The sequence below is a fragment of the Bos indicus genome, chromosome 4, assembly GCF_029378745.1.
Source record: "Bos indicus isolate NIAB-ARS_2022 breed Sahiwal x Tharparkar chromosome 4, NIAB-ARS_B.indTharparkar_mat_pri_1.0, whole genome shotgun sequence".
NCBI lineage: Eukaryota > Metazoa > Chordata > Mammalia > Artiodactyla > Bovidae > Bos > Bos indicus.
The window spans coordinates 38,280,887-39,402,113 of record NC_091763.1 but is presented as its reverse complement, the minus strand read 5'-3'; the positions used below and the strand labels follow the sequence as shown (position 1 = coordinate 39,402,113).

At 36.8% G+C, this 1,121,227-nt stretch overlaps 2 protein-coding genes across 11 annotated transcripts; both read right to left on the bottom strand.

Annotated features, from left to right (window-relative positions):
- Positions 1 to 61,396: 61,396 nt before the first annotated feature.
- On the bottom strand, positions 61,397 to 146,681 carry HGF (hepatocyte growth factor). 3 transcript variants are annotated; one of them, XM_070787673.1, is made up of 19 exons: positions 146,532 to 146,681; positions 146,118 to 146,247; positions 139,033 to 139,198; positions 133,456 to 133,568; positions 131,497 to 131,611; positions 126,022 to 126,164; positions 119,960 to 120,080; positions 118,479 to 118,597; positions 98,477 to 98,651; positions 95,052 to 95,179; positions 84,846 to 84,948; positions 78,757 to 78,890; positions 74,786 to 74,824; positions 73,510 to 73,606; positions 71,032 to 71,106; positions 70,057 to 70,203; positions 69,259 to 69,365; positions 68,993 to 69,138; positions 61,397 to 65,015 (listed from the first exon to the last, which is right to left on the bottom strand). In XM_070787673.1, the coding sequence occupies exons 2-19, from the start codon at positions 146,203 to 146,205 to the stop codon at positions 64,839 to 64,841; spliced, it is 2,193 nt and encodes a 730-aa protein (XP_070643774.1). In that variant the 5' UTR covers positions 146,206 to 146,247; positions 146,532 to 146,681; the 3' UTR covers positions 61,397 to 64,838. The 3 variants fall into 3 exon arrangements, with proteins under 3 accessions (XP_070643774.1, XP_070643775.1, XP_070643776.1); XM_070787674.1 differs by having other exon boundaries at positions 126,022 to 126,149; XM_070787675.1 differs by lacking the exons at positions 61,397 to 65,015; positions 68,993 to 69,138; positions 69,259 to 69,365; ... (3 more) ...; positions 74,786 to 74,824; positions 78,757 to 78,890 and adding an exon at positions 78,899 to 80,116.
- Positions 146,682 to 401,140: 254,459 nt separating this feature from the next.
- Positions 401,141 to 921,609, bottom strand: CACNA2D1 (calcium voltage-gated channel auxiliary subunit alpha2delta 1). Of its 8 annotated transcripts, none has more exons than XM_070787669.1 (40): positions 921,129 to 921,609; positions 807,552 to 807,633; positions 784,758 to 784,874; positions 639,261 to 639,320; positions 607,030 to 607,071; positions 589,044 to 589,173; positions 547,191 to 547,322; positions 532,692 to 532,761; positions 530,397 to 530,447; positions 526,878 to 526,977; positions 492,087 to 492,245; positions 485,918 to 486,022; positions 471,568 to 471,646; positions 470,686 to 470,735; positions 469,422 to 469,511; positions 464,204 to 464,281; positions 462,197 to 462,271; positions 461,904 to 461,978; positions 458,935 to 458,991; positions 455,613 to 455,669; positions 454,258 to 454,329; positions 451,079 to 451,140; positions 444,820 to 444,896; positions 443,524 to 443,544; positions 442,809 to 442,869; positions 435,231 to 435,328; positions 433,980 to 434,067; positions 432,182 to 432,244; positions 431,410 to 431,513; positions 430,421 to 430,507; positions 428,833 to 428,900; positions 428,469 to 428,507; positions 427,005 to 427,076; positions 426,346 to 426,498; positions 426,208 to 426,260; positions 424,612 to 424,667; positions 424,111 to 424,240; positions 422,104 to 422,213; positions 420,895 to 420,977; positions 401,141 to 405,212 (listed from the first exon to the last, which is right to left on the bottom strand). In XM_070787669.1, the coding sequence occupies exons 1-40, from the start codon at positions 921,221 to 921,223 to the stop codon at positions 405,096 to 405,098; spliced, it is 3,318 nt and encodes a 1,105-aa protein (XP_070643770.1). In that variant the 5' UTR covers positions 921,224 to 921,609; the 3' UTR covers positions 401,141 to 405,095. The 8 variants fall into 8 exon arrangements, with proteins under 8 accessions (XP_070643770.1, XP_070643769.1, XP_070643773.1 ...); XM_070787668.1 differs by having other exon boundaries at positions 455,613 to 455,684; positions 921,129 to 921,607; XM_070787672.1 differs by lacking the exon at positions 921,129 to 921,609 and adding an exon at positions 885,824 to 886,520 and having other exon boundaries at positions 455,613 to 455,684.
- Between the last annotated feature and the right edge of the window lie 199,618 nt (positions 921,610 to 1,121,227).

Sequence of the window (1,121,227 nt, the reverse complement as noted above, 5' to 3'; positions counted from 1 at the left end):
CCTCTGCTGCCTCTTGCTTGAAAGGCATGTAGACAAGGTCACTTATGGGTTGTGAAAGAAAAGTCAAAGCTGGTTTTGTTTAATATTATAAATCCCCGAGCTTGTGCTATCTCTTTTTAAAAATATTATTTTTTCTAATATTAAGTAATAGTATTCTAAGATAATTCTTGTATTTCTCAATAGTTACTTGATCTACATAGTTATTGAATTTGGCATGATTCTGCAAAAAGGAATGGATTGTTATTTTCTAGGGAACAAGAGATATTCCCACACTAATAGAATGTTCAGATATATTTTATCAGACTTTTTTACATTCTTGGTAAAAAGTAGGATGCAAGAGTTTTTATATATAACACCAAATACATAATGGATTTTGTGAGGGTTGACAAATAATATTATCTAAGAGAGTCATATAGTGTGTTGCTGCTACTGCTAAGTCACTTCAGTCCTGTCCAACTCTGTGTGACCCCATAGACGGCAGCCCACCAGGCTCCCCTGTCCCTGGGATTCTTCAGGCAAGAACCCTGGAGTGGGTTGCCATTTCCTTCTCCAATGCATGAAAGTGAAAAGTGAAAGTGAAGTCGCTCAGTCATGTCTGACCCTCAGTGACCCCATGGACTGCAGCCTACCAGGCTCCTCCGTCCATGGGATTTTCCAGGCAGGAGTACTGGAGTGGGGTGCCATTGCATGTAGAGAACAGTAATTATAAGGAGTTTATTTCACTCATACTATATCCAAAAGAAGACTGTATATACTTGGATTGAACTTTCAAGTTCTTTTTTATTAATTTGTGACTTATCTTCTGTCCTAGCAGACTTTAGTTATGATATGTAACTATCAGCAATAATATAATGAAGCCAAATGTTTATAGTATTAGACACTAAAGGTAGCTCTGGTCGACCTACTAATTACTTGAAAACTCTGGAAAAAAGAAAAGGAAAAAAAGTCATAGAAAAAAAAGGGCACATTTCAGCTAATTCATAGAGGAAAAATGAGGGATTACTGCGTTAATGACATCTCACACTAAATTTGGATAATTTTATTATTCTAAATAATATTCTGAATATATTAAATAATATTCTAAATAGGAATGAAATTGTTATTAGCTACTAATACCTTGAATCTTTTAGCATAGCAACGTAGCTAAACCATTAATCATATGTAACTTTTTCCCACTTCGAGCCATCATGTTCTGCTGTATTGTAATTCCAAAATGTGAATGGTTCTTCCCAGATGGCACTAGTGATAAATAACCCACCTGCCAATGCAGGAGGTATAAGACTCAGGTTCTGTTCCTGGGTTGGGAAGATCCCCTGGAGCAGGACATGGCAAGCCACTCCAGTATTCTTGCCTGGAGAATCCCAAGCACCTAGAAGCCTGGCAGGCTACAGTCCATAGGGTCACAAAGAATGGGACAGTACTGAAGAGATATAGCACACACGCACATGATTGGCTCTTAATCCAGGGCAACTGCTTTCTAAAGCACAAAATCTCCAGAGTAAACTGACAAAACTAAATAGCTCTACAAAAATACTCCGAACTTTAATCTTAAATTTCTTTCACTTAATGTTTATCAAAAGTTCATTATTGAACAGTGGCTGATGAATTTGCATCACAATCCCTTTTCTAAGTCAGTCACTGGACTAATCTAGAATCTGGATGACCAGAGAATAAACTGCATGCTCAATACAAGCAACTCCTACAGCTCAACTCCAGAAAAATAAACGACCCAATCAAAAAATGGGCCAAAGAACTAAATAGACATTTCTCCAAAGAAGACATACAGATGGCTAACAAACTCATGAAAAGATGCTCAACATCACTCATTATCAGAGAAATGCAAATCAAAACCACTATGAGGTACCATTTCACACCAGTCAGAATGGCTGCCATCCAAAAGTCTACAAATAATAAATGCTGGAGAGGGTGTGGAGAAAAGGGAACCCTCTTACACTGTTGGTGGGAATGCAAACTAGTACAGCCACTATGGAGAACAGTGTGGAGATTCCCTAAAAAACTGGAAATAGAACTGCCTTATGATCCAGCAATCCCACTGCTGGGCATACACACTGAGGAAACCAGAAGGGAAAGAGACACGTGTACCCCAATGTTCATCACAGCACTGTTTATAATAGCCAGGACATGGAAGCAACCTAGATGTCCATCAGCAGATGAATGGATAAGAAAGCTGTGATACATATACACAATGGAGTATTACTCAGCCATTAAAAAGAATACATTTGAATCAGTTCTAATGAGGTGGATGAAACTGGAGCCTATTATACAGAGTGAAGTAAGCCAGAAGGAAAAACATAAATACAGTATACTAACGCATATATATGGAATTTAGAAAGATGGTAACAAAAACCCTGTGTACGAGACAGCAAAAGAGACACTGATGTATAGAACAGTCTTATGGACTCTGTGGGAGAGGGAGATGGTGGGAAGATTTGGGAGAATGGCATTGAAACATGTAAAATATCATGTAAGAAACGAGTTGCCAGTCCAGGTTCGATGCACGATACTGGATGCTTGGGGCTAGTGCACTGGGATGACCCAGAGGGATGGTATGGGGAGGGAGGAGGGTTCAGGATGGGGAACACATGTATACCTGTGGCGGATTCATTTTGATATTTGGCAAAACTAATACAATTATGTAAAGTTTAAAAATAAAATAAAATTAGGAAAAAAAAATAAACTGCATGCTCAGTCACTTAATATTTAATTAATAATTAAATTTAATTAATCAAACTTATACTGAGTTTATACCTTTCTCAGTTCAGTCACTCAGCCGATCCGACTGTTTGCAACCCCCTGGACTGCAGCATACCAGGCTTCCCTGTCCATCACCAACTCCTGGATCTTGCTCAAACTCATGCCCATCAAGTCGGTGATGCCATCCAACTATCTCATCCTCTGTCATCCCCTTCTCCTCCTGCCTTCAATCTTTCCCAGCATCATGGTCTTTCCCAGTGAGCCTGTTCTTTACATCAGGTGGCCAAAGAATTGGAGCTTCAGCTTCAGCACCAGTCCTACCAATGAATATTCTAAAGTGATTTCCTTTAGGATTGACTGGTTGGATCTCCTTGCAGTCCAAGAGACTCTCAAGAGTCTTCTCCAACACCACAGTTCAAAAGCATCAATTCTTCAATCACTTCAGTTATGTACAATTCTTTGCAATCCTATGAACTATAGCCCACCAGGCTCCTCTGTCCATGGGGTTCTCCAGGAAAGAATATTGGACAGGGTTGCCATGCCCTCCTCCAGGGGATCTTTGACATAGTGCTCTAACCTGTGTCTCCTGCAGCTTCTGCATTGCAGGTGGATTCTTTACCAGTGACCACCAACCAGGGAAGTCCAGAGAATAGTCTATCTGGATTATATTGGGTGCATTTTCCTCTTGGAAAAGATTCCTCTGAAATGATTTTTTAAAACTTTCCTTTACCCTTTTCAGTTCTTCTGGCTGGTCTAAGAGTCAAATTGACATGAGATAGGTTGACAAGAGAAAATCACATTTAACTTAATATGTAAGAGAATTCCACATACATGAGAGATTCAGGGACAGAAAGGTGAGTGAAGTTTACATGCCATCCAAAGCTAAGGAATGGGAAAAGGACATGGGTCTTCCAAAGATAGTAGGGTCAGTCACAGGAATTTAAGAAGGATAGGTATTTGATAATAAGATATTTACCCTGTAATGTAGATGGGACCATTAATTTATCTCCAGGTCCAGGAATAACTCTTTGTATGTAACAAAAAAAAAAATCCCTTATTTACAGTCACCTAGGTAGTTAAGGAAGGGGCAGTAATTTCTCTTGAACCTCTAGATTGTGTTTGGCTCAAAATAATCCTCATGCAAAAGGGGATCACTTTAAAGAAGCTCTTTCTGAACCCCTACAGTTCCCTCCTCTGAAACATCTCTGGAAATTTCACATATAAAAAGCTGAATGGTCACTATGAGGTCTTCCCTGGTGCTCAGACAGTAAAGAATCCACCTGCAGTGTGGGAGACCTGGGTTTGATTTCTGGGTTGGGAAATTCCCCTGGAGAACAAAATGGCTACCACTCCACTATTCTGGCCTGGCAATTCCTGGAGACCCTGAAGAGGAGAATGGGTAAGTAGAGTCCTCTTTTTCATTAAAATAGTCTCTTAGTTCTGAAAGCAAGTCAGTTTAGTAAAATAGTTGTATCTCATTTCAGTAAGTCGTGATGCAGGTGCACTTACAAAGCTAGGCCTCTAGCGCAGGTAATCAGGTATTTAATAAAAGGCATTTCTATAAAAACAAAAGAAAACAAGTTAGTGATTAGAGTTAACCATAATCCCAGTTTTTGAGTTCTGAAGCTACCCAGTCAATAAGAACTGTAGATGACAGTCTCAAAGCATTCTCAGGCTGAGCAAACGCAGGCAGTGACAATTTACAGGTTTTCCTAGGTTGTGGTTTGAATGTCTTCGGTGATCTTTCTGATCAGCCCATATAAACAGGTATGAAGATTGTCCATACATAAGGTTATTTCTCTGAAACTTATATCAAGTTATCCAACTTCAGTTTTCATAGCTTCAGAAAAGGGACAGCTTTAGTTCTCATCAGTGATTCTGAATAAGAAGGATAGGAGAAAAACTGGGAACATTAGTCTGAAGAGTCATAGCCAGATATTGAAGGAAACTAGAATTCAAGATCTTATCCATTTGGCAAAACTAATACAATTATGTAAAGTTTAAAAATAAAATAAAATTAAAAAAAAAAAAGATCTTATCCAGTTTACCAGTAGAAAGTTTAAAAGACAATGGACAGCTCTAAAATCTAATATTCACAAATCTGAATTACTGAAGTTAATTTACCTAATATCCACAGATATGTATTACTGAAGTTAATTTTTTCTCTATAAAATGACCCTTTTTTTCTATCAAAGATAGCCAAATTAAGATTAAAACTTTTTGCTAAATAAGTCTGGTTTTAATAAATTTGTCCTGATTATTTACAAAGATGTAACAAGAATAGGAACTGATTATATAAGCTTTAAAAAATTTGCTCTGCTGGAACTTTTCCTAAGGAATCTCTCATTAAATATTTAAAAGCTTTTCAAGGCCAGGAAAGCTAAGCCAAAAACTTGCTATCAAACTTCACCTGTAATACTTATACATTGGGTTGACCAGAAAGTTTGTTCAGGTTTTTCTGTAATATCTTACAAAAATATTTGGGTGAATTCCTCTCTTTTTGAGATCATCAAAATATCTTGAGGTTCCAGCACCTGCCAGGAAATGACTTTTGTTACTCACATGGTAAGGCTGCTGGGAACTCTATAAGCAAAGTACCAAGCTCTTTCCCTGAGGGGCTTTATTGGCTCCATAAAGTCAATCTTAGTTTCTTAAAGCTGACTGGTCATATTGGATTTTATGCATGTTCCTAATATGATATTCCAGCTAAAACCTTGGTATTAAACCAGTGTTTCTAATTGTGTCCTATTATAAAGAGAACAGATTCTTATTGAGCTTAAGCAAATAACTATATAGCCATCATAGTAACAATACTAAGAGCTTCCAAACTCTAAGCAGATCAGGTAGAGAGAAAAAGATAAGTATTTTAACACTGCTTATAAAGGTATAAGGGCTTCCCAGGTGGTGCTAGTAGTAAAGAACCCACCTGCCAATGCAGGAGATGTAAGAGACCTGGGTTCAATCCCTGGGTTGGGAAGATCCCCTGGAGAAGCACATGGCAACCCACTGCAGTATTCTTGCCTGGAGAATCCCATGGACAGAGGATCCTGGCAGTCTATAGTCCATGGAGTCAAAAAGAGTTGGACACCACTGAAGTGATTTAGAACGTATGCACATAGCTGTATAATTTACCAAATTACTGTAAGTTATGTGTAGCTTAGGGAAAAAAACCTCATATCTGGAAAACAAAAGATTTTTAAAATATTAATATTGGATTGTTGAGCTTTAAGCCAACCTTTTCACTCTCCTCTTTCACTTTCATCAAGAGGCTTTTTAGTTTTTCTTCACTTTCTGCCATAAGGGTGGTGTCATCACTTCATGGGAAATAGATGGGGAAACAGTGGAAACAGTGTCAGACTTTATTTTTGGGGTGATTTATTTATTTTTCAAAATCACTGCACATGGTGATTGCAGCCATGAAATTAAAAGACGCTCACTCCTTGGAAGGAAATTTATGACCAACCTGGATAACATATTGAAAAGCAGAGATATAACTTTGTCAACAAAGGTCCATCTAGTCAAGGCTATGGTTTTTCCTGTGGTCATGTATGGATGTGAGAGTTGGACTGTGAAGAAAGCTGAGCACAGAAGAATTGATGCTTTTGAACTGTGGTGTTGGAGAAGACTCTTGAGAGTCCCTTGGACTGCAAGGAGATCCAACCAGTCCATTCTAAAGGAGATCAGTCGAAGCTGAAACTCCAATACTTGGGCCACCTCATGCAAAGAGTTGACTCATTGGAAAAGACCCTGATGCTTGGAAGGATTGGGGGCAGGAGGAGAAGGGGACAACAGAGGATGAGATGGCTGGATGGTATCACTGACTCAATGGACAAGAGTTTGAGTGAACTCTGGGAGTTGGTGACGGACAGGGATGCCTGGCATGCTGTGATTCATGGGGTCGCAAAGAGTCGGACACGACTGACTGACTGAACTCAACTGAACTGAACTGAATATTGGATTGTATCAAATTAGGGAAAGACACAAATGAACTTTTTGTATAATCCAGTATTTTAGATAAAGTCACAAAAGTATAATCATATTCATTAGTTCATTCAGTTCCATATAATTAATTCTTGTTTGCTTGAGTCCAGTTTTTCCATTAATTCTGTTGACTTTGTCTGATTATTGAAAATGATAAGGACAGTGATAATTCCAAGAAGTTTACAAGGCAGCAGAACAATGCTTCAACCCATCAGGAAAATATACATACAATTAACAAGAAGATTTTAATAACTTATACTATGAAAGTTGAATGAGGTTCAGCTGCAGATGTTCAAAGGACCTGGAGAGAGGAGGTCTGAGGCCTTTGATGACATAAATATTTTTCCAGGGTTATGGCCTTGATAGGTCAGAGAGTGCTAGTAGACAGTTTTCATAATTTTATAGAAATCTTTCTGGCAATGTCTACTTACAGTTTCGGTTAGGTGGCATTTGTGGTAAAAACAAAAAACAAAAAACAGAAAAACCCATCTGCCAATGCAGGAGATGCAAGAGACCCAGGTTCAATCCCTGGGTTGGGAAGATCCCCTGGAGAAGGGCACGGCAACCCACTCCAGTATTCTTGCCTGGAGAATCCCATGAACAGATGAGTTTGGTGTGCTACAGTCCATGGGGTCGCAAAGAGTCGGACATGACTAAAGCGACTTGTCATGCACACATTTACAACTTGAGTTTCTTAAATGCTTCCCTAGTGGCTCAGTGGTAAAGAATCCACCTGAGATGCAGGAGATACAAGAGTCATGGGTTCGATACCTGTGTGGGAAAGATCATCTGGAGGAAGAAACGGCAACCCACTCCAGATTGCCTGGACAATCCCATGGACAGAGGAGTCTGGCAGGCTACAGTCCATGGGGTTGCAAAGAGTTGGACACGACTGAGCAACTGAACACAGGCATACAAATGCACTATGGTCGATGAAGGAATGCCAAAAAAAATGGGGTTCACCAGGAAGCTAAGAAGAATCAGTGGCCTTCTAGGAATGCCTATAATACTGTTTAATTTATAGCTATTATTTACCCATCATAATGACAGCTTATGGTGAACGATGTCGGATTTGTGATCTCCGAAGAAGAAGATTTAGCTTTGGGACCAGGGACTAGGCTTGATCACTCAAGAGCCTTTGTGTAGCAGAGTTTTATTAAAGTAAGAAAAGGGACAGAGAAAGCTTCTGACAGAGACATCAGAAAGGGGATGGAGAGTGCCCCAGACCCACTCCCACAACAAACATCTGAAATTAACAAGATTAAAATGAACAATAGAAAGATCTCACCAGACCCAATCCCATAATATACATTTTAAAATGACGGGATTAGTCAGAAGATTCTTTTTAAGGAGAAACATGTCCTTGAGCAAGATACATTGTTATATTGACTAAGACAAAGCAATGTAGGGAAGAACTGTTTGTCCTTTTCTCCTTGAGAGCCCCAGACCCCTTTCCAAGCCTTCTCAAGGCCTCCAGACCCATTTCTCCTCCTCAGGAACCCTGGACTTCCTATCAACCTTTCTGCTGCTGCTGCTGCTGCTGCTAAGTCGCTTCAGTTGTGTCCAACTCTGTGCGACCCCATAGATGGCAGCCCACCAGGCTCCCCCGTCCCTGGGATTCTCCAGGCAAGAACACTGGAATGGCTTGCCATTTCCTTCTCCAATGCATGAAAGTGAAAAGTGGAAGTGAAGTCGCTCAGTCGTGTCCGACTCTTCGCGATCCCATGGACTGCAGCCTACCAGCCTCCTCCGCCCGAGGGATTTTCCAGGTAACAGTACTGGAGTGGGGTGCCATTGCCTTCTCTGATCAACCTCTCTAGGAGTTGACTATCTCAGTAATTTCTCTGATTCAGGAGCAGACTGACGCCCTGTTACAAAAACATCAGGTTGACCAAAGTCTGACAATGAGGGGCCAATTTGTTTTTTTGCAGAAGTGGGATGGACTTCATTCACATGTGACACAATGTTTACAGATTCTGCTCCTACTGCCTTTACATGCAAGTCATCTAGTGTATTTTACTGATACACAGATTCAATCCTTCTTAGGGTTTGTCCCAGATTTGATGATAGATAACATTTTATGTCAGGACACATCAAACTTCCAAGAATTGCACACAATTTCTGAAACACTTGACAACCTATACCTATACAGATGCAATTGAGAAGCTGTAACATTATTTTTTTTTAATTTTACTGGGATATAATTTACAATGTTGTGTTAGTTTCAGGTGTAGAGCAGTCTGTACATATAGCCTCTCTTCTTTAGCTTCCTATCCCATGTATGTCGTTACAGAGTATCGAGTTCCCTGTGCTATGGAGTAGGTCCTTAGTTATGTGTATGTGTCAATCACATTCTTCCCATTTGTCCTTCCCTCTCTTAGCCCTGGTAGCCACAAGTTTGTTTTTTATATCTCTAACTCTTTCTATTTTGTAGATAAGTTCATTTGTAGCCTTTTTTTTAGGCTATACATGATACCATATGATATTTGTCTTTCTCTGACTTACTTCTCTCACTATAAGAATCTCTAGGTTCATCCATCTTGCTGCATAACATTATTTCTTATTTGAAAATATTTCCCATGTAACTAAACATATCTAATATATCTAATTAATATAATACCCATCTTTTTATAAGGAAAGATAACACATTTTTTAAGATATGTCAGAGACTTTCTGAAAGTATCTCATATCTCAAAGTTAGTTCTAAATCAAAAAGACTTCATTTACAATTTGACTTTGGGAAGTTTGTCAAAAATATCCAAAAGGTTTTAAAACACTTTGTCAGATAGGATCATAGGTCACTGTGAAACAATGCTTAGTTAGCCGTTTAATCAAAATGACAGTTAAAGGCAAATATAGAAGTTTATATGGTTCTGAGCATCACTTAGCTCTTTTAATATAGAACAGACTAGATTTACTTAAGTATTCAAAGACAACACAGAACATAAGTGTTTGTTTTCAGAAGACAAAATATATATTTTTTATAGTTGGATTACTTAATACTAAAGAAAAACCTTTCATAATCTTCTATTATCAAGAGCAGACCAGTAGGTAAAAATAAAGCAACTTTGTTTTCTAACAGAGAGAAAACCAAATTCCAATTTTGTGCCAGTTTACTCTTGATATTAAAACTAATTTGCTTGGTTAAATTCATTCCAGTATTATCCAGTCCTTACAACACACAAAATTTATTTTCAAAGACTCCTTTTTCATAAATGTTGTTTTACCAAAACACCCATCTTACTTTCTTGCATACAGAGGTGCCCCCCTCCTTTTTTACCCTTAGAAAGTTGTAGTTTCTAGTGAAAATCAAGAACTAGGCAATTATGAATTGCATTTTACATTATAGCATTCTGTAGATTGGCAAAAAATAATTTTTTTAATTTCCAAAACACGTTTGCTCATAGAAAACTTCTCAGTGTGGCTCCAAACATGTTTACTAATAGTTCTGAATATCTTTAGTTTCTCTGTAAAAGAGAAGTCTATGTTTAATAATTAATTGTTTCAGTATCTCATTTGGGAATGATCTAAATATTCAATGAATTTCATTTAATTAATCATTAACTTAATTTAGCAAAACTCTAATGGTGAAAATTACCAGAGATTCAGGAAACTCTTTTAAGTAAATAGCTCAGAAAACAATTAGGCTTCCTTGGTGACTCAGCAGTGAATAATCTGCCTGCAGAGCAGCAGACATGGGTTCAATCCCTGGGTGGTTTAGCTGTTAAGTCGTATCCAACTTTTTCGACCCCATGAACTGTAGCCCATCAGGCTCTTCTGACCATGGCATTTTCCAGGCAAGAGTACAGGAGCCATAAAAGTTCGCTGAAGAAGGAAATAGCAACCGAGACCAGTATTCTTGCCTAGTAAATCCCATGGACAGAGGAATCTGGGGGATTACAGTCCATGGAGTCACAAAAGAGAAGGACATGACTTAGTGACTAAACAACATAAAACGATTATTGCTAAAAAGTTCACCTAAAAATGGTAATCAGTTCAGTTCAGTTCAGTTCAGTTGCTCAGTTGTGTCCGACTCTTTGCGACCCCATGAATAGCAGTACACCAGTCCTCCCTGTCCATCACCAACTCCCAAGTCCACCCAAACCCATGTCCATTGAGTCGGTGATGCCATCCAATCATCTCATCCTCTGTTGTCCCCTTCTCCTCCTGCCCTCAATCTTTCCCAGCATCAGGGTCTTTTCTAATGAGTCAGCTCTTTGCATCAGGTGGCCAAAGTATTGGAGTTTCAGCTTCAGCATCAGTCTTTCCAATGAACACCCAGGACTGATCTCCTTTAGTATGGACTGGTTGGATCTCCTTGCAGTCCAGGGCACTCTCAAGAGTCTTCTCCAACACCACAATTCAAAAGCATCAATTCTTCAGCACTCAGCTATCTTTATAGTCCAACTCTCACATTCATACATGACTACTGGAAAAGCCATAGCTTTGACTAGATGGACCTTTGTTGACAAAGTAATTAATGTCTCTGCTTTTTAATATGCTATCTAGGTTGGTTATAACTTTCCTTCCAAGGAGAAATGTCTTTTAATTTCATGGCTGCAATCACCATCTGCAGTGATTTTGGAGCCCCAAAACATAAAGTCTGCCACTGTTTCCACTGTTTCCCCATCTATTTCCCATGAAGTGATGGGACCAGATGCCATGATATTCGTTTTCTGAATGTTGATCTTTAAGCCAACTTTTTCACTCTCTTCTTTAACTTTCATCAAGAGGCTCTTTAGTTCTTCACTTTCTGCCAAAAGGTTGGTGTCATCTGCATATCTGAGGTTATTGATATTTCTCCCGGCAATCTTGCTTCCAGCTTGTGATACTGACATTTATTTTATTCATATGTTCTTGACATATGCTTAAATTACCTGCCAAAAAAAATCTTTATTAGGCTTTAGACATCATCAGTCATCATCCTTAATTATTTTTTTGGCTGACAATTTTTGTTACAGAGCCTATTTGACTTTAAGTAAACCTAGTTAGAATAGAAGTTTTATACTTAATGGTGACAAGTCTAATGACATATAGGTTTTACATAAACCAATAACCTTAAATTGTCTTTTATTTACTGAAGGCTAATCCTAAAACATACAGACCTGAAAAACATTTGAGTCAATTTTTATTATATTTTGAGAGTATATATATATATGAAAGTCACTCAGTTGTGTCTGACTCTTTGTGACCCCATGGACTATACAGTCCATGGAATTCTCCAGAATACTGGTGAGGGTAGCCTTTCCATTCTCTAGGGGATCTTCCCAACCCAGGAATCAAACCTCAGTCTTCCACACTACAGGCAGATTCTTTACCAGCTGAGCCACAAGAGAAGCCCATATGTGTGTGTGTATATATATATACACACACATACTAGATTTATATAGGGCTTGTTTGTTAAAACAATTAAATAGAACTCTTTTACAAAATAATTTTATCAGTGCCATCAAGAGGTATAAAAAGAACCCCACATGTTTACAAGACATGTATATATAGACACACATGAACATGCAGACAAATAAAAGCAGAGGTCTTATCATTTTTTTGTTTAAAATTTTTCCTTGAGCTAGATTTTTGGTAAGGGTGCTTCTATAGCAGTTCATATATTTAAAAAGACCCCTTTCTCTGTCTGTTTGTTTGTTTTTCAGTCTTAGTAATTGAAGATGGTCTAGATCAGTGTTCCTGAAGAGGTTAGAAGCCTTTTGAGATAAAAGGGGGAGGTCTGAGGGTTCATGAAGGAATGGGTAGAATTTGACCTACCTCTTGAGCTACATTTCTGGTTTTGCAAATATTTGTAAGATATAGTTTAAATGGCATCATGGATTGATCCACCTGTCCAACTACATCATCCTCAATTTGCTCTTTTATATCATGGAGGTTTCCTAGATGCAAGCTATAATGTTTTTATGTTCTGCTCAGGTAATATTTTTGTTTCCTTTAACATGTCCAATTAAAATTGCTTGAAGAATAGATGTGCATGTCTTCTGTTTCATAATACTAGGTAGGGGAGACATTCCCCAGTGAAATACAATATCCATCCCCATAATAGAATCAGATACCAGAAACACAACCTTTTATATAAAGACTGTTCAAATATACCAACTCTCCTATAAACTTTTTGGCTTAATTCTATCAACTCTTACATTTCTAACTGTAGCCCCCATTAGGACTTCAAAAATAACTTTTGGTTATGCAGTATTGTTCAGGAGAAAGTATTCACAGTCAGATATACATATCTATCCCATAAAACATTCAGGTAAAATTGACATAATTTTGTCAACACTTACATTTCTATTATATATTCTTTCAACCTAATTTTAGCCTGAATCAGCTTCACCAATGAGTTTTGGTACCACAGTTCATGGGATTCTGATATCAAAGGGTCCTGGAAATTTCACCTTTCTCTCTCCTGCCCATTTTACCCACTCTTGTGCAAAAGGCTTTGCATCCCCAGTGAAGAGTCAGGCCAAAGGATTTTGGCTCTTTTAACTTAATTAACCATCCTACTAAAGTTGAGTCACTTTGGCCCACCCAGCCTTTTGTATTTCTGTATTAAAACCTTTATTTTAATCCCATCAGTGTTCACTTTATTCATCTCATTTCTTTGATCTTTTTTAATTTATCCATTAATCTCAGGAGGTAATCTGTTTAAAAAATGAAATTTCTTTTTAAGGATTGTCCCTGGGTTTAAGAAAAAACTTGTTTCTTACATGCAGGACCAGCTGTACTTCCAATGCCCTGTTTTGTTTGTTTTTACAAGTATGTTCAAGTATTTGAAGGCAAATAGAAAGGGATGTTAGTGGATTTTGATTTTTGTTCTATTGTCTATCTTCAATCTTATTAAAGGAGTCCTAACACCTAGCCTTTATACCAATATTAGAGCTATCAGTATTTGTTTTTAATTTAATCAATTCAAATAAATCCATTATGTGGCCATTATGATGAGTAGTATCTGTTAATCTTAACAGCAGCTGAGTCCAATAAGCCTTTTTGTGGCTAAACCATGTAGGTAAGTGCTATACTATAAAAGAGTGGAAATACTGCAGCCCTTACAAGATCCAGGAAGTTCACTCTCAGAGTTAAACCTAAGAAAGTAAAGGCAGTAACTATGAGGGACTCTGTTTTTACGCAGCAGAGAATCGCAGATTTTTCCCCCTATTGAACAGAACAGAGTGACTCACCAACCCACAAGTTATCCATTTCTTTAGATCCACAGCCTACTCAGCTGCCCACCAGGTGCACACATATCCTCTGACTGGCAGCAATCAGAAAGAAAACAGTGACCATCTCTGGCAGGAACAAGATCAACAGAAAACCTGAATATAACATCCAAATATTTTCTAGGGTCCTTTTAGCCCAAAGAACTAGCTCCACGTATACTTTCTTTTGCTAATCTGAATTTATTTATCTATTTTGGCTGTGTTTATTTTTTCTTTGTTTTTTTTTTTTTACATGGGCTTTTCTCTAGTTGCAGCAAGCAGTGCACGGGCTCAGCGACTCCCAGGATAAAGAGCACTGGCTCAAAAACTGTGTCACATGGGCTTAGTTGCTCCGAGGCATGTGGGATCTTCTCGGACCAGGGATTAAACCTGTGTCTCCTGCATTGACGGGTGGATTCTTTACCACTGATTCGCCAGGGAACTTGCTTATCTTAATTTAGGAAAGAGAGAGGGGGTCAGGGGGGAAAAAAAAGACAGTTCTTACCACTTTCACTTCTAATGTACCCTACAGCATGCTGAAATCTGGGAAATTGATATGGCAAGAAATGCCACCTTATTATGCCTGCTGTTGTCAGATGTCCCAGAATCTATTCATCTGCCATTGTTTTTGGGAGAAAGCAGTTTTCCAGCCAGTGAATGCCCATGTTAGGTACCAAAACTGTCAGAAAGGAGAAAAAGAAAACTTTTCTCTACCCTTCTAGGTTCTTCTGGCTGGCCTAAGAATTAAACTAACATGAAACAAATTAACAGTAAAGAATTAAACTTAATTTTGTACATATGGGAATCTAACACACATGAGAAGTTCAGAGACAGAAAGATAAAATTATATATATATTTATTTATTTATTTATTTATATATGGCATTCTTGTCTAAAGAATGGGATAGGAGCCCAGGGATTCTAAGGACAAGAGGGTCATTCACAGAATGATAAGAAAAGCAGATGTCTGGTAATTAGATCTTTGCCCTGCCATATAGATGGAACCACTTAGATAAAATTTGTCTCTAGTAATAATTATTTTTCTTGGAAAAATCCACAATTTAATTTCTTCTAGGTAGTTAAGAGATAGGCAGTAGTTTCTCTTGAACCTGTAGCTAGGTTGTCTTTAGCTCAAAATAATCTTCTTGCAAATGTGATACATTTGGGGGAAAGCTTGTTCTGAACCCCTACTGTTTCTTGTTCAGTAGTATTCTTTTAGATTTCTAAAAATCATGAAGAATGAAATTCATCACTACAAGGATTTTGAGGACAGTATTCTTTACTTTAAACTCTTTTTGTTACAAGACGTAGAACAAACTCATTTCTTGTTTTGGCATCAAGAAAGGTCTGCCTCTTCTGAGTAATTTTTGTCTCTGTAAACTATATGGCTACCTGTACATTACTTTTAGATTTGTTGGTAAGGAAGATTTTTAAAATGGCTGCCTCCATTTATAATTTACTAAAATTTTATGGCTTCTGCATATGCTTTAGCTGGGTCTCATCTATCAGCTAGGATTGCCTGGGGCACCACATGGGACTTGCAGGGATTTGCCATAAACGTTTCTCCAGGAGGAGCCAATGTTGTGGCTGGACCAGCCCTTCTGATTCTTATTATGATTGCAGGATGCACCTCAGCAACAACTATCAGGAAATTTTGAAAAACAAGTTTTATTACTCACAGGTCCTGGAGGGTACACACTATGCCCAGGGCCACACAGCTAAGTCAAACAGAAAGACAGAGAGAAAGCAACAACATGGGGTTCTGCCTTTGTTGGGGTCATGGGTGGGGTCCCCAGGATTTTGTGGGTTTACTCTTTACTAGTTAATTTAAAACATAAGAGTAGGAATGAGAGCATGGGAATGGAAGAGTGCTCCCTCAAGAAGTCAGTAATCTAGGTCACTCGGGGCTTTCTAAAAGTAACTTTATGGGTAGAGTGGTCTGAATCTTTATTTAGTTGTATAGCTGGCAATATGTTTATTTGAGATGAGTGTCTTTGAAATGGATGTCTCAGCCATCAAAAGGTTGATGTCAGTCACTTACATTACAGTCAAAAAGCTGATTGTCAGGTACTCACACTAAAGGCAATGGCACCCCACTCCAGTACTCTTGCCTGGAAAATCCCATGGACGGAGGAGCCTGGTAGGCTGCAAACCATGGGGTTGCAAAGAGTTGGACACGACTGAGCGACTTCACTTTCACTTTTCACTTTCATGCATTGGAGAAGGTAATGGCAAGCCACTCCAGTGTTCTTGCCTGGAGAATCCCAGGGACGGGGGAGCCTGGTGGGCTGCCATCTGTGGGGTCGCACAGAGTCAGACACAACTAAAGCGACTTAGCAGCAGCAGCAGCACACTAAATTAGGGCTTCCCAGGTGGCCCTAGTGGGAAAGAACCCTCCTGCCAATGCAGGGGACAGAAGAGGTGCGGGTCAATCCCTGGGTTAGGAAGATGCCCTGGAGAAGAAAATATCAACCTATTCCAGTATTCTTTCCTGGGGAATCCTCCTGGACAGAGGACCCTGGAGGACTCCTCTGCAGTCCATAGGGTGCACAGAGTTGGACACAACTGAAGTGACTTAGCATACACAGTAAATTATACTAACCTCATCTTTGCTCAGTGTTATGTTCCTATCATTTCTTCCTCTGAAATTTCTCAAATACACTCCTTTCTGTTTTTTTCCCCCCTCTCTAGGTCAGATAAGCTAGCCTCCTTCAGGGAGAGATATCACAGATGTCTTCTCTATTTTAGTAGTGGTACTCATAGAAATCACCAGCCCCAATTATGATGAAAACTATGGCATTGCAGAAAGCCACCTGAAATAGCAGCTGGAGAGTAGGGCCTGGAGAGAAAGGAGGTTCAGAGGTGAAACAGTGCACCTCAGATTGGGACTTGAACTCTGTCTAAAGCAGATTGGGACTTGAATCCATGGTGTCTTTTAATTGAGATCACATACCTGGTCTCAGGACTTAATGTAACTCAGGTTCTTTATGTCTTACAACAGAGAGAATTCGGTGAGAGATACAGTGATAAGTAAGAAGTGGATTTATCTAGAGAGATACACATTCCATAGACAGAATGTGGCCCATCTCAAAAGGCAAGAATGGCCTTGGTAGAAACACACACCAGAGTGTGGGCCATCTCAGAAGATGAGAGGGCCTCAAATATGGGGTGCTTAGTTTTTACAGGCTGGGTAATTTCATAGGCTAATGACTGCGAGAAGTATTCCAACTATTTCTGGGGAGGGGCGGGGATTTCTGGAGAAGGGCAGGGATTTCTAGGAATTGAGGTGCACCTCACTTTTTGTTTTTCTTTTTTATGGTTTTATCTCAGAACTGTCACAGTTCAGGTGGGTATGTCATTTAGAATGCTGACATATTTCAATGAGCATATAACGAAGTTCAAGGTCTGTTGGAAGTCAAATCTTCTGCTGTCTTGGATCTAGTTAGCTCTAGCCAAAGAATGCTCAAACTACTGCACAATTGCACTCATCTCAGACACTAGTAAAGTAATGCTCAAAATTCTCCAAGCAGGCTTCAGCAATCCGTGAACTGTGAACTTTCAGATGTTCAAGATGGTTTTAGAAAAGGCAGAGGAACCAGAGATCAAATTGCCAACATCCGCTGGATCATCGAAAAAGCAACAGAGTTCCAGAAAAACATCTATTTCTGCTTTACTGACTATGCCAAAGCCTTTGACTATGTGGATCACAATAAACTTTGGAAAATTCTGAAAGAGATGGGAATACCAGACCACCTGACCTGCCTCTCAAGAAACCTATCTGCAGGTCAAGAAGCAACAGTTAGAACTGGACATGGAACAACAGACTGGTTCCAAATAGGAAAAGGAGTTCGTCAAGGCTGTATATTGTGACCCTGCTTATTTAACTTATATGCACAGTACATCATGAGAAACACTGGACTGGAAGAAGCAAAAGCTGGAATAAAGATTGCTGGGAGAAATATCAAATACCTCAGATATGCAGATGACACCACCCTTATGGCAGAAAATAAAGAACTAAAGAGCCTCTTGATGAAAGAGAAAGAGGAGAGTGCAAAAGTTGTCTTAAAACTCAACATTCAGAAAACAAAGATCATGGCATCTGGTCCCATCACTTCATGGGAAATAGATGAGGAAACAGTGGAAACAGTGTCAGACTTTCTTTTTTGGGCTCTAAAATCACTGCAGATGGACATTGCAGCCATGAAATTAAAAGATGCTTACTCTTTGGAAGGAAAGTTATGACCAACCTAGACAGCATATTGAAAAGCAGAGACATTACTTTGCCAACAAACATCCGTCTAGTCAAGGCTATGGTTTTTCCAATGGTCATGTATGGATGTGAGAGTTGGACTATGAAGAAAGATGAGTGCTGAAGAATTGATGCTTTAGAACTGTGGTGTTGGGGAAGACTCTTGAGAGCCCTTTGGACTTCAAAGAGATCCAACCAGTCCATCCATCCTAAAGGAGATCAGTCCTGGGTGTTCACTGGAAAGACTGATGTTGAATCTGAAACTCCAATACTTTGGCCACCTGATGCAAAGAGCTGACTCGTTTGAAAAGACCCTGATGCTGGGAAAGATTGAGGGCAGGAGAAGAAGAGGACGACAGAGGATGAGATGATTGGATGGCATCACCAACTCAATGGACATGGGTTTGGGTAGACTTCGGCAGTTGGTGATGGACAGAATGGCCTGGTGTGCTGCAGTTCATGGGATCACAAAGAGTCGGACACGACTGAGTGACTGAACTGAACTGAACCAGTTTTTGTCATATGCAATAGCTATGTCATTCTTTTAAAGATTGTGCCTTGCCCTCTTCCCTCTTGTTGCAGAAGGACCTTGGAAAGCCAGTAATTCCTGGAGCCCAACCTGGGTAAAGAGGGAATCCCAATGGAACCTGTTGTGTGATACAGACAGCAAGTGTGGAGTGACCTTTAACTTCTGGGCCTGGTTTTAACCACAGTCCTTCCATGAACTCATCCAGTAGATTACACCCTGTTTCTCTTAAATAAAGGCCGTAACTCTAGCCAGTAGCTAGCTGCTAGAAGCTGGATATACACCTCATGGGGACATCACATGTATCAATTATTACATTGCCCTAGTCTGTTCTTCACAGCGAGGCTGACCCCTGTAGCCTACACTTCCCAGCTTCCCTCAACTGGGTTCCTACTATTTTCTGCCTATAGGAGGCTCTTTTGGAAGAGAGGATGGAGTCCACAGGATGGTAGAAGCCACAGTACTTCTTAGCTCTTTCTCTGCAGGCTTGCAGTCAGTAACTACTTCCTCCACATGGACCTGGCTCCTTCCTGTCAGACATACCTGCAGTGGGTTTAGTTCCTATGAGGAGACTCTAGTCCTTAATCCCTAATGCAGCTTTATTTCCCCGTCCCTTCAACTGAAGATGGTAGCTACTTCCTGTTGTTTATAAATTCTCTGTTGCCTAGTGAATTTCTGTTGCCTAGTGAATTCTCTGTTGCCTAGTGTCCCCTATTTGGACTCTCACCAGTTTAATCAGATCAGATCAGTTTAGTAACCCCTGGGTAAATAATTTCTGTCATTAAACTAACTGTTTAAAACACAGAGCAGTTTCTGTATTCCTGGCTCGACCATGACAATGCTCTTGGTGAATTTCATGTATTTCCATATAAGGGATCTTAAATACTTTTGGGACACAGCAGAGTCTGGATAGACAGGAAGCAAAGGACAGAGAGAGTCAAAGAGAGACACAGATTCAGAAAGAGAGGCCATATAAATATTATGTTTGTAATGATTGTAAACAGATTTCTAAGGCACAATTGCTTTTGAACTTGTATTTTATTTTGTAATTTATTCTGTTTTTTTTAATTCATTTTTGCTTTCTTTATGGTTGTAAAAGGATGTTAAGGAATAAGATTGTTGTAAAAGGATGTTAAGGAATACAATTTATAAGAAGAATCAATTAACTTTTTTTGCATGTCTATGCTGAAAATAACTGTAATCTTTTAATATTTTTCCATTTTCATTTGGATTTAAGACATCCTTCAGTCTTTCATAAAATAACACATCTTACTTACTCTTATCAGTTCAGTTCAGTCACTCAGTCATGTCCAACTCTTTGCACCCCATGAATCACAGCACACCAGACCTCCCGGAGTTCACTCAAACTCACGTCTACTGAGTCGACGATGCCACCCAGCCATCTCATCCTATGTTGTCCCCTTCTCCTCCTGCCCCCAATCCCTCCCAGCATCGGGATCTTTTCCAGTGAGTCAGCTCTTCGCATGAGGTGGCCAAAGTACTTACTTTTATAATTTGAGTCAATTTAAAATTAATATGCAAAGTCTCATGTTTTTCAAAGACATACTTGTTTTCTTTTTTATGTCATGAATATTAATTACTCTGAGAAATCTCTGATATTTATACATGGGGATTATAATAGAGATATTATAAATCTGTTTCACCTTTAAAAAGCAACCTAACAGCTGTCTTATTCCATATGTGCTCCAGATATTTTTCTAGAATCTTTTAATGAGACATAATTATATTATTATGTACCCATGATTTTAATATGTTTGATAGGAGTTTACATTTTTTTATTTTTCATTTTTTTAAACATTCCTTTCTGACACGCTGTTTGTCAAGAAAAGACATATGATGTGTAAGTTGCAGCTCTTCAATAGCAGATGTATACCATAAGAGACTTCAAGTTTCTTTTTGATAAATATTTATGTGACTTTAACACCACAAATTAAACTCTAAAAGACCACACTGATATTTTTCCTCTAAAAAAAAATCTTTAGATAATAAATACATTGACAAAGACAACTACTCTCTATTTTGACAAATATTAATTATCATAAAAAAATTAGCAGTTATTACTAATTATAAAGTTTAACTTTTGAGACAAAGACTCTTTAAAATAGAAGCTAACATTTTGCATATTGGTAATTATGAATTCCATTAATAATTGTGGTATATATTACATGGAAGTATTTATTTTTTTAACAATGTATTTTTTTTTGCCTGTCTAACTTATTCAGTGTAATTCTTTCTTTTTTTGAAATATAGCAGATTTACAGTATACTGTTAGTTTCAGATGTACAACACATTGCTTCAGATTATGTACACATATATATGTGTGTGTGTGTGTGTTCTTTTTCAGATTCTTTCCCATTATAGATTATTACAAATGTTATTACAAAATATTGAGTGTAGACCCCAGTGCTGTACATTATTAGGTCCTTGTTGGTTGAGAGGTTAATCCCAGCCTTCTAATTTATTTATACCCACCCCTTTCCTCTTTGGTAGCCATAAATTTGTTTTCTATGTCTGTGAGTCTTTCTGTTTTGTAGATAAGTTCCATTGTGTGTGTATATATATATATATATATATATATATTTATATTTATATTCTACATGTAAGTGATATCATATGATATTTCTCTTTCTCTGCCTGGCTTACTTCATTTAGTATGATAATCTCTTAAATGAATCCATATTATGCAAATGAAATTATTTCATTCTTTCTATGGCTGAGTAATTGTCCATTGTGTATGCCTGTGTTTGTGTGTGTACCACATCTTTATTCATTCAATTATCCATCAACATTTAGGTTACTTCTATGTCTTGTCTATTGTAAACAATGCTACTATGAACACTGGGGTGCATGTGTCTTTTTAAATTATTGTTTTCTCTGAAGATATGCTCAGGAGAGGAATTGCATAGTCATATGTTAATTCTATTTTTAGTTTTTTTTAAGGAACCTCCGTACTGTTCTCCATGGTGACTGTTCCATTCCCACCAAGCGTTCAGTTCAGTTCAGTCACTCAGTCGTGTCCAACTCTTTGCAAGCCCATGAATCGCAGCACACCAAGCCTCCCTGTCCATTACTGACTCCCAGAGTTTACCCAAACTCCTGTCCATAGAGTCGGTGATGCCATCCAGCCATTGTATCCTCTGTCGTCCTCTTCTCCTCCTGCCCCCAATCCCTCCCAGCATCGGGATCTTCTCCAATGAGTCAGCTCTTCGCATCAGGTGCCAAAGTATTGGAGTTTCAGCTTCAGCATCAGTCCTTCCAGTAAACACCCAGGACTGATCTCCTTTAGGATGGACTGGTTGGAACTCCTTGCAGTCCAAGGGACTCTCAAGAGTCTCCTCCAACACCACAGTTCAAAAGCATCAATTCTTCGAGCTCAGCCTTCTTCACCATCCAACTCTCACATCCATACATGACCACTGGAAAAACCATAGCCTTGATTAGACAGACCTTTGTTGGCAAAGTAATGTCTCTGCTTTTGAATATGCTATCTAGGTTGGTCATAACTTTCCTTCCAAGGAGTAAGCATCTTTTAATTTCATGGCGGCAGTCACCATCTGCAGTGATTTTGGAGGCCCAAAAAATAAAGTCTGACACTTTTTCCACTGTTTCCCCATACATTTCCCATGAAGTGATGGGACTGGATGCTGTGATCTTCATTTTCTGAATGTTGAGCTTTAAGCCAACTTTTTCACTCTCCTCTTTCTCTTTCATCAAGAGGCTCTTTAGTTCCTCTTCACTTTCTGCCATAAGGGTGGTGTCATCTGCATACCTGAGGTATTTGATATTTCTCCCAGCAATCTTGATTCCAGCTTGTGCTTCTTCCTGCCCAGCGTTTCTCATGATGTACACTGCATAGAAGTTAAATAATCAGGGTGACAATATCCAGCCTTGACGTACTCCTTTTCCTATTTGGAACCAGTATGTTGTTCCATGTCCAGTTCTAACTGTTGCTTCCTGACCTGCATACAGATTTCTCAAGAGACAGGTCAGGTGGTCTGGTATTCCCATCTCTTTCAGAATTTTCCACAGTTTGTTGTGATCCACACAGTCAAAGGCTTTGGCATAGTCAAGAAAGCAGAAATAGATGTTTTTCTGGAACTCTCTTGCTTTTTCCATGATCCAGCGGATGTTGGCAATTTGATCTCTGGTTCCTCTGCCTTTTCTAAAACCAGCTTGAACATCTGGAAGTTCACAGTTCACGTACTGCTAAAGCCTGGCTTTGGAGAATTTTGAGCATTACTTTACTAGCGTGTGAGATGAATGCAATTGTGTGGTAGTTTGAGCATTCTTTGGCATTTCCTTTCTTTGAGATTGCAATGAAAACTGTCCTTTTCCACTCCTGTGGCCACTGCTGAGTTTTCCAAATTTGCTGGCATATTGAGTGCAGCACTTTCACAGCATCATCATTCAGGATTTGAAATAGCTCAACTGGAATTCCATCACCTCTACTAGCTTTATTCATAGTGATGCTTTCTAAGGCCCACTTGAGTTCACATTCCAGGTGTCTGGCTCTAGCTGAGTGATCACACCATCGTGATTATCTGGGTCGTGAAGATCTTTTTTGTACAGTTCTGTGTATTGTTGCCACATCTTCTTAATATCTTCTATTTCTATAGGTCCATACCATTTCTGTCCTTTATCGAGCCCATCTTTGCATGAAATGTTCACTTGGTATCTCTAATTTTCTTGAAGAGATCTCTAGTCTTTGCCATTCTGTTGTTTTCCTCTATTTCTTTGCATTGATCGCTGAAGAAGGCTTTCTTATCTCTCCTTGCTATTCTTTGGAACTCTGCATTCAGATGCTTATATCTTTGCTTTTCTCCTTTGCTCTTTGCTTCTCTTCTTTTCACAGCTATTTGTAACGCCTCCCCAGACAGCCATTTTGCTTTTTTACATTTCTTTTCCATGGGGATGGTCTTGATCCCTGTCTCCTGTACAGTATCACCAACCTCCATCCATAGTTCATCAGGCTATGAACTCTGTCTATCAGATCTAGTCCCTTAAATCTATCCCTCACTTCCACTGTATAATCATAAGGGATTTGATTTAAGTCATGCCTTAATGATCTAGTGGTTTTCCCTACTTTCTTCAATTTAAGTCAGAATTTGGCAATAAGGAGTTCATGATCTGAGCCACAGTCAGCTCCTGGTCTTGTTTTTGCTAACTGTATAGAGCTTCTCCATCTTTGGCTGCAAAGAATATAATCAATCTGATTTTGGTGTTGACCATCTGGTGATGTCCACGTGTAGAGTCTTCTCTTGTGTTGTTGGAAGAGGGTGTTTGTTATGACCAGTGCGTTCTCTTGGCAAAAGTCTATTAACGTTTGCCCTCTTCATTCCATACTCCAAGGCCAAATTTGCCTGTTACTCCAGGTGTTTCTTGACTTCCTACTTTTGTATTCCAGTCGCCTATAATGAAAAGGACATCTTTTTTGGGTGTTAGTTCTAAAAGGTCTTGTAGGTCTTCATAGAACCATTCAACTTCAGCTTCTTCAGCGTTACTGGTTGGGGCATAGGCTTGGATTACCTTGATATTGAATGGTTTGCCTTGGAACCGAACAGAGATCATTCTGTCGTTTTTGAAATTGCATCCAAGTACTGCATTTCGGACTCTTTTGTTGACCATGAAGGGGTCTCCATTTTTTCTAAGGGATTCCTGCCCGCAGTAGTAGATATAATGGTCATCTGAGTTAAATTCACCCATTCCAGTCCACTTTAGTTCGCTGATTCCTAGAATGTCGACGTTCACTCTTGCCATCTCCTGTTTGACCACTTCCAATTTGCCTTGATTCATGGACCTGACATTCCAGGTTCCTATGCAATATTGCTCTTTCCAGCATCAGACCTTGCTTCTATCACCAGTCACATCCACAGCTGGGTATTGTTTTTGCTTTGGCTCCATCCCTTCATTCTGTCTGGAGTTATTTCTCCACTGATCTCCAATAGCATATTGGGCACCTACTGACCTGGGGAGTTCTCTTTCAGTATCCTATCTTTTTGCCTTTTCATACTGTTCATGGGGTTCTCGAGGCAAGAATACTGAAGTGGTTTGCCATTCCCTTCTCCAGTGGACCACATTCTGTCAGACATCTCCACCATGACCTGCCCATCTTGGGTTGTCCCAGGGGCATGGCTTAGTTTCATTGAGTTAGACAAGGCTGTGGTCCTAGTGTGATTAGATGGACTAATTTCCTGTGAGTATGGTTTCAGTGTGTCTGCCCTCTGATGCCCTCTTGCAACACCTACTGTCTTACTTGGGTTTCTCTTACCTTGGACTTGGGGTATCTCTTCATGGCTGCTCCAGCAAAGTGCAGGTGCTGCTCCTTACCTTGGACGAGGGTTATCTCCTCAGGGCCACCCGTCCTGACCTTGAAGGTGGTATAGCTCCTCTCAGCCCTCCTGCGCCCATGAAGCCACTCCTTGGACGTGGGGTTGCTCCTCTTGGCCTCCGCCCCTGACCTCGGATGTAGGGTAGCTCCTCTCAACCGCTCCTGTACCGTCACAGCCTGGGGCTCTCGGTCGCCCCTGACCTTGGGTGAGGGGTAGCTCCTCTCGGCCACCCTTCTGCACGTCCGTCGCAGCTGGAATGTCTAAATTGTATAAAGGATTATACTAGAGCATAATAAACTGTAAAACTGAAGTAAAATTTTGATACTATCATTTAAGTCTACTGCTTTAAATGTTGGAGAATACATATGGACAGAGACCATTTTTCATTGATGCTGAGATGCTTTTCCAGGCATGAATCAGTCATGAAGCCCAATTTCAACACAAATTCACTACAAAAATGCAATAAGTATGAAGGTGAAGTTTTGTCCTTTTCATATTTTAATAGACTTAAGGTACATATTCTTTTTTTTTTTTTATGGTACATATTCAATTCACTGATAGATATAGTAATGATAATAGATTAAATAGTAAAAGTATATGAGGAAACAACCATTTGACAATTTAAAGTTGGATTAATATCTGAATATAGGTGATATGGTAATGTAAACATTAAAGGTAACTAGTAAAACTTGAAAGAATAAGTAAAAATTGTGCAGGAAAAAAATGAGAAAATTAGAATCAATGCTTAAAGAACCATCTTGATAAACTGCGCTGTTAGCTAACTCTGGAAACTAGTTCAAGAGATAGGGGAATTATAATTAAGCAGAAGACAGTGACTAGCTTGTAATGTTTCCAAGAGTAATTTTGCTTTAAACACAAGGCTTTATGTGGTTGTTGTTGTTCACTGTTTCTCAGTCACTAAGTCATGTCTGACTCTTTGTGACCCCATGAAATGCAGCTCTCCAGGTTTCCCTGTCCTTCACTATATCCCAGAGCTTGCTCAAACTCATGTCCATTGAGTTGATGATGCCATCTAACTGTCTCATCCTCTGTCGGCCCCTTCTCCACCTGCCCTCAATCTTTCCCAGCATCAGGGTCTTTTCCAATGAGCTGACTCACTGCATTAGGTGGCCAAAGTATTGGAGCTTCAGCCATAGCATCAGTCCTTCCAATGAATATTCAGCATTGACTTCCTTTAAGATGGACTGGTTTGATCTCCTTGCTGTCCAAGGGACTCTCAAGAGTCTTCTCCAGCACCACAATTTTAAAGCATCAATTCTTTGGTGCTCAGCCTTCTTTATGGTCCAACTCTTACATCTGTACATGACTACTGGAAAAACCATAGCTTTGACTACATGAACCTTTGTCAGCCCTAAAGTATGTTGTTCCACAAACTTTAAATTCTAACTGCTGTGAAGGACTGAAAGAAAGTAGACCAGTCCATTAGGGTGGATAAAACGATTTTAAAACTATATTTACTTTATCATTACAACTCATTAGCAATTTTCCTCTTTGAAGATCTCTATTTTGTAATGAAGTAATTGGAATTGGTATATACTTAGTACCTTCAGAGAGTATGATTATTCAGTGTGGAGGCAGGATGTTAAGAAAAATCAAGTCCTTTTGGGGGAGGGGAGAATGCTACAATTTAATGAAGAAAATTGCTTTACCAGCTCAGTTTTGTTGATAGTAAGTCTTAAAGACTTCTCTTTAAGAAATGATTCTGGCTTTCTTTTTCTTGAATAAATTTACTTGTCTTCCAGTAAAACTTTGAATTACCTCCACCCACTCCAACTGAAACAGAAGTGCCTCACCCCTTCACTGCTATCTGTTGTCACTAATCATTTGAGTTGGAAAATCATAGCTATAAAATGCATGGCTGTGCCAAGAGAAATATTTCATAATTTTAAAGTAGTAGTATTACTTTAATTCCTCTATTATATATTTCCTTCTATGAAAACTGGGACCACAACTAAAATATGATAACCAGACACAAACTCTTATTCAAAGATTGTAGTTCTCCCAATGGATAAAGATAAACCAAACTGATAACTTTAATCTCAACATCAACTATGAAGGAGAGTGATTAGTAATAAGACAGCTGAATTTACCCCAAAAAAAAAAAAAATCCCTAGAGTAGAAATTATTTGTTCATATCAGTCAGTCAGTCAGTTTAGTTGCTCAGTCGTGTCCAACTCTTTGCGACCCCATGAATTGCAGCACCCCAGGCCTCCCTGTCCATCACCAACTTCCAGAGTTCACCCAAACTCATGTCCATCGAGTCAGTGATGCCATCCAGCCATCTCATCCTCTGTTGACCCCTTCTCCTCCTGCCCCCAATCCCTCCCAGCATCAGAGTCTTTTCCAATGAGTCAGCTCTTCACATCAGGTGGCCCAAGTACTGGAGTTTCAGTCTCAGCATCAGTCCTTCCAAAGAACACCCAAGACTGATCTCCTTTAGAATGGACTGGTTGGATCTCCTTGAAATCCAAGGGACTCTCAAGTGTCTTCTCCAACACCACAGTTCAAAAGCATCAATTCTTTGGCACTCAGCTTTCTTCACAGTTCAACTCTCACATCCATGCATGACCACCGGAAAAACCATAGCCTTGACTAGACAGACCTTTGTTGGCAAAGTAATGTCTCTGCTTTTGAATATGCTATCTAGTTTGGTCATAATTTTCCTTCCAAGGAGTAAGTGTCTTTTAATTTCATGATGAAATCACCATCTGCAGTGATTTTGGAGCCCAAGAAAATTAAGTCAGCCACTGTTTCCACTGTTTCCCAATCTATTTCCCATGAAGTGATGGGACCGGATGCCATGATCTTAGTTTTCTGAATGTTGAGCTTTACAGTGCAAAATCCTTGCATTCCAAATTGCTAACAAAATTTCCACTAATTCGAAAGAAAACTTTAAATTTACAGATCAAATGTCTTTCTTTAAGCGAAAATCGAAAAGAATTAGAAAGTACTATAGTATTTTAGAAGTCAAACTTGGTGACTTCCATTCTGCAAAACTATAGGAAAATGATTCCTTGCTACTTAGATTCATAGAGGCATATATTATAGTCTAACTACCACACAATTGCACTCATCTCACATGCTAGTAAGGTAATGCTCAAAATTCTCCAAGCAGGCTTCAGCAATACGTGAACCATGAACTTCCTGATGTTCAAGCTAGTTTTAGAAAAGGCAGAGGAACCAGAGATCAAATTGCCAACGTCTGCTGGATCATAGAAAAAGCAAGAGAGTTCCAGAAAAACATTGATTTCTGCTTTATTGACTACATCAAAGCCTTTGACTCTGTGGATCACAATAAACTGTGGAAAATTCTTCAAGAGATGGGAATACCAGACCATCTGACCTGTCTCTTGAGAAACCTGTATGCAGGTCAGAAAGCAACAGTTAGAACTGGACATGGAACAACAGACTGGTTCCAAATAGGAAAAGGAGTACATCAAGGCTGGATATTGTCACCCTGTTTATTTAACTTCTATGCAGAGTACATCATGAGAAACGCTGGACTGGAAGAAGCACAAGCTGGAATCAAGATTGCTGGGAGAAATATCAGTAACCTCAGATATGCAGATGACACCACCCTTATGGCAAAGTGAAGAGGAACTAAAAAGCCTCTTGATGAAAGTGAAAGAGGAGAGTGAAAAGGTTAGCTTAAAGCTTAACATTCAGAAAATGAAGATCATGGCATCCAGTCCCATCACTTCATGGGAAATAGATGGGGAAACAGTGGAAACAGTGTCAGACTTTATTTTTCTGGGCTCCAAAATCACTGCAGATGGTGACTGCAGCCATGAAATTAAAAGATGCTTACTCCTTGGAAGGAAAGTTATGAACAACCCAGATAGCATATTCAAAAGCAGAGACATTACTTTGCCAACAAAGGTCCATCTAGTCAAGGCTATGGTTTTTCCAGTGGTCATGTATGGATGTGAGAGTTGGACTGTGAAGAAAGCTGAGTGCCAAAGAATTGATGCTTTTGAACTGTGGTGTTGGAGAAGACTCTTGAGAGTCCCTTGGACTGCAAGCAGATCCAACCAGTCCATTCTGAAGGGGATCAGCCCTGGGATTTCTTTGGAAGGAATGATGCTAAAGCTGAAACTCCAGTACTTTGGCCACCTCATGCGAAGAGTTGACTCATTGGAAAAGACTCTGATGCTGGGAGGGATTGGGGGCAGGAGGAGAAGGGGACGACAGAGGATGAGATGGCTGGATGGCATCACCGACTGGATGGACGTGAGTCTGAGTGAACTCCGGGAGCTGATGATGGACAGGGAGGCGTGGCGTGCTGCAGTTCATGGGGTCGCAAAGAATCGGACACGAATGAGCGACTGAATTGAACTGAAGGGAATTTAGCTTAATTAGCCATTTATCTTAATATGATTTATTTTAAATGTATATACATACATATCTTATATTAATTTATTTATAAAGAAAAATATTTTAGGCTCAACTGTGGTAATGTTCACTTTTGCTCTGATGAACAGAAAGGAAAAACAGAAAAGAATAAAAGGAAGGGAAGAAGAGGGAAAGAAATTTGAAAGTTATGTTAATGAAATAACTTGAAAATACACGCTTTATTATACATCAGCCTGGTATTTGTGCAAGAGAAAAAAATTGTACCTACATATGCCAAAGAATAATCATTAAAGAAAGGGAAAAAAAAAAAGCCAATTTGTGTCAGCAATTAGATCAGGCACATCAGAGCCCTGAGCTAATTGGAGCAAGGAAGGCAACAAATGGGGATGACAATTTTCAGATTTAAAATGTACATGTCCATCCCTCATAATACAGAAATAGTTGTTTATTTACTGGCTTCTTCACCGTTAGGATTTATCTTTTTCTCTTCTTCCATGAAATTCTTTTTCTTTCTGTAGTTCCTTCTGAAAAGGAATAGGAATGCTGATCTTGAACTGTGTTCCTCCATCAGGAGCCACTGTACTCTAAGAACTTTCAGGGGAATTCCCACTTGATGAGACATAAGTTAAAATCTAGCAAATGGATTTACCAATTGTTAGAAAAATAAAATATTGGTGTTTATAAGCTTAATAGCTTATACTACAACATTAACACTACTTCCTTGATAATATTAATGGCACAGACTGGCCATTATTTCAATAGCCAGCTTAGTTCAAAGCCAAAAGTACTTAATTTATAAAATGGCTTTGTATTTATAACAGATTAATGTGCGGGACAGTTGCATTTGTGCTTGATTGAAAGCTACATTGAATTATATGCCATTCTTTGGAGAGAATTCTACTTTTAGATTTATTTTTTGGAAACAAACAGCTGCTTTTAGTTTAAATAGTTTACTCTTGCTAAAAGTGATGGCAGTCCAGAAACATTTTTCTATCAAGGTTTATCTCCACTTGTTAAAGTTTAGATAAGAGACTGCCAGATTTTCTGCTTCAAAAGAGATAAGAACAACTGTAACCACAGACACTGCTCATTTATCACTAGTGCATATGGTTTTACAGAACAAAGTAAAAATGCATCTATCTCTGCTTAGACAGAGGATACATTCGAATTAGACCAAGGAAGAAATATTGGATATTTAATTTCAAAAGAGAGTGACACGGTTTTTGTATGGGAGGAGAGAATAATTCACATCTAATACAATAATGAAATTTCAAAGATAAAGTTGATAAGTGAGTTTTGAACTCCACTGGTTTCAGGTGTTTTAAAGGTTTTGCAGAAGACTGAATGTTCAAAATAATCATTTATTTTTATTCTAGTGTTCAGAATTGAAACAGTGGTTTTTCTATTCAAGGAGATTTGCAAATACTTTTCATGACTACATAGTATCCTTTTTCAATTTAGCCTCCAACATTTATGTAGACTTAAATTATTGAAGATTACTAATTACTATCAGAGAAGGCAATGGCACCCCACTCCAGTATTCTCACCTGGAAAATCCCATGGACGGAGGAGCCTGGTGGGCTGCAGTCCATGGGATCGCGAAGAGTCGGGCACGACTGAGCGACTTCTCTTCACTTTTCACTTTCATGCATTGCAGAAGGAAATGGCAACCCACTCCAGTGTTCTTGCCTGGAGAATCCCAGGGATGGGGGAGCCTGGTGGGCTGCCGTCTATGGGGTCGCACAGAGTCGGACACAACTGAAGCGACTTAGCAGCAGCAGCAGCACTAATTACTAAAAACAAAATAATTATCAGGAATTACTATGTAGGTAGTATAGTCTAGGCATGATGCTAACACAGAGGATTAAAAGAAAAGAAATAAAAGAATTCCAGAGGGAGAAGTGCTAGAAAAAGTACAAATACTCATAATGTAGTATGATAGGGATTATGGGAGAACAATGAATAATTAATTTATTGATAAAGCAAGATTCGTGGAGAGGAAAGTATTGGACCTAGGATATGAAGAATAATCAAGTTTATGCCAGAGAAGGAGAAAGGGAGAGGCATACTCTTTAAGGGGCATACTATTTAAGTAAAGGCACTGGATCATAAAATATCAGGAGTTTAGGGACAGAAATACAGTATGACTCGATCATATATTACTAGGTGCTGAAATGGCCTGATAGAAAACATGGAGGAGATATAGATTTGGGCCAAATAATCAAGAAAACATAATTAAAACTTTGGCAAAAGTGCATCATATATTTTTGTCATGGCAAATGTGTCACTATGGCTATATCTTTGAGTAACCAAGGAAAGAAGAAGCAGATAAAAAAGACTAGAGAGATACGTTTGCAGCACATTGACAAGCACATCATGTCATACTAAAAGGCTTATATTTAACTTCAGGCAGTGAATTTAAGCTGGGAAGTAACATGATGAGATGTTAATAGAGAAAAACTCCACTGATGCTGTATAGTATAAGAATGTGAAGGAACTAAATTGCTTAAGACCAGAGTCATGTTAATTTTGCCTTCCCATCACTCTTCTTCCCCTTTTTAGTAAATGCACTTTCCCTTTTTTTTTTCTGAATGTAGAAGGAAAGAGCATCCTACCTTATCTTGACTGGGTTAATGATAAATAATAACCATTTATCCATGACCACAGTGAAAGGAACAGAGAAGAGTATATGCTAGCTGCCTGAAAATTACAGATTACAGCTGAACAGAGAAAAGAGTTCTATCCTTATGTCTAATCTTCTCTGAAAATAGCTTCATCCCATTTCTAAGTTTTGTTTATATGAGTATAGTATATTGAGTGTGAAAATGGCACCAAGTCTTCCTCTCTCTCTTTACCTGTGCCCTTTGCAGTGTGAATTTTCATCTCCTTCCTTGAAAATGCAGCATCTATTTCTCCATGCCTTATATCTGGCATATCTGTGACTTGCCTTGGGCAACAAAATGAGGCAGAAGTTCCTGTGTTTCAGTTATGAGCCTGGGCCTCAGAAAGCCTAAGACAATTTGTTCTTTAGAAACCCTGCCATTGCCATAAGAACAAACTGAGGGCAACATGCTGAAAATTGGGAAACCATATAGAGAAAAGTTGAGTCAGCCCAAATACTAGGCAGCCGACCTGCCAGTCTACCTCAGACACATAAACTAGCCCAGCCAAGGTTATTCAAACCAGTCCAATCCACAGACTGCTCACCTAATTCACAGACTTACAGAGCAAAATAAATTTTAGTATTATATTTCACAGAGATTTTGTTTTATTTTCTGATGCAGCATTATTGTGGCAGTTCATAGTTGGTACCATAAGCCAACAAATCCCACCCCGCTTCCCCACTTTTTAAAATAAGTTACCTGGATTTGAGATTCTGACACAAGACCTTAAGAAGGCATTTTGATATCAAGGTGAGAGTTCAAGCCAGAAATACTGTGGAATGCACAAAACATTAACATTAAAAATCAATCTAATGAGTAATGGCCAAAACTTTTATGCAGTTGGATATGGTTTGGGACAAAGTGGGCATTGTTAGGAAATATGCTAAAATTTATGTCTAGAAAAATTGGGTGATTTATCATTGAATGGGGAATAAAGAAGCAGACCAGATAAAGGTGGTCTAGGAAAAGAGTAAGCACAGCAAAGGTATTTTGCATCCGATGACCTGTAGCTTGGGGTTATTATGGATAGTGCTGCTATAAATATTTTAGTACTCATCTATTGGTGAACATGTTTATGAATTCCTATTAAGTATATATCTAGGAGTTGAACTGCCAGGTCACAGGGCATCAATATGCTCAGCTTATTTTATAAAACTAGTTTTCCAAAGGGGCCACACCAACATACACTCCCCCCAGCACAGATACAAGTTCTAGTTACTCTATACCCTTTCCAACACTAAAAATTCCAAGCTATTTCCCTTCTTTTATACTGTAGTCATTTTGGTGGGTATATGGTGATATCTTAGTAAAGTTTTAATTTTTGTTTCCTGGCCTTCCATTCCTACCCTCGTGTCTTCCCAAGACAGTTGACTGAGACCTCAGACCCAGCACAGCTCTCACATGACTGCACTATTTTATATCCCATAGTAATAGTAAGCAATTAGTAAATTTAAGTCTTGCCCCACAAGAACAGCCCAGAATTTCATGGATTAATTGGTTAATTGCATTTACAGAATATATAACATCAACACTTCAAAGTTTTTTTCAGAAAATAGAGGAAAAAGCAACACTCTTCAACTCTAGGAGGCCATATTACCCTGATATGTAAGCCATTAAAAATATATTATTAAAACAAGAAACAAATATTCCTTATAAATATAGATATAAAATTTTTCAACAAAATATCAGCAAATGGAATCCAGCAACATATAAAATAATTATACCTCATGACCAAATGAAGTTTATTCCAGTGATACAAAACTGCTACAGCATTCAAAAATCAATGTAATCTACATACATTGTAGATTACATATTACATATTACAACCTAAAGAAGAAAAATCACATGAAATACAGTTGAGTAAAACTTTATTAAATTTATTAAATTTCCAGCAGGCTTTATTCCCCCAAAATTGATAAATTTCTAATCCTCAAATTTATATAAAAATATAAAGGACCAAGAATAGCAAAAAAAGCATTGCCAAAAAGCAAGGCAGAAAACAGCTGCCTCCCAATTTCAAAATTTTTAAAAACTACAGTAATAAAGACACTGTGGTACTGGCATGAAGTAAATTCTCCATTTGGATGAGCAAATAAATGAGTACTCAAGCAAAACAAGACAAACAAAAACCAAACAACAACAAAAACACAACAGTTTGCCTGAATGCAAAGTGTTGTAAAGTTATCTGGAATATGATCAAGGAATTTCATCAGCTTGATTTTGCTGGAGCATAAATTGTGCTATGGAAGTTGCAATCAGTGAAGTCAGGAACAAAAACACAGTCCAGATGATGAAGACCTCTATGCATTCCTAAGACTGGGATTTGTCCTATAAAGAAGCTTAAGGGTGGATGATGCTTAAGGCAAAGGGCTATAGGATCAGATTTTTATTTAGAAAGATAACTCAGGGGATAGTATGGAGACAGAAAGAAGTAGGGATAAGGCTAGGGTATAAAGACAGTCCAGGTAGCATACTTTTCAAATATCAGTTATTCCCATAAAAGTCTTCAAGATTTTTTGCATTTAAATCTATGGCCTATCAGACATGACTGAGCGACTTCACTTTCACTTTTCACTTTCATGCATTGGAAAAGGAAATGGCAACCCACTCCAGTGCTCTTGCCTGGAGAAGAGACCAGAAAAAGGTGGTCTAGGAAAAGAGTAAGCTGGTGGGCTGCCGTCTATGGGGTCGCACAGAGTCGGACACGACTGAAGCAACTTAGCATAGCATAGCATATGTCTTTTACTTAATCCTTACTTTTATATCAACTTGCTTTAAATTTCAAACCTATTGATTCAGAAAGAAAATTTATATATCTTAAAATAAAATAAATAATGGCTCCTTTTTAAAATTTATCCCTATATGCAATCTAAAATAATCTTCCGTACTGCTAGTGACATGTGTACAATTTGGAAAATAATACTCTGTCATTCAGGGGTAACACAAAGGAGAGGATAGAGTTAAGAGATACCAAGAGAAAAGATTTGTCAAGACCTAGTAACTGATTGGATGATGGTGCAAATATTATCTAATCTTATATTAGATAATTAATATATGAAGAACTGTACAAAAAAGATCTTCACGACCCAGATAATCACGATGGTGTGATCACTGACCTAGAGCCAGACATCCTGGAATGTGAAGTCAAGTGGGCCTTAGAAAGCATCACTACGAACAAAGCTAGTGGAGGTGATGGAATTCCAGTTGAGCTATTTCAAATCCTGAAAGATGATGCTGTGAAAGTGCTGCACTCAATATGCCAGCACATTTGGAAAACTCAGCAGTGGCCACAGGACTGGAAAAGGTCAGTTTTCATTCTAATGCCAAAGAAAGGCAATGCCAAAAATGCTCAAACTACAGCACAATTGCACTCATCTCACACGCTAGTAAAGTAATGCTCAAAATTCTCCAAGCCAGTCTTCAGCAATACATGAACCGTGAACTTCCTGATGTTCAAGCTGGATTTAGAAAAGGCAGAGGAAGCAGAGATCAAATTGCCAACATCTGCTGGATCATCAAAAAAGCAAGAGAGTTCCAGAAAAATATCTATTTCTGCTTTATTGACTATGCCAAAGCCTTTGACTGTGTGGATCACAATAAACTGTGGAAAATTCTGAAAGAGATGGGAATACCAGACCACCTGACCTGCCTCTTGAGAAATTTGTATGCAGGTCAGGAAGCAACAGTTAGAACTGGACATGGAACAAACAGACTGGTTCCAAATAGGAAAAGGAGTACGTCAAGGCTGTATGTTGTCAGCCTGCTTATTTAACGTATATACAGGGTATATCACGAGAAACGCTGGGCTGGAGGAAGCAAAAGCTGGAATTAAGATTGCTGGGAGAAATGTCAATAACCTCAGATATGCAGATGACACCACCCTTATGGCAGAAAGTGAAGAGGAACTAAAAAGCCTCTTGAAAGTGAAAGAAGAGAGTGAAAAAGTTGGCTTAAAGCTCAACATTCAGAAAATGAAGATCATGGCATCGGTCCCATCACTTCATGGGAAATAGATGGGGAAACAGTGGAAACAGTGCCAGACTTTATTTTTTTGGCTCCAAAATCACTACAGATGGTGACTGAAGCCATGAAATTAAAAGATGCTTACTCCTTGGAAGGAAAGTTATGACCAACCTAGATAGCATATTCAAAAGCAGAGACGTTACTTTGCCAACAAAGGTCCATCTAGTCAAGGCTATGGTTTTTCCAGTGGTCATGTATAGATGTGAGAGTAGGACTGTGAAGTAAGCTGAGTACCAAAGAATTGATGCTTTTGAACTGTGGTGTTGGAGAAGACTCTTGAGAGTCCCTTGGACTGCAAGGAGATCCAACCAGTCCATCCTAAAGGAGATCAGTCCTGGGTGTTCTATGGAAGGACTGATGCTAAAGCTGAAACTCCAGTACGTTGGCCACCTCATGCAAAGAGTTGCCTCATTGGAAAAGACTCTGATGCTAGGAGGGATTGGGGGCAGGAGGAGAAGGGGACGACAGAGGATGAGATGGCTGGATGGCATCGCCGACTCGATAGACATGAGTTTGAGTAAGCTCTGGGAGTTGGTGATGGACAGGGAAGCCTGGCGTGCTGCAATTCATGCGGTCGCAAAGAGTCGGACATGACTGAGCACCTGAACTGAAGTAAACTGAACACAACTGTAAGCACTTTACCCTATAAGAATACCATTATCATTTCCATTTCATGGAGGGAAGGTTTCAGTGAGAGCTTTGCTCTTTGACAAAGACCTGAAGAAATTAAGTCATGATATAACCAAAGTAACAATATTCTAGTCAGAGATGGAGAATAGGAGCTGAAAGTATTAGCTGGAATTTACCCATTTCAGTTCAGTTCGATTCAGTTGCTCAGTTGTGTCCCACTCTTTGCGACCCCATGAATTTGCAGCACGCCAGGCCTCCCTGTCCATCACCAACCCCCGGAGTTCACCCAAACTCACGTCCATCGAGTCAGTGATGCCATCCAGCCATCTCATCACCGTCGTCCCCTTCTCCTCTTTCCCCCAATCCCTCCCAGCATCAGAGTCTTTTCCAATGAGTCAACTCTTCGCATGAGGTGGCCAAAGTACTGGAGTTTCAGCTTTAGCATCATTCCTTCCAAAGAAATCCCAGGGCTGATCTCCTTCAGGATGGACTGGTTGGATCTCCTTGCAGTCCAAGGGACTCTCAAGAGTCTTCTCCAACACCATAGTAATGCTCTGCTTTTGAATATGCTACTACATTGGTCATAACTTTCCTTCCAAGGAGTAAGCGTCTTTTAATTTCATGGCTGCAGTCACCATCTGCAGTGATTTGGGAGCCCAAAAAAGTAAAGTCTGACACTGTTTCCACTGTTTCCCCATCTATTTCCCATGAAGTGATGGGACCGGATGCCATGATCTTTGTTTTCTGAATGTTGAGCTTTAAGCCAACTTTTTACTCTCCACTTTCACTTTCATCAAGAGGCTTTTTAGTTCTTCTTCACTTTCTGTCATAAGGGTGGTGTCATCTGCATATCTGAGGTTATTGATATTTCTCCCTGCAATCTTGATTCCAGCTTGTGTTTCTTCCAGTCCAGTGTTTCTCATGATGGACTCTGCTGCTGCTGCTGCTGCTAAGTCGCTTCAGTCGTGTCCGACTCTGTGCGACCCCATAGACAGCAGCCCACTAGGCTCCTCTGTCCCTAGGATTCTCCAGGCAAGAATACTGGAGTGGGTTGCCATTTCCTTCTCCAATGCATGAAAGTGAAAAGTGAAACTGAAGTCTCTCAATCATGCCCGACTCTTAGCGATCCCATGCACTGGAGCCTACCAGGCTCCTCTGTCCATGGGATTTTCCAGGCAAGAGTACTGGAGTGGGGTGCCATTGTACTCTGTATATAAGTTAAATAAACAGGGTGACAATATACAGCCTTGACGTACTCCTTTTCCTATTTGGAACCAGTCTGTTTGTTCCATGTCCAGTTCTAACTGTTGCTTCCTGACCTGCATACAAATTTCTCAAGAGGCAGATCAGGTGGTCTGGTATCACATCTCTTTCAGAATTTTCCACAGTTTATTGTGATCCACACAGTCAAAGGCTTTGGCATAGGCAATAAAGCAGAAATAGATGTTTTTCTGGAACTCTCTTGCTTTTTCCATGATCCGGCAGATGTTGGCAATTTGATCTCTGCTTCCTCTGCCTTTTCTAAAACCAGCTTGAACATCAGGAAGTTCACGGTTCATGTATTGCTGAAGCCTGGCATGGAGAATTTTGAGCATTAATTTACTAGCATGTGAGATGAGTGCAACTGTGCGGTAGTTTGAGCGTTCTTTGGCATTGCCTTTTTTGGGGATTGGAATGAAGACTGACTTTTTCCAGTCTTGTGGCCACTGCTGAGTTTTCCAAATGTGCTGGCACATTGAGTGCAGCACTTTCACAGCATCATCTTTCAGGATTTGGTGTCACTAGAACTAGTTAATTAGAAATGAAGAAGGTACAGCTATCATGAAACACTTCTGGTACCTTTAAAAGGAGGCCAGGAGAGTCTTTCCTTAGTTCTTCTTCCTGTGGTCAGCAAAACAAAATACATGATTGGGACTTAAGATTGTAGTATACTCTGGCAATATCTTTTGGCTTCTTTAGTTATCTTATAAAAGAGATGTCTGTACTGTGTTCTGACCTTTTTCATGATCAATTCTAGAGTAGAATAGGCCACAAAAGTAATGTTTTACACCATGATTAGTATCATCTATGGTTTTTCCAGTAGTCATGTATGGATGTGAGAGTTGGACTTTAGAAAGCTAGCACCGAAGAATTGATGCTTTTGAACTGTGGTTTTGGAGAAGACTCTTGAGAGTCTCTTGGACTGCAAGGAGATTCAACCAGTCCCTTCTAAAGGAAATAAGTCCTGAATATTCATTGGAAGGACTGATGTTGAAGCTGAAACTCCAATACTTTGGCCACCTGATGCGAAGAACTGACTCATTTGAAAAGACCCTAATGCTGGGAAAGATTGAGGGTGGGAGGAGAAGGGGACGACAGAGGGTGAGATGGCTGGATGGCATCACCGACTTGATAGACATGCGTTTGAGTAAGCTCTGGGAGTTGGTGATGGACAGGGAGGCCTGGCGTTTTGCAGTCCATGGGGTCGCAGAGAGTTGGACACAACTGAGCGACTGAACTGACTGACTGTCATCTGCATGGTACAGACATACAGCCCCACAAAAGATGTAGATTTACCTTTATTAAATAGTCTTCTTATAGATTTAGTGATTTCTTAGTCTGTTGTCAGAATTGGTATATAACCTTAAAGTAATTATTTGGTGGGATTTATTTAGCTTTCATTTCTTGAGCACTAACTCTTTTAACCAATGGACTAGACTGTTGGGAAGACAAACAGTAGCATCAAACAGTGATCCTACTTTCCAAAAGTTTGTGTTCTAGTGAAAATATAAGCATAGTCATACTATCTTATGATATGTACTATGGTAAAGGCATATAAAAATTGTTTCAGAGGTTCATAGTAGGAAATGATTTTTTTCTCTGAAGAAGTCTGGGAAAATATCCCTGAGGTGGTGACGATTCAGTGGCATGTGAAATATGAATTTAAGTTCACCATTTGTAGGAATGAGTTGAGATAACATGTGAGAAAACATATGCAAAGTTGTAAAACAGTATGCCATGTTTAGTGAGTGAAAGTTAGTTCTGCATGATTATGGTATAGGATGTGAAATAAGTGAAAGTTGTAAAACAGTATGTCATGTTTAGTGAGTGAAAATGAGTTCTGCACAATTATGGTATAGGGAAGTGAAGTGAAGTGAAAGTCACTCACTCATATCTGACTCTGTGACCCCATGGACTATACAGTCCATGGAATTCTCCAGGCCAGAATACTAGAGTGGGCAGCCTTTCCCGTCTCCAGGGCAACTTCCCAACCAAGGGATTAAATCCAGGTCTCCTGCATTGCAGGTGGATTCTTTACCAGCTGAGCCACAAGGGAAGCCCAAGAATACTGGAGTGGGTAGCCTATCCCTTCTCCAGTGGATCTTCCTGAAGTAGGGGACAAAAAAAGTTTGAATGGCTTTTTAATATTCTTGTTAATTTAAGCCTAGATCCTTTAGAGAATTTGAAGCCAATGAAAGTTTTTAAGTATGATTATTAAATTTTATTTTCAAAGATAAAATGTGGAGCAGTGTAAAACAAATGTTATTTATTATGAACACTTAAATAAGTGACATTAAATGGCTTAATGGAAAGATTAAAGGCCATGTATTTATACAGACATGTTCATATACTATCACAGTCATTTATCACCTTTACTTTTTAAAATGTAGAACCAGTTTTCCCTCCCTTTTGTAAAATGATGATTATATATTTAACTTGCATGATAGCTGGAAATCACAGAGTATCAGGTACATAGTAGATGTTCAGTAGATATTTTATCACCAATGGCTTTTATTCGCAGGGTTGTCATGAAGATAAAAAATAATTTATACAGTTAAAGTTTCTAGTATAATGCTGGCATATGTAAAACACAATGTTTTATTTCCCTTTTTCTTTCTTTTTAAACTGAAATAGAGATTTTTCATGGTGTTGTTCATGAGAAAAAGCAAAAATAAATTCATTTTGAAGGTACCGTAAGGAAATCTTGGGGACTGAGTAGTGTGATTAAAAAGAAAAAGTGACATGACAAAGTTATGTGATATCCATTCAAACAAAAAAGTAGTAGGTTTTAATTGAAATGCTAACAACAATGTACAAACTAAAAATATAGAATGATTTCAGTAATGAGAGAAAGAAATTGTTTATAAATGTGATCACGGGAAGATGCACTACCCTATAGTCTTGAGCACACAAAAGTGTATATATATATGTATGTAATATAAATAGATATAATTTAAAAGATATATGCCAAACTGTTAATATAATTTCTATGATGATATGTCACTTTCAGTTTTACCGTATATTGTTACATTGTTCTGCATCTTTTGCTTTTGTTCAGGCATGTATGATTTTTTTTTATGAATACAAAACTTGATAAAACAAATGCACACACACACACACACACAAACACAAATTTACACTAAGATAATACCCTTATGGCAGAAAGCGAAGAACTAAAGAGCCTCTTGATGAAAGTGAAAGAGGAGAGTGAAAAAGTTGGCTTAAAACTCAACATTCAGAAAACTAAGATCATGGCATCTGGTCCCATCACTTCATGGGAAATAGATGGGGAAACAATAAGAGACTTTATTTTGGGGGGCTCCAAAATCACTGCAGATCATGACTGCAGCCATGAAATTAAAAGATGCTTGCTTCTTGAAAGAAAAGCTGTGACCAACCTGCTGCTGCTGCTGCTGCTAAGTCGCTTCAGTCGTGTCGTGTCCGACTCTGTGAGACCCCATGGATGGCAGCCCACCAGGCTCCCCTGTCCCTGGGATTTTCCAGACAAGAACACTGGAGTGGGTTGCCATTTCCTTCTCCAATGCATGAAAGTGAAAAGTGAAAAGTGAAAGTGAAGTCGCTCAGTCGTGTCCGACTCTATCGACCCCATGGACTGCAGCCTACCAGGTTCCTCCATCCATGGGATTTTCCAGGCAAGAGTACTGGAGTGGCGTGCCATTGCCTTTTCTGGTGACCAACCTAGACAGCATACTAAAAAGCAGACATATTACTTTGCCAACAAAGGTTCATCTATTCAAAGCTATGGTTTTTTCCAGTAGTCATGTATGGATGTGAGATTTGGACTATAAAGAAAGCTGAGCACAGAAGAATTGATGCTTTTGAACTGTGGTGTTGTAGAAGACTTGAAAGTCCCTAGGACTGCAAGGAGATCCAACCAGTCCATCCTAAAGGAAATCAATCATGAATATTCATTGGAAGGACTGATGTTGAAGCTGAAACTCCATTTCTTTGGGCACCTGGTGCGAAGAACAGACTCATTTGAAAAGACCCTGATGCTGGGAAAGATTGAAGGCGGGAGGAGAAGGGGACGACAGAGGATGAGATGGTTGGACGGCATCACCGACTCGATAGACATGAGTTTGAGTAAGCTCTGGGAGTTAGTGATGGACAGGGAAGCCTTGTGTACTGCAGTCCATGGGGTCACAAAGAGTAGGACAGGACTGGACTGAACTGAAGATAATACACCAAAGATAGCATTAAAGAACAAAACACCAATTCCTTTTATAAAGGGATCCAGCTCACAAAAATGCAAAGGGGAAGTGGTGGCTTTATCTCAATGATAAGGCTGACATTGAGAAATTCCAGGGGAAAGTAATTGAAGAGACATGCGGAGCCTTGTCTCCACTCCTTTATGGTTGGTTACTAATTACTAACACCGCTGCCTCACAAGAACAGCAGAGGAAATCTGTGAGGCTTACAATTAAATAAGTAAAGATAAATCTCCCCCTTTTTCTACACTAAATTAGAGGCAGAAAGGGTCAGGGACTGATGTGATAAATAGCATGAAATTAAACTTTAGCAAATGGCACCTACAGTGACACAAGATATGTCTTTGGAGACTCAGCTAGAGTTAAAGTTTTCATCATTTTCAAATGATAAATTGATGGTATAAGATTATGAAGTGGATTAATATGGAGCCATGAAGAGTCTCATTGTGTGTTGCACTAAAGAATGTTGGCAATGTTAAAGGGGAAAATGCTATTTTTCATGTAGATGAGAACTATGATTTTCTCTTTAAAACACTTACTTTATGAACGTTTTGCATTTGTATATACTATGTTTTTCTGCTTAGAAAGACCAAGGCTGAGAGGGAACATCTGGAAAAACAAACTAAAGTTACCTGCTAATTCAATACATAATATTTAATTTCTTTTCACCTTCAATTGAATCTTGTCTTCCTAAGATATAACACTCAACATAACACTGAACTTTCCAAATCCTACAACCCCTGTTTCTTCCTTTTTAAACTGTGGATGCATGCATATACTATAAAGTAGTAAAAACTGTACAAAGTAGCAAGACTAATTTGAAATCCCTTCTTTGTTCCTCATCCTTTGACTATAGTTGTCACCATTTTGGTTTCTTGCCATCCCACGGTTTTCTCTTTCATTTTTTACTTTTACTATACTATATATAGACTTCACAAGCACAAGCATTTTACACGTAACCTCAGCAATGTAGTGTATTTTCATAGCAGCAAAATATATCTATGAGTTTGTATTATACATTTCATCATTCTAAAGCTGGCCATTTACGGTCCTTCAGAGTTGAAATATTGTAAAATTGCTATGCTAAACATATTTACATGCTCTCTCTCTCTCTCTCTCTCTATCTTGGCCATACTATCAAGAATCAATAATAATATGTATAAAAATGACTCCCTGACACCACTTACCCTGGTGCAACCCAGAATGGCCTATGAGAAACAGGTCAACTCTAAGTCAACACCTCTTTATTTAGAGTATCTGCCTAGCTGAATTTTAATTTTGTCTTCATTCATGAAAGCCATCATTTGTTTTCTCATTCCATAGAATCTTTTCTTTTTTTTTTTTTCAGTTTTATGGAGGTATAATTGACAAAATTGTCCTGGATTTTTTTTTTTTTTTTTAAGGATAGGGCGAGTGGATAAGTAGAGAACAGGGTATCCCTTTTTAAAATTTAATTATTTGTATTTTTGGCTGTGCTTGGGCTTTGTTGGTGTGCATGGGCTTTCTCTAGTTTCAGTGAGTGGGGGCTACTCTTTGATGTGGTACACGAGCCGCTCATTGTGGTGGCATCTCTTACTGTGGAACACAGGCTCTAGGCACGTGGGCTTCAGTGGTTATAACACGCAGGCTCAGTAATTGAAGCTCATGGGCTTCAGTTGCTCCACAGCGTGTGAAATCTTCCTGGACCAGGGGTCAAACCTGTGTCCCCTGAATTGGCAGGTGGATTCTTATCCACTGTACCATCAGGGAAGGTTCTGTCATTGAATCTTAGTGCTTATTGTATGCTGTTGTTGATCGACCTCCAAGTAGGGGGTCTTAGTGTATCCTAGTTGTAATCCTCAGATGCATAATTCTATCAGTCAAGATAGGCTAGGTTATGTCATGGTAATAAACAGAATGAATATCTTAAGTGGTTTTCAAAACAAAGTTGTTTTTGTTTTTTTTTCATCTCCCATATGCTAGTGGAAAGAGCATGGGAAAGGACATCTTAGGAACTAGAAAGACTTGCAGGGGCGTTCAAACTCTAGCTCAGGAGTCCCCAATCTCTGGGATCTAATGCCTGATGATCTGAGGTCGAGCTGATGCAATGACAATAGAAATAAAATGCACAATGAATGTAATGCACTTGAATCATCCTAAAACCATCACTTGTCACCCCTTCCCTCCCCACCCCATTTGTGGAAAAATTGTCTTCCAGGAAACCAGTCCCTGATGCCAAAAGGTTGGTCTAGCTCCTTTTGGAAATCAGAGTAGAAGAAAGTGTTCCTACTGTGCTATGTGAAGAAATGAAAACACATGAAGCTAGAAAACAAACTACTAATTATACTCCAGTGACACTTAAGTTTTCATATGTTGTCGATGGAAGTTTAAATTCATCCTACCTATTTTGAAGACAACTAGATTATATGTGAAAAGCTTCTAAAATAATTATCTCAATAATCCAGCAATTATTTTTCTAGAGTTTTAAACAAATAGAAAATTTGACCTGTGTGTTTGATGGATATGTTTGTTTCTGAAATAGCTGGAACTTTGGTAGGTTTCTTTTTTCTTTCTTTCCTTTTTTTTTTTTTTTTGCAAAATTTAGAAAATTTACTTAAAATTATGTGATTAAATTATATGCATATTTGAGATTTATCTGGTGGGGAGGGCAAAAGACCCTCAAAGTGACATCTATTGTGATGCATTATGTTTTTATTCATAAACGTTCATTCACACTCCATGGGGAAGGATTACACCATCTGTCTCATAGACGCGGGCTCAGCCACATGACATGCTATCATCAATGAACTGAATCCAGAAGTGAAATGTGTTGCCTGTGGGCAGCAGCGTAAAGTCCTTTCTACAGTGATGACTGGAAGGAGTCTAGACTGAAACTTTTCCATCAAGCTGACTAGGTGGAGCTTCCTATTACATTTAGAATAAGCTCAACCCCCTCACCATGGCCTACGACAAAACTATAGATGATCTGTCTCCTTTCTGCATCCAAACCTCATCTTTCTCTATTCTCCAAATCCTCTTCTAGACACTCAGGCTTTCTTGCTGCTCTCATTCTACAAGAATCTGACGTCTCATGTCTTTTATTTTCTCTGCTCTCCCTGTGGAGCACATTGTTTTCCTCCCTATATTCTCTTCCTCTACTCGGATATGATCTTCATGAAGAAAGAGGTCTTCCCTGATTATAGATCTAATACCACAGAATTTTCTTATCTTCCTACTCTTTTATTTAAAAGTTCTAAAACCATTATTCTTATATTTTTAAAAATCTGTTTACTTGTTTATGCCTGGATCATTCACTGCTGTGTTCCCAGTGCCTAGAAAAGTACCCAACACATGACATCTGTTCAATAAATATGTGCAAGTTAAATTAATTAACAAATGTTGTAACTTACAGCAGGGCCTAGTTTCACATTCTTGAATAAATGGCTTGTTGTACTGCTTCAAGAAATTTTCATGAGTATCAACAAGCAAAAAATAATTGCCTTGACATATGTACTTAAAAACCAGGAAGGCAGACCATAGAAATATAGCAACAATACTAGTTTATCTGTCAAAATAGATGTTTTAGCTATTTCATCCTGGTATTCTGAAATAATGAGAATAAAGTGTGCATGTCATGGTAGAGGAAGATGAAAAAAATCTGGTTAAAAAGCACAAATTGGATGTGAACATTCAATCGCTATCAACCATACCTACTTTCTAATATTCCATTAACTTTCAAGTAAAATGAAGATATACAGATATTTTTAAGTATTAAATTAGAAATCTATATTCATTTCTCACTCTAATGTCTGTCATATAAGAAGCACTCAATAAATACTAGCTGTTTAATTTTTAATAAATATACTTTATATTTAGGGTATATAGCACATCACTTCTTTGAAGTAGATTACCAAATCATAAATATTTTTCAAATCAAACATCTATTTGATAATGAAAAAGTAGGCATTGCATTGGATATACACTTTAATGTAGAATTTGGCATTGTAGAATAAAACTTTCTTCCTCATAAGTACATAGACTCCACATAAGAAATTTATGTAGAGTATCAGGCTTTGGTAATATTTTTAATCTACATGTTTTATCATGAGAATATAATTATGTTTATTTAAATGGAGCATGCATAAAAAGTATTATTCCACTTTCTCCTGTGCATAAAATCCAACTCTTTCATAATTATACAATATACAATGGAATCACATGAGTTTGCCTGAATACTCATGACAAGATGATAAAAACAGTTTTGTCTTTCTAATTTAAACAAGATATTGTTTATCAGGCACAGAGGGAACATACCTTAACATAATACAGGTCATATATGACAAACCCACATTTAACATAATACTCAACAGTGAAAAGCTGAAAGCATTTCCTCTTAGATTAGGAACAGGACAAGCATGCCCACTCTCACCACTTTTATTCTGCATAGTTTTAGGAGTCCTGGTAATAGCAATCAGAGAAGAAAAATAACTAAAAGGAATCCAAGTTGGAAAGGAAGAAATAAAACTGTCACTGTTTGCAGATAACATGAACTACACATAGAAAATTGTAAAGACACGACCAGAAAACTACCAGAGCTCATTAGAGAGTTTGATAAAATTGAAGGATACAAAATCAATATACATAAATCAGTTTCATTTCTATACACTAACAATGAAAGATCAGAAAGAGAAATTAAAGAAGCAATCTCATTTACCATCACATTAAATACCATAAACTACCTAGGAATAAACCTAACTAAGGAGGCAAAAGACCTGTACTGTGAAAACTATGACTCTGATGAAAGAAACTGAAGACAGCACAAGCAGATGAAAAGGTGTATGTATTCATGGATTGGAAGAATCAATACTGTTAAAATGACCATACCACCCAAGACAAGCTACAGATTCAATGCAACCACTATCAAAATACCAACAATTGTACACTGTACATTCTTCCCCACAAAACTGTTTACAATAAAAGTATACATAATGAAAATTAAACTGTTTTAAAAAGTGAAATTTCAGGGCTGTGATCAGATGAAAACAGTAAAAGAATGAATATAAAAGGAGAATGTGAGGGGATGTGAATTTTCTTCAGCGTATATTCCCATTCTCAGTCTAAATAACATGGAGTACTTATTTGAACCCCTTACAAATACCTGATTGTCCCTTTATATAGCCTGATCCTGTCATTTAAAGAGAATGTTATTATTACTAGGTGAGTTACATAATTGTCACTACCTCCTCTAAGTACGTCTTCCTCTAAGTAAGTACTTCCTCTTAGCATGCCTACTAAGTTGCTTCAGTTGTGTCCAACTCTTTGCGACCCCATGGACTGTAGCCTGGCAAGCCCCTGTGTCCATGGGATTCTCCAGGCAAGAACACTGGAGTGGGTAGCCACGTCCTCCTCCAGGGGATCTACCTGACACAGGGATTTAACCTGTGTTTCTTATGTCTCCTGCATTGGCAGGAGGGTTCTTTACCACTAGTGTTACATGTATAATAATACTGATTTGTTATCTTTCCACCCTTTTCCTCTAAGCCCCACTACACAAGGAAGAGAGAGTAACTACTGACCCTAGGTGTAACCTTCTCTGGTCCTTCATCCTGACCAGCTGACTGGCTGGATCCCACTTTCTTGTTCAGTTTCTGCTAGACCTGTTGGCAGAGGGGTAACTACTTATAAGTAGTCACCTAAAAAATTTAAATGTTTTGTTTAAAAAAGTAAATCTTCCCATCACATAGTTTGCTCTTAATAGCATTCCCCCAAATTCATTCTCCACTTCTTCCTTAAAAATAGCATCCACAATATTTACTTGGGCATATGGAGCCCAAGAGTCTACCAACTCTTTCAGCTAAAGTTTGGCCATAAGACTAAGTTATGGGCAGGGGACTCCTGGGAAGTGATCTCAAATGGAGGATGTCCTTCTAGCCTTCCTTTCTTTTTCCTGCTGTCTGGAAAACAGACTTAATGATAGAACTCTGAGCAACTACTTTGGACCTGAAAAAGAACTGAGTACTGAAAATAATGCAGCAATAAAATAGATTCCTTGAGGATTCCCTTAATTTACCATGCTAACCCTGGACTCCTACCTCCAGATTGCTTTTATATGAAACAGGAATAAAATTATTATTTTGAATTTTTGTCTATTGTAGCCAAACCTAATTTTAACTGAAAAACCCACCGCTGTGGGATTTTTGTTTATATTACTGTCAGAATACTTAATATTACAAACTATAACAACAACAACAAAAAAACCCCACAAAAGTATAGATGGAAAGTTAAGTACTGATACTTAACTGAAGACTTAAGGGGATCCAAACTACTATTGATTAACTTAAAATCTAAAATTAAAATAAACCCGAGGTCATAATTATTTTTAAAATCACTTATGTGTGTAGCTTTCTAAATTCCATTTCATAGAAGGGAAAGCAAAATATCAGAATCTGTGGTTCATTGATAAACACCTGTCCCCCTGCAGTCCTGAATGTATTAGGTGACACTTGATGTGGAAGCAGAAGCTCCAAGGAAGAGGGATGAACTGTGAGAATAACATCACAGGAGTTTTGCATGTGACTGTTGTTCAAACTCCAAAGGATTAGTCCCAGCTAACAACCACAGAACTGAGATCCTGTTGCCCCAGGGAAAGTAGCTTCTTTAAGGATATTCATCTAAAAACAGATGGAATTGATCTAGAGCAGTGTTTTGCTCCCAGACAACAGGTCTGGCAGAAACTGAACAAGAAAGTGGGATCCAGCCAGTCAGCTGGTCAGGATAAAGGACAAGAGAAGGTTACACCTAGGGTCAATCTCAAAACTTATGAAGTTAGCAACTACTAGAGATGGTAGGCAGAACTACATCAGGAAGACAGAGACCATGACATAGTTATTGAGGGAAGAAACAGAGGAACAACTGAAAAGAAACAAATGGTAAAACAAATCACCATTTTTTCAAGCAGCTACCATGATATCTGTTTGCATGAAGCAGAGTGAACAAGGAGGGAAGAGGTATGGAGTGAGCTCTGAGGTCACTAAGAAGGTTGGTGTCTACATCCTGGCAGATGGAGAGGCATATTTATGATCTGCCCTTGTCATGTGTGCCTTTTAAAAGGATCACTCTAACTATGGAAGAGGATGGCTTAAGGCAGAACCAATTTGTATTTAGCCTTTTACGATACTGAGGCAGTGGAGGGAAATAATGAGGGCTTCAACTAGGGGAGAAGAGGTAAAACGGAAGAAGAATGAGCCTTTTCAAGACATAGTTAGATGTCAGAATCAGCACAGCTGGAGACCTGAGCTGTAGGGAGCAGGGAGAAGAATGGTATGAACCACGGCTGTCACTGTAAGAGCCAGTGCCCTTGTTTGGTGGGTTTGCAGATGTACTGCCATGACTGAAATAGAAAATATTGGAGGAAAATCAGGTTCAGTGGGAAATAACAAATTCTGGGTTTGGTAGAGTTTTATCTTTTTAGTAAATCTCAGAAGAGCATTTTGGACTCTAGATACACTAAACTCAAAGCATAGCATGGCAACCCACTCCAGTATTCTTGCCTGGAAAATCTCATGGACAAAGGAGCCTGGCAGGCTATAGTCCATGGGGTTGCAAAGAGTCAGACACGACTGAGTGACTTCACTTTCTTTCATTTTACTTCATAACACTGTAAGAAAAAAAATCAGTTGACTAAAACGTAGGCCACATTATTATGAGGTTAATAAAAATAACCTTTATTTTTAGGTTATTGTTACTATTACCAAAAAACCCCACAAAATCAAGCTTATCCACTGGACATCATTGACCATATACTTAAGTGATAAAACTTGAAATGATCCAGGGGCCACATTTGCCAACACTACTCCTTCTGTCTTCAGGACTATAACATCAAGGAATGAGACTGCATGGTTCCCAGACAGGATCACTAGACTAAAGTAGGCTTTGGGTATGTTTTTAGACAGATAAACATCCTGAAAATGCTCACTAGGTACATAGAGACAGAGTTTGAAAAATCAAACTGGTGAATTAAGGTAGCTGGGCAATATATAAATCATGTGTATAATGTTGAGAACTATAAGTACTATTTCAATAAGCCTTTAATCTCAGGGTATGACCTTGTATTTGGGAAATTTAAAGCTAGAGTTTTAAACTCATCTCCTTCAGGTTGCACAACCACAGAACACCACTGACTCCACATGAGGAACTGAAAGTAATTCTAATCTGCAAGTAAAACCAAACTTTTAAAAACTGCTTTTAAAAATAAAATCCCTGGGTGAGGAACTCTTGCCAATTTCTGAATTGGTTATCCCCAGGAGGTTTATTTACCCAGGGGTTAGGAAGAACAGTCCTATGCACATCATTTCGTTTTATGCTACTGCTTGTTAGCATATGTTTTTGCTTCTTCTGCATTTCAATTCTGTTTCTGCCAAAAAACTAACACATCCCCACTCCTCCCCCCGTCCACCCCAGCTTGTCCTTAGAAGGCTTCTTCCCAGTCAGAGATGGGATCAGATCACAGACTGAGACAGGGAAGGAAGCCTGATGACACCCACCTTGGCTTATTCCTTAGTAGGAGTTTGCTGTATCTCCATCTAGTATTGGGCCTCTCTGCCAGGAATTAGGCCAGATTCCTTTAGGTTGTAAAGTAAATTGAACCTCACTTTTGTCTGGACAGCATTTTAAGTTTTTATTAACCGTTCTTTTTAAATTACTATTTTTTTAAACTATGGTTCTTTTGAGGTTTTGACTAAATTTCAGTATTATGTATTTTTTGATCTTGTTTCAAAATAAGTAAATAATAAAACCAAAGTTTTGAATTTTAAAAAGGAGTAGATTTGTTTCTGGAACTGGCTCTGCCTCTAGCTATGTCATAGCTAGTTATGTCTAGCTATGACATAACAGATAAGTCATTCTGTTTTTCTTGTTTTTTCCTCTGTAATTTGAAAATGTGACTTTTAGTATAGTTTTGCGGCTGTGAAAGTCTTTGATTCCACATGTGTGCTGTCATTTCAGTCTTGTCCGACTCTTTGCAACCCTGTGAATGGTAGCCTGCCAGGCTCCTCTGTCCATGGGATTCTCCAGGCAAAAATACTGGAGTGGGCTGCCATGCACTTCTCCAGGGGATCTCCCATCCAGAGATTGAACCCATGTCTCCTGCATTGGTGGACAGGTTCTTTACCACTAGCACCACCTTGCAAGCCCTTGATTCCATGTAATATAATGCAAAAACATAAATGTGTAAATCAAGTTTTTCCAAGGACTGCAGTGACTATTTGTAAAAGATTATAATTTCCTTGGGAGCTTTTTCCCTCTTTCATATAGTACTTACAGGGCAAGCACCATTACGCCTTTGCTTTAGAATAAATTCTGAGTTTTTCCCCCCATTGGGACCCTTTTGAATTCTTACCACCACATGTTTCTCTATGATTTTTATTACTTGTCTCACAAGGCTGTTGTACTATTTTTGTCAATAGCTATTATCCAACTCTCCCCTCAAAGATAAAGAAACCTCTTCTGTGGAACTAGCTCCTTACCCCTCTGGCCTTCAACTCCACCATAAGTAGCAATACAAGGAACTCATCTTTTAGTCATTTATTTAAAGGTGAGAAGGGCATGCTCTTTTAGCTGATGATGACTCATAGAACTTTGGGGAAGGCCAGCTGAAAAGCAACTGTCCCTGGAATAGCTTTTTGCTCATATCCTGTCCAGATGATGGCAGTGTTTTCTTGTTTAAATAAGTTTCCCTCTTTGCCCTACTTTGCTAGAAAATAATTAAATATACATTAGATAGGCTAGAAGGGAAGAATCAAGCAGAATTAATACTGAAAATCTGCTCCTGTGTTCTTTTTACAAGTTATTTGAACATCTCCTTTTCTCTAAAATTAATATAATTATGAAAGTGAAGTTGCTCAGTCACGTCCAACTCTTTGCGACCCCATGGACTGTAGCCTAGCAGGCTCCTCCATCCATGGAATTCTCCAGGCAAGAATACTGGAGTGGATTGCCATTTCCTTCTCCAGGGGATCTTCCCGACCTAGGGATCAAACCCGGATCTCCTGCATTGCAGGCAGACGCTTTACCCTCTGAGCCACCAGGGAAGGCCAATATAGTTATAGAACCTGCCTATGTAACATTGCGATGCTGATTAAATGAGATAAAACAGAGTCTGACAAATAAAAAGCGCTGAATGGATGTTATCTGTTATTAGATCATCTTCAAATATAATTAAAAAGTTATCATGATAAACTTATCAGTCTTGCACTAGCAAAGGAAATCTTTATACTTTTTCTTTTCTTTCTTTCTTATTTTTTTTAAGGCAGAGTGGGGACTAGCTTGGGGGTGGGGTGGGGGTGGCCAGGCGCTTTCTGCCCAGAGGAAAAGATGTTTGTGGTTTCTTTGAGTGACAGCCAGACATTCACTACATGGAACAGGATCTGAAGAAACCTTTATAATTTCATCTCTAAAATTTGTTAGTGTTCTTTCCCTTTGAGAAGTTACATTATTCCTTTGATAATAAATGCCTAAACCTCTTTGAATCTACCAAAAGCATCAGAAGATTCTTGGGAATGTAAGGAAAAGGGTGCAGAATTAGTATTGAATTAGTTGAATTGAATTAGTATGAAAAGATTAGTATCCTGGAAAACTGATTAATAAGGGAGAAGATGGGAAAAAAAAAAAAAAAAAGAAACTCTGTACTTAGTTAAATAATTAGTAATGCAATGAAGGAAATGTTCAAAAAATAGAATAAAACTAATATTCAAATTGTCAGGATTTTAGACTACAGCAGTACAGAAAAATTAAGGGAAGATGAACAAAAAGCTCAGTGAAATCTTACCATATCCTTCTGAAGTTATTCACACTTCTAGTTAACACTTTCAGGTCCTTATCTTATGCTTATCTCCCAAACTTGTCTGTATTTATAATTAAAGTAGAAGCCAAATTTTATTTATTCACTATTATATTTCCAGTACCTAGCTCTATCACAGTAGGTGATCAATAAATATGAGCTGACATGAAATAGAAGCATGTGACAGAGGCTGATAGAAACCTCCTCCTTAACACTACTACTGAAGAAATTTGGAAGTGTTATTATTTTAATAGCAAACAAAATTTAGAATTTATGAAATTGGAATTGATTGAAAAATAAAATATCCTGCAAGCAGATAATTACTGATACATTTATTTTAAAATATTATCATGTAATACTTAGTTGGTACTGAAGATACATGTGTGAAGAATTTACTTCTAGCCCACATTCTCAGGGAGCTTACAATCTAGGAAGAGAGACTATGCAAATAACAATTTAATTAATGGAGATAAATGTTCTGAAATAAAAGTGCATCATACTTTGAGATGTGTAACTGGGTCTGGAGCAGTGGTGAGGGGACAATTTGTGACATTTAAGTTGAAGGATGAAGTAAGCATTAGTCAGGGAAAAACTGGTGGGTGGAAGGTAATTCCAGGCAGAAAGAATAGCTGATACAAAGACTTTGAGGAAGTAAAGAGTTTAACATACTCCCACAATGGAAAGAGTCTGATGTAGCTGAAATATAGTGAGCAAAGAGAAGAGAGTGGATGGTGGATGAGTTAAATAGTCATGGACAGTTCATATAGACATAGTAGGCCAATAGGAATAAAGGAGTCTCTGGATTGTGATTTGGGAAAGCCAGATTGATGTGCCTTTTGAAAACAAGATTGAGGGGAAAGGAGGGAGTAGTCTTTAGTTTTGGAGTCATTCAGTGTAGATGATGAGAGTGCATCTGAGGAGTGATGTCAAGTGGGCAGCTGGACTTTTGCCTTGTGCTTCCATTCGATACCTCGGTTCTTTATTGTTGTGCAATCTTAGTGAAGTTCCAGCCATGTTCATCTATTTGCTATGGCAGAGGAAAGATACTGAAGCCCTTGAAGGTGAGAAGGGTGTTATAATATTTTACAGAGCAATATTAATATATTGAGAATTTTGTTTTTCCTTATTGGATCATGGGTATGATGTAATTGAGGGAGGCAGCAAGTAAAAAAGGAATGGAGAAGACGAAAGAATAAAAATGGAACCCTGACTATGAATATAGAAGATCTATACTCATACTCTATATTTGTTAATTTTAGGGTCACTCCTTATATTTAGTTTTTACAAGTAGATTTAGAAATACAAATGACTGTGACAAAGAAGGAAACAGACTAAAAAAGAAAAATGCTTTACATAATTTTCTTGACTTTACTTCCAGGGACATGTAAACAACCTCCAGAAAACTTTCCCAGCTCCCTTCCAGATATTTTTTTTTTTCCTTTTTCTCTTTCTTTTCCTTTTATAATCTTTTCTCGTCTTTTTTCCCTCTTGGTTTCCTCACTTCCAAATAATTTCAGCAGATGAGAGGATACTGTGAGCACTAGTAAAATGGGGGGAAAATGGGCTATTTTCTTTTTTTCTATTTTTAGTTTTGGATGGTAAAATATTGTTATCTTATAATTTTGTTATCAATTCTGCTTTCATATTAATGATATGAGAAATCAGGTAAGTGGTATACATATACCAAAAGTATATTCCTAAACTCCCCCTAAGTGTCTAAATTTTACTCAAATTAAGTACAAAGGGCAAATCATGTAAAAAAAAAAAAAAAAAAAAGAAAGATAGATTGATCTGGAAAAATTTGCCAAATGGAAAGATTGCTGAGAGATGTTTTTTGGGAGACAGAAATTACTGTAGATTATTAAAGACAATAGAAAACTCATACTGTATAGTTACTACTTCCTCTGGTTCAGAAAATATGTAAATCTTTTCCTATACTTCATTTATCAGAACTTTAATGCGAGAGGTATAAATATCATCTTCATAATTGTAAGGAGGTTTTTAGTACAGTAAATTTGAAAAACATGCTATACCATACTCCTTTGTGTAGCTTCAAAACACGTATGAACATCTGAAGGCCCTTGACAACTGTGCAGGTAAGTGACCTATTTAAAGCAACCGAGCATCTCTAAAACTTATTCAAACCCCAAACACTTTGTTCTCAGCACAGCTTTTAGTATCCTACAGAATGGCGGTCCATAACAGACTAGTCTGGGTAAACTTACCTAAGTCAATGAGGAAACATTTCCTATTTTAAGAAGTGTCCATAGTAAGAGGTTCTGAGGTTTCTTATTCATTTTTGTATTTTATAGTCTTCAGAATTATGGAGCCCTACCTGATACTTAAACTGACATAAATATCAATCTTACTTTCCCCAAATTCTTACTTTCTTAATCAGAAATATCTAAGCATTATTTTCCTCTCAGAATGACACTTTGAACAACCAAAGAATATGTTAAATCATGTGTGTATCTTCTCTGATAGACAGAGTGCCTGAAGAACTATGGATGGAGTTTTGTATCATTTGTATATTGTACAAAAATGAGGAGGCAGGCATCAAGACCATCCCCAAGAAAAAGAAATTCAACAAAACAAAACGGTTGTCTGATGAGGCCTTACAAGTAGATGTGAAAGGAAGACAAGTGAAAGGCAAAGGAGAAAAGGAAAGATATATCCATTTGAATGTCGAGTTCCAAAGAATAGCAAGGAGAGATAAAAAAAGCCTTTCTCAGTGATCAATGCAAAGAAATAGAGGAAAACAATAGAATGAGAAAGATTAGAGATCTCTTCAAGAAAATTTCTAATCTCAAGAAAATTAGAGATACCAAGGGAACATTTCATGCAAAGATGGGCACAATAAAGGACAGAAATGGTATGGACCTAACAGAAGCAGAAGATATTAAGAAGAGATGGCAAGAATACATGGAAGAACTGTACAAAAAAAATCTTCTGCTTCTGCTTTATTGACTATGCCAAAGCCTTTGATGTGTGGATCACAACAAACAGTGGAAAATTCTGAAAGAGATGGGAATACCAGACCACCTGACCTGCCTCTTGAGAAATCTGTATGCAGGTCAGGAAGCAACAATTAGAACTGGACATGGAACAACAAACTGGTTCCAAGTCAAGAAAGGAGTACCTCGAGGCTGTATATTGTCACCCTGCTTATTTAACTTATATGCAAATACATCATGAGAAATGCTGGACTGGATAAAACACAAGCTGGAATCAAGATTGCTGGGAGAAATATCAATAACCTCAGATATGCAGATGACACCACCCTTATGGCAGAAAGTGAAGAACTACAGAGCCTCTTGATTAAAGTGAAAGAGGGGAATGAAAAAGTTGGCTTAAAACTCAACATTCAGAAAACGAAGATCATGGCATCTTGTCCCATCACTTCATGGCAAAGAGATGGGGAAACAGTGGAAACAGTGACAAACTTTTTTTGGGGGGCTCCAAAATCACTGCAGATGGTGATTGCAGCCGTGAAATTAAACGATGGTTACTCCTTGGAAGAAAAGTTATGACCAACCTAGACAGCATATTAAAAAGCAGAGACATTACTCTGACAACAAAGGTCCATCTAGTCAATAAGGTTTTATAGAAAGCTGAGCCCAGAAGAATTGATGCTTTTGAATTGTGCTGTTGGAGAAGACTCTTGAGAATCCCTTGGAGTGCAAGGAGATCCAGCCAGTCCATTGTAAAGGAAATCAGTCCTGAATATTCATTGGAAGGACTGATGCTGAAGCTGGAACTCCAGTACTTTGGCCACCTGATGTGAAGAAGTGACTCATTTGAAAAGACCCTGATGCTGGGAAAGATTGAATTCAGGAGAAGGGGAGACAGAGGATGAGATGGTTGGATGGTATCAGCAGCTCAATGGACATGAGTTTGAGTAAACTCTGGGAGTTGGTGATGGACAGGGAGGCCTGGCGTGCTGCAGTGTATGGGGTCGCCAAGAGTCGGACATGACTGAGTGACTAAACTGTACCTTCTCTATTTTGAAAAGACTTTATTAACTTTTAACACTCCATGGTGTCCAATTTCTACTTATTAAATATTTTATTATTATTTTATAAAAAATAAAGGTTTAGGGTATAGTCATATTCCATACTTTCATTGAATTTGAGTTTAGCCACGTGAAAAATAAGATATATGAAAACTAGACAATATTTTGTAAAGCATTAAAATACATGGAAAAAAAACAACTAAAATCCAAATCTGCCTTTTCTCTGTTTCATTTTATTGCAACATTTTATCTGAGATTTCTATCAGTTAAGAAAATTCATCAAATGAGGATCTTTTGCTAATTGAGTAACAATATTGTGAAACTTTCAATGCACAGCAGATGGCATATTTTAACATAAGTCATAAGTGGACTATTCTTGACTCAGAATATTTTTGCAATAACTGACATAATCCCTTTCCCCTAAAAGATATGACATCAACATTCCCGCCCCCCCAACACACACACACAAAATCAGACCAGAAAATGTTTACCAACATAATCTAAATTATATTAGGTTGTATGAAGTAAATATTAGTGTCCATTAGTAAACTAAATTCTCTTTTCCATTTTCATTTTAATAACTACATTTATACATTTACATGTAAAACTCTTAAATAGTTCCTCTCTTTTCTAGTTGTATGTTCTAGTATTGAAATACAATAAACATTTTAAAATAGCCCCAATTACTAATTCAAATTAATAATGCAATTATATATAAAACCCCAAATTCTTAACCTTCAGTGTGAGTTGCACAATTTGTATAAACACTTTAAATCTCTGAATGATATTGATAAGCCTTCAAAAAGAGAATGGACTATAAAATATTAATAATTATATGACTGGGATATTATCATGTGAAAACACTGTAGAATAAAGGATATACAAATATTAATGACAAGATATTGCCGATGCCTTCAAGGAATTTAAACTGAGTGGAGGTAGAATGTACATTGAAAACAAAGCAGAAGGTGTCCAGTGACTTTCTAGCAGAAATATTGCAGGCCAGGAGAGAGTGCCACAATACATTTAAACTGATGAAGGGAAAAATCTAAAACCAAGAATACTCTACTCAGCAAAACTGTCATTTAGATTTGAAGAAGAAATAAAGAGGATTACAAACAATCAAAAGCTAAAAGAATTCAGCCGCACTGACTTTACCACAGCATGAAAGGAATTTCCCTAAGGGGAAATGTCAGGGGAGAAGAGGGTGAGATGTACAGAAGAAGTAATGGAAACTTGTATTACCATATGTAAAACAGATAGCCAATGGCTCAGGAAACTCAAACCGGGGCTCTGTATCAACCTAGAGGGGTGGGATGGGAGGGAGATGGGAGGGAGGTTCAAAAGGGAGGGGATATATGTATACCTGTGGGTGATTCATGTTGAGGTTTGACAAAAAACAGCAAAATTCTGTAAAGCAATTACCCTTCAAAAAAATTAATTAATTAAAAACAACAACAACAAGAAATAATAGAAAAGGTCAATGAAGCTAAGAGTTGGTTGTTTGAAAAGTTAAATAAAACTGATAAACCTTTAGCTAGCTTCATCGCTTCACTTCATGGCAAATAGATGAGGGGAAAGTAGAAACAGTGACATTTTATTTCCTTGGGCTCCAAAATCACCGCAAACGGTGACTACATCCACAACATTAAAAGATGCTTGTTCTTTGCAAGAAAAGCTGTGTCAAACCTAGATAGCATATGAAAAAGCAGAGACATCTCTTCGTCAACAAAGGTCCATCTAGTCAAAGCTATGGTTTTTCCAGTAGTCATGTATGGATGTGAACGTTGGACCGTAAAGAGGGCTGAGTGCCAGAGAATTGTTTTCAAACTGTGGTGCTGGAGAAGACTCTTAAGAGTCCCTTGGACAGCAAGGATATCAAACCAATCAACCCTAAAGTTAATAAACTCTGAATATTCTTTGGAAGGACTGAAGCTGACTCTCAATACTTTGGCCACCTGATGCGAAGAGCTGACTCATTGGAAGAAACCATGATCCTGGGAAAACTGAGGGCAGGAAGTGAAGGTGGTGACAGAGAATAAGATGGTTGGATGGCATCACTGACTCAGTGAACATTAGTTTCAGCAAACTCCAAGAGACAGTGAAGGACAGGGAAGCCTGGAGTGCTGCAAGTACATGGGGTCGCAAAGAGTCAGACCCAACTCAGCGACTGGACAATGAATAACAAGATTCATAAAGAGAAACATAATGATTTTTCCAAATCAATAAAATCAGAAATAAAAAAGGAAAAGTTACCAGAAATACCACAGAAATACAAACAGTAAGAGATTACTATGAACAATTATATGCCCCCAAAAATGCACAGCTTAAAAAAATGGATAAATTCCGAAAAACAGACAATCTCACAAGACTGAATCAGGAAGAAATAGAAAATATGTACAGATAAATTACCAGTAATGACTGAATCAGTAATAAAAATCAACATCTGAACAAACAAAAGTCTAAGACCAGATGGTTTCCATGTGAAGTCTACCAAACATTCAAACAATTAACACTTACCCTGCTTAAATTATTCCCAAAAAACGAAAGGGTAGGAACACATCTGAAGTCATTCCATGACCAGATAAAGACACCATGAGGAAAAAAAAAAAAAGAACTTGCTCTTTATAGTGCGTTTGTGCCTGCATGCTCAGTCGCGTCAGTCATGTCCGACTCTGGCATCCTGTGGACTCTAGCCTGCCATTGAACCCACATCTCCTGCGTCTCCTGCATTGTAGGCGGGTTCTTTACTCACTGAGCCACCTGGGAAGCCCGTTCTTCATAGTACTATAAAATGCTTCCGAATTACCTTACATATAGTTTTATCTTAAAGTTATTAAGACTTTTAAAATCAGCTTTCCCAAACAACACATGCAATAGAGATATTTGCAAATTCATGAACCAAAAGAAAAATTTATACTGGCTAAAATAAGACTTTTAATATAAGTTATACATGAAAGTGGTGTAACTTGGTGAAATGATGTGGAAAGCACATCTAGGGCTGTGTAGATTAAGGATGGTGCCTGTGCAATGTAATAATGGTGTGAAAGAAAGTGAAGTTGCTAAGTCATGTCCGACTCTGCGACCCCATGAACTGTAGCCGACCACGCTCCTCCATCCATGGATTTTCCAGGCAAGAGTACTGGAGTGGGTTGCCGTTACCTTCTCCAGAGCATGTTCCCGATCCAGGGATCGAACCCAGGTCTCCCACATTGTAGGCGGATGCTTTACCGTCTGAGCCACCCGGGGAAGTTCTAATGGAATAGAATGGCAATAAAACTCCTGGATTAAAACACTGAGGAATTGCAAACCAAGGTGATTCTATTCAGAACACTGACAAACGGTGACTAATTAAAGCATTATAATTTGTAAGAGTAAATGAATACATTATATTAAGAAGCCAGCAAAAATATTGTCCAAGCTCTCCTTCTCAGATTCCAGATATTATTACAACTTTCTCACTTGCTCTCTCACTTCACTGAGTATCCTATTATAATACCATCTCTCAAAGGAGCTTTTCTGGACTATTCTACTTAAAATAGCACAATATAGGTTTAGGATGAAATGGAGTTTTAGAAAAGAGTGAGAAAAAATAAAAAATTAGAAAAATTAACAATATATACATTTGAAATGTTCTTATTGACACCAAAAATGAGTGAATACATATATTCTACTTGGATCATAACCTTAAAAAGATTAAATATTTTATAATGGGCTCTAGAATTAGATATACTAATCACCGCTTGAGATGAGTATTTATGCCAGAAAAATTGGTAAAGCAACCTTTTTGAGGGATAGACAGTATAATATAACTTGAAATAGTCAATGGTGTTATAGAACTCTTTTCGTTAGACCAATTGATAATTAGTTCTTCCAATTTTGCCTCCAATTTGAATGAAAAGAGTGAATTTGATTCATATTTATTCTGAATTTAATGTATACATTGAAGATAAATTCTAAAGTGATTAACTGATTTATAATACCCTTTGTAATATATAGTAACATAGTAAAGGAATTCAGATGATCATTCATGACAACTTGTATCAGAGCATCACTCTAGCAAATATGAAGAATGAATAATTCTATTTTGCAGTGGAAAAAATTGAAGTCCATAGAAATTAACAGTTTACTGAAGATCACTGATATTACCGTAGATAGAAGTTGTAACAGAATAATAACTTTTGTCTTGGTTCTATACACAAGTTATATAATCTTTCTTGCAATTAAGCATATATAATTTCTGTCAATGAGATCATTGTTGTTTGTTTTCTGCATTAACCCCAGAGCAGATTCAAATATGTCCACTTATATAACTAAAATGAAGACAGCATTTTGATAAAATATTTTATTAATAATAATAAGCATGGTTATAAAAATAACAACTTTATTAACTACAGAAAATTTATATACACGTCATAACCACAGTGTTCCCCTTTGGGTAAGCATCCAGCTATACCACTCAATAGGCAGCTTATCTATTTCCTATTTACATACAAGACAAACAGTAATAACATCCACAGTATTCCATTTTCAGTTTCCTAAAGACAGAAACTTTCTGTGCAAATGGAAGTGAACCTACTGAAAACCACACTGTCAATATTTATAGGGTCCAGAGAATTTTAACTTTTTTTATATTAGCAAATTCTTAGTTCAAAATTGTTGAATATTGAAAGATAAATTCTTTTGGATTTTATTATGAAACATAATTTATTCACATAAAGATTATATTTCATTCAAATTAACTTTATTTCTCAAATGAGTTTGTCTATATATATGGGGTATAATTGATTGAAAGTAGTTCTTTTTTGGACTTATGTCAATTTAAAATATTTTTAGTGTGAGTTTATTAAAATTCTTCACCACATGATCCTTATATTGCAAAGCCAGTATTTTTTTTTTAATGTTTAGAAAAAGCAAGAAAATTCCTGACAGCAATTTCTTATTTCTTGACAGTGTTTTTTTCAAGAGAATGTTGTGGCTATAACATTCACTTTCTACAGTACCATTGGTACCAACAAGAAATATTCACAGGAATAAGTGAAATACAATTTTGTTATCACATGTCATTATTGTTATTTTTCTTGCCCTCCAGTGTCTCACATTTCCCATAGTTTGAAACACTTAGATAGCAAGCAAGAGCCTGTTAATACTAGAGATTCACTCAATATAAACCATTTTACTGAGGACCTGCCCACAGCAGATAGGTAAAAGTCATTACACATTTCACAATAAAATTAAAGAAGTACACAAAAGGATTATCATTCCTTCTGCACGGCAGAGGCATTATGACAAATATTTTAATTTTACATTACTATTCCTGGTAGACATAAGAAAATGTCCACAATTATAACAGCACATAACCATTATTCAAACAGCCAAAATAAAAATATCATTGAAAACTTCTAATTTAAAGATTTTTTTCCATGACTCAAATAAAATGGATTTTTACATAAATTGGATTTTTTATTTTTTATTAAGAAAAAAGAATGCCCAGGAAATAGTATTTTTCACCAGAGAAAAATGACATGGTTATTCCCTGTTGCACCACCTAAAATAACATGAGTCTTGTTCATCTTGCTTTTATATCTATTCCACCAATCTCCTATAAAAAGGAAACTCCCAAAGAAAAGAACTGCTTTTTACACATGTCTGATAGTTTATTGGTGGTCTTGTTTTATCCTTATTAAAATGGAAAACACTGAGTTCAAAACATCTATAAAGTTAGCTTCATTTTGTATCTATGTCATCTCTACCCTCAGTGGAAATTTAGAGGAAAAGACATAAAAGAAATATTTTTAAATGTGAGTATTTAAAAGAATTGCAATTTAGTGTTTTACAAATATAATTAATATGTGACAATAAAATTTTGTCATTTAGCGAGAAGAAACTGAAAAATACTTTAATATTTAGACAATTTACCTTGGAAATTTCTGTTTGATTATAATGGTATATTACATAAGGGAGAGAAAAATACAATACACTGTTATGTACTAGCAACTTGTTGGATTTCTCTTCACTGTCACCGTTTCTTGATACCAGCACATATATTATTACAAAAAATAAAGAAAATGGCACAATTTTGAAAAGAATTTTGGATTTGCTGCCCATAATCTGAACTAAGTTCTTGAGTAAAATTAAAACCATTTTACTCAAGATTGAACAGTGTCTTCTGGAATTTTTAGAGCATCATTTGGATCCGTGGCCTTAACTGAGATCATCCAAAAGAAACAAGTTAGAGAAATGAACATACTAGATTCAAAATGTTCAAATAATTATTTTTAAAGAATTCTTATACAGGAATATTTTGTGAAACTTCAGAACATATAATAATTACTCTTTGTTATTTCTTGACAAATACATGATCTTTAGCTAATCATGACTAATACAGTAATAAATATGGTCTGGTTATTATCATACAGAATACAAAATCTGAAATTTCCCATGCATTAGGAAAGATCTATGTAAAATTAAGTAAGATAAAATAAAGGTATTTTGATAAAATACCTCATTCAGCAGATTTAACTGTACTTTAAAAAATAATCAAATACAGAGTTTAGACAAACTAGTTCCTTTCCTTTTACATTTTTTCCTTTACTTGAGTAAAGTTTGATTAGACTAAAACACCTCCAGTTATACAAAGTTATTTTTATTTCTTTCTTCAATATATATTTTAATGCATAATTTGGTGAAAGGCTATTTACAAATTTTAGAGACATGGGAATTTTCCTCTTAAATATTTGCTTTTAAGTTAAAGAAGATGAGAAAGAAGCCAATCACAGCAGCAAGTCTTAGACTTAGATCCTTAAATACATCTTAAGGACCATAACACTTTTAAATTTCAATTAGTTATCTCTCACGATTTTAACTACTTTAGGAAAAAAGATCTAAAAATACCTTGCATAAATAAGTGTCCCTAAATTTGAAAGAAAGAATACTAATAAACAAATAGCCTATTCCCTTTAAGAATCAGAAACTATCTAAAATAACTTGGATAATAAATATACGTAAGCACCTAGGTTAGGTGTTATTTAACTCTGTGTGTCATGACCACACCTCAATTGCCAAGGAGTAGAGGCCATCTGCAGATTATATGGAGGATGATCTAGTCACTTCTATCTTGCACTTTTCCTTAATATTCCTACTAGTCTTTAGAATTCTTTTAATATTTTTCTTAAGGAAAAACTATAAATATACAATTTCAGCATATTTAGGGATTACATTAGATACACCACAGTTTGAACTGTAGTGTATGCACATGTGTACCCATGTATTTGCATATAGGCATATGTTTTTGTAAAAAGTATATGTACCAGTATTACAGGATACATGATGAGGAGAAATGAATGAACTATAATGTATAGCATATTAAAGGTAATATAATTTAATATAGAGTTACAGTTTAAGGACACAAGATATAAATTGTTTTTGTGAGGTTGAAATAATGTTTAACTTATGGTTTATTTATTATTATGAAACTAACCTTGGAAAGCAGCTGAGAGAAATTAATTGATCTTTTCCATTGTATCTTTAGCATCCAGCAATTATACCTTTGCATTTTTTAGTTCATTCAAGTATCTTCAGGAGATATGTTACTACACTTGCATGTACCTTAATTCACTTCAACATTTACAAAATAACACTGACAAACAAAACAACAGCAAACGCCCATAAATATTAATGAGTATCTTAACAAACATGACACTCAAGTAGTTGTCTCAGGATTTTTAAGTTACATTTTAATTCCATGTACTCCAAAATCTTCATGTAAAAGAGACTTGTGTTATTGGAAGCTTCAGACAGTTATACCAGCTACGACTGTGGTGCCTTATACGTTAATATGATTTTGTGTATCCATTTTGCATAATATGCCACTCGGACAAAAATACCAGGACGGTTTGGAATGGCACAGCCACGACCAGGAACAATGACACCAAGAACCATTCTCATTTTATGTTGTTCACAAACAAGTGGGCCACCATAATCTCCCTAGGAAGAAGACATCAATAATAACAACAAAGTATTATTTTAGAAATAAAAATTAACAAATCATTAACATTTCATATATCAATTTATATCTCAAATATATATATGTAAAAAAGAGAATAACTTCAACTAAAATATGAAGACATTCAATTGATGTACTAAACCATTGGTTGTCTTTCTATTAGACAACTCAAGACTGAGATAAGTACAAAGGTTCAATAGTGTTCTATCATGTGTAGTAATCATTTAAGAATGATTTGTCTTTTCTAAAATAGTCACTCATATTTTAAAGTGGTTTTTGCTTTTGTTCCAAGCAGACTAATTAATACATAACCACTGATAGCTTTTTAAGAAAGTAGATTTTATATTCATTCTGGTTTTCTTCTGGTGTTCTGAGTATGTTCAATATAGAAAAAATGGAAAATATAGACAAATACAGTATCAAAAAAACCTCACCTGTAATCATACAGTTTAAATGATTAAGCCACATTAACTTTTATCTAATTTCTTCCCTTCTCTCAACCCTGCCCCCAAAATGATTTTAACAAGTTAAACAAAAACTTGTAGGCAGTAAAATAATTCTATTTACTGTTTAGAAATTGCTTTTCTGGGCCTAAAGAAGGAATGTTCCTGCACTTACTGTTAGTATTAGTAGTTAACAGAGTTATATTTATATTTGTCTTACTCTTTGTGGAAAGGTTGTATGGTAACCCTGTTGTATGATCATATCTTCATAAGTGATAGATGAAAGATGAATAGATTGATAAAAAGATTTGCCTGTATATTTTTTTAATATAGATGTTATGTTTATACCATTGTTATATGTCATCATTAAAATGTGCTGCATCACTTTTTTATGCCAAGCAGCCTCCTGGGATTGTAGTGACTGACTTTTGGTATCTTTGTATCTAGAAGAGTGCTTGGGACTATCTTCATTTTCCCCCAACAGTGATGAGATAAACTAAACTACTGCAAAATTTAATTCTGTAATACAAGTAGAAAGAAGAGAGCTATCAACATTCTATGATAGATAAAATCAAGGTGGGGGTGACACAGAAGATAAAATACTAAGGAAAATAGTTTATTCAAAGAGACTTGATGCAGAAGTACAGAAGGGACTTGTGGACACAGCAGGGGAAAGAGAGGATGGGACAAACTGAGAGAGTAGCGTTGACATACACACATTACCATGTGGAAGATAGATAGCTAGTGGGAAGCTGCTGTAGAGCACAGGGAACTTAGCTTGGCGTCTGTGATTACCTAGAGGAGCAGGATGGGGTGGGGTGGGTAGGGATATACGTATACTTATAGCAGACTCATGTTGTACAGTAGAAACCACAACATTGAAAGGCAATTATCCTTCGATTAAAAATAAATGAATAAATAACCCACAAAAAAGTGCAATGAAGTGAAAGTCTTCTGAATGCCAAAATTCATCATAAACAATGTTCAAATAAAGCCATAGATTGAAAGAACATTTGAAACTCCTATAAATCAATTTGAAAAAGACAAATGACTTAACAGATAAATTTGCAAATGAATGAAAAAGTAATTACAAAGTATGATGAAATAGGAACAGATGCTTAAATATGTGAGCAATAAAATCTGATCAAACAAAAATGAGATAAATTTTGAACTGGCTTCCCTGGTGGCTCAGACAGTAAGGAATCTGTCTGCAATGCAGGAGTTCTGGGTTTGATCCCTGGATCAGGAAGATGCCCTGGAGTGGAAATGGCTACCCACTCCAGCACTCTTGCCTGGAGAATTCCATAGACAGAGAGCTACAGTCCATGGGGTCATAAAGAGTTGGATGTAACTGAGTGACTAGCACTTTCACTTCTTCATTTGTACCAAAATATTAAAAATTGATGATACTGAGTCTTAGCAATGGGAAAAGGGGGCTTCTTTTTCATATAGTGTTTCTGGAAGAATAATTGATATAAACTTTTGAGGGCAATTTGACAGAATGTATAAATTATCTAAATTTGCTTTAATGTTGTCATTCCATGTTAAGAATCTATCCTAAAGAACTTATGATTCAGACACATGCAAAAAGATTTCTCTATAGGAATATCAGTTTTGCTGTGTGTTTAGTCTCTTAGTCATGTCCAACTCTTTGCAACCCCAAGGAGTGTATTCCACTAGGCTCCTCTGTCCATGGGGATTCTCCAGGCAAGAATACTGGAGTGAGTTGCCATGCCCTCCTCCAGGGGATCTTCCCAATGCAGGGATCGAACCCAGGTCTCCTTAAACGCAGGCGGATTCTTTACCATCTGAGCCAAGAGGGATAGCTCTGCTAATAGTAGCAAATGATTAGAAACTAATAACTGAACTGAAGTATTCAATAAAGAGTAGGGGTTAATTTTTTAATTAAAAATAAAAAGAGGATATATGCATACATATAACTGGTTGACACTGCTGTACAGCAGAAATTAACACAACATTATAAAGCAGCTATATTCCAGTGATTTTTTTTAAAGACTTGAGTAAACTCTGCCACATGAATTTATCTGGTTTTTAAATTAATGCACCAGTGTTCACTGATACAAATTGTTCAAGTCAATTACATTTTTAGAGACTTTCACTAAATGTGATACTATTGCTACCCTACAAATGTTTAAGAGATTTCTTTTTCAAGTGTTTAGATTTCAGTGGTTTGGTGATTAAATTAACATTTCAAATAACAGTGATATAAAAAAAAATTAAGCATTTTTAAGAAGTGGCTGAATCAATTTGAAGCAAATGGATAAAAAATAGCAAATATGTGATAATATGATAAATTTTTCAGTGCTAAAGTTAGGAATCTAAGAGTATATAGATGATAAACCAGATTACAGGCTATCCAGAAAAGCAGTTGTCAAAGTAATAATGGCAGTAGAACTTGAATAAGTGTAAACTTCCTAACTATCTCAAAGACTTGGTTTAGCTCAACATTTTTGTATTTACAGAGCTCTTTGGGGAATAAATAAATAGATAAAAAATATTCCTCATAAATTTTCATTTGTTATAATAGACTTAATGATGTTAGATTTACTGGAACAAAAAACGCCAAATTCCAAAGTGGTTATAAACACATAATCAGTTTCTACTCATATTATTTTCAAGCAATTTAAACTTTTTTTTAACTTAAAAATATTTTATTTTCTTTTCAAAGATGAAATCTCAAAGCAATATATACATAACATATGGACTTCAATACAAATTTATGCTCCATACATAGGACATTTTCCTAAAAGTCAAAAGATATTTCACTATTACTGAACTCATTCCATATTTTACTACACATAGTATTCTATAATTCCAGAGTTCTCAGGGTTGGAGAACTTGTCTCTTGCATTGAAAATACATCTAAAATAGCAGTTTAACAGCTTGTTTATGTTAAATAGGGATAGGAACACTGCCAAGTAAAAAGAACAGTTGCCTAAGAAATGAAAATGTCCAAACTCTTAAAGTCACAAACTTTGACCTTCTGGTTTTTTAAAATAGAAGCGCGCACGCACACACACACACGCACACACAGACACATACACACATACACACACACACTGGCTTAACCAAAAACACATTTAAAGGTTTAAAACCAGGCATGGATCTCTTACTAAAATTAATAGAGTTAGCTTAGAATTTGGGAAGATCAGATAAATTTAGAAAAACATTAGAAAAAATGCAAGCTATGGTATCAAACTGCACGTTGGCTACTTCTAATTTGAACAGCTTTCTCTTAGAGTTTTGGCTGTATTAATTTCTTGCTATATGAGAGATGAATGGCATCTTAGTTTGCTGCTAATGAAACATGGATTGTTCACTGTTTAGCTAAAAGAGATATACAAGAATAATAAGGGTTATATTTTCCAATTCCTTTCTCTTACAACAGGCAGATGTACAATGATTCTTACTTGAGAAAAATAGAAAAAAATTATAAACAGGAAAAAATATGCTATCTATCACGTGTTACTTATTTTAAAATCCCCCTTTTTTACCTCACATGGTCCTGATACAATATTTTCAGCCCCAGCACATATTTCAGACTCATTCAGAGTCACCTTCCCTTGATGATATTGGCTGCATTTCTCATTCCCCATAATATAGAGATGTGCTACTCGTAGTAGACCATCTGAGTTGATCACTGGAATGGTGCAAAATACGTATGGTTAATGAGCATAGGGTAAAGTGAGAAAATAAACAATTACCAACTATTTTTGTAAAATAAATATGATATTGCCTTATCTTTTAAAAAATAGCTTACATCCAGTGTAGCCCCAGCCATAAACACTGCAAGTGGTTTTCTCAGGAATTGTGCACCCATAATTAGGTAAATCAATTGTACTAACAAAATCATCCAAAATAGCAGGCCTGAAAAGAGAAAATATAATGGTAAGTACCTTTGACTGGATTCAGCACAAAATAAACATATTAAAATGTAGTGTAAAAGTTTAATATACTTCATTTAGAAAGAATAAACAATTTTGCTTCACGTAGGTAGTAAAGAAATGAATATTTGAAAATATTTAAGAGTAAATGGTCATTGTGATTTTTAAATCGTTATTTTACCTGTTAAAAGTTACCATATAATTGCTCACTAAGCTTTGGTTTTAGAGCAGGCTAACCATATTGTTGGCCCAATTTCACTTATTTACATATGAACAATTTGAAAATGCCCCTCTCTTTGCCTCTGTATGCATCTACACACATCCACACACATATGACATGTAACATATGCTTTATAATATATTTACATGAAAGTGAAAGTGAAGTCGCTCAGTCATGTCCGACTCTTTGCGACCCCATGGACTGTAGCCTATCAGGCTCCTCCGTCCATGGGATTTTTCCAGGCAAGAGTGCTGGAGTGGACTGCCATTGCCTTCTCCAGGGGATCTTCCCGACTCAGGGATCGAACCCGGGTCTCCCACATTGCAGGCAGACCCTTTACCGTCTGAGCCACTAGGGAAGCCCATGAGAGAGAAAGAATAACCACATAGTTGAATAAAAAGATTCAACCATTCAAGTGTATGTTAAAAATATGAAACTATCTAAAGGAACTAACCTAGCAAGCTTCAGTAATACCAGATCTGATCCTTCAGGCCCATATACCAGTTGGGTAACATTTAGAACCTGTTTGCGTTTCTCATCTCCTCTCCCATGGACATCATGAATTCCAAGCCAAGCTTCATAATCTTTCAAGTCCTTGTTTCTAAATAAAAAATTAAAATATAAAATATAACTTTAAATTATGTAATATTATTTATATGTATTGTTATATTAGCTTACAAGGGCAGATAAATAACCTAAATTTAAAGTTTAAAGTATAATAAAGAGCAACACATTTTTTATTGGAAGATTCTGAATACTACAAGAACATATAAGCAGGAAGAGCCTTTAAATTGCTGAAATTCTAAACGGCTATTTTTTCAACTTGCTTATTCTTGCTAGAGAGTAGGTTATTTATGAAAAATTCTCAGGTAAAGCATATTACAAGAATTATAATTTATTGCAAGTTTTCCTCTTTATCTCAAAGGTGTATATGTTTGCCTTATTAATAAGGATTGAAGATTTATACTAACAAAATCAGTATAATCTTGATGAGAATCAAGAAGTAAGCTAACAAATGCTATTTATCTTTTCCTTAAGGCTAATTTACTCTGAAAATCATTCTCAGTATTATTTTGAGGCTGTCTGTACATAAGAAAGAAGTGAGGACTGAAGGAAGTTTGTTGCTAATTCAGAAAAAGAATTTCTCTCTAGAAATATAGAATTCAAGAAGGAGGTTAGGGTAAAAATTATTAACATAATTCTAGCAAAATTTTCCCCCAAATGAGAGTAGTGCTAATCGTGGAAAGAGGTAGACAGAAGTAGTACTCATAACTATTAAGTCAGTTTCATAAGCTAAATCTAAAATAAAAATAATTTGTTCACCCTATGCTGGTGAATATCTGTTAAATGACTATACATTCTAGGGGGAATCTAGGGGGAAGCCATACATATTTTTAAATGCTTAAAACAAATATTGGTTTCACTTTACCGAGAAGGGAAACACTGTCTTGCAGTAAGAATCCAACTTTCCTTTATCAATGATCCTCCGCAGATATGTTTATTTCTAAAAGAAAGAGGAAAGAAAAACAAGTAACATCTGTACAGAAAGAGTGCTTGCCAATTAATGCAAAACCTATGGCTCCATTTGTTAAGCATGAACACATTGAGAGGAAACTGTAGATATTAACCCAAATAGAATAAATGAGTATTTTTTTAATCAGAAGGATGATACTTGATGATGTAGCATTAGAACTTGTTTTTCAAAATGTGATTATAATTTTATATAATCAACTTTACTGATTCATTAGCAAACACATGTTCACATGTGTGTAGTCTATCCTTATAAAAGAAAGTATGTGCTATAAACATAGGATTATTAGACCTAATTTAAATTCAATGTTTGATTATGAAAATGACAAATTTGAGTGTTTATTTAAATTCTGAAAACCATCTTGTGGTAACCATATATAATATTTATGCACTATTTGCTTCTTTCATTACCATTATTTAGTTCTGATACATTAACAGGATATAACAGTAAATTTGTTTGTCCAGCTTAATATCAACAATATAACATTTTACTTATCAAATTAAAACAGTTTTTCAAGATATATCATCTAGGAAATTATAATATATTTGTAAAGAATAATAAATACTAGAATATTTATTTGATGATATCCAAAATCTGTAAATGTATTCTTTTTTGGCAAACACATGGGAAAAAGTACAACTACTCACAATTTACATTTCCAAAGAGTACAGATGTTCAGTGCTTCAGAGAGTAATAGAATAAGATTCCCAGACTAAGACCACATTTATTTATGGCCTATACCACACAGGAGGATAAGAATATATAGAGTTTTAGTTTCTATTCCTCTCTATGAGTTTTGGAACAATAGATAAACAGCTGTTGTTACTAAGAACTTAGATTTAAAAGGAAAAGAGTACTTTTTAAAAAAAGTTTATACTACACTGATCTGGTGAAAAACAGTTTCACCTACTTCTCCAAAGATGGCGACTTCAAAAGGAAGTCTCCTATAAGTAAGAATAAATTCAAAAGTATTTGCCTTTTCTTCTGGAGTAATGAGATTTGCAGAGATCCTCTAATTAGCTCAAAGATGTAGATTATTGGAAATTTTTCTACAGTAAAGAAAATACCACCCTCAAATTTTACAGCCTTCATTATGTCTTCACATTGCATGATTAATATTCTGGTGAGTTTCATAACTCTATTTTAGTTACTACCCTACAATTATCAGCATAAAGATTTATAAAAATTGATGTTAATTCCTTGAAAGAAAGACACACTAAGGGAACTCTAGGTCATTTTCTACTTGGTGTATAAAGAATATAAACTTCATGCTTATTAAGAATTGACTTATTCATTGAAAGAAAAATAACCAGTTTCAAGTTGTCCCTATTCTACTTTAATATCACTGTGAGTTAATTATAGTAAAAATGAATTTTATTCCTAAATTCTAGGAGGCTAGAGTTAAAGAAACAGGGAAGGTTTAGAAAAAAAGGAGATATTCCAGTTTGTATTTAAAACATACAAATTTTGTAGGCATAAAATATGGAGGAAGAAAGCTCCAGCAGCACAAAGGCTGGAGGGAGAAACATGGAGGGTCTTGAAAACAAGGGAAAATGCGGCTAGAATTCAGGTGCACTTTGGGGTATGTTTCACGATGACATTCCAATAGAGATAGATATATAAAAAAAAAATTTTAATGTTCTGATTACCATACAGTATAATATGTGTAGTATATAGAAAGTTCTAAAATCAGGTTTTAAAGCTAGCTCCTATTTTCAGTATTTACTTCTTATAATAAATAATCTTAATTTTGTATAATAATACATTTTTAAAACCTATTTTACATAGAACATGGCATTGATTTTTACACTAAGCAATAGACATGTCTTGTCATATCAAATATTATAATTTCAAGACTGTTAAACTATCAGTATAATTTATACTTTTCTTAATGATAAAATATTCTAGTATTTTAAATTATTGCCATTTTTCATTAGAATGACAATGAAAAAGTCAGAAATTAAAATCAAATATAAATGTTTTGCTATGATTGTGCATAAACATGCTAGAAAATAATCTCATAATATCCTTAATTGGGAAATTAACATAAGTATTACAACTACCATGGTTATAGCAAGGTATAAGTAGGTTCCTGTGTAGTTGTCTTTTGCTTAACAACTAAAATGTCACATCAGGGACAATGGCAACACATATGGGACCTTTGTAAACATTTAAAACAGCTCTATCTCTGGAGGCACAAACTGCAAAACCCAGGGATGTTTGGCAAGCAGGATGGGATTCGTCCCTCTTGTGTCCCCCTCATATGGGTGTCTTGTGCAGGGCACAACCTTCACGGCTGCACATGGCCATACTGCTGGGAATACAACTATTTGCAAATAACCCAAATATGTGTGATTTGTGTCTATTAATAATTACCTGTATTTCAAACTAACCATCCATCCTACATTTGTTCGTGTTGGAATTCCATTTACAACTCGCAACTGTTTTGTTTTGGCGCAAGATATTACTGGATCTAAAAAGAGGACCAAACAACATTTTGACAAAACATTTTGAAACAACCTGTGCCTCTCAGCTTTCTTAAGCATTTGACGGTCACTACACAAATGTAACTACTGTAACTGTGTCAGAAGTACATTTTGGAAAAAAGCAAAGGTAAATAGTGTGACTACAGTGCCAGATCAGACCCAAAATGTTTGCTCTCCTCATCTAAGTAGGTAGATAACAAAGAAAAAGTAATCAACTCAAGGTCAGCAGAATTGACATCATAGTGACAGACTTTGCTCTCTATGTACAAGTTCTTCAGGTCTAACAGCAATTGTGTTTTCCTTACCAACCTCAACACGACAGAATGATGCTATTTACAGTGCTTTTTTTCCTAAATATCAATGGAAAGCCCCAGTGGGGGAAAATATATATATATTTGGTTTATTACTTCTGAATTTGTATAGTAAGAATGTAGAACTGTTTTGCAAGGTGTTAACCAAAGTGATCTTAATTGAAATGTTATCCAAATGACATAATTATGTTTGAATCATTATATCCAAATGATATAACACAGACTCTTTGAAGTAAACTTTTTCCTGACCCTCGTCAGTGTTCTTTGCTTTATCCTATCTACTCTTGTCCATGGTCTAAAATAGATTTCCATTTGCTTCTTCAGACACAGCAGGTGGTCTCTCAAACCAAAACATTTGAGTAACTTCCTTCAGCCCAAGAAATGTGTGATACAAGCAGCTCCTAAATGCAGTTTAGATTTTCCCAAACTGAGGATTAACTAAACCTTTCACATTGTGTCATCTTTTGCCTCATAGAAAATGCAAAGAGCTTTAAAGATAGAGCAGGATAAAGACAGTGCATAACTTTCCAACCTTCTAGTTTCATTCTTTCTAACTTTGGCATCCTGATTTAATTTAAAGGATGGTGAAGGTCCACTGGATATATTCTGCCCCAAGTTAAAAGCACCATACATGCTTTTTCAAAGTTTAATATAATATTTTCTGACAGAGCAATGAATTTTGATATTTAGCATGCAGCTGTCTTTGTAATACCTTTATACATTCACACAGGAAAAGTGTTCAAATAAAACAATTTATGATGGAAGTTTATATAATGATATTTTTATGAAGTAAATAATGATCATTATGACACATAGATACTAAGATATAATAAATTCTTTTGAAGGATTACTTACGGTCTAAATTGACTATTGTAGGTGTGGTATCGCCCTCACCTGTAAAAACAAATATATACATATATACATAATTCATGTATACATATTTCTGTATGTAAAACTAAAATGTACTATTCAATAGTACATCATTTTGTACTGAAACCCAAATATCCATGAATTGATAATTTAAGACAATTCTTTACATTTATTCAAAAATATAATGTAATAATACCCTTTTGGATAATTCTGTATCACTTTTATTAGACAAAGTTGAAAGTATGGTAGTGGGTGATGTGAGGAAAGCCTTGTTTTATGATTTTTGAAGACTCTCGGGCATGTGGTTCGATGATCTTGGCAGTCTGAATTACACTGCTGGAACCGAGGAGCTGCCTCATTCTCCCAACATGCCAAACACTGTACACAATGAACAGTCCACTGCTTATTATTGTTTGTTTGGGCCATTCATATAAACTATATAGCTTTACTGTAATTTTGGCCCATTTACATTATTGCTGAAAATTACTTTTATCTTTTATATGATTAAGGATAATTGAATCTTCTTCTATGTTTCAGAAAACTTTTTTTAATAATTTGAGAATATAGAAATCCACCTCACTCATGGAAAAAGAGGAATAACAAAATATAATTATGTTTTGTCAGAATATTTCAAAGATTGGTTTTTCTAGGTAGTAAAGGGAAAAGTATAAAAAAAAAGAGTACTTGGAAACTGCAAATAAATTATGACTAACACTTCATACTTAATTCTTTTTTATAACCTCTCTACTGAGTGGGGTTTAACTGCTGTAAAGAGATTGGCTTGGAAGATTCTAGAATTTAAAAATACTTAAGTAGTAATGAATGAGGCCCAAGACATTTCCTGGATTTTAATGTGTGACTGTTTAGAATTGATGACATAGAGTTTAGTCAGACATTGTTTAGACCCAGCTGGTTGTTAGTCCTTAGAAGTGCCCTGAGCTCAAATAAACCAGCAACGAAACAAAAATGGCATATGGATGCCTTTGTAATAGATGAAAAGTTGATTTTCATTTAGGGGGAATTTTGAGAAAATTAACACATGCTAAAGCTTTTTTGTTTATGTTCATTTTCCAGATCTAGATATTTTAAGTGAATGAGCATAAAGGTGAACTATAAATTTCATCATTTCCCTTTCCTTTTAGTTTATCCCGAGGGAGAGTTTTGTCTTAGAGTCAGCTGAGGTAATTGTTTTAGTTCATAGTATAAATGTGGTCATTAAAACATCAAGGATATTGGTTTTTCCACTTAATTTCTAAAAATTCCAAACTGAAAAGCTGTTTATTTCTTATATTGTTGTGGTGAGAAAAGACTAGACTATTCATTGTATTCTTTTTTTAAATAAATGTTTAATAAGATAACATTTGGGATAGAGCCTAAAGGGCACTTAAAAAAACAAAACAGAGAACTATAGTTCTTAAAACAAAAGAGTTTAATCTCCAAAATTAAAAACTTTCGAGGCACTGTGATTGATTGCATATTCATTGTATTGTTAATTGCGTATCAAGTTTTCTACTTTTAAGCATCAAGCTAATAGTTCTGCAAAGTATTCAGTTTGTTATTGTGCCTCATTAAAATATTTAAAATTTTTTAAATGTTTAGATATTATAATTTAGAGGCTTTAATAATTATATATATATATTTTTTTTTTTTTTCTGTAAGCCAATATTTAGAAAAGCTGTAATACCACTTAAAGTCAGATTTCTAAATATTCTGGGTAGTTTGTTAGATTGCAAATTGTTAAAAAGCTTCTTAACTAGCTTTAACTAGCTTCTCTAGTTTCTTCAGCTTTCAAGGCCTTTTCCCTTTTCCCTTAAAATACTATTTTCACTTCACTTCTTTTACTTTTCCTTCATATGTCTACCATAGTACTCAAATCTGAACAACTATATATGATAGAAATCTTGTTTATATTGACTCAACTTAACTTTGAAGAGGGAAAACTTGTCAATGATAAAAGTTTTTCCTGTGGAACAGTAGAGATATATGTGTCTATGTGTTGATATATGGCCTCAGAAAAAACATGGGCTCTTAGTGAAAGCATAAAGAAAACTTTCTTTTAATAGATCCTTAAAGTTTCAACTCAAATTCAAAACTTTATGAACAACGCATACTTTCCAGACTGATATTTGTATTCCCATTTCATTATATATTTTAATATTAACATGTATGTGTTTAAATGACTGTATTTGTGATTAGGTATGTAGCTCTCTCCTCTCTACATTGAAAATGATTTGAGTACAGGAGACATTGTTTATATTTTCTATACCTAAAATGTTATATAGGGCTTTGCACACAGTAGCAGCTCAATTTAAAATTATTAATAAATGAATAAGTAAATGCAAACTGAAGTGGAAGAAATTTACCCAAGGCACTTAAAGTGTTAGAACTATAATTTTTACCTAGGAAGTCAGAGTTGCAACTCTAAACCACTGCATTCTCTTAACACTTAGATACTTAAACATATATCTAATTAATACTTAGATACTATATAAATAGATATATATCTATTTAATACTAAGATATAGTGTGTGTACATGTATAGACAAATACAGACATTTCTACAGTTTTACTTTTGCATCTTGATAATCTTAAAATATATAACATATCATTTTGTAAAACTTTTTAAAGGAATACAAAAAAAAGAAATAGAAACCTTTGCATGTTTTGTAATGCAAATGTACAGTGTGAAAATGACATATACAATCTCTGAAGTTAAATAGATAAGAAATCAAATCTTCTGAAGATAAATATTTTTAGCCTTTCATTAGTGATAAAATATAAAGAAATCCTGGTTATATATATAGTTAGAAAAATGACAGCAAAGTATTTGCTGAAATTAATGTTCAGAATGCATTGAAATAAATGTTATCTGCAATAGCATTTAATCAAATACTAGTAACGCCCCCAAGTCTTTCAATACCACATTACTAATTTTTAGCTTAAAAATGTTAGTTGACCATATGTTTAAAAACTTCTTTAATTAGCGCTTCCCTGGTGGCTCAGTGGTAAAGAACCTGTCTGCCAGTGCAGGAGACATAGGTTCAATCCCTGATCTGGGAAGATCCCACTTGCCAAGGAGCAGCTAGGCCTGTGTGCCACAACTATTGAGCTTCTGCTCTACAGCCTGTGTGTACGTTAGTTGCTTAGTCGTGTCTAACCCTTTGTGACCCCATGCGGTGTAACCCACCAGGGGCCTCCGTCCATGGGATTTTCCAGACAAGAATACCGGAATGCTTTGCCATTTCCTTCTCCAGGGCATCTTCCTGACCCAGGGATCGAACCAGGGTCTCCTGCATTGCAGGCAGACTCTTTACCATCTGGGCTAATAGGAAAACCAAAAAAGTGAAAGTTGCTCAGTCCTGTCCAACTCTTTGTGGCCCAGGCCAGAATACTGGAGTGCTTTTTTCCCTTTTCCAGCAGATCTTTCCAACCCAGGAATTGAACCAGGGCCTCCTGCATTGCAGGCAGATTCTTTACCAACTGAGCTATCAGCAAAGCCCCAAGAAGACTGGAAAGGGTAGCCCATCCCTTCTCCAGTGGATCTTCCTGATCCAGGAATTGAACCGGGGTCTCCTGCATTGCAGGCAGAGTCTTTACCAACTGAGCTATGAGGGAAGCCCTCCTGAATCAATATATATTGCTAATATCAAGTTTATTGATGGTGGAGCAAGGCAGTCTTTCTAGCCCAGTCAGAACCATGGCCATGTATTGCTTCTGGATTCCAAATAGGAATCTTTCGAGGGAGGAAAAATCTCTTTTAAAAGGTCAGCAAAATGTCTCTTTGTCTAGAGGAGAGATGAAATTGTGTGTATCTGTATTGCTGTCTGGAGTGCATCCTTATTTTGGGATCAACTCTAGCCCTCCTGTATTACTTCCACCTCCAACTGAATTATCATTTTAGGGCGTGCAGTATACTTAAAATAATTCACCTGAAAAAGATCACAAAATGTACTTACAACGAGAAATAGGGCAATAATCCCAAGGAATGAGAGGATTCCCTGTGTAACACCAGGGACCGTGGGCATCGTCATCAGGATTCCGACAGTAATTCTTATTCAGCTTAGTAGCATCTGGTTCCCAGAAGATATGCCTGCATAAACAGCAAACTCGGAACATCACAAGAAGCACACATCTTGTCCAAGAGAAACAAAACAGGAAGATACAACCCTAGCACATAATTTTCATTACAGGCACAACATAAACTACCTGCTGTGAACTTTTCTTTTTTATTTTTTGAGACTTTGTTGTTGTTCTTGCAGTTTGGAAGCATGTTCTTTAACTGAGGAATAAGGCTGAATAATTAGCATAGATAAAATGATAAAAAAATTTATTACATTGTTTCTATTAAATAATTATACTGGGAAGGTAACAATGCACCATGCAAGAAAGAAGCAGATGATAAAGATCTAAGTTATAAAATGTATAAAAATATAAGCTATTGCAAAAATATTTATTTTTTCATGTTTCAGAAACATGTAAACAAGCTTCATTAGCAACACTGCTATGACAACATACAGGAAGATACACTGAAAGCACAGTGTGCTAATAAACATTAAATCTGAGAATTTCACTGGTCATTTAAGATATAGTTTTTGAAAGATAACTGAGTAACATTTCAGGCTATCTCATTTTACATCTTAACTAAATTTAGTACTAAAGAAAAGCAAAAAATGCTATATATTATTTTATTAGACCATGCCCACTCATATGTGTTCTGTGCTTAGTCTCTGAGTCATGCTGGGCTCTTTGTGACTCCATAGACTGCAGCCTACCAGGCTCCTCTGTCCATGGGGATTCTCCAGGCAAGAATTCTGAAATGGGTTGCCATCCCCTCCTCCAGGGGATCTTCCCAACCTAGGGATTCAACCCAGGTCTCCTGCATTGCAGGTGAATTCTTTACCATTTGAGCCACCAGGGAAGCCTGCCCACTCATATAACATCAACATTAATTAACCATCATGCTTGAATTTAATTAATGTGTCATTTTTAAAATTTGGGAGGAACTTCAACATAGAAACTTAGACTGTCTTTCCAAACTCAGGTTCACTTTTTGGACCAATAAAACAAGAAAGACACGCATGTAACAGATTCTACTATGTAGACTTGCATACTTACTTAGACCAACCTGATGAGGCAGGCTCTAAGATTATGCAACTTTGTGTTTGAGGAAATTGAAATCCACAGAGAACAATTAATTTGTCTAGGGTCACATATTTTTTCAGCTGTAGGTCAGGTGTTTGAACACGTAGCATTTTCCAGAGTCTTCGTTCAAAATCATCACATCGCATTACCTCTTCACGCAGTCACAGATTTGTTCTTAAACCAAAATGGTACCATGCAACTTACTCATTCATCAATAGCCTACAAGTTCTTTCCAAATGACTTTTAACTATTCCCAAAGGCAAATCAAAACACAGTGAATTTAAAGTTATAATAATTGTAGTTCCTGAATAAATACGTTGTAAATTTCCAGTGATATGTTGATAAATATTTAGCAACTGGCATTTTGAAATGTGTATGCAGGGAGTCTTTATTTGCTGTCCTTGCAGATTTCTGTAGCATAACTACTTCCACCATAAAACTGTCAAGCATCTAATGCTGGAATCACCGAAGGCAGAGTTGGTTACAGTTATTTCTCACAAGCAGGTAAAGAGCTCACTCTACCCCATCATATTTCTAAAAATGATTTAAAACTATCAGTGTTAAAATGAGCATTAGTTTTGGCCATGCCAATTCTTGCTAAAATTCTTAATGGACCCATATGGGCTTAGGATAAAACCCAAACTCCTTAACAGAGGTTAAAGGGCCTGTATGGCTTTGCCACTAGAGAATTTCTTCTCTATGCCCACTGACCAAATGAAACTGCTTAAACCTTATGGTTAATAAAAGTATTTCCGATTTTCAAACAGTTCAATTTAAAGAGCTTTTGGACAAGTTGTTTCTTCTGCCTGATGTGTTTTTCCTCCTACACTTCTTTGACCAACTCCTACCAATTATGTGTATCCTGCTAATGTCCCTTCTGCTAGGAAAGCTTCCTAACCATCTAAGTCTGGCTGGCTTCTTTGCAGTCCCATAACATAAAATGTGGTGTTTTCATGGAAAATTCTTAAAGAGATGGGAATACCAAACAACCTTACCCACCTCCTGAGAAACCTGTATGTAGGTAAAGAAGCAACAGTTAGAACCGGACATGGAACAACAGACTAGTTCCAAACTGGAAAAGGAGTACATGAAGATTGTCACCCTGCTTATTTAACTTATATGCAGAATACATCATGTGAAATGCTGGGCTGAATGGAGCACAAGCTGGAATCAAGATTGCTGGGAGAAATATCAGTAACCTCAGATATGCAGATGACACCACCATTATGGCAGAAAGTAAAGAGGAACTAAAGAGCCTCTTGATGAAAGTGAAAGAGGAGAGTGAAAAAGCTGGCTTAAAACTCAACATGCAAAAAACTAAGATCATGGCAACCAGTCTCATCACTTCATGGCAAATAGAAGGGGAAACAATGGAAACAGTGACAGACTTCATTTTCTTGGGCTCCGAAATCACTGCTGATGGTGACTGCAGCCATGAAATTAAAAGATGCTTGCTTGCTCCTTGGAAGAAAAGCCACAACAAACCTAGACAGCATATTAAAAAGCAGAGACATCAGTTTGCCAACAAAGGTCCATCTAGTCAAAGCTATGGTTTTTCCAGTGAGAGTTGGATGATAAAGAAAGCTGAACACCAAAGAATTTATGCTTTTGAACTGTGGTGTTGGATAAGACTCTTGAGAGACCCTTGGACTGCAAGGAGATCCAACCAGTCCATCCTAAAGGAAATCAGTCCTGAATATTCATTGGAACAACTGATGCTGAAGCTGAAACTCTAATACTTTAGCTACCTGATATGAAGAACTGACTCATTGGTAAAGACCCTGATGCTGGGAAAGACTGAAGGCAGGAGGAGAAGGGGACAATAGAGGATGAGATGGTTGGATGGCATCACTGACTTGATGGACATGAGTTTGAGCATGCTTCGGGAGTTGGTGATAGATAGGGAAGCCTAGCATGCTGCAGTCCATGGGTCGCAAAGAGTCGGACGTGGCTGAGTGAATAAAAACAATGGATTTTTTAAAATATTGCTGTTTCAGCCATTCCATACTACAGAGTAAGATCCATGATGGCAGAATTCTACGTAATTTTGGAGTCCTAGAACTGAAATTTCCAATAGAGTAACTACTAGCCAAATGTGGTGACAAAGTAGTACATGACCTCTCCAAATTGAAAGGTGATGTAATTATAAATACACACCAAATTTTGAAGCTTTAATATAAATGTAAAATATCTCATTAGTAATTTTATATTGAATACATATTGAAATGAAAAGCTTTAGAAATGCTGAATAATATAAACCTATTATTTAAAATCAGATTAATTACATCTTTTGCAGCCAAAGATGGAGAAGCTCTCTATACAGTCAGTAAAAACAAGACTGGGAGCTGACTGTGGCTCAGATCCTGAGCTCTTTATTGCAAAATTCAGACTTGAAGAAAGGGAAAATCACTAGGCCATTTGGATATGACAAGCCAAATTCCTTATAATTGATTGATTATACAGTGGAAGTGAAAAATAAAACGATTAGATCTATGGATGAAGGTTTGTAACAGGAGGTGGTGACCAAATCCATCCCCAAGAAAAAGATACAACAAAACAAAATGGTTGCCTGAGGAGACCTTAAAATAGCTGAGAAAAGAAGAGAAATGGAAGGCAAAGGAGAAAAGGAAAGATATACCCATCTGAATGCAAAGTTCCAAAGAATAGCAAGAAGAGACAAGAAACCCTTCTTAAGTGAACAATGCAAATAAATAGAGAAAAAACAATAGAATGGGAAAGACTAGAAATGTCTTTGAGAAAATTAAAGATACCAAGGGAATATTTCATGCAAAATGGACACAATAAAGGACAAAAATGGTATGGACCTAACAGAAGCAGAAGATATTAAGAAGAGGTGGCAAGAATACACAGAAGAACTATACAAAAAAGGTCTTAGTCACCTGGATAACCACAATAGTATGATCACTCACCTAGAACCAGAATGTGAAGTCAAGTGGATCACAGGGAGCATAATTACAAACAAAGCTAATGGAGGTGATGGAATTCTAGCTGAGCTATTTCAAATCCTAAAAGATGATGCTGTGAAAGTGCTTCACTCAATGTGCCAGCAAATTTGGAAAACTCAGCAGTGGCCACAAGACTGGAAAAGTCAGTTTTCATTCCAATCCTTAAGAAGGTCAATGCCAAAGAATGTTGAAACTACCCCACAACTGTTCCCATTTCACATGATAGTAAGATAATGGTCAAAATCCTTCAACTAGGCTGCAGTAATATGTGAATCGAGAACTTCCAGATGTAGGAGCTGGGTTTAGAAAAGAGAGGAACCAGAAATCAAATTGCCAACATCTGTTGTGTCACAGAAAAAGCAAGGGAATTTCAGAAAAACATCTACTTCTGCTTCATTGACTGCACTAAAACCTTTGACTGTGTGGATCACAACAAACTGTGGAAAATTATTAAAGACACGGGAATACCAGACCACCTTACTTGCCTCCAGAAAAAACTTGTATGCAGGTCAAAAAGCAACAGTTAGAACCAGACATGGAACAACAGACTGGTTCAAAATGGGAAAGGAGGACATCAAGGCAGTATATTGTCACCCTGCGTATTTAACTCACACCCAGAGTACCTCATGCAGAACGCCAGGCTGGATGAAGCACAAGCTGGGATCAAGATTGCCAGAAGAAATATCAATAACCTCAGGTATACAGATGACTCCACCCTAATGGCAGAAAATGAACAGGAACTAAACAGCCTCTTATTGAAGGTGAAAGAGGAGAGTGAAATCACTGGCTTAAAACTCAACATACAAAAAACTAAGATCATGGCATCTGGTCTCATCAGTTCATGGCAAATAGATGGGGAAACAATGGAAACAGTGACAGGCTACTATAAAACTTAAAAGTACAAGTGCGGCTTACATATTTGAATTGCATATTGATGTTAGAGAACACTGCTTTAGAACTATCACTGTTCGTGGCAGTAAATCAATCAAAACTGTATAATCCACTAATGAGTAAATTTTGAAACAGAAGAACTTTAAAGTGGAACTGAGAGCAAAATGACTCAACTTCTCTAGATCCTTAAATTCTTATACACACATATAGAACTATCTTCAGTATATAATTATGATGGTCAAATGTGATAACAACTCATATAAAGCAACCATGTTGTAGATACTTTGTTAAATGACACTACCTTTTTGTTCTCTTAATCCTTTTGCATATATTCTGGGATATTTAATAAAAATCTCTTCTATGTGATAAATAGGTCTCATAATTCTTTTATTATTTCAAACACACTAGCGATTTGCTGGGGAAAGATAGTGGAAGGCAACTGCTTTTTTGTGAATATATTCAATGTCAAAATCTCATTGAAATATATGGGTTTTCAATTCCATATCTATTCCATTAATTATAGAAAAATTGTGTGTCAAAATAAAGGTATACAAGGAAACATATCTCAATAGGTTTTTAGTAAAGTAGAATTTTAAGGTATCTAAATACATGAAGATGATAACATCAATTTTATAAACTACTATGAATAAATAATTATGAGAATATAAACATGTAATGTACTATATGAAACACTAGATTTGACATTTAATTATTCATGTCTTATCAAGTTGTATAATTGTTTTCTCAATATGAACACATCCTGCTTAAAGGTGAAGCCAAAACATATGTCTACTTTTTGTTAATGTCCCCAAGGCACCTTTTATAGACCAGAACACACAGTAAATGCTCAATAAATATTTGCTGGTTTGAATTGTTTGCCACATAGGGAGAAAATATTATACTGAGTTACATTGAATAATCAATCTAATGTTTCTATTAGGTTACTAAGATATGTAAATGAATAGAAAGAAATACCACCACATCTCCATACATGTATCTGCTGCTATCACTACATACTATATATTTAAAGAAATAAATTTACATACCGGTGTAAATCTTCCATGTTCTTATCCCACATCGAACATGTTAGTCCAGATCGTGTTTTGGATAAACTGCCCATATAGTTTTTGCCATTCCCACGATAACAATCTAAACATAAAATATATGAAAACTAATGAATCCTAGGGAGTATTCTTAAAGACATTTTTACAAACATATGAATTCATGAAAATCAACATAAAAATGAAAGCAACACACTGAAATATGTGCAAAGCAAACAGACTTAACTATCTCTAATAAAACATTTTTTTAGCCAGATTTCTTCTTCATTAAAATGGAAGTTTGTACATCAAATTACAAACTTAAAAAAAAAAACCCAAAGAAAAATTAAATAAGTGCCTCTTAGGGACATCAAAGAAAGAAAAACTTTGTGCTGTTTATTCGCTCAGTCGTGACCAACTTTTTGCAACCCCACAAACTACAGCACACCGGGGTTCCCTGTCCTTCACTATCTCCCGGAGTTTGCTCAAACTCATGTCCATTGAGTCAGTGACGCCATCCAACCATCTCATCCTCTGTTGCCCCCTTCTCCTCCTGCTCTCAATCTTTTCCAGCATCAGGGTCTTTTCCAATGAGTAGGTTCTTTGCATCATGTGGCCAAAGTGTTGGGAGTTTCAGCTTCTGTATCAGTCCATCCAATGAATATTCAGGGTTGATTTCCAAGGGACTCTCAAGAGTCTTATCCAACACCACAGTTCAAAAGCATCAATTCTTGGCCACTTAACCTTCTTTCTCACATCCGTACATGACTGCTGGAATAACTATGGCTTTGACTAGAGGGACCTTTGTCAGCAAAGTGATGTCTCTGCTTCTTAATATGCTGTCTAGGTTTGTCATAGCTTTTCTTCCAAGGAGCAAGCAAGCATCTTTTAATTTCATGGTTACAGTCACCATCTGCAGTGACTTTGGAGCCCAAGAAAATAAAATCTGTCACTGTTTCCACTTTCTTCGCATCTATTTGCCATGAAGTGATGCGACCAGATGCTATGATCTTAGTGTTTTGCATGTGAGTTTTAAGCCAGCTTTTTCACTCTCCTCTTTCACCCACATCAAGAGGCTCTTTAGTTCCTCTTCCCTTTCTACCATTAGAGTGGTATGATCTGTATATCTGAGGTTGCTGATATTTCTCCTGACAATTTTGATTCCAACTTGTAAGTCATCCAACCCAGCATTCCACATGTTGTAGTCTACATATAAGTCAAATAAGCAGGGTGACAACATATAGCCTTGATGTACTCCTTTCCCAATTTCGAACCAGTCCATTGTTCTATCTCCAGTTCTAACTGTTGCTTCTTGACCTGCTTACAGGTTTCTCTGGAGGCAGGAAAGGTGGTTTGGTATTCCTATCTCTTTAAGGATTTTCCGTGTTTATTGTGATCCACGTGGTCAAAGGCTCTAGTATAGTCACTGAAGCAGATTTTTTTTTTTTTTGGAATTCCATTATTTTTTCTGTGATCCAACAGATATTTGCAATCTGATCTCTAGTTCCTCTGACTTTTCTACACCCAGCTCCTACATCTGGAATTTCTTGGTTCATGTACTGTTGAGGTCTAGCTTGAAGGACTTTGAGCATTACCTTTCTAGCATGTGAAATGAGCTCAATTGTACAGTAGTGTGAACATTCTTTTGCATTGCCTTTCTTTAATATATATTTTCCAAGGGAAAAATTTTACTCCACAGAAGAGTCACAAGAGATATAATGACTACTCATGTACCAGTCACATTTGTTGACTTATTATTTTTGTCTTACATGAGGTTGACATTCTGGGTCATCCAAGCCAGCTGTCTCGCAAACACTCTTTAATTTTGTCTGATTATGCTCATGAATGAAATCAAGTTAAATACAGAAATATTATATAAGGTGATATTTTGTTGCATTTATAGCATTATTTCATGTGACACATGATGTCAGTTTTTTCAATTATTGGTGATGAGTTTGATAACTTGGTTAAGTGATAAAAAGGAAAAACTTCTCTTCATATATAACAAAAACAAGCAAATAAAAGTTTTGAGACCTTTGAGACTGACAACATCCTATTCCCAAACAAATTTTTTAAAAATGGCTTAGGAATACTTTGATTAATATTGCATAAATCAGTTATTACTATGTTGGTTTTAAAATATTATCTTTCTTTCTTATATTTCTTTCTTTCTTGGTATTCTTCTCTAACACAGAGTTTTACCTTTTCCCCCAACTCCCTTCATTTAAGTATTATTAAATACTTCTAGTAGTAATACTAGCAATGGTATTGGCAGACCTACTAGTAGAAGTAGTAATGTAATGATGGACTCATGGATCCTCTTTTTATTCAACATGATATATAATCTATTCCTGTTGTTCATTTTAATGCTCAAGTTGTTACAAATTTAGCCAATGGAAGCCATGTTAAAATGATTCCTGTGCCTTTTATCATGCCCCATGTGAGTTTTTCACTTTTTTTCAACTGAGCAATTTGCATTCTGTTAAACACTGATAGGAGTGACCATATTTTAATTTTAAAATTAAGAAAAAGAAGTTAAGTTCTTTCTAATATATATGTAGCAATTTCTGCATTTGAAAAAAGCACTACATATTCTTAAATAATCTTGTGTATTTTAAAAGTAACTAAAAATTCTGATTTTTATGTGAATAAATATGATAAAAGACTATAAAATGTTACCTAGAAATGTACATCAACATTAAGATTATTTTCTTTTAAATTTGGTAAGCCAAAGAATATTATCATTGGTTTTAAATATGCTATGTGATTAGAATAAATAATAGGTGTTCTGTGCTTAATGGTTCAGTCATGTCCGACTTTTTGTGACCCCATGGACTGTAGCCCACTAGGAGCCTCTGTCCATGTGGTTTCTCCAGGCAAGAATACTGGAGTGGGTTGTCATTACCTCCTCCACGGGACCTTCCAACCCAGGGATCCAACCCAGGTATCCCACATTGCAGGCAGATTATTTACCATCTGAGCAACCAGGGAAGCCCAAGAATACTGAAGTGGGTACCCATCTTTTCTCCAGGGGATCTTCCTGACCCAGGAATCGAACCAGAGTCTCCTGCATGGCAGGCAGAATCTTTACTAGCTGAGCTATCAGGGAAGCCCCAAAATAATAGGTAGAAAGCTTAATAAAAATTTTAAATAAATTGTCCAGGAATTAATTTAGTAAAGTATATAATTTAGTAAACTATATAAATTAATTTACAAAAGTATATATAAAATATACAGTAAGTATATTCAATAGCTATGTTTTGGTATTCATGATTTAAACTTAAATATACAAATTCAAATGATATGGGATTTGGTACAAATAATATATCAATCATTACAATATACAATAAAATTGTTTTCAGAAAGCATAATTTTGTAAAATCCAATTATTGTACATATGCAGAATGTATTAATTAAAATTTCCTCTGACAATGCTATTTTTTCCTTTATTATGTAATCTTAAACCTTTGGCTGTTAAATAGTAAATTATTTAAATAAGCTCTCATTGAAGAAAACAATTGTGCAATGCAATATATGGTACTGCTCTTTAATACATTTTTCATTTTACACCTATGTTTTCTGTATTAGAGAAAGAGGATGATTTATAAGCTAGGCTTTTTTTTCTTAGTAAACTTTATATTCTAGAATAGCTTTTAATTTACAAAAAAACGTGTAAGTTTGTACAAAGTTCTAATACACCACATAGTTTCCCCTACTATCTTATATTGGTACGATGGTTTTAACGCCACTATTCAACATTATTACTAACTGAAGACTATTTCGCTCCAATTTATTCATAGTTTTTACCTAGAGTACTTTTTTTGTTCTAGGATGATACCACATTACATTTAACTGTCATGTTTTTTCGGCTCTTCTAGATGTAACAGTTTTTTCAGACTTTCTTTTTTGATGATCCTAAGAGTTTTAATGAGAACTGTCATGTTATAAAATGTCCATCAGTTGGGTTTGTCTGATATTTTCTTCATGATTAGATCTAGGTTATAAGTTTTTGAGAGGGAGACGTGAATTTTTGAGCACTTGCTAGCTTTCTGGCAAAGATACTCCAGCCTTACTTTGTGTTTTTCTTGCCCTAGGCATGGATTCTTCAACTTCACCAGAGAGCCATTGTTAGTGATGAAAAGTAAGAAGACGAGAAACAGGTGTGCTCATTGCTATTTGCTACCATTTTTTTCTGGTCCCTTTCATTTGATAGAGCCAAGCTCTGTGTGTGTGTGTGTGTGTGTGTGTGTGTGTGTGTGTGTGTGTGTGTGTGTGTGTGTGTGTGTGTGTGTGTGTGTGTGTTCATGAGTAACTGATCACTTCTAACTCCAATCTAGTACAAGAATTTTTCCTCTTCTCTATTTTAATGGTGTATTTCCTTTCTCCCATAGCCAAGCTCTGTGTGTGTGTGTGTGTGTGTGTGTGTGTGTGTGTGTGTGTGTGTTCATGAGTAACTGATCACTTCTAACTCCAATCTAGTACAAGAATTTTTCCTCTTCTCTATTTTAATGGTGTATTTCCTTTCTCCCATAGTAAGAACGCTGATTGTAGGTACATGAATGTATTTCTTCATTTTCTGAATTCTTCAATGCACACAAGATAATGTCAAATCTCCTAACAACAAATTTATATTTTAAAGTTCAAAACACATTTATAGTTATCTACTTTTAAATGTATTTCAGTGAGGCTATATATAAAAAAATACGTTTAAAAATCATTTTGAAATTTATTTCCAAATTCTGTAGTAATGGTATCTCTTTGATACACAGATAGGCATATTTCTGTGCTTTTTCCCCCATCTTTCTTGAGATTACTTTTTGAACATTTAAAACACTATTAAAACATTAGTTTTGGTATATGAGAGTATGTATTCAGACTGTTCTCATTTTCCCTCTTGCTTCTGTGTCATATTTCTACTCACTGCTACCCACCATTAGGGTAACCAATTTCATTAGTTTTTTGTTTATGGTGCTTGTGTTTCTTTGTTTTACTTTTCTGGCAAAGATACACACATATATACATATGTAATATGACTATATAAATTATATGTATATGTTCTATGTATATATTATTATATCCCATTTTTTATTACTAGGAATAAATAACTTTTATTAATAGAACACCAAATATATATTTTAGTGGCTTTTTTCATTAATAATATACTTGAAAATCACTTCATATTAATTCAAAAAAACTTTATCATTCTTTTTGCAAATCCACAGTGTTCCATTGTGTGATTTTGCCAGAGTAGATTTGTGTTGTTTTGCTAACAAAAAAAATGCTGAAATCAAAAACTCGTGCATATGAGTTTCCATATTATTGGAGCTATATATTCAGATAGTGTATTGTTAGGTGAAAAGATGGATGTATATGTAATTTAATTATTGTAATATTCCATTCCATATGGATTTTACCATTTTCCATTCCCAAGAACAAAGTGCGAGAGTTCATATTCCCATACAGTTTTGCCAAAAAATAGTGTTGACAAGATTTTGAATCTTTGTGAATTTATATGTGAAAAACAGAAGTCCCATATTTATGAGATTTATGAAAAATCTCTACTTATATTTTAATTTTTTCTTGTTACATGTGACTTTAAGCATAATTTTAATGTTCTCTAAAGAAATGTTCATATGTTTTGTCCATTATTTAATTTTTTGGTCCTATATTTTTCACTTTCATAGCTTTTATATATTAGAAATATTTCTCTTTATCTGTGATATACATTTTAAAACTTTTTCCAAATTTGTCATTTGTCTTTTGAATTTAAAAATATAGGTTTGATTATGTTTTTGTCATGACACCTTTTGTAGCTTATTTTTTTTCTTTTATTGTCTTTAGAATTTGAGTGTTAATTAGAACCCACATTGCTACATCTAAGAAATAAAGTATTTTTCCAAGTTTACTCCTCGTATCTGTATGGTTTCCATTTTTATGCTCATATCTATTATCCATTTGAAGTTTATTTTCAGGTATGGTGCAAAGCATGGATTAATTTTATTATTTTTCCAAATAGAACTTTATTGATCCACTATTATTTTTTAATTTTTACCCAGTGACATATAGTGCCACATTTTAAATATAATCTCAGTAAGGAGTCTATTTTTAGATCCTGTGTTCTGTTCTAATTGTCAATTTACTCTTGGGGTAGAACTACATTTTTAAAATTATAAACTCTTAAAAAAAATAAATAAAATTATAAACTCTTTAATAATATTTTAGTATCTGATAAAGTTTTTTACCTCTAATCATTTCTTTTTCACATTTTCCTTACTATAGTTACATGTTTATTCTTCTAGGAAAGATTTAGAATGCATTTGTTTGATATCAAAAAAGACAGTAATCTATTTATTAATATCACACTAAATTTACAAATGAGCTTAGGTGAAACTGATGTATTTGTGATATTGAGATTTTATATCAACAGCAAGTGATTTTTTCTACATGTTAAAGTACAACTTGGGACTTTCAGTAGTAATCTGAAATTTAATTACATAGATTTGCATATCTTTTCTAAGTTTACTCCTAAGTTTTCATCAGTTTTATTTCCTATTACAGATGTAGTTTTCTCTTTAATTATATCTTCAAACGCATATGTGAATGCTATTAATATTTGTATATTAGTCATATATCATGCTACCTTAGTAATTTTTTTTACTATTTGAATTTAGATTTCCAAGAATATTACTATTATATAATTTGTGCAAAGATCTTTTGCCTTTTTACTCAGTCAATAAATATGCCTTCTAATTGTATAAAATGTCAACATTGCAATGTCAAAGAAAATATAATGTTAAAATATTTATATTAAATAGTAAGGGAGATAGTGGCCTTCCCTGGAGTCTCAGTAGTAAAGAATCTACATGCCAATGCAGGAGATATGGGTTCCATCCCTGGTTTGAGAAGATATCCTGGAGAGAGAAATAGCAACTAACTCCAGTATTCTTGCCTGGGAAATCCAATGAACAGAGAAGCCTGGCAAGCTATAGTCCATGGGGTCGCAAAGAGCTGGACATGACTGAGGATGCTATATATATATATATATATATACACACACATACACACACACACACACACACACATACACATACACATATATAGATACAGATATATGGGTGTGTAAGTTTGTATGTATACTGAATATTTTTGAGTATTTTTATGAAGAATGCATGAATTTTTGTCACAGTAATTTCAGAATCTGTTGAGATTTGTTATATGGTTGCTTTTCTTACAACTAAGGTGAATTATATTAATGGGTTTCTAAAACTGAACCATTTTTGTACTCAGACTATATTCAACCATTATGTATTATTTTCTTAATTTCTTTATTAAACTGTTCATTCAAATTTCATTTAAGATTTTACATTAATATTTACAAATGATATGAATGTATAGTTTTATTCTCTGATTCCTTTATCATATTTAGGATTCAATATTATAATTTCATCCAGAAATAATTTGAAATTTTTATTACATTTGTTAAGCTATAGGATAATTTATGTAGCATTGTGATCACTTGATCTGTGAATTCATCAAGGCATGATGTGGTTTGTGGTGGAACAATTTATTATAAATTTCCATGTTTCTTCTATAGGAATGAGTCTAAATTTTCTTTCTCTATCAGGGTCAATTCAACTAACTTGAATTTTCCTACTGTATTATCTATCCATTTTATTTTCATTTTCAGTTTTCATATGAGGTTGTATAAAATAATCTCATGTTTTCTAATTTTCCAGTTCATTGGTTATCTTTACCTTCATAATTATTATTTTATATATTTACCATCTCTCTTGAGTCAGTTGGCTAATGGTTGTCCATTTTGTTAATTTTTTCAAAGCATCATCATTTAGCTTTATTCATTAGTTCTACTATTTTTTCTTTACTTTTATAATGTCTGCTTTTGTCCTAGTTGTTTCCCTTCTTCTGTTGCTTTTGGTTTACTTTTTTTACACTTCTTGGAGTGGGAAATTTCATTCCCCTCTCTTTATCATGTATTATTGATATAAATATTTAAAATGTGAATTGTTTGTTTTCTACCTTAAATGTACCTTATATAATCTAATACAGTGTTTCATCAGTGTTTTTAAAGAAATTCTACAATTTCGATTTTTTTAACAGTTATTTAATATACAAATGGAAAAGCTTTTATATATATGCTAATTCAGATGCTGCAAGATTTGAGCAAAAGTTTTTAACTCATCAACCTATATGTAAAATTTATGTTTCCTGTTATATACAGAGGGATAAGAGCACCATCCTTTAATGTGTGTGTGTGGGGGGAGGGTTGGACAGGTATGTGTATATGTGTGTCTCTCCATGCATACATATCATATATGTAACAATGCCTACTATTAGCTTGGCAGTATTATACAATGATATAACTGTCTGATAAAATTTCACAACTCTGTTGGCTAACTGTCTCAATACAAATTGCCCCACAGGACCCTGCAGATTGTTGCATATCAGGTATATTGTTAAATAAAAAGATTATAATATACTGTTAAAATATTAATGAAAAGCAGAAAGCATGGGGGTAATGGAAAGGTCATTTTAAGGAGAATTCAGGTAAATCCTAGTTGTGTTAGTTTGAGAATTTAGGCAAGTTACTTGAATTCCACAAAACTAATTTCTTCATCTATTAATGTGTAGGTTTATTATATAAGCAATAACATCAACTTTGTTTTCAAAACCAAAAATCTATATTCTATTACCTGATCCTTTGATAAGTGATATATCTGTACATAAAAGCATCTTAATACACACCAGAAGCTTACAAAACAATTATTCTCATTTGCCTCTGTCACTCAGAAATTAGCAGTAATTGTTTAAATGAATAAAGCAGGGACAAAATAGATCCAGCTGGTACCAAACCTTCTTTAATCATTGTTTTCAACTTTATTTCCAACTGACCTTTAAAGTCTGCCCAGGAAGAGTGAAATTGATTGAAAAGGAATCTTCCCTCTACAACTGTTTTCGGAGTTGTTCACGAAAAATGGCACTGAGGGAAAGTCAGGGGATGGAAGAAGTATGTATAGGGCAATAAATCCATGAAACAAAGCTTTGAATTTGGTTTGGACTTTTTAGAATGATTTAGAACTGACCACGGCCATGACCATCAAAAGTAAATTTATGTGAAAGAATATGATTATAAAAAATCATAACTCCCAATTCATTCTATAGCAATAAATGCCCAGAGGCCAACATTATTATTATTGTTTGACAAATGATTTTTTAAACCTGTTTCAATGTGACTTTTCTTAACCACTGCTCCCTAAAACAATTCTTTGCAATGGTTGTCTGTGTTTCCAAGTACAATGGTGATTTATCTCAAAGCCCACTGTTGCTTATCATCTCTACTGCTAACACTCCTGTCCACATCACTCTCCTTTCTTGCCTAGATTACCGAAACAATCATTCAACTGATCCCCTTGTTTTGGCCCTTGTCAGGAGTTCTGGCTATTTTTCATAATGCAGCCAGAGTCATCCAGTTAGAATTGAAATCAAACAGATCATTTAATTTCCTTTCTCAGAATCCTATGGCAGTCTCTTCTCTTTCAGAATAGAAGTGTAAATCCTTCCAGTTTGTACAAGACTTATGAAGTTTTAGCTCAGCTGCTCTCTAACCTCATCTTCTGCTACTCTCTATCTTGCTCATTCTGTGCTGTTTCTTTCTTTTAACTTTTCAAGCACTTTCCCATCTCATCTCATTTTCATCTGCAATTTCCTCTCCCCAGAATGCTCTTTACAATTATGCACATGGTACATGCTGCTCTCCCACTCTTTCAGGTCCTCCTTAAATGTTACCTTAATATGTAAGGTATTCTCAGACCATTAAAACGTAAAATAGCAACACCCTCCTCTCTAACTCTGGGACATTTATCTCTCTAGCACTTACACAAATTAGCTTTCTATCCCCACCTCCATTTTAATTTTGCTTGTTTTTTATTTGCTGGACATTAGTTCCATGGGGCCAGAGAATTTTGTTTACTGGTATATCCACGGTGCCTAAAATTGTCCCTGGCACTAGTATACGGTCACATAAATAAATGGATATTGAGCAAATTAATATAAAAAAGAAATCCAACTTTGGACTTTGTGATTTTGTTTGCTAACGTGCAATAAGAAATAGCTCATCTCCTATAAAATGTATACTCCCTTTAGGCATTTCCACTGAGTTTAATCATGCCCACACTGCAAAATGTCAGCTATTACCTTGTCCACTTGACACGTCACATTTTGGAATTTGGGAGCAGTAGCCAACTCGGATGTTTGGATCAGTGGTAAAACACCACGGTGACTCAGCCCCATCTGGATTTCGGCAATAATTTTCTCTTAGGTCCCTATTGAGAATAAGCACGTTAATGTAAATTGCCAGGGTTTCTTACATTGGTGAAGTCAGTGTTATTACATTTCTAGAATCCCAGAATGTATGCATTCTATAAACAGAACTCTACATTTTAGATTTGGGATAGTTTTAACAATTTAGAATTCAATATACACAGCTGACACTGCCCACATTACTGAAATAAATGCTGTCAGATGTCAGAATTCTTTTACTTCCACAGACCTGGAGTTTCACACAAATACTACTGCTTCATGAAAAAGAGAAATAATACCACTTCATTATTCTCACTCATTTTTAAGACTTGGACTCTCAACTGTTACAATTTTTAAAGTCTGGTCTGTTACTCATTGTATTTTCATGGATCATAGATAATGTAGAAACAACATTCTCTTTGCAGAAGAACGACTATTATAATTAACAGTCTTTAATTACTTTGTTAAAAATGAAGTTCTACCTAATCAAACATTTGCCACGAAAAAAATATTTATTCTTTAAATTCTGTATTTCTTTTATTTATTTAATTCACCACATAGATTTCTTTTAATTACAAAGTAGTTCTTTCTTGATTTAGAGATATTACCTGAAATTTTATATTTCTGTAAAATTAAGGCCTAATTACAATATAGAAAACCTACCTATAGAAAAAGTTGTCAACATAGCACATGTACTTCCTTTATTTTATCAATGATACAGTTAGACATTTGGAGCTTGTGATAAGGAAAAAGTCTAAATTAATATTATCTGTGTGTAAAAGGATTTTACCTTTAATACAAAGTTCACATTAAATAAAATGGGGAGTTCATGATTTGTTCCCCTGATAGTGGTCTCTAATTTGAAGAAAGTGTGTACTTTCTTTCCATAGATCTCTCTAATAATTTAACAAAATTAATATTCATTCTATAGGAAGGCATGCTATTTCACTTAGGCCCAATTAAAAATACGACACATTTAATACTAATCAGTTGGCCATTAGAAACTGAAAACCATTTTTTAAAAAAGCTTGAGTTTGGTTATAAAGTCAACAAGTAATAGTTTATCAAGCCAAAATAGGTCCTGACATAAACTATGTTATTTAAGGTTGTAAGAACAGTGAGTGCCAATAGATTTGACCATTCTATAGCAAATGTTCTTATTTATAACCCACATTTAAACCTTTACACTTCTTATAAAATCATAAAATTATTAACTGGAGAGATGAAGAAAATCTTTTCTTCTAACTAGTTTATACTCAAATTTTAAAAGATTATGTCAGTACAATATATGTGCACTGAATTTTATATAAAGTGTATAGAAATTTGCAATTTTAAATGAATAATTGCTTAGTTAACTTTGAGTTGTAATTTAAGGCAAGATAATTAAACATATATCTAAGGCTATCAAAAAACTTAAAGTTCCCCTTTTATAATCTATATCTAGAAGCACCTCATTAATCTAGATTAAACCAGAAAGTCATGGTTTGCTCAAATATTTTTTCTAAGTTTATTCACCTCACTTGAAGAATCAGTTACAATTATTAAAACAAATTAATGATTGTATGATTCATGTACATCATCACAGGCAGTATTTTTTAGTTATAGTGCTCTAAAAATTGTCATTTGTAAGGAATCTCAGTACTGGGGCAAACAGTGTTTGGTACAACCAGAGACACCTGACCAGAACTCCATTCTTTGCTAGCCCACAAACAGTAAATGCATCAATACTCTGAGCAAAATGATGCATCAGATTTTATGTGTTTAATAACACAACTCACTTTTTGTTTTTTCATATTTATGTTTATCTTGACCAAATAACCAGTTAAGAAAGAATAGCTTGGTGGTTGTGGTGGTTTCGTCACTAAGTCGTGTTTGACTCTTGCAACCCCATGGACTGTAGCCCGTGATACTCCAGGCAAGAGTAATGAAGAGGGTTGCCGTTTCATTCTTCAGGGGATCCTCCCAACCCAGGTATTGAACTCAGGTCTCCTGCATTGCAGGCAGAGTTTTTACCCACTGAGCTACAAGGGAAGCCTTCCCCCAAAAAAGAATAGCTTAAATTCCAATAATATATAGCAACTAAACTTTTGATCATTTTTTATTGTGAAACGTGTGGATTGAATTTCTGTAATGAATTTCTTTTTCTTACAGATGAGGTTAATTTGGATCACATATACAATCTTGAGTATTACCAGTCATTAGAACCAGAAGTGTACATGGCACTGATACTGTCTTCTTTCTCTCTTAACTATTCTTTTCTCATTTTATTTGTTCTCTCTACTTTTATGTTTATTTCTGAGGCATGAAACACATGGGTCAAAAATAGAGTGAATTGCTGTGAAAAAAATGAGGGAAATAAAAAATAAACAGAGTGGCAACAATACATTTATTATAAATATATTTTTAAATACAACAGGTGAATATTTAGTATCTAAGCAAAGAACTCTGAATTGGTTTAAAAAATTTAAATCATATAAAAAACCATAAACTATATCCCCTCTCCAGTGAATGGGCCAACTAATGTTCATAGATCTCCATCTTGAAATGTTAAGCCCTCTTATTAAAAGTCAGTTACATAAAGCCAATATATGTTATTTATAGGTGCTATTTCAGCAAAGCCACTATGAATGACACGTGTGTTATAAATTTGAAAAGCAATCATTTTATGTTCCTAATAACAAGGTGGACAATTTAAAAACACATGGCACTGTGGCTGTCCAACAAATTCAAGTGGTGAAGAACAGCAGCCATGGGGAAGAACATAACAAGTATATAACTGATGTTCAAGGGCAGTTTCTTCAGCTTGATTCATCTGTACAATTGTTTTACTTCCCTACTTGTTAAATAAAATGTTGAAACAATAAAAAAAATTTCATATAAAACTATAAATTTTCTTCAAGGCTGAAATCTCATCAGTTTACAGTGTTGACTTAAGGTATGCCTTGTAATCTCCCCTCAAATTAATATGAAAATTTAAGGAAGCACTAGTTTGAAAGTTTCCTGGTTATAGTTACCACTGATTTGTTCATTAAATAGACCTGCAAGAACAAAGCTGTGATCAGAAACCTAAAGATGTGTTTCCCAAAGCATGGATGGTACATCAACCATCTGATTCAGAATCAACAAGAGTGGTTGCTAAAATGTATTATTTGAGGTCCAAATTTCAGACCTGAAGAATCAAAAATTTGGGGTGCATGTATCTGCCTTTTAATTGCTAAATTTTCCCTAGGCACACTAAAGTTTAAGGATCACTAACATAGAAATTAGTAAAAATCAACCATTCTGCCTACTGAAATGTATAATTTCCCTAATTTACTCACTTGCACTTGAAATTTTCAGGAGTTATGTCATGCTGGTGAGGATACTGGGAATCCCAACGCTGACAGGGAATTCCATTCCAAATGGTATTGATGGTGCCCCGGTAACCTTCTCCTTGACCTTGAATGCATTCAGTCGTTTGCATAGGGAGATCTGTGTCATTCATAGTACTGTGGGCTATTGGTAAAAAGAAATATAAATTTAAATAAAATAATTTAATTTGTCATCTACCTCTTAGAATTTACTTGCATTTTATTTGTAGGATTTTCTGTCACATAAGTTTTTACAATAATTGAATGAAATAAAAAATTCAGTTTATCATTATTACTATCTCATTCAACCAAAAGGAGGATTAAAATGGTGGACTCAACTTGTTGACATTTTAAAAATATTGCTTGCCTCTAAGCAGATTTATTTATTGCCTTTTTGTTTGTCCAATTTCAGTGCTTACCATACCTGATAAAGATCCTGAAAATCTCAGTAAGAAAATATTTAAAGTACAAAATTAAACTTATAAAACTTGAGCTCTCTCTTTGTCTTAAAATATACTCACTTATACAAAATATAACTCAAAGCATTCTGGAGCAACTAAAATTCATATACCTTCTCAAAACATGCATGAAAATGTTTATGTTTCCATGTAAACTCACCAGTTACCTTTAACCTAAATGGTTATTCAAGATGCCTCTGGATAAAACTCAAGTTGACACCGTCTAGGATAGTTTAAAAAGTGAATAAATGTCTTTTATTCATCTATTCTGGAATTTGATGTATCATTTCTCCAAAGGAGAGGTCAGAATTAGACATGTCTTCAGAGGCTAGGGATGTGTATAAAAATGTAATATATTTAACAGTGTAAATACTTTAAAAGTGGCTCTTTAGCTTCATTTTGAATCTTTCTTTCTTGCAAATAATTATTACCTTATGTGGCTGAATGCTTTATTTCATCGAGTTCCTTGCAAAGGTAGTAGAGCCTAAGTTTGGAGTTGTTCTATGAAGCTTTGTGAAAAATAAGGATTAATTAATGACCATCTCAACCACTAGAACATTTTTTTTTTCCACTAGAACATTTTAAACACAAATTTTCACAAACTGCTGATTTAGTAATTTTTCTTTTAAAAAAACTTCTTCTTCAGCTCATCTTAAAATGTGTTATTTCTTATGCATCTGCTTTAGGGAATAGAAATGCAGCTTAGAAACATCCTAAATTAAAAAGAAATCCAAATGGACATGAGAAAATGTCCACAGATTGACCCATAAAATGGACATTGAGAGTGGATGACTTAGAAATTAGTATCTGTTGATATTGGCAATGTATATTGATTCAGAGGGCTTCCCTCATAGCTCAGTTGGTAAAGAATCTGGCTGGAATGCAGGAGACCCCAGTTCGATTCCTGGGCTGGGAAGAGCTCCTGGAGAAGGGAAAGGCTACCCACTCCAGTATTCTGGCCTGGAAAATCCCATGGACTGTATAGTCCATGGTTGCAAAGAGTTAGACACACTGAGCAACTTTCACTTCACTTCATTGATTCAGGAAGAACAAAAATTTTGAACTGAGAAAGTACTTGTATAGAAGTTCATACTATTTAAGTTCATTATGATTTTAATACTACCTGAAGTTCTTTGATGAAATAGAAAATATTAAATTTCATAGATTCTGAGGGTTAGAACTATATTTCATTAAAACAAATGCTACTAAGCTATTTTTTCTGATAATTTGAGTGGATTGTTAAATGATTTGAGGAGATTGGGTATGTGCCGGAAGTCTTTAAAGGGTGACAACTCTAAAACAGGTACTGACATATACATCTAATTATAAAACTATGATGTGAAAAAAGACAAAAGGAATGTCCCCAGGAATCTGTCACTTCATTAGCTTAACATTTTAAGAAGAAAACTTTTGATCCCCCACTTCTTGGACACAAGCTCCTGGGCAGTAAACTTGTGACCTCAGTCAGGTCTCAGATTACTGACAATGGCAAGAAGGTCAGAGTTAGGGCAGCCAGAGCAAAAACACTTCCTCTACTCTCATGGACTTCATTGCCTGACTTGGGTACTACCGCTCTCTTACTTTCTTAGTTATGTGTGTGTGTTGTTTTGAGTGTTAGTGATCCATCCTTCTCAGTATCATTTTGGCACTATGAACTTGCAACTGTAGAATCCAGGCAGCCAGGGCCACCTTTGGCTAGATAATGGGCCTTGCACGCCCATCAGAGGTTAACACACTCTACTCCTTGTACTCCACTATGATTGTCTAGACATCAACCTAAACAATGTAAAAAGAGGAATGATAAAATTTAAAAGCTAGTAAAAGATAAATATTTTTCTAATTTGAGGTTAAGTTTTCAAATTTTTGGAGTCCTGGTGAAAAGAATTATCTATATTACAAAAACTCTAAGTCAAAGAAAAGACTACCTGTATAAGAATACGGAGGAAAATATTTCTTTGCTGATCAATGCATTAAAATTTCAGTGTCAAGTTCAGAGACCTGAACTGTTTTACTGACCTTGCACCTCAACTGCAGAGGTTCCCAGAAAGTTTTAAAGAATTTGTTTTCACTTTAACTATCATAAAATCCTCATTTGAACAATTATGCTAAATATTTTTTCTGAACTTTTATTATTATATTTTAAAAATGATATAAACTTATTATAAGGAGTCACTATTGGACAGGGAGGCCTGGCATGCTGTGATTCATGGGGTCGCAAAGAGTCGGACACGACTGAGCAACTGATCTGATCTGATCTGATTATTCACTAAAAGACAGTGTAATTTAAAATGGTTAGATTAAAAACTAAATTTTTGGATTTGGATTAAATAATTGGATTATTGAACAGATTCTAATTTGGAGGATTATTGAACAATTCCTAATTTTGAAATTATAAAAATTTATAGAATACAAAGAATTTTTGCACACTAGTAAAAATACAATATTGTACAGAATAAATATAATTTCATTAGGTCTTGTTATAAACTGAATATTTGTGTCTTCCTCAAATTCATATGTTATGGTACTAGACAGTGGGGCCTTTGGCAAATGTTTAGTTTGTAAGAGCAGAGCCCTCATAAATGGGATTATAAAAGAGCCCCTGCAGAGCTCCCTTGCTTCTTCTACCATATGAAGACACAGGGAAGAGTTAGCCATCTATGAACCAGGAATCAGCCCCTCTAGATACCAAACCTGCTGGCACCTTGACCCTGGACTTTCAGCCTCCAGATCTATGAGAAATATGTTTCTGTTGTTTAGAATCTACCAAATCTATGGTATTCTCTTATAGCAGCCTGAAATAAGTCTGGCCCTATCAAGATATAAAGAATCTAAATAATATTATTGTTTTTGACTCTTATTTTAACAAGCATCTGTAGCTTACATTTTAAAGGAGATCAGTCCTGGGTGTTCATTGGAAGGACTGATGCTAAAGCTGAAACTCCAGTACTTTGGCCACCTCATGCGAAGAGTTGACTCATTGGAAAAGATCCTGATGCTAGGAGGGATTGGAGGCAGGAGGAGAAGGGGACAACAGAGGATGAGATGGCTGGATGGCATCACCAACTCGATGGACATGAGTTTGAGTAAACTCCAGGAGTTGGTGATGGACAGGGAGGCCTGGCATGCTGCGATTCATGGGGTCTCAAAGAGTCGGACACGACTGAGTGACTGAACTGAACTGAACTGAACTTTGAAATATGTAACCTGAAACAACTTGATGATATGTTTTAACTCAGTAGAAATATTTCTTGTGATTTAACTACAAACTATCAATATTTATATAGTATTTTTATTTGACCCTCTGAAGTCAGTATTTATCCATTTCAGCTGCTAGAAGAGGCCCCATAAACAAAGCTACATAATTCTGATGGCAATTATATTCTATATATTTGAATTATATTCTATATATATATAGAATATAATATATAATATATATTATATATATTTATTTATTAAATATATATATTTATTCTATATATAGAATAAATAATATAAGCAAAAAAAGATATATTAGTACAACAAGGTAACTACATAGCTTTTATTAATTAGTAACAGTTATTGTGAGATTTTATGCAGCTATTTAATAAATAATATCTGAGGGGGAACATGAATGTCCATAGACCATTTAACTGATATAAATGATCTCTGCCGCCTACACAAATACTTATGATTCAAACAAAAGGAATTATTCCTGGTCTGCAATAAAATAGACTCCCTCAGCTGTCCTACTATATAAACATCAAAACTTGGAGCAAAAACAAAACAAATGTTTCATGCTATTTGATTTGAAAGGGCTGTTAAATGTTGGGAAATCTATTCTTTTGGACTTAATACTTAAACATTAGACCTGAATAAGGGAAGGCTTTGAAGAGTCTCCAGTGGCCTAGCAAAGCATTAAAGAAGCACAGAAACACCCCAGTATCAGCTGAAGATTACCAAGTTTAGCTAAAGCAACATGTTTTTAAAATATTGCATCTCAACATCCACAAATTTTTCTGCAAGTATGTCTACCAGGCTTACACCAAAAATACCAGGAACTCTTCTGAGAGTTTCTAACAAATAAAACATTTTGCCAGGGGTGTAAGTAGTGGTCACCCTTTGGAAGCAGAGGCAAAGATATCTGTATGATCCTCAGTGGCCTATGAGTGAAGGAATGTTTTTCTTTGATGACTGACACAAAGTTTTCTATTTGGAAATGCTTTAAGGAAAAAAAAAACAAGCGCTATTGAAAAATTTCACTGTCTTGCTAGAACATGATCAAATACAACGGGTTTCTCTTGGAACATTAATTTCACTTTGCTGGTATGGATGTGCTGTGATCTTATTATTATACTATTTGGTAGAGAATTTTAAGGTCTGAATAGATTTTTTGAGAGAATTAACATTAATTGTTATGTAATTGCTAGGAAAGCCCTCTTGCCTCCAAGACAATGTATAATAAATTGACGCTTTTTCTCTGTTAAAGGCTAGCTGAGTCCTTGCGGAGAGACCACGAGGCCCTGACAGAGGCCTGTGAAAGGCAGTAGAGAATGTGAGTACACACGTATGTGACAGAAAGCCACACCCATGGCTCCATAACTTTTACATAGACAATTAGTAAATCTACATTTACAGTCCCCTTAGCCCTCCAAAAAATCTGGATTTCTTAGTGGTGAAAAGCTATTGCATTCTTTTGCCTATAGCTAAGAACAAGTTGCTTCATAAGCCATTGGCTAAATACCTGATAATTCTTAGAATAATTCAACCCAACCTACTTCTTATTCCCAGCTACTGAAGAGCAATTGAAATGTAGGATTTACTTTACGATGGTCCCTGGATATTTAGAACAATGTGTAAAGCTACTCTCCCATCATCAGACTTCTGCTCTTTGGGCCACAAAGGGCAGGATAAAGCTCAATGTAAATTTAAAGAGCTCCTTGTTTTAAACTGTTGTGAGAGAATGATATAAAGACCTCCAAACCCAAACCTCAAATTGCTTCCATGTTTTCTTTCCATGTGAACCTGGAATTCATGTCTGAAACTTTCCCCTGGACTTTATCCAATTCTTTTCTATTGTAAAATGCTCAGGAGACAAGACTTTCATGAAAGGTCTTCAATTTTATTCTCTTGTTCCTTAGAAGATGACTTGGAAAAGACCTCCAGTACAAGATTTTTCCCTTGAGAAAGGATATTGATAGCAATTTTTTCCTAACACTGAATACAATGAGAGGACTATATTTCTATGAATCTCTGTTCCGGCCTTGAATTAATTAATAAAATTTAGACAAATAATTAGCTTTCTTTAAGAAAGAAAATGATTTGCTAAAGTAAGTTTCCCAACACACAAAGACATGGAATTTTAAAAGGTTATATATTGATGCCAATGTACATTGGTTACTAGGAGAAAGGATTCTTTTAATTTAGTACCAATGGCAACATATCTTCTCAAGTCACCATAACAAAATAAAACTGGGTGGCTTAATCAACAGTAATATATTTGCTTATAATTCTGGCAGCTATAAAGTCCAAGATTAAGGTGGTAGCCAGTGATTTCTGGTGAGAGTTCTATTCCTGGCTTGTACATGTAGGTATAGACATACCCTTTTGGTATATCCTCATATTGTAGAGAGAGAGATTATGCTCATCCCCTACTTTTAAGGCCACAAATCCTATTGTTTTAGGATCCCATCATTATACTTCATCATCCTTAATTGTCTCCTAAGAACCCAACTCCAAATGCAATAAGGGTTTAGACTTCAGCGTATGAATTTTGAGTAGAATACAAGTCAACCCATAATGATAATTTTGATAGAAGTCTTAGCTATCAGAGATCTGCCTAGGCCACACTTCTGCAGTGGGGAGTTGTTCAACAAGTATAAAGTTTCAGTTATGCAAGATGAGTAAGTTTTAGAGATCTATGATATGACAGAGTAACTATACTTGACAATACTGTGTTATATACTAAACGATTGTTAAGAGAGTACTCCTCAAGTTGTGTTCTTACCAAACACACACACAAAAAGGCAAGGGAAGTCAGGAGGAAACTTCTGAAGGTAAGTAATATGGTTATTATCTTGATTGTGGAGACAGATTCATAGACATACATTCAAAGCTATCCAACTGTGTTCATTAAATATGTGATGTTTTTAAACATCAGTTATAGCTCAGTAAAGCGCTTAAAAATATAAAATGGCTCTGGACACATATATCAGAAGTTTAAAAAATAAGAGGGAAAAGAAAAAGGAGGTGAAAAAATAGGGAGGACGTCACAAGCTTTGTTTATTTTATTGAAGGAAAACCCATCAAGACAAGCAGCAAAGGGTGCAAAACTAGCTCAGGGAAGCATGAACTCTGACAGTGAGTTGAAGTGATGGGAAGAAGCTAAGAAGCAAATCTTCCTAGTGGGAAATGTTTGGGGAAAGCCTGTTTTTTACATGAAAATCAAAATGCATAGTATAAATTCCAAGAGACATTAAAAGAAAATGAAAAACTACCACTGATTAGGAAAGGAACAGTCATTCACTCAACAAAGACTTGTTGAACTCCTGTCACAGGCAAGGCAATGTGGTAAGTCTCTGGGGTACAAAAAAAGACATAGTCCTTACTCTTTTGGAGCTTAAAAATTTTGATAGAGAGAGCTATTAACCAAATAGCTTCAAAAGTAAATGTGGAAACCAAACTCTGAGAAGTACATGGAAGGAGAGGTTTATGTTGCTATAAATATACAGTAAGGAATTTGACCCAGTCTGGGAAGTCAAATGAAGAAATGATAACTGACTTGAAATTTGTACAATGGGTAGCTGTCAATTAGGTTAGGAAGGAAGAGAACATTTTTTAAGGCCGAGGACATGGCAGGGGTTGAAGGAACTATATTAAGAATATGGAAGATACGAGGCATAGGAAGAAACATATTCTGGCTGGTACAGAGAGCATTGAGAGACGTGTATATGAGGCTGGAGAGTCGGGTGGAGAAGTAAAAGATGGTTTTATTTTGTCTGTGTCCTAAGATCAAAGGCAGTGACTGTAGAGTTTTAAACTGGTGTGTGTGTGTGATATGCTAGGCATAGGGAATGATATATTCAGATTTTTTTTTTTTAATAGTCTATTTGCCAAGTGGAGAAGGAGTTGGAGGGGAAAAGCTTGTGAACATGGATATAGCTCCACTCAGAAGTCCATCTGAATATTCAAGAAAGTTCAAAAATAATTCTGCTTAGATAAAAGGGATGAAGTGAAATGGAGATTTGAGAGCTACATAGAAAATAAAATTTACAGGCCTTATGATGTATCAAATGTGAGACATGAAGGAAAGAGCACGTTTAGAATTATTTTAAGCTTTTGGATTTTAAACTGTGTAAATGGTGGTATCAGTCATGCAAAAGAGAGCATACAAAGCAGATTAGACCATCCTACAGGATAAAGAGCGCCGAAGAATTGATGCTTTTGAACTGTGGTGGTGGAGAAGACTCTTGAGAGTCCCTTGGACTGCAAGGAGATCCAACCAGTCCATCGTGAAGGAGATCAGCCCTGGGATTTCTTTGGAAGGAATGATGCTAAAGCTGAAACTCCAGTATTTTGGCCACCTCATGCGAAGAGTTGACTCATTGGAAAAGACTCTGATGCTGGGAGGGATTGGGGGCAGGAGGAGAAGGGGACGACAGAGGATGAGATGGCTGGATGGCATCACTGACTCAATGGACGCAAGTCTCAGTGAACTCTGGGAGTTGGTGATGGACAGGGAGGCCTGGCGTGCTGCGATTCATGGGGTCGCAAAGAGTTGGACACGACTGAGCAACTGATCTGATCTGACAGGATAAATGAAGAAAGTCCGAGAGAAAGATAATAAGTGATAGAAGTCTCCAAGAAGGCAAGTTGCTGGTGATGAAGGGTGGGAACGGATATACAACAAGTATATCCTAATTAGAGTATTTTTATGGGACATGAGCCTTACATGTCTGACATGGAGCTAAAAGTTCTCAGAGGGATACCTTGCATTCTGGAGATCTTTGCAGGAATCTAGGAAGCCAAAACTATTTTCATAACCATGCTAGAATGCCACTTGTCCTTTTTACAGTGGTATATCCAGGTGCACTTTGATGTGTGATATCCATCCCAAAAGACTGAACGCAGAAGCAAATACAAGACACTCAGCTATCTTCTTACAATTTAGGTAACATTAAAGAAATTTACAAAAAAAAAAATCTAAACCATTATTAGCATTTTTCTATTTTTCTGAAAAAAGTTTTTTTTCCTTTAAAATGTCATATTTATTAACACTGAATGAGCTTATTATGTCTAATCAATTAATAAATGTTTTTAATTTATGTTTTAATTTCCAATACATTAGATATTGACTCATATAACTCACTCAGACAATTTGATGTTCTCAATAATGTGTAAAGATATCCTCAGTTTAATTGATTTAAATAATCAATGGGATACCTAAGGGACATCAACCACATCATAAGGGACATAAACCACAAGTTAGTTTTTCAGTTGCAGAGAGCTACTAAAGTTCACTTCAGAAAAGCACAATTAGTCCCAACACATATTTTATTTCTCTCTGAAAAGCATGGACTAATACATAAAACAAACTTACTCAGAATACAGAGTTATTGTTATAGGGAAAAACCATTAAAAAATAAGTACTTCATTTAAGCACTACACGGGACCTCCAATCTTACTACATGTTTGCAGTGTTTTAAAATTCTTGGAAGTCTGTTAAAGTTATATAGCAGAGTATGTGTAGGCTGCTGTCATCTGGGGAGAAATCACCTTTTGAAGAATATGGTGTGAAGGGGGACTGACAAGGCCTCTCCCGGAACAGCCTGGTACACGTGTCAGGTGATGAACTTTCACTGATACACTGATTTCAAGATGAGAAACTCAGAAGCAAAGTGACAATTATACATTTATAGTTCATTCAGCTTTTTTTTCACTTTACTAGTTTATGATAAAATTATGAAATTGCAATTTTATCATAGATTTTGCTCTGTTTTGTTCACTTCTCTATCCCCAGAATCTAAAAAAATGACATATAAGAGCTACTCAGTAAATATTTGTTTAATGAATTCTATACAAAAGGGGCAAATACCCCTCTTTATGCTCTCTCTACAGTGGCAACCCACTCCAGTACTCTTGCTTGGAAAATCCCATGGATGGAGGAGCCTGGCAGGCTGCAGTCCATGGGGTCGCTAAGAGTAGGACACGACTGAGTGACTTCACTTTCACTTTTCACTTTCATGCATTGGAGAAGGAAATGGCAACCCACCCCAGTATTCTTGCCTGGAGAATCCCGAGGATGGGGGAGCCTCGTGGGCTACTGTCTATGGGGTCGCACAGAGTTGGACACGACTGAAGCGACTTAGCAGCAGCAGCAGCAGCAGCATGCTCTCTCTATGCTTCCTCGGAGTGCTGCTATGTCCAAGGCTTTTGATTTCACTATTCACTTCTGATTTTGCATGACATTCATGGAAGACTGAACTTAAATATGCTTTGAGCACTGACATGAAGCACCTGCATCTCAATATAAAGAGAACCAAACTTAATATCTTTCTCCTCAAATTTATTCCTCTTAAATATGCATCATTTAATCAATTTAGGAAAAAAACCTTTAGACTTTACCTTTTCCCTATCTCATTTTCAAGTTGATCCAACTTGTCATTATATATGGGACACTTTATATCATCATTATATATTTGAACTCTTTAATATTGTTCACATCCTTCTTCACCTTGTTATTGTCACTGTTTACTGCCTTAGTTCACATTCTCTTTCTTACTTTACTGTTAAAATAAGCTCTTATGAGATGCACCTGCCTCCTTGTTCAACACTATGCTGCTGCTGCTGCTAAGTCAGTCGTGTCTGACTCTGTGTGACCCCAGAGACAGTAGCCCACCAGGCTCCCCCATCCCTGGGATTCTCCAGGCAAGAACACTGGAGTGGGTTGCCGTTTCCTTCTCCAATGCATGAAAGTGAAAAGTGAAAGTGAAGTTGCTCAGTCATGTCCAACTCCTAGCGACCCATGGACTGCAGCCTACCAGGCTCCTCCATCCATGGCATTTGCCAGGCAAGAGTACTGGAGTGGGGTGCCATTGCCTTCTGTGCAACACTATGCTAACCACCCAGAATATATAGTAATTCTTATGGATCAGTTCAGTTCAATTCAGTCGCTCAGTCGTGTCCAACTCTTTGCGACCCCATGAATTACAGCACGCCAGGCCTCCCCGTCCATCACCAACTCCCAGAGTTCACTAAAACTCATGTCCATCAAGTCCGTGATGCCATCCAGCCATCTCATCCTCTGTCGTCCCCTTCTCCTCCTGCCCCCAATCCCTCCCAGCATCAGAGTCTTTTCCAATGAGTCAACTCTTCACATGAGGTGGCCAAAGTATTGGAGTTTCAGCTTTAGCATCAGTCCTTCCAATGAACACCCAGGACTGATCTACTTTAGAATGGACCAGTAGTCTTCAAATGTTGGCATTTTTTTGTTTTGGGGTTTTGCTCTTGTTACTAAAATTATTATGAAAAATTACTTCTATTCCCTCTCATGTTTTTAAGTCGCCATCTACATTTTTATGCTAAGTTTAAATAGCTACAAAAGACGTGATTTCTAGCATGTTTTAATTATTGACAGTATTAAAACAAAAAATTGTATATCACTCTTTTGAATGGATTTAAGGTTCTCTAAATACCACGGGGATTTACATCTACCTTTTTCTTGATAAAACGTACATTATCAAGTTCTTTTTCTCGTCAAATCATTTTCTATTCCACTTTAACCACAGGATGTTACTTTAGTGTAATGTATTTTATTTTATGTTGGAGAGTCTTTTATTGCTCATTTCTCATACTTTGCTGAAAGATTTTTATATATTTAAATCATATAAAAATCTCTTGTGACTACAAAATTTTGAGACAAATACACACTAAATACATGCACAGGCATAAATGTACAAATACTACACACATATATATGTGTGCATGTTATGAATTGTTCTTTCTGTTTAAATGCTAAGTCATGTCCAACACTTTTGTGACAGCATGAACTGTAGCCCACCAGATACCTGTGTCCATGGGATTCTCCAGGCAAGAATACAGGAGTGGGTTGCAGTTTACTTCTCCAGGAGATCTTCTCAACCCAGGGATAGAACCCACATCTCCTGCATTGCGGGCCTATTATGTGTATTATGGATTGTTGTTCAGTTGATGAGCTGTGTCTGACTCTACAACTCCATGGACTCCAGCACGCCAGGCTTCCTTGTCCTTCACTATCTCCCGGAGTTTGCTCAAATTCAAGTTCATTGAGTCAGTGATGTTATCTAACCATCTCATCCTATGCTGCTGCCTTCTCCTACTGCCCTCAGTCTTTCCCAGCATGAGGGTATTTCCCAGTGAGCTGGTTTTTCACATCAGGTGGCCAAAGTATTGGAGCTCCAGCTTCAGCATCAACCGTTCCAATGAATATTCAGTGTTGTTTTCCTTTAGGATTGACTGGTTTGATCACCTCGCTCTCCAAGCAACTCTCAAGAGTCTTCTCCAGCACCACAATTTAAAAGCATTGATTTTTTAGCACTCAGCCTTCATGATGGTCCAACTCTCACATCCATAAATGACTACTGAAAAAACCACAGCTTTGACTATATGGACCTATGTCAGCAGTGATGTCTCTGCTTTTTAATACACTGTCTAGGTTTGTCATGGCTTTTCTTCCAAGGAACAAGCATCTTTTAATTTCATGTCTGCAGTCACTGTCCACAGTGATTTTAAAACCCCAAAACACAAAATCTGTCAGTGCTGTGAAGTCATTGGACTGGATGCCATGATCTTAGTTTTTTGAATGTTTAAATGTAAGCCATTTTTTTCACTGTTCTTTTTCACCCTCATCAAGAGGCTCTTTAGTTCCCCTTTGTTCTCTGCCATTATTGGTATCATCTGCATATCTCCTGACAATTTTGATTATAGCTTGTGATTCATCCAGCCCAGCATTTCACATTATGTACTCTACATAGAAGTTAAATAAGCAAGGTGACAATATACAGCGTTGACCTACTCCTTTCCCAGTTTTGAACCAGTCCATTGTTCAGTGTGCCTGGTTCTAACTGTTGCTTCTTGACCTGCACACAGGTTTCTCAGGAGGTAGATAAGGTGGTCTGGTATTCTCATCTCTTTAAGAATTTTCCACAGTTTGTTGTTATCCACATACAGATTTTAGCATAGTCAATGAAGCAGATGAAGATATTTTTTTGGAATCCCTTTGATCTTTTTATGATCCAGCAGATGTTGGCAATTTGATCTCTGGTTACTATGCCTTTTCTAAATCCAGCTTGAACATGTGGAAATTTTTGGTTCATGTACTGTTGAAGCATAGCTTGAAGGATTTTGAGCATTACTTTGCTAGTATGTGAAATGAGTACAATTGTACAGTAGTTGAAACATACTTTGGCATTGCTTTTCTTTGGGGTTAGAATGAAACTGACATTTTCTAGTCCAGTGGCCACTGCTGAGTTTTCCAAATTTGCCGGCATATTGGGTGAACTTTAACAGCTGCATCTTTCAGGATTTGAAATAGCTCAGCAGGAATTCCATCACCTCCACTAGTTTTGTTCATAGTTCAGTTCAGTCACTCAGTCGTGTCTGACTCTTTGCGACCCCATGAATCACAGCACGCCAGGCCTCCCTGTCCATCACCAACTCCCGGAGTTCACTCAAACTCATGTCCATCGAGTCGGTGATGCCATCCAGCCATCTCATCTTCTGTCGTCCCCTTCTCCTCCTGCCCCCAATCCCTCCCAGCATCTGGGTCTTTTCCAATGAGTCAATTCTTTGCATGAGGTGGCCAAAGTACTGGAGTTTCAGCTTTAGCATCATTCTTTCCAAAGAACAACCAGGGCTGATCTCCTTTAGAATGGACTGGGTGGATCTCCTTGCAGTCCAAGGGACTCTCAAGAGTCTTCTCCAACACCACAGTTCAAAAGCATCAAATCTTCGGCGCTCAGCTTTCTTCACAGTCCAACTCTCACATCCATACATGACTACTGGAAAAACCATAGCCTTGACTAAACAGACCTTTGTTGGCAAAGTAATGTCTCTGCTTTTCAATATGTTCATAGAAATGCTTCCTAAGACCCACTTGACTTCACACTCCAGGATATCTGGCTCTAGGTGAGTGACCAAATCATCCTGGTTATCTGGGTCATTAAGACCTTCTTTGTATAGTTCTTCTGTGTATTCTTGCCACCTCTTCTTAATATCTTCTGCTTCTGTTAGGTCCTTACTCTTTCTGTCCTTTATTGTGCTCATCTTTGCATGAAATGTTCCCTTGGTATCTCTAATTTTCTTGAAGAGATCTCTAGTCTTTCCCATTCTGTTTCCCCTCCCCACCTCCTACCCCCATTTCTTTGTATTGTTCACTTAAGGCTTTCTTATCTCTCCTTGCTATTCTCTGGAACTCTGCATTCAGTTGGTATATCTTTCCCTTTCTTCTTTTACTTTCACTTCTCTTCTTTTCTCAGCTATTTGTAAGCCCTCCTCAGACAACAACTTTACCTTCTTGCATTTATTTTTCTTGGGGATGGTTTTGGTCATCACTTCCCATACGATGTTATAAACCTTTGTCCATAGTTCTCAGGGACTCTGTCTACAAGATCTAATCCCTTGAATCTACTTGTCACCTCCACTGTATAATCATAAATGATTTGATTTAGGTCATATCCGAAAGTGGTTTTCCCTATTTTATTCATTTTAAGCCTACACTTTGCAATAAGGAGTTCATGATCTGAGCCACAGTCAGCTCCAGGTCTTGCTTTTGCTAACTCTATAGAGTTTCTCCATCTTCGGCTTCAAGGAATGTAATCTGTCTGATTTCAGTACTGACCATCTGGTGATGTCCATGTGTAGAGTCATCTCTTGTGTTGTTGTTTGCTATGACCAGCATGTTCTCTTGGGGAAACTCTGTTATCCTTTGCCTTGCTTCATTTTGTACTCCAAGGTCAAACTTGCCTATTATTCCAGGTATCTCTTGACTTCCTACTTTTGTTTTCCAATCCCCTTGATGAAAAGGACATTTTTTTTTTCCTGGTGTTAGCTCTAGGAAGTGTTGTAGGCTTTCACAGAATTGGTCATCTTCCACTTCCTTGGCATCAGTGGTTGGGGCATAGACTCGGATTACTGTGACTTGAAAATTTTGCCTTGGAAACAAACCAAGATCATTTTGTTGTTTTTGAGATTGCACCCAAGTACTGCATTTCAGACTCTTGTTGACTATGAGGGCTACTCCATTTCTTCTAACAGATTCTTGCCTGCAGGAGTAGATATAATGTCCTCTGAATTAAATTTGCCCATTCTTGTCCATTTTAGTCCACTGATTCCTAAAATATTGATGCTCACTCTTGCCATCTCCTGCTTGACCACTTCCAATTTACCTAGATCCATGGACCTAACATTCCATGTTCCTATGAAATATTGTTCTCTGAATATGTGTCCCATATATTCCTATGAAATATTACATCATCAGACTTTACTCTCACCGTCAGGCACATCCACAGCTGAGTGTTGTTTCTGCTTTGGTCCAGCGTCTTCATTCTTTCTGGAGGAATTTCTCCACTCTCCCTTCCGACTTAGGGGGATCATCTTCTGGTATCATATCTTTTTGCCTTTTCATACTGTCCATGGGATTCTTGAGGCAAGAATACTGAAGTGGTTTGCCATTCCCTGCTCCAGTGAGCCACATTTTGTCAGAACTCTCCACCAAAACCCATCCATCTTGGGTGGCCTTGTATGCCATGGCTCATAGCTTCACTGAGTTACACAAGGCTGTGATCCATACAATCATTTTGATTAGCTTTCTGTGATGGTGGTTTTTGTTCTGGAGGCTGTGACATTTAAGTTCTTACTTCTGTCTGCCTTCTGATGGATGAGAATAAGAGGCTTATGTAAACTTCCTGATGGGAGGGACTGGCTGTGGGGAAAACTGAGTCTTGTTCTGGTGGGCAAGGCCATGCTCAGTAAATCTTTAGTCAAACTGTCTTTGGATGGGAGGGCTGTGCTCCCACCCTGTTAGTTGTTTGGCCTAAGGTGAGTCCTAGAGTGTATAGGCTCTATGGTAGGGCTACTGGCAACCTCCAAAAAGGACTTATACCCAACACATGCCTCCCAGAACTGTTGCTTCCTGTGCCCCTGTTTCCACGGCAGGCCATTTCCAACCCATGCCTCTGTAAGAGACCCTCCAACACACACAGGCAGGTTTGGCTCAGTCTCTTGTGGGGTCACTGCTCTTTTCCCCTGGCTCCTGGTGTGCACAAGATTTTGTGCCCTCCAAGAGTCTCTGTTTCCCCCAGTCTTGTGGGAGTTCTGGAATCAAATCCACTGTCTTTCAAAGTCGGATTCCCTGGGGAGTCCCTTTGCCAGATCCCCTGGTTGGAAAGTCTGATGTGGGGCCTAGAACTTTCACAACAGTGTGAGCAGTTCTTTAGTATTATTGTGATATTCTTTGGTATTATCTGTTATGGATGGAGTTATATAATTATTAGCAGTATGTAGATGATAAACAGTATGAATACATAGTATTTTCAAAGGTCTCTTTGTTTAGTGTCCCCAAGATTTTTACACCCAGGACAATATACCCCATTAATATTCAGGTAGGATTGACAGTTTACCTTTTCTCAGTACAGTAGCAAGAGGCAGTTGTCAGTGGACAGGTAGGATATTGAATTTGATTGACCCCTTAGCAACCCATGCACCTCAAGCGAAAGATTTTGAGAAAGAATTCATATGGAAAAAGAGGAGCTGAAATTCGAGGCTTTTAACCTATTCATGCCCTTAAATCCCTAGGACAGGCTTTGTGTTCTGCTGGGTTTCATGCACACTGATTTGGAAGCTACTGTTCTAGATGACGAACAAGATCATTCTCCCTGCTTAATTTTTCAGTGTTTGTCATGGCAACTAGCTGGGATACTCAGATTCTACTTCATCTGCCTCACATTAATCTAATTTTCTCATCTCCTTCCTTTTCTCTGTCTTTATCACATCCTTATCTATATCAACCTAATTACCATGTCATGAATATTGCAGTCTGTGCCACTAATCATGTCTTTGCACACCTTTCATCACTGCCTACCTAATCACAGCCATTTTGAGATAGAGATTATTGTTAATAGATGGGAAGCACCTTTCAGCAGATGTTAAATAAATAATAGCAGTTATAATTTTCTTATACAGTTGTTACATAATAAAACAAGAGTTTCAAAATCTGCCTTCAACTTTAGAGAAGACAAATGACACAATCATAAACTCTATTCTTTTCTTCAAACATATTGAAAGCTCAGAATGAATTCAAGCAGTTGAGACTGAGAGCTAACCAGAGATAGCCAGAGAGATAACCCAAGAATCAAATGATATAAGTAATGCATAATAAACCAATATTCTTTTACAGCCAGTGCATATAAACCTGTGTTGGTATACAGGATTCTAATACAGCCCTTAAGATTTCTGCCCATTGATGTATGTTCTGTAATCCCCTCCCCTCTAGTATGGGTATAAATTGTGAATAGCCACTTGGGAAAGCCACTCCTGTAATTAGTTTATGTTGTACAACAAAAGTGAGGAGACTTTTTTAGATGTAATTAAAGTTCCCAATCAGTTGACTTTAAATTAATTAAAGGAAGACTTCCTTGGGTGGGCTGACCTAATGAGGTGAGCTCTTTAAAAGGGTGCAGAGCTTTCTGTATCAAATCATACAGAGTGAGGGCAAAAACTGACCAGTTATTTTTCAATCATTGTCCCCAATAAACATATACAATTTTCCCAGGAAAAATAAAACACGGTTATTTTTGCCTTTCACAACTCTGTGTTAAGATGAAAGAAATTATATAGAAGCACTAAAAGATATAATTTCCTAACAGGTCCTTTTGAAATTCATCCCTAGTGCAGAATCTTGGAGAAAGTTGGCTTATAAAATTTTAATAACTTTGAAAAAAAAATCTTAGTAAATAAATGAAAGAAGACGCAGACACCAGAGGTTCAAAGTAACAGAAAGCTATGCTATTGGTCTTGGAGAAGTAAACTGCCGTATTTTGAAGAGGGCCATGTGGAAGAAAACATCAGGGAGTTTCTAAGAGCTGAGCACCTTAGCACTACAACCACAAGAAACTGAATTGGAATGGGGACACTCAGTCTTAGATGAGATAGTATGTCTGGTGGGCACCAGGACTGTGGCCTTGTGAGATCCTAAGCAGAGAACACACCTCATTTATGCCTTGACTCCTGTCCCACAGAAAACTTGAGATAATACATATGTGTTACTTTAAGCTACCAAGTTTCTGATAATTTGATAGTTTCTGATAATTTGTTATATAGCAATAGAAAATTAATACACAATTGAAACCATTGCCAATTTTCTTAGTTTTTCATTATAGGCTTATATGTACAAGACAAAATATCTGGAAGAAAGTATCTGTTACATTTTCCAAAATTCCTAAATGCCAGTTTATTTCACTAATTTTGATAAAAGTATAGTCTCTCTATATAAGTATAGTCTCTCTATATAAGTTTACAAACTAAAACTTAAATATTTTAAAAATATTCCCAAACCCTTAAAATAATTTATCTTAACTACAATTGATCCTTGAACAGCATGGATTTGAACTCCATAGGTCCATTTATATGCTGGTTTTTTTCCTATGGTAGATGCTATTACCTATTGGTACTACAAGATCCCACAGTTGGTTGAATTCACAGATACAAGGGGAGCCAGGAGAGTCAGTGCCACCTAATCATCATGTTATTTAAGGCCCAAATGTATAGAGGTGTGGTTCACAAATTCTACCACCATTTTCTTGGAATTAGCATCCTATAAACACCACCCTCTGTTTAATAAATCCATCAGAATTGTTGCATGTTGTATAAATAGTCAACTCTGGACAGAAGAGAAAAAAAAAAAATCTACCTAACAGAAGTGTCATATTCATTGTATTTTTTTTCCTCTCCCAATGTCTTTTAAAAATAGCCAATCTTGCACATGCCAGTTGAAAGGTGAATGTGCCAGCCAATATGCATGTGTGTGTGTGTGTATGTGTGTGTGTTACTACTGGTCTTATTCCAGAGACAATTTATGAGTGCCTAAAACACACACACACACACACACAAAGAAGGGAAACTATTGGTTTATTGTACCTGCCTGGTCTAGATAATAAACAGATTAATAACATTTAAAAAGTCAATGAGTTGCACTAACCCAATCTATACAGAGAAACACTGTCACAAAAATCATCCTTTATTTTAAAAGACCAAACAGATGGTTCAGTTTCCTTGGAACATTAAAAGCCTTCCAGATTCTGCAGTTATTTCACATATGCCAGACATGTCTCTTTTCTATGGGTTTTATTTGAGTCGTCCAAAACATTTCTTTTTATTAGCAGCTTTAAGTGGAGAGATATTTACCTTGGCAGTATCACAGTGTAGATAATACTGAATAAGTTTGTTCAAAGAAACAGTCTCATCATGCCAATCTAAGGAAATATGCAAATCCCTATGCATAGCCTAGTAATTGTATATTTATCATTTAGTGTGCTGGCACCTGATTATCTGTCTTTATATTTTTCTCTCCATATATACATATTTTTATATTAGCAAGACAATTTATAACATGATTACACTTACTACATTTTTGCAATTCTACTGATTTGAAAGCATTTTAGGATCTTGTTGAAAAAAATAAGACTTCTTATACACAGAAATAAAAGCATATCTACATCTAATTATTATCCAGGATAATTTTAGAGAAGAATAAAAATGTGTGAGCTAATGAAGAAGAGGACCAAGTGTACAGATTTAAAGAGATATCACAAAGCAAGTAAGAAAAGAAGCCTTATCATAAACTCAGGAGAGTAGGGTAAAGGCCAGGATGCAGAAGGGCTATAGGACTGCTAAAATACAAGGTGAAAGAGAATGCAGGCTGTGCACAAGGACAGCCAGAGTGGTGAAAATTAGCTGCTAGAGATTAAAGATGTCTGTAAGAATCTTCTCTGACTTAGTTTTCTGCATTGCCGCCTCTATCATTCACCAGAAGAGGTCCATAGTCGGTTGACTGCTCATGTTATGTCTAGGAGGATAGGTTAGGGAAAGGATCCAGGATTGGTAGGTAAGAGTCTAAGGTCCTCACTCTTACAGCCCTAATGACATTATGATACTGCACATAATCCCTGATCTTTTTCTCATTCTGTTTTTTTTCCTTCCTTTTCCTTGATAACATGAGAATGTGTAGGCCTTTACCATGAGTTTGTTTTGTGTGTATGTGACACTTACATGTGTATCTCAAAATAATGGCTCTCTGAAAATGCAATAAGTTTATTGCATCTGAAAATGCAATAACTTATCTGAAATGCAAAACTTATCTGAAAATGGATAAGTTTATGTAACACGTTCTTAAAACCTATATGCATTAAAGTATCAAACAGTTGTTAACCTGTCTCACTAATAATCGCCTGCTTAGATCCAGTCTGTGAGAGGAAAAGGAAGCAATAAATTTGACCCTAACTTACCGCACATTTTAATTGCACAGTACTCCCAGGGGGTGTCAGGGTCAAGAGTATAGCACCATGGCCTCGGCTTGCCATCAGGATTGCGGCAATAATTATCATCAAAGCCCTTGTCAGGATATCTGCAAACCACACCAAGAAAAGTGTCATGTAAATCTTCCTGGAACATTACCCAGCCCTCAGCTCACAAAATAACTTTTGACTTAGCTCGGATACTATTTTAACTGGTGAAAGAAGAGATTTTTCTATGTTTTGCCTTACAAGGACTGCTCATCATTGACTGCTGAGTGTATTAATGTGCATATAGTAGTAAGGCTAGAGTACCATCCCCTTCAATAGTAAGTTAGGTCCATTTGGCACCTGTACACCAGTTAGGTCTCAAACTGAAGCCCCTTCTCACAAGCCCAATTAAGGACAGGTTACATACACGTTGACCTTGAATAGATTATTTATTAAGAAAATAGGTCCTCTTCTACAGCAGGCTTAAAGTTCAAACTGAAAGTTAGGTTTCAATAGCTATGTTACTAATGATAGCTCAATTTTGGAGCTAGAGCTGTCTAGGTCATGCCCTCACCTCCACCAGAGTAAAAGACAAACTCCATCACACCTCTTTTTCTATACCCACCTCCCTTTAAATTAACAGGGTCCTGAATTGGTGGTTTGCTTTTAATTACTACCATATCCCTTCCGATCTCACTTGAAAGATGAGAAATGCGTTTTAAAATAAAGCAGTTTTAATTTCATCTAAAAAAGCAACAAACAAAAAAGAGAAAATATAAAGAAAAAACACCATTTGGCAATTTCCAGAGAACGGGGCAGAAAGGCCTTCTTCTGTATTTATTTGTATTTTCAGTCTTTATAATAAAAAAGGGAAAATTTTTTTCAACTAAAACGTTGCCTATGAAATTTATAGACCAAAATACACATAATTTTTAAACTCAAAACGTTCTCCTGAGGAGAAATGTAAACTTGGTTGCCTGACTGCCACAGAGGCAATTTAATAATCTACCATAAAAAAGCAGCCAAGGAATTGTTTGTTCCACCTTTAGCCTGTGACACGGTGTCATACAATGACCCCACTTTACCTGAGTCACAGGAAGGTATGGCACAAGGAGGAGATTGGCTTTTGGTTAACAATAATGCCACCCTCCCCAGCTTGGACCTGTCGAAGTGGTTATTAGTGAATGTACTTTTATCTTTTTTGCTGCCATGGAAGAGAAAGAGGAAGCATCTGTTAGTGTTTTCCTTTTGTACCCACTGATGCTCCTGTGTTCAGGACCATCCTGATTTCAGGGACTCGCAACCTAATCAGCCAAGACCAGCTGACGCTGTAGTCAGCACTCTCATGTACCTCATCATAAATCCCTCTGTCCCAAGACTATCAGACAAACATTATAGAAAGAGAGTTTCCATGTAATTTGTCATGGGACAAATTACAGTTTGTAAAGAGGATCACTTGGAAACGTGATTTGGTGGTATTTTACCTTTCTGGCAAGAATTTGTGCCGGTGTGGTGTCTGATGATCCCAGCGCTGACAAATCTTGCCTGTTTCTGTGTGATCCATGGGACCTCGGTAACTTTCCCCATTGCAGGTCATGCATTCAACTAATAAAATCAAAGCATGGCATATTAATTGCTTCTGACAGCAAAATCAAGAGCACCACTGTTCCATTTAAAGAACAGTAAATCACCTAAACAGCAAGGATATTTTTAGGAAAACTTATATACTATTTTAACTTTAAATTAGGGCTCAATGTCCATTAACAGTGGCATAAAATACTCCCTACAGAACTTTTCACACAGTTTAAATGGAATTTTTGTAGTTAGTGTCATACAAAATTACCACAGGGCCAAGATACTACCTTCCTAATTTTTGATAACTATCTGAAAGGTACCTAGAAACTGAAAAGTCCTTGGGAATTTTCCCTGTGTCGGTCTATAATGCCAGGGATCTCAATATCTATACTGTCAACATAATAGTGCTCCTCTTTCAACTTACCCTGCAATACATACACAGAAAATGCACAGTTTGAAATGAGTACACATCATACTGCTACCGTTAATGCAAAGATCAGGACCACACAGATTTGAGAGACCAGCTTCAAATAGTAATCTAGTACTATTTAAAGAATACAAATATTTTAAAACAAAAAATCACAGTTCCTTTCTATTAGTGAGCATCCACATCGAATAACCGAGCAGACTTACATTCTTATCTAAAGCTTAGGATGGAATATGACCTACTATTGAACTTCTTGTACTCACTATTTTTAAAAATCTATAAACTGATCTAACTATGCTAAATATTACTGTTGATTCTCTGAGGTTAATTAATAGTTTTCTGGCTGGCACCTTAGGCCACACGGAAAACTCTGAATCATATCAACTAGCTGAAAATGAGACTTCTCAAATGGACAGGTTGATTTGATGTAGCACAGCAGGCACCCTGTGGAATAAATCATTGCTTGGCTTTCCTACGAATCCGGCAAACTTCCCCAAACACATCATTTGTATCTTGTGATTACTGATCATCTAACATTAGCTGAAGTGGGAAAAGATATCAGGGTTTCATTTTATCCACTGGGGTCTAGGCTAATGAGTATTTATAGTAGTTTGGGATATACTATTAGAATCATCCCTTTTGAAACTTTAATTTTTATAATCTAATAGGACATTAACAATTAAATATCTAAAACATGAAACCATTTGGCCTGATCTATCTACTTCTTTTCATGTAAGTTAATCTATGAAATAAGAAAAGAGACAGATTCAGCTTCCTCTCATTTGATACTGAGCTCCCCCAGAAAACAGTCGGTAAACACCTGAGGGGGTCCAAGAGCATGTAGATAAAAGCGCTCTGGCTGGCAAAGATCAAATCCGCATAGGTTACGGATCATCACATTTCCGCTTTCCATCTGAATAGGATTACAAGCTTACTTAGTCTCCATTTTGAAAAGAATGTAAGGTTTGATAGGTTCACGTATCATCGATCATTGTCGTTTGCTCCTTTGTATTGAATGAAAGCATATAATAGAATCCTACAATCACAGATAAGGAATAAATATACACATGTACAATTTCTAATCTTTAATAGTACTTAAGAATCAGAATACACCTATTTTGTGTCCATTAGAAAATGCAGTTTATAAGAGTATATCCTTTTCAAATTAGAACGAATAAAATTATTTTTTGGGAAATTGTTGTGGAGCATTATTAAAAGAACGTTTCTCCTGAAACTTTAGAATTTTTAAATTTCTAAAGGAAAAATAGCTACACAAATGAAACAGGTGATTCTATAAGATGACCACTTTCCAGCATGAGTGGTAGATCAGACCTTCTCCAGACTTTAATGTGCATAAACGTTACTTTGAGATCTTGTCCAATAAAGGACAAGTTCTGACTCGGTGAATCAGGGTTGGGGCATTAATAGCAAGCTCCCAGTGGATGCTGATGCTTCTGGTTCTTGGACCTCACATTGAGTGACAAGTTTGTAGATAATCTGTTCAATTCTGAAAGTTCTTAGTGTTTGGCAGTAATAGCTTTTAGGAGAGAATGGATTTTCCTTAGACCTTGAAGAATGGATGACATGTGGATAAACTATAAAGGGAGCAAAATAACCTAAACGGTTCCCAAAAAATGAACTAGTATGCTATGTTTATAGTACAGTGAAGGGAGAGTTATGAATGCAGGTGCAAACCTACTGAAGTTGAAAAATAATAAAACTTAACATGAATAATGTTCAGTTTTGGAAGGCAATGAAAGTTGCTGTTGGGGTAGGAATTAAATGTATCCTGTGAGGACTGAGATGCTAAAAATATAGTTACATATTCTTTGATTATTCAGTATTTTGAACATGTAAGAAATCATTTGATCCTTGCAGTGAGGAAAGCAAAGCTCACAAAAGTTTTAAGGGACTTACCTAAAACAGAAAATGCCAGATCTGTAACTAGAACACAGGTCAGACCCACAGTCCAGTGCTCTCTCCATTCCCCTAACTGTCTATCCATCCTATATATTTAACTTGTTTCCTATACATTCTAACTGGCCATACTTTAAGATAGACCAAAAGTAAAACTTTTAGAAGGTCAGTCTCCCTGTCTTTTTTAAATATTGTCCTCATTACCCTCTTCCCTCTTTTTACAGCCATCAGTTGTTCTCCTGTTGGTTTCTCACCTCTTGGAGGTTACGAGAAACTTATCTAAGGGTAAAAAATGTGTGGTTCTTCCTTTGCATCAAACCATCCGGTTAGTCATAAAAATTACTTTGAGAAAGGCAAATTTTGATCTCATATTTACTTCTCAATCTTTGAGAATTCTAAGACTCTTCTAAGTTTTCCCAGCTCATAGTCAAGCCATCCAGGTGTAAACCAAGCCCATCTAAGGACTCAGGTGAAAGCATTAACTAGATAATAGTTCAAGAAGGTAAGCATTGCATCTCCTGTTCTATGTTCTTTGACTCTCTCTGTTATGGCTAATGTATTCCTTAACCATTCCAGAAAGCTCTCCCTTAAAATTAAAAAAAAAAAAAAATTATGTCCCAGTTCTCATATATTCAAACAAAATCTCTATTCATAAGTAGAATATTTTTTTCTCATTATAGTTCTGCCCTAATTGATAATACAAAGGTACACACACTATACATTAATCATAAGTAGGATTAATTTAACACCTTTCTGGTATACTAACCAACTAAACTCGAAAGTTGCTCTGTTCCATTTTTCTCAGTCATAAAGTCACAAGTGATCTGAGTTTACAGACTAAAACTATTTTGAAAGTATCTCTCAGATAAATCCATGCTGGTGATTACTTCAGCAAAACAGAATGTTTAAAATATGAATAGTCTCACAAACCCCCATTTATAAATAATAGTTTTATTTAAATCTTTGTTTTTAAAAGTCTTTTGCCACACAGGAATTACACATTTAAAGTTATGGCAGAATTATTTGGTATTTTATGTGTAAATATTTAAAAATATAATTATGTCTTAATAAAATGCATTTACTTGAATATTTATCATTTAAAAAACCTGTTTCAATGAAAAATGATTGCTTTATTTTAAATCCCAAGCAAATGTTAAAGCAAAAAGTCAGATTTCATATACCTCAATTTTCCATAATCTTTGAATTAAACATTAATGGTAGTATTTTCTTTACATAGTTATGTAAGGTTTTAAATGTGATAAATGAGTATTCATTTTCTTTTGGAATGCTTAATATACTTCAAAGGTTTAACTTATAAGATAATAACTTTAATATCAGATATATTTTTATGAACCAAAATTTCAAATTTCAGATAATTATTTAAAGCAAAAATTTTAATATAGTTAGAAAGATTTCAAAATATATAGAAAGATTTCAAAAAATATATATTGTTTTACTTGTCCTTTTCCAAATAGTCCAAAGTTGATTAAAGGTACTTTAATTTTAAAATATACAAAATGATGGCATCTTTAATGTTTCATTCATATAAAAACCTTTGGAACTTGACATTTGCAATATCCATCTATTAAAATGTCTCACCCATCAAACTATTTAAACATTGTGAATTTTGAGGCTTTTTCCCTCATATATATATTTTAATAGAATTTACATCATATGTACATTATTTTGTATATTTTATATTATCCATTTTGTAAATAACTCTTTCTCTATTAATGTTTGACTATGCTTCTTCTTATTTTAGAGCTTCTTTATTAAAATCCTTCTAAAACATTGTTCATTTTAGTATGAGCTTAAATATCAAAGCTCAATTCACAGTCCTGTTATATATTTAGCCCACAGGACAGGTGTTGGTTTACTTCTCTCACAGGAGAGTTTTGCAAGTACTGTCAGACTAAGTAGTTTCCAGAAAAGTATACCCACAATCTTTGATGCCATGGTGACCAACAGCATCAAGTGCCATTCGTGCTACTGAACAAGGTCCTTTTCTAAGGGAGGTGTGATAATCTCAAATCATTGAAAAAAAAAAATTCAAGATGTATACCCTAATAAGAATGACCAGAAATTTTCCCAGTCATTTATTTTTTAGCACACTTATTTTTTGCCTGATAGTTTAAATCTGTGTGAATATATTTCGATGAAGTTTCTTCTTATAAATCAGGGGTTGAAAAATCACATTCCCACAAACTAGGCACACAGAAAAAATGCTAAACAGTTTAAAGTTTGACCATTTTGCCTTTCCTTGAAAACACTGTCCCAGGTCAAACAAAACCAATAAATAAAACTCTTTGCCAATAATTTCCAACCTCAAAAAACTGTGATAGCAGAGAAATCCCTAAAAGTAGTTTTCTTCCATGTGCAAACTTAAGACAGATATTAAATACAGACTTATTCATACAAAACAGACTTATTCATAACGTTATCACAGATCAGTTTATTATTTTTAAAAGAAAAGAAAACAATGAATAAGTTATAGTGAACAGAATATGATATGGAATGGAAAGTAAGAATTTACAAACAGAGTTGGGACTGGCTCTAGCACATTAATTCAAGAATTTTAAACTAACTAACAACAAAAAACAAAATTTGACTTCTCTGTGACAAATAGCTAACAACGGCCTTTTTACGTGATAAATATCAACCTAATATTTAATGAATACTATGGAAGAAATAGTTCAAAGATATTTGATTAATAACAAACAAGCAAGATATCCTACTATAAAGATTGGACAGCATTCCAGCAGTAACCCCCACCCCAAGCACTTCAAAACCCTACCAAATTTTTGTCAGAATTTAATCCATGTTTCATTGTGATTTTTAGAATTTTAGTTTCGGACACCACTAAAAAGCCAGCTATTACGTAGCAAGAGACTAAGAAAACCGAGTACAATGCTGAAACGGTTACTTTTCCTTGTCTTCAGTCATTCATTTTCCACTGGAAAAGTAAGGAAGGGCCCTTTCATGCTGTGAGAGGAGATGAATACGCGGATGTGGAGTGGCTGCCTTCAAGACAGCTGGAATCTATAGATTTGAGCTCTTCAGATATCATTCTGAATGGTACTTAGTTCCAGACTACGTGTCAAATTTGGTTCTAGACACATATTCACCAAAACACATACAGGGCATTCAAAATTTCAGTTACCCCCTTCTTCATTCTCTTCTGGTTCTGTATACCCTTGCCACACCACTTCAATACAGATTTGACAAAACTTCTGCAGAAGCAGGTTCTGAATGTATAGAATTAGTGTTACAAGTAAAGGGCTAAGTGTCATTTGGCTCCTTTCCGGTGAGGAGATTGAGGGAATAGATTGAGGTATATGAGCTCAAAACAGTAGATGAAGAAGCCCAAATTTTACTCTACCCAGAGAGATACCTCAGGCTCCTTTGAAATTCAAACTAACTCCCTCCATTACTTTGCATTAATTTGATGATAATCAGTTTTTAATTTTTAAAACATCCTATAAAAATGCTCAAGTAATGATCTACAGTTGCATTTGCATGGACAGCATATTCATTGTGATTTAATTCAATTCCGTTAACCTTTAATGTGAGTTGCAGTTTTACACAAAGGGGGAACAGAGTGCCCCACATGGCACTCAGGTCATTTACCTTCTGAACACTGAGGAATGTCACAGACTTCGTAGCGTACCTCTGGATTGCTTGTGAAACACCAAGGTCCCCCTTCTTCCCCTCGAGGATTTCGACAGTAGTTTTCCTGTAGGTCTTTACCCCGATAGCTCGAAGGCAAAAAGCTAGTTTTAAAATGATAATCATTACAGTATAAGAGCATGCAACTTTGGGGGGCCTATTAATTTTACTAACTAGTGGATATATTTTCCTGAAAGTAGAGAAATTCTTTACTCTATCTCAGACAGCCATATATATTAACTTGAATTCTATCACTTCCATCCATTCTTAAAATACTTTAAATTTTATAGACATTTACCTAACTGAATTCTCGTATTCTGCGCCAATAAGAATGATTCATCTCTGACTTTGCTAATCATTCTAGAACCTAACTGACACTGTTTGAACCATAGTTTCAAAGTTCCACTCAAAGGTAGCAAATAATAGAGGAGAACCCCTGAGAAGAGGCACTGACATCTCACTATTACATTGTTTATCTGAGATAATTACTTGTTTTTTACATATTTTCTTATGAATAATACCCCCCCTTTTCTTCACAATTGATAAACAAATTGATGAAGTAACAGAAACAAAGATTTTACACTCAAACTAAACCCAGACTCAAATTTCAGCTCTATCTTACTAACTGGAGACCCCAGTGGGCAATGTAGCCTCTTTCAGCCTGTTAGCTTACCTGTACACTGAGTATAACCATAACTTGTAACATCTTACACCTCATGTGGTTGTTTTGAGAAGTTCAAAGAGAGGAGTAACTGAGACTTAATAAATGCTACCTATTATTAAGCACACTCCACTTAGTTTTTAGATGTCATAGTAAAAGACAGAAATGCCATTCTCTTTAAAATTTTTTAAAGTTTTCACTGTGACTGGAGCGTGGTGCTTTCAGGCTTAGTTCATAGTATTTGGCCATAGACTGAAATACAGGACCTTTGTTTAAAATTTCTAATGCCCTAGTTATAATTTTGTTATCAGCATAAGGTATTTCAACATAAAAGCAAAAAAGTCCAAAGCTCTTTTTATTCTTTTGCACTGCTTGTGACCTTGGCCTCAGTGATACTGCATGTGTCTCCTAGACTGCACACATAAACAGCAGAAGTAAACAATATACATCTGTAGGTAACATTTGTAAGCGCTTTTTTGGAAAATCCAACTGTATTTTCAATATTCAGTACAATGTTTTCCATAAAGCTTTATTTCTACTTTTACTGATCTCGGAGTTCTAAATGGTACTTAAACAACAGTCAAATCCAAAGCTTTTAGTCTGTCAGTAAATGCTATTCAAATATGTTTTCTATGCACTTAAACTTTTAGTTAAGAAATAATGGTTTTTCATTATGCTGTAGCACATAATAAATAGAAACATGCCTTGGGTACCAAGCAACATTTTGCAAAGAAATCATTTACTTTGGACGTGAAATACAATAAAGTCCTCAGAAAATATAAATTATTGGTCAAAAATAGTCTAAGAGACTTACTACTAACTAAACAATTTCAAGATATGAATTAAGCATCATTAACATTATGAAATGTCAAAATAGTTTAATTCTTATTCCACTAGCATTTTAAATACTGGGGAATAATAATTAAACATTTGGTCTTATGATTGATACAAATTATAATTAAAGTTTATCATGACTTTACAGTTCTTAACAGTATTTAAATTTCAAAGAAAACAATGTCATCTTTTGTCTTAGTTTTAGCTCTATTATTCCAGAATAACTTAAGATAATCTTTGTGCCATTGCATGAAATGTATTTTCTTTTCATTTTTGCCAGTTATCTAATTTTTCATAGTAAATTTATAATGAAATACTCATTTTTCTGATAGAATCAAAACTGAATTTTACTTTATATTTTTTTCATAAAGCATTGCTTTTACTAAATCTACCTAAGAAAACCCCCCTGTAACTCTACTTTCTTAAAAGTTTGGCTTATTATAATAATAAGAATAGGTTATTGTTAATCATGAAAATCTACATAGTTGCCCTATACATTTCACTCGACTAGTATACAACACTAGTCCTTAGGCAATTTACTTGCTTTTTGGGTTTTCAACTTGACTTACAAAATGAATGGAGTGAATTAGATTATTATAAGGTCCTTTATTTTTATCCTTCTATGTATTAAGTTTAAAAAGCTAAGTGATGATTTAACACGTTAAATGCACACATTATAAAATACCTGAAGTTTTAGAGATTTTTGTTACACACACACACAAAACACATACACGTATACACTACACATACACAAACATAAACTTTTCCAGTAGATTTGTAAAGTGAAAAAGAAGCTGTGAAGAAGTAATGAATGCATAAGTCAACAGTTTAGTAGGAAAGATGCAAGTTGGAAGGAAGAGAGATAAAGTAAAAATCTAAAATAGGTATGGTTAAAAGAATAAAGTTTTCCCAATAGAGTTAATACAAATGAAAAATGAAGAGGAAAATATGTGCTGCTTTCCACAGTTCTGTATCAGTGCATATCAAACTCCTCTTTAGGACAGGTAGGGTAAAGAGCAGTCTAGGTCATCTCGTCTCTTCATTCTTTGGTATATATAACTTTTACCCAAATTAACTGGCATTCTTCAATGTTCTGAGGTTTTTAGTGTGCTTTTCTTTAATATATCATACTTGACCAAGTGATGAAGCCTAACCCTGTTCTTTGTTCTTTTGTGTTCATTCAACACATATTTATGAAAATCTATTACACCCATGCCCTGTGCCAGGCAATAAGCTCTGTAATAAACTTTTACTCACATGCATACTATTTTTGGTTCTTTGTCCTTGTGACCAAAGCTTTATTTTTAGAAAGATAAGTGAAAGAAAATGTAAAATTGATTTATATCCAAATATACTTGGAAATATAACTTAGATCTTCTGGGTGCTAGCCACCCTTTCTTTTCTTTTAATATGAACTATGTTTATAGGAAACTTGATCCATTCCATCATCTGCTTCTTTAATGAATGCTGGGTGGCCAGTGAAGGATACAGATGGAGATATCAGGTCACCTGATTTTCTAGTTAAGCTTTATACTAATTTCATCATCTATCATCATCTTCCCATTAAGCCACTTGTAAAATATTTCAATTTAGGGAGTCCGCAATAAATCACCCTTCTAGACAGAGTCATATATAGATATATATTTATTTTTCCACTTTCCATACAATTAATCTTTAGTTATCACTTTAAAAGTGTTAACCTATCATTTAGATATTCCAAATAGCCGCTAATTGATGAAAATGTGTTGCTCCCATTGAATACAAAAATTGATTAACCTATGAAGTCTTCTCTTCCTTAAAGCTCTATATCACAAGGAAATGTTTGTTGATAAAATAGCTGATTGGACTGGGAAGCTAGTTCCCAGGGAGATCTATTTCATATGTACTCCTGTAGCAGAGAATCATAATCACAGAGAATTTGGGTTGAAATAAGACCTTTCCTGGGTCAGTCCAGTGCGCTCTCCTTGACTACAGTAGGATTGATTTCAAACACTATTCCTTTGTTCATGAAATTCTTAGATCCATCTATTTAAGCAAAATGTTTTCCTCACTATGCAGGGACTGGCACCATGCAAATCCTATGAGAGGACAAAACCAATTATATTGTTTGCTTTGTACTATAATGATAAAACTATTTTTTGGAGGTATTCATGCATAATTATAAGTAATGAATTTGACAAAAATAATTAGTTGCTTTCTGTTATTCAAACACTGTAAAACTGATTCACTTGGACGCTTGCTGGTTGGCATTAACTAGACCAACATCAAAGATTTCATCCCAGTGTAGACCAACCAACTCTTTTTCTTTATATGTGGACCGATGAACTCTGTTTACTGAAGTAAAATCATCTTGCATGGTTATTCCCCACCAAATGAATGAAAATGGACAAAGTGGGTTCATCAAGGCAAGTAAATTACCACTATTGCAAAAAGAAGTCACAGTATGTATCCTGATTTGCTGAGTGTTTAAGGCCCGAAAGTTGTTAAAAGCACAGGTTTTAGAGTGGCATTGGCAGGCCTCAGATTCTGGATACACGACTTGCTAGCTGTGTGTGACTTTGAAAACTTACTAAGATCTTTGCCATTCAGTTTCACCGTATAAAAAACAGAACTAATAAAATCACCTACTGTGTGGTTCTTGGGGGCCTCCTAGATGGTGCTAGTGATATAGAATTCACCTGCCAATGCAGGAGACACAAGAGACATGGGTTCAGTTCCTGGGTTGGGAAGATCCCCTAGAGTAGGAAATGGTACCCCACTCCAGTATTCTTGCCTAGAAAATTCCATGGGCTGAGGAGTCTGGCAGCCTACAGTCTATAGGGCCGCAGAGAGTCAGACACGACTTAGTGACTGAGCACACAGGTGGTTCTTGAGAGGATTAAATGAGATAACCTAGGTATACTGTTTAACAAGGTACTAGGCACATGGTAATATAAATCTTCCAGTGCGTCTAATAACCAGGTAGAGCTATTTTAAAATACTGCTGCTAAGTCGCTTCAGTTGTGTCCGACTCTGTGCAACCCCATAGGTGGCAGCCCACCAGGCTCCTCCGTCCCTGGGATTCTCCAGGCAAGAGTACTGGAGCGGGGTGCCATTGCCTTCTCTGATTTTAAACTAGTTCCTGTTAAAATTATTTCCAGAATAAGTCTTGAAAAACTTTGGCTATATATAGCTCTCCAATGAGTAGATATCTGTTTCTCCTCCATGATGTTTAAAACTCTCAGACTAATGAGCCTATGGATATTATATTTACTCATCTTTAAATAGCATTCATCTGTTATAATGAACACAATCTTTCTCTTAACTATAGATATTTAATTTCCAAGAAATAAGTTTTCTCCAGTCATTAGGTGCTAGGTGAAAAGGGAAAGGTGGTCATCTGAGACACAAATGTTTAGCAAAGCTCTATAGAAAAACTGGTGGCTAGGTTATTTCCCCCAAAAGATTCTGATTTAATCAGTCCATATTGACACCCAAGTGGTAGGATTCATTAAGGGCTTTTAGCGATTTTAATGTGCAGCCAAGTTTGAGAACCACCATGGTTAAACAACATTTGGCCCCTGGGGAAGATCAGAATTTCTCCATCTCCAACTTAGCACAGGCAACCTCTCCACTCCAGCTGCAGAGTGCTGTGCCTTCTCACAGGCAAAGAGAAGGAAAAAAAACAATTTATTACTTTTTTATTATTTCTTCCCAAACACCAAGATCTATAAATTGAGGTTTTGTGGTGAAATAATGTTAGGCTACATCTTAATGATATATATTTTTTATTCTTTGGCTAACTATCAGTTATTAATTCAGATAAGCCTTAGACTAATACATTTCAGCAAAGTTGGCTAAACTATTACAGAACTGTAGGATTAATCTGAAGGACTAACCTGGGCCTGCTAACAGACCCGTGCAAGAAAGGCTCTATCCTCCTTTCTTCGTGTTGGTCTTACCTGTGTTCGTGTGGTATCATGGAATTCCAGGGCTGACATTTGATGCCACTTTTAGTGATAGATACCGTCCCCTTGTAGCTACCGCCTTTACCAATGATACAGTTTCTAATGTAGTCTATTAAAAGAAAGCAGAAAAAAATGTTATAACCATGTGTAATATACGCTGTATATATTAAAAATAAAAATTATAAAATTCCATTTGAATCTTTAAGTAATTAATGCTTATAAACCACCACAAATACTGCAATTTCTTGCCCAAAACTTCTAATATTTTCAAAATAATGCATTTAGAGTAAGCCAAAACAAACAAAAACAACAGACCATTGAGAAGTTTTAATTTTGTGAGTATATACCTGGGAAACTCTAGAGATTAGTCTACCTGTTTAACACAGATTATTCTATATACTCAATTGACAAGGCAAATTTAATTTGGCCCAATTATTTGCTTAAGTGCAGAGACCATTTTAAGAAAATATTAAAAATAAAAATTTGTCAACTTATTTGAATTCAAGCAGTTACTTTGAGGTAATGGAAATAACTGATTATTTTGATATAAGTGATCTGATTCATTTTTTTTTTAATTAGAGGATAATTGTTTTACAAAGTTGTGTTGGTTTCTGCCATACAACAATGCAAATGAGCCATAAGTGTATATGTATCTATATGTATATCCCCTCCCTCTAGGTCACCATAGAGCACCAGGTTGGACCCCCTGTACTATTCAGCAGCTTCCAACTAGCTATCTAGCTTACACATAGAGTGTATATATGCCAATGCTATTGATTTGCCTTTACATCAGTAAAATCGTGTGAGTTTTTGTGTATGTGTGTGTATGTGACAATTACATTATTCTGATTATTATTTTCCATATTTTTTCTAACAGATTGGCTGCTAAATTATAGGACAATCAAATAGAAACAAGCTGTATATTCCTATCAAATAACAGTATATTCAATTAGCAACCTAGAAGACTGAAGCTGGTTTTACACTAGATTATGAATCATGTTTAGGATTTATAGAATTATTGGGGTGCATAGAGATCATCTTATTTTCTAACATGAATTAATTTTAATGTAATCTAAGCATTTTCCCTATTAACAAAGAAATGTCTATGTGTATTACTAAATAACTAAATTTATGAAAATATGATATAACAAAACATTAAAATTGAGACACATAGTATTATCAAAAACATAACTCATGATTATTATTTTGTGTGATGAGAGATTATTTTATTGATATAAATCTGCTTTTGAGCAAAGTAAATACCTTGAGAATACGATATCAAATTACCAGCATAGACAAATTAACAAATAATATGGTCTCAATTCTTTTAAAGATTTTTTTAAGTATATAACTAGCAATAGATCCAATTAAATTTTCAAAACCTCCATATTTTATTATTATCAGCCATCATAAGTATAACTTAGATTAATTATCCATAGATTAAAATTTAGTTATTAGAAAAAAGTTGTTAAAATTTAGAATACTGTATAAATATACATTTATATATTTATATATATAAAATGTATTAAACTAATATAAATATATAAAACCAATACAATATTGTAAAGTAAAAAAAATAATAAATAATAAAAATAAATAAATAAATAAAAGCTGCACCTAATTATACCCCCCCAGAAAAATAATAAAATAAAACATCTTAAACTAATAACTTAAGGTGGCACATTCTAAAATGAATGTGGAGAATATCAGTCCCAGGAGATGTTACTAGAAATAAACAGAGAGAGAGGGGGTAATCTAATTATGGAAAATTTGGGACAAGCTCTTTTTAAAGGGCCACACTGAAAACAGTCAAGGCGTTAGTGTCATCTGTCTTAACGGATGAATTGACTGCATAACAGATCAGGATATGATGGAAAAGTCAGAAAGAACACTGTGGCAGGTAATTACATATACTTTATTTCATTATGAAATATTTAGAGAAAAGCCAGTTACCTTTGTTTTCATAGAGGTCAAATTCATGGCCAAACTCTTTTTTTACTCCACTTGACATGCTATTGAAAGGGAACCAGAGGCATCGTTTTCTTGCTTTATCAAAAACAAAGGCCCTGAAAAAAATATCTGAATGAAAAGAAGGAATACTACTATTTATACAGCTTTTAAAGAATAGGTACATGGTTTAACCAAGGAAGATAATATAAAAACAGATGAATTATTACATATACAGAAAAGAGGATATTTGAACCCACAATTTTGATAGTGAAATGAGACAGAACAAAATTAAATTTTTATAGCTGTAGATTTAAATACCAGATAGACTAAAACTTGAAATGGTGTCATGTTATTCTACATGAAATGTAGAAAAATGAGGGCTTCAACAAGCACAATCAATATACAACACAATTATTTGGCTTATTTATGAAGATTTTATTATTTTTGTAAGTACACAGAAAGTTGGAAGGTTTTTTTGTGGTTATATACAAATGATTATATTTGAAGTATCATGATTAATTTCCAAAGTTTATAATTATAAAAAGCACATTCTAAACTGACATGTCCTAAAATGCAATAGACAAATCACAACCCCAAGAGATCCCGCTAGCAAAGAAGGATCTAAAATCAAATGTTTGGGAAATTTTACATACAACATCCTTTCTTGTTGAGTTATAAAGCATTGAAACTTATTAAAGGCTATGAAAATCCCTCTATTAGTTAGCTTTATATAAGTCAATGTTTCCTAAATAGATTTGCTTGCATAAGCATTTTTAATTTTTAAGAAACTATTAATATAATAGAGAATATGCTTCTAATATATCATCTTGACAAAAATAATTAAAATGTGTTAACTCTTAAAATCATCATTCCTACAGCTAAGTATTATATTGGATTTTTGTTGCTCATTAAAAAATATATTTCTAAAAAAAATATGTTTCTAAAGCAGAATGATAAATACAAAAATCCCTTAACTGAGAATAGTAAAGTACTTAAAATTTTCAACACATTAAGTGTTACCATTTTTTACAATACAAAAAATAAAGTTAGAACCTGAATTATTTTCTTTCCATTAAGAAATAATATTAAAACTCCTTCTTACCATGTTCATGCTAACTATAATGCCACCATGTATAAGCATCAAATTAAGAGAAATACACAGATTTTCTAAGAATATTTTTCACTCCCAGGCCATATATTTTGAAACCTCAATTTTCTTGCAATTTTAGATAGTTCAAGTTAATCACTTATTTCTTTACATTTCAACAGCTTTTAAATAATTTTAAATGAGGGGAAATAACTTTTATAAAACAACTTTTAAAAAGATGCTATAAAATTATTTAAAATATTTTATCTATTATTATGTTTTTACATAGTACATTTTAGTCTATAGCTAAATAACTTCAAAAATTATATATATAAAGTCTGTGCTTTGGTTTACATGTAGACATTTTCAAAAATCCACCTACAAGAACATTTTATACCTGTAATAGCATTAGAAAACAAACATAAAAATATATTGTTGCAACTGAGAAGAAATAATAAGAGAAAAACTGACTAATGATAGATTTGAATTTTGATCTGGAGGATAGTAAACTTATGCAATACGTGTTACATTTTCCTATTGTAGGGTGTTCGGGAGAGAGTGTTAAATGACTTTGAAAGTGTAATAATTAGATAAAGAATACACATGAAGATAAAAAACTAAACAAATACCTAAAAAGAAATCTTAAAATTACAAAATCAAATACCTGCCCCTTAACTTCACCTTAAAATTAAAATGTACCACACATACATGTACTACTTTTCTGTCAATAACAGGGCAGGTGACTCATTGAACCCCATCAAGAACATGTAAGATTGCCTATTTCATTCACCATTTTCTCACAGTCCATGGCAGTTCATCTACTCTCAGAAAACTGTTTTTGCTCATATCATTTTACACCTCTATAAGGACTGGATCCAAGCTAACAAATTCCATGAATTGCATATCTTCTTTTAAGTTTGATTGTAGGAGTCTTTATCTTAGTCATATTTTTAACTACCATCTTCCTTTCAAGAATTCATTATGTTGAATTGTTTATGGCAGGAGTGCACTTTCAATACCATTTACCCAGTTGTAGTTAGAAATTTTCATCTCTTAAGTCAGTTCTTGAACGTAAATCTTCTGAAAAGCTTAGAATCAGGCATTCTGGTCATCTTTCTCGTACAGCAAAAAAAAAACTTTCAGTCTCTATAAAATCAGTATTGTTGACACTTCCTCAGAGGAAACAGTGTTTGAGACTTCCACCTCATGCCCACTGAATCACAGATGCTTTCACGCAGCATTGTTGGTATTTTCCAAAGGTTTTTGTGTAATTGCCATTGTTTTTTAATGATTCTAGTTCATGTTACAAGCTGTAAAAAGATCTTCAATTCTTGAAGAACTTACTTTTAGAGTATTGCAGTATGTCCATTCTATTCTGTATGGAATCACTAAATATATTACTTAAATAGGTGTGTGGCCTCCCTGTCCATCACCAACTCCCAGACTTTACCCAAACTCATGTCTATTGAGTCGGTGATGCCATCCAACCATCTCATCTTCTGTGGTCCCCTTCTCCTCCCGCCTTCAATCTTTCCCAGCATCAGGGTCTTTTCAAATGAGTCAGTTCTTCGCACCAAGTGGCCAAAGTATTGGAGTGTCAGCTTCAACATCAGTCCTTCCAATGAACACCCAGGACTGATCTCCTGGTGGACGGACTGTTTGGATCTCCTTGCAGTCCAAGGGACTCTCAATAGTCTCCAACACCACAGTTCAAAAGCATCAATTCTTCGGCGCTCAGCTTTCTTTATAGTCCAACTCTGACATCCATACATGACCACTGGAAAAACCATAGCCTTGACTAGACGGACCTTTGTTGGCAAAGTAATGTCTCTGCTTTTGAATATGCTATCTAGGTTAGTCATAACTTTCCTTCCAAGGAGTAAGCGTCTTTTAATTTCATGGCTGCAATCACCATCTGCAGTGATTTTGGAGCCCAGAAAAATAAAGTCAGCCACTGTTTCCACTGTTTCCCCATCTATTTCCCATGAAGTGATGGGACCAGATGCCATGATCTTAGTTTTCTCAATGTTGAGTTTTAAGCAAACTTTTTCACTCTCCTCTTTCACTTTCATCAAGAGGCTCTTTAGTTCTTCTTCACTTTCTGCCGTAAGGGTGGTGTCATCTGTATGTCTGAGGTTATTGATATTTCTCCAGCAATCTTGATTCCAGCTTGTGTTTCTTCCAGCCCAGCGTTTCTCATGATGCACTCTGCATATAAGTTAAATAAGCAGGGTGAAAATATACAGCCTTGACGTACTCCTCTTCCTATTTGGAACCAGTCTGTTGTGCCATGTCCAGTTCTAACTGTTGCTTCCTGACCTGCATACAGATTTCTCAGGAGGCAGGTCAGGTGGTTTGGTATTCCCATTTTTTCAGAATTTTCCACAGTTTATTGTGATCCACACAGTCAAAGGCTTTGGCATAGTCAATAAAGCAGAAATAGATGTTTTTCTGGCACTCTCTTGCTTTTTTGATGATCCAGCGGATGTTGGCACTTTGATCTCTGGTTCCTCTGCCTTTTCTAAAACCAGCTTGAACATTAGGAAGTTCACGGTTCACATACTGTTGAAGTGATGCTAGGTCACTTGTGTCACGCTTTGTGACCTAATGCACTGTGACCTGCCAAGCTCCTGTGCCCATGGCCTTCTTCAGGCAGAACACTGGAGCAGGTTGTCTTGCCCTCTTCCAGGGGATCTTTCCAAACCAGGGATCAAACCCACGTCTCTTACTTCTCCTGCACTGGCAGGTAAGTTTTTTTCCACTAGTGCTGTCTGGGAAGCCAATATATATTTAGGATAGACAAGTGTGAAGGATGACACCATTTCTGGGCAGAGAATTTTGGTCGTACATTGGTATTACCACAAGTGGTTTTCTGCACAGGTTGGCTTAAATTTGGTGACTAAATATAACTCAACCAGAATATGGCAGAAAAGTGTGAAACCTCATATACATGGGATATGTAGAGATTTATTAATCAGGTCACATGTCTTCTCCAACACAACAAAATCATTTTAGTTTCTCCTAAATAAAACAAAGGGAAGTCTGTTTTGTTTTTTCTAGCCAAAGGGCTGACTAGTGTAAAACTTGAGGCTTACCAGTACTTTCCTTATTTGTGGACCCAGGAGAGTGCATTTTTAGATTCAAAGTTAAAAATCAACAATGAGATGTGGTTCTTCTCCCATTCCCTTTGCCCTGCCCTTCTAACCCTGAGAGGGAAAAATACAATAAATCCAACCTCCTCAATTGCCAGAAGAACATCTCCATAAATCTACACAGCTGAGATGTTGATTGAGAGTAATTTTCTCTATTTTTTTTTTAATATCAAGACTTTTCTAGGAAAGTCAGAGAAAGATGGAATTATCATATGAATTACTTGCAAAGTTAATTCCCCACTCCCTGTGCCAGGAAATATCTCCCAGTAAGTGGCAATTTGGCTATAATACTTCTAGAGGAGATATAAATGAAAAGAAAAGAGATAGTCTGTCTTCCCACTAAATCTATGGAAGACTTCCTCTGACCATGTCCTTTCTCCTCAGACCCATAACACTTATTTCCCTGAGAAAGGCAATTTGAATATAGGAATTCTGGCCATGACATTCCTAAAATCTGTGTTCACATCATGTGTCACAAGCCAAATGTAATAGAGTAGACTTCAAAAGTGACAGGCGGCCCTGTGCAGTGCTATTGAAATGGAATGAAATAGGGGAAAAAACAATTAAAAGTGAGAGGAAGGAATGTTTTTTGCAGAACTAGAACATGAATTTTCTTCGGGCAATTTGGAAAACTATTCAGATGAAATTGTCACCTTCATGGCCCCAAACTCCAAGTTTTATGCTCTGAGAGTACTGACAAAGTGGGAAGGAATTTTCCTGGAAGGTGCAGAAGAACTTTCAAAAGATGAGACAACTCCCGATTTGAGTCCCCTCGTGCCTCCTTGAATTGCTCCATCACTTTTCATCTAAAACTTCATCACACTACCTCCTAACTACTTTAAGAGGCTGTTTAAGCTTTTGCTGCTGACACCAATACCCCTAGGTTTTTAATCTAATTATATCAACACTTTTTATTTCTAGCCCTAAAGACAATATGTTGCAGTAAGTTTTGACTGTTGCCCAATTTATATTCTGAAAATTCCTCCACTCCTCTTGTGAGGAAAATAAGAAAAAGTTTACTCTGAACAGAATATTTTAAAATATCAGAAATAAAAAGTTAATCTAATTGAATTTTAGTTCCTAAAGTTCAATTGTTCATAAAATGAGAAAATACAAATTCCATAACTAAAACCACTGAATTCTAAACAATCTTGTGGCTCATGTGTTCTCCCTTACACATATTTCCATCAAATGAGAGCTAAGTCTTCTGTTATAATGAGTTAAAACTAAAATCAAGCTTATAATTTTAAGAGCACATCCCATTGAATTTAAAACCAATGATGATAATGAGCACATTCTATATTTGGAAAATTATTCTAAGAACAAAATGAAGCAACTTACTTGCAAGTGAATGGAAGTCCTTTATTCCTAATACATCTATTGGCACATTGGTCTGCAGTGTTCATTTTTTTTGTTTTTATCTTCAGTAATGGGTCCTCTTTAATTAGAGTAGTCTTTGCTGACCTTTTGAATTCATGAAGTGTGTTTCTTCTTTTCTTCTGTCCTTCTATTAATAATAATAATTTTTAAAAACATAGGGGAAAATATTTTAAGGGTCATATAGTAAAATATCCTTGAAGAATCATCTAGAAGATAGTGATTTTGACAACATACAGGACCTCCAAGCCCGGACCTCCAGGGCTTGGAGGTAGAATGATGTGGGGAATGATACTCTCAGATAATTAAGAGCAAGAAAGGAATACTTAATTGTGAAGAAAAAATAACTTCTCATACAGAGTCACTTATCTACATTCTTTCAAATGAAGGATGCTTTTAAAAATTAGGACAGAGTTCACTCTTAAGAAATAAGTAACATGATATTCTCCAAACAGTATGAAAGCAAGTGCCAGGGCATATCATATCATATCATGTTCTATAATTTAATTTGTCATTTCCTTCTACAATTGATCTTATGTAACTTATAGTATTAATACTAATTACATAAGCCAATTCAATGACAGGTGAGAAACTTCTCCTTAAAAATGGTGCACTGGATAAATACTTGACTTGCTCTTTAAAATATTTCATTCTATTCATATTTTAGTCTTTCTCATTTCCTACATAAGAGTTTTCTGTGTTTGGGGGCACTATTTCTTAGTATCGCTGAACTGCTTGTTTTGAAATCAAGCCAAAAACTATAAATCAAATGAATGTAAAACTTCATCCTTTAATGAAGCAATATCATTTTTCTTCATCATAGTATTCTACCAGGCCCCTAGATACATGAAGCTTCCTACTAAAAACCCAAAGAGCAGAGCCAAAACATCCCAAAAGACTTAATCTTTGAATAATTTTGGAATATGAAGAACTTCTTCATTCTTAATTTATCCAAAGTTACCTGGTCTCTAATGATAATCTCCTCTTCACAATGAGGATCAAATTGTCTAAGAGACAGTAGCTATTTTATAAAGGATGGACATAACTGTGCCCCTCCCCTGCCTGTCCAACTTTCGAATACCCTTATAACAAAGGTAGCAATAAATTTTTAAGATAAAGAAACCAAGATACAGGGGAAAACTGACAACTTAGACGATCTGATTCAAAATCCAGCTGCCTGGATTCAGAACCCCCACTCTTAAACACTTACAATGCCATCCTCCTCTAAGATTTGCTAAGACAGTATATAAAAATATGGCTTATATATAGTTTCTGAAGATTTGGTTAAAGGTATCAATAGAGAAATAACTTGCATGTCAGAAAAAGAAATCATTTCCGGTCTTTAAACATGGTGAAATGTGTCAAGAAAAGAGGATGAAAATTTTTGTGCAGGAAATTTGGGAATATGGCTTAACAGAGTGAGATAACAAGAATAGCATCATACTCTGAAGCTTGCCAGCAACCACTAGTTGCCACCAGTCATTTTATTAAACATGCAAATGCTACTCGCTAATATCTATCCTAACATGAAGTCCACAAGAAACAGGAGGAAACATGAATTCCTCTGAATTTCTGGTTCTCTGTAAAACCCCAGAATAAAATCCCCAAAAGACTGGAACTAATTTCTATAATAATGCTTACATTTTATTTTCTTTTCTTCAACTTTTCTTTGCCCTACAAGATGAAATGGCTATGGTAAAAGAGATATAATTTAGAAGACATTTTAACATAGAAACTCAGTCAACCAAATAATCTATCAACATGTTACTCATTGAGTGTGGACCAAATGCCTTGCATAATGTTGGCAGACTGATGATAATTCTGGCATTCTTATTGACTTTCCAAGTGACTTTGTTTTATTACCTTAAATGCTAATATCCCATTATTCAATCTATTGATACAAAATAAAAGTTATAGTTGAACTAAAAGGAGTGATTTAAACTGTAATCATATGGAAATCAATTTGGATTATGAAACATTATGAATATGCAAAATTTTACTTTTGTTTTTGAAATTTCATCCTTTAATTTCTGGCATAAGAGAAGAAATCATTATTCTCCCAAGCTAAGAAGTGGTATTATTCTTTTCAAATTTTGATATCTGCCACATGACCATGTTAATGGGAGCTAAGTTTCACCACTAAGAGTTTTTCCTTCCTTTGACCCTGGTGCACTATTTCATAGATGCACTATTTCTTCAGATGATTTCATAAAAATCATCTGAATTTCTGTATAAATTGGAATATTTCTTAGAGACAAATAGTAATAGATGCAAAAAATATATTCAAAAAACTATTACCAAAATGGAAAAAATATGTTATATATATATATCATCAATTAAATTAACTAAAAGTACAGAACTTAAATTGGCCTAATGTATATTGCATTTATTACATATGTTTAAGTGTGAGAGAAGAATGTAAAACTAAATTTAAAAAGTCTAAGACAAACACTGAGTTCAGATATGCGTTTTACTAATTACAAAAAATAGCACCCCTGGTCAGTGCTCTGTTTTGTTTTCTCAGAACCAGACAACAGAAGGAAGGCATTGAGGATGACTATAGAGAAAAGGGGTTTCTGTGGGATCATTGGTTATGTTTAATTCTGCAGATCCTCAGCTGACCTATAGAAATGTGTTAATGTGTGGCTGTACCTCATAAAAATAGTCTACTCTTGCTTGCTGACAAACTTTCGATCACTACCTTTCATCTAAAGATCAAAAAGTATCCTGAAAAACAAATAAATCTATAATTTCCCTTTACTAGATAATAAATAGGAGAGAAAAGCTTGTCTGGGGTTACAAAGCTAATCAGAGGCAATCAGAACCAGATACTAGGATTCCCTCTTCACTCTTTATTTCTACTGACTTAGAAGCTTTCCCTTATAATTCAGTCATCTCTACTAGGTCAGTAAATGATTACTCAAAACTGGAAAGTTCAAGCTAGTTGTACATCATGTAATCCACACACCTATAAAATTAATTCCTTCTTCAATAAAAGAAAAATTTAAAACAGGAGTCATTCAAAAACAGCATCTGAAAATAAAATTCCTTTGCTGAAAATACTTACTCTTCCATATGTATTAACAACGGATGCTTGTTTTGCTAAAAACAGTTAAAACACAAACTTAATTTTGGAGGAAACTCAAAAATATCTTTGGATAAGATTTTCCCTACTATTTTTTTGTGCATGACTGTTAGTTGAAGTTTATAAACAAAATACTGAAATGAAATCAAAGGGTAAGAGATCACTGCAACTTTGTCATACTTTCCTGTATTTTAAACTGCAACTCCTTTTCCCTCTTCCCTCAGTATGGGAAAACATTCTCAAAGCTATATTTCCTAAAAAAAAACTTAAGTCCCAGTTTTAGAATTGAAATCATTAGGATCTTAGTGAAAACCTACAAACAGAAAGTAGGGTCAAATGTATCAAGGTGCTTGAAGAAAGACACATTTCTCCCTCTGGTCCCCAGGCCTCACACTCATTTCTCTCAGTACCTCATATATTTCTTCTCTGTATGGACTAACCATTGACTTCAAAGGAAAATCATGCAAAGGAAAGGATTTGCAGGGTGTGGAAAGAAGCAGGAATCTGGCTCCACATATTCTGAGAAACCTACCCACGTGATTAGTGATTAACAGCTTGAAGTGGCAAGATGTTAAGATGAAAGTATACAAATAATTAATGGAAGGGAATGGTGGTGACTGGAAATTTACTTCCCAGAGGCAAAAATCATAAAAACAAGTCCAAATCTTCATTTCTATTATCTAGGACTTGGATTCATAAGCAGACAATTTTCTCCCCTTCTTTAGAGAAGTGAACAATATCACAAGTAAAGATATCAAGAAAGGATCAAATCAGATTTCAATCAAATGTTAGTATTTGAGAAGCAGCGTAATTATCTCTTCCAAAAAGTTTTACAAATGAAATGATGTTCAGTATGAGTTTAGGACCCTCCCTAGGCATCTCCTTCCTTCTACTTCATTCCACTTCCTCCTTCAGCCTCTTCCTGGTCTCTTGCTTCATTGTCTGTTTCTTTCTACAGCTCTCCTCCACACCCCAGCCAAAGCAACCACACTTCATCCATGTATTTGTGAACTCAGAACCATCCATAATGTTTAAAATAATGTAATTTAGTGTGATGTTCAAGCATACATATGCACCACGCTCAGTCGTGTCTAACTTTTGGTGACCCCATGGGCTCTAGTCCACCAGGTTCCTCTGTTCATGGGATTTTCAAGATAGGAATACTGGAGTGGGTTGCCATTTCCTCCTCCTCCAGGGGACCTTCCCAACCCAGGGATTGAACCTGCATCTTTTTTGTCTCCTGCATTGGCAGGGGGATTCTTTACCACTGTGCCACCTGGGAAGCCCATATACATGCTAGTCTATTTTTCCAGACCTAGGTCATACTCCTCCTCCTCAGGCACTCAGTACACCCCTACATGATTACCTGTCCTTTGATATACTTGCTTATTTCAGTACCTTCAGCCACTTTATGTTTCCCTGACTTAAGTACTGAGCATACTGCTACCTATATTTTCATACTTCACTCGGCTATTACATACCCCCTAAACCTTATTTGATCTTCTAAGCTAGAAATGAACTCTCAACCGTAACATAATACTACTTTTAACACAGAATCATCCTTGTATTACTAACTAAAGTAGATTTTTTTAAGTAAGTTTTGATTGATTTCACTGCTTCTGTTTTCAATATAAATAAAAGGAAAAAATGCACATTGCATATCTCATTCACGTAGATTTAGGTAAGAATCTCAGTTCTATCCATTATCTAAGATAATAAGCCAAAATATTTAAGAGTTTAACTTCAGTTTCCTTCTGTAAAATGAGTCAATCCAATAATGCCAATCTTATTAGAATTAAATAAGCTTTGTTTTAGAACCAGGTCCATAACAGTTGCTCAACAAATGTAGGTCTTTTTGCCATTTGTTCATCTGTAAATCTTGCACAGACTCCTTGACAATAGGGGCTCCTTTAATGTTCCTTTGTTGTTGTTAGAAGGAATTGGATATTTGTATCCAGTGCAGGTGGGATGATGGAGGATAATCCTATGTGGACTAGTTTCTTATAAAGATGGCTTGGGTCTGTAACAATCAATATTTCTTCAAGTTTTTTGAAACTTTTCTAAAAATATCTCCATAATACATTCTGCTCATAACTGGTTATCAGCTCATTATAATACCGACTTCGTTTTAAATATTGTGTTATCTCACAGTATGTAAAAATGCAGTCATCAGATAAATCAAAAAAGTATAACCTAAGCAAGTAACAGCAATAACAAAGTTCTCAATGTTCCATTTTAGATGTTATAAAAAAGAACAGACTTTCTTTGTATGTTCTAAGAGGGCTAGCCATGTTTTCTACTTTGAAGAATGTTATGTTTTTTAAAAAACTATCAAAATAAACTTGACAAAGGGAAATCCTCTTTTGGATAACAATTTTAACATTATCCACTCTAGGAATTATTCTATTATCTGTAATTCCCAACTGTCTTCTTCTTGCTTGCAGCATTCTCTTGGGTTCCATTCTCCCTATATTCAGGAAATGCAGTCATTTCAACACTAGCCAAAGTGAAATATAATTGCAAATGTATATCTCCTGCCAAAGTTTCAAAATGCATGCCAAAAGCAGATAGACATTGTCTATGGTTGATCTACTGTTTGGGTTTTCCACGCCGCGATCCCCATGTATTAGCACAGATGACTCTAGGTAACCATATTCTACGTCAGCCCATCAACATTTTAATTTTAGAAATGAAAATCCTCAAAATGTTAGCCATCATTTCAATTTAGGCTCAAAATCCCCCAAACCAGCAATGTCATATAAGAATTAATTTTAACACGACACATCTCAAGGGTGATAACCTGTTAGATTGATACTTTTTTCCGATCTGTTTAGAAATCTAACATAAATGTTTTCAAACTGACCCTTTCCACACAGTGTTGTTTTCCAAAAAGAACACATCACAAAATCAAAGAAAGCCAGGTAGGACTGAATGACTTTTCTTGTCACTTGCAAATTCTTGGTGTTTTCACCCTTTGGATTACATCGAAAACTAGATCAGAGGTCTGATAAATTTCATATTTAACTTATCTCAAAAAATATAGCCAGTTCTCTGTCTTGTATTATTTTTTAAAAAACCATGTCTACCATCTGGGCATTTGTTCTATTCCTTTATTCCCCTGTGCCCACCTCTGATGCTCACTACCCTCTCCTGTTGGCATCCCAGCCACGACAGTGATAATACAACCAAATACAGATGTTTCCTCTTGCCCTGATAACAACAGAAAACTTCCCAAAGCAGCAAATTAAAGTCTAAACTTCCAGACAATATGAACTCCCAAGCAACTCCTTCCCAACCTGTAAATTCTGGGGAGAAAGCAGGACACCAAAAGGAGCAGTTCTGCAGCTATAATCAAGTCACACAATTTTTGCCTCCTTTGCACTGCAGTGTCCAAAAGGCAGGCTTCCATACTCAGAAAGAATAAGACCTTAGAAGAGAGGCTTTCTCTTTCATTTTTATAACATGCATATACTCAGAGTTTAATCTGCCTTCTCCAAATGAAAACCTGTATTAAGTCATAATTTGGCCCTGAATGTTGACTGAGTGATGTGGGATAGCGGACTGTCGTGGAAAATTGTCTCTGGAAAAAAAAAAAAAAAATTGTGTCCCTGCTGTACTGACCATCACTGTCCCCGTTCAGATTAGACCCTCTGTTCAGCTTTAAACTTCTCCAAGCCTGTGTTAGCACTCCATTCCCATTCCACCATCCAGGACTATCAGGCTAAGTGAGATGGGGCTGGATCAATGGGAAATGGGTGGAAACAACAGGGGGGATGCTAATTATCATTTTAAATGCTTTTCAAACAGCAAAAGCATGTCAAAAGAAAGATAAATGAGAGGTTTAAAAAAACCTTACCACAAACTGAGTTAAGGAAGGATGCTGGGAGTAAGGCAAAGGGAGAGCTAGGGAAAGCAAAGGTTAGCAAGAGAGAGTGAAATAATAATATTAAAGGAGAAAACTAACCTGCATAGGGGATGGCGATGGGAAGCAGGAGGAGGTGGAGGAGGACGTGCTGCAGCAGCAGGACTGGCAGAAGTCTGGTCACCCACATGGTCCTGCTGGGTGTGCTGGCGGATCCCACTGGAGCAGATGCCTGGGTGAAAGAACCCTCTTCCGACTCAGAGCCTAAAAGAGCCCGTCGGCTCTGAGCTGCTTTTTATTGCGATGAGCTAAGTTTGTTGTGTGATTAACTGGAAAGATCTAGGTCTGAACTCCCTCTTACGGTAAGAAACTGTTTAACAACAGCCCTTTACTCTCTCCCACCCCCCCTCCTTTCCTCACTACCCCCCCAGCCCCCCCCCCTTCGCCCACCACACCACCAAACAGATCCCAGCTCCCCACCCCCCCACCCCCACTCTGCTTAGGAAAGAAACTTACAAAGAAAAGGTCACCTGGCCTGAGGCCAGCTGCAATTTGGAAGTTGGAGCTCCAGATCCCAGTGGCTCCTATCCGAGTAAGGAAGGGAGGAGCAAGGCTCAGCCCAATAGCTAAATCAAGGCACAGGCAGAGGACCAATTCGCTAAGTTTAAACAGGAAAATACATGTGTTTACATATCTATTTGGGAAAAGAGGAAGGGGAAGCAGCATAAGAAGAAAGCAAAGCACTGCCTTTCTGTTAAATGTGCTTCAACTCCTAATCTGTCTAGTTGCACTGCTATGAGCAATCTAGGGATTCCAAACACTGAGGCAGTTTCCCTAGGGTGTTAGAGCCCGGGAAGGAGCTGGGAGGCAGTCTGGGAGGCAGATGGCAGACAGGTCCAAGCCCAGGTAGAAAGAAGTCCCATGAGAACAGAATATGATACTGTGGGGTAAAAATAAATGAACCAACAAAACAAAAACACCCACGATTGTCAGGCAGAAAAATTGCCCCTATTCAATGGGCTCAGAGCAGGTAACTTTTTTCAGAAGCTCAGCTAAGCTCCCCAGTCACAGCAAAGGTACCAAAAGCACATAAACTTGTCTGATGTGGGGACTGTGATACAATTTGGTCATGCCCTCTTCTTAAAATGTCTGAAACACTGAGATTATGCACTGCCTCTCTCTGACATAAATGTGGCATGGATTCCATGTTCTGCCTCCCCCCCACCCTCCTCTTTTCTAGCTCCATCCCATATGCATGCACTTCCCAGCCTCCCTCAAAGTGGAGGGGATGAAGGGCTTGCACTGGGAGGAAGGGAGAAGATAAGGAATGGACACTCGTGATACAGAGGTTTGTCTTTGCACCTTGAGGTAGTGCTTTGATTATTTTAGGTAATAGCTTGCGCTATTTTTAATGAATTTGGGGTATAGTTGCCCCATGTGTTTCTGAAATGGATACAAATAAGAACAATGTCTCTGTCTACAGAGGAAGGGAAAATGGGCATAATGTGGCCTGTCTCGAGCTGTAGAGAGATGGTAGTGGGCAAAATTAAAGCCATCTTCAAAACAGCCTTTCCTCCACAGCTCTCATTCCTCATCCTTCAGTTCAGCCCACCCCCACCTCCTGAAAGGACTTGAACCTGAGGAAGAGCGTGAAAGTGAAAGTGAAGTCACTCAGTCGTGTCCGACTCTTTGACCCCGTGGACTGTAGCCTACCAGGCTCCTCTGACCATAGGATTCTCCAGGCAAGAATACTGAAGTGGGTTGCCATTTCCTTCTCCAGGTGGATCTTCCTGACCCAGCGATCGAACCCAGGGATTGAACCTGGGTCTCCTGCATTGGAGGCAGACGCTTTAACGTCTGAGCCACCAGGGAAGTGCTAGCTATTAAGAGAACTAGTCTTGAGGAATCCACTTCATCTTACCTTTTCCTATTTTTAATCCTTTTCTTTTCTCATTTTCTCCATATAAAAACAAAACCAAGCAAACACACAAATAATTTGTCAACCTTTCCTAATGTCCTAAGTACTCATCTTACTTTACTTTTTAGTCCAACTCTTAGCAACCCCATGACTGTAGCCCACCAGGCTCCTCTGTCCATGGGGTTTTCCAGGCAAGAATACTAGAGTGGGTTGCCATTTCTTTCTCCAGGGGGTCTTCCCAACCCAGGGATCAAACCGGGGTGTCCTACATTGAAGGCAGATTGTCTATGGTCTGAGCTACCAGGGAAGCCCACACGCTTTCTATTACACTTCTTGCAAATTCTCAATTTCAGTATGTTCTTGTGTGACCATGATCCTGATTTGCCCCATGGTAACTCCTGTGCTTCACTAGGGATTCAGGCTCCTTTTAAAGAAGCTAGATTTTTTGATAAGTAAATTCTGTAGGTAAACAATGAAGGACCAGTCTTCCTATTTGTTTTCTCTCTCTCAGAGAAAGCAGAATCAGGACTATAAGCATAATTGCGATTATCATTACAGCTTGGGGCAAAATCTATCCTGGATAAGAAACTTAGGGCACCAAAAAGAAACTGAACAATCTTATTTAACAGGTCACACATTTTCACAGTTTTTATTGCCACATTAAATATAATTTATTTAGAATTATTATTTATATTTCTATTTTGACAGGTTATTTGGTTTATCTATATTGAAATGACAACTAATATGCATTGAATTTTTGGTGTATGCTAAGCATTGTACCAAATACTCTTAAACAGATTCTTACTAATCCTTACAATAAACCTACATTAAAAAAAAAAAAAAAATCCCCATTTATAGTTGAAACAGCTTAAGTAAATTATTTTTATTCTTAAATAACTTGCTCTAGATCCCAAAGGAATAAAGATTCAGGTGGGAGAGCTGAACATTGTTGATCACAACACATGGGATGGGATAAATTTCTGTAAACCTTATAAGAACAAGACGTTAATCACTAAAATTATCCTGAGACCAAACATATAGGAGGTGCTTAACAATAATTTATGAAATAAATGAAAGTATAAATAATTTTTAATCTCCCAAAAGTATGATGAAATACACAAAGTAATGAAACATGCTATTATTTTACTTTGTCTTGATAAAGATTCTCATTATTTTTTTCAAGTCATAATCACATTTTCCCCATGCTCTGCTCTTCCTTTATACTCCTTAGTTGTTAAACTGTATAAATCCCCAAAAGTGTGAAAATTGTTTGATAAGACAGAAAATTTTATGAAGACAATATTTTAAATGCTACAACTTGTATAATTCCTTAAATATAAGATGGATCCTCATTGCCTACATAATATCATTTTAAATCTTTCATAAGTTTAACTCTAGTATTCCACACGAACTAGATTGATTGAATGGGGAAAAAAAAGTACAAGTGCACCGCTGATGTTTTTTAAAAGCCTATTCTTGATCCCCCCAACTCAAAAAAAAAAAAATCCCTGTCTTCAAAAGCCTCATGTTTCTCAATCACAAGTGGTGCTTGAGTCCATTTACATTAGAACGAAACTGATAGGAATTTGTGTTCTGTAGACCACTAAAGAGCTCTACATTCGTGGACAACCCGTCTCATTTATTAAGTAATAGGCACATATATTGTGTCATTCTGTTTGCTTCTACTACTTTGTAGACTCAGTTTAGTCCTATGCCTGGTTTCAAATCCCAGTTACTATCTTGCCAAAAGTTTTACTTTCATTTCAGTTTCCAAGGATTAATAAACAAAAAAAAACACTCATTATACACAAGTAAACAATTTCAATATTTAGTAGGGGATTATTTAATTTCAATATACAACCATTAAAAGAAAAGCAAAATAGACACAATGGAGTTAACAACCTCATGTGCATCACCAAATTGCGTCAGTCAACATCCAGACTTGAACAGCACATGCTGGGAATTCCCAAGGAACAGCGGTCTGGAGTCCCAGTTGGGAAAAGGTCTAATGCAGCGCATCCGCTCCATGGGTGAGACTTCAAACTGCAGTTTTGGGGGTTCCCACTTATAATCCTAGGCCTCAAACTGATATCATCATCACTGTGCATGCAAAAATGCAGCTCTGGTTTTACTTTAACATTTTTACAGTGTTGTTTGTTTTATCTTGTGAGTCATAGGATTTCGTTAAACTCCAGGCATGGTTGGCCAGACCTCCAGGGGCTCAAGAATTCCAAGACCCACTCCCTTTCTTATCTAAAGTGCCACCTGACTAGCTGTGCTTGTGGGCAGGCATGGAATCTGGGCAGTGTCCAAGCAGATCAGAAGCAAGATCAGAAGACTGCTCTTCTGCTTCTGAAACCTGAACAAGACTTCCTCCATTTTAATTTTCCTTACAGTCAGCCGCAGGATTGTTGAGGCTGAAGAACATAGGAATAAGGCAATATAACACGAGCAGTCTTGTTAATTCTGTAGGTCAAATAACAATTCCAAACAGCCCAAAAGAAACAAGATAATTAAAGAAACAAGCAAGGGGTTAAACAATATAGAAAACCATTTCTGAGTGGTAGGGGATGTTGTAAACAAAAAGTTTCACCATGAATTAGAAGTAAGATTTTGTACATTAACTCCTATTTCAATTAACTTATTGGCTGTAATAGCAGTAACAACAGAATGTTCTATCAAGGAATGATTCCTTTTTTCTATGAAATTTTGTAATACTTTAGTTCTTTGCAAAATCTTACATAGGGGTGCTAAGGAAAAGCTAATATTAGCAACAGACAAAGTAGGAAATAGCATTTGAGTCAGTTCAGGTCAGTTCAGTCGCTCAGTTGTTTGGTTCTTTGTGACCCCATGGACTGCAGCATGCCAAACTCCCAGAGCTTGCTCAAACTCATGTCCACTGAGTCGGTGACATGGACATTTGAGTCAATAATACCTGAATTTTCATGGAGAGAAAATAATAGATGGTCCCCTTCCAATATAAATGATCAACACATGTTAGACATCTGGAAAAGGCTTCCTAACAGATACATAGAGGGAGTGTTTACATCATCAGTTACAATACATACTAATTCAGGGGCTATTTCAAAAAACATATCATAGGTTTTAGGGAAAACAATTCATTCACAATAGTTGATGGGTTCTCCAATAAGTGGAGTTCCCCAAGTGCAAGAAGTTGGTCCACATAGTGGTCTCTCATTACTCTTGTCACAGTCTATCAGTAAGTTGTTGCGACAATTACAGTGACACAGGAAATTGTCACATAATACTTGTGTTAAAGGCTTGAGCTGAATCTTTACCAGAGCTGTGTAATCTAGCTGCTGCTGCTGCTGCTAAGTCACCAGTCATGTACGACTCTGTGCGACCCCATAGATGGCAGCCCACCAGGCTCCGCCGTCCCTGGGATTCTCCAGGCAAGAACACTGGAGTGGGTTGCCATTTCCTTCTCCAATGCATGAAAGTGAAAAGTGAAAGTGAAGTAGCTCAGTTGTGTCCAACCCTCAGCGACCCCATGGACTGCAGCCTTCCAGGCTCCTCCATCCATGGGGTTTTCCAGGCAAGAGTACTAGAGTGGGTGCCATTGCCTTCTCCGGTATAATCTAACAGACAGATACATTTTGTCTATGGAAAGGTAAAGTTAAGAAAAGACTGGCTTTGAAGTCTTTTGGGCAGATGAAGTTATCCTGAGTTCTGGTCTGGCTCTGCTTTCTCCAGCTAAAGATTCACCAATAGCTTTCTTCATGTTTTTCCTTTAATTGTAGCATATCCTTGAAGGTTGAGCCATGAAGGACAAGCTGCATTATAGCCAGGCTTCCAAGAATAATCTATTCACGAGAATAAAAACTCATGTGCTAATTTTCTAATACTCAATTGTTTCAGGATGGAAGTCTATTTTATGAGTTGGTTAAGTTTGAAATGCCCATTCTCATCAAAGGTGTTTCTGATTCTCCTATAGGTTTATTATTTAAAATATTGAGAGCATTATTTAAGTTGTGTGTGCGTGCATGCTAAGTCACTTCAGTTGTATCCGACTCTTTGCAACCCTAACAATCAAAGCCCACCAGGCTCCTCTGTTCATGGGATTCTCCAGACAATACTGGATTGGGTTGCCTTGCCCTTCTCCAGGGGAGCTTTCTGACCCAGGGATTGAACCCACGTCTCTTGCATCTTCTGCATTGGCAAATAGGTTCTTTATCACAAGCGCCACCTGGGAAGCCCCATATTTGAGTTAGTCCTCCAGTTCTTATAAGAGCCGTCTCCAAGTTTAATTAATTGCTGTTTAAGCATACCATTCATTCTATCAGTCAAAGGCAGCTTGAGAATAATAAAGAATATGAAAGACCCATTGTATATTATGTTCCTGAGCAAATTTTTATATTAATTTACCTTTAAAATGTCACCCATTGGCACTCTGAATTTGAAGTGCAACACCATAATATAAATTAATTATCTCCAATGTTTTAATAGTTATAGTCTGATTGGCTTTCCCAAAAAGAATAGCCACTAAATATTGAGAATAGGTGTCCATAGGAGTACACACTTACTGGCATCCTTTATCTCAGAATTAATGGATCAACAATTGCACTCATCTCACACGCTAGTAAAGTAATGCTCAGAATTCCCCAAGCCAGGCTTCAGCAATACATGAACCGTGAACTTCCTGATGTTCAAGCTGGTTTTAGAAAAGGCAGAGGAACCAGAGATCAAATTGCCAACATCTGCTGGATCATGGAAAAACCAAGAGAGTTCCAGAAAAACATCTATTTCTGCTTTATTGACTATGCCAAAGCCTTTGACTGTGTGGATCACAATAAACTGTGGGAAATTCTGAAAGAGATGGGAATACCAGACCACCTGATCTGCCTCTTGAGAAATCTGTATGCAGGTCAGGAAGCAACAGTTAGAATTGGACATGGAACGACAGACTGGTTCCAAATAGGAAAAGGAGTACGTCAAGGCTGGATATTGCCACCCTGATTATTTAACTTATATGCAGAGTACATCATGAGAAAAGCTGGGCTGGAAGAAACACAAGCTGGAATCAAGATTGCTGGGAGAAATATCAATAACCTCAGATATGCAGATGACACCACCCTTATGGCAGAAAGTGAAGAAGAACTACAAAGCCTCTTGATGAAAGTGAAAGTGGAGAGTGAAAAAGTTGGCCTAAAGCTCAACATTCAGAAAATGAAGATCATGACATCTGGTCCCATCACTTCATGGGAAATAGATGGGGAAACAGTGGAAACAGTGTCAGACTTTATTTTTCTGGGCTCCAAAATCACTGCAGATGGTGACTGCAGCCATGAAATTAAAAGACGCTTACTCCTTGGAAGGAAAGTTATGACCAACCTAGATAGCATATTGAAAAGCAGAGACATTACTTTGCCAACAAAGGTCCATCTAGTCAAGGCTATGGTTTTTCCAGTGGTCATGTATGGATGTGAGAGTTGGACTGTGAAGAAAGCTGAGTGCCAAAGAATTGATGCTTTTGAACTGTGGTGTTGGAGAAGACTCTTGAGAGTCCCTTGGACTGCAAGGAGATCCAACCAGTCCATTCTGAAGGATATCAGTCCTGGGATATCTTTGGAGGGAATGACGCTGAAGCTGAAACTCCAGTACTTTGGCCACTTCATGCGAAGAGCTGACTCATTGGAAAAGACCCTGATGCTGGGAGGGATTGTGGGCAGGAGGAGAAGGGGACGACAGAGGATGAGATGGCTGGATGGCATCACTCACTCGATGGACATGAGTCTGAGTGAACTCGGGGGGTTTGTGATGGACAGGGAGGCCTGGCATGCTGCGATTCAAGGGGTTGCGAAGAGTCAGACATGACTGAGCAACTGAACTGAACTGAACTGATAGAAAATTTAGCATATTTCCCCAGGCAGCTTGCCACATGCCAATTTTCCTTTAACTAATTGTGGAAAGCTTCCAAGCTTGCTATGTTGACAAATTAGACATTGTAAAGAAATAGATTTAATGAGATCCGTAGTTAAGGAAATCTTGATCCTGAGCCTACCTGTATGTTGCTTTTTCTCTCAGATGGCCACATTACTGGTGTGCCCACAAAGTAGAAGTGTTCAACTCTCTGGAGTCTGAATAGACTTCTACTGCTTGGATTTGGGTTTGCTCATCTATAATAGAGATATACTGTTGTTCCATAAAATTTGGAACACTCTGAGCATCAACATGAAAGACTGAAACATTAGTAGTTTAAACAATTTCCCAAACATCAGACCATAATTGCTTTCTCCATACTCTTCAGAGTGAATTTGCCAGTTAATTTTTACCCATAGGGGAAGTAAGGTGGCCGATCCATTGGCTACTGATAAAAAATCTGTGTATATACAGCATTCAGTTAAATTATCTTGTACTACCTGATAAACAGCATATAACTAGGCAAATTGGCTGCTTTTACTTTCCTCAGCATATGTCAGCAATTTAGTAGTGACCGAGTTATGAGCCACCACTTTCCAATAGCAAGTGAATCCTATATATTTAGCTGATCCATCAGTGAATCATGTGTGGTGTTTTTCTTGTGCAGTTAAAGAGTCAAAGTGCTTTCCCGTTTTATAGACAGCTCAGTTCTCATGTGTAACTATAGCCTCTTGCTCATGGCCTTCAATAGCAATTTCAGAAATCTCTTCATTCAAGGCAGTAACCCCATATGGCACAGATATGGCTTGCTCATGAATATACCATTTCCATTTTATTATGCTGGACTCCTGAACTTACCCAACCCTGTGCGTTTGGGGTAAACTTTGTACCCATTGCATGATTGGCACTTGATGTCTTAATATTACAGTATGATCTATAGTCAATTGTTCCATATCAATCAAAGCCCGATAATAAACCAATAGCTGTTTTTCAAAGGTAATGTAATTTCTCCCAGCCTCTGGAAATTTCCTACTCCAGAAGCCCAAAGGCACTCATTTGCCATGCTGTTTATGCCATAAGCTTCAATTAGCATATAGTTCATTGATAAATACATGTAATTTTATGTCCCCTGGCTATAGTTCATGGGGTATCTGATCTCCATCCAAAGATAGATTGCAGAGATAAGCTTTAGAATAATTCAATTAAACTTTTTAGCAATAAAACATAACAGTCAGTAACTATCTGGGAAGTGAGTCTTGGTCAACATAAATTTCAGTTAGTTAAGCTAGAATTTAATATTCAGTAAAATACATAATTGTGTGTAGACAGGTAGGAGGTGGGGCATTAACCCTGCAGTCAGGGAAGGTTTTATAAAATACAAAATGAAGGTTTTGACGGAGCCAGGAAAAAGCAAGTGACTGTCTTGGATTTCCCACAGCACCCACTGTTTTGTCTTTTATTATTTATTTATTTTTACGTTTGGCTGTGCGGGCTCTTTGCCGCTGCTCTGCATTTTTTCTAGTTGCTGTGAGTGGGGACTGCTCTCCAGCTGGAGTGCACAGCAGGCTTCTCGTCGCGGTGGCTTCTCTTCTTGTGGAGCATGGGCTCTAGGAGCACAGGCTCTAGTAGCTGTGACCTGCGGGCTCAGTAACTGTGGCTCCTGGGCTGCGGAGCACAAGCTCAGTGGTTGTGGCACACAGGCTCAGTTGCTCCATGGCGCGTGGGATCTTCCTGAATCAGGGATCAAGTCCATGTGTCCTCCATTGGCAGGCAGATTCTTTACCACTGAACTACCAGAAAAGGCTCCAACTGTTGGATTTACAGCTATTGTTTACACATTTTAAATTCCTTGATTTAGGAGTAAACTGTTGCCATTTTCTAAGGACATCAGGATAGCAAAAGTCTGACAATGAGTGGTTAATTTTTTGTAGAAGGAGAATGAGCGTTATCTACGTCACAATCTTCATAGATCATTGTGAAATAATATTTACCGTACCAAAGTAACAAAAGATTTGAAAAACAAATATAAATAACTTAAAGGCAGAGAAATCACATTGTCTATTATCAATAGCCACATTGCAAGAACACTTTCTCTCTCTCTCTTTTTGTTTTTTTTTTTTTAATGTGGACGATAATTGCTTTACAATGTTGTGTTGGTTTCTGCCGAACAATATGTGAAACAGCCATAAGTATACATTTGTCCCCTCCCCTTGAACTTCCCTCACATGCCTCCCACCCCATCCACACACACAGAGCACCAGGCTGAGCTCCCTGTTTTACACAGCAACTTCTCACTAGCTGGCTATTTTACATATGGACATGTATATGTTTTAATACTACTCTCTCAATTCTTCCCACTCTCTTCTTTCCCTACTGTGTCCGCAAGTCTGTTCTCTATGTCTGTGTCTCTTTCCCTGCCCTGCAAATAAGTTCATCGGTACCATTTTTCTACATTCCAAATACATGTGTTTATATATGATGTTTCTTTTCCTCTTCTGACTTATTTCACTCTGTAAAACAGGCTCTAGGTCCATCTGCATCACTAGAACTGACTCAAATTTGTTCCTTTTTATGCTGAGTAATATTCCATTGTATGTATGTACCACAACTTCTTTATCCATTCATCTGTCAAGGGGCATCTAGGTTACTTCCATGTACTGGCTATTGTAAATAGTGCTGCAATGAACACTGAGGTATAGATGTCTTTTTCAATTATGTTTTTTTCAGGATATATGCCCAGTAGTGACATTGGTGGGTCATATGGTAGCTTTAGACTTACCTGGTGGCTCGAATGTTAAAGAATCTGTCTGCAATGCAAGAGAGACCCAGATTGGATCCCTAGGTCTGGAAGATCCCTTGGAGAAGGGAATGGCTACCCACTCTAGTATTCCTACTTGGGAAATCCCATGGACAGAGGAGCCTGGCAGAATATAGTCCAGGGGTTCGAAAAGAATCAGACATGACTGGGTGACTAACACTTCACTTCACGTCATCATGGTAACTTGACTCCTAGTTTTTAAAGAAATCTCCACAGTGTTCTCCACAGTGTGGAGAACAGTGCCTGTGTCAGTTTACATTCCCACCAGCTGTGCAAGAGGGTTCCCTTTTCTCCACATCCTCTCCAGCATTTATTGTTTGTAGATTTTTTGGTGATGGCCATTCTGACTGGTGTGAGGTGATATCTCATTATTATTTTGATTTGCATTTCTCTGATAGTGACAGGCATTTTTTTCACGTGTTTATTGGCCATCTGTGTGTCTTCTTTGGGGAAAGGTCTCTTTAGGTCTTCTACCCGTTTTTTGATTTGGTCGTTTATTTCTCTGATATTGAGCTGCATGAGCTGCTTGTATATTTTGGAGATTAACCCTTTGTCAGTTTCTTCATTTTGAAATATCGTATCCCATTCTGGGGGTTGTCTTTTCATCTTGTTTATGGTTTCCTTTGCTGTGCAAAAGCTATTAAGTTTAACTAGGTCCCTTTTATTTATTTTTGCTTTTATTTCCATTACTCTAGGAGGTAGGTCATACAGGATCTTGCTTCAACTTTTGTCAAAGAGTGTCAAGAAAACTGTTCTCTTAACCCAGAGAGAAAAGATAATTCCAGTCTGATACCAGCTTATTGTTAATAAAAAATTTTGTTTATCTAGGTAATCTTAATTATCTTAGATTTAGAAAGTCCTTTCTGTAAATCTTAGAGAGGTGATAGTAATTTATTTTTTTTTTATGCAAAGGCATCAGTGTAAAACTATAGCTGCTGATGACAAAAGGCTTAAGAAGGTACATTTAAAACCTGATTATATCCATGTGACAAAGTAACTTGGTCACTGAGGTGACATGTAACAGTTTAATGTAATAACTAGAATTATGACTGATAATATTTTACCAGGACCTATCAGAACTTTATGAATTCTGTATAATTTCTAGAATATCTGTATTAGTAACATTTACCATATAATATAAACTTATTGAAAAGATTTATGACTTATTTGACAGTATTTCCCATATAACTTTAGCATACCAAATGAACCTAATTACTTTAATATCTTTCTTTGGGATGGTTCAAGGGCCCTCTGAGGTACCACAAAGTTAGTTCAGTTCAGTTCAGTCGCTCAGTCGTGTCCGACTCTTTGCAACCCCATGAATCGCAGCACGCCAGGCCTCCCTGTCCATCACCATCCCTCGGAATTCACTCAAACTCACATCCATCGAGTCGGTGATGCCATCCAGCCATCTCATCCTCTGTCGTCCCCTTCTCCTCCTGCCCCCAATCCCTCCCAGCATCAGAGTCTTTTCCAATGAGTCAGCTCTTCGCATGAGGTGGCCAAAGTACTGGAGTTTCAGCTTCAGCATCGTTCCCTCCAAAGATACCCCAGGGCTGATCTCCTTCAGAATGGACTGGTTGGATCTCCTTGCAGTCCAAGGGACTCTCAAGAGTCTTCTCCAATGCCACAGTTCAAAAGCATCAATTCTTCGGCACTCAGCTTTCTTCACAGTCCAACTCTCACATCCATACATGACCACTGGAAAAACCATAGCCTTGACTAGACGGACCTTTGTTGGCAAAGTAATGTCTCTGCTTTTCAATATGCTATCTAGGTTGGTCATAACTTTCCTTCCAAGGAGTAAGTGTCTTTTAATTTCATGGCTGCAATCACCATCTCCAGTGATTTGGAGCCCAAAAAAATAGTGTGACACTGTTTCCACTGTTTCCCCATCTATTTCCCATAAAGTGATGGGACCGGATGCCATGATCTTTGTTTTCTGAATGTTAAGCTTTAAGCCAACTTTTTCACTCTCCACTTTCAGTTTTATCAAGAGGCTTTTTAGTACCTCTTCACTTTCTGCCATAAGGGTGGTGTCATCTGCATATCTGAGGTTATTGATATTTCTCCCGGCAATCTTGATTCCAGCTTGTGCTTCTTCCAGACCAGCGTTTCTCATGATGTACTCTGCATATAAGTTAAATAAGCAGGGTGGCAATATACAGCCTTGACGTACTCCTTTTCCTATTTGGAACCAGTCTGTTGTTCTATGTCCAATTCTAACTGTTGCTTCCTGACCTGCATACAGATATCTCAAGAGGCAGGTCATGTGGTCTGGTATTCCCATCTCTCAGAATTTTCCACAGTTTATTGTGATCCACACAGTCAAAGGCTTTGGCATAGTGAATAAAGCAGAAATAGATGTTTTTCTGGAACTCTCTTGTTTTTTTGATGATACAGCGGATGTTGGCAACTTGATCTCTGGTTCCTCTGCCTTTTCTAAAACCTGCTTGAACATCTGGAAGTTCACGGTTCATGTATTGCTGAAGCCTGGCTTGGAGAATTTTGAGCACTACTTTACCAGCATGTGAGATGAGTGCAATTGTGCGAGAGTTTTAGCATTCTTTGGCATTGCCTTTCTTTGGGATTGGAATGAAAACTGACCTTTTCCAGTCCTGTAGCCACTCCTGAGTTTTCCAAATTTGCTGGCATATTGAGTGCAGCACTTTCACAGCATCATCTTTCAGGATTTGAAATAACTCCACTGGAATTCCATAACCTCCACTAGCTTTGTTTGTAGTGATGCTTTCTAAGGCCCACTTGACTTCACATTCCAGGATGTCTGGCTCTAGGTGAGTGATCACATCATCGTGATTATCTTGGTCTTAAAGATCGTTTTTGTACAGTTCTTCTGTATATTCTTGCCACCTCTTCTTAATATCTTCTGCTTGTGTTAGGTCCATACCATTTCTGTCCTTAATCGAGCCCATCTTTGCATGAAATGTTCCCTTGGTATCTTTAATTTTCTTGAAGAGATCTCTAGTCTTTCCCATTCTGTTGTTTTCCTCTATTTCTTTACATTGATCGCTGAAGAAGGCTTTCTTGTCTCTCCTTGCTGTTCTTTGGAACTCTGCATTCAGATGCTTATATCTTTCCTTTTCTCCTTTGCTTTTCACTTCTCTTCTTTTCACAGCTATTTGTAAGGCCTCCCCAGACAGCCATTTTGCTTTTTTGCATTTCTTTTCCATGGGGATGGTCTTGATCCCTATCTCCTGTACAGTGTCACGAACCTCAGTCTATGGTTCATCAGGCACTCTATCTATCAGATCTAGGCCCTTAAATCTATTTCTCACTTCCACTGTATAATCATAAGGGATTTGATTTAGATCATACCTGATTGGTCTATTGGTTTTCTGTACTTTCTTCAATTTAAATCTGAGTTTGGCAATGAGGAGTTCATGATCTGAGCCATAGTCAGCTCCCAGTCTTGTTTTTGCTGACTGTGTGGAGCTTCTCCATCTTTGGCTGCAAAGAATATAATCAGTCTGATTTTGGTATTGACCATCTGGTGATGTCCATGTGTAGTAGAGTCTTCTCTTGTGTTGTTGGAAGAGGGTGTTTGCTATGACCGGTACATTCTCTTGGCAAAAGTCTATTAGCCTTTGCCTTGCTTCGTTCCGTATTCCAAGGCCAAATTTACCTGTTACTCCAGGTGTTTCTTGACTTCCTACTTTTGCATTCCAGTCCCCTATAATGAAAAGGGCATCTTTTTTGGGTGTTAGTTCTAAAAGGTCTTGTAGGTCTTCATAGAACCGTTCAACTTCAGCTTCTTCAGCATTACTGGTTGGGGCATAAACTTGGATTACTGTGATATTGAATGGTTTGCCTTGGAAATGAACAGAGATCATTCTGTCATTTTTGAGATTGCATCCAAGTACTGCATTTTGGACTGTTTTGTTGACCATGATGGCTACTCCATTTCTTCTAAGGGATTCCTGCCCACAGTAGTAGATATAATGGTCATCTGAGTTAAATTCACCCATTCCAGTCCATTTTAGTTCGCTGATTTCTAGAATGTCGACGTTCACTCTTGCCATCTCCTGTTTGATCACTTCCAATCTGCCTTGATTCATGAACCTGACATTCCAGTTTCCTATGCAATATTGCTCTTCACAGCATCAGACCTTGCTTCTATCACCAGTCACATCCACAACTGGGTATTGTTTTTGCTTTGGCTCCATCCCTTCATTCTTTCTGGAGTTATTTCTCCACTGATCTCCAGTAGCATATTGGGCACCTACTGAGCTGGGGAGTTCCTCTTTCAGTATCCTATCATTTTGCCTTTTCATACTGTTCATGGGTTCTCAAGGCAAGAATACTGAAATGGTTTGCCATTCCCTTCTCCAGTGGACCACATTCTGTCAGTTAACCACAAAGTTAACTAGAGGTCAAAAGAAGTTCATTGGAATTTGATTTTAGGAGATTCTGTCAAAATGCGTCAAAGCATTTAGAACACTGTCAGATGAGATCATAGGTCACTATGAAACAATAGTATTCAGTTAGACAAAGTAACAATAAAGATTTAAGAAGCTAATACAGAATATATCACTTAAGAGGTAAAGAAACTTAATATCTGTTGTCAAAGGCAGTTCAACATCCCCAGAAAACTTGTACCATGCATAGAGCTCTGTTCTCAGGATCCACTTTTCACAAACCTTTTTTATCACTCTGTATTCATCACTTTATTTTCCCATTCAGAAACAGACACATGTAAGTCAGATCTACTTTCTTGTTCCTTAATAAAATGCAATTCCATTCTTCATGACTTATTTACTCAAAACATACATCTGCTTTCCTTAAGCAACTGTAAACTGTCCTTTATATTAGCATTCTGCTGATTGGTGAACATAAATGCCAGTGATAATTTCTAAAACTTTTTTGCTTTCTTATAAAGAACATCTCAGGATGATACCAAACATATCCAGTAATAGTTCTAAGTGTTTTGTTTCTCTGTTTAAAAAAAAAAAAAAAGCCAGTGTTTAGTAATTATTGGTTCAGCATCTTATTTTATTTGGAAATGGCCTAATTATTTAAACTTCCATCATTTAGCTTAATTAAGTACAACTCTAGAAATGCAGGTCACCAAAACCTGGAGAAACTATTTTAGGTAGAAATTCATAAAGCATAATTATCCCTACACCTCTTCTCTCATTTACATTTTCTTTCCTGAAAAGTTTCTTCACACCAAGTTACTTTGTAAAGTGGGTTCAATATCTGGCCCAAATATGGAATATGCTGTTGCCAGAAACCGATTGCCCTTACATTTCTATGTTCTTTAGCCCATTATATTCCCAAAACTTTATAGTCTGGGTGGGTCCATGAATTTTGGAAGGATTAATCTCCCGTCCCAAGCATCAGGGTCCCAGTCTACACCTGCTTTAGGTATTACCAGATGAACTTTCTTTTATGTTAACCTTGCTGTGCCACTTTTGATATTTAGCTTACATAACCTTTATGGTGGCTTTTTCAGCTGCCAACTTAAATGTGGAGACTAGGTCAGCTAAAATATAATTTTGACAAGGACAGTTGTCTTAGCAAATCACATACTTATTTTTGCAATTGTGACTTCTCTTCAACCAATTTTAATTTTTGGTTTCATGTACCTTACAGCAGCCTAAGAGACACATTCTTGTCCTTTCTAAATTGATGCACACCCCAAGCATACAATAACTTCAAAATGTTCAGCCCACTTTAATTCAGAGTCCCAGTTTTCACACAATCCAGTGAGGGTGCCGTATTCAGTAGTTAATGAGCACTAAGGGAAATCTTCCCATTCGGGAATGAAAACTTCATTAATTTTAGCCTCTTTCCTATTAGAGTGGCATTTTGTTTCACAAATCCTTCTCACAGTGATAATTTATGTTTTGCCAAAAGTTTTACTTTTGTTTCAGGTTCAAAAGATTCATGAACAAAAGAAACCACTTGTTACACACAATTTCAATATTTAATAGAGGATTATTTAACTTAATTTCAATATACAGTCTTTAAAAGAAAAGAAAAATAGAAACAATAGAGAAGAGTAAGACCACATACATCACCAAATTGGACCAGTCCTCATCCAGCCTTGAACAGCATGCTGGGAAGTCTCAAGTAACAGCAATCCGGAGTCTCAGTGGGGAACAGGTCCCATGCAGTGTGTCCGCTCCACAGATGAAACTTCACGTTGCAGTTTGGGGGGTTCTAGCTTATAATCCTAAGCTGCAAACTGATATGCACATCATCAGTGTGCATGCAAAAATGCAGTTCTGCTTTTACTTTAACATGTGTACAATGCTCTTTGTTTTTTCTCATGAGTCATGGGATTTTGTTAAACTCCACGCAAGGCTGGCCAGACCTCCAGGGCTCAAGAATTCTAAGACTCACTCCCTTTCTTATCTAAAGTGCCACCTGACTAGCTGTGCTTATGGGCAGGCATGGAACCAGGGCAGTGTCCAAGCAGGTCAGAAGCAAGGTCAGAGGCCTGCTCTCCTGCTTCTGAAGCCTAAACAAGATTTCATCCATTTTAATTTCCCTAGAGTTACTAATTCAGAAAGTTAATCTCCCTAAAACTCAGCTTCCTCACCAGTAAAATGGGACACTATGTGGCAGTACTTTGCTTAACATTTCAAATGCATTATCTCACCCACGCACCCCTGTACAGAAGCTACGTAAGATGTATTTGTTATTACTGTCTCTGATTTACATATTAAAAACTGAGATTTAGAGACGACAAGTAACTTGCATTAGTTAAGCTGCTAATAACATGTGGTTCTAAGCCCCAGCTGTCTAGATATCAAGTCATTGCTATCAAATAGTATACCACAGAGACAGAGATCCAGATTGAAAGATTAGCAACCTTCTTCCTAGCTTTAAAATTTGACTATTCTACTTAATGGTCACTATACTTTTATATAATTCTGATCTTTCCACGTGAGAAAAAAGTTCCTATGTAATCTTTGAGATGGTTTATCTTTCCCATACAACCATATCTTCTCATTCTTCCGCCCTCTTATATGTTCCACCTTCTAAATGGTAATTTTTCAAATGTAGGCCTCACCACTGATAATCATGTTGACTACATATAATATAGGAAATATTACAAACTTCATTATGAGTTGTATTGATTTCCTTTCGATAATACAGAACATGTACATAAAATCTTGATCAATATATCAATTTGCCTTCACTTATATTCAAAGTGCTACTACCTGAATGTTTTTGCTCCCTCCCAAATTTAATATGGAAATTATAACCCCCAAAATGATAGTATTAGGAGGCAAAGTCTTTGGGAGGTGCTTTGGGAATGGGATTAGTGCCTTTATTAAAGTACAAAAGAGCTCCCTTTCCTCATGCACCATGTGAGGATGAACAATAAGAGGTACCATCTATGGACCAGAAAGCAGGCCTTCACTAGACACCAATCTGCTGGTGCCCTGATCTTGAAATCCCAGCCTCCAGCACTGTGGGAAATAAATTTCTGCTCTATCAACCACCCAGTCTTTATATAGCAGCTCAAACAGGCTAAGACACAGATACTATACCAGTAGTTCCTAATGAAAAAGGAGTATATGTTCTAGGGATAGAAAATGATTATTGGGTAATTGCTTTTCAGAAAACAAATTTAAAGTTATGTCTAATGTACTTAAGTCTCAGTACTCAGTCTGAGTACTGAGTCTCATGTCTAATGTACTAAAGTCTCAGTACTCAGACTCAGTACTAATGTCTAAAGTACTCAGTCTAACACTGAGTACTGCTGCTGCTGCTGCTAAGTTGCTTCAGTTGTGTCCAACTCTGTGTGACCCCATAGACGGCAGCCCACCAGGCTCCCCCATTCCTGGGATTCTCCAGGCAAGAACACTGGAGTGGGTTGCCATTTCCTTCTCCAGTGCATGAAAGTGGAAAGTGAAAGTGAAGTCACTCAGTCGTGTCCAACTCTTAGCGACCCCATGGACTGCAGCCTACCAGGCTCCTCCACCCATGGGATTTTCCAGGCAAGAGTACTGGAGTGGGGTGCCATTGCCTTCTCCGAACACTGAGTACTAGTGCAACTAAAACTGTGGCCCAGACAGAAAACATTTATAAATAAGGGAAGCAGAATCAGAAAACAACATGATAAAAGTAGGCATGATGGCATATTTATTTGAAAATTTCTCCAAGACAGGGTACAATGGCCACATAAAAACCTTACCTTACCCTGTGCTGTCAGCATTGGGCACAAAGCCATATGTTGCTACGTAAAAACTTATATTAAGTAAAATTAATACTAAACTTTCAAAGTTGCATTAGCCATGTTTCAAATGCTTAGCAGTCAAATTTTTGTGGCTCCCATCATGAACAATGCAGATATAGAATATTTCCATCATTGCAGAAAGTTCTATTAGATAATATTGATCTAGTCTAAGATGTCATTTAAATGTGATTTTGGACTCAAGCAGAGGGGTAAACAATGACTGTTAAAGATGTAAGAAAATTAGAATACTAAAACATAATTTGTATGTTGGTGACATTTATTGATACTTTGAAAGCCCCCCACTTTCTATTAGTATTTTATATTGTTGGAACAAGTATAACAGGACTCCAGTTACTTTATCTTTTGAGCATAAAATAGCTGTGATAGAAGACAGCTCGACAGCTCATTGTTTGGAGACTATGTCAGGCACACAGGACAGACACACACACACACAACACTTTGTCATGAGAAAAACTTTTAAAGTTAGCTATATTTGTAACAAGACACCTGTCTACTATGGAATGTGATACAATCCACACCTACTGAGAAAGTGACCTGCAAGTTTTTGTCCATTACATTTTTTTTAATGACCTAATTGAAAACGACTGGCAAGACTTAATGATACATTATAGATGTGATGTAAGGTGCTTTAAATTGATTCAACATTGCTTAAACACTAAAGTGATTAATGATTATTCAATCAAATCATACATCCCTCACCCGAATTTTTGCTACCCTCCCAGGAAATCTGTTGCCAAATTTGTGGTAAGACCAACCACAAGGCAACATCCAGAAAAACGACAATAACATCGTCACAAGGTAGGAATCGTCAAGTGTGTAAAAAAGCAGTGTTATTTTTTTTTTCCTCTAGAAATGTGTCATACATCACTTTTCTTTGTGAAGTTCATTCATGTCTATAAAGCAATAGCACAGTGGATTTAAACAATTCTTCTAAAATCAAAGGATAGTCATATGATTAGAGCTGTTCCTTGTCTTTGGGGAGTAAAGAGAAGATAGGCATTGAAAACACCAGGAAATCTGAGCTAAAACTAAACTCTATGATGTTGCATTTTCAGTTTTGTTTTCTGAGCCACGAGGGGCCATTCTTTGAATCTAGGGGGCCTAGTTAACTAACACTCATCACCTTGTGCTTAGAGGCCAGCTTTTATGTATTTCCAGCTGTTGGCTGCTTTGTTAAATCTGGGAGTGCCCCCAAACTTATAAACCCTAAGCATTCCACACCTGGGATGTTGGACACTAGTATATTAGTACAATGTATGAATTTAGGGAATCCATGTCTTTTCTCTGAATTTAGAATCCAACAATGATTAAATCATAGTGTAAGAAAACTGAAATATTCACAATGAGGTATTTTTCAAAGCAACTGTTTAATCCATTTATTTTACATCTTAAAAGCCACGTAATAAAATGGAGGTTTCCTTTTTTATTATATGTACACGTTGCATGTTTATTGTGGTCTTGGGGATAACTGAGGGCAACTCCATTTACCAGATGGCACTTCATACCAGGAATTACATTTCAAACTAGAGAGAAAAAGTCTTCACCCAGCTGAGTACTGCTTTTGCGTGAATGTGTATGTGGGCAGGTGGGTGGGGGTGCTTTTTGCTTATACTATACTGTACATAGCTCATCTGGTCTATTGACTCTACTTATGAATTACTTAAAGAGACATCTAACTAATGCTGTAGTAGCATAGTCCCATATAACATACTAACGGTAATTTTTTTTAAATGACTGAATTTCTATCTAATTTAGTTGTAAGGCAATACAGTTTCGGTTGTTAAATAAGCTTACCCTTTTCCTAATCTATGAGCCTGGGACTTATTTCTCTATATGGTAGGGTCCTTGGCTGACTTGCCTCTCTCAAGTTTGGCGGTATTGGGACCCCTACAGACTTTATAGAGCCAAGGGACAACCAAATCCATCAGAAATATCATTTTTCACTGGCCACGCAATGTTGAATGAATATGTGGAGGCAATTCAATTCATGGTTCCTAAAACTATCTATATTCTTTACTTGTTTAATCTTGCTAAAATTTACATGCTTTTTCAATTCACAACAATGTTTGGGGGAAATAGCAAACTTATGTAAAATGCCAGGCTTAAAGAACAGATGAAGGATGTTACTGGATGTTTTAATCTAATACTGAATGAAGGGAGAAAAAATAATTCTAGAGTGAACCAAATGTTGTCACCCTGAAACTCTAAAACAGAATTCTACCTCAAATATTGAATAGGTGATGACATTTAGCAGAATACCCATAATGGAGAACACTAGATTGCAGTTACTTTAAACTTTTATTCTTTATGAATAACCTTTTAAAAATAAATAAAATATTTTCTTTATTCCATCTACCCTCCCCAAACAATATATTTATTTTAACATTTCTTATGTTTAAATATTTTATTTTTCAGGTTTTGGGTTTTGGATTTTTTTTGTTGGTTTTTTTTTTTTTCCTTTCTTTTTTTTTTCCCTGTGTTTTTCCTTAGAAATAACTTCCTGACTCTTTCAAGTACTCTTTCACATTATGGTTATTCTGCATCATCTGACAACTTATCAGAAAAAAAAAAACAAAACTGTGTCTTGCTTAATTTCTAATTCAGGATTTCTATACAATATATAACCTTAATGCCCTACAATTTACCATTTCTTGTTATAGATTTATTTAATTCTTTCTTAATGTATGTCAACAGTGCAAAGTCAAGACCAGCTAACTCAAGTCCTAATTATCTAACTTACTGAGCAAACCTGGAAAAATTAATTCATTTTACTCATTGGCAAAATGTAAGGGTTGTAATAATAATTTTTTTTAAGTGAAAACAAATTTATTCAGGAAGATGCACACTTCGTAGGCAGTGTATGGGCTATCAGACAGGGTGAGAGGCCTGAGACATAGGGTGATTAGTTTTTATGGGCTGAGTAATTTCATAGACTAATGAGTGGGAGGATTATTCCAACTATTTGGGGGAAGGGAGGAGATTTCCAGGAATTGGATCACTGCTCACTTTTTGGTCTTTTATGGTCAGCCTTAGAACTGTCCTGCTGCCTATGGGTGTGTCATTTAGCATACTTATATATTACAATAAGGCTGAAGTTCTACGGGAAGTCAGATCTACCACCATCTTGGGCCTGGTTGATTCTAATCACTTTTTGTCATATCCTCAATGGCTAATAGTTGTGCCATGCTGACTTCCCTCCTGTCTCATTCCTCGCTCGAAGATTTTACTCCCATAATTTTATGGGAAGCAGAAGGACAATGGTTTTTTAGAGCCCACAACAATGTCTGAAATATCCTGCTGCTGCTGCTAAATCGCTTCAGTCGTGTCCGACTCCGTGCTACCGCAGAGACGGCAGCCCACCAGGCTCCCCCATCCCTGGGATTCTCCAGGCAAGAACACTGGAGTGGGTTGCCATTTCCTTCTCCAATGCAGGAAAGTGAAAAGTGAAAGTGAAGTCGCTCAGTCGTGTCCGACTTTAGCGACCCATGGACTGCAGCCCACCAGGCTCCCCCGTCCATGGCATTTGCCAGGCAAGAGTACTGGAGTGGGGTGCCATTGCCTTCTCCACTGAAATATCCTAGTGACTAACAAAAGCAATTTATATTCTGAATAAGCTTTATGAATTTTTACCTAACGTATCGAAAAAATTTTGATATTTTTCTTCAAACAGCATTACAAATAGTAGTAAAATTCACCATTTGATTTTATGCACTTAGGCACACATATACACATGAGTACATTAAAAAAAATTATGTTGGCCAAAACTACCATAAACTCCTCTAAGGAAAGTCAGGTTACCATTTAGTAGACCGCTGGATTTTTAAGTAAACCAAAGTCTATCATTTTACAGAATAGAAATTTAAGCTGAAAGCAAAGTTCTGCTTTTGTAGAATACTTAAAGATCCCCTATTATCTGACATACATCTTTAGACATTGATTTATAACAAAAACACAAGATCTGTGTCCATTAATACTCTATTGAGATTGATTTCAGCTCTAATAAATGCTATCTTAATAGTACATGATCAGTAATAGTGAAACTTAGAAACTATTACATGCATCAACATTATTTTTCATAATTTCACAAAATTAAAATTAAAACCAATGGTATATTTATAGGTGTACTGTTACTCTCACTTTTTCACTCTCCTCTTTCACTTTCACCAAGAGGCTCTTTAGTTCCTCTTCACTTTCTGCCATAAGGATGGTGTCATCTGCATATCTGAGGTGATTGATATTTCTCCCAGCAATCTTGATTCCAGCTTGTGCTTCCTCCAGCCCAGCATTTCTCATGATGTACTCTGCATATAAGTTAAATAAGCAGGGTGACAATATCCAGCCTTGACGTACTCCTTTTCCTATTTGGAACCAGTCTGTTGTTCCATGTCCAGTTCTAACTGTTGCTTCCTGACCTGCATACAGGTTTCTCAAGAGGCAGGTCCAGGTGCTCTGGTATTCCCATTTCTTTCAGAATTTTCCAGAGTTTATTGTGGTCCACACAGTCAAAGGCTTTGGTGTAGTCAATAAAGCAGAAATAGATGTTTTTCTGGAACTCTCTTGCTTTTCTATGATCCAGCAGATGTTGGCAATTTGAACTCTGGTTCCTCTGCCTTTTCTAAAACCAGCTTGAACATCTGGAAGTTCACGTTTCACATATTGCTGAAGCCTGGCTTGGGGAATTTTGATATATACAGAGCACATCATGAGAAATGCTGGGCTGGATGAAGCACAAGCCTGAATCAAGATTGCAGGGAGAAATGTCAGTAACCTCAGATATGCAGATGACACCACCCTTATGGCAGAAAGTGAAGAGGAACTCAAAAGCCTCTTGATGAAAGTGAAAGGAGAGAGTTAAAAAGTTGGCTTAAAGCTCAGCATTCAAAAAATGAAGATCCTGGCATCTGGTCCCCTTACTTTATGGCAAATAGATGGGGAAACAGTGGAAACAGTGACAGACTTTATTTTGGGGGGCTCCAAAATCATTGCAGATGGTGACTGCAGCCATGAAATTAAAAGACGCTTGCTCCTTGGAAGAAAACTTATGACCAACCTATACAGCTTATTAAAAAGCAGAGACATTACCTTGCCAACAAAGGTCTGTCTAGTCAAACTATGGTTTTTCTAATAGTCATGTATAGATGTGAGTGTTGGACTATAAAGAAAACTGAGCACCAAAGAATTGATGCTTTTGAACTGTGGTGTTGGAGAAGACTCTTGAGAGTCCCTTGGACTGCAAGGAGATCCAACCAGTTCATCCTAAAGGAAATCAGTCCTGAGTATTCATTGGAAGGAATGAATGTACTTCGTAGCAGTACTGCTGTGAAGAACTGACTCATTGGAAATGACCCTGATGCTCGAAAGATTGAAGGCAGGAGGAGAAGTGGATGACAGAGGATGAGATGGTTGGATGGCATCACCGACTCAATGGACATGAGTTTGAGCAAGCTCTGGGAGTTGGTGATGGACAGGGAGGCCTGGCATGCTGTAATCTTTCATGGGGTTGCAAAGGATTGGACACGACTGAGCGACTGAACTGAGGCGAAAGAATTGCTCCTAAAGATGTCTCTGTCCTAATCCCTCAACCCAATGAATGTATATAGCAAAAGAGACTGTTCATATGTGATTAATGTTGAGGATATTTTTATAGGAGATTATTTTAGATTATCAATGTGGACCCTATCTCATGACATGTCTTTTTTTTCCCTTTGTGACGTTTTTATTTAATTTTTTTAACTTTTTATTTAATAAAATACTTTATATTTTGTAGCTGATTAACAATAATGTGATAGTTTCAGGTGGACATCAAAGGGACTCAGACATACAAATACATGTATCCATTTTCCCCAAACACATAAGTGCTTTAAATCAGAGAAACTTTCCCAGCTGTTTCAGAGAGAGCCATGATGACTGATGAAGAATCAGAGAAATGCAAATTGCTGACTTTGATGATAAAAGGGAATGGGACACAAGCTAAGGAATTAGGACAGACTCTCCCCTAGAACACCCAGAAAGAACATTGCCCTGTTGTTACCTTGATTTTTTTCTAGTGAAACCCAAGTCAGACTTCTGACATACTAAGAAGATAACTAATTGTATTGTTTAAGCCAAGATTTTGTAGTTTTTGGTTTGTAGTTATTGGTTACAGCAAAGATGAAAACCAGTGCATATGTTTATGTCTAACCTCCCTGAGTAGTCTGTAAAGTCTTTAAAGGTAGGAGTTGAGCCTTATATTTCCTTATTATTTTTCCAAATTAGCTTTGGAAAGGTAATTTGAAGAGATGCTTTTCACTTAGTATTTTCACTTGGTAAGTATTCAAAATGTTTTGATTGAATGATATAATAAGGAAGTTAAAAAAAAAAAAAGTTTGTACTAACCAGTTTGTGATGGCAATCTTAACCTCATTTTGGTTTCTGCCTTGCCCTTTGCAGTGATGCACTACTTGCTCTCTGAGAGAAACATTTTGCAATGTGCTGTTTATTCAAGTAATTAGGAGAAAGGAAATAAAGACAGAAAAAGTCACACTTGACATTGCAGGAAGATTAACAAACAATAGTGCTGTTTTGAAAGACAAAGATCTGTATCTTTGAAAGGGGAAGTTGCAAAACTGTCTTTTCCTTTATCTATTCAGATTCCTAAGGAAGGAGGATTTTACGACTAGTCTTATCCTTGTTGTAGACGCTTTAATATGTCTGGCACTCCTCCAGTCCAAGTTTATCTGATACCCAAAGACTTCCCAGAGCCTCCTCTGGGATGTAAATCCAAAGTTCTTGTGCAAAAAGTAACTGAAAAATTGATGTAGCAGTGCAAAGAAAAAGTTAAATAATTTATTTTAAAGGAGCAGAAAAATAGTTATAGGAATTACACGAAGTCTGTCAAACACAGGTGGGTTTTGCTAAAAATCCTGGCCACATAATCTTAGACCTGTGGGTGTAAAGTGGGTAATTGAAAGTACTTTTATCCCCCAACCTCGTTGGCCCATTTACTTTTCTTGGATGACTGTTGTATTTACACATCTTATTACTAACATAAATCATTTATTAAAACCTACTCCAATTCTTGCACCTGCTGGGAAATGACATTAATAATCGTTGAGTGCCCAATGTACTAATAAATGTGAGATCATACAAAGGAATAGGAGACATGATCCCTTCCAAAGGATGAATTATCTACCAATAAGCCTAACAATGATAACCTGAGAGAGCCACTAGAGATATACTGCATTATTTCATGTATTTTTATATTTAATTTTGTGTTTCCATTCTTTGTATTACATTTCTTGTGATTTTTAAACTGTTGAGTAAGCAAGTAGAACTAGGTTTATTTTCTTTGTTTCTTTCTCACTTATCATAGATTTTGGTGTTGATGATCATTCATTGCCAGCCTTATTATTTTTACAGTATTTTCTAATTTAAAAATAACTAGAAATACTGTTTTCACTAATTTAAGAAATGTGCCTGGGAAATCATCAGGTTATCTCCCTTATTGATTTTGCATCAAATAATTTAAATGCATTAACTCCAGATCATAAATAATAGTAAACATTTCTGGAGCACTATTCAATACACAATCTATAAAAAAATCATCAAAAAAGAGATAGGGATAGGTACTATTGTTATCTCCACTTTACAGGTGAGGTTCTGAGTTTTACTATATACAACTAGTATATGGCAAATATAGGATTGGCCAAGCATTCTGCTTCTGAAGTCTATATTGCTAGCCTATCTTTAACAAAAAAAAAAAAAAAATAGAGTAAAATACTGCACAGTAGCCTAAGAATAGAGGGCAAAGACTTTCCTCTCTTTGAATTTGAATTAAGGCTGGAAAAAGGGAGAAACCTGTCCATTAATGTAACTGATATCCCCGTCTGGTAGGTGACGGTATGGATTAGCCTCTTCTCTTAATCGTTACTCAGAACTTCCTCACTCCTGTATACATCTATATAACTTTCCTTTTTTTTTTTCTGAACTCTTTCAGTGGTCACAGATTTATCGGATATTGAAATAAAATATTGATTCCAAAATCCTAGTGGCCCATTCTTGCAAATAACACGTGAACTAGTAGTCATACTATCTCTCTTATTTCTTCGAAGACTAGAAATCTACCATCATTTTAAGTAGCTCTTTCTGTTTAGCATTTGTGCTGTTAGATAATTCGCTTTCATCTTGATCTGAAGTCTACCACCTTATAACTTTCATGTATTTGGCCCTATTTCTGCCTCCGAGAATGGGAAAGACTAGAGATCTCTTCAAGAAAATTAGAGATACCAAGGGAACATTTCATGCAAAGATGGGCTCAATAAAGGACAGAAATGGTATGGACCTAACAGAAGCAGAAGATATTAAGAAGAGATGGCAAGAATACACAGAAGAACTGTACAAAAAAGATCTTCACGACCCATATAATCACGATGGTGTGATCACTCACCTAGAGCCAGACATCCTGGAATGTGAAGTCAAGTGGGCCTTAGAAAGCATCACTACGAACAAAGCTAGTGGAGGTGATGGAATTCCAGTGGAGCTATTTCAAATCCTGAAAGATGATGCTGTGAAAGTGCTGCGCTCAATATGCCAGCAAATTTGGAAAACTCAGCAATGGCCACAGGACTGGAAAAGGTCCGTTTTCATTCCAATCCCAAAGAAAGGCAATGCCAAAGAATGCTCAAACTACCGCACAGTTGCACTCATCTTACACGCTAGAAAAGTAATGCTCAAAATTCTCCAAGCCAGGCTTCAGCAATATGTGAACCGTGAACTTCTTGATGTTCAAGCTGGTTTTAGAAAAGGCAGAGGAACCAGAGATCAAATTGCCAACGTCTGCTGGATCATAGAAAAAGCAAGAGAGTTCCAGAAAAACATCTATTTCTGCTTTATTGACTATGCCAAAGCCTTTGACTGTGTGGATCACAATAAACTGTGGAAAATTCTTCAAGAGATGGGAATACCAGACCATCTGACCTGTCTCTTGAGAAACCTGTATGCAGGTCAGAAAGCAACAGTTAGTACTGGACATGGAATAACAGACTGGTTCCAAATAGGAAAAGGAGTACGTCAAGGCTGTATATTGTCACCCTGCTTATTTAACTTATATGCAGAGTACATCATGAGAAATGCTGGGCTGGAAGAAGCACAAGCTGGAATCAAGATTGCCAGGAGAAATACCAATAACCTCAGATATGCAGATGACATCACCCTTATTGCAGAAAGTAAAGAGGAACTAAAAAGCCTCTTGATGAAAGTGAAGGAGGAGAGTGAAAAAGTTGGCTTAAAGCTCAACATTCAGAAAATGAAGATCATGGCATCTGGTCCCATCACTTCATGGGAAATAGATGGGGAAACAGTGGAAACAGTGTCAGACTTTATTTTTCTGGGCTCCAAAATCACTGCAGACGGTGACTGCAGCCATGAAATTAAAAGATGCTTACTCCTTGGAAGAAAAGTTATGACCAACCTAGATAGCATATTTATAAGCAGAGACATTACTTCACCAACAAAGGTCCATATAGTCAAAGCTATGGTTTTTCAAGTAGTCATGCATGCATGTGAGAGTTGGATGGTGAAGTAAGCTGAGCACCGAAGAATTGATGCTTTTGAACTGTGGTGTTGGAGAAGACTCTTGAGAGTCCCTTGGACTGCAAGGAGATCCAACCAGTCCATCCTAAAGGAGATCAGTCCTCGGTGTTCATTGGAAGGATGGATGTTGAAGCTGAAATTCCAATACTTTGGCCGCCTCATGCAAAGAGTTGACTCATTAGAAAAGACCCTAATGCTGGGAAGGATTGGGGTCAGGAGGAGAAGGAGATGACAGAGAATGAGATGGCTGGATGGCATCACCAACTCGATGGACGTGAGTTTGAGTGAACTCCGGGAGTTGGTGATGGACAGGGAGGCCTGGCGTGCTGCGATTCATGGGGTCGCGTGGAGTCGGACACGTCTGAGCGACTGAACTGAACTGAATTATAAGGTTATGTCAGCTCATATTTACATATGATGATTATTTAATATTTACAGATAAATATTTGGTAATAGAATGTTTATCTTTTTTTCAAAATTAAAGTACACCATAATAGGAAAAAAATGCATGTCATTAAGAGAAAGCTGTTTGAAACATAAAAATTAAAACAGCTCTGCAGAAAATATTCATAAATCACAAAGAAAAGCCTTTGAAATATTTACCCACATTTAAAACTAAATATCCTGCTTTTTAACTGAAATAAAATTTAATTATGATACCATTAGGATCAGGAATAACTGTCCAATAATGTGTTTTAAATTAAGCAAATGACACCTTACACTCTTTCACATCTACTCTAGGAACCCCTGATCTTCATAGTTCAGAAAAATATAAACAGACTTGTCAGACCTCACTAAATTTATTAGTGAGGTTTGGCAGAATGCCTGCAGGAGAAAAAAAATTATATTGCAGATTAAAGTTTAAAATGAGTAAGAAAAATAACCTCTTGAAAGTAAAGCAGCAGAGCAAAGCAGGTTGAAGCTAAATGATGAAATAATGAGTTCCCTTAGTATTTATCTATCATATGCTTACCATTCTTTTGCTTTTTTTTTTTTTTTTTTTGAAATAAAGTTCTAAAATAGATTTGCTGCAACCTGAATTCTACTCATTCTGGCAAATGTTATCAAAATCTTACTGAAGTAAATGTGTCATGATAATGAGTGAGAAAGATGAATATAAGCGTATTAACTAGATGATTCTGTCACATACACTGATCTCTTAAATTTGTTTTCATCTAAAACTTGAATTTAAATAGAACCTTGGTATATAGAACTTTGATCACCCTTGTATTACTGGACTTTAGGCATGGAATATTAGGCTGTGGCTTTTTCAAAAGAAATAATAAAACAATGGATAAGAAGTATTTTTTAATATTTATAGAAATATAATACATCTAAATTACCATTCTTTATTAAAACAAGAAAATATTAATGAAACATGAATGCATATATATATAAATATTTTAAATGTGTGCAGAGAAATTACTGTGTTGCTTTTATTTACAAAGATTTTGATAGCTATCCATTAAAAATTTCTGGAAGTATAGTATTTTTAAAAGACAAATCCATTTTAAAATTTAAAAGTGAGTCAAAATATTTAGGAATGAATTGTTGTCAATAGGATAAAAGTTACCCAAGGCCTTACTGATGTGGTACATTAACTGTGTTCATGATTAACCTAATTTTCTTCTGCTATGGTTAAAATGTATATAGGATATAGTTATATAAATAGAGAATGTGAACCTTCTAAATGGACCAATAAGTGATTGTTAATGACAGAAAGGAAAATGACTTTTGAAAAAATAGATTTGTTTTATAGATTCTTTGTTTTATTTTAATTCTTGAAATAAAAACAAAGAACCTCAATTTTTTTTCACTTCCCATTCAATATATCATAATAACAAAAACATTCAAGATAAAATAGTCAAAACTCAAACAAATTTGGAGACTAAACTATTAAGCACATGATACCCCATGAGCTACAAATTGAGTATAACTTTAACTAAAATAAAAATTTTAGTGGTACTAATTAAAATGTAATTTTAATTTTCTGCCAAGAGAAATACTGTTTTCATTCTTGCTAATCTTTTCCAGCTATTGAACTAGCACTAATGTTACACTTATCTCCAAATAGGGCCACTGATTTCAGAGGAAAATGATGATATGTAACAGGCCAAATAATGTGTTCTGATGTAGAGAAGGATAATTCCATTTAACTGTTCAGATGTACCAACTGTTTGCTATTGTTCTTAAATACTTATTATACTATGTAAATGTGATCCAAAACCACATACAAATTTGTATTGCAGACATCATCATTGAAACATTTCAGGAATGTTTGGAACAAAAAACCAAATTACTATACATTTTTAACATATTGGGTTGGCCAAGAGTTTTTCTGTAGGATCTTATGGAAAAACCTGAATCAACTTTTTGACTAATCCAGTATTACTTATCTTTGAATAAGACTGAAAGACTGAAAGGTAGAGTTAGTAAGTTAGCATCTAACTAGGCCCTACATATTTTTCCTATCTCTGAAGTTAATCAGTGAATACAATTTAATTTGTTATCCTATTATCACAAATATTCACCACAATGAATTTTCTCTTATGGTTTTTATATTGTTTTATCAGATTCTTATTATATATTTTTCATTTTCTTTTTCCTTGCATCAGTTTTGTCTCATACACCGTACCTTTGGCTGCTCTCCAGAGTTAAGTCTTTCATTTTGTCTTTATAGCTAAATACTTTCTCATAGAGAAGTGTTTTACGGTCATGGCTTAACTCCTTAACACCAAGTAATAAGCTTCACTAAATTATGAATCCTCGGTATTTAACTCAGAGACACGCATACATTTCAGCTTAATTATTTGCAGTTATTCCTTCTTTCACTTTTTTTGTATAAAAATTTATTCATTGTCTACTTTCTTCCAATAAAAGTTCTAGGCTCTGAAGATACACTGGTAAACAAGATAAGCAAAGGCCCCTGGTCACCTGGATATATTTTAATGGGAAAAGACAGCAAACAAGTAAATAAAAAAATGATTAAGGCTATTTCAGAAATAATAAGTGTTATGAGAACATAGAACAGTGACACATAGGTAGAAATATAGATTGAATTAAGAAAGACTAAGTGGGAGAGGTAACAAGAGAGTTAAGACCAGAATATCTAAAGGAAATAGGAGCTATAATTCAAAGTTGTATTTCCAGAGTAAGCTTGTCACGTGACCTACCCTCTTAATTATCTTTAGTTACCTTCTGGTCATCTCAATAAATATTTGGATGTCAACTCAGAGTCAGTTTAGCAGACCACCTTATTAACTTCCTCTTTAAACTTGCTAACCCTTTACCTTTAAAATATTTTTTGGTGATGTTACCATTTTTGGTATCAAGTTCAGAATCTTGGGGCTTCCCTGGTGGCTCAGATGGTAAAGAATCTGCCCACAATGTGGGAGACCTGGGTTCAGTCCCTGGGTTGGGAAGATTCCCTGGAGAAGGGCATGGCAACCCACTCTTGTATTCTTGCCTGGAGAATCCCATGGACAGAGGAGCCTGGGGGGCTACAGCCCATGGTGTTCCACAGTCTGACATGACTGAGCAACTAACACACTTTCAGAATCTTGAGTTAGCTGACACCCACTTCCTTTCTTTTCAGAAAACATCAGTCAATATTCTTTGGTCATGCTCTCCCATCTCTTTCTTTTTACTTTCCTGCAGGCATCAGCCTAGACTAATTCCATGACTTTCTCAAAACAAAGTTTATTCTGTAAAGCAAAGGTAATAACTGTATATACTTCTAGAGGAAATAACATGGGCTTTGGAGAGAGCCAAACAAATTTAAAATGTAGGTCACCACTTATTAGCTATGACCTCAGAAATGTAATAATTTAGTATTTTTTTTTTTTTGCTTTTTTGTGGCAACTGATTTACTTTTTAATTTTTTTCTTATTGAAGTATAGTTGATTTACAATGTTATGTCAGTTATACATATAAGTATATCCATTATTTTTTACATTCTTTTCAAGAATAGGCCATAACAAAGTATAGAGTAGAGTTTCCTGTGCTATACAGGAGGTCCTTATTAGTTATCTGTTTTATATACAGCAGTGTGTATGTGTCAATCCCAGTCCTCCAGTTTATCCCTCCACTTACCACCACCCCCGCCAGTAACTATAAGTTTATTGTCTATATCTGTAACTCCATTTCTGTTTTGTAGATAAGTTCAGATTTTAGCTCTCTTAAAGATTACGCATATTAAAAAAAAATAATAAGATTACGCATATAAATGATATCATATGGTGTTTTTCTTTCTCTGTCTGCCTTACTTCACTCAGTATGACAATCTCTATGTCCATCTATGTTGATATAAATGGCATTTCTTTAATCCTTTATGGCTTAGTAATATCCCATTTTATATATGTACTGCATCATTTTTATCCATTCCTCTTTTGTTGAACTTTTGGCTTGCATCCATGTCCTGGCTATTGTAAATAGTGTGCAATGAACATTGGGGTACATGTATATTTTCAAATTATAGTTTTCTCTGGATATATGCCCAAGAGAGGGATTGCTGAATCCTATGGTAGCTCTATTTTTAGTCTTTTCGAGGAATCTCCATACTATTCTCCATAGTGGCTGTATAGGTTAATATTCCCACCAACAGTGTAGAAGAGTTCCCTTTTCTCCACACCCTCTTTATGTGACAACTTACTTTAATCTCAGTTTCCTTATCTTAGAGAATTCATAAAGTAGATATGGTGTACTTGCTTCACAAAAATTTTGTAAAGGATAGGGGAAGATATCACACCAAAAACCTAACAAGTATTTAGTTAATGTTAAGCAAACTTCCTGTCCGTTTTGATTGTGGAACTGAATGATTTGAGAAACTATTTTATTGATGGTATAAGATATTTTGTCAAATACTTTGTTGGTTTCTTTTTTATCTTTCTTGCTCTTGCTTTCCTAATGTCACTATCTGATTCAAATCATCATCTCTTCCCAGTTGAATTTTTCTCTAATCTTTGGCTAAGTGAAAAATTCAGAATCCTTGTGTCTTTACCTCTCTTATCTAGCAAATGGAAATTGTTACATTGGCGCACACAGCCTGGAGATTTGACTAGAATTGATTATAGGAGATGAAAACTGTCATTGAGAAGAGCTGTGACAGTTCAAGTATCATTTGATTTCCCTCTACCCGAAATAGTCCCTTGGGAATGAAAGCCTAAGTCTGTGCAAGATAGAAGGAGGGTTCCAATCTCCATCAGAAGGAGAAACTTCTCCATTTAACTGTGACTCCTGGGTGGGTCACAGGTCTTATTTGCCTCAGTATCACCCGTGCCTAGTTTCTAGCATAGTTCCTAGAATATGGTAGGTGCTTAAAATGTATTTATTTTCAAGTGATGCTGATATGGTCTTGAGTAAGTTTTCAATAAGAGAAGGATATATTACTAAATATAAAACTTCATCACACTTCCCATGATTGAGTTTCTAAGGGTGCAGAGATTCACATGGGGAAATCTGTGACCCCTGGCACTGTGTGGTTTGAATGACTGGTTGTTCTGAAAGGACTGCAGTCATTGAGCCAATTGGGAAGAGAGTCCGTGCCTAGTCCTGTAAACCCCACACCACCCCCTGTGATCAGGAGCCTGGCAGCTTACTCTGCAGATTTTGCCAACAGAGTGACTATAATATCATAAAGCAGGTCAAGCCCTCAAAGATCAAGAGAGGATCTCTTTTTGAAACTATCATTCCCTGCACTGGGAGGTCCAGCAAAGAGGGTCTTTTGCTGTGGTTGCTTTATTTGGTTTTGGTTTTGGTTTGTTTTTGATTTTTTTTTTTTAAACCAAGTTCAAGGCCAAAGAAGTGTATCACCCATAAAGTAACCCCAGAACTTCATGCCAGAGGAATTTCTGACAAAATGAATGGTTTCAAATGCAACAGCTTGCTACCAAGTTCCCAGCTTGCAATCTCCCTGGAATCTGCAGTTTCAGATTAACCCTCTGCTAAAAGCCCCTCATTCTGATGCCTCTGGCATCCAATTGTCTGCTCCAACTCTGGGGACTCTCCAGGCTGGATAAGCTAATTTGGACAACTAGATGTTTGGTCATCCTTAAAGGCCATTTTGTTCTATTCCTTCCAAATATATATATATGTGTGTGTGTGTATTTATATTTTTTAAAGAATGTAAGGAAAAAGTGCAAAGCCTCTTTAAATAAATTCAAAACACAGCAGATGGAACACAGGAAGTTTTACCAAGTAATTGAAGTGATTACATTCAAAGCCCTTTCCCATAATCAAGGAGTTTCAAAGGAGGGTAGAGAGTGATTGACAGTGTTGGCCACCCTTGAAACTACATCCTGATTGGAGGAAATAATTACAAACAGGGAAAAAGGGACCCAGTCTCTACATTCTTTATTTTCAGATCTAATCTGGCAGAAGAGAGCCAATAGTGGAAAATAAACTTTCAAAAGTTTAAAATCTTGTTCTTGGGGAATAAGCAAGCAGGAGTTCCTGATATACCTATAACAGATTTCCTTTTCCTTTTTCTTTCTTTATTGTTCTTTTAAAATTCATTTACTGAACATCTACTGTGTTCCAGATTGTAAGAAAGATGAGAGGATATGATGCCATGAAAGCTATTCATGTGGATTGTAAACCTAAAAACAGACATAAGCAGTCAGTGTGGCTGTTAACTTTTCAAATAAAGTGATTAGGGCAAAGAGACAAGCTGTAAGGATTACTTGCTAACTGTCTGCTGGAAAGTACACGTATGTACAAATAGTGAAAATAGGTGCAGAGCAACTTCAGTTGAAGCAGGCATGGCATTACTTGACTCCAGAAATTTTAGAGTTCAGGAGAGCACTTGGAAGCCACTAGGCTAGAAGAGCGTTGATGCATCTGTCTGCTCTTGATACTTTGAGCCTTCAGAAGGAACAAGGCTCTTTTCTTGATGTCTTTGAAATGCTTCCTCCTTTTCCCCTTTCCCCTCTAACTTGTTCTTCCATTAAGTGCTCCCACCTTCAATTCTTTTTTTTTTCTTTTCTTCCTTTTTTTTTTAATGTATTTTCTAAAAACTCAAAAACCTGACCATCTTCCCTGAAGATTCCCAGATTCACATTTACCTTTTGATTTCCCTCATTTGCCTGTGGTAACTACTAAACGCATAGGACTTAATTGTATATGTTTTTTATTACTTACTCAATGCATGAATTCTGGTAAGTACCAAGAAGGTTATGAGATAATTACATATATCTTTTAAAAAACGTATCACGAGTGCCCAGTCTTTGGAGTCAGCTTTCAAATGCTAGAATCCTGGCTCTACCACTTAATTGCCACGGCCCTGTAAATAAGCTGCTTACCATCTCTATGCTTCATTATCTTCATCTATAAAAGAGTGATAATACCAACATTTAATTTTTATGGTTGTTTTAAGTGTTACAATAATAAATGTGCAGTGTTTAGCATAGAGCTTCGCAGGTACTACATACTCAGTACATTTCAATTACTACTATTACTATCAGCATTATGATTATTTTCTCAGGAAAATCAAACTAAATGGAATTCTTTTGAATAAAAATTAGAATAGGTCTAATTTCCACATTCTTTCCCAGAGAGAAAAATGGAAACTTTTCAGAATGTGACCCATTCACAAAACTGCATTGCTGCAGCCAAATGGGAAGGAACTAGAAAATCCTGAATGGAACTGGCTAAGCAGAAAGTATGTTGGGCTAAACAGCAAGACTGGTGATGTAGAGGAATAAGCCATTAATACAAAGAGCACTGGCTTTGAAACCCCTGGTCACCCATGGTCACACTGGTAGAGCAGGAAGCGATGTGGCTCAGCTGCCTGCCTCACCACAGCTTTGTCCATGATGCAATCATTTTCTTATCACAGACTGAATATCAACAGTATTTAATCCAGCTCTCAGGTATTCCTTTCCATTTTACAATTAATCATTCTCTAAGGTCCTTGGTGGACTTTTTAAAGTAATTATAGGTGGCAGAGCTTAATTGGTCTAGAACCAAATGTGGAACTTGGATGTTTTTACAGAATCAGATAACCAACTGCACTCAGTGAAGGAACTGGACCACCAGTTCTGCTGAGTGCTTTTTAACTGTAAGAAAGTTATGAACCATTCATGCTGAGCAAAATTGTACATATATCAAACAAAAAGCAATATGGCATTGACAAAAGGAAGTATTTCACAAAAGCATATACAATGAAGCACCTTAAAAGGATATATCTTTTTAATCATGTTTAAGTAAATTATTTAATCTTGTACATTTTTCAAATTTGGTTGACATTCTCTCAGAAATCTTGTTAGCTAAATACCTTATCTATAAGGTCCAACCTTATCTATCTATTCACACCATCTTATGTGTGAAAAAAGCTACTTTATAAATAACTGAAATTTTAATTATGTCATCCTGAATGTGGCATACATATAGGATTAAAAAGCAAATTTTAAAGTAAATAAGTTATTATTTGCATCAATCAGTCAGTCAGTTCAGTCACTCAGTCCTGTCCTGCTCTTTGCAAACCCACGGACTGCAGCACGCCAGGCCTCCCTGTCCATCACCAACTTCCGGAGCCTGTTCAAACTCATGTCTATCGAGTTGGTGATGCCATCCAACCATCTCATCCTCTGTGTCTCCTTCTCTTCCTGCCTTCAATCTTTCCCAGCATCAAGGTTTTTCCAATGAGTCAGTTCTTTACATCAGGTCGCCAAAGTATCGGAGTTTCAGCTTCAATGAATGTACAGGACTGATTTCCTTTAGGATGGACTGGATGGATCTCCTTGCAGTCCTAGGGACTCTCAAGAGTCTTCTCCAACACCACAGTTCAAAAGCATCAATTCTTCAGCTCTCAGTTTTCTTTATGGTCCAACTCTCACATCTATACATGACTACTGGAAAAACCATAGCTTTTTGTTGGCAAAGTAATGTCTCTACTTTTTAATATGCTGTCTAGATTGGTGATAGCTTTTCTTCCAAGGAGCAAGCATCTTTTAATTTCATGGCTGCAGTCACAATCTGCAGTGATTTTGGAGCCCAATAAAATAAAGTCTGTCACTGTTTCCATTGTTTCCCCATCTATTTGCCATGAAGTGATGGCACCAGATGCCATGATCTTAGTTCTTTGAATGTTTAATTTAATTCACTGAATACATTTTTGCTCTTAAAAGTAAGTAATTTCCCCAGACTCAGTATATAATGGACATTATGGGGGCAGAATAGAACAGATAGTATTTTTAATTTTTATTTTTAATAATTTCAGTTATATGTATATAGTGCTTCCCTGGTGAATCGTCGGCAAAGAATTCACCTGCAATGCAGGAGACCTTCTGCAGTACAAGAAACGCAAGAGATGTTGATTCGATCACTGGGTTGGCAAGATCTCCTCGAGTGGGAAATGACAACCCACTCATTTTTGCCTGGAAAATTCCATGGACAGAGGACCCTGGAGTCTACAGTTCATGGGGTCACAGAGGCAGACACAACTGATGTGACTGAGCACGCACACACCATCAGATCAGATCAGATCAGATCAGTCGCTCAGTCGTGTCCGACTCTTTGCGACCCCATGAATCGCAGCACGCCAGGCCTCCCTGTCCATCACCAACTCCCGGAGTTCACTCAGACGCACGTCCATCGAGTCAGTGATGCCATCCAGCCATCTCATCCTTTGTTGTCCCCTCTTCCTCCTGCCCCAAATCCCTCCCAGCATCAGAGTCTTTTCCAATGAGTCAACTCTTCCAATGAGGTGGCCAAAGTACTGGAGTTTCAGCTTTAGTATCATTCCTTTGGCCAAAGAATCAGGACAGAATTCAACCACTCATTTAACATGTTGTTGAATACTCTCTATGGCTCTAACAGTTATAATTCTCTGGTAAGCAAAAAATTATTTATGTTTTATTATATACCTAAATTAAAAGACGCTTACTCCTTGGAAGGAAAGTTATGACCAACCTAGATAGCATATTGAAAAGCAGAGACATTACTTTGCCAACAAAGGTTCATCTAGTCAAGGCTATGGTTTTTCCAGTGGTCATGTATGGATGTGAGAGTTGGGCTGTGAAGAAGGCTGAGTGCCGAAGAATTGATGCTTTTGAACTGTGGTGTTGGAGAAGACTCTTGAGAGTCCCTTGGACTGCAAGGAGATCCAACCAGTCCGTTCTGAAAGAGATCAGCCCTGGGATTTCTTTGGAAGGAATGATACTAAAGCTGAAACTCCAGTACTTTGGCCACCTCATGAGAAGAGTTGACTCATTGGAAAAGACTCTGATGCTGGGAGGGATTTGGGGCAGGAGGAAGAGGGGACAACAAAGGATGAGATGGCTGGATGGCATCACTGACTCGATGGACGTGCGTCTGAGTGAACTCCGGGAGTTGGTGATGGACAGGGAGGCCTGGCGTGCTGCGATTCATGGGGTCGCAAAGAGTCGGACACGACTGAGCGACTGATCTGATCTGATCTGATCTGATCTGATGGTGTGTGCGTGCTCAGTCACATCAGTTGTGTCTGCCTCTGTGACCCCATGAACTGTAGACTCCAGGGTCCTCTGTCCATGGAATTTTCCAGGCAAAAATGAGTGGGTTGTCATTTCCCACTCGAGGAGATCTTGCCAACCCAGTGATCGAACCAACATCTCTTGCGTTTCTTGTACTGCAGAAGGTCTCCTGCATTGCAGGCGAATTCTTTGCCGACGATTCACCAGGAAAGCACTATATACATTAACATGTATATATATATATGTGCGTATATGACCCTGTGACATGTATATATAATAAATATATATGTATATAACATAAAAATATATGACAAGTGAAAGTTGCTCAGTCATGTCTGACTCTTTGCAACCCCATGGACTATACAGTCCATGGAATTCTCTAGGCCAGAATACTGAAGTGGGTAGCCTTTATATATTTATATATAATAAATATATATAAATAAATATTATATTTATATATATATATATCGGCCAGCAACTACAGAGCTCTTTTTATGTCTTTCTGTGCTGGAAATTGCTTGAAGCACTTTACCCACTAATACTAATGAAATATGTATTATCTCCCATTTTGTAGATGAGTAAACTGAGACACAGATGTTAAACAAGTGTCCTAAACTCATATAACTATATTAGTGCCTATAAATTTGGATAATACCTATTCACAGAAGATGGGTGAATAGAAAAACCTAACTGTGAAAAAAAGTTTTAACAAGGAGAAGAAGAACAGAACAGTACATTTGTTTTTGCCAAGTTATTAGATGTTGATGGCAAAAGTTTCCTTTCTTCTGAATTTGAGCAATAGGAGTTGATTTTCAAGAGAAACATTTTAATCATTTCTGATAAAGCTGATTTCTCTTCAGTCCTTAAATCTTTCTTGAATTGGTAATATAATAGAGAGAGGTCTGGACCATAACACTTGCATTTATATGTAGTTTATTAAGGATTATTTTTTAATAGTTGTAACATTCCAAAACAGAAATTTTTGAAAAAGATTCTTCAGCTCCAGTTTGAAATTTTACTTGCTTTTTTTTTCATTAAATCAAATTACTTCCCAAGCAGCAAGGCAAATGTCATTTTTTCCATTTAACAGATTCGAAAACTATAGAATAAAGAGGTCAAGGAACTTGAAAAATCCCATTACACCAAACTGACATGAGTCCTAAAGTCAAATCATTTCTACTCCTGTTGTCCAGCCACTTCATGTTTCCCTCTCACATCAATTGTGCCTAATTTTCTAGAAACAAGTGATAGATAACCGCTGGGTTTAGATGGTTAGGATGATGTCATCCTCCCACCCAGCATGTCCCTTCTCATCCACCCAGTTCAGTTCAGTCCAGTTCAGTCGCTCAGTCATGTCCGACTCTTTGTGACCCCATGAACCACAGCACGCCAGGCCTCCCTGTCCATCACCAACTCCCGGAGTTCACTCAAACTCACATCCATCGAATCAGTGATACCATCCAGCCATCACATCCTCTATCGTCCCCTTCTCCTCCTGTCCCCAATCCCTCCCAGCATTAGGGTCTTTTCAGATGAGTCAGCTCTTCCCATGAGGTGGCCAAAGTACTGGAGTTTCAGCTTTAGCATCATTCCTTCCAAAGAAATCCCAGGGCTGATCTCCTTCAGAATGGACTGGTTGGATCTCCTTGCAGTCCAAGGGACTCTCAAGAGTCTTCTCCAACACCACAGTTCAAAAGCATCAATTCTTCGGCACTCAGCTTTCTTCACAGTCCAACTCTCACATCCATACACGACCACTGGAAAAACCATAGCCTTGACTAGATGGACCTTTGTTGACAATGTCTCTGCTTTTTAATATGTTATCTAGATTGGTCATAACTTTCCTTCCAAGGAGTAAGCGTCTTTTAATTTCATGGCTGCAGTCACCATCTGCAGTGATTTTGGAGCCCAGAAAAATAAAGTCTGACACTGTTCCCATTGTTTCCCCATATATTTCCCATGAAGTGATGGGACCAGATGCCACGATCTTCATTTTCTGAATGTTGAGCTTTAAGCCAACTTTTTCACACTCCTCTTTCCTTTTCATCAAGAGGCTCTTTAGTTCCTCTTCACCTTCTGCCATAAGGGTGGTGTCATCTGCATATCTGAGGTTATTGATATTTCTCCTGTCAATCTTGATTCCAGCTTGTGCTTCTTCCAGCCCAGTGTTTCTCATGATGTACTCTGCATATAAGTTAAATAAGCAGGGTGACAATATACAGCCTTGACGTACTCCTTTTCCTATTTGGAACCAGTCTGTTGTTCCATGTCCAGTTCTAACTGTTGCTTCCTGACCTGTATATGGGTTTCTCAAGAGGCAGGTCAGGTGGTCTGGTATTCCCATCTCTTTCAGAATTTTCCACAGTTTATTGTGATTCACACAAAGGTTTTTGCATAGTCAGTAAAGCAGAAATAGATGTCTTTCTGGAACTCTCTTCCTATTTCGATGATCCAGCAGATGTTGGCAGTTTGATCTCTGGTTCCTCTGCCTTTTCTAAAACCAGCTTGAACATCTGAAAGTTCACGGTTCACATATTGCTGAGGCCTGGCTTGGAGAATTTTGAGCATTACTTTACTAGCGTGTGAGATGAGTGTAATTGTGCGGTAGTTTGAGCATTCTTTAGCATTGCCTTTCTTTGGGATTGGAATGAAAACTGACCTTTTCCAGGCCTATGGCCACTGCTGAGTTTTCCAAATTTGCTGGCATATTGAGTGCAGCACTTTCACAGCATCATCTTTTAGGATTGGAAATAGCTCTACTGGAATTCCATCACCTCCACTAGCTTTGTTCATAGTGATGTTTCCTAAGGCCCACTTGACTTCACATTTCAGGATGTCTGGCTCTAGGTGAGTGATCACACCATCGTGATTATCTGGGTCGTGAAGATCTTTTTTGTACAGTTCTTCTGTATATTCTTGCCACCTCTTCTTAATATCTTCTGCTTCTGTTAGGTCCATACTATTTCTGTCCTTTATTGAGCCCATCATTGCATGAAATGTTCCCTTGGTATCTCTAATTTTCTTGAAGAGATCTCTAGTCTTTCCATTCTGTTGTTTTCCTCTATTTCTTTGCACTGATCACTGAAGAAGGCTTTCTTATCTCTCCTTGCTATTCTTTGGAACTCTGCATTCAGATGCTTATATCTTTCCTTTTCTCCTTTGCTTTTCGCTTCTCTTCTTTTCTCAGCTATTTGTAAGGCCTCCCCAGACAGCCATTTTGCTTTTTTGCATTTCTTTCCCATGGGGATGGTCTTGATCCCTGTCTCCTGTACAATGTCAGAAACCTCTGTCCATAGTTCATCAGGCACTCTGTCTATCAGCTCTAGTCCCTTAAATCTATTTCTCACTTCCACTGTATAATCATAAGGGATTTGATTTAGGTCATCCACCCTTCCACTGTGTAATTTCGCTATCAGTGTTCAGCATCTGTGACTCTTCATCTGAGGGTGACTGTAAGGACTTAGATATTGTTATCTCTAAATGGTAAGCAAGCCTGAAAGTTTCCAAAGCACCCTTGCCTGAAGGAATAACACCTGAGGCAAGTCTTAAACTTCTGAGTTCCTCTACACAGTCATGGTGAAGCTACCCTCTGGAGGCTTTGCCTGAGATGCTCCTTGGTTTGGCTTATTTCCCTTCCCTGTTTTGCTTCTCCATCCTTTCCCACATTACCTGGGGTGACTCCTTCATAAATCACTCATACGTGTCCTTGTTTCAGTCTTGTTTCTGTTCCAACGTCTCTGTGGAACTTAATCTAAGACAGATGGTATTTATTTATTTATTATTAATATTATTATAATTCTCATCTTTTCTTTTTGCTTTCTGTACAGCCCAATGACTACAATACTGTTACTGTACATCTCTGCCTCTCCCTGAGATCTAGTTTTGAGCTTGTAATTACTCAGCACCATCTATGTGAACATTTTTGAAAGTCCTTCTAATATCCTAAAGTGACTTCATTATCTTCTCCATACACCCTTACTGCCTTCCCATCTTATCTCCAGTAGTGGGAATTTTTTTAAGGAAGAAACAGCTATTATTTTCATTTCTTCTGCTTTGTTTAACCTTTTTGTATTAAATAAGTCCCTGCTATCTACCTGTTCACTCATATTTTTCAAATAACCTTTATTACTCTTTTTTTCTACTTATTTACATTCTTATCACTTTTTTCCTTGTACTACTCTAATAATGTTCTACATTTCTCCAGTGTCTCCATTATCTATCTCAAATTTATTCTACACCAGAATTATCTCAAAACATGGTCATGACATTTATTTGCCTGAGAAACTGATGTGAATGTTGTTATTTTAACTTTAACAGACCACAAGTTATGATCAGCTTTCAGTGAGTATGGCTTCAACGTCAGCTTCTTTTTCAAAGCCTTTTCAGTGCTGTTCTTATCAACTCCATGTATGTATCACCAGTGGCCAGCCTGCCATCTTGGTGGTGGTCTGTCTCTGAATTCAGCTCTCAAAGTGTAGCTGGCTGTTAGATTCACATGTACACTTGGTGGTGAACCCAACCCAGTTCCAATCAAAATCTCCAGCTCCATCTCATGGCAAATTTCTCCACTCAAGGAAATGTCAAAGCTCACCAGAACTATTGGCAAGCTTTATAAATGTTCTGTGCACTTAACCCCAAAAATGCCCATGGAGGACCCCCTCTACTTAGAACACATTTTTCCCAGTTTATCTACCTCATGATCATTCATCATTCCATCTTATAATCCAACACCTTTACTGAATTATCTTCTCTGTCTTCACCAGACAAAAAGTAGCTCCTTCCTCTTGATTTGTACATAAACTGAATAAAATATTTATCACATGACTTCTCTCTCACTTTTGGCTCTTGGCTCCTTGAAAGCAAGGCCTTTATTAACATCATGTATTTTTAGTTTGAAGCACATACTAGAGGAACACAATATGAATGTTGAAAGAACAACTGCTAAATATTTGTGAATACAGAAGAGTATATGTTTTAAAGTTTCCTACTAATTCTGAGGCATAGGTCAGTAGAACTGCTAAATTACTTTCTTGAATTCAGAAGTTTGTTGAACGCACGTGCCAATTCCAGCAAGCTCATACACCAGTGTCCCAATTATTCATGGTTTGTCCACAATCTGCTTGGAGACAATATTTTGGGTTTAATTTCATTGTTTTCATATGGGGATAATTATATATATCTTACAAATAATGTGTGAAACAAACAACAAAAATAAAAATTCAGACATTAATCAGATTTTACAAATTCAGATGTTTAGTGTTGGCACTAAAGAGTAACAGCAAGAGAAGAAATGACCATTGAAAAAGTGTCCATTGGAAAGCCATTCCCAAGATTTGTCAATTATATTTGAACAAACCCCCTTTTTTTTTAAACCCCTTCTTTTTTGAGAAAGCTTTAATTCCACATTACAGTAAACAGTGCTCATCCTCTTAAACTGCTAATGGAAATGTCATACAGTACTCTTTCAAAAGACAAAAAGTTAACACCTCTTAAGCCTCCAGAATCTTTCTGTTCAGTTCAGTTCAGTCGCTCAGTCGTGTCCGACTCTTTGCAACCCCATACACTGCAGCAGGCCAGGCCTCCCTGTCCATCACCAACTCCTGGAGTTCACTCAAACTCTTGTCCATTGAAACAGATATGTGATCCAACCATCTCATCCTCTGTTGTCCCCTTCTCCGCCCGCCTTCAATCTTTCCCACCATCAGGGTCTTTTCAAATGAGTCAGCTCTTCTCATCAGGTGGCCAAAGTATTGGAGTTTCAGCTTCAACATCAATCCTTCCAATGAATATTCAAGACTGATTTCCTTTAGGATGGACTGGTTGGATCTTCTTGCAGTCCAAGGGACTCTCAAGAGTCTTCTCAAAAACAACAGTTCAAAAGCATCAATTCTGTGCTCAGCTTTGTTTATAGTCCAACTCTCACATCCATACATGACTACTGGAAGAACCATAGCCTTGACTAGATGGACCTTTGTTGACAAAGTAATGTCTCTGCTTTTTAATATGCTGTCTAGGTTGGTCATAACTTTCCTTCCAGGAGTAGGTGTCTTTTAATTTCATGGCTGCAGTCGTCATCTGCAGTGATTTTGGAACCCCAAAAAATAAAGTATACCACTGTTTCCACTGATTCCCAATATATATGCATGGAGTGATGGGACCGGATGCCATGATCTTCGTTTTCTGAATGTTGAGCTTTAAGCCAACTTTTTCACTCTTCTCTTTCACTTTCATCAAGAGGCTCTTTAGTTCTTCTTCACTTTCTGCCTTAAAGATGGTGTCATCTGCATATCTGAGGTTACTGATATTTTTCCTGGCAAACTTGATTCCAGCTTGTGGTTCATCTAGACCAGCATTTCTCATGATGTACTCTGCATATAAGTTAAATAAGCAGGGTGACAATATACATCCTTGACATACTTTTTTCCTATTTGGAACCAGTCTATTGTTCCATGTCCAGTTCTAACTGTTGCTTCTTGACCTGTATACAGATTTCTCAGGAGGCAGGTCGGGTGGTCTGGTATTCCCATCTCTTTCAGAATTTTCCACAGTGTGTTGTGATCCACATAGTCAAAGGCTTTGGTATAGTCAATAAAGCAGTTTTTTTGTTGTTGTTTGTTTGTTTTAATTCTCTTGCTTTTTTGATGATCCAGCGGATGTTGGCAATTTGATCTCTAGTTCCTCTGCCTTTTCTAAATGCAGCTTGAAAATCTGGAAGTTCATGGTTCACATATTGTTGGAGCCTGGCTTGGAGAATTTTGAGCATTACTTTACTAGCGTGTGAGATGAGTGTAATTGTGCGGTAGTTTGAGCATTCTTTGGCATTGCCTTTCTTTGGGATTTGGTATGAAAGCTGACTTTTTCCAGGCCTATGGCCACTGCTGAGTTTTCCAAATTTGCTGGCATATTGAGTGCAGCACTTTCACAGCATCATCTTTTAGGATTTGAAATAGCTCAACTGGAATTCCATCACCTCCACTAGCTTTGTTCATAGTGATGCTTACTAAGGCCCACTTGACTTTACATTCTAGGATGTCTGGCTCTAGGTGAGTGATCACACCATTTTGATTATCTGGGTCTTGAAGACTTTTTTTGTATAGGTCTTCTGTGTATTCTTGCTACCTGCTTCTGCTGGGTCCATACAATTTCTGTTCTTTAACAATAAAGAACAATACTCATCTTTACATGAAATATTCCCTTGGTATCTAATTTTCTTGAAGAGATCTCTAGTCTTTCCCATTCTGTTGTTTTCCTCTATTTCTTTGCATTGATCACAGAGGGAAGGCTTTCTTAACTCTCCTTGCAAGTCTTTGGAACTCTGCATTCAAATGGAAATATCTTTCCTTTTCACCTCTCTTCTTTTCACAGCTATTTGTAAGGCCTCCTCAGACAGCCATTTTGCATTTTTGTATTTCTTTTTCTTGGGGATGCTCTTGATCCCTGTCTCCTGTACAATGTCACGAACCTCCATCCATAGTTCTTCAGGCACTCTGTCTATCAGATCTAGTCCCTTAAATCTATTTCTCACTTCCACTGTATAATCATAAGGGAATTGCTTTAGATCATATCTGAATGGTCTAGTGGTTTTCCCTATTTTCTTCAATTCAAGTCTGAATTTGGCAATAAAGAGTTCATGATCTCAGCCACAGTCAGTTCCCAATCTTGTTTTTGCTGACTCTATAGAGCTTCTCCATCTTTGGTTGCAAAGAACATAATCTGATTTCGGTGTTGACCATCTGCTGATGTAATGTGTAGTCATCTCTTGTGTTGTTGGAAGAGGGTGTTTGCTATGGCCAGTGCGTTCTCTTGGCAAAACTCTGTTAGCCTTTGCCCTGCTTCATTTTGTACTCCAAGGCCAAATTTGCCTGTTACTCCAGATGTTTCTTGACTTCCTACTTTTGCATTCCAGTGCCCTGTAAAGAAAAGGACATTATTTTGGGTTGTTAGTTTTAAACTGTCTTGTAGGTCTTCATAGAACCACTCAACTTCAGCTTCTTCAGCATTACTGATTGGGCCATAGACTTGGATTACTGTGATATTGAATGGTTTGCCTTGGAAACGAACAGAGATCATTCTGTCATTTTTGAGATTTCATCCAAAAAGTCTGCATTTCAGACTCTTTTGTTGACTACGATGGCTACTCCATTTCTTCTAAGAGATTCTTGCCCACAGTAGTAGATGTAATGGTCATCTGAGTTAAATTCACCCCCAGTCCATTTTATTTCCCGGATTCCTAAAATGTCGACATTTTTGCTATCTTCTGTTTGACCACTTCCAATTTGCCTTGATTCATGGACCTAACATTCCAGGTTCCTATGCAATATTGCTGTTACAGCATCAGACCTTGCTTCCATCACCAGTCACACGCACAACTGGGCATTGCTTTTGCTTTGGCTCCATCTCTTCATTCTTTCTGGAGTTATTTCTCCACTGATCTCCAGTAGCATATTGGGCACCTACTGACCTGGGGAGTTCATCTTTCAGTGTCCTATCTTTTTGCCTTTTCATACTGTTCATGGGGTTCTCAAGGCAAGAATACTGAAGTGGTTTGCCAGTCCCTTCTCCAGTGGACCACATTTTGTCAAACTCTCCCCCATAACCTGTCCGTCTTGGGTAGCCCTACATGGCATGGCTCATAGTTTCATCGAGTTAGACAAGCTGTTGTCCATGTGATTGGATTGGTTAGTTTTCTATGATTGTGGTTTTCAGTGTGTCTGCCCTCTGATGCAGAAGGATAAGAGGCTTATGGAACCTTCCTGATAGGAGAGACTGACTGAGGGAGAAACTGGATCTTGTTCTCATGGCCATGCTCAGTAAATCTTTAATCCAATTTTCTATTGGTAGGTGGAGCTTTGTTCCCTCCCTGTTATTTACCTGTGGCCAAACTTGGTGGAGGTAATGAAGATAATGGTGACCTCCTTCAAAAGGTCCCATGCATGCACTGCTGCACTCAGTGCCCCCAACCCTGTAGCAGGCCACCACCAACCCACACCTCTGCTGGAGAGTGCTCAATACTCACAGGCAAGTCTGGGTCAGTCTCTGGTGGGGTCACTGCTCCTTTCTCCTGGGTCCTGGTGCACAAGATTCTGTTTGTGCCCTCCAAGAGCCTATTTCCCAGTCCTGTGTGAGTTCCGGCAGCTCTGTGATGGGGTTAATGGCGACCTCCTCCAAGAGGGCTTATGCCATACCCAGGTCTGCTGTACCCAGAGCCCCTGTCCCTGTGGCAGTCCACTGCTGGCCCGTACCTCCACAGAAGATGCTCAAACACAGTTCTGTCTCAGTCTCTGTGGGGTCCCTGGGTCCTGGTGCATACAAGAATCTTCAGGGGCTATCAATTACTTGAGACTAAATCATCCAGGATATGCCATTAGATGACCAACAGGGTTACTGTAGATTTGGTTGTTTCTAGATTTATCATAAGTAATTCTACATTAAATATCTCATTTCTAACATATCTTTTCATTAAGAAACAGGTTAAACATTGTAGATTTTTTCTTCTGAAATGTGATTTATGTCTAACAGAATGATATCATTGCTTCTAAATATTCTATGGCTTCATTTAATTATTTGATCCCATAAAAGATAAAAATTGAATATTGAAAAGTTCATGGAATTCTCCAGGCCAGAATACTGGAGTGAGTAGCCTTCCCTTCTCCAGGGGATCTTCCCAACCCAGGGATCGAACCCAGGTCTCCCGCATTGTGGATGGATTATTTACCAGCTGAGCCACAAGGGAAGCCCCAACAAAGGTCTGTCTAGTCAAAGCTATGGGTTTTTCAAGTAGTCCTGTATGGATGTGAGAGTTGGACTATAAAAAAAGCTGAGTGCTGAAGAATTGATGCTTTTGAACTGTGGTGTTGGAGTAAGCTCTTGAGAGTCCCTTGGATTGCAAGGAGATCCAACCAGTCCATCCTAAAGGAAATCAGTCCTGAATATACATTGGTAGGAATGATGCTAAAGCTGAAACTCCAATAGTTTGGCCACCTGACGTGAAGAACTGACTCATTTGAAAAGACCTGATGCTGGGAAAGATTGAGGGCAGGAGGAGAAGGGGACGACAGAGGATGAGATGGTTGGACGGCATCACCAATTAGATAGACATGAATTTGAGTGGACTCCGGGAGTCAGTGATGGACAGGGAGGCCTAGTGTGCTGCAGTCCATGGGGTTGCAAAGAGTCAGACACGACTGAGCGACTGAACTGAAGATAGAGGTAGATATACAAATTTGTCTGTACATATTGATTGCAAGTACAAATATTTGCTTTGTTAACTCAAAATGCACAAGAACGTTTAAAACTTACAGATTTAAATCCTGGTATATTTAGTCATGCCTATAAGATTCTATCTATAATCCCTACTTCTGATTTAAAAGAACTTTAAAATGTATGTATTTACAAATACTTAGATACTGTAATAAAATTCCCTGATTGATCTTTATCTCCCTAATAATACCTTAAGGAATTGTAATGCATTGTTACAAAGAATGCAAATATTTTCAGGTGAATTCTATAACGCACATTGTCCAGTGATGTTCTTGAGCTGGTAAGAACTTTAAATTACTCCTGATGGAAATGTAGATATAGGTTAGAAAATAGTCAAGGCTCAATAGGAAATATGTTTACCTTAAAATGTAGTGTGTATATTTCTTTATGTTTGGGAAAATAAGTAGTAGTTATTTTCTTCATTGTGTTATAACCCTATGTTGAAAAGGTTTCTAATAGATTCTAACTAGTTAGATAATGGCTAAAAAGAATATTTGTATCGAATTTTAAATCCATTTACCAGTGTTGGTTAGAAAATCTCCACCTCTATTGCCAATATGTGAAATCAAAATGTAAATAAAGATCAAAGGCTTTGCACAGCTGGCGATGGTGGCCACTCAATTCACACCAGGCCTCACTGAGCAGTTAACAAAGTCATGTTTAATAGTTATGCTGAGGGTCAGTGTCACCCCCAAAGCAGTGTATAGTTGGAGATCAGGGGAGGTAAATGGAGTGGGGGTTGTAAGAGAAACTGAAAATATTGGCAAAATCCCCAGGAAAAACTTGCTCTACAGAGAAGAAAAGTGATTTGGGCTTTAAAATTATTTCATCTTTAATAAGCTGATTAATTTTATACATACTTTTCCTAAACTGTTTTTGAACTAGTAAATATTTTGATTTTCAAACAAAACCACAGGACACTATCAAGTAACCTTAAATAAGATTTGACACACTGTACATCATCAATTCCTCTCTTTAATTCAGGCATGCAAATTCCAAGTCACTTGCTAGAGATCAGGAGTGAATTATGTCTTGCTTGTATAAGGTTGCTCTATGCACAGAATCTTCATTCATGGATTCATTTCAAAGAACATGATGATGAATATGAATTGAATTCTTCTAGAATGAGATTATTATGCAGAGCAACAGTGGCTGGATCCCACAGTTTGAGAAATGGATCATTCCCCCACAACACCGCCCCAGCCAATTTCTCTTTATAATGCCCTTTAAAGTCTGTCTATAATACATCTGGTGTTTGTTCTCCTAGACTGAAAATAACTAGTAGACCACCAGTAATTTAAATTGTACCCTGTTCCAAGGATATTTGACATGTGGTCCCTTTGGAAGAACTAATGCAAAAAACTGGCTCTAACCCTGGAAATAAGGTTACCATAGACTCACAGAAGGTTGCAATTAACCAATATCAGGAAGGTTAACCTGCAAATTTTTCTCTCAAATACATAGTAATCTCATTTGTAAACCATTTTATGCAGTTGCAAAGAATGAAATAATAAGGGTTATAATGTTTAATTCTAAATTTGATTTCTTTTCTCTGAAAGGAAAAATAAGAAGGAAATGTCACATTAAGTTAATAGTTACCAGTCTACCAAGGAACACACACATACACAGTGAATTTTATTCAGTGCCTAAAATTTATAGATAGATCTGAGAGAGAGCCTTCTGAAGACTATGAAAACTTTTATTTCTATTTAAAAATGTTTAAAGGAAATAAATAGAACTTTATAGTTTGAAGTCTTTCTCATCATTCTCCATCATTGTGATTTCTTAGTGAAGTGGGGAGAAAGAATAGACTCATTAGAATATTAGAGCATAAAGAGTTAGAAATTATGTAAATTAACCATTGCACTTTGTAGATCAGGAAACTAAAGCCCAGATCACTGGAGTGATTTGCTGCGGTGTGCACTGACAGTTACTGGCAAACACGAGCTAGAGATCTGTTTTCCTGATTCAAAGACCAGAACACTTTTTTACAATTCCATAGTGTCTCTCATAAAATATTCTGCATGTATATCTGCAATTGACCAAATGTGTGCATATTTAACTAGATGTTAAAATGGAAGCATATAAAAGTAGGTGACAAATTTAAATAAATTCTTGTGGAAAGAAGTTTTCATTTGAGATTTTTTTTTAATGGAGGAGAGAAAAGAGTGTGAATTTCTGATAAAAAGAAGTAACCTGTTTATTTGATCCTTATTAAATAAAAGAATCTGATCATGAAACAATTAAGACTTATGTGTACTTTAAAGAATTATTTTAGTTTGGTGTTGACTAATTGGAACAAAGTCCATAAACTGAAATAGGGAGGAACATTACTATGTACCCTTTGAGTTGTGATGCTATCTATCCATGCATAATCAGATCAATAGAATTCCTGTGATATTTTTTCTTTTCTTACCTCTGTTGCTTAAGAAAGCATGTTACAGAACCACACACCAACTAAAAAAATCAAAATAAAATAAAAATGGAAATGGACATGAAGTATTAATTTATAAGACAAAAATAGATTTGTCTAAGAAATAATATAAATTATTATTTAATCACCCCGAGAATAAGTAAGTTATGGATTATTTCAGTCATTTAAATTTTCCTTATAGCCCTGCAGCACCATCTCCCCAGTGACCACTCTCTTATGCCCTCCAGCTCTCTTTTTCCCTTGGCTGGTTTATCTATTGAAAAGTGGATCTTTCATTTATTTCTTCTATGTGAATATTAAATACTGAAACATAGCTCATAACACCACTAAACCCGAAAACCTTAAATACTGTTGCACTAAAATCATTATTTAAATATACAATATATTCAAAATAAACAAAATTGAAAAAGTTGACACTAAAAATGTGAACAATTTGACTGAAGTGCAAATCTTCAAAGTGGGAAAGGAAGCAAACATTTGAAGAACTTGAAACAATGTCACTGATAATAAAGTGAATAATGGAAATAAACTCAGCAATATCTACAACTGATACTTTTACAAAGGGAAATGAAAAGAAAAAAAAGATTATTTTGCAAAGTAAAAATGTTAAAAAATGTTACTTTCTGATTGTGAAATTGTGACATGCTGGACAAATTTTACTCCTGGAAATTTGATCTTGAAAAGTATCAGAAAGTCAGGAAAGATATCAAATTTGAGTAAAAACAGTATTCAGTAACTCCTTCATATATCAAGTTAATTTCCAAAATAAGCTTAGGCTACAAAGGAATATATCAAATTTTATCCTCAATTTCCCTTCAAAACTAGAAAGAAAATCTTGTAGAAGGTGACATGAAAAAGTAGCTATGAAACCACAGCGATTATCAGTGTGATTCTCTTCGGTTTCCTAAACCACGCTTTTCTCATCTGAAAAATAAGGAAACTAATAAATGTCTTGCAGAGTTGTGCTGAGATTCACAAATAGCATGTGTAAAATGCCTGATGCAGAAGAGGAGTTTAATAAATGATAGCCTGTGCTATTTATGTGATTAGAGGACATAGGTCCAGCCAAAGCATGGGAGAAACTTCAGACAGAGGACAGGAATAGAAAACGCCACAGTTTTGCTAGGTTTGGCTCTATTTAATATCATCTTGGCAAAAGCAAATAATTTGTACAGTGCAGGATTTTTTATGCAGGTGTAAATGCGTGATTTATACTCTTGTAAGTAAATCTGGCTTTACACATGGCTGACTATATATATAAAATTGGGCTTTTTTTTCCAGAGAATTGTGATCATGGTATTTCTATATAAAAGAAAGTGGAATTATTACTCATAACAATAGGAATTGTGGAAATGATGTCAGGAAAAGACTGAAATACTCGCATATAATTCTTTTAATGCCATATGCCCAAGCCCATGTTCATGGTTCATGTTTTAGAAAATAATATCTAAAAGAAGTTCAAAATTAAATCATATGCAGTGTGCTATCCATAAAGATCTATATGGAGGCGATTGCTAAACAAGTGGTAAATTTTCAGTTATTCACTTGATATTTGTTGGGCCACAGATAAAACACTGAACACATTGTTTTAGTAACAATAATGCAGGTCAGTGTCTCACTGGCTTTTTATCATCTTATTTTGTTTATTTAATTGTTTTTTTTTTGTTTAATCATCAAATCCTTACTTCAAAAGATATCTTACTCATATGCCTGCTATCTAAGAAACATAAAACTCCATCTTCTCTGATTGAAGTGGAGATGGTACTTTGGCATTCTTTCAGCTTCGAGCAAAACCTACATACTCTGATCCCAACCATCTTACCATCTTAATGTACCATGGAACCCAGTTTGAAACAATCTTTTCAGGAATTTTTTCATAGTTTTTTTTTTTTTTAAAGTCTGATCCAATGAATCCTTAACAACAATGACTACACTTTTAAGTAGTCTTTTCCATTTATTTAGAAAAATATTTTATGTGAATCATCCATCAGTTTAGTTCAATACAGTCACTGTCATGTCCGACTCTTTCCGACCCCATAAACTGCAGCATGCCGGGCCTCCCTGTCTATCACCAACTCCCAAAGTCCACCGAAACCCATATCCATCGAGTCAATGATGCCATCCAACCATCTCATCCTCTGTTGTCCCCTTCTCCTCCTGCCCTCAATCTTTCCCAGCATCAGGGTCTTTTCCAATGAGTCAGCTCTTCGCATCAGGTGGCCAAAGTATTGGAGTTTCAGCCTCAACAGTGGAAAATTCTGAAAGAAATGGGAATACCAGACCACCTGGACCTGCCTCTTGAGAAACCTGTATGAAGGTCAGGAAGCAACAATTAGAACTGGACATGGAACAACAGACTGGTTCCAAATAGGAAAGGGAGTATGTCAAGGCTGTATATTGTCACCCTGCTTATTTAACTTATATGCAGAGTACATCATGAGAAACGCTGGGCTGGAGGAAGCACAAGTTGGAAATCAAGATTGCTGGGAGAAATATCAATAACCTCAGATATGCAGATGACACCACCCTTATGGCAGAAAGTGAAGAACTAAAGAGCCTCTTGATGAAAGTGAAAGAGGAGTCATCCATAGTTATCCTGAAAAGACACGTGGTATGAAATAACAGTGGATTTTGAGCAAAAAAATCTGTATTGGTTCTGTTTGCCTCCGTTTTCAGCATGGGTGACCTTGGGAAAATCTAACTACTCTGAGCCTCTGTGCTCTCAAATATCTAATGTACGTGATGATCTCTACTTATCTCAAATGATTGTTGTATCCTTTCAATAAGATAAATATATAAAAGTGTTTGTAGTATTTATAGCATTCACATATGTCCTATGACACTGATTTCCATATTCAAATTAAGGATTTTTGTTCAGTATTCAAATTGGTTGCTGATTTACTTCTCACTTTAGCTGTTTGAAAGTTAACTACATTTCTTATGAAAATGCAAGTTTATACAGGCATCATTAAATATTATGGCATTTTTACACTTGTAATAATAAATACATAGTTACACTTAAATTACTAATAGAATTCAACATATGAAATACACAAGAATCTTTTACTCCAAAGAAAGTAAATACTCACATGTGAAAAATAATTCTGAACTGGAGGGCCTGTTACTTTTAGTGGCATTGATATGCCAATTAGAGTTCATGGGAATTCAGGTGCTTTTCATATGCACGCATGCTCAGTTGTGTCTGACTCTGTGACACCAGCGACTGTAGCTGGCCATACTCCATATCTATGGGGTTCTCCAGGCAAGAATACTGGAGTGGGTTGCCATTTTCTCCTCCAGGGTATCTTCTCAACCCAGGGATTGAACCCACATCTCCTGCATTGGCAGGCAGATTCTTTACTCCTCAGCCACCTGGGAAATCAACTTTTCATATACAAGCTGAGAAATGCCAAAATGACAAGGAAACATTCACCTTTTTGACTTTCCAAAAAGTGAGGCTGGAACCAAAGCCAATTAGCAGAAGTAGGCCAAATAAAAAGTGGAGGGAAACTTTGGTGCATCTCTCAGTTAAGTTCAATTGCTCAGTCGTGTCCAACTCTTTGTGACCCCATGGACTGCAGCACACTGGGCTTCCCTGTCCATCACCAACTCCTGGAGCCTGCTCAAACTCACATCTATCAAGTCAGTGATGCTATCCAACCATCTCATCCTCTGCCATCCCCTCCTCCTCCTGCCTTCAATCTTTCCCAGCAGCAGAATCTTTTCTAATGAGTCAGTTCTTCGCATCAGGAGGCCAAAGTATTAAAATTACAGCTTCAACATCAGTCCTACCAATGAATATTCAGGACTTACTTCCTTTAGGACGGACTGGTTGGATCTCCTTGCAGTCCAAGGGACTCTCAAGAGTCTCCTCCAACACCACAATTCAAAAGCATCAATTCTTCAGTGCTCAGCTTTCTTTATAGTCCAACTCTCATATCCATACATGACTACTGGATAAACCATAGCTTTGACTAGACAGACCTTTGTTGGCAAAGTAATGTCTCTGCTTTTGAATATGCTGTCTAGGTTGGTCATAACTTTCCTTCCAAGGAGCAAACATCTTTCAATTTCATGGTTGCAGTCACAATCTGCAGTGATTTTGGAGCCCAATAAAATAAAGTCTGACACTGTTTCCATTGTTTCCCCAACTATTTGCCACGAAGTGATGGCACCACATGCCATGATTTTAGTTTTTTGAATGTTGAGTTTTTGCCAGCTTCTTCACTCTCCTCTTTCACTTTTATCAAGGGGCTCTTTTGTTCCATTTCACTTTCTGCCATAAGGGTGGTGTCATCTGCATATCTGAGGTTATTGATATTTTTCCTGGCAATCTTGATTCCAGCTTGTGCTTCATCCAGCCCAGCATTTCACATAATGTACTCTGCATATAAGTTAAATAAGCAGGGTGACAACATACAATCTTGACATACTTCTTTCCCAATTTGGACACAGTCTGTTGTTCCATGTCCAGTTCTAACTGTTGCTTCTTGACCTGCATACAGATCAGGAGGCAGGTCAGGTGGTCTGGTATTCCCATCTGTTTAGGAATTTTCCACAGTTTGTTGTGATTTACACAGTCAAAGGCTTTGCCATAATCGATAAAGCAGAAGTAGGTGTTTTTCTGGAACTCTTTTGCTTTTTTGATGATCCAACAGATGTTGGCAATTTGATCTCTGGTTCCTCTGCCTATTCTAGATCCAGGTTGAACATCTGGAAGTTCACAGTTCATGTACTTTTGAAGCCTGGCTTGGAGAATTTTGAGTATTACTTTGCCAGCATGTGAAATGAGGGCAATTGTGTCGTAGTTTGAACATTCTTTGGCGTTGCCTTTCTTTGGGATTGGAATGAAAACTGACTTTTTCCAGTCCTGTGCCCTCTGCTGAGTTTTCCAAATTTGCTGGCATATTGAGCACAGCACTTTCACAGCATCATCTTTCAGGATTTGAAATAGCTCAACTGGAATTTCATCACCTCCACTAGCTTTGTTCATAGTGATGCTTCTTAAAGCCCACTTGACTTTGCATTCCAGTATGTCTGGCTCTAGGTGAGTGATCACACCACCATGTCAAAAAAGACATGAAGGTCTTTTTTGTACAGTTCTTCTGTGTATTCTTGCCACCTCTTCTTAATATCTTCTGCTTCTGTTAGGTCCATACTATTTCTGTTCTTTTTGTGCCCAACTTTGCATGAAAAGTTCCTTGGTATCTCTAATTTTCTTGAAGAGATCTCTAGTCTTTCCCATTTTCTTGTTTTCCTCTATTTCTTTGCATTGATCACCGAAGAAGGCTTTCTTATCTCTTCTTGCTGTATCTCTAAATGTATTTAAACATCTCCTTGGTTCATCTCTAAATATATTTAAACTTCATGAGTTCTTTCTTGTCTCCTATTTTTTTCCCCTTTATTATGTCTTACTGTTGGTTTGTGGAACTGGTTATCATTTCAAATCTCTCTGAGGGTAGCCCATAAAGATTTATTCAAGTTGTTTCTGTGTTTTAAACAAGGAGGGCCTGCTTCATGGGTAGGCAACTCTGCATATCACAGAGCCCTGTCCTTAGAAGATGTCTCTTGGCTTCATGCTCTGCTATAGCCATCTTGGAATCTTTAATAAATTTTGAACAAAGGGTCCCCAGTTTTTTTTCACTGGGCCCTGCAAATTATATGATTGTGTTCCTGATCCTAAGTCTGCTCTTCCTTCTTGGGCCAGTGTTATTCTCATTGTTTGCCTTGTCCTGCTTCTTTTCTATGACTCTTCAAACCTCTTTGGTTGCTTGTCCAGTGTTTTTAAGATGAAAAGATTAAAAATGCTCTTGGTATTCCTGTGTACACAGACAAGGGCTTTGCTCTGTCTTAAAAGTGCTCAGTCAAGGAGCCATCCGCTTCTGCAGGGATTTAAAGCTTCTTCTTGGGACATTCAATTTCTCCATGGAACAAATATCTAATTAAGTGTAATACTGATAAAATCACCTTTCAAGCTAGGGTCACACCAAGGTAAAAATGAAAACAAACCCATCTTTATCTTTCCCACATGTAGCAGAATACAGCTCTATACATTATTTTCCCAGGAAAATCCATCTCCTTTGATGATCTTCTTATAATTTTATCATCAAACGCTTAACAAATGATTCATTTCAAGAGTTAAACAGTAGAAAATTTTACAGTTGACTTAATGGAAGTAATGCTGTTTGAGTAGCTAAAGGACACTCTCATTATATGAAGTTGGTTCAGGCACAGAAGATAACAGGTAACTTCAAGATAAGATTCTTTAGTGTTTATTGTGAACTTGAGAAAATGTTAAGGCCTCTGTGTCCCATACACACATATGTGGGTATTTCATCCTCTATCTTTTTAATTATAGAAAGAGTTGGTGCATTAATAAGAGTTAGAAAAGTTTAGAAAATCCTATTAATACTGAGAAAAATTAGTAAAATCAAGTTTCATTTTAATTGTCTCACTGTCACTCACATAATATTCAAAGTCTTGGTAATTTTAAAATTTGAAAAATACGCCAAAGTGCAATTTTTCTAGTAGCAATTTCTAGTCAGTAACTTTTCTCAAAATGTACTAAAAGAATAAAAATTCACTGTATCATTTCATTCTATGTGACAGAAACACAACTTGAACTTGTACAAAATAAAATATGATTTTGCATTAATAATGTAATATATAAAATATAGTATACATAATCTATTATATATTGTATATATTAGTATATTATCTAATATAGAATATAATTGGATATCATTGCAAGTCATATTTCCTGGTTTAATTTCTCAGTACACATTTTTATAAATCAGTTCAGTCAGTTCAGTCACTCAGTTGTGTCCGACTCTTTGCGACCCCATGAATCGCAGCACACCAGGCCTTCCCATCCATCACCAACTCCCGGAATCCACCCAAACCCATGTCCATTGTGTCAGTGATAACATCCAACCATCTCATCCTCTGTTGTCCCCTTCTCCTCCTGCCCTCAATCTTTCCCAGCATCAGAGTCTTTTTTAATGAGTCAGCTCTTCTCATCAGGTGGCCAAATATTGAGTTTCAGCTTCAACATCAGTCCTTCCAATGAACACCCAGGACTGATCTCCTTTAGGATGGACTGGTTGGATCTCCTTGCAGTCCAAGGGACTCTCAAGAGTCTTCTCCAACACCACAGTTCAAAAGCATTAATTCTGTGTTCAGCTTTCTTTATAGTCCAACTCTCACATCCATACATGACCACTGGAAAAACCATAGCCTTAACTAAACAGACCTTTGTTGGCAAAGTAATGTCTCTGCTTTTGAATATGCTATCTAGGTTGGTCATAACTTTCCTTCCAAGGAGTAAGCATCTTTTAATTTCATGGCTGCAATCACCATCTGCAGTGATTTTGTAGCCCAGAAAAACAAAGTCAGCCACTGTTTCCACTGTTTCCCCATCCATTTCCTATAAAGTGATGGGACCAGATGCCATGATCTTCGTTTTCTGAATGTTGAGCTTTAAGCCAACTTTTTCACTCTCCTCTTTCACTTTCATCAAGAGGTTCTTTAGTTCTTCTTCACTTTCTGCCATAAGGGTGGTGTCATCTGCATATCTGAGGTTATTGATATTTCCCCCGGCAATCTTGATTCCAGCTTGTGCTTCATCCAGCCCAGCATTTCTCATGATGTATTCTGCATATAAGTTAAATAAGTAGGGTGACAATATGCAGCCTTGACGTACTCCTTTTCCTATTTGGAACCAGTCTGTTGTTCCATGTCTAGTTCTAACTGTTGCTTCCTTACCTGCATACAGGTTTCTCAAGAGGCAGGTTAGGTGGTCTAGTATTCCCATCTCTTTCAGAATCTTCCACAGTTTATTGTGATCCACACAGTCAAAGGCTTTGGCATAGTCAATAAAGCAGAAATAAATAGGTTCTCAAATTTTAAAAAAGACTAAATTAAAATGAGAAGTGTTACCATAAAATTGCCTCCTGAGAAATCTGTATGTAGGTCAAGAAGCAACAGTTAGAACTGGACATGGAACAACAGACTGGGTCCATATTTGGAAAGGAGTACAACAAGGCTGTATATGGTCACCCTCCTTATTTAACTTATATGCAGAGTACATCATGCAAAATCCTGGGTTGGATGAAGCATAAGCTGGAATCAAGATTGCCAGGAGACATATCAATAACCTCTGTTATGCAAATGCTGCTGCTGCTGCTAAGTCACTTCAGTCGTGTGCGACTCTGTGCGACCCCATAGACCGCAGCACACCAGGCTCTGCCATCCCAGGACTTCTCCAGGCAAGAACACTGGAGTGGGTTGCCATTTCCTTCTCCAATGCATGAAAGTAAAAAATGAAAGTGAAGTCACTCAGTCATGTCCAACTCTTCGTGACCCCATGGACTGCAGCCTACTAGGCTCCTCCATCCATGGGATTTTCCAGGCAAGAGTACTGGAGTGGGGTGCCATTGCCTTCTCTGAATATGCAGATGACACCACCCTTATGACGGAAGTGAAGAGGAACTAAAGAGCCACTTGTGAAAGTTAAAGAGGAGAGTGAAAAAGCCGGCTTAAAACTCAACATTCAAAAACTAAAACCATTTCCTCCAGTCCCATCACTTCATGGCAGATAGATGGAAAACAACGGAAACAGTGACAGAACTTATTTTCTTGGGCTCCAAAAGCACTGTAGATGATGACTGCAGCCATAAAATTAAAAGACACTTGCTCCTTGGAAGAAAAGCTATGACAAACCTAGACAACATATTAAAAAACAGAGACACTGGAAAAGGAAATGGCAATCCACTCCATTATTCTTGTCTGGAAAAGTCTGTGGACAGAGGAGCCTGGCAGACTGCAGTCCATGGAGTTACATGACTGAGCACATATGTATGAGGAGGGTGGAGGGATATGAAACTGAAACTGAAGTCCCTCAGTCATGTCCAAATCTTCACGACCCCATGGACTGTAGCCTACCATGCTCCTCCATCCATGGGATTTTCCAGGCAGAATACTGGAGTGGGTTGCCATTTCCTTCTCCAGAGGATCTTCCCAACCCAGGGATCGAACCTGGGTCTCTTGCATTGTAGGCAGATGCTTTACCATCTGAGTCACCAGGGAATCCCTGGAGGGATATGGGTTGATAGCAATAAACTGGTAGAACTAAAAAAAAAAAAAAGAAAGCAGAGACATTACTTTGTCAACAAAGGTCCACCTAGTCAAAGCTATGGTTTTTCCAATAGTCATGTATGGATGTGAGAGTTGGATTATAAAGAAAGCTGAGCACCAAAGAATTGATGTTTTTGAACTGTGGTGTCGGAGAAGACTCTTGAGAGTCCCTTGGACCGCAAGGAGATCCAACCAGTCCATCCTAAAGGAAATCAGTCCTGAATATGCATTGGAAAGACTAATGTTGAAGCTGAAACTCTAATACTTTGGCCACCTGATGTGAAGAACTGGCTCATTTGAAAAGACCCGGATGCTGAGAAAAATTGAAGGCTGGAGGAGAAGGGGATGACAAAGGATGAGATGGTTGGATGACATCACAGACTTGATGGACATGACTTTGAGCAGGCTCTGGGAGTAGGTGATGGACAGGGAAGACGGGCGTGCTGCAGTCCATGGGGTCGCAAAGAGTCAGACACAACTGGGTGACTGAACTGAACTGAACCATAAAACTATTGTCACTAGAATGACTTTATTATACAATTAATGCCCCCAATCATTTATAGACTTGTGGGAAGTACATATGTCTATATGAGTCTGATGAGTCTGTGTTCGTGTGTATTTGTGTGTGTGTGTGTGTGTGTGTATTTTTCCCCTGAAAGAAAGAGACAAAGAAATTTCAGAATTATCAAATCCTCCATGGATACGAATGTTGACAAAGTTAAAAAATCATTCTTTTTTGTGAAACTAAGAACACAGAGCAGTGACAGAGTTTGGGAAAAGTAGAAGGATATCTTTCTTCAACTTCTTATCCTTGCCACTCCAATAATTTGATTATCATTGTTTTGGAGAAAAATGAAAGATATGTTTAAGATTTGGTGATATAGAATTTCAATTAATAGGTTTCTCTGGCTCTAATTCTGAGATAGAAATCCCACAGCCATCACAGAGTCTGCCTGTTTTATTGTGAACAAGAATGTTTTAAAAAATGATACCTCCTACTGTTTTCATCTAGGGAATGGGACTGGTAGAGGATTTGGGCATCAGTGACAAGGAACTTTTTCTTTGAAAGTAGGAAATATGTAAATTTTTATTAAATTATTGGCAATGTATTTATTACTGGTTTTCCTTTTAAAAATACGCAAGTAGCAAAAACAATTAAATGACCCTATTTAGATTAGAAAGATATGTTTTCAGGAAAGCTATTTTAAACTGTCTACCATATAAAAAAATATTTTTCTAAAATAGTACTGACTTTCCTCTATGTATCATTTACATAGCCTTATTTTCGGTATGTACTTGATACCACAGAATTTTAAAAATAATATATTTAACATATATTTTCAGAATACATTTGAATACACACATTATTTTCAAAATCTCTGATTTTATATTTATTTTTATGAGAAGCAGCTGTATGGAAGCACTTTCTGCATCTATTTTAAAACAGCTATTGATGGTGTCCATAGGGATTAATAACATGAATCCAGAAGTAGGATTTGAATCCTAATGCCATCCCTTATCATCTGAGTGTCTCTGGCAACTTTTTTATTAAAATTACAGTCATCAATTGGTATGCCATCTTCATAGGGAGATTGTGAGGATGAACAAAGGTAAAGCATCTCAAACAGTGCCAGACAGATAACAGGTCCTTACCGAGTGTCAGGTCAGCTACTATTGCTGTTGCTCTTGCCACTGCCAGGCATGATGAGCATTTGGATTTGGATACATTTGGATTGATTGCCTAGCAATCCATTTCCCCTTTCTAAAGACAATACTGATCTTTGTTGGGGAATTTCCACTCCCACACTTTGTGTGGCTTGAGGAGATTGTAAATTCAGCACCTTCTTTCCCACTAGGGAAGCCAGCGTGGTCCCTGAAGGCTCCTTACTTCAGAGCCGTCTTCTCTCTTTCCATATAGCACTTGTAAGTTACTGTATGTCACCAAACTCAGCCAGCCACTCCCGTATGGGAGTTTATCCTGAGCTCCTTACCCATATGAACCCATTAGAAAAAATATCCAATATGCTTCTTTGCTTTCGTGGGTGCAGCCTTATATCTCTCCTTCCCAGAAGGCGATAGGCTTACTTCCTCCCACTCCTTCCTTCTGCACTCTGGCCAGGGGGCAGGGGTGAGGAGGAACAAGACTAAGATTCCCATTTAAAGTGTTTCATTTTCTCCTGAAAACTTCTGTCTCTGGGAGCAATGACCTGTAGTCTTATCAGATTATTAAATTTCACTCTCATTTCAGTGCAGTATTCCCTCTCCCCTCAGAATAATTTGCTTAACCATATTTATCTTGACCTGACAGGGCTACTAGCTACTGGCATAATGGGATGGGGTGGAGGTTGACATTGATGGCAAGAGAAGGAAAGCAGTTACAGAGTTTGAGTGACTGCCACAATTAAATGCCTGTTATAAAGGCAAACGTAATGGAAAAGTTGGACTCGTTCGTTAGAGTGATAGTGCCTGGGAGAAACTGTCAAATACTTTCTACTATTGAGACAGGAGTCACCTTGTTATAGTAATAGACTCAGGGAGAGCAGGAAAGTGGTACTTACTGAACTGTTATTGCCTGAGAGTGGCTGTCAGATCGTTCCAGCTGTTGAGACTTTGACTTTTGAAGTTTGTTGAGACTTTGACTGTTGAAGTTTGCTTCCTCTGGGGTCCGAGTCTAGTTTTTTCTACTGTCCCTTTGAGTCTGCAAGCTGCATCATATCTTTTAGAGAATTCCTCAAGTTACCCAGAGGTGGTTTCTGCTGTTTGAAGCTGAAGACTAACTGAATCAATGATGTAGAGTGTCACTTATGAGATAAACTCCTGAAAATTAGTGGTAGGAGAAAATTTGCTTTCCTGGCATTCTATCTCGTGCTTCTCATGAGATAATTTATTCTATTCCTCTTTTTGCCTAGCCACTAGGAACTTTAGGACCAGAAATAGTTCATGACTATAGTGGTTATCTTTAAGCTAGGATTTTGAGGAAAATAATAATGTCTTTTTTCTGCTAATAGTACTTCTTTACCTTATTTTTAAGTTTTTTTTTAACTTACTTTAAATTTCAACAAAGGTTTGCCTTGTATTCCAAGTTGCTCCCTTTATGTTTAAAAAATAAATCAAAAATAGAGATGGTACTTATCTTTTATATCAGACTCTAAAGCATTTTCATCTACTCTGCTGCTCTCCTATACATAGCCCTAAAGAATCAAATGGGAAGATATAAATTTTTATTCAATGTAATAAATTAGTCTTTAAGTTTATCTTATCAGATTTCCTTTAAATCTGAAATTTGCTGCAAGGTATAGTTATGAAACTTTAGTATCAGTAAGACAGATTATCATAAAAATTTGCAAGATTCCTTTTTGCTCTGATATTTAATGTCATTGGATCCTGTTTTTTATATTTAAACTCCTCAGTGACACTCACTAATGATTAATGACCTACTGGCTCGTGCTGCCTTATAACATGAAAGTCACCGAAATGCCTTTTCCTCAGAGAGCAATTATTCTATGGAACAATATCCCTTACCTGGTGCACTGAAGTCCCAAAGGCTGGCTGTTAAACTTGCAGTTGTAATTCGTGAAAAAGTCCAGAAAGCCAAGTTTTGAACTGCTGGGGATTTTATGCACAGTTTCATTTTACTAGAACAATTTGTTTCTTTTCTGCCTTTTCTTGCAAAGATTTTGAATAAGTGGCGAGAGTGGCAAAGACTTGGTTTAAATATTTTTCTATTTAAGTCCAAGAATACCTAGCCAGGAGCTGTGTGTATCTTCCAGTTTTTTGATTCGTGACAATATACTGCTGACATGAAAAAAATGCAGAAATTCAGGCCATGCATATGTGTTCAGATGCACATCCATTTTGATATTTCAATAGGGAAAGACAATTAGAAAGAGGATGTATCTCAGACATTAGTTACATTTTGTAATAGTGAAGAATGTCCGTATGTAATTCTGCCTGTAAATCTCTGATCCATGAAATAAACGATGCATCTTATTCTGATACTTCACTTGTCAGCAGAATATTCAGAGTAGCTGTCTCATGATAGGTATATAAATAAAGTCAAAATGGTTAGACTTGTAAAATCTAAAGAAGTCACTGACCTCTTTGAGATATTTGATACTGAGGGGTACCTTGCCAGCTTTTCCTACCTGCTTATAAAAAATAATAATGTACGTTTAGTGACTTAACCTGGAGAAGGCAATGGCACCCCACTCCAGTACTCTTGCCTGAAAAGTCCCATGGATGGAGGAGCCTGGTGGGCTACAGTCCATGGGGTCGCACAGAGTTGGACAGGACTGAAGCGGCTTAGCAGCAGCAGCAGCAGTGAATTAGCCAATTAGTATAATATCACTTCTATGTGACTTGAATTGTTTTGGTGCTATGAAAAGTGCAATTAACATTGAAGTGAAGTTGCTCAGTCATGTCCGACTCTTTGCGACCCCGTGGACTGTAGCCTACCAGGCTCCTCCCTCCGTGGGATTCTCCAGGCAAGAATACTGGAGCGGGTTGCCATTTCCTTCTCCAGGGGATCTTTCCAACCCAGGGATCAAACCTGGGTCTCCCGAATTCCAGGCAGACGCTTTAACCTCTTAGCCACCAGGGAAGCACAATAAGTATGTATAATCTCTTTGGTAAAATAAACATACCATATCCATTAGAGCACAATGAAGGACCAAAGCAAATGATACTGATGAGAATCATGTGAATTCAGAAAATGGAAACATCATTATGAACTTCCTTGATCATAGAAGATGGGGGACAGTGCTTTTGAGGTGGCCCTCCAAGTGTGGTTACAGTTTTAATAAAAGATAAGAAGGAAGAAAGATAAAGTATTCAAGCTAAAGTTTTGAAGGAGAAAGGTGACTTTGTGCAGGAGAATGTATGGAAAATGGCTTCCCTTGAGCTGAGAGTAAAGGTTAAGACTTTCCTAGAAAATAAACTTAGATTAGAAAGGTCCCAAATCCCAGAAGAAGTGTTTGGACTAGCTAGTGGCTGTGCATATTGACGGCCACTGATCTGAGGCCAGAGTGGCAGATGATGGAGTGTAGGCAAGGGAGTCATCCTGAAGGCTCTTTCAGTAATTTAAGCCTGAGGTGATGAAAACCCCTAGTAGTGAGGTAGCTGAGGGAATCCAGCAGGGGAGGCAAAGATGAAGGTATGATAACTCTTGGGGACAGATTGTAATTAGATGATGAAGGAGCAGAATGAGTAAAAGATGTCTCCAAAATTTCTAGTCTCATTCAGATGACTAGAAGAATAATAGTATCTGTGAGAGATATGATGCAGTTAGGACTTGATAAACTTAATGCAGTGGCAAACAGTTCAATGGCAATACCCTAAAAGTGGTTGGAAATATGACTCAGGAGAACTGCTGAAAGTTCTGATATATATCTCTTGAGATAAAAGTGTTTATATATCTCTTGAGATATAACTGTTTCTATGACACTCAGATGCATACCATCAAAATTAGTAAACAGGAAATTGGGAAACAAATTCATTTCCATTCTGGTATAAGTAAAAACAAAATGCTATATTAAGAAATCTTATTTATTCAAACTTACTATCTGTCAACCCCAGATAAGTGCTGCAGCCACTTTGCATATCAGTCTCCTTATCTGGATGTTGGGGATAATAACCTTGGCCTTTCCAAGAACATATATCAAAAGGACATATATAATTTTTTAATCTAAAAATGCTTTATATTTACCTTTAAAAAAATCCCTACTTAGTCAATTGCTGTGCTGTGCTGTGTTCATTCGTGCCTGACTCTTTGCAACCCCATTGACTGTTGCCCACCGGGCTCCTCGATCCATGGAATATTCCAAGCAAGAATATTGGAGTGGATTGCCCTTTCCTACTCCAAGGGATATTTCCAACCCATGGATCAATCCCATGTCTCTTGCATCTGGTTAACAGTTAGCCAACAAGTAAAAAAATTCTTGTGTTTTTTTTCTTTGGTGCATGTGTGTGTGTGTATTTGATTTTGTTCTTATCTCTTAGTGATATAAAGATATTTACATAAGATATAAAATATATATGGCAATTAATTTCTGACTACTACACACATCTGTGTTGGCTACTTACTGATAGCTACCTCAACTGGCCAGCCAAGGGGCTTACCCTATGTGTTATTGTAAAGTGTAACACTTACCTTACCCATCTGATGGGGAACATGACCCGACTGATGTCTAACAAGTCTACTGCAACCCACCACAACTGTCTAACACCATTTCTTTCTGCTTACCTCATTCTAGAAGCCCATGGAGCAGTGGGACATGGCTGCCCTGACAGTTGAGGAGAGGGGAAGCCTGAGAAGAGTGCCCTGTGCCCCAGATGTCATTAGGTTGTTAGTAACCAGAGTATTCTACAGCTCTCCTGCTGCAGCAGAGAGGAAGTGAAAAGGAAAGAGGACAAAAGAGAAGCCAAGAATGAAGTTGAGAAGGAGAGCATAACATAAGAAAAGAAGAAAACAGAGTAATTTTTAATCACCAGCAAATGTTCTAGTGAAGCGAAGTGAAAGTCACTAAGTTGGGCCCAACTCTTTGGACCCCTTGGACTGTAGCCCACCAGGTTTCTCTTTCCACGGAGTTCTCCAGGCAAGAATACTGGAGTGGATTGCCATTTCCTTCTCCAAAATGTTCTAGAACCCCTCTTGAATGCTTCACTCCTATTTCTTGGTCCCTAACTTCTGATAGTCAAGGTTGTATATTGTCACCCTGCTTATTTAACTTATATGCAGAGTACATCATGCCAAACACTGGGCTGGAAGAAGCATAAGCTGGAATCAAGATTGCCCGCAGAAATATCAATAACCTCAGATACACAGATGACACCACACTTATGGTAGAAAGCGAAGAACTAAAGAGCCTCTTGATGAAAGTGAAAGAGAAGAGTGAAAAAGTTGGCTTAAAACTCAACATTCACAAAACTAAGATCATGGCATCTGATCCCATCACTTCGTGGCAAATAGATGGGGAAACAGTGGAAACAGTGAGAGACTTTGTTTTCTTGGGCTCCAGAATCACTGCAGATGATGACTGCAGCCATGAAATTAAAAGATACTTGCTCCTTGGAAGAAAAGCTATGACCAACCTAGACAGCATATTAAAAAGCAGAGACATTACTTTGCCAACAAAGGTCCGTCTAGGCAAAGCTATGGTTTTTCCATTAGTCATGTATGGATGTGAGAGTTGGACTATAAAGAAAGCTGAACACCGAAGAATTGATGTTTTTGAACTGTGGTGTTGGAGAAGACTCTTGAGAGTCCCTTGGACTGCAAGGAGATCTAACCAGTCCATCTTAAAGGAGATCAGTCCTGAATATTCATTGGAAGGACTGATGCTGAAGCTGAATCTCCAATACTTTGGCCACCTGATGCGAAGAACTGACTTATCTGAAAAGATCCTGATGCTGGGAAAGATTGAGGGCAGGAGGAGAAGGGGACCACAGAGGATGAGATAGTTGGATAGCATCACTGACTCAATGGACATGAATTTGAGTAAACTCCAGGAGTTGGTGATGGACAGGGAGGCCTGGCATGCTGCAGTCCATTGGGTCGCAAAGAGTTGGACATGACTGAGCGATTGAACTGACTGAACTTCTGATACTTGAGTTCTGCTGTGTCTCCTCCAGCCTCTACCTGGAGTCCTTTCCAGAATCTCTAGGTCCAGAGTCTTGCAGACAGTGCCATTGGCCTACTGTTGGGGTAAGTGTTGTTTATCACCATCTCTCAACATCTAGCAGGACATAAAAGGGACAGAACAGTAAGAAATGAGACAGTTTTCTGCCTTTACACTGTTGTGCCATCACAATGGTGACCTTCTTGACCTCAAAATTCACTATTATAAAAAGAGGTTGATGTCACTGAAGGTAAAGATTTTATATTCCTTTTGCTTTCCTGTCACTGTACACAATGCATTTTCAAAGATTTCTTAACATTTAAGCCTTGGGAAATCTATTTTCCATTGTTCTGTTCATAATGTGTTTGTTATAATTTTTTAATCTCTAAGTGAGTTTCAATCAATGATAATTTCTGATTTCTTTTTTAAGAAATATTTGGAAACTTCTCTATATTTTTGTATGAAAAAAGCACTGAACTAAAATTTTTATTTATTTAAATTTTTGGTCACGCCAAGCCACTTGCAGAGTCTTATTTTCCTGACAAAAGATCAAACCCACTCTTATGGCAATGGTAGCACTGAGTCCTAACCATTGGACCACCAGGGAATTCCCTGAACCAAATTTTTTTTTTTTTATCTTATCCCCATTCTGCCTCAGGAGCCTTGGGCAAATCACACTGATTTCAGTCTTTTTAAATGTATGTCATCTCTGAAATTTAGTTCCCTCAATGTAAATTTGAGATGATAATATTCATCTCACTGGGCTCTTGTGACCTTTAAAGTAAGTAATATACTTAGAACATTTGTTAACTATTAGTTTTTGGAGACAGCTTTGAAGTTCTATTTTTATTACTTTTTAATGAGAGAATCACAAATGTTTGGCAATATGGGATGACATCAGTAATAGATTGAATAAAGAAATTTAAAAAACAAGTTGTATAATGAATTAAACATCTTTGAATTATCTTTAATTCAAAACTCTTGATTTTATGAAGATTTAAATATCCTTTACAAATAGAGAAAAAGGTTGCCTTTTAAGAGAAAGGAGAGTTGGATAAAAATAGTATTAATAGATGTTTAGAACTTCAAACAAGTAGACAGACACATGTGCTGTTGAAAGATTAAGCATTCCCGACCCACTGACAGTTTGCTACTGGCAGAATTTTCCTTTCCCAGTTGCGACCTACACTGTATCTAAATAACATTTTAGGCTCATCATCAAGGCAGGGTCAGGAAAACAGGTACAGAGGGAATTATCCAGGTGCCTACTTTCACAGATATAACAGAAAACAAGCACGGACGATGCTCATAATGCTATTGCTAATAAATTTGTGAATATATATTTTAATTTAGCTTTAGTTTTTATTGATTATTAGAATCATTAAGATTAAATAAAAATTTTAATTTAAATAAAAAATAACCTCATACTAGAAATAGCTTTAAAAATTTATAACTTGCATATTACAAATACATCTCTTTTCTTTCATTATATATTAATCCATTTGGGCACTAAGCTTATTTTATGCAAGTGAAATTATAAATTGCATCTGTCTTCAATTAAAATTTAAATATTTTAATAATAGAGCAATATAATATATGTGTATTTTCCATTTAAAGAAAATTTTCCTCAATTTTGATAAACTTATGAACTTCCTACAGGCATTTCCCTGTTTAATCAATGAAATGTAAAATAGTATGTTTATTCATCTGAAAGTCAGTGATATTTTTCTCTATTCACTCCCATTCTGAGGGAAACTCTCATGTTTTGTGTTGTGATTCCTATCATAAAGATACTGTACAAATCGTTCACAAGAATTCTGCTATATTCCCTGGCACCAGCAACCTTCAGTGGAAAAGATTCCGTTTCCTTTATTCCAGAGTTTGGCGTGTAGAATTCTTTTCATAAAATATTTTTTAGTTTCAGAGGCTTGGTCTTTACCATACCCAGAGATAACATCAAATGTATCTAAACACTGAAATAAGACAGAGTTCGTCAAATACCAGCTCAGCTTCCAGGACAAGTCATTTCATTTCCCTTTGCCTTTTCTATGAAATAGGGCTAATCAGGCCTTTCTTTCTAGGCTGTTAGGAACAATCAATGAGGCAGCCCTTACAGAGACAACATAAAACCTAATAAAGCTGTTAAGCACCCCACCATGCTTGGCACTGTTCTAGGGAACAGAGGTTAAGGGCATGAGCTTGTGTACATGCAGTACACATACAAACACACACGCATACCACTCTCCTTGGGGCTGAAAGATGCAGTGGCACTGTTCTGAAAAGCCTCTGTTTATTGTCTTCTAACAAAACCACGGTTTATAAATACAAGCTTGGCGCATACTAACACGAACTGCAATAGAGATGAGTGCCTACTCTCCTTGGACCTCGATTACGTTGCTCTACCACTCACCACTCAAGAGAATGCAGTGGGGACGAGCTTTACTCTCCACCCTGGACTGCACAGCTGCAAAGAGGCATCGTCTCAGCCTCCTATCAGCTGGTTTATAACAATCTCCACTCAGGTCTCACTTAGAAGAGCTCAAATCCAAGGGAACGTCATTCTGTTCGAGACACTTCCCAAAACATTAAACTGAGCATTAAAACAAGTTTTAAAGGGAAACGAAATCTTAGAAGCCCAGCTTGAATGCCTGTTTGCTATGCTGCTTTGGGGTTATTGGCAGCCTGCTGCGAGACACCTTACATGCTCATGAGAAAAACTTAGATGTTTTTTTAAAAGTTTCATCTATAACTTGATCCCGTTAGTCATAAGCACCAAGTGGGGGAAGTGAAGTTACGTATGTGGTCACACCAGAAATACCGAAGTTAATTTAGGGAACTGAGCAAGAGTTTGTGACATAAATATATTTATAGTGGTAAAATCTTTACATTAATCTTTACTTTTTGATACTTTCCAGAGTTGGCATCGCCATGCTTAAAAGAGTTTGGTTTTAACTAAACATTAGAGCAATGGCCCTTTACAGATGAAAAGAGAAGCAAGTGATACTGTCTTAAGAAGAAACCTTAGTCTCTTAGGGATCTGGAATGAAGAAGACTACAAGCCTTGCTTACAGTGGTCAGTGCAAGACTCTGAACTCCCACCAGTCTACATGGTCATGTGGTCTACCAGAGTCTTGTGCTGACAATATGGGGATTGCTTGCTGAGGCAGCAGGATTATTTTTAAGCATTATTTAATGGTCTTGAGTTCATTGTTTTTTTGTTTTTTTAAAAAAAGCAAATGAGAGAAAAATTCCTCTTTTTATTCCTAAGAAGGCAATACATACATGGAGACTCTGACCAAATCAACAACACCTGATGCAGCAAAGTCAACCATGTGAAATAAAGTTCCACTTCTCAGCGGACTGCTTGGCACCACACAAAGCCTACTTTAGAGACAAAGAAAAGACATGGAAATTACTGTACAGGAATTTCTGAAATTCCTGTACAGTACTTTGTGAAGAAAACCAGACACTGAATGAATAGGTCAGCCCAGTAGACCCTGATACTGAGTGACTCTTAACTACACTAACTGAAAGTACGTGTCTGTGAACACAGGACATGGAGTCACGGTGGCCCGCAATGCTGGTCTTTGGGGATACGGCAACTACGCTGAGATTGGGTTCAGCCAGCTATGTGACTTTCTAAAAGGCTTCACCGTTTGACAGTTCCCTAAGGGAGTTATACAATCTTCATAATTAAAAAAGTGTAGAAATTTTAGTCACCACACCAGAAGTGGTTTAAAGCAAATATATTAATCTTGTTCACAGTAAACTCTGGGTAAACCAGAATGACAATTATCAATCTACAGCAAGAAATACACAGTTGTGTGGGAAATTGAAAACCTTGCCCATGTGACCGGCTCATTTTCTGTATTTGAGAGACTAACATTGGGATCCAAACCAAAATTCAGGGTGAAGCACAAAATCAGAACAGAGAGAATTACATTGGCAGCATCTGGATCATAAGCTCAAGAGCTTGCTTAAAAGTATAGATTATCTAACCATTCTCTGGAGATGATGGGTGGGGAATGGGAATTGTACTTTGAAAGTAGCTCAGTTTTGGCACCACTTTGCATGTGATGTAGAGACCATCCAACGTGCACTGGACTCGCTCTACGTCAATCAAATGTGCTGACCTCCACATCAAACACATACCAGCCTTCTGACTAAACAGCTCATATCCTTTTCTCCTGTCTCCTGGCTGTAAGTAAATGAGCACTGCCAGTGAAATTCCTTCTCAGAATCTCTATTGCTGAGGAACTGCTTTTAAAAGCAACACCCTCTTTGTTTATATACATTGTTACCTCCCTTTGATTTTGGTATCACCTGGGATCTGTTCTGTTTGCTCAAAGGCAGATTTCTCCATAATAGTTATATTTATGGAGCACCGATTTATTATGTACAAGACCTAATCAGTTCACACATATTTTCTCATTTAATTTTCACAATTGTCCTCATAACTTACTCCTATTTTACTAATAATGAAAATGAATTTCAGAAAATTGAACTGATTTGCCCAAAGTAAAACTAGTATAAAAATGTGGTGAGACTCAAAATCAAATATATTTTGGGTTAATTTAAATCTCAGTGCCATAACCACCAGGCATATTTCCTTGTACTTAGTTTTATACTTCAAGTCACAAAGGATATTGCAAATCCAAACAATTGCTGTCCTCTAATCGTTTTCTTTTTCTCAGACATGATATCTGAGAAATGTCTAACAATGCATTTGCCTGGTTCAGACAAAGGATTCTGAAATTTTATATATTTATTTATGTTGTCCCTTTCTTCATTCTACTCATAGATTCAGTGAGAAAATATTTCAGTTCTACTAATGAGCACACCTTGATTTTAATAGAATATTGGAAGATGTCTAATATCAAGGAAAAGATCTTAAGTAAACTTTTATTATGGGATTTAATAATATGTAGTCCCTTGGATGGCAAGGAGATCCAACAAGTCCATTCTAAAGGAGATCAGTCCTGTGTGTTCATTGGAAGGACTGATGCTAAAGCTGAAACTCCAATACTTTGGCCACCTCATGCGAAGAGTTGACTCGTTGGAAAAGACCCTGATGCTGGGAGGGATTGGGGGCAGGAGGAGAAGGGGACGACAGAAGATGAGATGGCTGGATGGCATCACCGACTTGATGGACATGAGTTTGAGTGAACTCTGGGAGTTGGTGATGGACAGGGAGGCCTGGCGTGCTGCAATTCATGGGGTCACAAAGAGTCAGACACGACTGAGAGACTGAACTAACTAGGAATTTTTATTAGGAGAATATGCACACGTATGACGGAATAGGAAATGGCTAATAAATATTGAAGAAAATACACTCTTAATTCACCATCAGTCAGTCAGTCAGTAAGTTCAGTTGCTCAGTCATGTCCGACTCTTTGCGACCCCATGAATCGCAGCATGCCAGCCCTCCCTGTCCATCACCAACTCCCGGGGTTCACCCAACCCACGTCCATCAAGTCGGTGATGCCATCCAGCCATCTCATCCTCTGTCGTCCCCTTCTCCTCCTGCCCCCAATCCCTACCAGCATCAGGGTCTTTTCCAATGAGTCAACTCTTCACATGAGTTGGCCAAAGTATTGGAGTTTCAGCTTTAGCATCATTCCTTCCAATGAACACCCAGGACTGATCTCCTTTAGGATGGATTAGTTGGATCTCCTTGCAGTCCAAGGGACTCTCAAGAGTCTTCTCCAACACCACAGTTCAAAAGCATCAATTCTTCGGTGCTCAGCCTTCTTTATAGTCCAACTCTCACATCCATACATGACCACAGGAAAAACCATAGCCTTGACTAGACGAACTTTTGTTGACAAGTAATGTCTCTGCTTTTTAATATGCTGTCTAGGTTGATCATAACTTTCCTTCCAAGGAGTAAGCGTCTTTTAATTTCATGGCTGCAATCACCATCTGCAGTGATTTTAGAGCCCAGAAAAATAAAGTCTGACACTGTTTCCACTGTTCCCCATCTATTTGCCATGAAGTGATGGGACCAGATGCCACGATCTTCGTTTTCTGAATGTTGAGCTTTAAGCCAACTTTTTCACTCTCCTCCTTTACTTTCATCAAGAGACTTTTTAGTTCCTCTTCACTTTCTGCCATAAGGGTGGTGTCATCTGCATATCTGAGGTTATTGATATTTCCCCTGGCAATCTTGATTCCAGCTTGTGCTTCTTCCAGCCCAGCATTTCTCATGATGTACTCTGCATATAAGTTAAATAAGCAGGGTGACAATATACAGCCTTGACGTACTCCTTTTCCTATTTGGAACCAGCCTGTTGTTCCATGTCCAGTTCTAACTGTTGCTTCCTGACCTGCATATAGGTTTCTCAAGAGGCAGGTCAGGTGGTCTGGTATTCCCATCCCTTTCAGAATCTTCCACAGTTTATTGTGATCCACACAGTCAAAGGCTTTGGCATAGTCAATAAAGAAGAAATAGATGTTTTTCTAGAACTCTCTTGCTTTTTTGATGATTCTTTAAAAACATACATTTCTTAACTTTGAAATTCAGGAGGTCAGGATACTTCCCTCCTCATTTTTGTCCCTTCCCTTCTTCACCCATGGTGTTAAGATTAGGGCAGAGGATATCTTTGGTAAGAGGAGGACTATACCAGCAATGGCATAGTTTACTTAGCTTTTGTGATGCTCCAATTGTAAATATATGAAATATTTTAAAACTCTTCCAAAAATGACAGGTAAGGCACCCCTATCTACCTTCAGGGAGCATAACACAGAGTCTTCATTATTGGAAGGATATCTCTCCTAAGTCATGAGCTAGGTGACTTGACAGAGAAGTGAAAATGTTGGAAGATAATGAGAAGAGAGAAGACAGTAAGAGAATAAGGTCAAAAGATTTTATAACATTGGGAAAGTCCTAATTGAATTAAAAATTAACTCAATAGGGAAAGGAAAAAATGTTTAGACATCAGGTGGCCTCTAGATTTTACTAGAATTCTGTGTCACCTAAAATGATTTTCTTCTTTCAAGCAGAAGACTGAATCTACATGTCCTGCTGGATGCTGAATATATAACAAAGAGATTAGCTTATTCACATTTTCTTCTAGCAGCTTGTCCAGAAATTAAAATAACGTCATTAAACTTAAAATTCTTCCAAAGTCCTCATCTTTAATTTTGCAAAATATCATTGTAATTGGCAAATGTTCATTCTATCTCCTCCATAATTTCATACTTGATTTGAAAATTGTTTAACTTTTTTTCACTCATCAAACTTTTATTGAATAAATACTACCAAGGAAATCAGTCCTGAATATTCATTGAAAGACTGATGCTGAAGCTGAAACTCCAATACTTTGGCCACCTGATGTGAAGAACTGACTCATTGGAAAAGACCCTGATGCTGGGAAAGATTAAAGGCAGGAGGAGAAGGGGATTACAGAGGATGAGATGAGATAGTTGGAGGGCATCACCAACTCAATGGAGATGAGTTTGAGTAGACTCCGGGAGTTGGGGATGGACAGGGAGGCCTGGCGTGCTGCAGTCCTTGGGGTCGCAAAGAGTTGGACATGACTGAGCAACTGAACTGAATTGAACTGGTCAACCTGTGGATTAAAACTTTACCAGTTTTTGTTGTCTTGAGTTCATAACAAATACCTTCCCAGGCTGTTTAAAGCTTCTTTACTTTCCACTTAAGGTCTGTCTTCTTGCTGTCTCTTCTTGCATGTCTTACTGTAACAGTATAAAAATTAAACATCTTCTTTATATTTTAAAACTCAGGCCTAAATTTACCTAATCTCATAAGCCTTTCTTGACCCCTCCCATCCCTCTAGAATTCCTGACACCAATTCCTTTGTGCTCTGATTAAGCTCTTCTCTATTTCTATAATAATACCTAAGTTATATAGCATATCCTTAAAATATTCATCACAAACATATTTTACCTTTTTAGATACTTTTTGGAAAGTTATTTCTCCTCATTTTGGTCACTACAGTTCGGGCTGAACTGATTTCACCTTCCTGCTCACAGGATAGACACACAAGCGAATCATAATACAAAATTCCTCTGGCCACAATGAATAACTGAGGAAGAACAAATGACCCAAGAGGTAAAAGCCAGATTCCAGTTTAAAATTGATATTGACACCTGAAAAGAAAGGCCTCTTTTCTGAGATTGCAATTGCTAGGCATCATGTAAATTTGAGGGTCGGATTTTCCCCCATTTATTGGAAGCATGCCTGAGAGTGAAGTTATTAAAAAGTAAAGAACAATCAAGAAGTCAAGAGGAAGAGAATGAACAGTAAAATGCTATTTTAGTGCCAGGATTTAGCTTTGGCTGAAGCCATTTGTACCCCCTGGATATTCCAGGTATGCTTGCTAATGGACATTACTCTCAGCTAGTTTAGGCTGAGTTTTCATCATCTGCAACCAGAAGAGTCTGCATTATTACATCATGTCTGTGTCTGTCACTACACCGTGATGTAGAAATTGCCTCTTCTATTCTATGAAAGGACTTGGAACAAAGTGAGTACTCAGTTTATTTACATTAAGAGATGAAGAAATGAATGGATGAATGAAAGAAAGAAGTGAAGTGTATCCTAGGAATACAGGCAAACACACATTTTTGTTGTAGTTCTAGCACACCAACAATTTGGTGCCCTTCTCAAAAAAAAATTCCTGAGTAAAAATTATTTTCAGACTATTGTACTGCATGGTACTGGGTGACAGTGATGTCTGATTCTGGAAAAAAAAAAAAAAAAAAACATCCTTAAAGTGGCTTACTCAAGTTTGATGGATTTAGTAAATATCTCAGGATAATCAAGCCCTTTATTTACTTCTTAACACCAAATGACATCATCCAGGTCCTAAAGTTACTTTAAATGACACATAAGATGGTGCCTTTGTCAGTCCCCTTGGGATTGAGTTTCATGGTTTAATCAGACTCACCATTAACAATCTTCTCCTGGACAGAAATGGAGCTAATATAGTGTGATGAGAGAGTATTGGCCAGTGGCTCAACCAGCTCTGCAAGTCTGCACATGTGGATTCTATTTTCAAACCTATGATTGATTTACTTTCTGACCATGGCAAACCACTCCGTTCTCCCATATGATGCTTATCAACAAATGGTGTCTGCTCAACTCATTTATTGAGAAAATATAACCGCATTTCAAAAACTGGAGATTATTTCCCATGACTAATTTTAGTTTTTTTTACCACATTGTTATTCTCCATGTGTGATTTACTACCTGATCAAAATAGAGTTATTTTGGGATAGGGATTTAAAATTTTAGGAATTCATTATTTTCTTTTAATAAAGATATTGACCTTTGTAGATAATTTGATATTTCTCTTATCTCAACTTACATGTCATTTACAATCTCTACTGTAAAAAAAATACCTTTTGAGGATGCATTCTTTTTAAATGTTCTCCAATTGGTTCTTTACAGATTGTAAACTACTTAGAGAGGAATAGGTATTGAACAAATATTTGTTGATTTGACTTACTGACTTGAACTTGATGCAATAATCATCAGTTTCACATATTCATATGCAGTGGTGTGTGTGTGTGTAATCTCCAAATGCAAACCACTAGAGGGAAGGACTATTCACTTGGGATTCATTTTTCTTTTGATGTTAAACAAATTTGAGCCGGCTTGTGAGCTTGTGATGGGAGAAATGGTATGGGAAAAATAATTACAGCTTCTAAACTACTGCTGTACCTTACACTCATGAGTTAGGACAGATGACTTAAAGGGAGTAATTTAGTTATTTGAAAACTGATACTAGACAATAGGAGAGATCATATAAGATATTCTCATGCGTAAATTTTCTATAAATTTTTAAAAATCTGTATGTGGATTTATGTTCAGAGTTATGTTATTATACTTACTTGTCTCCGTGTTATGGAACCCACTAAATATCAGCATTGTCTATTCCTTCAAGGATTGAAGAAGAAAAGTTACCTGGGAAATTATCTAAGACTGACACTGCATGGAATATTAACCCATGGCAATTTGTTTCCATGGGTAACTGTTTGCTCAGTGTTCTCTTTTCTAGGATCACTTTGGTGTTGTTATTTTGTTTTTGTTTTTTAGTTAATTATGTAGTAGTGTTAGTCGCTCAGTGTCTGACTCTGTAATGCCATGGACTGTAGCCCACCAGGCTCCTCTGTCTGTGGAATTCTCCAGGCAAGAGTACTGGAGTGGGTTGCCATTTCCTTCTTCAAGTTAATTATGTACTTTGGCTTTTATTGCAGAAAATCTTCCATTTCTTCTGTTTCTGCATTCATTTACCTTTACTTTTGCAAAATAGGGCACTAAAAATGGTTTACCTCTGTGTCTGTGCCTTTTTACTTTCCAGGTTTTATGATTGTGTAACTATGTTTTGTTTCTTTATGTAAATTATTTTATCTAAAAAATTTGGTTCTTCACTGTATTTTTTCTATTTGTTAATTAATGTATTGCTGCTTTTAACTCTATTTGTTCCCTTCATTAATCTTCTGTTAGTTTATTTTGTGATCTATTTTGTTGTATTAAATGTTTACTCTTCTGCATTATTATATATCAAATTAAGTAGCATTAATCTGTAAAGCTCTAAATTTTTCATCTAAGACCTAAGTTTAGCTCTTATCATATATTTTGTGTATGTGGTGATTTCATTTTGGATATTTTCTGTCTATTCTGAATATTAAGTATAGTCACAAACACAAATATATTCATATATATATATATATATATATATAAGAATGTTATCCAAAATATACTATTTTGGGGAAATGTTATAAAATAACAAGAAGTCTTACTTTAGTGCCACAATATTTTTTCATACATATATTTGGATCAATCTTCTTTACAACTATGTACATTTATAATGTTTTGTTTATCTACTTGTTTTATCTGGGATTATAGGATTTCTTGAGTTACCCTCTTATTTGTCCTGTTTCTATAGGTTTGTCTTTGAAAATCTGCCATTCTTGTTTGATATATAGTTGACCCTTGAACAATATGTAGGATAAGAGCACTGACCTTCTGCACATTAAAAAATCTGTGTATAACTTAGGCAGCCCTCTGTATCCATTCAAAGATTCAACCAACTGCTGCTCCTGCTGCTGCTAAGTCGATTCAGTCGTGTCTGACTCTGTGTGACCCCATAGACGGCAGCCCACCAGGCTCGCCCGTCCCTGGGATTCTCCAGGCAAGAACACTGGAGTGGGTTGCCATTTCCCTCTCCAATGCATGAAAGTGAAAAGTGAAAGTGAAGTCACTCAGTCATGTCCGACTCCTAGCGACCCCATGGACTGCAGCCCACCAGGCTCCCCCATCCATGGGATTTTCCAGGCAAGAGTACTGGAGTGGGGTGCCATTGCCTTCTCCAATGCATGAAAGTGAAAAGTGAAAGTGAAGTCGCTCAGTCATGTCCGACTCTGTGCGACCCCATGGACTGCAGCCCACCAGGCTCCTCCGCTGTGGGATTTTCCAGGCAAGAGTACTGGAGTGGGGTGCCATTGCAGTACTATAGTGTTTACCATTGAAAAAAAGTCTGTGAATAAGTGTAAGTGTACTTTGCAATTCAAATCTGTATTGTCAAGGGTCAACTGTATTAAATGATTCATTCTCTAGTTCAGTAACATTAGGGACATCTCCTAGAAGTTTAGTTTTAATTCTGTGCCCAATATAAACTATCTTTAGCTGTTTTTTTTTTTTCCCCCCAGGCTTCCCTGGTGGCTCAGACAGCAAAGAATCTGCCTGCATAGCTGAAGACCCAGATTCAATCCCTGGGTCAAGAAGATCCCCTGGAGAAAGGAACGGCTACCCACTCCAGTGTTGTTGCCTGGGAAATCCCTTGGACAGAGGAGCCTGGCAGGCTATAGTCCATGGGGTTGCAAAGAGTTGGACCTAGCTGAGTGACTAACACTTTTACTAACTACTTTCTATGTCTTTTTTTAATGTCATTATTTTAGGTTTTAGATATACATATTTATTTATTTTTTCCTAATAGTCACTTATTTGTTCATTCTGTAATGATATGTTTTGATTCTCAATTTGTTTTCCTAATTCCACCATTTCAACATATGTCTGTCTGAGGTTTCATTATCTTAATTTTGATTTAATTTTTGTTTTATTGATTTCATCTTTCTTAGTATGTCATCTCGGAGAAGGCAATGGCACCCCACTCCAATACTTTTGCCTAGAAAATCCCACAGATGGAGGAGCCTGGTAGGCTGCAGTCCATGGGGTCGCTAAAGTTGGACACGACTGAGCGACTTCACTTTCACTTTTCACTTTCATGCATTGGAGAAGGAAATGGCAACCCACTCCAGTGTTCTTGCCTGGAGGATCCCAGGGATGGGGGAGCCTGGTGGGCTGCCGTCTATGGAGTCGCACAGAGTCGGACACGACTGAAGTGACTTAGCAGTAGTATATCATCTGTATTTGAAAGTATTTTTTAAGAAAATCTTTTTCAGTATTTGCGTAAATTCCATAAGAAATGTTTTTAAGCTTGTATTGCATTTTATCTTCTTAAATTGTGGTGGCATTTTTTTTCCATAGTGGTCAGTGTTTTTCTTTTCATCTTTCTCATATTTAATGTGGGTAGTTATATCTGAATATTTTTCTGCAGATATAGTTTATATAATTCCCTGTGATTCTTTTACTTTTTTATCTGAATTCTTTTGGTGTTCACCCCAGACTATCATGAAATTTGAGGGCTGATTATTTTTTGCTTTGTGTTCTGTCTGTATTTTTGTGCTCTTATTTTAGATAGGAGGCATGGATTCATCAGGAGAGGCTATGTGTTGATATGATCGGTACATTTGTTCTCTGATTTTTTTTTTATTAAAAGTTTCATACCATCTACTTACAGGTTTCTCCTAGGGCAACAGGAGATACATTTGAATATTGAAGTCAAATTATGAAGATGCCATCTCTCAAGGACTCAGTCAGAGGAGTTGAGTTCTGCACTTCTGCCAAACTTTCCCCAGCAGCTCTCCACCTCCTTTCTTAGCCAGAGGACAGAAAACTAGACACATTTTGTAGCGCTCAAATAGAGCTTCCTGTGAGGCCCTTCCCTTGGGTTCTTACACAACCTCAGAGATTCTCGTGTAAGTTACTTTCTCATGTTTCTGTCTGGAAAATTCCATCTTTATTGTTGCTTCCATGCCCTTCTACCTGTAAGAAGACAAACTCATTCATCTTCAGTCAATAATTCTTATGATGATGATGACATTTGCCTTTTCTTCTCTTTAGCCATCTGTCTGCAGATAAAATTAATTATTCTGGAAGTGAGGTTTGCCAATTATTTAACCTGAAGTAATCCCATTTTCCACAGCTCAGTCAAAATTCTGGGAGGTAGGTAAAACTTCTGAAACAAATGTTCTTCATATCAACTATGATCAGTCCACCAGAATACTCATTTTCTTCTGAAAATATTCATTTTTACCTTTTGTAGCTCCATAATGATGATGAGATATGCAAATTTTATAAACATTTTTATTTTTTTAAATTTTAATAGTTCTATTCCCTGTGATTTCTACAACTAAAGACAAGGCTATTTCTTTAGCATTGCCACACTAATTTGTCCTGGTCAAGCCAAAATATCATTTTAGTTCATGTGGTATTTAATTGTGAACAGCAATGGCTGGAGGATTTTAAGGGTCACTAGGTCCAGATGTTTGGTCATTAGTCACCACCATATAACCCACCTTCAATATAATAAATATGGATAAAATAAGGAAACACTTCAGCCGTCAACAAGATTAGTGTTCAAGACTAATAGGAGCCTGATTTTTGCTTTTTAACTTTGTTAACATTTAACCCTTTGAGGGCAGAGGATTTCACTTGAAGTAAATCTCTCCTCGCACACTCTGCTCTTATTTACTGAAGTTTATATACGTTCATTAATGACACGTCCATTCACCAAAGAAGTGCAGGCATGCTTTTAAGTACTTTAATACTTAACATCACACTTCATATCTTTTTCTTAACAACATATTGGAATGTTTAAGAAGGTGGTTTTGTTGGACAGTCAAGTAATTGTCTGATAAAGTGACCTATGTCTGTGGCTATAAGCAGCCTTTTTAGAAGAATTTATTGGACTGATCTGGACTCCCACAAACAATAGAGATCCTTTCAAAACCTTCTTTGTATGTTTACTTGTCTTTTTCGTATTTTTATAGAATGAATACCAAATATATTATTTGTTTTTATTTCTAACGTATTGAATAGTATTTCTCACCTGCTGCAGTAGAAGTAAAAATGTGCAACCATATGGTGCAGACCTTGGATTCTAGCTGCCCTGGAAATCAGCAGGTTTCCCTGCAGAAAATTGGGAATAATAATACTAATCAGGTAGAGTTGTTGTTTGGTTTTAATTTTACATAAGTAATCTTTCAATTAATGTTAATTCTGTCTTTCTTATTTGCATAGATGTCATGCAATATTCTGACATATATACTTGCGAATCAAATATCTACTAGGAAAAGTAGATGAGAATATTGTCCACAAGGTCAAAGTATCCAGATTGGATACTTTTGCTGATATTTTGCTGGCATTTTGGCATTATGTACTTCTTACAATATCTATTATTTTATATCTAGCCCTTTTATAAAAATTCTTATACTATATTATCAGATTAGGTATCTTGTTGATTCCATATTAGGGTAAGTTTTTCTTCCTGTCAAATCAATCCTCATTCTGTACTATTAATATGTTGCTTAAATTTTAGCTTTATATTAAAAAGACTTTAAAAAAAGAAAACAAAGAAAAATATATACCTCTGGCTAGTTGATTCAGTTTATTAGCATGTATTTTTAACAAAGACAAGATGGCGATAGTGATATCCACCTTGAGTACAGATTATTTTTGTTCTATTCCACTGCTCCTTAACCCTAGGGCTGGCCCTGGTAAAATCATAGCTTGCCTCCCCAGGACTTTGAATCCCTTTTTCCACTTGTCACAGGAACAAAGTGGCAAACTCCAGGTAAAAATAATAATTGTTCAACTGAGGAAAGCAGTGGGAAAACAACGGATCATCTAGTCCAACCAAGAAGTGGGGATCCATTGATTCAATCACAAAACAGTCTCAGAAATTCTTCCTCTTTTTATGAATTGTATGCTTTTCTGTTTCCTGCTCTCACTACTCCTGCTTCCTCTTTTCTCTCTTTCTAAAATTTATTCATTCCTCTGTTCTAAACATTAAGAAGATTAATTACATTCCATATGGTCTATCCTCACATTCCATTTTTTTGAAGACAAAAAGCAAGCAGTTTATTTATATACCAATTTTGTGATCATAAAAAGACATTTTTATATCCATCTATGTAATAACTATCTGAATTATTCGCTTTTTAATGAAATATTTTAATTTTGAAAACTCAGTAAATAAACTTTTGGTTTAAAGTAAATAAAACTTTTGGTTTTATTTACTTAGTTAAATGTTAACTTACCCCTAACCTTTATTTTTCAAGATGAATTCTCAATCAAAATATATGAAGTGGCTACATTTAGCATGTGTGTGTAGCACATGCATGAATAACTATTATTGAATAACTTTATGTTGTTCACACCAGTATATACATATGTACACCTAAATATACAAATTAATATGTGTATTTGGATGCATTTGCTCCTGAAAAAATCTAGAAATATGCTTTACAATTCTTATATCTATCCCTATGAATCTGGGAACAGTATCACAATTTATGTCATACACTGCTATGAAGCTATGGAGAAAATATCCAATTTCTTTTTCAAATGTCAACCAAACACTTTACAGACTTTTCCCCTCCATCCCCTCCTGTAACTCCTTTAGTTAAATTAGCACAGCTGTCTAAAAACTCAGATGTAAAGCCTTCAAACGTTTTCTTGGTTTTAAAACAGATGCCTCAGGAGACTTTCCACCAGGCAGGGTACTTTGGATTAGCACAGCCTGCTTTCCTACTACATTCTTTAAACATAACTGACAGTCCCAAAATAAGAAGGAGGACAATTTATTTTTAGGATGTGTATGGAATTTCAAGAGAGAGCAATTTTTACCATACCAGTATGAATGAGACCAGCATAGGTTTTTTAGGAAACAAGTTCACACCATTTCAATGAACAGTAAGAGGTCAGATAAGATACTTAAACGTGGCAGGCTTCTATTACTGAAATGGATGCTTGCAAAATGAGAAGAAAGGTTTGATGGTGAAGACAGTTAGCGTGTCAGCTTAGTAGAGCTATCACTCCAGGCATGATTCTGTGCTAAGGATACTTGACATATGATGGCATTCCTGAGTGTGCACACTATGATCTGGTTTTATTGGAACACACACATCAATAGAAGCCATGTTTATTGATTAGGCAGAAATGAGACATCATGAGATCCGAGACAGAATATGCTACCCCTCAAGAGAAGAATAGGTTTAGCAAAGAATGGAGCACCTGCTGCTTCTCACCAAGTGCGATTTAAGGATTTTTTTTCCTCTTTACACTGAACTGAGAAAGTAGACTTTGATAATATAAGAAAATTAGAAAACACAACTCCAAGACGAAAGGTAAAGTTACATCACAAATTATAGAGAGCTGACTCCTGAAAAATAAATAGGAAGTACGAGCAAAACAAAAATAATTCTCTTGCACTCCTCCAGTTATTTGTGTGTTTGGTGGGGGGGAATGAGTCTGAGTATAAACCTGTGTTTTGGGCTGCAATGCTGTTCCTTTTCCACCAAGGAATTTTCCATCATGAAATAGTAGCTTTTGTATACTGCATTCTAGCTTCTGACTTACATTATACAGACACTGATTATGCTAATAGTGTTATTCAAATAATGAGACACTTACTACACAGTGAAGACCAACAATTCCCACACAAACAACCTGCACATCTATTTTCACTTTATTATTTTAATAACAAAGTACACATTTTTAAAGAAACCTTTTTATTTTGTATTGGAATATAGCTGATTAACAATGTTGCAGTAATTTCAGGTAAAGAGCAAAGGGATTCAGCCATATATATACATGTATCTATTCCCCCCAAAATTCCCCTCCCATCCAGGCTGCCACATAACACTGATCAGAGGTTTATGTGTTATATAGTAGGTCCTTGTTGATTATCCATTTTAAATATAGCAGTGCCAAAGTGCACATTTTAATACATGTGAGGCAAAAATGCACCTAATTATGACTTTTCTAATTTTATATTTTAGAAAGTTATGCAAGATAGAATAATTTTATTTAAAGAAACAAAATGGTAGACCCTCAACAACAAAATAATTATATATATGGTAAAGGTAAAAAGAAAAATATAAAATAGATAAGAGATACAATGCTTGCTGAGTATTTAATATGGGCCAGTTGAATTTTGATTTCTGATGGCAACAGCTTGGTAGTCATAATTCACATCCAGGCATGAGAAATGCTAAACGAACTGAAAATCAAGAAATCTTAGATACATCAGAGAACTGAGGCTGTAGCTCTGTTACTCTGACCACTAGAAAGACAGACAGGCAGATACAGAGAATCACTACTTAACCTGAAGCAGACTCACTGGAGCAGAATCTGTAATGGAGCTAGTATCAATAGGAAGACTCTAAGCTATGATTAATGAATTGCTGGAGACACAGTGAGATTTAAAAACTCAGAGTTGGGGGCTTCCCTGGTGGTCCAGTGGTTAAGAGTCCACCTTGCATTGCAGAGGACACTGGTTCCATCCCTGATCCAGGAAGAACACACAGGTCTTGGAACAACTAAGTCCGGGCACCACCAAATACTGAACCTGCATTCTAGAGCCCATGAGCTGCAATCACTGAAGCCTGCATGCCTAGTTTTGTGCTCTTCAACTAAAGAAGCCACCAAAACGAGAAGCCCGTGCACTACAACAGAGCAAGCCCCGCTCGCCTCAACTAGAGATAGCCCACATGTAGCAACAAAGACCCAGCACAGCAAAAAAAATGATAATAATAATACTAACTAAAATAAATAAATAGAAACTAGTCTTCATTAAAAAAAAAATCAGAGGTGGCACATTCTTGGTGGGAGAGGGGCACGCTTTCATGATTTTTACTCCCAGTTGCCTTATCAAATTCTGTGAAGATTTGAGAAAAAGTACTTCATGTTTGCAGCAGGGGGCAGGAAAAAGTAACCTTTCTAATGTATTTTCAGAGTTCTCTGCTCCTGGCCCCAAGGAAACTATTTACCAAAGTCTAATTGATTGAGGTTCTATCAGAGGCTACCCACCTGGAGGAAAATACCCAACTCAAGCCTCATCTAGCCTTTGACATTAAAGAAGGGAAATACCCAACTGAGACTCACTTTAAAAAAAAAGAGAGACTTAATTATGGTACTAGAGATAACTTTTCTTCCCCTACACCTTACCACCATATCAACAGGGTTCCTGTATAATAGCAAGAACACAACTAAAAGAAGTTGAAACCTCAGACACTATTAAGAAGTCTCTAGGAAAACTCAGAATCACAGGAGAGGCAGAAACATAGACAGTAAATGAAATGTTAGTCTCTGAAACTATGGATACAGCAAGCATACACACAACCTAAGCCCTGGACAGAAAGATATAAAATCTCATACTAAAAGTCACGCTACCTCATTTCTTTTGCCTGATAGTCATGTCTAGCTTTCAACAAGAAAATCACAAGGCCTGGTAAAGATAAAAATACACTCTGAGAGGCAAAGTAAGTGTCAGAACCAAAGCCAGATATAATGGAGATTTTTAAATTATCACACTAGGAATTTTAAGTAACGATGATTAATATTCCAGGGGCTGGAAAAAGCAGACAACATGCAGGACCAAATAGGTACTGTAAGCCAAGAGATAAAACTTCTAAGAAAAACTCAAAAGGAAATAGTAGTGATCACAAGATGAACAGGAAAAAGAATGTCTTTGGTGGCAATCTCATCAGAAGATTGTACATAGCTGTGGAAAGAATCAGTGTTTAAAGATATGTCAACAGAAACCTCGGAAAATGACATATAAAAAAAGATAAAGAAAAAAAAGCTAGCCCCAGGCAAGGCTTCAAAGATTGTGGCCCCAGCAGTCATCTTTCCTGCAACTTCATGAGAGACCCTCATCAGAACCTCTCAGCTAAGCAGCTGTCATAGATCAACATTGCTTCTTCAACTCCCAGTAAGTCTTTCCCAAAGATAATTTCCACTGGTTTTGTTTGAGCTATTTATTTAGGTGCTTGTGCGTTTTACTTGTGATTTGAATTTGCCTTTTGGATATACAATTCCCCAATTAAGTTAACATCCATCTTCTGGAAAATCACTTGCAAACAAGGTCATTATTAAAGAAAAAGAATCAGAATTTGAAAAACAAAAAGAAAAAAAAAAGAAAATGATGGAACAGACTATCCAACAATTGATGAATGATTATAAAAATTGTAACATGTGTATAATGGGAATACCAAAAGAAGAAAGAAAAAGTAGAAGAAAATTTTGAAAAAATAAATGGCTGAGAATTTTCCAAAATTAATGATAGTCACCTAATCACAGATATAGGGGAAGCTCAAGAAACACCACGCAGGAAGAATGCTAGAAATTCTATACCTGAGCTCATCATATTCAAATTTTAAAAATCAAAGACAAAGAGTAAGACTTGATAGAAGCCCAAAGAGGAGAAAACTGCATTATCTACAGAGAAAGAGAGATAAGAATTGCACTGGACTTCTCTTCAGAAACTGTGCAAGTAAGATAAGAAATGGAATGGAATATTTAAGGTGTTAAGAGAGGGAAAAAATGCCACCCTAAAATTCTGAATCCAACAAAATTATCCTTCAAAGGAAAGGAGAGTACTTTGGTGATTATGATGTGTCTGTGTTGGTTCACCACTATAACAAGCATACCACTCTAGCAGGAGATGTTGATGGTGGGGGAGGTTATGCATGTGTGAACAGAGAGTATTTGGGAAATGTCTGTACCTTCACCTCAGTTTTGCTTTGAACCTGTAACTGCTAAAAAATAAAGTCTTTGAAAACATTGCATTTTTATATTTAGAAAAAAGTAAAGCAGAAATACTTTCTCAAACAAACAAAAATTCAGAGACTGCTGCCTCTGGATTTGCCTTGCAAGAAATATTAAAAGAAGTTCTTCAAAAAGAAGGCAAATTATACAGATCAGAAACTCAAATCTACATGAAGAAAGGAAGAGTATGAGAGAAGGATAAGCGAAGGTAAAATACCTTATTTTTCTATTCCTAATTGATCTAATAGATAACAGTTTGTTCAAAATAATGACAACAACATATTTGGTGATTATAGCTTGTGGATAGGTGAAATGAATGATAGCTATGGCTTAAGGGAAGGGAATATTCTGTTATAGGTACTTGCACTGGGGCTTCCCTGATAACTCAGCTGGTAAAGAATGTGCCTGCAGTGGAGGAGACCCTGATTCGATTCCTGGGTTGGGAAGATCCCCTGGAGGAAGGCTCCAGTAATCCCCACTCCAGTAATCCTGCCTGGAGAATCCCCATGGACAGAGGAGCCTGGTGAGCTACAGTCCATGGGGTCACAAAGAGTCGGACATGACTGAGCAACTAAGCTCAGCACTCAGCACAGGTTCTCGCATTACCCATTGGGAAATATAGTATTTGCACATGAATTTGGATTAGTTGTAAATGTGTATTGCAAACTGTAGGCAAATACAGATCAGTCATTTGACATGGTTTAGCTCCCATGATTCCTTCAACTCTGTAGTAAATACTGGTATTCTATTACAGATGTTAAAATTAAACATAGTTTGCAAAAGCAAACTAAGTATTTTGTAGATGAGAAAGCTAAGACTCATAGAAATTAGTTAAATCACATTAAGAGGACTCACAATTTTAACCCATTTCCATCACCTTTCAAATCTTATAATTTCCACACAGTTCATGATGCTTCTCCTTTGTGAGCCATCTTTAAAAGATCTAGGAGCAAATTCATAATTAAATGATAAAAACAAAGCAAAAAAATAATATTTTTCTTAAAATTTATATCAATATAAGACATATGTTTGGAAGTAGTAAATCTGTTTGCCACGTTAAATAAAGGGTAATAATGGAAAATACATATCCAAAGAAGTCTCAAATTTTTTACATTCCTGAGACAGTACTATCATCAACCAACTTAAAGATATATGTATTGTCAATACATAGGATGTCTTCCTATGTCCTAGAGAGGCGTCCAAATCTTTTATCCCAATGCAATTCAATGGTTTATTTATTCCTTCAATAAATATTTATCCACCAGGTGCAGCATGCCTTAAACAAGAAGATGCTCTGACGTTTCTGTGCCAGAACAGCTCTAATCATTAGAAAGTCTTTTATTACATTGTATGAAAAGCTGCCTCATTAGTCCTAGTCCTGTTTTTCAAATAACCATTACATTTTCCACACAGTAGTCTTAGACATATTTGAAGTATGTCTCATGACTTGTCTGGACTAAACATTATGGTGTTTGTCCTTTGTGGGGAGAAAAGTCACAACTTGCATTCTTCTAGAGGCTACCCTGAGGAACAGAGGCTACCCTGAGGAACAGAGGCCACCCTGAGGAACAGGCTACCCTGAGGAACAGAGGCTACCCTGAGGAACAGAGGCTACCCTGAGGAACAGGCTACCCTGAGGAACAGAGGCTACCCTGAGGAACAGAGGCTACCCTGAGGAACAGGCTACCCTGAGGAACAGAGGCCACCCTGAGGAACAGGCTACCCTGAGGAACAGAGGCTACCCTGAGGAACAGAGGCTACCCTGAGGAACAGGCTACCCTGAGGAACAGAGGCCACCCTGAGGAACAGAGGCTACCCTGAGGAACAGAGGCCACCCTGAGGAAAAGGCTACCCTGAGGAACAGAGGCCACCCTGAGGAACAGGCTACCCTGAGGAACAGAGGCCACCCTGAGGAACAGGCTACCCTGAGGAACAGAGGCCACCCTGAGGAACAGGCTACCCTGAGGAACAGAGGCCACCCTGAGGAACAGGCTACCCTGAGGAACAGAGGCCACCCTGAGGAACAGGCTACCCTGAGGAACAGAGGCCACCCTGAGGAACAGAGGCCACCCTGAGGAACAGAGGCTACCCTGAGGAATAGAGGCCACCCTGAGGAACAGAGGCTACCCTGAGGAATAAGGCTACCCTGAGGAACAGGCTACCCTGAGGAACAGAGGCCACCCTGAGGAACAGAGGCTACCCTGAGGAACAGAGGCTACCCTGAGGAACAGTCCCGTGTGTGCAGAATATTTTTCTTGGCCCATTACATAGCTAAAAAAAATTAGCTGCCGGGATTAAAAATCAGAAGATAATAGACACTAATAAATATATCTCACAGTTTGGTAAATACTTGAAGATCCCAAGATCAAAGACCCCTGGAGTGGTAGCCCCTTGACGGGTCATGCACCACCCAGCTCACCATATGCTTTGCCTGTTCTAATTTCCTGAGGGTGGCCAAACGGCAGTTGCCATTTAACATCTGGCTCCCTCTTTCTCTTTGTTCCTCTCCACCTTTTTTTCTCCTTCCTCCTTTTCTCCCTTCCTGCCTTCCTTTCTTCTTTCTTTCAGTTCTAGGTCCACTTAACTTCTTTACAATACATACCTGGTACCTTAAAAGCAATTAAATTTGTTCCTAAATTGTATGTCACTAGCCCTCATAAAACTTTACATCCAGAACTAAGCACAATACAGAACTTTTTAGACCACTCTTATTATGATGCTATATTCTTATATGACAACTACATTATATTCCTAGGTATCCAAAATTAGCTTATATTGAATTCACAGTCAAGTAAAATTCTCAAGGCTGAAGCAGTAATCTCTATGCAGCTGGAATTCCTTGCAAACCACCCGCAGGCTCAGTACTTCCTTACATCCTAGAGGGATACTTGGAGCTCTAGCTAACTATCAGACTAAACAGAAGTCACCCCTGCAATCACCCACAGCTATGTTCAGATAACTCAGCTTTTACCTTATTCTCACTTGAATCTCTATTCTAATAACTGAGTCACTGCATATTTATTTACCTGTGCAGAAGCTCCTGCTTGGAACCTTGCCATTCCAAAACATGTGCCTAGACCCTAAGCCCTAGCACAGTAACTGATGCTATTACTGCCTTTAGACAAATGGTAAGTTGCTTGTATCTCACAAAGAATCTGGCTGTTGTGTTTCCCTGCTATCCCAGCATCCTCATTTGTAATTGTTCCTGTACTACCTGTTGTATTGATTTGTGTGCTTCTGCTTAGGCTCTGGATCCCTTAGTGTCAACTCCATGAGAACACAGGGCCAAATTCAGGTCCCACTCCTGGTGATCTACATGATCTGCTAAGCATTGGTAAGTCACAGCTACTTTCATCTTTTTTAATGTAAATAGTAGTTAACTGAGTGTTGTGTAACAGTTTGAATTATTTTTAGTCTTAATAATAGTATTTACTACCCATATAATTGATGATGTAAGTTTGTGACCATTTTTAAATTAGCATAGAGTTATAGTCCCAAAACATTCACAAAGGGCCTTTAGAGTGTTCATGTTTTCTGTTTGTTCTTTCCTTTTGGTTGCTCCATGTTGCTTGTTTTAGCAATAAACTGTAAGTTATAGTTCACTTTTTGAACCTCAGTATAGAACACCCAGGTGCTGCTAGTGGTAAAGAACATAGGAGATACAGGTTCAGTCCCTTTGTTGGGGAGATCCCCTGAAGGAAGTCATGGCAACCCGCTCTAGTGTACTTGTCTGGAGAATCCCATGGACAGAGGAGCCTGGCAGGCTGTAGTCCAAAGGGTCACAAAGAGTCAGACACGACTGAAGTGACTTAGTACATAGAAGACCCTGAGCTTCCCAGGTGCTGCTAGTGGTAAAGAACCCACCTGCCAATGCAGGAGACATGAGAGACCCAGGATCTACCCCTGGGTTGGGAAGATCCCCTGGAGAAGGAAATGGCAACACACTCCAATAGTCTTATCTGGGAAATACAATGGACAGAGGAGCCTGGCAGTCTACAGTTCATGGGGTCAAAACAGCTTGACACAACTTAGCAACTAAACAACAAAAATAGAACTTCACTAGTGTCTCTACTACATTTGCCTAGTTAGATACATCATTTCATGTTTAAACACCTTTTCAGCCGTAAGTTACACATATGCATTCTAGTTTTAAAGCTTCTGAAAAAAATTATAATTATCCCCTTATATCTACTAAGTAACTAAAGCAAACTTTGGACAAGTCAAGTGTAGAGACTTGCAGCTCTTTTATACAGAAAATTCTCTGAGTTAATACGTTCCATAATTTACTAAGTCTTTAGTAACTCTATGAGTTTTAGCCCTTCCCTTCTTGCTACTATAACATTGATGTTGTTAGTAGTTGGAAAATATTCAACAAATAAATGTGTATTCTAGCATTTAAAATTCATAGTTAAAATTTCTTTTTCATTGGTAAAATACAAATATTTCAGGTAGAAATAGTAGGTATCTGATATAAAAGATATAAGTAAATATTTGAGTGTAGAATCTGCAGAACTTGGGCTAATTCAAAGTGAATTTTAAAAAAGGGGAGGCAGAATCTGTGTTGTGTGTGATGGAGTATATGCAGCACTGCAGCTGACAGAGGATGGGACTTAGGAAGAGGTAACTACAACAGTAAATGTTATTGTAGATGTGTGGTGTGTCAGGTACCAGTGGGATATCCAGACATGGATGCAGAAAGCATAGATAGATATGTTAATCTGGAGCTCTAGAAACTCTAGAGAGGAGAAAAAGATTTGGAGTTCATTAGTAAAACAGGCTGGAGAAGGCAATGGCACCCCATTCCAGTACTCTTGCCTGGAAAATCCCATGGATGGAGGAGCCTGGTGGGCTGCAGTCCATGGGGTCGCTAAGAATCAGACACAACTGAGGGACTTCACTTTCACTTTTCACTTTCATGCATTGGAGAAGGAAATGGCAACCTACTCCAGTGTTTTTGCCTAGAGAATCCCAGGGACGGGGGAGCCTGGTGGGCTGCCGTCTATGGGGTCGCACAGAGTCGGACACGACTGAAGTGACTTAGCAGCAGCAGCAGTAAAACAAGCATGGTGTGACACCATAGGGAATGATGTACTTGCTCAAGAAAAACATGTAGATGAGAAAGAAGAGCATGCAGAAGAAAGAATCATAGGAGAGACATCTATGGGAGACATCACAGGACTTGGTTAAACTGTGACATTAACTACCCAACTGGAAAGATAATATTTTAAAAAACTAAACAGCTTCCTCCAAACTCCATACAACTCCACATGAGGTACCAAATTCAAATGATTCACAGAGAAGTTTCACAAACATTAAAATTTTCCAAAGCATACACCGGTGGATTTCAACCAGGGAGCAGTTTTTTTTTGGGAGGAGACATTCATCATTTTGGGCGACATTTTTGATTGTCACAACTGGGAAAGGGACTGGTGTAAGGAGAGTATTCTATTGGCCTCTAGGAGGAATAGGTCAGTTCACTTCAGTCACTCAGTCATGTCCAACTCTTTGCAGCCCCATGGACTACAGCACAAGCTTTCCTGTCCATCACCAACTCCTGGAGTTTGTCCATACTCATGTCTATCGAGTTGGTGATGCCATCCAACCATCTCATCCTCTGTCATCCCCTTCTTCTCCTGCCTTCAGTCTTCCCAGGATCAGGGTCTTTTCAAATGAGTCAGCTTTTCTCATCAGTTACCCAAAGTACTGGAGTTTCAGCTTCAGCATTAGTCCTTCCAATGTACATTCAGGACTTCTTTCCTTTAGGATGGACTGGTTGGATCTCCTTGCAGTCCAGGGGACTCTCACGAGTCTTCTCCAACACCACAGTTCAAAAACATCAATTCTTCTGTGCTCAGCTTTCTTTGTAGACCAGCGCCCACATCCATACATAGCTACTGGAAAAAGCATAGCTTTGCCTAGACGGACCTTTGTTGGCTATGTAATGTCTCTGCTTTTTAATATGCTGTCTAAGTTGGTCATACCTTTTCTTCCAAGAAGCAAGTGTCTTTTGATTTCATGGCTGCAGTCACCATCTGCAGTGATATTGGAGCCCAAGAAAATAGTCTGTCACTGTTTCCATTGTTTCCCATCTGTTTGCCATTAAGTGATGGGACCAGATGCCATGATCTTCATGTTTTGAATGGAGTTTTAAGGCAACTTTTCACTCTCCTCTTTCACTTTCATCAAGAGGCTCTTTAGTTCTTCTTCACTTTCTGCCATAAGTGTGGTGTTATCTGCATATATGAGGTTATTGGTATTTCTCCTGGCAATCTTGATTCCAACTTGTACTTCATCCAGTCCAGCATTTCACATGATGTACTCTGAATATAAGTTAAATAAGCAGGATGACAATATATAGCCTTGATGTACTCCTTTTCCTATTTGGAACCAGTCTGTTGTTCCATGTCCAGTCTAACTGTTGCTTCTTGACCTGCATACAGATTTCTCAGGAAGCAGATCAGGTGGTCTGGTATTCCCCATCTCTTTCAGAATTTTCCACAGTTTATTGTGATCCACATAGTCAAAGGCTTTGGCATAGTCAATAAAGCAGAAGTAGATGTTTTTCTGGAACTCTCTTGCTTTTTCAATGATCCAACAAATGTTGACAATTTGATCTTTGATCCCTCTACCTTTTCTAAATCCAGCTTAAACATTTGGAAATTCATGGTTCACTTAGTGTTGAAGCTTTGTTGGAGTATTTGAGCATTACTTTACTAGCGTGTGAGATGAGAGCAATTGTGTGGTAGTTTGAATATTCTTTGGCATTGCCTTTCTTTGGGATTGGAATGAAAACTTTTTCCAGTCCTGTGGCCACTGCTGAGTTTTCCAAGTTTGCTGGCATATTGAGTGCAGCACTTTCACCGCATCATCTTTTAGGATTCGAGATAGCTCAACTGGAATTCCATCACCTCCACTAGCTTTGTTTGTAGTGATGCTTCCTAAGGCCCACTTAACTTCACATTCCAGGATGTCTGCCTATAGGTGAGTGATCACACCATCATGTTTATCTGGGTCATGAAGATCTTTTTTGTATTGTTCTTCTGTGTATTGTTGCCACCTCTTTTTAATATCTTCTGCTTCTCTTAGGTCCATACCATTTCTGTCTTTTATTGTGCCCATCTTTACATGAAAATTTCCCTTGGTATCTGTCATTTTCTTGAAGAGATGTCTAGTCTTTCCCATTTTATTCTTTTCCTGTATTTCTTTGCATTGATCACTGAGGAAGGCTTTCTTATCTCTCCTTGTTATTCTTTGAAACTCTACATTCAGATGGGTATATCTTTCCTTTTCTCCTTTGCCTTTAGCTTCCTTTCTTTTCTTAGCTATTTGTAAGGCCTCCTCAGACAACCATTTTGCCTTTTTGTATTTCTTTTTCTTGAGGATGGTCATATTCCAGTAGGAAAAGGCATAGGTCAAAATACTGTTAAACATCCTACAGTATACAGGACTGTCTTACAGCAACAAATTATTAGCCCAAAATGTCAAGAGTGCCAAAGTTGAGAAATTCTGAAATAGAATAAAAAGTTGCAAAGTGCCAAAAGCTTATTCTTGGTTTATATTTGAAGAGAAAAGAAATTTGAACTATCAAAGATAGTTGTGATAAAATTATTAATAAAGCTTGCTTCCAATGGTTGATGCAGTTATACCAATAAAATATGAACAAGGCCTATGTTTTTATTAAAATAATGCACATGACAGAGAAGGCTTTATTTCAGAAGTGCATGGCTGATTCAACAAAATCAAATCTGGCAATATTTAATCTCAAAAATAATAAAGAAAAACTACATTTCAACATATCCCAAATAGTATTCAAAAAATTTAATATTCAATCCATATAAAAAATTATAATCCTATTCTAGTGAATGAAAGAAACTTTCTTAACTTGGTAAAAAGTATACATTAAAAATTTTAATATCTTATTCAATAGTGAACTACTAGAGTTATTTCTAATAGAATTAGGAAAAAGAAAAGCATGACATACATCACCATGTTGGATTATTCTCTATATTATAATAACATAAGAAAAGATATAATAATAATTTTTCAAATGGAATAGAGAAAGTAATCATTATATATTTTGAATGCTTAGAGAATTCAATAAAAATGAAAAATATTCAAATTACTGAAAATATAGAAAATTTTCTTAAAGCAAGATTAAAAAATAATTTAATACCAGAAATAATCAACTAGTCATCAAATTAAAACTGTTATTCTATTCACTCTAGTAATAATGATAATAAGCTTAAAATAGAGTCTACTTTGGCTTTTGGCTACCCACTGTCTCTTCCTCCTTTTCTGTAAGCAGACTCCTCATTCTATTGTGAGGATCTCGAGATGCCCATTACATGCTACTGTGTGGGTCCCCAGCTGGCCATCTGCTTTGTCTGAATCCATTATTTTTCTTTGTTTGTTTTTACCCTATAAAGGTTCAGTTGACTTGAAATGGTTTGTTAGAGTAGTTTCATTGCTCTCAACCAAAGAACTAAAAAACTAAGTATAAAGGACCAAAAGAAAGAAAAGTTCAATCACAAAAGAAAAGAACACGTGAGCAATTAGGTGTGGGTTGCTCCTGGATAGAGAAACTCAACCAGTAAAGATTTACGTTTTCTTCCAAATTAATTATTATAATTCTCCATAATTATGATTCCACTGGAAGGGTGTGACTCAATTAATTTATTTGAAAAACAAGAAAATAGGACAACTTTACAACTATAGTTCAGTGGATCATCCTATCAGTTAAAAAAAAAAAAAAGAACAAATAAGCTCTGTTTGTTGTAGGAAGGAATAAGAATAAACACATGCATGAACAAACATAAAAGAAATTCTGGCAATAACTTCATAAATGATAAAATTCAAATTTAAAACTAGTAAAAAGTTATTCAAACAAGTTATATACCCCCCCCCCCCCATTTTATAAAAACACACTCACAGGCTCCAGTTTAATTAAAGGTGTAAATTTAAAGTATAGAACCATAAAAATTTAAGAAACATTTAAGAGACTATTTTCATCATCTTGGTGTAGGGAGGGTCTAAGTTTAGAAAAAAAGAAGCTTTGAACAAAAACCATAAAGGAAAGAACAGATATATTTGTTTACATAAAACATAATAACAAAAGTTACTACACAGCAAAAGTCACCATAAACGAAGATTGGAAATTCATTTGACAAGTGATTATGTACTTTTCCTTATTAGTAATCCAAGAATTTATTAAATAGAAATATTTTGACAAGCACAAAAAATATGATATGTTTGATCCTTTGAGCATAGTAATAATAACTTGGAAACACCCTGAATGATCAACAGTGGTGGATTATTCACACACACACACACAAATAAGCAAAACCATGCAGGGAAATATTTATTATACAGTCATTAAATATTCTCAATTATGACAAAGTAATAAACAGATGTTCATAAAACATCAAGTAATATAAAGCAGATTACTATATTCAGTTTGTGTCTACACTATGGAGCATAATCCCGAAATATTAAGACAAAGTCTGGAAAAATATACATCTAATAATTAGAATGATCTCAAACTACCACACAATTGCACTCATTTCACACACTAGTAAAGTAATGCTCAAAATTCTCCAAGCCAGGCTTCAGCAATATGTGAACCGTGAACTTCCTGATGTTCAAGCTGGTTTTAGAAAAGGCAGAGGAACCAGAGATCAAATTGCCAACATCTGCTGGATCATGGAAAAAGCAACAGAGTTCCAGAAAAACATCTATTTCTGCTTTATTGACTATGCCAAAGCCTTTGACTGTGTGGATCACAATAAACTGTGGAAAATTCTGAAAGAGATGGGAATACCAGACCACCTGATCTGCCTCTTGAGAAATTTGTATGCAGGTCAGGATGAAACAGTTAGAACTGGACATGGAATAACAGACTGGTTCCAAATAGGAAAAGGAGTACGTCAAGGCTGTATATTGTCACCCTGCTTATTTAACTTATATGCAGAGTACATCATGAGAAACACTGGACTGGAAGAAACACAAGCTGTAATCATGATTGCCGGGAGAAATATCAATAACCTCAGATATGCAGATGACACCACCCTTATGGCAGAAAGTGAAAAGGAACTCAAAAGCCTCTTGATGAAAGTGAAAGTGGAGAGTGAAAAAGTTGGCCTAAAGCTCAACATTCAGAAAACGAAGATCATGGCATCTAGTCCCACCACTTCATGGGAAATAGATGGGGAAACAGTGGAAACAGTGTCAAACTTTATTTTTCTGGGCTCCAAAATCACTACAGATGGTGACTGCAGCGATGAAATTAAAAGACGCTTTCTCCTTGGAAGGAAAGTTATGACCAACCTAGATAGCATATGCAAAAGCAGAGACATTACTTTGCCAACAAAGGTTCATCTAGTCAAGGCTATGGTTTTTCCTGTGTTCACGTATGGATGTGAGAGTTGGACTGTGAAGAAGGCTGAGCACCAAAGAATTGATGCTTTTGAACTGTGGTGTTGGAGAAGACTCTTGAGAGTCCCTTGGACTGCAAGGAGATCCAACCAGTCCATTCTGAAGGAGATCAGCCCTGGGATTTCTTTGGAAGGAATGATGCTAAAGCTGAAACTCCAGTACTTTGGCCACCTCATGCAAAGAGTTGACTCATTGGAAAAGACTCTGATGCTGGGAGGGATTGGGGTCAGGAGGAGAAGGGGACGACAGAGGATGAGATGGCTGGATAGCATCACTGACTCGATGGACGTGAGTCTAGGTGAACTCCAGGAGTTGATGCTGGACAGGGAGGCCTGGCGTGCTGCGATTCATGGGGTGGAAAAGAGTCGGACATGACTGAGCGACTGATATGATCTGATCTGATCTGATGGAAGATATGGAGAAGGTAATGGCACCCCACTCCAGCACTCTTGCCTGGAAAATCCCACGGACGGAGGAGCCTGGTGGCCTGCAGTCCATGGGGTCGAGAAGAGTGGGACAAGGTTGAGCGACTTCCCTTTCACTTTTCACTTTCCTGCACTGGAGAAGGAAATGGCAACCCACTCCAGTATTCTTGCCTGGAGAATCCCAGGGACAGTGGAGTCTGGTGGGCTGCCGTCTATGGGGTCGCACAGAGTCGGACACGACTGAAGCGACTTAGCAGCAGCAGCATGGAAGATAAAAAATTTTAGATTTTTACCTCATATATTTTTGTACTGCTTGAAGTTTTCACACAGATCAAAGATTATTTTTATAATTACAAAACATTAACATAAGATCAATTTTGAAAGAAAAGTTGGAGCAGAAAAAAGTCATACATTTGGACTCAATAATCTCACTTATTCTAGTTAATCCAAAGATAATAGTTCAAAATAAGAAAAATCTACAGAATTAGTTTATTTATAAACTATAATTTATGATTTATAATTGTTAAATATTAAAAATAGCAAATGTGTACAACACTAAGAGAATATGCTATTTGATGTGAAATTGTGCAGCCATTAAAAAAGTAATTATGAACCTTTATAGGAACTTGACAGAGCATATTTAACAAAAATAACAAGTGAAAAAGCAAGATCTAAATTGTATGTGTTTAATAAATATCCCAGTGTGTGCAACAGAAAATAGATTTAAATGGGCATTAAGTTCGATAGTATGTATGTATGTTTAAATTTTAAACTCTTAGCAATATTATTTAATTTTATTTCATGAAAATACTTAACAATAAGTATGCTTTGTTTCTTTCCATTAAGTCTTCTTGGCTGTTTTAGTCAACTCCAGGAGGCAATCAGTTTGTTTTGCCATTGATTCTTCACTGCTATTTCATATCATTTATCATAGATTACTGGTTTTCAATCCTTTCAAATTTAATCATATATTCATAAGTTCCATTTTTTCCCGTTTTACTCACTAAATCCTAAGGAACATGAGGGCAACTACCACATGTTTATTTATACTGTTTTCTAGTAAATACATTGTAAAGATTCCACATTTACCCCTAAATTTTATTAACCTTTCAGAAAATAAAAGCTGCCCAGATATGAGAAATAGATCTATAAAATCGATAAAGGGGGAAAGGACAATAGACAACACTTACACGGTCCTTCTTGGGTGCCAGGCACTGTTACAGCTCTTTACAAACATTAGCTCCTTCAGTCCAGATTGTTCACTGTCTGAGCCACCAGGGAAGCTCAGTGAATCTATGAAGTAGGTACTATTGACAAACTATTTTATAGATAAAGCTAAATTATAAAAAGTTAAGGACTACGTAAATCCTGGATATGAACTTAGGCAGTCTGGACACGCTGGCTCCAGAGTCTGCAATGCTTTACCACTAGTGTTATCTAACATGGCTCTTTGGAACTCTTCTTAAATATGTCAACCAACCAGTGGAGGACAGGGAAGACTGGCACGCTGCAGTTCATGGGGTCACAGAGTCGGACATGACTGAGAGACTGAACAGCAAAATCAACTAATATCATGTGATATGCACATTGAATAATTCATTTACAGAAAACTGTTGAATATACACATATGTGGTGCACATAGTATTGTCAATCGGAGGCTTTGGAGGTTTTTTGAGCATTTTATGTACTTATAGGAGTTGGTCTCAAGGAACCCACTAAAATCTATCTAGACTTTATTTTTGGTCTAATTAATAAAAAGTTCCTGGTAGGGGATTTGAGGGGAGAATGTATACATGTATACATATGGATGAGTCCCTCCGCTGTTCACCAAAAACTATTGCAACATTTTAAATCAGCTATAGGCTAATACAAAACAATGTCTTTAAAAAGTTCTCTCTGAAAAACTTTCTGATAACATTCCTTTTCTCTAATTCTAAGGTGTCATTTAAAATTAAGAAATGTTTCAATGCCATTCTCCCAAATCTTCCCACCCTCTCCCTCTCCCACAGAGTCCATAAGACTGTTCTATACATCAGTGTCTCTTTTGCTGTCTTGGCATTGAAACATGTGAAACGTCATGTATGAAACGAGATGCCAGTCCAGGTTCAATGCACGATGCTGGATGCTTGGGGCTGGTGCACTGGGATGACCCAGAGGGATGGTGTGGGGAGGGAGGAGGGAGGAGGGTTCAGGATGGGGAACACATGTATACTAATTAAATAATTTTCTATTAAAGAAAAAAAAAAGAAAAAGAAAAAAAAATTAAGAAATGAAATTGCATATATTTAACTTACACAGAATCTAGACTATTTGGGAAGTTCATCTGTCCTCACTGGTTTTTTTGAGACAGAGTAAATAAATTAGTAAAATTTTTTGTTGTTGTTGTTCAGTCCTTCAGTCTTTGCCTTGTCCTTCACCATCTCCCAGAGTTTGTCAAACTCATGTGCATCGAGTCAGGGATGCCATCCAACCATCTCATCCTCTGTTGTCTCCTTCTCCTGCCTTCAATCTTTCCCAGCATCAGGATCTTTTCCAATAAGTTGGCTCTTTGCATCAGATGGCCAAAATATTGGAGCTTCAACTTCAACATCAGTCCTTCCAATGAATATTGAGTTGATTTCCTTTAGGATTGACTAGTTTGATCTCCTTGCAGTCCAAGGGACTCTCAAGAGTCTTCTCCAACATCACAGTTCAAAAGTATCAATTCTTTGGCATGCAGCCTTCTTTATTGTCCAACTCTCACATCTATACATGACTACTGAAAAAAACATAGCTTTGATAGATGGACCTTTGTCAGCAAAGTGATGTGTCTGCTTTTTGATACACTGTCTAGGTTTCTCATAGCTTTTCTTTGAAGAAGCCAATTATAAGTGTCTTTTAATTTCATGGCTGCAGTCACCATCTGCAGTGATTTTGGAGCCCAAGAAAATAAAGTTGGTATTTACATTGTAAAATATGGTTCCTCAAATTTTCCCAAAATTATCTTGATTGCTGGCAGTGGAATAGGACTTTCCATTATATAGAAAGGAGCAGTCATGTATTCTACTTAAAGCCAATGGCTCGAAAGATTTGGTCAAAAAATGTTGTAAGCTCATTTGCAATGCAATGCTAAATGTATTTGCAGGAAAACAAAATGATTATGTTTAGTAGGTAGGGTCTTCCACGTGTTAAAAATGTGTTCTTCATTGGTACTTCCTAAGTTCTTGGTGAACTGTGAATTTTACAGATTAACCTTTCACCTGCTATCAATGCCATACAAAGTCAAGATATTTAAACTGTAAAAATGATTAAATTATGCACCTTAGAGAGAATGCTTTACAAACATATTCATAAATTTATAGTTCTATTTTTCTCCCATTTCAAAATGGACTATTGATAGCTATACTTACTTAGGATGGTCCTATCTCATCTAGTGTTATTGTTTTGGGTACATTTGACAATAAGGCACATGGGTATCGTTTTCATAGACTTGGCAATGGTACTGTGAGACATTAACAATTAAAAAAAGCAAAATACTTAAAAATGCCATACCTCTTTTATGTCAAGCAAAAGGATAATAATGCTCTACAGTTTTGTGGTATATGGCAATTTTTGTTTTTTCTTATTTTTAAGTGTCCCATGGCTTTAATAGAGAGTGGATCATACTCCTCAAACCATGAATGTAAAACAAGATAATATATGCAAAATCACCATGGAAAGTGTAAACTAGGTATTCTTCTTCATCATTCTTACATCTTTTTTTTATTATTATATTATATCTCCCTCTCCCTATCCTTCCTCCTAAGTATCAAAATGCCCTCCCTTCATTCCACACAGGGTAGATTTCTGACTAGTTATTAATCAATGAAGCCATTATATAGAGTATGGTCAGGAAACTGACCATATGTCATATTCCAAAATTTTAATTTGCTATGTTTAAGCAATGGGAAGAGATGATGGCACCATAGTGCCATTTTAAAAATCCAACATTTCTAGTTAAAGTGTCTGTGATTTGATACTTCCTTGCGGGTCTTTAAATTCCTATCTCCACCTCCCTCCAATAGATCCTAGTTAGATTCACAGTAGGAAACACCAGGTGAAATTAAACACATGAACTCTGGAGTCAGTGGAGTCAGACAGAACTGCGCCCCCATTCCTAGTTTGTTATTTTGTGTTTCTGGATTTACCACTGAACTCACCAGTGAACTACATAATTTTTCTCAATATCAGTGTTCATAGCTGTCTAGTGAGCACAGAAATGAAACCTCTTAAATTGTTATAAAGCTTAATATGCAACCTACTACATTTAGTAAACTATGCATGAGATTTAGTACATTTTCCGATAACAATTAAGGTCAACTTGTATTTGGAGAACTATTTATTTTTAAGTGTTTTTTAATGGTACCCATGTCATGTACAAAAATATTGTCTTGCTATGGAATACACTTGAAAACTAATAAAATATTGTCAGTCAGACTTAATTTGAGAAGAGTGGGGAGGGAGAGAAACTAGGGTGAGGAAGAGGAACAGGGGAGGAAGAAAAAGATGGATTGCCTTGGGGGGAGGGGAGATAAAGGATAAAGAGTGGACACAACAGTCAGCTGAGTGCAAAGGGTAAAGAAAATTAGGCCAACGAATACACTCTGAATGGTGGCTTTGTAAGTAAAATATCAAGATTTGGTTATCACAGTGCCATCAAGCACAGAATGACACACAGGCCTCACTTGACAGGGGAGTTCAGGACCATCAAATGACACTGAAAGCTGAAGCTGAAAAAGAAGCCATCAGTTTCATCCATGGCTGAAAAATACCATGGTCCCATGACATTCAGATCCTATAAAAATATTTTAAAACTCTCTTACTCACCGTTAAAAATGTAGAGAACGTAAAAGGAGTGAAAGTATGGTGGATGGATGGTAAAGAATCTGCCTGCGATGCCGAAGACCTGGGTTTGATTCCTGGGTCAGAAAGATCCCCCTGGAGAAGGGAATGGCAATTCACTCCAGTATTCATGCCTGGAGAATCCCCATGGACAGAGGAGTCTGGAGGGCTACAGTCCATGGGGTCACAAAGAGTCAGACACGAACAAGCAACTAACACACACACATGTGATAGGAGCTGTAAACTCTTTGCCTCTTTGTCTTAACAGGAGTGGCCAAATTATATGTAAACCAAATATTCTAAAAAGTTCAAAGTGATATGGTATTTGTTTGAGAATTAGATGTATCTTACAGACTAATTTGGATTCTTGATGTTTAGTTTCCTCTTTCATTCTGCTTACAACCCAGATGATAACTGAAAAGAGATATAAGAAATGTTTACAGTTTAGTTTATCCTCTCGTGTTCTTCATTAACTTACTGTGGGTGTTCTTTTAAAAGGCCAAGGTTCACGGTTCTGTTTTTTAATTGCAATTCACTCTTTCCCACTTCTTCCAGGAGCTTCAGCTTTATCATTGTTGTGAGATTTACAGCACTTCCTTCCATCGTCAGCTTGCTAATAAGCAGTGGTTGAACTCCCTGGAGTCTAAACTAGGAAATATGAGCAGTATGTAATTGCTATGGCTGGAATCGCATTCCACTTCAGAAGCTTCTTAACAGCATTCTCAGATGTGTGAATATACATTAGTGACCCAAGGGGATTACTCCCTGGCACCAAGTTTACCTTTATGAGGGGCCTGGATGATGAGACCTTCCCTCCCATAAGCAGAAGGTAAGGAGAGGCAAAGGGCTCCGATGAATTCAGAAGAAAATGCATGGGAAAAGAGAAAGCTTTTAAAAGACAGAAATTCAAAAGAAAAACTATAAAATTTTGCCTTGGGGTATGTAAGTTTAGTATTTATATTGACTAAATAGCTAACATGTTTATCAAAACATCCAAGGGCAATAAGGCTAAATAACATGACTTGATCTTCCTGTGTCTGTTTATGTGGATGGTAATTGACAGTAACCAACACTGAACTTTCACTTCCTGTTCACTGTAACTAGGACAGACAATACTGGGAGGATGATTCAGTTGCTCCAGCAGTAACTGCCCTTTGAAGAAAAAGCTTCCTGATTTCACCATGTCTCTTTTTAAATATTTCTGCCCTTCCTGCCCACCCCCAACACCTCTTCAGCTTCTCTTTTTGCAACGTCTCTAACCACTGTCCCCTAGAGGCCATAGCTATCAAAAAGGCTACCCTTCAGTTTTTAGAGCAAAGATTTTTTTTTTTTTTGCATGGATGTGCCTATTTCACAGAAGAGGGTCACAGGTTTTCTTGCAAAAACAATGACTGCATTATCACATATGCACAATCAGTGTGAAAGTCTACTGTATACTCAAGTAATATGTACAGTAAAAGGATAAGCAAAGAGAAAAGTATGGGGTTAAATTGAAAAAACCCATGGTATCAGCAAAGTGAGGAAAGAGTTCATTCAAAATATCAGACTCTGGAAAGTATCTAGCCACATTGTATAGCCTTTTACAACTCCTAGTAGAAATCTTTGGTTCTAGTAATAAATACACTATTTAGTACAACAAATACAGGATTTAATAACATATGGTTTAAAATTATAAATTTTGAGTGTATATATGAATGAGTGAATGAGTAAGGATAATTTAATTAGAATTAGAAGTTTCCTAGGCCAAAAATAATGGCTCATCTAGTTCACGAACATTCGGGTGTTCAGATTTCATCCATTAGAGTGTGTTTCACAACCCTGGCTATACATTAGAATCACCTAGGGAGCTTTTAAAAAATGCTGCCCGAGTCCCACCTCCAGAAATGCTGATTTAATTGGTCTGTGGTGGGCCTAGGCATGGGTATTTATTGAAAACTCCCCAGGTGATTCTAATATGCAGCCATGGTTAAGAATCACACCATTACAGCCTCGTAGGTAGGCTTTCGGAATAACTTGCAGATTATAGGAATGAATCTCTCTCACTGATCTCTTAGAGTGAGGAAGCTGTGGAAGAGATAGAGAAAGAGGGAGGGATGTGGAAAAGGAAAAAGAAAGAGAAAGGAAGGAAGAAAGGGAATAAGAAAAGTAAATTCTGGCTATTCCACATTAATATTGAGTTCTTACCAGATATCTGTTAAATATTGACCCTATAATAATGAATACAAACAGACTATTGTGGAGCTTATAGGCTATTGACAGAAAACAGACATAAGTAAAACAGAAATGCCTATAAAATTATAAACAAAACCTTGAAACAAAAGATACATAGTGCTATAGGAAAGAGTTTTTCTCTACTGTTTGGGAGGCAGGGGTTTCTCAATGAAGTGATTTTGAACTGAGATCCTAGTCACAAGAAAAGATGAGAGAATGAAGTGATGTAAGACAGAGGGAGAGGCTTCCCTGGTACCTCAGCTGGTAAAGAATCCCTCTGCAATTCAGGAGACCCTGGTTCAATTCCTGGGTCAGGAAGATCCTCTGGAGAAGGGATAGGCTACCCAATCCAGTATTCTTGGGCTTCCCTGGTAGCTCAGATGGTAAAGAAACTGCCTGCAATGAGGGAGACCTGGGATCAATCCCTGGGTTGGGAAGATCCCCTGAAGGAGGGCATGGCAACCCACTCCAGTATTCTTGCCTGGAGAATCCCCAAGGACAGAGGAGCCTGGTGGGCTACTGTCCATGGGGTTGCAAACAGTCGGACATGACTGAGCAACTAAGCACAGCAAGACAGAGGGGACTGCACGTGCAAAGGCTCTGAGTCTCCACTCTTTACTGTAAGGAAACCGGTAAGGTTCCTCTATAGGGAATTTCAGTCTCTCCACTGGAGGACACAGAACTTTATTCATCCTTACATCCATGGCAAAGCTTGGTAGAATATCTTCCACATAGTAGACTACCCTAATAACTGAAGTAAGGAGTCCATATGTAGGAATAATTTCCCAGAAGTGGTTAATTTCACCAATTCTTACTCTCACATCTCAGGACAATGGGAAGCACAAGATGAAAATAAAAAGAACAGTTGTAATCAACTTTGCAGGAGTGCTCACAACCACATATAAACTTTTAAACAAGGTTCAGTCACAGTTTAGTTCAAACCAATACATTTGTAAGTGAGTTTCTTTTGCTACAGCCAGTGCTCATTCTGTATATGCCAAGTCCCTGATTTTAGTGTTTTCCCTGATTTTATAGTTCCTATAGTTTCAAAGTCCTAAAACTGTTAAGCTTTTTATGTTTTATCATGCAGAAATTAACTATGGAACCTACTTTAAAATTGAAAATGTAGAATTGCATACCAAAATATATTTTAAATATTCTCTAATACTCTTGCTTTCTGAAATATTTTAGGCAAATGAAAAAAGCATTATATGCTAAGGTATGCATATGCTAAGGTATAGCATCCAGTCCCATCACTTCATGGCAAATAGATGGGGAAAAGTAGAAGCAGTGACAGAATTTCTTTTCTTGGGCTCCAAAATTGCTGTGGATGATGACTACAGACATGAAATTAAAAGACATTTGCTCCTTGGAAAGAAAGCTATGACAAATGTAGACAACATATTAAAAAGCAAAGACAGTATTTTTTGACAAAGGTCCATGTAGTCAAAGCTATTGTTTTTCCAGTAGTCATGTACAGTTATGAGAGTTGGACCATTAAGAATGATGAGCACTGAAGAATTGATGCTTTTGAATTGTGGTGCTGGAGGAGACTCTTGAAAGCCCCTTGGACTGCAAGGAGATAAAACCAGTCAATCCTAAAGGAAATCAACTCTGAATATTTCCTGGAAGGACTGATGCTGAAACTGATGCTCTAATATTTTGGCCATCTGATGCAAAGAGCCGATTCATTGGAAAAGACCCTGATGCTGGGAAAGACTGAAGGCCAAAGAAGAGGGTGGCAGAGGATGATATGATTATATAACGTCACTGACTCAATGGACATGAATTTGAGCATAGTATATTGAAAAACGGGGACGCCTGGTGAGTTGCAGTTCCTGGGGTTGCAAAGAGTAGGTAGGACACAACTTAGTGACTGAACAACAACAACAAAAATACATAAACTAATAGAAAATAAAACAGAAACTTCTAGTATATTCATTATTAAGAATATAGAATATTTTTATAGAATATAGGATAGGCATTTCTGAGTTATGAGTAATACTCAAGTATGTTTACTATCAATCAAAAAGAGGAAAGGAAAGGAAAGAACGGGAAAAAATAGATATTTGTAGGATACAAGAAAAGTATGTTTTTATGTATATTCAAATACATGTGGAATTTTATGAAAACGTGATATATACATTTGGGTATAATTCTGCTACTCTGAAATACTAAATTATATGGATCTAGGTGAGAAGGTACTGGAACAAGTTTTCAGGAATTGAACCTGTTCTGCTACCATTACCTTGGGAAATTAATTTCATGTAGATTTCAATGTGAAAAAATGACATAATAATAATACCTGCTACAAAGTGTTGTTCAGAAAACCAAATTCTGTTTCAAATAGAGAAGTTAGCATAGCACCTGACTCAATATGGCCCAAGCATCTAAAACTTATATAAAAATATTCTGCAGTGTAAGGAATTATTATTCACTTTTAGTTGTCATAACTATATTATGGTTATGTTTTTGTTTAAAGAGTATGTGTCTTTTAGAAATTTATTGATATACATATAGATGAAATGATACAATATCTCAGATTCACATGAAAATAATCTGGAGGGATACAGTAGGTAAGATAATTAGATATATTACTGAAATTAGAATATACATATATGGGTTTCATTTTACTATTCCATTAATTTATGTATGAATTTCAAAAAATTCATAATATAAAAATAATCAATAAGATTAGTTGATTGAACTACACTTTCTTGTGCTTTAATTCTTATTTCTAGTCTCTGGAAAGCCCAGCTCTCAAGCAGGCCTCTGCCTTGCTTATATGTCCACAGCATCAGTGACTCCCAAGATGACCAAAGTTTCCTGAAAGGTGAAGAAAATGCTTGATTCTGGAGCGCCCTCCTAATAGCAAGTAGGTTTATTCCCCCTCCCTGTCCATACGTACATACAAATAAAGGGAAACTGCATGCAAATAGCATATATTATATAAGAATGAACTGATTTTTCAGTAAATATGAGTAAGAACAATACTTTTTTGAGGCTCAAAGATTCAAAAGCCTAGTGGATTTACTGTAGAGTTGTATGTATAGTTGTATAAACTCTGTATAGTTGTATGAAGCAAATCTATATATGATAAGACAGGAAGGAGGAAGGCAATTCCAGGATAAAGTTATATCAGAGTAAAGAAAATATGCTAAACGTTGGCCATATGACAAATTTTCCATGACTATAAAAATGTGAATACTTTTCCAAACTTTTGCAAGCCCACCCTTATGGAAAACCTTTCTAAGTAACAAGATATGCTCTATGAGAATCAGAGGGAAAATGCAAATATAACATTGAACTTCATTTAGCCTAACTAAATCCCACATAATTGATAGAAGGCAGTTTTCAAGAAATCTCAAAATAAATAAATTTATCTCAAGATAAAAAAGTATACATGCATTTGTTCCACTTAAATCTAATTTTGGCAACCTTCCTTATTGGTTAGGTTTTCATTATAATTATCAGAAAAAGATTGCTCTTAATCGTAGTAATTATTTTTCATTTAATTCATTGTTAGATCATTGTTGTGATGAAGGCAAATGTTTGACTCCAAATGAATTTTTATGATAAGGAGGTATTGTACTTCAGAGTAATGTTGTAAAGTGACTTTGGTGACGGATGTGCTTTAATTAGACCTACTCTTACAAATGTCTTAAAGAAGCCTAGATTTGTTTGGTTTTATCCTTTAAAAATATATGACTTACTGACATCCAGATACTGGTAATTAAATATAGACCAAGTGTAAACATGAGAAGCCATAAATCATAGTATCTTTTCAAAACTAGCTTACTTAGCGCACCATGTAGACATTTCAGAAAACCTGAAGCACCTTAAGCTTGCTCAAAAAAGCAAATAAAACCCTGCTTATTGCCTTTGAATTTTATTGTGTGGTGATTAAGAAAAGCAATGGAGACAAACTTCTGATTCATGAAAACTGAGGGGAAAAGCCCTCTGGTTTAACCTCAGAAGAACTTGTTCTGACTTATCATCTAATTCTGATGATCAGACTATTGAAAAGGAGTCACCTTCTGTTAAAAAGGAAAAGGTTATACTGAACAATGTCACTTTTTAAAATAAATAACATTACAGAGTATGTTCTTTCAGCTGAATTTATTAATATGCATGAACAGAATTCATGGCATTTTCCTACTTTAATGATTATTTGCTTACGGTTTGATTTATGTGCAAAGGATACATTTAGAAAGCACACAGGTTATCACTTTTTTTTAACCTTACATTCTTAAGTTTATGGTAAAAAATATAGCATCCACAAGTATTTTCCTCTAATTTTAAGCTTATGCTAATGATATATGAAAGGAAATAAAATATGTCCAGATTAAGTTTCCAGAAGAAAATGCTTCAGGTTTTACAGTTTGGGGACACATTTGCTTTTTTTTTTTTGAAATGTACAAAAGCCTTCCTTAGCTCACATGGAATTATTATAGGATGTTGCTGACCATTGGTGATAACCCTTGACTTTTGTCGTGCTGTCGAGTGGTAGGCTGTAAAAACAAATAGATTGTGATACAATTGCCCACTTTTCAGCTGGATTTAGACAGTATTAGTGTTAGGTTACATTGCATTCATCATGATGACATAAATACGAATGATGTAGTATAGGAAAAGACACTTGACCCACACTTTTGAACTAAGAGTCATTCTCCTTCGCCTGGGTGCTTCTTGATCCATGCTCTAAATAACAGATCAACCCTTCAGTTTGCCTGACATGCTAATCAAACCTGAGCACACAAGTGCATCAAATGTCTCAAACCACATTTCAAACTTTTTGTATCTTACATTTTAAATTGTATTTTATCTTGTATTTCATTAACTTACATTTTTTTTCCTTTGTGTACATATCTCCTGATATGAATTGGTATTTGGGAGTAGCCCCTGAAATCAAAGTATGTTCTTATAATAGAAGGAAAAATTGGCCAAAATGTATTTAGCATTTGTCATAAGCATTATTTTAAAGGATAGGGAAAGAGAGAGGGAGATGTAATACAATAAAAGAGACAAAAATTATGACATAGCATTTAGGTCCACATGAGTCTTGAAGGAAATACATTACCACTGATGTGAGGCAAAATGTTATTGCTCTTTGCTTTTTCTAATAGGTGAAGTATGTTTTCTAAGTTTATGAAGCTCTCAATACAGGAAGGAAAATATGTAATATATTCTTGATGTTTTAAAACTAAGATTTAAAAAAGTATTTTTAAGGAAATTTTGCAAAGGAATTGAACAGACATATTATAAGGCCTATGTAAGCCTATGATCACTAGATTATACAAGCAGACAGGAATTTTAAGGTGTAAGTTTAATCGTCATCATTATAGCCCAAAGGATTATTGCACAGTTTTGCAATATAATTAGCATAAGTATTTTAGTGCTAAATCAATGTGACAGAAAAATATGTTTAATAGATATGAACTCTATGAGGTTACTAATGGTATGATTATTGATCAGAGGTTATTTATTTGTTTCATTTTAAACCTATAATTCTTTCTCCTTATCCCTCCAAGTTTCCCCCATCTATTTCCCATGAAGTGATGGGACCAGATGCCATGATGGTGACTGCACCATGAAATTAAAAGACGCTTACTCCTTGGAAGGAAAGTTATGACCAACCTAGATAGCATATGCAAAAGCAGAGACATTACTTTGCCAACAAAGTCTAGTCAAGGCTATGGTTTTTCCTGTGGTCATGTATGGATGTGAGAGTTGGACTGTGAAGAAGGCTGAGCACCAAAGAATTGATGCTTTTGAACTGTGGTGTTGGAGAAGACTCTTGAGAGTCCCTTGGACTGCAAGGAGATCCAACCAGTCCATTCTGAAGGAGATCAGCCCTGGGATTTCTTTGGAAGGAATGATGCTAAAGCTGAAACTCCAGTACTTTGGCCACCTCATGCGAAGAGTTGACTCATTGGAAAAGACTGTGATGCTGGGAGGGATTGGGGGCAGGAGGAGAAGGGGACGACAGAGGATGAGATGGCTGGATAGCATCACCAACTCGATGGATGTGAGTCTGAGTGAACTCTGGGAGTTGGTGATGGACAGGGAGGCCTGGCGTGCTGCGATTCATGGGGTCACAAAGAGTCGGACATGACTGAGCGACTGAACTGAATTGAACTGAATCCCTTCAAGGTGTGAATAATTTTTCAGTTTTGATATCTACTGTGGGTTATAAAGGCAGTAGGTATACCAGTGTTTTTCATAAATCCCAGAATAATTTTTCCATCTACAACCTTGGTAATGGTAAGCCCTTTCCTCAGAAAATATGGTTTTTTGTTGTTTTTTTTTTTTGGTCCAATCCCTAGTGGAGAATAACTCTAAAATGATGAATTTTTTATTAGGGGTCAAAAGATCATAAATAAAATTTAAAATATATTAAATTTAAAACAAAGCAGGGAACTACTTTCTTGCTTTAAACATTTAAAATTTTATTGAAGGAAATTCTCATTTACTACTTAGACATTTTACAAATATAAGTATTATACTACTTATTAACAAAGTAGTATAAGGAGTCATGTAATTCTAATGAAGATATAGTATCATTAACATTTCAATGTTGTGAATTCTAGACTAGAATTATAGTGAGTTACATGGTAGCAGTCAAAAGATATGATTGTATTCTAATCCCAGAACCAGAGAGTGTGATCTTCTTTGAAATAAAAAGTCTACTAAAATAAGGATGTCAAAATTAAATGATTATGCATTTATCGGAATGGGTCCTAAATCCAGTGATAAGTGTTCTTAGAAGAGACACACAAAGGAAAGACATACAGGGAGAAGGAGAAAAGCCAGGTGAAGATAGAGTCGGAAATCATGGTTCAGCAGCCACAAATGAAGGAATATCAGTGGCATCAGAAGCTGGAAGAGGCGTGGAAGGATTGTCCCCTAGAGCCTTTTCAGGGAACTTGGGTCTGCTGATACCTCAGTTTCACACTTCTGACCACCGAAACTGTGAAAATATACATGCTGTTGTTACAAGCCACCTACTTTATGGTCCTGTGTTTTGGCTGTAGGTGCTGTGCTGTGCTCAGTCATGTTCCACTCTTTGCAGTCCCATGGAAAGTAGCCCGCCAGGCTCCTCTGTCCTTGGAATTTCCCAGGCAGGAATACTGGAGCAGGATGTCATTTCTTCCTCCAGGTCTCCAGATCTTCCTAACCTAGGGATCAAACCCACGTCTCTTAGCAGGTGAATTCTTTACCACTAGCGCCACCTGGGGAGCCCAATTTATTTTGGTAGCCCTAGGAAACTAATATAGTATCCAAGATTACAAATTGAAGAAAACACACCCTTCAGTTGTGACTACTGACCGTTAAATAGGCGCAGGCACCACCAAATGCAGAAAGCCAGACACCTAGGAGGTGCTCAATAAATATGTGTGCTAAGTGGCATCTAACTTCTCTTTTAATACCACAATTCACGTAGTGCAAATCATGTGAGGGACAAAAAGTAAAGCAAAGATTTATCCCATGGGTTTTTAAAATTTCATTAATATGATGGGGAAGCAAATTTTTAATATTTCTAATGTTAGCATGGAATCAACATGAATCAAAAAGCCTGAATGAGAACCTCACTCCTGTCCTTCCTGAAAATACATTGTGCAGTGTGTATCTTTTTCATGAAGGGAAAGTTTCATTTGAAAATATTTGTGATTTATTATACCTTGCTTTTGCCACAAAACCATGAATGAAACAGCACAAGAGATTTAAACTGTTTCTAGGTAATATGAGATGCATACAAGAGAAACAAGTATTAAATATTTAAAATATGGTATGAAGCACAGTGAGCTTCCCAGGTGGGACTAGCGGTAAAGAACCCATCTGCCAATGCAGGAAACGTAAGACGGGTGGGTTCAACCCCTGGGTCAGGAAGATCCCTTGGAGGAAGGCATGGTAACCCACTCTAGTATTCTTGCTGGAGAATCCCATGGACAGAGGAACCTAGCAGGCTATAGCCCATGGGGTTGAAAAGGGTCAGAGTAACTTAGCACACACAGATGAAGGACAGTAAAAGAGCAACCATGAATCCATTCCCCGCTTCATTTAAGACTTAGAACATCGAGAATAAGGTAATTTTTACCTTGTTGTCTTTCTTGGATTCATAACCCTTCCTCTTCCATCCACTCTACCTGTTTTATCTTTCTTTTGCTTTAGAAAAAAAAAAAAAATAAGCCAACTTAATGGCTTAGAACAATGCCCATGTATTATCTCAGAACTTGAGTTCTCTGCCTCATGAAAAGATTTAAGTCACCTGGCATCATTAATAAAAATCTGCTGTCTCCCTATACAATTAATTGGACCCCAAATGCTAATTTTCTTAAGACTGTTTCTCAAGTTTTCTGACCCAGCATGCCAAGTGTATACTAAACTGATTGAGAAATAGATACAAGGATCAGATGGAACTTCAGATTTTCTCTTTATTTCCAGTAGAGCTAGATTAGAAAATGAGATTCAACTGCCAAACAAACTCAGAAGTCATGCTATTCCTTCTGCAACTGAGTTACCACCCAGCCAGAAGGACCAAATGATAAACAGCAGAGCCCATCAACATAAGTTTACCATGAAGAACAGAAAGCATTAGGAAACACACAGCCTGTGAAAGGCAACTTATCGATTCACCCAGGAGCACAGTCTTTCAACTTCTTAACTTTCCTGAATAGTAGGCAGCTTCTTGCAAGTCCCTGGCTCCTTCTCACTGCCCATCCTCACACTGGTGTCTGCACTAACTGTTGCCTTATCTTAGCCTTCTCTCCTCCAAATGAGTTTACTGTAATGTCACCATCCTCCAGCGCCTCAGCCACCCAACAGGTCCTGTCCCTCAGTGTATTGTAAGAAACTTGAACTAGAGCATGTAGACTCTGAGAGTATGATTGCAGACTGAAAGCCACATTGAAATGTGGGTAAAATATAGTGGCCACAAATGAAGAAGCACTCTCAAATGTCCTTGTAAAGAGAGAAGAAAATATTGAAATATTCATTAATTTGATATATTCCTTAATATTTGATTGCTTTTTATTCCTTAACAGATTGCTAGCACTTTGTTCAAATAGTCATTGTAGCAATTATGTTGTATTATATATATATTTGGGCTTCCCTGGTGGCTCAGTGGTAAAGAATCTGTCTGCAATGCAGGAGACTCAGGCTCAATCCCAGGGTTGGGAATATACCCTGGAGAAGGAAATGGCAGCCCACTCCAGTATTCTTGCCTGGAAAAATCCCATAGACAGGGAAATCTATGGGGTTGCAGAGGAGTTGAACATGACTTAGGGACTAAACAACAATGATACATGTATTTACATATCTATTACTCTGATTAGATTATGAATATCTCAGAATAAGACATCATTCTTACTCATGTTTCTCTTTATAGTACTCAGTGTTACTGCTGGCTCTATAGGTACTCAAACAGTTTTGAGAAATGAAGATATATTATGAGCTATGAAACTTTATAAGTGAACTTGAAGAAAAAAGTCTTAGCTACAGTGCTTAAGAAAAGATAATGCCAGTATTGTCAGAACTTTTTATTAAAGCAGTTTGGAGATCTGACCTAGAGAATCTCTTTGATTAAAGAAGATGCCCAGCAGATCCAATTCTGTCATCCAAATGGATATGATCCACATAGGTTTGATTTTGACTGGCCTTTCTGTTGAAGGTAGCCTGATTTGGTGGAGGAAAACCCAACAGCTGAAATCCTCAAGGAATCATATTACTTTGAGTAGGGGGCAATGTTACTGACCAGGATATCAGTTCATTTTAAAATAGTATGTCAGTCAGCAAATGAAAGTACAAAGAGTAGAGAGCACAGGACTCATCTTTTCAATCCAGGTGTGGGCCTCTGAGTAAGCCTTAAATCTAATGAGGAAATTGCAGAGCTAATTAGCAATTGGAATAAGCTGAGTTGTAGGGAATGACTAAGAGGATAAGAGAAAACTCTGGATTAGTGGGTTTTCTGGTGTCCAGAGTTCAATCACAGAAACTTCTGTACATAAAAGTTTCAATATTAAATAATAGTAAGCATTTTATAAAGCTAGCCTTGGCCAGGAAGCTTCGCTTTCAGGTTAAAAGCAGGTGTGTATAAATTTGAAAGATACTTTAAAAGATGAGAACAGAATAGAACACTAAAAGCTTTAGAAGAAACATCAATAACTTGAAGCGGTGTAATATTTAGCTCCCTTAAGAAACGGCAATATAAAATTACACTAGTCATCCATTGTTTCATAAATCTGCATTACTGAAAGAGAATTATGTTTTTTCTGTGATCTTAGTTTTCCTTTCAACAAGGCAAGATCAAAAATGAGATATATTTGGTGGTGGTTTGTTTCTGAATATATGCCATTTGTGAACTCTTAATTTCCTGCATTCCTCTCAGTGCACAGATTTAAGGAACTTTGCTATATTTGGCTATCGATCTCTTAGAGAACCTGTAAATATAATGACATAGACACTTTATTAGCATCTCCTGGGGATCTTCCTCACTTCACCTATTGGGATACAGCCTGATTACTCATATCTACTTCTCTTCCTAGGAATCTAGGAAGCTTACATTTCCAAGATCCCTTCAAATTAAGTTTGGACCAAGTGACTGGCTTCTCCTGCATTGGCTGTGGCCTCTTTAGGCCTTTGTGTTTATCCTCACTCCACCTATTTCAGTAGTGATCTGGGAGGCCATACAATCAAGAGGGCAGGATCACAGGTGAAAGAAACTGGGCCCCTGAGTCACCACTTGCTCAGACTATTATCTTTTTTATTATATGAGCAAGAAATAAACCTTCAGTGTGTTAAACCATTGAATTTGGATGGTTATACATTATAATCACATGCACTAATTAACTGGAGTAATACTTCTAGCCTGAGTTTAATGTCTTCCATTTCACTATAGTAACATCATATTTATACATCACATAACTTTTGCCTCAGTAACTTTCTCCTTGCCTCTCTCTTTCTCTCCCATCCCCCGTTTTGCTTGAGATATAAACATGAGCCAAACTAGCTAAAAACATTAACTAGTAGTAACTACTATGAATGGTTGAGTTTTGTTTTGTTTTGTTTTTTTAGCATAGCTGAACTGTAAAGAAAATGAAACTTGAAGCTTTCAGAAGGAAATTTGAAGCTTCATTTCATTCCAGTAATGAAGAGGGAATGTCAAGGCAAATGGAAAATTCACTAGTTCATACTTCAGCAGGAGAATTAGGCCCCAATAAAGAATCCACGTCTAGAGAGCTGCAGTTTTATAAAACTGACAAGAGAAAAGGGGTATTGAATCTGAATTAAGTGTAGAGTTGGAAATAAGACTTCGAAATACACCTGGAATTCACATTTGTCCACTTAAGACAAAGAAGAGGGCCTAGAAAAAATAATTGTCCTTGTCCCAGGGACACAACAGGGAAATTTTGCTTGTGTCAGGATTTGGGTATTGAAAATAGTCTTTCATGCAAAGTAAGAATTCCAAGCTTTTACATAGCGCTGTGCCCACGGCATCCTTTGGTGGAGGGTTGGGATTGTGATGAGGGAACCTCACAAATAAAAATTAGAAAGCCACAGTTAGAAAATATCTGCCATAAAGAAGAACCAGGAAATAAGAGGTCTGTCACAACAGACCCTCAGATGGATCTGTCAAAGCAGACGTGCCAGACAACAGCTACTCTGCCACAAACATAAGGAAAATGGCTTCTCCTCACTATTATTGAGAGACATACATCTTTAAAAGGCTATATAACTATAGACATTTCTTTTTAGGTATTTATTGTATTACTTTTCCAAGGCTGCTATAACAAATTGCCACAAACTGGTTGGCTTAAAACTACAGAAATTTGGAGGCTTAGTTTAGGAGTCCAAAATCAAGTTGTTGGCAGGGCCATGATCCCTTGAATGACTTTAGGGGAAAATCCTTTCCTGCCTCTCCTAGTTTTGGGGGCTCCTAACTATCCCTATCATTCCTTCATTTGTGGTAGCCCAGCTCCAATCTTTGCTCTGACTTCAGAGGACCATATACCCTGCTATCCTCTGTATTTCTGTATCTCCAAAGCTCCCTCTCCTTATTAAGAAATGACTCATTGGGTTTAGAGCCCACTTTAATCCAGTATGACCTCATCTTAAATTCATTAATCTGCAAAGGTCTTATTTCCAAATAAGGTCACATTCACAGGTACTTGGGATTAAATCTTCAACATCTTTTTGGGACACAATTCAACCCATGGCAGATATATACATACTTGTGATGATTTAAAGAAACAGACATTTCATAATGTGCTATCAAAGATTTGGCAACATTTCTGGAGGAAATTTAGCAGTAATTATTGAGATGTAAAACGTTCATATTTTTGGCACAATAATTTCACTTTGAGAAATGTATTCTCTAGAAAATAGTTGGAAGTATGTTAAAAAAAAATAAGTACAAAGCTATAAAGGCTTCATTTATGATAAAAATTTAAGTATATATTATTTACATAGTAATAAAGCATTTATGGGCTTCCCTGGTAGCTCAGTTGGTAAAGAATCTGCCTGCAATGCTGGAGACCCCAGTTTAATTCCTGGGTTGGGAAGATCCCCTGGAGAAGGGATGGGCTACCTACTCCAGTATTCTTGGCTTCCCTGGTGGCTCAGAAAGTAAAGAATCCACCTGCAATGTGGGAGACCTGGATTCAATCCCTGGGTTGGGAAAATCCCCTGGAGGAGGACATGCAACCCGCTCTAGTATTCTTGCCTGGAGAATCCCCATGGACAAAGGAGCCTGGTGGGCTACAGTCCATGGGGTCCCAAAGAGTCAGGCATGCCTGAGTGACTAAGTAGCAGCAGCAAAGCCTTTATATTAAATGATTTTTAATTGATAGTAAAATATCAATAAAATAATGTTAAAATTATGTACCACAGTTTTTTGAGGTATTCATTTGTCAAAATGTATTTTTCTAGATGCCACTTTTTTTTTCTTTTTACATATTTATCTTTTTTTTAAAATTTTCTCTAGTAGTCATATCCATGTGTTACTTTTACAAATCAGGAAAAAAAATAAAACAATGTTATTTCAAAACCCACCTATTCTGTGCTCATTCCAGCTATAGTGACCTCTCAGTCTGCAGTTATAATAGATTATATCTGTTCATCTGCTTTTTTTGTCTTTTGTTTTTCTGAATTGTAATCACATCTTTCCTCAAACTCTTTTGATCAGCATTGTTATTGTTTTTCATATCCTACTGAAATAATACTTTACTGGTGTGATCACAGACCTGCTGAGGTAAATAGAAAATGATTTTCAAAAACAGCTATTTAAAAAAATAAGAATGCTACAAAAATCTCTCATCCACACATTTAGCAAGTACACAACACTCTAAAACATGATGAGAAGTTATGCTATTTCACAAATATGGCAGAGAAACATCAATAAAAAGGTAGCAAAGTAACCCTACGAGGAAAGAAAAGGAAAAAGAAAGTCATAATAATCCAGAACTCAGAAACTGAACAACTGAGTGGCTAAGATACACCTGGAATATTCACATTATTTCAATATAACAGAGGATTTTCAATACCGTTGTGTTATCCTTATTTTAATAAAAGGTATATCCTACCTAGCAGACTCTAAAGTTCAGAAATGAGCACATGTTTATAATACTTTAAAGCCCAATGTGTGTCAAGCTCTGCTGCTGCTGCTAAGTTGCTTTAGTCGTGACCGACCCCATAGACAGCAGCCCACCAGGCTCCTCTGTCCCTGGGATTCTCCAGGCAAGAACACTGGAGTGGGTTGCCATTTCCTTCTCCAATGCATGAAAGTGAAAAGTGAAAGTGAAGTTGCTCAGTCGTGTCTGACTCTTAGCAACCCCATGGACTGCAGCCTACTAGGCTCCTCTGTCCATGGGATTTTCCAGGCTAGAGTACTAGGGTGAGTTGCCATTGCCTTCTCTAGTATTGAGCTCTATGGAGACTTAATCAGTCCATCCACTCTATTGGTCTGTGATGTAGGAATTTATGATCTCATCAGGAACAACCACTTGACATTTAGAACACTGCAGAAAATGTTAGATTAACTTTGAAAATAACCTTTCAGAATACAAAAATAATATAAAGTGATGAACTGAAAAGAGATAAATTAGACCAGAGATCATAAATTTTAAGTTGAAAATTGAGGTCAAGAAAAGCACCAAGAAAAAGTCAAAGGTAGGGAAACTTGAAGGGAAGAATAAGCTATGGCCCAATAATATCGCTGTTGTAAATATGTGTCTTCATGGCGTCCAAGGGGATAAGACTGAACTGTTGATATACTTGATATAGCAGTAACAGAGGATTACTGAAACATCTTGGACTCCATTTGACTTCAGTCTTCCTCTAAAATCCTCATGGATGATAAAAGTTTTCAGATGTGTATATATAATATTTTAGTGAACTGAAGTCATATGTGGATGTTGCAGAGATATGTGATTGCACAGAGGTGCCACTATTTCTTAATCTGTTATGCACTTATTCTTACATTAGATTTTTTTTAGCTATAAGCAATTATCAGTGGATCTTTGGGAGAAGGCAATGGCACCCCACTCCAGTACTCTTGCCTGGAAAATCCCATGGGCGGAGGAGCCTGGTAGGCTACAGTCCATGGGGTCGAGAAGAGTCGGACACGACTGAGCAACTTCATTTTCACGCATTGGAGAAGGAAATGGCAATCCCATGGACTTCAGCATACCAGGCTCCCTATCCATCACCAACTCCCGGAGTTCACTCAAACTCATGTCTGTTGAGTTGATAATGCCATCCACCCATCTCATCCTCTGTCGTCCGTCCCCTTCTCCTCCTGCCCTCAATCTTTCCCAGCATCAGGGTCTTTTCAAATGTGTCAGCTCTTCACATCAGGTGGCCAACGTATTGGAGTTTCAGCTTCAACATCAGTCCTTCCAGTGAACACTGAGGACTGATTTCCTTTAGGATGGACTGGTTGGATCTCCTTGCAGTCCAAGGGACTCTCAAGAGTCTTCTTCAACACCATAGCATCAATTCTACAGCACTCAGTTTTCTTTATAGTCCAACTCTCACATCCATACATGACTACTGGAAAAACCATAGCCTTGACTAGATGGACCTTTGTTGGCAAAGTAATGTCTCTGCTTTTCAATATACCATCTAGGTTGGTCATACTTTCCTTCCAAAAAAGTGTCTTTTAATTTCATGGCTGCAGTCACCATCTGCAGTGATTTTGGAGCCCCCCAAAATAAAGTCTGGCACTGTTTCCACTGTTTCCCCATCTATTTGCCATGAAGTGGAGGGACTGGATACCATGATCTTCGTTTTCTGAATGTTGAGCTTTAAGCCAACTTTTTCACTCTCCTCTTTCACTTTCATCAAGAGGCTCTTTAGTTCTTCTTCAATTCCTGACGTAAGTGTGGTGTCATCTGTATATCTGAGATTGTTGATATTTCTCCAAGCAATCTTGATTCCAGCTTGTGCTTCTTCCAAGCCAGCGTTTCTCATGATGTACTCTGCATATAAGTTAAATAAGCAGGGTAACAATATACAGGCTTGACGTTCTCCTTTTCCTATTTGGAACCACTCTGTTGTTCCGTGTCTAGTTCTAACTGTTGCTTCCTGACCTGCATACAGATTTCTCAAGAGGCAGATCAGGTGGTCTGGTATTCCCATCTCTTGAAGAATTTTGCACAGTTTGTTGTGATCCACACAGTCAAAGGCTTTGGCATAGTCAATAAAGCAGAAATAGATGTTTTTCTGAAACTTTCTTGCTTTTTCAATGATCCAGCAGATGTTGGCAATTGTTCTCTGGTTCTTCTGCCTTTTCTAAAACAAGCTTGAACATCTGGTGGTTCATGGTTCACATACTGTGGAAGCCTGGCTTGGAGAATTTTGAGCATTACTTTACTAGCGTGTGAAGTGAAGTGAAGTGAAGTTGCTCAATCGTGTCCAACTTATTGCGACCTCATGGACTGTAGCCTACCAGGCTACTCCATCCTTGGGATTTTCCAAGCAAGAATACTGGAGTGGGTTGCCATTTCCTTCTCCAGGGGAATCTTCCCAACCCAGGGCTCACACTGAGGTCTCCTGCATTGCAGGCAGATGCTTTACCGTCTAAGCCACCAGGGAAGCCCACTCGCGTGTGAATTGAGTGAAATTGTGCGGTAGTTTGAGCATTCTTTGCCATTGCCCTTCTTAGGGATTGGAATGAAAACTGACCTTTTCCAGTCCCGTGGCCACTCTAGGCACTGAGAATACTGCAAAACAGGGAAATTTATGAAGCTCTCATTATAATAGAAGAGACAAATGATAAGCAAAATAGGTAAGTAAACTATAGTTTATTAAATATGACAGTGTTATTTGGGAAAAATTAAGGAGGGAGTGTGCAGATTTTAATAGGGAGGTCAGAGTTCAGAAAGGATGCTAGTTACATCCCTTTGCCTATTTAAATCCATTCTTCACACTTCTGTGTCCTGTCTTGTGCCCCAGAAAAATGATCACTATGACTGTATGTATCATCCAGTTCTCTTGTCCTCTGGACTTCTAGTTGAATTTGAGCAAAGAAGTTACCAGTAGGAGATATGAAGTGAGAGAAATCTGATTATTCTCCCAACCAGCCACCATGTTTCATCTCTTTGGTGCACTAACCTAACCATGGTTACTGCTGGGAAACTTGTATACTATGGAGATAGCTCTCAAGTTTCTCTTAATAGTTTCCTACCTCTGTCTGTCAAGCCTAGGTGTTTTAAGGGATTCTCATCAGTGAATCTTTCTGGGTGCAATGCCATCTGCTATTGCTTCTCTTTGGGCTTCCCCTGATGGCTCAATGGTAAGGAATCTACCTGCAATGCAGAAGCCACAGGAGGTGTGGGTTTGATTCCTGGGACAGGAAGATTCCCTGGAGGAGGGCATGGCAACCCACTCCAGTATTCTTGCCGGAAAATCCCATGGACAGAGAAGCCTGGCAGGTTATAGTACATAGGGTTGCAGAGTCAGGAATGACTAAAGTGACTTTGCACACGTGCATTCATTACTTCTCTTTATTGTCCTTCAGTTTAGTTCAGCCGCTTAGTCATGTCGGACTCTTTGTGACCCCATGAATCACAGGACGCCAGGCCTCCCTGTCCATCACCAACTCCCGGAGTTCACTCAGACTCACGTCCATCGAGTCAGTGATGCCATCCAGCCATCTTATCCTCTGTCATCCTCTTCTCCTCCTGCCCCCTATCCCTCCCAGCATCACAGTCTTTTCCAATGAGTCAACTCTTCACATGAGGTGGCCAAAGTACTGGAGTTTCAGCTTTAGCATCATTCCTTCCAAAGAAATCCCAGGGCTGATCTCCTTCAGAATGGACTGGTTGGATCTCCTTGCAGTCCAAGGGACTCTCAAGAGTCTTCTCCAACACCACAGTTCAAAAGCATCAATTCTTTGGTGCTCAGCCTTCTTCACAGTCCAACTCTCACATCCATACATGACCACAGGAAAAACCATAGCCTTGACTAGACAGACCTTTGTTGGCAAAGTAATGTCTCTGCTTTTGAATATGCTATCTAGTTTGGTCATAACTTTCCTTCCAAGGAGTAAGTGTCTTTTAATTTCATGGCTGCAATCACCATCTGCAGTGATTTTGGAGCCCAGAAAAATAAAGTCTGACACTGTTTCCCCATCTATTTCCCATGAAGTGATGGGACTGGATGCCTAAATTGTTTCTCAACTAAACTGTTGAAATTGTTTTGAGTATATTGTGTCCTGCTTGGCTAATTTCTAATATTATAATTTTTAGCAAATTTTGGCATCCCCAAATAGAACTTCTACATTAAATTTGGAACTATTGCTCACATATTGAAAGATGCAAATGAAGAATCTCCTTGTAGGAATAAATGGGACACAATTTGTGGCTTGCATTGTATTAGCATTACTCAGATTAATACTGGTAGTGACATGGGATGGAACGCTGATGGAGAATAAGGCGTTTGCAAATCTGTAGTAGTAAAGCCTTCAGTCACTCTGATGACGATGATAAAGAACTGTGGGATGAGCTAGTCATTTCTGAATAACTTAAAAACATGAAAACAGAGAGATATACTGAAAGCCCCATTATATAGTCAAGACCTAGCATAATCCAGAGATTAGGCAATATAAGTGAAAATTTTTTACAAGAGTATAGGAAAAAGTAGGATAAAATATTGATTTATTGATTTTGGCTGAACTTAGGGAAACTGGGATGCATCTTACATGTTACCTTGAACACTTGGTAGCAGGGTTAACAGTGGCTTGATTCATTAACCCAGTGAAACTGAACCCTGTGGTGAAGTACTGTCAATGAAACTGAAATGACAACACTACCTGGCATGCCAATGAATGGGCGGGAAAGCCTAAGGATGTTGCAGTGGATCTCCATGTGCTGCTTGCGTAAGTTGCTCAGCCACATCCTGTCTTCTTGGAAACCCAGAAGTTATGCTCTTTTCCAAAGCATTAGTGAAAGCTGTGGGATGGCGGTCCCCTCTAGACCAGAGATAATGATGGAAATGAAATCTTCGAGTTTAATTTTAATACAAAACTCCTGGTCAAATGTGCCAGAAACAGGCTAAACCATTAAAGACAATAGACCTTAAGTATTTGAAAAAGGACACTGCAATGTGGCCGCAAGTTATACCACGAATCTTTCTTGCAGTCTTCTCCAAATGGAGGGAGGGGGTGGTAGAACTCTATACCAGAGAAGAAAACGCTGTGTTTTCAGAAGGCTGTTAGACTTACACAGGGCCTCTTCACTAAAGCTAATCCCTATAACTCCAAAATGCCACTATAGCTACAGCTTAGAGTGGAGCTTTATCAAAGTACAGTGATGGAGTCTTGATCTGAATCTGTCTCACCATGAAACCAATAATCCATCCTGTGGTTATTTGTCTAGTCCAAGCACGCTCAGTAAGAATGCATATACTAATTAGCAACTGGCCAAACTCCCCACATTAATTACCTGACCATAGAGTAAGGGCTGCTGCTGCTAAGTCACTTCAGTTGTGTCCGACTCTGTGCGACCCCATAGACGGCAGCTGACTAGGCTCCCCGGTTCCTGGGATTCTCCAGACAAGAACACTGGAGTGGATTGCCATTTCCTTCTCCAATGCATGAAAGTGAAAAGTGAAAGTGAAGTCTCTCAGTTGTGTCTGACTCTTCATTACCCCATAGACAGCATCTCACCAGGTTCCCCGGTCCCTGGGATTCTCCAGGCAAGAACACTGGAGTGGGTTGCCCTTTCCTTCTCCAATGCAGGAAAGTGAAAAGTGAAAGTGAAGTCGCTCAGTCGTGTCCGACTCTTCGAGACCCCATGGACTGCAGCCCACCATGCTCCTCCGTCCATGGCATTTTCCAGGCAAGAGTACTGGAGTGGGGTGCCATCTCCTTCTCCAATGGAGTAAGGGCTAGTATGATAAAAAAAAAAAAAAAAAGTCCAATGGAAGCCTCTATAAATGTTGCTCTACACCCAAAATGGTACATTCAAAGCAATACTGCATCTCTAGGAGAATTACACAGATTAGCACTATCATTAAGGTCTTGAAAAATGCATGGTTTGTAATTCCTCACAGATCCCTGTTTAACTTGTCTCTTTAGCCATTATAAAACCAAATGTTTCTTGAATAATGACCGGATTTTCTTGAGGATGGTCAGTAGCTTGGGCTAATCACAGCTGCTTTTCTTGATATAATTGCAGCAAATCAGTTCTTGGTACCTGATATATAGCTATTGATGAGGCATCACTTTCTTTTCAATTGTCACCAACAAAGAGAAGGAGCTGACTTGCATCTGGAAAGGTGGAAGATTTGCTTGCTGGATGTGACATGCTAAGTAGCTTCAGTCGTGTCCACCTCTGTGTGACCCCATAGACGGCAGCCCACCAGGCTCCCCCATCCCTAGGATTCTCCAGGCAAAAACACTGGAGTGGGTTGCCATTTCCTTCTCCAATGCGTGAAAGCGAAAAGTCAAAGTGAAGTTGTTCAGTCGTGTCCGACTCTTCACGACCCCATGGACTGCAGCCTACCAGGCTCCTCTGTCCATGGGATTTTCCAGGATGTGACATGCAAGCACATTAGGTACTGGTAGGATGTCATTATAATGAGCCAGGAAGATAACTGTGGTTCCTTTGGACTATAATACAACAGAGAGACAAGCTGGCATAACCCTGAGGTAAGCAGTGAGCACAGACTTCTGATTTTTCCAGGTGCAAGCCAATTACTTCTATTTATCTTTCTTGGTGGGAAAATGCCAATTTTGTGGCATGTAAAGTATTTTGTTGGTACGGTTATTATTTTTTTTGAAAAACAGTAGATTCTGGGAGTGGGAAAGGGATGAACACCTGTGATTATTTGTCATTTTACCCATCAGATCTAGTCTCTCTCTTTGCCCCCACTCTGCGCTCTTAGAGTATATATCCAAGATTCCCTCACTCTTTGGCTTTTATTGAAATACAGCAAATGTAAGGTCCAGCAGTCAGTCATAGGATGAGAAGAAAGAGAGATCGGCATATTTATTTCCCCTTATTCTCTCCCTGATGAAGTATAGTTTGTTAGTGCCTTTGCTTTTCTATTTACAGGTGCAGGCTTCTATCAGGTAACTTTCCTCTTAATGTTACAGCTCTTACTACTTTCAGATAAGAGTCTCTCTCCTTGGTGCTCTCACCTAGGGATGGTAATGGCTTACAGCTGTTGCTAATTTTTGGCTGCTTCACCATCATTTTGTAGTTTGCTTAAGCCTTTACACAGCTTTTGCGAATAATCCCTGATGATTACAAATTTAAGCTACCAACGCATTTCTGCCAGGACGCCAGCCGACATGGAAGGTCTGATGGAAGTATGAGAAGGTAAGATTTGCAAAAATATTTTAAGAGGGAGCTAGCGATATGAATATGTTTGGAAAGACTATTCTGTATTGAGAGAAACACTAGGGCCTTGAGGCAAGAGTATGACCATTTTCCTTGCTTAAGAAGCAGCAAAGAGGCAAGTTTTGATGAAGCGGTGTAGGCAAGAGACCTGTAAGAAATGAGATTAGGAAGAGAGGAGCTTGGATGAACTTAACATTTGTTGTAGGAATTTGGATTTCCCTCTGTAAAATGGGGTGCCATTGGGAGGTTCAAGTGTAAAAGATAAGTTATTTAATAGGATCATGCTGTCTGCTGTGATGTGAGCAGACTGTAGGGGCACATGTGGCAGAGATAGTTGCAATAATCTTAAAATAACTCAGGCTAGAGATGACTGTGGCTGGCATCAAGTGATAGCTGTGGAGGTAATGAGAAGTAGTCATATTCTCAGTGTATTTTGGAAGTAAAACTAACAATATTTACTTACGGTTTGCATAAAGAGTGTGAGCGAAAGAATAGGAATGTCTACAACTGTTTTGTCTGACCGGTGAGAAGAACAGACTCACCATGAATTGAGATGAACTTTGAATTGTTTTGAAGGAAAACAGAATACTCATTTTTATCAATTCATTCATTAACCCTTCTGAAGAAACTCAATATTTTGTCTATCTGCTTTATCTTATAAAATATAAAATATGCTACAATATTGCTTTTCCTATTAAATGACAAATTTTGTAGTGCTATACAATTTTCAAAAGTTTCACACACATGATTTCATGTAATTCTGAAATAATCCTTTTCTTCTCCTACCCTTATTTTGCCCCTCTCCTGTTCCCTCTCTCCACTGGTAATCACTTGCTTGTTTTCTATATTTGTGAGTCTATTTCTTTTTTGTTTTACTCACTAGTTCCATCTTTTATATTTCACATATAATTGACATTATACACTTTCTGTGACTTATTTCACCTAACATAATGCCCCCCAAGTCCATGCAAACTGCTGAAAATGGCAAGATTTCATTGCTTTTATGACTGATTAGCACTCCAGTGTGTGTGTGTATGTGTTTGCCACATCTTCTTTATTCATCTATTGATGGACACATGTTGTTTCCATGTCTTGGCTGCTGTAAATAGTGTTGCTCTGAACATTGGGGTGTATGTTCTTTCTGAGATATTTTTGTTTCTTTTAAGATACGTTACATATTGTTTTATTGTTGTTGTATAAAGATTCTCTAGGTCAGCAGTCCCCAGCCATTTTGGCACCAGGGACTGATTTCGTGGAAGACAGTTTTCCCACAAACCAGGGATTTGGGGGATGGTTTTGGCATGATTCAAGTGCATTGTGCACTTTATTTCTAATATAATGCCATCACTGATCTGACAGCAGGTACCAGTTGACATCCCAGAGGTTGGAGACTGCTGATCTAAATAGCGAACTAGTTGAAATTTTCACAACTTAATTTATTCATTTTAAAATACACACGTTTTCATGCTTTATTTTCATAACACAGTGTAAGAGGCTATATAAACCAAAAACTAATTTTTTGATAATGTCTACTCAATGTTTAGAATCACTCATCTTTTTTCCATGTAAATGATGTACTTATATTACTTAGAAATTCTTGTCTGAAAGCATTTCTGGGGAATGGCTAAGACATCAAAGATCGTAAAATATGCTGTCAAGGACACTTTAAAAAATGTTGCAAGAGAAAAATAGTACATGTGGTTAGGTCACTGGCGTCAAAGCAATGATGTGTCTCACAAGTACAGCTTCAGGGTTTTTTTAAATTGCATAAATTAAACTGTTTTCTTAGAAGTGTTTCAGTTTACAGTAATTAGAATCTGATGTTTATTTAAAAGAATCTGAAATTATTGCTATAACTGATCCTACCATTTGCATAAGATAAAAACAAACAGTATCAATGAATTGTTAAGATAGTCAAGACTCTATATTTTTAAAAAGGATTTATTGAAACTTACAAAGAGAACTTTATTAAGTTTTTATGCAGAGATAATTTAACGAAGTTAAACATGACTAAACAAATACTCATTCTGCAAACACAGATGCATTAAGGAAAAATGCAAAGGAAGAGAATGTTGCCTTTGATTCCTTTCGGTGCAAGCTTTGATGTATTCATTTTCCTCTGGAAATTATTCCTTTAGAGAACTATTTTAATGATAGGCAACTAAAAGATTGTGTCTTAATCGTTACAATTTCAAATGTAAACCTGACAAGGGCAAAGGTCGTAGAAAAAATCATATCTGAACGTCTGAAATAATAGTAATAAGAGTAAAAAATCACCATTCCAATGTTTCCAATAGAGTAGTATTTAATTAGGGGTTCAGAATGATGATGCCTTTCATAAATGAAATTATATTAATTCATGTCTTTCTAACAATGACCCCATGGTGGGCAATCTAATTAACTTGTGCATATGTGCACCATGACTTGTACTTCCCTGGTGACTCAGATGGTAAAGAATCTGCCTGCAATGTAGGAGACCCAGCTTCGATTTCTGGGTCGGGAAGATCCCCTGGAGACTGGAATGGCTACACACTCCAGTATTCTTGTCTGGAGAATTCTATGGATATAGGAGCATGGCGGGCTATACAGTCCATGGGGTCACAAAGAGTTGGACATAACTGAGCAACTTTGACTTTTCACACCATGACTTAGATGACAAGAATTCCCTGGAAGGGACTTAGAATGGTGGGTTTTTGAGGACTCAGTATCTTTTTAATCTTTCTCTGTGTATAGTCTTTTTTATAGTAACCTGCCTGATGGCATTTCCCAACTGTTGAAGTTGATCAAGTATTAGTAATTCTTTCTTCATGTCTCTTGAACTGACCTATGCTTATCTTTGCTCCTTATTTCTCCCAGCCTCCCAAACTCTACCTCTAGAATCCAAATCCCAATGAGCAAACAAGCCAACAATGAAACAATCCTCTCTGCCCTTTGTCTCCGTCATGCTGATTTCCTTGATCATTTATTTTCTGAATTGACCACACTCCCCCTCCTTGCCTCCAGTCTTTGTACATGCTTTTGTCTCCACCAATTTTTAGAATAATTTAAAAATTACCTTTCAATAAGCCTTGTTAGACCCTCCTGTCTTTTTTTTAAATTTTATTTTATTTTTAAACTTTACAAATTGTATTAGTTTTGCCAAATATCAAAATGAATCTGCCACAGGTATACATGTGTTCCCCATCCTGAACCCTCCTCCCTCCCCCCTCCCAATACCATCCCTCTGGGTCGTCCCAGTGCACTAGCCCCAAGCATCCAGTATCGTGCATCAAACCTGGACTGGCAAATCACTTCATACATGATATTATACATGTTTCAATGCCATTCTCCCAAATCTTCCCACCCTCTCCCTCTGCAACAGAGTCCGTAAGACTGTTCTATACATCAGTGTCTTTTTGCTGTCTCGTACACAGGGTTATTGTTAGCATCTTTCTAAATTCCATATATATGTGTTAGTATACTGTATTGGTGTTTTTCTTTCTGGCTTACTTCACTCTGTATAATAGGCTCCAGTTTCATCCACCTCATTAGAACTGATTCAAATGTATTCTTTTTAATGGCTGAGTAATACTCCATTGTGTATATGTACCACAGCTTTCTTATCCATTCATCTGCTGATGGACATCTAGGTTGCTTCCATGTCCTGGCTATTATAAACAGTGCTGCGATGAACATTGGGGTACACGTGTCTCTTTCCCTTCTGGTTTCCTCAGTGTGTATGCCCAGCAGTGGGATTACTGGATCATAAGGCAGTTCTATTTCCAGTTTTTTAAGGAACCTCCTGTCTTTTTAAGGACTGGTTTAGATGGTCTTCTTGTCACACCATAGCATCCCCATCTATTAATCATTTTATTTGTCTCCTCTAATTGGAAGTTGCTTAAATATGTTCTGTATTTTTATTCTCAATGCTTAGTGGATCCCCCATCTAAAACATAAAATTGATTTGATGCAATCAAATTTAAATTTTTTGTGGAAATTTTATTTTATTTGAAGTCATCAAATAAAAGTTGCTAGCACAATAGAGACTAGGCAAAAAATAATAAAAATTACAATTGTTGGAGTCCCCAGTTCATTCTGCAGATCTGCTCACCTAACAGCAGTCTTAACATAATAGATATGGGGCAGTTCCAGAGATAATTTAAAACAAAAATAAACTCTTTTACCTCTTACATAGTCTATAAAGATTTATATGATCCAACCCCATCTCCTACCACTCTCAGGCCTCCTCAAGCCTCTACAGCTATCTTGGAGATTTCTGGACCCTGGATCCTTTCCTTAGATCCTTATACATGTAATTCTCTCTGTCCTGAGTTACTTGCACAACCCCCCTCCCTCATTTAGGGCTTGCTCAAAAAACACCCAGAGAACAGGCTAATCTGTGCACCGTGTCTAAAATACCAGCGTCTTCTATGTCATTACTCTCTTGCTTTATCCTAATAGCTGTGCTTTATTAATAACTCTTTTTAATATCTGTTTTGATTTGCATTTTTTGGATTTATTACCCTTCTAATTATAAGCTCAACGATAACAAAGATTTGTCTTATAAACAGCTGTATTTCTAGCACCTGGACAAGGGCCTCACACTGGGTATAATTTCAATGAGTATTGCTGGAAGGAAGGATAGATTAAAGATTTTAAACCATTAATTTTCAAGAAAAAAGTTTATTCATTGCTTCAAATCAAATTGAGGAGATGACATTCTCATATACTCAAACTAGGCATGTAGTCATCTCTCTCTTGGTTCATCTCAAATAGCAACAATAGATTGATTAAATGGTGGATTTAGTGATTATGTAGAAATAATCTTGTCAGAATTAGTAAAAATCATTGAATACATTTTAATTCATTGTGTCTACAGAGAAAATTTATATATATATACATTGTAAAATTACAATAATTACAGTTTATCAACACAAGATGTTTCTTAAGTACTTGGGCTTTTTTCAATGTTACTATTTTAATAAAGTTGTCTTTGGGATGGTAATTCCATAAATACTTGTTGAGAATTTTAAGGCACTGGAGATAGAGCAGGAACTCCAGCTGTATCACAAATGATATTTTATTCTCCCAGCCATAGTGGTTCATGTCAAAAAGTGCCCAAATTGGCCCTTTTGAAAGGCAGATGGTTTTGGAAATTGTTGTTTTTTTTTTTTTTTTCAAGGGTTTTTGAAAGTATTTGGGTACAGAGTTGTAGATGGCTACTTCCACCCCCATCTTGTAGAGAAGCCCATCTATGGTTAAGATAATAAAGGCGACCCACAGGAAGAAATAGAAACCAGTGATGGACAAAATCTTACAGGAGGTTGTTGGGTGATTTGAACTGGTCTAGTTTTGAAGCTGTTTTCTCTACGATTTGGGTGTTTAGCTTTTCTTTCAGGTCTCTGTGCTACCACAATATGTCCAATACACTGCTTATTCTTGATAAGCTATTACCAACTGATTTCTGTCTTTGTAACTAATAAAATTTCTAACCAGCATCATTATTCATAACAATACTTTTTTTGAAAATTAGTATACTTGAACCCTATGAAAGTTTATGATGCTGTTAAAGAAAATAAAGATACATAAATACTTGGAATTTGCCTCAGTGCATTATAAGAACAAATTAAAAATAGTTTATATCATAAATACCATTGGGACTGAAGGCTGAGAGTATTGAGGGGGAAACTTTATACATGGCATATTACAATTTTTGGTCATTTACAATATTTCTTAAGTTTATATTTTTAATAAAATAAGAAATGTAGAAATATTTTAAAAGTAAAAAATAAAATTTAAAGCAATTCAACTCCGACTGAGAATACTAAGCCTGTGTCTATACCACTAAACCATGTTATGTGTATTTGTTAGGCTAAATTTTTGTCTTGTCTTTAAACTAAGAGTGTACTAGTAATCTGATTTTGAAAAATTTTTTGACTGCTATAAGCCACCAGTCATGATAAGGCAACTTCTTAAGTATAAATCATGTTTCTAAGATCAAGTCAGTGCTTATTCAAGTTGTTTTATATATTACTATACTGTAAGAGTTTAACAATATGAAACAAAAGATACATAACAAAAGAAAAAATCTTTCTATAAATAATTGAGAGAGGAATCACAGAGCTAGTGTTACATATAGATTATTTTTTGTATAGAGAATTTGGACCAATATTCTTTAACTGTATTATTATAGACAGAGAGTGAAGCTGCTAGCCCTAGGGCTCACCTGCTCTGTGGTTTCCTAACAACAGACACAGACGCAAGAACTGCTCTACACTTCAGATGGTAGCTTGGACGGTAAAGCGTTTGCCTACAATGCGGGAGACCTGGGTTCGATCCCTGGGGCAGGAAGATCCCCTGGAGAAGGAAATGGCAACCCACTCCAGTATTCCTGCCTGGAAAATCCCATGGACCGAGGAGCCTGGTGGGCTACAGTCCATGGGGTCACAAAGAGTCGGACATGACTGAGCGACTTCTCTCTCTTCTCTCTGAGGTCTAGAGTCTCACAGAATTATGATGTGACTTTCTAGCTGCTGGAATGCATTAACTTCACATAGAATATACATGATTCTTCTCCTCACATCAAGCACTGATGTCACATATGTGTCACTTGAACTAATTTCTGATTCAACATTGCCTGGATCCTTTTCATCAAGTAAAGATGATGCATCATAGTGGAAAAGAGTAGGACTTTTGAGTCATTCGAATCTGGGTTTGAAATCCTAATTCTCTTACTTATAAGCCTTGGGATTTAGGCATATTACTTAACTGTTTTATGCACAATTTCCAAATAGAAAAAATGGGCTGCTAATGTTGAACATACAGATTTTTTGTTAATTTTAATTCTGAGCAGTTTGACACATAATGTTGTTGTTGTTCAGTTGCTCAGTCATGTCGGACTCCTTGCAACCCCAAGGGCTGCAGCACACCAGGCCTCCCTGTCCTTCTCCACCTCCCGTAGCTTGCTCAAACTCATGTCCATTGAGTCAGTGATGCCATCCAACCATCTCATCCTCTCTTGTCCCCTTCTCCTATAGTATCTCAATTATTTATAGGCATTGTTACCATTACTGTGTTCAACATCCAGTTCAGTCTCACCAAAAAGCTGTTTGAATAAAAGCCTTATAACAAATAATGACAGAATAGAGGGAAAGCCTCTTGTAATATTTTGCTATGAGCAATTAATTTAACCGTCATCAAATAGAATCATTGTTGTTATTTTAAAATACACTTTGCTCAGACTATTAAATTTCCCTGTGTCAGTTCTAGTAACAATATAATAAATTCATTATGACTATAATAAAATCAGCATAAATCCTAAACTCTCAGGGATGATGTGTATGGTGAAATTATCTGGAATTGCACACACAAAAATATTCATTCTTTCTGTAATGTATCTAAAATGAACTGCCCAAATGTGCTTGTAAGATTTTATTGAAAGTTTATTCCAATGTATACTTTACCCTATAGTCGTGGTTAACCCTTAAGAATTTACAGGGTTTAAGCGTTCTCTTGAGAATAAAGATTAAAAATAAGGTGAATTGATTAAGCAGCAAGACAACAAAAGATTTTTTTTTTTTTTTGGAGACTCGGGAAATTGTAACCCAAGTCTCTTCTGAGTGTTTGCTATAATGTAATCCTAATTGTTGTTGTTTAGTTGCTTAAATTGTGTCCTACTCTTTGAAACCCCATGGACTGTAGCCTGCCGGACTCCCCTATCCATGGGATTTTCCACTCAAGACTACTGGAGTAGGTTGCTGTTTCATTCTCCAGGTCATCTTCCTGACAGTTCAAACCCGTGTTTTCTGGACTGGCAGGTGGATTCTTTACCACTGAGCCACCAGAGAAGCCCAATCTAATTATGTGAGTTATATGATTTTTCAATAACTTCTGAATTTGCACAGACAACAAAGCCACCAAGTGTGATTTCCTTAAATGTACAGACAAGGGTATAGTGTCAATTTTATGAGTAACAGTCAATACTAGAGGACAGAACAGGTAACAGGCCAATAGTGGGAAAATAAAAAGTGGCAAATAGGGTTTTATGCCTCCATTGGATCAGGCCAACTTCTGATTGGTTCAATTGGATCAACTTCTGATCCTTTAAATTCAAATATTTCAATAAATATTGTAATCTATAGGCATAATTTTTTTCTTAATAAGAAAAATATTTTTATTAAGAAAATATTTTTATTTTATAAAATAAAAAGAAATCTTTTTATTTCTTAATAAGAAAATTCATGGTGATCCACAAGCCATCCTGGGAGAGCTTTTCATTCATATGTTTTATGTAACATTCAGTTCAACTCTTTATTTACAAACTTCAACAAATATTCATTCCACACTAGACCTCTACATCCCTGAACAGATCTTCTAGAAATTAACTTGCCTCTCTGCTTTCTCTAATAAATTGAGAGAATTATTCCCACAAGAGCTTTTTGGATACTGCTGCTGCTACTGCTAAGTCGCTTCAGTCGTGTCCGACTCTGTGTGACCCCATAGAAGGCAGCCCACTAGGCTCCTCTGTCCCTGGGATTCTCCAGGCAAGAACACTGGAGTGGGTTGCCATTTCCTAGATATCAGCAAAATATACTATATTATTCAGAATCTCAATATTGTATGGCTCTGATACATCAGTATCTTACCTATAAAGCACATTTTAAAAATGAATTGTAATATGTGATATTTTAGGAAATACAAGATGGAGTCTTATCTCCTACAAAATAATAATAGCAGCAAAATCTAGATTTGTTCAGATTTTTAAGTATAAATTATGAAAACAAACTGAAAGGAAATACAATTAAAGCAAAGTTGACCACACAAAAACTGAATGTATCAAAGCCTTAGAAATGATCATCATTTAGGACCCTATGATTTTGCTACAAGGAATTATAAGTGAGTTATCAGTGATACACATATACACAATTTGATGTACAGAGATATTTATTGCAAATAGATGGATATTAGTAAAAAATAAAAACAAAACCTAGAAATCAACTCTAGGTCTAACAATAGAAGAATGACTAAATTTCATTTGTTATAACATAAATAATACATTTTCACACAATTTTAGGAGTTGGGATAATGCTCATGATACAATATTAAGTGAGATTTTGACACATACCCTATGCAGTCCCATTGATGGAAAACAACAAAAGGAAATATTTAGAACTATTTGGAGTGGTGGAATTGGGATGATTATTCTCTTTTGTTTTCAATGTTAAAAGGTCATATAGTAATTTCTGATTTTAAAAAACAATCATCATAAACTAAATAATACAGACAGATGGCATATATAACACTACATATGACTGAGTAAAGAATCTGCCTGCAATGCAGGAGACACAGGAGATGTGGGTTTGATCCCTGGACTGGGAAGATCTCCTGGAGGATGGCATGGCAACACACTCTAGTATTCTTGCCTGGAGAATCCCATGGACAGAGAAGCCTGGTGTGCTACAGTCCATGGGCTCGCAAAGAGTCAGACACAACTGAAGTGACTGAGCACTCACGCACACGTGTCTAGCTTCCTTTCATGTATGTGAGGAAGATGCTCTACATCTTTTTTTGTCTTCCTATCCAGTTCATATTAGCTTTTTAAATCTTACCTATCCAAAGAGAGTTCATTCATAGTTAAAAAAAAATCCAAACAAAAACTAAGAGAAATTCCTATAAATGCCCATTAAATGGTCAGTGAGATTAATGAAGTTTGCTCATGACAGCTTTCACTGAGGAAATTGTAATATACAGCACATTTTACTTTTGATCATCATATATGATTATTTTCTGAAAATAATTTGATAACAGTAGTACATATAGGGTAGTTTTTGAATATTATATGTGAATATGTATATATAAGAACCTTAGAACAATATCCCCTTAAATGGAAATAATACAGGATTTTGTATGCTGTCTTCCTCAAGAATATCCACTTGCCTTGCAGGGTAAAATGATGTTTGTTCTTCCAGTATGAAACAAGTTTTGGAAATATAATACAAACTTTAAATCTTCTTAAAAATATTTTATGTCATATTGGAGTATAGTTCATTTACAATGTTGTGTTAGTTTCAGATGTACGGCAAAGTACATATATACATATCCATACATATGTACATATATACATATCGATTTTTAAATTATTTTCTCATTTATACTATTTGGTCTTTGCTGGTTATGTCACTCTCAAAATCCTAATTTGTCCCTCCCCTGACCTTTCCCCTTTGGTAAGCAAAAGTTTGTTTTCTAAATCTGTGAGTTTCTATTTTTTAGACAAGTTTATTTGCATCATTTTTTAGATTCTGCATATTAATGATATGATATTTAGCTTTCTCTGTCTGACCTATTTTACTTAGTATGATAATCTCCAGGTCCATTCATGTTGCTGCAAATGGCAATTTTTTTTTCATTTTTCTTTGTAATGGCTGAGTGATATTCCATTGTATGCATATACCACATCTTCTTTATCTCTTCCTCTGTTGATGGACATTTACATTGCTTCCAGGTCTTGACTGTTGCCAATCATGCTGCAGTGAACATTGTTGTTGTTCAGTCACTCAGTTGTGTCCAACTCTTTGTAACCCCACGGACTAAAGCACATTAGGCTGCCCTGTCCTTCACTATCTCCAAGAGTTTGCTCAAACTCATGTCCATTGAGTCAGTGATGCCATCCAACCATCTCATCCTCTGTCACCCCCTTCTCATCATGCCCTCACTCTTTCCCAGCAGTGAACACTGGGGTGCATATATCCTTTCGAACCATGGTTTTCTCCAAATATAGGCCAAGGAGTGTGATTGTTATATCATATGGAAGCTCTATTTTTAGTTTTTCAAGAACTTCCAGGGCTTCCCTGGTGTCCAGTGGTTAAGCATCTGCCTCCCAATGCAGGTGACACACATTTGATCCCTGCTCTGGGAAGGTTTCATATATGGCAGAGCAGTTAAGCCCGTGCACCACAACTACTGAAGCCTGTGTGCCTAGGGCCCATACTCCAAAACAAAAGAAGATACCACAGCAAAGAGTAGCCCTCTCTCTGCAACTAGAGAAAGCCCTCATATAGCAACAAAAATCCAGCACAGATCAGATCTGATCAGTCATTCAGTCGTGTCCGACTCTTCGCGACCCCATGAATTGCAGCACGCCAGGCCTCCCTGTCCATCACCAACTCCCAGAGTTCACTGAGACTCACGTCCATCCAGTCAGTGATGCCATCCAGCCATCTCATCCTCTGTCGTCCCCTTCTCCTCCTGCCCCCAATCCCTCCCAGCATCAGAGTCTTTTCCAATGAGTCAACTCTTCACATGAGGTGGCCAAAGTACTGGAGTTTCAGCTTCAGCATCATTCCTTCCAAAGAAATCCCAGGGCTGATCTCCTTCAGAATGGACTGGTTGGATATCCTTGTAGTCCAAGGGACTCTCAAGAGTCTTCTCCAACACCACAGTTCAAAAGCATCAATTCTTCGGCCCTCAGCCAAAAATAAATCTTAAAAAAAAAAAAAATCTCCATATGCTTCTCCACAGTGGCTGTACCAACTTACATTCCCATCAACAGTCAGAGGATTTCCTTTTCTCCACATCCTCTCTGCTGCTGCTGCTAAGTCACTTCAGTTGTGTCCAACTCTGTGCGACCCCATACATGGCAGCCCACCAGATTCCCCCGTCCCTGGGATTCTCCAGACAAGAACACTGGAGTGGGTTGCCATTTCCTTCTCCAGTGCGTGAAAGTGAAGTCGCTCAGTAGTGTCCGACCCTTAGCAACCCCATGGACTGCAGCCTACCAGGCTCCTTCGCCCATGGGATTTTCCAGGCAAGAGTACTGGAGTGGGGTGTCATTGCCTTCTCCGCCACATCCTCTCTAGCATTTGTTATTTGTAGACTTTGGGATGATGGACATTCTGACTGGGGTAAGGTGACATTGATTTGCATTTCTCTAATAATTAGCCATGCTGAGCATCTTTTCATGTGCCTATTGGCCATCCGTAATACCTTCTTTGGAGATATGTCTATTTAGATCTTCTGCCTGTTTTTTAAGGTTTTTTTTGTTTTGTTTTATATTGAGCTGTACGAGCAGTTTGCATATTCTGGAGATTAATCCCTTGCCAGTCACCTAATTTGCAAACATTTTCTCCCATTCTTTGGATTGTCTTTTCATTTTGCAAACACACACATCTGTGGTAATCAGTCTACAATAAAGGAAGCAAGACTTTACACTGGAGAAAAATACCGTCTCTTCAATAAATGATGCTAGGAGAACTGGACACCTGCATGTAAAAGAATGAAGCCAGAACATTTTTTAACACTGTACACAAAAATAAACTCAAAATGGATTAAAGGGTCTAAGTATGAGGCATGATTCTGTAAATGATAAAACAATTAGTGGAAAAACATAAAACAATTGAGGAAAACATAAGAACATGCTTTGATGTAAATTGCAGCAATATCTTTTTTGATCCATCTTCTAGAATAATGGAAATACAAAGCAGAAATAAACAAATGGGGCCTAATTAAGCTCAAAAGGATTTCAACAGTAAAGTATAAATCTTTTCTATTTAAAATCTTCCCTAACTCTGAGAATCCATTCCATCCAATTGTTTACACACTAACCAGATCTTCCACTCACAGTACAATGACTGATTTTCTTCATTTACAAGCACATTGCAGTGATAGAATGTTTAGCGTAATATTTTTAATTGAGGTAAAATTGGTATATAACATTATATAACTTTCTGGTGTCAACGTTATGATTTGACATATGTATTAATTAAAAGGGTCATCACCAAATTCTAGTTACCATGCATCGGCATAACTTGATGCTCTGTTGTTCAGTTGCTTGGTCACGTCCAACTCTTTGCATCCCCATGGACTGCAGCACACCAGGCTTCTATGTCCTTGACTATCTCCCAGAGTTTGTTCAAACTCATGTCCATTGAGTCAGTGATGCCATCCAGCTATCTTATCCTCTGTCATCCCCTTCTCCTCCTGCCCTCAATCTTTCCCAGCATCAGGGTCTTTTCCAGTGAGTCAGCTCTTCACATCAGGTGGCCAAAGTATTGGAGCTTCAGCTTCAGCATCAGTCCTTCCAATGAATATTCAGAAATTATTTCCTTTAGGACTGACTTGATTGATCTCCTTTCTCTCAAAAGTCTTCTCCAGCACTACAGTTTGAAAGCATCAATTCTTTGGTGCTCAGCCTTCTTAATGGTCCAAGTCTCATTTCCATACATTACTGGAAAAACCATAGCTTTGACTCTAGAGATCTTTGTAGGCAAAGTGATGTTTCTGCTTTTTAATACACTGTCTAAGTTTGTCATAGCTTTTCTTCCAAGGAGCAAACATCTTTTAATTTCATGGCTGCAGTCACTCTTCATAGTGATTTTAGAGCCCAAGAAAGTAAAGTCTGTCAGTGTTTCCATTTTTTCCCCATCTATTTGCCATGATCTTAGTTTTTTCTGTCTAGTCAAAGCTATGATTTTTCCAGTAGTCATGTATGGATGTGAGAGTTGGACTATAAAGAAAGCTGAGTGCTGTAGAATTGATACTTTTGAATTGTGGTGTTGGAAAAGACTCTTGAGAGTCCCTTGGACTGCAAAGAGATCCAACCAGTTCATTCTAAAGGAAATCAGTCCTGAATATTCATTGGAAGGACTGATGCTGAAGCTGAAGCTCCAATACTTTGGCAACCTGATGTGAACTGCCTCCTTGGACAAAACCCTGATGCTGGGAAAGATTGAAGGCAGGAGGAGAAGGAGACAATGGAAGATGAGATGGTTGGATGGCATCACCGACTCAATGGGCATGAGTTTGGGCAAGCCCCGGGAGCTGGTGATGGATGGCATGCTGCCGTCTGTAGGGTCACAGAGTCAAACACGACTGAGCAACTGAACTGAACTTCCACTCTACTCTTTCACTTTCATCAAGTGGTTCTATAGCTCCTCTTCACTTTATCCATTGGGGTGGTGTCATCTACATATTTGAGGTTATTGATATTTCTCCTGGCTATCTCGATTCCAGCTTGAGCTTTATCCAGCCTGGCATTTCACATGATGTACTCTGCATATAAGTTGAATAAGCCGGATGGCAATATACAGTCTTGATGTACTCCTTTTCCAATTTTGAACCACTCCATTGTTGACCCCCTAAATCATTTACAAAGGGAATTTCAAGACTAATGACATCTTTTGATAGTTTAATGTAGGCCATTATATATGAGACAACACAAATGATAGGTACTATATAATTTTTATCAGATAATGGCCTACATTAAATATATATATATATATGCAATAGGTTTCCAGATGTTTGTGTGTGTTTCCTACTCTCATGACAAACATGAGTTTCTGCCATTAGTATCTAACTTCCCTCAATCTTCTATGAAGTAATGAAGACAGTAACATCTATAAATGTAAGTTTTATTAGGAAAATAAGTCATGAATTGTTCGGGGGTGCATAATAAATAAATGAGATAAAAGTGATTCATCCATCAGGAGACTATTAAAATAATATGACTGGCTTTCAGAAATTCAAGCCTAGTATAATAGAAAAAAGAGCACAGGCTCAATTCTAGCTCATACTCTATCCCTTCCTAACAATGTGGATGTGGGAAAAATAATAACCACCCTTCAGCAAGGAGTTACCCTCTCAGGTATCATAAATATATTTTTCCTAATCATTAAAAGTAGGTAAACAAACTTATCAGTGACTAGCATAGAGTAGGAACTAAGTATTTATTATTATTAGCTTTAAATATTTATGTAGGTTCGAAGAGAAAGTCTCACATGACACATAAAGATATCAATTTCACCTGCCAAGTCAAACATGAGCAAACGTGTTTTATACAAGTGTGTTTAAAACAGGCAGTAACATTTCAAATGTTCTCTTCAGCTCTAAAAATTGTCCTGTCTTTCTTGTGGAATTTTTTGGCCTTGAACAGTTCTAGTAATGTTATTACGGCCTGTCCTCATTTCACTTTCTCCCCAGGTCTAGTGGATACCATCACAACTCTCTGTCAACCATAGATTTTTCTTTGCCTTTAGTCATTTTACAAAATCTCCATCTTCACAATTCTCACAGCGGCTCCTTTTGACAATCTAGTTCTTGTACCACAGCTTTTTGCTGTTTAGTCACTAATCACGTATCCAACTCTTTGTGATCCCATGGACTGTAGCCCACCAGAGTCCGCTGTCCATGGGATTCTCCAGGCAAGAATACTGGAGTGGGTTGTCATTTCCTCTAATACTACATCTTAGAATCAGGAAAATAGGATCAGGTATAAACTGACCACTGAAACAATTTTCATTATTGAAAACCCAAGATCTATTGGACACTCTGGGTGTTACTGAAGATACCCACAAAGATGTACTCATGCTGGTTGCAGAATGTTAAAAGACTTTTCTTTGGTGTTGCACTTTTTCTCATACGCATGGTCCACAGAGGCAGAAAAGTCCATGTTTTATCTATAAACCTACAGATAAGTATTTTCAATTTTTTTCTATAGCTTAAAAGCAGAGAAGTTTTTATTTTGATGCCACTATTTTGTTTCAGATGATCAAAGCTGTTGACAGGAAAGCTTATACTGTCATGCTTGTTACGCTGGTCCCAGCTTACCTACAGTCTTTCAAGTTTTCTTGCTTAGAGACACCAGTTTCCTGGTCTTGTGAAAGTATTGTTTCTGCAGCACACCCTGATCTCTGATAGGCTTGATGTTGCCATGATTTCTCGACCTTATCCTTCAGAGAATCTCCACAGAGGTGACTTTTATATGGTTCTTCAGATTTCTTATGCGAGAAGGCAATGGCACCCCACTCCAGTACTCTTGCCTGGAAAGTCCCATGGATGGAGGAGCCTGGTGGGCTGCAGTCCATGGGGTTGCTAAGAGTCGAACATGACTGAGCGACTTCACTGTTCACTGTTCAGATTTCTTATAAGCAGTGTTAACATTCATGTATAGTGATATTCCTCAGGTTTTCCTTCCACATGACTTTTGCTCAAAGCTCTTCGTTGTCTCACTATGTTTGGTCATACCAAATTTTTCGCAGCTTCCCTCCATTTTCTTTTTGCAATCATAGTCTTGGGCTACCAGATCCAACCTGGATAAGAGGTCACTCAATATGAAAGATAGCATCATTCATTCTAAAAACCAAATCTAAAACTGTAGATAAAGCTCTGATTATATCAATAAATCTCTTCCCAATAACTAATTAATTCCCACTTGATCAATAAGGAAACTGAAGTGCAGAAATGTTAAGAAACAAATCTACCTAACAAGCAGAAGTAACACCACGACCCACTGCCAGACCTTAACTGATTTTAAAGGCTCTGCTCTCGATAGCCAACAGCTACCGTCAGCAACCACATGACATTCTTGCTGTCTTATAACTGATCCTGAGGCTGGGGCAGATGCTAATGGACCCTTTCTAGCACCCTTTCCAGCCAAATCTGAACTTTAACTCTCAATCTGTCTCAAAAGAAATTTGCACACAAGCACTAGCAATTGGCTTTAGTTAGCATTCAAACACAAAGCTATTTTCTATCACAAAGTTAGAATGAATTCTCCCCTTGAAATAATTTAGGTGTTTGTTTATTTATCTGCAGAATGGGGCATTTGAACAGGAAAATCTCTAAACATTCTGCCACCCTGAAATTTTTATGAAGCCCACCAATCTATATGTCCCCAGAGATTACATAATTTAGGAATTCCTAGGTGTTTTCTATTGAAAATATATTTGGAACACAGTATGTTTACAGTAGAAAAGTAGTTTTATCCATGAACTTACATTCATTTTGCACCCTTCAAATGTTTTTCCTCAGGGTGGAAATTTCTCATGCTTGATCACAACCCAAAGATAATTTGGTCCTGGAAAATACACACACCATATCTTTATTCATCTAGAAGGTCTATCCTGTATGTGAAGAGAAAGGAAAAAAAATGAAGAAGAACCACACACAGTTGAAATATTCCATGTGTCTGGTCTTCACTGAGGCATATTCTCTTGAGAATAACCATTTGAAATATGTTTTACAAATTGAATTTTTAATGGAATATATGTAGTATGAGGTCAGGAGAAATTCTTTGTTATTTCTTTGAAGTTTAATGTTTTTAAAATGAGCCAATACAGATTTAGGAATCTTTCAAAATTACATAACTGTGGTTTAGTCTTACTTTTTAACCTAGAGGTATAATCTTTTTTTTCCCCTTTTGAAAGACATCAGCAAAGCACTGCTTTGAGAAATCTCTCCCTTTCCCACCCCCTTGCCTTTTGGCCAAAATTATGCTCGCATCTGTCCAGAGCAGAGGAAGTCCCGGCCACCACATGCAAGCCTTTGTGCTTTCAGCCTGCAGCCCAGGAAATTACTACCTGTGTGGGCAGATCCTCAGTGCATAACTGTGAGGTCCCACAAAACTGAGGACTCAGCAAAAAGAAAGAGGGGGAAGCAGAGGCGAGGGGCAAAGTGGAGAGAGAGACAGAAAAGAGGAAAGAAAGAAATTTCTGCAATTTCACCAAAATACCATCTTTTAGGGTTTCGTAGCCAGAGCTGCACACAAAGCAGAGAGCCAGGAGTGTATGTTCCCTTATAGGTGAAAACAAAAAACACAGAGCACCCTTAATGACATTTAAGAATATTTCTACAAAAGTGAAAAATAACATATTTACCAAATGAAAGCTCTGTGCCAGAGTTTACCTATTTACTCATCACCTCAAGTCTATTTTTTGTTTGTTTGTTTCATTTGCCGTGGCTCAGACGGTAAAGCGTCTGCCTGCAATGCAGGAGACCTGCGTTCTATCCCTGGGTCAGGAAGATGCCCTGGAGAAGGAAATGGCAACCCACTCCAGTACTCTTGCCTGGAGAATTCCATGGACTAAGGAAGCTGGTGGGCTACAGTCCATGGAGTCACAAAGAGTTGGACACAACTGAGCAACTTCACTTTCACTTTCACTCTTAAGTCTATTTAGTACAGATTATTATCTCTGTTTTGTACATAAAGAAATTGAGGCACAGAGAAGTTAAATAAATTATCCAAAGTTCTAGGGCTTAAGTAGTGGTGCTGGAAGTTGACTCATGGGTCTCCTACTCCCACAGACTAGGACCCTGGCCTGTGCTGTCCCATCACTAGAATAGATTTATGCATGAGATCCATATATCTTTTTTAGAATTTTCATAGTACCATAGATAATAAAGTATTATAACTATTTTTTTAGTTTTTAATAAGAGAATATGGAAGGGATCTGCTGTTTTGTGGGCCCATAACTTCCACAAAGTTTTCAACCCTTAACACATACTATTTTAGATTCTCTCCTCAGTGACATCCCAAGACTCCCTCCTCTATAAGCCAATGAGGTGCCACATGACTCAGCCTCTTTCATTCTCTCACTCTTTAACAACTAATCAGATGATTTACTATAGTACATGGCAGGGCAATGATACTGAATCTGGAAATTCTCTTCTTTAAAGACTCTGCAGTGCCCAACATCCCATAGTATATTGGATGGGTATGTTCAGGGGAAGGAGTGTGACAGACATATGGAGAATAATCACTTCATGTCATTGTTAGTGTTTTCCCTAGAAAACATCCCTTCCAATTTACTATTCTGCTAGATATAATAAAATTCTTTGAGAAATGTAAAAGCAGTATTGTGTGGTAGTCCAAGTTGGCATTAATATATTTAATATATACTTAAAGTAGGATGTGCAAATATGATGTTTTCCCACTTTGCATATAATGCACTTACTATTTAAATTCTAGTTTAAATATCTAAACAGTCAGCATTAAACAGCCTCAGAGGTATCTTAAAAAAAACAAACCAAATTTGTCTCAATCATTCTTGAGTTTTTCTTCCTCCCTTCCCTACACTGGAAGTGTTCACGAAAAGGGTGGTAGCCTACCTTCCAAGACAGTAATAGACAGAATACCTATATTAACAGAGTTTGGATGAGATAGTTCAAGAGCACATTCTGTTATTAGCATTTATGATTCTGGGATATTATATTGTTTTTCTATATTAGGAATATAGAAAAGCATATAAATCTTAATTATGAGTCCCAAATTATTTAGAATATAATTTAAACCTAAACCAATTTCCATGTGAGTGGTGGTAAATTGAATTAGGTTTTAAAAAAATACTCTGGCTAGATTCCCTGGAGCTAATCTATATGGTTATGCCATGTGGTTGGGAACAGGAAACACCTGTCTCTCTGCTTGCTAGCACTCACTTAACATGATCCCTGGCAAAACAGTTTTTTCAGCCCCAGTCCAATTCACCAGAGGTCATTTCAGTATGGACTATTTCAACTTGCATTACAAACCATCAGTGTTTAACAATTTTCAAGCACTTTCTGGATATGAATCATTATATAGTTACCAGAGCTTTTTAAACTATTGTCCTGAGGTCCTCTGAAAGAGATCATTTGCAAATTCCAAATTCATTGGGATTTCAATACATAAAATACCTTATTTTTACATTTTTATTGTCATAGAGAGACTGTATCTCACCTTGCAAAATGGAATGTGTATTTCTAGTTCTTTGTTTTTAAAAAGCATAATAATAAAATCTATTGTAAGAGTTTCAAATGTCAGTGCAATATATTTGCCTTAGGGCTTTTAGTTTCCTTTTTTGCCTTTTACAGTGCTTGAGAACAGAATCCTCATATTTAATATCCCACTCAAGTTCTGGCTTTGAGTTTTGCAATGCAAAGTTTGACAGTTACCACCAATACAGATGCTTCAGATATGCTAGCAATTTCGGCTTTGGGAATGAATATCTAGACTTTTCCCCCCCACATTTCCATGGTTTCATAATTGGCAGTCTGCCTGGGCTGACCAAGAAAGCAACTAGTATGGGCATTCTCTCTGGCTGTGAGTATACTCATTTTCAAAAGAAGGAGATTAGAATAAATAGATTAGACTTGCTTTTTTCTCCAGTTTGGAAAGGTTAAGAGGCAAATACTGACTTAAAAACAGCAAATTGCTGAATATGTGTTATAAAAAACAGCCCACAAATATTGTGCTATTTAGTCAGTCATTCTGTAGAGCTATTTGGTTGCTTAAGAGAGCTGTTTTCTTTGATGTAACTACTTTTTTTCTCCTGTGCACCAGACAAAAGTATTTGATATCCCAAATAAATACTATATAGGTCTAGCTCTGAGTTATTTATGGTGCTACCTATCTTAACCCCTAAATTGTAATCTGCTCTTTATCATATTTTACAATCTGTTCTGTTGAAAGTCAACATGACAAACATCAACTTAAGAGCAAGTATCTTCAATAGAAACAAAAATAAATTATACATATAGATTAAAATTTGGAGGCCTACTTGTGAATGGTTTATGGTCCATTTACTTGCCTTTATATACAGGCAACTGTATATAACTAGTTAAACCTAGATTAAGTAATCAGGCAATAAGGCAAAACCAAGACCAAGGGTCGATAATGTTTAGTTGCTAAAGTTGTGTCTGACTCTTTGTGAACCCTTGGACTGTAGCCTGCCAGGCTCCTCTGTCCATGAGATTTCCCAGCCAAGAATACTGGAGTGGGTTGCCATTTCCTTCAATGGTTGAGGAGGTTGGTAGAATTAGAAATGCTGGCAGAGGGCCACCCCTTTGTAACATCACCCAGCTGCATGCCATCTTCACTCCACAGTACATAGAGAAGCTTTTGAGCCATCAACTGTTCCAGTAATGAGGTTAGTCCCTGAAAAAAAGTGGAGTTGGAGGTTACCAGCAACAATGTATCAGAAACAGCTGCCCATGAGTTCTCTGGGTGTAAGTCCTGCCAATACATGTAGAAATAGGCAGCCATATGTTAACTTCTTTTCAGGAATCGGTTTCTATCAATGAAGATGTTTCTCTGCTGCTGCTGCTAAGTCACTTCAGTCGTGTCCGACTCTGTGCGACCCCATAGACGGCAGCCCACCAGGCTCCACCTCCCCTGGGATTCTCCAGGCAAGAACATTGGAGTGGGTTGCCATTTCCTTCTCCAATGCATGAAAGTGAAAAGTAAAAGTGAAGTCACTCAGTCGTGTCCAACCCTCAGTGACTCCATGGACTGCAGCCCACGAGGCTCCTCCACCCATGGGATTTTCCAGGCAAGAGTACTGGAGTAGGGTACCATTGCCTTCTGTGGATGTTTCTCTAGACCAAGGGAATCTCTGACAACTCTAAATTTATTGTATAACTTTAAGAAATACATTACACTTTGGGAGCCATATTACCAAGGGAACTAGAATTCAGGTCAACAGGTAGCTCAGGAAAAGAAGAGTAGGCTTTTTCCTTAAATCAAGAATCTACCAATTCCTATACATAAATATATCAAGATTGAAATAAATTCTTAAATTACCCTATTTTAGCAAAACTCATGAAAATCCATTTCCTGAAATATCCTTTAAACTGTAAGCAAAGTTTCCTTGTCAGGATGACTCAGCACATTGTAGCCAATCAGTAATGACCTAAGTAAAGTGCTTGGCCAAACCAATGAGAATTAAGTTCTATGAACTTCTTTTTTTATACTCCATAAGCCTTACTGTAACCTTCTTGAAACAAACTTCCTTCCAGTTTTGATTTTGAAACTTCCTGTTCAACAACAATTTGTCTTTCATCCAATAAAATAGCCATATCCTGAATTTTCTTTTGACACCTTTTACACATAAAAATCAAGAAACACCTGGAGTAACAGGCAAATTTGGCCTTGGAATACGGAATGAAGCAGGGCAAAGACTAATAGAGTTTTGCCAAGAAAATGCACTAGTCATAACAAACACCCTCTTCCAACAACACAAGAGAAGACTCTACACATGGACATCACCAGATGGTCAACACCGAAATCAGATTGATTATATTCTTTGCAGCCAAAGATGGAGAAGCTCTATACAATCAGCAAAAACAAGACCAGGAGCTGACTGTGGCTCAGACCATGAACTCCTTATTGCCAAATTCAGACTTAAATTGAAGAAAGTAGGGAAAACCACTAGGCCATTCAGGTATGACCTAAATCAAATCCCTTATGATTATACAGTGGAAGTGAGAAATAGATTTAAGGGCCTAGATCTGATAGATAGAGTGCCTGATGAACTATGCAATGAGGTTCGTGACATTGTATGGGAGGCAGGGATCAAGACCATCCCCATAGAAAAGAAATGCAAAAAAGCAAAATGGCTGTCTCGGGAGGCCTTACAAATAGCTGTGAAAAGAAGAGAAGTGAAAAGCAAAGGAGCAAAGTAAAGATATAAACATCTGAATGCAGGGTTCCAAAGAATAGCAAGAAGAGATAAGAAAGACTTCTTTAGCGATCAATGCAAAGAAATAGAGGAAAACAACAGAATGGCAAAGACTAGAGATCTCTTCAAGAAAATCAGAGATACCAAAGAAACATTTCATGCAAAGATGACCTCGATAAAGGACAGAAATGGTATGGACCTAACAGAAGCAGAAGATATTAAGAAGAGATGGCAAGAATACACAGAAGAACTGCACAAAAAAATCTTTATGACCCAGATAATCACAATGCTGTGATCACTCATCTTGAGCCAGACATCCTGGAATGTGAAGTCAAGTGGGCCTTAGAAAGCATCACTACGAACAAAGCTAGTGGAGGTGATGGAATTCCAGTTGAGCTATTTCAAATCCTGAAAAATGATGCTGTGAAAGTGCTGCATTCAATATGCCAGCAAATTTGGAAAACTCAGCAGTGGCCACAGGACTGGAAAAGGTCAGTTTTTATTCCAATCCCAAAGAAAGGCAATGCTAAAGAATGCTCAAACTACCGCACAATTGCACTCATCTCACACGGTAGTAAAGTAATGCTCCAAATTCTCCAAGCCAGGCTTCAGCAATATGTGAACTGTGAACTTCCTGATGTTCAAGCTGGTTTTAGAAAAGGCAGAGGAACCAGAGATCAAATTGCCAACATCCACTGGATCATAAAAAAAGCAAGAGAGTTCCAGAAAAACATCTATTTCTGCTTTATTGACTATGCCAAAGCCTTTGACTGTGTGGATCACAATAAACTGTGGAAAATTCTGAAAGAGACGGGAATACCAGACCACCTGATCTGCCTCTTGAGAAATTTGTATGCAGGTCAGGAAGCAACAGTGAGAACTGGACATGGAACAACAGACTGGTTCCAAATAGGAAAAGGAGTACGTCAAGGCTGTATACTGTCACCCTGTTTATTTAACTTATATGCAGAGTACATCATGAGAAACGCTGGACTGGAAGAAACACAAGCTGAAATCAAGATTGCCTGGAGAAATATCAATAACCTCAGATATGCAGATGACACCACCCTTATGGCAGAAAGTGAAGAGGAACTCAAAAGTCTCTTGATGAAAGTGAAAAAGGAGAGTGAAAAAGTTGGCTTAAAGCTCAACATTCAGAAAATGAAGATCATGGCATCCGGTCCCACCACATCATGAGAAATAGATGGGGAAACAGTGGAAACAATGTCAGACTTTGTTTTTCTGGGCTCCAAAATCACTACAGATGGTGACTGCAGTCATGAAATTAAAAGACACTTACTCCTTGGAAGGAAAGTTATGACCAACCTAGATAGCATATTCAAAAGCAGAGACATTACTTTGCCAACAAAGGTCCATCTAGTCAAGGCTATGGTTTTTCCTGTGGTCATGTATGGATGTGAGAGTTGGACTGTGAAGAAGGCTGAGCGCCGAATAATTGATGCTTTTGAACTGTGGTGTTGGAGAAGACTCTTGAGAGTCCCTTGGACTGCAAGGAGATCCAACCAGTCCATTCTGAAGGAGATCAGCCCTGGAATTTCTTTCAAAGGAATGATGCTAAAGCTGAAACTCCAGTACTTTGGCCACCTCATGAAAAGAGTTGACTCATTGAAAAGACTCTGATGCTGGGAGGGATTGGGGGCAGGAGGAGAAGGGGATGACAGAGGATGAGCTGGCTGGATGGCATCATTGACTCAATGGACGTGAGTCTGAGTGAACTCCAGGAGTTGGTGATGGACAGGGAGGCCTGGCGTGCTGCAGTTCATGGGGTCGCAAAGAGTCGGACATGACTGAGTGACTCATCTGATCTGATCTGATTTGACACACAAAAATAATTTTCCAAGTAAGTATTTTAAACTCTTTATTATGAAATATAGCGCATGCCCAGGAAAGTGTAAAGCATAAATGAATTATCACAAAACAACCATAAGCAACCACCACAACTACAGTACCCAAAGAAACTTATAAACTCCTACAAATCCTGTCAAAGTAACTGCTTTTCTGAACTTTTCTTAAATTCTTTTTTTTTTTGATATATTTCTTCATAGGCATGCATCTCTAAATAATAAAATACCATATTATCTGTATTTTGAATTTTTTATTAATGCAATTATACAATGTGTAATCTTTTGAATCTGGCTTCTTTCACTCAGCATTTTGTTTGTAATATTCACCCATGTTGTTGAATGTAGCTCTAGTCCATTCTTTTTTATTAATTCAAGTATAGCTGATTTTAATACTATATTGATTTTTGATATAGAAATAGTAATTCAGTATTTTATGGATCATACTTCATCTAAAATTATTATAAATTATTGACTGTAATCTCTGCTGTATAATATATCCCTGTATCTTATTTTATACATAATAGTTTATACATCTTAATCCCTTACCCCCATTTTTCCCCTCCCGCATCCCTTCCCCTACTGGTAACCATTACTTTGTTCTCTGTATCTGTGAGTCTATTTCTGTTTTGTTATTCTCATTGGCTTTTTTTTTTATTCCACACACGAGTGATAACATACAATTCTCAAACTTCACTAAGCATAATACCCTCTAGGTTCATCAATGTGGTAGCAAATGTCAGAATTTCATTCTTTTTTATGGCTAAGTAATGTTGCATTATATATATATATATATATATATATATATATATACACACACACACACACACACACACACACACATACTTTATATATATGATTTCAAATCAACTATCCCTGTATAAAAATATAACTACCATGTGATTCAGAAATTTAACTCCTGGATATGTATATATAAATGAAACAAAAATATTAATTTGAAAAGATAAATACACTGTGAAAATCTTAATTTGAAGTCAAGAAGGGAAAAAGGGAAGAGGAGCCAGGAAGGCAACACATTTTATGGAAAATTTGGATGAGATAAAAATAAAATTTTGACTCTGATTTGTCTTCAATGATAGCCTGAACAACTTGAGCCATCTCCCTGAGCAGAAATTTAGTGAGATTTTCCTGTTGTTGAACATACTCCAGCCATAGGATGATTATAAAGACACAGAAATAGTTAGCTTATAATTATTATCCCTCCCAAAAGATTTTAGGGAGGGTATTTTTTAGGTCCTAATAATAATTGTCCTAAGTTGTTTTTTTTTTTTTTAAAGATCCAACTAAAATTTCCCCTTGCCCCCAATCCTAACCTCTTCTCTTCTCTTCTCTTCTACCACCTCTCACCATGAGTTCACCAAAAATGGAAGCTCTTGTGAGTAAAAGTTCATGTTGATTTTGAATTGACTGATTGAATGTTTCTTAAGTTTTAGAAATCTGTTCAAAATAATCTGATTTCTCTTGTGAGGAAAAAATAAGGCAGAACATTTTCTCAGTGGTGATTTCTCTAAGCAAGTCTGGCACGTTAAAATCCTTGTTATATATTTTTGAAATAACTGGGAAACATGCTTCATGTTGTAATTTGAAATCCAGAAAAAAGTCTACCAAGGCAAGAGTCTGGGGGACTTTGTTTAAAGTAGTGGAATATTTTAATCTAATTTTTGGGAACTCTAGGAAGGTCTTAAGAAAGGAAGAGCCATCAAAGACAGCATAGAGACATAAAGGCAATTTTTTTCTTTTAAGTCCTTCTCATGGACAAGTTTCTAAAATGACTCATTGCAAGAAGAATCCTACAGAACTTTAAAGGGACAGTTCTCTGTCATTTACTAAATAAAGTTCATATGTGCAAAGGCATAAAATTGAGTTGTGATGGGTAAAGATGGGAAAACTTTAGGCATCTCTGTATTAACTCTGCTATGTAGTATTTGGAGAAGGCAATGGCACCCCACTCCAGTGCTCTTGCCTGGAGAATCCCATGGATGGAGGAGCCTGGTGGGCTGCAGTCCATGGGGTCGCTAAGAGTCAGACGCAACAGAGCGACTTCACTTTCACTTTTCACTTTCATGCATTGGAGAGGGAAATGGCTATCCACTCCAGTGTTCTTGCCTGGAGAATCCCAGGGACGGGGAGCCTGGTGGGCTGCCATCTATGGGGTCACGCAGAGTCGGACACGACTGAAGCGACTTAGCAGCAGCAGCAGCATGTAGTATTTACACCAGAATAGTAACATTTCCACCTCCTTTCCCCACAACATAATATGATATTTCATGAATGCACCATGGGGCAGGGGATATATTAGATCTGCCTCATCTTTGCATAAAGGAGGTAAAAGCTGAGACTGTAGCTGTAGTTTGGGAACAAGGTATTTTATCAGAGAGGTACCCTTGCTAAACAGCTGAGAGTATTGCCAGAAAACACCAAGACTGGTAAACATAGGTAAATGTCTATTCTATAATCTATCCCAGGATACTTCCCAGAAAAATGGGGTAGTGCTTCTCTCTCTACCCCCACTAAACTCCTTGAGGTCAGTTTCTTTTCCAATTAAGGGTTCACAGAATTCAAAGGAAATTCTCCATTTTCTGAACTGATTTCACTTAACATGGGTTTTTTTGGTGGATATTTTTGCCTTGGCCTTAGAGGCAATATTATGGACTCTCCTAAAGTATTTAGTTTATTTATATAAGTTGCCACTTGAGGAGGAGATGGGAGATCAACAGTATGTGAACTTTCCAATGCTGGAACTATTTCTGCAGAACAGAGTCAGGAGTCTATATATCAATTTCACTAACAGCAAGAATCTGAAGACACCTGGGAGCCCTGCAGCCTTCTTTTGAAGATAACTGCTGCTCAGACAACCTCAGAATTGAAATGTGGATTTCTTTATTCATTTCTTGCCTGACAGAGACAACATCAGTAAGGTATACCTTGCCAAAGATGATGTCAGCCTTGAAGACGAAAGAAAAGATTTGACATGATTTCAAAGAAATGTCAGAGATTTCTGGGTTTCCTTAACATAAGCCGCCCTTACCTGGGGAAGTGGCTATGATAATTCACTGTTTCTGTTTGCTAACACATACTTTTATGAGTGTGGATTTTCTGCAGTTTTCTGTTAAATAGAAAATGGTTGAAATTAATTGCTTGTCAACAATAGCATGTGTATTACCATATGAAAGACAACCCACCAAATCAATTTATTATTCATACCCACAATGGCAGTCTTCATATTGAGAGTTACTTGGAGCAGAATTAAACTAATTTGCACACACTGAACTTAGTGCCATTTTTAAGGAAAATGGCTGTAGGCTTTGTAGCAAAATTATTGGAGAAAGACCTTAATTTTTAAAATATGATTTTTAAAATTTTCATTGTGAAATTAAAATTAATTTCTAATGCAATACAATTAATCTTAAGTAAGTTTTTTACTATGAGTGTTTATACATATTAAAATAAGCAGAGAAGGAAGTTTTATAGATTTCTTCAGTCTTAAAAATTTTGAGTCACTTTTTATAGGTTGCTTCTTTTATTGTTATATTTTTTCAGTATTTAGCAATCTATACATTCTACCTGTATGAATTTAAAATTTCTCTTTATTATTATTATTATTTTTTTTTTTTGATGAGCAATGACAAATCTGACTTCCATGTGTGTGTTAGTCACTCAGTCATGTCCGACTTTTTGCGACCCCATGGACTCTAGCCTGCCAGGCCCCTCTGTCCATGGGATTCTCCAGGGAAGAATACTGGACTGGGTTGCCAGCTCCTTCTCCAGGTACATAAATATTCAGTCACAAGAAAGGATGAAATTTAATCATACATTAGATTCATTAAAATAACTCCTGAGTGAATTAGGAAATTTCAAGTAGTCAATCAACATGGAGAGAGGAGGAGATGGGATGCAAACCTAGATCTGCCTGATGCCAAATGCTTGGTTTCCTAAGGACTGTTACTGACTTTTGTCAGTATTTTGTCAACGTTTTTTGTCAGTCATAGAACTACAAAGGACATGTGTGATAAAAGGTCTAGCAAATTATCACTTTATTTCTATGATTCGTTTACTTTCCATTATTTGAATTTATGTCCTTTAGAATACAAGTATATCACATTTTTATCTTTTATCTATTATAGTTCATTTATTAGAAATTACAATAATGACAATTTTTCAAATATGTTCTACCCTATTCTTATTTGCACTCTGAAATGAGACTTTGAGCAAGCTTTGGGATGGTAAAATAAAGATACTGTTTACTGTAATTCTGATTAACTTCCCTCCTTTGCAATAACAGTTAACAATCATCTGAGCAGTGATGATACATCAAGCATTTTCTAACTGCCTTATGCCCTTGCATCTGTGCTCTGAGCTAGTAATTCATGTAACGTTCATTTTCCAGTCAGAAAAGTAAAGCACAGAGAGTTTAAGTAACTTACTTGTTCATAATAGCCAGTAACAGTGGAGCAAGGATTTGAAAAGTGGCAGGGCTCCCTGAGCTTATCACAACTACATTAGCCCTACTCTCTGTCTTAATTAAATATCTATTAACTCACTCATTAAATATATATTTACTGAATGCCCTCTGTACTCATCAATGGAGATACAGAATTCCTAGACCCAAGGGGTGACAAAAGAGGAAGCACAACAGCACTAGAAAATGTCACTTCAGTGCAATAAGAGCTAAATTTAAGCAAAAGAAGAAACATTCAACCCAGAGACAAACTGTGGAAGGTAGAGAGAATGAGCTGGGAGTGGTGCATATCAGAGAGACTAAAATCTGGAAAGGTTTTGTGGAGAAACCATGTGTAAGGATAAGTAGCTCACCTGTTGAAGAATATAATGAAGGGTGTTGAAGGTCAGGCCACGGTGTGTAGGCATTCAGGAAAGCTAAGTGTGAGCCCCTCTAGAGAAGGAAGAGGGGAAGCAGAGGCTGTGCTGGAACACAGACTCAGTCTCACTTTGAAAATAATGAGAATTACATCCTGAAGGGGAGGAGAAATGAGTATGGAATTTGGTGCTGCTCTTGTTTAGTTGCTGAGTCACATCCAACTCTTCTGACCCCATGGACTACAGTCTGCTGGATTCTTCTGTCCATGGGATTTCCCAGGCAAGAATACTGGAGTGGGTTGCCATTTCCTCCTCTAGACGATCTTCCTTACCCAGGGATTAAACTGGCATCTCGGGCATTGGCAGGCGGGTTCTTTACCACTGAGTCACCAGGGAAGCCTTATGGAATTTGGGACAGGAAAATGAATTTTTTTAATCTGAAAAGGATGACTGGCTGTAGTATGGAAAATGAAGTGAATCAAAGGGCAGTGGGAATCTAAAGCAAGAGGACACACAGAAACACAAGCCAGAAATGATAGAGATAGTGATGAGAACCAGGGCAAGACTTCTTAAATGTGCTTTAAAAAGGGAGATCTGCAATGAATGAAAAGGAACTCTCTAAGTAAGGCATGGTATATTCTGTGCAGGATATAATGTCCAAAAACATTAATCAAGGACATAATGATAAAAAGTACTGACATCACTTATTAAAAAATCTGAAACATATCAATGAATATTTTAACATACAAAACAAAGACTACCAAAAAGAATCTGGTAATGACATATAAAACTAGTATACAAAAGAAGTATGCATTAATGTTGTCAGTATATTTCATATTAAATCTTTCTCCAGTGTTTTTCCTTTAATAAATCCTATGGTCCCACATAATGTCTCTTTATCATATGACTTTTTTACTAGAAATAAAATATACTTTCTGTTTATTCTCCAGACAAGGTTTTAGAGCAGTTTCCCTGAAGCTACTGAACCTTGAATTTAGTATATACCCATATGGCTAAGAAACATGAAGTCAAAATATTTTCTTAAGTGACAGGGTTTTTTGGGAAAGGAATGCTGTTCTTCCCTTACAACTCAATTTGATGAGTAGCTTCCATATTATATTAAAAACTAACTATTTTATAAACATAGTACATGTGGGTGCTAAGTCGCTTCAGTCATGTCCAACTCATTGCTACCCTATGGACTGTAGCCTGCCAGGCTCCTCTGTACATGAAATTCTTCAGGCAAGAATACTGGAGTGGGTTGCAATGCCCTCCTTCAGGGAATCTTCCTGACCCAGGAATGAAAGCCATGCATTTCCTGTATTGCAGGTGGATTCTTTACCGCTGAGCCAGCCGGGAAACCCCAAACATAGTATATAAATATTAAAAACACTTAAAATTGGGGCCAAATAGTTATTTCCTCTATTGAATGTATTTTTCACTTTTAGATCCTGTTTGTTAAGTAGTATACTTTTAAACATCTATGAAGTAGGAAGGATTATTTTTGTAGTTGGCCTCCCACTTTGCAATCATATTTATTAAAATTATTCAGAACACTATGTGCTTAAATGCTTCAATATCTAACTGCTAGTGCTTTTATTTTCCTGTTTTTAAATATTTTTTATATGTTGAGAATATGTGTTAAATCTTTTTGAGCCATTTTCATATCTGAGAGAAACTGTAATTTCAAACATAAAAAATTCCAACTACAGATGAAAATTTTATTTGACAACATTTAATTTTAGAACTGAAGTGTTTATATCATGTTCTAAATCATCAACTTCAGTTCCAGTTTGATTTTTGTTCAATTTTGAATAATTTTTACTCTCCTTTAAATGTACATTGCAGAATGATATAAAAATTTTTATTATATTGCTTTAATTTAAAATGTATTTGCTAAATTTTCACAACATAAGGAAAGCCTGTTAGTTTTCTGAATAGCTAAGGATCTTTTTAAGTATAGAGTTCATTACATATTTTGTTGTTAATGGATTTTTATATCATGTATAATTTTGTTACTTTATCAAGAATTTTCAAACACTGATTCCTTTTCTCTCTGTTCTCAATATGTGTATTTTTTTTAAGTGTAACCTACTTGTCCATTTACACTTCATTATAACACGACACTGAAAAAATTTCTTAGATTTTTTTGTCTACTTAATTTGTATGCTATCTACCCTATGTACCACCTAAAATATAAATTTTTACATGGCTACCAGTATTTAAGTTGTTAAAAGATTATTTTAAAAATCTTATTAATGAATAATAAATGTTTTACATAAGAGAGAATATCCTTACATTGCTTCTTCTTTTAGGAGGAAAGTACTTGGAATTTCACCACTATGTATAATGTTTCCTTTAGGTTGTTCCGAGATACCTTTTATCATATTGTGCAAATTTCCTTGTTACTGGTTTAAGAGTTGCTGTTATGAATTGTTGTTGCATTTTCTCTCTTTGTTTTTTTTAGTTTGTAACTTTTTGATCCAATTTTATTCATTTCCCCTAAACTCTATGCCCTGTGCTGACAATCTTAAATCTGTTCTCTATATTTATGAATTCAAGGCGTTTTTTTAAAATTCTATATATAAGTAACAGGATAAAGTATTTGTCTTTCTCTGACTTATTTTTCTTGGCATAACATCCTCAATGTTCATTCATGTTTTGCATGCCAAAATTTTCTTCTTTTAATGGCTAAATAATATTCCAGTGTGTGTGTATGTCACATTTTCTTTACCTATTCATCCATTGATAGACACTTGACTTGTTTCAGTGTCTCAACTATCATACATAATGCTGCAATGATCATGAGGCACAGTTATCCTTTTGAGAGAATGATTTTCATTTACTCAGATTAATACTGAAAGTGGAATTGAGGAATACTATGATAGTTCTATTTTATTTTTTGAGTAACCTCCAGACTGTTTTCCATAATCACTATTATTCCTACCATCAATTTACAACAGTTCCTTTTTCTCCGTATTTTCACCAACACTGAATATTTCTTATCTTCTTGATAATAGCAATCCAAACATGCACGAGGTGATATCTCATTGTGGCTTTGATTTGTATTTACCTGATGAGTAGTTATGTTGAGCACCTTTCATTTACCTGTTAGCCATTTGGATGTTTTCTCTGGAAAAATGTCTATTCAGTTCCTCTGCCCATTTTTAAATTCAGATTGTTTGTTTTTTGGTTTTTTTTTTTTTTTTTTACTGTAAAATTGTATGCGTTTTTAAAAATATATTTTGGATATCCACCCTTTATCAGATATATGATTTGAATATGTTTTCACCCATTTAATAGAAGGAGAAGGCAATGGCACCCCACTCCAGTACTGTTGCCCGGAAAATCCCATGGATGGAGGAGCCTGGTAGGCTGCAGTTCATGGGGTCGCTAAGAGTCAGACATGACTGATTGACTTCACTTTCACTTTCCACTTTCATGCATTGGAGAAGGAAATGGCACCCCACTCCAGTGTTCTTGCCTGGAGAATCCCATGGATGGAGAAGCCTGATAGGCTGCAGTCCATGGGGTCGCATAGAGTCGGACACAACTGAAGTGACTTAGCAGCAGCAGCAGCAGTAGCAGCATTTAATAGAATAGCTTTGTTTTTTTAATGGTTTCTTTTGCTGTTTAAACTTTTTAGTTCGATGTAGTCCCACTCTATTTTTGCTTAAGTTGCTTTGTTTTTGGTGTCAAATCTAAATAATCATTGCTTGCACCAGTGTCAAGGAGAATACTACTGTGTTTTCATCTAGGAGTTTAATGGTTTCAGGCCTTACATTCAGTTTTTAATGTGTTTTGAGTGGATTTTTGTATATATGATATAATAGGCCAGTTTCACTCTTTTGCATTTTTTTTCACTCTTTTTACATCTTTTGTGACTTCCATTCTTTCCAACACCATTTACTGGAGAGACTGTCCTTTCCCATTTTATTTTCTTGCCGCCTTTCTTGTAAATTAGCTGATCATACACATCTAAGTTTATTTCTGGGCTCTCTATTCTCTATTGATCTATGTCTTTTTTTTTTAATGCTTTACAAAATTTTGTGGTTTTCTGTCATACATCAAGAATCAGCCATAGGTACACCTATGTCCCCTCCCTCCCAAACTCCCCTCACATCTCCGTCCCCATTCCACCCTTCCAGACTATCACAGAGCCCCTGTTTGAGTCCCCTGAATCACAGAGCAAATTCCCATTCAGTTCAGTTCAGTCACTCAGTCGTGTCTGACTCTTTGCAACCCCATGGACTGCAGCATGCCAGGCCTCCCTGTCCATCACCAACTCCTGGAGTTCACTCAAATTCCTGTCCATTGAGTCGGTGATGCCATCCAGCCATCTCATCCTCTGTCATCCCCTTCTCCTCCTGCCTTCAATCTTTCCCACCATCAGGGTCTTTTCAAATGAGTCAGTTCTTTGCATCAGGTGGCCAAAGTATTATTGGCTATCTATTTTACATAGATATTGTAAATTTCCATGTTACTCTCTCCATACATCTCACCTTCTCCCTCCTCCCTTCCCCCTGTGTTTATAGATCTGTTCTCTATGTCTGTTTCTTCATTGCTGCCCTGAAAATAAATTCATGAGTACCATCTTTTTAGATTGCCTATATATGTGTCAGTACACAATATTTATATTTCTCTTTATGACTTACTTCACTCTGTATAATAGGCTCTAGGTTCGTTCGCCTCATTAGAACTGACTCAAATGTGTTCCTTTTTATGACTGAGTAGTATTCCATTGTATATATGTACCACAACTTCTTTATTCATTCATCTGTCTATGGACATCTAGGTTGCTTCCATGTTCTAGCTATTGTAAATAGTGCTGCAATGAACATTGGGGTACGTGTGTCCCCCCCATTGATGATGGCTATTCTGAGTGATGTAAAGTGGTATTTCATTGTAGTTTTGATTTGCATTTCTCTAATAATGAATGATGTTGAGCAGCTTTTCATGTGCTTGTTAGCTATCTCTGTGTCTTCTGTGGGAAAATGTCCTTTTAGGTCTTTTTCCCACTTTTTGATTGGGTTGCTTGTTTTTCTGGTATTGAGTTGTATGAGCTGCTTGTATATTTTGGAAATTAATTCTTTGTCAGTTATTTCCTTTGCAATTATTTTATCCTATTCTGAGGGTTGTCTTTTCACCTTCTTTGTAATTTCCTTGCTGTGCAAAAGCTTTTAAGTGTAATTAGGTTCCATTTGTTTATTTTTGTTTTTATTTCCATTACTCTAGGAGGTGGGTCACAGAAGATCTTGCTTTGATTTATATATTCAAGTGTTCTGCCTATATTTTCCTCTAAAAGTTTTATAGTTCCTGGACTTACATTTAGGTCTTTAATCCATTTTGATTTTATCTTTGTGTATGGCAAAGTTTTACCAGCACCACTTATTGAAGAGGCTATCTTTGCACCATTGTACGTTCTTGTCTCCTTTGTCAAAAATAAGGTTACCCCTAGGTGTGTGGGTTTATCTCTGGGTTCTCTATCTTGTTCCTTTGTCTATATTTCTGGGTTTGTGCTAATGCCATACTGTCTTGATGACAACTTTATAGTACAGTCTGAAGTCAGGAAGGTTGATTCCTCCAGCTCCAACTTCTTTCTTAAGACTGCTTTGGCTATTTGGAGTCTTTTGCATTTCCATATGAATTGTGAAATTTTTTGTTCTAGTTCTGTGAAAAATGCCATTGGTAATTTGATTGGGATTGCATTGAATCTGTAGTTTGCATTTGGCAGTATAGTGACTTTCACAATATTGATTCTTCCTACCCAGGAATATGGAATGCCTCTCCATCTGTTTATGTTGTCTTTGATTTCTTTCATTAGTGTCTTATAATTTTCTGTTTACAGGTCTTTTGTCTCCTTAGTTAAGTTTATTCCTAGATATTTTATTCTTTTTGTTGGAATGGTGAATAGGATTGATTCCTTAATTTTTCTTTCTGATTTTTAATTGTTCTTATGTAAGAAGGCAAGTGATTTCTGTGTATTGCCATAGCTAGGACTTCCAAAGCTATGTTGAATAATAGTGGTGAGAGTGGACACCCTTGTCTTGTTCCTGATCTTAGAGTGCTTTTAGTTTTTCATCATTGAGTGTAATGTTTGCTGTGGGTTTATCATATATGGCATTTACCATGTTGAAGCAGGTTCCTTCTATGCCCATTTGTTGATGCTTTTTTTTTTTTAATCATAAATGGGTGCTGAATTTTGTTGAAGGTTTTTCTGCCTCTATTGAGATGATCATATGGTTTTTATCTTTCCATTTGTTAATATGGTATATCACATTGATTGATTTGTGTATGTTGAAGAATCCTTGCACCCCTGAAATAAACCCAACTTGATCATTGTGTATGAGCATTTCAATGTTTTGGTGAATTCTATTTGGTAGCATTTTGTTGAGGATTTTTGCATCTATGTTCATCACTGATCAGTCAGTTCAGTTCACTCAGTCATGTCTGAATCTTTGTGACTCCATGGACTGCAGCACGACAGGCTTCCCTGACCTTCACCAACTCCTGGAGCCTGCTCAAACTCATGTCTATTGAGTTGGTAATACCATCCAACCAGCTCATCCTCTGTCGTCTCCTTTTTTCCTGCCTTCAGTCTTTCCCAGCATCAGGGTCTTTTCCAAGGAGTCCGTTCTTTGCATCAAGTGGCCAAAGTATTGGAGTTTCAGCTTCAGCCCTTCCAATGAGTATTCAGTACTGATTTCCTTTAGGATTGACTGGTTTGATCTCCTTGCAATCCAATGGACTCTCAAGAGTCTTCTCCAACACCACAGTTCAAAAGCATCAATTCTTTGGTGCTCAGCTTTCTTTATGGTCCAATTCTCACATCCATACATGGAATACTGGAAAAACCATAGCTTTGAGTACACGGACCTTTGTCAGTAAAGTAATGTCTCTGCTTTTTAACATACTGTCTAGGTTGGTCATAGCTTTTTTTCCAAGGAGCAAGCGCCTTTTAATTTCATGGCTGCAGTCACCATCTGCAGTGAATTTGGAGCACCAGAAAATGAAGTCTGTCACTGTTTCCGCTGTTTACTGGCCTATAATTTCTTTGTTTTGTCTTGTCTTTTCCTGGTTTGAGTATCAGGATGATTGTGGCTTCATAGAATGAGAAATGGAAGTATTCCTTTCTTTGCAATTTTTTGGAAGAGTTTCAGAAAAATAGGCATTAACTCTTCTCTAAATGTTTGATAGAATTTCTATCTATCTATGTGAAGCCATCTGGCCCTGGATTTTTGTTTTTTGAGAGATTTTTAATCACTGTTTCGATTTTAGTGTTTGTAATTGGGTTTCATCATTTCTATTTATTCCTGGTTCAGTTTTGAGAGATTGAATTTTTAAAAGAATCTGTCCATTTTCTTTAGGTTGTCCATTTTATTAGCATATCAGTTCAGTTCAGTTGCTCAGTCGTGTCTTACTCTGAGACCCCATGAATCGCAGCATGCCAGGCCTCCCTGTCCATCACCAACTCCTGGAGTTCACTCAAATTCATATCCATTGAGTCGGTGATGCCATCCAGCCATCTCATCCTCTGTCATCCCCTTCTCCTCCTGCATATAGTTGCTCATAATATTCTCTTGTGATCCTTTGTATTTCTGTGTTGTCTGTTGTAACCTTTCCTTTTTCATTTCTAATTTTGTTGATTTGATTTTTCTTCCTTTTCTTCTTGATGAGTCTGGCTAGTGATTTGTCAATTTTATCTTCTCAAAGAACCATCTCTTAGTTTTATTAATCTTTGCTATTGTTTCCTTCATTTCTTTTTCACTTATTTCTGCTCTAATGATCATGATGTCTTTCCTTCTGCTGACTTAGGGGGTTTTTAGTTCTTCTTTTTCCAGCTGCTTTAGCTTTAGAGTTAGGTTGTCTATTGATGTTTTCCTTGTTTCTTGAGATATGATGGTATCACTATAAACTTCCCTCTTAGAACTGCTTTTGCTGAATCCCATAGGTTTTAATATCTTCCCTATAGCTTATATGGTAAAGAATCTGCCTGCAAGGCAGGAGACCTGGGTTCTCCTTTCTGATCCCTGAGTCAGAAAGATCCTCTGGAGAAGGGAATGACAAGCCACTCCAGTATTCTTGCCTGGAGAATCCCATAGATAGAGGAGCCTGGTGGGCTATAGTTTGTGGGGTCGCAAAGAGTCAGACATGATTGAGCGACTAACACTGCTACTGTTATAGGTTTTAGGTTGTCATGTTTTCATTATCATTTGTTTCTGGGAATCTTTTGATTTCCCTTCTTATTTCTTCAGTAGCCTCTTCTTTATTTCGTAATGTATTCTATAATGAGTTTGCATTTTTAATGCAGTTTTTTTTTTTCCTGTAGTTGATACCTACTCTCATAGCATTGTGGTCAGAGAAGATACTTAATACAAATTCAGTTTTCTTAAATTTACTGAGTCTTGATTTGTGGCCCAAGATGTGGTACATCCTCGAGAATGTTCCATGTGCAGTTGAGAAGAAAGTGTACTCTTCTGCATTTGGATGGAAAGTCCTAAAGAAATCAGTTAGGTCCGTTTGATCTGATACTTTAAGATTTGTGTTCTTTATTAATTTTCTGTTTTGATGATCTGTCATTGGTGTACAGGGGGTGTTAAAGTCCCCTACTATTATTGTGTTACTATTATGTCCCTGGTGGCTCAGGGGTTAAAGCATCTGCCTCCAATGTGGGAGACCCAGGTTTGATCCCTGGGTCAGGAAGATCCCCTGGAGAAGGAAATGGTAACCCACTCCAGTATTCTTGCCTGGAGAATCCCATGGATGGAGAAGCCTGGTGGGCTACAGTCCACAGGGTTGTAAAGAGTCGGACATGACTGAGTGACTTCACTATACTATACTATACTATTATGTCTGTTAGTGTTTGCCTCATGTATTGAGGTGCTCCTATGTTGGGTACATACATATTTACACTTGTTATATCGTCTTCTTGGATTGACCCCTTGATTAATATGTACTGTCCTTCTTTGTCTCTTACGATATTACTTATTTTAAAGTCTATTTTGTCTGAAATAAGGATTGCCACTCTGGCTTTCTTTTGGCTTCCATTCACATGGAATATCTTTTTCCATCCTTTCACTCTCAGTCTGTATGTGTGTCTAGGTCTAAAGTGGGTCTCGTGCAGTCAGCAAATATATGGATCTTGTTTTTGTATCCATTCAGTCAGTCTGAATCTTTTGGTTGCTGCATTTAATCTGTTTACATTTAAGGTAATTATTGATACATAGGTTCCTATTGGCATTTTCTTGATTGTCTTGGGCTTGTTTTTGTAGGTCTTTCCTTTCTCTTGTGTTTACTGGCTATGTAAGTCCCCTTAGTATTTGTTGCAAGGCTGGTTTGGTGGCACTAAATTCTCTTAACTTCTGCTTGTCTACAAAACTTTTGATTTCTCCATCAGTTTTGAATGAGATCTTTGCTGGTGTAGTAAACTTGGCTGTAGTTTTTTCTCTTTCAATACTTTAAATATATCCTGCCATTCCCTTCTGCCCTGCAGAGTTTCTGCTGAAAGATCTGCTGTTAATTGTATGAGTTTTCCCTTGTACGTTATTTATTACTTTTCCCTTGCTGCTTTGAAAATTCTTTCTTTGTGCTTAATATCTGTTAGCTTGATTAATATGTGTCTCAATGTTTCTTCTTGGATTTATCCTGTAAGGGACTCTCTGTGCTTTTTGGACTTGATTGACTATTTCCTCTCCCATGTTTGAGAAGTTTTCAACTATAATTTCTTCCAAAATTTTCTCAGTGCCTTTCTTTTTTTCTTCTTCCCCTGGAACCACTATAACTTGAATGTTGGTGCATTTAATATTGTCCCAAAGTCTCTGAGGCTATCCTCAATTCTTTTCATTCTTTTCCCTTTATTCTGCTCTTCAGCAATTATTTCCACCATTCTATCTTCCAGTTCATTATCCATTCCTCTGCCTCAGTTATTCTGCTATTGGTTCCTTCTAGAATATTTTTAATTTCAGTAATTATATTATTCATCTCATCTTATTTATTTCTTCTATGTCATTGGTGATTGTATTAGCTGTATTAGCTGTGTTTCTTGCATTTTCTCCATTCTGTTTTCAAGTCTTGAGAGCATCTTTGTGTATTTCTTCTTTGCTTACTTGGTCTTGTTAGTTTCTACCTTGCTCCTTTATTTGTGCTGTATTTTGCTGTCTTTTTATAATTTTTTTTTCCCCTAACTTGCTCTACTTGAGGTCTCCTTTTCCCAGGCTTTAGGGTTGCATTCCTTCTTCCTTTTGGTTTTTGCCCTTGGAGGGAAAGGTTGGTTGAGTGGTTCATGATGATTTCTTGTTAGTGGTGGCTTTTGCCTGTGTTCTGCTAAGCCCTGAGCTTGCAGTCTCTCTGGCCTCAGGAGCTGCTGGGTCCATCCCTCATGGAGACTTCAGTCTTCATTTGAACATTTCTTTGTCCAGATCCAATCTGGAAATCTATGTGTCTGTTTTTATGACAAACTCATACTATTTTTATTGCTGTAGCTTTGTGGTATAGTTTAAAATCAGGAAATGTGGTGCATCTAACTTTATTATTTTTTCTCAAGATTGATTTGGTGATTCTAGTCTTTTGTGCTTCAAAACAAAGTATAGGATTTTACTTTTCTATTTCTGTGAAAAATGCCATTGGAATTTTGTTAGGGGTTACATTGAATCTTTAGATTGCATCTGTTCTTCAAACTTTCAGGTTACAGGTTTTTTACCTCCTTGGTTACATTTAATCCTAACATTTTTTATTCCTTTTAAAATTTATTTTATTGAAATATAGTTGATTTGTTGCTTTTGTTTTTTAGTTGCTGAGTCATGTGTGACTCTTTTGTGACCAAATGGACTGTAGCCTGCCAGGCTCCTCTGTTCATGGGATTTTCCAGAAAAGAATACTGGAGTTCAGTGCCATTTCCTTCTCTAGGGGATTTTTTCCCACCCAGGGATGAAATCTGCATTTCCTGTATTGCAGGCAGATTCTTTACCACGAAGTCATCTGGGAAGCCAAAACAAAAACAAAAAGATCCCATGCTGTTTAGGGTACAGTCTGCATGCTGGGGGCCTTTCAAACATAAAGAGCCAGTTTAGAGATCAATCCAGTTTCTTTCTTTAGGGCAACAGCATTTTTTCCTAGCTGGCTATGTCTCAATAGGAAAGGTGTATAGTCAGCAGAATTCAAACCTGTGCAAGGAAACCCCAATGGGTTTCTAGTCAATAGCCTTAACCACTCAGCCATGGCTACTTAGATAGACATAGTCAACTTACAATGTGTTAACTTCTACTGTACAGCAAAGTAGTTCAGTTATACATACATATGTATATGCTCTCTTTTATATTATTTTTCATATTCTGTATGGTTTGTCACAGGATACTGAATGTAGTTCCCTGTGCTGTGCAATAGGACGTTGTTGTTTATCCATTCTATATATAATAGTTTGCATCTTCTAATCCCAAACGCCCAATCTCTCATCCACATCCTTTGCCCTTTGGCAACTACAAGTTTGTTCTCTATGTCTCTTGAGTCTTTTTCTGTCTCATAAATAGATTTATTTGTGTCATATTTTAGATTCCACATAAAAACAATATCATTCTTTTTCTGAGTTATTTCACTTAGTATAACAATCCCTGGCTTTTATCATGGTGAAATATGTTCACTCAAGAGCCACTTTAATAGATTTTATCATGAATGGATAAAATTGGATATTAAATTTTATCAAATGCTTTTTTCTGCACTGTTGAAATGATCATATTTTTTTTGCCTTTCCCTCTGTTGATGTGATGTATCACATTGATTTGTATATATTGAACCATCCTTGTGACCATAGGATGAATTCAACTTGGTGGTGGTGTATGATCTTTTCTGTGTGTTGCTGGATTTGGTTTGCTAGTATTTTACTGAGAATTTTTATGTCAATACCTGTCAAAGAAATGGCCCTCTAATTTTCTTTTTTGGTAAAGTCTTTGTCTGGTTTTGGTATCAGTGTGATAATAGCTTCATAGAATGTCTTTGGGAGTGCCCTTTCCTCTTCAATCTTTGGAAGATTTTGAGAAGGATCTGTATATGTTCTTTTTTGTAAGGTTGGTAGAATTCACCTGTGAAGCCATCTGGTACTGGATGCTTATTTTTATGGCGTTTTTCCCTTAAAAATACAGATTTCATCCCACTTCTAGTGATCTGTCTGTTCAAATTATCTATTTCTTCCTAATTCAATTTTGGTGGACAGTATGTTTCTAGAAATTTGTCCATTTCTTCTAGGTTGTCAAATTTATTGGCATATAATTATTCATAGAATTCTCTTATATTGTGTAATATTTCTGCAGTATCAGTTGTTACTTCTCATTTTTCATTTTCATTTTATTTGGGTCCTCTCTCTTTACTTCTTGATAACCTGGCTAGAGGATTTCTTTCCCCTGGTCAAATTTCTTTCCCCTTTCAAAGAATCAGCTCTTGATTTTATTGATATTTTTTCTATTGTTTTGTGGATCTCTATTTTATATATTTCCTCTCTGATCTTTATTATTTTCTTCCTTCTGCTGACCTTAGATTTTGTTCTTCTTTTTCTAATTCTTTTCAGTGATAGGTTAGATTGTTTATAAAAAAGGTTTTTTTGTTTGTTTTATGAGAAGGGCATGTATGGCTATTACTTCACTGCATTCCATAGATTTTATATAGTTGTGTTTGTATTCTTTTTGATATAATTATAAATAGGATTATTTTCTTAATTTATGTTACTAATACCTCATTGTTAGTGTATAAAATGCAATCGATTTTTGTGTATTCATTTTATATTTCTGATACCTTTACTAAATTTATTAGTTCTAACAGCTTTTCAGTAGAGTTCTAAGGATTTTCAATATGTAATACCTTGTTATCTGCAAAAAGTGACAGTTTTACTTCTATTATCATTTGAATGTATTTTATTTTTTTATTTTGCCTAATTGCTCTGGCTAGGATTTCTAGTACAATATTGAGTAAAGGCAGAAATGGTAAGGATCCCTGTCTTGTTGAGGATTTTAGAGGAAAAGCTTTCAATTTTCACCACTGAATATGATGTTAGCCACAGGCTTGTCACATATGCTCTTTATTATGTTGAGGTACATTACCTGTATAATCACTTTATTGTAATTTTTTTAATCACAAATTGATATTGACTTAAGTGCTTTGCATCTATTCAGATTATATAATTCTTACCCTTCAATTTGTTAATATTGTATATCACAGTAATTGATTATGAAAAATAAACCATGCTTGCATTTCTGAAATGTATTATTCTCAATAATGTTATATGACCCTTTTAGAGTATTATTAAACTTGGTTTGCTAATATTTTGTGATCATTGGGCATATTGGCTTGTTATTTTCTCTTTTTTAAATTAATTTTTATATGATATTATAGTTGATTTACAATGTTCTATTAGTTTCAGGTGCAAAGCAAGTGATTCAGTTTTACATATGCATATATCCATTCTTTTTCAGATTATTTTCCCATATAGGTTATTAACGAATATTGAATAGAGTTCCCTGTACTATATAGGAGGTCCTTGTTGATTATTAATTATATATATAGTAATGAGTATATGTTAATCCCAACCTCAATTTACACCTCCCTCCACCTTTCCACATTGGTGACCATAAGTTTATTGTCAAAGTCCATGAGTCTGCTTTGTAAATAAGTTCATTTATATCATGCTTCTTAGATTCCACATATAAATGAAATCATATGTCTTTGTCTGACATACTTCACTTATGACCATCTCTAGGTCCATGTGTGTTTCTGCAAATGGCATTATTGCATTCTACATTATGGCTGAGTAATATTACATTGTATATATGTATTACATCTCCTTTATCCACTCATCTGGAGATGGACATTTAGGTTGATTCCATGTCTTAGCTCTTATAAATAGTGCTGCAGTGAACATTGGAATGCATGTGCTTCTTTGAATCATGGTTTCTTCCAAATATATGTCCAGGAAAGGGATTGCTGGATTAAATGGTAGCTTGATTTTTAGTTTCTAAAAGAATCCCCATGCTGTTCTCCATACTGGTTGTACCAATTTACATTCCTACAAACAGTGCAGGAGGGTTTCCTTTTGTCTACCCCCTTTCCAACATTTATTATTTGTAGACATATTGATGATGGTCTTTTTTTAAAACTGGAGAATAATTTCTTTACAATATTGTCTTGCTTTCTGCCATACATCAACATGATTCAGCCACAGGTATACACATGTCCCCTCCCTCCTGAACTTCTCCTCCCATCTCCCACCCCATCTCACCCCGTGTGTATGAAATCTAGAAAGATGGCAATGATGAACCGATTTGCAGGGCAGTAATGGAGACGCAGACGTAGAGAACAGACTTGCAAACACAGTGGGGGAAGGAGAGCGTGGGATGAGTTGAGAATAGCATGGAAACATATACATTACTATATTAAAGTATATAGCAAGTGGAAATTTGTTTTATGACACAGGAAGCTCACTGAAGTCTTGATTTACATTTCTATAATAATTAGCAGTGTTAAACATCATTTCACATGATATTGGCCATCTATCTGCACATCTTCTAGTGGTTTTCTAGTAGCATCTTGAGGATTTTCTATTAATATGTACAGTCTCATGTCATCTGCAAACAGTGACGGTTTTACTTCTTCATTTCCAATGGGGATTCCTTGCATTTCTTTTTCTTCTCTGATTGCCTTGCCTAGGACTTCAGAGAAGTTTAATAAAAGTTGTAGAGTGGCCATCCTTGTCTTGTTCCTGATCTTAGAGGAAATGCTCTCAATTTTTCACCACTGAGAATGATGTTTGCTGTGGGTTTGTCACATATGGCCTATGTTATATTGAAGAAGATCCTCTTTATGCACTTTCTGGAGAGTTTTTATCATAAATTGATGTCGAATTTTGTCAAAAGCCTTCTCTGCATCTGTTGAGATGATCATATGGTTTTTATTCTTCAACTTGTTAATGTTGTGTATCACATGGATTCATTTGGGGATATTGAAAAATCCTTAAAATCTTGGGATAAATCCCACTTGATCAGGGTGCATGATCCTTTTGATGTATAGTTGATTCAATTTGCTAGTATTTTGTTGAGAATTTTTGCAACTCTGTTCATCAGTGATACGAGCCTGTGAGTTTATTTTTTTTGTGGTATCTTTGTCTGCTTTTGAAATCAGGATGATGGTGGCCTCATAAGTTTGGGCGAGTTCCTTCTTCTGTTTTTGGAAGAACTGCAAAAGAATAGGTGTTAAGTCTTTACATGTTTGATAGAATTCAATCATGAATTGAATTAGTAGTCCTAGATTTTTTTGATAGAAATTTTCAAATTGCACTTTCAATTTCAATACTTGTGATTGGTCTGTTCATATTTTCTTTTTCTTCTTGGTTTAGTCTTAGAAGGTACCTCTTAGGTACCTGTCTAAGAATTTGTCCATTACTTCTAGGTTGTCCATTTTATTGGTATATAGTTGCTCATAGAAATCTTGTGATCTTTTGTATTTCTGTGGTGTCTATTTTAACATCTTTTTAATTTCCAATTTTACTAATTTGAGCTCACTCCTTTTTTTTCTTAATGAATATAGCTAAAGCTTTATCAATTTTGTTCATCTTTTCAAAGAACCAGCTTTTAGTTTTATTGATCTTTTCTATTGTATTCTTAGTCTCCATTTCATTTATTTCAGTTTTGATCTTTGTGATTTATTTCCTTCTAGTAACTTTTGGTTTTGTTTGTTCTTTCTCTGGTTGCTGTATGTGTAAGATTAGGTGAATTATTTGAGATTGTCCTTGTTTCCTGAAGAAACACTGTATTGCTATAAACTTCCCTGTTAGAACTACTTTTGCTGTGTTCCATATGCTGTGGATTGTCATGCTTTCATTTTCATTTGTCCCTAGGTAATTTTTATTTCCTCTTTGATTTCTGCAATGATCAATTAGTGATGTATTGTTTAGCCTCCATGTGTTTGTGTTTTGTTGATTTCTAATCTCATAGTGTTGTAGTCGGAGAAGATGCTTAATATGATAAATATCCTGAGGTCTGTTTTGTGGCCCAGCTTATGATCTATCTTGGAGAATGTGTATGCCACTTGTTTTGGATGGAATGCTGTAAATATCAGTTAAGTCCACTGGGACTAATGTGTCTTTTAAGGCCTTTGTTTCCTTATTGATTTTCTGTCTGGATGATCTGTCCACTGATGAAAGTGGGGTGTTAAATTTATCCACTATTATTGTGTTACTGTCAGTTTTTCCTTTTATGGCTGTTAACATTTGCCTTATATATTAGGGTACTCCTACATTGGGTACATATATATATTTAAGATTATTTTCTCTTCTTGGATTGATCCTTTGATAATTATGTAGTAACAGTATTTTGTCTAATATGAGTATTGCTACTCCAGCTTTCTTTTGATTTTACTTGCATAGAATAACTTTTTCCATCCCCTTACTTTCAGTCTATGTATATCCCTAAACCTGAAGTGGGTCACTTGAAGACTGCATATATACAGGTCATATTTTCATATCCATTCAGCCAATCTATGTCTCTTGGTTAAAGCATTCAGTTAATTTACATTTAGGTAATTATCAATATGTATATACCTATTTCCATTTTTTAAATTGTTTTGGATTTGTTTTTGTAAGTCTTTTTTCTTCTTTCCTCTTTTGTTTGCTTCTCCTGTGATTTGATCACTAACTTCAGTGTTGTTTGGGTTGCTTTTCCTTTTTTGTGTATCCACTATTGACTTGCAATTTACATTTACCATGATGCTCTGATATAGCAGTCTATATACATACATTGTTTTAAGTTCCTGGTTTCTTAATTTCAAAATGCATTTCCAATATTGTACATTAGAGGTTTCTCTTTTTCTCACCACTGCTGATTTTGGTATCGTACTTGTATGTGGATGATTAACTTCCTTTACTGTATGTTTGGCTTTACTGGTGAGCTTTTCCATTCATAATTTTCTAGTTTATAGTTGTGGTCATTTATTTTTCATCTAGTGAAGTTCCTTTAACACTTGTAAAGCTGGTTTGGTGGTGTTGAATTCACTTAGCTTTTATTTGTCTGTAAAATTTATGATTTCTCTCTCAAAACTGAACAAAAGCCTTGCTGAGTAGAGTATTCTTGGTTGTAGGTTCTTCCCTTCTATCACTTTAAATATATCATGCCACTTCCTTCTGGCCTGTAGAGTGTCTACTGGAAAATCAACTGATAACCTTATGGGGATTTTCTTGTCTGTTATTTGTTTCTTTTCCTTTGTTGCTTGTAATATTTTCTATTTGTCTTCAATTTTTCTCAATTTGATTAATATGTGTCTTTGTGTGTTGTTCCTTGGATTTATCCTGTATGGGACTGCTGAGCTTCTTTGACTTGAATAAATGTGTTTCTTTTCCATGTTAGGGAAGTATTCAAATATTTTCTCAGGCCTTTTTCTTTTTCCTTCTTCTAGGATCTCTACAATGTGAATGATGGTACATTTAATGTTGTCCCAGAGGTTTCTGAGACTGTCCTAATTTCTTTTCATTCTTTTTTCTTTGCTCTGCGGGAATGATTTCCATAGTTCTGTCTTCCAGCTCACTTGTCCATTTTTCTTCCTCCTTTATTCTGTTAATTCCTTCTAGTATTTTTTATTTCAGTTATTATATTATTCATCTCTGTTCTTTAGTTCTTTAAAGTGTCTAGCTTTTTATTAAACATTCTTTTTCCTCTTGGTCTTTGCCACCAGCTTTCTAATAAGATCTTGGTTCATCTTTATCATCATTACCATGAATTTGTTTCAGGTAGACTGACTATCTTAACTTCACTTTGTTGTTTTTCTTGGGTTTTATCTTATTCCTTGTCTGGAATATAGTTTTCTGTCTTCTCATTTTGTCTAACATTCTGTGTTTGTGGTCTCTGTTCCTCAGGCTGCAGGATTATAAATCTTCTGGGATCTGACGTCTATCTGACAGGTGAAGTTGGTCTAAGGGCTTTTGCAGGCATCCTGATGGGAGGGACTGGTTCTTGCCCACTGGTGTGAAGTGGGTTTTCTCCCTAGGTGGGCAGGGCCATGTCAAAGGGTTTGTTTAAAAGCAGTTGTAGGGTCAGCTTGACTTTAGGCAGCCTGTGTGCTGATGGGTGGTACTGTGTTCTCAATTTTTTGGTTGTTTGGCCTGAGGCCTTCCAGCACTGGAAATGGCAGGCTGTTGGGTGGGGCCAGGTCTGGTGCCAAAATGGCTACCTCTGGCAGAACTCACATGGATGAGTTCTAACCTTCTTGAAGTTCTAACCTTCTTGAAGACATCTCTAGTATTTCCCATTCTTTTGTTTTCCTCTATTTCTTTGCACCTATCATTGAAGAAGGCTTTCTTATCTCTCCTTGCTATTTTTTGGAACTCTGCATTCAAATGGGTATATCTTTCCTTTTCTCCTTTCCCTTTCCCTTTCTCTCCTCTTCTTTTCTCAGCTATTTGTAAGGCCTCCTCAGACAGCCATTTTGCTTTTTTGCCTTTTTTTTCTTGGGGATAATCTTGATCACTGCCTCCTATATAATGTCATGAACCTCGATCCATATTTCTTCAGGGACTCTATCAGATTTAATCCCTTGAATCTGTTTATCACTTCCACTGTATAATCATAAGGGATTTGATGTAGGTAAATACCTGAATGGTCTAGTGGTTTTCCCTACTTTCTTCAATTTAAGTCTGAATTTGGCAATGATTTGACCAACAGTCAGCTCCTGGTCTTGTTTCTGCTGACTGTGTAGAGCTTCTCCATCTTTGGCTGCAAAGGATATAATCAATCTGATTTCGGTATTGACCATCTGGTGATGTCCATGTGAAAAGTTGTCTCTTGTGTTGTTGGAAGAGGGTGTATGCTATGACCAGTGCGTTCTCTTGGCAAAACTCTATTTGCCTTTGCCCTGCTTCATTTTGTACACCAAGGCCAAATTTGCCTGTTACTCCAGTATTTCTTGACTTCCTACTTTTTCCAGTCCCTGTAACAAAAAGGACATCTTTTTTTGGTGTTAGTTCTAGAAGGTCTTGTATGTCTTCATAGAACCGTTCAACTTCAGCTTCTTTAGCATTACTGGTTGGGGCATAGACTCGGATTACTGTGCTATTGGCTGGTTTGCCTTGGAAACAAAAACAAATCATTCTGTCATTTTTGAGACTGCACCCAAGAACTGCATTTCAGACTCTTTTGTTGACTATGATGGCTACTCCATTTCTTCTAAATGATTCTTGCCCACAGTGGTAAGTATAATGGTCATCTGAGTTAAATTCACCCATTCCAGTCCACTTTATTTCACTGATCCTAAAATGTTGATGTTTACTCTTGCCATTTCCTATTTGACCACTTCCAGTTTACCTTAATTCATGGACCTAACATTACAAGTTCCTATGCAATATTGTTCTTTACAGCACCAGACTTTACTTCCATCACCTGTCATATCCACAGCTTGGCTTTGTTTTCACTTTGTTTTCATAGCTCCATTTCTGCATTCTTTCTGGAATTATTTCTCCACTCTTCTCCAGTAGCATATTGGACACCTACCAACCTGGGGAGTTCATGTTTCAGAGTCCTATCTTTTTGCTTTTTCATACTGTTTATGGCGTTCTCAAGGCAAGAATACTGAGTGAGATGCCATTCCCTTCTCCAGTGGGCCACATTTTATCATTACTATGAACAAAACTAGTGGAGGAGATGGAATTCCAGTTGAGCTATTTCAAATCCTAAAAGATGATGCTGTGAAAGTGTTGTAATCAGTTTAGTTCAGTTGCTCAGTTGTGTCTGACTCTTCGCAACCTCATGGACTGCAGCACGCCAGGCTTCCCTGACTATCACCAACTCCTGAGCTTACTCAAACTCATGTCTATTGAGTCAGTGATGCCATCTAACCATCTCATCCTCTGTCATCCCCTTCTCCTCCTGCCTTCAATCTTTCCCAGCATCAGGATCTTTTCCAAAGAGTCAGTTCATTGCATCAAGTGGCCAAAGTAAAGTATTGGAATTTCAGCTTCAGCATCAGTCTTTCCAATGAATATTCAGGACTAATTTCCTTTAGGATGGACTGGATGGATGTCCTTGGAGTCCAAGGGACTCTCAAGAGTCTTCTCCAACACCACAGTTCAAAAGCATCAATTCTTCAGTGCTCAGCTTCCTTTATAGTCCACCTCTCACATCCGTACATGACTACTGGAAAACCATAGCTTTGACTAGATGAACCTTTGTTGGCAAAGCAATGTCTCTGCTTTTTAACGTGCTATCTAGGTTGGTCATAACTTTTCTTTCAATGCACAAGTGTCTATTTTGCAGCTGCAGTCACCACCTGCAGTGATTTTGTAGCCCCAAAAATAAAGTCTGTCACTCTTTTCCATTGTTTCCCCATCTATTTGCCATGAAGTGATGGGACCAGATGCCATGATCTTAGTTTTCTGAATGTTAGCTTTAGGCCAACTTTTTCACTCTCCTCTTTCACTTTCATCGAGAGGCTCTTTAGTTCTTCTTCATTTCTGCCATAAGGGTGGTGCCATCTGCATATTTCTCCTGGCAATCTTGATTCCAGCTTGTACCTCACGCAGTCCAGCATGTCTCATGATGTACCCTGCATATAAGTATTTGGAAAACTCAGCAGTGGCCACAGGACTGGAAAAGGTCAGTTTTCATTCCAATCCCAAAGAAATGCAATGCCAAGGAATGTTTAAACTACCACACAATTGCACTCATCTCACACAATAGCGAAGTAATGCTCATAATTCTCCAAGCTACGCTTCAACAGTATGTGAACCGTGAATTTCCAGATGTTCATGCTGGATTTAGAAAAGGCAGAGGAACCAGGGATCAAATTGCCAACATCTGTGGGATAATCAAGAAGGCAAGAGAGTTCCAGAAAAACATCTACTTCTGGTTTATTGACTATGCCTAAGCCTTTGACTGTTTTGATCACAACAAACTGGAAAATTCTTAAAGAGAAGGGAATACAAGATCACCTTACCTGCCTCCTGAGAGACCTGTATGCAGGTCAAGAAGCAACAGTTAGAACTGGACATGGAACAGCAGACTGATTCCAAATTGGAAAAGGAGTACATCAAAGCTGTATATTGTCACCCTGCTTATATAACTTATATGCAGAGTACATCATGTGAAATGCCAGACTAGATGAAGCACAAACTGGAATCAAGATTGCTGGAAGAAATATCAATAACCTCAGATGTGCAGATGACACCACCCTTATGACAGCAAGTGAAGAACTAAAGAGCCTCTTGATGAAAGTAAAAGAGGAGAGTGAAAACTTGGCTTAAAACTCAACATTGAGAAAACTATGATCATGGCATCCAGTCCCATCACTTCATGGAAAATAGATGGAGAAACAATGGAAAGTGACATATTTTATATTCTTGGGCTCCAAAATCACGGCAGATGGTGACTGCAGCCACAAAATTAAAAGATGCTTGCTCCTTGGAAGAAAAACCATGACCAACCTAGATGGCATATTAAAAAGCAGAAACATTGCTTTGCCAACAAAGGTCCACCTAGTCAAAGCTATGGTTTTTCCAGTAGCCATGTATGAATGTGAGAGTTAGATTATAAAGAAAGCTGACAGCTGAGGAATTGATGCTTTTGAATTCTGGTGTTGGCAAAGACTCTTGAGAGTCCATTGAACTGCAAGGAGATCCAACCAATCTATCCTAAAGAAAATCAGTCCTGAATATTCATTGGAAGGACCGGAAGCTGAAACTCCAATATTTTGGCCTCTTCATGCGAAGAACGGACTCATTGGAAAAGACCCTGATGCTGGGAAAGATTTAAGGCAGGAAGAGAAGGGGATGGCAGAGGATGAGATGGTTGAATGACATCTCCGACTTGATGGACTTGAGTTTGAGCAAGCTCTGGGCATTGGTGAAGGACAGGGAAACCAGTCATACTGCAGCCTATGGGGTTGCATAGAGTTGGAGATGACTGAGTGACTGAACTGAATTGAACTAATTCTTGGCTAGCAGTTTGTTGTTTTTTTTCTTTGAGCAAGTCTAATGTATCTTGCTCCTCCCTTCTGTGTTGCAGTGTTTACACTGAGAAATCTGCTGATACCCTTAGGGGGTTTCACTGTGTATAACAAGTTGTTTTTCTCTTGCTGCTTTTAAGATATTTCTCCTTATCTTTATTTTTGACGATGAAATTGTAACGTGTCTTTATGTCAGTCTCTTTGGATTCCTCCTGTCTGGAACCCAGGTTTCTGGATCTAGATATTTTATTTCTTTCCTCAACTAGAGAAGTTTTCAGCCACCATTTCCTAAAGAAACTGCTGTTATCTGTCTCTCTTCTCATTCTGGGATCCCTATACTGTGAATATTGGTTTGTTTTATATTGTCCCATATGTCCCTGGTGGCTCAGCTGGTAAAGAATTCACCTGCAATGTGGGAGACCTGGGTTCGATCCCTAGTTTGGGAAGATCCCCTGGAGAAGGGAACAGCTACCCACTCCCGTATTCTGGCCTGGAGAATTCCATGGACTGTATAATCCATGGGGTGCCAAAGAGTCGGACAGGACTGAGCGACTTTCACTTTCATAAGTCCCTTAAACTATGTTTATTTTTTTTTTATTTCCTACCCTCCTGATTGTAGGAATCTCACTGCTTTCATCATTTGTTGATTGTTTCTTATGCTTCATCTAGTTTGCTGTTAAACCCTTCTTGAATTTTTCAGTGCAATTATTGTATTCTTCAGCTCTGGCTTTGTGGTTTCTGTTTTGTATTTTCTTATATTTTCTGTCTCTTTATTGAAATTCTCACTTTGTTCATGCATTGTTCTGACATCAGTAGGCATGTCTGCGAGCCTTATTTTGAGCTCTTTATCAGTGAAGCTCTCTTCTCTGTTTTATTAAGGTCTTTTTCATAAGTTTTATCTTTTTGTTTTTTTCAATTTGAAACATAGTCCTCTGTTTTTTGTTTGTTTTTTTTTATTTTCCTGACTCAGGTTTCAATACATTTATTAAATAGCCATCCCTCCCAATTAGTCTTGTTTGGGGAGATGAATCTTGCTGTTCAATCCTGACTTAGCTCTTAATTGTTTCTCAAACTTTTGTGATTGCCCAAGCAGCTACCTTTTTTCTTAGTGATGTCCAGTAGCTCAGAAGATCTTAGCACCTAAATGCAGGTAGATTGGAACCTGAACACTGGGCAGAAGATTTTAAGTAGGCAATTATGCTTCTTTTAGAGGAGATAGGTATTTTTATCTCTTCCTATTTTGCACTGAGATCTGGGGAAATAGCCAAAAAACAAACAAACAAAAAACCTATTTTTCACTACCAACCCAATGAACTGGTGAATACAAGACTCACTGGTTACCATAACCAGGCTATCAATCACAAATCCTCTAAGTGACAACTGCAGTAGCTGGGGTGCCAAACATGTGAACCAACTCCTTTAATGGAGACACCAATCTGCTGATTCAAGACAAAGGGAAAACACCAAAATGTTATCTGCTGGCCTCATTAATCTCTGGAGAGGATTGCAGTCAGACCCTGTATGTATGTTAAATTAGAAGCCTGACCTTCAGGCTTCTGTTTTTAGGATCTTTAAAGAAATCTCTTCCACAGAAATACAGGACATTTTTGTCTATTGCCTCTGCACTGGGCCGTGATGAGTTCCCATGAGCCTGTTAAGACTATTTTTTTTTAATGTATATATTTTATTGAAGTATAGTTGACTTAACAATATTTCAGGTGCACAGCAAGGTGATTCAGTTATACAAACACACATATATTACTTTTGAAATTATTTTCCATCATAAGTTTTTATAAGATATTATCTCTAGTTCCCTATGCTATACAATAAACCTTTGTTGCTTTTTGCATATCTATGTATTAATTAGAAATCTCACATTCTATTCATACTAAGTCAAACAGGTGAAATCAAAATGTCATAATTTTTTTTAGTTAGGCAAAAATTCATGTTTTTAAAAAATATGTATTATATATATTTATATGTATATGTGTACAAAAGCTTTTCTACTACACTTAATAAAGGCTTGAATTCTATTCAGTCACTCAGTCATGTCTGACTCTTTGTGACCCCATGAACTGCGGCACGCCAGGCCTCCCTGTTCATCACCAACTCCCAGAGTTCACCCAAACTTATGTCCATTGAGTCAGTGACGTCATCCAACCAATTCATCCTCTGTAGTCCCCTTCTCCTCCTGCCCTCAATCTTTCCCAGCATCAGTGTCTTTTCAAATGAGTCAGCTCTTCACATCAGGTGGCCAAAGTATTGGACTTTCAGCTTCAACATCAGTCCTTCCAATGAACACCCAGGACTGATCTCCTTTAGGATGGACTGGTTGGATCTCCTTGCAGTCCAAGGGACTCTCAAGAGTCTTCTCAACACCACAGTTCAAAAGCATCAATTCTTTTGCGCTCAGCCCTCTTTATAATCCAACTCTCAAAGGCTTGAGAGAGAACATTAAAAAAAAAAAAAAGATGGAGAAATTGGAGAACATAAACTAAATGAAGTGGGAGCACTGAATATGAAATAGAAAAAGTGAAACAAATGATATAAAAGAAAAGATCATCATATAGTCCTGTTGTTTTTAAACATGGTTGCTCATTAGAAATATATCTGGAGCTCTGGAGGAAAAAAAACGATACCTGAGCATTTGCATTTTTCAAAAAATTTCAGTATAATTCTATAGGCATCTGGATTTTAAACAGTGATTACAGGTTTCTCTATTAGATCCTACTTTTGGTGATATAGAGTTCTACCATTTTTCTGTTGACCAATCATGATACAATGGTATTGAGTAATAATTACATAATCACAATAGTAAAAGATGTTTATCAGTTTTCACAATCAATAGCTAGACAAAAAAATAAAAGATGATTACAATTGGAAGCCATAATAGGCCCATGATTAACTTAACAACATAAAATAATGGCATACAATTTGGGGGGGAGGGGGTCAAGCAGAGCAATGTGGTAAGTGGAAGTGCATGCATACACGTGCTTTCATCCACCCAGTCAGTCTATGTCTTTTGGTTGGTGCATTGAATACATTTACATTTAAGTTAATTATCAATGTGCATGATCCTATTACTGTTTTCTTAATTGTTTGGGGTTTATTTTCCATAGGTCTTTTCTTTCTCTTGTGTTTCCTGCCTAGAGAAGTTTCTCTAGCATCTGTTGTAAAGCTGGTTTGGTGCTGCTGACTTCTCTTAACTTTTGTTTGTCTGGAAAGCTTTTGATTTCTCCATCAAATCTGAAAGAGAATCTTTCTGGGTAGATATTCTTGGCTGTAGGTTCTTCCCTTTCATTACTTTAAATATTTCATGCCATTCCCTTCTGGTTTGCAGAGTTTCTGTTGAGAAATCAGCTGATAGCCTGATGGGAGTTCCCTTTGTATGCTATTTATTGTTTTTCCCTTGTTGCTTTTAATACTTTGTCTCCGTCTTTAATTTTTGTCTGTCTGATTACAGTATGTCTTGGTGTGTTCCTCCTTGGGTTTATCTTTCCTGGGACTTTCTGTGCTTCCTGGACTTGGTTGACTATTTGCTTTCCCATGTTTGGGAAGTTTTCACCTATTATCTCTTCAAATATTTTCTCAGGTCCTTTCTCTTCTTCTGGGACACCTATAATGCAAATATTGGTACGTTTAATGTTGTTCCAGATGTCTCTTAGGCTGTCTTCATTTCTTTTCATTCTTTTTTTCTGTATTCTATTCTGTGGCAGTGATTTCTACCATTCTGTCCTCCAGGTCATTTACCCTTTCTGCCTCAGTTATTCTGATATTAATTCCTTCTAGGGTATTATTCATCTCTGTTTGTTTTTCCTCTGGTGGATGAGGCTAAGAAGCTTTTGTAAGCTTCTTGATGGGAGGGACTAGGTCTTGGTCTGGTGGGCAGGGCCTTGCTCAGTAAAGGTTTAATCCAATTTTCTGCTGATGGCTGGCATTGCACTTCTTCCCTGGTAGTTGTTTGGCCTGAGAGGACCCAGCCCTCGGGTCTTTCAGTGCCCCATCCCAGTGGTGAGTCCTTGCCAACTCACACCTCCCCAGGAGGCCCTCCAACACTAGCGGGTAGTTTTGGCCAGTGCCCTGCAGTGGCTAGGGGTCACTGCTCCTCTCCTCTGGGTTTTGATGGATACAAAATCTTGTTTGTGCCCTCCAAGACTGGAGTGTCTGTTTCCCTCAGTTCTCTGGAAGTTATATAATCAAATCCTGCTGGCCCTCAAAGCCAGATTCCCTGGGGATTCCCGGCCTTTTGTCAGATATCCAGCCTGGGGAGCCTGATGGGAAGTTCAGAACTTTCATAACAGTGGGAGAACTTCTTTGGTATTATTGTCCTCCAGTTTGAGGGTCATCCACCCAGTGGGTATGAGATTTGATTTTATTATGATTTAGCCCCTCCTACAAGGCCTGGCGTGCTGCGATTCATGGGGTCACAAAGAGTCGGACGTGACTGAGTGACTGAACTGAACCATCATGCTGCACCTTTCTTCTTTGTATTTGGGCTTGGGGTATCATTTTTTGCTGGGTTCCAGCATCCTCATGTCAGTGAGTGTTCAACAGCTAGTTACTATTTTGGTGTTCTCACAGAAGGAGATGAGCACACGTCCTTCTACTCCACCATCTTGAACTAGCACTCAAGACTGTTTCTTAATACTCTATATCTCTGTGACTCGAATGGGTGCAAACCCTGTTGGCTTTCTTAGGTATTTGATTTGGAGAATTGTCTCTGGGTAAGAATCCTAAAAGCTGGAGCACCACATATGGATCCAACCAAACCCTTCATTCCTCAGAGAAAAGCTGGGATTTGTTAATTCCCTTCTAATTGTGTGTCACTGTATCTGAAGTGGAGTGTATGGTAAGAGTAGGTCTCAGCCTGTTATATAAATTTCAACATGGGGTTTTTCTCATTCACCCAGTGTGTAGCAGTTGCTAAACTAGTTTCTAAATCTTTCTAGGTCTTTTTCAGGGAGAATTGTGTATATAGCTGTATATTTGGTATGTCCATAGGAGGAGATTCGTTCAAGAGACTCTGATGGCACACTCCTGAAGCAGAAATCCCCTTTGCCCTTTTAAAAACTGTATTGTATAGTACTTGCTTATGAGTTGAATGGATTTCTTGTGTATTTTTATATTTTATATATTTTATAATTATTTTTTAGATACACGGTTTGCGAGTATTTTTACCCATTCTGTGGGTTGTCTTTTTGCTTTGCTGGTAGTTTTTTTTTCTTTTTTTTTTTCTGTGCAGAAGCATTTTAGATGGCTATAATATGATTTGTCTATTTTGAATTTGTCATCTGTACTTTTTGTGTCATATTTAGAAATTAATTGCCTAGACAAACATCAAGAAGCTTTTTATCCAGGTTTTGTCTAGTATTTTTATGGTTTTGGCCTTATATTTATTCCCTTAATCCATTTTGAGTTGATTTTTTTGTGTGGTATGAGTTAAGGGTTCAATGACATTGCTCTGAATATGGATATCTAATTTTTCTACCGCAATTTCTTGAATATAATATCCCTTCCACCATTGTGTGTTCTCAGCACTCTATTCAAAGATCTGTTGAATACAGGTGTGGGGATATAGGTCTGACCTCTGTATTTTGTTCCACGGGTCTATATGTTTTCTACCTGACATACAGTTTTGACAGCTATAGCTTTATAAATACATTTTGAAATCAGGAAGTGCGCTACCTCTAACTTTGTTCTTTGTCAAGATTGCTTTGGCTATTTGAATTTTTTTATTCTTCTTCATGAATTTTTTTCTATTTCTGTAAAAAGTGTAATTGAGATTTTGATAGTGGAAACTGGTGTGGTATGAACACTTCAACAGTATTGATTCTTCCAGTTCATGAGCTTGCGATGTTTTTCCCCATTTGTTTGTGCCTTCTTTAATTCCTTCATCATCAGTATTTAATCATTGTAAGTGTGCAAGTCTTTCACTTTTTTGTTTCTTTTTTCTTAAGTATTATTTTTCATTACAAATTGTGAATGGAATCATTTACTTAATTTCTCTATAGAATGGTTGGTTTGTTGTGTATATAAACATAATTGATTTATGTGTTCCAATTTTGTATCTTGCAGCTTTGCTGAATTTATTAGTTCTAGTCTATTTTTTTTTATTGTTGCTGAGTGTTTTCTATGCATATGATCATGTCCTCTGCAAGCGGAAGTAATTTTTTGTTTTCTTTTTCTGACTGGGATGTCCTTTATTTCTTATCTAATTGCATTGAATAGAATTTCCAATACTTTGTTGAATGAGTGGCAAGAATGTCTATCCCTGGTTTGTACCAGATCTTTAAAAGGAGACTTTCCATCTCCCCCTGACCCCTACAAACACTTCATTAAGTCTGATATTTCCTGTGGGCTTTTCATTAGGGCCTTTATTATGTTGAAGTATGATCATTATCTTGCTATTTTGTGGAGAGTTTTTTCCCATGAATGAATTATAAACTTTGTCAGTTGATTTTTTTCTTCATCTATTCAAAATATCCAGTGTTTTTATTTATTTTGTTATGTATTGTATGTACCACATTAATTGCTTTTCATATGTTGAGGCATTTCTACATCGATGGGATAAGTCCCGTTTGATCATGATGCAGAATGCTTTTAATGTGCTGTTGAATTTGCTTTGTTAGTAGTTTATTAAGGATGTTTGCATCTGTGTTCATCACAGATATTTGCATATAGTTTTCTTATAGTGTCTTCTTTGTTTTGGTATCAGGATGATATTGTCCTCACAAAATAACTTTGGAAGTGTTTCCTCTTTTTTTTTAAGTTCAGTAAAAATTGGTATTAATTCTTTGAATGTTTGGTAGAATTCACACATGCAGCCATCATATCATTTGCTTTTCTTCAGGAGATTTTTGATTACTTATTTAATCTCCCTCCCCCTCTTCTTTTTTCCTCTGATACCCTCAGGCTTAATATTTCTTCTTGATTCAATTTTTGTAGGTTGTCTGCTTCTAGAAATTTATTCATTTATTCTAGGTTATCCAGTTTGTTGGTATATAATTATCCATAATAGTTTCTTATGTTATTTTTAAAATTTTTATGGAATCCATAGCAGTGTCTCCCATTCATTGCTGGTTTTATTTATTGAATCTTCTTCCTACTTACTTACATTGACAGCATTTTAGCTGTATTCCCTGGAGAAGGGAATGGCAACCCACTCCAGTATTCTTGCCTGGAGAATCCCATGGACAAAGGAGCCTGGCAGGCAGACTCCTCTGTCCATGGGTTTGCAAGAGTCGGACACAACTTACTGACTAAACTACTAACTAGCTCTATTATTTTAAAGACCAACCTAGTTTTATTGATTTGTTTTCTTTTCTTGGTGGTGTTATTCTGTATTTGACTTGTTTCTGCTATAATCTTTATTACTTCTTTCCTTCTGCTAAATTTTGACTTCGTTTGTCCTTTTTATTCTAGTTTTATGAGATGTAAAGTTCAGTTACTTATTAAGAGCTTTTCTTTTGTTTTTAACATAGACAAGTATCACTGTAAACTTCCCTCTTATATTTGTTTTTCCTATATCTCGTAGGTTTTAGGGAAGCTTCTCAAGTGGTGCTAGTGGTGAAGAATCTGCCTGCCAATGCAGGAGACACGAGAGATGTGGGTTTGATCCCTGGGTTGGGAAGATCCCCTGGAATATGAAATGGCAACCTGCTCCAGTATTCTTGCCTAAAAAATACAGTGGACAGCTGGTGGGCTATAGTCCATGTGGCACAAAGCATCAGACGTGACTGAGTGACTGAGCACAGCAGCATAGGCTTTAGGATATTACATTTTTCTGTTTGTCTGCTTGAGATATTTTTAAATTCTGTTTCTCAAAAATGTTATTTCGTTGTTTTGTGGCTGTGCTCTGTCTTTGTTCCTGCATTCAGGCTTCCTCTAGTTGTGCAGAGCAGGGGTTACTCTCCAGTTGTGGTGCATGGGCTTCTCATTGTGGTTATCCTCTTGTTGTGCAGCATGCACCCAGGGTGTGTGAACTTCATGAGTTGCTGCACATGGACTCAGTAGTTGTGGCTTGTGGGCTCCAGAGCACAGGCTCAGTAACTGTGATGCTTGGGCTCCATTGTCCCATGACACGTGGGATTCCCCCCAGACCAGGATCGACCTGGTGCCCCCTGCATTGCAAAGAGGACTTGTAACCACTAGACCACCAGAGATGCCCTAAAATTCCTTTTTATTTCCTCTTCAATGGTTGTTCAAGTATGTGTTGTTTTGTTTACACGTGTCTATGAATTTTCCTGTTTTTAGCTGTTACTGACTTCTAGTTTTATTATATATATTATAATTTTATAATAATAAAATATATAATATATACATAATGTTGATATTTCTCCTGGGAATCTTGATTCCAGCTTGTGCTGCTTCCAGCACATCATTTCTCATGATGTACTCTGCATGTAAGTTAAATAAGCAGGGTAACAATATACAGCCTTGATGTACTCTTTTTCCTATTTGGAACCAGTCTGTTGTTCCATGTCCAGTTCTAACTGTTGCTTCCTGACCTGCATACAGATTTCTCAAGAAGCAGGTCAGGTGGTCTGGTATTCCCATCTCTTGAAGAATTTTCCACAGTTTATTGTGATCCACAGTCAAAGGCTTTGGCATAGTCAATAAAGCAGAAATAGATGCTTTTCTGGAACTCTCTTGCCTTTTTTTTATTCCAGTGGATGTTGGCACTTTGATCTCTGGTTCCTCTGCCTTTTCTAAAACCAGCTTGAACATCTGGAAGTTCACAGTTCATATACTTTTGAAGCCTGACTTGGAGAATTTTGAGTATTACTTTGCTAGCATGTGAGATGAATGCAATTGTGCGGTAGTTTGAGCATTCTTTGATCTTGCCTTTCTTGGGGATTGGAATGAAAACAGACCTTTTCCAGTTCCGTGGCCACTGCTGAGTTTTCAAAATTGCTGGCATATTAAGTGCAGCACTTTCACAGCATCGTCTTTTAGGATTTGAAATAGCTCAACTGGAATTCCATCACCTCCACTTGCTTTGTTCATAGTGATGTTTCCTAAGGCCCACTTGACTTCACATTCCAGGATGTCTGGTTCTAGGTGACTGATGACACCTTCGTGATTATCTGGGTTGTGAAGATCTTTTTTTGTACAGTTCTGTGTATTATTTCTACGTCTCCTTAATATCGGAGAAGGCAATGGCAACCCACTCCAGTACTCATGCCTGGAAAATCCAATGGACAGAGGAGCCTGAAAGGCTGCAGGCCATGGGACCGCTGAGAGTCAGACACAACAGAGTGACTTCCCTTTCACTATTCACTTTCATGCATTGGAGAAGGAAAGGGCAACCCACTCCAGTGTTCTTGCCTGGAGAATCCCAGGGATGGGGAGCCTGGTGGGCTGCCGTCTATGGGGTCGCACAGAGTCAGACATGACGGATGCGACGCAGCAGCAGCAGCAGCTCCTTAATATCTTCTGCTTCTGTTAGGTCCGTACCATTTCTGTCCTTTATTGAGCCTATCTTTGCATGAAACGTTTCCTTGGTGTCTCTAATTTTCTTGAAGAGATCTCTAGTTTTTCCCATTCTTTGTTTTCCTCTATTTCTTTGCACTGATCGCAGAGGAAGGCTTTCTTATCTCTCCTTACTATTCTTTGGAACACTGCATTCAAATGGGTACATCTTTCTTGGAGATGGTCTTGCTCCCTGTCTCCTGTATAATGCATGAACCCCATTCCATAGTTCACCCTTACGGCAGAAAGTGAAGAATTAAAGAGCCTCTTGATAAAAGTGAAAAAGAAGAGTTAAAAAGTTGGCTTAAAGTGCAGCATTCAGAAAACAAAGATTATGGCATCCAGTCTCATCACTTCATGGCAAATAGATGGAGAAACATTGGAAACAGTGGCAAACTTTATTTTGGGGGGCTCCAAAATCACTGCAGATGGTGACTGCATCCATGAAATTAAAAGACACTTACTCCCTGAAAGAAAAGTTATGATCAACCTAAACAGCATATTAAAAAGCAGAGACATTACTTTGCCAACAAAGGTCTGTCTAGTCAAGGCTATTGTTTTTCCAATAGTCATGTATGGATGTGAGAGGTGGACTATAAAGAAAGCTGAATGCCAAAGAATTGATGCTTTTGAACTGTGGTGTTGGAGAAGATTCTTGAGAGTCCCATGGACTACAAGGAGATCCAACCAGTCCATGCTAAAGGAAATCAGTCCTGAATATTCATTGGCAGGGCTGATGCTGAGGCTGAAATGCCAATACTTTGGCCATCTGATGCAAAGAATGGACTCATTTGAAAAGATCCTGATGCTGGGAAAGTTTGAAGGCAGGAGGAGAAGGGGATGACAGAGGATGAGATGGTTGGATGGCATCACCAACTCAATGGACATGAATTTGAGTAAACTTCGGGAATTGAGTGATGAACAGGGAGGCCTGGCATGCTGTAGTGTATGGGGTCGCAAAGAGTCAGACACGACTGAGCGACTGAACTGAATTGATGCTATAGCTCCAATACTTCAGCCACCCGATGCAAAGAGCAGACTCATAGGAAAAAACTCTGATGATGGGAAAGATTGAAGGCAAAAGGAGAAGAGGGCAGCAAAGGATGAGATGGTTAGATAGCATCACCAATTCACCAGACATGAATCTGAGCAAACTCTGGGAGATAGTGAAAGATGGAAAACTGGCATGCTGCAGTTCATGGAGTGGCAAAGACTCAGACATGACTTAGAGACTGAACAGTAACAATAAAAATATATTAATTCTTCTCTAAATGTTTGGTAGAATTCATCTATGAAGCCATTTGGTTCTGGACATTTTTTTTTTTTTTTTTGGAGTTTTTAAAAAGTACTATTACTGATTCAGTTTCATTACTGGCAGTTGGTTTGCTCTAGGAAACAGAAGACATAGTCTATGTGTTCCTGCTTCAGTTTTATGAAAGTGTAAATGTCTAAGAATTGTCCATTTCTTCTAAGCTGTCCATTCATTGGTGTACAGTTGCTCATGGTAACCTCTTATGATCCTTCGTATTTCTGTGGTATTGGCTGATGATTCCCCTTTTCCATTACTGACTTCATTGATTTGGGTTGCCGCCTCCACCTCCCCACCTTGGTGAATCTGGTCAGAGGTTTATCAAGTTTGTTTATCTTTCCAGAGATGCAGCTCTTACTTTCACTGATCTTTCTTACTGTTGTTTGTTTGTTTTTTAGTATCTATATCATTTATGTCTGTCCTTTTTTATTTCTTTCCTTCTACTAACTTTGGATTTCATTCTTTTTATAGTTCCTTTAGGTATAAGTTTAAGCTGTTTCTTTGAAATTTTTCTTGTTTCCTGATAGAGCTTGTATTGGTATAAACTTCTCTCTTACAATTGCTTTTCTGCATCCCATAGATTTGGGGTCTTTGTGGTTTTGTTTTCATTTTTCTCCAGATATTATTTTATTTTCTCTTTGATATGTTCATTGGCCCATTGATTGTTTAGTATCATATTATTTAGCCACGTTTTTGTTTTTCGCAGTTTTTTCTTATAGTTTATTTCTAGTCCAGTAGTTTTATGGATACATAAGATGCTTTATAAGAGTTCAGGTTTCTTAAACTTATTGAGACTTGTTTTGTGGCCTGCTATTTAAAGCTGTGAGACTTCAGGGGTCTTGGGATTGGTGTCCACATGCTGGCTCAGGTATCCTGGGGCTGGTACCTTCCCACCAGTGTGTGAGAATGGTCACAGGGCTAGAGCCAGCCCTCTGGCTTTGTGATAGGGCCTTAGGCCCTCTGATTTAGAACAGGCTCTTGGGCCTTCTGTTGGACAGGGCTGTGTCCCAGGTTGGCTGAGTCAGGGCAGCCTGTCTGCTGGTGGGTATGCTGTGTCCCTGTTTAGCTAGATGCATGGCCTGAGGCTTCCCATTGTCGGTGCCAACAGACTGGTATTGGGGACTGGTTCCCGGTGCTAAATATGCCAGAAGCAAGATTCCAAATGGCACTTGACAGCACTAGTGTCCACGTGACAGAAAGAGCTTCCAGAAATGGCACCAGCAGTGTCTGTGTCGTTAGGGCAAGTTCTAGTTGCTTCCTCCTTCTCCAGGACACCCTCTGACATCAGCAAGTAGGTCTGATCTAGGCTCCTTTCAAATTATTGTTTCTTTCCTGGGACCTGGAGCTTATAAGATGTTGTATGTGCCTTTTAGGAGCAGAGTCTATTTCCCACAACACTCTGCACCTCTCAGAAGTAAGCCCTGCTGGCCTTCAAAGCCAATCATTCTTGGGGCTTATCTTTCTGTTATAGGACCCCTGGTCTGGGAAACCTGATATTTGTCTCAGAACCATTGTTCTTTAAGGAAAACCTCTGTAATTGTAATTATTTTCACATTTGTGATAAGGATCTTGACTATACTCTGACTTTGCCCTGCCTCATCTCATTGTAATTCCTTTTTATGTATTTTTTGTAGAAGATATTTTCTGCTAGATTTTAGTCTTTCTTATCAATATATGCTCTGTAGATATTTGTAAATTTAGTGGGCCTATAAGTGGAGGGGATCTTTAACAGACATAAGACTATTTGATTTATCTATTTCTTCGATTTTAGGTATTCTGTGTCTATCAAGGAATTTATTTCATCTAAGTTAGTGAATTTATGGACATAGGCTTTTTTGGGGAGGGGTAGCATTTTTTATTCTTTTAATCAGTAGTTTTATCTCCATTTGATTCATGATATTGGTTAGTCTCCTTGCTTTTCTTCCTGGTTAGAATTCCTAGGTAGAATGTAGGCTTCACCTAATAAGACAGTGTGATTTATGGAGAGATACAAGGTTTTAATTTATATTTTTCTCTAATAAAGCAGGAAGATAATTAAAGAAAGATATAGGCCAATATAATTAAGAAAGTAGATCTAATTTATATACAACAAACTTTGTGCTATAAAAATGAAATTATCTTCTTTTGCAGAGTTCATAGAGTAGTCATAAAAATTGACTATATAATATTTCACAAAGAAAATGTTCTAAAAGTACTACTTTTATAGTAATATTTTATGTAGTATATTATATACTACCTATATGGTAGTACTACTATATGCAACATTTTCTGGTTACACTACACAAAAACCAAATGTTAATTAATGACAATTACCATAAACGACTATGGTAGTACTAGTTTTATTGGATAGTAAGCAAGCTGTAGAAGAAACTGAGTAAATCAACTATATTTCAGTAAAAAGGATAAGAAAAATCTAGAATTGTCTTGCCTTGCAAAACAAGGCAAAATGAAACTAAATAAAGCTAACAAAGATATGCAGCTTCCCTTTGAAAAATTGCTAACTCAAACAAAATGGTCCTGGTGCATGGAACTATGTAAAAATTGTTGTTTGCTAGTAATGAATAGCATATTTCAAAATTTTAAGTTCTTACACATTTTTTGTTTAAGAAGGTCTTTGCACAACATCTCTTGGTTTGTGTCATGAATGCATAATTCTGTTTTAAAACTTTAAAAAATTTATTCATTTTTAATCAAAGGGTAATTGCTTCACAATATTGGCTTGATTTCTGCTATACATCAACATGAGTTAGCCATAGGTGTACATATGTCCCCTCCCTCTTGAATCTCCCTTCTACCTTGTACCCTTTCCCACTCATCTAGGTTGTTACAGAGCCCAAGTTTAAGTTCCCTGAGTCATACAGCAAATTTCCGTTGGCTATCTTTTTTACATATGGTAGTGTATATGCTTCCATGCTTCTCTCTCTGTTCATCTCGCTGTCTCCTTCCTCCACCTGCCCTTGTCCATAAGTCCGTTCTGTATGTCTGTGTCTCCATTGCTGCCCTGCAAATAGATTCATCAGGATCATCTTTCTAGATTCCATATTAATATATATATGTTAATATATGATATTTGTTTTTGTCTTTCTTACTTACTTCACTCTGTATAATAGGCGCTAGGTTCATCCACCTCATTAGAATTGACTCAAATGTATTCCTTTTTATAGCTGAGTAGTATTCCAGTGTTCTTGCCTGGAGAATCCCAGGGCCGGGGGAGCCTGGTGGGCTGCCGTCTATGGGGTCGCACAGAATCGGACACGACTGAAGCGACTTAGCAGTAGCAGTAACAGTATTCCATTGCATATATGTACCACAGCTTCTTTATCCATTCATCTATCAATGGACATCTAGGTTGCTTCCATGTTCTAGCTATTGTAAATAGTGCTACCATGAATACTGGGGTACATGTGTCTTTTTCAGTTTTGGTTTCCTCAGGGTATATACCTAGAAGTGATATTGCTGGGTCATATGATGGTTTTATTAAACACCGTTCACTGAAGGCCTTCTTGTCTCTTCTAGCTATTCTTTGAAACTACATTTAATTGAATGTACCTTTCCCTCTCTCCCTTGTTTTCCTCTTCTCTTTGTTCTTCCACTATTTGTAAAGCCTGCTCAAATAACCACTTTGTCCTCTTGCTTTTCTTTTTTTTGAAATGGTTTTGTTTGCTGCCTCCTGTACAATATTACAGACCTCAGTCCATAGTTCTTCAGACACACTGTTGTCCAGATCTAGTCCCTTGAATCTATTTATTACCTCTACTGTGAATTCATGTGGGATTTGATTTAAGTCATACATGGCTGGCCTAGTGTTTTTCCTGGTTTTCTTTAGTTGAAGCCAGAGTTTTGCTATAAGAAGCTGACAATCTGAGCTATAGTCAGTTCAAGGTCTTGTTTTTGCTCACTGTATAGAGCTTCTCCATCTTCAGCTGCAAAGAATATAATCAATCTGATTTTGGCATTGACTATTTAGTGATATCCATATGTAGAGTCATCTCTTGTGTTCTTGGACAAGAGTGTTTGCTATGACCAGTGCATTCTCTTGGCAGAATTCAGTTACCCTTTCCCATGCTTCATCTTGTTCACCAAGTCCAAACTTGCTTGTTATTCCAGGTATATATTGACTTCCTACTTTTGAATTCCAATCCCTGATGATGAATAGAGCATCTTTTTTAGATGTTAGTTCTAGGATTTCTTCTAGGTCTTCATAGAACTGATCAACTTCAGCTTCTTTGTTATCAGTGGTAGGGGCATAGACTTGGATTCAGTTCAGTTCAGTCACTCAGTCGTGTCCGACTCTTTGTGACCCCATGAATCACAGCACGCCAGGCCCCCCTGTCCATCACCAACTCCTGGAGTTCACCCAGACTCACGTCCATCGAGTCAGTGATGCCATCCAACCATCTCATCCTCTGTCATCCCCTTCTTCTCCTGCCTCCAATCCCTCCCAGCATTACTGTGATGTTGAATGGCTTGCCTTGGAAGCAAACTGAGATTGTTCTGTCATTTTTGGGGTTGTACCAAATACTGTATTTTGCATTCTTTTGTTGATTATGAGGGTTATTCCATTTATTCTATGGGATTATTGCCCTCCCTAAAGAAGGATGTCATCAAAGTTTTGCATTCATTATGTCAGCAAATCTGGAATACCCAGCAGTGGCCACAGGACTGGAAAAGGTCAATTCTCATCCCAACTCCCAAGAAGGGTAGTTCCAAAGAATGTGCTAACCATTGGACAATTGCACTCATCTTCCATGCTAGGAAAGTCATGCTTAAAATCTTGCATGCTGGGCTTCAGCATTATGTGAATCAAGAACTTCCAGATGTTCAAGCTGGGTTCAGAAAAGGAAGAGGAACTAGAGATCAAATTGCCAACATTTGCTGGATTGTAGAGAAAGCAAGTGGAGAAGGCAATGGCAACCCACTCCAGTACTCTTGCTGGAAAATCACATGGACAGAGGAGCCTGGTAGGCTGCAGTCCATGGGATTGCGAAGAGTTGGACACGACTGAGTGACTTCACTTTCACTTTCCACTTTCATGCATTGGAGAAGGAAACGGCAACCCACTCCAGTGTTCTTGCCTGGAGAATCCCAGGGACGGGGGAGCCTGGTGGGCTGCCGTTTATGGGGTCACACAGAGTTGGACACAACTGAAGCCACTTAGCAGCAACAGAGAAAGCAAGGGGATTTCAGAAAAACATCTATCTGTGTTTCATCAACTACGCTAAAGCCTTTGACTGTGTAGATCTTGACAAACTGTGGAAAGCTCTTAGAGAGATGGAATCACCAGAACATCTTACCTGCCTCCTGAGAAACCTGTGTGTGGGTCAAGAAGCAGCAGTTAGAACCCTGTGTGGAACAATTAATTGGTTAAAGATTGAGAGAGGGGTATGACAGGACTGTCTGCCATCACCCTGTTTGTTTAACCTATACTCTGAGAACATCATGAGAAATGCCAGGCCTGATGAGTTACAAGCTGGAATCAAGATAGATAGGAGAAACATCAACAACCCCAGATATGTGAATGATACCACTCTAATGGCAGAAAGCGAAGAGTAACTAAAGAGCCTCTTGATGACAGTGAAAGAGGAGAGTAAAAGAGCAAGGTTATGACTAAATATTAAAAAAAAAAAAAAAAAAACTAAGATCACTGACACAATGAACATGAACTTGGGCAAACTCTGGGGAATGAGGGACAGGGAGGTCTGGCGTGCTGCAATCCATGGGGTCACAAAGAGTCAGGCATGACTGGTCGACTGAACAACAACAACAGTGGTGGTTTTATTCCTAATTTTTTTAAGGAATCTCCATACTGTCTTCCATAGTGGCTGTATCAACTTACTTTCCCATCAGCAGCACAAGAACGTTCCCTTTTCTCCACACCTCTCCAGCACTTGTTGTTTATGGGTTTTTGATGACCATTCTGACCAGTATGAGGTGATATCTCATTGCATTTTGACTTGCATTTCTCTAATAATGAGTGATATTGAGCATCTTTTCATGTGTTTATTAGCCATGTATATGTCTTCTTTGAAGGAATGTCTGTTTGTATCTTCTGCCCACTTGTTGATTGGGTTGTTTGTTTTTCTGGTATTGAGTTGCATGAGCTGCTTGTATATTTTCGAAATGAGTCCTTTGTCAGTTGCTTCATTTGCTGTTATATTCTCCCATTCTGAGAGCTGTCTTTTCACCTTGATTATAGTTTCCTTTGCCATGCAAAGTTTAAGTTTAATTAGTCCCCACTTGTTTATTTTTGCTTTTATTTCCATTATTCTAGGATGTGGGTCATAGAGATCTTGCCATGGTTTATGTCATATAGTGTTCTTCCTGTGTTTTCTTCTAAGAGTTTTATAGTTTCTGGTCTTACATTTAGGTCTTTAAATAATTTTGAGTTTATCTTTGTGTATGATGTTAAGAAGAGTTCTAATTTTATTCTTTTACACGTAGTTGTCTAATTCTCCCAGCATCACTATTGAAGAGACTATCTTTGCCCCATTGTATATTCTTGCCTCCTTTGTCAAAGATAAGGTGCCCATAGGTTTGTGGGTTTATCTCTAGGGTTTCTATCTTGTTCCATTTGTTTGTATTTCTGTTTTTGTGACAGTACCATACTGTCTTGATAACTGTAGCTTTGTAGTATAGTCTGAGATCAGGTAGGTTGGTTCCTCCAGTTCCATTCTTCTTTCTCAGGATTCCTCTGGCTATTTTTGGTCTTTTTTGTTTCCACACAAATTGCAAAAATTTTTGTTCTTCTTCTGTGAAAAATGCCATTCATAATTTGATTGAAATTGCACTGAATCTGTAGATTGCATTTGGTAGCATTTTCACAATATTGATTCCTCCAATTCAGGAGCATTGTATATCTCTTTACCTGTTTATGTTGTCTTTGGTTTCTTTCATCAGTGTCTTGTAGTTTTCTGTATATAGCTCTTTTGTCTCCTTAAGTAGATTTATCCTAGGTATTTCATTCTTTTATTGCAATGGTAAATGTGATTGATTCTTTAATTTCTATTACTGATTTTTGTTGTTAATATATAGGAATGCAAATGATTTCTTTGTATTGATTTTGTATCCTGCAACTTTACTAAATTCACTGATTAGCTCTAGTAATCTTTGGGGTTTTCTATGTACAGTATCATGTCATCTGCAAATAGTGAGTTCTACTTCTTTTGCAGCCTGGATTCCTTTTATTTCTTTTTCTTCTCTGATTGCTGTAGCTAGGAGTTCCAAACCTATGTTGATTAATAGTGGCAAGAGTGGGTGCCCTTGTCTTTTTTCTGATCTTAGAGAGAAAGCTTTCAGTTTTTCACCATTGACAATAATGTTTATTGTGAGTTTGTTGTATATGGTCTTTATTATGTTATGATTGGTTTCTTCTATGTTCATTTTTTAAAGAATTTTTATCATAATTGAGTGTTAAATTTTATTGGCAGCTTTTTCTTCATCTATTGAGATTATCATATGGTTTTTTTTTATCATATGGTTTTGATCTTTCAATTTGTTAATATGGTGTATCACATTTATTGATTTGCTTATATTGAAGAACCCTTGCATACCTGGGATAAACTCAAATTGATCATGGTGTATGATCTTTTTAATGTATTGTTGAATTCTGTTTGCTAGAATTTTGTTGAGAATTTGTGTTCATCAGTGATGTCTGCCTGTAATTTTCTTTTTTGTGTAATGTCTTTGATTTTGGTATCAGGGTGATGGTGGTCTTGTAGAATAAGTTTGGAAATGTTCCTTCCTCTGTAATTTTTTTGCAAGAATTTCAGAACGATAGGCATTAGCTCTTCTCTAAATGTTTGATAGAGTTCACCTGTGAAGTCATCTGGCCCTGACCTTTTTGTTTTTCAGGAGATTTTTAAATCACCGTTTCTATTTCAGTCATTATAATAGACTTGTTCATAATTTCTATTTCTTTCTGGTTTAGTCTTGTAAGGTTGAACTTTTCTAAGAATCTGTCCATTAGCTCTAGGTTGTCCATTTTATTAGCATATAGTTGCTCATAGTCTCTTATGATCCTTTGTATTTCTACATTGTTTGTTTTAATCTCTCCTTTTTCTTTCCTAACTTTGTTGACTTCATTTTTCTCCCTTTTTTTCTTGATGAGTCTGGCTAACAGTTTGTCAATTTTGTTTATCTTCTCAAAGAGCAGCTTTTAGTTTTATTAATCTTCACTATTGTTTCCTTCATTTCTTTTTCAATTATTTCTGTCTGATCTTTATGATTTATCTCCTTATACTAACTTTATGGGGTTTTGGTTCTTCTTTTTCCAGTTGTTTTAGGTGTAGAGTTAGGTCATCCATTAGATGTTTATCTTGTTTCTTGGAGTAGGATTGTATTGCTATAAACTTCCTTCTTAGAAACGTTATTGCTGTATTCCATAGGTTTTGAGTCATCATGCTTTCACTGTCATGTTTCTAGGAATTTTTTAAGAATTTCCCTTCTTATTTCTTCAGTAACCTGTTCAATACTTAGAAACGCATTGCTTAATTTCCATGTGCTTGTGTTTTTTAGTTTTTTTCCCTGTAATTTATATCTAGTCTCATAGTGTTGCTGTCAGAAAAGATGCTTTATACAATTTCAATTTTCTTAAATGCACTGAGGCTTGATTTTTACCCAAGATGTGGTCTGGATATGTTCCATGTACACTTGGGAAGAAAGTGTATTCTGCATTTGGATATAAAGTCCTGAAGAGATCAGTTAGGTCCATTTGGTCTAATAATTCATTTAAGATTTGCATTCCTTATTCATTTTCTATTTTGATGATCTGTCCATTGGTGGGGTGTTAAAGTCCCATACTCTTTTAGTGTTTGCCTTATGTAGTGAGGTGCTCCTACATAAGGAGTATGGCTGGTGTTTCCATTCAACCAGTATGTGTCTTTTCACTGGAGCATTTAATCCATTTACATTTAAAGTAATTATTGATATATATGCAATTCTCCAAGCCAGGCTTCAGCAATACATGAACCTTGAAGTTCCTGATGTTCAAGCTGGTTTTAGAAAAGGCAGAGGAACCAGAGATCAAATTGCCAACATCTGCTGGATCATCGAAAAAGCAAGAGAGTTCCAGAAAACCATCTATTTCTGCTTTATTGACTATGCCAAAGCCTTTGACTGTGTGGATCACAATAGACTGTGGAAAATTCTAAAGAGATGGGAATACCAGACCACCTGACCTGCCTCTTGAGAAACCTGTATGCAGGTCAGGAAGCAACAGTTAGAACTGGACATGGAACAACAGACTGGTTCCAAATAGGAAAAGGAGTACGTCAAGGCTGTATATTGCCACCCTGCTTATTTAACTTATACGCAGAGTACATCATGAGAAACGCTGGACTGGAAGAAACACAAGCTGGAATCAAGATTGCTGGGAGAAATATCAATAACCTCAGATATGCAGATGACACCACCCTTATGGCAGAAAGTGAAGAACTAAAGAGCCTCTTGATGAAAGTGAAAGTGGAGAGTGAAAAAGTTGGCTTAAAGCTCAACATTCAGAAAATGAAGATCATGGCATCCGGTCCCACCACTTCATGGGAAATAGATGGGGAAACAGTGGAAACAGTGTCAAACTTTATTTTGGGGGGCTCCAAAATCACTGCAGATGGTAATTGAAGCCATGAAATTAAAAGACGCTTACTCCTTGGAAGGAAAGTTATGACCAACCTAGATAACATATGCAAAAGCAGAGATATTACTTTGCCAACAAAGGTCTGTCTAGTTAAGGCTATGGTTTTTCCTGTGGTCATGTATGGATGTGAGAGTTGGACTGTGAAGAAGGCTGAGTGCCGAAGAATTGATGCTTTTGAACTGTGGTGTTGGAGAAGACTCTTGAGAGTCCCTTGGACTGCAAGGAGATCCAACCAGTCCATTCTGAAGGAGATCAGCCCTGGGATTTCTTTGGAAGGAATGATGCTGAAGCTGAAACTCCAGTACTTTGGCCACCTCATGCGAAGAGTTGACTCATTGAAAAAGACTGTGATGCTGGGAGGGATTGGGGGCAGGAGGAGAAGGGGACGACAGAGGATGAGCTGGCTGGATGGCATCACTGACTCAATGGACGTGAGTCTGAGTGAACTCCGGGAGTTGGTGATGGACAGGGAGGCCTGGCCTGCTGCGATTCATGGGGTTGCAAAGAGTCGGACACGACTGAGCAACTGAACTGAACTGATGCTTTTATTGGCATTTTCTTAATTGTTTGGGGTTTGTTTTTGTATGTCTTTCCTTCTCTTGTGTTTCCTGTCTGTATAAGTCTCTTTAACCTTTAACATCTGTTATAAAGCTGATTTGGCACTGCTAAATTCTTTTAACTTTTGCTTGTCTGTGAAGCTTTTGATTTCTCCATTAATTTTGAATGAGATCCTTGCCGTGTAGAGTAATCTTGGTTGTAGATTTTTTTTTTTTTTCTTTCAGTACTTTAAATATATCCTGCCATTCCCTTCTGGCCTGCAGAGTTTCTGCTGAAAGATCAGTTGTTAATAGTATGGGTTTTTCCTTGTATGTTACTCATTGCTTTTCTCTTGCTGCTTTTAATAGTCTTTCTTAGTGTTTAATCTCTATTAGCTTGATTAGTATGTGTCTTAATGTGTTTATCTTTGGGTTTATCCTGTATGGGGCTCTACACTTCTTGGACTTGATTGACTATTTCCTTTCCCATGTTGGGAAAATTTTCAACTATAATCTCTTCAAACATTTTCTCACACCCTCTATTTTTCTCTTCTTCCTCTGGGACTCCTATAATTCAAATGTTGGTGTGTTTAATACTGTCCCAGAAGTCTCTGAGCCTATTCTCAGTTCTTTTCATTCTTTTTGCTTTATTCTGCTCGTCAGCAGTTATTTCCACCTTTCTATCTTCCAGCTCACTTTTTCATTCTTCTGCCTCACTTATTATACTATTGGTTTCTTCTAGAGTATTTTTACTTTTGGTAATTGTGTTATTTGTCTCTATTTATTTCATCTAGGGCTATGTTCATTTTTGTTCATTGGTCCTTGCATTTTCTCCACTCTATTTTCAAGGCTTTGGAACATTTTTACTATCATTACTCTGAATTCTTTTTCAGGTAGTTTGCCTATTTCCTCTTCATTTATTTGGTCTTGTGAGTTTCTACCTTGTTCTCCATTTGCACTATATTTCTCTGTCTTTTCTTTTTTCCAAACTTACTCCATTTGAGATCTTCCTTTCCCAGGCTTTAGGGTTGGTCTATTCCTTCTTTTGGTTTCTGTGTTTTGGTCCTTACCCACCACAAAGTGGTTTGTGTTGATTTCCTTTTGGGGGTGACTTTTGACTGTGTTCCAGTGGGAGGAGGTATTTTCTTTTTTCCCTCTGAGGGGCAGGGCTGTGTGAGGTGGTATATTTTGGAATGTCTGTAGGAATTCTGTCTGCTGATGATTGGTTTTGTGCTTTTGCCTTGCGTGTTTGGGTGAGGCATCCTGCACTAGGTGCTGTCAGCAGCTGGGTGATACCGTGCTTTGTATACGGGTGTAGGCCTTTGTGGAAGTTGTCACTAATTAATACTCCCTGGAATTAGGAGTTCTCTGGCATTCTGTGGTCCTGGACTTAGTGCTCCCACTTCAATGGCTCAGGCCCAATCCCTGGTCAGGAGACCAAGACTCCACAGTCATTCACTGTACTATTAAAGGGGATTAAAACAAACACATGAAGACAACAAGCAAAACATAACAAGAAACAAAGGATGAACCCAGACAAGTGGTAAATACAAGATCAGACATATAAATACAAAAACAATGGTATATACACACTAATATAACCAAAATATTCCAAAGAAAAGAAAGTACAAGAGATTGACTTGGTGAGCAAGGAAAGCCAAAATGATATCAACCAGTTAAAAACAGAGCTAAATAAAACTTAAACCAGGAAACTGAGCCAAAGCAGAGTGCCAACTGGGGAATAAAGCAAAGAAAACACAACAAATTAACAAACATGATGAAAAAAGAGAGAGTGAAAGAAAAGAAAGAAAAAGGGAAAGAAAGAAGAAAAAAGCAAGGGAAGGATGACAAAAAAAAATAGAAAAGCAAAGCTAAATAGAAGTATATATAAATGATTTTTATATATGCATATTAAAGAATAAGTACAACAGGAAAAGGACAATAAGAAAAACAGTCAAACAGAACAAAAAACTTGAAAAAAGAAGAAGAAAAATTTTAATTATTTTTAAAAAGGGAAAATCTATAACATCACAGAAGGCCAACATACAGGTAGAAGTATGTAAGGGGAATGAACAGTGTGATTTTTTAAAAAGATAACATTTCCTAAGGTTATAGTTCTTCTTAGTTGTGGTGTCTGCCCCCTGTGGGTGGGGTTGTACTAGTACCCTGTGATGATTTCCTGGTTTGGGGGACTTATACCAGTGTTCTAGTCAATGGGGCTGGATCTCATTTCTCTGAAGGGCACTGCTGTGTCCAGCAGTAGGTTTTAGGGTGTCTGTAGGATTGGTATGGCTTTGGGCAGCCTGTCTGCATTGTGTAGCATTGTATTTCTATTTTGTTGAACAAATGGCATGGGGCTATCTGGGCACTGGTGCTTGCTGACCTTTAGGTGGTCTTGGTTTTGGTATTGTCATAGAAGCCTTTTGGAGGGCTCTTGTCTATTAATGTTCCCTGGTGTCAGGAGTTCTCTAGTGGTTCAAAGTCTTGGGCTTCTCACCTGAGGAGTTCAGGTTCAAAGCCCACTGAAACTCTAAGACCTCACAAGCCACACAGCACAAAATACAAGTTCCTAATACTCTCAGTGAAGGCAATACTCAGCCCAGAACACCCAGAGGCTTACACCAAAGTCCTCTAATATTTCTAGGAAGATCTCTGGACCTGTTGTGGGAGCATGGGGTCAGTTCAGTTTCAGATCTAATCTTATTCCAGCTTGTAGTTGCTCCTAAGGTTCACAGTTGCCCCTAGAGTCCACAGTGTGTTCCCCAACTGTGCAAAGGCCAAAGTTCATTAGGGCTCACTAGCTGTCTTGGGCTGGGGAGAGGGGAGGATTATGGCGGCTACAACTGGGATGTACTGGGGAGCACCTGGGTCAATAGAGACCTGTTGGAGTTCTTACAGTCTGGATCAGGTTGTGATTTCTCCCAGAGAAAAAGGCCCCAGGTCGTGGGTCCCTAGAACTCAGCTACTTAAACTCCCAGCAAGGTGTGGGCAGTAACCTGTACCTGCACACAGCCTGGTGGTAGCTGCAACCTCTGGGGTTAGGACTGCATCAGTGGTGTTTCGTTCACTGCCTCTGGTACCCTTCTGAGCTTTGGCAGTTAGTCATGTGTATTTCTGCAGCCATGCTGAAGCAGCCCTCTCAGCACATCCTCACGGCACCAGCCCCCTACCTCTTCCTGGAATCTTTGCTGGAGCCTCCACCCCCGGTCCCACCCTCTGCTGCAGGCCTAAGCTTGCTAGCTACTTCTCTCAGCTCCCCATCCCCACCCTCTGGTCTGGGCTGAGGCTTGTGAGCTGCTTATGGGCTGAGAAATGGTATTCTGCAGCTTTCTCTGTATTTTGCCTTTTGAGTCCCCACTGTTGCACGCCACTTTGAGGTTCCACAGCTCGCCCTTGGTCCCACCTGTGGGGGAGTATCCTAGTACATGGAAAACTTTTCCTCCTTCATGACTCCCTCTCTCTCTTGGGGCACAAGCTCCTGTCCTGAAGTCCTCTTTTTTTTTTTTTTTTTTAATTATTAATGTCTTTATCTTTGTCCTACCTCAATCCAAAGAGATTAGCTTGTCATTTTGGAGTCCTGGTGTCTTTTGCTATCATTTAGAAGTTGTTCTGGAGGAGTTGTTCCATATTTTGATGACTTTTTGATGTATTTAAGGGAAGCCCACTTTCTTTTCACTGACGTCATCCTAGAAACACTGGGAGAAGTAATATGTTTTATTAATAGTCTCAGGTGGCACTAGTGATAAAGAATCTGCCTGCCAGTGCAGCAGACATAAGAGAAGCAGGTTAAAACCCTAGATCAGTAAATCCCCTGGAGGAGGGCATGGCAACCCACTCCAGTATTCTATTCTTGCCTAGCAAATCCCATGGACAGAGGACCCTCATGGGCTATAGTCTATAGAGTCACAAAGAGTCAGACACAAAGTGACAGGCTGGCATGGCATTAATAGATTCCATAGCTTATCTTAAAATATATCCATGTTTGTATTAATATAATGGAAGCATTATTTTATATAATTTATATAATTATTATTACTTTTTTAATGACTTAGAGATAATGGAGATCCATGTACTAACTTGAGGTCAAACAATTTTTAAGGCATAGTACATGTATTTAATCCTGTACATTGAAAAATGTTAATCTTAAAATACTATAAAATTTTTCTGTACTAACATCTGCTATCAAAAAGCTATCTCCCGCACGTTAAGACTTGTATTGCATGACATATGCTACTGAAAGAAAAGTAAATCTCTCAAGCTTGCTAGAATTTTATGTCTGAAGAGAGTTGATGATATGTTAATTTCATGTTTGATACACTTATAGTGAATTTTCATTCTAATTAAAAATTTTTTTCCCATTGGCTTAGTATTTTATTTTGAAAGGATACAAACAATATCAAGAACAGATCAGCAGTTACACTAAGAAAATCTGTTTGAAGCAGGATGATTGAATAATGTGTGTTATGACAAATAATTCAGACCTTACTGTCATCATTATGAGACTATTGAGATTGAATAAAAAGATTTTCTATTGCAAAGATTTTTTTAAAAAGGGTTCCTGTCAATTTCATACTACAAATTAGTGATGACAATTATTTATTTAAGTTTCCTCAGACTTCTTTAGAGGCTGTTTTAATCCTACAGATTTTTCAATTCAAATGCAAATTTGGAAGAGGGTCAAAATGCATATTTGTTTCAAGAAGCAAAACAAACCCAACCTTCCCCTATATCTTTTTACAGTTATTCTCTGAAAAACACATTGGCTCACTAGTAACATAACATGCTTTTAATGCCATTATCTCAATTCCTGTTTAATTCATCAAGGTTGGTTTCTGTCCTTAACACTTCATTGCAGTCACAGTCATTAAGGTCAGTTGTTTGCTGTTTTATACCTACTTTGTTTAATCTCATCAACACCATTAACCTAATAGGTTACTTTATAGTCTCTCCCACATCCCATTCCTTCTCTCTTCTTTCTGTTCCTCTTTTTCATGGCACTTTCCTGATACTGGGCATGAAATAAATCTTCAGTGAAAAAGTTAAAAATAATAATTTGCCATCTTCAGATAAACTGTATGTGCTGTGCTTAGTCACTCAGCCATATCCAGCTGTCAGGCGAGTGTGTAATTTCCTTGGTTCTGTCTTGCTGCAGCATAGATTTGAAATGGTGGACCAGTGATACAGCTCTGTTACAGCTCAGAGTTTTATTCAGCAAGCAAAGGAAAATACACCCTCAAGACATGAGAGTGGGCCAACCCCAAAGGAGAGGCCTTAATCCATCTTGGCTTCCTTTTATACACTTGTCTCCTCCCCCTACCTTGAGCCTGCCCTATGCAAATTGGGCTAGCTAGGAGGGCTGTTTGTTTATTTCACCTGAGGTTCTCACTCTGGTCCTTGGATTTTCTTTTGTTCCACTTTCGCAGGCTTTTTCCTTTCTTTGTCTTAGCCACTGCCATTTTGGGCTCCTTTTTTATATTCTAATTACCTAATATTCCCCTCTCAAGAGATGGGAGGCCCTGGAGACCCAGGCCCAATTCTTTGGGAATAGGGGCGTTGAAGTCTCTCTGGCTACTTCCTGCTGAGCTGGGATGGCAAGGGGCATTGGGCATTGGTTATCTGTGACAAGTGAACTGGCTGGAGTGGGCTGCTTCAGTCCTGTTGAACCATTGTGAGGGAAGGCTTGGCACTTGACCTTGAGGCTCTTGGGTCCCAAGGGCACAGTGCCACCCAATGTCCCAATTGATGGCATTTGTAGCAAGCCATTTTAGAAGACTTATCATGGTTTGGACACTCTGGCCCAATGTCCCACCTGTCTACAGATTAGGCATTTGCCTTGTGCCTTGTCCTTCAAGAACTAGGGTTTTGCTATAGGGCTTCCCTGGAGGGCAGCCAGCATCTGGGCATGATTTGTCTCTCTCCTTCTCTTCCTTTCCTGGGCCTTGGCCTCCCTCTCCTGTTCTGTTCTGTTGCAAAAGAGAGGCTGTCTGGACCATCAGACAGAGGCAGCAGGGTCCTGCTGCCATAGCTGTTGTAACTTTATCCTGATGTCTGATGCACATTGGGACAGGAATTTGTCCTTTAAAATCACCTGTCCCTTGTAAGAGTCTAAGTCCAGATTGGTAAACTTTTGGAGGGCCTCTTTTAGCCTTTCCAGAAAGCCAATAGGGTTCTCATAGGACTCCTGAGTTATTGCTGAGACCGGGCACAATCCCTCAACTAATATTCTTCCTTCTATTTCCATGGGTAGACTTCCTTAGAGGTGAGTCTTTCTGAAGCTTATGCTACCCACTACTGTTGCAACCTGAGAGCCAGGCATCCCTGGGTCAGGGTGAAGATCCCCAGGCAAGTTAGGCGTGACAACCTCCAGGAGATATAATCTCTGGGCAGGATGAGGCATGTCAGCCTCCTGAGAATGGGGTCCTTGGGTAGGTCAAGGCATGTCAATCTCCTGCAACCCCTGGACTGGAGGATCCCTGAGCAGGTTGAGGCATGAAAACCTCCTGGAGACCAAATCCCTAGGCAGGTCAACTTCCTGGGACCCCAGGCTGGTGGATCCCCAAGCAGGTTGAGACGTGATAACCTCCTGGGGACTAGATCCCTAGGCAGGTCGACTTCCTGGGACCCCCAGGCTAGAGTTGGGCATCCCCAAGTTCTCCTGTATGACTAGTGCTGGGGAGGATTAAGGGGTTGTAATCTTAACTCATTGCTGGTTTGTCCACCATGGATGGGAATAGATATTATGACGTAAAGCAATCCAAGCCCGTGCACTGAGACTGGGAACCTGGCAAAATAGCTGTATCCTCTTATAGCTCTGAGGTAATATAAGTCACTGATTTCCTCCCATAGTCCTCCATAAGAACAGTTTAGGGGGTTTCCAATGGTAAAAATTTCATTGTCATAGACCCACTCTAGGTAATAACTGAAGTAATGACAAAGGAGTGGGTTATTTGGTATTGTTAGGGGCTTTAAGAGTATTTTAATAATAAGCGGGGTAGAGCAATGTTGCCTACAAGGGGGCAGGGTCCTGGTTGTAGGAGTTAGTAAGTGGCTTAAGGACAAATTGATGAGAGGCAACAGACCAGATGTTCCATAAAAGTGGAGTGTAGATTTGATCCAGGGGATATGTTTTTAACTTTAGGAGAAGGGTGGTAAGGGTTTGGGCCCAAATGGCCTGCTGAGCTAACCCCCAAAATGGCAAACATTGTCCCTGAAAGCCCAGTTGCCCTTGAAGGGATGCCACCAACCGATTGACTTCTAGCAGGCATTGTGTTCCTATCACCTACCCTAGCAGGTTCACTAAGAGATACTGTTGACGCACATGTTGTAGGAAACATAGAAGCTGAAGGCCTGAATATCTAGAGGGATTGGATATTTTACAGTATTTCCCTCCCAAGGGTCAGCTATCTTTTGGTTGTCCCTCTAGAAGATTGTAGAGGCAACACTGTGGCCCCAGACAGGGCTCACAAAAAGAGCATGAAACAGGAGGGAAGGGGGCGGGCACAACATTTGAAAGAATGACATAGCCCAAGTGAATAACATAAACCGATTAAAATCAAATGGGTCCAAGATGGCAGACAAGTCAAATTCAACCAAATCTTGGTCCTCAATCTGCAAGCTAAATGGCACACCAAGAGGTGCCATGAAAGTTCCAAGGCACTATCAAAAGACCAAGGAGTGAGTGGTTCCCCAGTTATTGGAATGATCCTCCCACTCACTAGCATATGAAATCATCCAGCTCACAAAAACTAACCACACGTTTCATGGCTGCCGGATACACCCTCTGTGATGGCACATGCTCTGTGGACTGTGCTTCTCTCTCAATCCAAACAAATCTACCTCTTACCTTTCACTGTGTCTCTCACTGAATTTTTCTGCAATGAGACCTCAAGAACCTGAGTTTCATTAGGTCCTGAAACCACACTCTGTGGGTTTTGGCTGGGTTTAAGTCCCAGTCAGACACGACTGACTGACTAAGCACAGCACAGAGTCCCTGCCAGATGGATTTGAGTCCCAATCTTAGGTAAACAGTTTCAAACACAACTTTCAGAAATAGAAAGATGATGAGCTGCCCAATACATTGTAAACAGTGGCATGGATGGAGAGAGGAGCTGAAGGACAGGAGAAAAAAGCAATGAGAAAAATGTGCCAAGGAACCCCTTTCACAACTTGCTGGGAAAACTACTAAATGCCTGACCTGTGCCCACAATTCTCATTGGCCTGATCCTTGGCACAAAGGAGGTTAAGGAGAGAAGAACCCACTTGGGCGACAGTCACTAGGGCGCAGCTGATAATGGAGGCTTTGGGACACACTGGGGAGCAGTCCCTGCCAGAGTCCCTCAGTTGCACACACTGCCACTCACCTGTTCAAAGGATATTTGAGGAAACAAGAAACAAGAGATTGTTAGCCATATGTCCTTCCAGCCATAGGGACGAGGACCTCCTACCTTAACCAGAAGTCTTCTGGAATCTGAGACTGAGCAGTGTGAGCTTTCTGCCGAGTTTGTTGTCATTGTCCCAGTTTCCAGCACCCTGGGCTTCTTGTCACTTCCACCGTGCTTGGGTTTCCTTCACGTCCAGCTTCCACAGCATGAGCTTTCATCGAGTTTGGCTTCTGTGCTTGGTCTCCGCCTTGCTAGGGCCAAGCCGAGGTTCTTTCAGCTAGGTTAAATCCAAGACATGGCACCAGATATGTTGGGTGTGTGTGTAATTTCCTCGGTTCTGTCTCACCACAGCAAAGATTTGAAATGGTGGACCAGTGTTACAGCTCAGTTACAGCTCAGAGTTTTATTCGGTGGCAAGCAAAGTACACCCTCAAGGTGTAAGAGTGGGCCAACCCCAAAGGAGAAGCCTCAATCCCTCTTGGCTTCTTCATTTTATACCATTGTCTCCTCCCCCCACATTGAGCCTGTCCTTTGCAAACTGGGCTAGCTAGAAGGGCTGTTTGTTTCACCTGAGGTTCTCACTCTGGTGCTTGCGTTTTCTTTTGTTCCATTTTCACAGGCTTTTTCCTTTCCTTGTCTTTTAGCCATTGCCATTTTGGACTCCATTTTCCTATTCTAACTACCTAACACAACTCTTTGTCACCCCATAGACTGTAGCCCTCCAGGCAAGAATACTGGAGTGAATTACCATGCCCTCCTCCAGCGGATCTTCCCAACTCGGGAATCAAACCAGGGAGATCCTGCATTTCAGGCAGACTCTTTACCACCTAAGCTACCAGGGAAGCCCAAACTCTGTGTACATTGTGGCAAAAATATTCCAGAGGTGTAAAAACCTTTCATATGATCTTAATGCCATTTATAAAATTCATTTGAAACAATATGCCTTTTCTAAATTATATCATAAAATGCACTTCAGTGATAAATTAACTGTATTGCTCAAAGGGTGTAAAATGAAAAACTTCTGAAACAAAAATGAATACATACAATACAGGTGTTTTGTTAATTTACACATCTTAAATATCATTTTTCAAACTGTTTCAGTGGCCTGGAGCCAAATTCTATGCTTCAGATGAATAGAAATCTATCCTTTTTAAATGAACACTATGGGGTGACAGTTCACTTAGAGGAAAGAAATGTTTAATATATTTTCTCTACTATAACTATCAATAAAGATATAGATAAACTATAAAATATAAAAGAACTTCTTTGTAAAGCATAATCTTTGTGTCACCCCTGTATGGATATATATGCAGTTTGTACTCACAGAAAAAACAAAACTTTAAACTAAAATGTAGTACCATGTCCCATCAGTCTTATAAAGCTTACTTATGTCTCAACCATATGGATGAACATCAGACAAAAATAATGTCAACTAGATATATATTTTTAGCAAAAAAAAATTGTGTTTTCATTTTCTGACTTAAAATATTGCTGTTCTAAATGTTTTCCCCAAAACTCATGAATATACCATACATCTGAAGTAATACAGTAAATTATGAAACTGTAAACTAGTCAGTGTTTGAATAAATTAATAATGGATCTAAAAGTATGGAATAAATCCATGTAGCATGCAGCTAATAATTTTTAAAAGCTAATAATTTTTAAAACTCTGAAAGCAGATTATTTTCCAATAAAACATGTCATAACAATTTGATTGTGATAAGGACATTAAGATTCAATAAATAGTGATATCATCAAAGTTTATTGAATCAGTATGTAAAGACAAGCAACAGTGTTCTTATCTTCATTACAGCAAATATAGGAATGCTTAATACTTTCAGTTACAGTTAAATAGAATGGATTCAAGTCTTGTTTCTCTTAGAATCTACAGGAAGGAAATATATGATTTGGAAAACTGAAGGATGGAAAAAATGAGGTCAAGGTAGGGTAAACTTGAGGAGATAGGAGGAAGGTCTTAGGAAAAATTCAAAGATGAAAAATGTGGGTCAGATCAGAAGACTACCAGTGTTATGTTGTGTTCTAAGGAAGTGCAATGTTTTATTAGATTTAGTAAAAAGAATGAAACTGATGAACTACATAAATGCCCCCTATATCAAATGAACCTTGAAAGCCTAGTTTTTATATATGGATTTCTGAGGAAGAAGTGGTCAGACTTCTGTCTGTGATTCATCTGTGATGGAATGACTACTAATCAGTACCTTCATCCAGAAAATACTTCCTGCCTAGACAAAAAGCCCTCTTTTTTCATGCTGTCTCTGCTAGGCTCAGTCACATCCGACTCTTTGCAACCCTATGGACTGTAGCCATGGGCTTCACTGCCCATGGGATTTTCCAGACAAGAATACTGGAGCAGATTGCCCTTTCCTTCTCCAGGGGATGTTCCTGAGCCACAGATGGAACCTGCATCTCCTGCATTGGCAGGCAGGTTCTTTACCTCTTTGTCACCTGGGATGCCCCATGTTTTTCAGTCTTTCCTTTTCCTTGATGTAGTCTTTTCTAGACAACCAAAATATTCTTAATTTTCTTTTTTTAGCTTATGAAAAATTAATATTATTACAGGTATCATTGTCCTTATGAATTTTAAAATTAACATGTTTAAAAAATGAATTCCTATTACATTTTTTGTGCTAATTTAAAAAATTAATTTAGGGATAACTGATGTCTTTATTACAGATTTTCTAATCATGCTCAAAACACACTTTTCTAATTATTCATATAAGTTCTTTTGTAGCATTTATTTTTAAACATGTTTTTCCACATTTCCTATTATCTTTTTCCCCTAGATATTTAATCTTTTTATTCCTACCTTCCAGTGTATTGTTTGTATTGAGGAAAACTCCTAATATTGTATATTAATTTTGCACCTGTGAATTTATTATATAACTTAGTATTTGTGTTATTCTCGAGTTTAAGTATTACCATTTCATCAAAGATTAATGATAATTTTATGTTCTCCTTTCCAACTTTTAAACTCATTTACTTTTTTCTTTCTTGTTGCATTATTTATATAGTATTATTCAAGATGAACGTGAACGTGAACGTGAAGTCGCTCAGTCGTGTCCGACTCTTTGTGACCCCATGGACTGTAGCCTACCGGGCTCCTCTGTCCATGGGATTTTCCAGGCAACAGTACTGGAGTAGGTTGCCACTTCCTTCTCCAAGGGATCTTCCCAACCCAGGGATTGAACCCAGGTGTCCCGCATCATAGACAGACGCTTTACCATCTGAGCCACCAGGGAAGTCCATTATTATTCAAGATAACTTGAGCTAAATTGTCATAATTTCATTAGGTCATTTTTCAGTTTTTTGTGAAAGAATGTTTTGAAATACTGATAAACAGAATAAATGAGAATGTAACTAACAGGGTAATATTTTGTGAGAAGCTTCTGAAGTGGAACAGATGACTGATAGGGACACTAATGTTGCAAAAAATGATTTGTCAACCTCATGTTGCTGATGTAGTGATCACAGCAGGAGTATCTGGCTTTTCCTTTTTCTTTTGGTTTATCTAGCATCATTCTGTTTGCTTTTCTCTCCTAAGCAGTTTCTAATGCTGACAGTATGTATAGTGCTTAGTCACTCAGTCAAGTCTGACTCTTTGTGGTGCATGGCCTGTAACCTGCCAGGCTCCTCTGTCCATGTGATTTTCCAGACAAGGATACTAGAGCAGGTTTGCCATTTCATGCTCCAGGGGATCTTCCCAACCCAGGGATCAAACCCGCATCTCTTGCATCGCCTGCATTGGCAGGCGGATTCTTTAATAGTACTGCCACCTGCAAAGTGAAATAGGGCTTCTTCAATCTACTATGGCCATCACCTCTCTCTACTCTGTGGTCTTTCTTTAGTGCTGAGGGCTAAGTGTGGTCATCTCAAATGTGCTACCAGTTACATGTGAGATCCACTGTCCACTTGGGTCCACTGATCACTCATGTTAATCCTGGAGTGATAGCTCTGCCTATCCTTTGTTCTTTATTCCTGTTTCAAAGCTTGACTTCACTGAGGGGACTGAACCCCAGTCCATTGTCCTGTGACCTGCCACTTCAAGGACAAAACTTTAAAATGACCATGTAATCCAGTAGTTCCCAACCTTGAATGCATTTAAAATTATCTGTGGAGCATAAAAAATGTATACATGTCTCTGTTTCAATCTCAGATGTCTGGATTTGAGCCTTAAATATCCAATTTCAATAATCTAGAGTGGGCTCACCCACCAGGTAGTAGTCTGAGAACTGTGATCCTATTTGACTGTAATGAGAACTATGATCCTATGATCCTACTTGACTGTAAAATGTCATCTGCCCATCTTCTCTGTCTAAATGACATTCTACCAGTACTGGACACCTACAGGGGACTAGGGCCTTAGATAAGCCTGGGTTTATCAATTTTTTTTGAGCACTGTTCTCTGTATTATCTCCCTGGTAGATGCTGTTTTGTTACCCTGGCTCACCTGTTAGCCTGTCGAAATCTGGTAAACTGTTTCCTTTCTCCATATGCAACCTAGACTGTAGGGAGCCAGCATAATTTACATTTAAGTGTTGCTTACACGAGAAGTTAGCAGTAAGGCCAGGGCCTATAACCAGGTGTACTGACTTCTAGACATCTGTTCTTTGCATTATGCCTGAATGCCTTTAATTTAGTTCATTATTTACTTTGCCATGTTCTAGATTCTCCCTCTTTTCCCACATTTGGGTCTAGTACACTCAATAAATATAGATTAGTGATTATGTATTTTTTTTACACATTTTCTCCCTTTGTACACATATCTCATTTTAGGCAATGCTGAAAAGATCATGATTCATTATTCCACATAGTAACTAACAGCTGGAGTCAATTAAAGTGAGTCTAACTCATATACCACATGGTACAGAAGCTGGATGAAGTTTTTATTGAAGATAGACATTGGTAATGTAATATGTAATGTATATCGACCGTTTATCACATTTCATTCCACATTTCCTTGAACTTAGATGTTATAAAAAGACATGATCAGTTGATGAGAAATTATGATATCTTTTTTTTTCAAAGGCATAGGTCCCCACAACTATGTTTTAAAAAAAATTGGTAATACAAATTACTTTTCACACTCTAATACTGAAAGAATCTTGAAATAAAATAGCAAGAATGTGACTTAAATCATTGGTTACTGATGTATCTTGTAAGAAGTCATAATGTTCATATCTGTTTTCCCTCTTTAATTTTTTGTCATTGATATTAGTCTTTAAAACCATTCTTAAGGATCATATTTCTGTAAATAAAGCTGTCATACTAGATATGCACATCACGTTATAGTTTGCCCTTTGACCAGTAAAAACTTAAAGAAGTATCTATTTGTCCTACAAGAAATAATAGCAACCGTTGTGTTTTCAAAGTTACGTTATCAAATACAGGTGTACCAAAATGAAAAAAATCATGAAACTTTACATTTTAATCATAAGAAACCACATTCAAGTGGCTTTGTATGTGAATCCCAGAGACATTTATAAATTTTAAAGATCAAAACAGAGCCTTAGATCACTTTCTCTAAGTACCAGGTTACATTAAGGGCTGAAGTCTTATTCTTATCCATTCACTGATCATGGCATTTGTCTAAATGATGGAGAGTAAAATTGTACCCACCACATATGATTAAGCAATGGGATCAAGATCTTTGGAAAAGACTAAGCTTAGAATAAAAGTTTCTTCTCAATGGAAATGCCTAAAACTATATGCTAGTCTAAATTTAATTTTAATTGCTTTTTATAAATAAAGCTTTCTTTCTCTCATTGATTCTGTGCAAAACTTGAATTTCTTTCATCTCTAAATCTCATTACCATCTTCACACCAGTCACATAATTGATTTACACACCCTTTAGTATGTACCCAGTACATAAAAGCATGCTTGCAACTGAGTGCCAAAGCATAGCTGCAACTTAGATATTTGTGGCTGTCACCAACATGAAGAAGACTGGGAAATTTCTGAGTGTAATGCAAAATGTAGCTGGCATTTTGAACCAGCATGCCTGCTGAGAATTCATGGTGGAATGAGGTAAAAGGATCTTGTAGCTGAGGCTATACAAAGATAGTCCAGGCTGTACTGGGAGATGGCTGAGTTTAGAACATCAGTCTTTGCAACAAAAACTAAGATGGAACCCAGATTGACAGGAGGAGAACCAAAAAGCTCCAATTCAGAAAAAATAGTGTATTTTTCTTATGAAATTAGAGACCATAAGTTATTCCATCTGGGAACAAATTATTGCAATGGAGACAGTCACCAACATCCTAGGCCAGACACGGGAGGCTATCAAGGATAGACGTCAGCACTTGGAGCAGACATAACTCTCCTAAGTACCTCCTGTTCCCACTAATCCCTTCTATTAACAAGAGAAGCAAGATAAGAGTCTCAAGAGCCCAAGCTTAAAAACCCTAAGTATCTGAGTTACTGTGAATGGCCATATAGTAATTTCTACTGCCAAACACTATTTGGGATTCATGAGCTAAAAACAAATTTCAGTTTGAAAGAAATATGGACACTCTAAATGGACACTGCAATTATGTTCATTTCATAACTGTAATCATTTAAAGCATATTATAAGCTCTGAGTAGTTGCCCTACTCTCTTCTCACATTGAGAATTGCTCTTTTAGTCTGAAAATTATTATAGTCAACACTTATTAACAACTTATTAGGTCTAAGTACTGCACTAAACACTTTAAATTCTCACTCATAAATGGTAGAAACTATTACTCCCTCCATTTTATAGTCAAAATAACTTAAACACAAGTTAAAAGTTGAACAAGTTAAACAAGTTGCCCCAGTCACGTGGTTAGTAAACTTCAGCTCCTGACTCTAGACCTCATTGCATAGATACTACATCACTCAGACTCATGACAGGCATTTTCTCATTGCTTTCTCAGTGGCTTTAAAAAAAGTGTCTTTAGAAACTTTTAATATATTCTCTTTTATTTTTATGTGTGAGTCTTTTAAAGAGATGGGCATCCGATGAACCCCTTTATTTCTGAAAAGATGGCACAAGTGGTAAAGAACCCTCCTGCCAATGCAGGAAACTTAAGAGATGTGGGTTTGATCCTTGGGTCAGGAAGAACCCCTTGCCTGGAGATTCTTATGGACAGAGGAGCCTTGCAGGCTACAGTCCATAGAGTTGTATAGAGTCGGATATGACTGAAGCAACTTGGCAAGCACTCATGTGTCTCCTCCCCATCTTTTCTGTCTATTTTGTGTGAGCCTCCGGAAATGGGAATGATAAGGGCCAAATTCCAGGGTAAAATATCCAAATAAAAGTCGTGGATTCTCCCTCCCCCCACTACCAATGTTTGGATAGTACAATAGGCAAGATAAAATTAGTTTAGATTTTGCTGAGGTGATGACACCCCACTCCAGTACTCTTGCCTGGAAAATCCCATGACCAGAGGAGCCTGGTAGGCTGCAGTCCATGGGGTCGCTAAGAATCAGACACGACTGAGCGACTTCACTTTCACTTTTCACTTTCATGCATTGGAGAAGGAAATGGCAACCCACTCCAGTGTTCTTGCCTGGAGAATCCCAGGGATGGGGGAGCCTGGTGGGCTGCCGTCTATGGGTCGCATAGAGTCGGACACTACTGAAGCGACTTAGCAACAGCAGCAAACAAATAAAAAATTTTAGTGATGTTAGCAACAGTAGAGACTGGTACTTTTGTTCCACATCTCTTCACTCTGGGTGTAGGCTGATAAAGCCACCAACATCTCAGTGTTGCTGGCGTGTGATTGATGGATACAGAGTACTGCAAGGCTAACAACTAAATGATCTTGTCCTCAAATGGACACATAGCACTATCTCTGATAGTTCCTTGGCCATAATTAGTCACATGGTCCTGCACAACCAACAGTGAATTTGCTTCGGAATGAATATGTATTGTTTATAATTTGTGTGTTCAAGATTAGAGAAAGGTCAGTTATTCAAAACTGACAATTTCACTGAATTTCAACCCTATTTTTAAATTTTATGTTTTAGTACAACTCCGCGCTCTAATGTGAGAACTGCCAGTAGTTTCCATATGAAAACTTGTTCCCTCCTTCTTGCTTCCCTCCTAGTTTCAGTTGCAGCTTCTCTCCCTCTTCAACAAAAATGTTGATCTTTCTCCTTGGTCAGTGGTGCTCACTTTACTCTTTTTTTCTTAGTGTTATACTTTTTCTTTTTTTAAATTTAATTTTTATTTTATATGATAGTTCATTTACAATGTTGTTTTAGTTTCAGGAATACAGCAAAGTGATTCAGTTATTCCTATGTATTTATCTATTACTTTTCCATTTTCTTTCCCTCTTCAGGTTGTTATATAATATTGAGCAGAGTTCCCTGTGCTATACAATAGGTCCTAGTTGGTTATCAATTTTAAATATAACTGTGTGTGTATGTCAATCCCAAACCCCCTAACTAACCCTCCCCCCATTACCCTTTTTCCCTGGTAACCATAAATTCATTCTCTAAGTCTGTGAGTCTGTTTTTATTTTGTAAATAAGTTCATATGTACCACTTTTTTTAGACTCCACATATGATATCTTAAGATATTTGTCTTGCTCTGACTTCACTCAGTATGACAATCTCTAGATCCATCCATGTTGCCCCAAATGGCATTATTTCATTATTCTATTTAATGGTTGAGTAATACTCCATTGTGTGTGTGTGTGTGTGTGTGTGTGTATGTGTATACACACACACAACACATTTTGCTTATCCATTCATCTATCAGCAGATACTTACATTGTTTCCATGTCTAGGCTATTGAAAACAGTGCTGCTGTGAACATTGGGGTGCATGCATCCTTTTGGACCATGTTTTTCTCCAGATATATGCACAGAAGTAGGGTTGCAGGATCATATTGTAGCCCTCTTTTTAGTTTTTTAAGGAGCCTCTATACTATTCTCCAGAGTGGCTATACCAGTGTACTTTCCCCCAACAGTGTAAGAGCATTCCTTCTCTCCACATCCTCTCTAGCAATTATTGTGGATTTCTTGATGATAGCCATTCTAACTGGTGTGAGGTGATATCTTATTGTACTTTTGATTTGCATTTCTCTAATAATTAGTGATGCTGAACAGTTTTCCATGTGCCTCTTGCCATTTGTATGGCTTCTTTGGAGAAATGTCTACTTAGATTTTCTACCCTGTATTTGATTTGGTTCCTTGTGTTTATGATGTTAAGCTGTGCGAGTTGTTTGTGAATTTTGGAGACTAATGCCCTGTCGGTCACATCATTTGCAAATATGTTCTCCCATTCTGTGGGTTGTCTTTTTGTTTTGTTTGTGGCTTTTTTTGCTGTGGAAAAGCTTCTGAGTTTAATTTAGAGCCCTTTTGTTTATTTTTGTTTTTATCTCCATTACTCTGAGAGGCAGCTCATAAAAGATACTGCTGCAATTTAGGTCAGATAGTGTTCTGTCTATGTTTTCCTCTAAGAGTTTTATAGTGTCCAGTCTCGATTTATGTCTTTAATCCACTTTAAGTTTATTTTTATGTATGGTGTTAGAGTGTTCTAACTGCATTTTTTTTAACATGTAGCTGTCCAGTTTTCCTAGCATCATTTATTGAAGAGACTGTCTTTCCTCTATTGTATAGTTGATTGGCACTTACAGTGTTTCCGTATCTTGATCTTTGTAAATACTACTGCTATGAATATAGTAGTGCATATATATTTTCTACTTAGTATTTTGGTTTTCTTCTGAAATACACCCAGGAGTGGAATTGCTAAGTTATGAGGTGGTTCCCTTTTCAATTGTTGGAGGATTCTCCATACTTTCTCCGTACTGGCTGCACCACTTTGCATACCATCAAAAGGCTCCAGCACAAAAGTTCCCTTTCTCCATATCCTTGCCAACACTTGTTATTTGTCAACTTTTTGATAATAATTAAATTCTGACAGGTGTGAGGTAATATCTCATTGTGGTTTTGATTTGCATTTTCCTGATGATCAGTGATATTGAAAATCTTTTCATTTGGCTGATGACCATCTGTATGTCTTTGCAGGGAAAATATCTATTCAGATTCTCTACTTATTATTTAATCAGGTTGTTTGTTTCCTTGATGTGGAGTTGAATGAGTTGTTTGTGTATTTTGAATATTAACCCCATATAAGTCTCATCATTTAAAACTGTACTTTCCCATTTAGTAGCTCTCCTTTGGTTGATAGTTTACTTCACTGTGCAAAGGCATTACAGGTTGATGTAATGCTATTTATGTTTGCTTTTGTTTCACCTGTGTGAAGAGACATAATCCAAAAAAAAAGATGAATACTGTGAGGGTCATTGTCAAACAGTGTAGAAATGTACTGCCAGTTTACTTCTAGAAATTTTATGGTTTCATTTGAATTTATTTTTATGCATAGTGTGACAGAGCAGTCCAGTTTGACTCTTTTGCATGTGGCTGTCTAGTTTTCCCACTGCCATTTGTTAAAGTCTCTTTTTTTCCCATATGTTCTTCCTTCTATGTCGTAGATTAGTTTTCTATATAAGTGTGAGTTCGTTTCTGGAATCTCTATTTGATTCCATTAATCTATGTGTGCTTTTTGTGTGTGCTGCTACAGTTTTGATTACTGTAGCTTTGTATTACAGTTTGGAATCAGGAAGTCTGCTATCTCCACCTTGGTTTTTCCCTTCTCCAGATTATTATGGCTATTCTGAGTCTTTTGTGTTTCTGTACTAATTTTGGAATTATTTTTCCTAGCTTTGTGAAAAAGGCCATTCGTATTTTGATAAGAATTGCATTATGTGGGATAGTATGGTCATTTTAACAATATTCTTCCAATCCATGAATATACTGTATTTTTTCCATTTTTATTTTATATGCAATTTCTTTCATTTATGTATTAGAGCTTTTGAAATACAAGTCTTCTACCTCCTTACTTAGATTAATTCCTAGGTTCTTTATGATGTCATAGTAAATGGGATTATTTTCTTTCTTTTTATTTATTCTTCATATTGATCCACATTTTATTTTAATATATTAAAAATAAGTTCTGGTTAATTCTGTCATTCACTAAACTTCAGAATTTTATTTGTTTCTGAAACATTATGCAATAGTTATTTAATATAAAAATTTAAAAAATGCTAATTTGAAGATTATAAATTAGGGTAGAATAGCATTTGGTCAGAGAACATATACATGTTAGAATTCAGTAAGATCTGATCTATTGAGTGGTTGAACATTGTTCTTCATGACTCTCTTAATTATAATTCTGAATCCATTACATAGACTGTACATAGACTGTGGAAGTACTTGTTAAATGTTTGACAAAGGTAAAAAATTATAAGACACTAATGAAAGAAATCAAAGACGACCTAAACAGATGGAGAGATAGTCCATGTTCCTGAGTAGGAAGAATCAATATTATGAAAATGACTATACTACCAAATGCAATCTACAGATTCAATGCAATCCTTATCAAATGACCAATGGCATTTTTCACAGAGCTAGAACAAAAAATTTCACAATTCATATAGAAACACAAAAGACCCTGAATAACCAGTTGAGAAAAGAATGGAGCTAGAGGAATCAACCTTCCTGACTTCAGATTATACTACAAAGCTACAGTCATCAAGACAATATGGTACTGGCACAAAAACAGAAATATAGACTAAGGGAACAAGACAGAAAGCCCAGAAATAAACCCATGCATCTTGGGTACAATAGGTACCTTATTTTGACAAAGGAGGCAAGACTATACAATGGGGCAAAGACAGCCTCTTCAATAAATGGTGCTGGGAAAGCTGGACTGCTGCTGCTGCCACTAAGTCGCATCAGTCATGTCCGACTCTGTGCGACCCCATAGATGGCAGCCCACCAGGCTCCCCTGTCCCTGGGATTCTCCAGGCAAGAACACTGGAGTGGGTTGCCATTTCCTTCTCCAATGCATGAAAGTGAAAAGTGAAAGTGAAGTTGCTCAGTCGTGTCCGACTCTTAGCGGCCCCATGGACTGTAGCCCACCAGGCTCCTCCATCCATGGGATTTCCCAGGCAAGAGTATTGGAATGGGGTGCTATTGCCTTCTCCAGAGAAAGCTGGACAGTTACATGTAAAAGAATGAATTAGAACACTTCCTACACCATACACAGAGATAAACTCAAAATGGTTTAAAGACCTAAATGTAAGACCAGAAACTATAAAACTCTTAGAGGAAAACATAAGCAGAACACTTGATGACATAAAACAAAGCAAGATCCTCTATGACCCATCTCCTAGAGTAATGGAATTAAAACCAAGTAAACAAGTGGGACCTGATTAAACTTAAAAGATTTTGCACAGCAAAGGAAACTATAAACAACCCTCAGAATGGAAGAAAATGATAGCAAATGAAACAACTGACAAAAGATTAATTTCCAATATTTACAAGTAGCTCATACAACTCAATGCCAGAAAAACAAACAACCCAATCACAAAGTGGGAAAAAGACCTAAATAGACATTTCTCCAAAGACATACAGATGGCTAACAAACACAGGAAAAGATGCCTACCATCACTTATTAGAGAAATGCAAATGAAAACCACAATGAGATATCACCTCACACAAGTCAGAATAAGTAAGTAAACGTTAGTCACTCAGTTGTGCCTGACTGTGACACCATGAACTACAGCCCACCAGGCTCCTCTGTCCATGAGATTTTCCAGGCAAGGATACTAAAGTGGGTTGCCATTTCTTCTCCAGGGGATCTTCCCAACCCAGGGATTGAAACCGGGTCTTTGGCACTGCAGGCAGATTCTTTACTGACTGAGCTGCAAGGGAAGTCCCAAGTCAGAATGGCCATCATCAAAAAGTCTACTAACAAACAATAAATGCTGGAAAAGGTGTGGAGAAAAGGGAACACCATTGCACTGTTGGTGGGAATATAAATTGATACAGCCACTATGGAAGACGATATAGAGATTCCTTTAAAAGCTAGGAATAAAGCCACCATATCACCCAGCAATCCCACTCCTAGGCATATACCCTGAGGAAACCAAAATTGAAAAAGACACACGTATCCTAGCAGCACTATTTACAATAGCTAGAACGTGGAAGCAACCTAGATGTCCATCAGCAGATGAATGGATAAAGAAGTTATGGTACATACACACAATGGAATATTACTCGGTCATAAAAAGGAACACATTTGAGTCAGTTCTAATGAGGTGGATGAACCTATTACACAGAGTGAAGTAAGTCAGAATGAGAAAGATAAATATATTCTAACGCATATATATGGAATCTAGAAAAATGATACTGAAGTATTTATTTACAGGGCAGCAATGGAGAAACAGGCATAGAGAATAGACATATGGACATGGGGAAAGGGGAGCAGAGGGTGAGATGTATGGAAAGAGTAACATGGAAACTCACATTACCTTATGTAAAATAGATAGCCATGGGGAATTTGCTATATGGCTCAGGAAACTCAAACAGAGGCTCTCTATCAACCTAGAGGAGAGGGATGGGAAGGGAGATGGGAGGGAGGTTCAAAAGGAAGGGGATATATGTTTACCTATGGCTGATTCATGTTGAGGTTTGACAGAAAACAACAAAATTCTGTAAAGCAATTATCCTTCAATAAAAAATTTTAAAAATGACTGAAATATATTTTTAATCACTACAAATTTGCACATTCTAGATTTCACTTCCACATTCTTTTTTAATCTTCATACATACATGTGTGAATTTTATATCCTATAATTTTAGACTACTCTAAAATTATAATTTTAGAGTATAATTTGTAATTTCTAACTTTTTTTCTGTATAGTTGATTTACAATGTGGTCTTAGTTTCATGTGTACCACTAAGTGATTCATTTATTCATGTATATATATCATATATGTATATATTCTTTTCAGATTGTTTCCCATGGAGATGACTACCGAGTATTGAATTTATTTCCCAGTGCTATACTTAGAACCCTTTTGATTATCTGTTTCATATATAGTTGTGTACATATGTTAATCCCCAATCCTAATTTATCACTCCCTGACATGTTTCCTCTTCGGTAACTATAAGATTGTTTTAAAAGTCCGTGAGTCTGTTTATGCTTTGTAAGTGAGTACCTTGGTATCATTTTTTATGTACCACATATAAGCTATATCATATATTCGTCTTTCTCTGATCTACTTCACTTAGTATGATAATCTCTACGACCATCCATGTTACTACAAATGGCATTGTTTCATTTTTTTATGACTGTGAAGTAACCCACTGTATATATGTACCACATCTTCTTTATCCAGTCCTCTGTCGATGGACATTTAGGTTGTTTTTAGGTCTAGGCTACTGTCAATAGCACTGCAGTGAATATTGAAGTGCATTCACCTTTTTAAATTATGATTTTCTCTAAATATATGCCCAGAAGTGGGATAGTTGGATCATGTGATAGTTCTATTTTTAGTTTTTTTAAAGAACTTCCATATTGTTCTCCATACTGGTTTACCAACTTACATTCCCACCAACAGGGTAGGAGGAGTCTCCTCTCTACACTCTCCAGCATTTATTTGTAGACATTTTGGTGACAGCCATACAGACTAGTATGAGGTGATATTTCATTGTAGTTTTGATTTGCATTTCCTCTAATAATCAGTGATGCTGCCCATCTTTTCATGTGTGTCTTGGCACATCTGTATGTGTCTCACTGCCTTTTGAATGACTTTTTAAAATTGTCTTTAGATGATTTTAATATCTTCTCTTTATTTTTCTTAAGTGTAATGAAAATACATCTAGGTTTGAGCCATTTAAAATGATGAGTATTTGATAAACTCTTCATTCTAAAAATGTATCTCCTGTCAAATTTGTTTCTTCCTCTCATTCATGTGAATTTCCAAATACTAGAATTATAACGGATAAATGCTGGGGTACCAATATCCACAGAAAAGGCTTGGATTTCCCACTCCCACCACCCCAACTTATAGATAAGATGACATGCAAAATAAGAAAAGATTAGATTTTGCTGAGATAGCAAGCAAGCCAATAATCTTAGTGACTTTAAGATAGCAGAGACTGAGATCTTTGTCCACATATCTTCGCTCTAGGTGTAGGCTGATAAAGCCACCAACATCTCAGTGTTGCTCTTCTGTAATTGATGGAAAGAGAGTCTGGAAGGGTAGTAATTATGATCCAGCCTGCCAAAGTACACATGTCATTTTTCTGATTGTTCATACGTCATAACCAATCACATAGTCCTGTGCAAACGTCTGGACCAGTTCTTGGGAGTGAACATGGATTGCTGGTGATTTGAGTGTTCAACTTTGAAGAAAGACGAATGTGCTAAGGACAGTTATTCCATACTGACACTTGCAGTGAACTTCAGCTCTGTTTTCCATTTCTGCATTTTAGCATACCCCCTCACTGTCAGGTGAGAGTTCTGGAGAGATGCTCCATGAAAACTTTGTCCTTCCTTCTTCCTTCTAGCCTATGCTCAGTTACATCTTCTATTCTACTTCAACAAAAGTTTTGATATTTATTATTGGTCAGTAATACTTCCACACCTCTGGATTCTGTGTTTTCCAGAGGACTCTCATTGAGACTTGGAGCAAAGCATCTGTCTGCAATGCGGGAGACCAGGGTTCGATCCCTGGGTTGAGAAGATCCCCTGGAGAAGGAAATGGCAACCCACTCTAGTATTCTTGCCTGGAAAATTCCATGGATAGAGGAGCCTGGTAGGCTACAGTCCAAGGGGTCACAAAGAGTCAGACATGACTGAGTGACTTCATTATGTATTATCTGGCATCTCAATCAGAAGCTGAATAGCAATTTTTCCCCTCTGTTCAGCCTCAGGTTTTCACTGAAACACACCTAAATGTATGAGAAAAAATACATAGAATGCTTTATGATCACCTCTTTTTACATATCAAAATTATATTATGAATCTGTTCTTACTAGAATTATGGGACAAATATCAGGCTTTTAATTGCTGTCACAATGAGATTACAAAAATAACCCGCTCTTGTTTGGAAAAGGTCAGAATTTATCACGGAAGGATGAGAAATAAACACATACAGTGTTATTATTTTAAAATAAAAAAACAACTAGGAAATTAGAGAATATATATATAAATTCCTTTTCCTGTTAAATGAATGAGAGGCTGCATGCTTCTCCGTCCATGGGATTTTCCAGGCAAGAGTACCTTCTCCAGGGGATCTTCCCCACCCAGGTATCAAACCCAGGTCTCTTGCATTGTGGTCAGACGCTTTACCCTCTGAGCCAAGAGGCTGCATAGTAGTAATATTTGAAATGAATATTCATCCCCTTCTTCTTCCACCCAGTCCTTTACTTCTCTTTCCATATTCTGGATTTTTCCACTGCTGTAAGATCATTTAAGCCAAGTATGGGACACATTCAATTTCTTCATAGGAATTTACGAAAAATTCCACTCAGTATTTAGTGTTTACTTCTCATTTAATCTAAGACCTCAGACATAGCTTCTCTATAAAACTTACCTAAACAATGAGAAATTACAAACATACCTGTGAAACTTAACACCTTTCTTTAAAACATCCATGATCCTTTAAAATTCTATCTTTGTAAGAAATTTAAATAAATAAGATTGGCACAAACTATAGTTTAAAGTGAAAGCAGTCATTATGGTTTCAGTGTGTCTGCCCTCTGATGCCTCTCGCAACACCTACCATCTTACTTGGGTTTCTCTTACGTTGGACATCGGGTATCTCTTCAGGGCTGGTCCAGCAAAGCACAGCCGCTGCTCCTTACCTTGAAGGAGGTTGCCCCTCCTGACCTTGAACATGAAGTAGCTCCTCTCAGCCCTCTCACACCCACACAGCTGCTGCTCCTTGGACTTGGGGTTGCTCCTCTCAGCCACCACCCCTGACCTCGGGCATGGGGTAGCTCAGCTAGGCCACCACCCCTGACCTACTACCAACAAAGCAAGTGGAGGTGATGGAATCCAGTTGAGCTATTTCAAATCCTGAAAGATGATGCTTTGAAAGTGCTGCACTCGCTATGCCAGCAAATTTGGAAAACTCAACAGTTGCCACAGGACTGGAAAAGGTCAGTTTTCATTCCAATCCCAAAGAAAGGCAATGCGAAAGAATGCTCAAACTACCTCACAGTTGCACTCATCTCACACGCTAGAAAAGTAATGCTCAAAATTTTCCAAGCCAGGCTTCAAGAATAAGTGAACCGTGAACTTCCAGATGTTCAAGTTGGTTTTAGAAAAGGCAGAGGAACCAGAGATCAAATTGCCAACATCTGCTGAATCATCAAAAATGCAAAAAAGTTCCAGAAAAACATATATTTCTGCTTTATTGACTATACCAAAGCCTTTGACTGTGTGGATCACAATAAACTGTGGAAAATTCTGAAAGAGATGGGAATACCAGACCACCTGACCTGCCTCTTGAGAAATCTATATGCAGGTCAGGAAGCAACAGTTAGAGCTGGACATGGAACAACAGACTCCTTTTCAAATAGGAAAAGGAGTACATCAAGGCTGTATGTTGTCACCCTGCTTATTTAACTTCTATGCAGAGTACATCATGAGAAACGCTGGGCTGGAAGAAGCACAAGCTGGAATCAAGATTGCTGGGAGAAATATCAATAACCTCAGATATGCAGACACCACCCTTATGACAAAGTGAAGAGGAACTCAAAAGCCTCTTGATGAAAGTGAAAGTGGAGAGTGAACAAGTTGGCTTAAAGCTCAACATTCAGAAAATGAAGACCATGGCATCTGGTCCCATCACTTCATGGGAAATAGATGGGGAAACAGTGGAAACAGCATCAGACTTTATTTTTGGGGGCTCCAAAATCACTGCAGATGGTGATTGCAGCCATGAAATTAAAAGACGCTTACTCCTTGGGAGGAAAGTTATGACCAACCTAGATAGCATATTCAAAAGCAGAGACATTACTTTGCCAACAAAAGTCCATCTAGTAAAGGTTATGGTTTTTCCAGTAGTCATGTATGGATGTGAGAGTTGGACTGTGAAGAAAGCTGAACGCCAAAGAATTATGTTTTTGAACTGTGATGTTGGAGAAGACTCTTGAGAGTCCCTTGGCCTGCAAGGAGAACCAACCAGTCCATTCTGAAGGAGACCAGTCTTGGGTGTTCATTGAAAGGAATGATGCTAAAGCTGAAACTCCAGTACTTTGGCCACCTCATGTGAAGAGTTGACTCATTGGAAAAGACTCTGATGCTGGGAAGGATTGGGGGCAAGAGGAGACGGGGACAACAGAGGATGAGATGGCTGGATGGCATCACTGACTTGATGCACATGAGTTTGGGTGAACTCCGGGAGTTGGTGATGGACAGGGGAGCCTGGCATGCTGCGATTTGTGGGGTCTCAAAGAGTCAGACACAACTGAGCAACTGAACTGAAGTGATGATGTACAGGATAATGATCTGACTTACATACGTTATGAAGTGATAGTCACATTAGTTTAGTGAATATCCATCACCTCATATAGATACAAAATTAAAGAAATTCAGGGAAAATTATTTCTTTGCCTAATGAGAGCCCTAAGGATCTACTGTCTTAAAAATATTCATATGTAACATAGGGCAGTATTATATTTATCATGTTGTCTTACATCCTTGGGACTTATGTATCTTATAACAGGAAGTTTGCACATTTTGACTTTCTTCAGCCAATTCCTATCCACACCTCCTTTCTGATAACTACAAATCTAATCTCTTTTTCCCATGAGATTGTTTGTTCTTTTATTTTTGAAGTATACTTGATCTTCACACTGTGGTAATTCCTGATACAGAACATAGTGATTTAATATTTCTCTATCTTGCAAAACGATCACCACAATAAGTCTCATTATGATACATCACCATATAAACCTGTTTTATAGTTTAACTATATTTCCATCACTGTACATTTCATACCTGTAACACATTTATTTTGCAATTGGAAATTTGTACCTCTTAATATTTATCTACTTCTTTCCCTTTCGTACCAACCTCTCCTCTATTTGTTCTCTTTATGATTCTGTTTCTGATATACATTTATTCACTTATTTTGCTGATTTATATTTCATATATAAGTGAAATCACACTATTTGTCTCTCTTTGACTTTTTTCACTTAATAGAATACCCTTTAGATTCATCCATGTTTTTGTGAATGGCAAGCTTTCATTCTTTTTTATGTCTAAGTATATTATGTTTACCCATTCATTTATTGATGGACACTTAGGTTGCTTCCATATCTTGACAATTGTAAATAAGGCTGCAATGAACATAGGGGTGCATATATCTTTTCTCCTCAGTGCTTTGGCTTTCTTCTGATATAGCCAGGAGAGGAATTTCCTGTTTATATGCAGTTCTCTTTTTAATTGAGTAATCTCCCTACTATTTTACATATTGGCTTCATCAATTTACATACCCCCCAATCCTCCAGCACAAAGGTTCCCTTTCTTCATATCCTTACCAACACTTGCTATTCATTGCCTTTTTGATAATAGTTATTCTGACAGGTGTGAGGTGATATTTCATTGTGGTTTTGATTTGCATCTTCCTGATAATTAGTGATGTTGAAAATCTTTTCATTTGACTGATGACCATATTTGTGAGGAAAATGTCTATTCAGATTCGATACCCATTTTTTTTAATCAGGTTTTTTGTTTCACTAGTGTGGAGTTGAAAGAGTTGTTTGTATATTTTGGGCATTAATTGCATATAAGTCACATCACTTAAAAATATTTTCTCCCAATCAGTTACTGGTCCTTTTATCAACAGTTTAGTTGTCTGTGCAAAGGCCTTATAGTTTGATGTAATCCGATTTGCTTATTTTTGCTCTTGTTTCACCTGTGCAAGGAGACATAGCAACAAAATAAAAATATTGTGAGAACCAGGTTCAACATATATATTGCCGGTTTTCTTCTAGGAGTTTAATGGCTTCATTCTGCATTTAGTTTTGTTCATAGTGTGATAGAGCAGTCCTGTCTGAATCTTTTGCATGTAGCTCTCCAGTTTTCCCACTGCCATTGGCTGAAGAGTCTGTCTTTTCCCCACTGTATATTCTTGCCTTCTTTGTCATAGATTAATTTTCTATATAAGTGTGAGTTCATTTCTATAATTACTATTTTATCCCATTAATCTATGTGTTTGATTTTAATGCCCAGCACTGTTTTGATTATTTTTGCATTATAGTTTGAAATCATGGAGTGAAGTACTTCCAACTTTGATTTACTTCTCAAAATTGTATTGTTTTGTCTTTTGTGTTTCCATACAATTTTGGAATTCTTTGAAAAATGTCCTGATACTTAGATAGGAATTTCATTGAATCTGTACATTGCCTTGGGTAGTACGGTCATTTAAACGATATTTTTCCAATTTAGGAACACAGTTCCAATTTAGGAACACAGTGTGTTGTATAGAATTCCTTTCATTCACATTCTAGAGTTCTTGGAATACAAGTCTTTAATCTCTTTGGTTTGATTATCCCTAGGTGTTTTGTTTGTTTTAGGCTGATGGTACAAGGGATTGTTTCCTTAATTTTTCTTTTTTTTTTATTTTTAACTCATAGCACTCACTGAATAATGGAAAAGCTTGAACAAAATTCTGGGTGATTATGTCATTCAGTAAATTTTGGAATTTTCTTTATTCAGTGTATGGGACATCATTTATAATAGTAATGGAAAACTTTGTCTATTATTTAATTTTCATTTTATATAAAAATGAATTTATTTTATATAAATTTCATTTTTCTTTTTCTTTAATACTTTATATTAAAGTATAGTTGATTTACCTTGTGAGATTAGTTTCAGATATATAGTTAAGTATTCAGTTGCACAAATACATGCATTCATTCTTTTTAGATTCTTTTCCCATATAGTTTACTGAAGAAAATTGAGTAGAGTTGCTTGTACTGTACAGTAGATCCTTGTTGATTATATATTTCATATAGAGTAGTGTTTATACCAATCTCCTAATTTATCCCTCTCTCTCCTCCAAGCTTCCCCTTTGGTAACTGTAGATTGTTTTTAATGTCTGAGTCTGTTTCTGTTTTGTAAATAAGTTCATTTGTATCTTTTCTTTTAAGATTCACATATAAGTGATGTCATGTGATATTTATCTTTCTCTGTCTTACTGACTTCATTTAGTATGATCATCATTAAGTCCATCCATGTTGATACAAATAACATTATTTCATCCTTTCATATGCTGAGTAGTTGTCTTTTGAATATATGTAACATATCTTTATCCATCCCTCTGTCGATGGACTTTTAGGTTGCTTCTAGGTCTTAACTATTGTCGATGGTATTGCAGCAAACACTGGAGTGTATGTATCTTTTCAAATTATGTTTTTCTCCTAATATATGGCCTGGAGTGAGATTACTGGATCATGTGGTGGCTCTATTTCTTAAGGAACCTCCACACTGTTCTGCATACTGACTATTCCACTTCACATTCCCATCAACAGTGTAGGAGGGTTCCTTTTCTCCACACGCTTTCCAGCATTTATTGTTTGTAGGCATTTTCATGATAGCCATTCTGACCAGTGTGATGTAATGCCACATTGTAGTGTGGATTTGCATTTCTCTAATAATTAGAAAAAGTTGGCTTAAAGCTCAACATTCAGAAAACGAAGATCATGGAATCTGGTCCCATCACTTCATGGGAAATAGATGGGGAAACAGTGTCAGACTTTATTTTGGGGGCCTCCAAAATCACTGCAGATGGTGATTGCAGCCATGAAATTAAAAGATGCTTAATCCTTGGAAAGAAAGTTATGACCAACCTAGACAGCATATTCAAAAGCAGAGACATTATTGCCAACAAAGGTCTGTCTAGTCAAGGCTATGGTTTTTCCAGTGGTCATGTATGGATGTGAGAGTTGGACTGTGAAGAAAGCTGAGCACCAAAGAATTGATGCTTTTGAACTGTGGTGTTGGAGAAGACTCTTGAGAGTCCCTTGGACTGCAAGGAGATCCAACCAGTCCATTCTGAAGGAGATCAGCCCTGGGATTTCTTTGGAAGAACTGATGCTGAAGCTGAAATTCCAGTACTTTGGCCACCTCATGGGAAGAGTTGACTCATTGGAAAAGACTCTGATGCTAGGAGGGATTGGGGAAGGAGGAGAAGGGGACGACAGAGGATGAGATGGCTGGATGGCATCACTAACTCGATGGACGTGAGTCTGAGTGAACTCCAGGAGTTGGTGATGGACAGGGAGGCCTGGTGTGCTGCAGTTCATGGGGTCACAAAGAGTCAGACATTACTGAGCAACTGAACTGAACTGAATAATTAGCAAAGTTGGTCATCTTTTCATATGCCTCTTGACCATCTATATATTGCTTTCTGAGTAGATTTTTAACAAATGTCTTTAGAAGCTTTTAATATCTCCTTTGTTTTTCTGAAGTTTAATGAAAATATGTCTAAATGTGAGCCTTTTAAAATTACAGTGATGATCATTTGATGAACTTTCATTTAAAAAGTTGTGTCTCATGTCAAGTCTATTGGAGAAGGAAATGGCAACCCACTCCAGTATTCTTGCCTGGAGAATCCCAGGGACGGGGGAGCCTGGTGGGCTGCTGTCTATGGGGTCGCACAGAGTCGGACACGACTGAAGTGACTTAGCAGCAGCAGCAGCAGCAGCAGCATGTCAAGTCTGTTTTTCTCCTAGCCACATCATGTTTCTGTATTTTGTGTGAACCTCCAAATAATAGAATAAGAGGTAAATTCTGTGGTACAAATGTGCAACCTAGACACTTGTATTTTCCACTCCCCCTCCTCCAATTTTTGCATAAAATGACATGCAAAATAAGAATAGATTAGACTTTGCTAAGATAACAAATAAGGCAAAAAACTTAGTCACCAGTCCAGGTTCGATGCAGGATACAGGAAGCTTGGGGCTGGTGCACTGGGATAACCCAGAGGGATGGTATGAGGTGGCAGGGGGGTTCAGGATGGGGAACACGTGTACACCCGTGGTGGATGCATGTCGATGTATGGCAAAACCAATACAATATTGTAAAGTAAAAAAAAAAAAAAAAAAAACTTAGTCACTTTAACAACAGTAGAGACTGGGTTCTCTTTTCTTCATTTCTTCACTCTGGGGGTAGGCTGATAAAGCCACCAACATCTCAGTGTTGCTGGCCTGTAATTGATAGAAAGAGAGCTCTGGAAAGGTAATACTTAAATGATTTAGCCCACAAAAGACAGATGCCATTTCTCTTGATTGTTCATTCATTGTAACTGATCACATGGTCCTGTACAAGCAACAGGGCCATTTTAATTCCTTGTGATTTGTATGTTCAAGTTCAGAGAAAGGTGAATTGTCATCAAAGGACAGTTATTCTGTACTAACACTTCAGCCCTATTTGTCATTTCTGTGCTTTAAGCATACATCCTCACTCTGAGACGACAGCTTCGACAGTTTCTCTGTGAAGACTTGCTCCTTCTTTCTTCCTTCTAGCCTAGGCTTGGTAGCGGCTTCTCCTTCTCTTCATCAAAAGTTGATCTTTCACATTGATCAGTCAGCTGTTCTCCTTGGGGTTCTACTGTTTTCTTCCTCATAATTCATTCCATCTATTCCAAAGGAATCTGACAGAGAAGGGGTACAAACTCTAGGAATGAACTGACATCTTAAACTAGATTCAAAATAGTTTTTTTCCCCCCATTTAGCTTCGTGTTTTATTCTTTCTCTGAGACACACACACACATATATGGAAAAATATGAGTGCTTTGAGATAACCTCTTTTTATACACCAAAAGTATATTATAGATGTGTTCTTACTAGATTTAGTGGACAAATTTCAGACTTTTAATCTTCCTGTCAGAGTGGGATTACAAAGATAACTGGCCCTTATTTTGTGGATGCTCAGGATTTATCACAGTGTCAGGGTGCGAAGATACATAAATAAAAATACACTTTTTTTTTTAACAAAACAACTAGGGAATTACAGAAGACAAATAAATTTGTTTCACCTGTTAAATGCAAGAAAATTGTACAGAGGAGAAGAAGTATTTGAAATGAATGTTCCTCCTCTTCTTTACTCACCCAGGCATTTACTTCTCTTTCCATATTCTAGGGTTTTGGTTTTTTTTTTTTAAGCTGTCTCATAAATTTATTTAAGCTAAGTATGGAACACATTCAGTTCCTTTATCAGAATTTGAGAATATTCCTACTAAATATTTACAGTGTGTTTCAACTATGATCTAAGACCTCAGACATAGATTTGTTGTCAAACTTAATTAAAATGCAAGAAATTATTTGCAAATTAACACCTTTCTTTGAAACATTTGTTACATGCTTTCAAAATCTAAAAGTTTAACAAATTTTTATATATAAGATTTCCACAAAAGAAAGTCAGTCAAATGATTCATTAGAATAAATACGTGTTTTATTGCCAAATTTTCTGTTTATTTGCCTGAACTTCCACGTCAAAACTAGTGACTTCAAAAGCTATTTATATACTGACACTCCACATATGTCTACTTTCCTATGAATTTTCCTGCTGAAATGTAGACTCATATCCTACAGCTAACATATACTTGGTTCATTATGCTTCAGTTAGGTGCATTTGTTTTGGTTAGGGTTCATAGATTCATAAAACAAAAATTTAAAGGGTTTATAATTGTGGTTATTGTAATTGTTGCTTTTTACCACACTGATGAGATGAATTCCCATGCTAGAGGTTTAGGGGTGTCTGAACACAATATCCAATACTGGGCTGATGAGACTGATAGCAGTTGGGTAATCACATACACCCACCGCCTGGGGTGGGAGGACTCGGTATTCACCAAAAGTGCTCCTGAGGGCTGCGCTTGAGAACAGCACCAACCACCAGGCGCTGGGGGAGGCTTTGCAGTATCAAGAGAGTAAAATGTCCTCTGGATTCATTAGGTGATTATGATTGGCTTCCTTGAATAAGTCCATGTATTAACAGGAAACTGAAACTTGTGACAAAGTTATAAGCATAAACTGTCCCTGGCATAGTTGATAAAGAAATATCTTGTTCACAGGAACAGAGTGGGAAAGGGAACTTGCAATTGGGCCATCCCAGTTTCAGATGTCGATGGAGTACTTAATATTCAGATAATTGTAGTTAGGCCCTACACAAATATTAAGAGTTGTGCTCTTTTTTCTTCCAGGTGTATTGAGGTATAATTGACACATAGCTCGTATAAGTTTAAGGTATACAGCTTTGTAAGGATTTGACTTACATACATCAAGAAGTGATTATCACAGTAAGTTTAGTGAATATCATCTCATAGATACAGGTAAAGAAAAATAAAGTTTCTTTGGTTGATGAAGGCCTTAGGATTCACTCTTAATAACATTCATATATAACACAGGGCAGTGTTAGTTATTTTTATCATGTTGTAGGACTTATGCGTCTTATTACTGGAGATTTGTACATTTTGACTGCCTTCATCCAATTCCTTCCAAAGCCCCCCTTTCTGGTAAACACAAATCTGATCTCTTTTTCTAGGAAATTGTTTGTTCATTCATTTTTGGAACATAGTTGGCCTACAACACTGTGTAAGTTCCAAATACAGAATATATGATTTGATATTTTTATGCATTTCAGAATGATCACTGCAGTAAGTCTAGTTATACGTGTGTGTGCTGCTTTGTTCAGTCATGTCCAGCTCTTTGCAACCCCATGGACTGTGGCCCATCAAGCTTTTTTCTCCATGGCATTTCCTAGGGAAGAATACCAGAGTGGGTTGCCATTTCCTGCACCAGTGGAGCTTCATGACCCAAGGATCAAACCTGTGTTTCTAGTGTCTCTTGCGTTGGCAGACAGATTCTTTACCGCTGTACCGCTTTGGGAAACCTTAGTTATGATATATTATTACACAAACATTTATATAGTTCTAGAATATATTTCCATCACTTATTTATTTTGACTCATTTATTTTGCAACTGGAAATTTGTACATCTTAAACTTCTTTACCTACTTCTTTCCTCCCCTCAACAGCATTTCCTCTAGCAGTCACCTGTTTTTTTCTCTGTAACTAGGACTCTATTTCTGTTTTATACACTCGTTTGGTTTCTTTATGTAGATTTCACATCTAAGTGAAATCATGCATGATTTGTCTTTCTTTGTCTTATTTATTTCACATAGCATAATACCATACAGGTCCATTCACATTGTCATGAATTGCAAGATCTAGCTCTTTTTTCGTGGCTAAGTAATATTCCATTGTATATATAGAGCATATCAGTTTTACCCTTTCGTTTATTGTTGAGCACTTAGGTTGCTTCCATATCTTGATGATTGTAAATAAGGCTGCAGTGAACATAGGGGTGCATATATGTTTTCTACTTAGAGTTTTGGCTTTCTTCTGATATATACCTAGGAGCAGCATTGCATATGGTTATATGGTAGTTCCATTTGTAATTGAGGAATCGCCATACTATTTTCCATATTGACTACACCAATTTGCATACCCTCAAATGTTCCAGCGGAGAAGGCAATAGCAACCCACTCCAGTACTCTTGCCTGGAAAATCCCATGGATGGAGGAACCTGGTGGGCTGCAATCCATGAGGTTGTGAAGAGTCGGACATGACCAGCAACTTCACTTTCACTTTTCAGTTTCCTGCATTGGAGAAGGAAATGGCAACCCACTCCAGTGTTCTTGCCTGGAGAATCCCAGGGACAGGGGAGCCTAGTGGGCTGCTGTCTATGGGGTCACAGAGTCAGACACAACTGACGCGACTTAGCAGCAGCAGCAGCAAATGTTCCAGAGTGAATGTACCTTTTCTTTACATCTTTGCCAACACTTGTTCTTTGCTGTATTTGGTAATACTTATTCTGACAGGTATGAGGTGATATCTCCCTGTGGTTTTGATTTGTATTTCCCTGATGACTTGGAAGGTTGAAAATCTTTTCATTTGTATGATGACCATTGTATACCTTTCAGGGAAAATATCTATTCAGATCCTTTGCAAATTTTTTAACCAGGTTTTGTTGATGTTGAGTTGTATGAGTTTTTTGTATCTTTTGGATATTAACCCCTTTTAAGTCACGGACTTTGCAAATATCTTCTCCCATCTACAGCAGGTCCTTTTGTTTTGTTGATAACTTATTTCCCTGTGTAAAATCTTCATAGTTTGATGTAATCCTATTTATTTTTAGTTTTGTTTCACCTGTGCAAGGAGCTATATCAAAAAAGAATATTGTGAGGACCGGTGGGAAGAAGTGTAGTGCCATTTTTTTCTAGATGTTTCATGGCTTCATTTTGAATTGATTTTTGTGCCTGGTGTGGTAGAGCAGTCCGGTTTCACTCATTTGTGTGCAGTTGTCTGGTTTTCCCACTACCATTCGTTGAAGACTATCTTTTCCCAACTGGGTATTCTTGTCCTGTTTGTCATAGATTAATTTTCATTTACATGTGGGTTCGTTTGTGGGAATTCTGTTTTGTTGCATTGTTCTGTGTCTTTTTTTTTTTGTACTTTTGTATTATAGTGTGAAGTCAGGGAGTTTGCTACCTCTAGCATTGACTAATCATCTCATGGTCGTTTGTGCTATGCAGGGACTTTTGTCTTTCCAGATAATTTTGGAATTTTTTGGTTCCAGCTCTTTGAAAAATGCCATTTATATTTTGATAGGAATTTCATTCAATCTGTAGATTGCTTTGGTTTTTATGGTCATTTAAACAATATTCTCTAACTTATGAACAGATTATCTTTTTTCCCTGTTTGTGTCACACGCAGTTTGTTGTTTTTTTCGTCATGTCTTAGAGCTTTTGGCATACAAGTCTTTTAGCCCTTTAGTTAGATTCATTCCCAGGAATTACAAGTTTTTATGATGCGATGGTAGGTAGGAATTCTTAATTATTTTCTTTATTTCTAATTTACAGTCCACATTTTACAGTAGTGTGTTAGAAATCAGTTCTAGCTGATTATGTCTTTTACTAAATTTTAGAATTTTATTTGTTTACTATATGGGATATCATTTAAAAGACTAATTTAATATAAAAATCACAAAAATAAATCAAGGACTGTAAATTAGGATAGAATAATATTTGTTCAGATTAGAGCACATACATGTTAGAATTTCAGTCAAGATCAGATCTATTGAGGGGGGAAGCATTGTTCTCCATGACCCTTTTAATTATAGTTTTGAATTTGTTATATAACTAGTACTACTGTGGAAGTACTATTTAAACATTTGATAATGGTAACAAAACTGAAATATATATTTTAGTTGCTATAAATATGAACATTCTAGATTTCATTTTTCAACATTCTCTTTAAAATTTGACCTTTACATATTTGTATTCCATATCATAGTCATAGTAAAGTATTATTTGAACTATCTTTTAAATTTAATTTTTATTATATATTGCAGTATAGTTGATATACAATGTTTTAGTTTCAGATATACAGATAGATGATTCAGTTGTACATGCTGCTGCTGCTAAGTCACTTCAGTCGTGTCCGACTCTGTGACCCCATAGATGGCAGCCCACCAGGCTGCCACATCCCTGGGATTCTCCAGGCAAGAATACTAGAGTGGGTTGCCATTTCCTTCTCCAATGCATGAAAGTGAAAAGTGAAAGTGAAGTTGCTCAGTCGTGTCCGACTCTTAGCGACCCCATGGACTGCAGCCTACCAGGCTCCTCCACCCATGGGATTTTCCAGGCAAGAGTACTGGAGTGGGGTGCCATTGCCTTCTCCGCAGTTGTACATATACACATATTTATATACCCATTCTACAGAATATTTCGTAGAATTATCTGTGCTATACAATAGATTCTTATTGATAATCTATTTCACATCTAATAGTGTATGTATGTTAATACCAATTTCCTAATTTATTCTTCCCTTTACCCCCTTGTTTACCCTTCGGTAAACATAAGATTGTTTTTTGAAGACACTGAGTCTTCAATAAGTTCAAGAATATTCAATAAGTTCAAGAAATAAGTTCATTTGTATCTGTTTTTTCAAGATTCCACATATAAGTGCTTTCATATGATACTGTCTTTCTCTGTCTGACTTACTTCACTTATTATGATAATCTCTATGTCCATCCAAAGAGCTGCATATGGAAAATTCATTCATTTTTTGTAACTGTGTAGAATTCCATTATGTTCTACATATTGTATTCTATGCATTCCATATACCACAGTTTCTTTATCCATTCATATGTCAATGGACTATGTCTTGACTCTTGTTAGATGTGCTGCAATGAATATTAGGGGCATGTATCTTTTCAAATTGTGGTTTCTCTGGATATATGCTCATGAATGGGGTTGTTAGATAATAACTTAGTTCTAATTTTAGTTTTTTGAAGAACCTTCATATTGTTCTCCATAATGGCTGTACCAGTTTACATTCCCACCAACAGTATGGGAGGGTTCCCTTTTCTCCAAACCCTCTCCAGCATTTATTGTTTGTATACTTTTGGGTGATAATCTTCTTGGCAGGTATGAGGTATATCTCACTGTAGTTTTGATGTGCATTTCTCAAATAATTAGTGATGTTGCCCATTTTTTCATGTGCCTATTGGCATATCTATATTTCTTTCATTGCTTTTTGAGTGACTTTTTAAAATCTGTCTTTAGAAGCCATTAATATCTTCTCTTTTATTTTTCTGAAGTGCAATGAGAATATGTCTAAGTGTAAGCCATTTAAAGTGATGCACTCTTTCATTCAAAAAATTGTATTTCCTCTCAGATCTGTTTCTCTCCTCTCCTTTGTGTGAATTTCCTAATTCTAGATCAATAAGGGATAAATGCTGGAGTACCAATAGCCACAGAAAAGGCTTGGATTTTCTACTCCCCCTACACCAACTTAGAGATAAATTCAGTTCAGTTCAGTCGCTCAGTTGTGTCTGACTCTTTGAGATCCCATGAATCACAGCATGCCAGGCCTCCCTGTCCATCACCAACTCCCGGAGTTCACCCAGACTCACGTCCATCGAGTCAGTGATGCCATCCAGCCATCTCATCCTCTGCCGTTCCCTTCTCCTCCTGCCCCCAATCCCTCCCAGCATCAGAGTCTTTTCCAATGAGTCAACTCATGAAGTGGCCAAAGTACTGGAGTTTCAGCTTTAGCATCATTCCTTCCAAAGAAATCCCAGGGCTGATCTCCTTCAGAATGGACTGGTTGGATCTCCTTGCAGTCCAAGGGACTCTCAAGAGTCTTCTCCATCACCACAGTTCAAAAGCATCAATTCTTCGGCGCTCGGCCTTCTTCACAGTCCAACTCTCACATCCATACATGACCACAGGAAAAACCATAGCCTTGACTAGATGGACCTTTGTTGGCAAAGTAATGTCTCTGCTTTTCAATATGCTATCTAGGTCGGTCATAACTTTCCTTCCAAGGAGTAAGTGCTTTTTAATTTCATGGCTGCAGTCACCATCTGCAGTGATTTTGAAGCCCAGAAAAATAAAGTCTGACACTGTTTCCACATCTATTTCCCATGAAGTGATAGGACCGGAAGCCATGATCTTCATTTTCTGAATGTTGAGCTTTAAGCCACCTTTTTCACTCTCCACTTTCACTTTCATCAAGAGGCTTTTTAGTTCCTCTTCACTTTCTGCCATAAGGGTGGTGTCATCTGCATATCTGAGGTTATTGATATTTCTTCCGGCAATCTTGATTCCAGCCTGTGCTTCTTCCAGCCCAGTGTTTCTCATGATGTACTCTGCATATAAGTTAAATAAACGGGGTGACAATATACAGCCTTGACGTACTCCTTTTCGTATTTGGAACCAGTCTGTTGTTCCATGTCCAGTTCTAACTGTTGCTTCCTGACCTGCATACAGATTTCTCAAGAGGCAGATCAGGTGGTCTGGTATTCCCATCTCTTTCAGAATTTTCCACAGTTTATTGTGATCCACAAAGTCAAAGGCTTTGGCATAGTCAATAAAGCAGAAATAGATGTTTTTCTGGAACTCCCTTGCTTTTCCATGATCCAGCAGATGTTGGCAATTTGATCTCTGGTTCCTCTGCCTTTTCTAAAACCAACTTGAACATCAGGAAGTTCACAGTTCACGTATTGCTGAAGCCTGGCTTGGAGAATTTTGAGCATTATTTTACTAGTGTGTGAGATGAGTGCAATTGTGTGGTAGTTTGAGCATTCTTTGGCATTGCCTTTCTTTGGGATGGGAATGAAAACTGACCTTTTCCAGTCCTGTGGCCACTGCTGAGTTTTCCAAATTTGCTGGAATTTTGAGTGCAGCACTTTCACAGCATCATCTTTCAGGATTTGAAATAGCTCAACTGGAATTCCATCACCTCCACTAGCTTTGTTCGTAGTGATGCTTTCTAAGGCCCACTTGACTTCACATTCCAGGATGTCTGGCTCGAGATGAGTGATCACACCTTCATGAGTATCTGGGTTTTGAAGATCTTTTTTGTACAGTTCTTATGTGTATTGTTGCCATCTCTTCTTAATATCTTCTGCTTCTGTTAGGTCCATACCATTTCTGTCCTTTAACAAGCCCATCTTTGCATGAAATGTTCCCTTGGCATCTCTAATTTTCTTGAAGAGATCCCTAGTCTTTCCCATTCTGTTGTTTTCCTCTATTTCTTTGCATTGATCGCTGAAGAAGGCTTTCTTATCTCTTCTTGCTATTCTTTGGAACTCTGCATTCAGATGCTTATATCTTTCCTTTTCTCCTTTGCTTTTTGCTTCTCTTCTTTTCACAGCTATTTGTAAGCCCTCCCCAGACAGCCATTTTGCTTTTTTGCATTTCTTTTCCATGGGGATGGTCTTGATCCCTGTCTCCTGTACAATGTCACGAACCTCATTGCATAGTTCATTAGGCACTCTATCTATCAGATCTAGGCCCTTAAACCTATTTCTCACTTCCACTGTATAATCATAAGGGATTTGATTTAGGTCATACCTAAATGGTCTAGTGGTTTTCCCTACTTTCTTCAATTTAAGTCTGAATTTGGCGATAAGGAGTTCATGATCTGAGCCACAGTCAGCTCCTGATCTTGTTTTTGCTGACTGTATAGACCTTCTCCATCTTTGGCTGCAAAGAATATAATCAATTATATTTAGATAGAGATAAGACCAAAGCCAAAATAATAAAAGATTAGATTTTGCTAAGATAACAAGAAAGCCAGTAAACTCAGTGATTTTAAGAACAGCAGATATCTTTGTCCATATCTCTTTTCTCTGGGTGTAGGCTGATAAAGCTGCCAGTGTTGCTGGCCTGTCTTTGATGGAAAGGCTCTTGAAGGGTAATAATTAAATGATCTGGCCTGCCAAAGACATGTCATTCTCTGGTTGTTCGTACATCATAACCAATCACACTAACCTCTGCAAACGTCTGGGCCAGTGCTTGGGAGTGAACATGGATTGCTAGTGATTTGCGTGTTCAACACTGAAGAAATGTGAATGACCTTCTGAGGACAGTTATTCCATACTGACACTTACAGTGAATTTCAGCTCTGTTTTCCATTTCCATGCTTAAGCATACCGCCTCACTCTCAGATGAGAGTTTTAGAGAGACTCTCTGTGAAAACTTGCTCCTCCCTTCCTTCCATCTAGCCTATGCTTGGTTGCATCTTCTATCCTACTTCAACAAAAGTGTTGATATTTCTCATTGGTCAGCAATTCTCCACCCCGCCTCCTATTCTCCTGGGTGTTATACTTTTCTCTTCCTTGTAATTCATTCCATGTTTCCCAGAGGAGTCTCACTGAGATGTGGAACAAACTCTGTGTGTTATCTGGCATCTCAATCTGAAGCTAAATAGTGTTTTCCCTTAATAGTGTATAGTTTGGCCTTGAAAGACTAAAAGTCTTTCATTGGGACACACCTAAATATATGAGGAAAAATAGATCAAGTGCTTTCCAATCATCTCTTTTTACATATCAAAACTATATTATAGATCTCTTCTTACTAGATTTATGGGACAAATATCAAACTTTTCATCTTTGATGTCATAGTGAGATTTCAAAGATAACTGGCCCTTGTTTGGAAGATCTCAGTATTTATTAGGGAATGATGATAAATAAATACAACTATACAATGTTTGTTTTTTTTTTAAGATAACAAAACAAGTAGAAAAATTACTTAATAGGAATAAATTCCTTTTCCTGTTAATACTAGAAAGTCTATATAGGAGAAGTCATATTTGAGATGAATGTTCCTCCTCTTCTTTTCCCACCCAGTCCTTTGCTTCTCTTTCTATATTCTTTTTTTTTGCTGCTCCTGCCATAAGTTCATTTAAGCCAAGTGTGGGACATGTTCAATTCTTTCATAGGAATTTATGAAAAAATCCTCTCAATATTTAGTGTTTAATTCTTATATGATCTAAGACCTCAGACGTAGCTTCTCTATAAAATTTACCTAAAAAGCTAGAAATTATGGACATACCCATGGAAATTAACACCTTTCTTTAAAACATCATTATGATTCTTTAAAATTCTACCTTTATAAGAAATTTGAGTAAATTGGCATGAATAGTAGTTTAGAGTCAAAGGATTCATTGCAATAAATACATGTTTATTGCAATTTTTTTTTTTAATTTGCCTAGCCTTCCACATGTAAACTGATGACTTCAAGTGATATTTATAAATGGAACCCTCACATTTGTGTTTTTTCCTAAGCATTTTCCTGCTGAGATGTAGACTCTTATTCTACAGCTACATGATACCTTGTTATTTCATGGCACATATAACCAAATCTTGCCAGTTGAACTCGTGGTTTCTCCTCCAATCCAGTCCCTTTCCTGACTTCCCTTACTTAGTGAATGCTTCCGTCATGTGTCTGGAATCATGGTTCAACTTAGTCCATTTGTTTCCATTAGTGTTCTTTTGCTTCAAGAAGCAAAGGCTGATTAAAATCTGAAGGATTCTTTGTCTTATCTACTTGATTGTTTAATTGCTGCCTTTTTACCACACTCATGAGAGGAATGCACCAGCCTAGAGTTATAGGGATGTCTGTACACAACCTCCAACACTGGGAAGATGAGACCAACAACGTTTGACTAGTCACATATACACATAGTCTGTGGTAGGAGGACACGGTGCACACTAAGAGTCCACCTGGGAGTTGTGCTTGAGAACAGAATGAACCACCAGACACTAGGAGAGGTTTTCGAGTATCAGAAAGGTAAAACTGTATCTGAGTCCAGTGGAGAATGTGATTGACTTCCTTGAATAACTCCAAGTGCTAACAGTGAACTGAAATTTGTTACAAGGGTACAATCAGAAACTGTTCCTTATATACTTGATAAAGAGACATCCACAGGAGCAGAGTAGGGAGGGGAAGTTCCTGTTGGGCCATTTCAGGTTCAGAGGTCAACCTGGCACTTAATATTCAGACAACTTTAGTTAGGCCTTAGACACCTGTTATATGTTCCTTTTCCCTTCCGGTTTATTGATATAATTGACATAGAGCTTGCATAAGTAGAAGATGTATAACTTAATGATTTTACTTACATATATCATGAAGTAATTATCACAGTAAGTTTAGTGAATATTCATCATCTCATAGTACAATTAAAGAAATAGAAAAAAACTTTCATCTGGTAAGAATCTTAGGATTTTCTCTCAGTATCATTCATATTCAACACTAAACAGTGTTAGTTATTTTTATCATGTTGTACATTATATTCCTAGTTCTTATTTACTTTATAATTGGAAGTTTGTATATTTCAACTGACTTTATCCAATTCCCATCTACTGTCACCCTTTCTGGTAATCATAAATCTGAACTCTTTTTAAGATTATTTGTTTGTTTTAAGTATAGTTGCCCTACAATACTGTGTTAGTTACTGACACACAACAGAGTGATTTGATAATTTTGTACATTTAAAAATGATCCTCACAGTAAGTGTAGTTATGATGTCACCATACAAACCTGTTAAATAGTTCTGAACTATACTCCCATTACTGTACATAGTATACCTGTAATTCATTTATTTTGCAACTGGTAGTTTGTACATCTTAAGTTTCTTTACCTATTTCTTTCTTTACCCACCACTGTACCTTCAGGAAATCACCTGTTTCTTTCTGTAACTATAACTCTGTTTCTGTATTATGCTTACTCATTTGTTTATGTAAATTTCACATATAAGTGAAATTATGCACTATTTTTCTTTCTTTGATTTATTTCACCTAGCATAATATCCTTTAAATCCATCCATGTTGTCATGAATGACAAGATCTGGTTCTTTTCCATGACTAAGTAATATGCTAGTGTACATAGAAACCACATCTTATTTACCCACTCATGTATTGATGGGCACTTAGATTATTCCATACCTTGACAATTGTACATAATACTGTAATAAACAGTTGTGGTTGTTCTTGTTGTTCAGTCGCTAAGTCATGTCCAACTCTTTTGTGACTCCATTGACTATAGCGCAACAGGCTTCTCTGTCCTCCACTTTCTCCCAGAGTTTGCTCAGATTCATGTCCATTGAGTCGATGATGCTATATAACCATCTTATTCTCTGTCACCCACTTCTCCTTTTTCCTTCAATCTTTCCCAGTATCAGGGTCTTTTCTAATGAGTCAGCTCTTTGCATCAGGTGGCCAAAGTATTGGAGCTTTAACGTCAGCATCAGTCCTTCCAGTGGCTATTCAGGGTTGATTTCCTTTATGATTAACGGTTCTGACCTCCTTGCACTCCAAGGGATTCTCAAGAATCTTCTCCAGCACCACAGTTTGAAAGCATCAATTCTTCAGCACTCAGCCTTCTTTATGGTCAAACTCTCACATCTGTACATGACTAATGGAAAAACCATAGTTTGACTATATGGACCTTTGTTGACAAATTAATGTCTCTGCATTTTAATGCACTGTCTTGATTTGTCATAGCTTTCCTTCCAAGGGCCAAGCATCTTTTAATTCCATGGATGCAGTCACTGTCTGCTGTGATTTTTCGAGCCCAAGAAAATAAAATTTGTCTCTGCTTCCACTTTTTCCCCTTGTATTTACCATGAAGAGAGAGAAACAGATGCAATGATCTTAGTTTTTTAATGTTGAGTTTCAAGACAGTTTTTTCACCTTCAGCAGGAGGCTCTTTAATTCGTTTTTGCTTTCTGCCATTAGAGTGGCATCTAATGTGACATCTAGAGTGACATCTCCATATCTGAGGTTGTTATATTTCTCCCTCCTACCAATTTTGATTCCAGCTTGTGATTCATCTGGTCCAGCATTTATCATGATGTACTCTGTATATAAATTAAATAGGGTGACAAGTACAGCCCCGTTGTACTCCTTTCTCAATCTTGAACCAGTCAGTTATTCCATGTCCCAGTCTAACGGTTGCTTCTTACCTACATATAGGTTTCTCAGGAGACAGGTAAGGTAGTCTGGTATTCCCATCTCTTTAAGAATTTTCCACAGTTTTTTGTGATCTACACATTCCCAGTTGGCACTAGTGGTAAAGAACTCACCTGCCAATACAGGAGACATAAGAGACATGTGTTTGATCCCTAGGTTGAAAAGATTCCCCTGGAGGAGGGCATGGTAACCCACTCTAGTATTCTTGCCTGGAAAATCCCATGGACAGAGGAGCCTGATAGACTACAGTCCATGGGGTTGCAAAAGAGTCAAGCATGACTGAAGTGGCTTAGCATGCATGCCTACACAAAGGTTTAGTGAAGTCAAGGAAGCAGAAGTAGATGTTTTTCTGTAATTCTGTTCCTTTATCCATGATCCAACAAATGTTGACAGTTTGATCTCTGCTTCCTCTGCCTTTTCTAAACTCTTCTTGTACATCTGGAAATTCTTGATTCACATGCAGCTAAGCACAGCTTAAAGGATTTTGAGCATTACCTTTGCTAGCATGTGAAATGAGCACAATTGTTTTGTAGTTTGAACATTCTTTGGCATTGCCTTTCTTGGGATTGAAATGAAAACTGACCTTTCCACTGCCGAGTTTCCCAAATTTGCTGACATATTAAATGCAGCACATTAACAGCATTATCTTTTAGGATTTGAAATAGCTCAGCTGGAATTCCATCACCTCCACTAGCTTTGTTCATAGTATGCTTCCTAAGGCCCCCTTGACTTTGCACTCTAAGATGTCTGGTTCTAGCACGTGATCACACCATCATGGTTATCTGGGTCATAAGACCTTTTTGGTAAAGTTCTTCTGTGCATTCTTGCCACCTCTTCTTAATCTCTTCTGCTTTTGTTAGGTCCCTACCATTTCTGTCCTTTATCATGCCCATCCTTGCATGAAATTTTCACATGATATCTCCATCTTGAAGAGATCTCTAGTCTTTCCCATTCTATTGTTTTCCTTTACTTTGCATTTTCCATTGAAGAAGTCCTTCTTATCTTTCCTTGCTGTTCTCTGGAACTCTACATCCAGTTGAATATATCTCCCTTGCCTTTCACTTCTCTTCATTTCTCAGTTACTTGTAAAGCCTGCTAGACAACCACTTTGCCTTCTTGCATTTGTTTTTCTTTAGGACTGTATCAGTCACAGCCTCCCATACAGTGTTACAAACCTCTGTCTGTGGTTCTTCAGGCACTGTGTCTACCATATGTATTCCCTTGAATCTATTCATCACCTCCACTGTATAATCATAAAGGCTCTGATTTAGGCCATACCTGAGTGGCCTAGTGGTTTTCCCTACTTTCTTGAATTTAAGCCTGAAATTTGTAATATGGAGCTGATGATTTGAGTCACAGTCAGTTCCAGATCTTGTTTTTGCTGACTGTACAGAGCCTCTCCATCTTCGGCTGCAAAAAATATATCAATCTGATTTTGGTATTGACCATCAGGTGATATCCATGTGTAGAGTCATCTCTTGTGTTCTTGGACAAGGGTGCTTGCTATGACCAGTGTGTTCTCTCGACAGAACTCTGTTAGCCTTTGTCCTGCTTCATTTTGTACTCCAAGACCAAACTTGCTTATTACTCCAGATATCTCTTGACTTCCTACTTTTCCATTCCAATCCTCTGTGATGAAAAGGACATCTTCTTTTGGTGTTAGTTCTAGGTCTTGAAGTCTTCATAGCACCAGTCAACTTCAGATTCTTCAGCATTAGAGGTTGGGGCATAGACTTGGATTACTGTAGCCTTGGAAACACACTGAGATCATTCTGTCATTTTTGAGATTGCACCCAAGTACTGCATTTTGGAGTCTTGTTGACTATGCACGCTACTCCATTTCTTCTAAGGGATTCTTGCCCACAGTAGTAGATATAATGGTCATCTGAATTAAATTTGCCCATTCCTGTCCATTTTAGTTCACTGATTCCTAAGTTGTTGATGTTCACTCTTGCCATCTCCTGCTTGACCATGTTCAATTCATCTTGATTCATGGACCTAACATTCCGGGTTCCTATTCAATACTGTTCTTTACAACTAACTGTCATGTCTTCCTTGGCCCAGCCACTTCATTATTTCTGGAGCTATTAGTAATTGCCCTCTGCTCTTCCCCAGTAGCATATTGGATACCTTCCAACCTGCTGGGCTCATCTTCCAGTGTCTTTTTTTTGTCTCATTTATATTCTTCCTGGCATTCTTGCGGCAATAATACTGAAGCGATTTGTCATTTCCTCCTCCAGTGGATTACATTTCTTCTCTATAATCTATCTTGGGTGGCTCTGCATGGAATGGCTCATTGCTTCATTGAGCTATGCAAGCCCCTTTGCCACAACAAGGTTGTGATTCATGTAGGGAACCATGCACCAATTTACATACTCACAATCCCCTAGCATGAAATTTCTGCTTTTTTTCATATCCTTACCAACACTTGTTATTTTATGTCTTTTTAATAATCATTATTCTGACAGTGTGAAGTGATATTTCATTGTGTTTTTTTAAAAGATTTTTTAAAATGTGGACCACTTTTTAAAAGTCTTTGTTGAAATTGTTATAATACTGCTTCTGTTTTATGTTTTGTTTTTTTGGCCATGAGGTATGTGGATCTTAGCTCCCTGACTAGGAATTAAACCCACTGCCACCTGAATTGGAAAACGAAGTTTTAACCACAGGACAACCAGGGAAGTCCCTTCACTGTGGTTTTGACTTGCATTTCCTTGATAATTAGTGATGCTGAAAACTTTTTTATTTGCTGATGACCATATATCTATTCAGATCCTCTGCCCATTTTTAAATCAGACTGTTTATTTTCTTGATGTTGTGTTGAATAAGTTCTTGGTATCTTTTGGATATTAATCCCTTATAACTCACATCATTTACAAATATCTTCTCACATTCTGTAGCTGATGTTTTTGTTTTGTTGATAACTCATTTCTCTGTGCAGAAGCTTCATAGTTGGATGTAATCCTATTTGCTTATTTTTGCTTTTGTTTCACCTGTGCTGGGAGACATATAAAAAAATTTTGTGAGGACCAATGGCAAAAATTGTACTGCCATTTTTTTCTAGAAGTTTTATGGCTTCATTTGTGAATTTATTTTTGTGCATGCTGTGATAGAGCAGTCCAGTGTGATTATTTTGCATGTAGCTGTTCATTTTTCCCATTGCCATTTCTTGAAGAGTGTCTTTTCCCCATTGTATATTCTTGCCCTCTTTATCATAGATTAATTTTCCACATAAATGTGAGTTTGCTTCTGGAATCTCTAATCAGTTCCATTAATCTACGTGTCTGTACTTTTGTGCCAGTACTGTTTTGAATACTGTAGCTTTGTAGTAGAGTTTGACATCATGAAGTGCAATCCTCTCACTTTATTTTTCTTCTCTAGATCGTTTTGGCTATTCAAGGTGTTTTGTGTTTCCATATAAATTTCAGAATTATTTTTCCTAGCTCTGTGAAAAATCCCATTGGTATTTTCATAGGAATTGCATTGAATCTCTAGATTTCTTTGTATAGTATGGTCATTTAAACAATATTCTTCCATTTTATAAATGAGTATATTTTCCCATGTTTGCATCATATATAGGTGTTTTTTTTTTTTTTAATTCATGTCTTAGAGTTTTGGGAGTACAAGTATTTTATCTCTTTAATTGGATATGTTCCTAAGTATTTTGTTCTTTTTGATGTAATGGTAGATGGAGTTGTTTTCTTAATTTTCCCTCTCCTTTTATTTAATTTTAATTTCTAATTGACATTTTACTGGAATGTGTTATAAATGAATTCTGGTTGATTTTGTCACTCACTAAATTTTAGAATTTTTGTTCAATATATTGGACACAATTTATAGTAGTAATTTCATAGATCACAATGCTAATTTGTGGATTATATATTCAGATAGAATAATGTTTTTTCAAATTAGACCACATACATATTAGAATTTCAGTCAAGGTCAGATCTACTGAGTTGGGGAGCATTGTTCTTTGTGACCCTTTTCATTATAATGTTGAATCCATTACATAGAACTACTCTGGAAGTACGTGTTAAACATTTGATAAAGCTAACAAAATGACAGAAATACATTTTTAATTACTACAAATTTGCACATTCTAGATTTCACCTTTCAGATTCTGTTTTAATCTTAACATTACATGTATAAATTTTATATCTAGTCATAATTAGGTATAATTTGCCACCTTTTAAAATCATTTAATTTTATTAGAATATAGTTGACATACAGTATTCTGTTGGTTTAAGGCTTGCAGCTCAGTTATCAGTAAAACAGATACATGTATCCTTTCTCTTTCAGATTCCTTTTTTTGAGGCATTCCAGTGCTGGAGCCTGCAGGCTGTTAGATGGTGCCTGGTCTTTGTGCCAAAATGGAGACCTTCAGGTGAGCTCAAGCCCATCACTATGTCCTGGGACCTCTGCCACCAGTGCCCTTAGCCCTTCAGTGAGCCATAGCCAATACGACCTCCCCAGGAGATGCTCCAGGACCCAGAGGCAAGTCTAACTCAGTCTCCTATGGAGTCACTGCTTCGTGCTGGGTCCCAGTGCACGTGACTTCTCACGTGTGCTCTTCAAGAGTAGAATCTGTTTCTCCCAGTCCTTTTGGATTCCTGCACTCAAGCTCTGCTGGTCCTTAAAGCCAAATATTCTGGTCTTCTCCTCCCAGTGCCAGACACCCAGGCTGGGGAGACTGATGTGTGGCTCAGAACTCTCACTCTGGTGGGAGAACCTCTATGATATAATTATTTTCCAATTTCTGCCTTGTCCATCCAGTGGGTATGGGACTTGATTACATCATGAAAATGCCTCTACTGTTGTCTCATTGTGGCTTCTTCTTTGCCCTTGGATGTAAAATATTTTTGGTTGATTCCAAGTTTGTTTGTTTGTTTTTAAATCTTTTAATGTATGGTTGTTCAGCATTTAGTTGTGATTTTGCTGTTTTTGTGAAAGGAGGTGAGCTCAAGTCCTTCTAATCTGCCACCTTGTCTGGAATCGAGCAGCTGCTTTTACTTCGGATGCTTGCTGACTCTTTCCTCAGTGTGCCCCGGCCGTTATTCCTCTGATATGGGTTGTGCAGGTGTGGCAGCCAGTTCTTGCTCCCCAGAAGGCCGTGTTAGTGGTGGCGCTGCTTGAGCTGTCCCAGGACAGCAGGGTCAGTCCTCGGTGTTGCTCGCAGGTTCCCTAGCAGAGGCAGTTGCCTGTACCCGCTCCCCGGAGCTTCTATAGGTGGTGTCCTGTTTATAGAGAACACACACGCAGGGAAAGAAGCTCCTCGGGTGGTCTTGCCCTCTCCTCATGCCCACCTCTCTCCCCTCCCCCGCAACAAGGGCACCTTTCTACTCTGTGCGGGCACAGACCCCTCTGACTGTACCCTCACTGAAACACTGCAGCCTCGTCAGCCTGCCTCTGTGCAGCCAACCTGAGTCCTTTCCCTGGGTCTCAGCTCCAAAGGCTAAGCTTCAGCGCCCAGCCCCCACCCACACCCATGGGGGAACATCTCAGGCTGGGGAGTGTGTGATGGGAGTGCGGGCCTATAGGTCAAGTGTTTTTATCATTACAGGGTGTTGTATTGTTGTCAAATGACTTTTTTCTACATATATTGAGATGATAATATTTTTATATTGTATGCTATTAATGTGATTAATTTATTAACATATTTAATTATCCTTCTATCCTAAGAAAAATAACTACTTTGTCATAGTGTATTATCCTTTTAATGTGTTGTTAACTTTAGTTTGCTAATATTTTATTGGAATTGTTGCATCTATAGTCATCTGAGATATTGGTATAGTTGTTTTTGAGATTTGGATCAAATACCCGGGACAGTTTGGATCTTCCTTCTTCCCAGCCCTGTAACTAAACCCAATTCAGTTTCCATCTGGCCCTGTTCTCTAGTTTGCTATTTGTCTCTTATTACCAAGATCTTTTATTGCAATGATTTTTCAGAGCTAGTAATAATATATTTATGTGAATTTTTGGATGAATTTTCTCCCCACATTCTTCTATAGCTTTTGCTGTTTGTATTTCTCATCAATGTCATCACTGTATCCATACTATCCAGCAAGTAAAAAATCTGAAGTTCTTGCAGTATCCCTCACACCTTAGAAATCTTAATGCCAAGTTTCTCTAGGCACTCCTGAAATCATCAGCATCAGAATGATTGAGCTTCTGAAACAAGAAGCAGAGGCTGGACAGCAATTAGATAGTGACTATTAATTTTATACACAAATATTTGTGGAGTCAATAGTATAAATAAGACTGATATATATAACAGTTAGAGGTGTTATATAACATGCACATGTTGGGGAGCTGGGATGTGGACCCAGGTAGTCTAACTGTGGAGCCTGGCATCTCTATTATGTACCTAATGGTCTTGCTTCAGTTAGAGCTCTTTGAGGTTCTGTGGAATAGATGAATGGGGCAGTCTGACATCAATCTGAAGCACTTATATTTTTAGTGGAATTTTAAAAGTTTTGGTTAGCTTTTTATCAGGGAAAACATCATTTAATTAAATACAGTATCTATAGAAACCAGATTGTTATAATATTATTTCCTAATTTTATTCTGACTTGCAGTATCATTTCCATAAGAATGAACCTTATTGACGGAGTTCACTGATAGTATTTATAGAAATCTGTGGTTCAACTCTGAGACATTTGATATCATCAGTATGACTAATAGGAATAGAATTTCCTCTGGTAGAAATCGTCTTAATGGTGGTCTTGTTTATCAACCACAATCAATGAAAACTTTATTGGTTATCAGCTATGTACAGATACAGAATCTGGATTAGAAGAGAAAATAAAACCTTAAGAAGTAGTCCTCAGAAAAATTGCAATTGAGTTGGAATCATAGGGTATGTTGCCAAAAAAGTGCTCAAAAAGGGGGTTAATTTAAAATTGAGCCAGTAACATACATCTAAATTGGGTTTGAAAAGTCTAATTCAGATCATCTGCACCAGAATTGTCACACCTGTCATTTAACACGCCGCCAGTAGTGTAATGGTGACTGCACACTAGAAATACCTGAGATTCTGAATTAGAGTGCATCCTGAGTCAGTATTTTAAAGAAAATGAATGAATAAAACCTCCAACAAGGGTTTCTAAATAAGTCCGTGTTAAAAATCATTATTCTGGAGTATACATTCCAGGCACTAGAGAATGTATCATCTTTGTATCCTCAGCACCTTGCAAAAGATCATTGACAATATTTCTTTTTTTTGTTGTTGTTTCTATATATATTCTTTAATTTTATTTTATTTTTAAACTTTACATAATTGTATTAGTTTTGCCAAATATCAAAATGAATCCGCCACGGGTATACATATGTTCCCCATCCTGAACCCTCCTCCCTCCTCCCTCCCCATACCATCCCTCTGGGTCGTCCCAGTGCACTAGCCCCAAGCATCCAGTATCGTGCATAGAACCTGGACTGGCAACTCGTTTCTCATATGATATTTTACATGTTTCAATGTCATTCTTCCAAATCTTCCCACCCTCTCCCTTTCCCACAGAGTCCATAAGACTGTTCTATACATCAGTGTCTCTTTTGCTGTCTCGTACACCGGGTTATTGTTACCATCTTTCTAAATTCCATATATATGCATTAGTATACTGTATTGGTGTTTTTCCTTCTGGCTTACTTCACTCTGTATAATAGGCTCCAGTTTCATCCACCTCATTAGAACTGATTCAAATGTATTCTTAATGGCTGAGTAATACTCCATTGTGTATATGTACCACGGCTTTCTTATCCATTCGTCTGCTGATGGACATCTAGGTTGCTTCCATGTCCTGGCTATTATAAACAGTGCTGCGATGAACATTGGGGTACACGTGTCTCTTTCCCTTCTGGTTTCCTCAGTGTGTATGCCCAACAGTGGGATTGCTGGATCATAAGGCAGTTCTATTTCCAGTTTTTTAAGGAATCTCCATACTGTTCTCCATAGTGGCTGTACTAGTTTGCATTCCCACCAACAGTGTAAGAGGGTTCCCTTTTCTCCACACCCTTTCCAGCATTTATTACTTGTAGACTTTTGGATCGCAGCCATTCTGACTGGTGTGCAATGGTACCTCATAGTGGTTTTGATGTGCATTTCTCTGATAATGAGTGATGTTGAGCATCTTTTCATGTGTTTGTTAGCCATCTGTATGTCTTCTTTGGAGAAATGTCTGTTTAGTTCTTTGGCCCATTTTTTGATTGGGTCATTTATTTTTCTGGAGTTGAGCTGTAGGAGTTGCTTGTATATTTTTGAGATTAGTTGTTTGTCAGTTGCTTCATTTGCTATTATTTTCTCCCATTCTGAAGGCTGTCTTTTCACCTTGCTAATAGTTTCCTTTGATGTGCAGAAGCTTTTAAAGTTAATTAGGTCCCATTTGTTTATTTTTGCTTTTATTTCCAATATTCTGGGAGGTGGGTCATAGAGGATCCTGCTGTGATGTATGTCAGAGAGTGTTTTGCCTATGTTCTCCTCTAGGAGTTTTATAGTTTCTGGTCTTACGTTTAGACAATATTTCTAAAGAGGAAGCCCTCATTTTCTCCTCTGGTTTTGTCTCACCTGTCCCTATTTCTAGTACTCTCCATTCTTTCCTAACTTGGGGGACTGTATTATTCCACACAATATTAAACTTCAAAAACCTGGGAGTAACTGTAACATTTTGTCCTTTCTTTTTTAGTACAAGTAGATCATGAAATTCTTTCCCGTTTCCCTTCTGAATACTTCTAAAATCAGTCCACTTTTTCTATCTAGCTTCCTATATGCCAATCAAGAAGTTTCTCACCTTGACAATAGCCTCTTAATTGGTTCTTTCCTGTAGGTATTCTACCAATAACCCATATTCCATCCAGGTTTTCCCTGAAATGCCAATCTCATCAAACTGTTTTCTGCTTAAAAACCTTCAGCAGCTTCCAGTTACCTAACCCCATGTCATCTGGAGGGGGCTCCAGGCTATGGTCCTTTTTATTTTCAGCGTCATCTTCCACTTCATATTAGCTACTTATCACCCTACCCCCAAGCCATACTGAACTCATAATCAGCTCCCTCCAGGTTCTTGCATGCGCCCCTCAGCTTTCACATACTCTCCACTCTTGTAATTGTATTGCTGCCTCTTTCCCTTAACTCAGTATCATGGCAACCTCCTCTGGCCACTCAGTCTAGCTAGGTTATTGTATTGTAAGCTCCCACAATATATATATTATTTCTTACATCAGAGAAATAATTCATTTCTTATTTCTATAAGAAATAAATGTGGGAACAATCATTTCTTATAGCACTTTATTGTAAATTCTTGTTAAATTTTCAATATTCCTACCCAGCAGTTCCATTAAGGAAGGTGCTGCTTTTTATTTTAAATAAGGCTCTACTTCTAACAGTTCAGTTGAATAGAGAATCAGTAAGTATCTTAAATGACAAATGATGCAGTTAATTAGGATCTGAAAAGCTCTAGGTCAAAATGATGATGCTGGCTGGGAAGATGATTATGGTAACAATATATAATAATCATGGAGACCATTGCTGAGAGCTGACAGTCTGGGCCCTATATATTAATTATATCATTTAGTCATCATTACCATCCTACTGTGCAGTTACTATTACTTTTTTAAGGATGAGGAAACTGAAGCTTGGAAACATCACATAATTTGCACGGGGTTACACAGCTATTAAGTAGTAAAGTCAGAAGCCAAATCTAAACAGCAGATTGCAGTTACTACGTGGCACACTGCTCTCCTAAGGACTAGGTCAGTATCTATCAGGTTTAGGAATTTTACAGATCAGTATAATTTTGCAATTATAAAAGGAGGGATTAGAGTGCAGATAAAATGGTATCTAACCTAAGTTTATTAACAGTTTCACTATTTACAATAGTTATCAGCTATCCCATAATTTCACAAAAGGTCAGTTTTTCTTAAACAATTTGAGAAAACAGTCCTCAATATAGAAAATTGCTATTGTTATTCCAACCTTGGTACATTATATTTTGTCCTTATATCAGTGAATATATTTTACAAGTAAACTTTAAAGACATGTCAGGGTCCTGAGATACTGAAAAATTACTATGATAAAGTAGTTTTGAAAAACTAAACCCATGCATCCAAGAAAACTCAAACTTTGAAAAACTTCACGAGTGTGCGTTTTGGTAAATATTTTAATCCACTACTACTTACAATATATAGTCAGGTGACTGAGTCCAGATTTAATCTTGAAAACATTCATGGCAGCAACAGAGAAACTGCCTAATTTATCATTACAATAAATGTGTTGAAGAAATGTTAAATCTAGCACACTTGACACTGGTGTATGCTTTTTTAAAATTTATAATAGATATGAACATGTGACATGATTACTAATTATAGCAAATTACATTGGCTTTCCAGTTACATAGTAATGTTAAATTTTTAAAAATATGCTTATTTAAAATAATCTATTAAATAAAAATATTATTATATAGTATTGTTGATTATATACCAATTTATAGAAAACTGTATTGGTGCTTTGTGAATAATGACCCAATTTTAAGATATAAAGAATTTGAGAATCAAGAAGTGCCCAAGACCTTGAAGTTATCAGACCTTCATATAAGGAACTTAAAATTTTCAGCACTAACCCATAAGGTCAGAGAGAACAAGCTTTTCATATCTAAAATTCTAAGGCCTCGTTGAGATATTGCAAAGAATAAATGTTAAATACACACACATATTTTTAGTGTTATACTTGAAGTAATGGGGCAACTGTGCAGCAACGGATAGTTGATTTTACTGTATTAAATTGTTGTTTAGTACTGAGTCGTGTCTTAAGTAGAGGTGTTCTGAATGTGTTTGCAGGTAGAGGGAAGAAAGTCTGTAGAAAAGGGAGACTGAATATGCTTGAGAAAGGAGGATTGATGAGGCGTGGTCCCTAGGGAAGAGGTGGGGATGGGATCAAGATGATTGATAGAGGAAATGAGGGTAGCAGGGAGTAAGAGGATTGATTGAGGGGATAAATTGGTTCAGAATGAAGCCAGATGTTCAAAAAGCAAATGTTATTCACCTTACCCTTTTTACTAGTTTCCCTGTTAAAATGCCTTGATCAGAAACAAGGAGTCAGATTTTCCAGTAATCACCATCATTGGTAGCCCACATACTACATTCCTCTTCTGTGTAGGTATTCTTGCTCTCTTTCTTAAAGAGTTCCCAAAATGAAAAATAGGCTTACATTATATTAGATTCTACAGAATACCAGGCTCATTACTTAATAGGTGAGCATAGGAGGGCAGGTGGTAAGCTGGTCTAAATGTAAAAGGCATATACAAGTTAAAAAATTCTGTATATTATATTTCACTGTGTCAGCTTTTATTTGCTATAACGTAGCTATCAGCTAGGAGGGATAGTTGTGTTAATCACATGTATAACAGTTATATGCATTTCATATATTTCACTTGTTTCTTTCAAACTATTTTCCCACAGTCTTTAAAGAAGCATGGAAACATTATTTTTGTATAGAAAAAAATTTCTTACGTAAGTCAAAAGTTTGTTTTAATAAGTTCCTAACTATCTTGATGGCAGAAGCACATGTGAGAAGGGTCAGAGTTATGCAAAGGAGTTGCAATTAAATTTGTTTGTGAGTTGAGGTTGAAACTGTAAAAGCACTTTTATAATGCCAGATTTTATTTTCACAATCTACAATTCTCTCCACTGGAAAGCCTGCTTTCTTAAACTGTATGTATGACAGAGACCTCTGGTTCTTTGAACTGAATTTTAAATAATTAAATAATCAAAGCTGGTGACTTTAAATGATAAACTTTTATTCTGAATATACTGTTTTTGCACAAGATTTAACACAACATTTTCTGGGATTATAAATATTTTTATAACAGTAATATACAAATTTTTACAAAAATGTTTTTATCAGGCTAATTTCCACAAAAGTGTCAAGAGAACATAATAAAGGGGAGAAAGTATCTTTTGTTCACAAAGCCACTTGGCCTTTTTCATGGATGCACACTGAGCATTTCAATAAAAGTATCCCTAATAGAAATGATCCAACAACATACAGCACAACAAAAAAGACAGCTCTGTCAGGTCACACTGTAGACTTAATTGGCATCTTTTCAAGACAGTATCCCATTAGTCTCAGAATTTCTTTGAGTTAATCTTGTGAATTAGAAATAAAGTAGATGAAACTGTTGGTAAAGGTTTTCTAAGACTTTAACATCCTGGAACTTTTTCAAGAAATCAAGAAACTTCATACCTTTGCTTTATTGATTTGTTCTTTACAGAAATGTACATGGAATAATAGCAGTATTAACATTCTGTGCTATGGGAAAACAACACAGGTCCCGGCTCCAGATAATTGTAACATATTTGAAACTGTGGGCAGGTGAGACCATCATTCTACTGTATCCTCTGAGTCACAACATCCATTTTGTTTCCCTAGGTCAGCCTCTGTACCTCTAGACACTTTAATGTCAACTAACATGATTAATGGAATAGTTCAGAGTTTAAATTAAGACATAGAATTTAAGCTTTGGTGGAGAGAAAGATTTAAATGAGATGTAAAATACAAAAGAGCATCAAATAAGCAAGTAACACTTGAGTTGCAAAGGTCACTTAAAAGGGATACTGCCTATTTGAACCCAGTAAGGCCAGTTTTAAAGTTAATAAAAGGAATAGTATAGGAAAACTTACAAATGGCAGCAACACTGTCTAGATTTTTCCAAGTTAAGCAATAATGCCTCAAGCATTAGAAACATGAAAAAAGATCATACTAAAATCTTATTAGACCCAGGACCTAAAAATCTCTTCAGTCAAACTTGCTAACTATGTCATGTTAAAAACCTGTTACAAATATGGACCACGATTGGTGTTTGGCAGTAATGCTGGTTGTTCAAATGAAGAAAATATAAACAAATCATTAATGCAAAATCCATTTCTGTTATTCAACTCCAATACAAGACTTATTTTGGTTTTGTTTTAGTGAAAACTACACAGCTGCGTGAGCACAGCAAAACATTAGGTAAGCAAAAGGAGTTCAAAAGCTTTTTTCTTGATCTCTTGTACTATTAAGTCTTTGAAAATTAATATTATAACAGGCTGTGATTTAAGTTATTGTTCAACAATCAAAACTCAGAAAAATCCTAAAGTAAACATAATAATTGGATGGGATGAGTGTTACGGTCTTTCAAAATGCATGAAGACTAGTATTAGGTATGAGAACAATTTTTAGTCAGAGAGCATGTTCTTACCCAATTTATTAACATATATGTGTCTGTCATAATATATGTTTAATTTATAACAGAAAATAAAGGATCATGGCAAGACTCATATACATAAATATATTTTGATGGCAAATGAAATCAAATAGGACTCTGCCAGGAGATGCCAAGTTTCACTGTGATGAACACAACATGTAGTTGATGAAAACACACTTCAGTGACATTAGCCATGAAAATATATTTAATAGATTTTAAAGATAATTTTAAGGTAGTCTGTTGTATGCTGGAAGCAATTTGCTTGTTTTAATGTGCGTCGTTTATGTACACAAGCTAACATAACTATATTTCGATATCCCCTTCTCAACACTTTCATGATTTAAAATAGTCTAGCAAAAGTTAACAATAAGTTTTAAATATTTAATTAACAAACAACATGATTTAAACATATTGTTACTAGAGTGAGAAGTTCCATATTTTTTTAAATCACTTTGGTGTTTTCTAAAATGTCAATACCAGTTACAAATGAGACTACAAAACCACAACAATGTATTAGAAATGGTAACTGATGTCAACTCTTAGAACGATAGTTGGCAAAGTGATTCCATTTCCCCCTAGCCCCGTTTTTAAATAAAAAAATATTTTAAATAAGGAAATGTACACAAGTGGTGCCTAGGGTATATTAGTGGTGAAGGGAATTACAAATGTGTGCAAAGCTAAAAACAAAACAAATATATCTTTTAAACTATGCTAAAGAATTGGTTATATCTTTGATATATGAAGCATATTAAAGCATACTGGATAATGTTAATAAGATTTTTACTTAAAAATGATATATAAGAAAATTTCCAGCATAGACACATACCAGTTTCTGGCATGTTTGAAAAAAGAGCAAATATCTGCATACTTCCAGCCTTCAGCAGAATTATTCCCTATAATTGTTACACATTCATTGTTTTTATCCTTTCTTCAAATACTGTTTAACCCTGAAAATAATCTTTTAAAGCATAAATAAATTCTACCATATTACTCTATAATGAAATATCTGATTTAATACACTAACCATTTTCACTAATGAGGTTGTATAAAAACAATTTTGATTATTCACAATCAAGTATTCATGTGCATACATAGAGATTCAAGGTTTCCTATTTGTTCAGAGTATTGTAAAACCCTCATCAAACTGTGTGGAAATTTTGGTCAAGTGCTCGTATCATTTAAAACGGAGGCAACAAAAGCAGCAGCGAGTTTGGGATTGTACGTGCTACTATTCCAGCGAACAGAGAGGAAACCTAGGATGTCTCTTCACTGAGAACATATATGTACTCTTCAAAAAATAAATGTGTCAAATCTGATTTATGTACTTAAAATATCTGTACATAGGTTTTCAGGCAAAAGCACGAATCTGTATAAAATCCATTAATTCCCATTTCACCATTTACCTAATCCAATCATTCAGCATTTACATTGCACAGTATATTCAGAGTAGTTTAAAGACATTTTAAAAGATGACTTAAGTGCATTACACTGCAAGGTTCAGATTCTTACATAACAATAATGTCACTCAGTTAACTTTTCAATGGACTATACTCTACAGTAAGAGAGAAACAAACCGAAGTTAAAATAGCAGCAGCATCATGCAAAATACCCTTGGTAACCAAAGTTCATTTATCACAAGAAAAAACATTTCCCCTCCCCCCAACAAGCTTTTCTTAGAGCATTTTGAAGTTTCTGGCTAGCACTACGGAACTTTACTGTGAACAAAAAGGACATTACATCAAAGCATTTATTAAGGGCTCACATATATGAGGACATATGTCGCATATTAATTCTACCCTCAAGCACCTTTAATTTAATTTCTTAGTTATTATTTTCAAACAATCAATCCATTATACCCACCAAAACTTGGCCATCATTTGTGTTATATTTCTGGCAAAGAAGCCATTCTTCATAAGGCATTTTATTCATGGCATTTTTTTTTTTGTAGAAAATAAGCCATTATTTCTATTTTGTCAGATTATACCAATGTTAATTCTTTCTCCCTCTGTGTCTCTCTATATATTTCCAATAATAACTACTCAAAGCAGGAAATAATTTTTAACAGAAGAGTAAGTGAAGGAAAAAAAAAACAACTCTTTTCCCCAAGAGATTTTCTTGGTAAAAGAACAAGGATTGCAGCAAGTCAAAATCAAGACAATTTGCACGATCCATAAACAACTGTGTGGGGAGCCCTTTAACATGTAATCACCAACAATGCAACAACAAGTTTTCAAATTTTCCAATAGAGCATGTATAGAATTCTGCTTCGATGTTATACATAGATGATGCAGCATTCACACAAGTTGAAGGATCTGACACCCTGACATGCAGCCAGTGGGTGCCTTATGAGTCTGCGTCTTAGATGGATGCCATGGGGTGGGCCCAGCTAGTGGTCTGCTGAGTTCGCAGTTGACCCTATTTTAATGCAGTTGAGGGCTCCTGTTTCAGCAGGGTCTGGAGTTGAATCTGCAGATTTGGTTTGAGAAGGTCATAACTGGTGGTGTCTGCTGCCAGATAAGAGCCAAAGTAGCACACACTGGATGCCGATGATGGACCACAGGGAGGGGTTTAATCCAGAGACACCACCACAGTCGGTATAGTCCTCCTGTTGGAAAGAAAAGGGAAAAGAAAACTCCTGAAAAATATTTCCTAAGACATCTTTCCAAGTACCCTATGCTTAGTCCACTCACCTTAAAATGCTGCTTTGCTTTGAATCCAGATAAATTACATTGTCCTATATTTCACTATTCAACAATTTTGGATTAATCAATTTTCCCAGGACCATTTGAAGAATGCCTTACATTTTTAGTTGTAGAGTCTGATGATTATTAAAGGAAATACTTTAATAATAAATGCTGAGTTGAGTGATACACCAATTTCTGAAGTAAAAGAAAACCCTTACTTTCACAGTGTCAAGCATCCTTATATATTTATAAATATAAGATATAAAAATGTAACAGTCTGTTTTATAATTCCAAAGAATTAACATATTAGCAATTATGCTCTATAAGGCAAAGTTTGAGACTGGTAGAATAAATAAGTAAATTTGAAAAATGAGGATTTATTTTCCATATCCAGTATCAAAGGTTGTACATGTAGCATCTGGACCTTCGTCAAGAATTAAACAAACAATAATGTAGTTGCACCCTCAAGGAAGGACACTTTGAAAACTTATATCCAAAATAAAGAGCTAAGCTAGCAAGAGAGATTTGTTCTATTCAGAGAACCATGAAATACAAGCTACCCATTTGCTCATTTGCATCCCCTATTGTCTACTCGTGGATCATTAGATTCCTTGGTAACACAAAATTACTTTTATTCCTAGGTTCTGTATTCTGTAATATTTTTTGCATCCTTTGATTCCTTTATGAATTGCATTTTAAAAAAACTTCCTATCTTAAGAGGTAAAATGACTAGGCATAAGATAAGCTACAAGGATATATTATACAACATGGGGAATGTAGCAATATTTTATAACTATAAATGGGATAAAAACCTTTAAAAATTGTGAATCACTATATTTTACACCTGGAACTTTAATATTATAGGTCAATTATACTTCAAAAAAAAAAAAAAAACTCCACAAGAAAATCCCTTATCTCATTGTTTTCCTAAACATCTTTTAAGAATTCACTAATCCAAGGTTCATCTAATAGTCAGAATAACAGGTTATGAAAGAATATAGTAAGAATATTTTTACAAAGACTCTGAACTCCCAGACACTAAAACAATGGCTCTTTTTGCTCAGTAGCGTTTAATACAGTGCCTGTCACCGAGCATATAAATTTCTTCTTGAACTGTATTTTAAGGCAGTAGAAGTCTGTTAAAGGTAAATCTGAAGCAAAATAATCCACTAAAGAACATTTTGTTTTTCACATCTCAGAGGTGGGATTCCTGGATCGTATAGTAATTATATTTTTAATTTTCTGAGGAACCTCAATATTGTTTTCCATAGTGGCTGCACCAATGCACTCTCCCACCAACAATGTGTAAAGATAGTCCACAGCCTTGCCAGCATTTATCTCTTGTCATTTTGATAATAGCCATTCTAACAGGTATGAGGAGATACTCATGGTTTTGACTTGTATTGTTCTGATGTTTAGTGACATTAAGTATCTTTTCATGTACTATTGGACATCTGTACATCTTCTTTGTAAAAATGCTTATTGAGATCCTTTGCTAATTTTAAAATCAGATTATTTCTTTTATATTGAGTTATATGAGTTCTTTATCGATTTTGGATACTGGCCCCTTATCACATACACGAATTGCAAACATTCCCTCCCATTCTATGGGCTACCTTCTAATTCTGTTGTTTTCCTTTGCTGTGCAGAAAATTTTAAGTTTGATGTTATCCCACTTTTTTGTTGTTGCCTTTGCTTTTCCATGGTGACAAGTCCAAACAGTCATGACCAAAACCAGTGCCAAGAAGATGACTCCCTGTGTTTTCTCCTAGATTTATCATGGTTTCAGGTCTTCACGTCATTAATCCATTTTGAGTTGATTTTTGTGTATGGTGTTAAGATAGTCGTCCAGTTTCATTCTTCTGCATATGGCTGTTCAGTTTTCCTGTTACTGCAGCTGCTTAATATAGTGAACAGCTATACATACATATAGTAAACATAATATAGTGAACAGCTATATATACATCAAATCAAGATGTATCATGCATCCAACTTTCTCCTTCAAGATTGCTTTGGATATTTGGGTCTTCTATAGTTTCATATATGTATTTTAGGATTGTTCTAATTCTGTGAAAAATGTCATTGAAATTTTGATGGTGATTGCATGGAATCTGTGAATTACTTTGGGTGGTATGGATGTTTTAACAATTCTTCTAATCTCTGAGCTCTGAATATCTTCCATTTATTTCTTTCATCTCTGCCTTATAGTTTTCAATATATAGGTCTTTCACTTCTTTGGTTAAAATTATTCTTATTCATTTTGATGCAATTTTAAGTGGAATTACTTTCTTAATTTCTCTGAGAGTTCATTATTATTATACAGAAATAAATGTTCTTTGTACATTAATTTTATATTTTGTATTTTTACTTAATTTATTAACTCAGTTTCTTGGTTGAGTCTTTAAGACCTTCTATATATAATATCATGTAGTCTATAAATAATGCCTTTATTATGTTGATACACATTCCCTTTATATCCATGGTTTTGAGAGTTATCATAAACGGGTGTTGAATTTTTGCTGAATGCTTTTTCTGCATCTGTTAAGATGATCGTATGATTTTTAGCCTTCATTCTATTAATGTGTATATCACATCAGTTGATTTTGTGGTTTGTGAACAATCATTGCATTCCAGGAATAAATCCCACTTGATCATGGTGTATGACCTTTTTAAAGTATTGTTGAATTAATTTGATAATGTTGAGAATTTTTCATCTATTTTCATCAAGGATATTGACTTGCAATTTTCTTGTAGTGCTCTTGTCTGGTTTGGTATCATGGTAATAAGACTGGCTTTGTAAAAATGAATTAGGAAGTATTCATTTCTCTCTTATTTTTTTGGAGTTTACAAGGGACAGGTATTAATTGTTCTTTGAATGATGGTAGAATTCACAAGTGAGGCCATCTGGTTGTGGACGTTGTTGGAAGGTTTTTGATAACTGATTCAATCTTCTTACTAGTAACTGGTCTGTTTAGATTTTCTATTCCTCCATGAATGGGTCTTGATAGGTTGTATGTTTCTAAAAAATTATCCATTTCTTCTAGGTTGTTGGATTTTTTTGCAATTTTAAATTGTATTACTATTTCTTCCTTGGTCTGTTAATATTTGCTTTATATATTTAGGTGCTTCTATGTTGGAGAAGGAAATGGCACCCCACTCCAGTACTATTGCCTGGAAAATCCCATGGACAGAGTAGCCTGGTAGGCTACAGTACATGGGGTCACAAAGAGTTGGACACGACTGAGCGACTTCACTTTCACTTTATGTTGGGTGCATAAATATTTACAAAATGTTTATATCCTTTTGTTAGATTGACCTTTTTTATTATGTGATGATCATGATGTCTCTTACTACAGTTTTTGTATTAAAGCCTATTTTGTCTACGTATATACCTATCCAGCTTTCTTCTGGTTTCTATTTGTATGGAATACCTTTTTCCATTTCAGTCCATGAATGTCTGTAAAGTTGAAATGGGACTCTATAGTTATTATAACTGTTATAAATATAACATGTTTATTTAAACCTCATAATATTTAGTGCTATATATACAATAAGTTATAACATCTTACCGACTTATTTTGAGACTTAAATTCAAATGTATTCTGAAACTACTCTTTTCTTCATGTTCTGTGCTTTTGATTTCACAATTTACATATTTTTCGTCTGTGTAACCACTGGTTATTGTATGATAGCTATTTTTACTATATTTGTTTATGTGATTAACCCACTGTCATTACAATATTAGATTATTCTGAATTTATCTATTTTTACCAGTGAGATTTATACTTTGATATGTTTTCCTGTTACTAATTAGTGCTGTTTTGTTTCAGTTTAAAGGAGTGCCTTTAACATTTCTTGTAAGGTCAGTCTAGTGGTAATGAACTCCAGTATTCGCTTGTCTACAACTCTATTTATCCTTCGAATTGGAAGGACAGTTTACTAGATAAGAGTATTTTTGGTTGGTAGGGTTTTTTCTCAGTACTTTACATACATCATGCTACTCACATCAGGCTCGCTCATTTTGGTGGAAAGATACTGGTAGCCTTAAAGGTCTCTTTGTTTGTAACAAGTATTCTTGCTTCTTTTAAGATTCTCTTATTACTTAAAAATTTTTAATATTAGAGTATAGTTGATACACATTGTCATGTCAGTTTCAGGTGTACTGCGAAGTGATTCATTTATACATAGACATATATCTACTTTTTGGGATTATTTTCTTATATAGCTTATTACAGGAGAAGGCAATGGCACCCCACTCCAGTACTCTTGCCTGGAAAATCCCATGGACGGAGGAGCCTGGTGGGCTGCAGTCCATGTGGTTGCTAAGAGTCGGACATGACTAGCGACTTCACTTTCTCTTTTCACTTTCATGCACTGGAGAAGGAAATGGCAACCCACTCCAGTGTTCTTGCCTGGAGAATCCCAGGGATGGGGGAGCCTGGTGGGCTGCCGTCTCTGGGGTCACACAGAGTCGGACACGACTGAAGTGACTTAGCAGCTTATTGTAGAGTGTTGAGTGGCATTTCCTGTGGTTTACAGTAGATCCTTGTTGATTATCTATTGTAGGTATATTAGTGTGTATATGTTAATCCCAATCCCAAAATGTATACCTCCCTGACATTTCCCTTTCGGTAACGATAAGTTTGTTTTTGAAGTCTGTGAATCTGTTTCTGTTTTGTAAATAAGTTCATTTGTATATCATATTTTTAAATTCCACATATAAGTGATATCATATGCTATTTGTCTTTGTCACTTACTTCACTTAGTGTGATAATCTCTAAATCCATCCATGATATTGCTGCAAATGGCAATATTTTGTTCTTTAATGGCCAGATAATACTCTGTTGCATATATGTACCCCAGGTTCTCTACCTATTCCTCTGATGATTGACATGTAGGTTGCTTTCATGTTCTGTCTATTGTAGATAGTGCTGTGATGAACACTGGGGTGTCTGTCTCTTTTCCAATTATAGTTTTCTCCAGATCCAGGCCCAAGAGTGGGAGTGTTAGATCATACAATAACTCTATTTTTAGCTTTTAAGGAACCTGCATATTGTTCTCCACAGTGGCCACCTTCCCAGCAACAATGCAGGAAGGCTCCCTTTCCTGCACACCCAGTGTTTTGTGGACATTTTATGATAGTTGTTCTGATTGGTGCAAGGTGACACCTCATTACAGTTCTGATTTCAATTTCTCTAGTTAGTGATGTTGAGCATCTTTTCATGTGCTTTTTGGCCATGTATGTTTTAGTTACTTATAATTAATTTTTATTAGTGTATAGACGATTTGCAACATTGTTGGTTTTCTCTAGATAGCAAAGTGAATCAATTATATGTGTGTATAGATAGACAGATAGAATGATTGATTATGTCATATATGATATGACAGATAGAAAAGAATGATTCTTTTCCCATGTAGGTCATTACAGATTATTGAAAAGAGTTCACTGTGCAAACAGGTTTCCATAAATTATTATAGTATATAATAACATTTTAACAAGTTTAAATTATTTTGTATAGTCAGTATATGTCATTCCCAATCCCCCAATTCACCCCTCTGCCCCCTTTCCCCCTTAATAACCATGTTTGTTTTCTATATCTGTAACTCTGTTTTTGCTTTGTAAATAGGTTCATTTGTACCATATTTTAGATCCCACATGTCATCTGCATGTCTTTGGAGAAATTTAGATCTTCTGCTCATTTTTGATTGCATTGTTTATTGATATTGAGCTGCATGAGCTATTTGCATGTCTTGGAGAGTAATGCCTTGCCAGTTGATTCACTGCAAGTATTTTCTCGCACTGTGTGGACTGTCTTTTCATTTTGTTTGTGATTTCCTTTGCTGTGAAAAAATTCTTGAGTTTAAGTAGGTTCCATTTGTTTGTGTTCATTTTCATTACTCTAGGAGGCTGATCCAAAAAGATAGTGCTGTCATTTATGTCAAAGAGTATTCTGCCTGTGTTTTCCTCTAAGAGTTTTATAGTATCTGGTTTTACAATTAGGGCTTGAATCCATTTTGAGTCTATTTTTGTGTGTGGTATTAGAGAATGTTCTAGTTTCTTTCTTTCACACATGTAGCTGTTCAGTGTTCCCAGCACCATTTGTTGAAGAGGCTGTCTTGTCTTCTTTGTCATAGATTTACCAGAGATTGTCTTGCCATCTTTGTCATAGATTTACTCTTGAAAATTTAGAGACCAATACAAAGACACATTAATTAAAACATATTAGAAATAAAACACTATGTAAATTTAAGGCATACATGTTAATTTGATAATTTATGTACTGTAATATAATTGCCATTGTAGTGATAATTAGCACCTCTATTATATTACATAAATATCCTTTTTTTTAGTAGTTGGAATAATTCATTTATTAGTCTCTTAGCAAGTTCGATGACTATAGTAGTTTTCTATATTCAGTGTACTGTGCATTAGCTCTCTAGAGCTTATCTACTACCTGTTCTAAGATTTACCCTTGAACAACATCTGTCTTATCCCCTACCCCCTATTCCATGGTAACCACCATTTATTCTGTTTTTATGAGTCTGGCTTTGTAGATTTTACACACGGTACTTGTCTTTCTTAATTAGCATAATATGCCCAAAGTCCACCCATGCTGTTGCAAAGGGCAGTCTGCACTTTCTCGTGGCTGAAAAGTATGTTGTTGTGTGCCTATATGCACACATAAGCATAAATGCCACCTCTTGTTTATCTGTTCACTGGTTTACGGACATCTAGGTTGTCTCCATATCTTTTTTTTTTTTTTTTAAACTTGACATAATTGTGTTAGTTTTGCCAAATATCAAAATGAATCCACCACAGGTATACATGTGTTCCCCATCCTGAACCCTCCTCCCTCCTCCCTCCCCATACCATCCCTCTGGGTCGTCCCTGTGCACTAGCCCCAAGCATCCAGTATCGTGTATCAAACCTGGACTGGCAACTCGTTTCATACATGATATTTTACATGTTTCAGTGCCATTCTCCCAAATCTTCCCTCCCTCTCCCACAGAGTCCATAAGATTGTTCCTGACCATTGGGAATAATGCTACACTGAATGTGGAGTACGGTTATTGCCTCAAAATCCTGTTTTCATGTCTTTTGCATATATACCCAGAAATAGAATTGATGGATCATAATACTAGATTTATTTTTATCTGAGGAACCTCCATATTGGTAGCACCAATTTACATTTCAACCAACAGTATATAAATGTTCCCTTTTATTCGTATTTCACCAATACCTATTGTCTCTCATCTTCATGATGATATCCATTCCAACAGGTGTGAGGTGGCAGGTCACTGCAGTCTTGTGTTTCCTTGAAGAAAGGTCTATTTAGTTTTTCTGCCTGTTTGTTAGTTGGATTATTTTGTTTTTGAGTTTGAGTTTTTTATATATTTTGGATTTTGGAGATAAAATCCCTTATCTGATACATGGTTTGCAAATTTTTTCTTGAAATCTGTTGCTTTTTCATCTGGTCAGGTGTTGATTTTGCTGTGGAGAAGCATTCGAGTTTGATGTAGTCTCATTTGCTTATTTTTGCTTTTACTGCATGTACTTTTGGTGTTACATCCAAAAATCATTGCCAATAACAATGTTGAGGAGCTTCCTATGTTTCTACTAAGTTTTATAGTTATTAGGCTTTATTTTTAAATCTGTTATCCATTTTGAGTTAATTTTTGTGAGTGGTGTAAGATAGGAGTCCAATTTCATTGTTCTGCATTTGTTTATCCCATCTCCCCATCATCATTTGTTAAAGAGGCTATTATTTCCCATTGGGTGTTCTTGGCTCCATTAGCAAATATTAGTTGACAGTGTATGCAGGGATTTAATTCTGCTCTGTTCTGTTGGTCTCTGTCCATTTTTATGCCACTACCATACCTTTAAAAATAATTTATTATTACTGTAGCTTTGTAGTAAAGTCAAAAACAGGACATGATACCTCCGGCTTTGTTATTTTTTCTGAGAAATGCTTTGACTATTTGCAGACTTTGTCACTTCATATAAATTTTGAGATTTTTTTTTTCTGTCTGTAAAGAATACCATTGGTATTTTGATGGAGATTGTGTTGAATCTACAGTTGACTTTGAGTAGTATAGATATTATAACAATATCAATACTTATGATCAATTAATATGGGATGTCTTTCCATCTGTTTGTGTTGGCTTCATTTCTTTCAGGAAAGTCTTGTAGTTTTAATTTAATAGAGAACTTTCATTTTGTTGGTTACAGTTCTTTCCAGATAGTTCATTGTTTTTGACGGCATTGTGAATGTGACAGCTTTAGATACTTCATCTTTTGTGTAGAGAAATACAACTGATTTTTGTATGCTGGCTTTAGACCCTGAAATTTAATAAAATTGTTGATTAGTGAGAGTTTTTTGGGGTAGTTTTTATATACAGAATCGTATCATGTGCTATGAATTTGGAGGTATTTCCTCTTCCTTACTTGGTTTGCGTGTTATTAGGATACCTCTTATCTGTAACTCTCTAGGCTTCCTAGATTTGGATAGCTGTTTCTTTTCTCAGGTTAGGAAAGTTTTCAATCATTATTTCTTCAAACAGTTTTCTACCCGTGTCTGCCTTTCTTTTCCTTCTGGGACACTAGAACGTGAATTTCAGTCTACTTGATGTTGTCTTGTAAGTTGCTTTAGCTTCACTTTATCTTCACTTTCTTTATTCTTTTTGGTTCCTGATGGAATGAATCACTGCTCTGTTTGTGAGTTTACTGATACTTTCTTCCACTTCATCTAGTCTGCTATTTGAACTCCTCTCTATTGGCCTTACTGTATTTGTCAGCTCTGTGACATTTGTTTGATACTTTCTTGTATATTCTTTGCTGAAATTCTCAGTTCATACATTCTTTTCCTGATATGGTGACCATCCTTATGACCGTATTTTGAACTCTTCCTCATGTCAGTCCCTCTTCTCTGTATCATTAAGGTCTGTTTGTGGAGTTCTCTTTCTTTTAAAACATATTTTTCTGTTTCTTCACTTTCCTTGACACTCTGTGCTGTGGTTTCCCTTGCATCCTAGTAGTTGAGGGTGTGCTAACAGCTGTCAGTGTCCCAGTGGGGAAGATATCGGTCAGCACTCAGAAACAGGCTGATTGGAGGCTGGATCCTCAGGCAGCAGCTTCCAAAGTATGCCAAAGCACCTCTTTCAGGGAAAGACTGCAGGATGGGCATTTCTGTCTGCTCCCTCTGTGCTGAATTCTGAGGGGACAGGCATTTGAGAACTATTTGTTTGCTATGGTCCTTTGATGGACGTGAATGCGAGCCCTGCCGGCTCTCAGAGCCAAGTGACAAAAGGGTGTGTCCTTTGGGAAGCTACTTCAAAAGTCAAGGTGCGGTGCCAGATGGGATCACAAGCTTCTTTTAGGAAGATACCACTGACCTGGAGTGAGTCAGAGGGTCAGTGGGCATAGTCTACCCCTTCGCCTGTCTCCAGGGAGTCTTGAGGTAAGTCCCTAAATGTGAGCTAAATTAGAAGCCTTACTTGCAGGCAATCTTTTAAAGTATGCAAATAGCCTCCCTAAAGGAAAGGTTGGGAGAAGTGCGTTTCTCTGCTCCCTCTTCTGAGCTTTGGAAGGATAGCCACAGGGAGTCCTTGCAAATTTGTTAAAAATTGTTTCTTTGTATTTGTAGTCTTGTCTGTCATATGAACACAAGCCCCATTAGGCTTTCAAAGCTAGAAGTTTTGGGGGCCCATCCCTCAGGTTAGAGTCTTAAAAGTTGGGGTGTTGTACATATATACAATGATTCCATCGCTTAGCCATAAAAAGAAAACCAAGTAAAGTAAATCAGAAAGAGGAAAACAATTATCTTATATTGATGCATATATAAGGAATCTATAAAAAGGGTACCAATGAACCTGTTTTCAGAGCAGACAGAGATGCAGAATGGATGTGAGGATACAATAGAGGAAGGAGAGGGTGGGATGAATTGAGAGAGTAGCACTGACACATATGCACTATTATGTGTAAAATAGATGACTGGTGGGAAGCTGTACCGCACAGGGAGCTCAGCTCGGTGCTCTGTGATGACCCAGATGGGTGAGATGGGGGCAGGGGTGAGTGAGGCTCAGAGGGAGGAGGGGATATACATATATTTATAGCTGATTCATGTTGTTGCACAGGTGAAACGAACAACACTGTAAAGCAATTATCCTCCAATTAAAAATAACAATTAAAAAAAAAATTGGGATGTTAGATGTTCAACCTAAACCCTGCACTGCTCAGGTCGAAGCTGGAAGTTGTGAGTTCCTTTCTAATTGTATGTTGCTGTGCCGAGTGTGTGGTTTACGAAGACAATGTTCCTCAGCTTTTCCTACTCATTTGGATGCGTATTACATTCACTCAGTGCGTAAGAGTTGCTCATCTACTTGCTACATTTCTCTCAGAGGGTATTGCTCTTTTTATAGCTGTAGGTTTGTTAGGTCTGTGAGTTAAGGTGAGTTTTAAGTCTACTCTGTCACCATCTTGGACCAGAAACTCAGTAACTCACGCTTCTAAACCTTTACCCTTGAATGCGCCTCTGAGCTCCACATGCACTGAGCACTATCACCTCTCCTTCTGATTCTCAGAAATATCTTAAACTTGCCCCTAAATATTATTTTTATGAATGATATTTCTAGGAGTAATGAAGCAGGTCAAAGACAACACATCATCTGTGAGTCTTCCTTTTTTCAAATCTAATCTATCAAATCTGTCCTCTTAACTCTAGTTTCAAAATATATCCCCAGACCTACTACTTACTATGTCATGTCCAGGTTACTATTACTTGTGGCCTCCCTTGACTCACTGCTTCTATTCTTGCTCTTTAACAATTTTCTCTCCAAAAAGCAGCCTTCTTAAAACCAAATCCTTTCATGCCCTTTTTGAAATTTCTCAGAACAAAATCCCAATTTCTTATAAAGGCCTACAAAGCCTTATGTGATGTGCAGCTTGGCTGCTTCTCCATCTTCATCCTCCTCTATTCTTCCCCACATCACATTGCTCCAATAACACTTTCTCTGCAACAGGTAAAGGTATTTGTTATCTTAGGACCTTTGCATTTCCTCTTCTCTTTGTTCAAATAGCCTTCCCTCTAGGTAGATTAACCAGGTGAAAAAAACAGGATTCTGAATTACATGCGACTTTGAGATGAAAATTTACAGTTTAGTATCAATGTGTCTTAATCTCAGGGATATAATAGTGGCCTGACACATAGGTGGTGTACTACGAGTACTTGATAAATGAGTACTCGTACTCAAATAAAGCAGTGGTTGGTTGATTAGTTAGGAACACTACAAACATAAAATACCAACTTAAAGGCTTAACTGTCACTTCATTAGGAGAGCTTCCCAGTTCTGGTTAAGTATTAATTTGATAGAATGCAAAATTAGCAAACATACGAGACCCGTTGACGTATTAACGCAAAATACATCTGTATGTTCTAGAAATGTTATGGAAAGAAAAATATTCTTTCTGGCTCTGCTGCCATTGCTTTTATTTTTATATTTCCAGTGTTTTTTTTGAGGGGGGGGGGGTAATTTCCTCTGTGTGATGATGAGATATGTCTGTTCAGTCTGGGAGGTGGTAGTTCAGATAACTTATTTGGAGTCCCTGAAGTCTGCATGTTGATCCACACTGAAAAGTCTGTCCCTTCAGTTTCCTGATCATGTTTTCTCAAATGTTTTGCATGGGCAACCACATATACCAAGACTTGAAATTATTATATGAAAATAAATTATGAGATACATTCTAAAAACATTCTAAATCACAAATGCATAGATGTGGGAGAAACCTCAGCATTTTTTTTCCCCTATCTTAGAGAGACCAAAATCCCACTAACACCATAACCAGATAAATCAGTCTGATTTTTAAAGGTTAGTGGAGAAGATAACAGACTGGTACCTTGTTTCAGCTTTAAATAGTAAAGGAATAAAGTGCCAAAACTATTTACATATATTTTAAGATATGAAAGAATAATTTTATTTCCTTCTAGGGACCTGTCTCAAAATACTCTTCAACTAAGAATCCCTCATTTTTTTTTTTTTTTTTTCTGTCCCATTACTACTCAAGGAAAAAATATCTAAACCATATTCTTGCCCTGAGGCTTACTTTTTCATGATTTTGTCCCAAGGCTTACTTTTTAAGACCAGATATACTAGTAAGTATATCTGTTTATGCGACACTATGGACTGCAGCCTGCCAGGCTCCTCTGTCCACGGGATTTTCCTGGCAGGAAAACTGGAGCGGCTTCCCATTTCCTCCTCCAGGGAGTAAAGCTCAAATCATTGGTAAAAAGCATCCACTAAATATGAGCTATCTGGAATTTAGATAGCTCTATACTTACGGAGAAGGCAATGGCACCCCACTCCAGTACTCTTGCCTGGAAAATCCCATGGACGGAGGAGCCTGGTAGGCTGCAGTCCATGTGGTCGCTTAGAGTTGGACACGACTTCAGTTTCACTTTTCACTTTCATGCATCGGAGAAGGAAATGGCAACCCACTCCAGTGTTCTTGCCTGGAGAATCCCAGGGATGGGGAGCCAGGTGGGCTGCTGTCTATGCGGTCGCACAGAGTCAGACACGACTGAAGCGACTTAGCAGCAGCATACTTACATCACCCACAGCAGCTTCAAAGAAAATGCATATTTAAAATTATTTACGCAGGTAGATACCACACATAACTCTCTTAATAGGAATAAGGTCCCTAACAAATCATTTCCTACATAGCACCTTAATACATTTAACCACATTCAATCATGAGGTAGGTTTAATGTATGTGTATGTATACACACATATTTCTTCTACATATTCATTTTTCGTGTTCTCAATAACATGTATTTACCAATTATGTTTGCATAAAATAATGAACTTCCTCAATAGTACATGTTATTGATTTGCTGTTTTTCTTTACCACTTAAATTCAAAAGCATTATTTTACATTCTGACACTCCCCCTGCTATTCCACTTTTGTCTCCTTCTGATGAACTCACTCTTCAGTAATGGCCACATCTCCATCTAGTGGTTTCCTAACCAAAGACTACCTGGACAGCAACGAAGAAAGTACACAACGAATGCTGTCTAGTTACTCCATTCAGGATTCCAAAACATCAAAAAAGAAAAGAAAAAATGTAATGGAACTCTGACTATAAATTCAGGCCCTAAAATATCTATTCAGTCGTACTGAGTATGTAATTCAGAAATTTGTCAGAAAATAACAAATAATGATAATCCTAGCCTAGATAATGTAAATAATAGTAAGGAAAATTAACTTAGAAATTAGAAGCACTTAGTGATACTAAAATATTTCACTAAAGAAATGCTGTGTAGACAATATCCATTTATATGGAAAAGGAAAAATTAGGATAATGAGCTTAGAAGGTACTGAATAATGCTTGATAAAACTGAAATATTTCATTAATTTTATGTTAACAACTTTTGAAACAAAACTTATGACCGTCTCTAATAATTGTCCTTAGGGTATTTCTCTTAAGTAAGACATCATGAAGAATGTATACTTTTTTCCACATTGACTTAACCTTTAGTAAAACCTTAAGAAACATTTCCAGGCAAGAATACTGGAGTGGGGTGCCATTCCCTTCTCCAGGGTATCTTCCTGTAAGAGACATAACTAATTTTTAACTAAATATAGGAAACTGATATGCTCTGTTCAGGATTAGAAACATGTAATATTTGAACGTTGTTATTTACAAAACAACATTACTACTGGCATTTTAATAACCTGGTTTCAGGACATTTATTGTAGTGGATTTAGGGATATGGATTACTTTTAAAAATTTCAAGCCAAACACAAAAACAAAGAAAAATTCGAGAAAGTGACTGACCATCCACAGCACATGAAAACTTGCAGAAAAATGAAGATAGGAGCTGACATCATGGTACAGGCACGATTCGTTGTGCATACAAGTTGATCCTATTAATAACGGGCAAAGTAGCAAGTACAGGAAAAGGAAAGAAAACACAGAAAAGACATACAAGATGAGATTTCATGCAATTTGCTGGCAGTTAGCAGTTTATGTGAGCCTCCATTCAGAGCAGATTCACAGTGACCATTGCAAATAAGCATTACCAAAATACTCCAGTGCTAAAAAAACACAAGACATTATTAGCACATTGAGCTACTGAGCAAGAGTTGTACTTTCACACACAATCCATTTTACAATTTATAGGAACTTTAATATTGGAAATTTCTGTCTTTGTAAAATCTTCTTCTTGTCGTGATCAAAACATACAGTTTCCGACGGTGAAAATATTTTGGGTAATAGGTTTTTATATGATCTTGGAAGTGCACCTGAGTAAATTTAATCTGTCTTTGGTGACAAACAGTTGACAAGTGAAGTTTCCCTAATGAGTGACACTAGCCTTGGGTCCAAAAATAACATTCTTTGGAGAATGATTTGACGCGGCAAAACTCCTTACGGTAAAGTAGACAGAACAAAAGAGTCCTCGTATCTGGGTCTTACGTAAGCCTCACTGTAAAAGAGGAAAAGGTCAAATAGCTCTAACTTTGAATCAGTTTTCCCCTTCAAAGACGAACTGATCAACAGTCCTTAGGGAGGTAAAAGGATTTAGTGGCTAAAACATTTTGGGTTTTCACCCGTATTCCCCATCACCAATTTTACTTCTCTGCTCTGCTTCTACTCTGTATTATGTACTTGCATAATATGTAACTATGGAAATTTTTATTCTTTTCTGAAACAAATGTGATTATGTGTATTTGAGTAAATAAGTACACAATAGGTAAATCAGTTCTAAATAAATAACTTCTAGAAATGCACATTACTGAATAAATGGTCTGACATATTTTATAATAAGCAATTCCTAAGATGATAATGCTTTCTTTGCAAACCTTCATACAAAGAGACATGAAGACTGGAAAATTGAGAAATATTAAAGAAGTGTAGTTTTTATAAGTAGTGAGCACCTTTTATATGGGGTTTGATTCAGAATAAAGCTTATTAAAAATTAAATTAATTTGAAAAGTATCAAGCTACTTATATATACAGTAGTCTGGATAGTGCTTAGGAAAGGAAGACAGCTAACCTATAGGAAAAGGACTATTCATCTCAGATAACATACATTAAATATGGGTGTGTAAAATTTTACCAACTTAATCCTGTGTTACTAACCTAGTCTAATTTCAAACAATATAAAAAGTAATTAAGAAAAATAATACAAAGCTAATAGGTGATAGAATTACAAAATAAGGGGACAACAGCGATTTAACAAGTTTTTAAATATACTGAATGAAGACTACACAAATTAATAAAATACTATAATAACAAATGAAGGTAGGCAACTCATATACTATTAGTAACATTTACTGTCAGTTACTATTTATTAGAAAGCCTTTAAAATCATTAATGATCTTGGAACATTGCTAAACTGGCATTGTGTTTGAAAGTACAATTTCTGTGGAAAGGACAGATAGATAGAAGAAGCAACTGTTAAGCTTATGCTAACCATGAAGAAATACTGAAATGAAAAAATCTATATACCAGCAAGTATGTCGTGTTAATGAGAATACTATGGTTAAGACATTATGTTGGAATTAAAACTGTAATTTGTCCCCTGAAATTCTCTGGACACACTTACCAAAGCATTGTTATCAAAGCAGACATCAGGCCCTTTTCGGTATCTGGGTTGCTTCACCATATCACAAGGATCTGGACCATCAGCTAAAAAAACTTGTTAAGGGATATGAAGTTATGTTTCCCCCCCCCACAAAACTGAAAAAATACAATGCCATATATTTATTTCTCAAAGCAAGCAGGAGAAACCTATGACATTATTCTAGTGCCATACACTACTATAGGCTTTAAGGAACTAAACTGCCACAGATTTTCTTTTGTTAGCCTAGGGACTGTGTGAAGAGATCAACTTTTTATCTGTACTGTGCACAGCATGGTTGCTGGCACAAGAAAGTACTCTGTAAATATTTGTAGAATCTAAGTGGTTGAAATGTGCAAATGACGCACCTGTAAGACAGAGTCATTCACGTAAGACCATAACGGAGGACCCTGGTTTCTCCTATTCAGCAAGATAGAAGTAGAAACTAACTCTAGTAATAAACGTCAGTTCCAAACATAACATATGGGAAAACTATCTTCCCAGAAACAGCAAAAACCAGAGGCAGTCTACCAAAATTCGGCCTGTAATGCTTGAATAGTCACTGCATTGCTATTTAGCATATTTACTCGCAGAAGTATTTTTAGCATTGCTGTCATCACAGTTGTAGCATATGACAGGACTTACCTTCTTTTAAAGGCCGAATAATATTCCATTGTGGGTACAGACCACATTCAACGCCATTAATGATGACTGGCTGTTGACAGCTTTCAAGGCACAAGCAGACCCTTTTTCCCTTCTGTCCTATACCTGGGCGAGCTGACAGGGAAGACAGAGTACTCCCTCATCTGGCACCGTGTGGAAGTTTGGGCCAACAAGCCCCAGGGAGCACTGGCAGAAACCCAGCATCCTCCCAACCACCACCAAACCCCAAGCCAGGCATTCCCTGGTGCTCTCTAGCCATCTTCAGAGGCCCTTGGGAATCTGCATTGCGCTCTCCACAAAGACTCACTGTGCAAGTGAGAAGCCTCTCGCCTTCTCTGAGTGCATGTGTAGCATCATGAGTCTTGGCATCCAAATGAGATTTTGTGTGACGGGTCCATGCTGCCTCTGTGAGGCGATTGCAGCCCTCTGTGGTATTTTTCTCTTTCTGGGCATGAACAATGTGATGTGGTTAAAAATGCATGGCTTTAAGATGGAATTTTCATTCCAAACCTCTCCAATGTGAAAGGATACAAGTCTGCTCTGCTTGTATGAGCAACCGTGTGTCACAGGGACAAGTTCCTTTGCTCTCAACCATTATGAATATTAAGTTGGTGTTCATAAGTTTTTCTACATGGAAGATTCTGTAGAATATTATAAAAGATTAGAGAAAATGTCATTTGAGAAAAAAACAGTTTTTAAAGACTGTTACATATTAAAAAGAAAAGAAAACAAGACTTTTGAAACAAAGCATCACATGCACAAGCAGTAAAACTGAATGAGAATGTGTTTTGAAGAGAAAGATTAACATGGACATATTATCTCTCAAACGAATACTAAAAAATTCCAACAGGAGATGTTTCTTAAGCGATAAACCAAATGCAAAATAAGTACCACTCTGTTGTTTAGAGTTGTAAGAAATGTTTTAGTTTATATGTTTAAGGAAGTGTGGTATTTATCACTAAAAATGTCCCAGAGGTGCCTTATTTTACAGTGAAGGAAACTAGGAGTATAAAATGACTCAGCATTTGCCCAAGCTCATGCCAGGCTGAAGTCTAGATCGGGCTGTTAAACAAACCTTCTGGGAAGACAGAAATGCCGTCCACTTTAACCAATATGGTAGACAAACGCTTGCCACAGGATGCTATATTGAGCGCCCGGAATGGTGACTAGTGTTGCTGAGGTACAAAACTGTACTATTAATTAGTTGCAATGACTAATGACTAGATGACAGAAATTGCCATCTGTGGCCGGTTACTACTGAATTAGGACAACACAGGTCTAGACAGAATTAAGGGCTTTGAATTCCATGTAGTGTTTTTTTCCCACATCTTAAGCTGTTTCTACCTTTCACAATAAAAATGTAGGTCTGTTGTTAAAGAGTAATTGATTTTTCAAGGAAGCAGGGTTTTCTTTTTTTCTTAACCTATTTAAGTTGGGACACAAGCATAGAGCAAATCAAAAGTAACCGTGGTTCAACTTATTATACTGGTCTTTACATTACAGTTTAACTTAGTCATTTTTAAAGTATACATTGCTACTCTTGGACATCAATTAATGAAAGACCGAAGACTCTAAACTGATAAATCCACTTAACTTGCCACAGTTCTATTTTCTGAAAGTGAGGTCCTGATATGCTAATCTCTAAATAAGATGGTCTGCTTTTTGCTGATTACATGCCGGACTCCACCCCTTTCCTCTCCTCTGCATACCCTCCACCTCCTCGTAGGACATGGAGGTTTAATAAAGTCAGTCATAAAATCATACTGACCACATCGATTAAAAATTTGTGCTCGTTGCAGTTAACCCCTTCCTGAAAATACTAAAAAAAAAAAAAAAAAACAACCTGTTATAAACTTCTTTTCCAAATTCCCTAGCAACCAACTGTTCCTGCCCTGTCACCTGCTCAGATTACCTCACCTCCTCATATTTCCTCTTCTCTCTGTTAACATTTCTTCTAGAATAAGCTGTCCTAAGTTACTAAAAACAAAGTATTCCATGTGCCTTCCTGCTCTGTTCTCAGGGATACTGTGACATAGATTATCCCTTTCCTCTTAAAACTTCAAAAATCTCCACCCTGCCATTCGTTCTTTCTCTCGATACAAATAAAATAAAATTTTCCATTTCTTCCAAAAATTTTTCCAAGTGTTTTATGGACCGTGATGACCAACACTGACCTTGACTTCAGGAAATATGTTCTTAGTTTTTTCAGTTTCAAATCAAAGATAAGTGAATACTACAACTAAAACAATTTCCTGCCCAAGGATATGTCTGTTAATCCGTTTAGTAAGTATAATTCTAATCAAAATTAATATCATTTCTGAAACTAGCTCTACATTAGAAAAAATTTAATATGGATTCTTTTAGACAAAATACAAATTCCTTTATATTCTGCCTAAAAGTGGGCATAATTTTCTTGATTACACAATTACTAAAATAAGTTGAAGGAATTACAACTTATCGAAGTCAGAATTAACATTAAAAACCTTCAGAGAAACTGAAGGGAAGCAAGACTAGTCCAGAATTGAAGAAATGAATTACCTGGAACAGTTTCCACAATCTAATACACCACTAAATGATTTACTGTCGTTATCGAAAAAATACTGAGTTTGTTCAGTAATGCAACTCTGCTTTGACAGAGAGGCCGTAAAGTCATCATCTTCCATCTCAACTGTGGGGAAAACAAAGACCATTATTATGAGGGGTCTCCCAGAGCCTCCATTTCTCAAAGAGCAAAACAAATCAATCAGTATAAGGGCAGGCACCATAATTGGCTAGTTACTCCATGAGGTACAGTGGCAGCTCCTAAAGGTACCCATTAACTCTCATTAGAATAAATGAATTTGAATATATAACAGCTGCAAAACAGAAATCAATGTGACCTAGGAATGTTTCTCAGGCATTAGGAAAGTTGTGACAAAAAGAATTTAACCTACAAAAATGTTAAATGGTCGATCTCTCTCTCTCTCACACACACACACACTCAGCATACCCAAAAAGAAAATTTTAAGTTATTATGATAGCATCTGAGCTATGACATACCTGCCTCAAGAAGTCGTGGAAAGGTCAAACTCAAGAGAAACTGCTGTAGAATAGACCTAAATTTTAAATACAAAAAACTATTGATAAAAAGCTAGGTGTTTTATTTTATAAATTATATCATAAAAACCAGAGTCTTTTTGCATGTACACATACACATATTTCTTTTTTCATCTTTCTGGAAAAACTGAGAATTTGCAAGCATTTTTATAGAAGTGTTTTTAAATTATATAAGACATTGTAAATTTCTTTCTGTAAAAGAAGTCATGAAGTCAGTTGTCTTCAGGACCCTGTGAGGGACACATAATGTGTGAAGACACTTAATATAAAATCTGAGTGAGGAGAAGTGATAACTCTAGGGAGAATGTCATCATTTTAGTGCATAGTTTTGACATTCAAGATTTTATCCTTATTTTCAATATTGAAGCTGTATTATGGTAGGGAAAAAACACCACAAAACAAACAAAAATGACTGTGTACCATGGGTTTATTAACTATTTACGTAAGGTGGCATAAAATAAAATGCATAATGTGGCATTCATGAAATATACCTTTAAATATAGGACATATGGCACATTTCAGTTTTACAATAAATGACAATTGAGCCAAATACTGGTAAAAACTCATTTGGAACTGAGTTTAGTTAAAACAAAAGTGGGGAGAAGGGAAGGGGAAGTTGAGGAGGAGGGATTTTCTGGCCAGAAAATAGCATAAAAACAAGTATTTCAGGATGACTATGAGATAGACTTTGTAAAGCCTATCTAAAATAGCATTTGACAACAGAAAGTACCATTTTTCATAATTTTTAAGAAATCAGATTTTTAATCTAAAATCTTTGCTACTTTAATAAAATGCATAATCATTTAATTTTAGCTGGGAAAGCCTCAAAATCAAGTGAACCTTATGTATTGACCTACATGGAAGAAAACTTACACAATCCAGTTGGGTAATGGTACGAAAGAGAAACACGGAGGAAAGGGGGGATGGACCCGGACATCACAGGGGGATTAGTTACTTGACTGACCAGACCCAGACAATGACAAATTTGATCTTCCAGACTTTCCACAGTGCCTCAATAAGCAATTTAAATGTCTTCTTTTCATTGGTGGCAGGATATAGGTAGAGGGGAAATGGGAGGAAGGGTAGAACTGGTGAAAAGAATTAGATCCATTTCAGGAATATGACGCCTCTAAAACGAGGCCAGCCTTTGTATGAAAAGTGAAGAAGTAGAAAGAGAAGTCATCATATCATGAATCTGATGGATGAAGACATTTAACGTGTGATGCCTAAAATTTAAGGACTGAGTACAATATCAACACAAAATACCAGTGAAAAGAATTTCAACAGATCCATAGATAAAAGGATCCCCTGAAGAGGCTGAAGTTTGCATAAAACTGTTTTCATAGAAAAAGCTGAATAACTATAATGGTTTTATACTGATCATTTAGGAAAAAAATACTTATGACTGTTAACAATATGTGCTGTAGGAAATAATGTAGTTCCCATAATAATTATCTACATGTCTGTACTTTCATCAAATTCTTTCCTATTTTACAACACTTTTTGCTCATTACCCATAAAACTAAAATTTGGACTTACCAGGCAGCAGCAGTGGCCCACCAGCCAATGTGTAATACGTCGGCTATTGATGGCTATAAAACAGGATAAGAAAGTATTACACTAATGAACCCTGAGTGTCCCTCTGACACAATGGGAAGCCGAGTGGATATTACTGACCACGTATGCTGAGCGATGCCCTGCTCCTTGTTTTGGTGCAGCTCCTGGCTCACACACCGACTGATAATCATAAGACTTGTTATAAGCATAAACTGATATATTAACCAGGTGTCTCATCAAACTTGGATCAATCTCTCCAAAAAATCTTCCAATCTGGTACAGAAAAAAATAATTAATATTTGGCTCACATTTGAAACTTTATTAACACTTGAATCAGTACAAAGAAAAGAAATGATACAAAGAAACTGAACTAAAACCACTGAGGAGCTTAAAAACAAAAGCAAGTAATAAATGAGTATATGACACTTTGAAAGAACTCCCATGAGATTAGGTGTTTTCATCTGTTTCAAACCAGTTTGTATTAAGACTCATATTATCAACAGACTAATATGTGAAATTTCTCTAAATTCCCGAGAGATCAAAAATAAAACAGTTCATATCATGTTAAAATCTTTAGCAAATAAGTTTTAACAGAAACAATACCAGAAAGTAAAACTAACAAGTAAAAGGAAAACTATTTTTAGGATGTATTTTTTTATGGTTTCTATTACATTAAACACTTTGGTTATCAATGTTTATAGTGGTTTGGAGGAGTTTCATAATGTTGATCAGGGAAACACACTTAGGAAACTCTACCCCTTCCCACTTTAGGTACATACCTGGTTAGTATAATCATCATGATTTGCCATCAAAAGGAACCCACCATCATCTAGAATAACACAGTCCATTACCTATCAAAATAAAAACAGCAGTTAATACATTTTTAAGGAAGGTTAAGTTACATTATGACTCCATTTTATGTAGATGATTATAACAATAAAAATAGGAGAAAAGCTTAAATAACTATATCTTATCTTGAAGGTATGTGCTCAGGAGATTCTGATGAAATCAGGGTATGCATAGATTGCTATCAAACCATCAGGGCTTGAAATTCCACCACCATCCAGCCATTAAAATTGTCAACTCAGTCCGAACAATACATAAGAACAAATCAGAAAAAATCCTTTTGCCACTCTGTGGTCATCTTAATGAACAAGGAAACTGGATAAATCAAATATTTAATAATGTATCATTATTTTTTATTATTATATTTAAACACATAATTAAGATTTTGACAAGAAAGACATTCAAAAAAATCCATTTGGGGCACTATCCATCACAGACTTAAAAAGAAAAAGCAACACCATGAGGTTATTTATAATTGTTTTATATTAAAAATTTTTGGGTAATTTGGGATGTAAAAGCAAGAATCAAGGGGAAAAAATGCCTTTAAGGAAAAATAATCATATATCCTAAAATGTTCCCAGTTTAAATTATGCTTAAATATATCAATCAATTTAATAGTTTTACTGTATGAAATTACAATTAAAAGCATTGTTTTCAGAGTTGAGGACATAATACATTCTGTTTTCCTAATATGGAAGAAGCTTGCTAAATCTTTTGCTCTTTTAAAAACAGCTGATACATAGTCTATGTAAAATGAATGTTACTGGCTATGGCTTCTCAAGATTTAGGAGTGATAAAATGATACAAAACTCCTGCTTCCCTTGGAAGCATTTAGACAGGGACTCAAAGAAAATAGGGGAATTCATCCTTCTTATTGAGGATAGGCATAACTTATCTCGTATCATTTGTACAACATCTTAAACTGGAAACAAAAATGGAAGTGATAGAATCCAATCCAGGCAAGTAAAACTTTTTTACAGTTCTAAGGTTCAGTTAAAAGAAACTTTCTCACTACTATAATACAGCACAAAAATATTCAGATAAAATGCAAAAAATGAGGGAAGACTGCATTGATAATAAGTATGTTTCAGTTAGAAACCATGGTCAGAAACAAAGCCGAAATAAATATGTGCAAAAGAATCTAATACAATTGGGTCCAAAGAGAATATAGTTCATATTGATATGGCTTTTAAATGAATATTTTTAAATGCTTCTAAAGTTTAAATTTAGGAATTAAAAGCATATAATTCAAATTCTCATCAGTGAATAAGTTCACCATTCCATACAATATTATTTTGGTATCTGATGAAAACTTCCTGCATTTTTTTACCGTTAGTCTTAGAAAGAGTAACACAAAAAGTTGTATTTAAAAATTCCATTTTAAAGAGTTTTCTTACATCACTGTTTCTTTTACAGTCACAAACTGGACCCGCACACTGAAAGACAGAAAGTATAATTATCACCTCACATTTTCTTAATAACTGGATTTTAATTATATCATTTTAATTACCATAAAAGATTAAATGATAGTCTAATCATTAGTTTTACCTTTATAAATTAGAGAATATCAATAAATATTTAAATGGGCATTTTAAATTCTTACGTTGATAATATTTTTAATATTGGTTGACTAAACAAAAAAAATATCTGCAAAAAAATAGGAATTCATAATTATGCTTCAGTGTAGTAGCATTAAAAGTTGATTTTGCCACTGTTTTTGAGACTAGTAAATGTAGCATAGGAATTTAAAAAAAATCTTACCGGATCCCTGATTGATGTTTTGGTGAAATTCTCTATCCAGGAATTTAGATCAATTTTAATTCCAACAACTGAAAAACCATGTAAAGAAAAATTAACACAAAATTTTAAAGAAATGTAGCCATAACTGTCACTTATCTTTACTCTCACATTTGAAAATTCCTAAGGAGGCAAATGTAAGTTTCTTAAAAAAAAAAAAACCAGAACATCCATTTAATTGCAGATACACTGAGAAATGCTGATTCAAATTTATGTAAAAGGTTACACATTTAATTAGCTAGATATATACTTTGCTATATGATATTTAGGTAATTTATAAAATAGCATTACATTGAATATAATGTTAAAATTAGAGATATTTCTTGAGGTTTTCACTAAGAAGTAATATTAATAGCTCTTAAACTATTACATAAACTTCTTTATATTCATAGTTCATTTTCTACAACCTTGCCAATTAATACAATAAGCTTAAAAATTGATAGTGTCAGGAATAGATTTATAAATATGCAGTCATTTGAAGGGTGAGCTTGAAGGGGCTTCCCTCACCTAACCAGTGCATGCAGTAGTTGCTGAAGAAATGTTGCTAAAGTGTGGAAACATGAGCGTGTGAGTAGGTAGGTGAGTGGGTGGGAAAGGGCACGTGAATGAGAGACTGAAAGAGTAAGACTGGATGAGTAAATAAGCAACTGCGAGAATGCAGGAAGGAGCAAATGAGCTGGTCACTGCATGAGCGACAGAGTGAATCCATGTAGTTGAACCACTGAAGGCTAAAACTGCCCTCAGGAGCAGAAAGGGATTTATCTGCTTCTTCAATATGGCCTCTCTAAACCCTTTATAGAATTCGAACAACACTGATTTACACAATACTTTTTTTCCTTAACTTTTATTTATCTGTTTACTCTAGCCCACTTCTAACTCTCCCACTGATGCTCAGTTTTAAGAACTTTTGCATTTGCTTGACTTAGTTTACCAAAAATTTCATATTCTTTATTCTAAGCTTTTAAAAAAGATCCCTACTTTTTAACAGATATATAATATAGATATGACATAATTTATCTTTCTCAATGATGTAAACAACTTTTCATGTTTAAAATATCACAGACATTTACATCCTTGGCAATATCTACTCTGCTACCTGGCATGTGAGATCTTAGTTTCCCATCCAGGGATCAGACCCGTGCCCTGTGCAGTGGAAGCGTGAAGTCCTAACCAATGGACTGCCAAGGAATTCCCTCTACTTTTGTATATTTGAAATACTTTATAGGTTAGATTTCTAAAGGGAGATTGCTGCATCAAACATTTAGAATTTTGATATATAGTATAAAACTGACACCATAAATTTGTGTCAACAGTGTATAAACATATACACACTTCTTTCCAAAATCTGTCAACTCTTTATAGTATCAATTTACTTTTATCCCCAATCTCATAGGTAACTGTGTCTCATTTTCTTTTTCACACTGGCATGTCTTTGACTGTATTTTGGTTGAAGCTTACTGATTGCTTTCCTGATAAGTACTGCCAGTTGATTTAGAAAAAGTAGGTCACATTTAATTTCAGTCCTGTGTATGTGGATAGTATATATGCTTACCTGCAGGTTTAAGAAGTTTTCCTTGGATGTAAATTTCTACAGCTTTGCTTACCATAATGCCTGATTCATAAGCACCAGGTCCACTTTCTAAAAGAAAGAAAAAAAAAGGAAAACAAACCACTCTAGCTAAATCAAATAATATTATATTTCTTTTAATATATATAGGAAAACAGTATTTTGCTTAAATATTCTAGCATAGATATGTTATCAAGGAATGGGTGGTCTCCTCTTCCCTTTTCTTCCTTTTTATACCAGGCTAATTGGAGTGTCCATGAATTGGTTGCATTAATTGACTTTGGAATGGGACTTATTAGCTTGGCTGCATCACTCTCACAAGTTAAAGGATGCACACCAAATCTCTGGTTTATGATACCTGCTAAAATATTGAGGAGGCTATTGAAGTGAAGCAGAAAGATTGATCTTAGATTCATGAAACTGCTGTAAAAGATACATGTCCCTGGAAAAAACTGAAATTCCCTGAACTTCAGTTTCCCCATTTGTGAAAATGATGGTAATAAGCCCAACCTCTAGAAAGGCTGAAGGATTAAAATAGAAAGTTTTAGGGAAACAGCCCAATAGAATATTTTTAAAATATAGACTAGTAATAATTTGTACAAATATTATGCAACTAATACTGATTAAAGCAGAGTAAACTGATTAATTCCGTTTTTAAAAATTCACTAAACATTCTTCAGTGTATTTGCAGTTGGTGAAATTAGGGATTGTCTACATCTGTTTCACTGTACCGTGCATGCCTGTAGATATGCTGTATTCACATTACTGGCTGGCTGATTTCCTGTAGATGCATTTTACTTCTTCAACTAAATGGATACTTCAGTCTTTTCAGTGTCGTGCACATGGTATATAATTAATAATGATTGAGCTGAACAACTATCATAAAATATATTGTTTGGTAGGAAAGCAGGTAGGAGCAATAATTTATTTTAAAAAGGGGAATTGAGATGAATGAATTGTAAAGTAGTACTTACTGTTAAAGTAGGGAGCAGTGAAAACATAGTTATCGTTATCTAGACTTCTTTTATAGAAGCTGTCCTCATATGTTTCTGGGTTTTCTTGCCAATTTTCTCCAGCCCTAAGGAGGAAGTGGCTCATCATTTTTATTCTTTAATCTATGTGATAACTTACTTTTCCATTTGTGGACATCACTGAACTTTACAGATATGTCTGCATCTCTGGTACGTGTAAGGAAGTTAGTGGTAATTGATGGTGTAAATGACATTCATTACTAAGCAATAGATCAGCACAGAGTTAAATTAAGGAGCAGAAAAAGCTGACTCCAAGTTTTACTCTGACGTTTACTAGCCAGGTAATTAAGGACAAGTCAGTTAGTAAGTCAATTAATATTAAAAAGCCTACAGAGCCCACTTTATGGACTCTTCTAAAGATAAACACAGATAAAATCCATACATGAGTGAAAATAATGAAGTGCTATGCAAATATTGCCAATAGTCATATTCATAATAACATTATGTTCATTTAACCAGGTTGGTTATGTCTACAAAGAGAAAAATCTCTTTTAAAACTTCTTAAATTTTGTAATATAGGTGACAAGGAAAAATACAATTGAAGAATCATAGCATGTTTTTCAAGAATGGAGTTTAATAATTAAGTACTTTAAATAAACTCTAATTTAATAGTGATCAGTTTCTCTGAAGAATAGCTTCCTAATACAGTAATGCACAGATCTATGGAGAAGTCCTCTGTAATGTACTAACTTTTACAGATGTTATTTGAACTTACTCTTTCGGATAAACTCTGGTAATCCCACCATCAGTCACAACAAATCGTGCTTTCACTCCCTTGCTGAAACAGAAGACAGAAGAAGCAAAGTTTCGTTCAACTGAGTCTTTGTACAATATTTAGATGTTGGTGGTACAAAGAGAAATAAAATGGGTTCCTAAGACAAAGCTGAAACTCCAATACTTTGGCCACCTGATGATGCAAAGAGCTGACTCATTTGAAAAGACCCTGATGCTGGGAAAGATTGAGGATAGGAGGAGAAGGGGACGACCAAGGATGACATGGTTGGATGGCATCACCAACTCAATGGACATGGGTTTGGGTGGACTCCGGGAGTTGGTGATGGACAGAGACGCCTGGCATGCTGCAATTTATGGGGTCACAAAGAGTCGGACGTAACTGAACTGAACTGACAACAAAGCAAGTCAAGGTAAATATATGAATAGATGCACACTACAGTTTAACAGTTAAAATGTCTAAGAAATAGTTAAAGAGAGGATCTTCGAGGAAGACATTTCATAAGAAACAATGATATAGTTGCATTTTGAAGACAAAATGGGACTTAACAGAGATGACAGGAAGACACCACATGTGAAGCACTGAGTACACGTGAGGGGAAGCTAGTGGAGAGCGGTAGCGTTTGGTGCACAAAAGCGTAAGGCATGAGCTGAGAAACAATAGGAAGTAAAATTCCACGTATAAGCTTCTGAAGAATGGTCAGCTCATGTATGATCCTGAAATCCAAGCTGGAGAGCCTGCTTCACCTTTATCCTGAAATTAGGACTCTGTTTTAAAAGTGAGACTCTGGCAAGTCTGTGTTACATGGAGAATAGATGGGACGGGGTTGTGGGCGGAGAAATCAGAAGCACTAAAGGCAGAAAAATCACCTGCTTGTGATGTCCTAGAAATGGAAAAACATTAGAACCTTGAGAATGAAGAAGAGAGGAAAACTTTTTTAGAAAAAAATATTTATCATTTGGTGGTTGATTAGAAATGGAGTGGAGAAGAGACTGGAACAGAACAATCGTCAGATTTCTCAATTTCTTGACTGGGTGTTCTGCTGCTGCTGCTAAGTTGCTTTACTCCTGTCCGACTCTATTCGACCCCATAGACGGCAGCCCACCAGGCTCTGCCGTCCCTGGGATTCTCCAGGCAAGAATACTGGAGTGGGTTGCCATTTCCTTCTCCAATGCATGAAAGTGAAAAGGGAAAGGGAAGTTGTTCAGTTGTGTTGGACTCTTCCTGACTCCACAGACTGCAGGCTACCAGGCTCCTCCGCCCATGGGATTTTCCAGGCGAGAGTACTGGAGTGGGGTGCCATTGCCTTCTCCCTGACTAGGTGGAGGGCAGTACTATTAGAAACCTAACTGAACATTCACTAGAGATCCTATTTTACCTCAAACACTGAGACCCATGCAAGCACATCAATTTAATTTGGTTATTCACAGTGAGGTGTGTAAATATGTAAAGCTGAGTAACAGCTGATGTTAGTCCTGACATACACCCAATACTAAAAATTCAACAACTGCAAAATGGTTTTCTTGAGAAATTGTTATTAAAGATAATAAACTTTAAATTTATGAAGCCAATTTCCCCCAAATTTCCCCGAGTTGGTAAACTCAGCCCTGACATACACCCAATACTAAAAATTTAACAACTGCAAAATGGTTTTCTTGAGAAATTGTTATTAAAGATAATAAACTTTAAATTTATGAGGCCAATTTCCCTCAAATTTCCCAGAGTTGGTAAACTGAAATACAGAATATATATCTTTTTATTAATAAGAACAAATACTTACATGTTTTTCTGCTTACTCCAGTAATTTTGGACAAGTTCATTTGTAAAGCCTGCATCCAGCAAGACTCTATTAATCAAGTCTGTGTTGCCTAACACAGAAAAAGGAGAGGCTTAATTATACCCACATAGTTTAATTAGGATAATAATGAAACAAATGTATATTTTAAGTTTCCAAAGCAATTTAGAGTGGATAATATTTCTATGAATTTAAAAATGTACCCTTATTAATTATCTGCATTTTCACGTGTGTTCCTCTTCCTCCCACTTTTCAGGATATGGACATAATTAGAAGTGGAAAAGCCAACTCTACATTAGGCAAGTTATTTTCTAAATGTTATCAAAAAAATAGGGATTTCAAAGCATCATAATTTCATAGACTTCATTTCAATTCACTCTAGGAAAGGAGACCATTATTTTAATCTATAATATATATAAATCAATGTTGCAAGTAATTTCATAATTTCTTTTATATTTTCATTATGTTCTAAGCCTAAAAATGGTTCTTCCTCTCATTTCCTATGATCTCTGCATTTTCTGCTGATATTACATTTTAGTAACTAGGGTATTTTTAGGAAAAAAAGAATAGTTAAGATTTTGAAATGTTTTAAGAGCCAAGAATCCATAAATCTCTATGAGGTTTCATAGTAAAATGATGTAAATTTATCTAAAAGACAAATAAAATGGTTAAAAACTAACTAGTAAAATTTATCTATTCCAACTTGATTTACTTCATAAAATGGAGAATTATAGATCCATACTTTTTAAGATTAAAGTTAACTGTGATAAAAATAGAATATCAAGGAGAGAAAATTATTAGGTGTTATATCTTTATTTAGTTTTATGTTTATACTATCTATATTAAAACTCATTATATGAATTGGAGGATATAAATAACTTGATAAAATTGTGTTGTGTTTTCCTCTACACAGCAAGAACAATGCAATGAAAAAAACCTTCAAAAGATCATTCCAAATTAAATTCCTCAAATTTGAGAGGAGTAAAGGTAAGCCTATCTTATTTACAGCTGACCATTTGCAAGTATTTAATACCTGGCTTTGAAAATTAAAGTTTACTTAATAATGGCATGAAATTTCTTTAATATATGCAAAAAATTGAGTCAAATTGTTTCATTTTACCATTAAAAATTCAAAAAGTAAATAAATAAACCAGCATAGCAACAAACTGAACCAAGATTTGACCACTTTGAATATAAACACAGTGAAACAATGATTACATATAAATGCATACTTACATGATGGGTTGTTTGGAGTTTTTCTATCAATAAACTCATTAAAATTTAAAAGAAATTCGGTGTTATTATCTGATATTTTAAGGTCATTGCAGTAATCTCTGAAAAACATATTTTGGATATTAGGTGTTAAACTCAAAACTTTAAAAATATGTTCACAGCAATCATAGGTAGTGGAAACAATTTTTTTATTTTTAGTTTTATTTTTTTAGTTAGTGCATGATTTTGTAAGCTGTTGAATTGTTATCTCCATCTTATCTCTATAATAGAACAATATTTTTTCATTAAGTGCTAAAGATTATAGACAATATATATTAAGCTTTTGACCTCTGGACCAAAAGATGCTCAATAAAAATTAACTTCTGTTATTTCTGTGGGTTTGGTGGTTAAGTCACTAAGCCATGTCTGACTCTTGCAATGCCAGGGACTGTACCCCTCCAGGCTTCTCTGTCCATGGGATTCTCCAGTCAAGAATACTGGAGTGGGTTGCCACTTCCTTCTCCAGGGGATCTTCCCAACCCAAGAATCGAATCCAGGTCTCCTGCACTGCAGGCAGATTCTTTACTGATTGAGCTATTATTGAATGCTGTAGGTTAGTGATTTACATTTATAAATTAACATCAAGAAATTAAAAAATTAATATCAAGAAGTTAAAAAGCATTTATTTATTAAATATCTCAATAAACCCCTCACATGATAGCACTTTTATGAGAAATTACTGAATTTTCAGAAAATAATCTACTAAAAACAAATGTCATTGATGTGCTTATTTGCAAATTTCTGTAACTCCTGACTTAATAGAAGACAATCGTGCCTCTGCATTCAAGTGACTGCAAGATTGTTTTGGCACATGAAAAACATCAGTCCTCATAAAAATAACCAGTTGGAAAAAAGAGAATTATTTTAATTGTCTTCTCAGATAACTGTCACTATGCTTTAACACTAAAACTTGATTATTTGTAATTTCTTGCTTTGTGATTTGTGATACAGAATCTGAAACAATACCAATGAACTTCTCTACCCTGTTATATTAAAATTCGATGCACAATCTTACATTTTGAGTGACTCTTTTACCCACCCATGATTTTCTCACATCATAAATTGGTTATTTGGAAAATGTGAATAATGTAGATCTTTCAAACAATGACGCATTTCATTATACTATACTAAAAATTCACATTCATAAATTATATCACTGATCTCATTAGATAAGTCTATAACTACTGCAAAGCAGTCCTGCTTATAGTAATAAATATAACTTTCCTAAAATTCTAACTTCTGTTTTAAAGTTCAGATTTTGTCATTGAGAACAATTACTTTCAGTCGTATTCTTCAAAGTAAAAGGCTCACTTAATGGATTTTTGCAAAAATGCCTGCCATCCCAAGTCTGAATAAGCATACTTCATCTGTCATTCCTTCTTTCTAATAAAACATTTCATGAAAAAAATCAAGACACTCTTACTTTAGCTCTCAATTCAAACAATCACACAAGTGCTTTTCTTTCTTTCTTTCTTTTTTGGAGTCAGCCAAGTTACTCTAGTATACAGTAGATTTCCATTTTCTTTATTCAGAGTATTAAAAGATACATGCTGAAGGATATTTTAAAGTGACACTGGCTTTTTCCCCAATGCGGGTGTCTTGCATCGAAGATTAAGTGACTACCAGTACACTTTAGTACAACTGCCTTGACTCCCAATGCGGTAACAGCTCACAGTTGCTTTTGTACTGTCACAGCACTGCAAACATCAATACGATGAAAAAGACAAATGCCACTTAACACTGTTAGGAAAATAGCTTTGTCCTTGTGAATTCTTGGAAAGAGTGTTTGGAAACCATTGTTTGGGCTTCATACTTTGAAAACTGCTGTCCTAAGCGCTTTGAAAATGCAGAATAAATGTAAGGTCCCATAAATATAAGAAGACTGCAATCATAATAACTAGGTTAATACAACTAACAGGCTAAACAATCAAATATTCAAGACAAAAATGCAATTAAGAAGTAAATATTTTCAGATGCAAGCCCATGATTTAAAACACAAAGCCTCAGGGAGCAGAGAGCAACAGAATGTCATAACTTCTTGTTTCACTGAAAATTTTAGTTTGGAGGCAAGGTTTAAAAAGTTTTCATAATTGATACTCAGTTTTTGACAGAGCTAAAATCGACTTCTTCCCACAGTGTTATGCTTTTTGGGAAATAACACTAGCCTGCAAGTCAAAAGGCCAATATATTGAAGTAGCATCTCACAGAATTAGAAGCTGATGGCAAGATTTTAGAAGGATTAAGTAAAATGTTGTAGAAAGACTAAATAAAATAATTATTAATAAAGATCATTTAAAATTCCATGTTATTATTTAAAAGGCATTTCTAAAATTATCTTTTCTCATTTAATTCTAAAAATAATTTTACCAGGAGATAATTTAATATTTCAATGGTGAGGAAACTGAGATGTAAAGATGTAAAAAGATTTATCCAAAGGCACCTAACTGGCAAATGGTCAAGCCCAGAGGTGAAGCCAGTCTTCAGATCCCAAATTAGTGTTTTAACACAATATACAATGTGCTTTAAACTTTTACTTCATGAGCTTTTACACCCACAAAGCTTCAAACCAAAAGCAGGTTCAACCTCTATCAACAGAAGGCTGTTCTGAGCAATTAATTTAGACAATGTCATAATGTTTTGCTTTTGTTTTTATCCTCACTGGCTGGATTATACCCAATTTTGAATTAGTCTCAAGATATTATTGACTTGTTGATGTATTCTAATGGCAAAGCAGTGAAAAGTGTTGGAGCTGTCATTAAGGAGACAAGCTGAATTAGGATAGGAGCAGAAGTAAAAAAAATTGCACAACAGAAATGTGAGAAAACAAAGTGTTGACTGTGTCAGAAGAATGAGTTGTCCAGTAATAAGAATGATCCTGGACAACAGAAAGTCACCCCCCAAGGCAGCAAGCAATAAGCAGCAGTAGCCTGACTTAAGTATCTGAGGTGTGAATGTGTGGCTAAACAGCACCAACATCAGTTGCCTGTTAGCCTAACCATTGTTTAGCACATGGCTGGGAGCTTGACACTGAAGATAATCGCCACTTCCTGTTCCAGAGGAACCACCCCAGGCAAGTCTGTGCAGGCAACATACTGCGGTTACCACAATTGCTGACTTCCCCTTAGGATGAGTTGGAAAACTCGCTGGCAAACGTTCTAAGATGCTCTGTTTTCCTATGAGAGATCTGGTTTACACGCTTTGGATCATAATTTTTCTGAGAATTTTTTTTTTTCTTCTAAAAAAGATTAGCAAGATGGAGAAACCTCTGGATGGGTTTTGACCAATTTCCATTTCCTGAAAATACCTTCATAATCTGAAAGCTAAAAATGATCTCATTTGCTCACTTTGTGTTTCCGAGCAAATGAAATTTGTAACTTAAATTACTTTGAAACTAAAAGATCTTTGGTATTAGAAATTTGCCAAATTATTTCTAAAATACTGCTTGTTCTCATTCTATTTCACTTACATAGGTCATACGTCACAAATTAGTCTTTAACTATTGGGGATCACATACTTTTATTTCTTTCTCATTCCAACATATCTTTGAAGTGCTTTCTTATTTCTGATTATCCCAGAAAGATAGAAAAATTAATTCATGTTTCAACCCTCTGACGGTAATTCTCATAAAGGGAGGAATAATGCTACATGCATCTGTATTCTCAATGCTTTCCTTTCCAGTAGTCTTAAGACTGAAGGAAAAGTTAAAACTGAGTACTAATCAGGATCAAATAGTATAATTATTTAGGAATTAACAGAAATGGTTCTACCTCTAAAAATTGCAAGCTTTTGCCTTTAAATTATTTTAAAATAACTGCTTTTTAACATTCTTTGTTAAATAGCACTCCCTCTTCCTCCTACCTCCACTAGAACCATAAATAATAACTAATATTTATTTAGAGCTCATCTCTTACCAAGAACTATATTAAATATATATTACTTAAGTAATAAACTTACAAGTATATATTACATGTAGTATTATCTCATTTAAAGTTTATAAAAACTCTATAAGATAGGTATAATTGTTAGCACTATTTTGCTAGTAAAGAAACTAAGATGCAGGAAATCCGAGTAACAGCATGACAATGAATATCTGGGAAACAGACTCTGATAGTGTTGCTCTAATTTGCTTCACTGTTCCCCATTAATAACAGTGACAAAAACATATGCCTGATATCCTGGGTAACATAAATGTCTGTCTTTCCTCACCATTTTTTTTTCTTTTTCTTAATTTTTATCAGTTTATTTTCCACAAATCTTTGAATATACATTCAATGCCCACTTTCCCAGGAAATGTTCCCTACAAAAATATTTGCTCAGCTGTACTGGGTGTTCTTTTGAAATTCCCTAAGTATTTACATATTCAGTGTAGATATTTATACCTTAGAGTAGCAAGGAAATGGATTCAAATCCCTTATTATTTACCACCTCTAAAACTGTTTCTTAATCCATGAAATAGGATAATAATACTAATTTATTATATTCTTTTGAGGGGTAAATGTAATCATAGCATGTAAAAGGCTTAATATGTTAACTGAGGGAGACACTCATTGATTTATCCTACAAGCTACAATGTGTCTTTCTTTCTCTGGTATTTACTCCTTCCCTAAATTTTAGAGGCAAATTCCACTCTTCCAGCCATGATGCTGAACATACTTAAGGCTGCAGCAGTGGTCCATATGCTAATCTTTGCTGAATTAAACAAAATTGATTGCCTACAAATTGGGATTGAGAGATATATTCATCCTCTCCAGGAGAACTTGGACATTTACCATGCTTTCTACTTTGTTTAAGAGTGAAGTTGAAAAAGCCAATCTGCGTGGTCTGTTATTTAAAAATTGAGAGAAATGAGTCAAGAAGCTACCCAGAGAAAATCACAGATCTGAGATGGAGGGAGAGTCTCATCAACAGAGCACACTCAGTATCACAATGCCATTTCATCTCTGTGCTATACAGTAATATTCTGCTTTCCATCTCCTACTAGTTTCAGCAGTTTAGTTGTTCAAAGTTACTTGTAGCAAAAAACTGCTTATAAGATTGCAGGCATTATTAACATGATTTTAAAAATACTTTTCATATATTTATAGATTCTCCAGTCACCAAATATTTACGAAGCCCCTACTGTGTGCCAGGCAGCAGATGTGATATTGAATATTGAATGGTAAGCCAAAGAGATGCCATCATCTCGGCTGGGGAAAGTAAGTAAAGTGAAATGTGGCCAGTGCTCTACTATGGGAAATATAGGACTCTGTGAGGCAGTCAGCAAGGATGTCTAATCCAGAGAGGACAGGAAAGAAATTCCCAGGTGGAGGAGCTATGAAGTTGGAGTGTGGAAAGGACTGGTGGTGGGTGTGTTCAAACCAGAATAGAAGGTTAATGTAAGCAGGATAAAACACATTTAGGAACTAAAAAAATTTAGTGTGGCTGGACTTTAAAGCAGAGGTTGGTAGACTGCTTCTTAAAGGGTAGGAGAGTGAATGATTCAGGTTCTGTGGGCTAAAAAGGTCCAGGTTACCACCAGAGACAGTACCTCACCAGATGGCCATGGCTATGTTCCAGTAAAATTTCATGTTTAAAACAGGCAGCCAGTCTCCAGGCCAGTTTGTCAGCCCCTGATTTAGAGCATAGGGTACCACACTGGTAAACTGGTATCTAGTGACAGGATGTTTGAAAGCCATCCTGTGCAGAACAGACCATCATGAGGACAGTGCTAAGCCACTGGCTAGTATTTAGCAGATGAGAACCAAAACTTTATTGAAAGTTTAGAAATTCCCTCTAGTTATAAAAAGGAGACAGAAATAGGAAGTAAGGGAGAGACACTGGAGGCAGGGAGATCAATTAGGAGGCAGCCTTACTAGTTTAGGTGAGAGAAAACACCAGGCTGAACAAAAGCAGCAGAGTCTGACAGACATACTGGATATTCATAAGATAAATCCTGCTTGGCAAGACTTATTGATTGACCAAAAGTTAGACATCTTTGCTCCCTTTCTTTGTATCTATCAGCTTTCAAGAATGGCATTTAGAGAGGACAGTAGTTTTGTTACTGAGGCAACATGGAAAGAAGAGCTCCCCCAAAAGAAGACAAATGTTCAGGAGATAATGACTTTGAAGCACCTTGAAGAGAGATTCCCATCATGTTCCACAAACATGAATGTCTCATATTGAAATAGGTAGGATATACATGAAGTCTAGAAATTGGTATACTGTTTGATCTTCTAATGTAAGGTTAATAAACTACATATTATATCTGTTGTGTTTCTGGATGATATGATCATCCTGGAGACGTGGGAGCTGTCAGCCCAAACCAAAGCATAGAATACTTGAGAGTCTGTGGTGTATCTATCGACGCACAATACGAAGATAAGAGGGTCCAGCAGCTCATGTGAGTGATGTGCACAAGAAGGGAAGCTCATGGAATAGACTGAGCATGCAGCTGGGGAGGGAGGGAGAAACCTAGAAAAGTGCGTCAACAAGCAAGAGGAGGCAAGTGTTGAAAGAGATGGGATTAGCAGTGTCCACACTGAAGGAAATCCAAGCAAGAAAGCCGCTCCAGGGCAGTCACTTACAAAGCAGGAATATGCTTTGTTAATACAGATTTCTGAAAAGTTTTATATATATCTGTGCATATATATATGTACATATTCCTTTTTACAAGAAGAGAAAATTCAGATATACTTATGCAGAAATAAAATGAAAGAATAACTGAGACCAATTTTTAGGAACCTTCTGAAAGGAATTTCTTTAAGACGGAAAAGATGAGAGGAGAGAATACTACAAGCTTCTGAATGTATTTTATTCAATAATTTAGCCTAGGGTAATAGAAATTATGTTGATATGTACTATTACATGTGTCTGCTAGAGACCGGGAGTCAAAACCTAAGGAAAGAAATAGAAATAAAGGATAATCTTGGATTCATGAATGGAGTCCCAAATAATTATATGAAAATAGAGGTAGAGATGAAGATATACAGAGATAGAGAAAGGGGGATTATATGAAAGAGAAGTAAAATTATGTAGGAGGAAAAAGAATGCTCATTTTAAAAATTATGTCAGAAAATCTCACTATATTAAAATATATTTTCCGAAAATTTGTGTTAAATCAATAATGACGTTAGTCATGCTCTGAGGTATACACATTCTTGTGTGTATACACACACATACAGGTATATATCTGTACATATCTATCTGTATGTGTATATGTATACAGAGCTGTATGTGCATACACAGCCACAAATGCAAATACACAACTCTCCATTTCTGTTGAATACACTGTTGGCTCCAACAAAATCAGAACCTCTATCTGTCCCAGTCACCACCTGATCCCCAAGTCGGCATCCTGTTTAGCACAATGCAGTAGCTAAGTACCTGAATGGGTGAAAGACTGAACGAACAGAATTCTCCTTCAGTTTTAAACTTACTGTTTCCTTTGGTTCCATAATTAGACATGGCATAACCCAGAGCAGTCTTGACCCCCAACTCTGACCTATTCTTGAAGGCCTATACATCCACAATGAGCCTTAAAAAAGAAAACCAAACAAAACCTACCTTGGTGCTATGAACGTATAGCCAGACTCTTCAAAATTATCCGGTTTCAGAGTTTCTGAATCTGAAAATATAATATTATAGGGTTAGATAAGAATCAGAATATGCATCCTGATATTTGATGTCAATAAGGTGTTAGAAAGATAACCTAATAAGGAAAAACATAGACTTTCATCCTAAATTGAAACACATAAAGATTCCCCAATACTTCACAGTAATAAAATCAATTTTAATTTCATAACATGGATTACAATGGTCATATCAAAGATAATGCTAGGTCTATAATTTTCCCATTTACTAACTAACCCTACGGTAACCAAGATATCCTTTAAAAAACGACTTAGGTCAGCGTTACACCAGAGGTATTAATTTAAAATACCAACATAAATATTTTACCAATATTGTAATAAAATTATTTCAATAAACCCATTAACGCCCTATTGAATTAACGGCATTCTTCATATTAGTATGAATTAGTAAGTGGAAGGATAAACACACAAGTATCCAAGTTTAAGAAAAAAACAGAAAGTAAAACAGGTTATATATGAAAACACAAGCATATTCTTTCCCCCTTTTCTGCTGCTAAGGTCTGAGTGATCATGGAGGAAAATCTAGCAAATGAGAAGCACAGAGGATAATATCCAATAGGAATGGAAATATCAGTGGAAATGTCAAGTGTACTAAAGAAAAAGAAATTGAGCAACAAGAAAATACTTGCCCTTCATTCTGCCCTTTTTGGCTGTGAAAATCCATCAGAAAGAGAAAGCAGGGAAACAAAAAAAAAGAGGGTAAAGCAAAGGGGGTCACAAACAATATTTTATTCAATGACTTTCTTGAATAAAAATATTGTGCATAGATCAAAGGTTTATTTATGTACAGCTGTAGTTCTGGAAAAAAAAGACACATATTTTTGAAGACTGGAAAGTATGTCCTGTCAATTACTACTAGAGCACCCTCTCTGTACTGTGGTTATTTCAAGGGTCTATTTTGCAAAGTGGCTAATTCAAGTGCAATCCCAATGATGCTAGCCTATACACAGAAGCATTTACCAATCATCAAAGACCCACTAGTCATCCCCTCATTTATCAAGTGACGAACTAGCTCATGCAAAGTCAGTGGTTGTTAACAGACCATCATATCTATCAAGTCAAAGTAGAAATACAAATGTCTAAATTACTACAATTTACAATGAGAACTAGGACTGCGGAGAGCAAAAAGAGAACTGACATAGAAACAAAAGAAATGGCAGTTTCTGTAAGGTCAGATATAAAAAGTATATACATATATATATATATATATACACGTTTTTTTTTTTACTTTATCATAACAGGAAAAATTTCGGTGGTCAGGAATACTTGAGTGATATGTAAAGGATATGATGGTCACTTTACCTTGCTAAATCTAGCCACCCAAAACAAAGATTAATAATGACTTGAAATATGCGCTAGTGTTAATAATTACTCCACATTACAAACGATGTTTTAAAAAATTAATCCATTTAGGTTACTGAAGACATTAATTTGGATAATTAGAAGGGAATTAATTGCTAAACCAAAGCCAAAGACCAGTGCAATTTCTTCAAACAATGTTGCAGATGTGGAGCATATCATTTTTCTGAATGCAAAAACAAGAAGAAAAGAAAGAAAAAAAATAGCAACTTTACTAGCAGAGTGCCATGAGTAGAGACTATGTGAAACATTTTGCGCCAGTTAGCAGACCCTTAAAACAACAGCAACAGAAGACAACAGCACCGCAATGATTCTATGAGCACAAAGCAAGGCAGGGGAGAGTGGTGGGGACTGCCGGTGAGGCTGGAGTACCTGCTCATATTCTATCCATGTAGAATATTTCTTGTTCCTTGCATGTTTGGAATGGGTTAGAATCATTGCTGTTGATTTGGTAATAACACCTACTAAAAGGTATAAGCCTTGGGTAGTCAAAAGTCTAGACGTATTTAAACCTCTGGTACTAGGAGATAACAAATAGACCCTGAAGTCACTTTCACAGTACTTACATCTGGCCTGAGTTATTGTCTCTTCTATTTTGGCTTTTATATAGTAAAAACTGTAGGTTGGTAATACCAAGGCCAAACTGCAATAGAAACAAGAGAAGCATAAACACAAACAAACAAAAATGAAACATAACTTAAAAAAAAAAAGACACATCAAGTTCACGGGAAATCCAAAGATCTTCCTCGCGGGAAGGAAAAGACATTACTTTGACAGGAAAATGCTTTCAGCAAATAAGGCACTTAATTTGTTTTGCCATCCAGAGTTATCCAGTACTCTCCATTGTGGGGAATTAGAATAGACACAAGGAAAATTAGCTACTAAGAGTGCCCATAAATGAGCTGAAGAAAATGTCATGGATACTATATTTCCAGAAAAGTATATTAAAATACTTTGTGAAAAAAAACAGAAGAATAGTAGGGATATGTTTAGGCAACGTAATTGCATCATGCACATTGGCTATACCCTCCCTAATGAATCATACATAACGTTACAGTGCTTGCTAGCAAATGTACACTATTAACAATAGCAAATATAAGAAGTATTATTAGTATTATACAATGCACACAATCATTTGAAATATTTTCTTTTGAAGGATTAAATACCTACTATTATAGAACTCATCTCTTTGCAATTTCCCCTGTGTCTTTTGAAGGGGAAATTCAGATTCCTTTGCTCATCCCATTGGTTCTTATCCAACAGTGTAACTGTATTTATTTCAAATTCATTAAATGTGGATATCCCATATCATTTGGTAGATTGTTATGAGGTACAATAGGAGAAACATCGTGATTTTTATAGTTTACAAGAGCCACGGGGCTACTCTAGTCTTGTGGTAGATATACACATTGAAGGCAATTTCCAGTGCAAATTTTAAGCAAGATTCAGAACATTTTAGACACAAAGACTGTCAAGCCTGTCGTCCAACCTTGTCTTAATATGACTGTAAAAATTAAAACACAGACAGGCAGATAACCCAACTCATTTTGAAGATGCCAATTAATGAACATACACACAAGAATTGTTTTAAAAAATCATAATATTATGCAGTTTCCAGTAACAATTGCATACATGCAATTCTGCTACTCTCACAATGGCTGATACACATGTGCAGAACATAATTATTCCTTATCCATACTTACAGTTGCAAATGACCTTTGCTATCCTTTGAATACAGAAGGAAACTAATGCCAAAAATGAGGTAATCTCTTAAGATTCCCAATTAAACTATTATTTAAAAATTTTAAAAAAGTGATGCTTGATTAAAGTCACCAATTGAGTTGTTCAGATTCATTTTTACAATTTAACCCCTAATTTAGCAATACAGAAAAATGTGTCCATTTCTAGGCTTCTGAGATTTCTAGGTATTTGTAGAAGATCATCTTTTACATCACTCAAGCCTCATGTTTCCCAGGTTCTGAATACAGATGTCCAAACTGTAATCCCATTATGCATTTTTAACGAACAATATTGAACAGGACAAAATATAAAATTCCAGGTTTTTCTTCTCATGAATATATGTTAAAAATTCATTCCATGAAGAGGAAAAAAGCAAGGGCTGATTTGCTACAGTTTAATTATGCAGTCAAGATAGCAAAATAATTGGATGCTTGTTACCTCCAATTCCCAAATCTTTCTCCATCATTAAGTAATTCATAGACTTCCCTTATGGGTAAAGGTCAGAGAAACAAAATGTTATGTAGATCTAATGAAAATCTCTACATTCATTTTAAAGGTAACTTCCTTTAAAGTAGAAGAGATTAAAATTAAAAAAAAAAAAAAAAAACAGTGCAATTAGTCTGAAAGTAAGATGACCTTTCATGATTCACTTGCCATTTATAAAATGTAGCACAGAATTAGTGAGCATTGAAGATTGTCTCCCACAAATTCCTCTCAAGGGAAATTACGACATTTTAATGCCCCATCAGCATTTATTACTAAGAGAAACTTCAAATTAAAACTGATAACAATATATCATGTGGCTGCTACAGTGTCACACTGCAAGCTTGGGTTACAGCTCACGTACCATAAAAATTAGTGTGGAAACCCATGAGGAACACAGTAGAAATTTTAAAATTGACATATCATATATACATTTTATTGGCCTGCAAGTCTCAAGTTGCTATTATTAATAATATCTATATTTTATAGAAACATATAGTTACACATAATGATTTTTTGTCTTGAGGCAATAGTTATTTTTTCAACCTATAGCCGATAAGATCTTTAATCAACATTCCAAGTCAATGATGCTGCCATATGCAGTCTTTGTTGTATTTCTCCATATAAAACCAATTGACTAAGGCTGCTTTATTTTCTCCAAGGGATTAAAATCTAATAAAGGCAGTGGGCACCAGATGGATGGTACAGCCCAAGCAATATTTTTGCAACTCCCATAAACATGGTTAACATAGTTAAATGGAATATAGCACACTTTTCTATTCCATCATTTATATCACCATAAAATCACTCTTCATTAAAAAGAAAATATTCTATTAAAATAATTTCTATACTTCAAAATATGTTATATCAAGTTATATCAAAGCTTAAGGAGACAGAAATCACTAAGTAAAATTTGGTATCTCATACATTACATAAAAACACTTCCACTTTTTTCAATTTAGATGTAATGTTTTGTTCTACTTTGTTATTTGTGAATTTCTTTGCACAGAGATTCAAGCGAGTACTTACAATGAAAATAAATTCAATCTGTCCCAAAGTTATAGATTTGTGAAGGGACTGTGTGAAGAAAACATGCAAAGATGATGAAGTTGAGGCTTGTTCAGAGAATAGCGGTTACTGTGGGGAGGATGGTGGGGCAAATGACAGGGCAGAAAGGTTAGGCTAGAGATGCGTGATGTGAATTTCAAGCCTGTAAGTCTGAACTCGAATGAAAATGGGAAGAGACTAAAGTTCTGTGAACAAGGAGAGAAATACTCAGAACTGAAGAAAAGAACATTAATCTGGTTACCTGAGTTATGACTCGGGGTGGGAGGGGAAGGGGAGGAATATCAGAGACATTTGTGAGATTATTAAAAACATTTAAGGATAATAATTTTAAATTCCCCCAGAGTGTAATTATGACTGCAGTAGGACCAACCATCAGAATGACTCACTGTCAGGGTCAAAAAGAAACCATTTTTCTAACTTGGAATTTATTTGTCTAACCAACAGAGGCAAAGAGCACATTCCTATCATGAAGTCATCTCTAAAGAGACAGGACTCCCAGATTTCCTCTTGGCTATTACACCCTTTGTCAAGTTATTGTAAAGTTTAAAAATAAAATAAAATAAAATAAAATATCAAGCTGGCAATAACCATGAAAGAGGAAGGAAAAAAAAATGACCTATGTATATACTGATACATAAAGATGGTATATGTATAAAGAAATGCCTAAGAGCAATGAGAGAAACCAAGAGATACATACAAGTAAAACAGTCATACTGGTATTTTTCAGCAGATTCAAAATTCTGTGAAAAACTAAAACAATGGAGAAATATTGGCATGTAGTGGTGTAGCATGACATTACTATCCATGGGCTCCTCTTCTAGATTGAGTCTGCATGCCATCCTAGCAACAGAAAAGGCAATGGTCCCCTGTGATAGTATTACAGCTTTAAGAGAAGCCCAGCACTCTAGATTCTCCGGCAAAGTCAGGCGTATGCTCTGAGACAGAGGCAGGAGGAATATAGTTTGGTTTTGTTAGGAAATGAATGGTTGAGTCTGCCACAGCCTATTAATTGGGCTACATATTAATCATACATTAATATGTAGTCAAAGAATCCTTCATATTTGAATATTTCAATGGAAGTTTGGACACTATTATTTGAATTCGACAGAAAGAAACAAGTTGAAAATCTACTTAACTGTCTAAAGATATATAGAATGTCTACTGTGTGCCCCTGTCTTATAATCTGAGGATTCAAAAGTAAATGAAGCAGGCAACAATCTTATAATCTCAGAATTTAACAGTCTTAGAATGTTGCTTTCTTAGAACTTAACAGTGAGGGGGAGACAATAAACAGTAGAAAAAATTTCTTTATATATGCTTCATATATACATGTATATATATACACATATATATAATGTACATATATATATATGTACACACATATATATAATGTGAAATGATGAGGCACTTTACATCCTCAGAGAAGTAAGTTAGGTGCAAAGGTCCTGAGGCAGAGTGGTTCCAGGTTTATGAGGAGCAGCAAGGAGGATGGAGATGAAGGTGGTTCAGCGAAGAATCTGAGACGACAACTTCAGATGACTGATGGTAAATGAAGTCATATGCTGTAAGGCTTCTAGTGGCTGTGGCGAACCTTACATTTTATAAATATTAAGACAGCAAATTATTGGAGTATTGTGGATAGATAAATGAAACAATACAACTCAAGTATTAATACTATGACTCTTGTGAAATATGACCCTTGTGTTGTGAAAAGAAATAGAGATAGGAGATGGAGAAACAGATGCTAGTAGTTATGTTCTATGGTGGTAGAAGGTCTCTTTTGATTGCTTCCTATTTCACTGAGAAAAATAGAGGTTCAGATCAACAGAGAAAATGGATGGGAAAGAGATGGGTTTGAGGAGTGAAGCTATCAAAAGTCATCTAGAAGCCTCCTAAATTTATTGGACTATTGAGATCAAAAGGCACGACAAAAGTCTACTTGAGGTTTAGAGGTTTTAGACATTATCAGTCAAGGAATATTTTATTTTCCCCATCTGTAGCTGTGCCAATGCTGGGTGGTACTGGTAATAATTTAACTAGGATTCAAATTGGTCAAACTACTCTTTGCTATACTTGAGTACGAGTTGATGGCATTTTATGAGAGAACATAAGATCCAATGAATTTATGCTGAAATAACAGGTACATGCACATGAGGAAGACAAGGACAATGAAAGGTCTCAGGAGTTGATGGATTTCAGGTCTCAACTGAGTCAAAGGATTGCTGCAGTTAGGCTATCAGAAGGAGGGGATGGAAAGCTAAAATGTAGTCATCTGACAGTTGGATTAAAAAAAAAAAAAAACACCTCAAATTAAGACTATGAAGGACTTGAAGTCTGAATGTTAGAGTTGCAGGACATGACTTTGAAGCAGTTAGCTAAGATGGGATTGACAAGATCATCAGAGAGAAGGAGACAGAAAAACCGAGTCCAGGCACCAGAAAAATCATCTATGCCAGTGGTATTTAAAGTATGTCCAGGGAACCTGGTCCCTTTGCAAACTACCCATTACCAGGTCATGAATAGTTAAATATAGAAAATGAGAGTAAGCATTTAGAAATTTTTATAGTAATCTGACAGACTAATTTTATGTCTATGAAGTCCAATAAAAATTGTTGTCCACTTGACTTTTCATCTTTTAGTGTTCATTTTAGTAAACATTTTTTTTTTTTATAACTGTGGTTATGTCCCAAATAGTTTGAGAAACAGTGATCCACATGAATGGAGGAGAGGGTGGCAACCAGCCCAGTAATCAAAATCCCTGAAATGAGAAGGGGATGACTCTTTAAAGGGAGGAATGGTAGGTGGTATTGTCTGGTGACATGAAATCCAAAGGTGGGGATGTGATGGAGGAGGAAAAGAGAATGGATAAGCAGGACGTAATCGTATCAGCTTCAGTATTACAAGGCTGTAGGAAGCAGGACCACAGGGAAAGAGGTGACTTTAAAGTTAGAGCAAGCAAAGAAAATGCTCAGCAAGTGTTGAAGAATGAAGAATTTCCAAGAAATTTTAGGGTATTAGTCTGTCCAGTTTTTCAAAGTCCAGTCAACTGCAAGAATCAGTATATTACAGAATTTCTACTCATGGGGTTAAATTATATCAGTTGAGCATTTTATATCAGATTATATGATGATGTGAGAAGTTTTAAGTTAATTTGCAGCCTAAATTTAAGTACTGTAAACTACATAATAATTTAATGAGGAAGTCAGTGGAGGTCATGACTACAAAGTAACGGGATTTTGTCAACTGTTACTAACATAAATATACAAAATATCAAATATATGTATATCATACAAATTTTCATTTCTAAATTTTATATTTCCAGCTTTCCCCCATTTTACCCATTTTGAAAATAATGTATAATTTTAATGCATTTTAATGTTGGAAAGGATAATATTTCTATTTTAATTACATTGAGAACAGCTTGAGAATATATAAAAACAATATTCATCCACTGGAAAAACAGATACTAAAAATAGTTAAAAGATACTGAACTGAATATTTTTTATAAGCACACATATAAATATGGTTAATTACCTGTAATCTGTGCCATTGACAGGAGTCCATGTATATGTCCTGTTTCCTTTGTCAATATATCTCTAAAAAAGAGTTGGACTTGATTATGATCACTTTTTATCCTATGTTAATTTATAAGAACAGCAGAACATTAGGCTCTATTTATAAATTCAGTGGTGATTCAATACCCTTCTTCACAAATGTCTGATCTATTCCACTCTACAATTATTTATTTTGTTATGTGTGTGTGTAAAGCAAAATTTTAGGAAAAAAAGTACCCACATGATCAATTTTAAGGACATGTAAGTGGAAAATCTTAATTTAAAATCAGTAATTAATGAAATTACTAACATCAAAACTTTAAAAACATTTCTTAGAAAAATAAATTTTAATAATGAAACATGATTGAAATGTTACATAACACTCAGGTTTTTCCATAGTAAAGTATGTTTAAAATAAATTGGTAATATCAGGAATTTAATGCAGTGTCTAGATCCAAATGTATGATTAGCATATTACTCTTATGATTAGGGCTTCCCATGTGGCTCAGTGGTAAACATCTGCCTGCCAAGCAGGAGACACAGGTTCCATCCCTGCTTCAGGAAGATACCCTAGGGAAGGAAATGACCATCCACTCCAGTAATTCTTGCCTGGAGAATCCTGTGGACAGAGGAGCCTGGCAGACTACAGTCCATAAGTTTGCAGTTAGACACAACTGAGTGACTAAACAGCAGGATTAGCAGTAGCAGTTCTTATTAAGGTATTATTACAGTATTTATCTTAGATTCTAATTACTTAATATTTTTGAAGGTTAGAAAAACAACTATATCCACCAGGGAAAGGAAGAAAGAGCTAAATGACTTCATATATATTGAATCTTTCTTATGTAGCTATTGAAGGGTAGTAAAGAAATTATCATTCCTTCTTCTATTAGATTCAGTGATGATACATATGCATCTTTTAATATTTTCAGTTATCTCCAGTGTCATCATCCTCAGCAGAACAATAATATTCACTAAAGTTATTACTTGATATTAGGCAATACACAAAACATTTTTCAGTCCTTGTCTCATTTAGTCAAGCCCCTGGAGTAAATGAAATACTATTCTTTTCCACAATTTACTGATTTGGAAAATGAATCTTCAAGAGGACTTTAACTAGCAGGATGAAGGAAAATGCATGATTCCAAGTTTATTTTCTAACAACCACACAATGTTGTTTTATTAATCAAATATCCCCATGGCTTTATTTATGTGTGTGGAAGATGGGGGAGAGAGGACAGGAAGCGCACAGGAAGTTTCTGGACTCATAACATTCCTAAAAGAATAATTTAAAAAAAGTTTATTTATTTAATACTACTCCTAAAAAACCAGGGCAAACTAGTATTGTTCCACAAGATATTAAAAAAAAAAAAAAGAGTATCAAATTAGAGTATCAATTAGTATCAAATTAGTATCAGATTAGAGAAATAAAGACACAAGACACCACTTTCTTCAAGGTAATTAATACGAAAAGTCTATGGAGGGATATTGGTCAAAAAAAAAAAATTTACAGTAAGTTGGAGGAGAAAAATTAAAAAGTGACTTAATAGAAACAAAATGGATTTATACGTTGAAAAAAAGAAGGTACAGGTCAAAGAGTTCTTTTTGGCAGATCAACAGAGAGAAGTGGCAGAACTGCTGAATGGTTTAGCTCTTCTTTCAGAAAAGTGAAGGTATAAACAGCATGGCTAAAGTCTAAGTAAACAGAGCTGACATTTCAAATCTCAAGACTGACACTGATGTGTCCCCCTTGTGTTCTGGTAACAGGGACTCCTGATTAAAGTGAGAAAGGGCAGGTGCTGATGAAGTTATATGTTTGGATCCCGGCTTCATCTTAGGGAAAAAATTCTGCTGATTCAGATTCAGGAGATTTGTTACACTTAAAATGGATTTAACAAACTCAGGAGAATTGTTACACTTAAAATGGATGAGATTATGAGGAAATAAGACTTACATTATACATAAAAGCTTAAATTAAATGTCTAGGCTCAAAAGCTTGTGGGCTCTATGTATTTTTCAAATACCCAAATATACAAACACATATCCCCATGTGACTGATAATGGAGAGACACACTTTCAATACACAAGGAACTTCCCAACGTCATTATAAAACAATACAAGCATTACATGGTTGTACCAGTGATTTTAAAGTGGTAGCTATGTTTTCTCGATTTAATTTCAGATTTAAATGCAGGGCAGTCATACAGAAAGAGTAAAAGAAAATAAACCCAGCCAGAAACAAGTAAACAAGTAATGAAAAAAATTAATATATGTAACTCAACAATTAAAACATCTGCATACACAAGCCATACAAAACATACAGCTATTAAGTACTGACTTCAAATTGTATGACTGAAATGGCCTAAAAGAACATGGCAGGCAGGGCATTATATTGTGTGTTCTATTTCTTATTGTGATAGAAAAAATGGAGACATAAAATACTATTTTTGAAAACCAACAAGGACCTACTGTAGAGCACAGGGAACTATATTCAACGTTATGTAATAACCTAAAAGGAAAAGTATCTAAAAAGAATATATATGTATGTATATGTATGTATCGGAGAAGGCAATGGCACCCCACTCCAGTACTCTTGCCTGGAAAATCCCATGGGCAGAGGAGCCTGGTGGGCTGCAGTCCATGGGGTCGCTAAGAGTCGGACACGACTGAGCGACTTCACTTTCACTTTTCACTTTCATCCACTGGAGAAGGAAATGGCAACCCACTCTAGTGTTCTTGCCTGGAGAATCCCAGGGACAGGGGAGCCTGGTGGGCTGCCGTCTATGGGGTCGCACAGAGTCGGACACGACTGAAGCAACTTAGCATATGTATGTATAGCTGAAACACTATGCTATATACTTGAAACATATTGTAAATCAACTATGCTTCAATAAAATTCTTAAAAATGTAATTTTCAAGAATATATTATTAGTGATATAAGAATACATTAAGAAACCTATAGCAACATTATTTTATGAACGTTTCAGATTTTAAAATCTTACTGAAAATATCCCTCCAGCAAGGAGTGTTTTAAATAAATCTGTTTACTAGAAACATCTGTTTGATAAATAAATATTGTTTTACTAGATCAAACTGACCACTAATGTCAATTATTAATATATACATTTTATTTAAGAATAAATCTGGCTTAATTCTTACCTCATCTTGAGATTTAACCAGAGTCCTGAATGTTTTTTCTCCACTTTCTCCATCTATCATTTTATTTCGAATCTAAGGGAAATTGAAACAGTTACTTTATGCAGACACTCAACAGACCAACCAAGTGTGGAAATATTCTTTTTAAAAGTTACTGCATTATTGTTATTTTAGGTCATCCTGTCAGAATACTTGACAACAGATATTCATTGTTTACCTAAAATATCCCAGCATGAAGCCTCAGTCTAAGGTAATTGTAATAAATAGACTTTATCGTTCTACACTGAGGGACTAAATGTGTAAAATGTGGAAAGCAAGTACAAATGTGTGACAAACTGTAAAAGAAATACGAGAGTCTTTGAATAGATAAGAGACAGAGTTAATCCACTTGAAAGAATCTGAGAAATCTCTGCTCTGGCACATGAAAGCCGGGTTCAAATTCTGGTTCTGCTACTTACTATTAATAGCTGAGTAACTGGAGATAAGTTATGTAACGTCTTGTACCTCAAATAGATCATCGGTACAACAGACATAATAATAATAGTAGTAATAACAACAAAAACAATGAACCTATTTCAGAAGCTCTTGAAAAGCCATGACTGACACATATCACATACTCAATACGTGTTATTATTAATAATTATCTTTATTATTATGGAGGGCTTCCCTGGTAGCTCAGATGGTAAAGAATCTGCCTGCAATGCAGGAGACCTGGGTTCTATCCCTGGGTCGGGAAGATCCCCTGGAGAAGGAAATGCCAACCTACTCCAGTATTCTTGCCTGGAGAATCCCACGGACAGAGCAGCCTGGTAGGCTATAGTCCATAGGGTTGCAAAGAGTTGGACACAACTGAGCGACTAACACTTTCACTTTTCACTTTATTATTATGGCAGGTCCTCTCAGAGGAAGTGGCATGCAATGTTGGTTTTGAAAGAAAATAGAAATTTTCTGAAATAGAGTACTAAGAAAAACATGGCAGCTTCTTTCCTCATGTTGCTTATTGAGTGGTTAAATTCTCTGAAAATTTTCTTTCAATTCTATGGCAACATCCTCCTCCCTATGTTTTTTTAATTGAAATTTACAAGTTATATTTGTATTGAAATACACAACTCTACCTGTGGAAGGAAAAAGAAAGAAAAAACTAAGGTCACACCCAATTTTAAATATTTATTCCTTTTCATATGATCTTTTGGATCAGAGAGCCTAGGATCTGGAAATTTTTAAAGACAAAAGACAGTCATCTTTGTGCATATAGTCCAAAGAGAGAACCAACACATGAAAATGCTCAACAAATCCTGTGGACTGGAAGAATCCCAGCATCTGATAAGGAGGGTGTTGTTCAGGCCAACTGCACTTACCTCCACTTTAATATCGTTCTCTAATTCTGCATCAAGGAAATCCAAAGTTACTGGCTCCTGAGATTTGGGGTTCTACACAGAGAACAATTAAGCATATAGGACATTGTAAAATGCTGTATAGAGAATAATTCAAGGGATATTTAAATATAGGATTAATTCCATAAAAGTTACTTACCTAAGATATATGAAAAAGCTGACTAAATAATTGTATAAATGTAGATTCTTTCATATATATTTAAAAATTATAATAAGTAGGCTAGGAATTTGAGCCTTAATTGTGGCAAATTCTGATTATCACCAACTGAAGATACTTATATTTTGAGTCCTGTGTTAGATGGGACATTTATAATCACAAATCCTGTGGGAATATGACTTCTGAAGATCCACTTACAGCTTTTTTTTCTTTAATTAGGATGTGAAATGACCACGTGACATTTTAAAAATTTTTCTTAATCATAAAGTAAGGACCTCAAAATATTTGATAAAGAAACATATACTATTCTCTTGTAACACTAGTAATGCAACATGTTGTAGTAGAATTTCAAAGTTCACTAGAACATAAAATCATAATACATGTCTAACATGTCTAAAATTTTACAACTTTAAAAATTTAGAAACTGGATTTTAATGTTTACTAAATTAGATACCATCAATATGTTATAACTAATTAGATAGAAGTAATAAACACAAATTATGCCATATTAGTGGAAGGTCACTGGAAGTTAAAAAATTACAGCCTCACAGTCTCTTCTAAAATATATTTGAATCATCATTATTTTAAACACTGTTTTACAAATGCTGACTACCAAAGACAATGCCAAACATGAAATATATTAAAGTTAAATATTTATATCAAATGCTGAATAACACAATATACATAGCATATATTCATTTTATAATAATGACAGAAATGCCTTTAGGGAGTAATTCCATTTAAATAATGAAAAATATATAATTCCCATGGGTTTTGATGAATGGGAATTCTTAAAGAAAAAAAGAAAAAAAACAAAAACAAACTGTGCCTGGCATGTCTATTAAAAAAAAATTCACTGCTTATGAAACTGATATCTAAATTCAGAAGGTTCTAGACTATTGAAAATAAGTATTGGATTGTTCAACAGGTTAAAATACTGATTTTTTTTTTAGGCAGCATTTTACTGGTTTGGAAGTAAATACCCTTTTGAAAAGTAACATGTTTCTGAAGAAGAAAATAAAAATCAGCATTGAAAATAATTCTAGTCCTTTGCTTAAAATATGAAATTGTACACATTTCTATCAAAAGGAGACTCTAAAGTTGACAGTTATTCTAAATTCCTTACTTAAAGTCATATGAAATAAATTATCTTTACACAAACACCCTATCAGCATGACAATTTTAACTCACTGCAAAACAAAGTCAAAATAAAATGATAAAATATAAACATAAATAAGAATATCATCTTACATGCAATGGATAATGCATAGCATGACCAGACCCAAACAGCATGCATGGAGGAGGCATTATCAGGAAGAATTGGCAATATGAAGATCATGTCCCAATCCAACATATAAAGACACAGAAAGGAAAAGGAAATCATAAAAGAAAAATGTCAATGCACCACTTGTACTTTGTATATGGCAATCTGGCTGACCAGTTTTTAAAAGACTCATCACAAGTAAAGTGACAGAAAAATTCAAAAGCAGACTCATATCGAAGAGAACCAAGAGACGCATGAGAACTGAATCCAGTCCCTGCGTTCCCAACACTTTCATTTTTTAATATTTTTCGTTTTTCAAATATTTTAAAATGTTTTAAATATCCAACAATCCTCATTTGAAAAATTTAAATATCAACTAATAAAATGATTAATACTATTTGTGGAACTAAAATAAAAGGCAGAATGTAATGTTCTTAAATTTTAAATTGAAATAATTAACAGCATTATTAAAAATACTACATAGTTCAAAAAATATTTTCTAAATTTAGAAGTCTTGTGTGGTTGCTAGTTTGCCATTTAAAGTTTCCTTAAAACAAAAATAAACCATTTTCCAGGTTGTTTTTTTTTAAATTATATCACAATATCTACATGCAATATTTAAAAGTATCGCAAAACTAAAAGTTCGCTAAAATGCACATGACTGCAATAAGTATAATTTAAGGTAATACACAAAAAGAAACATGCAAGAGGAGTAACATAAAACAGTTTAATAAATCAAGAAAAGGCAAATTTTAACTGTAGAGGAACCATAAAAGATATGAAGATTGACACAGCAACATGAAATTCAGATTGTTACAGAATTTTAGAGCTAGAAGGGAACTGAAGTTTTTATTAATCCAAAGGCTCTGTTCTTTAGAATCCCCTGGGAATCTTTAAAACTATTCATAAGCCTAGGGCCTATCCCTGGCCAAATTAAGTCAGAATTTTCAGGAGATGGAGCTGGGGATCTATATTTAACTTCCTCAGAATATCCTGTGTAGGATAGGAAATTATTATTAGTTGAATCTTCCTACTTTTCAGATAAAGAAACTGAAGTACCATGGGGTTTAGTGCACTACTCAAGGATACAGTGTTGGTTATAAGTAGAACAAACTGGAGTTCAGTTCTACAAATGCATAGTGTAATGATCCATTAATATCACACTACCTCTCTATTACAATATCACCATTTTTTAAAAAGAAATAAGCTTACATATAAAACCTTAAGTCACACTGAACTTTCTTCAAAATTTTGAAATGCTCTTACTAGATTTTACTAAACTATAGGAAGAATCCTTTCACAATGCTTATTTTTAGTGTTAATGTTTTAAGTTATTTTCCCACCAGAGGAAAGATTTTGCAAGTGAGTTTTCCAGACAATATTAATTTGCAATTTTGGACATTTTTAATTAGGTGACGTGAACTTTCTCTAACTGCTAACCTGAAAATATACTTTTAGAAATTCCCCAGAATTTTTGCTTAAATTGTGTGATTCATAGAAATTACACATCAGAATTGTATTTTTATTTCTACTTAGAAGTTAATTTTACAACCAATTGTTAGGATTACACGGATTTGACACTGATTTCACAATAATATTTAATAACAAACCTAATTTTAATTTTGTGATTACTCTGATTATCATTGTTACATAATTTGCTAGCAGTCTTTAGTCAGCAAATGCATACCCTCTGCCATCATTAATAACATTTTTGCTCCAATTTATTGAAAAATGATGCTCATCTCCATCTCATGCTCTGGAAGCTTGCTATCAAGAAAGGCGGCATTAATCATATGCTTTTAGGAAAAGAAGCTTGATCGCAACTCTGATTTAGCAAATTTGAAGGCACTGCTAACTTCAGTTACCTGAACATTGGGTCTCCTTTTTCTTAAATTAATTGTTGGTATACCTAAGCCAATAGGCTGAAGCAACAGAAAGACGGTAATTCATCATACTACATATCAACCTGGGTAAAGGTTCTACCTTATCATCAATTTTGGTCAGATATTTCCTCAATCAGAAACAGGTATCATCAAGTTCATGATGAGTTAATAAACGAAAGTTCAAAAATATTTTTAGTGAAAAAATATGTAAAGCTAGTAAAATTACGTAACATTTAAAGAAAAATTACTAATATTTTCCTTTTATTCCTAAAAAAAAAAGTAATAAAGTAGGAAAGGAGAAAGATGCTTTCTCTCAGACAATTCTTATGCTGATTTATTTATTTATTTATTTTAGATTTTATTTTATTTTTAAACTTTACAATATTGTGTTAGTTTTGCCAAATATCGAAATGAATCCGCCACGGGTATACATGTGTTCCCCATCCTGAACGCTTCTCCCTCCTCCCTCCCCATAACACTGTAGGTTCATTTTAAATATTTTAAATGTAAATTATTCACAATTTCCTATACAATAAATATTTCTTAAGACTGATAAAAAAATGAGATATCTAGTAAGTATACCTAATCTGGTTATGTCAATGAAACAAAATGAGGGAATTCTAAATTCTATTTTGGAATAAAGGAGGATACATAATTCAGCATTTGTCAAAATATAGTCACGGTAGAGACTCGGAAGAGTCACTTTGAGAAGATAAGTAATGATTCCTTAGGAAATTAGATAAGCAAAAGATTCACAGCTATTTTATTTTCCATTATTCTTGGCTTTAGGATACTTTTTCTGCCTTCTAAAAACTTCAGAATTGTACTCAAATAAGTTGAATTAAGATTATAGTTTCAGGAGGAAACACAAGGCATTCAGCAAAGAATGCCTGCGTAAGATTAAATGTTGATCTTGCTAAATAATAATGGATACTATGGAACATGGCATTATTTTTCTATATTTTCACTGGTGAATTTTGAATGAAAAAGATTAAGATTAATTTGGCTAGCATGCTACTCTAACCACATTGGTCCTTTGTATTTATCAGTTTCTAATACACTATATTATACTTTATCAGGTTCTTGTGTCTATCTGTATAACTAGTAACATCACCCACAAAAAGAAATTATAATATCTAACCTGTTAATAATGAGAATAAGCATATTTAATTCAAAAGCATGAACTTCAGAAAAAATACACTGATAGTTTAAACATTTTAAATGGTTCTCTAAAACTATTCTTTTAATAATTTCCTATATAAAAATATGAAAAAATAACATAATCCTGAAGAAAAATCAACCACTTGGGCTTTACTATGAATTTATAAATAATTTATATTTTGTTTGTAGCTTTCAAAATTTTAGTAAATTAATTATTCCAAGTATGAGCCAGAAACATGTTTAAAGCATTCAAATAGTAATAAAATATTTTCCACATAAATACTGGTTATTAGTACAAGAATGTAGAAAAGGGAAAAACTTTTCAAATAATTACCTCTAAATGATGGATTTATATATTTACATATATTCATTATTCTCATTATTCTTCTTTATTATTTTGTCTATGATATATTTTAGTTCCTTTGGGGAAGGAGTTTACACTCACAATCATGAAATGTCCAGCTACATAAAAGTAGGGCTCCTTCACACCCTTCAGCACATTATACTATTATAGCATTTAAATCATGTTACTTATGGGAATATAATTTAAATATATTGGCTATACAACATAATACAAAATAATACTATAAAGTTTTTACAAATCTTAAAATTCAGAAAGATCAAAATTTTCAATTATAAAAAATCATAATGTTAGCCAATCATAAACAACTCTATTATAAGAAACTTGACATGTTTTTAAAGAGCTGTGACAGACTAATGATAATATGTGAAATGCTTATCTCATATTTACATTAAAGTAACAACTTTAAAAATAATTCAGGGTGATCAGTAGCTATAAATAATTAGTAAATATTTAGATAATGATGGATTTTGTATGGAAATAATTTCCAGAGTGAGAAATAAAATGCAGATATTAGTTATAACAATAAATGTTTTTTAATATTCAATATTAATGGTTCTTAATTATTACTTTTTGAATAATTTTTAATGACCCTACTTGATACACTAAAATATCTCTAACATTAAATATCTATGCCTGGGGAGAAGGAAATAGTATGTGTAAGTCTGCATAGATTTCCCTGAAGCATGGTTTAAAGTATCCTTAATATTATCTTCAAAGTTAAATAATAACTTGAAGCTGCTTATAAATTAAAAATAAATAAGGTTTTGCCAGCTTTACATATAGATACATAAGTGCTTTACCTGTGAAGCATTAATGAAAAGTGAAATGAATTGGATGAGATATTTAGGAAAGTAGGAATAAAGATTTGGATAAAATCTTTAATGTATGGCATTTTATAACTTTCATATAACTCACTGATTAATAACCCCTTCCCAGTTATGAAGTCCATCTCACTGAGTTTTACTTACTGCATTTTATACATATCTTTATAAGTCTGGGAGAGGGAAAGGAGAGATAATTACCAGAATCAAAGAGAGAGAGAAATGGCCTATGCAGAGAGGAACATGAATAATGCTCTCAGGTTTATGCCCATCCAGGCAGCGGCCTTTACTACCTTACAGCCTAATTAAAACACCAGGAGGATGTGCGAAGCTCAGGCCCAGAGGTGACAATGACTGCCTCCGAGACAGGACTCCTGGTTAGCTGGACACTGGATAGGAATATTGCAGAGCTAAGCTGGTAAGCGAAAATGAAAACTGCTTTCACTCTTCGCATAACTGTGGCTTTGTCATGTATTATTAACATTACACATAAAATGCTTTTTTATACTTAGTGCTATATAGTGAATAAAAAATGATGAACCTAATAAGAACATTAATCACTAATTTTACAGAACACTATCACTGTAAACAAATTATAGACATACCTTTGGCTGAAGATTTGGATGTAATAAAACATAACCATTAGGATCAATTGCAAAATAATAGCCATTGGGGCACAACTGAAAAATAATAATAATAAATTATTAAATACATATTTTAAAGCATAAAGAAAGGTAACATGATATTATAACATTCTTTTAAGAATTATTTTAAATATTTAGTAACTTTGCAAAGATAAATGCACAATTTTTGAGAATTTCTTAAGTGCCTTAAAGACAAGCTAAATTAGTACAGTTTTAAAATAAAAAAGATATCAAAAGAGAAAATTGCATCTTACTGTAAAACGTGGTGTTAGTCTTTTAATATCTTCCAAGGACACATCAACTCCCATCACACCAAGAATCAGCTGATTCTATAATAAGCAAAAAGGCAGTATATTTTTACCAAAAATTTGCACATTTCTATACAAAATTATAACATACATTCCTCCTTTTGCTTGACAATGCTTGTATTTCACATTAGGTTAAATATATATATATATATATTTTTATGTGTAAGCGTGAGGCACTTAAGCTATCAGTTTGCAGTGATTCTCAGCTGTGATTTTTCTTTTCCCTCAACTGTATTGTTATTAGGTTAAAAGTGAAATCTTGATTATTAGAGCTAAAATACAAAAAATATATGAAATTTTAAATTTGTTGCTTTTTGTACTAATTACCCTATAGTTTAATTGATACTATACAGTCAACAGCTCTAAGTGGGGGTTGTATGTATATTTGTGAGTATAAACTGACTTTGTGCTATAATACAATTCAGAAATCACCACTTAAAATTAATTAGACAATACCAAATAAAAAAGAACCATGTATTTTTGCTGCTGATAATACTAGTGTATATGTGAAAAGTATGTGATCTTATGTGTAATAAAATGGAAACTCTCACAACACTATTTCTGCTTGCTGTTAACTTCTAAATACCAAACAATGGGCATCATAGTTTTAGTTGCAAATCAAAGAATCCACGTGGCAAATTGTTATCACAGTCTTTTATGGGGCATAAGGATGGTAATGGTGTTAAAATTTGGAATCAGGAATCTGTTTTAAATATAATTACATAAATTATAAAATAAAATGTTACACAGAAAGTCATTAAATCCAGTCAACAGTTATTATAAGCACATTGTAAATCCTGTGTAGGTACACACAGAATGAGAAAGTTAGGTCAACAGCTATGCTGTTTTCCCATGAACCAACCCAGAGCCAACTCAGAGCATGTTCCCCAAATTTAAGCAATCCCTTACACAGTCTATATGAGGAGTTAAGAGAATTACTCCCTTCATGAGTTACAATAATCAGAACCAGCATATATTTAAGAATGGTAATGAGCCCCCAAAGAGGAATAACCAATTTTGTCTATGGCCACATTATTAAAATAAGGATTTCAACTGAAATTTATAATAAGTGAACAAATAATGCTTAAGTGCAACATTCATTATATTATAAACTAGAAATAAATTTCCCTCAAATCAGGAATGTCAGCCAAAATATAAAATCAGTATTTAGTATTTAAAAATCTTAATTCTCCTAGATTTTTAAATTCCTTCTAATGCAAGCTAAGACAAAGGAATGCAAACCTACTTTAAATAAAAAGTATTTTTTTAAATGAGATAATTTAACAAGCACAAGATATATATTTTTCAACATTTGTAGAACTTTAAGTTGGTAGCATTGACAATGCCAGAGCTATAGAAATAAGTATTTTTATGAGACTCAGTAAGCATTTTTTCCTCAATCTTAAAAAAGAGAAAAACAGAAAGAGAACTATTCATTTAAATCATATCCTTAAGTTACATGATAATTAAAAAAAAATAATTTATTGTATGGGACTGGGAGGATGAGCGATCCTAAAAAGGTACCTATATATATCTGATACAAACATTACCATGTTATTTTTTTTTTCCTGAACTCCATGGGTATCTTAGATGCATTTAAAAATGTGCACACAGTAGTACTGCCCATTTATCATGTATTCTGTAACATCTTACGGGAAACCCAAATGAACTTTCTGGTCCAAGCAATAATTACTCCCAGATCCTGAACTTGTGTTCTTGTCAAGTCACAGTTAGATAGAGTTAAGTTGAATCTTGTCTCTGGGGGAACTGAGAATTTGTCCTGCATTTCCTTTTTCCCAGGTGGTTATCACATAGACAGCTGCTGACTTTTACTTTCAGCCTCATGAGACAGTTACGTTGTATTATTTCCTTATAGAAATATCTTATCCACAATGAGCTTCAACGTCATAGTTTATCATTTATTATTATTAATTTTATCAATTAACTTTTAACCTTTAAGTTTGTCTTATTTTCATTTTGTCCGGTTATGTTGAAGACCGGAAGAGTTCCAGTAATGACAAGTCCCAGTTCCTAAAAATAGATTCACAGAAAAAAGTCAAATTCAAATAACAATTTAAACTTTGTCATTATGCATTAGTTTTTGGATATCTGACACTGTATTTTAGTTGCTTTATAAACAGTCATAAAAATTAGAAATTTATTTTGAAAGCTTATTTAAAAGTCAATGAAATAAATGCCTTAGAAATTAGTAGTATCTATTAGTCAGTTCTTTAAGCATGCAACATCTAAAATAACACTCTCAAGAGAGCATTGCAATAACTTTAAAAGTCAAATTACACTAAGCCTTGTAGTAACCCTGTCCATCTACTCTTTTTTTTCACAGTGAGTCCACCTAATATCAGAGGCCACTATGAACAGAGTGATATTAAAATATTGTTTCAAATGACTTAACTTTGCTTTTTTTTTCAGCTCCATTCTTAAATTTTTTCATGCCCCAAGCCAAAGGCTTCAGGCTAAATCACAGATGTGTAGCAAAATAATATTATAAACAGAAAAAACATGCTACTGATAATACATTTCTAGGATATTCTAGGTAAGCATTATGATGTTCAAAAGAAGCAACACTGCTTCTATATGCTCTCCAAAATGAACGTTTTGACAAACTGAAACGATGCAGACAAGTGCAGTAATCAAATATGAAAGTCCAGTCATGAAGCAGTTCAGTAGAGTAAAAATAATCACACAGTATTAATCAGCATGTAGATAATTTCATATGTTACATGAATCCACAGAGATTAGTTGGAAAAAAACTGATTTTTCAGGTCATAGGTTGCATTTTATGATTGTCATCTGCAACAATTATATTTCTGTTACAAATATTTCATGTCAGAACTACATTTTTAACAAAATTACTCTTTAAAATAGTTTAAAAATTATTGTTGAAAATTCTGAATTTACTGAGAAATTATTAGTAATCTTTTTGTGAATAATGATCCCAAATCCAAATTTATTGACTCTTGTTCTAATTATAGAAACAGCACAGTCTTATAAAGAAAATGGTTTAGGCTATGGTTTATTATTAATTATACACATGGGAAGCTCAGAAACAGTGGAAACTGAATTAGTGGGAAAGGACAATCATACACTTTCAGCAGAACAAGGTATCAAATTATTTGGGACCAAGAAAATTAAGGAAATGATGACACATAGTTGGCTACATGATAGGTATGTTGACTTTGTATTTAGTATTAAGGAAGAAAATTTGACCATGAAAACATCCTTAATTGAATATGTGAATTAATATCTGCAATGAAAACTTTCCACCTCAAACAGTGTCATATTATAGATAATTTATAAACCTAGTATCCAAAAGACACCAAAATCCATGGATGTTCAAGTTCTTCCCTTATATAAACTGGGTACTATTTACATATAACTCATGCTCATTCTTCCAGACTTCAAATCATCTCTATATAACTTATAATACCTTTTACAATGCAAAAAGGTAAAGTAAAGTGGAAGTCGCTCAGTCATGTCCGACTCTTTGCAACCCTATGGACTGTAGCCTACTAGGCTCCTCAGTCCATGAAATTCTCCAGGCAAGAATATTGGAGTGGGCTGCCACTTCGTTCTCCAGGGGATTTTCCTGACCCAGGGATCGAACTGGGTCTCCTGTATTGCAGGCAGATTCTTCACCATCTGAGACATCAGGAAAGCCCCTTACAGTGCAAATGCCACGTAAACAGTTGTAAGTACAACGTAAATGTTATGTAAACATTAAGCCAGTGCCTGGCAAAATCAAGTTTTGCTTTTTAGAACTTTCTGAATCTTTTTCCTAAATATTTTCAATCTGCAATGGTTGTTCCTATAGACACAGGACACAGATATGGAGGACCAACTCTGTATATATTGAGTATATGCACAGTTTTGGGAATGGTAACATGGCTTAAAGCTTAACATTCAGAAAACTAAGATCATGGCATCTGGTCCCATCACTTCATGGGAAATAGATGGGGAAACAGTGGAAACAGTGTCAGACTTTATTTTGGGGGGCTCCAAAATCACTGCAGATGGTGATTGCCGCCATGAAATTAAAAGACGCTTACTCCTTGGAAGGAAAGTTATGACCAACCTAGATAGCATATTCAAAAGCAGAGACATTACTTTGCCAACAAAGGTCTGTCTAGTCAAGGCTATGGTTTTTCCAGTAGTCATGTATGGATGTGAGAGTTGGACTGTGAAGAAGGCTCAGTGCTGAAGAATTGATGCTTTTGAACTGTGGTGTTGGAGAAGACTCTTGAGAGTCCCTTGGACTGCAGGGAGATCCAACCAGTCCATCCTAAAGGAGATCAGTCCTGGGTGTTCTTTGGAAGGAATGATGCTAAAGCTGAAACTGCAGTACTTTGGCCACCTCATGTGAAGAGCTGACTAATTGGAAAAGACTCTGAGGCTGGGAGGGATTGGGGGCAGGAGCAGAAGGGGACGACAGAGGATGAGATGGCTGGATGGCATCACCGACTCGATGGACGTGAGTTTGAGTGAACTCCGGGAGTTGGTGTTGGACAGGGAGGCCTGGCGTGCTGCAATTCATGGGATCGCAAAGAGTCGGACACGACTGATCGACTGAACTAACTAACATGGCATAATAGAAGCAATCTTTTTCTTTGCATCACTTTCACATTTACACAGAATACCATAAATTTTTTCTAAATATGGTAATATGTGCTCCCAAATGAGATACAAGGCTTCTAACATATTAGACAAACTTATAAACTGCACTCAATTCCAAGGCACTGTGCAAGTTTCTAGAGAACTAAGAAGAGAAGTGAAACAAGATATCTGCTATCTTGGAATTTATTTGATATTGAGTTTCCAGAGTGCAATTCTTTTCCTCTAAAGAATCTTATTTTATCTCTCAAATAAAATGAACCTTCCACAATACTGTCCCAGTCTTGGTTCTAGTCTTACCTTCCATTATCTGCAAAAGTGACCAAATATCATCCTTTCAATATACATAGCACTTGTCCAATTTTCATACTGCTATTCCTTTCTGTAATTTCTCTGCACATCAATTGTAGAAACCTTACCTAGACTCATATATTTAGCTAAAACAACACCATCTTTTTAACCTTATTCTATCACCAAATATGTGGCCTCTTTCTTCTGATTTTTAGAGTTCTTTCCATTTTTCTCATTATGTTTTTGTCTTGCAATATTTTTACCTTTTAAAAAAAAAAAAGAAAAAAAAACTGTGAATCTGACCAGATTATTTTTTGAATGTGCTATGTGCAAAGACTATAAACAAGTAATTGGAAATAAAAATGGGTCATGTTTGAGTCTTAAGTTAGAAGAAAGAATGCACTATGTATCCACTGACCAGTCAATTAATGTGTCTCATTTTGTTCTTTTTTTTTTACATTTAGTCTCAGCTAGCAGAACAGCAGATTCACAACTAAAATCGTTTCCTAAAGTCATTTATGCTATCTGCAAGAACCTCACCAACAATGCAGACATGCTGGTTAATGAACTTCTGGTTCATAGGAAATACAAGAGGGAATAATTATTGACTCCTCCTATCATACTCTGTCCTGTGATGGATTTGAATGCGTGAAACATTTTGACCACAGCTTCAGATGACCATGTGACCTTAAATAAATATGTGATGTCAAGAAGGAACACTGGACAGTAATTTTAGCAAGGGCTTGAGGTAAGCAAGCTTCATTTTATCATTCTTAGCGTGCAAGGCTGCTGCTAATAGTGCCTGTTTTTCTCCTAAACTTCCTGTATTTATTTATTTTACAAGAACCAAATGATAAGTAATTCTTTCTAAATAGATTGCATTCTGCCCTGTGGGTTCATCACTGTATTCAGGAAAGTAGTATCAGCATATAATTAAACTCCAAGTAGGAAAAGGGGTTACTGAATCAGCACCTATTTTTCAGAGCTTTGTATTTTAAGTCTCTCTGATGTTACACTAGCAAAATTGTTAATTAAGTCTTCTCTAATTAAGTTAAGCATATGAATAAATCTTATTACTATTTATAAATTTCATATTAGGAAAGAAAAAGTTATACTAAAATATGATTTCTCAATATCAGCCCTATTGACATTTTGAGCTGAATAATTCTTTGTTTTGTGTGTGTGTGTGTGTGTGTGTGTGCACGCGTGAGTGTGTTGGGGATGTGTGTGATTCCCTTGTACATGGTGGGAATGTCTAACAGCATCCCTTACACCTATTCATTGGATGCCAGTAGCAAACTCTATCCCAGTCATGACAATCAATAAAACCTATAGATATCTCCAAGTGATCTGAGGGGCAAAACTGCCCCCAGTTGAGAAAGAACCACTGCTCTGAAATACGATGGCAAGCCTGTACTATAATTCCCACTGTGCAGTGGGCAACTTAACATGTTTGTATTTGTTACTTCACATCAGACTGGATCACTTCAATGGGCTATTTCCATAAATATTTAAGGTTGACTCTAAAGCAAGAACTTATAATACGAAGAGGTGATTAGGTTTGTGATTGTTCCAGGGTGGGATAAGGTATTTGTTTATCTAATTGCAAGTACTTCTGAGTTTTGTTGAGTCTGGTTTAAGATATGGAGGCTATCTCAAATATGGAGGAGACAGCAGACAGACTCCTGCTAGCTAAAAATGTGAAAGTGTTAGTTGCTCAGTCATGTCTGAGTCTTTGCGACCCTGTGGAGATTCTCCAGGCAAGAATACTGGAGTGGTTGCCATGCCCTCCTCCAGGGGATCTTCCCAACCCAGGGATCGAATCTGGGTCTCCAGCACTGCAGGCAGATTCTTTACCATCTGAGCTACAAGCTTCTGCTAGCTGAAATCTACTTTAAAAATAGTTTCTTCACAATTCTTGTTCAAAATCTACTAATTCATGTGACTTTAGGATTTTTTTTTTACATAAAACTTCACAAAATTATTAGAATGATCTTAAATTCAAGATTGGAGGTTTGAAACTCTATATCCTCAACGACAACTGAAAAATAACACTTTACATCTCTGGTTCTCTATTGCACACAAGTCTAGATTTTTAAGTAAATTATGTAAATTCTAGCAAAGAAGGTTGTGATAGAAGGAATTCTGAAAGGGTTTCATGAAGAGAAAAAGAGAAATGGAAGCTAGAGAGAAATAGAAGTTAGCTGTGTGCTTTTGTTATAACAGTCTTTGACTGAACAGCCTAGCTTACCAGTGCATCCAGGTATACGTTTGTCCACTGGACTTGCTTAGCTTTGTCTCCAGCTAAAACCATTGGTCTTCCCAGAACATCCAAATATTCCTATATAAAAACACATTAAAAAATTTAAGTCGTTGATAACTAGGAATGCAGTTCTTAAAAAAAAAAAAAAAAAAAAAACTCCACAGAGAAAAATTTACCTAGAGGTAAAAATGAAGATGGAATTAAAATTATTAAGAGTGTTAAGCATATAATCATTCAATTTCTACTTTGGGTACTCCATAAATGGTATGTCTGCATACTCAGAATTAACAATATTTGACTTGTATTATTTATACAATGTATCTACCCCAGTTTTGTTTTTTTTTTTCCTCCTAACAAAACATTCTCTTTCTGAGGTACAGCCAAGGATAAGTGAAATAAGTTCCCTGTGAATTGTTTTATGTTAATCTAAACTATTTAAGGCTCTGTGATTTACTGGATGGAACTGCACAAATTTGAAATACTAAAGCAGCCACATACTTGTTTTCATATCACAGATTGTTTGGCTGAAATTCAAAACTACATTTAAACATATCAAAAATAAATGAAATACTGTGCCAAAACTAGACATCAGACTTGAATGCAGCTGCTGTTTCATTTCAAAACTCAACATATTCAGTATTCATTTCCACAAAAGCCATGTTATTTGGGCTAAATTTTGACTTAGTCTATTTTGTAGACTTTCAGTTATGTTTAAAACTGAATAAATGATTTTAAACAGCAATTTATGAATATTAAATTTATATTTAAATTAACTTATTGGTTCAATCTACCTATTTAACAAGTATGTTTTCAACTGAATGGCTGTACAAAAACCATCTCTTTGTTGTAAGTTGCAAATAATTATTGTTTAATTTTCTGTGTTGAACCTATAATTTGGGGAAACTCAGTTAAATGATTTGCCGTAGAAACAAGTTGAAATTATATGATGAGATTGTTACTAAATTGATTTTATTTATTTTCTATGATGTTTTTAAAATAGGAGAAGACAAACATAATTACACATCTTTGTCTGAGTTTGAGATATTTAAAAACATTTGGAACTTTAATGAAATAAAAACCAATACATTACCATGATACTCATTACAAATGAAATAGTATGAATTATTTATTCATGTAATACATCAATCATTTATTCATTTTCACCTATTTTCTTCATATTGAGCATATTTAAAGTAGCAGAGAAATAATTTAGTTCGAAAAAACAGTTTAAACAAGTTTTAAATAACCATACCTGAGTATTGATTCTTATTGCTCCAATGGAAGGAATTTCGTAATAATAACCTGAAATATACACATATATACACAATAGATTTATATGTTTACATATTATGATATAATAAAATACACAGAACTATTTTATGGCTTTCTAGGAGAAACCGAGTACTTCTAATTCACCAAACACGAAAATATCAATACCACTGATCAGTTTGGAAAATGTGTGATTAACGTAAACTCATAGCAAATACACAAGCTTTATCAGAAACTTCACTACATTTCTTATATTGTATAAAATAAATGTCATTGTTCTAGAAAGCAGTAGAAAACCTGAAAAATTGTTTTCATTGGAGAAATAATTAAAAGTATACAATGATGGGTATCTAATAATTTTATATCTGCCAAAATATAACTTTGAGAGTAAATCTAGGCTCTTGCTATTGTCATGTGTCATTGTTCAAACAACATTTTTTTCTGAGTATAAGTGAAATATAGGTTCACTATACAAAGTCTGAATTATCTAGGAATGTATAAGACATTTAAAAAAATAATTTAGCCACTCAGGAAAAATAGTACCATATAATGTTACACTTTCTGATAGCTAAGTTTTACACAATTCAGATATTATTTGATTCTTAATTCTTCATGAAAAGTTATATTTGATGAGAGTCACTAGCATAATTTAATAAAATATAACACTAATGTCAAAGTAATACTATAATGTAATGTAACACTGATGTCAAAGTTTCTCGTGTGTTTTCTCTAGAGAAAACATATCTTATTCTTGCCTTGATTTAAAAATTAGCTACAACTTTAGAGTATTTTAAATAATGTGAAGTAACAACTATTAAATTCATCTTCTTATAATAAAATGTGGTCATGTAAACAGACTTGTTACCTTTATTTTCACAGGCCATCCACTGAATAGGTCCTCTGTCATAATTATGTTGACCAACTGAAAATGTGAATACACGGACCTGGTGAATTTAAAAATGGGTATCTGTTAGGCTGCATAAAATTTAATTGAAAGCCAAAACAAAAGAGCTAAAATAAAAGATAAATAAAAGCATGTTTTTCAGTTAATTTATGTGACAAGAAAATTGAGGCCTCTAAATCACTTGGAAGGCACCAGAGAGAAACCACATAATCTACTCTAAATATAGACTTTAGTTACTAAATTTAAGTTAGTACTTGGGTGCTCTGCATCATATCTCAATTCTGTGGCAGGATCATGACTAAGGTTTCATTAGCAGAAATGGCATCTTTCAGATTCAACTCAACATCAGCGGTCTCACCTGGTGAAAACATATTATTCACATATCTATCTAGTCACTGCCAAAAAAAAAAAAATTCTACTTAATAGGTACAAGGTTACAAAAATCTATATAGAAAGGAGGTCACTCTACGTTTAGTTGCTTAGAGCATTATACTTAATGATGGTTTCACTACTTTTCACATCATGAAAATATTTAATATGCATATGCATGAGTATGATGTTAGTCATATGACTTACTTTCTATAAAAGATGACTGGAACATATAAATAAATATTTTAAGCTCTGAGCATTTTTTAAAAGAATTAAAATATTGACTGCTTCTAATATGCAAATATTTAAAAATATAATTGCGATACTGTTTAATTATTGTAATTTATATATTCATTGGAAGGTGCTGAATTTAAACAGTATAAAAGCATAGAAAATAAATTCAATGAGGTCAACAAATATTTAATAAAATGGTTACTTGAATTACACTGATTTTTACCAATTTAGTAATCAGAGTAAACCAATACTCTAAGTTCAACAGTTTAGTTTTTTCTAAAGATAAACATGCAGAAAAGCACTTTTCCATGAATTCATGGTCTGGTTTGAACTATGTTAAGAGCTTTTCCCTAATTCATGTCGATTGACTGTTTGAATTGACATTTTCTAATTGTTTCATCTGTTTCATCTTTCGCACATGACTGCAGAGCACAAATCTCAAGAGATTCTACATCTGGTCTCTGTTCTTTTGCTGGTCTTGGCCACACAGAGATCACATCATAACAACCCTTGCCCCAGAAAGTACACTGGGGAGGTGGTTGTTTCACTTGTAAAGTTTCACTCAAGCCAATCATCCAGGTTTGCCTTGGCTAGTTATGCAAGAAGCCATTTGGTGAATACATCAGAGTTTTAATCACCCCAAACTGTAAAGACAGGTGACTGGTTCTAGCAGAAGTTGGTGTTATCCTCTCTTGCCACCCGCTCTCCCTATCCTGGTGTTACCCTCTCTTGCTACCCAAGTTGGTGTTACTTACTACCCTCTCTCCCTTAGTCCTTCAAAATACAAAAATCTAGTTTCATTTCCTAAAATCTTCAATTGGTCATTTTGGGGGATATGCATTTTAGTGGAGTGTTACTACTTAACAGAGGTAAAATTACTCCTAAATGGATTATTTTTACGAACGGGTTGGCCACCCCACTGATGATTCAATTTAACTGCCATACCTTAAACAATTGTCATGTGAATTCAGGACACGGAAACAATCCAGATGTTCTAGAAAGCACCTGGGGATCACTTTCATGATTAACATTTGAAAGCATGTCTCAAATTTTCGATTTAAAGCACTGCTTTGTCTGTTGTTTCTCTTACCACAACAGTATTCCATAAAATGGTTTCCATAAAGTACTTTTCAGTACAAGGACATAAATGAATAAGACTAAATGAATTATTATTACATATCTACATCCTTAGAAATCAAGCGTTTCTAACAACATAGAGGCTAGACATACACAGACATACACCATGTGAATTTTTGACTGATGTTATTCAAACAGTCCAAATAAACACAACACAGGCAAAAAACACACTAGTAAAAAACAACAACAAAACATATTGCTTTATTTGTTTTACTACAGTTTTGCCTGACCCTAATTGTTGGCCTACATGGAAAGCTCAGATATTGTTCAAATTAAAGAATTTAGAATCAGAGCTGGGTGTCAAAGTATACACTGTCATAATTAATTGTAATTTAATAAAAGTTTAATACACTTTTTTTTTTTTTTACTTTTTCTTCTCTATCTTTATTCATTTATCTCATAGGTCCTTCCTTGTCTATTTGAATACAGGTAGGATGCATTAACTGATTTGAAAAGACTATGATGCTGGGAAAGATTGAGGGTAGGAGGAGAAGGGGATGACAGAGGATGAGATGGCTGGATGGCATCACCGACTCAATGGACATGAGTTTGGGTGAACTCCAGGAGTTGGTGATGGACAGGGAGGCCTGGCGTGCTGTGGTTCACTGGGTCTCAAAGAATCAGACATGACTGAGCGACTGAACTCAACTGATTGAATCATTCCCATATTACAAATGTATAATTTTTAACTCACTTTTAAAATTATATTTGCCTTGTGATAGATGTTTTTAAAGACATTTTTCTGAAAACATCCTCCCAATGGTTACTAAAATCTTAAAAATTACAAATTCAACCTTTCTATAGTTTCAGCAACTGTCTTACCATTACAATAATTATAAAATCTTTCTAGTATATTTAAAATACTTATTTTGTCTCTTGGTAGATATACATACACACAAAACATATGCATGTAAATAATTAATGATTTTATAGATTACCTTATAATTTTCCAAAATGACTTGATAAATATTATATATATTTGATTGAGAAAAGTTTAATATAAATCATATCAAATATAAAAAGTTTAATATAAATCAGATATAAATTTTTAATTCTTTCTATGACAATGAAAAATACACATGAATATTATACTTCAATCCCAGGTGCTGTACCATGCTTTTTGTCTTTGCTTTAAAAATTTGAACTAATTATGTAATAAGATTTTAACTAGATTGATTTCATAATCAGGTGTGATATTCAACATTTCATAGTACATATATACAATGAATTGATAGTTTAAAAAATAATTTTTGAACTCTAACTTTCCACTTGGGAGATTTACTTTCATTCTCCTATTCCGCACTATGTGACTGCCACCCTGTGGATGAGTTAATGAACTAACCCCAATGCCAAGTTTACAGAGAGGTTTGCTGTCCCCGCAGTCTGATGTTTTTCACCTCTTTAAGTGTTCCATTCTTCTTTAGCTATAAATTTGGGGAAATAAAATAATAAAGTGATTCCTTGAAATAGGCACAATTTAGAGATTAAGGTAAATTACATTCTCAAAGATGTGCATTTTCAGAGGTCTTTTCTTTACGTGGCCTTACAAAAAAACAAAATGACATTAAAAAAAAAAAAAAAAAAAAAAAAAAAACCTTGAAACACTTAATGTGCAGTCACACAAGCTAAATATTTCATCTAAAGACTCCATTAAGTAAATTACTTTAAATCAGGCCTCCATGAAAGCAAAGTCAGCTTTTATGGAGAAAAAATCCCTTTACTTAGGCCTAGTAGTGCATTTATAATCACAACACTAGATCCATAGAACAAGTACATACTGAAGATTCACTGTTCTAAGTGTAATATTCCCAGAAAATTTGCTAAATGATCCTGAACTGGTTGATGTTAGATAGGCTATGTTTTAGAATGTTCACTTCTGTGAGGGTCATATATGAAACATACATAGCTATAGATGGCTTTGAAAAATATTTTTCACATTGCTGGCCAGATCTCTAACAGAAATAATATGGGAAATTAGAAATTGAATAAACACTGGACTGGGTTGAAACAGTTTCAGGATTGCACTATTGTATCTATTATAGTACTTTACATAGATATGAAAACAAGTATTTATTAAATGAAAAAAAACTGAATAGCTAAATGAGTGGTCTTCATGTTTTCCCAGAGGGATATAAGACACACTTTGATATCATCTGATATATAAATTAGTTCATTATAACAGAGTAGAGCCAAAACCAGAGTGATAGAAGCCTTGCATTCATAATTGCATTCAAAGCCTTGTTTCATTACACTTATATCATGGCAAATTCGTAATCTTTTTTTTGTTGTTGTTACATAGTCTTTTTATAAATGCAGATGAGCAAATTTCTTCAGGCAAGTTAAAGTATGTATAATACACATATCATTTATATGCTGTATTATTCCTAGAAAATAAAAAAATAATTATTGACTCATGTTTAGTTATATAAGAATATTCACAAAATAAACTGCAATTTGAGAACAAGTTTAATAAAATTAAACTTAACTAAAAATCAGTCTCTATTATTAGTTGCAATTTATATAATTTGGCCTTCACTTGGTCCAAAAATCATTTTTCTCTGAACAGAAAATTATAATTCCAAAGTGTAAATTTGAATTATAATTTATATGTTAAGCCTGGCCTATTTGACCAGAGAAAACTTTTAATTACCAGCAAACTGGGTTACTCATTTGCTTCCTATAATACACTACTGATGTGTCCTTTAGTTCTAGACTTCTGTTACTCTGCTTTTTATTTTGTCTTGTTTGTTGAAGACAAAAATACTTGTCTTCAATTAAGATTTTTCCAAAACCACAGGGTCAACCTATTTTAAAAGTCATAGGAATTTCTTGTTTCCCAGCAGAACCCAGTTACTGGAAACTGTCACCTCAACAATTATCAGTTACCCAGAGTTCAAGTTTAATTTACAATAGGCAAATCTCCAAGGAATAATGGAAATGAGACTATGAAGAAAGAAAGCCAATAAAACTAAAATAAAAACTTCAGCTATCGAATCATGTTAGAAAAATGATGTCAGAAACGGGTTTTATTAATTTACTGTGTGTACTAAAATTTTTGGCAATAAGCCTATAAAAATACTAGATTGGACTGAATATTTTAGGAGAAAATTCTACAGTCGTTTTCATAATTCACAAGTATACCAGGATCCACAGCATTTAAAATAACCCACATCTCTCGGTTTATAGCATTATGAAATAAATAAAAGTGTCCAAATGTACCTTTCACACTTAATTTATTTTATAAAGCCCAGTGATCTGAAAGGTTCTTGCAAGTCTGCAAAGATTTGATGGCTTAGTTTAATCCATTTTAGCTTCTTAAAGCTGCGGGAAGCATGTTCCTTAGTCGTGAAATCTTGCTATCCAACTAGAAGGAAGGATCCTGGGTGGGCAAATGATGACTGGCATGGCCCCAAGGCTGCCCTAGAGAGAGAGATGCAGGACTAGCCAGCACACTCCACATGAGGTTATGAAATTTGGACTGCAGAACATTTAAATGATTGATTTTGCCACTTAGTAGCTGTATAGCTTTCAGCAAGCTCGTTAACTTCTCAAATTTTGGTTTTCTTATTTCCAAAATGAGGATGATGTTGATGGTGATAAAAACCTTTTTATCATATGGCTATTACAACTGTGAATGAAGTGATACATGAAAAGCTTTTGTATTATATGGAAAATTATAAGCACAATAAATATTAGCTGCAGTAATAAAAATGACATGATGATGATGATGACTACAATGTCTTCTATAGTCAAACTATCAGAATTCAATGAGGTAACATTTTCCATTTTCATGCCTCAAAAAGAACATAACTTGAAATAATACCTTCCCAGAGGGACAAATTTGGTTTGCTTTACTGCATTTAAGAATAAACTCCAAAGAAAAAGATACTGTCTAAATGCCGCTGTGTCCATATAAGATATGCCTGTATGGAATTTCCCAGGGCCTGACAAAAGAACAAATTTAGTAAGTGACCAGTGAGTTTGTTTAAGTAAATCACACCAAGCAACTTTAAAAAGGAAATCGAAATGCAGTAGTTTTTGCTTACATGATCTTAAAGACCTAGCTGATACTTCTCTTACATGTCTTGCATGTGGGTATATAACAAAGATACATGCCCTTGGGATTATGTTGGTGTTTAAAAATGTTAACAATTACAATGAATCATCCTTGCATATTAAGATTATAAGGGAGTAAGTTCAGGTTCCCCTTCTATCTGCATGCACTGACAGGATTTGATAACAGAGGAAGAAGCTATGGATACATTTCATTTCTAAGCAATTTAGCTCTGCAGAGACTATTGTCAGCGGAGAGGTCACAACATAAGTGATATACTTATTTCAGCTGTTCCTCTTGGGTAAGGCTACATACTTCACTGACACAAATAATGAGAATACTCATGAAAAACTATGTGTTGGACTGATTAGTATGAAAGGAGAGGTGCCATCAGTACAATCATTTTTTATATGAACTTGCTGCTGCTGCTGCTGCTAAGTTGCTTCAGTCATGTCCGACTCTGTGCGATCCCACAGATGGCAGCCCACCAGGCTCCACTGTCCCTGGGATTCTCCAGGCAAGAACACTGGAGTGGGTTGCCATTTCCCTCTCCAATGCATGAAAGTGAAAAGTGAAACTGAAGTCGCTCAGTCGTTTCCAACTCTTAGCGACCCCATGGACTGCAGCCTACCAGGCTCCTCTGTCCATGGGATTTCCAGGCAAGAGTGCCATTGCCTTTTCTGTTATATGAACTTAAGTCTCCCTAATTCTTACAGTGACATATACAAGGGTGGAACATTAATTTTACTCTACATTCCCTTTACCTTCTCATACTGTTTATGGGGTTCAAAGAATGTTCAGACTACCACACAACTGCACTCATTTCACATGCTAGCAAGGTAATGTTCAGTCCTCCAAAGCTAGGCTTCAACAGTAAGTGAACCGAGAACTTCCAGATGTACAAGATGGATTCAGAAAAGGCAGAGAAAACAGAGATCAAATTGCAACATCCGTGGGATCATAGAAAAAGCTAGAGAATTCCGGAAAAACATCTACTTCTGCTTCACTGACTATGCCAATGCCTTTGACTTTGTGGATCACAATGAACTGTAGAAAATTAAAGAGATGGGAATACCAGACCACCTTACCTGCCTCCTGAGAAACCTGTATGCAGGTCAAGAAGAACCAGACATGGAACAATGAACTGGTTCAAAATTGGGAAAGAAGTATGTCAAGGCTGTATATTGTCACCCTGTTTATTTAAATTCTATGCAGAGTACATCATACGAAACGCTGGGCTGAATGAAGCACAAGCCGGAATCAAGATTGTCGGGAGAGACAGAAATAACCTCAGATATAAAGATGATATCTTTATATGGCAAAAAGCAAAGAAGAGCTAAAGAGCCTCTTGATAAAAGTGAAAGAGGAGAGTGAAAAAGCTGGCTTGAAATTCAACTAAGATCATGGCATCCAGTCTCATCACTTCATGGCAAATAGATAGGGAAACTATGGAAACAGTGACAGACTTTATTTTCTTGGGCTCCAAAATCACCGCAGATGTTGACTGTAGCCATAAAATTAAAAGACACTTGCTCCTTGGAGGAAAAGTTATGACAAACCTAGCAGCATACTAACAAAAAGACATTATTTTCCCAACAAAGGTCCATCTAGTCAAAGCCTGGTTTTTTCAGCAGTCATGTATGGATGTGAGAGTTGGACCATAAAGAAGGCTGAGTGCTAAAGAACTGATGCTTTCAAACTGTGGTTTTGAAAACTCTTGAGAGTCCGTAGGACTGCAAGGAAATCAAACCAGTAAATCCTAAAGGAAATAACCCCAAATATTATTCATTGGAAAGGCTGATGCTGAAGATGAAGCTCCAATACTTTGGCCACCCTGATGAGAAGAGCCAACTCATTGGAAGAGACCCCGATTCTGGGCAAGATTGATGGCAGGAGGAGAAGGGGATGACAGAGGATGAGATGATTGGATGGCATCACCGACTCGATACAAGTTTGAGCAAACTCCAGGAGATTGTGAAGGACAGGGAAACCTGGCACACTTCAGTCCATGGGGTTTCAAAGAGTTGGACACAACTCAGCAACTGAACAACAACAACAACATTCCACTTATAAGGAAAAAATATAATTTTAAATTATATTCTTGTAAAAGGTCAAAGCTATTGAGTATCATATATGAATGTTTTATATATAGTTTACTATCAGTTTAGTTGCTCAGTCGTGTCCAACTCTTTGCGACCCCATGCATCGCAGCACGCCAGGCCTCCCTGTCCACCACCAACTCCCGGAGTTCACTCAAACTCATGTCCATTGAGTTAGTGATGCCATCCAGCCATCTCATCCTCTGTCGTCCCCTTCTCCTCCTGCCCCCAATCCCTCCCAGCATCAGAGTCTTTTCCAATGAGTCAACTCTTCCCATGAGGTGGCCAAAGTACTGGAGTTTCAGCTTTAGCATCATTCCTTCCAAAGAAATCCCAGGGCTGATCTCCTTCAGAATGGACTGGTTGGATCTCCTTGCAGTCCAAGGGACTCTCAAGAGTCTTCTCCAACACCACAGTTCAAAAGCATCAATTCTTTGGCGCTCAGCTTTCTTCATAGTCCAACTCTCACATCCATACATGACCACTGGAAAAACCATAGCCTTGACTAGACTTAGTTTACTATTGGAGATTATTTATTGCATATTTACATTTATTCATTTATGTTGGGCATCTTCAGTAATTACTCAGCAACCACTGTGCATCAATCCCTTCTTAGCCGCTAAGGAGTCAATGGTAGGTTTACAAGCTGATACAACCCCTACCTCTTCGAGCTTTTAACAGAAGGGAGTTCAAGATAATGTAAATAAGTACATAATTGAAATGATTTTTTTAAAATGGTAATCTGGGAGAAAGAAAACAAGGAGGAAAGATGGTACTGAAATAGAGAATAATGAGGTGTGTAGGAAAAGGGGACCACCCTAGAAAGTCTGAGCAGGGAAGATCTCTGTGTGGAGCTCCATGGCAAGCAGAGCTTTCAGTCTAAGAAGACAGCCTCAGGAAAAGCAGGACAGAATGCCCTTCCTGGTCCTGTGATTTCACATCAACAAAAGGCAATCACAATGTTAGGTGGCACAATTCTACCTAGAAATTATTTCAAGTGTATTTGTGGCACTCTATAGCCTATATCATGTAATATACTTTGTTTAATGTAATACTTATTCTCACTTTTCAATGGATTTGTTCTAGCCATCAAATTAAGGACTCTGTAAAATGTATGGAAGTAGTGTATTAACTACTCAGACCCAAAGAAAACTGTTCCTTAGTTTAGGTAATGAATTATCAATACTAATTTCATTCTAAGAAGACAAATGTAAACAAATCTGTCAGAGAAGGACACTACACAGATGCACACGACCTGAATTTTAAGTTGATCATCTATTGGCAGGGCCAATATTACTGAAAATTATTGTTTTTAGTTATATCTTAATCTAGCACAAGTAATATATTTGGTTTTTATGAACACAGCTATAGTTCCCATTCTAAAACTGAAAATCCTTTGGAAATGGTTGAAAGTGCCAAATTACATGAAAATTTTTAAAAGCAGTGCATTTCTAAAGAGTATTAAATATTCTACAAGTCTAATATACTCTATTATAAGAGGATTGAACATTCCTTCCAAAGGTTTCATTCTTGCCTGATGAGAAGCCAGGCAGAGACTACCAAGAAGGCAATGAATTATTTCCCATGAATTATTTTTCCTACCATATGTTGAAAAAGTAGTTGATGATTTTCACTTTTACTGTATAAAACTCATACACAGATTTAGCCGTTTGTGATTTGCTTTCGATTTTTGTAGACTACAGATTATTTCTCTTCTGGATCTGACAAAAAATAGAAAAGACTGCCAATCAAATTTGAAAGAATCTAAAAAATAGAGCATCTGTTGTCAGGCAATTATAATTTTTTAGCTGTGCATTCTTTATTTTACAAAATTATTCCACATCTATCATATGCATTTTTTCATTTCTTCTTCTCATTTAGTTTACTATTTTGAAATTTTCATCTTATAGATTTTTGAATGTCTTTTTATTTTTGATTAATTCTGAGAATTAACCTAAAAATCCAAGAACAATTTTATAGCTGGCTAGACAATCTTAAGTGTATATGCTAACCAATCTCTTTGCTAATCTACAGAAAATTAAATATCTTTACTTTTGCTAGACCTGGGAATTATCTTTCAACTCTGTGTCTGGTGTCAGTTTCCTTTGTTCATTTGTTTGGAATCTGTGATAGAGTTCATTTTGGTTTTGGCACCATTTTTAAGGCAGTCTCATACACATGGTTGAGCCCTAAGGAATGGCAGAGTTGCAGGTAAAGATTAGAAAGTGAATGCATTTTAATGTGGAACAGCTGTGTGAGGAGATTAACATGGACTCGGTTTTAAGCTGTACCTATCTATAATCAGGTAGATTAATTCCCAAGAGTAATACATTTCAAAAGAACCCAAACATTTTGTTCTAATTCTCAAACCTTTTGGCCTCATTAAATTGTGCTCTGTATCTGCAGGCTCATTCATCAGCTCTATGGGTGGACCTCATCACACCTATCTGGGTTGCTCTGAGTGATTTCTAATGTCATCTGGGTGACAAATGGGTTTAAATGAAGCATTCAGTCACATTCATGCCAAGCAAGAGGTCTGGGGAGAAAGTAGGATTCAAAAAGAGGTTTTCAGATTTTTTTTCTTTAAAAGCTCTCCAAACTTTGTGACTTTGCAATTTCTATATTTTTAAGCTACAAGTGAATGTCCATCTTAAGGGGCATGTTTTAAAGTAAAATTATAGTTGAATATAGAATTTTACAAGTATTGAAAGTTTATATTTTACTACCTATCAAATTTCAGTTTTACATATTGGCCATTTGAAAGAAAATGTAGCTAGTTAAGTTCTGAGTTGATAAATTTATTGCATAATAAATATGAATTTTGCAGGTAAATAACTGGTCATACACATCCTTAGATGACACAGATAGACAAGGATCTTCCATGCATCCACATGTCTGAGGGTGGCAAATCTCTCACACTGGGTGGATGAGTGGAAGGTAGAGAAGTCAGAATAAGCAGAGAAAGCGAGAAAGGGTTTGACAGTTCATCCCAAACCATTTTGACGATGGAGGAAAAATCTCTCTTATACACACTAGTTGCATACATACACCCTTGGCATAAACAATTAACTGTGTAATGTTGTCTTGACAAAATACCAACACACTCAAAAACATAAGTGACTTAAAAATCGTCTGCTATCATCACTGTTAGTGGATAAGAACATGCAAATGCCAAGAGACAAATTTTTGGTCTAACATAGTTTTCCATGTTAGAAAATTTAAAAAGCCATTGAACTTGGAAGCAGAGTGCAATGAAATGTGGCACAACAATGTTTTCAGAAACACAATTCCTAATTGTCTAATTCACAAATCTGTGCTCTCTATCTCTCAATCCCTCCTCTTTCAAGGATCACCATCAATTATCCTTTCTCTGTTTTGTATCTATAAGTTTTATCTGTCTGGATATCCCTTTACTAACCTTAAGTTAAAATAATGACTTAGCTCTTCCATTGTTAAAAAAAACATGTATGCATGCACATGTATGTGTGCAAAACTTCACCCAGAGTTGACTGTCTTAATTTTTCCTATTTTTTCTTAGCAAATTTGCAAAGATTTTAGAAAAAAATTAGTTTATGTTCAGATTTCTATTTCCTCATTCCTTGATCACTTCTTAACCACTTGTCAGTGGTCAAAATTTACTCATAGCACTTTACATAAGAGAGCTAGCCATAGTTCCACACATGGTCCCTTGTTTCTAGAGATATGATTGACAGAATCAATGTCCATTTAAAACAGATATAAATGTGTGTTCATATACTTGTGTATGTAAATATGTACACATGTATAAGTGTGTATCACGGAACTTTGCTATAGCCCCTAAATTAGACTCCCATTAAAAAAAAATGTAGTTTCTAATTCCAAGGACATCTTAATTTTTCTTAGCTAACTATACATTTATTTCAAAAATCATAGAAAGCACTGACTACTTAATTTTCAAAGTTTCTTTGGAATTCACAAAAATTCTATGTCCTTAGGAGAAGTGTGTGTACTTACAGCAGAGAGGTATTATTAATAGGCAAACAGCAAGATTGTTGAGTAAGATTAGATTCATCAGTTTTAAAAAAGTGAATGTGATATGAATCATTTCTTATGTGGTTTAGAATGTCACAAAATGACTTTGTTTAAAACGTGGAGTTCCTATAAAAGGTGAAGGAGATGAGAAGGAGTGTTACAAGATAGTAATATTTAGATTGGACATTTTTTGGATATATACATAGAAAAATGGCTTTCAACTAGTAAATTCTTCATTTATTCAATCAACTAGACAATTTGTGAAAATGGAGGGTAGGATACAGTTGTTTTCCTTATGACATAAAATCTCTTTTATGGAAAAAAATAAAATTATGATATGCCCCCAAGACATGTTATTGTGTTACTTCTGCATGCAAAAAGAGTTTTTGGAGAGGAAAAAAATAAATAACAAGTTTATTGTTTTTCTCTTTTTATACATTTAAATTCTTTTATTCAAACTTGTTAAACTTTTTTGTACTCTGAAATTAAAATATATCTCTGGCACAAATTGCAATACAGAATGCAATATTTATTGCCATATTTAAGAAACTTTCTTTTTGAAGAAAAATATTTAGAGGTGAATGATATTCCTGCTTGTCAGTTTGGATGATATCAAAATCTAAGAAAAGATGATTTAACTAAACTTATATTCATTAAAAAATGAAAAGCACTGGGGCTTGAACTTATGCACCTCTGTCATAAGATAATAAAATAAGCTTATGACTAGAAGATGCTAAAAAGTCCTTTCCAAATTATCAGTGTATGATTAATTAGAAGAATACTGAAATAAATGTATTATATTAATAGAAATGAATTTAGATTAAATTTATTTTATTACATTTGAATTCTTCCAAACATGGTAATTTTATATCACTGAGAATATTTAAATAAGTGAAATATTCTTTAACCCAGATTATTTTTTATGATTATGAATTTGTTCTATAACAGAAATTATGCTTCCAACTTTTGTTAGACACTCTCAAGTTTTATTTATTGCCATGTATTGAGAATTAACTCTGAATCTGTGCTTCTTGTAGGATGCTGAGAGTTCATAGTTAAACAACACAAAGGCCTACTCATGTGGGACCTTGGATCCAGAGGGTGAACAGAGAAAAGACCTCACGGGTAGCATAAGTGTGAAGAGACGTGGAGGGCTCAGACACTGTGCTGTGGGATCAGAGCATAGGCGCCTGAACAAACATGAAGTGGGAGGAAAGGATGTCAGGACATCCTCCAAGGGGTGGCGGCTGCCCTGGATTTTGAACGATCAGTCACAGTTACTAAAAAGTAAGAAATGTACATTATATCTTAATGCATCTGTATTTTCCCATTACTTTTCATTCTAATGATATTTCTGAAACAAATATTCACAATAACAAGATACCACTCAAAATATTTATAGGCTATTAACAGTTCAGTCCATTTATCAACTTTTCCAAAAGGAATGGCTCTTCTATATAATCAGAGTCACCAGATGTTTAAAAAAACTTAACCCTCACATTAAACTTATGTCATATGACATTATACTTTAATAGCATATGCAGTAGCATAGAGTTGAGTATTAAAACATTTTGTAAACAATTCAAAGTTACACATATGTGTGTTGTCAACTCTGAAAGTACTGGTATTTTTGAAATGTTTCAAAATTTTTCATTAATACTCTACCCTATTATCCACAGTATTTTGCCTGCCAATATATAACTTATGTATATTTACCTAAACGTATTAATTTAATTTTTCCTTCTTTTTAATCCTTCATAAAACAATTCTTTAGCATTAATGATGAGTCAATGATGAAAGTTCTAATTAAAAGCAAAGTTGATAGGTATTTTACCCTGAAGGGTGCCTTGTGAAATATATAATTTTTGTTGAAGTTCTGAAAGCATAAGACGTAAGCTATAATTTTTCATTACTTATTTATGGATTCTTGGCATTTTAGGAAATTAAGTTGAGAATCATTGTCCTCTCATAAAATATGGAGAGTATCAGAAAATTAAAATAAGCTGACAGTAGGAGTGATAGAAAAAATAGTTACATTTGATATCTTCCACAATATCAGTAGGTTCAGCTACACTGGTGAGCTTTCAAAACAGGCCTGTGTACAATACTTTTCTCTGCACTAAAGCAATCAAAGAAACAAATACATTCTATATAGGCCTCTATACAGGCCTCTATATAGGTTCAAATTATTTTATTAATAAATTAGCCGTAAAGTACTTGTGAATTTCACAAAAGATATTTGACATTTAATTCAGTGATTGGCATATAATCCATGAGCTGTATGGCTTTATAGTCAGCACACTAATGTTTTAACCAAAAACATCTTCCCTTACCACTTTTGCTGTATTCTCTCTTAAAACCACCTAAATTAATATTAAATTTAAAATATCAGAAAAATTACACTCACCTTTTTGTCTTTGTTGTATTTGGTAAATATCTCCTGAGCTCTCTCTTCTCCTCCATCCGTGAACAACATGATAATCTTATTGCAGTTGGCTCTAGACACGTTATACTGTAAAATATATCAATAAAATTGTATATCATTCATAGTAAAAGGGAGGGAGTATAAAAGCAAAATGGAAAGTATGTGCAGATTGCAAGTGATGACTGAAGTATCTGTTCAATAGCCAATTTTAAGAACAGGTTCCTGGATCAAGCAGGCCTGTGCCTGCCTACACAGGCTCTGCCTCATTTTCAACACCCACCACTCTCCCTTTCTTTGGGTTTCTGATCAAATGTCACCTAACCTTTGAGGACTTTCCTGACGACTGCATTTTAAATTGCAATCTGCCCTCCCAAGGTGTATTCTTCTTTATAGCATTTCACATTTGTTATATGCAGTATATAATGTGTTTGTTTTTTATTACTGACTTCCAATAAAATATTAAGTACCAAAAAGGTATAAAGTTTTGTCTTTTTTGTTCAATAGTTTCCTTGTCTGAACGAATGCCTAATACATAATAACCTCTCAGGGTTTAATTAATACACGGGTTTTAAAGTGATTAATGGACATGGTATCAATTCTATACCTCTATAATATATACCAGAAACAAAAAAATATTAATAAAACGTACATATCTTTTCATGTATGTTTTCAATCCATTTACAAATATTTGTTCCTCTCTTTACTCCTCCTTCCTCCTACTTTATTCAGTTCACATTTCTGAAATTGTAATGCTGATCCCAACACACAGTGCTCTTTCATATTTTGGTAAATGTCAACAATTATTTCCAGAATATTGTCTTATCTGCTCTCAACCTGCTACATATATTCTAATTCTGAAAGGCTCAATTCCAATGTTAAATCCTCTCTTACATTTTCTTTAAGGTCCCTCAAGGAGCTGGACTTAGGAAAACAATGGATTAGCATCAAAGGGCCACATGAAATATACAAAGTTGAGCTTCTTTGAGGCCGGAAAGTATCATCTCAGCCTTCCTAATGTTGTAAAATATGTCTGCAAAATTGCTGAGAATAAAAAAAAAATAACACTAATTTATGACTGCTCAGCTTCTTTGAAAATGTCAGCCTTCTAGTTTAGTGATATTTAAAGGTGATAAAATCTGAAGCTAATTTGTAATTTTATCCCTCTAATGGCCACATTAAAAAATATAAGAAGAAATATCTGAATTCTAATAATATATTTTATTTAACTCAGTCACTCAAATAGTCAATTCAACATCAAAACAATATAAAAATTGAGAAAATAAATATTTTTTTCTTTCATGGTAAATTCTAAAATCTCAGTGTATTCTTATAACACATTTCAGTTCAGACTATGCACACTGCAAGCACTCAACACCCACTTGTGGTTATGGTTATACTGGACAACACAGTCTAAAAATCACTAATTCTCCCATAGTGTTGGAGTTTATTGAAGGTCCTTATTTCTATTTTTCAAAAAAGGTAAATCACATTTCCTGTTGGAAAAGGTAATGAGGACAACATGTTGTTTTATCTGATGAAAAATTCCTGTTTCATATATTCTTACTCCACTGACTAGGCCATTAGCCCAGTGGCAGTTAAAGCTTTTAACTAAGCATTGTGAAAACTCAAGTAGTGACTAATTCTATTTATCACACTCAAAAACCATTCTTATCTTGGAAGGTAATTATCTGAAAATTTGACCATAAAATAGTTACATATTTTATCATCAATATACTTTTGTGAAAGGTGTTGAAATCCCTGAATTGAAAACTAAATTCTCTGATGACTTATCTTTTCTATCTGCATATGTAAAATGGGCAAAATAATACTTACCTAAAAGACCGTCTCAAAAAAGTGACAGTTTTTAGCACAGGACTTGGTTTCATTTTTTAAAATAGTGGGGGTATTATTATTATGGAATATAAGTATCAAAGTTAGCACACTGCATCTTGCTGTTCATTTTTAGTACACTCACAAAAGGAGAAATGAAGAAATGTTTTGTTTTCAACATTTTTTTTCTAAGTCGACTTCTCAGGACTTGTGGTAGAATAGTCTACCTCAGCAAATTCTCACTGGACTTTTAACTATCTAAAGAATCACACTGTCACAACAAGTATACAAAACTGGCTTGGAAGGAATTGAGGCAAGGAAAAACTTGATTACGTCAATAAAAACACAATGGCTAGGGTTGGTAATTGACTTTCGTGGTATTTCATAGCACACTTGGCTGTATCTCTGTAGCTTGCAGCACAGCATCTATTACATACACACTCAAAATTTTGTTTGAAAAATCCGTCTCATATATTTGTCAATATTTTATGAAATGCTAACTGAAGACTAATTCAAATCAATGTCTAATTCTATTGGACACTTGATTCAGGAATCTTAAGGGTAAACCGTGCCAGGACCGACAGAAGACAAGGAATGGTACTGTGTGTAAGAAAAAGACAAAACATGCTTCAGCTCAACAAGGCATGCTGTGCATTTGGGAAAATTATTTTTAAATGAAGAATTGTAATACCTAAGGGACATGTGGAGAGCAAAATATATGAGATTTACTACAGGAATAACTGAGGACATGTTAAAAATCATTTACAACTCACAAAGGCAGTAGGAGAGGCCAGTAGAAGTTCGACCATAAGTAACTAATAATGAATGTGGGAGTTAACCCGGCCCCTCTATTGTGACTGCCTCGGAAGTAGTACATCAGGCTTGAGACGCCTCATCATTCCACAACAGAAACTTGAATATGAGGGAATGAGTGAGGCCAACTGACAACACTAAGAATAATTAAAATGCTAAGATCTAGAAAACTTGATTATTGACTCGAGAGAAAAATTAGTTATGAAAAGCCCTCACATTCCTTTACTGCAGAAAGGATATATCCTATTTTAGTAATCACCTGTGCTTGAATTTCAAAAGTTTTGAGTTTTCATTTTTATTAATGCACATACATCATTTAATAATCACATGAATTTTAGCAAAGATAATTTCCCCGGAAAACTGCAGTGCTGAATTTCTTTGCCTTTCTACTATTTACTTGCTTATCTAATTGTACCTAAGAAAAATATTACTTCAAATTCCAAATAATCCAAAAATACCTACCCTCACATTCCTTTAATGTAGACTCCTAGGCCACCCTCCGCCTTGTTTTCCAGTTCAGAGAACTTGGAGTCACCCCCACTCCCTTCTCAGCAACCCCTCCTACCACTCCAATATTTACTAGGTCACTTACCTTAACATCACTTCTAATCCAACACCAGGATTACTAAAATAGCTTCTTAACTTAAAACACTCATCAGACTGTATCATTCTCCAACCACACACTTTCCATTTGCTCTTCCATACCCCACTTAAGGATAGCTCATGGCCTTTCCATTCCCATCATTTCTCCTCTACTGCTTATGGTCCAGCCATGCCAACAAACCTGCAATTTTTTCAATGTGCACAACCCCTCATGCTTCCGTGCCTTTTTAATCGCTGGTGTTCTTTTTTTTTTTTTAATTATTTTTTTTAATTTTATTTTATTTTTAAACTTGACATAATTGTATTAGTTTTGCCAAATATCAAAATGAATCCATCACAGGTATACATGTGCTCCCCATCCTGAACCCTCCTCCCTCCTCCCTCCCCATACCATCCCCCTGGGTCGTCCCAGTGCACTAGCCCCAAGCATCCAGTATCGTGCATTGAACCTGGACTGGCAGCTCGTTTCTTACATGATATTTTACAGGTTTCAATGTCATTCTCCCAAATCTTCCCACCCTCTCCCTCTCCCACAGAGTCCATAAGACTGTTCTATATATCAGTGTCTCTTTTGCTGTCTCATACACCGGGTTATTGTTACCATCTTTCTAAATTCCATATATATGCGATAGTATACTGTATTGGTGTTTTTCCTTCTGGCTTACTTCACTCTGTATAATAGGCTCCAGTGTCATCCACCTCATTAGAACTGATTCAAATGTATTCTTTTTAATGGCTGAATAATACTCCATTGTGTATATGTACCACTGCTTTCTTATCCATTCATCTGCTGATGGACATCTAGGTTGCTTCCATGTCCTGGCTATTATAAACAGTGCTGCAATGAACATTGGGGTACACGTGTCTCTTTCCCTTCTGGTTTCCTCAGTGTGTATGCCCAGCAGTGGAAGCAAAAATAAACAAATGGGACCTAATTAATTTTAAAAGCTTCTGCACATCAAAGGAAACTATTAGCAAGGTGAAAAGACAGCCTTCAGAATGGGAGAAAATAGCAAATGAAGCAACTGACACACAACTAATCTCAAAAATATACAAGCAACTCCTACAGCTCAACTCCAGAAAAATAAATAACCCAATCAAAAAATGGGCCAAAGAACTAAATAGACATTTCTCCAAAGAAGACATACAGATGGCTAACAAACACATGAAAAGATGCTCAACATCACTCATTATCAGAGAAATGCAAATCAAAACCACTATGAGGTACCATTTCACACCAGTCAGAATGGCTGCGATCCAAAAGTCTACAAGCAATAAATGCTGGAGATGGTGTGGAGAAAAGGGAACCCTCTTACACTGTTGGTGGGAATGCAAACTAGTACAGCCACTATGGAGAACAGTGTGGAGATTCCTTAAAAATCTGGTGTTCTTTTAATCTGAAATGATTGCCCGCCCCCCTCATCATCTACCTAGACTCTACTCATTCTTCAAAATCCCATTTTCAAGGAAAAGCAACCACTTTCTGACTTCTTTGGGTAAGTTGAGCCACTTCCCCAAGACACTCTGAGCAAACACACTATGAATACCCCGTAACAGCACTACATGTTATACGAGAAATGATGACTTAGCAAGTTATGCTCGACTTTCTTGACAACAAATGGTCTTTCTTGTTTATTTCTACAATTTCATCAATGCACTATGACAGGAAATTGTGAGGCATTGGGTAAATATTGGCTGAATGAACAAATGAATGAGTCATCATCCAATCAGAGACCTTGAAAACTGTTTAGAAGATCCGCATAGGAAATAACAAAATCAAATTTGCAGAAAAGACTAAATATAAGAGCTTATTCAATGACTTAGCAAATTTGATAGGAATTATAAGCTGATTCTGTACCAGCCTCATGCTATTTATGTATTAATTCTTCACCAACCCAATAACCACACACTCATGTGGTTGGCTATATCTTCAGATTCTATGGACATTCCTTCTACAACCCCAGTGAGGGAACCAAGGCAGAGAGAGGTTAAATCTGTATTCTCAACCACTGCAATAATATTGCCTTATGAGAGATATAAATCCGAATGATAGCTCTTGCTTTCAAACAGTTCAAAATGAAACAGACAACATGGCCATTTGAAAATATTAGTCTGTAGTGTGAGATTCATGTTATAATATTGTTATGATATGGGGTAGGGAATAGGTGTGGAAAATATAAAACACTATAGACATCAATGACTCATTCAAAGGAATTTTCACTTTGGAAGGAATCTCTGAGATTTATCCTTCTGTCCACTTTGATCTTTACCATTTGGACCTTTCTATACATTAGGAACAACCTAAAGACTCAAAACCTGATGTTTAAAACTAAAACTAAAATATTTCATCAGAAACCATTTGATGATTGAAAGCACAAGTTTCCAAATAAATATAGTACTAATTGAGATAAGAAAAAATAAATGATATTCTAAATGTGTCAACTAAGTTTCCAGTGCTTATTCAAAGTTAAATTACCCAACAAATGTGTTTTTTAAATATACTTTGGGAAAAAAAAAGTATGGAAGAAAAGATACAAAAGAAAAAAAAAATCTACATTTGAATTTTGGATTTAAAAATGTTTTAAAAAGCTCAGAAGATTTCTAAAGCCTGGATATATATGCTTTCTAAATGAATGAAAAATAGCACTATTACTTAATCCTACAGAGCTGTAACTACCAGGATATTGAAATTCAGATACTATAACTCAATAATAAAAGACAAAGGGGATGGTACGGGGAGGGAGGAGGGAGGAGGGTTCAGGATGGGGAATACGTGTATATCTGTGGTGGATTCATGTTGATATATGACAAAACCAATACAACATTGTAAAGTTAAAAAATAAAATCCTTAAGTCTCCAGAAAAATAAAAAAATAAAAGACAAAGGGGACAGCATTGATACTTACATTAAGCAGCTGTTCAAAAGCAAAACTAAATCCCTTCTTATAATCTGTGATTCCTTTTGCTGTGATATTATTCACTGCATCTTTCAGCACTTTCTTATTTCTCACATTTGCTTGGACAAGGTGCTGAAAACAGCTTACATCCTGGGCATTGCTGTTAAACTGCAAAAGATAAAAAGGTAAATATATAAATGAACATTAAAATCAATCATGTAATTTTCAATGAATTCATGTTATACTTCTCAATCCTAACGCACTGCTTTCTCGTTCAGAAAGAAAAGTGAATAGACTGGTAACAAAAGTGCACTACAGATCAAACAGTAATTTCATCTAAGCCCCAAGTCCTATTGTAACAGTAATTAAGCCGCTCAGTTACATTCCTGAAGCTAGCTTGGTTTCCCTGATGATAAATTTGGGATTTGAGTTATCTGAGGTCCCTTCCAGCTCTCAAATTTTATGAGCATTTAGATTAAAAAAAAAAAAACAAAAAACAACTCAACAATGAAATAAATTCAGAATCCAGAAATGATATGATGATGCCTGCAGAGAATACAGGAGAAACTGAGCGTTTTACTTGCCTCACATAAGGGAAAGCTTAATGGAAATGCAGTACATGGAATGATAGGAATGGGGGTTTAACATATTTGAAATTTGATGGTAGTCTCACCATGAGAGTGAAAACAGGACAATAATCTCAAAGAATCAAGAACAACAAGTGGCCTTTCAGCACTATCACTCTAGAGGTTCTACAAGGAAAACAGCTGAATCATGGAGCAAGACAATGGGCAGGCAGGTCACTGCAGAGCTACTGCTGTGAGCGATAAGGGCCTGAAGTCCAAAGAGGCTGCAGGAGGAGAAAACAAGCTCTAACAATATCTGCCCAAACTGAAAATTTAAGAATGATCACCAAAGTAATTTCACCAACCACATACAAAGTATTTATATAGTTCACAGGATATTTCCAAAAAGATAGAAACAATAAGATTTCAGCAAGAAGACCAGGGAGCTGCTATGAGGGGATCATCCTATCATTTATTACCTCTGCTGTGCATACAAGCCCCTTAGGCTCTTGGGGCTAGACTGTCATATCTGCAATAGAATAATAATAATAACAAAAACATTCGTGCTAAAAGGGGCTGGACAGATCAAATAATGAAGATATTCTCAGATCAAAACCATAGGTGTGGGAAGGGGAGGGAGGTTCAAGAGAGAGGGGATATATATATATATATATATATAAATAAAATTATGGCTGATTTGTGTTTTACTGTAGAACCAACACAATACTATAAAGCAATTACCCTCCCATTAAATAATAAAAGTGTATCATAAGCCAAAACATAAATTTTACATAGTGATTATATACTCTTACAAATACCATTCTTTTTTCTCTGAAGGTCCTCCCTGAACACTGATATGATGAACTGTGCCCCTCACCACTCTATGAAGCAAACATTCGCTGGCAGCCTGTTGTATGCCCCGGACTGCATGTGCCAGCTGAGAGCCCTGTGCCTTCAGACGTGAGGTAGATTATCCACACACATACACAAGGTTTGCTTTGTGCTCCACTGACTATCTTCTCTACAAATATTAAGCATTTATGCTTTTGAAATGATCTACAATTAAGTTATTATTATCCACGAGAAACCTTAAGCATAGTTAAAAGACTTGTCCATACTCACATAGGAAATAATAGAGAGTCAGGATTCAAACCAGCACTGTGGCAGGAGTCTGGGATTTTAACTACTCATGCAGCACCTCTCAAAATATTACAATAAATCATGATGTGTTCTGTAAAGCAATATAATATTAAGCTCTAAGAGATAATGGGTTCTAATTCAGACTGTGAGCAGTTGGAGGAAAGTTTCCCTAAGAAATGGCATTTCCTGTGATTCCAAAGAAATGTTTCCTTGAAAACAGTAGAGGAAGAACTTTCCAGACAAACAGAACACATGCAAAAAGCCCCTTATGTGACAGAAAGAAAAAAACAAAAAAACCCTCTTAGGGAAACATGAAAATGGAGAGTTTAGCTCAGCCACATAAAAATGACCTCAGGCAGGAGGCAGGCTTGGACTGTGCAGTGTCTGATGGAAATGCTGAACAATCAGGAACGTATTTTCTGTTGAACAGCCAGTCACAAAAAGTTTTAAGTCAAATGTAAAATAATTTAAACTAGAACTTAAATAGCTCACCGTAGCTGCTGTTTGGAATGTAGTTTTAAGGTCCTGCTGCTGCTGCTAAGTCGCTTCAGTTGTGTCCGACTCTGTGCGACCCCATAAATGGTAGCCCACTAGGCTCCTCTGTCCCTGGGATTCTCCAGGCAAGAACACTGGAGTGGGTTGCCATTTCCTTTTCCAATGCATGAAAGTGAAAAGTGAAAGTGAAGTCGCTCAGTCGTGCCCGACTCTTAGCGACCCCATGGACTGCAGCCCACCAGGCTTCTCCATCCATGGGATTTTCCAGGCAAGAGTACTGGAGTGGGGTGCCATTGCCTTCTCCAAGTTTTAAGGTGAGCGAAATGTAAAGGATGAAAAATAAGCAGAAGGCTACTGTAGTAACCTAGCTTACTAGACCAAGGGATTTTGTTATTCATGGAAGTGGTCAAAGAGAGGGATTCAAGACTTATTTTGGAGACAGAATCACTAGGCAGTGGTGGTGGAGACTAAGAAAAGAGTGGTGTCTTGAATGACTGCCAGGTTTCTGACATGGGTATCTGGGTGGCTGGAGAAAGGATGGGTTCAGGGACACTTGAGGATTAGAGAAGAGAGGCAGAGAGTTCAAGTGCGGGTGAGATTTCAACATGTGAGATACACAAATGAAAATGTCAAGAAATCATGTTAAAAGCAATAGGCTCAAAAGAAGTCTTGATTAAATATTAAAAAAACGGAGAACTTCAGCAGAAAAATTTGGTTTAAAACCATGTGAATAAAAGTGAAGCAGAGGAGGAGTCCTTGAGAAAACTGAGTGGGAGTAAGTTCCCATGGAGGCAGGAAGGAAATCAGGAGATGGGACTGTCTTAGATGACGAGAGGGGAAAAAGAACAACGGTCTCAAGTAGAACACATTGTAGTACAGAGACAGAAAAGATGAGGACTTAAAGGAGCCCACTGAACTCATCCAGTTGCACAGGCAGCATCTGGAGGCGGGGTGGAACATAACTGGAACGATGGAGGCACTGAACAACAGTGACAAGGATTGGCCTTGCAGAGCAAGTGTTCAGAGCACCTCGGCTGAGAGGCAGAGAAGGAAAAGGGTGGGCCCTACGGGGACAGACTAGGGTCAAGGAAAGTCTTCAAAGCGAAGGGTCATCAGAGCAACAGAGGATATATATTGAAGAGAAAAGGAAGAAAATGATGCGGGAAACAGAACAGAGGTGAAAACCAAATCTCTTGCGAAGACGGGGAAGGATGGGATACGGATGGCTTGTAGAAGAACAACCCTTTAAGAAACCATGTACAGTGTCCACTTCATTGTTCTAGGAAAGAAGACTGAGGGCTAAATATAGACAATGGGTGTATGGAAATTCGATGTGGGAGGATGACACTGTTGCTTGTGGCTTTTGTCTCGAATGGACTATGAGGCAAAGCCATCAGGATAAAGGCAGAGGTGGAAGGTTTGGAGAGAGTATAGATAAAATAGGAAGTAAAATGTCCTCATTAGAAAAGACCCTGATGCTGGGAAAGATTGAGGGCAGGAGAAGGGGACGACAGAGGAGGAGATGGCTGGATGGCATCACTGACTCAGTGGACATGAGTCTGAGCAAGCTCCAGGAGATGGTGATGGACAGGGAAGCCTGGTATGCTGCAGTCTATGGGGTCCCAAAGAGTTGGCCACAACTGAGTGACTGAACAACAACAAAAATGTCCCACACAGATAAATACTCAGTTCTTTGTCAGTTTTACTTTGAACGCTACGTTCAGGTACATCATATATATGAGAACAAAGCTTTGATATACTTGTTTTCTGGTTTTAATAAATTCAAACATTGAAAATACCGTATCTTTTATTATTATTATTTTGTCTGTGCCACAGAGCATGTGGGATCTTAGTTCCCTGAGCGGGTATCAAACCTGTGCCCCTGCAGGAAAGAGTGGAGCCTTAAACACTGGACCAACAGGGAAGTCCCTGAATATTATCTTCAGATCTGAAATGCACTGCCTTTTTTCTCACATTATTTGATAATCTGACACAATCTTAATCTACATATTCTGTTCTGAAAGTAGAAGAATGTGAGAATTCCCATGTTAGAAAGTAAATGAAATAAAATAAAGCAAAAGTAAACAATAGATTGTCAATACATTAATAGTAAAACGTCTGACCTTAAAAAATAATTAGAAATTATTACAGGGCATGTTATTATGTGATTTAGTTAAATCATAAAACTTGATAAAGTTACAAGTTATATAAAAAATGAACATTGAATAATGTATTGCCCTGAGTCTTTCAGTTGACCTTGACCTGCTTTTAACACAAAAAAGGAAAGTATCTCATTAAATCACTTCAACACAAACTGATTAAATGTAAATTTGATTCATTAAATACAAATTCAGTGATGTATAACAGAAATACCACAATTAAAAATGCATAAATAATGCAGAGAAAAGAATAACTTACAAGGTATAAGTCCCTATGGCAAATTTTATTCTCAAAGAAAGAGATGAGAAATGTGAAAATTTCCAGCTTAGGTAAGTATATATTTCACAGATATCTTAGGCTTACTTGCTTTTAGAATAGAAAAAGAATAACAGATTTACTTTCATGAACTGAAACTGCACAACCTTCTTTCAACTAAACAACTTTACAACTGAACAACTATCACTCATAAAACTTTGAAATACTACACGGTGACTGAAAATATACTTAAGGAGTCCTGCTTTTTTCATCTTTTAAGAAAATACTTCTTTTACATATGTACACTTAATTAACCCTAAAAAGTGTGTTAGTTGCTCAGTCGTGTCCGACTCTTTGCAACCCCATGGACTGTAGCCTTGCCAGGCTCCTCTGTCCATGGAATTCTCCAGGCAAGAATACTGGAGTGGGTTCCCATTTCCCTTTCCAGGGGATCTTCTTGACCCAGGGATCAAACCCAGGTCTCTCTTCATTGCAGACAGATTCTTTACCACCTCAGCTATCAGGAAAGCCCTAACCAGCCCCGCTGATGCTGCTAAGTCACTTCAGTCGTGTCCAACTCTGTGCGACCCCATAGATGGTAACCCACCAGGCTCCGCTGTCCCTGGGATTCTCCAGGCAAGAACATTGGAGTGGGTTGCCATTTCCTTCTCCAATGCATAAAAGCAAAAGTAACGTCACTCAGTCATGTCTGACTCTTTGCGACCCCATGGACTGCAGCCTACCAGGCTCTTCCGTCCATGGGATTTTCCAAGCAAGAGTACGGGAGTGGGTTGCCATTAACCCTACACAGACTCAAATTGAAACTAACATCATACTCATTCCTTTCCTGATCCCAGAAAATTCAACCAAGTAGGTTCCTTCCTAGAGGTGCTGAGAAAATCTGCTAGCACACTGAGCCAGGAAGGTGTGTGGGCTAACGTATGCATCTGGGGTAGAATTCAGGAGGGATGTGTCTCTCTGCCCCAGAACTCAGACATTCTTTTGTTCTCCTCTTTCATATACCCTGCTCCTTCCACTTATTACTCTTTTCTTCACTTGCCTGTCCACTTACCTCAACATTCTCTCCTTATAAAAGGCTTTCATGATCTTCCTTGACTAGGTCAAATCATCCCCATTAAAAGTTCTCATAGGCCTAAATCTATCTTTTATATGGAATACATCATGTTTATAATTCTGTATTTCTTTCTATGATATTCTGATTAAACTTTCAACTGGATTAAAAGCTATGGTCATAGAAAACATCCATCCTACCACTGTAAATGACATAGTAATAGGTATACATATAGTTGGTATACAATAAACATGAAAACAATATTTACTGAATGAATATGTGGAGTTTAAGAAAATTAGAAAACAGGGCACAGACATCAATCAATTATTGAACTAAAGGCTTCTAAGTGTAGGAACTGTATTTTAGTTCTCCATATCTTATTGAATGTGTACATCTGTAAATATACTTTGTCCAAACAGATACTACTAAAATATCCAAATGAAGATGTATGCTGAACACCCAGCACGGAGCCCAACACATAGTATATTTTAAATCAGCTGCAACTCTGTGGTTTTAAAAACTATTTTAGTAAAACCATTAGTATACTCCACGTGATGAAATAAGAATGGATTCCTATATTCACGAGACAGATTCATATAAGCAATATCAGCTTTAGTGAGCTTACATAAAGTTCATTAGTGTAATGATACAAGTGTCCCTCAAACATTAGTTTAGTGATTGAAACAGTCTCTGAGCATAACCAGGAACAGTAAATGTCAGTGCTTCCAATGAACTTTCCTATTAAATATCACAGTTAAGTACACACACCAAATTAAAAGATACTTTAGGGCCCAAACAAACTGTCAATTTCTCAAGTGAAATATTTTAAACCTTTGGTTTTGAAAAGGCGGTGTCTATTTTTTGTTTTGATATCCTGAATAAGAAAAAAAAAAACACAAAATATTTCTGAGAGAGGAGGCTCTACGCCTCATTGGATTAATTTAGGATACAAACACTGAAAGGCTGGCACTGCCTGATATACACAAATCAAAGAAGCATCAAATTCCTAGAAAGCAACCCTGTTGAGGAATGGCACCTATAATAACCTTCACGGAGCACAAAAGCTCACCCTGAAGAGGTTGGTGGGCTCAAGCAGTTTTCCTCTGTAATGCTGAAGAAGCAAAGGAAAAATAAACCCCAAACTGATATTCTTCTACTTCGAACTGCAGAGAAAATGTGACCTATTTATCACTGTCGATCACTCAGTATGCCTTTAATTACTTCATTTATGTATTTAAAATTCTTTCTTCTTTCGACATGAAAAAGTAATAAAGTGTAAAACTGTGGGCTCACACTGTGTAGATAGTCAGCAAAAACAAATCAAATTCAGACTGGCCTACCTTGGAACATGGGTATTTTTTAAAACTAGAAAATAGGTGTAAAATACTCTACATAGTGGTCTACTACAAATAGTTTATATAGCAAATTTATATTATATAAAATCATTTAGATGGAGTATCTAAGTTAAATAAACTACATAAAATTTTGCACATCAGGCAGTAGTTACAAATTATGATATCAGAAGCTATCCACATTCTGGACACCAGATGGCGATGCAGGAAAAGCAAAGCAAAGTGAACAGAGGCTGTGATCTTTAAAGTCTAGGTTTTTTTTTTATTCCTACCAAAATATTTTCCCTTTATTTTGGTTTTTCCAGTTTTTGTAGGAAACTAGTAAATATTGTAAAGAAACAAAATGGTTATCCTAAAATCCGAGAAATAGCTCATAGCATTTACCCATATGCATATGCACCTAGTAAAGTAATGCTCAAATTCTCCAAGCCAGGCTTCAGCAGTACGTGAACCATGAACTTCCAGATGTTCAAGCTGGTTTTAGAAAAGGCAGAGGAACCAGAGATCAAATTGCCAACATCCGCTGGATCATGGAAAAAGCAAAAGAGAGTTCCAGAAAAACATCCATTTCTGCTTTATTGACTACGCCAAAGCCTTTGACTGTGTGGATCATAATAATCTGTGGAAAATTCTGAAAGAGATGGGAATACCAGACCACCTGACCTGCCTCTTGAGAAATCTGTCTGCAAATCAGGAAGCAACAGTTAGAATGGGACATGGAACAACAGACTGGTTCCAAGTAGGAAAAGGAGTATGTCAAGGCTGTATAGTGTCACTCTGCTTATTTAACTTACATGCAGAGTACATCATGAGAAACGCTCGGTTGGATGAAGCACAAGCTGGAATCAAGATTGCTGGGAGAAATATCAATAACCTCAGATACGCAGATGATACCACCCTTATGGCAGAAAGTGAAGAAGAACTAAATAGCATCTTGATGAAAGTGAAAGAGGAGAGTGAAAAAGTTGGCTTAAAGCTGAACATTCAGAAAACTAAGATCACGGCATCTGGTCACATCACTTCATGGCAAACAGATGGGGAAACAGTGGAAACAGTGTCAGACTTTATGTTTTTGGGCTCCAAAATCACTGCAGATGGTGATTGCAGCCACAAAATTTAAAGACACTTACTTCTTGGAAGGAAAGTTATCACCAACCTAGACAGCAAGTTAAAAAGCAGAGACATTACTTTGTCAACAAAGGTCCATCTAGTCAAGGCTGTGGTTTTTCCAGTAGTCATGTATGGATGTGAGAGTTGGACTATAAAGAAAGCTGAGCGCCGAAGAATTGATGCTTCTGAACTGTGGTGTTGGAGAAGACTCCTGAGAGTCCCTTGGACTGCAAGGAGATCCAATCAGTCCATCTTAAAAGAGATCAGTCCTGGGTGTTCATTGGAAGACTGATGTTGACGCTGAAATTCCAGTACTTTGGCCACCTAATGCAAAGAGCTGACTCATTTGAAAAGACCCTGATGCTGGGAAAGATTGAGGGCAGGAGTAGAAGGGGACGACAGAGGATGAGATGGTTGGAGGGCATCACCGACTCAATGGACATGAGTTTGGGTGAAATCCAGGAGTTGGTGACAGACAGGGAGGCCTGGCGTGCTGTGGTTCACTGGGTCTCGAAGAGTTGGACATGACTAAGCAACTGAACTGAACTGCATATGTACCTACTCCTAGTCAAGAATGATTTTAAGTTTTTTATATATTGCCAAATTACTTTTCAGATTCACTCTCACAAACACAACATTTTTACTTGCTAGATTGTAATTGAAAAGAATATTTCAATATTCAATTATTACTACAATTTGTTGATGGCAAGTGAAGTGAAACTTTTTTCATAAATTAGTTGACATAAAGCTGTGAATTGTAAGTTCTACTTTTTCCAGTTTGTTTTTTACCTTCTAATTTTAAATTTTGAACCTGTACTTTATGACTTCTTAAAATAGTTTTCGGAGAAGGCAATGGCACCCCACTCCAGTACTCTTGCCTGGAAAATCCCATGGACAGAGGAGCCTGGTAGGCTGCAGTCCATGGGGTCGCTAAGAGTCGGATACGACTGAACGACTTCACTTTCACTTTTTACTTTCATGCATTGGAGAAGGAAATGGCAACCCACTCCAGTGTTCTTGCCTGGAGAATCCCAGGGACGGGGGAGCCTGGTGGGCTGCCGTCTATGGGGTCGCACAGAGTCGGACATGACTAAAGTGACTTAGCATAGCATAGCGAAGCAGTTTTACATTTATAAAACCATCTACTATTAAGGTAAATACATGTCTGCACTCTCTAATATTTGATGCTTTGTTTGCTTATTTTACATTTTGGTTTTCAGTCATGGTGGAAATTATTACCCCCAATATTATGAAGTTACAATTAGATTAAAGTGCTTTTTCACATAGTCAATTTCCCTTTTATTGAATAATTTTTCATTCCTGACCCACTGTATATAATAAAAATTATGGATACATTTCCGTTAATAACTATAAATGTATTCCTTTACTATTTTCATGATTTTACTGGCTTTTAACTTTTTATTAGTAATAATTAATATATTAGCTAACATGTACTGAGAAGCACACTATGCCAATCAAAAACTGTCACATGTGTTAATTCACATAACCTTTACCAAGATTAAGGCCTTAGCTGTAACATGGTTTCCACTGTACAGTTGAGGAAATGAGGCTTAGAGTGTCAAAGAAAGTGCTCAGAGTCATGAAGTAACCAAGGTCAGAACTCTACTTCAAACTCCACCCCTTGAGACTTTCTCCGTGGTGCCTCATCACCTTCAGTTTATACCAGGAGGGTAAGCTGCCATACTCTGTCATGCTACTTTTTTCACTGAACTTCAGAATTATCTTCTGACAAATTAAAACCACATTTAGCAATTAATATTGGAACAAATTGGTATCTTTACAAGAATCAACTTTTCAATCCAGGAAGAATTCTCCATCAACCTCAATAAATGTATACATATATTTCAGATATTCATCTCTTAAAATGCAAGGCATCAATCAAGAAGATCAATCAAGATCAAAGAGTAAGACTTGGACATGGATTTCACCTCCCCTGACAAACACATCAAAAATATATCTATGTGTAGAACAGTTCTCACTGCATCTAACTGGAAACTGGGTAGGAAGGGAAGTCAAGTAATGGATAGGGACCTATGCCCCTCAGAAGGGACTCAAAGGAAAAGGGAGATTACACAGGCGGAGAGCCTCCTGGGGAGTGAACGGTGAGAGCCATAGACTGGGAGGCCTGATACTGGCTACCTACTCAGGGAAGATGAGAGGCTATTGCTGGCTGGAAGGCTTCTGGGATGAACAGGAGGGGTGTGAGAGGCCTGGACCCCACTTGGTGGGGGAATGCATGAGCTAGCCAGCCCTTAAATCAGGGATAGAAAGTGGAGAGAGACTTCTCTAGTGGCTGCTGGTTTCCCACAAGCACCCTGCTGCTCACCTCAGTCCAAGCTGAGAGGACACTCTGGCCCCACTCACTCTATGTCACACTGGGCACTGGATCCAGGGTTGTCACAACCGAGCAGACTCAGCCCAGGCACACAAAGGTTACTCTGTCCCCAGGCAGAGCCCGGGTGGGCTGGCAGCAGCCACTGCCGCCACTTACTCACGCAGTGCCTCAGAAGAAGCCTGGGTTTCTGATGGCAGCTGCTCCATCTCCATCACACCTCATGCCCCAGTACACTCTGAGAGTCCAGACAGGCCCTGCCTGCCCTGCGATGTGTCTCTAAACAGAAGGGGGCAGCAAAGTCTTGCGGTTGTGATGAGCTATGAGGGACAAAAGGGACTTGTAGCCAAGGCTGTGTCTGAGCAGAGCAAGAAAACAAGGGCAGGTGCCTGAAGGAGCAGCTCATCCGAGATAACTCAGATCTCTGTCTGCAGACGAGATAGGCCAAGAGGTCACTCGGGCCCCCCCTAGCTTGAGCACCCCTCCTTCTCTGAGGCAAGGATCCCATCCTGGAGAGGGGGAAAACACAAACTTAAAGAGAACAGAACCAACTCAGGCCTGACCATAAAGGCTTTTCCCCAACAAGGTGGGATCAGACCCCACATCCCATAGGGCAGTGACGTCCACAGAGCAGAGGGGAAGCCTTGCCTCACATCCAGCTCCAGCTTTAACCCCTCTGTGTGCAGCCCTGCCTCTACCAAGGTGACAGATGTCAGCATATCCTGAAAAAGATGTCACTTGCATTCACATCAAACCAGCTCTCCCACGAAAGGGCAAATGAGCACACGCAGTCTGTATAGGGACAGACTGCACCCACAAAAGAACACACATTTAAGACTGCAGTAGGTAACTGTTTCCTCTAAATTCACAGAGACAGAGGAATTTAAGCAAATTATAAGGCAGAGGAACTGCTATCAACTGGAAAAGCAAGAGAAAAACCCCTGAAAAAAAAGAACTAACGAAACAATTTACGAGATTAAGAATTCAAAGCATTGGTAATAAAAATGTTAATTTATTAAGGAAAAGAATAGATGAATACAGTGAAAAATTTGAGAAATCTAGAAAATAATATAAAGACTCAAACAGAAATAAAGAATACAATAACTAGAAAAAGAAAAAAAGGAAAACCAATACTGTAAGGAATGAGTGGGAGACTAAGTGATACAGAAGAATGCATAAGTGATCTGGAAGGCTGAATAATGAAAATCATCCTTTAGAAGAGCAAAAAGAAGAATTTCAGAAATGAAAACAGTTTTAACAGCTCTTTGTATTGGGAGAACAATAAGTATACCAATATTCGCATTAAAGAGGTCCCAAAGGAGAAGAGAGAGAAAAGGGCATCTAAAATGTATTTGAGGGACCTATGGCTGACAAGCATAGGTCCCTCTGGCTAAAAGAGAGGGCATGATACATTCAAAGTCCTGAAAGGAAAAATCTGCAACCCAAGATACTCTACCCAAGATTATAATTTCAAATAGACGCAGAGACAAAGAATTTCTCAGACAAGCAAAAACTAAGAGATCATCAATACTAAACACAGCCTGAAAGAAACGTCAAAGGGTCTTCTCTAAATGAAAAAGAAGTAAAAATCTATATGAAAGGAAAAATCCTACTATGAAATGCAAATATATTGAAAGTACTAAGGATCAACCACTTACATATGCCAATATGAAGATTAAAAGACAAAAAACTGTAAAAGCAAACATGCGTGCATGCTGAGTTGCTTCAGTTGTGTCCAACTCTTTATGACCCTATGCACTGCAGCCCGCCAGGCTCCTCTGTCCATGGGGATTCTCCAGGCAAGAATATTGGAGTGGATTCCCATACCCTCCTCCTGGGGATCTTCCTGACCCAGGGATCAAATCCATGTCTCATGTCTCCTTCATTGGGAGGCAGGTTCTTTACCACTAGCGCCACCCGAAAACAATCATAACTACAATAATTATGGGATAAACATGAAAATGCAAAATATGACATCAAAAACACAAAATGTAGGGGACAGGAATAAAATACAGATCTTTTATAATGTGCTTGAACTTAAATGACAATCAGTTGAAAACAATTAGATAAGTTATAGGTCAACATATATGAACCCTGTAATAATCACAAATCAAAAACCAATAGATGCAGAAAATTTTTTTTAAAAAGGAACACAAGCATACTAAAAAATAAACTTAGCAAACCAAGGGGAAGAAACAAAAAAAGAAAGAAATGGACCAAAAAGAACTACAAAAACAATCAGAAACAATAAAACAGCAATAAGTATAAACCTACCAATAATTACTTTAAATGTACATTTAATCCAAGAATCCATAGAAAGGATCATACACCATGATCAAGTTCGATTTATTCTAAGGCACAAGGATGGCTCAAAATATGAAAAACAATTTGAAATACCACATTAACAAAACAAAAACAAAAACCACATGACCATCTCAATAGATGCAGAAAAAGCATTTGACAAAGTCCATCATCCATTCATGATAAAAACTCTCATCAAAGTGGGTACAGAAGGAACATACTTCAACTTAATAAAGGCTATTTATGACAACCCACAGTCAATGTAACATTCAATGCTGGGGTAAATTGGTGTGGCCACTATGAAAAACTGAATGGAGATTACTCAAAAAACTAAACATGGAACTATCATCAGATCAGATCAGATCAGTCACTCAGTCGTGTCCGACTCTTTGCAACCCCGTGAATGGCAGCACGCCAGGCCTCCCTGTCCATCACCAACTCCTGGAGTTCACCCAGACTCACGTCCATCGAGTCAGTGATGCCATCCTGCCATCTCATCCTCTGTCATCCCCTTCTCCTCCTGCCCCCAATCCCTCCCAGCATCAGAGTCTTTTCCAATGAGTCAACTCTTCGCATGAGGTGGCCAAACTACTGGAGTTTCAGCTTTAGCATCATTCCTTCCAAAGAAATCCCAGGGCTGATCTCCTTCAGAATGGACTGGTTGGGTCTCCTTGCAGTCCAAGGGACTCTCAAGAGTCTTCTCCAACACCACAGTTCAAAAGCATCAATTCTTCGGCATTCAGCCTTCTTCACAGTCCAACTCTCACATCCATACATGACCACTGGAAAAACCATAGCCTTGACTAGACGAACCTTTGTTGGCAAAGTAATGTTTCTGCTTTTGAATATGCTATCTAGGTTGGTCATAACTTTCCTTCCAAGGAGTAAGAGTCTTTTAATTTTATGGCTGCAGTCACCATCTCCAGTGATTTTGGAGCCCAGAAATATAAAGTCTGACACTGTTTCCACTGTTTCCCCATCTATTTCCTATGAAGTGATGGGACCGGATGCCATGATCTTCGTTTTCTGAATGTTGAGCTTTAAGCGAACTTTTTCACTCTCCACTTTCACTTTCATCAAGAGGCTTTTTAGTTCCTCTTCACTTTCTGCCATAAGGGTGGTGTCATCTGCATATCTGAGGTGATTGATATTTCTCCCAGCAATCTTGATTCCAGCTTGTGTTTCTTCCAGTCCAGCGTTTCTCATGATGTAATCTGCATATAAGTTAAATAAACAGGGTGACAATATACAGCCTTGACGTACTCCTTTTCCAAATAGAACCAGTCTGTTGTTCCATGTCCAGTTCTAACTGTTGCTTCCTGACCTGCATATAAATTTTTCAAGAGGCAGATCAGGTGGTCTGGTATTCCCATCTCTTTCAGAATTTTCCACAGTTTATTGTGATCCACATAGTCAAAGGCTTTGGCATAGTCAATAAAGCAGAAATAGATGTTTTTCTGGAACTCTCTTGCTTTTTCCATGATCCAGCAGATGTTGGCAATTTCATCTCTGGTTCCTCTGCCTTTTCTAAAACCTGCTTGAACATCTGGAAGTTCATGGTTCACATATTGCTGAAGCCTGGCTTGGAGAATTTGGAGCATTACTTTACTAGCGTGCGAGATGAGTGCAATTGTCGGTAGTTTGAGCATTCTTTGGCATTGCCTTTCTTTGGGATTGGAATGAAAACTGACCTTTTCCAGTCCTGTGGCCACTGCTGAGTTTTCCAAATTTGCTGGCATATTGAGTGCAGCACTTTCACAGCATCATCTTTCAGGATTTGGAATAGCTCAACTGGAATTCCATCACCTCCACTAGCTTTGTTCATAGTGATGCTTTCTAAGGCCCACTTGACTTCACATTCCAGGATGTCTGGCTCTAGGTCAGTGATCACACCATCGTGATTATCTGGGTCTGGAAGATCTTTTTTGTACAGTTCTTCTGTGTATTCTTGCCATCTCTTCTTAATATCTTCTGCTTCTGGTAGGTCCATACTATTTCTGTCCTTTATCGAGCCCATCTTTGCATGACATGTTCCTTTGGTATCTCTGATTTTCTTGAAGAGATCTCTAGTCTTTCCCATTCTGTTGTTTTCCTCTATTTCTTTGCATTAATCGCTGAAGAAGGCTTTCTTGTATCTTCTTGCTATTCTTTGGAACTCTGCATTCAGATGTTTATGTCTTTCCTTTTCTCCTTTGCTTTTTGCTTCTCTTCTTTTCACAGCTATTTGTAAGGCCTCCCTAGACAGCCATTTTGCTTTTTTGCATTTCTTTTCCATGGGGATGGTCTTGATCCCTGTCTCCTGTACAATGTCACGAACCTCATTCCATAGTTCATCAGGTACTCTATCTATCAGATCTAGGCCCTTAAATCTATTTCTCACTTCCACTGTATAATCATAAGAGATTTGATTTAGGTCATACCTGAATGGTCTAGTGGTTTTCCCTACTTTCTTCAATTTCAGTCTGAACTACCATATGATTCAGTAATGCTACTCCTAGGTTTACATCCAGCAAAAACAGAAATACTAATTCTAACTGATACATGCACCTCAAGGTTCACAGTAGCACTGCTTAGCATAGCAAAGATTTGGAAGCAATCCAAGTGTCCATCAATAGGCAAATATATGAAGAAGATGTGGTATACATGCAGTGGGATATTATTCAGTCATTAAAAATAATACAAATCTGCCACTTACAACAATGAAGATGAACCTAGAGAATACTATGTGTAATGATGTAAGTCAGAGAGACATTTAACATATCACTTTTATGTGGAGTCTAAAAAATAAAAAATGTATATAGTAAAACAGAATTACTGATATAGAAAAAAAACTAGTGGTTACCTTGGGAAGATGGAGGGCAGGGACAAGCTAGGGGTATGGGATTAAGATACACATACTACAGTGTATAAAATAGACAAGCCACAGGGCTATATTGTAAAGCACAGGGATTATCTTGTAATAACTTTTAATGAAGTATAATCTGTAAAAATACTGAATCACTATGCTATATACCGAAAATTGAGAAATAATTTTAAATCAATGATACTTCAATAAAAAGTAAAATGCATACCCTAAATATATTATTAAAAGTAATGTTAGTTAATGCACAGATTTGGCAAATATTGTGAATGTGCTTTTAATTTCTATTATTAATCTCTATTTAGCAAAAATCAGAAAGTGTGGTCACCCTCCCCTGGTTAGAGGTGTCACAAAAATCTTTGCCAACAGCACTCTGGACTTGAACACTCCTGTTCTTAAATTGATGTTGCTGTCCCCAAATAATGGCTGCTCGTTTACAGTTTCCTTGATTTACAGAAAAATATATTTTTTTAAATTTACCATTTTTAAATTCAGTTTAGGAAAATCAGGTTTAGTCCAGGCCCTGACTGTTATTGGAGAAGGAAATGGCAACCCAATCCAGTATTCTTGCCTGGAAAATTCCATGTACAGAGGAGCCTGGCAAGGTAAAGTCCCTGCACGGGGTCGGAAAGAGTGGGACACGACAGAGTGCCTATCACTCACTCACTCTGCCTGTTATAAGCACCCAAGGTCAAGGTTTATTTAATTATCCCCTCTGAGTTTCAGGTTTTTCTTTTCTGAAGGAAAAGGCTTTGGTAGATCTCTTGGAAAGCCCCTGAAATTCTAAAATCATATCATTTATATCTGTTAATTTTACCAATTAGGGAAAATTACATAAATGAATATGAATAATAAATTTTATATAACCCAAAGAAAATGGCATCAATAGCATATGAAAATATCGAGAAGATTATGTTTACCTCTAATTATAAATCATTGGCCATTAAAATTTTTGATAAATGCTGTCATTTTCAAATATTCCCATTAACTTGAATCATGACATGCTCAAAATTCAGTCTGTTAAATTTTGTCAAAATGTTGAATGAATTTCTGAATAAGTTTCAATTATCTTTTTTAATATAGTCAATTTACATTTTGGGACAGAAAACTTTTGAACCTCTCTAATTATAGGCATTTAGAAGAATTTCAAGCAAGCATATGCTACTCTTTTGCTCTAGAATTAATTTGTATTTAGCTTCCTTGCTCATCTCTCATTGATATTTGTATTTTCTCAAACAGCTTTATAAGTAACCAGTGTACAATTCTGACTCCAGAGCACTCACTCAACTAGAAATATGGACGGCTGTCTCCCCAACATTCTTGAGATACAATAATCATATCCATATTATTCCTAACACAAGTATATTTTCATAGCCCTGTGGAAATTTGAGTGCCAGCTCTCAGATGAAGCTTTACTAAAATGATCAAATGATCACGTGTCAAGCGTTCTCACTTTCTCTTCACCAACTCATGATGCAGAGCTGGTCAGTATGCTTAATATTTTAGTGGTCACAAAGCTGATTACCTGGAACAGCTTACCTAGTTGAAAAAAGAACTTTTGTGATGATGGTTGGATTTGCCTGAAGAACACAATGAGAAAGAACACCTAATGTGTTTACAGAGCAGAGATATGACACACTAACAATGAATCAGGATGACTCTGGTCACTTACAAACACAAAACTATTTCATCACTGATTTAAATTTACTATAAAATTCTGACATCTATGCAGAAATTTTTCCTCTAGCAAACTTTACTCGTCTTATTTTAAGAAATTGCCAGCTCCCCCAACTTTCAGCAATCACCACCCTGATCCGGCAACCAACGGTCAGCATCAAGGAAGCACCCTTCATCAGCAAAAAGATTAAAACTTACTGAAGGCTCGGGTGATGATTAACATATTTTAGCATTACAGTATTTTTAATTACAATATGTATTTTGGTTTTGCTAGACATAATGCTATTGCATTCTTGATAGACTACAGTATAGTGAAAACATAACCTTCATATGTATTGGGTAACTAAAAACATTCGTGAAACTTGCTTTATTGTGGTGCCTGGAACTGAATCTGCAATATCTCTGAGGTACGGCTGAACTTTGAAAATTGTACTCATAAATGCTGATCTGTTATTACTGGATGTGAAGTCTTTTCATAATTCTTCTGGCCTCAACAAACAAGTCAATAGTTCTCATAGTTTTTAAAAAACTACAGTTCAATTCAAAATGAAAGTATTTCCTCTGCCTCTCTGCCTCACCTTCCTTTGCTATTTCAAACTGCAAATACAACTAATTTCTAATTACCTAAAACTTTAGTTCATCATATAATTAATGGAGAATATATTTATCATACTGTCAACACCTTCTTATAAGCTTTCCTTATACTTGCAAAGCAATTAAATTATCCTCTGGTATTCTCTCTTTTCAAAAACTAAATAACCTTGATCACTTGCCCTGTTGTTATCATTCCTAAATTTATCCTTTATACAGTCTTTTCTGCACAGCCTATAATTTTTATGTTTTTTAAATGAATAAAATTTTAAGAAGCACTCATTTTTTCTTTTGCCTTACAAGCAAACTTTTAATTTCCAAAGTATACAAGGAACTCACACAATTCAATATCATAAAAACAAACAACCCAATCAAAAAGTGGGCAAAAGACCTAAACACACACTTCTCTAAAGAAGGCATGCTATGCTATGCTATGCTAAGTCATATAGATGGCTAATAAACACATGAAGAAATGCTCAACATCATTCATCATTAGAGAAATGCTAATCATAACTGCAAGGAGATATCACCCCACACCAGAAAGAATGGCCATAATAAAAAAAAAAAAAACAAATACACCAACAACAAATACTGGAGAGGGTGTGGAGAAAAGGGAACCCTCCTACACTGCTGGTGGGAATGTAAATTGATACAGCCACTACGGAAGATGGAAATTCCTTAAAAAATAGGAATAAAACCACCATATGACCCAGCAAAACCACTTCTAGGCATATACCCTGAAGAAACCAGAACTGAAAAAGACATGTATCCCAATGTTCATTGCAGCACTATTTACAATAGCCAGGACATGAAAACAACCTAGTTGCCTGTTGACAGATGAATGGATAAGGAAGCTGCAGTACATAAATAAAATGGAATACAATGCAGCCACAACAAGGAATGATTTGAGTCAGATCTAATGAGGTCGATGAACATAGAGCCCATTATACAGAATGAAGTGATAAAAACAAATATTGTATATTAATGCATATATATGGAATCTAGATGGAGAAGGGAATGGCAACCCACTCCAGTATTCTTGCCTAGAAAATTCCATGGACAGAGCAGCCTGGAGGGCTGCAGTCTATGGGGTCCTAAAGAGTTGGACTGGAGGAGGAAATGGCAACCCACTCCAGTATTCTTGCCTGGAGAATCCCATGGATAGAGGAGCCTGGCAGGCTACAGTCTATGGGGTCTCAAGAGTCAGACACGACTGAGCCACCAAGCACAGCACTGCACATGGAATCTAGAAGGATGGTACTGATGAGCCTGCTTAAAGAGCAGCAGTGGAGATGCAGGCATAGAGAACTGACTTATGGACAAGGGGAGAGGAGGGAGAGGGTGAGATGAATGGACAGTAGCATGGATGCATATACACTAACATATGTAAATAGACAGCCAATGGGAATTTGCTGTATGACTCATGGAGCCTCAAACTGAGGCTCTGTAATAACCTAGATGGGGGGAATGGGCAGGAGGTGGGAGAAAGATTCAAGAGGGAGGAGATTTATGTGTACCTATGGTTAATTCATGTTGATGTATGACAGAAATCAAACCAACACTGTAAAGCAATCAATCAATAAAAATAAGTATCAAAAATTGATATATATTTGATTTACAATATTGTCTTAGTACAATATTGTACAAGTACGTACTACAAGTACATACTTGTACTTACTTGTACACTTGTGCTCAAGTATACAGCACAGTGATTCAGATTTCTTTTTTTCCTTAAAAGTACAAGTATATAAAAGAGAGAAAACTTTGGTTCTTTTAATGAACATAATTCTACTCCTTCTTTCTTCTCTTTTTTAGTACTTTCCTCCAAAAAGCAAATGGCTATAAAATAAAATATTCACAAATTTCCATAGTACTAGTAATTCTGATTACAAAGATGTCAGACTCTAAGACAATGATAAGCATGATTAGTCATAACAAGGCCCAGACAGGTGCCTCAATAGCGAAGTCCAATGACTTCGCTCACAGCACCTCCCTAAAGTACCCTGATTTCCTCATTGCTTAATAATCACCTGGGAGACTAGCTAAATGCAGATTCTGGCTCTTAAGTCTGGGGTGGAGTTCGAGATTCTGCATTTCTTACAGGCTGCAGGTGCTGTTCAGGCTGCTTGGCCAGAGACCTCACTTTAAGTAGGAAGGGCATAAACTACAATATTCTTGTTCACTGACATAAATGAGATATGAATCAACATCAAGTTTTCCTAGACAGATGACGATTGTATAAGACATGAAATGAAATCACTCTCCTAAAATTCATTTGTCATATAATTGTACTGGCATACTAAATGTCTTTTATTATACTTGAACCCTGGCAAAAAGGGCTTGTTTTGCAAGGGTGGAGAAATCACTTTTAAATTTAAGTTTTGTTCCATAACCAACAAATGTGCTCACTGTCATATGCAGAGAAGGAAAGTTCCTATCTAAGAAAAGCATGCCCTTGTCTAGGAACACTCAAGGGTATTTTAGAAAAAAACCCTGAAATTTAAATCAAATAGGAAAGTGAACAATCCAAATCATGTCTTTCTTGCATATACACTGTGATTTGATATTTAAACAAACCCCCACTCTGACATTAGCTGGTATTAAACTGTCAAGCCAAGAACTGGGAAGTTTCTGAGATTTTATCCTTCTTCCAAGTTAACGAGTAATCCTCCTATAGCTTCACAGATACTGGCAGAAAAATGGAAGCTTTTGGGGTCAGAGAGCAAAGACTGCTGCTTATTACTCACAGCAATACCAATCGCAGTACCAATAGCCAGAGTGCCATCTTAAATCCCCACAGAGGAATGGGAAGAGGGCCAGGGGTCATGCATAAGCAGTAGGTGTGTTTTAGGCAAGGGATCACAAGATGAGGAAGTCCTGATTTTCTTTAGGGGGTGCTGACAGCTGACCCATCCCTCCTTCCCACAGATTGACAATATCTTAATTACTAGGCATTGTAAATCTCTACTGAGGAGGGAGACCTCTCTATCTGTACTTATCCAATAATGTATATAAATCTGAGCAAATTTATTAATGTTCAGACTTGAAGAAAGGTGACATATTCACAAAGAACTGTATGCTAATGGTTGGTAGAAAAGTGTTGAAAGATAACAAAAATAATAACCAGAATAATGGTTACAATAAAAAGAGTACTTTACATGTTATTCCATTTGGTTCTCAACAAAGGGTGGCAAGTTAAATATGATTCTGTCCATTTCAAAGAGAAGGAAAAGAGCTAATCTCTCAGGCCTTAGGTTGATTGTATAAGCTCACATGGTGGTGGTGGTGAAGTCACTAAGTCATGTCTGACTCTGTGACACCATGGACTATAGCCCCCCAGGCTCCTTTGTCCATGGGGTTTTTCAAGCAAGAATACTAGAGTGCATTGCTATTTCTTTCTCCAGGGGATCTTCTGAGCCCAGGGATCAAAGCTGGGTCTCCTGCATTGTTGACAGATTCTTTACCAGCTGAGCCATCAGGGAAGCCAACTGCATTATCTCTATGCAATTTTATGAGTCCATCTAAGAGGCAGGATTGTGAGAAGGTTGGGACACAGGACACTTAACCAGAGGTGAACCTGACTACTGTTACCAGATCCTTTCATCATGATCATCCCTTCCCAGCCTCCAATAAGGCTATGGGGTCTCACATTTTATTTTGCCCTGGCATTTACAGATTGTCACCTCTAGAACTACTGCTTCATGACTACAATTGGGTAAAGAGTAGTGTTTATTTATTTATTTTTAAAAGGCTATCTTGTACAGCTAATAGCAAATATAAGGAACTATATTTTAATTATTTTTTGATGAGTAATCAAAGATAGAATTTTATAATGACCATAAATTAGGAGGACTTCCTATAAGAAAATTGACTCAAAGATTTACTAAATCATAAATAACATTTAGAAAGAGTTTTATAATGACCATAAATTAGAAGAGCTTCCTACAAGAAAACTGACTCACAGATTTACTAGATCATAAATAACATTTCAATCTAGTCCTTAAATAAAAAGATAACGTGGTTTTTTTTTCTTTTTGAACACAAGACCATCTTCCTCAGTTGTTAATTTTTACATATTGCCCACCATCAGCTTACATTTTCCTTTCATCCTTCACTGGCTTGCAGTATTTTACTCTTAAAATGTCAAGCTTGCTCACTTTCATAAACAAATTCCCCTCTTTGTGTCAACATTTGAAATCTTGCTTGTAAATCAGAACATGCTGTGATTGAATTGCTGCTCTTATCATCTACGACTTACTTCTATCAAAGCATATAACTGGATTAGTGGGAAAACAGCTACATTATGCGTGCATTAAAGCTTTGTCTAACAGCAGGCTTCCTTTCTGTAACAAAGAACAGCCATGGAGATTACAGAAACACTAGGAAATGATGCAATATTTGTTTTGACATCTTATGTGTGATTGAAGCACAAAAATTACCGGTCTCAAAAAAAAAAGAAACTTAGATATATAAGCCTAAAGGTGAGAAGCTGCTTGATTTTTCTGTCTGGTGGTTCTAGGCAACACTGGGAAAGCGTTCATACAGACTGCATCAGACTCTGGACGGCAGACGTGATCTCAGGTGTGAGGATGAAGAGAAATGCAGGCAGGCTTTGTGGGAAGATTATTGTCAAATTTACAGAATCACTACCATGTTTCCTCAGTGCCTTATTATTATGCCTCCCTGAAACTACAACAGCTAAAAGTTGTAATATCTCTTTCTTAGACTTTCAAATAGTTTCAGAAAGAAAAATATATACAGGCACATCTGTGTGCCTACACACACACACAGTCCAGGAGATAATAACTGTGTTGCTGCTGCTAAGTCACTTCAGTCGTGTCCGACTCTTAGCGACCCCATGGACTGCAGCCCATCAGGCTCCTCCATCCATGGGATTTTCCAGGCAAGAGTACTGGAGTGGGGTGCCATTGCCTTCTCCGAAGAACTGTGTTAGCAGGTTTTATTTCCTGTTGAATCTCTACCTAGTTAGATTGTTACATTTCTATTTAATGAGAAAGGCCTATCTGTTAAAGACAGAAATAGGATTTTACTTTCCTTTGACCCAAATGTTGCATAAGAATTAATTCTCTTTATATGTATTGCTTTCAGGTATTTTATTTTCACCTAACTAATAAAACTGAAGAATTTCTTTTAAATTATGAGGTTGATATTTTTGACATTGCTAAGCTACTGCTAAGTCAATTCGGTTGTGTCCGACTCCGTGTGACCCCATAGACGGCAGCCCACCAGGCTCCCCCGTCCCTGGGATTCTTCAGGCAAGATCATGGAGTGGGTTGCCATTTCCTTCTCCAATGCATGAAAGTGAAAAGTGAAAGTGAAGTCGCTCAAGTCGTATCTGACTCTTAGCGACCCCATGGATTGCAGCCTACCAGGCTCCTCTGTCCATGGGATTTTCCAGGCAAGAGTACTGGAGTAGTTTTTAACATTAAATATTATATAAATGCACATAACAATCTAGGTAGTATGACTGAAACAAGAGGACATATGATAAAGGAAGTAAATAAATTTATAAAAAGATACCTAAGCAAGATATATAATCCAGATACAATGTCTAAGTATTTATTTGTAATTATAATAATCCAATTCATATATGTTTTTTCAAGTCAAAATAAAGCAGATTTCTTAAAAGAATTCCTCTACTAAAACATAATTTTCTTCTTCAAAAGTTAGTAATAAATTTAGACTTAAAAGAAGCATTTCTCCTTGTTTTTATAACCTAATCATACTCTACTTTTGAATTTCTAAGAAATGTAATAGTTTGGAATTTTACTTAAATACATCAGATATGCACTAAAATTAGTAAACTTTTTTATAATTTCCTTCAGGAGCCAGTCACATAACTTTGTGGATAAATCTAGACTAAAAAATGAATATGGCTATGCTCCAATCCTGGCTTCTCCCTTAGAAAAGCTACTACAAATAAAACCTTGTAAGCACCAGGAGACCCCACAGAAACTGAGCCAGACTTGCTTTTGAGTGTTTTGAGTGTCTCCTGCAGAGGTACGGGTCAGCAGTGGCCTGCCACAGGGGCAGGGACTCTGGGTGTAGCTGACCTGGTGTGGCATAAGCCCTCTTGGAGGAGGTTGCCATTTCCCACCATGGAGCCACCAGAATTTACACAGGACTGGGGAAACACACTCTTGGAGGGCACAAACAAAACTCTGTGCACCAGGACACAGAAGAAAGGAGCAGTGACCCCACAAGAGGCTGACCCAGACTGGCCTGTGAGTGTTCAGGAGTCTCAGTCGGGGTGTGGGCTGGCAGTGGCCTGCTGCAGGGTCGGGGCACTGAGTGTGTGCATGGACCTTTTGAAGGAAGTAGCCATTATTTTCATTACCTCCATCATAGTTTGGCCTCAGGTCAAACAACAGGGAGGGAACACAGCCCCGCCCATCAACAGAAAATTGGGTTAAAAATTTACCAAGCATGGCGCCGCCCATTGGAACAAGACCCAGTTTCCCCCTCAGTCAGTATATCCCATCAGGAAGCTTCCATAAGCCTCTTATCCTTATTCCTCAGAGGCCAGATGGAATGAAAACCACAATCACAGAAAACTAACCAGTCTAATCACATGGACCACAGCCTTGTCTAACCCAATGAAACTATGAGCCAGGCCGTGCAGGGCCACCCAAGACAGATAGGTCACTGTGGAGAGTTCTGACAAAATGTGGTCCACTGGAGAAGGGAATGGCATACCACTTCAGTATTCTTGCCTTGAGAACCCCATGAACAGTGTGAAAAGGCAAAACGATATGACACTGAAAGATGAACTCCCCAGCTTGGTAGGTGCCCAATATGCACCTGGAGAACAGTGGAAAAATAACTCCAGAAAGAATGAAGAGACAGAGCCAAAGCAAAAACAACACCCAGTTGTGGATGTGACTGGTGATGCAAGTAAAATCCAATGCTGTAAAGAACAATATTGCATAGGAACCTGGAATGTTAGGTCCATGAATCAAGGTAAATTGGAAGTGGTCAAACAGATGGCAAGAGTGAACATCAACATTTTAGGAATCAGTGAACTAAAATGGACTGGAATGGGTGAATTTAACTCATATGACAATTATATCTACTACTGTGGGCAAGAATCCCTTAGAAGAAATGGAGTAGCCCTCATAGTCATCAAGAGTCTGAAATGCAGTACTTGGATGCAATCTCAAAAAGATAGAATTGTTAGGTCATTAAAATAGGAAAAAGGAGTCCAAAATAGTGGTGGCTAATAGACAAAGAAGGGAAAAAAATAGTACAAAGTAAGGTCTGAGGACCAGAGTGAGGACCTCAGGTAAAACAAAGAGCCCTCCTGGCTAGCCCAGTTTACATAGGGCAGGCTCAGGGAAAAAGAAAAAAAAATCATTTAACAAGAGGAGCCAAAACTGAGCCAGGGGACTGTCTTGACTTTGCGTCTTTTCGGTCAGCACACCCTCACGCCCTGAGGATGTATTTTCCTTTACTTTCTAAATAAAACGGAGTTGTAACACAGCACTGTAACACTGGTCCATCTGAGGGCTGTAACACTGGTCTGTCCATTGCTTCAAATTTTTGTTGCAACAAGACAGAACCAAGGAAATTACAGATTCCCCCGACAGAATCATCTCTGTTCATTTCCAAGGCAAACCATTCAATATCACCGTAATCCAAGTCTCTGTCCTATCCAGTAATGCTGAAGAAGCTGAAGTTGAACAGTTCCACGAAGACCTACAAGACCTTCTAGAAATAACACCCAAAAAGGATACCCTTTTCATTATAGGGGACTGGAATGCAAAAATAGGAAGTCAAGAGATACCTGGAGTAACAGGCAAATTTGGCAGGGCAAAGGCTAACAGTTTTGCTAAGAGAATACACTGGAAATAGCAAACTACATTTTCTATTTCTTTATAAAGTTTACGTCAGTAATATTATCTCCCTCACAAGGTTGTTGTAGAGAACAAATGAGTAACTATTAAAAACACATAGACCACTCCCTGCACATCATGAGCAGTGGTAAGAAAAATTAACTCTAAGAATTCACTATGATATGATGAAATTAAAGATTAATACATAAACTAGATAAACAATGACAAATATCTACTTTAGATCTTGTTTGTATTTATTTTCTGAAGAACAAATTTATGTCTGGAATAATATAAGTTATTATCATTTAGTGACTTTTCAATTCTGAAAATGTACTAATCAGTTTTCTCAGATTAACAAAAGCAAACAAAAATATATAGTTAATAAAAAATCAGAGTATAGTTGACAAAAGTATCTCCTTATGGTAAATAACAGCCATAAACCACTAAAATAAAGTAAATTATACTAATGAATCTCAACCAAACAAGCCATTATACTAGGAACTAAGACCACTAATAAATTTCTCTAGGAGTAGAGTGTGAAATCACTATGACTTCATCTTTCAAATATTTTTTGCAATATTCATCTTAGAACTTGCACGAATTATATATCTTTTAATATCACTCTTCTCCCCTATTTTTGAATATGTAACTGAGATATTTCCATAATTTTAACCTGAGATATTGAGATATATTACTTCCATATCAAATGCATGCAGAGTTCTTTTTAAAAGCAACATATTCACTTTACTTACATGCTTTCAGTCACATATTCAAGCTACATCATGTGAGCATGCCCCAGCAAGGATTTACTGTGAGCTGTCAGAGAGCTGTCAATACATCAGTAAAGTCTGTATTAACCTGATTCACTGAGATCACAAGGAAACATCTTGCAATTTTGTTTCAAAAGAACTTAGTTAACAACTCTCTTTAAAGAAACACACATTTGACAGCTATATTTTCAGGAAAAGCAAAGGTCAATCACAATTCCATCAAAGTTCTTTATTTTAGTTAGGAAAGAATCATTAGTTGCTGGCTAAATGTTGAAAGCACAAAATTCATTCAAATTCATTTCTATTGTTTAGTCAGGAAGTCTTTTAAAACATACTTTTAAAAGTATTGTTCAGTTTCAACTTAAGTAGATGCTACTCGTGCCCCACCCATATTTCCACACATGTCATCTCAAATTTAGTTGCACGAGGTTTCTGGGAGCCTTCTGCTTGTGCCCATGGTGGCCTGGGAACACTAGGAAATTAACATTCCTTGGGAGCCATCATTAACTTCAAATGCTCTAACATATCGTCCGCTTGGAAAAAAAGAATAATTTCAATTCTTGCAATCTACATTGGTTCTCAGAATTTCCAAGGATTACATCTATTAACTCTGAGTGGTAACCTATTTGGTAGTCCATTGTGTATTAGTTCTCTTCTTTTTTGGTTTTACTTCTTACATTTGTCTAAATCTTTCCCAGAATTACTTTCCATACAAGCCACTTGTACTTGAATCCTACCTCATGAACTATTTCAAAGGAGAATGGGGACATCCAGTGAATAGGACTGAGAACACTGAACTTCCAGGTTCCCCTATACCCTCTGAATAGGCAGAAGTAACCTCTTCCCCTTAGAGCATAGTAGTTTTTCCATGCTAAAGAGCATACATGATGAAGCCTGCTATCCTCAAGATCTGAGCTCATCTTCCTCATGGTTCTAGCCAACAAATAGACCAGGTCTCAACATAGCTTACCTGGAAAAATAGTCTCTGTTCCAGGGTAACAGAAGAAAATACGCAACAAAAGAGATGCAATATTTGTTTAATATGAATCAGCAGATAGTGGGAGAACATGCCAGGGAATGGATGTTGATGGATTACGAGGCAAAAACCACCTGGGTATTAACTTGGTGTGAAGAAGTAAGCAGACTGAGATAAGAAAACACGTGGACTCTTGCACAGTGGCAAATGGCTTGGCTGGTTGGCCAATGCCCTTGAAGAATCAAGACTGGAAGACCTTCCCAAGACAAAAGAGTTCTGGAGAAGCATAAGGATGGATCTATGGGAGCAGGCATCAAGTGTGCAGACGTCTGTTTGAAATCAATCACCACTGGACAACATTCATTACAGCTGCTGCTAAGTCGCTTCAGTCACGTCTGACTCTGTGCAACCCCATAGACGGCAGCCCACCAGGCTGCCCCGTCCCTGGGATTCTCCAGGCAAGAACACTGGAGTGGGTTGCCCCTTCCTTCTCCAATGCATGAAAGTGAAAAGTGAAAGTGAAGTCACTCAACTGTGTCTGACTCTTAGCGACCCCATGGACTACAGCCCACCAGGCCCTCTGTCCATGGGATTTTCCAGGCAAGAGTACTGGAGTACTCCTCCGATTCATTACAGAGGAGGTACTAAATGAGTGGATAGGAGGATTCGTCCACTGGAAGTCATCCAGCCTTTGTATGTAGGAACTGCAAATAAATGCAATAACCAGGTAGCAGAGAGAAAGGGAATTTACGTGGACCTAAAAATACAGGCTCTTTCTCACCTAGCATGTATACCTATTGCCACTGGTGAATGGCCAACCCACTGGAAATCATCCAGTGGTGAGAATTCAAAACAGTATCACTCTTTAAAAAGACATTTAACAACTTGATATCAAATAGGTTATAACCAGTCTTTATTTATAATTCTGGAATGGGGTATGGTCAATTTTGTTTTCCTTGTTATTGATACATATTTCAGTTAAGCGTTCCTTTTCCTGTTTACATTTCCTCATCCACTAAGATAATCCTCTGAACTGTCTGATTTATCATGAAGGGTTATCATTATAGAATGTTGCATAACCTCACATTAAATCAAGCAATCTGTTTTATGGTAAAGGAGGTCTAACAACAAACAAATGACCACAGAATCCACTGGGTCTATGATATAATGCATCAGTTGGGAACTGCCAGTCTGGAAAAAAAAAAAAAAAAAAAAAAACAACATTGGGATAGCCTCTTAAATGTGAAAGCTCCAACTTGGAGATTTCAGTCTTTGAATTAAAATGCTGTCCATCAAGATGCAGTTTATACTTTGAACCATGGCATGAAGTCCACTAATGTCCTGGCACAAGACTGTATCCACTCATAAAAAAACAATGGTTACCCTGTCAGGAACTTTTAAATGGTAAAAGGATCAATTTAACAAGAGAATATAGCACTTGTAAATAGCTATGCACACAACATAGGAACACCTAAATACATAAAGCAAATAGCAACAGACACAAAAGGAAAAATGACTGTAAGACAGTAATAGTAGAGGACTTTAAGACCCTACTTTCATTAATGGCAAGATCATCCATATAAAAAAATCAATGAGGAAACACTGGTTTTGAATGACATGTTAGATGCCATCTTTAAGGACTATTAACTGAATATAGTGGATTCTGGGCAGGTTTCTAGCTACCATCACCTGCAACTTTCTGTTTCAGTTCTATTATGACTGGAGTCTATTATCTCCACACATATGGAATGCTGGTACACACTTAAAACCCCAGTTCACTTGACTTTGAGGCAGAATAACAGTTCATATACTATATAGCTTCTAGACATCCTCAGTAGGATTGAGTTCCTTTAAATTAAATTTCTTTAATTGGTTTCCTTCCTTTCCTTGTCTCGCTTCCTTGTTTTTCTTGGGACCATGTCACAAATAAATCCATTTACACTGGAATCCATGAGTGAGAACCAGGAAGAAGCCATATTAAGACATTAGTCATGTTTAATGTCAGCTGGTTTTATATAAATTTCATTTGATATGCCAAATCTGTACTGAATTTAGTGTTTTTACAATTTCCTCTTTGCTATGCCAAACATAACATTTTGTTAACAACCTTTCCAATGCAGTTATAATAAATATGTTTATATATAAATTAATTGATTACCTTCTCTAATCAATTTATTTCAGAGACTGACCATTACATTTTACTTGTACACATTTTGTTGAATATGTTATGAGATAACACATGGAGTCAGGTTATAAAATCAGACTAACATTAATCAGAGCTCTTATGTAATATCAAACTTTACTAATAATATCAAGGATATAAACAAGCTAGGGTTTCCCTGGTTGTTCAGAAGGTAAAGAATCTGCCTACAATGTAGGAAACCTGGTTTTCATTCCTAGGTTGGGAAGGTCCTCTGGAGAAGGGAGTCAGTATACAATCCAGTATTCTTGCCTGGAGAATTCTATGGACAGAGGACCCTAGTGGGCTATAGTCCATGGGGTTTCAAAGAGTTGGACATGACTGAATGAATAATACTTTCTTGGCTAAGCTAAAGGACTGCTAAATGTTCAGATAAAACACAGAAAGAATTGGGCATGGAGGGCAGTTCCTAGGTGTTATGAGCTGAACTGTCTCCCCCTGAAATTCCTATGTTGAAGTCCTAATCCCTACTATCTCCAAATGTAACAGTAAACATAGGTAATCTTTTTTAATGAACTGACAGAAAACAACAAAATTCTGTAAAGCAATCATCCTTCAGTTAAAGAACAGATAAATTTTTAAAAAAGAGGGAGGGGACACATGGAAAAAAAAAAATGAGACCATCAGGGTAAGAGCATATGACACCAATATCATTGGTGTCCTTATAAGGAGAAGAAGAGAAATCAGTCTGCACAGAAGGATGACCAAATGAAGTGGCAGCAAGAGGGCAGCAGTTTGCAAGCCAAGAAAGTGGCCTCAGGAGAACCTGACCCTGCTGGCACCATGATCTTGGACTTACACCCTCCAGCACTGTGAGAGAAAAATTTCTTCAGTTAAAGCCACCTAGTCTGCATTATTCTGGTTAAGTAGCCTTAGAACACTAATAGAACAGATCCTCCCTTACTGTATTGAAGACACTGTTCTGGGGCCAGATGAAATAAGTCTCAAAAGAGGTTTGCAGGGTTCCTTGTATAGTGGGAGTATTTAAACCATGAAATATTTCCTGTTTATTACCCAGAGTGTTATATTACCTACTAGGTATTTTTAAAGCCATCTTGCCACACTGATCTTGAGTTCTTGCCGGGAGCCACCATGGGAGATTCCACCCATGACAAAGGTCATGCGGAGAAGACCTGACAGGCAAAGGCGGATCAGGACTCGAGGGATTCCCTGGACCTGCTCGAGCATGTACCCCGAAACCAAAATCTGTCTGTCTACTGTTCACTATGTTATGCCTTTCAACCACTCTTCTGATATTAGCAGGGGGCTATCCCCAACCACCTTTCTCTGGAGAAAATCAACTTAGGGCTCTAAGTTGACAAGTCTCCTGGGCATGAAACGAATATTTCTATTCTAACCCCTCCGTTGGCATGCTAGCTTGCTTGACAGGTTTTTCGTTACTCTTACAACTAACACACATGATTGTTCATAACTTCCCAACCATGCAAGGTACGGGAAGCCTAAACTTTCTAAAAGTCCTAATGGGCACAGAGCCCTTTAAGGGGTGAAAAATTATTAGAATAGTACTGGTAAAGGGCTTCGTGATTGGGCCAATGCTTGCTGCCAAGTTCCCATATCCCTTATCCATTGTGCACCTGGGAGTGCATTAGTTAATGTATTGGAATGTAAGAAACACAAGTAGTAGCCTTGGTATTAACCACATCACACCTTTGACCTAATAAGTTCTTTCTTTGTTGTGACCCACTGCACCTTTGCTCCGTGAGAATGTAACTCTGTTTAGTACTTTCTGAGGCGGACACAGATTAGAAATATAAAGAAAAAACACTTCAAGGGAAAACAAGTTTTCTGGTTGATCAACCGTTATCAAAAACGGGTCACAAAATGTCAACAGGCCTCCAGGCCAGAAGATAAGGTACATAGCATAAGACCCTTGTTTATGGAAAGGCATACAGAAAAAAATCCTGCTTTCAATAAGGGAAAAATTGCTGCAGTGTTTGGGCTGACTCTGCATGACCTTGCATCTTTCATTTCTCTCTATGTACAAGTCAGGTTATAAAAGTTCCTTTTGAAAATAAAGTTATGGGCCTTGCTCACTGAAGCTTGGCCTCCCCGTGTCATTCATTCACCAATGCCGTTCATCCTGAGGGTATCCCTGAACTCTGCTGAAGCTGGTCCCCAGCAAGTTCTATTTATGTTACCCTTGAGTGTGCAAAGAAATATAGAAAAACAACAGAATGGAAAGGACTAGACATTTCTTCAAGAAAATTAGAGATACCAAGGGAACATTTCATGCAAAGAGGGGCTCAATAAAGGACAGAAATGGTATGGACCTAACAGAAGCAGAAGATATTAAGAAGAGATGGCAAGAATACACAGAAGAACTGTGAAAAAAGATCTTCCAGACCCAGATAATCACGATGGTGTGATCACTCACCTAGAGCCAGACATCCTGGAATGTGAAGTCAAGTGGGCCTTAGAAAGCATCACTACGAACAAAGCTAGTGGAGGTGATGGAATTCCAGTGGAGCTATTTCAAATCCTGAAAGATGATGCTGTGAAAGTGCTGCACTCAATATGCCAGCAAATTTGGAAAACTCAGCAGTGGCCACAGGACTGGAAAAGGTCAATTTTCATTCCAATTCCAAAGAAAGGCAATGCCAAAGAATGCTCAAACTACTGCACAATTGCACTCATCTCACGCGCTAGTAAAGTAATGCTCAAAATTCTCCAAGCTAGGCTTCAGCAATATGTGAACCGTGAACTTCCTGATGTTCAAGCTGGTTTTAGAAAAGGCAGAGGTACCAGAGATCAAATTGCCAACATCTGCTGGATCATGGAAAAAGCAAGAGAGTTCCAGAAAAACATCCATTTCTGCTTTATTGACTATGCCAAAGCCTTTGACTGTGTGGATCACAATAAACGGGAAAATTCTGAAAGAGATGGGAATACCAGACCACCTGATCTGCCTCTTAAGAAATCTGTATGCAGGTCAGGAAGCAACAGTTAGAACTGGACATGGAACAACAGACTGGTTCCAAATAGGAAAAGGAGTACGTCAAGGCTGTATATTGTCACCCTGTTTATTTAACTTATATGCAGAGTACATCATGAGAAATGCTGGACTGGAAGAAACACAAGCTGAAATCAAGATTGCCTGGAGAAATATCAATAACCTCAGATATGCAGATGACACCACCCTTATGGCAGAAAGTGAAGAGGAACTAAAAAGCCTCTTGATGAAAGTGAAAGTGGAGAGTGAAAAAGTTCGCTTAAAGCTCAACATTCAGAAAACGAAGATCATGGCATCTGGTCCCATCACTTCATGGGAAATAGATGGGGAAACACTGGAAACAGGGTCAGACTTTATCTTTTTGGGCTCCAAAATCACCGCAGATGGTGACTGCACCCATGAAATTAAAAGACGCTTACTCCTTGGAAGGAAAGTTATGACCAACCTAGATAGCATATTCAAAAGCAGAGACATTACTTTGTCAACAAAGGTCCGTCTAGTCAAGGCTATGGTTTTTCCAGTAGTCATGTATGGATGTGAGAGTTGGACTGTGAAGAAGGCTGAGCACCAAAGGATTGATGCTTTTGAACTGTGGTGTTGGAGAAGACTCTTGAGAGTCCCTTGGAATGCAAGGAGATCCAACCAGTCCATTCTGAAGGAGATCAGCCCTGGGATTTCTTTGGAAGGACTAATGCTAAAGCTGAAACTCCAGTACTTTGGCCACCTCATGCGAAGAGTTGACTCATTGGAAAAGACTCTGATGCTGGGAGGGATTGGGGGCAGGAGGAAAAGGGGACACCAGAGGATGAGATGGTTGGATGGCATCACTGACTTGATGGACGTGAGTCTGGGTGAACTCCGGGAGTTGGTGATGGACAGGGAGGCCTGGCATGCTGCGATTCATGGGGGTGCATGGAGTCGGACACAACTGAGCGACTGAACTGAACTGAACTGTGTGAAAGTCTCTCAGTTGTGTCTGACTCTTTGCAACCCCATGGACTATACAGTCCATGGAATTGCCCAGGCCAGAATACTGGATGGGTAGCCTTTCCCTTCTCCTGGGGATCTTCCCAAACTAGGGATTGAACTCAGGTCTCCTGCATTGCAGGCAAATTCTTTACCAGCTTAGTCACAAGGGAAGCCCTATGTCATCGTTAGCTAGGGATATTCTGCTAAAAGCATTTCAAAGTAATTTGTCTTCCCCTTAGTAAACAATTTATCTAGCTACTTGAGGCTCTGGTTGACGAGATTAACTCAGTTCCTCTGACTACCTTTATCTTCTAGTGGGTGCCCTTCCTGTGAAGGGAGTAAACTGACTGTAAACCACCTGCTTTAACTTCCTCCCACATGGTTTCAGAGGCAGAGCCATTCTCTTACATTCAATACAAAATGACCTCACCACAATTACATCTTCTTTTACTTTCATCTCTATGAATATAACCACTTCAAACATGAAATTAAATCAACCAGTGCACAGTCATGAAATTTTCTGCCAAAATACTATGAATTAAAATGAAATACAGTAACATTCATTCTGTCCTCCTTTATTTGCTTCAGAAATCAAATCTCTCTACTTATGAGAGAAAGGTCTAAAATGGTTCCTGGAAATAAGATTTTTAAGAAAGCAGATTCAAATATCTATTAGTTCTCATGTTAATAATAATAATAAATAAACTTTAAAAACATACTACATTAAGAACATATGTCCAGTGTGAAAGTTGAGAATTATAATGAACAAAAAAGTCATACAATTATACTGCAAAGTCAATACTTATTAGGAGTTACAATGACATCAACGAGTACAGGGGTGCATGTCAGCTTAAGCTCCTCTGAGTCAAGGAGAATATATATATAATGTTTTCCCTTCATATTCATTGCTTTAATCATTTCTCTCATGGGCACAAACACTGAGAAAGGACCTTGGTGTGAAAGTATAGGAGAATGAGTAACAAGAGAGAACAGCTTAGTAAGACAGTCTTGTAATAGGACCAGAAATATCTCAGTCTATCTATGACAAAACACAATCAGACACTTAAAATCAGAGAGAGATAAAAATTGCAGATTTAACTCAACAAAAGTGCAATCATCATATACTTACTGAAGCTACATTCACAAAATCGTCATCTGAGAGGGTTTCCAACATTTCGGAGACAGATGTTCGGATCAGTTTAAGTGTCAAACCACTAACACTCCCACTCCTATTTTAAAACAAAAAAACAGATCCACACATGTTAATGACTATGCATTTAGTCAACATCAGACACCCTAAGGAAATGCAACTTATGCACTGATGCTATATAATATTAACATAATTTGTCTTTAAAATATCAGTACTAGAAAAAGTCCGACTTTTGATAGCAAGTAGAAATAAAGTACAAGAAATTTTGTCTTTCTTTGCTACAAGCATCAGAATGTATTTATTTCTAATTACAAGGATGAAAATTACATTTCAAGTGATAATTTTAAGAAACTACAGATACTCATGGCATATTCACTTTTTCAAGAAATATATACTGAATATCAGCTCTATTAGCCAAGTTAGAAGTGAGGGCTACAGAGGTTAATATAATGCAGTCATCGCCCTAAGAGCGCACTATTTGACTTGATTAAACAATTATTATGTAGCAGCATAAGAATTTGATAATAGATTTGTAAACACAATGCCTTGTTTTATTCCTAAAGTAGATATTCTCAGGGATTTAGTCATCACTTATCTTGTCTTTATATATTTTATGATACTGGATGACCTCATCTATTTCTGTGGCTCATCTCCAGGCAATTTGTTGCTGTTGTTCATTTACTAAGTCATGTCCAACTCTTTGTGACCCCATGGAATACAGCATGCCAGGCTTCCCTATCTTTCACTATCTTCCTGGAGTTTCCTCAGATTCATGTCAATTGAATTGCTGATGCTATCTAATCATCTCATCCTCTGCCGCCCCCTCCTCCTTTTGCCTTCAATCTTTCCTACTGCTACTGCTGCTAAGTCGCTTCAGTCGTGTCTGACTCTGTGCAACCCCATAGACGGCAGCCCACCAGGCTCCACCGTCCCTGGGATTTTCCAGGCAAGAACACTGGAGTGGGTTGCCAATTCCTTCTCCGATGCATGAAAGTGAAAAGTGAAAGTGAAGTCGCTCAATCTTTCCTCGCCACTGGGCAATTAACTTTCACTTTTATATCTTTTGTATTCACTTTTGTAGCTCCTAACTTTTCCCCAGTTTTATTTTTCTAGCTGTTTGTTAAATGACTATGGGTTCAATGTCCAAAATGACACATTAGTCCCAAAACTTATTTTTCCTTCCTACATATGCCCTTGATACCAACCACACTAGATCTCAGTCATTCAATTTCATTCTCCCTCTCAACTTTCCTTCCCATTCAGACAGCCTCTCTTATTCATTGTACTTTACAGTATTCTCTCCATCCTCTTTCCATTCTAGCTTATGTGTTTACCACCTCGAGATCCAGAGCCAGAGTGACAACCATTCATCTCTTAGTTCTTTCTCTGCCCCGTGCTAACAGGTGAAAATTCTGGCAGCATATCTTCATCCATTTCTGTTACCTATAAAATGTTGCTGTTTAGCCACTAAGTCATATCTGGCAACTCTGCAACCCCATGGACTGTAGCCCGTCAGGATCTCTGTACATGGGATTTCCCAGGCAAGAATACTGGGGTAGGCTGCCATTTCCTTCTCCAGGGATTCTTCTTGACCCAGGAAGTGAACCTGTGTCTCCTGATAGCAGGCATATTTTTACCACTGAACCACCAGGGAAGCCCTACCTACAAAACAGTTACCTACAAAACATCCAAGAATCTTAAAAGCCTTGCATTCAGAAAGTTTCATTGTCTTCTCTCTCTCCTACCTCCACCTTCCATATAGTCCCTCTAGATGTTCTCAACAATGTTACTTTGCTTCTATCAATTCTCCCATCTGAAATTCCACTCTTTTCTCTCCCTTCCATGCCTGCCTTGTTAAATCTTAGCTATAAGGATTCAATTCTAATTTTATCTCCTTAATGAAGTCTTTCCTGACACTTCAAATTGAAATGTGCTCTCTCACTTATGTATTCCTTCAGTGCTATGTTGCACTTTATATCTCACACTTTCTATAATTGTTTTATTTGTGAATAAGGTTTCATTTCACTAATACATTTGAATCATCTTTGAGAGGAGGAACTGTGTCTTAATAATCTTTGTCTCTATATCATCACATTGTATATAAGATACTCTCAGTTTAGTTCTGTTGAAATAATTTTTTTAAATGCCATTACAACCTCATGCTCATTTATTTTTAACTTTAGTAGACCTTATGCATTCTAAATATCTTAATATAAGAAATTATGTCTGGACATTAGCATATATCCAATAGGATTACAACATATCGCATTCCCATTTAGATTTATATTTCAGAAGACTATCAAGGATTAGCAAATGTACAAAATCTACAATAATTTAACTTAAAAAGATGAAGTTTAAACTCATTTTAACAAATGAAATGAAATTTAATATTTAAGTTATATTTGTTGACTTCATTTATCTTCTCTTTCTCAGGCAAGATTAAAAGATTTTAAACTTGTTTACTTCAGGTTATAATGGAGAAATTTTCAAATGCTGACAATATTCTGTGAAATGAATTTAGTTGCCTATAAAACATGGAATTTTGTTACTTCCAGTGGCAAAGAACAGATGAAAGTGAAAGTGTCAGTTGCTCAGTCATGTCCGAATCTCTGTGACTCCATGGATTGTACCCGCCAGGATACTCTGTCCATGGAATTCTCCAGGTAAGACTATTGGAGTGGGTTGCCATTCCCTTCTCCAGGGGGCCTTCCTGACGTAGGGATTGAACTCAAGTCTCCTGCACTGCAGGCAAATTCTTTTTACACCACCAGAGAAGTAAAGAACAGATGAGGATATAATCTTTGTCTCTCAGGGAAAATAATAAAAGCTTTTATACCTCATGTTTTTAATTCTGTAGTATTGGTCTTAAAAACTGAATCTTCATTGCAGGATATAGTCTTCTCTATGTTCTACAGTTTCAAATTTCAATTTCAATCTTATTGGAAGATTATACACACATACCTAACTTGAAACAAGGAGACAAATACATAACCAATATAAAAACTAATGAATTTTTTTCGTGTATTTCAGCATTTCCCTTGAGAAAGTTCCAGTATGGAAATGCAATATATCTAGTAGTAATCTATTCTGTGACCAATCCCTAAAAGATATTTGGATCAATAGTGACTAAGTGCCACCTAAACAATTTTACATTTTTGGTAGCAGAAAATGATTGGTTTTAGCAATCATGTACTTTAATACTGTTTAACAAGCAAAAAACTAGAAGCAAATTAATAATTTTTCAAAAAGCTTAGACTTCAGAACCAAGTTATAATTTTCAATTCTGACAAAGATTCCTCTCATTTTCAACAAGAGAATTTTTGTTTGTTTTGTTACTGTCTTAATTTGATTTCTTTGTCTGGATATAAACAAAGTCATAATAATTATTCTTTGGTTTTTTTCTTCCACACCTATTTCTAGTCTCAAACTATTACTGTTACTGAAAACCCTTCCTATATTCTCAGTATATAAAAAATAATGTAATGTTTAACTACTTACACATCAACCAGAATAAGCATGTCTTTAGGAGATGCAGCTCCTTGGATGTACCTGAAACAAATAAACTCATATGAGTATTTTTTTTTTCTCTTGTAAAATCTCAAACACTGATATTTGTTGAATTGCTATTTACTGATCTCTGAGACATTTTCCAAGCATGGCCCTATGTCCTTCCTATCTAGGTAGATGATACTATTTAATTCATGATTCTGCAACATCAACTTAAAAACACAATATTTAACATAATAGAGATATCAGAGGTATAATATTTAAAGTATGTTTTACAGGTATTTATAACAAAGGAATAAGAGGTGTACTTTAATACTAGGAGTACAAGAAATTAACTTCTGGAAGAGTATTTCCCTAAGGGGGAAAAAAGTTATCCTAAATTCCATTTTGCTGATCACAGTTTCAAAACTCACTCTAAGGAATAATAATAAAAATAAATAATAAGATTATGTCATTAATTTAAATACACACACACACAATTCCCACAAAAATAAATAGGTAGTCTAGGAAAGTGAAAAAGCAGTATCAATATAAGGGAAATACAAAGGGACAATAAAGTAATTAGAAACACAGCAATATATAATGTTATTTCTAAGAGTTTCAAGTAGTGGTTTTCAAACTTTACAGTATCTAAAAATCACCTGGAGAGTCAGTTCAAAATATTGATTGTCATACTAAACCCAACTCCTACAGATTCAGAATCTCTGTGTATGAAAAGAAACTCTAGGAGAATAGCTTAGTCACTGTAGACATAAAGTTAACTAAAGGTGAATAATCCCAAAAGCTCATGGCGCCTGGCTGTAGACTGATGGGAACTAGGGGCCTGCCTTTGTTGGGGCCTGCCTAACAAAAAGACCTGAATCTGAACTCCATGTTCTACTTACTGTCCACCACTGTAAATCTAACTTCTCAGAAGCTTGCCAGATAACTTGCCAATTAGCTTTCAGACAACATTCAGCACAGTTAGTAACTGTTCAGGATTATATGGTCTTGGAAAAGAATTTTTAGCTTGCATTCAAGTTTGCTTCTCTGTCAGAGGGTAAAATGGCAGGGTTGCTGGGTTATTTCAATGAAAGGCAAATCTAGTTCATGTCTAGCATTTTGACAAATGGTCCTGGCATGCGTCTCCATGGGAAAATGAGAGGACAGAATTTCATCTGTCTCCTCTGGTTGGGACCTAATTTCTAATTTTCTGCCAAAACAACTGGTTCCTGAACCTAAATCACATGGTGGCAGAGGGTTTGCCTCCATTCAGCAACCTATGGCTCCAAGGCCACGAACTTGGAGAAATATTAACAAGAATAATATGTGGATTAATAGCATCTGGTAATATTACACACAGTTGGTATTAATGTAAATTGCTACTAGGACATTTAACAGAGCATTTTAAAAGCTTTAAATATATTTCTTTGAATTGACCATTATGTGTCTTAGAATTTGTCTGAATCCTAACAAAAAGTGAGAAATCACCTATATGTCCATTAATAGAGGATTTTTAAAATAATTCACCATTTAGTCATTCTTTTAAAATGATGTTAAGTGTGTTTCTTATGAAAAGGTACTCAAAGGTATTGATATGAAATAGTAGCTTACAAAGCAGTATACTGTATAATAACATGCATACTCATTAAAAAATGTATAGCCATGTATTACATACATTAAAAAATCAATTAAATACATAAGTTTAACAATTATTTCCCAACAAGGGTAATTATGACTTTTTTGGTATTTTTCTACTTATATATTAGAATAATGAGTTTCTTTAGAAGGAACAATTAAACTTTCTTTTTGGAAAAATGAAACCTAAGCAATATGTCTATAACTAGGGGTAGCTCTTTCCTTGGGGCTAGTTCTCATTAATTCACTGCCAGAGGCAAACTACCTTCTACTCTATCTGGACACTTTGTTAGAGCCCTACTACAAGGAAGTGGGAGTATTTCAACAGAAATCCCTAAAAGCTAAAAGAGATTTAGAGATGACACTAACTAAAAACTTAAAGGAAGTCCACTTCAAATGCATTTGATGAATCAGTTCAACAATATTCATTATCAGTGCCCACTGAACTCATCATTTTCATTTAACTTTATTTTTAAAAGTAGAAGTGTATAGAAAATGCAAATGTATAGAAGGAAAAAAAAACACACAAGAGCTCTATAATAATCAGACAATATTAACACTAATAGTAGAACAAGTCCCTCCAACTTTTACACCAGAAAAAAAGAAAGAAAAAGAAATAAAACTTATTTTGTCTTTTTCATCTTTTCATTATTACCCAAACATTCTTACCATGGTCTCCTGCGTACATCATAAAGGTCAATTTTGTTTGGAGTTCTACTGTTATCAACCCATGGAGAAGCTTTAAAAAAAGAGACACAAAAAGAATTAGAAAGAACAAGAGAAGTTAAATTTAAAATAGAGAAGTAAAACCAAAATATTAGGTGTTATCTAGGAAAGCAATATTTTTAAAAGTTACAAAGCACTAAGGGACACATTCCACTTACCCACAGCAATGTTAAACTGGGAGATACCAGAGTTTTATGCCTTTAATCTTTTTCATTTTTAAATGGAAAACAACATAGCAATACAGAAGAAAGTGGCTTAAGTCAATTTTTTTCATATTATTTCAAAAATAACCTGTAGGCATAGGGATGTTCAGAGTGCCCATGAGTATGTTTCACCAAGTGTCAAGAAAATATACATTTTCTTTCCTCTCTACTAACAGAAAAATTTAACAGAAAATTTATTTGCCACTAATGAAAACTGTACTTTAAATTGTTTGATCCTTTTATTTTCATTCAATGTTATATTATCTTGGTCTATAAAAAGACTGTTTTTCTTGGATTGTTATAACAGCATAATTTTTTAACCTTGTTGTTTTGTTCAGTCATTAAGTCATGTCCAACTCTTTGCAACCCTAGGAACTGCAGCATGCCAGGCTTCCCAGTCCTTCACTGTCTCCTAGAGTTTCTCAAACTCATGTCCATTGAGTCAGTGATGCTATCCAACCATCTCATCTGTTACCCACTTCTCCTCCTGCCCTCAACCTTTCCCAGCATCAGGGTCTTGTATAATGAGTTGGCTCTTCCAATCAGGTAGCCAAAGTACTGGAACTTCAGATTGAGTACTTTTTCTTGTTCAGTCACTCAGTTGTGTCCAACTCTTTGTGACCCCATGGACTGCAGCATACCAGACTTTTCTGTCCTTTACTATCTCCTTAAGTTTGCTTAAACTCATGTCCACTGAGTCGATGATGCCATCTCATGCCCTGTTGCCCCCTTCTCCTGCCCTCAGTCTTTCCCAGCATCAGTGTCTTTTCCAATGAGTCAGTTCTTCACATGTGATGGCCAAAGTATTGGAGCTTTAGCACCAGTCCTTTCAATGAATATTCAGGGATTATTTCCTTTAGGATTGACTGGTTTGATCTCCTTGCTGTCCAAGGGATTCTCAAGAATCTTTCCCAGCACCACAGTTCCAAAGTATCAGTTCTTCAGAGCTCATCTTTCATGGTCCAACTCTCTCATCCATACATAACTACTAGAAAAACCATAACTATGACTATGGACTATATGGACTTTTGTTGGTAAAGTCATGTCTTTGCTTTTTAATACGCTGTGTAAGTCTGTCATAGCTTTCCTTCCAAGGAGCAAGTGGTTTTTAATTTCAAAAGGTCACTTTGCACAGTGATTTTTCAGCCTAAGAAAGTAAAATCTGTCACTGCTTTCACTTTTTCCCCATATATTTGCCATGAAGTGATGGGACTGGATGTCATGATCTTTGTTTTTTGAATGTTGAGTTTTAAGCCATCTTTTCCACTCTTCTTTTTCACCGTCATCAAGAGGCTCTTTAGTCCCTCTTCACTTTCTGCCATTATAGTGGCATATTTGATAATTTAAAATTATAACTTAAAAACTAAATTATAATTAACATAACTGCACCGAAAAAAACTTTTCCTGATATCTATTTGAATGATGTGAAATAATTCAAGTACAGATTCAAGAATCTTCTATTAACTAACAGAAGATGTTTCAGAGTCTTTATCATTTTGCAGTAAATTGAAAAAAGTATGTTTAACTGTTTTAAAAATGTAATTATTTTATACTATTCCAATTAACTCTAAACTTACTTTAATTAAAATACTTTAGAAAGCTTTACACATACACACACACCCCTTTGACCCAATGGAGAACAATAAGTGCTTATGAATTGGATGATAATTTTATGTTGAAATCCTCTTCTCCTTGAACACACTTAGACATGTAACTCTTGGGAAAATTCCCAATAATACTTCATATGATGTACGTCTCTCAATGTATTTTGCCCTTTATTGAGAAATGATGAAAATTATGTAGAACTTTTCTGAGAATCATGTTTATTAGCTGACTAAGATAACTTGGCCAATTAAGATTTGTCAAAAATATATATTACTGAGCCTCTCCTTGACTGTGAAATGGCTTTCTTATTAGCACCTATATCAGAAAATTATTTATTCATTTAAAATAACTAATCACATTTATAAGAAACAGCTAAGTTTAAATATAGCACTGCCCCAACAATATGTACTGATATAGTATGCAACTGAAATGGCAAGTTTAATTATTCCCATTAACATCTGCAGAAACTTAGAGTTAGTGAGATAAATTATGACTTTTTTTCTGTTTGTGGTAGTGCTAGAATTAATTCAGCAACAAGCACACAGGCAGACATTTCAGTTCACATTCAACTATTACATAATTCCTCAAGTCTGGGTCTTTGTAATAACTTCAAATTTATCTCATTCTTCTTTCAGTAAAATCCTGGGCTGGTTGTACATTTATTCCCTCTTAACTCCAAATTCACTCTTTTATCTTGTATTATGAAAATGTCTCCTGGTCCCTTAAATATTTTTCTTTTACCTAACAAGGACAATTTAAGCTTTCTCAGCAGATGATGAAAACAGACATTGTGAGAAAGGGTTTCTACATCCTGGTCTGGTTTGTTTGCTCTGGCAGTAAGTGCAGCTTTCCTGGTGTGGCTCTGGCAGTACATATCCTCCAGAGCTCATGCACAGCTTCTCTAGAACAAGGCTTATGGATTGCTGTCTGGCTCTCCAGCAGTACCCTCAGGTATTTTTTGTGGAGCGCCTCTGATGAGACACCTGCAACTCCGAGGGTGAAATTCCAGCAAACTCTGTGACACTGCAGTACCTTCTCTGCCATTTGGTGGGCCAGAACCATGTTCTCTGTAAAAGGATCTGCATCTCAATCCAGGGGCACTTGGGGACCAAAGTCTCTTCCTTTGGTTACCTATTTCTGCTCTACGGGTGGTAGTTACACAATATTGTATCTGGAATTCCTGTATTATTTAGACTTATCCCTACTTCTAGCTAATTCCTCTTTAATCCCTGCCAAAGTTAATAATTCTTTATTAAAAAATTAACTAGCCCTGTTTAAAATGTTGTATTATCTCTTTTCTGATTCAGACTGATACAAATATTTTCGTGAGAGGAGAACTGGGATTGGTTACCACTGACAATAAAAGTGATCACCATGAGTTGAAAGTGATCAACCAGTGTATTTGAAAATGGTTAAAAAAACAGGAATTTGAAAGTCACATTTAAATTAGATTTCTGCCATAGGTGTACGTATGTCCCCTATGGCTGATTCATGTTGATGTTTAACAGAAAACAACAAAATTCTGTAAAGCAATTATCCTTAAATTATAAACTAAATTAATTTAAAAAATTAAATTTCTGAACTCTTTACAGAGTAAATTCACCTAGGATTTCTGGTTTTGGTATAACTGCTAATTGAAATGAACTGACATTTATTAATATGTTCCATAAAATTATTTCTTTAAAGACAGAAAAAAGGGTCATAATTTACAATAGGAGTCAGACATTAAATTGTAACATGTTTTATAACTTTAGATGGCTTCTATTTAAAAGTATTAATATTGTTCCCATAGAAGTCTGCAGAGATATTTACCAGAGGGAAATAACCATTAGTTATTTTAAGATGTTTACATTATGTTAAAATTAAATAATGTACTTTCTTCTGTGATACTAATTAGTTGATTATAAAATCCCATTGTGGTACTTATATGGTACATTATTTATATAGGCTCAGAAAGAAGGAAGGTCAAATAATAAAAAAAAAAAAAAAGATAATAACCATACATTGCAATTCCCTAGAATAATCAGTTTCATAATGAGGTTCAATGAACACTGCGTAAAAGAAAATCAGAGTTTCTACAAACCTTGGAAAAAGTGAAATGTTGCTCATTTTAAAAGTCCTTTCTGCTTTCCAATAAGATTTTGGAATGGCAGGAGAAAGAAGTAGAAATGAAAGCCTACAATGTGGGCATCTCATTTCTGAAGGCCATCATTAATGGTGATAATGATCACTTGTTTTTTTATCCTGATAAAAAATGAACTGTGGGTGTATCTTTGACTAAATCTACCTGATGGCATTTCTGCCTTTTTTTTTTTTTTTTGGCATTTCTGCTTTACAAGACATTTGGGGTGTGCTATGTCAGTGATCAAACCATTGATTTGAAGTGTTTACCTATATGTTAACTCAGAATACTGAAATATTCTTGAGAAAGTATGCACACTGTTGAGCCATTTTCTAGTAAATATGCTTAAAAATAAGAGTATGAGTTTTTCATTTCTGCTAGGAAGTAATAAAGTACAAAATGATGAACTGAGGGCTGATTCTCTGGTAAAAACACCGTTTTGAATGACATTTAATTGCATGTTCAATTAACAAGTTAAAATGCATTTTTAAAATTCAAAAAGACTTCATATTTTTAGTCTCATGGAAAGACAAAAAAAGTAAGTTTTCTCATACTAAAAAATGCCTGTAAAAGCCAACTGTCATTCTATTGCTTGGATCTCTTTCTCTTTCTCTCTGTCACACATACACACAGAGTTTACCTGCAATTACTTACATCGCCATGCTTTTTTTTTAAAGGGCATATGCAAATAAATTCTGAAGAAGGATAAAATTTGATAGCTGTTGTAATCTAGATTAAAAAAACAAGTTCTCTGAGAGAGCAAAACAAAGACAGACTGCTCTGGGGAAAGCCAAATGTATTCTATTTGGAATTATGGATAAGTTGTATATGACTAGAAATGGGGCTCTGGGATCAAAGCATATAGGGATATGAACAATGGGGCAGGTTGGAGAAAATAAAACCAAATAAATACTAAAGGGGGGGAAAACAATTTGGAGTACATGGAGGTTTAACTGTACTGCTGCTGCTACTGCTAAGTCGATTCAGTCGTGTCTGACTGTGCGACCCCATAAATGGCAGCCCACCAGGCTCCCCCGTTCCTGGGATTCTCCAGGCAAGAACACTGGAGTGGGTTGCCATTTCCTTCTCCAATGCATGAGAGTGAAAAGTGAAAGTGAAGTCGCTCAGTCATGTCCAACTCCTTGCGACCCCATGGACTGCAGCCTACCAGGCTCCTCCATCCATGGGATTTTCCAGGCAAGAGTACTAGAATGGGGTGCCACTGTAAAACTCAAAATGTAGATTAGGTTAGATTCTTGGGATGGCCTGAAGCCACATTAAGTGAGCCAGATGTCATTAAGTAAACAATCCCAGACAGTTGCATTTTACTAGAGAAGTAATAATCTAAGTTAACTCCAGATAACTTTTTAATAAATGTACTAGATGTCTCTTTGCATTGCATGTTAATGTGTTTAAGACATTTCCTGTCTCATCTACCTATGAGCTTCTTCAGAGCAAAATTCTCTCCTATTGGTACCTGAATCCTTAGGAACCTCAGTTCCTTCAGAAACAGCAGTTTTGCTAGTTTATGTTTTCCTCCTTCCAACTTACACTTGAGTATATTGACATATTTAATCAAATTCTTTTTAGATTTTAATATTGTTTCTAAGAAATTAGACTTGATGTTCAATGATAGTATTGTATTGGTCTGAGAGTGCCTTTGACGTCTGTATGGTCATATGTCCAGAACACTTCTCTAATTTAGGTAAATAAACATTGGAAATTCATACAGCTATAAGGTATTACAGCCAAGGATAAATCATAAGTTTTAAAAATTAAAGCACATGTTACAAAGCAAAATGCTGGTAATTCTGCATATATCAGACAGCCCATGTAAAACATTTCCATTTAACAAGGGTTATTTGTCAGCAGAAGTAGCAGATAACAAGGACAAGCTGTGAGATTAAATGAAATATTCAATAAAGTAAATGGTACACAAAGACTTAATCATTTAGATGATCCATATGTTATTATTAGCTCTAGTGCAAAAACAAACTTGCACACAACAAGTTCTATTAAGTAAAACATGAAGAGAATTTTACTGGAAAATAATTTCACATGTATGCTAGACAGAGAAAAACTGAACTCTGACAGAGAAAAAAGTTTCTACTTTTGTAAGCAAATAAATCCAGTTAGGTGATAATAGTGATACAAAAGTAAATTGTGATTCTATAGGGACAAGATTATCATTTTTATAACTCAATAATCTTTTTAGAAAATGGGGCTAAAGGATGTATTTCTTACAAATTTTATATTCAGTGTATCTGAGAGAAGTGCTTAAAAAGTTGTCTAAATTTTGACAAAAGAGTTTTAAATTTTTCTTAATAAATATACTGAACACAACAAGAGCTGCACATCAAAGATGGTTCTATGTATCTAAAAATGGATAGCAAATTTAGCAATGTATCAAAGAAAAAGGAATAAAATGAGCTACTTTAGAACTTAAAAAGAGCTAAAGATTTTTAACGATACTTATGCACATATTTTGGAGAAGGTGATGGCACCCCACTCCAGTACTCTTGCCTAGAAAATCCCATGGATGAAGGAGCCTGGTGCGCTACAGTCCATGGGGTCTCGAAGAGTCGGGCACAACTGAGCGACTTTACTTTCACTTTTCACTTTCATGCATTGGAGAAGGAAATGGCAAGCCACTCCAGTGTTCTTGCCTGGAGAATCCCACGGACGGGGGAGCCTGGTGGGCTGCCGTCTATAGAGTCGCACAGGGTCGGACACGACTGAAGTGACTTAGCAGCAGCAGCAGCATGCACATATTTAGGGCTTCCAGCTGGTAATAGTGGTAAAGAACCTGCCTGCCCATGCAGGAGACCTAAGAGAGGAAGTTTAATTTTTCCTGGGTCTGGAAGATCCCCTGGAGGAGGAAATGGCAACCCACTCCAGTATTCTTGCCTGGAGAATCCCCTGGACTGAGGAGCCTGGTGGGCTACAGTCCATGGGGTCGCAAAGAGCCGGACACGACTAAAGAGACTTAGCACAGACACAGACAGATGCAGACATTTTACATACAATTTTATCCTCCATCAAATTATGAGCACATTCCATTTTCATATCAGGATCTTACTTAACTGCTCTCATTTGTGAAATGACTGGACCCATAGTTGACTGTAAAGTTAACGACTCTTCCACCCTTATATGTGAAAAATAAGACAGATTCAGGTAAGAGATGGGGTCATATAAAAGGAAACAAAAATAAGGTTACAGAATTACCTCTATAAGTTGGGATCATGTGAGAATTTAAAAATATATTATTTTCTGTATATGTGTGTGCATTTATATATATATATATATGATGATTTTGCAAGTAATACAACTGATCAATGGTATACAGAAAAGCAAATTGTATAATTAACAATATAAACTGAAGGTAAACTATGACCATGAGACCACTAAACTCTGGCCAATGTTGCTTAAGAGGAAAGGTTTTGTGTGATTTCCAGAAAGTGCCTTAAAAAGGGAATACTATTCTTTGTTCCTTAAGAAAAAAACACAAGTTAACAATGGTGGACACTGCAGAATATATACTCAGAGAATGTCAGAGAAATAGACAGGAGTGTAAACCCTTGTATGTGAGGCTTCCTTATCAGCCCTGGTCTCTGTAACTGATATTCTTTGACTGAGTAAGAAATAAACCTCTATAGTGTTGAAATCACCATTGTTTTGGATTTCCTGTAACTGGTAGCTAGTTTTATTCCTAACTGATGCTTGGACTCTAATCATTATTATTATAAAAAAGCAATAAGGTAATCATTTCAACTTAAAGTGTATTCATACAGCATTCAACAAATATAATTAAACATATTTACAGTTAAATTTCATATCCATTCACAAATATCAAAGTAAAAAAAAAATCAGGCTTTTTTTTTTTTTTTTTTAAGAAAACTGATCACTGAAAGCAGTTATTCTTTTATAAATACCTCAAAATGCTGAGGCTCCATTGCTATCATGTTTTCTTCAAATTAACCAGAAATCTAGCAAATGCTCCCTTTATAAATAACTAAAAAAGTATTCTTTGGACTGCTCTGTTGTCATCTGTTATTTGCTGTTTAAAACATTTTAAAGGTATTTTTCAAAAAGAGTCAAGCAGCTTAAGAATAACTGGCTATACACATGGCAAAAATATGTCCCTCTATATACTCTGCACACGGGTTCCTTTACATTGTATTTTAGCAAAATCCTAGCAGATCCAAGAACAAGGAAGTGTCTCCATAAGGAATATTTAATACTAATTCAACATATCTAGGTTCCTGTTTTGTAAACCCATGTTTTTGAAACAAATAAATGAAAGAGGATGAAGAAAGAACAAATGTTCAATAAGACATTTAATTAAATGATTAATCAAAAATGTAACATGAAGTTTGAGATTTAAGTTTTTTCCTTTCTTTATAAGTGCAACTAATTACCTAAAAAGAATAAGTGCTGTCTATATTGGCATTCTGACAAGCCAGTAACTCCTAATTACAGTCCTAATTATTGCAGTAATTGGTACAATTTCAAGAGACACTAATGGATGAAATGTGTTGTGTATACCTATAGTTTTTATGATGCATAAAAATTCAAACAGTTGATAGCTCTTGAGAGGAGTTTTAATAACAGTCAGGTTAATTTATATAAATCAATTAAGGGCTTCTAAAGGAAGTGAAGTGAAAGTCGCTAAATCATGTCTGCTTCTTTGCAACCCCATGGACTATAGACCATGGAATTCTTCAGGCCATAATATTGGAGTGGTAGTCTTTCCCTTCTCCAGGGGATCTTCCAAACCCAGGAATTGAGAAAGCAGTCATAAATTAAACTGATTGTCCAGTCAGCACATAGTCAACAAGATGTCATCAGATATGGGTTCCAGCTTCAACTCTGCCATGACATGCTGTATGACTAGGGCAAGTACCTCTAATTTACCCTACAAAACAAGGACTGTGGTGTAGCAAATGAGGTCTAAATGCATAAGTAAATAAAGGTAGTGCCTGCCTTGGAAATCACCTTCTTCAATCATCCCAAGCTACTGGTTAAGAAACAGGTTCAGAGATATGACTTAGCCATGAAAGTTTTAATATGAAATCAAGAACTCCTCTCAATACAATGATCCTCCTTCTATTATCACACAGCCTAACTATCTGCTAAGTTGGAGAGGAGAGAGGAGAAAAAGGAAAGGTGGAGAAGGAAGAGGAAAAGAAGGCGAAAAGGGGAAAAAAGAAGAAAAAGACATACAACAACCATTTTTATACCGTATTTCCATACATATCAACCAAAATTAGAAAACAGACAAATTACTGATATTCAATCTAAGGACAGATGTGAGAGGTCAAATCCACTCCCAGTCATATCAAACTGCTATCCAGAATTGGCTCTACAGAGGTGCCCTTATATTATGTCAGCTCTGGAGCCCTCTGTGTAGTGCCTCCATGCAGTTTAAATAACCTGAAAAATGGAAATCAGCAGAGTGGCTAATCATCACTGGCTTTTTCCTAAATGTCTTAGCAAATAAGAAGCACTTAATTTTTTTCTTCTCTTAATTCTACTTTATCCTTTTTGTTTAACAGTTCAAGTCTGAATATTTCCCCAAGGGTACCATGATATCAAGATATGGCAGTGAGACTTAAACACTGGCTATCAGGTTATATACCTGGTTAACCCACTCATACTATTAGCTCTGCTTTAAGCAGCATCTTAATATTTCACAAGAATACACTTTATTTTAGACCCTATATTGTGAGTTAGAGGACTCTAGTTTCTACAAACTCATTTACAATAATATGGCAAAAAGGCTTTAAAGGTAGCTTGTAGAATTAAAAAAAGAAGAAAAAACACAAATTCTGCATTTATATTAATACATGAAATAGATTCTTGGATCCTCACAATGCCATGAGGTAATAGGAAAGTTTATTTCTCATATTTTCTCATAAACTCAGTGCCGGAGAGATAGGATTAATAAATTTAGGAAAAGAAAATTAAGGACATCCAATTAAATATCAATTTTAATTAAAAAATATTTTTTAGAGTAAATACTAAATACTTTTTAAGAGTAAATATTTCTCAAACATCATATACTTACACTGAAAAGTCCTTTGTTATCTGAAACTGAAATTTAACTGGGCATTCTTGAGAAGTGACTTAACTAAGGTCATAGGTTAAAACCTACATCTCCTGACCAACTCCACCATGTGGAGTAACTGCAAGTACTTTTCATTATATTGTCTCATCGATCACAACTCTCAGGGGATAAATTGAAACATTTGTTGTTACTGTTGTTGTTCTTTAGTCACCAATTCATGTCTGACTTTCATGACCCCATGAGCTGTAGCCCACCAGGTTCCTCTATCCATGGGATTTCCCAGGCAAAATTACTGGAGTGGGTTGCCATTTCCTTCTCCAGGGGATCTCCCCAACCCAGGGATTGAACCTGTGTTCAACCCCTGCCTTCAAAGAAGGCGGGTTCTTTACCACAGAGCCACCTGGAAAGCCCCAAGATTTCAGTTTCCCAACCAGGGATCAAACCTGGGCTATCCAGTGGCTCAGTGTCCTAACCATTAGGCCATCAGGGAACTCTAAAATTGAAACATTAGTGCCCATATCTATTTTTAGATTTGATGAGTAAGGCTCAGAAAATTTAGAAGACCCATCTAGTTTCTCACAGTTAGTAGGGAGATCCTAGCCTGAGGTCCAAATCTTACCATGTAAAATCCAGTTAGGTAATATCTATTCTATTTCAACTCACAAGATAATTAACAATAATTAAAGGCTATTTTGACCTTCGTTTTAACAGACAGTAATCAGGGATGAGCTGTTTCACATTATTTTGTTCAGTATCAAAATGGAAAGACTAAAATCAGAGAGGAAAGTATGGCTTACTGCAAAATTTTTTTAAATCCTTTATTTTAAAAACTCTTTAAACCTGCAAGACATGTAAAATGTGTTGAAAGCATGCCTTAGCATACACAGAAATATAGAGGTCCACTTTTAGATTATAATAATGTCTTAGTGTCTTTGCTAAAGACATTTGATTCTATTAGAACATTATTATCATGAAGATCAACTCAGCCTTAAAAAAGACAAAAATCCTGCCATTCGTGACAATATCAATGAACTTGAGGGATATTACACTAAACAAAATAAGCAGGCACAGAAGGACAAGTACTATATGGTTAGGTAATTAGAATAGAAAAAGGAGTCCAAAATGGTGGTGGCTAAAAGAAAAAGAAAAAGAAAGGAAAAGCCTGCAAAAATGGAACAAAAGAAAATGCCAGGACCAGACTGAGAACCTCAGGTGAAACAAACAGCCTGGCTAGCCCAATTTACATAGGGCAGGCTCACGGGCAGGAGAAAAACCATATAAAAAGAGGAGCCAAGACTGAGCCCTCTCTTCTTTTGGGTCAACCACCCTCATGCCTCGGGGATGTACTTTCCTTTGCTTGCCAAATAAAACTGAGCTGTGACAGAGAGGTAACACTGGGTCCGTCATTTCAAATTTTTGCTGCAGTGAGACAGAACCGAGGAAACTACACTCGCCCCTGACAATATGATATCACTTACACGAGGAATCTAAAATAATCAAACTTATAGAAGGAAAGTAGAATGGTGGTTGCCAGGGGAAAGTACGAAGTGGGGAAATATCAGTTAAAGAGTACAAAGTTTCAGTTATACAAGACCAGTAAGCCCTAGAGATCTTCTGTTTAGCACAGAACCAGAAGATAACAATACAGTATAGAACACTTAAAATTTTGCTAAGAGGGTATATTGGGCTGTGTTCCACAGGCCTGCAGCTTTAAGGCTAAAGAGCCTGGAGATAGTGACAGAGACATCAAAGGTTTAAAAGACTGGGGGATCTTATGGGTCTGAAGCAAGGTCCTGAAGCAATACTCCACCATGTGTGGCTGCTGGTGGGCAGAAATATAGCCCACTCTTAGCTGGAAGTGGAGAGTGGGGAGGGAATGAGGGAAGGAAGGAGAGGAAGTTGCCAGTTATAGGGAGAATTGACACTGATCTCAGCTTAGCTCATAGGTTACCAGTGAAGGCAGCAGAGAGCATGCCCCTCACTGCTCTTTGATAAGCTATCAGGTATATAAAGCTGATATAAAGCTTAGAATAATCACAAGCTGGGGCTGGGAGCAAGTATGTAGGAATTTATTAATTAGGTTCTACCTGTTATTAAGAGTGAAGGTCAGTCAGGTGAACAGATTGTAGCTGAAGCAGGGACTAGATGAGTGGATATGGACAGAGAACAAGAGAATAGTCATCTTGGCTGCTGATTCCTCCGTCCATACAGGCTAGATCTTATATTAAGTGTTTCTATAACACAAAATATACTAATAAATAAGAGAGTAGGAGGAAACTTTTCCAGATGATAAATAGGTTGATGACACTGATTGTGGTGATGGTATCACCAACGTATACTTATCTCCAAATTCATCCAGTTACATATGTTAACTATGTACAGCTTTTCATATGTCAAAATTTTTTTTTAATAAAAGAGCACCTCAGCAACATACTCACTACATAGACTCAATGAAATTTCATTGAGTGTATTCCATAGCAATCAAGAGAGCCATTATGAGACTCTGAGATGATTTGTTGAGTCAAATCTTAAAAAACACAGAGTTATAGGAAAGCCCAGGGTTGCTTCCTCAACTAACATTCTGGGAGGACCATTTGGATTCAACTAAACTAAATCTTTATGGAGTTTTTCCAAGGTAAAAGTGGACAAATGTCAACATGTTAGGAAGTATATGATTAGGATTAAAAAAAAAAATTAAAGCCATAATCCCTCAATTAGCATTTAAAAGAAAATTTATTGGTGATTTATTAGTATGCTCTAAAGTTAACTACTTGTAAAAAGACTCATCTTGGAAAAACATACATAATAGGATCTATCTTTCCTCCTACCTCTTGACCCCAATGTTCTCTCTCCCTTTCTTATACAATCTTTCCTTCCATTCTCCTTCCTATTTCTCTCTTATAATAATGTGTGTTCTTTCTTTTGCAGCATTATCAACTTCCCTGTAGTTCTGGGCTCTAGGTTTCTCATTGTTACCATATTTTCTCTTACTTATCTTTTTCCTCCTATCCTCAGCTGCTCATAAATGGAATTTTGTATTGACTTAATACATTTTAAAGCTACATAATCCTGTAAGTTACTGATAAATATAAATAATTATATTTATGTATTAGTGTTATTGCATACTAATTATAATTATAAATGTACTTTGATAAGACCTGCCATAATATTAAGGTTTATTATATTGGGTTTACTATGTACATGAGCAATAAATACCTTTTTCTTTATATTACATATGAAAGTTTTCAAATTCCTGATATATGATATTGAACATACTAGTACTGTAACAGTATTTTAGGAGAAGTTTTGTATTATACTGAACAGCATTTCCAAGGAGAAAATTCATCTATTATAACGAGCTATGTGATATCTCCCCAACATCTGATATTAATGTTTACATTTTGGTGGTGCATGAATCTTTTTCAACAATGAAATACCAGTACGCCTTTCCTAGCCCACTGGATTTCTGCAAAAAGTCACTGTCAATGATCTTACTATCTGGCACTAATTGCAATAAGTTATATATCTTTACCTAATTTTAGAGCTATTTAGTTTGATGATGCCCACATACTTTATTAACAAAGACATACATTATCTAATTTCTATTTCACCCCCTTTTCACTGTTGTGACTTTTTATTGTTAACAACTCTAATGTTAAATGTTAAAAAAATGCAAGTCTAAATAAACTCTCATATATACTGTGCTTTTTAAAGCCTAATGACCTAGTATGTATCCCGTAACTCAGTCACACTTTGAGAAAGAAAATGCATTTGTGTTTGTCAGCTTGCTTGGAAAGGTGGAAAAGTTAAAAATACCAACAGACATTTCACTTAAAGTCTTTTCAATAGATTCTCAGTATGTACTAGTGATTAATCTTTCATTTTCATTATAAATTTATTTCCTCTTAAACTTTTATATAAGAATAAAGGACATTACACAAGGATTTATTCGTGTTAATTTGTAAAATATATTCCTCTTCTCATTTTAACAAATCCACATTCACTGATTAAAGAAAAGCATCAACGCCTTTCATATAAACACACAGACTTAAAATCTGGAAAGAGATCTTTCAATTAGTTTCTAAAATTTCTATTCAGGTCTCTAACGTGATTCACAACGTGGTCCATGTTATGCAGTTGGATTCTTAGAACTGTTTTAGGATTCATGACAACCTCCTGTTCCAGGTCCACAGATACCTGCTTACAGTCTCAATGGCAGCCCAGCCTGATTTCACATGACAATGGTTCCAGCTACTTCTCAGGTATTTTGACTTATAGTGATTTAGGTAGTTAAAGAGCCATGTAAGGAGAAGTGACTTTTCTTACAAAAGCCATGTGATAACCATCTTTTACCAAATAGGAGAAGGTAACAGAGTGTTGTCAAGAAAAACTAAGTCTAGTATTTACAGTTTTACTTGATACCTATTGAACCACTAAGTACTTACCTGGATAATATCGGGCCAGGCCTGTGGCACTGCCAAACACCTGCCACAATAATGAAGGATCTTCTTCTCGATTTTTCTTGAAAACTTCATCTAAGGCACTTGTCCAGTTGAGTTCATTTAATACAATTGTTGCTACCAAAAGTGAAAGAATGGAAAAATCAGTCAATTCAAATTTGTAATTAGTAACTGAGCCTGTTTTCATATATGTGCACAGTAATGTTATATATATTTTATTGCTTTATCTATAAAAGCACTCTGATCTGGTGGTAATCAGAAAGTTTAGACATGGAATAATTTCTTCAAACAAATGTTTATATGATGGTGGCCCTACTGACATTTAGGGGCTGGGTGACTTTTTTGTAGTGGGGGTTGTTTTGTGCTTTGTAGATGTTTACAAGCATCTCTGGCCTCTACACCCTAGATGTCAGTACCATGTTCCCAGTTGTGATATGCAAAACTGTTTTTAGATATCATCACATAAGCCCTGGGGAGCAAAATTACTTTCTGCTGAGAACCACTGTGATACACAAAATTTAAAACAGGCAATAGTCAAGCTCTGCTGGCTGAGAGGTGGTGGGAAGCATTTCTCCAATTGAGGCAGTTCTAAAGAAACCTATAGGGCACCTTAGGACACAGTTTGATGACTACTTTCCTCAACTATTGATGATTCTCTGTGATATACTAACATGGTTTGATCTGTTACTTGAGTTAAAAAAAAAATAGATGTCTGTCATTGAGAATAGCTTATTAACTATATTTCTGTAACAACAAAAATGCATACATGTTGATAAAGAAAAACTCATTCAGAGGCTTGACAACATCAATAATAGAAGTAGATGTAGCTGATACCTTATTACTAGCTTTATGAACAATAATTTTCTTTTTTCTGGTTAGTTCAACTAACAATTAGAGTGTGGTGCTAACAAGGGACAGGTCATTGATTTTGACACCTACTTATACTGACTAACTGATCCTGCATAGGTATCACAAACATATGCCAGTCATTATAATGAAAGAGGAACAATTATAATGTAGGCTATAACATGGGCTAAATATAATTAATGTTAATTGTGGCTAATAAATGTTAATTATGGCTCTCCATGATCATAGCATCCTATGTCTAACATGATAAAAGTTTAATCAGCTTAGAATATTATTTTCCCTTTACACAAAAAAGATGACATATGAGATAATCTAATTTTTCTTGGAGGGTCTTAATATATGTAAAATATGTACCATGCCCCCAGCAGATTAGCAGATTGGGAAATCTTGCCTTTGAGAATATATGTCCAAGCCTAAATAATGGACATTAGCTTGGGATAATGAGTAGAATTACTGCTTAACTTTTTTCCATTCATTTCTGTGACCACAGTAAGTAAAAGAAACAAATACAATCATGGTTAAAACATATGCAAGATGTTTTGAAGATAAAAGAACAAAGAGCTTCTTTCAAGAAAGACATACAGCATATGTATTTGTATTTTAAGGTTTTATCACTCACCCAAAAAATGAAAACAAGCATACTGCAAATTGTTCTGGGACCAGCATCCTAATGCATTTCTCATTATTGGAAACTAATGAGTTTCCCATCTTTATGGATGTGATTATCTTCAGAAAGATCAGTTGTGTGTGTAAATATTCATGAGTTGGGTCAGATCCATAGCACATCTGAGATACTAGTGAATTCAAATTCAAAAGCATGATCCAATGAACACTGAGTGACCAGTTATATGAAAATTTATATTCACATAGATAACCTAAACTGATACTCACTATCCATGAATATTTATGGTACTACACAAAATAGCACAGAAAAAGAGGGACATCCTCTTTTTTTTAAACATTCATGAATTATACAGTTATATTTTACTCAACAAAATAATCATGTTTATTTATATTCCAGATACTTAGAATAGATTGGGGATTAATGAAGTCTGTCTCTTCAGTTTCCTTGGTTCTTTAATTCACATTAGGCAACAACTGAGATCTAATTATTTTTAATGAATTTTTCTTTGTGTTCAGAGTCTTACTCAGTTTTATTATCTAACAACTACTAAGTATTAGGCTCTGATACACTGATAAAGAATTATACTTTTATGTATTGGGGGAAAAAGTCAAACTCTGAAATGTTATCATGATGGTGATCTGTTTTAAAATAGTAGATTATATGTTTGAAAATTCTTTTTCAGATAAGACACTGCAAAATGATTTCCACAAAAGCTGTTCATATGCAAATGAGAAAAGTACATAAAGCTTTTGCAGACAGACCCCTGAAGTTATTTACTCAGAATGAAAGAAATGGCATTGTGCACTTAATAAATAAGCAAAGTATTTACTCAGAATGAAAGAAATGGCATTGTGCACTTAATAAATAAGCAAAGTTTATAAAACTTAATGAGCTCTCTTGTAACAAGAGAGCTGCATTTGTTGTTGTGTATTTATAAAGACTCGAGTGCAATCATTATTCTTGTGGCCACAATTTTTATTTGAATGTCTATCACAAGAAAAAAAATTAAAAGGATCTGCCATGGGAGTACAAAATTAGTGCAGAGGAGAGTTCGGCAAAAGCTATCTATCAAAATGCAGTCATTAATCCAGCAATTCTATTTGAAAGAATTTATACTATGGGGAGACTACAGATATTCAGTCCTGAGTCAGAGAATTTTAGACCAAGAATCATTCTTTTAATTATACTGTTCAAATTCCTTAAAATACGAAAATAAATTGCTGCAGTAGGAAATATTTTTTCTCAAATTACACTGGAATCCAGTTAAAAATGTAAAAGGAGATATGTAAAATATATAAGCAAACAAATAAGTATGAATCCTCTTTTATATCCATCTTGGGTAGAAGGAAATCCAATGGACAGAGGAGCCTGGCTGGCTACAGTCCATGGGGTCAGAGAGAGTTGAACAAAACTGAGCAAATAACACAATAAACATATATTACTTTGGCATTCTATAAGAAGTAGATTTTTACCTTCTTAACCTTGTAAAAACTAAATACTTAATCCAGAGATTACTAAAGTGCCCAACATTTCCGCAATTCTATATTATCAGCAAAACTAAGGAAAAACAATACTGAAGTAACTGGGTCATTTGCAAATGATGGCATAATAAAACTAATGCAGAACACTGGCAATGCTGAAACTTTTCAAATGTAATTATTTTTTCTGTAAAGCATTATCTTTATATAAATATCCTGAGCAAGAAACCAAGACACAAGGGATTTTCTTTACTTGCATAAATATTGATATAAACTAGTAGCTCAACTGTATTTTATGTAATAACTCCAGAATAAATGATCTTTCTAAAAGGCCTTGAAATACTTCTTGTCCACCAATAAAACTTAGCTGTCTATTAAGACAGATATACTCAAGAACATAGGGAATAGTTCTGATTGGTTTTCCATAAATCATTTGTCAGTCTTTAAAATCATATTGTATTTTATTTTCTCAATTATATACTGGATATATATGGCCTTATTTAATATAGTGTATTCTATATGCACCCACACCTTTCTTATCTGCCTCCTAAAGTAGTAGTAACGTTTTATATTCACACATTCAAATTTCTAATTTCTTGCTCGAATGGAGTACATAGGTGTACATAGAAGTACATGAGTGGCTTATGTATTTTTCACTGTGTAAGACATACCGGCCAATTGTGATCTAGCCTTGAACCTGCTGCCATTTCTAATGAACTTAGCTAACTGTCTTATGACTTCCTTAGGAGTAACATGAGTACTGCTTTTCTGTCAACTTTTAAGAAATTAAGATTTTAATCTTTGTTTGAAAATTAGAGTTTGTGAAAACAAATCTGTCATAGATATTCAAGGCTAAGTTGATTAAAAGCAATGAATGCTGGGAAAGCAAACCTTGACTTTGGGGCCCCTAATCTGAATGGTATAAAAGGATTTTACTGTTAATCGATTCAGAAAGCCAAGCATGTGTTTCTTTCTATTCTTCTTATATTTAGTTTTCAAAAACATGGCCTTGGTGTTCAGCAATTCTCTCTTGTAGAGGATTCTTTTGTTCAGTTTGGCTTCTCAAGGGAAGAAAGAAAAATCTAATTTGTAACAGCATAAAAAAGGACCTTTCATTTGCTGCTAATTCTTCTAAAATATGTGACATAGCTGTATCTTGTTTATGACATGAATGTAGAATCGTTAACAAGTTCAGAATCCAATTTTCTCCTGCGAACTTCAGCCAAGAAGTATTCCACTACTGCTCCCACTTAAGTCTGAATTTATTTTGTTGACTTATTCAGGGTTCTGGGCCTCACCGTGTGTTGAAGGCACTACATAACTATTTGAAAAAACTTAAGATTATTTATAATATCAACTATAGCTTTGAAATGAAGCAAAAATATGCTAGAAAAAAAACAATTTTTATGATTTACTGAAAATATAAAATAACTTTGATAAATATGCACCACAAATATACTTTATAAAACATAAAATACCTTGGCAGGTCTTTCCTAAGACTTGTAAATCTTAAAGTTATATAAGGGAGTGGAGAGTAACAATTTTTTTTAACAACACTAAATATGATACAATTAAATAATTTAAAAAAGGGAACTGTCCAAAATGTTGACTACACTATTGCCATTTAATCATACCATTATCATAGACTTGCATTAAGATAAAATTAGCATGTATTATTTAAACTATTTCCACTGATAGTAACAGTCAGTATATTGTATTAAGAGCAAGCAGATAAGTTAACTATTTTCTATCCACTATCACATTTTACTAAAAATGACACTTGAAACAAGACACTATTAGGTTGGTACAAAAGCAATTGTGGTTTCAGACCATGAATTTTAAATCATTATAACTAGGCTTCTGGAAAACTCAGCAGTGGCCACGGGACTGGAAAAGGTCAGTTTTCATTCCAATCCCAAAGAAAGGCAATGACAAAGAATGCTCAAACCACTGCACAATTGCACTCATCTCACACACTAGTAAAGTGATGCTTAAAATTCTCCAACCCAGGCAGGCTTCAGCAATACGTAAACCGTGAACTTCCAGATGTCCAAGCTGGTTTAGAAAAGGCAGAGAAATCAGAGATCAAATTGCCAACATCCGCTGGATCATGGAAAAAGCAAGAGAGTTCCAGAAAAACATCTATTTCCACAATAAATTGTGGAAAATTCTGAAAGAGATGGGAATACCAGACCACCTGACCTGCCTCTTGAGAAAACTATATGCAGGTCAGGAAGCAACAGTTAGAACTGGACATGGAACAATAGACTGTTCCAAGTAGGAAAAGGAGTACGTCAAGGCTGTATATTGTCACCCTGCTTATTTAACTTATATGCAGAGTACATCATGAGAAACGCTGGGCTGGAGGAAGCACAAGCTGGAATCAAGATTGACGAGAGAAATATCAATAACCTCAGATATGCAGATGACACCACCCTTATGGCAGAAAGTGAAGAAGAACTAAAGAGCCTCTTGATGAAAGTGAAAGAGGAGACTGAAAAAGTTGGCTTAAAGCTCAACATTCAGAAAACTAAGATCATGGCATCTGATCCCATCACTTCATGGCAAATAGATGGGGAAACAGTGGCTGATTTTGTTTTTCTGGGCTCCAAAATCACTGCAGATGGTGATTGTAGCCATGAAATTAAAAGAAGCCCACTCCTTGGAAGGAAAGTTATGATCAACCTAGACAGCATATTAAAAAGCAGAGACATTACTTTGTCAACTTTTGTCTGTCTAGTCAAGGCTGTGGTTTTTCCAGTGGTCATGTATGGATGTGAGAGTTGGACTATAAAGAAAGCTGAGCACAGAAGAATTGATGCTTTTGAACTGTGGTGTTGGAGAAGACTCTTGAGAGTCCCTTGGACTGCAAGGAGATCCAAATAGTCCATCCTAAAGGATCAGTCCTGGGTGTTCATTGGAAGGACTAATGTTGAAGCTGAAATTCCAGTACTTTGGCCACCTGATGTGAAGAGCTGACTCATCTGAAAAGACCCTGTTGCTGGGAAAGATTGATGGCTAGAGGAGAAGGGGACGACAGAGGATTAGATAGTTGGATGTCATCACCGACACAATGGACATGGGTTTGGGTGTACTCCGGAAGTTGGTGATGGACAGGGAGGCCTGGTGTGGTGCGGTTCATGAAGTCGCAAAGAGTTGGACACGACTGAGTGACTAAACTTAACTGAACTACGCTCAAACATATCTTCATTAATCAAAATAGGAACCGTTAACAATCAACACATTTTTGTCAACAAAAAACAAGTTTGTTTTTTCCTGTAGCACAAAAATGTGTGCTTTAGGATTTGATGAACTCTTGGAAAGTATTGTCTGCCTCCTTCTGTTTATGGAAGCATTCTCCCTGCAAAAAGTTTTGGAGATGCTTGAATAAGTTGGTGAGAGGCCAGGTGAATATGGCAGATGTGGCAAAACTTTGTAGCCAATTCATTTAGCTTTTGAAGCAACTGGTTGAGCTATGTGTGATCAAGTGTTGTCATGGAAAAGAACTAGGCCCTTTCTGCTGACCAATGCCAGCTGCAGGAGCTGCCGTTTTTGGTGCATCACATCGATTTGCTGAGCACACTTCTCAGATGTAATGGTTTCTCCAGGATTCAGAAAGCTGTAGCGGACCAGACCAGGAGTAGACCACCAACCAGTGACCATGACCTTTTTTTTGGTGCAAGTTTGGCTTTGGAAAGTGCTTTGGAGCTTCATCGCAGTCCACTAAGCTGGTCATTGCTGATTGTCTTACAAAACCCACTTTTTATCATGTGTCACAATCTGAGCAAGATATAGTTTGTTGTTGTTGCATAGAATAAGAGAAGAGGACATTTCAAAATGACAATTCTTTTGACTTTCAGTCAGCTCATGAGGCACCCACTTATTGAGCTTTTTCACCTTTCCAATTTACTTCATATGCCAAACGACTGTAGAATGGTCAACGTTGAGTTCCTGGCCAAATCTCATGCAGTTCTAAGAGGATCAGCTTCAATGACTGCTCTCGATTGGTCACTGTTGACTTCCTATGGCTGGCCACAATACTCCTCACATTCAAGGCTCTAATGTGCTTCTAGAGCCATCACTGCACTGTACATTCATTAGCAGTTCCTGGGTCAGATGTTTTGTTGATGTTGTGAGTTGTCTGAGCTGCTTTACAATCCATTTTGAACTCAAATAAAAAAATTGCTCAAATTTGCTTTTTGTTGAATATCATTTCTATGTATAAAATAAATATAAAATAAACAGCAAGTATTAAGTCATTAGCAAAAAAATACAGTAAGAAATGTACATTAAAATGATGTATAACAATCACATTTATATAAGAATGTATTCCAATATCAAATGGAAAAATTCAAAAATGCAAAATCACAATTACTTTTGCAGCAACCTAAAAATATCACTCTTTTTTAGATGATAAAAATAAAATCTAGAAAGAGTAATTTACCAAAATTCATGCAGAGGCAGTCATAGACACAGCACCCAAATAAGTCACATTTCAAGATCCTCACTGTTCATGAGCTATTTATTTCTAGCTTTCATTATTTATGTAGCTCTAATTTAGAATTTCAAATCTGAAGAAGTAAAAATCACCTATGCACTTGTAAATACTGTTTCTCAATCAACTGAGACTGTTCCTTTCAGCAATATCTAGAGACATTTTTGATGGTCAAGACAGGTAGTAGAGTCTGAAGTCAGGACGGTTGATTCCTCCATCTCCATTCTTCTTTCTTAAGATTGCTTTGGCTATTCGAGGTCTTTTGTGTTTCCATACGAATTGTGAAAATTTTTGTTCTATAATAGTTCTGTGAAAAATGCCATTGGTAATTTGATAGGGATTGCACTGAATCTGTAGATTGCTTTAGGCAGTATAGTTGTTTTCACAATATTGATTCTTTCAATCCAAGAACTTGCCATATCTCTCCATCTGTTTATGTCACCTTAGATTTCGCTCATCAGTGTCTTATAGTTTTCTGTATACAGCTCTTTTGTCTCCTTAAGTAAGTTTATTCTTGGATATTTTATTCTTTTTGTTACAATAGTGAATGGATTGCTTACTTAATTTCTCTTTCTGATTTTTCATTGTTAAGTGTATAGGAATGCAAGAAATTTCTGTGTATTGATTTTGTATCCTGTGACTTTACTAGATTCACTGATTAGCTCCAACAGACATCACTCCAAAGAAGACATACTGATAGCTAATAAATTCATGAGAAAATGCTCAACATTGCTTATTATGAGAAAAATGTAAATCAAAACTACAATGAGATGTAACTTCACACTGGTCAGAATGGCCATTATCAAAAATCTACAAACAATAGACGATGGAGAGGATGTGGAAAAAATAAACTCTCTTACACTGCTGGTGGGAATCTAAATTGATACAGCCGCAAGGGAGAATAGTCTAGAGATTTCTTAAAAAACTAGGAGTAAATCTACCACATGACTCAGCAAACCCACTACTGGGCATATACCCTGAGAAAACCACAATTCTAAAAGATACATGTACCCCAATGTTCACTGCAGCACTATTTACAATAGCCAGGACATGGAAACAATCCAGACGTCCACTGACAGGTGAACGGATAAAGACGTTTTAATACACATATACAATGGAATATTACTCAGCCATAATAAAGGAACACATTTGAGTCAATTCTAGGGAGGTGGATGAACCTAGAGCCTGTTTTACAAGTTAAATAAGTTAAGAAAGAGAAAAACAAATATCATATATTAATACATATATATGGAATCTAGAAAAATGGTACTGATAAATCTATTTGTAGAGCAGCAAAAGAGACAGAGAACAGACTTGCATGCACAACAGGGGAAGGAGAGACTGGGACAATTGAGAGTAGCACTGAAGCATACATATTACCATTTGCAAAATCTATAGCCAGTGAGAATTTGCTGTATGATGCAAGGAGCTCAACCTGATGCTCTGTGACAACCTAGAAGGGTTGGATGGGGTAGGGGGTGCAAGGGAGTTTCAAAGAGGGAGGGGACATATGTATACCTATGGCTGATTTATGCTGATGTATGGCAGAAACCAGCACAACACTGTAAAGCAAGTATCCTTCAATGAAAAATAAAGGAAAAAAAAAAAAAAAAAAAACACTAGGAGGAGGCAGGACTTCACTGGAGGTCCAGGATTTAAGAGTCTGAGCTTCCGATGCAAGGGGCAAGGGTTTTATCCCTGGTCAGGGAACTAAGATCCCACATGCTACAAAGCAGGGCCAAAATAATAGAAAAGAAAGACTACTAGGAGTTCTATTGGCATTTGCTAGGTAGAAACCCAAGACACTCTAAACATCCTACAATGCACAGGACAATCTCCACAACAATGAATCACTCAGCTCAAAATGTCAGCAGGGCACAAGTTTAGAAACTTTGCTCAAGCACAAATATAAACAAAATCAATTCACTTTGTAAAAAGCAATATTCCCAACAAATTCTGTCCACAAAAAGCCACAGGAAAACTTCTTCAAATGAAAGCTGATACATTTAAAAATATTATTGTTTCACACTAAATTATGTCAATACTTCAGGCTATATTTTCACACTTTTTGGGTTGAGAAATTTCATTTTCAGTCCCAGAAATTCTAACCCACTGCTGCTAAGTCACTTCAGTCATGTCTGACTCTGTGTGACCCCATAGACGTTAGCCCACCAGGCTCCCCCGCCCCTGGGATTCTCCAGGCAAGAACACTGGAGTGGGTTGCTATTTCCTTCTCCAATGCAGGAAAGTGAAAAGTGAAAGTGAAGTCGCTCAGTCGTGTCTCTCAGCGACCCCATGGACTGCAGCCTACCAGGCTCCTCCATCCATGGGATTCTCCAGGCAAGAGTACTGGAGTGGGGTGCCATTGCCTTCTCCCTCTAACACACTATTCTCATATAATTGAAGAGATAAGGATTTTAAAGCTATGTTTTTAGTGCCATTGAATGAAATATTATACAGCCACAAAAAGGAATGAAAATCATAAAGTAAGTCAGAAAGACAAAACAAATATTGTATATTAATATACATATGGGTAACCCAGAAAAATGGTATAGGTAATCTTAATTGCAAAGAATAAATAGACACAAGGACATACAGAAAAAATATACGAATACCAGGGGGAAAGATGGGGTGGGAGGAATTGGGAGATTGGGATTGACATATATACCCTACCAATACTATGTATAATAAGTTAATTAATGAGAACATACTCTATAGTATAAGGAATCTACTTAATACACTGTGGTGACCTGAATGGAAAGGAAGTCAAAGTTCAGATCAGTTCAGTCGCTCAGTCATGTCCGACTCTTTGCCACCCCGTGAATCGCAGCACGCCAGGCCTCCCTGTCCGTCACAAACTCCCGGAGTTCACTCAGACTCACGTCCATCGAGTCGGTGATGCCATCCAGCCATCTCATCCTCTGTCGTCCCCTTCTCCTCCTGCCCCCAATCCCTCCCAGCATCAGGGTCTTTTCCAGTGAATCAACTCTTCGCATGAGGTGGCCAAAGTACTGGAGTTTCAGCTTTAGCATCATTCCCTCCAAAGAAATCCCAGGGCTGATCTCATTTAGAATGGACTGGGTGGATCTCCTTGCAGTCCAAGGGACTCTCAAGCATCTTATCCAACACCACAAAGGGAGGGGATATATGACTACATATGGATAATTCACTTTGCTGTACAGTAGAAGTTAATACAATGTTGTAAAGCAACTATACTCCAATAAAATTAATTAAAAACAAATATATCAACTAAATAATAAAATGAATAAATTAATAAGCGGCCATGTACTTACTGCTACACTCTTCCCCCAAAAATGTTATCCTTCCCTCTTGCTGTTCTTAGATATTCAAAAAATATTATGTTTTGCTTTTTTAAAAAAATGATTCAACACTGTATGATTCTAAACTAAATTTAATTTTATCTTTATAGCAAATGTTCATTTTATCCCACAGTATATAACACAGTCATTAAAGGACTTGCATTTAGTCCAAGAGCTGAGCCAGATGTCACTAATTTAATTCATCAACCTTCATCTCAAAAAAGAAAAATGTTAATAAGAAGAAACCCACTGATCCAATTAAGCACACAAACAAAAAAAATCCACTTTAAGGTACAAGCAGTGTTCATAAATATTAAAATGAACGCATCTTTTTGGTGGATTTGGCTAAATGAATCTAATCTAATGCCAGTGTAAATGAAATATTAATAAAGTACAGGGAGATGGGAAGACCAAATCTAATCTCTCTAATCATATCTCAGGCACCACCACACACCTCCCACTGTGGGCCCTGATGAGGAGATAAGCCTTATTCCTACTGTTAATTTGGTACAAATATTAAAAGGTTCTTGTCCTTGTCAATTCTCTAACCCCTGTATTGCTGAGATTTCTGGTCTTGCTCCCAATGTCTAGTTTCCCATAGACTAAGCACCTGGCTAATACCCAGAACACAGCTGCTCTGCTTTTAAAAAAAATGTGCAAATTGCAGAGTACATAGAAGGACTTCAGGAGAAACAACTTTTATAAAAGAAAATAAGAATAATGCAAGGGGAATAGAAGACATTCAGACCTAATGGGTTGGTTAATTGAGGATTTTTAATGTCATTTTTAATAAAATGATAATTACTTGCAAAATTTTTCTTGAAGGGGTAGAAGTATTATGCACAAGAATGTCATAAGATTAGGAGGCAAAATGTTTATCTTGCAAGCATTTTAAGTTTCTCTCTCATGGGCACAGCCTCAACTTCAAACTAGTCATTTAATGTCTTATACTTCTGTTGTCCCTTCATCTAAAAAAAATAAAAATAAACACATTAAGGGTGCCAGACAGAGTTAACATGAATGTCAAATAAGCCTATGAATAAAAGGATGTCAGGGTGCATGATATGATTATAGTCCTTTCCTTAGCTGGAATAAACATTTGTAAGATGGACATCTCCTTTAGATGTCACATAGAGAACAGGTCCTTTCTACATCTTGACATAAAATTTTGTCAGTTATTTTCTTTTACTTGAACAATAACTTCTTTCAGATATAGCAACTTAAATATAACTCTATTTTTCAATAAAACTACATTCCTTATGTCCACCCTCTAATTTATTTAAACCCTCTCACATCATGAGATACTCTTCACTGGAATCATATAGTGAAATACTGTAATTTTACATTTTGGAAATACTTCATAATTTGTAAACATAAAGTTGGAACTTTACAGAAATTACCTAAGGAAGACAACACAATTTCCTCCATTGACACTATTTTACAAAGTCATTTTCATCATAAATGTGACTATTTATAACTAAAATTTTTGGAAAGATTGTTAAATATCCATTTTATACATTAAGTGAAGTAGCTCAGTCATGTCTGACTCTTTGTGGCCCCACGGACTGTAGCCTACCAGGCTTCTCCGTCCATGGAATTTTCCAGGCAAGAATACTGGAGTGGGTTGCCATTTCCTTCTCCAGGAGATCTTCCCGAACCAGGGATTGAACCTGGGTCTCCCGCATTGTAGGCATTAGAGCAATATTTAGTAAATACAGCTTGCTAATTCTGAACCAACAAAAAACAGACAAAAATATTCTAAACCTTTTTAAAATTTAAACTTTAAAAAGGGAAATAAATACATGAGTTTAAAAAAGAAATCAGGAGCTATGAGAACACAGAGGTGAAGTCAAAGCCATTTAAGAATAAATGCTCAATTAAGACCAAATATAAAGAACTTCAAATTGAGGTGATATTTTTAGATGCCCACTTATTTTGCTGATGATGCTTTTTCCTTTAAATAAATCGGCATTTTAGAACTCAGTATATGCACGGCTTCCCTGGTGGCTCAAACGGTGAAGAATCGGCCTGTAATATATGAGAGTGGGGTTTGATCCCTGGGTGGGAAGATCCTCAGGAGGAGGAAATGGCAACCCACTATAGTATTCTTGCCTGGAGAATCTCCATGGAAAGAGAAGCCTGGCAGGCTACAGTCCCTGAGGTCGCAAAGAGCTGGACATGACCGAGTGACTAAACACAGCCCACGTGTATGTATGCAGCATGAGCAAAGAATATTGTTACTTACTGCCCTCCACCGAAAGGCTGAGTCTCTGTGTAGTATGCATTTGACCTTGGGAAAGCATTTTCTCCTCTCTAAACCTCATTTTCCTTGCCTGCACAATGGGGATGACAATAGTGTTTGCCTCACAGCCCTGTGCCGAGGGTTATATGTACTCAGAACACTTCTGTCACTTACTAACTGCACAATAAACGCTATCTGCCTCTGTCATTATTTTCTTATTTACCTCTTAATACTCAGCATTTAAAAGATTTTTTTAAAATATATATTTATGGAGCCATTCCGACCATGCTGCTAAAATGCTAGGATGAGTGATAAAAATCTAACATCCTCTCTTTTCCTCAAAGAATCTTTGTTCTTTCCTTGGCCCTAAATTAACGTTCAGAAATATTACTTAATTTTCTTGCTATAAATCTCAAGAAGAAAACAGCTTGTTACCCTTCCCAAACCACTTACATTGTTACAAGAGAAGGCAAAAATGAAAAAGAAAAATCTCTGTAATGATAGTATGTAATGTACTGTATAATTTCAGTGAGGATAATTTTTTCATATGGAATGTTCCCAGTGCTCTTGAAAATAAACCACAGTGACTGTGAATACAACTGGTGAATACATACTGGTGAATACAAATGAAAACATTAAAACTCTGAAAGGGGATATTAAATTATATAAGACCTCATATACATACCAGACACAACACAGGCATACACACACGCATGCACACACACACAGAATGATGGGTACACAGTTCTTTTAAGGCAGAGAGGAAACTCTGGCCAAGATTGCAGACTAAATTAGATATGGGAAATCTCTTGCCTTTGCTCTGAGACTGCCTAACTGCACAGGGAATTTAGTGTCTACATACAAATCTGGACTACTGAATTTACAAAGAAGGATCAAAAAGTATTGGAGCTGACTAACGAGGTACGGTTGGAGAAGGATAACAAGGCTCGTGGGGGCAAGGGTGATTCTGTCAATGAGGCACAGACTGCTTAGTACTTAAGAGTTTCTGTCAACTAGTTTCAGAACAAAGAGTTGCCTGGTGATTTTAAGATGGAAAGATTAGATGCACTGAAACACAGCACATAGTAGGTTGCTATAATTAAAAAGAACAATCACTTAAATACCATGCACTGCTTCAGAGTGAAATTAAACAAAAAATAAATCTTTTGTACTACAGATCGCTGCTTACCGAGTCATGTTCCATAAAGGTATGGATGAAATCTAATTCTGTATCTAAGACAAAATGAGGTTATATCCTTGTATCTCTAGTTGCATACAAATAAAAAATTGCCATATGCAAATAAGCATACAGGCATACAGAGCACTCATAACTTATTTTATCATTTATAAAGATAGACATCTATATATAAAAAGAAAAAAATATATCAACTATATTAGTTTTCAGGATGCTTACAACATAGTAAGCATTACTTGTTCAGATTTTAATGTATTTGTTATAGTTATTGATGTTGAATTTATATTTATCAGTCCTAGCTACTGCCAGTTCAACAAATACCTTAAGAAATAATTCTTTTTCTATTCTAATAATTCATGTATTTTTAATTTTCATTCATAACTTAATATCCCACAAAAGTTTTCATGTATCGGCCAAATTGGTTGAATAAATTCAAGTTATTCTGACATAGCTTTAAACTACAGTAAAGGATTCCTCATAAAATAATCATTTAGTGTAACTAGGAAAGTAGATTCATAAATCTCCTCAATGGCATCAAATGAATTCTTAAGTTATCCCCCTGTATTCATTTATTTGGTCTTTTACCTAAAGAAAAATGTTCAAAAGAACAAGTAAACCTTTTTATAAAGTAATAAAAAAAATACTATAAAGGATTCAATACCTGATCTAAACAGTCTGCACACAAACTTTTACAAGCGGCTTAAAGGTTTTTGATCTGACGAAATGTCATGAGATGGTAAATGACCAGGCCACACTGGTTCTAGATCCGTGTATCTCTCAGTCTTCTCACTCCAAGGCCAAACTCACTTATGTCTCTCACAACAGCCTTTAGTCTCCCTGCCTCCAATTTCACCTCATTTTCAGCCATTTTTTCCTACCGCCACTGCCATGGTCTTCTTACATGGCAAATGACTTCCTGAATGAAAAGTCTTCAGTTAAGTCTCCATAAAAGTTGGTCTTTTATGGCTTCTTCTACCCCATCTCCAGACCTCCTTTCCCACTGTTCACTTTATTAACAGAAAGCTTTAGGATCTAGCGCAGTATTTCAAGGATAAATCTCACACAATTTTGCTGCAACACCAAAACATCCAAACAAAAATACACGGCACAAAAGGAATACTGTGACATTAAAGATGGTTTGGGTCTTCTTACTGTAATAGATTGAATTCTAGAGGTCTAATTCCAGCATTGTATTCAGTCCCTCAATGCACAATAATAAGTCTTGACTATGCTCTCAGAATTAAAGTAAATCGTGACCATTCTTCTCAGTTTGATCTGCATCTAATGGAGAAAGAGAGACAAAGCATCTTACATCCAATTTTGCTTTTGTATCATACACCCTATTAACAACAGTACTGCCTCTCAGGAGGTGAGTAGTTTGAGAGTCAAAAGGTTGGTGGTCAAAAAAGACTTCCAGGAGGAAGTGGTACAGTTTTAAAGAAGAATAGTGAAGTGAGTGACTGATTCAGTGAATTCCTTGTGTAGAAAACAGAGGCTGGGGAAAAAAAAAAAAGCATAAGGCATTTCAGGAGCTCTACATGCTTCAAAATGGTTGAATAAAAGAAGAATATGGAGGAAGCCTGGCATGCTGCAGTCCATGGGGTAGCAAAGAGCTGGACATGACTGAGCAACTAAACTGATGGCCCAAAGCAGCAAAGCAAAGAATGCAGACATCCTGTATAATGATACAGAAGTACTAAACAAAAATAATTGTATGCTGAGAATTACAGAGTCATAAAAGCTAAAATACAAAATAATCATATTTGTACTTGAGGCTTCAAGAAGCCAGCATGGAAGAAGATTGAAAGTGGACTGGGGAAAAGCCACATATGAATGGGGAGAAGACAAAAAGCTAGTATGGTCAGGCTGGAGAGTAATGACAATGGTTGGAACTAAAAAACCAGTGCTGGACATGGGGAGTGGAAGAAGATTAAATAATCCACAGACCATAGTGACAGATGGTGGGCAGGGGGAGAGAAGAGCCCTGGTTTTCTGCTTGGACCTGGATGATACTACTAACAAAGATATGAACATTGGAGGAGGGGCATATTTGGAGATATTGATGTCATAATGTGAGGCGCCTAGGCCTTTTAATCCAATGAAAATGGTTATCCAAAAGGCAGAGAAATGAATCTGCAGCTTAGTCATGGATCCATATGGAAGAATCAGATTTGGAAGTCATTGTTTCAGTGACAGTCACAACTGTTTGAAGGATGTTCATGGTTACTGACATCAGTAAGTGCTACAGATCCTTAAGTACAAAGGAGGCTTTACCTAGCCGAGAGAGATTGCCAGAAGGAAATAACATGGACCTAGAAGGCAATGGCACCCCACTCCAGTACTCTTGCCTGGAGAATCCCATGGACAGAGGAGCCTGGTGGGCTGCAGTCCATGGGGTCGCTAAGAGTTGGACACGACTGAGGGACTTCACTTTCATTTTTCACTTTCAGGCATTGGAGAAGGAAATGGCAACCCGCTTCAGTGTTCTTGCCTGGAGAATCCCAGGGACGGCGGAGCCCGGTGGACTGCTGTCTATGGGGTCGCACAGAGTCGGACACGACTGAAGTGACTTAGCAGCAGCAGCAGCAACACTCATAAACAAGAACACTGTTTCCCATGAAAAGTCACCAGGGCATAGTGTGCTGTAATACGTACCTATTGTTTTCATGTATCAAAGCCACAAAATATGCCTTTTGAATATAATTTTTACATCAGCGTTAAAACAACTACACTGAATTCAACTGCACAAATTCAGTGTATCTGTGCCCAACTCAGTCCATCAAGAAGAAATAATATGAAAAGATATTGGAACCAATAAAAACCCATTATCTTCTAATGCACTGTTGTGAATTTTGCCTTTTTAAAAGAGTTATTGACTTAAATGAAGTACCCAGGGATACAATGCCTGAAACTCTTGTTATGTAGAGCACTTAATGCTTGCTGTGTACTTGAAGAATAAGCAATTCCCCTTATGCTCGGTTAGAATGATAAGGCAATCTATTGTGCCTCTACACTTACACAGAGCCCCACGAGACTGAAACTTGATGATTACATGGTCTTATAAGACCATAAAGTTCTACCACAAGAGTCGTATATGTATTATAAAGACACTTCAAATTGCCGATCATGGTTTTCTTATCATCATTGTTGGCTCTCTTCTGCAAATTGCTTGTGCCTTTGACTTTCAGAAATGATTTAAACTTGCATCAGTAGCTCTAAATGAACAAATGCCAACCACCCTCATTCATCCGATACACAAGAGTGACAAGATTTAATTACTTAACAGCATCTCAGATATTTATTTCTAAAAACAAAACTTCAATCGAAATTTAATATCAAAAGGTTACATACAGATGAAGACTTCAAACCTTCTATTTCATAAAACATCAAATTAGGCAAGTGTAAAGAGATAATAAATTCCATTTAACTTTACAAACATAGCTACCATTTTCTAATATAAACATGAATAACTTATTTAAATGATTTTACCATTCTTACCAAAACTGTAGTTTCGTTGACATTAACCTTTTTCATGATTTTGAAACAAGTCTTTACTTCCTTGTCACTTTGCATTTCACGTCAGACTGATAGAAGCCAGGATATTTTACATTATTTGTCAGGTTCTCTGGCCTTTCAAATAAATTTGAAGCGAAGCTTTTTGATTTTGTTTTCTACTGTCATTTTTTCATAGGTATTCTATTTAAGTATCAATTTCTCCCTGTCTTGTCCTTTTACATGCTATTCCTAAACGTGACATCTCCAACATTTTTTGTTTAAAAGCAAAAGTCTGTGCATTTTGTTATTTCCATATTTCTTCTATTTTTAAAATTACATACCCTTAAACAAGGCAGCAATATCTTCTTACACAAGAAGGTAGCTGGGTGGGTGTGTGTGTGTGTGTGTGTGTGTGAATCACTACGGGCACCATATCATATAATTTAGATCTCTATTTAAAATGATACATGCTTATGATGGCCTTCCCAGGTGGCATTAGTGGTAAAGAACCCAATTGCCAAAGCAGGAGACATTAGAGACTGGGTTTGATCCCTGGGTGGGGAAGATCCCCTGGAGGAGGGCATGGCAACTCACTCTAGTATTGTTGCCTGGAGAATCCCATGGACAGAGGACCCTGGTGGGTTATGGTCTATAGGGTCATACAGAGTTGGACACGACTGAAGTAACCTAGCACATACACATGCTTATGATACACATAACCAGTAACATAATTCATTTAGAAGCATTTATATAACAGCTCTTCTAGACACTGCCAAAACTGAATATAAATATTTTTAGAGAGGATCAACAGACTTTTTATTGGTTTGGAAAGTGCAAATACACTGAGATTGAGACTGGATTTACCGTTTCTTTGTAATATTCTGAATTTTCTTTTGTAATCTTCTGACTTTTCCTGAGTGCACATTTATTTCCTCACAAAGTTATGCCTAGCATTGGGACACATCTTACTATTTCATAGGAAATTTACTTTTAAAAAAATCATTAAAAAACCTCATCTTATTGTCTAGAATTTAGTATCTTTTATTAAAGTTAACCTTTCACAGGTATTATCAGGTTTTTCTGGAGTATAAAGATGTGTTCATTAAAATGAAAACTTGCCTGAAACACACGACCATTGTTTGTTATTGTCATTTATAAAAAAAATTTTTTTTTCTGTTAGCTCAGAATAATTTGAAACTTATGCTATCAACATCAAAATACAGACTGGAAGCATTCCCTTTTTCCTAGCTTAATGAATTATTATCTGAAATTTGATTCAATGAATAGCTTACTGGGAAGAGTTCTATGCTTGAATAATATACATACATGAAATATATACATATGTGCATGTATGCCAAGTAACATGGAGATTATGTGGAGATTTGAAATAGTATCTTAAATATTTGAATTTTCAGAAAAATTTTCACACAAAGATTTTGTTTTCCAAACTCCTGTCTTTATTTTGGATCAAGACTGATTCTTTAAACTTACTTCTGGCAAATGCTTTAATGTCATTTTCTAAGAAGAGTCTACAATTATAGTTTTTGAAATATAGCTTGTATTTTTGAAATATAGAGAACCTGTAAATGTGATTTTTGGTATGTATAGATCATATTCAAGATCATGAGCTTGTAGATAAAATTTTGAATTGAAACAGATTACTTGGCACTATTTTATATTGAAATCTAGACCTTACTATTTATACCAAACACAAAAGTAGATGCAAACATGATAAATGTGTAAGTGTAATATTCCTTTATCTACTCCTTAACATGGAGGATTCTTATATATTATGTAAAGAGATTAAGTTTCTAGTAACTATACACTAACAAACACGAAAATCAAAAGAGGAAGACAACTTTGCGCACGTGCCACTCAATGTCACCAAATGATTCTAAAGATGGAGGTTAACAACGTTGCAGTCAGAACAGAATTCCTAACTTTCATTGTGAAGATCTCCCAGTCCCTTACTACTATAAAAGGTCTGAAGTAAGTTTGGCCAAAATCTAACTGAGATAGATCAGACGATGGGCCACAACTTCTACATTATTTGCACAGAAATTCAACCCATTAAAAACAGTAAACGTCAAATTAGACACTGAACTCCTAAGACAAACAAAAATCTAAACGTTCCAAAATAAACTTTCTTATAAAATGTACCTTATTGTTAAACTGAAAATCAGAAAGGTATATAATATTGCTCTTTGATTGCAAACCTGAAATTTCATTAAAATTTTATGCTTCATAAGAATTAATGGAAAATATTTAAACTAAGGTGAGTATAGCAATGTCATACTTATAGTAATGGTATTTTAATATATGGACAACTGTAATGCAAAAATATTATGTTTTTTTAATTTATACATTTGTACAATATGTACATTATATATTTATGTCTATATAAGTATATATAGACATATATATAATATATATATAAATAATTTACATATGATTTATGTATATATTTTATACATACATGTTTTTATATATACAGCAAACATATTTATGGATATACTTTATAGCCTACTAACCCAGGTTAAATTCAAGTCTCTTCATTTGAATATGTACTATAGCCTAGTGATTACAGAGTACATGTTAAGTCAATTTTATTTTCTCATATATTATAAGCAGTATAATTCAGTGGGAAGGCAGTTAACATCACATATTGTGAATAATAGTTTACTGTTGAGTTTTATAAAATAAACTAATAAGTTTAGAGATAGTATTTTTTCAACATGTACAATTTATGTATTTTTGTACTAGTTTGCTAACTTGGAAATGAGCACAAATATAGATTTTAAATTGTCAAGAGTCTGAAATGAATCTATCATCCAACCTGATAAGAGAATAAACAGTGAGTTTTTGTTTTCCCTAAGCTGTCATAGTTTTAAAATCTGAATCAGAAGGAAAAAAAAAGAAAAATTAAGAATAAGAGAATGGAACTGACATTTATTTCGTACCTCAATATAAATCTGTTTGATGAGAGCTTTAACACTTAGCAAATAGTAACTCTTAACATTTATTTTGGAGACAAAGTTTTAGATTGAAATTTTCAGTTTTTAAACATTTGGGGAAAAAATCCTGAGAAACTGAGAAAGTGAGATTAGTCATTTTGTAAATAGAATGATGATGTAAGGATAATTAGATGAAGAATGATATTTTAGGAAAATTAATTAGATAAAACTATTAGAAAATTATTTGCTACATGAGCATGTATGTGTGCATTTAAATGCATATAATTTCAGTGGATTAAATATCCAAGTAGTTCATTTGTCTATCTTTTGTTTCATTTGTCTATCTTTTCTCTATCTATCATTTGTCTATCTTGTTTCATTTGTCTCATCCTACAAACCCAGAGCTTACTGCTGGTGGAATCCAGGTATGGAAGAGGGGGTAGTCTCTAGTATGAGCTCATTCACCCTGGGGATGTAGACTGACAGAAGTTCCTTCCACATGGTTCTACCGTCTGATCCTGGAGCAGGAAGAGAGTTCGAGAGTCTATTTCTGGCAATTTTAAATTCACCAACTTGAAAGGCACAGATATCACTTCCATCATAACCCACTGGCTAGCACTAGCCATGGACCGCCACCCTGGTGCCGGTGGGAGGAGGTATAATTCTCCTACATGTCCAAAAGAGAGATTCAGACGCAGTGAAGCGATGCCATCGATACTAGGCCTTGTCATATAGCACGTCACACTGAGGAAGGTGTCCTGGTTGAATGATGATTTTTAATTTCATTAAAAAAACCTATAAACTAGACTATAATGGCTTTTCACTTAATAATGAATTTAATGTAGAAGAACACAAGAGGAGCAACCTAATAAAAGACTGGTTTTGACCATGCACTGGGAATAGGTGAGCCACTTAATGAAATTCTTGAAAGGTTAAATGAATATTATGATTATGCTATGAGGTGACATACAGCCCTAATAACTACTCTTCGTACCTAATTCTTAATGTTTACTATATATAATTTATACTATATATAGTCTAGTATGATATTATAATACACTAAAATACCCATGAGCTTCAATCATCCAGAGGCCTTACTTTATGTATAGCTAATTCTATTCATTTATAATAACTGGCTTTATGGAAACAAAAGAATATTTTGTTTTTATTACTGTATGAGCAGCAAATTTAAAATTGAAACCTTAACAACTCTAAAATATATTACCTGATTACAAAAAAAGAAGACTATAAATTAGTAACTTAATGATCCTCAAAGTAAACATGCTTTCATATACAAATATTCAGATTCAAAATTTATTCATTAAAATATTAAAACACATCTCAAAATTATCAAAAAAACCTCATTCACAAGCTACTTACTATGATACCATAACAAAAAACTTAATATAGAATTATATCTGAACAAAGAATGTCAGTTCAGTTCAGTTCAGTTCAGTCGCTCAGCCTTGTCGGATTCTTTGCAACCTCATCAATCACAGCACGCCAGGCCTCCCTGTCCATCACCAACTCCCGGACTTTACTTAACTCATGTCCATAGAGTCAGTGATGCCATCCAGCCATCTCATCCTCAGTCATCCCCTTCTCCTGCCCGAATCCCTCCCAGCATCAGGGTCTTTTCCAATGAGTCAACTCTTCGCTTGAGGTTGCCAAAGTACTGGAGTTTCAGCTTTAGCATCAGTCCCTCCAATGAACACCCAGGACTGATCTGCTTTAGAATGGACTGGTTAGATCTCCTTGCAGTCCAAGGGACTCTCAAGAGTCTTCTCCAACACCACAGTTCAAAAGCATCAATCCCTTGGTGCTCAGCTTTCTACACAGTCCAGCTCTCACATCCATACATGACCACTGGAAAAACCATAGCCTTGACTAGGTGACCTATGTTGGCAAAGTAATGTCTCTGCTTTTGAATATACTATCGAGGTTGGTCATAACTTTCCTTCCGAGGAGTAAGTGTCTTTTAATTTCATGGCTGCAGTCACCATCTGCAGTGATTTTGGAGCCCCCCAAAATAAAGTCTGACACTGTTTCCACTGTTTCACCATCTCTTTGCCATGAAGTGATGGGACCAGATGCCATGATCTTAGTTTTCTGAATGTTGAGTTTTAGGCCAACTATTTCACTCTCTTTCACTTTCATCAAGAGGCTCTTTAGTTCCTCTCACTTTCTGCCATAAGGATGGTGTCATCTGCATATCTGAGGTTATTGATATTTCTCATGGCAATCTTGATTCCAGCTTGTGCTTCTTCCAGCCCAGCATTTCTCATGATGTACTCTGCATAGAAGTTAAATAAGCAGGGTGACTATATACAGCCTTGACATACTCATTTTCCTATTTGGAACCAGTCTGTTGTTCCATGTCCAGTTCTAACTGTTGCTTCCTGACCTGCATATGGGTTTCTCAAGAGGCAGGTCAGGTGGTCTGGTATTCTCATCTCTTTCAGAATTTTCCACAGTTTACTGTGATCCACACAGTCAAAGGCTTTGGCATAGTCAATAAAGCAGAAGTAGATGTTTTTCTGGAACTCTCTTGCTTTTTCCATGATCCAGCGGATATTGGCAATTTGATCTCTGGTTCCTCTGCCTTTTCTAAAAGCAGCTTGAACATCTGGAAGTTCACGGTTCATGTATTGCTGAAGCCTGGCTTGGAGAATTTTGAGCATTACTTTACTAGCGTGTGAGATGAGTGCAATTGTGCAGTGGTTTGAGCATTCTTTGTCATTGCCTTTCTTTGGGATTGGAAAGAAAACTGACCTTTTCCAGGCCTGTGGTCACTGCTGAGTTTTCCAAATTTGCTGGCATATTGAGCGCAGCACTTTCACAGCATCATCTTTCAGGATTTGGAATAGCTCAACTAGAATTCCATCACCTCCACTAGCTTTGTTCATAGCGATGCTTCCTAAGGCCCACTTGACTTCACATTCCAGGATGTCTGGCTCTAGGTCAGTGATCATACCATTGTAATTATCTGGGTCCTGAAGATCTTTTTTGTACAATTCTTCTGTATATTCTTGCCACCTGTTCTTAAGATCTTCTGCTTCTGTTAGGCCCATTCCACTTCTGTCCTTTATCGAGCCCATCTTTGCATGAAATGTTCCCTTGGTATCTCTGATTTTCTTGAAGAGATCTCTAGTCTTTCCCATTCTGTTGTTTTCCTTATTTCTTTGCACTGATCACTGAGGAAGGCTTTTTTATCTCTTCTTGCTATTCTTTGGAACTCTGCATTCAGATGCTTGTATCTTTCCTTTTCTCCTTTGCTTTTCGCTTCTCTTCTTTTCACAGCTATTTGTAAGGCCTTCCCAGACAGCCATTTTGCTTTTTTGCATTTCTTTTCCATGGGGATGGTCTTGATCCCTGTCTCCTGTACAATGTCACGAACCTCCGTCCATAGTTCATCAGGCACTCTGTCTATCAGATCTAGTCCCTTAAATCTATTTCTCACTTCCACTGTATGATCATAAGGATTTGATTTAGGTCATACCTGAATGGTCTAGTGGTTTTCCCTACTTTCTTCAATTTAAGAGAGGAGCTACCCCACGTCCGAGGTCAGGGGCGGCGGCCAAGACAAGCTACCCCCACATGTGAAATCAGGGGTGGCGGCCGAGACAAGCTACCCCATGTCCAAGGAGCTGCAGCTGTGAGGGCGCAGGAGGGCCAAGAGGAGCTACTCTACGTTCAAGGTCAGGAGGGGAGGCCCTGAGTACATACCCCTTGTCCAAGGTAAGGAGCAGCAGCTGCACTTTGCTGGAGCAGCCGTGAAGAGATACCCCACGTCCAAGGTAAGAGAAACCCAAGTAAGACAGTAGGTGTTGCGAGAGGGCATCAGAGGGCAGACACACTGAAACCATACTCACAGATCACTAGTCAATCTAATCACACTAGGACTACAGCCTTGTCTAACTCAATGAAACTAAGCCATGCCCTGTGTGGCCACCCAAGATAGGTGGCAGGTCATGGTGGAGAGGTCTGACAGAATGTGGTCCACTGGAGAAGGGAATGGCAAACCACTTCAGTATTCTTGCCTTGAGAACCCCATGAACAGTATGAAAAGGCAAAATGATAGGATACTGAAAGAGGAACTCCCCAGGTCAGTAGGGGCCCAATATGCTACTGGAGATCAGTGGAGAAATAACTCCAGAAAGAATGAAGGGATGGAGCCAAAGCAAAAACAATACCCAGTTGTGGATGTGACTGGTGATAGAAGCAAGGTCCGATGCTGTAAAGAGCAATATTGCATAGAAACCTGGAATGTTAGGTCCATGAATCAAGACAAATTGGAAGTGATCAAACAGGAGATGGGAAGAGTGAACATCGACATTCTAGCAATCAGCGAACTAAAATGGACTGGAATGGGTGAATTTAACTCAGATGACCATTATATCTACTACTGCGGGCAGGAATCCCTTAGAAGAAATGGAGTAGCTATCATGGTCAACAAAAGAGTCCAAAATGCAGTACTTGGATGCAATCTCAAAAACAACAGAATAGTCTCTGTTTGTTTCAAAGGCAAACCATTCAATATCACGGCAATCCAAGCCTTTGCATCAACCAGTAACGCTGAAGAAGCTGAAGTTGAACGGTTCTATGAAGACCTACAAGACCTTTTAGAACTAACACCCAAAAAAGATGTCCTTTTCATTATAGTGGGCTGGAATGCAAAAGTAGGAAGTCAAGAAACACCTGGAGTAACAGGCAAATTTGGCCTTGGAATACGGAATGAAGCAGGGCAAAGACTAATAGAGTTTTGCCAAGAGAACACACTGGTCATAGCAAACACCCTCTTCCAACAACACAAGAGAAGACTCTACACGTGGACATCACCAGATGGTCAATACCAAAATCATACTGATTATATTCTTTGCACCCAAAGATGCAGAAGCTCTATACAGTCAGCAAAAACAAGACCAGGAGCTGACTGTGGCTCAGATCATGAACTCCTTATTGCCAAATTTAGACTTAAATTGAAGAAAGTAGGGAACAAAGATCATAGAATCATACAAAGAACACAGAACCATATCTGAACAAAGAACTATGAAAGAAACTAATCATTATCAAATATTTCTGAATTACTTAAAATGCATTTTAAAAATTCCATAATTTATCAATATTTATGAAAACATTCATCTTGCTTAACTCAATTAATGAAAAAATGTGTACATGTTTTCAGTTCTATATTAAGAACTTCTAGTAGATGACAATATTCTCATTAGACTTAGATAAAAGTGATTTACTTTAAAAGACTGCAAGGAGATCAAACCAGTCAATCCTAAAGGAATTTAGTTCTAAATAGTCATTGGAAGGACTGATGCTGAAGTTAGCAAAGAGTCGGACAAGACTGAGCAACTGAACTGGACTGAATCCAGTTTCTCAGGAAAATAAAACCTGCTGATATATGAGATAGATTTTAGTTTAACATTCATCAAGGACTGTTCTAGTCATTTTACACGTTTTTAAAATTTTCATAACAGTCCTTTGAGGTAAGTAAGATATATATTACATTAGTTTGACAAACAGCAACTTTGTCATGTACTGCTAAAAAGCTGTTTATCTAAATATTCACTGAAATATCAACATTGATAGCTGAAGAGGATAAAAGAATTACATTATTCTGAAATAAATATGTTTTTCTATGAGTCAAAGAAACTCCGTGGCTTAAAACAGATGAAGAACAAATAGAGAAGTCATTTTCAGTTTGAAAGAGACCATCCTTATATATTCATTTCTTTCAAAAATAAAGTCTTTTGCCAATTCTCCTGGGGACTTATACTCTGCACCTAATAATAATGTTGATGTATTTTTTTATATACTGGGTAGTGACTACCAACAATCATATAACAAAGTACAGAAAGTACAGAAACCACAACTGGTCTTCACAGACCTGGCAGGATAGTACTGAGCCATTTCCTCAGTCATGTTCTAGTCTGGATGAATGTAAGATAAAAAAAGGCCCCACCATGAACTGCCTCACAGCTTCTAGTTGCTATGATTTGCAAGAAACAATTAAAAACAAAACGATTTTTATGTAAGACTGAAATAACCAGAAAGGACTGCAGTATTTTTTGTCATGTATTATTCATTAGGGTAAAATTGTATATGACTTGATTTGCTCTAATTACAAAAATACTGACTAAATTCCATCTCAATGCAAGCATAACTCATAGCTCCATACTTTAAAAACCTGATCTTGTATCTTGTGACAAAATAGCTTTGAAATCTTTAAACCCGTTTAGAATCTTTCTCTTTGAATAATTGGATTTTAGAAATATCTTTTAAATGCCTCTTTATCTCTAGGGAGAAATCTGAGTAAGATCTTATCCATGAAGCAAAATGCCAGATGATTAAAAAATTCTCATCTCAAATTCCAGACCTCTATTTTCTCTTCAGTTGTCAATCCCTTTTTAATTTGCTGCGAACAGTACTGTCAGTCTGTTTTGGAAGCTGTTCTAATTTAATATTTCATTATCTTTCTTCTTCAGCCTTTGAATGGCCTGTCACTTGTTATAGCCATCATAAAAAGCTAGCCAAGTAGACGTCTCATCTCCAGCTATCAATTTATAGAGATTCTGAATTGTGCACATGTCCTTTTTGATGTCTTCCATGTTCCCTTTTTAATATCTTTTTATAAACAATGAGACAATGGATTTTTATTTGTATTCTCCTAACAATTTTTTAAAAAACAGCAATAATTTGACCTTTAACAAATCCCTGAATATCCATGTTCAGTAACAGATTTTTAAAAATTAACAGAAAAAAATTTTCACAACTTCTGATAAAATATGAAAAATGAATAGAAATTAAGGAAGTTTAATAATCATATTATACAATATCTGAAGGCCCCCTTCCTTAGCAACAACACTGAGAAATATATTTCAGTTCCAAGAAGTTACAGAAAGATCTGCGATTTTTCTTTAGTGAGTTACGGAAGGCTGGTACCTAAGTGACTTACACATGTACATTAATATTATTAGATAAAAAACACTGATGCAATACCAAGAGTAACTTCGTTGTTGACAGAGATTCTTGAAAAACTTTTCTGCACTCACCAAACAATCTTCATGAGGTTCCTAGGAATAAAAGACTTTCCAGTGGCCCTTTCTTAAATATTTATCCAAATATGCAACAATATAGGAGAAATTTTGCAAAGAAAAATAGTAAAAAACATACTGTAAAACATTAAGAATGATGCAACATTTTATGTCCAAATTTTGGCTGATTGGGTAACATCTGCTAAGGCTGCCTTGCAGCATGAAGAATGCACTATTCTCTTATAGTACTGAGGAGACAAATCCAAAATGACACCCAAAGCCACAGAAAACAGTAGCAGAACATCTTCACATGATATAGAGATATGTGTCTGCTGGTTCAAAGGAACTACGGAGAGGATGCCCACATAAGAAATTTCTAAATAACCCATACAATCTCTCCCCAAGAGAAAAAGTTAGTTTAAATTATTTACCACATAACTACATCTACCTAGCCTTGCCAAAGTCAGCCAGCCAGATACCAACCATTCTCTGCCCTCCCTTCACCTTAGCACTTCCACCTGGTGGAGGCAAAATACATTCAGCTAGGAAGTACCCCATCCCTTCTGCCTCTTTTCCACTGTCGGCTTCCATTAGCCCTAACCTACGGTGCAGGGTGCTAGAGCAGTAGGGGTTAATAATAAATCAAATTTGGAACTAAGGCTGTGTTTTTGCTTTTTATATACTGTATTTATATCTAAAAGTAACTGAGACCATCTTATTATCTGTTACCAGGAAAGTCATCTTTATCTAGTCATTTACTGAAAAAGTTTGAGTCTAACAAAATAAAGTTAAATCTTTACAAGAAACTGCCTGGCACAGTTGGACAAGGTGACTCAAGGAGAAAACAAAATGAGTTGTAAATGTTATCAAAAGTATTGTGGCACTTGCCAATAATATAAAAATTTTTGGGTAGTGTTATTTGAATTAAATGAAATATATGCTTATAGTATGTTACTGTTACACAGCGATAGAAATATTATCTTGAAATAATAGAAATATTGTTATGAAAAATTATCAGTAAAATGAATTAAATTTTATTTCTAGCTTATAGTATGTTAATGTTACACAGTAATAGAAATATGAAAAATTATCAGTAAAATGACAAATTTTATTTATTTCTAGCATAATTTCTCTGCACTTTTAAAGGTTAATAAGTACTAGGAATCTCCAAAGAGGAAGCTATATAACATTTCCCAAATTTGTTTGGCCAGCAAATCATTACCCCGATTAAGAATCCTGTTATAATTTCATTACCTATAACAGAATTGAGAAAACATGGCATGGTTGAATGAACAGTGTCAATACATGATACAGAAGATGGATACAATCACCATGATAGATGTTTATATACAAGAACTGAGTCGATCTTGCAGTAGAAGCTATCACAAGGGCTAACTAATGTACCACTTTATTTTCAATAAGATCTAGGTTTTTTTTATAGATCTTAAATATAATTGTGGTTTAAAATATCCTTCAAATTTCAAATAAGAGACTAGAATGCTTCACAGATTCAACCAGGGGAGAGTATTATAATCACCTTGTAATGTACACAGGAGAATGTTTACTGCACAGACAAGAAAAAACTTGTCAGAGTGACTCTGGCACCATTTTGGACACAGGATACATGATCAAATGAATGGACCGTCAGTCAAGTTGTTACAATATTCTTTTGCCCTCTCTTAAAAAATAACAAAACAAAACCACACTTCAGTAACTATAAATTTTAGGCTCTATATCTGCACAGCCTATGGATCTATAAATTTAGGGAATTATAACTTAGGGAATGTTCCAAGAAAACAATCTAATTATTACTGCTATATATACCTAGAATTACAAATTAACTGTCTCTCCAATAAATAGGTAAGTCTATTCATCTACTGAGTTGGCAAGCATAAACTGATTTCCACAGCACAACTACTTCAAAGGGGAAGTACAGAAAATAAGATTCTAAATTAAAATGCCAAAAATAGTTTTGCAAATTCAAATTTAAACAGGCAAATATTTACACTCTGATGTATGTTTAGAAGTATGACATAACCAACTTAAATTTTCAGCTCATTATATATCAGTTCAGTTTAGTCACTCAGTCGTGTCTAACACTTTGCGACCCCATGGACTGCAGCATGCCAGGACTGCAGCATGCCAGGCTTCCCTGTCCATCACCAGCTCCCAGAGCTTACTCAAACTCATGTCCATCACATCGGTGATGCCATCCAACCATCTCATCCTCTGTCATCCTCTTCTTCTCCTGCCTTCAATCTTTCCCAGCATCAGGGTCTTTTCCAATGAGTTGGTTCTTCATATCAGTTGGCCAAAGTATTGGAGTTTCAGCTTCAGCATCAGTCCTTGCAATGAATAATCAGGACTGATTTCCTTTAGGATTGACTGGCTGGATCTCCTTGCAGTCCAAGGGACTCTCAAGAGACTTCTCCAATACTGTTATTTTTATATAATATATATATATATATATATATACACAAACGAGTTTAAGCCTATTCCAATTTTTCCCTGGAAACAAAACTGTGTCTTAGCCAGCTTGGGTTGCCATAATAAAATAACACAGACTAGGTATTTTCTCTGAGTTCTAGAGGCTGACGAGTCCAAGATCAGGGTGAGTGCCAATTTGGTTCCTGGTGAGAACTCTCTTTCAGGCCTGCAGACTGCTGCCTTTCCAGCTGTCTCCTCACATGGCCCTTCCTGTGCAGGAATGCCTCTTCTTATAAAACCACCAATCCTACCAGATTAGGGCCCCATCCTAATGACCTCGTTTATCCTTGACTGCCCCCTAAAGACCCTATCCAAATATAGTCAGTCACCTCTGAGGGTTAGGACTCCAACATGTGAATCCATGTGGGACAGAATTCAGTCCATAGCAATTTACAAGATCCATGAAACTGTTATTGCTAATTGGTCTGTTATTCTATAAGTCTGAATGAATGAAAGGGCTAGTATCTATCTTGTAAGATCAGAAGACTATATATTCTTTGGCATTTGGGTTTACTTTTGGTCAACATTTTCTTATCAGAAAATGAATACTATATTGCATTTATAAGATGAATGTATTATAGAAACATCATTAGAGAAAAACAATGAAATGAAGTGCAAACTTTCCCTTAGAAGTGGAATTTCCTCTCTTTGTCTCATACTTTTAAGCATGATCAAATTATCCTATCCTAAAATTGTATTAGTACCTCATGTCTTCTCATGTTTCTATTATTTCATTGCTATGCTCTTAATGAGGAGTGATGCTAGTTAATTAAGCTAAACCTTAAGCACACACACACAGACACACACACACACATAAGATGATATTTTGTTAGAGAATAAATGGTACTTCTTAAAAGTGTCCTTTTTTTAGCCTTTACCAGATTTCTGCTTTCATGGCTTAGGATCATGGCTTTATGATTTAAATAGCATTTTTAAAGAAAAAAGAAAAGCTACTTTGTTAATATGATAACCATGATAATATGTTAAAGTCATTCACTTTTTTAGTCTTTATTTTTTTTATTTAAATTTATTTATTTTAATTAGAGGATAATTACTTTACAATATTGTATTGGTATTTTTTATTTTTTTATTTATTTATTTTTTGTTAGCCCTCATAGAAAAACTTTATTGGAAAGCAGGGAAAACTACCAAGATATGAATGAAGACAAAAAATAAAAAAAGTTCAGACATAAAGTGTACAACCTTGGTTTAAGTGGAAATGGAACCGTTTGGTGGTTTGTAGTTAGTGACCTATATTTTCACTTTGTGGCACTGCTGCTGCTACAGCTAAGCTGCTTCAGTCGTGTCTGACTCTGTGCGACCTCATAGACAGCAGCCCACCAGGCTCCTCTGTTCCTGGGATTCTCCAGGCAAGAATACTGGAATGGGTTGCTATTACCTTCTCCAAGGCATGCATGCTAAGTCGCTTCCGTTGTGTCTGATTCTGTGCGACACTATAAACAGCAGCCCACCAGGCTCCTCTGTCCACAGGATTCTCTAGGCAAGAATACTGGAGTGGGTTGCCATTTCCTTCTCCATGTATTGGTATTTTTTAGTCTTTGAACACACAACTCTATAGCATGGAATGATGTATCCCCCAGAATTTCAAAAACTTTGTTTTTGGTAATTATCTGCTGAAAAAAATTAGCACAAAACAATTCATATAATTGTATATTAAACCAAAATCATATTTGTAATAAATAAAAACAAGGACAACAAATACTCTAAAAACAAACCTGTATAGAAGTAGTGGGAATTTCTCAGCTCTCCTTAATCATCAGAGCAGTTTTTATCATTGGTAGGAGTATTTTGATAAGATTTTAATTAAAATGACTTCAATTAAAAATGAATGTAAATTTTTTCCATTTCCTGAATACTAAATTATATGAAATGTTCACTAAATCTACTGTGCCAACCATTTCATGATATATGTAAGTCAAATTATATTTTATACCTTAAAATTATATAGTTCTATATGCCAATTCTATTTCAAACTGAAAAAAAAAGGTAAATGCTTAATTTGCATCAATTGATACAGAATATAAAAGCATTATTAGACATCTAAAATACTCAATTATCGAGTCAGTTGTTTTGTTTCCAGGCATTATTCTTTCATTGCTACTTTGCTTGGAAATCTTTTCATTCAATTTTTCATTATTATTCATAAAGTAAAACTGGCTTACAATTTTTTATTTTTTTCTGCTACATCTTTTTTTTTATAATGAAGCAATGAGTTAATTAACTTTTCACATTTCTAGAAAAACATTCAAAACTTGTAAGTATTTATTTGAAAATTTTATAGAAATGACTCAACAGAAACTACTTTTTTTGGCCATAAACTTGAATGTTTCCAATTTATTTTATGATTACTGACATATTATTGAGTTGATCTGACTTTATTTTATAATAAATCATCCACTCTTCTTACAGATTATAGCACTTTACTGTAAAGTTGCCCCTAATGCCCTTTCATGGTTTTAATCTCCACTTTCTGGAGTTGTACTTCTTACTTTTCATATTTTCTCTCATTTTCCAACAGCCTTGACAATCTTTTTTTAAAGCTTGTGATTTTATTGCTAAAGTACACTTAAACACATTTTGCTACTTGAAATTTTAAATGTATATACTTATCAAAGTTCAATTAAGCACAGTCACTAAATTCAGGCTAATCAGGTAAAAGTGAAAACTTTACAATATATGTTGTGAAAGATCTAGCATGTGGGAAAATCAGGGTAATTTCTAAACATGTTTGTTACCATCCCTCAGACAAACTGCTGCTACAGTTCATAGTGCCCTAGCATTTTATTTTACATAGCAATGGAACCTAGTGTTGAAGAACAAACATATGACAATGCTGAAAAAAAAAGGCAGTAAACTATTCCAATATACTATCAATATTCTACATAATCTCTAAAACATTAATTAAAAGATAATAGTGTCATTGACAAATTGGAATTAGAAAGGAACTAATTCATTGAAGGTATAATCTAATTTGGTACTAACCTGTAATATCAAGAAAATTTATCAATAGTTTTGTCCTTTTAATATAAGTTCTTGTTTTATCTTAAGGTGATAATGAGAAATACAGAGATTTATCTATATCTCATGATAAAAATTATTAAATATATAAAAATACTTTCTGATAAGGTAAAAGGTCAGGCTTAAACTTTGTAGGGTTTCAGTATATTTGCTTAGTAATTATATATTTGCTACTAGTATATTTAATGAACATATACACAGACATACAGTATCTGTATCAGTGCAATTTTACATATTTTCCTTTACACTAGTTTGTATTTCATAAAATCATCATATACTTATTTTAGTAAGAAAAATAAGCATTTTAATGTTATATTTGCCTCAAAAGCAATTGTAAAAGTCATAAGATGTTTAACAGGAACACATATGTTATTCCAATCAAGATTCTGGAAGTGGAACAACCCTATTAACATTTTACTTGAAAGAAATAGATTATGCATTCATTCAAGATTATTTGTTTTTACAGAAACAACAGCTAAAACACTACCATGCACATACCTATACATCAACAGTTACGAAGTTCAAAACTTGCCGGTACTCAGATGTGAATCCCAAACCAGAAGCCTATCACAGGAAATACACCAGGCAAGCCTGAACAAAGCTCAGCAGTTTGCACCAATGAAAGGATATGTAAGGATTTATGTAAACAGGTAAAATGAAATATGTCTATATATTTTCCCTCTGTTTTTACAATCCTGTTTCTAACTTATAACACTGAATGATGAAGAGGAAACTAACTTGCATGGAATTTATTTATCTCAAAAAGAAAATTTAAAAGTTGTGAAGAAAGACAGAAAAAAGGTCTTTTGATGTTCTACTGAACCTGAATTAATTCACTACTCTTTAAAGATCTCAAGAAATTTATCTTAGTTTACTAGTTATCAACTAAAAGTGCTTTTATAATGTTTATTTATGAGGATAAAATTTGCCACACTATTTTGAGATAATTAAGTTAATTGAATAGAATGTCTCCATCACATAAAATAAGAAGGAAAAATGTATATCTCAAAAGTATATTAGATTTACACAATTTTTTAAAATTAATTTATTTTTTAATTGAAGGATAATTGCTTTACAGAATTTTGTTCTTTTCTGTCAAACCTCAACATGAATCAGCCATAGGTATACGTATATCCCCTCCCTTTTGAACCTCCCTCCCAATCCCACCCCTCTAGGTTGATACACAACCCCTGTTTGAGTTTCCTGAGCCTTACAGCAAATTCCTGTTGGCTATTTATTTTACATATGGCAGTGTAAATGTCCATATTACTCTTTCCATACATCTCATCCTCTCTTCCCCTCTCCCCAAGTCTGTAAGTCTATTCTTTATGTCCGTTTCTCCTTTGCTGCCCTGTAAATAAAAATCCACATATTTTAATAGGTATACTTTTTTGAGCTGCAACCTTGGTCCAAGGTCCCATCATTCCTCCTCAATTCTTGCCTTTTATGTCTGTTCTCAATCAAGTATTCAGCATCTACCTTTTTATGAAAGTGTAATTCCTCATCCAAAAAACACCTCAGAGTTCCCTCTCTGTTATGGACTTAATCTCTATGTTTTCTCAAAACCTGTATGTTGAACACCCAATCTGCAATGCAACAGTAGTAGTAAGTGGGGCCTCTGGGAGGTAATTAGGCATAGATGAGGTTATGAGGGCAGAGCATTTGTAGTGGAATTAGTGTCTCACCTTCATAATCAGATTGCTGTCATATAAAGAGAGGAAAAAATATCAGATCTCACTCACTCTGCATGTGCACAAAGAAGTAGTCATGTGAGCACACGGCAAGATGGGGGCCATCTACAAAACAGGAAGCTCTCTGTACCTCATCAGAAATCAAACCTGTCAGCAACTTAATCTTGGACTTCCAGTGCCCAAAACACTCTGTCTACAGCATTTTGTTAGAGCAGTCCAAACAGACTAAAATAATCTCAAAATGAAAATCAAAGTATTTTGCAATTATCCACAAGGCTGTATACAATGAGGCCTCTGCTGCTACACCTGCTCCTTCCCACCTGCTACCTCAGCTATGCCCACCCTGGTCTTTAGGCTCTTTATGAACCTAGCAGGCTCAAGATTTTGGTGCTTTCTCTTCCCTCTGCCTGCAACAACATCTAGAGAATTTCAACTCTCATGCTCACCAACTACAGGCTATGTTATCTTATCCACAAAGCCTTCCCTATCTCCATGTTTTAAATATCAACTCCCCAACTCCTAACCCAGGAACTGCCTATGCTATGCTGTGCTTAGTTGCTCAGTCATGTCCAGGTCTTCTCACCACCACGGACTGTAGCCCACCAGGCTTCTCTGTCCATGGGGATTCTCTAGGCAAGAATACTGGAGTGGGTTGCCATGCCCTCCTCCAGGGGATCTCCCCAACCCAGGGATCAAATCCAGGTCTCTCACATTGCAGGCAGATTCTTAACTGTCTGGGTCACCAGGGAAGCCCAAGAATACTGGAGTGGGTAGCCTATCCCTTCTCTGGGAGAACTTTCTGACTCAGGAATCGAAACGGGGTCTCCTATATTACAGGCGGATTCTTAATCAGTTGAGCTACCAGAAAATAGGGAAGCCCAGGAACTGCATATAACCCTCCCTTATTTTATTTTTATCTCAAGCTTTTATTATGTTACAATATATTTCATTATTTAACTGTTTGTTTATTTTATGCCCTATCTCCATCACAACGTAAACTCCCTCAGTACAGGATTTTTTAAATCTGTTTGTTCAGTGCTATATTTCCATTATAAACAGATTTTTAAAACAGCAAAAGTAAACTATAAGCATTCTCTAATTAAATAGTGCACATATCCTGAAATAGATTAGTTGCTTATGAAAGACTATCACAATCAGCAAAAGCCTAGCAGCTTTCTCCTCTGTAATTTTTACACTAACATCATTTTACATACAGTAGTTATATTTTCTATGACAAAACAAATGAACATTAAGAGAGGCAAGATAGGAGTAGGGGGTTAAGAGATACAAACTAATATTTATAAAATAAATAAGCTACAGGATATATTGCACAGCATAGGGAATATAGGCAATATTTTATTATAACAATAAACGGAGTATAACCTTTAAAAAATTGTGAACCACTATGCTGTACATGTGAAATTTATATATAATACTGTACACAGACTATACCTCAATGTAAGAAAAGATAAATGAGAACCCAGTATTAGTGATTATAGATAATTTAATTTATAAAGAGTATATTTGTTAAAGTATGAGACCTCCAAGGATATTAATATAACTCCAGAAAATTCTGTCTTCCTGGATCAAAATCATTGTATCTCTGTGACAGAAGTATGTTCATTTTTAAATTTCTAAAATAGAAATTATAAATCGCCTGCTGCTGCTGCTAAGTCGCTTCAGTCGTGTCCGACTCTGTGCGACCCCATAGATGGCAGCTCACCAGGCTTCCCCGTTCCTGGGATTCTCCAGGCAAGAACAGTGGAGTGGGTTGCCATTTCCTTCTCCAATGCAGGAAAGTGAAAAGTGAAAGTGAAGTTGCTCAGTTGTGTCCGACCCTCAGCGACCCCATGGACTGCAGCCTACCAGGCTCCTCCATGGGATTTTCCAGGCAGGAGTACTGGAGTGGGGTGCCATTGCCTTCTAGTTTACCTCAAAAGGTAGTATAAGGACAAAAGTATCTAGTACCTGAAAGTTACATTAAGTTGGAGTTCCCTACTGATTTCTCGTAGTAATGTATAATTTTTACAACTATAATAATTCTGCAAATAAATATTAACATAAATTTCTAATGACAAATGACCAAAATATTCTATAAAAGCATTCCTTATATTTGAATCAAAAATAATTAACACATTAATAAAGCTCTGTGATTAAAACAAATTGTCAGAATATTCAGCCCTTTCTATCGAGTTTACTATTTTTATACTGAAACAGATAAGTGATTAAAAAATTAAGTGTAGTTTGGGTGCCCTCTAAAATTAACCAGTAAAATCCTCAAAACTAAAAGCTTTCAGACAATATTTTAATTAAATACACTGTTTGAAAACTTCAAATATATCATGGAGCAAAAGCAATCATATTGAATTCAAGGGAATTTCAAAAGTAATCACCTTTGGAAAATTAGAACACAAGATATCTTATGAGAATTCAGAGACACAAACTGTCTTTGAATGCAAGAAGAGGCTGTTCCCTTCAGTTAAGCCTTCAATTAAAGTATGCTTTTCCATTTATTAAATTCAGAATCTAGAATGATTCTGTGCATCTGATATGTTTTGATGAACTGCATGAAAAATGCCAGTAATTATTAAATTTTCAAGATCTTATTGACATTTCTGATTTTACTCCTATGTCATTTACTCACATAGCTCATAACACCGGATATGAATTTTAAAGCAGTGCAGGCCAGGCAAGGTCAGAGTCTTACTGATGCGATTTCATCAAAAAAGGAGAAGCCAATATTTCTTCAAGATAAATAGGACTAAATACACAATCCAAAGACATAGCTTCATTTTCTTTTTTTAAATTATGTCATATACCAAAATTTCTTACAATTTCTGAAAACATCTATTTCAATATTCTATCTTCCTGATTTTCAAAGTAATCAAAGTAATACTTTTTAGCCTCTGAGACTATTAAAATCATCCTTTGTAAATATCCACCAACAGTTTATTCTAAATTAGAAACAGAAACATTTACAAAAAGTCAAAACTCTTCTATAGGATTTTAAAAGAAGATATGTATATTATGTGACATCAATATGAAGAAAGGATACTTGGATTTACTTTATGTGTCAATTTTATGTTTGTTCCAGCATAAAATAGATGAAGACATTAATGAATGTGACTTCATGAAAAACAAAAGAGCAAAAGAAATAAGAAAATGAAGATTCTCATGCAAAATCAGTATGTTACTAACTCCTGTGGAGTTAGATCTTGGCTCACAAGTAATATGAGTCAAAATTAAGTCAAATGAAAACATTAGAAATTTCATCTATTACTGTACTGTAAAGTATAAAGTTTAGAATTAGAATTTATATGAAACTTGACTCCATTTTTTACCAGTGATGTGGACTTTCATTAAAAACTCAGCTTGAGTTTCCTCTTCAAAAATTTTTAACAAAGTTACAGTAATAAAATGAGACACTATAATTTACTGGTGTATAATTTACTAGACTGGCAAATTAGGTTCTAATGATTTTAGGTTCTAATTACCTAGCGAAAAATGCATTTTTCACTTATTTATTCAATATCACTTCATTGAAAAGTTAATCAAAGTTATTTTGCTTTTCTATTCCCTGGATAACCTACTCCTAAAGAGATACCTTTCTCCTCTCTATTTTCAGCCTTTTAATAGTTTAACAACAACAAATCTCTCTACTATGAGCAAGGCAAGCAGAACAGGTTGGTGGGGAAGCAAGTTGAAAAGCAATATGAAAAATCCCATTGGGATTATTTCATTAGTTTGTGTTTGCATTTAAATACATATTTTATAAGACTATGCCCCAAACTTAGTCATGATTAGCTTCGGGAGTTGTTATTGTTTGAGACCTTTATTTTCTATTTTAAACATGCATGCAATATTAAAATTTCTTCTACTGTGGTAACACAGCTTTTAGAAAAAGAAATTTTTTTTTTAAATGTGTGAGGTTGCTGTAGCCCAGAGTAGGCTGCTCCAAAATATACCTCAGTAGCATATTGATTATTCTGAATTAAGAGTTATGTGAGAAACAGCCAATGGAAAATAAAGTATAAAAAAATACAACCATTTCTCTCTTACCCTCTAAAAGTAGGAAATACATCTTCCACATGAAGGTATGCACTCCTATCAGCAGAGGTAAGGAATTCAAAGCTAAGCGAGCTGTACAAACATATGTTGTTACTTCGTTAGTCAGCTACCCCAAGCACAAGCTGCCTTGTCTTATCTCTTCACATATTGTTTGTTTGTCTAAAAGTGATATGTAATTGGCCTGCTTTGGACACTGTGAGGGTACCATTTTTATGATTTGGTCTGCTCTGATCTGTCGTGTCTGACTCTGCAGCCCCATGGACTATATCCTGCCAGGCTCCTCTGCCCCTGGGATTCTCCAGCAAGAATACTGGAGCAGCTTCCCATTTCCCACTCCAGGTGATCTTCCCAACTCAGGCATCAAACTCGTGTCCCTGTGTCTCCTGCATTGGCAGGCAGATTCTTTACCACTAGCACCACTCATACGTGCAAACTGATTTTAAATTAATCTATTAATCTGTCTTCTGTCAATTTTAGACCAGCCAAAAAAAACTCAAGAAGAACTGGGGAAGAGGGGGATCTCTCTCTCCCTGGACAAAGTTCTGTTACCCTTCCTCGAGAATTTAATGGAAAGTTTGAGAATATCTGGATAATCACTATTGGCAACAAAACAGAAACATGATCATGAAAGTCTGCTAACAAATTAAAAACACTCAAGCTGGCCTCATGTTTGTTCAACATATTAATATAGACCAGACAACAGTGACATGATGACCACAGAGTGTCAACATAAAAATGCTTTGACTCAGAAATTTTATATCCAACCAGTTTGTTCTTCTAAAGTGAATTCGAAAGAAAAATATAATTTTAGAGTAATAAGATAATTACTCTAAAATTATATTTTTCTTGCTGACATACCCAAAAATCAACAGGTGATAACAATTTCTAATAGAAATAAAGTGGATGAAACATGATTTTTTAAAAAATGAGAAACACAACCATACAGCTCAGTATTATCTGATAATTGTTGTCATAAGTTATAAAATTTAATTGCAAACATCAAAAATATTCTCAAAAAAAGAATGCAGCAAAGTAAAAACAAAAAAATATAAAAATCAAACCTGGATCCTAGTAATTTCTAAAAGGACTTAGAATCAATATGGCTAAGTTGTAAAGAAATGAAATTATGTAACTACTTACATATACCATATTGTTCCTATCATACAGCAAAATCATATGTTTAATATTTTTAAAGAAATGACATGATGAAAACATGTACTTTTTAAAATATTAAAAAGGTGAAACAAAACAAATGAATAAAATAAAACAGAAGATGAGATTTATATTATGAGATTAGTCAGGCATGCACTTAAAAATTCCCTTTTAAGCAACAATCTCAGAGTGAATCCAAAAAACAAAAGCTAATTTCTTGTATTCGTCCTGTACTTAATTCTTTCGTCTAAACAAACTTTAGTCTTCCCTGTAGCTCCAACAGGAAAGAATCTGCCTGCAATGCAGGAGACCCGGGTTTGATCCCCAGTTTGGGAAAATCCTCTGGAGACGAGAATGGCAATGCGCTCCAGTATTCTTGCCTGGAGAATCCCAAGGACAGAGGAGCCTGGTGGGCTACAGTCTGTGGGATCGCAAAGAGTTGGACACAACTGATTGACTAACACTACTACTAAATAAACTTCATTTGTAATTAGTCATAACAGCAAACATTTATATAATGTTTACTTTGAGTTTGGCACTATTGTGGAAACTCAAGTATATTAACTTACTTTATTCTCAAATGAACTTTTGGGCTAGTAATTTTATCCCCACTTTACAGGTGCAAAAAATGCTTGCCCAGAAAGTTAATAAATTTGCCCAATGAAATACTGTTAAAATTTAGGTTTGAAATTTAACTTAACCTAGGCTGTCTGCATCCAGAATCCAGGCAATTATGTATACACTCTGGACACTCAATACATTTTACAGTGTCTTTAATTAAGGGGCCTATTAGAAACACACTTTTAAAAATCTCAAGTGGTTCTTTCTCCTTACCATTTACTTATGTGAAAGGCAGGGTACAAGCAGGAAGGGTAGGAACCGGTTAGAAAAGGATAACATGTAAAACCAGAGTTGTGATTGGGCAAAGACTCTGCTTTCTGGGTCACAGCTCATCTTCCTATACGATTATGTTGCCCTTAGGAGAATTCCTAGTTAGAACTGTCAGGCTCTGCCCTTATTAGCACATAGGCTGTCCAAGGAATATCACTGCCATAAGATTCCTCCCCTGTATCTTCCTAAAAACGTACTCCCCTCCCTTCCTTGCAGTGAAGCCTTCTCACTCAATTTGAAGTTTTTCTTTTTCTTTAGGGTATCATTTATTCCTTTACCCAACCCTTTTCTACCTTGAGTTCACAGTAAACTAGGAGGGCGGTATCTTTACATCATAGGGTGAGGCAGATCAGAGAGCGAGAGACAGGTAAAACACAGTAAGTTGTGCTAAGAACTGGAGGGTCTACAATGCACATTGCTCTTTCTTTACCAGTTTGGTGTCCTTGTAAAAATATTTGTGTGCACTAATACTACAGAGTTTTAATTTTTTATAAATGCATGTATTACTTGGAAGTTATTGATACCAACTGGAAAGGCAGAATTATTTGTTAAAAGAGGAAGACACCTCCGTGGCTACAGGCTCTCCTGCAATTATTCACATAGTGAGGCCTGATGACAATATACTGCTCATGGAAATTAGGTTTCTTCTTTTGCATAAATCAGAGTTTACCATAGACTCTTAAGTAACATGTAAATGAGAGCATCAAGTTTGCTCCCTTTTTTTTTCCAAAAATAAGATACATAAGCTAGATTAAAAACATGGTATTCCAAGAGTTGTTCACATCCTTTTACTTACAGCCCTCATAGATGTCAGTGGGAATATGAACGGCTGCGTGCTGATAGGATATTTGTCGCCCAAAATTAGCATCATCGATAAAAACAGGTTTTATCCTCTGGCTGCCTGGTTCACTATCATTCTTTTCTGGCTATAAAGAAAAGACAGACAATAAAGAGAATATTATAATGTATCCTAACACAGATAGTTTCACATTCACTTCTTCATTTGCCAAATGCATATTCTTGTAAGAATATTTTAAAATATTCCCACGATAATATCAGACACCACAAATTTCCATTCAGCCACTAACAGTCACATTGTATCTTCATGATAGGATTCACATTATAACCTAACTTCTCTCCTAATTTCCTCAACATTGGAGTCACCCAGGAACATCCTGAGAGGACCAGAGCTTTCCCATGCACAGCACTTATTAAAGTGTACACTTAAAGAATAGAATACAACCAAATTAAAAGTTTCCCCTTGAAATAAATTCACCACTTATGCTACAACTTTATATAATTTCTTGGTTTGACAACTAATCTTACACATGAACACAAAAAATAATAGCAATGAAGGATTATTTTGTCCTATTCCCTTGATTTTTGCATGTTTTCCATGTGTACCAATTTTTGCTTTAAAAAAGGAAAGTACAAATGCTCAGAAAGAAGAGATCTATTGTAACTCTAAGTACAATTGAATCCTAACTTCAACCAAGTTGTCTCCTGAGGTAGAAGCAAAGATTCAATCAATATTGATTCAAGAAAATCCCACAGAGTTTAAGGTTGAAGATTAATTTTCTGCCTATTTGAACTATGTTTCTGATTATTAAATTACCCTGGCAAGGTAATTCAGTTTCTCCTCTGGCAAGTAACTAACAATCTCACTCATTTATCCAAAATTCATATCTGTAAATGTATTCCACTTTCCTAAGGAAATTTCCACAAAACAAAACTGAAAAAAGAACCACAACATTTGACTATTTTACAGCACACTGCAGTAATACAACTGATAAACAAGAGAAAGAACTTAAGTGGACAGTCTCATAAGGGTGGCAGGATGTGGCAAAAACAAACTTTACAAAGAAGCAATAGTGTCCAGCTTTCTAGATGGCTCTGAGAATTTGGACAACCAGATAACCCATTAGTATCCCAAGAACACACACACACACATATACACACTTCCTTGTTTCCCTAGGGAAGTTGCAACATGGGAAAGATTATTTAGACACAAATATTAGCAAAAGGGCTTTAAAAAAATCAATGATTTCTAAAGCTGCAAGTCCAACTCATTATTATGTAATGAAATCAATTTAACAGGTCATGACCAAATTATTTTTCAAACGAAACAATGTTGAAGAAGACATGAAAATATACTCTCTATAATAAGGAGAAGGACTATATTTGGCAACTGTGGTTTAGTTAGATATGACTCTCTGTGTATGTGTGCACATCTGGGTATATGTCATTCGGACTGTAAAATTTGTCATCGATAAGCAGAATTAAAGAAGGATCATTATCTTTAATCCATGTGAAAGCAACAAAGATATAATTGCCCCTCTAGTAACAAACTGAATATACAAAATAATGAAACAGCAGTGCTGAAAGTCTAAAATTTGACAAAAAGCCTACATGCCGAAATTACTAACTCATATTATTTTCTAAAGCAAAGGTTAGGTGTGTGCAGTGTTAAGGATAAGAAAAAGAAAGAATGATAAGGCAAAGAAGCACCACAGAACAAAACACTTAACCTAACACATCTACCATGATTCCAACTGTTAATAAAGGAAAGAATAAAAATAATAACTGGGACTTGGTCCTGGATTCAGTCATGAATTTTCTTATAATTTAAAATTCATCCTCTATTCTATGATTATCTATGGGCACAATTGACTTGAATAAGAGGAGGGAAAATTAAAATAAACTACTTCCATTAATAATATGAATGTAAAGCAGGTCTCACCAAATAAATGATGTCATTATGCTTCTCCACTGCAAACATTCTAAATTAGTAAAAAGCCTCAATATTTATTTTAAAACAGAGGCTTCTAACAGTTTAGTCCTTGAAGAAGCAGTATCACCAACCACTGAAGCATTTTAGAATGCAAGTCAGAGGTTCCACCCTAGGCCCAGTCAATCAGAAATGTCAGGAAAATGTCAGTCGCTCAATCGTGCCTGACTCTTTGCGACCCCATGGACTGCAGCCCACAAGGCTCCTCTGTCCATGAGATTTTCCAGGCAAGGATACTGGAGTGGGTTGCCATTTCCTTCTCCAGGGGATCTTCCCAACCCAGGGATCGAGCCCAGGTCTCCTGCATTGCAGGCAGATTCCTTACTGACTGAGCTACAAGGGAAGCCCCAATGTCAGGAAGGGGACCAGCAATTCAGTAATTCAACAAACCCTCCAGGTGATCGTGATACACATTAAAACTGCAAGTTCACTCCTTTAAAATATCAATAGTTTAAATTAGACACACAATTTTTTTCATTAAAAAATTAGAATTGACTAGTAATAAGCATATTAACGGATGTCTCAATTTTTCTACCCTCCACAGGGCAGAAACACTGTTTTATTATTACTGAATAACAGATGCATGCACATAGCAATATGGCCAGTAATATTTGTCAAAGGATATTTGAAAAGAAAACAGTCTCTGCAGATTCTATCAGGGTTGGCTGCAACTTAAAATAAGTTGAGGTAGTAATACTCTTCTGCTCTTCCATTAAGGAAATAACAAAGCACATTGGCACATCAAAACTCTGAGATAAGCTCCACTAAAGAAAATAATATTTACCCTCAGTGTTCTCAAGCTCATGTGATGCTGATTGTTTGTTTTTTTCATATAAAACCTATTACAAACCACATACTTATAGAAAACCATGAAAAGGCTTGGTACTCTTGCCTGGAAAATCCCATGGACGGAGGGGCCTGGTAGGCTGCAGTCCATGGGGTTGCGAAGAGTGGGACACGATTGAGCGACTTCACTTTCACTTTTCACTTTCATGCATTGGAGAAGGAAATGGCAACCCACTCCAGTGTTCTTGCCTGGAGAATCCCAGGGACGGGGGAGCCTGGTGAGCTGCTGTCTATGGGGTCGCACAGAGTCAGACATGACTGAAGCGACTTAGCAGCAGCAGCAGCAGTGAAAGGGTTAAATGAATGGGTTCTTGTGTACCAAAACAAGTTTTTCAAAAACCAAAGACTATAGACTTATATAAAATTCTACAATGTCTATATGTGTATATTTTAAAACTTCCACCTCCAAATACATCCTTTTCTTTTTTACAACTACTTAGTAGATATTATTTACAATAGGGCCTTGCCACTTTCTCAATATAGATATTTTTGATTCTTGAAATTTTTTGTCACTGTTATCAAATAAAATTTTGGATACATAATGTGCCTCCAAGCATATTATCACCTAATGAAAATAATAATCATAGATGTATGATATTTACAGTAGACTTTCATAGAGACACCAAGACTAAAAGGCTGCTCTATGCTGACATGTTGTTATCAGCTCTATGGATTAAAGATAAGACTGGCTCTGTAACCACTATTCACCACTGGAATCTAAGCATTAAGGCTGGTTACCAGTTCTGACTGATATACAGGAAAGCCTCCCTTTCAGTAAATCACCTGCATCAATAAGCAGTGGGGATTCATCAGGGCAGCTGCAGCTGCCCATGCCCAGTTAATGAATAATGAATAGAGAGAAAAAGATGCTGAGCCTTCAGCCAGTTATAATTTTTCTGGTCAGGGTGTTAGGTCACGCTGAACTGTAAACAATGAATTCAGTTATGATGCAATATGAACACCGTCCAGTCTCCTGAGTTAATTGGTTTAAGCTGCTGTTTTTCTCCTTGAGGACGCTATGAGTCAAAGATGCACTGAGTAAATGAATAGAACTGAACTGGAAATATGAACTGGATGACACTGAATATATGACACTAAAATGATACTAAGGATTTTGATATAATATTTGTACATATGCTCTATTGAATCCCAACAACAAGAAAACAAAACAAAAAAAATTATAAAGAAATGAATAGCATATTATCCCCAGAAAAAAAAAGATGAGTTCAGCTAATCATGTCTGATGAACAAATAAAAGTTTTCTTCTAAATTCAGAAGATTTCTCCAGGTCGTCAAGTAGTTAAAATTTTTAACTCCTTAGATTTACTCTATGGAAAAAGTATAAAATGGATTCCTCAGAGGCAATTTACTCAATATATTAAGAAAAGAATGTTTCACAGTTAATATAAAAGATACAATAACATTAGTGGTCAGAAGAAACTTGAATGAATAATTCTATTTCTTAAAATTAGATGCACTGTTAAGTCTCCATGTGTTCTTCTACTACAATTATGATAAATAAAATAAAAAGAAGAAACAGTCTGGAATAACCTGACTTTGGTGGCAGGGAAAACAGTAAACAACTGAAACTGTACAATAACACAGGGGAAAAGTTTAAAAACACATAGGGGATATTAAAGCAAAAAATACATACCTTTTATAAATATGATGAAATGATTCAAAGAAAATACAAATATGAAACATAACATTGAACTCAACTGTCAAAAAGGGATAGTGATCACTGTAGTAACTTGCATATTAAAATTTAAAAGCAAAAATAGGCATTTTCAAATAAAATATAAAGAGGATGAGATGGCTGGATGGCATCACTGACTCGATGGACGTGAGTCTGGGTGAACTCCGGGAGTTGGTGATGGACAGGGAGGCCTGGTGTGCTGCGATTCATGGGGTCGCAAAGAGTCAGACATGACTGTGCGACTGATCTGATCTGATACTGAGGTTGCTGATGAAAATTACAATGATAACGTTTTGTGCTTAGTCGCTCAGTCATGTCCGACTCTTTATGACCCCAGGACTGTAGCCCATTAGGCTCCTCTGTCCAAGGGAATTCTCCTGGCAAGAATACTGGAGTGGGTTGCCAAGCCCTCCTCCAGGGGATCTTCCCAATCTAAGGATCAAGCCCAGGTCTCCCACAATGCAGGTGGATTCTTTACCATCTGAGCCGCTAGGGAAGCCGATAACATTAAGTAGGAATACAGGATCTGAGGATATTCTCAAAATGAAACTGATGAATTTTTATTGATAGTTTGCACGCTGGATGAATGCTCGTGACTCACCCATCCAGGACCTAGCCCACAGTGAGCATGAAAGCCATCACAACCATGGTACAGGAAAGTGTTATGAAAAGAGCTGGAAGCTGATGTAAACTCCGTGAGCAGTATAAATTTGCAAATTATTAGCATTACAAAGGAATGTAATACTCTAAAACATATACATATCTATTCTATATATAAATATGTAACCTAAATTTTAGGGAGTGACAGAGAGCGTATTTTCTCTACTAAGGGACTGTGAAATGGTTTCTTACATATGAAAAGCACTGTGTGATTTCAAATAGTCTGAAAGTTCAATATAGCACTCCCACTGGAAAGCACATAGTGGTATATATGCATTGCATTATGAAAGATTTAAATGAGGCCCACCTATTTCTTAAAAAATTAAAAGCAAATTTTTATATTGTGAAGATTATGACAGACAAACATACTTAAAAAAAAAAAATACTTTCAGGGCAAAATAAGTTTAAAAAAAATTGGTAGGGTAGACCAGATGTTATCCTTGACATCTGAGGCCAAGACTAACACCTTACAACTAATGTACACAGAGCCCAGACTCCAGGAAACCAAAACCCTACCATATTTATAAAGAAATGAAAACCTCTCAATGGCTCACAGACTCCAAACGACCTACTTCTGGCCTGACTCTTTATCCACGTCCCCTGCCCTGTCCTCCTTGATCATCGTGTTCTTGCTGCCCTGGCCTGTTTTCCTGTTCCTCACACACTTCATGCTCCTCCTGGTTTAAGGTCCTTGTGCTTGTTGTTCCCATTGCCTGGTATGCTGTTTCCTGGTCTTTTTTAATAGTATCAGATTATTCTTCGGATCTCAGCTGAAAAATACTCTCTTGGAGATTTTCCCATCTAAATTACTGCCCATAGAATCATGGAAATATTACATCACATTTATCACCTTAAGAGCAATGCAGATGTGACTGACTTTATGGAATTTCACATTAAGTTTTGTCAAAGATTCATTAATGCAAAATTTAAATCATATCCTAAGATATAACCTCAGGCTATGTCTTAACATGGACAGAATTTGGATAGATGGATAGATGGCAGGACAACCCTTTCAAGATAAAGAGAATAAATTAACAGCTGTGTATAAAATGTCAAAAAAAGGATAAAGAGTGGTTACATAACTGCTTTGGTGCAGTTGCCTCTATTTCCATTCTGTCCTACATAGATTGTACCAAATTTGACTTTAGAAGCAATAATTTTACCACATTTTATTTTCAGATATCTTTTAAAAATCAAATTTGCAACAAAGCTCATTCAATGATCAGAATTCTCTGAATTAAAATCAGAAATTTGTCATCAAATTAATATTCGAAATGGTGTTTAAGGACTCATGGATGTGTAAGAATGTTCAGTTCAGTTTGGTTCAGTCGCTCAGTCATGTCCAACTCTTTCCGACCTCATGGACTTCAGCACGCCAGGCTTCCTTGTCCATCACCAACTCCCAGAGCTTACTCAAACTCAAGTCCTTTGATTCAATGATGCCATCCAACCATCTCACCCTCTGTCATCCCCTTCTCTTCCTGCCTTCAATCTTTTCCAGCATCAGGGTCTTTTCAAATGAGTCAGTTCTTCGCATCAGGTGGCCAAAGTATTGGAGTTTCAGCTTCAGCATCAGTCCTTCCAATGAACACCCAGGACTGATCTCCTTTAGGATGGACTGGCTGGATCTCCTTGCAGTCCAAGGGACTCTCAAGAGTCTTCTCCAATACCACAGTTCAAAAGCGTCAATTCTTTGACGCTTAGCTTTGTTTATAGTCCAACTCTCACATCCATACATGACTACTGGAGAAACCATAGCTTTGACTGGATGGTGGACTTTTATTGGCAGTGTGTCTGCTTTTTAATATGCTGTCTAGGTTGGTCACAGATTTTCTTCCAAGGAGCAAGCACCTCTTAAGAATGTTACCAGCCATTTTATCTGTCCCATGTTTGCTGTCTCACTACACTAAAATATAGTCACCACGAGGGCAAGAGAACTCATTGACATTGTTCAGTTGTGGCCCTAGCACCTGGCAAATTGTTTAGAACTGTATCTGCTTGCCCTATTTATACTATTTGTTCAGTGAATAAATCAACTTGAATCTATATTTCTTACTCCCCAAATTCATGCTTTTTCTACTTCCATCTGAAGAAAGAACAAACACTGGAAGCAGCCCAGTAAATTTACAGACAGCACCTAAGTCAGGAATTCAGCTTCTCATTCTCATTCCAATTCTTTGTGTTCTTGCTATGGCTCCTCAGGGTTTTTTGTTGGTGCTTTTTTGTTTGTTTCTCTTTTTAAAGAAACAGGGGAAAATAAGATTTGTACGGCTACTTCTGGCTCTGAAAATTATAATTCTGAAATCTATGAACTTTAACTTAAAGTGAATTGTTTCCAACCTTTCTTTTCCTAAATGTCATGTAACTACAAAAACATGTAAATGATGGAAGGTGGGTATAAATAAGCATTTACCAAAGGAGTCTCTTGGTTTCCAAACCCCTTGGCCCTGAGAATTTTCATTTTATTTTATGATAATGCATTCACAACATAGTATAGATATCAATCAGTCAAAGAGACATTGTGTAGGTGAACATAGCTTAGAATATTAGCTGGGCTTTTCACTTCAATTTCACAAGTAGAATTACTTCAATTACTTCTCTCAAGTGACAACCAAGACTTTTTCTCTGTGAAGAACTTAAAATAAAACTTAATATACCATGTGTCCATGATCCCCAAAAGAATTCATAGGAAGGGTGGAAAAAAACATTTGAACTTACAGTTACACCCATTTTGAGTAAATAAGAAAAATTAAATGTTATTAATATTTACTAAATGGAGTGACATTAGCACTCCATCTACTCTGGCCTTACTAAATGTATGTGAGTTGGTCTCAAGTCATCACTCACCCTCCAGGTACAACAGGAGAAAGGAGAGCTTACTTTCTACAAAGTCACTTTCAGTGCACACTTTATGTGTTAATCACATCACAACAAACTGTGGAAAATTCTTCAAGAGATGGGAATACCAGACCACATGATCTGCCTCTTGAGAAATCTGTATGAAGGTCAGGAAGCAACAGTTAATACTGGACATGGAACAACAGACTGGTTCCAAATAGGAAAAGGAGTACGTCAAGGCTGTATATTGTCACCCTGCTTGTTTAACTTATATGCAGAGTACATCATGAGAAACACTGGGCAGGATGAAGCACAAGCTGGAATCAAGATGCTGGGAGAAATATCAATAACCTCAGATATACAGATGATATCACCTTTATGGCAGAAAGCAAAGAAGAACTAAAGAGCCTCTTGATGAAAGTGGAGAGTGAAAAAGTTGGCTTAAAGCTCAACATTCAGAAAACGAAGATCATGGCATCTGGTCTCATCACTTCATGGCAAATAGATGGGGAAACAGTAGAAAAGGTGACAGATTTTATTTTGGGGGGTTAAAATCACTGCAGATGGTGACTGTAGCCATGAAATTAAAAGATGCTTACTCCTTGGAAGAAAAGTTATGACTAACCTAGACAGCATAATTAAAAGCAGAGATATTACTTTGCCAACAAAGGTCCATCTAGTCAAGGCTATAGGAGAAGGCAATGGCAACCCACTCCAGTACTCTTGCCTGGAAAATCGCCTGGATGGAGGAGCCTGGTAGGCTACAGTCCATGGGGTCTCAAAGACTTGGACACGACAGAGCGACTTCACTTTTGCTTTCCACTTTCATGCATTGGAGAAGGAAATGACAACCCACTCCAGTTTTCTTGCCTGGAGAATCCCAGGGACAGGGGAGCCTGGTGGGCTGCCGTCTATGGGGTCACACAGAGTCGGACACGACTGAAGTGACTTAGCAACAGCAGCAGCAGTCAAGGATATGGTTTTCCCAGTAGTCATTTATGGATGTGAGAGTTGGACTACAAAGAAAGCTGAGCACCGAAGAAATGATGCTTTTGAACTGTGGCATTGGAGAAGACTCTTGAGAGTCCCTTGGACGGCAAGGAGATCCAACCAGTCCATCCTAAAGGAGATCAGTCCTGAATATTCATTGAAGCACTATGTTGAAGCTGAAACTCCAATACTTTGGCCACCTGATGCAAAGAACTGACTCATTTGAAAAGACCCTGATGCTGGGAAAGATTGAAGGCAGGAGGAAAAGGGGACGACAAAGGATGAGATGGTTGGATAGCATCATCAAATCAATGGACATGAGTCTGAGTAAGCTCCGGGAGTTGGTCATGGACAGGGAGGCCTGGCGTGCTGCAGTCCGTGGGGTAGCAACGAGTCGGACATGACTGAAGTGACTGAATTGAACTGATGTGTAAATTTACTTACTATTTTCTTAGCTACAACCTACTCCATATGTGCTACCAGCTGTAATTAATAATGACTGAAGTTGAAATTCTAGTAATGGAAGTTGCACTGAACAAAAAGGGAATGACAGAGATGATGCTTCCATTGCCAGCACTAGCTCTTCTTACCAGATAGAAAAGTGATTCAATTAATTCAACCAGTAAACTAGTCAAAAAAGCTAACATTATCAAGAAGATTATTATAAATATGGGTTTAGATTTCTTAGTACTATATTGGTAACAAATCCCTGTGTTCATATGGCCTGCTGAGGTATTTCCAGTGGTAATACAAAGTCATCATAATCAAAGGCATTTAGCAAGTAAGTATCTAGATAAAACTTTTTGCTTTTTTCTGGCAATTCTTATTGTGAAATGCCACTTAAACCAACACTTCATAAAACTTCAGTTATCTTAAAAATTTGGAAATCGCTTGGGAGGTTTCTCAGCATATCATTTCAGGTGTGTTTTTGTGTGTGTGTTTACATATAATTTATAAGTAAATAGGTGATCTTTTTAAACTGATATGTATATGCAAGCAAGAAAAGGTTGAAGATATCATTCAAAGCAATCCAGTCCCCATAATTATTTACCCAATGTTGTACATAGGGTGAATAGATAATGCCTACCAAATACCACCAAATTTTCCAAACTTAATTCAGTGAGTTCTAAGTAAATACACCATACACTACCTTCTGTAAAGGAAGAATATGACATGTGGAATCTGAAAGAGAATTATGCATGCCACCACTCCAAAGCAGCTTAGGACCAATGTTTTAACTATCCTTGCAAAACCAGCACATACACAAGTGTACAAAGCATTACAAAAATATTAAACCAGACTCAATTTTTGGTAGAAGGCACCAAAAACACACGGCACTATTCCTACAAGAAACAGAATCTGAAATAATCTTCCTTATTATCAGTCTTAACAGTTCCCCCTCCCAGGAATTCTAATAAGGCTATATTTCACACAAAGGTGCATGCATTCATTTTGAGGTGTTCATGGAAAATACCACTGGGAATGAACGATCAGATCAGTGAAGATTTCTGATTTAAAGTCTAACCATCTTTTTTAATCACAGATTTTATTTTGCCTACTTGCAAGTCACTGTTAATAACAGTCAAGGATGAAGCTGGCTGGATAAATACAAGCCATATACATCAAAATTAAATATGGAAAGAATGATGGATAGGTATAATAAATTAAAATTTTAAATCAAAACCATCTTCAAAAATTTTAATTGAAAATCTTGATTTATAACAACTCCATCACAGGGTCCTTCCTGTGCACCGCGGATGCCCATGGCATATGCAGGGCAGCACAGCACAGTGACACGTGGCTCCTGCTGTGCATCACTCTGACTGCACTTCATTCAATTCTCTGCTCTTCCAAATACACATATGTGATAGGGGACAAGTCACTTCAGCTCACTAAATTTCACTTGGTTTTTCTGAAAATTATTTAAATAATAGTATGTGCCACAAAAGATGAGTGTGAATGATAACATTACCTACAAAGCATTTATTTCCTAGTTTAGAGTAAGTATGCGCATGCATGTTGTCACTTCAGTCATGCCCACTCTTTGCAACCCTATGGACTGTAGACCACCAGGCTGTTCTGTCCATGGGATTCTCCAGATGAGAATATTAGAGAGAGGTGCCATGCCTTCCCCCAGGGGATCTTCCCAACCCAGGGATGAAACTCAGTTTCTTATGCGTCTTGCACTGGCAGGCGGATTCTTTACCACTAGCACCACTTGGGAAGTCCATTAAGCTAACACATGTTTGAGTGACTATTATTTTATATATATTATATAATACAATTATAACTATTATTATAATCTAATCCAAACAAACAGCATTGAAAATATTCAAACCATTTATTTTGGATTCACACAGAAAAAAGCCAACTCTGATTATACCATTTATTTTACTAAAGCAATTAATATTGTATCTCTATACTATCTCCTATGAGGATTCAACAATAATCATTAGCAGAGCCTCAAATAAAGGCCACATACTATCAGATAATTTTAAAAAAAGAGAGAGAGAGAGAGAGAGAAACCTAGACTTTGATTCCTTCTTTAATAATTAGAACATATTTCATCATTGTTTGATACATACCGCTTTTGATTCATTCTAGAAGCAGACTGATATTTCCATAAAATAAAATGAATGATTGGCCTTTTAAAAAGACATTTAGAAAGGACATTAGGTTGGGATTAATTTTAATGTTAGACAAGGCCAGTAAGAAAATAAATAGCAACATAAATATGCAAGGGAATTCAGCAGACTAGCCAAATGTCCCAGATAGGTCACATTTTTAATGTAATCAATAAAATAAAATGTAGCAAATAAATCAACCTAATTTATTGACATGGGAATTCTGGGTTGAATTTATTTCATTTGGATTTCAGTCCAAAACATAGATCTTCGAATTAGGTTAATAAGGTTTTGCAATGATCTGCTTTCTCTTTGCTTGCTTTGGGAATTAAGAAAACAGTGCTGCATGCTAGCACAACTCAAACCTTCTGCAGAATCTACTTCGCTAAACCTTTAGGAAAGTTAAGGATTTACTGGGACAGATGTCTCTAAGAACCTAAATAAACTTCAAAACTAAGGAGAGGGCAGTTCCTCATTGGCATAGTGGTATCTCCACCCATCAAAACTAAGGAGAACCTGAATGTGGAATTTCATAACTAATTGTTGCATTGTTAGCTATTTTCCATTTTATTTAGACATTTAATTATCTTTTCTAATTGGGATATATACCACTCACAAGGACTTTACAACAAATTTCTGCATTGCAGTCACATGCATTTCTAAATGTGTTTTAGAGGATTCTATTTCAATTTTTATTTTGTTAAGCATTTTCTTAAGTTTTTCACACAAATATAAGGATATTCTTAACAATAAAATAACTCAAATTAGTACTCTTTAATTATTGTTAACACACCCACATGCATAAATGTTTCCCCATGTGGAACTAAAATCACTTCAAATCAATATTAAATGTATTGTAAAAATATAATTACTCATTTTAAAAATTACACTCACTAATATTTCTAGACTGCCTACTGTAAGACAGGGAATGTTAATTTTCACAGTGACTGTATGAGGTAGGGATCACTGTTACCTTTATTTTTCAAGCCAAGAGGGAAAAACAGAGAGGTTAGGTGACTGCCAAATCACCAGGCTAGAAAACGGCACATCTGGGGTTCAAATGCTTGCAGTGGAACTCTGGAATAAAATCTCTTAAGTATCATACTCTATTTCCTCCATATAACAATGTACTGATAATAATTACTGATAGTAATTACAGGTATAATTACTGATAGTAATTATACATGTATGTATTGTTATTAATTGGGGAAAATAGTTTCATATGGAAGAATTTAGGAGTGAAATATCATATCTCTATTTTATCTTAAAATATTTACACAAATACTAGATACAGCAACTATGGAGACTCGGTTTACTATTCTTTCTTTTTTATATTTAAAACACTTTTCCTGATAAAAAGTTAAAAATTAATCTTACATTAAAACATTCTATGCACATTAATGCTGTATTCTCTTTGAAAATGAAATTCAGCAATTTACTTTTATTAAATGCAAAATTAGACAAAATTTAGTTCAATGGACTAATAGGCTTGATTTCACATTTCATAAAGATTCATAAAAACTTAGCCTATCAGATCTCTTCAGTCTTAGAACCAAAATTTCTGATCTTATATTACTTGTAGTAACTGCCTACAAATATTCTAACTCTAATACTTATTCTCAACTTGAATCAGTTTTAGACATAGGGCAAAGCAGACTGACTGTCTTGTCTTAGTCCTCATGACTGAACCAGAGGCTAACAGGAAGAAGGAACACATGAGAGTACAGGAAGGAACAAGGTCCACTCTGATCCCATCTTCAAATGTCTATATTAAAAAAAAATTAATTCAAAGACAGTCCATAGTCAAAGCCAGTCTTGCCAATCCTCTCTTAATCTTGTTTCCACCCAACCTTGAAGCAAAACAAACTTTTTTTTTCTACCATGCTTGCAAAGGGTTTCCTATTTACTTTGCAAATACAGCACCATCTAAAAAGTAAACAATCTTCATGAATGCGATGTAAGCAACTGGGGAACTGAAAATCAACTATCCAATTTAATAGCATCATGTCAACAATTACTCTAAATCATTAAAGAGAGAAAATGAGTAAGACCCTTATCTCAAGACACAAAAATTTAATAAAGATTATCCCTATATAAAAATACTTAAAAATACTATAGTGTATGGTATTAGACCATTAAAACCAAAAATGTGTAGCAAGTTATTTAGGGAACTCAGAGGAAGGAAATACCATTTGCTATCTAGAAAAACCAAGGCAGGCTTCAAGAGTAGGTAGTATTTGAATTAGTTTTTAAAGAATACTTAGCACAAAAACTGTAGGATATTATAATCAGGTAATTAGAGGAGAGAATATGCTAATATAACTAGCACAAGGGACAGAAATGATTATCTTACATTTCTAGCATGGCTATATACCTTATGTAACTTATGTCAACCAGGAGAATTGTGGCTAACCACATAACCAAATAATTTAGCCCAGTAATACTTACATTTTGAAGTTCCAAAGCAAAAATCTGTGTGAATGACTATAGTCATAGTTTTTATATAATATTACACAATCCTAAGGGACATTACTTTTACCCTTATTTCAGTCACCACTTTAGCTAAATCTGGCTGTCACTAAGTTTTTATTTTTATACCCAGAAGGTGAATATAAATAGCATTGATCTAGAGTAGCGTGGAGATTATAAAATGCCCCTGAGGAACTGTCTTATATCAAAGTCCTTGAAAAGCTTACAACGTGACAGCTCTCCACAAACTAATTCAGATGTAGCTAATAGAAAGTTACACTCCAAAGAGATAACTGATCAGCTTTAAATGCTTGCTTTACCTTTAAGTGAGGCCATGTATCATCATTATAATGAACAAAACCAATAGATTACACTTGAATATGTCATTCTTTATATTCAAATCTTAATTGGTGATGGACAAATAAAACAAACATGGAAGAAAAATAGGAACAATTAGTCTTTAACTCAACATAAACTTAAGTTATGGGCTTTTACATATGATTTACTTCTATTATGAAAGCTACTTTTTCCTCATTTCTATCTACTTTTATTCTACACACCATACCCTGCCTTCAAGACCTTTCCTTAAATGTTGGTGTGCTGAGGATTCTATCCCTGTATTATGTTAAGGCAATTCTACTTTATTTTTTATGTGTGTAGATGTGTGATATAGACAGAGAATAAACAACAAGGAGAGTGGAATTGAGGCAAGCTGGAGAATGTATGACATCCAAAGGCAACAGCATATCAAAATATGTCTACAGTTAAATCTGGCCTGTTTTCTATAGCTTCACATTACTGGCAAGATTTCAGCCCCTTGGTTTCAAAATCCACTCATAGGTTAAATATATAACTATTCCAGAAAATAGAAAACGTATTTAGATCTCAGATATTTATACCCCATTCAAACACATGAGGACAAATTTATTAATTGATAACACCATTTCAATATTTAGCATTCCAATTAGTTCCTGTGTTCATTAGCTATTAGATATTGATGTATGAGATTATAAATTCACATCATATAATCTCCAGTTGCCAATTTTTCATAATGAATATGGCTTTGTGGAATTTGAGCAATTAAAAACATGAAACTAAATTGGTATATGTTAGCTTCTCAGCCATACCCGACTCTCTATGACCCCATGGACTGCAGCCTGCCAGGTTCCTCTGTCTGTGGCCTTTTCTAGGCAAGGACCTAGAGTGGGTTGCCATTTCCTTCTCCAGGGGATCTTCCCAACCCTAAGATGAAACCTGGGTCTCCTGCACTGCAAGCAGATTGTTAACTGACTGAGCTACCAGGGAAGCCCTAAATTGGTACATAGAAAAGTGAAATAAATAACAGTGAGGGGTAAGCCAATTCAAATTAAAACAAAATGCCATTATGATTGTACAAACATTTGATAAATAAAAATATCATTACACATATAAAGTTGGAGGATAAGAACCAACTAAATCCAACCATATATTGCAAAATGTTTGGTGAGGGTGAATTAATTTCATCATCTATATAAGTCCAACTTCATCTGATAAGCAATAATCTTAAGAAAAAAATGTATAACCACTAAAAGTCCTAAAGTGAATATCCAAGTTCAGTGTTTACTAACACTTCTTAACTGTCTTTCATTTTCTTAAAAAACTAGGCATAAAACCACCACAGACCCAGCAATCCCACTCCTACACATATACACTGAGGAAGCCAAAATTGAAAGAGAAACATGTATCCCGCTGTTCACTGCAGCACTGTTAACAATAGCTAGAACATAGAAGCAACCTAGAATGTCCATCGACAGATGAATGGATAAAGAAGTTGTGGTACATATACACAATGGAATATTACTCAGCCTTAAAGAGGAACACATTTGAGTCAGTTCTAATGAGGTGGATGAACTTAGAACCTATTATACAGAGTAAAGTGAGTCAGAAAGAGAAAGATAAATACCATATTCTAATGCATATATACAGAATCTAGAAAAATGGTACTGAAGAATTTATTTACAAGGCAACAATGGAGAAACAGCCACAGTGAACAGACTTATGGACATGGGGAAAGGGGAGGAGAGGGTGATGTATGGAAAGAGTAACATGGAAACTTAATTACCATGTATAAAATAGATAACCTATGGAAATTTGCTATATGGCTCAGGAAACTCAAACAGGGGCTGTGTATCAACCTAGAGGGGTGGGATGGGGAAGGAGATTGGAGGGAGGTTCAAAAGGGAGGGGATATATGTATACCTATGGCTGATTCATGTTGAGGTCTGATAGAAAACAGCAAAATTCTGTAAAGCAATTATCCTTCAATAAAAAATAAATTAATTAAAAAAATAAGGACTATATATTTCTATTGCAGAGAACATTTTGGTCACAGTGATCAAAACATATGCATTAAGAACTAAATAATACTAAACATAGCACAAAATGTTATAATCATTGTACTATAAATGAGAATTTTTTGCTCCATTCCAAGTTGAAGAATTTGACTATATTAATATAAGTTTACTGTGGTGTTGGAGAACACTCTTGAGAGAAGAGATCCTCCTCAAGAGCAAGGAGATCCAACCAGTCCATCCTAAAGGAGATCAGTCCTGGGTGTTCTTTGGAAGGACTGATGCTGAAGCTGAAATTCCAATACTTTGGCCACCTCATCCGAAGAGTTGACTCACTGGAAAAGACCCTGATGCTGGGAGGGATTGGGGGCAGGAGGAGAAGGGGACGACAGAGGATGAGATGGCTGGGTGGCATCACAGACTCGATGGACGTGGGTTTGGGTAAACTCCTGGAGCTGGTGATGGACAGGGAGGCCTGAAGTGCTGTGATTCATGGGGTCTTAAAGAGTCAGACATGACTGAGCTACTGAACTGAACTGATAGAAGTCACTCAATTGACGGGTAGATGTGGGCACTAACTTCAATATGCCAGGAAGCGCAAATTGAAGTTAAGTATAGAAACTACTAATTAACTCCCAACTAGTATTCTCTCTATTCTCTCTTTGGTAACGGAACCTTATATTTTATTTGTCTACATGCTTATGGGAAGGTGGGAGGAGGACGGGGAATTACACTGCACATCTTCTGGCAACCAGGTAACACTAGTAATTAAGTAGTAGACAACAGGTACAGACAGATGTGTCTTCTGTAATTTCCGGAATATGACCTTCAGTGCCATCTGAGTCCTTTCTGATGACAGAATGCAAATATCATTGTGGGTTTTGCAGCATCCATTTTGGACCGTAAAATGGAAAAGCCATTTTGAGGAAAGGAAAAATCATGAGAGAAAGATTTGCAGGGCCTGGATTATAGAGAGTTGTTCTATCAGGCCTTGCACACAGAAAGTGCCATTAGAGAGGAATAATCTTTTGTTTTGCTTTAGCATTTTCAGTTTAGCATATTTCAGTCTCTCTGTAATAGCTAAACCAACATACCAATCATAAAACACAGTTCATTTTTCATTCACCATCTAAGGGTTTAAAAGAGCAATACTATTAACATATCTAAAGTACTTTAAACTACCCCAACAAAGTTATAATGAATTTTAAAATATATTATCTTACAATTGTTTACAAATTCTTAAAAATTTTACATGAAATGGCCCATCTCCAGAAAACCTGATGAATTTAGCAGGATTTCAAGAATACGTAAGACTACAATGAAATTTTTGGATCACAGAATTAACTGTAGCACACCTAAGATGAAAGAAAAACAGTTTGAATGTACATAGGTGTTAATGCTTATAAGCAACTACAATTTTAAAGCTGGATGGGAACATGAATCCAACTAAATATACTTCATGGTCAGATTGTTTAGAAAGCCATTCACCCTAGTCTAGTTAAGTTTAGCCTGTAATGTAATGTAAAACTTTTAATACTCACATCAAGATCATCCTTTGCATTGTAGTACACAACTTCATTGCTCTATAAAAAAAGGAAAAAGGAATGTTTTATTGATTGACTAAAAACTTAAAAACATATTGGAGCAAACATTAAGTATATTTTATTCACATATGAAATAATAAGGCTCACATAGTATTCCTTTTATGATATATTCCATAAAGATGCATAAATATTAGCCAATATTTTCTACAAGAACATATTAAAACACTATATCAGTGACATTAGAAAACCACATCTTGTAATGGGGCAAAATATCTCAGTGCAAATCTGAGGTCAATTTGTCAAGAAAAAAATTGAAAAATCCTTAACACAATAATTTATACACACACACACTCTCTCTCTCTCTCTCTCTCTCTCTCTCTCTGGCTCTTTCACCTAAATCATGAAATGATAGATAGGATAATTCTAGACAAGTGAATAACTGGCTTGTTAAAATTTGGCTAAAACCATGACGTTTAAAAAATATATATCAAGTGTTGAAATTATTCTTTGAAGAAAAGTGTAACTGCATGATATTGGCAAGAATTTCTTCAGCAGACTCAGATAAGGAATCAAGATTGTCTGTGAATTTAGACAGCAAAAATATCAGATAATCCAACACTCTAATGGTCTCATATTCTACTAAAGTAGCAAATGAGTGTTAACTTTTCAAGAATGAATGTGTGTGGACATTTTTACTAGCTATCAATGTTGCTGAATATGTCTTAAGTATAAATTATGGACATAAATTGTGTTACAGAGAAAAAATGGAAAGGAAAGTGGATCAAAGAACTATCAAGGAATTTTACATTCTTGTTCTTTCTATCTACAAGGCTAGTTCTATGCAATTTAAAAATAATACATATATACTGATTTCTTTTTTATTTCTTTTCCTGAAATGATTGTAGATGCATATTCATCTTCTGTATGTCTTTTGCATTTTGAGTATCATGTAAAAGTGTACTTTTCTCTGTCTCTTAAACATTTACAAATAAGGACAATCCAAAAGTTGACTAACAAAAACATAATTGATAGAATTTTGTTTAATTACTTGGGGAAAACAGACTAAATTAGTGCTTCTTAAAGTATGTTCTAAAGAAAATTAATAGTTCTTAAAGATGTAATAGATTTTTTATAATCAAAATTATTCTAAGGTCATGATTTCAGAATAAATGATAAAGTTAAAACTGTCTCTTTTCAGCAGGAATTCATATAGCTTCAGTGTATGAATGCACATTATAATCTCCAAAAGAAGAAAAAAATTGAGATCTTGTTTTGTTTTGATTTGGGCAGGTCACAGATTCTGCCTATTTTTTGATTTGAGAAACATACTATGATAATGAAGATTTATAAAATACAGATCTCTCTGAAGACCAAATAACCAACCAAATACTACATAAATAAATATAAGAATATATGATTTGTAATACTGAATGAAACTTGGGAGTTTTAATTTCATTTAGCATCATTAACATTTTTAAAATTACCATTTAATATTAGTTTTTTCAAAAAGAATAAGTAGCTAGAGAATTTTCACACACATAAAACTTCTATATCCTGGAACATTTCCTACTTATAGCATTAGGTTTGTAACAAAGGTAAAATACACATCAGAACTCATCACATACATAAATCAAGAGAATCTTTGGAATTCTCCTGAGACTCAAATCCAATTACTAGTTTATTGATCCCTCATGGAGCCTTGTAATTTATACTTAGGAGACAATTTTCAATTTAGATTGTGGATTCTATCAAATGTTAAAACACTGAATATGTTTACTTCATTTTAGATACTATGTTTGCCAACTGAATACTTATATTTACCAAATTGGAACATGTGGAAAACAAGGTAAAATAGCATTAAATTTCACCTGGTTCAGTAGCATCCTTTCAACACTCATTCAATACCTATTTGTAAATACATCTGTGCCAAGAAAGACACAAAGTAAGTTAAAGATACCCACCTCTATTTTTAGGTAAAATAAAATGTTCAGATAACTATATAAAATAATTCATTTATCTAGGATTACACTTAGTCCTTGGAACCAGAGCTAATGGACTACAATGATTACTTAAAATCTTTTCTTATGTGTGACATGTGGTCACAGTAACAAAGAGAATTTACTTTATAGATACAAAATGAAGAGTATCACACAGTTTTAGAAGAGGGTAAGGTGTGATAAAGAAACACTAGTTTTAACTCAAGCTAAGTATTTGACTCTATTAAGATAGACTGTGACTGAAGTTGAAATAAAAATTAAAATAGAGAAAAATCTTTTTGAGAATTTCAGTATTTTTCCTTTGTTACTGTATTATACTTTATATAAAACCTATAAAGCTGTATATTGCTGCTAAAATTGTTATTAAAAATGTGTATTGCTAACTGTATGTAATTTTTATGTATGGATTTACAGACAATTTTCTGGAAATCAGAAGACATATAATGCCAAACCTGGCTTTTTTAAAAAAAATTTTTAAGCAAACTGAAAACAACACATATTATGCGTAAAGTAATACTACATGCTAAACATCAGTACTTCTTGTGACTAGGTATTTTATATTTCTACATTTAAGGAGCTCTTTCCTTATAAGTCTAACATGGTCAAAATATCAGTTCAGTTCAGTTCAGTAACCCAGTCGTGTCCAACTCTTTGCAACCCCATGGACTGCAGCACGCCAGGCCTCCCTGTCTATCACCAACGCCCAGAGTTTACTAAAACCCATGTCCATTGAGTCAGTGATGCCATCCAACCATCTCTTCCTCTGTCGTCCCCTTCTCCTCCCACCTTAAATCTTTCCCAGCATCAGGGTCTTTTCAAAATAGGAAAAGCAGTACATCAAGGCTGTATATTGTCACCCTGCTTATTTAACTTATATGCAGAATACATCATGAGAAATGCTGGACTAGATGAAGCACAAGCTGGAATCAAGATTGCTGGTCAAAATATAAATGCAAAGAAAAACAAGTGTGTCTTTTTTATATGACAACAACATATCTCGGAAGTACTTAATCAAACACATATGCTTAGACAGGCTGTCACATTTCAATAAGAGAACACAGACCTGAGTGGAATGTGCAACTGATTATGTCCACTGTATTAAAACAAAATTTCTTCTCTTCAATAAACGTGACATTGCTTTTGGCTCAGAAGCTTTTCTTTAATCTTTATAAGTACACTTTCCTTTCTCAAACCTCAGACTCTGCATTGATAGCATGAACACTGCTTTATTCCCTTATTTTATCTAACAGAAAAGCTAAATTGATCAACATTAGTAAAGATAAATCACCCTAGGGCATCAGGACTTGGGAAAACTGTAACTCTGTATTTAATCTGTCAACCTAGTCCACCTACATGGCAGCATGATGCTAAAATAAATGGCAAATATCCATGCGACCTTTCAATTGTGTAACTATATAAAACACATTTTAGGTCATAATTCATCATAATTTCTTGTGGAAAATTGCAGTGATTTGCTTTACTGTGGCTTTTGTTTGCATAATTTCAGAGTTCTTGATTCAATAATAATTTTGAATATAGATGAGAAAAAACCATAATTTTAATAATAATGATAATCTTAATTCTCTTTCTCATCACATTCATTTAGAGCCATCTCTTCTGCCTCATAGAGGTATATATTAGCTCTGCTATTATATATGTAGGTGTGTGTGTATATAAATATATATATATATTTTTTTTCAGATGTGTGCAGCTACATTAAACTAAATCAATCTGAAATCAAATCACATAAATCACTGAATCACCAGAATAATCCAGAAATAATCTTTAGACGATTGGGTTAAAGGACAATTTCCAGGAATAAAGGACAATTCACAGTGAATCAGGCCTACTTCTATGTCCTGATGTTTACATAGGGAAAATTTTTGGTTAAAATGAACTCTATGCTAAAAGAAAATTAGGGAAAGATATTGTTTAAAAACAGCTATGAACTCTATGCTAAAAGAAAATTAGGGAAAGATATTGTTTAAAAACAGCTAATAGTTAATGGTCTGTGGGGGGGAAATTGGAGGAGAGGCAAGAGTATCAATCAGCTGAGTTCCTTCTCCCTTTACCTTGCTTCTGCCTCCATCTCACCTAGACTTTGTACAGGAAGATATTGAGGTCTCATGACCAAGAGATGACGCCACACACCCCACTCATTCAACAGTACTCTTCTGACGTCACTCTGTGCTAAATGCTGGGGAAACGAAGATGAAGACTATTAACCCTGACCTAAGAGTTAAGTTCTGGCTATCCTGATTCACATGTGACAAGATGTGGAGGCAGTTGGGCCAGTTGCTTCAATCTGCTATAACTGAAGAATATGTCTTATCATACATGGATGGTAACACCATATAACACAAAACCTTCCTAGATATTAAAACAGGTGAGAGTTAAGAATTTCAGGTATTTGAGACATTCCTCCTCTGTTGATCAACTCAAGCATGCGTGTTTGCACATGTGTATGTATGTTTCTTCCTAAATCGTTAACCTATCCTATCACTCAAAATTCTTTCAGTCCCTTTTCCAGAAGGTACACAGTTATATCAGTATCATTTAAGACTGCAAAACTATAGTATATAAACTAATTATCGCTGGCACAGATTATAGAATTGAATCATCTTCTTTCCCTGCTATCCTTCTAGTTAAACATTTTCATGCAAATTATAAATAACATCATCTTAGAAGATATTTTACACCCAAACACGGGGGATATCCATGGATTTCAGTGCATTATGTGCAATCTGATAGATAAAGCCAGCAAGAGCCTCAAACTAGATTCATGGATTAGTTACACCTTTAGAGAGTTATTTTTCCTAATTTAAGCACCACCAGATGACAGGAACAAATTGTTTCTGATTTTTAACCAAGTAGTTTAGTTATTTATTATCTCCTTGAAACAAATTTACCCAAATGGTTCATGCTAATACAATACCACTGTTTACTGAAATTTAAAACATCCCCTAGCAAGCTGACAGATAAATGACTTTAGTTTATCTGGGAGTCTACTGGGAGTCAAAAATTCAATCTGGACAAGATAGACCATTCCATCATAAAAACATACTGTGAATGACAGTACCTTGCATGCTACTTGCCTATAAAAGGCAGCCTCTGATGAATAGTTCATGTTAAAAACCTGAACCATAAGCACAAAGCTTCAATCTGGGAATAAGATGTTGCCAAGGATAAGATTTAAGTGTTCGAACCAAATATTAGGATTTTATAGCCAATATCTGAAATATATGACACATTTAAAACTCAAATAGATGTTAACTTCCTGCCCAAGTTACTAATTTTATTTTCTGGGTTATACACTTGACTCTACATATGATCCACAGCATGAAAATTTGGGGGCAACTCTATCGCCTGCTAAATCACTTAAAAAAAAAAAAAACAAAACTCATTTTCATTTTATCTCTATTTCCAAATATGAAGTCAGTAGGATGAACATTAAGGATGTGTGTGTGTGTGTGTGTGTATGCGTGCGCGCGCGCATGCACGCGCGCTGTGCTCACTCAGTTATGTCTCTTTGTGACCCTATGGACTGTAGCCCACCAGGCTTCTCTGTCCATGGGATTCTTCAGGCAAGAATATTAAAATGGTTTGCCATTTCCTCCTCCAGGGGATCTTCCAGATTCAGGGACAGAACCCATTCCTCCTGCATCTCCTGCATTGCAGGCAGATTCTTTACCACTGAGCTACCAGGAAAGCTCAACATAAAGGATACTCTATGTTACAAAGCAGTTGTGTTAATGATTCCTGCCAAACAAGAACCACAGTTTAGTTCAAATCATTTAAATTTCAAATTTTTTTGATTAACATATTGTAGTAACAATTTGACCTGGTAACCAGAACCAGCCTGCCTGTGAAGCAGACATAAGAGACATGGGTTTGATCCCTGGGCCAGGAAGAATCCCTGGAGGAGGGCTTAGCAACCCACTCTAATATTCTTGCCTGGAGAATCCCAGGGCCTGGTGGGCTACAGTCTATTGGGTCACAAAGAGTCCATCATGACTGAAGTGACTTCGCATGCATGCATACAACCAGACACACCACTACTATTGACTGTGCCCAAATCAACCATGGTACATGAGATGGGATAACCAGCAGCCCTGGTGTGTGAATAAAACAACTAAGGAAGATGTTTTGGTGAGTGGGGGGTACAGAATGTATATGATTTTGTGTGTCTTTGTGTGTGTTTGGGAGGTGGTGTGAATGTAAGTGAAGTTTCCAAAGATAGCTTAAAAGTAGCTTGAAGCACTAAAGACAGTGGTTCTTAAAAAAAAAAAAAAAAAAAATTTTATGTCATTATATCTGTGTGGGGTTTGGGATGATGAAAATGTTGTTTATGAAGAGAAAAAAGAAAAACATGGGCACAGGTCCATTTAGAGATCTGTTCCCAGATCACTAGATTGAAATCATGTGATAAACCTACATTGATTCACATTATGTATAAGAGACAATAAAGAACTGACATCAAGTGCTGAGCAGAGTGCCTGTATGGGCCCCCTACAAATTATAAGCTATTGTTTTACAAATTGAAACACAAAAATCAGGAATATCCATAGAATTTATCTATTAGCTTTATCTGGTAATTACTTATGAATTAAAGTAAATGTTTACAACTTTATGTTCTTAGATCACATATTATGCTTGAGTCGATTTAACTCATGTAAAGTCCCTTCTTCAAAGATTCCATATAACAGAATGGTATTACTAGCTGTTATTTTTAATCTGATAAATGAAGAGATTTATAAGAAAATGTGCTGTCCATGGGGTCAAAAGAATCGGACACAACTGAGCTACTGAATGGACAGACAATGGATAAATGACTATCACAAGCTTATAAAGAACTATTAGAAATTCTGGAGTAAAAATAACAACAAAATGCACATATCCATAAATGCTTGCATAAACACAGGCACATACACTGCATCAGAGTAGAAAGTATATAACTTCTAAAAAGCCTCAATGAGTTAAAATAGAGACCACTTTCACTCTTCTAAGAAATCAAGGTTTAATTCCAAGTGGACTGTGATTCCAGAGTTTCATGTTTTTGAACTTCTGAGGAAATCAATTCCTATTAAACATTAAGTACAGCAACTTATTTCTTCATCTGGTAAATTTTAATAAGAATCTGCTTGTAATCTTTTTTAGTAGTGTTCCAAAGGGCATCAATAAATACATTATTTAAACTATAGGATAAAAGCCAAAGTAGAATATAATAAGATAAATGTTATTTTCATCTACCAAATATCCCAGGAAATTCAGACCAGAACTGAACAAACACATCTAAAATGCTGATGACCTAGCTTTAATTTCCTTTAATCTATGATTCAATTGAAGCTTGGGATATCATCAACTAAAACATTAAAATTTAATCCACCAAAATATTCCAGTTTCTATACTTCTCCCTACTGATTTACACAACTCATAGATTTTCTTGACTCATGACCAAAGTTCACAGCACTTGATCTTAACAGCATATGATGTCCTAGGAGTAAATATGTGTTAATTTTTCCAAAGATAGTACTGAAGGAAGAAACCTTATATACCCTCAGTGTACGGGCCCAAACCCACCTCCCCAAATTCCCTGAAACTAGTCTGAACAAAGGAAAAGAAAGATACAATCAAAGTTAACCCATGATTCATATGCTTTAAGCCTAGGTAGTTAGCAGTGGACAATTACCAATAGGCCTGTGGTCATACCCCAATAAGAATAAGCATAATAGATGCTAGGATGCTCTCAAACATGGCTCAACATTGTTGTATCCGAAGAGTGAGAAGATTGCTCGTATTCACCCACACCAGTCATCACTGGTTCAAAGCGTTGAATTCTGTGAATTCCTGACTCCATAGAAAGCCCTCAAGCAAAGATCTATATATGCTTAGAGTAGGAAGCTAGACAACTGTGTGTGTGCTCTGAAGAGCTGCGGGCAGGAAACCAACATCTACCACAGTCACATAGCGAGTCCATCAGAAATACTTACTGAGCACATGGCTCAATCAAGAAACGATTTTAAAATACTGACTAGCTGACATTGTGACTTCCTGAGGCTTCCATTCTTCAATTTTAAATGAGTCACTGGACAGCCATGGTCTCTAGATTTCTCCCATCTATATATTTTGATGTGTCCACTAAGTAACTATTTTTCTTTAGATTACACAAGACCCAGTAGCTGTCTTCCATCTATTTTGTTCAATGAGGCTTTGATAGATTTGCTTCTCCTCCAACAAAACTCAATTGTCTTTTAATTCTTTAAAACAAAGACAAAGCTATTTCTCCCCCACTTCCCCTCCTCTCCACCCCGGTCCCCGCCACACTGGAAATGTCTCTGACATATTTCTGTAGAAACATGTAAAAGCATAAGAAGATTCTATACTGTTATTTTTCTTTATGTCTTGAAACGTCAAGTCAAAGTATATTCATTCATCTCTGAAAATCAGTACCTGTTTCTGAGGATGGATGTTTTGAGATAGAAGCATCCCCAAACTAGCTTAAATCAACCACTTGCCTCCTAGCACAACTATTCTGGCACTCTCTTCATTACGGTAGAAAGGAACTGCTCTAGATCAATTGCTGCTACCTTTCATTAATATAATGGAATGCCATTCAGTTTTATTTAAACTGGAGTAGAAATCAGTGTTTTTCTAGGGGATAAATTACAGCTTAAATAATTTGAGCTACTTCTCTGTGAAAATAATTTTGCTCACAGTAAAAAAAAGAAAGGTTACTGCAGAAGAAATAAATGAAATAATTTCTGACATTTTGAAGCACTCCATTCCATCTGAATAATACATAACTGCTTTGGAAACCAACAAAAAACTTCCTAGTAGCATATACTTCATTAGCCTAGTTTTAGTAATTGCATTTAATTAAGTCATAATTCAAAGAGCTTTTTAAATTCAAACTGTTCAGTGACTCAGATATAACATCTCTAATTAAAACATGTATGATTGTTAGAATGTTAATTTATGAAAGTCACAATCCAAAAGATTCTCAAGTAATCCAAAAGACTCAACAGAGTCCTAAGGAGTATAATGCATTTCATCTGTTGTGCAAAATTTTTAAACAACGGACAGGGAAAAGGAATTCTGTGGACCGTGCTCGGTTCCTCAAATATGATGTTCTTGAGATTGATTGGTTTCATCTCTTTGCTGTCCAAGGCGATCCCAAGAGTTTTCTCCGGCACCACAAATCGAAAGCATCTAAAAAGCACTTTTAGAATTCTATTCCTTTGTTCAATTCTTAGTCTGTGGCAGCAAACGAGTAAATTGATACAGCCAAAGTTGTTTTGTCGTCTCATTTATTAGCTAGGGAAAGAACTCCAACTTCAAAGGGCTGCAATGATAAATTTAAGTTCTGACTTACTTGAAAGAACTTTGAAATTTTAAGATGTGCATAGATTATATATACAACTTTCTAGTATTCAAATTATTTTAGGACTATTTTATACAATTATAATCAATGCCATTACTTAAATAACCAAAAAGTATTTGTGTTAGAGATGTGATTATATAAACAGAACAGACTAAGAGAAGGTTGAAACGGAAATAAGTATTTCCTAAAAATAAAAATGGCACTCAACTTGGTTAAACATAAATAATGATTTTTGTTGCTGCTGTTGTTCAGTCACTAAGTCGTGTCCAACTTTTTGAGACCTGAGGAACTGCAGCATACCAGGCCTCCCTGTCCCTCACTATCTCCCAGAGTTTTCCCAAGTTCATGTCCATTGAATCAGTGATGCTATCCAAACATCTTATCTTCTGCTGCCCTCTTCTTTTGCCTTCAATCTTTCCCAGCATCAGGGTCTTTTCCAATGAGTCGGCTGTTTGCATCAGGTAGATGAAATGTTGGAGCTTTAGAAATTCCAATGAATGTTCGGGGTTAATGTTCTTTGAGATTGATCACTGGTTTGATCTTGCTGTCCAAGGGACTCCTAAGAGTCTTCTCCAGCACCACATATCAAAAACATCAATTATTCAGCACTCAGCCTTCTTTATGGTCCAGCTCTAACATCCATACATGACTATTGGAAAAACCACAGCTTTGACTATATGGACCTTTGTTGACAAAGTGATGTCTTTGCTTTTTAATACACTGTCTAGGTTTGTCATAGCTTTTCTTTTCAATAATAACACTTAGACAGTTTTTAAACAAGAAACTGAGGGAAAAGAGACATTGACCAGCTTAAGTACTTGACTAATTGAAGATATTTTAATCACAAGAGGCTGATGTCACTTCAGTGGAGAGCAGAAATCTTGCAAAAAAGCAAGCCAATTACAGAGTTGTCTACATTTTAAACTATGCTTCCAGATGTGTTACTGAACAAAGGATACTCATCTTTTGATCAGAATCACTTCTCTCCTAGCACATAAGAAACTCAGTATGAAAACTATTTTACATTTAAAGAAGAAAGAGATTTCAAAGTTAATATCTAGGTGAGAATAGAATATATTAGCAGCCAATTAACCTTTACAGACACTATTTCCTCCCTAAAAAAAGTAGAAAGCTGTGTTTTTTCCTCCAATCTGTTGCATATTTTGGCATCTCTCATGGATTATTTGTTTAAAATAGCTCTTCTAGAAACACTGAAGAGAAGTAAACTGAAAGCAGGTCAAGTTAAATTATCCTCTATATTTCATATTTTAAAGGTAAATTTGTCAAACTATATATCAACAGAGTACAAAACAAAGCTAAAAATTATTAACCAAGCTGATAAATACTAATATACATAATATCCTTCCCATTCACCAAATAAATGATATAAAAGTTAGTTATATGATTGAACTAGTGTTATTTAGAAATCGTTCAGAGACTGTGCAAAAACAGACATAAGTATAGAAAGTTGATGAAAGCTTGAGCTAAGAATTTTCATTTAAGAGCTTAATACAAGTATTTAAAATACAATTTTCCAGATAAAACAGAGGACAATCAATTAAATTTGAACTTCAGACAATAGTTTTTTGTAAAAATACGTTCCACACTTATAATAAGAGATATATGTTATTTATCTGAAATTCTTTTTTATTTTTAAATTTTATTTTTAAACTTTACAAATTGTATTAGTTTTGCCAAATATCAAAATGAATCCACCACAGGTATACATGTGTTCCCCATCCTGAACCCTCCTCCCTTCTCCCTCCCCATACCACCCCTCTGGGTCATCCCAGTGCACCAGCCCCAAGCATCCAGTATCGTGCATCAAACCTGGACTGGTGACTCGTTTCATACATGACAGTATACATGTTTCAATGCCATATAACTGGGCATGTTGGGTTTTTTAAAATGTGCTAAACCTGGCAACCCTAATTTATAAGACAGTATTATATAATTTAAGTATATTTTATATTATTACCAACACTTTAAAAATTAAATGTTGTTGCAGGAAATTTTGGAGGGGAGAAGGATGCTGTATCATTAAACATTAGCTTTGAAATGAAATTTGGAACAACGATCTCAAAGGAGTGATATCAAAATTACAAACTGCTCCAGTCTTTAGAAAACTTAACTACCCATAAAGGCCAAGGGATATTTGCTTTGCAAAGTTGGAATAAATGCTTAGTCAAATGTACTGTATGCTTCAATGGTATTGTCAATTTTATACATATATTTACCTGATATTGTTCATTTAATTCTCATTTTGAAATATACTAAGGAATCATCAAAATGTTTACATTGGTAACTTAGTAGCAGTATGTTAAATTTTGAAGGCTGTCATATTTACGATCGCACAGATCACCTAAACTGATATCCATGACCTGACAGGCCAGGTACATACACACTTACATTCCAACTATAGTTTATTTGATCCTCCCACCCTAGGTCAAATAGTATAACTTTCTCAGACAGAGGACATTCCTGTTATCAAAGTACAAAATTCTGACACCTTGGTAGAACCTGAAAACTATTTTAAGTGATGCTTAAGTACTGTCCATTCTGCTCCCAGCAATCCTTTTTGGTTCTCCCTGTCACCAAAGCATGACAGACACTAAAAAATACAGTGGGCGGAGATCTTCAAAGGTGTTTTCTGATAAAACACAAAAAAATTCTTTAAATAGCCACTCTCTGTCTTCTTCCCTCTCTGTTCCCATAACCTCCATCCACAGTAAGTATTAACATTACTTGCATAGAAAAATAACAGACAATGATCCAATATCATTCTTTCAGGATTGTTTTTACATTTGTCAGCACAAAACTTTAAGTGAAATGTTTTGTTATGAAATGTGTGAGTTTTGTATGTATACAAAGGAAAACCCAAGAATCTGAGATTATCAGCCCTCATTTCTAATTCCAGAAGAAGAACAACATAATACATAAAACATATATGCATGCTCACATAAACACTGAAAAGACTTGCACTGAATTTAAGGAGGTATAAAATATGATTCAAAGAATAAATCCCAGTTAATCTTTATAGACCTGTCTTTTGTAAAACAGGTTATGACAATAATAATGATAACATTATGTCATTTTACTGATAATTTAGTATGTAAACATACTCTCTCATGCAGTGCTCATCTCAAATATTAAAGATATGTATATTATTATAATTTGGAGACGAGAAAACGGAGGTTTGGGAAGGTAAGCCAATTTCTCAAAGTTACTTAGTAAGAAGCAACACAGAATTGGAATCCAGATATATGTTAAAGCTTCCATATTTTCCTCTGGAGCAAATGAACATTCTTCTTTCCCTTACTAATTTCACATCATATGCTATATATTTTAAACCTGTGAATATTTAATAAATATAATAAACCAAACAAGCATCTTTAATATGGAAATATCAAATGCAAAATCTCTCAATTTCTGAATAACAATGTTCCCTTCCAGTGAGCTTCTGAAATGATATTTTTTCCCATTAGCAAAAGGAAATCAGCTTCACAAAGCTAGACTTTTCTTTAAATTGGTCTCTGGGCTTCTTCAACTCTCCCTCACTGATTATTGCTAGCAAGTCAAATTATTGAGATAATGCAGATGACATAAAGAGGAAAACGACAAAGGGTACAGAAAATAAGGTTTCACCAGCTCAAAGACTGTCTTCATTACTGCTTTCATTACTGTTTATTTCACTAGAGGGCAGTCTAAACAGACAGCTGAAAGTTAAGGAGAAACAGAAATACAGAAGCAAGATATAATTACATTTGGATAGAAACATATCCAGCACGGCATATTTGCTTATATCGTATCAGTATCATGTACTGTAATATTTTATTTGCTCCCTCATCTGATTCTTAAAACATTTCAATTCACTTAAAATTTTAAAAAGTCAAGTTTAGAAACAAATGAATTTTGCATCATTAAAGACCTGGTGCTAATATGTAAGATTTAAATTTTAAATGTGTGCCAAGATATCATTACAAAATACCTATTGGCAAGATGATAAAAATTAATTTTATTCAAAATGTGTTGACACACTATGCAGACAAGTTAATTGCCCACACATTTGCTTTAATTCACTAAAACTTGCTTTTAAATTTAGGGACAATCAATGCCAATAAAGCCTATTTAGTGACCTATTTTGTTGTCATCTCCTTACTTTTGGTTTCTATTTACTTTTGGGATCAGGTGTCCCAGCAGGAATCTGCCTGTCACCAAACTGTCTGGTACAAATAAAGCCGCAGGGAAGCTTGAGAGCAGTTAAGCTCCTGCCATACTCAGTTTTTAACAAGCGAGAAGCTCGGAAATCAATCTACAAGCAGCTCAAGCAACAGTTTGCCCAATTTTTCTGGGTAATCAACCTGCCCTTTATAATTCCAAATAAATACATAGCCACCCTATTTTTTCTTAAGAAAATATTATATATATATATATATATATAAAACAGATATATATGTGACATACATACATATATTGCATTTTTTCTTAAGAAAAATTATATATGTAATGAACATATATAATATACATTTCACATTTATATTAACTGCACCTCTGAAAAAGTATAATTGAAAAAGAACCATGATTTTTAGTAAAAGAGTAAATAAACCCATATTTCTCAAAGGAAAAAAAAAAGATTCATGTATAAAATCTCAAGTAACAGATAATAACCAAACTATTCATCACTAAAGGGCTTCCCAGGCAGTGCAGCAGTAAAGAATTTGCCTGCCAGTCCAGAAGATGCAGGAGACATGGGTTTGATCTTCTGGGTCAGAAAAACTCCCTGGATGAGGAAATGGCAACCTACTCCAGTATTCTTGCCTGGAAAATTTCACAGACAGAGGAGCCTGGCGGGCTACAGACCATGGGCTTGCAAAGAGTCAAAAACAAGTGAACACACACACTTAAACTTTAGTCCTCACTTAGAATATTTTTTCTTTCTCCTTTTGTAATTGGATGGAGAGGGGGAGTGGAAGGAAAGCCAAGGAAATTTCACTTTTTGATGAAAATATGCTTGCACGTTATAATCAGTTGTGAAAGTTTCTTATATTGTATAGTTTCTGTATTAGCAAATTGACTAGTACCAACATGATTCAACAGACTTTCTCTCAAACCACACAATAGATGTTTATACCTTTGAAGTCTAAGTATTTGACGAATTTAATTTGCTCAACAGTAACCTTGAATTTTACATCTCCTGAAGAACTTGAAAGCTATTGAAAGATATGATTCTTTGGCACTGAAGCAGAGCTATGAATTATAGTACAACTGCCCATCTTCATTCTGAATTCACAAAGCTTTCAACATGGCCGAGCAGTGCTTTTGTAGCGAGACCTTGGCTTTTCTAGTCATTGCTGTATTTTTCTGAGTCACATGGCATGACTCAAGACAATTCATAATCATCAATGAAATACCCTTGACATTTCACTGAGAACGGAAACAAGAGCAAGTAAGCCAGACAAAGCTTCAGATGCCAGACAAGCCAGCATTCTATAGTTCCACAACTCTTGGTGCTTATTCTGTGGCCGTTCAGATTAGAAAATAAGAGTTTGATTAAAATGGTGTATAACTCATTTACAGATTAAAATTATTCATGTTTCCCACCACTTGTCCTTGCCACCCCAAGCTGGTAGCTCATTATGAATGAAAATTTAAAACTAAAAGCCTGTAATATAGAAGAAACCAGAGATTAAAATCTAGGTCATCAAATGAATGACTTTCTGAATCAGAATTTCAGAGAAAAACCTGTAAAAGTTACAGACACTTCCGGGAAGCCTTAGGATTAACATCTATGATACTAAAATAATAGAAACATTGATATTCACTGTCACGTAGTTTCATTTCCCTTCTAGTCAAAGAAATGGACTTAAGTCAGCTTGAATATACGATGGGGTCATTTTCACTCAGCACAAATATGATGAAAAGGAATTTAGCAGTCAAACATGTATTTTAGATTTATCACAACTTAAATTCTGTAATCTATTCTCTCCTGAGTATACTGCATGTTCTTTATTTCACAACCAAAACCCCTCAGAACAAAGAAACATTTATCAACATGGATATGTTGATTCTGTACTATTTGCCTTATTGACTATCTCATGTTTTTTTTGTTTGTTTGTTTTGTTTTTTAATCTTTACAACCATGTTTAAAGAGAAACAACACATTTGCAAGCATAACTGTTCTCAATTAAATCGACTAATTATGTGTATGTGAAGGGTATTTCATGATAGCAGGATGCTGTCTACTTGAAACCAAGTGGGAAGAATATAAATTTTTAAAGAAAGCTAAATTGGATTGCTAAGCAAATTTCAGTTATCTCAAATGCTTAAATCTACTTGTCAAAGACCTGCATGAAGGCTTCCATGCATAATTTTCATTAAGTATCAAAATTCTGTGCTAACATTTCTGATATTATCCCCTTTTTATTGTTTAAAAAAACTGTGGTTTAGACATTAGTTAGCTAAAAATCACATAATAGGAAACAAACAAACTAAATCTTTCTGGGACCCTGGTCAAAATTTATTATTGTTTGCCACTTCTAATATCATAGGTTTTAACTGTTTCATGGCTCAAAAAATCATTTTAGACTGAATGTTATGTAACAAAATAACCTATTAAATGAAGCAAGAAGCACATTATAAGCTGAGAATCAATAATTCTAATGTACAAATGGTAACTGCAGGGTTTCTATTTAGAGTATGTTCTGATTTCTCTATCTTCATAATGGTTTACATTATATTTTATTTTCTTCATCATATTTTCTAATAATGTACTTTAAAGTGGAATTTATGATATCCAGCTGGTACCAAGTGGATAATTACATATACATGTTAATATTTGCAGGAACACATAAGTCAGACATTCCTTATTTTGACTTTGAAAATGTGATTAATACTACCAAAAGCATAAAAGAAAATAAATCCTGGTAAGAAAGAGAAATGACAATCAGCATATTGCTTCAAGAAAAGCCATGACTTAATTGTTTTTACCATGTCTTACAGACTTCTTGGATGATAACAACTGGCTGAAAATGTACAAAGGAACACAGCTAAGACTGTTCATCTTAGCGGAAGAGTCCTGTGAGCAGAAGGCCTGAACTTTCTCTAAATTATCTTTGGTTCTCTCTTTTTTTTTTTTTTAACTTTCATCAACTTCTATCAAATCATTACTTAATGCAAAGATTCTGGAACCTGCACATAGCCATTTTGGAAAAGGGAGGGAAGATAGGAAAACTGCCAACATATGACATTCTAAAATAAAAGAAAGAATTAAGATCCATGACTCTTCAGAGGGTCAGAGAAACTGTAGATCAATTCTTTAAATTAAAGGGTAGAGGGAGAAGGCAAGGGGGGGAAATAAAAGAAAATAAAAGATAGAGGAGTTCAAAATATTAGTTTATAAACCAATATAAGTTGGCAAAGAAGCTGCCAGAACACAGAGAACTAAGTGGGAGATACAAAAAAAGATTATTTATTGAAAAAAGACACAAGAAAACAACAAAAGCACGGATGCAGGTGAAAAGACCATCATTCTAGACAGGCTTCAGAAAATCATATCAAATGAAATGTAACTGAATAGAAATATATTTTTTAAAACCTGTAATAGGGAATATACAGTTATGGAAACCAGAAATAGAGTCCCAACTTACACTAAATAATATTCTTGAAAAACCATGAAAAATGACACACAGAAATATTCAAAACTATGCTGAAAGTAAACATAAACATCTCTGAAATGAAATTACAATTTTAATAAGAAGACATCAAACAATCAACAATCAGATGTATCACTCCTTGTTCAACCTCAAAAACAAAGAACATATCATTAGAGAATCAGTGAAAAGAATCAAATCAATTCAGGATGGAAACCAGGGGCTAAAATCAGAATAGCTTAGTTAAGTAGGTTGTGTGTGTGTGATTTAGTTGCTCAGTTGTGTCTGACTTTGTGACCGCATGGACTGCAGCTTGGCTGTCCATGGAATTCTTCAGGCAAGAATATTGGAGCGGGTTGCCATTTCCTTCTCCATGGGATCTGCCGACCAAGGGATTGAATCCTGGTCTCACACACTGCAGGCAGATTCTTTACTGTCAGAGCCACCACGGAAGCCCCTTAAGAGTTCTTGATGGCCACGAAAACTGACAGAAGACTGTAAAGTAATGTCCCAAAATTTCGAGTGGGAAAAAATGCATACTTAGTCAAGGTTTTCAAGCCCAAAATGAAATGCTCAGATATTCTCAGTCACACAAGAACTCAGGAATTAAGGAATCTCACAGCTCGTCTTGTTCCAACTACTTCACAACAAAATGCATTCAATCAAATTATGAATTTAAAGAGAAAAAAATAAGGGCAGTAATGGGAGAATTATCATAAAAGTTATACTGATAGCATTTAATCTATCAAATTACAGAAGCAGTATTAAACACTGTGGTTACAGAAGTAAGATGAATCTTAAAAGTAGTAGTTTAAGAAGATTGGGGGATGTATGAAGAAAGTGAGAGAATGCACGGACATGCTAATCTATTCAAATAGAGCATACTCTCCGATTATAAGTCTGTACACTCTGTTATATTGACTATATCAATGAATTTTGTATGTATATCATGAAAAAATACATGAAAAAAGTAAAAACAGATAAACTGAACATGAGACAATGTAAACAAGGAATGGAGTTTAGGCAAGATTTTAAGTTTTCTTTTGTAATTATTTTAATTTTTAAATCATGATACTAAAACTTTTACAAAAACAATTAAGGTATTATAACTGTAGGGAAAAAGCGATTGCATAGCCCTGATTATTACTGTTATTGCTATTTTGTTATTAACTAAATCCAACTTCCCAGACTTCCCAGGTGACGCAGTGGTAAAGAATCCACCTGTCAATGCAGGGGATGCAAGAGACATGGTTTCGAGGAGTAGGAAATGGCAACCTGCTCTAGTATGCTTATCTGGAAAATTCCATGGACAGAGGAGCCTGGTGGGTTGCAACCCATGGGGTCACAAGAGTTGGCCATGATTGAGTAACTGAGCAGCCATACTACTCAGTTTTTTTGAGCTCTACTTGCTTATTATAATTTTCTTTTCTACCTCAGGTCTATTTACTATTCAGTTCCTTTTTTCCAACCTTTAGAACTGCATTTAGACTAATTATATTTATTTTCATAATTAGTAAGACTTCCAGTTAGTGTCTGTCAAGCTTTCTTCAGTTTTAAGACCCATGAAAGAGAAATCACATTCCAGTTATTTACCCTGCCTCACTGCCAAAGGATTCTCAATGTCTTGACTTTGAGGTCACAGAGAACCTTATGGCGAGAATGTAAGAAAAGACTTTGGAAAACAAACAAAGGATTCCACTTGATTCTTATACGATCCCTAGGAGAGCTGTACACACACTGGTGAAACATTATAACAAAATAGCTTTTTCTACTTTTATAATTTTTGAATCTAATGATTTAATTAACATATAATATATCCCATGGCACACAACACCACAATTCCCATGATAGCTGATTCTTACAACATCCAGCAATTACAAGCTCTCTTGATTGCCTTCTCTCTCAGACCATAATGTCTTCTAACAAAGCAGAAGTAGGCACTTAGATATTGCTATTTTACAATGAAATTCATACAAAACTCCATATTTTGTATCATTAATTTTGGCTAGAAGTAATATTTGGCTTTTTTCCCCTCTTTTTGTTACCTGTGCTGCCTGGATTTTACTGTTGTTACTGCTACAAACACACATTTTTCATGGATAGTTTGAGAAAAGCAGCAGTTATTACTTTCTATATACAGCTTTGTGTTATTTAAACTACTCTGTTTTGATATTTCCCTGACTTCCTAGTTTAAAATTTGTACATCTTGTTCATCTTCTTTGGTGTCTAAAATGTTTGTATCAGAAGGATATATAAAGCTCCATTTCCCACCATCTTATAAAATTGTGTTTATTCTTTTAAAAAATCTCATTCTCTTCTATCGAACTGACAGTCTAAAATCTTATTTAATTATGTATATCCTGGGCCACTAAAATTCTGTAAAACAAACCTGTGGATTCCCCCAGTTCAGTAGAGTAGACTTCTGATTCATAATTTGATTAATAATTTCAAGATTATTCTGCCTGTGGGATCCCAGTAATTCAAATAAACATGGTGTTTGTAAAGAAGAAATGGATGGTTGCATGATATATATGGGCCTGCAACAGAATTTACACACGAATTACAGTATGTGAGCAGTTCTGGCAGAGGGAGAAACAAAGGACTGTGTGTGCGTGCACGTGCTCAGTTGCTCTGTCGTGTCTGACTCTTTGCAACCCCATGGACTGCAGCCCACCAGACTCCTTTGTCCATGGAAATTTCCAGACATAAATAATGGAGTGGGTTGCCATTTCCTACTCTAGGGGATCTTTCTGATCCAGGGATCGAATCTGTTTCTCTTGTGTCTCCTTGCACTGACAGGCACCATCTGGGAAGTCCTGAAATAAAGGATTATGACTTAATTTTGGCTAGATGAAATGGGAGAACTTGATCTCATCTGAGGTAGAGAAACAAACAGATGATCAGGGTACTGGGTGGTGGTGGCGGGTTGGAGGGTGGGGAGTAGGATGGAAACAACAGCTCTTCTGGGCATGTTAGTGCCATGCAGGTGAGACATTTAAATGGAATCAGCAAATGATCAGTTGCATAAATGAGCCTAGAGCTCAGAAAAGAGATTTGGGTAGAATTCTATATAATTTCAACAAAATGGATGCAGTGTCCTGGGAGAAAATATGGGCATTAAAAACAAGCAGGTTAAGGCTGTTCCTTAAACTTAGAACAGCTTTAAGACTGTTCCCTAAATTTAAACTACAGAAGTACTGTAGAGCTACAGTACAGAAAGAAGTACTAAAAAAGGAGATTAAGAAGGAATAAAAGGTGAGAAAATAGGAAAACCAGAAAAATGGAGTTTCCTGAAAACTAACAGAAGAAACGTGTGCTTGATGAAAGAATAAATAGGAAGTGGTACACTAAAATGATAGGAAAGGACCAAGTACAGAGAGAGATAAAAAAGTTCATTAGATTTGATGACCTGAGGTAAATGTGACCACTGAGAATATTTTCACCGTGGATGAATTTTGTTGTTAGACTGGAGTTGGCTGGCCACTGGATGAAGATGAAAATGAAAAGATAGAGCAGGTCTACCTTTTTTTCTTTTTTCTTTTTTTTGAAACTTGAAGAATAAGACAAAAGAAATGTGGCAAAACTAAAAGAGGTGACTTTTTTTTAATGATAAAAGGGAACCAGTTTGTTATGTTGATGAGAAAGTAAAACAAACAAAAATGTTGACAACTTAGAATAGCATGAGGAACAAAATCCATTGACAAACTGGCTTGTAAGGTTAAAAGACGACACAAGCATGAACTTTAAAGAAGAAAGCTGATTTGCATGAATGGAAATAATAATTTATCTAAATTTTCATAGTATTTTCCTATATGTAATCAAATCCAGCACTAAAGTCCAGTTAATATTTTTTCAATCACGTGGATCAATATTCTCTAGGTTTCATTGTCTTTTCTTTTAAACTTATAAGTTTAATTCAAAGACCTTTTTAAAAATGCCTTCTGTCTACTTAAGAGACTTACTTGATAGACTTCTCATTGCAATACTCCCAACATTATCCAGACCCATGTTTCAACAGTTTTCATGTATTCTGTCTGAACACATATCATCCCTCCATTGAAACACAGTTCTCATGGTCATTTTCTAGGTGACTCCCAAAGTCAAACTGTATCCTACTAGTGACTAAACCCCATGACTGTATATTAATTGCCTGCATCTTATCACTTGGCTTCTTTATAAAAAGCTCCAAATTTCATCCCTGTAGTGCCAGTCCTTCAGGAACAAAAGCTCTCTACGCCAGTTCTTCAATTCCTGAAGCATTCTCTTTCCCATGGCAATATGTGCAAACATTAACATATCTCTAATGCCATTAAAGTGAAACCATTCCAACATCTAATGCTGCTGCTGCTAAGTCGCCTCAGTCCGGTCCCACTCTGTGGGACCCCACAGACAGCAGCCCACTAAGCTCCTCTGTCCCTGAGATTCTCCAGGCAAGAATACTGGAGTGGGTTGCCACTTCTTTCTCCTACATCTAATGCTATTCTCAATATCAAAATTATCTCTGAAAATAGAGTTATTACCCTAGGGTCGATCATAAAGGATCTACAGTAAATAGAAATATGTATTAATCTCTGTACTTCCTAAGAATATCTTTAGATACAACTTTTTTTTAATTCTACTAAGGTCTACCAGGGTAGTTTTAGGCAGTAAATAAACTAGAACTTCATACAATCAAAAAGACAAATATCAGTAAGAACAAAAAAAAATTTCTTAGTCTCATGCTGAGTACCTGTCACTTCCAAATGCACTGATTTTTCATAAATGGAATGTAAGTAAAATGGATTTAAGTCAATTTAATAAGCAATCATCTATTGGTTATTATGGGCAATACATATTTTCCTTCTTAAGCAGATATACCCAGCCACACTTAATCATTAAGAAGCAATGAGAACTTCTTAAAAATAATAAGGCTTGAAGAAGATAGTGCATCCTCTATTAAAATTACCATTTTTGAGACCTTCAAAAGTGCTAAGCATAGTCCCATAAATTATCTCATTTAATTTCAAAGAGCTTTTTGGAAATATGAATGTATTTAAAAATAGAGGACATTCAGAATGAACAAGAACTATAATAATATAGGAAGAAAGCTGAAAAATTATCAGAAATCTATTTTCATGCATTTATTTGCTGGAGGAGGACTGTTTTCTACAAAAGGAGAAAAACATGAAGAAGAGTTTACAGGGATATTTATAAGATGAGGATAAGGTTGCTGCTGCTGCTGCTGCTGCTGAGTCGATTCAGTCATGTCTGACTCTGTGCAACCCCAGAGATGGCAGCCCACCAGGCTCCCCGGTCCCTGGGATTCTCCAGGCAAGAACACTAGAGTGGGTTGCCATTTCCTTCTCCAATGCATGAAAAGTGAAAAGTGAAAGTGAAGTCGCTCAGTCGTGTCCGACTGTTAGTGACCCCATGGACTGCAGCCCACCAGGCTCCTCGGTCCATTGGATTTTCCAGGCAAGAGTACTGGAGTGGGGTGCCATTGCCTTCTCCAGAGGATAAGGTTAAGTCTCCTCAAAGACTCCTAAGGAAAAGTGTGTCTGCCCTATTTGAAAGAAGAATTAAATAAACGGGCTTTCCTGGTGGCTCAAACAATAAAGAATTTGCCTGCAATGAGGGAGACCTGTGTTTGCTTCCTGAGTTGGGAAGATCCCCCCGGAGAAGGAAACAGCTACTCTAGAATTTTGGCCTGAAAAACTCCACGGACAGAGGCGCCTGGAAGGCTACAGTCCATGGGATTGCAAAGAGACAGACATGACTGAGTGACTTTCACTTTAAACACATGGGAATATGAGAACTAGCTCCACAGTCTGATGACGAGAAAGGCCTCAGATTGTTATTTTTGTTAATGGGTTGTATGGGCTTCTTATATATTTTGGAGATAAGCCTCTTATCAGATATATGGTTTGCAAATATTTTCTCCCGTTCTCAGGCTGCTGTTCACTGTGCTGATTGCTCCCTTTGCTGTGCACAAGCTCTTAGTTTTGTGTAGTCTCATGTGTCTATTTTGGGTTTTCTTGCCTATGCTTTTGGTGTCCCTCCATAAAATCACTGCCAAGAATAATGTCATGAAACTTTTCCGCTATGTTTAAGTGTCTTACAGTTTTAGATTTTTACCGTTAGGTCTTTAATGCATTAGATAACCAACAAGCATTGGTGAGGATGTAGAGAAATTGGAACCCTTGCAAACTACTGGCGAGAATCCAAAATGGTGCAATCATTACACAAAACAGTATAGTTGCTAAAAAAAAAATTAAAAACAAAAAACAGAACTATCATTTAATCCAGCAATCCCATTTGCAGCTATGTGTCCAAAAGAATTAAAATCAAGATCTAGAAGAAATAATAACACTTTCATTTTCATTGTACCCTTATTTAAAATAGCTAAGATATGGAAATTTAGAAATTTGTTTGTAGTGATGCTTCCTAAGGGCCACTTACTTGACTTTGCACTCCAGGATGTCTGGCTCTAGGTGAGTGATCACACCATCGTGGTTATCTGGTCATGAAGATCTTTTTTGTATAGTTTCTCTGTGTATTCTTGCCACCTCTTCTTAATACCTGCTTCTGTTAGGTCCATACCATGTCTGTCCTTTATTGTGCCCATGTTTGCATGAAATGTTCCCTTGGTATCTCTAATTTTCTTGAATAGATCTCCAGTCTTTCCTACTCTATAGTTTTCCTCTATTTCTTTGCACTGATCACTGAGAAAGGCTTTCTTATCTTTCTTTACTATTCTTTGGAACTCTGCATTCAAATGGGTATATCTTTCCTTTTCTCCTTTGCCTTTAGATTCCTTTTTTTTTTTTTTCCTCAGCTATTTGTAAGGCCTCCTCAGATAACTATTTTGCCTTTTTGCATTTCTTTTTTGGGGGGAAGGTCTTGATCACTGCCTCCTTTACAATTTCACGAACCTCCGTCCATTGTTCTTCAGGAACTCTGTCTATGACTAACCTAGACAGCATACTAAAAAGCAAAGACATTACTTTGCCAACAAAGGTCTGTCTAGTCAAAGTTATAGCTTTTCCAGTAGTCATGTATGGATGTAAGAGTTGGACTGAGTGCCAAAGAAAGCTGAGCGCCAAAGAATTGATGCTTTTGAACTGTGGTGTTGGAGAAGACTCTTGAGAGTCCCTTGAACTGCAAGGAGATCAAACTAGTCAATTCTAAAGGAAATCGATCCTGAATATTCATTGGAAGGACTGATGCTGAAGCTGAAACTCCAATACTTTGGCCACCAGATATGAAGAACTGACTTATCGGGAAAGACCCTGATCTTGGGAAAGACTGAAGACAGGAAGAGAAGGGACGGCAGAGGATGAGATAGTTGGATGGTATCACCGACTTGATGGACATGAGTTTCAGTAAGCTCCAGGAGTTGGTGATGGCCAGGGAAGCCTGGAGTGCTGCAGTCCATGGGGTCACAAAGAGTCAGACACGACTGAGTGATTGAGCTGAACTGAACATGTGGAAACTATCAAAACATCCATTGACAGATGAATGGATGAAAAAATTATGGTATATAAATACAATATATTATTATTCAGCCTCTCTAAAAAGTAGAGGGCTTCACCAACAGCTCAGCTGATAAAGAACCTGCCTGGCAATGCAAGAGACACAAGAGACATGAATTCGATCCCTGGGTCAGGAAGATCTCTGGAGACGGAAATAGCAACCCTCTCCAGTATTCTTGCCTGGAGAATTCCATGGACATAGGAGCCTGGGGGGCTACAGTCCATGGGATTGCAAAGAGCTGGACATGACTAAATGCACACACACACACACACACACAAAGTAAAGATTCTACAATAAATACAGCAACATGGATGGATTTCGAGGACATTGCACTGAGTGAAATAAAGAAGACACAAAGACGAATAGTACGTGATTCCACTTACATGAAATAACTAAAACAGTCAAGTTAATAAAATCAAAGACTGGAATGGTGGTTACCAGGGTTTGGAGAGGAGGAAGAAATGGGAGTCAGTAATCAATGGCATAAAATATCAACCAAGCTAGAGAAACAGCTATGAGCGTCAACCACACAACACTACCCTTAGGTAACAACGTACTGTACCCTTACTTATACTTTCTTAAGAGGATAGATCTCATGTTGTGTTCTCATGACAATCCATTTTCTATAAAGAAAAGTAAGTTTGATATTTTGTTCACAGTGGATGTTTTGTATGAACTCTGACTTTTTAAAATGGTACATTAAAATATTATTTATCTATGTTTTAAAAACTGTCTATGGTTAGGAATAAGGTCATTTACCCTCTTTCTGCACAGAATACCCTAAGACTGCAGTTCAAAGGCTTTACAGTTAGGGACGCACCAGTTGATAGCAGCTTGAGCAGAATGGTATTTCTTTCATCAGAGCAATGAAAAGAGATTGAGTACCAGAGTCAAGGCAGCTGGGAGATGCTCACTGGACTAGGCAAACAGCCATCACAGGTCTTGTACCAACCTGGATGTGAGCACCTGAGATGTATCTCAAGGTTTCTAGTAAATAGCTTCTTTGTTATGGAGCTAGGGAGGGCACAGAGCATCTCACAAAAATAATTATGCCAGTGGAGACAAAAGAACCAAGATTTCTATATAAAGAAATTAATATCAAAAGATTGCTAGTTTTCTAAAATTGCATTGCAAGTTAGTAGGAAAGCCAGTACTTAAAGGAGATTTGCCCAGTGTTCTGGACCTATACCACAGCTGTGGGCAAACATATTCAGACATTAAAAATGTGCAGTTTCAACAAACTTTAAAAATTATTCCTCCAGAAAAATTGACAATAAATGTTTAGAGTAAAATATGGATATCTCAGTACTTTTAATTTAAAAATTACTTACTTATACACTACTGTCTTATTATGTACTGCTGCTGCTGCTGCTGCTGCTGCTAAGTCGCCTCAGTTGTGTCCGACTCTGTGCAACCCCATAGACGCCAGCCCACCAGGCTCCCCCGTGCCTGGGGTTCTCCAGGCAAGAACACTGGAGTGGGTTGCCATTTCCTTCTCCAGTGCATGAAAGTGAAAAGTGAAAGTGAAGTTGCTCAGTCGTGTCTGACTCCTAGCAACCCCATGGACTGCAGAGCACCAGGCTCCTCCGTCCATGGGATTTTCCAGGCAAGAGCACTGGAGTGGGGTTCCACTGTACTATAGTTATTTTGGTTATGCTTTAGCCAAAGTTTTTTTTATCCCCAAGAAGTTTACATTTCAGTGCTGAAAAAATATGGTAAAAGGAAAATTATATAGGGAGTATATACCTGAATATGAATACATGCTCAGCATTAGAGGACCATATAAAACAAACAATGAATCCAAGATTGGTGGATCAAAACCAAAAGGAAATTGGGGAAGAGATGAAATATTCTAGGCAGAAATTTTCAAAAGGTGAGAAGAGGAAGGAAATACTGTCTAAGGAAAACATCAAGTAGTTTACTCTGCTTAGGACTCAGAATTTCAGGGAAAGGGTAATAACTACTGGGAAAATGTTGCAATGGAAAATTTACTAAAGATAAGATGGGGCAAGATCATGAAAGGCCTGGTATACCTGGTATACCATTCCACTGAAAATGGAAAGTAACTGCAGATTTTTAAGTAAGAAAATCAATCGGATAAAAGTTTATACAGCAAATCTTTGTAGACTCTACATTGATTTGTAATGCTGATACATTTTTCTTCATCTTTTCATTTCTTTTGCGGTTGAGAAATTAAGATAGTAAACCTCACCTTAATGCAAATAAGGGGTATCCAAAAACTGTAATAAAATGCAGCTCAACTTATAGTGAAGTTAATGAAATGAGTACATTCAAAAGCTCTCGTGACAATTACAATTTAATATCTACCGATGATAATAACTGACTCTAACTTAAGTATCAATGAGGATGATTTTGTGTGTTCTTCATGGTTATAATTTTTAGAACATGGCAGTAATTCCAGGAATCTCCCCTTAATGTAGTAATGTAAAATCAGCTCAATCCTGGGATACACAGGCAGCAGATTAGGTTTGAAAAATATAGAAGATTCCATCCACCTCCCCATTTCCCAAATCAGACACCTGTCCCAAGTTCTCTCTACCTTCCTGAGAGGAGGGAAAAAAAAAAATTTACGAAGCTCCAATTAGATCTACATTTGCATTATTCCAGCACATACTGTCATGATGCTTTACTTGCAGGAGTTCTACTGTATCATCGTATACTATCATGTGACTTTGGCTTCAAAAGAAATAATAGTGAGGACAAAATACTTACTAGAATATATTAAAAATTATTTTTTTAAAAAACAGTATTGGCTAGGTAAATAATGAGTGAATACGTTGCCTTTTTTTTTCAATATAAGAAAAAAAAGGGGTAATCAGGATAATGGATCATTTAACGCCCCTGGTTATTATTTTCTACTCTGGTGTCTTATAGTCATTTTACCATGGGCTTTTATGTGCATGCACAAACAAACAAGAGTCAGATAACACATATTTGTCTGGATCTTTTCTATTAAATTGGTTTCCCACAATTTGGGGGTAAATCAGTTTTGCATTGTGGCTCCTTTTCATCTGTCTTGATGATGAGGAGAAAATTGGTAAGACTCAAAAAAGCAGTAGTAAAAAATTGATTACTTCCCTATGTAAGAAGTGTTGCAAAAATATACTGAAATATGAACGCTCTTGATTCCAAAAAATGACTCTACCAAAGGTAGAAACTGACAAAGACTAAATCCATTACAGACTAAAGTATCTTGATAATCTTTTAAATTCATTCATTCTTTCATTAAGACAAAATGCCACCTTGCCCACCATTTTTCATTTTTTACTCCTAGGAAGTCAGCACTTTCATATCCAGCACCTGCACAAATTTAGAACAGTGTTTCTCTTATACATTGTAACCAAAATGAATATAGTATGATTTCATAGTTCCCATATTCACAACTGTTTGTGCTGCAATCAATAAAGGTTAGGCTATTTCATGAAATGATAAGGATAGGTGAAATAATAAATATACAATGCCAGTGCCCATTAATTTAACTCATATAAACACAAAATTCTACACAGTACAACTTTTAAAGCAACATTTGAAAATATTATTAGAGTAGGGTAATTTAAAAATATATATATAATTAAAACTAAATTAGGAAAACTAAATTAGCCTGATTAACACTCAATAGCATTCAACTTCACTAGAAAAATTTCTACTGTCTAATTTAGTTTCTCTGTGAAGCTAGAGCTAAAAGGAGGCTCGTCAAATGTTTTATTTACTGGCCAATTTAGCCTGTCTGTACTCAGCCTTCACAGTAGCAAGCTGATGCTAATAAGCCATACATAAGGATCCCACTTATTAAAATACAAATTAGGTACCCCTTATGTTTATACATGTGTAAGTACAATTAATATTGCAGGCTTAGTTGGAAACAAAATTGCTTTAGTTAACCAACCATTGCAATGCAATCAAATGAGATTTCAGAAGCGAATGGAAAAGATCTGTTCAGTAGAAATAAAAGCAATTATTTAATGCAGAACAATTAATTTTCCAAGCTCCTTTTTCCTTCTCCCACCTGCCCTTAATAAAATAATTTGCCCCATCATACATGAAATAAAAAGTCCCCTTTAATGCCAGTAAGTTGTATGCAGACCTGAAAGGAAGCTGGTAGACACAGCTTATTTACAAATATTGGTTTGAACTTGTAAATGCATGACCACATGAATCTTAATCCATTTAGAGTATACGCCTTTTGTTCCTTCAATTGTACATCCAACTGGGAATTGAGTGGAGCTGAAGGACAGCGTGAATTACAGGAGCCCTTTCTTGTTGCCAGCATTTTAGTGCTTTGCCTTTTGTTCTTGTTGTTCTTGAGATTTCTCTACAGTACGGACTACAGAATGTTAATCAACATTTTGCCTAAGTAATGTTAATGAAACCACCCTACTTATACTGGAGGGAAGAACTAGCATATTATATTTCTTTTTGAAATGTTAATGTACCTTTTAGTAAATTATTTCTGCCTTCTAAATCATCCTAGTGTTAAATTATTAAAGGGTGGCATTAAAGAAGTATTGCACTGATGCAAATAGTTAAATCCTTCAAAAGATAAAAGGCTTATAAAGTTTAAAAGAAGGATCTTTTGGAGTATGGAAGAATTTAACTTAAATATTTTTAAATGTTTGGTTAAGAAATTGATAAATTTGCAGTTGTTTTGCCTGTGTTCACAAAATAAAGGGAGATTTAATAATTACCAACCACTCATGAAAGTGAACTTAATTTTTTTCATAGTCTTGAAGGATTTGTTTAACCTTACTGTATGTAAATGAATTGTAGCATCATCTAGTTTATCAGAGAAGAAAACAAACAAAAGGGAGGAAAAGGATCTCCTATTTTTGCAATATTTACTTATTTGAATCCAAAGGCAATCTTCATCCAGGTTCTATTCTTCAAATATAAGATCACTATTGTCTCAACAGTCCCTCACCTGTGTTATTTCAAAGGGAAGAGCTACTGTAAAGACTTCATGGAAAATATCATTTCTTAACATGCAAATTGTGACAGATATGTATACTGTGAACACCATTTATAGTTAATCAAGAAGGGTACTCAGGAAATGAGTTGACAGGGCTCTAAAGTGCACTAATTTGTTTTCCCTTAAATGGTCTCTTTTAATGTCAATCACTATGTTCATAGATCTTGAATAAATTGTGAAGTAATTTAGGGGGAAATTTAGAACTGAATTTGTTCAAAATTCTCCCACACAGTGATGACTATTTGCTAAGAACTCCTAAATCTGGGTAAATCATTTACTTTCTATTTAACAATAGAACATCTAGTGATGGCATCTGTCATTGTGTAACTGACTTGTTCTCTTGCATAACTTTTCCTAGCCATACTTCTGTATGGATACAGGCACTGAGAGAGTAGATTTTAAAAAGCTATATTTCAAGGTAAATTTTTACACATTTTGATATCCAAAAAGTATAAATACTGCTTAAAATTGGTGATGTATCATAATTTGACTGGTTTCCCTTTTTTTTTCCTTCTTAGCTATACATAAATGGTAAAGTGCAATACAATAGATGATGGTTTAGATTAAATAAAAGAGTAATGGCTAGCACACATTTAAGAGTTTTCATGTCATCTATTAAGAGTTTTCATGTCACCTACAATGGTCACCCATTACTTCTATAAGGAAAAATAAATCATTGCCATAATGTTAACATAGCGTTAATGAGTCAACATATCTGGGAAAGGAAATTTTATATACTACATTCCTACTTGTAAAGTTATTTTCATACAGCATTTCTCCCTAGAAAATTTGAAAAGACATACCACTAATAAATGACTGAAATATTACCAAATTCCTTTAATGCAAGATAAGCTTTTGAGAAGACCAGTCTAATCTACATGCTGTGCAGTCTGATTTGAATGAACTTAAAATTTTTAGATTCTCAGAATTACTCATGATTAAAACTAAAAGCACCAACTTACTATATCAAGACTAGGCAGACTACAAGGTCTAACTTTACAACTATTATGCTTTTACTATGCCACTTCTAAGAGGGGAGGAAAAATAAATTGCATTAATTATCAGTTCATCAAAAGAATATTTGGCTATTTTTGGTTTATTCAAGCCACACCAAACAAATGCAAGTTTAGTTTCCTTTCATGTAACAGCAACAAACTGCATTGTAAAATCTTCACTGGATGAGTTTAAAATTTCTCCTCTATATTGAAAAAGACTGCATTTTAACTTAATCATTAATTTTTTTCTTTATATATATTTTATGGATGCCATATTGACCTGTGCATCTATAAAAAACAACTGTGGATTAAGCCAGTATCTACATGATACCAATAAATCAAGCAATATGATCAATCCAAATGAAAGAATTGAACTGACAGTAATCAGAGTCTCAACTGAGTAGACTAGGAGTTTACTTAAGAAATATAAATTGGTAGAAGAGAGTAAAAGTAAATAATATCAGAACTAATAAACACAAAAGACTATTTAACTATTACCCTATAAGTAAATGAAGTGCCATTTACTATATTTTCCTTTGATATACAATATAATCACAGAAACACAAAGTAAAACTGCTAATTTCTAAACCTTAAACCTTAATTCCTAAACACTAAACAAGTTTAGTGTTGTATTGAAGCACAACTTTATCTTGAAATTTGAGATTTTTGTTTTTCAAAGACAATTGAACAGTATATTCAAGCTGTCATTCTTACTGTAATCATATTAGAGAAAGATACTTTAAACGGGGGAGGACACAGTTAACATTCCCCAAATGAGTTGTCTGGAACTGTTCTTGCAGGAGGAGAAGGGGACGACAGAGGATGAGATGGCTGGATGGCATCACCAACTCGATGGACATGAGTTTGGGTGAACTCCAGGAGTTGGTGATGAACAGGGAGGCCTGGCGTGCTGCAATTCATGGGGTCGCAAAGAGTCGGACATGACTGAGTGACTGAACTGAACTGAACTGAAAGAGATGTTCACTATAAATGAAATAACTCAAATATTTGTAACAGAAGTCTTTTAACTATTAAAGTCAGACTTCTTCAAGGACATAAGAAGATAAGACAAAGCTACAGGTGGGAGGAAGGAAGGGAAGGCAAAAGGGAGGGAAGAAAGGAGGGAGAGAAGGAAGAAAGGAAAGAGGGAAGGAGGAAGGGTGGGAGGGAGGGAGGCAAAAAAGGAAAGGAATTCATCACAAGAATTTCTGAGATTTGTATAATTCACCCCAATGACTCTTGAAGCACAAAACTAGTTTTTCAAAAAAAAACTCAGACAAAAGTTAGTATCCTCTGATATTTGTAAAAACAAACCAGAACAGACAATAAATAATGTCTAGCTAATGTGGAACAAATTAAAGAAATCTTAATACATTTATTCTAACTTCAATTGTATTGCCCACCAAAGTGATTACATTATGCATGGCATTTCTTAGAAAATGCTACTTGTTTTTCAACTACTATATTTTCATAATACATGCAAAGATTATTCATATACTACAGTTTAATGTTATTTTTGTTATTAATTTTATAAATACCTTGGAGTATGGGATAATATTTGAAGGTACTTTTTAAAATGAAGTATAGTGAACTGTTTTTTGTCCCAAAGTCCATCACTAAAAATATATTTTAAATGCAACCATTAGGTTATCAAAACACAGGACATTAATGTAAATATTAATTCAAGTAGTTTAAAAGGGTGCTTACTGCGAAATCCTCTCTCCACTGGTGGGCTGCTTGAACTTTCTCTGCTTCCAAAGCTAGACGCTGCAAAGGAAACAAGATTCTTAGAATTCAAATGACCACATGATTATATAATTGTTATATAATGCTTGGGTTTTCAAATCGATTATTAAGACATAAAAGAGACGTTCCTTATTTGTGATTCATAAATTCTAAATGATTTAATAACCTAATTTACTAAAGTTGATATATATGTATTTACTCTTAAATGTAAATAGCATAGTACTCTTGAATACCAGTAAGTTTACTACCTCTGCCTCTTCAGTAGTGTGATGCCATCTATCAATGACTAACAATTATTTAAGAGAAAAGCTTTGATCACTAGAGTATGCTGCTGCTGCTGCTGCTAAGTCGCTTCAGTCGTGTCCGACTCTGTGCGACCCCATAGACAGCAGCCCACCGGGCTCCACCGTCCCTGGGATTCTCCAGGCAAGAACACTGGAGTGGGCTGCCATTGCCTTCTCCATTGTGTGAAAGTGAAAGTGAAGTCGCTCAGTCGTGCCCGACTCCTAGCGACCCCATGGACTGCAGCCCACCAGGCTCCTCTGTCCATGGGATTTTCCAGGCAAGAGTACTGGAGTGGGGTGCCATTGCCTTCTCCATCACTAGAGTATATTAATCGGTAAAACCTTGCTTTTAATGAATACCTTTATAACATATACTGGAAAGAAATGACATTCGGAAATCAATAAATATGGGCTAAATTTTGTACACACACATTCTTAATAGCATTTTTAGCTTATTTTTTAACCAAAAAAGACAAAATTGTAATAATTTTCTCCTTGGTAAAATACATTCCTAAGAGTTTATTCAGATACCTGTGAGGAGCAAACTATCAATCCACACACTCGAAAATGGCTTTATTTCCCCTTCTTTCTTGTACTCCAAAGTCATTAGAGAATTCTAGTCTGACTTATTTACCTTTAGCACTTCTAAAAGGTTATTTCGTTAGGTTTCGTTGGAGATGAAATACCTATTGTCAGCCTAATGATTTTTTGCAGATAAATTTTTTTCCAATAGTTTTTATATTTTCTCTCTGTATTTCCCACTGATGCTATCACGTTCTCCATTGGGCTAAGTTTTCACAAAAGACAGTAACACTTAGTGATTAAGAATAGATTAAAAACTAGACTACTTGGTTTTAAATACTAACCCTGCTGCACACTAGCTGTGCAAACTTGGGAAAAGTTAAGTTTCTCTTCCTATCTTCTAATGGGAATAGTGTCAAAATCTACCTCATTGATTGCTGAAAGAATTAAATACTATACTACACTATTTATAAGCTGCTTAGAACAGTGCCTGACAGACAGTAAGCAAATATATACATCAGCTATCTAACTGTGAAGGATAATTATGATTACATCTGTACTCTATGTCACTTCATCTGTATCCTGCCCCCTAGACAGCTAGGAGACAGGCAAAATAGGACAAGTTTAACAGTAAATATATGCATTAAACTAATTTATTTAGAGATAGAAACGATCAAGTTAGGCTTTAGAAAAGTGTAAATCTCATAGTGGTTTGCTGTTTCATGTTTTTGGTCTTTCAGTATAAACTGTACACTTCAGTATGTGGTCTTGTTGTGGAAGTCTAGCCCAGACGAGGAATGGAAACATTCTTTAAGATAAATTTTATATTAGTATATTGGCTGTGTATGTGTGTGTGGGGGGGGGCTCAATCGTGTCTGACTCTTTGCCCCCATCAGGCTCCTCTGTCCATGGAATATTCCAGGCAAGAATACTGGAGAGGGTTGCCATTTTCTACTCCAGGGGATCATCCGGACCCAGGGATAAACCTCCATCTCTTGCATCTCCTGCACTGGCAGGCAGATTCTTTACCAGTGTGCCACCTGGGAAGACTGTACTGGCTTTATTCCCTTTTATATAATACTGTGAGAGTGAAAGTGCAAGTCACTCAGAAATGTCTGACTCTTTGTGACCCCATGGACTATATCATCCATGGAATTTTCCAGGCCAGAATACTGGATGGGTAGCTGTTCCCTTCTCCAGGGGATCTTCCCAATCCAGCGATCGAACTCAGATCTCCCACGTTGCAGGCTGATTCTTTACCATCTAAGCCACCAGACAAGCACAAGAATGCTGGATTGGGTAGCCTATCCGTTCTCCAGCAGATCTTCCTGACCCAGGAATCAAACTGGTGTCTCCTGCATTGCAGGAGGGTTATTTACCAGCTGAGCTACCAGGGAAGCCCATTTAATGCTATAACCCATTCATTTTTCTAAACTATGATGTACCTATTCACAATGACTACAAAATATTGCCTAGTGGGAAATCTCAAGAGTCTCGAAAAGTGAAAGTGAAAGTCGCTCAGTCATGTCCGACTCTTTGCAACCCCATGAACTATACCTATAGTCCATGGAATTCTCCAGGCCAGAATACTGGAGTGGATAGCCTTTCCCTCCTCCAGGGTATCTTCCCAACCCAGGAATCGAACCCCTGTCTCCTCCATTGCAGGCAGATTCTCTACCAGCTGAGCCACAGGGAAGCCCAAGAATACTGGAGTGGCCTACTCCTTCTCCAGTGGATCTTCCCGACCCAGGAAACCAACCAGGTTCTCCTTCATTGCAGGTGGATTTTTATCAACTGAGCTATCAGGAAAGCCCACTGAATCACTGTAAAGGAAAAATTCCCCAGTGTGCTTAAATGACAATGGTTCCGGTTTATCAACTACTAGGCAGTGATGTAACTTAGGAGAATCTAATAAATGTTAGAAATTGTACCAGGGAGAGTAACCCAAAAAAGACAAAAAAAGACAAACTCCTAAACAGACCAAAATCATGGGAAAAGTGTATTTATTTCAGAAAGTCACACTGTATCACAATACATTAAAAACTCATACAGTATAAAAATATTGCTAAAAAAAATTAATAAAATGGTAAAAGAAATGTAATTGGAAGCAATTTCTTTATAAGAAAACTTTACTAGGAAAAAAAGAAAAGACAGAATGAGGGGAAAAAATGCATAGACTTCAGAAAATTCAGAATGTATGTCCTTCCCCCATTTTTAACAATCCATATAAGAACTAAATTACTCATACAAATAGGGCCAATAATAAACTTAAGCATTTTGTAAATTTAAACAAAATACTGGATAGAATACAAATAAGTTATATAATTTTTAGGTTAAGAAATATTAGAACTCTAACATTTCTTGAAGAGGGATATTAAGATTTTTCCTTGCAAGACACACACAAGGAGGCTGCTAATCCAACAAAACACACTGGGGGACATTCACCCACAGGACCATACATGGGTTTCAGGGCACCAGGTCTCACTCAACCATGCTGGGCTGTACTCTGATCTAACTCAGAATCACATGGTTCATAATGGGAACATAATCCACGTTTAACAAGCCACAGTGATAGTAATCATCAGCTAATTATTGCTAGAAAAAACTAAACAGGGATGAACAATGGTCATAAACTATAAGACGACTCTCTTAGAGGGTAGAGAGTCCAAATAATCTTTCCTATACATATATGATAATTATATATATAGATACACTAATTTTATGAAGTAAATGCCATTTATTGCAAGATTCCTAAATAGCTTTAGAAGCCTAAAGACCTGTATTTCTGTAGAAGCAAAAAAGTATTTTAACACATTAGTTGAGAGCTGAAAATTTGCTGAATTTTATATCCCCAGCTTGGAAATCAAGAGATACATATTATGAAAATGCACTACTACTATCTTCTTTTTTCACAAAGAAATTAATAAAATAATTTTTTTACCTAGCATTTTTCATGAGAAAGCAAAATACAGAACTTTAGCTACTTAGCCTATCTTGGGAATCGAAACAAATAGTTGCTGATAGTGCCCTTTCTTGTGGCAAAAAACCAGCTAGTCATGACTCACAGAAAACAGATGTCTTGAACCCTCCTCCCTCCTCCCTCCTCCCTCCCAATAGCATCCCTCTGGGTCATCCCAATGCACCAGCCCCAAGCATCCAGTATCGTGCATCGAACCTGGACTGGCAACTCGTTTCATACATGATATAATACATGCTTCAATGCCATTCTCCCAAATCTTCCCACCCTATCCCTCTCCCACAGAGTCCAAAAGACTGTTCTATACATCAGTGTCTCTTTTGCTGTCTCGTACACAGGGTCATTGTTACCATCTTTCTAAATTCCATATATATGTGTTAGTATACTGTATTGGTGTTTTTCTTTCTGGCTTACTTCACTCTGTATAATAGGCTCCAGTTTCATCCACCTCATTAGAACTGATTCAAATGAATTCTTTTTAATGGCTGAGTAATACTCCATCGTGTATATGTACCACAGCTTTCTTATCCATTCATCTGCTGATGGACATCTAGGTTGCTTCCATGTCCTGGCTATTATAAACAGTGCTGCGATGAACATTGGGGTACACGTGTCTCTTTCCCTTCTGGTTTCCTCAGTGTGTATGCCCAGCAGTGGGATTGCTGGATCATAAGGCAGTTCTATTTCCAGTTTTTTAAGGGATCTCCACACTGTTCTCCACAGTGGCTGTACTAGTTTGCATTCCCACCAACAGTGTAAGAGGGTTCCCTTTTCTCCACACCCTCTCCAGCATTTATTGCTTGTAGACTTTTGGATCGCAGCCATTCTGACTGGCATGAAATGGTACCTCATAGTGGTTTTGATTTGCATTTCTCTGATAATGAGTGATGTTGAGCATCTTTTCATGTGTTTGTTAGCCATCTGTATGTCTTCTTTGGAGAAATGTCTATTTAGTTCTTTGGCCCATTTTTTGATTGGGTCATTTATTTTTCTGGAGTTGAGCTGTAGGAGTTGCTTGTATATTTTTGAGATTAGTTGTTTGTCAGTTGCTTCATTTGCTATTATTTTCTCCCATTCTGAAGGCTGTCTTTTCACCTTGGTTATAGTTTCCTTCATTGTGCAAAGCTTTTAAGTTTAATTAGGTCCCATTTATTTATTTTTGCTTTTATTTCCATTTCTCTGGGAGGTGGGTCATGGAGGATCCTGCTGTGTTTTATGTCATAGAGTGTTTTGCCTATGTTCTCCTCTAGGAGTTTTATAGTTTCTGGTCTTACGTTGAGATCTTTAATCCATTTTGAGTTTATTTTTGTGTATGGTGTTAGAAAGTGTTCTAGTTTCATTCTTTTACAAGTGGTTGACCAGTTATCCCAGCACAACTTGTTAAAGAGATTGTCTTTAATCCATTGTATATTCTTGCCTCCTTTGTCAAAGACAAGGTGTCCATATGTGTGTGGATTTATCTCTGGGCTTTCTATTTTGTTCCATTGATCTATATTTCTGTCTTTGTGCCAGTACCATACTGTCTTGATGACTGTGGCTTTGTAGTAGAGCCTGAAGTCAGGTAGGTTGATTCCTCCAGTTCCATTCTTCTTTCTCAAGATCGCTTTGGCTATTCGAGGTTTTCTATATTTCCATACAAATTGTGAAATTATTTGTTCTAGCTCTGTGAAGAATACTGTTGGTAGCTTGATAGGGATTGCATTGAATCTATAAATTGCTTTGGGTAGTATACTCATTTTCACTATATTGATTCTTCCAATCCATGAACATGGTATATTTCTCCATCTATCAGTGTCCTCTTTGATTTCTTTCACCAGGGTTTTATAGTTTTCTATATATAGGTCTTTAGTTTCTTTAGGTAGATATATTCCTAAGTATTTTATTCTTTCCATTGCAAATGTGAATGGAATTGTTTCCTTAATTTCTCTTTCTGTTTTCTCGTTATTAGTGTATAGGAATGCAAGGGATTTCTGTGTGTTGATTTTATATCCTGCAACTTTACTATAATCATTGATTAGTTCTAGTAATTTTCTGGTGGAGTCTTTAGGGTTTTCTATGTAGAGGATCATGTCATCTGCAAACAGTGAGAGTTTTACTTTTTCTTTTCCAATTTGCATTCCTTTTATTTCTTTTTCTGCTCTGATTGCTGTGGCCAAAACTTCCAAAACTATGTTGAATAGTAATGGTGAAAGTGGGCACCCTTGTCTTGTTCCTGACTTTAGAGGAAATGCTGTCAATTTTTCACCATTGAGGATAATGTTTGCTGTGGGTTTGTCATATATAGCTTTTATTATGTTGAGGTATGTTCCTTCTATTCCTGCTTTCTGGAGGGTTTTTATCATAAATGGATATTGAATTTGGTCAAAGGCTTTCTCTGCATCTATTGAGATAATCATATGGTTTTTATTTTTCAATTTGTTAATGTGGTGTATTACATTGATTGATTTGTGGATATTGAAGAATCCTTGCATCCCTGGGATAAAGCCCACTTGGTCAAGGTGTATGATCTTTTTAACGTATTGTTGGATTCTGATTGCTAGAATTTTGTTAAGGATTTTTGCATCTATGTTCATCAGTGATATTGGCCTACAGTTTTCTTTTTTTGTGGGATCCTTGTCAGGTTTTGGTATTAGGGTGATGGTGGCCTCATAGAATGAGTTTGGAAGTTTACCTTCCTCTGCAATTTTCTGGAAGAGTTTGAGCAGGATAGGTGTTAGCTCTTCTCTAAATTTTTGGTAGAATTCAGCTGTGAAGCCGTCTGGACCTGGGCTTTTGTTTGCTCGAAGATTTTTGATTACAGTTTCAATTTCCGTGCTTGTGATGGGTCTGTTAAGATTTTCTATTTCTTCCTGGTCCAGTTTTGGAAAGTTGTACTTTTCTAAGAATTTGTCCATTTCTTCCACGTTGTCCATTTTATTGCCATATAATTGTTGATAGTAGTCTCTTATGATCCTTTGTATTTCTGTGTTGTCTGTTGTGATCTCTCCATTTTCATTTCTAATGGATTCATTTCGATATTTGGCAAAACTAACACAATATTTTAAAGTTTAAAAATAAAATTAAAAAAAAAAAGAAAAAAGACATCTTCTGGACACTGCAAGTCCCTAATTAGCTTTTATTTTGGTAAAGTGACATTTTATATTTTAAAGCCAATGATCTACCATTAAATGCCATGGGGAAATTGTGTTAAGACTGATAAAATTCCTACCTAATAAAATGTGAATGTTTGCTTAGTAGGAAATCCCTGTTTTCATAGTTGCCTATATATATAAACCCTGTAACAATAACTTGTTCAATCAAAGATCAAGTTGCCAATATCCGTTGGATCATCAAAAGAGTGAGAGAGTTCCAGAAATACATCTACTTCTACTTTATCAACTTTGACTGTGTGGATCACAATAAACAGTGGAATATTCTGCAAGAGATGGGAATACCAGATGAACTGACCTGCCTCCTCAGAAATCTGTATTCAGGTCAAGAAGCTATAGTTAGAACTGGACATGGAACAACAGATAGGGAAAGAGTACTTTCAAAAGTACTGTATATTGTCATCCTGCTTATTTAACTTATATGCAGAGTACATCATGAGAAATGCTGCAATCAACTGGAATTAAACTGGAATCCAGATTGCCACGAGAAAGATCAATAACCTCAGATATGCAGATGACACCACCCTTAAAGAGCCTCTTGATCAAAGTGAAAGAAGAGAGTGAAAACATTGGCTTAAAACTCAACATTCAGAAAGCTAAGATAATGTCATATGGTCCCATCACTTCATGGCAAAAAGATAGGGAAACAATGGAAACAATGACAGACTTTATTTTTCTTGGCTCCAAAATCACTGCAAATGGTGACTGCAGCCCCGAAATTAAAAGCTGCTTGCTCCTTTGAAGAAAAGTTATGACCAACTTAGACAGCATATTAAAAAGCAGAGACATTATTTGCCAACAAAGGTCCATCTAGTCAAAGCTTTCATGTTTCCAGTAGTCATGTATGGATGTGAGAGTTGGACTATAAACAAACCTCAGCGTCAAAAAATTGATGCTTTTGAACTGTGGTGTTGGAGAAGACTCTTGAGAGTCCCTTGGACTGCAAGGAGATCCAACCAGTCCATCCTAAAGGAAATCAGTCCTAAGTATTCATTGGAAGGACTGATGCTGAAGCTGAATGGCCAATACTTTGGCCACCTGAATGTGAAGAACTGACTCTCTGGAAAAGACTCTGATGCTGGGAATGAATGAAGGCGGGAGGAGAAGGGGAAGACAGATGATGAGATAATTAGATGGCATCATTGACTCAATGAACATGAGTTTGAGTAAGCTCCGGGAGTTGGTGATGGACAGACAAGGCTGGCGTACTGCACTCCATTGGCTTGCAAAGTCAGACATGACTGAGTAACTGAACTGAAGTGAACACTAACTTACTTCAGAAAAAGAAAATGTATCTCCTCTCATTTAATTTACAATACAGTTTAGTACAGTTTCAAACACTAAAACCAGATGTAGCACCAGATAGAAACAAAAAACCGAGATCAGCATAAACACCTACAAGAAAAAAACTGAAGATTCTGTCATATTAAGATAAGCCAGATATTTTCATTAAATGGCTTATAAAAGTAAAATAGCACATATGGATTTAAAAGTCCTTTGGGTATGGAATGATAAGCATAGATACAATGTCATTAAAGTACTGATAATATATACATCCCTACCTACCTGTTGGTCTGAGCATGTAAAATAAAAAATCATCTTAAAGATATATTTTAAGAACAAGTTTAACAAAATGGACTTGAACCTAAGCCTTCCAACTCCAAAGCTTATTCTTATTCCACAAGACAAACCTTTAGTTACCACTAAACCTATCAAAGTGTTAATATCACTTGGCATTCACAGAATATACAAAGACACATAGTAGAATCAAGGAAAAAAAAAACAAACACAGGCAGAAAACTATTTAAGGTTAATGGAAAAACGCCCAGTACTTTTTAGAATTTGCTAAAGACTACAAGAAAAATAGAACAGAATGTCATATGTCAGTTTGGATACTATCTTTTTCTTTTGGTCTTGCCCTCAAATCCAGAGAGAATGTTGCTAATCAGGGAGAAAGCTTTTGATATGCAGTGATCTGCAAGGAAAAAAAAGAAAAGAAAGAAACAGATAATGGGAGAGGTTTTATCAGATCAGAGAAAGATCAGCTCCCTTGAAGGTCTATTTATTCTCAACCTTCACCTTTTTGTCATATCTTTATCTTTTCCACTAGCATTGCATTCTACCAAGTGATGTGCAGGTTTAATAAAAGCAGTATAATTATACAGTGTAAGAAGAAATAATTCTATCATTTTCCTTAAAAATATCTAAAGATATTTTTTCTTGGGAATATTTTCCAAACCTGTTAAAAATTTACTTCCTAGACTGTATGCTAATTGCATATGAAAGATAAAGTTCTCTGAAACATTTAATTACAAAGAATTTTCCTTTGATAGCTTTGAAAGGAAATCTTCAGAGATCAACTGGTATTTCTGCTAGAGTCCAATAATGTTGATACTCAATGTTAATAATATGAAGAACTGAAACAGCATTCAAATAAATAACTAATTCAAAACTATTTCTTTGGTTAGTGTATGTCAAGATTTTTCTTTCTAATAAGTAAATACTAGTTCTCTACAATAGACTGGTAAAAAATGCAAGTGTAATATAATCAATGTTCAAATAGTCAACAAACTATAAGAATGAGCAAATTATTGTATTATGTTTCTGTTGACAAGTTTTCCCTATTTTCATCCAATGTTCTTAAGATACCTAAAGAATCAGGATAATCATTTGAATGATCTAACAACATCTACTGAAAACAGCAACCAAGTAAAAGAACAGACTTCTGGGCTCTGAAGAACAGTGTACAGGTGCCACTGATAAGTCTGGATAGGGACAGTGTTAGTTGCTCAGTCGTGTTTGACTCTTTGCGACCCCATGGACTGTTGTCCACCAGGCTCCTCTACCCATGGAATTCTCCAGGCACTAATACTGGAGAATGGCTACCGGGTAGCCATTTCCTTCTCCAGGGGACCTTCTTGAACCAGGGATCAAACCCGGGTCTCCTGCATTGCAGGCAAATTCTTTAAATTGATGCTTTTGAACTGTGGTGTTGGAGAAGACTCTTGAGAGTCCCTTGGACTGCAAGGAGATCCATCCAGTCCATTCTGAAGGAGATCAGCCCTGGGATTTCTTTAGAAGGAATGATGCTAAAGCTGAAACTCCAGTACTTTGGCCACCTCATGCGAAGAGTTGACTCATTGGAAAAGACTCTGATGCTGGGAGGGATTGGGGGCAAGAGGAGAAGGGGACCACAGAGCATGAGATGGCTGGATGGCATCACTGACTCGATGGACGTGAGTCTCAGTGAACTCCAGGAGTTGGTGATGGACAGGGACGCCTGGCGTGCTGCGATTCATGGGGTCGCAAAGAGTCGGACACGACTGAGCGACTGATCTGATCTGATCTGAGGAAAGCCCTAGCATTAAAATAAGTTAAATAATTAAACAATTAAAAAATTGTTAAAATAAGCATGCACTTTTGAATCAAACAGATCCAGTTTCCAATTCCGGTGCTGCTATTCACTAACTATGGAATCACAGGAAATGGACTTAACATTCTGTCAGCATTTCACAACAATATCTACTTTATATATTTTCTATTGGTATTTCAATATCTACCATATTATAAACTCAATAAAGTTTTACTTCCATTTGAATCTTACAAACACAACTACATAGGACAGAGTATCTCAGCACGGTAATCAATGATAACCACTTCAATGTGTACATATGTGAGTGAAATGAATGAAAGCATCTTAATGGTCCCTAAGTTTTCACTGTATTTTGATCTGTAGAAAAGCTCTTATCTGTGGAACTACAGAGTGTACCAAAAGCAATCACAATTTAGGGAATACAGCAGATTTACACAGTAGTCAGTAAAATGAGTTCTTCAGTCTTATTTCATCTTATAATAAATGAAATTAGAAACAAGAACAGATCAGTATATGAACGCTATTTTTCCTTTCTAGTGTAAGATTTAAGGGAGTATCATATATGCAAAACATACAAATAAAAGTTGCTGAAATCAAGCCAGTCATTATTTATTCTTTTATTTGTGGCCCAGTGAAAATTAAATCTTTTGGAACATGGCTTCTGGATCTTGTTGTATAGATTTCAGCCAGGATCTAACATATTCAGGAAATGCTTTTGAAATTAACTACAAAGCTTCAAGTCTAATATTCCAAGATGCAATTAGCTCCAAATAAATTGGCAGAGGCTTGGAATATATAAGCCAGGGTAAAGGAGATGTCATCTGGTAAGAATAGCAAAACTCCTTTTAGCAATAGTGAAAGTAAATAATACACAACTGGCAATTATCACTTTTTTTTTTTTTTTGGCTCTGCAGCACAAGCACTAAAATAAAAAGCTGTTGAACGGAAAGTAATTTCTACATCAGCTCTTTGATACCTGAAAAAGCTGATACACAGCCTGATACACACCTCTTTGATACACTTTGATACCTGAAAAGAATCACCAGATGAACCTGTTCAAATCACCTAGAATACATACAAACCCACTCAACTCCACAACCATCTGAAGATTCTGATTCTGGGATCATTCCCAGAAATCTACATTGTTTCATAGAGAACATCTTTTCCACAGACTAAACCTTGAAAAGGCTCCTCTAGAACAGCAGTCTCCAACCTTCTTGGCACAGGGACCGGTTTTGTGGAGGACAATTTTTCACAAACTGTGAGAGTGTGTGTGTCGGGGTGGGGGGGGTGGTAGTTCAGGATGATTCAATCACATTACATTTATTGTGCAGTTTATTTCTATTATTATTACATTACCTTCACCTTAAATCATTTTACATCATCAGGCATTAGATCCTGGACGTTGGGAAACCCTGCTCGAGAAGAAGGTAATAGTTTAGCTATACTCAGATCAGATCAGATCAGTCACTCAGTCGTGTCCGACTCTTTGCGACCCTATGAATCGCAACACGCCAGGCCTCCCTGTCCATTACCAACTCCTGGAGTTCACTGAGACTCACGTCCATCGAGTCAGTGATGCCATCCAGCCATCTCATGCTCTGTGGTCCCCTTCTCCTCTTGCCCCCAATCGCTCCCAGCATCAGAGTCTTTTCCAATGAGTCAACTCTTTGCATGAGGTGGCCAAAGTACTGGAGTTTCAGCTTTAGCATCATTCCTTCCAAAGAAAGCCCAGGGCTGATCTCCTTCAGAATGGACTGGATGGATCTCCTTGCAGTCCAAGGGACTCTCAAGAGTCTTCTCCAACACCACAGTTCAAAAGCATCAATTCTTCGGTGCTCAGCCTTCTTCACAGTCCAACTCTCACATCAATACACGACCACAGGAAAAACCATAGCCTTGACTAGACGGACCTTTGTTGGCAAAGTAACGTCTCTGCTTTTGAATATGCTATCTAGGTTGGTCATAACTTTCCTTCCAAGGGTAAACGTCTTTTAATTTCATGGCTGCAGTCACCATCTGCAGTGATTTTGGAGCCCAGAAAAATAAAGTCTGACATTGTTTCCAGTTTCCCCATCTATTTCCCATGAAGTGATGGGACCGGATGCCATGATCTTCGTTTTCTGAATGTTGAGCTTTAAGCCAACTTTTTCACTCTCCACTTTCACTTTCATCAAGAGGCTTTTTAGTTCCTTTTCACTTTCTGCCATAAGGGTGCTGTCATCTGCATATCTGATGTTACTGGTATTTCTCCCGGCAATCTTGATTCCAGCTTGTGTTTCTTACAGTCCAGAGTTTCTCATGATGTACTCTGCATATAAGTTAAATAAACAGGGTGACAATATACAGCTTTGACGAACTCCTTTTCCTATTTGGAACCAGTCTGTTGTTCCATGTCCAGTTCTAACTGTTGCTTCCTGACCTGCATACAAATTTCTCAAGAGGCAGATCAGGTGGTCTGGTATTCCCATCTCTTTCAGAATTTTCCACAGTTTATTGATGGTATGATCACTGACCTAGAGCCAGACATCCTGGAATGTGAAGTCAAGTGGGCCTTAGAAAGCATCACTCGAACAAAGCTAGTGGAGGTGATGGAATTCCAGTTGAGCTATTCCAAATCCTGAAAGATGATGCTGTGAAAGTGCTGCACTCAGTATGCCAGCAAATTTGGAAAACTCAGCAGTGGCCACAGGACTGGAAAAGGTCAGTTTTCATTCCAATCCCAAAGAAAGGCAATGCCAAAGAATGCTCAAACTACCGCACAATTGCACTCATCTCACACGCTAGAAAAGTAATGCTCCAAATTCTCCAAGCCAGGCTTCAGCAATATGTGAACCGTGAACTTCCTGATGTTCAAGCTGATTTTAGAAAAGGCAGAGGAACCAGAGATCAAATTGCCAACATCCGCTGGATCATGGAAAAGGCAAGAGAGTTCCAGAAAAACATCTTAGCTATACTAGACATATGAATTTAATCACTTTGAAAAACACTGTTTGAAACAGTAGCACAAGTTGATAGACAAACAAAAATAACCCACTAGTTCCCTAGCCTTACACTATCCTGACTCCCATCACATACTTAACTCTATCCATATCTTTGTTGTCTCTCCCTCCTATTCCCTAATTCCCTTTTTCCTTCTCTTTTCTCTCTCTCTCTCAGACTTTCTATTTAACACTAACTGCAAGTCCATTTGGAGAAGGCAATGGCACCCCACTCCAGTACTCTTGCCTGGAAAGTCCCATGGATGGAGGACCCTGGTGGGCTGCAGTCCATGGGGTCGCGAAGAGTCGGACACGACTGAGCGACTTCCCTTTCACTTTTCACTTTCATGCATTGGAGAAGGAAATGGCAACCCACTCCAGTGTTCTTGCCTGGAGAATCCCAGGGACAGGGGAGCCTGGTGGGCTGCCGTCTATGGGGTCACACAGAGTCGGACACGACTGAAGTGACTTAGCAGCAGCAGCAGCAGCAGCAGCAAGTCCATTAGGCACAGGCCACATTTCTTTCATGTCTGTACCCAGCCAACATTTCATGCCATATGTAGCAGGGAACAGATACTCAATTACTATGTGTGGAAATGTATAAATAATCACTTTTAAGTACTGTCAATATTTTATCTCAGTTGTATCAAGATTAATAACTAAGTTCACTACATTATTATCATTCATTATCATGATACTTCAGGAGGTCACAAAACTCGTTCCCACAAGACAAGCATATTCCTAGATCAATACATCACTATCTAATTATTAAAACTTGCTGGATCAATTCATCACCACATGATCCTTAAAATTTAGTAGAATTTGGCTTTGAATGTGATATGGATCCAAACTAATCCATGTAATTCTAATTCCACTCTGAGATTCTAAAACCAATTTATAATCAGTTGCCTTATTCTTCAAATGTTGAATACAAATGCCGATTCAGAACCCCAAGACATATATCCCTAAAGGCCACCAGGTCCATTTTGGCTGCCTGAACCACAGCTACTTCATTTTGATTTTTAAACGATCTTAAATATGTCATCACTGTTCCCTATGAACTATTTCTATATCCAATCACCATTTGGGAGACAATTCTCTCATGTTTATGCGCATTCTGTGAACAGAGGTGGGGTAGATTCTGCTCTAAATTATCTTCTCAAGAATGTTTGTGTAGCAAACAGAGTTGGAAGACAGAGTGTCTCCCTGCAGGGCAGAGGAAAGATTTATCTGTTCCTCAGGTAAATAAAAATAACCCCATGGGGCAAAACTTGGGCAGACTCCCTTTAAAAGAGGGGCATTTCCCAAGCTCAGGGCTCCTCAGCTGTGACAAAAGCTCACAGCATAGGCACAATCTATCTGGGCAACTCAGAAATGGCCTGCCCTGGACTTGATGGTAAGGAGTTACCTGTGGGACTTCCCATGCTGGGAGTTACCAAGTCCATTGTGTCCGACTCAGGGAGTCTCCTAAACCTATGAAATGGTAGTTGACTAGCTTGTTAGGTACATGAAGAGTAAAATCTCAGACCCTTTTCACTTCTCAACACACCATATCTGATTGAGTCCTCTTCTATGAAAATGCTCACTCGTCCATCTTCCTATCTTTAAACTTTCACCATCATATAACTGATGTCATCTTTATTTTCTCTTCAGTTATTTCCTGAGCATGCATTTTGCACCCCTTTCAAATTATTCCTAGATCAGAGGAGGCAGAGTCACCTGGGAATAGGTTAGATACCCATATTGTTAGATCCCATCTCAGCCCTGTTGAATCAGAAGCTCTATCAATCTGTATTTTACCAAGATCTCCCTGTGATTCTTTTTTTTTTACTTTATTTATTTATTTTAATTGGAGGCTAATTACTTTACAATATTATACTAATTTTCACCATCCATGGACATGAATCAGCCACAGGTGTACACAGGGTGGAATGATTTGAAAGAATAGCATACACTAACATGAATCAGCCATGGGTATACATGTGTCCCCCATCCTGAACCCCACTCCCACCTCCCTCCCCATCCCATCCCTCAGGGTCATCCCAATGCACCAGCCCTGAGTACCCTGTCTTATGCATAGAACCTGGACTGGTGATCTATTTCACATATGATAATATACATGTTTCAATGCTATTCTCTCAAATCAGCCCACCCTCGCCTTCTCCCACAGAGGCCAAAAGTCTGTTCTTTATCTGTCTCTTTTGCTGTCTCACATATAGAGTCATCGTTAATCTTTCTATATTCCATATATATGCGTTAATATACCATATCGGTGTTTTTCTTTCTGACATATTTCACTCAGTATAATAGGCTCCAGTTTCATCCACCTCATTAGAACAATTCAAATGTATTCTTTTTAATAGCTGGATAATACTCCATTGTGTATATGTACCACTGCTTTCTTATCCATTCATCTGCTGATGGACATCTAGGTTGCTTCCATGTCCTGGCTATTATAAACAGTGCTGCAGTGAACACTGGGGTACTCATGTCTGTTTTGATTCTGGTTTCCTCAGTGTGTATGCCCAGCTGGATTGCTGGGTCATAAGGCAGTTCTATTCCCAGTTTTTTAAGGAATCTCCACACTGTTCTCCATAGTGGCTGTACTAGTTAGCATTCCCACCAACAGTGTAAGAGGGCTCCCTTTTCTTCGCACCCTCTCCAGCATTTATTGCTTGCAGACTTTTGGATCGCAGCCATTCTGACTGGCGTGAGATGGTACCTCATTGTGGTTTTGATTCGCATTTCTCTGATAATGAGTGATGTTGAGCATCTTTTCATGTGTTTGTTAGCCATCTGTATGTCTTCTTTGGAAAAATGTCTGTTTAGTTCTTTCTCAAATTTTTTGATTGGGTCATTTATTTTTCTGGTTTGAGCTGCATGACCTGCTTGTATATTTTTGAGATTAATTCTTTGTCAGTTGCTTGTTTGCTATTATTTTCTCCCACTCTGAAGGCTGTCTTTTCACTTTGCTTATAGTTTCCTTCATTGTGCAAAAGCTTTTAAGTTTAATTAGGTCCCATTTGTTTATTTCTGTTTTTATTTCCATTACTCTGGGAGGTGGGTCATAGAGGATCCTGCTGTGATTTATGTCAGAAAGTGTTTTGCCTATGTTTTCGTCTAGGAATTGTATAGTTTCTGGACTTACATTTAGATCTTTAATCCATTTTGAGTTTATTTTTGTCTATGGTGTTAGAAAGTGTTCGAGTTTCATTCTTTTACAAGTGGTTAACCAGTTTTCCCAGCACCACTTGTTAAAGACATTGTTATTTATCCATTGTATATTCTTGCCTCCTTTGTCAAAGATAAGGTGTCCATAGGTGTGTGGATTTATCTCTGGGCTTTCCATTTCACTCCATTGATCTATATTTCTGTCTTTGTACAATGCCGGCTTGATGACTGTGGCTTTGTAGTACAGTATTAAGTCAGGCAGGTTGACTCCTCCAGTTCCATTCTTCTTTCTCAAGATTGCTTTGCCTATTCAAGGTTTTTTGTATTTCCATATAAATTGTGAAATTATTTGTTCTAGTTCTGTGAAAAATACTGCTGGTAGCTTGATAGGGATTGCATTGAATCTATAGATTGCTTTGGGTAGTATACTCATTTTCACTATTTTGAATCTTCTGATCCATGAATATGGTATATTTCTCCAACTATTTGTGTCACCTTTTATTTCTTTAATCAGTGTTTCATAGTTTTCTATACATAGGTAGATTTATTCCTAAGTGCTTTATACTTTTCATTGCAATAGTGAATGGAATTGTTTCTTTAATTTCTCTGTTTCCTCATTGTTAGTGTATAGGAATGCAAGGGATTTCTGTGTGTTAATTTTATATCCTACAACTTTACTATATTCATTGATTAGCTCTAGTAATTTTTTGGTGGTGTCTTTAGGGTTTTCTATGTAGAGGATCATGTCATCCACAGACTCTGAGAGTTACACTTCTTCTTTTCCAATCTGGATTCCTTTTATTTCTTTTTCTTCTCTGACTGCTGCGGCTAAAACTTCCAAAACTATGTTGAATAGTAGTGGTGAGAGTGGGCTACCTTGTCTTGTTCCTGACTTTAGGAGAAATGCTTTCAATTGTTCCCATTGAGGATAATGTTTGCTGTGGGTTTATCATATATGGCTTTTATTATGTTGAGATATGTTCCTTCTTGGAGAAGGCAATAGCACCCCACTCCAGTACTCTTGCCTGGAAAATCCCTGGACGGAGGAGCCTGGAAGGCGGCAGTCCATGGGGTTGCTAAGAGTCGGACACAACTGAGTGATTTCACTTTTCACTTTCATGCATTGGAGAAGGAAATGGCAACCCACTCCAGTGTTCTTGCCTGGAGAATCCCAGGGACAGGGGAGCCTGGTGGGCTGCCATCTATGGGGTCGCACAGAGTCGGACACGACTGCTTTCTGGAGGGTTTTTAGCATAAATGGATGTTGAATTTTGTCAAAGGCTTTCTCTGCATCTATTGAGATAATCAACCCACGCCTCCCTGTACAGCCCCTGCTCACTGGCTGGTGGCAGACGTTTGAGTGTCTGGGCTACTTCGCCAGGAGATGTGGTTAGGCACGTATTCTGTGGGTTTTTTTTTTTTTCCCCTCCCAGTTATGTTGCCCTGTGAGATTCCAAAACTCCCCACAGACCCATTGATAAGAGGGTTTCCTGCTGTTTGGAAACTTCTCCTCCTTCATGACTCCCTCCCCAGGACAGGTCTCCATCCCTAACTGTTTTGTCTCTCTTTTTGTCTTTTATATTTTGTCCTATTTCCTTTCAAAGAGAATGGGCTGCCTTTCTGGGTGCCTGGTGTCCTCAGCCAGCATTCAGAAGTTGTTCTGTGGAAGGTGCTCAGCATTCAAATGATCTTTTGATGAATTTGTGGGGGAGAAAGTGGTTTCCCCATCCTATTCCTCCGCCATCTTAGGACCCTCCCTGTGATTCTTATGTGAACTAATGTTTGAGAAGCACTGTTCTAAAAGAAAAGGCCTGTTCTACTGAAGTTTCTATTATCTTAACAGTAAGCTCTTATAGCTGTAACAAATAAAATAAGAATAAACTATTTGTTCTAAAGTCTTTTTTAAAATAATAAACTTTGTATCTCAGAGATACTAGAGATGAATACATGAGGCAAAAATCCATGATATGATTAACCCCAATCACAAGATACCAATTCAGAAGTCTACTTGTAATTTAGAGCCTTACTTTTACTGATTAATACAGTTTATGAACTTTGTATCTGAGATCATTAACTTTAATTTCAAAGCATTAAAATACTGAAAATAATACTTGCCAGTTTGAAAAATATGTAAAACAACCACATAATGTTATAGAACAGAGTATTAAATGTACATCAGAAACTGGAGAAGTATCTCTGAATCTTCAGTAAAATATACTAAAATATGATTAATTGAAATCAATAAAAGTGAACTTTATAAATGTCTAAAATTATCTTACTATTATTCTTTGAATATATTATCAAAACACACTGCCTTAATTTATAACCCACAGTTCTCTCCTTCTTTCTTGCCTTACTTCCTGCATCCTTCCCTTCCCATTTCCCTTCTTTCTTGTATACAGGACACTGAATGGGCTAAACTTTCTTAGTTCTTTTAAGCCCACCACTCACAATTTGCAGGTACTTTTATAGGCTGCAGGGCTTCATTTTGGTTTTTATATGTTGGTTGGCAAATACAGCATAAAGCACAGAAGTGTAGACAAGTGAGAATGGGGGGAAAGGTGGTACTTCTAAAAAAGGGATCAGATTTTGTAGGAAGCAGGTAATATAAAAGAACTGGTGAAGTATATAACCACTTTAAACAGAAGGGAAAAGATGTGGAAAGACCACTTTTCACTGTCTTATGCTTTGTGTGAGGCTCTGCCCTCCTACAAATCTAGGAATGAACCAAAGTTCACTTGAGTTTTACTAGTTTATAACAATAACAAAAATACTATTTAATTGAACATGATGCAAATTGACATAATTTTTAAAAAGATGTAGTATAATAGGTAAGAAGTACCTTTGAAATTATTTCTTGACACTTTATTTTGACCTTTTTGTTTTTAAGAAAAAAACAGAAGGTGAATCTAAAGGCTTCAACTCTCTTCAAAGACCATAACTAGAAGCAGGATGTTTATAATTTATCTTTAGTTTTATACATGCATATGTATAAGTTTACATATTTAGCAATAAACTGATACTAAGTTTGGGGGGGGATTATCAAGAAGTGAAAGTCGCTCAGTCATGTGTCCAACTCTTTGCGGCCCCATGGACTATACAGTCCATGGAACTCTGCAGGCCAGAATACTGGAGTGGGTAGCTGTTCCCTTCTCCGGGGGATCTTCCAAACCCAAGGATCAAACCCTGGTGTCCTGCATTGCAGGTGGATTCTTTACCAGCTGAGCCACAAGGGAAGCCCAAGAATACTGCAGTGGGTAGCCCATCCCTTCTCCAGGGGATCTTCCTGACCCAAGAATCGATCCAGGGTCTTCTGTATTGCAGTCGGATTCTTTATCAGTTGAGCCAGTAAAGAAGTGAAGTGAAATCGCTCAGCCGTGTCCGATTCTGTGACCCCATGGACTCTAGCCTACCAGGTTCCTCCCTCCATGGGATTCTCTAGGCAAGAGTACTGGAGTGGGTTGCCAGTTCCTTCTCCAGGGGACCTTCCCGACCCAGGGATCGAACCTGGGTCTCCCACATTCCAGGCAGATGCTTTAACCTCTGAGCCACCAGGGAAGCCCAGTCAAGAAGGGTGGACTGAAAAATCTACCAAATTTCTTGTGATATCCTATAGTGAAAACTTAAAAGGTTTATCCTATTAGTAAAGGATCATTTCTTTTCAGATACAACATCTTTCAGCAATTATAACCAATAAAGCATTTATAACTGTATTTCCCTTGTCATAATTAAAGAATTTTAAAACAGCCTGAATTATTAACCCTCTAAATCAACTCACAGACAGACAGAAATTCATTACCTGCCACTGCCCTAACCTGCTCTTTGAACAAATAACTAGAGAGGGTAGCTACCGCACATAAATTTAAAGTAACAGTAAATGCAGAAGCTTCATAATATTACATAGTAACCAAAGATATTATAGAAAGTATTCAGCTATTCGGAACTTAATTTTGAGGTTAGTTTAAAAACCACCACAATACTGTAATTAGCCTCCAATTAAATAAATTAAAAATTATTTTTTGGGAGAATGACATTGAAACATGTAAAATATCATGTAAGAAATGAGCTGCCAGTCCAGGTTCGATGCACGATACTGGATGCTTGGGGAAAAAATAAAAAATAAAAAAAATTAAAATTAAAATTAAATTAAAAAATAAAATATGCCAAATAGTCAAAAACATTAAAAAAAAATGTTTTGTGCAGGGCTTGTTCAAGAAGAATTAAGGAAACCATAAAAAAAAAATACTGACTTTGAAAATATGGGCCAAGTTATTTAATTTCTCTGCACTTTTGTTTTTTCATCTGTAAAACGGTCAATAGTACCCTTTCACAGAATTGTTTAGGCATTAGTTAAGATTTTTGCTAAACAAACATAGCAGTGAAAGATATCCTTGTCAACAAAAGCTTTTAGAAATTAAGAACAGGAATAAGGAGCTTTTTCATTTTATTGAAGTATAATCAAACAGTTATATATCACAATAGTCTAAATAAACTGCATGCACCCAAGATCCTGTCGGATTACAGCTGCTTCAGCACCCTCTCCTTTTGATTTTACACTAATGATTTGCCAACTTCAGCTCTCCTTCTCCAACTACTCTCCCTTTGATTCTTCTTCTGTCAAAGGAGATTTGCTTCCTTTACCCCAGGCTACTAACTGCTTGTAAACTATTTATCATTCCTGCTACGTTATCTTAATCTTTTTTTACTTTTAAATAATCTACCTTTGAGTTTAATTAACTCACAGGCTGCCAATTTGGTGGGTGGGTTGTTGGCTCAGAAGAGAAAAAAAAAATCTGGTCTTAGCAGGAAAATTTTGTGTTTTGAGAATGTTGCTACAGAAATACTCCTTTTATTTTCTGCTTTTGCTAATACATTAGGGGTCAATGTATCGCATTGTTTGGTAGATAAAACTGCATGCTGTGTGCTCCTCCCCCACATGTATAATTTTTCCTCTAAGGATTTGGAAAATTGTAAATCAGTCAATCAAATTGGCAAAATACCCAATTTACTAGTCTTTATTTTTTACCATATCAGAATCATCCACTACTAATCTGGAAAAAAAAAAAAATGCCATTCCTCAACCTGGAAGAGAGGGGGATGTGGGGGAGGATGGATGCATGTATACATGCGGCGGAGTCCCTTTGCTGTTCATCTGCAACTATCACGAATTGTTTTAACTGGCTGTGCCCCAATGAAAAATAAAAAATTATAATAAGAATAAATAAAAATTTAAAAAATTAAAATGCCATCCCCGTTCCTCCCTTTTCTATACAATGTTTTTAAATGGCTGTAAAAAATTCAGATGTGATATTTTTTTGAATTTAAATTATTTTTAAGTTATGAATTAAAAATTTACAGTAAATAAATGAAATGATGGGAACCATAAATTTTATCACAGATACATTTCAAAGATAAGCAATTTAAAATGAATTTATTATTACCTAAACCTACCTTACCTTGAAAAAAAAATTCTGTTACAGAATATGAAATCAAGTAGTGTAGTGTCCAACTACAGGAAATTGCCATTTTTGGACTCTTTATTAAATGATAAAGTCACAGAAGCAAAATTTTATAACTTTAAAAGTAACAACTTTAGAAGCCAAAATAATATTGCTATTCACATTCACAGAATTATCTCCACAGTAATATAGTACTGCTCTTGTTGTATGTATGGAAAATTCAGCTTATCGATTAGTTTTTCTTCATCCTGAATGTGAGCCAATATTTAATTGCTTCATATCCATAATTGTATTAACTTTGAATAAATTGTTTTAAATAAAAAATGTGTTCTATGACACAAAGGAGATTAATTACTAAAAGACAATAGCAATCCTTTGCTATCAATCAAACAGGCAGAAAAGCATGGCCACCTAATGAGGATTCAGCTTCATTAACTTTCCTCAAATCTCATTTGTAATATAAAAGACCACCATATATTCAATTCCCAGAAAGCTAAATTTAATCAACCCAATAGTGTGTGGATTTGTTTACACCACTATTACTCATTATCTAACTGCAATCTCCTGCTCTCTTCAAATTGTAATATCATCTTATTAAATATTCTCTTCTAGTACCCTGGACTATTTTCAATTGAATAAGGGAATCCTCCAACATCTAAACCCATCACCATGTCCTCTTGGCATTATGATAAAAAAATCAAGCCATAAAATCTTATGTTATTAAAGATTGGAAAGGATTTTAGAGGCTATTCCTCTCACAAAGGAATGACAAAACAAATTAGATAAAGATCCTTCTGTCTGGGCACTGAATAAGGCTATCCAAAAGGATTTTTGTTAGAAAGGAAGGTATGCTATCGCATGATACCACAAAATTACAAAATCTGTTCCACTATATTTACAGGTAAATGATTCACATTTAGTAAGTATACTGCTAATGAGGGCAATAATAAACATATGCTTATAAAGAAAATCAAGGTTTTATGTACAACTCAATAAATCTAGTATGTATAGAGATTTGCTTTTCTTTCTTCATCCAGATCTCCATATGACCCCCTTCATATATAATTACTAAAGATCTGTAAACAAATATCAGAGAGCTAAGGGGTCAAAAAGTTACCTTTTAAGTTAATTCACCTTAACTACTACTAGGAAATATATACTAACACTTTTACTGACTGTATATTTCATATATTTTAAGACATATTTTTGCATCTAGTCAATGTAAGGATATCCTAGCAGGCATATTTATTTAAATATCTTTATAATCTATTTCCAGCCTTGGAAATAATTTTTCAAAAGCTATTAATTTAGAAGACTTTTGCAGTATTAGTTTTCTGATAAAAGCTTTGAGAGCTTCCCAAAGCAATCTGAATTTACTGAGCTGCTTTTCAGCAAAAAGGTGTTTAATTAGGTTGTCTCACACTTTTCTAAATCTGAAAACCTAATCACCACCTTCAAACTCAAAGAACATAGGCAAGCTGCTTTGAATATTATCCTGTACAAAACTTTTGGTTTTTCTTTCCACTCATTACCACCTCTATCCAGGAAAGTTTTGACTTTAAAAGTATTCCATATCTTTTAAAATCAAAGAAAAAAATGTAAAACATCAAAGCATGAATAAACCCAACTAATTTCCTTTCCTCTTGTTAATGGGGCATACATATCTGTGTGTGTGTGTGAATGTGTGCCTGTGTAATAATCTTCAAGCATAAATGGGCATTTGAAAGCAGCTAATCAAAAGACAAGGACAAAGAAAAGTAAAGAAAATGAAAATGCTGAATCACAGTATTAATGACTATATTTCAAAGGACAGGCTGCAATAAACAACTTTAGTCAGATATGATTTTCTCTCAATTTGGACTCACATTTATCTTAGAAACCCACAGAAAAATTATCACTACTTACTGAGAGTTTAAGCCCCACAACTCTCCAAAACAATCTCACCACACACTACAAGGAACTTCTTAAAGTCATATTTTCAGAAATCCATGTAGGTAAAAAAGCGTGAATCTTCTTTACTCAAATGCACTTTGTTCTGTGAGATATATGTACATATCTTTAAGCACCAAGATACAGTTCTTGCCCTCAAGAACTTCACAATTTAATGTAGAGAAAGAGAAAAGGAAAAAGTTTAATGGGATGATTAATAGAGCATCCTAAAGTCACGTAATCAACACTAAGGTTCCAAAGAAAAAATGAGAATATGACTTTTAATCACTTAGTGCTGAGTGCCAGGTATGGTGCTAGATAATCTCACAATAACCCATCAACAGTATTATTATCACCATGTTCTAAGTGTAAAAACCTTTTCCAGCAGGCCTGAGAAACTATATACACACACACACACACACATATATATATGAAACTATATATATATAGTTTCATTTACTATCGAATACAGTCTTTAAAAATGGATAATATTTTTTTAAGAAATGATGGTCCAGTGTTTGATTCATAGGAAAGACTGAAAAAAGTTAATTTCAATTTCTAAATCAAAATGGAATTTGGAGACTGCATAGGGAAGAAGCAGAGTAAGTGTGGCTGGCACCACAAAATATTATTCCTAGAAAAAATGAATTTTTCCTAAGGAGACTAAATCCTATGAAAAAGAAATGCATTTTGTTCTGCTGTGCATCTAGCTGGCTTGACATACACAAGTTTGGGAATCAAGCTAAGAAAACCAGAATAATTCTCTGTAGGTAAAATGAAATTACAGTTCTGAGGAAGGTAGGTGAGGAAGGAAATTCTGGAGGGTATTAGGAAGGAAAGACGACACTTCAAGGTTGTATGTATATGTAGAGCAGATGGAATGAGAGACTAGGGACAATTTCTCATTTGGGGACAGTCAAAACAATTTTAAACAATTGAGAAGCTCAATTTTCAATTTAGCATGACTTTTGTGGCAGAGTTAATCCCTTACTCTAACTTCTCTCTGAAATCTTCAGTATGACACACATGATCACTTTGGGAAATTGAAGAAACACGTTTAGCTTCTTTGGGGCCAATAAGGTATGTAAGAAAAAGGCTGCAACTGTGGAAGCAGAATTCCAATGCAAAAATAACATTGTTGCTTTTAAAGGCACAAAATCTTGAAGAAGGACTTTCTGAGGGAAACATTATCTATTTGGTTTGGGAGTTTGGGATTTTGAGATACATGTGGAATCTGGAAATCTGAGTAAGATTTTAATGTTTTGGAATGAGGAACAATAGCTTAAAAATGCAGAAGTACTGACTGACAGCCATCTTCTTCTCTGTGAAAATATTAAATGTGATCCTAGAAGGAGACTACAAACAGAATGGCAAAGAGAGTTCAGAGTTAATCTTTGAGAAATATCTATTTCATAAGTACAAGGATCAATGAAACCAGTAAAGAAAACAGAATGTCAGCATCCAAGATGATTCAAAACTGATTCCTAAATGTATAGGTCACAAGCTGAAATGATGGCGGTGTAAGTATCAGATCGTCTCCCTTTGGCAGAGGCCAACTCCCTGATAGGTTTTCTTATTTCTTTTATTCAGTATGCTCCATTGTCTCTGCATTTTCAACATAGATTTTTGAATGCTAGTAACTTGAGCAGTCATTCCTTTTTTAAAAAATTTATTTCAACACCTGAATGAAATACTGTGTGTGCACATGTGTGTGCAAGCACACACACATACACACACACAACCATACAAGGACATCTAAAGTCCTGACCTATATAAAAAATACTAGTTGATTAATGATAGTTTAGTCATAATTTTCTTATTGTATTAAAGTTATCAAGTTTACCTTTGAATCAATAGATAAACTGAAACTACACTCCTAATCTAATTCCTAATCCCTTTTGTGATGTTTCTTTTGCCCAACTATATTGGTGAATGATACGCTGATCTCAAAGGTATACAAATTTTATCCTGAAGCTTTATAGCTAGATTTGGATAGAGAACAGCATTAAATAGAACAGCCTCTAACTCCTTATAATTCAAAATATCAAACAAGGCCAAACAGGTAAGAGAAGTGTTTGAATAGTATTAATGGTAGACACAGCTGGAAATTTTTCTGAAGTAATTTCAAACAATACACATTTATACATTATCAAGGTTTTTTTTTGATGACTAATGGCCATATGACAATAGAAAATTAATCTCTTCTAACATGTGTGTCCAAAATAGATCTAGGCAAACTGACAAATATCTGGGAAATTTTAGCAGTGTTTGGAATTAACAAAAATTGCTTTCATTGTAGTTTGCCAAATTTTTTGAGATGTGTGGGTTTGTAGGAGCATTTTTAAGTCTAATAAAGATTCAGCATGGACAAAATGAAAAGTCTGATTTCTGTAGTACATTAAAACAATGAATCTTCACAAAACATGTACTATACCTGAACACACTGTAATATACAGAAATGCATACTACATTGAAATGAGTATTAAAATTAATGCACTGCATTTCATAGTTAAGAGTTTTTAAAATCATTTTAGCAATGTTTTGGAAATCTTGGAGAATGCCTGAGTTTTTACCCTTTCAACTTCACCTAAAATTCAACATGGGAACAGTACATATTATTAATACTAAAAACAAATTTACCATGATAGCTAATTATAATATTTATTATGTTTAACTTTATCTTTGATTAGCTGGTTTAAAACCAAAAAATTCATTTGATATTCCTAAATAAAATCTAAGAATATATATATACACACACACATACACACACACACACTAATATGTATAAATGCTTTGCAAGTATTCCTTATATTTATGCACGTTTTATAGCTTTTATATATATATTTTTTAAAGTCACATTTGTACAACTAACTGCTTTCAGATTGGGCTGGACTATCACTATAATAAATTTGGCATCCAAATGAGATTACATTGCTGCTCTGGTAGCAAATCCCTTTAAATAACAAATTTTGTGTTGAATTAAATCTCTAAAACTAACCAACCAGCAGGATTTCAAAGCAGTTGCTGAAAGCCCTATATGTATCCCCAGAGGTTGGTACCAGTCATTAGCAGAGTTTCTGGTGTTCTTCCATGAACACCTGCTCAGAGGACCTGGGTATCTGCTACCACAAGCAACCACCAGTTGGGTCTGCCTCCCCAAGTGCTTCTGGGAGTCACGTCAGGGCACAAAGGCTCCTGTGACTGCCACAACTCTGTCCTTCAAGATGACAAATGTAATTATGCTTTGTGCAAAGATAGCAAATACCAAGTAAATAAACTTTCCCAAGTTCACATAGGATTAGGCCAAACATGTCCCTATTTCCTATACTGGAACAGCTAAAAAAAAAAAACAAATCATCCTAAAATGATTTGCATGCACAGGTGTTTCTGCATGTGGAAAAAAAATTCAATAGTTGAGGTATTTACATGGTGGATCTCATACCCGTGTTTCCTTAAGTCTTTTTTTTTTTTTAATTAATTGCGGCTAGTAAGCTAAAGTTAAAGCAGAAGCATCAGAAATCTTAATGAGAAGATGAGGCAAATAAAACTACATGATATTTTTATTTGATATATATTATTGCATGTTTAATAGAAGATTAATTTCAAAAACATGTTCAGATCAGATTTGGGGGAAAGGCATAATAACAATCTTTGGCAAAGGTCATATCAAGGCATATTCTCTGTAAAAAAGGGCTGCAAACCTATAATGAAAAGCAACTCTCTAGTGTATCTAGAGTGTATAACGAGATAAGATACAGTGAAAGTGCTTGACAGACGGAAGGTGAGCAGTACTGCAGTTCTGTATCTGCTTAGCACAAGGAGAGAATGAGACAGAATGAGGGTGAGGGATAGGGAGAGCAGCGACACAAGAAGTAACACAAAGGTAACTTTTTTAATTTTCCTCTTATCTTATATAAAGAATGTTTTTGCTCCGCAATTTTTAAATGTTTCAATTAGTGAACTAGACTCCATGTATTTCCCCATATTTCTTCAGATTTATAATATATCTCAATTCAAAAATGCCATTAACAATTTTCATTTACCAAAAAAAATAAAAGAGACAATACAATTGGTGTCAGGGATGTAAATACAAAAGAGAGTTACATAGTCTTTAAAGAATTACATAGTCTTATAAGGGAGAAAGACAAAACCACCATTATCCAGGTTGATGAGTGATTGGATGGGAGTAAATAAGGTGCCAGAAAAATATAAATGGGAACATCTAATGTAAAAGGAGGTGGGGTGTGACGTTATGGGAAGTGCCTTTGAGAAGGTGATTCCTGAATTGTCTTAACATCAAATGGGAGTTAAATAAGGAAGATGATGATGAAGGGTGTTCAAAGTGTTTTGATAAGATAAAGAGTTTGATTTTTGAAGGACTGCTAGATAAATAGGGAACAAATATTTAAAGATTTTGCCTGCTATCAGAACTGGATTATTTTTAAAGGTCTCTAGGACACTATGGTGCAAGTAACAGCCTTTCTTCCTTGCAATGTCAAATCTCCTTTCCCTAAGTCGGAATATTATCCCCTCTGACTTTGTAATTTCAGATCTTAAGAAGCAAAAAACCTCTTGTCTAGTGAGATCTTTATCAGATTGAACATTGTACCTTCTTGTCCTGATTCAGGTTGAAAGATCTACAGAATAGCTAACACTATTTACACACCAGACTCTAAGACTACCTCCCACACTTCACGCAACCCTTAATAGTTTGGTTCAGGGGAAGAGGGAGAAATGATGGCAGAAAGGGTCCCCTTTGGCTGAAGAGTTATAATTTGCTGTGTGTGGGTTTGAAGGAATTCCAGTGCTAAATCCGTTTCCCAGGAAATCTTAACCATTCTACAGAAATTCCCTCCCTGGAGATCTCTCAATGTGATCACATAGAAATGGTGATTCCCACCCCTGGAATGGGGTGTAAGTTTCTCCATCCAATGTAGATTCTGATGATTCAAGTCAGGCTCTTTTAGCTGGGGACTTGTTGACTCACACCAGGTATACTCTTCACTTTTTATTATCTAGCCTCAAGGGAGGAGATTAGCAAAAGCTAGAAACAGATTTTGGAACCACTGTTTTCAAATGCTACATACACAGTCTAATAACTCTCTTTAGAACAGGGATACTTTACACTCATAATCCTCAGCTTTGGAGCCTAGAAAAAATTTCCAGATGAGAAGACTCTCATGTCAACAATCAGTTTTATATGATATGAGGTTTAGAACGTATCATAAAGGCAATGACACTAAAGAATTCTATGATGGATGTTTGGAAAGATAGATAGGAGAGATATATCTGAGGTAGAGATTTCTGTTAGGTACCTATCACACTAATACAGTCGGGAGACAACAATGGGAAACAAGACTAAACCCAAGGGTATGAGGAATGGTGACGTAAATAAGATTCAGTGGAAGTGACAAATAGATTCAAGGGATTAGAACTGACAGACAGAGTGCCTGAAGAACTATGGATAGAGATTTGTGACATTGTATAGGAGGCAGGGATCAAGACCATCCCTAAGAAAAAGAAATGCAAAAGGCAAAATGTTTGTCTGAGGAGGCCTTACAAATAGCTGAGAAAAGAAGAGAAGTGAAAGGCAAAGGAGAAAAGGAAAGATACATCCATTTGAATGCAGAGTTCCAAAGAATAACAAGGAGATATCAGAAAGCCTTCCTGAGTGATCAATGCAAATAGAGGAAAACTATAGAATGGGAAAGACTAGAGATCTCTTCAAGAAAATTAGAGATACCAAGGGAACATTTCATGCAAAAATGGGCACAATAAAGACAGTAATGGTCTCGACGTAACAGAAGCAGAAGATATTAAAAATAGGGGGCAAGAATATACAGAAGAACTATACAAAAATTATCTTCATGACCCAAATAATTACGATTTGTGATCACTCACCTAGAGCCAGACATCCTGGAAAGCCAAGTCAAGTGGGCCTTAGGAAGCATCACTACAAACAAAGCTAGTGGAGGTGATTGAATTCCAGTTGAGCTATTTCAAATCCTAAAAGATGATGCTGTGAAAGTACTGCCAGCAAATTTGGAAAACTCAGCAGTGGCCACAGAACAGGAAAAGGTCAGTTTTCATTACAATTCCAAAGAAAGGAAATGCCGAAGAATGATCAAACTATTGCACAATTGCACTCATTTCACATGACAGCATGGTAATGCTCAAAATTCTCCAAGCCAGGCTTCAACAGTACGTGAAATGTAAACTTCCAGATGTTCAAGGCAGATTTAGAAAAGGCAGAGGAACCAGAGATCAAATTACCAGCATCCGTAGGATCACCAATAAAGCAAGAGAGATCCAGAAAAACATCTACTTCTGCTTTACTGACTATGCAAAAGACTTTGACCATGTAGATCACAGCAAACTGTGGAAAATTCTTAAAGAGACAGGAATGCCAGACCACCTGACCTGCCTCCCGAAAAATCTGTATGCAGGTCAGGAAGCAACAGTTAGAACTGGACATGGAACAACAGACTGGTTCGAAAAGAGGAAAGGAGTATGTCAAGGTTGTATATTGTCACCCTGCTTCTTTAACTTATATGCAGAGTACATCATGAGAAACACTGGGCTGAATGAAGCACAAGCTGGAACCAAGATTGCCGGGAGAAATATCAATAACTTCAGATATTCAGATGACCCCACCCTTATGACAGAAAGTGAAGAACTAAAGAGCCTCTTGATGAAAGTGAAAGAGGAGAGTGAAAAAGTTTGCTTCAAACTCAACATTCAGAAAACTAAAATCATGGCATCTGGTCCCATCACTTCATGGCAAATAGATGGGGAAACAGTGGAAACAGTGGCAGACTTTATTTTTGGGGCTCCAAACACAGCAAATGGTGACTGCAGCCATTTAATTAAAAGACGCTTGCTCCTTGGAAGAAAACTTTTGACCAACCTAGATAGCATATTAAAAAGCACAGACATTACTTTGCCAACAAAGGTCCGTCTAGTCAAAACTATGGTTTTTACAGTAGTCACGTATGGATGTGAGAGTTGGACACATCCATAAAGAAAGCTGAGTGCTGAAGAACTGATGATTCTGAACTGTGGTGTTGGAGAAGACTCTTGAGGGTCCCTTAGACAGCAAGTAGATCCAACCAGTCCATCCTAAAGTAATCACTCCTGAATATTCATTGGAAGGACTGACACTGAAGCTGAAACTCCAATACTTTAGCCACTTGATGCGAAGAACAGACTCATTTGAAAAGACCTTGAGCTGGGAAAGATCGAAGGTGGGATGAGAAGGGAACGACAGAGGATGAGCTGGTTGGATGGCATCACCGACTCAATGGACATGAGTTTGAGTAAGGTCCAGGAGTTGGTGATGGACAGGGAAGCCTGGCGTGCTGCAGTCCATGGGGTTGCAAAGAATCGGAGCTGACTGAGCGACTGAACCAAACTGAAGGAGATAGAATTAAGAGGATTGGGATATAGAGATCTGAGAACTACTGCTGCTATTGGGTTTTTTGTTTTTTATGGCCTTAGTTGGTCTGTATTTTTTTTCCCCCTTTAAAGAAAGAACAGGAGAAAACAACAATAGTTGATGGAGGGGAGTAAAGTCCTTAAAGAAAAGAGAAAGAGATCCAAATAATAAAAGATTGTTAGACTTGGGCAAAGTAGAGTATTATTTCCCTGAATCAGAAATAAAGGAGATGGATGAATATGGCTACAGGTGAGAAAAGGCTGGGCAAAGAAATTGAGGATGTTCCAACTGACATCCTCAATTTCATATCTGAATGAAAAGATGTCAGGAGTTTGAAAATCAAGGAAAATATGGTAGAATGGGAAGAAAGGAGTACAGAGATGAAATAACACATTTCTTTTGGTGATTTGAGTAAGAGCATTACATGAGAATAAGTAAATTTACTGTATAATTTTTTTAAGGAAAGATATCCTTGTCTTAATGAATTGTAGTATTCATTGTAGAAACTGTAGAAAACCTCAGTACTAGATAAAATCAGTCAAGGAAAAATTGTGGCTAATTAAGCATTTAACTATCACATAAATAACTTTATTATAACACAAAAGACAATAGATTATTTCATTAGAGATTAAAGGTTGTATGCCAATAAATCTTTACTAAACATCATTTAATTTAAAACACTGCCCTGTGGCAGGATATAAAAGTTAGGAATGCTCAAAGAGAAAATCTAAAATTGAAGAGTAATTTATGAGGTGACTGGAAATAGGATATTTTTCATTTTACCTTATCTATCATTCTCTGAATAATATCTGATGTTTTAGGTGCTTCAGAATACATTGCTAAAATAAACTGAGTTTTATAATTGAAAAACACTAGAAATATTTAGAATCATGTATGTGTTACAACTTTGTAAACCATAAATCAGAATACATATGTAAGGCTGCTGCTGCTAAGTCGCTTCAGTTGTGTCGGACTCTGTGCGATCCCATAGACAGTAGCCCACCAGGCTCCCCGTCCCTGGGATTCTCCAGGCAAGAACACTGGAGTGTGTTGCCATTTCCTTCTCCAATGCATGAAAGTGAAAAGTGAAAGGGAAGTCGCTCAGTCATGTCCAACTCTTCGCAACCCCATGGACTGCAGCTCACCAGGCTCCTCTGTCCATGGGATTTTCCAGGCAAGAGTACTGGAGTGGGGTGCCATTGCCTTCTCCATATGTAAGGCATTCTACTGCAAAGATGAGAACTGACAGGCATATCATTTTCTAATATACTGGACAGAAAACTGTAAGCTGGATCCCATGGCAAACACTTAGTATGAACCACAGCACGAAACTGGTCTCCTGTTGGGGACGGGGTTGCCCTCTTGCCTTCCCACATGCAATGATCATTGGTTGAAGAATCATGAAGGAGGGAAGGGGAGCAAAACCTCTAGGGAGAATCTGGTCACTTGTGGGAATTCAACAATATTTTCTGCATTTTGTGTCTCATAGTTCTAATCACATTTGTTTTAATCATTAGAGATTATGTTATTACTCACAAACAATACTTCAAACAATATAGTATGTGTCTGAATAATCTGACCAGTATACAAATGCATAGATTTTCCCTTGAGGCCTGAGACCTAAGACAATTATATGTGGTCATGTGTGTGTGTATGTGTGTGCACACACTCAGTCACATCTGACTCTTTGCAACCCCATGGACTGTAGCCCTCCAGGTTTCTCTGTCCATAGAATGCTCCAGGAAAGAACACTGGAGTGGGTTGCCATTTACTCTTCCAGGGGATCTTCCCAACCCAGGGATCAAACACATGTCTCTTGCATCCATTGCATTGGAAGGTGGATTCTTTATCACTGCCCCACCCAGGAAGCCATTCTCTCTACATATATACATACATGCATATATATATATATATTTATTAAAAATTTAGTCGATATTCTTCTCCACTCTAGTAGAAATGGTCTTTAATTTTAAACTGAAATTTAATTTACAATGTTGTTAGTTTCCAGTGTGCAGCAAAGTGGTTCAGTTATATGTGTGTGTATAATTATTAAACTATATGCATATTTACAATGTGGATATATATAAATATGTATAGTAAATGCTTATTTATAAGACTTGATAGAACTGTTAGCTCATCAAGACTGCTTCCACTGAACTCAGAATAAACTTACAGTTATCAAAAGGGATACAAGGTACAAGGGAGAGCTAAATTAGGAATTTGAGATTAACATACACAACTATATAGAAACTAGGTAAACAACAAAGACCTCCTGTATAGCCCAGGGAACTATACTCAAGAGCATGTAATAACCTTTATTGGGAGAAATCTGAAAAAGTATATACATACAAACACACATACATACACCCACATAACTAAACCACTTTGTTGCGCACTGGAAACCAATACAATACTACAAAATAATTACACACACACACACACACACACACACACACAAAGACCACTTCTACTAGAATGGAGAACAATACATACTAAATTTTTACTTCCTTCCAGCTAACTATTGTTCTGAACTAAGTGATCTCTCATTCCCTGTAAGTGGGAAAATACTATTACAATGAAAATCTTAAAAAGCAGCCACCGACAATTTATCAAAAGACTTATACGGGTTAATAAATTTATTCCACAGGATTCCATTTTCTAACCTCTTGGAATTGTACGTTGCTTATTTTGTCACTCATAATTTAATATAATACATGGATCTCTGCTATTTTAACTTTCCCCCTCAAGTAATTTATCCTTTAAGTCTGCTCACTGTAATACCCCTTAGGGAAATTCTGATATTAATTTCTGGGCAGTTTATTCTCTATAAGCAATTGCAATAATAACTAGGATAGCATGGCTATGTCTTTCCACAAGTGGAAGAAGACAGAAGTGAAATAAAATAGTCATACTATATATCTTTCTTAAGAAACACCAACTAATTTTCAAGTCAGAAATGATTAAAACCCAAATATTTATTCTATGTTACTAGAAGAATGCAGGTAGTCGCAATTGTTTTTATATTATATGTCATTTCAAATAACAAGTTTTCCTTAAAAAACCTGATTTTTAAAAACAGATCTACACAAATATAAAATTCAACTCATATAATGTGCAATTGCTGATGCCTTGAAGTATTAAGAGGTTTAACCACAAAAATCATAGAGCTATGCTGAACCCTGAAACAGTCCCCATAAAAGACTAAATCAAATTAAACCAATTCACTACAGTAATTTCAATATTATACATGCCTTTTCTAATCTTCTTCAATTTGATAGAAAATATTAAACATTTTTATTTTAAAAATCAGCTAATTAAAAGAAAGATACAAGCACCAAGAATGTGCTTCAAAATGGAAATTTCCCATTAATGTCCAAAGAAAACTTTGTTTCTGAGGCATATTGAACTTCTATTAATCATGACCTTAAAATATATATTCAATAAAATATGAATGTGAATTTTATGGGTTCTTTTTAACTTTATTAACTAAATCCTAACCTGTTGCTTCTAAAAGCATATTTTAAAACAACAAGAGTCAATTCCATACAAGCCATATATATTGTTATTTATTGGCAGATGTCTATATTATATATATTTTTTATTCAAAAACTATGCTATTACATAGTAAACTATCAAAAATTTACCAATTTTTTTATCCCTTTGATGAATGAGGAACATAGAGGATATAAGTCTACAATAACCATAAAATTAAACATTTATCTTGATTGTGATAACTTCTTAGAAGTAACAACCATATATATTTTATTTCCTAATTTGTCAAATGGTAACAATACTACCACTATTAACATTCCATAAACCAAATTAGATACTTAGAAAATAAAATAATTAGCACCCTTCAAATCAAATGTTAAACTCATGCCAAAAAAAGTGCAAATGTAATTGCTAACTGGACAGTTTCTGTTGCTTCTTCAGGCAAAGCCTGAGGCTTATCACCTTCCCTCTCAGTCTCAGAACAGCAGGAGCAAACCACAGCATTTGGTAATATAGTATAAATAATGGGATAGCAAATTTAAAAGAGGCTAAAAATTACCGTCCTAATAATATTTCTAATTTGGAAGAATAATAAATGAAGTATATTAAAATGTATAGAAAGATATAGATATGCTTTTATGTGTATGTATTATAGCTAAATGTCAAAAGAGGAATGAGGAATTATAATTATTCATTTGTTATTTTACTAGTTCTATTTATAATATTCTTTAGAGAATAAAATTTTTTAACCATACAATCTTAGACTTATTTATTAAACACATGAAAACAGAAATTTAAAAATTCATATAAAATTATAAGAACCACTTTCCCGGCATGTGCGTGACTGTAAATGTTTCTCAAGAGAGGCATTACAGAATGTCTAGGTAGAAAAAGCCCTGGTTGTGTGGAACTACCCTTGGCCCTGCCTGCTACACACCAGCAGCTGTTATATTATGATAATCAAAACAGTCCCACACAAAAAGTCTCTTGCTGGGCAAGCAGAGGGAGAAAGTGTGATAGGAGGGGTATTACATCAACCCCTGGTTGAAAACATGATCAAAAGGCTCGAAATGAAACAGAATTCAGTAAACCTGATCCTAGCAGCTCTGTGATCTTAGGTAAATTACCGCTCTCTGTGCCTTGGTTTATTCTTCTGTGATGTGGATTCAACAAGAGTCGCCCTCAAGCCTTACAAAAATCATTGTATGGACATAAGGTGAAAATGACCTGAAAAAGTGCTGCATAATGTCAGTGCCACAAAAAATTAAAACATTTGGCTTCATTTAACAATTATCCTGTGTCATACTTTTCAGGGTTCATTAAGAAAGATTTGAAGAAGAAAAAAAAAGAGTATGTATTACCGGTATTACTGTCTAATTTGAACACAAACACTAATTTGAAGGCTCTGATTTTTTTCAGTTATCCATGCCAGAAGCAATTTCGCTCCTGACCTTGTGTTACAGCCTTAATGTGGCTGCAGTCACCTGCAGGTAGCTCTGTTGGCAAAGGAAAAGAAGGTGGTACTTATTAGAGAGTCAAGAACCTCTTTGGGATTTGTTCTGAAAAAATCCAGTTGTTTTTTTTTTTTTTTAAACAACAATACGCCCATATTAACTTACTTCTATGGATTTAGTAAATTACAGACTTTTCCAGTCCATAGTTCTTGTTTTTATTTTTTTGCCGCCAGTATTTTTACAAATATATACAAAAAGAAAAGGAAAAAAACACACAGTACACCATCAGACGGGATCATGTGTGCGCGTGTGCACACAACCCTCTCTTTTCTTCATTACTGAAGAAAACTCTCAGCCTCATAAGGAGCTTATAAAGCTGTCTAAGTTTTAACGGGAAAAAGCAGTATGTCACATTCTAACTTGCTGTGAACTTGTGCCATATGCCTTAAGGGTGAGAAAAGGTGGCTGTCACTTTACAGAAAGATCGATGCTTCTGTAATAGAGTGACAAAATTCACAGTCTAACTGTGATAATGCAAGAAATACTAAAAAAAAAAAAAAAGACTAATTATCAGAATTTGTTCCCTAAAATTACTTCTCACTTTTTAAATGTTCAATAAATAAAACATATTATATGTATGTATATAATACACATGAAATAGTACTTTGAGTCTATTCTATGACATAAGCTTATTCCATAGTATTAACGGTTTGATATTTTTAATAATTTATCATAAATAATAGAATTTACACTAAAAATATTACAAGTATTTCATCTACCCAACAATTTTTTCTTTGCTATTTCTACATCACATGGCATAAATCCAAACAGCTCAGATTCAAATAATCAGATTAATTCATCCACAGGTAACTTCATGTGCTTTTCAATGAAAACCACTTTCTTTGAAGAAAATTTAATCCCTTAAAATGAGTGACCTATTCTTATCATTCAGATTCTATTAGTTATACATTTACCCAAGAAAATCCCAAATGATAAATAAAAATGATTTCCAGTGATTGCTTTATAAATAATTTCCCATTTTTAATCAATGAAGCAGCTGCACATTCAGACACACAGGGCATGCACATGCACACATCACACACACACACAGAGCTTTAAAGAAACTCCTGCAGGACACGTTTCAACCAAATACATGTGGGGAAAAATTAAACTGGGAAATAGAGACCATTCATGGATTCTGAGCATGCTAAGCATACACTCTCTGCCACTGCTTTTCATTTGTGAAAGCTGTCATAAATCTATGTCCACTGATCCACTTGGATTTGGCAGAAGGGGTTGGTAGATTATTTATCGAAGGGATTTCTGTCAGGTTGGGATTAAGATGTCCTAAAAATTCCCAAATGGGCAATTCATCACAACACAATTTTAGAAAGCCACAATAGCCCTTGGTAGCTAAGTGAAAGTGAGTGATAGGTGAACCAAAACCCTCGGCCTGATCTAAAGAAAGCAGAAAACATATACCAGCGGTGTCAATCAAACTGCCTCTGAGCAGCTTCATGAATATGAAGTAAGGAACAAACAGATTGGTTTTTCTTTTCTTGTTCCCAACAGTTATAAGAAGATATTCCAACGCTAATGAGCTCATTTCTGTACATATGCCAGGAAAGTTCTAATTCTTTCTTATAGTCAACGAAATAAAACAGGCATTATTTCTGAAATAATGGATGTTGTGAAATGGTTTGCTGTTCCCAAATTGCTCCTTATATAGCCAGTGCCACAGTTTTGCACAGTACGAATCAAATAAACCTTGCCTCTTAGCTTCTATAAATGAACAAATTAAGGTATATTTTTGGTTCCTGCAGACCAACATTTACAACACAATCTAAAAATATCCTCAAGGTAAGTTTAAGTCTTAAATCATGTTAATTGTGAACTTAAAAAACTTTTTTTAAAAAGAGAATTGCCATCCATAAAGCAAATGACCTTATGCACCAGAATTCTATGAAATCAGCAGTCATTTAATTAAAACTTATCAAACATGAAATCAATTTTTTTCACAGAAGCTAATGTAAATAAAATGATGATCCCCAAGAACCATGCCTACTATATGGCATGAACTGTACAAGTTTTCATGTACTGATGCATTGAGAAGGTAATTAATAATGGATTCATTTTTTGTAAATTAAGTTCAGAATGGGTCTCTTCAAAATTATGTTAAATTTGCAATAGTTTGAAGTTTTAATTCTAATATAAGTATTACACATCTATTTATTGCCTTGGAGAGATACATTTTTGCCCATTTTAATTGATATCTATAAAATCTGGATTGGTTTTACAATGAATGATGACTCACAGTTTGCAGATTTTTAAAAAATGCAGTATTATCCTGTGTCCTACAATGAAGGGAACATCCTAGATTTAAAGAGAATTTTTGAACTTAAAATTTCTCTGACATCACTCTGAACACTGGCAATGTAAAATGACTCTAACATCCACCATTGGACTAACAGTTTATTTCCTTGTTTACAGCTTTGCCTGTATGTATTGTCTTCTAGATGGGACTGTGAGACTCAGAGCAGAGAATACTCTATAATGGTGTGAGGCACACACAATTGTTCTACATCTAATGATTAACTTGAAAACCGAATAATTAGTTAACGTTCAGTTTGGAATGTTCTTTTGCCTTTCTGTCCTAACTTGCATAAAACTTCATAGTCTTGGATCAGCAAAATCTGCTCTTTTTTGCATCTACAACACTTCCAAACTGGTTCATGTTATAGTACATGTTCATGTCCCCCCAAAATTCATGTTGAAATCCTCGCCTCCAATGTAAGGTGTTTGGAGTTAAGAGTGTTAGGGAGGTAATCAGGTCAGGAAGGTGGAATCCTCAAGAACTGCACTGTTGCTCTTATAAAAAGGAGAGACCCCTAGCGAGCTGCCTCTCCCATTTTCACTGTGTGAGGAGAAAAGAACGCGGCACTTGGCAACCCAGAAGAGAGATCTCACCACAACCTCAGCAGGCTGACACCATGATCTCACACTTCTAGGCTCCAGAACCATGAAAAATTAATTTCTATTGCTTATTAGTCACCCAGTCTATGGTATTTTGTTAGAGTTGCCAAAACCTAAGACAGTACATAATCACAGTCAACCAAACTCGCATTAATGTTTGCCTTTCAATTTATTAATATTTGCTACAACCCTCTCCTCTTCTTCCACCCCAGAGGAAAATACTCCTTTATTTTGAAGGAATTAAGGAATTCAAAAGAGATTAAGAAATGAAGGAATTAATCTCTCCTGGCCTATGTTTAGCAGCCTGTCTTTGACTCCTTCCTCTGTTAGCTAATCTACAGGCCTTTTCTCCCAGCATATCCTCAAGGCTTCCCTAACCAAAATAAAATTCTGTGTACTTTTCCAAGAATACGTGAGTAGCAAGGGCTCTTTCACAGCCTGGAGAGAATTAACTAATGTTCGTCACATGCTGAGCAGTGAATAAATGGACATTATCACTGTTATTAGGTCCTAATAATATTAACAGGATAAATTGAGACACTTGGTCAAACAATGCATAATTCTTTCACAGAATTATAAATACAGAAATGAGATACAAAGTAAAGACAATGTTCCACATAGGTTTACTCTTCTACATAAATACAGTTACATTACCAAAATATTAGATGAGCAAAGCATAAATACCAGAGTATGATGAAATTCACTTTCTAAATTACATGCCTCTAGCAAGGTAATATTTCCAAAAACTGGAAGAAAAACTGACACACTAATATGTTTTTATATGTTGCCCTGTATGTTTATAAAAGTATTCTCTAAATTACATTGTGTAAGTGGCAGCTAGTTCTGTCATGATTATTCTATTTATCAATTTAAAAATCCAATCAGAAATTTTCATTATTATTTGCTTTCAGTTCAGTTGCTCATTTGTGTCTGATATTTTGCAATCCCATGGACCACAGCACGCCAGGCCTCCCTGTCCATCACCAGCTCCCGGAGTTTACCCAAACGCATATCCATTCATTCGGTGATGCCATCCAACCATCTCATCTTCTGTCATCCCCTTCTCCTCCTGCCTTAAATCTTTCCCAGCATCAGGGTCTTTTCAAATGAGTCAGCTCTTCGCATCAGGTGGCCAAAGTATTGGAGTTTCAGCTTCAATATCAGTCCTTCCAATGAACACCCAGGACTGAAGTCCCTTAGGATGGACTGGTTGTAATTCCTTGCAGTCTGAAGGACTCTCAAGACTTTTCTCCAACACCACAGTTCAAAAGCATCAATTCTTCAGCACTCAGTTTTCTTCATAGTCCAACTCTCACATCCATAAATGACTACTGGAAAAACCATAGCCTTGACTAGACGACCTATGTTGGCAAAGTAATGTCTCTGCTTTTCAGTATGTTGTCTAGGTTGGTCATAACATTCCTTCCAAGAAGTAATAGTCTTTTAATTTCATGACTGCAATCACCATCTGCAGTAATTTTGGAGTCCCCCCAAAAATAAAGTCTGTCACTGTTTCCACTGTTTCTCCATCTATTTGCCATGAAGTGATGGGACTGCATCCTATGATCTTCGTTTTCTGAATGTTGAGCTTTAAGCCAACCTTTTCACTCTCCTCTTTCACTTTCATCAAGAGGCTCTTTAGTTCTTCTTTACTTTCTGCCATAAGGGTGGTGTCATCTGCATATGAGGTTATTGATATTTCTCCTAGCAATCTTGATTCCAGCTTGTGCTTCATCCAGCCCAGCGTTTCTCATAATGTACTCTGCATACAAGTTAAAAAAGCAGGGTGACAATATACAGCCTTGACGTACTCCTTTTCCTATTTGGAATCAGTCTGTTGTTCATTTCTAACTGATGTCCAATACTAACTGTTGTTTCCTGACCTGCATATAGGTTTCTTAAGAGGCAGGTCAGGTGGTCTGGTATTCCCATCTCGGTCAGGTGGTCTGGTATTCCCATCTCTTTCAGGATTTTCCACAGTTTATTGTGATCCACACAGTCAAACGCTTTGGCATAGTCAATAAAGCAGAAATAGATGTTTTTCTGGAACTCTCTTGCTTTTTCCATGATCCAGTGGATGTTGGCAATTTGATCTCTGGTTCCTCTGCCTTTTCTAAAACCAGCTTGAACATCAGGAAGTTCATGGTTCACGTATTGCTGAAGCCTGGCTTGGAGAATTTTGAGCATTACTTTTCTAGCGTGTGAGATGAGTGCAATTGTGCGGTAGTTTGAGCATTCTTTGGCATTGCCTTTCTTTGGGATTGGAATGAAAACTGACCTTTTCCAGTCCTGTGGCCACTGCTGAGTTTTCCAAATTTGCTGGCATATTGAGTGCAGCACTTTCAAGGCATCATCTTTTAGGATTTGAAATAGCTCAACTGGAATTCCATCACCTCCACTAGCTTTGTTCATAGCGATGCTTCCTAAGGCCCACTTGACTTCACATTCCAGGATATCTGGATCTAGGTGAGTGATCACACCATCGTGATTATTTGCTATGCAGAACATAATTTCAGCATTATGAGCTTAATTTTCTTTGTGACTCTTTGAGCTATGTTTTATACGATTTCATAGTATTTTTGTCAAAATTAGTGTTGAACAAGCAGCCATCTGAAGTGTTATGCAAGCCAATGAATTTCTCATCTTCCAAGAGTAGATGAGCCTCTGTGTAATACAGTCAGTGGTGTGGAGGCAAGTGAACCCAGTCAATCAAATGAAATGTATGGTTAAACCATGAGTGTTGAGGATGTATTTGGATATGTGGCAAAACACTACTAAAATCCAGGTCCACAAGAGTGAAGATGTGCAACAGAATCAGTCTTAGACACAAAAAGAGACAGTATTTTATATTAGTGGAAAGTATGAATTGATAGACCATTGACTTTCAAAGAAGTTGAGTGCTTACCATTTTCATGAATATTTAACTACAGGGATAAAGTAGTATTTGGTGAGACTGGGAAGTTTTGGCATCAACAGAATATTAGGTTAAGACAATGACTGTTGTTGTCTAAACATTAGATATTTCCCAATTGACCTATAAATTTCAATCTCCTTTAGAGAGATGTGTGAAACAATTTAGGATACCCTTTTGGCTGCCTTCCTACATGTGGTGGTTTAGTTGCTAATTTGGGTCCAACTCTTGCAACCCCATGGACTGCAGTCCTCCAGGCTCCTCAGTCCAGGGGATTTTCCAGGCAAGAATACTGGAGTGGGTTGCCATTTACTTCTCTAGGGGATCTTTCCAACCCAGGAATCGAACCTGGGTCTCCTTCATTGCAGACAGATTCTTTACTGACTGAGCTATGAGGGACATCCATTTCCTACATGTACACACAGTTAAAGTGTGAATGAAACTCCCTAAAGTGGGTCCACTCAGATCCCTGTTATGGAGAATTTTAGCTGAACTTGTTTCTTTAACAGACAAAGCTAAACATCAATAAGACTAACCTTCCTTGAAGTTCCTATTTTATTTTAAAAACTGCAATCCTCATTAATTTCTCTTCAGTCTTCTAAACAAAAGAACTAGAAAGAACTGAAAGTGAGGAGAATAATTCTTTGAACCTCTGGATTAAGGAAAGCAGATCAATGTGGTCAATGGGGATGGCTGGAGATTATATTTCCACTTCAAAACAGTCATTTGAGCAACTTTAAGACTCTGGTTTTCTCTAATATTAGGTTTATTCTGATAAGGCTTTCCTAAGTAAATTTTCAATCTACTGCTTATTTTACCTGCTACATGAAGGGCAAATCGACCTCAGAAGGTTAAAGATATACTGGAAGAAGTCATCAGAGAAGAGTAAGGAGCTCTGGAAAAACAGTAACAGCACTGAAGTTTCAAGTCTAAACTGGGACTTTTGTTTTGGGGTGGAAGGTGAGAATGTCTCTCTCAGGCCAGATAACTATAGAAACTAATTTTTAACCTTCCATGCGACTTTACTAGTAAGGGGTCATATGAGCTGTGAACTAGATTGAGAGTGTAGATATCTGGATGCTCTGGTTTTGGAAATAGGATTGAATCTGTGGGTAGTGGGAGACAAATAGCCTCTGACTTTGGAACATGGAAACTGTAGAGCTATAACTGACAGTTCAGCACAAGTAACTGGATTTCAGAACACTCATTCCCCCTCAGCTAGTAATTCCTCTCTGTTCCTAGGAAAATTTTCATTGCAGGGGGTAGGGGGGAGTGGAGGGGAAGTCCAAGGAACAAAGATGTTCAACAGAATTATCTCATCATTCTCCTATTATGTCTTTTATTCCTATTGAAATAAGGCATGAAAACTGAAACAATATTGACATGCTCAATACATATTTGCTGAATGAATGCAGTCAATACTTATGTATTAGAATTACCAGAACAGTAATAGTATGTGCAGTGGAAAGCACTTACTAAGATTTTCTATGTGCCAGGCACTGTACTAACAGCTTTAAAAGGATGATTTATGATGGAACCTCCTCGGGAGTCCTAGTAGATATCATTTTTCTAAAACATTTTTATTTGTGTATATTTTTTGGTTTTCTATATGCACAGAATAATACTAGCACTTCAATTTTTGTAATAAAATTACCTTTCTCCCTTTCTTGATCCGTTTGCTTTAAGGTGGGAGAGTTTAGTTAAGAAGGTACCTACCCAGGCCTAATCAACACTCTATCACCCTGAACAGAGTTATGAGTTCAGAAACTGATAGGTTTCTAAGAAGGGTTATCATAGCTAGAAATAAAAATACAGGATACCCAATTCCAGTTGAATTTCATATATACAGAGAAATTGTTTCTTAATGTAAGTGCATTCCATGCAATCTTTAACCTAAGATTTTAAAAAATGATTCATTTATTTGAAATTCAAATACCAAGACTATACTGAACCATCAGACAAGAAGCCCTTCATTTTTTCCTGGTAAGGCTAAATTTGTAATACATAAGACTATCATTGGGTGGGTGCCATCCTTGGCTAAACATGGAGAAAGTCAGCCTAGGAATGAAACCTTTACAGAGTAGAGTAGAGCCAAAGTTCTGATGGTGTCACTTGAACCCCTGGATTCAACATTGCCTCTGCATGTTGTCTCAATAGGTACAATTCAAAGTTATTATGCCAATATAATTTTACATTGAAACATGAATTTGTTTTCTATCACATGGCAATGAAATATTCAGACCTAATATGCCATTGTCATTCTCATAAATAAAGAAATCAATTATTATTTTGATAGATTTTAGGTCTCAGAGTAAGTATGTGGTAGATTTGGGACTGAAAACAAAATACGAGTATAATATCCTAGTTCTTAATATTGTAGACTGTCTTTCTAAAAAATAAATATATAACATGATAAACTGCAAAGAGTTCTTTAAAAACAAAAGAAAAGAACATTTACACACACTCCAAGAGAGACGCCCTCTAGAGAAGGGCCAATCTCGTTTAGACTGGCAGGTTAGAGGACATATCCCTGGCTGTATACACATGGCTCATATAACCTGAGGCAAATGTATATCTCCAAACTGTGCTCAAGAAACTCAGTACTCCCTCCTACATGGCTGTACTTCTGTAAACATTCTGCTCTCTCTCTCACCACAAAACTAGATTCAAAATCCAAGCTCATTAATAGCCAAAAAACTCTAAAACAAAACCTAACTATAATTCAAATTAGAGATGAATACATGCCTAAAACACAAACTTGATTATGGCAGTACCCTGCTTACTGGTCAAGTATACTCCCCTTTACAGACACGCAAGAATTGTCATTGTCTGGATTTTGTCCATTTCCATGTCCCAGTAACATTCTTACTTGTATCTGTTGATCGCTCATGATGAACTTCTGGAACTTCCATATAGGACCCATGCTTTTTAGTTTAACCTCCAAATACTTATGCTATTCTGTATCCCTAGAATGCCCTGCTATCAGTTGAAAGCTAAACTAATATAACTCCTCTGAAAAAGCCTTCTTTGATTTGTTTGTTCAGTTCAGTCATTCATTAGTGTCTGACTCTTCGCAACCCCATGGACTGCAGCATGCTAGACTTCCCTGTCCATCACCAACTCCCAGAGCTGACTCAAACTTATGTCCATTGAGTTGGTGATGCCATTCAACCATCTCATCCTCTGTTGTCCCCTTCTCCTCCTGCCTTCAATCTCTCCCAGCATCAGGGTCTTTTCCAATGAGTCAGTTCTTCCCATCAGGTGGCCAAAGTACTGGAGTTTCAGCTTCAGCATCAGTCCTTCCAATGATATTCAGGACTGATTTCTTTTAGGATGGACTGGTTGGATCTCCTTGCTGTCCAAGAGACTCTCAAGAGTCTTCTCCAACACCACAGTTCAAGAGTATCAATTCTTTGGAGTTCAGCTTCCTTTATAGTCCAACTCTCACATCCAAACATGACCACTGGAAAAACCATAGCTTTGTCTAGATGGACCTTTGCTGGCAAAGTAATGTCTCTGCATTTTAATATGCTGACTAGGTTGGTCATAGCTTTTCTTTAAAGGAGCAAGCGTCTTTTAATTTCATGGCTGCAGTCACCATCTGCAGTGATTTTGGAGCCCCCCCAAAATAAAGTCTGTCACCGTTTCCATTGTTTCCCCATCTGTTTGCCATGAAGTGATGGGACCGGATGCCATGATCTTCGTTTTCTGAATGTTGAGCTTTAAACCAACTTTTTCACTCTCCTCTTGTACTTTTATCAAGAGGCTTTTTAGTTCTTCTTCACTTTCTGCCATAAGGGTGGTTTCATCTGCATATCTAAGGGTTATTGATATTTTTCCCAGTAATCTTGATTCCAGCTTGTGCTTCATCCAGTCCAGCGTTTCTCATGATGTACTCTGCATAGAAGTTAAATAAGCAGGGTGACAATATACAGCCTTGACGTACTCCTTTTCCTATTTGGAACCAGTCTGTTTTTCCATGTCCAGTTCTAACTGTTGCTTCTTGACCAGCATAAAGATTTCTCAGGAGTGAGGTCAGGTGGTCTGGTATTCCCATCTCTTTCAGAATTTTCCACAGTTTATTGTGAGCCACACAGTCAAAGGCTTTGGCATAGTCAATAAAGCAGAAATAGATGTTTTTCTGGAATTCTCTTGCTTTTTTGATGATCCAGCAGATGTTGGCAATTTGAACTCTGGTTCCTCTGCCTTTTCTAAATCCAGTATGAACATCTGGAAGTTCACGGTTCACGTACTGTTGAAGCCTGGCTTGGAGAATTTTGAGCATTACTTTGCTAGCCTGTGAGATGAGTGCAATTGTGCAATACCTTGAGCATTCTTCTTGAACGTTCTTTGGCATTGCCTTTCTTTGGGATTGGAATGAAAACTGACCTTTTCCAGTCCTGTGGTCACTGCTGAGTGTTCCAAATTTTCTGGCATTGAGTGCAGCACTTTCACAGCATCATCTTTCAGGATTTGAAATAGCTCAACTGGAATTCCATCACCTCCACTAGCTTTGTTCATAGCGATGCTTCCTAAGGCCCACTTGACTTCGCATTCCAGGATGTCTATCTCCATGATTTGTTACTACCCCTTATTGTTGATATAATGCTCTTCAACTTATAAAAGAAATCAGTGTGTAGGTTGCCTCTTTCATTCTTTATTTAACATCTGATTAACCCGCCATTCACTGCAGGTCTTTTCTGAGGGGGGGGCACAACTTGAGTGGTTTTCTCTGGTTGACAACCTCAACTACCAAAGCTCTCAGTAGCTGAGAAAATAAGGAAAATATTCTGGTACCCTAAGAAGCATTTATAAATTTCCAAGGGGTTTAACCATTAATTCTTAACAGAATATGTCATTCCAGCTTTATCAATAGTCTCTTTCTTTCCAGAAGCATCAGAAAGAAATCACTGAAGTTAACAATCCCAAGAACAATTAAAAGAAACTTTATAGAAAGCAGTTAGCCATATACTTGAACCATTGTAGCAAGAAAGGTTAAAATTTTGCTCCAAAAACATCCAGAATCTGAGCCTCACACTTCTATTTCACATTTCATAAAAAGAAATACTAGTTTCTCAGAATGATTTAGCAATAAATGACACTATATAACACATAAAGTCTAAATCAATTTATATATGATCTCTTTTATAACTGTTTTTAAAAAATTTCTCCTGTTAAACCATTTCATTTATTCAGTATGTTCTGATATATAAGGCATGTAAAATAATTTTATCCAATTAATACTTTAAACTCCTATGCCATAGTCTTTTAATTATATTTCTTCTTTGTCATGAGTTAATCTTTTATGCCAAAATTTCCTCAACAGCAATCATTTTCTTAAAGCACTAAAATTCAAAATTTACTTCAGCTAAAAATAATGTTTTTCTGATTAGTCCTACTAACATCTTTGCATCTTTTTCTTAATGATCAGATTTACTCTAATAGTCATGAAAAATTCTGTGCAAAATAAATACTTCATATAGTCCAATTTAATCAGACATAAAAAAATATGCAAAATAAATCCTGATTGTACCTTTGATTAACTAGTCAAAAACAATTTTACCTCAAATTGAGGGGTTTTTTTGTTTTTTTTTTTGCTTAATACATTATTTTTTTTACTTTATCACAGATTCCTTGGCCATACTATTTAATTATAAAACTGTGCCTCTTCATTTTCCAGTATGCGCTGTCCTCAGCATTAAGAGATATTACATTGTGGCCTTCAAATAACTGGACCTCTTTATCCTGAAGAATTATATATGGATTCAAAAAAGCTTTCTAAGGCATCTCAAATGAATGCTGTAGGTGAGGGAGCTTTTTATAAACAACACATCAGTCTAGAACCAATTCATTCCCACGTTTGGAATAATCCATTGAAAGGTCATAAGAAAACGAGAAGTGAGGGCCCATCAGAACAGAGATCTGCAAACTATTTTCTGATCTTGAACATAGGCTTGTCCTTGCAAAGCACTGCTGTACTGAATTTGTTCTACCCTATTTTAAAAGTCGGAGAAGGCAATGGCACCCCACTCCAGTACTCTTGCCTGGAAAACCCCATGGATGGAGGAGCCTGGTGGGCTGCAGTCCATGGGGTTGCGAAGAGTTGGACACGACTGAGCGACTTCACTTTCACTTTTCACTTTCATGCATTGGAGAAGGAAATGGCAACCCACTCCAGTGTTCTTGCCTGGAGAATCCCAGGGACAGAGGAGCCTGGTGGGCTGCCATCTATGGGGTCGCACAGAGTCGGACACGACTGAAGCGACTCAGCAGCAGCAGCATTTTAAAAGTAATGGCTTCTTTTTCTTTCTTTCATTCCCCTAATATTCAGACCACTTTTTTTGTTTCCAAATATACTTGTTTCCAATATATTTCTTATATTCTTTTAATTTCCCACCACACAAAGTAAAATTTTCTAGAAGAGAAATAACAGTAGAATATGAAGTAGTTTATCAAAATCAATTTGATTTGCTATATATTCATGAGATATTTCATAATAAACATTCTAAACTTTCCCTTTCTAAAAGTTAGACTGCTGATATATTCTTACTTCTATGGGATATTCCGGAACTTAAAGCATCATCATAATGAGACACTTTACTCTTAACAATGGTTTTATGAAGTATTTCAGTTACCCAAAGATCAGATTTCTAGCTAAATTAAATAACTAGAGTTCAAAGGATCCAAAAGTAAAGTACAAAAAGAAATGATGTCCCAAATGTCAAAGAAAACTCCATAAATAAGCAACCAAAAAACCAGTACATACACTAATGAACAATCAAAAAATAATTGTAAATTTAAAACCTCTTGATCTTCACACTAGCTATAAGCCTAAATGAATATCAATTCAAGTTTCATGGCTGAATACTTGAAAAAGAAAAACATAAAAACAGGATAGAAAAAAGAAAAGGAGGGAGGGAAGAAAAAGAGATTCAAGGAATACACATTTTTTTCTAAAAGATGAGGTTGAAGATACTTTAATCACAATATATGATATCCTTTAGTCAGATCAGCAGAGAATTATTTTGCAGTCACCTACTTTAAAAGTGCTATTTTCTTTTCCTTTATAATGTCTTTGACCATCTCTATTAATGACAGAAGCTATCACCTGTCTGACTGGCCTAGCATGTGAGAGATTTCTGTGAGTCAATTTGTTCCTCTCAACAATCTTTTTTCCTGAACTCTTTAAACAACATACTTTCAATTAATTACAAGTCACACACACGACATGGCAGTATCCTGAAGCTATAAGGTATAACACAGGAGATAACGAGAGCAACTAGAAGTCTAGATTTGTACCTTACGTTATGCTGATGTCTGTTACATCCTGTGTGTGTTTGTCTTTGTTTTAATATCAGGAAAAAAACATGCCTTTGACATAAAGAAATTTCAAAGCCAGGTCAAATAAATCTGATGCATTTCCAAAGCCAACTAAAAATTTAAACAAAATTAAAGAGAGACAGGAAATTTCATTTTAGGTAAAGATAAAATTGCGATCATTTTATGGTGGCTATTATATTACTGCCACAAGCAAGATCTACTATCAGTCATGGTGAAGTTCCACACACATACAAAATAATATTTCTATCGTGGAAATATTTTATCAGGCTGGTACATAACCATATGTCTATCTCATTAATTTCAAATGAAAAGAAAGGAAAAATAAATTTAAGGATATTAAAATGCAAAATAGTTTCAGGAGCAAAATATCATTAATATTTCTTTTTGAACATTTGTCCAGTTCTTTCTTCCTCATATTTGACACCATCATCATAATCAATGTAAATCGAGCTAACATACATTAAGTTGTTTTTTCTAATGTGGGAGATATTATGCTACAGCTTTACCGAGACTATTATTTAATTCTCAGATAAATTCTTACAGAAGGTACTACTTTTATCCACACTTAAGAGATAAGAAAACTGATGCTTAAGGAGGCTCACTTACTGAAGTTCAGACAGTTAGTAAATACTGATCTTAAAATAGAGAAAATTTTCTCTAGACCTAGATCTAGAGTTGAACACAACTGAGCGAGTAACACAGTTCAGACCTAGAATTATAAGCCTGCAATATGCTGCTTCTCCAGGAAATGGCTAGGTTATCTGCAAGTATTTTTTCCCAAAAACTTTAAACTTTATTTTGCATTGGGTTATATCCAATTAACAATGTTGTGGTAGTTTCCGGTGAGCAGCAAAGGAACTCAGCTATACATACATGTATCCATTCTCCCCCAAATCTCCTCCCATCTGGGCCAGCGCATAATATCGAGCAGAGTTCCATGTGCTATACAACAGGTCCTTACTGGTTATCCATTTTAAATACAGTAGTGTGTATAGGACCTTCCCAAAGTTCCTAACTATACCTTCCTCCCATCAACCATAAATTCATTTTTTAAGTCTCTGAGCCTCTATTTCAAAAGTAAGTTTACTTGTATTTCTTTTTAGATTCCACATATAAGGGATGTCATACAATATTTCTCCTTCTCTTTCTGACTTACTTCACTCAGTATGAGTTCTATCCATGTTGCTGCAGATGTCATTATTTCATTATTTTTAATGGCTGAGTAATATTGTATATATGTATCACATTTTCTTAATCCATTGCTCTGTTGATGGCCATTTAAGTTATCTTCAAGTCTTTACTCCAAATTGTTTTCTACTTGATAATATTTCCAAAGATATTCCCTATTATAGAATAGGAGTGTAGGATTTTTCTGCATTGCAAATTTATAGTTTTTTTTTTTAGTTACAAATTTATTAATCACCAAGAAAGGCAATGACAACCCACTCCAGTACTCTTGCCTGGAAAATCCCATGGATGGAGGGGCCTGATGGGCTGCAGTCCAGGGGGTCGCTAGGAGTCAGACATGACTGAGTGACTTCACTTTCACTTTTCACTTTCATGTACTGGAGAAGGAAATGGCAACCCACTCCAGTGTTCTTGCCTGGAGAATCCCAGGGACGGGGGAGCCTGGTGGGCTGCCATCTATGGGGTCGCACAGAGTTGGACACGACTGAAGTGACTTAGCAGCAGCAAGAAAGAACTGATCAGAGAAGGAAGGTCCAACTTCTGATACTGATGCAAAGCTTCATTTTCTCTATAGCAGCTGAGAACCAGACACAATACAGGTCCATCTGAGTTTCATATCTTTACTGACTTCTGTTAGAATTTTGTTCTGTTAGAATATTCTGTTAAAATATTCTGTTCGAATATTTTTCTCAAGAACTCTCAAGCAAGTGGCTTATGATATGAGCCAATTAAAATTTTGAACAGTTAGATATTTTGGATTGCATGTTTTTAAATTTATATTTAGTTGAAAAATAATTGCTTTACAGAATTTTGTTGTTTTCTGTCAAAGTTCAACATGAATCAGCCGTTAAGTATTCATATAAACCCTCCCTTTTGAACCTCCCTTCCATCTTCCTCCCCATCCCATCCCTCTAGGTTGATACAGAGCCCCTATTTGAGTTTCCTGAGACATACAGCTTTTTTTTTAACATTTTAAAATAATCAGAGTAAAGAAATTAGCCTATAGTTGTGAAAAAGGAACCAGGGTAGGCAGATCAGATCAGTCTCTCAGTCGTGTCCGACTCCTTGCGACCCCATGAATTACAGCACACCAGGCCTCCCTGTCCATCACCAACTCCCGGAGTTCACTCAGACTCACGTCCATCAAGTCAGTGATGCCATCCAGCCATCTCATCCTCTGTCGTCCCCTTCTCCTCCTGCCCCCAATCCCTCCCAGCATCAGAGTCTTTTCCAATGAGTCAACTCTTTAAGCTTTCCCTAAATGGCCTTCATGGGATCCTCCATTTCAGGACAGCTTTGTTTCTTTTCTTTGGTGCTAAAATTAATTTTAAATTGAAAATACTGATCAAAGAAGATGTTTCAAAAACTTATTCACTTGTAAAATAACAGTGTAAGATCCCCTAAGGAATTTACAATTGTGTAAATTATTTACATAATATATACTTATCTAAAAAATATAAATGGTTTTGGGACAACAAAGACTTACAAGAGACCTATACAACCTATAACTATATAGATACAAGTAGTATAAGTAAAACATTTTTGATTTAGTAAGAATTTCATTGTTTTATTACTGACAGCCATATAGTGCATACTTCATAAAAATTATTTTATATAGCTTTTCTTAAAACCTGGAGAGAACATTATTTTTTTCAGTTTCTTTGTCACTTATATAACAGTATCATGATTCTACCTCAAGAATTTTATGCCTCCAATAGTACCAGAAAACCATAAGCTTTTCATTATTATTTTTGCTGTTTATATGTAATACTTAGTAACTATTAAAAGACTAATACCTGTTGCATTTATTTTTAAATAAAGAATTATAACCAGAAGTATAAGTGACCTTATATTTTAACATTTTAGGAATATCCTCAAAGGAAAGTTATTTTCTTTGAATAAAAAAGATATATTTTCATAGTTCCCCTGCTTTAAATTTTTATAAATAAGAAAACTGTTAGAAAGGTTCACAAAGTAACTTTAAATCTAGTCATACTTAAGTAAAAAGTACAAACTTGATCCTAAAATTAAAACTACATTTTAGTTACAAAAATACCTGAACAACATTCTCATCTGTTTTATGATTAATTTTATCTTATTTTGATGAGAACATTGAAATATCAATATAAAAGGTACTTACCAAAAATAGAATACCCATACAAAATATTTTAGACAGGAAAAGTCTACAATGTTGACAGTTGATTTTCATATGTAGAATCTTTATGAAAGGATAACTTCCCTTTTAATGATATCAAGATTACTGCAGATTTCTTTATTGGTTTGTTCTTCAAAAGTAGTAAGCATGGTTTCTGAGAATGACAGAAGTCATGGCCATTAATAAAAAAACCTTTATAAGCATCTCACTTCGGGCTGCTATAAAAATCACTGTGCACTAGGCGGCTTAAGCAACAGAAGTGAAGTCTGGAAGGCTGGAAGTCACAATACACATTCAACCTCATGACGTGTTTATACTCTTAAAAATTACTGAGGACTCCAAAAGGTTTTGGGTATGTGGGTTATATCTGTTAGCACTTATTCTATTAGCAATTAAACTAAGAGTCTTTAATTTATAACCTACTGATTCTTTTAGTAAAAATAATAATCTTCATATTATATGATTAAATAACATAGTTTCATGAAAATAAACAGATTTTTTAAGAAAACAATGAGAAGAGTGGCAAAGATACATAGTGTGAAAATAAAGGAATATTTTAGTGTGCTTTATAGACAACTGTGGATAAACTTTTGTGATACCACATCATAACTCAACAAACAGAAATTTCTAAAATTTCTTAAAGGTTAGTGCAATGAAAAATCTGAAACCCTATCAACGAACATTTCCTTCTGTATTACACTGAAATAGATTATTGGTATATTTTACATGTGAAGTATTTTACTCATGAATAATGTGTAACTTGCACTCCCTCTCAAAGGGTTCTGTAGAGTCCCAGATGAGCCTCAACCACACTTTAAGAATCAATGATTCTGAATGTTTAAATACAGACAACTTCTCAAACACTTTCACATTATACACATGCCAAATAAATATTACACTTTGAGTTTGCATATTACACATAAGACTCACTCCTAACACTTTGTCTATAATAGATTCTTGGAATTCCTACCAGAGCTAGGACATGGTCTTAGATTTCCAACCTCAGGGTGAAACAACTATTTGTTGTTAAATCAGCTCACTGTTAGAATAATATTAAACTATTTACAAATGCTAATAGCACATCAAAATGACTGCCAGACAAGTTACAGAATAATTTCTATAACGGTGCTTTTAAAGTCAATACCATGATTTTGATACAAAAAAAAATCCTTATAGTCAAAAGAGCTGAACAATTTTAAGTAATGAAAGGCCTGCCGGCTGTAATAAAAATAAGGGTTTCCTTTCAATCTCTCTAAAATACCAATTGTTTTTACCACTATATGAGGAATCACAGCCCCTCTTCAAAATCAGGACCCATTTCTTTAGGTGCTAGTAGAATATCATCCTAATATGAGCAAAATAATTAGTAAAGGAGGAAACTGAAAGTCCCTCAGTCGTGTCCGACTCTTTGTGACCCCGTGGACTATACAGTCCATGGAATTCTCCAGGCAGAATACTGGAGTGGGTAGCCGTTCCCTTCACCATGGGATGTTCCCAAACCAGGAACTCAACACAGATCTTGTGCATTGTAGGTGGATTCTTTACCAGCTAAGCCACCAGGGAAGCCCCAAAATATTGGAGTAAGTAGCCTATCCCTTCTCCAGCAGATCTTCCTGACCCAGGAATTGAACTGGGGTCTCCTGCATTGCAGGCAGATTCTTTACCAGCTGAGCTATCAGGGAAGCCCCAATAAAGGAGTGGTGGATGGAAAAAATAGAGTTGCTGTTGGCCCCAGAATAGAAAGAGGCAGTCCAAAGATGAAGTTCAAATTGAGAAACAACAATAACTTATAAGAGTCATTATCAGAAGCTAATCGTTCATGGTCAGTTGAGATCTGGGTGGCCAGAAAAAGCTATTCTAGGCTACAGACATATTAACTATAGTGATAGGGACCTATGGCTAAAGTTGTATGACTTTATATACTGAAAAATGAAGATTTTTATTCCATGAATCAAGTGAACTTTTCCATTGGGTCCAATCTAACAGAAGAGATTATTTATCAAAACTACTTTCTCCCCTGTGACAACTTCCCTGCCATCCTCAAGACACACACCTGCTTACTGATTTCTGGAAATTGAAACTGTTAGTTGCTCAGTAGTGTTGGACTCTGTGATCTCACGGACTGTAGCCTGCCAGGCTCCTTCGTCTATGGAAGTCTAGGCAAGAATACTGGAGCAGGTTGCCATTCCCTTCTCCAGGGGATCTTCTGACTCAGGGATCAAACCTGGGTCTCTTGCATTGCCAGCAGATTCTTTAGTATCTGAGACACCAGGGAAGCCCTTCTACTTTCTAGAGAACACTTTATGGTTCCTTTTAAACTATTATCATTTAGCATACAGCTAAGCTCTTGAGGGCAGATATCATGTCTTACTTTTTTTTATTAAATGTTAAGTTTCTAATTGCCACAGACTAGATACTAAACAAGTGTAATGATTATTTACTTATTAAATAAATATCCCATTAAAATTTAAAAGTTTTTTCAGGATTTTTTATTGTTCCTAGCTTCACTTTTGTATTCTGCTTCTAGTGTTTTATCTAAAATGCTAAATTGTCACTCAGCTTATTCCGAAAAAAGATTTTACTTTCAATGCACTAGATCTCTAAACATTAAAAACTCTAAAACACACTGTACAATGTTTTCCATTCTCTTCCATCTGTCAGCCTTACAACCTTTCCTCAAAGTATCCACTACAGAAAATATCTACGGTACACGTGAAAAATTTACTCAGCCAGGCAACGTGATCAGCGTGCAGTACTTGTCATTTTTCTTTTCTCCTTTCTGTCTAGATGTAGAAATAGGGGAACATAGTGAGCCTCGTGCTATACTTGTACTTCAGTTGAAGGACCTTGTGGGCAAATCATACCTCTGAATGGTACTGATATTTCCCTTTTAGGGTTGTTGTGTGGATTAGACAATATACATGGAAAGCATCCCATGCACAGTGGGTATTTAACACATTCTGCCAAGCTGCCAAGTCGCTTCAGTCGTGTCTGACTCTGTGCGACCCCATGGACTGCAGCCTACAAGGCTTCTCCGTCCATGGGATTCTCCAGGCAAGAACACTGGAGTGGGTTGCCATTTCCTTCTCCAATGCATGAAAGTGGAAAGTGAAAGTGAAGTCGCTCAGTCGTGTCTGACTCTTAGCAACCCCATGGACTGCAGCCTTTCAGGCTCCTCCATCCATGGGATTTTCCGGGCAACAGTACTGGAGTGGGGTGCCTTTGCCTTCTCCCATTTAACACATTACTGAGCCTTATAAAAAAAAAAAAAACCTTCACTGCCATCAGGCTTGTCCAGAACACCATCATTTCTACTTAAACAACTGCAACTGCTCCTATTTGATTTTTCTGATTCCATGTGTGTCCCCCATTCCCAACGCATGCAGTGAGCCTTCTTACAATATAAATCTGATGTTACTCTCTTGCTCAAAATCATCCAATGGCTTCCCTTTCTTGCACCTATTATGAAAGATCGGAAGCAATGTGCATTGCACTCTCACTACCAACCTCATCTCCCATGGAGATATTCCTCACACTACTTTGCCGGGGGCCTTCTGGTTCCATAAACAGACTAGGCACACTCTGGCCTTGGAGACTTATTACATCTGAGATCCACTGCCTGGAACGCTCTTCCTTTCACTTCCCTTACTTTGCTTCCATGGTCTACTCAAATATTCCCTTATCATCACCCCTTCCTAGCAACCTCCTGCAACTCCACTCCTGTCACTCTGCTTCATCCAGTCCTACCTGCTGAAGATCAAGAACAGTTTCTGCTACTTGGAGGCCCCTCAAAAGTATCTGCTAAATGAATGAATATATAATTAATAATAATTCTTAAAAAGTCCAAATACATGCAGAATTGTAAAATTATGGAAAAACATTTCTCATGAACTTAATTTTTTATTTAACTATTATTACAGTTTGTTTTTATTTTTTAACTTGGAGGATAATTGCTTTATAATGTTGTGTTGGTCTCTGTCATACAAAACTGTGAATCTGTCGTAAGTATATACATGTCCCCACCCTCTTGAACTTTCCTCCCATCCCTCCTCATCCCATCCCACCCCTTTAGGTTGCATGACCTTTAATTTAAAAATAAGAATAGCTAGTATTCATTGAAAGCTTATTTATCATACATGAGGCATTAACTAATTTGTTCCTCACACAAAACTGATGCTGTAGGAATAATCATTGTCCCAGATGAAAAAACTGAGGTTCAACAAGCTATATAATTAGCTCAAGGTCCTTCCTTCAGCGAACACACTAATTTTCAAGAAGAACTTCACAACAGAGATACTTTAAGTCTTACAACATTCATTTTCTTGTAGGGTTCATAAAATCATTTTGATCTACTGTTACTATGTGTCAAATGATTTGCTGCGATTCAAGGAGCATTTTTTCCTGTCATGTTGGGAAGGGTAGGAAATAAGACAGGACCTATTTCTCAGTCAGCCCACACTTGATAGTTCACAGAGGTCTGAGGAGACGTAGCTCTCTGTCTCAACAGAAGCTGCATGAACTGCTCCTGTTCATCAATCATGCAGTGGCTGTTTACTCATCCCCAGGCCACATTTCCCTCCACATGGCATCTGGGTCTTCCTCTCAGCAAAGCTACAATGTGCAATGACAGATGAAATTCTGCTCCTATTTGGATGTGAAATTCAAAACTAAGTTGGAATGTCTCACAGTTGGAAAACAAACTTAGATCACTAATGAGACACAAAATTCATGCTTGATAAGACTGTCCAATGTAAAAATGTATTCACTTTCAAATTCATGATGAAAAATTAATACACAGAACTATACAAAAATCATTCTCTCTTAACTTTTGCTGTATTCTAATTTATAGACTAATTTTTGTTTAAGTGACCCTGCTACTTTGCTGAGAGAATTGTTCAAAGGTAGAAAAATAAATTGACAGAAATTAATGCAGGGAGCAGTAAGAATTATGACCAGAAGTAGTTATGTTATATAACATAGAACCTATTCTACAGCCTCTGCCAATTATGGAATTAAATCACTATGGATACAGCTAGGAAATAGGGGAATAGAATGCTAATATAAAAATCAAGAACTAGACTTTTTGTTCTTTACAAAAGGTAGCTGACTGGCTTACCTACTCTGTACTTTAATAAGCTCACTATAAAATTTATGTAATCACTTAGATTTCCTGCCTGACTCAAAGTTCAATGAAGAATGGTGCTGATTTTGAGATTCATGAATCACCTACCAGAATGAGATTCATCAATCTCTAGAAACTGTCCACAGTATTTTGTGTAGGCATTTATATGTCAATTTTTCTGTAAAAACTTCCACATCTTACACCAATTTTTCAAGGGAATCCATGACTTAACAGAGTTTAAGAAAAAATAGCCTACTCAATATAATCATGAAAAATAGGTGCTCTTTGATATTTGTATATTTTATATGCATACACACATGCATATAGAAATATATGGAAGAGAAGTTTTATAAGACTCACAACCAAGATTTCCGTTTGGGTTTAAGTCACCTACATAAAGGAATGTCAACTCATCCTCTACCAGAGCACAGTTTTTAAATTGCTAATTTATTAATGTGTTGAATAGACAGAGGCAGTCCTTCTGATCCTATTTTCTATCAACATAAGTGTATTTCCAAAATGGCTGACAATGACCCATTTAATTGAGCACCCATGCATATTTATCATGGCTCTCCATGCAAATGCAGACTTGAAATAGGTCTAAGGTTTGTAGAGAAATTAAGTGCTATAAAGATAATAGTTTATTCATCATTCAAAATGAAACCAATTCCCAAATGCAAAACACATGTTAAAACATCCTTCATTATTCTACTTTAGTGCTGCTTTAGTACAAAATATGAAGAAGGCAATGGCACCCCACTCCAGTCCTCTTGCCTGGAAAATCCCATGGATGGAAGAGCCTGGTAGGCTGCAGTCCATGGGGTCGCTAGAGTCGGACACGACTGAACGACTTAACTTTCACTTTTCACTTTCATACACTGGAGAAGGAAATGGCAACCCACTCCAGTGTTCTTGCCTGGAGAATCCCAGGGATGGCGGAGCCTGGTGGGCTGCCATCTATGGGGTCGCACAGAGTCGGACACGACTGAAGCGACTTAGCAGCAGTAGCAGTACAAAATATATAATTATATTTAAAAAATCATGTCCTACGTAGTTGTTTAGTTGGTTTAGGTGGTCAGTCCTTCTTAGACATCTTTTGAAAAGTACAGGTGAATAAAAGTCCATTTAGGACCAACTGACTTTCTTACACCAAAGACTCACTGATTCTCATTAAGAAATATGAACAGCTCAAAATGCCGTCACCAACATGCCAACAATCGCCTCCACAGCTCACCAATCACCATTTATTGAGGGCTGACTTACACTCTGCTGGGCATTTCACACATATTTTCTCATCTGTTCTCACAAGAGATTGAAAGGAAGGCCACTGAAGTGCATTTTAAATGAGGTAAAGGATTATTACCTAGACCTCCTTTCTGGGTCAAAGGCTTTTCCTATTACACATTTTTTTGGAGAAAGGGAAGAACTGATTTAACTTCTCAGACAAGTGTGCAGACTCTGAGACATTTCGTCATTCTGCTAGCATATCATCTCTTCAGAGGGATCGATTAAAAAACAGCTGAGTTACAGGGACAATGGAACAGGCTTTCTGAGTACAGATAAGGAAAGGATCCCTTCAACTATCCATCATATTAGAAATTAAAACAGATTCATCGGACACAACTGAAATGACTAAGCAGTAACCATAGACCAACAAAAAAGAAAAGAATATCCCAAAGGAAGAAGAAATATGAGATTCAGGGGCTTACTCCTATAATATTAGACAGAGAAACTATCTTAACTGTTATTCTGCACTTCTCATTTAACTCCCAAATTGTATGTGTTTATATACTTCATTATACACTACATCTTTTAGTCCTTCATTTAGTCCTTCTAAACGAAGAATCACTTGAACCAGATGCTGTGCTCAGTTTAACTTGTAGTATAAAATCTATTTTAGGAGGTTTTCACTTTGCATTATATAAAACACATAAATTATTACAATTCTTATCTGCTGGACAATGAAAAATTTTAAACGACCTTGGGATGATTTGCTCCCAAAATTTCATGCTAAAAATTAAAACTACTTAAAAAAAAAACAAAAAAACCTGAATACAGATTAATAAAATTGAAAGATGTTGCTCTAGGGCTAAATACAGTCTCTAGAATATAAAGAGTTGAAAAAATAATAAAATAGTGTCCATCCCCCACCTTCGTGGTAGCAAACTTATTCATACTAAAAGAGCTCAGGACCTTTGGTCTGAAAGGTTGGAAAAAGTTAAAAATGACCCAGCCAACAATACGTCATCGTGTTACATGGCTCACAAAGAACAGGAAAAGGTCTTTAAACGCCGAGATATACAAGTGCAACTGATCTTCCAAAAGTATGAGAAAATAAATTGTATAAACTACAAAATTGAGAGTTCGCTATTGATTCTGGCAAAGGCTCTAGGATAGGTTTTGAGTCCTGAGAAGATTAAATTGCATCAAGTATCTGACTGGTTATTGGTTTAGAAAGCTATTAAGATCTCTTCTGAACCAGAAATTATAGGCCTATCAGTAATAGGGACTGGTTTGGGTTCTCTGGATAAACATGTTCCTAGAATGATGGAGAAAATGTATTAGATTAACACAGTTTAATAAAAACCTCACATGATAGCAGTATATGGCCTAGTAATTTAGAGGGATTCTCTGGATCTGATTAGATCTGATTCTGTTCTTACTCCTGTTTCATAATCCTTTATCTGAAAATTTCAGGGCCAGAGTTTAGAATACTTTTAAAAATTTTACAGAGAAAAAATACAATTTTACATTGTATAGATGAATATATACAAATGAATATGCTATTACATTAAACTTCCCAGCACCCAATATTAAACACAGTGAAATGTCAATTGCACTGTGTTTAATACTGGGTTATGGGAATTCAGTAAATAAGAGCTCTCTATAAATAAGGGCTCATGTACCTATAGTTTTGTGACTTCACATTAATTATTTAATTGCTACAGGCAAATTATTTAGATACTATGAATTTCAGTTCCCACATCTTGAAAAACAAGGTAAGAACAACTATCTTAATGGATGCTGGTGATAATCTAATAAAAGAGTGTACGTAAAACACTGGATAGAAAACCAGGAATTATCATGACACACCTGGAACCAGACACTCTGGAATGCAAAGTCAACTGGGCCTTAGGAAGCATTTACTATGAACAAAGCTAGTGGAGGTGATGGAATTCCAGCTGAACTATTTCAAATCCTAAAAGATGATGCTGTGAAAATGCTGCACTCAATATGCTAGCAAATTTGGAAAACTCAGCAGTGGCCACAGGACTGGAAAAGGTCAGTTTTCATTCCAATCCTAAAGAAAGGCAATGCCAAAGAATATTTAAACTACTGCACAATTGCACTCATCTCACACTAAGCAAAGTAATGTCAACATTCTCTAAACAAGGCTCCAACTGTATGTGAACCGAGAACTTCCAGATATTCAAGCTGGATTTAGAAAAGGCAGAGGAGCCAGAGATCAAATTGCTGACATCTGCTGGATCATAGAGAAGGCAAGGGATTTGCAGAAAAAAAATCTGCTTCTGCTTCACTGACTACTCTAAAGCCTTAGACTTAAAGAGTTGCGGACCACAACAAATGGTGGAAAATTCTTAAAGAGATGAGAACACCAGACTGCTTTACTTGCCTCCTGAAAAATCTGTGTATGCCAGTTAAGAAGCAACAGTTAGAACTGGAGATGGAACAGACTGGTTCCAACTTGGGAAAGGAGTATATGACAAGGCTGTATAATATCACCCTGCTTATTTAACATATGTAGAGTGTGTTAGTTGCTCAGTCATGTCCGACTCTGTGACCTCATGGACTTCATAGCCTGCCAGGCTCCTCTGTCCATGGAATTCTCCAGGCAAGACTATTAGAGTGGGTACCCTCTCCCTTCTCCAGGGGATCTTCCCGACCCAGGGATAAGACCTGGGCCTCTTGCCCTACAGGCAGATTCTTTTATCATCTGAGCCACCAGGGAAGCCCCCAGTACATCATGTGAAATGCTGGGCTGGATGAATCACAAGCTGAAATAAAGACTGCTAGAAGATATATCAATAACCTCAGATATGCAGATGATACCATCTTAATGGCAGAAAGTGAAGAGGAACTAAAGAGTCTCTGAATGATGATGAAAGAGGAACATGACAAAGTTGGCTTAAAACTTAACATTCAAAATACTAAGATTAGGGTATCCAGTCCTGTCACTTCATGGCAAACAGATGAGGAAAAAAAATAGAAACAGTGACAGATTTCATTTCCTTGGGCTCTAAAATCACTGTGGACTGTGAGTGTAGCCATGAAATCAAAAGACATTTCCTCCTTTGAAGAAAATCTATGACAAACCTAGACAGCATATTAAAAAGCAGAGACATCACTTTCAACAAAGGTCCATACAGTGAGAGCTAAGTTTTTTCCAAAAGTCAGGTACAAATGTGAGAGGTGGACCATAAAAAAGGCTGTGCTTTCAAACTATGGTGTTGGAGAAGACGCTTGAGTGTTCCCTGGACAGCAAGGAGATCAAACCAGTCAATACTAAAGGAAATCAACCCTGAACAGTCATTGGAAGGACTGATGATGAAGCTCTAATACTTCGGTCATCTGATGCAAAGAGCTAACTCACTGGAAAAGACCCTGATACTGGGAAGGATTGAGGGCAGGAGGAGAAGGGGACAACAGAGGATAAGATGGTTGAATGGCAATCCACTGATCACCGACTCGATGGACATGAGTTTGAGCAAACTTTGGGAGACAGTGAAGGACAGGGAAGCACAGTGTGCTGCAGTCCATGGGGTTGCAAAGAGTCAGACATGACTTAACAACTGAACAACAACAACAAATTACTAATTTTGCAACCTTTGCCCGAAACCAGTGGTTTAGTGGTCAATACTGCTGCTGCTGCTGCTAAGTCACTTCAGTCCTGTCCAGCTCTGTGTGATCCCACAGACGGCAGCCCACTAGGCTCCTGTGTCCCTGGGATTCTCCAGACAAGAATACTGGAGTGGGTTGCCATGTCCTCCTCCAATGCATGAAAGTAAAAAGTGAAAGTGAAGTCGCTCAGTCGTGCCTGACTCTTAGCAACCCCATGGACTGCAGACTACCAGACTCCTCCGTCCATGGGAGTTTCCAGGCAAGAGTACTGGAGTAGGTTGCCATTGCCTTCTCCGAGTGATCAATACTAGCCACACTAAAAACAAAAAGGGATCTTTAAAAAAAAAAAAAAAGTAATACCTGGGTCCCACACAGTATCAGTTGCACTGGTATTTCTCTCTCTGCTGGTATGACCAGGAACATGACAGTTTTCAAAGGTCCCTCTTGATTCTGATATCAGAGAGATTAAAAACCACTACTCTAAATATATCATCACTGGGAATCCTGGATGCTGCTGCTGGTTTGTTTTTTTTTTTTTTTTTCCTTTTTGTAGCATCTAATGACTCTCTGAACAAATTCATCATCAAAAAAGGGAATGACCAATTGTTTAAGAAGATATGTCTGCCAGGTTACATAAATAGTCTTTCCATTAGAAATTTCTTAAATTAGTTCAGTGTATATGGACTTAGATTATTAGGTGGTTGTTTTCTCACAGTCTAACTACTTTGAGGAAAATGTCTAGCCCCACAAATACAAGAGACTGAGGCTTAGATCCACAGTGCATCAACTGTGAGGCTCTGGAAGAGCACATCACTTTCCTTGCAGCCTGTGTGTAATGATTCCACTTGCACATGGCTCCCTCTATGATGAGACCCTCTCAGACCCTGTATGACAACAGAGCTCTGACTCACAACCTCTGAAGCAACCAACTTGAGAAACCACACTACATTTCTGCAGCAACTTGCTCAGCACTGTCAGAACTTGGTCAAAGTTCTGCCAGCATCTCTATACTCTTGCCCTGTATTACAACTCAGGATCAACCAAAGAAAGCCATCTATGTGCCCAACCAATCACATGAGATGCCCCACTTCTGGACAGTCCTCCGTAGCTTCCCCTTGCCAACATCTTCCCATCACACAACACTCTAAGCCCTTCCTCTTTTTTTTGTAATGCTGTCCCACTCCCCTCCTTGCCCCTGTGTCTAGGCCAAGTACAAGTGATGGTGGCTGCCATATAAAACTCAGAATAGACAGCCTCTGTCTTTTCTAACAGGCAAGGTCTTCATTTACTTCCAAAGGTCGGTGTATGAGCAGCATAAAGGCTAGGAACACAGCTCCATTTCCTGTTACATTTTCCCCACCCATTCATTTAAACTTTGTGTGGAAGGACAACATACACGCAGAAAGTCACATCTCCCAAGCATAAAACTCAATGAATTTTTATAAACCAAAACTATGGTTTTTCTAGTAGTCGAGTATGGATGTGAGAGTTGGACCATAAAGACAGCTGAACACTGAAGAATTGATGCCTTTGAATTGTGGTACTGGAGAAGACTCTTGAGAGTTCCTTAGACTTCAAGGAGATCAAACCAGTCAATCCTAAAAGAAATAAAGCCTAAATATTCATTGGAAGGACTGACGTTGAAGCTCCAATACTTTGGCCACCTGATACAGAGCCAACTCATTAGAAAAGACCCTGATACTGGAAAGGACTGAGGGAGGAGGAGAAGGTGCGACAGAGGATGAGATGGTTAGTAGCATCACTGACTCAGTAGACAAGGGTGTGAGCAAACTCCAGGAGTTGGGGAAGGACAGGGAAGCCTGGCATGCTACAGTTCATGGGGTTCCAGAGTCAAACTACTTAGCAACTGAACATCAATAACAAACACACTTGTGTAATGAGCTCTGAGGTGAAAAAACTCCATGTTCTGAGCAGCCCCCAAATACCCTCCTTTGCACTCCCTTCCAGGCACTAGAGTTTCCCCCAGAGTAACTTCCATGCTAACTGCTAATCCCAGTGCAGCTTGGCTTGCTTGATATTTTATTGATATGGAATTAGGGAAAAATCCACTTGTGGTATCCAGCTTTCTTCACTCAAGGCTATGTTTCAGATTTGTCCTTTTTATTGCATATTTTCACTGCCATATCATATTCCCACGTCATAAATGTACCACGGTTTACGTTTCCATTTTTACTGTTGATGGACATTTGAGTAGCTTCCAGTTTGGTGCTATTAAAAATAGTGCTGATCACTATTTACAATAGCCAAGATATGGAAACACCTAAATATCCATTGACAGATAAATGGATAAGGAAGATGTGGAACATATACGATGGAATACTACTCAGCCATTGAAAAGAATAAAATAACACCATTTGCAGCAACATGGATGGACCTAGAGACTACTTTAACAGTAAGTACTGAGCAACTTCACTTTCACTTTTCACTTTCATGCATTGGAGAAGGACATGGCAACCCACTTCAGTGTTCCTGCCTGGAGAATCCCAGGGACAGGGGAGCCTGGTAGGCTGCCGTCTATGGGGTCGCACAGAGTCGGACACGACTGAAGCGACTTAGCAGCAAAGTAAATCAGACAGGGGAAGACAAATACCAAATAGTATCACTTATATGTGGAATCTAACATACAACACGAACGAACATATCTATGAAAGGAAAAAACAGACTCACAGATATAGAAAACAGACTTTTGGTTGCCAAGGAGGAGAAGTGTGAGGAAGGGAAGGATTGGAAGTTTGGGATAGCACATACAAGCTATTAGATATAGGATGATAAACAACAAAGTCCTACTGTAGAGCACAGGTAACTATATTCACTACCCTGTGATAAACCATAATGGAAAAGAATATGAAAGAGAGTCTATGTATACATGTATAACTGAGTCACTCTGCTCTATAGCAGAAATTAAAAACCACATTGTAAATCAACTATACTTCAATAATTTTTTTTTAAATAGCACTGCTATGAATGAACATTTTTGCACTCTTACATTCATATAAGTGAAAGACAGGGAAGCTTGGTGTGCTGCAGTCCATGGGTCGCAAACAGTCAGACATGACTTAGTGACTAAACAACAATAAACATTGCAGTGTATGTCTTTTGGCAACCTACACATTTCTATCAAGAAATGTATCTAAGAACTGCACGATTATAGTGTATACATATGTTTCACTTTGATATATACAAAAGTGTATCTCTAATTTAAAAAATAAATCATGGAAACCATGTACTGGCTCCCAATTAAAACTAAAGGAAGAAACTTAGTGTTTGAATTGATACAACCCCAACCTTGTATTCTCTATCATGCTATTGTTATTTGAAAAGACTGCTTTAAACTTTTACTTCTGCAAAAAGAGAAAGAAAAACACTGCAGATAGTATGCCAGTTTTACTTCTAGAAATATACAGACTAGCTTTTGTGAAATAAAATAATTTACATCTACTGGAAATACATCTATCCAAGAATACCAGTATAATAAAAGCATCCTTGGCTTTCCTTTTATATAGTATAAAAAGAAAAGAAGCTGCTTCCATTTTAGAGAATCTTAAAATTGAGCAGGACAAACTTCTCCCTTATATAAGCTACTTGAGGTAGGGACCAGGTCAAATTCACCTTTATATTCCTACATTTATACCTCCAGTACATAGAAGGCTCTGGTTCAATGCTTATAAAATAAATGAATCCTCAAAAAGAAACATCAGCAAATGTTCCCCTTGAAATGTTCTTTTAATGAGAAGGTAGGACACTTGATAAAATTACTTAAAACTGCCTCCCCAGCTTGCCTTTTGTTGTTTGTGCTTCAGGCCCCAGTGCAAACTGCAGAGACCCTGCCACAGTGGAAGACTGGAAAGGACTTGAACCAAAAGAAGAAAAGTAATTGTTTGCATTTTACCCACTCTGGTTACACAGACTGTTCACCTATGATTTGTGTAAGAGCCCTCCAACCCCAACGCTGGATGGAGGGAAATTCTGCTTGGTATCAGTGTACCTGGAACCAGGCACAAGAAGAAGTCAGAAATGCAAGTGAGCCACCAAACCTGGAAGCTTCGATTCACATTTGTTGCCACATTAACTGTGATTAACTGGCATTAATCTTTTACACTTGCTAAGAGATGGTAGCTCAAAGGGTAAGGACTCTGCCTGCAATGCGGGAGACCAGGATTTGATCCTTGGGTTGAGAAGATCCCCTGGAGAAGGAAATGGCAACCCACTCCAGTATTCTTGCCTGGAAAATCCCATGGATGGAGAAGCCTGGGAGGCTACAGTCCATGGGGTCGCAAAGAGTTGGACAGGACTGAGTGACTTCACTTCACTTCACTTCACGAGACGGTTAGGTCAGATTGCCAATAACATGTTTTGGGGAGAACCAGAGAAAGAACCCTGTAGCAAAACACTTCACTTTTGTAAGATTTCAATATACTACCACCAAAAAACAAAACTACATTGTAAGATATATAGATACCAGTGTGACAAAAAAATGTCATTGGTAGTTTATTACGTACTCTCGCTCTCCAGGTGATCCTGCCCAAGTGAAAAGAAAGAAAATAACAATGATAAAGGAACATTATTACCCCTAATTCCACAACGTTAGCCCAAGAGAGGTATGTACTTTTCCTAATGCTTATAGTCTTTGTTCAGTTGTACAATTCTAATAAATCATGATGTGCATACACTTTTAAACTTTTACTTTACCCCATGACACACTGTCTGTATTGAAACAAACATCTTATAGTATTTTTTTTGTAAAATATAAAATACTCTACTCACCAAAAAAGTTTAAATTATAAATATTCTATTATTGTGTGATATTTAAATTTTGAACAATTTTCTACTATTCTGTGTTTGTGGCTTTCTAGCCCTTTTCCTACTTTATAAACTATTTTTTGAGGACATATACCCAGCAATAGGAATATGAGGCCAAAGAAAATACATTTTTTATTTCTAAAATACTTTTGCCAGTATTACAAATTTAAATTGTCCTAATGTTAAAATTTAAAACCAAATTGCACCTCAAATCAGAGAAGGCAATGGCACCCCACTCCAGTACTCTTGCCTGGAAAGTCCCATGGACGGAGGAGCCTGGTGGGCTGAAGTCCATGGGATCTCTAGGAGTCAGGCACGACTGAGCAACTTCACTTTCACTTTTCATTTTCATGCATTGGAGAAGGAAATGGCAACCCACTCCAGTGTTCTTGCCTGGAGAATCCCAGGGACAGCGGAGCCTGGTGGGCTGCCGTCTATGGGGTCGCACAGAGTCGGACACGACTGAAGCGATGCAGCAGCAGCAGCAGCAGCATCTCAAATTAGGATACCACACTCATTTAGCCCCAATTCACATCACATTGATACATATCATCTACTAAACATAAAGATTTTTCATCTGGCTAATGCTTTCATAAAGTGATACATGTTTTAAAGTAACAAATGTCCCCTTCTTTGTGTTGCCAGCAAATCAGATAATCCACACATTTCTAACTGTAGATTGAGATAAGATATCCATGGGGAAAAAAAGAATATACAAACTTTTATTGAAAACATGTCATGTACCAGACCTTATGTTATAGAGTTTCTCATGTGTTATCAAAGGCTGCAAAGCATATTGTAACTGCTCTCATTTGTACAAAATTCACGGTAATGCACTTGGTTTCTAACATCACAAATACACACAGAAAAGACTAAAACTAATATATATGCTTCAGGATTGTTTTCAAGCAGAAATCCTTCAATATTTAAAATCAGGTAGGTAATTTCTTACAACAGGAAAGCAATTAATTTAGATGACATTTAGATGAAAACTTTTTCTTTCCTGACTTTGAGCTACTTATAGAAAAGAAACCCTTTATAAAATTTATCTTAGATGAAAGAACTAATGCTAAAGCATCTTAAACTAAATTCATCATAAAAGTATGTTCCAGAAAACATTTTATCCCTAACATATCAATATTTTAGAACACAAACATTTCCAGAATTTTCTTCAGGTGTTCACAAATATTTTTTCCCTTTTAAGTTAGTTTACTGTTGAAAAATAGTATCCATACAGAAAAGTGTATCAAGTATAATGATTTGAACACGAAGGAAGTACTCATGATGCATTCACATCAAAACCAAATCACCAGCATCTCAGAAATGTCCCTTGTGCTCTAACTTCTAACACCAGAGATTAGTTTTGCCTTCACAGATATTTTTTAATCTAGCAAAGCTCTGATAAATTCTTTGTGACCTTTATTGAAGTATTCATTTAATTTCTGCTAGCTCTTTCATTTCTTCACTGAAGACAGAAATTTATCCCCTGAGATCAAGTGAAGCAGACCTGATGAAAATAGTAATATCAAATTGGCACTGATCGGGACAGCCTTTGAAAGTCTCTCATTGGCACATACTATACACTTGCAGGTTCTATTTTTCCCTTCCACTCTTACAATCACAGCAAAACCAAAAAGATTATGTTTCACTAAAACAACTCAGAGATAGTAGTTATATTTGCATAACATGATTTATTCGTGCTTAGTTCACTACCATCTGTTTTCATATTTTAAGTAGAAAGATTTATACATGTAACAATCTTACATAACCTTTCACATCTATTTTAGAGAGCAGTTGGCCCAAATCTAGACAATTTTTTCTATGTATAGTCATTTCCAAAAGGTAGGACACAAACTCTTCATGTCAGTAAATGTTCTCAGTATAAATAATTTAAAGCCTCATTACACTGTGATAAGAACAACTGCTTGTTCCATTTACAATCAATTATTAATTGAAATATGCATTAAGATATATTAAAATAATGTATATATTAAGATGATATGTTAAGATAAATAATGAATATTAAGATGCCTCCTGATGTTAACCTCTTGAATCCTTTTGTAAAACATAAAACATACACTGAACACAGGAGAAAAACTTCCAAAATTTACTTTTCTTAATGTTTATTTTCTTAGAAATGGTTCAAAATGCTTCTCCTAATCAATGATAAAATAGGATTATATGAGAAACTAGATAATTCTTTTAATTAAAATGTTAAGACTTAATTACCAGAAGTATATACATGCTATTTCACATCCTATTTTGTTTTTAAGTATTAAATAATATATAGCTAGCAGATTCATCATCATGTGAGACATACTTTTTAAACTACCTTATAATATATCTCAACTAAAATATCACAGAAGGTGGGGTAAGGAATGTAATTATCCAGATATGACATTCACATAAGCATTAACAATTAACACTTACATATAAACATATGTAATATATTTGTACTATTAATTTCTAAAAATTAAATATCTAGCCATATGTTAAATATATGTTCAATGAATTTGTGTCTTTATTATCCATCAAAAGTTTTTCAAGAATAATTTTTTTTTGTTTTAGAAAAAGATAGCTATTCTTCAATCTTGAAAAATTTTACATTATTTCACCACAAGGGGGCCATAATAATCTTCTTTGAATTTTTCAGACAACCCACAGAAAACTGAAAGGGGAGTCAATCAATCAATGAAAATTAAGTAGTTAAAGAAATGTTTATTAATGCAAAGTATAATTTTTGAAAGTGAAAATGAATACAAATTACCTTGCTTTGTCCCATATACATATACTATGCATTTGAAGAGAGAAACTTTTTCTTACTTCTCTCCTAAACAGGCATATCTGCCTCTGGGCTCATAATACAGTTTTACTTTAAATAGAATTAGTATTAAATGTGATGGCCTTTGAGAATTACTAATAAAACTGTTACTATTTAACTGCTGCAACATATCACATGGCAAATATTAAACTCTACCCAACATCCAATGCAGTGAGCAGAGTAGAAACTTGGGAAGGAGTAAAATTACTAAAACATGTTCACCAGGCTAAACAAGCAAACTAAAAGATGAAAGTAATGTCCAACAATGGTATGCTTTAATTCTGTCCCTCTTCCTCTTAATTAAAATTACTTACAAAACAGATGGACTGGTAAGCTATATAAAGCTACTAAACATTTTGCTCAAATATTCTCCGTGGTGCAATCGGCAAAAATCAACTCCTCTCTGCAGATAAAAATGATATGCTTGTCTCCTGAGAGAACAGTTGAACCAGTCCTAAATGTAAAGTGGAACTAAACCAATTATATTTTAGTCCTTTAGCTGGTGCCTTGGGCCAAGTTATCCAGCATAACCACCAAAGGCAAATGGACTTGAATTAGAAAGACAGGGATGCTTCCTTCCCTGCTCTGGCAACATTATGAATTCGCTATTGCCAATGATCCTTTTAACTGCCAGAAACTCCATCCATTCTCACACATCACTTCAAATTCGGTTAAACCAGAGAAGTGAAAAGTGATGATGATGATAGAAATAGCTGAATAATCAAAGATTAATCAGAAGAATACTGATAAAAGATTTACTGATGATTCTTCTAATTTTATCTTTTTTATTCATTCTCACAGATTTTGCCTAAGATGCCAAGAAACACTGACTGTCCAGTGACTCTGGTGGTTGGACTTTTAGCTTCGGAGCGACAGAGGCACGATAAGCAGTGGGCAACAGTTAAAGAAACAAGAATGACCTGGGTGTATCCCTAAAACGCCATGGTGCATGAGGCCCAATGATGTCTCTAGACTAAGGAGATGATATTTCTGTGTCTCATTCCCCTCCTCTCTCTAATGAAAATACACTCCCCACTAGCCCTAAGGATGACTGACTTGTGCTAGGAACTAAGTAAGAACTTTCCATGAATGAACCCTACTAACACTCTCAAAAACTTACGTGAAAGGCTAAGAAGAGAACAGAAACAAGCAGACTGACAACTGTTAACATTCTCAGTTGTGTAGCACTGGACTAACAAAAAGACACCTGCTTCCTAAGGAAAACCAAGATTTGAGGAGAAAAATGCAGCATCGAGAGAAAAGGCCTCTCTAGAAACTCTGCTGTTACTAGGTAAACCCCAAACTTACAGAAAGTGAACACCGACTTCCTAGGCAAGAATGATATTTCTAAGCAAATTTTCTGGGGCTTTGGATCCATTCCAAAGCACAGGCTCATTGGGCTCGAATGGAAAATAGAGACAGCATCATTCCAAGAGCCAACCTGCATTAAAAACAGTGCAGATCAATAGTGTACTTGGCATCTGTATGCCAAACTGGTAGGTGCTCCAGGCATGCATAACTAATGCACAAAGTCTTACTTGTTTTTCAAAAGACCTTCAACAAGTTGCACTTGACATTCACAAAAGAGCACACTCTCCGTGATAATGCTATTTCTCTCTTTGGTTTTAAATTAAATGTGACACTTATAATTTAATCTCTACACTAACCAATTGTATATCAGAAAAATTGACTCCAAGGAAGCCATTTTCTTCACTGATTTAAGTTACAAAGAGGAATTCAAATAAAGTTATCAGAAGCCTTCTCCTCCTCCTTCAGTAGTGTTGCCTACATTTCAGCTTTTTATAAAAGTATCCAACTTGACAATATAACAAAAGCAGAAGAAAAAGGTTATTATTTTTAAGTTCTATTTGACTTATGTTCTTAACAATGTTTCCTCACTAATGGCAGAGTTCCATGACATAAAACTAATTTGCCATCTACTGCAGGTGATTTTTATTCTGAATTCTAAAATTTTGTATTGAAGAGAGAAACAAAATTACAAATGACCCAGTTGGCTAGAACTTGGAAATCTGTTTCCTCAGCAATAGTGGAATCCACTTACATTCCTAACTAGGCATTTTAAATATAATTATAAATTTAAATAGTCTTTATTTTAGTGGGTACACCTAAATCATATACTAGCACCTGTAGAACTGAAATCTGTCACACTAATTCTATAACATTGTGCTTATCATGAATATATTTTAAAGTGTCTAATAGCTGAAAACTTACTGAACACTTTTTTAAATTACAAAGAAACTCAGAATCACTGTCTCCTAAACCCTAAAGCTAAAGTTCTTAAAGTATTTTCCTACTCTTAATAAATCTCAATAATAATAGTCCCTTCCCTTTATAGCCTTTTAAAACTTGGGGTAATGTTAGGAACTAAACAGCAAATTTAACAACTAGAACCTCTAAAACTAGCTCAGTGAATAATTACTCAACACAACATATCAGAGTTGTACGTGTTTTTGGCAAAACATCAGACATATACATACAAACATATCTTTCTGTTTGACTTTTAAGAGTTTTTTTTTTCTCCCCATGTCTCCTGATATTTTTTCTACTGTTACTCTCAGGTATGAACAGGTTGTGTCAAACCCTATGCAAGTAAGTACTTTTAATTTTACAACCAAATCATGAGGAGGTATTAACCTCACTAATGGAATTCGTTCCAAAGTCAAAGCAATTGGTCCAACCAGTGGCTTACATGGAAACCAATTTAAAATTGGCTGGAAACGTCAATATAAAAAATAAGGAAATATGAACCGGACTTACGATGATATAAGCGTTACCCACCATTACTGTTATTCTCAGGTATTTATTGTTATACAGTAACAGTAATTTTTTTCACGCACTATCTCCTACATAATCTGCCATCATCTTCTCCACCATCCCACATTTTAGATAGTATAGATATTATCTTCTTTTGCGGGGTAAGGAAAGTGAAATCACACAACAAATTCACACTGGCAACAAGAATATTAATAAGGATTCAGGATTATCTGTCTAAAAGTCCAGCATTCAACTACTAATGTGTGTCTTACAGAACCAATATTTCTTGTATTCCTCACTAGCAAGCAGGTAGGCTTATGCTAACCTTTTGAGTAAGTTCTTATTATCACCAAAACTCACTTAAATCTAGTCTAAAAGGAGAGAAGAAAAATCACATCACACCAGTGAGCATTCCCAAATGCATGCTAGAACTACTAATCAGTCAAACTAGCCATGATCAGAACAGATCCAGTCTTCTTTTTCTTCTTCCAGTTTTCAGTTCAGTTCAGTTCAGTCGCTCAGTCATGTCTGACTCCTTGCTGAGATATAACTGACATAGAGCACTTTGTACATTTAGGGTGTACAGCATAATGACTGGACTTAAATACATCAAGAAATGATTACCACAATAAGTTCAGTGAACAGCCATCATTTATTATCAGTTCAGTAACTCAGTTGTGTCTGACTCTTTGCGACCCATTGGGACTACAGCACACCAGGCTTCCTTGTCCATCAACAACTCCCAGAGCCCACTCAAACTTATGCCCATCGTGTTGGTGATGCCATCCAACCATCTCATCCTCTGTCGTCCCCTTCTCTTCCTGCCTTCAATCCTTCCCAACACCAGGGTCTTTTCAAATGAGTCAGTTCTTCACATGAGGTGGCCGAAGTATTGTAGTTTCAGCTTCAGTAACAGTCCTTCCAATGAATATTCAGGACTGATTTCCTTTAGGATGGACTGGTTGGATCTCCTTGCTGTCCAAGGGACTCTCAAGAGTTTTCTCTAACACCACAGTTCAAAAGCATCAATTCTTCGGCGCTCAGCTTTCTTCACAGCCCAACTCACATCCATACATGACCACTGGAAAAATCATAGCCTTGACTAGATGGACCTTTGTTGGCAAAGTAATGTCTCTGCTTTTTAATATGCGTTTAGGTTGGTCATAGATTTTCTTCCAAGTAGCAAGTGGCTTTTAATTCATGGCTGCAGTCACCATCTGCAGTGATTTTGGAGCCCAAAAAATAAAGTCTGTCACTGTTTCCATTGTTTCCCCATCTATTTGCCATGAAGTGATGGGACCGGATGCCAAGATCTTAGTTTTCTGAATGTTGAGTTTTCAGCCAACTTTTTCACTTTCCTCTTGCACTTTCATCAAGAGTCAATAAGCTCTTCAGTTCTTCTTTGCTTTCTGCCATAAAGGTGGTGTCATCTGCATATATAAGGGTTATTGATATTTCTCCCAGCAATCTTGATTCCAGGTTGTGCTTCATCCAGCCCAGTGTTTCACATGATGTACTCTACACATAAGTTAAATAAGCAAGGTGACAATATACAGCCTTCACATATTCCTTTCCCGATTTGGAACCAGTCTGTTGTTCCATGTTCAGTCCTAACTGTTGCTTTTTGACCTGCATACAGATTTCTCAAGAGGCAGGTCAGGTGGTCTGGTATTTCCATCTCTTTCAGAATTTTCCACAGTTTGTTGTGATCCACACTCAAAGGCATTGGCCTAGTCAATAAAGCAGAAATAGATGTTTTTCTGGAACTCTTTTGCTTGTTCAATGATCCAGCAGATGTTGGCAATTTGATCTATGGTTCCTCTGTCTTATAGATACAAAATTTCTTGCTGTTTAGTTGTTAAGTCATGTCCAACCATTTTGTGACCACGTGGACTGCAGCTGGTCAGGCTCCTCTGTGCATGGGATTTCCCAGGCAAGAATACTAGAGTGAGTCACCATTTCCTTCTCCAGATCTTCCTAGCCCAGGGATCAAACCTGCATCCTCTGCATTGGCAGGCAGGTTCTTCACCACTGAGCCACCACGAAAGCCGCAGATACAAAGTAAAGGGAATAGAAAAAAATACATTTTCCTTGTGATGAGAATCCTTAGGACTTACCCTTTAACAACAGTGTTAACTGTATTAATGGTGTTGTACATTACATCCTTAGCACTTACATTAACTGGAAGTGTGTACCTTTTGACTGCCTCTATCCAATTGCCTCTCCCTCCCCCTCCTGCCTCTAGTAACCACAAACCTGGTATTTTTTTCTATGAGTTTCTTTGAAGTACAACTGCCCTGCAACACTATGTTAGCTCTTGTTGTACAGGACAGTGATTTGATATTTCTATACATTTTTAAATGATCACCACAGTAAGTCTAGTTATGACCTGTTACAACACAAAGATATTACATAGTTACTGACTGTATTTCCCACACTAGACATATGATATATGCAACTTGTTTATTTTGCAGTTAGATGTTTGTACCTTTTAACCTCCCTTATTTATTTCCTCCCCTCTAGCAACTACCTGTTTGCTCTCTGTATCTATAACTATCTCCATTTTGTTTGTTCATTTGTTATTTTTTTGATGTCATATGTAAGTGAAATCATAAAGTATTTGTCTTTCTTTTTCTGACTTATTTCACTTAGTTTAATACCCTCTAGGTGCATTCATGCTGTTCCTAATGCCAAGATTTCATTCTTTTGTAATGGCTGAGAATATCCCATTGCATATAGATACCACGTCATTTTCCATTTGTCTTAGGCTGCTTCCATACCTTGGCTACTGTGAATAATGCTGCAGTGAACACAGTGGTACATGTATCTTTCCTAATTAGTGCATTTGTTCCTCAGATAAATACCCATAAGCAGAATTACTGGATCATAGGGTATTAACAGCTCCCATTTTTAACTTTTTGAGCAATCTCCATACTATTTCTTACAGTGCCCACACCACTTTCACACCAACTGTGCAAGAGGTTTCCTTTTCTCCACATGCTCACCAACATTTTCCATTTCTTGTCTTTTTAATAACACACATTATGACAGATGTGAGTTGGTGTGTAACTATTGTTTTAATTTTCATTCCACTAATTTTGACTAGTGATGTTCAGAAAGCAGATCAGGTCTTAAGAGAAAACTTCAAAGACCAAAGTCACTGGACTTGAAAATGCTTAAGGACCCTAAGACTTAGAAAATAACATGGACTACAGGTGAAGAGCTAAAACCACCATGTTCAGTTTATGAACATATAACTAGAGGCCAAGTATGGATACATTAGTCCCGCCTCTAAGGGTGATTTCCAAAGTCTTTGCAAGCCTTTCTTCCCATCAAAATCTCTCTCCCATAACAGAGCTCTTCCTATTTACAAATTAGGAAAATAAAAGCAAAACCTGCTAGGAAGTCAAAAATTCATTGAAATGATTTTCTTTTTTATTTATCATTATGTATCTATGGTAAACATGAGATTCTTCTGAGGAACCAAATTCATAGGCATACAATACTTTGATATATATTTCACTTTGTTTATATTCTTTTATAATGTATATATTCTTTTATATATGTTCATCTTTAGGAAGGAGAAGGCAATGGCACCCCACTCCGGTACTCTTGCCTGGAAAACCCCATGGACGGAGGAGCCTGGTAGGCTGCAGTCCATGAGGTCGCAAAGAGTCGGACACGACTGAGCGACTTCACTTTCACTTTTCACTTTCATGCATTGGAGAAGGAAATGGCAACCCACTCCAGTGTTCTTGCCTGGAAAATCCCAGGGACGGAGGAGCCTGGTGGGCTGCCATCCATGGGGTCGCACAGAGTCGGACACGACTGAAGTGACTTAGCAGCAGCAGTAGCAGCAGCATCTTTATGAATAAGATATGCAATTTTTAGACATCCATTAATTATAAACCTAGGAAACTCTCTATTAAGCTTAACTGAAAAAGTGTATGGAAGAAAATTTGAGGAACGGTCTTTAATAACTCCAACATAGCTAAAGATCATCTCTAACAACCTCAGGGCAGGGGTATACTCATCTGCCAAAAAATGCCTATGGGAAGGACCATGTCATGGTCTTCTTATTTTCAGAGCCCAGGAAATTAAAGGTACTTGAAGAAATTCAGTTGAACAAATAGCCTGCCAACTGTGAACACACAGCCAGCCGGCCATGGGTCCTTAGCAGTGAAATATCTTGTTAATGAGAAATCATCTGGCTTCTGGCCTTAGTCCTTCCTGTTTGCACTCCTGGGGTGTTTGTTGTTGTTTTTGTTGTTTTAAGAAAACAATGTAGTCCATTTAAAGTCTCTTTATAGCTGCATGTCATTTTCAAGAAAAATCCCAAATTCGTTAACATGACAGTCTGTGTTGCTACCGAAATAACAGAAGAAAAAGATTTCTCTCAACCATAGTGTTTCTCTAGTCCCATCGAATTACTATTTTATCGTTGCTGGCAAGCATGTTTTTGCTTCAGCAATCCCTAAATCAGGTAGTAGCGATACCTTCCTTACTCCCAGCCCAACACAAGTAACCACTCCTTTCTCTGTACTTCCCAAACACATGAAGGTAATTCTAATAGCCACGGTCAAAACAAACCATATACTTACACCTCCACGTACCAGAAGTCTCTGAGTTTTTTAAATGCACAGTCTAGACTTAGACACATTTGTATCTTCAAGGCTATCACTACACCAGTCACACGACAGACACGCATTAAATGCTCGCGGAGTCGAAAACTGTCATGGCTTAATAACACACATGTAGTTGGCTCTGACGGTTCTGTCTTTATGGACGGACTAGATGTTGCTTGAGGACAAGCACAACAACTCATTCATCTCATTCTTTCCAGAACTCATTACAATATCCAACACTAAACAGATGGGAAACAAACCGTTATAGAGTTAAAAAAAAATTACTCAGTAGATGATGTATTAGGATAAGGACATTATGAGAAAACTAAAATATTACTAAGTAATAATCCGTAGGAGGCTCCTTACAATATGTTAGGAACTGATACATTAAACTGATAAAAAAAAGTATCAATAATGGCAACCCAACAGAAGGTCTAGTAACCTGTGTTCATTTTTACAGCAGTATTTTAGTTAAATCCATCTCTTTACCCCCTTTTCTCTCATTTCTTTAAGAGCAACAGAATATTAATTTAGAAATACTATTATGTCAGGAGAATAAAGTCACTGAAGAGTACGCTAAGCAGAAAGCTAAATCTTATTGCCTCTAATGCCAATAAGTTGGTCAAATAAACCTATATGTGGGCCATATGTGATAAATCCAGAGTATGCTCCAAAAAAAGATCAGGACTATATAAAAACACCATAAGGGAACGAAAATTTAAGCTCCACTCAATCATGATTCAATGAACTAATAGTTTTAAACTATTTAATAGGCCACATCCCCTCCAAAAATCAAAACAAGCAAACAAACAAAAAAAATGCTACGATAGTGATGGCTCCCTCATTTTCTCCAAGTTTCTCTTCATTAGTAATTACAGCAGCAGCAGCTAAAAATAATTGTGTCATCTGGTAGTTTTTTCTAGTTCAGTTCAATTCAGTCACGCAGTCATGTTCGACTCTTTGCCACTCCATGAACTGCAGCACGCCAGGCCTCCCTGTCTATCACCAACTCCCAGAGTTCACCCAAACTCACCTCCATCGAGTCGGTGATGCCATCCAGCCATCTCATCCTCTGTCGGCCCCTTCTCCTCCAGCCCCCAATCCCTCCCAGCATCAGAGTCTTTTCCAATGAGTCAACTCTTCGCATGAGGTGGCCAAAGTACTGGAGTTTCAGCTTCAGCATCATTCCTTCCAAAGAAATCCCAGGGCTGATCTCCTTCAGAATGGACTGGTTGGATCTCCTTGCAGCCCAAGGGACTCTCAAGAGTCTTCTCCAACACCACACTTCAAAAGCATCAGTTCTTCGGTGCTCAGCTTTCTTCACAGTCCAACTCTCACATTCATACATGACTACTGGAAAAACTATAGCCTTGACTAGATGGACCTTTATTGGCAAAGTAATGTCTCTGCTTTTCAATATGCTGTCTAGGTTGGTCATAACTTTTCTTCCAAGGAATAAACGTCTTTTAATTTCATGGGATGCAGTCACCATCTGCAGTGATTTTGGAGCCCAGAAAAATAAAGTCTGACACTGTTTCCACTGTTTTCCCATCTATTTCCCATGAACTGATGGGACCAGATACCATGATCTTCGTTTTCTGAATGTTGAGCTTTAAGCCAACTTTTTCACTCTCCTCTTTCACTTTCATCAAGAGGCTTTTTAGTTCCTCTTCACTTTCTGCCATAAGGGTGGTGTCATCTGCATATCTGAGGTTATTGATATTTCTCCTGGCAATCTGGATTCCAGCTTGTGCTTCTTCCAGCCCAGGGTTTCTCATGATGTACTCTGCATATAAGTTAAATAAGCAGGGTGACAATATACAGCCTTGACGTACTCCTTTTCCTATTTGGAATCAGTCTGTTGTGCCAGACACACTGACTGAGGGTAGACACACTGCAACCATAATCACAGAAAATTAGTTAATCTGATCACACGGACCAAAGCCTTGTTTAACTCAATGAAACTAAGCCATGCCGTGGGGTCACCCAGGACGGGTGGGTCATGGTGGAGAGGTCTGACAGAATGTGGTCCACTGGAGAAGGGAATGGAAAACCACTTCAGTATTCTATCTTGAGAACCCCATGAACAGTATGAAAAGGCAAAATGATAGGATACTGAAAGAGGAACTCCCCAGGTCAGTAGGGGCCCAATATGCTACTGGAGATCAGTGGAGAAATAACTCCAGAAAGAATGAAGGGATGGAGCCAAAGCAACAACAATACCCAGTTGTGGATGTGACTGGTGATAGAAGCAAGGTCCTATGCTGTAAAGAGCAATATTGCATAGAAACCTGGAATGTTAGGTCCATGAATGAAGGCAAACTGGAAGTGGTCAAACAGGAGATGGCAAGAGTGAACGTCAACAATCTAGGAATCAGCGAACTAAAATGGACTGGAATGGATGAATTTAACTCAGATGACCATTATATCTACTACTATGGGCAGGAATCCCTCAGAAGAAATGGAGTAGCCATCATGGTCAACAAAAGAGTCCAAAATGCAGTACTTGGATGCAATCTCAAAAATGACAGAATGATCTCTGTTTGTTTCCAAGGGAAACCATTCAATATCACAGTAATCCAAGTCTATGCCCCAACCAGTAATGCTAAAGAGGCTGAAGTTGAACGGTTCTATGAAGACCTACAAGACCTTTTAGAACTAACACCCAAAAAAGATGTCCTTTTCTTTATAGGGTACCGGAATGCAAAAGTAGGAAGTCAAGAAACACCTGGGGTAACAGGCAAATTTGGCCTTGAAATACGGTTTTTTCCAGTAAATTAATTTTTTTTCTTTAAGGCACATTTATGTAGCTACAAAGCTTTTCACAAAAACAAAGAAACACAAAGAGTAATAGTCCCAGTATCCACGATAAAGATATCATAATTTATATTGTTGAAGCCAGCACTAAAGCTTTCCATAGAAGAGAAGTTTAAATCATTTGCCTCATTTTAAATTATATTAGAAGCTTAATAAATGCTAAAAAAAAAAAAAAAGAAAGAAAGAAAGAAATTGCATTTTCCTGCCCAGCAAATGACTTTGTCCAAGGCAGGAAGGCCTGTTGAAGTATTTAGCCTATCCACAAGGTCTACTTGAACTTGTCTATGTGCTTATGATGTGTAAACATGCACACTCGCGCGCGCGCGCACACACACACACACACACACACCATCACCATGGAACAGTTTCCAATGTCTTGACATATGTAGAAGATCTCAGCCACACTGCTCAAACTCTTTCCACAGTCCATAGTAAAAAAGATAAAGACGTTAAGTGTAAAAAAGTAATAACAAATGTAAATGTTACATGTTTAACTAAGAATAGGAATATCAAAATGTAGCTAGGACTGAGCAATGAACATGAATTACAGTTTCAGACTCTCTGTGGAACCTATGGAATAGAAAAAAGATCCTCAACTTTGGAGTCACAGTTAAATCATATTTGGATTCAAATTTAAATCCCACCCCTCACCCTCACCCACCTGCCAGTTGTATCACTCAGACAAATTAGTTAATAAGCCTCTGTTTCCTCCTCTAGAAAACTATAACAACATTGCTGACATCATAAGTTTACTGTGGTTATTAAATCAAATGGAATCTCTCAAACAACAGGCTCTCATTGTATGTTATATTCCTTCTCCATCTCCTAATTCACAATAAACTTCAAGAGAATTTGAATCATTCCTGAGCTAATAATCTCATGTAAAACTGAGTTTAGAAAAAATATTACCCTTTCATGACGATGTAAAACATATTAATACAATGATCTTTAAAATCTCAAAGTTGAGCAGCAAGTATAACTATATTACACATCTGGCAGTGTGAATGCATCAAAGCATTCTCACAAATCATGTATCTTTAATTTTTTGTTGCCTTATATGCTAATTAATTCAATTATTTTAATAATTTTTCTATTTAATAAAGTGTTCTTCCTAAATTTTATGTAAAAGTCACCTTTAAGGTTTTGCATAAAAGGTGTTGTAGATTATCATTATAGAATCATTTAAAAACTGCAGTTGAATTAACAGCATGCAAACCAAAGAATCTAGGGTAGTCCTAAGAACATCTTTAATTTGGTTATTGGATCAGTATTCCAATGCTATCAGTTGTATAGTAGGACTGATGTAACTCAAATATATACTGAAAATAATTTTTTTAGATTTTCTCAATAGTTATAGCTCAATTATGAATCAGATATCTTTATAAGCTTTATTAATTAATGAATGCTTACTTATTAAAGATAAACTATGTTTCTATATTTCAAGATTTGACCTAAATACTTTTTATTCTATATTTTGCTCTCAACACTAGGAAGTAGCTTCAGAAAGAATCATGCTAATCTAGACTATATTTTGAATTAATTCAGGGACTTCTTAAGCTCCAGGGAAATGATTTTCAACCTTCAGACAGCTGAAGACAGGCCAATACCCCACAAGGAAACTTTAGCAACACTGGGAATACTCACTTCATCTCCGTGGGATCAATTTGGGAACTCATGAGAAAAGTGTTCCCAAGAGTTCTACTTATACCAACACAATCTCACCTTTTAGATGCTAATCTCCTAATCATTCTAGAATTGAGAGACTGAGAGATCACTGGGGAGAGAGAGTGTATATGTGTGTGCCTGTGTGTGTGAGAGAGACAGACAGTGTGTGTGTGAGAGAGAGAGAGTGTGTGTGTGTATGTAAGGAGAGGTGGGGAGACCAGGTCAGAAGAGATAATGCTGGACCCAACTACACGTAAGTGGAAATAATTCCTATGTTTAGTGCTAACATTGCTGTATCAACAGTATGAACTTACATACAGTGGCAAGTTTCTAGAAGGAAAAAAAATGAAATTAAATAAATAAAGTGGCATGCTAATAGGAGAAATACATGCTACTATTTTTAATTTCTCTAGGATTAAAACTGACTAATTATGCATAGTATTGGTCTACTAAAAATCTTAGTACAGGATAAAATATAACATCCTGAGCTGTAAGAGCAGAATTATGCTCATACCTCCTCAAGTACATTTAATCTCAAATATAAGCTTCTAAGATTATTCTTAAAAATCTTCCTCTCTCTCTTCACTTTTATAAAGAGGATAAATCTGTCATCCAAAGTCTGCTATGAGGTTTGAATAAGACAAACTTATTCAGTATGTGATCTAGGGATTAATTATGGATTAATTAATATTATGTGCATCTAAATATTCTTGAAGTAACAAGTGGATTTTATTGCCAAAAAAATAATATCAGAAAGTAGCATATGAGACACTAAACTAAAATAATCAGAATTTTCTAATCTATCTGAAATATTAATATCTCTAAAAGTGAACATTCTAAGATGTAAAATTATAGAAATTTAAAGTATAGTTGACAATGGACATAGCTATTATAAGCAATTCTTATAATGTTAAAATAAACGTTATTTACTCATATTCAATGGAGAAGGCAGTGGCAACCCACTCCTGTACTCTTGCCTGGAAAATCCCATGGACTGCGGAGCCTGGTAGGCTGCAGTCCCCGGGGTCTCTAGGAGTCGGACACGACTGAGCGACTTCACTTTCCCTTTTCCCTCTCATGCATTAGAGAAGGAAATGGCAACCCACTCCAGTGTTCTTGCCTGAGAAGCCCAGGGACGGGGGAGCCTGGTGGGCTGCCGTCTATGGGGTCACACAGAGTCGGACACGACTGAAGCGACTTAGCAGCAGCACTCATATTCAAATTCACTACAACTATGTCACTTCTCTGTTAGACTAATAATTTTATTTGTGGATCTTAAGTACTTTATATTCATTTCTCCTGGTAAGATTTTCTAGGTTGCATCATTTTAAATAAAGTCTACTTTTTCACCCTCATACCCTAACTGACATTAAGTTTTTTGTAGTAGTAGTCCCTGAAAGAACATGGCTTTCTTAAATGCAAAAGATCTTACTCAGTAAATCAAGTAACAAGGAAGAGATTTTCATTATATAAAATATAAATTTTTTCTGTGGTAAATGAACTCACTGCATTCATTTTTTTTTATTTGTTTATTTTGGATTTACACATCCATACGTTATAAATCAATTTTATTTAGTTGGCTCATTCCAAATTTATTGAAAAAAATACTTTGCAAAAGCAAGAAAAATATATTCTGTTCATATTTTATTAAGACTGTGCCTTAAAACCACAATTATTGTCACAATTAGGAAACAGTTCATCATATTATGAAAGTCAGTCTTCTTTTAAAATCACAAATTGAATGTTCGAGAAAATTTTTAAAGCTTCAAAAATTTATATATTTAACTCTGGATTGTTAGGATACCAAAACATTTTGTTATATGTTAAATAGATATTTAATAGATATTTAATTAAATATCAATTTAAAGTTTTGCAGAAAACCATTTTAAGCTGTGCTGTTCTGATCTTTTGTTTATAATAAAAGCAAACCTTTAAATATGGTATATGGAACTAAACCATTGACTTCTTTTTTATTTCAAGTCTGCCCCATCTTTCACCCCATCATCCCCTCCACCATCCCATCTTCCACAAGCACCATTAAAGAACACATTTTATTCATATTCTCCCAAAGAGAAGAGTCCTGGCTGATTTTAGTTACAGATCATTTAAAAATTCAATCCTACAATGGATTTCATGCTTTGTAAACATTTTTTAAAAAACAGCTTGACATATGATTGCTTCATCTCTTCCTGAAATAGGGAAGTAAAATTCCCAATTAGAACAAATTAGCTATACAAATATTTACTTGTTATTGTCAGTTATTACTATTAAAGTATTATTAAAATAGCCAATTGTTAATGAGTACATGCTACCTGCCAAGCAGATATGGTGTGTTTCATACAGTATCTCATCCAATCCTCACAACAAATCCAAACAAGGTGTCAAGATTCCCCTGCAGAGGTGAGAAAGCTGAGGTACCAAAAGGTCATGTCTCTTGCTCACTCTCACCCCACACACTGCATGGGTGCAGCCAGAAGAAAACCCACACGGGAGGACTCCGGATCCCCAAACCTTAAACTTTATTCTATATGGCCTTCAACAGTGAAATCACAGAATTATTTACATTCTCACTCAGGCTTTTGAGTTTTTAAAAGTATGATTTGTGGTTCTTGCATTTAAATATCAAAATTCCCATTTTCAAAGGTGACCAGAAATTTCATGCTGGTTTCAAGAAGGGAATAAAGACAAAAGACTTAAGAATTTTCAGGACTGAACTCACTGTTCTTTTGACAGACTAATTTAGAGGTGAAAAGCCTTTCATATTTCACCTTGATTTGTATCTGTAAATGAGAGGGAAAAGTATTTTCCTTCATTCATTAATGTGCACATCAGTGAGATAATTTGTGGATTTTGCTATTTTTTTCAAAGGCATTGAGCCTCTCGAAGGAAAACATTTCATAGAAACAAAATACACTCTTGTTATTGGAACTGCCATTTTATCTCAATGGATAAATATTTCATATGTATATTCATTTATTAGGATTTTAATTAGCTTTAAGTTCAAATCCTTCATGACACTAAGGGATGAGGTATCCAAAGCTACACACAAATCCTTTTATTTATCAAAGAGGTTTCTACAGTCCCATAAGACGGAAGAGTGAGCTTGAGGAAGAAAGAAATCTAAAGTAACTAGTGATCATAATTTCTTTTGTAAAATGGTCTTCACAAACATTTTTTGAGATACACATTGGAATTTCGCTTTAATCTTAGTTGTCTACAGTAGACCACCATCACTAACCTATGCTAAACTGAATCAAGCAATAACTACTAGGAGCTGAGCTTAAAGTCCATGTAGAAATAACACAGCAGGCCAAATGCCTGCGCATCAGTTGAAATGAAAGGAAAATGAAATTAAATGAAGAAAAAATAAATACAAATATTTTCCTAATACTTCAACTTTCCAACTTTAGCACATATAAACACAGTTACTAGTATTATTTTAAAGGTATAATTTTAACTGTATTCCACTTACAGACAAAGGCAATGTGCTTTCCATCAACATCATATGAATTATACTTGGGGGAAAAAATCTGTGATCATTACTACCTCTCACGCTTGGGAAAAGCATAATAAAATTGAAAATGTAGCAACAGCTTAAAGCTGATTTTCTAACAAAGCTTAAAGCATACTCTAGCACATACACTTAAACCCAGGGAACAGCAACAATTCTAATAAGAACTATGTAATATGTAACCTTGGCAGCATGTCCATGGCAAACCTTAGGCCAGCCATGGAACATCAATGTTTCATACTGTCAATGATAACTGTTTTACTCTATTCACCTTCACCACAGGTGAAACAAAATTCTCTGAATCCTCTTGAGCTTACAGACTGCTCAGCTCTGCACTGATGCATAATTTGTTTGTGTCTTGAATAAACCCCTGGATAATTATATATTCATGCAAAAGAGACACTTTTTTTAGAATACTAAACTCTCCATTTTGGTATTTCCCAAGGGGGAAGAAAATTCTTATAATGGAATAACTAGACATTATATACAGTAAGCTTGGTGAAGATATCTGTTCTACAAATAGAAGGGAACATCAAATGTTGTAAAAAAGCCAAGGATTCTTAAATGTTTAGTTACTTAAAATGTTGTAAATTCTTTATCCAGCGACACACACACACACACACACACACACATTAAAAAACCCTTCAGTTTTGTAAAGTTCACCTCAAAGAAAATGTTGTCAAGTCTTCACTCTCACAGAGGAGAATAGAGAATTTTATTAAAGACTGTTATTAAAGAATAAAATATATATTGATGGCTAGTTATAAAAGCCCTGATAACTTTACCTTCTGGCACAGCATAAGTGAAGTTGCTCAGCTGTGTCCAACTCTTTGTAACCCCATGGACTGCAGCCTACCAGGTTCCTCTGTCCATGGGATTCTTCAAGCAAGAATACTGGAATGGGTTGCCATTTCATAGCATAAGCTATGTTTATATTTAAATATCCCTCTATGATAGTTTATCAGTATGTTACTTACTGCTATATGTTCATTCTATGTGTGTATATATCAATAAGTCTGTGGCCTTATCTCATTAAAAGTCAGATGTTACTTGTGCAAAGTCTCTGCTTGAAGCCTGGTCTGATCTATAGGATGTGTGCATTTGTGTGTGTTAGCAGGGCAAGGAGAATGACAGTGTAGGGAGCAGGGCTGCAAGAAACGGCTTTATTCTTTGATCGGCTGACACGGTAGTTGACATAAGTGTACCAGCTCCTCCAATTACCAGTTGTTTCATAAAAGTATCTAAACATATTTGGAGGGAATATTTAGACAGTTTTTATCTTTATGAAGAGGGCAAACCACCTCTGGCTGGTGATACAGACACAGAGGGCTGGGAGAGAGGGAAGTGGGGTTCTAGGACCCTTTTGACTTTATCCTGATAGTTTTATATATCAAGATACTCTACATGCTCACCCCCTACGCATTACTACCTCACAAATATACATGCATACACAGAGACACAGTCACACCAAGGGCACATGAGGTACAGAGATGCTTCCCATTCCTAGTATCTCGTTCCAGGTAACTCAGGCCATCACTTATCTACCAAAGCAACAGGCTTTGAAAGAAGGGAAGCCACAGTGTGCTGCACTGACCAAGAGGACGAGTTAGGACTGCCAACCCTGTTAACCTGCTTTCTCCTCTTTTATGTCTCTCGGGGTTTTAAAATAAGGATCTGAAGTGGAAAAATAACATTTCAGTAACTAATTTGGAATTAAATCATACTGATGAAAGTGAAAGAGGAGAGTGAAAAAGTTGGCTTAAAGCTCAACATTCAGAAAATGAAGATCATGGCATCTGGTCCCATCACTTCATGGGAAATAGAAGGGGAAACAGTGGAAACAGTGTCAGACTTTATTTTTTTGGGCTCCAAAATCACTGCAGATGGTGACTGCAGCCATGAAATTAAAAGACGCTTACTCCTTGGAAGCAAAGTTATGACCAACCTAGATAGCATATTCAAAAGCAGAGACATTACTTTGCCAACAAAGGTCTGTCTAGTCAAGGCTATGGTTTTTCCAGTGGTCATGTATGGATGTGAGAGTTGGACTGTGAAGAAGGCTGAGCACCGAAGAATTGTTGCTTTTGAACTGTGGTGTTGGAGAAGACTCTTGAGAGTCCTTTGGACTGGAAGGAGATCCAACCAGTCCATTCTGAAGGAGATCAGCCCTGGGATTTCTTTGGAAGGAATGATGCTAAAGCTGAAACTCCAGGACTTTGGCCACCTCATGCGAAGAGTTGACTCATTGGAAAAGACTGATGCTGGGAGGGATTGGGGGCTGGAGGAGAAGGGGAGGACAGAGGATGAGATGGCTGGATGGCATCACTGACTCGATGGAGGTGAGTTTGGGTGAACTCTGGGAGTTGGTGATGGACAGGGAGGCCTGGTGTGCTGCAATTCATGGGGTTGCAAAGAGTCGGACACGACTGAGTGACTGAACTGAACTGATCTTTTTCAAGCCTATCTGAATGTGTAATTTAACCTGTAAGTGGCACTAATCCCATCATGTACGCTCCATCGTCATGAACTCATCACCTCCCCATTTTCCCCACCTAAACCATCACATTAGGTATTAAGTTTCAGCACATGAATCGGGGGTAGCGGCAGGGAGCCTACAAGCATTCAGACCACAGCTGACAGTTTCCCTAGAGCTGAGTCTTAAAAAATAAATGGTAACTGTGGATTGAAGAAACATGATTGAATGAAGGATTTTAGGTAAAAGGACTTGAAGGAAAAAAGGAATTTGATGGAAACAAGAGTATGGGACAATCTGGAAATTCTCCACAGATGACGCAGCTAGGTTAAAGAATATAGCAGGGAAGAGCCTGGAAACGAGGCTAAAAAAGTGTGCAAGAATCAGATAATGAAAGACTACTTTTGCCACATTAAAGAAAGAGAAGACACACCCTTAGCTTTGATCTCCCTGTGTTAGGGTTAGCTTTAGCAAAGTATCTTCAGCTTTGCCAAACTCATTGCTGCAAAATGACCAGAAATTGCTGAAATCACACTTATTTTTATCCAGTGGCAGAACAGAGGTCATATTCTCAAAACAATTAAACAATATTCTGAATCTTAACTATTAGAACACTCTGTAATCAAGCACAGATCTTGTACTGACTGATATGGGAAGACTTTATCTCCAATTCTGAACTGATGTAGTTTAAACAATCAAAATCCACTCATAAGTGATGGGTTCTGGGCCTAAATCAGTCCAACCTAAATCTTTTGACTGGGTACTATAGGAAAGCCTTGAGAAGGGAAAAGGTAGGAAATGAATTATGAGTAGCCAACTAGCAAATCAGTCTCTAAACTTCCCCTGCAATTCCTCTGCATTAAAAAACAAACAAACAAACAAACAAAACTCCTTAATAAAATCACCAGGGAAATAAAAATCAAAACCATATCATCAAAAATAATACAAAGAAATGTTGGCAATGATGTGGAGAAAACAGAATCCTCATACACTATTGGTTCCTCAAAAAACTAAAAACAAAACTACAGAACTACCAAACTACAGAAATACCATATGTCCCAGAAACCCCTCTCCTGGGGATATAATTGAAAAAGCCAAACACAAATTCAGTAAGATACATGCATTATTTATAATTGCCAAGATATTGAAGCAATCTAGGTGCCCATCAACAGATGAATGGATAAAGAAGATGAGCGAGTGAGTGAGTGAGTGTGGGGGTTGGGGGCGGGGAAGAGGGGGTGTCTGTCATACCCAACTCTGCAACCCCATGGAAGCTATCCTGCCAGGCTCATCTGTTCATGGGATTCTGCAAGCAAGAATACTGGAGTGGGTTGCCATTTCCTTCTCCAGGTGTGTGTGTGTGTGTGTGTGTGTGTGTGTGTGTGTGTATGCAGTCTCAGAAAAGAATGAAATTTTGTCATACATTATATTCATTAAAATAACTCCTAAGTGAATTAGGAAATGTCAAGCAGTCAATCAGCATGGAGAGAGTACGAGATGGAATGCAAACCTAGATCTGCCTGACGCCAAATGCCTGACTCCCTAAGGATGTTTAACCATTTTTGCTAATGTTTTGTCAACATTTTTTATCAGTCATAGGACTACAAAGGACATATGTGATAAAAAGTCTAGCAAATCATTATTTTATTTCTATGATTCATTTACTTTTCATTATTTGAATTTATGTCCTTAAAATATAAATATATCACATTTTTATCTACTACAGTTCATTTATTAGACATTACAATAATGACTATTTTCCAAATATGCTGTACCCTATTCTTATTTGTACTCTAAAAGGAAATTGTGAGCAAGCTTTGGGATAGTAAAATAAAGATACTGTATACTGTAATTCTGATAAACTTCCCTCTTTTGCAATAACAGTTAACATTCATTTGAGCTCTGATGATACATCAAGCATTTTGCTAACTGCCTTATGCCCTTGCATCTATGCTCTGAGCTAGAAATCCATGTAACATTTATTTTCCAATCAGAAAAGTAAAGCACAGAGAGTTTAAGTAACTTACTTGTTCATAATAGCTGGTAACAGTGGAGCTGCCTGACATTATCACAACTACATCAGTTCTACTCTGTCTTAATTAAACATGTATTAACACTCATTAAATATATATTGATTGAATGACCTCTGTATTCATCAGTGAAGATAAAGAGTTCCTAAACTCAAGGATTTTCAAAATAGGAAGGATCACAGCACTTTCTAGTGTTTTCTAACATCACTACAGTATTAATAAGAGCTTAAGTTGTTTAAGCAAAAGAAGAAACATTCAACCCAGAGACAAACTGTAGAAGGTAGAGAGAATGAGTTGGGAGCGGTGCATATCAGAGAGACTAAAATCTAGAAAGGTTTTGTGGGGAAACACTTGTGTAAGGATAAGTAGCTCACCTGTTGAAGAATAAAATTAAGGGTGTTCAAAAGTTAGGACACAGCCTGTAGGCATTCAGGGAAGCTAAGTGTGAGAAGCTCCAGAGAAGGAAGAGAGAAAGCAGAGGCTGTGCTGGAACACAGACTCAGTCTCACTTTGAAAATAATGAGAATTACATCCTGAAGGGGAGGAGAAATGAGTATGGAATTTGGTGCTGCTCTTGTTTAGTTGCTGAGTCACATCCAACTCTTCTGACCCCATGGACTACAGTCTGCTGGATTCTTCTGTCCATGGGATTTCCCAGGCAAGAATACTGGAGTGGGGTGCCATTTCCTCCTCTAAACGATCTTCCTTACCCAGGGATTAAACTGGCATCTTGGGCACTGGCAGATGGGTTCTTTACCACTGAGTCACCAGGGAAGCCTTATGGAATTTGGGACAGGAAAATGAATTTTTTTAATTTGAAAAGGAAGACTGGCTGTAGTATGGAAACTGAAGTGAATCAAGAGCAGTGGGAATCTAAAGCAAGAGGACACACAGAAACACAAGTCAGAAATGATAAACGCATGAACTGAGGTAGTGATGAGAACTAGGGCAAGACTTCTTAAATGTGCTTTAAAAAGGGAGACCAGCAATGAGAGAAAAACTCTCTAAGTATGGCTTCATATATTCTTTGAATAATACAATGTACAAAACATTAGTCAAGGAAACAATGATAAAAAGTACTGGTTCTGAAAAATGACATCACTTAATAAGAAAATCTGAAATATATCAATAAATATTTTAATACACAAAACAAAGACTACCAAAAGAATCTGGCAAGACAAAATACTGGTATACAAAAAAGAAATGTGCATTAATTCTGTGAATGTATTTCATATTAAATCTTTCTCCAGTATTTTTCCTTTAATAACTCCTATGGTCCCACATAATGTATTTATCATATATTTTTATACTAGAAAAAAAATATACTTACAGTTTATTCTCTAGACACTTGCAAGATTTTAGCGCAGATTCCCTGAAGCTACTGAACCTTGAATTTAGTATATTCCCATATGGCTAAGTAACATGAGGTCAAATATTGTTTTAAGTGGCAGGCTTTTTGGAAAGGAATGTTTTTCTTCCCTGACAATTCAATTTGATGAGTAGCTTCACCCTTCTGCTGATCTGTGCTTGGGGAGTATTTCTGATCTGACTAAAAAACAAAACAACATCAAAAGCTGACTACATGAACATATTATTCATCTAAACTTTAGTTTAATCGACCAATAAGGATATACAAATTCTATTTTTGCTTTGCTACTTACTAAATGTGTGTGTTGGTCACTCAGTGGTGTCTAACTCTTCGTGACCCCATGGACTGAGTTGGGTCTGCCAGGCTCCTCTGCCCATGGATTTCTCCAGGCAAAAATATTGGAGTGGGTTGCCATGCCCTCCTTCCAGAGGATCTTCCTGACCCAGGGATTGGTCTCTGGAATCCTAAATTGCATGCAGATTCTTTATTGTCGAAGCCACCAGGGACACCCACTTACCAAGTGGGGACTATTAAAAAGTAAATTATATGTCACTATGGACTTAAAATTCCAATCCCTAAAAAAGGCATTGCCAAAGAATGCTCAAACTTCTGCACAATTGCACTCATCTCACACGCTAGTAAAGTAATGCTCAAATTCTCCAAGCCAGGCTTAAGCAATACGTAAACCGTGAACTTCCAGATGTTCAAGCTGGTTTTAGAAAAGGCAGAGGAACCAGAGGTCAAATGGCCAACATCTGCTGGATCATAAAAAAATCAAGAGAGTTTCAGAAAAATATCTATTTCTGCTTTATTGACTATGCCAAAGCCTTTGACTGTGTGGATCACAATAAACTGTGGAAAATTCTGAAAGAGATGGGGATACCAGACCACTTGACCTGCCTCTTGAGAAACCTGTGTGCCGATCAGGAAGCAACAGTCAGAACTGGACATGGAACAACAGACTGGTTCCAAATAGGAAAGGGAGTACGTCAAGGCTGTATATTGTCACCCTGCTTATTTAATTTATATGCAGAGTACATCATGAGAAACGCTAGGCTGGAAGAAGCACAAGCTGGAATCAAGATTGCCAAGAGAAATATCAATAACCTCAGATATGCAGATGACACCACTCTTATGGCAGAAAGTGAAGAAGAAATAAAGAGCCTCTTGATGAAAGTGAAAGAGGAGAGTGAAAAAGTTGGCTTAAAGCTCAACATTCAGAAAATGAAGATCATGGCATCTGGTCCCATCACTTCATGGCAAACAGATGGGGAAAAAGTGGCTGACTTTATTTTTTGGGTTCCAAAATCACTGCAGATGGTGATTGCAGACATGAAATTAAAAGATACTTACTCCTTGGAAGAAAAGTTATGACCAATCTAGACAGCATATTGAAAACCAGAGACATTACTTTGTCAACAAAGGTCCGTCTAATCAAGGCTACAGTTTTTCCAGTAGTCATGTATGGATGTGACAGTTGGACCATAAAGAAACCTGAGTCCCAAAGAATTGAGTCTTTTGAACTGTGGTGTTGGAGAAGACTCTTGAGAGTCCCTTGGACTGCAAGGAGATCCAACCAGTCTATCCTAAAGGAGATCAGTCCTGAATATTCACTGGAAGGACTGATGTTGAAGCTGAAAGTCCAATACTTTGGCCTCTTGATGCGAAGAGATGACTCATTTGAAAAGACCCTGATTCTGGGAAAGATTGAGGGCAGGAAGAGAAGGGGACAACAGAGGATGAGATGGTTGGATGGCGTCACCGACTCAATGGACATGAGTTTGGGTGAACTCCGGGAGTTGGTGATGGACAGGGCGGCCTGGCATGCTGTGATTCATGGGGTCGCAGAGAGTCGGACAGGACTGAGTGACTGAACTGAACTGATGGACTTAAAAAGATTATATTCTCATTCCTCTAACCTTCTTCCATCTCTAGAATTCAACTTGGCTAGTTCTTATTCCTTCCATTCAAAACTGAATAGAAAACAAATAAATTAGTAGTATTCAGCATAAATTCCATGGTTTTTATGGAATTTCCATGGAAAATCCTGTGTTTTCCTGAAATATGCTTAATTGGTGGGGAGTGGGAGTGCAGGTAAGTATAATTTGTAGGTAACTGTAAGATAAAGGAGCTATAAATGATTGCTTGTTTATGTATATAATGTTTTATTGGCTCACTTTTCTTTTCTTGGCACTCTGACTTTGGCTATAATTCTTTGTCTGCCTTTTATTTAAAAAATTGACATGTACACACTACTATCTGTATTTATAGATTAATATTTATTTATTATTTCCTTTTTCTCAGCACTGTGTCTCTGCTGCTACATTCAGGCTTTCTCTAGTTCCAGAGAGCAGGGGCTACTCTCTAGTTGCTATGCACAGGCTTCCCATTGCAGCAGCTTCTCTGGTAGAGCACAGGCTCTAAGCACGCAGGCTTCGGTGGTTGCAGCTGGCAAGCGTGGAACACTGGCTCAGTAGCTGTGGTACACGGGCTTCACTGCTCCATGGCATATGAAATCTTCTAGGACCAGGGATCAAGTCCATGTGCCCTGCACTGGCAGGCAGATTCTTACCCATTGTGCCACCAGGCAAGTCCCTTCATGTGTCCAGTAGTGGAAGGCAGGATGTATTTAAGATCTAGCTGTGAAGCAGCATTTATGTCTCTTTAGGTTGCATGGTCTCCCTTTGCCTAAATAAGTATATCATTCTCTAAGTTAGCAACATAATATCAGTCCTATGATTTAAAACAATAATGGTCAGAAGTATGACATTTTACATAGCATTGTTGATATGTGTAATGTTATGCTTATCATTCATGGTGTTGCTAGCATATACAGGAAAAGTCTACAGGCTCAGGTTGTGAGAAAAACTGGTCTCAAAAGATATAACAGGCTCTAGTTATTTATTGTATTTAAATTGATGATATTCCAGAATCAGGCTTTCAGCTTCAGAAATTCAAAATCTTGGTTTCATCAGTGTACTTGAAGTAGATCTAAAAAAAAATCCAAACTCCCTCATCTATAAGATTCTACTTAGTATTATATACTCCTACCTTTACCAGCTTTCTTTGTATACTAAAACTCTAGTCTGCTCAGAACTTTCGGTTTTCTCTGCTTGGAAAACTGTTCTCTCACTTGCTAAATAAATTCTCTGAGCCTTTAGTTCCTTTTAAAAGTCATTACAGATTCCACTTCCCCCTCCCTTCCTCCAAAAAACTCCTTCTCTCTCTCCCAGTTATTCTCTATTATATCATTATGTTCGCTTACTTTATTGTGTTTTTCTCTCTGAGAATCTATCTTGTCTACCTCACCATTCCACAGTTTAAGTTTTCCAAGGACAAGCAACTTGCCTGTTTATTTACTGATTTACCCTGAGTATGAAATACAGCTGGCCTATTAATAGAATCCTGATAAACACTTCACAAGGGAAAGAACTAACTTGGTTCACAAAACTGTGCCTCTGTGCTTAGTCGCTTCATTTGTGTCCAACTCTTTGTGGCCCTATGGACTGTAGCCCACCAGCCTTCTCTGTCCAAGGGATTCTGCAGGTAAGAATACTGGAGTGGGTTGTTATGCCTTCCTGAGGGATTCAATCTGCTGCATCTCTTATATCTCCTGCACTGGCAAGCAGATTCTTTACCACTAGCGCCACCTGAGAAGCCCCACAAAACTGTGGTATAATACAAAATCATCAATTACTTCTAAGAAATATCACCTTTTGGATCACCATTGTTGGCATAACCTATACAGTAATTTCGCTGCAGGTAAAACTTCTTAAAAAGCCAAATGATAAAAAGCTTTTGATCATGTAAGAAGAAGAAGGGGCCTTCGATGAATTAAATAATTAAGGGGAATGGTGAGAATACATTATGCATCTAGGAATAATCTTGAGAATGGTACCTAAATGTCAATAGCAATGGCGTTTCACACTAAGCCCTGTCCAAAACCCTGCGACCCCATGGACTGTAGCCTACCAGGCTCCTCTGTTCCACAACCAATGGCTAAGTGTCTCCCTCAAAAGGTAATGTTTAAACACAGAAAAGGTTTTCTTTATAAACTTCCTTCTTTCTTTACTTGAACTACTACTGATCAACTAACTGGCTAACTTAATTAGTAAGTCAGTTAACTAACTTAGTACTTTTATTTTTGAAGTAAGTGAATACATTCAGTCAAGTTATGGAAGCATTCTGGCTTCAGAATTCCTAAGATTCATGCTTCAGCCATCCACTGACTATATGTGTCTGTGTATATAGATTAAAATTTGACTATCGAATTTTGATCTTCTTTCCAAGTTGTGAGTTGCTTCAGTTCCAGCTTTTATTCTATATCTTCCATAATTCACTGTGTGTGCTTTCTAATATATTTACTATAATCACATTAAATTTAGTCACACAGTAATACTGATTATGGAGAGCATGTAATAATTATATGCGTTTATAGATGCAGGGAAATAAAGACATATACTACTATTGTATACATCAAAGAGAATAAAGAATATATAGTTATGAGAACTGCTTTAAAAATACATTTGAATCTTTCAGAGTGACTTTATTGTCCTATTTAGAAAACTTTAATTAGTTATAACCTACAATGAAGACCCTTAATCAAGCCATCCATTAAAAGATATTATGATAATACTGTAACAAAAGAAAAGCACAAAGAACTGAAGTAATCTGAATCCATAAGTCACTTAAAATTTGAAGCAGAAAAACTTAAATAAGTTAAATTTTATAAAAAAATACCTGACTTAGTAGATGCTTTGATTACCATCATTGGTAATAATATATATTAATATATTGGAAGTTTCCAAAATGTAAAAATCTCACTCATAATAAGTTCAGATAATTGATTAGGGTTGATGCCAACAATGAAGTAGGAGCAACAAATCTAACTTGAATTATTACAATTTGGAAGTATTTTGTCAGTATTTCCCCATATTAACCAGATAGATTATAGTAGATTGTTATTTGTATTTGTGTTAACCTTTAATACTTTTCATTACAAAGAAAAATAAAAATTCAGTGAGTTTCAGTCCAAAAAATAGTTCGTTCTTCCCTCCTTTAATGAAACTCAGTCTGGTATCTTACATATGGCATTTTAGTTGAGCAGATCAGCTCCAGTCAGCTCTGCTCCTCGAAGGGACTGGCATAGAATACGAGACAGGATTCTGGCCCCAAGCCCACAGCAGTCTATATTTTACCAAGAATCATATATATTACCCCTATCTTGACACTGAAAACACACACTCTGTGCCAATCATCTATTTTCGGGGAAAACGCATATGCATCTTGGGATAATTCCCATTTACAACTGGCAACACAATCCAAAGAATTAAATCACATTCCTTGTTTGATTCAAAGCCAATGTAGTGATGCCTAAAATCTAAATACAGGCATTGAATTGCAACAATATCACAATAAAGAAATGAAGAATTAATGAAAACATAAAGTCTCTACTCCAGGACTATGTAAACCCTAAAATAAGTAGTAAGAATAAAATAACATAAATATGCCTTCTTCCTTTATGGTTACTAATATAAGATGCTCTCTTTGATGAAACTTAGCTGCAAGATATGGTAATTGTTAGTAATTTAGATGAATTCTTACATTTAAAAGAATATACTGATCTGTGAAATCTAAAAATCTGGAAAGGTCTAGTAAAATCTGGCTATAAATAAAGAAGAAATATTTTAATTAAGAGGAACACAAACTTTAATAATATCTGTTTTGTTTGTAGATTTCTCTTTAAAAGATGGGAGAGATTAGAACAGGTATAAACTTGTAAGCTTTGAGCCAAGAGACAGCAAAATGGAAGAGACTGAAAATAAAATAGGAACTCAGATTGTGGAGGGAAACCCCAGTTTGGGGAGAGATGGGAAGCAAATGGTTTTAAAAACAGGCCATGACATTAACTTCTGACATAGGAAAGGACACATTCTGGGTTGGAGGGAAACGGCTACAGATGGAGATCAAGTCTGAAGATATTAGAGCTGAAAGAAGAAGAAAGTCTGACCTCCACTCTCACAACTAAAGTAAATCAAATATTCTCCATTCTGAAGAGTATATACTCACAATGACTTTTCCCCCTCTCCAATTCCTTTAGAGATTACAGTCCTATAGTCAGATTGACTTACTCCTTTCTCCTTATGAAGAAAGATGAAAAACAGTGCTTCTGTGAGTTTCATCCAAGATTTCCTGGTCAATCTGAAAACATATAAGTCTAGTACAGTTTACACCAGCCTTATGCAAACTTTATAGAATTAAGGGTCCCAAATCATATCCTGTAGTACTCAGACAAACAGTGAATTTCTAGTTTAAAATCTGGAGCGTCACTCGAAACAGTTTCAGATGACAAGATAAAATGTAACACTGAGAAAGCTCCATTGCAGGTATTTAAATATTAATCACATCCCTCTCTTCCAAACACACTGTTCTCTTTTCACTATATATTGAATCATTCATCTGAACCAACAGAGGAACACATAAGCCAATACTTTTGAAAGTGGTTCTGCTTATTAGAAGAAAACTGTAACTACTCAAATTATAAAATCCTATAACTTATTCCTGAATAAACACTGGGATAGATATAGATAGAAAGGTAGATGATTATGCAGATATACATATAGACAGACACAGATGGATAGACGGACAATTAGACAGACAGACATGTTTAGTATTATAGGCTCTTTGAGGATTGTGTCATCTTCCATCCAAAAAAGGACCATTATGTCTGGCCTCAACATAAAAGTTTAGGTGGTGATAAGGTTAAAATACAAAATGTACCTTTAATTTTATTTCAAATTATAGATATATCAGTGTACTTTTACAAACATGCTTGTAACATTCATGTGAAGTGAAGTAAAGTGAAGTGAGGTAGCTCAGTCATGTCCGACTCTTTGCGACCCATAACCCCATGCACTGTAGCCTACCGGGCTCCTCCATCCATGGGATTTTCCAGGCAAGAGTACTGGAGTGGGGTGCCATTTCCTTCTCCAGAGCATCTTCCTGACCTAGGGATCAAACCCTGGTCTCCCACATTGTAAGCAATCTAAAGCTTTAATGTGAACCTCTTTGCAATTTTCTGTGATATACATTTGAGTTATTTAGGCCATCAACTTAAATTTGAATGCAAATTATTCAGTCATTGACCTTAACTAAAGGCCTCTTTTTGCTACTTAAAATCACAGCCTTCCAATCTTGTTGGGGCAGTTATCACTGTCCCTCCTTTATAAATGAGAACAATTAGGAATTGAAATGGCAGAACACTCTACAGATTTTGAGATTCCAAAGATTTTCTGGAATATATATTATATATATGAAAGTGAAGTCGCTCAGTAGTGTCCAACACTTTACAACCCCATGCACAGTAGTCTACCAGGCTTCTCCACCCATGGGATTCTCCAGGCAAGAGTACTGGAATGAGTTGCCATTTCCTTCTTCAGGGAATCTTCCCAACCCAGAGGTCGAACCTGCATCTCCCACATTGCAAGCAGATGCTTTACCCTTCTGAGCCACCAGGGACTCTTATAATATAATTAATAGTACTAATATTAATATATATTATTATTACCATTATTATTATTATATTCTCTGGAATATATATACTGTCAAATGGCTATTGAATATCATTTGAATAACTATTTAGAGAATTTTAGGAACTTTTTACAACATGAGAAATACAAGTCCTTTCCTATAAATGTCTACTGGAAGATAACATATTGGTAGCAGAACAACTCTGAGAATCATTCAGCTGATAAATTTAGTTCCAAGAAAGCAAGTCTAGAGTTGTGTTGTTTGGTTTGATCAGTAGTTAAGGGATAAAAGATAATGAGAACTCTTTGATTAAATACTTATTAAGTACACATTAATTCAGTCCTAAAAGCTAAAGGGGTTAAAAAGTAAATAGAAAGACACAATCGCAACTATCCAGCAACACTGATATTGGAAGGATAAAGAAATGAAAAACTAGAATTGCCTCGGATCACAAGCTCAAGCAGGTGGGAAGTGAGGACCAGGGATGTGCACAAAGCCTTTCTCTCCACGTACTGCAGTGGTTATGAGCCTAGACTCTGGAGGGACTTCCCTGGGGGTCCAGTGGTTGAGTCTGCACTTTCACTGCAGAGGGAATTCCTGGTCAGGGAATTAAGATTCTGCATGTCATGGAGTGTGGCCAAAAAAATTTAAAAAGCCTACACTCTGTAGTCCTATTCATTGGTTTGACTGCTAACTCAACCACTTATTAGCTTTGTCACCTTGAGCTACTTTTTTAACCTCTCCCTACTTTGCTTTTTGGCCCATAAAAATACATATATAGATACATTCACCCCCATAATAGCCAAATAATATCACGATGCTACATTACATATATACATATGATATCATTTGAATATATATGAAACACTGGATTAAACAAACTTAAATAGGTCTCCTAAATGTAGGACCTTTGCTGCTGTTGTTTAGTCGCTCAGTTTTGTCCAATTCTTTTGTGACCCTATGGACTGTAGACCACTAGGCTCCTCTGTCCATGGGATTTCCCAGGCAAGATTACTGGAGTGCGTTGCCATTTCTTTCTCCAGGGGATCTTCCCGATCCAGGGATCAAACCTGTGTTTCCTGCGTTGGCAGGAGGATTCTTTACCATTGAACCACCAGGGACCCCATTATATCACATATATACACATGATATCATTTGAATATATATGAAATGCTGGACTAAACAAACTCACATAAATCTCTGAAATATATGACCCTAATCCCAGGCTTTAATGAGTCTATGAAGATATATAAAGTATGTCCAAAATTTAATGGATCATGGCCCCATTTTTCTAGAATCTCTCTAAACCTGGGTGCTATGGAACACATTTTGGCAAATGCTGCATTGTGTAATTACCATTCCTTTCCTTAGCAGCAAGTATGGCTCTAAGAACTTCATTATCTGTAAACTTTTCAGACTAATCTTTTTTCTTTTTTTCCACATGACCGGTGTGGCTGAGGCCAGTGGATCAATTTCCTTTTACAAGTGCTGCACTACTGGCTGTTATTTTTTTATCTCCAGATTCTAATTTATGCTTTAGGCAAAAAATAAAGTAAAATATAAAAAAATTAAGCAAAAATAAAGCCCAGGATTTAAGAAAAAGGTATTTCCATTCTAATAACCCTCCCTTAGGCTGATGAAGTCTCCTTTCTGGTACAAATCAATTATTGGATAAGGACTGGTGAAAGGAACACTCTTCTAAGCATTTTTGAAACAACATCATAAAGGTAGCCTTTCTACGTGTATGTAAGGATAGTATTGTACATAATCATTTCTAATAAAAAAATCATCTTATCATAGAAACAATAGTTCATTGTAAGTGGAAAAACTGAGACAAACGATATTTCGGTGTTGGTAAAGCTCAGGATCTTTCTGGTACTTTTCTTACAATGACCTTTGCACTCAAAGAGTTCAAGTAAATTAAACTTTGTTGAGTACTTATTTGGAGGTAATGTCAATTCCAAGTGCTAGTGAGGAAGGCAACCAGCCTATCCTTTCCATGCAACATTTCTATGCTAACAAAAAGTAAGAAGCTTTTCATTATTATTATTGTTGTTGTTGCTGTGCTACTATTATTTTATCATGTAATTCACTGAACTACAAGTAAAAATCTGCTGAAGATGACTCAAAACCTTACATAAAAGAAAGAACACAAGAAGAGAGAGAGGGATTTGTTCCTCTTACATACATATATCAACACGCCATAGAAAGCATCGTGCTTTGGTCATTTGGCTCCAGACAAACAGCCTAAGCTTAAATGATTAAACCTGGATGCTATTATTTTTAAAATGCTGCTGCTGCTGCTGCTGCTAAGTCGCTTCAGTTGTGTCCGACTCTGTGCGACCCCAAAGACGGCAGCCCACGAGGCTCCGCCATCCCTGGGATTCTCCAGGCAAGAACACTGGAGTGGGTTTCCATTTCCTTCTCCAGTGCATGAAAGTGAAAAGTGAAAGTGAAGTCGCTCAGTCGTGTCAGACTCATAGCGACCCCATGGACTGCAGCCCACCAGGCTCCTCCATCCATGGGATTTTCCAGGCAAGAGTACTGGAGTGGGGTGCCATTGCCTTCTCCAAAAACACTGCTACCAAGTTTTTTTTTTTAAGCCTAGTATTTTTCCTTTAAAAAAGAAACAACAACAAGAAAAAAGGAGATTGATCTTATCCACAGAATTAACTCTGAAATTACAAATGAATATGACTGAAAAAATATCAGAGAAGAGTGATTATCTTAATAGAGCATTAAAAAAATTCTGCTTAGAGATGTCTTACAAGAGACATTAAAAATGAAATTAAACATATGAATATATTTAATGTTCTTTCAGTTTTAATGTTATTAGAACTAAATTGTTGTGGGCCATTTCTCATGAACAAGAATAAAACCAGAAAAGCAAAGGTATGTTTAATTTTCCTCTTAAAGGTATGAATAAATCTACACGGGTATGGTAAACAAAATAGAGAGGGTTGCTTCAATCTCTGCAAATGAAAAATATCACAATATGCTGCTTTTCCCCCATGACTAGGATAAAGCTATAAAGAAGCACATCATATGGGAATTTTTTTCTGTTAATTTGGAGAATATTCTAGTTTGACGTTATTATGTAGGCTCTCACTGTTTTCAAAAATTGCATTAGGCCCATAAACTCATTCTAATTGGCAGATTTTAAAAAATGATGTTTATGTTTACAGATCCTAATGCTTTTGAGAAAACAGACACCCATTTCCATTTCTTTGCTTCTCAACACGTCGCACTGGTGACAGATGTTTCTGAACTGTTTCAGTGTCCCTATCCAAATATAAAATGCACACTTAATGATACCCATGTGTGTGCATTTATATTTCCAGTCATATCTTTATATCTACAGAAACCTCTTCCCCGTGGTAATTATATTTCTACTCAATATTAATGAGTGACTGGTCAAGAAATGTCTTGTATTTATATAGGCACACACAAAGGATGTTTTTGCACATTAAGATGATTATAGATACACACTTAAGTTTGCCTCAGTGTAAACAGCCACAATGTTTTGTTTTTCTATTTTAAAAGCTTCAACCTCAAATGCTGATTTTCAAGGCATACAGTATCATTTACTGTGAGAGAGTAAAAGAAATACAGCTTAGTGTCAGCTCGGCTGTCTTTGACTAATCTGCAAGCCACCCACTTTAATGGCTCCTCATAAATAATTCAAATTTTAATTATGCTGCCAGCCTCTGACCTGAAGAGAAATGAAGAAAGTAAAGGAAAAGAATGGACAAGGGAAAGCATGTCAGTTGAGTCAAATTTTGAATCCAGTTTATGACTTGGTGTCTCAAAGCTCCACTTTATTACTTAAGATGCACCTGCTTACTCACCTAAGATGTTTTAAACTAAAATTAGTGTGATGCAAGACTCAACATTAATGATGGAGTAACTCACTCTGAAAAGAGGCATTTCTGCTCTTATTTTAAGGAGCTTTCTATCGCAGGTATGTACGTACGTGTGTGTATAGACACACACACACACAGATCCAAATACATCCCTATATTACAGCAGCCTCTCCCAATTAGGTCTCTCCTCTGTGTCTAATTTCAATCTCTCTCTTCTGTCCTGAAAATCCATTGAGGTTCACTGTATTATTAGGCATGTTCCTATCACTGCAGTGACACATCTGATCTCTGTTATATTAGAAAAGGGACATATAAGTCTTCTCCCAAACCCAGGTCTTACAAGTTATTGTTAGAAGGACTGCTGCCAAATTAATGGCTGGCTGAACAGACTTAGGAAAATCTAACTGCATCTGTCGTGTGGAAAGCTGGCCAAGGTAGATCTGACAGGCAATACAAGGCTGAATGATCTCCTCCCACCTAAAAACATCTTTTAATTGCATCAGGTCTCTCAATACACAGTTGAGCATCTGCTCATTAGAAGCAAAGCACTATTTCTCGAATTGAAATGCTAAATTTCACTGCATCATTTTTTCTTCTAAATATTGCCTTACATTTTTCCTAGAGCAATGCAGACCCAGTAGTATTTAATCTAAGATCTCTGGCGCCAAACCTAACCCATACATATTAATGATTAATTTTTTTCATTTTTTGATGCCTGTAGTGTTTTCATCCCTTTATTTAACAATGAATACATCTGGATTTCATTCAACATCCCCAAATCCCACTTGTAATAGGTCCTTTTGGCTTATTTTATCAATGTACAGATATAAATCTAGAAATTTAATCTGCCTTGAGTTCCTTTTCTTCTCCGAATATCTGCCTGTTTCTGTAAGCCCTTATGAAAGATTTGGAAAAGTCTTTTGGGCTCCATGTAAGAGTATAATATAGCTAGTCTCAAGAGTAAATTTATCTTAAAACTGCATCTCATACTTCAACAACATGCCATTATTTGCAGCCCATTTTCCATTTTTTATATATTAAATTTTTGATTTTTCAATCATTCTCCTCTTTATTTTCCTTCTCCATTATCCAGGATTTGATTCAGAGAAATGAGAGACAGTACAGAATCTTACATTTTTGGTTAGCTATTTTTTAATAGTTCTAGCTCTGTCTATATGATGTTAAAAGAAATAGATGGAAATATATTCTACCTCATTAAACCATCTATTAGATCTACATGGTGGTATATTTATTTGTGTGTGTGCATATAATGCACTGTTTTTTTATGAAATTTATGACATTTATGAAATTTATGACAGAGAGAGTTTTACCGTAGCCATTCAATTACCTTTAAAAAGCCACGAAAGCATTTCCATTCAATAAGCCAATTTCGAAAATGAAAGAGAAATTGCCTGGCCTTGAGATAATAATGAGCTACATCTCCTTTGCCTATGTGAAATCCAAGGTTTGATTTAAGATTTATAAGTGCAAGGTGCTACTAGTTATCAGCAGACAGACTCCTTCACTGGTCACTGGTGTTAAAAATACACATGTACTTCCATTGATTTAAGTAAGTATGGTGGTGGTGGTGATTTAGTTGCTAAGTCGTGTCCAACTCTTGTGACCCCTTGGACTGTAGCCCACCAGGTTCCTCTGTCTATGGGGTTTCCCAGGCAAAAAATTAATGAAAGTCATTCAGTCGTGTCTGACTCTCTGCGACCCCATGGATCATACAGTCCATGGAATTCTCTAGGCCAGAATACTGGAGTGGGCAGGCTTTCCCTTCTTCAGGAGATCTTTCCAAACCAGGGATTGAACCCAGGTCTCCTTCACTGAAGGTAGATTCTTTACCAGCTGAGCCACCAGGAAAGCTTTTTTAATTTTAGTAAAACATAAATGGAGAAAGACTGAAATTGATCAAAAGAAATAAACTGCTGTAATTACACCAAAGTTAAAACTGTCTTATAAAAAAATTTCATCATAAATGGCTAAGATTTAATGTTTCAGATATAATTTCTATAAATGCTCAATAAGTACTTTAGTTGAAAGCATTCATAAAATATAATAAATATGAAATTAACTTCTAATAGTTCTTTCACAGAAACAGATGAAACAATCAATGACTTACTGATAATATGGAGAGAACCTGAGGCATACTGTTTGGGGTTTATTTAATCACAACCATGTATGGACATCACCCAGTTATTCACTCTCCCTTCCAAACAAACATGGTTCACCCTGATTTTCCTACATTCCACCCTATTTTTTTAATCAAAACCAGAAATACACCAAAATAAGAGTTACTGGCTAGAGTCATGTGGACCATGTTTGGACAAAAAGTTGAAAAACCAGTTTTGCCACAAGGAGAAAGGTGTCTTGCACAGCGACTTAAAGGATGAAAAGCAAATATGAGCTTTAGAGAGAGTGGGAATGAAAAGAGGACTGGAGAGACCCCTGAGCCAAAAAGTAAGAGGATAAAATGAGAGTAAACAGAACACCATGACAAGGAACCTTTCCAAGATGGTAAATCTGAAGAGTCTGCTAAACACCTTAGAACAGGACAAAGACAAGAAGAGGGAGTCAGGAAGCTTCAGTCCAGAGTTCCTGATCTGTACAAGAAAGTGAAGAGAGGAACTTGAAAAGATGATGTTTCCACAGGCCAGAATTACAGCACAAGATGAACCGGCATAAAAAAGTGCCACAAAGTTTGAGTAGTCTGCAACGGAAAGTGGATGGCCCCTGTACACTCTCCCAACTGAAAAAGACCAGCGTCCACCTGATTATCAGAAACATAAATACCTTTTTCTCAAAGGTCACATTCAGAGACTCATCATGAAATACATATTCTCCTCTTTTATCTCGCACCAGGTGTAGTCATTCAGTCCTGTTCGACTCTTTATGACCCCATGGACTATAACCCGCCAGGCTCCTCTGTCCATGGGATTCTGCAGGCAAGAATACTGGAATGGATTGCCATTTCCTTCTCCAAGAGATCTTCCCAACCCAGGGATCAAACCTGGGTCTCCAGCATTGCAGGCAGATTCTAACATCTGAGCCACAAGGGAGGCCTTCTACATTTGCATTAGAACAGTTTTCTTTCAAGATGTCTTCACATTCTAGGATTTCTACAGCACTGGTCTTCCCCAATCTGATTTTGAAATCCTCCAGCCCATACAGTGCTAAAGCTACCAACATGAATTTAAAATAATACCAATACTTACTTTCTTTATTAGTCATGAGAGGACCACCTTCACTAAAGCAACAGCAAGCATGGATTTAAGCCTATAATTCTCACAGTGCTTTAAAATGGACAACATTTTCTCCATCTTACTGGTTAAGTCATAAAATTCAAGTCCAGACATGTCCACTTTCAAGTGTAGAGGTTTCCCAGGGCACAGGTCATACAAGCCCCATTGATTATCTGGTTTCTGTGGGCTTTCCTCATAGCACATTTGGTAAAGAATCTGCCTGCAATGCAGGAGACCCCGGTTTGATTCCTGCATCGGGAAGATCTGCTGGAGAAGGGATAGGCTGCTGCTGCTGCTAAGTCACTTCAGTAGTGTCCAACACTCTGCGACCCCATAGACGGCAGCCCACCAGGCTCCCCCATCCCTGGAATTCTCTAGGCAAGAATACTGGAGTGGGTTGCCATTTCCTTCTCCAATGCATGAAAGTGAAAAGTCAAAGTGAAGTCGCTCAGTCATGTCCGACTCTAAGCGAACCCATGGACTGCAGCCTACCAGGCTTCTCCGTCCATGGGATTTTCCAGGAAAGAGTACTGGAGTGGGGTGCCGTTGCCTTCTCCAAAGGGATAGGCTACTCACTACAATATTCTTGGGCTTCCCCAGCTGGTAAAGAATCTGCCTGCAGTGCAGAAGACCTGGGTTGCGAAGATCCTCTGGAGGATGGAAAGGCTACCCACTCCAGTATTCTGGCCTGGAGAAACCCAACAGTCCATGGGTCACACAGAGTCGGACACGACTGAGTGACTTTCACTTCACTTTACGGACTTCTCTGGTCTCGCATCTCATCATTTCCTTTATGCACAATAACCTTATTGTGTACCATCTGAAATTCTCTTAAGCTTTCTCTTCACCTCAAGAGTCTGAGAAGTGTTCTCCCCACATCTATAGTATTTGTACATCTATTAAAATTGTTTGTCTAATAGATAAATAACAAGGTCCTACTGTATAGCAAAGGGAACTATATTCAATAATTCTGGTAATAAAACATAGTGGAAAAGAATACAAAAAAGGATACATATATATGTGTGTGTGTGTATATAAATGTGTGTATGTGTATATGTGTGTGTGTGTTTAACGGAACCACTTTACTGTACAGCAGAAATTAATAAAACATTGTAAATCAACTATAATTTTAAAAAATTTCTTTTTGTCTACTTGACAGTCTTCCTCTAATGGACTATAAGTTCCATAAGGCAAAGATACCATCTTTAAATTGTATTTCCTTAGTAAGGCAATGGCACCCCACTCCAGTACTCTTGCCTGGAAAATCCCATGGACGAAGGAACCTGGTGGGCTACAGTCCATGGGGTCACTAAGAGTCGGACACGACTGAGCGACTTCACTTTCACTTTTCACTTTCATGCATTGGAGGAGGAGATGGCAACCCACTCCAGTGTTCTTGCCTGGAGAATCCCAGGGACAGGGGAGCCTGGTGGGCTGCCGTCTATGGGGTCGCACCGAGTCAGACACAACTGAAGCGACTTAGCAGCAGTAGCAGCAGCAGTACCCAGCTCAGCTCAATGTCTAGAACATAAGAGGTACTTACTAAAAATTTTTCTGAGCAAATAAATGACTGAGGCCTAACAGATATGAGGAAGAAAGCAGCAGAAAGAACTAACCTCTTCATTTACATTCTCCATTCCTCCCAGCTCACAGCCTTAAACTGGGACTTCTAAGAGACATAAAAAGTAGGCAAGCGAGACTCCATTGTTTTATGTTGTTATACAATTCTAACTGTTGTTCTGTCTCTCTGGTTTCCGTATTTTGAATTAAAGATCCATCATTGGGCTTCCGCTAATTAAGTTCTTAACCAGTTCTCTTTAGCTATTTCTAACTTTGCCAATTATTTCTTACTTTTTCAGGTTTATTCGCATTTATTTATGCTTATTTGAGTCAAGAGCTATCCTCCTCTGTCCCCATGCCTGAGGTAACCACCATTCTAACCCCTGTTACTACAGGTTAGTTTTGCTTGTTCTTGAACTTCACATATATCAAATTATGTAGTATGCAGTTTTTTTTGGTCTGGTTTTCTGGGCTCTTATCTATACCTGGGAGATGTGTAACTGCTGTTGTGTGTAACAATCCTCCTTTCTTTTTATTTCTGTGCAACATTCCCAAGTATGAATTCACTAAAGTTTATCCAAAAATGTCTTCTGTTGAAGGACATTTGAGTTTTCAGGCAAAAACTATTACAAATAATTTTACATGACTATTGGTAGACACACGCACTCACTTTTCCTGAGTATATTCTAAGAATTGGCTGGGTCATAGCGTTCAGTTCCGTCACTCAGTCATGTCCGACTCTTTGCAAACCCATGGACTTCAGCACACCAGGCTTCCCTGTCTATCACCAATTCCCGGAGCTTGCTCAAATTCATGTCCATTGAGTCGGTGATGCCATTCAGCCATCTCCTCCTCTGTCATCCCCTTCTCCTCCTGCCTTCAATCTTTTCCAACATCAGGGTCCTTACCAATGAGTTGGTTCTTTGCATCAGGTGGTCAAAGCACTGGATATTCAGCGTTAGCATTAATCCTTCCAATGAATATTCAGGACTGATTTACTAGGGTGAGATACTCTCAAAAAATTTTCCACAAAGTTTGCTACAAAAATGGGTATCCTTACATCTAATGTATTTACATTCCAGAAATTGGCATGGTGAGTCTTTAAAAAATCTTTGGCATAGTGAGTCTTCTAAAAAATTTGACATAATAAAACTTTAAAAAAATTTTGGCCATTCTGGTGAACTCGAAAAAACAGACTTCCTACCGTCTCCGTTACTCAACTCCTTCTAACTACTTCTTTAGGTCTCACTCATGCTTTTACTTGTTTCCTTATGTCTTCTGCCTAATTACTCTAATATCTACAATTTGTAGCTCAACTGTATTTTTTTTTTAATAATCACCTACTTAAACTGAATTTCTTACTTAACTGCAAACTCCTCCCCTCACTGTACTGGTCATGTTAATTTCTTCATTCCTATGCAACTCTGGCTCTATTCCCTACTTCCACTTTACAAATATCGTATTTTCACTACAGATTCAACCTTCTGCTCTTGCTTTTCATGTCAACTGCCAGCATATAAAACCACATCTCTATTATCATCCTTTCTCTCAGAAGTGTCAATCCTCTAACTTCACTGGCTGTTAACCAGCTACAGCAAGAAACACTACCATCACCTCAAATTCCTCTGTAGGAAAGTAAAGCCACTGCTTTCTCTAGAACCTAGCTTCCCATGTAGACTTTCCTCTTACTACTCAAAAAAATACCATTATTCACCCAATCATTCAATCTCAAAATACTGAGTCAATTCTTTTTGCTCATGTTTCTCCCCTATAATGTAGTCTATGAATTATCTTGATTCTCTCTCAAATTTTATTTCCATTCTTTATCCCATAAAATATACTCATTCCATTAAAATGGAGATTTTAACTCTAACTTTATGTATCTTCTCCCATCCATAAATTAATACATTCCAATTGGCCAGATCTCACACAAGCTTGCTAGTTTTCAATCTGCTGATTTTGGTCCTCAGGCAATCACCACTATCACCATCACTAAGAAAGTGATAGCTAACTAATATTACAAGCGTGCTGTGGCTATAAAGCTCATTTATTATCCATATTTAGAAGCTGAGCAATGTTGAAGTTTAGAAAGAGAGTTATTAATTAGAGCCAAGGAGATAAAAAGGTTTCAGAATAAAGTAACTGGCTAGAGTGAGGAACGCAGTTAATTACAGTATAAAACTCTAAATCATTTTCTTCTTTCCTGACTATCTTAACCTATTTGAAATAAATAAAATTTATAATCCTAGATAGTAGATATAGACCAACAATTCAAATAGTATATACAAATACAAATTATAAATTTAGACAAGTTAAAACTCATTGAAGCAGAAATCCAAATAATGAATTTATGAATCAAAATGTATGACAGAATCTTTTCCCTAACACAATCTCTAAATGACAGGTATTCTAAACAATATGAATATAACCTAAATTGTAGCATTCCAAACATTTAAAAATAAACAATTATGACAGCACGGGAATTGGAATATATGATAAGCATGTAAAATAGTAAAATGAGTAAAATTTGGACTACAGACAGGGAGATGGTAGCATTGACTGTCCACTGTCCAGTATTAACTGTAGTAATACTGTCAATGTCCTATAATATGCCAGTGAGAAAATGGTAAAATCTATTGAGCAACTTTAAACAATGTCTACAAATTCTTTGACAGTCCCTTCTTCAAGTGCTGAGGCATGACTTAGTGACGACATCTAATACAAAGAGAAAGTAATTCATCTAGTGAAGAAAAGAATAAGGCAAAGTCACATTGTCAGTGCTCTTCTAGAATACCATATGTCATCTAACCCTTGACTGCCTCTCTCAACTATTCTTTGAAACTCTCACATTTGTTCATTAAACTCCAGTCATCCTGGCCCTTCTATCCTGGGACCATGTAAAGCTCCATGGACCTCAGGGCTTCTGCACGTACCACCCCTGCCCTCTTCCTGGAGCAGCACTTTCATTCCTGAGCATGGCTCCTTCTCCCAATGCATTTTCCTCTCACATCAACACAGAGGAGCTTTACTGACAATCATATTCTGCCCAGGCAACAAATTAAGAATTATGTCCCTCTGGTTACCAATCTTCAGAACCTTTTTTTTTTTCCCCAGAGTACTTTTTACTATAAAAAAAAAATCTCTTTTTTACTTTCTTGTTTATGGTCTATCTCCTTTAATTTATAAAATACAAGATTAAAGCAGGAAATCTGTCCATCTTGGTAACTGCCGTACTCCTAGTCCCTAAAAATATGCCTACTCAATAGCAGCAATTCACGCAATATTTTCTAATGAATGAAGGCTAGAGTGAACACCTTGTTGACCATCACCTAGTCTTCATACAGTCTCCCCTCTTGGCTTATATGGAGGGACTGTACTCTTTTTCCTTCTTTGTTTCTACTTCATTCACTGAAGTCTGTTACTGCTTGTTTATCCTTACTAAACCACAACAAAGGGTTAAGCAAAGTGGAGACCACCAGACCTACATCAGTAACAATACGTGGGCAGTCCTCTCAATGCAACTGCATTCCTACATTCAAAGACTACTAGAATATAAGCTCCATGAGGGAGGTGATTAGTTTCTGTTTGCTGTTTCTAGCCCGTAAATCAACACGATATAAATTAGGCACTTGAAAATAAATAAAATTGTTGAATACATATATTTATGTATTATTGAATGAGGGCATCACCAGTAAATTTTATCCCGTGCATTAGAGGAAGCATTGACTGAAACTGCCCACCCTGGCTAGGCACCATAGTAACCATCTGCATGAGCTGTTTTATGATAGGAAGTCCTGGTAAGGAACACGGAATTAATAAGAGTTCAGGAAAGGTCAAAATGAGACACCACACATCCTACCACCTCCCAGAATTCTTCTCATTGGAATCCATCCTGGCAGAGCAATGCCTGTTCCACCAGCAAGGACCATGAGTCAGAATGATTGGCCAGAGACAATCTGGAAACTAATCCCATCAGCACGAAACCCAGGACTGTGAGTCACATGGCTGAGCAATTCTCCTGGGTTCCCTTACCCTACTGGTCTCTGCCTGGGTGTCCCTTCCCAACAAAGTCTCTTGCTTTGTCAGCATATGTGTCTCCTGGGACAGTTCATTTCCAAGTGTTAGACAAGAGCCCATTCTCAAGCCCTAGAAGGGGTCCCTCTTCTTGCAACACCTGCATCCATTAAAAAATGACATTAACTTCAGGGAATAGGAAAAACAAGCCAAATGTAATTCTGTGCGAGGACATACATGCTGTGACCTCTAGCATGTAGCAGTAAAAGTATAACAGTATACAGAATGAAAATCACCTGTTCATGAGCCAATCTCACGTGCAAATGTTAAGTAAGTTTTATATGAAATATATACACTGCTGTACAATGCAAGCTTTTTTCATCAAGCAGCCAGTTGTCTGGTGCTACCAATTAAGTCACAGTTTAAATTTATTACTTCATTAAACATTAAAATTTACCCAAGACCTACAAGAGCTTTAGCTCTGTCACCTAGTTCCCTGAAAAGACCTGGAAACAATATCGCATTTGAACTGCTTTCCCAAGTAATCAAAATTTCAATAGCATCTCTACCCCCATTTATAATACCTCTTTAAATTCTGTCCAGCTCAGAGCCACATATCCAGCAGCATGTGCTCATTATTTAACACTTTCTTTAAACTTCCCTGATATTCCTAAATAGATGGCACAGCTGTGCCCCCAAGGTGAGGGCGGCACCCCCTATCACGTTGCTCTCTGACTCAATCAGTTGCCAAAGCAGCTCTATCATTATCTCTGGACGGGGTCTTTCTGCAGAGAGTGCGCAGTTTGTATACGCTTCCCATACACTCTCCAGTGCGACAAATATCATCTAGCTGGTTTTACACTGTCATTTCCATTGAAAGCCTGTAATTACTTTCCACAAGCAACACTTCATCCTGCCAGGCTGATTAAAGGCAATACACACTGGAAGGCAAAGATCAACAGTGCTCAAGCGATGTATCTTGTGAGTGTGTATCTTGTAAAGCAACAGTGCAGGGGCATGCACACACTAAGCACTAAATAATTGTTTGAGAAGATAGAACATTTGCCCTTTGACAGACAGGGTAATTACTGATTTTCTGCTGAAACATAATAGATTTTTAAAAAGCAAATTGAGCAGATCATAATGGGCTTTTGAACTGTCACTTATTATATATATCCCACCATAAAGGATATGCTCTTCCAAGGTCTCCACTCACATTATCTCATTTACATCTATACCAATTAAGTAATTGTTTAACTGTTCTAATTTCCTGACAGGCAAACCAGTCAAATAAGCAGTTTTACTTTATCATGTTCTTGAAATGAGTTGAGTCTATTTTGCCCAGGCTGATTAAAGTAATCACAGAAACCTGAATGTCAAATTATTTCGACAGAGGCATGTTTAGAGATACTTAACTGCAGTAAGCTAAACTTTACAATAAGCTAAACTGTCTCAGTTTACTTATTTTTCACTCTGTTTAGAGAATGTCTCAAGATATAAATTATGCTGAGAGGCAGTGCCCACATCAAGTACAGAAATCAAAAACCTATTTTGTCTATTTTCTTTGCCCCTGAGTTTTGACCAACCTCTTTGATTCAGCCAAGCTGATGGACCTGCCCTGGATTTTGAATGAGGTTTGTCACCCAGAGAAGCAGGGACACTGACACAGTCAACCTGGCTGTAGCAGCAACATCCAGTTTCAGAGGCAGCAACAAGTGCCCCCGGCGACCCATGCTGATGGCGGCAGTTTAAGCCATGGTACCCGCGTTTGGGGTGGTGACAAGTGTGTCCTCCTCAGCCTGGCTCTGTATGCAATGTGCTTCTGTGAATTAGCCAATATACTCATGCAATAAATACGTCTGCTATTTAAATCGGCTTGCCACTCTCTGTTATATGAAACTTAAAAATGTCATGAAGACAACTTTCAAGGAATGGACACTTTGATAGGTTATAGACAGACACCATCTCTTTTTTTTTTTTTTTAATCAACTCATTTGACCTTTTAGAGCTGATTCAAAGTGCTACTATCTAAGAGCCAATGGTTTTATTGAACAGCATAGTCACATTTGTCTGCACAGCAGTGTCCGTAGGACTTTATATTTGAACTCTTAACTGCAGTCCCCCTTTTTTATTTTATGCAATGACTGCAGACTGGAAAAGTAATGTTGGAGATATTGGGCAAAGAATCATTAATATGATTGCATTAATAGAGTTTGGACAATGATAGGAATTTGACCTAACAAAACTGACCAATCCCTAACGTCAACTGGAGATAAGAACTATTAGTGTGTGTATATATATACCCATGCATGCATACAAACAAAATGTTCAGAATTATCCTTGGAGCTTACGTCATAAAAAGGGCCTACCAGGGGTTTCCCTGGTGGTCCAGTAGTTAAGAATCCAACATGCAACACAAGGGACACTGCTTTGATCCCCAGTACAGGAAGACCTCACATGCCACAGAGCAACTAAGCCCGTGTGCCACAGCTACTCAGGCCACGCGCTCCAGGGCCTGTGCTCCTCAACAAGAAAAGACACCACAGTGAGAAGCCCACACACAGCAACTAGAAAGGAACCCCTGCTCGCTGCAACTAGAGGAAGCCCTTGTGCAGCAACGGAGACTCACCACAACCAAAAAACAAAATAAATCTTTTTTTTTTTTTTTAAAAAAAAGAACATAACATAAAAGAAATTTCTATATATTTTTAGTTATTTGATAGCAGGGCTTTTCTCTCTCAACATGTATAACTTTCATACATTCTACTTTTAGTAATGTATCAGTTACAAACATAGGAGACTGCTGTCAACCTCTTACATTAATACAATTTATACCACAAATGGAACACGATTTACTAATTTTTTGAAACATCATTGATAGACCTAATACACTGGTATCAATGAACAAAAATGTACATCTTCCCTACATGAAGAAATTCCCATCTTTGGATGAAGCCAAATTCCAAAAATGAAACTTAGGTAAAATCTGTTATAAAATGCTTGAATTATCATCTCTCCTTTCTTTCGAGTAAATAATGTAACAATTCAAATAAACATTAATGATAAAGTACAAAATTGTAGTTTAATCTCCATGTTTAAAGTTGTCTTAGTTTCATTTGAATAAGCATCCAAAATTTAAATTAACAAAGGCACTGAAGGGAAAACAGGGCATAAGACACGTGTACACCAGTGGCGGATTCATGTTGATGTATGGCAAAACCAATATAATATTGCAAAGTAATTAGCCTCTAATTAAAATAAATTAATTAAAAAAAAGACTTGAAAGGTAAGCATATATAAATGTCCTATGTGTCAACAGAACACATGAGTGGGTTCTCAGTAATTTTCAAAGGTTTATGGAAATCTAAAAATCTAAAACCCAGATAACTTCCTTTTCAGCTCTTGACACACTTGAAACCCTCCAACCAACACTTAGCTACCTGTCCCAGTATTTCCATTTACAGAAACTTTGCAGAAAATCAGCTCCAAAGTTTTCTTCCCTTTTCCTGAAAACTTTGTTGTATTTCATGGGCAATTACATGATCTTCATATTTGAAGAGGAAAAAGAAAAAATTTTGCTATTAAGGTAATTCCCTTATGACTCATTTACCTATTCCAGAAAGAATCTGCATGTTCAAAAAGGAGCAATAAACTGAATTGTGTATGTTTTGGAAAAAATGTATCATTACAGGCCCTTTGTGCTCCTCTTTTCTATTCCAGACTGTAACCTGCCCATTTCCAGCAATAAAACAGATTGCCAATGAACAACTATTTCTGAAAAGGGGTGAAACAAACTATATATTTTGCAGTTCACATACAGGACATGATTTTCAACCAAAGAGTCATTGTTTCTTAGAAACTAAAATACCTGGCCAATAATGTTCCCTGTATCATTACAATTACTACAGGAATGCAAAACATTAAACATATCCAAAATGTTATTATTACTAATGTTACCAGTGCTCTAGTAGCTTGGGCCAGCTCTAAGCACCCAGAGACTGTAAAATCTCTATTCCTCTATTACAGAAAAGACAGAGGTATTTAACTAAGTAAATACTTGGGCAAACTCTAAATAAACCTAAATTTATAAAACAACCAAAGTTTTGCTGGTCTTAAGTTATACCAGGAGCTGTACCAGGAAAAACACAAGACTAATGACCCTGATGGCCATGAGTCTGAGAGGAAGCAGTGGTGGCTCATCGCTGTGTATTTGGAAAGAAGTGTTTTAGAGGTGTAACTGATACATAAGAAGTCACTGGAGTTGTCCAAGTATTTGCTATTTTCTCTCTCACTGTGGGGGTTAATAAAGATCAAAGTTGTTTGGATTGTCTCAACATACATTAGGGCCAGAATGGTCCAGTCCTTCATTCAGTTGACTCTGGGAAACTGCATGGGTCAGTTATATAAATGAGCCAAAGACGACCTCTGTATGTTGATCCCTAGGTTGCTTATATCTTCCCAGCAGACTGAGTTCTGTGAGCTCAAAAGCCCACTAGCATCAAACTCAAAATTTATACAACCATTTAAAAAATAACCCAAACAGATGTTAAGCCTTTTAGTACCTGCATCCTTTGCAAACCCCGTCAAAAATCCTACCCTATATGTGCTAGTAACAACTAATTGGTGGACCCTAAGGTCTCTGCCATTCAGAGCTCTTTGACATGGAGGCTCCCTGCAGTACTGCCAAGCAACACCACCCAGATATGGAAATCCCTCTCTGATGCCCCTCTTCTCCAGGAGTTCCTTTGTCCCGCCCCATTTGGAAGGTGCTCCTTGTCCCATACGCTTATGGACAGTCACATGCTATGGATTCCCCCCTTTCATGCAACCTTGTCCAAGTGCCACCCAATAAAGATTGCTGTATTTTACTGCTTCCCATGGTCGTGACTTTTTCCTTGATCAGGTCCCAAATCCTTCAAAACCCCTACACAACCCAGCTAGGATAATGCAGTCCCAAGGACCAACTGTAGATGGCAAAGTGTCATAGTATGTAATAGCTACTCTTGAAATAGTTATTTCCTTATGTGCACTTAACATATAAAGAACTTTAAATATCTATTAACTTCAGTCTTTTAAGAGTCATATAACTTTTATAAGGAATCTGAGGTCCAATAAGGGGGTGATGAGATAGTCTCAGAGACACACCTGTAGACATATTATGACAGTTTTGGCTTGGAGTTCATTGAAGTAGACCATATAACATATCATTTAAATGGAACCCTTTCAAAAAGAATAAAATTGAGTGGTATATATAAATGCACTGGATTACAGACAGAATCAGGAATTCCTTGGGCAACTGGAATACAAGGGTGCCCTCATTAGTTTAGTGATAACATATTAATGAATTTGGGATGGAGCCCACAGCCCTCTATGGAGAACATGGTATACAAAGAATCTCTCCCACTTTATGATGAGTTAAATAGGTTAAAGAGGTTCAACAAACATAGTTTATAAAAAACAACAGTATTTGAATTAATAATTAGTTCCATTATTTGCAGATCAAATATGAAAAAAGCCAGAGTCTACTAAATTACTCCTTAGAAGATGAGAGCATTTTCAAAGGTAATCCAACAGCAGTATTTCGCTGTTCTCCTTTGGTCTTGTCTTTTTGTCCCTCTTCCTTCACTGCTCTCCATGCTTCTTGTACCACACCATCATTTCCTACTTTTCCTCCTGTTTTTCCTTCTCTCCCATGTCTTATAGGGAATATCTCACAGCATTCTTATGTCTGTTAATAGTGTTCACATAGTGGATACTATGTGCCAAGCAGTAGGCCTAGTCATCCAGAGAGCAACAGGAAACACTTTGGGGAAAATGGATCCCGGCTACTGGGAAACTTCACTGTGAGGGCCAGATAGAATGGAACTTCCCAGGAGTCTCTGCTCTTCCTACCTCTTCTCTGCCCCATCTAGGCTGTTCCTCTCCTTCCTGACTCTGCCAGTCCCCACACTACTTATATTCTTATACTTCAGAGGAAGAAGTGGATTTATAACCCCTCACAGGAAATTTTGATCAAGTTTTACTGACACACACATATACTCCACTCAAAAAATCAAAAAATAACCTCACTGAAATAGACACAAGTTCCACTCTAAAACAAAAAATGGCAAATATCCGACAATGTTTTGCAATCTAAGATAACAAAACACAATATTATAGAAACATATCAATTTTTTTTTCTCAAAGTCCTGAATTTTCTAGTTGACTCCTAGAAACTGTAGTTTCCCTACATTTCCCTACTTTCATATTCTGACAGCTGACTCTGGTTATTGATGGCACAGCCTGGTCAGAGGAGGGCAGATTAGATCATGTCTCAATACTTCATCTGGCCTTAAAAAGCTTTAGTTTGTTCTGATAAGAAAGGAAGAAGGAAGCAAAAAAAAAAAAAATGCCTTATTAAAAAAATTTTCCCAATAGGTTTTTAACTACCTTAACCAAGTTACTTTATCTTGTTGCCTTGTGTGTGTGTGTGTGTGTGTGTGTGTGTATGCGCACATGCATGTGTGCGTTTCCATTTATGAAGATAAAATGGACTCCATGGGCTGCTGGGAACATATTTGACTTGTCTAGAGGTTTCAAAAGCACAGCATGTCCAGGGCATAGAAAAGGCAGGCAGGTACTCTCTGCCTCCTGCGCCATTTAACAAGCACATACAGATTAAAAGAGTAATTTCCTCGTGTTTTAATCATCAGCTGGTCTAATTTACAGTTCATTTACAATTTATTATCACTGTCTTTTGAACATTCTTTTTTTAATAACCTATGTCTTCAACCTAGGGCAGTGACAATTAGCATCAAATTTTTTTTTTAATGGATTTCCAGAAAGTAGCTTCAAGACCAACTGTCTGGTTACTAACATACAAATCAATTAACACGTGGGAAGTCTAGCCTGGACTCTTTACTTGTCTTTTTGCACACTAGAGAATCTCTCATTTATTTCTAAAAACCAATTTCTTATAAATTTTCATTTTATTTAGACAGACCAGGTAAGTTGTAAGGTCAGGGGCCTCAAGAATGGATGCTACACCTGGCTGGATGTTCTGGAGAAATAACCATATTGGATTCTATTACATCTCTTCCCAACCACATCCCATTGCACAGTTGTGCTTGTTTTTCAGTTTTCTTTCTCATACACAACATCTGTCCTATACACTTCAATGCAGTGTCTTTTCAGTGGAAAAAAAAAAAATGTAGTTGAGAAAGAAAATGAGTATCAAACTCAGAACTCCCAGGAGTACTGACCCAAATTCTCAAATGAGAGCATTAAAGTGCACTTTCTACTTTCAGATCTAGGATATCACAATACAATCCTTTAATGATTCAAATGTCATGTATTTTGGCAAGATATCTTTGACAAGCCTTTTTAAAAATGGTGCAGACAATTTAAATAATGAGAAAACAAACTATAAACTATCTAATGACATCACTATAAAGGAGTAGAGCTCCAAGAGACACAAAGACTAAGAACAGAATTTGTTCATATTCTTACTTTTACCCTGGTTACAGACTTTCACAGTGTGATGCTTTTCTCAGCTCATATGTGGAGCAGAGCACTGGACGCTGGGCACCTGCTGAAGTTGTCTGCTGTAGGAAATACTGCTTCAGGTACAATATTACCAAGAATTTTATATAGGTCATCGAGTGTCAGAGTAAACATTTCTGCAGTTGTCATCTGTACATCCATTCCAATATTAGAAGTTGTTTTTGATATTCAGTATTTCTTTTTAAAAATGTTTTTTCCTTGTTCCCTTTGGTCTCATGTCTGTCTTCCAAAAGTTATTCTATGAATTATTTTAAAGAAATTGAAGGGAGGGAGGATTGCTTTGAAGGTTAAGATAGAAGAAAGAACATTCACATCAAAACCTTAGGCTCCCTACCTAACGAATACACACACGCACACACACACACACACACACACACACACACACACCAGAATGCTTAGCTTCCTTACCAAGCCACTGAATTGATAAACTTTGTTGAATAGTCTAGGCAGATTAAAAATTAGTCCTACTTAAATATTTGCATCTCATAAATACACATCTGTCTCTTCCAGACACTAGTTTAATATTCCATATCTGTAAGGAATCTAATGCTAACTGAGCAGGCTTTCTTCTGGTATTAATTTTAATTATTTAGAGCAGCATGAAGCTCTTCGTAATTTCCCACCTGGCAACTGGGGCCCAAAACAGCTGCCTATGGTTTTATGCTACTATGAACACACTGGTTATCAGAGAGTCAAGAAGCTCAGGCCTGCGTTCTCTGTGTGTTCCGCTGAGGTTATGAAAATGAACCCTCTTGGAGAGAGGGTTCTGAGAGATCTGCAACTATGAACAATGTCCACGCCACTGTGCAAAGTATGATGACAGTGAGAGATCTCAAAGGAGCTGCAGGAAGAGAGGCTCCCTGCTGAAATGAACACAGCCTGTGGTTAAATAATAAATCACAGCCATGTAGCCAGCCTGCAACAGCCACTACCATCAGAAGGGCACCATGATCACACAGCACAAATATTTAGTTCCATACAGTTGTACATCTTGATAGGATCCAACTAAAATACTTATCTATTTGTCTTTTCTAAAGGAAAAGATAAATGCTATTTGTTTATAGTGATGTGAGAACTGAAATGATATTATTTAAATGTATTCAATGCAGAAAAGGAAAATGAAATCTAGTTATATATCCCCACATTTAAATATACCCCCTAGCATGACTGTAAGAATCAAATGCTCAACATGTAAATAATTTAACACAAACATCTTTTGACACTTCACATTTTTTTTTCTCCTTTTGCAAAAGAACAAAAGGCTTCCTGTATGAACACACAGGATTATATTTGCTTTAAGATATGCCGATTCAGGATACAATGAATCAGATGAATTATTCATTTTGAAATTGCAATTGTTTGTGGATGGAAGTGTGCAGAGGCCCAGAATAAAAAGGTAAGTAAAAGTGAGCATAGAAATGAACACAGAGAAAGAGGGTACACCATTCTCAAGAATGTAACCAATTACATAATTTATTTTTAACTGTGACTTACGATAATTGAAAACCTTTGATTAAAAAAATAAACATTATTCTCAGTGAGTAAAAACATAAGAGGGAAAAGGAACCACCTTTTAATCTACCACAGCTGAAATATACCTCAATGATCCTGAATCTCTCTTGGCAAATACTTAGCCAACTATTGGCTCTGAAACCCCAGCCATTTCTGTGAAAATGCTAGTATTAACTGCCTTTCTACCAATGTGGCTGAACAGAGAGGGAATTGTCTTTCTAATCTTTATAACCTAGTAGAGTGTCTGCTCAATAATCAATAAATACTGTTGAGTGAATAACCTTATCACTGGCACCAGGAACAATGATGTGAAATGACTATCCTGAGATAATTAATTTCCAATGAAAATATTTTGCATCATTTTCCCTTTAATTCTTTTTTGTTTATTGAAAGAACTTGCATCCCTGTAGTGATTACTGCAATTTAACCTGTAAGCACTGTAGAACAAATTAAAGCATGGGAAGAGTAGGTGAGTAGAAAATCATTTCACAAGTTGTTGCTACATGACAGGTATGAAGTAGTAAAAATCCAGGCTAAGATAGCATCTATAAAAAGAAGACTCAAGAACAGAGGCAAGCATAATGCAGAAAGATACAAATACAAATGCTACAAGTCACTTCAGCCATGTCCAACTCAGCGATCCCATGGACTGCAGCCTACCAGGCTCCTCTGTCCAGGGCATTCTCCAGGCAAGAATACTGGAGTGGGTTGCCATGCCTTCCTCCAGGGGATCTTCCTGGACTGAACCCAGGTCTCTCACATCTCCTGTGTTGGCAAGGGGGTTCTTTACCACTAGCATCACCTAGGAAGCCCCAAAGGATGCCTCATATACCTACGTGCTAAGGCACAGAAAGAAGAGTGATAAATTGTTGCTATTTCATTCTTACTAAATACAAAAATACAGGATTTCAAGAAGAAAATAGATATATCTTTCAGCAGTTTTATAGTGCCTAAAACTATACACAAGTGTTGCAAAGATATAAGTGTACAAGCCAAATTTGTAGGGTAATACATAATTTTATAGAAGCAATAAAAATGCAGGATATTTATTTCCAATTAGAAAATGCACAGAATATTTTATTGTTAATTAAACTTTATTTTCCCCGAATAATACAGATGTTTCATTTAAAAGTCATTCAGGGGCTTTCTTGGTGGCTAAGTGGTAAAGAATCCACCTGGCAATGCAGGAGACACAGGTGCAATCCTTGGGTTCCAGAAGATCCCTCATGCCATGGAGCAACAAAGCCTGTGCACCATAACTACCGAGCCCGAACTCTAGAGTCTGGGAGCCACAGCTACTGAGCCCACATGCCACAACTACTCAAGTCCCTGTGCCCTACAGCCCATGCTCAACAACGAGAGAAGCCACCGCAATGAGAAGCCTATGAACTTAAGAGTAGCTCCGCTTGCCATAACCAGAAAAGACTCAGCACAGCCAAAATAACAAAAATAAACATTTAAATGTCAATAAGCATTATAACTCTTAAAAGGAAAACGATTTCTTAAATTCCTGTTACACCTTTTTCAACTCACAGTTGACCCCCCAACTCAAGCATTTTCAATCATATTATCTTTCTTTTGTTATGTACCTCCATTTAAAAATGACACTAATATCCATAAAATTCCTATGAAAAATTACGTCGTCAGTGACTTATGTCACTTCCCTTTCCCTACCATACATACACACACACACACACACACACACACTTTCTTCCTCCATCAATTTTACCAGTATAGTCAGATTTTTTAGATAATTCAATGCTCAGTGTTGATACAATTATAATGTAGACATTACTCAAAGCTAAGCCATGTAGTGTACTGGGAAAATATTCTGTTTCTCTTACAACCTTGTAATATCCCTGGAGTTGCATATTGCCAGGCTGTCTGAAGGAAAAGTCAATCCTTCCAACAGGATCAACACACTGAGCAATATAAAACTCATGTTTTCTTTGGAGACCTCACGGTGGACTTCGCCACCACCCTGCGCATGTTTGAACTCCAAACTCTTGGCCTGCCATTCTGTTGACATGTAGTTCACTACCTTTTCTGTTCTCATTTTCTTGTTTTTTTAAAACATCCATGCATTTCTTCTGTTACTTGCTTCCTCATTTTGTTGGGAGTATTTACAGCAGTAGCTTCCTGAGAAAGAATGTATGGAAGAACAACTTTATAAGAATTTACTAACCCTATCTCACACTTGATTGATAGTTTGACTAGATATGCAATCTTGTATAGAAATTATCATTTCTCAGAATTTTGAAAGCATTTCCCATTGTCTTTAGCTCCCAATGTTATTCTTCAAAAGTCCATTGTCTTTTGACTATTATTCCAATGTAATATCCCTTATTTTTCTCTCTGGGCCAGAACTATCATCTCTAATGTTCTCAAACCTCCTGCCAATGATTTTTTTCTTATACTTTGATGAGTATACTTTCTTATACTTTGATGAGAGTGAGTCTCATCAAACTGGGTTTCTTGATCTTCAGTTACAGGGAATTAGGGTTTCCCTGGTGGCTCAGACTACAAAGAATCCGTCTGCAACGCAGGACAAAATGTTAGTCGCTCAGCTGTGTCCAACTCTTCGCGTCCCATGGACTGTAGTCCACCAGGCCCTTCGGTACATGGAATTCTAAAGGCAAAAGTATTGGGATGGGTTGTCATTCCCTTCTCCGGGAGATCTTCCCAACCCAGGGATAGAACCTAGATCTCCTACACTGCAGGCAGATTCTTTACCATCTGAGTCACCAGGGAAGCTCAACACAGGAGACCTGGGTTCAATCCCTGGGTCGGGAAGACCCCCTGGAGAAGGGAATGGCTACCCACTCCACTATTCTTGCCTGGAGAATCCCATGGACAGAGGAGTCTGGTGGGCTGTAGTCCATTTCATCATCACACATAATGTAAATACATAAATATTTATGAATATATATGCAAAATGTATATAAAATTCATAAGAAAAATCATACACATATACACATATGTACATATCATTTCGTCCTATCCATTTTCTCTTTTTTGGAACTCTTATTTCACTACAGACCTCCTAGACTAATTTTCTAAGATTCTGTCTCATTTCTTTTGGCTTTTTTTCCTAAGAAAGTGTCCTGAACTTTACGTTCCTTACCTTTTACATAATGTTTTTGTTTCTGTTACAAATTTTTACATGTTCTCTTAACATAACACTCCAGTCTTAATTCAGAAATGAAAGATCTCTTATCTAAGGATATTTATTATCATTTAATTGACATTTTCTTACGTTTCCTGCACTGTCATGGTTGTCTCTGTTTTGCTTTTGTCTTCTTTTTCCTTTTTATCCTGTTTGTCATTTTGATGTTCTCATTATATTCAAAGCTTTCCTCAAATATATGTGCTCTGTCTATTCCATGGACAGAGGGCCTGGTGGGCAACAGTCCATGGGGTTGCAAAGAGTCCGACATGACTGAACCAAACACATTCAATAAATAAGTTTCTAAGATGTTAAAAGGATTTCTACATGTAACTGAGATTATATATCTGCAGAAATTCTTTTATATTTCAGGGTCTAGAATACTATGTTTCTTCACTTAAAAAAATAACATTAAATGCATTACCTACCCCATTTAATAGTTTAAGAACAATTTTGATAATAGATAATGTAACATAAATGTCTCCTGACAGCTAATACTGAATAAAGATACTTTCTTTAGAGGTGAAGGTTGAAGACAATCTACCACTGGTTTTCCATATGTAACTGTGTCTAATTAGATGTGAATTTCTTCTAATCTTATTATAAAAGCAGTAATGGAAGGAACGTACAGAATTTGTGTGTGTATCCTTAGTCCCTCAGTCATGTCCACTCTTTGCGACCCCATGGACTGCAGCCAGCCAGGCTCCTCTCCAGCAAGAATACTGGAGTGCTAGAAAATCTTAAGTAAGGTCAATTTTCATTCTCAAAGGAAATTAAAATGAAAAGAAGGTTCATTATGATTACAGAATAAGTAGGATCCTCATTAAAAATAATAACAACAGATTTCTAAAATGTTGTGGCCACATTTATTCCTGCAATTACCTTCAGGTTTTTAATCTAGCTTTGAGGGCATGCTCATTGCCTCAGTCATGTTTTACTCTGTACAACCCCATAGACCATAGCTGTCCAAGCTCCTCTGTCCATGGGAATTTGACAGGCAAGAAACCACCAGGGAAGCCCTAATCTAGCTTGGTCTTCACCAATATCTGTGTCTTTCAGCATCGTTCAGTCCATTCTATATAAGACAAATTCTAAGGATTGTGTTATTTAAGGTGCTGAAAGCAAGTAATAAAGAATGTTATTATCTAACAGAACAAGTAATAAGCAATCTTATAAATAATTATGTCTTCATTCACCTTCCTAACAACCTTGTTACCAAATGAGACCCAAACAATTTTCACAATCACTCTTGTAGTATGGATATCTCAGAGGCAGAATTTATTGCCAAGAGGCAGTTTTAATTAGAATCAAGTAGAGTACAATTGGAGCTTTAATAATAAGACAAAGATTTTCCTCATTAAATACATTAAAAGAAAATGATAAAATGCATGACTAATTAGAAAATATTATTCAAATTTTCAATTCAATACAAAGAAACATATACTGTCATTGCAGTACTATAAATATTACTTATAATTACTAAATAATATTTATTGTGAATTTTTAAAGTGCTATAGTATTAAATAATGGCAGTAAATATCTGTATCACATAAATATTTTCTATAAACTTGAAACCTAACAGAAATGTAGACATTCCCACAGACTACTCATCTTTTTATTTTTGACTTTACTAATAAATAATATTAGAGAAAAGGACTATAATTTTAATTTTCACTAAAAGATACACTATATTAGAGTCACATTATGAAATCCTCTGATTCCATTGTCTTCCTTTCTCATATGCTTATATATTTCAAGAGTTGTCATAATTCAGGTTATTCCATTCCCTTCTATAATACATCTGAATGATATATTATAACATCTGAATGACAGTTATCTTCTATCTTTAAAACTACAGACTAGAGTTCATGAACTAGTTTTCTCTCTTTATTTTAAAGTTCATATTTATAGCTCAATCACACTATGGAATTTATTTAAACTGAAGAATCCTACAAATGTCTTTCACAATGATGCAAGTTATGGTAGGCACAAATTAATAAGGGGAAATAATGGTAACTGCGAAACTATTTTTTTCTGACCTGTGAACTGGAAAAAAATATCTACTTGTTATATAGACACATGGTTAACATTAAAGAAATGCTACAGATAAAATGAAAAGATCATCTTACAATAAACTACTCTTAGTAGTTTTTGTTTTGTTTTGTTTTTAGAGGGGTTAGGTTAACATAGGAACTTTTATTGGTCTTTTTTGTTTACTTTTTATTTTTTTCAATCATGATGTTCTAAGAAACAAGAGCAAAGATTATTTAATGTAAAAAGAATAAGCTTATATAACATCAAAGTGTCCTCACTGTTATTTCATTCAAACTTAGTTTTATTATTATTTGAGTAGCAATAAAATGATTCAAAATCATTTCTGTAGCTCAAAAGGATTATGACTATAGCAAACCAGAAAATATTAGAGAGATCATTAAGGAAATAAAACTATATTTTAATCATGAAGGAACTTAAACATTCAGAAAATATTGACTGAATATTCATCATACATCAGGTACTATTAGAGGCACTGCAGATACAAGATTAATAAAAACTGAAATGAACCCTAGTGGACATTACTGCTTACAAAGACAATTAAAAAAAAAACAAACAAAAACTTCAATAACTACCAATTTGTGATCACTGTTTTAAAGATAATATAGGAGTCTCTAATTCAGAATGATTTAAAAAATATAGTCAAACATGGATATATTGACCAACTGACCTTCCCGATTAAATCTAAGGAATAAAGCACTAAGTTGAGGGAGGAAACAGAATATGGAAATACTCTTAGATGGGAATGAAGATAAAGACCCATGAACTAAAGCAGTGTGAAAGGACAAGGGAAATGAAGAAAACCAAAGAGAAAGAAACAAGCCAGATGTTTAAAGGCTCAAAGGCACTGATAGGAATACAAACTTTATCTAAATAAATAATATTTGATAATATTTAATATGTAAGTGGATGAGAACTTGAAAGCTCTTGTATGACTTAATATATAGATCATACTGTCTTCCTTAAACAAAACTGAAAACACTGAGTTATTCATAAAATTAGAGTTTTACAGATAATATATATTAAAAGCCCCAGTGTTTTGCTATATTTCCTATAAGTATGCAGGAAATACCATTTTGGGGGCAGTAATTATTCCTATCTTAAGTATAAATACAAGCAACCACACTTTTCAACAGAGGACCAAAACTAAGAGTTAACCAAAAGAAGGCTTTTGAAGTTAGAATATTTAGCAAACTGAGATGAAGGCATTCAGAATGTTGGTAATTTACATCCAGTCCAGGTATCTGCCTTTGTACTAGAATAAAAATAAAACAGAAAATGACATTAAATATCATAAGTATATATAATATAGTTTCTAAAATTAAAAATCTATGCCTATAATCTCATCCTTGAAAAGAAATCCAAATCAATCCAATATAGTGATAAGGAAGTAGGATCTGGAAGACTGACATTAGGAATTATAAAGAATATATGACAACTTCCAAATTTAAATGCTATAAAAGAAAAATCACCTGATAAACAACATCCAGTATGTGATGCAACCATGAAATTAAAAGATGCTTGCTCCTTGGAAGAAAACCTATGAGAAACCTAGACAGTATATAAAAAACAGAGACATCACTTTGCCAACAAAGTGTACTGCTAATTATACTTGTGATTTTGGAAAATACATTTATCTGAGTTTCAGGTAACTCCTCTCTAAAATGATAATTGTGAAGATTAAATGAGATAATACATTTGAAATATTTTACAAGAGTCTGGTGAACACATGTACAAGCATGTAAAATATATAGGCATCAACAGTCCAGAGAACAATTCAATTTTTACTTTTAAATATGTATACAGAAATAATTGAAAAATAAATACTAAAAATGCAAATCATGGTTGTCTCTGGATAACAGGACTTAATGTATTTCCATTTCTCATATTTCTTATATTGAACATGCTTATCTGTGAGACCAAAAAAAAAATTTACCTTAATAAGTACTAAATAAAAATTAAAACTATATTACATCAATGACTTCTACCAATAGATTAAATATTTTTAAGGAAAAGTAGGGTACATTATTTTCAACAATTTTTATTTATATCCAATGCTGCTTTGAAAAAAACACAGGCTTTCTAAAAGAATTGGATGAAAAATATTTATGACATCATATTTTCAATATTAATAATGTTTGGTTTCTTTTATATATGAATCTCAAGGGATCAAAGGATGCCAAGGCGCACAGGTAAGTATTTCGGTTTGCTTGATTTTTATTTTTTTCTATTTGTTATATTTTCCATCTTCAGTTTGTTAAAAAATGAAGAAAAAAAGCTTTATTTGTAACTTCATTGTTTTTTTTACAGACATTAAAGGACTGTAGTTGTTTTCAAAATGCTAAAACCATTTATTCTCCCAGTCAGGTATTTGTGCTATTCATTAAAGAATGTAAGAAAACCAGATAATACTGTTTTTGTCCAATTTTTCAAAAAACCAGGATAATGAGACTTTTGGCAAAGTTTGCATTCTAAGTTATTCCTGTAGTCAGCGTATCAAATAAACATAGTAATATCAACAATATGTAGGAAGAACTGTAAGAAAATACAACATGGGCTATCTTAAAGCTCCTGAGAGAAATTATGCTGCTTGAACCTCTGCATGCCACCTTTGCCTTTAAAAAATACAAAATCTTAGTTAATTTATATGGTTCAAATATGGTTAAGGAATAAATATTCACCTATTTTAATTAGTGATTTTAAACAGTAGGCATTCTTTCCCAACTTGAAAAATGTCCAGTCACCCTAGCAGCAGAAATAATGACATTTTAATGTGGTACAGAAATGCATGAGATAACCTTGTTCATCATTATACTCATAATAATGAGATGATTCAAAGCAGATATGACTATAGTTATCAAGGCTTCAGCACCCTCTGTTTCACCATTCCACTTCATATTACATTGTAAGGGAAAAAAAGGAATAATAGCTTTGTTTCTCTTGTTCTAGATTTTTCAGCACACTATCTTCTTATATAATACAGTCAGTGAGATACAATGGGATATCACCTCTAGGGGTCAAAATGGCCATAATTAAAAATGCTACAAATAACAAATGCTGTAAAGGATGTGGAGAAAAGGGAACCCTCCTACACCATTGGTGGGAATGTAAACTGGTGTAGCCACTATGGAGAACAGCGTGCAAATTCCTTAAAAAACTAAATATAGAATTACCATATGATTCAGCAATCCCACTCTTGGGCATATACCTGGGGGCAGGGGGGGGGGTGCAGTGCAGGGGGTCAGGGGGTGCAGTGCGGGTGGGGAAAAACAAACTATAATTCAAAAAGGTAAATGCATCCCTATGTCCATAGCACCACTATTCACAATAGTCAGGACACAGAAACAACCTAAATGTCCATCCACAGATGAATGGCTAAAGAAGACAAGGTAGATATATACAAAGAAATATTACTCAGCCACAAAAAGAAAAATGAAATAATGCCATCTGCAGCAATACGGATGAACCTAGAGATTTAAGTCAGAAAGAGAAAGTAAGTCAGAAAAAAAAAAAATGATATCATTTATATGTGGCATCTAAAAGATGACACAAATCAAACTATCTATGAAACAGAAACAGACTCACAAGGACATAGAGAACAGATCTGTGGCTGCCAAGGGGTAGAGAGTTGAGTGAGGGATGGATTTAGGGGGTTGGTTTAGCCGATATAGGCTATTTTATATAGAATAGATAAATGACAAGAGAATTATATTCAATATCCTATGATAAACCATAATGTAAAAGGACTTTTTAAAAAAGAATGCATTATACACATAACTGAATCACTTTGCTGTGTAGCAGAAATTAACACAACATTGTAAATCGACTATTGTTGTTCAGTTGCTAAGTCATGTCAGACTCTCGTGACCCCGTGTACTGTAGCCCACCAGACCAACTATACTTCAATAATAATAAAAAAAAATCCTCAGCCTTGTTGGTTCTACCGTCAATTCTTTTTCCCCACTCCCAACTTCTTATCAAGAGAAAAATCCAGTTCCTTAAAAGGGAAAAAAAAGAGAAAAGAAAGTTACTCATTCACGTCCAACTCTATGCGACCCCTTGGGCTATACAGTCCATGGAATTCTCCAAGCCAGAATACTGGAGTGGGTAGCCTTCCCTTCTCCAGAGGATCTTCCTAGCCCAGGGACTGAACCCAGGCCTCCCGCATTGGAGGCAGATTCTTTACCAGCTGAGCCACAAGGGAAACACGCCCTTAAATTAAACTTATTGAGAACCTCTTTGATAATGAGAACTAAATATAATGGAATGATTTCCTATGACCAGAAAGCTAAAACAACTGAATCAGGATCTAATATATAAAATCAAAAATAATCTAATTCAGTAATACTCGAACAGGTAACACCACAAAGGGAACCAAAATAGGGTATACCAACATCATCAAGGGCACACTAGCACACTCCAGTCTTTCACTGGTCAGCATCAGTTGAACATTATCCAACTATTAAACATCAGCTGTACCACACACACGACTGGTGTTTCTATAAGCTCCCAAGAGTCTTTTGGAGCTCACTGTTTCTTAAAATGCAAATGTTATTTTCCTTTTTAAACACTGTCACTAAATGGAGAGGTTGGAAATTACTATTGTCACACAAACACAACAAAAATGTTGCCTTGCAGCTACTTCTGTAATGGACGCCTACTTAACACGGCAATAAAACACTGGCAGGTCACAGGACTGATTCTCTAGTGTGTGTGCAGCTGAGAGCAAAAGTAAGGCCTGCCTTGACAGGACCTGCCTTTAAGTCTTTAAACTGTCCTCCTTCCAGCATCTATTCAGTGTGCCTTCTACCAAGCTGAGAAAAGCTGTTTCAAATCAGCGTCTGAGACTCTTCAGGGAGAGCAGCTGAGGAACTCCAAGGCGACTCAAACCTGGGGGCTTTTCTCAAGACAGGCCCTAGTGCCACTCGCTGCTTCTTGACACGCTGATTTAGCTTCCATCAGCAATGGAGCAACTGGTGTGAAATGGCAGCTAAGGACTCAGTTCAGTTCAATTGCTCAGTCGTGTCTGACTCTTTGCAACCCCATGAATCTCAGGACGCCAGGCCTCCCTGTCCATCACCAACTCCCGGAGTTCACTCAAACTCACGTCCATCCAGTCGGTGATGCCATCCAGCCATCTCATCCTCTGTCGTCCCCTTTTCCTCCTGCCCCCAATCCCTCCCACTAGACACTACCATTTAGTGAAGGGAAATCTGATCACAGAACTGCAGCAACAGTAAGCAGCCCTGATTTTCCTGGCCAGATGACAGGTAGGCATTTGGCATCACTGAAATTAAAGACAGAGGTATCCTCCTCCAAATTCCCAACTGATAATATCACTTCTGAATTATAAAGCAACAGTTCAGTTTAGTCACTCAGTTGTGTCCGACTCTTTGTGACCCCATGGACTGCAGCACGCCAGGCTTCCCTGTCCATCACCAACTCCCAGAGCTTGATCAAACTCATGTCCATTGAGTCGGTGATGCCATCCAACCATCTCATCCTCTGTAGTCCCCTTCTCCTCTTTCCTTCAGAAAGACCTTCAGTCTTTCCCAGCATCAGTGTCTTTTCCACATGAGTCAGTTCTTCCCATCAGGTGGCCAAAGTATTGGAGTTTCAGCTTCAGCATTGGTCCTTCCAATGAATATTCAGGACTGGTTGGGTCCCCTTGCAGTCCAAGGGGCTCTCAAGGGTCTTCTCCAACACCACAGTTCAAAAGCATCAATTCTTTGGTGCTCAGTTTTCTTTAAAATCCAACTCTCACATCCATACATGACCACTGGAAAAACCATAGCTTTGACTAGACGGACCTTTGTTCGCAAAGTAATGTCTCTGATTTTTAATATGCTGTCTAGGTTGGTCGTAACTTTTCTTCCAAGAAGCAAGCCTCTTTTAATTTCATGGCCACAGTCACCATTTGGGGACAAAGGAATGACAGACAGTGAATATATTAAACATCTATACATTTGAAGAAGAATGAAAAGTCTAGGAGTTGATCCAGGTTCTTTGTATTTTACTAACTCAGCTGGCCTCCAAGTTCTAACTTTCCTCTTCCCATGATGCCTCTTTCTCCCCTTTAAAGGAGTGATTTTGCCTTTTCAATATATACCATAGCCCTACCTTTCTCACAATGTTTTTAAGAAATGCTGACTGCCACATGCAGCACCTCATTTGGGTGTGTCTGGAGTTCTGGAAGCTGACTACCTGTTGTCCTACAAATACCCCATTGGAGCACTTTGGAGGTTCTACCAGGTGAGTGCAGCTACTCTTGAAACCTTCACCAAAGAAATGTCTGCCTCTTTCAGAGAAGGTCATCCTCTTCTATCAGTGTACAGCTTCAGGGGAGATGCACTTGGAGCAATGAGGGAGGAGGGGATACCACTCAGTCTACCAGATCAGCAGAATCAACCCTAGTGATCAATGGGCTGACAGGTGTCCACAGCCAGGGTTTCTCACTATTCATTATAATTGAAAGTTGGAAAAAAAAAAAAAAGAAAGTTGGTTAATTTAAGAATACCTTAGGCTGGGACATGCAAATAGCCCACTGAGCTCTGCATCTCTGTCTTTAACCAATATTTATAAGATATTAAAATTTACTCCTTGAAATATCAAGTGAGGAGTATAGCAACAAAAAAATGTTGTTGGTTTCATTGGTTACATTAAGAGAGTGCATATCCACATAGTATTGAAGCTTGGGTTTAGAAACAAGAACCTTTCTAATTTTTATCTTTAGACCACAACTGTATATGCTGCACCAGAGTTTCCCTAAAACACTCTCAAAATATATCCACTTATTGAAGTAAAAGCCCCAGCAGCATGTGGCTTGTAGATACTGTAAAATTGTTGGTTTTCAGATATAAGCCCAAGTAATTACACTGAGCTTAATAACACTTTTGGATCTTATTAGCTCTATCTCCATCAGCAGACAACCACATATTTTTAGGTAAATACTTAAGGCAAGACAAATAACATTAAGGCTCGGGGCTTCCCAGGTGGCACAGTAATAATCTGCCTGCCAACACAGGAGACACAAGAGACATGGGTTTGATCCTTGGGTCAGGAAGATTCCCTGGAGAAAGAAATGGCAACCCTCTCCAGGATTCTTACCTAGAGAATCCCATGGATAGAGGAGCCTGGCGGACCGCAGTCCATGGGCTCACAAAGAATTAGACATGACTGAGCGACTCTTTCACTTTCACTAATTCTTTTATATAGCAAATCTTATATAAAATAAAATACATTAATATATAATCCTATTTTGGAACAAAAATACCAACCTAGAGCAACATGACCTTGGATAATACACTTAAAAATTTTCTAATTCTATACTTCCTTACCTGATCATATTATATGCTCATTACAAGAAGCTGAAGGTCAAAGGAAGAGGAGGAAAAGTGGAAGAGAAAGAGGAGGAACAGGGGAAGAGAAAGAGAGAAGTTATGAAACAGAAAATACATGTAAAATACTCAGCAGAGTGCCTGATACGTCATAAGTGCAAAACCACAATTATAAAACTTGGCAGTGAAATGCATCTTGTTTCAAATCCTTGGGGAAAATATATCCATTAAATAGTAACAATAATACATGAAGTGGAAGCATGTTGTAAGAATTATATCAGTAAATCCAAATAAAGTCCTTAGCACAGGGCCTAGTATATCATAAGTGCTTCATAAAATGTTATTACTATCCCTCAATATAAGATGTCATATAATGCTATTTACAAAAACAATTTAATATTTAAACTAAAGATGCCATCACTCTCTAATGAGAATATGTGAGAATCAATTTCATTTCAAATAATATAATTAGTCAAAACATAATTATTAATAAAGGCATCATAAACTATACACTTGATTAATCTATTTTTATCTCTCAAGTTAAAAAATACCTGTTTTAGAGGGAAGAGTTCATGTAGACAATATTATTTAATGAAAGTGAACTAATATTCTGCAAGAGTCAAACCCATTACTGTGAACTAGCTGCAAGCAAAAAATGACCATTGAACATCCACATTTTAAAGAAACATCCAAAGCACACAAATACCATACTGGATGATTTATTTAATTATTTTGCTTTTTAAGAGGTCATATTATGTTGTTACACCGGGGAAAAAATGGTACAGGCAGTGATGTATAGGGCAATAAATTCTCTGTAAACCCTCTTGGAGAAAATGAGTCATTATTATTTATTACAGGACTTTCAAGTCGGCTGACCTAGAATTTTTTATAAAAGGCAGTGTAAATAATCAGGGGTGATTGGTTTGTCAGGCAACAATAGACCAACATTTCTAGGAGTAGCTGTAATTGGGGAATAATGAGTCCTGGAACTAAATGAATAAATTTAATCACAGAAAGGGTAGACAGAATCCTATAACAAATACATTGGCTGTCAAGACATAACTTGGATTTTTCTCTTAACTGGGCCTTGACAGTGTCAGTTGCCCTAGAATACAAGGTTTGTGGGCAACAGGATCAGGTATCCACAGTGCAGCATTTGGCACTCTGCCTGTGGCTGAGATGATGCATGCAAGTTAGAGCATATGAGCTGGTATATGTAATCAGCAACTGCAACTCTTAGGCGGAATTTGTTTTTTTTAATAAATCTGGAAGACAGATGTTTGCCCCAGCCAGCCTGTTAATTCTGAACTGATTATGTTGCCAACAACAAAGGGACTAATCTTTAGAAAACAGTTTTTGACATTATTATAATAATTAGAAATATATATATCATTTAAAATTAAGTTCTGTGTACATATTTAACTCACTATATTGGGCCAAATGCAACCTAGTCACTCCTACCTGAGTCTATCAGAAGTTCTGTTATTTAAAAACAAAGAAAAAGGAGGGAAGAAATCAGTGGAAAGATTAAAGATTTCTATTTTCTTAAAATAAAAATATAAATAATATCCCATAAGCTTTTTTACTCAACCATTCCATTTATATGTCTTAATTCAAATAATCAGTTTTCCCATATACAAAGGTATGACATAAAGAATATTAAATATTGTCTATATAAAAAATATAGAAACTATCAATGGAAGACTGGTTAAATAAATAATATACTCATATATACAAAGCCATAAGAAGCAATTATGTATTCATATCCACAGACATAAAATCTTCTTGGAATACTCATAAGTACACACACACGCACACACACACACACACACTCAAAAGAGTCCTAAAGGGTAGTCACCACACTATAGAAGGTACTGTTTTTAACTCATAGGGAATTTTTTTTTCATTTTATATTGCTTAAATTATTTATAAGAATATATTATAAATTTAGCAACATAAGTATAACATATATCAGAATCATCTAACATTCACAGTGGTATCATCTAATACACAACCCACAGAGAATAAAGCAGTTCTCACTGTACCTGGATCATGTGACCAAAAAAAAAAAAAAAAAAAAATGGTGAACTTGTTATACTATGCTTTATCAAATTACTCCTTAATAAAAGAACCACCTTCCATTGCATCCTCCATGTTTTAACAAAGTTGGAGAATATTTGATAATTTCCAGAATACAGAAATGAAAAAGAAACCAAAAAATATGTCTATATAAGGGAGTTAAATTAGAATTCATTAGATTACAGAGTACAGCATACTGACAGAAAAAAAAAAAAAAAAACAGAGGCTTTAGCAATCAGGGATACCTGAGTTGAAGATCTCTTCTACCTGCTAACTGAGATGGCTCAATTTTGTTAGGTAATACCTCTAGCTTTAGACACAACCTCAACACAACAACACCTACCTCTTAGAGTTGTTCTGAAGATTAAGAGTTGTTCTTAAGAGTTGTTCCGAGAATGTGTGTAAAGCATTTAACACGATGGCTGGCAATAAAGATTGCTCACCAACTGAGAATCATCAATATGGATCTGCCAGGAACACTTAGCTATGAGGAGCTGATGATGGGTCCTCCCACCCACAGCACTCCTCAACCCAACACAGAGAGATACTCTGGTAAGGAGAAAGCCAAACAAATTTTAACATATATAGGGAACAGAAAAGAAAATAGATTTAAATTAGACAAGGACATCCATGTTAGAAATAATTTCCTGAATACTAAGCTAAGCAATAATAATGGGATATTATAATTATGGAAGCTTCATCACCAAAAATATCTGAGAAAAGAAACAGCTATTTTCTTAAACTCGGTGGTTTAGACATTCACCTACTTATGAGAAGAGGACCAGAAAACTGAATTCCCCAATTCTTTCAACTTTCACGTTTCTATGATACTTTAATTAAATTAATAGGACATTCCATCATTCTCCCAATAAATTGTGTCAGGAGGTTTTAAGCAAAGCACAGACAGCTCATCTTTGCAAAATGTAGTTCATGATTTTACAAGCTCTAAAAAAAAAAAATTATTGGAATAGATTTAAAAGAATTCCTGTATATACAAAAAAACCTGGATGGCATTGGGTATCTCACAAAGGGCTTCTGCTGCCTTCTGTTCTCCATTAAAGATAAAAATTAATTCAGAGGAAGGTTGAGAGTTTATGTATTTCTGTAGGAGGATGATAAGGAGTTAATGGGGGCAAGGGGAAAACTAAACATCAAAAGATTAAAAAATAAAGTTAGTAAGGACTCAGAAAAAGAATCAGAACACCATGGAAGGCTGAATTCCATAAACAGCTAAGACACTGTTTACCTTCCTTTAGCAAAGACTACTTGATCAGACTGTCTCCAAATGTACAGCATGTTATGAAGTTTTATTGAAAGATTCCATTATGTGAATCAAAGATGGTAACCTTGGATTAGCACTGCTTCTCTCTATTTGTTTTTCCCTTGTCAACATCATTCACTAGCACATTTAGATAAGAGCATGTCTATTATTCCACTGGGTTGAGTTTTCAATTTTCTAGAACAGAAGTGGAATGAAATACGGATCTTACTCTGACATTCTTTTACAATTATCATAGGTTTTGAAGACTCCTAAGTCTCCAGGTAAAGTTCAATGATTATCACTGTAGAAACAGCACAGCACGCATGATTAAGAATCCCAAGTCCAATTCCAGTTCTGACTCTGACCACCTGGGTGTGAGGGCTGGCCAGCTCCATGGGTGTGGGACCTGTGCAATCACCCAGCTGGATCCCACAATTGTTCTAAAGCTCTGTGGTTGCCGTCTTTAAATTCTGAATAACTTCTTTCAAGAGGCGCCCCACATTTTCATTTTGGACAAGACCCCACAAATTACATAGTTGTTACTGCCTGTGTGAGATTTCCAATTCAATTCATCTAATTTTCATTATCTTTCATGTGATCAACAACCCAACACTCCCTCTTCTCCTAATTTTTGCAAATGCAGTGCTATCGGAGCATATATTACGTTTGTTAAGTTATCAACACAATAATACTGCAGTGTTGACATTACTTTCTGATCCTAAATAATTAAGCCAACTCAAGTCTATGAAAATCATATTTCCAAAAGAGGTTTTTTTTTTTTTTTTTTTTTTTAGTAAAAAGAGACTATCAGTGTTGCCCAGAACTTTTCCTTTTCTGAACACCTTCCATGAGAAAATTTTTCACTTTCATTTTACCATTAATTCTACTCTCTGTCTTAAAGGGGTATTTGGCAGCTATCTTTTTTCCAAAAGTGTCTTTGCTCAGACAATTCAGTATGAACACTATTTCACAGAATGGACAAGGAAGAAAGTACTGTATAGCAGAGCGCGAGTAACAGCAGGAAATATTTTAAAAACACCTTGCTGCTAACCTTTAAATAATATAAATAACCTTCAAATAATCAGAACAGAATGTTATAAAAATTAAAGTGCTGAGTGTGGTAGTGAGTAGCAGCACCATTACGAGTATATGGATCTGTTTACTCCTTAGGGTACTTTAAGAGGTTCCAAACACAGCACTTACTGTTTCCCCATTCATTCTGTCTGACCCCAAATTTCGAGCATTATCATTACTTGAGATTTAAAATCCATAAAAATGCTGCTAAAGTATATAACTTGAGAGAGGAAATGTGCTGTTGTATCTGGAGATTTTCATTTAACACATTAGCAAATGGTATCAAGAAAGACAAGCATTTCCCATTTAAATCTGTCATCTACTTCAGAAAAATCATATGTTCTGAGTGAGAAATATGACACCATGTATTATGTTTATTTTGTTAAAAAAATACCTCATGCTTGTATCCAACCACATTTCCATATACATATACAGAAATGAATTCTTTGCTGTGTAAAGTTGAACACATTTTTCAAAATTCCTTGAGCATTCACTCATGCCTCAACCTTATCACCCAGAACTCTTAATTTCTCTCATTTCTATTATTTATCAAAACTTCTTTTTCTCCACTGTTCACTACAAATTATCGTAACAATGTTTACTCTTTTGAACTCACAATTTCTAACTATTACCAGATCTACCCATGGTTCATGATTTCAAATATTTCAACTATCGTTGACTAATTCTCAAGTACCCATGATATTTAAAAAATTTACTCTTACGAGTCTTAAAACATGGATTCAATAGTCCTTTCAATCTACTGCTGTTCACACTGTGCCAAGCCTTGTTAGAAAAAGCTGATTTGACTACACATGCAATCATTATATTTTCAATAAAATATTCTTACAAAATGGGACTTTATATAAAAAGCCAAAAAAAGCAACATTTTCCTTCCCCTCCTCAGCTTTTTCAAAATGAATTTTCTCCAGACTTTCTTCCCTAAAACTCACATTCAATCTTGAAAAGATTTGATACAGACACTGGCTGGCTGGATCCACATTTTAATTAAGACTACCACAATTCTGTACAGAGAGGTGGTGTCCCAGCTGAAAAAACTCCATCTATTATTTCCCCTTGCAGCCAAGGGTAACCCAGTGGGATGAAGGCAGATGTAACAGAATGAGACTTCTGGAAATCTCTTGAGCTACCTACATCCAGGTTTCTTGCTTTGAGAGAAAATAAACTTGCAATCTTTTTATATCACTCTAGTTGGCTTATGCAATATTGCTCTTTACAGCATCAGACCTTGTTTCTATCACCAGTCACATCCACAGCTGGGTGTTGTTTTTGCTTTGTCTCCATCTCTTCATTCTTTCTGGAGTTATTTCTCCACTGATCTCAAGTAGCATAGTGGGCACCTACCAACCTGGGGAGTTCATCTTTCAGTGTCCTATCTTTTTGCCTTTTCACACTGTTCATGGAATTCTCAAGGTAAGAACAGGAAAAGGAGTATGTCAAGGTTGTATACTTTCACCCTGCTTATTTAACTTATATGCAGAGTATATCATGAGAAACACTGAACTGGATGAAGTACAGGCTGGAATCAAGATGGCCGGGAGAAATATCAATGACCTCAGATATGTAGATGACACCACTCTTATGGCAGAAAGTGAAGACCTAAAGAGCCTCTTGATGAAAGTGATAGAGGAGAGTGAAAAAGTTGGCTTAAAACTCAACATTCAAAAAATGAAGATCATGGCATCCGGTCCCATCACTTCATGGCAAACATGTGGAAACAGTCACTGACTTTATTTTTGGGGGCTCCCAAATCACTGCAGATGGTGATTGCAGCCATGAAATTAAGACGCTTACTCCTTGGAAGGAAAGTTATGACCAACCTAGACAGCATATTAAAAATCAGAGACATTACTTTGTCAACAAAGGTCTGTCTAGCCAAAGCTATGGTTTTTCCAGTAGCCATGTATGTATGTGAGAGTTGGACTATAAAGAAAGCTGAGTGCCAATGAATTGATGCTTTTGAACTGTGGTGTTGGAGAAGACTCTTGAGAGTCCCTTGGACTGCAAGGAGATCGGTCCTGAACATTCAATGGAAGGACTGATGCTGAAGCTGAAACTCCAATACTTAGGTCACCTTATGGGAAGAACTGACTCATTGGAAAAGATCCTGATTCAATCCTGGGAAAGACTGAAGGCAGGATGAGATGGGGATGACAGAGGATGAGACGGTTAGATGGCAACAGCAAATCGATGAACATGAGTTTGAGCAATCTCCGGGATTTGGTGATGGACAGGGAGTCCTGGCGTGCTGCAGTCCATGGAGTCACAAAGAGTCAGACACGACTGAGCAACTGAACTAAACTGATTCAAAGTACAGTCTTTGTAGCTGGACCATCACCTGTTTGCTTATTAGAAATTCAGTATATTTGGCCAGATCTACTGAATAAAAAGGGTAGCACAGTGGTAAAGAATCCACCTGCAATGCAGGAGACGCAAAAGATGCAGGTTCGATCCAAAGGATGGGAAGATCGTCTAGAGTAGGAAATTTCAACCCGCTCCAGTATTTTTGCCTGGGAAATCCTATGGATAGAGGAACCTGGAAGGTACAGTCCAGGGGCCACAAAGAGTCAGACATGACTGAGCGCACACACACACATACACACACTAAATAAAAATCTGCATTTTAACAAGAGCCAGAGGTGAACCACATGCACATTAAAGTTTGAGAAACACTGGAATACACTGCTTATTAAATATGTTTTTGGAAGAAAGTTAAAAGAATATTCAAAGACTCCATTTCCTTACTGAAAAATGAGACTACTAATGGTATATAGTGCACAGCATTATTATGAGAAATCATCAGGTAACAGTACTTAATAAACACTCAATAATGTATAACTGGCATTAAATTTGATCATCAATCTCAAACCTGTATATTCAAGATATATTTCCAAAGTATTTATTTATGCAATTACATTGGTACCCCATGCAGATAAATTAAAGCTCCTTTAATACTGAAGTCTCCCTGAGTATAAGCCAATAACAAAAGTAGAAGTGAATTAATAATATACATTATTATTAATAATATAGTAATCTTATATTCTTATATAATATTACTATATTATATTCATTCATATCCGTCTTGTATGAATGAATTTATGAATATGAATATGGATAAATTTATTAATTTATTCATGAATTCATATTCATCTTATATTCATTTACAACACATTATAGAACCTGTTTTTTAATTATCCTCAAAATATTTCTCTTTCAAATAATGTATTTATTTCCATGTATTCAAAAAGTTAAATAAAAATTTAGTTTGCAAACAAACATGAATCTTTCTCCCTCACATAAAATCTAACAAATTCTACATTTCATTAGTAATTATGCTTTCTGTACTCTCCCATCATGCGCTTAAGATCGCCAGTGATCCCACAGGACTCAAATAATATACCAGGTATCTAGATCTTCAATTCCAAATGATAAAAAATAGTCTCATTAAGCTCCCATTTTAATTCAGTTAAGGCAAGATACATCCTACTTCATTCCAACACATTCTTCTAAGGACTGTGATGACCAAATTATCTGCTTCCTACATTCAGGGCGAAAAAAAAAAATGTAAGCTGATAAAAATCAATATAAATAGAATCATTTTCAGTAGTCATTAGTGAATATTAATCACTTAAGAAGTAATTTTTATTAGATAAACTTTTAATGAAAATATATTTACATCTATAAATGATGCTTTAAAGAGGTATATTCATATAACAAAATCTGAAGATAATGTTATGAATCTTCTAATCAAGAAAGTTTCCCTTACCATTACACATTTCTTAAAAATTGTGCTTCATAGAGGACTTTGTAGACACTTCTCCAAAGAAGGCATACAGATGGCCATTAGGGTCATGGAAAAATGCTCAAAATCGCTAATTATTAGAGAAATGCAAATGAAAACTACAATGAGGTACCACCTCACACTGGTGAAAATTGCCATCATTAAAAGTCTACAAATAAACAAACACTGGAGAAAGTATGGCAAAAAGGGAACTCTCATACCTGTTGGTGGGAATATATGTTACTGTAGCCAGTATGGAGAACAGTATGGATATTCCTCAGAAAATTAAAAACAGAGTTACCAGCAATCCCACATCTAGGCATTTACCCAGACAAAACTATAACTCAAAAAGATATATGCATCCCTATGGGCTGCCGTCTATGGGGTCACACAGAGTCGGACACGACTGAAGTGACTTAGCAGCAGCAGCATGTTCATAGCACCACCATTCACAATAGCCAAGACATGGAAGCAACCTAAATATCCATTGACAGATGAATGGATAAAGATGATGTGGTAGCATATATGTAATGCAATAGTGCTCTGCCATCAAAAGCAACAGAATAATGCCATATGCAGGAACACAGATGCAACTAGAAATTATTATACTAGGTGAAGTCAGAAAGAGAAAGATAAAAGCCACATGTTATCACTTATATGTGGAATCTAAAACATAGCACAAATGAACCTATCTACAAAATAGAAACACACTCACAGATGGAAGAGAGCAGACTTGTGGTTCAGCCAAGGGAAGGGAGTAGGGAGAAGGATAAACTGGGAGTTTGGGTTTAGCAGATACAAACTACTACATTTAGAATGGATAAAAAACAAGTCCTACTGTGTAGCAAAGCAAAATATATCCAATCTCTCGAAATAAACCTTAATAGAATATTTTAAAAGAGGCCATCAGTTCAGTTCAGTCACTCAGTCATGTCCAACTCTTTGCGACCCCATGAATCGCAGCACTCCAGGCCTCCCTGTCCATCACCAACTCCCAGAGTACACTCAAACTCATGTGCATCGAGTTGGTGATGCCATCCAGCCATCTCATGCTCCGTCCTCCCCTTCTCCTCCTGCCCTCAATCCCTCCCAGCATCAGAGTCTTTTCCAATGAGTCAGCTCTTCACATGATGTGGCCAAAGTACTGGAGTTTCAGCTTTAGCATCATCCCTTCCAAAGAAAGCCCAGGGCTGATCTCCTTCAGAATGGACTGGTTGGATCTCCTTGCAGTCCAAGGGACTCTCAAGAGTCTTCTCCAACACCACAGTTCAAAAGCAGCAATTCTTCGGCGCTCAGCCTTCTTCACAGTCCAACTCTCACATCCATACATGACCACAGGAAAAACCATAGCCTTGACTAGACAGACCTTTGTTGGCAAAGTAATGTCTCTGCTGTTGAATATGCTATCTAGGTTGGTCATAACTTTCCTTCCAAGGAGTAAGCGTCTTTTAATTTCATGGCTGCAATCACCATCTGCAGTGATTCTGGAGCCCAAAAAAATAAAGTCTGACACTGTTTCTGCTGTTTCCCCATCTATTTCCCTGGGGAAGGGAATGGCAAACCACTTTAGTATTCTTGCCCTGAGAACCCCATGAACAGTATGAAAAGAGGGTATATATATGTGTATAAATGAGTTACTTTGCTATACAGCAGAAATTTGCAAACTACTGTAAATCAACTATACTTAAAAAAAAAAAAGTGTTTCAACTTCTGGCAATGTGTACCAAATATTCCAAAGGATCCTCTTATTATGTTACAACAAGATCCTGGATATTTTAAGATACATAGAAATGTGTAAGGATCAAAAACAAAACAGACAATTTCTGAATGCCAAGAGATGTGTATGTGTGTGTATACATATATATATATATATATATAAAGTTAAAAATCTGAACTGTAAGTGATCAGTAAACAAAGAATTCAGAGTTATCCTGGAACAAACACCTGCAACAGTGCTGAGATTTGTAGAACAAGGAGTTAAACTTAAACTGCAACATTACATCTAACAAAAGATATATATAAGAACTTTATAAACAAATTTTAAAATGCTATAAAGTGGCATAAAAAAAAGCTAACTGGATAAAAAATCATGTATATAAATATAAAGACAAAAATCATAATGATATAAATTCTTCCAAATTTTGTCTTAATTTGGAATTCAATGGAATACCATTTAAAATCCCAGTAATGATTGTTTCAAATAATTGCATGCTGAATATAAATTTTAAATAATGTGTGAACATTCAAGACTAGTCAATTCCTTTTGAAGAAGAAGATGGTGAGCTGCTGAGCATACTAGCTTGATAAATGGGGCTTCATCAAGGGAAGGTAAAATATTTAATATATGGTCTCAGGAGAACTGATCAGAAAAAAAAAATCATTTGTATTGTGACCTAAAACTGTATACTGATATTAGCTACAGGTGGCTTAAATAGATCTGAAAGAAGTGGAATCTTTTACAATAAAATACACAAAAATATTTAGAACATCAGAGTAGGAAACGATTTTTTAAACAAAGCACACACCTCAAAATATTTTTTTTTAAAGTTGACTCTGACAGCATTAAAATTAAGAACTTATTTGATCAAAATATACCATAAAGACAATAAAAAGACAAGTCACAAACTGGAAAAAGAGATTTGCATCACATGTAACTGAAATGAACTACCATCAAGAATATACAATCTACGAATCAATTTAAATGATTAAGATGTGTAAAAGATATGAAGAAATATGTCACTGAAGAGGAAACAAGAATATTCAGAATACAAAACAGATAACCGTGTCATTAGGGATAAGCAGAGATGCCATTTGGCACCCACTCAGCTGCCTATAGTTAAGAACTCTGACATTGCCACTCATTGGCCAGAATATGGACCAATGGGGACTCAAATACTGGTAGTAGAGGTCTAAACTGATAGAACTATTTTGGAAAATCAGTGTCATACTTATGTAATCTGATTTTATGAACACCCTATAGTCTAATATTCTACTATCACATACTGACCCGTATTCTTGCACATATGTACTGAGAAACTCATTCAAGAAAATGAAGCCACCCTATTCATGGTTCTATCCAAATAATAATTTACCAGCAGAGAATAAGTGAATAAATTAAGATATATGCTCAAAAAATATTTTACCATGAATAAAAATGAATTAAAGCTAAGCACAAACATCTAAAAAACTCATGCAAACATAATGTTGATGGAAGAAAGGATGTAGCTGAAGACCACATACAGCATCATGACTAACACATGTTTAGCAAAACATTTATGTGAGGTACAGCTACTTTTAAAGAGCAAAGAAACAAATAATCAAATATCTAGTGTACTGGCTATCTCTGGTATAGACGCAGGATGATGAGACAAATACTACAAAGGCAGGTTTAAGGATGCTTGCAATATTCAAGGGTTTTACACTGTATGATCAGTTTAAACAGGATTATTACACATGATTATTTACATATGTGTAAACAGATGTATGTTCTAATTAAATATACTATTTCTCTGTATTAAAATCACCTTATACAAATAAAATAATAATTAGAAACAAGCTAATTCATTATTTCAAGTCCACAATGAAACCATGATCTTATCTTTTATGAACATATATTAGATGAACACAGTTTCTCAGATAAAACAGCATACTAAAGAAAACCTCCAAATAAAGCATGAAAGATAAATAATAAATGAGTAATATAGAATAATAAAATGAGTAGATACAATTTAAACTCACCACCAGGGCTTTGGATCTGTTGCTCAGAAGTTTTTCAATATCCCTGGCTGCAATTTCCACCAGCTGGCGTGCATTATTTGGCTCCACAGTATACAAATCTTGGTATTTCTCATAAATCTGTATGAAGAGGAAATATAATTAGTAAGAACAATAATTGCTTATTTGGTTCCCGTCCTCACATTAGAATGTATTTAAAACCATAAACAACTGATTAGAAAGACAAATCTATTCCTCGCTTCATCTTGATCTTTTTGGAGTTCCAGTGTGTTCAAAATATACATATATATGCATATATAAATATATATATGTTGATATACATATAAATATCAATTAACTGTAAGACCACAAGCTCACCAAAACAGTATATCATGTTAAAAGGTTGTAAAACATCTTGTAACACAACAATTTGTGTGTGCAATTTTGCAAATTCAAGTTGTACCTCCAACCTCAAAGTGAAAAATTGAAAGTGAAAGTCTTTGTCCAACTCTTTGCCACCCCATGGACTATACAGTCCATGGAATTTTCCAGGCCAGAATACTGGAGTGGGTAGCTGTTCCCTTCTCCAGGGTATCTTTCCGACCCAGGAATTGAACTGGGGTCTCCTGCACTGCAGACGGATTCTTTACCAGCTAAGCTATAGGGAAGCCCCAAAACTGGTATTTACCGCCTTCAGCATTTTAAAGAAACAGGGAGGTTATTCTAGAAAACAGAAGAACTTAAGCATGGGACATCAAAACTGGAGGATGTGTGCACTGAACAAAAGTCAGGACAAGGGAATAAGATATTGCACTGAGGGAGACTTGCACCTTTTCCATCACTGAAGCTAAGATGTACGCTGCTAAATAGGCTTATAACCAAAAACAGAAACACAGAGAATGAAGACCTTCCCCTCCTCAGGTTCATCCTGGTGGCACAGGGAGCTTCACATTTCACAGTGAAGAACAAGGTCACCGAGGTCTACATTAAAGTTTGGTTGAAGCTGTAATAGTATAAGCATTTATATTATGAAACTGAATTTTTTTTTTTTAAATTCACTGAATAAGACTATATTGAAAGTAACCTAGACAGCAAGAGAAAACAATTACTTTTCTGGCTCACATCAGCATTTATGGAAGGATTTCCCTAGAGTAGCATAAGATGCACCTGGTTTATCAAGCGTGTATACTCCTGGCAGGAAATAAAGGTTAAAAGAAAAGTGGGGTTGGGGGGGGCGGGCAGTGAGGAGCACAAAGACAGTGACCATGTCTGTTGCTGAAGGGCTGGGCTGAAAAGGAAATCCCTTATTCATCCAACAGATGGGTTGCACATGCATGACTAAACCATCTTCAAAGCCAGGGACTGGCAGGTTTTTACTGTCTTATGAGAAGTGAATCCAGGCACAAGCAGGAACCAGTTCAACCCTGCTTTTTTACTGGCATAATGCCAGCATTCTGGTTACTACCAACAGGTTCTACAGCTGGTCCCAGCCGACCATGAATGCTGCTGGTAAACACTGGTTTCAAAAGGAGCAATATACATTGGCTAACATTTATTTTTTGAAGTGTGTTGGTTTCACATGAAGTTTCACAGTTTTAAGTGATTTAAAATATATCAACATTTTAATTAATAAGTTAAAATAATTAACTATAATAAAATTAATTATCTAATAAATATTTTTGGAGATTTAAATCAAACTTCTATTGCTAAAATTGTTTATCATTTTCAAACCATGAGGCTTTCCCTCACACTTTGAACTTTGACCTTGTAGGTTCTCATCCCAATTATTCAAGGCACAGTAATTTAGTCATATAAAATCCCAAGAGTTAACGTCATTCATGATTCCTGTATATTACTGGATTTTTTCTACTTTTTATTGATGGACAGATTATTGTGTCCTGTTTTTAAAGACCCAGGTTATCCATGAAGGACTCCCTCCAGTCCAAAGCTATCTGTTTCAGCCTAAGACCTCATCCAGGAACATGAACTCCTAAACAGATTGATTTGAGGTACAAACAGATAAAACTCAACATCACTCTAATTGATCAAGGATATTTAGTTCTTTGCAGAAAAACCAATATAATTAATTGCTGTGAAAGGCAGATGTGCTTTGTATCATGAATATCTTGCTCATTTCTGTATAAAGTCTAACCTCCTTCCTGTGGTATTGGGACTCTAATAGAACTGAAAGTTGGTAAAGTTTAGTTCAGGACACAGTCTCTACTTCATATTATGTACTACAGCTAATGCCAATTATTAGCCACTATCTATGTATGCCAGACATATTAAATGCTATAAAGGATGAATGAATTATAAATAAGAAAAAACTAGTTCAAGTATATATATTTTCTCAAACAGAGAATATTCTCTCAAGTTCCACTTATACAGTAATTTTTAAAAGCTTAGGAAATAAAAAATAAGATCCAGAATGCAAATAAACTTTAATAAATAAAGTCAAGGAAGCTTAAATCTAGAGCCCCAATGCAAATGCCCTGCCATACATTTTTAGGTACAATATCACATTTGAAATGTTTTCATTGTAATAAAACATGAATTAGAATCATGTAACAGCCTCCATCAAAAGAAGTGGACTTTGCTTCTGGTTTCAAAGAATGCAATCTTGTTGTTTTTGTTGCATGAGATATTGCAATGGCTCTCAAAGAGAAAGAGCCTGGTGCATGTTTAGTGAACAATTTTCAGAGTAGAAGGTTTCACATGGATTTTTAAGATATTATATTTCCATAACTTACAGGTATTTACAGTTCCTTCCACCACTAAAATAAACCACATTTCTATAATATTTAACATGCTAACATGAATATTTTAAAGAGTCTTAAATATCTTTTTTTCTTCTTCCTAGTTTTTCTTTTCCTTTATAAAAAATTAATTATCTGCTTTACCCCTTTATCCAATGTCTTTCCTGACAGAAAAACAACATGATGGGAATAACATGAGTTTCTGGCACCAGACAGAGCTACTTTCAAATCACATGTCAGCTCCTCACATGCCATGTGACACTGGCTTCCGTTTCTTCTACTAGAAAGAATGGAGCACATAAAGAGAATTCAAGACAGGATCTTTTTCCTCCTGACTGATAACACTAACATGCTATTAATTTTTTCTATAACTCAAATCTTCACACTGCCACCCTTAACACTAGTCTTGACAAAAAGAATATTTGTCGCCTTGTACATTATTTCCTTCTCATCATCTTAACTAGCTGGTTTTAATTTTCTTTCACTACAAAACTCACAGGCCAAGATTTGCTGTGATTACAGAAACCATGGTTTCCCTACCTTTTTCACTGAAAACATCCATTAAGTCTCTTTGCTCTATAGTTAAGCCCATGGTTCAGCGATAATTTCCAGAACAATACATTTAAAAATAACTCACCTGTAATTATCTAAAAAGCAACATCACTCACTGACACCATCGCTAAATAAACATAATTAATGAAATGTTTCAAAAATCATAATATTAGTATCACACCATGGAATTATACCGTGAAATACAGTAATTCCCCTACATATGAATGAACTCCCTTCTGAGAGCACGTTCATAAGTCCAATTTTCTCGTTAAGTCCAACAAAGTTAGCAAAGGTACCCAACTAACACAATTGGCTACATACTGCTGCTTTTACATTTGCTTTCAGATATCCTGGGCTTGAAATAAAGATACTGTACTACTGTATTATGCTGTAAAGTACACAAAAGCACAAACACCTAGAGAGGATGCATGCATGTAATGATGAATTTCACACGTGTGAATTACTGTGATCAATCTCATGTGATTGATCATGAGAATGCACTTTAGCATCTTTGAAAGTTTGCATCTTGCAGGTTCATATGTAGGCTGTGCTGTGCTTAGTCCCTCAGTCATGTCCAACTCTTTGTGACCCCATGGACTGTAGCCTACCAGGCTCCTCCGTCCATTGAATTTTCCAGGCAAGAGTAATGGAGTAGGTTGCTGTTTCCTTCTCCAGGGGATCTTCCCAACCCAAGGATCAAACTTGGATCTCCCACATTGCTGGCAGACACTTTACCGTCTGAGCCACCCAGGAAGCCAAAACCATCCACCACTTTCATTTAATCATTTTATTCATGGGAACAGTGGGTGTCAGCCTCCAGAATGTAAGCGTGGAGAGACTTTAAGTCCCATTTCACATCGCTCAGGAGCAAACCACTGCCCAGAGCAGAAGGAAATGAAATTCTAATGTATCATAGTTACACAAAGGGAATCTGAGTGCCACTGTCTATCTGGGACCTCTCTTTGTTTCAGCAGGATGTGCTGAAATATTCATCGCAAAGCCCCTTGGGATGAACAAGTAAGGAGGCTGGAAATTAAGGATAATTATCTCTTCTAGGAGATGACCCTGGTATGAGTTCAAGGGGATCCCAATGCAGACTGAATGGCCAGTGGGAAGCAGAGATCCAGCTGAAGAATAATGGTGAAAACTATCTGGAAAGATTGACCAAGTTCTTAGTACCAATAACATTAATATCCATGTCAACAGAAACAGTAAATACACCAGATATCTTGTCATGTCAGTCTACCTTGTACCCAGAGGCCCAAGAAAAAAGTCAAGAAAATCAGAAAATACTGAAAGGGAGTTGAAACTCTGAATTAACTGAATATAAAACTGATCACAAGAGACTGTTTTAAACTGAAAAAGCTGAACCTTGAAATTGTGAGAATAATTTTTCCCCCATTCTGGGAGAAACAATGGCAGCTCAGTTAAGTTGTTGTTGGCAGTAAGTTAAGTTCCCCAAAGACAAACACAGTCAAATGTCTGCAGAGTAAATCAAAATATGTACATTTTGATAGCCCCTTCAATAGTTGTGCATTTACTTCCCTCCATTGGAACTTGTCCTGGACAAGCCATTAAAACCTCTGCCATCTTTCTGAGGGAAGTTTTCTCTTGGAAGTCCCTGATGAAACAGGAGTCAGAGGAGTTTCCTTACAAATGGGTGAGTGAGTGAGTGAGTGAGTGAGTGAAGTCGCTCAGTCGTGTCTGACTCTTTGCGACCCCGTGGACTGTAGCCCCTCAGATTCCTCCATCCATGGGATTCTGCAAGCAAGAATACTGGAGTGGGTTGCCATTTCCTTCTCCAGGGGATCTTCCCGACCCAGGGATCAAACCCAGGTCTCCCGCACTGCAAGCAGACGCTTTATCATCTGAACTGAAGGGTTTAGAGGCCGTCAAATGGACATGACCTATAAAGGCAATTTTGATGGTTTTACATAGAAATGACCTCTAATGGAAAAGAACACAAATGGGAACTATTTGAGATACATTTCTATGTTAAATGTAGTTTGCACATAATTCAGCATTTTAAATGAGCACTCTGCAACCGAGACCGAATACCAATCATCTCTTGAGGTTTTCTACTATGTACCAACATCAAATCTACATAGGAACAATGTTACTCCTGCTTTTCTCTTCTATATCAAATGTCCTGAAGCCTTTGTGTCTCTCTGGAGCAAGGCCGAGTTTCTAAAGGCACATTCCAGTATAAACATCATCGATGGGGTAGAGAAGGACCCGGTCAGTCACATTGTACAGTCTCAGGGCCAGATGGCTGGAGTAGAGGAATCCGCCTCCTCCTGCATAAGACGGGTAGACGCCAGTGTAAACAACTTTCGGGATGTAGTACTTGAGTTTCTTATCCCAATGAGGTCCAGCATTATACAAATGGGTAGCAATATTTTAATGTAAGATCTTGCCATTGGCCCCTGCCTAATAGCATCAGGACATATCAGACCTATGCTAAAAACAAAGGAGAAAAGGAAAGATATATTCATTTGAATGCAGAGTTCCAAAGAACAGCAAGGAGATAAGAAAGCCTTCCTCAGTGATCAATGAAAAGAAATAGAGGAAAACAACAGAATGGGAAAGACCAGAGATCTCTTCAAGAAAATTAGAGATACAAAGGGAACATTTCATGCAAAGATGGGCGCAATAAAGGACAGAAATGGTATGAACCTACAGAAGTAGAAAATATTAAGAGGTTACAACAATACACAGAACAATACAAAAAAGATCTTCATGACCCAGATAATCACAATGTTGTTATCACTCATCTAGAGCAAGACATTCTGGAATGAGAAGTCAAGTGGCCTTAGGAAGCATCACTATGAACAAATCTAGTGGAAGTGATAGAATCCCAGTTGAGCTATTTCAAATTGTAAAAGATGATGCTATTAAAGTGATGCACTCAATATGCCAGCAAATTTGGAAAACTCAGCAGTGGCCACAGGACTGAAAGAGATCAGTTTTCATTCCAATCCCAAAGAAAGGCAATACCAAAGAATGTTCAATGTACCACACAATTGCACTCATCTCACACGCTAACAAAGTAATGCTCAAAATTCTCCAAGCCAGGCTTCAACAGTACATGAACTGTGAACTTCCAGATGTTCAAGCTGGATTTAGAAAAGACAGAGGAACCAGAGATCAAATTGCCAACATCCACTGGATCAACTGAAAAACAAGAGAGTTCTCTAAAAACATCTACTTCTGCTTTACTGACTAAACCAAAGCTTTTGACCATGTAGATCACAACAAACTGTGGAAAATTCTTCAAGAGATGGGAATGCCACACCACCTTGCCTGCCTCCTGAGAAATTTGTATCCAGGTCAAGAAGCAACAGTTAGAACCAGACATGGAACAACAGACTGGTACCAAATTGGAAAAGGAGTACGTCAAGGTTATATATTGTCACCCTGTTTATTTAACTTATATGCACAGTACATCATGTGAAATGCTGGGCTGGATGAAGCACAAGCTGGAATCAAGACTGACAGGAGAAATATCAGTAACCTCAGATATGTAGATGACACCACCCTTATGGCAGAAAGTGAAGAGGAACTAAAGAACCTCTTGATGAAAATGAAAGAGAAGAGTGAAAAGGTTGGCTTAAAACTCAACATTTAAAAAATGAAGATCATGACATCTGGTCCCATCACTTCATGGGAAATAGATGGGGAAACAGTGGAAACAGTGTCAGACTTTATTTTCTTGGGCTCCAAAATCACTGCAGATGGTGATTGCAGCCATGAAATTAAAAGATGCTTGCTGCTTGGAAGAAAAGCTATGACCAACCTAGACAGCATATTAAAACCACAGATATTACTTTGCCAACAAAGGTCCATCTAGTCAAGGCTATGGTTTTTCCAGTAGCCATGAATGGATGTGAGAGCTGGACCACAAAGAAAGCTGAGCGCTGAAGAACTGAGGCTTGAACTGTGGTGTTGGAGAAGACTCTTGAGAGTCCCTTGGACTGCAAGAAGATCCAACCAGTCCATCCTAAAGGAGATCAGTTCTCAGTGTTTATTGGAAGGACTGATGGTGAAGCTGAAACTCCAATCTTTGGCCACCTGATGCAAAGAGCTGACTCTTTTGAAAAGACCCTGATGCTGGGAAAGATTGAAGACAGGAGGAGAAGAGGATGACAGAGGATGAGATGGTTGATGGCATCACTGACTCGTTGGACATGAGTTTGAGCAACCTCCAGGAGTCGGTCATGGACAAGGAAGCCTGGTGTGCTGAAGTCCATGGGGTCGCAAAGAGTAAGACACAACTGAGCGACTGAATTGAACTGATATTGGACCTGGAAGCAGCTAATTCCTGAATTAATAATCTGTGAGGAATCAGATAGAAAAGATCTACATGAACAAGGATAATATATTGAAGAAATCAAGTTTTCTCCACATAGAATGACAGATGGATCAAAGTTAAAAGCAGTAGCAAAAGTGAAAAGACTAGCAGGAGAAAAACAGTCTTCAAATACTATTAGTGCGATAAATGATGGCTATGGTAGGTAGAGTAAGGACTTCCCAAAGATAAACACATCCTTATCCCTAGAACCTGTGAATATTTTGTTACATGGCAAAGAGGAATTAATTTTGTAGATGAAGTTTTGCTAATCAGTTGCATTTAAAGAGATTATCCTGGATTGTCCTGGAGAGTCCAATGTACTCACAAAGATCCTTAAAAAACAGAAGAGGAAAACGCAACCATGCAAGAGAAAACCAAATGGATGATAATGTGAGAAGAAATTATCATGTGTTGCTGGCTTTGAAGGGGGAGGAAAATGGGCCATGAGGCAAGGAAAGGACTTCTAATCCACAGCACTGTAAGATAATAAATGTGTTACGTCAATAAATTTAGAGTAATTTGTCACACTCAGAATAGAAAACTAACACAAGGAGTTAGCAGTGGAGACAATGCTAATACTCAGCCTCAGGGGATGTCTTGGCTCTAGACCTTCCCTCCCACTGCCCAAACTATCTTCCAAACGCCTTAAATTCTTGCTGAAACCCACTCTTCCTGAGTTCACTTACATGTGGTACCATTACATTTCTTTTACATGTAGTCCTACAATAAATTCCCCAAGTGATTCACTCTATAAAAACTAAAAACGCTAAGGAGTATTTTTCTAAGTTGCGATTAACATTGTTTATTAAATACTCTTTGAATGTCCATTTTCATTAGTCATCAGACTCTCTTCACTGAAATGAAAAAATAAGCTCTATTGTGAGAAATGTACAATTTCCATTAGACTTTATGAAATAATGAAGCTATCTCAGGACTCACATTATAGCCTGGATAATTGTTTAGGAGCCTGAAAAGAAATATTAGAAAGAGGAGCTAAAAATATAAAGAATAGATGGCATACACTGTACAAAAATATATATGAATTAGGTGAATAAATATGATTCTACCTCATAATAATGAAAGGTGGCGTAAGAGAAAAAGAATATACACCTCACCATCACTCCAATTTCACTATCTTTATTAACTAAATTCATATATCTTCACTACTGATGCAGGCAGGAAAAGAGGTTTACTACCCCCTCGATGGCTTTAGATAATCATAAAATCAATTTCATTTACTTTTAGTTGAATTCTGCAGTTTGGGATTTTTTTTTTTTCCTTTGTAATAGTGTTCTGTGGGCTTCTGAATTACTTGTTTCCTAACAACTTAAGAATGTCTTGTTTCTTAAAAGATGCAGTAACACGAAAGTATGATATATATATTTTTTTTTCTTGGTCACTTTCAAGGATGAAAGTTCCCTTGAGAAATTTTTACAATTCAAAGGTACAGTCTTCCTTTAAATTTATTATAAATCTCATCATCATCTAAGCTGGCCAGCAGAGAGAGACATTAAGATATGTGAAGAGTCCTTCATCTAAGGTAAAGAGTAACTACTAACACCAAATCTGAATTGATGTTGGAATATATTTTATCAAAAAACAAAACAAAACAAAACAAAACCTTCCTTCCTCCGTTGAAAGCTAGCTGAATTTTAAAAGGTGAAATTTGCCATAAAAAATATGAAGTATTTCCTAAATAACCCCCTAAACTATTCAAACTCTTCCCTCTTGATTTAAAAAGCAAATAATGCAATCTCAAACAAAAGTCAAGCTTTTAAAATGTGTTGTATCAGCTAACACAATTGGGTAAAAAAATGAATAACAACATCAATTGTATATTAATCCAATAGAATTTGTGTAAATTTATGAAGATATAAGCATTCATAAGATGAAAGAATATGTTAATATCATTAAAAGAATCAGATTTGATTGTCTACAACTTCATTTTAAGTAAATTACAGTTCCTTTTTTCTTTTAATAACCTAGTTTTTTGAGATAGGATACTGCCTTTGAAATTTTTACAGCTTCAGTTCTCTGTATTTTTGCTCCCTTTGAGCATATGCAAACATCATTAACATGTAAGTATCATGTTTATTATGTATTTCCTACTTCTCTTAATCACATTGTTAGTATCAAGAGGGCAGATTTTTGTCCATTTTGTTCACTGGTTCAGCCCAGCTCATGTATAGTGCCTGGCATGTAGCAGGCACTCAATAAATACCGATGACATGAATCAGTGAATGGACACTGATACTGCCACTACGTCAGGCTTTTCTAGCAATGTAAATGCTTATTTAACAAAGTCTTCCTTATATTTTAAAAATGCATATCTATTTTGAACCCCCCAAAAAGGCTACATAAGGTGTTTTGCAGTTATATAATGAAATAAAAACACCTAAATGATAATTAGATTCTAATAATAAATACACAAATAAGGTATTGATCAATATGAGGAAGAATATTATTACAGTTTCATTGAAGAGGTACAGAAAATGTGGCTATCAGAATTCAAAGAAAAGATTACATGGGTTGTGACAGTCAAAAGATGGTATTACAGCCATGTTTTAGAGGAAATATGTATTAATAGGAGAGAAAGATATCCGAATGAATGTGATATAAGGAATTATTGAACAATACTGAAAGGCAAACTGGAACACTATGATGAAAAGCTTTAAAATTCAAGATATTGGTTTGTATTTTACTGTGTAGTCAAGTCCAAGCTATTTTAAACTGACTCCTAGAACGTCTAGTGCCTATTATAACAATTCATATATAGGAAGAATTTAAAATATAACATAGGCTTGTTTATTATAAACATGATCCAAATATATATACATACGTATGTATAAACATATTTACACATGTTAATCATGTACATATACACACATATGCATAAATACACATATACAATATGTCATGTTCTCACTTCTACAGTGCATGTTTTTCCTGTCATAATTACATCAAACAGGCATTCTAAAATAAGACACCAGAGTTTGATAATATTTTCCCTACTTCCCCTATTCGTTCCATTTGATATGACACAGCATCTTAGCTGGGACAGGATCACATTTCAACTGGGACAGTATTTTGAGGAAGAATATTAAGAAAGAAGTCAAAATTAGTGACTCTTCCACAGCATACACTTTCTTGCCCTAATTCCTAGTCTTCCACAGCATATACTCCTTCTTGCCCTAATTCCTAGTCACAAGAATTTTATGGTGACACTTTTGAGCAATATATTTAAAAATGTAAGAAAGAACAGAACAAGTGACAACCATAAATATGCCTGTTCACTTTCTCCATACTACACATAGGAATCGGTGATTATTTTTAACAAAAAATACAAGTGAAATACGAGGGGTCATTTCTGGAATAAGGAAAACAACTCTAACAAAGACTAAGATGAGCATGAAAAAAATCCAGATCAAGAATTCTTCAGTTTTTAGGTTGGAAACATCGCCCACATATGGTAAGTTTTAAGTTTCTCTTAGAATACTTAAAATTAAAACAAGAAAAATATTAAGATATGTATAAAACCTACCTACTTAGTTTTCTGTTTGGTTTTAATTCCAGAAATAACTTATTAAACTATTCTGTTTCCCTTTGAATATCTGAAGCTATATATGAATTGTGTATGTGTTTTGACCAGAAAATTCATATGTAATTAAAAGAGATAATATTAGATTTTATAAAAACTAAATTAAAAAAATAATTAACCATAGGCTGAGTGAGAGGCTCTTTTAATGTCCCTAACCTCAAATGACCTAAATTCATTTCACTGCCAACAAAAGAATTTTGAAGAGGAGCAGAGTTTAATTCGCCCTTAACCACAATACTTTATTAACAAACAGCTTTTGGAAAGTAAAACTGCTAGCCAGAGATGCTGAGATCCAATTTTTACAACTGTATATTCTTTTAAAGAATTCTGGGAGCTTTATCCTTGCCTTAAATTCTTAAGTCCTTCTAGAGCAGTTTTGCTCTAGAAGCACTGCACTGTGGACATTTTTACTAAATAAGTCTGTTGTGGGGTGGCGTCCTGTGTATTATGGGATGCTTAGCAGCATCCTCAGTCTCCACACTAGATGCCTATAGCACTCACCCCTCCCCCGCCCCTGGCTGTGACAATCACAAATGTTTCCAAGCACTGACAAATGTCTCCTGGGGGACAAAACTGCCCCTGGCTGAGAACCACTGCTCTAGATATAAAGACATTAATGACAGATGTCTTTGGGGGGGGGGAAAGTAGCAGCAGTAGCTCCGTGTTGCATATTCAGAGTGTGCAATAGTAAATCATCGTCTTTTATACCATTCATCTTCATTCTGGACAAGAAGCCAACACTTGGCTACAACACTTATGAGCGTTTAGTCTTCCTCTCTCTGTGCAGCTCATAGACAAGCAAAGAACACAACTACTATACATTACTCTCTAATTATTATTACCAAAGCATTTGATTGCTATTTGGAGAAACAATAACAAATCACTCATCCTTCAAGTACTAGCATAATTTAAAGTGTTAATTACTGATTGACAATGGAACAGATTTGTAAGGTAGAAAACATCTGTAATAATCCTTCACTGTTCATGTGTGTGAAACAACAGTACTTAAAAATCTGTTAATAAAATATTGAAAGTCACTTTAAGATTAGAAATTCCCTTAGTGTATTCTGTAACTTTGAAAATGAATGTAATTAACTACAGTCTTAAAAAAAAAAAAATAGCTTCTTATTTTAAAATCTCCAGTAGTTGGGTAAAGGGGGTCCACAGTCTCTACTGATAATATAGTCTATAGTTAAATAGAGTTCTTTCTCCTAAGAGAAAAAAAGTGTTTCACCCCTAAAATCATAATAATCTCAGGTTGCTGACATGCAATGGTAACTGATTTAATTACAACACTTCATCATTGAGGGAATAGGGCAACTCTAAATAAAACCAGGACATATGAAACAAAAATAAATAGCCTTGTTTGAAAAGTAATTATATTATCTTTATAATCATTATACTGCCTTTATAAAGTAATTATAAATATATAAAATATATTGCTTTTACAAAGTAATACAAAGCTACTTTTTTTAAAGTAATAAGAATTTAACTTCTTCACAGCATCTACTATTGTTTCCACATTTCATGTTATTTTCCTTTTACCCCTGTAACATTTCTATAAGCAAGGGAGAATATTACTATCTGCCTCACTGGACAAGCAGGTAAAGAGAAAGCTAGCATCATGGTACTACTTAATAGAATCACCTAGAGTAGAAAAGAAGATTCCCCAATCCTGTTGTTGACTCTGCATCTTGCTGATTTCCTAGACACAATCACCAATGATTAATTACATTCTGATTCTAGAAAATATTTTATTTACATAAAGATGGCATGACCACAGTGTCAGAGCATCAGTCTGTTAGTCCCATAAGTAACTAATGAAAATAAATTTTTCACTTAAAACAGTTATGTAAATACTAACTTAAGAGTTCTGAATGTTCAATATTTAGACACATTTCATATTTACATTTTTGAGAGCATATTAAAATATGAAGATATTAATGTCAACAAAATTTTAAATTATGAAATCATAACAGTGAATCAAAAGCCAGGAAATTCTATGATAATGCCTTTGCAGCCTGAGTCTACTTCAAGAATAAACTTCCAGGAAAAATTATTCAGTAAGTTTCTTAAATGTGTTTGCACATTCTAGCCTAACATGTTAAAAATCCAGACAAGATTTACTTTTAAGAAGTATGTCTTATAAAAACAATGTGACAAGCATCATTTCAACTCTCTTAGATAACAAGAGGAATACAATAGTCTCTGTCAACAAAAAGTTGGATTTCCCTAACATCCTTCATTATAAGACACAACACATTAGAACTGAAATAGAGGGAAGTAGAGAAGAGTGTCCAATAATGGGGTAAAAATTTCAAAACGCACATATTGTTAAAACTAGAGGAACAGCCACTGTACCTTACATTGACATAAGAGTCTGGAAGGCTTATAAAGCATCAAGTAAAGCTGCAAGAAAGACCTAACATTATATGTTGGGGAGAAATGCACAGGGAAGAATAGGTAGCCTGGAATTCCTGTGATGTTCAAAGGCTTAAACACCTCTCCTTTGAGCCATGAGGAGCAGAAGACGCAGAGCAAGTCAGCCTTTACTGTTCCTGGGCCCCAGAGCTAGGACTAGGGTGAAGCAATAAATTTCAGGAGCTGCTCACTCACTCTGAAAATCGTACAAGCGTTAGACTCTCAGGATGAGTGAGCCTCCCTAAATTCCCCACCCTCAGTGCATCGTGTGCCTCATCTTGTTCCAGATTCTGCAAATCCCCCATCCCTACCCAGTCCCTGCCAGAAAAGACAGACATTCTCGGTATGAGGAGAAACTCTACCTCTTCCAAAATGCAGCCTTCACACCTGCTTTCTAATATCGAATATGTTCTATTCAGGGATTAAAGTGAGTAAACAAAGACTTAAATAAGCAAGTGTAAGTGATAACTATCAATCCCTTCCTTCTGTAATAAAGAGGAGGGAATAAGAAAGCCTTGGACTCCTAAAGGCAAAAGAAGAGGTGTGAAGAGAATAGTGCACAAAGGAGACAACAAAGCTCCTGGATGGCTGTAGTTGACGTTACTACTGGGGTTTGCTTTCCCAGGGTAGGGGCATCAAGTGCAGCAACGGAGCATTTCTGACAGATAGCAGACTTAGCTTTCCTTTTAATATAATTTTTTGTGGATTCAGAATGGCATTTTATAAAATCAACAATGGTTTCTAATCAATTTATTATTAGAAATCTTTTAAATAAACCAAAATTTATTGTTATAGAGCCAATTCATTTAGAATATCTGATCATTTAGATATTGGTTGAAATTTAGCTACAATTTTATCATTAAATGTTTTCTCAAATGAAATTCATTATTAAATTTATTACATATTAAGTATTACTAAATTATATTATATTTAATATTTTAATTTTAAAAATATTAAATTTAATATCTTAATTTTTAATATATACTATAATTAACTATAGTATTAAATTATATATTACACAATGTTGAATGCTATTAAAGTATTAAATGAAAAAATGGTTGCTAGAGAATGTTTTATAAACTTTGTTTCCAAAAATATTAAGACAAAGAATATGCAAAGAATATTAAGACTTTAATTTTTTAAATGTCATCTATTTATTAATATATGATTATCAGCTTCATTTGCCAGCATGATAGTAAAAAGTTTGTGTTTGTGTGTCTGTATATGAGTTTAAAAGTTATAAAATGTCTTTACTGAAAGAAATTAGAAAACACATAAACAAATGGAAAGATACCCTGTGTACATGGAAGAATTAATATTGTTAAAATGGCTACAGCACTGTGAAATGGAGTATTTCCTGTCAAATCAGTAAACAAGGATATCACAGCCATCAGGGATTCCAGCCCTCCAAATGTGAGTTTCTGAGCCCAGGAAGAACAATGCCATTGAGCTGCCACCACTGCTTACAATAAGCAAGGAACTAAGGATAGATATAATAAAATCAAAGAATGCTGACCCTAGATAGATGAGATACATATGAAAGGAATGATTTCAGTAAGCCCAGACTCTTGTGTCTTCTCATACACAGAAAAGCACTAAATTCCTTAACTTGAGATATCCGGTTTTCCTTAATTAACAGTAATCTTTTAATGGTCAAACTACCTGTTTTGTTACAAGCCCATCTTTGCATCAAATGTTCCTTTGGTATCTCTGATTTTCTTGAAGAGATCTCTAGTCTTTCCCATTCTGTTGTTTTCCTCTATTTCTTTGCATTGATCGCTGAAGAAGGCTTTCTTATCTCTTCTTGCTATTCTTTGGAACTCTGCATTCAGATGTTTATATCTTTCCTTTTCTCCTTTGCTTTTCACTTCTCTTCTTTTCACAGCTATTTGTAAGGCCTCCCCAGACAGCCATTTTGCTTTTTTGCATTTCTTTTCCATGGGGATGGTCTTGATCCCTGTCTCCTGTACAATGTCATGAACCTCATTCCATAGTTCAGATAAAATAGACTTGGAAATAAAGGCCATTAAAAGAGACAAAGAAGAACACTATATAATGATCAAAGCTCAATCCAAGAAGAAGATATAACAATTATAAATATATACACATCCAACATAGGAGCACCACAATATGTAAGGCAAATGCTAACAAGTATGAAAGGGGACATTAACAGTAACACAATAATAATGGAGACTGTAATACCCTACTCACACCTCTGGATAGATCAACCAAACAGAAAATTAGCAAGGAAACACAAACTGTAAATGATACAATAGACCAGTTACACCTAATTGATATCCATAGGACATTTCACCCTAAAACAATAAATTTCACCTTTTTCTCAAGTGCCCATGGAACCTTATCCAGGATAGATCACATCCTGGACTATAAATCTAGTTTTGGTAAATTCAAAAAAACTGAAATCATCTCAAGCATCTTTTCTGATCACAATGTGGTAAGATTAGATGTCAACTACAGGAAAAAAAATTTAAAAATACAAACATGTGGAGGCTAAACAACATACTTCTGAATAACCAACAAATCACAGAAGAAATCTAAAAAGAAATCAAAATATGAATAGAAATGAATGAAAATGAAAATACAACAACCCAAAACCTATGGGGTTCGGTAAAAGCAGTACTAAGGGGAAAGTTCATAGCAATACAAGCCTACCTCAAGAAACAGGAGAAAAGTCAAATAAATCACAAACTCTACACCTAAAGCAACTAGAAAAGTAGAAATGAAGCACCCCAGGTTAGAAGAAGGAAAGAAATCATAAAAATTAGGGCAGAAATAAATGCAAAAGAAACAAAAGAGACCATAGTAAAAATCAACAAAGCCAAAAGCTGGTTCTTTGAGAAGATAAATAACATAGACAAACCATTAGCCAGACTCATCAAGAAAAAATGGGAGAAGAATCAAATCAATAAAATTAGAAATGAAAGTGGAGAAATCACAACAGACAACACAGAAATACAAAGGATCATAAGAGACTACTATCAGCAACTATATGCCAATAAAATGGACAACTTGGAAGAAATGGACCAATTCTTAGAAAAGTATAACTTTTCAAACTGAACCAGGAAGAAATAGAAAATCTTAACAGACCCATCACAGCACAGAAATCAAAAGTGCAATCAGAAATCTTCCAACAAACAAAAGTGCAGGACCAGACGGCTTCACAGCTGAATTCTACCAAAAATTTAGAGAACAACTAACACCTATCCTACTCAAACTCTTCCAAAAATTGCAGAGGAAGGTAAACTTCCAAACTCATTCTATGAGGCCACCATCACCCTAATACTAAACCAGAAAAGGTGCCACAAAAAAAAAAGAAAACAGGCCAATATCACTGATGAACATAGATGCAAAAATCCTTAACAAAATTCTAGCTAACAGAATCCAACATGTTAAAAAGATCATACATCATGACCAAGTGGGCTTTATCTCAGGGATGCAAAGATTCTTCAATATTCACAAATCAATCAATGTGATACACCACATCAACAAATTGAAAGACAAAAACCATTTGATTATCTCAATAGATGCAGAGAAAGCCTTTGACAAAATTCAACATCCATTTATGATAAAAACCCTCCAAAAAGCAGGCATAGAAGGAACATACCTCAATATAATAAAAGCCATATATGACAAACCCACAGCAAACATTATCCTCACTGGTGAAAAATTGAAAGCATTTCCCCTAAAGTCAGGAACAAGACAAGGGTGCCCACTCTCACCACTACTATTCAACCTAGTTTTGGAAGTTTAACCCACAGCAATAAGAAAAGAAAAAGAAATCAAAGGAATCCAGATTGGAAAAGAAGAAGTAAAACTCTCACTGTTTGCAGATGACATGATCCTCTACATAGAAACACCAGGCTCCTCCGTCATGGGGTTTTCTAGGCAAGAGTACTGGAGTGGGTTGCCATTTCCTTCTCCAGGGAATCTTCCCGAGCCAGGGATTGAACCCAGGTCTCCTGCATTGTAGATAGATGCTTTACCATCTGAGCCACCAGGGAAGTCCTACATAGAAAACCCTAAAGACTCCACCTGAAAAGGGAATCCTCTTACACTGTTGGTAGGAATGCAAACTAGTACAGCCACTATGGAGAACAGTGTGGAAATTCCTTAAGAAACTGGAAATAGAACTGCCATACAACCCAGCAATCCCACTGCTGGGCATGCACACCAAGGAAACCAGAATTGAAGGAGACATGTGTACCCCAATGTTCACTGCAGTACTGTTTACAATAGCCAGGACTTGGAAGCAACCTAGATGTCCATCGGCAGATGAATGGATAAGAAAGCAGTGTTACATATACACAATGGAATATTACTCAGCTATTAAAAAGAATGCATTTGAATCAGTTCTAATGAGGTGGATGAGACTGGAGCCTATTATACAGAACGAAGTCAGAAAGAAAAACACCAATACAGTATATTAATGCATATATATGGAATTTAGAAAGATGGTAACGATGACCCTATATGCGAGACAGCGAAAGAGACACAGACGTAAAGAACAGACTTTTGGACTCTGTGGGAGAAGGGGAGGATGGGATGATTTGAGAGAATAGCATTGAAACATATATATTATCATATGTGAAACAGATAACCAGTCCAGGGTGCTCAGGGCTGGTGCACTGGGATGGGGAGGGAGGTGAGAGGGAGGTTCAGGATAGGGAACACATGTACACCCATGGCTGATACATGTGAATGTATGACAAAAACCACCACAATATTGAAAAGTAATTAGCCTCCAATTAAAATAAATTTTTTAAAAATGAGGACAGAATAGTATGCTAAATCTTTCTTCATAAATGTATCAGTTCAGTTCAGTCACTCAGTTGTGTCTGACTCTTTGTGACCCCATGAATCACAGCACGCCAGGCCTCCCTGTCAAATAATTTTGTAAATGCATAAAGTTCCCATGTAATGTTGTATGCAGGATAAAATTTGAGACTGTATTATATTTTACATAAAATGATCTTAAAGAAAAAAAAATACCATCTGTTTCATAATCTGGGAGTCTTTATTTTTCCTTCATCTACAATTTTATTCTTAATTATATTTAAATATACATACATATTCCATTTTGTATTAGCAGGTGTTTAATACATTTTTAGATATAGTTCTTCAAATAACGATACATTATCAGTGAAAGACTACTAGTTATCCTCCACTGTTCGTTCTCATCTTCCATTGTTATAGAGGAGATATATGACCACTCAGCTGAAGATTTCACTGTTCCGACTTCTTTTCAGTAAGATATGGCCCTGACAGTAAGTTCTGACCACTTGAATGGAAGCAAATATGACTGTGTACCTGCTTTCCTAGTCTCTCTCCTTTGCATGAAGTCTGGGAAATAAGGGCAACTAGAAGGATCACCTTAGACCCAGGAAGGAAGCCATATACTGAGGATGGCAGAGCCACTCTGTTGACCCTACACTGCTCACCTCCAGACTGTTATATGAGAGGAAAACATATGGTTAACTTATCTCTTTGCTACATTAGTTCCATCTGTATCTCCAACTAATACAATATTATATCCTTATTTAACAAAACAAATGAATGACATTTGTTGAGTTCTGATTACAGGTCAATGAATATTTTATATGGATTATGTCAACTATTGGAGAAGGAAGTGGCAACCCACTCCACTATCTCAACAATTCCATGAGGTTAAACATCTTGGGTAGATCACAAAGCTATATTAACTGAAAGAACCACAAGGTATAACAGTCTTAAAATGATATTTAAAAGAATATGTTATAACATTATATAAAAACATAATTAACTGTATTTCTTTCAGCTGAATGACCATGAAGACAAGAAAAACTTTCTGTACCATTCTTAGCAATTCTTTCAATGGATATACATACAAAGCCACTTCCATGCACACCACAATAATGGAAGTTTTTAAAATTATACATGTAAGTTTTGGTCTTAGAATTTCCTTCTACATTTTTCTTTTTTATTTGGATATTTGGATATTTGGTGGCAAAGCTTTGACTTCTCCTTTATATTTTTTATAAAAAGAGCAGTGGAATAAGAAGACATATTAACCTTGTACCTAACTGGGGATCTGCTCACTTTCTCAAAATACATGTGGCAATATAAAAACATAAAATATTAACATATATTCTAAAGCATAACAAGACTCTCTTCACTGTTGGAATTACATTCCAACAGTGTATAACCTAGAAAAAAACTTTAACCTTGCAAACAATTTCTTTCTTCATATCAAAGATGATGATATTCATTTCACAAGGTTGTCCTAAAGATTAATAAAATAATGGGTGAAAAGAGCTCAGGACAGTACTTGAACTAATTTAGAAAGAAAAAATAATGTAGCCTTTTAGTTGTATTTAAAAGGTTCTAATATTATATTAAGAAAAAGTGTAATACATTTATCTCTCTTGTTTTTTTCCTCAATTATTTAATCTACTTTTGTGGATAATCATATGCAATTGAAGGACATATGTATTCTTCCAATATATTATTAGAAATGGAAAAATCCAATAAAAGATATCTTAGAAGTTGAAAGCATCAGGGAGAGCAGTTTTATGTAGGCCTATTCACTGTGATCTTTAACCGAACTTAGGTAGTATCAGGGCTTCCCAGGAGGCACTAGTGGTAAAGAATCCTGCCAATGCACGAGACTCAAGAAACATGGATTCAATCCCTGGGTTGGAAAGACCCCCTGGACATGGGCATGGCAACCCACTCCATTACTCTGGCCTGGAGAATCCAATGGACAGAGAAGCCTGGCAGGGTACAGCCCATGGGCTCACAAAGAGTTAAACATGACTGAAGCTACTTAGCATGCACGTACATGCAGGCAGGCACCTGGCAAAGTCTCTAACTTTTAAAAGTTAAAGTTCTGCATTTATTCAATACTATTTATCAATCTTCTCTGAGCTAATATTTCATGATGCCATAAAGTAATCTTTATAAAATTGCAAAAATATCCTGTTTAGATATGTTCACTCACTGAGGTTGAGCCTGCAGGTAAAAAGCAAGATGTGTCCTGTGAAGTCAGTAAAAACTAAATTTGATAATTTTGGAAGATCCATCATTTTAAAATATTGAATTTCAACCCATAAACCTGCTAAATTCTTCTATTTATTCAACTTTTGTCCTCAGCATGCACCTAACACCCCCGGTCTCAGCACAAATTTCATTCTCAACTCTGGTGTCCTTCAGCTAGTCTGTGCTTTGAGTTCCTGTGGCCAAAAAAAAAAATGCGCCTCTTCTGTCCCCATCACGTACCTTCTCTCTGGATGAAAGGGAAGAGGCATATAGACTCATTCATTTACCTTCTTGTCCCCTAATACTTAAATTTCAATAGTAAAGTTTGCTCTTTCCCTCCCTGTTACATACATATGATTCTTTTATCTGTATTTTCCCTGTGACTATAATAAGGTACATGTCTTATAAAAGCAACATTGTAAGGATTTTATTCCATCCTGTCAATTCTCTTTCGTTATCCTAATTCAGACAAGGCCATTTCCTCATTCATCAGTATTCACACTCTTCTTAGTAACCCACACCTCATAAAGCATAATGGAAATGAGACGACACTTATTGTTTCCCTTATAGATTCATTGAAAACTGCAGATTTGGTAAGAGAGGGTCCACATATTAACACCAGAAGTAAAAAAGAGGTCAGTCAAGAAGCTGGTTTTTGAGGCTGGAGAAACACTGCAGGAGTGAAGGAGAGCTCCCAAGAGCAGCTTATTTTTAATTTTATTTTGTCATGAAATCTTTAACCAGAATCTGTCAATTCTCATTTATTTTTTCTTATTCCACTAACACCATGACTTTCATAGAGGCTTACTTATTACCCACCACACTTTCATATTTCAATTTATTCTCCCACAGAGAATCACTGCAGTTCCCAAACATCAGCTTACAATAGCTTTCAGGCATCTTTGCACCTTCAAAAATGGAGATTTTTGATTACTAGGTTGTCAGTTCTCTGAGGAGAGGAACTATCTCCCCATAAACCCTTGGTAGCCTGCACAGTGCCTGGGATATAGCATGTGTTCGATAAGTATTCATTAGAATTAAGTGTGATAATTGTTATTAACAAAGAACACATCATTTCAAAGCATATTCCTATGTCATCTCACAGATATTTAAGTTTACTCAAGATATTCAGTTTGAAAACTACAATTGTTTTACAAAGAAATTCTGGAATAATATATTGAAGTATATGCTTAGCATGTTTTCCTTGTGAATTCCTAGTAATTCACAAGGTAACCAACCATTCGTTCTAGTTTCCACCAGAAAGGAATATTCACATGTTAAAAAAAATACTCATATATCCATACATGAAACCACTTTTACACCATTTCACCTCATTGATCCCATCACTTTTTTGGAAACAAAAGACCTCACTGCATCACTAGGAACACAGATGAGATATTTTCAAATTGTTAGATTACTTACATTAAAATGGAAGCAGTGAGACTCCAAAGAAATGACATTTACTTTTTAATAAATCTTACAGAAGCTCTATATGCATATGCTCTTACCCAAGGAACATGATCTATTTAAGATGCCACACAAGTATTTATATGTTGCTATCATTTTTAAAAATCATTTTAGAGTGACATTCATAGCCATTTCATAATCATAAGAAAAACTATCTTTTATAAAAGTGTCTCTTTCTCCTGCACAAAAGTCTGTATTACCCATCTCAGTGATTCACTCATGTCTTCAGGCATAGCTGTAGTAAACACTGAAAACCACTTTTGAAAATAAAATCTACCCTCAAAGAATGAAGATATGTTCCCACTGAGGACATTCAAAAGAATCCATCACAAGCCTTAAAGTAACCACTACATGTGAGATTCCAATATGCTCTGAAGGATGGAGGAAACAGGATATCCTGATTTGAATTGTAGGAATGAATATATATCACGTGAACTCATGTAAGTGAGGGTTGTATATAAACACCTCACTAACTATTAAGGATGGTAATAAATAGCAATACCAAGAGTTTCTCTCAATTTCACTATCATATTCCCATGAAAAATTACGTACTATTTAAAACATAGAAATAAGATTTCTTAGAAAAATTGCACTCAAATTAAAGAAATGATGTGTAAGTTTGGAGGAACTTTACTCACATCGACAAGCTGATTGACTCCACTTGCTGTTTTTGCCAGGGTGACAAGGTCTTCTTGCATCTTATCCACCCATGACTTGATACTGCAGAAATCAGAGGAAAGAATGTTCTATCAAATCTCTGGCAAAGTAAGGTCATAGACTGACATTTGATATGTACACATTATCCACAGATAGTTCTTAAATTATCTTTAAATATTTCTCCTCCCTCCTAGCTCCTACTATGCCTACACCTCCCCAGCCCACTTTTAAGTTACAAGACCAATGAACCTTTAAGGGCCAACCTCTTAGGATGCTAAAATATGAACAATTCAAACAGAGAGAAATTACAAATATATGCTTAATTTTTATGAAAATTCCATTAAAATAAGTTAATAAATAGAATATTCTAAACTAAACTTAATCTTTTGGCTTACAAGTCTTCTTAAAGTGAAGTAACAGTCAGTCATGCCTGACTCTTGCAACCTCATGGACTATATAGCCTGCCAGGCTCCTCTGGCCATGGAATTCTCCAGGAAAGAATACTGGAGTGGGTAGCTGTTCCCTTCTCCAGGGGATCTTCCCAAGCCAGGGATCAAACCCAGGTATCCCACATTGCAGGTGGATTCTTTACCATCTGAGTCACCAGGGAAGTTCAAGAATACTGGTGTGGATAGCCTATTCCTTCTCCATGAGATCTTCCTGCTAGGAATTGAACTGGGATCTCCTGAATTACATGTGGATCCTTTACCAGCTGAGCTACCAAGGAAGCCCAAGTCTTCTTAATATAATACTAAAGGTGTGATAAATGAGTATTTGAAAAATTCAAGAAAATAATAAATATTTTAAAATTTCTTATAATTTCAATGCCCAAGGATAGCCACTCTTAACATTTTGAGGCACTCCCCTCCTAGTCTTTTAAAAGCATTTTGTATAGTTGAGCACATATTATGTAAAATTCATGTCTTTGACATCAGTCACTTGATACTCTTCCATGCCAAGTATTTTATAAATACTGCATTTTAATGGCCACCTAATATTCCATTATCTCTAAATCACTTAATACACTTGACCATACTCCTTTTTAGAAAAAATAAATAAATATATAGCTAGAATGCCATCAGCTTTAACCACTAAAAGTTTCACTGCAACAAATATCTTAGTACATAAAGCTTAAAAGCTTAGTCCTTAGCTAGACTCAGATTTGGAATTACTGGATCAAGGCTTAAGTTCTAAAGAGATAGTTTTGAGCATTAAAATTATGGCTGAAGGATCCAGTTCAAATCCTTTCCATGTACAGTTGAGCCTTGAACAATGTTGGGGGTTAAAAGTACCAAGCCCCCAGCAGTTGAAAATCCACAAATGACTTACAGTCATCCCTCCATATCCATTGGCTGACATCACAGATTCAGCGAATGACAGATCATGTAGTACTGTGCATTTACTGAAAATCAATCTACTATAAGTAGACCCACAAAGTTTAAACCCATGTTGTTTGAGGGACAATTGTACATACTTTAGATTAATGTAACAGAGATCTTAAAATAGGAGGTATGGATGTCTAGAGATCTTAGAAAAATTCTAAACTGATGGTCATATTTTTCCCGCTACTAGAGATTACCAAATGCCACACAATTTTTCCCACTCTAATAAATTAATTTGCAATCCCTTCATATTATTTTACTTATTCATCCTCATGTTGCAAAAAGTGTGTATTCTTTTCTGTCCATTCAAATAGAAATAAAACACTAATAAAAACAATAGGAAATAATGATTTATCAGTATTTTAATTTTTCTCTCTCTATATATATGGCATGTGTAGCTATATGTCGCTTATCTCTTCTATTCTTTGGATTTCATTGGCACTAAGTGTATTCCCTCAATTTTTTTTTTTGACTGACAGTGTTTTCTTTCCTTTTCCTTTTGACAGTGTGATCTAGTTTCATTATACTGAAATAGCAAATAATTCATACATTTAAAATGTAACTCTTAGATATGTTCATCTTAGAGTGAACATAAACTTTCAAACGAATTTATTTATGAAATAGAAACAGACTCACAGACATAGAGAATAGACTTGTGGTTGCGAAGGAGAAAGTGGGGTGGGAGAGGGAAGTATTGGACGTTTGGGATCGGCAGATGTAAACTAGTATATACAGAACAGATAAGCAACAAGGGTCTACTGTAAAGCACAAGGAACTATAGTCAACATCCAGTGATAAATCAAAATGAAAGAATATAAAAAAGAATACATATATATGTATGTATGTGTGTGTGTATATGTGTGTGTGTGTGTATATATGCTTCCCTGGTGGCTTAGCTGGTAAAGAATCTGCCTGCAATGTGGGAGACCAGGGTTCAATCCCTAGTTTAGGAAGATCCCCTGGAGGTGGGAATAGCTACCCACTCTAATATTCTTGTATTCTGGCCTGGAGGATTCCATGGACTGTGTAGTCCATGGGGTCGTAAAGAGTTGGACACGACTGGGCAACTTTCAGTTTTCATACATTTTTATACACACACACACACACGTATAACTGAGTCACTTTGCTATACACCAGAAATTACCACAACACTGTAAATCAACTTTATTTCAATTAAAAAAAATTTTTTAAGGTAACTCTTCTTTCAGTAAACTAATTCAAGGACTGAAGCTGGTCTGCCCACAATAGCACTGACTCTGTCCAGTCAGCATTCACACCGAACTGAGCCTGCCCCCTCCTGACTACTAGCCTTCTCAATGGAAGGACAAGGGGCATGGGCTTTGAAAATGTCTAAGAGTAGATATCATCTCTGCTGATTCCACCAGGAAACTCTAAATGTACGGATTCTTTAAAATGCTAGAGAATTAGCTCATCAGTGGATTGACTCTGTAGAAGAACAATAATTCTGGTCCCTCTCCCTATTCTCCAGAAGTTTGTGAGTGGCTCCCAAACATTTCAGAAAAATTTACCCTGAGGAAAATCACATTATTCATGATTAGTATCTAAAAGGCACTTATGTACATTTTCGCTTAGGAAATAGAGCGATGAAGAGTAACACTGAACCGCTGTCTTACTCTGACTGACCAACAATCTGAATCTAAAATGGCAGGTGGCTATACCACCTCTACCAAGGGAACTGGTTCTCATTATTTCAAAGCCCAGCCCTGTTCACCGGTTTCACTGGCCTAGTTTCCACTCCTCCTAGAATGGAGTAGAAAAGTCCTGTTTTGAAAATAAACTTTGTATTTCACAAGTGGGAATCACAAGAATTTAACTTAGCATGTATGTCTTCTCCTTAGACAAAAAATTCGACAGAACTACAAGGTCATCAACTTTTTTCTGCTAATTTTGAATGGAACAGTATTAAAACTTAAATGTAGAAGTCTAACTTCTACATGGGAAAGGGATTTAAATTAGGTATATACAGGAGAACATATAAAAGAATAATGAGCTGATTAACTAAAGAGGAACAAGGAAAATTGAAAATCAATCATGAAAAAGGATGGAATGCCTTAGAGGAAAACACAGAGGCTTGATTTACATGTGAAACAAAATAGGTGGTAAATGAAACACAAAAAACAACAGGTACTTTTCACACAAATGAAAATAAGAAAGAATATTTATTGAATTATGCTATATGAGTATGATTTTAAACATGATTATCAAGAAACAAGACATAAATAAATGGAAAAAGGGTGTAAAATTAAGAAAAATTTATAGTTCCATTAAAATAAATGATGTACACCACATTATTAGAATAATATTATACTTTGTACTACTTACAACCTGGTGTATATATTTGAAAAATATTATAACTGCTAATAATTCTTACTACTCTATTAAGTTAAGTATAAATGTAATCCACTTTTATATCAAGAACAAACAATTACAGTAGGGGATGGGTAGGAGAAAAAGACATAGATATCATCCTCTAAATTCAGAGAAACTATTTCATTTCTCCAAGCAATTACTGAACAAGTCCTAAAACCCAGAGAAAATGAATCACCTCTTCTCAAATATAATTCCCAACCTTGACAAATAGTGTTCCCAGCAAAAAAAGGAAAAAAAAAAAAAATAGTAAGAAGTGTTATACAAGTCTTCGGCTGGGAAACTGAGAGACAAAGACTATATATGTAAAAAACTTAACTCTAGAATTCTGATTTATGCTAAACTGATCCAAAACGCGCTTTCTATCCTGACACCCGAGTCTGCTGTCACTGCCAGTGTTCACTGGGGTGAACCCGTTTTGGCTGAAAAGTAATTCAGGGCCTGTCCAGTCTTCTCTGTCCCACTGACAAGCTGTCAACAACATTTTATAGGAACAAAGATTATTTTTTATAGACAAAAGGTGTTACCTGGCTTTTCTAAAATGTATAGGCACTTTGCTTTTCAAACCTGGAATTAGAAAATAATAATGGCTAGGATATAAGCAAAGATTTCATTGATCACAAGGGAAAATATTCACATGGGCAAATTCTCCATCAGTCTTTCTAGGGTAAACTGTCAAGCACATATGTATAATCACCAGGTCTCCCGCATTTCAGGCGGACTCTTTACCAGCTAAGCCAAAAGGGAAGCCCAAGAATACTAGAGTGGGTAGATTACCCCTTCTCCAGTGGATCTTCCCGACCCAGAAACCAAACTGGGGTCTCCTGCATTGCAGGCAGATTCTTTACCAACTGAGCTATCAGGGAAGCCTTGTATAATCACTAAGCACTATTAAATGTCTCTACAGAAGACACAGCCTTTTAAGATGATAAGAAACTAACATAGCACTCCATGAGGAAGAATGTGTTGTTTCTTCTCTATCCACCCATATAACACAACATTGTTGGAAAAGATACTAAAACCTGGAGGGGTAGAAATGAAAGATACATGTCTTACTATCTGGTTGAGCTTTAAACTGAGTCTGATATGAAAGAGGCAGAAGAGAAAAAGAATAAGGTGATGTAGGGGAGGAAAAAGTATTTTTTTCTTCTACCTTTCTAAATTCTTGGCTGAGAACCTTGTAACAAAAGACAGATTAATAAGTGAAATGCACACAAATTTATCTAATTTAAATTTTATATGACACGAGAGCCTTGATAAGGAAATGAAGATCCCCTCAAAAAATAGTTAAGCCTAATCAAAAAATGGTTAAGCATAATATCTTTATGCTAGATTTGATGAAAAGCAGAAAGATATGATAGAGATTTCCCTGACAGTCTAATAGTTAGGATTCTGCACTTTCACTGCCTAGAGCCCGGGTTCATTGATATGCCATGCGGGAAACTAAGATTCTACATAGCAGTGTGGCCAAAAAATTAATTTTAAAAAAAGATATGCTGGGACAAAGAATATCAGCTAAGTATAGTAAACTGGGGAAAACAACACATTTCTATTTCTGCCCCATGTCTTAAGAGATAAGGATGCCCTTTTCTTCCAAGTACAGGGAAGACAATGTTCACCAGAGAGTAAGGTCAGGAGGTCCTTCCCAAACACACCACTTCCCAAACACCTTCAGCTTAAAATACTCAATAGGCCATGTAACCATATTTTGGGGTAGCATATACTCAATCCCATCAGTACAATATGAGAGTCCCTTAAAGTTTACCAGACAGTTGTGTGGGAGGGTGGATAGAGGAGGCTTTCTGCACTAGCTACTTAAATTAAGATATGAAATACAAGTGGAATTTGACAAAATCGAGAAGGGAAGGCAGTAACAACAAAGGCAGAGGGAATGTAAACCATGGCCTAGTCAGCAACCACAAGTAGCCTGTATAGCCAGAGTCCAAGGTTGGCTCAACAAATTATAGAAAGGAGGCAGGAATGGTCAGGAAGAAATTCAAGCAAATAGCTGCCAGACCCAGGGTCTTAAATTACATTCTAAAGCATTTAAACTGTATCCTCAGAATAAAGGAGAGATGATGGAAAATGTGAAGTTAGCAAGTAACAAGATCAATTAAGTATATAATGACATTATTAAATAATTCCTGTGACAGCCGAGTGGATGGTAGCTTAAAGAGAAAACAAAAAGTGAGGAGGGAAGTCAAGACAAGACATAAGAAATGAGTAGTATTCAAAACAGCTCAGTATTAGCGAGAGTAGAGAGGGGAACAAAACGAAGACCAAGTAGGGACTTTCCTGGTCCAGTAGTTAGGGACACTGCACTTCCACTGCAGGGGGCGCAGGCTCCATCCCTGGTCAGGGGACGAAGATCCTACATGCTAAGCCATGCCATGCCATAGGAGTGTCCAAAAATAGAGAGGGAGAGAAAGTTGAAGAAACCAGCTCAACAAAATTCTGAAGGATGGCCAACAGGATTTCAAGTCTTACTTGATTTAAATAGTGAATGCAGATGACTCATGGAATTTCTCAGCTACACGATGATAGTATAAGAGGAAGAACAAGTTAAAGGAATATTGATGAGTTTATTGCTATTGGTTGAAGTAGAGATATTTTTGAGATTGATGTATAGAAACTCAGTAGGATCTGAATATACATAGATTTTAAGCTCTCAGAAGTTTCCGTAGAATTGAAAGATCTGGTTGTTACAAAGGACAAAGGTAAACTAATATGATTCCCATAGGAGAGGTTTAGAGGGGGGAAGAAAACACACGGGACCTAGAACTCTGTAAACAACACTAAAAGAGGAGACGCAGCAATCTAAGTAGTGGCAAGAGAGAAGGGAATCCAAGAACAATGGTATCAAAAAAGTCAGGGAAGGGGAGACTTTCCAAAGAGAGTTACCAAATAAGGAGAGAAATTTATCAATCTTATATGTGAGGAGAGTGAGAAAACAGTGTGGAACCTAGGAATAAATGGAGAACAAGCAGTTCAGTGCTCCTTTTCGTTTGTTTTCAGCCATGCCACACTGCATGTGAGATCTCAGTTCACTGATCAAGGATCAAACCAATGTCCCCCGCACGGGGACACAGAGTCTTAAACACTAGATCGCCACAAGAGACAAAGACATGGTTTCATGCAAAAGGAGACGGCAAGGAGAAAAGGAGACATTAGGGAGAGATTTCAGGAGAGAACATGTAACTTACTGACAGGGCAAGGTTTCAAAAGACTCCAAATTCATTCAACTTTTTCTTGCTCACCCCCTATATTCCAAATATGATGAGATGGCGGATGAGTAAAGAGATAAGCAGAACATAGGAGAAACTTAGGGTTACTTCTTCCATGGAGACTGAAGGGAAAATGTAAAAGGTTTTAAGTAAATGGAAATAACTGTAATAACTAGAAAAAAAAAACAGAACTGGAAACAAGTTCTATTTTTTTCTTTTTAATAACAGAAACAGAGACACAGTCCTCTGTTCAGAGAAAGGCAGGAGGTTTTAAGGTAGGGTAGTTTAAAAGTTGAAGGTTTAAAAAGAACAATAGCTGGAGAGTAAGGACCAGTCCTATACTGGAGGTCATCAGTTTTTAACAGTACTAATCAGCTTAACTGTGAATTTTTCTACCAGTACTAAGCTCAAGAGGGCAACATGGGAAAAAAAGGCATTCAGATGACTATGCAGCAGATACCAGCAGATGGGGAAATAAAGGACTAGGAAAAATAAATTGAAGGACCTGAAAATTTTAAGATCTCTATTATTTCTAAATAACAAAGACCACCAAAAATAGTCATTAAAATGTTATAGTGTTATATTCATATACAATGCTTATTTTCTTAAACACTTTTCTTATGGAACCAAAAATACTAATACGACATAACCAAATTTCAAATTTCTCATCATTTGGGACATTTTTAGACTAATACTCTCACAAAATAATATGTTAGAAGACTAAATGAAGAAAGTGGCCTGAACACATATCTCACTTTAAGTCACCTGAAACAACATATAATTTCTAAAAGAAAAAATTCTTAAAATTACTGCAATAAAACAGATTGCTCTCAGAAAGCTTAACAATTTGCTTGAACATCTTTCTCTTAGAAATAAATACATATTAGAATACCTGAGCAGTTCAAAAAAAGTTGAATCAATGTAGATCTGGTTATATAGATACAACAGAACTTGACTAATAGGTATAGTGTTTCAGTGAGAAAATGCATGGGATTTTTCAAATTGTGATGTCAAGAACACACTTATTCTGCTTATTAGAAATGTAACCATGGCTTCAAGTGTTAAGTGGTAACAGAGGCTTCAAGGTAACAAGGATAGGACTAGAGCATGATCTAAGCAGGAGAGTGAGAATGCATGATATTTATAGAGGAAAATGGTGAGATGTTCCAGAGACTGGGTATGTAGTCAACCACAGAATGTAACACAACTACTTTCTATCACTCTGCTACCCCGTCTCCCAATTTTCCAATGTTTTTTGAAACCCTGTGTTTTTTAAGCTTCTACAACCATAAAAAGTCAAAATCTCATGACTTCAATTACCACCTTTACATACGTAATTTGAGCTCCAGTTCTGTCTTAACTATTTGCCAGATTACACCCTTTTGATTTTGCACCATTTTTTTCCAAAAATCTATAAAACTGAACTCAAAATCCTTCCTCCCAATAGCACTAATCTTTCCATGCTCCTTCTACTTGTTGACCAACCATATTCTCAGTCATCCATGTCCCTGCCATCAATTTCATCATCATATCCCTTCTTCAATCAATCCTTTGCATCTCAGTGTTTTTCCAACACACACTTGATAGCTAAATGCACTGAGATCTTATTTTCTGCCAAAATTTTAACATTTTGCCTAAGTATTTAACATTCTCTCTCCATCATCAGAAAAACACTGCTCACGTTTCATTGATGAGAAAACAAAGTTCAGAGAAATTTGAAATTTAACTATTCAGCCTTCTAGCTTCTGCTTTTCTAAGACCATTTACTTAGACCAACCTCCGATATTTCCATGTGCGTAGACTGTCCTTTTTCACATTCTGCTTTTGCTCTATAACTTCTCCCTGAAATTAAGCCTCTACCATCATTGTGAATAAATTTCACAAATACTTTAATATCACCTTTCACAAACTCCCAAACTAAAAATATGCTTTGTGCTTGTTTTTCTGTAGACTCTCATGATTAGATATACTTTTATTCTCATTTGTCACTCAATCAAAATTATACTGCCTTACATATAGCAGGCACACATATATTTATTGAATAAATAGAAAAGTGTATTGAAATGAAATGTAATCATAATGTTTTTTAAAATGTACAATTATCTTTACTTAATGCATAGAGTAAGTGATTTATTTACTAAATTCCTTCTTCTCTCCAAAATTCACATGAGAAAAACATAAACTACTGAATCCATGTTTCTATAAAAAGCACCCACTTTTCAACAAGTAGAAGAATTGTAAAATATGACTTAACAGTTTAAATAATTTTTTTTAAATCTCTAGCATGCATATAACTTATAATTCTAAATCTTTCAACTGGATATTAAATTTCATCAGAAAAAAATTAAGTCTTATAATCCTTCTCTAACTCTACAATAACTTATTACAAATTCAAATATCAGTATATGCTTCCAATTGTTTTATGATGTCTGCAGATCCAGTGTAATTTGGAAAGATTGCTAAAAATTGAGGCAAATATTTTATTGAATAGTTGAGATAATCTTTTATATCCTCTACTTCACTTTATTGTACACAAACAGCACAAATTCTGAAGGCAAATAATATAATCGAGTTTTCACTAAACTTGAGAAAAAAAACTAGTCATGCAATTAATATTGTTCCTTTTGAGATGACATTTGCCTGTCAGATGGCTTTAAAAAGAGTATTGCATAGTTCAGAAAACTTTATTTAAAAAAAAAAAAAAGAGAGAGAGAGATGGAAATTCATTTCATTTTGCATGCATTTGAGGAACATCAAATTCAGAACAGCACAAATTACACCCTGCTCCATCTATTGTAAAGTGTAGTAGTTGAGTACAAAGTGTCAAGTTTGTATAGTTATCTATTTAATTGTTTTAAATGCTACAGAGAGAATTTGCCTTTTTACTGGTTGGAATAATAGAGCCAAACTGAAAGCTAAGAAATGTTGTAACAGGTCCTACAGAGGCTGACTGTCTTCCTTCCTACCCTCACATAGTAAGTCCTCAGTTAAAAAAGAATGTGTGAACTTCCTGCTATTAGTAATAGAGTATTGAAACAGACATCTTTTTCCTACATCCATCCTGAATTATCCCACTAGTAATTATAGAGACGAGAGCAAAAAAGGAAGATATTGGTGTGTCCCACTTTATCCCCTCTCCCAACCCCCACTTCCCCCTTGGTAACGAGAAGTTTGGTTTCTACAAAAGAACCTACTGAATAGCACAGGAACTCTGCTCAATACTCTGTATGATCTATATGGGAAAAGAATCGTTAAAGAAGTGGATACATGTATATGTATAGCTGATTCACTTTGCTGTACAGCAAAAACTAAAACAAAATTATAAATTAACTATATTCCAATAAAAATTAATCTTTAAAAATCTCTTTAAGTTATTGTAGATACACAGAAAATAAATGCAAACAGAAGAGGGCTGGTACAGTATGAGACTGAGAGGAAGAGGAGGCAGGAGAGTGAGAAGCCCATGCCCTCTGGAGTCCTTGTCCTAAGGCAATTCTCAGCCTACACTAGTATTTTTAAGAAATAATTTTATTTTTAACCCAAGGAAATTAGAAACAATTCTGCCCTGTGGGCCTGGGAAAACATAAAAATATCACAAGGTCTAATAAACTGACCGTTTCAATTGTGTTGATATACAGCTTTTTCATAAATTTGAAGTAATAAGACCATATATTTCAAAACTGTTCCACTTGCTATAAATATCCCACCAATGCCAAACTTTTCCCAGTTGTTATATAATAAAACACCCACAGTGTTCTCATAGTTGGATAAAAAATAACACAAGTAAGCCAAAGATTTAAATAGCCTACACATACTATTTTATTAAATATGCATTTCTTATAACATGGATAACTGTATTATGAAATACTGTGTGTGTATGTGTGTGTGAAAGGAACACTTGGTATCTACATTAAACATAAAATTGCTTGTGAGATGCATGTCATGACAGGAACCTTAGTTCCTGAAATTATCCTCTATTTAAACCATTTTCAATAACACTGCTGCTCTGTTTTTAGAAAGCTGTTTAGACTTGTGAAATGTCTTACTATTTCATTTTTGTCTAGAGTCAATCCTGAAAGAAATGCAGAGAAGGATGTGATCGTGCTAATCACAGTGGAAAACTAAAGTACATGAGAATAGAAGCAAAAAGGTTTTAAAACTAAAAATGGATTCTTATGCTGTTGTGTTCCTCTGCCTTCATTTTCTGTTTGCTTTTCACTGTCGTGTCTGTCTGTTTAATCTGCTTTACAAATATATATACTCATAATACAAATATATATATACTCATAATACAAATATATACAAATATATATACTATACATATTACTATATGTAATATATATTCTCTACATATATAATACAAATATATATACTCATAATTCTCAAAGACCAAAGTTTCTTCATGAGATCTACCTTTCCCACCATCTTGGATTGATTTTTGTTTTATCCCAGCATTTTCATTGTTTCTTTATTTAGCTATTATTTTTGCCTCAGCTGCAGCAATGTGCTGCCAGCTTCCAAAACAACAAATAAGCAATACACTTCAGGGTTGATGTTAGTGTAGTTCCCTAGATTAGCTACAGGGAAGAGGGTTCTCATACAAGGCATTTGCTCCCTGGAGGCCTGAAGAGCTTTGTTTTTTATGCTTCCACATCACCCTTAGTTACAACCTGAGGCATTGTCCCTCCAGCCTGGTGCCAAGGGAGGTGTCCCAAATGGCCACACAATCTGCTGGTGTTTCTATGAACCAAATGACCTGAATTTCTAATTGCACATTATAAAACCTCCGTTCACTTTCTTGAGGATCTTCTCTTTCATTGTTTATCTATATTTTTTCTTAGGGATTGTAGATAGTTCACAAATTTTATTTTAGCCTAATTCAAGCATGTAAAGATTATTTAATGTCATAATCAAATTATCCTCATTTCCTTTCTTCTCTGAATTATTTACTGCAGATCCACAATATTTCCAATACTGCAAAATCCTTAAATATTTATTATGTTCGGATTCTGACTTAAAGAGCCCATCTACTTCCCTTCATAGATCGGTATTTGAAGTGAGGCCAGTTTAAGAGTTTCACAAACATGTCAGTTTTGTCATGTTATTTAATCACATTTTCCACTAGCCTCAAATGACCTCTCTTAAGTCTCTTCAGTGCCTGAACATCATTTTTCAAGTCGATACTTCAGTTTCTTCTTCTGGGCAAGCCCTCAAGCCCTCCTAAGTTCCTAAAAATAGACATAGCCTGTCCTACAAAACAGCATACACACTGATATATTGTCTTATGTTAGTATTATTTTTCCTCAACAATGCTTGATTTCCCTGAGCGGATGGGACACAGCTTCTAGTTCTGTATTCAGAGAATGTCTAGCACATTTCTGAACAGACAGTAAATGCTCAGTAGACAACAGATAGCATCTATCACACACCTATGTGCCAACAGCTGTTCTAAACACATTATGTGAACAAACTCTTTAATTCTCACCAAAATTCTATGAGGCAGTTACTATTACAAATCACACTTTACAGATAAGGAAACTGAAGCATAGAGAGGTTGTATTACCTGTCCATGGTCACAGAATTAGTAAGCGACAGAGCTGAGCAATTTACCCTTAGAAGCCAAGAGTCTACCATCTTAATAAATGCTAATCGATGTTATTTAAAACATGGCTTGTTCTCATCTCTTATCTCACCAGGCAGTAGACTCTAATCCTCTTCTCATCCTAACTTACAAAAGTCTTCTGTTTTTCACTTTTATAGACTTTCATAGGCCTAGGTTCTAAGTGTATTTCATTGATATAAATAGAGGAAATAACAATTACCTCAGTTTTATTTTTACACAGTAAGAAAAGAATTAGTTATATTTAAAAAATAACAATTTAAAACCTATAACTGAGAAAACCCAGGCATCTTCCTAAAAAGATATGCATGACTATTTATGTAACAATTTTTCCTCAAATTAAGTTTTATCCATATTATCAAATAAACAAGCATTAGTTGTTATATTTACAAAACCATGAATTTTGCTGCTTTCATTAACATAATATCATGGCTCCTCAGCATTCGGTACATAGCCAGACTCTCGTATTATACACAACACGCACAAAGATCTGACATGGAGTAGCAGGTCAGATGTAGAGTCAGCCCTGATGTGTTTTTAAATATAAAATATTCTAGAAGCAACATTACATCCTTCAACTATGAGACTCTCGCAGCTGGCCTTCATTGTGTTCATACTGCAAGTTCAGATCGCAAACAAATATAAGAATACAAAAGTCTGGGCCCAGACCAACTTGTATGATGCTCCATTTAAAGACAGCTCATAGTGTAATTTGTCTGATAGCTATTCCAGGACAAAGTTAACTTATCAATCAAAAAGATTTTCATGCAAATTTATTAATGCACAAATTAGAAAAACAATAACTTTCTTTCTGAAGACCATCAGAAGGAACATTTTAAAAGTAGCCCACTGTTAAGATTTTTATTCCTGAATATTTAAGCACAGGATTCTAGAAAAAGAAAATTGTTTTTCAAATGTGAAATAGTACACATCTTCCCAGCTCAGAAATACACTACAATTTAATTGCTTTCAACCTTTTTGTCCTCACAGCCTGTGGTTCTCTTTGACCCTCTTTGCCTGAGCAGCATGTTCACTGCCCTGGCACTCCTCTCTGATGGTCTAAGAGCACCAGATTTTCCAAGTAGAAAACTGCTTCTTGGGTAGGGACTACGACCAGTTGCCCTTCCTGGTCTGAGCTCAATAGAAACACAAAGCAGAACTACTTTTTTTAAACAAATAGGTTTTCTTCCATTAATGTAGTGAAATTATGCAAACTGCATTTAACAATGAATTTATGCTTATAGAACAGTCAAAGAATTACAACTTTTGGCACTATCAAATAACTCCTTGCAAAGACTGTCAACCATTGGGAAAATTTTATATACATGTCAAAGAATACAGGAAAAGAAATCATTTTCAGTCCCTTGGTCACAATTTTGAACATGTATTACTCAAATAATTAATTTTCCAAGTTCAGTTCAGTTCAGTCACTCAGTCGTGTCTGACTCTTTGCAACCCCATGAATCGCAGCACGCCAGGCCTCCCTGTCCATCACCAACTCCCGGAGTTCACTCAGACTCACGTCCATCGAGTTAGTGATGCCATCCAGCCATCTCATACTCTGTCGTCCCCTTCTCCTCTTGCCCCCAATCCCTCCCAGCATCAGAGTCTTTTCCAATGAGTCAACTCTTCGCATGAGGTGGCCAAAGTACTGGAGTTTCAGCTTTAGCATCATTCCTTCCAAAGAAATCCCAGGGCTGATCTCCTTCAGAATGGACTGGTTGGATCTCCTTGCAGTCCAAAGCACTCTCAAGAGTCTTCTCCAACACCACAGCTCAAAAGCATCAATTCTTCGGCACTCAGCTTTCTTCACAGTCCAACTATCACACCCATATATGACCACTGGAAAAACCATAGCCTTGACTAGACAGACCTTTGTTGGCAAAGTAATGTCTCTGCTTTTCAATATGCTATCTAGGTTGGTCATAACTTTCCTTCCAAGGAGTAAGCGTCTTTTAATTTCATGGATGCAACCACCATCTGCAGTGATTTTGGAGCCCCAAAAAAGAAAGTCTGACACTGTTTCCACTGTTTCCCCATCTATTTCCCATGAAGTGATGGAACCAGATGCCATGATCTTCATTTGCTGAATGTTGAGCTTTAAGCCAACTTTTTCACTCTCCACTTTCACTTTCATCAAGAGGCTTTTTAGTTCCTCTTCACTTTCTGCCGTAAGGGTGGTGTCATCTGCATATCTGAGGTTATTGATATTTCTCCCAGCAATCTTGATTCCAGGTTTTGCTTCTTCCAGCCCAGCGTTTCTCATGATGTACTCATGATGTACATAATTTTCCAAATTATGCCATAATTGCTATTGTTTAATCAACGACATTGTGAGATTATGACCTTTGATGCAGTATATGTGGAAAGATGGGTCAAAATCTAGGCAATTAAATAGAAAAAAATATCAAAGAGGAAAAAGTTTGCACTTTATATAATGAAATCCAATTGAAGCTTCTTTGTCATGCATTTAGTAAGTTTTAAAAACATTGTATGGAATTCCCTGGTGATGCAGTGGTTAGGATTTGGCACTGCCACTGCTGTGGCCACAGTGTGATCCCCTGTAGCAAGGAACTGAGATCCTACAAGCTGTGCAGTGAAGCCAAAATACATTTTTAAATGAATGAAAGACAAGAAAAGAAAAACAAAACAAAACAAAACACTGTAAAGCATGATTTATGTATGAATAGTTACTTAGAAGTCCAATTTAAATACAAACTAAAAAAATTTTCTAGTTAAAATCAATCTTTATTATCAGATAATTCACAATTATTAAAAAATTTAAAAAATCAAAGTCTTGGGCATATTTTCCTTTATCACACAGTGAACAAGATGGTTACTTGAATTTAAGTTATTTCTATACATATAAACACTTTAAAATACAATGGTTAATCTCTTCAAAGTCTCATTTGTGCTAATGTTTGTATCTTCCAGGGCTTTCCTGGTGGCTCAATCGGTCAAGAATCTGCCTGCAATTTGGGAGACCTGGGTTCAATCCCTGGGTCGGGATGATCCCCTGGAGAAGGGACTGCATAACTATTCCAGTATTCTTGCCTGGAGAATTCCATGGACAAAGGAGCCTGGGGAGCTACACTTTGGGGTTGCAAAGAATAAGACACAACTGAGTAATGAATACTCACTCTTACTTTCTATCTTCCACATTTGAAATACTCATTCTACAATCAGAAGGGAAGATGAGAAACTGATCTCATTCAGTCATTTTAGAAACAGGGAGGAAGCATTTCATAAGCCCTCACCCAAAGAGGTAACTTTGGCTCCAGAGGTCTAAGGTAAGATGGCACGTCCATGGAACTCATCATCTTCATGAAACAGGAAGGAATCACAAAGCAGCCAGCAGCATGAATTAAAAATCAACATTCCGAAAGAGCTGTTGCAGGCTTCTAATTTTTTTCATTAATAGTTACTGTTAGTGTTCCTCATGCTCCATTTAGACACCTCAATGTGGATTTCAGCAAGCAGTTTTGAAACAGACCACCCTGTACTGTAATACAAAAATCTAAAGATTTCTGAAGCCAGATCTGTGAATCATATGTGACTCAGCAACCTCCCACGGGCCTGACATCCCATATATTTTCCCAGAAAATGTTCCTTCTGTAAAAGAGAGGCTGAATGAACTCCCTTATTACTATTCAGAAAACACAAAGGAATTTGAGCTCAGGCGCTCCATTAGAATTCACAATACCACTTTTAGGTCACTGTAGTATAGAGGGAAAAAAAAGGAAAAAAGAAAAAGCCCATTGCCACATCTCTTGCTATCTAGAGAACTGTCTTTTCAACTATTCATATTATATTGCCCTCAAGTTCCAGATCATGCTCTCTTGCCTCTTGATCACATCAGGGAAAGAGTAACCTCATAGACATTTATATCACCTTTGAACATCTTTTAACTCAAGTTATTTTTCCAGTTAATGCAGGCAATAAATGTTATTTCAGTTCTAAAAACTGCAGAAGAATACACCTCAGGCCTGCAGTCCAGTTTCCTACTTAATGGGTGATTTTCATATTATTACCGATAAAAAATGATCATGTCAATTCACCCAAATACTTCCCGGAGCAGGTGTTCACTATTTTAAGTCCCCTACATACTACAGACAAGTTCTCTTCCGAGAGCCTGTTCATAAGTCCAATGTGTTCCTATGTCTAACAAACTTAGCCTAAGGAACGCAACTAACACAATCGGCGATATAGTACTGTAAAAGATTTATAGTACTTTTGACACAAATAATACATAAAACCAAACAAAAAATTAAACATCTTTAACCTTACAGTATAGTACCTTGAAAACTACAGTAGTTCAGTGCAGCTGGCATACAGAGCCTGGCACTGAGTGAACAGGCAAGAAGAATTCCTGAATGGAGGACAGAGAGGAGATGGGAGATGGTAGAGCTTAAGAATCATCAGCAACAGGAGACAACAGGCAAGGTGCAACTTCGCTTATGACTGATGTTGATGGCACAGGTTCCCTGCGATTCAATTCTATCTACTGTCTTGAAAAATGTGATCCAGTGGTGCATGAGTAGTAGCTCTTTTTTTCTCATCATACATAACACAGTAGCACTGGACTGCATTCTGAAGAACTGCTGCAACCTTCATACCATTCTAAATTCAGGGCCTGTGATTCAAAAACGAACAGTGCCTCCTCAACTAAAGAAAATCCCTTTACCACTTCCTGTGTCACGAATCTCTTCAGTTACTTCTTCCTCTTGTCTCCCTTCACCCTTTCTCTGGGCCTCCAATTCCATCAGGTTGGTAAGCTCCTCATGGTGTAGAACAAGGATTTCCATGAAGTCATCCACTTGCAGATTTAGCTCCAGCTTCTCACTGAGGGTCACTAAGTTACTGAAGACCTCTCTGAATGACTCATCTAACTTCTCAAATTCACAAAAATCATGAACAAAGTGCAGGCAAAGGTTCTTCCAAATCTCATTCTTGGTGACAGCCAAAACCGCATGCCAGACAAAGTCAATATGTTTTATGGCTTTGTAGATGTAATAATCCTTCCAAAATTGTCACAAGGTTGTTCATGATTCATCTCTTGCCTTTACCACCTAACAAAAACTGTAATGTAAAAGTTATTTCTTGAAAGTCACTATAACTCCTTGGTCCATTGGTTGAATAAGCATGGTAGTATTCAGTGGTGGATGCACTACTTTGATGTTGGGATGAAAGTTGTCCATCTATGGGGGGTGGCCCAGGGCACTGTTGGGCAGCAAAAGAATGTTGAATGGGACATCCTTCTCCAAGCAGTATTTTTCTACATCTGGGATAAAGCAATGGGAAAACCACTCCTGGAAAACATCCTGTGTAACCCATGTTTGGGGGCTTACTCTTCCACAAGAGGAGAAGAACCCTTGGCTATGTTTTTAAGGGCTCTTGGGTTCTCTGAATGATAAACTAAGAGAGGCTTCAGCTTCATATCACCAGAAGCACCGCCACCAAACAACAGAGTTAGCCTAGCCTTTGCTGCTTTACAAGCTGCCATCACTTTTTCTTCCTTACTGACGTAACTTTGGCCTAGCATTCTCTTCCAGTACAGTCCTATCTCACCCACATTAAAAACTGGATCAGAATAAACTCAAAATGGATTAAAGATCTAAATGTAAGACAAGAAACTATAAAACTCTTAGAGGAAAACATAAGCAGAACACTGACAAAAATCACAGCAAGATCCTCTATGAACCACCTCCCAAAGTAATGGAAATAAAAACAAAAATAAACAAATAGGACCTTATTAAACTTAAAAGTTTTTGCATACAAAGGAAACTATAAGCAAAGTGAAAAGGCAGCCTTCAGAATGTTGGAAAATAATAGCAAATGAAACAACTGACAAAGAATTAATCTCCAAAATATACAAGCAGCTCATGCAGCTCAATACCAGGAAAATGAACAATCCAATCAAAAAGTAGATGAAAGAACTAAACAAACATTTCTCCAAAGAAGACAAAGAGATAGTTAAAACACATGAAAAGATGCTCAACGTAACTCATTATTAGAGAAATGCAAATCAAAATCACAGTGAAGTATCATCTCACACTGATCAGAATGGCTGCCATCAAAAAGTCTACAAACAATAAATGCTGGAGAGGGGTGTGGAGAAAAGGCAACCCTCTTACACTGTTACACTGTTGGTGGGAATGCAAACTGGTACAACACTGTTCTATGGAGAACAGTGTGGAGGTTCCTTAAAAAACTGCAAACAGAACTGCCAAACGACCCAGCAATCCCACTGCTGGGCATACACACCGAGGAAAGCAGAACTAAAAAAGAGACACGTGCACCCCAATGTTCACTGCAGCACTGTTTACAATAGCCAGGACATGGAAGCAACCTGTGTGTCCACTGGCAGACGAATGCGTAAGGAAGTTATAGTACATACACACAATGGATACTCAGCTATTAAAAGGAACACATTGAGTCGCTTGTAATGAGGTGGATGAACCTGGAGCCATTTATACGGAGTGAAGTAAGTCAAAAAGAGAAACACCAATACTGTATATTAAAGCATATATATGGAATTTAGAAAGATGATAACAATGATCCTATATGCAAGGCCACAAAAGAGACACAGATGTAAAGAACAGACTTTTGGACTATGTGGGAGAAGGAGAGGGTGGGACGATTTGAGAGAATAGCACTGAAACATGTATATTACCATATGTAAAACAGATGACCAGGACAAGTGTGAATCAAGAAGCAGGGCACTCAAAGCCGGTGCTCTGGCACAACCCAGAGGGATAGGGTGGGGAGGAAGGTGGAGGGGATTTCAGGATGCAGGGGACACATGTACAACCATGGCTGATTCATGTTGATGTATGGCAAAAACCATCACAGTACTGTAAAGCAATGATCCTTCAATTAAAATAAATTAACTAGTTAAAAAAAAAATCTTGCTTGGGTAAATACTGTACATGCCTCATTAATAATTTCTCAAATCGGTTCAGGAAATTCCCAGGCAACTACCATATCTGCACTCACTGCCTCGCCACTTACTTTTATGTTATGAAAGATGGCTCTAGCCATGAAGTGCTGAAGCCAGTCATCAGTTCAATTCAGTTCAGTCACTCAGTCACATCCCACTCTTTGTGACCCCATGGACTGCAGCAAGCCAGGCCTCCCTGTCCATCACCAACTCCCGGAGCTTACTCAAACTCATGTCCATTGAGTCAGTGATGTCATCCAACCATCTCATCCTCTGTCAATCCCCTTCCCACTCTGTCTTGTATACTTCCCAGAATCAGGGTCTTTTCCAATGAGTCGGTTCTTTGCATCAGGTGGCCAAAGTATTGGAGTTTCAGCTTAAGCATCAGCCCTTCTAATGAATATTCAGGACTGATTTTCTTTAGAATGGACTGGTTGGATCTCCTTACAGTCCAAGGGATCTCAAGAGTCTTCTTCAACACCACAGTTCAAAAACATCAATTCTTCAGTGCTCAGCTTTCTTTATAGTCCAACTCTCACACCCATACATGACTAATGGAAAAATCATAGCTTTGACTAGATGGACCCTTGTTGGCAAAGTAACGTCTCTGCTTTTTAATATGCTATCTAGGTTGGTCATAGCTTTTCTTCCAAGGAGCAAGCATCTTTTAATCTCATGGCTGCAGTCACCATCTGCAGTGATTTGGGAACCAAAGAAAATAAAATCTGTCACTGTTTCCATTGTTTCCCCATCTATTTGCCATGAAGTGATGGAACCAGATGTCATAACCTTAGTTTTCTTAATGTTGAGTTTTAAGCCAACTTTTTCACTCTCCTCTTTCACTTTCATCAAGAGGCTCTTTAGTTCTTCACTTTCTGCCATAAGGTTGGTATCACCTGCATATCTGAGGTTATGGATATTTCTCCCAGAAATCTTGATTCCAGCTTGTGCTTCATCCAGCCTGGCATTTCCTGTGATGTATTCTGCATATAAATTAAATAAGCAGGGTGACAATATACAGCCTTGACATACTCCTTTCCCAATTTGGAACCAGTCTGTCATTCCATGTCCAGTTCTAACTGTTGCTTCTTGACCTGGATACAGGTTTCTCAGGAGCCAGTCATGAGAGGCATTAAAAGGTGAACCCTATGCTTCTTGCTGTGTTTCTTGAAGTCTTCAGAAACGCTTTTAGCTTTCTCTTGAATCAGCATTAAGCTGTGTGGGACTCAACACTGATGCTAATCCTACATCCACACACTGAGAATTTTCTCCATCTCCTCCATCACTTTTCCATGCTTCTTTAAAATTATAGTTGACATCATTGGCACAGCAGATTTCACATGTTTCATGGTTTTGTCCTTTAAAACCATGCTGATGGTTGAACAATTCATGTTAGAAGAATGAATAATGTCTACCGTCTTTTCACCTCACTCCACTCTCTCAATTATGTTCCCTTTTGTTCCCAGTGTTATCACTCGGCACCTCTTAGCAGTATGAGCTACATCACCACTACTTTTATGCTTGCTTCCGGACATCCTACGCTTGAAACAAAGATACTGTAGTACTGTACTCTATGAAGAATTGTACAGTAAAGTACACAAAAGCACAGCCACTGGGAGAGGATGCACACACACGAGAATGTAGACCAGACACGTGAACTAACATGACTAGACATGTAAACGCACATTCGCATCTGTGAAAGTTCACAACTTGAAGGTTCGTATGAAGGGGGCTTACTGTATCTTACTGACAATGTTCTTGTTTTAAGGGCAGAACTATTAGAAAGTACTTCTGGTGAAAAAAAATCATGGTATATTTATCTTATAACATATCAGGCAACCATCCAAAATACCTTTTATATATGTTTCTATGTGGCTTGATTTTTATTTATCATCACTTTGAAATTTACAAATAAAATTATAAAATTTTCAGAAAAACAATTGTCTTCAGACATGCAATTCCTAATGCCTAGAAAAAGAACAATGAATGCAGTTAATACAGTTGTGGCCATCTGACTGCCCTACTTGTATTTGTCTTTATACTAAGATTTAAACAAAATAAAAAAGGAAAACAAAATACATGTATGTAAAGGAAAAAATGAGAATTTATATCTTCTCCTTCCTATTAAAAAAAGAAAAAACAATCAGCAATTAAAGGCAAACAGGTAATAATGATTAATGAACATCCCATGTAAGTTTAATAGAAATATTTTTCTGCTCAAATGGTAAGTTCTAGAACCTGGGTCTGGGTTTAGGTGTAGACTGGGGCCTGGCTTCAGTCAAGTTCTTTGGATTACGAATGTTAAAGAAGAGCCAGCAGCCAGTGTCCAAAAGGAAAGTTGGAGCCAAGAACCAAAGAAGTTGCCCATAGAAATAAAGGTTCGAATAAGCTGGGTAAAAAGAGAACAGGGGCTCTAGAAGAGAATAGCAACTGGAGACAATAATACAGCAATAGACAAAAATAGAGCGTGACTGGGGATCAAAGGAGTAGTCCAATAATTTCACAATGTGGTTAAGGACTTATCTATGGAATTCCTGTGTTCCTGTCCATCTGTGGATTCAAAGGGAGCTGCTAAAAGCCCTGACTGGGCCATGGACATGAAGGTGTGTTTAAAGACCTTTACTATCTTTATAAGGGCTTCCCTGGTAACTCAGCTGGTAACGAATCTGCCTTCAATGAAGAAGAGCCTGGTTTGATTCCCGTGTCAGGAAGATCTCCTGGGGAAGCGATAAGCTATCTACTCCAATACTGGGGTTCCCTGGTAGCTCAGATGGTAAAGAATCAGCCTGCAATGTGGAAGACCTGGGTTCAATCCCTGGCTCAGGAAGATCCCCTGGAGGAAGGCATAGCAACTCACTTCAGTATTCTTGTTTGGAAAATCCCCATGGACAGAGGAGCCTGGTGGGCTGTGGTCCTGGGGTCTCAAAGAGTTAGACACGAGTAAGCAACTAAGCACATCTATTTAAATTCTTACTCTGAGGATCCCAAAGTGTATCATGCAGAATGTCACTACAATGGAAAGTTCATTTGGTTTTACTATTTCTTTTGGACAACTGAAGTTTAAGAAGTAAATATACTCATCTTTATGTTAATGCCAGAACTCAAATTAGAACCTTATTCTTGACTCTCTCAATCAATTCTTCCTGCTGGATTTTTTAAAAAGGCCAAGGGACTATCTTTGGATAAATTCAAGAACAGTATATATACTTTCCATCTAAAGGAAACACCTCTATCAGGACTATGGTAAAGGTGTTCTCATTTCCATCCAAGTTGGTCTTATTCTCTACTTTCACTCTTCCGATTTGACAGAAGGAGAAGTGTGTGCAATGAATGGGCAGGCAACAGAATTAACAGAAGAGACTCCATTACACCCATCACAGTATTTCTACTCTTCATTAGAAAAATCCAGGAGTGCACAGAACTGGGAAGCCCAGGGGAAATAACATGCTCCTGATTAACCAACTCTCCCTGAATTTATAACATAGTCACCTGGTAGTAGATATGATTAAATGAAGGAAAATGAAACAGAAGAAATTGAAAGAGACTTGATGGATTCAAAGGAAAAGAAAGAAATCACGAGAAGAAATGAGGAATAGGGACACACAGAATTTGGGAAGAGTGAGGAGGAGAGTACACACACAAAAAAAAGGATATTAAAAATATCTGCATATTTCTAAAAATCAATTGAATTCTAAGAAGATGAAAATTTACTTTTGCACCTCTTAAAAATTTTGGTTTATCACCAAAAACTTTAAACTAAGCGTTATTTATGTTATTTACATAATCACTGCAACTTTTGAGATATATAATTAATAGTCCTATAAACTGATATAGCCCTTAATCTGGTTATAATGGGATATATGATTGTTTTACTCTATTTCTCATAGAATTATGAAATCAAATCACTTTTAAGACTATGTTCATTTATATGAATTCTTGTTTACATTCAATTTATTGTTAGGAAAAAACAATGTTCATTCACCTTTGCTAATCAAGTATACATCTTTTCAGTGTGGACAAATATTTGAAAAACATTGATTTTTGCTGTGCAGATCAATGACATACCAATAAATGAATGATAATTTGTTTACAGCAATCATAAAACTGGTTCCCTGCAGAGAAGTAGAGCTCATATTTGTGCATCTTCACATCTTAGCTACACTGATATCTGAACATATCTGTGAAAGACACACATTTATTTTATTGCACTAAATACTGAAGTGCCATTGCATATGCTACCTCTACACTTTTGACCCCCATCTTTCACCTTCTCTTTAGGAGTTCTATGTGGTTAATAACGGAGATTTAAAGGAGAGCTAAGGTCATACTGTTTGATTTGCATAACCATACATGTTATTTTCTATTGAACACAGTGGATGACACAGGATCTGGGAAGTCAAGCTACTGTGGGGAGGTAGTCTTGATAGTGCTTTATAACCTGGCTGGGGGTTTTACTCCCTAACTTTTCAGCTAATGAATTGGAGATTCTTTAGCACTTGGACCTTCAAAATGGAAAATGAACTTAAATGTCAAGTAACTCTTAAGCCAACTCTTCTCCTAGCTAGCTCAATGCTATAGCAGAGATATAAGAGACTTAGATCTCAAATTTGCCACTCTAGAATTTGACACCATCACTGAATAGCATGTTCTTATCTACTCTTTCTTCTGCCTACCAAATTTCCTTTCCATAGCTTCTCATTTCTCCTCATTCCTTTAAAACTCAGGGCAAGGACACATTCCCAACCACACTAGCTAAACTACCTCTTTGTCCCACCTCCTGTCCATATCAGGCTCTTATTGTTTCTTAAGTCTACTCACAATTAATAGAATGGAGAAGATTAGGTAAACATAATGTTTGCTGACACAGAGACCATAAAGTTTCTATTAAAGTCATGTGGAAAAAATTTACATTTCAAATGTCTGAATTTTCATGCAAAATGTCCATAAAATTATGTCAGGTCAGTTTTGAATGAGAAAAATAAAAGGATCATTGTTTTCCTATAGCAAAAAGTAGACAATCCAACTGGGATGATGCCATTGTATCAGAAACGACAATGCAATCAGAGCAACAATTTCTGGACACTGTCCATCTCCACCAGGTGGGATCCAGCACTGCACGCCACTGTCTATCTGCCCAGCTACCTAAACTTCAACTGCTTTGATAGTGGGAATGTTTCTCATCATTTGCAGAAACCTCAACACAAGGAACTAAGGAGGGCTTCCCTGGTGGTTCAGACGGGAAAATGTCTGCCTACAACGTGGATACCTGGGTTCGAGCCCTGGTTCAGGAAGATCCCCTGGAGAAGGAAATGGAAACCCACTCCAGTATTCTTGCCTGGAAGAGTCCATGGATGGAGAAGCCTGGCAGACTACAGTCCATGGGGCCGCAGAATCGGACACGACTGAGTGACTTTCACACACAGGCATACCTTCCCTGTGAAGTTGAAAGCTCTGGCATACAAGGGTAATTTTTAGATTCTTTGGAGAACAGCACCTACACAAATTGTGTCGAAATACAATGAGGTTACTATTTAATATTGTCTGACTTTGTCAATGGCTAAAATTACTTTTAAAAGCTCTTTAAGTTCTATGAATCAGGAAAGTAATGATACCATAGCTAATATCTTATTCAGTCAAAAGCAGAATCTAAAATTAAAGTAGAAACAAAATGTCTCTATTTCTGCATTTTTAGACTTTAAACAAATCAATGTACCATTTTTATTTTAAGTGTCTATAGACTATTAACTCCAAGGAATGCACTCTTTTACATGTTTTACAAATGCTTTAATCCAGTCTCATTTTCCTAGGTAGTTGCTTTGGGATTGGCATTCTATTATCGATTAACAGTAACAACAACAAATTAAAGCCTTACAAATCTGTTACTCAGAATAACCAGAACCTATCATTTCACTCCCTGTCCAGAAATTTCCAGGTACATCCCATTTATTTACATTTTAATGTTTTATGAGCAGCTTCCACAAACTGGCACCTCCTATATTTCCAATCCTTTTTCTATCAATATTTTCTCTTTTGCTGTATGTAATAAATAATGATTCTTATATCATTCTCATCCCAGAATAACATGAGTTCAACAAAACATTATTTGGTATAAAAATTCAGAAAGTCAAAATAATTTAGGTATAGCACATTACTAACAACATTACATACTCTTTTTTCCTAATGTACAAACTCTCTGCATTCTACTTTCTCTACTGGAAACATCTCTTCCTTGAAATCTTTCTCCTGGAAAATTCCTTGTTAGGCCAAATTCAAATACTAACTTCTCAGCAAATCTCTCCTGGATATCATACACTTTACTTATAATATTACAATGGTATTAAATTTCATAGTAATTATTTGTCAACAAGCTTGCCATTAAACTTGACTAGACTGACAGCTAGTGTGAATTCATTAAATGTTTAATGAATTAATGTTAATTCTATTAAATGATTATCTCTTTGCCATCCCTTCTTTCTTTCCATTCTCACTGCCATTGTTTTTAAGGACTTTTCCATCTAGTGCATAGACTATTGCAGTAGTCCCCTACCTGGTCAAACTGACTCTCTCTTCCTCTGTCTTCCAGTAATTGCAACTTCAAGTTACCACATAGGGATTACTGTGCCCTTTATACACAGCTCCTCTGAAAAATCACTTGTTCTATTTCACGATACTGGATGCTTGGGGCTGGTGCACTGGGACGACCCAGAGGGATGGTATGGGGAGGGAGGAGGGAGGAGGGTTCAGGATGGGGAACACATGTATACCTGTGGGGGATTCATTTCGATATTTGGCAAAACCAATACAATATTGTAAAGTTTAAAAATAAAAAAAAAAAAAAAAAAAACTTTCATTATAATGAAATTTCAGGAGATGCTTAATGTGTGATTTCATTATAAGGCTACAGGCCTGGAATGTTGTACAACTGTTCGTCATTTTCATCCTTTTATTAAAATCCCCCTCAGTACTTTTTCTATGTTTAATAAACATTCTATTATTAGAAAAGGAAAATGAAATGAATTTTCTTAGAAAAGAAAATTTCAAAATTTTGAAATATATATATATATTTATATATATATATATTAATATATATATTTATATATATATTATTTGAAATATATTTGAAATATATATTTCATTTGAAATATATATATTTATGTTTTATTTATAATAAAACATATATAAATATATTTTAATATTTAATATATAAAATTTATATTTTATATTAAATTTATAAATTAAATAAAATTTATATTAAATATATATTTAATATTTAATATATATATTTTATTTATAAAAAATAAAATTTGTTTAATTTTATATATTAAACAAATTAATAAGATAAGAAGCTTAAAAACTGTAGGTATTTGATTTGTATTATCATTAGAATACATTTTTGTATATTACAAAAAGTATGCTCAGTTACAGCATTAACTTACATTTAACTTCCATTCTAAGACAATATTCTCAAATATATATATAAGTATTAATACAAAATAAACTATAAAAATTCAGATATTATGAGCCAAATCATGAGTCAAAAAATTTGTTCAGTCTTCTGGAAATTAGTGTGAGATTTCTCACTGCATTTAAGACGTGCACAAATTAGTTCTCTAAGCAATAACTTACAGAATTGATACAAGAAAAAAGAAATTCAGTAAGGCAAAATGTCATTCAGTATAAAATTACAGCAATATATGATGCAAAGTAGATTTTTATTTTCCAATCTTACCTAAACAATAAAAGAAAATAACCTTATTCAAATTTAAAATATAGTTTACAAATAATATTCCTGAGCACTATTTATAAAACCTGAAATATTGATGAAATTTGTCAAAGGGAGGACTTGTAAAGAACCTACAATGGATGATTAAATTTTACTGTGTCCAGAGTCAAGAGATGGCTTATAGTTTCCTTTACATATTCTTATATTTTACTATCTTAAGATATAGTTAAGAAAAAAATTTACTAATAAGAACAATACCAAACAGAGAACGGACCAGACCTGAGAATTGCTGGATTATTACTAGACTGCCTTAACCGCATGACTCTTTTGGCAAGGGGCTTCTAACCAAAGTTACTACAATCAACAACTCTTTATTCATTTCTTGAATATCGTATTAACCTCCTTCTCCTTTGTTATGGAAAACCACAGTTCACAAAAAAACACTCCAAACACTTTAAACAAGATTAGTCTTCTAGTCAAGCAAGCCTTGACTATTATGATTCATTTTTAAGAACTTAATTTCTGTGCTGTCAATTCTCCCTTTTTAATTGTTACAGGATCTCATACATAATACATAATTTTATCAGAACACATCATATTGCCTTGTGACATAGCATGAGCTGTCAAGTAAAGCGTAATAATCTTTGGCCTCAACGCACCCACTGACATCAATAAAAAATGAAAATTACACCTACAAGCTGGCTAAAAAGGCTCTTATACTGTGGTACTCTTGTAACTCTCCAGATAATGTAACAAATACTACTCAGCTCCTGAGACACTCTCCATTCTACTACAAATCTTTTCCTGTTTTGTTCTCAAGAGTTAGATTTATAAACACTCACTATTATTCATTGAGTAAACCTACACATTAGTCCATCTATATTCTAGAAATAGGTTCAGTGTGATCTTACCATTTAAAAAAAAAAAAAAAAAACATGCAACTGGTCTTTCATTTGCTTATATCTAAATACACCTAGAAAAAAAACCAAGTTATACTTTTAAACAATACAGCATCAACTTTATTTGGGGCAATATTTTCTAACGAAAACCTCCCAGAGAAAAGAAAGCTATTTAACAAAAACTGTATTACCCATGGGAAGCTCCTCTCTGTTGCCAGCTAAAGGTTGACAAGGGTCACTCCACATGAAACTGGACATGAGTGACATTCATGGCAAACCAGTTCCAATACATACAGCTCACTTTCTAAGGAACATTATACTTCTGCAAGACAGTGTAAATGTTTTAAGGTCAAAAGAACATAATGCCTGTCAAAGTGTTCTGTGTATGTTAAAAAGACAGGTAATTTAGGAAGCGTCTCTGACATTTAAAAGGGAATCATGCATTCAGGTCTCCCTCTCCTCCAACTTGACACCTAATTAAGCATCAATACAAAACAATATAATTGAACAGATGTACTAGTCATTAACAGGAATTACCCATTCTCCTATCAAATCAGAATGTACAGAGAGGGCTCTATTTGTAATAGGTTGACTTAATTGCCTGAGAATTCCCCAGAGAAATATACAAATGGATCAAGACATCTCACATGCACACACACAAACACCACCCACAGACAAACACACACTCCTTCTAAGCTTTGTTCCATGCTTTAGTCATTGCTACATCCATCTCTGCAAATGAGAATTTATGGTGGCTGCATTCAGTACCCAAAGATCAGATACATAGATGGAAAAATAAATAAAGCTAAATGAAAGCTAACATAATTCAGATTCAGGAATACCTTACTACAAATTTCTTATACAGCAATGCTTTTCATAAAATAGCTGTTTTCAAAAAATTACTAAAAACAGAGCACAATAAACAAAAACATCCAACAAAGCAAAACAAAAAACATACACACAATATACAGAATAAGTGAATCTCCTGGCAATTAAAATTTGTTTCGTCACTAGAACCTGATTCACAATTACCACAGTTGCAGGGTTTTTTGAAGCTCAGAAGTCCTGAAATATGCCAACCAATTCTCACATCTTCATGCAAAGCAGGGAATCCAGCAAGTTAACACAATCATGTTTCCTTGTCCTTCTGATTAACAGCCCTCTTGGAGATGTATACAGTATCTGCTGACCAAAATAATTCACTTTACCATAAGGAAAGTCTCTCTTAACCAAAAGCATTTTAAAAGGAGGAAAATAAGGCATTTTCATGACGGCTTAAAGATGCAGCTGGATTTTAGAATTTACAAAACAGATTCCAGTTTTCTAATCCTCAACAAGCTAAGGGCATTAAATTGACAGAATATAAGAGATTTATCCCTACGAGTATCATATTGGATCTAAGTTTTGTGGGATAACTCAAACGAAAGATTTGGGTTAGAGATATATAAAATAAAAACAAGGAGCAGAAAAGAGGTAGAAAAACCACTCCAAACTGAATGCTCCTCACACACACACACACACACACACACACACATTCAGAGCAGTTAGGTTTGCCACTATCCTGCCATATCCCATCATCCATAATGGGGTCTTCAGAATACAGAAAAGCCTCGTCTAGCCCCCCATCACCCTACGTCATATTTCAGGCCACTAGAGAAAATAAAGGTATTTATTTCAAAGACTACTTGCATTTCAGATTCTAGCAATGCCATGTCAGAATTGTTCCTAGCATTTTCAGTGACAGAGAGATACCCTGGTCACATCATAAAATCTCTCCTATTGGAACTGCAAGCGCCCGATTAAATTCCCAGTCACATTGATCACAGGAGTGTGGAGGTGTGGAGACATGGGAGTGTGTGCTCTGCTCAAGCCTTTTCCCCTACAAATAATTCCCAGTTGTTATAGTTCCACCACACAACCCTTCTCTCTTTCCAATTTCTTATCATCGAGTTAACAAGCTGCCTGTGTGTACTTTCTCATCCGCAAAGAGGCAGATGTTTGTGGGCAGGAAACAAACACATGTGGCACAAAGCTTATAAATATACTTAATGCCCCCCCCCAAATATTATTGATTTCACTCTAGACTGTCTTAATTGCTTACAGCCCCAAATGCCGTGTCTGTGAGGTCTCTGGGGTGAAAAATCAAGTTACGGGTGATTGCCTTGGGCTCTCTTGGCTTCAGGAGCAAGCTTAATGACTAAAAACACACTGGCTGTCCGTCAGTGGAACAAGGCCACATGTCACTGATTTTGTGTGTCAGCCAGAGCTGGGGGTACAGAAAATAGATGTCACAAAGGAGATCTGCAGGGAACTGAGCACCCCTACCATCTTGTAAAATACAGGAAATCTGTGTTTCTTGCCTCAAAACAAAACAAACAAAAGGTATGGCTGATTTTGTCCAATTCACTGGCTTGGGAGGTTGGTAAGAAACGTAGTTGGATCCCACACACTGCCAAATTTAGTTTTGAATTCTTTAAAAATATTTTTCAAGGGGCTAGGAGCTTTTAATGACTATTTTTCCATCTTGCTATATGTCTTAAGCAACTCAATAAATACCTGTCATTCACAAACTCAAAATGAAACAAGCTTTAATGCACCTAGCACTACTCTTACAGTTTGTCCTACTGCTATAAAAAACATGAAACAGCTGGAAACTCACAATGCCAGCACAACACTCATGATTCCAGTACATGTTGTCCTTGCTTGACTTCCTTATTCAAGGCTAATATCCCCTTCAAAGAGAAATGACCATGAGGTAAAATATAATCTTTGATCATGAACCATATATTCTTATCACAGTTATTAACAGTAAACAATATATATTCCAAAACAGCAAGTATCTTAGTTCAGTAATGTCAGCAAAGGTTAAAATCTTCTCATCTGAAATGAACAGTTCCATACTTCTTTTCCAAATATATACTTCTGTATCTAATTTAAAAGAATTCATGTGGGTTAGACTCAAATCTATATATGCACAGAATTTCCATATACTAGCTAGGCTGATTAATTTTGTTCCTTGTAACTAGCCTTCCTAGACACTGATAAGTAAAATATTTGGCTTTCAACAGCATTGAGCTCACTGTTGAGGGAAAGTAAGCTGTAATGAGCAATGTCAGGCTTATACTTTTAAGGCAATCTCAAGCGATGAGGGTAAACGGAAACAAACCAACACAACTTAGAGGAAAATGCTGAACAGTGAAATAGAAGGTTATTAACTTTCTGCCACTTGAAGATTGTTTTCTACCCATTCGCATGCTGAGATAATTATATACATATGACAGTATTATACACACTGCTTGCCTACTTAAACACTGTTCTGCAACGCAAGGATATTATTGATTGAAGCTTTTTGTGCATCATGTTTAAGTCAAACACCCACAAAAAAAAACTGCGCAGTTTCCACTGGAGCTAATCCATTACTCAAATTTTGTCAAGGAAATTCTGGATTACTATGCAAAACTACCAGGCTCCATTCCTAATAAAAATTGATCCTTTTTTAATTGGGTCATGTAGTCAGTTTCTTTTGCCAAAACCTAACATTCCAGTTATTGATTAAAGCTTCAGAGCTGCTTTGGAAGGTATCAGATCCTCCTTTTCATTTAGATCAGGATTGCTATACTAGACCAAGGCTGTGGCCATCTGTCAGATTCAGCTATTCATATTGGCTTGTCTCAGTCCAGAGCTTATCTACAGTTACTGCAACCAGTATGACTCTTAGGGAGTTTGGCAAAATTGTCAAGAATGTAGGCAAAAGAATCCAAGTGAGGGAATATTTTTGCTTTCTTTCCACTGCTTGAAATATTTTTCTCCATCCTCCTGAATGGGATCTCACCCTCTCAGTCTGTCCTACCTAAAAGAAGGATTTCATAATCTTACTGCTTCATACTTGAAATAATGATTCTCCAGTGACTACTATTAGTAATAATCAGCAATCACTATGGTTTAAAGGGCAAGGATTCTTTAACAGAAAAGATCTCTCTCTCTCTGTTGCACTCTCTGCTCTTTGCCACATGATTATCTGACTTCAGACTACATCCTTCTCCTTCTCTTCCTGATTCTAAGAATGTGGATGGAAAAGAAAGCAGAAGCCCCCTCTGTGGATCAAGCTTTCTTTTTCTGTCGTGCTTCAACTCTCACTGTTTCTACAAGTACTCAAGCATAATGGGCTCGAATTTTAGATACACAGAGGTTATTTACAGCTAAGTCATTAGCTCCAAACATTGCATGAGGCTATCAATCACTTTGTGAGCACCCACGATAGTACTTTTGCCCATGAATTATGTGCCTTTATAAGAAACTTCTCTGAAAAGGCAAAAAAAAAAAAAAAGTCTGGCAGAAATTCATGCATTTCTAGATCTTTTTTTGTACAACCACTGAGTAAGACCAAAATACTTTTTTCTAAGTCCCAACATGGTAACATCCAAACTCCACTAGGTGGCAAACAGGACTGACCTTCCTACCTTCTATCATTAAATAAGGCAACTGTAACTATTAACAGGTCATATCAATCTGGTTCCAACATAAGATTGAAGAAAATCATTAAACATGTACTTAACATTTAAAAAAGAAAAGAAAACCACTGATGTTATCTAACTCAGTTCCTCTTCCAAACATAGGTAACCTGAGTATATTAAACTATGACTTCATCTTCTTATTTGGAAGTTCAAAGTTCTGAAGAGCTAAGATTCGATTCCCTGCCATGTACAGCCAGTGAGATCATAAGCAGGACAAATAATCTTGAGTGTTTATTTTTCTCACCTGTAAGATGGAGTTATTTACCCATACTTTTCTTTCAGGGATGTTGTAAGGATTTTAAAAAATGACAGATTAAAGGGATTTAAAAGTATTTAATATACAAGTTCTCAATAAAGAGCAATTATTATAATTGTATTAAAGATGATTAATGACAAGTTCACTTTGAGTTTTGAAACCATATTCTGCCACCCTGTAACTTTCACTCAGTAGCCTAAATTTCTGATGCTTTCATTATATCTACTTCTGTCATGAAATCTTTTGTTTAAAAAACACCAAATTATTAGAATAATATTCCCTGCTACTTGAGCACCCTAGTCTCCTTGAAAATAATCTGTCAATCAGCTTATTAAATAAAATTTCAACTTTGAGACCTGAAGCCAACATACAAACTGTCATCTGACCAGGATAGAGTTTTGGGTCTCAGTAGGGATGATATGTTTTGCTTATAATCAGCTGGTTACTGGTGCTGCTGGAGTGTGTCTGTGTCATGTATGTTAAACTCAGGTGCTGCACCTAAGCCAGTTCTTCTCCACTCTACACTACAGACAGTAAACTTACACTAAGAATTTTTATTTTACTTGTGAAACTATTTTTTTTTAATGAGAGTGAAAGAGAAGACCAGGGAAAGTGGTACTATTTTTTAGTGATCTGTACCAGTTACTTTTTATTCAGTTTCTCAAAGTGTTTTCTCCAACCATTTGCTTTATAATAAATTAGATGCCTTTAAAAATTACATATTTGTTGTACATATACAAAGGAATATTACTGAGCCATTAAAAAGAATGAAATAATGCCATTTGCAGCAACATGGATGGACCTTGGGATGATCATAATTCATGAAGTAAGAGAAAGACAAGTAGCACATGATGTCACACATATGTGGAGCCAAACAACCAAATACAAATGAAGTTATTTACAAAACAGAAATAGGCCCAAAGACATAGAAAACAAAACTTTGGGTTACCGGGGGAGAAGAGTTGTGGCGGGGGGCGGGGATAAACTGGGAGTTTGCCATTGGCATGTACACACTACTATATTTAAGACAGATAACCAACAAGGACCTACCACATAGCACAGAGATCTCTGCTCAATATTCTTTAACAACCTAAATGAGAAAGGAATTTGAAAAAGAATAGATAGATACACGTATATGTAACACTGAGTCACACAGCTGAACACCTGAAACTAACACAACATTGTTTTAACTGAAAAAAAAAATGTTACATGCTTCCATTATTTATCAAGATAGTTTTTAAAATGTTTTCCTAGGGAGAAGTAAATATATAATAACTTTATGAGAAAAATGGTTTTTGAATTATACTTCCATGGATTCCTTTGGCCCCTGCTCTGAAATTCATTACTTAGCAAGGCATGGAGCTGGACCAGCAAATGTGTAATTGTTTTTTAATTTTATTTTATATTGGAGTGTAGTTAGTTGATTAATATAAAATAAAACTTTAAAAAATTAAACATTTGCTGGTCCAGCCCTATGCCTGCTGAATAGTGAATTTCAGAGCATGAGTCAAAAGAATCCATGGAAGCATAATACACAAACCATTTTTTCTCATAAAGTTATTAAATATTTACTTCTCCCTAGAAAAACATTTCAAAGACAATCTTGATAAATTAATAGTAACATATAACATTTTTACCATTTAAAATTCATAAAGTACTTTATCATACTCTTAATTACCTTTATAACAACTGTATAAACTGATTTTACCAAAAAAAATGATGCTTTTGTAATTTATTTACATTTATCTGAATTTCTCTCAAAATCGCATTTGGGAAAATATGTGTTAAGTATTTATATTGTCTTCAGACACATTAAAATATTATTGACTACTCAGAAACTGGTCTGGAGTTTCACACATAATATATCCAGTGAATTGCTCATCACCTCTTTGAAAATATAAAAGTAATGCATGGTATGGAAAGTTAAAAAATTAAAAGCAAATGTTTCCTATCATTCCCTACCCAGTTTTTTCCATGGAAGTACAATTATTTTCTCCAGTTTCTCTTTATATGCCTCGTTTTGGTCATGTTCAGAACTTGAAATAATCTGTTTTCACTTCCATTTCTTGATTTTTCAGCTGTAGGAAGTACCACTCACTCTTGCGATGAGCTATATAGAAATCAGCTCACATGTATACCTTTCCTCTCCTCCACCATAAACCCGTCTATCTTTTTCTCTCCCCTCTTCCAACTTTTGCCATAATGTGACTTGTAACTTTTCCACTATTTTCATTTTAACAATTAAATAATACCCTAATTAGTATTATTATTATTGGCACTGGAGAGATGGCTTGGGATTTAAGGATTAGCACATCCATTGATAGAAAGACAGATGCGGTTAAAGAACAAGATCCTACTGTATAGCACAGGGAACTATATTCAATATCGTGTGACAAACCACAATAGAAAAAATATGGAAAAGAATGTGTGTCTATGTATGAATAACTGATCACTTTGCTGCACAGTAGAATTTAACATAACATCGGAAATCAACTATATCTCAAAAAAATAAGTGTTAAAAAAAAAACTCTATTGGACTATCCATAGGCTTTAGGCAATATTACTCAGACCTTAAGTATTAGAAGTAAAAATATTAGTACCACGCCACATCCCTCCATCACCTAACCCCCACTCATAACCCAGATTCTCTCCATTACAGAATTACTTTTAAATTGTCAGCATTTATTACATTTACATTCTGTTCTCTAACTGTAATTGTCTTCCATTACATTACCCAAGAAACAGAATGCTTCCATTTGGCATTACAGCATGGTTCACCTTAAATCTCAAATACAAATAAAATATTTAAATAGAAAAAATTAAATAAAATTAAAATTTAAAAAAATTAGTTTTATGAGTAATGAGAAAGGTATAAGTCACCTCATATCTCAGAGCCACTTGCACCTTCAAAGAGGTACTGCATTCTGCCTGTGGAATGTGTATCTTTATAAATAAACTCACTTTGACTTATAAAAAAAAAAGGTATCAGTCAAATAGGTCTACAACTCTAGCTTGTGCTTTCTGATAACTCATAATATCAACTTTGTGTCAACAGTTTCTATGTATCAGAAATTAAAAAAAAACAAACAAACATAACTCCATCAGTTCAGTCGCTCAGTCGTGTCCGACTCAGTCGTGTCTGACTCTTTGCAACCCCATGAATCGCAGCACGCCAGGCCTCCCTGTCCATCACCAACTCCTGGAGTTCATTCAGACTCATGTCCATCGAGTCGGTGATGCCATCCAGCCATCTCATACTCTGTCGTCCCCTTCTCCTCCTGCCCCCCAATCCCTCCCAGCATCAGAGTCTTTTCCAATGAGTCAACTCTTCGCATACGGTGGCCAAAGTACTGGAGTTTCAGCTTTAGCATCATTCCTTCCAAAGAACACCCAGGGCTGATCTCCTTCAGAATGGACTGGTTGGATCTCCTTGCAGTCCAAGGGACTCTCAAGAGTCTTCTCCAACACCACAGTTCAAAAGCATCAATTCTTCGGTGCTCAGCCTTCTTCACAGTCCAACTCTCACATCCATACATGACCACAGGAAAAACCACAGCCTTGACTAGACGAACCTTTGTTGGCAAAGTAATGTCTCTGCTTTTGAATATGCTATCTAGGTTGGTCATAACTTTCCTTCCAAGGAGTAAGAGTTTTTTAATTTCATGGCTGCAGTCACCATCTGCAGTGATTTTGGAGCCCAAAAAAATAAAGTCTGACACTGTTTCCACTGTTTCCCCAAGATGGGACCAGATGCCATGATCTTCGTTTTCTGAGTGTTGAGCTTTAAGCCAACTTTTTCCCTCTCCACTTTCACTTTCATCAAGAGGCTTTTCAGTTCCTCTTCACCTTCTGCCTTAAGGGTGGTGTCATCTGCATATCTGAGATTATTGATATTTCTCCTGGCAATCTTGATTCCAGCTTGTGTTTCTTCCAGCCCAGTGTTTCTCATGATGTACTCTGCATATAAGTTAAATAAACAGGGTGACAATATACAGCCTTGACTGCATGGTTATTGGTTATTTCAAGAATTGTTGTCATTCAATCACTAAACTGTGTCTGACTCTGCAACCCCATGGACTGCAGCATGTGAGGCTTCCCTGTCCTTCACTATCTCCCAGAGTTTGCTCAAATTCATGTCGATTTGTGTCAGTGATGTCATCCAACCATCTCATCCTCTCTCACTCCCTTCTCCTCTTGCTTTCCATCTTTCCCAGCACCAGGGTATTTCCAATGAGTTAGCTCACCCATCAGGTAGCCAAAGTACTGGATTTTCAGCTCTAGCATCAGTTCTTCACAATGAATATTCAGGATTCATTTCCTTTAGGATTGACAGGTTTGATCTGCTTACTGTTCAAGTGATGCTCAAGAGCCTTCTCCAGCATCATATTTTGAAAGCAACAATTCTGCGGCACTCAGCCTTCTTCATGGTCCAACTCTCACATCTGTACGTGACTACTGGAAAAACCATAGCTTTGACTATAGGGACCTTTGTTGGCAAAGTGATGTCTCTACTTTTTAATACACTGTCTAGGTTTGTCATAGCTTATCTTCCAAGCAGCAAGCATCTTTTAATTTCCTGGCTGCAGTCACCATCTGCAGTGATTTTGGAGCCCAAGAAATAAATCAGTCACACTTTCCACTTTTTCTCTATCTATTGGCCATTAAGTCATGGGACCGGATGCCATGACCTTAGTTTCCTGAATGTTGAGTTTTAAGCCAGGTTTTTCACCCTCTTCTTTCACTTCATCAAGAGGCTCTTTAGTTCCTCTTAGCTTTCTGCTATTAGACTGGCATTATCTACATATCTGAGGTTGTTAATATTTCTCCCTGCAATTATGATTCCAGTTTGTGCTTCATCCAGCCCGGCATTTTGCATGATATAGTCTGCATATAAGTTAAAAAGCAGGGGTGGCAATATACAACCTTGAAGTACTCCTTTCCCAATTTGGAACCAGTCCATTGTTCCATGTCTGGTTCTAACTGTTGCTTCTTGACCTGTATACAGGTTTCTTCGGAGACAGGTAAGGTGGTTTTGTATTCCCATCTCTAAGAATTTTCTACAGTTTGTTGTGATCCACAACAGTGAACACAGTCAAAGGTTTTAGCATAGTCAATGAAGCAGATGTTTTTGGGAATTCCCTTGCTTTTTCTATGCTCCAAGGGTGTTGGCAATTTGATCTCCAGTTCCTCTGCCTTTTCTGAATCCAGCTTCTGAAAGTACATCTGGAAGTTCTCAGTTCACGTACCGTTGAAGCCTATCTTGAAGGATTTTGAACATTACCTTACTAGCATGTGGGTCTTCCCTGATGGCTTGTGAATTTTGACAGACTACATAATACCCTGTGGTTTACATATTGCACTCAAACTATCCACACCTCTTATTCATATTTACTCTTTTCCTGTCTTTAACTTTGTATTATTTTCATATTTTACCATATTGTTTTATATTCTTGTATTTCTATAAATACAAAACATTAATAGATATAATTTTTTCCAAATAGATTTATTTTGCCCATATCACAAAAGAGAAATATTTAATCAAACCATACACTGGGGAGAGACATAAACTAACTTGAAGAATGCATCCTCTCAATAAAGATACTTTGAAGGCCACAGTAACAGCAATAGTCTAAATTGAAGCTGAGTTGTATACGTACAGAGTTCTAGAAAGAAGGAAGATATATATGATGAATAGCCCCATATAGGATTCACTTAAATGTAAGGAAATTTTCTGACTTTCAGATGACCAGAGTTTTGTCTTTCATCTCTTAAATGCACTAGAAGTTGAGTGAAAGGAAAACAGAAGCAACTGGTCCTTATAGGCATTCTCATCCCGGAACCCTCCTCTGTCAAGTGGGTGATTTAGACCCTAAAGTGTTCCTTTGTTTTCTTTGTCTGAAGTCATTCCCAGATTAGCTTGAGACTTGCGTGCACATGTTTCCCAGCAGTGATTCTGGGCTATCCCATTCACTTCTGACCTGCACCTGCTCTTTTCAAGTGTTGCACCAAGAGTGCCTGAGGCCTAAACAGAGGCGTGCTGGCCCATTCACTGAGACTATTCAGCGAAATGTTAGGGGAGGGGCAGTGGGCGGGATGGTGGCCCTCCACAGAAGAAAGGAAAGTGACCCCTTAAATCAGAAAATGACCTTCTATTTGTCATTGGTTGTCTAAGTAATGTAAGGGAACCACCTCCTCTATAATACGCTTTGTGATACCGTAAATGTTACATGGCCTAAAATGGGGCTTCTGAAAAGATTAGATGAATTATTGGTATTTAAAACTAATCAAGTGACATGCTTAGATATACAGAAAAAATACAAAATCTATTATATAACTGGCATTCATAAATATTTACTATGTTTGTTCCAAAAATAAAACAGTAAGTGTATCTAAGACTTTTCTGCCTGAAAACATATAATGGTATTACGAGATACGAAGACGACTTAGGTCTCCCACTATTTAACTGCATTTATTAAAATGGTACTCTGATTCCTTCCAAATCATCAGTTCCAGAGTGGCAGAAGAAAGATTCACACTGATAGTTTACCTAGTAGTGTAAAAGTCAGTAGAGATTGAGAAATAAACCATTAGGGATATTTACACATTTGTCACTTCGAATAAAGTTTTGATTAGAAAATAGATCATAATTGATACTAGGGACTTTTCCTCCACTAGAGTTTACAGAACTTGTGCTGCAGCTTCTTTTAATGAGATTTTTGGGCCATTGATCTATTCCAAAACAGAAGAATTAGCCCTAAGGCTAAACTATTCCATCCCAAGGATGTTTGTAGGCAAGACAGCCAGCTAGAACTCTGACACTCTGAACTAAAAACTACTTCCCATTCAATTATTCATATTCAGCCCTCGTTGGGAAGAGAAAACAATAAGGAGAAATAGAGCAGCAAATACAAGAAGGAAGGAAGAGGATTTATAATAGGCATGCAGGAAAGAAGCATCACAGAAGAAAGGTGGTACTGAAACAAGGGACATACACAATGTCCTCAGAAATTCTAACAAAAATAGCATCCTGGGTCTTCATACATTCAAACTAAATTAGTAGCAAATATGTATGAAAAATTCAAAGAAATGCTGAATGAGCCGAGGCTTCCAGAGTAGGAACAAGCACAGTATTTATATTGCTTTCTGTTTTTCACCTGAACTCGACTCTTTCTGCACACGTCATTTTTACATATTTGAAAAACAAAATGATTTACTTAAAACTAAAGAAGCCAAAAGCAGCTTCTGGAAAAATTTGCAAGTCTATATGAAATACATACTTACCATGCATAGCCAAGTGAGTCCTGAAAATATGAAATAAAATATACAGAAAAAGTATATAGCTCCTTTTCAGTTAGAGTATACACTTGAATCTCTCATTTCTCAAGTTTCACTTAACAAAAGCACTAGGAAATTAATGCAGCAATTAAAGAAAAATCAGGGTCATTGCTGTTGTTTTCAATTTCAATGGTGTGGACTAAATTGTGAAGCCCTAATCCTTAATGTGACTGACTGAATTTGGAAATGGGATCTTTGGAAAATAATTCAGGTTGGATGAGATCATGCAGGTAGAGCCTTAATGATGGAATTAAAGGCTTTACAAGAGGAAGAGAGAAATGTTCCCTCCTTGCCATGTGAAGACACAGCAAAAAGGTTGCAAAGCTGGAAGAGGGTTCTTACCGAGAACCAAATCTGCCATCACCCTGATCTTGAACTTCTCAGTCTCTACAACCATGAGGAAAAAAAGTCTGTTGTTTACACCCAATCTATGGTACTTTGTTATAGCAGCCCAAGCAGACTAACACAATTAGTTGTAAAATATTTTGAGAAAAAAAAAATAGATGACTGACAGTCAAACTGAAAAAAGAAAGAAAGAAAAAATACTTTTGCCCTAGAAAGAATTATATTTTATGGTATGAAATAAATGCTGCATTCAAATACTCAAGATAAAAGAAATGTAAAGTTATTTGTTCAGTTCAGTTCAGTTCAGTCACTCAGTCATATCTGACTCTTTGTGACCCCATGAATCGTAGCACGCCAGGCCTCCCTGTCCATCACCAACTCCCAGAGCTCACCCAAACTCGTGTGCATCAAGTCGGTGATGCCATCCAGCCATCTCATCCTCTGTCGTCCCCTTCTCCTCCTGCCCCCAATCCCTCCCAGCATCAGGGTGTTTTCCAATGAGTCAACACTTTGCATGAGATGGCCAAAGTATTGGAGTTTCAGCCTCATAAGTTATTTGTTAGCCTTATATATAAATGATAAAAATGCCTGGCTAGTTGAGGAAGAGATTTTTCATATAACCTGAAATCAGTAAAAGTTAACATCGAAATCAACAGAAAGTAAGTATATTTCACTACTAAAAAAAAAAAGCAAAGATGGACTTGTTTTCAACTGCAAGACACAAGGGAAAATGGGGCATGATGTAAGAATCAATTAATGCATGTAGATGGAACATAAATCACATTACTGCACTGAAATGCTCCTGCATCCTTATCCTCTACTGAAACACTGGGCTTTGCAAATCTTTCTCTTCTGCCTGCATTATTAGCTTCCTCCTCCTCTTTTCAACATCTACAAAACTTCGCTATTTCTCAAGACAACAAATCAAAGAACTGCCTGCCTGCCCTCTGGATCGCAAGCTCCCTGAGGCACAGAATCACATTTTGTTTAACTTGTCCTTTGCTGTGTTTCCCTTTCCACTCCCGCTGCTGCTGCCCAAAGAGCTGGAGAGTGTCTTCTCTCCCACTGCTGGAAAAGGGAAGATAGTTTAGAATGTCAAACTGGAATGGGCAAAAACCTACTATAAGAGGATTATTAAATCTTTGAAGAAAGGCAGAGAAAGAGATCACAAAAAAAAAAAAAAAGAAAGAAAGAAAATTGCAGGCCAGTTTTCACTGATGAACATCAATGCAAAATCCTCAACAAAATACTGGCAAACTGAACCCAACAATACATTAAAAGGATCATACACCATGATCAAGTGAGATTTATCCCAGAGATGCAAGGATTTTTCAATATCCATAAAACAATCAGTGGGATACACCACATCAACAAATTGAAGAATAAAAAACTATATGATCATCTCAATAGATGCCTGAAAAGCTTTTGACAAAATTCAAATCATAAACACCCATTTATAATAAAAACTCTACAGAAAATGGGCAGAGTACCCAGTGTGCTGTGCTCAGTTGCTCAGTTCTATCCAGTCTTTGCAGCCCCATGGACTGCAGCCCTCCAGGCTTCTGTGTCCATGGAATTTTCCAGGCATGAATACTGGAGTGGGTGGCCATTTCTTTTTCCACCAGATATTCCTGATGCAGGGATTGAATGCATGTCTCCTGCATTGGCAGGTGGATCCTTTACCACTGAGCCATGTGGGAAACCCAGAGGGAACATACCTCAACATAATAAAGGCCATGTATAACAAACCCACAGCTAACATCACACTCCACAGTGAAAAGCTGAAAGTATCTCCTCTAAGATCAGGAATAAGAAAAGGATGTCCACTCTCACCACTCTTATTCAACATAGTCTGGAAGCCCTAGCCACGGCAATCAGAGAAATAGAGAAAGGACTTTTCCAAATTTATTTCTTCCAAAGTGCCTATGTGTCCCCCACTGATGTTCACAGTGAGTAAATGAGCAAAAAACCTGATGGTGAAATAATTTTTTTGTGTGTAGGACATCTGGTTCAAATGGGCTTTACAAACTGAGATGGGAAACTACTGCTTTTATGATAAAATATATGCTCATTTTCCAAAGAATATTCTTATAAATTCTGGAACATTACAGAAAGATACCACCTATACTGGATATACTTTCTGACTTTTTATTTAAGTTTGTTTTTCATTATATAACATTAACTACATGCTGGCATTTATATTTAGGTTTAGAATTACCAACACATTTAGAAATAAGTGAGCTAAGATTTTTTCAGGCAATTTCAAAATATTTTTGGTTCATGGAATGACTATGTATCCTTGAAATCTTTTGCAAACTCCCCTAGAGACCACTTGCTACCATTAAGTAAGCGGCAGGTTCTGCTTGTTTAAATGGCAATGATCATAGCAATAAACACATTCAGCAAAGGTAAAAAATTTCTATAGTATTGAATATCCCTCTGTTTTAATGAACCAGGTTCCCATTTCTTATTTTGTGCCTTATTCTCCAGTGGAAACTTTTATATCAAATGCAACTGTACACGATGAGAAAGAGAAAAATACATAAGACAATACGTTAGAGATACCTTTCCACATGAGACTGAGGGAAGAAATTAGTTCCTGTTTCAAACTACATTTTAACATAATAAAAACCTTTTGAAGCCAAGGGAGTATCCATTGAGAACCAGTATTTAGCAGAAATATACATGCAGGTATGAAGAATGAAATAAAATATACCACTACACCTATTCAAAGCCTCTAAATCCACTACTGTTTCAGTGTAAAAACATACTATGTTAACTGGGCTTTTAACAATGAATTTAAAATTATTATAAAGCAATTAGATTAGTACCCTCTACACACACACACATACAGTGTATAAAGTGGAAGTAACTTAAAAGTATTTATCAGGTGGTTAAAGATTAATGTGGCAATTAATTATTACACTTGAAGATATTTCTTTGAAAAAATATATCATTTGCAATGGCCACATGTCTTTTATAAATCATTAAATGCCCCTACTATGAGGGCTAGTATAGGAATCCACAGTGAGCCCTTCCCCAGACTTTTTTTTTTTGTATAATAAACAACCATAAGAAGTAATACTAATGAAGAACAAAATTTTTTGTGAAATAACCCTTGGATACAAGCATATAAGCACTCTCATCCTTCAAATTTTAAATCATTCTTTGTTCCAATCTGTTAGCATGAGTTCATGTGCCCAGCATGCAGTGAGGCCAAATACACCAAAACCTTGGAGTTTGGCGCAGAGAAAGATTTACTTCAGGGCCATTCAAGGAGACTAGCAAGCAACCTCCTCCTCAACACCAAATCAAAAATCTAAAGAAGTTATTTTTTTAAAAAAAACAGAAAAAGGAGGACTAAAAAGTCCTGAATTCCCCAAAGGGTTTTGGTAAAGTATTTTTAAAGCCAGATGAGGGAAACGGGTCTCAGAGTTAAGCAATCAGTTCATGTACAATTCTCTGACTGGCTGATGGTGCAGTAATAGAATGGAGTCACAGGAGTTAACATTATCAGTCCTTAGGCTCTGGAAAGCCTGGAAGTATGGTCACCAAAATTTGGTGGGAGGGGTTTCATATCTGTAAAACAACTCATGAAATGTGCCTCAAATCTATCTATCTAGGTAGATACTTCAGAGGCACTAAAGCAGAGGATATGGCGGAAGCCTCACAGGGTCCTGCTCAGTAACACATCCCACCTTAAACAGCATTTTCTGGAACATTATCCTCTTTGTGAAACTGAAGATCAATGCTAGATCAATGAAGAACAGATCTGAGTAAAAAACACACATTTTTAGTAATATTGTTAGTTTGTTCTGCATTGCCAAATTTAATTAATGTTTCTACATATTCACAAATGTTTTCTCATGCTCAGAAGTGCAGAGGATGGCAAATCTCATTTATGAAGTTACAATGTATTGATACAATAATCCAACAATGAAAATTACCATGAAAATATTAGTTTTCACATTGCAAATGAAATTTTCTGAGCTATGAATTAAATTTTCTGAACTATTTAGATAATCAAAAGGAAAAATTTTAATCAACACCTGACTTTCCCATAATATATCACATATGTTTCATTGCAAAATACCTGAGAACACAGTATGAATGCTTCTGCTCTTTTCTTAGCTAAATGCAAATAAGTAGCAAAGAAAATTAAAATACATTAGAATACCATAAAGCAGAGTTATCTTCCCTTTACAGGAAACAGAGAAGTATTGATTTTCTGCCTACAAATTCACTTTCAGTCTATGAATTAGCAAATATTCTAGAAGTTTCATTATACCGTGTTAGGTAGTTAGAACAGGAAAAAGGAGTCCAAAATGGCAGTGGCTAAAAGACAAAGTAAGGAAAGAGCCCACAAAAATAGAACAAAGGAAGGTCCGAGGACCTGAGTGAGAACCTCAGGTGAAACAGCCCCCCATGGCTAGCCCAATTTACATAGGGCAGGCTCAGGGGGAGGAGAAAAACATGTAAAAAGAGGAGACAAAATTGAGCCTGGGGCCTCTCTTCTCTTCATGTCTTTTGGGTCAGCCCGCCCTCATGCCTCGAGGATGTATTTTCCTTTGCTTGCCAAATAAAACTAAGCTGTAACACTCTTCCGTGCTGCTGCTGCTGCTAAGTCACTTCAGCCGTGTCTAACTCTGTGCGACCCCATAGACAGCAGCCCACCAGGCTCCCCCGTCCCTGGGATTCTCCAGGCAAGAACACTGGAGTGGGTTGCCATTGCCTTCTCCAATGCATGAAAGTGAAAAGTAAAAGTGAAGTCACTCAGTCATGTCCAACTCTTCGCTACCCCATGGACTGCAGCCCACCAGGCTCCTCCATCCATGGGATCTTCCAGGCAAGAGTACTGGAGTGGGTTGCCATTGCCTTCTCCAAACGCTCTTCCGTCTGTTGCCTCAAATTTTTGCTGCCGCAAGACAGACAGAGGAAATTTACACACTCCCCTGACATATATGGTGCCGTTTCTCAGATTTAACCTGGCTGAAACAACCTCAGCTTGGCCACTGAGAGGTGGAGGCCAAGCACAGCAGAAGCCCAACTTGGCGAAAGTTCCCACAGTGGAAGCCAAACATGAAGAAAACTCAGCGCGGTAGAAGTGACAAGAAGCCCAGCATGCAAGAACCCAGCAAAAACAAACTCAGCAGAAAGCTCATGCAGCTCAGTCTCAGATTCCAGAAGACCTCCAGTTGGAGTAGGAAATCCTCCCTCCTATGGCTGGAAGGACATATGGCTAACAAAATCTTAATTTCTTTACAATCTCTCATTTCTTGTTTCCTCGAATCCCCTGGGAACAGGCGAGTGGCAGTGGGTGCTCCAGGGTGTCCTGAAGGCTCTACTATCTGCTGTGCCTTAGTAGCCGTTGCCAAGGTGTGGGGGTTCTTCCTTCCTTAATCTTCTTTGTGCCAAGGATCAGGCCAATAAAAACTGTGAGCACAGGTCAGGTATTTAGCAGATTTTCCAGCAGGTTATGAAGGAGATTCCTCAGCACATTTTTCCTACTGCTTTTTCCTCCCTCCTTTCAGCTCCTCTCTCCATCTATGCCACTGTTTGACTGGGGAGGTCATCAGCTTTCCATTTCTGAAAGTTGTGTTTGAAACCGTTTACCTAAGATTGGGACTCAAATCCTCATGGCAGGGACTCTGTGCTATGCTTAGTCACTCATTCATGTTCAACTGGGATTTGAGCCCTGCCAAAACCCAGAGTGCCTGGTTTCAGGACCTAATCAATCTCAGGTTTTGATGTCTCATTGAAAAAGCTCAGTGAGAAACAGAGCAATAGGTAGGAGGTAGATTTGCTCAGATTTAGGGAGAAGCACGCTCCACAGGGTGTGGGCCATCACAGAGGGCAAGTGCAGAGGCCATGGAATATAGTGTAGTTAGTTTTCCTGAACTGGGTGATTTCATATGCTAATGAGCTGGAGGATCATTCCAACAATTGGGGAATCACCCACTCCTCAAGACTTTTGACAGTGCCTTGGAACTGTCCTGACACCTCTAGGTGTGTCATTTAGCTTGTAGATTGAGGATCAAGGTTTAGTTGAATTTGACTTGTCTTCTTAGACCCATTTGATTTTAATCAGTTTATGTTATGCCCTTGGGCTATGTTATTCTTTCGAAAGTTGTGACCCGCCCCCTTCCCTCCAGTTTCATGCTCTTTTCCTGAGCCCGGTCTGGGCCAACAATGTTGCCTCTACAATCTTCTGGAGGGACAACCAGAAAACAGCTGGCCCTTGGGAAGGAAATACTGCATAATATTCAATCCCTCTAGATATTCAGGCCTTCATTTTCCATGTTTCCGACAACATGTGCAACAACAGCATCTCAGTGAACCCGCTAGGTCTGGTGATAGGCACACAAGCCTGCTAGAACTCCGTCTGTTGCTGGCATCCCTTCAAGGGCAAATAGGCTTCCAGGGGTAATGTTGGCCACTTTGGGAGTTAGCCCTGCAGGCGGTTTGGGCCCAAATCCTTACCACCCTTCTCCTAAAGTTACAAACATACCCCTGGATCAAATCTCCACTCCATTTTTATGGAACATCCGGTCTGTTGCCTCTTATCAATTTGTTCTTAAGCCACTTACTAACTCCTACAACCAGGACCCTGCCCCCTTGTAGGCAACATTGCTCCACATCACCTATTATTAAAATATTCCTAATGCCCCTAACAGAACCAAATCACCCACTCCTTTGTCATTACTTCTGTTATTACCTAAAGTGGGTCTATGACAATGAAATGTTTACCACTGAAAACACCCTAAGCTGTTCTTATGAAAGACTAGGGGAGGAAGTCAGTGACTTACATTCCCTCAGAGCAATAAGAGGATAAGGCTTATGGGTGTTTCACCAGGTTCCAAGTCTCAGGGCACAGATATGGATTGCTTTACATCAAGTTATCTATTCACATCTGCAGTGGACGTGACATTGTACAGGAGACAGGGATCAAGATCATCCCCATGGAAAAGAAATGCAAAAAAGCAAAATGGCTGTCTGGGGAGGCCGATATTTGGCAAAACTAATACAATTATGTAAAGTTTAAAAATAAAATAAAATTAAAAAAAAAAAAAGAAAAGCAAAGGAGAAAAGGAAAGATATAAGCATCTGAATGCAGAGTTCGAAAGAATAGCAAGAAGAGATAAGAAAGCCTTCCTCAGCGATCAAGGCAAAGAAATAGAGGAAAACAACAGAATGGGAAAGACTAGGGATCTCTTCAAGAAAATTAGAGACACCAATGGAACATCTGATGCAAAGATGGGCTTGATAAAGGACAGAAATGGTATGGACCTAACAGAAGCAGAAGATATTAAGAAGAGGTGGCAAGAATACACAGAAGAACTGTACAGAAAAGATCTTCATGACCCAGATAATCATGATGGTATGATCACTGACCTAGAGCCAGACATCCCAGAATGTGAAGTCAAGTGGGCCTTACAAAGCATCACTACGAACAAAGCTAGTGGAGGTGATGGAATTCCAGTTGAGCTATTTCAAGTCCTGAAAGATGATGCTGTGAAAGTGCTGCACTCAATCAATATGCCAGCAAATCTGGAAAACTCAGCAGTGGCCAAAGGACTGGAAAAGGTCGGTTTTCATTCCAATCCCAAAGAAAGGCAATGCCAAAAAATGCTCAAACTACAGCACAATTGCACTCATCTCACACGCTAATAAAGTAATGCTCAAAATTCTCCAAGCCAGGCTTCAGCAATACGTGAACCGTGAACTTCCAGATGTTCAAGCTGATTTTAGAAAAGGCAGAGGAACCAGAGACCAAATTGCCAACATCTGCTGGATCATCAAAAAAGCAACAGAGTTCCAGAAAAACATCTATTTCTGCTTTATTGACTATGCCAAAGCCTTTGACTGTGTGGATCACAATAAACTGTGGAAAATTCTTCAAGAGATGGGAACACCAGACCACCTGATCTGCCTCTTGAGAAATCTGTATGCAGTTCAGGAAGCAATAGTTAGAACTGGACAGGGAACAACAGACTGGTTCGAAATAGGAAAAGGAGTACGTCAAGGCTGTATATTGTCACCCTGCTTATTTAACTTACATGCAGAGTACATCATGAGAAACGCTGGACTGGAAGAAACACAAGCTGGAATCAAGATTGCTGGGAGAAATATCAATAACCTCAGATATGCAGATGACACCATCCTTATGGCAGAAAGTGAAGAGGAACTCAAAAGCCTCTTGATGAAAGTGAAAGTGGAGAGTGAAAAAGTTAGTTTAAAGCTCAACATTCCGAAAATGAAGATCATGGCATCCAGTCCCATCACTTCATGGCAAATAGATGGGGAAACAGTAGAAACAGTGTCAAACTTTATTTTTCTGGGCTCCAAAATCACTACAGATGGTGACTGCAGCTATGAAATTAAAAAACTCTTACTCCTTGGAAGGAAAGTTATGACCAACCTAGATAGCATATTCAAAAGCAGAGACATTACTTTGCCAACAAAGGTTCATCTAGTCAAGACTATGGTTTTTCCTGTGGTCATGTATGGATGTGAGAGTTGGACTGTGAAGAAGGCTGAGCACCGAAGAATTGATGCTTTTGAACTGTGGTGTTGGAGAAGACTCTTGAGAGTCCCTTGGACTGCAAGGAGATCCAACCAGTCCATTCTAAAGGAGATCAGCCCTGGGATTTCTTTTGAAGGAATGATGCTAAAGCTGAAACTCCAGTACTTTGGCCACCTCATGCGAAGAGCTGACTCATTGGAAAAGACTCTGATGCTGGGAGGGATTGGGGGCAGGAGGAGAAGGGGACGACAGAGGATGAGATGGCTGGATGGCATCACTGACTCGATGAATGTGAGTCTCAGTGAACTCCGGGAGTTGGTAATGGACAGGGAGGCCTGGCGTGCTGCGATTCATGGGGTCTCAAAGAGTCGGACACAACTGAGCAACTGAACTGAACTGAACTGAACTCCTACCCAGCATTGGTCACACTGGATACCTTGGGGATGCCCAACTCCAGTCTGGGAGTCCCAGGAGGTCGACATGCCTCGACCTGCCCAGGGACCCAATTCTCAGGAGGCTTACCTGCCTCGACCTGCCCAGGGAGTCGATCTTTAGGAGACTGTCATACCTCAGCCTGCCTGTGGATCTGCACCCTGACCTAGGAATGCCTGGCTCTCAGGTTGCAACACTATTGGGTAGAACAAGCTTCAGAAAGACTCACCCCTAAGGTGTCCATCCATAAAAACAGAAGGACTATTAGTTTTTTTCTTTTTCCCTTTCCTCCCTGTCATCACTGTCTTTCACATGGTAAATAACCAATCCACTTCCAGACAGATGCCCTTGAGATGCATCCTTGATAACTGGAAGCTGTTTGATCCTCTAACTCTAAGGAGAAGTCGCTTAAAATTCTTTTGTACCACTGTGTGGCCATGGTGCCCTCTGGCTGACAAGGAACACTGGCCTGAGGATGGAAATTTAAATTACAATACAATCCTGCAGCTAGATCTATTCTGCAAAAGACAAGGGAATGGACAGAGACCCCCCGTGTTCAAATTTTCTTCCGGCTAAGAGATATGAAGGAACTCTGTCTTAAGTATGGGTTTGTTATATGCCCTAAAAGTGAGCCTACTGGGCAAATGGTATTAGGCACAGACAACCAAGAGAAGGAAGCCCCCCTGAAGTCTCACCTCCCATGGCTCCCAAGTTGCCTGGTGCTCCTTCCTTGTATCCAAATGTGCCTCCATATCTGGGAGCACCCCCTCCACAAAAGCCAACTCAAATTTGTCCATTAGTAGAAACTGGGAGAATTCGGACCAACCCGGGTCCTTAAGCCTTTCTCCCTCTTAGAACTAAAGACCTGGGAAGCTATATGGATGACCCAGGCAAATATATAGATATATTCCAACACATTACCTTGGCCTTTGACTTGACTTGGAAGGACATCATGGTCATATTTAGTCAAACTTTATCTGACCCTGAGCATGCTAGTATCTTAAAGAGAGCAAGAAGGTATGCTACAGGGCTTCACATGTCAAGCGATAAATACCCAGTAGGAAAAACTGCGGACCCCTCCTTAGATCCTAATTGGAATTATAATGACCCTGAGCACATCTGGGAAAGGGATCATTTTCTGATCTGTGTAAAGGACTATAAGCAGCCTAGCAAAAAGTAATAAGCTATGCCCGGGGCTCAGCAATAACTCAGGAGCCCAACGAGAACCCCATTACCTTTCTGGAAAGGCTAAAAGAGGCCCTCCAAAAGTTTACCAATCTGGACTTAGACTCTTATAAGGGATAGGTGATTTTAAAGGATAAATTCCTGTTCTAATGTGAATCAGACATCAGGATAAAGTTACAATAGCTATAGCAGCAGGACCCTGCTGCCTCTTTAAATGAGATGGTCCAGACAGCAACCAATACCTTTTATAACAAAGAACAGGAGAGGGAGGCCAAGGCCCAGGAAAGGGAGAGAAGGAAAGAGATAAGGCATGCCCAGATGCTGGTTGCCCTCCAGGGAAGCCCTATGGCAAACCCTGGGTCCTTGAACAACAAGGCTTGAGGCAAATGCCTAATCTGTGGACAGGTGGGACATTGGGCCAATGAGTGTCTAAACCGTGACAAGTTTCCTAAAACGGCTTGCTACAAAGGCCATCAATTGGGACATTGGGCGGCACTCTGCCCTGGGGACCCAAGAGTCTCAAGGTCAAGCGCCAAGCCTTCCCTCACAATGGTTCAACGGGACTGAAGCAGCCCACTCCAGCCAGCCCACCTGTCACAAATAACCATCATGGGGCTGGAGCCAAGGGTGCAACTGGATGTGGCAGGTAGGTCTGAGAATTTCTTGGTTGACACAGGGGCTACCTACTCTGTCCTGACCTCCATACTCTGGAGCCTTCTCCTCCCAAACCTGTACCAATTTGGGTGCTACAAGGAAAACAATTACAAAAAGATTCACCCAAGCACTTCTTTGTTGCTGGGATGGACAAATCTTTTCCCACCAGTTTCTGGTGGCCCCTGAGAGTCCTATTCCCTCATTGGGAAGAGATCTTTCCCTGCCTTCAAAATCCTGCAGCTATTACAGTCCTGATAGAAGATGTGTGAAAATTCTTTTGGGGGCAAAATAACTATTTTTACCAGCCACCAAGTGAAACAACTCCTGAATGGGAGAGGCCATTTAATGGATGTCTGATCAGAGAATCCTCAAGCATCAAACAGTACGGATGGAAAATCCAGGCCTACAAAACAAGAAAACTACAGGCCAATATTAGTGATGAACACAGATGCAAAAATCCTTAACAAAATTCTAGCAAACAGAATCCAACAACACATTAAAGAGATCATACATTATGACCAAGTAGGCTTTATCCCAAGGATGCAAGGATTCTTCAATATTCGCAAATCAATGTGATACACCACATTAACAAATTGAAATACAAAAACCATATGATTATCTCAATAAATGCAGAGAAAGCCTTTGACCAAATTCAACATCCATTTATGATAAAAACCCTCCAGAAAGCAGGCATAGAAGGAACATACCTCAAAATAATAAAAGCCATATATGACAAACCCACAGCAAACATTATCTTCAATGGTGAAAAATTGAAAATATTTCCCCTAAAGTCAGGAACAAGACAAGGGTGCCCACTCTCACCACTACTATTCAACCTAGTTTTGGAAGTTTAAGCCACAGCAATAAGAAAGAAAAAGAAAAGGAATCCAGATTGGAAAAGAAGAGGTAAAACTCTCACTGTTTGCAGATGACATGATCCTCTACATAGAAAACACTAAAGACAACACCAGAAAATTACTAGAGCTAATCAATGAACATAGTAAAGATGCAGGATATAAAAGTAACACACAGAAATCCCTTGCATTCCTATACACTAACAATGAGAAAACAGAAAGAGAAATTAAGGAAACTACTCCATTCACCATTGCAATGAAAAGAATAAAATACTTAAGAATAAATCTACCTAAAGAAATAAAAGACCTATATATAGAAAACTATAAACACTGATAAAAGAAATCAAAGAGGACACTAATAGATGGAGAAATATACCATGTTCATGGATCGGAAGAATCAATATAGTGAAAATGAGTATACTACCCAAAGCAATCTATAGATTCAATGCAATTCCTATGAAGCTACCAATGGTATTTTTCACAGAACTAGAACAAATAATTTCACAATTTGTATGGAAATACAAAAAACCTCGAATAGCCAAAAAAAATCTTGAGAAAGAAGAATGGAACTGGAGGAATCAACCTGCCTGACCTCAGGCTCTACTACAAAGCTATAGTCATCAAGACAGTATGGTACTGGCACAAAGACAGAAATATAGATCAATGGAATAAAATAGAAAGCCAAGAGATAAATCCACACACCTATGGACACCTTATCGTTGACAAAGGAGGCAAGAATATAAAATGGAGAAAAGATAATCTCTTCAACAAGTGGTACTGGGAAAACTGGTCAACCATTTGTAAAAGAATGAAACTAGAACCCTTTCTAACACCATACACAAAAATAAACTCAAAATGGATTAAAGATCTAAATGTAAGACCAGAAACTATAAAACTCCTAGAGGAGAACATAGGCAAAACACTCTATGACATAAAACACAGCAGGATCCTCCATGACCCACCTCCCAGAGAAATGGAAATAAAAGCAAAAATAAATAATGGGACCTAATTAAACTTAAAAGCTTTTGCACAATGAAGGAAACTATAACCAAGGTGAAAAGACAGCCTTTAGAATGGGAGAAAATAATAGCAAATGAAGCAATTGACAAAGAATTAATCTCAAAAATATACAAGGAACTCCTGCAGCTCAATTCCAGAAAAATAAACGACCCAATCAAAATATGGGCCAAAGAACTAAACAGACATTTCTCCAAAGAAGACATACAGATGGCCAACAAACACATGAAAAGATGCTCAACATCACTCATTATCAGAGAAATGCAAATCAAAATCACAATGAGGTACCATCTCATGACAGTCAGAATGGCTGCTGTCAAAAAGTCTACAAACAATAAATGCTGGAGAGGGTGTGGAGAAAAGGGGACACTCTTACACTGTTGGTGGGAATGCAAACTAGTACAGCCATTATGGATAATAGTGTGGAGATCGCTTAAAAAACTGGACATAGAACTGCTATACAACCCAGCAATCCCACTGCTGGGCATACACACTGAGGAAACCAGAATTGAAAGAGCCATGGGTACCCCAATGTTCATCGCAGCACTGTTTACAATAGCTAGGACATGGAAGCAACCTAGATGTCCACTGGCAGATGAATGGATAAGAAAGCTGGGGTACATATACACAATGGAATATTACTCAGCTATTAAAAAGAATGCATTTGAATCAATTCTAATGAGGTAGATGAAACTGGAGCCTATTATACAGAGTGAAGTAAGTCAGAAAGAAAAACACCAATACAGTATATTAATGCATATATATGGAATTTAGAAAGATGATAACAATGACCTTATATGCAAGATAGCGAAAGAGATACAGATGTAAAGAACAGACTTTTGGACTCTGGGAGAAGGCGAGGATGGGATGATTTGAGTGAATAGCATTAAAACATGTATATTACCATATGTGAAACAGATCGCCAGTCCATGTTCGATGCATGAGACAGTGTGCTCAGGGCCAGTGCACTGGGATGACCCTGAGGGATGAGATAGGGAGGAAGGTGGGAGGGCAGTTCAGGGTGGGGGACACATGTATACCCATGGCTGATTCATGTCAATGTATGGCAAAAACCACTACAATATTAAGTAATTAGCCTCCAGTTAAAATTAATTAATTTTAAAAAAAAAGAAAAGAAAAGAAAATCCAGGCCTGACTACATCCCCTTGTGAGGTTCTTAACCCAGCTACCCTCCTGCCTACCTGAGGTCTCTCTCCCCTTTCACGCTTGCCTAGAAACTTTGGACCACTGGACAAAACCCCGAGAGGGATTGTCAGAAGATCCTCTGACCAATTCTGAGGAAATATGGTACACTGATGGAAGCAGCTTTGTCTTGGATGGAAAAATAAGGGCCAGATATGCAGTAGTCTCCAATTTTGAGACCACAGAGACTAAGCTGCTGCCACCAGGTACTTCAGCCCAATTAGCTGAGCTCATAGCCCTGACTCAACCTTTAGAGCTGGGAAAAGGAAAAAGAGTAGCCATTTGCACTGACTCCAAGCCTGCCCTTCTGGTTCTACATGCACATGCCGCTATTTGGAAATAAAGAGGCCACTTGACCACATCCTTAGGGTCTTGGAGGCAGTCCATCTGCCCACCGAGGTTTCAGTCTCCCATTGTAAAGTACACCAAAAGGGAGCACGAGGAAGTGGAACGAAGGAACTAAACTGCGGATTAGGCAGCTAAGAGAGCAGCATTACAGAACAATGACCTAATAGGGGTTGCCACCTTAGTTCCAGAGACTAATATGCCAGAAACTCCATCATATACTGAAGGTAAGACTCTTAAATCTAAGAGTGAGGACTTTCAAGAAGATCTTATGGGGTGGTTCCAAAAGGAGGGACTCCTTTTTCTGCCTGGGAACCTCCAACGGAAGTTGGTTAACTCCTTACATGCCACCACTCATTTAGGGGAAAAGGCCCTCCAAAGATTACTAAAAAGGTCCTTCAGAAGAACAGGCCTCCAAACAACTATAAGGCAGCCAGTCTCCGCCGTCTCACTTGCCAGTTAAACAACCCCCAAATAGCTCAAAGACCCCAGACAGCCCATCCCATCCAATAACGTGGAACCTACCCAGGAGAGGACTGGCAGATGGACTTCACCAGATGCCAGTTTCTCAAGGGTATAAATACCTATTAGTCATGACAGATACATTCACAGGATGGATTGAAGACTTTCCCAGACTGAGAAGGCTGAGGAGGTGGTTAAAAAAAACTGCTCCATGAAATCATTCTGAGATTTGGTCTGCCCAAGTCATTACAAAGTGACAATGGGACATCATTTACTTCTAAGGTCACTCAAGGGGTCTCTAAAGCATTTGGGCATTATTTATTATCTACAATGTGCCTGGAGGCCTCAGTCTTCAGAAAAAGTAGAAACAGCCAACCAATTCTTAAAATCAGTGATAAAAAATAATAACCCAGGAGACCTCTCTCAAATGGAAGAAGGCTTTACCAATAGCTCTCCTCCACACCATATTGCCCCTAAGGAACAGGTTGGACTTAGTCCTTATGAGATGCTATATGGGAGACCTCTTCCTAGATCCAGAGGTTCAGACCCTCCGGTCTTAGGCCATGGCCACTGGGCAATTCCAACAAGATATATGCTTGTTGGGTGTCAACCAGCACACGAAAGATTCTAAAGAGCCACCACTATATGCTCTAGGAGCTCGAGTCCTAATTAAAGTCTGGAAAGATAGGTCCCCAAAGGCTCAACTCCAGCCCACATGGAAGGGCCCCTACCCTGTAATACTTTCTATCCCCACAGCAGTCAAGGTACCAGGACACGACTCCTAGATTCACTACTCATGAGTCCAGCTTTGGAAGAAAACAGAAGAGGACTCAATCCACCTGGGAGCCCCTGGGAGCTATTAGATACCTATTCTGGACTACAGATGAGTATCATTCTAATGAACACCCCCAAAATTAAGTTTCTGGGGATAAGACAGCTCTAACGAGCCAACACAGTTTGGCAGGGATTATACTCCAAAATAGACAGGAGACAGATCTTCTGATCCCTGAACAAGGAGGGACTTGAGCCATCTTGAATGAGACGTGTTGTTTCTGGGTAAATACCTTCCAGCTAAGTTAAAGAAAGTCTCACAGTCCTCAAGAAAAACATTCCAAAGCCTACAGGACCTCAAAGAACAAGCTGGAGAGTCCTCGGGGTGGCTACAATCTCTCTTTCTGGGATCCTTCTCCTGGCGAGGGGGAATTTGGAGTTGGCTAATGCCCCTACTAACCCTTGTTATCACCATATTGATGCTGCTTATGATCGCTCCATGTATTATCAATTGTCTAACCTGTTTTGTCTCTGCCCAGGTCAACAAACTACAACATGCAATGCCACTTCAACAAGGATATATAAAACTACAGCCAACCACAGAAAATATCACTCACCCTTAGATGGACACCACAGTGAGAACTCTGAGGCTTGAGACTAGCAAGAGAGGGAGGCCCAATTCCCCCTGCCATCCCAGTTCTGCAGGAAGTAGCCAGAGAGACCTCGACACCACTATTCCCAAAGAATCGGGCCTCCCATCTCCTGAAGGGGGAATGTTAGGTAGTTAGAATAGGAAAAAGGAATCCAAAACGGTGCTGGCTAAAAGATAAAGAAAGGGAAAAGCCTGTGAAAATAGAACAAAGGAAGGTCCAAGGACCTGAGTGAGAACCTCAGGTGAAACAAACAACCCCCCTGGCTAGCCCAATTTACACAGGGCAGGCTCAGGGGGAGGAGAAAAAACATGTAAAAAGAGGAGCCAAAATTGAGCCTGAGGCCTCTCTTCTCTTCATGTCTTTTGGGTCAGCCCGCCCTCATGCCTTGATTTTCCTTTGCTTGCCAAATAAAACTGAGCTGTAACACTTGTCCATCCACTGCTTCAAATTTTTGCTGTGGCGAGGCAGAACCAAGGAAATTAGAAACTCCCCTGACAACCTGATATTCAAAAAAGCAGGTTATGTTTTGGCTTTGTGTTGGCTTACTTTATTAGTGGCTAGGTGGAGGTGTGATGAGCTCTTAAAGCACAGATTAGAATTCTAGATGCTCCAGCCACCATAGTACTCTGTTCTGAGAGCAAAATTCACAGAACCATGAAAATCAGTTCAGGTGGGTTACTCATTTTGAGCAGCATTTTCCATTTCACATACAGTCCACGAAGTCAGAGGCCCTGTGCCCTATGCTTTGTGAGGGAATAAGCCATAGGATGTTGTCTAAGAGGCCAGAGAGCAGCCAAGCAACATTCAAGGCCATCAAAGTTCACCAAACTTGAGGCTCACTGGCTTCTCTAGAGCAGTATTTTCTTCTCAGGAAAAAAAAGAGCAAAAAAAACTTGTTTGAAGTAAGTGTGAGCCCCTGTATAGTTGTGTACCTTTTGAAGACTGGAAAGAGCAATTCCTCTTTTGGGGTCTTCACCTGCCTGTATCAGAAAGCAGAGTCACCAATCTTTATCTGTGTGCTAATATTCCTGTTTTCTTGAGTAAAAGAAAAGTCTGCTGGGAAAACTAAGTCTTCTCCAAGGGCTCAGGTAACTGTGCGAACCTGGAGGTAAATTAGAGTTGAAGCTTCATAGGCTCTTTAGGGATTCCTGAAAGCAGGTCTTAAGGACTACATCATCAACAAGAAATAGCCAATTAACAATAAAATAACAGCAGAGGTACAAAATACCACTTCTAGAAAAGGGGTTTATTAACTGACAATGTGTATAGTTTCAGAGAACTGAGGAAGCCTGGGACCCTTTTTTTTTTTTTTCCCCTTGAGATGTTTACAGTCATGGGACAGCACCTCCCATACACCCTTAAACATAATACATACAAAACTATGTCTCTAATGTGGAAAATGCTGATTACTGAATGGATTAACCGAGTTCTAAAAGTGAAACTATCACTTTAACCCTTACCACAGAAATTATTTTGAATGTAGTATTATTTTCATTTTTAAAGAACTTCATTGAGATAAAATTTACATACAATTTCTCACTAAAAATGTAAAGTTTAGTGTTCTGTTTTAGTCAAGTCATAGGATTGTGCAACCATTACTACTGTGTAATTTTAGATCACTTTTGTACCCCCTGAAAGAACCCATGCTTCCATTAGTAAGCAACTTCTATTTCTTCTACCTGTCCTCCCCAGGACTAAGTCCAGAGTTGTTGCTAATCTTTCTGTCTCTGTAACTTGTCTATCTTTTAAACTTTATACAAATGAAATCATATACTATGTAGTCTTCTTTTCTAGTTTATTTCACTTAACATAAGGTTTACAAAGTTCATCTTTTCTCTTATTTTTCATTTCTAAATATTTTTCATAAGCCTAAATGCAGGACTTTACATTCAACCCTATACAATTTCATCTTTTTAGTTATGGCTCATGTTCTGACCTGTCAAAAATAATTTTAACTTACAACAATCCTTCAAATAGTTATTATTTTACTAACAAAAAATAGTGACAGCATGGTCACTGGTGGGGGATAAAAAAAAAAGTGAGAGAGAGAAAGAGATAGTAATTACCACTTATGGGTACTCAGTCACTCAATCATGTCTGACTCATTGTGACCCTATGGACTGTAGCCCACCAGTCTCCTCTGTCCATGGGATTTTACAGGCAAAAATACCGGAGTGGGTTGCCATTTCCTTCTCCAGAGGATCTTCCCCAGAGGGTATGAAACCTCAGTCTCTGTGCTGGCAGATGGGTTCTTTACCACTGAGCCACCTGGGAAGCTTTATAAAGCAATTAATTCATGCTAACTCTAGAATAATTTGCATATAAGTAGCACTATCCAGAAGGCACTGGCGACCCACTCCAGTACTCTTGCCTGGAAACTCCCATGGATGGAAGAGCCTGGTGGGCTGCAGTCCATGAGGTCGGGAAGAGTCAAACGCGACTGAGCTACTTCACTTTCACTTTTCACTTTCCTGCATTGGAGAAGGAAATGGCAACCCACTCCAGTGTTTTTGCCTGGAGAATCCCAGGGACAGGGGAGCCTGGCGGGCTGCCTGCCGTCTCTGGGGTCGCACAGAGTCGGACACGACTGACGTGACTTAGCAGCAGCAGCAGCAGCAGCAGCAGCAGCACTATCCATGGGAGAAGGCAATGGCACCCCACTCCAGTACTCTTGCCTGGAAAATCCCAGGGACGGAGGAGCCTGGTAGGCTGTAGTCCATGGGGTCGCTAAGAGTCGGGCATGACTGAGGGACTTCACTTTCACTTTTCACTTCATGCATTGGAGAAGGAAATGGGACCCACTCCACTGTTCTTGCCTATAGAATCCCAGGGACAGAGGAGCCTAGTGGGCTGCCATCTATGGGGTCGCACAGAGTGGGACACGACTGAAGCGACTTAGCAGCAGCAGCACTATCCATATAACAACAATACTCCATTTTATAAACAAACTAATGCTTAAACTAAGAAAGTAATTTGTTTATGCTCCCACAGAAAGGAAGCTGTAAGTCTGAGGTTCAAATCCAGATCTTTCTGATTTTCTGAAGCCCATACTTTAAGCCAGTAGAATCTATGATCTCCCATGACATTGTTTAGTTCCCAGTTACATAATAATATCCAGGAGCATTACTATGTACATTTTCTATACATGTATTACTTCATCCTAGTAAATGGAAAACATAATAAAATAGATATTGTGATCTTCAACATACATTAAAAGAATCTTAAATTCAGAAGGGTTAGGAAATCTGTCCAAGTTTACCAACTAGTGTGTGAGAGCTGGTGTTTACATACATTCTTTTTCCTAATGTAGCAACTCCGTTTACTAACAGTGGTTTCACCTAAGGTTGATGCAATCCTGATACTCACCTTTTCTACCCATGAAGAAACACAAAAGAATCTTTGGATTCTTTCTTCCTTCCCAGGTACTCAGTATAGAAAAGCAGTGGGTTAAAAAAGCCAAAAACTCTCCCCAAAATCTGTACTTCTAAGGAAGACTACTGGCCCATTAACAAATGTCTCCATCAGTATCTTACCATCTGCTGTTTGTACTGTACTTGTCAATATTGAGCATCACTTGCAGTTCATACGATCATACAAAATCTCAGAAACCACAGAGTACCAACGTGAAAAAAAAAAAAAAGCTAATTCAAAGATGGTTTTAGAATCGGATAACACATTCACTGCACAAGCATATAACTAGATGGAAACAAGTTACGTCCTCTGCATGTTTTCTATGTCCATGAAAAATTACTCAATTTCTAGCACTAAATTGAACAGGACTGGCAAATTACACAGTGTAATCTTCACTTCTGCTGACCCCCTTGATGTTTTTCCCACTCATCTAATTCTGAAGTCTCAGATTATCCAAACTGATCTGTTTAAATTCAAAATGCAATGAAATTTAATTATCCATGTCATAAAGGGTACTGATATTATGGCAGACTAAGGTCGACTACAGCACAAAAATATTATATTTGGCCTTTAAGTACCTTAAATATTTTCACACAATAGATTTTTCTTAAGGCTTATTTTGTTCCCTTGTACAAATTCAAACCAAACAGAAGGTAAAGTTGGTAGTCCCATATGGCAGCATTTAAAGGGAGCTAGAAAGATTAACTACCTTCCCACCTGTAATTAGTCATTCCTTGTTTTATATAAACTTTTCTCCCTTTCCTGAAATGTTCTTTTATTTCAGAATGCCCCTGTGAGGAGTGACATATTAAAGCACTATATGCTGAGAATGAATAAATTTATTATGATTAAGAAAACAGATAAAACAATATTTTTGAACAATATGTACCTCAGAGAAAAAGAGATCATCACTGGGTTCTATCCCATGTCAGTGCAAAAATTCTGATTATAAATATTGCCCCTTAGATGTAAAGGTTCAAGTATCTCTGTAAGTCATCAGGAAACAGCAAATAGAAGAAATAAATTTATTACCTTTCATTTTGAAACATAGTGTTCCCCCATCCAAGTAATAAATATTCTAGGAGTGATAACAATTTGATTGTATTATCAATAATTTCCATGAATTTTGTAAAAATAAAGTTGTAAGTAAGCAGTCTTCAAAGCTCAGTGGTGAAAGATTCAAATACAATAAAATGACAGACTACAAAAAAAGCAAAGGGCAGTGATTCTTGAATTACCTTGAAACAGCATCTGCATGTAGAATTTTCACCTATATACGGAGATGCAGTATTTTTATGCAAAAGGGTAATGCTATTTCTTACAGAAAGAATAATGCTGCATATGTTATTACCTGAAAAGTATATGTATAATCCAAGCTAAATGCTACACAGATGTGCTCGTTATACCATCAACTCAAATAATAGTACTGTATCTATATTAACAAAAATAGAGACAAAAAGAGAGGCTAATAAGATATATATTTACATTAGAAAGTGGAATTAAAATAAAACTGAATGATTCCTTCATGGTCCAGTGGTTAAGAATCCACCCTGCAATTCAAGGGACACAGTTTCAATCACTGATCCTAGAAGATTCCACATACCTTGGGCCACCTAAGAACATGTGCCACAACTACCGAGCCTCCTCTTTAGAGCCCACGAGACACGACTACTGAGCCCGTGTGCTTCAACTACTGAAGTCTGTGTGCCTACAGCCTGTGCTTCACAACAGAAGAAGCCACCACAGTGAAAAGCCCGAGCACCACAACGAAAAGTAGCCCCTATTCTCGGCAACTGCAGAAAACCTGTATGCAGCAACAAGACCCACCACAGCCAAAACGTATACATATAAAAAATAAGTAAATAAAGAAACCTTTAAAAAAAAAAAACCTTAATCATCTATTTTATTTCAATGTAATAAGCAACCAAAAAAGATGTACTTTCTGTCCATTCTTAAATTATTTTAATATAAAAAATAAAAACTTGAAAAAACTTTTCCAACACATAAAATCCATTTATCAGAATACCTGATAATGAATGATCTATCTGAGGCATAGCTACCAAATGTTGCAATGTGTGGTGCTAGTGGTAAAGAACCCACCTCGCTTGCCAAAGCATGAGACGCAAGAGATGGCAGATTCGATCTCTGGGTCAGGAAGATCCCCTGGAAGAGGGCATGGCAACGCATTCTAGTATTCTTATCTGGAGAATCCCAGGGACAGAAGAGCCTGGCAGGCTATGGTCCATACAGTCTCAAAGAGTTGGAAATGACTCAAGTAATTTAGCACACATGCACATTTACACTAAAACTTTCACTTGTGTCTGACATAAAGAAGTCTATGAAAAATAATTGTAAACAACTATTTATTCTTGATATTCTAAAATGTAAAATGATCATATAAACATAAAATAACTAGATACCAGACTTACTGATATATGTACATTGTGTGTACATATAACTTGCATATTTTATTTACAGATAATCTTATACATCCCTAATGCAATACCAGTGGGAAAATAGCAGAAACAACAGAAACTTCGAATGAGAAGTGAAAAAAATTCTGCTAAAGGTCAGAAGTAGAACATAAACATCTACTGAGACTTTGGTACGTGCCAAGTATGAGGAATGGCAATAAAAAAGATTCAATTCTTACTCAGATAATAGAGAATAAATGAAGTGTAGTAAGTACATCAATAAAGGCAAGTACAAGTGCAACACGACCTAGAGGAGGGTTTGATTAACTCTGAGGTGAAATGGATGATAAGAGGATTTGAAGAGGGCTCTAGAGCAGGGGTCCCCAACCTCCAGGATCTACTGCCAGATGATCTGAAGTGGAGCTAATGTAATAATAGTAATAGAAATAAAGTGTACAATAAATGTAACACATTTAAATCATCCCAAAACCACTCCTCCCTAACTCCATCCATAGAAAAACTGTCTTCCAAGAAACTGGTCCCTGGTGTCAAACAAGTTGGGGATTGTTGCTCTAGAGAATACATCTACCTGAATTTAAATCAAAACTTAGTGATTTTATCATTAATACCTTCAATCCTCTTTATAAAGAGTTTAAAAGAATAGAAAGAAGGAAGGGAGGGAGGGAGGATAAAGAAAACTAGAAGAAAGGAAGACAGGAAGTAAAAGAGGAAAGAAAGGAAGGGAAAAAAATAAAACTAAACTTTCCATGCTGAAATCTATCATGACAGATAAGAGCGCTTGAGTGTCAGGTTATCAGTAATCAATCACATGTCAGCTAGTTTGCTTCACAGACCCTTTTTTATGAAAGCAGTGTATCCTGCATAGAGAACATGGAATAAGAGACCACTCTCAAAAAAGCAACATGCATAACAAATATCTGGGGGATTTTAGGGGCTTGTTTGCTTTTGCTTGTTGGTTGTTGGCTTATTTGTGCTTGTTTTCCTAGAATACTTTCTATTTTTTTTTAAAAAAAGGAGATTTCTCCAAAAAATGACAAATATCTCAAGCTATTAATGTTTAGTATATTATAAAAAGTTCCTAAGCCCTTGTAATATTGGACTAGGCCCGTGACCTTCCAAATTAGTTTTACATTTCAGAGAGGAAAATTAAACACTAGTTGTTAATTTAATTAGCTACAGCTATGTCACACAGAGTCGGACACGACTGAAGTGACTTAGCAGCAGCAGCAGCATTGCATATGAAAGCATGAAGAGAAGAAGAAGTGATAGGGAAGAGAAAAATGGAGCAACGACTCCAATGGTTTAAGTTCCAAGTCTCAAATACTTGATAAAACCCAACCATCAGAAGTAAAAGAATCAAAGACTGATTATCTGTGAAAGGAGATGAAAAGGGATAACTAGAACAGAAGAAGAAACCAAGAGGGTCAAGGCCACTTGAAACCTTTATTAGTCGAGACTAACATAAAGCCATCACCCTCCTCTCTGTTTAACTAAATAGAATCAATCACCAGATACTTTACCAGAATGGAGTCCTTTCCCAAAACACTGGCTCACTTACTTAGAACAGTCTACAATGTCTTGCCTTTTAAACCTCCTTCACCCTCAGCCACAATAATAGACACTAATAATGATAATGATGATAAAAAGCATAGCAGAAAGAAGAGACGGCATCTCCTATTTGCCAAAAGCTATGGTAAATGGTAAATGGCCTACTTTCAAAGCAACCTATGGGTAGATAATATAGTCAGTTTTTTGCAAATGTATTTTAAAAATACTTATTGAATGTTCATTACACATAGGACACTACTCTAGACATTCAGAATATTGAACAAAAAACATAAAACATAACTCTGATAGATTACACAATCTGGCTGAGTAAACTGAGCTACAGAGAACTTAAATGATATTTGCTCAGCATTGAACACCAGGTAAGTGACAAGGGCAATGTCAAGCAATTTGATTCCGGGACCCCTTTCTTCATACCATGAACTTTACTCTTTTTTTTTTTTTTTTTTTTTTTGACTTTACTCTTTTGGATGTAAGAGCACACTGGCCAGGGCTCAGACATGGCACTCTGCTTTTCAGATTTTATATTTTTCTACTTGATACTGTATAAGGAGTAATTCAATTGTAATACGGTTACATTTTTTTTAAAAAAACAAAACCTCTAAGCACAAAACTCAAAAAGCAGGCGAGGTGAAAATGCTAACTCTAAAAGTGTTTGAGGAACTACACTGAATATTATAATGGTCATTGATATAAATAGTTGATTACAATTAATAGTTTATATGATTTCAATTATACTCTAAAGGAAGTTAGAATAGCACGCATCCTGTCTATACTTACGACATTTCACATTTTCATCAATGTTTCGTAGTAAGAGCATATTTTCTCAGCCTAAAGAAATATTCTATAACAGAAAGAAAGTTGCAATCAGAGTCAAGCAGATGACTCTACTCTGAGTCTCCATCGATGTATTTAAAAATAAATAAATAATGGGCATAAGACACATTCCTGGCATTTGTCTGATAGGCTTAAGTAAGACAAATGTAAAAATGCTATGCAAACTAAAGAATGCAATGTTCTTTATCATTCTCTCTTCACAGAACTACAGAATTATTTGGACTTCCTAATATACTCTATTACTTTGGTAATTATTAAACTTTGCCTATGTACAATTCAAAATAAAATATTCTGCCCTTAACTCCTTAACCCAAACTCATGTTTTAGTAACCATTATTTCTCAGTTGATACTACCTTTTGAACTGCCATATTGCTCCCTTACTCTCCAAGTTTTTTCTTTCCCACTTTCAGGTTCTATCCAATTTTTAGGCAATGCAGAGTGCTAGGTATAACTATATAAGTCCCATAATCTAGGTCTTTAAAGATGAAGATATTTGGATAATCTTAAATCAGCTAATATTTCTTTCATATTAGCACTTCTGAGGGCTGATTCACCACTTAGTGGCTACACAATATATTTCTTCCCTGGGGATTCCTTGTACTTGCTACTCCTTTACTTCTAAATAATTATTCCTCAATTTGTAATATGTGCATGTGTTCTCAGTCCCTCGGTAGTGTCCGTCCTTTTGCGACCCAATGGACTGCAGTTAGCCAGGCTCCTCTGTCCATGGGGATTCTCCAGGCAAGAATTACGCTCCTCAATTTGTAATACTGCCCTTCAATTTTGTTCACTGTGTAGAACCTTTTATGTAAAACTCACTATTGTTCTGAAGTTTGGTTTTCCTGGCAGCTATCTTGCTACTTTACATATCCACAAATGAAGGAATGGTATCACTTACATGTGGAATCTAAAAAAATGATATAAATTTTTTTGCAAAGTATAAATAGGCCCCCAAACAAAGAAGACAAACTTATGATTACCAAAGGAGAAAGGCATGAGGGAAGTATACTGAACATACTTATAGATTTTATATATTTGTATTTATGGGACTATTTTAGATTCTAAGTGATCATTCTTAATAATAATATTCATTTTGCATAGAATTGAGCATTTGAAAATGTAAACATCTATGCTGATGGACTCCACAAACTCATGCAAGAAACACAGGGCAAAGGAGTGATAACAATATAATGTAGTTAAGAGTTTTAATGACGTATCTGACAATGAAAGGGCAATATTAGTATTGAAGGCAGCAACAAATTTTCCTCTGATTGCCAAATTTACTTAACATATATTGCCATATTATAGAATGTACTAAGCCCATATGACTTCATTTAATCATCATTGCTGTGTTCTGTGACAGGTGCTTATATGGATGAGACACACAGAGGTTAAACAACTTACCAAAGTAATCCAGTAGCGGAGTCAAGATTCACTTTCAAGACAAAACAGGGTCTTGAAAGATGAAATGTTTTTCATTAGGTGATAAAAGTGGGAAAGAGTAGGCCAGTGATGGGAACAAAATGTATTAACAGCCAATAGTCACAAGTATGTCAAAGAGACACAGAGGGACAGGATCGGACAGGTGATGACAGCAGCCCAAGGCCAGGCCTCATAAACAGGCTGCCTCCAACTGCTTTTCTACCTAAATATCTATAGTGATGTCATTCTTTGAACATTGCGTCTATAGGAAACTCAGGTTAAACCACAACTATCAACATACAAGAAAGAATGATTCAGCAGCCTCAGAGCCCCAGACCTAATAAATACTTAGGAGAGAGACTCACAGACAGTAAAGAAGAAAGAATACTGAGCTGGGAGAAAAGGATCAATCAGCTGATTTTCCACTCCTACAGTTGAACTGTCTTTGCCACAGTACAAACATTATTCCATTTACAGACACTTATTTCAACAAAGGAGTTTTCAAATCAGAGTCTGTATGTTTTAATTCCTTATTATGTACTATGTATTGAACTATTACATAAATATATGCATGTGTACATATGTGTGTGTACTTATCTATTCACACTACAGTACTATACCCAGAGATGCAATATGCTACTAGACACAATGAATAAAATAAATAACATTTTAGAATTGCTTTACTCATTTCTGAGTGAGGTTTCACTGAAAAATCACAGTAGTTTGTCTCTTTCCTTCATTACTTCTATCCTCCCTCCCTTTCATCTGTTTTTGCTTCTTTTTTTCTTCCTTGTTTTGTTCATCCTTCTGTTCTTTCATTACTTCTTTGAATTATCAACTAGGAGTTATTTTGAAATTGGAACAGAGAACCTTCTACAGTTAAGTCACCCATTCAAGTCAGACCAATAAGATCAGTCACCAAAATCTTACTGGACTATGACTATTATGAAATTGAGTAAAGTTTTCCATCTCATAAAAGTCACAATCAACATGAAAAGGCACTCTTGATTCCACTCAATTCTGTTTGTCTCCATTGTGATTTAACAATGCTTTATGTTTTAAATAGCTATGTAGAAACTTAACTTTTCCACCAGATAGTAAAATAATTTAGAAAAAAAAAATTCTCTTAACAATAGAACAAGTTTAGGCTTACAATTCCCTTTTATAAACTGGCAAAACTTTTATATAACAGTTCCATTTGTAAATGGGTAAAAACTAAAAGCTTTATCTCCCACGCACCTTTTCTTTCCATTTTGCACCCTCCATCTCAAAAAAAGACAAAAAAAAAAAAAAGGCCCAAAATAAGGCACTGAAGACTTATCATTATAATACACATCCACTTTCTCTAAAGCTAAATGCACCTAAACTATGATAGAAAACCCTTCTGTATTTCAATCACATTCTTCCAATTTTCAGGTTTATAGCATCACTCATTCATTTATTCAAGCAACTGTTTTTTGGTACCTAAAGATAGGCTCGATAAAGGACAGAAATGGTATGGGCCTAAAGAAGCAGAAGATATTAAGAAGAGGTGGCAAGAATACACAGAAGAACTGTACAGAAAAGATCTTCATGACCCAGATAATCACGATGGTGTGATCACTCACCTAGAGCCAGACATATTGGAATGTGAAGTCAAGTGGGCCTTAGAAAGCATCACTATGAACAAAGCTAGTGGAGGGGATGGCATTCCAGTTGAGCTATTTCAAATCCTGAAAGATGATGCTGTGAAAGTGCAGCACTCAATATGCCAGCAAAATTGGAAAACTCAGCAGTGGCCAAAGGACTGGAAAAGGTCAGTTTTCAATCCAATCTCAAAGAAAGGCAATGCCAAAGAATGCTCAAACTACTGCACAATTGCACTCATTTCACACGCTAGTAAAGTAATGCTCAAAATTCTCCAAGCCAGGCTTCAGCAATACGTGAACCGTGAACTTCCAGATGTTCAAACTGGTTTTAGAAAAGGCAGAGGAACCAGAGATCAAGTTGCCAACATCTGCTGGATCATAGAAAAAGCAAGAGAATTCCAGAAAAACATCTATTTCTGCTTTATTGACTATGCCAAAGCCTTTGACTGTGTGGATCACAATAAACTGGGGAAAATTCTCAAAGAGATGGGAATACCAGACCACCTGACCTGCCTCTTGAGAAATTTGTATGCAGGTCAGGAAGCAACAGTTAGACCTGGACATGGAACAACAGACTGGTTCGAAATAGGAAAAGGAGTACGTCAAGGCTGTATATTGTCACCCTGCTTATTTAACTTATATGCAGAGTACTTCATGAGAAACCCTGGGCTGGAAGAAGCACAAGCTAGAATCAAGATTGCCGGGAGAAATATCAATAATCTCAGATATGCAGATGACACCACCCTCATGGCAGAAAGTGAAGAGGTACTAAAAAGCCTCTTGATGAAAGTGAAAGAGGAGAGTGAAAAAGTTGGCTTAAAGCTCAACATTCAGAAAACAAAGATCATGCCATCTGGTCCCATCACTTCATGGCAAATAGATGGGGAAACAATGGAAACAGTGTCAGACTTTATTTTTGGGGGCTGCAAAATCACTGCAGATGGTGACCTCAGCCATGAAATTAAAAGACGGTCACTCCTTGGAAGAAAAGTTATGACCAACCTAGATAGCATATTGAAAAGCAGAGACAATACTCTGCCAACAAAGGTCCATCTAGTCAAGGTTATGGTTTTTCCACTGGTCATGTATGGATGTGAGAGTTGGACTGCAAAGAAAGCTGAGTGCCAAAGAATTGGTGCTTTTGAACTATGGTGTTAGAGAAGACTCTCAAGAGTCCCTTGGACTGCAAGGAGATCCAACCAGTCCATTCTAAAGGAGATCAGCCCTGGGTGTTCTTTGGAAGGAATGATGCTAAAGCTGAAACTCCAGTACTTTGGCCACCTCATGCGAAGAGTTGACTCATTGGAAAAGACTCTGATGCTGGGAGGGATTGGGGGCAGGAGGAGAAGGAGACGACAGAGGATGAGATGGCTGGATGGCATCACCAACTCAATGGACATGAGTCTGAGTGAACTCTGGGAGCTGGCGATGGATAGGGAGGCCTGGCGTGCTGCGATTCATGGGGTCGCAAAGAGTCAGACATGACTGAACAACTGAACTGAACTGAAGATATGCCAGCTTTTGTGTTAGGCATTATAATAAAAGATAAATAAAACATTCATTCATTTACTATGCTGACCACAAAATCAGCTTAGAAGAGAAATATTTTCTTCCCTACTTACTGAAAATAGTCTTAAACATCATTCCCACCAGCTCTGTCATTCCCACCACTGTCACAAGGGATGGGATTACACTGATTAGCATGAAATGAGGGCTGACCTAAACTATGTAGATGCCACACAGTGGGGGAAAACTGGAATGAATGACGAGGAAGTATTTCCAGTGTCCTGCTCAATTGCCTTCCAAAGCTGACAGTGGTTGTTATTATTCCATTTCCTTAAGGGACAACGTCACATTCCTATGGATGTGAGAACTGGGCTATAAAGAAAGCTGAGCACTGAAGAATTGACGCTTTTGATCTGTGGTGTTGGAGAAGACTCTTGAGAGTCCCTTGGACTGCAAGGAGATCCAACCAGCCCATCCTAAAGGAAATCAGTCCTGAATATTCATTGGAAGGACTGATGCTGAAGCTGAAGCTCCAATACTTTGGCCACCTGATGCAAAGAACCGATTCATTTGCAAAGATGCTGATGCTGGGAAAGATTGAAGGTGGAAGGAGAAGGGGACAACAGAAGATGAGATGGTTGGATGGCATCATCGACTCAATGGACATGAGTTTGAGTAAGCTCCGGGAGTTGGTGATAGACAGGGAAGCCTGGCATGCTGCAGTCTATGGGGTCGCAAAGAACTGGACACGACTGAGCAACTGAACTGAACTGGAGAATATTTTTCAAACATCACATTGAAGAAAAAGTTATTTATCTATGATTTAGAGGCTTTTTAAGGATTGATTAAGCTTCCAGCATCACCCAAATTCAACTATACTCCCTCACCAAATGTAATGACAATAGAAATATTCCAACTCTATGAGGAAAATATATTAATACTGTAAATACAGAAGTTTTTAATATGTGCAAAGGGATTTAAAAAGGAGGGGTGGGGATTTCCCTCACAGCTTAGTCAGTAAAGAATCTCCCTGCAATGCAGGAGACTCGGGTTCGATTTCTGGGTCTGGAAGATACCCTGGAGAAGGAAATGGCAACCCACTTCAGTATTCCTTCCTGGAGAATCCCATGGACAGAGGAGCCTGGCAGGCTACAGTCCATGGGGTGGCAAGAGTCTTACACAGCTTAGTGACTAAACCACTAAAGGGATAAAACCTACTGCAACGAACTGAATTCGCTTTCTTCCCCCTTTCTCTACCCTCCACTCCCAACCCCTATACTGAGTCAGTAGCCAAAGGAGGACACCAAAGTACAAAGATGAAAGAAAAGAGTCAAATTCTTGGATGAGAGTTCTAAGTTCTTGAAACCCTGGCCAAGAGAGATGTGAAAGCGGCTGAGGCCAGTGACCTGAAGGAACCTCAGGGTTGCAATAAGGAGGACACAGAGTGACATGTGGAGGAACATGCATATCTAAGTGTCTGCAGCAGGGACAGAGGCCAAACTCGTGTCACGTCAAAGAATGTTAGACAAAACCTTCCTTTCCAAAGCCGGAGAAACTACTTAAGCCATCCTCAGACCTTAAACTGCGAGCCCTGGTTCAAATGGGTTCAAATTGATTGAGGTTAGTCGGAGACGACTGAGCAACTTCACTTTCACTTTTCACTTTCATGCATTGGAGAAGGAAATGGCAACCCACTCCAGTGTTCTTGCCTGGAGAATCCCAGGGACGGGGGAGCCTGGTGGGCTGCCGTCTACGGGGTCGCACAGAGTCGGACACGACTGAAGCGACTTAGCAGCAACAGCAGTTATAAGTAACTAGCTTAAGTTCTCTATCATTATTCTTAAGGCTCGAATTCCAAATCAAGTTCAATCATAGGGGAATAAATTTTATTATATTTCCTGTATACTTGCTTTTGTACGTATCATAGAACTTTCGATTAAAGCCAAACTTTAATTCTACATTTGCACCACAAGATAACTTTTAATTAAAACTACTTCATTATTTCTCACCCTCAGCCAGTACTATTAATTTTACACTCAGAAAAGAAAACCAGGAGCCTGTGTGCCCTATGTCTCACGTAGTTTCTCCTCTGGTGTCAACAGAAAAGATATTTGCTAGATCAGTAAAGTCCAGAGAGTGCAGTGATTTGCCAAATACGGTCCACTGGAGCACTGAGACTTTAGGGTTAGGTTTCAACATTTGTCGCTGTCACTCAGATACTAAATCTATATTTACTTGGGGCAGTGAGTGGAGATTTAAATAGAAAAATCCAAAGCATCCAAGGTACGTTCCTTTCCTGACTTAGCTGTTTTTGAGAGTTTCTCTCATGGAGCTATAGTCTTTCAAAACTGGTTAAATAAAATTCTATTGGTATTATCATAAATTTTGTAGAGGATGAGCAAACAAAAAATTAACTTTCTCTTTACCAGTTTATGATTATCTGACTGGTCATTTCATGTCACTGTTCATGGGGATTCCAAACATAAAATATGACCAATGCCAAAATACAATAAGTGCTCTCAATTTAAAAATGAAGATATATTTCTAATTATTATAATAGTAACATGAAAATAGACCATTAATGCACATTACTTTTAAATATATTAAATTTTAAATATAAAATTGTATATTAAAATTTACCAGAATGGTCTGAAGACATAGAATTAAGGTTTAAAATCATCATATAAATTCAGATTTACAGATTAGGTGAACACAATCATATTTCTAAAATTGGGGAAATTACTTATCAGTGAAGGCAATACAACATTCCTGCCCACCCCCTAAAAAAAGCCAAAAAACAAAACCTGGATAAAATATAGAAGCTGGTCAGTAGGAAAATAATGGATGAACTCTAGGAATTCACACTGTGGCTGGTGGGCCACTAGCAATGTTGTGGGTGGAAAGTAGAAGGGGATTCCAAAGAACATGGCTCAGCATGTATCATACAGCACAAATTATCAAGTCTGTACAACTGGAACCATTTTTCAAGTGTGGGCACTGGAGTTTGAATGGTGTTGGTCGGAAGACACCCCCCAAACTAACATCACAGAGCATCACGTCCTCAAGCGTTCCTATCTTTGAGCAATAGTCTGGATTCTTGTGCTTTATGTAAAAGGAAAAGGATGCTGACACTGAAGCTGTGCACATGTGGAGCCAGGAGGGATGTGGGAAATCAATGTACTACTCTCTTTTCAATTTTGCTGTGAACATAAAGCTACTCTAAAATATAGTGTAGTCACTCAGTCATGACTGACTCTCCATGACCTCATGGACTGCAGCCCCCCAAGCTCCTCTGTCCATGGGATTCTCCAGGCAAGATCACTGGAGTAGGCTGCCATTTCCTTCTCCAGGACTCTAAAACATAAAATCTTTTTAAAAAATTCTCATTTTGGAGAAAACCTGGCTCAGAAATCATAGCTTTAGTGTTCAACACATTGCATTTCTTTTCTGTAAATCCTTACCTATTTTAATCTTGGAAGCTTTTTTCCCCCATCCCTACTTTGTTAATTTTAGACTTCCCACTTTCTTTACAACCTAACCAGCTAATCACTTTTAAATTTTTTTCAGTAATTATAATGAATTAACGGTTATGTTTAAGCAATTTCAAATGATAGGCCCATATATATATAAACTAATGTCAACAATCACATATTCTATTTACTATTGCTGGGAGAAATATCAATAACCTCAGATATGCAGATGATATCACCCTTATGGCAGAAAGTGAAGAACTAAAGAGCCTCTTGATGCAAGTCAAAGAGGAGAGTGGAAATTTGGCTTAAAGCTCAACATTCAGAAAACTAAGATCATGGCATCTGATCCCATCACTTCATGGCAAATAGATGGGGAAACAGTGGAAACAGTGTCAGACTTGATTTTTGGGGGCTCCAGAATCACTGCAGATGGTGATTGCAGCAGTGAAATTAAAGGACGCTTACTCCTTGGAAGGAAAGTTATGACCAACCTAGACAGCATATTAAAAAGCAGAGACATTACTTTGTCCACAAAGGTCCGTCTAGTCAGGGCTATGTTTTTTCCAGTAGTCATGTAGGGATGTGAGAGTTGGACTATATAGAAAGCTGAGTGCAGAAGAATTGATGCTTTTGAACTGTGGTGTTGGAGAAGACTCTTGAGAGTCCCTTGGATTGCAAGGAGATCCAACCGGTCCATCCTAAAGATCAGGCCTGAATGTTCATTGGAAGGACTGATGCTGAAGCTGAAACTCCAATACTTTGGCCACCTGATGCGAACAGCTGACTCATTTGACAAGACCCTGAGGCTGGGAGAGATTGAGGGCAGGAGGAGAAAGAGACAACAGAGGATGAGATGGTTGGATGGCATCATTGACTCAATGGACATGGGTTTGGGTGGACTCCAGGAGTTGGTGATGGACAGGGAGGCCTGGTGTGCTGCATTTCTCACGGTTACAAACAGTCGGACACTACTGAGCGACTGAACTGAACTGAACCCCTCCAAAAATATTATAAGGAGTCCAATAAGGCAGATATGTTAATGGTAAAAGTATTCTGCCGAATTGAAGAATGTGATTGGCACAGACAGAAAACTCTAGCACAGCTTAATTTAATAGCTGCCTGACAGTTGTCTCCAATTCTTTTTTCAATTATTTTCTGAGGGATTTGCCTAGCACCCTAAGTAGTGTGAACACAAAGAGCACACACACTAGGTGTGTGAGATTGTTTTTCTAGAGCTATGAAAATGTATTTGAAATTTGAAGAGGCAATGGGAAATGAATTTGACATCCCTATTAATGTAGTTTTACTTCGATGAGTTTTTCATATCACTAGATAAATAAAACATGCATAAGCAAAATGTCTCATATTGCTGTACCTCCATAAAATATACATTCCTGTATCCCACAAATATGGGAAAAGTACTGCTATTTTAATATACTCATTAACTAAGTTTTTCTTGATAATCTCCACATTGGCCAAAAAAAAAAGACTAAGAGCTTGCTGCTAGAATTTTGAATCAGGGTTCCTTTTAACAAAAAGGAATGGCACATGTCCAAATATATATTGAGAACACCAAATTGACATACAGTTGAGAAATAACAATAATTATTATGAACATGATAGCTGTTTATGTCTATGCTATAGATAATGTGTGGTGTCCATAGGGTTTTGATGAGTTTCTTGCCTCTGCTTACACATAGACTAGGTCAGAGCTTGTACTAAGGAAGACCAGGAAGAGGGTTTAATGCTGCTGCTGCTGCTGCTGGTAAGTCGCTTCAGTCGTGTCCGACTCTGTGCTATCGCATAGACGGTAGCCCACCAGGCTCCCCCGTCCCTGGGATTCTCCAGGCAAGAACACTGGAGTGGGTTGCCATTTCCTTCTCCAGTACATGAAAGTGAAAAGGGAAAGTGAAGTCGCTCAGTCGTGTTTAATGCTACAATGAAGTAATTTTACTCTGTACTCTAGACATAATATTGACACCTAATGGTATTCACATAGTTTTTCTTGAAAGAGTATCTGCCATCAAGAAAGACAGTTCAAAAAACATGTTGGTCAAATTTAGTGAATTATTAAATCTTCGCAGGAAGAATATTATATAATTTAATACATAATTTTTCTCTTGCTTAATATAATCTTTCTTAACACAACATGTCAAAATGTGAATTCTCTTTTGCTATAAAGAAACATGCAAGGAGTGGTATCTCTCATAGTCTTACATGTCACACATTTCATAAAGAGACAGTTATATAACATAAGATGAACTTATTTCCATGCTGAAAGTTAAAAACTGATTATATTTGGAACACTAGGGCTTCCCTGGTGGCAAAGAATCTGCCGGCAAAGTAGGAGACCTGGGTCAGGAAGATCCCCTGGAGTAGGAAATGGCAACCCATTTCAGTATTCTTGCCTGGGAAATCCCATGGACTGAGGAGCCTGGCGGGCTACAGTCCATGAGGTCACAAAGAGTCGACATGACTGAGCACAGCACAAATACACAACATCACAGCATGCTACGTATTAATTCATGGTGACAGAACTTTTAAGAAGTTTGTTTGAAATAAAACATAAAGGTTCAAAGAAACAAAGTAGACAGTAGAGAAACATTTTAAATGCTCGCTCCTCTATTTAGGCAGCTTTATGTGAGTAGAGGGGAAATTTTAAAATGTTACCCAGACCAATCCTACTGACACTGTCTCTGATTGTCCCTACTTTTCCCATATGTATCATGTAACTAAAGTCTGCCTACTCTTACAGTGATCTCTTCTTTCCATACTTCCAGTTCTTTAACCGCTTGAGTTGAAACCATCCAGACCACTACAAAAGCCTGGTGATCCCGGTTCTACCTTCCTCTCCTAGAAGCCATCGTTGTTGCCACTGGGCAGACAAAAATACCAACAAGGACCCAATTATCCAACAGGCTAGTTCAATCGTAAGACGTGTAAAGGGTAGATGCTGTGTCATATTTCTCTTTCTCTCCAAAGTGTGTAGCACAGTATATTATATAGAGAGTTCAGGATTAAAAGCACTCACTAATACAACTCCATTCCCAGAGACTACACACAGCGTAGAACACAGTATTCAACAGAATAGGTTTTGAATGAATAAGCATTTTTATTGAACGAATATAACTTATACATTCTTGCCAGGTAAGTCTCCTAAAATACCTAAAATATATTTCCACTTCAAAAGTTTTTAGTGGCTACCCACTTCCATCTGGATGAAATCCATCAAAGGCCTTCCACAACCCAGTCTCTCCCTGGTACTCTCCTTCTGTCTCTGCTCATTAATCCTTTATAGAAGGCAACACGGCAGAGTAGAAAGGGCACTGCTTTTGATATCAGAATGGTTACTGAGTTATGTGTGAGTCTTGACTTGATGGCTTACTGATGTATGATATTACAAACTCTTTGAACCTCACATTGTACTAAACAAAAGTAATTACTACCTGGCAGAAGTTGTAAACAAAAGATAAAAATCAAAATACACTTAACAGATAGGGCACAGGAAGGAAGAACTGTATGAACTCCGCTTCTACTGCAGTAATGTTTCTTTCCCAATCAGATTATATACCCTTAGCCTTTGTTTAGTATGTTCCTCCTGATAGCTGAAACAGAGAATTCAACCTACTATTACTGACACCTAAACTCTGTTCATTTTGTAAGGCCAGCTCAAAAGCTACTCTTGTCTTACATAAGCATCATATTCAAGCACCAAGCAGATGTAAACACAATTGGTAATCAGCTAATTAAGGGCGGGCCCTAGATAATGTTGTTATTCAGTAAGAAAATAATTATCTGTAAGGGAAGAACAGATAGGTCTAAATTAGTGATCTGATCTCAGAACTTTAAGCCACCAACAAAAAGTTCCCTCTCAGTCTCTGAGGCTTTAAAAGAAAAGCTGTAATGGGGAGGACTGCAAACCAGCAACTTGGTCAACGTTGCAAGTGTCATACCTTCTATGAACTCTCTCCCTCTCCATGACAGCAGAAGCCCAGAGTTGTTACTCTTCCTGCATTCACTGTAGCACTAACTGTACACTGCTGTAAAGCACACAGAGCTTTGGAATGTTAATTACTTCTTAAGTTATACCTATTAGTTCACCAGATCACAAATTCATTCACAACAAAACAAAGCCAGATTCTTTAGGCTTTCCGTCAGTGTTTTCTACATAGTAGGTATTCAACAAATATTTGAATGACCATTATATGTATATGGTCAGGTAATGAAAGCATTGTGCTATTTCTTTTTTAATTAATGCTAGTATATTTAAGGGAGAAGGCAATGTCACCCAACTCCAGTACTCTTGCCTGGAAAATCCCATGGATGGAGGAGCCCGGTAGGCTGCAGTCCATGGAGTCGCTAGGAGTCAGACACGACTGAGCGACCTCACTTTCACTTTTCACTTTCATGCATTGGAGGAGGAAATGGCAACTCACTCCAGTGCTCTTGCCTGGAGAATCCCAGGGATGGTGGGGCCTGGTGGGCTGCCGCCTATGGGGTCGCACAGAGTCGGACATGACTGAAGCGACTTAGCAGCAGCAGCGGTAGCATCAGCAGTACATACCTGTGGCGGATTCATTTTGATATTTGGCAAAACTAATACAATTATGTAAAGTTTAAAAATAAAATAAAATTTTAAAAAAAAAATGTTATTTTCTACAAATCATGCAAGCCAAATATAAATGGTTGCATGTAATTCTGAACACACCTTACACGGCTTTCCAGTTTTAAAATATGTTATTTCTTCTAATAGTCCTTAATACAAGGACACTGACATATTGAAGTATGGTACCCAAGGATGATGCAGATGTTGGCAAAAGCAGAACTAATTGCTGAGTTGTCTAAGTCAGTAGCCCTCAACCCTGGCTATACAATAAAATCATCTGGAGAAAAAAAATTTTTAATACCAATACCAAGCCAATTATTATAGTCTCTAGGATAGGAACTAAATAATGGTTTTTTGAAAACTTCCCAGGTAATTCAAATATGCATCTGTGCTTAAAACCATTGAATCACACTTAATTTCAATGAACAACATGAACTGCTGACAGTTTCTGAGAAAGTCACTAAGACTTCTTCTGCTCACTATTGTTTCCTGGGTTTTAAATATTTAAGTATTTGAAACACATACTCTTTATTAAGTATTTTTCCACCACTCTTGCACCACTGTCTATCCAACACCCTTTTGTTCTGATTACCTCAGCCTTAAGAAAAAAGTAATGCATGTTAACAGTCAGATAAAAATTACCTCTCTTATGAGCTCAGTGAGTGAAGAAGCAAGCTACCTCAGGGTGGCTGACGACAGGTGACTGGTCTGCAACATTTAGGAAGTCCCTTACACCTGTCGAGGGAGGCAAAGACTGCAAGAGAGAGGCTGAGTCTGACTGAGCAGGCGCAGAAGGGCAAACAATGCTCCAACTACTGTTGGCAGATCTCTAAAAATAAAACTACAAAAGCACTGGGAAGGCAGAATGAATTCCTAACACTTGTTCTCTTCTATTTTAGTCTGTTATGAAGCAGGTGACCTCAGCACCAAGCAATGAGTCTTTTAACTTTCTGTATCCCTCACTTTCAGAAATGATCCTCAGTTATGTTGCCATGACTGAATTCATTCCAACTGTTTCATATTCATAATCATAAAGAGAATCTTTTTTTAATCTTTCAAGACTGCTCTCTCGTAGGATTACACTCTAAAATAAGTGTCTTTGATATTCATTTGCCTATCTTACTTTGAAGATTGCTTTCACATGTATTATTCTGGGGAAAAACTGTTTATCTGTTAATATTTTATGTATTCTTTCTGGGACTCTTGGTCTAAGAAGTAAGAGTTAAAAGAGTTATTAACACATCCAGAGAAATAGCAATTTAAATGTCTTCCACTGAAAAATCACTGGCCCAAAAAAAGGAAAATTACAGACTTCCTAATAACATATTTCATGAGCCAAATAAGGTCATCCTTATTTTAAATGCTATTTTAAATGTTTGGTCCAGAATAGTTCTGCATGAGAAGGTAATAAAATGTTGAGGAGGACAGCAAGTCTGGAATCAGCTCAGAGCTGCATCCCCCATCCACTGTTGGTGGTCTGAAGCACAGAATTCAACTGCTCAAGATCTCAGCTTCTTCATTTATTAAAGATGAAAATAATGTCTATCCCTGTTTTATAAAGTTGAGGTCAGAATTAAATAAGACAGTATCAGCAGGACACTAGCTTACTGTCAGCCCCTTAGCACTCAATAAATACTACAGATGATGGTTACTGGTGACAATAATCTATTGATATTACTCAATGAGCAGCAGATGATCGAACCATCAAGAAGCAATACTGTTTTAACTGCTGCTGCTGTTTTTAAGTAGGCACATACTATTTACATCTAAGAATCCAAAATCTCAAAGCCTTTTTTCTAAACAGGTTTACCTCTTCCTGTTTTTCTGGCAGACAGAGCATAATAGAAGTGAAAAATATCTTGGGGAATTTTTTTTTCCCGGGTGGTAAACTTTGCTAGAGAAAATTTTGCATTTTGGTACATTTCTCACAACATGCACATACTAGAGATACCTATATTTGATGACAAGTGGAAATTATTTCATAGAAATTGATAGTGCCTCAAAACGCTCAACTCCTAAGCTCAAGCCAAAACAGAAACTATACACACACACACACACACACACACACAATCCATTAATACAGACCCCAGAAAAATCCTGATTCATGGTTAATCATTATCACTTTACCTAAATCTCAAACAATGTATTTGAGTTTCCTCCCTCCAAGGTGTCAGGGAATACATGAGAAGTCATTTTAAAAAGTAAACTTTGATCAAAATTCTGGGTTCATCTCACAGGCATCACCACTGGACTCTTGAGCTGTCTTCCCAGAGACTGTTCACATGTTACACTTTTGTATTTGTATCTGAAGCTATCTGTGTCCTAACTGTTTCAGCCATTTTCTCTGGTTTGGTTCTCAAAGAAAATAGAAACCAGTTGTAAATCTGGTGAAAACTAGTTTTATTTTTTACACAGTATATATACTAAGTTTGCTTCTCACCTTATCCTTTAGACCAGAAGTCATTAATTATTGGTATAAAAGAGGAATATTATGCAAAAATACTTGAAATTCAGAAGGTCCATTTAGAGTAAACATCATATACCTCCCTTGAGATTAACAAGACATTGTATTAAACTCAGAAGTAACTGAAATATTTCCCAAGTTCTTTCAGATGTAAAATGATGAGGGAAAAAAGTTCCAAAATGCTTATAAACTACTAGCAAGTATAGAAGTATAAACTAGAAGTTTATACTTACTTCTAAGTAAGTATAACTACGTAAGTTTGCTAAAAATAAGGTATTTAGTTTGCTAAAGTATTTTAACTATATTCAATGTATCTAAAAAAGAAACAATACTATTTGAATTAGTTTGCGTATCTATTATACAAACTAAACAGATTTACACAGCCTACATGAGCATTTCTTGGATAACTTTTCTGAGCATTTCTTAAGTGGATATTTCTCAATCACTTTTTTTGACTGCAGAACCATTCTTATGTCTGTACAAGAGGAACACTGTATTGACTTATTAATTTTCCTTCTATAATATCTAACATTTGCCCAAAGGAAAATGGGTCATCAGCAAGTTTATTTCTATTCATGCTCTGATTTCTCAGCCAAATAAGTGATGGGTCTGCACTTTCAGGCCTGGGCTGAGACTATTTCTTCAGACAGCTTCCCATCTCTATGAGTTGCTGGTCATATCCTTATGACCAGCAAGTCCCTAAGGGCTCCAGAACAATGTCTGACACTGATTTTGGCTAGAGTCTCATTATTCCTTAGAAAAATAAACGGAGCTTATTCTATTGTATGGGTGGTTTACAAAAAACCGAGTTTTTTTTTTTAATTCTTGATTACAACCAAAACACTTGTTAACCCAAAATAATCTAGAAAAAAATAATAAAAGTAAAATAAGTATTAATAAGTAAAAATAAGTATTAAGTATTCTTATAACTGTCCTATGAATTATTTAGGCTATGATCTTGCTCAATGCCTTTGTTTCTTCAAGAACTAATATACGGCCTAGCCCATGACTAATAATGTTTAATTATTTTGTTGTTGTTCAGTCGCTCAGCTGTGTCCTACTCTTTGTGACCCCATGGACAAAAAATATATATATATTATCTTACTCATCTAATTAATTAGTATATGTTACATATACACACATATTTACATCAGTTCAGTTGTTCAGTCGTGTCTGACTCTGTGATCCCATGGATCGCAGCACACCAGGTTTCCCTGTCATCACCAACTCCCAGAGCTTGCCCAAACTCAAGTCCATCAAGTTGGTGATGCCATCCAATCATCTCATCCTCTGTACCTATATATTATATAGACACAATACATATGTGATACATGAGGTACATGATGTGTATGTGCATCTATAGATACAATGCATATTTATAGAAACACTACACTGAATGTTTTACTAATGAGGCTATATTATCATGAATAGTATTTATAACAATCTATATGCCAGAAATACTAGAATACCAATGAAATACGAAAATGATAAACCAAGACACAATTGTAACACAGTCATAACTTTAAAATTATAGAACACAAATGCTAGTGTCTAAACAAGACGGTGGGTGTCTACGTGCATGCCAAGTCACTTCAGTCATGTCCAACTCTATGCGACGCTATAGACCATACAGCCTGCCAGGCTCTTCTGTCCATGGGATTCTCCAGGCAAGAATACTAAAGTGGGTTGCTTTAGTATTCAAAAGTATGCAAGAGATCTTCCCGACCTAGGGATAGAACCCTTGTCTTTTACATCTACCTACACTGGCAGGTGGAGAAGGCGATGGCACCCCACTCCAGAACTCTTGCCTGGAAAATCCCATGGTCGGAGGAGCCTGGTAGGCTGCAGTCCATGGGGTCGCTGAGGGTCGGACACGACTGAGCAACTTCACTTTCACTTTTCACTTTCATGCATTGGAGAAGGAAATGGCAACCCACTCCAGTGTTCTTGCCTGGAGAATCCCAGGGACGGGGGCGCCTGGTCGGCTGCCATCTACGGGGTCGCACAGAGTCGGACACGACTGAAGCGACTTAGCAGCAGCAGCAGCAGCAGCACTGGCAGGTGGGTTCTTTACTACTAGCATCACCTGGGAAGCCGACACTGCTTTTCAAACATAAGATGAGCACAGAAAAAGCAAGGAACAGAACCGCCAATCTTAACGATGGGTTTAATATTATACAAATCCAACACACTGGCTTAAATGAGGAAAACGAATAGTCTAATGTCACATATCAATATTGTGCTCTACAGCTTGTTCAAAGTACTCCATAATATCACCACATTTGAATGTCACAACCACACAGTGAGCTCAGTAAGAAAGATCATTTGAAAGCATTTTACTGATGAGGAAACGGAGACTGAAGTGTCAAACACTGCAAACATGGGCCCACAGCCAGCAAGAAAGCCTAGGTCACAACTGACCCTACACATATACTATAGAGCTGGTTACTGGAACCATCAAACAAGCTTCAGGAAAAATGACAAGTGTAAAGAACAACTAAGCATAATAACAATGAAATATAGAGTGTTAATCTATGGTAAGTAAGAGTGGCCATGAGTGTTAGAAGCACATATCAAGCATCTATCCAGAGAGACCAGGGTACAAAGAGCATCAAATCTTGAAAGAAGACACATGCAGTATTGATTCCGCAGACAAATGGTTCTGACCCACTCTAGGGAAGTCTATGTGTTCAAAAGGTTTATTATAACAATGTTTTCTTCAAGAAGGTGGACACAGTACCAGGCTGATAGTTCACAGTGAGCCCCACCTCCAATTCTGTGAGACTATACATACTGGGAGTGTACACCTCAGTGAAACCGTGCGTTTAACGTCCTGGTACTGGCTATCATTTATACTTATAATCACATCATCAGCATCCTAAAAATGTACACAGTAACAAATTCATACTCTTCTAACATAAAATGTACCAAACTAGAAGGTACTATCATCATATTATTTTATGAGAAGAAATAAAAGCTTTCCAATTGGCCTCTGGTTGTTTTTTTTTTTTTTTTTTTAATTAAACTAATCTTTAAAGGCCTAAGGGTTCTGGGTTATTTCTTGGGAAGTCTGTCTGGCAAGAATCATCCTATTCATCCATCACATATTTTCCTAAATCTAGAGCAGACCTATTGGTGTTGTGCCAGAGAGGAGTACAAGCATAATAATATCAGATAAAAGTCTCTCTTTGTAAGGGAAGGCCAGAAAAATGCCTTCAGCATGAAGTCTAGGAGCTGCATGAAACTCCCTAGAATTTTTACCTCTGAGATCTCAAAGACAAGCTCTGTTGCTGCATACATCTTGTTTCTAGTCTAGTCAGGTAGGTTTTGCACAATTCTTACCCACTGCACAGGCTGTGCAGGAATATGCAACAGTAGTCTTTGAATATTTTTCCTTAGCTTAAATGTATTGCACTTTATCTTTCATTAGTTCAATCTTAATTTTTAAAAGAAAAAAACATCTCAAAGACAAACCAGTTAGCAGGCAACCATATATGTGTATGGCCAGTACATCATGCTGAAGCTGAAGCTGTAGTACTTTGGCCCCCTGATGAGAAGAGTCGACTCACTGGAAAAGACCCTGATGCTGGGAAAGACCAGGGAAGGCAGGAGGAGAAGAAGATGAAAGAGGATGAGATGGTTGGATGACATCACCAACTCAATGGACATGAGTTTGATCAAGCTCCAGGAGATGGTGAAGGAGAGGGAAGCCTGGCGTGCTGCAGTCCACGGAGTCGCAGAGTCAGACAGGACTGAGTGACTGAACAACAAGTACATATATACACACCCAGTAAAAAAATATTGGGAATATAAATACATGAAGCATTCATAGTTAAATGTTCTACAGGAATTATTTTTAATGATGTCTCATTTAAAATGAAGCCACTGAAGTTTATGGTATCTGATGACAATCTAAGCCACCAGATATTGAATGACTCAGTGTGATATCCTGACCTCCTCAGCAGAGCATCTCAGACTTGGTGTCTGTACTACTGTACTGAGGCTGCCATAAAGCAAACTACCACAAAATGGGTGGCGCAGAACAGAAATCTACCACCTTACAGTTCTGAGGGTTAGAAGTTTAAGATCAAGATGTCAGCAGGGCCATGCTCCCTCTGGAGGCACTAGGGAGGAACTGTTCCAGGCCCCTCGCCTAGTTTCTGGTGGGTCCTTGATTTAAGCAGCACACAGCACTGTCCCTATGTTTGCGTCAGGGTCCAAATTTTCTCTTTCTATATGGATACCTGTGATAGACTACAGCCCACCTTCCTGCAGCTTGAACTAATTTAAACTGATTACAGCTGCAAAGACCTCATTATAAACTAAAGACACATTCTGAAGCAAAGGTGGTTAGAGCTTCAACACAGGGATTCTGGGAGTACACAAGTCAACCTATGCTTGATAAAAGCTTAAGATCAAAAGAAGAAAAAGAAAAAGAGATGGAGAAATTGGAAAACATAAACTAGATGAAATGGGAGCACTGAAACTGAAATACAGAAAGTGAAACAAATGAGATAAAAGAAAAAGATCATCATAATGATTATAGTAGACATACTTTAGAAGACTTGTGAATTTTTGCCTCACTAAAAACTTTGCCATTTTGATTCTACTTGTTTGACTCAGTATGAATAGAATGTTGGATTCCTATTTTAAAAAAAAAGATATGCAACAAGCAACAGGTTTACTGTTAGCACAGGGAACTATAGTCAATATCTTATAATAACATTAAAAGGAAAATAATTTTTAAAATAATATATGTATATAATTGACCATCTTGTTGTATACCTGAAACTATACTTCAATAAAATATGTATCTTAAGAGAAAAAAATGGATAACCAACAAGAACCTACTATATAGCACAGTGAACTCTGCTCAATGTTATATGACAGCCTGGATACTAGGGGAGTTTAGAGGAGAATGGATACATGTATACATGGCTGCGGAGAAGGCAATGGCACCCCACTCCAGTACTTTTGCCTAGAAAATCCCACGGACGGAGGAGCCTGGTAGTCTGCAGTCCATGGAGTCGCTAGAGTCGGACACGATTGAGCGACTTCACTTTCACTTTTCACTTTCATGCATTGGAGAAGGAAATGGCAACCCACTCCAGTGTTCTTGCCTGGAGAATCCCAAGGACGGGAAGCCTGGTGGGCTGCCGTCTATGGGGTCGCACAGAGTCGGACACGACTGAAGCGACTTAGCAGCAGCAGCAGCATACATGGCTGAGTCCCTTCGCTGTTCACCTGAAACTATCACAACACTGTTAATTGGCTATACCCCAACACAAAATAAAAATATTTTTTAAAAGATTAATATTGTGTGATATATAATAAATATCCCATGTCTCGATGTATTTAAGGAAAGCATATATTCAGGATAAGAAAAAGCTAGAACAAGTATGTCTCAACTATTTTGTTTTTTTAGAGTTGATATAGCTACAATCCAGACATACGTATATTAGTTTATAAATACTCAATATTTTACTAGATGTTACATATACATTAATAAATCACAATCTAAATTTCCTACTAATGACACCATATACTGGAATGCATGGTAAGGCATACTGGTGATAGAGTCTGAGCACAACAGGACTATATAATTTGGTGTCTGAACCTGGACACTTTGAAAGTGACAGTGTAGTATTAACAAGCAGGAACCAAATGGGTCCTGGTCAAGCCCAACATGAGGATAAGTAAGAAAAAGAACTGGGCTGAACGAAAATGCTGGAAGGTTGATATCTTTTCCTTTATTAGTCTGTAGTAGAGAATGGGAAAGGCAGTGATTATTCTACTCACGTAGGAATACCTATAAGGAGAACACCTATAAGGAGAGAGAAATGTGAGGAAATGCACTAGATTTTCCACAGTATCAGAGCATAATATATATTTCTTTTGTGAATAAAATGAATGATATGCCTGAGAACAAAGTATGAGGTGGACAATATGAAAAGGAAATATTGTTAATCACATAAAGGGGATCTTTCTAGCCTCTCCTACATATATCAGAGTAGCAACACTTCTGAATTATTTCAGTTCAGTCGCTCAGTCTTGTCCAACTCTTTGCAACCCCATGGACTGCAAAATGCCAGGCCTCCCTGTCCATCACCAATTCCCGGAGTTCACTCAAACTCAAGTCCATTGAGTTGGTGATGCCATCCAACCATCTCATCTTCTGTCATCCCCTTCTCCTCCCACCTTCAATCTTTCCCAGCATCAGGGTCTTTTCGAATGAGTCAGCTCTTCCCATCAGGTGGCCAAAGTACTGGAGTTTCAGCTTCAACATCAGTCCTTCCAATGAATATTCAGGACTGAATTCCTTTAGGATGGACTAGTTGGATCTCCTTGCTGGCCAACGGTCTCTCAAGAGTCTTCTCCAACATCACAGTTCAAAAGCATCAATTCTTCGGGGCTCATTTTTCTTTATAGTCCAACTCTCACATCCATACAGTACTACTGGAAAAAACCACAGCTTTGACTAGACAAACCTTTGCTGGCAAAGTAATATCTCTACTTTTTAACATGCCATCTACGTTGGTTATAACTTTTCTTCCAAGAAGCAAGTGTCTTTTAATTTCATGGCTGGAGTCACCAATCTACAGTGATTTTGGAGCCCAAAAAATAAAGTCTATCACTGTTTCCACTGTTCCCCCATCTATTTGCCATGAAGTGATGGGACCAGATGCCATGATCTTAGTTTTCTGAATGTTGAATATTAAGCCAACTTTTCATTCTCCTCTTTCACTTTCATCAAGAGGCTCTTTAGTTCTTCTTCACTTTCTGTCATAAGGGTGGGGTCATCTGAATATCTGAAGTTATTGATATTTCTCCTGGCAATCCTGATTCCAGCTTGTGCTTCATCCAGCCCAGCATTTCGCATGATGTACTCTGCATAGAAGTGAAATAAGCAGGCTGACAATATACAGCCTTGACGTACTCCTTTCCCAATTTGGAAACAGTCTTGTTCCATGTCCAGTTCTAACTGTTGCTTCTTGACCTGCATAGATTTCTCAGGAGGCAGGTCAGGTGCTCTGGTATTCTCATCTCTTGAAGAACTTTCCACAATTTGCTGTGATCCACACAGTCAAAGGCTTTGGCATAGTCAATAAAGCAGAAATAGATATTCTTCTGGAACTCTCTTCCTTTTTCTATGATCCAAGATGTTGGCAATTTGACCTCTGGATCCTCTACCTTTTCTAAATCCAGCTTGAACATCTGGAAGTTCATGGTTCATGTACTGCTGAAGCCTGGCTTGAAGAATTTTGAGCATTACTTTACAAGCATGTGAGATGAGTGCAATTGTGTGGTAGTTTGAGCATTCTTTGGAATTGGAATGAAAACTGACCTTTTCCAGTCCTGTGGCCACTGCTGAGTTTTCCAAATTTGCTGGCATGTTGAGTGCAGCACTTTCACAGCATGGTCTTTTAGGATTTGAAATAACTCAACTGGAATTCCATCACCTCCATTAGCTTTGTTCGTAGTGATGCTTCATAAAGCCCACTGGACTTCCCATTCCCAGGATATCTGGTTCTAGGTGAATGATCACACCATCGTGATTACCTGTGTCATGAAGATCCTTTTTGTATAGATCTTCTGTGTATTGTTGCCACCTCTTCTTAATATCTTCTGCTTCTGTTAGTTAGGTCCATACCATTTCTGTCCTTTATTGTGCCCATCTTTGCATGAAAATTTCCCTTGGTAGCTCTAATTTTCTTGAAGATATCTCTAGTCTTTCCCATTTTAATGTATTCCTCTATTTCTCTGTCTTGATCTCTTGAGGAAGGCTTTCTTATCTCTCCTTGCTATTCTTTGGAACTCTGCATTCAAATGGGTGTATCTTTCCTTTTCTTCTTTGCCTTTCACTTCTCTTCTTTTCATAGCTATTTGTAAGGCCTCCTCCGACAACCATTTTGCCTTTCTGTATTTCTTTTTCTTGGGGATGGTCTTGATCCCTGCCTCATGTACAATGTCACAAACCTTCATCCATAGTTCTTCAGGCACTCAGTCTATCAGATCCAATTCCTTGAATCTGTTTGTCACTTCCACCATATAATCGTAAGGGATTTGATTTAGGTCATACCTGAATGGACTCATTGGAAAAGACCCTGATGCTGGGAGGGACTGGAGGCAGGAGGAGAAGGGGACAATAAACGATGAGATGGCTGGATGGCATCTGATGGACATGAGTTTGAGTAAACTCCAGGAGTTGGTGATGGACAGAAGGCCTGGCGTGCTGCGATTCATGGGGTTGCAAAGAGTTGGACACAACTGAGCGACTGAACTGAACTGAATGGTCTAATGGTTTTTCCCTACTTACTTCAATTTAAGTCTGAATTTAGCAATAAGGAGTTCATGATCTGAGCCACAGTCAGCTCCCGGTCTTGTTTTTGCTGACTGTACAGAATTTCTCCATCTTTGGCTGAAAAGAATATAGTCAATTGACCATCTGGTGATGACCATGTGTAGAGTCTTCTCTTATGTTGTTGGAAGTGGGTATTTGCTATGACCCGTGTGTTCTCTTGGCAAAACCCTGTTAACCTTTGCCCTGCTCCATTCTGTACTTCAAGGCCAGATTTGCCTGTTACTCCAGGTATCTCTTGACTTCCTGCTTTTGCATTCCAGTCCCCTATAATCTTTTTTGGGTGTTAGTTCTAGAAGGTCTTGTAGATCTTCATAAAACCATTCAATTTCAGCTTCTTCAGCATTACTGGTCAGGGCCTAGACTTGTATCACTGTGATACTGAATGGTTTGCCTTGGAAACAAACAGATTATTCTGTCGTTTTTGAGATGGTATCCAAGTACTGCATTTCGGACTCTTTTGGGGTCTTACCCCCATTTAAGCCAATCAACTAAAAAGGTAAACTATTTGTTTTTTTTTTTTTTTTAACAACAGAAATAAAAGAAGCAAAGAAATTTCTTTTGACTGAACAACAGAAAAAAAAAAAAAGAATATCTTGGACCAGAGATCCTGGGTTTCCATTTTCACTTGTTTAATAGCATTCCCTCCTAACCAATGTAGACAGTGATCACTGGGATTACTGTTTCTATACTACACCACTTGGTGTTGCCATTCTTGTAAGTGTACTGTCCTAAAAGAGAACAAACAGCATGTAGCTATTCTCCATTTACAGAAAAAAGTAGATGAGCAGAAACACCTGGTATTCATTTCATAGTCATCAAGATATTTGTGTGCGTGATCAGCTCAGACCAGCACTATAAAATTTCAAAGCTCCATATAAGACAGAACACTATACAGTATACCTACAAATAGAACTGAGCAGTGCCATGACTTTGTCCCAGTAGTACTTGTACTGTTTCAGGGACTCTGTCAATTGTTCTCCCCTGAAAAACATGGAGTACTTTCAACCAAGAAGAATCTTCATTAGCTTACTATGCCGCTTTCCCAGGTGAAACAAATACCCATAAGGAGAGTGTATGTCCATGCTAATTACACTTTGCCCACAGGCCACTTTGGCAACTGTCCAACATTTCTGGTATCTACAAAGCATTTTATTCAATGTGCACAACGACAGGAAAGATTGTCTCATTTCCGCTCCAGACTCAGCAGGAAAGAGCAGACACCAATATGCTTCTGTTAAAGACAAGTTTCACTACAAAATTTTCCTTCAGGAAATTGAGATCTCCAGGAACAGGAGAATTTTACCCTTGCACATGTGACTATAAGTTAAATAATTACACTTCCTGCTTCACCAAGCACTAAATTTAAGAGCTTAATTTTGAAAATATTTTGAACTAGCTAATTTACCCTTTTAATGGCATACTTATTATCAGGGATCAATGAATAAAACTCACTGGTGTGACAAAATGTTAGCAAAATGCAAACACCACCTAAGCATTGTGGGAGTGAGCCAAAAATAGACATCATTGGCAAGAGGAATACATATCAGGGGCCAATTTATTGTGCAGATTCCATCTAGATCAGTGGTTCTCAACCAGGAGTGACTGTGCACCCAAGAAGACATCTGACAATGTCTGGAGATGTTTCTTTATTACTCTGACTTGGAGAACTGCCACTAGCCTCTAACAGGTAGACCGAGGATGCTGCTAAGTACAAAGCACACACCAGACCACTGTCACAAAGAACTATCTAGTCCAAAATATCAACAGCACCAAGCCTGAGAAACCCAGCCTTACAATGTATGGGAAAATTCATGGGTTTTTAAAATAAATTCCATGTGGCAATACTATTTTTCCTAGGTACATTTTAATAGACTTCAATAGTTATTTTCAGTGAAGCTTCTTTGGTTTGATTTTTTTAACTTGTTAAAATTATAATTCTGAATTATTCCCAAATACTATAAAATTATTATGAAATGCTAAGAAAAATAGTATAAAATTAAAACAAAATAGTCTAGCCTTTATCATACTGTCTGAATTTAGGAGAAATGAAGATTGGTAAGAAATATAAATGAATCAAAACTGAGCTGCATGTAATATCAAATGACAACTTCAAAAACCTCTTAATTTCCAGTTTTCACCTCATAACCAACTTGTTTTTTTTTAATAAAACATCACTTTTAACCCACCACATCATTAGGGTCAGAAACAGAACCATGCTTGTTGAAAGATAAAAGAATGACAAATGCTTTCAAAAATGTACCTAAATGAATATAAAGAGGAAATCTATTGCTATATCTTGAAAAATACTAGAATATCTTTTCTGTGATATACTTTACAGAGTAATTGCTTTAAGCAGTTTGAGGTTCTTGTTTCCATATTTTAAACAACAATTTTGGAGAATACATGCCTTTGATAAATTTCTATTATGTTTTACGTGGAGCAGATTTTCAATCTTCAATTCAGAATGTAAAGTATTCTGAAAAATCAGAGTAGGAAGAAAGTCATCATGCCACAGCTTCCTCTAACACTGGCTTTATCACTTATGTCTTTATGATTCAGTTATCCTTTATACTTCTTCAAGTGCAAGTCCTTCAAAATATCTTTACCTTTTTATTCCAATGGTCTTGTCCTCTTAATCTACCACACTGGTATTCCACTAACCATAATTATGTAAAATAGCATTCTTGCTTCATTATTATAAAATACCACATATATTCAGAGTAGTTCTATACTAGCTATGTCCAGCTTCTTATCAGCACTTTATTATGTGCCACTGATCAATTCAGTTCACTCACTCAGTCATGTCTGACGCTTTGAGAACCCATGGACTGCAGCATGCCAGGCCTCCCTGTCCATCACCAACTCCCGGAGTTCACCCAAACTCACGTCCATAGAATCAGTGATGCCATCCAGCCATCTCATCCTCTGTCATCCCCTTCTCCTCCTGCCTTCAATCTTTCACAGCATCAGGGTCTTTTCAAATGAGTCAGCTCTTCGCATCAGGTGGCCAAAGTACTGGAGTTTCAGCTTCAACATCAGTCCTTCCAATGAACACCCAGAACTGATCTCTTTCAGGATGGACTGGTTGGATCTCCCTGCAGTCCAAGGGACTCTCAAGAGTCTTCTCCAACACCACAGTTCAAAAGCATCAATTCTTCGGCACTCAGCTTTCTTTATAGTGCCACTGATAACTATCTACAAAGACTTTAGAATAGTATGAGGAGTTCTAAGGGGTAGTATCTGAAGTTACATAGAAAACCCCAAGAAATCATGCTCTCACAGCTTTTTCCAGGACTCTGTGGCAAAACACTGGTGAGAAAACTTTCAGAAGCAGAAAGCCCAGATGATATTTACCTGACAGTTTGACAGCTGCAATCACCAAGTCAAAACAGAATCAGAGAAAACTCCTCCCTTAAACTATGATTTGCATTTACATGGTCTACGTAATGAGGATATACCACTGGTAATAGACTACCTTTAAAATCACCTCTCTGGGAAGATTCTGTTTATCCCATGTTTCAGAGAGAAGAGGTCCTTTGAATTTTTTAAAAGGCGCTGGGGTGGGGGGGCAGGTCTCAAACATTGGATGGCGCATAAACCCAAGGATGAGCTTGTGTACACCTGTTCCATCAGGAAAGGAGTAAATATAGTGGTAGAGGGATAGGGAAAGAGGCAGATAAGACACAAAGGCACATTTCAACACAGTTGGGTACTGCCTCCATACTATTAAATATGAGTCCATGGCAGTTCCTTTGGATAGCCCGCCTATGGGTTAAAGGGGACTTAGTTATATGTGCTTCTAAAGACTTTAACTTACAGTGTATTTTCTGCGCCTTTTACACTCTTATTTCTCCCTGCCTACCCCACATCCCAAATTACTTTTTGAAAGACAGGGATTTCACAAAAAGGCTCACATAAGGAACTTGAAGCACAGGAAAAGACAGAGCCAACAGAATGAAAAATAATCATCTATTTTTCATTGTTTTTTATCACAACACATCTGCCTTTTCCTTTTTGCTTAATAAGCATTCTTTGTAACCTTTGGACTCCTTTCATATCCCTAAGTTTTATAAAGCACATATACATACATAATATAGCAGTTTGGCTCAAAAAAAAAAGCACAGCAGTCTTATTTTAACTCAATCTTAGAACATCAACTTGAATAAATGGCCTCTGGTAAATAAACCTAAAACAGCATAATTATCATTAAAACAGATTCAATGTTAGGGTTGCTACTGCTGCTACTAAGTCGCTTCAGTTGTGTCCGACTCTGCAACCCCACAGACGGCAGCCCACCAGGCTCCTCTGTCCCTGGGATTCTCCAGGCAAGAATACTGGAGTGGGTTGCCATTTCCTTCTCCAGTGTTAGGATATTTCTAAATAATAAAGAGAGGTGATTACCAGAAGGATAAAAGGTGTTTTCTTGGTTGTTACAGAAGGAAAGAAGAGTGATTTGACATGCTGTAAGTTTCTTAAGTGCAAAAAAACCTTGTCGCTATTTACTCAAATGCACCTGAATATTGGGGGTTTCAATATTCACTCGCATAACAAATCACCAGTCACAGGCATAAGTTTCTGCAAAAATTTCCTGGTCAGTAATGTGTTAAGTCAGGCAAGTTCCAATTTCATTCAAAATATAAATGTACAGTGAAAAAAATTGTGCTCATAAATTATTATATTGTGGACTTCCTGTCACAATTCTTTTCATATTAGTATTTTTAATACAATATTTTGCTATGCCAAAAACACAGAAAACTCTATGATTAATATGTATATGTGAACATCTTCTAACCCAGAAACCATCATAACATAAACAAACGTGGGCTCTCATATGCAAACATCTTAGGAAAGAATATGCACGCAGCATTATCAAAATATTTTTAAGGGTAAGAATCACAAAACTATCAAAATGAAAACTGTTGAACTTGAATGCTGGAAACTCTGATTCATTATAGTCTTCCCTGGAAGTAAGTGCCTTTCTAACCAGTTTCTGGTACTTCATTTGCCCTAAGGTGTCGTTTTTAATTTGTTCTGAGGTGTTTCTACACTAGATCTGCCACATCTAAGTCAAACTTATCAAAGTAAGCTGCCAGCTAGTTACTCTTACAAGTTGTCCATAATGCCATGATTTTAAACATGAAAATTCATAAGCACCACCTGGCAGGGCTGTTAAAAAGCAGGTTCCTGGGCCCACCTTAGATTCTGAGTAAATTCATGACGGACGCAGATGGTCTGTGGAGCACACTGACATATGCTATCTTCTTCAATACAGGCTACAGTAACGTGGAATCACACAACAGAAAATTCTACAAGAATCAGACTTTCTCTAATTTCCATACAACAGTAACTTTTTATTTTGTTTTATTTTGGGGTTTTGTTTGTTTGTTTGTTCTTAAGTTTTATTGCAGTATAGTTGCTTTACAATGCTGTGTTGTTTTCTGCTGCTGCTGCTGCTGCTAAGTCGCTTCAGTCGTGTCCAACTCTGTGCGACCCCATAGACGGCAGCCCACCAGGCTCCCCCGTCCCTGGGATTCTCCAGGCAAGAACACTGGAGTGGGCTGCCATTTCCTTCTCCAATGCATGAAAGTAAAAAGTGAAAGGGAAGTCGCTCAGTCATGTCTGACTCTAGCGACCCCATGGACTGCAGCCTACCAGGCTCCTCCGTCCATGGGATTTGGTTTCTACTATACAGCAAAGTGAATCAGCTATATGTATAAATATATCCCCTCTTTTCTGAAAGGCATAAGTTTATTAAAACAAAGACTGGAATAAAACTTTAAAGGATATTTTTAAAAGGACTCCAACTTCATCATATCTTCTCCTAACTTTTATTTTCATTGAGAAATTGTGCAAGGTTAAGTTTACATTTTTCTAGGTTCTGGCTTAAGACAAGAACCAGGTAATCCCATCTTCATTTCTGATTCTACCTCTAGAACTTCAGCATCACTAAACAGATGTTGAAACACACCACTTTAAATACAAGTTTTAAACCCAGTTTATGTATAAATAAAACTTTGCTTCTGACTGTCAAATGAAAAATCATGGATGGAGCATAAAACCAAGAAAGAGCTTGTATACACCTGTTCCATCAAGGAAGGAAGAAATATAGTGGCAGAGAAATAGCAAAAGAGAGGCAGATGGACACAAAAGCACATTTCAACACAGTTGGAGACTGCCTCCATACCACTGAATATGACGCTTGTCAGTCCTAAGCAGCTCACTCGGAGGAAGGGCGGCTCAGATGGAATCAGATCACGTGTGCATGCTGCTGCTGCTGCTGCTGCTGCTGCTCCTGCTAAGTCGCTTCAGTCATGTCCGACTCTGTGCGACCCCATAGATGGCAGCCCACCAGGCTCCCCTGTCCCTGAGATTCTCCGGGCAAGAACACTGGAGTGGGTTCACGTGTGCAAAGGTGTGCCTTAAATGAAATCTAATTTAAAAATTGAGGACGGTCAGGGAAAAGAAAGAATACTGCAGCGACTTTCATTTCTGGGCCATCTAAGGTCAACAGAATAACCTCTCAGATTAAAATAAAAATTTTATTTAATTTTAAGCAGCAAAGGTTCTGTTTTTCTTGTTCATATAGTCTTTAACCATATTTTCCCTACCTATTGTTTCATGTAGCTCTAAGAAACAGCCCTAACTAACCCCTAGCCAAAGCTGCTCACTACGAAGATAATACTTTACTTTCAGATGTGACATTTAAAAGGCAATGACATCTGGTTCTAAATTTCTAGCCATATTTTTGGCCAAATTGCAAATATATTAAATTACATTAAAATATTCATGTATGAAGGTCATCTCAGCAAGATATTTTAAATGATATGCACATAAAATGTAATAATTGGTATTTCATTGCAATAATAACTATAATGGTTACCAAGGTGTTGGACAATTTCATTGGTAAGATTTCAGCTGATTTCTTAAAATCAATGGCCTTTGTAATGTGCTGAATTGAACATCCTTTTCAAGAAATCTTTCTTCAAACTACATAGAAACAGCTACAATTTTTACTATGTAAAATTCATGAAGTTTTAAGAATTTGTCAACAAGGTATTTTTTGTGAGCTTATCCTGAAAGTCATTTAAAAGAGATTACCATTCTGGCAAGTTTAGCAAGAGTTTGTCTAGCACTGTTAAGACTGGTATTGTTCTTGACCTGACATCCCAACTATTAGCTGAAAGAAGCAACATCTTTATAAAAAGATCTAGTGTAATTCAGTTCGTTTTAAGTAATCCACTAAAGAACATTAAGAATCCTTTAAGACATTCTTAAAACATATAATTCTGACTTTTTAGGAAGCTAATTTCTCAGCAGTCTGGAAAATTCATATAAAAATCCTTGAGACAACTGTTCAGGAATAAGTGTATAGAGAAAGATATTACTCAGAAGGACTGCAAGAAAAGACAGAAAATAAAGAGCAGCTAATCTTATTCTGCCAGTCTACTGATATAATTTAATATGCCTCAGTTTTGTTAGGTAAAATCATATATGTAACTTAAGGACATCTTTGGTAACAAACTGTCAGAAAAATCTCTAATTGAACCAACAGAAAGCAAAAATATTCTTGTCCAATAAAGCTTTTTAATATACATGTCAACTTTAGAGTGCACAGATGCATACGGAGTAAGTGAATTCTACAAAATGAAAAAGTTCTTGAATTTTCATTACTTACTAAGTGAACATTTGAACCAAAGATAAATGGCACATTGCATTCTTTGGAAAAAAAAAAATTGCCTTTTGCAAGAATCATTTTGATTCTGGATGTTATTCAACACAGTGAAAACGTTTATACTTTTATACTTCAGCATACACTGAAATCTGAGAAATAGGTAGACATTTTTATATAGCCTCAGCCTCAGAGACCAACTACACCTAATACATATGATTTTTTAAAGACAAGGTAAGGAAGGGGGAAAGGAAAAAAACCTCACCTACCTCAGGAATGTTTAAGATGTTTTCATCTTGATTCTGGGACATAAAATCTTTGTAAAGTAATAATTTTGTGTCTCTCTGTTTTTGAATATATCCAAATAATTCCATAATCCATCAAAAGGGAATACTAGTTATCTTCACATGAGTCCTGACTTATTGAAATGGTCCTAAGAAGGGTATGCAGCCCATATAACTTCATTACAGTACCAAAATATTTGCTTTACTGATAGCAAATGTTTAGACCTATGGCAAATGGTAAATGTTCTAAAGAAAACACATTAAAAGTCAAATAAGTTTGCTTGTGAAGAACATAAAATGCCGGTAAGGAACTACAGCATGTAACAATGTGAAACTGGCAGCTCCTTCCAAACCAAAGTATTACGATGACTTTGAGAAAAAATGCCATTTCTATCTAATAGCCAAAATAAAAGATAAGCATTAAAGTAGGACATATCACTTAAAAAAATCTTTTAATGTGAAAACCTTCAATTTTGGGAGTTTTGTTTCTTTTTATGCCACTTTAAACTGAAAACATTTAGTTACCTTAAATAGCCAAATCAATTTAACTAGAGTTATTCAGATTACACTCTGCAAATCCAGCTCAGGTAAAGTACAGAAACGAAGGGTGTTTAGACACTTTGATAACAGTCTGAAAAAGTAATGTTATGACTACCGAATATAGTTATTTAAAAACAAAGATTCATACCTCTCTAAATCTTATTTTTCTACTGATTTTCATTGTATGCTAGAAAAATACACATTTGCAATGAATATGAAATTTACAAAAAATAAACAAACTGTGTTCCTTTAGCACAGTTAGTGTGAAAAGCACTGAATTAGACAGACAATTACTTTGGCCAGAATCTCGTCATGTTAGCAAATTAATTAGTGTTAAAGGTATAACAAGACAAATCCTGAATAAATTAGACAATCAGCAGTACTTCTAAAACAAAGTCAGTAGGCATACATGGTACAGAGCAAAGGCACACCTAGATGCAAGATAAGAGGGGCCTTTTTTTTTCCAGGTAAACTTATTGAGTACCCAGTACTTAGGTACTGTGAAGAAGTATCTTATAATACTTTCATTGAAAAGCAGAAGCCACAGCTATTCACCTGAATCTAGTCAGTGAAGAGGAGAAATCACGTATGGATGCTTTCAGTTACATATGAACATTCCTGCATTAATACTCTGTAACCGGGGCATTAGTTAGAAAACATGACCATACCATAAATACATATAAGCAAAACTAGATGCTGATTAAATTTACAGAATCACCTAGTTTATTCAGGCAGGGAAAGGCACACAATTTAGGGAGAGATCTAAGATTTCATAATGCCAACACACTCCAATACTCTTGCCTGGAAAATCCCATGGACGGAGGTGGCTGGTAGGCTGCAGTCCATGGGGGTCACTAAGAGTCGGGCACGACTGAGCAACTTCACTTTCACTTTTCACTTTCATGCATTGGAGAAGGAAATGGCAACCCATTCCAGTATTCTTGCCTGGAGAATCCCAGGGACAGAGGAGCCTAATGGGCTGCCGTCTATGGGGTCGCACAGAGTCAGACAGGACTGAAGCGACTTAGCAGTAGCAGCAGCAGCAACCTTAATTTAGAAGTAACTTGATCCTTTACATTACAAAAGAACTCTTATAGTTTTTTCACACATTTATTAACAATAATTGTGCAAACTGGCTTAAACCACAGTACAGAGAACTCTTTTCTTTGTAGAGGGTGAAAAGTTCAGCTAACTAACTACACCAGTAATGAGCAGTTAATGAGCTTTTGGGATTTGCTTTCCTGACTCCTGATGGGATGGATCAGCACCAATGTGGCAAAGCACAGATCGCCTGAGGCAAAAATGATGACAGTTATCTGAGTGCTTCTTCAAAGTTTGTGAACATCTTAAGTGGAAAGGAGTAAGTTTCCCCATTTTCTAGTTGTTAGTGTTTATATGATGGTTGTCTAATAATAAAACTCCAGGGAGGAAGAATTCTGAGACAGCTCGCGTGCATCATCCACACTCCTGGTGCAGGGGTGGAACCTGGGATCAAGAAGGGCTGTCACTCCCATGATTGTTATAGGGCTAAAGTGAAGGAATTCTATAGATATAATCAAGAGTGCAAATGGTCTAACTTAACTAATTGAAGGTCCTTTAAAGAGGGATTGGGACCCCTTTCTGATTAGAGATCTTACTGCTGGCCTTGGCCTTGAAAGAGTAAACTGCCATGTTGTGAGAAGACCTCTGAGAGGTCCCTGTGGAAAGGAAGTGAGTGGCCTCCAAGAGCTGAAAACAAACAGGAAGTGGGGAAGTAGTCCCACAACCACAAGCAAGCATCCACAACCACAAAAGCCTGAAAAAAGAGCAGAGAACAGCCCTGGAAAGGAATGCAAGCCAGTCAACACCTTATTGCAACCATGTGAGACTTTGAGGAAAGGAACAAGCAAAGCCATGGCTAGACTCATCACCGTGGAAACTGAGAAAAGAAATGCCCATTGTTTGAAACCACTGAATTTGTGGTATTCACGACACAGAAGACATCAAACTAAAATAAACACATGAGTCTAGATTACTTAATTCTAAACAAAGGATTCATTTTCTCTCTCAATCTCCACATAAAATGCCTTTACAAAGATTCTGTTGGTTTGTTTCATTCACTATACTTTAAACGAGTGGTCATGGTCAGTCTTCAATCCCCTTTGTATAGTCTGATTCACATCTTTCTTGCATAAATCATGAGGATTTAACTGTTTCTCTAACTTCTCTCATTTAGGAATTTCCTTACTATGCTGCTGCTGCTGCTAAGTCACTTCAGTCATGTCCGACTCTGTGCAACCCCATAGACGGCAGCCCACCAGGCTTCCCCGTCCCTGGGATTCTCCAGGCAAGAACACTGGAGTGGGTTGCCATTTCCTTCTCCAATGCATGAAAGTGAAAGTGAAGTCGCTGAGTCATGTCCGACTCTTCACGACTCCATGGAGTGTAGCCCACCAAGCCCCTCCGTCCATGGGATTTTCCAGGCAAGAGTACTGGAGTGGGGTGCCATTTCCTTCTCCATTCCTTACTATGAGGAAAGCTGGTCAACTGGGCACAACGAAAGGCCATACTTCATGTGATTCTACACACATACCTCTTTGAAACTTTAAGATGTATAATGAGTCCTAATATTAATTCTCCTTGAAAAATTAGATATTTTAAACAGTACAATTGAGTTCTACTCTTTTAAAAACACTCATAATATTCATTTATTCCATGGGTAATGTATGATAACGTGGTTTTTGCTCATCTTAAAGAAAATGAAAGCACTATTCTATGTTACACACAATTATTACTGATATTTAAAGTTACCATTTTCAGACCATTTGCAACCATTACTAGAAATATATTATCAAATGAGAACATCTAGGGTGTATTTCACAGAACCAAAACCTCATATGTCAATAGGCCACTAACATTATTTCTCTGCACGCAAGAATGCAAGGTCACTGACCTCCTTATATATTTATTTGTGGGCCCTTCAATCAAATAAAGAAAGGAGTCTGAGACCATATCACACTTAAGTACAAGTGGGGATAGCACAGAGTTAAAGAAAAAGGAGGAAAACATCGAATTTTACCACTTTTGCTATCAGAAAGATTATTAGAGAGATACTAAAATGTGGGGGCTGGAGGTGAGAACTCTTCAGAAGCATCCTTACCGGCAGTGGAATACTTGGGTACCAAGAAACTTCTCATTTATGCTCAACAGACACGTGAATGCAAATGCATGACAACTAAGACCAACTTGTTCAGAAATGACTGGACGGTGAGTAATTATAGAAAGGGCTAAAGCCAGGAATTCTTCCTTACAAGATACTGGTGGAGGCAAAAAGGAACTCAAGTCACCTGACTCCACTAAATTCCCTTGCTTCTAGTCAAATTATATTTTCCAGTGCTTTTTTTGTGCCATACTTCATATGAATTAGCATTCTTAATTCTCACAACAACCTTATGAAGTTTTAGCAATGAAAGAGTTAACTTGTTCAAATGGTAGAGCTGATCTCTGAACCCACACTATTGGCCAACCAGGCAAATTCCAGGAGGGAATTAAGCCCTAATATTCAAAAGCATCCATTATTAACTTCACCCTATACCTTTGGAATGGTCACTAAATAAACACAATCATTATCTGTTCTGTGGTTCAGATGAGGAAACCTGGTTAGGAAGGCTACAACCACACCACAAATGATCACTTTCTAGAATTCAGAAGTACTTAATAGTCACCTCAAAAAACACAGCTTCAATGGCACTCAGCATAGAACCAACATCTAATATTTATAAACTATGTATATATGTGTGTTTATACACATTTATAGTTTTTTATATATATAGTTGATGCATTTCTTTGTAAAGATTAAAATGCAATACAGAAAAATACAGAAGAAACATAAAAATGAAATTGAAGAAACATAAAAATGAAATTGAAAAACAGACTCTGAGCAACCTTCTGAACTCAGGTTTTAGATCCTTGTGTTTATTATAAAAGCAGAAAATCCCAGGAGCCAACCTACATCACTTATAGGGGAAAAAAAAACAGAGGTGTAGGACCAAATCCAAAGTTTGCAACCTTCAAATCGCCCCTGTCAGGATCATTTACACCCAGGGTCTCAGCTGGCTTTTACACACCACACAGACAGGTTGCGTCACCTCTGATAATTTAAGGAGATAAATGACCTCATCTAATTATCATGCATGGTTTGCTCTGTGATGAGTTACCATTCCCCTATGTTTATTTATTACCATCAAGTATTACTATAAATTTTAAACAATTACTCACTAGCAGATCTTAACAGCATGGATCAACCCCCTGGGAACTGAGCTACACAGGCACAATAAAATTTCACCTCATGAAAATTAACTCTGGTTCCTACATTTACATCGACAGGAAAATCAGGTGTTTTGAGCAACAACCAAGCATTCTACATGTTTAATTTAGAGCAATCTGCACACCCCTCATTGTGCCCATCCTCCTGAGGCTTCACATGGCCCATTTGTTTATCTCTCCTAACATTTTCACAGATGCAAATTTAAGTCAATTCTAATGTAATGTAATGGCAAAGAAGGGTTGGTATTTTTAAAGTGACAGACATAATAAGAATTTTACACATTCCTTTCTGTAGCAAATGTCAAAATGACTGCCATAAGAAGGCAGGTTCCTGGCATGGAACACTTACTGTTTCAATGGTTATCCTCAAGTCGTGCTCATTTGTCATTGGTATTAAAACAGTTTCATCTAAAATATCTCTTCCCTCCATAAATCGATCAAAAACGTGCAGCAGAAATTTAAGTGTTTTATTTCTACCAAAATGGGAAAAGTATTTGTGAAAGGCTAGGCTCCATTTATATTGTAAAGTGAAGGGGTGGGGTTCAATGAGTTTAACTAATCATCAGTTGGATGAGTCAGACGAAAAAAATTGGCCTTTTTCAGTACGCTCTTGGCAGATTTTTTTTTTTTCTGACTTCTGTGTTGGTTGCTAAAAATGCAACTGGTCTCAATTTTACTATTCTGTGCTCGTTCAGTTTTCAGGGTTGTCTGGAATCATTTCTATAAACATCATAGACAGACTGCTTTATTCACTTTCAAATATTCTGTCTTGAAACTGATAACTCCCATCTTTGACAATGAGAGGTTATCAGGGGCAAAATTATGACGATTAAAAATAGACTCAACCTCCTGTGGCACAGAACTCATACAACAGGTGCTGGCTGAAATGCCAAGATGAAGCACATAAAATCCCTTGCGGTCCTGCTTTCTTTCGGTCCCTTTTAAGATACAGGTTGTGTCCTGAACCTAGAGACAAAACACTTCCCTCACTGGAATCCACTGCATCTCTTCTCATTTCCTCTTTATCATTTAAGGCTACACAACTTGTAAGGAGAGACATTTTTAAGGCCAGCTAAGCATCCCTTTTCTCATTCATTTTAGTTTTTTCTGTTGGCCCAAATGATGTATTAGTACAATAATCTAACTCACTAACCCTTAGGCATCGATTCATGACCTCTTGAAGGCAGAAAAAATAATATGTGGTACAAATAATAAAGCCTGGCTCTAAAATGGTCCTTCAAGGTCCCCAACGCATCCTCTCATGTGATCCCCATAATGGAATACCGTGATTCAAGATTAGCTTAATATTACCCTTGATCTGCAGATAGAGGAACTGGACTTATTGTTAATTCTGCTCTACTTTACACTGACTCCTTTTCCCCCTTGGCCTCCTTGTTAGAATATGCAGCCAGCCACAACTTGAACAGGTAAGATAATGGATGCAAAGACATCCAGGGTACTGCCAGGGAAAGGCAGCAAAGTATAGCAGGTAAGCAGAGGACTCTAAAATCAAGCTGCTTGGGGTCAAACTTGATTCCTAAAAAAACTCAGAAAACTCCTTCATACTCAAAACTTAACATTCCTCACCTATAAAATAGGGATAATACTTATTTTAGGGAAGGGACTTAAAGGTTAGATGGATTAAAAAATAAGCAGAGTATTAATTCACAGTGCCTGGCATTCGAGAGCTCAAAAATTAAATTATAGAAAGCAATATCACAATAACTCAAAGATAGCTGTGAGTAATTATTAGTGTCCAGACATTCTGCAGGTAGAGACATCAAAATTAGTTCCCGCAAACTGTGACTACCTATGGAAGAGAAAAAAGAGTAAAGTCACAAAATGGCAATAAATATCCACCCTGATTCTCCTCTTCTCTTGTTAGAGACCACAAGGGTAGTTTCTTCACACTGCCGTGGGACCAATGAGATCAAGACTGATTCTTAGATCTGCCAGCATTTGTGATCCTAACCATTCAGTCAGTCATCTGGGAAATTCAGAAAACTGCTGAGATAGCAGTTGCCAGTGATTTTCAGACCTTCAAGAGACCTGAGATGCCTCTGTATGAGTTGACCAGGGACATGCTCTGCTGGAATATTCTGTCAGTGGTTTGCTGTTATCAAATGCACTTTTTTTTTTAAACAATCTTGTTTCAATTCAAATTTCTGCCCTCTGCTAAAGAATGGACATGGGATTGGGAGGTGCAGGGAAGCACAGGCAGAGCAAGGCTGTAAACCAGCTGTAAACTGTTCCTATCTGCCAAAAAATCTATAAGTGAATAATGGTAAATTGCCCCAAACAAGAACTATTTGTTTTTTTTTTGTTTGTTTGTTTCCTCTTCCTTGATATTTCTGAAACATCTTTCTATCGTAAGCATATACACTTATTAAAACCAATGACATTTTGCAAAACTACATGGATCTTCGGGATGATAATCTCTACTTTAAAAAGAAAAGAAAAAGAAACAAACATTGTTGTGTCCAAAGGAAACACAGTGACATACTAGAGTCTTGTTACTACCAAGAAAAGATAAACTCTGGCCTGTGTATCTCAAAATGTGAACATTACTAATGTCCATTTATTACATTTCTGAATGTCATGTCTTCTTGAGAATGGAATACATAATTTGGAACAATCCTCCAAAAACATCTCCAGTATATTAAAAGTGCATCTATCCTATATTCCAACCATCTGTTTTAATTCTCAGGGCTGTTTCATATTTCAAAAGTTACTTTGTAAGACATTGTTTTTAGTCTTGATCCCTTTCTCACCTGCCTTGGTCAGAACATTCACCCATCAATCATGGCCTCTCTCATCCCTTTCATCTCTCTGCCATTTGGTTTCCTCTGATATGCTTAAATTTCCCTCTGGTAACACTTATTTAGTTGTCTCTACAACCTCTCCCTCCCAGCAGATGCCTTTTTATAAGAACTGCCTCTTCCTCTATCCATGGTACTAGCAATTGGCCTGTTGCAATGCAATACCTCCTAACGAGATTTGACCAGGATCGGAGAAGTGACCCAAGCTCAGGCAATCAAAACCTTTTTAAATCCCATCTCCTGATCTCAAATTAATGGGCTATTGATGACTATCTGACTCATATTCAGATTACCAACACATCTTCTTTAGCAGGCTATGTTTTGGACTTCGATTCTACTCTCAAGCTGGTTCAAAGTTTCAATGGGAAAAAAATGTAAATCCTTACAGCCATTCGACAAAGTGAGCTCCAGGAAGCAGATAAAGCCTTAGCAAGGAAAGGGACGAGTAAGGAGTCAAAGAAAACCAGAGGCTAGAACAAAAGATGATCTTGATAACAGCTCCACCCCTTTCTGCAACTGGGGGCATATTCCTCCTGCTGATTCCCATAACTGAGCATCCAGTTTCACGACCGTTGAAAAATATTTCTCTTTTTGGTTCAAGATAGTCCTGTAGTTTTCTACTACCTGCAATCCCAAGTAACCTATTATAACTCCTACTCTTTAAGCAAAACAAAAGAAAGCCAAATCCCTTCCATCTTCCTCTAAAGTTGCTCTCTCTCTCCCTTTCCTCACATTGCCAAGTTCCTTGAAAGAATCTGCATTTGCTGCCTTCATATTCTCACTCTTTACAGCTTCCCTGGTGGCTCAGACGGTAAAGAATCTGCCTGCAATATGGGAGACCCAGGTTCAATCCCTGGGTCAGGAAGATCCCCTGAAGAAGAAACAGGCAACCCACTCCAGTATTCTTGCCTGGGAAATCCAGTGGACAGAGGAGCCTTGCCTGGGAAATCCCATGGACAAAGGAGCCTAGAGGGCTACAGTCCATGGGGTCACAGAGTCAGACATGACTGAGCAACTACCACACACACAACAACTCTTCAAGGCACGGAAGCCATGCTTGCACCCAAAACATGCTACTGAAATTGCTGTCATGTCAGCAAAGGTCTGGTGACTTCCTTAAAGAGCCCATCGTCGACCTCTCTGCAAAATGAAACTGTAGATCAAGATTCATCTTTTAAAACTCACAGTGCCTATCATAAAAGATACTAAATAGATATTTTCTAAGTAAATGGAAGGATCCATTTTCAAAGATACTCATTTTGCCTCCAAATCCCCTTCAGATAGGTATTTCTAACAGCTTAATAGTCATCTATAGAGATGCCTCAATGTCAAAATGCCCAACAGCAAGCATGTTACCTCACTCACCACCAACCTGCTGTTCTTTCTGCATTACCTTTTAAAGAGCTTGGAGGACTTCCCTGCTGGTCCAGTGGTTAAGAATCCCAGGGACATAAGTTCAATCCCTGGTCCAGGAAGATTCCCACATGCCATGGGGCAAGTAAGCCCAAGCGCCACAACTACTGAGCCCACCCTCTAGAATCCATGTACCACAACTACTGAAGCCTGTGTGCCCTAGAGCCCATGCTCTAAGACCAAAGCCCATGCACTGCAACAAAGAGTAGCCCCACTCACCACACCTAGAGAGCGCCCACGGACAGCAACGAAGACTCAGCACAGTCAAAAGTAAATAAAATTTAGAAATAAAGACCTTAGAGCCATCTCTAACACTACTCTCTTCCCGATTCCCCCAACCCCATAAACAACAGCACCTGAATATGCACCTCTAAACTACGTTTCATCCCTGCTCTGCCTTCCCACTGCCACTCTTCTCCTTGTCTTTCGGCATCTCTCGCTCTAGGATGGTCTACTAACTGCTCCCATTGTCCCTTTAAATAATGGTCCTCTTTAATCCATCTTCCACATACTATGATTTAAAACCCATGACTTTTATTTTTAATTACAAAGTCTTAGGATGAAAACCAAATTTGTTTGAGAAAACAGAGCTGGGCTACCACACTGCCCAACTCCCCTCCGGGTCATGTGAGAAGATAACTCTGATGCAAAATTTGTGTAACCTAGGCTCAGACTGATGGTTCAGCCTCAATCTGTCTTCACACCCAGGAGTCCCATGCCTGACGTGAAACAACCCATGGGTACTTCTTCACCACGCTGTGTGTTTTTCCCTGGTCATGCTTTGTTAGATTCCACTACTTCACAGGCAGCCTGGAGTTGGGAATGTCTTCCTTGGGTATGCTCTTCCTCAATTTGGACTCCCAGCATGTAACTCAGAGAAGTACATAATTTGCTCTGGATAACAGTAACTGCATTAATTGTTGAATTAAATTACATTTGATGTTAAAAATCTGTGAAGTTGTTAAAAGAGACGGCATAAATCAAAATTATTCTTTAAAAATAAGATGTACTGTGTATCAGAGGTCTAAATAGTCTTCAGTGTACTACCTAGAAGCCTATTTCAAGATATTTCATTTCTTATAATCTAACAGAAGAAATTTACTAAGACAATTTTCTTGATTATTAGTATTTAAGCTTTTGATACAGTATTACACCAATATGTCTTATCCAATGAACCCCATTTTCCCAAGGTTCTATTAAAAAAAATGGAATTAAAAGGAATTAAAAGGAATGTCTAATTAAAAGGAATGTCTAATTGCTTCTATTTTTTTAATCGAGACAATTTTATTGTCTTTGGTTTCTCAGGTGAATTTCCAATATATTAATATTTAGGTCAGTAAAATCAAATATGTGAAGTAAACAGCATTTCCAGGATAACCAAGCTCACATGGAAAATGGGGGTGGGGGGAGAAAATAAAAGCAAAATAAAATAATCAACTGCCACCTTAGCATCTTTAATGTAATTTCACACCTCATATATCTGAGGGCTCCTTTGTCTGCCTCCACTTAAATACATACCATTCCTCACAGCATATTCACCACAACACCTTTTGATTACTTTTTTAAAACAGATTTTTTTTCCCAGTATACCTAAGTGCATTTATTTTTCTGAGCCATTCCTCCTTTGACCCTCAAAATAAAACATTATTAATGTCTGACAATCCTTTTATATAGCCTGACAGTATGTACCTTAGTCAGAGAACAATCTCGTCAGCTCTTCTCACTCTTTCCCCAATTATTCCCAGAGTATATAGGCAAATGTCAAAAGCAACAACAGTCCAAACCATCTGACAATTCTGATGAAAGTACTTATAATGTATCACAGATTTATCTATGCATCGAAACCTCTAAACAATATCCCTACAGAGAGAAAAATCTAGTAGTAAATGGAAGTCCCCTGCAACAGAGAGTGAAAATTCAAGTCTGAAGGACCCAAAATTGAGGTCTGGTTACAGGTAACCTGATGGAAAACAAATCAAAAACTTTTTTCTCCAATTGATTTGACATTACATACAAATAAAAATCAAGTATGACTAATACTAATTGTGTGGGGGGGGGTGGTAAGGAAGAGAGAAAGAAGAATTGGCAAGGAATTATCTAAACAAAAGAATACAGGAATTGTTTTTCATAATTTGCCAGGAGACTACTGCAATAAAATTTTAAGTACTCAGGGAAAAGAACTTCAGATAAACAGATTATTCCCAAATCTCAATCATTTAAAATGGGCAACACCACTATTTTCCATTGCTATCATTTCTAGCTTAAGTTGTTCTTCCATTTATGATATAGAATTTAAAATGTATCCTAATTTTTTTAAATCCAACAGAAGCATATGGTTAAAAAAAATCAGCAGAAGCAAATGTTAAAATAACATTGAGCCAGAAATATCCCACATTCATATTCAAAGAGACCTTTAAATATTGCTTCATATATAACAGCCTGATTCTGTATTATTGAAATTAACGGTAAAAGTGTGCCAGTTTGTTGAGGCCACAATGTCAATCTTTTCCTTAAGATCTTGTTAGAATCTATGCAAATGGCAAATTTTAAAGGAGCAATGGAATTCAATTACCACAAATTATATAAAGCCTATAAGAAAGAAAAGTTTAGGTTTTACGAACAAAATTTTAAAACCTGTGCATATTTATCCTTCAACCCTAAAACATGGTGCACCAAATGTTTAATTCTTAAAAATTTCAAGTATCCTATATCTAAATGGTAGAAATAAAATTGCTTAGCATGCAAAGACCTTTTAATAAGCACTCAACAGTTCAAGTGCAATAGTCTCTTCCTCCTTTTATCTAAAAGACAGTAAGCCTATCTTCACAACCACACTTCTTTTGTCACTCATCACTTGTGTTAATAACTTGTCTAACAGGACCTGAACATTTTGAATAGTTCATCTGATTCTCTTCATGAAATATTTTTAAATGCTACTGTTATAAAAATATTCTGAATGAGATTACTCCCTATGAACAGTTGTGGACTGGCAGGGAGCTTTCAGCATGCACCTTTGTTAATAAACTTATCTTACTGAGGTTCTTCTACTCTAACAAGCCACTTGAAGAATTAAGAAAAAAACGGGTGTGTATACACACATATAGAGATAATAGATACATAAAGATATAGAGACATAAAATACTATGTATTAAATACAATATTAAAATAAGACACACTATACAAATTATATAATGATGCAATGCTAATATATTTTAAACCCTCAGAAAAACAAAAAGGTGGTAAATACAGTATTTTTCACAAAGTGCTACCATTTTATCTCAATTGACACCGAAGTCAATCGTTTTTTTTCCCTTAAACTCTGTAAACAGTAATGACACAGTAATTTCCAAGTTTTGTGCACACAGAAGAAAACAAACCATGTGTAAGCTGCATGGTTGACTATCTCGGTGCCGTTTCAAGTTTATTGGAAAGCCACCATATGAAAGCCTAGGGAACAGTTGTAGTACAATGCATAAATAGTCCAGGAAAAGAAAGACTGGCTGACACAGTGTGACACAGTGCCTGATACATACCATATGCCTTAAGTAAACCTGCAATAGATGTCATAGAACAGAGATCAGTTACGCATTACCAGCAACTTACATGCTTTTTGAAATACTATGACAGCCAGTTCTTTTATTACAAATGATGGAAGCTGTCACCTGAATAGCAATGAAATGTTACTTTTTAGAAATACTGAAGCAAATTCTGATTTTTTCCCCCAAACTTTCATCCAAATATGCTCATGTGAGGGTTATGTCCACACATGAAATACACTGAATGAAATCAATAAACTGGACAATTGCCTAAAATATTTCAATTTAACCACTTAAATCTCCACTTTAAGGTTCTAAATAGCTTGACGACACACATTAGGTACAAGATATGAATTCAGAAGAACAGATTACTTCCTTGGATATTTGCATCAGTACTGAAAACTAACAAGAAATTTCTGTGTATGTGTTGTATATAGTGATACTTCAGAGAACACATTAATTAAATAATACAGTTTGTTATGGGCATAATTTCTGTATTAATTTTAAAATTTCTAAATGCATTATTTCTTATGAATACATACTTCTAAATATAAACAGTAAATCTGAATACATAATTTGCATGTGTTATTTATGTTTCTGCAAAACCTAACAACGTATCAATGTAGGAGAAACATTGGAAAGTTGTCTACAAAGCAAGATTTCTTTGAAGGAAGAGAATGGTAAAATTTTACCTATTTTCACAATGAACAATTTGCTATAGTCTCTGATCATATATTTCTTTTTTAAATTAAAATTGGTGAAAGCCAAAGAAAAATAATAAAGGCACATTTTATTTCCTTTTACAAACCATAATAAGCTTAGATTCTTGTACCTTTCCAAATGTTTAGACTATATTCATTTCAACCTGTCTAATGTATATTCAAATGCCAATCCAAACAACTACACATATACCCACTAAAATTTAATATGTTACAACTCATCTGGAAAAATGTATCTATTGTTGCATACTTTAAAGATACACCTGTGGAAAAATGTGTGATGAAACTGATGAGAACAAAGATCTGAGAAAGGGATTTATTAATGTTCATTGTTTTTAGATTTTGCTTTACAATCTAATATATTAGCTCATATTTTATCATAAAGTACATTTTGTTCTATATATAGTATGCAAATTAAAATTGCTAAGCCCAAATAAGAATAATTATATCACTTCTAATACATGAAAGAGATATCCATTCCAATGAAAATATTTATTTTTAATAGCCTTTAAATATAAATTTGTCTCATAATACATAAAAAATTTATAAACTAAGTACTTAAACCCCAAGGTCCTATTCTTTTATGAGATGCTATATTTCCTATAGATCCTGTAACTCTTACCAGTATATTTATCCCATTATATAGTTTAAATATATTAAAAATCCCCATATGCCAATGGGCTCTCAGCCAATTATTATGGACATATTGGCATTTTGATATGATGAGATAAAAGTTTAAAATGAATAGTAGTTATAACTAAAAGTTTAAAATGAATAGTAGTTATAACTATGTTTCTTTTTAAAAAATTGGATTTGTAAATAGATTCTAAAATTAGAACTGACAAATTCAAATTAACATTACAATACTGGCTACCATACATAATACTCTTGGGTTTTAAAATAGAAGTGTTTTCACATATGAGCCAAATTATTTCTAGAACGAGAACTCCCTTTTAGAAAACTACATTTTAAACTATCAATATAACATGTGCATACTGTAACATGAAAATTATGTATTTTCCATTTATATACAAACCAATATGCATGAGGTGGCTGCAACCATATGGCATATTTATGTTTTACACCTTACTAAAACGATCATTTCCAAAAGAAAAACCTAAACTAGCAAAAGAACTGTATCAAAATTCCTCCCTTTGTCTGAAAAAAAAAAAAGCTATTTTAGTGTTAACTCAGAACAATTTAATCACTAATTCAGAATATGCTATATGAGAATGTATGTTAAACCAGAGAAAATTAAAGAAAATATTTAGAATGATATTTATGTTTTTATAATAATATTTAAGCCCTTATTGTAAAAATTGTAAAAAACAAAACAAAAAACTTTGTATTACTAATTCTAATTCAGATCCCACTCCAATGAGTGCATAATGAATTTTATACTGTTAGTGGCATATTCTTCCTCTTCTGATAAAAAAATTTATTATATTACCTTTTTCTGGAAAAACTAGAATGATCAAGAAAACCAAAAGAATTTACTAATGAAAAATGTGTATAGACAAGCACAATAATTGTCTTCAGTGATGCTGTAATCTTTGTACTGAGTTTTTAATGAACTTCGAATTTTTCCCAAAGATTTGAGATTTATCCTGACAAATACGCCATATGAACTCTTTTTGCAAGAAAAGCAAATGGCACTGCATCATGATATAATTAATGCTACATTTTGTAAATTTCATAAAGTTTACTCAGAAATCTAACATGAAGTACATCTTCCTCAGAAGAGAAGGAGAAATGACTGACTTTTCAAATTAATAATTAATAGATGCAGAAGCTTTATAAAAATAGTATTTCCTACAAGAGACTGATATATACAAAATCTTTTAGTTTTTTTTTTTTTTTTTTTTTACAAAATAATTAGTTTCAAATTATTTGAAAATATCTCAAATTTTCATTGTTAGGAAATAAATTTAAAATCCTTTGAAAGAAAAGAAATTGTGGCTTCCTAATTTCCTATTTTTGCCAACTATTCACTTTTCTTTCTTATCTTTAGTGAATTTCTGACCATGAAAATTTAGCTATCTTAATTTTGGGAAAACACTTATTGCAGATGTCCTTCTTACAACAAGAATTTTTTACATTAATATTTTACCATGGTCTGTTCAGGAACAAAAGATTGTATTTTGTTGTATCTTTAAAAGTCATAGTTTCCCCCTATGGTGTGATGATGCATTCCCTCCAAATGATAGAAATATTGATAAACTGCCAGTTAAAAATAACACTTTAAAAATCTGTAAACTGAACACACTGACTCCTTTTTAAAGCGCCACTTCTTTGACACAAAACGCAAGCGACTCACTTCAGTTTTCAGTTTATAGGCCAAGCTACAAAAAGACTTAAAAAAGAATAAAAGTGTAATTTCTTAATGAGTGAATAATATTGAAGCATCTTTAGTGTAATTCTTACTCTTTTCACGTTTCAAAATATCCGCTTGGAATATACTGCCAATTAAAGGAATATCTACAGATGGCATTTACCCTTTTGCTTCATAACAAAAAGGATCTGCTATTATTTTTATGGAAGATTATCTAAAAAATAACATGACTGTAAATCATGACAAAAATATTAGACACTCCCCTTCTCCGGGTTAGAATGTGCATCCTTCGGGTTCTTGCACTGACACCTAATGCAATAAATACTTTAAGCTGAGTCTTAAATAATAACTGCAGGGTTTCAACTAGTGAAGCTTTAAGGTCAGTATACACCAAAAACTCCAGTTTTCAGCACTCTGCCAACAAAGGACAGCAAATAATTCCCAACAGCAAAAATACCGGGAAGGCTACCTTGGGCTTTGTTTTTGTTATGTAAAATGCATTAAAGTGACTCATCCACTTACCATTACCTACTCTTACAAGCTTTAAAGTAGCTTCAACAACCAAAATAAATGCTTTCCCAGAATGCCTAATAGGCTATTCAGCACATTTAAAAATATGTATATATTTTTATGTGCCACTGACTTTGATTCCTTTCTCCAACACGAGAGAATTATTATTTTTCACTCCCTTCCTGCCGTGTGACTATACAGCTACCTTCAAACACTATTTCCAGAACAGCAGCGAGGTTTTCTTAAGCTATTTTAGAAATGTTAAAAATAAGAGAAAAATTGCAGGAGACTCTGGAAAACGCTCAGTCCCTCCCCCCCAAGGAATAGAGGGTTCTATTCATTCTAACAACAGGAACCGCGTGTCTGCCGACACTGTTTCAAATAGAGGGTGAGGGAGGTTGGATGGCAGGGTGTCAATTCCTGCGAGCCCCTGGGGGTGGACAGCACCTCTGCCGCGAGGGCCAAGCACTCCTCATATCAGAAAGGCTGTCAAGTGCGCCCAGTAATTTGGGACCTAAACGAGTTTGGATACCACAGCAATTAGCATCTCAGAGGCCAAGTACGGGAGAAGTCCATGCTACCCAGGCCAGCCTGCAGTTACTTGTTTGCAAAATGCCCTAGCCAAACACAACTTTTTACTGGAGTCGGTTTGATGAGAGCGGGTATGTGGCTGGAAACTTTTTCCCACAGTGCAGCTAAACTCTTTAAGTCCAAGGAATCCTTTTAGAGATGGGCTGAGGTGCCGGCAAGTCGTCAGCAGACCTTTCCTGGGACAGCCCGGCCCCGCCGAGGCTCCCGAGACGCCGGTTCCGTGCGCATTCCGGCGATGAGCCGCGCGTACCTCCCGCTCGGCCTCTCCAGATCTGAGCCCGGCTCGCTCCCCACCCCCACGGGCAGAAAAGCCCCCTCAACTCGGGAACGGAGCCCCCGTCCTACTTCCACGGCACCCCTTGGCCCGCACTCTCCGCCCTGCCTGCCCGGCCCGAGCACTTACGTGACGGCCGAAGGGAACGGCTCCTCCGACGAGGGGCCGATCAACAAAGATTGGAAAAGTGTCAGAGTCAAGGCCAGCAGGCAGCCAGCAGCCATCTTCGCGATCGAAGATCAATCTGGCTTCCCTCCGGAGCCGGGGGAAGGACCGGTGCTGGAAACCGCGGGAGGAGAAGGAGCAAGGTCCGCCCGGACTACAGGCGTCTGCGGGCTGGCGCGGCCGAGGCTGTGGCTGGGGCGCGGGCTGGCGTGGGGGTGCCGCAGGGGCTAAGCCCGGCGCGGGGGAAGGGGCGGCGGGCGGACCCACTAGCGCGCGTCGGCAGCTCCGCGCCGCAGCTGCCTCGCCTCAGCCGCCATCAAGGGCGACTTTGGAAACAGACCTGGGCGAGCCCGCCGGCGCTGGCGCGCTCTCGCTCCCTCTCGGTTTCCTCCCTGATTTATTCCCCCGATTGCCGTGGAGAAGGCGGGGGGCGGAGGCGGGGGCGGAGAAGGGGTGACGGCACTGGGGAGGGTGGGGGTGGCTGCAGGAATGGGGGAATGGCAGGCGGAGAGACTTGTGGCAGAGAGAGAGGCTTCGTCTGGCTTCTCCGGGCAAGTCAGAGGGAGGTGGCTGGGGGTGGACAGCGGGAGGGCTGGGCGTCAGAGCAGTCGGGCGGAGACGGGCAGGAGCGGCCCTCCATACAAGGCAGAAAGGAACTCCCAAAGTCGGCGCCGGCTTGCTCCAGCCACCCGGCGTGCAGAACGAGAGCGGGGCGGGCCCCGCGGAGCTCCCAGGGGACCGCTAGCCGCTGGGTGGGTATCCACAGGCAGCAGGGGCTCCGGGCCAGCACTTGGCTCGCGTCTTCGGGGGTTATTTTTCCCAGGCAGGCAGTGTTCCCCCGGCCCTTCTCCCAGGCGCAGAATCCACTGCCTGCCTGAGAATCGTGGGGCAGTGATTTGACAACGAGTGTAGGAGGGGTTTATATTTGCATTTTAAAGCACCACTTTTGACTCCCTACCAGGTGGCACTATTTATTTGCCCTGGAGTGCCAGAGGCTAGAGCCTCCGGCGTGGCTGAGTGCCAACTGTGGCAGCGCCGCCCGACGCCCAGGTACCTCTCACCTGGCAAGACAGAGCAAGGCAAGACAGACCTGGCAAGGTCCGGGCTGAGGACAATCAGAGAAGGACCCAATGCTGTAAAATCTTCCTACTCTGGCCATGTGTTAGGTAGGACCGAGGGGTGGAAGGACAAATTCTATACCCGAGGAGCACTGTGCCGCGAGAAAAGCATTGTACTACTTCCAAAAGTCCCCCAAATGCCTGGTCTGGCCTGTGGCCTGCCCTGCCCTGACAAGGTTGCTGCAAAACAAGTTCACTTGGTCCGGATGAAGGCATGAAAAGGGTAAGCAGAAACAGGTGGCAATTTGCGAAACGCGCCTAAAATATGGAGGAGGAATTGAGGGAGAGAGCTAGGGAACAGCACTGCGGTACAGACTAGTTTCACCTGCATCCGCAGGCAGGCGTGCCCAGGCCTTCCATTAGAAAAAACAGGTGGGTCTTGCGTAGGCCTCTCGGACCACATAGGCTTCCTTCAGGAAGGAGCTGGTGCACCAGATAAAAAGGTTTCCCTGAACACCTTAAATTATTAAGCCCCCTCTAGTAGTGTATTAGAGCACTTTGACACCATTTCTGACTGGGAAAAAAAAAATTACCATCCTGCATATGCCTAAAAGTTGTCATTATGGGAGGCCTGGGATTTTTTAATTAGCCCTTCTCTAGTTTCTTGAGATTATGAAAACAGAAAGACCCTTATTAATTCGGAATTGATTTGCCATCTCTCTAAAGGCAATCTGCTCACACAGAAGACTATTAATACTTAATAGCAACATTTTAAAATGTGATGTGATTTTATGATTCTTGACCCAGTGATGTTTCCTCCTCCTAACCTCTCGTGTGTGTGTGTGTGTGTGTGTGCGCGCGCGTGCACGCCTTGTTTTCTTTAATTCTGTACATATATATCTTGCCCTCTGTTTCTTTCCTCTTATTCTGAGTGACCTCACAAAAGGCACCCCACCGTGACTTGACTTAGTTTGTTTTATGCTAAACCAAGAGAATGGCAGCAGGAGGGAGCAAATGAGCGATGAAGTGGGATGTGATGGAGTAGGATTGAGAACTCAGCTCACAAAGATAGTTTATATAACCATAGATAGCTTTCCTCTCCAAAATTAGATAACAAAATAGTAAAGTCCATCTTTTTTTTTTTTTCCAATTTTTAGTGATTAAAAAGCAAATTTTCTTCCCCAGCATGGGGATTAAGAATGGCAGAATCAGATGCCCATTACTGTCTACATGATATGTTGGTATAATAGCCACACTGCAGAAAAATATTTTAATAAATTCTGAAATAATTATTTCAATAATGACTTCAGACTTCCTACTAAGGTACACCATTTCCAATTTTACATCTTTAAGAGAAAGAGCTTAAGGAATAAAAGAATGTAATAAACTTCTCGAGAAGGTAGTCAGCCTTCATTATTAAGTTCGTTGGCCTTTGAGCCAAATCTCAATTCCTTTGGATCACTCTGATGAAACACTGTGCTCTCTCATTTCTGAAGCTGTTGAAGAAAGATATTACATCTACAGTTCTTTTTGTTGGGGTTGATTGTCATCTGTAAGCCGAAATCATTGCTTAATCCTCGGTTGTGTTAATTGCTTTTTATCAATCTAAACCTTTTTAATGATGATATTCAAAATGTGGCTTTTGTTTCTTTTGTATGAAAACTAAACCAAGACCATTTTCACAATATAGCATTATGTGTCAATTGATTAACCATAGCATTCTATAATGTACAGTTTCTGTCCAGTTGTGTTATTTTGGAAAATTTCATGAAGATTAGATCATAGCCTATCAATTTTAATTAAATTTTGCTAAGTCACCAAAATTTGCCATTCAAGATAAAATGTTTATATACCATAAGGATTGATGATAAACTTGAATTATGGGCTTTAAGTGAGAAAGATATAAGAAACCAGTATCTACTATTCATTTAGGAGGAAATATTCTAAAAAGAAAGTAAAGATTAATGAAAAGTTAGATGTCTGTATTTAATCATTCCTTTAATAAACTTTAAAGATTTCATGCACAGCACTTTTACTCATATTTATAATCTGTCACTTTTAGCTAACCATCAATTGCTATAATATGTAAATGTTTAATTTGTTCATATAATTTCATTTTTATTAAGAATGAACAAAAAACAATATGAATAGAACAGCCATAAAATGTTTCCTCTTTCTACCTTTTTGTTTTAGGTTATACTGTGTGTATTGCTAGCATAAAATTCTATTTCTATTGGATGTTCCCATATTTTTCTATGTATGTATGAGCATGCTTTCTATTATTTATTTTTCAGTAAGTCAAATCTAATTTCTTCAACATTTGAGATTAAGAAAAGGACAAAGAAATTCTAAAAATGGCCTCTCCTCCCCTCACTTTCCCCCCCTCTCATGTACAAACACTAGAAAGGAAAATAATCCTCCTTAGTTAGAAAAGTTTTAAAGGAAATGATGAATTTTTAGTTTTTTGTCATATCTGTAGAAAACTAAGGCAAAAGTGTGACAAAAGACCTTCTTTTTCTTATATGCAAATAGAGTAAAAGACCTGGTTCTAAGATCAATATATGTGGAAGAATCACATCAGAAATACTTCTGATTTGAGGTCCTGTCACGCTGCCTTGCACAGATGTGTGCTGAGGAAAGCAAAGTTAAAGACAAATGGAAAGAAAGCTTCCGCTATTTGTGTCCTTGGGGAATGTTTTCAGGAGATGGGAATACGAAAGAAAGCAACTCAGAAGCATCAATTCCCAGGAGAATGGTTAAGCGCGTGTGTAGTGGTTTTTAAGTCAGCGTTCACATTCAGTACTTTCAAACTGAAGCAGCACATGAAGGCCTTGATACAAAGCAACATGGAACAGACGCTGTCTTAGATGAACAGGTATGGTCAAATACTTCCCAAAATCAAGACAAATATTTAGAAGACATTTTTCCTTGGCCTAAATAATACACCTGTTGACAGATAACCACATTAAGCTTTTGAGGAAATACCTTTTCTAAAATGGACACAAAGTAACAGTTAAAAGTATTTATTGGAAGTTTATCATTTCCCCACAGGAGTCTCTTGCTAGCAAATTTATGCTAACTTAAGTATGTAGAAAAATAAGCTGTTGCATTTAAAACATCATTGTATCTTCAACAAGCAATAGGTTTAGGCCATTCTATTTTTCAGTCTCTACTAATCATAGAATTTTTCATTAATTTTTGTTTTATTTTTGCTCTTCCTCTTCCTCCACCATTAAACTCAAACACATCTCAGAAAAAGTCAGCATCTACAGTATGACTTTCCATTAAAAAAAACAAAACTCAGACTCCAAAATCTAGATTTCATAGTAAGATCCTTCGCCATAAATAGAGGTGGAGTTTGTTGTTTGAACTATAATTTATAACACAAAGTATATAGAATCCATTTACTTAGGCCTACAGAGACAAAAGAATGTAGACAATTCAGTTATTTATCTAAGTATTCACTAACAACAAAAACACAATGTGAAGTGGTTAATAATAAGTAGATAGTAACATTTGAAATAATCAAAGCTAATAACTCTTGATGCTCTTTTTTTGTTTTGTTTTTTAATTTCATGGATGTAGCCTTCCATGAGAAAGAAAGGAAAATCATTTTTTATATTATTTTTCTGACACTAGATTTTTAAATATACTTTATATAATAAAACACCATTATAACCCAGCATATTTCTATGAACATATGGATATGTTAGGGATCAGATTCACTTTCTGTACACATAGTTAATTAGATGAGTATCCACAGAAGCACCACAAAAGGGTGTTGCTAGGAATTTCTCCTGCTGAAATGAGCATGGGATAGAAAATAAAAGATCAATCATTTGACTTTGGAGCCACATATTTTAGATTTAGGTTATTAAAATGCCAACTGTTAGTACAAAGAAGATAAACTTAAGAGTTAAAATCCCATATTCCATTGACAAACAACAATGATATGATGTCTTTTTTACTCCCTTATTGCAAATGGAAGATATAAACTTCTAATTTGGGTATCAGGAAACATTGGAAAATCAATAGAGCAAACATATTTATATAATAACAGTATTTTCTTCAAGATATATAAGGTGGTGGGATATAATAGGGTTTATGGTAATTTGGGGAGGAAATACTGTAATGCCTAATAGACTGAACGATATTGTCATATGCTATCAAACGTCCTATTGTTTTTTCATAATTAAATCAGTAATATTTCAACATTTTATACCTCTAAAACTAAGAACAATACTAAAGATAGCTTGCACTGTGCACAACTGGATTTATGTAAATTGATTTTTCTTTCTTATTCAAATTCCTTAAATTTTATTCTAAGGTAACTTGTTCTTAAAGAATATGGTACTCTCAGAATGTCCATAACCAGCTAGAAGAAGAGAACTGATTTCATAAATTTGCCAACCTGGGTGATGATAGTCCAATGTAAAATGGTAAACTAAATTCTGAGTTTTAAGCTGAGCCTATTTATTACCTAGACATTACTGCCAGCTTTCTGTTACACAGAGATCAATCTATCTTTTGCCAGAATCTCATTCATTTTATGGATAGAATTAATGCTGTCAGAATACATGCAGATTAATTTTGTAAGTTAAATGCATAACTTTAAAATATCAAATGAATAACTTCAAAATAAAGATCTTTGTTTTTATAACATTTTAATAACATTTCATAATCTAGCTGCCATTGATAGTGAAATACTTATGTCATTCATGTGAGTAGTAGTTATTTGTATTAAAAACAAGTATGTTTTGGTTGAGAAGACTATGTAGATTCACTCATCTCTATATCTTTCTCTGTTAGTATCTAAAAATTCTTTATATTCAAGACCTGATGGTTTTCAAAAGATTATGAGAGTACTTTTGGATTTCCTACTTATTGGACTGATTATGCATTTCCTTTAAATTTCTTTTTTTTTTTTTTTCCCTCAAAATGTGTACAATGTTTCCCTTTCAACTACAACAAAATACTTATCAAAGATGAACCCTCATCATAAACTTAGTTACAACTTGGTGACAAAACTTCAATTCAAGCCTTAACAAATGTCCATGATTCACCCCTGTTCAGGAACAGAAGGTTCTGCTATTCTTTCCCCTTTTATTCCCCAAGTCAACCAACCACCCCCACTCCGCCCCTTCTCCACCCCTTCTTTTGATCTTTTTTTCTTCCCCCACATACAATAGTTGACTGTCTTTAACACAATACCACAAGAGGGACTTTGTTTTTTTTAAGTAACAAGGAGAAAAGTGGGAAAAAAATCAAGGGATGCAAAGAAAAATTATCCAGGGAAGAGAAAAATGGATGCATGAAGAAGAGCAATGTGAAAGGAAGAATGGGTTTATTCCTGTAACACAGATGAACACAATGCAAAGAAGAAAGAAGTAGAGCAGAGACAGAAACATAAAGGCCAAAACTGAGAATGAAACTTGTAGCATTCATGACACAAAAGAGTAGGGCAAATCACTGATTTCAATATTTAATCATCTAAAATTGTTATTGCTAAACCAATATGATACAAATATGATACAAATCTTCATGAATGTACAAAAATATGAAAAAAAAATTAATTCTTTTTCTATTTGTTTTTTTCTTTTTCTACTTTAAAAGTAGCCAGGTTATGGACTTCCCTGGTAGTCCAGTGGTTAAGAATCACATACCAACAGAACCTGTGCTCCGCAACAAGAGAAACTACTGCAATGAGCAGCCCAACTGGAGAGTAGCCCCTGCTCACCACAACCAGAGAAAACCTGGGGAAGGCAATGAAGACTCAGCACAGCCCAAAATTAATTAAGTTAAAAATTATCTCAATAAATCAGTGGTTTTCAAGTGTCAATTTAGGTAGGCAAATATGACTGGAAAAAAAATAGATACTGGAAATATATGATAAGGTCTTTATTTCCCCCAATTTTTATTCTTTTTAATAGCATTACTGATAATTAAAAAATCATATAATTCACCATTTAAAGGATATGGTCCCCCCCCCCCAAAAAAAAAAACAGAAATACAGATCAATGGAACAGAATAGAAAACTAAGAGACAAACCCATGTAACCTATGGTCACCTAATCTATGACAAAGGAGGCAAGAATATATAATAGAGAAAAGATAGTCTCTTCAATAAGTGGTACAGGGATAACTGGACAGCTACATGTAAAAGAATAAAATCAGAACACTCCCTAACACCATACACAAAATAAATTCAAAATGGATTAAAGGCCTACGTGTAAAACCGGATACTATAAAACTCCTAGAGGAAAACATAGGAAGAACACTCTGACAGAAATCACAGTGAGATCTTTTTGATCCACTTCCTAGAGTAATGTAAATAAACAAATGGGCCTAGTTTAAAACTTTTGCACAGCAAAGAAAACTATAAATGAGACAAAAAGACAACCCTAAGAATGGGAGACAATATTTGCAAATGAAGCAACTGACAAGGGATCGATCTCCAAAATATACAAACAGATCATGAAACTCAGTATCAAAAAAAATAAATCAAAAAATGGGCAGAAGACCTAAATAGGCATTTGCCCAAAGAAGACATACAGATGGCCAAGAGGCACATGAAAAGATGCTCAACATCTCTATTAGAGAAATGCAGATCAAAACTATAATGAGGCATCACCTCACTCCAGTCAGAATGGCCGTCATCAAAAAAATCTACAAACAATAAATGCTGAAGAGGGTGTGGAGAAAAGGATACTCTTCTACACTGTTGGTGGGAATGTAAATTAGTACAGTCACAATGGAGAACAGTATGGAGATTCCTTAAAAAAACTAAAAGCAAATCACCAAGCAGTCCCACTCCTGGGCATATATACTCTAAGAAAACTATCATTCAAAAAAATGCATGCATCCCATTGTTAGCACTATTTACAATAGCCAGGACATGGAAGTAACCTAAATGTCCATCAAGGATGGATAAAGATATGGAATATTAGCAATAAAAAGGAATGATATTGGGTCATTTGTAGAGATGTGGATGGACATAGTGTTTGTAATACAGAATGAAGTAAATCAGAAAGACAAAAACAAATATTGAATATTAATGAATATATGTGGAATCTAGAGAAAATGGTACAGATGAACCTATTTGCAGGGCAGAAATAGAGATGCAGATGTAAATAATGAACTGTGGACACAGTGAGGGGAGAGGGAAGAGGGGAGTGGAATGAATTGGGAGACTGGGACTGACATCTGTGCACTGCCATTTGTAAAACAGATAGCAAGGGAAAACTGCTATGTAGTGTAGGGAGCTCAGCTCGGTGCTCTGTGGTGACCTTAGATGGGTGGAATGGGGGCATAGGGTGGGAAGGAGGTCCAAGAGGGAGGGGATATATGTATACATACAGCTGATTTACTTTGTTGTACAGCAGAAGCTAACACAACATTGTAAAGCAACTATACCCCAATTTAAAAAATAAATTAAAAATAAAGAGTATGGTCCAATGGCTTTCAGTTTTGTAAAAAGGTTTTCACTATCATTTCTATTTTTTAAAATATCAGTTATTACATATTTAAACTAAGAGAGTATTTTATGAGATCTGCAAGTATTAGCTATGTAGACATGTAGCATATGTTAATCAAAGTAATATTAATGTTAAACAAATTTTAACAACCTGATACTTATACAAATTACTGATGACTAGGGTATAGCCAAATATAGAACCTTAGCCTATATCCTTCACATAGTCCACCTCAAGCAACTAATCACTATAAAAGTTTCTATTTAAATTTAAATGATAAAAATAATCACTTTGAGCTCACTCTGATAGAGTCATAAAAACAAATTATAATTCAGATTGGCATATGCACCTACTTCTTCATTTCTATCATTTAAGTATATACTGCTGCTGCTGCTGCATCGCTTCAGTAGTGTCCAACTCTGTGCGACCCCATAGACGGCAGCCCACCAGGCTCCCCCATTCCTGGGATTCTCCAGGCAGGAATACTGGAGTGGGTTGCCATTTCCTTCTCCAATGCATGAAAGTGAAAGTGAAGTCGCTCAGTCATGTCCGACTCTAGCGACCCCATGGTCTGCAGCCTACCAGGCTCCTCCGTCCATGGGATTTTCTAGGCAAAAGTACTGGAGTGGGGTGCCATTGCCTTCTCCAAAGTATATACTATACAGTTCATTTTGTATTACCATGTTTACATTGAGACTAGTATTTATGATACTGAAGGATATGAGGCTGTAAATGGCATTTGCATTCATCAGATACATCAGCTCTGCTTCTACATTGAATCTCAGGCTAGAGCTATTTATTGCTTTATGTACTGTTTTTCCATAAACAGCAATACCTCAGTAGGACACCAGGACATCTTCATAGTACTGATTTTTGAGCCTTTCAATGGAGATGAGAAAGGCAGAAACATTTTATAGAGATGAAACAATCTCACCCTGATCAAGTAAATAAGAAGCTTTAAAAACTGAATATGAAAATACCAGAAAAAAAGATCAATAAAATTCATAACTAAATGCATTTTATTTTGACAATTTCTATGAGATCCTCAAATCTATCATATGTGGAGGATTTGTCATTTTATTACTCAATAAAATAGTAACAGTTACTGAATCAAGTGCTTTCTCTTAGAAGTTTTGTTAAAAACTTAAGTAAATGGCAAAAACCACTACAATATTGTATTAGCCTCCAATTAAAATTAATTAATTTTTTAAAAACAAGTAAAAATACTTTCTAAACACCATTATAGTAATAGTAATCTGAAAATACAGTCAATCTCCAACTTATAAATATGTTTCAAACAATTATATCAGTGTTTTGAAACCCAGGTTGCATTTTCTCATAGAGAGATGTGAATTTTAGTTAGCAACATGAGCATGTATTTAAATTCCCACTTAGCTTCAAATGCTGTGTATAGAATTACCATTTCTAGTCACAAAGTCTAAACAGACCTCAAACACAGTTAAATTAATAACCTTGGAAGTACCTATTGATTAATGTGGATTTATTTTCATCACTTAATCTCATTAACAGCATTAAGAGTAATTTACCCCCACTCACTACAACTAGAGAAAGCCCATGTGCAGCAATGAAGACCCAGTGCAGCCAAAAATAAAGAGTAATTTATTGTATCCCATTAAGAAAAAAAGCCATGTCTTCCCTTTCACACATGTAGCGTATATACATGAGTATATAAAGAACATAGTATATTGTTTGATGTAAACTAGAAACTTAGATGTGTCTTTATTAATTTGTTCATATTTTATTCTTTCAGTCAGTCATCTATTCGTCATTAAGAACTTGCTAAGAGCTATATATTCTAATAGGAATCATAAGCTTCATAAATTTATATATGTTTCTACTCACCATCCAGAAATTGAGTGAAATGTGTGTGTGTGTAGGTGATACATACATTAGATGAGATATCCACTTATTTTCTAGCCTTAAGGCAAGGTACATCATGCCCTTTGGTGCTAAAAACAAAGTTTTAGAACTTGAAACTTGTATCCAGAATACCAGGTCAAAAACCATTGTAAATTACACTACGGATGTGCAAGAGCTTTGGAAAAGGTTAAGCTTAGAGTTACCATATGCCCAGCAACTCAACTTCCAGGTATATATCCAAAAGAGATGAAAACTTGTGTCTGCAGAAAAACATGTACCTGAAATGTTCAGAGCAGCAATATTTATAATAGCCAAAAAGCAGAAACAAGCCAAATGTCAATCAACTGAAAGATACATAAAATGTGGTATACCCATTCAATGAAATATTATTTGGCAATAAAAACTACTGAAGTACTGATCATACTAAACATGGATACACCCTGAAAATATATTAAGTCAGAGAAGCCAGTCACAAAAGGCTAAATAATGTAACTCTATGTATTAATACATGACATGTCTAAATACTGTCACTTCAGACTACACTAGGTTGTTGGGTGAAATGGGGAGTGACTGCAAATTGGTATGGGGTTTCTTTTGGAGTGATGAAATGTTCTAAGATTTAGAACATTTGATTGTGTTATACATTTGATTGTTGTGGTTATGGCAGCCGACGTTGTAAATATACTAAAAACCACTGAATAGTACATTTTACATGGGTGAATGGCATATCAACTTTACCTGAATTACAGCTCATATATACTATATAAGCCATGTGTGTGTGTATGTGTATTTACTACATTACAAGTTTTATACAAAATACTGCCTTTAGTTAAGTACCTGGGCTGTGAATTACACTCTATACCTATATTATGAAAGAAGCAAAACAGAAGGTAAAGGAACCAAAAGTATTACATGCAAGAAAAACTAATCAAAATTTGGTATTCTGTATATTTAAAGTAAATCTCGCATAACTGAAATTTCTTCTAAATATCCTCCTAAGAGCCAAGATAAATTCCTGGGAGGTGTGAATTCATAGAGAAGAGGATTTATCCCTCCTAAGCAATTTCAAAGGACATATTCAGCCCATAATCACTTTCCTGAGATAGAGGCTGGACTGAGATGTTACAGAGAAAAAAAATGCTAATGACAGGAGAAAGCTATAGTGGTAACACTGAAGGTACTGTACCAGTCACACAAATCAGTGGTTCTCAAATTTGATTAGGCATTATAAACACCTGGAAGACCTGTTAAACCATAAATGGTTCCAAGCCCTGAATTTTTGATTCCATAGACCAGAATGGGGCCTGAGAGTCTCCATGTCTAACAAATTCACAAGTGATAGTGATCTCGCAGGTCAGGGAGATTCTGCTGCTTACTCATAAATTAAATGTTTGTAAGTGGAAAGTGATGTGAGGTGAGTCAGGGAAAAGTAGAGAAAGGGGATGACATACTGAATACAAATTCTGTAAGTTGATAAACCAACTCAGAGCAAAGTTATGAACACTGGTGGATTATCTTGGTACCTGGTGAGAGGGATGATTCAGTAAGGGAGTTTTACTACCAGATGATACCCTTCATACTAATTCCTGAGCTAAATTGCCATCAGATCTCCTGCTTCCTTTCATGTTTCAAATTAACTGATATTGGCATGCCCCTATAATAGCTCTAGCAACATGTGAGGCCAAGTTGGAAGGTCACCCTTCAGTATGAGAGTTGGAATATGTCAAAGACCTCACTCTTCTCCAAACATATACCCTCAACATCACCTCCCTCCCCTACTTAGCTTAAAACACTGTTATCAAATTTATTACATTAGGTTTATTAAGAAGTATATTCAAATGCACAAGCTATTAGGGTGGAAATACCACTCCCATTGAGAGGTAACAAATATTCGTTTGTTCTTATCAAAAATTGTTTTATCAGCTGAACTAGTTATCACCTTGAAAGGAGATTTCCAGGCTCTATGAGAAATTATTTTTGTTTTGGTAAAGAAAGTCAGTACAGATTTAAATCACTGTAACCATTTCACTCTGAAATTAAATGATTAAGATTTTTATTTAATTTACCATGAAAATAAGTTTGTAAGAACAATAATCAACAAGAAACATTATTAACAAAGAGTTCTTTAAACATAGTCTTATTATTAGCTGTTTCTCAAATCTACTTTACGTGACCCTAAAGGACAATTTCACTCTTTTTAATAAGACCTAGAGCCTCATATCGGAGAAGACAATGGCACCCTACTCCAGTACTCTTGCCTGGAAAATCCCATGGACAGAGGAGCCTGGAAGGCCGCAGTCCATGGGGTCTCTGAGGGTTGGACACGACTGAGCCACTTCACTTCCACTTTTCACTTTCATGCATTGGAGAAGGAAATGGCAACCCACTCCAGTGTTCTTGCCTGGAGAATCCCAGGGACAGGGGAGCCTGGTGGGCTGCCGTCTATGGGGTCGCACAGAGTCAGACACGACTTAAGCGACTTAGCAGCAGCAGCAGCAGCAGAGCCTCATATAGGACACAGAATCCTTTCAGAGAGCAAAAACTAAAAAAAAAAAAAAATCCTTATTGGATTAAAAAAAAAAAAAAAGGAACTGTCCTTAATGCCTTGGGCATAAAAGTAATCTGGATGCTCAAAAAAAATATGGTTATAAAATTTAAAGGATTCGATAGAGAAAGTACAGAACTGTAATCCAGTCTTCCTTTTCCTTTAGTTCCCCAGGTTTTCCAAAGAAATGTGTATCATCTGGAGATAGATGTTTGCTCCCTACTTGTATTATGTCAATATGAATAAACAGGTAGGCACACTAATATGGAGACTGGCACTGGTAAATACATGGATTGGGTTACTATAAGATTTGGAAGTTTAAATTAGATTTTGTGACTTCTGAAAACCATCTGCAAAACCAAAATATATATATATATGTTTTAATTTATAAGAAATACAGCACTGTTATTGTAACTATTTGATTATTCACTATTACATTTACTATGCATTATGTGACTCAGCAAGGTAATTCTGGGGTTTAAATTAAACTATAAGTAACATTATTAAAGTATCTTGATATCATAAAAAAAAATTGAGCCCCTGAAATGTTAGGGCTACTTTAGCTGTAGTTTATAAAACTGAATAGGTTAATTCTTACTATGATATACTCAACATTTCCAAATGTTATCACCTATGAAATTTGGTTCTGCTTACTTCTTTTATATAAAACAATAATACTATTGTTAATAATAATACACACACATATATATACATGTTTTCCTTTAATACAAAATTTTTCACAGAATGTTGGAGTTGATATGATAGAATCATATTCATATATATCTTAATATAACTAAGACCCTTAAAAATATAAATTGGGGATCATGCTAGATTCTATCAATGTATTTTATCTAATTTTTACTTTTAAAGGAGTATTCAACAGAATAGGCATTTTTGTACCTAAATAATCACATATTTGGCATTCATTAAAATAGTCACAGAACTAATTATGAAATCATGCTCTGTAAAATTTTGGTATTTCAGTGGGGGGAAAAATGAACATCCTCTTAAGTTAATGTTTTGGTTTATAAGATTAAGGTGTATTTTCATTTTGTTTTTTTGTTTGTTTTTCTAACTAATTATATAGGTAATTCTATATTAGGTTAACATTGATTTATGTGAGAAATATAACTTTACATCTAAGGACTTCAAGGTTTTTTGTTTTGTTTTTGCTCATTTAGCAATCCATTGCAGGCTTGCTTATCACCAAGCAGACTGTGCTTAGTGGTAACTAAAGGAAACAGATTGATTCCTGCTCCTAGCTCTTGTTACCCAGAGCCCTGGAGTCCTTTGCGTCCAAACAGAAGAAAGGCAGACTGGATAAGGAACCTCCACTTCTTAACAGCAAACCAATGTCAAAATAATGCAGAATGAGAGAGATTTGACCATCCACCAGTAGCTTTTAAAATGTAAGAATAACATGCCCTAAGCAATGCAAGGGTCTCTTAATGCTGAAAGCCGGAGCTGGGGGGTGGAAACAGACCATCTCCCAGAAGGAATTTAGGCTTACCAGTATTTTATTTTAGTCTAGTGAGAGTCATTTTGGATTTCTGGCCTCCAAAACTCTAAGATAATAAATTTGTGTTGTTTTAAGTATCTATATTTGTGGTAATCTATAATCAGTTCAGTTCAGTCGCTCAGACGGGTCCAACTCTTTGCAACCCCATGAAACTCAGCACACCAGGCCTCCCTATCCATCACCAACTGCTGGAGTCTACCCAAACCCATGTCCACTGAGTCGGTGATGCCATCCAACAATCTCATCCTTTGTTGTCCCTTCGCCTCCTGCCCTCAATCTTTCCCAGCATCAGGGTCTTTTCAAATGAGTCAGCTCTTCGCATCAGGTGGCCAAAGTTTTGGAGTTTCAGCTTCAACATCAGTCACTCCAGTGAACACCCAGGACCGATCTCCTTTAGGATAGACTGGTTGGATCTCCTTGCAGTCCAAGGGACTCTCAAGAGTCTTCTCCAACACCCAGTTCAAAAGCATCAATTCTTCAGTGCTCGACTTTCTTTGTAGTCCAACTCTCACATCCATACATGACCACAGGAAAAACCATAGCCTTGACTAGACAGACCTTTGTGGACAAAAATAATATCTCTGCTTTTTAATATGCTGTCTAGGTTGGTCATAGCTTTCCTTCCAAGGAGTAAGTGTCTTTTAATTTCATGGTGCAGTCACCATCTGCAGTGCTTTTGGAGCCCCCAGAAAATGAAGTCAGCCACTGTTTCCATTGTTTCCCTATCTATTTGCCATGAAGTGATGGGACCAGATGCCATGATCTAAGTTTTCTGAATGTTGAGCTTTAAGCCAACTTTTTCATTCTCCTCTTTCACTTTCATCAAGACGCTCTTTAGTTCTTCACTTTCTGCCATAAGGGTGGTGTCATCTGCATATCTGAGGTTATTGATATTTCTCCCAGCAATATTGATTCCAGCTTGTGCTTCCTCCAGCCCAGCGTTTCTCATGATGTACTCTGCATGTAAGTTAAATAAGCAGGGTGACAATATACAGCCTTGATATACTCCTTTCCCTATTTGGAACCAGTCTGTTGTTCCATGTCCAGTTCTAACTGTTGCTTCCTGACCTGTATACAGGTTTCTCAAGAGGCAGGTCAGGTGGTCTGGTATAGCAGCAATAGATTTTTGGATCTCAATTCCTATTACGATAAATTAGCAGGTCATAGAAACTTCAAAAAAAATTTTTTTAGGCCATGCTCGTGTTTTGTTCTTAACAATAAAATTCTCTAAAAATTTAGAGACTTCAAATCTAATTAGTTCCATTAGTACCCAAGTTACCATTATCATACTCAAAAGTTCTTAGATATCATACTCAAACCAGCTTTACTCTTTTTCTTTTCTTCCTTCTCTATTTCTCTGCCTCTTCCCTTAATATAAGCTGCATTAAGACCACATGACCACATGAGATTATAAACATCTTTGGACTGAAATACTCTTAATCTCTGCCATAGGGCTGAACTTTTCACTCTGTTCTTTCATGAGCCCTTCTTATCAAATTCCGTTAAGTCACACAAGAACCATCCATTATCTTTATTATGGGTTTTTCCCGCCCCTCATCTCTTTTCTAGAAAGAACTATAGGTCTGGTAGCTATGTAGTTTCCTTATTACATTTTGCTAGTGATACCCTGATGAAATCTGCATAATATGTGTCTCTTTTCCTAGTCTGTTAGATCAGTTTCTTTGCTCACCACCTCCTGACCACTGAACCAATGCTGCATATTTTAGGCTTTGGTTCTGGTATCACCCCAGCTCAAAGAATCTGTAATTGCATTAGTTTGAGAATGTTCACTGTCTCACCAATAACCCCATATGTTTCAGTGGTTCACCAAAAAAAAAAAAAAAAAAAACGGGCATTTTTTTTTTTCTCACTCTGCTAACAGTACAATATGGGGATTCACCTAGATGTTTTCAAGTTGTGGTCCCAACCTCCCTGAAACTCACCAGCAGGAGATGGGGAGGAGAAGGCAGGCTTTTTTTTTTTTTTTTTTTTCTGAAAAGATTTAGTATAAGAGCACGTCACAGAATTTCTGTTCACTGTTCAGTGGAGAGACATGATCCTCTCTAGATGCAGATAGGCTAGGAAGTCTAGTCTCTTTTCATAGCATGGCCTCTCTAAAGTCAGTTTTATACTATGAAAGGAGATCTACACATTTTGCTAGACAGTGAACTGTTTTTGCTACTAATACATATTCATCATATTCGAAAAAGAGTATTTTAAAGTTTTTCTTATTTATAAGAGCTTTGCTAACTAGGACGATGTCCTCAGCCAGGATGGAAAACCACTGGTTTTGAGGTATTATGCTACATCTCAGAGGAGAAGTAGCAAGCAAAAATGTTGATTCTTTGGAGAATGGAGTACTTGAATATGTACTGATAGAAAGGTCAGGAAAACACAAGCACCGTAATAGGTTCTGGGGGAAAAAACATTAATAAAAAAGCACAGGGATCCCTATCCTTTTGGACCTTACAATTTTGTCAAGGAAAAGCATTAAATAAGTCACACATACAATTACAAGAGCTGAGAAGTGCTACAGATGAAAAATCTAAAGTACTATAAGAGAATCCAACAATAAGACTTAATATGGGTAAGTCATTTCTCAGAGAAAGACATACAGAAGAAGAATGATCGTTAGGTAGAGTGGATCAGAGACATCCCAAAGAAAGGATAATTGTGTGAAGGCGTGGAGGCACGTTTCCCATTCTGATAGAATGAGGCAGCTTGTAGCATACCAGTCTCTATTAAGAACAACTTAAAAAGTCACATAAAATGTTCAGAAAGCACCAAAGATCTTCAAAACCAACCATGGTAAAGAGGCCAGAAGTTTGGAGAAATGGGAACTGTAGAGGGATGAGCTAATATTCCTCAGCAAATGTCCAAGAGTATGGACTTTTCTTGGGCAAAAGATGACTGCTGAAGGATAGGGAAATGACTAGAGATCTCAGGAGTCCTGTAAGGTTGGAAGGGAGTAGGAGAGCGGGGGGTGTGCATGGGAAGGAGATCTCTGGGGCTAAGATCAAAGATCCTGATAAGAAGAGACGTTTGGAGAATTGTGCTTGACACATGATCAGTTTAATAAACTAAGACGAACGCTTCTGAAAACCCTAAGAGAGGTTACAATAGTTTCACTGTGCCTAGAGGACAAGAATTAGAGGTCTAGACTGCCAGAAAAAGATCTCAAACATTCATTTTAAAGCCCTAGGGGAATATGCTCCAGGAGAAATCCAGAAGTCAACAAAATACTATCAAAACTTCAACCCATAAGTCTGTGATTATATTGAGGAGATCAGTCTCAATATATTTTCTTAGAAAAGAAAAGAAAATAACATAATTTAAAATCTCCATTTTTTTCAATGCCTAATGTCCAGTATTTAGTCAGACATTTCTAGAGATGTTAAAGATCAAATCACATAACTAAACATTTAGAAAATTTAAGAAAATACAAATAGATTTACAGTGCTCTAAATAGTGGATATATCAGACAATAGCATTCAAATATTATTAATGTATTCAAGAAAACAGAGAAGACCATGCATAATAAAATAAGATTCAGAAAATTTTTTCTAGAAAATCAAAAACTAAAAGGAAAATTTTATAACTGAAAAAGAGGTGCATTTAACAGTGTATTAAATATGCAAAAGACAAAACTAAGGAATTGGAATACAGACTTATGGAAACTATCCAGATTAAAAAGAAAAGTATATGAATAGACATGCAAGACAGAGTGAAAAAGGTCTAACACACATGTAATTGGAGTCTGAAATGGAAAGGACAGAGAATGGTTGAGAATTTCTAAAATTGTGGAAAGATGTCAGCTCAGCTATCTAGGGGAGAAGGCAATGGCACCCCACCCCAGTACTCTTGCCTGGAAAATCCCATGGACGGAGGAGGCTGGTAGGCTGCAGTCCATGGGGTCGCAAAGAGTTGGACACAACTGAGTGACTTCACTTTCACTTTTCACTTTCATGCACTGGAGAAGGAAATGGCAACCCACTCCAGTATTCTTGCCTCTAGAATCCCAGGGACAGAGGAGCCTGGTGAGCCGCTATCTATGGGGTCACACAGAGTCAGGCACGACTGACGCGACTTAGCAGCAGCAGCAGCAATCTAGGAAGCACTGTGAAACTCAATTAGTATATTTAAAAGGAAAATCACATTTAGGCACATAGCACATTGCTGAAAATAAAAAAGAAACAATGAGACATTTTTGAAAGCAGTTCAATGAAATAGGCAGAAAGAGTTTGTCACATTCAAGGAAAAAAAATTTTAAAGCTAAACTTGTTGGTCTTCAGTAAATAAATAAACAAAGGAGTGATTCAATATGAGGCTGAAAAGGAAGAAAATAGGAAAAGTTATAGAGAATCTTGAAGGGTTTTAGATTTTATCTTAGTATAATAAAAAGTCACTGAAGGACTTAGTTGGGGAATTGAATGATCAGATATGCACAATTAAAAGCTTTACCTTTGCAGTTCTGAAGAGAATTGATTGGAGGCAAGTATAAATACTGGAGATCAGAAATCTGGTTACCGGAATTAAGAACAAAAAGTATTAAAGTAAGATGGAGGCACATTGGGAACAACTAGGCACAATTTCAAAGAACAACTACAAGCAAAGTCTCTATGTGTTGAGTGAGATTTTGTAAAAATGCCTCTAACCAGTGGTTGTTAGGATACTGACAAGGCTGAGATTACCTGACAGGGTCCAGTGATCACTGATGAAACCAGTGGGAAATTAAAGGCTGCCAAGGTGAGGATCTAGCAATGTAATACTGCTCACAGATCCTTGGAAGATATTTTGTTCATTATTTTGTTTTTATCTATATAATTTTAGAGATGTTGAGGTTACATATATTTACTATGGGGGGGAAATCTAAATGAATTAATGGAAGTTAAGGAAACTAACCTATTTGCCTTTTCAGTTTTCATTCCAATCCCAAAGAAGGACAATGCCAAAGAATTTTCAAACTACCGCACAATTGCACTCATTTCACATGCTAGCAAAGTAATGATCAAAATTCTCCAAGCCAGGCTACAACAGTATGTGAACCGAGAACTTCCAGATGTTAAAGTTGAATTTAGAAAAGGCAGAGGAACTAGAGATCAAATTACCCACATCCACTGGATCGTAGAAAAAGCAAGAGAATTCCAGAAAAACATCTTCTGCTTCACTGACTATGCTAAATCCTTTGACTCTGTGGATCATAACAAACTGCGGAAAATTCTTCAAAAGATGGGAATACCAGACCACTTGACTTGCTCCTGAGAAACCTGTAAGCAGGTCAATAAGCAACAGTTAGAACTGGACATGGAACAATGGACTGATTCCAAATTGGAAAAGGAGTATGTTAAGGCTGTATATTGTCACCCTGCTTATTTAACTTATATGCAGAGTACATCAATGTGAAATGTCAGTCTGGTTGAAGCACAAGCTAGAATCAAGATTGCCAGAAGAAATATCAATAACCTCAGATATGCAGATGACACTACCCTTAAGACAGAAAGTGAAAAGGAACTAAAGAGCCCCTTGATGAAGGTGAAAGAGGAGAGTGAAAAAGCTGGCTTAAAACTCAACATTCAAAAAACGAAGATCATGGCATCCAGTCCCATCATTTCATGGCAAATAGATGGAGAAACAGTGGAAACAGTGACAGACTATTGGGGGTGGGGGGTGGTGGTGCTCCAAAACCACTGTAGATGGTGCCTGACGCCATGAAATTAAAAGACTCATTCTATTTTGAAGAAAAGCTATGACAAACCTAGACAGCGTATTAAAAAGCCGAGACATTACTTTGCTGACAAAGGTCTGTATTGTCAAAGCTGTGGTTTTCCCAGTAGTCATGTATGAATGTGAGAGTTGGACCATAAAGAAGGCTGAACAAGAAAGAACTGATGCTTTTGAACTGTGCTGTTGGAGAAGAATCTTGAAAGTCTCGGACTGCAAGGAGATCCAACCAGTCCAAACTAAGAGAAATCAGTCCTGAAAATTCACTGAAGAGAGATTGATGCTGAGCCTGAAACTCCAATACTTTGGCCGCCTGATGTGAAGAACCGACTCATTGGAAAAGACCCTGATTCTGGGAAAGATTGAGGGCAGGAGGAGAAGGGAGTGACAGATGATTGGATAGTATTACTGAGTCAATGGACGTGAGTCTGAGCAAACTCTTGGAGATAGTGAAGAACAAGGAAGCCTGGAGAGCTGCAGTTCACGAGGTTGCAAAATCGGACATGACTGAGCAACTGAACAACAACCACAAAGGAAACTAACAAGTATTCAAGTCATACACTGTGTTATATGTATGTATCTGTTCAGTTCAGTTCAGTCACTCAGTCGTGTCTGACTCTGCGTATCTATGTCTATTCATCTGTATATCTACATATATATATATATATATGTCATCTCACTGACTTTTCACACCCACCATATGAAGGAGGTCTTTATTTTCCTTACACAGGTGAGAAAATTGAAACTAAGTTTAAACGATTTGTTGAGGGAAACAGGGATTATGAAACTTGTTTAGCAAGGCACACTGTCAAATAGCAGAACTAAAAATAGACAGAGGTCACTGACTTAAAGCCTGTGTGGTGTTTTTACTCCATCTTGCTCTTTAGAGCTTCACATTCTTATTCACACTTTTCAGGAAATACTAAAGAGGGAACTTAGGTTCTAAAGGAAGTTAGACTGGTAAAGGCATAATCATTGCTTTTAATCCCATTGTAGATGGGCTGTAGAACCACAGGATGGAATAATAAAGAGAAGGTGACTTAGTTTCAGTGATTATTATGATTATTTTTCCCCAACTTGGTGAGTCGCATATAATTTTATGATGACTTCTGCTAACAAGACTGATAAAATATTAATAAGCATACATAATTCCACAGAATAAGGTCATCACAGTGATAGAAGAAATAAGAGACAGTTACAACACAGAGTGACATTTCGGAAAAATATATAGAACCTTGTCATTCTTCTTTGTAACAATTTGTAATTGTTTCTGTGTATAAATCTCTAAGCTTGGCATCATCCTGAGTAAGCTTTTAGTTAAGACTGAGATAAAATTATGGGAAATAGTTTTATCCAATTTTAATCTTTAATGAAAGATTATGTGACATAGAAAATCCTATACATCACATAAGACTTACTCTTTGTTTCGGAAGAAGGAATTGAAATAGAAATACAGTAATGCACAAGAATGCCTTTATTATAAGTGATCTAATACCTTTGCTACAGATTCCAAAGTCAGTATCTCATGAAGATGACTAGTCTTGAGAAGGAGCAGGAAACTTTCTTAAAAGGTGAAAATAGAAGCTTGAACAGACTTTTAATCTTATAGCCTCTCACACAGTCTGCCTAAAATCTATTAGACCAAACAAAATTCCCAGAAATGACCTAGTAGAGTCTAGGACAGACTGAGGGATGTTCATGGAAGTGTTTCCAGATAGACTATGAAAAATCAATCACTCATCTGGAGACCATGATTCTAGCAGACTTTATGATGTTAAGAAATTTATAACTATGTCTGGTAAATGGATGGTTAACGAGACTTATTGTGATGATCATTTTACAATATATACAGATATTGAATCATTATGCTATATACCTGAAACTTACAGGTTAAATGTCAATTAGACCTCAATTAAAACAACCAAAGAAGAAGGAAGCAGCCCATCTGGAATGGGATTAAAATCCCCCTTCTGCCACTTATCAGCGTGAAACCTTTTCAAGTTTACTCAGATTTTATTTGCTTAGTTTAGCAATGTGAAAAATAGAAATAGTAGACCTATCCCATAAAGTTTTGGAAATGATTAAATGAATTAATGTACATAAACTGAGAACACTGTCTGGAAAATAACTGCTACTCCATAAACATTAGCTACTATATCATCATTGTCATCATCATTTTAATGTTATTGTTAATATGTCATCGTGACCAACATTTTCCTGTTATTTTCAACTTTCCCTTTGGATTTCTGTTTGCTCAGACTGCTCAACTAATTTACTCCTCTGCTGGTCCTTATTTTTCATCTTTATTTGTCCATGATTTTTCCTTCCTCTCTCACTTCCTTCTTTCTTTTCCTTTATAACTCCATGTTTTAAATTATTTTAAATTTAATATTTGATATGCACAAAATAGTAAAACATTTATTATGGATTGTAAGCTAAAATCAGTAATAAAAAATTGAACACTTCCATTCCTGCCACTCAGTTTAGGAAACAAAGTATTACCAGAATATCTTGAAAGCCCCTCCTTGTCCCATCCTGGTTCCATCAACCCTTCTCACTTACCATGAATTCACAGTTATCTAACTTTTAGTTTGCCATAATCTTTTCTCTAAGCTTTTTTTTTTTCTTAATTTGGCCATGACACACAATTTTCAGGATCTTAGTTCCCCAGCCAGTGATGGACCCTGGGCCCTGGCAGTGATAGAGCTGAGTCCTAACTACTAGACCACCAGGAAACTCCCAATTTTTATGTAATTTTATCTATGTCTTTATTTAAAATTAATGTATTATTTTATGGTACATGTTTAAATTTTATATAAATGGAATTTTACTGTATTTAGTCTTCTATATCTTATTTCCCTATTTAATCTCATGACTCCAAGGTAGATTCATGCTAAGTTTAGCTAAAGAGCATTCATTTTATTGCTAGTTAACATTTCATTGCATAAATTTATCACAATTCTTTGAATTATTTTATTGTTGATAGATCCTTACATACCTCCTAATTCTTTATTCTCACAGATAGTGTTTCTGTGAACATTTTTGCACCTGTTTCTTGCCTCATGTATTTGAGAATTTCTTCAAGATACAATCCTAAGAATGAATTGTTGAGTAACTGGGAATGCACAATTTTACTAGACAATGTCAAATTATTTTCACAGTAGCTATCATGCTTTGTGATCCAACTAACAATGTGTTAAGAATATGGGATATTCCAGAGCCTCAGTTACACTTGATAGTATCTTTTTTTTCTCCTGCTACAACAAGAGCTTAAAATGAAATTTACCTAGAATTCAAAACCTAATGGCCTACAGAATTTTGCTAAGTTTAAAGACATGTAATGTTTTATAGCAGCCAGTTAAGTTTCATCTTTGAAACTTCTCATATTTTTACATAGATGAGAACATTGGAAATAATAGTTTGCAAAAACTTAGAATTTTTTAAAGTTTTTGTACCATACCATAATTGGCCCTCCCATGATCAATCACATAAAGGGAAAAAAAAAAAAAAAAGATTTAACACAGTGGGATATGGTTAGACAGTTGGAAACACATCATTGCTATATGAAGATGTTGTCAACCTGGAGGACATTCTCTATTAAAAGATTAGGGATCAAGAACATAGAGATGAAATTCTTTTGCCATGACTTTGGAAACAGTATTGAGTCATGCCACAAAGCTTGGTGTGAAGGCTGACTTCTCTCAAACCATTTGCATTCTATGGCTCTTCAATTCCAGTGACAATGGCTAAAATATTCAGATGAAATAAGTTGCACTTTCTATTGAAACTATCTGCATATATGATCTTAATAATGCTTGAGAAAGAATGAAATCTATTTATCTATATTTAATATTCTTTATCATAGAAATTCCTGTAATGTCCAATGTTAGAGAAGTATGAAATCTCATCTCATTAGCAAAAAAAAAAAAAATATATATATATATATATACACACACACACACATACATATATATATATCCTGGGGGGGTAGGCAAAGACCGTTTGGGAAGCAAGAGTCTTACAAAAATGATCAGGCCCACAAAAATTCCATTTGGGCTGCCAAATTTGCATTAGTCCCGCCCACAGTTTGAAATGTCACCCCACCCTCTCTTTGCCATCTGCACCACCACCTACTGATTCCTATGTCTCTAGTCTTAGAGAACAGAAGCATCTGCCTATGACAGGCACATTTAGATTTGCCCCCCAAACATAGATTCAAATAAAAAATTTAAAAAATATATTAAAGAAAAGTCAGGATGTATATTTATTTTAGAGTCAGAACTGTACCATCATAAGGGTTTCAGGATAGTTTCTTTTTCCCTGATTTCTTTCATTTTATAAGCATATAAAAAAGCATATAAAAATATTATCATGATGGATTTAAAATTACTTTGCTAGATTAGTAACATACAACTTGTGCAAATTACTTGTTGCTAATTAAAGAATGCAGGTGTTTTCTACTGATTACTTGCCATTTATTAGCTGACTCCTTCAATAAATATTTTGGCCATATGATAAATTTATGATCAATAAAATGTTTTCTCTATTCCTGAAAACCATAAGCTACAGTAGTAGCAATCCAAAGGAAATATAATGAGTGGCATATATGAACATTTAAAATTTTCCAGTAGCCAGGTTAAAGGGAGTAAAATTAGTGATATTAATTTAAATAATATATTTTATCTCGATATATTTGAGATGTTAAAATCAATGGCACCCCACTCCAGTACTCTTGCCTGGAAAATCCCATGGACGGAGGAGCTTGGTGGGCTGTAGTTCATGGGGTCACTAAGAGTCGGACACAACTGAGACTTCACTTTCACTTCTCACTTTCATGCATTGGAGAAAGAAATGGCAACCCACTCCAGTGTTCTTGCCTGGAGAATCCCAGGGACAGGGGAGCCTGGTGGGCTACTGTCTATGGGGTCGCACAGAGTTGGACACGACTGAAGTGACTTAGCAGCAGCAGCAGCAGCAAACAATATAAAAATTTTATTGTGATATTTTATATTCTTTTTGGTACTATGTTCAAAATACAGTACATATTTTACATTTACATCATAATTCAACCTAGACTAACTAGATTTCAATTGTTTATTAGTCACATGTCATTGGTGGCTGCTGAACTAAGCAATTCAGTTAGCAAATAGATGCTATTCATTCATTATTCCAGCCTGAGGAAAATAGCAAATAAAAACATTGCAATCAAGGTGTGATGCAAGGGATCAAGGATATTTACAGAGAGACCAGCTAATTTTAAGAGACTGGGAAGGTTTTCCAAAAAATTATTAAGCCAAACAGAGAAGCACAAAAGAAAGAGAGAGAATTTCCAGATCAATGAATAATGTGTGATACACTGAGGCTCTTAAGTAAGTCCAGGAAAGGGAAGGACATGGACCAGATACGGCAATTGATTATATATACAGGACTAATGTTCAAGATGCAGTGAAGAAAGGTACAATTATATGGTTAGGAATGAGGGCAAAATTTTAGCCAGAACATGAAAAATGAATAGTTTTTTAAATGGATGAGGATTGGGAAGAAAAGGAGGTTTCTCAGGCAAGGTGTAAAGCTTAAAGCTGTGAAAACAGCATGGCAACTTGGGAAATATGAGGTAGTTCCTTTAGGCTGATAATTAGGGTGTTTCTGGAAATGGCAGGAAATGAATCCTGAGTGCTTTTGGGGCCAGATCACAAAGGACATTGTTTGCCAGGATCAGTATTAACTTTGTGCCACAGACTTGCTGTTATTGAAGAAGCAAGCCAATGTCATGATTAGGTTGGCGCAGTAGAGCCATCACTCTGCATTGGACAGGTCCTATCAGTGAGCAGGAAGACTGTAGGGAAATGCCATTTAGGAGGCCCATGATCTCGCAGAACTGCCTGATTTCTGTTATCTGAAGAATTTATGTAGTAATATTGGAATTCTTATTTGACTCTTGTGGGCTTCCCTGATGGCTCAGATGATAAAGAATTTGCCTCTGAGGCAGGAGACCTGGGTTTGATCCCTGGGTTTGGAAGATCCCCTGGTGAAGGAAATGGCAGCCCAACCCAGCATTCTTGCCTGGAGAATTTCACAAACAGAGGAGCCTGGCAGGGCTACAGTCCCTGGGGTCTCAGAGAGTCAGACACGACTGAGTGACTTTCACTTATTTGGCTTGTCTGTTCATTTTGGCATGTGGATCATCATGAAATTGCAGACTTTTGATTGGCGCCATCTTAGTTAGGTTGGGCAGCCATAACGAAATACTATAGATTGGGTGGTTTCAAAAACATAAATTTACTTTCTTGTAGTTCTGGAGGCTGGGAGTCCAAGATCAGGGTGCCAGCATGGTTGGGTTCTGGTAAAAGCTCTCTTCCTGACTTGTAGGTGGCTCCCTTCTTGCTATGTCCTCTCATGGAAGAGAAAGAGATCTGATGTCTCTTCCTCTTTGTACCAGGACACCACTCCTACTGGATAAGGGCTCTACCCTTACGAACTTGTTTAACCTTAGTCACTTCCTTAAAGACCATCTCCAGCACAGTCACATGGGGAGTTAAGGCTTCAGCATATGAATCTTGGGCTATAGCATAGCCCAAGTAGACCAAAACACTTAGCCCTGGATCCTAGATAGCGCCCTGTTTCCTGGCAGGGTAACAAGAAAAGTCCAAAATCTGAGCATGTCAGCCTCAAACCAATCTCAAATCTCTACTTTTTTTCCTTCATAAACCTATAAAGTGGACTGTTACATTTTCTTATATACCAAGCTATCATATTTTAGTTTCCAGAGTCTTGTAAAACAAAGAACATTCTTGCTTCTTCATCCCTATATTGTTGCCTTGGTAACCTGGTACTTTATGATTTTAGCCTTTGTCACTTTGCCTTTTCTCATCTTAAAATTCCAATGAAAACCAATATTTTGATAATAGAACCTAGTATCCTAGAAGCTGGAGACACATGAATACTTCTAAGTATTTTTACAATTCATTACTTGGACCTGATTGACATTTAGGTTCTGACTAGGTCTTGATAAACTGTATGAATTCTTCAAGGTCTGTTTTATTTGCCATCTACTAAATATTTTTCACATTTTATTCATTGGAAATGATTTCTCCTTCATTTGAACTCTACATAACTTACTGGTGTATTTTAAATAATAAAAGCTTTCATTGTCTAAGTTTGTCTTATATTTTCTATAACAGGATTGCAATTTGCAATTGAAACACTATAGTCTGGTTGGCAGTGAAAAGAATTGTAAGGGAAAGCTTTGGCGTTATGGTAGTAAAAATATATACGTTTGCCCTCCTTTGATAGTGGTCATAAAGGAGCTTGCTGATGAAAGGACATTTGATCAAAGAACTCAATGAAGTAAATGAGCAAGCTAACGGACCACTAAACGTCAAACCCATAGAACTGGTTCTTAGACCCTAATGCAGGCATAGCTTGTCTTGACAAAGGAATAATCATGAGGTCAGTGAGGCTCTAGCAGAGTGAGCAGTAGTTGGTGAGTGCATCAGAAATGTACTAAGGACTAGATAAAGAGTAGCCTCCTAGACCACAGTGAGAGATTTGGATATTATATTGTGAACACACTGTGAAATTATTGTAGGGCTTAAGCCAAGAGACATGATATGACATATCTTGAAAATATCATATTGACAGATGTGTGTGTGTACAGAATAGACTTAAAGTAGGCAAAACTAGCATCAGCAAAAAAAACAGTTAAGACATTATCAGGTAAAAGATGATAGTGGCTTAGATTCAAATGGGAGCAGAAGACATGGGTGGGAAGCAATCAGATTTTGAGTGTGCTTTAAATTTAGAGATGGTCAAACCTGGTAATGGATTTGAAATGAAGTATTAGTTAAAGAATGGAGTCAAGAATGAGGTTGAAGACATTCAACTGAACAAGTGAGTAAGGTGAACATTTATTGAGATAGAAAAAGCAGGAAGAGGAATAAATGCAAGGGTAAGGAATATGATTTCCATTTTAGGTATGCCAGTTTATTTATTTATTTATTTATTTTAATTGGAGCCTACTTACTTTACAATATTGTAGTGGTTTTGCCCTTCATTCACATGAATCAGCCATGAGTGTACATGTGTTCCCCATCCTGAGCCCCCCTACCACTTCCCTCCGCATCCCATCTAGGTATGCTAGTTTTGAGGGGGCATGTTAGTTTCAAGATTTCAATTTGTCATCCAAATGGAAATGCTGAGTAGACAATTGGGTATGCATGTTAAAGTTCAAAAGTGAGGTCTGGACTACAGACAGACATTTTTGAGATTTGGACTATGGATAGACATTTGTGGCAAAGAGGTAGCCACAAATTTATACACTGTTTGGAGGATCCTTACTGGCTTCCACTGTGGGTCGGTTGGTCTCACCATGTTTCTAGTGAGATGGGCTCTGATCCTTTGTTGCACCCTGCTGACACTCTCTAAAGCTCTGCATTTCAAGCGTTTGTCCTTGCTTGTGGAAAACCTCTGTTTCTACCTTTCACACCAACCTTCCATTCCCCTGGGGTACCTCCATCTAGACACGTCCCTTCCTTTTATGCTTGGGATGGATCACATAGGAAAATTCTCCAATTACCTTTCAACCTTTTCTATGACTGCCCAGAAAAGTGAGCTATTGATTTCAAATATTTTCCATTTCTTCTGATACTTGTCTTGATACATCTACAGTGTTTTTCAAACTCACACAATCTCATGGAGAATAGGAAAATATTTTTCTTTTTTCTCTCTTGTAATTTCTCCTTGCTGCCTACCTTCAAAACCTCTTTAAAACATTTTCGTCCACAAATGCCACTTCACTTTCTTGATGTTTCTCTATCTTACAAGAGCTCTAACACTCCCGCTGAGAGGGCTGAAATCTTAGTATGCTTACAGACACTTAAAGAATATAGAAAACCAGGACTTCCCTAGTGGTCTTGTGGCTAAGACTCTGTGCTCCCAATCCAGGGGGCGTGGATTTGATCCCTAGTCAGCTAACTAGATCCCACATGCTGCAACCTGACACAAATAAATAAATAAAATCAATATTTTCAAGAAAAGAACATATAAAATCCCTTTCTTTGTCAAAACACTTGGAGATTAGAGAGTTTCTTGCAAGACAAATACCCCATAAATTACTTTTGGTCTTAAAAGTTGAGCAGTTATGTCTTTCTCTTTCCTTAACCCTAATTCCTTACCCCCTCTACTCTCCCTGCCCTAACCAACACACAAAAATAGCTGATGAGGAGATTACAGAGGACAGAAAGGTAAAACAAAAAAGCTCTGTAACATATTTTAAAGGATTTTACATCTATCACACGAGTGTGTATGAAATTTTTTCAAATTCCTTTTAATATAAGTTCCATTGAACATTGATTTTGTTTTACTCTTTTTCTTTAATTTAAAAATATTTACTGAGTACCTACTATGTCAAGGCACTATCCCGAGTGCTATACAAATAAGGATTAACAAGATAAAGATTTCCCTAGCCTCACTGAGAAAAGTGCTGGGAAGAAAACACGGGACAATGGGCTATCTGATATAGCAGTCAGGATATTTCTTGTCTCAAATTACCAGAAAAAATTTTTTTTTGGTCAGTAAGGACATTTATTATCTCACAAAATATGAAGTCAGGGTCTAGAAAAGTTCCAGGATGATTAATTCAAAAGCTCAGTTGCCTCATTATTTATAGAAATGCTTTCTTCTTTGCCATTTTCAGCACGTTTGCCAGTATTTTTGCCTAGATATCCTCAGGATTTCAAAATAGCTGAGAGTGTCTTAGATGTTAGATATCCTGAGGTAGTAAAGGGAGCATTCTTTTTTTTTTTTTAAAGAGATACAATTTTCTAGAAGTACAATTCCTTGCCCCCATCCAGAGCTTCCTGTGAATTGTTTGATAGGCTTATGTTTTAAAATAACGGAGTCATGCCTTGGCATTGGGAAGGGTCCAGTCTCCCTTGAAGACTTTGTTCTAAAATTTTTAGTGAATGTGAAGGTTCTGTTACCAAAGAAGAACTTTGTAATAAGCAAATAAGAGTGTCTGCTACAGTGAATGGCTAGTTTGGAAGGAGTGGGAGCTCCAAGAAATCTCTCTGAGATAAAATCGAACCAAGATGTGACTGATGAGAAGGACACAGCCACGTAGAAATCTAGAGGAGGAGTATTCTAGGCAAAGTGAAGACCGAGAGAAATGTACCCAAGATGGGGAAGTTTGATGTGCTTGACAAACATATGAAAGACAGTGTGTGTGACTGAAGTTCAGAGAATATCAGGGAGAATGCATGAGAAGAGGACCAAGAAAGAAGCACTAACTAAAGCTACAAGGTCTTAGAGGCTACTAGGAGTTGGTTTCATTTCTATTGATAACTGGAAGTCATAGTAAGGTTTTTAAGCCTGAGAAAATTTTAAGCCATTTAAAAATGGCCAGGATCACACTGTTACAACCCCAGCATTTACTTAGCGCAAGTATTGATACACCATATTGTGGAAGGTTTCTCTATCCACAAAAATATTGTAAACTTTATGTTTATTTTATTGTCGTGACTAACATCTTGTCAAATGTAACATTTAGCTTTTAAGGAAAAAGGTGAAAAGTCAAAGTGTTAGTCCTGTCTGACTCTTTGTGACCCTCTGCACTATAGGCTGCCAGACTTCTCTGACTATGGAATTCTCCAGACAAGAATACTGGAGTGGGTTGCCATTCCCTACTCCAGGGGATCTTCCTGACCCAGGGATCAAACCCAGGTCTCCTGCATTGCTGGCAGAGTCAGAAACAGAATCTACATCTTTCATACTTAATCCAGTGTCAAACTGGTTGCCATATAGGGATGAATTACAGTGAGCCAAGAGTAAAAGCATTTTAAGAAGCTAATGAACAGGCAAGAAATGATAATAGCTAGGATAATAGTTGTGTGTGAAAGATGGTTAGAAGCAGTCAGATGACAGGTTTATGTTGGGATGATGCTGATGTGATTTACTAATGGATCATTTGTCAAGGATATGGAAAAGAGAATCCAAATGTAACTTCTGAGTGTGGTTGGAGCTTGAGCAAACGAGCTGATATTTGTAGGGAATTATTAAGAAGAAATTGATCCTGTTGAGCTGGGGTTAATTAAAAACTCTTTTTTTGGATATGCTGAGTTTGACATACCAGTTGTATCCCAGTAGAAATATAGAGAGTTGGATATACGAGCCTAGATATCTAGAAAGGGTTCTCAGCTGGCAATTTTAATTTGGGGGACTGAGTGAGACCACCTAGGACAAAGTTAGATGGAGAAGAGGGCTAACAACTTTATCCAAAGTCATGTAAATGAAAAATATTGCCAGCCGTATCAGTAAACAAAGGATGTTGCAGCCATCAAGCCATCACATTACAGCTGCCCTGATGGTGAACCCTGATGGAACCCAGGATGGAGACAAATGGGCTGCCCACTGCCAAGTCCATCTAGCAGTCAGCCACTGCAACCACCCTTGGCACCCTCATGAAACTCAGGATGAGAAAACACTGGATACTTGCCCCAGATAGCTTAAGTGCATATCAAAGGAATAATTTCAGTGAGCCAAGAATCTTGTATCCTCCCATACATAGAAGAGCACTAGATTCCTTAACTTGAGATATCCAGTTTGCTTTAATTAACAGTAATCTTTTGATGTTTTTGCTATCTGGCCTTTTTTTTTTTTTTTTTTGCAAAAAAATTCTATATATCCTGACTCCCTCTACCTTGTCTCTTTGGAGCAGTCCCTCAGAATAAGCTGAACGTTTTATCTTCCAGGACTAAAGTCCTCAGAATGGTCCACCAGATAAAACATAACTCTCAAATTTAGGTTGTCTTTTTTTATATCAGCAGACAGGTGCACTAAAATGTAAAATTTTGTCAGATGAATAAAGTTTAGTAAAGTAACCTAGACAGTAGCTACCAATAAGGTAATAGTAAAATCAAGGTATTGTAACATCTTGGATATCTTTGAAGGAAGTGCTTCAGGACTGAGAGGTAGTCAACTTTGTCAGTGCTGTAGAGTGGTGGAGTAAGAGAAGGAATTTGGATTGACTGATGATTCAGCAAAATGAAGTTTGTTGATGACATTGACAATATAGTCAACTCTTATTTAAAGAGTTGAGTTAAAACAGTATTTTGGGTTTGCTTTATTTCCTACCTCACTATTATCCCAAATTCCAATTGTGATTGACATCTGAAAGGTAAACAGTTTTAATATAACACAATACATATTTTTACTGTATGTGGCTTTAATGATTAGTCACTCATTAAGTGAAGTGAAGTCGCTCAGTTGTGTTCAACTCTTTGTGACCCCATGGACCCGTAGCCTACCAGGTTCCTCTGTCCATGGGATTTTCCAGGCAAGAACACTGGGATGGGTTGCAATTTCCTTCTCCAGGAGATATTCCCAATCCAGGGATTGAACCTAGGACTCTGTCATTGTAGGCAAACGCTTTACCATCTAAGCCACCAGGGAAGTCACTCATAGACAGTTTGATTTAACATATAGTTGGGAATAATTCTCCACACGTCTCTTTGGTTTCTGTACATCCTGACAGCCTTTGTTCTGAACTACCTTCCCAAGGATGTCTGAACATACAGGGAATAATATTTGAAACTGAAGTCTCTCTCTGGAGCAAAAATCTGGTTTATTTACTGTTGCATGCAAATATATATAATGTCTCCTACTGGGGCAAAGGTCAGTCAGACTTAATGTTCATTTTAAAGGACTTGTTCCCTAAGCTCAGGATTCCTCTCAGTAACGTAACCCACAATGTATATGAATAACATTTGCGCTCAGTTGCTCAGCTGTGTCTGACTCTTTGCAACCCTATGGACTGTAGCCCTCCAGGTTCCTCTGTCCATGGGATTTCCCAGGCAAGAATCCTGGAGTGGGTGTCCATTTCCTACTCCAGGGGATCTTCCCAACCCAGGGTTCGTGCATTGGCAGGTGGATTCTTTACCACTGAACCATCTGCGAAGCCCATGAATAACATCTACCCTGCTTCAAGTCTCCCTGTTGAAACTGGGACACAGACATAAACGTCAATACTCTAATATTGGCTCATATAACAAGGAATAAAGTCCTCTGTCTTTGACACAGAAGTCTCATGTCTTTTGTCAGCAACCATGAAACTGTGGCAGGCCAACTTGTACGCTTGAAAGTATGATAAAATTTCCAGTCTATTTGATACATATATGTACCGCAGTGATCAAAGCTAAAGGTCATGAAAACAATGATTTCTTTCTAGCTTTTAATATTTAGTCCCCAATAATTCTCCATTTAAGTTTTTGCTGTATGAAAACTTACAAAAACTCAGCACTATCAAGCCTTAACTGATTTTAACTGTTATTTCCTCCGGAAAAAGAGCTGTTAGTCGCAAACATTTGGTGAAATGAGGTATCTTGAAAAGACAGGGTATATTATAATAGGATTTCTAAAACTCTCTAGAGATTATACCAGTGTTTGGGGTTTATATTCTACTTTTTTAAACATTAGAAATACAAATGAAATTATTACACTTTGAAGTTAACACATTTGTTTCTGTGAAGGAAAAAAGTACTGCCATTCTGTTGTAACAAATATTCCTTCAATAATATATGATGATTTATCTGTTCTCACATACTCAGAATAATAAATTACAGAGCTAAAAGAACCTCAGAGAGCATAATTTCTAACTCCTACTTTTGCATATGAAGAAACAAAAACTCAGACATGCTAAGGGACTTGCTTTTGTTGGTTATAATACAGGAATGAATTGAGACTTCTGATTGTCAGGTAATTTCCCCTTCCACAAGTTGTTCCCTCTTTTCCCTTTTAATCCCATAGTGCCAAGAAAAAGGACCATTTTGAAAAACAAATGTATTTTGAAGAGAGAAATAATGCAGCAGGAAAGTGAGAGAAAAAGGTTAAGACTCCTCAGTCTCCACTGGCCTGCTATTTCCAGCAAATCCTATTTAAAACAAAAAACAAACAAAAAGAAAACCCACTCATCTGGAATCACAATTTTGCTTACTTAAAAAAAAAAAAATCCTACTGGCTAGGAATTCAGAAAAATCATGAGCAAATCATCAACACATAAGGGATGTTGGACATGTTACTGGCATTGCAACGATCATTTATTCCTTTGATTAGTTCCCTGGACTGGTCAGTTGAGAGAATAAGCCAAATTTGTGATTATTTAGGATAAAAACTTAGGTGCTTGATATACAAACAATTTTTTCCTTTACAACATGTTTTTAGGCTTACATAGACATAGAGTAAGAATGATTTTCCAACTGGAGACACTACAAGACGTTTTAACAGACTGAATCAATTTAGATTGGGTCTAGTTTGCCTACATTTAATTTTTTTGCAGAGAAGATACTAATTTAAAATTTATATTTTTCTCTTAAGCACAATAACAATCTTTTATTTCATGTTCCAAAGTTGATTACAATTCCTCTTGAATCCACTGAAAAGTGTATCAAGAAACTTCCACATCATTTGTTCCTTTTATGTGTACTCTTGTTTACAACTCTGCTTGTGGAACAGTATGACTTTAAGAATGATTGATTTCTATCTCTAACCAACCTTAAGAATTTTATTTTAAATCAACTCCAAAGAGTTTCTAATTTTACTCGTACCTCAGAGCTGTAAAGCTACACCATCTAATCAGCAACAGAAAAAATATTATTTCTCAAGTTCTCGATATTTGGCTGGTAACTAGCAGGTTTATACACTGCCAGCTAAACGGTGAAAACGATTTTTTACAGACATCAGTCATTTCTGTTTAAATGAGAAGCAATAGCGTGGAGAGTCTGAGCACAGCAGTGACCAGCTGTTATGACAGAGACAGTTTTTCTTTAAATTAGCACCACCAATATATCCTATTGCTAGTTAAGACCACTTCTGGTGTTTCCTAGTTTCATAAGACTTTTAAAGGTACTTGAATTCGTATAGTTAGGAAACCATGAGTAATCAAAGATTTCCTTATCTAAACCAACATATATTTGAACTCATCCTGATTTATTTAATCAACTGATCTTTCAAAGAATATGCAGAATAAGTAGTCACACTACATCTAACAGAGTTTGAGTATGTCAATCATGTTTATTCTGATATGAGTATACCAACATGTTTATTCCTTAACTTGCCAATAGATGTCACTTATTATTTAATAAGTGAGATTCAGTTTCACAGCACAGCTAAACTTAGATGTGGTTTTGTTAGGGGAAGCAAACTGACTGAAACCGCCGACCCTGGCCAGGCACCATAGTAACCATTTGCATGAGTTGTTTTAGGACAGAAGGTCCTGGTAAGGAACACGGAACTAATAAGCCACCACCAACTGGAAGAGTTTGGGAAAGATCAAAAGGAGACACCATATGTCTGACCACCTCCCAGAATCCTCGCTGACATCCATCTTGGCTGAACAAGGCATGCACCACCAGAATGATTGGCTAAGGACAACCCAGAAACTAATCCCATCACCATAAAACCTGAGACTGCACGCCACAGAGCAGTTCTCCTGGGTTCCTTTATCCTACTCCTCTCCACCTGGGCGCCCTTTCCAGGAAAATCTCTTGCTTTGTCAGCACATGTGTCTCTTCGAACAATTCATTTCTGAGTGTTAGACAAGAGCCCACTTTCAGGCCCAGGAAGGGGTCCCCTTTCCTTCAACAGTTTCATTATTCATGAAGAGACAAACCAAAATGGATTTCTCAGAAAGCGTTAGTCAGTTAAAGTGAGTCTCTTTGAGGTCATCATACATTATCCTTCCATCTTAAAAGCTGTGACAGAAAATGCAGTGTTCTGTCTTGTGGCCACTGTATACTTAATTCAAAGGTTTGCTCATTCCATCTGTAAAGTCCCTTGCTTTCTTGATTGTATTTTGATGGCTCGCTCCCAAGATAATCTTGCCAGCCTGTCATTTCTTTATGATCAAATATAAGTGAAAATACCTTACTAATGTTTTTCTGGCTTTCTTCAGGAAAATCTTTACCCAGAACTGCTGTTTTTATACTCTCACTCACTTCTTAGTTGCTGTGATCACTCATGTTGGTTTGATGCCATTATCCTCAGCATTAACACTAAGTGACTGCATATGCATGTGTATTCATATTCATGTTTTAATATTTTGTATATTATGGACCATTTTTGTATTGAAGTACATAAGGGTTAAACTGTTATTAATTATGCTTAGTCAAATTTCTAAAATATTGATAGATGATAAATATATAGCACTTAATCAAACACTGTTACTCACGTGTGGAAATACAAGGGCTTTTTCAAAATTAAATGATCAAGGGAATTCCCTAAAATGAGAATTAGCAAATTATATTAGCAAAACTATATACAGTTTACCAGGATTTTAATAGACAATTATCTGCTCTAGACAACTTGCTTTTAAATTAAGCCTAAATTATCTGCAATAAACTCAAAGCCTAAATTATCTGCAGTAAACTCAAAGGATAAAATAAGGATAAACTAAAAAAACTCAAAGTTTATTTATCTACAATAAACTCAAATTTACCTATTTTATTTAAACTTACCTATTCTGAGGAGGCCTTACAAATAGCTGTGAAAAGAAGAGAAGCGAAAAGCAAAGGAGAAAAGGAAAGATATAAGCATCTGAATGCAGAGTTCCAAAGAATAGCAAGGACAGATAAGAAAACCTTCCTCAGCCATCAATGCAAAGAAATAGAGGAAAACAAAGAATGCAAAAGACTAGAGATCTCTTCAAGAAAATTAGAGATACCAAGGGAACATTTCATGCAGAGATGGGCTCAATAAAGGACAGAAATGGTATGGACCAAACAGAAGCAGAAGAAATTAAGAAGAGGTGGCAAGAATACACAGAAGAACTGTAGAAAAAAGATCTTCACGACCCAGATAATCACAATGGTGTGATCACTCACCTAGAGCCAGACATCCTGGAATGTGAAGTCAAGTGGGCCTTAGGAAGCATCACTATGAACAAAGCTAGTGGAGGTGATGGAATTCCAGTGGAGGTATTTCAAATCCTGAAAGATGATGCTGTGAAAGTGCTGCACTCAATATGCCAGCAAATTTGGAAAACTCAGCAGTGGCCACAGGACTGGAAAAGGTCAGTTTTCATTTCAATCCCAAAGAAAGGCAATACCAAAGAATGCTCAAACCATCGCACAATTGCACTCATCTCACACGCTAGTAAAGTAATGCTCAAAATTCTCAAAGCCAGGCTTCAGCAATACGTGAACTGTGAACTTCCAGATGTTCAAGCTGGTTTTAGAAAAGGCAGAGGAACCAGAGATCAAATTGCCAACATCCACTGGATCATTGAAAAAGCAAGAGAGTTCCAAAAAAACAACTATTTCTGCTTTATTGACTATGCCAAAGCCTTTGACTGTGTGGATCACAATAAACTGTGGAAAATTCTGAGAGAGATGGGAATACCAGACCACTTGACTTGCCTCTTGAGAAACCTATATGCAGGTCCGGAAGCAACAGTTAGAACTGGACATGAAACAACAGACTGGTTCCAAATAGGAAAAGGAGTACGTCAAGGCTGTATATTGTCACCTGGCTTATTTAACTTCTATGCAGAGTACATCATGAGAAACCCTGGGCTGGAAGAAGCACAAGCTGGAATCAAGATTGCTGGGAGAAATATCAATAACCTCAGATATGCAGATGACACCACCCTCATGGCAGAAAGTGAAGAGGAACTAAAAAGCCTCTTGATGAAAGTGAAAGAGGAGAATGAAAAAGTTGGCTTAAAGCTCAACATTCAGAAAATGAAGATCATGGCATCTGGTCCCATCACTTCATGGGAAATAGATGGGGAAACAGTGGAAACAGTGTCAGACTTTATTTTTTGGGGCTCCAAAATCACTGCAGATGGTGATTGCAGCCATGAAATTAAAAGACGCTTACTCTTTGGAAGGAAAGTTATGACCAACCTAGATAGCATATTGAAAAGCAGAGATATTACTTTGCCAACAAAGGTCCGTCTAGTCAAGGCTATGATTTTTCCAGTGGTCGTGTATGGATGTGAGAGTTGGACTGTGAAGAAAGCTGAGCGCCGAAGAATTGATGCTTTTGAACTGTGGTGGAGAAGACTCTGAGAGTCCCTTGAACTGCAAGGAAATCCAACAAGTCCATGCTAAAGGAGATCAGTCCTGCGTGTTCATTGGAAGGACTGATACTGAAGCTGAAACTCCAATACTTTGGCCACCTCATGTGAAGAGTTGACACATTGGAAAAGACCCTGATGCTGGGAGGGATTGGGGACAGGAGGAGAAGGTGACAACAGAGGAGGAGATGGCTGGATGGCATCACCGACTTGATGGACATGAGTTTGAGTGAACTCCTATAGTTGGTGATGGACAGGGAAGCCTGGCGTGCTGTGATTCATGGGGTCACAAAGAGTCAGACACGACTGAGTGACTGAACTGAACTGATTAACCTTAGAGGAGGGCATGGTCACAAAGATTTGAAGCGACTAAGCATGCTGCTGCTGCTGCTAAGTCGCTTCAGTCATGTCCAACTCTGTGCGACCCCATAGATGGCAGCCCACCAGGCTCCCCCGTCCCTGGGATTCTCCAGGCAAGAACACTGGAGTGGGTTGCCATTTTCTTCTCCAATGAATGAAAGTGAAAAGTGAAAGTGAAGTCGCTCAGTCATGTCTGACTCTTAGCGACCCCATGGACTGCAGCCCACCAGGCTCCTCCGTCCTTGGTATTCCCCAGGCAAGAGTACTGGAGTCAGGTGCCATTGCCTCCTCCGGCGACTAAGCATAGCACAGCACTAATCTTAATATTCAAGTTTGAAGCAAATTATTCAAAGTTAAACTGTCTTTGCAATAGGATGCAGGCATTCTTTATCTCGTACCTGTGCTGAGCTGTTCTTAGTTGTTGAGTCATGTCTGACTCTTTGCGGCCCCATGAAGTATAGCCCGCCAGGCTCCTCTTTCCACTGGATTTTTGTAGGCAAGAATACAGGAGTGGGTTGCCCTGCCCTCCTCCAGTGCATCTTCCCAACCCAGGAGTCAAACCGAGGTCTCCTGTGTTTCAGGCAGATCCTTTACCAGCTGAGGTACCAGGGAAGCCCTACCTACTCTTTTATAATTGGCCTTCTCCTTTTTGGACTCCTAGTAATGTTAGTCTGTCCTAAACACTTCTGTAAAATCAATCTTAAACTACAGGTATTATACATTATTCTGTGGGAAAGCATTCAGTGAGTCAGATTTTCTCTTAGATGGAGGACAGAAGTCTTAGACATTCAAAACTCTTCATAATCTGAATCCAAACTTCTTCAAAACTTATTCCTTTCTGTACTCTTTCACGGATTTTAATAGCTTACAGAACTAAACTGCAAGTTATTTGCTACAAACAGTTATTATAAGCTGTCACATGCTCCTTTTTAATCTTTTGATATATGTTTATGTGAGTTAACACTAACTGAAGCAGTGATAATAAACACACCATTGCATTTTTTTCAGTTTGCAAAAATGTTGTCTAATACATAATTATGCTTTATTTCTTAAAAGCTCTGTGATAGGACTACTATAGTTGGAATTATCTTCTGTTTTTACATCAAGAAACTGAAGCTCAAAAAGTTGCATCTGCTTGGTACCACTTAAGTGGCAGAGTCAGAAACAGAATCCACATCTTTCATACTTAATCCAGTGTTTGTTTTTTTCACATTAGGAAACTGCCTCAGTATCATGTTATCATATAAACACCTTTTAGCATCATCAACCTTACTATTAAATAAAAAAGACAAGACAGGTAACGAATCAAAATATAAATGTAAATCAATATCACTGAGTAACTTATATAATTAAATATTTCTAATATAGCTTTAACAGAATAGCTAAAGCAAATATGAAAACAGATTAAGAATAAGTCAGTCAGTTCTTCTGACCATGGAGTAATATATACTGTGTAGATGTGGCATGAAATTAAAAATCTATATGGTTGATAATTCAGAAAACAGGATTTTTAGATATGTCATATCATTGGGAAGTTTTACGATCTTATGAATTTAAGAAATAGAAATGAATAATAAATAACCAAAAATGGGCATAAACTTTAAGACTGTATGGTAAGATATGAGAATTTGATGACTTTTAACAGTGTGTTGTTTCCACGTAGCAGAACTTAACTGCTTCTAAGTAACTGAAGCCAAGGGGCTTCCCCGGTGGCTCAGCAGTGAAGAATCAGCTGCCAGTGCAGGGGACACGGTTTCCATCCCTGGGTCAGGAAGATCCTTGGAGAAGTAAACGGCAATACTCCAGTATTCCTGCTTGGGAAATTCCATGGACAGAGGAGCCTGGTGGGCTACAGTCCATGGGGCTGCAAAGAGCTGGACATGACCTAGAGACTAAACAAAAACAAAATTAAAGCCAAAAATTTATCAGCGTATGAGCAGCTAAACTTTCTGGGTTAAAATCTTGACCTCAAAAAAAAAAAAAAAAAAAAGTAAAATCTTGACCTCACCACATACTGGCATGAGATTTTGAGCAAATTAATGAATCTCTTTCTTAGTTTATCTGTAGAACAAAGACAACAATACTACCTACCTCATAGGTTTGTTTTGAGGACTGGATGAGTTAATTCATCTAACACACTCAGGATAGTTTTTGGTACATTTAAAGAGATCATTATTGACTCTAAACACTGCCTAATTCAATAATGCCAGTCATTGGCACTATCATCAGGTTCATCACCAAAAACAGTAATAAGTCTATGAAATTAATACTTGTACAATTTGAAAAGGAAGCATATACATAGAAGATTACAGATTTTGCAACAGCAGTTTCAGGTTAAAAATAAAAGAACCAAATGATATCTGGCTGCGAGTCTTAATCAAGTCAAATTTAAAACATCTAATTTATGATTAAAGTGGAGACACTCTGAAGAAGCCTGTAGGCCTTTCTGATACTTATAAAGTAAAGTTAGGATTTATTATGAATTCCAACCAATCTACCATTTTTCACAAGTGATTGCCAGATTTCCCTTCAACCACAGAGTGCAGAGTTATCCTTCAAACATTTAACATAATTACTGGTTTATCTTATTAAATTGACTCTATTGGATTTATCTGAGTAATAAATGATCAAAATAACTAAAACATAGCTTTTGGTTTGTTTTCAAATAAATCCCTTTCAAAATAAGGAACAAAATGTCACACTAACAACAAAGGAGAGCTATATTTCCAATTATGTGGCTCAAATCAAAACATAAAATCATCTGTGTTTATAAATTATCTCAAAGTATGACTATTTTCCTATGATAAAATTCTGTGAAGGTAAATAATGCTTTAAGGTGTAATAAATGGTCATATATTGATTAAATAAAATGTTGTTTTGCAGAAATGTTTTCATATGGAATTGTGACTGTTTTTCATTTCACCCTCTAGTGGCCTTATGCTAACACTGCGTTATCTCTTTTTGTCAATTCACAGTAATCTCTACTGTCTTTGGCAAACAACTGTTCAATGTTAAATAACATCTCTAAATTCATGGATAACAGCTTTTTAGCATATGCTAAAATACTACTCTTATAGCCATAGAAAGGAAATGAATTTATTTTATTGTCTTAGTGATGTTCATCTACTCACACTTTTCTAATTAAGTATTTTTGTTGAGTATGCCATACCTCCAAAATCTGCTCTGAAGATCCTCATGGAAGGAAAAAGTAATTGGCTTTCTCCTGAATATTCCTCATCTTTGACTCAATTTAAAAATCATGAGGTGGTAAAAAAGATCATTACCTTGACAAAAGAAGGATAAATGTACACCTTTTACCAATCTAATTTGTAAGTTTGAAATATATATCAATTTCTACATAATGGCTGAAGTGAAGTCGCTCAGTCATGTCCAGCTCTCTGCGACCCCATGGACTGTAGCCTACCAGGCTTCTCCATCCATCAGATTTTCCAGGCAAGGGTACTGGTATTGCCTTCTCCAAATATAATGGCTAGCCAATGAAAAAAATGTGCTATTTTGGTTTCTGTCTTTATGATTAACCATTTACATTGATATGATGTGTTTTTATCAAAATGTCAACTAAGCAAACGTGAAATAGTCTTCTTTGAATTATGGATTCCCTCAGTGACACTGAATGTATGTAAAAAATGTTTGTAAACAAACCATGCAAGTAACTTTTCATTAAGACCCAGTAAGGAGAAAATTATGGTCTATGGGAGATTTTTAAAATTTGTGAAGTAGCACTCTTTTTTCTCCCAGTAATTTTATGGGAGAATTCAGAATTCAAGCATTTTATTATTTGATAGCAACACTGATAACATTATCAGGTCACAATATATTTTTCATGGTTTTTGGATTAAAAAAAATTTTTTTTTGTGGACCATTATTTTTTTTTTTACAATATTGTTTCTGTTTTATGTTTTGGTCACCAGGCATATGAGACCTTACCTTCCTGACTAGGGATCAAACCCACATCCCCTGCATTGGAAGACAACGTCTTAACCACTGAACTGCCAGGGAGTTCCTATTCCTCATGTTTTTAATTATCTCAATAACACTAAAGTTTGCCCACCTTTAATTATGACATAATAAAGTTTGAATTTTAATGATTTTTCTTATCATTTGTTTGCTATTCTGACTGAAAGGAAATTAAATATTGCCTACAAAATCTGTGGTTGATAATACTTGATAACTACATACATAATTTTTGGAGCAAATTTAATCATACAGAAGACTGTACATTATTGAATCTTTGCTTATGTGCTCTTGGAACAGACTCAAGACATGACAAGAAAAAAATAAGCAGTTTTAGAAATTAGCTGGAGTTTCATTAAATTTGATGAACATCTAATAAGAGTCAAAGCAGGCAAGACCTTTGCTTTCAGGTATATTCTATTCTTCTAATGTATAGAATAATAATATAAATAAGGATATGACTACAAATTCTACAATGAAGGAAAATTAAGGATATGTTGAAGATCAGAAGTATGTGATTTAGATTTGGACAGGTAGGTAAGACTTTGCTGAGGAAATAATATTTAAACGGAAACCTGAAAGGTTAGAATCAGAAGAAAAGTGAGAAACAAGCTTTTCAGGCAGCAGAACTTAAAAGTCCTAAGGTAGGGAACACTTAGGTTGGTAGGAGTATAGGACAGTGCTGGTGGAATATAAGTTGGTGTGGCCACTGTGGAAAACAGAATGAAGGTTTCTCAGAAAACTAAAAATAGAATTACCATATGATCCTGCAATCTAACTCCTAGGCATATATCCAAACAAAACTATAATTCGAAAAGACATATGCACTCCTGTGTTCAGAGAAGCACTATTCACAACAGCCAAGACATGGAAACCCTCTAAATGTCCATCAACAGAGGAATGGATAAAGAGGATGTGGCACATATGATGGAATATCACTCAGTCATAAAAAAAAAAAAAGATAATGCCTTTTGTAGCAACAAGAATGCAACTATTGATCATACTAGTTGAAATAAGTCAGAAAGAGAAAGACAAATACCATGTGGTATAACTTATATGTGGAATCTAAAATATAACACAAATGGACCTATCCATGAAACAGAAACAGACTCACAGACACAGGGACAGACTTGTCAAGGAGGAGGGGACTGGGACAGGGATGGACTAGGAGGTTGGTGTTAGCAGATACAAGCTATTATATATGGAATGGCTAAACGACAAGATCGTACTGCATAGCACAGAGAACTATATTCAGTATCCTATGGTAAACCATAATGGAAAAAATATGCAACTGAGTGTGTGTGTATATATATATATACACACACATACATAAATGTATATAAAACTGAACCACTTTGCTGTACAGCAGAAATCAATGCAACATTGTAAATCAACTGTATTTCCTTCATTAAAAAAAAGTCTTTCCTAGGTTAAAAAAAAAAACCCTAAAGGTGGAAAATAGCTAAAAAGTGAATTACGATGTCATATTTACAATTAATCCTTACACTACAAAACTGTACTTTTATTCTCTTCATGGTTTTTTGTGGAATTTTTTCCATGTATGAACATCCCTACATTATCACATAATTTATTCACAATATCTGTGTAAACTGGGTAATTCAGTAGGTGAAAATTATGATCAGTATTTATGTATATGTATACACATATGTATATGTATATATTATATATATTTGTATGTATATATATGGTAGGCATGGTTAAAAGAATTTTACTATTAAAAGGACTTTTTCAACTTTTCTGTTCCTTAAAAAACAAAGAGTACTACTGACCTATATAGAATGGAACATATTCAAAAGAATATGGGCTGAGTGTGGGCTGTCTCATACAGCCAATATGTTTTGGAGAGCATCAGCCAGACCTTTTCGTCTTTGTTGGTGGTTTTGTTTGTTGCGCCTCTATTACTTCATACAGTAACAACCTTAGCAATAATGTTTTAATGCAGAAGACTTGAACTATAAGGTCAGATAAATTCTCAAGATAGCAAACCACCACTCTGGAATCTTAGGAGTGGCACACTCAAAATTTTGTAGAAAGACATGATTGTTCAATGACGAGCCCATTCTTTATTACTTCTTAAAACAAAGGTGTGTAAATACAAACCAGAGCTTATTATCTAAAGTTTTTTTTTTTACACAAGATATACTAAAAGTAAGAGTAGGACCTATGTCTTGGTCTTTACTGTGGTTATAGCTAATTTTAAATGATGCCCTCTCTGACTTTCAGAAGTGTCCCAGATTAAGATCATGAATTATATCGTTACCTTACCTATAAGACATTAATGGGTCCAAAGCATAACCCATCAACAATAGCATGTCACGCTGAAATCCCCTAACTATATTATGAGAAATTGCCTGCTACCAGTCAATGTCATGAGTTGCAAGCCACAAAAACTCTTTGGGAAAACTTAGGCAAAAAATGAATTTGGAAGCATATTATGAGAAAACTGAAAAGCCAGTGTCCTAGAGCCCAGGAAGTAGAACAGCTCCTGGAGGCTAGGTAATAGAAACTAATGAACTATCTTTTTACGGTGCTACAAATTGGGGTATTTTGCCTCAGAGTTCCAGAGTTGGTGGCACTCTGCCAAGATTTCAGTTCCAAGGACAGGGAATCTGATTCATTTGGGTCACGTGTCTCTCTCAACGTTAGAGAAGGTCAGGGCGCTTTCACTGGCAAATCCCCTACAATGGAGAATGAAAAACAGGAGTGAAGTCAAAGGAAAGGTGCTGGGCAGGAAAACCACAAAAGCCTGTTAATATATACTGTTGGGTAGCCCTGGAGAATCATCACAGGGGATGCTTTAACAGTGAGAAATCCTCTTTCAGAGACATGAAGTCATTAAGATTGATAAAGATGTTCATATCATTGTAACCAACTGTTTAAATTTTTTACGTATTTGCTTTTGCAAAAAATCTCTTCTCAGGTCAAAGAAAAGAGGCATGTAATGAACAACTGCTGTTTTCAGCTAAACAAGTTCATCACTTTTTAACTGATCCAGATCTTAAGTTTACATTTTGATTTATGGATGTAGTGACTCAGAATCCAAATGAAAATATTAATACACTGTTTGAGATCCATACTTCTCAATCTGGCATTTAATATCCTCCACAAGAAAACCCAATCTTACTTTTACTGCTTTTTCACATATATTTAAATATCCTGGGAAATATATCAACTTGCCAATTCCAAACACACACAGTCCTTGCTTGATCCTTTGCTGATACCACCCTTCTCCTTATCATATTCAGCTGTGACATATCCTTGTATGTCAACATGCATTTACTGTGAACAACTTTATTTGCCCATCTTAGGTTAGAGATATTTATCTCATGCCCTAACTGCCTGGTAATTGCACTGTCTTGCATAAATTATATATCATGTGAACATGTATTATACTTCCCATAGTATCATAAATTTCTTAAATGCAGAAATTATTTATCACATATATATATATTAATCCACTTCATGGGAAATAGATGGGGAAACAGTGGAAACAGTGTCAGACTTTATTTTTCTGGGCTCCAAAATCACTGCAGATGGTGACTGCAGCCATGAAATTAAAAGATGCTTACTCCTTGGAAGGAAAGTTATGACCAACCTAGATAGCATATTCAAAAGCAGAGACATTACTTTGCCAACAAAGGTTCGTTTAGTCAAGGCTATGGTTTTTCCTGTGGGTATGTATGGATGTGAGAGTTGGACTGTGAAGAAGGCTCAGTGCTGAAGAATTGATGCTTTTGAACTGTGGTGTTGGAGAAGACTCTTGAGATCCCTTGGACTGCAAGGAGATCCAACCAGTCCATTCTAAAGGAGATCAGCCCTGGGATTTCTTTGGAAGGAATGATGCTAAAGCTGAAACTCCAGTACTTTGGCCACCTCATGCGAAGAGTTGACTCATTGGAAAAGACTCTGATGCTGGGAGGGATTGGGGGCAAGAGGAGAAGGGGACGACAGAGGATGAGATGGCTGGATGGCGTCACCGACTCGATGGACATGAGTCTGAGTGAACTCCCGGAGTTGGTGATGGACAGGGAAGCCTGGCGTGCTGCGATTCATGGGGTCGCAAAGAGTCGGACACGACTGAGTGACTGATCTGATCTGATCTGATATATTAATCCACACCAGTGGACCTTGACATTTGCAGATTAAATACTAGTCTAGATTTGAAGTAGCAATAATCAATGTCCAGATAAACCTAAATAATTGCTTTACTCCCTGAGATTTAAATATATATGTTCAAAATATAACATTATCCTACCTTCTTTAGTAAGTTTATTTTAGAAAGTCTCCATACCTTTTAAATAACACTGGGTCTAGGCCAGTTAGGCCAATTAGCTCATATCTGCTTACAGATTCAGACTGGGTACACATCTCTTGCATGACTCTAGTTGATGTAATTCAATATACTTTTTATGACCTAATAAGAGAGTGATGGTAATTTAAAAAATGACTAGTCCTGTGAATCCAGGCATTTGAATCATTCAGTTAATTTCACTATTTGTATTAAACATAATACAAAAGAACACATTCCTCCAGGTAGCTTATAATAGATGAGCTCTGTATACCACCACTAAATTTCTTACAATATAGAGTTGTTGACAAACATCAAGCTTTTGGCTGGTTTTATATAAATCTTTGAAAGAGCTTGGGGAAAATTCAAAAGCAACATGCAATTCTCTTATTAAAAACATCTATTACTGCCCCAATTTATTCCTGTAACTATAGTCATGGTATCTTTGTGTTCTAGATTTTTTTTTGCTAAAATACAGTACTATATTTGGTGAAGACTCCTTTCTGCCACTTATAACGGAGTTTTCTGGTGCCTCAAAACGTCTTTTATTCTACATACACAAACATAGCTCAAAGATTTAATTTAGCTTAATTAAATTTAATATATAATATATATACATATATATTTTTATATGTATATAAAATATATACATATATATGTTTTAAGGCCAGCTTTATATATATGTCATAACTTTGTCCTCTGCTCTGAATTGGTGATTCTAACTTTTATAGTAGTGACTTTAACATGACATTGAAAATCTATAATTTTTATCACAGATTTCTAGTGTTTCTTTATCAAATGCTATTCCCATGGCTTCAAGAATTTTTCAGTTAAAGTTTTAAAGTCTAAATGAAGTCTAAGTTTCTGTCTAAATTAAGATCTACAGATCCTTTGAAGCTATATGCACTTATTTGAACATCCCTCTAACCAGTCACTTCATATAAGTATAGTTCTTTGTGATTTGACATATACACATGGAACTGTTTAGAGCTGTGGCATTGTCAGGTCAAGAGTGTCCCCAGTTCTATAAATGTAATTGACAGGGTAGGGATTGGAAAGTATAGTACTCATTTAATCTTCTATCAAAGCAAATACATATGCTTTAAAAGTCCAAGGTACTGTAACATACAGAAATGTAGCCAAGATCACACGGTAACCACTCCAGTATTTACTAAGTGCAAATATTGATACACAATATTATGGAACGTTTCTCTATTCACAAAAATATTGTAAACTCTATATTTATTTTCATGACTAACAGCTTGTCAAATACAACATCTTGCTTTTAAGGAAGAAGGTGAAAGAAGTCAAAGTGTTAGTCACTCAGTCATGTCTAACTCTTTTCGACCCCCTGGACCATAGGCTGCCAGACTCCTCTGCCCATGGAATTCTCCAGGCAAGAATACTGGAGTGGATTGCCATTCCCTTCTCCAGGGGATCTTCCTGACCCAGAGATCAAACCCAGGTTTCCTGCACTGCCGGCAGATTCTTCACTCTCTGAACCAATATGACTCTCCAAACATCACAGCATCTTACTGACCTGCCCAAAGACTGCTCAAGTAGCATTTGTTTTCTTTCCATAAAATCTCTCTGTACACATCACTGTATCCATGCTTTGGTGTCCAGCTCTTGTGTGTGACTGTGTGGGGGTGGGATGGGGTCATTATAGGTATGATTGATTGAATCACTCGCCACCATGACTGAATTGATTCTCCAGAGCCTTCTCCTCGCTAGGGGTCAGGCTAATGATGTGTGGCTCAAAGCCTCAGTCCTCCAATCACACAATTTGGTCTCTATGGCCTGAATTACCACCATTCTGAGTCATCTTGCCAGCTTAAACTATGCTGGCGCCTACTATAAGTCACCTGATTGGCATAATTATCAGGGCCCAACACGAAAACAAAGACATTCCTATCACTCAGGAAATTCCAAGAATTGAAAGTCTGCCTCCCAGGAACCAGGGATGAAGACCAGTCAAAATTGTATCATACACCCCCTTAGCTCAAATCACCAATATCTCTTGCCTGGACTATGCAATGGCTTCCCAAATGATATTCCACTTATTCTTCTACTTTCTTTCAGCCCATTCTCCAAACATTAAAGTATCCTTTCAAAACTTCAGTGGAATCATGTGATTTCTTTGCCCCAAACCATCCAATGGCTCCTTAGTTCACTCATTGTAGAAGTTAACATTTTACATGGTAAAGGAGTCTGGCATGACTGGCCCCTGGTCACGTATCTAAACTCATCTTCTATCAGTCTTCTCCTCCTCCTTCACTCTTTCCCAGCCATGAAAATTTTGTAACTACTCCTCAGATTTTCAATACAGTCTTAGAAAAAAGTTTTGCACTTATCCCCATGACTCTCTTCCTTTATTTTACCTTCACATATGTCTCATATGTGGTATCAGATCAGATCAGATCAGATCAGTCGTTCAGTCGTGTCCGACTCTTTGCGACCCCATGAATCACAGCACGCCAGGCTTCCCTGTCCATCACCAACTCCCTGAGTTCACTCAGACTCACGTCCATCGAGTCGGTGATGCCATCCAGCCATCTCATCCTCTGTCGTCGCCTTCTCCTCCTGCCCCCTATCCCTCCCAGCATCAGTCTTTTGCAATGACACTCATTTGCACGTTGCTCAGAAAAACTCCACTGGGTACTGCAGAGTCTGAACACAATACTACAGTGCTCCAACTGAGATGAAAAAGTATCAGCAATTCAACACATTTAAAATTTTAGATGCAACATGTTCTAATAAAGGGGATTAAAAAAATTTGACTTTCCAATTAATACATCTATTATTTTCTTTAACTCACAATACTGAATGTACCACATTAACAAAAATTAGTCTAAAAATATTTACACCAATAAATGATTGTTTAAATGGCTAAAGACTCCTTTATTAACCAAATAATGAGTTATTGAGGATAGTTGGCAATTCTTCTTTGTGATAAAAATATTTCACACTTCTCATTTCAGTTTCTGGGTTGGATTAACATACTAGTATCATGAAAAGGTAAAGCGAAACTTGTAGAGCAGGGGTTGACACACTTCTTCCTCTAAAGGTACAGAGAGAAAAAATTTTCAGTGTTGTGTGCCATAATGTTTCTGTCATGACTATTCAACTCTGACATTGTACTGCAAATGTAGCCACACACAATTTAAAAAATTGGTGTGACTGTGAGCCAATCTAACTTTGCTTACCAAAGCAGGCAATGGGTGAGATGTGCCCTATGAGTCACAGGAGAAGTAAAAAAGGATATTATGGTAACTCCTTATTTGTGTCAGGCAGAATTTTCTCACTACAAGGCTAAAAAAACTATAAAAATAAATTGTATGCTGAAGGTCATCTGAGATGTCCATCAAATAGTCTCACTGTCCTCACTGATAAAATTTATAATAAATAAAATTTACACATTTAGATATAAAAAATAAATTTCTTTTTGAATTTCCACTTACAGGAAGATGGAGTAGATTCTTTTTCACATATCTCCCACTAATTACAACTGAAAATCATGGACATTATATATAAAACAAAAATAGCAATTCTCAAAGGTAGAGAGAAGAGGCAGATCAGCTAGATATCTTGGGACCAGGAAAAAAAAAAAAAGCATGATATTAAAAGCATGGGTTTTCTTTCAGCCCCATATATCCCAGACTGCATGCTGGACAAGTGGTAACCTGGAAATACAAATAGGGGCAGACAAAAATAACTCCAACAAAAGCTTGTGCTCTCCAGCCCAAAGATCAGGAAATGGGCAGCTTAGCCACAGAGAAATATTTTAAACAATAAATAACTACTCCAGCCAGACATCAGAGAAAAAAAACTATGGCTCCAACTTGGCCTCTGACCCCAGCAAAGGTTGAAGAAAGTTGTCTCTAGACTGTAACAAATTTCAGCAACCCACTTCTGGAATGGTGCCAGAGAAGACCACGTTGGAAGCTAAGACTTCATCTCCACTGAGCATCCCTTCTCCTCCCTACCAAGGTGAATGGCAGGTGAGGATTGGTGAAGAATTAGGACTTTCCCCAAAACCCAGTGATAATGAGGTCACTCCTTCTACCCTGATATCACTGGAGGCCAGGGTGCCCACTCACACTCTGTAGACAGGAAGCATTCCTAGGCAGGGTCGTGTCAGCAGAGACCTAGAGGGGAACTGGAATTCCACCCCTACCCAGCAGGAAAAGACACTCCTCAGTCTCCCTGGAAACTGAGTAGGAAATTGGACATCTATTTGGCAGTTACAAGAGGGCACCTCTTTCTTCCCCTGCTCCAGCAGTGCCAGAGAAAGCCAACTTCTTGGCAGAGATTTGTGTGAAATCCAGAGTCTCATAAACTTAATACCTTAGGTTTTAAGTTTTTAAAAATCACATCTCATATTGAGAAATAGGAAAATCACAATTTGAATTTAAAAAGAAAATAAACACTGAAATGACATATTAGAAATATCTAAGATGTTAAAGAAGGAATTTTAAAATGCTTCAACCAGTATTATAAAAATGTTGGAAACAAATAAAAATGGACAGTTTCAGAAAAGAAAGTCTTAGCAAAGAAATAAAAGGAAAAAAGAACCAAATGGAAATTTTATGGCAAGCAGTAACTGCCATAAAGTAAACAGCAGAAGAGAGAGGATTGAGGAAAGAATCAATGATGTCTAAGATGGAATGATATATATTACCTGTTGGAAAAACAGAAAGAAAATAGACCCCATATGATCCAGCAATCCCAATCCTGGGCATATATCCAGAGAAAACCATAAATCGAAAGGATACATGCACCCAGTATTCACTGTAGCACTACTTACAATAGCCAGGACATGGAACCAACCAAAATGTTCATCGACAGAGGAATGGATAAAGAAGATGTGGTACATAAATACATGGTACACATGAGCCTACTTACAAAACAGAAGTTGAGTCACAGATGTAGAAAACAAACTTGTGGTTACCAGGGGGAAAAGGTGGGGGGAGCAGGAAGGATAAATTGTGAGACTGAGTCTGACATATACATACTGCCATGTATAGAATAGATATAAGAACCCAGTGAATAGCCCATGGAACCCTATTCAATGCTGTGTAATGACCTTCATGGGAATAGAATCTAAAAAGAGTGGATGTATGTGTACGTATAACTGACTCACTCTATTGGACAGCAGAACACAACACTGTAAATCAACTGTACTTCAATTTGTTGTTCAATTGCTAAGTTGTGTTCAACTGTTTTGTGATCCCATGAACTGTAGCCCACCAGGCTCCTCTGTCCAAGGGATTTCCCAGGCAAGAATTCTGGAGTGGGTTGCCATTTCTTTCTCCAGTGGATCGTCCCAACTCAAGGACTGAACCTGTGTCTCCTGCATTAGCAGGCAGATTCTTTACTACTGATCCACCAGGGAAGCCCATACTTCAACATAAAATTTTTAAAAAATACACCGCCCCCCGCCTCCCCCAATCAACATCACCTTGGGAACTTGTGGGATAATAACAAAAGATCAAACATTTCTATCATTCCAGGAATCTTGGAAGGAAAGTAGAAGAGAGGGCAGGGCTGAAAAGGTACTAAGACATAATGACTGAAAAATAGGATCTAGAATAACAAGGAACTTTCAAAATTCCATAGCAGAAAACTAAATAACTCAAAAAGAAAATGAACAAAAGACATGAGAGCTAAGTTAAATTTCAAATAGTTTAACTTCCTCCCAATCCAGCTGGAAGTCTGAGAGTCCATAAAACAAAAAGAGGAACTGCTTCATTCATTTTGGATAACGTGGAGATTTTAAGCTCATAGAAACTATACTCATTCAAATATACCCCCACAGGGTAGATACAGGACTTAAAGACCTCTCTTTCTGCATGTCAATTACTTTTGGTAACAACATCTTTAAACTGGGCTGCTTTCCCCTGTGTTTCCTTTTAGAGGATTGCATTTATTGACTATAAAAGGCTGATGACAATACCAAAAAGAACAGTGGTTCCTACCATCACATTTTGCTGTGACTTAATAGAAAAAAAAATTACGAAGAAATCTTTATTTTATACAAGAATACCCAAGACTACATGACACAGCTCTGGTTTTATATCATACATCTATCATATCAGTGTGAGTGCAGAGCACTGCTAGAGACGACATGCAGGGTGATTCTTGTGGCGAACAGCTATTTGTCATATATTATTTAACACTGATTTCTTTGGTTAAATTCAGTCATGTATTTATTTCTACTGACAACTCAGTGTATAGCAGCCTTGATAAACTCTGTGGGAGGTAAATATTTGAGTTTCACAAATATAGTCACAAACATAGCAGGCTAAATAATTCCATAAGGATTCTCTGACAATATTCTTAAAGTTACTACATATAATTATTTAGAATTCAGCTCTAAACAAGAATTTAGTTAACAAATACACAGACAGTTTTTCCTTATTTATAATAAATGGTCTAAGTTAGAAGAAATATTTATTATATATATGACCAAAATGTACTTTTTTTTAAGAGACAATCACTGTCTCATATGCAACTACATACTCATTCCCCTTTGGGCTACTGAGAGTTCTTTCCAACTACTCAATACTCAATATATTTATCAAATGAATGAATTTGTATGAGTAATATTCACTTTCCTTGAAATATTTACCCTACGTTTAGTTACCACTTTTAAGGACTATATTCCGCAAATTTACCATTGGAATGAAAAGTAACTCACTTCTTACTATGCTGGGAGCCTTGATTTAAAAAAAAAAAAAAAGGAAGGGAAAAGCAGTCCTAGGTGGCCTAAAACTGGTCTGACATTGACAGCTGGGACTTGCTGTTGTCAGAAACTGGCCTGGTGCTTACAGCTAGACCATGCTGTCCTGTTGAATATTAGACATTCTTATAGAACATCAATATCAGACAAGACCACAATGAAACAAAACAAGGTCACTTCGTAATTTTATTTAAACAGTCCCAAAAAGGTCTCTATGTCACCTACAAACTAGTGAACACCTCCCTTTTCCAAGAAATATGAGTAACATCTTTTTAACCAATTACTGTTTTATTATTCTAATTGGCTCTCACTATAGATTTTTTATTGAGATATTCCACTTTAAAATTGTCCCCACTTTCCTTTTCTAAAATCATCTCTAATCAGATGTGTCCTGGATTGTCAGGGGACTTGAAGGTGTTCGATAGCACCCCTCTTTTACCTTTTGAAAAACTGTAAACCTACCAGATAGTTGAAAGAACAGAACAAAAACAACCATAAACCCTCCGTCTAGATTCAGCTGTTGTTAACATTTTGCTATATTTGGTTACCCGTGTGTTTATGGTTGTGCATATGCATATATATTTTAAATATATATATACATAAGGCAATGGCAACCCACTCCAGTACTCTTGCCTGGAAAATCCCATGGATGGAGGAGCCTGGTGGGCTGCAGTCCATGGGGTCGCTAGGAGTCCGACACGACTGAGCGACTTCACTTTCACTTTTCACTTTCATGCATTGGAGAAGGAAATGGCAACCCACTCCAGTGTTCTTGCCTGGAGAATCCCAGGGACGGAGGAGCCTGGTGGGCTGCAGTCCATGGGGTCGCTGAGGGTCAGACACGACTGAGCGACTTCACTTTCACTTTTCACTTTCATGCATTGGAGAAGGAAATGGCAACCCACTCCAGTGTTCTTGCCTGGAGAATCCCAGGGACGGGGGAGCCTGGTGGGCTGCCGTCTATGGGGTCGCACAGAGTCAGACACGACTGAAGTGACTTAGCAGCAGCATATATATTTAAACTGCAGGTTTATTCCTAGTTAATTATGTTTCTCCTAAGAATAAAAAGAATTTCCTAAATAGCCACAATACCATTGAGTTAAGAAAATCATGCTTCCCTCCTACTCCATCATTCCAAAGTTCTACTCTTAGAATTTATAAATAATTACCTAACAGTGAAAAAGAGACTTTGCAGATGTGATTAAATTAAAAACCTTGAGATGGGGAGGTATTCTGGTTAATCTGAGTGGGCTCAATCTAATTACATGGATCCTTAAAGGTACAAAGCCTTTCCTGTTGTTGTCCGAGGCAGGTGTGATTACAAAAAGAACAGTTAGAGCGATGCAATATTTGCTAACTTAGAAGATGGAAGAAGACAGCTCCCCAGCCATTGAATGCTGGTGACCTCTAAAGCCTCAAAGAGCCTCCAGAAAGGAACGTAGTTCTGGCAACACTTCAATTTTAGCTCAGCTAGACCCATGTGGGACTTCTAACCTACAGCTCTTTAAGATAAAGAATATGTATTATTTTTAACCAAGTTTTGGGCAATCTGGTACAGTAGCAATTTAAAAAATTCCACCATTTTCACCTGTAAAAAATTAACAATAATTCCCTGTAATCAATACATAGTTCACGTGAAAATTTTCTCTGTCTCCAAAATGTCTATCAAAACTTCCCCCCATGCAGATCCAGGATCCCATGAAAGTTTACATGTTAACAATATTGTTTTGTCTCTCTAGTCTCTATTATCTAGAACGATAGCCTTGTCTTTGTTTCTCATAACACTGACTGACTGCTTTACTGAAGATTCCAGGTCAATTGTCCTGCAGAAGGTCCCTCATTTTGGATTTGTCTGGATCCTTTTTACATGATTGGATTCCAGTTAGATGACTTTTTGCAAGGATTCTTCATAGGAAATTACATGTACCTTCTATTGCTTCAAGTCCTTGCAGGGATTAAGTCATTTAATATTCATAATTGTCCCATGAGATAAGGACCACTGTTTTCCCTATTTTAAAGAAAAGGAAACTGAAGCACAGAATTAGTAAAAGCAACTTCTCAAGGCCACAAAGAATTTATAGAAGTCTTAGGATTCAAATGCAGGATTTTTGAATCTAGAGCTCTTATTTTTAGCCATCACTCTCCTAGAACCCATATACTCTTAAGAAAACTAGGGTGATACAATAGTTCCTCCAGAAGCTGGAGAAGGCAAAGAATATTCTACCAAGAGCTAGTACAAAGGAATTCAACCCTGTCCATACCTTGGGCTTTAGTCAATGATACCCATTAGACTTCTAAACTATAGAACTGTCAATGATAAATTTCTATTGTTTATAAGACAGGAAATGTGTGGCAATTTATTATAGCAGATAAAAAGTTCATACAGAGATTAAAGGAGATGTGTAAAGGCATTGATCATAGTGCTTATCTGAAGTACAGGCCTATTCCCTAAATATTGTATATTATTATTATTATTGCTTTCATTATTTATCATTAATGATGTCATTCTGAATGTCTGAGAAAACTTCAAAGAGCAGTTGTAGCCTGAATTGGTCTTGAAATATTGATAAGCTATAAATATTAGGAATTTCTAGGTAGAAGGAAAAATGTTGGCAAAAATCTGACAACGGAATAACACAGGGTTTACTAAGTGCTAGGTTTTGTTGGTCCTTCAATGACAAACTCCATCCTGTTAGAAAGTTTTACAGTTGTTGTTATACTGGAAAATTTGTTTTTAAGAGTTTAATCTGCTATGTAATTCATTGACAGACGAAGTTTAAGAAAAAGATACTAATGTTAGTACTGAAATTACAGCATGAACTAAGGGAGCAAGTAGACTGAGGAAGAATAGGATGAAGAATACAAGTTCCTGAAGGCCAGCATTGTGCCTTCCTTTCTTGGGCATATCTAAGAGAGGATGCAGCCATACTGATCACTGAGTATATACTAGTTTAACAAGTGGGGAAAAGGTAGGAAAAAAGCTTACAAAGATATGGCACATCTCCAACTTAATTGTAAATCTTCCAAGTTCTGGGTTAACATCTAACATCTTTCTTTAAATCTCAGGGTCTAAATCAATGTTTCCACCAATGCTCAAAAGAAGATGTATTTTTGAAGAGGTGATAATCAGATCTTTAAGTGTGGGCAAACAATATGTTAGCATATAGTATCAGTTCAATTCAGTTGCTCAGTCACGTCCAACTTTTTGCAACCCCACAGACTGCAGCACGCCAGGCTTCCCTGTCCATCACCAACTCCTGCAGCTTAGTCAAACTCATGTCCATTAGTTGGTGTGCCATCTAACCATCTCATCCTCTGTCATCCCCTTCTCCTTCTGCCTTCAATCTTTTCCAGCATCAGGGTCTTTTCCAATGAGTCAGTTCTTTGCATCAGGTGGTCAAAGTATTGGAGTTTCAGCTTCAGCATCAGTCCTTCCAATGGATATTCAGGACTGATTTCCTTTAGGATTGACTGGTTGGATCTCCTTGCAGTCCAAGAGACTCTCAAGAGTCTTCTCCAACACTGCAGTTCAAAACCATCAGTTTTTCAGTGCTCAGCTTTCTTTATAGTCCAAATCTCACATCCATACATGTGAGAAACCATAGCTTTGACTAGACGGACTTTTGTTGGCAAAGTAATGTCTCTGCTTTTTAATATGCTGTCTAGGTTGGTCATAGCTTTTCTTCCAAGGAGCAAGTGTCTTTTAATTTCATGGCTTCAGTCACTACTGCAGTGAATTTGGAGCCCAAGAATAAAGTCTCTCTTTGTTCCACTGTTTTCCCATATAGCATATACTGTATACTATACGTATACTATAAACAATGTATAGTATACTTTGTTTCCCCAAACAGCATACAATATACATGTTGAAAAGCTGTGAATGTTTGATCCAGTGATTTCTATGGCTTCCCAGAACCTGAATCTTGACCAGTGTATTTATGCTGTACCACGGTTGTCTAATTAGAAATATTAAACAACTAGTATTTATTAGCACTTTTTAACCAGAAAATACATCTATCTCCAACATTACTGTGCTTAGTAACCAAATGTTTCTTATAAGGTACATCTCAGAAGGCAGACACTGAAGACATGAAAGTATTTGAAATAATTCAGAAAAAAATTACAATGTCTATATCAGCAAGGATTCATATCCTTTTATTTGTTCCTAACAAAAGAATCATGAGCTGTTTCCACCCATTAAATCATTTGATTTTATACTCAGTCCTGTAAAAGTTTCCAAATGTCATGCAGCTTTAATACGGTATTTGTTTGTGTGCGTGTGCATATTTTGGGAAAGGTGTATTTGCTAATAAATTTAAGACAGCATGGCTGCATTTTATACGGCATATAACCTGAGAACTGTGAAACATTGTCATGGTTACCTGCAAAGCAGCAGGATGTATGTGGGTGAAAGACAAGGTTCAAACAGCGTAAGAATAGGCTCTTTAACAGAAACCAAAAATTATGGACAAAGAGAGGAAATTGGAGAAAGGTAGCAGCAAGTGTGAGCAGACCAGGATTCGGCTGATTTAAAATAAGGCATTGATTAAATAATTCTTTTCTATAGTTATGATCTGATAATTTTATATATATGTGTGTGTATGCTCAGTCACTCAGTCATGTCCAACTCTTTGCAACTCCCTGGACTGTAGCCAGTCAGGATCCTCTGTCTTTAGGATTTTCCCAGGCAAGAATACTTAAGTGGTTTACCAATTCCTTCTCCAGGGGATCTTTCCAACCCAGGGATTAAACCCATGTCTCCTGCATTGGTAGGCGAGTTCCTTACCACTGAGTCACCTGGAAAGCCTGATCTGATAATTATTTGCTTCAAATCACCTTATCTCAGAAATTGCTTTCTTCACAGAACTGAAGAATGTGAGAGTAAAATTAAAAGATACTAAAGTTAGAAAAAAAAATTTTTAAGAAAATGATCAATGTTTTCATTATGGTCCTCTTACTTCAAGTATTTTGAGATTATTAATAATCCATTTTACAAACAATACCTTCACAAAGAATATTATCAATTTTTGCATTTAAAGCACTTGGCAATGATAACTTTTTCTTTATGAAATCTTCTGAAAAATAAAATTTCTTTCAATACAGTTGAACTTTGTTGACCTTTGAATAATGCACAGATTAATATGCCTACAATTTATACTTCGTCCTGGTATCCACATTTCCTCGGCATCTACAGAGTTAACCAACTTTGAATGGTGTGGCACTGTAGTATTTACTATTGAAATATATCCATGTATAAGTGTACTCTTGCAGTTCAAACCCATATTGTAAGGGTCAACTTGTAATAATTCAACGTTATATGCTTAGATTCCTCAAAATCTACTCTGATATGTCACTTGTAAAAATTTGTTTCATTTTGTTCCTTACTTTTTGATGCTTTCAAATTGTGGTGCTGGAAAAGGCCCTTGAGAGTCCCTTGGACTGCAAGGAGATCAAACCAGTCACTCCTAAAGGAAATCAACCCTGAATATTCATTGGAAGGACTGATGATGAAGCTAAAGCTCCAATACTTTGGCCACCCGATGCGAAGAGCTGACCGACTAGAAAAGACCCTGATGCCGGGAAAGATTGAAGGGGGTGACACAGGATAAGATGGTTGGATGGCATCACTGACTAAATGGACATGAGTTTCTTCAAACTCTGGGAGATGATGGAGGTCAGGGAAGGCTGGTGTGCTGCATGCAGTTCATGGGCTCGCAAAGAGCCGGACATGACTTAACGAGTGAACAATAACAACAATTTTCAGCAGCTTGGTCAAAGTGAAATATTCTTGTATTATTTTTACAGTCCTCTATGAATTTACAGGAAAGAGAAAATGATTATAAAGACCTAGTTTTTAAAATCTAGATAACCCAATATTAAATTCAACAAATATCTATCTAGCCCTTAGCAAGCACTAATCTAAGTAGTGAAACAATATAACTAATAAAATATGATCTCTGACATCTGGAATCTCACAAGACTGAGAAAAATGTCACACCCACAAAAAACACAAGCAGACAAATAAAATGAGGCCCGAGCTAGCCTGAGGAACAAAGGGACTTCAGGCTAGAATAAAAAGAACAATTAAAAAGAGACTAAGTTTGTCAACAAAGAGTATTCAAAACATAACTAAGACACAAGATTTCTTTATTATTCCTATAACAAATGTAAGAATTGGTATTTAAAATAATTTTCTAAATATCCTACTTTAGTAATAACAGACAACTAGAAACATCATGTAGCCCAAAGAAAGCAGCAAATCTTTTACGAAAGATGTCGATCCCTTCAATCCTGTTGTTCTAACTTTCCTAGTTCTGCAAATAATCTTAATTTATATAATTTTAATGACTGGAAACTATTTTGTTTCTCTTCCCATAGATTTACAATTAAAAAATATATATACATAATATAAACATAGGTTAAAGTACTCAATACAATGAAAACAAGTTTTCTGTCAAATATACAACTTCATGACATAGGATCAGATTTATGAAGCTGATATTTTCATGAAGTTTAGTTAAGTATTTCCTTCTAATAAATATTTTAGTATCATCATCTCTGCAGTTTAAATTGATGCTAAAATGTATAAGAATAAAACTGTTAAGAAAGGAGCCATGGTTTTCTTATTCCCAGAAGAAAACCCTCAAGCTGAAGAAGCACAATTTTTCCCCAAGATCCAATTAAAATAGAGCCAATTATGTTTTGTGATGTATCCATGCCTCCTTCCAATTCTTCTATATGCCCATGGAGTAAAAGTTTCCACTCATCTGTGTCAGAATTTACTAATGTGGGTTCCATATAGTGCTTCACCAATCAACAGCACTTTAGCTCCAAGGGTAAAATGAGAACTAAAATGTGTTTCACTGGTTTTCAAATAATATCACTTTTATGACATGTTAAAGAACAGGCACTAACTCAGATTAAGTTAGGGAGCTCAAAGTAAGAACCAATAAAAGTAAACAGCCTCAAACGATGGTATAATTTAGCTCATAAAAATATTACAACTGCCTTTCTCTGTACATTTCCCTAGAATTAAAAAATAAATCTTTTAAGAATATGAATCTAAAATCTCAGTCTACTGACCCCAAATCTGTAAAAGTGTTGTGAACGTGCTGTGAACAAAAGCAAATCCATCACTGCACAGGAGGTGCTCTCTAATTTTCATAATTGGAAAAAGATTCAGAGAGCAATATGAACATTTGCAAAGGAGAGAATCTTTTCTTATAAGCTGTTGGTGTGGCATCTCTTTAAAGTGAATTGAGCTGTCATTCTTTTATTCTATAAATAAAACCTTACTGTTTTAAAGCCAGCTGGTTTACCCCCTCAGAATACAATTTATAATGGAAAAAGGATTTTTTTCTTGAAGAATGAGATTTTCTTATTTAATAACACTGTCTTCTAATTCTTGCTTTTTCTTTCCAGAATATGCAATAAGAAAGCATTCTATGATAACCAGAAGAATTTTTTTCAACTAATAAATATTTTACAGTACACTTGGTATTAAAATTTTAGAGGTGAAAGAAATTTAGAACTCTCTTGATCTAGATGCTCAATTTTACAGGTGTTAAGTTTGAGGTCCGCAGAAGTTCATTGGCCAAGATCTTCTGTGAGAGTCAGAAATGACACTACAACTGAGACCTTCTGTTAAATTTTCCTTTCTTTTTAGAGATGGAAAAAACTTGAATCAAATATTTGATTACTTTTTAAAAATAACGGATCAACAATATCATAATGATTCTGGGTCAACAGGGTAGACTAAAAACTTATGCTTAACTCCTCTCTCTCCCCATATAACAGAACAATGATAATAATAGAATTCTTAAAAGTGTATTCTACTATATGAAAGTAGAGCAGACAAGAGGCTTAATCAAATATCTGGAAGACAGTAAGTGGATTAAAGCCTGCCAACAGACAGAGAAATCCACTGTACAATTCTGACAGAGGAAGTGAAGAGGAGGGAGTCCAGATTTGAACATGGAAATGTCATGAATTACTGAGCACTAGGCATTTGACACCCCTTTCCCAAACTTCCTCATGAAGAACAGCCTGCTGTTAGCTAGTACCCAATACAACTTCTAACAGAGTAGAGTGCTCTAAATAACTTAATAGAATTCTACTGAGAAGTAAAACAAGTATGATTATTGGCATCCCAGCACAAATTTCTTCTAATCCTGGAATTCAAGGCACACATAGCATAAATGCCAGGTCCTTGACACTACCTTTAAAAGAATCAATCAATATAATACATGAATATATAAAATGTGCCCCTTCCTCTTTCTTATAACTAGGAATTGATACCAAGATATTATCTACAATATCATTATGAACTGATAATCAAGGTGTTTGAAAGTAAAAGATCAAAATGAAAAATAAAGACTAACTTCAAGGAAACTAATTTGCACAACTGAAGATAACATTTAAAAAAATTGTTTCTTGTCATTAAACACATTCACTAAGATATTGCATCCATGAAAAATAATCAATGTTATGGAAAAGTAACAAATAAAAAACCTCCTGGAAATAAAATGCACAATTGATGAACATAAATTGTATAATAAATTTGGAAAATAGAGTAAATAAGTTCTCCCTGATTGTAGATCAAAAGGATGTAGAGCAAAAAAAAAAAAGAGAAGAAGATGAAAACTCTAAGACATAAATGATTAATCTAAATGTCTCAATATCTGATGAAATTTAATTCAGATTGAGTCTAAATTAGAGAAAACAGAACTGTTGGGAATAGAGGGAATAATGAAAGAAAAAACATACACCAGGGACAAAAAAATGTTTAGATCAAATACTCCCTCAGGGGGTTGATGCAGATGAATGAAAAAAGATCTAAGAATAAAGGTAAGATCTTTTGATGCCTGTGGGTGTGTGTGTGAGAGAGAGAGAGAGAGAGAGAGAGCAAGAGAGACTGCATTAGCATAAGAATAAGAGAGATCAATTAAAGGATATACTTTGGCAAAATAATGGATTCACTATACTGGCTCCAAATTGGGAAAGGAGTATGTCAAGGCTGTATATTGTCACCCTGCTTATTAACTTATATGCAGAGTACATCATATGAAATGCTGGGCTGGAAGAAGCACAAGCTGGAATCAAGATTGCCAGGAGAAATATCAATAACCTCCCATACACAGATGACACGACCCTTATGGCAGAAAGCAAAGAAAAACTAAAGAGCCTCTTGATGAAAGTGAAAGAGGAGAGTGAAAAAGTTGGCTTAAAACTCAACATTCAGAAAACTTAGATCACGGCATCTGGTCCCATCATTTCATGGCAAATAGACAGGGAAACAATGGAAATAGTGAGACTTTATTTTCTTGGGCTCCAAAATCACTGCAGATGGTGACTGCAGCCATGAAATTAAAAGACACTTGCTCCTTGGAAGAAAAGTTATGACCAACCTAGACAGCTATTAAAAAGCAGAGACATTACTCTGTGGACAAAGATACATCTAGTGGAAGCTATTGTTTTTCCAGTAGTCTTGTAATGGATGTGAGAGTTGGATCATTAAGAAGGCTGAGCACTGAAAATTGATGCTTTTGAACTGTGGTTTTAGAGACTTTTGAGAGTCCCTTGGACTGCCAGGAAATCCAACCAGTCAATCCTAAAGGAAATCAGTCCTGAATATTCATTAGGATTGATGCTGAAGCTGAAGTTCCAATACTTTGGCCACCTAATGTGAAGAACTGACTCATTAGAAAAGACCCTGATGCTGGGAAAGATTGAAGGTAGGAGGAGAAGGGGACAACAGAGGATGAGATGGTTGGAGGGCATCACCTACTCAATGGAAATGAGTTTGAGCAAGCTCCAGGAGATGGTGAAGGACAGGAAAGCCTAGTGTGCTGCAGTCCATTGGATTGAAAAGAGTCCAACATGACTGAGCGGCTGAATGAGAACAAGAATGGTTAAGAAACTGGCTCTAAAAAACTGGCTCTAGAAGTTAAGGCAGGTCCTAAGGTGACAGTTAAACAGCAGGCCTAAAAGGTATAAAAAATTAATAAACAGAAATCTTAAATTAAAAGAGTAAGGGGACTAGAACTGTGAGTTCTCATGCCCAGCTACAATAGCAGAGCCCAGTAGGAAGAAGAAAAACTCCTTCCCTGGCAACGACTCAGCCAATCAAAGGCCATGGACTCCTTGTTTATGGGGTCTTCTCAACTTCCTTTTCCATCTATAAAACAGTCCTCCATTTTTCTGGTAACTTGCACATTCACCACAGTGGTGGTTTAATCCCTAAGTTGTGTCTGACGCTTATGACCCCATGGGTGTAGCCCACCAGACTCTTTTGTCCATGGGATTTCCCAGGCAAGAATACTGGAGCAAGTTATCTTTTCTTTTTTCAGGGGATCTTCCTAACCCAAGGATTGAAACCATGTCTCGTGCTTGGCAGAAGGATTCTTTACCACTGAGCCACCTGAAAAGCCCATAAATATAGGTCTATAAATGTACATCTTACATACCCATTCTTGTTAAAGTGTCTATGAAGCACTTATAAAAACTGACTATAAATGGTTTTCATAGTTTGAAATCTCCAGAAGCAGAAGATGAGACAGAAATTTGGATGCCTGTCGTTTATTGAGGCCGTGCTTCTCAGAAGCAAGCTCTGCCTGGTTACCCCTTGTTGCACTGCACCCTGATGGTTCTCTCCAGGCAGTAAACTAGAGCTATTGCAGAGCTCATCTTATTTGTTTTCCTTGTTGCTAACCCTCTATGGCATTTCTACATGCTCTGTGACAGTTTTTGTCCTGGACTATATTTTCAAAGATGTTTGTATAACAAACATAGTTTTCCCTCTAGGGCAGAAGAGAGATATCTGACCAAGATAATAAATACAATGTCTTCCTCTAGGGCATGGGTTGGCCAGGCTTGCTTGGAGTTTCCTGATGTGATTAGGAGTCTCCTAAGTTCAAGATACTTCTCCCTAGTGTAATGCACCCCCAGTGGGTATACAGGTAACACTTGTAGGAACTGAATTCTGGAAAATCAGTTCCAACTTGTTACTGGTGCTATAAGAATCGCACTGTCCAGATCCATTTTGGCTCACTGTCTTCCTTTCTGTGGCAAATCAACCTAGCAGCTGCCACCATGCCCCTGCTTTAGGAACTGCTGGACTACGTGACATCTCCTCTCTCCAGTGTCACCCTCCTGTGCTGTCTGATGTCAAAAGTCTGAAGATCATTGTTTAATATATTTTACATTGATTTTCAACTGTTTCAGATGTGAGAGTAAATCGAGTTCCTATTACTTCATGGTAGTCAAAAGCAAAAGTCCCCTAATATAAGTTTTTCAAATAAAACTAATAATAATAAAAAGATATACTTGGCAAACCTATTGAAGATCAGTCAGAGAAAACATGAATTCAAAGAACTAGAAATGAGAAAATTTTGTAATGTGTTCAAAGAAGACTAAGCATTATAGAATAATACTCAATAATACTGTTTCTTGGTTGACTTAAGATACATTCTCAAAGTTTTGCTCTTAGGCCCTAGGGCAGTCTCTGTGACAATAAGTGGTAAGTGGAAGTTGGCTTGGCCAGTGCTCCCAGGGAAAAAAACAATTTTTTTCTGGCAAAATTAATGGTCCCATCCATTGTTTTTTCTCTTCTCTCATTTTCCTATCTGGTAAATAGATGATGCCTATATTCTGAGAATAAACCATGCTTGAAAAGGTGACAAAGCCAAGAAAGAAAGAATCCAAATCATGATGATTCTTTAGCAACTGCATTATTACTGTACCACTCATCTCAAGATTTTTATTTACATATTTATTTATTTTAGAAAAACAAATTTTTATTTAGCCAGTAATATTTAGACTTTCTGTTATTTGCAGTCAAATGCATTTCTTATAAAAACTATAAAATATTTGATATGTTACCCATTTTGCAAGCTCAAAGTAATGCTGACAGTTTCACAGAAGCAGGCAGAAGACACAAGACTTTAAGTTATAGACAAAGGATAGCTGATTACCCCCCAGCAGCATCAGAAGCTAGAGCATCATTATTTTCTTGTGCCAATTTCCTAAGTTCCCATCTCCTACAAGTGTTAGGATAAGGGTTCTTACCACACAGTGGGTTGTGTTACAAGAGAGAAAATCTCAGTCTTCTATTACATGTTGCAAGCAAACCTGCTCAACGTTTGCCCCAGAAGAAGACATCTTTATTACACTGGGTGGCAAAAAGAAAACAAAACTGTCCTCTGCTCTGAAAGAATCTCTATCATCCAAAGCTGTTTGCTGCTGCTGCTGCTGCTGCTGCTAAGTCGCTTCAGTCGTGTCCGACTCTGTGTGACCCCATAGACAGCCTCCTACCAGGCTCCACTGTCCCTGGGATTCTCCAGGCAAGAACACTGGAGTGGGTTGCCATGTCCTTCTCCAATGCATGAAAGTGAAAGTGAAGTCGTTCAGTCATGTCCGACTCTTAGTGACCTCACGGACTGCAGCCTACCAGGCTCCTCCGTCCATGGGATTTTCCAGGCAAGAGTACTGGAGTGGGGTGCCATGTCTAAGAAAAAAAGATAGTCTAAAGAAAAAGACAACTCACAATTCATGTAGAAACATGAATAATTGCTATCGAATGCCTTTTCTCACAAGATGTGTACAACTATGATATCAGACAACTGTTTTTCAAAATTTGTAGCTGCTGTGGCTTAGAATTTTGTCCTCATTATTCTGTGCTCTGAGAATTTTGAAATGACTACATCTCTTTGAAAAAATTTATACAGTAAATAAGTTTAAACTTGAAATTATTGGAAAGACTATTGGTACAGGAAATTGAAATCAGTTATTGAAAAGTTATCCACTCTTTTTTTCCTCTTCCCTTCCCAAACAACTTGGTCCCAAGTCTATTAGGTGTGGCAGAGAAAAGTAGGTGTCTGTAGTGGAGTGGGAAGGGGAGAGGCCCAAAGTGGGGTGTCAATCCAAGCAGCTATAGAAGTTGCTCACCGTGGGAAGTCAGAACCCACGCAGGGGAAGGAGGATATCACTTCAAAGAACTGTGGCCTGGAATGAAGTGTCAGAACTGAGCAAAATAAAGATGGCATCTGTATCGGAGTGTCGCCTAACAGGGTAGGGTGTCACAGCCCAAGCTGGGTGTGGAGGGTAATGATACACTAGGCTCAGACAGGTTGAGTTGACATTCATTCCAGGCAAATAGGGAGAATGCTCTGAAGAGTTAGATTAAAAGGAAGAGGGATGCTTCTATGTGGGGGAAGGGTGGCAGGGAAATTCTGAAATAGGTCATGAACAGGGGGTCAAATAAGTAAATATAGTAAGTACCATGAGAACCACATTCTTCAATATCATAGAAGGGAGTTAGGGGTGTGGACGGGGAACAAATGAAAATGTGGCGTTGACCTGGAATTGCATGTGTTAGTGTGAACTAAGAGTTTCCAATATAGAGACATAGACAGACAAAGCAATAGAGTGCACATTGTGTGCGTGTCTGTGTGTGTGTGCATGTGTATACACACATACATGAATATACTCATACATACACACATACATGCATATACTCTGTAGCTCTGTTCTCTGTCTGGAACTAATGACATTTCAATAACATAAGCAAACAGAGCTCAGATTTGGCTTCTCAAAACCATCTATACTAAAAGCAACCAGGGGTCCTGGAAGAAATGGTAATACCATGTTTGATCAAGGAAATTACAAGATAAATCAAGAATATCTTGTGCCAGAGACTAGGCATTGCTCAAAGAATGATGGGAACATGTGAAGAGGACATAAGAGCTGGCTTGAGATGGCTCCCATTGGTCTCATATATTCAGAAAGAATATAAACAATCCAATACTGATAGTTTTGAATTATACCATGAAAGTGAAACTGAAGTCGCTCTGTCGTGTCAGACTCTTTGCGACCCCGTGGACTGTAGCCCACCAGGCTCCTCCATCCATGGGATATTCCAGGCAAGAGTACTAGAGTGGGTTGCCAATTCCTTCTCCAGGGGATCTTCCCAAACCAGGGATCAAACCCGGGTCTTTCGGATCAAACCTGGGTCAGACACTTTCTGACCATGAATCCATACCCAAAATAAATTAATAAATACACAGAGAACATATTTACATGGCCTTAAACTATCTCCACACAGTTCAGTTCAGTTCAGTCGTTCAGTCTTGTCCGACTCTTTGTGACCCCATGAATCACAGCACACCAGGCTTTCCTGTCCATCACCAACTCCCAGAGTTCACTCAGACTCACATCCATCGAGTCAGTGATGCCATCCAGCCATCTCATCCTCTGTCGTCCCCTTCTCCTCCTGCCCCCAATCCCTCCCAGCATCAGAGTCTTTTCCAATGAGTCAACTCTTCGCATGAAGTGGCCAAAGTATTGGAGTTTCAGCTTTAGCATCATTCCTTCCAAAGAAATCCCAGGGCTGATCTCCTTCAGGATGGACTGGTTGGATCTCCTTGCAGTCCAATGGACTCTCAAGAGTCTTCTCCAACACCACGGTTCAAAAGCATCAATTCTTCGGCGCTCAGCCTTCTTCACAGTCCAACTCAAAATATCTACTAATTTAAAAAGAAAGGGTAACCTGACAATGGACATTTCTGGTAGACATCAGCTTATCAAGGGATCAAAGTGAACCACCAACAGTAATGGGAAAAACTGAGATCATGTGTCACCTGAAAGGATGCTAAGAGGAGGATGCAGCCACTTCTGCTACAGTCCTGTCAAAGACCCATACATGAAATCAATCATAAGAAAACAGCAGATAAATCCAAACTTTTTTTTCCCATTAAGTTGTAAGAATTTATTTTAAATAACCTACAGTTGATTAAAAGGGAATTCATGATAAAAATAGAAGATACTTGAGGAAAGATGTGGGAAACAGACTCTGCACACACGCTAAACTAACAATGCCCCTAAAACCAATGATTATAGCAAAAAATGTTTTCACGTTAAAATTCTGCTTTTTATGTGTTTTTTCCCCCATTTTTTACGCAATTACAAAAGAAAAAATAAAAGCCCTAAAATATTGATTATTTTTCCTTTTTTTTTTTTGGACCAAATATTTTTACCTGTGGAACTTTTATACAATAAAATCTTTCAGGTGAAAGACTGGGGTTTTAAATGAAAAAGATGGGTATCTGAAAGGGCATAGAGAATGCTCAGAACAAAGGATGATGGGGAAATGGTTTCAGTCACTGATTATTTATTATCCTTCTGGGCTTCCCTGGTGGCTCAGAGGGTAAAGCGCTGCCTACAATGCTGGAGACCTGGGTTCGATCCCTGGGTCAGGAAGATCCCCTGGAGAAGGCAATGGCAGCCCACTCCAGTACTCTTGCCTGGAAAATCCTATGGACTGAGAAGCCTGGTAGGCTACAATCCATAGGGTCATAAAGAGTCAGACACGACTAAGTGACTTCACTTTAGACTCACTCACCCCTCATCCCTCCCCAGCCCCAATCTACACAATCTTTAAGATCAAGAAAAAGGTTTAAATATTTTAAAATAATTAAAAAGAAATAAAAATTCATATTTACAAAGGAACACTCAAGTCAGGAAATATTGTAAACTACCCTGATGGCTCAGATGGTAAAGAATCTGCCTGCAACACAGGAGACCCAGGTTTGATGTCGGGGATGGGAAGGTTCCCTAGGGAAGGAAATGGCTATCCACTTCAGTATTCCTGCCTAGAGAATTTCATGGACAGATAAACCTGGTGGGCTATAGTACATGGGGTTGCAAAGAGCTGGACATGATTGAGTGACTAACGCTTTCACAGCAATACCAAGGTCACCAAAATCAAGTAAACATTGAAAAATTCTTCCAGAGTGAAGAAGACTAAAGAGACATGAAAGCTAAGTATAGCCAGTAGTTACAAACTGAACCATTTTGTAGAAAAGATATTTTTGGAACAATTAGTGAAACTTGAATGGTATCCAAGGATTAGATGATTATGTGTTAGTTTGGATAGGGGGGATGTTTTTGTTTATAGGAATTACACAATATGGTATTTGAGGGTGGTATGCTATCAGTTTGACAAACTAACTTTTAAATCATTCATTATAAAGTCTCACTCTTCTAGTCTGAGAAAGATAACTATCACGTGCTATCACTTAAATGTGGAATCAAAATTCTGATACAAATGAACTTATTTACAAAACAGAGAAAGATTCACAAACATAGAAAACTAACTTATGGTTGCTAAAGGGGAAGGAGGAGAGGAATAAATTAGGAGTTTGTGATGAATAGATACATACTAATACATATATGTAGAAACAGATAAACTATAAGGTCCAACTGCATAACACAGGGAATATATTCAGTATTTTGTAACAACTTAAAATTGAAAAGAATAAGAAATATATATATATATATATATCTGAATCACTTTGCTATATACCAGAAACTAACACATTGTAAATCAACTATACTTCAACAATAACAAAATCTTACTCTTTTGTAAATTTTGTGATTATTTCACAATAAAAATATTAAAAACATAAAAAATATGTTGATTCAGAGATACTCTTAAAATGATTCTGAAACCATGAAGTTTGATTCCACACTTTCAAAATAATTTGATATTTTAATGGAATATGTGATCTTCACACTGTAACTGGTACAGAATCTAGGCATAGTAGTTCAATTTGGTTTATGAAGCTAACATTCTGATGCTCAAATGTCACAATATAGTATATATGACAGAGAGAAAACATTTCTGTGAGTGTAATACAAAATCCTAAATGAATACCACCATTCCAAATTTCAGGGTACATCATGAGCAATTAGGGTCAAGAGTAAGAATAGAAGGTTTATATAAAATGTAATGATGAAAAGCATGGGCTAAAATATGAAGTAAAATATCATGGCCTTGAATCCTTGAGCTGGCACTTGCTAGCTGGGTGAATCTGGCTAGGTTCCCAAACCTCTTTAAGCCTCAGTTTCTTCCTTAAAACCTAGTTCATAATGTTGTGGGAAATCATTCAAATAAGCTTACACACACACACATGTGCACAACAGTCTTTTGGACTCTGTGGGAGAGGGAGAGGGTGGGATGATTTGGGAGAATGGCATTGAAACATGTATAATATCATATATGAAACAAGTCGCCAGTCCAGGTTCGATGCACGATACTGGATGCTTGGGGCTGGTGCACTGGGACGACCCAGAGGGATGGTATGGGGAGGGAGGAGGGAGGAGGTTTCAGGATGGGGAACACATGTATACCTGTGGCGGATTCATTTTGATATATGGCAAAACCTATACAATATTGTAAAGTAAAAAAATAAAATTAAATTAAAAAAATAAAAGTAGAAGATACATCAGTAATTATCTAATCAGAAAAAAATTAACAGTAGCTGCCTTTGCTTCTAAAAGAACATTTAATGAAATATAATACCTAATATGCTTAACCTGGGACAGAATTCTCTTTCTCACACACACTCCTAGCAATAAAACATTTTTTCTTTAATAAAATAGAGAATATAAGACTATTTTAGCCACCTGTTGCTACATAGTAAATTACCTCAAAATTTAGTGGCTTAAGACAGTAATAAACTTTTATATCACTCTCAGTTTCTGTGGATACAAAATTCAGAAGAGATAAGATAGAGGAGTTCTGCCTCAGAGCCTCTTGTGACATGGTAACAAGATGCTCTTTGAGGTTGTAGTCATCTGAAAGCTTAAACAGCGTTCAAAATTCTGTTTCCCTTGTTGCCAAAACATTATGGCTATTCAGATGAGACTAGCGGTTGGAGAAAACCATAGTTTTGTCTACGTGAGCCTCTCTTTAGGGCTGTTTGAGAAGTCTCATGACATGGTACATGGCTTCCTTGAGAGTGAGCAATCCAAGAAAGCAAGGCCAAAGTTACAACACCTTTTATTAACCAGTCTTAGATATCATCCCATCACACTCACAGTATTCACACAGAGCAAACCATTCATGGTGGAAGAGAATTACACAGGATGAGAATGCTGAGAATGAAGGATTGGAAGCCATCTTGGAGCCTGGCTATCACAGGATCTTAAATCAATAACCAATACCCCACTTAGGATGACACCTGGAGTGGACAACTTTTGGTTGACTCTACAGTCCTCCCATGAACCTCCTTTTTAAAGTGACATCCATGATCCAACAATAAAGAAAGATGAATCTGATACCTTCTGCTTACTGGAACTGACTCAAGGCCATGACCACATTTATTTGGTCACACGACTCAGAGTAGGCCAGGCAGTATTTGCTGCCTATAAATTTGCCTTGGGAGAAGATCCAACCAGTCCATTCTGAAGGAGATCAGCCCTGGGATTTCTTTGGAAGGAATGATGCTAAAGCTGAAACTCTAGTACTTTGGCCACCTCATGTGAAGAGTTGACTCATTGGAAAAGACTCTGATGCTGGGAGGGATTGGGGGCAGGAGGAGAAGGGGACGACAGAGGATGAGATGGCTGGATGGCATCACTGACTCGATGGACGTGAATCTCAGTGAACTCTGGGAGTTGGTGATGGACAGGGAAGCCTGGCGTGCTGCGATTCATGGGGTCGCAAAGAGTCGGACACGAGTGAGTGACTGATCTGATCTGATCTGGGAGAAGAACTTTCTAATGTAAGCCTGGCTATCTTCTTGAAGGAAGTATTCTAAACTCGACTCTGGCAGCCAGCAGTCACTTTACAGTGTAAGAGAGAGAGAGAAAAAAAATGAAACTCTGAACAAACAGAAAATCATGCGCACAGGAGAAAGACTATATGCTGCAGTAGTTACTGGTTGGCTGCCCATGGAATATCTATTTTCTCTTGCTGAATTATTAGCCCATCTATGTCTCCTTTAGGTGGCATGAGAGATGCTCCTATCACTCCTGTCTTATGAAGCAAACCATATAATCAAGGCAGGGCTGATCATCACATTACATCTTCTGGAAATAAAAATGGCCTGGTGCCTTATGAGCATAGTAAGCATTTGGTCTTAGTGAATCTCAGATTTTTAGACACTTGCACTTTCTTAAATGAATAAGAATGCAGGTAGCCCTGGGATGCACTGCCATATTGGAATCAGGCTTAGCATCAAGCTGGCACTGAGAAGGCAGAAGGTAGTGACAGGAAAAACTTGACCCTTATTAAAGTATTTGAGAAATTATGGTCAGCTTTATATGAATCCTTACCCATCTCTAGACTTCTCAGTTATATGAGCTAACAAAGTATCTTTATTTTATTTTTTGAATGCTAGAGGCATGTCTATTTTGCAGTTATCGGAATGTAATAACATCTTTTTTCCCCAAAGATTTGCTGGGATGCAACAACAATAATTCCCAAATCTCTGAAAGTAAACTAATGTGAGAATATTTTTAAATCTGGCAGTGTTTTTAAACATTTCTTTTATTTACAGAGCTTCTTTCTCTTTTATAGTTTAGCAGAAAAGTTAGGGCTCTGGTTATGTAGGCTTCACCCACAATGGGGATGCTTTTCTATTTATGTGAGCATCAACCTAATGAAAAGTCTTCATTCTTCCTTCTGGCTTTCTTAATACAATTTGAATTCATGTCCACATTTCACATAAGATAGTTTTTTGGTATTTCTATGTGTGTTTTTCCTCCTCAAAACTTTTAATTAAAAAAAATTCAAATCCACAGAAATGTTAAAAGAAATTACAAAGAATACCCCTAAACTCTTTACCTAGATTACTGACAAACCGTTACTGTTTTGCCACATTTGTTCTCTTCTCCCCGTGTGTGTGTGTGTGTGTTAGTGTGTGTGTGTGTGTGTGTGTTAGTGTGTGTGTGTGTGTGTGTGTGTGTATAGACACACATATATCCATAGACACACACAGATTCTGTTTCGGTTATCTACGGTTGGAATTTGCATACCCCAAAACTTAGGGGCTTAAAACACAATTCATTTGCATACCCCAAAACTTAGGGGCTTAAAACACAATTCATTATTACCTTTCACGGTTCTGTGGGTTGCTGGGCTCAGCTCGGTGGTTTTTGTTCAGGGTCTTTTATATGGCTGAAGTCAGTTGAAGTTTTCAGTTAATTGAACCCTCGAGACAGTCCACTCACATGGCTATCATTCATTGGCTAAAGTAGCCGCCTGTACTAACTATATTTTCTTATTTTCTGTATCCTCCATCTCCCACAGTATCATTAATCATTTATTTATCAAGAGAAACTATTCCTTAGCCCACATACTTATAGTTCCTAATTTCAAGGTTTAGGAACACAGGTCAGTGGCAAACTTCCATGAAAGCAACCCAAAGAAATTCTTACATTCAGACTCACTTATGAACTCTGAAGGATACCAGCCTTCCTCATCTCCTCAAAATCGTCTATGGAATCATAATTTCTGTAGAAATCTGCATATGCCTTCTTTATTGGCTCAGCCACAGCAATCGCATAGAAAGCTGCAATCTACTGGGAGACAACAAATGCTCCTGCCATGACTCTGAGGTTTCATCAAAGAACTAGAAGCCATGGTAGTTATTCTCCTGAACAACAAGGCTTTTCCAGACTGATGGAGAAATAGAACATTTTCTATATTATTGGTATACTGGCCTCTGAGGCATTGTTGACTGCAGAGAGAGAGACTGCCACTCCCAGGGCTGGCCATTTCTGGGAGACAGCTTATGACTCACAAGGAAGCATGCCCTTTGTATGCAAGTGACTGATCTAGAGCCCATATTCTTTACTGCCTCTTCTATACTGGCTCTTACACGCCAGGAGGCAATCTTCCCTCTGGTCTAATCATCCCAGCACCAGTACCAGATCAGTAAACACAGTCCCTAGATGACAAAGCCTGCTGACATTATTTAAACTAGCCAATCCTACAACTTCTTACCCTGTTTGCCTTGCCTTTCCTCTGGAGATCATAATAAAGATTCCATCACTTTATCATACTTTTCCGTCACTCCTTCTGCCTCCTGATCCACCCTGGTGAAACCCTGTGTGGCCCTGAATGGTACAGTGTATCCTTTCCTCTTGAGAATTATGAGCAACAAGCTATTTTTTTCAGAGGTAGTTGTTTCCTGAACTGCTGGTCTTACTATAGCTGAATAAGAACCAAATCTACACTTAAAAACTCCTGTTAGGTTTCTCACAGCATGGTGACTGTCCATCGGATGTAGAGTCTTCCAGTCTCTTGATGCCTGGGCCCAGAAACCAGCACTGCACCACTTCTGCCATGTGCTATTGGCCAGAGCAAAGACAGAGTCTTCCTGCATTCAAGGAGATGGTACACAAACTTCACCTCTTACTGGAATGAACAAAGAGTGTATGGCCATCACTAGTCTGCCATAGTCCATCTTAGGCCTATAAATTATTTGCATCTCTTTCATATGAAAATGTACTTAGCACCTTTACCATCCCAAGAACCCAAAGTCTCATGAGTACAGAATTAGCCTGAGGTCCTGTCGTCTAATTCAAGTCCAGGTGCCTGTGAAGCTACGTGGGTGATATATATTGAGCATGACTGCTTTCAATCTGAAGGCCTATCAACCAAAGAGAGAATTTACCTGCTGTCCACAAACCCAACATAAAATAGTGAAGCTGAGATACAATAATCACAGCACACACTCCCATTGAAAGGGAGGGAAGAGTGGGAAACAGAATCTTAGTACTAAGTCACTCATCCTCTGCAATCCTCAATGCCAGCTAGGCATTTGTCTCCATTGATTAGAATCTAGTCTTATTCCCTGGGAATAATTCTACAAAACTCCTGGACCTATCATCTGGGCTCTTGCTTGATTCTACTGGCTGAGTCATCTGGTCATTTTGATAAGAAATAGCCTGTACTTGCAACTGAATAGATTTCTGGATTTTCTACTTGCCCTTGGAAGGTTCAGGAGCCAAAAGGCTGTTTTTCACTTTGTGGCATCTCTGCTCGTACTGTTCTATGAATCATAATGGGATTCAACCTATTATTTAAAAGTCATACCTGCAGATCTCTTCAGACAAGCCTCTCTTTATTTTGTATCCAAAGTGAAGCTTCTGGGGGACAGTGCCCTTAAGGTTCCCAGAAATCTATTGTTTAATCAAGAGGGACTACAAGGAAACTCTTCAGAACGTCAGAAAGTTTGTTTCACTGAAACAGTCAACTTGTTCTTTCTTTTACAGAAACAGAAGGTCCTCCAGGTGTCTCTCTGTCTCCTCCATGATATACTCACAGGTGCACTGCACACACACTTACACAGTGAGAATAATTTTCAGACATCATGACTCTACACATCATCTCTCAGTACTTTGGCAAGTTTTTCCTAAGAAATGGGCTGTTCTCTTTTATTACCACAACTACTTAATTCAAGAAATTTAACTTTGATACAATATGTTTACTTAATATATGCTTTTGTAAACTAAAATTATGACGAGAAGAAAGCTATCTTATATCAGTATGCAAAGTCCTATCTAGCAAAGTTTTAAGTGAACTGATTTGGCTTCTGATACTTTATGATTCTTCTAACTCCAAGTGTTTTAGTGACTACCTATTGTTGATTATACTACTTCATTAAAAATGCCAAATAAAATGTCAATTATAAGCTTCAGTTTTTAAATATTTGGCATGTCAAAACTCCAATTTTTCATGTAGTAACTTTGAAATGAGATAATTAATCTATATGCGAGTTTATTCACTGCAGATTTCTCCTATAGGGAGACTGTGTGTGTGTGTACAGGGTTGCTTCAGTTGTGTCTGACTCTTTGCAACCCTAAGAACTGTAGCCTGCCAGGCTCTTCTGTCCAGGAAATTCTCCAGGCAGGAATACCAGAGTGGGTTGCCATGTACTCCTCCAAGGGATCTGCCCCACCTGAGGATCGCACCTGAATCACTCATGCCTTCTGCATTGGCAGACGGGTTCTTTACCACTAGCACCACCTGATTAGCAAAGATTGTATCTAGTTTTGTTTCACATTATTTTCTTGCAATGAATGGATGGTAAAAAGAATATTAAATTATATATGCACATGGAATTTAAGAAATATGACATATAGCATTTTATAAAATTTTTACCATATAATTAAAAAACTAAGTTGCATCTCATATCAAGAAAACCTCAAAGAAGGTAAAATGTGTCCAGATGAGGAAGGGACCTCAAGTCTTAATATTTATCCTTTATTCCTTCATATTTTTATTGAATCCTCATAAAGGAAAGAATCAATAAGTAAATGTAAGTCACTGTAAAATTATAAGATTCAAATAGTACTCATTTTTAATAGAAACTTTAAATCATAAACACCCATGATAATGCACTACATTTTTGATAAAGTATTTTTAAGTTCAGTTTTTCCTTAAAATTTCCCTTCATATCAAGTCACTATGGAACAAGAATTACAGGTAGAAACAAATAAATATATATATTTCTGCATTAATTCAGCTCCAATTTAGGGAAGCATTTCAGGCATGCTGAATTCATTAGAAACCCATTTCCAAACAGCTAGCCCATTTTAGGTTAAAGTTTCAAAGCTTACTTTCTTCTGAGCCTAAGACCTAAGACCTTTTATATTAATCTTCAGAAGGGACAAAAGCAAATCTGGAGGAATATATATCTCAGAGAAAGCAGATAATTAAAATGGAATTCATAATACCCATATAGAAAGGTATTGTTGCATGATGTCTGATCATTAGTCTACTGTGTCTTAAATGAAGCAGGAATAATACTGAAGGTTATTAATCATTCAATTTTCACAGCAGTGCACCAGCGTGAATTTATTTAGCACAGCCACTTACACTGTTTTGATACATTAGGAAAAAAACTTGTTTTGTGTAACTGGCCTTCAGACTCCCACTTCCACCAGGATGTTAGGTTAATCTATTATTATTTCATATGATATGTGCTACGTGGTGCAGAGTGAACACAGCCTGGTTTCAGATATACTAACAAAGTTCCATTGTGTCATCCATGTATTCCCTTTAATCACTCCTCTCCTTCTACAGCTACTTTAAAAGGATACTTCTTCAAAGAAGGTAAAGAAAGACATTGCATCTACAGTAGCATTTTCTACATAAAGCCACTGTGGAATCTCACAGTCTGAACAGCTGATAGTTTTGAAGGTTGAGATGAGAGGCACAGCGCCCTGTGGCAGGAGTGTCAAAAATACCTTTTTTTTTCTTCATGTGATTATCTCCAAGTAAGTAGACTCATTAGAGTACGACTGAGAATTGTTCACTGCCCAGATTCCCTCAAGATAAGATGAAGTTAAGATAAAGTAATTTCACAGGAAAATAATCTAACAAACATGGTATCATTCCCTTTAGAACCACATCACAGCCTTCATTAGTAAATAAACATGAACCTAGAGCCTGTTATACAGTGAAGTCAGAAAAGCAAGTATCATAAATTAAAGCATATATATGGAATCCAGAAAAATGGTACTAATGAACATATCTGCAGGACAGAAATAGACACAGATGTAAAGAATGGACTTGTGGACGCATTAGGGGAAGGAGAGGGTGGGACAACCTGGGAGATTAGCATGGACATACACACACTCTGTTCAGTTCAGTTCAGTTGATCAGTCGTGTCCGACTCTTTGAGACCCCATGAATCGCAGCACGCCTGGCCTCCCTGTCCATCACCAGCTCCCGGAGTTCACTCAGACTCACGTTCATTGAGTCGGTGATGCCATCCAGCCATCTCATCCTCCGTCATCCCCTTCTCCTCCTGCCCCCAATCCCTCCCAGCATCAGAGTCTTTTCCAATGAGTCAACTCTTCGCATGAGGTGGCCAAAGTACTGGAGTTTCAGCTTTAGCATCATTCCTTCCAAAGAACTCCCAGGGCTGATCTCCTTCAGAATGGACTGGTTGGATCTCCTTGCAGTCCAAGGGAGTCTCAAGAGTATTCTCCAACCACAGTTCAAAAGCATCAATTCTTCGGCACTCAGCTTTCTTCACAGTCCAACTCTCACATCCATACATGACCACTGGAAAAACCATAGCCTTGACTAGACGGACCTTTGTTACGCACACTACCATGGGTAAAATAGATAGCTAGCAGGAAGCCACTATGTAACACAAGGAGCCCAGCTTGGCATTCCCTGGTGACCTAGAGGTGTGGGATGGGAGGGTGGGGTAGGATAAGGGGCTGGGGTGGAAGAGAGGTTCAAGAGGGTGGGGGTATACACATGCTGAAGGCTGAGGAGCATTGTTGTATGGCAGAAGCCAACACAACTTTGTAAAGAAATTATCCTCCAATTAAAAAAATATATATAGACAGATGCTTTTACTCAGAAGAAAAATCCAACGGAAAGCACTTTCTGGGTTTCTAGGACCATTTAATATTTCTCTTTTCTTTTCAAACTTCTTCCAGTTCCTCACTGCTTCTTTAATCTTACTCTCTCACCTTTTATGTGACTTGTGAAATGAGAAGACTTCACTGAGGAACTCTGAGTTCCTCCCACAAGTAACCTACCTACATCTGTACACAGACACACCACCTTCACTGTTGCTGTGGATGAAACCTCCTTGCTCTTATCAAAGATGAACTTTAACTTCTCTGCTTGAGTTCTGGACGCCATCACCTCTCAGCTCAGCAACTTTGTGCCCGTCATTACTCTTCTCCTTATATCACTGGTTTCTTCCTATCTACTGGATAGTTCCACCAGCAGGCAAACATGCTTGAATACCACTTAAAATCTTAAAATAAGTAATCTGCTTTGTCCCACATCCCTGCCAGCTGCCTCACAGTTTCAGTTTTCACAACAAAACATCTTGAAATAGATGCCCAGGATCACTGTCTCCACAGTTATCAACATTTATTATTGGCATTTTCCCCCTTCTTGCTTCTTCTAATTCTACTACCCCCCCCCCGTTTTTTTTTCTCTGACAAATTTCAAAACAAATCTCAAACATCATTCCCTATTGCTCATACTTTTCCATACCTCTCAGATAGTCAACTCTAAATAAATATGCTATTAATTCTATACCTAACAAAATAACAGTCATCCTAAATGACCTAATACCTCATTACTGCTCATTTTTTTTCAGTTGTATTTTTTAAAAAGTGTTCCTTTATCCTTTTAAACTGCTGTTTTTTGATGAAGCAGTTGGATCACATATACCATGGGTCTTAACTAATTACATTTTCCTAGTTTCATTTAACACATCCCTATATCTCTCATAGTTCCCCTGAGATGATAGAGAAATTTAATTAGATTAAGCTTTGATATATATATATATATTCTTTTTTTTTTTTTTTCCTGGTTGAGGTGTTAATATTGGCTATGCTGGTAACACTCCCCAGGATTCCCACCTCAAAAAAAAAAAAAGTTTTCTTTTTTTTTTCCCCAGTTCTCCACTTTAATAAAAATTATTTTTTTGAGCTCTTAACCATGCTACTTCTCCCATCTTCTACATTATGTTCAACAAGTATCTTCTCTGCTATGTCAGATTGAAAGTTGTTAGAAAGAAAACCCCTCAATATTCTGCCAGTGGCTTAGTAAATGTTCCCAAATAAACACTTGGACATCTTGTTTCTGTTAAAGTCAGAAGTGATGTCATTTTTCCTACCTGAGACTCTTCTATTCCTTCTCAGGGAAATTGCTACGTTGACCTCTCTATTCTAGTTCAACTTCTTTTTTTTTCTGCCTTTATTCCATTAATATTTAAAAAAGGTTCCATTTAGAAAATAATGAAAGAACTCTCTTTTAGTTCCCTAACCCTCTCCAGCTATCTTCTTCATCATGATTCATAACAAAACAAGTTGAAAGAATTTTCTACACTTGTAATGAATTCTTTCTTACCTCCCACCCACTTCTCAACCCATTGCAATCTGGCTTCTTGCTATCAATAATCTCATTGAAATTGCAGTTGCCAAGGAAATCAATGATTTCCCCAACACTAATCAGAGGAACACTTCTCAGTTCTTATGTTGATTTAGTGCCTAGAAGCACTTGACAGTCTTGATGGCTCCCTTCTTGAAAACTTTCTCTATTTTGTTAAAAGACAAGGTGACCTTGGCATTCCTAGAAAAGCAACAAATAAAATCAAGCACTCTCAGCTACTCAGGAGCCACCCTAAAATAAATGATTTTACTAATTGCCACTTCTCTTGGTGGGACACAATAACCACAGCAGATATAATTGCTACTTCTGGAATATAATGAGAGCAGAGGTCCTAATGCCCACTTTCTTTGTAGAGAGAGTTTTAATCAGATAGTTAACTACTGAGGGCTTCCCACATGGCGATAGTGGTAAAGAACCTGCCTGCCAATGCAGGAGACATAAGAGACGCGGGTTCAATCCCTGGGTCAGGAAGATCCCCTGGAGCAGGAAATGGCAACCCATGCCAGTGTTCTTCCCTGGAGAATCTCATGAACAGAGGAGCCTGGTGGGCTACAGTTCAAAGGATTTTAAAGACTGGGACATGACTGAAGCAATTTAGCACGCTCCTACCTAGGAGGAGAATCAGTTTTAAAAGAAGTATATATACCCTTTTTGACTCACAGACTTAAAAAAAACGAATTTATGGTTGCTGAGGGAGAGAGAAAGTTAGAGAATTTGGAAAGGTCATGTATACGCTGCTATATTCAAAATAGATAACCAACAAGGACCTACTGTATAGCATGTGGAATTCTACTTAATGTTATGAGCCAGCCTGGATGGGAGGGGAATTTGGAGGAGAATGGATACATGTATATCTATGGCTGAGTCCCTTTGCTGTTCACTTGAAACCACCACATTGTTGTTAATTGGCTATACCCCAATACAAAATTAAAAGTTTAAAATTTGAAAAAAAAAAAATTAAAAAAATAAAAAAGTATATTCTTTTTATTTTGTTCAGGGCAAATAATACCTCACATTTTCTGTCTATCAGTTCAGTTCAGTTCAGTTCACTCAGTCATGTCCGACTCTTTACGACCCCATAAATTGCAGCACGCCAGGCCTCCCTGTCCATCACCAACTCCTGGCATTCACCCAAACTCTTGTCCATCGAGTCGGTGATGCCATCTAGCCATCTCATCCTCTGTCATCCCCTTCTCCTCCTGCCCCCAATCCCTTGCAGAGTCTTTTCCAATGAATCAAGTCTTTGCATGAGGTGGCCAAAGTACTGGAGTTTCAGCTTTAGCATCGGTCCTTCCAAAGAACACCCAGGACTGATCTCCTTTAGAATAGATTGGTTGGATCTCCTTTCTGTCTATAAAGCAAGCTAATTAGAAAAGTGAATAGGATCTGGAAATAAAATTCCTGACCACCATATTTAAGGAATGGTTCTGCAGTTGATATGACAGCATTAAACAAAAACAAAAACACCCTTGAGCCCCAAGGAATTAATTAAAAGTGGATTATAATAAAGAATACCAGGGCTAGATAGGTCTTCTTGGGCAAATTATTTTTATATTATAACAATTAGCTAAACTCCAATAATTCTGTTATACACTAGCATCCTTTTTCTCATTGCCCATTTGTAAGTAGAACATTTTCTAGTCAATTCATTAATATATTAAAAAATATTACTGAACAAAATTTCTCAATAAAGATACCTTGTGATTTCTTTTTTTATAAACATACTCTAAAGAAGTGGCACTGATACCAAAAAACAACTAATGCAATTTCAGTTAGATTTTAGATAATGATTTGCCATCCTTGTTAAGTTTGTTGTATGACCACTTTGGTTTTAGCTCCACAGCATTACAGAGAATTTTATCAACACAATCAACATAGACGTTACTGTCTAGACTTTATATCATGTATGACCTGACAGCACACACAGAAATACATCGATACTAGAGAAGAGTCTAATTTTTTAATATTACCTGCTAGCTATCATAGAAAACTTGGCTAAAAGTCAAGGTAAGTATTACTTATAATATACGGTAAGACCGGTTCTGTTTTTTTTGTGCATAAATTAACAAAATATTTGATTATTATCTGGCAGCATTTTCTTCTGAGTTTTTATTAAATGGGTTCAAAATTGAAATCTTTTGGATCAGTTATTTCATAACTGGGCAAATTATTATTATAACACAGTAAATAGTACAGCTAACAGCTAACTATTAAATTCTATATCTTGAAATAGATATATCTTTACTATTATGTATACTTAAGAAAGATACAGTGGTTATATAAGGTGTACATAATATATAACCCATAAATTCAGACAAGCCCAAGGATCTGAGGGCTTTAAAATGTAAAACTGAGGACCTTCCTGGAGGCCCAGTGGATAAGAATCAGCCTGCTAATGCAGGAGATGAAAGAGACAGGAGTTTGATTCCCAGGTCAGGATGATCCTCTGGAATAGGAAATGACAATCCACTCCAGTATTCTTGCCTGGAAACTTCCATGGGGAGAGGAACATGGTGGACTACAAAGAGTCAGAGGCAGCTGAGTACACACACACAGTGGGATAGGTTTCAGAGTACAACTATTTAAGTGACCTCTTCTGTAAGTGTAGTAACTGAAACCCATATAGCCTAAACAGCTGCTCAATTTCATTTAATGGGCAAAGCAGGAGTAAATGGAGATGGCAGTGGCATCCCACTCCAGTATTCTTGCCTGGAAAATCCCATGGATGGAGGAGCCTGGTGGGCTGCAGTCCATGGGATCACTAAGAGTCAGACAAGACTGAGCAACTTCACTTTCTCTTTGGGGTCGCACAGAGTTGGACACGTCTGAAGCGACTTAGCAGCAGCGGCAGCAGCAGGAGTAAAACACATTTTTTACTATTTTGGTACACCTCCATAATATGAACAGGTGACAATTCTCATACATATTTCTGGTTCAAATTCTTTTTCTTCTGCTAAATTTATGTTTGTTCATAATATTCATACATGTTGAGGTGGAGGGGAGTAACAGATTCAATAAAAATAAAACCAAAGCAGCAGGAAGTGAAAGGAAAGGGCAGCCCTTGCACAAGTGTAGCTAATGATCCAGTGTTTGAAATTTTAAAGTGAACTACATGTCACATGAGTGAGAGGGTCACATCTTCAAACGACAGAGGCCAGTGTACTTCCTGTCCCGATGGTAATACAAATGACATCTAAGTAAGTAAAACTCTGGGTCATGTTTTGCTCTGAATTTTAAGACTGGCGTCAAGAGCAAATCACACAAAGGCTAAAAAACTGCATGTGTTCTCTGTTTATTGATTTTTATGTTAGGCACACAATGACATATGGTGAAGGGCGGGTTATATTACCATTTTCTTGTTTACTTACCTTGGGGTCTAACAGTACAGATTTTCTTTACAAATACATTTCTCTGAGTCATTTGTATAAATATACTTTACAACATTATAAAAACATCCATTTTAGGTTTTTTTTTTTTTTTTGAGGATTGTTTTCTTTGAGGTATTTTTTGCTTTTAAGTATCAGGGGAAATACTCAAAATCAATTATATTTCATTGCAAGACATAAAAGGACAAAAGATCTTTTGTATGGTTTGAGAGTGCAGTGATTTTTCTATAGCAATGCTGTATGGCCTCTTTTGATCTGGTCATGTATAAATTAAGACTGAAATTCCATTACACATTTCTATGTATTTCCTAGTCCAACCATACTGAACCACTAAGTTATTATTTAAGTTGTACTTTGCTAAGCACTGCTACGTACTGTGCTAAGTAAGCACTTTACATACATAATATGCAACTTAAAAAACTGACAGAGGTATTATTATAACCATTTCACTGCAGAAGAAACAGAAATCTAAACAAAGACAGGCAAGGCTGCAGTGTCACTGTCAGTAGCAGATGCAAGAATTCCAATCTCCATGTGATCCCAAACCTTACATTCTAAGCTGATATATAGCCTCCTACTCACTTCTCATAAACCACCATGCTATTTAACACACTCATGTCTTTACATCCTCAACTTCCCTAACTAGAAATACCTTTATTCTTGTTCATCAGAAAAATTCCTGTATATCCTTCCATTGAAGGATATGATCAAGCTTTTCCGGTCACTTCAGTCTCCACCAGGATATTTAACATAGGAAGCTGTAATTGCTTGTTTCCTAATAGGATTTTCCTTGGGCTCTGAGTTCCTTGAGAGTAGAGATCACGTATTATATATCTTTGATAATACAGTCTATCACAGAGCTTAGCTCTGGAAAAGCAATATAGAGTAAACACCCACAAGAACATGGCATCATTATGTATCTCTGACACTAAATTCTACTGTATAAAGAATGGCTGCTATACTCCATAAGTGAAATATATTCTTGTTATCTCACTGAGCACATAATTAAATCTTGTAAATATTAAATCTGTTCTGTACACTTCCTCTTTTCTTCCCCTTTTCTTTTTCTTTTTAATTTTAGGTGCAAACAGTGTAATTTAACCCTTATTGAATTTACATGGTGGGAGATTTGAGAACAGTTTTTCTAAGATATCCAACTGGTCCCTGTTGGGAAGTGGGTCTGTAAAGGGCAGAGAACTCCATGCACTAGCTGCCTTCTTTTTTGCTTTTCATCAACTTCTTACCCTATAAATCTCCTAAGGCCCTGCCTTCAGCTTAGGATGGCAATAAATAACCACTTGATCCATTTCCACTCTGGGAAGAGTGACAAGGGAGTAGTGCTCATGGGGCTTAAGGGCTTGATAATGAGGCCTGGAGGAACAGGAACCTCCATGGTGATCACAGCACAGAGGTCATATCAAAAATTCTACTTCTCACGCTGGAACAATTACTCTCCTGTTAACATATGGTTTGTAAATTATGTTAAAAGGATGCCCATATCTAGCCAAGATCTTATACAAGGTTGCCCTTTGTATTAGTCTTTGGGCTCCAGAATGTGGGAGTAGGAGATAAGATATCAAATCCCAAAATGCTCACAAAATATTAATCCTTACTCTACTAGGTCTCCTCTGCTGCTGCTACTGCTGCTAAGTCACTTCAGTCGTGTCTGACTCTGCAACCCCATAGACGGCAGCCCACCAGGCTCCCCTGTCCCTGGGATTCTCCAGGGAAGAATACTGGAGTGGGTTGCCATTTCCTTCTCCAATGCAGGAAAGTGAAAAGTGAAAGTGAAGTCGCTCAGTCATGTCCGATTCCTAGCGACCCCATGGACTGCAGCCCACCAGGCACCGCCGTCCATTGGCTTTTCCAGGCAAGAGTACTGGAGTGGGATGCCACTGCCTTCTCCAAGGTCTCCTCTAAAAACTGCCAAAACTGGCTAGTCATTAGAATCACCTGAGAAGCCATCTTAATTCTAATTCAGAACATAAATATTGATGCTATGGAAACTTTATTTTTTAAATAAAGCTTCCCAATATTCTGGTAATATTATAGGTTTGGAAGTATTGTCTTATATCCTGAGAGCAACCAAATTATTCTTATCAGTGTTTACTACTTCTATCCCCTACATTAAAACATACTTCTTCCCTCATTTATTCTAAGACACTGTGTCTCTTGAATTATGTTAGTAATAAGGATATAACTTGAGGTGAGAATACTGAAGTGGTTTGCCATTCCTTTCTCCAGTAGACCACATTTTATCAGAACTCTCCACCATGACCCATCCATCCTGAGTGTCCCTGCATTGCATGGCTCATAGTTTCATTGCGTTAGACAAGGCTGTGATCCAAGTGACGAGTTTGGTTAGTTTTATGTACACGTAGTTGCCTGTTTGGCTGCCCTCTGATGGATAAGGATAAGATGCTTATGCATGGATGCTAGGTGGTCCTCAGAGATTGGAAAGGGAGTTCAGGGAGATGGGTTAGATGTGGCACCAGGCACCTGCTCGGGGTCACGGCTACCACCATCATGCTGAGGACAGTGAAGCTGCCACTCTGGAGGTCTGTGAGTGTCTAGGAGCCTCTGATAGAGGCATGGAGCCAAGAATACTAAGAACCCCATGAACAATACAAAAAAGCGAAAAGATATGACACTAAAAGATGAACTCCCCAAGTTGGTAGGTGCCCAATATGATACTGGAGAAGAGTGGAGAAATAGCTCCAGAAAGAATGAAGAAGCTCAGACAAAGTGAAAACAACGCTCAGTTGTGGATGTGACTGGTGATGGAAGTAAAGTCCGATGTAAAGAATAGTATTGCATATTACTGTTGGAACACAGCATGGAATGTTAGGTCCATGAATCAAGGTAAATTGGAAGTGGTCAAACAGGATATGGCAGGAGTGAACATCAACATTTTAGGAATCAGTGAACTAAAATGGACTGGAATGGACAAATTTAATTCAGATAACCATTATATCTACTACTGTGGGCAAGAATCCCTTAGAAGAAATGGAGTAGCCCTCATAGTCAACAAAAGAGTACAACAAATGCCATACTTGGGCACAATCTCAAATATGACAGAATGATCTCTGTTCATTTCCAAGGCAAACCATTCAATATCACAGTAGTTCAAGTCTATGCCCTGACCAGTAATATTGAAGAAGCTGAAGTTGAACGGTTCTGTAAGACCTACAAGACGTTTTAGAACTAACACCCCCAAAAGATGTCCTTTTCATTACAGGGGACTGGAATGAAAAAGTAGGAAGTCAAGAGATACCTGGAGTAACGGGCAATTTGGTCTTGGAGTACAAAAAGGCTAATAGAGTTTTGCCAAGAGAACACACTGGTCACAGCAAATACCCTTTTCCAATAACACAAGAGAAGACTCTACACATGGACTCACCCAGATGGTCAATACCAAAATCAGACTGATTATATTCTTTGCAGCCAAAGATGGAGAAGCTCTATGCAGTCAGCAAGAACAAGACTGGGACCTGACTGTGGCTCAGATCGTGAATTCCTTATTGCTAAATACAGACTTAAATTGAAGAAAGTAGGGAAAACCACTAGACCATTCAGGTATGACCTAAATCAAATCCCTTACGATTATACTTACCTGGTGTAAGAGGAAATCATGATACACTAGAGAAGACATGTCCTCACAAAGAAGATGATATTTAACTAGGCTTTGAAGAATGGGTAGATTCTGAATAAGTATACTGAAGCAGAAGAAAACAGTAAGTTTGGGAACATGATATGAGAGTCATATTTACATGTATGTATTATCTTAAACTCAGTGATGGTCCAATTAATAGTTTTTAGATTAAAAAAAAAAAAAAGAAACACCCGATTAAATGCTACTTCTTTGTGTGGTTAAAAGTAATCAATCTGGACTAAAAACACTGTAACTGTTTTAGATTCAAAATGACTTTCAGGCCCCTAAATTACATCCAGTAGAAGATTTAGATTATTTCATTAGAAGGAAAAGGAATGAGAGAAAAAAAGAAAAAAATACTGTAAATATACATACACAGAAGAAATGTGTGTTGCTGGCAAATTCTAGTGTTTATAAAAGTAGACATTTAATTGGTGAAACTCTGCAGAGATAAAAAGAAAAATTGAATCAGGTAGGTTCATAGGAGATCCTCCTTTGAAATTTGCTTGGAAATAGGTATCATGAAATTTCAGTACCTTATGAGTATAACATAATTAGTAAGATTAAACATTTTCTATACAGTCAATAGATATAACTTCTTTGTCAACAATAAAAATATAAATATGGCACAGATAAGAAACAGATAATTGAAACAGAAGCCTATGAGCTACATATCTGAGTAAAAATAGAAAATGCATTAAACAAGGGAGACTACTGATATGTTTGTTGGCAGAATTGTTCTTTACTTTTATCCCAGTTTTAACTGTAAAACACTATCATTTTAAAATAAGACACACACATGCAAATAAGACATAAACATACAATATTAAAAAATACTTTCTTATATTCTTTAAATTGAGCTCCAGTTAACATCAAATTATCATTACTTATATTTAGTACCTTTTCTGAGAACAAGCTTCCTTTGCACATGTAATTTATACATCACTCAAAGAGAATTCTAGGCTTTTTAATAATAATTTATGCTGCTCTTGGTGATATAACAAACACTGAATTCTTAATAAAGACCTTTCTTGACTTTAATAGTTGCCATAAAAATTAGGAATACTTTAGTTACTTGTGTCCCACTTTTAAGTCATTCCTTCACAGGTATTAAAAATAAATCTGTAAAGCAATCACAGTCAAAACTATTATGTTTTTCTCTTGAAATCCTTATTAGATCTAGTTGTTCCTAAGAGGGAAAGGGAGCTGGAATGAACTTCAAAGGATGGAGCACGTCTGACATATATATAAGTACTACCAAGACTCCCTGTGGTTTTAAAAGAAATTTTAATGGCTGGTATTAATTCTTGACCGTTTTATTTCTAATGTCATCTGGTTGACATAAAAGAGCCACTGTCAATTTAGAAAATGTGGAAAGTAAAATGAGAAAAGCAGTATAATCTAGGAGTGAAATCTAATGCACTTAAAGGTGTCTTTTTTTTTTAATTGAAGGAAAAAAATAACTTGGTCTCTGAAAACACTGACTTTCCAAATTTCAATTAATAGTAAATACATATTTTACATCTTTTCTCCCTATTTTACATAAAAATGCAGTAATGCCTCTTTAGAAGCTTTCTTGTTGATGAAACATTTTATTTTTGGCACCTTTGATTACTTGAGGTGATGTGCCTGACAAATAGGTTTCAGTTTCTCTGACGTGCAAATAGAATCCATTTCTACTTTGCTCTTACACACTTTTTGCAAAATCATTAACAGTAAGTGAGGGTGGTCCGAGACACCTCAGGTTCACAATGAATAGTCAATGAAACAATGTGGGTAGGTCATTTAATACAGTTGTAATCGATTGCTGCTGTTGCCTTTCTGGCCAAGCTGTTGTGCAGGAACAGATTTTTAATTAAATAAATAGCTGGGTCGACAGGCAGGTGCGCCTGGGCAAGCAACCTGCCCCGGGATTTGGTTTGCAGCAGTTGCTTGGCAACACAACACAGGCAGCCTCCGAACAACAGCTGCACCCTCTGTTAACAGCGAGCAGATGCTCACACCTCAGAGAATGGCTTCAGAAATAATGATTTGTGAAGAATAGTATGTGGAGCTCTCTAATAAATAGGAAAAAAAATACCCGAATGATAAAGGTCAAAGATATTCTGGTCTGTTATAATGAACATGAATTTGGATCTGGTGAAATTATCAGAAAGCAATAAAGATAAAATATTATCATAGCTAAAAAATAAGCTTCTATTCTGTATGAGATAAAGTGAGTTTTTCATATACGTTATTTTATTGAATTCTCAAAAAAGGGGAGTATGGCTGCATTTCAGCAGATGAGACATAAAATTTCAGAGAATTTAAATCACTTAAAAATGTAAAGGTTTCACTATTATTTTAGTGTGTTAATTTAAAGTTGTGCTGAAAGGAGGAACCAAAGTTGGAATGTTTAACATATCACAAGAGAAAATACACGAAATATAGTAACTGTTACTACTAGCAACTGGTGGCCATGTCTGTTTATAATGACATTTCTCAAGCTGTGTCTATAGGCTCATGCTTGAATTTAATATAACCAAAAGTTTCAGTAATTTGATTTTCTATGGCCAAATTAAAAATAGTATAAAAAGAAGGTCTGGAAATTCTTAATTTCTGTACTCATAAGGTTGTATAATTAGGTTGTGACAAACCAGAACCTCCTACTATTTTATTCTTATCTGATTATTCCGTGTCATGAACACATGGCTCCAATTTTAATGTTTCTCTTGGTACAAATTCAGTAGAAGGGAATCATTAGAGGGTTGTCTATTTGCATTTTGATAGAATTTTAAAATTGCTTCAACATCTATTTTAAAATTTATAAGATCTGTATTTTACAAGAGGCTTGGTTTTTTTCAGACAGTTTATGAATATTTTTCCAGTCCAGCATCCTATGCACATATGGGATATGAGGACCAAAGTACAGATATAAATTACATAATCACACAGAAAAACCTGTCTTCTTTAACAACGGCACCCATATGTACAATGTGCTCCTCTTTTTCCTTACCTTCGAAGTAATGAACTTGAGTAATGAAGGAACTCTGCTATAAAAATACGTTGTCAAAATTTTCATTTTGAATGGTTTTCTTTAGTAAATTAAATATATTTTCCTTCAAAGATATGTTTAAATATAAAAACACATCTTCACAAATAGTCTTTGATCATCCTAATATTTATCTATGAACATTTGGATGAAAGATACTGACTTATTTTCCCTTTCAAAGCTTTAAAAATGTAAGTTATCAAAACAGCCTTTTATGCTTTATCACATTTTTGAATAGGTACAGTTCTTATAGAAGAAAATAAAAACAACAAAATCCCTCCCCAACAATTAAATATATAATTTTGTGCTACAGCAATAAGATTAATTTAATATAGAATAAGTATACTGAATCAACCCTTATTGGGTCAACAAATAAGCTTTGGGTAATCTAGATAGCGTTTATTTCCTGTTCTTTTCCAAGATACAAACAAACATAATGAATGAGAGAATATGCATATGAAAAGTTGGATGCCCTTAAAATTAAGTTCCAAAGAGAAGAGTACGGTTTTTATCTTTTAAGAGGGCAATGTTTACTGATTAGACACGTTTTTGAATTCCAGGAAAAAACCTCCACTCTCATTTATCCTTAAGACAGACCTACAGAATGACTGTCATCCAAAAATCTTCAAATAATAAATGCCGGAGAAAAGGGAACCCTCCTTACACTGTTGTGGGAATGTAAATTGGTACTATGCAGTCACTATGTAGAACAGTATGGAGGGTCCCCGGAACTAAAAATAGAACAACCCCATATGACCCCGTAATCTCACTCCTGGGTGTATACCCCAAGGAAACCACAATTCAAAAAGATACATGCACCCCAATATTCACTGAAGCAGTCTAAATGTCTATCAGCAGATAAATGGATAAAGAAGATGTGGTACATATATACAATGGAATATTAGCCATAAAAGTGAATGAAATCGTGCCATTTAAAGAGATGTGAATAGACCTAGAGGCTGTCATACAGAGTGAAGAAAAAAATATCATGTAATATTGCTTATATGCAGAATCTATAAAAATTATACAGATGAACTTATTTGCAAAAGCAAAAATAGAGACACAGATGTAGAGAATTTATGCTTACAAAGAGGGAAAAGAGGGGTGGGGTGGGATGAATTGGGAGGTAGGGATTGACATATATACACTACTATATATGTGTGTGTTAGTCCCTTAGTCATGTCCAACACTTTGCAACTCCATGAACTGTATAGATCTCTAGTCTCCTCTGTCCATGGAGTTCTCCAGGCAAGAATACAGGAGTGGCCTTCAGAATGGGAGAAAATAATAGCAAACAAAGCAGCTGACAAAGAATTAATATCCAAAATGTACAAGCAACTCATGCAACTCAATGCCAGAAAAACACAACCCAATCAAAAAGTAGGCCAAAGACCTAAACAGACATTTCTCCAAAGAAGACATACAGATGGCTAATAAACACAAGAAAAGATGCTCAACATCACTTATTATTAGAAAAATGCAAATCAAAACCACAATGAGGTATCATCTCATTCTGGTCAGTATGGCCACCATCAAAAAGTCTACAAACAATAAATGCTGGAGAGGGTGCAGAGAAAAGTCAACCCTCTTACACTGTTCATGGGAATAAAACTGGTACAGCCGCTATGGAGAACAATGTGGAGATTCCTTAAAAAACTGCAAATAGAATTGCCATACGACCCAGTAATCCCACTGCTGGGCATACACACCAAGGAAACCAGAATTGAAAGAGACACATGTACCCCAGTGTTCATTGAAGCAGTATTTATAACAGCTAGGACATGGAAGCAACCTAGATATTCATCAGTAGATGAATGGGTAAGGAAGTTGTGGTACATATACACAATGGAATATTACTCAGCTATAAAAAGAACACATTTGAGTCAGTTCTAATGAGGTGGATGAACCTGGAGCCTATTATACAGAGTGAAGTAAGTCAGGGAGAGAAAGACAAATACTATATATTAACACATATATATGGAATTAGAAAGACAGTACCAATGATTCTACATGCAGGGCAGCAAAGGAGATACAGACACAGAACAGACTTCTGGACTCAGTGGGAGAAGGCAAGGATGGGATGATTTGAGACTAGTATTAAAACATGTATATTAGCATATGTAAAACAGATGACCATTACAAGGCAGGGCACCCAATGCTGGTGCTCTGGGACAACCCTGAGGGACAGGGTGGGAAAGGAGGTTGGGGGGGGGTCTACATAAGTTGGGGGGCACACATATACGTGTGGCTGATTCATGTTGATGTATGGCAAAAACCATCACAATATTGTAAGGTAATTATCCTCCAATCAATAAAATTAATTAATTAAAAAAAAAGAATACTGGCATGGGTTTCCAGTATTTCCTCCTTCAGGGGATCTTCCCAACCCAGGGATCAATCCCAGGTCTCCTGCATTGCAGATAGATTCTTTACCACTGAGCCACCCGGGAAAAGAGGTAACTAATAACCTACTGTATAGCACAGCGAGCTCAGTGTTCTGTGGTGACCTAAATGGGAAGGAAATCTAAAAGAGGATATATGTATATCTATAACTGATGTACTAACACAACATTGTAAAGCGACTATATTTCAATAAAAATTAAATTTAAAAAATCTTCTAAGGAAGTATGACTATATTTCTGCAGATGAGACATGAAACGTCAGAGAATTTAATTCACTTATAAATGTAAAGTTTTCACTATTATTCTAGTGTGCTAACTTAAATTGTGTTGAAAATAGGAAGCAAAGACAGAATGCTTAATATATTACAAGAGAAAATAATGTAGTAACTGTTACTACTAGCAACTGGTGGCCATGTCTGTTTATAATGACATTTCTCATCCTGTGTCTATAGGCTCATGCTTGAATTTAATATAACCAAAAGTTTCAGTACTTTGATTTGTTATAGCTAAATAAAAAATAGTGTAAAAAGGTCTGGAAATTCTTCATTTCTGTACTCATAAGGATGTGTAATTAGGTTGTGACAAACCAGAACCTCCTACTATTTTATTCTTATCTGATTATTCCATGCCATGAACACATGGCCCCAATTTTAATGTCTCTTTTGGTACAAATTAAATAGAATGGAATCATTAGAGCCTGTCTATTTGCATTTTGGGAGACTTAAAAATTGCTTCATTATTTATTTTAAAATTTATAAGATTTGTATTTTACAACTAATAAACAACTCAACTTATTCACTCATCAGTGTCACATGTGAATTGAGGACAAGGGATAAGAAATGCCCTCTCCAGGATAAGAAATGCCCTCTGCAATTGCTTGTTCAGACATTTTTAGATTAAGTGGACCATGTAGAGTTTTTTTCAGCATCAGAACCAGGTCCTCTAGGTTATGCAGGTAAATTTATTAATAATTTGTAAGGGGATTAACTGTCCTCACGGTTAAACTTCTTCAAGGAGATCAGTATGAATCTTTGACTTATAAAACCAACAGAAAAAAATATAATATAATAAAGGACTTTATTATATAAGGTTTAAAATGTCTAATGTGAATAAGACTATCACTACGAAAGAGAAAAGTGAAAATCTGCCTTTGTATTATAATTTAAGGAGTTGCAGGTAATGAGCATACTCTGGTATTACTGCTAAAAAGACAGTTCAGTTTAACCATAAAAAAGAAAGATAAAGTGAAATTGAGGGGTATTTCCAACATAATCTACCAGTATCCTTCAAAAAAGGTCTTGAAATGAAAGACCGAAGAGTTATTCCAGACTTAAAGAAGATTACGGGGAAATTATAATTAAATTCAATGTGTGATCCTTGATTAGATCCTGGACTAAAAAAAAGACATCAGTGGGGGAGTTGAATAAGGTCTATGATTAGAAAATATAAATAGTATTGTATCAGTATTAATTTCCTGATTTCTTTCATTTTACTGTGGTTTTATAAAATGTCAACATTTAAGAAATCTAGTGGAAGGGTAAACAGAAATTTTTTAGGCTATTTTTGCCTAATTGTATATATGATTAATTTCAAAGAAAAAATTAAAAAACTAGTTTCTAACATCAAGTCATTGTTGGATAAAAGTCAATATCTATTAAGAAAGAGTCCTATATTAAGCTCTTTTTAGCATCAATATCACTTTCTTGGTAATGATGACTGCTGTCACTAAGGATAAAAGGAAATACATACAAATACATGTGGATTAAACCAGATTTTCTGAAAGTAAAATGGGGCGTTATAAGTATTGGTACAACAGGAGTAAACAGGGAGTGTTCAGAGCAAGCTGGAGTGTATGGTTACCCTATTTACAGAAAAAATTTCTGGGTTTACTGAGAAACACACTATAATAACAACAACTCATCCATCTTACCCATTTTTGTATTCCAACCACTTAGCATATCGCCTTGTGTATACTTAAAAGTCAATACATGTTTATTGAATCACACAGAGGCTTGGCAAAGAAGTCAGCTTCCTATGGGGGGAAAATGGCATATTTTATCTGTTTCACAGTTTAATGTGGGACTGGCTGACTTTTATTTACTGAGTTAGTAAATGAAGTTTAGGAAAATGTCTTTCTCACTCTATCGTATTTTTAGAATTATTAACACCCTTGGTATTTATTACCACATATTGATAAAAATCCCAGACCCAGATGACCCTGTCAACCTAGCAGGAGCCTCAGAAAGAAAGGAATGAGCAGTAGGACATTCAGTAGAAACGCTAGAAATTTCTCTGTGTGTGTGTGTGTGTGTGTGTTTAAAGGTGTTTTTTTGGTTATTTTTTTTAAGAGGAAGCATAAGCCACGAGTCATTATTGAATACAGAAACTACTTTGTAGACGGCAATCTAATTGTTGAATGCGCCTGCTGGTGGTGCAAATGAGAAAATCGTTGAACACTACTTGTTCCCAAATTCTCTCTCATGACACATAAACAAAAGCCTCAACATTCAATCAAGCAATTCATTCAGAATCCAGTGCTGTGTCAAAAAGGTGGCCAAATGCTACTTATTAAACTGTTACTATCTTTCAGTAATTAAGAATATGTTTTCCTATGTTTCTTCTCAGTAAAAAACATATTCTCATATATTTCCTTATTTAATTAAATGTAATTAAATTTATTTTTAAATTAAAAATTAAATAAATAAAAAATATATTTATTAACTATATTTCTGTCTTTCACAAATAATACCAGCAAATCTTTGGGCTGTTTTAGACTGCATGAAGACAACACAGTTCATTCCCCCGGAAAGGTCAGCATTCTCAGGCATGAACTCTATGTATAATTATTACTAATTTAAAGGAGTGGGTGTCACTTTACCCTCCCTGACTAACAGTCTCAGATTAAGGAATAATTAATAAAGCTTACATATTTGTGATAACATTAAATAATGAGAATGGGCAAAGATTTTGTTTTCTATGTTCACCACTTGAACCAATAATGTTATATTCTTCTGAGTGTGAATATTTATTTATTTAAAATACAAAATGATTTATGGAAAGTCTGGGTGAGGATGGCAGGGTGCCATTAGACCATAGGAGCTTAGTAAAACCTTTACAAGAATTTAAAAATTTTATTTAGGAAAAGTCTCTTACTTAAAAACACGATAAAAGACATATAAGTATTTATACACTACTTGTTCAGAAACTTAGTCATCTCCAACTCTTTGTGACCCTCCAACTCTTTTGTGGACTGTAGCCCCCCAGGCTCCTCTGTCTATGGGATTCTTCAGGCAAGAATGCTGGAGTGGATTGTCATTTCCTCTTTCAGGGGATCCTCCTAACAGATGGATTAAACCCATGTCTCTTGAGTCTCCTGCATTGGCAGGCAGATTCTTCACCACTATGGACACCTAGGAAGCCTGTTTAGACACTAGGATTATATTTATCTGCACTATGAACATAGATTGCTGATCACAGACTCTAACCAAAAAAAAAAAACAATCTTCAACGATATTTTTACATTTCAGAAAAATGGCTTCTCATTTCCCCAAGGAAAAAGAAATCAGAAAACGAGCTTAAATATTTACTCTCTACCTTGAATAAGTGGATCTCTAACTGAAATTGAATAAGAAAGGTAATATTTAAAGACACTCTTAAAGAGATGGGAATACCAGACCACCTGACCTGCCTCCTAAGAAATCTGTATGCAGGTCAGGAAGAAACAGTTAGAACTGGACTTGGAACAACAGACTGGTTCCAAATAGGAAAAGGAGTACATCAAAGCTGTATATTGTCACCCTGCTTATTTAATTTATATGCAGAGTACATCATGAGAAATGTCAGGCTGGATGAAGCACAAGCTGGAAACAAGAATGCCAGGAGAAACATCAGTTACCTCATATGCAGATAACACACCCTAATGGCAAAAAGTGAAGAAGAACTAAAGAGCCTCTTGATGAAACTGAAACAGGAGAGTGAAAAAGTTGGCTTAAAACTCAACATTCAGGAAACTAAGATCATGGCATCTGGTCCCATCACATCATGACAAATATATGGGGAAACAATGGTAACAGTGAGAGACTTCATTTTCTTGGGCCCCAAAATCACTGAAGATGGTGACTGCAGCCATGAAACTAAAAGATGCTTGCTCCTTGGAAGAAAAGCTATGACCGACCTAGACAGCATATTAAAAAGCAGAGACATTACTTTGTCAACAAAGGTCCGTCTAGTCAAAGCTATGGTTTCTCCAGTGGTCATTTATGGATGTGAGAATTGGACTAGAAAGAAAGCTGAGGGCCAAAGAATTGATGCCTTTCAACTGTGGTGTTGGAGAAGACTCTTGAGAGTCTCTTGGACTGCAAGGAGGTCCAACCAGTCCATCCTAAGGGAAATCAGTCCTGAATATTCACTGGAAGGACTGATGCTGAAGCTGAAATTCCAACACTTTGGCCACCTGATGCGAAGAACTGACTCATTAGAAAAGACCCTGATGCTGGCAAAGATTGAAGGTGGGAGGAGAAGGGGATGATAGAGGATGAGATGGTTGGATGGCATCATCAACTTGATGGACATGAGTTTGAGTAAGGTCAGGGAGATGGTGATGGACAGGGAAGCTTGGTGTGCTGCAGTCCATGGGATCGCAAATAGACACAACTGAGCAACTGAACTGAACTGAACTGGAAGTTGGAATGGAGGGATGACCAGAGACTGTTAATTATGCTACATAAATTTTCCAAGACATGAAGAACGTTCATTCATCAGAAGCAATGCAACTGAAGATTTTTTAAAGCAAAATATTTTCTTCATTATTTAAGATGTCTTTAAAACCTTCCTCCTTTTATTCATATATTTCTCAGAAAGCATAGCATATCTGTGATTCTAAGCACTAGACACTAGTTGAGGGATTGAGCGTGGTAAGAAGGGAATAGAAAATGGAAAGGAAAGTTAGACATTGTTTCTTCCTTCTTTTTAAAGCCCAGACAAAAAGGAGAGTAGTGAGTTTGAAAGAGTCTATATTCCTAGAGATAGATAACATGCAAATAAACAGTATTTTATTGCTATTAAATTCTTCTGGGCTAGGTACAAGTCACATATGGAAAACTTTTCCATTTTACTCACAGTTTAAACATGCAGAAACGGTTAAAACTGAGTCATTTGTTATTTAAACTTAAGTACCTTCACTTTTGCTGCCTTCCATTTCCCACATTAGGTATAGTCACAGTCTCATGAGACATAGCCCCACCCCTAGTCTTCGTAAATATCAACTTCAACTTAAATGTATAATATATCACAATGGGTTGTCTTTATAAGCCTTTAAAACCATTATTTCCTAGTGATAATACAGAATCACATAAACAGGGGATTTGAAATGAGTTCCTTCTTGGATACTCAAGGCTTTTAGGTAAACAGGTGCTTGTTTGTTTACATAAACCACAGAAATCACCTATAAAGCTTTCAAAAATACTCATGTCCAGTATTGTTTACTGGACAGACCAATTAAATCAAAGTCTCTAGGCTGGAACCTGTGAAACAGTATTCTTTAGATTTTTAAAAATTCCTGAGATGCTCATATTGAGCACAGGTTGAGAAACAGTGATGTAAATGCTTTATTAAGGATTAGGCTCTCTTAGTAATGGGTTCTTGGCTCCCCGCTTGCCCCCACACCCTAGGTGTGTGATCTTTGCCTAGTGTCCTCATTTATAAAATAAGGATGGAGAAAGAGTGACTACGTTATGGGACTGCTGAACAAATTAAATAAGTTGAGATTTGTAAAGTAATTAGGACAGTAGCCATGACTATGTAAATTTCTAATTAATAAGAAATTAAACTTCTATTAATTAAATAGAAATTAAGAAGTTAAATTTCTATTAAATAAATGTCAAAAATAAATCAGGCTTTGGGGGTTAACAGGAAGAAATTCCAGGACAGCAAATGAGTCAGAGTAGCAGCCTGAAGTCCTCAGAGCTTTCACAGCAGTTGGAACATCATTAAAGGTTTAGCTTGGGCTTGTTCAAGAAATCCAATGAAACAGAAATGGGAATATTTTGATGCTTCATTTAGTTGTAAATGACTAAAACTGACTAAAGAGTATTGACACACATAACTGAAAAGACTAGTGGGCTCAAATGAAATGATCAAGATTGGGAAACACTTTCTCCTCTTTCTTGACCTCACTTTCCTTTCCAGGCTTCATTCTGAGGCACGGTGCTTCTCTTAATGGCAGGAGTTCCACCTTACATGCATTCCACTTGGTGGCTCAGAAAACAGAGATATTTCTTCCCCTTTAAGTCCAGGCAAAGTCCCAAGATTGAGTTTCACTGGCTCTAGTTTGTCCCACTCAGAATGTTGTTAATGTGTCTTTGTTTTCCTTACGTCAGAGCCTCTTGGTTTGAGGCTAATGGTAAATAATCACTGAGCTTGGGGGAATTTGATGCTCTGATTAATTAAGTTTAAATCATAGGCTCATTTTGGTAGCCAGAGTTGAAATTAACACTACACAAATCAGAAGAGTAAGGGAATGACAATCCCTTACAGAAAAATAGGATGCTATTCCCAAGAAAGGTTAAATGGATTTGGGGCAGATTAACAAGAATAGGTGTCACCAGGCGTGCATGCTAAGTTGCTTCAGCTGTACTCAACTCTGAGCAACCCTATGGACTGTAGCTTGCCAGGCTCCTCTGTCTATGGGATTCTCCAGGCAACAGTACTGGAGTGGATTGCCATTTCCTCCTCCAGGAGATCTCTCTGACCCAGGGATTGAACCTGCATCTCTTGCATCTCCTGCATTGGCAGGCGGGTTTCTTTATCACTAGTGCCACTTGGGAAGCCAGGTGTCACCATGATTCAGTTCAGTTTAGTTGCTCAGTCATGTGGGACTCTTTGCGACCCCATAGACTGCAGCACACCAGGCCTCCGTGCCCATCACCAAAACCTGGAGCTTACTCAAACTCCTGTCCATTGAGTTGCAGATGCCATCCAACAATCTCATCCTCTGTCTTCTTCCCCTTCTCCTCCTGCCTTCAATCTTTCCGAGCATCAGAGTCTTTCCAAATGAGTCAGTTCTTCCCATCAGGTGGCCAAAGTATTGGAGTTTCAGCCTCAGCATCAGTCCTTCCAATGAATATTCAGGACTGATTTCCTTTAGGATGGACTGATTGGATCTCCTTGCTGTCCAACAGACTCTCAAGAGTCTTCTCCAACACCACAGTTCGAAAGCATCAATTCTTCGGCACTTGGCCTTCTTTATAGTCCAACTCTCACATCCATACATGACTACTGGAAAAACCATAGCTTTGACTAGACGGACCATAATTAAGGTATAATATTTCTATGTCCCCAGAGACTTCTTTATTAAATTTCTATGTTTAGCTAGATTTGAAATCTATGGATTGACATATTTAGAGACCTGGGAAGGATCATCTCCCACTGTCAAGTCTTCCTGCTTTCTAATTTTTGAAATTCTTTAGAGAGAATGAAGAAGTTATGCTAAGACTTAATATGCAAAATAACCTGGGATAGAGAACACACGTATCTAAACTCAAATTAAAATATAACTGACTGATACGAGACACTCTCTGAAGTGTTCTTTTTTTTTTTTTTTAATGGTTTTAATGGCAAAGGAGGAGAGAGAAGCCAAAGAACAATAAACAGGCCCAGAAAGGTGAAGCCTTGGACACTGTGGGCAAACAGCCTACTTCCCGTGGCTGCCAAAGCTGGCCATGTCCCTTGTCAGAACTCTAAAAAACTAGATTCTGAGCTCATTACATTCTGACATCTTGGAGTGCTAAATGCAGTTCAAAATTTCACAATCTGCCTAAAGTACCTTTGATTCAAAATCAATTCTTTGGGTGGTTATAGATGGGATGGATTGCGGCCGCCAAAATATTCCCTCAATTCAGTGCAGGACTTGATTGACTTAGGTAGATTAAATAGTGTGGTTATTGACTAATTTCTTTCACATTTAAAGATGCTGGGACATCATGCAGACAAGTAGAGTTTTATTTTTAGTTCAAGCAACTGCCAGAAATGGTACTGTAACTTTAAGATTTAAAGACTTTTATCTAATCTGGGAAACCTGGCCATTGAAACACTCTGCCAGATTTCCCTTTCCACACACCCTCTTTGGAGCGCTGTGCTTGCCTGCCCCGCTTTTGACCTCCATCTGTATTTACTCTTGGTTGACAAGTGTCTACTAAGTAATAACTATGCATCTGCCCAGTCCTCCAGGCAGACTAATAAAGTGATTTTTTTTTTTTTTTTAAAAATCAGCATTTTTGTGACCTCTGAGATGAACATGTCTAAATCTCTGTCTTTAAATTTGGTTTCCATTTGCTTTTCCTGTGACTCTGGACTGTTGATTGTACCCTCCTATTTTTCTACCTTCTGCTTCTGTTTCTTCACTTTGCTGTCTAGAAATACAGGAAGGTATCTTTGCTTCTGTGACATCAGAGTCCTTGGGTTTCACCTAACTCCTTTCTGCTGGCTCCTTTTCCGTGTTCCTGATCTAACATGCAACTGTTCTATTAATCAAATTTATGTATCCTTCTAAGCTGGGTTAACTATCCCTTCTATGTGTTTCCGTAATTCGAGAACTAATTACACTACACTGAAGTAAGTTGTTTACATATTAGTACCCATATTGAACTTAAACTTGAGAAAAGAAACTAGATATTAATCACTGTTTGAAGTCTACTGCCCAGCCCCACCAGTACAACTGCAAATAACCTCTTCATCCATGATATAATATATCCAAGACACTTTGCCTGAAGGAATTGCATAACAGGGAACTTCAGGCCACTCCAGGTATGCATTATGGTAAAGTTAGCTCTGATGCTGTGTGGTAGCTGTTCCTCAAACTAGAAAATGATGATGCTCTTCTTCTCTAGGTCTATGGAATCAGAATCTGTCAATCACCAGATACTTCTGATGATATGCATACCAAGTCAGGTCCTTATACCTAACACATTTAAAAGGAAGTTAAATCTCAACACAGATGGATTCTGATGCTAAGAAAATAACTATAGATCAGGGCGTATATGAATGTGCATGGATAATGGTAATTATTAAACCATTTCAGTAAAAAAGATTCTGTGCATCCTTTAAGAAGTACATAGTCACCTGACCAATAAACTTACTTCCAGAAAGATGAATGCTGATGAGAATAATAAAATATGGAGAAAACAATCATACTGGAAGGGAGTATTGCTGAGACAATGTTCATGGATAGTCAAAAACAGATTGGGTCTTGCACAGGTAGATGGGTTGGCCACTGTTAAGAGCACAGAGTCTTTTGTGTAACAAGAGACAGGCACACTCTGGGCAGAGACATAGGTGAGACTGCATAAATCCTTCTCTGTTTGCTTCTGTTTTTGCATTGGAATAAGCAGCAGGTCATTAGTTGAGGGTGAGGAGGTACTTGAAATTAGAAGACAATTCTAAAATATGATAAAGGATTTTCTAGCAGAATGGGACACCAGTGAATGACTTCCACCTTGCTAAATCCACTGTCGCACAATTTGAATGACAGACAGCAATTTACATAGTGTATCACTCCTTTCCTCTTAAGATATTGCCTTCACATACTTTCCTGATTTTCTCCCAACTTCCTGACCACTCATCTCAGCCTCCTTTGCTGGCCCTACAAACTCTATGATGTGCCCCACAGCTCAGATCCTTAAACTCTTCTATTTAACACTCCCTAGATGATCTTATCCATTCTTCTGATTTAAAAACTATCTGGGTCCAGATGGCTCTCCAATTCATATCTCCAGCCCAGAGTTCTCCACTGAACTCCAGGTTAATATAAGCAATTGCCTGCTTCATGTCTTCACTTGGAATTTTGCTCTACCTCTCAAGCTTAACATGTTCAAGATGGAATGCCTGACATATCTCCACTTGCTACTAAACTTCTCCTGTGTTCTTTCCAATCTTAGTAGCTGGCAGCTCCAGTCATCTGAGTCTTTTGATTATTCATACACAAAACTTGGAGTTGCACTTGACTGGTCTCTTTCAGCTCAACTCATTTACAATTCACCAAAAAAATTTTTTGTCTATAATTTCAAAATATATCCAGATATCCAAATACATCACATTTTCCCCAGACCAAGTGCCACCACTCTGATCTAAGCTACTGTCAACTTTAACTTTTTAATTAGCTACTTTTTTTAGTTTACTCTTTCTCTTCATCCATCTATTTTTGTTACATTACCCACCTCGATGCTACTAGAATATACTAGGCATGTTCCCAATTTAGAGCTTTTGTACTTACTATTTTCTCTGCCTTTAAAACTGCTTCACTGTTCTCTTGGTTGGCCATATGGCCTACTCCCTCACTCTCCTAAAGTCTTCATAGATGTATAGAAAAAGTATGCAAGATTATATATCAAAATGTTATCTTTACATTTTATAGAATACACACATATCAAACTAGTTCTCTTCACATGGTGGAGTTTAAGGGGATTTTTAAATTTATATTTGAATACCTAAATATTTTCTTAGTTTACTCCAATGGTAATAATGAAATGAACACATTTCAAAAAATGTTATTTTTTTTCCAAATGGAGTTAAACAGTCTCGTGAATTATAAAGTTGCTGTTCACTTCCACCCCCACTGATGTAACTATTTGTGATAAATATTATCTGCTTTATTCCCATCCCGCTAAAATTCTCTTATCCATTACTCGATGCAACTTTGTACATACATCAGTGAGGATTTAGAGATGTAACACTTGAGGTCTATAACTGCCTTTTAAATCCTGTATTCACCTTCTACTGATTTTATAAACTAGTATAAACACATCTGGAATCACTTACACTGCAATGACTACTGCAGGGATGACTGGGACAGCAATAATGACAGCAACCACAGCTGACAGTACTGGAGGCTTCCTCAGACTCCATCATGAGCAGTATCCATTCAACCATCACCTCGAACAAGGCTAGTGCAGGTGATGGAATTCCAGTGGAGCTATTTCAAATCCTGAAAGATGATGCTGTGAAAGTGTTGTACTCAACATGCCAGCAAATTTGGAAAACTCAGCTGTGGCCACAGGACTGGAAAAAGTCCGTTTTCATTTCAATCCCAAAGAAAGGCAATGCCAAAGAATGCTCAAACTACCGCACAATTGCACTCATCTCACACGCTAGTAAAGTAATGCTCAAAATTCTCCAAGCCAGGCTTCAGCAATACATGAACCATGAACTTCCAGATGTTCAAGCTGGTTTTAGAAAAGGCAGAGGAACCAGAGATCAAATTGCCAACATCTGCTGGATCATCAAAATAGCAAGAGAGCTCCAGAACAACATCTATTTCTGCTTTATTGACTATGCCAAGGCCTTTGACTGTGTGGATCAAAATAAACTGTGGAAAATTCTTCAAGAGATGGGAATACCAGACCATCTGACCTGCTTCTTGAGAAACCTATATGCATGTCAGGAAGCAACAGTTAGAACTGGACATGAAACAACAAACTCGTTCCAAATAGGAAAAGGAGTACGTCAAAGCTGTATATTGTCACCCTGCTTATTTAACTTCTATGCAGAGTACATCATGAGAAACGCTGGGCTGGAAGAAGCACAAGCTGAAATCAATATTGGTGGGAGAAATATCAATAACCTCAGATATGCAGATGACACCACCCTTATGGCAGAAAGTGAAGAGGAACTCAAAAGCCTCTTGATGAAAGTGAAAGTGGAGAGTGAAAAAGTTGGCTTAAAGCTCAACATTCAGAAAACGAAGATCATGGCATCTGGTCCCATGACTTCATGGGAAATAGATGGGGAAACAGTGGAAACAGTGTCAGACTTTATTTTTTTGGGCTCCAAAATCACTGCAGATGGTGATTGCAGCCATGAAATTAAAAGACACTTACTCCTTGGAAGGAAAGTTATGATCATCCTAGATAGCATATTGAAAAGCAGAGACATTACTTTGCCAGCAAAGGTCCATCTAGTCAAGGCTATGGTTTTTCCAATGGTCATGTATGGATGTGAGAGTTGGATTGTGAAGAAAGCTGAGCGCCTAAGAATTGATGCTTTTGAACTGTGATGTTGGAGAAGACTCTTGAGACTCCCTTGGACTGCAAGGAGATCCAACCAGTCCATTCTAAAGGAGATCAGTCCTGGGTGTTCTTTGGAAGGAATGATGCTAAAGCTAAAACTCCAGTACTGGCCACCTCATGCGAACAGTTAACTCATTGGAAAAGACTCTGATGCTGGGAAGGATTGGGGGCAGGAGGAGAAGGGGACGACAGAGGATGAGATGGCTGGATGGCATCACCGACTTGATGGACGTGAGTTTGAGTGAATTCCAGGAGTTGGTGATGGACAGGGAGGCCTGGCATGCTGCAATTCATGGGGTCGCAAAGAGTTGGACACGATTGAGCAACTGAACTGAACTGATTCAACCTCAGACTAGCTCCATAAAAGAGGTAGTTGGCAATCCCCTTTAAAAGATAGGGAAATTGAGATACAGAGAGATTAGATAAGAGATTAATTAATTTGCCCAAAATTACATAACAAGTAGGACTTCCCTGGTGGCTCAGATAGTAAAGAACCCACCTGCAATGTGGGAGACCTGGGTTCAATCCCTGGGTTGGGAAGATTCCCTGGAGAAGGGAACAGCTACCCATTCCAGTATTCTAGCCTGGAAGAATTCCATGGACTGTACAGCTCATGGGGTCATAAAGAGTCAGACATGACTGAGAGACTTTCGCATTTAACAAGTAAACCATTTTGAATTCAAAATGAGGACTGACTTCAATGACTTTGGTCTGAACACTACCGTGCTTTGCATTAGGTTGCTTCAGTTGTGTCTGACTCTGTGAAACCCTAAGGACTGCAACCTGCCGGGCTCCTCTGTCCATGGGATTCACCAGAGAAGAATACTAGAGTGGGTTGCCATGCCCTCCTCCAGGGGATCTTTCCGACCCAGGGGTTGAACCCACGTGTGTTATGTCTAACCTGAATTGGCAGGCAGGTTCTGTACCAATAGCAACACTTCTACAACAAAAAGGTCATCTCTGTGATAATAGTTTCCAAAAGAGGATGAGGAGATTAATTAAATCCAGAATCAGGCAGCAGGGAAAGCTATCAGAGGGATTTTTTTCACTAGGCACCAGAAGACTCTTAAATCTTCTAAGTTGTCCTATTAAAATGAGCTATAAAATGATTGGTTAAAGACACAGAATATAAGGCAATATGAACAAACATTAACTTCTGGCCCTTTTTATTTTACCTAATTGTGTATAATTTTTCAAGAAGTCCTTTCTATATCACAGCTTTTCCATTGTAAAATTAGTGGGTTTTGATTCATTGTTCTCTAATAACACTTTCAATTCAGCATTTAAAAAATATTTTATAAATGTTTGCCTTGACTGTGTAAACACACACATGACAATTCTGTATTCTAGTTGGAGTCTCAACTAATTTTATAGTAAATTATTAAAAATATGAGATTTGATAAATAAATTTCAGATTCCTGTAATGTCCATAAGAGTGGTGGTAAAGGCTATCTCGTAAATTGAAGTTCCAAGGGATGACCTTACATATTTTCAACAGATAATGCTTAAACAAAAGCAGGCCACCAGGACTCTGATGATTACTACTCTTTCTCTTAAAATGAGGTTAGAAGAACAGAGTGGTTTGTCTTTAGAAATATTTGTTTTATGTAGTTAAAATCTCAAGTAGATTCTTAAGTGTTATGAAGGGAATGTTGACTGTTCCAAGCTTTTTGTAATGTTAGCGCATACTGTCTAATGGAGAACTTTGACCATAACGAACACTCTGAACATGGCACCGCTTGGCTAACCAACATCAAGTTGAATGTAGACAGAGATTGGCACTTCTATAGTAATACACTGTGAGCTGATGTACTGGAGGAATCAAACTAAACTTTCCTTAAATTTTTAAAACTGCTATCATCATTAAAAAATTTAGAAAAGTAAATAGAATGCAAAATAAGCTCTAACTAGTCTAATGGCCAGTAAAAGTTATCTGAACATGCAGGTTGAAGAAGAATTTAGCATTTAGAAGAATTTGGCATTAGCTGAAAAGTTAGGAAGTTTTATCAGCCCTAATAAGGAAATAACATCTTTAGAAACAGTGAGGAAGAAGCATTCATTCTAACTACGGCAAAATCTGCCATAACCAAGAAGTCTGCCTTAAAAATACAACTGAATAAAACATAGGTTGCTTTTTTTTTTTCTGCAAGTGCCCAGGCCTGACCCCTAGCCCCGGTTTCCAGCCTTTCGCTGCAGAAGCTAAAGCCATCTATTCCCATCCCTGCTATGGTTTGATGCCACCTGGTGGAAATAAAGCTCTCTGTTTTAAGTGGTCAATAGAGGATCATTGCAAGCATCATTTTCCATTAGAGAACTGGTGAAAGTCAGAGAAGCCTTTTTAAATATTGAAAAAAAATATTTAAATAAGAATCAAAGAAGCAAAGCATACAGACCTATGGCCTAGGCCAACACTTTAGAAATCTGAGAAAGCAAAGTGTATTAGTCAGTTTGGGCTACTATAACAAAATAACACAAATAACCCTGATTTGATTCCGGAGTCAGGAAGATCCCCTGGAGAAGAGATATGCTACCCACTCCAGTATTCTTGGGCTTCCCTGGTGGCTCAGATGGTCAAGAATCTGCCTGCAATGTGGGAGACTTGGGTTTGAACTCTAGGTTGGGAAGATCCTCTGGAGGAGGGCATGGCAACCCACTCCAGTATTCTTGCCTGGAGAATCCCCATGGACAGAAGAGCCTGGTGGGCTACAGTCCATGGGGTCATAAAAAGTTGGACATGACTGAGTGACTAAGCACACACAGAATGAGAGATTTAAACAGTAGACATTTACCTCTCACAGTTCTGGAGGATAGGAAGTCCAAGATCAGGGTCCCAGCACAGTGGAGAAGTTCTCTTCTTACATGTACACAGCTGCCTTCACACTCTCCAGGGCAGGGGGAGGCACAAACCCCATCATGAGGGCCCCAGGTCAACCTCATGACCACATCTAAACCTACCTACCTCCCAAAGGCCCCATCTCCAAATACCATCTCACTGGGGGCTGAAGCTCCAGATTAGGAATTCTGGAGGGACACAATCATTTGTTTCCTAACAGAGTGAGAAATATCTTACAAATTGGACTTCTCTGTCTGGACAAAATAGCAGTTGTGGTAATGATTATTTTTTTTTCCGTTCAATTTTTAAGAAAACTTCAGACTAGCTAAATACAGAAAGCAATGATTGCCAATTAAAATCTTGTATATGTGGTTAGACAATGTACTGGAATACATAGATTCTGGGCAATATTGGTTTGTGTCTGTTTTCAAGTTTCTTTTTATTCCACCTTTATTGGGAAGCTTTGCCTCACTTCACTCCTCTAGGTCTCAGTTTTCTTATGTGTAAAATTACAATGTCAGATTAGATACTCTGTGTTCTGTCCTAGGGTCAATACCATAATAACTATACTGTTATCACAAATAACATATTTGGACAACACTTTATGCTTTAGAAAATGCTCCCATATGTTATCAGTTAAACTCCCAATAGCCTCAAAAGCCAAAGTTTGTAATAAGTCATTTTACAAATAAGAGGGATCAGACTTTAAGGAATTTTTCTACAAGAGAATAATTGGTAGATGAGGGGGCTAAGATTCAAACCTGAAATTTCTGATTCCAAATTTCATGTTTTCATTACCAGGCCAACTATTTCCTCATCTGGGAGGTCAGTGATGTATCTAATTTTCTACTCTCAAAAAGATCCTCAGTACACATGTGGGATATTCCATATTGCTCTGCTCCCACAGTCCTTGTCCTTTGAAAGTGGCAAGTATCTGAGCTATGGAAAAGGTGCCAAGGGTCCTATTCAAGAGAGATGATAGCAGGGATTCTAAGCAAGTAAAACCAGGTTTGCACAACAGCCTAATTGCTAAATTAGCCTCCTACCTCCAGAAAGGAGGTGATAGAGAAGACTCTTGAGAGTCCCTTGGACTGCAAAGAGATCAAACCAGTTAATCCTCAAGGAAATCAACACTGAATCATTGGAAGGACTGATGCTGAAGCTGAAGCTCCAATACTTTGTCCACTTGATGTGAAAAGCCAACTCATTGGAAGAGATCCTGATGCTGGGAAAGACTGAAGGCAAAAGAAGGGAGCAGCAGAGAATGAGAGTTCAATAGGATCATGACTCTGTGGACATGAGTCTGAGCAAAATCCAGAAGACATTGGAGGATAGAGGAGCATGGTGTACTGCAGTCCATGGGGTCACAAAGAGTCGGACATGACTTAGCAACTGAACACCACCACCTCCAGAAAGGTCCAAACAACTTGAGAGATGGAGGAGAGATACCAGGAGAGGTAGTCAGAGGACTATTCCAGCAGGACTGCAGGCTTTGATACCAGATGAAACTGGTTCATGTCTTGCCTTCCCCTAACAAGGTATGTTAATCTTGCTTAACTCTGCTGACTGATTAAAGTCTAGATCTTATCTGCAAAATATCTACAACATGTGGCACTGGGGAGGTTAAAATGCCACAAATGTATAAAAAAGCACCTAATTCAGTGTCAAGAGCATTGATGATATCTGACAATATTAAGTCTATTTATAGATACCAGATAGTTCAACTGAAATTAGTTAACTAAATCTCCATATGCATTTACAATTCTGTCACCTAAAAACATTCTGGACTATCATTTTTTTAAAAAGTTTTAATGTCACCAATACAGTAACATCAATCAGTTCAATTGCTCGGTCGTGTCCGACTCTTTGCAACCCCATGAATCGCAGCACACCAGGCCTCCCTGTACATCACCAACTCCCAGAGTTCACCCAAACTCACGTCCATCGAGTCGGTGATGCCATCCAGCCATCTCATCCTCTGTTGTCACCTTCTCCTCCTGCCCCCAGTCCCTCCCAGCATCAGGGTCTTTTCCAATAAGTCAACTCTTCGCATGAGGTGGCCAAAGTACTGGAGTTTCAGCTTCAGCATCAGTCCTTCCAATGAACACCCAGGACTGATCTCCTTCAGAATGGACTGGCTGGATCTCCTTGCAGTCCAAGGGACTCTCAAGAGTCTTCTCCAACACCACAGTTCAAAAGCATCAATTCTTCGGCGCTCAGCTTTCTTCACAGTCCAACTCTCACATCCATACATGACTACAATAACATAAGTAATCATAAATAATGTTAAACTGTATGCTTTGACCTTAGAAATCCAATATGCAGTGAAGAAATCTGTCCATTCAGCAAATATTTATAGCACATCTTCTAATGCTCAGTGCTGGGGAACAAAATAGATTTTTTTTTGTATCATGTCGTTTATATTTTATTTATACTTTTACTTAATTATCTACATATAGTAGAATGTACTTTTTAGAAAAATCTTGCCATTGATAAGTCCAAATTTACTTTTAACTTTGGTATAAACTTTCCTTGACAACTCTAACTCCCACGAGTATAACAAGGCAATAGATATGTTTGGCAGGGCAACTATTTATGTCCTGTCTTCTGTGTTGCCAGGGTGATGGTAGCAATATCGAAAACATTGGAGGTGGTTGTTATTGGCAAGGATCCTAACTTTCATTTTCAAATGGAAGAACTGTAAAAAGCAAAATGTAGGCTGGGATGTGGGCTGTAGACTGGTCATGGCTATACCTAAACTAGATGAATGGATTATTAATGGTTAACCAAGTATGGATGCTATTCTCGGAAAACTAATACTGATAGGCAATATTTCCTTAATATTTAAAAATTAATGAAATTTGGTCATTACATCAAATACTTTTATTAAAAGCTAATACCATATCATTGCACAATATTACATTTTTTTTGTCCACTTTTCTGTCTTTTCGTGGAAAACAATTCAAAAGCTTTACTGAACTTTTGTTTCCTCAATATAAACTGAAATGTTGCTACAGTTCAAATTCAGTTTCTAAAGGATTTTTAAAACATATTGATTATATACTTTAAAGGGAATAAATGATTATAAACTAACCCTGAAAGAAAAAGTTATCTATTACATTGGCTGAATTTTTTGTCATATTTGAAAGCACCACATATTTGAAAGTACCAGGGAGTAAGTAATTGGTGACTTCTCTCCCTCACCACCTATTTCTTTTTTGTTTGTTTTTAATTTTATTTTATTTTTAAACTTTACAAATTGTATTAGTTTTGCCAAATATCAAAATGAATCCGCCACAGGTATACATGTGTTCCCCATCCTGAACCCTCCTCCCTGCTCCCTCCCCATACCATCCCTCTGGGTCGTCCCAGTGCACCAGCCCCAAGCATCCAGTATCGTGCATCGAACCTGGACTGGCAACTCATTTCATACATGATATTATACATGTTTCAATACCATTCTCCCAAATCTTCCCACCCTCTCCCTCTGCAACAGAGTCCATAAGACTGTTCTATACATCAGTGTCTCTTTTGCTGTCTCGTACACAGGGTTATTGTTACCATCTTTCTAAATTCCATATATATGCGTTAGTATACTGTATTGGTGTTTTTCTTTCTGGCTTACTTCACTCTGTATAATAGGCTCCAGTTTCATCCACCTCATTAGAACTGATTCAAATGTATTCTTTTTAATGGCTGAGTAATACTCCATTGTGCATATGTACCACAGCTTTCTTATCCATTCATCTGCTGATGGACATCTAGGTTGCTTCCATGTCCTGGCCAACATCCATTTATGATAAAAACTCTCCAGAAAGCAGGAATAGAAGGAACATACCTCAACATAATAAAAGCTATATATGACAAACCCACAGCAAACATTATCCTCAATGGTGAAAAATTGAAAGCATTCCCTCTAAAGTCAGGAACAAGACAAGGGTGCCCACTTTCACCACTACTATTCAACATAGTTTTGGAAGTTTTGGCCACAGCAATCAGAGCAGAAAAAGAAATAAAAGGAATCCAAATTGGAAAAGAAGAAGTAAAACTCTCACTCTTTGCAGATGACATGATCCTCTACATAGAAAACCCTAAAGACTCCACCAGAAAATTACTAGAACTAATCAATGATTATAGTAAAGTTGCAGGATATAAAATCAACACACAGAAATCCCTTGCATTCCTATACACTAATAATGAGAATACAGAAAGAGAAATTAAGGGAACAATTCCATTCACCACCTGTTTCAATATTTTAACTCCAAGCCAACTAGTACACTGGCAGTGAATTAATTAAAAAAGAAACTTTTTGTAATGGATGCTGTGCATTGACCCAAACTCGGTGGCAGCAGAAAGTATGGTGTGGAGAGAAAGAAGAGAAGGTCAAGATTGAAGAGACAGAGGCCAAGACTACATTTCTTTGGTTTCTTCGCTGCTTGGTTTTTTGTTTGCTTTCTTTTTTAGGTTTCAATTGTATTTCCTTTCTTCAATTATATTATAATGAGCAGCTGAGTGCTTAGATGACCAACTGATTTAGAAATAATTCTGTATTAGAGCAGTTGTAATGGTTGCTTATTTCTCTACCCCTTTAGGATGTCTCTACGAGGTTCCATTCTATTCCATCCTGTGATAGCAAGCACTCATATGACAACACAGAAAATGGTTCTGCTAGCTACCACAACGTTACCTAATGTGTTATGGGAATCCAGTGAGTATTTTAAGTGGTTCTTTCTTATCATGACTTTCTGAATGCTTAGATTTTTGAGACTACAGTTGACCCTTGAACAATGAGGGGATTTGGGGTGCCGTCCTCTGTGCAGTCAGAAATCTAGGAATAACTTATAGTTGGCCCCCCCTGTATATGGTGTCCCCATCCAAAGATTCAACCAATCACAGATCTTGAGTACCATAGTATTTATTACTGAGAAAGAAATCCACATATAGGTAGACATGCACAGTTCAAACCTGTGTTGTTCAATGTTAATTGTGCTTAGTGCATTTCTGGCCAAGGGAAACATCATCAAGGTATGATAGAATTGCAATTGATTGCATCTGTAAGGAGACCTGGTAGGAACTGTGAAACCCCAAAGCTTTCCTTATAAATTTCAAGATTCTGCTTCTATTAAAAAAAAAATGCATTTCTGGAAAAGCCAAATGGAACACAGGCATAAAACAAAATACGGGTGTGCGGGGGGCTTTCAGACCCCTGTGGGTACACCAGCACATCCCTGTGTTCACCAGCCTAGAGGCTCCACTGCTGGTTCTCTTGATGCAAATTACATTTTGCCTATTACATGCAATGTTGTAATATTTGAAAGGCAGGACTAATATGGAGACATTTTGTATGTTTGATCTGGTTTGTTTGTTTCTTCCACTAATCAAAGTCATATGGATACAAAGTTTGGCAGCAGCTTTAAAACTTTTCTTGCAGAGTCTTAGTGTCTACTTACTAGCTTCTTGGGTTTTGCGAAGCATTGTGCAGCCAACTCTGAAGATCTAGGCTGGTGTTCACTTCTTAAACTGTTTCAACAATTTTTCAATTACCAAATCCTCTGTTAAGTCACTTTCTGTGCAAAATACCTAAAATAATTTTGGTTTTCTATATCAACCTTGTCGAATATACTCTCATGTTCTTCTCTGCTTAAATGCTTTAATATCTAACACTCTTTATAGGAATCTAAATACTTAACATTACACGAAAGGGGCTGTATAATGATAAATTTCTCACAATTATATATGTATCTTTTTTTAAAAATAAAGTCCCTTCTTTTTATTCCCAGATTCATTTATTCACAATCCTGGTTAGATGACCATATAAGGTTTATCATATAAAGGAAGACAGATAAACCTACCTTCCTTCAAATTCTCATTCTAATCCACCATTATATGATAAACCTCCTGTGATCACCTAACGAGAATTGATCTCATTCTTCCCTAGCTGAACTCATCAGCATTTGTGTTTCTTTAGGATCTTGTTAACCCAATATTCAATACCATTCAATTTCAACTGAACATTGAGAAATCTCTCCCCCAATTTACATCATTCACTTATTTACCCCCAAATTATCAAGTGTTTATCCATAAGCCAGGCATCAAGCTAGACACTAGAGTGAGGTACAAATACATAGTCACTGCCATATTAAATTTTTTACTTTAATAAGGTAGAGAGGTATTAAGTAGACATAAATGAATATTAAAGTGTCAACTCTGATACGTTCTATAAAAAGAAGTGCTATGTGCCTATATAGGAGATATTATCTGATTTGAGGGATAGGAGAAACTACCTATGGAAGTGACACTGGAGGTAATACCTAACGGATGGTTAGACATTAAGTGGAATAGGAAGGAATACTGGCAACACGGCATGTCAGTAAGTCTTGCTAAAGAGGCACTTAAGCAAATGGAGTCCCTGCTCCTTCAACAGGGAGCCCTCATCTCTGCGTGATTCTTATGAAGCCTCCTTAATTTCCTTTGGATGTGGGGGAAACACCTTTCCTCATACAGAAAGAATGCCATCAAAGAAAACACTTTCCATTCCACAGGGCTTGCTACCCCCATGCCTTCTACGTTGTCTCTTCTCCAGGTTTTCCACACACACACAGCCGTCCACATGTACACGCACCTGGGAGAATGGCTGTATTAACTAGTAAATGTATATAATACACATTTATTACTTATCTATGCCCAGTTAATTTTCCTGTTGTCTATGCCTGTGCTGGCATTTAATCTTCACAATAATCCTATGAAGTAGGAATTTGCAAAGGAGGACACTGCAGCACAGAAATTATCCAGTAGTATCACTAACTGCTAGGTATAAGCACACTGAGCATTTACTATGCTAAGTGTAAGTGTTGTGAGCACTATTTTCTAGCTAGTATTATTCCCATTTTACTGGGGAGGCTGCAGGGAAGGGAGATTAAGTAACTTGCTCATAGATACACAGTGTGGCCAGGTCTGGATTTGAAGCAAGCCAACTCAGTACAGCACCTGTGCTATTAATACTAACCACTCTGTAGCTTTCCAGGACTGGTTCTTATCCTGCCTGGTAAATCCTACAGAGAGGATTCTGAACTCCATTTTTGGAGTATCTCTTCAGAAAGCGAGTACCTCTTCAAATGCAAGCTTTGGGTTCTAGTCACCAATTCTGGAACATCTGGAAAATGCCCAGTCGGTCACCCTATTATATACGAGAAATTTCTTCTGTCATTTAATAAACTTCTGAATTTCTGTCTCTTCTAGGGTAATATATACTGAGAAATGCATACAATTTTATATTAAATGTAAATAAATTACAATTAGGGTCTTATATTGTTTTAAATAAGTGTATGGAAACAACTGAACCTTGTGAATAATGTATTTTTTAGATGACTCACAACATCACTTACTTTCATTAGTTTGTACTAGTGAGAATCAAACTATAGTAGAAAGATAGAGTTGATACATTTGTACCAAGAATGAACAAGAAAATATCACCAAGGTGATTTTGCTAGCCAAAAGACCAGCATAATGAAAAAAGGAAATCTGTTGTAGAAGTGACTTACAGAAAAATGATCTTACCACTCCTTTATTGATTCCTTCGCCATTACATGAAAATGTAGAAGCAGGGTTTTAAACAGGTCCTGAATTGAATCTTAGAGATGCCTCTGGAAGAGTACTAAGGTGTCAGTAAACACCCCTAAACTTTATGTGAAATTTGTGTTTATTTGTGTGCATGTGTTTTTTTTCCCTGGGGGAAAGAGTCCATAGCTTTTTACCAAGTTTCCAAGTGATCCCCCCAAAAGGTTAAGCAACACTGACGCAACACAGTGATATAATCATGTAATTGTCACTATTAAACAGATTCAAGATAATATATTCTATTTAAAATTACTAAAAGAAATCACTCATCACTGTCTATTAAATAAGAAAATTATGGTTTTAAAGACGCACTATATAAACCACTAAAATAAGCACTGTATATACACCTCTGCACTGGATGAAGATAAGACGGGCCTCATGCAGATGGATCACATGGAACTGATTTCCCAGCAGCAATTTTTCCTTCTATCAGTAGCCTCTTTTACTTTCAAACTTATATCCTTTAAAAACTTTTTTTGAGGTGATTACAAGTGATATAAAGTTCTCAGATCTAATAACTTTTCAAGTTTAAAATGTTCTTATAAATAAATAGTTAATAAAGGTGAATTCTCCTTTCTCTCATCTGACTACCAGAGGGCATAATTATTGGAGTCTCACTGGTTATAGCCGAGATATTGGAACAGAATAATCTGATGGATAGTTACCTTCATTGCTCAAAACTGGTCCTTCTTCCTTAGGCAGTGTTAGAAGGTCAGCTTATAATCATATTGTTGGTTTACAAGGTTATTTTGTTACTGACTAATTTGTATGAGTCTAAAAAACTAAATTTGTATGATTTAGACTTTTGAAAATTAAAGGCAATATGTACATGTACATATACAAAAATATATACGAAAAATTTAACAATTTAATACATTTATATAGTTAATATCATATCTGTATGATAATACACTTATTTTAAGAACTATTTTATTTAATGAAATTTTAGAAAAATAGATCAACTTGGATCATACACTTGATCATGTATAATTTACTTGCATTTTATTATCTCTGAATAATCTGCCCAGCATTTGGATTATGTTGCTAAAAATGTCTTCATATACTTAATGCACCTTGAAGTAAAACATCCTTTGAAAATCCTAATATTAGGAGATTTTCAAAAAGACTGAGGGACTACCCAAAAGGAACATATATAAGAAAATTAATTGACTTTAACCAAAATAAAACAAACACCAAAAGGGAAGGAGAAGGAAACGGGAGATGAAGAGTGTAGCCTTTGTGGCAATCTGCTGGTGGCCCTCTAATTCTGTACTTTCATCTTGATGTATGACTGGTCTATATTTCTCCAGGTCTCTAGAGACTGATTTATCTCAAATGGAATGGGCTGGAAGAATTATATGCCAACTTCTAGACCTAATTTTTCAGACCCGCACATTCTCCTGCCAATTCCACTCAGACTGGACCATAACCATAATATCAACATCATAGAAAAAGAGCTTTCAACCTGTAACCTAAGGCCTACCACTAGATAGAATTCAATGTGCTTATGATATTTGGATAGTGAACATTTTTATCCTCATTTTTATTAATTTAAGATTTTCTTCTGTTGAAAACAGAGACAATACACTGTAATACATGCAACTTTGGCAAAAATAGAAATTACAGGTATCTTCAAATCATTACAGTCATTGCAGATATTTTAAAATATTGCTTATGTCCACAATTGCTTCAAAATTATGGTATTTATACCCATAATACAGACTTTTTACATCATAATTTAAACTTTTAAGGAAGTATACATTTATATATTTTGATTATGGTGTTTTAATGTAATTTGTTCCCTTTTAATCTGATGCATTTTATTTTATGCATGTTTCCTTTTTAATCTGATGAATTGTATTTTATGCATTTATGATAAGAAAGTCCATATACTTTAGTAGATTACCAAAGAGGTCCACGGCACAAAAAAGTTCGAGAACCCTAACTGCCCTGGAAAATGGGAGACGCAAGAACCTGGAAAGAACTCGAGCCCCTGAATGGCCGCAAGGGAAAAATAACTCCCTGCAGAACTTCCTGGCAGCCTAAAAAAATGCAATTCAAATTTTTTCATGAGGGAAAGAAACATCTTTGCTATGTAAACCAATCTACTTTTCAGTCATTTTTGTGGAAGCACTCTGCACATACTAACATATCTTTTATTATCAACTTCTGTTTAGTTATTACAGGAAAGAAACACTTTATAACTTTTTGCTAAGAAATAAAAGAATAAGGAAAAATATTTTTAAGAATTAAAATAGCAATTATTTTTTATATAGAATTAAAGAGTGTTTGCAGAGAAGGCAATGGCACCCCACTCCAGTACTCTTGCCTGGAAAATCCTATGGGTGGAGGACCCTGTAAGGCTGCAGTCCATGGGGTTGCTGAGGGTCGGGCACGACTGAGCGACTTCACTTTCACTTTCATGCATTGGAGAAGGAAATGGCAACCCACTCCAGTGTTCTTGCCTGGAGAATCCCAGAGACGGGGGAGTCTGGTGGGCTGCTGTCTGTGGGGTCACACAGAGTCGGACACGACTGAAGTGACTTAGCAGTAGCAGCAGCAAAGAGTGTTTGGGTTTCCTTGGTGGCTCAGAGGGTAAAGTGTCTGCCTGCAATGCGGGAAACCTGGGTTTGATTCCTGGGTTGGGAAGATCCCTTGGAGAAGGAAATGGCAATTCATTCCAGTACGCTTGCCCAGAAAATCCCATGGATAGAGAAGCCTGGTAGGGTCCATGGGGTCGCAAAGAGTTGGATATGACTGAGCGACTTCACTTCACTAAAGAGTGTTCAGTGTTTTAATACAGTAAAATACCTATGCAAACATTAAACTTTTAGCTATAAAAACTAAGCAAAATCTTTAATGCATTTTATTTTGGTGTATGGTGTTAGGAAATGTTCTAATTTCATTTTTTAACATGTAGCTTTCCAGTTTTCCCAGTACCACTTAAAAGATACTGTCTTTTCTCTAATATACAGTCTGGCATGGCTTGTCATAGATTAATTGACCATAAGTGTATAGGTTTGTTTCTGGGCTCTCTATTCTTTTCTACTGGTCTATAAATCTGTGTGTGTGTGTGTGTGTGTGTGTGTGTGTGTGTGTGTGTTTGGGCCAGTGCCATACTGTTTTGATTACTATAGCTTTGTAGTACAGTCTGAAGTCATGAAGAATGTGACTTTCAGTCCTTCTTTCTCAAAAAAAAAAAATGTTTAAAGTTTTTTAAGGTCTTTTGTTTTTCCATACAAAATTTTAAATTAGTTGTTCTACTTCTGTGAAATTAATCCACAACAAACTAGGCAAGAATATATAATGATGACAAAGGTTTGTGCAACAAGTGGTCCTGAGAAAACTGGACAATTACATGTAAAAAATGCAATTAGATCATTTTCTCATAACATATACCAAAAAAACCCAAATGGATTAAAGACTTAAATTTAAGGCCAGAAACCATAAAACTCCTAGAAGAATACATAGGCAGATTCTCTTTGACATAAACCATAACATTTCTGGATCTTCTTTCTAAAGCAAAACAAAATAAAACAAAAACAAATGGGATCTAATTGAACTTATGAACTTTTGCACCACAAAGGAAACCAATGACAAATGGAAAAGGCAACCTACTGAATGGGAGAAATCATCTGTAAATGATATGACCCATAAGAGATTAATATCCAAAATACATCAATGGTTGATACAACTCAACATAAAAAAAAAGCAAACTCAATTGAAAAATGGGCAGAAGGCATGAACAGACATTGTTCCAGAGAAGACATACAGATGACCAATAGGCACATGAAAAGATGCTCAACACTGTTAATCAGAAAGATGCAAATTAAAACCACAATGAGTTATTACTTCATACCAGTCAGAATGGCTATTATCAAAAAGAATACTAATAACAAATGTTGGTGAGGATGTGGAAAAAGGGAACCTCTGTATACTGTTAGTGGGAATGTAAATTAGTGCAGCCACTATGGAAAACAGTGTGGAGTTTTCTCAAAAACTCCAAACTCAAAAAACTAAAACCAGAATGAGCATATGACCCAGCAATTTAACTCCTATGCAAAACAAAAACACTAATTCAAAGTGAAACATGCATCCCAATATTCATAGCAGCATTATTTACAATAGCTGAGCTACAGAAGCAATCTGTGTCTAAGAACCGATAAATGAATAAAGATATAAAGATACACATGTGCACAGTGGAATATTATTCAACTAAAAAAAGAATGAAAATTTTCCATTTCCAACAACACAGATAGACTTGGAGGGCATTATGCTAAAGTGAAACATGTCAAAAAAGACAAATACTGTATGGTATCACATAGTTCAGTTCAGTTCAGTCTAGTCACTCAGTCGTGTCTGACTCTTTGAGACCCCATGAACTGCAGCAGGCCAGGCCTTCCTGTCCATCACCAACTCCTGGAGTTTACTCAAACTCATCTCCATTGAGTCAGTGATGCCATCTAACCATCTCATCTTTTCCTTCTCCTTCTCCTCCCACTTTCAATCTTTCCCAGCATCAGGGTCTTTTCAAATGAGTCAGTTCTTCGCATCAGGTTGCCAAAGTGTTGGAGTTTCAGCTTCAGCATCAGTCCTTCCAATGAACATTTTGGACTGATCTCCTTTAGGATGGACAGGTTGGATCTCCTTGTATTCCAAGGGACTCTCAAGAATCGTCTCCAACACCACAGTTCAAAAGTATCAATTCTTTGGCATTCAGTTTTCTTTATAGTCCAGCTCTCACATCCATGCATGACTACTGGAAAAACCATAGCTTTGACTAGACAGACCTTTGTTGGCAAAGTAATGTCTCTGCTTTTTAATATGCTGTCTAGATCGGTCATAACTTTTCTTCCAAGGAGCAAGCATCTTATGATGCATCATGAGTTTCTTTATAAAGAAGTCATACCACTCTGTACTCCTGGAAGTAAGGTATGGTATTCTTGTTTCACATCCTTGCTGTTATTTGAAACTGTTAGTCTCTACTTTTTGTCAACCTGATGAATATGAAATGATGCTGTGAATTTAACTCAGATTTTGGTTACTAATACAGTAGGTATTCTTATTGAAATTTAAAAGTTCTTAAATACGGTATAGTTTCCTTTTTAAATCTTGATTAAAAAGTTTGCAATTTTTGCCATTTTAAACTCTGCTTAAGAACATCTTTTTTAACACAATTTCATGAGGGTATTCTCTTATACTACCATCTTAAATATTTTGTCCTGTAAGTCTTTTCATTTGAAATTATTTCTGAGACATGTGAAGTAGGTACCTATTTCAGGATTGTTTATTAAATAATCCATCCTTTCCTTGCTTATATGGTTTCCATATCTCTTTGGGTCTATTTATGAATTCTCCATTCTCTCCCTTTGTCTAACAGTCACCAGTATGATACTGCTACTGCTGCTGCTGCTGCTAAGTCGCTTCAGTTGTGTCCGACTCTGTGTGACCCCAGAGACGGCAGCCCATCAGGGTCCCCCGTCCCTGGGATTCTCCAGGCAAGAACACTGGAGTGGGTTGCCATTTCCTTCTCCAATGCATGAAAGTGAAAAGTGAAAATGAAGTCGCTCAGTCGTGTCCGACTCCTAGCGACCCCATGGACTGCAGCCTACCAGGCTCCTCTGTCCATGGGATTTTCCAGGCAAGAATACTGGAGTGGGGTATGATACTACCATATTAGTATAGCTTTAATATAGTCTTAGTATCTCTTAGAGAATCTCTCTCTAGTATGTATGTATTCTTCAGTAAAGAGTTAGTTTTTTTGGCTCACTTGTCCTTCCACATACATATTTTAGAATAAAACCGATTTTAAAGAAAACCTCACTTAAAAGTGCTGTAACCCCCTTTCCACCATTTTTAATCATTTTCTTGCCTCTACTTTCTGTTCACAGTAAAGGATTATCTTCTAAGATACTACATGGTTTATTTATTCATATGCTTATTGCTATTTTTTCTCCCTCTCACCTAGCCATCTCCCACCAGCTAGACTATAAACTTAAAATTGGCAGGGTTATTCTTGGATTTGTTCATTGGTACATCTCAAGTACCTAAAATAAATCTTGCCTGAGTAAAGATATGTACTCAGTAAACATTTGCTGATTGAATGAATTTAACTTGAATTTATGACTTATCTGAAGAAAGCTGATATCTTTATAACATTCAGTTTTTTGATGCATGACTATGATGGCTCTCCTCATCTATAAAGATTTTCTTTAAATTATTTTAATAAGGCTTCATAAGTTTCCTACATGATGTTTTCACACAATTTATTAGATTTATTCCTCTTAACCTTATACATTTACTATTGTTGATACTGTTGCTATGTATGTAATGTTATTGATACATATTTTTGTCTAGTCTCTATTAAATGTAAATATAAATATCTTTAATATTTATAATAATATAAAGGTCAATATAATATCTGTGTAAATATTTTCTGCCAGGTTTATTGAGGTATAGTTTTCATACTGCAAAATTCACCATAAGTACATAATTCAATGAGCTTTGATAAATGTACATAGTTATCACCCCCACAATCAAGATACTGAAAACTTTCAATCACTCCAAAAAGTTCCTTTCAGCCTCACTGCAGGCAATTCCATTCCCTTACACCTAGCCTCTGGCAAACTCTGATCCATTTTCCGTCACTACTATTTCACCTTTTCTAGAATGCCATATAAACAGAATCACACAGTATACAGTCTTTTGTGTCTGGCTTCTTCAGTGTAATGCATTTGAAATCCATCCATATTGTACCTTTTAGCAGTTCTTTCCTTTTTAATGCTGCTCACATTCTATGGATTTAATCCACTTGCCTTTTGATAGACATGTGAATTGTTTCTAGATTCTGGTTATTATGAATAAAGCTGCTATGAACATTCACCTAATGGATTTTGTTTTGCTTTCTGTTGGGTTAATTTCTAGGGTGGAACTGCTGGGACATGTAAGAAATTCTTTAGTTTTGTAAGAAATTAAAAAACCATTTTCAAGAATATTTGTACCATTGTTTTTTCATTCCCACCAGTACAGTGAAAGAACTCCAGTTGTTCTACATTTTTACCAGCAGTTGGTATTGAGTCTTTTCCATTCTAGTGGGTATGTTATGTTATCTCATAAGGATTTTAATTTACATTTCCCTAACAGCTAATGCCATTGAGGATCTTTTCAAATTCTAATATGTCATTCATATTTTCTGCTCTTGTAAAGTATCTCTTTAAGTCTCTTGCCAATTTTTAAATTGAGTTTTTGGTTTCTTATTATTGAATTGTGAGGGTTATTTATGGATTCTGGATATAAGCCCTCTTCTTTACAGCTCCACAGTAGCCTTGAAAATTATCAGCCTCAAAACCACAGAGCTATGAGAACCAGAAGCCTTGCAGTCATTGGATGGGGGAAGACTGGATTTGAGGCTTGGCAAGAAGGCCTATGCCCAAGAACTGTCATTAGGTAACCTTACAGCTCCCTGGAAGATGTCATTATTTGACCTGAAATGGAATTCACTTGAAGGATATATCTGGTATGGGACTTGTATCTAGAACATATAAAAATAACCTACAACTCAATAGTAAAAAGACAGTCTAATTAAATTTGGGTAAAGAATTTGCATAGACATCTGTTCAAAGATGATATATAAATGGTGAATAAGCAAATGAAATGAATATCTACATGAACCAATAGGAAAATGCAAAGAAAAACCACAATGAGAGACCACTTCACATCTAGTAGAATGACTATAAACAAAAATACAGGAAATAAGTGTTGATGAAGTTGTAGAGAAATCAGTCTTCAACCACTGCAGGTGGGAGGATAAAATACTGAAGCTACTTTGGAAAACAATTTGGTAGTTCCTCAAAATGTTAAACAAATAGAGTTACCATATAATCCAGCAATTTCACTCCTATACATATAGCTAAGAGAAATGAAAATGTGTGTCCATCCCTGGGTGGGGAAAATCTCCTGGTGGAGGACATGGCAACCCACTCGAGTATTCTTGTCTGGAGAATCCCACGGATAGAGAAGCCTGGCAGGCTACAGCACATAGGGTTGCTAGTTGGACACAACTGAAGCGACTGAGCATGAACGCACATCCATATAAAGGCTGGTATACAAATGTTCATAGCGATATCATTCATAAGAATCAAAACGTGGAAAAATTCAAATGTCCATTAACTGAGGAATGGATAAACCAAGTGTAATATATCCATACAATGAACTATTATTCAGTAATATAAAGAAATGAAATACTGATACATGTGAACACTGACAATCCTTGAAAACATTATGCTAAGAGAATCCAGTCATAAAAGATCACAAATTGTATGCTCTCGTTTATATGAAATACTCAGATTAGACAAATCTATATAGACAAAAAGTACTGCCTACGACTGAGCAGAAGATTATGGAGAGTAACTCCTAATGCGTTCTTTCTGGAGTAATAAAAATGTTCCAAAATTCAGTTGTGTTGATGGTGACATAATTGTGAATATGTTAAAATTAACTGAATTTCATTCTCAAACTTATAAACAATGAAATACCATTTTAACTAGGCTGGCAAATTTTAAAAGTCTGCTAATGCTACCAAGATCAGGGGATATCCAAAGCCTAGTGAGTGCTCCCATTCACTGATGGTGGGAGTATACATTAGTGCAGTCACTTAAAAAAGCAGTTTTGCATTTAGCCATACTTTGCCTAGATATATACTGCAGTGAAACTTTGCACATATCCACTAGAAGAATCACACTACTCATAAGAGCCTTGTTCTTAAGAAATTAACATGGAAAACAGAACAAATATCCACAAGAGAATGAATAAATACAATACACCGTATGCCTACAATGACATACTATGTGCCTGTGTAAATGACTGAAATACATCTCACATGTTAACATGGCTGATTACCTAAAATGTATTTCAATGAAAAATTAAGTCACAAAGTACACACTGAACAGTCATGTAAAGCAAATAGAAAAACAAAATGTTTTTGTGGAGAAATATGGTGAAAACAGTCATCTGAGTTAAATTCACCCATTCCAGTCCATTTTAGTTTGCTGATTCCTAAAATGTCGACATTCACTCTTGCCATCTCCTGTTTGACCACTTCCAATTTGCCTTGATTCATAGACTTAACATTCCAGGTTCCTATGCAATATTGCTCTTTACAGCATCAGACTTTGCCTCTATTACCAGTCACATCCACAACTGGGTGTTGTTTTTGCTTTGGCTCCATCTCTTCATTCTTTCTGGAGTTATTTCTCCACTGATCTCCAGCAGTATATTGGGCACCTACTGACCTGGGGAGTTCATCTTTCAGTGTCCTATCTTTTTGCCTTTTCGTACTGTTCATGGGGTTCTCAAGGCAAGAATACTGAAGTGGTTTGCCAGTCCCTTCTCCAGTGGACCACCTTTTGTCAGAACCCTCCACCATGACCCATCCATCTTGGGTGGCCCTACACGGCATGGCTCATATGTTCATTGAGTTATACAACACTGTGGTCCATGTGATCAGATTGGTTCGTTTTCTGTGATTGTGGTTTTCAGTTAGTCTGCCCTCTGATGGAGAAGGATAAGAGGCTTAAGCTTCCTCATGGGAAAGACTGACTGAGGGGGAAACTGGATCTTGTTCTGATGGCCATGCTCAGTGAATCTTTAATCCAATTTTCTATTGATGGGTGGAGCTTTGTTCCCTCCCTGCTCTTTATCTGGGCCCAAACTATGGTGGAGGTAATGAAGATAATGGTGACCTCCTTCAAAAGGTCCCATGCATGCACTGCTGCACTCAGTGCCCCAACCCTGCAGCAGGCCACCACCAACCCACGCCTCTGCTGGAGATTCCTGGACACTGCCGGGCAAGTCTGGGTCAGTCTCTTGTGGGGTCACTGCTCCTTTCTCCTGGGTCCTGGTGCTCACAAGGTTCTCTTTATGCCTTTCAAGAGTCTATTTCCCAGTCCTGTGTAAGTTCTGGCAGCTTTATGATGGGGTTAATGGTGACCTCCTCCAAGAGGGCTTATGCCATACCCAAGTCTGCTGCACCAAGAGCCCTTGTCCCTGTGGCAGTCCACTGCTGGCTTGTACCTCCACAGGAGATGCTCAGACACAGTTCTGTCTCAGTCTCTGTGGGGTCCCTGGGTCCTGCTGCACACAAGGTTTGTTTAGGCCCTCTGAGCATCTCTGGCAGGAATGAGGTTTGATAATAAACACAAATTCACCCCTCCTACCATCTTGCTGGGGCTTCTCCTTTGCCCTTGGGCATGGGATATCTCCTCACAGCTACTCCAGCACTGTGCAGCCACCGCTCCAGTGCCTACCTTTTGCTGGGGTTTCTCTGTCCTTGGATGTGGGGTATCTCCTCACAGCCGTTCCAGCACCTTGCAGCCACCACTCCAGCATGGAGCACCCTTAGAAGAAGTGGAATAGCCATCATAGTCAACAAGAGAGTCTGAAATTCAGTACTTGGATGTAATCTCAAAAATGACAGAATGATCTCTATTCATTTCCAAGGCACACCATTCAATATCATGGTAATTCAAGTCTATGCCCTGACCAGTAATGCTGAAGAAGCTGAAGTTGAATGGTTCTATGAAGACTTACAAGACTTTCTAGAACTAACACCCAAAAAAGATGTCCTTTTCATTATAGGGGACTGGAATGCAAAAGTAGGAAGTCAAGAAACACCTGGAGTAACAGGCAAATTTGGCCTTGGAGTACAGGATGAAGCAGGGCAAAGGCTAATAGAGTTTTGCCAAGAGAACGCACCAGCTATAGCAAATACCCTATTCCAACAACACAGGAGAAGTTCCTACACATGGACATAATCAGAAGGTCAATACTGAAATCAAATTGATTATATTCTTTGCAGCCAAAGATGGAAAAGCTCTATACAGTAAGCAAAAACAAGACCTGGAGATGACTGTGGCTCAGACCATGAACTCCTTATTGCTAAATTCAGACTTATATTGAAGAAAGTAGGGAAAACCACTAGACTATTCAGGTATGACCTAAATCAAATCCCTTACAATTATACAGTGGAAGTGAGAAATAGATTCAAGGGATTAGATCTGATAGACAGAGTGCCTGATGAACTATGGAATGAGGCTCGTGATATTGTACAGCAGACAGGGAGCAAGACCATCCCCAAGAAAAATAAACACAAAAAAGCAAATTGGCTATCTGAGAAGGCCTTACAAATAGCTGTGAAAAGAAGAGAAGTGAAAGGCAAAAGAGAAAAGGAAAGATATACCCATTTGAATGCAGAGTTCCAAAGAATAGCAAGGGGAGATAAGAAAGCCTTCCTCAGTGATCAATGCAAAGAAATAGAGGAAAACAACAGAACGAGAATTTGGAGAAGGCAATGGCAACCCACTCCAGTACTCTTGCCTGGAGACTCCCATGGATGGAGGAGCCTGGCAGGCTACACTCCATGGGGTCGCGAAGAGTCAGACACGACTGAGCGACTTCACTTTCACTTTTCACTTTCATGCCTTGGCGAAGGAAATGGCAACCCACTCCAGTGTTCTTGCCTGGAGAATCCCAGGGACTGGGGAGCCTGGTGGGCTGCCATCTATGGGGTCACACAGAGTCGGACACGACTGAAGCGACTTGGCAGCAGTAGCAGCAGAGATCTCTTCAAGAAAATTAGAGATATCAAGGGAACACTTCATGTAAAGATGGGCAAAATAAAGGACAGAAATGGTATGGACCTAATAGGAGCAGAAGATATTAAGAAGAGGTGGCAAGAATACACAGAAGAACTATACAAAAAAGATCATCATGACCCAGATAATCACAATGGTGTGATCACTCACCTATAGCCATACATCCTGAAATGGGAAATCAAGTGGGCCTTAGGAAGCATCCCTATAAACAAAGCTAGTGGAGGTGATGGAATTCCAGTTGAGCTCTTTCAAATCCTAAAAGATGATGCTATTAAAGTGCTGCACGGAATATGCCAGCAAATTTAAAAAACTTAGCAGTGGCCACAGGACTGGAAAAGGTCAGTTTTCATTCCAATTCCAAAGAAAGGCAATGCCAGAGAATGCTCAAACTACCACACAATTGCACTCATCTCACATGCTAGCAAAGTAATGCTCAAAATTTTCCAAGCCAGGCTTCAATAGTACGTGAACTGTGAATTTCCAGATGTTCAAGCTGGCTTCAGAAAAGGCAGAAGAACCAGAGATCATATTGCCAACATCCACTGAATTATCAAAAATGCAAGACAGTTCCAGAAAAACATCTACTGCTTTATTGACTATGCCAAAGCCTTGACTGTGTGGATCACAACAAACTGTGGAAAATTCTGAAAGAGATGAGAATACCAGAACACCTGACCTGCCTCTTGAGAAATCTGTAGGCAGATCAGGAAGAAACAGTTAGAACTGGACATGTAACAACAGACTGGTTCCAAATAGGAAAAGGAGTACGTCAAGGCTGTATATTGTCACCCTGCTTATTTAACTTATATGCAGAGTACAGCATGAGAAACACTGGGCTGGAAGAAGCACGAGCTGGAATCAAGATTGGTGGGAGAAATATCAATAACCTCAGATATGCAGATGACACCACCCTTATGGCAGAAAGTGAAGAAGATTAAAGAGCCTCTTGATGAAAGTGAAAGAGGAGAGTGAAAAAGTTGGCTTAAAGCTCAACATTCAGAAAACGAAGACCATGGCATCTGGTCCCATCACTTCATGGGAAATAGATGGGGAAACAGTGGAAACACTGACTGACTATTTTGGGGGGCTCCAAAATCAGTGCAGATGGTGACTGCAGCCATGAAATTAAAAGATGCTTGCTCCTTGGAAGGAAAGTTATGACCAACCTAGACAGCATATTAAAAAGCAGAGACATTACTTTGCCAGCAAAGGTCTGTCTAGTCAAGTGAAAGTGAAAGTGAAGTCACTCAGTCGTGCCCGACTCTTTGTGACCCCATGGATGCCGTCCATGGGATTTTCCAGGCAAGAATACTGGAGTGGGCTGCCATTTCCTTCTCCAGCAGACCTTCCCAACCCAGGGATCGAACCTGGGTCTCCTGCAAAGACAGACGCTTTACCATCTGAGTCACCAGGGAAGCCCTGTCTAGTCAAGGCTATGGTTTTTCCAGTGGTCATGTATGGATGTGAGAATTGGACTGTAAAGAAAGCTGAGGGCCAAATAATTGATACTTTTGAACTGTGGTGTTGGAGAAGACTCTTGAGAGTCCCTTGGACTGCAAGAAGATCCAACCAGTCCATTCTAAAGGAGATCAGTCCTGGATGTTCATTGGAAGGACTGATGTTGAAGCTGAAACTCCAATACTTTGGCCACCTGATGCGAAGAGCTGACTAATTTGAAAAGACCCTGATGCTGGGAAAGACTGAGGGCAGGAGAAGGGGATGACAGAGGATGAGATGGTTGGATGGCATCACCAACTCAATGGACATGAGTTTGAGTAAACTCCAGGAGTTGGTGATGGACAGGGAGGCCTGGCGTGCTGCAGTCCATGGGGTCTCAGAGTCGGACAGGACTGAGCAACTGAACTGAACTCCTCTGATTCTAGATGTATTTCAACAACACATTTATACATATATATTTGAAATATATATATGCATATAACATATTTTAAAATATATTTCATATGTCTTTTTTAATGTGTTTGTGTTAAGAGCAGTGTAATTAGCATTATTTAAGTATTTTGCTGAGAGAAACAAAAGCATTTCAAATTTAAATGCTGAAAGAAATGAGACTATTTTTTATGTCATTTCCTATTACAACTTCTATTTCTTCTCTTGTCTTTTAGAAGTTAAATATTTTCTTGATCATTACTGATTTTTATTTCCTATTTTTCATCAAGGAATGACTGTTGTTACACATGGATTTTTGTGTTTTCAGGTTAAAACTGCACTCAGTGAAATATTACTTCTCTCCAGAGTTAAGTCAAAAGGGGAACAATCAATCTCTAATAGAATGATGTAGAGAAACCCTGGCTGGAAAATATCTGGCAGCAGAAGCAGAAGCGCCTCTCTGAGGGCTAAAGGTTATCTTTTCTCACCAAGCTATCTATTCTCAACCACTAATGAAATTGAAAAAGAACCTTTTAAAACTACTTCCCATCTTTCTGATATCAAATTATTTATGGATGTTAATAAACATGGACATTTAATATATATGAAAATATTTATTATTTAATAATTTTGCTATTGAAATAGTGACTCCATGCATAAATTAAAGGTGTGCAATAAGATCTTAAACAATTTTGTCTCTTCTTTCACAGACTTATTCTCTCATTGTGTAATTAGAATAATGGAATTTTGAGGACATCTTCATTTCCACTTGTCCATCCATTTAAAAATTAATAATGTATTTTTAGTATTTTTCATTTATTTATTCAACCATCTATTTAAAAAATATATTACTTATCTCTTCTCTGGCACTATACTTATTTCTGGGGATACAGTAAGAATAACTGGTTAAAAGATCACTGCCTCCTCAAAATCTAGGATCTGTCTGCAGAGACAGATAATTGTTATTACCACTTATACATTGTATTAATAACTAGTGCTACATTGTGGTGAGTGATACAAACAGAGGTATTTGGTAGTTTGGATGAAGAACTTTCGGTAGAACTCAGATGAGTGGGCATTAATAAAGGAGAGAAACATGTAAAAAGCCATACAGTAGAAGCACTCTAGGTATAAGAACACAGAGAGGCTTCAAGAAGAAAGAGCAAGAAGGAACGTGATATCCTGAGCATAGAAAGGCTAGGAGATTTCAAGTCAGGCAGAACTTGATTAAACTATGGATAAAACACTAGAAAAACACTGAGGCATTAGGCAATAAAGACATTACCTGACTTGCATTTTGAGATCACTTAGCTGCATTTTTCAGCACGTGTTTTGCAGTTATTCAGTCTTCAACACTTTTAGTGAGTTGCCATTTATCGTCATAACTGCTGCAGTGTTCCAAAACTCCACCTCCATTATCTGCCTGCTTATGCATCTGTGTTTCAGAACTCAGAATAGAATTTAAGTTCTTCTAAGATGCATTAGACTCTAAATTCTTCTAAGGTCTAATGGGCAATAAATACCTATAAACATCCACTTACCATACAACATGGTAAGAGCTCAAGTGGAGACGTAAAGTGCAAAAGGAAACAGCAGAGGGAGTCAATTAATCCACCTGGAGAGACATGGAAAGCATACAGAGAAGAGAGAATTTATTCCATCTAAGGTATCTGAGAGGTTGCCTTGTTTTGTTTTTTAAATTAAAAAATGGGAACAGTATTCTGAGATAAGAGAATTTTGTAAAATCACAGAAGTTTCCTGGGAGATGATGAGAAATTTGACATATGGGAAAAGACAGAGGGAATTTGGGAAAGAAGCTCAAGATGGATTCTGAGAGATATTTTATGACAAGATAAAACAGAGATTCCATCCCTAAGGCACTAGGGAGCCAAAGGCAGGGTTTAAACTGGGAGTGACTTTGAAGGTTAATCTTAGCACTGTGATATCTGCTTACAGGATTAGAATTCATCTTTCTGAATGTCCAATTACTTTATGTAGCTGCCAAACATACTTTGTGGACAGCTCCCAGCTTAACCCCCACCCCTCACAAAGAAGGCTGAGTAGCGAAGAACTGATGCTTTCTAACTGTGGTATGGGAGAAGACTCTTGAGAGGCTCTTGGATTGCAAGGAGATCAAAGCAATCAGTCTTAAAGAAAATCAACTCTGAATATACTTTGGCCAACTGATGTGAAGAGCTCACTCGTTGGAAGAGACTCTGATGTTGGGACAGATTGAAGGCAGGAGGAGAAGGGGACAACAGAGGATGAGATGGCTGGATGGCATCACTGACTTGATGGACATGAGTCTGAGCAAAAGCCGGGAGATGGTGGTGAAGGACAGGGAAACCTGGCGAGTTGCAGTCCATGGAGTCACAAAGAGTCAGACATGACTGAGCTAATGAACAACAACCTACTTTATATTGTGTGTACAGACCACCACAGTTACATGCTCCAGTTCAGATACCATCAATTTTGCACCTTGCATTTCATCCTCATTCCTATTAGCAGACTAAGCACATGGAACAGCATTGATGCTGACCTAGAGGCCATGCTTTCTTCTCTAGTTTGACTTCCAAGTTCAAAAAATGTTGGCCTTCTCTAAAAACCAAAACTTTTCTGCTTACCCAAACATCTAACCCTAACAACTCAAACATACCTGTATTTCTTTGAAATCGTATTTCCTCTCATATTTAATTAATTGTAATTTAAAAGACACTTGGCTCATAAACATATATCATTACCTATTTTATTAAAATAAAATAAGTAAAACTTCTAAGAAAATAAGATGTAAACATTGATAGAATGGAAAAATGAATGTTCTAGCACAAGGGCAAGTGCCAGTTTTTGAATTATATATATAGTGATGATTCATGGGCATAACCATCAATCTTAAAGAACAGAGCACATCTGTCTTGGGGGACTGTCAGGAGCATATGGAACCTTCAGGGGCTGCAGTGACTAATGAGTATTTGTACGTTGGAGTGAAATTCAGCTAAACGCCTATGTCTACATAAGTACATGACAAAAACTCCCATTATTGTGGCATTTTCCCCCACTAATTTGTTATGAGTTCCAAAAGATAAAATTATTGCTAAGTAAATCAGAGATGGTTAGACAGCCTCACCAACTTCATGGACATGAGTTTGAGCAAACTCCAGGAGATAGTAAAGAAAAGGAGAGCCTGGTATGCTTCAGTCCATGAGGTCGCAAAGAGTTTAACACAACCTAATGACTGAACAGTAAATCCGACATCAAGTGATTTATTTAAATATTCAGTTCAGTTCAGTTCAGTCGCTCAGTCGTGTCTGACTGTTTGCAACCTCATGGACGGCAGCACGCCAGGATTCCCTGTCCATCTCCAACTCCCAGAGCTTATTCAAACTCATGTCCATCGAGTCAGTGATGCTATCCAACCATTTCATCCTCTGTCGTCCCCTTCTCCTCCTGCCCTCAATCTTTCCCAGTATCAGGGTCTTTTCAAATCAGTCAGTTCTTCTCATTAGGTGGCCAAAGTATTGGAGTTTCAGCCTCAGCATCAGTCCTTCCAAAAAATATTCAGAACTGATCTCCTTTAGGATGGACTGGTTGGATCTCCTTGCAGTCCAAGGGACTCTCAAGAGTCTTCTCCAACATCACAGTTCAAAAGCATCAATTCTTCAGCACTCAGCTTTTTTCACAGTCCAACTCACATCCATACATGACTACTGGAAAAACCATAGCTTTGACTAGATGGACCTTTGTTGGTAAAGTAATGTCTCTGCTTTTTAATATGCTGTCTAGGTTGGTCATAGGTTTTCTTCCAAGGAGCAAGCGTCTTTTAATTTCATGGCTGCAGTCACCATCTGCAATGATTTTGGAGCCCAGAAAAATTAAGTTTGTCACTGTCTCCATTGTTTCTCCATCTATTTGCTGTGAAGTGGTAGGACCATATGCCATGATTTAAGTTTTCTGAATGTTGAATTTTAAGCCAACTTTTTCACTCTCCTCTTTCACTTTCATCAAGAGGTTCTTAACTCTTCTTCGCTTTCTGCCATAAGGGTGGGGTCATCTGTGTGTCAGAGGTTATTGATATTTCTCCCAGCAATCGTTTCCAGCTTGTGCTTCATCCAGCTTGCCATTTTGCATGATGTACTCTGCATATAAGTTAAATAAGCATGGTGACAATATACAGCCTTGACGTACTCCTTTCCCAACTGGGAACCAGTCTGTTGTTCCATGTCCAGTTCTAACTGTTGCTTCTTGACCTGTATACGGATTTCTTAACAGGCAGGTAAGGTGGTCTGGTATTCCCATCTCTTGAAGAATTTTCCAGGTTGTTGTGATCCCACAGTCAAAGGCTCTGGCCCAGTGAGTAAAGCAGAAGTAGATATTTCTCTGGAACTCTCTTGCTTTTTTCAAAAAATAGAATGATCATGAAAATTCCAGTCTGTGTGCACATGCGTGTCTATACCTGTGTGTGTTTAATGTACACAATGGAAAGCTAGTGAATCCCCTGTGCCTTTGTGAACATTTGAACCAGTCCTTTTTTTGTATTGATTTATAAAACACAGAGATGATTTTTTTTTCAAAGTAATGCTTAATAAAAGAGGAGGCTGGACAAAAAGAGAGAAAAAGATTTCTGATATCGGAAGATGTTATCTGACCCAATATCTCCAGTTTTGAGCTGGATAGCTACCCATGAGCTTGGTTAAACATAAAAGGTTTAACCTAGTACAAAGGCTGGTAAGGAATAGTGAGGATGAGAACTAATTTAAATCCTTCCATGTCTCTAACACTCTTACTTGGCTAAGACAGAAAGCCCATATTTAAAAGCTGATGTAGTACTTTCCCCCGCTTTGGGAAGCAACAGCTCTCTAATCAAAGTGAAAAGAAAAAGAAAAGTTCCTCCTCGCATCGAAGGAAGAGATGGACCACGGGCAACAGACTCTGCTGTGCTGCTGTTTTCAGTAAAACTGAGCTGAGAGAAAACTGCCTTGGTTTTTGTTACATCAGCTCCACTGGATCCCACTTGCACAAAGCTTTTAATATCTAGCTGGCCTCGGGGGACTCCATTTCTCACAGCTACTTCAGGATCATTCTTTGTACTAAACCAAACAGGTTACTTTTAAGTCTTGAGAGCCATGGTACCAGGTGGGGAGCAAAAAAAGAGTAAAGGGTCAGACTCCAGGAGTTTCAGATTCAGTCACTAAAAGCCCATTAAGCAGAATTAAATACATCCACCTCCTAAATTTTAAAACATGATTTAAAATACTTTGCTTTAAAAAAGACCTTTTGGAGTTGTTTTGTATGCAGAGAAATTCAGAAAACAATGACCAAAAAAAAAAAAAAAAAAAATTTAAGCTCTCATGGTGGATTTGAAAGCTCACATCTATCATGTTTAATTCTGTCTACTAGGAGGAAGGCAGACCATTCTGACAGGCACAGCACAGATTTTATTTGGCCTCTTCCCATTTTCTTCTATGTGTCTACAATTTGATTTTTGCTTATTTCTCCCAGGGATTTTTTTTTCCCCCAATGAATAATTAATTATAGTCTATGTCAATTTTCCATGACTATTGAATTCTGTAGAAATCTTCCTACAATAAAGCTTTCGATCTGTAAAAAGTGATTTGGTACGTATTCTGCTTTTCTTGCAATTTTAAAGTTGTCCAAATCCATATGAGATTTGTCATTAAAAACTCAATTAGGTATCACAATTAATCCCTCATACACTTTCCTTGTTACATTGTCATTTTTCTCATTTCAACCAATACTCCAAGAAACTGTTTTATTAATTTGACTATGATTCAGCAGCCACTTGGCCCCCATGATATACTAGGTTATAAAAAATATGTAGCTGTGGTCTGTTCTTAGGAAATTTTTAACCTTTATTTTACGGAAACATTCTAATAATTTCTGTACTTAAAAACAGCACATAAATAACTGTGCAAGTAATAAAATCAAAGATTTATTGATTTTTGATAAAATTGATTTATCAATTTTGACAAAATTGAGAGAAAAAAACACAAAATCCATTTATGGTTAATCCTTGCTCTAATATATGGTGGATGATTCTGCAACTTTTCTCAATCATCTTAAATACTTATCATTTGTACATGAAGAATAGTTTCATTCACAACTAGTATATTCCATATATTAAAAACAAATTCTCCTTCCTCAAATAAAGGTTTTTTTTTAAGTATCCTTTTGGGTTCACTTAAAAAAAATTTCTCCTTGATTTTGACCTTTGTAAACCATTTAAAGCTTTGATTCCTTCCTTAGATGAGAAATCGAAACTGAGTCTAGTATAGTTTCAGTTCATTCTGAGGAGGAGATGCTCTGATTCATTTCATCACAGTCTCACTGACTTTCCCATACAGTTAAATATACAGTTGTACTGACTTGGATTCAGTTAAGCTCATTAAAATGTGAAGACTCTCATCTTTTTTATTAGCATATGGTTCTTTTTCCTTATTTCTCAAATTTATTAATATTGACAACAATCCTGATATTGTTAAAACATTGTTATATTTACTTGGAATTTGCAGTCTTGCACTCTTTCATTTTTCTTACATTAACATACATAGAGAGTTCTTCTCCTTGTGACCTCAGTTTTCCTCTCCCTCACCACTACTTTCTCCCTCCTCCTCTTATTCTTCTTTTCATTTTTTACCAAAAAAACTCTTGCTTTTTTCCCTAACTTCCATAAAGTTTTTCTTTTGGTGACCATTCTGAAGTAAAAGCTCAAATCACTAACATTTCACAGCAATCATTTGTCGTGCAAATTAATTTGACTGTGCTCTCATTCAACAAAATTTCTCGAGCACCTATTATTTGTCAGGCAACACTGAATAAAACAGAGACAAATCTGTGTCTTAAGGAGGCTTATATTCTAGTGAGACAGACCATAAACAACAAAAAACCCCCCCACAGCATATTGAAAGGTAAAAAGTAAAGCAAGGGAAGATGACAGAGACTGAACTTATTCGGATGTGGGTTTTGATTCTATTTTGTTCTATTGGTTGCCTATCAAGTGCCACCTTCTCAAACACAAGATCATTTTGAACTGAATGTCAGATTACATATGAAAAATCATAGAATAATTTGAGGCTCTAATTATAATCTCTGTGAGGGCTGATCTGTTTTCATGCTACTCTTATTAAAGGACAAGATGGCCTTTTAGGTTGCAAACAAAGCCTCAGCAAGTCTTGGAGTCCTATTTTAACTCCTCTGCCCTGTGAATCAGTCAGGATTTCTGCTCGGCTTCTAAGCATTCCAGCTGCCGCTTGCAGACCCCACGTAGAGTACCGTGGTTGGAAGTGAAATGGGCAGCAGGTGGGAGTTGCTGACAATTTTAAATAGTTGTCAGAGGCCCTTGCACTGACACTGCTATAAAATGCAGCTTCTTAGATTCTTAAACAGCAACAATAATCTGTGAAACCCTTAAAAAATACCTGGGGCTTCCTTGAAGGACTCATCCTTTTTCAGCCAAATCTTAGACTCTGAGAGGATGGTCACCTCCTACCTGCAGCTGTTACTCTGCAGTCTGTTCAGGCCTTGTGGACAGAGGTCAGATGCAGGAACTCCTCAGTAAGGAAGTGCCAACCTCATTGAAGTCATTTAAAATGGCTGCTTCTCATAACCTTTAGTTCTCTGCTCCACACCACTTCAAGTAAAATTAGTATCTAAAACTAACTTCTAGACACTCAAGAAGGTAGGAAAACCCGCTTGTCCACTGTAATTCTCTTACCTTATCTAATGACCCAGTCCCAGTTGGAAGAGTAAAACCTATCTACCATTTCCTCTTCTACTCTGTTTTTTTTTTTTTTTAAAGAGCAGATGAAATTTTATTTTATTGTATTCTATTTTATTTTTACAAAGAACATATATTTATTTTGTTGAAGTATATTTGATTTACAATGTTGTGTTCATTTCAGGTATACACCAGTGATTCACCTCTATATATAGCATATATAAATATACATACTTTTTAAGGTTCTTTTTCCTTATAGGTTATTACAATATATTGAGCCTAGTTCCCTGTATTGTACACCAGGTCCTCATTGGTTATCTATTTTATATATAGTAGTATGTATTTGTTAATCCCAATATCACTCCACCACCTGTCTCCTGTGGTAACTGTATGTTTGTTTTCTATGTCTGTGGGTCTATTTCTGTTTTATAAAAATGTTAGTTCACTTGTATCTTTTAAATTTTTTTTAGATTCTACATGTAGATTGCTACAGCCACTATATGGAAGTTTCTTAAAAAACAAGAGTTACCATATAATCCTGCAAACCCACTCCTGAGCATATTTTTAAAGAAAACTAATTCAAAAAGATGCATGCCATTTCAGCACTAATTATAGTAGCCAAGGCATGGAAGCAACCTAAATGCCCATCAACAGAGAAATAGATAAAGATGTGGCACATATATACAGTGGAATATTAATCAGGCATAAAAAGAAACAAAATAGGGCCATTTGCAAAGACGTGGATAGATCTAGAGATGATCATACTATGTGAAGTAAGAGAAAGACAAATATATGATATCACCTACTCTGGAAATCTTTTATCCTTTCCTCCTTCCACAGTTTTTCAGGACCAGAAAAGACAAACTTTCCTTTTCCTTGAAAGTATCTCTATCACTTCCCTGCAAGTGATCTCTATCACTTCTCTATGGGCTTCCCTGATAGCTCAGTTGTTCAAGAATCCACTTGCAATGCAGGAGACCCCAGTTCGATTCCTGGGTTGTGAAGATTCTCTGGAGAAGGGATAGGCTACCCACTTCAGTATTCTTGGGCTTCCTTTGTGGCTCAACTGGTAAAGAATCTGCATGCAATGCGGGAGACCTGGGTTTGATCCCTGGGTTGGGAAGGTCTGCTGGAGAAGGGAAAGGCTTACCACTCCAGCATCGTGGTGTAGAGAATTCCATGGACTGTATAATCCATGGGGTCACAAAGAGTCAGACACAACTGAGCTGACTTTCACTTTCATCTCTAGCACAGGCATTATGTCCAAAGAGTTGGGCGCAGTCTGTAGAAGAAACCAGGTCTTCCTATTTAGCAAAATCAGTCAGTTCAGTTCAGTCGCTCAGTCATTTCCGGCTCTTTGTGACCCCATGCATCGCAGCACGCCAGGCCTCCCTGTCCATCACCAACTCCTGGAGTTTACTCAAACTCATGTCCATTGAGTCAGTGATGCCATCCAGCCATCTCAACCTCTGTTGTCCCCTTCTCCTCCTGCCCCCAATCTCTTCCAGCATCAGGGTCTTTTCCAATGAGTCAACTCTTCGCACAAGGTGGCCAAAGTATTGGAGTTTCAGCTTCAGCATTAGTCCTTCCAATGAACACCAAGGACTGAGCTCCTTTAGAATGGACTGGTTGGATCTCCTTGCAGTCCACAGTACTCTCAAGAGTTTTCTCCAACACCACAGTTCAAAAGCATCAATTCTTTGGCACTCAGCTTTCTTCACAGTTCAACTCTCACATCCATACATGACCACTGGAAAAACCATAGCCTTGACTAGATGGACCTTTGTTGGTAAAGTAAAGTCTCTCCTTTTGAATATGCTATCTAGGTTGGTCATAACTTTTCTCCCAAGGAGTAAGCGTCTTTTAATTTCATGGCTGCAGTCACCATCTGCAGTGATTTTGGAGCCCCCCAAAATAAAGTCTGACACTGTTTCCACTGTTTCTCCATCTATTTCCCATGAAGTGATGGGACCAGATACCATGATCTTAGTTTTCTGAATGTTGAGCCTTAAGCTAACTTTTTAACTCTTCTCTTTCACTTTCATCAAGAGGCTCTTTAGTTGCTCTTCACTTTCTGCCATAAGGGTGGTGTCATCTGCATATCTGAGGGTATTGATATTTCTCCTGGCAATCTTGATTCCAGCTTGTGCTTCTTCCAGCCCAGCGTTTCTCATGCTGTACTCTGCATATAAGTTAAATAAGCAGGGTGACAATATACAGCCTTGACGTACTCCTTTTCCTATTTGGAACCGATCTGTTGTTCCATGTCCAGTTCTAACTATTGTTTCCTGACTTGCATACAGGTTTCTCAAGAGGCAGGTCAGGTGGTCTGGTATTCCTATCTCTTGAAGAATTTTCCACAGTTTATTGTGATCCACACAGTCAAAGGCTTTGGCATAGTCAATAAAGCAAAAATAGATGTTTTTCTGGAACTGTCTTGCTTTTTCGATGATCCAGCAGACGTTGGCAATTTGATCTCTGGTTCCTCTGCCTTTTCTGAAACCAGCTTGAACATCTGGAAGTTCATAGTTCACGTATTACTGAAGCCTGGTTTGGAGAATTTTGAGCATTACTTTACCAGAGTGTGAGATGAGTGCAATTGTGCGGTAGTTTGAGCATTCTTTGGCATTGCCTTTCTTTGGGATTGGAATGAAAACTGATCTTTTCCAGTCCTGTGGCCACTGCTGAGTTTTCCAAATTTGCTGGCATATTGAGTGCAACACTTACACAGCATCATCTTTCAGGATTTGAAATAGCTCCACTGGAATTCCATCACCTCCACTAGCTTTGTTCGTAGTGATGCTTTCTAAGGCCCACTTGACTTCACATTCCAGGATGTCTGGCTCTAGGTGAGTGATCACATCATCATGATTATCTGGGTCGTGAAGATCTTTTTTGTACAGTTCTGTGTATTCTTTTCACCTCTTCTTAATATCTTTTGCTTCTGTTTGGTCCATACCATTTCTGTCCTTTATTGAGCCCATCTTTGCATGAAATGTTCCCTTGGTATGTCTAATTTAGCAAAATACCTCAGCATAAAACCAAGTCTTGAAAATATTATCCTGTAAAAGGCAACACAGTTTTCTGCCATACTCCACCCTCTTGTTATCTTGAGTGATAATCGTCAAGATAGGCTTTACAGATGGATCCTTATCTAATGAGGATCCTTATCTAATGGATCCTTATCTAATGAGGGAAATTAAAACATCAGCTTAATCTTTGCAAAGATAAAGAAGGAAAGCTCTCTTACTAAACAATGCATAAGTATGGCTGTGTGTGTGTGTGTGTGTGTGTGTGTGTGTGTGTTAGTCACTCAGTTGTGACTGACTCTTTGCAACCCCATGGACTGTAGCCCTCCAGGCTCCTCTGTCCATGGGATTCTCCAGGCAAGAATACTGGAGTGGGTTGCCATTCCCTTCTTCAGGGGATCTTCCCGACCCAGGCATTGAAACCTAGTCTTCTGCGTTGCAGGCCGATTCTTTACTGACTGAGGCTTCTTAGGCTTGTTCTGATTTTGGCATTTGGGCCCAAGGGACTACTTCACCAATTAAATGCTAATACCCTGTGTGAGAATTTAGCACCCAGTGCAGATTTTTTTTTTAAATCACCAAAGTTCAGTCAGAAAGTAGTAGTTTAAAATAAAGCATCAAGTGTTAAGTATTCTAAAAAGAAATGCTTATACCAACATTTTTTTTCCCCATATGATTCAAAAGATTTCATAAAACCCCCACCGAGTATAACTTGGTACAAAGGAATTACTTGCTTTATACTGATTGATTAGTCTTCTACAACCCCTAGGACTATGATTACTGGTCACTGGCAGAATGCTGTTGTTAAGGGTAGACTTATCACATCTTTTCTACAAATTTTAATCATGTCTTTGCTATGGACAGTGGAGCCTGGTGGGCTACAGTCCATGGAACTGCAAAGAGTCACATGACTGAGCACACACCACTCTAATGTAATATTAATCCCTATGTACATCAAGAATTTATTGTTTAAACTTGTTATGGGGGTAATAAGGCATCCATAGACTTTGACATGAAATAGACTACAATTAATGTGACATTTGGGAAACTGGGCAGTGAGACTTGAAAAGTAATAATTCTGGGGCAAATGTATCATGGAATCTAGTGATTTCTGTGAATAGAGGTACTCTTTCCACATTACTTTAAGAACATGGACTGAAATAGACTGCCTGGATTCAAATGCCGTCTCTGTCATTTTCTAGCTATCACAAAATATTCACTGTGGTACGGCACTAGAGATACCCTCTTAGTGAATAATAGCCTTGTAACTGCAGCTCCTTAAGATTGTTCCAACCATGCCATTTCCATTTAGGAAATGATTTCACCAATCATATTCTAATAGGTTCTGGGAAGATCTAGATTTAGTGCAGACTTCTATTTTTATATTTTTCTGTTTCCTAGTTTCCTCTCTTGTGAATTGGAGATAATGACTGTCTTATTGGATTGTTTTAAAGATTAAATGAATGTTTAATGTTTGTAAAAGCACTTAGAAGAACCTAGAACATATTGCATATTGAATAATAAAAAAAAATCAACATATGCCCAGAAGCTACTTTTCTATTAAAAACTCAGTATTATATAAAACACTTTCTATTTCTATAGTGGAGAAGACAGAATTAAACAGAACAGAGCTAAAAACAGAAGACAAAGCTAAAAAAATATATGAAGAATATATACAATTTCTTTGATAATAAACTAGAGAAAGAAAGTCCCAGGGGTCCATGTTAACACTCTTAAATTCTAGGAGTGCACAGATTTTCCCATAGCTAGAGATAAAAATAGACAAAAATTCTATACACAAAGTCTAAACTGTAAACAGTTCTCTGTGCAATTGTTAGTAAACACCATGGCATCAAGCAGCAACTACAACAATGCAGACAGAGCAGGATATGAGCCTCGTGGGACTTTGAAAATGCCAGGAGGTGGTGCAGAGTTGAAAGATGAAAGAAGATAGAAATCTGAGTGGGAATAGCTTGGACAGCTTTGTGTTTCCATTAGATCCTTGTGAGAAGCTTACAGAAGTTAAAACCACATGTATAAGTACTTCTGGTTTGGGATATATGTATGTATGTATATGGACACAACTTGGCAACTAAACCATCACCACCATATGAATATATACACACATCAGCATACACACACACACACACACACACATATATGATTAAATGATTTTCATCTCATAGAGCCCTTTAGTTACTTTCAGTAAATTCTCTTAAATAACCAACATTAAAAGGAAATTCTTGTACCTAACTGCGTAGATAGGGGTCTGAATTAGGAAAACTCTAAAAATAGACAGTCAGCCACATGCATGCTTAGTCACTAAAACATGTCCAAATTTTTGGGACCCCCATGGACTGAGGCCCGCCAGGCTCCTCTTTCCATGAGATTTTCCAGGCAAGAATAATGGAGTGGTTTTATATTTCCTCCTCTAGGGGATCTTCCCAGCCCAGGGATCAAACCCATGTCTCTTTTACTCCTGCACTGGCAGGTGGATTATTTACCACTGAGCTACCTGGGAAGCCCAGACAGTCCAAAGCCCAGACTTTACAAAGTGATGCTTTTCATAATAACAACAATGAATACCATGTGTAATTATAACATTATACATGTTCATAGGAACTTTATAGGAAGGGATTCATGGAGAGGTGCACTCTGAAATTAAAACTGAAAAAAATATTTTTTTCTTTAGTATTAAACTATTTGTCAATTTGATGTTAGTTTTTAAACAATTATGTATGGCCATGGTTAACTCTTGACACCCCTTAAGAGGAAGACATGCAAAGAAAACCTCAAAACTCATTAAGTTTATGTAAATGCACCTATATCAACAGTCAGCACCACAGACTAAATATCTTTGCTCTATTTTCCTGTTTTTGCATATTCCTTATATCATTGTCCAGTTAGAACTGGATATGGAACAACAGATCGGTTCCAAATCAGGAAAGGAGTACGTGAAGGCTGTGTATTGTCACCCTGCTTATTTAACTTCTATGCAGAGTACATCATGAGAAACGCTGGGCTGGAAGAAGCACAAGCTGGAATCAAGATTGCCAGGAGAAATATCAATAACCTCAGATATGCAGATGACACCCCCCTTATGGCAGAAAGTGAAGAGGAACTCAAAAGCCTCTTGATGAAAGTGAAAGAGGAGAGTGAAAAAGTTGGCTTAAAGCTCAACATTCAGAAAACGAAGATCATGGCATCTGGTCCCATCACTTCATGGGAAATAGATGGGGAAACAGTGGCAGATTTTATTTTTTGGGCTCCAAAATCAGTGCAGATGGTGACTGCAGCCATGAAATTAAAAGACGCTTACTCCTTGGGAGAAAAGTTATGACCAACCTAGATAGCATATTCAAAAGCAGAGATGTTATTTTGCCAGCAAAGGTCCATCTAGTCAAGGCTGTGGTTTTTCCGGTAGTCATGTATGGATTTGAGAGTTGGACTATAAAGAAAGCTGAATGCTGAAGAATTGATGCTTTTGAACTGTGGTGTTGGAGAAGACTCTTGAGAGTCCCTTGGACTGCAAGGGACTGGGTGTTCATTGGAAGGACTATTGCTGAAGCTGAAACTCCAAAACTTTGGCCACCTGATGCGAAGAGCTGACTCATTTGAAAAAACCCTGATGCTGGGAAAGATTGAGGGTGGGAGGAAAAGGGGAAGACAGAGAATGAGATGGTTGGATGGCATCACTGACTCTATGGACATGAGTTTGAGTAAACTCTGGGAGTTGGTGATGCACAGGGAGGCCTGGGGAGAAGGCAATGGCACCCTACTCCAGTTCTCTTGCCTGGAGAATCCCATGGATGGAGGAGCCTGGTAGGCTGCAGTCCATGGGGTCACTAAGAGTCAGACACAACTGAACGATTTCACTTTCACTTTCCACTTTCATGCATTGGAGAAGGAAATGGCAACCCACTCCAGTGTTCTTGCCTGGAGAATCCCATGGACGGAGAAGCCTGGTAGGCTGCAGTCCATGGCGTCGCACAGAGTCAGACATGACTAAAGCGACTTAGCAGCAGCAGCAGCAGCAGGGAGGCCTGGTGTGCTGCAGTCCCTGGGGTCGCAGGGAGTTGGACTAAGCAACTGAACTGAACTGAACTATATCATTGTCATTCGTATTTTGACAACGTTTTAGAGATTCAGTGATATCATTTTGATTCTTTCTGAAGAGTTCAGTAATACTTGAAGAGCCCCATACATGCTATGAATTGTGTCATCTTGAGCACAATACAGAACCTGTGTTTCAGTTTCCACTTGTAAGACAGGAATGTTAATAACACCTAACTCACAGGACTACTGGGATTCCCAGGTGGTGCTAGTAGTAAAGAACCCTCCTGCCAATGCAGGAGACTTGAGTTCGATCCCTGGATTGGAAAGATCCCCTGGGGCAGGAAACAGCAACCTCACTCCAGAAAATCCTATGGACAGAGGAGCCTGGTTGGCTACAGTCCATGGGGTTCCAAAGAGTTGGACACAACTGAGTGACTGAGCTCACACACGCATGAACAGGGGTATTAGAGGGATCGAATGAGTTAGTATACTTTAAGCACTGAAATATTTTAAGGGTTATTGTTACTATGAAATATTACTTGCTAATACACAATGCCTATCTGTCAATCACTTTTTCATTCTCTTTATATTTGATTATTTTTTGTGACAAATAATATTTATTACGCCTTCCTATTTTTCTTGTAGTATCGACTTTCCCTGCATTATTTGATTTATTCATTGTTCTTTGTGTTTATCCTTCCATTAAACACATACATTTGTATACTTCTAAAACAGACATAGAATGTAAAAATAATATTATCTATAAAAACAAATACTCTAATACATATTAAAGTGAATGAAAGAACTCCTGATTTCCTATTCTAGTCACCCTAATTTTCCTGGATCATTATCTTCCCACACACTTGGAAATAACTTTTGTCTTGACTACTGTATGTTCAAGCCCTTTTAGAGATTCACTATGTTCTGCCTGTCATTTTCATCACCACTGTAATCAACATTTTCATTTTTACTATTATTTTATTGTTCAAATTATCAAAATTGACCATTAAAAGCTGGTTTAAGTTAGGCATTGATTATTTTTAGCACTGCCCTTGAAAGCTTTGAAGGGTGTTTCAGAGAATGATCAGCACTATCCTGATAGTTTCTGTGCTGGCACAGGTAACCAGTCATCCTCCAAAAAGCACTGAACCCTTAGAGGGGTGAAACAGGATAGAACCAAAAAGTGGACACTAGAAGTGCACTGGAGGAATTAGAGTCAGAAGAAAGATGTACAGAAAGAAAGATACAGCTCTTGGCCTGCTAGTTATTGCACAACTGGAATATAATTTCCATAAGGCCAAAACTTCTGTCTACGGTTATGAGTTTATACTGCTCATTCCATTTTTTCCCAATATGTTACACTACCATCCCATATTTCTAGTATGTAAGTATCTTCTAGTAGATACCAAAATTTTCTTCTTCTCTGTTAACAAGGTAAAATTTTTCATTGTATTTTTAAAATCCATGCCCTTAGAATATTTATTGCCCTAAAGGTATAAGTTGCATTTTTGGCCATCAGTCTACCAGTGATAAAAAATTTTTCTTTGACAGAGTTTCAGTTTTAAATTAAAGAAACAAAGTGCAGAAAATCTCCTTTTTAATTAATGTAAAAACCTTTTGATCTTATTTAATATTAACATATAAAATGGTCAAACTATATGTTACATTAAACATTTTTTGATTCTCTTGCTTTCCTTTTATCACAAGCTCAATATCTTCCAAGTTCTAAATTTATATACCTATTTTTGCCTTATTAAAGAACTAAGGTATTGTTGATGAATAGATAACAAACTATTATATACTAAAGTGTAACCTACACTAATGCATTCAGTCTCACTGATACATGAAACAATCCAGAGATGTGACAAACCCTTGGAACAAAAGGTCCCAGTTTGTCTGAAACTCTAACTCTTAGTAAAATTCTCAACATTTTAAGGCCCTGGAGACAAACTAGCATATAATTCACAGATTTTGAACGTAAGTTGTAAAGTGAACCTGTCAGTCAGTTCCTATGAAGAATACTGCCCCTCAAACCTGTATCTAACCATTTTCTTTTTGAAATTTAATCAATTAATTTATTTTTGGCTGTGCTGGGTTTTCACTGCCATGCAGGCTTTTCTCTAGTTGTGGTGAGCAGGGGTTACTCTCTAGTTGCGGTGTGTGGACTTTCTCATTTCAGCGGCTTCTCTTTTTGCAGAGCACGGGCTCTATCACGTGGGCTCAGTAGTTGCGGCTCACAGGCTACTGAGCGCAGGCTCAGTGGTTGTACAGAATTTAAAGGCTCAAGAGACAGTTTTCTATGACAGGTTAACCTGGGGAATCCTCTAATGCACATTAATTAAGTCTCCTTTATGTACGGTTGGGTAGGTCCCCTGGAGGAGGAAATAGCAACCCACTGCAGTATTTTTGCCTAGAGAATCCCATGGACAGAGGAGCCTGGCGGGCTCTAGTCCATGGGGTTGCAAAAGTTGAACACAACTGAGCGACTAATACTACTAAGACTCAGTTGTTGTGGGGCACAGGCTTAGTTGCTCTGCAGCATGTAGGATCTTCCCGGATCAGGAAGTGAACCGTTCTCCTGCATTGGCATGTGGATTCTTTACCACTGAGCCACCAGGGAAGCCCCAATCCTTTTCATTTTAAATAAATTGCATGAATTCAGAGTAAACCTTCTTACAAGATTAGGTATGAAAACTATAGTATCTTGTTACATTTCCTTTAGGGAAATGCACTTTTGCAACATCTCTGAAGGAAAATTTGGTAAGATTATTACTATAATAAATATAGAAAAAAATTTTTTCAGTATAACAGTTTGGCAGCAATTAAAGTGCTAATTACATATCAGAAATAAGAGTCTTGAAATCAGATTTTAATTAAAATCCTGGCTCTAGCATCCACATCCAGTAAAACTCAGGGCAAGTTTACCTAACCGCTACAAGCTTTGTTTTCCTACATTTGAAACAGGAATAATGTTTGCCTCTTGGATTTACTGTGAGAATTACATGAGGTAACATTTAAAGCAACAGTGAACATACTAACTAAAGAAGTTATTACTAAATGAGTTTTCTTTATAGATTTATTGTATGATTCTAAAAGGCCCTTCTTCCTTGGAGTAACAGTGTTATTACATGTAGATCTTTTCTTGATGTCTAGTGAACTGTGATGTTCCTCAAGAACTGGCATTTTTGGAAGCAAATACTTCGGCCACCTCATGCGAAGAGTTGACTCATTGGAAAAGACTCTGATGCTGGGAGGGATTGGGGGCAGGAGGAGAAGGGCATGACAGAGGATGAGATGGCTGGATGGCATCACCGACTCGATGGACATGAGTTTGAGTGAACTCCGGGAGTTGGTGATGGACAGGGAGGCCTGGCGTGCTGCGGTTCATGGGGTCGCAAAGAGTCAGACATGACTGAGCGACTGAACTGAACTGAATGCTCCTGGAAATAGCAGAAAATAGTGTTGTAAACCAACTATCCTATGATAAAAAACAAAACAAAACAAACAAAAAAACAGAGTCTGCAGGTGGCAGTGGAGGAGAAGGAGGATTTTGAGAGCTCCTCCTGTATCTCACTATATGGTTAGCTATAGCTAGTTCTCTCTTAAAAAAAAAAATTCCCCAATATTATTTTGAACTTGTCTTTTCCTACTGAGCACAGTGGAGATCCACATGGGACTATTCCATCTTCAAACTTGAAAAGATAGTTCATTACTCGCATTTAGGGCTTTCCAAAGCTTAGACAAAGAGTTTCTTGTTTACTGAGATTTACTAAGATGTTGCTACTTGAATTTATGGAAAAGCTCTTTAATGATGTTATTATTAAGGGAAATTAAATGACATCGATTTCTTCAGTGTAGTTAAGTTCAAATTTCAAGGACCACCATGAACCTTTGTTTGGGGGAAATCTTTATTAAACAATGATGGCCCCCATTAGTATCACAATGAAATGAGCTTCTATTGGGAAATAATACCTCAGATTTGATCATTAAATTCTTAATTCTAATCTAGAAATGTCATGTTAAACACATGGCCATGGCGCCCCTTAGTGTACAAACAGATTATTACAGTTACACTGATACTCTCCCTCGTCCCTAACTATAAGTGTAATAAATCCTTGAGATCTTTGAGAAAAAAATGCTAATGTATAAATCACAATATATACATGTTAAGAATATCTGCATAACCACTCACTTTGTGATGTATTTAACAATCTTTACTGTTTCTGTATTGACAGACTTCTTTTCAATGAACCTGATAAATTTAGAACCTGATAAATGCTACAGTCTGGAACAACCTTGATGCCATATATTAGCGTTATTGCTGTACCATGTGAGTAAACCAGGATAAAATAGATTTCCTCACTGTGTGGATGTGGTCTAGACTGTTCATGCTATACAAAGCCATAATTTTAAGGTTCTTTTCTCCTTATTTGACATATGTGGTCCTAATTTAGGTTGAAAATGTTCTACTGCGCTTTTCTAATTAAAAAATCAGATTGTGATCCTCTATGATCAGTAACAAGTTTACTTGTTTAAGTTTACTGGATTAAGAAGAAAATATAAAATCTTGGCAACTCTGTTTAAATATTTTTCAGTTCCAACAGCTTTTTGGAAATTTAGCCAAGGAAAATTTTATCAGTTTTTAATTTACCTCAAATCAACAATAAGTTATTATTGCTCTGATTTTTTCAATTGATTTACATTGTTCCTTATAGTTCTTATTAATGCTCTTTATGAAGTATTTCCAGTGCTCTGAACACACAGAATTGCAGTTCTCTGATCCAGTGAATTTAGGCAGTGGCCATATATCTTGCCTTGGCCACCGATGTGTGGGTAGAATTACACATTTTACTTTGGGAGGTAAAATTCAGGAACAAATTACTTAATTCCCCTCCCTCTTTTTCTTTCTCCCCTCACAACCATGGAGAAAGTATTCCAGATGGAGGCTGCCTAGTGTCCCAGGAGGAAAATGATGCAGGGTAGAGACCTCAGATGACCTGTTTGGAAATGGAGCACGAATGAGAATTTAAACCTTTGTAACTTTAGACCATAAAGATCTGGAGGTTGTTCCAGACTGCAGCATCATGTAGCCTATCCTAACAGACATACTTCTCTTTTTAGATGCACTTACTTTTTAAACTGACTCTTTCGGTAAAATTACTATGAATTACTGATAGCTTTTGGGCTTCCCAGCTGGCTCAGAGGTTAAAGCATCTGCCTGCAATGCGGGAGACCTGGGTTCGATCCCTGGGTTGGGAAGATCCCCTGGAGAAGGAAATGGCAACCCACTCCAGTATTCTTGCCTGGAGAGTCCCATGGGCGGAGGAGCCTGGTGGGCTACAGTCCACGGGGTCGCAAAGAGTCAGACACGACAGCAACTTCACTCACTTTGTAAAGTATGGTTTAAAATAGAATCTACAAGAGAGAAAAAAAAGTGCAGAAAAAATAATAACCCCACCTCTTGTGAAAGATATAAATTTATAGAGCCCACAAAACTCAAGCTTCAAGCAAAATTTGTAGGGGGAAGCAAATGGTCCTATTTGGAAGCTTCTGGAAACAAGAAGAAATTAAAAAAAAAAAGATACAGAAAATACACAGGTGATTTAAGCAAACCTTGACTGTATACAATAAAAAATAATGCTCTAATGTATTAAAAGAATGAAATGATATTATGACAATAAATTATAAGTTTAGAAGTACTCTAGGGAAGAGGGAATAAGTATATTTTCAAATGCTAAGTTTCATATGTAGGTAAATACTGAAATAATAGATACACAGAGTACAATCTTCATAATAGGAGGGGAGATGAAAAAGACAACAGAAAATAATCAACTTAGAATTCTATAACCAGAAAATGTATCATACTTACATAAATTTCATATACAGGTATTTTCAGATAAGTCAAAATATCATCCCTGCTCCTATTCATCCCTTTTTTTTTTTTTAATTAAAAAAAAAAATCTAGAAAATGTACTCTGCCTAAAAAATAGTGGGATGGGGAGGCAAGAAAGCAAGAACACTATATGGAGTTGTATTAGTTTACTGGGGCTGCCCTGGTAGCTCAATGGTAAAAAATCCTCTTGCCAATGCAGGAGACACAGGTTTGATCCTGGGTCTGGCAGACCCCTGGAGAAGGAAGTGGCAACCCACGCCAGTACGCTCGCCTGGGAAATACCATGGACACAGCATCCTGGCAGCTACAGTCCATGGGGTCATAAAGAGTCCAACATCACTTAGTAACAGAAACAACAGCAAACAAAAAGTTTACTGGGTCTGCCCTAAAAAGATGGGTTAGCTTAAACAACAGAAAAATGCGTTTTCTCACAGTTCTTGGAAGCTGGGAGTCCAAGATAGAGAGAGAGAGTTGACCCTCTAAGGTCTCTCTCCTGTTGCTGCCCTTCACATAGCTACCCCTATGTGCACACGTGTCCCTGGTTTGTCTCTGTATATTTATCTCCTCTTCTGATGAGGACGCCAGTCAGATTAATGAGGGTTAACTGTAACAAATTTATTTTCACTTGACTACTTCTCTCAAGGCCCTATCTCTAAATACAGCTATATTTTGAGAAACCAGACGTCAGGGCTTCAAGATAGGAGTTTTGGAGGAACACAATTTAAACCACAGCAGGGGTCTATGAAACAAGAATAGTAAAAAAAAAAAAAATTCTTCTCAGGGATGATACTTTAATGAACTTCCCAGTATGACAGCTTCAGCAGGCCAGAGAGTATCCAGTTCATCTTGAAACAGGAAGATACAAGATTCCCACAGTGATTTTCACAGTAGAAACAGTAAACTCAGATTTGGCTGAAGTGCTTAACAACATTGAGAGGATGTTACTCTTCTGCTGATACCTCAAGGTGAAGTGGTAATATGTACCCAGAAAACTAAGCAAAGAAAGAATGTGGCAGTTATAAAATCCCTGGAGAAGAAAAGAGTTGCACAAGAAAGGAAATGCTAGCATAGCGTATTACATGCCTAATTACGAATAAGATTTCCATAGTTATAGTGATAAAAACACAGGTTATTTTTTAATGAAAACTGACATAACTATCAAAAAGATGAACAGGGAAAATGTAAAAAGAAAATTCTCAGCTTTTGTAACAGAAAGTCAATATATAATACCTAAAACTGAAAAAAAAAAAAAAAGTTGACTCATTGGAAAAGACTCTGATGCTGGGAGGGATTGGGGGCAGGAGGAGAAGGGGACGACAAAGGATGAGATGGCTGAATGGCATCACTGACTCGATGGACGTGAGTCTGAGTGAACTCTGGGAGTTGGTGATGGACAGGCAGGCCTCTCGTGCTGGGATTCATGGGGTCACAAAGAGTTGGACACAACTGAGCGACTGAACTGAACTGAAAACTGAAAAAACAGTTCAACAAATGCTTGTATAGCATGTTATTAGATATATAAAAGAACTACAGAGTTTAAAAAGTTTACTTCTGGGAGTGAAATAAAGGGGATAACTAGAGATAAGTAGAGGTGAGCTTCCCTCCTAGCTCAGTTGGTAAAGAATCTGCCTGCAATGCAGAGACCCTGGTTTGATTCCTGGGTCAGGAAGATATAGTCCATGGGGTCACAGTGAGCAGAACACGACTAAGGGACTTTCACTTTCACTTCACTTCAAGTGAAAGGTGAGGCAGGACTGTACCTTTGCATTAATAGAAATTTTGATTTATTAAACTATTGAGGTTGTTGTTTTAGTTGCTAAGTACTGTCCAACTCTTTTGCGACCCCACAGACTATAGTCTGTCAGGCTCCTCTATTCATAGGATTTTCTAGGCAAGAATACTAGAGTGGGTTGCCACTTCATTCTCCAGGGGATCTTCCCGACCCAGGTGTTGAACCCAAGTCTCCTGCATTGCAGGTAGATTCTTTACCACTGAGCCACCTGGGGAAGTCCCTGTTATACTATAGATGTATCACAAATTTTTACATAATTAAATAAGATTCAAAACAATTTCCATTTAAGAACTCTATGCCAATAATTGCCAAACTAAATTCTAGTTCAAGTATCTCTCTGGACCTGTCTTACTGCTTTTTGACATCCGCATTGCCTGGTTCATAACTGCCTTCTTATTCCTCAGCCTGCTGCTGCTTGTTCAACCCCCACTCCTCCGACCCTCCCCTCTTCTTACATTATTTCCAAGCAGAAGTAGCACAGTTATTCAGCCAATCACTCAACTCAGGAAAGCAAACATCATGATTCTCTGATTTACTCCCAACACATAACCACTGAATTTTATCAATCCTACGTCTTTATAGTATTTGAAATCTGTTTTCTTTTCTCCATCTCTGTTGAATCTTACTTAGCCCTGGTATTATTAAACTCACAGTTAGATATGAATGTGTCAAGTACTCTCTTGTCTTTAGTTCTAATCACATACTGATGTTTCTGCTTGGGCGAATTTTCTGTCTGTCTCTTTTAGGGATCAGCAAAAGCACTGGCTCTTCCAGAAAGCTCTTCCTGATATATTCATCCCGATTACTTGTTTTTACCTAGGTGTTTTATTTGTGCCCATCCTAACTACTGACACAAAGGAGATACTTAACTTTGTTTCAAGAATGAATAAATATACCATATGATCCAGCAGTCCTACCCTGGGCATATATCCAGACAAAACTGTAATTCAAAAAGACACAGGAATCCTTACATTCACAGCAGCACTATTCACAACAGCCAAAAAACAGAAACGACCTGTGTGTCCATCGACAATGTCTGCATTATGATGTGGTACATATATACAATGGAGTGCTACTTGACCATATAAAAAATGAAATAATGTCCTTTGCAGCAACATGGATGCAACTAGAGATTATCACACTAAATGAAGTCATACAGAGAAAGACAAATAGCAAATTGCATCACTTATACAGTATGTGGAATCTAAACTATAACACAAATAAACCTATCTATGAAACAGAAACAGAATCACAGACAGAGAGAGTGGACTGGTGGTTGCCAAGGGGGAGAGGTGTTGGAGAGGCACGGAGTGGGAGTTTGGGATTAATAGATGCAAACTGGTATATATAGAACAGATAGACAACAAGGTACTACTGTATAGCACAGGGAACTATGTTCAATATCCTGTAATAAAGCATGCTAAGTCACTTCAGTTGTGTCCGACTGTGCAGCTCCGTGGACTGCATCCCGCCAGGCTCTTCTGTCTAGGCAAGAATATTAGAGCCGGTTGCCGAGCCCTCTTCCAGGGGATCTTCCCAACGCAGGGATCAAATCCACATCTCTTACATCTAACCTGCATTGGCTGCTGGGTTCTGTACCACTAGCACCACCTGAAAGCCCATGATAGAGTATAATGGAAAATAATATGAAAAGGAAAGTATACATATGTATAACTGAGTCATTTTGCTGTACAGCAGTAGTTAACACAACACTGCAAATCAACTACCCTTAAAAATTTCAAAGAAAGAATGAATAAATAAATGGATCAAATAAATTGGAATTGATATATTCTAAGAGAACTGGTCTTTTTCTTTGATCACTGGGGAGCAGTCATTTCTAGGTTACTGAGGCACAGGAAGAAAACTGCGTGTCTTTTCCACCTAAGTTCTATATTGCCCAGAAAAATTTTAAACTATTTTAATGAGAACTCCAAATGTTCTATCAGCTGCAAATTCAAATATGGCTTTTATGTGAAGTTGGAAGCTGCCTGTCAGTGTAGGTGCTTTCTTCTAACACATAGATATTGTGAGAGACGTCTTTCTGTAAGGAGGTTAAACTTAGTGGAAGCACGCTGTCTGCTTAGAAGACAGCCATGAGAGATTTGGCTCTGCCTTTCCCCCTTTCTTCACTTAGTGGAACAACTGTCAGTCTGCCAGGAAAGACCTCAACCCTTGCTCTTCTAGGATGTCAGGGAAATGCATATTCATCTAAGATGGCTAGGGACAGGGTGAACTTGAGTGGCTGCATTTATTTTTAGAGGAAATTTATTTTAAGATAAAAAAAGTTCTCCCTTACATTATGATATAATTTTGACAGCTCAGCGGGTAAACAGTCACAAGAGGTTGTTGAGTGGAAAAATTCTAGTAGAGCTAACTTTAGGGAGAATTTTGAAAGAAACAATTGTTGTATAAGCAACATAATTACCTTTGTCATCTCCTTCAACTTTCCGGAACTGGAACTTTCTAGCAGCTGAGCATGTAACCGGAATGAATCTAATTTCCTCTTATGCGTTTAATAGAAGTGGGAAGTGGCAAAATACAATTGTCTGTTGTGTATTTACCCCATTTTGTTTTTCTGTGAATGTGATGTGGCAGAAAACAACTGCCCTGGGAAACAGAAGTTGTCAGTAGGTTCATTCCTTACTTTGTGACCCAGAAACAAATTATTTCAGCAATTTGAAGCTCAATTTCAATTTCTACAAAATGAGGATAAGACATCTTAGCAAATACCAAATTTTTAAAAATATATCAAATTTATATGGAAGGGTATTACTACTATAAAAGGTACTTTACAAATGTAAAATGTTATTTCTTGGATAATACATAGTTTACTATTTTGAGAACATTTTAGTAACAAGCATTATAATATTATCATGATCAATTTATAATTTATAATATTTTGTCAATAAATTAACATACTTATTATATATAATTTGATATGTTAAATTCATATTGTATACATTCTAATTACACATTAAATTATATGTAATTATATATTTATTATTAATATTTTCAAATAGAAGTATAAGCTAGTTAGAGAAATACTGTATTCAATAGAGATTTATTGTCTACATGGTTAGCATATTGTATAAGAATAGCGAACACAGAGTAGAATAACTCTCTAGAGCAGGTAGGGTTGTGCTATTAAAGTGCTTAATACTATGATTAGGAGTTATGGCATGATTTGCTGTCAATAAAAAAGAATCATTTTTATTCATGCTTTTATTCATTGAAATCTATTAGTTCTCTAATATATTTGAACTACTAAGTAATTAGCTCTGTGTTAGATATTGAGAATAAAAAGATAAGAATCACTCAGTCTCTGTTATCTAGCCATGCACAGCCTAGTAGGGATAAGAAAAAAATTGCAATAAAATACACATGCTATAGCATGTTATAAAATCATAGGTTCAATATCCTGTGATAAGCCATAATGGGAATAACATGGAAAAGAATGCATACATACGTAGAACTGAGTCACTTTGCTGTACAGCAGTAATTAACACAACACTGTACATCAACTATGTAAGTAGTTACTGAATAGAGCAAAGACAGGTCCAGAAATGAATGCTACAGAAGAGAAAAGCCTAAAACGTGAAGGATAAATAAGGGGAAAAGGTGAAATAAAAAGAACTCTAAAGTAATACAAGCAGAGTAGCATAAGTGGCATAACTGAATCTGGGTCTGAGAAGCTGGCTGGGGCCAAGATTAGGGAGCACAACAAGGAAAAACTGATGATTAGTGAAGAAAAGGACGCAGATCATGAAGAGCCTGTAATGCTAAGAAACTGAAATCTTATTCTGCAGACAGTGGACTATCCCAAAGAGTTTCAAACACACATGTGTTCAAATCAGATTGTGTGTTTCTGTGTGTGTGTAGTGTGGAGAATTAATGTGAAATCTGAAAGTAGTGTGGAGAATTAATTCCAGTATGAAGAGAATAGATTATTGTAACGGATTTTTGAAACATTGAAGCTACGAAATAAAGTGATTTTCATGGGGAAGAAGGCTTGGAGGTGATTTGGGTGAATATTTTAGGATTACAGTAATAAAATACTAATGAAATGTGAGGGGAAAGTTAACATCCAAGGTGGGTTTGAGGAATGGCTATTACTGGTGAACAAACTTACATTTAAGATATGTTGAGTTTTACCTTTAGATCATTTAAAAGGAAGTTTTTACTAAGTTAACGTAAGTGTAGTAAGTCTAGCCCCTGTAGAGAATTAACAGGCATGAGAGAGGGATAAATATTAAAATTATTTTATAAAGTTGATATTCAAATTTTTGAGTGATGGTTAAAGAGGTTAAAAAGGCTGCTAACCCTGGTGCTTTTTGATGACCTAGAGGGGTGGATGCAGGCAGGGGAGGGAGGCTTCAGAGGGAGGGGACATAAGCATAATTAAGGCTGATTCACGTTGTTGTGTGGCTGAAACCAGCACAACACTGCAAAGCAATTTTCCTTCAATTAAAAAAAGCATATATAAGTAAGAATAAATATAACTATGGGCTTTCCAGGTGGCACTAGTGGGAAAGAATCTGCCTGCTAATGCAGGAGACACAGGAGACTCAGGTCAGGAAGATCCCCTGGAATAGGAAACGGCAACCCACTCCAATATTCTTGCCTGGAAAATTCTATATACACACACATATATGAGGCAGCAGAGAGTCAGATATGACTATTACATATATATATATATAAAAAATATATGAAGGCTGTTGAATGTTAAAGCTTATAGGAAGAATTCTGTTTCCTCACAATTGTCATCAGGTCAAGGAACAATACTGAAATATTTCATGACTTTAAAATGTTATTCTTTATTGAAATGGAATTAATGGTATTCACTTATTAGTCATAAATGCATAGCAATATTATGTCAGGATATACAATAGAATAGAAGTTTTACATAAAAATTCCTGGGTATAAGTTGTACAAAACTTTCTAAATCTCAGGATTCTATTGATGAGAACACAGCTGAAGTATAATACAGGCAATCTGAGACAATTTATTGCTTTTTATGTCTTCGGTTCTTCAACTTGAAAATGAGGATATTAGGAGAATATGACAGTGATGAATAGTTCCTTCCTGTTCTATGCACTCAGGCAGGGTTGGATTAGCTCCAGGCTGTGCCACTTGTTGGAATGACCCTGCATCACTAGCTTTAACCATATTACTACAATTAACCATTTTATGATATCGATGGTTCTGGGGACCAGATAAAGAGACTTGAGGTATCATCAAAACACTAATAGCTAAACAAAATAATAAAAGATGGGTGACACTTAGGTATCTAGACATGTTTGTTTAAAATGTTAATAAGGACATCAAATCTTATCTATCCATTTCCATTTTAAAAATTTACTTATGTGAAATGGGGACACATTCTTTTTTTAAAAAAAGAGAAATAAGAGGGAACAGTCCTATCATTTGATCTCTGATTTTAAAATTCAAGCTTAAAGACAGGTTTGTTGTCATGATTCAGTCTTGATTTTTGGAGAAAAATAGGTAATGTTTGCATATATTCTATTACTAAAGTTACTTTAGTTGATCGGTTCCCAAGAATGTAATTACCATCATGGCACAAAATATATCTTTATTCATGTCACTTTTTAGAAATGAAATATACAATATTCAATATGCATGCACATTATTCAAGAACAGAAGGCAAGAAGCAATAATGTTTTCATCTTTAATTACTGGCAAGATACCTCCTTTATCATTTTGGCCTATCGGCCGTGCTGTATCATTCTATGAATTTATTGTATCATTGATTTTGTGTGTGTGTGTGTTTTATTTATTTATTTTTAAATATAAATTTATTTATTTTAATTGGAGGCTAATTACTTTACAATATTGTATTGGTTTTGCCATACACTGACATGAATCTGCCACGGGTGTACACGTGTTCCCCATCCTGAACCCCCCTCCCACCTCCATTCCTGTACCATCCCTCTGGGTCATCCCAGTGCACCAGCCCCAAGCATCCTGTATCATGCATCGAACCTGGACTGGCGAGTCATTTCATATATGATATTATACATGTTTCAATGCCATTCTCCCAAATCATCCCACCCTCTCCCTCTCCCACAGAGTCCAAAAGACTGTTCTATATATTTGGGTCTCTTTTGCTGTCTCACATACCAGGTTATCGTTATCATCTTTCTAAATTCCATATATATGCGTTAGTATACTGTATTGGTGTTTTTCTTTCTGGCTTACTTCACTCTGTATAATAGGCTCCAGTTTCATCCACCTCATTAGAACTGATTCAAATGTATTCTTTTTAATGGCTGACTAATACTCCATTGTGTATATGTACCACAGCTTTCTTATCCATAGACAGTCTTCAGAATGGGAGAAAATAATAGCAAATGAAGCAACTGACAAAGAACTAATCTCAAAAATATACAAGCAACTTCTGTAGCTCAATTCCAGAAAAATAAATGACCCAATCAAAAAATGGGCCAAAGAACTAAACAGACATTTCTCCAAAGAAGACATACAGATAGCTAACAAACACATGAAAAGATGCTCAACATCACTCATTATCAGAGAAATGCAAATCAAAAGCACAATGAGGTACCATTTCACGCCATTCAGAATGGCTGTGATCCAAAAGTCTACAAGCAATAAATGCTGGAGAGGGTGTGGAGAAAAGGGAACCCTCTTACACTGTTGGTGGGAATGCAAACTAGTACAGCCACTGTGGAGAACAGTGTGGAGATTCCTTAAAAAACTGGAAATAGAACTGCCTTATGACCCAGCAATCCCACTACTGGGCATACACACCAAGGAAACCAGAATTGAAAGAGACACGTGTACCCCAATGTTCATCGCAGCACTGTTTATAATAGCCGGGACATGGAAGCAACCTGGATGCATCATTGATTTAATACTTCTGTAAATGTGCCTATTAGTGGGTAATTATAAACTTAAGAATTATGCATCTACAAAAATTTTGTCTTTCTATACAACTTACTGCTGTTGTTTTTTTCTTTTACTTTTGCAAACATTTAAGGTTTTTCTCTAATTTTTTTTGGCCCCACTCCACAGCATGTGGGATCCTAGTTCCCTGGCCAGAGATCCAATCTGTTCCTTCTGCATTGAAAGTGCAGAATTCCAACCACTAGACCACTAGGGAAGTTCCCTTAAGGCTTATTTTTTGTTTTGGGGGGCTTTTTTTTGATGTGGGACATTTTAAAAGTCTTTATTGAATTTGTTACAACACTGCTTCTATTTTATGCTTTGGTTTTTTGCTGCAAGGCATATAGGATCTTAAGCTCCCCAGCCAGGGATAGAACCCACAATCCCTGCAATGGAAGGCAAAGTCTTAACCTCTGGATTGCCAGGGAAGTTTCAGTATTTAAGCTTTTAAAAAATATGATTTTTAAAATCATATGCTTTACTTTCATTAAAAAAAATATATAATTTACTTCCATTATATTGACATAAAACATATGATATCATTCTCTTTATTTTTCCATTAATGTCCTTTTAAAAAAATAATTTGATATTAAATACCTATAGATATATTTAGTATTATTTTCAGAATTTTGATAAAATATTTTTTATATTAAGGTTTTTCAATCTCAGTTTTTATTTAGTTTAATCAGCTATTAATTTTTTTAGCCTGTGGGCTCTAGTTTGCCAACCAGCCTCTGAGTTAAAGGATGCTTCAGAAAAATTTGAACATTTTAAAAATAGTTAAGAAAATGTTACAGCAGTTTTCACTGTAGCTATATGATTTAATGAATAACAAAAATGAAACCCAATATTATTATCTATAGATGTGTATGGAAAATTATGATCTATCTATTGCAACCTTTCATAAACTTGATGCTTAATTGTCCCAACTACATGTCAACGAGTCATTGTTGGCAAATGCAAGAAGACTTGTATGTAGATGAATTTCCATACTGTTAATATTATTATATAGTTTTCACCCTAGAATGGGAATCATGCTACTGATTTCTTTTCAGGTCTTACAAGGATAGGTATTTTGTTTTACTGTCCCATGGGTGGAAAAATTATATATGAACATTTTACAAAGTTTTCCAGAGACATAAATGACTACAGAGAGGCTTCCCATGAAGCCATGGAGTGGTCCCACCCTGACTCCATGAAAAGTCCTGAATCCATAACCTTCTCACCTGGATACATGGGGAAATGACCACTACATAAGATTCAACTCCAGCCTTAGCAATGGAAACTGTGTCTTTCATCCTCAGAAATTTAAGGACTATTCCTAATTCAGAAACTGAGGAGATTCAGTGTTAAGCTTCTCTTTTGTTTCTGCTTTCATGCCAGAAGTATGAACTCAGCTACATGGTTATACTGGACTTTTACCCTTGCCCCAGAGGTTTGGTCTCAATATGTTGCCCTTCGAATTTGAGTGTGACCTCAAGTAACCTAGCCAGCTCCTGTTTCCTCTAGTGCTTCAGTCAGGATTGGAGTTGGCCTGTGAAGCACAGCTTTGACACCAAGTCACTGCTGTCTATCTTGGACCTTTGGATGCTGCATTCTGGTCTTGGGTCTCCAGAGTCTGGCCAACAATAGAATCTTTATTTCAGGGCCTTGCTAGTGCTTAGTAATCATGTTTCCCAAATGTCTGCTCATCATCTGGGGCCAGTAAATGAGTTTCTGTACTGAAATAAATTAAGAAAATTATATTGAAAAATTACTGTTAATATATTTTAGTTTCATCCTTCCCAATCTTGATGTTAAAATACCTTTTAATTTGTGGATTAATACTGGCATTAAGTGTTTAATATTTAAGTCTCCAGTTGAAAAAGCAAGCGGATAATACGTTTGCCTACAGTTTTGAAATTTTACAACCTCATAAAAATCCCAAACGTCGGAACAGAGGACAGTCTGAACAACAAATAGCAATTACTTGTCTCTAGGCTGCCCAGATGCTCACAGCCTGTCCACTACCCCGGGTTGCCAATTATTCTGCTAATTGGCAAGATTTCACCTTGTTCTATAGCCTGAAGAATTCTCTGTCCCCAAGGATGGCTGTTTGGTGAGGTGTTATTTTCTGTATTTTATCAATCTAGATACTGATGACTACAGGGCTCAAGTGACAGGGCTACCTGCTCGATCAAAGTCAGAATGGTGGTTAAAATGAATACTAGCAGTTCAGCAAGTGACTACAAATCAGAGTGGCTGAATCTATTCATCACATCCAATTCTGTTATAGGAAATAGGCTTGATGAAAGGCAGTAACTTAATCCACCAAAAACAATGTGCTGTATCCATCAAGCAAGACATCACCTTCATATTTTTCCTTTGGAAACAACTCAACTTCCATATAGAAACTTTCTAGATTTGTCTGAACAGCTCTTTGTGCTTTGCCTCCCTGTAGACTTGTGTTGATCTCATTTAGGCATTTAAGAGAGTACCATATTAGATTTTCATCCACCAAGTGTTAACAAGGTATGGAGGTTAACATGCATTTACACGCACATTTGCATTGTGCTCATTAGGCATGGTTTATTAACTATTATCATGATAAGTGTACTATCTAAGCTTACAGAGGTGTTTCAGTGTTATGTAGGCAACTGCAAACAGTTTTAACAGGCTCTATTTTGGAACCATCTCTCTGCTACATTTTCCCACTTATGCAAAGACATTATATAACAGGCATCATCTTAGATGTATATTATGCAACCAGGTCACTACTCAAGAACTGAAAATACCACAGAGATGAAAATGAATTTCAGAGTAAAAAATGCATTAGGATGTGCCAACACTTTCAATTCCCCAAGTGCCTGTGCTTAATCACAATCAGCTCTGTAGTAGAAGACCGAAGGACAATTGCAGAAGTGTTGTTTATCTACTTGGAGAGGATTCATTACCTCCAACATTATTTGACATGAAAACAGATGTACCTCTGTCACTGCTTTGACCCTCTCTAATAAGATGAAAAACTAGGCTGATACAGTTATTGATCAGAGTGAAACCCATTCCACCGGAAATAGATGTACATGTACAGCAATATAAATGAGGATTTAACATCTGTTCCCAGTAGATTGCCTATTAATCTGGAATCTAAAATGACACAACTAGCTGTTTGGCAGTACTACCTCTTATTGTAGGTATACAGATAAAATCACTTCTTGTATTGCTCAGGAGGCAATGTTTTATAAATATGGGTAACTGTATATGAAACTTGTAAATCAAATATCCCAAACTTGGTCGGCATTCTAAGTGTGTTGAATATTGAAAGTGTTTATCATTTTGCAATTAACTTGTCTTCTTTCTAAAGGTAACAAGAAGCATTTGTGAATATTAGTGGGTACCAATAAGTATTTTATACTTATTCAGATGATCTTTCACTGTTGTTAATATTTATATAATATAATCTTACTAAAAGGGTTACATTAATAAAATGGCAAAAATAAAACCTGCATGTAATGAGCTACAAACAGCATTTTGAATAAGTGTTTTAAACAAACACATGACTTTGTTTAAGTTAGCTAGAGGCAATTTTATAAACTCTGACAGTTCTAAATCTTTTCCAAGTTCTTGTATGGGTTTATTTTTTCAAGACTCTAAAGCACTAAAAAAAGTAAAAAGCAACTAATGAATATCTAGTACAAATTATATATATAGATGACTAGGTAAGGACCATGGATCATTCAGTAACGAGTCTAATTCAATTCAGTTAAGGCGTGTACATGTCTTGGGGAAAGGACAGTTGGAACACAGGACAGAATGATGGGGTCTGAATATATTTCCATTTCTCCTGAGTTACTCTTTCATGTCATAAAATAGAAATAAATTCATGTTTTAAAATTTGAGTTGGATGAATACCACAAACACGTATACCTCAGACTGTACTTTTTGTCCATTTAGTCAAACTTTTAGAAGAGAAGAAGAATGTGTTTTCTGGGGCAAATAATTTGTACCAGGAATGCACAAATCAATAGATTTTTAAAAATGATCTCAATAGAACTTTTGTGCCAACTCATATGATACAAATAGTAGATGTGCCATACTGAAATTGCTTTTTTCCCATAGAGATTTACTGACAAATTCAAACCGTTAGACATTTTAAATGTAGAGTTTATGCAGTGATAAATATCATTAGCCATTCATCCATTTGTCTATGGATCTATGCCCTTTTATTAGATGTCATAAAGAGAAGAAAGTTCAATTTGTTCCTCTTAGCTTGTTTTTCATACAAAATAAATTAAAATTGAATTAAAAATAATTTAAAAAATAATTTTTAAAAAATGGTAAAAAAGAATTTAAAAATAGAAATGAAAATCGACTAATTGAAGTTCCATATGATGAAATTGTTTATAAAATTTTAAATTAAAAAATGAATAAATTATAAAGACAATGCTCTCAGACTCAAAAGGTCAGTGAAATCTGGACACAGTTGAACATTTAAGAACAACTTTTGGGTGATTTCCTCATCAGTAACAATTACTCTACCTTTGAAAAATAGCCCATTAGTTTGAAAGTATAACACATTACATAATGACTACAACAGTACAAATGGACTAAAGAGATGTCAGCCCTGTGCAAGAAGAACATGCTTGTAGCACAGCCCATTTATTATCAATCTTAACTACTGAAATTCTTCTTACAGTTGCTTAACTATATAGTGTTTGCTAAAAATTTTAGGAGCTTCCCAGGTGGCTCAGCGGGTAAAGAATCTGCCTGCAATGCAGGAGAAACAGGTAGATGTGAGTTCAATCCCAGGGTCAGGAAGATACCCTGGAGAAGGAAATGGCAACCCACTCCAGTATTCTTGCCTGGAAAATCCCATGGACAGAGGAGCCTGGTGGGCTATATAGTCCATAGGGTCCCAAAGAGTTGGACATGACTGAAACAAGTTAGAGGTGGTAAAAAAAGAATTGAATACAAAGAATGCTAAAATATCCTTGGGTCCTTTTCTTTCAGATAAAGGCATAAGGGTCATAAACCAGATATAGTATCTTGATTTTATCAGGATTATTACCTACCACTTGTAATGATTAATATATCTACACCACATTAGTGGATAAAAAAGTTTTCATTTACATTTCTCATTTGATCTTTAAACTGATCTTAATAGGTAGATAGGTAAATAAAGCTATTTCTCATCATCAATTAACAATAAGGAAAATCAATTTAAGAGACTTGTCCAAGATCTTATGTTGAGCAGCAGGAGAGCAGAAACTCAACCACTAGGCTTCTGATTCCACATACAGTGTCTTTCCCTATCACGCTAAGCTGCTAATACAGTCAATTCCCAAATTCAGCTTATCTGCCTTTCAGTTTATTAAATGACATTCAGGCACTGCTCTCACTTCTGCCAAACCTTCATTTCAGTAACATTCTACCACTTTTAAATTCAAGGAGTAGTGTGAGAGAACCCGTGACATTTGTGACTATTAAGCAGAGAAAAGTCAGGTGCAAAGAAAAATTTCAGAATACTATTGTATTAATATTACAAGTCTAGGTTTTGAGCCAGGATACTATTAGAAAGCTGAAGTACTTGGAATTTATACACTTTCATAATTTTACAGAAACACCTAGATTATTATTTAAAAATTTTTTCTCATCCCTTCCCCATCACCAGTTTTTTGGAAAAACTATCTGTTGAAATCCTCTTTTGACTTTTCCTTCACCTCCACAGAAACTTTTTAAGCTCTCTTACTGCAATATCTCCCTCACAGAAGCTTTGTTAGTGACCAAATGCGCTACCTGGACAGGCTAGCAGGATTGCTGATAATAGGCTGAAATTCAGGGAAAACATCCCCCGTGAGCATCATAAATACATTATATTCAATTTTATGTTCTCAGTGCCTAACAGACCGACAAGCATATAGTGAAATAATAGTGAATGTTTACTATTAATGAGTGAATACATAATAAGTCATAGAAATTGCATTGGCAAGAGTCAGTAACTGCCATAAAAATTACAAGATATTATAAAAGAATCCATAGTAATATCATAAGCAAAATTTGAATTGACCATTTTCTTTCACTTTTTTCTCCTGTGCATATCGCATGCACATGAGTCAATAAATTACAGATTTTTATCACAATAATTCTGACATTGTGAGAAGTTGTTTCTATGACTATATCCCTAAACATAATTTTTTTATGTTTGCCTAATGGTACACTAAAAGGGTACAAGAATTTACCTCAACATTTCTCCATTAGATGCCATTTAGGCTGCTTCAATTATTTTGTAATTTTTAAAATGACTATCTGTTTACAAATATATCTCTTTAAAAAGCTTGGATTATTTCTTTAGGATAGATGGCTAAGAAAATAATTTAGAGTAGAAGGATATAAATAATTTTTAAGGAGATAAATTTTTGCAAAATCTAGCTCAATTTAATTTTCATAAGTAGTACTTGAATACACCAATTTCTCTGTTCACTAGCTATTATCATCTTTATTATGTTAATGTGATGAAAAAATGTCAGCTTATTCAGTTAATTGACCTGTCTTTTATTCTTTTGAGTTTGAACATTTCTGTTGACTAATCAATGATCAATATTTTCTTTTATAATACAATGTCTTTCATTAACTTATTCAATAATATTTACTGAATGCTTATTCTCTATCAAACACTAGTTAGCACTAAGAATTTAAAGTTGAAAGGAAAGTCCTTACTTTCCTTTGTTTGTAGTCTATTGCATACATAAAAGCCAAAGGGGGGCAAAAATTAATTGCTGGTGTTCATCTTCTTCTTTTTGTAATTTGTTATTAAGTAGTTTCCAGTATTTGACAAAATATAATCCAAGAACTTTCTTCTTGAAGTATAGATAAAAAAGTAGATAAAGCACACTGCAATTATAAAATGAGCACAAAGCTGCTGAAATACAAAGCACAGGAATTTGATAATGTCAAATGAGCCACTTAGTAAAACAACATTGCCTATATATGATTTAAAAATGCAGATAACCTCTTCTCCTTTATAAAATTTCCAAGTCTTCTTTTGTGACATTTGATTAAAGTAAATTATTTTTTCTGCACAATATTCTTTCTTTCCAAAATTCTTGACTATTATCACATCTGTTTAAAATGACAACCATCAGCATTCTATTCATTTTATTCAATGATCACTTTTAGGACATTGTCATTTGAAAAGTTAGGATAATTATGTAACATATTTAAGCCCATGGATCAGTTTTGGAACCCACTGGAGCTAATACTTAACATTTGTGTCATTGTCTGTAATTTACAAAACACACTCAGAATAATAACATCTTGGAATCTGCAGCAAGACTTGGGAGAAGAGATGATGCGTCACAGTCCTCTTCCAGCAATACTGTTATGGAAAGAGCTGGAAGCCTCTAGCAAGATATATAACACTCAAACAACAGTTATCATAAACTTTCTTTCCACCTATCTTCAGTCTTTTCTCTCTAAATATCTTTGGGCCTCATGATTACTCTTTCCTCTTCAATTAACATCTTTACTACAACTGACTAATTAGAAACTTTCTACCAATATCTAATGTCCCTAATATTTCCCCATATTTTTCCTCATCTCTACCTTCCTTCATGCTCTGGGCAAACTCATTTCTCTTTGTTCCCACAGCATTTTGTAACTTCCCTTACACCATCACAAATGGTAATACTGTTAAATATTTTTTATTTCTTCCTCTCCCTTCCTCCATCCCCACTCCCCCTTCAACCCCGCCTCGCCAAGAATTCAGCACCTAGGACCACTCCTGATGTGTGCTGGGTGCTTAAGTGACTGTCAGCAGCAAGTATGAATAACGGAATTGATTATACAAGTTTGGAGCACTGCAGGTTAGGGTAGGGACAGTTCATGTGAACCTGTCTGTAGTGCTGTGTGCTTAGTCACTCAGTTGTGTCTGACTCTTTGCAACCCATGGACTGTAGCCTGCCAGGCTCCTCTGTCCATGGGGATTCTCCAGGAAACCCACTGGATTGGGTTGCCATGCCCTCCTCCAGGGGATCTTCCCAGCCCAGGGATCAAACCCAGGTCTCCCACATTGCAGGCAGATTCTTTACTGACTGAGCCACCAGGGAAGACCTAAGCATACAGATTCTGAGGAAGATAGGAAAAGAAAATGGAGTAGGCTCACCAATAAACTTAATTAGGATTCCATCTTTAGGAGTTTGTCTGAAAAGTCCTAAGAACTTAATTACCATGAAGTCCCTTTCATTTTATCTGAAATTCCATTGTGTTAACTTGTTCTACAGGACATTTAAACATACCTCATAATTTGAAATATTTTGTATGAATATAATAAACATAAATGGAAAATTCTGAAAGAGATGGGAATACCAGACCACCTGACCTGCCTCTTGAGAAATTTGTATGCAGGTCAGGAAGCAACAGTTAGAACTGGACATGGAACAACGGACTGATTCCAAATAGGAAAAGGACTACATCAAGGCTGTACATTGTCACCCTGCTTATTTAACTTATATGCAGAGTACATCATGAGAAATGCTGGGCTGGAAGAAGCACAAGCTGGAATCAAGATTGCCAGGAGAAATACCAATAACCTCAGATATGCAGATGACACCACCCTTATGGCAGAAAGTGAAGAGGAACTAAAAAGCCTCTTGATGAAGGTGAAAGAAGAGAGTGAAAAAGTTGGCTTAAAACTCAACATTCAGAAAACGAAGATCATGTTGTCTGGTCTCATCACTTCATGGGAAATAGATGGGGAAACAGTGGAAACAGTGTCAGACTTTATTTTTTTGGGCTCGAAAATCACTGCAGATGGTGATTGCAGCCATGAAATTAAAAGACGCTTACTCCTTGGAAGAAAAGTTATGACCAACCTAGATAGAATATTCAAAAGCAGAGACATTACCTTACCAACAAAGGTCCGTCTAGTCAAGGCTATGGTTTTTCCAGTGGTCATGTATGGATGTGAGAGCTGGACTGTGAAGAAGGCTGAGCGCCGAAGAATTGATGCTTTTGAACTGTGGTGTTGGAGAAGACTCTTGAGAGTCCCTTGGACTGTAAGGAGATCCAACCAGTCCATTCTGAAGGAGATCAGCCCTGGGATTTCTTTGGAAGGAATGATGCTAAAGCTGAAACTCCAGTACTTTGGCCACCTCATGCGAAGAGTTGACTCATTGGAAAAGACTCTGATGCTGGGAGGGATTGGGGGCAGGAGGAGAAGGGGACTCGATGCACGTGAGTTTGGGTGAACTCCGGGAGTTGGTGATGGACAGGGAGGCCTGGCGTTCTGTGATTCATGGGGTCGCAAAGAGTCGGACATGACTGAGCGACTGAACTGAACTGATAATCAGTAAAGATAAAAAATTAGATAATCTATTGGAAATAATCTGGGAAATATCTTTTTTCATGAACAGTAAAATTATTTACAAACCTAATTAAAAATAAAAGGAAGCAAATATACAAAATAAGGAAGAAAATGGATATAAACATACAATGGGAATTAACCATGAGTTATTACTTTTCCAAGCTCTCTAAAAACATATTAGAAAATATAAATGAAAGGATAATTTTCTAGAAAAATCCTAATAAAACTGACTACAGAAGAGATAGAAATTCAGACAAATTTTTATAAAAGAAACTGAGAACATAATCAAATAATTCTAATTCTCTCAAAATGTCAAACATTGAATTCTATAAAATACTTAAGGAAAAAACTTGATAGACTGTTTAAACCATTTCAAAACATAAACAAAGGAAAACTTCCCAGTTCTTATAAAGGAACAGATATATCTTTAATATATAAAACATTACAAAAAAAGAATAAAGCTGGAGAATAATTTTAATTTTATCTATTAATGAAAAAATGAAAACCTAAATAAAATACTAGGAAAAATAATACAACCAACTGAAGCTAATGTTACAAAAGTGAATTTGCTTCACCTCAAGAGAAAAATCATAGAATCTTCTCCATTGATATGCAAAGGCATCTGAACATTTAAGGTGCATCTTTAATAACAAATAAACAGGTGATTTCTTAATATACCAAAATATTCAACGATCAATATTGAAAAAAGTTTCTTTAAAATGAGCTACTGGAGAAGAATGTCTATCATAACCTCATTTAAAATTGTGAGGGCTATACTGGCAGACTTTACTAGAAAAGATGACATGAAACTACATTTCCACTTCCAACCAAGAAATATAATGAAAAATTGACCCTTGCTGTCTTATGGAAGACACACTGTAGGATTATCCCCAATGAGTCATATCCTCGTATACTTTCCTTCACTCAAGTGCAGGCTTGAGATGTAATCTGCTTCTAGTCAGGAGAATATGACAAAGGTGAAGAGATTCTGTAGACAGAACAAAAGTCCCAAATCAGCTGATTCAAAGCTAATCAAAAAGGATCCTGTCCTGACTGGGTCTGACTCTAAAAATCTGCCCAGACATAGTTGCCATGTTCTAAGGGGCACAAGGAAATGCAGGTGGCTTCTGATAACTGTGACAGGCCCCTGGGTAAGAGTTGACAAGAAAACGGAGACCTCAGACCTAGAGCCACAAGGAGCTTGAGTTCTGTTAACAGACACAAGAGCTTAGAAGAGGACTCCAAGGTCCAGGAAAGAATTTAGTTCCACCAACACCCTGATTTCAGGCTTATGAGACCCTGATGAGAGGACCCAATTATGCTATGCCTGGACTTCTGACCTATGGAAACTGTAAGATAAGTGTGTGTGTGTTGTTTTAAGCCATTTAGTTTGTGGCCATTTAATACACATGTGAGAAACAAATAAACAGAAACTTCCATTAAATAGAGATGGAAGACCAGAAAGGGGAGCTCTCATGCCCTGTGACAATAGCAGAGTCCAACAGGAGGAAGACTGCTCTTCTTTACTGGTAAGGACTCAGCCAAGGAAAAGTCTGAGGCTCTTTGTTTACTTCTGATAAAGCCTTAAAGCGAGCCTCAAAAAGGTTTGTACTGTTTTTTATTAATGTAACTATATCCCAAAACAAAATGCAAAATGATTTTAAGGAACACAACAAAAGTCAGCAATCAACAAAAACAATAACAACAAAATCCACAACATCAACAACACAATATCTGGTATCCAGTAAAAGAAAATTACCAGGTAGGTGAAAGAAGAAAACGGAAAATATACTCCATAATTAGGAGGAAAAAAATCAGTAGTAGAAACCAACTATGAAATAATAGAGATGGTAGATCTGGCACAGGCAGGCAGGCACTGAAACAGCTGTTGGACATATGCTGTGTTCGTTCAAGGAAGCAGAGGAAAACATGAGCACAATGAGTGAAATGAAAGATATTTTAAGACACAATGCAATCTAAATAAAAAATATGATCACTGAAGTGAAAAATATACTGAATTAGGCAGTGCAGGAAAACATATCAGTGAAATTGAAGAAATAGCAACTGTTTAACACTAAGCACATGAGGAACTTGTTTCCTGGTAAAAAATCCATGTAATTTTTCAGGTCTGACCACAGGCCATTATGGAGACAAGCCACATTGGGAAAACCGTCCTTCCACACCAGACTTGGGCATATTCGTTTCTGAACAGAGTTGAGGTCAAGGACTCAATTGGCTGGCCATGCTGTTTGCATATTTCCATTCCTAGTCCAGGTACTTTCATTCTTAGATATCTTTATCTGGGGTCTTGAGCAGAGACCTTCAAGTACTTCTGCTCAGCCCTCCTTTCAGGTCAGGGGAGAGATTGGGCCTTAAGGACAGAAGAAAACATTGAAGACATTTCACCCTCTACTCCAGTACCCAGTCCTTCTCCACCTCTAGACCTTCCCCCTTGCCTTCTTTTCTACCCCAGTAAACACAAAATTGCCTAGGCCTTTACTTGTCTGTGTTGCGCAGGGAGGCGGGGTGGGGGGGGGTGGGGGTGGGTAGGCCAACAGTGAGAAAACAAGTCTGCACTGATCCAATCCACTTTAACCTCCAAGAGGTGTATTCTATGGGAGATAATGAACAGAAGTGGAAACTTTCTCTGGTTTATCCTCTTGCTTACACCATCACAGTAAGTGTTGAAGACTGAACTCTTATTTTGGGTTAGTTGCTTTCATGAGCTACTCAACACTTGTAGCTAAGATCAGCTGTCTTCCAGCTTAGCAGAGTTCCTAACAGCACAGAAATAAAAAAGACTGAAAAATAATGAAAAATATCTATGACCTATGAAAAAATATCATACAGTTTAACATCATATAATTGGAAATCCAGAAAAAGGAGTAGAGGGTGGTATGCAGGAAAAAAAAAAACCTAAAAATACTAAACTAAAAATAATAGCCCAGATTTTCTAAATTTTGAAGAAAATTATAAATCCACAGATCCAAAAAGTTTGAGTCCCAAAAAATTTTGTAAAGGAAGATATAAACTATCATTTGTAAATAATATGATTTTATACTTAAACATTTGATTAAAATGTATTTTAACAACATAACCCAGTAACATGTTAAACAATTAAAAATTAATAGCCATATATTTGAAAGAAAAAAATTTTTACAGTAGTAAAAAAAATAACTAAAGTATCTAGAAATAATACTTGTAAGATTTTGCAAAACCTAACTTCTGAAAGTGAGTAAATAAATATTGACTTATTTTAAATATATACCTTATTATTCTACAGAATATTCTTGAATCAGTTCAGTTCAGTTCAGTGGCTCAGTCATGTCTGACTCTTTGTGACCCCATGAATCGCAGCACGCCAGGCCTCCCTGTCCATCACCAGCTCCCGGAGTTCACTCAGACCCCGCAGTTCACTCAGACTCATGTCCATCGAGTCACTGATGCCATCCAGCCATCTCATCCTCTGTCGTCCCCTTCTCCTCCTGCCTCCAATCCCTCCCAACATCAGAGTCTTTCAATGAGTCAACTCTTCGCATGAGGTGGCCAAAGTACTGGAGCTTCAGCTTCAGCATCATTTCCTCCGAAGAAATCCCAGGGCTGATCTCCTTCAGAATGGACTGGTTGGATCTCCTGGCAGTCCAAGGGACTCTTAAGAGCCTTCGCCAACACCACAGTTCAAAAGCATCAATTCTTTAGCGCTCAGCCTTCTTCACAGTCCAACTCTCACATCCATACATGACCACAGGAAAAACCATAGCCTTGACTAGACGGACCTTTGTGGACAAAGTAATGTCTCTGCTTTTGAATATGCTATCTAGGTTGGTCATAGCTTTCCTTCCAAGGAGTAAGCGTCTTTTAATTTCGTGGCTGCAGTCACCATCTGCAGTGATTTTGGAGCCCCCCAAAATAAATTCTGACACTGTTTCCACTGTTTCCCCATCTATTTCCCATGAAGAGATGGGACCGGATGCCATGATCTTCGTTTTATGAATGTTGAGCTTTAAGCCAATTTTTTCACTCTCCTCTTTCACTTTCATCAAGAGGCTCTTTAGCTCCTCTTCACTTTCTGCCATAAGGGTGGTGTCATCTGCACATCTGAGGTTATTGATATTTCTCCCAGAAATCTTGATTCCAGCTTGTGCTTCTTCCAGTCCAGCATTTCTCATGATGTCCTCTGCATAGACGTTAAATAAGCAGGGTGATAATATACAGCCTTGACGTACTCCTTTACCTATTTGGAACCAGACTGTTGTTCCATGTCCAGTTCTAACTGTTGCTTCCTGACCTGCATACAGATTTCTCAAGAGGCAGGTCAGGTTGTCTGGTATTCCCATCTCTTTCAGAATTTTCCACAGTTTATTGTGATCCACACAGTCAAGGCTTGGGCATAGTCAATAAAGCAGAAATAGATGCTTTTCTGGAACTCTCTTGCTTTTTCCATGATTCAGCGGATGTTGGCAATTTGATCTCTGGTTCCTCTGCCTTTCCTAAAACCAGCTTGAACATCAGGAAGTTCATGGTTCACGTATTGCTGAAGCCTGGCTTGGAGAATCTTGAGCATTACTTTACTAGCATGTGAGATGAGTGCAATTTTCTCTAAATGAATTCCAATGAAATACCAAAATAATTTTTAGTTGATAAGAGAAGATCACTAAATTTCATAAAAGATATGGAACACGTGGAAAAAACTAAGACTAGTTCTATTATTACATAAAGCCCTATGAACTAAAAAATAATTTCATATTGAGGCATAAACATACAGTCAGAAATGGAGATTTTTAAAAATAGACATAAATAATTAGTATGTGGCAAATAAGGCATTTCCAATCAGTGGAGTAAATATTGATCAATAAATGGTCTCAAGGAAGTATATAAACTCTTAAAGGTTAAGGGGAATGGCTATAAAACAAGCCTTTTTTTTTTGGCTTTTTTCCATGTTCCTTTTGCCTGTGAGAATTCCAGAAGAGTCAAAGATTTAACTGGGTAAAATATCTTCTAAAATTTTTTTAAAGATTAAAAAATAATCATGAGCATGAAGGTCTTTCTAAACATGACTCTGAATGTTAGACTATTAAAGAATTAATTTGATCACCTAAAATTCTTAATGTATGTATAAAATGAATATTATAAACATAAAACATGCCTCTATGTGTTTTTTAAAAAGCATGTATTTCACAAAAAGAATGATAGAGTTTTATAATATATTAAAAAGTTCAAACATCAATAAAAGTACTAGTAAATAATGGGAAATAAAGTACATAAATAGGCACCATATTCCTTAAATTTATACATATATCGGTATATATATCACCATATGCCTTAAATTTTTAAAAATATCTTTAAAAACTCTTTGTAAATTAGGAAATTTCAGATTAACAAAATTATTCAACATTAACCAGCACAATGGCTGAGAGTCATTCTTATAAAGTAATTTATTTTCTAAGGACAATAGAATTTTGTTTTTTGACAACTGTGTAATTATAGGTTTAAAAATGAGTTATTTGGAAAGCCTACTACACATGTGATTTATAATCTGAAATTTTAGTTTGAATCAGTTAACTTATTTATACTGAGCCTAGCTATCTGCACAGTATTTACAACTTTTATTTTGATTCATTGATTCTTAATTTAGTTAGCTTACCTAGTAACTTAATAGTGGGATAAAACTACATGAAATGTGTGTGTGTGTGTACAAGCTATTGCCAGTGATACAGAAGAAATCTAAGAAGCTACACCTGGGCAATTTGATTTTTAAAAATCAAGAAGAGGAATTTCTTTAGTTTTACTCCCTAAACAAACAGTATGTGAAAGGACAGAACTACCTGACCATTTTCCCCTGACTCCATTATAAGGCCTTGGCTGAGAACTTTTCCATGTCCTTACGCTACACATAGCATTGTCTACTCAGATTTGGGGGATTCACGAATGTTTTGAATTCATCTTTAACACTTAATTTTTTGTCCCTCCTGTATCAGGCACTGTTTCACTTCTTGGTTCTCTGAAGTTAACAAAACAAAACCTGTTTTGTTTTGTTCAGTGCTTTGTTAGCTGCCTGTAGAGTGAATGCTTGTGAGGAAAGTACCAGGCTTTTCTTTATATAGTTTGAGAATCATCTGATGGAAGCAACAGAGTATCTCTCTGGAATCAATTGTCTACAAGTTTAGATGTTCCATGAAAATACCAGTGCAGAAAGATCATCAAACATATAAGTAAAAAACTTGCTATCTTAAGGCACTCTTTTGTACACAACAATTTAGCAAGAACAAATCTGGAATGACCCAGTGCTGCCATAGCCACAGCAGTGAGCTGTACATACCACCCACTACTATGGCACTGTGATGACTTCAGCCCTAGCAATGTGAAGAAGGTAGCTGTGCAAAGTAAAATTATTTGATGTATGACAATAACATTACTGAGCATTTATGTACTGAGTAAAAATAAAAACAAGTTTATGAATAAAGATACTTGTGGTAGCATTACTTACACTATTTTTTTTAAAAGCTGAAAATAATCTAAGGAGATGAGTCCATAATCATAGAATCTCAATATAATGTAACACTGTATAAGCCTCTTAACATGGAAACATTTATTTTGAAATATTAAAAAAACAAAAGCATACATAATGGTATTGATCACAGCTCATTAAAAAATTGAGGCATCTCCAGGATCAAAACATGTACTTAGCTTTACTCTCAGAAAGAAAGGAAAGTGAAGTCGCTCAGTCGTGTCTGACTCTTTGCGACCCCATGGACTGTAGCCCTACCAGGTTCCTCCATCTGTGGGATTTTCCAGGCAAGAATACTGGAGTGGGGTGCCATTTTCTTCTTCAGGAGATCTTCTTGACCCAGGAAATGAACCCGGGTCTCCTGTATTGTAGGCAGATGCTTTACTCTTAGAGCATATCTTCAATATATATGGCACCTCAATATATAAGAGTTGCTGTATTAAACAATACTTATTATGAAGAAAAATGTCTTAAAAATTGGATACAGATTAGACAGAAAGATACAGTCAACTTATTTTGTCTCCATTTTATTGCTGTGATTTCGTGCTTTGGAGAGGTACTACTGTTGAAGGTCTACCTTAGGGATGAAATACACTTCACTTACTTTTTACAGCTGTAAGAAGTAGACTGTAAGCTTCACAGACCGCTGATGATGTTAATTCCATCTTCACCTTCATACCAGTTTAAGTGTGCCAAGTAGCAAAAACAGTATATACACGTCACCTGAAGTAACATTGTTACTGAACACGAAGACTGAAATCTGTATTCAGATCATTTGGATCCAAATATATGTTTTACCAAATAAATGATTTTTCACAAGGAATCCTCAGGTTTTCCTTAAAAGGCAAACAGCTAATGCATTTATCATTAATTCATTGGGAAAATTTGGTTTAAACAAATTTTAAACTGAACTTTTACTTCATATGTTACAATATACCTGTGCCAGGAAGTAGTTTGAATTACTCCAAATCACGCGACTGATCATTTTTCTGTTCAAGCTCAACAAGTTTATTAATAATTTCTTCTTAATAGTGTGTTTGCTCTTAGGGAACAAATAATGATAAGAATTCTGTGCTACTCCTTCAACAGGTATCCTCAGGGCTGAATCTGTGATTTACATTTTAGTCTTTATTCTCTGGCCTCTCAAGTATAATTTGGTCCTCAGAAGAAAAATTCTTCCTGTTCCTCATGGGCCAGTGTCTCATAAAACCCCATATGAGAGGAAATCTGTGACCCACCATGGTCTGGCGTTAGATCAACCTCAACACACCTAACAGCTACTCTTTCACCTTCATCCTCACCAGAGCAGGGCTGCCAGGGCTGCCACAGAGTCTCCCATAAGTGAGGCAGCAGAGGAATACAGATCCGACTTTTCAGTTGAAAAATATGTGCCTCAGCCTCTTAGCTGCTTAGTTACAGAGGCACAGATGCCACCCTGAAAGCTTAACAGAAGGTGGGAAACTTTATTTTAAAGCTTCATCTGTGCAGGAAAACAAAGAAAGACACAACCCTTAGTTTATTAAGTTTATTTATTAAACTAAGCAGAGTGGCAAAGGGCTGAGTTAAAAATCCTCCTAGAAGTTTGCATTGTATTCTATTCACCAATTATTTATAGGTTGTTCATTAAATGGACATGTTGTTCAGTTGCTAAGTCATGTCGGACTCTTCTGCAACCCCACGGACTGCAGCCCACCAGGTTCCTCCTTCATGGGGTTCCTTAGGCAACAATACTGGAGTGGTTGCATTTCCTTCTCCAAAAGGAGCATGGACTCACAGATTTAGGAAAGATGGTCTCCATTTAACTTATTAGGTCTGAATTACCAATGTAATAATATTTTATTACCTATATTCTAGTAGGATAAATTCAATTTTTCTTATTTAACTAACTGTACCTCCACTATATATATATATATATATATGTGTATATATGTGTGTGTGTGTATATATATATATATATATATATATATATATATATCAGCCATTGAATTATAGTCAAAAGGCTTGTACATTTTTTCACTGCTCTTTTGAAAATTATTAAATGTGTAAGTAAACTATATAGTAAATATTTGCTTTTGATATAAAATGGTATGATATTTATGCCTAATGATTATGAATTTTAACTTTTAGTGTAAACTTCACAATATTCTGCCTATATCAACATTCTTGTGTTTGACATTTTAGCAATGATGTGTATGGAATGAATAATTGGAGGAGAAGGGTATCTGCCTGGCCAGATGCATCAGATAAGCTCATTCTGGCCATAAACAAATAGAATAAAATTTCACAACTGGATCATCTCACCTTTTAACTAGCTATGAGATCTCTAGAGTAATAATGTACAGGCTAGCATATTTATTCCATGTATTTTATTGAGCATCTGCTCTATGGTAGATACTGAGTAAGATATCAAGATTTTGAAAGACCACATTCCTTTCCCAATGAAGCCAAGAGGGTCTAGTTAGTGGGCCTAAGAAAATCTGCCAAATAATCATGAAAATACAGTATCATTGGCAATGTGATAGAACTAGGTACAGTTTCCCAGAGGATTATAGTGAACAGTCTTTCATTGCTTCAGATAAGTTAGGAACTTACCATCCCCCCATATCTATGATATTTGTTTCTGGATAATAAATAGAGATGCTTCCATGTAACCTAAGGAGGAGATAGGTATTTCACAGAGGACACAATTTATGCAAAAGCAAAGAGACAAGAAGAGCCACATGTGGTCTGAATGTTCATAGTGGCCTGAGCGCAGAGTCCCTCTGTGGGTATGATGAGAGGTGAGGTTCTTTCACAAAAGGACAAAAAGACTTATACTGTCTTACACATCATATCAAAGAAATTAAATTCATCCTGTAGAGGAATCTACAAGTTTGGAGAATGAATGAACAGACCCCTTTTTGAAATGTGTTCAGAAGATTGGAGAAAGAGTATGAGAGTGGGACTGACTCAGGAAATGAACTAAGAGTTAATACTGGTCAGGATTCCAACAAATGGCACACTCAACCTAGGATAAACCAGAAAGGGTGTGCACATGGGATAATTTCAAAGGCATGGGCAGAACATAGGGGCATCAGGAAGGATGATGCATGAAACAAGCACTTTGAGCAGAAGGATGAGGAGAATGAAAGGTTATAGGAACCTGGGCAAAGAGTTATGCAAAGTGGCTGGTTTGAAAAGGAGCAGTGACCTGCTGTCACAACATGGGCATCCTTAAAGACATGGAAGGAACCAGGAGATTAGATACCCCCAATCTCATTCTTCCCCAACTCTAATCTCCTACTAAGGCTTTCTATAGCCAAACCCTAAAACTATGGGGCATAGCCTCCCTGGGCACAAGGTCAGTAGAAAAGGCAAGGAAGTGGATCTTTGGAGGATAAATGAACAATATCCAATACTGTAGTGATATTACTTTAAGAACATAAGCAAAAGTCCTGGGAATAAAGAAGATGGTAGCATTTGAAAACTATATAAAAAGCATAGTAACCAGGATGTGACCTAATGGTACCAAACGAAGACAAATAATAGTCAAATATGACTCTACAACTTCTAGTTTGGGTACCTGAGGAGATTTAAGTGATGGTGTTAGTGATGTATTTCCACACACCTCATTACCCCTGCTGATTTGGACTATTTTCACTCCTAATTCTAGACTGTTACTCTCCCATCTTCTTTAGGCTCATCTTCTTTTAAAGTGCATACTAGTAATCCAACTATAACTCTTCTTGTTCTATAATCTAGTAATGCTAATGACCTCCCAGTCACTTCTATGGGTCACTGAACTCTGAGTTCTAGCCTGCACTTAAATCTGCATGGATTAGACTCATCAACAGCTAAATTTAAAATCAGCTATTACATCTCTGGATGATACCTGGATCATGGTGTCACTCTGTACTTTTGTAGTTTAGAAAAACTCTTAATTATATCCTCCTAATTACATCTAAGAAATATTGTACAGAGCTAACTGACAAGCTCTTCCAGTCCTTTCCTTGTATATGTCTTATGTATTTGTCTAAATACATTAATTAAACTATGTACATGATACATTGGTATCTCAGAGGAAAGAGATTTTTTTTTGCTTATTAAGGTTAGGTTTCAGAAAGAATCTCAATGTAATACATAACTCAAACACTGAAAGTTACAAGTCTGTTAGTTTCATAAAAAGCAAAAGGGTCTTCTATGAAGAGAATATTATGATCAATCATCTAAAGGTATAAATACTATTTATAGTAGGAATTGGAAATAGTTCATTGCTAGATAGGATGATAAAGTGAGAGATGACAGAATCTTAAGGTAGAAACAGTGAGGAAATTTTATATTAGGTAAATATTACTTTATAAAGGCCACTAGAATAGTATATCAGGAAAAGTAATTTATATTATCAATTGAATGAATTCAATAATAGATTTTTAATAAGATCTGTTATTTCCATTAATATACAGAGAGGTGTATATAATAGTAGCATATAGGAACATGATCTTATGTACTGTAATTTTTCAGCTCACAGGCTGGGTGGTTTAAAAACTGAAATTTATTTTCTCAAAGTTCTGGAGACTTGAAAGTCCAAGAAAAAGGTTTTGGTAGGATTTGGCTCCTTGTGAGAGTCCTCTTCCTGGCTCGTAAATAGATAAACTTTAGGTGGCTTTTCCTCTGAACATGAACAAAGACAGCAAGAGCCAACTCTCTAGTGTCTCTTCTTATAAGGACACTAATCCACTGGGATCAGGGTCCCAGCTTTATTATCCTATTCAACCTTAATTATTTACATGAAGTCACATTGGAGGTTAGGGCTTCAACGTTTGGATTTAGGAGGAACACAAACATTCAGTCCAGGACATTTCACTCCAACCCCCAAATTCAAATCCATATTTTTTGCTCTCAAGCAAAAAAACATTCATTCCATCCCAACAACCTTAAACATCTTATTCCTGCATCAACTCTAAAATCTAAGGTCCAAAGTGTCATCTAAATATCATCTATATCTATTAGGGTGAGAGTCCCAATATGATTTAACTTGAGGTGAATTGCCTTTCAGCTGTGAACCTGTAAAGACCAGGCAAGTTGTATGCTTCCAAGATACAATGACAGAACAGACAGGCATATGGTGGACATTCCCATTCCAAAACCTAGCTAAGGTGAATTCCATCGGATCTTAAGGCACCAGAATATTCTTCTGGCTTGATGTTCTGCTCTCCCACTGCAGGGGCCACATCTCCCCTTTGGCTGTGGAGCAGCTCTGCCCTGGTAACACTGGGCCAAGTCCTTCCCCTGAGGTACTCAGTATAGCCCCACTACTTGAAATGAAGGACCCAGCCTTGTCCCCAAGACATGGAGGAAGTGGTGGGGGCAGTAGCCCTAAGATCTCTCGGTCCCCTTTGTATCATTCTTTTTCTTGAAGGATAAAGCATGTTTAAAGCTGAAGAGCTCTGTGGTCTCATCCAGTAGACTCAGTCTATAGTCTTTCCTTTGAGTATACACAGAGAATGTGAGCTCTGATGTGTTTTTCAAAGGACACTGATCCTATCAGATCAGGCCCTACCTTTATGACCTCATTTATCTTCATTTTCTCACTCTAAATACAGCCAGACTGCAGGTGGGGGCTTCAACATTTGAATTTGGGGGATACACAACCAGTCCATATGTCTTTCTATATCTAACCTATTGAAACAGTGAAGACAATTATTCTACAAAAATAATCAGCCACTTAATCGGATACATCAGCCAATTCTGTCAAATACTAAACCTGACTGTCAGGTTTACTAAATAGAAAGTTTACTTTTTATTGTTTATGATCAAAGCATATAGAGTTGATTTTCAAATTTCTTACATTCTTTTTTGCACAGTTGAATTCTAAATGCTTTTGTTATTTTAGTCAAAAAATTTCCTTAGCAGATGTCCACAACAGATTGTGTAAAATGAGACCACTGATAAGTGGATGCTATTGAGCAGAGGAGTGCTGCTCTTCCTAAAGAATTTGCCAGACCAGGCGGCCGCTGAATGAGTCCATTATGAACAGTTTAAACATCTAAAGTGCTGAGCAATGCTAACAGCCCTAAAACTTATAGCATATAGTCTTATAAATAACTAGAGTTTTATAAAATGCAAGAATAGTTTTCATTTCTCTCTTTGTACCAGAATCACTGAATTTCAAATCAGACACATAGCATCACTACTACATTATCCTCATCTCATAGATTTAACCATGGAGTGCTGTGGGTTATTCTTCTTGTATTTCTCACTATAAATTCACAGAACTTACTTGAATGAAAAATGTGTTGTCTACTATAATCTAGTCACTCTGTCTTACAAGCCAAGCACAGCATTTAATGCCAAATGCGGAACTCTGATTGGAGCTCAGTGTAGCTTCAACATCAGCTTCTAGTTTATCCAGACAAAGCTAGTTTCACCCAATGTGTCATTTTTATACCAAATGAACCATTTCACCATTAAGTGCTAAAGGAAAATGAACTTGCTTTTATTCCTTTGTGAATGAATTTATGCTCTCCATGATGCATTAAAAAAGTGTTTAGAAAAATTGAGGGGGTTTAGGACCAAGATACACACTTTCAGCGAATATTCTAATGTGTCATTGTAGAGAATAATTTCTTACATTTTAGTTTTTTTCCTATTTTTGTTTGTCTAGTACAGTAACTTCCTGAAATTGACCATAAAACATCAAGGTGGCTTTTTTTTTAAGTCAAATTAGAATAACTGAGCACAATTTCTCCTTTCAGGAGATAAATGTTGTGTTCACACAGTCTCTCCCCTGGTGGAGATTCTGGAGTTCAGAAGTGTGGGTTAGTGATTAATGATCATCCAGGAAGTACTTCTAATCACTGCTAATGAGGCCTCCATGCTTCTTTCGGAGTACCTTAATCACGGCACTGTCAACTGTACACTTGTCTCCACCACTAAATAAAGCTCTTCAGGGCAGGAATATGTCTTATACACCTTTACATTCCTAGGTAGGGCCTAGGGTATTTATCGGTACATAGTGAAGAGCAAACATATTTAATTTTAAGAACCAATATTTAAATCTGTTCAACAACACTTTCTTCCAAGTTAAGCAGACCTAGATTTGAGGAACCACCACCACTGGATAGCTGTGTGATCCTAGGCAAATGTAGGCAACATCTTTGCTTTCTTTTCTACCATGATTCCCCTTCTTTCTGTTGTGGAACCCTAAGTTTTTCCCTCCTATGGGAGAAAGAGGATATTCATCAGATGGTCTGACACCACCTCTAGTGGGAAAGATGGTCACATGACCCAGGCTAACTAACCTATACTTGTCTCCAAAACAGATGCACCATCCAGGCTTTTCCAGTTAAGCCTGGGGCTTCTTAAAGCTATGGTGGAAGAGAGAGCCTCTTGTCAAAGACAAAACTAAAACAATTCAGTAACAAGATTGCTGTCCTTTATTCCAGGGAAAATGGTCCATAGATTGGGAGTACAATGCCTCACAAGTCAGAGAATTCTGTTCCCAAGGGATTTGGGGCAAGAGTGAATGTTACAGAGAGTTAAAAGAGGCAACATCGAAACGGCGTGGCTTGGCCAGGAGTTTGGGGATCTTCTTCTAAGGCTACCAGGTCCTGTTTTCTATAGCAAGGGAAGCTAAGCTAAACTGGAAGATTGTGTTTGGTGTATGTTAGGATTCCTTGACCATTGTTTCCCGTTAGTACAGGCTGATACTTGTTTAGAGTTGTGATATGGACCAGGCCACTCGGGCACCCTCCATCTTGTGGGTCATAAGATCCAACTTGATCATTCTTTTCAGCTAGGAGTTAGCAGAAAGGGTGAGGCAGAGACAGGGTACACAGCTGTCCTCCCAAAGTAATGATATGGAAATAACACAGGTCTTGACACCATTATTTGAACTCCATGAATACAGACCTCGCCTGGATCTATCTCTAGAACTTTCAGCTATGCAAGTCAGTAAAATCCATTTTTAAAAAAAGCACTAGATCTGATATTTATAATTGAAAGGATCCTAATTCATCAAGTTTTTTAAACTCTTAAAGATATAGTGTCCACATGTATAAAAGGGGGAGTAATACAAAATTTACAGTTGGAGTAAGAAATCTTAATAATACAATATAAAATTATATACTATATATTCATAAACATAATAGTCAATACTTTTAGAGCTCTATTTTCCAGATGTGTCTGAAATGCTTTACACATATTAACACATTAATCCACTTGACAATTCTTTGAGTTAGGTATTTTGCAGATGAAGAAATTAACGAACAAAATTTAAAGAACTTATTTACAGCCCTAGAGCTCTTAAATGGTAAGGGTGGGGATTCAAGCCTTAAAGTCTGGTTCCAGAGTCCATGCTATTAATCACTGTGCTACATTGTCCCTGGACAACATTTATAAAGCCCAGTGCTTTTCACAAAGTAAGGATTTCACAGGCTTATTATCATTGCTCTATTTTGTAGGTGTCCAGTGAATACTTGATTTCTGCAGCCACTGTTGCACCTTCCCACAGCTGATGTTACTTTAAAGCAATGCTTCTTAGTTGGAGCTTGGCATCCAAATCACCTGCAAGGCTTGTTGAAGCTCTGACTGCAGGACCTACCCGGAGAGCTTCTGATTCCAAGTAATTAGCAGTTTTAATCAATGTTATGTGTTGCAGCGGCAGCTGATCCACCCACCACCACCTATATTCTCTGAGAACCACTGCTGCAAAGTTGCCTTGCAGACTTTCATGTTGATTGTTTCAAGGAAGAGGAGGGATTCGGGGAGATAGTTCATCTCATAACTAAGCGGAACACATTTTAGTACTTCTATGACTTGAAGGATTTAAGCAGGTTCCTAAAGTCTCCTAAATAACTGAATTCCAAAAATTTCACAGGGAACTGCAGCAAATATGTGTGTATAAAATACCAAACATGAGGTCAGAGTTCATGCAATAAAAGAAGCAATATTATTCAATAGCAATTAAGGGTTTTAGGGGAATTTTTGTTTGCACAACAGGACTCCAGTCTTTAAAAAAATATGTTTTTTTTTTTTTTTCTCCCACTAGGATATTCCTCTGCAAATAGTATAACTCACATGACTTATATAATCTAGATAAGGATGTCTTAAAAACACATTCCATACCCTAGGAAATTCTCATTCCAAATTTCAATAAATTTATCAGAACTTAACATCTGTATTTTATTTCATGTCTGTGCTTTCTCAATCCCTCAATTCCACTTTATATCCTTCAGTTCCGTTTTGGCTTTAACCCAAATGTAAGACTCAGTCTCTTTTCCTTAGATTGACCAAAACCAAACAGAAACAGTCACACAAATGTATGTATGGACCTGAGCAAAGACTAAAAGAGAAAACTTTGCCTTTTAACCAAAGAATTTGTTTACCAGTTTCTCACTATCAGACTCTCTTCACCACGACAAAATCGAAGTATCCACTCTCATTACTTGTGTGTGTTAGTCTCTCAGTCATGTCCAAACTCTTTGGGACCCCAAGGACAGTAGCCCTCAGCCAGACCCCTCTGTCCATGGAATTCTCCAGGCAAGAATACTGGAGTGGGTTGCCATTTCCTTCTCCAGGGGATCTTCCTGGCTCACGGATCGAACCCAGGTCTCCTGCATTGCAGGCAGATTCTTAATCATCTGAGCTACCAGGAAAACCTGCTCTCATTACTTAAACAATTTCTATTTTCTTTTCTCCTGTTCTGAGACAGAAGCAGGCAAATTAAGAGAATGAAAAAGGATGAAGGAGGTGAAATAATGGTAAATTCTCATTCTCTTATGCAGCTTTTTGGTACGACGCTAAAACTTCTTTAACGGGAACTTCAACTTGAATTCCCAAATAATGGGTATTACCAATGGCACATCAGCTTAAATTCATGCAAAATACAAATGACTACACCTGTATGCCCAGACTTTACAGCACTATAAACAGAAAAAAATCTAGCCACATAAATAGCCCCAAATTCCTCTTTTGACACCAAGCTGCACAGTAGGACCTCCCATTCTATGAACTGCACAGTTTTGCAATGATTCACGAGACTTCCCCAAAGTGAAAATAATGTACATGCCGAGAAAGAGCACCTTTTGAGAACTCTCACTTTTTTCCAACATTGCTGTCCCATACATCTCTCAAATATTCAGTTCTCCTATTCTCGGAACATAAGGGAGTTCATGTAGAAGAAGGTAGGTTCGCCTCTCATTTTAACACTAAGCCAACTGTTATCACCTGAACACCAAAGTAACAATGCTGTTCTCAGAAAGCCTCATGAAAATAACGACCATATATTCTGCTCTAATACTTCTTTTTTGTTTAAATTTATTTATTTTTAATTGGAGGATAATTGCTTTATAGTATTATATTGGTTTCTGCCATAGATAGGGTGGGAGGTGGAAAGGAAGTTCAAAAGGGAGGGGAAATACCTGTACCTACAATGTATTCATTTTGATATATGCCCTAATACTTTATCTTAGAGTGGTTCCCAATGGGAATAGAGAAGAATTAAGATTCATTACTCTAGGGAACTGCAAGCTGTACCCACCCATCTCCTTACTCTGAGTAACAGAGAACCTTCTGTGGGCAGTGTCACAGTCCTCAGGAGTGCACGAGTGGAAAAAAACCAACAGCACTAGACTGCTTGCAGGACAGTGTTTCTCACACATGTCTATAGAGTAAATTTACCTGAAGAGCTTTTAAAAAATACTAATGCCCTGAGAACAAGATCAATTAAATTAGAGTATCTGAATTGGGAGTGGGCCTGAGATTTTGTTGTTTGGCTTTTAAAATTTCTCTTAGCATCTGCATTCATTATCTCAGGATGCTATAACAAAACACCACAAAGTAGCTTCAACAACAAAGCTTTCTTACCATTCAGGAGGTTGAGAAGTACCAGATAAACCTGCTAGCAAGGCAAGTTTCCTTCCGAGGCCTCACTTCTCAGCTTGTGAGTCGTTGCCATCTTGCTTTGTGCACACGTGCCCTCTCTGCACATGGCAGGTAGGGAGAAAGCGCTCAGGTATCTCTTTTCATGAGGGTGTGCCTGCGCGTGTGCTCAGTTGCTGAGTCATGTCTGACTCTTGTGCGATCCGATGGGCTGTAGCCCACCAGGCTCCTCTGTCCATGGAATTTTTCCAGCAAGAATACTGGAGAACAATGGAGTCTCCTGCAGTGGCAGGTAGACTCTTTACCCTTGAGCCTCCAGGGAAGCCCTTTCATGAGCACAGCTAGCCAATTATGAGGGACCTGCCGTGGGACTTCATCTAACCCTAATTACCTTGCAAAGACTCAGCTCTGAATACCATCACATTTGGGAGATAGAGCTTCAACATATGAATTTGGAAGGAAAACATGCATTCAGGTTGTCACAGCTTCCCAGGTGATTCCAGTATGCTGCTAGAATAAAATGACTCTTGTAGGGATGTCAAGCCTACTATTGAATTGTTGCTGCTGCTGCTAAGTTGCTTCAGTCGTGTCTGACTCTGTGCGACCCCATAGACTGCAGTCCACCAGGCTCCCCTGTCCCTGGGATTCTCCAGGCAAGAACACTGGAGTGGGTTGCCATTTCCTTCTCCAATGCATGAAAGTGAAAAGTGAAAGTGAAGTCTCTCAGTCGTGTCTGACTCTTCGTGTTAGTGTTTTTAACTCTTCTTTGGTCCCTCAAAACATGCAGCACAAAGATTCACCTGAGGAAGGTACTTCACACATATTTGCTAAATAAATGAATTGTGCCATATAAAAGCAGAGGATTTATAATATTCTTGGCATGGCTTTACTACTTAATTAAAATCACTAGCATAGAATTTGGACTCTTATTCTGGGCTTCTCTACTTTCACTACCTAATTTCCAAAAAGATAATTTTACATTACTACGACCATAAATAGAAACATCAAACAAAACTGTCAGCCTTGTAAAAGGCAAATTTAGTGTTTGGAGAAATCATGACAGTTACACACATGTCAACAGTTATATGATTCACAGATAAGTGAAAAACAAATTTCAAAATCATGCTCTCATTCTTGAGTGGTCCAAGAAATATCACATAAACATCACATAGACCACAATTGTTACATCAAGAGAGATGAAAAGTATCCATACCATTATTTCTCAAATGAGAATTTTTTTGGGTATATATAAAACTAGAGTTGGCTTTTAGTGTATCAGAGGTTTCTTGCATTGTTTCTAAACACCACGATTGAGTGATGCTATATTTTAAATCTTGTCCATTAAGTAACTAGGGATGGCTTAGCGTGTCTCTCAGTCATATACGGGAGGCTTATAAGATGTCTGATACTCTTTCCTGAGCCTAGCAATGCTGTGATGAAGAAGTGACAGCAAAAGTCAGGTATTTTAAGAACCCAGTATTTTTGTTCTTGGTTTTAAATAATTTCTGCTGCAAAATATTACCTTCCTCCAATTAAAAAAAAAAGAGAAAACTATTAAAAACTTTGGATATGAATTTAAGCATTATTTTTAGCTTCCTAAAAATTAATATATTGTTTTAATAAACTCTTCCTACTGCTGAATGCCACTATAAAGAATTATCTGCCATCGTTCACTCGTTCAAAAGAATGTATTAACATTTATTACCACAAATGTCCTCATTAATATTTTATAGAATGGCTGGCACAGAAAGTGTCATTAAATCTCTGAGATGCTGCCGTCTTGCTTAGTCTATGCCTTTACTTGAATTTTGAAGCCACAGTACAGGATCAAAGTTTGTAGGTGATTCAACTGAATTTTAGACAAATTCAGACAACAGTCACTTTTTAATTTATTCATTGTTACCTTCGTCCTTCTAAATATAAAATATGTTAATTAGTGAGGAGATAACAATATTTGAGCTTCAACAAAAATAGATAAGTAATTATTAATCTTTTAAAAGAACCCTTGCACACGGATCCTATGTTAAACACTGTTGTCACTGTGGAAGTTTAGCAAAACTTCTTCCCCACTGCATGTCTATACTATAGAGCAGCACTTTCCAACAGAAAGTTCTGTGATAATGAAATGTCCTGTATCTGCTGCACAGAGGATTATGGGAGCCACTATGCACATATAGCTTTGAGCACTTGAAATCTGCCTACTGAGACTTTGGAACTAAATTTTGAATTGTATTTTTTAACTATTTGCAGCAATAAGACTGGTCCTAGAGATTATCATACTAAGTGAAGTAAGTTAGAAAGATAAAGACAAATAACATATCACACCCACTTATATGCAGAATCTTAAGAAAATGGTTCAAATAAACTTACAAAAGAGAAATGGACTCACAGACTTAGCAAACATACTTGTGGTTACCTAAGAAGAAAGGTGGGGGGAGAAATGGATCTGAAGAGTTTGGGATTAACATATACACACTACTATATATAAAATAGATAACCAAAAAGGACTTACTGTAAAGCACAGGAAACTCTACTTAATATTCTATAATAACACAAATGGGAAAAGGATTTGAAAAAGAATATATATATATGATTCAATTATATATAACAGAATAATTTTACTTTATATCTGAAACACAACATTATAAATCAACTATAGTCCAATAAAAATAAATTTACATTTAAATAATCACATGTGGCTTAGGGCTGTAAAATTGGACAGGCTGGCTATAGAAGTTAAAAAACTAAGAATTCATTTTCTCTGTATCCCATTACAGTTGAGTGTGGCCATGTGTCATAATTATGATTAATGAGACTGTATCTCAGAGTGTAGTCATGAGAGCAGAACCACTTGATATATAATAACAGTGATGATAATGATACGATAATAATGATGATGATGATAATGGTGATACACAATTGTTGGAAGGGCTGAGTATCCTAATTTATCAGTTAGGAATTTATTCTACAGCAAGAAACAGCTTTCAGGAAATCTATAAAGGAAGGCATTATTATCAATGGAATAGATCTGCCATTGAAAAAATGACAATGATTCCTTCTGAATCTCAACTAGGAAGAATTCAAATAATGAAGAGATGAATCTTCCATTTCCAGAATCCTTTTCAATGACAACTTTCCGTTTCTATTTTGGACCTGCTGATGTTAGGTTTATTGTTGTTGTTATTATTTCTCTTGCTGCTATTATCTTTCTCCCTGAAATACTACCTTAGTGCACCATCACTGGCTACATTGTAACAGGAAGGAAATAACTAGCTAATGATATTCAATAAATGAATTCTCTAGATTACTCTACTTTTAGGATCATAACTAATCTCTCAAAGTAATACATTCAATTAGAAAAGTTGAATGTTGGCTTATTATAAGAGCATAATATTCTTTGAGTTTGTTCTGAGAAATAAGACATTCAAACACAGCTGAACATCTTTAAATAATGTTTCAAGGGCATTAGGCTTCTAAAGAGGCAATAGGTTTGGACAGTCAATGACCAAGTGGATAATTTAGGACACTGTCATTTTCCTGATTAGAAATGTTTGATGGTTTCCCTTTGACTAAAAAGATAAATTCTGAATCTCAAAACATGTGCATCAATATGTCCTTAAATTGTCCATAGTATCTCCTTTTCCTGTCTCTTCACCATTAAAAGAAAATGTCCCATGCTCCCATGTTTCCCTGACTTACGCTTCCTTTAGCTTGATTCTTTTTCTGCCCTTCTGTTCAGGGTTTTAACTCTAAGAGGCTCCTCATTGTCCCCTATCTATTACCGCTTCTGTCTCAATGTCTTATGTTTAATACCATTTTCCCCTTCTCTACCACTGAAATCTTTGTTCTAAGACAGCATGGAAAGTTTTGCTAATCTCTTCTATAACATAATGTTTGGCATGTGATGTATGTTCAAGAAATGTTTGATAAATTACTTTATCACTTACTTTACACCAGAATAGCCTCCAGTTAAAAACTGAAAAAAAAAAAAAAAAAAAAAAAAAAAACCTTAGAGGACTCATTCCTTCTAGACAACCAAAGCTTTATTCCTAGGTCAAGTTATATGTTTATTACAGGTCACGTTCTGTTCCGTGTCATCTTCGTTCTGAGGGAACAGGTCCTAGGCTTAAGGAACAGCTTATCTGAGACATTGCTGATTTCAGGAGAGAGCCAGTGTAGAGGCATTAGACCCTCACAATGGTTCTTAAAGCTTTTTCTAGAAAGTGGTTCTTTCACTCACAGTTCATTAGCCAAAGCAAATCATACAGGAAATCCATAGGATGAAAATATAAAATCTTTTTATAGGAAAGGAAAAAACATTTTTAATCATAATACAATTTAATACAATTACCCATAATAACCCCAAATTGTTAATCACTTAACATATATCAAGCATAGTGCTAAATATTGTACTTTATTATTGTACTACTATTCCTCAGAAGAAACTTGAGGCCCCCTAGAAGTCAAACACGACTTAGCAACTAAACAACAGCAACGACAAAAAGAGGTCAAGTAATTTGTCAGGTCACACAGCTATAAATGGCAGAGCCTAGTGGCAAAGATAGTTTAATCTGAAGACTAAACATTTGTATTGCTTCCCAGGTGGCTCAATGGCAAAGAATCCACTTGTCAATGCAGGAGCCACAGGAGAAATGGGTTCGATCCCTGGGTCATGAAGATCCCCTGGAAGAGGAAATGGCAAACCACTCCAGTATTCTTGCCTGGAGAATCCCATAGACAGAGGAGCCTGGCAGGTTACAGTCCATGGAGTCGCAAGAATGGGACACATCTGAGAATGCATGTAATGCTTCCTCATAAAAATTAATAAATAAATATAATTCTCAAGAAAAAGAGCAGAACTAAGAGCAACAGTCTGCCTATTTAAATTATGGTTTTTATGGCTAACTAGATGATAAATTAAGACTTCCCTGGTGACTCGATGGTAAATAATCTGCCTGTGATGCAGGTGACCTGGGTTTGATCCCTAGGTTGGGAAGATCCCCTAGAGAAGGAAATGGCCACCTACTCCAGTATTCTTGCCTGGAGAATTCCACGGATAGAGGAAAATGGTGTGCTACAGTCCATGGGGTCACAAAGAGTTGGACACAACTAAGTGACTAACACTGACTTAGATGATAAAGTACAGGTTCTGATACAGTTTTTTTCACACATTTTTATCTAGGGCAGTGGATCTCAGCCAGGTCTAATTTTGCCACTACTGGCAAGGGGCAGGCTGTTGCTACTGCCATCCAGTGGGTAGAGGCTGGGCAATCTGGAAAACATTCTGCAATACACAGAACAGCCACACAACCAAAACACCATTTGGCCCGAAATGTCAAGAGTGCCAAGCCTGAGCAACCTTGGTCTAGGGTACAGATACAAATATAGGTCACCCTGGGATATGAAAAACTTTATTCTTCACGTAAATAATTATAGAAAGTCATTTTCTGCCTTGATTAGAAGCTTATTAATTTGTCCTTCATATCAATGTAAACAACCCCTAAATTTTTATGTTCACATTTTTCTATAAATTATCTGCAATTAATTTAGAAGCAATTCAAGCTCAGTACAAGTTCAAAAGGAAGACTTCATTCAGCAGGAATGTGACATTTGGAGGAAAGGCTTAGAGTACCACAGAATGGGGTGGCCAGTCAAGGATCAGAAGAGGCAGAGCTGCTGAAAGGTCAGTTGGCTCTTGGAATGTAATCACTTTGGTTATAGTCTAGTGACATTTTCCCTCTTTTGATCTCACAAATTGCACTTTATGTTAATTGGCTAATGGCTCAAGTGTTTTAATAACAAAAATTCAAATAAATAATCATTTCCATCAATGTCCATTTGTCCTATTTTGAACAAGAGTAAGTTACCCGCTCCAGTGTTCTTGCCTGGAGAATTCCAGGGACAGGGGAGCCTGGTGGGCTGCTGTCTCTGGGGTCGCACAGAGTCAGACACAACTGAAGCGACTTAGCAGCAGCAGCAGCAGCAACTTAAATTTGCATAGTATTGACATTATATTTCCTTATTACATTAGACTCATTTTCTTATTCATGATATACCCCTTGGATATTTCTAAAATTTTTCACATTACTGCAAAGTTTAAAAGAGTGTTTTCTAAGGTATTTTATTACACATCTAGGCCTTATAAATATCTTCACCAATTTTGCAATTTATATTCTGATCTTTCTCTTATTTATTTTTATTTACTCATCAAATGAGTCAAGGGGTATCATTAGATAATGACAAAATTAAGTACAAGTTTTAATAGTACTTCAAGTGTTTTTACATGGTGACAGGAGTTGAAGAATCAAGCAGTCAATATTGAATCAATGTCCAAAATCCTTACCTGGCATGTTGTTCATACAAACAAAATTGATCTGTTTATTCAGGGCAGCTATAGTGAGGTTTTAAGAAAATACACTAGTACAAGGGTTGTCAAGTTTTTTCTATAGAGGACAGAATTTTTTCAGACTTTTGGGGTTTTATGCAGCTACTTAACTCAGCCATTGTAGCACAGAAGTAGTCACATAACGCAAACAAATGAGGCTGGCTGTGCTCCCATCAGTTCAGTTCAGTTGCTCAGTCCTGTCCGACTCTTTGCAACCCCATGGACTGTAGCATACCAGGCTTCCTTGTCCATGGTCAACTCCCAGAGTTTACTCAAACTCATGTCCATCAAGTTGGTGATGCCCTCCAACCATCTCATCCTCTATGTCCCCTTCTCTTCCTGCCTTCAATCTTTCCCAGCATCAGGGTCTTTTCCAAGGAGTCAGCTCTTTGCATCAGTTGGCCAAAGTATTGGAGTTTCAGCTTCAGCATCAGTCCTTCCCATGAATATTCAGGACTGATTTCCTTTAGGATGGACTGGTTGGATCTCCTTGCAGTCCAATGGACTCTCAAGAGTCTTCTCCAACACCACAGCTCAAAAGCATTAATTCTTCTGCAGTCAGCTTTCTTTATAGTCCAACGCTCACATCCATACATGACTACTGGAAAAACCATAGCTTTAACTAGACAGACCTTTGTTGGCAAAGTAATGTCACTCTCTGCTTTTTAATATGGTGTCTCCGTTGGTCATAACTTTTCTTCCAAGGAGCAAGTGTCTTTTAGTTTCATGGCTGCCATCACCATCTGCAGTGATTTTAGGGCCCTCCAAAATAAAGTCTGTCACTGTTTCCATTGCTTCACCGCCTAGTTGCCATGAAATGATGGGACTGGATGCCATGATATTAGTGTTCTGAATGTTGAGTTTTAAGCCAACTTTTCCCCTCTCCTCTTTAAATTTCATCAAGAGGTTCCTTAGTTCTTCTTCACTTTCTGCCATAAGGGTGGTGTCATCTGTATATCTGAGGTTATTGATATTTCTCCCGGCAATCTTGATTCCAGCTCGTGCTTCTTCCAGCCCGGAGTTTCTCATGATATACTCTGCATATAAGTTAAATAAGCAGGGTAACAATATACAGCCTTGACATACTCCTTTCCCAATTTGGAACCAGTCTCTTGTTCTCTGTCCAGTTCTAACTGTTGCTTCTTGACCTGCATACAGATTTCTTAGGAGGCAGGTCAGGTGGTCTGGTATTCCCATCTCTTTCAGAATTTTCCACAGTTTGTTGTGATCCACACTGTCAAAGGCTTTGGCATAGTCGGTAAAGCAGAAGTAGATGTTTTTCTGGAACTCTCTGGCTTTTTCGATGATCCAACAGATGTGAGCAATTTGATCTCTGTTTCCTCTGCCTTTTCTAAATCCAGCTTGAACATCTGGAAGTTCATGGTTCACATACTGTTGAAGCCTGGCTCGGAGAATTTTGAGCATTACTTTGGTAGTGTGTGAGATGAGTACAGTTGTGTAGTAGTTTGAACATTTTTTGGCATCGCCTTTCTTTTGGATTGGAATGAACACTGACCTTTTCCAGTCCTGTGGTCACTTCTGAGTTTTCCAAATTTGCTGGCATATTGAGCACAGAACTTTCACAGCATCATCTCTGAGGATTTGAAATAGCTCAGCTGGAATTCCATCACCTCCACTACCTTTGTTTGTAGTGATGCTTCCTAGGGCCCACTTGACTTCCCTTTCCAGGATGTCTGGCTCTAGGTGAGTGATCACACCATTGTGGTTATCTGGGTCATAGAGATCTTTTTGTATAGTTCTGTGTATTGTTGCCACCTCTTCTTAATATCTTCTGCTTCTGTTAGGTCCATACCATTTCTGTCCTTTATTGTGTTCATCTTTGGATGAAATGTTCCATTGATATCTCTAATTTTCTTGAAGAGATCTCTAATCTTTCCCATTCTATTGTTTTCCTCTTTCTTTGCACTGATCGCTGAGGAAGGCTTTCTTATCTCTCCCAGCTATTCTTCGGAACTCTGCATTCAAATGGGTATATCTTTCCTTTTCTCCTTGCTTTTAGCTTCCCTTCTTTTCACAGCTATTTGTAAGGCCTCCTCAGACCACCATTTTGCCTTTTTCATTTCTTTTTCTTAAAACAAGAACAAAAAAAAACACTGGTTGGTAGAAATTGCTCTTTGAGAAATACTGAAAAACGTTCCTCTGATAAAATCATACATATAACACAAGCTGTCTAGGCAGGTAGTCAAAGCTCTCTACTGTCTGACCCAAACTCTATTATCAGTTTTTTCTTTCTCCTATGTCTCTTTGCATACCTCACGTGCTAAGTCGCTTCAGTTATGTCCGACTGTTTGCGACCCCACAGGCTGTATGTAGCCCACCAGGCTCCTCTGTCCATGGGGTTTTCCAGACAAGAACACTGTAGTGGGTTGCCATTTCCTTCTCCAGGTGATCTTCCCAGCCCGGGGATGGAATCCTCTTTTCTTATGTCTGCTGCATAGGCAGGCGGATTCTTTACCACTAGTACCACCTGGGAAGCATACCTCATCAGCAACCTCAATAAACCATTTTCTGATCCCTAGGAAATGTATTAATTCCATACCTGTTTTTCCTACCTCCCTTAATATTTAGCATTATTCCACTGTAAAATCTTGCTGTCTAAGTGATGCTTAATACTGGAGGATGATCCTGTCATTGTCTGTCATTAACTCTGTCAAGTAGTTTTATGCATCTGACACTGGAGAGTCATGGAAAAAGAATGGAATTTGCGGTTGGACATATATAGGTTTGAATCTCAACTTTGCCACTTATAAGTTTTATGACTTTGTGCAAAATGCTTTTCCTTTTTGAAGTTTATTTTTTTCCATATGTGACACTGAATAATTAACGCCTGCATAGAAGTATGGTGGTTAGGAATAAATTAAATTATTCAATGTGGCAAATTGAACAATGAGATAGTGAATACAGGTGTTTAGGGAAAGTCCGGTGTACCCCACCTCCTCCTACTTCTAGGGTGTCATAATTTAAAAATTAAATAAATAAATAAAATGTTTCTTAATAAACATTTACTTATGTTTATAGGAGAGTCACTCAATAAAATGTACCTATTTTTATTGAACATACTTAAGGTAGTAAGGCAGAGAAAATAAAAGGCCAGGGCAATGAAACAGAAAAGAGATTTTTTTTTTTTAATATACAGATCTAAACAGCTAGGGGGATTAGATAATTAGATTAATGGTAATTGTGGCATATCAGAATTTTAAGTACAGGGCTTCCCTGGTGACTCAGTGGTAAGAATCCACCTACCAATGCAGGAGACACAGGTTTAATCCCTGGTCAGGGAAGATTGCAAAGGCTGCAGAGTAACTAAGCCCATGCACCACAGCTACTGAAGCCCACATGCCCTGGAGCCTGTGTTCCACACAAGAGAAGCCCCCTCAGTGAGAAGTCCACATACTGCAACTACAGACCCCACTAATGGCAACTAGAGAAAAGCCCACATAGCAACAAAGACCCAGCAAGACATAAATAAATAAATGTTTAAAAAATCTATCATTCAATAAGTGGTATGAAAAAAATTACAAATTGGAACAAACATTCAAAAAAGATGTTTCCAATAGCACAAAGAAGTAAACATTTAAAAAAAATGAAGTTATAGGGATGAAGAAGAAGGCTAAGGGATAGTTAAGGAGTTTGGAATGGACATGTACATGTAGCTATGCTTAAAATGGATAGCCAAAAAGGACTTACTGTGGAACTCAGCTTAATGTTACATGGCAACCTGGATGGGAGGGGAGTTTGGGAGTGAACCTCATACATGGTTGCGTCCCCTCACTGTTCACCTGAAACTATCACAACATTCTTAATCAACTGTATCCCAATACAAAATGAAACGTTTAAAAGATGTTTAAAAATGGACAAATGAAAGCTAGATTACTAGATACATAAGGTTGTGCTTTAAAAGCTGCTTTACTCAAAATTATTATGAATATGTATTTCTGCTTATTACTCACGGTAAAAATAGAAATAAAATTGGAAATTACAGGGGGAAATGAGGCTATTAAAACAAATGAAGAAAGTGTGAGTGAATCTAGTCACAATACTGGCACACAGTTTTCTGAATAGCTTTAACTAAAGGATTGAAAAATTTGATCTTATAAAATTAACAACAAAACTTCCGGAAAATAATAGATTTCACAACCAAAATTGAAAAATTAATATTTAATAACAATGTAAAAATCATTTTATGTATATAACCAAATATAATTTTTTTAATTTATAAAGAACTTATGCAAATCAATAAGAAAAGATGAACAAACCAAGTTCTTAAAAGAGCAAGGGATTTTTTCAAAAAATACAAACAACAATAAATTACGTGTAAAAAATGCTCAATTTCAGTATCAGTGGAAAATGCAAATTATGAAAAAGTATTCATTCACTGATGAAGTCACTCAGTCATGCCCAATTCTTTTTGACCCTGTGGACTATACAGTCCATGGAATTCTCCAGGTCAGAATACTGGAGTGGGTAGCCTTTCCCTTCTCCAGCTTTTCCCAACCCAGGGATTGAAGCCAGGTCTCCCACATTGCAGCGGATTCTTTACCAGCTGAGCCACAAGGGAAGCCCTTGTGAAAAGGTATATTATTCTGCTATTACACTGTCAAAATTTAAAATACTTTGATTTTTCCAGTGGTGGCCAGGGTGTGAATAAATGGTCTGTCACATACTTTATTGTAGGGATGTAAATTGCTCCATTCTTTCTGAAGGACAATTTCACAACATCTATCAAAATTTTAAATACAAATACCTTTAGCTCATTGGTTGAAATTTAATCTATTAATATCCTTACAAAAGCCTGTCAAAATTTATGTAAAAGGATATTCAGTACAGAAATTTTCATAAGAGCAAAATGCTAAAAACAAAATGCTATTTATCAGAAGAGGACAGATTAATATATTATAATGTATGTATATGATGGTACACTCTGCTGCTGCTAAGTCGCTTTAGTCATGTCCGACTCTGTAGACGGCAGCCCACCAGGCTCCCCCATCCCTGGGATTCTCCAGGCAAGAACACTGGAGTGGGTTGCCATTCCTTCTCCAATGCATGAAATGAAAAGTGAAAGTACACTCTACCATATGATAAATAATAAAATATTGATATATGTTCTAGTGTGAACAGATCTCTAAGATGCATGTTAGTTGAAAAAAGAAAGATACAGAATTATATATTAAGATCCTTTTTGTGAAAGTAAATTCAAAATTAATTATGTGTATGTGAATAAATATATATTTTGGTGAGGGAAAGGAATCATGTTTTTGTTTAGTCACTAAGTCGTGAATGACTCTTTTTGTGACCCCATGGACAGTAGGCCACCAGGCTCCTCCATCCACAGGATTTCTCAGGCAAGGATACTGGAGTGGGTTGCCATTTCCTTCTCCAGGGGATCTTCCCTACCCAGGGATTGAACTCTCATCTCCTGCACTGGAGGTGATTCTTTACTGCTGAGCCACCAGGGAAGCCCAAAGGAATCATAAGAAACTGTTAATAGTGGGTGTTTTGAGGGGAGGATCCTGTGGTAAGCGTTTTGCTGTTTCCTGGAAAACAATTTTCTAACTTTATGTAATACTTTACATTACTTGTCATTGGAGTCAAGAGGGTAAGAATATGGTACTTGAAAGTTGCTGAGAGTAGATCTTAAGCATTCTCACCATCAAAAAAAAAAAAAAAAAGTTAACTTTGTGAGGTGTAGAATGTGTTTATTATATTAACCTTGGTAATCATTGCATAATATATGTGTGTATTAACTTATCACATTGTATACTTTAAACGTATACAATTTTATTTGTCATTTATACCCAATTATTACCCAGTAATAAAAAATAAAATGGTAAGAATTTGGGCTCCTTTAAATATTCTTCTGTAGTTTGAAAAAAAGACACACACATGTTTTTAAAGGTTAAGCTAGTCTCAAGAAAATTGTTTCCAAGGAGAGTATGTGGTTGGTATCAGAGTGTGTTAAATACAAGTTAGATAAAGAGAGAACAAGATGCCAAACTCCAAGAAAATGATCATTCAGCAGCTCACTTGGTATTTTAGTTTTTTGGTCAATTTTTCTCCTCTCAACAACTATTTCTTAAAATATTTATGAGCTCCCAAATGTATTTTGTTGAGGAATTACTAGTTTTACATTCTCTCTATATTTTTTTCATTTTTGTTCAATTTTGTAGGACTCCATTGAGAAAATGTGGTCTTTTATTCTTTACATTTGCTAATTGATATTTATTCCATGTTTTCTTCCAGGAGCATTTAAGGCAAGATTCAAGTGTATACATGGTCAACACCATAATGGGAAGGGTAGAAATAACCTTCATTGAAGTGTACAGTATATTTGAACCAATAAATGGCTTAGGTAGTTTAAACCATCAGGTTGGTACTGTGACTACAGACAGAGTCCCAAAATTGCATATTGCAAATCTAACTACATTTCATACATGTAGTCAACACTACTTTCAAAATATTTTTAAAAGGCCAGTTGTATAGCTTGTTGTAATGTTGCAAGATGCTGGTGAAAATTATAGGGCAGATTCAGCCCTACTCATACTTTTCCTTGGTGCTAGTCCAAACTATTGTACATATCTTGTCGCTTTTTTCCCCCCACTTCCCATATCAGCTTTCCTAAAGGCCATTATATTTCTTAAAATCTTTATATTAACATCGGTTACATTTTTTCTCAGAAAATGGACAGTCTTCTATTAAGTGAACTTAAAGTGGGGTAGAATGGGGAGATGATAGATGAAGTCTATGTGAAGTTTAAATTATTAATTAAAAATGTAACTTTGACTCAGTATGCTAAAAAAATCTTTTTGTAATAGAAATTATTTTCCAAGACTTGAACTTTTTTCTCTAACAGTTGTATCTCACTTCCAAATTTCCTTTGATCAAGAAAACTCCTTTCACTGTTGTTATAAAAGTTTCATTCATGATTTCATTTTCTTTGTTGCACTTGAAAATTGAAAGTTATAAAGCTATAACCTTAAGATACATTGATGCTGTCAAACTGAAGGCCATGTAATTTATTCTTTGCATTCTTCCATGGTTCTTAGCATGTCAAGGATGACTAGTCACTTTCATTAAGCACTGTGACTCGGGTATGAAAATCCAGATATTGCAGGGCTTGTCAAAATAGCTTAGCTCATTTAGAATTTTCTGTGCCATTTATTTTAAAGTTTAAGAAGTAGAAGTTCAGTTCAGTCGCTCAGTCATGTACGACTCTTTACCACCCCATGGACAGCAGCATGCCAGGCCTCCCTGTCCATCACCAACTCCTGGAGCTTACTCAAACTCATGTCCATTGAGCAGGTGATGCCATCTACCATCTCATTCTCTGTCATCCCCATTTTCCACTTTCAATCTTTCCCAGCATCAGGGTCTTTTCCAAGGAGTCAGCTCTTCACATCAGGTGGCCAAAGTAAGCTTTAGCATCAGTCCTTCCAATGAATATTCAGGACTGATTTCCTTTAGGATGGACTGGCTGGATCTCCTTGCAGTCCAAGGGACTCTCAAGTGTCTCCTCCAACACGACAGTTTAAAAGCATCAATTCTTTGGTGCTCAGCTTTCTTTATTGTCCAACTCTCACATCCATACATGACTACTGGAAAAACTATAGCTTTGACTAGACAGACCTTTGTTGGCAAAGTAATGTCTCTGCTTTTTAATATGCTTTCTAGGTTGGTCATAACTTTTCTTCCAAGGAGCAAGTGTCTTTTAGTTTCATGGTGGCAGTCACCACCTGCAGTGATTTTAGAGCCCCCCCCAAATAAAGTCTGTCGCTGTTTCCATTGTTTCCCCATCTATTTGCCATGAAATGATGGGACTGGATGCCATGATATTAGTGTTCTGAATGTTGAGCTTTAAGCGAACTTTTTCACTCTCCTCTTTAAATTTCAAGAGGCTCCTTAGTTCTTCTTTGCTTTCTGCCATAAGGGTGGTGTCATCTGTATATCTGAGGTTATTGATATTTCTCCCGGCAATCTTGATTCCAGCTTATGCTTCATCCAGCCCAGTATTTCACATGATGTACTCTGCACAGAAGTTAAATAAGCAGGGAGACAATATACAGCCTTGACGTACTCCTTTCCCAATTTGGAAACAGTCTGTTGTTCCATGTCCAGTTCTAACTATTGCTTCTTGACCTGCATTCAGATTTCTCAGGACGCGGGTCAGGTGGTCTAGTATTCCCATCTCTGCAAGAATTTTCCACAGTTTGTTGTGATCCACACTGTCAAAGCCTTTGGCATAGCCAATAAAACGAAGTAGATGTTTTTCTGGAACTCTCTTGCTTTTTCGATGATCCAACAGATATTAGCAATTTGATCTCTGTTCCCTCTGCCTTTTCTAAATCCAGCTTGAACATCTGGAAGTTCATGGTTCACGTACTGTTGAAGCCTGGCTTGGAGAATTTTGAGCATTACTTTGGTAGCGTGTGAGATGAGTACAGTTGTGCAGTAGTTTGAACATTCTTTGGCATTTCCTTTCTTTGGAATTGGAATGAACACTGACCTTTTCCAGTCCTGTGGCCACTGCTGAATTTTCCAAATTTGCTGGTATATTGAGCGCAGCACTTTCACAGCATCATCTTTGAGGATTTGAAGTAGCTCAGCTGGAATTCCATCACCTCCACTACCTTTGTTCGTAGTG

Bases quoted from the DNA above. Each gene is read 5' to 3' on its own strand.
- HGF (XM_070787673.1), bottom strand. From the start codon at position 146,205: ATGTGGGTGACCAGACTTCTGCCAGTCCTGCTGCTGCAGCACGTCCTC. The intron at 133,569-139,032 runs GTAAGTTGCTTC...TATTTTTTTCAG, and splicing joins GGACTTCCATTCACTTGCAA to GGCCTTTGTTTTTGATAAAG. The intron at 95,180-98,476 runs GTGAGTAAATTA...TATTCTCAATAG, and splicing joins CCTGAAAATTTCAAGTGCAA to GGACCTAAGAGAAAATTATT.
- CACNA2D1 (XM_070787668.1), bottom strand. From the start codon at position 921,223: ATGGCTGCTGGCTGCCTGCTGGCCTTGACTCTGACACTTTTCCAATCT. The intron at 428,901-430,420 runs GTAAGCATATAT...ATGGTTTTTCAG, and splicing joins AAAACTTCTTAAACCTGCAG to TTGTTGGAATTAAAATTGAT. The intron at 426,261-426,345 runs GTCAGTAATATC...CCTGTTTTATAG, and splicing joins GGCATCGCTCAGCATACGTG to CCATCAATAGCCGACGTATT.